Here is a 1,153,433-nt window from a genome sequence, read left to right as displayed (position 1 = left end):
TCACAGCTCACCCAATTTTATTCTGTTTTGGCTGCCGGCCTGCAGGCCCAGTCTAATTTACATGTGAAATCTTGCAAGTTCCTGGTAGGTGACCAGTATATAATGTGTAGCTAATGAGATAAAGTACAATTTCACTTTTGTTACCAAGGAAGGGGAACTCTCGAGGGGATCATAATAATCGGGCCTTTCTCAGCGGAACTCAGAGAGTTTTATGGGCATGGAGAAACAATCCATCCTCACAATGGACTAGTGTGCCTGGGAACTCCCATTGTCCTCACCATTCTGTGGAGGAGGAAAGAACAGTAAGAGATTTGGCCCAGGGTCACTAGCACCCAGGCCGTCAATCATACCGTCTCGGTGACAGAGCAAGGAGTAGAACTGTGACTCCCGTGTAACCATCCATGAGAATATGCTCCGGCCGTCACATTGTGTAATGTATTTTTAAATACCCTAAAGAGCTCTTGTCAAGGAACAGAAATGGACGTTCTGTACGATAGCCTTGAGACTCATCAGCAAGCCCCATGTCCAAGGTCAAAAGGAAATCAAGATAGGCCTTAGAGAAACCCCAGACCTCTTTATATCATCAGCCTATTTTTGTATTTTTTTTTTTTTAATCTCTGAAGGATCACACCTTTGCTTAAGACATCTAATCAAGCCTGCCACTAACTTACTTTTTGTCCTTGGGTGAGTCACTTTACATCTTTTAACTCCTCTGGAAAATGACAGTTGGAGCAGATGACAAATATTCTTTAGAACCATGAAAAAAGAAGATCCTTACCTGGAGAACTTCAGAGCATTTTTCTAGTGTGAATCTCTCAGAGAGCCAGCACTGCGTTCTGTTCTCCATGACCCCCGTGTCTAGCCCAGTTCCTGACACATAAATGTGGGTTGATGAATGTTGAGTGAGTGAATAAAAATGGCACAGCCCCTTTGCTTAGGATGAGCAATGTTATCATAAATTCTGTACACCGCTTGCATGTATTTCAAGTGTGACCCATTTCATGCTGGAAATGCTGGTTGTTAATCATCCTAGAGGCCTGTCGGAATATAATCACTGGCTCCAAGAGGTTCTCATGACACAGAAGGCCAAGACTTTCTGTTACTGCAGAGGTTTGGTAATGAGAACTGGTGGGCAAAGCTAGAGAGTGAGAGAGGGACTCAACTCAAGGCAAACTTTGCTAATTATGACAGGTGCTGAAGGGTTAATTTTTAGAGCTGGAAGTAGAGGATCTTAATGAAAGACCCTATCACCAACAGACCCTAGAAGAAGAACTGGAGCCTCCTTCCACACCCATGATTCTGTGTTTATCAGCCTGCTTTTCATAGGGGAGGTGCGTAGGTGTTTGTCTTAGAGGGTATGGCTTTGAAACCCTTCCTGAAACTTAGTAATCGTGTGACCTTAAGCATATCTAACACTAGTACTATTAATAATAACATGAAGAAAACTTAGGATGAAAATATGGAAACTGGCACTTATTCAGAGGCCGTACTTGTCAGCTGCTTTGTGGACTTTCGTTTTCTTTATATTAACTTGTTTAATCTATTTGAAGAAGGACCAATAATTGCTATCCATCAGATAAGTAAACTGAGGCACAGAGAATTAAGGTAAGTCACCCCAGGTCCTCCACTGAGAAGGTGGCAGATCCAATAACTCACTCTCCTGAATCCAAAGTAGGAGTTCTCTTAGCAGTATAACTCCATCCTTCAGTTTATTAAGACTATAAAATTGACATTGTAATATCTGATGGTTCTTATAGGATAGTTATGAAAGTCAAGTAAGTTTCACATTGTTTTCTCTGCCATCAGTCAGTCAGTCCATGGGGTTCATGGTTCATCTGGGTATCCTTCAAAGTGGCGGATTCATCGACAGTGCTCAGTGACTGTTTGCCAAATAAATATACAGATTGATGGAGAGAATAATAAAACTGCCTTATAAAGAGCAAGGTGGTAGGAAAAGGTTATTTATTTATTTTTTGATATTTCAAATTTGTTTAACACAACTTCTCAGATCTTTTATTATGCTTGTGGGCATCGTATATTTCCACAAAGGCATAATCATGATGTACATTTCTCAACTTGCTTGTCCATGGACACTTTTTTCATGGAACAGATATGAACATTTCACAAGATGGTGATTCCTCGGGGCTAAGCTGATTCAGACATCAGGCGCCCAGGCTACATTCTATCCAGCTTCTGTTCTCTCTCCTTATTTTAGTTCCTTTTTCTTTCTTATGCAGGGACTTCTGGAGCTCCTTCTTCCCTTTTCCCTACCTCTCTCCTTCCTTCTATCTTTTTCTCTCTCTCCTTCCCCATCCACCTAAAGCCAAACCTATGCTATGTGTTACAAGGATGACTGACTGTCCCGGGACACGACTTTGAAGAGCTCAGCCTCAGTGAGGAGGGCAGACGTGTAAGGGTTACATGATGTCATTGTTTGGGGTGCTATAACAGAGGAAAATGTGGGATACAGTGAAGATGTAAAGGAGTTGATCAGAAGGAGTCAAGAGGAGGTCATTTTTAAGCTAAGTCTTGCAAAATGAGTAAAGAGCGGTGGCAGAAAATGAGGGGAAGTTAATTTCCATCAATGGCAACAAAAAGAACAAAGCTATGGGTCACAGAACAGCCTGGAGTATCTGGAGAGCTGCACATTTGACTGGAGTACAGCCTTCAGAGTATAAATAGAATAATGGAGGGGCGATATTGTGAGAAGCAGGACATGGCCTCATGTTTGCATGTTGGAAGCCATGATTAAGTTATTTCTCCATGTATCATAAATCAGAAACTTTTCGAACTGCCTCTAGTCAGTGTGAGCAAATTGGTGTTGTTCACTGACCTTGCCATGACTATGAATCTGCCTCGTCCAGCCTTTTCCAACATGTAGTCTGCTGAATTCTCGTATTGTGAGATGAACCACATATATGTACCCACACACACATGCAAGCACACATGTACATACATGAAAATCTGAGGAAAAATACATTTGGAAAATAGGCCCTTTGGTGCATTAAAAATTGAAGGGGTTTTTTGGTCTTGTTTTTGTTTTAACCTTGGAGATCTTTATTTGTTGCGGAACATATATTAACATCCCATAGAACACACTTTAGGAAAATCTTTCTGACACTTCTAAATACTGAAAATGACGCTGCTCTTTCAACTTCAGAAATTGCCATGAGCCTAGAGATAATGGGCTGAAAGCCATTGCTACCACGTAAGCCTTAGAGAAGTGACAAGAACTGCTTAATGTCATAGGGCATGACTGATGGGGAACCAGAGTTCAGGTCTTCTTGTTCCGGTCCGGGTCTCATTTTATTACACTAACAAACAGTCCAAATAAACTCAACATTTACTGGGGACTCCATGTGCCTGTCACTGTGCCGTCTGCTGAGGATGATGTCAAAGCTTGCTCTCTAATAGGAGAGACGAGTTGCACCCACAGATGGACAAATAGTGTCAGGTGGGGAATGTCATCATGTAGAAGAGCAAGGCAAGACGAGGGAATGAAGGGTCATAGAGGTGCTATTCTGTAAAAGTGGGAAAGGAAGGGCTAGGGTGACATTTAAGGACATGAGAGGCAGCCGTATAGATCTGTGAGGACACAGGCTGAGGACAAAGCTAGTGCACAGATGGGAAAGTCCGAGGAACAGGACGGGCCCATGTGGATGGAACAGAATGAGCAGGGGAAGTAAAGTTAGAACATGGGGCTTGAGGAGTGACGGGGACCATGTAAGTCCTTCGGGGCTATGGTAGGGACATTTGTGCTATTTGGGGGTTTTGAGTGGACAAGTGACCTGAGCTGACTTAGGTTTTAAAAAGCTCAGTAGACCAGTAGGGAGGGTGGCACTGAGATCTGAGTAAGAGATGATGGTCGGCCCAGAGAGGGAGCAGCACAGTGGCAAGAAGCAATCTGTTTCTGGACCGTTGTGAAAAGTACAGGGGGTAGGGGTTGTTGATAATCAGATGAAAGGAGAAAAGCCAGCACAGCTCTGAGGGTTGGCCTGGTGACATTGAGGGGCCTCCTTTTGAGATGAGGAAACTGATGTGCTTCTGACCCTTTGGAACTTCATGTCTAGGAAGAAAGTCAGCATTTTTAGGGCCCTTTTATTTCTGTTGCTGTAAAAGGAACACATATTCTGGTAAAAAAAAAAAATTAAAACAGTACAGAATGCATATAGTAAGATGTCAGTTTCCTAATTTCCTTCCAAAGAGGCAATTTTTCCAGATACAGCCTAAGAGTCCATGTGTGTATATGCGTGTGAATATGTTACCTTCACATTTCTTTTTCATTACAGTGGTTCACTCCATATTCCTTGTACTGCAGTTCACTTTTCCCTCTAAATAATCTATCTTAAAAATTAAGAATTAGTCCATACCATGTATGTGTGTGTGTGTGTGTATATATATATATATATAGAGAGAGAGAGAGAGAGAGAGAGAGGAAGGCTCCATTCTTCTAAAAATACAACAGTGATTCCATTGTATTACTACACTGTGATGTATTTAATTAATTCCCTACTGAAGGACATTAAGATTGTTTTCAGTGTTTTTTATTTACTAATGATACAGATGAATAATATCTTGGAACATGTGTATTATACAGATGTGGACTTTGATCTGTGGAATAAATTCCTAGAAGTACATTTTGTGCCTCAAAAGAGATGTGTATTTTAAATATTCGTCCATCCAAAGGCTGTTCATTGTCCAGCAACAATGCTTGATGATACCTGTCAAGATGAAAAACCTTTATTATAACAGTGAAACCAATGACAACTTATCTGTGTGTTCCTTTATATTTGCCAGAAAGCCTTGCTATCTATTACTTTTTGAGTCACCAAAACAACTCTAGAAAGTAGGTATCTTTCATTTAATTTTATATGTGAGGATAGGGGGACTTAGGAGAGATCAGTCATTTGTGCAGCTAGCAAAGGGTAAAGCCGAGATTTGAACCCAGATTTCTCAGATGTCAAGGCCCGGATAGACCTCTAGTTTAGCCTTGTCAGAAGAAGGCTCTCCCAAGCCCACAGACTTCTGTCTATTACACACTGAATGAACACCCTGCTCCTAAAAATAACCAGAAATAAGCTAGAGAAGACCTTGGCAGAAATGCTGTTAGCATTATAGCCACAGCGTGAGGGTCAAACTAAATGGCCTTTAGGACCATTTCTGCCCTACCAGTTCCACAGTCCAAGCTAACTCACTTCTCAGCCTTAATAAATGCATCGATAAAATGAAAATAATACCATCTGCTTCTAACCACATGAAAATGTCATAAAGGCAAAGGAGATGGTACACCTGAAACACCTAATAAGACCAAGCTCTGTAAATCCACATTAGGCTGGTGGTGGGGAGGGGGTGTGCCTCGGTGTGGAGCTGTCCAGGCTGCCGGGCCTCCCCCGGCCTTCACCAGGAATATGTTCCCCCGAATGGATCTGCATTCGATACAGATACAAGTATGCACACATGTGCACACGGAACTATAACTTCCAGCTCACTTCCCAACGCACGGACTTTTTAGTGAAAACTCCCCTAATCTGACATCTAGCTCAGTCCCTAAACTCACTCTAAGCTTCACAGTTTTATCCACTGACACCCATAAATTTCACAACCATCTCACAAGTGAAACGTTACTTACTACATCTTTTTTCTGAGATCATGGATCTCAAAGCCCAGAAGAGATGATGTTTCTCTGTCAAGGTCACACAGCATATAGGGGGCAGAGTGGGGATTCGAACCCGGATTGTCTGATGTAGAGTTTCTGTGCTTTTGTCTTCCAAAGCTTAGCTCAAGTTTTATTCCCCCTTGGCTCTGGGAAGACATCCCCGACTGCCACTCATCCCACGCTGCATGGTTTGCTAGAACCTATGTTTACCTGTCCCATGAGGCCATATGTGTATATACACAAATGTGCACTTCTGTAAGCTCCAGGGAAGTGTAGACTCTTTGAGGGCAGTGATCGTGGCTTCTTCATTTCAATATCTGCAGTCCTTACCATGGGCCATCAGCCGTAGTGCTGTAGTGGGAAAGGAAGTGCCAATTTCGAGTGCCTATGTGTGTCAGGAAGCATAGCCCACAGTAATGGAACAACTCAGGATTCAAAATGAGGTCTGTCTTACCCCAAAACCCGGGCTTTTTCAAATATACCATGACCCCCTCACTCACTCTGTGTCATTAGAATGAAGTCCTAAATCCATTTATTTATATAAAGAGTTTTACTAGAATATAGCCACACCCATTTGTTCACAGATTATTTATTGAAGGTGCTTTAAAAAAAAAAAAACAGCTTCATTGGGATATAATTCACTAACCTACAGTTCACCCATTTAAAGTGTAAACCCAGTTAAAAAAAATCATATCCCATTCTTACAGGACAGGAGGAAGCTGTCTCCTTACTGGTGTCTTGAAAGTGAAATGATTTGATGTCCATGTGTTGAACAAGGGGAGAGGGTGGAGGAAGGGGAGTTGTTGGGCAGTTGGCGTTGGCCCCCGATTTTGGGTTTAACCTAAAGACTTAAAGCAGATGAGTTCCCGGAAGTACATGGAGAGCTAATTTCAGAGTACCCAAGGCCTCCCCTCTTTAAAAGAGAATCACCTATCAAGGTACATGCTTCTTTAATGTGAAGCTAGAGACAGGGTAATGATGGGGAGGTAACAGCAATGTTGATGGGCATAATAAAGGCGGATGTGATCACAGAAGTTTTCAAACCCCTTTGTGTCTGTTTCTCCTTTAGCCTTTATCCCGACAGCGTAGGCCAGGGTTGTTCTCCCCAGTTCATAGGTGAGGAGCCTGGATGAATCTTGCTCTTTCAAGATTGAATAGGCTCCAAGCCTCTTTCCTAAAGCATTTAGTGAAACCCTAGTGCTCTCTGGGCTCCCATGGGGACAGCTCCATCCAAGACTGTCCTGTACTGCAGAGAAGGGAGGATGGCCTGGCAACTAAGTTCTGGCCGTGGGCCTGGCGACTGACCCATCGTGCTTACCCCGTGAGCAGGAGGGGAACATGAGAGCAAACAAGGGGAGTGGGACAGACACAATTAGAGAAGAGTGTTCAGACAGGCCTCACTGGTGGGGACCGTCCCTCCTAGGGATGACTGGGGAGCAGGTGTACACGTGTGGGCTGTGGTTTCCAACATTGGCTCTCCGGCTTATGAGCCGTATAACCATACACAAGTTCCTTGACCCGTGCCTCAGTTTCCTACCCTCACTATCCCTTTCTTCCTAGGGTTATTCTGAGAACTAAATGAACTTCTTTTTCAAAGGCTGAAGGATACTGCTAGTATGAGGAGGGCACTTAAGGCACGTTGGCTGTTAGGATTACACATTCAAAATTTTGGCGGGAGCTAGACCGTCAAGGACTTGGATGCCAGGCTGTAAAGCTCCTCTATAGGCCGTGGTGTTTTGAACCTGCTGAAATCTGGGCTCTGGAAAGGTTTACCTGTTAGGATGGATTAAAGTAGCAGGAGGACCGAAGCCAAGAGATGGTGAAGGGGCTGTTGCCAAGGGCTTTATGGTAATCCTGTTGCCTGGGAGGGAGGAGGCCTTGTCAGAGCCTGTCAAACTGCCTGCTCTGAGGGGCTGGTTTGGCTATTATGGCCCAGGTTCCACGGTCGGGGAGCACTTTTGCCTATCACGTTATAGGAAATAGGGATCATTTTCTTTCACCTGCCTCGGAGAGCGACTGTCTTGATGGAGCCCTGAGGAAGACGGCCTGGGTTCTCCAGGTAGAGCCCGAGCTGGGGATCTGGCGGCGGGCCGAAGCACCGGCTCCAGCCCGCACCCCTGTTGAGCCAGACTCTCTTTTAAGCATGTTAAAGGGCTCGCCCAAAATTCTCCGCCCAAGGAGACGGCCCAACAGCACGCCATTCTGCCGTTTCTGGGTAATGGGAGGCTCTAGGCTCGGCTACGCAGAGAGTCTCCCCCAAGATTAAGCCCTGCCACACGTGCCATCTTCCCTCTTGCTCCCATGACAGTAACAGTGCGGTCTGCGGGGAGTTGGATTCCGGGGCCTCTGGGTTCATCCGTCCTTGGTCCCCTTTCGGCTCCGCGTCACACGCACCCCCATGCCTTTCAGATACTGCAACACGGGCTTTCTCCGAGTCTGCCTCTCCATCCCGAGCGAGGCTTTGGCTAAATGTGGTGCCCAATAACTTCAAGGGATCAAGTGCTTTCAAGAAATTTTTCTCCTAAGAAGATGAGCTGGGGGGAATTGAAAGCAAGGCTGCCAGCTTTGATGTCTTAAGTATGAAATTTCAATGGCTTACCAGCCGCCGACTCTGGTTTTAGTGCAACGGGGTAAGATTTAAGGAAATGATCACATCACCTGCCCTATGGGAGACAAGTAATGATGGCGAAGCAGCCCAAGGCACCCAGAGGGGAAGAGGGGGATTCTCCATTGGTCCAGGTGATCTGCTGAATCTCTCTTTTTTTTCCTTTTTAGAGATAATTTGGTTTGGTATTTTTCCACTGCAAAATCCAGGCTTATTATCAGAAATTCAGAAAATACTGAAAATCAGAAAAAAAAAAGTCTTCTTTTTTTTTTTTTTTTTTGCAGTTCCCCAAAGAAAAACATGTTGGTGTATTTCCTCACAGTTCTTTGTTTAAGATTATGAATGATTGTGATATTAGTTCTTTATTTACCTTCCTACATGCCTATCTGTTTATCTAATTTAATTATATGGTTGTTCTTGGTGTTTTTAAATGTAATTTATTTGGTTGGTTTTACTTTTGTTTTGCCCAATCAACATGATAAAACACATTTTTAAGTTAGTGCAGAATCTCCACCATCTGCATAAATGCTCGTTGGAGCAGGGCGATTTCCAGGAGTCGGTGTGCATGAGAATCACCTGAAGAGCTTATGAAAATGTGGGAGTGGCATCTGGGAATCTGTATTTTTAAACATAATTTCAGATGATTTGCAGGCATGTGGTTCATAGGTCCCACTTTGAAAAGCACTTATTTTTTAAAAAAGATTATTTTTAAGTAATGTCTGTACCCAATGAGGGGCTCAAACACAACCCCAAGATCCAAAGTTGCATGCTCTTCCAACTGAGCCAGCCAGGTGCCCTGTAAATCATTTACATCAAGCTAAATACCATGGTTCTGTTGACTCACTGAGTGGATTTTTCATACAGTTACCCATTTTTATCATAGTGAATATCTAGGTTGTTTACAGTTTTCATTAAGCCTGAACAACACCGCAGTGAATGTCTTTGGTCATTCATTTATTCCCTCATTTAGCAGACATTTTGTAAGCACTTTACAAGGTAAGCCTTTTTCCGCGTGCTGGAAAGACCAGTGACCAAACAGACCCATTTTCTGCTCTTAATGGAGCTTTTACCTAATGGAGAGAAGGACAAACAGAATCACAAAATTAGATTATTGTAAATTGTGATGAATGCTATAAAAGAAAGATTCAGGCTGCTCTGGGCAGATAGTCATTCAGATTTAGAGGCTAGAAAAACCTCTATGAGGAGGTGACAGGTCAGTGAAGCTTGAAGGAAGAATGGGAGTTAGCTGACATCATTTTTAAGATTCGCAGTAGAATTATGGGATTAAACGGTACTGACTTTTCACACAAACTTCTTAACCTCCCCGCCCTCAGGTTTCAATGTCCAGGTTCACATAGGCAGTCTGTATTTTGGGCAGGGTCCAGTCAGGAGAAGACAAACCATATTTGGTTATTTCATGTAGAGGGGGTTTGAAATAGGGGGTTGGTTATAAAACAGTTCGAAAGGTTGAGAGAACAAGAGAAAAAGAAAAAGAGAAAAGGTCAGAGATTAGTAAGTCTAGGAAGTAGCTACCACACCTAGGCTTATGTGACCCTAAGAAAAGTTGTGATGTTTCTCGTGCCTGGCAGTCCCCTCCTGCTAAGCCATACCAGGAGGTGAAGGGCCAGGGAGACCAGCTGGGGCCAATGCTGGAACCAAAGAGAAGGTATCACATGGCTTGTGCTGGGACGTCCAGGGGCTGAGCTAACACTGCATGGGTGACACAGGCGTTCAGCGGCCATCACTGGTCTGGTGCTGAGACTGTAGAGTCGCTCCTCAGCTCCTGTCCTGGGATTCTTCTATAGGATTAAACCCATTGAGAAGGAAACTGCCAAAGATGCCGGAGATGCTAGCTGCCCACTGCTGCTGCAAGGTTGCTAATAGAAACTAGAAGCAGATGGGGCACCTGGGTGGCTCAGTGGGTTAAAGCCTCTGTCTTCGGCTCAGGTCATGATTCCAGGGTCCTGGGATCAAACCCCGCATTGGGCTCTCTGCTCATCAGGGAACCTGCTTCCTCCTCTCTCTCTGCCTGCCTCTCTGCATACTTGTGATCTCTGTCTGTCAAATAAATAAATAAATAAAATCTTTAAAAAAAATAAAAGAAAGAAAGAAAAGAAACTGGAAGCAGGAAGTGAGATCCTTCTCCCTTCCTCCTGCCTTGCAGTATCCTATCAGGTGTCCCTATTGACATGACCTAAGCAAAAGCCACTAGGCATAAGAAATGCAGATTTGGGGGTCATAGGCAGGAAGAAGAGCAGGAATGGGACCTGAGAGAAAATAGGCAAATGGCCAGCACACAGAGAAAGGAGACATCCTTTTATTAGTACCCTTCCTCCTCTGACCTTGTGCACTGCCCCTGGGGGAAATTAGACCAACTTAGTAATTATCCATTCTATGGCCCCTTTATCTCCCCTTTCCAATCCTTTCTTTTCTAAATGTCTTTGTGCATAGATCTGACTCTGAATTATCCAAGTCAACACTCTGTTGATTGGACACATAGAAGACAAATAAATGAATTGTAGCTGCTCCTAGATGTTGCTATGAATCTGATAGGTGCAACGCGTCTACATTTGCTCTTTCCACACATGTGCCCCTCCCGTTTGGCAATGAGACTGAAGCTCCAAGAAGTGAAGTGATTGGCTTACCACCATCACACATTTCTTAAATAGTGTTGAGCTCCAAACCCATGTCCCCTGGCCTCCGTACCTGCTACTCCTTTAGAAACTTCCATGGCGTAGGCCAACACTTAAAGACCATTCTTTGATGATTCCTGGAGGCAGGTGGAGAGCAGCTTGTTGAACATATCGAGTTTCTGTGAGGATATATTGGTAGTAGCCTAACAGCTAACGGACCCTGGAAGTCCAGTGGAAATGACAGCCTTGCCATTCCAGGCCATGATATGGCTCCGGGCTCCCGTCTGAAACCCTCCACTGACCTTTTCCTAACACTTGGCATTTTAGTGTTCCGTTGATTACAGAACACTTACATGCAGCACAGAGTTGACTGTTTGTTAAAATGGAAAGTGGAAAAAAAAATAGGAAAGAAAGTACACGCTTGCCAGAGCAGTGCTGTGGAACGGCTGTTCCCTAGGTATTCATCTCAGTACGTCTAAACACCTATAATTAAACTAGCTTTGGAGCAGTGCCTCTTGGAGAGGGTGGAAGAATCAATTCTGCAGCATTTGGATCTTGTTCTTTGTATACAGTGCTCAGCAGTGAAGATGTTCGAAAAAGACCAGATGCTATGGCTCAAGAATGCAATTACCCAGCTATCAGGGTGAATGGATGATGGTCTGGTCTTGGGGACATCCAAGCTCAGGGCTGCAGAGGGAAAGAGACAAGTGATGAATATGGTGACCTCCAATTCTCTCTGTCTGTACCCCAGCCTCGTTTCTTTGCTGGGAATTGTATTTTTATACCCTGGATGCAGTGATCCCTGGGTAGCTTTGTGTTAAACAGCTAATTAATGGGAACTCGAGTCTGCTGTCCTATTTATGAGACTCTGGAGCAGGCAGAGACACTTCACTCATCTGGAAAAATAAGTTGGGATCAAGCTGCATCTCCTCTATAAATACGTGAGGCACTGCTGTCAGACGCCAGTACAAGCCAACACTGTCTGCCTTCACATGAATCATTGAAATGACCCGAACCTTCAGCCTGAGTTGATGGTAGCTAATGTGTGCCATATAATCTCATATGCTCAGAATGTCTTGTGAACCAAGCACGCTATCAAGATACGGTTTTAATTAACATTTGCTTTTTCGATAATATACGCAATTTATTTTGGCAAGAGTTCATTGAATGTAAAATCTACATAATTAAGATACTAAACCTGCAATATTTTTTCTTTGCAGTAATTTTTGCTAAATGACACAGATTCAGCAACATTTATTATCCAGCTGATAGCTGCAGTGGGCAATCACATTTTCATACCTTCTTTTTTTTTTTTTTTTCTTTGCTTTTCTAACCAGAGGATCCAAAGTCACATAATCAAAATTTTTTTAGATCTTGCATCTCTCTCTTTTTTTTTTAAATTGTGTTATGTTAGTCACCATATAGTGCATCGCTAGTTTTGATGTAGTGTTCCACCATTCATTGTTTGTGTATAACACCCAGTGCTCCGTGCAACCCATGCCCTCCTTAATACCCATCACTGAGCTAACCTGTCCTCCCAACTCCCTCCCCTCTGAAACCCTCAGTTTGTTTCCTAGAGTCCATAGTCTCTCATGGTTCATCTCCCATTCTGATTTCTTCCCCTTCATTTTTCCCTTCCTTCTCCTAAGTCCTCCATGCTACTCCATATAATCAATTTTTTACACTTTTTAAATTCAAGGGTATCAGATCTTTTTCTTAGTCCAATCTGATGTTAAAAATAAAGCGAAGAAACCATGTTCCTGATTCTCCTGCACAGAACTCTGCTATAAAAAAAGGGCTTATTCTAGATTTTAATATTATTTTGTGAGTGTATTTCAGTAAGTTTTCACGTCATGGCGGGATTCTGGGGCGTGATCCACCAAGAGCACAGTGGAAGAGACCTTACTGATCACGAAGATAACCTCTCATCTTACAATGACAGCCGTGGGCACGGAGTCTGAGTGGAAATGTGACTTGCCCAGAGTCTTCCAACACATCAGAGCCAGGACCAAGACTAGACCCTTGACTAGCCCAGCTCATTTTCTACTGTTCCTGCAGCTTCCCTTTAAGAAATAGCCCTCTACCCACAAAGAGCCTCTTCTGCCGTCATTGACTATGTCTTCTAAATTTGGAAATGCCTCCATATCATGTAAAATAGGCATGTTTGGGGGAGGGGGAGCAAAACAGACCTGGTTCCCAAAGCCCTTGCCTATCATGAAAAACAGTGCAATGGCCGAATCCCAATTGCTTTGTTCTTTGTGATAATCCATATAATTGGGTCAGAGGGCTAATGACTTGGCTTCATGAGTCTTAGCCATATGCCTCCAGGATTTGCAGCCAGCTGCATGCCTGGGAGGAGGGCGTTCATGATGGAAGCCCAGGGCCTCCGCTGAGGGAAGCAGCAGCCAGACCAAAGCTGGAAGCGGGGAGCAGAATGGCCCCGGGTTATGAGGCCATTTTCTAGATGCTCCCTCCACCCTTTCCAATCTGCTTGGTTTCTGAGCTGCCAAGTTCCTCCCAGACAGGCCCTTGACAAGGGCCTTTCCCGAAGACTCTGACTGCACTGAGAATGTGGTAGGCAGGGACTGCGCCAGTGTCAGCCTCTTCTCTCAGATCTGTAGTGAGCTGCTAATTAGTGTCAGTAATTGCTGGAGGAGAGGATAGCTGGCTGCCCATCAGCTTGGGGAAGGAGGGGGTGCCCGTGCCCTCCCTCCCTCCTCACTCCCTCCTCTCTAGCGTTAAGCCATAAATCTATATCGGTTTAAATCGGCGGTTGGGCGGCTCATTGCGAAGGACGTCAGTAGAGTCACGTCAGGTTAATGGGTTTAGCTAATGTATGGACGTAAGGATGAATAACGCGATGGTGCGTCAGAGCCAACGGTGGAGGGATGGAGGTCTTCGAGAGTCATCAGAGCAGAGGGCTCCCAGATACGCTTGGGGGAGGAGTCCCTAGAAATCCCTTTCTTGGGCTACTCTGCTAAAGGAACAAGAAAACAGTACTTTCTATGAGCCACAGGCCAACAGATGGCGTGGAGGAACAGGAGGCTCAGATTTCGTGCAGATCTGCAGACTGAGGTTCTCCTACTGGTGCTGCCACAAATGCCTATAACCTGGGGCAAAGGAAGAGCTTCTCGAAGCCTCTGCTGCCCCAGCACCACAATGGGGCTAGAAAGAGCATCTATCTTACATCTATGTTACAGAGGTTGAAATGAGTAAATGTACACACAATGTTTGGTGCAATGCTGGGTGTGTAATTATTATTCATAGTGAGCACTTAATAAATACTGTGAAATAAAATATGTAATACACTGGAACAGGGGTGTTTGTGTGCTAGTGTATTTCAGTGGGATTTCATACAGATCCTGGTATCTCTTTGCAGTTAGCTTTGCAGTTGGCAGTCAGAAACCGGAAATCTGGTTTCTGACTGCCCTGTGGTCAGTTCCCTCTTCACCAGCCCTCTCCCACCTTCTTGGCATTGGTATATGAGGAAGAGGTAGAGGAACTGTGACCACCTGATTTCTGTGCCGTGTGTAGCCTCTGTACCATATGTGCACCATGTATTAATGCCCAGTGTGGCCATACTGAGAGCCCTACTTATGTCCCAATAAAGCATTCTAAGACATACTGCAAAGCTTCAGTCGTTTAGATACAGAATACCCAATGATACAGAGCAGTTGTATTTTAGCTTTATTTGCATGTGGTGTGAATATAAAATGATGCTATCGATATGTGTGTGTGTAGGTATATGTTTTTACCTTCCATTTCCCAAAGATCTAGGTATATTTTTGCCTGTGATATTCATTTGCTTAGTAAATATGTAATGTATATTATATTCTTATTTTTATATGTATGTTTGCTAAGAAAATGTATATTGTCCATGTGCATACGCATCTCTTCATTTATTCATTCCGCAAATATTTATTGAGCACCAAGTGAATTACAGAATTGTAGAGCTAGAAAGAAAGGACGTACAATCATCCTATTTAGGCTCTTAATTTAGAGAAGAGGAAGGTGAGATCTTAACCAGAAAGTCTCCCCTTCCCACTAGGGAAGCTTCTCCCCCGGTCTTCACTCGAAGTCGGCTCATCAATATAATTACCTTATTAATAGGCCTCAATAGCTCTCCTCTCCCTACATGTCCTGCTGGACCATCCAGTCAACAGTTCTGGAAAGCCTCGCTATCTTCTCCTTTGTCTTCCCCCTTCCCCTCTGTTTTCTTCCCTTTCCCCTTCCCCAGAGCAATTACATTTAGCTGAATAAAAGCCTAGCTTAATTGTACTTCATAACCTCACACCTCCATCTCAGGGAGTATGGCAGAATGGTTAGGAGCCAAGGCACATTGCCTAGGTTCATATACTAGTTCTGCCACGTTCCAGCTGTGGTAACATGGGCTAGGTAGTTAAACAACCTGTGCCCTGTTTTTGTCATGTAGAATAAGGGTGGCAATATTTATTTCATAAGGTTGTTTTGAAGGTTAAAGAATTAAAAATATATGCCGTATTTAGAGCAGTGCCTGACGCGATAGAGGTATACGTTCATTATTATTACTGCACACTCTGCATTGTTGTGCAAACTCATCTATATTCACAATGGCTGCTGGGTCTTCAACCATCCAAACCACATTGTAGGCAGCAGAAAGGGCTAGGGGCTTCTGCCTACTGAGTCAGCTCCTTTAGGAGTCCTTTCCAGAAGGTTCGAACAGCACTTCTGCGTACAGCATCTAGCTTCATGGATGTGCCTGGCTATGAGAGAGACTGGGAAATGTAATCTTTATGGCAAACAGTACTGTGCCTGAGTGGGGATTCTGGTGCTGAGAGAAAAGTGAGCATGGAATCTCTTTAGACAATGACAGACCATACTACATCTACAAGGCCAAATTTAATGGAGTTTTCTGAGATTTCTTCTCCGTTAGCTGCCCAGGAACATCCATTCCACTACTCTACATACACTTGTCTGTCTTAGCTTCTCTGAGTCCACACCCTATTGGTTTTCCTCCTTCTTCTCTGGCCACTGCCTTTCCTTCTATTTTGCTGATTTCTTCTCTTCTTCCCAATCTCTGTATGTAATGGGTCCTTGTTTATGACTGAACTCCCTTCTCCAGTTCCACTCACTCCCACGTGGGCGAATGCCCCACTCACGCTGCCGACTCCCAGATTTCCATGCCTAACCCAGCCTTTACTCTAAACTCCACACTCATACCTACTTACCATCTCCTCTTCACTCATATACTGAATAACCATCTCAAAACTTACATGTTAAAGCATAACTCTTGATTTCCCAATGGGTTTCTTTCCCAGCCTTCCACATCTCAGCACAAGGGCACAGCCCCAATCTGCTTGAAGTTCAACACTCTAGAAGCTACCTTTGATGGCTCCTCATCCTTTAACCCTCTACTCCCATTTGCAACCCCCAAAGAATTCTCAAATCTGTCCACCTCTTCCCACCATGGTGAGCACTGCTGTGGTCCAACCAGCAACATCCCTCACCTTGACTGCTGTGAGTCCATCTTAAAGCATCTCCCTACCTGCGTGCTTTGCTTTGCCCTGCATCGAGCCCAGTGTCTGAGTGTCAGAACTCTGGCGCTAGGTGCCTGGGTTCAAATCTTAGCTCCAGCATGTGCTAGCTATGTGACCTGGGCAAGTTTCTTAAGTTTTTTTTTTTTTTTTTTTTTTTGGGTCTCAATTTGTTCATCTATAAAATGAGAATAATAATGGTGCCTATATCACATGGTTATTATGAACACTAAATGAGTTAATATATGTAAGCACTCAGAGCAAAGCCTGGCATGTAATAAGCACAATCAATAAATGTTAGCTATTACCATCAACTATTATTACCATGCATTTCTCATGGAGTAGCCAGAGTGATCTTTTGAAAACATAAATTAAATCCTATCATTCCTGTGCTTAAAACTCTCCAGTGATTTCCCTTTCCAGTTGCAATAAAATCCTAACACATTACCAGGGCCAAAGGTCCCACATTACCTAACCCTTGGCTCCTCCAATCTCTGCTCATAGCTCTGTCCCCATCAAGCACTATCCTCCAGCTACACCTGCTTCATTTTGAGTCCTTTAACATTCCAAGCTCCCCATTTTCTTGGGCACATTGTCCTCGTTCTTCTGGAATGAGTGTCCCTCTGTCCAACTGCTCATAGGGCTTACTTCTCTTTTTTCAGATCTCAGCAACATGACCTCCCCCTCTGAAAAACCTTCCCTGACCATGTGCCTGAAGGACTGTCCCTGCCCTGGTCATTCTCCATCTTCCTTTTCCATGGTACATAGCACAATTTTCAGTTATCTTATTGGTCTGTTTCCTTATATTGTAGTCTCCTTCTTTTCCCTCTACTACAGTGTGGGGTTTCGGAGACCACAGACCTCTCTTCTCTTGAACAGTCATGGATCCGAGGACCTAAAACAGTGATGGCACATAGTGTTCACAAACAAGCTGGCAAATGAAAGAGATGACCCTTGAGGAAGATTTCAAGGAAGAAACAGGAATTTTTCCAGATACACAAGGAGAGCAAGTAATTGAGGCCAAGAGAACAGCATTTGCAAAGGCACCCCGGTGTGAAACAGAGTATTTGCCTTGTTATCAAAAAATTGTGGTGTGGTCCTCAATACAGCAATACTGGCCTCACCTGAGAGCTTATTGGTAATGCAGACCCTCCAGTCTCCAGCCTAGACCCACTGAATCAGAATTTGCATTTTAAAAAGACTCCCAGGAGCACTTGGGTGGCTCAGATGGTTAAGCGTCTGCCTTCAGCTCAGGTCATGATCCCAGGGTCCTGGGATCGAGTCTGGCATCGGGTTCCCCGCTCAGGGAACCTTGCTTCTCCCTCTGCCTCTCTCTCTCTCTCTCATGAATAAATAAAATATTTTAAAAATAAAAAAAAAATAAAAAATAAAAAGACTCCCAGGTGATTCCTATGAGAAGCTCTGAAATACTATGTTCAAGGAAGCAGAAATCACTGTTGTAACTAGGCATAAATTACAAAGGGGAACATATTATCTAGGATATCAATTCACCTGCATGTTATAGATGCAGAATAACAGTGGTTTAAAATCACCAGATAAGTCTATTTGCATCTCATGTCAATGTCTAGGCTAACTGACTACATTTTGCTAAGTTTAGCAGAGGCCTGGACCATTCTTCGCAGTCTGGCGAGGTGAATTTTCTTTCCCTGTCCCCTGATGAAGATTGTCTGAGATTTTGTGCTCAGTTGAAGCACTCAGTGCTGGGCTGTGTTGCGCAATCACCAGGGAGCGCCTACTACCTGCCAGGCAACGTGCTGGGGACACAGCAATGAGGGGGTGTGATCATCCCTCAAGGAGCTTGCCATGAAAATGGGCTTTCTAACACAGTTCCAGATCCCTCTGTGTGACTCCCCAGGTTTCCCTGTCAGGAATAACGGTCAGCAGTGAAAAGAGGAGGAGTCAGGGAGTGAAGCCTCAGAAGACTTAGGTTGGGGAGAAACAGGATGGGGGTAGTTAGAAGGCTTACAATTTTTTCCTTCAAGAGATCCACTGGAACAACAGAATAAGGACAACAATGGATTCTAATACATCAAGTAATAGAAAAAGGAATCCATGAATCTAGAGTGATACTAACAATTGTAGAGGGAGAGAGAAAGACTGTATGGAAAACACCAACCACTGTATGAGGAACAGTAGAATTAGATGACTGCCATTTTGCAACCATTAGTACAATAGTTGGTTTAGGTAAGTATTACCAACAGATGCTAAAACTATTATATTAAAAGTTATTTGGGAAAGGATGTACATAGGCTCTCACTCAGTATTCCACAGAGCACTGACTACTCACGGAAAAGGGGTAACCTTTTATCTTTACAAAGAAGAAATCTGGGGGCGCCTGGGTGGCTCAGTGGGTTAAGCCTCTGCCTTCAGCTCAGGTCATGATCTCAGAGTCCTGGGATGGAGCCCCGCATCGGGCTCTCTGCTCAGCAGGGAGCCTGCTTCCCCCTCTCTCTGTCTGCCTCTCTGCCTACTTGTGATCTCTCTCTCTCTCTCTGTGTCAAATAAATAAATAAAATCTTAAAAAACAAACAATCCAAAAAAAAAAAAAAAGAAGAAATCTGGTAGACACCGTATTTACCTTACCATATGATAATTTGAAAGTCATCAGTGATAGGGATAATTGGAATCATGTGACTCTGAGGATTATTCTGAAGAGTAACTGTCTTATGCTATTCAAAAGTGTCAGTATCACAGGAGGAAAAAGGCTGAGGACCAGTTTTAGATTATGGGTTAACCAGAAATGACCATTAAGTGCAACACAAGATCCTTGATCAGGTCCTACATGACAAAGAAATAATGTCAAAGGACATTATTGGAACAACTGGGGACATCTGAATAGGGACCATATATTAGATAACAGTTCTCTAATATACTGAGCAAGATCACAGTATTGTGGCCAGGCAGGAAAATATTCTTTTTCTTAGAAGATACATGCTAAAGAATTTAGGGGTGAAGGTTCATGAAGTCGCCAACTTACTCTCCAACAGCTTAAGAGGGGGGAGGCATATAGAGGAAGAGATAAGATGAATGTGGCAAAATATTAAGAGTTGGTGCATCGAGGTAAAGGGTAATCAGGTATTTATTCATTGCATTATAATTGTAACTTTAAGGTAGGTTTGGGGCGCCTGCGTGGCTTAGTCGGCTAAACACTGACTCTTGATTTTGGCTCAGGTCGTCATCTTGGGGTGGTGAGATCAAGTCCCGCATGGACTCAGCACTCAACAGGGAGTCCTGCTTGAGAGTCTCTCCATCTCCCTCTGTGCCACCCCCCCCAACCCGTGTGCTCTCTCTCTCTCTCTAAAATGGGTGGATAAATCATTTTTAAAAAGTAAGTTTAAATTTTGTTTTACATAGGAAGGGTGTTTTACTATCCCTGGGAGCTGATCGCATATGGACCAGTGTATACAGTGGAGTCTGAAAACTCCCATCATTTGGGATTTGGTTTAGCCCAGCTGCTTCCACATCAGCCTGTACCCCAGGAAGTGGATTTGGCTCTGAGCAGAAGGGAGGGGAGCTGGGGTTCTGCGGGCTTACATTTAGCCTCTGTCTGAAGCTTACATCATCTGCTTCCCTTTGGAGCATCTGCACTAACGAGCCGTGAATACACAGTGCCTGACAGACCGGGCAACACGGAGGATGAAAGACTACTTTCCTTTTCGGAAAAGATTGCGACCGAAAGCCACCCACCCTCCACATCTAGGCCCCCTAGATTCCTGCGGATTGGGGAGGGTCTGCGAGAAAGGGGCAGAGGAGGTTCTAGGGCTTTCTTTGCAGGGCTGGGGGTGGGCAGGGGAGCTAAAGAGGAGACGAAATTCTGATCGGGGCGAGTGCATTTCAAGAACATTTTTATTCACAGATGGCTGAAGAGAAATACAGAGAACAGGCCCCAGCACCTCGTCTTCCTAGCTGATTGCAGGGAGGGGGAGCTTGCTAATGAACACATTGATTTCCCAGCTCCTCGGAACAATAGCAAATGCTTTTTGCAGTTATTAATTGGGATCCCACAGCAGGTGTGGGGGATGGAAGGCTCTGGTGATTCTAAGTTTATCTTTGGGGGTTAGGAGAACAGAAAGAATTTAAAGAGCAAGGAAGAAGTTTGTGGCATATCACAGCGAGAGAGCTGGACTGGACGCTCCCAGGATGACTTCAGCTCTCACCTTGCTGTGAGCAGCTGAACCGCTTTAATATTTGTTGTCCTCATTGGAAGAAGTTAGGGTACTCGTTTTCTTTCATAAGGATCACATGAAAACCAGCTGTCCTAGCTACTAGAGGTACAGAGTGCTCTGTAAACTTTACACCATTTGTTCTTCTTGCCAGTCATGTATTTTGAAAGTCTTTATTAAGCACCTACGGTGTGCCAGGCTCTGTGCTGGGTTCAAGGAATGTGGCGTGAACTGGAAAATACAGCTCCTGCCCCCGTGGAACCTGTGGTGTAGCAAGGAAGAGGGCATTGGTCAGGTGATTACAAAAGCACCGAGATACGCCAGCTGCTGTTCCAACAGGAAGCATAGAACAGGCTGGCCCTGGAAGTTAGGAAGGTCTCCTGCAGGAAGGAATCCCATTAAGCTGATCCAGCATAAGCAATAATGCTATCAGCCTTCCCCTTGGACGAGGATCAGGGACTTAAGTGCCCAGGTTAGCCAGATGGACGAAGGTCTGAAACCTTGTGTAGGAAGGATGGACTCATATCTCCCCACCAAGGTGAGATGAGCCCGTGTGTCCTCAGAGTGACTCCTGCAGTCCTGCTAAGGTCGCTTAGCCTTGTCCGCTAGGCAATCCTAGACCAGGGTAGTCCTCATTCTTGTGAGGCTGACACGTTGATAATAAATCTCGAGCTTTCCCACAGTGGTCAGGCGAATCTCCCCGCTCCCAAATGAAGAGGCAGCAGGAAACCGAGGTCTCCTCCGACCTCCCCAGCATCCCACAGTGCACGGTCCAAGTGTACCTCTCCGTGGGATTCTCCTCCATCCCACGAGCTCAGTGCCTGCCATGTCCCCTAATGACTGCCATGAGCCTGTGCCCTGTGGCACTCATGGTGTCCGTCCCCCAGTCCTAGACCAACACTGCCTTTTATAAAATCACCCTTAAAAACAGGATTTCCGGACACAGACAGGATAGTCTAGATGAGAAAGCATATGTCAGGAAGGGAGTTTTCCATTCACTTCCATTGGCGATGTGTTTCCTGAGTAGCCACAAGGAGAGAAATTGGTTGCTGAGCCCAGAGTGCTCAGAGGTACGTCTCCTTCTAGTGGCGTGCAGGGCAGGACTGTGAAACAGATGCTGTGTGCTGTGTGAGGGTTAAGACGAAAGTTAGAGGAAAGTATCGTGGGGGGTTCTGAAGGACCTTTTTTTGCCTGCCTTTGACTGGGGGATGGCTTTGTGTAAATCAGCAAAACATTGTTGCTTTGTGGACTTTGGTTTCCTTCTCCTTTTCAAGTTGCGGGATGGGGTGGGTAGTGGTAATGATGGAGGTGTGGTCTGTGCATGTTGACTGGGAGTCTGGAGCTGATGGGGGTGTGGGGGGCGGGCGGGGCAAGAGGAGGATGGAGATTAAAGTAGGGAGTGACCCCTAAGACACCTTCAACTGTCTTGACCTGTATTCTGTCAAGCCTCTGTCTGTAATCATTTACCAGTTGTTAAAATGGTTATAAACACCGCTTATGTTAAGGACTTCCACATCTAACAATGGGATCAGTTCATACACTTTCCACTTTGCCTCCAGGAGCCACATGAAATTAGGATATAGCTTCTATTTCATGAGGAAACCTTTTTTTTTTTTTAATCATGTACTATACTCTCTATTCAAGACTTCACAAAAGAAAAAAAAGGAGTAAAATTCACACGTTTGCAAGAAATTGCTGATTCCTTTGAATATCTTCTCACAAGCAGGAAAACCTGGTATTAAAAAAAATTTGAATTTCCCACATATGAAAGAACACATTTATTGATGATACGGATGAATAAAACCATTAAGTAAATGTTGTTTAGGTTAAAACAAAAAAGCTGCACCCTTATTCCGTGTCTCTGGAACAAACCAGTCCCCACCCCCACCCTACTCACAAAGGGCAAGGAATGGGTGAAAAAAGATTGCATTTGTTTCTTCAGTTAATGCACACATACACAAAAGGTAGACATATTCCAGGAATATCAAAGATCAGCTGGGTATATGTTCTACGTGCATTAACCCATTTAACCCCAGAACAATCCTGTAAGTGACTTGACTATGATCATCCTTTTTTCACAAGTGTGGGGACAGAGAGGACCCAGGGGATCATAAAGCCGAGGGGGGACGGCACTGGGAGTTGAACCCAGGCAACAGAGCTTTAATGTCCACAGACTTAAAAAAATATATAGGCCACTTGCAAATACAAGACTTAGGAAGTCTAATAAATGTAGGCCACATATTTGCTGCCTGATGAGCTTCTTTTTACTAAGGTCCCTTGGTCCAAAATCTCTCATATTTTATATAAAACCTTCACCCAAAAGTTGACTATCCTGTACACGGGGCCTCATTATAATTTCTTACAACTCCATGTGAATCTACAGTTATCTCGATACAAATTTGAGAAAAGTTGACTAGCATCATACATGCTGTTAAACAGTTTCTAATGTACCAGTGAATTAAAATTTAAGTTATAAAAGGACCTGTTTTAGAGTTAAAGTCACTCTGGAAATGTAGAGAAATACTGTACGGAAGTATCCCAGCCATCGGGAGTGGTAGGCTTGAAAATAAGAAAAGCTCTGTCAAGCTCTGTCTTGGGAAAGCCCCTTACCCTGTGTGAGCCTCAATGTCCTAAATATGTAAAAAGGGGCAGGGGTGCCTACACCACTGCCTCATTGGTAAAAGGCAGGCTTGCAGTCAGGTCTGTCTCATGCCCAAGCTGCTTGCTCTTAGCCCACTGTAAGCACCCCGAGTCAAAGGCGGTAGGTGCCTGCTGCAGGGAAGAGAGCCTCATGGCACCTGTCTCTAGTCCCTGCCTATTACCCCTTCAGCGGGTCATAGCATGGTCATCTCCAAGGTGCTCAGAGCCTCCCCTCCCCCTGTGATTCCCCCTCCCACTCCTGGAGTGAGAAACGTCCCTCTCACTTCTTTGTGTAGTGCCAAACCTTCTCCCACCATTTCCCTCTCCCTTTAAAAACTTTGGATCTGGGGAGAGGGGGGAGGAGGGGGAGGGGAGGGGAGGGGAGGAGAAGGGAGGAGAGGGGAGGGGAGGGGTACCTTTGCCAGGTACTGTATGCCAAGGGGCACTAGCAGGGCGGCCCAGCCCTAAAATGGATCAGGTTTCCAACAGGAAGGCAGGAGGCGGCCTCTGGCCTAGAGAAATCTAGAAGATGCTATAATTGGCGAAAGTCGTGTTGCTAAACGAGAAATTTTGTGAAATCAATTGAGAGAAAAATCAATATGGGATTTTTTTTTTCCCCCACAATGAAAAGACAAGATTCCCACACAATTAAGAACTGGGCCGCGGTTTCCACACTGCCTGTCATGTTCTCTCGTTTCTGTGCCACAACTGTTCATCAGAAATAATTAAACATTTTCCCATGGGCAACAATTACTTGCTTAAAATATTATGAGTAAGGAGAATACATTTATAATTACCTAACCTTTCTGAAGGTGAAAATATATATTATCCTTTGATAGAACAGAAAAAGGAGTTCCTGGATATGCCGGCTCGCTGTGCTCTATCTACCCAGATTACACTAATTGCCTTAAGGGATTGAACAATACTGTTTTACACACCCAAACCTTCCCTTTCATTTTCTGTAACTTTTAGGCATCAAACAATGGCTCCTCTTCCTGGTTTTTGTAAGTCATTCAATAGCCAACCTGAAACTATCCAGATTGTCAAACACGGTCTCTGAATTGTCCCCTTGCTGGAACATAATGAGAGTGGCAATGTCTCTCTTTTCTTTCCTTCTCCCTTTCTTTCTGCCTTCCTTCCTTCCTTCTTTCCTTCCTTTCTTCCTCCCTCCCTTCCTCCCTCCCAATTCCTTTTTCTTTCTCTCTCTTTCTTTCCCTTCCTCCCTTCCTCCTTTCCTTTTCTTTTTTTTTTCCTTTTCTTTTAATTGAATCATAATTGGCATACAATATCTTATTAGTTTCAGATGTACTTCATAGTGACTCAATAGTTTTTTGCATTACGAAATGATCCCAAGAAGTCTAGTTACCATCGGTCACCATACAAAGTTATTATAATATTATGAACTATATTCCCTATGCTGTACATTACATCCCCCATGATTTAAAAATTCTATAACTAGAAGTTGGTACCTCTAAATCTTCACCTATTTCCTGCCCCCAACACCTCCGCACTTTGATAAACCAGCAGTTTGCCTTCTGTGTCTGAAATTGTTTCTGTTTTGTTTGTTATGTTTTTAGATTCTACATGTAAGTGAAATCATATAGTATTTGTCTTTCTCTGTCTGACTTATTTAGCTTAGTTTAATCCCCTGTAGGTATATCCATGTTTTCATGAATGGCAAGATTTTATTACTTTGGGGGGTAATAGTCATACACACACATACACACACACGCACACACACCCCACATCCTCTTTATCCATTCATCTATCAGTGGACTTAGGTTGCTTCCCTACTTTGGCTATTGTAAATAATGGTGCAATGAACACAAGGGTGTTTTCATTTTCTTCAGATAATTACCCGGAAATGGAAAGGGGTTGTATGGTAGCTCTGGTTTTAATTTTTTAAGGCCCTTCCATATTGTTTTCCACAGTGGCTGTCCCAGTTTATTCCCTCCAGCAGTGTGCATGGGTTCCCTGTATGTTTTTCCCCCACAAGCACTTGCCATCTTTTGTCTTCTTGATAATAGTCAATCTGACTAGTGTGAGGTGGTACCTCATTGTGGTTTTGACTTGCATTTTGCTGATGACTTGCATTTTGACTTGCATTTTGATGATGATGAGTTGAGCATCTTTCAATGTGTCCGTTGGCTTTCTGGATCTTTTCTTTGTAAAGTATCTATTCAGGTCCTCTGTCCATTTTTAAATCATGTTCTGTTTTTTGAATATGAGGTTGTATGCGTTTTTATATATTTTGGATATCAATCCCTTATCAGATGAAGGATTTGCAAATATCTCCTTCCATTCAGTAGGTTGCCTTTATATTTAGTTTACTTTATATTTGGTTCATTATTTTCCTTCACTGTGAAGAAACTTTTTAGTTCGATGTCATCCCATGTTAATTTTAGCTTGTGTTGCTTTTGCCTGAAGAGACATATTTAAAAATATATATATATATACACACACACACACATATATATACACACACACACATATATATATATAGCTAAGACTGATGTCAAAGAGCTTACTACCTATGTTCTCTTCTGGGATTTTTTATGGTTTCAGAGCCTATATTTAAATCTTGAATCTATTTTGAATATGCTTTTGTATATGGTGTAAGAAAAGGGTCCCGTTTCATTGTTTTGCTTGTAGCTGTCCCGTTTTCCCAACACCATTTATTGAAGAGACTGTCCTTTTTCTATTTCAGCTTCCTCTGTCATAGAATAATTGATCACCTAGGAGTGACCACATATATAATACGTACGGGGGCTCTCTATTCTATTCTGTTGATCCGTGCATCCATTTTTGTGCAGTACTATAATGTTTTGATTATGAGAGCTTTGTAATATAGTTTTAAACAGTCCCTCTCTTTTTGGAGTTGGTTACTTTGTTAACCACGTGCTGACACAAGCCATGAGCCCAGCGTTTTGCATATTTTTACAACTTTCCTGATTTTGCCTTAAACATACACTGTGAAAACATAATAATCACAGTAGTTGACACTCTTGAGGGTTCACATCCTTTTCCGGCATTTCCAAATGCCTTATGTAGGCTATCTCATTTAGTGCTCACACCAATTCCATGAAGCAGGTTACTATTAACATTCCCATCTTACAGATGAGAGAACCAAGGCTCAGACGTGATCAGTAACTCACCCAAGATCGCGCAGCTAAGAAATGGTGAGGCTGGGGTTTGGTCCTGGGTCTATTCCTTTAACCATGCCATTGAACTAGTGCTCAAATTTCTCTATCAAGTCATTTTTATTCTATGTTTTTTGTTAACTGGAAAATAATGTATTATTATTATTATTTTTTTTTTCAGAAAATACTTCTCAGAAGGCTGGCTGCAATCATGTTTTTATGATAAAGACTTTGTTTTTCTAACTTGTTTGGCCTTAATGCTAGTTTTCAAGTCTAAAAGCAAGTAAAACAATGGTGTAGAATTTACCACTTCCTGAGTCCATATGCTGGGCTAAGCACTGATCAAGGATCTTTACCTCCTTCCTGCCCCTTTTTATAGACACACGATAACGATGCAGGGTAGATAATATCCTTTACTTACACATGGGTAAACTGAAGCCCAGAAGGGTTAAGTAATAGAACCAAGGTCACCAAGGTCAAGGAGCAAGTAATTTGTCCAACAGGGACTTCCGGGCCTATGCCCATTTCACTCAGCCGATTTTATCACAGGTATTGTGTGGCAGGCACTGTCCTGGGCTCTGGCAGTACCACTGCCAGGGTCTCAACCCCAATTAGGTCTCAACCCCACTACAAGCCAGGGCCGGGGTTGGCTCCTACAACCACTGTGTCATAAGGTCAGTGTTTGGTATTGCTATCCACATTCTTTTTTCTGAAATATTCTGTCCCTCGTTTTAGAAAAACTGAGTTTTGATAACTGATCCACAGGATCCAAAGTTATATAAAATTTTATTGAGGTTCTGTAGTCTTTTAAAAACAGCAGTATGGGGCAGCCTGGGGGCTGAGTCGGTTGGGTGCCTGACTTTTGGTTTCAGCTCAGGTCATGATCTTGGGGTTGTGGGACTGAACCTGTGTCAGGTTTTGTGCTCAGTGCAGAGTCTGCTTGGGATTCTCTTCTCTCCTTCTCCTCCTCCCCCACTCATTCTCTTTTTCTCTCTCTCTCAGAAAAATAAAATATTTAAAAATAAGTAAATGCATAAATAAAAATTAAAAACAGCAGTATGTATTTTTTTGTGTTCTCATATATCATTGGCATAAGGCTATGACCGCAGAACGCAGTATCTGTCTCTGATTTTGTGTCTTTTCTTTACTGCTGAACAGCAACACGGAAGCTCAGTATCTAGCATCAGCCCACTGTCAGAGCTAGATGACTGCCCCAGGAATTAGGTGGATAATACAACAAAACTTATAATGTGGGGTCCCCGCTCAGGGACTACAGATTTTTTTTCTTATTTTGCAAATTCTCTAGAGGCAATACTGTGATGGTTAAGGCCACAACTCCTGGAGCAGACTGCCTGACTTCAAGCTTCATCTCCAACACCTACCTGCTGTGTAATCTTGGGCAAATTACTTACCCTTTCTGTGCCTCAGATTTCCTTATCTATCGAAGGAAGATGGTGGGATCATAGTGCCTGCCTCATGGATGGACTGAATGTGTAAATATATGTCAGAGGTTAGGACAACAGGGCTCCATACGTGGGCCAAGTGTTGGCCGTTGTTACTGAGAATCATCTGCAGACTTGAATTTCATTCATCATTTAAAAAGGCCTTATTTTTTAGGACAGAAAAATAGTGCCTCACGATCTGCTTTTTCAGCTCTCAAAGGGCAATGATGTTCTTTGAATCTTTTCTTCTGGGGCATTCTACACGGCCATTCTGGTAAGGATGCTCTCAGTGCAAGCCTTCTGTGGGCTTTTCTAGTGAGCTAGAGGTCCGCATTGCAGCAACTTGCTACAATTAGTCCAGGCTGGTTTATGGATGTTGTTTTTAAACAGTGTGATGCAAGTGGATCATTTGAGCAGGCTGTAAAGTTTTAATTGGTGCAGCTGATAAACTTCTCCCCGCTCCCACCCCCTATAAGCCGTTAGGTGTTTCATGTTGCACACCGCGTAGTGAGATTAACTCCTGACTGTTCCTTTCCCTTATGCCGTTGCTCCCTTACAAACCTCTCTCCACAGGGCAGCCCCAGTGATCTTTTTCAAATGCAAATCAGATATGACACTTTTCTTCTGAAATCCGTCTCGTTCCTTCCTATTGCACTGAGAATACAATCCGGACTTCCCCAGCAGTACAAGGCCCCCCTCACACCTAGGCTTCAAGCACGCTGGCCTCGTTTAGGGTTCTAAAACATGCCAAGCTCCTTCTGAGACCAGGGTGCCTGCCTTTGTGATGCCCTCTGTCTGGAATATTCTTTCTGGCTAGTCACAGGCTGGCATTTTCTCATTCTCATGGGCTCAGTTGAAGATATTGCTCTCTTAAAGGGGCCTGCACAACCTCCCTGCCTTCAGTGAGCCCTGCCACCCCCACCATGGCCTTCTCCTTTAGCTTATTGCTTATTTCCCTATCTGTAATTATTTCCTTTATATGTTTTCATGTTTCTTGCAAGCCTTTTCTGCTAGAATGTACACTTCAGAGGCCTGTCTGGCTTTCACTGTATCCTGAATGCTCAGCACGGAGAACCAAAGTGAAATGTACACAGTACACAGAAGGTGGACAAGGTTGCCTCTGGAGTATCTAGAACCAAATTCCCTACTTGATTTCAGTTTCTGCTTTCTTTCTTTTTTTAAAGATTTTATTTATTTATTTGAGAGAGAGAGATCACAAGTAGGCAGAGAGAGAGCAGGAAGCAGGCTCCCCGCTGAGAGAGCCCGGCACAGGGCTTGATCCCAGGACACTGAGAGCGCCGAATCCTAACCACTAGACCACCAGGGAGGTTGATCCCAGGACACTGAGATCATGACCTGAGCCGAAGGCAGAGGCTTAACCCACTGAGCCCTCCAGGTGCCCATCGGCTTCTGCTTTCAATGTCCTTAGCTAATTCGTTTGATTTTTTTTTTTTTTAAGAAAAGAAAACAAGTTTCTAAGTTGTCAGTAAACTACTCTGACATTTATTTTAGGCTTTCTTTATGCCCCTGAATAGGGGAGGTAAACATTCTCTCTGGTCAGAGTTCTATCTTCACCTGAAATGGGACATCCTATGTACTGCCGTAGGATCCTTTGTGAAAGAAAGCTGATTACCGAGGAGCAGATAAATAAAGCAGTGGTTCTCAAAGTGTGCTTCTCAGACCAGCAGCATTACTGACATCACCATCACCTGGGAACCCTCTAGAGGGCAAGTTTTTAGGAGCCACGCTAAATTTACTGAAGCGAACTCTGGGGGCTGGGCCCTAGCAATCAGTGTTTTAACAAGCCCTCTGTGCGATTCTGAGGAATGCACTTACCTTTCAGATCCCCTGAAATCAAAGTAACCTTTGTCAGAGAGCGATGGAAACAGTGTAAGTTCGATGAATGTTTATGCAACTCAGTCGCTTAGAAATATATCATTAGCAGACTGTAGGAAAGGAATTGCTGGGGTGCCTGGGATTCGGAGTTAAACCAGGAAGGATCCCCATGTGGAAGAATTCACTGTCTGATGTGGAGAGAGTGGCAAGTATACAACCTACTGTCCTATGTTCCCGGGCGTGCTGGGACAGAGGAAAGCAGAAAGAGCTGACTGAGGAAGAACAGGCAGGAATTCTGGCAGTCAGGAATCTTCCAGAGTAGCACAGGGTAATGGTAAAAATGGGTGGGCTCCAGAGACAACTGGCCTGAGTTTAAGCCAACGTTCCCTGTTTACCAGCCTTGTGGCCCTGGCTGAGTTACTACTCAGCCTCGGTGTGCCTCAGTTTCCTATCTTAAAAATGACGGTGATGATACTAGCATAGGGTCCTTGTGTTGAGCGAATGTGTTCTAAAGCAGGAGCGCTTGGAGTAGCGCAGGGTTCGTTGTGAGCACGCAGTATTAACTGCTATCATTGTCATCATCCTATTGCAAACAGGGGCTTTCAGCTGTTCCTAATTCTTGAGGGCAGATGAGTGAGGGCGAGCAGAGGTTATTAAGGCCAAGTTTCCAGCCTAGGTGGCAGCTGATCTTGCTACTCAAAACATAGTCCCTTCCCGGCAGCGTCACCGTCCTATGGGGGCTTGTTAGGAATGAAGCACCTCGGGCCTCAGCCCAGATCCGCTGAATGGGAACCTGCATTTTAAGAAGAGGTCCAGGTAATTTTTTAAAGCCAACTTCAAAAAAAAATGGAGAAACGTAGAATAGTGATTGAGAATCCCAGCTGCACATCCTTGGCAAAGGCACTGAGGTCAGGAGAGAGCCCCTTGCAGGTCTGGGTTGTGGGGCTGTGTGTTTGCAACAGGACAACAGGAAGCGGCAGGAGAGGAGAGGAGCTGTGCAAAAGCAAGCCCCCCCTGACCCCCACCCCCAGTAGGACGCAACCCCAGCCCTAGGTAGGTACGCAGCAGGGGTGGTGTTCTGTGTGTGGGTGCTCAACATGGAGGCCGTGGCCGGGCTCGAGGTTGGGGGAGCCAGTGCAGGTGGAGGCCAGGGAGGGGTTTCTGAAAGAAAAGGAGAGAGTCAGTCAGAGACCGTGAAGGCAGAGAGGAGGGAATGAGTCTAAGAATTATCAGACAATGGATCCGGCTGAGCAGGATGACACCTCGGCAAGGAGGAAAGCAGACGAGGCCAGCATGATTTTAAAGACGGAGTTTACAAATCTCCTCTGCGGAAGTTTTTGTTCAGAACCCTTTTTAAGGGTTTCTGTCTGGTTGTTTCCCAAAGAAGAGAGAATGCTGAACCTTCTATTGTTATCCACATAGGGATTTCCTTTTTTTTTTTTTTTTAAGATTTTATTTATTTATTCGACAGACAGAGATCACAAGTAGGCAGAGAGGAAGGCAGAGAGAGAGGAGGAAGCAGGCTCCCTGCCAAGCAGAGAGCCCGATGTGGGGCTCGATCCCAGGACCCTGGGACCATGACATGAGCCGAAGGCAGAGGCTTTAACCCACTGAGCCACCCAGGCGCCCCCACATAGGGATTTCTTGCAGCACACTCAAAAAGCATTTGGGATTGTTTCCTGTGGACGAGGGTTTAGAGACAAAATGTCCTGGTGGACCTCAGGAATGGTGGTGGTATTTTTCCATCTTAGTCCAATGTTTCTAGCCGTCTGTTTAATTATAGCAAAACTTGATTTCCTCAGATCCCTTATAGCATGAGTCATTCCAAGCAAGGAAAGTTTTCAGGTAGCTGAGGGCTAATGTGTGATGTGCAGAAACTTCTAAAATCTACTGTCTTTGAGGACATACTTTAATGCATTACTTTTCACATTTTTTTTGTTTTCTCTTGTTTTTAGCAGTGAGAGGGGTTTTTTTGTTTGTTTGTTTTTGAAGTAGTAATGTGGAATCCCAACACATAAAACAGAATAGAGTTACTTCAACTAAAAAAGGAAGGAACAGGCCAAGTCCCTGGCACTTGCCTTTCAATTTATCCATAATTTGTTCCCTTAGAGTCCAGTCCACCACAGATATCTTGCACCCTGTAGAACTGTTGGAAAGCCTTTGTTTTAAAGTGAACTTATCCTCTACTGATTTCATAAAGAGAAGAATCAAATGTAATTTTTTATGACTGGAAGCTTTGTCATTGGTATCATTATTAGGATATGACCGAGTTGGTGCAGACAACTTCCACTGCAAGAGACAGAAATCCAGCACGAATATGAAAAAAATTATGACTTTCGCAGCCCTTGTCACTGGGAAGTCTGGAAGTGATGGTCGGGTTCCAGGCATGGTTGCATCTACGTGCTCAGGGACTTCATCAGGGTCCATTCTCTCTCTCCGTGTATGGATTATACCACTTGCTGTTGCTCAATGTGTCAAAATGTAGCAGTATCCACTCCCGCCAAAGGGAGCTCTCTGCTTGTGGCTAACAAGATAATTTTGGCAGTCTCAGGTGAGAGCCTTATAAGTCTTGGAACAGAGGCTCGCTTCCTCAGTCTCCATATATCAGTTCTTGTGGCAAGACTCCTAATTATCCTGCCTGGGTCACCGGCCGACCGCTAAGGCCAGTGGACGGATAAGTCATTGTGATTGACAGTTCTTCCAGAATCCTATAGGATGGGCCAGCTGTAACAAGGATGCTGTGCAGACGATAGCAATAGGTCTACTACAGAGTTGCAGGCTCCTTAAAAAAAAAAAGAAAAAAAAAATCCTGAATTCATACTGTGTGCTGGGCACTGTTGTAGAAACCAAAGATGAGGCACAGAAAACACCTAGAACTGAGCATGTAGGGCCCATGCATAAACCACACACTAATATAATGCAATGAGTTGTGACCAAGGGGAATATGCAAAGTGTTCTGAGAGAAGTGCTCTTTGGCTAGGCGAGCAGTTAATTGTGCCAGAGGAAATCAGGGAAGGCTTCACATAGGAGGTGATTTTTGATGGCCTTGGCATGGTGGAGAAGGAGAAAGGAGCATCTGGGGTGGAAGGAACAGAACACGGAAAGGCATAGAGGTACAAATGAGGTTGGGCCGTCAGAGGTCAAGAGCTAGGGCTATACACCTGGCAACAGAATTGGCTTTCTTTCCTCAGTTTATCCACACACCCCCTCCCTATTTCCCCTTACCCTCTGTTCCCTCCTTCCCCCAGGAGAGGTATTACCCTTGCAAAAGCTGGAGAGATGGTGTATATCCATGGCAGCTCTCCCTGAGATGGCAGACCTGCAGTCTGGAAGGTCCTCAGGGCAGGACCACCCCTGCTTTAATTCGCATTTACCCCTGTGCCCCCCACCTAAAGATCATTCCCTTCTTCTCTCTTCATCTCTTCTTTCTTGGGTTCTGTTTTTCTTGTTGCTTCTACACTTTTCCATCTTCTTATGAAAAGAACGATCACCACTTTTAAAGACCATGAATCAATCAGAGTATTTCTCTGTTTTTGTTTGTTTCCTAACACATGGCACACATGGCAATGACCTGGAGAGCTTACACCAGTTTTCCAGTGTGAAGGGCTCCACCCCCAGAGACTGTGACTCACGGAATTGGGTGGTGCCTGAACTTAAGAAAGTTGTCGGTTGTCTTCCCCACCATGACTCTAATATGCAGTTTGAGAACCCCTTCTACATTCTGGGCACAGAGTGCATCATGTACTCACTGGGGCTTTGGAACCTTCTCAGGGAATGCTGTTCAAGGTTCCCCTGCCGAAGGTCCTGTGGGAGCAGAGGGCTAGTGCCTTAATGGTCACCAAGACTTTGCTGTGGTCAGATTTAATGAGAGAGTCCCAGGCTTGTTACACTGTTGTCTTGTTCATGAAAATTATGTTTTAGCCCTCCGGACATCTAATTTTGCAAATCAGTGTCAAGTATAGAAAAGATTCTGTCACTTGAGAGCAGCACATTCAGTAATTTTAAAGGTCAGAGACCAAATGTGAAAATTAGCTTTCAGCTATAGAAATACATTGACTTACACACAACAGAAAACATGACCTTACGGTATACTGGCTATTGACACATATATAAATTAGTCCATTAGATGTACTGATACTGATACCTCAAGTGCTTATAATCATAGCCCTCATTTATGGAGTGTCTACTTTATGTCAACCACTACCTATACTGCAAGGTAGTTTACCTCAAATGCCACAAGTAGAAACCTCAGGGTCATAAAAGGAAGGGAATGTACCGGGGTAATCCAGCCACAGTGCTAGAGCTAGGATCCCACGCCAGACCATCTGAGCAAATCTCCCATCTCTAGGGGCGCCTGGGTGGCTCAGTCAGTTAAACCTCTGCCCTCAGCTCAGGTCATGATCTCAGGGTCTTGGGATGGAGCCCTGCTTTTGGTTCCCCACTCAGCAGGGAGTCTGCTTCTCCCTCTCCCTCTGCCCTTCTATCCCTTGCCCTTACTGTTGCTTTCTTTCTCCCTCCCTCCCCCTCAAATACATGAATAACATGTTAAAAACAAAAATGCTCCCATCTCCATAGCACAAACTCCTCATCAATGAGACATTGTTTAAGCAGGAAGCATGCTGTCCTGTGATGGGTGCCCAGGCACAGGGGTCTCCCTGTGTAGGAGAATCTGTCCCCGGAAGCCTTGCACACTAAGTATTCTTTTCTTTTTACAGAGTATTGTTGATTTGACAAGTGAAATATGATGATGGCTCATGTTAATTTGTTGTTGTTTTCTCAGGTGTTGGTTCTGATCAATTTCCTCATTTTGGATTATCTGATTTGAGTACATTGTATTGGGAGTAATTCAAAAGACAAGGATGGGTTGGTTTGTCTCTTTGAACTTTTAATCTGGGGAAGGGGGAAAGAATCCTAAGCTCTTGAGTTCCGGTTTTAGAGTTTATGTATTAGTCATTGAGGTAGAGAAGAACAAATTCCCAGTCACCCTCACCAGAAGATTACAAAGCATGTTTTGTTTCTTTTTTTCAGTTGGTCAGAAATTCTGTCTGCTGTTTTGCATCTGGGAGCAAAACTGAGCTCACTGGCAAAATGTCTGTTTTGATAAATCGAGAACAAAAAGACCAAAACTAATGACTTCCACAATGGAAGGTACCGTGGGAAATATAATATAGAGTAGTGGAATCGGGGGCTTGTTTACTCTGATTCTGCGTATCCATCTGATGGGGAGTATAAATAGTTTTCTTTACACAAAGGGACCCAGGGAATAGTGAATCAGAGAATAATTGACTTGTCTTGGTATGTTTGTGAATGTACATTTTTATCTGATGGCAAGTATGCCGTTGGCCTTTGAGTCAGTCACCCACCATAGAATTGCCTCACCTCCTATGCACCAAGATTGAGTGCCCATCCCCCCTCCAACAAAACATTTCGAATTAGCATTAATCAGCCAATGTTGCATTTGAGGCCCTATGTGAAAGCCACCTACTGCAGCTGAATGCCATTCAGCAGGCAAGAAGTGATTTGCAATATAATTTAAATTAAGAGTTGGTTTCCTTTCCCATTTAGAACACACCAGTATGGAAAACTGGTTGTCAGACATGCTGGCGATGTGCATCCACTTGGCTATTCACTCAGAAAATGAAGTTTCCTGAGACACCGCCGCATCTAATTTATTTTTTACTTTTTCCCCTGTGAAGTTAACTTCAGCTTTTTAAATACAATGGCTACCCAAACCACAGAAAAATGAACACCATTAATTTTAATGCTCATAATGTAATGGAAGGAGATTATATTCAGTTGGGTTTTTTTTTTCCCCCTTTAACAGAATGTTTATTTGCCCCTCTCCTTACTTACAAGTTAATTATTATTTTCCTCCCATAATATTCTGTTTATATCTGAGCAGCCTAACAGAGTGTGTGTTAATGTCTTCAGTTCATGAATTGCTGGTGAGTCTATCATTTTGCAGTGTCTGTCACTAAAACATCAATAGCCTGGCAGTGTGCTGAGTGAATATGTGGCTGATAGGAATGCAGTGGGTTCCTTACAGAACCCTCTCATCTATTTTCATAAAACATTTAGTTTTAGTCGAGTTTCTTTTTTATGCATTGATTGGGATATTGAATGACTTTCCAGTGAATTATGTAGTAGTGAGTTAAGAATTGGTAACTTTCCTCTTACCATTCAGGTATTTATTTTTAATTCATCTTTTAAATCATTTAATGGGCACTGAGAACTTACCCTGCTTATGTAAATAGTGTGCTAAGTGGTAGGGATTAAAAATAATTAAGATAAAGTCCCCATCTTCCTAGACCTCCTAGTTCTCAGCAGGAGTCTCCAGGCCTTAAGATGAGGGGTATAAGTGAATTGGGTCTAAGGTAATAGAGGGTGTGAAGGAGGGAGCTTTCCCTGGACAGGGGGCCTTTCAGGAAGACTTTGCAGAACAGGAGATGCTAGGCCTTGAGTTCTTCAAGTTGACAGTGAATAGTGAGTGTGGATGGGAAAAGGCAGTACAAGCAGAGGGAGTAGTGAATGCAAAGTGTGGAAGCAAGCCTTTGGAACCTACTATATGCTATTTAAATGAGAATAATAGAAGCTGGCATTCAGGTGCTCACCATTTGCCATGCACTGTTCCAAATGGTTAGATCTGCAAACTAAAGTAAGCCTTGAAGTTGGTATTATTCCCATCCCCTTTTAGAAATTACAATTTGGAGAGAATTGGTAACTCCATCAGGACCAAGCCTGGAATACAGGTGTTTTCCCTCCAAAGCCAACAAGTTCAAATATTATGCTTGTCATCTCTTTGCCCTTTAGAGACCTCAGTCGCTCTGTGTAGACCAGACGTGCTAATAATGACTGGCATTCAGGACTGTGTCTAAGTGGGGATGGTCATGGTCCCTATCGCATGTGAAGAGGATTAAGTGAGATATGAAATACATGAAATGCTTAGAACAGTGTCTGGTACATACTAAAGCATTTGTTAACTGTTGGTATTATGATGATTAGTGTCTTAGACGTAATTCCCAATAATACTTGGGAATCCCAAGAGTACTTAGAAATTCAACCCCCTTAGGGATAGTGTACTGCAGAAGACATTGGTCAAGAAACACTTCGTGGAGTTGATGGCATTTGATATAGATCTGTCTGGCTTAATGGTAGAATTCCTACAGGTAGGACCTGGGGACAAGGTGAGTATTTTAGCAAGAGAGAATAGAACACAGAAATGCAAGCAGACTAGAAAATTCCATCATATTTGAGAAAAGTAAATAATTTGATGAAACCAGAAGGCCTGCAAAGAGAAGCAGGGAAAGTAAGATTTAACAGATAGGTACAAGTTATCTACAAATAATGATATTTGTTGAGTGTTTGGCATCAGTTTTTTTTGTTTGTTTGTTTGTATTATTTAGTCACCATAAAAATTTTCCTAGGGTCATAGACTCATTTTTTTCCATTTGAAGAAAATTGAGGTTCAGAGAAGTCCTATATCTTGTATAAGGGTATCTAGCTAACCAGTGTCATAACTTGGACTAGAACCCAAGTCTGTGTTACTTAAAGTACCATGCTTTTTGGACCTTTAGATTTTGCAGCTTTGACCTTTTCTAATACATGATGAATATTTATGGAATGATGTTTTTCTAGTGAGAGTGCTAGGAAAGAAAAGTAAGAAAAAGTCAACCTGTTCTTTGTAGAGGTTTGCAGACCAACACTTAAAGCCCAACATTTTCCCAGTTATAGCCCATGTCTAACTCCATTAAGACAAAAAAAACTGGCGTCTCTGAGTCCCCATGTCCATATGTACCCTCAGGTTTCCTATTTGCATGTTCCTGATATAACACATACCCTAGGTTATATCCCACCTCTGGAATAAGAGCTAATGGTCAAGAGTTAGGGCCTTGAAGTCAAGAGTTAGGGCTCTGCTCTGCATGACTGTGTCACCAACAAGCTTCTGGAGTTCTCTGTGTTTTTGTTTCCATCTGTGTTTAGTGGCAATAATAAGTGGGTTGCTGCTAGGAGTAATGGATGAATACATATAAAGACTAAAAACTGTACTTAAAGTGCTATGCTCATTCGTTAGTATTAGCATCATTATTGTCATTATTAGGCCTTATATCTCACGTCTCTTTAAATAAAGAACCAAGATGGGCTCTGTTGGTGAGGGCAAGGGAAAGGGGTTTCTTCATAAACTGCTAAAGAGACTGTAAAATTCTGCAGCCTTCCTGGATGGTAATTTTTACAATATGGATCAAAATTAAAAATGTTTTCTTTACCCAATAATTCCATTCTTGGTATTTGTTCTACAGAGAGATTCATGCCCTGTGTACCTTTTGAATTTCAGCCTGTGTATGGATAACCCTGTCCAGATTTTTAAAGTACAGACTGATGAATGTTATTCTTTGTACCTTCCGCGTAGTCTGGCACAATGTTAGGCACAGAGACCCTGAACATTCTATTTTGTTGATTGGCTCGGTTCCTTGGGGTCTCCGTGTGAATGTGAGGACTCACTTTGTATTGCATCCCCCTTTCTCCTTCCTTGGTTTGCTTTCCAAGTGACAGAGACTTCTTGCCCTGCAGCTATGTCCTCGGCTTTTCTCGATGACGATTCCTGACTCGTGGCCCTGGCAGTCTTGGGGGAACCACTGTCCCGTTTCTTCAGTCCAGACCCCGGAGCCTCCTTTCTCTCAGTGTCACCCCCACCCAGTTGACCAAACCACTTTCTCGGACACAGGTGAGTACAATGCTGGATTCTTGGATGAAAATCCTTCAAATCATCTCCTCCTCCCACGGCATCCTCTTCTCGGGAGCGTGTTTTTGTTTCTCTCAATTCTCCCCCTTTCTGGAACCAGCTGCCTGCCCGCAGTTCACACTCGCAAGTTCGTTACTCGTTTAATCGCGGACTTGTCCAAGGAGGTGGTTGCCAGTAGAATCTGGGAACGGAAAGGCGCATGCCTTTGTTCTCCTCCCGGGTGCTTCCATTCAGGGCTACATGTCTCTGACTCAGAACGGAGACTAAATGGATTAGAATAAAACCAATTTAAGGGAAAAAAGAAATGTTCACAGACACAGAAATAAAGATTCCTGCTATCTTGGCTGCCTAAGATCTGCAGGCCTCACCAAGGAATTTAAAAAGTAATGTTTCTTATCATAAGTGACAGAAATATGCTGCTTTCTGCATCAGTAGATATGAAGATTAAAGGGTCTGACCGTATTAAACAATTTTGCACAGCACCAGGCACTCTGGGCGCTGCTCTCTCTGCCTTATTACCCTCATCTTGTGGCTATTTCAGGCCCAATTTAAGAATACAATGCAGTCTGGCTTTGCAAATTGACATCCTTTAATTTAAACTGTCTTGTGGGAGAATTAAGAAATTATGGAACAATTATTCGCCCTCAGTTGAAAGCTGGATGGCATCCTGAGATCCTTGTACATTAACCATTTGAATTGATTAAGTCACATAATTGAATTACACTTTTGCCCCCATAATATCTTGTGGCAAATATGTTGGCGTCGTGTGTTGGGAAAATGCTCTCATAAAAACAGTAGGGGTTGGGGTTGGACGTTGACTTGGGTATGAAAGAAAACTACCAAGCAGAGTGGGCGGACACTTTGAGATTTTTGTGTGGGAGGTTGATTCGCAGAGCAAGCCATTCCATCTGGAGTTTAAATGGAAGGTCATAGGTCACGACTGTATGTATGATACGGGGGAAGTATGTGTGCCCAGTCTCCCTTGGCACTATCCTTCAGCATTCAGCTTACAGTCTATTACTCATCCTCAAAGCTTTTTTTTTTTTTTTTTTTTTTTTTTTTTTTTAATCGCACCCTCTTCCTCTGCCGCCATGAACAAAAATGCTGGGTTTGGTGTACCTTCCTTTGTGCTGCACAGTTTTCCATTCATGCTTCCATCATGGCACCTCCCACAATGATGACAAGTCTCTTTTACCAGCAATGTGGCTACCATGTCCCGACTCACCTAGCATGGAATGGTGCCCATTAAGGATTTGTGGAATGAGGTGTTATTTGGAAGTCTCCGTGGTTTCACCCCTAAACTCAATTTTCTGTTGTAGAATGAGAACCAGAAGGAGGTGAGGCCTGTTCGTAATTTTTGAAACAGTGTTCTTAAGTAGGGCTTTTTATACCACTCATGACATATTAGGCCATTTCATGGAGGATTTATTAAACACCAACTGGATCCATTTAACAAATGCTTACTAGATACCTATTATATACAAAAGCTAGGGTGAGTGCTAAGGGGAAAAAGTCACCCAAAACCAAAGACCAAAATATTTCCTGTTCTTTAGAGAAGCTCAAAATCCAGGTGGGGATTGGAGAGGTCAGTGCAGGAAATAGCCCTGGTGACCAAAAGAGCTAGCCGGAGGCTACTGAAGAGTCCAGGACTCGTGAAGAGGGGATGGTACATTCCACTTGATTCCCTTCTGAAGTTTGTACTGCCCTTGGAGTGTCTCACCCCACTACCTCCCTGCCCCAGACACAGCAGATGTGTGTGTGTGTTAGAACCCAGCAGAGAAGAGAACTCTGAGACTGATGTCCTGTAGTCAGGCTGGATTGTGCCTTTCATTTGAAAAATGCTCTAACGAGATTTTAAAGCACTCTTCTCCCTGCCTCGTGCCCACCCCCCACAACCCAGCTCCCAGCCTCCCACCACACCATGCAGCCTTCTGGGTCTTCACATTCTTTGTCTGTTCTGCGTGGCTCGAGGATCTCGCTCTCTTTTTCAAAGCTCTTTACCTTTTCTTTACCTTTATCAAAGAACACTCTTGGAGCTTTAAAACCCAACTACAGCTCCCCTCCTGAATATTTCTGTGTGGAAGGGATTAATCAGTTCTGTCAAACATTGAGCTGTAAAACCTTTAATATTTCTAGAAGGTTTAAAGCCAGCATATTTATCACATGCATCATGAAGAATAATCTTTTTATTAAAAAAACTAAATGCTCATGGTAAAATTTCGTGGTGGTGAACACTGTGGACGAAAGGCTCCTGCACGGGGCCCAACTGTGATGCTGGCATAGAGATTCTGCTGGGATCTTCCTGTGACATCAGTCCCCTAGAGGACACCCATCATCTACCACACATCCTATTAGTGTGAATGTTTTATACTGTGGAATTCTAGAATCTTGGTGCTCAAAGGGAAAGGAAAGTAGGAGAAAGGAGCTGGTTTTTGTTGAGCAGCTACTTTGTGTCAAGAATTGGGTCTGCAAGATTTCAGGCGGTTGCCACATTTTAATTTTCACAATTTTTTAAAAGTTTTATTTATTTGAGAAAGAGAGAGTCAGTGGGCATGAGCTGAAGAGGGGCACAGGAAGAGAAGCTCAAGCAGACCCCCAGCTGAGCCTGGACCCCCAATACAGGGCTCCATCCCATGACCCAGGGATCATGACCTGAGCTGAAACCAAGAGCCTGATGCTCAACCGGCTGAACCACCCAGGCACCCCTGCATAAGAAATGTTTATAGTAGGCCCTATTACAAATGATTTATAGACTGGGAAGCCAAGATTCAGAAAGTGAAGCAAATTTCTCAAGATCACATAAATACTCACTTGCACATCAGAGACTTGACCATAAGCCTGTCTAATTCATTCATTTTATTTTCGTGGCAAATCCCAGGCACGTGTTTAACACAGGGTAGGTGGGCAGCACAGGATTCCCGGAGCCGTTGGGACTGTTAGTGCGAAGATTCGTGGGGATTGTTAATGAGAGCTCTTTCTTCCCTACAGTTGGAGAGGCAGTGGAGATTGTTGACATGATTCTGAGAACCTGAGATCTAGGTTTTACGATGTTTAATCCAGCACTGGTAGAGTGTCCCTTAGAGTAGAGAGGGACTCACTTAGCTTTTTATTAATATCACTGGTACAAACACTGTATTTCATTACTTATTTATAAATACTTTCCCATGACTCTCCAGTCTTGTGAAGTAATATCATCCCTACACCATTTTACAGATGGCCCAAAGACAGGCCAAGTCCTCCTGCCCAGGTCACTCAGCTAGAAGCTGCTGAGTCCTCTTCAGACGCCTCTTCTGGTGCCAAAGCCTCAATCTGCCCAATACTAGATTATTTTGAAACCGTTTGATTATTCTTAAGAATTAAAAAAAATAGAGTTTTGAAGCTGGAGAAGACCCATAGAGGCCCATCGGTCTGGCTTTCCAGATTGAACAGCTGAGGCCCTGACACAGAGAGTAATGGCATAGAAGCCCCATGCTGCGGGGTAACACAGAGGAAAGAGGGATTCAGTCAGCCGGGGAAGGGGTCCTAGGGCCCCAGGGAAGGCTGCAGTGGGGGTGGTGATTTGATGACATCCTGAGGGGAGAAGAAAGGCGGCTCATGAAGTAAATTCCACAAGCGATACCAACACGGAAGAAAGGCAAGGTCCTGCGGCAACATGACAACACGGTGGCCCCATGGGCAGAGGCCCTTCAAGGATGCTGCAGTTTGTTGTTTCAATATAATTAGTTGTGTAATTGCATCCTCAGCCTGCCATCCCCCGCACTGCACGCGCGTGTAATTAAACCCCACCGGCCAGGCCGTGTCTTCCTCACGCATCTGCCTCGTGCTCCCGCTTTGCAACCGAGCAAACAACCAAAAGGGAAAGGGCCTGCGGTTGGGGCGATGGACAGTTTCACACTCCCCTCTCCTATGAACACACCTCTCTGCGTTCACCGCATGTATGGGGAGAAAGTCAAAGATAAAACGGTTTAGAAGGAAGAACGGTTTTCTGCTCCCACGTTTCCTCAAAGGTAACAGACCCGTTTCTGGAGCTCTTAGGGGTCAGGGAGATGTTTCCCTGGTTTACAATTAGCAAACTGTCATTAGCGTCAGCGGAAGGGAAGCAACAGTGCTGGAAGCATTGTTTCCTCCACACACCAGCCTCTGTGCTGAAGGGCGGTCCCCAGCCCTGGCTTTTCTTTCGTGGGGAGGCAGGTACAGACACTCTATCTAGGTCACTAAAAAGTGCTTATTTGGGGGGTACAGGGCAGAGGCCAGTGGATGGCCTATGTCAGATGGTAAAGTGGGCCTCGCTTAAGCTTCTTGCCAGTTAAAATCATGGGGCTTTTGTCTGGTTTTGTTTACTCTGTAAATGCACATGAACCTGTACCCAGGTAAGCCCCGCTCTGTGCCGAATGCCAGATTGGGTGCTGCGAGCTACAGAGGACTCCTGCCTCTGTGTCGGCCGTGCTGGTCAAAGGCAGATTCACAGCGGGATACACAAAGAACCAGCTGAGGCTTTTTGGTATAGGAATCTTTGAGTAAATCAGACACTATTAGTTAGAATAAACAATGCTAGCTGCCTTAACCAACAACCCTTCTCAACCTCATACGCAACACAAAGTGTATTGTTGCGCTTAACACAGTCATTCAGGGACACGGATATTTTTCTGTCGTCTGTATGCTGTCATCATCTTCAACACGTGGCCTCTAAGGTCTTTGCAGGAGGAGATAAGAGAGGAAAATCATACTTGGGAGATTTTGAGGGGCGTTTTTTTGGAAATGGCATATGTCACTTCCGCCCACATTCTGCTGGCCAGAATTCAGTCGTACACGGCCCCAATGTAATAGGAAGGGGGCTGAGAAATGTTGCTTAGCCCTGTGCCAAGGATAAAAATGAAATCGCTTAGATCAACACATAGTCTTGTCTTGACATGTTCCCTTAAACTCAGTCCCTATTCAAATAAACGCAAGATCATCTAAAAGACTGCTCTTCACGGGCACTTGAGAACTTTCCAGGCCAGATGATCTTCCAGAGCAGGATGGAAAGTGCTGGTAAGAATCTAATTAACATAAATTATCTGGAAGAACATGAAATAACCTCCTAACTCTTGACCCCAGAATACCTCTTCTAGTATTTTATCCTAAAAACAGAGATTACAAGGATTTGTGAATAAATAAGTTTACTTCCACAGTACTTGGAATTTTGAAAAAGTACAAATCTGAATTTCCGAAGTTAACAAAGTGTTTCCCTGTTTTTCATACTCAAATAATGTAATCATTAAATAGAACATATTTCTAGTCTAAAGTTTAGTGTTTTTATTTTTTTAAGGTATTTATTTATTTATTTATTTATTTGACAGAGAGAGAGATCACAAGCAGGCAGAGAAGCAGGCAGAGAGAGAAGGGGAAGCAGGCTCCCCTCTGAGCAGAGAGCCCGATGTGGGGCTCGATCCCAGGACCCTGAGACCATGACCTGAGCTGAAGGCAGAGGCTTAACTCACTGAGCCACCAGGTGCTCCTTATGCGTATTATGATACGCATAGTCTCTGTAAATATATAACAATTTTTTCAAAAAAATGAACTACAAAGAGGACTAACTTTGGACCAGGACTGACTCAGATTGGAGAGAATTATCCCAAGTATTCCAGGAGGGAACAGGTGAAGAGTATGTGCAAGCCATGTCCTAGAAATGTTAAGTACAGAGGAGGCATTGTGGGCTGGAGACCAGAAGATACCATACAGGAGGTTTGTGAATTCAAATTAAGGGGACCGATAATATTTTCCTCAATGGAGCTAGAGAGCACAAGTATCAACTGCCTTAACCATTCTGAACCTCCCTTCGAAAAGGGACATAAGACCACCTTATTTATAATATTGCTGTGAGATTAAATACCATATTTTCAAATATTTGACGTATTTGAAATAGTTGACCAGGGCTTGAAACGTGAAGGGCTTCAGCAGGTGGACCTAGGAACACAGTCTTTGAATAACTAGAAAACTAGGTAAGGGTGGGATTGTGGTGTGGTGTCCTTGTCAGTACTGAGCAGCTCTTTGTAGCGTCCAAGGAGACAGGAGGGACCGAATCCAGCCTGGCACCTCCCACCAACCACGAAGAAGTGCACTTGATGCTAAAGCCCCTCCCTCACTGCAGTTTTTCATAACCCCCCCCACCCCCAGGCTTTGTTCCCGCCTCTATCCCTACCCCCAGGGAACCATGAAAGGATCACCTGGAGTCTCTCACACTGTGCTACTCACCTAAAATCTGGGGATGCTGTCTTCTTTGCATGTTCACCTTGGCATCCGGGCAGTCATGGTCACTCCCTATGTTGCCTGCATATCAACTAGAAGAAAGATGGTATGCCCTCAGTGAAATCCTCTAAGACGTTATTGAAAAAATATTCAAAGCCAAAGGGATTATGGATTCTTTTCAGATGATCCTGGGTCAGAGGCTCTCAGACAACTGCAGAACACTACAGAATCAAGGGGAGGAAAGTCAGCCTCAGAAGCTATGACTTCCCTCCAGGCTTAGTCAGCTCAGGCTGCTATAACAAAAATATCCTAGCATGTGAGGCTTAAATAATGGACATTTATTCTTCCCAGTTACAGAGGCCAAATCAGAGTACTGGCAAATACAGTGTCTGGCGAGATCCCACTTCCTGGTTTGTAGTGGCCATCCCCGCGTAGCCTCACATGGCCAAGACAGGAAAGAGAAGATGCCAGCTCTCATGACTCTTCTTAGAAGAGCCTTCCTTCTTAGAAGGGCACTAATCCCATTGGCAAGGGCTCCACCCTCATGTCCCAATTATAGCTCAAAAGCCCCACCTCCTAATACCATCATGTAGAGGATTAATATCTCAACACTGGAATTTGGGGGAGGGGTGTACACAAACACGCAGTCCCTACCATCATCCCTGCTGCTTGAACACAAGGGTCTGAATCTTTTCCCCAATTCTGTCTGAACATATGTCTCTGATATGTCTCAGCGTATCATCGCAAATACCACCTCCAGCGACGAATATATCTCCGTGTTAGACACTGTGCCTATGCGCTGTCCTGCCTGGTGTGTCTGGTTCCCTCCCTGTGACCTGTGGCCTCCAGCAGGAACAGTTTTATTTCCCTCTTCTGCTGACTGTTTTCGCTCCCCCTTCCCCACCACCCTGCGCATCTTTATTAAGTGACTGATAAACCAAGCAAAGATGAGATAGGGGTTCTGAGAAGGTGCTATAGGATGTGTTATTTTGGACATCTACACTCTCTTTCCCTGTGCGGTTGAAGTGGACAGATTTGATGATCCTGGAGTGTCCTTGAAATTCAGCCTAAAGGTCTCCAGCTTAATTTAAATAGTGCCCAGTGACTTATAAGAGAAAAGAGCATGAAAGAAAATTGCTATGTGTGCAGCTTAGAGACTCCCCCAAATTCTCAGCTGGTCTCTGATTTATGCTGCCCAGAAGCCTGTTGCTGATTATGCTGGATGCCCCATAAATTAATGAGGGCTGGGCTTGGAGGTGACGACGATCGCTGAGTCTCTGGAGCAGAAAATGCAACAGTAATACATATGTTTCAGAAATGTCCCTGTGTCTGTATGTTTGGAGGAGAAAGTGCTGATGAGGATCAATTTCATATTGACTTTAAATTTTTCAATTGACCCAGAGCTCTTTTTATTAAGTAATGTGCACAAAAACATTTCATCCCAGGCTGGCTTGATGGCTTCGAGAAGTCCCTTCAGAATGTAGCAACCTGGATAGAATGAGAAATGCAGTGCATTCATTTGGTCTTTTATTCACCCTTTAATAAATATTAAGCACCTGCTACCTGCTCGATTCTAGACCCTCTCCTAGACTGGGAGTAAGACACAATCTGCCCTCAAGAAATCCAAAATCCAATGAGCTCAACAGGCACTTCGATGACTGCTTCTGACCTAGTGCAGCAGGTTTTGCGAGGCGAGGTGCAGGGGATGTGGGAGCATGGAGGAAGCATCCCACACTTCTGAGTGAGCGCGGGAATGAATGGATGAATGAATGAGTTGTCCTCAAACTGAGATTTGGAGAGAAGTAGGAATTGTAAAGGGCTAAGGAAACAGCACATGCAAAGATAGGAACATGTGATGTTTTAAATATAGCCCAGGTGTGTGAGGGGAGGCAGAAGGAGGCCTCCAGGTAGGCAAGAAGTAGACACTAACAGGGTGTTAGGGTACCACCTGTACAAACAGACACACTGGAAAGGCCTTTGCACTCCTGGAGAGGGCAGGTCTCAGCACACAGTGAATGGCTTATCTGGGTACATAGTTCTGTGTTTAGAGAGGAGATCATACATATAGGTGGTGGTTAGCCTAGGCTCACCTCTCCGGACAGTTTCCTGAAGAAGCAACCCAGTAGAAGCAGAGCCCCTGCTTTGAGGAAGCCTTGGTTTCAGATCCTGGTTCTGCCGCCCTAAACTCAGCAGATCCCCCTGCTTGCTGCAAAGTCAGGCTTTATCTTCAGCTCTAACTAAATGTTGGGCAACACAATGTGAAATATCCTGTTTTGTTTCCTGTCTCTCCATACTTCTGTCAGCCAGTCTTTCCTGCCTTCTTAGTTACTGTTCATGGCCCTTGGTGTTGCAGTTTTGTTTTAATTTCATTTGCATCCTCAAGCCAGTGTGGGGGACACGTGTGCACCATTCTTCTGAGCATGTAGCTCTGGGATTTGGTCCCTGGGCTGCGACTCACAGGTTAGAAGTCTCACTGTGCTTCCCTGAACTTGACTCAGTGGCCGCAGTGGCCTGCTTGATTTATGGCGATATCTTCCATGTTTGATCTTAGCAAACAGACAGCTGTGATGTAGCGGCTTCATTCTGCTCACCTGCTGGCATCTTCATGTTTGGTCTAATAGCTTGTTAACTGCTCGGAGGACAAGCACTGCCCTTCCCGGGTACCACTGAGAGCGGTCTCTATGGTAACCACATCACATCGGAGACCGTGCTCATTCTTCAAGGCTTTCCTTCTCCATTTTTCTCTGGTGGCTTCTGAATAACCTGTAATGGTTGGAGCCCTGCCTCACCCTGCCAAGAAGCCACTGCTGATTTAAAGCTTCTCAGAGGAACTTAACAAGACACACTGCTTTTCTCTGGCCTTGTTGCTTATTCTGTGTCGCCCGCCGCTGGTCCAGGCCTGCCGGGAGCTGTCATTCCTCCTTTATCATCTCTCTTTTTGCCATTCCCCAGGTATTGCTCTCACTCTCTCTCAGGAAAGCTTTGACATGGTTCCTCCAGATCTCTCTGCTCATTAATATCTTGCAACAATCCCTTCTGAATCCTGGCATACGATATGTTCTTTTTTCCCCATTCCCCATTGTTTAGACATTCACTTATCTCTTCAGAAGTGACTCTCAAGCTCTCTGGTCTTCATCTGTACCAAAGAAATTTGTGTCGGACACTCCTAGAGGCTGTTCGGATACAATACATGAAGAAAGAACCAATTTCAGTGTGATAGGACTCTAGAGTGTCCAGTCTGCTGATTGCACTCGGGGTCCAGCAGTAATACTACTAATAAAAGCAAACATTTATGTGGAGTTTATTGGATAGGCCAGGCATGGTGGTAAGCACCTTACCTTCTCACAATAATCTCATAAATTAAGTGCCCGACTATCCCTGTCTTACAGATGAGAGGCTGAGACACAGAGTTAAGAGACATGCTCTGGTGCCCCCAGCTGTTATGCTCTCAGACTTGAACTCTGGCTCCAGAATGTATCCTCTTCACCATCCTGTACATGGGGCAGTGACACTGTCCTCTCTACCTGTGTTCCCATCACCAGGAATGGCTCGTTTCGCCGAAGCTAACTTGTGCTCATTTGTAATGCCCAGATGAAATGTCTCCTGCTTCGGGAAAGCAGCCACCTTCCTCCACATTCAAGATGTAAGCTCCTTTTTTCACTCGACGGACATCAAAGTAGAGAGGTCGTAGCCGCTTCATCCGTTCAGCAAGAATTTAGGAAGGGCCTTCTGTGTTACTGGGATGGCTGCTGTGGCTGAGGAAGGAGTGAGCAGATCCTCCTCGCACGCTGCTTATTTTTTAAAAAATAAAAATGAGCCAGTAGACAGAAATATAGTCAGAGATAGATTTATACATATACTTACCTGCAAACTGTATCACATGTATCTATAGTCCCGTCTCTCTGCATTGATCTATCAGTGGATCCTTTTATATTAGGTAATTTTTTTCACTTATTCTCTTCTGCCTGGTGAAATGGTAAAGCTTACCTCCTCAGCCTGATACTTAAGACCCTCCAAGATCGGGCCTCATGTATCTTCCCAGGCTTATCTCCTATCAGTTCTTGCCTCCTGTTCTTCAACCCTTCACTCCAGACCCAATCTCCCAGAAACTGTTGTCTCACTGGAAGCCATCCAAGCACAGTCCACCATGTGCATTAGCTCCGCCTTTTTTTCTGTCTCAAATGCCCTTTTCGCATTTCCCTTCTCACATTTCTCCTTACCCCAGCCTTTTCCAAACACCAAGGCCAGGTTCCAACACTCCTTGTCTGTGGAACTTCCCCTGCCTTGTCCCTTTCCACACTCTCCGTAACGAGGAGTCTGCCTGTACTTCCTCTGCGCTCTAATACCGAAAGTGGCCCCTAACAGTGCCTGCGGTTCTAAGTCTTCGCTGTCCGTTCACATTTTATTCTCCTGATGAGGACTGCTGACCTCTTGAAGGGGAGGAACGGGCCTTATCTTATGAATTCAAAGAACCTAGCACACACTCCCTGGTATATAGTTCTAGAATAATAATACTTATGTTTTTATTAATAACATTATTAATATTATTAGTTAGTTTTAAGGTATCTGCCATCTGAACCTGACATGCTGCTAAACATTTCATTTGTTTTATTGCATTTTTCCATCGTAAGAATCTTAAAATGTCAATTATGATATAGATACTATTATTAACTCCAGTCACAGATAAGAAACTGAGGCTTAACATGCCATGCTGACCCCGGGTCACATGCCCCTGAAACAAAAGAACCTGATTCGTTCCCACAGGCCCTTGCTGTAAGGACGGGAGACCAGGGTTTGCTTGCTCTTTGCTCCCCACTGAAGCCACAGTCCTTAGCATAACAACACTTTACGATTTGATAACATCCTGTTGACTAGATGAATGAAGGTGCTACCCCATGCTCTGATGTTGGTGGAAAGAATAGGCGAGCTTCCATCTGGGAATCTGAAAATGCTCGCCATACGTGGTCTTCCACCACACACTCACAGACGCACGAATGGATACGGAAAAGGAAACCAGTGAAGGATTTTGTGAAGTTCAGATAAGATGACCACTGACTATAATCTGCATGTTTTTAATCTTTTGTCAAAGTTGTCTTTGGGTTTAGGTGAAGCTCCTGATAGGTCCAGAATGGGCTTTTAAAGGTTTGGGGCCAGAAGGGTCAGACTTTGGAGTCAATAAAACCTGTTTGCATCCCAGCTTTGGCATTATGTAATGTGGGCAAGACTATTAACCCTTCTGAAGTTCAAAATAGTGATTAACGTGTGGGTTTTAGAATCAGATGGCCTGGATTTAAATAACTCTAAGCTTAGTAGCTGTGTGATTTGGGGGATGCACTTAGCTTCTCTGTCCTTTCATTTTCCCACCTGTAAAATGGGTATTGTAATAATAGCATTTGTCTCATAAAGTTGATGTGAGATTTAAATAAATCAATTCATCTGAAGCATTTAAAATAGCATCTGACACTCAGAAGACTATTATCAGCTCTTAGGTAATTATATCAACTTCCGAGACATGCAGTGAGTAAATGATTGGTACACTCATGAAGCCTCTTGACTTCCAAAGCTCAGGCCCAGAACCAACACAACACCACCTCCACTAAATGTTTTGATAGAGTCCCAGGGACAGGCCAGATTCAGGGGTCATAAAGGGGTGAAGTGAGGACATACATACAGGAGGGGTGGATCATCAGGGCCCTCCAAGACGCAGACTGCCGCCACACCAGCAGAAGCCATGATGTGGGCTGCCATGGGTGGTGAATACCGGACAAGGGTTGATCCCGGTAATTTCACCCACCCGAGTTGATAGATTCTACTCCAGGCCCTCTGCTCAGAAGTTGTTCCGGCTGAGTGTTAGTATATGCTTCCTAAGGCCACAGGAAATCAGAAAAAAACTTGAGAGATGGAAATTTCTGGAGACAGGTCCCTCTGCAATGAAAAAGAAAATGACAAAAGACAAAACACCATAAAGTTACAAGATGGAAAACATTCTAAACAGGGTGCATCGAAAGACCCTCATATCCACAAACTTGTCTATTCCCCACATATGCTGCTACTGTCCTCAGAAGCTGGATCCCAACCACAGGCCCTCAGGTTTCCAGTCCCTCCGTTGGGGATAACAACACAGAGGGCATAGGAGTTGTTTCTGGGTCCACGATGGGATCCCCATGAATGGCACATAATGGGCACTTTTTAAGTCGTTCCTGGTGTTGTCAGCCATTTATTGAGTGGTTTAACATTTGCAGGTGCTGTGCTTGATGCATTCCTATACCATGAGATTCTGCTTTACATTTTGTACATCCTGCATGCTGGTATCCATTCTCATCTTCACGAGGTTCAATTTTTTGCAGATGAGACCATTGGGACTGAGAGGATGGGGATTTGCCTGATGGGAAAAGATAGGGTATAAACTACTATGGTTCTGTCTCCTAATCCAGTGTTCTTTTTCCTTTCCCCAGAAATCCCAGATCATAGGGAACTCCATCCATTTATTCACTTAGCTCATTTACGGAGCACATGGTCAATGTGTAATGAGGTCTTGGACTGGCCTCTGCCTCCTGCTCCATGATCTTGCTCTTAACTATATTCTGTGCATTCCATATGTATGCTATAAATTCATTTTCACAATAGCTGTGTTAGGTAGGGACTCTTGCCCATATGACAGGTGAGAAAACTGAGCTTAGAGAGCTGAAGTGAATTCCCCAAGGTCCTACAGTGAGAGAGTGCCAGAGGTAAGATTCAAACACACGTGTGTGTAATGCCTAAGCGTGTGGTCTCTCCATCCCACCACACAGTACTCCCTGCACCTTCCTCCTCCACGATGGCCCCACAGCTGTGCTGCAACTGTTCTCCCATTTCACTGGACTCAGAACCTTTTTCCGCCCTGGGCGCAGAGCCTGGATTGAGGCTGAAGATGCGTCAGCCCTCACGGGCAGAGCCAGATTTCTGCAGCAAATACCTAGATGCGCACGTTGACTGAGGAGGATCACATTTACTGAGCACCTCTTGGACGCAGCTGGCATTGGGAGTGTCATTTGCATACAGTATTACATTTCATCCTTGTCTCAAACTTATAAGGGAGATACTATTGCCTCATTTTATAGAGGAGATAAAAGGCTCAGAGAGGAGAAGGACCTTTCCCAGAGTCATCCAGTCTGCCTGACTCCAGAGCACTGTGGAGGCCGTCGGAGAAGGTTTGAATGGCACCCAACACCGTCTGCGGAAACTTCATGAAAAAGATGAAGCCCGGCTGCACCTCAGAGAACTTATCATGCAGCCGAGATAAGTACACCGAGAGCTAATGAGCGCGTTATTATAGTTATGATTAGGTTTCCATGTACTTCTCAAATCAGATGTGTAAATATAATCAAAAACATTTCTCTTTGCAGCGCAGACCTCCAGCAGTTTCCACCCGGCATCCTAGTTCTGAGCGAAGATAATAAATTAGCTCTAATTAGCTTTCCCACGCACTGCAGCAAGTTTCTCCTGTCACCACTTTGCCAACGGGAGAGAGGGGGGCTCTGCTGGACTTCTCCCCAGGACAGGGGTCTGTGGGGAGATGGAGGCAGCCCGCCTGACACGTGACGTTCAGTTGCCTGTTACCTCATGCATGTGGACAAGCAAGGTGTTGCCCTCCAATTTTCTCCCTCTGTGAATGAAGTGAGGAACTCGATCTAGGTTTACTCTTCTCATGTCCCGTGAGAGTCCAGGATTCTCTTCTGGGGAATTCCCCAGCCTGAAGCACCAACTTCATTTGTGCGTGCAGCGGAGTTACTGAACATCCCCTGGTTATCAGGCATTGACCTAAATGCCGGGGATGTCAAGAGGAGTGAGAGCTAGTCTCCATCATTAAGGAACGCTCATGCTCACAGGGAGAATAATGGCAGTGACTTAGTCCTATGGGCCAGGCCCTTGGCTGTGCCCATGGAATAAGTTCCCTCATTTAATCTCTGCAAGGGCTCTTTGAGGTAGTATTGTTGTTATCTGCATTTTTTGGTGGAGAACAGTCTCCGAGAGGATAAGTCCCTTTTCCATAGTTTCACTGCCAGTCAATGATGGAACTGTAGTTTCAATTCAGAGCCTGATCTCTTAACCATGAGGTTAAGAGAGTGTCATGAGGTTAAGAGGTTATGCTGAGTGTCATAAAAGAAACAGAGCTATCTGGGCAATGGGAGGCCATGGAATGGTGAGGCATGTTCCGCGTGGGTGAGCAGTGATGGCTTTGGTTAGGATGGTGTTTGAACCGGATCTGGAGTGAAAGACAGACTTTGCATACATCAAGATGGAAAAGGGAAACATTTTAGGTGGAAGAGTCAAGACATAGAGGTAGGAAAGAAAAACACTGGCCGTGGGTGAGGAAGAGTTGAGTGAAGGGAGGCGAGTGTATTATAAGACTGGGTTTGATGCTGTATTCATTCGGTGACAAATCGTTATGGGGGGTGACGGTGTGTCAGGCACAGTAAGAGCCTCTGGGAATAGCCCACTGAGGAATCCAAGCTCCAACGTGCTAGGGCAGGGTGGTTCTCAACCGGAGGTGATTTTGGCAACGTCTGGAGAAACTTCTGGTTGTGACAACTGAGATGGTGTTACTGGCGTCTAGTTAATATCCTACAGTACATAGGACCATCCTCCACAACCAAAACTTATATGGTGAATTTCCAACATCAAGACCTCTAGTGGAGTGACAAGCTGGGGTCAGCTCACGGAGGACCTCCAAGGTCAGGTCCCAGAACTGGCCCATGCCTCTCCAACACCAGGCGGCCTCATACAACCAGAACAGAAGAGCGGTGACCACAACAGCAAACCCTTCCCATTGCAAATGACCTCCCAGCGCAAAAGAAATCAGTCCCGTTGCCTCAGCTATATTATTACGGTCCTGGGATGACCTTACAAGGCCATTCTCCCACCTCCCGTTCAGAACCACTCAGGGCTTATGAGAATATACGGCCCACCCAAAGAGAATGTCAGATGGCTTCTTCCTTCTTAATCCAATTAAGTAAGTAGTGCCTCTGCAGAAACTCTGCCCAGCTGAGGAATTTATTACAAATTACCTAATCTCATGGTTCTCCCATGAAAAGGAAATAGACGAAACCATGTCTAACCCTCTTCACCCTGAGCATTTCAAAGGGCCGGAGTTGGACCAGAGCCTATTTAGGAAGTTAAGCAGTATTTTCTGGAACTGGCTGGTGAGTGCCAACGCAGTGGAACTTAACTGCCTTTTAAAATGAAAGTCTACTTTTCATGATTATCTCGAGCATCCCCGGTGCGATTCTGCTTTTCTAATGCTGGTCAAGAGGAAAAACAGGGAGTCGGTTGCGGCTTTCAGGAACCTTCAGATGCCAGCCCAAGAAAAACGAGATCATGATCAGGGCACAGCCAGGGTGTGCGTCCCAGGAGGAGTGCTGGCTTTGCAGCCTGCCATGCCTGTTTGGACACCAGCTTTGCTTTTCATTCTATCAACTTAGGCAAGTGACTTACTTAACCTCTCTGCACCCCAGCCCCTTTACCAAAGAAAATGGACAGCCAAATGCCTCCTAGAACAGCTATTAGGATAATAGTGGTAAGGAAATGGGCATAAAGTGCCCTGCCTGTCCTGGAGCGAGTCCTCCGTAAATTGTAGCTGATGATGTGGGGTCATTTTCCCACCTAGATCTTCCCGCAGGGATGCGGGGTAGAGCAAAAAAAAAAATCACCAAAAAAATCCCCATTGAGGTTTAGTTACTTTTCCTGTCAAGGACAGAAGAGAGGGTAAATTTCTTGTGAACTAGAGGCTTCTTAGCAATTCATACAGTTCACGCCAAGTCTCTGAGTCCAGGCGGAGGCTGGCAGGTAAGCTCTTCGCCAGGTCAGAGAGAATAAGAGGGAAAATCAATTAAAAGGGCCTTTCAGGACTGAGGGGTGGCAAACGCCCAGGGTTAATCCCAATGGGAGACCTGTATTTCCATAACAGGCGAGGCCTTCCCTTTAACCCATTGGCACTGCGAGTTGGAGTTTTCTGGGGTGAAGTCCATTACTGGCAATGGGTGTGCCGTGTGTGATTAATGACCCTGGTTACGGGCCGGTTAGCACCAGAGCGAGCCATCCGTCTCACTTCATGGAAGCATCACACACCATTTATTGTCTGCAGCTGGGATGTGTTCCTTTGCAATTAGGCAAATGCCTTCTTTTGGAGTAGACGTGGTAATTCCTCCATTAGTGCCCCCATGCCTCTGCCCTACAACCATGAGAAAGGAAGGCAAAGCCTGGGAGAGGCCAGAGGGGGACAGAGATGGCGACTGTTGGCGTGTGCTATTACAGAACTTCAAACCCTTGTGGCCCCTTTGTCCGTTCTCAGCTACCTCCTTTCAAAGGAGAGTCCATAGCAATTGTGGCTTTAAAATCCCGCCCCCCACCAAGGGAAAGAAGGAAGGGCACTGTGTGTTAAATGAATCCTATGCTCATTTTCTGTGGTGAAAAGAAACCCTCACAAGGAATTGTTTTTATTTCATTTAAGATCGATTAATTAACATATATTACTAGTTTCAGGGTTAGAGGTCAGTGATTCATGAGTCGTATATAATACCCAGTCTTCATTACATCAAGTGTCCTCCTAATGCCCGTCACCCAGTTACCCCATCCCCCCCCCAGCCACCTCATTTTTTTTCCTATAGCTTAGTGTCTCTTACGTAGAATTTAAGAAACAAAACAGATGGACATTGAAGAAGGGAAGGAAAAGTAAAATAGGATGAAATCAGAGAGGGAGACAAACCCAATTAATTGTTTTTAAATAACAGCTGTCATGGGTCTAGGTGCTTCCTCCGTGCCAGGCATCGTGGTGGTCCCCTCATAAGAACTCTGGCAGACCCGCCCCATGATCTCCGTTTTACACTTGGGGAAACTGAGGTACAGAGAGAAGTACATTCCCACAAGCCAGGACCCACAGTCTTGCGGAGGGCTGCTGCATGCTGGACCACTCTGCTGGACCGCAGTTCTGTCTCATTTATTATGGAAGAACAGGGACCGGTGCAAAAAGAGGGACAAAGGACACAGAGTGTCTCCTGAAGAGAGAGAGCCCAGCACATACAAGGTAAAGGAGAACGGTAGTTGACTCCACACTCAGTTTACTCAGACGCCCACAGTGGCCAGCTGTTGTGCTAAGATGCCAATACAGATGGTCGTGTGGCTCAGTCCCACCCGTGAGGAGGAGTGGGAACGGTGACAGCTACTGGTGACGGTTCATTATATACTCCGGGCGCTCCCGAGCACTTTACGTGCAGAGTCTCATTTTATCTACACTGTAATGGAGACCAAAGAGGGCGTTATAATTATCCAAATTTTACAAATGATGGAAGAGAAAATTTAAGCAACTGGCCAGTTCCACTGGCCTGTTGGTAGCAGACCTATCCTTGATCCACACCATCTGCCTCGAGCAGGTACTTTCAGAAACCGAACAAGGGATGGCAAATGTGCCGAGACTTCCTGAGAGCATGGCGGGGAGTGACCAGGGGAAGGATGTTGATTCAGGAGGAAGTAGGCTAGCCTGGGCTCCGAGGAGGAGCTGGAAGGGAAAGGGAATGCTGAGGAAGCATGGGAAGATGGGGACTAAGGAGAGGAGGAGAGAGGGAAGAGCCGGTCCCTCTCGGAGAACCTTGAAGAGCACAACATGTTTTAGGCACATAGAGACCAGTGTCACCAGAAGCGCTGGCACCAAGGGGAGTGGTGTGACACGAGGCTGAGAATGGCCCAGTAGGCTGTGCAAAAACTTTTAGAAGTCATAAATGAGTTTACATTTTTTGAATCTGATCCCGTGGACCTTATGCAAAGCAGGGAGTGGGTGTTAGCTCGTTATTCACTAAAAACCTGTGGTCCTCCTTCCTTCCGTAATGTGGGCTTGTCCCTGGGGCAGCCGTCTAAACAGGGCTGCCATTTTTGGCCCACCTCCTTGCTGTCAATATGTGGGCACATGATTACTTCTTGTCAGGGAATGTGAGTGGAAGGAATGTGTATCATTCCTGTGCTGGAGTTTCAAAGAGGCAGGCATGTCTTGTCTGGGCTCTTTTTACATTTCCACTCCCTAGAAGGAGAAGACTCTGAGCCCCTCAGTGATGGCAGAACCACAGAGGAAAAGCAGCCTGGGTCCCCAACTCACCATGTGGCACACAACTCCGCATGGATAGGATTTCTTAAAAAATGAGGACTAAATCTCTATGGAGTTAAGGCACTGAAATGTTGAATTTCGTTGCAGTAGCTAGCAGTAGGATATCTAATTATGAAAACTTGATTTGTATTTCAAAAAGGTTACAGTGGCACAGTGTAAAGAATGGAGAAGATTGGATGCCTGGGTGGCTCAGTGGGTTAAGCGTCTCCCTTCAGCTCGGGTCATGATCTCAGGGATCAGGGATCGATCCCCACATTGGGTTCCTTGGTCCGCAGGGAGCCTGCTTCTCCCTCGGCCTGCCACTCTGCCTGTTTATGCTCTCATGCCTTCACATGTTCTGTCTGTCTCTGGCAAATGAATAGATAAACTCTTAAAAAGAAAATGGAGAAGAGCTGAAGACATTTCAGGAAGACCCCTGGTCCACGTGAGAAGGGATGATAGCTTAGACCATCCCTAAGACTCAAGCAGCCGTGTGCTCCACTGCAAGACTTTCTTAAATCCCTCACTCTGTGGTGCACTCAACAGAGGGAGTGGCCTCAAGTGCTTCACCAGAAACTCTATGTCTGAGACCGGGGATCAGCAGTGGGTGACGGCCCCTGTCTTCAGTGTCCAGCAGTTCCCTATGACATTCATCGCCAGCACTGTGGAATATATAGGCTTCTACACTCTCCAAGTTAGAACACCTTAGAATTATGGCTCAGATAACTGGACTGGACCACAGGGCCATCCTGGTGTATGGTCACATACTTCTACCAAGATTTTTTAAAACAGTTTTATTGAGGCATAATTGATGTATAATAGATATACATATTTACATGAGATTCGACATGTGAATATACATGTGGAATCATCACTATAATTAAGATCATAAACATTTTCATCAAACCCCAAGCTTTTCTTATGCACCTTCATAATCTAACCCTCCTCACTATATCCCCCCCACCCCACACACAACTCCAATCCCCAGGCAACCACAGATTTGCTTTCTGACATCCTAGTAATTTTACATTTCCTATAATTTTATATAAGTGGAGTCTTACAGTATAAAACCTTTGGATTCTTACTCTCACCATAGTTAGTTTAAAATTCATTCTGTCAAAAGTACCAGTAATTTGTTCCTTTTATTACTGATTAGTATTCCATCATATAAATGTACCAAAGTTATTATATCTATTCATCTCTTGGACAATTGGTCCGTCTCCAGTGTTTGGCTGTAACAAAGTTTCTATGAACATCTGCCGATAAGTCTTTGTGTAGACATGTGTCTTCATTTTCTTTGGGTAAAATACCTAGAAGTGGGGTTGCTGGGTTGTATGACAGATGTACGTTTAGCATTGAAGGAAATTGCCCAATGTTTTTTCAAAGTGGTTGTAACATTTCATACTCCTACCAGCCGTGCATAGGAGTCCCAGTTCTTAATTTTTTTTTTTAACCAGCAAATGGTATGGTTATCTGTTTAGTTTTGGTCATTCGAGTGGGTGAGAGTGGTATCTTACCATGCCTTTTAACTTTCAACTCCTTAATAATGATTTTCAGCATTTTTTCATGTATTTGTCATCTTTATCTTTTCTTTGATGAAATATCTATTTTGTATGAGATTCTCTTACTTTTGAGTTGTAACAATGTCTTTATTCCAGATGCAAGTTCTTTTTCAAATGATCTTTTTATAAATATTTTCTTTCAGTTTGTAACTTGCCTTTTCAATTTCCTTTCTGAGTTCCCTGAGAGGTACAATATTGTTGCATTCCCTTCCATATTCCTAAAAACAAGATCAGCACTCTTAGACATTGAAAGTGTTCAGTAAATTTCAGTTCAGTGAATGTGACAAGATCTAAGTATTTCAAGCCAAGCACATGAAAGGTGACTGCATCCTCAATCTGCCATTCTTTAAATACTATTACCTAATTCAGGGGATTACTGTCAGAATTCACTGGGTGAATATGAATTGACTTTTTAGACTGATGCTAGGCGTGGAGTAAGAGTTCAATTAGTATTGGCATTCTTTTATTCTGTGATACTAGGGAGAAGTGGGGCCAAGGGTTGAAACCATAGAGAAGAAGATTGGCTCAATTTAGTGAATTATTTCTGTTTAATAGATTATTGGCTGTTTAATAAATGGAATGAAATAGTCTGCCACATAGGCTGATGAACTCCTCATCACTGGAAGCATTTAAATAGAGAATAACCATTTGATCAAGTTCCAAAAGAGATGTTTGCTACCTCAAGGAAAAATACTGGACTTCTTGCATCTCTTCTTTTCCTAAAATAGTGTTTGATTCCTGGCAGGAGATGATAATAATAATAATGTGCTATTATATATAGTATATAGGGGCACCTGAGTGGCTCAGTCGGTTGAGTGTCCGCTTTCAGCTCAGGTCATGATCCCAGGGTCCTAGGATCGAGCCCTGCATCAGGCTCCCTGCTACGCTGGGAGTCTACTTCTCTGTCTCCTGTTCCCTATATGTGCTTTCTCTTTCTCTCTCAAATGAACAAACAAATCTTTAAAAAAAAATAAAAAAATAAAATCCAGTTTATAGTATATATAGCACATTATAATACATGATATATAATGCATGATATATAATACATTCTATATGCTATATTATGTTTATAATAATAAGTCATTGTAAAGGATGTGGTATTGGGCTAAGCACTGAAACATATATTATTTAACCACCACAACCATCACCTGAGGTAAGAGTAGATATTAGCTCTATTTGATAGGTGAGAAAAATGCTCTCAGAGGGTGTAGATAACTTACCCAGTAACCTGGAACTTGGGGATGCAGGGCCATGAACACAAGTGTGTTTGAGTTAAAGCCATGCTTACAATCCAGGTATTGTGAGGTATAGAGTTTCCCTGTGCTTGGTCATTGTCAAGGGACAAATATTGCTGAATCAGTTCCCCAACGCCTTATGTGTCCCCCATTGCCCCCATTCCCACCACCGTTGTCTGAGCCAGCAGTAATAAGTACTTAGGTCTTGGTCCACAGCTGCAGCATTCCTCTTTTGTTGCTCAGCTGGTCACCCCACAAAGCGGCCAAAGATCAGGGCGTCATGCCTGAAGTCAGTCACCTGACTTGCTCTCACCCAGGACTACCAGTTGCATCTCAGCTTCCCATGGAAAGACATTCACATCTCCAATTGGAACAGGCCTTTCCCATGCTTTTCCTTCTGGCATATGGAGTATTTATTTGTTTTGGAAGTCCTCAGAAGTGCCAGCTTTCTCATCACACAACAGTAGGGAATGTCCCCATTTGGTGCCTGTCCATCCAGCACAGAATATTTATGGTGTTGTTGCAAAGCTGTTGGACCCTTGGATTCTAATCATCTAAAGATGCTTCTGTGGCTTTTAAAAACCAGGCCCAGTCTTCTGACAACAAGTGCCTGCCTCTCTGTCATCCTGATTACCAGTTCCTACTGGCAAGACAACCATGATGATGTTCACCAGATTGTGCCAAACAGACGTTACCTAGCAACAAGTGGGGAGCACTTGAGATGTGTCCTTGTGTTCTAAACACTGTGAGCAGTTCTTTAACTGATAATTTGATATGATGGAGAATGAACGCACATTATGAGGAAGCCTTAAGGGAATGCATGTGGAGCAGACATACTCTCGTGCCACCCTGACTCTGCATAACCCAATGACATTGGTCAAGTTATGTAAACTCTCAAAACCTCAGTTTCTAACCTAAAAAATGGAGAAAAAAACAGTACTACTTCATGCTAATTCTGTCAATGCCCTGTATAAACATAATTAATGAAAAGAAAGTACATGAGATAATATTCTATGTTAAGTAGATATTCAAATGCTAGTTTGCTTCAACACGCATTTTCTATGCCATCTTTCATAAAAACACAAATCCAAGCATCCGATGGACCAATATCTAGTTATCCCTACCCTACATTGGAAGATAGTTATGTCCTTAAGGAAGTCTCTTAACCTGTCTTTGATTGGTTTTCTTCATCTGACAGTAATAATTGGGATGATAATAATAATATGGGGACAGTAATAAGCGTTTCTGAAGTTAGGGATATGAAAAAAATCTGAAGACCCAAATACAAATGCAAGAGGTGACCTAAATATATTACTGGTATTATTTATAGTTGAGGGGAAGTTAGCAGCACTGGCAGGCTAATTAGAGACCTTTGTTTCATAGTAGGTTCTATCTTCATCCATACCAGTATATGATCCCGGTATTCATATTGGTGAAATAAATTTTGGAAATCATGTTGAAATCCATCTACCAAACCCACCCCCCTTATTTTTTTTCACTTTAATGTCTGTGTCGGTTTTGGGGAATGTATTCCATATCTAATACCAAGACATACCTTTGCCAGAGCAGATAAAAGGTTTCCAGATGATGAAGTTATACCATTTAGGTTGGAAAAACCTACTAGTTTCTCCAACTATTGGCTAGTTTCTCCAATACAGTTGGGCAGAATGATGCAAAGGATGGATGTGAATTCTATAGTATTATGCAAAATTCTCAGATTTTTGGAGCAAAGTAGACATGGGTTCACGTCCTCCTGGTCTACCACTTTCTAGCTCTGAAGACTTAGATAAATCACCCAAATAGTTCTGAGTTTTCTCATTTGTACAATGGGTATAATAAAAATTATCTTGCAGGGTTGTTGAAAAGATGAGGACCATGAATTTAAAGGGCCTGTTAAGGTGCCTGGCACATGGTATATCCTCAATACGTGATGTATGTTGAAAACAGCAATAATACTAGCAGTAATAACTAGAATTGGAGAGGAAAGCAAAGCCCAAGCAAAGGAATGGTTCCAAACACTTAGTCTGAGCGGCAAATATGAACCGTTCATAATAAGTAAATGTGAGAGGTCAAGACACAGGAGATGAGAAATAAGTAAGCAGAGAGACCGATGAAGACATAATTTGGAGTCCGTGCTAGGGAATAGGTCTGAGTTTTGGAACTCCCAGCTAAAAAGACAGACATCTTGGCCACTTAGGGAAGCTTTGTCCTCATGCTTTTGCCATTATAGGCCATCATTTTCTCCTTCAGGACTCAAATGACAACCCCCTGCAGAAGTGCCTGATGGAAAATAGGTTGTTAGTGAGAGGGGAGGCTAGATGCTCCGGGCACAGGGTTTTGACCAATGACTAGTGTGTATTCTGCACTTGGAAACATGGCTCTTGAATGTCAGGGCATGGGATTTCCCTTAAGAGTTGTCCACGTGACTAAGTGCCCCTCAGGTTAGTTGAGTGAACAGTTTCCCCGACTTCAGTTTCTTCTTAATCAGGTGTCTTAGCACATCTAAGATGCCTTTTGGCCATTATCTCCCTGACATCTTACTTCAGGGAGCCCAATTTGAAGGAGTTGCTGGAAGCAAAGGGAGCAAGCTTGAAATGCATTCTATCTGTCAGTCAATCCTACATATCCCAGATTCCTGGCTGGGTCAGATACCACTGCCAGCCTGTGAGAAGCATCTATCCTGGCAGAGGTTGTGGCCAACATCTAGGAGGTGGAGATGTGTGTGAGCGAATAACATCAAAGATCATGGCTTTCTTCTATTAAATCTGAATATTCATTATTATCTATCCACATAACACAGCTGAGCAGTGTTCGGAAATCACTGAGCAGCCTGAGAGCAATACAGCATATGGGTGTCTCACTTTGCTGGTCTAAGAAAAGTGGCACCGAGTTCATCAGTGCATACAGTTGTCTTTTCAGCTACTGAGTCAGGTAGGGTGTTGAATCCATGATCATAATAGAAATTCTTTAACCTGGACACTTGGGTGGCTCAGTGGGTTAAGAGTCTGTCTTTGGCTCAGGTCATGATCCCAGAGTCCCAGCTCAGAAGGGAGTTGCTTCTCCCTCTGCCTCTCCCCCGACTTGTACTCTCTCACTCACTGCCTCTAAAAAAATAAATAAATAAATAAATAAATAAAATCTTTTAAAAAAATTATTTAAGTTACCAGGAAACCTAGGGGATGATATTAAACATGTTGAGCCATAATTTCCCAATATTTTGTTTTTATTTTATTTCTTTTCAGTCTTCCAAAATTCATTGTTTATGCATCACACCCAGTGTTCCATGCAATCCATGCACTCCTTAATACCCACCACCAGGCTCACCCAACCCCCTAGCCCCTCTTCTCCAAAACCTTCAGTTTGTTTCTCAGAGTCCACAGTCTCTCATGGTTCATCTCCCCCTCTGATTTCCCCCAACTATAGGGAAATAAATAATTCCTAAGACTCCCTTAGTTTCTAAAAAAAGTAAAAAAAAAAAAAATGTTTCCAGGTGAAATACTTGTCAGCCAGACTGGAACGGATGGGCCAATGATCGATCTGGATACTTGCAATGAAGTGACCCAGGTTGAATTCCCTAGTAATGCGGTAGGTTTCATGTGTTCTGCTTAGAATTGAAAAGGATCATGTTTAAGAGTTAATAGACCTAGATTCTTGATCTTTTTTTTTTTAAGATTTTATTTATTTATTTATTTCCAATTTATTTATTTTCAGAAAAACAGTATTCATTATTTTTTCACCACACCCAGTGCTCCATGCAAGCTGTGCCCTCTATAATACCCACCACCTGGTACCCCAACCTCCCACCCCCCCGCCACTTCAAACCCCTCAGATAGTTTTTCAGAGTCCATAGTCTCTCATGGTTCACCTCCCCTTCCAATTTACCCAAAAGCACATACCCTCCCCAATGTCCATAACCCTACCCCCCCTTCTCCCAACCCCCTCCCCCAGCAACCCACAGTTTGTTTCGTGAGATTAAGAGTCACTTATGGTTTGTCTCCCTCCCTATCCCATCTTGTTTCATGGATTCTTCTCCTACCCACTTAAGCCCCAATGTTGCATCACCACTTCCTCATATCAGGGAGATCATATGATAGTTGTCTTTCTCTGCTTGACTTATTTCGCTAAGCATGATACGCTCTAGTTCCATCCATGTTGTCGCAAATGGCAAGATTTCGTTTCTTTTGATGGCTGCATAGTATTCCGTTGTGTATATTGATCTTATTCTGTCAGCCATTAGCTGTGGTCCCTAGGTAAGTCCCATCCCCATGTCTTGGGTGCAGTTTCCCCATTGGTAAAAGGTCTTTTCCTGTATGAACACCTGTGACTCCATATTGACCAAATTGTAATAATTTTTAAATGCTTCTATCTTGAGTAGGGGTTTTATCAGATCTTATACATTTCTATAAATCCCAAGTCCAAGTAAGCGGTAGGTAGGTGAATGGATAACTCACACCTACATCCATGTCATATTTTCCACTTGCTCCAGCTTTCCAGCTCTATGACCATTGACAATGTGCTTATTTTTTTTTTACCAGATTCATCATCTACAAAGTAGAGATAATAATAATGCCTAACTCATAGAGTTATTATAAGGACTAAATGAGCTGTTACATGTAAAGTGCTTATAACAGTGCCTGGCACACAGGAAGTCCGATTGAATTGTTAGCCGCCATCATCATCATCATCATCACTTACTCTTTATGCCTCATGTATCCCTACTGTCTTCCGAACTCCTCTGATGTCAGTGTGATTTAGTTATCCACAAGTAACTTGCTTGGGACTCCTTGCAACAGGATGGTCAGTGTTTCACTCGTGATGGTTAATTCTCTTTGGCCATATTAAAAATCAAACCTAATATTTTTTTTTTTACCAGCACTTTTGGAATTGAGTTTTTCCTTGTCTAATAATTCCCATCTGTGTTTTTCTTCTTCAATGATTTCAAAATGCAGTGTCATAGAGTTGCTTTACTTCCAAGTTTCTCATGTCTTTTGCACCCTTACCAACTACTTTCTTTGGCTTGGACAAGGCCCTTGATAGCTCTTTTTAACCTCTGGGAGAGAACTCGAGTGATTTCAGTGAACACTTTTTAAGATGCTTGGGTTTCTGCTGGTGGAGCTACCGTCAAATATCAGCAGAGGTCAGAATCTCTGCAGCAGCCTTCATTCAGTTGGCACAAGTGCATTTATCGAGCATCTTCTGTATGACAGACTTTATTCTAGGTGCTGATTATTAGCTTCATACCCTCCCTACCCTGTATCATCTACTGTCCCTCACAGGTCCAGGCATCTGTTGAAACATCCCCATTGAGACCCTTCTGTTAGAGGTACAATAATCACATTTTATAGATGTCGATAATAAACTTTTTATATGCTCAGTAACTACTTTTATTGGCAGGACTAGAAGCTAGAAATAAAAAGCCGTGTACACCATGCTTGTTGCCACTGAGTGGTCCTTCATCTCATGGGGTAGATTTGTGAACATGGCAGGTGTTCTGAGGTATGATGTGCTTCTGGAGAAACAATTTTAGTGGCTGAAAAGCAGCATCCCACTTATGTGAGATCACAATGTCATTCACCTCCTCAGATCCTCAGGAGCAACCCTCCAGACTTTTCTCTAGTTACACATTCTCTCTAGGGGACCTCATCTGGTCCCATAGCTGTGGATCCTGACCTCTGGGGGTGATTCCTAGACCAGCTAGACCAGCCCCAGCTCAGGACTTATTCTCCATAGTCACTCTCTGTGCTTCTCTTTCCTTCATACCACATGTGCATCTGATGTAAATTCTGCTGACTCTCCTTTCAAAATGTATCCTGGTTCTTCCCACTTCACTTACTCCATACCCCCCGCCACACCTCAAGAGACTACTGCCCTAGGCCCCTGGGTTTCAATTCATCCTGCCCATCCACAGCCCATTCTCAACATAGCACTCAGAGTGACCATTTTAAGACAAGTCTGATCACATCACTCCCTTGCTCAATTCCTGGGTGGCCTCCATAGTACACTTAGAAGAGAGCCCAACGGGCTATAAGAGCCCAAGATAGCTCCTGTGATCTGGCCTCCACGTATAGCTTTTCCCGTGTTCACCCTGAGCCTCTGACTTTTCTGCTCTTCCTCAGACATGCATCCTTAGGTGTAAAGATCTTTTCTCTTTCTCCTCACTCTCCCTCTGGGTATTTGCATGGCTCTCCCTCACTGTCTCTGTTCACATGTCACTTTCTCAATGACCTTCCTCACCTGGTACCCCCATGAGGCTCCATATTGAATACTGCATTAGTAGTCTTTATAACATCTGTCTTGGTCAAACATTGTAATAATTCATTCAGTTGCTTATTTGTTTATTACATGACCCTCAATTATAAGGTAAGCTCCATGAGGACAGGGACAATGTCAGCCTTGTTCACTCTTATGTCTCCAGGAGGACAGAGTATAAGGTGGGCACTCAGTAGGTATTAAATGAACAAATGAATGGGTGTGGATTAAATAACAGTATATTTAGAAAATGCCAAGCTTCAAGTTCTGAATTTCAGCATTCAACTTACGGCGTTGGTTGCTCTTTGATACTACCTCACTTCACCCCTCCCCATACCCTCTCAGCCCACCTCCAGCCCTGCCAAGGGTGCTCTGCAGCCACAGATGCTCCTGCAGACTTATTTCTGTTTTGATGAGAAGGTAATCAAGACCCAGCCTCCTGATAATCCTCTTCTGAAGCTCATTCACCCTGAAACCCACTGCCAGGATATTTATTCCTCGGAGTTTAAGAATAAAGAAAAACAAAAAGTATAGGAAAATGTAGGAACCATTACATTTTACAATGATTGTCTAAGTTGTTGGCTTTTCTTTCATCTTTTCCTGTCTTTGGAGATGTTCCAAGGCCAGAGCGTAACTATTGCATATGAAGAATTCACATAAAAGGCCATGTTCAGGATGCTATTGTCTGAATTCTTGGCCTCTGGCACCATGGCCATCCTCATGAAACCTTCTCTAGATATCCCAACGCATCAGTCTTCTCTCATCCGTTAGTGCTGTTCATCGCATTCACATGCCTTTAAGGGTAGTCTCCATGTTAGAGACTGAGAAGCAACCAAGCCACCAGCTTGCAAACATCTGACTGTTCCCAAGTGTGGTGGAAAGAGAAGGGCATTGGCAGCAGAGACTTGGGTTCAAATCCAAGTTATTATGTTTATGATCTTGGACAAATAATTTAACGTCTGGGACCCTCCGTTCTGTCATCTGTAAAATATCCTCCTTGGGATTGTAATAAAGATTAGAATAAACAAATCATTCAGAAAGTGCTTTGCTCAGAGGGACTAGATGAAGGCAAATCTCTCCTCCTTCCCACAGCGGGCTCTTCCTTTGACAGTAGTACATTCGCACACCCTCCTTTGGCAGAGAAACTGCCACAGGTCCAGGCATGGGACCTTGGGGACACTCCAGAGTAATGTACTGTGTAATGACTTTTACTAGCTTGTGGAAGAAGCAGACTCTTAGCCTTCCAGAATCCGTTGAAATTGTTTTAAGTTGAAAACTGTTCTTCAAAAGCAGTGTTGCAGAGAACCTGTCCAGAATTTTGTACATTACTATGTATTTAATATTCACATGCATAATGAATGAGTGAATGAATGAATGGTACAGTTAAAACAGAGCTGTTCTGGTTACAATGGGCATTGGAGGTCTCAGAGGCCTGCATTCTGGCCATCCCAAGAGACAGCCTTTGTCCAGAATCTTCTAGTCCTTATGACATGGATTAGAAACCACTAATCAGGTCTAATGCCATCCCTACTACAGACATTCCTGCTATAGCATTTTTGGTAAACTGATGATCCTATTGCTCCTTGGGGAGAAAAATGGGGGCATGGGGTTAGGGACAGCTCATTCTAGTTCTAGACAATAAAGAATTTTAGGAAGTTTTTCATATTAAGACAAAAATCTACATCCTTAGATTTCTACCTACTGGTTGTGGCTCATTTCATTCACTCATTCATCTTTTCCTTTATTTTATTTTATTTTATTTTATTTTATTTTATTTTATTTTTTATTTCAATTTATTTGGCAGACAGAGATCACAAGTGGGCAGGCAAAGAGGGAGAGGGGAAAGCAGGCTCCCCACAGAGCAAAGAACCCGATGCGGGGCTTGATCCCAGGACCCTGAGATCATGACCCAAGCCGAAGGCAGAAGCTTTAACCCACTGAGCCACCCAGGTGCCCCTTTTCCTTCATTTTAAACACATATTAAGCATCAGTTCTGTGTCTTGCCTGAAGCTTCACTCTTGGGATATACAGATGGCCTTTCTTTTTTTTATTAATTTATTTTTATTTTAATTCCAGTGTAATTAATATACAGTGTTCTATTAGTTTCAGGTATACAATATAGTGATTCAATGCTTCTATACATTACTCAGTGCTCATCAAGATAAGTGTACTTCTAATCCCTTTCACCGGTTTCACCCATTCCCTCCCCCACCCCACTCCCTCTGGTAGCCATCTGTCCTATATAGTTAAGAGTCTGTTTTTTGGTTTGTCTCTCCTTTTTTCCTTTGTTCGTTTGTGTTGTTACTTAAATTCCACATACGAGTGAGATCATATGGTATTTGTTTTTCTGTAACTGGCTTCTTTCACTTAGCATTATATTCTCTAGATCCAGCCATGTTGTCTTTTTTCTTTTTAAGATCTTTCTTCTTATGTGTCACATTCAGTGAAGATCAATGTGGCTTTCCTCCAGGTAGCCCCAAACCCTTTCATATGTGTTGTGACCTGATGACCCATTTGAAAGCTTCTGCTACATCCATTATCCCAACCTGCCAAACAGAAGTTCCTCCCTGGTGTCCTGCCCTTCTTAGAATGTGTGAGAAGGAAGAGAGATTGTAATTAATTACACTCTTATTTGGTTACCCATTTGACAAAGAGAATAAGCCCTGGTCCCAGCCCTCAAGTAGCTAACCATCACACTAGGTATAGTGCAGTAAATATTAGGATCCACTCATAGAATATTTATTGTACACATAGTATGTGCCATTCACTTTTCAGGTGCAAGGGATACTCCGTGAACATAATAGATGTTCCCTACCCTCATAGAGTTTACATTCTGGAGAAGGGAGATAGACTAATAAAAAATAGCAAAAAATGTATAAGTGTGTCAGATGATAATAAATGTTATAAACACAGTCGAGAAAAATAAAGCAGAAACAGATGTTAGAGCAGAAGAGGTTGGGGTTATCTCATTGCCCAAAAGCCATTTGGTGATTAGAATCTGATACTGAGGGATGGCTTAGTCCTAGGCTTCTTTGTATATGTGTGTGATGTTATTCCTGATGGCCCTAAGCAAGATGGCAGTGGTAAGATGATTGAGCAGTAGAGGGAAAGAGAAGGGGGTCCATGGCTGAGCCATCTCTTTTTTCCTGCTAATGGTGAAAGGGTGGTCCTCTTTGGATCCCACAGAGATCCTACAATCCCTCCTAAGTTTAACCAATAAAGTATGGAATTATGAAAATATACAAATGGAAGTGTTTGAAACATGGTGGTAGAAAGAAACAATTAGGAAGGACTCCTCAAAGGAGGAGAGGGTTAGCCATTTGTGGGATGTCGGGGCAAAATACATACTAATGGCCAGGAGGAGCAGTACTTGCAAAGACCTGCCAGTAGGTTCACCTTGGCTGGACTAAAGGGTGCAAAGTGGAGTTCTAGGTGAACAGCAGGAGAGGATGGCTGCTGTGAAGGAGTTTGATTATCATGCTAGGATTATAGTTTTCACAGCTCCACCATAAGGGAATATCCAAGCAGAAGAATGAAATGATCAGAACTTGTGTTTCAGAAAGACTCTTCTGGTATCTATGTTTTGGAGTAAAAAGACCCATTGGGAGGAAGGAAATCCTTCATCCAGGATCAAGGTCAGAGGGTAGTAGGAAAGGAGAAGTGGAGACCAGCCCAACCATAAAACTATTGATTCTTCTACTTAGCTATTCTAGGACTTGCCTGGAGTCTTCTATCCACCAGACAAAATCTCCCAGTTGCTAGGGTCAGCCCATTTCGGAGGTGCGCACTGATATTTGGGGCTTTCACTGCTGGCTGGAGGTCACGGCAGCTGTCCTTTCTCTCCACTGTCCTGTTGTCTTCTCATGCAAAAACCAATGTCAAAGTGAACAGGTGTTGCTAATGGTACTAGCGAATAGGAGAATCAGGAAACAACAACTTCAAGGCTGAAATAATAACATTTTAATTGGAAATCTACTGTGAAGAGACTAACCTATGTAGATATATGCAAATCCTATGCAAATACACATGTGGTCTTTCTAACTATTGTCAGAACCTCGATTTGACCCATGGGAATTTTTAATGGTAGATGCTAGCTTTCCGCTGAAGCTAAGGGCTGTTGATGAACATTCTAGGTTTTACCTGTGTTTAAACCATAATTAAGAAATATATTGATGGCAACCTGAACTTAATTAGCTTAATTGAATGTTGGAATTGATTGGGTCTTGAGAGAGCCTGTCTCTGAAGCTAAGCCTTGGGGAGTTTGCAGGGGGTGGAAGGAAAACTGAACTTGAAAGCACCTAGCAGAAATGAAAAGGAATGGGCTAGGAGCCACTGGGAGCATTATTAAAGGGAAAAAGATTTTTATCAGAGAGTTGAAAGAGGAATGCTTAAATTTCAAGTCACGCATGGCTGTTCTAGGTCAGACCGCTCAGTCAAATGGGAAAAAAATGATGTTGGGAAGCAAGATTGTGTGAGATACAGAAGCAGAGGCCTGCATCCATGTGTGGAAGTAGAAGGAGTGTATCACATTCAATACACAGTTGTGCTAAATTGATGGGGACCAGCCCAGTACTCCTAGGACGGGCCGGGCCCTGGGGCTCCACAGAAAGCCCTCAGAGCACATGCAAGCCCCTCGGGAGAAACGTGGCAGCCTCATTGTTAAAAACAAAGGATCTCAGTGATAGAGCCTGTTCTCTGTCTGTATATGCTAAGAAGTAATCAAGTTATCCGATTATAGGATAATAAATGGTTTAATTTTTATTTACAAACAACCATATTATTTGGGTTTAGGTGATGCTGAGATTAAATCTCGGTTCTGCCCCTTTATACAGTGTGACCTTCACTTGCCTGAGCCTCAGTTTCTTCACCAGATTTGGTAGTACGCCTCCAGTTCGATGTCAAGGTAGAGCTGCTCTACCTTCATGGTACTGAGCAATCCCTATCTCATCACATCCCTGCGAGGGCCTATGGTCTGTAAGTGATGGAACTGAGCTCCCGACTATGGTCCCTGGTTCCAAGCCTGTGTTCTTCCCACTGTATCTTTCTGCCTGAATCCCCTCTACCCTGGTCCTCCTCTACCCTTCAGAGAAGCTTCTTGAGTTACTTGTCCAGAGGTGCTCTCTTCCCCACCCCCATTCTCTCCTAGGCGATGTCTGCCCTACCTGTGAGCTCTTGCCTCGTCAACAGGAACTTTCCTTCTAGTCAAGTCTTTGCTTTCTGTATCCCACCGTCAATGCTCATTCTTCCATTAAATCTCCACCTTCCACATACATAGTGATGAAATAAAAAATAAGCTAGGATGCAAGACATGAATGTCTTCTATTTTTTTTATAATTGTGTACATATGAAAAATAGACACATCTCTGTACTCAAAAAAATAATAAATCATTGGAAGGGAAAAGGCCAAAATATTACCAGATGTTAATTCTGAATGTAGCTGTGATTTTTAAAAAACTATGCACAAAGGATATATTGTTTTTAATTGGGAAAAATAAATATGGCTTTTAAAAACTGAAGACAGTCACTTGGAAAGTCAGTTAATGTGAGTGTTAATCTGCTCTCCTTACAGCCTGTGACTTGTCCCTTGTGAGGACTTTCCTGGGAACATGGTCCCTTATATTTGAGAGAAACAAATCTCCCTCATCATCTCAAGCATCCTGTCCCCATTTTAGCTGCATCAGAATCAAGCCCATTTTTCAAGGGAATAGCAGGTCAAACTTACCATATTGCAGAAACAGAAGCCCTGGTTGTAGAAGATTCACTGATTATCTTAAAATAATATTTGACTTTCCAGAAATATCTTCAGACATGACCTCCAATCTTGACACGGCATCTTCCTTTAGGTGTAAGGATTACATCTTGGAGTGGACCTTCTTGGGATTTCTCAGCTGTGTCAAGTATCTAATCTCATGAGCATTACCTCTACGAAACTAAGTTCATGTAGCTACCTTCCCCACCTACACACAAACACACTTCCCCTGCTGCTACCCTGCCCACAATTACCACGTATGGCTTCAGATCCAGTGCAAAGTGTGGGACTAACCTTGACCTGGGGCAATTTCAGAGCCACTTAGAAAGTTTCTTAAACCTTGTGTTGTTTTTGCAACTAGTCTGGTTGGCAACAAGTCTTGCAACTAGTCTGCAAGTAGAAATGGCCCCCCTGCTCATTTCTGCATTGTGGCCAGTGTTTGAGTGATTGTTTGAGTAACTAATGTGATAGAACAACCCCTTCTGTCTGGTCTGGACTGCCTGATATCTCCAGCCCTACTCCCAGCCTCATAAGGCAACAGCTCAGTAGGAACAAGTGATCTATCATAATGACTGTGTAGTTTTTGCCTATGAATTATTTTAAGAAATTTCATACTCATCATCCTATAGTCTAAGATTAATCATACTTGGTCAGGATAATTCTTTTAATAAGTGAGTAAAATAGGCAATAGCCAAACTATAGAAAGAGCCCAGATGTCCATCAACAGATGAATGGATAAAGGAAATGTGGGTACACACACACACACACACACACACACACACACCATGGAATACTATGCAGCCACCAAAACCCCCAAAATCTTGCCATATACAATGACGTGGATGGAACTAGAGGGCATTATGCTAAGAGAAATAAGTCAATCAGAGAATGACAATTATCATATGATCTCTCTGATATGAGGAATTTGAGAGGCAGGGTGTGAGGTTGTAGGGGGAAGGGAGGGAAAAAATGAAACAAGATGGGACTGGGAAGGGAAACAAAGCATAAGAGACTTGTAATCTCAGGAAATAAACTGAGGGTTGATGGGGTTGGAGGAGGATTAAATAGCTGGGTGATGGACATGGGGGAGGGTATGTGCTACGGTGAGCACTGTGAATTGTGTAAGCCTGATGATTCACAGACCTGTACCCTTGAAACAAATAATACATTATATGTTCATTAAAAAAAACCACACCTAAATAAGTGGGTAAAATAGGCTGGCAAATATTTAATGTAGAATTTTGGTAGCACATTCTTATCTATGAGTGATCTATGTGGTGTTGTGTGTGTGTGTGTGTGTGTGTGTCTGTGTGTGTGTACACACGTGCTTGCATGCACACACACACACACACACGTTCTAGCTTGGTCAGGTTTTGGTGTCATGATGTCTTCATGTACTATATTGTGTTCGGATTAATTTAGACTACTTTGTATCCATTCAGATTTTAGTGAGATTTACTTGGTAGCCTGGCCTATGATTACTTCAGGTGGGCAGTGCCCCACTTTTTTTGAAAAGGACACACATTCTTTCTCTGTGATTATTTAACATCATAGTTGAAAGGGCAGTCCCTGGGGATACCTGCCTCAGGTCAGAACCAGGCTTGACCTCTTATGCCAGGGCAGTTGTATTATATCTTGGGGAGGACGGTGCCTCTTCTACTTCAGTTTTCTCATCTGTAACACAGAGATAATAATTTTCTAACTCATAGGGTTGTTATGGGGATTAATGAGATAATAGTATGTGTAAACATTTAGAACAGTGCCTGCAACATCGTTAAGTACTCAATTAAGTTAGCTTTTAGCAGTGTTTAGAGACGTAAATGTAACTTATTAATGATAGTATTCTGTTTTCGTCTTTCTTGTTGTTAAAGTCAACATCAAGGTTATTTCTATCACCCTTTCCTTGTATTTCTAGCTTTTGCTTCATCTATTTTACCATTAAGTAATAGCACATCTCATATAGCGTTGTTGTAAAATGAGCTTTTTACCAATATAAAATGACCTTCTTTGTCTCATATAATAATCTTGAATTCTACTCTGAAATGTTGCCAATTGCTTTCTTTTTGTTTCCTATGTTCGATAAATATTTGCCCATTTCCTCCTTTTCTTTCTTTTGTTTTGCCCTTCATTTGAGTAGCAAGTAGTTGAATTTTGTTTTAACCCAATCTGAATGACTTTATCTTTTATTAGAGGAACTTAAACCATTTATATTTACTGTCATAACTGATAGGGTTGGTCTTATTCCTGTCTTTTTTTGTTTTATGCTTTCTCGATACTTCCTTGGGGGTTTCCTTTGTTTCCGGTCTTTTTCTATATGGGCTTTCTTATCTTGAAACTTTTTTTTTTTTTTTAACCTCTAGTGATTTAAAAGCCGCATATCTGTTTTTAGCCAGTCCTGGGTGAACCTAAAAAAAAATGATCCGTGAGCTCCAGTAGTGACAGGAGTGTAATGGTGGGTGAGCAGCTAGGCCACTGAGCATGGAAGTCAATAAAAATCCGTCTTATCCCTCAGAGGACTACTGGTGGCTGTTCCCTGAGCTACCTTATCACAGCTAGATAGAGCCCCAGCGTCTCAGCTCCCTGTCACATTCCCATGCTTCACACTTGGGCCCCAGCCTATCCAGTTAGCTCAGTCTACTACCAGCCTTCGTGAAGGGCCGTGTGCTTCATACACATCAAACGACTAACAATTCCCCAAACCAGACAGATTCTTAAACATCTGCACACCTCTGCTCAGGCCTTTTCTCTCCTCTTTGTTCAACAAAACCTTTCAAGGACTGATGTAGTGTGTGTGTGTGTGTGTGTGTGTGTGTGTGTGCGCGCGCGCGCGCGTGTGCATGCACACACACGTTCCCTCTTTGCTCTACTGCCCTATTCTTCCACAGATACAATTATGCAGCAGAATGCACTAGCCAAACCTACCTGATTTTGAGTTATGGCTCTGTTCTTGGGGGCTCCATGTGCCCCAGATACGATTTTTTGACTTGAAGCCTATTTCCTCATTTGTGCATTATGTCTCCCTTGGAATAAGGACTAAATGAGATGAGATGTCTGCAGGAAGAGCTTAGCAGAGTGCGTGGCACAGACTAGGTATTCAGTATATCTTAAATAAGTGAACAAAGAAAGGAAGAAATACAAAAGGGAAGAGATGAGGCATTGATTTTTAAATATGCATGATGCACTTTTAAAAAATCAAGATGTGCGATATCTTGGCTTGCTTCAGAAAGGCTGAAGCTTATACATCTGACCACCACTGCTAGCTCATTTTAAGTGAGCCCCCCCACACCCCCTTACATCTCTGGGGCAGAGTGGCAGTCATGTGGTACACAAAGCATTTCTTGTGCAGACATCATCTTCATTTATATTGCCTGCCTTGCAAAGGCCCACAGGCCTAGGGCAAATTTATTAAAGCGGACTCTATTTATTCAATTTATTAAACAGGAATATTTGAAGGGTTTTCATTTAGAAGAGCGAGCTGATTTATTCTGTTTGGCTCTAGAAGGCAGGCCAAAGTCCAACGGGTAAAAGTTATAAGAGGGCAGATTTTCCTTCAACCTAAGATAAAAGATTTGTTGAAAAAGGATTTGTGTGTTCATTCATTCTGCATGTTTTCATCAGTCTGTTCATTAATCAGCAGCCAGAGCTAAGAAGCTCCCTTTTTTATAGCTTTTGTTCTACCCGGGACACTGTGGTAGGCTCTCTTACCTACTCGTTACTGTGTAAGGAGGTATATTATCCCATTATATAGATACGCAACCCTGAGGCTCAAAGAAGTTGTCCCTTGCCCAAGCTGAACACAGCCAGCATGTGACTGAGCCTGGCTTACACTCAGACCTCTGTTCTCTGCAGAACTTGTTCTCTTTCCACGCAGCTGTCCTGTCTGCCGAAACAGACAGAAGGTCAGATGTGCATGACCACCACCAGAAATTGGATGCAAGACTGAAAAATCCATCAGGCCACTTGTCCCCCCCGTCATTGTTCTTTCTCCTTTCCCTTCCTCCTGTCTCTCTATCCATCTCTGCCAACCCCCGAACCAGCCCTAATAGGCGGCACAAAATTAGCGAGCCATCCGGTTATGAATGTTGTCAGACCGCTTCTCAAAATTATCTCTCATCACAGGGATGCTTTCTCCATCACAAGGCCTCCCATGTAAGTGGTTTCCTCATTCAAATTTAACCTGGAGATGCCCTCACAGTCGTCATAAATAAGACTGGAAATAGAGGAGTAGCTTTTCCCTAATATCTGAGAAAGGGTGTGTCTGCCAGGGCCCTGGTAGGAAGCAAAATTAACCTCAGGTGGTTCAGTAAGTGAAGGGTTCACTTCCAGAGCTGTGGACAGGATTCAAGTCTGCAGGATTGACTGAGTAGAGGTGGTGAAACATTTAAGGAGATGAGCATTGGGAAATGATTTCTCCTTCCAGGGCTGAAGAAGCAAAGGGAAAGAAATGTTGTGTGTGTGTGTGTTTTTTTTTTTTAAGGCTTTATTTATTTGACAGAGGGAGATCACAAGCAGGCAGAGAAGCAAGCAGAGAGAGAGAGAGAGACAGAGACAGAGAGAGGAGGAAGCAGGCTCCCCGCCTCGCAGAGAGCCCACTGCGGGACTCGATTCCAGGACCCTGAGATCATGACCAGAGTTGAAGGCAGAGGCCCAACCCACTGAGCCAGCCAGGCAGCCCCGGAAAGAAATGTTTTATCTGAGCTAGTCAGAGTCTCGGCCGTGGAGGAGCAGCTGTCCAGGACACACATGCCCGGATGGGCACAGCTGCCACAGACTAGAGAGCTTTCCAGGAGGGCCCATCTAGGTCAAGGTCATGCTTTTTCCAATACACCAAGGCAAGAGAACATGTTTCCAGAAGGCCAAGCATTGCCATTCCTGCCTGTTCCCTCCCACAGCCTTTTCAGAGAACATGAAAGGGAAAGCTGTCCTGGGACCCAGGGTGTTAAACCATGGGGGGAAGAGCTTGATGATACATTGGGAAGCTCTTTAGGTAGCCAAAGCACAAAGCAAAGTAAATTCTTTTTAGCCAGTTTTTCTTCAAAGCCTTCTATGTACGAAATTTTTCTGGAAAATACCAATATGGTGTATTATGCTTTACAAAGATTAAATTAGCATAAGCAGGTTATGTCCCTTCTCTTAAGTAGTTTCTAAATTGGTGAATCTTGGAAGGCTCTCTGGGGGGGGACAAATTTTGGATGAATGCCGAAATAGAGAAGGAAGGAAACCAACAATTTTTTAAGGTTCTCCTATGCTACAGATAGAACACTAGGTGCTTTTTATACATTGTCTCATGTAAGACTCCTGGCAATCCCATGTGATGGGCATTACTAACCCCATTTTACAGACAGGAAATTGAGGCCGAGCGAAGTATCCAAGAACACCCCTATTGATAATAATGAAAGCTGAATTCAGACCTGACTGGACATGAGTCCAGAGTCTGCATTCTTGCCATGGTGCTGTGTCTCTGAAGGACAATGCAGCTGTTCGCAGGGGTAGAAGGATGAGGGCAGAAAGAGGCTTTTCCTGTATAAAGAGATGCCATCCACTTAGCAAGGTGGTCAGGAGGACTGAATGAAATAAGATATCCTCTTATTTCACACCTCTGCGCTTTCCCATATGCTGATCCAACAGCCTGGAATATCCTTGTTCCTCCAACCCCCCACCCCCCCAGCTCTTGTTGCCAAAGCTTAGCTTCCATAATCCTCCCACCAGGAAGCCTTGCACTAGTCACATGACAGTGGAGGTTCCTGGACTGTTCGCTTGCCCATCCCACTCAAGGCAGAGTTTCCTTCTCACTGGTCCACGCAGCTCCAGCCCTGTGCATAAAATGTGTCCCACTCCATGAATCAATGGCTGTCTGGGCAAGCCCACAGCATAACAGGTGTTCCATAAAGGACTATTTCCCTTTTCTTTCTCCTTTCTCTGGAGGCAGCAGACGTTTTGAGTGGACTCAGAGGCAGACAGGAAAACAATAAGTTTATCTGAAATTAGCATCTTCCAGGAAGCCTTGTGAAGGAGGACAGCAGCCCTCCACTAAGGAGGTGAGCCCTGTGACGTCGTGCCTGTCCTTGGCAGAAGCCACCCAAGAGCTCCGTGACCCTCTTAACTTGACGTGGGGAGGCTGGGGTGGCACCGCTCCCTGTGGGTGACTCCTACCTGGTGGGAGGTGGAGACTCTTCTGCTTACGGGGGGCCAGGGGCAGGGCTGGCAGATAGAGGGACAAGAGCCCAGTGGCACACGAAGTAACGGTAAAACAGAATGATAATGCATTTCCTAATGGCCTCCTTCACAGCTGTGTACACTGATTTAATCTTTGCAAAGCACTCTATTGTTTATGAGGCCTCTGGGTACAATTTTATGCCTGACTGAAGAGGTTGCTAATAGCTGCCATATTTGTGTTTAAGGACCTGCAAAGGATTAAACGAAGTATTTTAGAGCAATGAGCCATAATAAACTAATAATATATTACAAATAATAAATGTTTTTAGCCCATAATTGACTACAAATCTAGTGAACTTTAAATGACAAAAATACTAATTATAAATCCAGTTGTTCTGTGTATCCTTCAATCGGGATGGAACATCAGAGAAGGATGGAAGATCCAGGGTGCTCCAGGTCGTCGGGGAAGGGGGCATGGACGCCAGACTGTCTTCAGGGCTGAAAACTGTCAAAGTCAGTTAGTGAAATGCTGGGTTTCATTTCCATCCTGGAGGGGCGGAGCAAGAGCCTGAGGCCTAAGCCCCCTCCAGAAGCTGGTGGGGCTTTTGTTTTTGTTTTGTTTTACCTTGTTCACTTTCCAGTCCCAACTTTTCCAACGCTTGGTTTGCATTTAGAATGATGGTTGGAGAAATCTCCCAGAGGATTTTGGAAGCAGGGACTATGTCTTAAGAAAAGGAGTTCATGTTTCTTTAAGCCTCTAGAGTAAGCCAATTTGTGTGTATGTCTCTTCCTTTTTATGGTTGAGAAATCTGAGACAGAGAGATGAAGTGTTTTGCCGAATATGTCATAGTTGGTAAGTGGCATAGCCACAGAGCCTCCTGCAGAACTCCAAAGTTCATGGTTTTTCACCAAATCTTATTGCATCTTTTTTTTTCCCTGAGCCCTTTGTGGGGTATGGGAGTCTTTCCTGTCAGTACTTGGGAAGAATATATTTTTGTACTTCCCACTTCTCTCAATCATACAAATTTTTTTTCTTTTTTCACTCCACAATAAGACGGGCATTTTTAAAATTAATTTTTTAAATTAACATATAATGTATTATTTGCTTCAGGGGTACAGGTCTGTGATTCATCAGTCTTACACAATTCACAGCACTCACCATAGCACATACCCTCCCCAGTGTCCATCACGCAACCACCCCATCCCTCCGTCTACCCCCAGCAACCCTCAGTTTGTTTCCTGAGATTAAGAGTCTCATGGTTTGTCTCCCTCCTGGGTCCCATCTTGTTTCATTTTTCCCTTCCTTCCCCCCACAACCCCCCACCCTACCTCTCAAATTCCTCATATCAGAGTGATCATTTGATAATTATCTTTCTCTGATTGACTTATTTCGCTTAGCATAATACCCTCTAGTTCCATCCACATCATTGCAAATGGAAAGATCTCATCCCTTTTTATGGCTGCTTAATATTCGTGTGTGCGTGTTGTGTGTGTGTAAGAGAATCACATTTTCTGTATCCATTCATCTGTTGATGGACATCTAGGTTCTTTCCATAGCTTGGCTATTGTGGACATTGCTGCTACAAACATTCAGGTGCACATGCCCCTTCGGATCACTACATTTGTATCTTTAGGGTAAATACCCAGTAATGCGATTACTGGATCATAGGGTAGCTCTATTTTCAATTTTTTGAGGAACCTCCACACTGTTTTCCAGAGTGGCTGCACCAGCTTGCATTCCCACCAACAGTGTAGGAGGGTTCCCCTTTCTCCGCATCCTTGCCAACACCTGTCGTTTCCTGACTGGTTAATTTTAGCCATTCTGATGGGTGTGAGATGGTATCTCATTGTGGTTTAGATTTATATTTCCCTGGTGCCCACTGATGTTGAGCACTTTATCACATGTCTGTTGGCCATTTGGATGTCTTCTTTGTAAAAGTGTCTGTTCACATCTTTCTTTGACATGAGCATCTTTTTTGATTAGAAAAAAAGAAAATACTCAAGATGAAATTAAAATCACCCATATTTCTACCACACAAATAAAGCACTGTCAACTTTCTGTTTGCAATTTTTTTCAAGGATTCTTTCCCATGTTTTAGTTTCAAAATCTTGAGGTCATACTGTATGAATCTTGAAAAATATTATTTTACAATTGTTTCATATTTCATGGTATATGTGCTCTATGAAATATTCAGGCTGTTTCCAATTTTTTTTGCCTTATAATTTAAAACTTAATAAATATTGAGTTTAGCATAGTACATGGCATCTAATAGACATTCCATGTATTTTATGAATGAGTTAAATCAATCTTTGCATCATTTCTGATCATTTCTTTAGAATAAATGTTCAGAAGTAAAGTCACCTAAATATTGCCAGCCTCTTTAGATTCCCAAATTGCTTCCTAAAGGGGCAATACCCGTGTCCAGTATATGATAAGCATTCATTAATTCTGGAGCCCATTTTTTTTAAGATTTTATTTATTTATTTGACAGACAGAGATCACAAGCAGGCAGAGAGGCAGGCAGAGAGAGAGGAGGAAGCAGGCTCCCTGCTGAGTAGAGAGCCTGATGCGGGGCTCGATCCCAGGACCCTGAGATCATGACCTGAGCCGAAGGCAGCGGCTTAACCCACTGAGTCATCCAGGTGCCCCCTGGAGCCCATTTTTTAAAGGATAGCTTAGTTAGTAATATGTTTGTTCTTAAGATCCTTACTGTCATAAACTGAATGAAAGTTACCAAAACCCATGCCTGAGAAATTCACTATTTAGTGGGAAAAAATACACATGTATATGTACATGTGTATATGTATGTATATATGTATACATGTATGTCCAACGTTTCTTTGAAGATTTACCATATACCAAGTACTATCCGTAGCACATTACCTATATTCATACTCTTAATCTCTCATCATGAGGCAGGTGCCAAAACTCCAAGATGTTCTTTAACTTGGCTAGGGTCAGACAGCAGTTTTGTGATGGGGCCCACGTTCTTCTTCACACCTACTGGTTACCAGTGTGAAAGAAACAATCAGATAAAGGGTTCATTATGGTATAGGGTAGTGAGCATTTTGATGGAAGAACGTGAACCAATCAGAAGAACACAGATCACTCTATCTGAAGGGTTCAAGGAGAGAGTCACAAAGAATATTAAAGGATAAATGACTATTTGCCAGGACGACAAAGGAAGTACGCGAAAAGGATACCAAGTACCCCACATAGAATGTAGAAAGCAGCTTAGGACATCCAAGCTACAGGTAAGAAAGGAAGGGAATAGGGAACACAAGTTAACTTCTAGGCTGTGGAGTTAGAGGGCCTTCGTTCAAAGCCAGCTCTTGCCATCACCAGCTGTTTGACATTTGATTGATTTTTTTTTTAGGTTTTATTTATTTAAATAATTTCTGACACCTAACCTGGGGCACAACTCACAGCCTTGAAATCAAGAGTCACAAGCTCTTCTGACTGAGCTAGCCGGATTCCCTGATGTTTGGTGCTCAATGTCACAACATATGTAAAAACTTAGCAGAATGCCTGACACAGAGTAAACACTCAGTAAGGATTCACTGGTGATGGTGGTGGTGGTGGTGGTGGGTCATGAATATGATCAAATTTGGAACGAGGAAACTATTTTAGAAGAAGGATCCCTGAGCATCTACCCATTCTGCAAACATATAAGGTCAGATCTGATTTGAAGTAAGCAATAGCCATGTTTCCTATCAAAACACACAACCTGGAAGTTACCTTGGACACATCAAACAGATGCTTGATGATGTGAATGATGTGAGATTGGAGAGATTGCGTGAGGACAGAGGAATGAACATATTGGATATGTTCCATTTACGAAAAGAAGATCTGGGAATGCTTTAATATGAAGAATCCATGAAAACAGTTGGCCAATGTCCACACTAGCACCTAATGAATGTTGCTAAAAATAAGAAAGTGGTACAACCACGTTTATGTTTTTTCAAAGGTCTTCTGATTACTTCTGGGGAAATGGATGGGGTTTGTGGGGAGCAAAAAAAAAAAAAAAAAAAAAGGAGGAGAAGAAATTTAAAAAGTGGTGAGGGAGAGAGACCTGTTGTGGGTCCCTCTGTCCCGGAAAGAAACACTACCAGTTTGAACTAGGATGGTGGCCGTGAATATGGATTTGAAAACATTCAGGAGGGGCATTTTTATTTTGAAATGGATTTAATGGGAACAAGAAAAGAGAGGGAGGAGCCAGGGATCATTCCTAGGTTTCTGGCTTGAGAAGCTAGATGAATGGAAATGCATTTTCTGAGATGAGGACAGTGGAGAGGGGTCATGTTTTGGAGGCTGTGCTGAAGTTCAGGTTCAGAGGAATGACGAGACTGTATGCCATAGATCAGAGCATATACATCTGGCTTTAGTCCCTTAGTAAGAAGATGGGAAGTGTGTAGGAGGAAGGTGTGGAATGCTCTGAAATAGAGGGGAAAAGACAAGATCTCTGTTAGCTATTATGTGCGGCAATAACCCTTGCTGTGTTTATCGCCCATTTAATAGAGTATACATTACAACCCACAGTGATAATCAAGAGATGGGGGATACCAAATAAGATGCAGAGCTACCATAGGTGGGATATTTATTTCACTGCAAAAAGGTTCTCATTTATGAAAATGGATTCTGGATACATCTCAGCCCCTGCCTTTCTCCAGCCCTCCTTTCCTCATCCCCAAAAGAGCGGGCACAAATGCTTTTGAGTCAAAGTAATTGGGGGCACAGAACCATTTTGAAAAGACATATATTATAAGAAAGAGAGGGATAGGATGTGGAACAACTTACTCAAGGAATTGTTGAGTCATTTTTTTCCCCCTGAAAGAGAATGACATGATGAATACTAAAAGTCATCTTTGCTGCCATTTTCCTTAAAAGAGTACAGGCATGGAACCCTTCAGACCAATGATCAAAACCCTTCTTTACCCAAGACTAGGTATATTACATTCTGATGAGTTTCTTCATTTTTCTAGCATGAACTTGTTCATCTATAATACAGGGATCATAGTAATTTCACAGATTTGTTGTAGAGATTAAATGAGAAAACATTGGGGCGCCAGGGTGGCTCAGTGGGTTAAGCCGCTGCCTTCGGCTCAGGTCATGATCTCAGGGTCCTGGGATCGAGTCCCGCATCGGGCTCTCTGCTCAGCAGGGAGCCTGCTTCCTTCTCTCTCTGCCTGCCTCTCCGTCTACTTGTGATTTCTCTCTGTCAAATAAATAAATAAAAATCTTTAAAAAAAATGAGAAAACATTTATTAGGCTTCAGCTACAATGATTGTAATGTAGTAAATGTTAATTCCTTACTTCTTCCCCCCATTCATTTCTTCCCCTACATTATAGAGTCAGACTTCACCATGAGGTGTGACTAGACTTGAGCTGGGTTTTGGGTGAGCCTCCGTGGAAGTGGGGTTTTCTAACATCTGGGATCACTAATCGTCATCTATTTTCTTCGGGACCTTAACCCAAATTGGTAGAGTACCTATTCAACAGAGGATCAGGTGGCTACTAATGAAAGTCAGGGGGCTTTGATGGTCTAGGTAGTGCTCCCTGTGTGTCCTCAGAAGCTTGACTGCTTTCAGGTGTCTTTTGGAAACAGCAGCATCTGGTGGCTGCCTGAGCAGTAACCCGGCTGCAGGCTTCAGGGGGAGCAAATCACAGCATCTGTGTTTCCCCAGCAAAACAGCAGGGCTATTAAAATAGCTCTTAGGCACAATCTATCACTGCACTGTCTCCCTTGTTTGCACAAGCTGTAACTGGAAAAGTGAGAGTCTGGAGAGATGGCCTTGTATTGGTAAGGCACTAGAAGGGGATTTAGGGACACTTGGGTTCATGCTGGCTTTGCTAACCACTTCCCAGGTGACCTTGGACAAGTCACATGGAATCAGAATGCCTCCCTTTCCTGATCTGAAAGCCTCCAGAGACATTCTGTGGCAATTGCTTTTTGGAGAATAGGTAGGATTAATAACAGAAGGTTTCTTTGGAGCCTTCTATAGGACAGTGGGAAAATTGTTCAATCTCTCTATGACTCTTTTTCCTTATCTGAAAGCAGGGATGAAAACAGCTACCATAAAAGGTGGCTATAAAAATTGACTGAAATACAGATTATAAAGTCCTGGATATGGTTCCTGACATATAATAAGCACTCAGCAAATGTCATATGCCTTTCTGCCCCTGGGCCATGATGTTGCCTAATATCAGTGCCAAATCATAGGGCTGCTGCTGTTTGGAATGAGCATAGAATCCAAGATCACACTAAAATGATCATTATTATCAAGTAAGATAAGCCTATTCTTCCCATCCTACACTCTTGTGCCATTGAACCCAGACCCCTCAAGTTTAACAAAGAATAGAGAATATTGACTTGAGAAGTAGTGCCTGGATCACTGTTGTGTGAACACACTTCCGTCAACCACGTGGGAGGATAGGGGTTGGCCTCAGACCTGGGAGATGTACAGGGCCACTTTCTGTGTCTTCTGCTCTGCTATATATATTCCCTTGGTACTTCTGTATAGATAACCCAATGCCTGGTACATAGTTGATATCAATGAATGTTTGGAGAAGAATGAAGTATGTATCTAATTCCACAGTAATCATTCACTGAGCATCTACTGTGCTCAGGAAGGCAGTCCACATGAACTTTCTCTTCATATTACTTATCTATGTATATTTCACTTTCCAAAATGAGTTTGGTTGGCTCCTTTTCATGGGAGAGTGGGAGCATGGGCAGCAAAATTCATATTTCCTTAAAGCTCTATGTTGTACTTCAAACCAGCATTCCTTACCTCACTGGGATACTGTAGACAAAACTATGTGAATTTACTGCAATCTGAAATCACTGCATCACTATTACGGTGCTTATTATTATATTTGCTGTTGTTTAACGCTACTTTATATTTCCACATTCTGTATTCTAATGCATTAGATGCAAAAGATTCCAATTCATCTCCTTCTGTTTGGGATTTTAAATAGGTTAATAGGATGCAAATACAAGGCACATTTTTGCATTCTGTTACAAATATTGTACACAGATATTGCTATGCTGTTTGGGCGAAATGAAATGAAATGTAATTTAATATGATATTTTCAAGCACATTAGATCGTTCCTGAGGGCTTTATGGCCTTGGTCCTAAATTGTGTTAAACCATAGCTAAAACAGGTCTGAACAAAATGAGTTTCTTTCCTCATGTTACTGGCCTCTCCTAGTTTGATGACTTTTTGTCACCCATGCCAAATGACGTTTTAGGTTTCATGTGGTTAGGCTGGGCTAGAAATGAGTTTGAAAATACTCAGCTCTGCTCATGAGAATATATTGCAGTTTCTACATTTAGCCTGCTCTTCAAGTCACCAGCCATTCTATTTATTTATTAATTCACCAAACTCACTCACTCACTCATTCATTTATTCAACTCTATGTCTTGCTCTCTGCCCCTAGCATTAATCTTTTTGTTCCCCCCGCCCGCTCTTTTCTGAGATTGAAGCTGTGTGGTCCTAAGTAATCTCCTTAGCAGGATTCTAAGACGGTGCCTGGTTTTTAGAATGGGCTGCGTATGGGAGAACAGGAAGGGCAGGTGTGAATTTTCTCTTTTATATAGTGAAGTTTCCTTTATTTCAAAGATTAAATGAAATAAAGTCTGCAAAGTACTTGGTGCAGTGGGCATGAATTAGACATACAGCACTCAGGATTAACTGGACAAAAATGCATACATGAACCCATTTCTAAATCTATAAAATAGGAACTAAACACCTACTTATAGGTTTGTTTTCAGAATGAAATAACAGGCCAATAGTACCTAGAAGACTGACTGGCATATAATAAGTGTTTAATTTGATCTCTTTTCTGAAGAAAGAGAGTAGGACCACTACCCATAATATACAATGGCAACAAACAAGCAAACTCATTGGGGGCAGATTTGTCAATTCCTGACCTAAAGGACTGTGAGCACAGATTTTTTTCAGTCCCAGACACTTCAGCCTAACAGGTTCTTCCCAAGCTCATTCCCTTTCCATTTGGCTTTCAACCAACTGCTACAGAGCTTGCCTCTTCCAGCCTGACTCCCACGACTAGAGCATCAGGTGTGTAATGTCAGGATTCATAGTGGGAAAGGGAGGATTCACAGCTCCTCATCCCTCTCCCTAAAGTCAGTTTCGGATGAACCCCCAGCCCATCTGTAGCCCCAATCCCAATCTCTCCCCTTCAAAAATGCCTAGGCATCTGAGCCCAAGTCCTCTGAAACATAGACACCACATCTCCTCCAGTCCTTTAAATAACCAGAGATGCAGGAAGGAGCAAATAGAAAGACTGTAGCTACTTTGACTCCTTCTGTCTTCTCCCTCTTTGCCCCTCCACAAATGGAATCCTCTCCATTGACTGCACATCTGCATTTCAGCAGGAGAGCTGCACTTATTCAATGACAGCATGCCCTGATTTCCATTGTGGAAGATCCAGGGCTGGCTGAGATGACCCAGGCGTGACCGTCCTCTGTCAGCAATACTAGAAAGAAGCATCTGACTTAAAATCACGTAGCATTCGAGAGCACAGTTGTTTACGCTTCTCATCAGTCACTCAAAATGCTGGGCCAAGATCTGCCCCACAGAGGACCTGAAGGACATTCCGGAAGATTCCCCTTTCCTGACACCTCCACAGAGTTCCAATTAGGGCTCTTACAACTGACCTTATGACAAGAATGGCCGTCTGATGATACGATTACCACTTATTTTCCTTTCCTTTATTGGTCCAGGTTTTGAAGCTTGAAAGAAAGATGAGAGGTACGCCCAAAAGTCCTGTTCTTCTGTTCCCCACTCTCCCATTGCCTGGCTAACTTGCCTTGTCTTTCAGACACCAGCTCAAATGTCATTTCCTCAGGGAATTCTTGTATGATACCTCCATCTAAGTCAGACCAACCTGCTAAGTCCAATGTGGCTTCTTGTGCTTTCCCTCTGTACCTTAGATCACAGTTTGTGTGTGTGTGTGTGTGTGTATAAAATATAGTGTATATAGTATATACTATAAATTATAAATTTATATATAATATAATCATAAATTAAATATTATAAATTATATCTATAAATATATAATACATAATATATATTATATATAAAGCATAAATATATTACATATATAATATACATATATTGCATCCATATTATATAATAATATATGAATATTACACATATACACACAATAGGACAAGGACATGATAAATCATATACATATTTATTATATCATATATTACCTATGTATATATATTATACACATATATAATATATTCACCTTCCAGTGGAGATGACACACATTAATCACACACTAGGACAAGCACATGATAATAAATCATATGCATACACATATATGTACATGTATGTACATGTATACATATATGTATATGTGTGTGAATGTATATGTATGTATATGATTTATTATCATGTGCTTGTCCTAGTGTGTGATTAATATGTGTCATCTCCACTGGAATATGATTTATTCCCCAGCACAAAGCACAATCCCTGGCATAGAGTAAATTCTTGATGAGTATTTATTGAATGAATGACTAGATAAATAAAAGAAATATGATCCAAATACTAAAATAAAAGAAGGTGGTCAAAGGCACCAATTCCAAGTAGAAGATAAGTAGGTCCTGATGATGTAATGCACAGCACGGCAACTACTGTTAGCAGGAGTGTATCATACATTTGAAACTTGCTCAGAGAATTGATCTTAAAAGTTCTCATCACACAAGGGAAAAAAAACCTGTAACTCTTTGAAGTGATGGATGTTCAGCAAACTTCTTGTTGGTGATCACTTCCTAATATACACATATATCAAATTATCATGTTATGCACCTAAGACTAATACAATGTTATGTATTAATTATATCTCAAAACTAGGGCAAAATAAATTTTAAAAATTTTATAGTGAAGAAATATTGACTATTTGGTTAATCTGAGCATTTTTTTTCATAGCTGGTAATGTTTCATCCACAAACTCAGTGACTCAGGACTCAATGTATAGTCAGTCATACTCACAACTCAAATTTATTACAGAGTTTCGGCAAGAATACACGGCTGGATCAGGAAGCGAAAAATGTAAGTGGAGTCTAGAGGGATCCATGTTCAAACTTCTTAATCTTTCTCCCTCCAGTGAGGGCTCACACGGAATGCTCTCTACCACTAGCAGTGAAAATCCAACATTTGTGAGGTACTTCTGGCCTCAGAAAGCCCATTTGAGACAAAGTGTCTAAGGTTTTTCTTGGGGGCTGGTCATATACACACACTGTGCATAACAACTACCAAAATTTCAATCTCCAAAAGTGAAAGCTGGTGTTCAGAATAAACTACCTTGTTTGCCTTACAGTCTGGGGTACACTAACTAAACCCATCTTCTCAGGTATAGGGACCATTTTAAGAGCCAAGATTCCTGTTATCAGCGAAAGACCAATTTTGTAAGCATGTTCTTCTAAAGACAGCTGCCTCAGGCCCTTATGGTACTTTTTTTTTTTCTGCGTGGAGGACTAGACCTTATTTTTTGTCATGTGGGCAAAGAAACACACGTGTCCTCATACATATGTACTTGCTAGCCAACAAATGGGTGAGAGATGCTATAGGGTGAAGGGGGTAGGAGGGCCATACTTGGCATCCAACCACTTGGGTTTAAATCCTAGCTATACTTGCTATATTGCCTTGGGCAAGTGTCTTAACCTATCTATTTTCTTTACCCATGTGTGAAAATGGGAAAGTGCTAGACCTAAGTCACAGAATTGTTGTAAAGATTGAATGAGGGGCGCCTGGGTGGCTCAGTGGGTTAGAGCCTCTGTCTTCAGCTTGGGTCATGGCCTGGGATCGAAACCTGCATCTGGCTCTCTGCTCGGTGGGGAGCCTGCTCCTTCCCAAACCCCCTGCCTGCCTCTCTGCCTACTTGTGATCTCTCTCTCTGTCAAATAAATAAATAAAATCTTAACCAAAAAAAAGATTAAATGAGATCAAGCACTCATTCAACAGTGCTCGATAGGAAGGAAGTGCACATTAGCTGATGGATGGTGTCATCACCATGATCATTATTATTTAGGGATTTCCAGATATTTAATGGTCTTTCTGAGTTCAGTGCATGTAAGCTGAATGACTGATGAATCGGTGGGTGACAGAGCGCCTGGGTTCTAGTCCCATCTCCACCAGTTACTCCCAACCTCAACAGGCACGTCGGTTCTCTCTCATCTCTGTTCCTTCATCTTTACAATGAAGACTCTTTCCAGCATTGCAGTTATGCTCACAGGAAACAGGAATGTAAGCATGTCAGTATCCACCCATATAAGAAGTTATATTGTTACCAGACAAAGCAATTTGGGGTCATAGTTGTCATACTTTAAATTAATGGGCACTTACGAACCTTCAGCTGGGATGTGAATCTCTAGGTGGAAGGAGATAGGCTAAGCAAAGAGATGGAAGACAGAGGGAGAGAGAAACAGAGAGCACTGTGCCCCACCAGACTGAGTTCCCCAGGACTAGTTCCTATCTCCTAGGACTGAATCCCCGACATTTGGCATGTAGTATCTCTTACCTGGCAGGAAGCTCTGCTAAATGTTTCAGTATAAATGAATCTCATCAGCTGAAATTTTTTTTATTACTCCTGAGAGAATCAATGATTGAGCACTTACTATGTATCAAGCACTTGAAGGATTATCTTTTTGTAGCATTTGGAAGTCTTGCGAGGTAGACATAATTCTATCTAAATGATTCTCATCATTTGCAGACAAGAAAACTGAGAATCCGTGAGCTAGAAGTCAGAAAGCAAATAAAAGGCAAAACCAGAATCCAAACTCAGCTGTGTGAGAGTCCAGAGTCACAAGACACTTCCACCCACCTAACACTAAAATTGTTTTATTATTTTCATACTTCATTTTTCTTAAGTGGATTTCTCAAATTTTTAATAAAAGGACTAGTCAATAGTCAGAGTCTCATAATTCACTTTTAAAGTTTTCATAATGCACCTTGGCAAGAGAAGAACAGCATCCACGTAGACATTGTAAGGCGACCTCTTATCTATCATTTAAGGCTATCACCCCAACGAGGTGATCATTTGAGGGGAGTGGGCTTGGGGGGAAAAAATGAAACATTTATTAAATTATCCAAAAGATCGCTCTACTAGGCTTCCTTACATGTGCTTTCAAGGTGATAGATTAACTGAAATAAAATTATTGAATTGAGAAGCCATTCATTATAAAGGAATTTCAGGAAACTAGGATGCTTTCCATAATATTACCGCCAGAGCTGCCTATTAAGTGAAAGTATGAGTTCTTCCATGACAGTGAAACCTCTGGCTTGTCATCCTTTCCTCCCGGCCTCCTTGTAATGGTGCAAAAACTTATAATTTACAACTCTGACATAATTGGAAGGTTAATTAGTTTTCTTCATATTTTACCTGCTTTATTTTAACCACTATTTTCGTGGCCTTCTCCCCTCCACCCCATAGTTGCTTATGTCAGAAGTCAGTCTTTGCCTTTGTCTTTCTTTGCTGTCCACTGAGACCTAAGAATCAGTATGGCCAAGTCAGTCCTGCCTGTGTCAACAGCTGCATCCATTTCTTCCTTGCATCATCTTTTTTCTTTGATTTGATTCTAATTTCTCAATCAACAAGGTTTTGTTGAGCATATATAGTACATGGTATCACTGGAATAGGGGAAGGGACAAGATAAAAGGAAGAAAGAAGAGAAGGCAACCTCCAACCTCTGAAATTGTTGGGCTGGGAGGAGATAAGGTAGAAACGCAACAGAATACGAGAATGGTTGTGAGATGCTGCGAAAAAGCCTGTTGTTTGCTTTGATTTGGCTTGTTTGGTCTGGTTTTTTTGAGAGGGAGCGGGCATGCATGGGGTAAGGGGGTGTGGAGGGCAGAGAGAGAATCTCAAGACTGCAATCAACGCAGAGCCCAATGTGGGGCTCAGTCTCATGACCCTGAGATCATGACCTGAGCTGAAATCAAGAGTTGGATGCTTAACCTACTGAGCGACCCAGGTGCTCACCGCCCCCCCCAAAGCCTGAGTTTTGAAACTGAATGCCCACTGATCTTCCACTTGTGGGCAGTGGGAATGTCCGCAAAGTACTAAACCACTCTGAGCCTTAGTTTCCCGCACCGTGTGATGGCGAACAATCACATTCATGTCCTGGGAGTGCTGTAACAAATGAGAAGGTGGTGATAGTGGGGGCCTGGCATAGAGTTGGAACAAAGGAAGCTCTTGGGACCTGTCCATGACTCTCCCTCCTCTATGACTCCCCTTCCCATCAACCTAGTGCTACTACCTTGTGATAGCTGCAGGCAGACCAGAGGGAGTGCAGAGGGAAGCAAGCTTTGTGTGTTCCAGAAAAGTCAGGGAAAGTAGAAGATGTGGCTTTTGAACTGGACCTTGAAATATTAATGAGACGGTATAAGGGTGATGATGATGATGATAATTGGAAGAGGAGGAGGAAAAAACAATAGCTAATGAAAGAATAGTAAATATTGCCTGGTACAATGCTAAATAGTTCACAATAGGAGATGATTTATTTTCCAACAAAATTTTATGAAATGGATGGCATTATTCCCCCCATTTTAATGATTAAGGAATAGATTCAGAAAGTTTCACTGCCTGAGGTTCTAGAATAGCTAAGTAGCAAAGCTGGATTTCAAGCACAGGTGTATTGGACAGCAAAGCTAAGGTTGAGTCACCTTTTGAATTCTCTTGGGCATAGACACCCACACTTCTATTGACTTTTTCTTCCTGACTGCTGGGATCTGGTTGATTTTCTGTAGCAAAGGATCCCTTCACCAGTGACCAGAGCCATCCTTCATTCCAATGTGTGTTTGATGTCCTATAGGAGAAGGGCAGGTTATGAAGGGGAAATGGGCATAAATGTTACGAAAAGAAGGAGAATCAAACACCAGACATGGCCTTTGGCAGCGTTAATTTTCCTCACAGTAACTTATCTAAGATTTAGCTAGTCTTATATTAAATAATAAGGAGTTACCATAGCAACCTCATTGCCATGTAATAACACTCACATCCTTCCCAACTGTAAAATCAAAGCTAGAGAAGCAAAGAGAAACCATCAAATTACCAAATAGCCCTCTTCTTCATCTCCTTTTTTTCTTTTATAGAATGATTATTGATTACTTACTTTACTGTAGGTCAGTGACACTATTAATAATTTCTCCCTTCCCCCGTCCCCTCACCCTCCCTGCAACCAAGGAAGGACTCGAAAGGAGCACTCCAGCACTTGGAGTGACAGGTCTCCCCTTATTCCAGGAGGATAAATCTTGAGTCAGTGCCATCTCCTGCCAGCTGCTGCCAATATTGCTCTGGGGGCATTTATTTCTGTTGCTGGCTGTAGTATGCTTAATTAACCCTGTGCACTCGCCACATCTGCTCCAACGCCTGCTCACTGCATCTCTTCACCTTCTGGCAGGAATTTGCTGTCCATATTGGATCCCTGGGCAGCAGTGTCTGCAGCAGATGTTTTATCCATGGTGTGCCCAGAGTGGGGCAACTCTCTGCCCCTCCCTGTCACCTCTGCATACCTGCTCCTGCTTTTTCTCCTCTTCCTCCTGCCTGGTCTCCCTGCAAGGCTCCATTCCTGAGATTAACCTCTACCAAGAAGACTTCACTGATGTCCTCATCCTGGATGAGAGGTCCCTTCTCCAGTATTCTGTAGGCTCTCCTTACTTCTCTCTGTATTGTACCTCCTAGCAGGCCACACACACAGTAGGAACTCAGTAAACCTCAAACACCCTACTTCCTTAACTGTGGATGGCATGGAACTGTTTATTGGCTCTAATCTATGGGTAGTTAATCAGGCTGACTTGTTCTTCGTTTCCTTCTTCCGAGATTTTCACGTGTGAATAAAAGTAGATGGACTGAGAAGCAAGTTTGGTTTATCTGCTGTATCTCTAGCAAACCACATCTTTTTAATTTCATGCATCAATGGAATGATACGTCATGCCTGTTACAGTGGGACAGCTTGCTACCTTGTATAACTCAATATGCTGATGCAGCTGGGCATGCAGAATTATTCCCAGAGGGAGGCAGACCCAGGAAATCAGAAATGGTACGAACTTTCCTGAGGTGGTGTTTCTATACCCTTTCCCAAAAACTTCATCCACCTGTGGGACCTGACCTTTTACAAATTAGCTCGATGAAGGGCATCTTTGCCTTTCCTACACACCAGGTCCTGGGAGCAAAATGCCTAATGAGGGAAATTTTCTTATTTGGGACCAAAGGGTCACTTACTCAATCGAAGAATATTCACTGAGGACCTCAATAATTATATAATAAGTGAGGGAATGAATGAAAGAGTAAAGTGTCCCAACTTCGGCCTGGCTACCAGACTTGTTATTCTACAACCCATTCAAGCCACCCCCTCCCTGGCATAGACACTTTTGATAATACTGCATCGTTTGCAGAATAAAGTCCAAAGGTCTCGACTCACTGAGGCACTCGCATGCTTCTGCGGTCTGGCTTCAGTTCCTTCTGTTGTCCCATGCCCTTTCTCTGCACAGCCACACTTTCTCTGATGCTATCATTTATCTGTTCTCTATTGGATAAGCAATAACACTTCTGAAGGGTGATACTTGAATTTGAGAGTTTATTAAAAAAAAAAAAAAGTTCCTCTTGAACATCCAAAATCTGCTATCTCGGGCTGGGTGAACATCTTTAAAGATGTCAGAGCTTTCCCTCTCAGCAAGCCAAGGAGCCCAAGGCTCTGACTCAGGACTGAGATTCCCAGAAGCTGGGGTTTTGTTTGCAAGTGAGAATGACCTTCAGCAACTCAGCACAGAACTGGGAGGATATTGAATGAATCTGGCCCAACCCCTTCATGTTACTTCTAAGAAAGCTAAAACTGTGAACAGTTAAGCACTTGGAGGGCACAGGGTTCAGGTGACCATGTAGATGCTAAAATCCAGCCTAGGGCTTCTCCCAGTCCATCCTGGTTGATACCCAGTTGCCTTGTGGAAGACAACTTTTCCTCCCACGCAGTCACTCATCAGCAAGAGCTTGGGGTCATTGATGTTCTTCTCTAGGCAGATCACATGTCACCTTCTCTTTTCAGCTCTGAAGTTGTGAATTTTCCCCCAAAACTTCAGTCTTCTTCTGCCTAGCTGCCAATGGGATCCCTGAAGCTCCATAAAGTATTCTCTCCACTGGCCAGTGCTACAGATGAATGCCATAAATACTAGCTGTGGGTAACAAATGATTCACACAGGGAATAAAAATTTGTTTTCTCTGAGAGGTTACATAGTGGTATTGGTTAAGAGGCATATCTTACTGTTGGTTTCAGGCAAAACTGTTGCTGAGTATCTGACATGTATCGGTCTCTGTGCACCTTATTGATGAGGTCAGACATGAACCTTGTGCTGACAACACCTGCGTGCATGGAACCCCAGTCAGTAATGAAGTTCTCGGGCTCTCCTCCAAACTCATCTATAGGTAGCATGTCTTGGATTCCCTATTTCTCTGAGTTCACACCCTGAAAGAACAGTCGGTCCAATTTGAAAAGCGTGTCATTGTATTAGGTGACATACATGAGAACGTGGAGTCTTCCCATAAGTGGCACTTACCCTCCTTTCATCTTGGAACCCACTTCCTTGTACACATCCACCCCTGGAGATGCATCTGACCAACAGCTAAAAAGTCATTTCTCTGCATGATGCTGGGTGCTGGAAGCACAAAGATTAGTTGCTTACTCAGACCTCAGGGGGCTCATGGTCTCCTCCAGATCCTGTTTGATTCTCTGATTCTTATCTAGACATGCAGAGTTTGTTCTCCTGTCTTCCATAGCTGCACAACCTGCTCCTCCTTCTACAGAGGGCCAGATTTGCTGTCTGTGTGAAGAACATCATGCTTACCTCCTGGGGACCACGTGCTTTCTTTTCACCTCCCCTCTCCCTGGGAGTCCTACCTCTCCATTCCCACCTTTTCTTCCAACTCAAGTTGAGAGCCCTCTCCACTTGATTAAAAGATTGTGGTTCTTCTATGTCAATATAGCTCAGTAATGCCGTGGGGGGGGGAATGTAGTTCTTACTTTGTAAAAAATTTCTGGCATGATTTCCTTCTATCTGGGAGATCTACAGCGTTCTTTCTCTCCTTTTCTCCTGGAAGCTTTCTATCTCAGCACATTCAAAACCTACCTATTCGTCCTGGTCTAGTTTGGAAAAAAAGAAAAGAAAAAAGAATGCAGGGTATCCTATTAATAGTTTTTTGTATTGATTATGTGTTGAAATGATAATGATGTAGGCATATTTGGATAACAAAATACATTATTAAAATTAATTTTACCTGTTTATCCTTTTTAAGTATGGTTACTTTTTTAATGTAATGTAAATATATATATGGCTTGCATTGTTTCTGTTGGACAGGCTGGATCTGGAATAATATCAGCAACCTTCTTAAAGTGGAACTTTATTTGAATGACTAAACGATCTTCGGAGAGTGACTGAACTTTTGGTCTGCCCCCTGGAAAATATTGAATTTATTATCTCTATTTTTATGCAACTACCTTATAAATAGGGTGACCGTATTTTGGATTTGCCCAAGAAAGTTCCGGTTTATGCCTATTGTCCAGGCATAAATGATTATTAGTGCACACCTTTCATCATCAGAAGAGTCCTGGTGCAAATGATAAATTACACTGTGACTCTATTTATAAAAGATGTTCTTGGAGCAGCAATTAGGTCACTCTGCAGAATTTTCTCTCTGAAGAACTCTAACCCAGTGTTGCCTTGACTAGAGTGACTATTCTGTCCAGAAAGACCCCCTTTTCTATGGTTTTCACGATCTCCCTGCCCCAGCAGCACTCCTTCTGGGAAGAAGAGACACTTCCCACTTAAAGTCTCCATGAAAAACAGTCCTCGATTACTGATTATCATGGATAGCAGCACTGTGAGATATTTCCCTGGCCAAATGTTAGAAACAAATGGCCACAAACTAGCTTGAGTCCATAGGCATTATCCTTTCATTAGCTCATGTTGTGTTTTGTGCCAATTATATAAGCCAGCTATAAAAATAATCAGATACACACATTACCTACTATTGAACATCCCTCTTTCCAGTTCAGCCCCTTGAAGAAAGCCTGGACTGGCGAGTGTGTGGGCGGGCTGGTGTTACAGACAATAGTTAGCCCTTGCCCAGCCTCAGCCTCCTCACCCATCAGGTGACTTCAGAGAGAACATCTACCTCACAGAAACTGTGGTAGAAATGATAGAAAGGTTCCTGGCACTTCTGTTTCATCTTTGGCTCTTGATGCAAAATGGCCTCAACCTCATTAGAATTCTCTGGATCTTATGGGGTAGTTCCATAGACCATCAAGTGAAAAAGTTGTGCTTAAGTATTCTCTTGGTCAATGCACTACTTGTAAACTCCAACTAATTTCCAAAGTGGCCACATCCCTCAAGGTTCTGCAACAGCTACGAGTCAGCTTGATAACCCAGAGAGCTGCTGGAAGAACCGGTCCCTTTTGGTCATCGATGCCTCCTAAATGGTTATGAATGTTTTATGTAAACCCATAATAGGAAAGGGAGAAATTCCACTCTAATGTATAACCTTCTACTACCTACCATGACAGCCATGACAAACGGACATCTGACAGTTTCCATACTGTCAATTAGAGAGAGCTGCTCATGGCTTCTGCTTTTGAGAAACATTAGCCATTACTGGAGAAGCTGTGCTTCTCAGTCATTTCCCAGGGTGTCCCCCCACCCCCATTCCCTCTATCTTTTCCTCCTTGAGTGTACCTTCTGGCACCAGACATACATGCTGGCTGCATCATTAAGTGCTGAGACTTTACATCTTAATTCTGTGTGAGAGGTTTTCTCTGGGGGCAGCGGTGCATCTGTGGAGAAAGAGTTTCAGTGTATAATGGAGGTGATATGTTGGAGGATGGTGATGACATATTTAAGGAAACAGCTGTCCAGAAACTGTTTTTTGTGTGTATACATGGAAGGGACAAATGAAGGAGTTGGTTAGGTATGATTGTCCATAGGCTGAGACAGAATGTGTGGCTTGGCTTGGGCATTTCCCAAGGAAAAACCTTGAAGTACTTAACTCAGGCAGGAAAGAACAGGGATGTAGGTTGTAGGATAATATACTCGACTTGTATTTTCATTTTTTAAGTAGGCTCTGTGCCCAATAGTCGATTTGAACTCACAACCCAGAGATCAAGTATCATATCCTTTACCAATTGAGCCATCTAGATGCCCCTCAACTTGTATTCTTTTTATATCTGGAAGCTCATAAGCTATCGAGAAATATTATCACCAATTCCCACTTCCTTTTGGATGCCTCATAATATTATTTAATAGTTTCTTAGACAGAATGGGGACAAAAAACAAGATGAAATCATGGCTTAATTTTTTAATGTAATTCCTTGTGAAACAAAAAGATGTCTGTGTTCAGTAGCTGGATAGATGTATGGCAAATAGGGGAAAGGCAAGCTGTGTAACATCAGGACCAGTTTCTATAGCAACAAAAATGTCAGCCATCCTTTTGGCTGATCCTATTAATCTGGAGTAGAAGCAATGATACTGACACACTCGAAATGTATTTAAACCAGAAGGTGAAAATACAACCCAGCTGTAGATTTAAAGCAGAGGCAGGGCTAGACACCAACATGATGTGACCAAAACAGGCCATAAGGGAAAGTGAGGTGCTCTCAGATACGGCTTCTGCATTTTTGTTTTTAGTGATTAGATGAAGTTCCAAATATTCTTGGACCCAAATTAAAGAAAAGGGGGGGTGTGTGATGGGTGAAGGAGATATCCCATCACCTTTTGTTTTCTGTTTCCGGAGCAAGACTGTCTTTTCATTAGTGTTGGCCAGAATAAACACATGAAATCAATTGTTTTGAAGATAGTGAAATTTGCAACTATGTGAGCTCCTGACATTGGTGCATTCTTGTGCATGACTTGTGCAGTCTTCTGAGAAAGAAAGAGCTGAATTCCTGAGAAAAGAAATCTGGTGTTTGGACCGGAGTGTACGGTTGTGGTTTCTGCTCTTTTTTTTTTTAAAGATTTTATTTATTTATTTGACAGACAGGGATCACAAGTAAGCAGAGAGGCAGGCAGAGAGAGAGGAGGAAGCAGGCTCCCTACTGAGCAGAGAGCCCAATGCAGGGCTCCATCCCAGGACTCTGGGATTATGACCAAAGTCGAAGGCAGAGGCTTTAACCCACTGAGCCACCCAGGCACTCTGGTTTCTGCTCTTTTAACCACACTCAGGGTTAAGGTGAGGTTGTGAACACACACTACTGGTTTATGGTGGTGATCACTTTGGCGCTGCAGAGTCTGCAAGGCCTCCCTGAGGCCCACATGAGATCACGGATGCGGAAAAGACTCTGAAAGAAGCCTAAAGTGCTCTAGGAGTACAAGGAATGGTGATTAGTGGTAAGGAATGGCCAGAGAAATATTCTTTACTAAAGAGTACCGGTTATAGACAAAGCTTAAGGAAGCAAGTTGCAATTTCTGACTATCTGGGTCAGTGGTTTGATTTTTTTTTTTTTTTCCTAGAGAGACTCTAAAGCTATTATTCTGTGCTATTCCCCTTTGGTGCCTCTTTTTACATTCGAATTATTTAAAGAGCTAAATATTTTCCCACTTTGCAAAGCAGAATGACAGTCCCCAGTATATTTTGCTGCTGGAGCACAAAATAAATGGGGATGCAGAACCGTGTCATTATGATAAAACACCATCTTTTCATCTTTATCTTAGAATTTCAGACTCCCCGGGAAAGATGACCTCCCCTCATTATGAAAATGAATTTGCTAGCAAAGAAAGATATCTCTTAACTTGTTCTTGGGTCTTCCTGTTTCCAAAAACATAAAGGGAAATTAGCTCTGCTCATTGTTCTTGGTTTAATAGAGCCATTTCCCTTCCCCACCTACTCCCCAAATCTCTAAAAATGACTGTTGAACAACAGAAAAGAATGGAGACTGAAACCAGCAAGGAAAATTTTAAAAAGTACATAACATTTGATTAACCATCTTCTGTAAAGGAATAGAATCTGTTTTTAGAAATTAGTGGCAAAGGGTCTGGATATTTCTACCCCAGTCTGAACAGACATTTTTACACTTCAGAAATAATTAACACTCTCAAAGCAAAGGAGATGCTTTCCACTGTGCCTTGAAATAAAATGTTGTTTTTGCACAAACTGCAGCTGGGGACATGTCGCTGTCACCTTCAAGCCCTGCATCATGACTGATGACTTGGGACGTTGCCCAAATCTCAGATTCGGTATACATCCATCCATCACCAGTCAAGTATGTGTCTAACACTATGCTAGGCTCATGGGGATAAAAGGCAGGGAGGATGAGGAGAAAGAAACTAGATTTTTACATATATATGTAAATATATATATATTTAGTAAATACACACATATATACATATATGTGTGTATTTACTAAATATATATATATTTACATATATATGTAAAAATCTAGTTTCTTTCTATATATATTATATATAAATATATATAATATATATTTTAAATAATAAAATATATATAAATAAAATAAAAAATATATATTTATATATATATATTTTATATATATATATATATTTTTTTTTTTACCAAATTTGAGTCATTGAATGACCATCTCAGTATTAACTCATTAAATTAGAATAAAATGAACCACACAGCCTGGTAGAACAGGGGAGCCTTGATGATTAGTTAAGATGAACACATTTTTAAATTCCTATTTGTTCATCAGCACTTAGCTCTTTGGTGAACCTTTGACCCATGATACCCAAAGCCCTTTTTCTAAAATAATATAACGTGGAAGGAAAAAGATTGGTTTCATAGTCAGATACGGATTCAGGTTTAGGTCCCATCACTAGCTGGTTGACTTTGGGCAGCTTCTGAGCACTCATGTCCTCTTTTATAACATGCAGAGCAATAGATCCCAACACACAGGGTTTCACAAGGACTAAACAAGAGATAGATACAAGATGCTTAGCCAAGGAGGTAGCATATCTTAAGGATCCAATTAGTGCTGGCGACTGATTATTATCATTACTGTGAATACAATTTAGTATTTTGAAGTAGCCTTTTTTATTTAGACTGTAAAATAAGGAAACATATTTTAGTACCAAACTATACGTAAAAGAAACACATTCAGATGTCTGATGCTGAGCCCATTTGGGGAGGCCTCTGCAGTAGGGGAAGGTTTAGGGACATGGGGAGTCGGAAATGTGGTGGGACTAAAGGCTGCGGTCGACCCTGGCAGTGGAGGAAGGACCGTGCATGTCTACTGGACACACTTATTTGTTTTAAGACTATGGTTTTATATTTGACTCACTCCTTTTGATATTTGTTTCCAACAGCCTTGCCCATCCCTCAGTATTTACCGATGGCTGTTAGAACACTGCTCACATTCTGTGTTATTGTTGATTCTCTTTCTCTAATGATCAGCCTATGATCAATAGAAAGCAGAGATGGCATAGTTGTCTCCTAAATTATCTAAACAGGAAGTACTGTTCCAGGAGTTTCAGAGCTGAGAATTTGTTGAGCGGAAACTGGACCCCATAATGCATAAAAGCATAAATGAATAAAAGTCCTCATTAAAAAAGGTTCTGAGGAAGCATTTAGGTCCCTCTATGACCATGTGCTCACGACTAAATCTCTGGCCAGATGAATACTGACAACTTTTGGACTGTAGGTTCTAGCCTTAGAAGAGGAGAGCAGACTGAGACCGTCTGCGAGGGTGTGAACAGAGGACTCTCAAATGACACTAGTTTTATTAGGCATCAATAGCAGGCCTCGTTGTGGCTCAGCTTTCATTCTAATCCACATACCCAAATCAATAATTTTGAGTGGGCTGCCATAAAAGCAGCCAGCAGATCAAGTATTGCCTGAGGGACCCCTTCACCCTTGGCTGCCAAGAAGGGTGACCCCTCTCCCTTGACTTGGAAGCCTGAGCTAAAAGCCTGAGGCAGCTCTTCTCGAAAGGCCAACACAGAAAATTTGCTTCCAGAGCTGCAGGGTGTTGGGGCTGGAGAGGTGAGGACATTCATGATGTCTGACCTTCATAGGCAGCCGGTCATAGCTTGGAACAGACATCTAAAACAATCAGAAGAACATTTTTGGCCTTATCTATTTTCAGTCCCAAAGCATCTCCTTACATTTCCATACCTGGTCCAGGCATCTGCACGTCTGCAATCTTTCAGATCTATTCTTCTTCCCAGTGAATGACCCACCCCAGTGCCCAGCCCCCTTCCATCCTTGCTTTCTACTCTATTTTATCTGCCCAGATGAAATAGATACACGGGCCAATTATAATAAGTCTAACAGTAATAATGGCTAGTGTTTATTTAATAGGTATCACGTAGCTGACACAGTTTAAGTGCTTTTCTCCTTTTTACTCATCTTCCCCACAAGATAAGGAAACAGAGGCACAAGGTAAAACACATCATCCAAAGAAAGAACTCAAAGGAGACAAGTACAGAGTATGATGAATAATGAGTTAGCCTATGAGGGGTGGGTCAGAAAAGGCTTAATAAAATTTAGGAGTGAATTTAATCTTAAGAGATGAGAGAATGGAAAGGAGACACAGCGGTGGTCCCTAGTAGCAGGGATGTGTAAGGCATGATGTGGTTTACTGCTCATGTTTAGGATGGTACTAGGCACATAATAAGCACTCAATAAACTACATGGAAATGAATCCAACAACAGGAGCACAGAGCAGGAGACCAGAGATAGAACAGTTAAGCCTGGAATCAATTGTTTTCAGGAGGAGTGGGTGAATAATGAAGCTTTCTATGCAAGTGAGAGTAAATTTTATGACTGCAACTCACAGATTTCTCATCATAATGAATTCTCCATTAAGTGTCCTCCTAATCTACATTGGCTGATGGATGAACCCCTGAAACAGAAAGTTCCCAGCAAGATCTATGGGAGTAGCCACATATCAGAGGAGACGAATGCCGTTAGTCATCAGGAATTGCAGGAGTCAAAGGAAGATGGGACCATTTGCGTGGACTCTGTTTGAAAGCCAGATAACAAATGAAGACCCCAGCTGTGCGTTGTCAAATGTTCTATTCGTATTAACCATGGCTACAGTCACTGATTCCTTAGCTAGCTTTGAGGGAAAAGCAGACAACTTAATGAAGGCACTGGATGTGCCTGAGATAGCACTACACTGGAGTGGAGTCCTTGAATGGCAGAGCTAGATGGGATCCTTGAGATCATCTAGTTAAATGAAATCTGGGGGCAGAGCCTAAATAAATAAAACATGTAATAGCAATAAATGGATCCTTCTAGCAGTTTAAATCTTCATCGTTTGGCAGACAAGCACTTTTCATTGCTTATAGATCTCCCAGAGCACGCATATGTATGGAAAACCCTGGTTTGAGTCCAATACTCTCATTTCACCAATGAGGAAAATGTAAACACAGAGCAGGGAAATGGCTCCCTAAGTATCCCTCAGGTGGCCAGTGGCAAAGCCTGAGCCCAGACAAGAATCCAGAAATTTCAACTCTGCTTGTTCATCCACTAGTCCTGTTCTTTGGTTCGAGAAACATTTATTGAGCAGTTACTATGTTAGAGACACTGCTAGCCTGGAGGATTCCTTGAAAGATCAAGTTCCTGTTCTTGAGAATCTGGACAACAACTGCAAGGACAATACTATTTCAGTGCGATCAGTACCAAACTGGAGGTTTGTGTACATCTATTTTACCCAAATATCGCAAATACAGAGGCTTTCAGGGATCAATCAGGAAACATGAATGAAACATGCTGAGATGAGAATAAGCCACAGGGGCAGCAGAAGGACCTGGGATATGGATGCAGAGTGCATTCAAAAAGATGTTTTTTTAATTGGTAAGCTCAGCTTGATAAAGAATATTTACAAAAAATTTACAACTGACATCATAATTAATGGTGAGACTCTTGTAGCTTTCCCACCAAGATCAGGAACAAGCCCAAGGATATCCCCATTCACTACTTTGTTTCAATACCACTGGATGTCCCAGTAAATGCATTCAAACAGGAAGGGGAAATAAAAGGTGTACATATTGGGAATGAGAAATAAAATGATCTTTGTTTGTGGGTGACATGATCATCTATGTAGAAAAGCCGAACAGATCAACAACAACAAAAAGCTCCCAGAACTAATAAGTGATAACATCAGATTGCAGGATACGAGGTCAACATACAGAAGTCAGTCACTCACCTATAGACCAGCAATGAACAAGTAGAATTTGAAATTTAAAACACAATACTATTAATACTATTTACATTAGCACCCCCCAAAATAACATACTTAGCTTATACAGCAAAATATGCACAAGATCTATATAAACTGCACAACTCTGGGATGCCTGGGTAGGCTCATTTGGTTAAGCATCTGCCTTTGGCTCAGGTCATGATCCCAGGGTCCTGGGATGAAGTCCCACATCCAGCTCCTTGCTCAGCAGGGAGCCTTCTTCTCCTCTGCCTGCCGCTCACCCTGCTTGTGCTCTTTTTCTCTCTCTGACAAATAATAAATAAATAAAATCTTTAAAAAAAAAAAGAAAAGAAAAGAAAACCATACAACTCTGATGAAGAAATCAAAGAACTAAATAAGCGGAGTGATGTCCCATGTTCATGGTTAATAAGAAGACTCAGTATTGTTAAGCTGTCGGTTCCTCCCTACCTGATCGATAGATGCAGTGGAATCCCACCAAGTTATATTGTGGCTATTGCAAACTGATTCTAAAGTTTACATGGAGAAGAAAAAGACCCAGAATGGACAACACAATTCTGAAGGAGAATAAAGTTGGAGGACTCACACTACCTGACTTCATGATCTACTACGAAGATACAGCAGTCAAGACAGTGTGCTATTGGCGAAAGAATAAACAAATTGATCCCTAGGACAGAATAGTGAGCCTAGAAGCAGATTCACATAAATGTAGTCAACTGATTTTTGAGGTATATAGGAAATCTCTGTACCTTCTGCTCAATTTTACTATGAACCGAAAACTTCCCCTAAAATAAAGTCTATTTAAAAAAAAATACTACATAGACAAAACAAGATAAATTTTTATGGCTGGGCCACTAGCTTGCTTCCCTGAATACTTCCCTTTATGTTTTACAAAGGTCTTTCACAGTATAGCCTTAATTCATAGAAATACATATTTAACAAACGTATATTTAACAATGTAGTGCATACATGCATATAAACAAAAAAAATCTGCAAAACTGTATTTTTATAAGTGAGCAGTCCTCCAGCACATTCCATTTTATTTTATTCCATTTCAATTGCATTTTGTTTAAATAATAATAGTTGTAATCTACTCAACTAATTTCTAGCAACCCTAATGGCTCTTAAACCACATTTTGCAAATGATGGCAACAGCATTAGAGCTTCCAATGATCCTGTGAGGCAGGTAGTGGTGGTTTCTTCCATTTTGCTACGGAGAAAATGGACTCTCAGGGAAACTGAGACTTGAGTGAGGGGCAGGCTCAGCCCGGAGCCAGAATTTCCTGGCACCTCAGCCATGTGATTAAGGAACCACTTTGCCTTCTCAAACTAAAAGACACTAGTAACACTGTGTTCCAACTCATACTCAAATCTTGACTTTTTTCATTGCTCCTGATAACAGAAAGTTCCTAACTGCCCAGTATTTATTACTTATTCCCATTTATCTGCTAGACTTCCCTCCTCTTGGGCAATCAGCATGGAGTAGCCTTTCCAGATGGGAATGCATTTAAATAAAGACTTGCTAGCTCATACATGCTTTTTGCTGTGCCATGCGTGCCGTTTGAGAAATCCCAGCAAGCCATTTTCCTGATGTTTCAATGCCGTTTCCTGACCTTGAGAGTCTGGCAAACGAATATATATTTTTCTTGAAATTTCAGGCAGTGGCTGTCATAGTGCTGGAAAAGGGAAACTTCTCCGGCCTCATATGTAAACCCTGGTGCTGGTTTTCCTGCAAGTTTAATAAGGCCAGGGCCATAATTGTAAATATTTAAAATCATGATGTGTGGCCAGATGGATTCATTATAGACTATATCTGTATTTAGACTCATACTTTCCAGTTCAGTGCTGGAAATGTCACAGAGGAAGACACACGGGGTTCGGGATCAGATCTGCATCCAAATGCCAAAGGTAAAACACTCATTTGTGTCCTCGCCTCCGGTTTTTCTAACCGTTCTTCTTAGTTAGCCTTGCCCAGACTGAGACGGGAGCCCAATGAAAACATAATAGATATAAATTGTGCTTCAGTTGTTGGCTGTTTATCTTAAGAAGAGAAACTTGTTTCCAGGCTGACTGATAATTGGACGTCCAAAAAGTTCACTAACAAAGGGAGAAGATGGGACAGCACTAAGGGACGAGAAACCAGAAATGTTTATTTACTTTCATAGTGCCCCCCACCTTCATTCAGTTATTTACCCTTTGGTTGATTCCATGAACATTCAGTGAGCTCCGCTCATCTAGCCAGCACCACACAGCATTCTCCCTTCTGCCCCCACGTCAGCTCTGCAGCAAAGTCTTCTGTGAATGAAGCAGCAGAGTTAGATGCCCACCCCACTGCGTTCCTGTGGGTTAGTGCAATGAAAGCACTTATCCCATCCTAGGAGGATGGCTAGTTTACACAGCTGCCCCCCCACCCCCCGCTGGGAGCCCCTTGAAGGCAGGGACTATGTCTTCATTCTCTTTAGTGTTCCAACACGGTGCATTTCTTCCCACAGAAAAAAAGGTGTTGGTGTTGGAGATGCTTAAGAATCTGAGGATGAATGAGTCCTGGTTCTGGAGGGATAGGATGCATATCCTAATTGCCATCTAGCGTTTTAATCCAAAGAATGTCCAAGTGAATTGGGCCCTATGAATTTAACACCATGTTTCCATTCCTTCGGTTAAGAGTAATGAAGGGCTTCCCCACCATTATTTCATTTGAAGGTAACATTTTTCTCTTTGTATTCTTTTGATGCTATCTCAGGGGCTTTCCTGTTGGATCTGTATGTTTCAGAAGCCCATAAAAATGACTATGTGCAGAATATATAGGGCTGTGTGTGTGTGTGTGTGTGTGTAGACACACAGACTCCACCTATGTAGCATGTGCTGCAATCCTTTGAAAGGATGGCTTGAAGACTGACTTTCCTACGTGTGGTGGTACTATAGATAACACAACCGAGTTGGAGTTGGAATAATCTGCCTTAGCTCACTTAGTATGTGACCGTGGGCAGAAGCCCATGTCTTCTTGGCACCTCTAAAACAGAGATCGTGAGAGCTGCCATGCCTCCCTCTAAGGAGGTGGCGTGAGCCTCCAATGAGATAATGGACGGGAAAGCCCTTTGCTGGTTGAGTCAATGTAAAAGATTAGAAAATGCCAAATGATTCGTGTTTATGACAAGATGGGGTTTGACAATGCTATTTACTGTGTGGGAATGTGAATGAGGAAAAAATGTACTTTCAAAGGTTCCTGGCACCAGGCAGCGGTTCTTAGTGCCATGCTGGCACTGTTTTTGGTTTTCCCTTTGAGTGCTGAACATATTCCCACTTACTTGGCAGCTGCAGAGCCCACTTGTAAAATTCCTTGTTGTCTGTTCCCTTTCCTTCCTTGTGCCCCTCCCCCCATGTACACGTGCATGCACACATCTTCACTTGAGGGAAACATGTGCTTACCCCTTTTTCGTGGTCATTTCTAAGTGGCCTGTGGCCCCTTCCGTATATCGGAGAGCCTCCCTTCTTGGATACTGTGCTCCAGGAGCCTTGCAAGGAAACCCACGGTGGGTGGATTTCAGGGACTAAGGTAGCTGTTCTCAGGAAGAAGACCATAGAGTCTTGGCTTTGGAATGCATGGTCTATGCAGGGATTTTGTCTTCCAAAACTGGCAGCTGAACCATAAGGATGCCTCAAGTGTGTGTTCCATTCTACCAACAAGTCCGAATCTGAGCAGCAGATTCTTTGGCCATGGAAAAGGAGGAATACCATTTTCTAAATTTATCCTGGAGAGGTGTAGACCTCGGAGGCAAGGTGGGGACCAATGACATTCTATTTATGTTAACACAAGACTCTGAAATGTTCTTCTGCTTGGAACTCTGTAGCAACTCCCCACTGACCATTCCATAAAGGCTAAGCTCCTTACCATGGCTGCACAACCCTCTGTGATTTGTCCCTGCTTCCTGTCCCGCCTTGTCATGGGTCATACCCATGTGCCTTGGGTTACCTAGGGCATCCATTCTTTCATGCACCCACTAATTTAATTCCTTCTTTTCAACATACATACATTATTGTACCTGTTACGAGCTGTTAGTGTGCAGGGTGCTAGGGACAGAGTGGGGACCAGTAAGGGCTTTGTGGGAGACAGATAATGTCTCTAAAGATATCCAGATCCTAATCTCCAGAACCTGTGAATGTTGCCCCAGATAGCAAAAGGACTTTGCGGATGTTATTACGTTAGGGGTCTTGAGCTAGGAAGATTGTCCTAGAGTATCAGTTGCCCTAAATGTAATCACAAGTATCCTTACAAGTGGGAGAGGGAGATTTGATGGCAGAAGAGGATAAGGAAATGTGACCATGGAAACAGAGAGTAGAATGATGTAGCCATATGCCAAGGAATACTGGCAGTCATTGGAAGCCGGGAGACACAGGAAAATGGATTACTCCCCAGGAGCCTCAGAAGGAGCATGTCCTACTGACACCTTTATTTTAGTTCTGTAAGGCTCACTTCCGATGTCTGGCCTGCAGAACTGGAAGAGAATAAATCTCTGCTGCTTAAAGTCACTAAGATTATGGTGATTTACTAAAGTTTTTCTTAGGTAGTTCCCTAGTAATAGGAAACTAATGCAGACCTAAAAGTCTAGCTATCAGCAGGAAATTATAGTTCAGTATAGGGAAGTGCAGGGTTGTTTTTGTTTTTTGAGATACAAAGTAGGAGAATTTGTCCTGGAATTAGCATATCAGGGAAGGCTTCTTGGAGGAAGGAACATCTCATGTAGCCTGAAAGCTCCATGGGAGTTGCTAACAAGAAAAGGAAAGCAAGCTCAGGTCAGATGGCTACAGGCAGGGCTAACTGCTTACACAAAGTGTACCTTGCTAGTTTCTTTGTTGTTTTCCTCCTGCTCCCTTTCCACCTACCATACATACACAAACACATTTCCCATATGCACGCTTCCTTATTTTCCACTTGGCAAACTTCTCATTATTATTCAAGATTGCTTCAATGCCCCCTTTGTAGGAAAGCTCTCCCTCTGCTCCCACCATGCCTCCTTGGCAGGGTTAGGAACAGGCCTTCTCGTCTCAAGGAGGTCCCATTCTTGTTTACCAAAGCTCTGAAATCATAGAAGTGAGATCCCTGATGAGAATTTAGCAGTGGCTCCTGCATTACCTTTTTCTCCCTCTCTTTCTTTGTAACCTAAATGGCCTAGATGTGGGGAGGGCAGCCTTGAGCAGAGAGAACCTTTCGGCATGGCAACTGGGGAGGAAGCCCATCAAGAAAGATTTTGTGGTCTCCTGGCAAATAGCCTCAGGTTGAAGAATTAAGGTTCTTGGTATAGTACAGATGTACTCCTATAGGAAATTTGGAAAACCTCCATAGACCTTTCTGACTAGCTGGTTCATCCCCATCAGGAGGCATTTTTGTCTTGGGTGTTGCTAGAATGCTTTGAGATCATTAAAGAAGAGAGGAACAGTGGGAAATACAGATGTTCTGGTTGCATCAGACACCTAAGCATCAGAAATTCAACTAATTATCTCTTTCTCCTTCCTTCCTTCCACCCAAAATGGAAGCAAAACTATGTGATCAAAAAAGATTTCCCCTTTTTTTTTTTCCCTTCCATTTTTCAACTGGTTGCTATGGTGCCAGCTATGGAGGACCCCTCTGCAGCTCTGAGTGTTTAGTATCAGGAGGTGACTGTCATCCCCCAATTAATTATTCATGTTTTCATTAAGAGCAATAATGAGAAACAGTTGAAATGAAAGGTCCCTAACATTACTAGGAACCCTAAAATATTCATTTATTCTTTGATTAGCAAACCTTCCTAAGATAGAGGGAGCACTAACTTTGAAGTCAGACTGAATCCTAGCAGCCACTGAATAGCTCTGATGTGAGGCAACATTTACTTTATGTCTTTGAGCATCAGTTATCTCATCTGTGAAATGGGAATAATAACACCCACATCTTAGGAATGCCTAAAGATTACAGTTAATGAAAATAAAGCATTTAACACAGTGTCTGGTACACTACTTGGCTCAGAGTAGCTGTTCAATAACTAGCATTTCTTCATGACAGGGAAGCTGGAATGGGCAAGCTTTATTCTGGTCAGGTTTGACTCAATTCACAGCTATTCATCCTCTTTGTTTTGAATGATATTTTTCTATTCTGGGGTAGAGAACCTTTTGCTTATTTGGAAATATAATCAGCAATCTCTGTGTGTAGAATGTATGCAACACAGTTTTAAAATTTGAAGGCATTAAATTGCGTTTAGTAAATACTTTGCTCGTTAAGTTTATATTTTCGGTGGGGGGAGGGATTGTGATTTTACTGTTTGTTTGGGGTTCTTTAGAAGTCTGTGCCATGGGTCAGTTCTTTAGTCTTGGGAACACTTTGTTTCATTACATTTGTTGGGGAACAGACAAGTTACACCTGCTAAAGCTCACAGAAATATTTGAGTAGCAATCTGATTCACCAGTCACTAAGTTCAACAAAGAGTATGTGACATGAAACCTGCTCATGTTACACGATGTGGTATAAGTGATTCTATGACTTCTTTGTCCCTAAATAATTGGAAGAGTCAAATGAGATAATGCATGCAAAAGCATTGTGAAAACTAAAGTTTTCATTGTAATGGATCATTATTATTCTAATTACTACTAATATGAAGAACCTAATATAGCATGGATCAATTATCAAGATAAGAGGATTTCTGAAGTTGTGAACACTTGGTACCCATTTGGTATTTAGTTTCATACTGTTTTGCTTTGTTCTCTAATTGTTTCATGCATTTTCATCTTACCCCTCTACTCCAAGTAAATTATAAGCATGTATGAGCATTTAGGCATTTAGTAGAATTCATTCTTTCAGAATCATTTACTGAATGCTCACCTTGTGCCAGGCACAAAGCTAAGTCCTGTTGCCAAAGAGGTGACTTTTCCCAGCCTCAGTAAGCTTTCTCTCTGTTGGGGGAGAGATGACTAGAATAGAGTACTGAGTGCTTAGACACGTGTTAGGCTCTATACTGAGGTTAGGGTCTGCCATAGTGTCTCTCTCCCTTCCGCTCTGCCCCTTCCTGCCTCCATGTGCATGTGCACGCTGCACGCTGTCTCTCAAATAAATAAATAAATCCCAAAAGCAAAAGGAGAGCCCAGCTTTATCAGATTAGCATCCACCCTTAATGACCTCACTATAACTGGATTACCTCTAGAAACATCTTTTCTCCAAATAGCATCACATTCTCATGTGGCACTGGGTGTAAGGACTCTAGCATCTCTTGGGGTGGGGGGTGGGGAGACACAATTCAGCCTGTAACAGACCCCAAATCAGAAGTAGGTCATGCAAAAACAACAACAACAACAACAAACAAACAAACCTGGGAGGAGGCCATGTGACTGAAGTAAGAATAAACACTGGAAGATGAGGTTAGAGAGCTAACGGGACCCAGATCTAGTAAGGCCTTTAAGATATAGGAGAATGTTGGATTTCCTCTCTGTGAAATGGGAAGGTATTGGGATAAAGAAACATCACCTGCCTTCCGTCTTTCCAGGATCACAAAAGCTAATGTATCAAGAATCGGCTGAAAGGGGCAAGGGAAGACAAATTGTTCCAGTTAGAAGGTGACCCAGAAGGAGGGAGAATGGTAGTTGGGGCAGAGTAACCATTGCAGAGTTGGTGACAAATGGTCAGATTCTGGATAAAGTGTTCACTGATGAATCCAATGAGGGATTAGGCAATCAGAATGATCATAGTGTTTGGAGCCTGTGCAGTGAGTGGATAGATGGAGTTGTCATAGATTCACATTTATTCACGAATAAATCAAGAGCTCAGTTTTGGACATGTCAGGGTTGGGATGCCTGTTGGATATCTGAGTGGTGATGTCAAGCATGCAGTTGGGTATGCAAATCTGTAGTTCCAGAAATGGTTTAGACTGGAGATATACATTTGGAAGTCATCAGTACATGAATGAGACATAGAGACATGCAACACAGGGGTGTCATTAGCAATAAGTTGACTTCTCTGAGTTTTTTTTATGCAAAATAAGAATCATAACCCTTCCCTCACCGCATTATTGTGAGGATCAACCAGAATCCAAATGTGAGGGATTCACATGAAGGGCTTGCAGTAAGTGCCCATGACATGAGTTGAATTCTAAGTTAGTGGAATCTTGGTGACGACCTCCTGAATTCTCATCTCTTGCTGCCCCCTTCTTACGGCTGGATTTGGTTCCCAAGCACCTTGAGATAGTTATATATTTCTCAAGGAAAGCCCATGCTCCCTACAGGGGGACACAGCAGTCCCATAATCCTTGTCCAGCCAGCTTCAGCAGCGGTTCAGAGAGGGTGTGCAGTGGTGTGCAGAGGGTTAATCCCATGCCAATGGGGATGTGCAAACCAGGAGCCATTCAAAATCTCAATACCACATGCTGCCTTAGGGATCATCATGTACTAAAGCCCAAGATAAAAAGGCCTGACAAAGATTATTGACGGTTTACCTTTTAATGAGCAGCTGGGATTGATTCTGTTCCCCTCTGGGATGGCTTTCTCTGTCCTTCTTCCACTGGAGAGGCCGTGGGGAGCAACAACAACAACAAAATACAAATCTCCAATTTGAATAATTGCAAGGATCCGCTTTCTAGCAAATAAAGTTTCTATGGGTGAGAAAAGGCTCACAGCTTTAAAAATATATATTTAGAGCTGTTATGATTATCATGATTATTATTAAGCACTCCTGGTACACTGGATATTTTCAAAGAGGCTGGTTGCCTCTAATTGGATATTCCTTGCAATTTCCCTCTGGGTAGGTCAGCAGTGTTAACTCTTAATCATCCAAGGCAATTAAATGCATGCAGAGCTAACCTGTGTACCAAAGGCTGCTGAATTGTTAATATAGTTATAATGGTAGAGCCAGACATAAGGGTGCTGTTTAGGAGGAAGGAGGCTGGTGAGCGGTGTGTGATCTCTTGCACCTGTCTTGGGAAAGGGAAATCAGACATCTGCAAGTGGCAATGGGCAACAGTTCTCCAGATACTGTCTTGCAGGCATATCCTGGTGTGCTTCTTTCTGGCTCGAATTCCTCTCCTTGCTGTGAGCCAGAGCTCCACTGGGGCCATGGGGTTCTTTGCTGAGCTTGGAATGAAGGCTTCAGGTCACCCTTGGGGTGGATGATGGTTACTAGACATAGCTTAGGGGAGGGAGAACCAAAAAGGGGGAAAAAAGGGAATTTTTAAATAATTTTTTTAACAATTTGAATATGTTGCCATAAGAAAACCAACCATTAGAGGTTATATGCCAGCTTTATTACGCACCCAACCTTGAATGTTTTGTTGAGACCCACTTAAGAAACATTTTACATTTTGACTCAGGAGATATACACATACCTGAAACAAAGTTTTATGGAATAATAATTACCCTTTTTTTTCTTTTACATTCAGTGAACTCTGATAGAATCTGTCCTATATACTGTTTTTTAAAAAGAGAATTGGCCATGACAACTAGATTTCATAACCTTCTGATGAACTGCAGTGCATAGTTTAAAAAGCACTGAGCTAGAGGCAGAAGCAAGGAGGTCTCTAGAATCAGTGAAGATGGGGATAGAGTAGCCTCCCCCAGGAGAAAATAGAGCTAAACCAAGTGAGAGATTCAGTTTTTTCTGTAGCCTTTTCCAAGATACAGTCCTAGTCCAGGGACCATGTCTATAGTAAAGCTGACGCTAAAGGAGTTGGCAGGATTTTCACTATAGGCTCTTAATGTGGCTTTGACTCTACTTCTGTGACCTTGACTTTCCCAGATCACCGAACAACAGTTTTGGAGAGTTTTTGTTTGTTGTTGTTGTTTTGTTTTGTTTAGTTTGTATTTTTTAATGCATTTTTAATGCATTTGAATCATGTTAAATTATCCTAACAGCAGTTTAAATCCTAGATCTGGTTAGATCTAGTATCAGAGAATGCTGGCTCTTTGCTGTTTGGCCCTCCAGGTCCACAGCCTAGCTTCCCCCGTGGCTTACCCAGGGAGACTGCAGCAACTAGCATGGTTTGCCCTCTGGTTACTGTTTGTGTAGTTAGAGGCAGGAGAAAGGAGGGTAGGAGAAGGAGGTCCGAAATTTTATTTCCTTACCTTGCTCCTTCCTAGGCTACAGGTTGATACCTGCTGTGTTCCTCTGGAGGCCACTGCTGCAGTCCTCTCCAGGTCAGGACAACTCCCACCTTCCTTTGTCCTTGAGGTTTATGGGTATAGTTCACTGCAACTTACAAAGAATAATAGGGCACCCTCGTAAGTGATACCTTTTCTAATCTGTCCTCAATCACCCATCGGTGCCATCAATTTCACGTTGGGACTAGTGCTAGACAACTTAGACATTCCTTCGGGAAGGATGTGCTGACCAGCTCTGTGGAATGAGGTCACCGGGCAACCTCAGCTCCCAGCTCTCCAGGGCTTGCCTCAGCTCCAGGACCACCTTGTCCGGGTCATGTTCCCCCTGGCAGCTCTCATCTGGTGACGGAAGCAAGCAAGGAAACACAGAGAGGCCATTTAGACCCAATACAGCACAGTCTGGACGGACAATATTCATACTCCAACCCCCAGTAGCGTGGAGCCCCTCACAATTACACTTCTTCCCCTGCTCAGTCCTGCCCATTTCTCTTCCCTTTGGTCTCTATTTAAAATTGTGTTCCCTAACTGTATCTCTGCATCTTCCTCCAGAAAGCCCCACCTGTAACAGGAAACTGACACCCAAGGCTATATAGAAGGGCCTGTTTTAGAAGTAGAGATATCTCCCTATGGTTTTTTGGTACCAAAAGGACAATAATACAATAAGTAAATATAATAAGTATAATACAATAATATACATAATTATGTATATTATGTATACTATACATATACATGTATATTATGTATACTATATACATAATATGTAAATATACATAATTATGTATATTATATTAATGTATACATAATACAATAAGTAAAACCTGCCCTGCACATCCTGCCTGACCTCCCTCTCTTAGATCAAGGACAGAGAAAGGTATGCACAGGGTCGGAGAGTCCTCTTTGGCAATCTATACTTCAGTGAGTGTTCTCATGTTAGGTTTTTTCTTCTTTTTGCACCACAGCTTGATTTCTGCTAAAACCCAGTCTCCCCAGTTTGTTCAGGGATGAATTCAAGCAACCAGCTCAAATCATTAGCTGAGCAGGAAAGGTATGACAATGTCAATGTGTGACAACTGGGAAATGCTCTTGGAATATTCCCAGACTCCCATTCTGAGGAGGAAGGGGGGACCCTGTTCTGGGTATGTCAGACACAGGGGCTTGCCCCTGAATGGTATGGCTGCTTTGTCCTACTTAGCACAGAGGCTTAGTATAGTTACAGAGGAGGACATAGCTATGAAAGACTTGATCTGATTTCTTTCTCTAGAAAGTTCTCTCCAACTATAAATATATTTCCTTTTTTTCTGTTTTGTTTTCATAACACAAAAACATATTCTCAGGATTTGTGAATTTTCCCTTTGTCAACAGGAAAGTGTGGGAAAAAGGGGAAGCTCTAGGGTTCCAACCCCTCTTTCTTCCCCTCCCCTGTTTAATCAAGCATCTCTGCCTTCATTTTCTGTACATAGCTATGGCTACACCAATTCAGCATTTTACAGATGAGAAACCGAAGTCCAGAAAAACAAGTAACTTGCCCAAGGTCTCTCAACAATTCGTATCAGAGCCAGGAATAAATGCAGGTCTTCCTGCTCTCTCCATTGCTTATAACCCAGTGTGATATTTTCTTGCAGATTTTCCCATCAAAGTATAGGAGCTTATGCAGGCACAAATGAAGAGAAAGTGTAGAGGAATTCTATGCCTTGGTGATAGGGAATGGGAGTTGCATTTTGATGATATGTGTGGGGTCTCCTGATACTATTTAAAATCATATGCTAGAGGGGCACCTGAGTGGCTCAGTGGGTTAAAGCCGCTGCCTTCAGCTCAGGTCATGATCCCAGGGTCCTGGGATCGAGCCACACATTGGGCTCTCTGCTCAGCAGGGAGCCTGCTTCCCTTCCTCTCTCTCTGCCTGCCTCTCTGCCTGCTTGTGATCGCTGTCTTTCAAATAAATAAATAAAATCTTTAAAATAAATAAAATAAAATCATATGCTAGAATCACTGCTTTATCTGTAGGAGGAATATGATTTATGCCCCTTTGCACTTCTAGCCTCAATTTCAGATCTGGCATAGACTAGGTTCCCAGTACATGCTTATCTTTGGTTGAATAACTGAATGAACAGATGAATTTGTGAAAATCCCTAAAACCAGCTCAAAGCTAGGGTGTTGTCCTACTTTAAGGGTGGTTCTTGTCTCAGATGCCCGATATTTCAGGTGGGGAGCCGGAAACGTGCCAGATTATACCGCTAGTGGGTCACTGGATCTGATGGAAAGGGGTTGGGGTGGGGATGAAAATTAGATGTAGGTTGCCATTAATGCAAGTAATCATGCGATGTGATGTATTTCTTCTTGAGACTGTAGCTTAAATCCCAATTACCTTCTGGTGACAAATGAACTCACAGAGCAATTCATTTTGACTGTTGGAGCTCCCACCTTCTGTGTTACCATCACATGGAGAAGGTGTATGACAAATTTCCGGATTTAATTTTAGTGCTTGGGAGCCCAAGTGGCACAATTACCAGATCAAGAGTGATGGCAGAATATTAACGTGAAGGGTTCATGTGAAGCTGAGTTATACCTAAGAATGCTCAAACCCAGACCCTTGGAAGCAATGTGGAGCTCCAGCGTGTCCCCAAACCTACGTTTTGGGATCTTTTCTTCTCTGACTTTATCCTGATTTCTCCCATTCAAAAGCTTCTGAGCCCTGCTGATTCTATCTCCAACATATCTCCTGACTTCCTCACTTTGTCCCACTCCTCACCACCTTCCATTTGATTATAAAAGGCAGTACGCTTAATGATTAAGCACATAGATCCTGTGGTCCGTTGATAAGAGTTCAAATCATGCCTCTGCTTTGCCCTCCCTATGTAACCTTGGCCAAGTTACTTAGATACAAATACAGGTTTGCCTTGCATATTATGCATGATTATACAAATAAAATACGTGGCAGATAGTAAATGCATAATTGCTTATAGTTTTTATATTAGGATTAGCATCCCAATCTCACTTCTATTTACTGTTCAATCATTCTCTTATCTGGGGACAAGCAAACACTATCTGTAAAGGGCCAGATAAGTAAATATTCCAGGCTTTGCAGGCCACATAGTCTCTGTTGTAATTGCTTAATTCTGCCATTGCAGAAAGAGTAGCCATAGACAGTAAGTAAACAATGAACCTGGCTCTGTTCCAATAAAGTTTTATTTATGAACTCTGAGATTTGAATTTCATATAACTTTCACATGTCATGAAATACTATTCTTTTGATTTTTTTTCCCCCAATCATCTAAAAATGTGAAAACCATTCTTAGCTTGCAGACTAAGCAGATGGCAAGCTAGATTTGGCCGTGGGCTGTAGCTTGCCGACCCTGGTGCTGATACACTGTCTTCTCTATGGTCGGCTTCATCTTGCTGAAAGACTCTTTAGAGCTTATTTCTCTTCCTTTAAAACCTTCAACGTCTCCACATTGCCTGAAATCAAAACTGCTCCATCTGACCTTGAAAGCACTGTGAGAAAAAGAAAAGAAAAAAGAAAGCACTTTGAGGGCATGGGCGGTCACTCAGGTATCTTCATTGTCAGAGCCCAAAACTCCCAAGTTGCCATCCCCAAACACCATCTCCCCAGGTGTTTGTCACATTCCTTATACTCTTTCCAAAAGTTTATGGACTTAATTTATGCAGGATAGAAAGAGCTGGGGAAAACCAAAAGGCTCTAAGATGATGTTACAAAAGCAGCCTGGCTTCTTTAAAAGCCTACTCACAGCCAGGGGGTCTGAGGCTACAGAAGAAACCCCTTCCCCTTGCTCTAGTAACTGCTTCCTCCAGGTCACTCCACTTACCCAAGGACTTTCCATTCATTAAACCTCTTCTCAGCCTCATGAAAACCCTATGATGAAAATCTATCCCCGCTTTGCAGTCAAGGCAACTTATTCACAGAGTGGTTATGTCACTGGCCCAAGGTCACACAGCTAGCATGTAGTAGACCCAGGACTTGAATTCAGGCATTGAGAGGGGAGGAGTTCATCCTCTTAACCATTACATTACGTCGAATATTGTCTTGCATGACAGCTGGTGACCTTCCGAGAGGAGCTTCTCCAACTGACAGAAATAAACATTCCGTGATGTGCATGAATGTGTATAGGCATATGTAATACCTTCCCTTGAAGTTAAATTTCCCCTTTTTGTCAAACGCAATGATAACAGGAGGAACATACGATACCTTATTTACAATTGCAAAACCATGCTGTTCCCTAATCCACACAGACAGTCTTGAAAGTGAGCCCAGACATGGAAGAAATGCTGCTTTAAATGTATACTAATCCACAGCGAAGGACTGATCATATTAAAACAGTTCCCATCCTCCTGCATTAGCATCATCAGAGGGCACGTTTTAGGCAGAAAGGGAAAAGCTGCTAAAATGAATTAGTCGCCTCATTTTTCCAGCAGAGAGAGGTGAGACTCCATGAATGTAATGTGCCACGACATAAAATGGCCAGCTTCCTTTAACAAGACTAATTCGAGCTGAGTCGGCACACGGTGGGGGGCGGACGTGCAGGGCACTCGCTCCTCCCCCGGACGCCTTCAGACCCATAAGAAAGCCTCTTTGGCAGAGCAGGGAGAGGAAACAAAACGCCTGAGGCTGGCTGTCTTTGGCTCCTTGACTGCTGGCAGAGCTGGCAGCCGGCTGCTGCAGAGAGCTCCCCAGGACCGGACGTCCTGCACCTCGTTCTCCAGGCGGGTTTGCCTTTAACTTGCTCTTTGATTTTGAGGTCGTCCCCTCAGCTCTCTACTTGAAGGTCCTCAGCGAGGACGTGGGTGTCCCTGTCACTGTATCCTTGGCCTTCCACTTCCCTGCAGAGCAAGAGGACCTGCGGCACAGTGGCTAAGACCTTGACCTGTGAAGACAAGCTCTTTGGACTTCAGTTTGATCTATCGCTCCCTGTGACATGACTTGGGACAACTGTCTAACCTCCTTGTACCTTGATTTTCTCACCAGCCTAATGGGGATGCTTACCTCACGTGGTGTTACAGGTGTTCAGTGACCTGATCCATATGATGCTTTTACCACACTCCCTGGCATAGGCTCAGCACATAATAAATAATGATCATAATTACTGCAGTCTTCCGTGAGGCTGTTATTGGAGAATAATAAATAACCCGTGTATGACGCCTTATAATTTTTTATATGAAAGAGTCACATTTAGTCCTCATGAAAAGGAAGCACACAATGTTTTAGGTCCACTTATTCCCAGTTCAGGTAAGGGTCTGAGAGTCTGAAAGGTTAAGGGACCCATCCCAGGCTAACAAAATGGTTATTGTATGGTATTGACTTGTACAAAGCGCTCTTTCCTGTGTTCTTTCTACATTTTGGACACTGTAACCTTTTTTATACATGTGAGGAGTGATTATTCTCACTGAAGTAAGAATCAGGGATCTCCGGGTTGCAACATCTTCTGGTATCATATTTGCTTTTTTAAATTGTTTAATTTAAATTCACTTAGCCAACATATAGTACATCATTAGTTTCAGATGTAGAGTTCAGTAATTCATCAGTTGTGTATAACCTCAGTGCCCGTCACATCCATGCCCTCCTTAGTGCCCATCACTAAGTCACCCCATCCCCCCACCTACCTCCCCTCCAGCAACCCCCAGTTTGTTTTCTATAGTTTAGAGTCTCTCATGGTTTTTCTCCCTGATGACTTCCCACTCAGTTTTCCCTCCCTTCCCCTATGATTCTCTGAGCTGTTTCTTATATTCCACATATGAGTGAAACCATATGATAATTGTCTTTCTCTGATTAACTTATTTTGCTCAGCATAATATGAACTATTGGGATTTAATTAAGATAAAAAGCTTCTGCACAGCAAAGGAACTAGTCAACAAAACCAAGAGGCGAACCATGGAATGGGAGAAGGTAGTTGCAGATTACATATCAGATAAAGGGCTAGTATCCAAAATCTGCAAAAAACTTATCAAACTCAACACCCATAAAACAAATCATCCAGTCAAGAAAAGGACAGAAGACATGAACAGACATTTCTCATATTTGCTTTTATATTAAGTTAAAAATGTTTTAAGGTTTCCAACTAAATAAGGGTGAGGGTAGTGTTGTCCTAAGCATCCAAAATACACATCTGTGTGAGCCTTGACTAGATTAAACATATTACAGAGCAATGTGAAGAGAAAAGGGAAAGTATTACAAATCTCCCACTTTGCAAAGCAGTAGTATGCACCAAGACAATAGACTTGTAAACCAGGCTGTTATCTTCAGAGAGAAATTCCCAAATGCCTTCCTTCTCGCCCATTAATTTGTCTAGGGCCGAAGGACTCAGTTTTTAGCATAAGACAGGAAAGACCCAGGAGCAGCTGATCATTGGTAGGAGGCTTTAACTCAGGAGAATTAAAGGAAAAGCTATTCTTTAACCTGGGGATTTTGTTTAGAAGGAAGAAAGAGAGAAACAGACTGGGCAGGTGTGCTCTTATAATCCTCTCTCCAAACCAAAAGTGGAATCTGCATTGGATAAACATGGATAATATTGAGGGAAAGTCTTCTACTCGCATTAATTATTCAGGACTCAGAAACTTCTTGGGCTACTCTGCACTCTGCAGTAGGGCACAGTGTGGTCAGGCAAAGAGATGCAGAAGGCAAGGGAAAATGCTGGTCAGTGCGCTCAACAAATAGGAAACTCCACCTCAAGCTGGGATGGGACAACCAATCAGTAGGCTGGATGCAGAAAATGACAGAGATATGAAGGTCTGCAGCCAGTGGGAACTGAGGGCGGGGCAACCAGGTTTAGACCAAGCTGCATAGAACAGCTATGATGGTTCACATGAGCCAGCAGAATAGGAAGGCAAGGAAAACCAAGCAGTCAAGGGTCACTGCCCCTGAGGCCAAAGCAGGCAAATGTTGCTATGCCAGACAATCACAACTCTGCTTTGCTTTCTCATAGGATTCTTGGCCAGGGCCTCCAAACAGAGGGGAGAGAACATTAGCGAGAAGGAGCATTATTGTGTGTGTGTGTGGTGTGTTTTAAGATTTATTCATTTATTTTAAAGAAAGAGAGAGGAGGGACAGAGAGAGAGAGAGAGAGATCTCAAACAGACTCCTCACTGAGCCCAGAGCCCCACTTGGGGCTCCTCTTGGGACCTCGAGAGATCATGACCTGCGCTGAAACCAACAGTTGAATGTTCAGTCTACTGAGACACCCAGGCACCCCAAGCATTATTAGTGGTGTTTTTTGTTGCTGTTGTTGTTGTTTTAACCAGATTCACTGGGCACCACATAAAAGGGCTTAAATCGTTGAATTGGAATGAATTTAAACTGACTTGGACATTTCGTTTCACTTAGGGTTTATTTTCCCTGCCAGCCATCATGAGAATTTGAGGGGAGCCCACAGGAGGCTTATTAAATGATAAACAAATTATATTTAATCTACACACATGAATTCTAGAGTGAGTCAAATTTGCCACAAGCATAGACATATATTAAGATTCCTTATTTTATACAGCTCTTTACAGTTTTAAAACACTGTATATATTGACATGTGAGTCTCACACTATTTTTGTGAATTTGGCAGGTCATGGATTATTTTCCCCATTAACTGATTAAGAAAATGAGGACTAGAGAAGGCAAACTAACTTCCCAGGATTAGAACTATGTGTGGCAAGGAAGGAAGGGACTTAAATTTATCTTCTATGCGGAAGCCAGCATTTCCCCCATTATATAATCTGCTGAACTACCTGTGTATGTTACACAGGCAACAAGGTAATCATGTTTGCCTAACATGAGCGGTCATATTTTGAAGATTATAAGTAAAAGGAAAAGTCATTTGGGGTATTTGTTTAGGACTCTGAAATACCAGAATCCTAAAAATGAGGAAAATGTGGAGAAATTTATAATAATTATGCTTCTTTGGTATTTAATATCTCCTGTGACCTATCCTCCTCTTGTGTATTTGTTTTTATGCCTCTTTGTCTAGAAACCCTCCTCCTTGAAGATGTTTCCCCTATATCCTGGGAAATCCCATAATCCATAAAACATGTGTATGGGATGCTAGCTTCCTGGGATGTAAATAGGTGTAACAAGGAAAGAGAGTTCTTTTTTTTTTTTTTTTTTTTTATTTGACAGAGAGAGATCACAAGTAGGCAGAGAGGCAGGCAGAGAGAGAGGAAGGGAAGCAGGCTCCCCGCCAAGCAGAGAGCCCGATGCGGGGCTCGATCCCAGGACCCGAGATCATGACCTGAGCCAAAGGCAGTGGCTTAACCCACTGAGCCACCCAGGTGCCCCAAGGAAAGAGAGTTCTAAAGGTCAAATAAGTTTGGAAAACATTGGGTCAAGCAAATTAAATAGACATCTTTACAAACCAATTTTTCAGAACTTTTGTTATGGTAAGTGATTTTATGACTACTTCAGAGGGATAAAATGTGCTGCATTTTCTACCCCATTCAAACATTTAGACATTTTTGTCAGTGCTCTTCTGTATTACTGTGTTCTTTTTTTTTTTTTAGATTTTATTTATTTATTTGACAGACAGAGATCACAAGTAGGCAGAGAGACAGGCAGAGAGAGAGAGAGAGGAGGAAGCAGGCTCCCTGCTGAGCAGAGAGCCCAATGTGGGACCCTGGGCTCATGTCCTGAGCTGAAGGCAGAGGCTTTAACCCAGTTGAGCCACCCTACTGTGTTCTTTAAAGGTGCCCTACTGTGTTCTTTAAAGCACATGTTAACACACCTTCATCAATAACTCTGATGGATGGGAGAGAGTCAAGCTATGAAGTGGGTCATTCCACTAACCATTAGGGTTGACTTATCTGACTGGATGGATGGATGGTTACGTCATGGTGCTGCATGCTCCAGCACACAGTGTGACCTTCCCGTGAGGACCATTATTAGGTCAAGTGACTATGGTCTACTAAGATTCTGATTTCTGTTTGAGCACTACTTGCTATAATCCAGTATCTGTAAGCCATGAGTTATGCTAGGAAGAAACCAGGTCTAGGTGAGAACCATGCTGTGAAAACAAACTCCAGCCTTTAAAGTAACAAGGCAGGCTTTTTGCTATATACCAGGGATGCAGGGACAAATAAAGCATCATCATTCTTTAAGGGCATCCAATCTGGGAGAGCAGGGATGATTGGGAAATGACATGGTGTAGACCCTAAAATAGTAACCCTATGTGGTGTTATACAAGAAGGTTATGTTTCAGTACAATGAGGAGTAGGGCAAAGAGTTTCCTGGTCTGTTCAAAAGGATCAGGGAAAGCTTGGAAGAAGTAGATATGCCAAGGTGGGGGGATTTGTAGAATAAGTAGTGTTTTTGCCTCGTGAAAATGTACAGCATCCCAAGAAGAGAGAAGAGCATATGAGAGGAACTAGGATTCAGCCTGTCCAAGAGGACCCATCTTACATTCAGAATGCAGTAGCAGGCTTCTTCTAGACAGAGGAATGGTTCAAGGAGGATCTATCACCGTGGGGTAAAGTCATGGGTAGTAGGAGCCCAACCTAGAATCAAAATTTAAGCTGTGCTCTGGTCTTGTCAGGGCATCCCAAACTAATCCTAATCCCAAAACAGATGCTGAGTCCCATCAACTAGGCAAAGGCTCCATGGATTCAGAAATGGACTACTGGCCACAAACTGTGGGCAAAACAACTCATTTTAGAAGGTACCACTTTTGGGGGACTGGGCCCTCTTTCTAATTCTTAGTGACTTACAACTCTTATCTCATTTTATCCTCATGACAACCCTTGAAATTTTCCCTATTGCTTTATTAAAAATGGAGCTGAGGCTGAGGCATAGCAGAATTTGTACAAGTTAGTAATCAAGCCAGGGCAGATCCTGGTCTGTTGAACCCTGGCCCAACTCCAAAGTCTGACACAGCTCAGTGACCCTGCGATAAGACCATGCTGCTTCTTGTTCCAATTCCCTGCCTCTCTCTGCAACCTTTGTCAGTGTTGGCCAAAGAACTAGTGGGCCTGACACTCCCATGGCATCCCTTGACATCCTCAGCACAGAACTGGAGCAAATCATGGCCCACTCTATCTATTGGCAATGCCTCTCAAGCCCACTTGCCTCTTTGTCATGGTCGTCTATTCACTTCCATGCTCACCCCTCATGAAATGTCATCAGGTTCCTATGATACATTTCTCTAAAGAACTCAATACATCAAGAAAAACTATCTCAGTCCCAAGCCATTCCTATAAGTTGGAAGTAATTTCTAGTCCTTTATTTCCAGGTATCCAAGATAAAGTATAACAAGGTCACTTCATCACAAACCTGAGGACTCCAAGGTCCCCATCTAGGAAGAATATCCTGTACATTTAATTTCTTTTCCTACTTGAGTCTATGCATCTTGTTCTATACCATAGGGCATCTTATTCTATACCTATCCTGGAGCATTTACATGGATCACTAAAATTGCTTAATGACCCATCAATAAATTCCTACTAAATATCACTCAGTTCAGGTCGTGGCCTTAAAGGCTGACTCAGGTAAGACCTTTCCCTACTCAGAGCCTCATGTTCCTCATTTATTAAGTAAGGATATTAGCTTTGAGATCTTTAAAATTCTGCTCAACAATGTAATTCATATCCATTTTATAGATGATGAAATTAAAAATCATGAGGTTAATGATTCAAATAACAAATTCCAGAACTGGAATACCTAGCCAGCTGGCAATGTTTTATTTTCAAAGATATCAACTGTTTAAAGTATTTATTGAGCATCTATTATGTGCAAGGCACTGTGCTGAGTATTAGGGATATGTAAGTAAAAAAGAACCCTCCTGCTCTCTAGACAAAAATTTATTTACTGAAGGAGATAGATACATCAAAAAAAAAAAAATCCAACATGATGTGAGGGGAATTATAAGAAAAGCATGAATAAAGTTTTGTGAGAGAAGACAGAGTTGTTACCTAAGCCTGGTGTCTAATAAAGCTTCCAGCAAAGGTGGTGCCTCACCTGGGGAAGGAGAGTTGACCTGTGCGTTAATGAATTTGACCAATGGCTAGGTACTCTTTCACAGCTTATAGAAAAAGACAACCTTTATTTTAGCTGTTTTGGAATCTAAAATCTTCAGCAAATAGAGTCATTGGATCTGTTCAATGGAAGAAGAGCCATAAGGAGATAATATAAAAGGACAAACAGAAAACGTCCTCTGAGATAGGGTGCTATATACCTGGAATGCTTGTCTGCCGTCTAGCAATAAATATGGCTGGCATAAAAATAAATAAATGTGTCTGATGAGAACAAGGGAAAATAAAAGAGAAGTAATTGAAAATAACAGGAGCCTACACACTGTCCAAGCAATCCACAAAGCCTACTGAGATTAGAATGATTTTAAGAGACAAAACCAAATTGATAAGGGAATGCCAAGATGAGAATGGAGGGAAAGACAACAGTAGGGACAGAGATAAATAACCTGTTTTTCAAGTACATGTCCAATAAGTTCTTAAAGGAGAGGTTGGCAGGGCCTCAGAGACTCGCCCGGTGTAATTTATTGACTAGAAAAAATAGACATTCCTTTAAAAAATTAATTCTTTGTCTTGGTGACTAGTAACAGGAGGGATTGGGAGATGGATGCTAGAAGTGAACATAAATCCCCTTCTAGAGAAGAGAAAGTAGCAGTTAGAAATAAAGGCGAATCCTGACAAGAAGAAGTTGATTAAGAAGTAAGCGTGCTCGGAGATTGAGAGAGTGGTCAAGCCTGGAGTGACTGATTGGAGAGTCTAACAAAGGCACATCCTAAGTTGGATCTCTGAGCATCCCTGGACATTTGGTGGGGGCATAGGGAAGGGTCGATACAGGTTAGGAGTCCAGGTCTCGTGCACTCAGTGAGCGGCTTCCCTGTGGATGTACAAAGTGCCTGAGAACAAGCATTTGTTGAAAACGAAGTGCAGGCTGGGCGCTGTGATGGGGGCTTTACCTGCGTTGTCTCATTGCTTTCTCATCACCTGCTGCAAGGTAGGTGGAATTATAAGAAAAGTGAGGGTCAGATAGGTTAAATAACCTGTTCAAGTTCACATGCTAAGTCGCAGACCCAGGATTTGAACTCCCGTCTGTCTGATTATAAAATCAATATTCTCTTTTCATTCCATTCCAATGAAATAGCCCTACTCTTTATTACATTTTCATAATGGATGTGTCAAGCCTCATAGCTGATAGGAGCTCAAATAAAGGTAGCTAGTAAAAAACAGAAATGGGACTAGCAAGAGGACAAGGAGGGACAGGATCTTTGTAATTGCATCATAACACCCATCTGACTGAAAGGGCTGTTGTGAGAAACAATATATCGTATGCTTTGTCACCGTTTTTTTTTTTTTAAGACTTTATTCATTTATTTCACACACAGAGAGAGAGAGAGAGAGAGATCACAAGCAGGCAAAGAGAGAAGGGGAAGCAGGCTCCCCACTGAGCAGAGAGCCCGATGCGGGGCTCGATCCCAGGACTCTGAGATCATGACCTGAGCCGAAGGCAGAGGCTTAACCCACTGAGCCACCCAGGTGCCCCTCTGTAGCAGGTTTTCATTGCCCTCTGTAAGGCACAGGTGCAGATGCCAGGTGTATACGGGCTTCTAGAGCAGTCCCAGTCCAGTAGACCCAGCACTGTTTGGCCTCTGTCACTTCATACCTCTAGGCCACCCCAAAGCATCTTGCAATTGGGACCCCTGACTGATGAGAAATCAAGACCACTTGAGCCTAACCAACTTCTGTGAACTTTGACCCCCAGAAACTCACGGGTCCTGGTCAGGGCAAACCTTGGAAGTCAGGGCTGAGGCGGAGCCACTCTGTCTTTCTCCTTGACATGTTCCCCCAATTCTCTTCAGCCAGGGCCACGAGAATCAGCTTGGGCAATCTGCTTCTGAGTAGCTATCCAGACCGGGAACGTCTGGGTTTCTCTCCTGCAGGCACCAGTCTCTGTAAGGGCGCTCACTGGCACTTCATCTCCCTTGCCTTGAAGGCAGCTGGTGGTGGCTGGCGGGTAAAGGAAAAGCCTCTGCAGCAAGCTGTCCGCCCTTCCAAGGTCTCCTGTGACTTCTTCTTCAGCACTCTCCCCAGGACTTCATTTTCTTTGTTTTTCTTTGCTAACGAAGGAAGGGACAAAGGCCGAAGTGGTTTCACTTCGGGGAGTGGGGAGGCAGAGAACAAAGTCTGTTTTCCTGCTCTGTAATAAGTCCCAAGTGAGATGACTGGTCTCAGTGGTTGATGGCAGCTTTTAGCTATGGATTCTTTTGTCACAGCATTGGATTCTAGGTGCCACTTCCTTTTTTTTTTTTTTCAATTTATTTATTTTCAGAAAAACAATATTCATTATTTTTTTCACCACACCAGTGCTCCATGCAATCCGTGCCCTCTATAATACCCACCACCTGGTACCCCAACCTCCCACCCACCCCCCCCCACCACTTCAAACCCCTCAGATTGTTTTTCAGAGTCCATAGTCTCTCATGATTCACCTCCCCTTCCAATTTACCCAAATTCCCTACTCCTCTCTAACGCCCCTTGTCCTCCATGCTATTTGTTATGCTCCACAAATAAGTGAAACCATATGATAATTGACTCTCTCTGCTTGACTTATTTCACTCAGCATAATCTCTTCCAGTCCCGTCCATGTTGCTAGGTGCCACTTCTGAGGCAAAATGAAGAGTCTCCTATACACCTGGTCACACATACCTTTAACATATACCCTGTCAGATAAAATTCATCATCTCCCTTTCAGTTAGGAAAACCAGGCTCAGGAAGGATGAAGTAAGTTGTCCCAAATTACACACAGTAAATGGCAGAGTCGGCTTCAAGCTAGGTCGGCCTAACTCCAAAGTTCACCAGAGGTAGCAACGAGATGCTCTCTTAAACAGGTGGGAAATGGTGGGAAGAGATTTGGGTGCGGAAACGTAGACCCTTTCCTGCCTTACTGGAGAAAAAAGTGAGAGGGAATCACAGAGAGACTAGCTCTCCAGGTGGACTTTTCCCATCTGGGAGGGGGTCCATTAGACAAGAGCAATGAGGCAATGGCCTCTGGGACATAAACATTAGAGGAGGGCCTTAAAAAAGCACCCCATATTCTCTGGTGCTACTGTTTGAAAGACTCTTTCCCCAGACATAGTGGAGCAAGATGTATTCCCAGATTAATGGGCCTGAAGCCTCAGGGAGCCAAGGCAAAGCCCTTACATGACTACATCGGGTGGTAGTCATTGGTTGAATGGAGGATGTCCAAGTGACCAACGTTGAGGATTGATGTATTTTTAAGGGGCAAATGGCACACAACACAATTCTGTTCCAGGTACTGAGCACGGAAGCTCTCTCCCGAATATTAGTTAACAGAGTGGTTCTCAAAGTGGGGTTCCTAACCAGCAACACTCGCATCACCTGGGGTTTTTAGAAATGCAAAAGCCTTGATCCCAGGGTCCTGGGATGGAGTCCCACATCAGGCTCCTTGCTCAGCAGGGAATCTGCTTCTCTCTCTGCCTGACACTCCTGCTGCTTGTGTTCACTCTCTCCTCTCTCTGACGAATAATTAAATAATAAAAATCATTAAAAGGAAGGAAGGAAGGAAGGAAGGAAGGAAGGAAGGAAGGAAGGAAAAAATGCAAAGGATTGCCTCCTCCCACTTCCTAGACCTACGACAGGATCAGAGACACCAGGTGAAGCCCAGCGATCTGGTTTACCAAGCTTTACAGCTGATTCTCTTTCATTAGATTTAAGTCAGGTTTACTAGAATATAATTGTCATACAGAAATAATTATCATTCAGAAGGCAGTTTGCCCTTTTTAGATGTAAAAGGTAGTTATGATCAATAGATATAGTTCTTTTTAAAAATGAGTTTTATTTATTTATCTATTTGACAGAGAGAGCACAAGCAGGGGGAGCAGCAGGCAGAGGAAGAGGGAGAAGCAGGCTCCCCATAGAGCAGGAGCCTAATAGAAGGCTGGATCCTAGGATTCTGGGATCATGACCTGAGCCAAGGGCAGACGCTTAACCAACTGAGCCACCCAGGCACCCCAGTACAGTTCTATAACAAGCACCAAAATAAACATGTGAAATATTGCCATCACCCCCCAGAAGTTCCCTCATGCTCCTTTGTAATCGCTACTCTCCCCCACCTCCAGTTCCTGACAACCACTGATCTGAGTTCTGTCCCCAAAGTTTTGCCTTTTATAGAATGTTATATAAATGGAATTATATACCAGGCGTCCTTTTACGTCTGCCTTCTTAGACTTCTCATAATCCTTTTAAAAGTGCTGTTGCACATCTTAGGAGCTCACTCCTTTTAATTGCTGAATGGTATTCCATTGTGTGCATGTTCCAATATTTTTAAGTTATTATTCATGCCCCAAAGTAGACCCTTGTGTTGTTTCCAGGTTGGGGCTTTTATGAATAAAGCTATTGCATATATTCATGTACAAGTCTTCACGTGGACGTTTATTTTCATCTCCCATGTGTAAATAGCTGGGAGAAGGGTTGTTGGATCACCAAGTTTAGGGTATGTTTAGCTTTATGAGAAACTGCTAAACTGTTTCTGGAGTGACTGTAATATTTGCTTCCCACTGGTCATGCAGGAGAGTTCACTTCTCCACATTTTCTCTGTCTCTCGGTATTATTATCAGTTGTTTTTTTGGTTTTTTGTTTGTTTGTTTGTTATCATAGCCATTCTAATAGTTGTCTAGCAATATCTAATTATGATTTAATTTTTATTTCCCTCATGATAAATGATGCTAAGCATCTTTTCATGTTTATTTGCCATTTCATCTCTTTGATAAAGTGTTTAAACTTTTTCCTATTTTTAAAATTGTATTGTCTTCTTCTTGAGTTGTAAGAAGTCTTTATATGCTCTAGATACAAGTCGTAATAGATATGCCTTTTGTGATATTTTCTCACAATCTGCAGTTTGTCTTTACAGTCTTTTTTCTTTTTTTCTTTCATAGTTTTGAAGAGCTGAAGTTTTTAATTTTGATGAAGTTCAATTTATCAACTTCATCTTTTCTGTTCCGGCTTTTTGTGTCCTACATAAGCATTTTTTTTTTCTGATCTAAGATTGCAAAGTTTTTCTCCTAATTTCTTCTAGAAGTTTTACAGTTCTAGATTTTTAGTTTAGGTCTATGTCTCATGTTGAATTAATGTATGTATATGATTTAAGGGGTTTTTAAATTTGCATATGAGCATCTGATTGTTCTGGCATCATTTGTTAAAAAGACTATCCGTTCCTCATGAAATTACCATTGTATCTAGTCAATAAATCAATTGACTCTCTATGTGTAGGCCTATTTTGGCCTATGTCATTAGTGTATTTTACTACCCCTATAGCAATACCCCTTGCCTTGATTACTATGGTTTTAGAATAAGTCTTGAATCAGATTGTCTAAGTCCTCCAATTTTGTTCTCTTTCAAAATTATTTTAGCTATTATAAGTCTTCATACTTTCACATAAATTTTATAATTAGCATGTCAATTTCTTTTAAAAAATTTTGATTGAAATTGCATTGAATCTTTAGATCATTATAGGGATAATTTATTTGTTAATAATAGTGAGTTTTCCAATTCACTAACATAGTTTATCCTTCAATTTCTTATCTCTTTTCTAATTTCTCTCAATTCTTTTTCTGTTACTAGCATACAAATTTGCATTATTTGTTAGAGGTATCCCTAGGTTGGTTTTTCTTTCTTTCTTTCTTATGCTGTTTTGGAGGATTAGTGATTTAAAAGAGCAGTAATGGTATTTATCCATAATGTTCTTTCCAGAATCCCGCCATGCCTGGCAGTGGTTAAATTAGGGGCTTTGCTATCAGACAGGTGTTGTGCATAACTAATGAATCACTGAACACTATATAAAAACTAATGATGTACTAAACAGTGGCTAACTGAACATGATTGTTAAAAAAGACAAAAACTAACTAGCTGAATACATACGTACATACAGTTAAACTAAAAACCAGGTTAACAGTAAGAAAAAAAAAAGACAAAGCTAAGTCTAAACCCAGTCCCAGCATTTTGGAGAATGATCACTGTGTAGTGTCAAAGAGCCCACATTCTAAAGTCAGGTTGCCTGGTTTTAAAGCGTCACTCGACCACTCTTTAGCTTTATAACCTTGCGTTCTCCAGAGTTCCCTTTCTTCATGTGCAAAATGGGCATAATAATGCAATTTACCTCATAGGGTTGTTAAAAGATTAGATAAATAGTGTCAATCAATGTCAAGCACGGAGATACAACTCAAAACAAGCTAGCTTTTATTATTTCTTCCTAGCTATATGACCTCAGGCAAACCAACTTTGAAAAACCTCCATCTCCACATTTATAAGTTAGGGATAATAGTAGCATTAATAGGACTGTGCTGAGGATTAAATGAAAATAAAACATTGAGGGCACAGAGCACAATGCGTGGCATGTGGTAAGCCCTTCTTAATGCTAGCTGCTAATATTATCTGTCTGACATACATTATATAGTGTATAGGGTCTAACATATATTGACATTAAGTAAATGAATATTTTAAAAACAGCTTCTGAACAATAAATACTAGCTTTGGAGAAGAGCTTGTAGGGAAAATTCAAAAGTTGTAGAAGCGGCTGCTAGAATATTTAGATGACGCACAGACTAACTTACTGGAAATTGGTTGTTTCTGATCATTCATGCTAAATGGCTTTCTTTGGTCATCCAAAGAATTACGCCCCCCGCCCCGCCCCGCTGCTTCTAAACTCATTGCAGATAGTGGTGTTCAAGCTTCAAACTAAAATCAATCTATTTATTGTAATGACTTCTAGTTACATACACCCAATTACCACTGTCATTAAGAAAGCGGTAGCTGCCAATACTGAGTAGCAATGTGACATTAGGCGTTCAATGTTTGTAGCTCCAAAGTGTGGCCGCCTTACGCAGGAAAATTAAAGAACACCCAAGATAATACCTTTTGTCATTAATTCTTCTTCTGTTTTCTAAACAAAACAACTGTACCACCTGACTGATGTTATACCAGACAGAGAGAGGGGTTCTGAAAGATACAAGTACTGGTTCAGTATTTTGGGCTATAGCACACCAAGGGCATAGATGGTAACGTAATCTCTAGAGAAATCAGCCAGTTTGGTACTACAGGCTTGTGCTGAGTGTGTTTCCATGGATCTACCCCTGGATAATATGAGAAATCATAAATTAGCTATATGTAACTGGGAAAGAGTAGATCAAGATTTAAACCTCTTTGAATGTCTAGCTCTGCTGTGAGATTTATAAAGGCGTATGTCTCTGGTCAAGTCATCTGCCCTCTCTTTTCATGCTCTTCATCTTTAAAATAGGCAGCCAGTGTAATGAGGTTGATTAGAACTTAATGATTCAGATTTTATTCTCTGGGCTCAAGATGCACTATTTGCCTTCAAACTTGTTGTGTTCTAGTTGGGGGGAAAAAAATTAAAAGGAGTCTTCCTGAAAAGGCAAATAATCGCCCAAAATCTGACTAAGAATAAAATTAATAACTTCAAAGGTAGTAAAAGTCAACATCATTGGAAATATGAATTAAATGAATGTTGCAGAATGTTTTCTCATCTATAGAACAGGTTTAATTATAACTGCTTTTCAGTGTGTAGAATTAGTGAGTTAATGTTTTTTGGACTTCTAGAATACTAGAAGTACATTAAAAGTTGTTCTCCCCATGAAACCTATCACCTATTTAAACCTCCCAAGGTTTTATATCTTGATACAGTAGCGAAGACTGTGCCCTGAAGACACTGAGATCATAAATCTTCCCCAGATGGTAAAGATCCAAATCAGTGCTACTATCTTCAAGGGACCAAATCATCCAATATTTTTAATATACATATTTTGTCCAGTTTTACCAACACCGAATCATCTGTGCTTCCTCTTTATCAGTTCTTTTAACCAAACATCTAAGGACCCAGCCTGATAATTATTACATATTGGAATCTGGTTTAAAAAAAAAACAACTTTGGAATCATATTGCCCTGTGTTATATTTCATCTCTGCTCCCTACACAACTGTATGATTTATTTAAACTGCTAAGAGGCTCAGTTTCTCCATCTGTAAAATGGAAATATCCTCACTTTATACGTTTTGATTTTTGGTTTTGAGATTTAAAAGAGATCAAGTAAGCAAAGCCCTTAGCAGAATGGCAGGCATATCACCTGGCATGTCACACTCCAGTGAAGTGACAAGGAGTTTCATCATAGCTCATTCTATTGGCTATAGTATTGGATTCCTCAAATAGCTTAAATTGAAGTATCCTAAAGAAAGCACCTTGTTTTAACTCCAACCCTTAAGAGTGTGGTTATTCTATATTTATATGACAGAAAATTCTTCAGTGATAACAATAGTTCAATAGTATGAGATGTGTTATAAGGGAAATTGAAAACATAATTAGGCACAAAAATGTATATATAGTGTGATCCCAAATATATGATATATGCATAGAACAAAAGGTTGGAAAGAAACAATGCAGAAGCTTGAAAGTGGGTGGTTGTGAGAATATGGTAATTTTTTTCCTTTTTCTTCTTTTCAAAATATGGTATCATTTTTATCCCTTTCAAAATATAAGTATTTTTTTCTTTTGTATTTTCTACTTCCCAAAATTTTCTATTTTTTTAAACAATGAACATATGTTGAACAAATTACAAGATAGAAAGCCATGTCTATTTAAATGCCTAGTAAAGAAGAAATCTGTATATATCAATTGTTAAGGAAATTTTGAACATAGTGAAGAATTGCTAAGACAATACCATCCTGACAGGACTGTGCTACTTAGTAACCAGTTATAGTCTGATGAATATTTACCCAATTCTCTCATAACCTGTTTCAATTATTTTTTCTTGCTTTTCCACTTTTGCCTTCTCTTTGTTATAACTTTATATTTAATTTAAATACGTATGCTATGTGTGCACCAGATCAATGTGTTAAAAATGGATGAGGACTATAACCAACCTATGATTGACATAATGTGTATATATTTTTTAATTTTAAAGATGAAAACTCCAGGTGTTCAGAATCCCAATGACTCCAGTTTTGGTTCTTGAAGGAGATATACAGTTTAGAGCCATGGCCTCCCACCATGAATTCCAGGGGATTATCTAGTGACGCCCACTCCTAAAATCCAAATTTGGTTTACTTAGGCATGACTTTTTTCTAACTTAAATCATCAATCTTCTGTCCTAGGACTAGTCATCGGTAAGCAAGACCAATGAATCTCTAGGACTCTCTCTGAGAGATCAGAACTGTAAGGAAAAATGGAAAGTGATTTTGATGGTCTCAGACCCCTTTTCTTGATGAGGAATGGTCTCCATGGTCTCCATAGTTAAACTAGAAAGGGAAAGTCTCTGGGTGGGAAGTTTTCAGACTTAGCATCAGTTTTTTAACCCGCTGAAGACTTTCCATTTCTTTGCTCAGTAGTAGTAAGGAAACAGCCACAGCTACTTATACACCAGAATATGCCTAACTTCTCAGTAAGATTTTGATGTTCAGACAGGAAAAATCTTATCTATTTCTCTTCCCCAAACACATAGTATATAGCATCTACATAATAAATATTGGTGAAATTCAACTGAAATTTTAAGGCTTTTAAATTCAATTGAAATTTTAAGGCTTTTAAAATTTTAACACTGTTAAGAATTTTCATAAAGGAGATGGAATGATTTGGAAAAAAAAGAAATCATATTTTATTATCACTATTTTGCTAATAAAATAGAATAATAAAGTCCCTATGATGGCCTTCCATGGCACTTAAAATAACCCTTAACTTTAGCCTAAAATACTCATGTGAATTGGGACCTCCCTACGTATCTTTCCAAGTTTGCCTTGTATCACTGCTACCCTCTTTTGTTCTGGTCCCATCACACTGGCCTTTGAGTTTCTGTAATAAATGTGCTCATTCTCACCTGAGCGTTTGCAGTTGCTGATCCCTCTACATGGAATGCTCTTGACAAGTTCTTGTTCAAGTCTTGTTAGCTCCTCAAAGAGGACTTTCCTGATGGACATATATAAAGTTATTCTCTTTAGTCACTGTCTGATCTCATCACCGTTTTATTTCTTCATAGAAGGTTTCTCTATCTGAAGTATTTATATATATATATATATATATATATATATATATATATATATTAGTTCCCGTATTCATCTTCATCAAAAGATAAACTCAGTGTAGGAAAGGGCTTTCTTATCTTCTACTATTGATTCTCCACCCCTGGATAATAATTGTGGAAGACAGTCAAGGAAGGAAAGAAGGAGGGGAAAGAAGCAGGGATGGGAGGGAATGGGTAGGGACTGGAGATTAGATCAAGCCATCCTTATAATTATCCTGCATGGTAGGATCCATAATCTCAATTTATAGATAAGTAAACTAAGGAAAGAAAAGTTAGGTATCTATATTGTGATCAGAGCTTGTAAATGAAAAAACTGGATTTCTAAACAGAATCTTTCTGAATTCGAGAATAGCTCTTTACCTTAAAAGATATTCTGGAACTTCTACTCTAACCATGTTAGAGTAATTGTTACAAGATTGACCCTTGCATCATAAACAATTAGAAAACTAGACAAAATACATGAAACAGCTGATTTTAGATGTGGAATAATAGGAAGCTCAGAAATGTGATCCCTAAGATAAAGGAAGCAACTGAAGGGAAAACTGCACTTGTCCTTGCTTTCTGCCTTGATGTGCTTTCTAGATTACAGCAGAGTGAAAGGGAAATCAAGTATAGCATGGCAAAATGAAGTTGAGGATGGGATGATAAGAATTCAGTGAGACTGAGACATCTGGAAGTAATAGGACAGAGATCCAGAGAAGAGCTTGGCATACAGAAAAAGAGCTACAGAAGTATGCACATAGATCTCCTTAAGACAATTTGCTGAATGCTAACCTGTGACCGTAGGGTTTTATATTCCCTACAAACCCTACTCAGCCAGGAAAAGGATAACTAGGGAATTGCAAGCCAAACAATTCCCAGAGCTGACAAGTGAATTTGATTTCTGAGCATCAGGAATAGAGAGATTTTAACAAACACCCAGAAAATTCCTTAGACACCCAAAAAGGGTCATGCCTTAGTGATTCATGCCTTAGTGTAGAGTAAAGGCTACTCTGGACTTGCTATGACAAACTTAAAAACTATCCTTGAAACAATCAGGCTGATTCACTACTAACTGCCAAAATGAACTTCAGTATCCTTTAAAAGAAGACAACAAAAATCAAGAGAGTCAATACCAATACATTTATAATGGCCAACAGCTAAAAACCAAAAACAAACAAAAACTTATAAGGTACATGAAAATGCAGGAAAATGTGACCTACAATTAGAAAAAAAGCTAGTAAATAAAGATCTAAGACATGATGGAATTAGTAAAACAAGGACTTTATAATAGCTATTATATATTACATAACTCATGGCTTAAAGAAAACACTGAATATGAAGAGGAGAAAAATGAACTCTCTCTCTCTATATATATAAACATGTCAAATAGAACTAGAGTTGAAGAAGGTATCTGAAATTTAAAACTCAGTGGAAAGGCCTAACAGTAGATTAAACACTGTGGAAAAAAAGATAAAAGAAATTCAAGACTTAACAATAGAAATGATCCAAAATGAAGCACAAGAGAGAAAAAAAATAGCTAAATAAATTTCATTAACAGTAGTAGGGGGGCAATATTCAGTGATTTGCATACAATTAGAATATCAGAAGGAGAGAGAGAAGAAAAATTACATGAAGAAATAATGGCTGAATTTTTTCAGATTTGACTGTAAACTCAGAGTAAAGAAACTAAATGAAAATCGATTAAGATAAGCAAAAATAAAACTGTATCAGGGCACATCCCAGTCAGTTTTCTGAGAAACAGTGATAAAATGGATATCTTAAATGAAGACTGAGGGGCCCTTGGATGGCTCAGTTTGTTAGGATCTGACTCTTGATTGTGGTTCAGGCCATGATCTCACGGATCATGAGATTGAGCCCTGCGCTGGGGTTTGTGCTCAGCAGAGAATCTGCTTGAGATTCTCTCTCTTCCTCTCTCTCCCTCTTCCATTGCCCCTGCCCCTCTCTTTCTCTCTGTCTCTAAAATAAATGAATGAATCTTAAAGAAGAAAGAAGGAGAAGTGGAAGAAGAAGAAGAAGAAGAAGAAGAAGAGGACAAGGAGGAGGAGGAAGAGGAAGAAAAAGGAGAGGAAGAAGGAAAAAAAGGAGAAGAAAACTACAAAGCATTGCTGAAAGAAATTTTTAAAAAGACTCAAACAAATGAAGAGCTTTACCATGTTGCCAGATTAGGAAACTCAAAAATTATTGAGGTATAATTAACATAAAATATATTATTAGTTTCAAGTGTACCTCATAGTGATTCAATATTTTTATACGTTATGAAATGAACCCCACCATAGGTCTGATAACCATCTGTCACTACACACAGTTATTACAATATTACTGACTATATTCCCTTTGCTGTGTGTCCCCATATCTTATTTATTTTAAAACTGGAAGTCTGTACCTTTTAATCACTTTATTATTTTTTTCCTTTTAATCCCTTTACCTAGTTCACCTGCCCCCCTTCTTCTACCTCTCTGGTAACTACTAGTTTGTTTCTTTTAACTCTGAATCTGTTTCTGTTTTGTTTTGTTTTGAAGATTCCATCTGCAAGTTAAGTCATATGGTATTTGTCTCTGTCTGGCATTTCACTTAACATAATACCTTCTTGGTCCATCCATATGTCATAAATGGCAAGATTTCATCCTTTTATAGCTGAGTAATATTCCATTGTGTGTATATATGTATGTTTGTGTGTGTGTGTGTATATGTATATATATATATCTCCCCACACACGTATATATGTATGTGTATACACACACACATATATCACTTCTTCATTCATGTATCAATGAACACTTAGATTCCTTCCATATCTTTTTTTTATTAGCATATTACTTTTTTTTTCAATTCATTTATTTTCAGAAAAACATTATTCATTATTTTTTTACCACACCCAGTGCTCCATGCAAGCCGTGCCCTCTATAATACCCACCACCTGGTACCCCAACCTCCCACCCCCCCCGCCACTTCAAACCCCTCAGATTGTTTTTCAGAGTCCATAGTCTCTCATGGTTCACCTCCCCTTCCAATTTACCCAAATCCCCTATCTTAGCTATTGTAAATAATGCTGCAATAAACATGGGATGCATGTATCTCTTGAACTAGTGTTTTCATTTCCTTTAGATAAATACCCAGAAGTGGAATTGCTGGATTGTGTGGTATTTCTCTTTTAAATTTTTTGAGGAACCTGAATGCTGTTTTCCATGGTGGCTGCACCAATTTGCATTTCCACCAACAGTGTATGTGAATTCCTTTTCCTCACATCCTCTTCAACACTTCTTATTTCTTCTCTTTTTGATACTAACCCTTCTGACTGGTGTGAGGTAATATCTCCTTGTGGTTTTGATTTACAGTACCCTAATGATTAGTGTTGTTGAGCATCTTTTCATGTGCCTATTGGCCATGTGTGTATCATTTTTGGAAAAATGTCTAATCCGATCCTTTGCCCATTTTTAAATTAGGATTTTTTATATTAAGTTGTTTAAGGTTTTAAACGTATGTTGGCTATTAATCCCTTATCAGTTGTATGATTTGTAAATATCTTCTCTCATTTAGTACCTTGCCTTTTTGTTTTGTTGATGGTTACCTTTACTGTATAAAAGCTTTTTAATTTAGCATAATCCCATTTGTTTATTTTAGTTTTTGTTCTCTTGTCTGACAGGACTGATTAAAAAAAAATATTACTAAAACCGGTATCAAGAACTTACTGCTTATGATTTCTTCTAGGAGTTTTATGGTTTTGGATCTTACACTCAAGTATTTTTTTTTAAGATTTTATTTATTTATTTGACAGAGAGAAACAAGTAGGCAGAGAGGCAGGCAGAGAGAAAGAGGAAGGGAAGCAGGCTCCCCACTGAGCAGAGAGCCCGACGCGGGACTCGATCCCAGAGTCCTGGGATCATAACCTGAGCCGAAGGCAAAGGCTTTAACCCACTGAGACACCCAGGTGCCCCTTACATTCAAGTTTTAATCCATTTGAATTTATTTTTGTATATGGTCTAAGACAGTAGCCCAGTTTAGTTCTTTTTCATGTTGCTTTCTGTTTTTCCAATACCACTTATTGAAGAGACTGTCTTTCCACCATTGTATACTCTTGCCTACTTTGTCATAGATTGTTTGACCATGTATGTGTGGGTTTATTTCTGGGCTTTCTATTCTATTACATTGTTCTATGTTTTTGTTTTTGGGCAAGTACCACTGATTTGATTGCTATAGCTTTAGATTATAGTTTGAAATCAAGAAGCATAACACCTCTAGCTTTGTTCTTTCTCAAGATTGCTTAGGCAATTTGAAGTCTATTGTGATTTAATACAAATTTTAGAAATCTTTTTTCTAGTTCTTTGAAAAATATCATTGGTATTTTGATGGGATTGCATTGAATCTGTAGATTACCTTGAGTAGTATAGACATTTTAATAGTATTAATCCTTCTAATCCATAAACACAGAATATCTTTCCATTTCTTTGTGTTGTCTTCAGTTTCTTTCATCAATATCTTACGGTTTTCAGAGTATAAGTGTTTTATCTCCTTGGGTAAATTTATTCCTAGGTTTTTTATTCTTTTGATGCAATTGTAAATAGAATTATCTTCTTAATTTCTTTTTTCTGATAGCTCATTATTAGTGTATAAAAATGCAAGCAATTTTTGTACGTTAATTTTGTATCCTGTGACTTTACTGAATTCACTTATTAGTTCTAATAGTTTTTTTGTGGAGACTTTAGGGTTTTCTACATATAAAAATCATGTCATCTGTGAATAGTGACAGTTTTACTTATTTATTTATAGTTTAGATGCCTTTCATTTATTGTTTTGCCTAATTTCTTTGGCTAAAATCTTGAAATTTTTTCATGTGTCCATTCTTTCCAAATTGAGTCACTGATCCAATGTGATCCTAATCAAAATCACAGCAGGCTTTTTTTTTATCATTAAAAATTGACAGCCTATTCTAAACTTTATATGAAAATGAAAAACAAACAAACAAACAAACATGCAAGAATAGCCAAAACAACATTGAAAAAGATGAACAAAATTGGAGGACTTATAGTACTTTATTTCAGAGCATTGTAAAACCATAGTAATCAACATAGAATAGAATTTACACAAGCATACAATTCAATGGAACAGAACAGAAATTCCAGAAATAGAACCACTCATATACAGTAGTGCCCCCCTCACCCACAATTTCACCTTCCATGGCTTCAGTTACTCATAGACAACTATTATCTGCAAGTAGATGAACTTCCTCTTGACATATTGTTAGAAGGTCAATAATAGCCTAACGCTACATCATAGTGTCTACATCATTTACCTCACTTTATCTCAACACATGGGTATTTTACTATCTCATATCATCACAACAAGAGTATAGGACAGTAATATATTTTGATAGAGGAAGACCACATTCATATAACTTTTATTACATTATATTGTTATAACTGTTCTTTTGTATTATTAGTTATTATTGTTAATCTTTTACAGTGCCTAATTTATAAACTCTACCATAGATATGTATATGTAGGAAAAAGCATAGTATATATAGGGTTCAATACATTTGTGGTTTCAGGCATGTGCTAGGGGTCTTGGAACATACCCACCATAGATAAGAGGGAACTACTGTATGTTTAACTAATTATCATCAAAGTTGCTAAAACAATTCAGTACAGGAAAAGACTGACTTTTTACCATATAGTGGCAGAATACTTGAATGTACATAGGAAGAGGAAAGTACTTGATCCTATCTCACACCATAAACCAAAAGGACTTGAAATGGATAATAGAACCATACAGAAGGGCTGAAACTATGAACCTTTGAAAGGAAAATAATAAGCAAATACGATAACCTTGAAGTAGTTTTTTTTTAGGCATAAAGCATGAGACATAAAGAAATACATAAATTTTACTTCCCCCAAATTACTATTTTTTCCTCTCTAAAGACACTGAAGAAAATGAAAAACCTGAGAGTGAGAGAAAATTTGTGTAAGTATGTATCAGATAAGTGACTGGTATCCAGAATGTACGTGTGTGAATGTGTACACACAAATCAATTACAAGATTAACAATCTTACATGGCCAAAGATCTGAACAGTTGCTTCACAAAGAAGATATACAATTGGCTGATAAATACATGAAAAGATGCTGTATCAGGTTCCTAGAGCACTTCTAAGTACTGTGAATGGGGTGACTAAATAGAACAGAAATTTATACTCTCACAGGTCTACAGGCTAGAAGTCTGAAATCAAGGTGTCAGTGGGGCGACACTCCTTCTGAAGCTCTAGGGAAGTGTCTGTTCCATGCCTTTCTTTGAGGTTTAAGTGTTGGCAATTCTTGGCATTCCTAGGTTTGTAGTTACATACTCCAGTCTCTGTCTCCATCTTCACACGACATTCTTTTCTATGTGTGCACCAGAATATATCTAAATAATCTTCTTCTAAGGATACCAGCCATTGGCTTTAGGGCCCACTAAAATTCATTTTGACTTTATCTTAACGTGATTAAATCTGCAAAGACCACACTACCAATAGGGTCACATTCACAGATACTGGGGGTTAGGTCATCAACATACCTTCTGTGGGGACACAGTCCAACCTACTACAGATGCTTACCATCATCAGGGAATTAAATATTAAAACCACAATGAGAATGCTTACTGAAATTGCTGGGGTTGTTTCATTTTGTTTTGTTTGAGAATACTAAGTGTTGACAGTAATGTAGAACAAATAGAATTCCCATGCATTGCCAGTGGGGAGTAAAATGGTATAGCCATTTGAGAAAACAGCCAATTTCTTAAAAAGTTAAACATGTTATCACCATAGGCCCAGAAATTCCACTCCTAGATATTTACCTAAAAGAAATGAAAACATACATGTAGACACAGACTCACATGTTAATATTCATATCAGCTTTATGCACAGTAACCAAACTTGGAAACAACCAAAATATCCATTAACCATTAAATGGATGAACAAATTGTTGCAGGTCAATGCCAGGGAACAACAGCAGTAAAAGGTTTTGGTCCATGTAATGACTTGGATGCCCCTCAGAATTATTATGGTGAGTGTAAGAAGTCAGAGACCAAACATACAGTATGACTAAATTTGTATGAATTTCTACAATAAAAAAAGCTAATCTATAATGACAACAATCAGATGATGGTTTTCTTGGGTGGGGTGTGGAGTGGGGAAATTTACTGAAAAACATCATAAAGCAACTTTTGGGAATTGATAAAAATGTTCCGTATCTTGATTGTGTTGGTGACTACATAAGTGTATACATTTGCTGAAACATAATGAGTATACTTAAAATAGTTTCATTTTATTTTATGTAAATTATGCATCAATAAACTGATTTTTTAAATATAGCCATCTGTTATTGGAATGGAGCGCCTCTGGGATAACTGCTCTTCTCTAAGTTACATTTAAGCGGGGCACTTGTGAGAACTAAATAGAACAACATCCACTAACATCCTGTGCCCCGCCTATCGTAAATAGTCAATCAGAGTACTTTCCTGTTAGGAAATTTTAGGACCTATGACATAGTGTTAATGTTTATATTTATATTTATTCAGTGGTTGCTAGTTATTCTATTTCACAGATGTGGACAATTATACCATTTTCTGAATTTTGCTGGTCTTGTAGCTTTTATAAATTACAAACTCCTAATATAAACTTGATTGTAGTATAGTAGAGAGAGCGGGTAGACTTTACTGCTAATCAGCTGGTGGTTTAAATTCTGGCCTTGCCATGTACCAGCTGTACAGCATTCATTCCTTAAAAATATCTATTAAGCAATTGTGATGTACCAGGTCCCCAGGCATAGGGGATGTGCATTAAGGGGATGTATTCCTAGCCTCATGGAACTTATAGTTCAATCCTTCAATTTATTTTCCTTCTCCAGGTTTCTGGGTTTTGCCATCTGTATACTGGGTTGGTACCTGCCAACCTTCCAGGGTGCTTTTGACGATTAAGTGAGATGACCAAGTAATCCTCCTGCCCTACCTGTGTGTCTTTCCAACTCCTTATTGTGTTCTTGTTCTCTCCTATCTTATCTATCCTATCATGTCCTCTCCTCTCTAGGCATGAATTTTTTTTAATTATTGAAATATAATTGACATACAAAGTTATATTAATTTCACATGTTCAACATATTCAACAATTCTATACATTACTCAGTGCTCACCACGATAAGTGAAGTTGCCATCTGTCATCTTACAACATTATTACAATATTATTGATTATATTCCCTATGATGTATTTTTCATCTCCATGACTTATTCATTTATAACTGAAGTTTGTACCTGTTAATCTCTTTCACCTATTTCACCCATCCTTCCCATCTCCTCCCCTCTAGCAACCTCCAGTTTGTTCTCTGTGTTTAAGAATCTGTGTGCATTTGCTTTTTGTTCTTTTGTATTTTTGTGTTCCACATGTGACATCATATGGTATTTATCTTTCCCTGTCTGATTCATTTACTTAGCATGGTATCCTGTAAATCAATTCTTGTTGTCACAAATGGCAAGATCTCACAGCAGTCAGATTGGTTAATACCAAAAAGACAAGAAATAACAAGTATTGGTGGGGATGTGGAGAAAAAGGAACCCTCATGTGCTGTTGGTAGGAATGTATGTTGGTGCAACCACTGTGGAAAGCAGTATGGACGTTCCTCAAAAAATTAAAAATAGAAATGCCATATGATTCAGTAATTCCATATGAATCTTTTTCATGTCTCTTTCTATGCTATATAATATACCACAAATGCCAACGTTTGGTTCTTTTCTTTTTCCCCCCTTATTTTATTTTATTATTATTTTTTAATTAACATATAATGTATTATTTGCCCCAGGCGTACAGGTCTGTGAGTCATCAGGCTTACACATTTCACAGAACTCACCATAGCACAAACTCTCCCCAATGTCCATAACCCAGCCTCCCTATCCCTACTCCTCCATCCCCCAGCAACTCTTGGTTTGTTTCGTGAGATTAAGAGTTTCTAATGGTTTATCTCCCTCCTGATCCCATCTTGTTTCACTTTTTCCCTCCCTACCCCACATGACCCCCAACCCTGCCTCTCAAATTCCTCAGATCAGAAAGATCATATGATAATTGTCTTTCTGTGATTGACTTATTTTGCTTACCTTAATACCCTCTAGTTCCATCCACATCATTGCAAATGGCAAGATTCTGGTTTTTTGATGGCTGCATAGTACTCGATTGTGTCTATATATCACATCTTTTTTATCCATTCATCTGTCGTTGGACGTCTAGGCTCCTTCCATAGTTTGGCTGTTGTGGACTTTGCTGCTATAAACAGTCAGGAGCACTGCCCCTTCGAATTACTACATTTGTATCTTTAGGGTAAATACCCAGTAGTGCGTTTGCTCATTCATAGGGTAGCTCTATTTTCAACTTGTTGAGGAACCTCCATACTGTTTTCCAGAGTGGTTGCTCCAGCTTGCATTCCCACCAAGAGTGTAGGAGGTTTCCCCTTTCCATACATCTTCGTCAACATCTGTCATTTCCTGACTTGTTAATTGTAGTCGTTGTGACTGGTGTGAGGTGGTATCTCACTGTGGTTTTGATTTGTATTTCCCTGATGCTGAGTGATGTGGAGCACTTTTTCATGTGTCTGTTGACCATTTGGATGTCTTTGCAGAAATGGCTGTTCATGTCTTATGCCCATTTCTTGATTAGATTATTTGTTCTTTGGGTATTGAGCTTCATAAGTTCTTTATAGATTTTGGATACTAGCCCTTTATCTGATATGTTATTTGTGAATATCTTCTCCCATTCTGAAAGTTGTCATTTGGTTTTATTGACTGTTTCCTTTGCTGTGCAAAAGCTTTTGATCTTGATGAAGTCCCAATAGTTCATTTTTGCCCTTGCTTCCCTTGCTTTTCACAATATTTCTAGGAAGAAGTGGCTATGGCTGAGGTCGAAGAGGTTGCTGCCTATGTTCTCCTCAAGGATTTTGATGGATTCTTGTCTAACATTGAGGTCTTTCATCCATTTTGAGTCTAGTTTTGTGTGTGGTGTAAGGAAATGGTCCAGTTTCATTCTTCTGCATGTGACTGTCCATTTTTCCCAACACCAATTGTTGAAGAACTGTCTTTTTTCATCAGACATTCTTTCCTGTTTTGTCGAAGATTAGTTAACCATAGCGTTAAGAGTCCATTTCTGAGCTCTCTATTCTGTTCCATTGATCTATGTGTCTGTTTTTGTGCTAATACCATACTGTCTTGATGACAGCTTTGTAATAGAGTTTGAAATCTGGAATTGTGATGTCACCAACTTTGGTTTCCTTTTTCAACATTCCTCTGGCTGTTCAGGGTCTTTTCTGGTTCCATATAAAAATTTTTAGGATTATTTTTTCCATTTCTTTGGAAAAAATGGGTAGTATTTTGATAGGGATTGCATTAAATGTGTAGATTGCTTTAGGTAGCATGGACTTTTTTTTTTTTTTAAGATTTTTTTTTTTTTTTTTTGACAGACAGAGATCACAAGTAGGCAGAGAGGCAGGCAGAGAGAGAGGAGGAAGCAGGCTCCCCACAGAGCAGAGAGCCCGATGCGGGGCTCAATCCCAGGACGCTGGGCGCTGGGATCATGACCTGAGGCGAAGGCAGAGCCTTTAAGCCACTGAGGCACCCAGGCACCCCAGGTAGCATGGACATTTCCACAATATTTGTTCTTCCAATCCATGAGCATGGAACATTTTTCCATTTCTTTGTGTCTTCCTCAATTTCTTTAATGAGTACTTTATAGTTTTCTGAGGTTAGTATTGCCTAACCTCTTTGGTTAGGTTTATTCCTACATATGTTATGGTTTTTAGGTGTAATTGTAAATGGGATTGACTCATTAATTTCTCTTTCTTCTGTGTTGTTGTTAGTATATAGAAATGCAACTGATTTCTGTGCTTTGATTTTATATCCTGACACTTTCTGAATTCCTGTATGAGTTCTAGCACTTTTGAAGTGGAGTCTTCTGGGTTTTCCACATAATGTATCATATCACCTGCAAAGATTGAGAGTTTGACTTCTTTGCAAGTTTGGATGCATTTTACTTCTTTTTGTTGTCTGATTGCTGAGGCTAGGACTTCTAGTACTATATTAAATAGCAGTGATAATGGACAGCCCTGCAGTGTTCCTGACATTGAGGGAAAACCTCTCAGTTTTTCCACATTGAGAATGATATTTGCTGTCATTTTTTGTAGATGGCTTTAATGATATTAAGGTTCGTATCCTCTCTCCCTACACTTTGAAGAGTTTTGATCAAGAAAGATGCTGTACTTTGTCATATGCTTTTTTGGCATCTATTGACAGTATCATATGGTTCTTTTTTTTTTTCTTTTTTTTTTCATATGGTTCTTGTTCTTTCTTTTATTAATGTATTGTATCACATTGATTGATTTGTAGATATTGAACCAACCTTGCAGCCCAGGAATAAATCCCACTTGGTCATGATGAATAATCCTTTTAATGTACTGTTGGATCCTACTGGCTAGTATTCTGGTGAGAATTTTTGCATGCATGTTCATCAGGGATATTGGTCTATAATTCTCCTTTTTGATGGGATCTTTGTCTGGTTTTGGGATCAAGGTCATGCTGTCCTCATAAAATGAGTTTGGAAGTTTTCCTTTCATTTCTATTTTTTGGAAGAGCTTCATGAGAATACATATTAATTATTCTTTAAATGTTTGGTAGAATTCCCTTGGGAAGCCATCTGGCCCTGAGCTCTTGTTTGTTGGGATATTTTTGATGACTGCTTCAATTCCTTACTGGTTATGGGTCTGATCTGGTTTTCTGTTTCTTCCTGGTTCTGTTTTGGTAGTTTATATGTCTCTAGGAATGCATCTATTTCTTCCCAGTTGTCAAATATGCTGGTGTATAGTTGCTCATAATATGTTCTTATAATTGCTTGTGTTTCTTTGGTGTTGGTTGTGATCTCTCCTCTTTCATTCATGATTTTATTAATTTGGGTCCTTTCTCTTTTCTTTCTGATGAGTCTGGCCAGGGGGTTATCAATCTTATTAATTCTTTCAAAGAATCAGCTCCTAGTTTTATTGATCTGTTCTGCTGTTCTTTTGGCTTCTATTTCATTGATATCTGCTCTGATCTTTATGATTTCTCTTCTCCTGCTGGGTTTTGGATTTCTTTGCTGTTCTTTCTCCAGCTCCTTAGGTGTAGGGTTATGTTGTGTACTTGAGACCCTTCTTGTTTCTTGAGAAAGGTTTGTATTGTTATATACTTTCCTCTCAGAACCCCCTTTTCTTCATCCCAAAGATTTTGAATAGTTGTGTTTTCACTTTCATTTGTTTTCATATTTTTTAAAACTCTTCTTTAATTTCCTGGTTGACTCATTCATTCTTCAGTAGAATGCTCTTTAGCCTCCATGTATATGCATTCTTTCCAACTTTCCTCTTGTGATTGAGTTCTAGTTTCAAAGCATTATGGTCCAAAAATATGCAGGGAATGATCCCAGTCTTTTGGTGCTGGTTGAAACCTGATTTGTGACCCAGGATGTGATCTATTATGGAGAATGTTCCATGTGCACTCGAGAAGAATGTGTACTCTGTTGCTTTGGGATGGAATCTTTTGAATATATCTGTGATGTCCATCTGGTCCCATGTGTCATTTAAAGACTTTTTTTCCTTTTTGATCTTTTCTCAGATGATCTGTCCATTTCAGTGAGGGGGTGTTAAAGTCCCCTACTATTATTATATTATTATTGATGTATTTCTTTGATTTTGTTATTAATTGGTTTATATAATTGGCTGCTCCCATGTTACGAGCATAGATATTTAATATTGTTAGATCTTCTTGTTGGACAGACCCTTTAAGTATGAAATAGTGTCCTTCCTCATCTCTTATTATAGTCTTTGGCTTAAAATCCAATTTATCTGATATAAGGATTGCTATCTCAGCTTTCTTTTGATGTCCATTAGCATAGTAAATTGTTTTCTACCCCCTTACTTTAAATCTGCAGGTGGTGTCTTTTGGTCTAAAGTGAGTTTCTTGTAGACAGCATATCGATGTATCTTGTGTGTGTGTGTGTGTGTGTGTGTGTGTGTGTCTTGTTTTTTTATCCATTTTGATACCCTGTGTCCTTTGATTGGGGCATTTAGCACATTTACATTCAGGGTAACCTTTGAAAGATATAAATTTAGTGCCATTGTATTGCCTGTAAGGTGACTGTTACTGTATATTGTCTCTGTTCCTTTCTGCTCTTACTTTTAGGCTCTCTCTTTGCTTAAAGGACCTGTAGGCCTGGTTTGGTGTCTGCAAATTACTTTAAGTTTTTGTTTTTCCTGGAGGATTTGTATCTCTCCTTCTATTTTTAATGACAGTCTAGCTGGATATAGTATTCTTGGCTGCATATTTTTCTCGTTAGTGCTCTGAATATATCATGCCAGTCCTTTCTGGCCTGTCATGTCTCTGTGGATAGGTCTCTGCCAATCTAGTATTTCTACCATTGTAGGTTACAGACCTCTGTTCCCAAGCTGCTTCCAGGATTTTCTCTTTGTCACTGAGACTTGTAAGTTTTACTGTTAGATGACAGGGTGTAGACCTACTTTTATTGATTTTGAAGGGGTTTATCTGTGCCTCCTGGATTTTGATGCTTGTTCCCTTTGCCAAATTAGGGAAATTATCTGCTATAATTTGCCCCTCTCTCTCTTTCTTCTCTTTCTGGGATCCCAATTACTTTAATATTGTTTCATCTTATGGTATCACTTGTCTCTCTAATTCTCCCCTTGTGATCCAGTAGTTATTTATCTCTCTTTTTTTCAGCTTCTTTATTCTCCACCATTAGGTCTTCTATATCACTTATTCTCTCTTCTGCCTCATTTATTCTAGCAGTAAGAGTCTCCATTTTTCACTGCACCTCATTAATAGCTTTTTTAATTTCAACTTGGTTAGAGTTTAGTTCTTTTATCTCTCCAGAAAGGGATTTTATTTCTCCAGAAAGGGATTCTCTAGTATTTTCCATGCTTTTATCAAGCCCAGCTAGCACCTTGATAATCATCATTCTGAACTCTAGTTCTGACTTATTACTAATGTCTGTATTGATTAGATCCCTAGCCATCAGTACTGCCTCTTGTTCTTTTTTTTTGTGGTGCATTTTTCTGCCTTGTCGTTTTATCCACATAAGAATAGATGAATGAGAGAACAAAATACTTAAAGGGTAGCAATTACCCTAGAAAAATATACACTAACCAAATCAGAAGAGACCTGAGACAAGGGGAAGAAGAAAGAGGAGAGAAAAGGAAAAATATATATATTTAAATTTATATTTATATTTATATATATTTGGGGGAGGTAGTTTCTTCTAACAGACCAAAATACACCCAATCAAGTGTGTGGCTCTGCTCTATTCTATTCTATAAGACTGGTGAATAAAGCAGAGCCACACACTTGATTTTTGTGTATTTTGGTCTGTTAGAAGAAACTACCTCCCAAAATTTTAATGAAGATAAACGTATATACAAATAAGGGTAAACATGATGAAGGGATGGAATATGACTATAAAGAAGAAAATTTTAAAAGATTCTAAAAAAGGAATTGATAAGGGGCGCCTGGGTGGCTCAGTGGGTTAAGCTGCTGCCTTCGGCTCAGGTCATGATCTCAGGGTCCTGGGATAGAGTCCCGCATTGGGCTCTCTGCTCAGCGGGGAGCCTGCTTCCTCCTCTCTCTCTCTGCCTGCCTCTCTGCCTACTTGTGATCTCTGTCTGTCAAATAAATAAATAAAATCTTAAAAAAAAAAAAGGAATTGATAAGAAGTTGGTTGAAAAAAAAAGAAAAAGAGGAAAGAATGTGATCAGGCTGGAGAGTAGAACAAAGCCATATGCTAGATTCAGGGTATATTGTGATCTATTAGAGGAAATTGGGTGCCAAAATTTTAAAGAATAAAAACCTATATGTATATAAAAATAAGGTTAAATTCAATGAAGGGATAAATGTGACTATAACAATAAAAATTTTAAAAGATTTTTTTAAAAAGGTATTGATAAGATTAAATAGTTTAAAGAATGTTAAAATAGGAAAGAGGAAAAATTTTTAAAATAGAATAAGAAAAAAATACAATTAAAAAAATTATCTGTGAAAGACTAAAGGGTCATGGGGGGAAAGCCATGAATTCTATGTGTTGCTTTCCCCTAGCTCTGGAGTTCTGCAGTTCTCGTTGATGGTGAACTTGGTTTTGGTCAGATGTTCTTGCTAATCTTCTGGGGGAGGGACCTGTTGCTGTGATTCTCAGATGTCTTTGCCTGAGGCAGAATTGCACCACCCTTGCCAAGGGCCAGGCTAAGTAATCTGCTTGGGTTTGCTCTTGATAGCTTGTGTTCCCTGAACACTTTCCATATAGCTTTGGAGGATAGGAATGAAGATGGTGGCCTCCCAATCTCCATCCAGAGGAGCTGAGAGTCATGGCCCCACTCCTCAGTGTGCCCTCAGAGAAAAGCAGTCAATCCTTCCCATCTCCCTGGTCTCTGGCTACACTCTGAGCTCACCCAGCCTGTGACTGAGAGTTTCTATCTCTGGCACACAGCCCTGTTTGGAGTGTCCAAGCCCAGCAGATTCCTGCAGCAAACTCCCATACTGCTCCTCCTGGAGGAGGAATGTAAGTCTCCCCGGATCTGCCACTTAATGGGGTTCCTGCTTGAAGAACAGTGGCCCAACTGTGCCTCGAATCATAGTTTAAGGTAACCCTGAGCTGAGAGCCCCCCCCCATCTTTGTCTCTGAGGCTGGCTTCCCCACTCTGATACCTGGGAGCTCTCAGACACCCCCGGTCTTTTTGTAACGCCGTGGGTCCTGAGATCGTACTGTCCCCGCAAGGGCTCCCCTCCCCCACCCTTAACCTCTGGAGCAACGTCCCTCAGTGGAGCAGACTTCTGAAACTTCTGATTTTGTACTGGGCTGTTCTATTGCTTGCCTGGAGCCAGCTCCTCCCCCTGCATTCTCTCTTCCCATATATCACCTCAGATTCACTTCTCCGCACATCCTACCTTCTGGAAAGTGGTCGATTTTCTTCTCCTGGAATTGCTGCTCTTCTCTCTCCTGTTGAGTTTGTAGGTGCTCAGAATGGTTTGATAATTATCTAGCTAAACTCCTGGGACCTGATAATATTTAGGTCTCCTATTCCCCCACCATCTCGCTCTCCCCTCCTCCACTTGTTTCTAAGCTAAAACTTAGATTTATGGATTTATGGATTCTTTCAGCTTTTTTCCTATTTAAATTATTTTATTATTAAACTTATATTGGATAATATTTTAAAAAATAAAGAACAGTTCCTGGACTGATTTTTGGATTATCCAAAGTTAAGTGGAATATGATATTCCTTAGCAATAACTCTTCATATTTGTATGACATTTTACCTTTACAAAGCCTTTTTATATCTATTATTTCATTTAATCCTCTCAATACTTCTGTGAGGGGCAATCCTGTGGGGACCCCATCTCATATTTAAGAACTTTTTCTGTATCTTCACTTAATAAACTTCTATTGCTTTTTATTATTTTTTTAAATTTTATTTCATTTTTTCAGTGTTCTAAGAAGATAATGTATTTTTTAAATTAACATATAATGTATTATTAGCCCCAGGGGTACAGGTCTGTGAATTTCCAGGTTTACACACTTCACAGCACTCACCATAGCACGTACCCTCCCCAGTGTCCATAACCCACCACCCTCTCCCGAACCCCCTCCCCCCAGCAACCCTCAGTTTCTTTTGTGAGATTAAGAGTCTCTTATGGTTTGTCTCCCTCCCAATCCCATCTTGTTTCATTTATTCTTTTCTTACCCTCCAAACCCCTCACATTGCATCTCTATTCCTCATATCAGGAAGATCATATAATAGTTGTCTTTGTCCAATTGACTTTTTTTTTTAAAAGATTTTACTTATTTATTTGACAGAGAGAAATCACAAGTAGATGGAAAGGCAGGCAGAGAGAGAGAGGGAAGCAGGCTCCCTGCTGAGCAGAGAGCCCGATGCGGGACTCGATCCCAGGACCCTGAGATCACGACCTGAGCCGAAGGCAGCAGCCTAACCCACTGAGCCACCCAGGCGCCCCTCGATTGACTTATTTTGCTAAGCATAATACCCTCTTAAACTTCTATTGCTTTACTCACAAAAAAATAAATAAATATACATCTGTGAGGTCAGTGAAGGGATTATCATGTCTGTTGTCTAGATTTGTGTACCAAAGAATATCTATATTAGAAGAGTATTGAGATAGGAATGCCTGTGTGGTTCAGTCAGTTAAGCATCCAACTCTTGATCTCAGCTCAGGTCATGGTCTCAAGGTTAAAAAAAAGTGGGGGAGGACTTAGATCAGAGATGTAATTTGAACGTGCTTATGCTTTTCATTTGTTTATGTATTTAACCACATTTATTGGCAACTGATTATATGTTGGATATAATGTGATCCTGGCCTTAAGACGTTCATTGTCTATTAGGGCATGAAGCCTACAAGTGGAGAGCAATAAAAGGATCTGGACGCATGTATCAGATGAGGGTTGTCAACGAGGAGTGGAAGATCAGCCTTGTTGGGACATATGGAAAGGGCATTATGATGTGCCACTTCAGCAGAGTATTGAGTCTCGTCAGGACTCCCCCGATGAAAGAGGAAGGAAAAGTCCTTCCTAAAATATCCCCAAACAAGAACTTAGAAATTGATACTTAATTTCTACTCTCATTTGTACAAAGTTAAGTCTTCACTATAAATCCCCTACTTCCTGCTTCCCCTACCCCACCTAAAAAAAGAAAGAAAAAAAATCACAAAGAAGAAAGTCACAGTCGTTCAGGCCCTTACCAACTGGGCCTAGTTTTCTGAATAAAAAGAGGAAACAGGGCTTGTTTCCTGCAGCTATTTATTGTGCCACCTTCTTTCAGACCCTGGCTTTGCTCAAGCTGGGTGGACCCTATCCAGGGAGGCAGGGCGAACGGTGTTTGTATTCATCAGTATGCATTTCTTTGAAACTGGCCACCAGTGAACAATCAGATTGCCCTGGAATATTCTTAAGCTTCCTACATGTTTGATTAGTTTTTCCCAGTAGGAAATGAAACAAAAGAAGCAGCTATTAAGAGAGCTTGCTCTCTGCATGGTCTCAGACTGGCTCCTGGTGTCACGGTGATCTTCAGAGCAGACAGGAAGGTCGGAATCATTCCAGGTGTTGAATGGAAAGACTGGAGCTGGATGTGCTTAGTCTTTGTGGTGGATGGGAGCAGAGGACGGCACGATAATTTGAGATCTCTTTTTGATGTTCCAGAGGCTGTTTGACACTCTTGCTTCAATGTTCCTCTCTATAAAAGAAGATTATTCATGTATAAGATTCTTCCATGTATCCAATTCTCTTAGTAACCCATAGAGCATGCCCTCTGCTAGATGTCAAGGATACAAGAGTAAAATATGAGGAAGATTCAGCTCCCAAAGGAGTCCTTGCAGAAAATGGGGGTGAGCAGACATCAAGGTTGTGGGTAGGTGAAAGGCAACATAGGCTCAGATGATGGAGCCAGGTCATCCTAAAAGAGGCATCAGGGAACTGTGTGGGGATGTGAAAAGGAAAAGTCTGGTCGATGGTGTAGTGAAAGAGCAAATTCTGGTGGAGAAGAGAAATGTCCAAAGAAGGTCTTTTACATTTTGCTATAATAAGTGATATAAGACCTCTCTTCCAAGATACCTATAAAATATTAGGGAAAATTTATGTGGCTTATTAATATTTGGTGAAATGGATCATCTTCGGGAAGAAAGAAGTGCTGATATCTGTTTTATAAGAAGCTGGACACAGGAAAAAAGTAAGCCAATATTTAAATATATAAATGCATACATCTATTTACATATGTTTATATAGATACATGTATATCTAAGTAACATATATATATATCATGTATACATGTATATGCACACTGTGTGTATACACTACACATATATATATGTATATACATATATATACATACATACATACACTATATGTGTATGTATGTATATATGGTATATATGCAACTCCCCTAAAAAAGCTTCTTGGAGAACAAACAAGAATATTAATTGGATAATTTGTTCTTAGTGAACTAGCATGAGCTAACACTTAAGTATTTACTATGCACCAGGTCCCTTTCTAGGCACCTTAAATGCAATAGGTCTTCTTCAGTTCTTATAGTAACTTTACTGGGTAAGGGCTACCATTATCACTCTTTTGCAGACAGGGAATCTGAGAAACAGAAATTCAGTTACTTGCCCAAGGACAAATAGCAAGTAAGAAATCAAGAGTGAGCTTTGGATCCAGGCAGCCTGGATCTAGGACCACAATTCTTCTCTGCCCTATTACATAAGATATTATTCACTTTTAATATTTTGTAAGGAATCAAATCCTTTAGGGAGCCTGGAGTATGGATGGAGGATCAAGGCAGATGCGTGTAAGGAACAGAAACTTCCTCTCTTCGTGGTGGATTTAAGTGCATTGCTCCCTGAATTTGATTATAGATCCTTGGACAAGATTTGTTAAGTTGGTTCTTTTATTCAATAGCTATTTATTGAGTAGCCACTGTGTGCCAGAAACCATTTGAGGTGGTAGAAAAAGAACAGTAAACCAAATAAACAAAATCCCCATTAAGTATGGAATTTGCATAAGGACGACAGAAGAACACTTGGATGGCTTGTACAATCATGTACAATCATGATAACTGCTGTAGAGACAAGGGCTGTTGTGACAGTACAGAGGAGGGAGGGGAACTGCTATAAAATACAGGTGGTCCAGGAAAGCCTTGTTGACAAGGTGACTTTTGAACAGAGACCTGAAGGAAATGCAGGAGCGAGCCTTCATTATCTAGGAGAAGAGCACTGTTGGCAGAGGGAATGCCAAGTGTGAAAGCCTTGAAATTCAGTTGTACTTGACCTATGTGAGGAAGAGGTGGAGATCTATGCATCTGGAGTAGGCTGAACTAGGAACAGTATAGTAAAAGAGCAGGTGAGAAATTTAATGGAGACTTTGGTTTTCACTGTGGGACAAGTAACCACAGGAAGGCAGAGGCAAGAAACAATGATTTTTTTTTTCCTGCCCCATGTCTTAAAAAGATTACTCTCACTGCTAGATGAAAAATCAATGATAAGGGGGCAAGAGTGGACACGATTATTGTTGCAAAAATCCAGGCAAGAGCTGATGATGATAGTGTTGGAGGGTGATGAAAAGTGGTTGGGCTGTATTTTGAAGGCTGAGTGTAGAGTTAACCACATTTGGAAGTTTTCACCCCATAGATGATATATACAGATGTTAAAACTGGCTGAGATCACTTCCAGAGGCAGTCTTGGTAGAGAAAGAAACGTGTTCATGGGTGGAAGCCTGGGCAGCTCTGATCTTGAGAGATTGAAGAGACAAGAGGGATCAACAAATGAGTCTAAGAAGGAGTAGCAGGGGAGAAAAGGAGCACCAAGGGAGAGGAGTGCCCTGGGAGTCAAGTAAAGAATGTGCTTCATGGAGGAGGGTGACCACCTGTGCTGTGTGATGCTGCAGTCAGTAAGGACTGAGAAGTGAGTGTTGTGTTAGCAACGTTGTGGTCACTGATGACCTTGACAGAAGTTGCTTTCATTCTGGTGGAGGGGGCAAAAGCCTGACTGGAGTGGATTTAGGAGAAAATTGAGTTACCTCTGGATATGCTTGTATGTGAGGCTTTCATCTGAGTTGGGAATGGAATCTGCTTTCACACTCCTCAGAAGCCTGAGTCTTGTCCTTGCAAAACCAAGGCTCAAAGGCCCAGGGCTTTAGAAACAGCAAATAAGAAAGTAAAACCTTTGAACTTGGGAATAGTATTAAGGTTGTCATCAAGGGCTTGAAATGTTAGGAGTCACAGATCTCGCTCCAGGGAATAAAATGGACCTGTTGTTGGATTTATTCTGGTTCTCGCCCAAGACTACAGCTAAAGAATCTCTTGTGCTATATTTACCTTGGGACTTTGTCCCCATGTCTTCCCTTGACAACAAAATGTCGTGTCCTCCAGAGTCTGTACTTTCAGGGAAAAAATGATTGTTACCTCTGTTTAATGAAAATTTCTTCTTCATAGTTCATGTGTCAGTATAGCGTCTTCTAAATTCCTGGTGTTGGGGGGTTTGCATATTGAGCCTGGACATGGAGAAGTAAATTCTAGTTCCTACTCTGTTACTAATTTGTTGTGCAAATATAATTATATCACTTTATGTCACATTATATCACAAAAATAATTACATCCTGTGTACCTCAGCATTTCCATTTAGTTTGGCAGGATAACTTTGAATTCCCTTAAATATTATATTTTCTGATTCATTCTAAAATTCATCATGTTTTCCAAGTTTCCAATTTATTTCAGCTTTCCCTTCTTTATATTAATCACGGTTCCTTTTTGCAAGAGGAATAGGGATATTTTCCAGCCATTCAGTCATCTTTATGAATCTTCTAATTGTTTGGATACCTATAAATTGTGGAGAATAGCATTCAATCTTGATGTCCCAAAAACTCAAGACTGGCAACAGACTAGGAGTAGAGACCTGGATCCTGGACCCTGTGGTTGTTTCTTTGATTCTTAACCCTATGTCAGTGAAGTCCTGGCTATCTTTGGCTTGCTTTGTGTCCTTGACCAAGGTGATTAATCTCTCTGTGCCTTGGCTTTTCAACTGAAAGGAAAATATCACTATCACATGTCTTGAGAGAACCTATGTGATAGGTTGGGGCTTACCTGACAGTAACTGCTATTACTTACCTATCTACTTACCTGCTAGATTCCTGCCAATTGTAGCTATCTGGTAAAATCCACTCAATTCAGTCTGTTATGCAAAGATAGTCAGAGAGGCTCTCTTAACTAAGGACTTTAGAACTTTAGACATTAAATGAAACTCAAACACAGTATCAAGAATGAAAGTGCTCCTTGAACATTATTTATGTATTGCTGAAAATAAACTCCTGTACCTGGTTACCTATGAGAGCAATGGTGCCATCATTTTAAGGCCTCCTATTATCAACGTGAATCATTCCAAATTAGCAGCCAATAGGAGAAATGTATTCCGTGAATGCACAGGAACTAACTTCACTAAGGCAAAAGTAGTTCTCTATGTCATAGTCACCATGTTCAGTGAATAGTATGAGAATCAGTTTATAATTGAAGCAGCTGAGGTGGTTTTTCCTAATGGAAAATCATATACCCTTCCAGAACTGGCTTAATAAAAGGAGATGGTGATATCTGATCTACGCAGCAAAAAGTTGGAATCAGAGGAATGCCAGGAAATTATGCCAAGCTTCTGATCAAGTTGTGTTTAAAGTTAGAAGTCATGAGTGTTGGGAATCAGATTGAGATTAAAATCTCATTGACCATAACTGACATTTTGCATGCATGTGATATCACAAAAAATGTAACTATTGCTTATGGATGTAATAACATTCAGGTGGCTCTCCCAGAAACATACGCTGTGGTTAACCATTTTCCATGTAATAAGTTCAGAGGACTTCTAAGACATGACGTGGTAGCTGACTTCTAAGACATTCCGTGGATGCACGGAAGCACTGTCTTTCCTCTATGCCTCCAAAAGATATTGCTGATAAACTTGGTTTGGACATCTCTGCAGCAAAGGTAGTTCATAGAAGGGATCTTAAAGCCACTGAATTTCAGGTAGTACTCATTACCCTTCTTCTTGGCCCCCTGAAGACCATAGCCACAAATAGTAAGATGCCCCTTCTTCTGAAACAGAAATCTCTGATGGTAGAAGATTCCAGCAGAGACCTAGATGAAAGAAGCTACAGGCATCTCAGTGCTGTTTAACACAGTAAGAATCCTTAGTTGGAGATAATCTGTGGGCTTCTGGATGGAATTATATAGCTGCTTAAGGTGCTTCCTGGTAAAAAGAAGGGGGGAATATGGGATCAAAGCATCTGAAGGCCCTTCTCCTGGGTGATGTGTCGAGATCTTTGTCAGGGGTCAAAGTTTGGGGTTGGTGCTTCATCCTGATACCCTCACCAAATTTGAGCTGACCATGTCCTGCTCCTCCCTGGAAATCAGTATTGGCCCTGTTGGTGAAGATGGGTCTCTGCTGTTGGTTCTCTTCATGAGAGAACCTTCTCTGCCCTTGTGTCCTTTTGCTGTCCCCACAGGGAGTATCCATTTGTGCTTTAATGTTTGATAAAGTAGAAAGCAGTAGGAGAAGCACCAAGGTGGCTCAGTTGGTTGAGAGTCTGACTCTTCATTTTGGCTCAGCCCTAATCTCATGGGTCATGAGCCTTGAATGGGGCTCTCCGCTGAATGGGGAATCTGCTTGGAGATTCTCTCCCTCTTCCCCTCTCCCCATTCATGCTGTGTGTTCTCTCTCTCTCTCTCTCTCTTTCAAATAAATAGAAAACTATTTTAAAAGATAAATAAAAAATAAAGTAGAAAGCAATGGGTGGGGGTAGTGAGAAAGAGTGAAAGTCCTCATAAAATTGTCTGCAAGTCTGCATACTATACAGTGGATTTTGAAATCAGCTGCCAGTTTCCCCACACTTTGGCTGTATGATCAGGAGAACCATTTCTATTTCAGTGGATCTATGTCTCTCCTCTAGATTCTGCCAACTGTCTCCCTCTGCCTCGTCCCATTCCTTGTCACTGTATGCTCTGACACCAGTTGCTTCCCTTGGGCTCTTCCCATGGGCAAGAGTCAGTGGAGCCCAGCATTTGCAGAGGCAAACATTTAAAACCTACTTTAAGAACTGAAATCACCATTGCATGGTAAAGAGGCCCAATTCCCTACAGTGAGGTGTCTGCAAACTTCCTGCCTATATTCAACGTGTTTCTTCCGACACCCTCCATTCTATTCTCTGTCACACACTTCTACAGGGAAGAGGCATTTTGAATTCCTTGGGGGAAAATAATTCAATCATTCAGTGCTATTTGGGGTTCCCCACATTGAAACAAAACGTAGATTATTTGATACAGCCTGGAAAGCATCAGACACTCTTTCCTTTGTTCCTTTGACAATGTGGGAGAGGGTAGTGGAGTGGGCAATGGTCCCCACTTACACTATTTCTGTCGTCCCCTCTGCCACAGTACAAGTCCTTCGAGGAAGGGATGATTAGCACTTCTGCATATCCAGTGCCTAGCTCACAGTGTGGCCCACGCGGGAGGCATAGGCAGTAGCCATCCCATAGTCAATGAGATGAGTCGTTGCATTGAACCCACCATCCTGGCCATGGGGTGTAGTAGCAGGTGTCACATGGAGTGGAGTCAAAGATAAAGGACTTCTCTTCAGGTGGTCCAGGAACAGAGATGGGGTGGGGTGGGGGGGTGGTGTCATGAACTCAGCCGTGGGGAATCCCAAGAAGTCCATAGTTTTCCAAAGATTTGCATGCTGAGTAGGAAATTCCCACTCTGAAATCAGGGCTTCCCAGATCCTGGTCCACAGATTGGTGCTGGCCACCGGTGAAATGAAAATGGACAATGTAGTGATTTTTTTTTTAAACAAAGCTTAATTTATGTTTTTAATCTGAGCTTATGGCCTTCCTGAAATGTCTTTACATGTCCTGCTATACTAAAATAACCCTTTTGAAATTATGGGGATAGTAAACAGCAAATGTTTTTCTTAATGTGAAAATGTTAAAGATTCTTACACTGCAGTTTAATTTTGTTTTGTTTTGGTTTGACATTTTTCTGCCCCACACATTCTCTCTAAGGAGCCCTGTTAGACCTGTGGTTTCTAATGAGACAGGGACCATTTCGAAATTCCAAACGAAAGTTTGAGACTCTTTCTCCACAGAAATCTGTATGTGGTGCACAGACACACACAAAAATGTTCGCCGGTAATTTTGGAAGGTTCACAGGCCTCTTTAAGACCAGCTGTGTGCTTCTGAAGGATCCAGAAAATGCAGGCTAGGAATTCCTGGACCAGAGGGAGTGACAGTCCACTGCTGAGAGAAAATGACCTTTCCCCATTCATCTGCTTTGTAATGAAATATTCAATGTAAATAAAAAGTTTTCCATCACTACCTTTAAAAGTCCAGCATGCTAAGCATTGAGATCAGGGATTTAACAGATATTTTGCAAAAGCAAATGGCACTCTGGCTAAGGCAGCTGATACCCAGCATTTGAACCAACACTCTGTGGTCTCGGTGGGTGCGGGAACCTCTCTTCCCTTTGGCGTTTTTTGTTGAGCATATGTTGCAACCCATCACCACCGACGGGGTCTGTGCATCTCCCGAGCTGTCTGGGGGAGTCTTTTCAAAGGCATTTCAGCCATCTGTTAGGGTTTCCTGCTCTCAAGGGTGCTTTGATGCCATGAGGAGATGTGACATGACATTTGGAATCTGGGCCCATGCATCACAATGCCAAGGGCAGGGACAGCCACGGGGTGACTGACTCTGGCCCATTGTGCAGGAATGAGCATGTCAATCAAATACATCTGGCTGGGTAGTCATATTGGCAGCTGGGCTGCTCAAACATAGAGGGGAGGGGGAAATGAAGGGTCATATAAGCCATCAGAAGAGAAGGCTGCTCATCTTCCTCTGAGAAAGCCTTGGGGTGGAAGTGGAGACCACAGGTAGAGCAATGAAGCTGGCAGTGATCACAGGATCTCGGAACTATAAAGATGATCAAATCCAGAATTTCCCAAACTTCAATCATTCAAGCCCATAGCCATGACTTTTTCCTCTCTGCCTGTCACCAATAATTTACTTTGTATTTTCTTTAAATCAGCTCTTTTTATTTAAATACATGTATTTTTATTTAAACACATGTATTTTTTATTTTTAATAAATACATGTAATTTTTATTTAAATACATCTATTTTTAAAGAAACTTTATAGAACTAAATGAAATCTAGCATCTCTTGCTATAAATATACTGTAGTCAAAAATAAAATGGGGGCGCCTGGGTGGCTCAGTGAGGTAAGCCTCTGCCTTCAACTCCGGTCATGATCTCAGGGTCCTGGGATGGAGCCCCACATTGGGCTCTCTGCTCAACAAGGAGCCTGCTTCCTCCTCTCTCTCTGCCTGCCTCTCTGCCTACTTGTGATCTCTCTTTCTCTCTCTGTCAAATAAATAAATAAAATCTTAAAAAATACATAAAATAAATAAATAAAACAAAAACAAAGCACTCTTTGGGAATTCTCACTCAGTGCTGTGGTCTGCTAACTCATTGTTAAAAGGGGAAGTCAGCAAAGGTTTGGGCTTGTCACAGGCACTCACTTGGCCTTTCTCCTTGATGTAGCTGAGAATATTGAAAGCAAAGTCAAAAGTGAGTCATCATTGCTTTCTGTGCTCAATGTCGGCTAATGCCACGTATTAGATATTAGAGTTGACTAAATTCCATGTGCCCTCTAAATCAATTTTGTATTCTACTGGAGGGCTAGATTTCACTCTGTAGGACACATGGATCTGATCCAAGCTGTTTATAAAGGTGAGGACCCCTGGGAATTCAAAGGACTTGTCCAAGTTAACCGTGGGTCTAGATCTTTCCTGGTGCTTATACCTTTTAGGTAATTTTACAGATTCTGCAGATTTGACGTACCCATGCCTTGGCCTTGGATTCTGCCTTGTGACCTGTGTTGGCCAATGAGATGTAAGCAGGCGTGGTACAGGCAGAGGCTTCAGACTGGATTGTAGAACTGGGCTTGCTTTCGTGTACTTTACCATGAAGAGGGCATGCTGTAGTTAGCTAGCCTGTTGGTCAAGGAGGATGAGACCCACGTCATGCAGGCCCAGACTCTATCTGTGCAAAGATTCAGTATTGGAGTCCCTGTTGCTCATTCTCCTTTTTGGTGCAGTATGGGGGGGGTGTATGTACACGTTTGTGCATGTGTTTGTGGGTGCATGTTTGTGTGCGTGTGTGTGTGTACACACTTGTGCATGTGTTTGTGGGTGCATGTTTGTGCGTGTGTGTGTGTGTACACACTTGTGCATGTGTATTTGGGTACAGGCTTGTGCGTGTGTGATATATATTTAAGTGTGTGTGTGTATAAACACATATATATACACATATATATGTTTCATATATATATGAAATAGACAAGACAGAAGGAGGTAAGGGAGAAGAGAGAGGGAAAGGAAAGGTAGGTAGAGAAGGTCAGTATCCATCTCCCATTCATTTTCTGTCTTTACAAAGTGTAACACAGGCTCTCAAAAACATTGTTGGTTAATAAATGCTTTCTCTTTTACTCAACAACTTTGCAAATTCAATGAGTACTTTCTGAGAACTTTGTGATAACCATGGGACCATGCTAAGTATACCTGGAGATACCAGAGTCTTTTCTGTGCCAGAGGCATTACTGTGTATTTTGATGGCAAGACCACACCTGCATAATGTGAGTAAGCACCGATTCAAAGTTGAATGGCTCCTGTGCAGAAGGGACCAGCACAGCGTTCCTCAAGTACGGCAGCGTCCTCTTCTGCCAGACCTTAACCGTGGTGCCCCGTCAGCCCGCAGTGCTACAGCGCCCTGCGGAGAGCACAAGTCTTCCACAAATCTCTGAGTTTCTGATCATCTTCCTTTCTCTCTTCTTTTCCATACAGACATTCCTATTCCTTTTTGTTGTTGTTCTTTTTGCCATTGCTCTGGAGTATTCATAGAAGCCTGCCTATCTTTCTACATGTTTCTTTCCATGTACTTGTTCTGAAATCCTGGACTGTCCTTCACATTCCCCCCTCTACAACCGAGTCCTTGGGAGCTAGCTGTCTGCAGTTCACAGGCTGAGTCCACTTCACTCCATCCCCCCTGCCCCATGACCATGGTCGATGCCCTTGGAAATGCCTCACCTGCCTGGTTTCTTGGCATACCCTTGACTCCGTCTGCTCTGAGTAGACTTTGGAGTAGACTCCAAAGAGTAGTTGGAATAACTTTGTTAAATGCTAATCTGATCATTCAACTGCCCTGCTAAAAAGCACCCCAGTGGCATCCTATTACAATTAGAAAAACACAAAACAAAACACCTACAGAATCATTACTATGCCCTATAATACTCCACATGATGTGGATGCCGGGTAAGTCCACTTTGTCAGTGAAATCAAGGAGATTCCACACTCCGCAAGTGACAACGTCTTCTGACTTCCACAGTCTCATTCTCCATGCCAAGCAAAGAAAATCACAATCACAGTTACCATTTATTGAAGACATACCACAAGATGCATATAACTAAGCTCTTTACACTTCTTTGATCCTTGTAATTTTGTGAAATAGGTTCTATTTTTATCCCAGTTTTGTAGATAAGGAAATTTAGGCATAGAATGTTCAAGCAATTTTCTTAAGGCCACGTGGCTTGAAAATAACAGAGGATCAGAACCCAGGCACCGTCGCTCCCTTACCGCTGGTGGGCCATGCAGGGACCATAGGATTGACAAACATGGAAGGAATATCATCAAACTGCCGCCTGCTCTTCCATCCCCATCACTCTTCTGGCTGGTTCTCAGGCTCTTCATAGCTCTCTGTACCTTAGGATGTCATTGGCTCTCCACGCTCAAGAGATAGCTCAGTATAACAGCAACATCAACCAAAATTAGGAATCAACTGTTTAAAATTGATAATGGCTCTGAAGGGCTGAGATGGTCTTCTTCCAAAGAGGTAATTAGGGGAACCTGGTAAGAACGGAAGGCATTTTGCAGAAAATAGAGTATGAGCAATCCTCACGGAAATGTCAAAAGGATAATGTGTTTTGCAAATGTTTATTGCAAACAGACAAAAGTAGGTTCAATTACTCATCACAGCCTACATGTTTCTCTCTTTGTTGGCTGGAAAGCACTCAGGTGTTTTGTTTTGCTTTGTTTTGTTTAATATTTTCCAGGATGGCATGGAGGCATTTTTAGCTTTGAAATTTTGATTGTGAATTTCTGTGGTCTATTCAAAAAAAATTGCCAGTGCTGCCTTGCAACTTGAAAAAGGCTGACAAAAAACTAGTGAACATGATTCATCCCCTGGACTTCTTATACCATCTGTCCTTTGCCCCCTCCTTCCTCCAAACCCTGCGCTCTCTGAGCACCTCATCTGTGATTCTGGGTACTTGGAAACCAGCATCTGCATTAGGCACATGTCTCTCCCCGATTAAAAAAAAATAATTGTCATCTTCCTGTGCTGTTGCCTCTGCAGGAAATAGTTTTTAACTCTGCCTCCACTGTCAGTATCCCCAGTCAACCTCGTTGGAGTGAGAATAAACATCACAGGCTTTGGAGAAAACTGAGTTTTAAATCTTAATAATGGTGTGACTTTGTGCCAGCTTCTTGTCCTTGTTGAGTCCCGGTCTCTTCTGATATCCAGTGGAAATGATGATGCCTGCATTACAGGGCCGGTGGTGGTGATAGTTAAAGGAGATGGATTTTAAGTATCCACGAAGTAATACTTCCCTGTGTGCTGGTACTCTGCCTTTATTATTCATTTAATCTGTTATTATTATCAATAATAAGTTATTTACTAATTAATCTATGTTATTTAATATATACTTATATATTCTATATATTTTGTGTTATCAGTTTATTATTATAGTTAATTTTATTAATATTAAATGATAATTTCATAATCAATGATATACTGTAAATATAGATATTTACTTTTATTTATGTATTTATATATAAATGTTATTTATATATAAGTATAAAATAATAAAATAAATAATGATAAATAATAAAAACTTTTTTATTAATAAAGTTAAATTCATTAATTTAACTTTATAAGGTAGGAATTATCAGGGCACCCAGGTGGTTCAGTCAGTTAAACTTCTGAGTTTGGTTCAGGTCACGATCTCAGGTTCCTGGGATCAGACCCTGCATAGGGTTCCCCACAGAATCTGCTTGTCCCTCTCCCCCTGCCTCTCCCCACTGCTCATGCCCTCTCTCTCTCTCACAAATAAATAAATAACTTTTTTTTAAGTAGGAATTATTATCCCTATTTTACAGGTAAAGAAACCAAGACTCAGAGATGTAAAATAACTTGCCTGTTATGAGTTAAATATGCCCCCCTACAAAAAAAGACATACTGAAGTCTTAACACCCAGTATCTTAGAGTACAACTTTATTTGGAAATAGTCTTTATAGAAATAATCAAATTTAAATGATCATTAGGGTAGACCCTAATCCAGCATAACTGGTGTTCTTATGAAGAGGGGACATTTGGACCCAGAGACAGACACTGCCAGAGGGCAGACAATGTGTAGGTACAAAGCGAGAAGACAGGGCTGAGACCAGGGTGATGCATCTGTGAACCAAGGGACCCCAGATCTTGCCAGCAAGTATCAGACACTAACAGAGGCAGGGAAATATTCCTCCCACCCTCACCGCCCGGAGCTGTCAGAAAGAGCACGGCCCTGCTGGTGCCTTGATTTAAGACGCTTAACCTCCAGAACTGTGAGACAGTAGCTTTCTGTCGCGTTTGGCCCCCCAGGTTTTGGCATTCTGCTATAGCAGCCCTATAAACTAATACACTCCACAAGGTCACACCGTTCATAAGTGCCAACTCCAGGATTCGATTCCTGGTCTGCCTGAACGGGACCTCCACCATTTCTTCTAACGGGAGCTCCTAACGGGACCTCCACCATTTCTTCTCAAACTGTGGTCCCTGGACCAGTGGCACGGGCCTCACCTGCAAGCTTATTTAAAAATGCAGAATCTCCAACCCCAGCCCAAACTTACTGAATTGGCATCTGCACCTTAATAAGATCTCCAAGGAATTCTTAGCACTTTTAAAGTTTGGGAAGCGTGGTAGACAACCTTTCACGGTGACCCATAAACATGGATCCCTTTCTCTTCCTTTCTCCAGGTTCCCCTTCATGCACCGGTGCGAGTGGGTCTCTCCCATTCTAGTGTGTTCCCCCTCCAGCCCATTTCACACCCCACTCCTTAATCTCCCAACCCTATTTGTCCTTTATACATGGCGGGGACATCAGGTGCAGTGGGAAAACGACAGGATTCGGGGGCCCTCTTGAACTGGTTTCAAAATCCTGCTTTACCACTCAGTAGGGAGGGGAGAAAGAAAGTTGCTCGTCTTTCCTGAGCTTCCACTTTTCCACCTCTTCTACTGACATTACCCCCTAGAAGCCCTTGTCCTCCTGTTTGGCCTAGTCTACTGAAGTGGACTGGTCACTGGATTTCCCACCTCTGCATGTCCATCTCAGTCTGTTCTCCCCATTGTGACCTTAATGAGCTCTCCAGTCAGCAAATCTGCTCCTGGCGTTTCTTGTGATTGCAAACTGCCCTAGTTAAAGTCCAAATTCCCAAACACAGTTTGCGTGATCCTTTGCGTGATCTGCCCATGTCTCCTTCTCTCCTGTCCTATCTCCTGCCACTTCCCACCGTCACATCATTATTTACCCTCTGCATAGGCTAACCTTCCTTTGTGTTCTCAAGTTAGCCACCCTCTCTTTCACGGTCCTTCCCTTCACCGCACCTCCCACCCCTAAACTCCTATACTTTGTGTGACTTCTCTGTGCTTTTCTTTATCAGATGACTCGAGCTTTTTAGTAAGCGTGTGCTGATTTTCTTTAGGCCTCACTAGATTACATGAGCATAAGGACAAAGACCAGGACTTCCTTCATGTTTGTACTGCGGTCCCCAGCCCGGTGCTGGAATATAGTCAGCCCCTTGTACTTATGTTCAGCATCGATCGACGGATTTGGGCGATGCCCCAGTTTTCAGGCCAGCATTGTGCATTCTCTTTAAGAAACTTTTATTTCCGAAACCCCACTGCTGTTGTACAGATTAGGTGCCAGTCGCAGAGTAAGTCCGGAAACAACCAGTGTGTTCTTCCTGAAGTTTCTTTGTTCTTCCCCATAAGATTAAGCTGCCTAGATCCTACCTCATTGAACAAAGCTGAAGTATTTATTCCTAATTGCTTTAAGTAAGGCCTATGATCTAACCACTAATCAGATGCTTGCGTTTAAGAAAGAAAAATGGCTAATTAACAGAATCCAGCCTCGCCAATATTAAGGATCCGAGCTGTATCTGTGACAGCCGGGTGATGGAAGACACACATGGAAGAGGTCTGGAGAGTTCGGGGCTTCCATGGTGTTTCCATTCCCGGAGAAGTCGCAGCAACACACACACACACAGCTAACAGGAAGGACCCGTTCTGAATGAATCCCAGGAACCTGTCCCCTCCTGTGCATTGTCAGTGGGAAGAAGTGCTGTGAGTTTCAAGTTCAAGTGTTAGAAATACACAGTGAAAACTCACGAGCCACTTGTGAAATTGGCGCAAGAATAACCAAAGTGGTTAAAGTTGAGAAAAATAGAAAATCTTATTCACATGGGATGGGCCCATTTTGGCCTTGAATATACCACATGCTCAATAAATTCTTGTGGAGTGAATTTCTTGTGAGAGACACACGCATGCAGACACCCCTCTATCAAAAAGCATAAAATATAATCTGAACAAATGGAGGCTATAATACTCTATTCATGGATGGGAACATTCAGTGCTCTAAAGATGCCACTTCTCCCTGAGTTCGTCTGGAGATTCAAAGTGATTCCAATCAAAACTCCAGCAGAGGGGCGCCTGGGTGGCTCAGTGGGTTAAGCCGCTGCCTTTGGCTCGGGTCATGATCTCAGGGTTCTGGGATCGAGTCCCACATCGGGCTCTCTGCTCAGCAGGGGGCCTGCTTCCCTTCCCCTCTCTCTGCCTGCCTTTCTGCCTACTGTGATCTCTCTCTGTCAAATAAATAAATAAAATCTTTAAAAAAGAAAAAAAAAAAAAAACCTCCAGCAGAGTTTGCCAGGGAGGCTGACGACCTGAACCTAAACTTCACATGGAAGAGCGAAGGGCCCAGAGTAGCCAAGCATTTTTGAAAAAGGAGGAGATAAGAGAAAGAAAGAAAGAAAGGGAGAGAGAGAGAGAGAGAGAGGGAGGGAGGAGGGTGGAGGAAGAGAGAGAAAGAGAAAGAAAAGAAAAAGAAAGAGAGAGAAGGAAGGAAGGAAAGAGGGAAGGAAGAAGAAAGAGAGGGAGGGAGGGAGAAAGAGAGAGAGAGAGAGAAAGAGAAAGAGGAAGAGGGAGGGAGGAAAGGAGGAAAGGAAAAGAAGGGAAGGAAAGAGGGAGGGAAGGAGGGAGGATAGGAAAGGAGGGAGAGAGGGAGAAAGATAAAGAAAGGGAGAGAGGGAGGAAGGAAGGAAGGAGGGAGGAAGGAAGAAAAAAAGATACACTCTCTATAAAAATTTACTCTAAAGCTCCATGCAATTTTAAATTTTTTTTAAGTCTTTATTTATTTATTTGACAGACAGAGATCACAAGTAGTCAGAGAGGCAGGCAGAGAGAGGAGGAGGCAGCAGGCTCCGTGCTGAGCAGAGTCCGATGGGGGGCTGGATCCCAGGATCATGAGACCATGACCTGAGCTGAAGGCAGAGGCTTTAACCCACTGAGCCACCAGGTGCCCCAGCTCCATGCAATTTTGAGAAATGTAGTTTTTGTGTTTGTTTGCATGCTTTGCAAGCTGGTCATCCAGGGAACTGGTTTTTGGCAAACTTGCCTAGAGTGACTCTACCCTGAGGGATCTGAGTGAAAAGTGAGGGCACGTATCGTGCCTTTGCTCAGGTTTGACCACTGCAAGCTGCAGCTCAGTGCAGGGGAAAGAGCCGACCTCAGTCGCACCAGGGCTGAGCTCCAGCTTTGCATTCCAGACTGAGTTTTGGGGTCAGTTGCTAAACCTCTTGGAGTCTCCATTTATAAATCTCACCGTAGAGGGGCATTAGGGCAGATCGTGCGTGCATGTGAAACAGGGCTGCAGTTGAACCCACCGCACAGTCCCCAGTCTGTAATTTCAGCTCGGGAGCCCAATGACTGGCTTGGGAGCCAGGAAGAGGGGCAGAGATGAACTCACACTGTAGTTTTGCCTCCGACAGTGGCGTGACCCAGGGCAAGTTATTTCTCACTGTGAGCCCCATTTTTCCACCTCTAAAATGGGCACATTGGACTCACTTCTGGTGACAGCAACTCTAACATTGCCTGTCCAGGGCTCTAATTTGAGGATGTACTTGCCAGTCTCCCTTCTCGAATTCAGTGTGAAAAAAATTGGGCTTTTAGAATTGGAAGACCTGGGTTCACATCCCAGCACAGCCTAAATGCCACTCAAGAACATCCCAGAGCTTCACTGCACTTCAATTTCTATCCCTAAAAATATGGAGGAAAAGGAATTAAATCTTCTTTACAGAGTTGGGGTAACAAGTACTTGATGATTAAAATGTTTTATAAGCTGGACAGCAATGGGAAGGGATATGGATAAACATAATGGAAAAGAATGTAGATACATAATCTCCCAAGTCCCAGATCCCTAATATCTACATTATTTGCAGACCCAGCTTTCCTAGGATGTAGGTCCAGCTCTACTCATTTTATAAGTGTGAAAACTAAGATTTCAAATCATAGAGCACGGCAGGGATGGAAATCTTTTCCTCCCGGTCCTGAGGCCCATGATTTATTTCTCTACCTTCTCCTTCATCAGATGGGCCTGCCACGCCCAGTGCTAGGAGCCAGCAGTTGTCACCAGGTCAGGGACCGTGTCCAGGGGGATCAGCTGAAGTTAAAAGGAGGAGGCACATTTCCACCCACCAGTCCGGCCAGGCTTCGATTCCAGGAAATGAGGGAGTTAGCCATGTTTGTACAGAGCAAGATTGAGGGCTTTCCTCTATGCCTGTTTAAAATGTCAGGTTGGGGGACGCCTAGGTGGCTCAGTTGGTTAAAATGTCAGGTTGGGTGTGGGCAACCTGAGACCCATTTCTGGAGAAGGGCAGAAGGCCAGGGACCCAGGTGAACTCGCTCCTGACTCACAGTGCAGGCCGCTAGAAGGTATCACCTCTCGTTCTCTTTATGAAACCAACATGCTGTTCTGGCCCCGAGGAACACAGGTCAGCAACTTCCTGAATTACCCTCTTGCTTGTAATCCAGTTGCGGTGGTGAAATACTATGTTGCCTAGGGCAGGGCTGTCCCTTGCTCTTAGTTGTTTAAATTGCGAAGTTTCCTTTTTAGAAGAAAGGAAGATTTATTGAATGCCTACCAAGTGTCAGGCACAGTGCCGCTCACTTTGCACCGATGACTTTATTTATAAAAACTGTAGGCATTGGATTCTGTGACTTTGGTTTATCAGATGTTAAAAGGGAAGCTCAGAGGGGAAAAGCACTTACTGGAGGCTGCAAGTTTGGTTAATGCTAGAGCCAAGGATTAGAATCTGGCTGTCCGACTGCAAAGCCTGTCTCTTTCCACACCACCAGGCTGCCCACTGGTGTGACACTGATGGCAAATATGCCTGTAACATCCAAATAGAGTTTCATTTATTAATGGTCTGCAATGGAAGACAACCGCTAACCCGGCCAATAGAAAGCTCATTTGTTTTGTAAACAGAGAATAATTCATTCATTTGCTAATGCTCTCCCCCAGCTAAAGTCTGAGCCAATTCTGCCTTTAATCTGTGATATAGCTTGAAAGCAAGGATGTCCCCACAGCCCAAGCCTTTGAATAGTCCACTTAGGACCCGCAGGAATGGTGCTTCCTTTGTCTCAACATCAAAGCACAGGTCTTTATGTCTTGACAGGTGTATATATATTTTGAAAAATATAAGTAAGTACTGAAAATCAAACCCCTCGGATTACCCCTGTTGTCCCATTTTCCAAGAAAATGAAAGAGAGCATAACTTAAAATGAATAAAAACACACTCCCCATTTGGAAGTCTGAAATTGACAGTGTTTACCAGAAATTGTATGAGCAGAGAACTCGGGCTCCTATTTGATTGTGGGTTAGAATCTGCGTCTGGACTCTGAGAGTCTTCCTTTGTGAGTGATTGCTACTGCTGGGGGAATTGGCAGTGTGTCCAGGCCGAGGGAAGGGATAAAATGATTAGGTCCAAGACTTCACTGCGAAGCTTCTTCCTCTGAGATTTAGAAACCGTCTTTCTTTCAGCCTCTTAATGTTTCCTGAACACCGTGAATTTCTCCAGGGGGCTTTATGGCCAGAACTGATCGCATTCAATTCTCCGGGGAGGAAATAGGCAGGTTTGTCTTATTTATTTATTTATTAAGTAAAGAACAAGAAACAGAGAGGAGAGCCCTCTTATCTTGATTGTAGTAGTTGGGGACTGCTAGAAACCTGAGAGAAACCGTCCCTCAGCCTGAATTGCTTCCCTGCTGGATCCACCTGCCCCTACCCGGCCCTTCCCGCTTTTCTTCATCATTTCCCCCCCACCATGCTTTTCTTCCCCCTCTTTTTTTTTCTCTTTTTACTCTGTTGTCTCCCTTCCTCACCCTAATCTTTTCCAACAGACTTTCAGCCTCCGAGGTGGTCAGCCTCTGGGGCTAAAAGTCACCAAGTGTTGCAGCAGCGTCACAAGTAAAAGCAGATGTGCTGGAAGGACACGACCCAGGGAGCCATCAGGGCTGAGCTTGGCTGAGAAGGGGCGTCCCCCTCCACCTGCTGTTCACAGCCCTCTGGTCCCCCTTTGCAAACACGACAGCATCTCAGCTCCTCCTGCTCCTTGAACTTGGACTTGCTGCAACCCGTCAAGGGTGTGCCCCTTCTTCATCGCCCTGGTTCTTCTTCACCTTTCTGTCTGCTTCTTTTCACTTTTAGTTCTTGCTTCTAGTTACATCCTGCCCTTCATAGCTCCTAGTTCAGATCCCCAACAAGGAATGTGACTGCCTGGCTTAGGATTCTCCAGAGAAACAGAGCCAATAGGATGTACAGAGAGATAGATGGAATAGGATATGGTTAGAGACAGGTTATAGATACAGATGGGGGGGTGCTATCTAGATATAGATCAGGTATTTATTCTACCTATAGATAGAGAATATATATACACAAGGTTTTAGATAGGTATGGTTTATTATAAAGAATTGCCTCACATGATTATAGATGCTAAGGTTCAAGACCTATGACCAGTACACGGGAGACACAGGAAGAGCTGGTGTTTCAGTTCAAGTCCAAAAGCAGGAAAACATCTGATGTCCCAGCTCTCAGCAGTCAGATGGAAGGACTTTCCTCTTCCTCAGCCTTTTAGTTCCATGCAGGCCGTCAGCTGATTGGACGAGGCCCACCCACATTAGGAAGAGCAACCTGCTTTACTCTGTTTATCATTTTAAATGCTAAACTCATCCCAAAACATCCAGAAGAATATTGGACCAAATATCTGGGCACCCTAGGGCCCAATCAAGTAAAGAGGTAAAATTAACCATCACCTTGCCCCACATCACCTCTCTGGTATCCTCTCTCTATTCTTTTTCACTCCCTCCCAGCTGGCTGCCTCACAGGCAGTTGGTCGGCTCCGTCTTTGGATTAGCTGTCATAGAAGCAGGTGTTCATCTGTATCCAGTCACCTAAGCTGGGGGACATGTTAGCTGCCACCCAGGGCTAGGTGTTGCTTCAGGGAAGCAGTCTCCTTTAGAGAAGCTTGAGGTAGGATGGTCAGATTGTTAAGAGTAGCCCTACAGTTCAAAGACCCTGACACCAGAAAATGAGGGGAGTTTGTGCCGCTAGCTGCCATGTTGGTGATGAATCAGATATTTTAGTAAGATACATGGTCACAGCAGGCACTGTGGATACAAAGGTAAAAGGACATGACCTCTACATCCAAAGTTGTCACAGAGAGTATGAGAGGCAAGCCAAGGATCCCTGCAGCTCAGTAAACGTAGAATACTTGGCTACAAGACCTCTTAGAGATCTAGTAAACACCCTCTATCCCCGGGTAAAGAAACGGAAGCCCAGGGATGCCTGGGTGGTTCAGCTTGCTAAGCGTTCTGACTCCTGATTTGGGCTCAGGTCATGATCTCAGTGGTGAGGTCAGGCTCTGTGCTCAGTGTAGAGTCTACTTGAGGATTCTCTCTCTCTCTCTCTCTCTCTCTCTCCCCTTTTACCCCTCCCCCAACTCCCACACTTTCAATACATACATACATACATACATACATAAAATCTTAACGAAAAAATGAAATGGAAGCCCAGAGAGGTTAACAGACTTGCCTGGGGTCACACAGCCAATTATAGGTAGAAATTTAATTTCAATTACCATGTATTAAATATGCCATATGTATAGATTAGCCTAGCCCTTTTCACATTTGTTATTTCATGTAACCCTTATTACAACAATATAAGGTAGGCCTTATCCAGAGGAGAGACCTGAATTTCAGAGAGGTACATGGACTCCCTCCAAGTCACAAAGATAGGTATGAGAGAAATGAAAGAAGGTTTTCTGTTACGTCAGTGTTGCAAATAAAGGCAGTGTTAGAAATTGTACATAGGACTTCAAAATGTCTTCCAGAAAAGCATCCAATGCTCACCAACATGAAACTTCTCTGCTCTTTGGGAGAACAAGTATTTAATAGAAAAAGAGCAGCAGGAAGGACATTTTTGAGAGATGGGATAAGAAAGGAATGTTTTAGAAACACAAAATTGGGGGGTGGACATCTTTGAGATGACCAATAATAAAGATGTTTTAATTAAGGACTTGCAAATATCCCAGGAAAAGATCCATTTTACAGGTGAATAGGATGATTTAGCAACAAAGAAGAGAGGGGAAGAATCAGGTAGGGCAGTGAGGCAAGGCCTGCTCAGTGTACTAATGAGACATTCTATCCTTATTTTCCTTAACCTGAAAGACCTCCGCTTGACCAAAGAGCTATTTGAAATATCACGCATATTGATTTTTTCCCCCAGGCTGGGTTTGGAATTTTTTCTGAAATAAGAGCATTGAGACCAGAATGAGTGCTGAGCTGCTAGATTCTGCAAGTAAGAAGGCTTCCCTGGTCCACTGAGCAGAACACAGGCAGGATGACATCTCTGGTTGTAGTTTTGGACTTCATTTCCCTCATCTCCTTCCCCTTCTATCCCCCCTTCCCCCCCCTCCCTGTTCTTACCCCCTTCTACCCTCCTGGATTTCTTGTTCGTCCTTCCTTCCTTCCTTTCTCCCTCCCTCCGTCCCTCCCTTCCTTCTTTGAGAGAGAGCACGTGAGTGTTGGTGGGGAGACAGAGAGAGAGTCTCAGCAGTCCTCACACTCAGCACAGAGCCTGAGCTCAGCCCAGAGCCTCATGTGGATCTCGATCCCATGACCCTGAGATCATGACCTGAGCCAACATCAGGAGTCGGTTGCTTAACTGACTCTGCCACCCAGGCACCCCTCTTGCCCTTTAATTTCTACAGCAGAGTACATAGAGTAGGGAGCATGACTCAAATCGCCCTCTGGGTCAATAGCCTACTGGAATCAGGATGTTATAATACATGAAATGGTGGCTGTGCACATTTGGAAAGTGTATACCTAGGCCATAAGGGACAATGGCTACTCAACTCCACCTAATTTTTGCCATATTTGACTAGGGACCTGGTGTCGCCAAGTCTCACAACTTTTCAAAAGAACCTGGAAATCTGGATTTTGCTTTTATGCAACACCGTGAATTTTAAATCTTAAAAATTAATTCAGTTCTTCAAATTCTTACGGGCAGGTAATGACTCATTAGTCACCAGCTTTTGATCCCAGGTATATAATGTAAGAAGCATAGTTGAAACCATAGCTGTGTGACTCTGAGCATGCCTCTTACTCTCCCTGAGCCTTAGTTTTGTTGACTACCAAACAGTACAGAAGATGGCGTATGAAGCACCATGCTTACTGTCTCATACCAAGCAGATACACCATGGATAGTAATTCACTCCCTTCCGTTCAATCCCCTGACTACAGTGTTTCAATCATGTATAGATCTGATTCCAGAGAGGAATATTCAGTTTATTACAAGACCAGTGACTTCTGGAACATCAGCTTGCCTTTCTCCTGCAAACGATCAAATCACAAGAGCTTACAGTGTATTCTTACCCTGCTTTGTTGAAAGCCATTTCCCCAAAATGCATTTTATGTGGGCAATGAGTCTCTATTCATGCACAATTTCACATGAAAAGATTTGCCCTTTTCATCGTACGCATGGCTTGAATCGGCCAGCCTGCGTGAAAATATTTCCATTCATTAGCATGCCAAATGATGTCACTGGCCTGGAACTGGGGTGGATATTGCATGGACTCGTAGAATCCTAACATTCTAAGGATTCTCAGAGGAGACCATCTCATCCACCCTTCCATGCCATGGCCCTTTCTATGCAGCTTAAAATAGCACCAGAAGGTGGTGAGACTCACTATTCTGGGAGGCCTCCCTGGCAACTCCAGTGATTTGAAATCTCTTTCTTCTATCACACTTAAATCTGAATTCCAGTGACTTCTTCCCATTGGTTCAGATCTACCCTCTAGCAGTACTGAGAATAAGTTTAGTCATGACACAACATACTATGTTGTTAAATAATCAAAACAGCAAGAATTTGCATAACAATGTCAGGGCCCTTCTTGATGTTTTACAGGTATTTACTTAGTTAACATTCACAAAAACTCTAAAAATCAGGTAATGAAGCATTCCCATTTTCGGAATGAGGAAACATGAGGCACAGAGCAGTTAAATGACATGTCCAAGGTCTCATGGCTGGTAAGAGAAAAAGGCAGGAAGGAAGCCAGTGTGGTCTGTCCTCTATGTGCATAGGGACAACCTCCTCCTGCCCCTCCATGGAGGGACAACTGCACCAAGATTACTGCAGGACCAAGGGCTCTGATGTCACCCAGAGCAGATTTATATCCCATTTCTGCCACTTGTTCTCAGAGCAGACGTGGGCAAACCACTCCACATCTCTGACCTTTAAATGAGAGGTATGCCACCTCTCAGTGGTCTTGGGAGTCAGATCTCTGTAAATTATCTAGAGCAGAGTCTGGCAAACAATGGACATGCAGAGGGTTTTTGGTGAGTAAATGGCATTTATCCAGACCCCAAACAGCACATCACCTGGTCTTTCATCTTTCCTTCCTTGACAAAATTTCCGAGAGCCGTATTTACTGCTCACTCCTCTTTGGGCACTGTCCACTTTCCTCTGTCCCTTTCAGTACGAAAGATATTTTGGGGTGGCCTTGCCTAGCTCAGAATACAGTGGCATTCTCTCTAGTTTAACTCCGCACTCGGGGGCTAAGACTGCAAATACACTTCTCTCTCAAGCATCTATTCTGCTCCAGGTTCTACACTGGGAACTAAGGATAAATAAATGAATTAAAACAAGAACTCTGCTGTAAGGACCGAGGGTAGAGTAGAATTGATGGTACAAAGAGTTAGGGAAAGGGTAAAAAAGGAGTGTGAAGAAGGGAAGATAACTCTGCCCAGGGTAGGTAGACATAGAACATTTTTGAACAAGGAAGGGAAGGGAAAGGAAAGAAGGGAAGAAAATGTATGGTTTAGAACCTAGGAAGAGCCTATGTGTCAAAAAACAAACCTTAAAATGATGATATAACTCACGGTAGAATATCTAAAAGCTCTTAAAATGAGTTATAGAGAAATTCATAAATATGACAAAGACCACAATATATAAATGATAAGATTGGTAACTTTTGCCACTTCAGAATTTCAAATGAGTATATTACAAAGATGAAAACGCAAAAAGCCAGTGTGTAGCAAAGGTTGCTGGTTATGAGATCACCCACAGATTTGAAGATACTCTTGTCACATATAACAAAGGACAAGAATCTAGGGAAATTCTAAACCAGTAAGTAAAAGAAAAAGCCATATAGAAAAATAAGGAAAGGAAATATACAGGCACGTCACATAAGAGTAATTGTAAATGCTTGATAAACATATCCCCAACCTTAGTAACCAATCTGGGGAATTCAAGTTGAAATAATAATGAGAAAGATAATTTCTCATCTATCAGACTAGCAAGCATTTAAAGATATGACAAGACCAAGTGTTGATGAAGGAATAAAGGAAAATTATTATGATTATCATGAATTTCTGATGAAATATACATCGAAAGTACACCTATGAAGAGCGATTTGACTCTCTGAGTGTATACATTCCCTAGAACCAAGTAATTCTGATACACAAACATGCATATGTACATACGCTTCCAGACAATGCTCTAGAGAATATTGTGGATATGTGCATGAAGAGACATATACCTGAAAATTCATTGCAATTCTACTTATAGTGGAAAAAAATACAAACCCTCCATATCGCCATTATTTGAGGAATGGATGACTTAAGAAAAACAAGCTAATGATGAGGTCTGAAGCACATAATTTAAGGGAAAAAGTATGCAGGATTATATTTAGTGTACATACAGTACATTATCATTCATGGAAATCTTCTTAAAAACCCACACAAGTATTAAACAATACTATATGTTGTGCATACATTAAAAAAAAGACTAGAAAAAGTACTTAATTCGTGAAAGTAGTTGCCACTAAGAGAGGGAGGAAATAAAACTCATAGACAAGAGTGAGAGGGGACTTTAATTTTATCTGAAATGTTTGGGTTTTTTTTAATTAAAAAAAAAGTTTTAAGGCAATTATGGTGAAATGTTAGTAATTAGCCATTGTCGGTAGTGGGCTCACAAATATTTGTTATAATTCATTGTCATTTTTGTTATTTTTATAAATGTCTTCAAATTTAAATACAACCCCAGGAGAAGAGGAGTTCCTGTAAAACTCTCGAATGACTCATTTTGATGGCAAGAGTGGGGTACAGGTCACAGGTCACAGCGTCCCTGGGTCTTTTCCCTCTGAATGGCCCTAGGAAAATAAAAGCTCCAGTTCATGGAAAAGAAAAGTAGCACAGCAATCCAAGTAATTTCTGATTATAAGGTTACAACTCTCCCAGGAACCAATCACACAATTTACTTTTTGCTAGAAATCAAATATAAATATGAAACAAAAGAAAATTCTGTATTTGTGTATTCAAACTCACATATTTATTGTGTTGAAAGTTTAAATGAGTTTGAGGGGTGTCTGGATGGTTCAGTCAGTTAAGCATCCAACTCTTTTTTTTTTTTTTAATCACATTTTCTCTTAAGCATCCAACTCTTAATTTAGCCTCAGGTCATGGTCTCGGGGTCATGAGATGGAGCCCATGTTAGGATCTGTGCTGAACATGGAACCTGCTTCAGATTCACTCTCTCTCTCTCTGCCCCTTCCCCCTCTGCTTCTGCTCTCTCTCAAAAGAAAGAAAGAAAGAGAGAGAGAGAGAGGGGGAGGTAAGAAGGAAAGAAGAAAGGAAGGGAAAGAAGAAAGGAGGGAAGGAAGGAAGGAAGGAAGGAAACTTTCAACAAACATTGGTAAGCATCTTCCCCAGTGGCAGGCACTGTGCAAGGAAGAAGGTACACATTCATAAACAGCTTTCTTGGGAGTAGAGCACCAAAGTTGCATTTTATGAAGCATGTACCCTTACTTCCAGATTTTGCCCCCACATCACCTTCATAAGTATTCCCATAAAAACACTGAGAAGGAGGTATCACCATTCCCAGTCTAGAAATGAATATATCGACAGGGAGCCAGCCCAAGTTCATCCTCAATTAATGAGTGGCCGCATTTCTTCTCAGACTCAACGTTTTCTGACATGAGGTTCCACGTTGTTCGAGCAGACATTGGATGTTTTCAGAGAAGTGGATCTTTTGAGATGCACAGTATTCTGTAAAAAGCAAAACTTCCCAACCTTTGCGTTTGTCCTTGAAACTGAGAAATAAAATTGGAAGTGGAACTAATAGTCTTTGGATGGCAGGCCTGCCTACCATTTAGCTTGCGTTCCCACTGGGCAGGAACCATGTCATTGGCCGTGGTTTGCTCTGTGCTGAAGGCGTGGATGCTCAGACGGAGAGCGAGTGCCCTCAGAGCGTGCCTTGCACCTGCCGTTGACAAATCGTCGACTGGGAGGTCTGTAAGCACCTAATGCCCCTTCTTCATACAGAGGACACACAGCCCTCATGCAGAGAGCCCAAGGAGCAAGGTGCTGAGATGCATAGGGCATAGGATCCAGGTGCCCAATGTCACCGTCTCCTTTCAACTTCTTCATGACTTCAGCCAGAATGGCCTTTCTGATCTTTAAACCTCATGCATTTCAAATACCAGTTCGTAGATGACCAGTGTGCTGATGGGACCACATGAGCGAAATGTGCTAAGTAACAAAATAACTGTTGAGCATTGTCAGATGGTCTTTCTGGATCCTTAGGGCCACCCTGTGAGGTACAAAGGAACATTCCTAAAACCTCTGTTTCACAGAGGAGACTCGGAGAGGTTACAGAACACTCTAGTAAGCGGTGCTGTGGTCCCTGAGAGATATTTTTAGGCTAAAGAGTACACCTAAGCCTTGACAGACTGTCTACCAGTATGACTCCAAGGTCTGACAACAGCCTTCCAAAGTGGACGAGTGGTTTCCTCTTGTTTTTCTGAGTCAGGTTCAGCTCAGCGTCACTTCTGCGGGTCCTGCTCACTTTCTTCAGAGGGAAATACCGCAGACACACACACACACACACACACACACACACAGCCATGAGAGGACCTCCGGCAGGGTGCCCTTTGTTAATAACACCTGCATGTTAACGCCCCTCTTAACTCAGGACAGCATGGGCACAACTGGAGCCCTTGTAAACAGGGTCCGCAGTGTGGAATGAGCTGTTTCTGTGTTACCAGTAAGTGATATGTGCACTGATAAATGTTCATTCGCACCCTCATGTATACAGTGGCGCCTAATACAAGCGCATAGCAATAGCATACTTGGGGTGTTACCGCTCCAATCCAGTGCACTTGCTCGCACTGATGCTCCCCTCGCTTCCCCACCATCACGTTTGTGGTTCTCTCTGCCCCCATGACCATCCTAGGTTACCTTGTCATCCCATCCCACTCTCCTTGTGTGAATCCTACGGCCCCTTCACGTCATCCCTCTGCAAGGCCTTCCTGGCCCTTCCACCTCTAGATTCTGCCACTCCCCCACATGCTCCCAGAGAGCCTCCTCTTTCTTTTGTGGTATGTAGCGTGATTATGGTCATTGTCTGCGCTGGAGACAGAGCAGTGGGCCTGGGAGAGCCCGAGTTTCTCAAGAACATAGGCCTGGGGCGCCTGGGTGGCTCAGTGGGTTAAGCCGCTGCCTTCGGCTCAGGTCGTGATCTCAGGGTCCTGGGATCGAGTCCCGCATCGGGTTCTCTGCTCGGCGGGGAGCCTGCTTCCTCCTCTCTCTCTCTGCCTGCCTCTCTGCCTACTTGTGATCTCTCTCTGTCAAATAAATAAATAAAATCTAAAAAAAAAAAAAAAAATTTAAGAACATAGGCCTATACACGGAATCAGGTTCCTGCCCTCGAGGCAGTCCTGCTGGCCTCCTGCCCCACGTCAGGCACGGACCACCCTCCTCACGTCAGTGTGGTCAGCAGAATGGTGTGCGGCCCAGTGGGGGCTGCGTGCTCCCCTCCCATCCTATCCCACGGACGCCAGCCAGAGTCAGGGTGACTTTGCTGGTTTTTCACCAGTGCCTGTCTTGTCGATCCTGCATTTTGATAGAAAACAATTTTCCCTAGATTCCTTGTTAATGTTTTTATCTAAGGTGCCATGCTATCTATTTTTACATTTTTATTTTATATCCCACCACCTACTTGTTTCCACACCTATGCAGTAAGAGAGTTGGAGGATAGAAATCTCCAACGTCCTTCCCGGGCTAATGTTCTGAGTCTGTGGAATGACCCTTAGTGGGTTAAGGAGCCAGAAGAAATAGCCCCTGTTTTAAATGGCTATTGTCTGAGAGCCACAGAATCAGCCTAAATGAAGCCTATTCAGTGTATACCAACGATTCCGGTTTACCTATTTTTTTCCCCCTTCCAACCTGCTCCAGGCGGCTGAACCTCTGCCCCCAAAGGCCTCGTAGAGGATTAGTGCTCCCACAATGATCCCAGACCTATTCCTTGATGAACGCTGTGACACGGGACAGTTAGCAGTGATTAGAATCTGTTTGCCTTCACTTCATCTTACTGTAGGTTATACTTGTATATTAACTTCATAATTCCCTGACTACCAAGGAGTTCAGCTGAGGTTCTTGCTCTCCTCCGTCCCCGTTAGCCTTGTCCAGCTGAGCTCGTGCTGGGCTGAACCATCACCACGGCGTCTCCCTCAACAGCCAGAATGAGAGTGATTCGTTCTGGGAACCCTGTCTCTGTTGCTGTAATCTATTTGCATACCAGGCGGATTTGCACAGACCTAGCCGATGCTGGGTCCCAGAAGCAGCCGGCTTTCACCTCCCCCCTTATCTGAGACGTGGCTGTGCATTATTCAGTAAATGGCCCCATCTGAGGAATTGACATGACTTCTTGATGAGACAGAATTTCAGTTGAGACATTTTGAGAGCCAGCGTGGCCCAGTGATTGGGTACACATTCTTGGGACACGTGAGCTATGTTTTTGGCTGGTCGGTGACTTTGTTAGAATTACGTAAGCTTTCAAAGCCTCAGATGACTTATCTATAAAGTCGGAATGGTAATGGGGGTCCACTCATAAGAACATTATGAGGATAAAATGAAATATGTATAAAGTGTATAGCACTCTATGTGAGTTTTCTTTATTGTTAATATTAAGTAGTATCTTTCTGTGGAATAATAGAGTAGCAGAGAGACGAGAGGAAAACGGTTTATTTTATGAATAAGGTAATAAAGCTAGGCGAGGAGAAGGGACTTCATCACCTCCTTATCAAGCACTTACCATGGGCCAGTCCTTCAACATCAAAAATTTAATGTCCAACATCAGTCTCTGCCCCTCGAACAGTAAGAAGGGGCTGCTACCCGCTGTGGAATCACAGAAACCTTCCCAGAGGAAGTGCTTACTGAATTGCCTTGATGAATCATCCCTTAATACCCCCACCTCAGTCCTTAAAACCACACCAAATGTCCCCTCCTCCATGAAGCCCTCCTTCATTCCCTTCTCCCTGCCCAGTGCATAATCAATCACTTTCTCCTCTGTTTATTTCTACACTTTGTCTGTGTTCACACATTGGCATATAGAATACATATAAAATTCTTTGTCGGTTGTTTCTATCATGAGCTCATAGCCTGGCGTCTAGGACATAGTGAAGGCAATCACAATTGCGACCAAATCTCTGAGGTGCTTACTGTGCATGGGAGCTGCTCTAAGTACTATATTTATATCAGCTTGACCTTCCGGCAACTGTGTGAGGATGTGAGACTCAGAGCAGTATATTGCCCTAAATTGCTCAACTGCCGGGATCTGAATCCAACCCTTAACCTAACCATTACACAGTAACTCTCCACCGAGTTTTGCCGAAGTTGACCCAGTAATCATCACCAAACACTACAGGCTTTACCTGTATTCTCGTGTAATTTTCACAATGCTGTTTGGATCCTCATATTACAAATGTGTAAGCTGAGGCCGAGAATGTTTATGTGCCTTGCCCAAGGATTCATGGCCAAGAAGTGGCTGGAGCTGAAATCCAAGCCTGTGGCTAGAGCCTGAAATCTTACCTACTACCCTAACATTCCCTAAAGTGTGAAGTGGGAATCACGAGGAATATGTGAGGATATTTTTATGTGGTTCACGGTTTATTTTAATAATTTTTATTTTATGTGCCTGTTTTAATGTGCACCACAAATAATACGACTAGACTCTTAACCCCATGGCTTTATTGGTATAAAGGCTGAACAGGAGCCTAGAGGGCCAATGTCAGTACAAGTGTGTCATCTGTAAAATTAAGTGAACAGAAAGGCAATTGGACTGTGGGTGTGAGAGGCTAGTGTATGGACGGCTGAAGTTTGGGAAGTTCTGTGTTACGATTCCCTGCCTCCCCAGCACCTGGAAGGGGCAGTGACAGAGACATGAGAACACGCCAGAGTGTGAAAATAGCAACCGTGTGAAGTCAAGAAAACGCTTATTAAGTTTCACACAGGGTATTGTCTGGATTTGTCTGCCTGGAGCTTTGAACTTTATAGAAAATGGAGAGCCTTCAGGGATTTAGGACCAGAGGTGAACACAACACTGTCTATAATATTCATCCCTTAAAGTTATTGTGTATTTATTACCCACCTGAATTTATAATAGCTTAACACTATGTCTATGCGTATACCAGTAGGTAAACATATTCACAAACCTGCGTTCACCGCCGGCCCCCCAAGCACAGGGCTCAGAGACACTGCTATAAAATCTGAACCATGATGATGTAAGCCTTGACCTGCCTGTGGGAGGTAGGGCCCACCTCTACCCTGCACCTGTGCATTTTACAAATTAGGGCATTATCCTCCTTTTAGGAGTTCCTCCTCACTGCCAGGAGTGGCAATCTTGCATCTTCCTCTATGTGAAATCGTAAAACTAATTGAACAATTCATTGAACCTAATGGCTTTAGAAAAATCAATAATTGCCTCCCGTTATTGATATAGTGGAAACGCATGGAAGAAATTATCCAATATAGAAATAAGCCAGTTAAAATAAATAATTCAATAAGCTGCCTGGCAATCTATTCAAATTTTGAACTTGAACGATGACATGGAGTTTCTTAAGTATAAATAATGAAAGAAATGTACTAAGAGCTGCCAGGGTGTAGACTAAAGCTACGGGCAGCCAAGATGCCGGTTCCTGGCATTTTCCCCACTACTCATGGCTTTGTGGTCAGTAAATAGGTTGTTGGCTGTAAGGTGTCCACGTGGGGGATGTGTGTGAACACTGGCTCCCAATTAGTGTGGTTAGCATTTGAGATCAGAGCATGGCCGTACTAATATGTTCTTCAAATATATATATGTGTGTGTATATGTGTGTGTGTATATATATATATATATATATATATATATATATATATATATGGAATTTATAAAGCACTTTCACATCGAGCCATCTGTAGCTATCTGCCACCTCAATATTTTTCAAATGGGAAGACTAAGGGCTAGTAATGTGAATTGACTATATGTAGTCCTATTGCTAGTCCACAGTAATGGAATGGAAATTGTAACACAGGTTTTTAAACTTTCTGTCCATTGCTCCATTTACTATTATTACTCACTTTGACTTTTTATTCCCTCCTACATTAAAAAGAATATGCAGAACTCAAGTGCCTGTTTTCTGTTCAAGGACCCTCCAGTTAAGAAAGGAACTGTTGGTCATTTGGACAAGGTCACTCGGCTCCAACAGGTTAGAGCTAGGATTTGGCTCTTTGGACTCCCAGTCCAGGGCATCTTTCTTATACTCCTCAGCTGTCCGTGTGTCCCTTCCCAAGGCAAGAATGTGAGGCAACCAGGAAGAACAGAATCCCTGTCTGAGAACCAGAAGTGTTTTGAAGCAGAGCCTGGGACCTGGGACCTGGAACGAAGGAGGACTTTCAGTCAGTTCCTTAAGGGTGACCTGCTTCTCTGCCCTGGTTCCAAATCATCAGGGATGGAGGCAGAGGGAGGCAGATGCTGGTAGGTGACAGAAACCTGGGTCCTGGTGTGGTGAAGATAAAAATCATAGCACGACTCTGAGAGGAAAATGAAATGGAATGATGGGATTCCCTTCCCTGCTGGTCTTTCTCCATTACCTCAGATTCTCCAAATGGTCACATCACAGGCCGTGTCTGCAAGGAAGAAAGACGAAAACAGCACAAGGGGTGGCCCAGGGTGAGCTGCCATTTAGGACACTCAGGAAGCCTTTCACTCACTCATTGTTCTCGTCCACCATCGCGTCCCATGTGTACAAGCCGAAGCTAAGTATAGCATGTAGATTGTAGCAGGCATTGTTCTAAGTGATTATGGATATTAACTCAATCCTCACAATAACCTGTGGGTAGACCCTTTTATTATAACTTTTTAACAGACAAGGAAATTATGACATAGAGCTTTTTTTTTTTTTTTAGAATTTATTTATTTATTTAACAGAGAGAAATCACAAGTAGATGGAGAGGCAGGCAGAGAGAGAGAGAGAGGGAAGCAGACTCCCTGCTGAGCAGAGAGCCCGATGCGGGACTCGATCCCAGGACCCTGAGATCATGACCTGAGCCGAAGGCAGCGGCTTAACTCACTGAGCCACCCAGGCGCCCCTATGGCATAGAGCTTTTATTCATTCATTCATTCATTCATTTTTGGGACACCTGGGTGGCTCAGTGAGTTAAGCCGCTGCCTTCGGCTCAGGTCATGATCCCAGCATCCTGGGATCGAGTCCCACATCGGCCTCCTCGCTCGGCAGAGAGCCTGCTTCTCCCTCTGCCTCTGCCTACCATTCTGTCTGCCTGTGCTCGCTCTCTCTCCCTCTCTCTCTCTGATAAATAAATAAAATCTTTTAAAAAAAAAACAAAAAACAAAAAACATTCATTCATTTTTTAGCCAACCCCGTGTCCAACATGGTGCTTGAACTCATGACCTTGTGATCAAGAGTTAGGAGACAGGGACACAGAAAGAGCAAGTGGCTCACGCCAGAAACCACAGTGGGCAAACAAGGATTCAATGGAATGCAGGCGCAGAGGCTCTAGAACCCGTATGTTAAAATGCCATGCTATCTGCCTGTCCCCAGTCGTCCATGGTCGCCCCTTGAGATCTGGTCTCCACCCTTGCACGTGGTGCCTGTGCCACCGAGCTCAGGGAGCTGCATCAAAGGACCTCCTGGCCTTCTGGCTGCTCCTCGGGCTCAGCCAATAGAAAGCACCTGTAGGAAATCAGATGGACGGAGGTGGGTTAGGTCTGTTAGTCTCCTGTCTCCCTCCCTGCCAAGGCCACAGTTTCCTCTACTTGAGGCCACAGCTTCTACTGAAAAGCCCTCTCCAATGTCTGTCATACCTACCACTCCCTCCTGGCTCTGAATCAGGCTTCGTCCACTTGGCCCCTCAGGCTTGAGGGTATATAGTCTCTGCCACTGTCATAAGCCTGGGTGCTTCACCATCCCTTGTAGGTTCCCCTTCACCATATCTACACCCATGTAAATGGTCTCCTCTTTATACTTCCCTCAATGTACTGCATCTGAATGAACCACTTGTTTCACGCTTGGCTCCTGAGCCATGCTGGGCCCCTGACTATATTGGACTAAACCAACCGGTTGTTTCCTTCTCCGTAGAAAACCTAAACTCACACATCTAATGACCTGTTTCATGCAGTGGTGCTTGCATAAAGTTAGCCTCAATAAATATGTGTTGGATAGAAAAAAGAAAGGGAGAAGGAAGGAGGGAGAGGAGGAGGGAAGGACAGAGAGTCAGGGAGGCTAGAATTAATGACCCCACAAAGAAAGTTCAAACACCAGTCCCCCTCACTTCACCCGGATGAGTCATTTCCTTTCCTTACAAATAATCATACTTAGGCCACAAAGCTCTGTGACATGTTATTTCACTTGTAGCATATATGCTGGTATACCCACAATAGAGTTCATAAAACTGATCCTCAAAACAGTAAAATAATTTGTGTTTAGTTCACATGTCAATAAAGTATCAGAGCCTGGGCTGAGCCCAGACATTTTTATTCCAAATCTAATCCAGTTCCCTCTCTCAAACTACAATTTCTGAGCAGTGGGTGTCTCCCTCGTGACAATGATCCAGATCTTCAGGAAGTCGGACCCACCTTGGGGAAACATCTGCCTCTTCCCCATGGTTCCGATCATAATGTGAATTTGACTTAGGGTCCTTCCCATCCCCACTGAGTTCTGCCTCTCCCAGTTTTCTCCTTGCTCTCGGGCTCTCCTGAACACCAATCTTAACTGCACCTTTGGAGGGGACAAAAACAATTTGGGTGCCAAGAAACATTGGTTCTGTCTGGTTCCTTCCATCTCAGTTTTCCAAAGTAGCCTGAGAACCATTTTTATGAGCAGCACTCAGCAATCGATGAAAGGAGGCATTAATGCATTTTTCTGATAGCTCACTTTGAAAATTATAAGTCTTTTTTTAAAAACCTAGATATTGATATTTGTACAGATGGGTGGCATTTGAATGTATCACCATGAAGTCCCCTGAGGACTTGGAAGGTCCCTCTGAGAAATGTTTATTTGAGAATTAAAAAGGCCATCACTTCTCCACATCTCGTTGATTTCATTCTCCTGGAAGTACATCAATCCTTGGCCCGGACAGTGCCTTTAAAGTCAACTGGAAATACCGTTTGTTAAGAAGCCACATTTTTTTCTGATGGGGGGAATTTTATGTCTGTAAATATTTAACATTCTAAACAAGTGGCCTAAAAATGAACTATAGAAGCCACTATTCATGTGAACAAAGGTTTAAGACGTAAGACTGGATTTGTTATTTTGGATAGGTTATTATGGGATAAACCAAAGAGTGGCTTCATTTTCTACAGAGAGTCTTCAACGAGGAATTTCCTAACTAAAAGGGAAATAACAGGAAGGAGAGCATATCTAGCCCAGAAGAGCACATTCCCTCCTTTGTCTCTTCCACTCCACAGCAAGCTTCTTACAAGACAAGCGGATGGTCTTTGCTTGGTTTTCTGTCGTTATGGCTAACATACTATCTAACATGTAGTTAGGGCTTCTTAAATCATTACTGAATGATTAACTCACTGGTCAAATGAATGGTTCATAAAGTCTCTTATTTCTTTCATTGAATTCTCAAAATTCCAGTAAGCTGAGGAGGGACAGGAATTATTCTTACTCTTACTTTGTAGGTGTAGAAATAGAGACCCTGATATGTCCTGGATCTTGCCCAAAGTCACACAGGAAAGTACTAGCAGGGCCAGGAATGAAACCTTGTTCTTCTAATGACAAGGTTGATAGTCTTTCTAATTGCTTGACCTGGTCTCCCTTCTTTTCCTTTGTTTCTCAGCTTTCATGTGGTCTATGGACTTAGACTTTGGAATAGGAATGGCATTTGGAAACTGAAAGACTGAAAACAAAACTCTTCCTCAGTAGAAACCATGAAATCCCCAAATGAAATGGGAGGCATTGAATTCCCTGATACGGAGATCAATGTAGTAGAAGAGAAGTGAATGACAGATATGAAATTAATGGCATTTAAATTTATGCAGTTACAATAGAAAACAATTCTTCTGGAATGCCTTCCTGAGCCTTTGATATGTAGTGGTAATTAAATGAGCTCCTTTAAATCATTTATTATAATTATGTTTTAAATGATCCAGTCCTGAATGTAGCTGGCGTTTTGTTGTTTACTAGTAACTGGTGACATTTGAAATTGACTAGACATTTGCAATAACTTGACTACTTTTCATATACAGAGAACGGAACTGCCTCTTACAATTGAATTGGAAAAGCATACCAGATCCCCTGTGGACCCTTCAATTTCTACTCTGCCTCAGTGACCCTATACATTCCCTGGGCCAAAAGAATGACCAAGAGTTAAGCAGAGCTAGGACTGAAGATCAGGCAAAAGGTTGTATAAAAACAAGTGGAGAACTGATCACATGTTTTGGTTATGAGAGTTGAACCTCTGCAGGTCTATAGGCTGATTGTGAGTGAAATTTGCAGAGATAGTTAAAACTGGGTGCTAATGGGGTAAGGTTGGACATTCAGTCCACATTACAGCCATTTTTCTCCCCATATAAGCTATCTGGTATCTTCGCTTAAGGCTTTCTGGCTTACAGGCAAAGAAATTGAGGCTCAGAGAGGTTGAGAGTTTTGCCTAAGGCCCCATAGCTCATGTTGAGTTGGTGGCAGGGGAGAACTTTTGGCTCCAAGTTAGATGCTTTTTCTAGCTGTGCCCTCCCACCCAGGGTTGTTCTAATGACTGTACAGTGTACTTGTTTTAAAAGTGTATCCCATTTGAATGGCAGGGTTCAGAGCAGTAAGGTGGCATCTTCCCAAGGCCACACTTTCAGTAAAAAGAACAGAATTTTGATCCAGCCTCTTGAGTCCAAGTCTAGGACTCTCTGGATTAAAGCCCAACTCCCTGGCTTAGAGAAGTCAAGTAGGTCTATGGCCTGGATCAACCGGGGCTGAGAGAACTGAGCGAAGATCAGTGAGAAGTCCCTCCTTCCAGAAAAAGGGCTGCATCTCAAGGAGGCCCATATTTCCTGAGTTCTTAGAATGACTTCCAGATCTTTCATATTCACTTCCCTTTCTGAGCTGCTTCTTCCCAAAGCAAGCCTCTCAGTATAGTTTCTCCAACATGCCAAACCCTCTGTTTGCTGTCTCCCACCTCCCAGTTCCCACTTTCTCTTCCTCACCCTCTCTGCTTTTCTTTTCCTTTGGACTCCAAACCACTTCTGGAAGAGCATGGACTTCCTCTAAATTAGCATTTGGCAACAACTCCCCATCTCTGAGCCTCAGGTTCTTCATTATAAAAGAGAATCTCTAAATTGCCAATATCTAAATTAAAAATTGAGAGTGGATCCCCTAACCTGTTTATGGTCATGCCCCTCGAACCCAATTCAGCTCCTATACATAGTAAGTGATTAAATCCTATAAGGATTAGATGAGATAAACCACATAACTGGCCTGCCCAGGTCTTAGCACCTCTTAGGTATGTGATTCCTTCTTTCGTCTTTGGAAAATCCACTGAGGACCCCCAGCAGGCCGGGCGTCATCATGCAATTTTCATATAATATGCATAACACAGCTCAAGATTCCTGTCCTCTTGGAACTTGGGTTCTGGGAGGACAAGACAGACAATAAATAAACACACTAAACAAGTAAAATAGGTAGTAAGTACTGTTGAAAATTTTTCAAGAGAGAACTGAGAAATGGGAATCAGGAGAAAGGTTGAGGAACAGGTTGCAATTTTAAACAGGTGGTCTTGGGCATCCTAGTGGAAAAAATAACATAGGAGTTCAATACTTAATTTCCTCACCTTTATTTTTTCCTGTCTCCCTGTCTTCTTCTTCCTCAACTCAAATTCTTCCTGTACAGTGCTCTACTCACTGACAAGATTAGAACATACTGGACAATGTAGGCACTTAGTCCTCTTCTCCTTTCTGGAGAACTGGCCAGGGAATCTGTAGGGCCCAGTGCAAAGGGAAAATCAGAGCCCCTTGTTCAAGAATTGTTACAGATTTCACCACAGCAACAGCAGAACTTGAAACTGAGTGCAGGGCCCTTCTGCATAGGGCACATAGTGGCTATTTGTGGCCTACAAAGATCTGTTGGGTGGCTTAGGCCCAGCCTCTCCTCCCTCTGTTGTCCATGAGTTAGACTTGCCACCTGCTTTCCCCTGCGCTCACCCTCGACCAGGAAGCTGCCTCATTTCTCGCTGCCTTCTAACCCTAACCCTGGCCTCTTCTACCGCCCCGAATGGGTGGATGGATGCATGGGTACAGAAGGATCATTAAAGCCAGTAGCATTCTTGGGGGGCCTGGGTGGCTCAGTCATTAAGTGTCTGCTTTCAGCTCAGGTCATGATCTCAGGGTGCGGGGATCAAGCCCCACATGGGCTCCCTGCCTGGCAGGAAGCCTGCTTCTCCCTCTCCCGCTCCCCCTGCTTGTGTTCCCTCTCTCTCTGTGTCAAATAAATAAATAAATAAAATCTTAAAAAAAAAAGTCAGCAGCTGTCCTTAGGAATCACTACATCTTCCCGCCCAAGACATTTATTTTCTCCAGATTTAATGACAAGGGAACCTAAGTAAGTAGAGGACTTCAGGATTTATTTCCTTGTGATAATCCGAGCACTCTCTCCAGGAGGGCCATTTACCTGATAAATTGTTCCCCTATGTCTCAGTGCTGAGGAACCTCCAGCCTGCTCAGGCTGCTGCCCTGTCAGGACACTGGGCCATCTATTCCTGCCCTGCCCAGCCCAACCCTAGATTAACAGAGTTGTCTTAAAGGAGCTCAACCCTTCGGTTTCCTCGTTTCCTCTCCCACTCCCACCGTTGGCCCAGCCCGCGTCTCACCGGTGAGGAGACAGAAGCTGGAGAGCTGACCTGACTGGTACAACATCCCTCGGTGATTGCGCTGGGATTGCAACCAGATCTTCTTTTTTTTTTTTTTTTTTTTTTCTGTTTTGGCAATTTATTTTTTTTAATTTTTTTTCCAATTTATTTATTTTCAGAAAAACAGTATTCATTATTTTTTCACCACACCCAGTGCTCCATGCAAGCCGTGCCCTCTATAATACCCACCACCTGGTACCCCAACCTCCCACCCCTCCGCCACTTCAAACCCCTCAGATTGTTTTTCCATGAGAGACTATGGACTCTGAAAAACAATCTGAAAAAGCAACCAGATCTTCTGACTCGAGCTCCAGCGTTCTCCCAAATACTGGTGTAGGCTGTGTGCATTTATCCTGCATATCCCCTTATGCTTCCTCAGGAAGGACGTGACTGAAGGATCCTTATTCCAGAAGGCACTTCCCCACTAATGCCCTTATCCTAAAATCACATGCGATCTCAGGGACTAGAGGTGCCAGAATGCAGTTGGTTCCTTGCCCGGGCCCATATTATTCTGAAGAAGCAAAGATAGTTCTCAAACACATACACATCTCAATCTGAGTAAACAAGATGGACAGAAATAGAAAAAGGAAAAGGAAAAAAAAAAAAAAAAAAAAACTATGGGAAGTACATTTATGATACCCAGCCTCTAGATTTTGTGTGTAGGGTTTGTGGGGGTTTTTTTGTTGTTTTTTTGGTTGGGTTTTTTTTTTTTTTTTTTTTGTACCGTTGCTTTAGTATGGTAAAGTACATATGAAAAAATGTATCATTTTAAACATTTTTACATGTCTGGTTCTGTGGTATTAAGTACATTCACATTGTTGTGCAATCATCAACACCATCTGTCTCCAGAACTTTTCATTCCAATTTTTTTCTTGAATATGGAATGCTACTGGCTGAAACAGAATGCAGCCCACGATGGTGTTTGCTTCAGTGATATGCCAATTTAACAAACCCTCACAGGCTGAAAACCAGCACCCTTCCTCACTGAACCCTGAGAGCAGTGAGAACAGAAAGGCCCCCCTACAAATGTAGCCACGATTAGCTAACTGGGATTCCACATATCTGCATGGAGGAAAACAGGTAAGGACAAGACAAGCCAGAGACAAGGACTTGGGCGAAAAGAACAAAAACCCTGCTTTTATAAGCATAGCTTTTCCACTCCTGTCATTCTTACATGGATGCAAAATGATTCCCTGTATGTATGAGAAAGCTTTGTGCTAACTGAGTCAGCCTGGAACAGGACTCTGCCTCATAAGCACAGAGTCTTCTTCAGGAAGAGGAAAATATTCTTTCTGGGTCTGGGCATCTGAGAACTTAAGAGAGAGACCCAGAGATACAAGCAGACAAGAACAGATCAATAGCCCGAGGGCACTGAAAGTGACATACAGAGTCATACAGCAGGCATGTCAGAAAAAGAAACAGAAACACACACATGCAACCAAAAATACACATCATCACTGACATTTATTGAATGCTTACTCAGTGTAAGGTGCTTTTCTTAGTGAAGTAAAAGCAACACAGAGATTTTAAGGAACTTGCCCACGGTCACACAGCTCACTTGAGGAGCTGAAAGCAGTCCATTTTAATGTGGAATTTAAATGTGTTGAATTAAATTTCTAAAGCCTGTGACTTGAGAATAGAATGAAGAATAGAATGAAGATTGTCAGAGCTTGGTTTTCGTCTAGCAGGTCATGAGGAGCTACTGAAGGCTTTCAGAAATGGGGATGACATAGTCACAAGAGTACTTTAAAAAGAACCCTCTGATGAGGTTGCCTTCAGTGGTTTGGAGGGGGAGGGGTCATCTGTGCTCCTTTCGGCTGGAGAGATTGGTGGGTTGGGAAAGATAACACAGGTGAGCTGAGTCCCATGGATCTGAAGCTATTCCTACTCAATAGTAGCTTGCACATCCCCACTTTTCTTCCATCTATCAATGTCAGGCATGATGGACAGCTTTCAGGCCTATCGCTCTGCCCTTTCATCTTCTAGAGGATTCTTTCTTATCCAAGATCTTCTTCCTACTCAAGCTCCCTCATTTGGAAAGGCATCTGTGAAATGGCAGTGCAAAAGAATGCAAAGTACTATTGATTGTATCACGTTGGTTGTGAGATGCTACAAACTCACTGGGTCCACTTCCCAGGTTATTCAGGCATAGAAAGTGGTCTCCAGCTAGCTGGATTCAGGTTCATCGCTCTACTGTTGCTTTCCTTCAGTGAACACATCCTTTACTGGTGGCATCATGGGACACTGCTGGCTGTATCTGATAAGGAATGTTCCTCGAGGACACTGAGTGGGAAAAGAGGGTGGTCACAGTCCAGGAGCCAAGAGCTGAGGGAAGGCTGGAGGTAAGGAGTTGACTAGAAAATTATAACATCAATATTAGCAGACAGGCTAATGAGGACTGTGATTTGCAGATGCCTATCTCCCACCTTTCCTCCCTTCAAGGGAGCTGGCATATGCTCATTAGGCTCATCTAAGCCTGGGCCAGGATCAGCACGAGTGTTGTATCCAAGAAAGAGCTTCAAGTATGAGAAGGTGACCTCCCTTCTTTGAGCAAGTGATGGCCTTTAAATTTTTGAAATCTCTGTAGGCAAACTATGCACACTAATAGAACAAGCAGACAACTGGAAAGAAATTGGTCAGAGCCTGAAAAATAGGAGGACACAGGAAAGGAGGAGGGAAAAGGAAGGAAAAGAGCTCCTATGTAAGTACTGTGGGGCAGGCATTCTTCCAAGCATTCGACATTAATTTATTTATGCTTCAACGCAACCCTATTAGGGAAATATTGATATCCCCATTCTATAGATGAGGCGATGTGCCTGGAACTCCCATCATGCAAGCCTCATGGCACGGTTAAGATAGATGCCCAGGTCCATCTGATTCCATGTCTTGTGATAGCTCTCTTACCCCATATCGCCTTCACAGGATCAAGTATAATAATGAAAACCCTCAGAGACATTTCCCCATTGATTGGGACCATGGTCAAAAGCTGGGGTGCCAGGGTCAGACCTCAATTTAATCCCACCTTGACTGCTTACCACCTGCCCCAAGTTCAAGTTCCCTGATCACTGATTCCACCACTTGTGGGATAGACCTGCCACCATAGAATTGCTTTGAAGAGAATGAAATACTGGATAGAGAGAGTGGGAGACAATAAAGTGACAAACCAGCATGCGGTGGTACATTGTAAGTGCTCAATAAACAGAATATCCTTCTTATTGGTATTTTTAGGTTGGTTATTTTTATTGTTCATTCACTTCATCAGCTTAGGTATGCTGTCATACCAAGTTGTGTAAGTCTCAGCTCCCTGAGGACTGTGAACCAAAATTAGAGGATCATCCATGTTTAGAGCCTGAGAGAACCTCTCAGAGGGGGAAGATTAATCTCAAAAAAGGGAAGTCATTTGTCCAAGGTCACGTAGAATAATAAGTATCATGGAATGATAAGTGGTATCATTATACTTATCATGCTTCTTGGCATATAGAAAAGGCTTTAACAAATAATTATTTAAGAAATTCTGCTTTAACCTCAACATAGTTTCTATTTTCCATTCAGGACCTGGTGGTATCTCTTGTTAGGAGGCCATATCTGAATCCGGGGAAGGGATGTGGTGCTCTTGGCCTACCTGCCCTTGGCTTATGGCTTCTCTTCCAATCCCACAAACCCTGCTTCCATTTTCTCTAAGGGAAAGCAAGAAATCATCAGCTTTATTGGCCCCTGTGAACAGCAGAGCAGTTTTGATGGAGAACGGGGAAGACATTGCGATGTTGTGGTTATTTGTGCCATTTCATCAGCCAACAATGTAAATTAAATTAATTAAAAAGCATTGTACATTTTAATTCCAACACTGGATTCACTCAGTGGTCGTGGAAATTTTGAATAATGGATAATAGTCGTCTCTAATTTCTCAACATATGTTTTTTCACTTACACAGCTGTGAAAAAAATTATATTTATATTTTTGTTGATGCATAATTTCCAGCCTGAAAACAGAATTCATATTAGCATTAAACTGCCAACAGGTGTCGTTCTTTTTTTTCTCCCCCCCTTCTCTTTCTGGTGAGCTGGAATAATCCCTTCTTTGGCAGGGAGTCAGTATTTTTTCACAGTCATTTTTGCATTCTTAAGAATTCCTTTAAAATTATTTTCTACTTGATGAAACACATCCTCTCAAGGCTTCATTATTTTCACCCTGGTGTTATCTGATTGAATATTTCAATCACAAAAAGCTTAGAAGATTTGAGTCATTTCTACTCAACACTGCATAGACCTACAGCTGGGTATGTCGATAACATTTTGAAGGTTTTTGGGGGTGTTTTTTTTTTGTTTTTTTTTGTTTTTTTTGCTAAGAAATAGCCATGACTTTAAACGACCCAATTGCATTTGAAGCTTGGATACTGTTTATTTTAACTATTGATTACAAAGCATCTTTTAGGCACAAGGTAATCAAGCCAAACGCAAATGATTACTATATTCCATTCTAGATGGCCTGTAGAGAAAGAGTAAGTTCTATGAAAACTTGTCAGTTTCTTAAAAAATTACTTTTTTTTTTCTGGTGTACAATTTTATTTTTCTTGGAATCCAGCAGTTTAAGAATTCAAAGCAAAGTGTAAAGGAAGCAAGATAGTTATCCCGAAATTAATCCTCTTCCTTGGGTCTGCCTTCCCAGTCAGTATTACAGCATCCATCTTTATCTTTACCCCTACCAGCACCACATCCAAGACTATTTCTAAAGATCCTGTTTTCTTGCTCCCTCTACCTTCGCAATCACAGATCTACCTTGTGGTGGGGTATTCTGTGTAAAGGCACATTTAATTAGATGGTCTTCCTTAGCACCCTACAGTGACTCTCCCCTGTCCTGAGGAATTCCAGAGATGGAGACACAAAGTCTTTCATGCATGATCCAGTTCCGTTTCCTTCTAACTTCTTGTGCCATCCTCAGTTACTAACATCTTCAAATCTATGTTGCAGCCATACAGAGCTTCCTGGAGTTCTGGGAACAAATATGTGATTCCATTTCAAGCTTCAGTAACTTTATTCAAGCTATCTCCTCTGCCTGGTTGCTTCACGGTGTACTCAGTCAGACTGTCTTCTTTAAGACCCATCTCGGGGAGCTTCTCCCCAGCAAAGCCTTTCCTGTTTTATCACCAGCACCATTATCACCCTGACACCTTTCCACCCACACCATAGGTAGAGTGGCTTTCCCTTCTGATGTTTCCCCCCCATCCTTTTTTTTTTTTTTTAAGATTTTATTTATTTATTTGACGACAAATCACAAGTAGGCAGAGAAAGAGTGAGAAGCAGGCTCCCCACCAAGCAGAGAGTCTGATATGGGGCTCAATCCCAGGACCCTGAGATCACAACCTGAGCCGAAGGCAGAGGCTTTAACCCACTGAGCCACCCAAGCACCCCTCACCCCCTTTTAAGGTCAAAAGGGAATATATTAAGACCTTGGGTTCTAGAGCCAGATTTCCTGGGTTCACATCCCAGCTGCCATTTACTAGCTCTCTGTGCTTGATTTGTCCATTGTAAAATGGGTACTTGTGAGAATTAACTGAGACAAAATTTGTAAAGTACTTAAAATGGTAGCTGGCAGGTTGTGCACATATAACTAATGTCTGATACAGCTTGATTCTTACCTATTTCATTTCACTGTATTTGTTTAGAGTTTACTTCTGCCATTAGACTAAGAGTTCCTTGAGGGCTGGAATGGAATTCTCTGATTTTTTTGTATCTTGAATGCCTGGTACTGTGCCTGGCATATAGCAGGTGCTCAGGAACAGATGTAGGTGGAATGAATGAATAAATCAATGTAGACAGACAATCTGGAAGTTCAGCAAGCAAAACACACCCCCCCAGTTATATAATGTAGTTATGATGTCCCTGACACTTCTTGTTTTTTTTTTTTTAACTAAAAAACTCTTCTCCTTTCATGATAACTAGCTAAAACATGGGATGAATGTTTGCTGCACATTTGCAAGAGGGTTTGAGTCCAACATCCACACTCTGGTGTCCTGCTTGTTCTATTTTACTTTCCTTTGCCATTGCCAAGATGAATATCCATTGATGGGATTTCTAGTATTCATCATATGCAGCCACCAGATGGATCTGAATAGTTTCTCTAACAACCAATTTGCATTTAGACTCTGCTTCCAAAATGCCTTCCCATTATAGCTTCCATTTGCCCTCCATGCACTCCAACATCTTCCACTCCGTTCTAAAGGCCACACCTCTAATTTTGGAAATCGTGGATTGATTTGGTACAACTGAGTTACACTAAGTCAATACAATTGTCATTTATTGCCAATTATGACTTGCTTATATATTCCAACTTCTACCATGTAATATAACATAATTTTCATTATAATCTTCTTTTGTAGCAAGTCCTAAGATATGGTTGCAAGATGGATTTTATTTTTTTTCCTGTACTGCTCCCAAGGCTTCCTCTTTGGGTTATGTTGCCTACTGGGCATTGTCCTTGAGCCAAGATCTTCTTGTTAAGGGTGTTATGCTTATGTGGGGCTCTGTTAGGTTTCATGAACTAAATGAAGAGTAAGTAATAAATTCATAGAGGAAATTGGGTTAGCATGTGATTAACATCCTGGCTGATGCAGACGGGTGTACCAATGATGGAAACATGTGCTTGTATCATGATGAAATGCAGATTAGAGGCCCTGGAGCCAACCCAAGGATATCTGCCCAAAACTGTTTCATCTCTGTCAGCTTTAATCTGATCGAAAGAGAGCATGCTTCAATGCAGCGAGAAAAATGTGAACTCCTAAAATAACCAAGTGGCACTCTGTTTTCCATTTAGAAGCTATTAAAATACTCACTTTTCATTGTGGTAAAGTAGAAAGCTTACTGAACTATACCTTAGAGGACCTGAATTCAAATCTCATCTCAGTCACTAATTTGTGCTGTAAAATTTTACAGGTCCTTAGTTTCTACATCTGTAAAATGAATGTGCTGGGCTAGACTAGTGGTTTTTAATAGTTTTTTCCTTCATAAAACAAGTGACAAATGATATTTGTACACTCCTGTAGGCAACCCCAGGGTTGTGCACAATTACCCATGTACTAGTTTTAATCCCCCTTTCTGCCTGCTCAGGTAAGCGTATCAGAAAGCACATGAGTAGGACTGATGTTTTAAGATAACCTTGAATGCCATTCTGTCTAATTTATTTTAAAAATTAAAAATCAAATAATTTGAGAAGCTTGGGTACATCATTAAATTTTTAAAAGGTGATTTGCTATACAACTCCCTAAAGGTATTTCACAAAACTCTATTTTAACAGACTCTTATGATGTTATCATTCTACATCTCTGTGAGTTAATCAAGGTGCCAGCAGAGAAAGATCCAAGGCTTTGAGTCTTTAACTATTTGGAATAAAAAAACAAGAAATACATTTTTGTAGGTAGTCCTCACTGTAGTGAGTAGTCTCATTTCCCTTTGGAGAATTGCTTGTCACAAGAGTAATTTCTGATTCTTATGTTGACATGTTAAGCAGATCTCTGTTTCTAAAATGAGGTAATAACATCATCACTTGAAAATAAGATGAAATCTTTTTTAAGAACTGAAAATATATAGTACTTGACTAAAATAGTAGTGAGTTATATCTTGGAATGTCTCATCAGGGAATATTTATCTGTAAGGAAAAGAAAACTTTGTAATATGGTGGCTATTAAAAACCTGAATAATATAAGAAAGGGATTAAGACAAAAGTTTCTAAAGGACCAAAAAATTTAATATAAGATTTAAGTATAAAATGACCTATACAATTTTTCATCTCCAGCAATATGGTGGTCTAGATAACCTGAAGAGCTTTACACTATTAAATACCAGGATAAAGTAAACCTTGTAAGACTGAGCTCACAAGATATGAAGGGAAACTGTAAGAATTCTAAGACAAAGAATAAACCAAAAATAACAATCAGCAGGTTGGAATGGTGACAATAAAGCTGTGGAGTGGAGAGAAAAATTGACAACACCAATAACTTGTGGATGTAGGCTTTAAGTCCACACTGGGAAAAGAGACTATTCCTTTGATTTGGTTATGTGTAAACTGAGAAAATCTTCATATACCCTATCTTTACATAAAAGAATGGATTAAGTAGAACCTACCTATCAGCATAGAAAGATTGTAGTGAACATTGTACATCTTGTTTTGGATTATGAATGGTGGGAAAATTTCCTTTAAGATTAAGAATAATGGAATTAAAGACTTCAATATATGAAACCCTAAAATAAAAACAGAACAAAAAACCAGGTGGTGGGTATTGGAGAGGGCACGGATTGCATGGAGCACTGGGTGTGGTACAAAAACAATGAATACTGTTATGCTGAAAATAAATTTAAAAATTTTTTTAAAATAATAAAAAGTTAAAAAAGAAAAACAAAAAAAAACAAAAAATAAAACATTAAAGAATAAAAAAAAAAGGTATAATACCTAGCAGAGGCAAATAGAAAACTTCTGAAGGATATACCTTTAATTCAAGCATCACAAGATTTCCATAGCAAAATATGATGGTGAAATAAAAAACTCAAATTGCAAAATCATGCAAAGAAGCATGCTACCATGAGTAAAGGTCAGCAAATACCAAACAAAAACATTAAAAACCCAAGAACTCCAGGTGATATAAAAGTTGAATATAAGGATATAACTATATAACTATATACATATATATGTACTATATATATAACTATATATATATTAATTAAATTAATAAAGTCATATAAGGAAATTGGAAAGATTTTTAAAAACCAATAAGGAAACATTGAAGAAAGAAAGAAAAATCTTTGAAATTCTCTAATGGAATTTCTACAAATGATGGACCACCTGCTTGGTTCATCAGTCAGTAGAGCATCCAGATCTTGATCTTGGGGTTATGAGTTTGAACCCCACACTGGGTGTCAAGATTACTTAAAAAAATAAGATCAATAAAAAAATGAAGGACATAGTCATTAAACAAACTCAAGAGGTTAAACAGTAGTGCAGACATAGTTGGAAATATAACTAGTTAATTGGAGTACAAAATACCTCCAATACAAAAAGATTTAAAAAATTAAAAGAGTAAAAAAAATAGATAAAGAGAATCGGACAAAAACTCCAACTTGTAATGGGATTTCCAGGATGATAAAATAGAAAAAAAAGAGGAATTAAAAAATATTTCAAGAGTTAATGTCTCAAAGTTTTTAGAATTGATTAAAATACATGAATCATCAGCATCAGAACACCTATACATCTATAAAACATATAAATCTATACTTAGATACATGGTCACATGCATGTAAAATGATAGAGCATTTCTGGAAAACAGTTGGGCAGTTTCTTTTAAGACTAAATATGCACTTACCATGCAATTTATAAAACACACTCCAGGCATTCATCCCCAGAGAAATGAAAGCTGAGCCACATAAAAATGTGCACACAAACATTCATAACAGCTTTATTTTAATAGCCAAAAACTGGAAGCAACCAAAGTGTCCTTCAGTAGTTGAATAGTTAAACTACGGTACAACCATACCATGGAATGCTGCTCAACAATAAAAAAGGTAATGAACTATATTGATAGATAAAATAATTTGGTTCTTAAGAGCATTACACTGAATGAAAGATATACAATCTCAAAGGGTCACAATGTATGATTTCATTTATATAAAATTCTCAAGATGACAAAATTATGGAGATGAGAACAGATTAATCATTGCCAAGGATTAAAGAAGCTAGTACTGGGTTAAAGGTAGTAGAGGAAGCATGAAGAAGATCCTTATGGTGATAAAATAGTTCTATATCTTGGTTGGAGTGGTTATTACATAAATCCATATCTGTAATAAAATACAATAGAACTGTATATGTATATTGTACCCATATAAATCCTCTGGGTTTATATTGTATTATAGTTATATAAGATGAAACTATTATGGAGACTGGACAAAGAATATATGAGACCCCTTTATACTATTTTTAAACTTTTTGTGAATCTATAACTATTTATAGGGTGCTGGTGGGTGGGCAGGGAACACTACAGACTAAGGAAAGATCTAAAAAGTGATCCAAGAGAAAAGACAAATTATCTATGAAAAAATGGCAATTATAATAATAGCAAACTTATCAAAAGTAATGACAGAAATCAGAAGGCAATAGAATAATCAAATAATCTGAGAAGAAATAATTTAGAATTCTAAACCCAGCTGCATTAGCATTCAAAGTATGGTTAAAACAAAGATATTTGCAGACAAAAAGCTGAGAATGTTTACTAACAAATTTAAGCTGTAAACTTTAGGATTCAGTACTGAAAAAAAAAATCTAAACCATGAAAGAAAATGTTAAGAAGAAATAAGGAAAAATGATATTGATGAACATGTGAGTAAGCCTCATTTATTCAGTCAAGTCCAAAAATACATATTAAGTACTATGTGTTAAAAACAATTGGAAAAGGGTATGCAGCAGTGTCATATTTCTGATACGAGAGAGATATAATAAACAACAGTCAATAATTTGTGGATTTAAATATAAGATATAGGCGTGCCTGGGTGCCTCAGTGGGTTGAAGCCTCTGCCTTCAGCTCAGGTCATGCTCCCAGGATCCTGGGATCAAGCCCCGCATTGGGCTCTCTGCTCAATGGGGAGCTTGCTTCCTTCCCTCTTTCTCTGCCTGCCTGTCTACTTGTGACCTCTGTCTGGCAAGTAAATAAATAAAATATTTTAATAAATAAATAAAAGATATGCCTAGAACTCTAAGCAAAAGTGAAAAGTAATTGGGAAAAAAAAGTGAAAAGTATGTCATAAAGAGAGATGATCATAACTAATCTGTTCGTTTGTTTTGGAATAGAAAGAACTTTTTTGTATTAACACTACATTTTAAATATCCTTATTAAAAGACTAAAAATGAATGAATATCATCTAAACTGGTAGAGAGAAAAAGAAATAATAAAAGTCCAATAGAAAAGAGAAAGGAAGTGGAAATATCTTTTTAATGCAGACTAAATAGAAAGCACAAACTATTGTAACAAAGCATTAAGTTATCACTAGTCACAATATATAATTATACTAAATTCAGTTAAAATATACAAGTCACATTGGATTTAAAAATTCAACCATTTATACTTAAAGCAACTTAACTAAAATGTGAGGAAACAGAAAGATTGGTATTTTAAGAACATGGGAAAATATATAAACTGCTGAATACTATATAAAATGAGCCTTCTGGACCTATAAAACAGACAAAAATACACATTTTTTAATTTGGGTAAAAACCCTCAAAATTAGGGTAGTCATTACTTAATAGCATGGGCAACAACTGGTCAAGAAGGTATAATGGTTATATTACATGTCCTTATTAAAATAAGCTTAAAATCAGTCAAGTGAAAATTGACAATATGGCATAGTTATTAAGCACACACCCTCTGGAAACAAATTGCCTGCAGCTGAAATCCCAACTCCACCACTTACTAGGTGTGTGACATGTAACTTCTTTTTTACATAGTTTTCTCATCTGTGAAGTAGATTAATAGTACTAGTACAACTTCATAGAAATATTATAAGAATATATATATATATTCCTATATGGATTGTAAATCTGTCATTGTTATTAATATCATTGTCACCCAATAGAAGAAACACCAAAATGTGTGGCAGAAGATTCTCATATGCTTCTCATTAGTTGATAAAACAATGAATTTGCTGATCATTTGCCTATTTATTTTCAGATTCATTCCTTGCTCTTTTCTTGGACTACTTTGTATCTACCTTCTCTGTATTGTAGGGAACCATATATCCAAGCTTTATTACCTATTGGCTTCCAGGGAAGCACTAGCCAAAAGAATAAAGAGCGAAAGGAGGAAAGAATACCAGTAAGTCTCCACACGACTCTAGCATGGTACCACCTTCTTGGTTAAAACTCTAGCCAGACCACCACTCCTTTTAAGGCACCCATTCCCACTGGGATTTCCTGTTTCTGTTCTAGCTCCTGTTAGGTGGTCCCAGGTTCTGGGTTCTGCTAACACTACCTTCTCTCTTTGTTCCTTCTGAAATAGTTGTATAAGACTGCCAGCTTTCACTGATCTCTAGTTTTTTTCATTGCTCCTCATTTGGCTTCTTGGCTGTCCTGTAACTTATGTAACCAATTCCTTGGTCAAAATACCTAGAATCGTATATGGTTTTTTTGACTGGAACCTGACTGATATAATTAGTAAGATAAAATGCTAATACATAAAACTTTAGTAACCATGTAGTAAGCTTAATCTAATAGATCTGTTCAAAATTAACAGTAGAACTGAATTCCAAGTGAATTTTCCCAAAATGACAAATTCTCAAGTTGTTTCATACTTTTACTATCTGAAAAGTATTCTTCATAGGAATGTGGATTCTGTGGATCCACATAGGAGTGTGATACTTACAAAAGTGTAGCAGTGAAGTAGAGAGCAAATGATATGATTGCTTTAAAGTTTATTATTATCTAAATTAGGACCATTTCTTCTCCCCCCATGAGATAATATCTCTTTATCATGTGTCTGTCCCTTCATCATCCCAGAATTCAACCTGAAACTCCTTTATAGAATAGTTTGTGTAGCCTTAGAACAAACATTCATACAATAGATCTTTTAGTACTACTATGAGCAAAATACTATGCAAAGGGCTATGGGTAATATAAAGATGATAGACCACTACTTGTGACCATTCCCCTCTTATAATTAAGTACTGTTATTATAGTACTAAACAACACTATACTATAGTATAAGCTATAGTATAAACTATAGTACAAACACCACACTAAACAGTTCAGACTTTCCTTTCCCAAATCACCTATATCTTTGGCTATAAAGAGGAAAGTCACCCTTTTATAATGAGCATACACATATCTTCAGAAGATATATACATGGAGTGGTAAGGAAGGAAGTAAGTGTTCCAACCAATCATATCAGCTAATTCTGCTTTGGAACTCAGTGGGAAGACACATAGCCAGATTGCCTGTTGTAGCCAGATCACCTAGTGTAGCCCTCATTGTTTAAATCAGGGCTTTGAACAAATCAGGGCTAGTTCACTGATTTGAAGTTTCCTGTGTGTGTTACAACCCAATTGGCCCCCCAAAAATTCTAAACAGATACATGGAAGGAAAGAAGGAAGGGAGGGAGGGAGGGAAGGAGGGGAAAAGGAAAAGATTGGAAGAATAAATATTGTGAAAATGTCTATGCTACCTAAAGCAATCTACACATTTAATGCAATTCCTATCAAAGTACCATCCATCTTTTTCAAAGAAATGGAACAAATAATTTAAAAATTTTTTGGGGGGGTTTTTGTTTTTGTTTTTTTGTTTTTTTGTTTTCCAATTTATTTATTTTCAGAAAAACAGTATTCATTATTTTTTCACCACACCCAGTGCTCCATGCAAGCTGTGCCCTCTATAATACCCACCACCTGGTACCCCAACCTCCCACCCCCCGCCACTTCAAACCCCTCAGACTGTTTTTCAGAGTCCATAGTCTCTCATGGTTCATCTCCCCTTCCAATTTACCCAAAAGCATATATGGAACCAGAAAAGACCTCGAATAGCCAAAGGGATATTGAAAAAGAAAGCCAAAGTTGGTGGCATCACAATTCCAGACTTCAAGCTTTATTACAAAGCTGTCGTCATCAAGACAGCATGGTACTGGCACAAAAACAGACACATAGACCAATGGAACAGAATAGAGAGCCCAGAAATAGACCCTCAACTCTATGGAAAAGAGAAAAGATGAGAAAGAGGACTTTTCTAAGAGGGCATTTCAGAGTCATACAAACTGGTAAGTAACAAGCTCTACAGACTAATAGATCTATTAGAAACATTTGCATAATGCAATTAGAGACCATTAGAATTTGGTCTTACTTTTCAAATTCTGCTTTGTCATATATGACCAAATTACATATTGATCAACACAGGAATAGAGTCTGCATTGCTTTTTTGAGTTGGCTCTTCAACCACAATGAGTTCTCATAAACTTGTATTTTAACTAACTTTTCCAAAAGAATAAATATGTCAGTGTCTTGAATTCTGCTGGTTTAAAATGGAACTCAAAACTGGAATTTTTCAGCTTCCTTTGCTGATCTGTTTGTTCAAGAATAGTACTTAGATTCATAGCACCTCAAGGCTGGAATGAATCCTCACTAATACTTTGTTCAACTCCTATCTCCAGTGCTGCAACATTTATCACCATACAAAAGGCCCTCAGCTCCAGGGAGGTAGCTTAAAGGAGTGAAGCTGGCTGGGATTGAACCAAGGGTTGGTGAGGACTGCAGCAAACTGGAGAGTGTTTAGCCTTTAGGGAATCTTTTCTGTAGCTTTGGAATTCAGGTCTGGTCTTGACAAATCTTCTAGTTTTCCAGGAGAAGCTAGAATTTTATAAGGAATTATCTGACTTGTTAAAATTTATTTAAAAAATTATTAAATGTCTTCTGCATGCCAAGTATCACTTTTAATTTTGATGATACAGAAATGACTAAACATGGTCCTTGTCTTCAAAGAGCTCAGATTCCTGTTAAGTAAGATATATAATAAAGAAAGAAAAGCTATTCTATAAGTGCTAACATAGAGATAGATGTAAAGTATTAGAAGAAAACATGAGAATTTGGATGATTTTTCCAGGTTTGGGAAAGGATAGAGTTTCTTCTAGGAAGTGGCTCCCTGGAGGAACTATACTTTTTGAATTATGCCTTAAAATATAAAAGGATACTTACTTTTGTATAAGCAAAGGAACAGAGTTACAAATATCCATGACATGTTTTGCAAAAGATGAGAGGATTGCAATAGCTCGACATAAGCAAAGTGAAGTAGGTAGTAGTTAGGTTGGAGATGGACTTATACTCCAAGGGAAGGAATTTGTTCTCTGTTCTGGTAGAATGGGAAATATACAATGACTGTAGCCAAGTTTATTTTGTGTGTGTGTTAGTAGTAATAGTAGTAGTAACATTTTATTTGAGAAAAGACAATCATGGTAACTAAAAGCACAAATTAAGTATATTGAACTAGAGTCTCTCCTTGAGAGATAAGGAAGACCTGAATTTAGATAATGGATGTGAGGACAGAGTGAAGAAGACAGGTTCAAATGAGCAACTGCACCTAAGAAACAAGGAGACAGACAAGTCAAATTAAGTGGGAAATTGAGTGAGGGTGAGGTCAAAGTTTCTTCCTGCTCTTTTGGATCTTAATTGTTTTCAGCTGAGCATAATCTACATGCCAGGTGACCCATTGGGGGTTGCCTGCCCTTGGCCTCTACACCAGTCACCCCCCCCAACACTACCTAAAATAATTTAGATAGAAGACCTGATCCAGGAAGAGAATTGTCATTATTAGAATATACATTATTCTATATACATATACATTAGAATATGAACTATGTATGATAGACAGGGAGGGACCTAGCAAAGCCTATTTGATCAAAGTTTTTGGTCTGAATGACAAAAATCATTTGTTTACTAAATATTTACTCTTTTTCACTTCTCTGTGAATTTCATTCCTTCTCTTTAAGGTCCCAGACCTCCATTCCTTTTCCTTAGTTCAGGATGACATATATACTTTACTTGCCTGTCTTTGGAACCTCATGCCTGTGTAGATTCCCTACATATACAAAATTAAATTTTACTTTCTCCTATTTATCTGTCTTTTGTCAATTTGATTCTTAGTCCTGGTAGAAGAACTTTGTATGGTAGAGTAAAATTATTTCCTCCCCTACAGGGATGATGTTGCCAACAAGTCAGAAAAGGAAGAGGAGAAATCTAGGAGGGGAGGAAAGCAGGAAAACAGTAAAAAGGGGACAATAATACTAGCAAAATGCCAACTTTGAATTTTACACTAGACTTTTTATATAACCTCTACTCATAAGTCCTCCACTGCAAATTTGTTTTTAAATTAGCATAACTTCTGTGAAACATCTCTCCGTTTTGTTATGTATCCTCATCATCCTAAGACTCTACCCTAAGGCTTCTTGATTATGTATGGGCAGCCTAGTTTTTTGTTCACAAAATGGGTGTTAACCAGCTCAGTGTGATGAGTCTTCCCTCACTGAAGCTTATAAAAGTAATCCTGGAGAGAGAACCATTTTCTAGTTGGATGATTTAGGGCAAGATTGTAAAGTTCTCATCTCCGTTTCTTTTTTTTTTTAAAGATTTTATTTATTTATTTGACAGAGAGAGATTACAAGTAGCCAGAGAGGCAGGCAGAGAGAGAGAGAGGAGGAAGCAGGCTCCCCGCAGAGCAGAGAGCCCGATGCGGGACTCGATCCCAGGACCCTGAGATCATGACCTGAGCCGAAGGCAGCGGCTTAACCCACTGAGCCACCCAGGCGCCCTCATCTCCGTTTCTTAATTACAAAGTACAGATGATAACATTGGACTTATTTCAATTTTGGTCTTCACTTCAAGATGTTCTAAAATTTTAATACATTATCACAAGTAAAGAATTTGCTAGTGAGAACATGGAACACAGTAGATAAATATCAGTTTTTATTGTCAGGTGTTGTGCTTCATGAATCTAATTTAGATAATAAACTAATGTAGACACTAAATTAGAATTTTGAAGATACCATGGTCTCTTCTGAATTTCGGAAAGAGAAAGAGAAGTTCCAAGTGCCAAACAAAAACGGCTCATGGTCAGGCCACCTGGACATCTATGCTAAGGGAGCTATGTACTGATGAGCATGTCCATTCATTCACTCATTACCTTGTTCATATTTCAATCACTTATCTCTTCATCTACCCATTGATTTGTTCATTCAAAAAATATTTACCAGGCACTGAGCTAACATTAAGAATCTCCAGAATAGGGCACCTGGATGGCTCAGTGGGTTAAAGCCTCTGCCTTCAGCTCAGCTCATGATCTCAGGATCCTGGGATCAGCAGGGAGTCTGCTTCCCCACCCCCTCTCTCTGCCTGCCTCTCTGCCTACTTGTGATCTCTCTCTGTCAAATAAATAAATAAGATCTTTAAAAAAAAAAAAAAAAAAAAGAACCCCCAGAATATAAGCTTACTGAAAACATAAATAAGTGATTGTAATGATAATGTGGTAGGTGGTACATGGAAACCACCCCCCAACAACAAAACTTCATGGGGAGTACAAAGGAGTAAGTTGGTTTTCCTGAGGACAGATTCATTTGAATTGAATTTATTTATTTCTTTATTTATTTGAAAATGTTTTCTTTTTTTTAATTTAATTTCTTTTCAGTGTAACAGAATTCATTGCTTATACACCACACCCAGTGCTCCATGCAATACGTGCCCACCATAATACCCATCACCAGGCTCCCCCAACCTCCCACCCCCACCCCATCAAAACCCTCAGATTGTTTTTCAGAGTCCATAGTTTCTCATGGTTCATCTCCCCCTTTAATGTCCCTCAACTCCCTTCTCCTCTCCATCTCCCTATGTCTTCCATGTTATTTGTTATGCTCCACAAATAAGTGAAACCATATGATAATTGACTCTCTCTGCTTGATTTATTTCACTCAACATAATCTCTTCCAGTCCCATCCATGTTGATACAAAAGTTGGGTACTCATCCTTTCTGATGGAGGCGTAATACTCCATAGTCTATGTGTATAGGGACCACATCTTCCTTATCCATTCATCCGTTGAATAGCATTTTAAAAGGAAAAGTTTGTCAGGCAAAAAAAAAAAAAGTAAAGTATTTAAGACAAGGAGATCTATCTATGCAAAGTCACAGAGGCCCCAAAGACCAAAGTGCTTAAGAGGAATAACCTGTAGATATTTAGGTGAGAGAGGAACACAAAGAAGATGGAGCATGTAAGAGATGGAGCTAGAAATTCAAGAGCTTTGAATCTAATGCCAAGGGGATTGAGTTCTTTCTGGTGGGCAGTGGGGGAACCCTCACATGCCACCCTGAATGTATATGAGTGACACACTGAAACTTGCATCTATAGAGGAGTTTACCTGGTAGCAGAGTGGATAATATGGAAAGAGGACAGGCTAGTGGCAGTTTTTAGCTTTCTCAAGCATCACAAGAAAATGAAAGTAATCATTCACAGGGTATGTTTGTTGAGCCCTAGCAAAACTGAAGGAAATTCCTAACTTTATTCTACCTTTCTTCCAAATCTTTAAAATTCTGCAAAGTTTGTAGTATCTTAGGTCTTGAGATGTTAATGACTTTAACTAATTGTCAACACTGGCAATTATAATGATGGATACCTTATCATTTCTTACAACGAGGAATGATAATTAAAATTGATTGTGCTAGAGCTTTAGTAGCCATTATAACCCCTTCCCCCCTTAAAACATGAGCCTACTGGTCTGATTTGGTGAACTATCCAAGGCAGGCTTATTATCCCAGTGTTTACTTCCTAGTTCTATTTGTGAACCACATTAGCAACAATTATGAAATGTCGGGGAAATGGTAAAAATAACTGAATTTGTTCCATAAGAAAGATTCCAGATTTTGATTCATTCATTCATTCATTCAAGTGCTAGAGCTTTTATTGGACATCTTTAAATGCTAGGAACCATGCTAGGCATAGAAGAAGCAAATCAACAAACCATGAGTTGAGGAGTTTGCAGGCCAGTAAGAAAGACTCATCACTAGATAATCATCTAAGATATGTGAATGCTATGGTTGGCAGACATTAGCTATGGCAAGTGAGAATACAGTTACATTTCACAGAGAAGCTGACTTTTGGTTGGGGGCTTCAAAATGTGAGCAGGAATTTCTTTAACTTTTATTATTATTATTTGTATTTGCAAGACTTTATAAAGTGTCTCAAAAGAAGAGGACGTATAGTACCATAGTGATAAATTAGCCGGGGAATTCAGGATTCAAGACCAGAAATTGTGCTCTGGAAAATCCAGGCTGAAAAGAAAGGAAAGGCATCAGTCAGGTATCATAGAGTATGCAAACACCTGAAGAAGGTAAAAAGGAAGCAGTCACACTGTAGGGGAGGAAAATGTTTTCCCTTCTTCCCTTCAAGGTTCTTTGGCTGGTCTAATAATTAAATTAACATCAGACAGATTAACAAGAGGAAAACAAATTTAATTACAGTATGTAAGTACTTCCCAACAGTCAGGTAATTGAGATTTACATGCTATCCTGAGCTAAGAAGAAGTGGGTGGGGGTCTGGGACATCAAAGGAGAGGAAAACAATTCTCAGGAAGGTGGGAAGAGCAAATGTTTGATAAATAAATGTTTGCCATGTCCTTTGGAGAAGTTTTTTTGTTTTGTTTTGTTTTGTTTTAATCCAAAAATAATTATCTTGGGTAATAACTCTCTTTCTGGTACAGGCACCTTCTCTAAACTCTTTTAGGCAGTTAAGGTGGATGTGAGACGTTCTTCTTAAATCTGTTAGGCCTTGACCATGTTCAGCTTGAATTAATCCTCATGGCAAACTGGCACATTCTGGAGTGGCCTAACCTGAAGGCCACTAACATGTTCCAAGAAGAATGAAAAGATCATGCTCACGTGCAGGGCTCCTGGAGGACAGCGGCAGGCAAGAGCTCTGACTATGCAGTTCAGTTAGACCAACACCAGTTGAGCATTGTGCGGGTCCTCTGCCCAGAGCCCACCTCTAGAACTAGAACTGTGGCCTTCATATGCCCCCAGGTGCTGGAAATGTATGGTACTGCCCTTGGCATAAGGGGAGTTGTTTGGCCCAGGATTAATCCTTTGCCTTAAGAGGTGGCTTGTCTTCAATGACTGGTTGATGAGGGTGGGACACAATGATCCATCACCCTTCCTGGATTTGAAACCATTATGAAGAGGCATCCAAACCCCAAAGCTCTTTGTAGCATCAGCTGAGGCTTCTCTTCTAGTGTGTCACACTTCATCTTGTCTTTCTGCCCCTTTCCTACCTACCATTTCTGTTATAGATATGGTTAGAGAGCAGTTCTTGGCACAGCCCCTGCCTGCAGACCTCTGGGTCTTAGATCTGTTCCCTGGAGAACCAGGTTTAAAAGAAGCATCCACAATGTGCTCAGTTGGGGGGAGTCAACAACGCCACAGATAACATCTCTGACCTGAAATGATTTACAGTTTGGGGGGACCTTAGGGCTTCTAAAGACAATGCAGAATCTTGGAAAATGGTTAAGCTGTGAGATACAAGAACAAAGGAAGAGGGAGAAAAGAGAAAAGAAAAAACAACAACAACTTCCGAGTACACTGTCTAAAATTGTGTTCACAGAGCAAATAGTTCTTAGGTATAATGGTTCTATATGAATTCAAATGTCTTTAAAATTGAAGAATGTGGGGTTATTAGAGGCCATGGTAGGGGGAGGAATCTCCCTCCTAAGACAACTGGTCATCCAGGCTTCATTTGCCTTTTTAGAGGACATGAAGACTTTTAGAGACATTTAAGACTTCCAAAGGCAGCACATTCCAGTGGTTTTCCTAATTGTAAACTCCTTCCTTATCTTTTGCTGGAAACTTTTCTCTAGTTCTGTTCTGTGCAATCATACAGATTAAATTTCCCCCTCTTTTTATGCAAGAGTTTTTTTTTAAATTTGAAAACAGAAAATGACTTACATATTGAAATTATTTTTAAAAATGTTAGGAGATAATGGAAATTTGAGCATTTACTGGGTATTTGTCAGAATTAAGGAATTTTTTTTTTTTTTAGAATTAAGGAATTTTTTAAGGTATGATAATAGTGCATACTTAAAAAATTTATATTATAGATATACATACTGAAACATTTAGGGATGAAATAATATGCAATGTTTGCCTTAAAATAATATGGAGGGAGAAATGGGTGAGGTTATAGAAGAAATAGAATTGGCCATGAGTCGCACATTGTTGATGCTGGATAATAAGGGTTCATTATATGTTTCTGATACTTGTAAAAGTGTTTGAAATTTTAAACCTGGAGAACCAGATTTAAAAGAAGCATCCACTATCCACTTTCCACTTTCATAAGATAAAAATATACTACAATGTCCTAAAATGAAAACATTGTAGTATATTTTTATCTTATGAAAGTATTGCATGGATATCACTGAAGAAAATCCTAAGGACAGAGAGGCTTATAATGAAAAGCCACAGTCCCCGCCTCCCTCCTTCCCACAGCCCCACTCTCCAGAGGTAACTACTTCTAATCCTGTGTTTTGGAGTGGGGACAGTGGCTTTCTGCAGGTACCTCTATGCATCTAAATAAGCAGTGCTGATGATATTCTTAATTATTGTATCTATATTATCTGGGCATCCCTGCAGTGACCAGAGAGGATTTTGTCCATTTCATAAACCCACTCCTTCCAGTATACACTCTTGGTTCCTCCTCAGGTCACCTTCTTTCCTTACAGCGTAGTTCACATCCATTTATTGTACCATCATCCATAGCCAGTCTACCTCACCACCCTGTTTTGTAAGATGATGCTTTTGCTAAGCTCACCCTTACACCCATATTTCACTCCCACATCCAAAATTGGTAACATCTGTACTCTGTCCTGCAATGATGACTAAGCCTTCAGTGAGTTATTGGTAGTTTTATACCAAAACTTAAAAATGAATCATGGAACCTGAATTATTATTGCTGTGTAATAGTGTTCACAGTGGAGCTAGTATTTTGTCCAGATTAGGCCTCCTTTGCTTTAAATACTCTGTCTCAATCCTTGTATCACTCAGAGAAGAAAATCTTCAGCATGGAGTTTCAAGGAAATCAACTTTTCCACACTCAACCAATTGCCTTGATTAGTACCAACATTTCCCAAGTCCCAGATGATACTATTTAATCGTTTGGACCCCATCACCTTGTCTATCTCAACCTCCCCTTGTTTTTACTTGGTGATCTCCTTCACCATTGACTCCTGAGCCAATCTGGACTTTGAAATCTTCCAGCTGTTGTCCTCTGACTTTCTGGGATAGTATATTCTGTTGGGTCTCAGGTCATTGTCTTTCTTGACTTACTACTTTATTTTGCAAGAGACCATCCTAAGAAAGGCAGATGAACTTCCTGATCATTTGCCTAGTCAGAGTCTACCCTCACTTTTAATTGACTAGGAAAGAATTTTAAAATAAGACTCATTACAACAAAAAGAAATTAAAGGCATCCAAATCGGCAAAGAAGAAGTCAAACTATCACTCTTTGCAGATGATATGATACTATATGTGGAAAACCCAAAAGACTCACTCCAAATCTGCTAGAACTTGTACAGGAATTCAGTAAAGTGTCAGGATATAAAATAAGACTCATTAAAAAAAAATAAGGCTCATGTTTCCTCAGAATGTTTTGGTTTTAACTGATTTCCTTAACTTTATTCTCTGACTCTATGATAGGTTTTTCTTTTCTTTTATTGTTTTATTGGCAGGCATGTTATTAATTTCTAAGAGTTCTTATTTTTACCTTTTTTTTAAGTGCATCTTTTGTTTTATAGTTATGGTATCTTCTCAAATACTTTAGTTACTTTTTTTAAAAATTGTCTTCTGGTTCCTAAGTATTTCTGTGGCTATATACCATGATCTTCCCCTTCATTGTTGTTGGTGTTGTTGTTGTTGTCCCTCAGTTTCCTCAGATTTGGAAACTCAAGAGTTCTACAGTACATGCAGACTCTTCATTCATCACTAATCAGCTTTTATCCTCTCTGTTTTTCAGAGATTTTTAAAAATCTCTCACCTACTGAAGATTCCCTTTCTATGTTTGACATAGTTTGAGTTTATAACCTTCTTATTTCCTCACCATGTTTTTAATGTAGTTCTAAGAGGGAAAAGAGATCAATCCAAATTTTCTTCCTGCCACCTGGAACCAATGTTTCTCCTTTTTAAAATTTACTTATTGAATAAATTCCCATTCCTTCCATCCACTTTCCCTAATATCCTCATTGGCCACTTAGAAAATCATAAATAATAGTGTTATGGGTTGAAATATGTCCTCCCAATAAAATATTTTGTAAAGGCCTAATCTCCAATACCTCAGAAGATGACCTTATTTAGAAGTAGGTCTACTGCAGAGGTAATTAGTTAAGATGAGGTCATACCTGAGTACAGTGGTCTCCTCATCCAATATGACTAGTGTTCTTATAAGAAAATAGCCATATAAAGAAACCAAGGAGAATGCCATGTGATGTCAAAGGCAGAGACCAGAGTTATGTAGATGCCTGTCAGTGAACACCAAAAATTGCCTGTAAAGGACAAGAAGTCAGAACAACGCAAGGAAAGATTCTCAGAAGTTTCAGAGGGATTCTGAGATCAAGATTTTATTGTATCACCTAAATGAGATGATATATTTAAAGCACTTAGCACAATGTCTGATTCTTGGTTAGTGCACAATAAATAATACCTTAAACGTGAAAAACAAAGGCATGGGATGGTGTTGGGCTTACCCCAGAAACTCTGTGTCTTATTGCTATTCCCAAAGACTTAGGCTGAAAATGATCTTACTCTCCCACTTTATTTTATATATATGGTAATATGGATGATGTCATGGAATACTAACAGGTATGCATGTGTGCTGAACCCAAGGGCTGTTAGATTTTATTGGATGAAGTTTAATCAAAACAAAAACTTTAGGGGCGCATCGGTGGCTCAGTGGGTTAAAGCCTTTGCCTTCGGCTTGAGTCGTGATCTCAGGGTCCTAGGATCAAGCCCTGCATCGGGCTCTCTGCTCAGCGGGGAGCCTGCTTCCCCCTTTCTCTCTGCCTGCCTCTCTGCCTGCTTGTGATCTCTGTCTGTCAAGTGAATAAATAAAATCTTAAACACACACACACACACACACATACACACAAACACACAAACTTTAACATTAATTCAATGGCTAATGCATAGTAACCACTCATTTCCCCCCTCTTCCAATTCCATGGCCCTGGCCTAAATACTGTCAACAGTGTTCTTGGGTTGGCTAAAGATGATGAAATGCTCTCCTCAGCCTCCACCTGCAACCCCTTCCACAGCTCTTGTTCTGAATTCTGCAGCCCATTCAACAGTTAATAGACATCTTTAGCTATCAGCTGCCTACTCATTCACAAAACAATCCTCATCAACCACCTACAGAACCCGTTCTAATTTCAAGACTTGCAGGGAAATCTTTGTGTGTGTGTGTGTGTGTGTGTTTACCTTGTTCTCACCACTTTGTTTCCCACCTCATCCACCCTTAAAAGAATGCCTAAAGTTAAGAGAACTGGCTATAAAGTCTCATTCAGATCAGTCCTAGATTCAAAATCTAACTTGGTCACTTGAAAGCTCTTTGCTTCTGGACAAGTCACTTAACTTGTCTGTTCCCCACTTTTCTTCTATAAAGTGGGGGCCCCTGCCTCACAGGATGAGTACTATAGATGATACATGGAAAACAAAACAAGATACCTGGTGTTGTAAGGCTGAATAATAATAATAAAGTATTATTACTACTTCATCGCTTCTGTTTTCCCTTCAAAGGTTATAGAGGGCACGGATTGCATGGAGCACTGGGTGTGGTGAAAAAATAATGATACTGTTATGCTGAAAATAAACAAATGAAAAAGAAAAAAAAAAGGTACCCTTTACGTCCCTTCAGGCCTCTTTTCCCAGCCTTTCCTATGAGGTCAGGTCTTTAGGGACATTCTTGTGCTATGCTGAGTTATGCCTCTTATGATGTTAAGTGCAGCTGGTCCCCATAGTTTACATTACATTAGTTTCTGATTCAAGCAAAGAATGTACTTCAATAGGGCATCATTTAATAAAAGCCTAACCTGCCCCCTACCTGGCAGAGTTGATGGGAGCTTATTAAGATAATGTCTTTCTAGTACTTACAGCCCCTTGAAAGACATTCACTAAATAAACAGCGGTATTTGATTTTTTGTGTTGTTTGTTTTAGCTCTTAATGCACACTCTCTGAATTGTATTAATAGTTCCTCTGCAGTGCTTCGCACAATATGGGCACTTGTTAAATGCTCCTAAATGCAGAATGGCAGTGATTGTTGCTTATGCAGTGCCTCTGCTTTGTTGTACTTGTCTGCCTCTCTCTCTCTCTCTCTCTCTCTCTCTGTCTTTCTATTAAACCTGGAACCCCCCTGTTCCTTCTAGGTTCCCAGCCCACTGATTTTCAACCCTGGATGTCTATCAGAATCACTTGGAAACTCTTAATAGCCAGACCATAGCCTAGATTAATTAAATAAAAATCTCTGGAAGTGGGCTGCAGCCTTCAGTGTTTTCTTAAGTTTCCTAGATGATTCCAGTGCTTACCCAAGGCTGATTCCTACACACCCAGCCAGATCCCAGTCAGATGACACATGAGAACCGAAAATTAACATTTAATGTCTTCTTTCTGCTCGACTGGGAGTTCCTCAAGGGCCAGTATGATCTCTTATTCTTCTTTGCTCCCAGCAAATAACAGTCCCTGGCAAGGAATGAATACTCAATACATATTTCTCTTTTTGGCTAAAAACATAGCCTTCCCAGCTCAAAGGATTTCCCCGTGCCTCTGGTTTCTGTAACAGTTGATGAGAATACCTCTTATTCATTCTAATTATCTATCAGTTCTGTTGTTCAGATTCTCTTAGGTAAATAAATAAATAAATAAATAAAAATCTAACACTTTCTTATATGGTTTAGCAGAGAAAACAGCTCATTGCCATGTGGTTTGAAGACTGCTATCATCCAGGGGCATGCCAGGTACCATGATGGCCGTCCAGAGGAAGGCCTGGGATGTAGGCACATGGAGTAGGAAGAGTCCAGCCTTTCCAGTCACACAAACCCAGGTTCAGACCTCTACTCTATGCCTACTGGCACATTATTTGACCTCTCAGAGCTTTGCTCTCCTCTTTGTAGAAGGGAGAAATGATGCCTATTCAGGTGGTTAGGGTCACTGAAGGATATAATAGAGATAAAAAGACACAGTGACCGGGACGCCTGGGTGGCTCAGTTGGTTGGACGACTGCCTTCGGCTCAGGGCGTGATCCTGGAGTCCCGGGATCGAGTCCCACATCAGGCTCCCAGCTCCATGGGGAGTCTGCTTCGCTCTCTGACCTTCTCCTCGCTCATGCTCTCTCTCACTGTCTCTCTCTCTCAAATAAATAAATAAATAATCTTTAAAAAAAAAAAAAAAAGATTTAAAAAAAAAAAAAAAAAGACACAGTGACCATCTCTGTCAGATCAGACGGCCATAACAAAATACCATAGACTAGAAAGCTTACTCAACAGATTTTTTTTTCCCCTCACTGTTCTGGAAACTGGAAGTCTGGTATCAGGGTGTCGGCAAGGTTGGCTTCTGGTGACAGCCCTCTTCCTGGTTTGCAGATGACAGCCTTCTCGCTGTGTCTCTCATAGCGCTCTCTGGTGACTCCTTTTAGAAGACCATTAATCTTTCTTAAGACTCTTTATTCTTAGTTATCTTCTCACAGTTTCTGTCTCTAAATACAGCCACACTGGGGGCTGGGGGCTTCAACATACGACTTTTTAGGGGACACAATTCAGGCGGTGGCAGTGACAAGCACCTAATATGAGTTTAGTAATACTAATATTCTTTGTATCTCTCTCTGTGTATCTCCCAGTTTCTCTTGAGAGAATCAGAAAAATATCAAGGGAGAGACATCATAACTAGATCTTGGGGGTTGAGTGAGAATGTCTTAGGCAAACGAAGGAAGAAATAGCGAGACAAATCTGTTAAAAAACATAGCATATTTGGGGATCAAGAAGAACTTCACCAGTTTTAACTAGAGCTTGGAATGGACAAGAGGAAGGTTCATGGTAGAAAATATAAGAGTTGTAGATTGGGGCATATTTTTCATAATAGTCAAGGTAAACAAGCTGAGAACTTTGGAATTTTTCTATGGGATTAAAGATTACTATATCTGTAATTTTTTAATGTTTTTTAATTTTTTTTATGTTTTTCTGTATACCTCTTTGTTTCCCAGGGAGTTGGGTGGATTCTTGGGGTCAAGGGCCTTGCCAAATGTTTCTTTGTAATCCCACCAATGAGCCTAAAAAAAGACTTTAAAAATGTTAACAGGGGGGCGCCTGGGTGGCTCAGTGGGTTGGGCTGCTGCCTTCGGCTCAGGTCATGATCTCGGGGTCCTGGGATCGAGTCCCGCATCGGGCTCTCTCCTCGGCGGGGAGCCTGCTTCCTCCTCTCTCTCTGCCTGCCTCTCTGCCTACTTGTAATCTCTCTGTCAAGTGAATAAATAAAATCTTTAAAAAAAAAAAAATGTTAACAGGGATGAATTGCTCCAAAATCTTGGCATACAAGAGCTATCATCTTTTTCATTTGTTCAATTTGAATCAAAGACTGCCTCCTTCCTCCAGGTTGGTTATAAAGCCCAGCATTACTGTCTTGGAGTTCCACCATCCCTATTAGCTGCCAGACTTCCAAGAACCCTGGGTCTTAAGTTGGTAGACAGAAATTCTTCCCTCTACCACAGGGAAGGGCCCCCCTTGTCTGCCAGCTGAAACAGGTCTTCCCTGATCACCTTGTAGATGGTCTTCAGCATGGCAAGAGTTCTGCTTTTCCTTCATCTGTCCACACTGCTCCTCCATGCTTTAACAGTGTCTCCTGGCTTATTATGTTGTGCTCATTGGCTTGTCTTTATGCATGCTCCACTCTACTCCTTAAATGCCTGTTCCACTCCAGATGCCCTCAGTGGTAACCCTTGCTCCAGTTCTTAGCCCTTGGTCCTCAGAGTTATTACCACCCAAAGCCATCTTCTCCACTTCTGGGTGCTGCTCTACTACTGGCTTGACTGTCCAAATTTTCCAGCTCCAAATTTCTCCCTATCTCCTCTTGAGTCTTAGGATAATTTTGTTAATGATCTTCAAAACACAAAGCTTTTATTTCTCCCCTTACTTGGGCAATCTGAATTAATTGCCTGGATGGGCCTGACCTCCCAAACATAAAATGCCTGTTTAAAATAAAAGACTGATTATTATATAATGAACTACATTCAGTTTACTAAATAGTTAACTTAAACAAAAATATATGTATATATTTATGCTGAATAGATGTATAATTTATGCTAATGATAATTACAAATAATACAAAAGCATAATAAGTCCACTGAAGCTCTGGTATTCATTACCAATGCTTCATTCTGCTTCGGCTCAACAGTCATAGACTGACAATTTGACAGTCCCCAGGAACCGCGCTGGGCCGAGGACAGAGAGATGGCAATGGTATCATCTTTGTCCTCAAAGAGATTCGAGTTTAGTCATGGTGTGTAATATATATCATATTAGCCAATGTATTAGGAAAGCCCTTATTAAGAAATGATGCTTGTTTTATCAAGACTCTGCAGAGATCCCTTATTTGCTGTGCTGTTGCTGGGTGAGCCTTGTGTTCACTTGTCCGTATCTACATTGGCCTTTATTCCCTTGATCACTTCCTTGTGAGATGCATTACTGAGGCTTGACTTATGCTAAATAAGTGTGAAGCTAAATAACTCTCAACTCTCTGGATAGAAGATAGACATGTCAAGTTATCTTTTCCTTACTCATAGGAACCTTATTGTGATTAGAGAACACAGGCTGCTCCATATGGCCTCTTAAGGATCCAGGATCTCTGGGGTACTTACTTCTTGAAGGGAGAGGATGGTGTCGCAATGGAAAGGGACACCCGCTTTGAACCATGCCTACCGAGAACTAACACATAACGTTTTTGCTCACAGGTCATTAGCCAAAATTTGTAACAGGATCCCAAACTAGCTACAATAAAGATTGGAAAATGTGGAAGAAACCTATAGATTATTATTTGGTGATTGTTAACGTTGCTGCCACTAGAGAAGTGATTTTAGAGCATGAGCTTTGAAGAATTTGAATCCTAACCCTGCTAGTTACTTTCTTTGGAGTCTAGGTCACATCTCTCTTCCCTGCTGAGTTCTGAGTGTAAATATACACATGGAGTTGAGTGGAGGTTGGGTTATATAGGAGATGGAGATTGAAGAGTACACTTTTTGTGATGAACACCAGGAGCTGTATGGAAGTCTTGAATACATGGAATTCTACACTTGAAAATAACGTAACACCTGCATGTTAACTAACTGGAATTTAAATTTAAAAAAAATTTTAAAGAATATATATGAGGCCAAAATATCCTCTCTATGAATGATTGAAGACAAGCCCCAGGGTGTGGCTTTATACCATTAGTGAAACAGACCCACTGATGAAATCCCAGAATTAGGCTAACCTCTGGACCAGGTAAGACTGGTGTCATGATGCAACAGAGGAGAACACCTAACTTCTGCAAGACTGATGGCTCCCAAAAGACAAGGAGGCAAGTAGGGACCATCAGAGCATGACTAGTTAAACTTCAACTACTTACGTTTTAGGCAGATCAGTTCACCTCTCTAGGAGTTGGTTCAGTGAAAAGGCTAGAAGAAACTCCAGTAGCGCGCCTAAAGAAAACTCAAAGTGAGGGAAAAGAAGGGTTTCGTGATAACTCTTGCTAGATGTAACATTTGACTCAGTCACCCAGCCTCTCGGACCATCAATTTGCTCATCTATAAAATGGCAATGACACTATCTCACCGTATCGCTTCTTGGGCCCTTTTCAACTGCTAGAGATTAGGAGATGTGCTAGACTTGTAATGGGGAAGCATTCTTCAAATGCCTTCTATAAAATGCTCATAAATACTTGAGACAGAATTACTTATGAGTTTATAGAGACCAGATGGTTTTTAACACATCCCCCACCCCCAGCACACACATAATGTAGAAAATCTTCTCAGCTGGTTCTTTCCAAAAACCTGCCCACTTATTTCTCCACAAGCATTTCCTTAACCATCCTCTAGGGTTGTTCTTGTTCCTAACAGTAAATGTCTGAAACCACCTTTTTCGAGCAAAAGCAAAAACTACCCAGCTAATGTCCCTCCATGGAGGTTTCTCTTTTTTTTTTAACTCTTCCAGGGCTGTTCCCATGAGGGTTTGACTGGCACTGGAGAATGGAAAATACCCAAATCAAAAGAGTCATCTTCAGAAAATGAGCCTTCCATTTTCCTAGTGAAATACTAATTAGTCTCTGGCCCAGAGAGTCTAAGGTTGAGCCTTCTTAGATAAGAAATTATTTTTTTCAAATCTAAAAGATATTTAAAAGTAGAAATGTTTTAAATGAAAGTATTAAATTATACAATTACATGTGTAGACTCTGCCATTGAGGGAGTTATTTTCATGGTGTAGGCTGAATCCAGCATAAAAATATTTACTGCTCTGAAATGTCAATATGAAATAATCAGAATCTAAAATTAAATATTTACTGTATAATCAGCTTGCATTCATCCATCCACAATGTTCCCTGAAAAACACTGATTACACTGAATTTGACCACCTGGATTTTCCTAATATTTTCAGGCCTAGAAAAAAAAAAAAAACTGTCAAAGTCTCACTCACAGCCATTTTCTAACAACTTTTCAAGGGAAATCTTTTGGAACAGGGAAGTAGGCAATGATGACTTAAGTGAGTTCCAGATACACACACACACCAGAAGCCGAGCCACCCTGTTGATCTCCCTTTGCCACATCTCTTGGGTCCAACCTCAATTCAGCAAGTCAGTAAGTCTTCACAGATATTCACCAGTTCTGTGACAGAAACTGTGCCAGGCAATAGGGATTCAAATGTGGTCCATGTTCTTGGAGAGCTCAGCATCAAGTGCAAGAGACAGATTAATAAATAGCCAAAGACAATGCATTTTGATAAATCCTACATGAATAAGCCCATAGGCAGAGGACAAAGTGATCCTGAAGAAAATCATCAGACCTACACTAAGATTTTGGGATGCCTGGGTGGCTCAGTTGGTTAAGCATTTGCCTTCGGCTCAGGACATGATCCCGCCTGGGATCCTGGGATGGACTCCTGCATTGGGCTCCTTGCTCAGCAAGGAAACTGCTTCTCCCTCTGCCTGCCATTCCCCCTGCTTGTATTCTCACTCTCTATAGCACTCCCTCTGGCAAATGAATGAATGAATGAATGAATGAATGAATGAATAACCTATTCTAAGATGTTATTTCAAAATGAAGCCAAAGGCAATATTGTTTATTTTATGAATGTCTATGCAATTGGAAGAGCCAAACTCAATCTTAACTCACTGTAAAGACCTCATTTTACCATTTATTCTGAAGGTTAACATTGAGTCTGCCAATTCATTGGTGTGAGATGAGGTTGACTCTAGGGGACAGACAGCCTTGTGAAAGTGCTGGAAAGGTCAAAACATGATGCAGAAAGTCCTAGACTAAACAGGAGGCTGGAGTTTAAGTTGTGTGATCTTAGGTTAAAAATAAGTGCTTTCTCATAGATAACAGTTTTACTATCAGAAAAACAAGCCAGGCCTGTTGATCTCTTAGGTTCTTTCTACCCCTGAATACTTATAATATTAACTATGAACCATTTGCATTTTTAGAAAATTTAAACATCCTAGAGATGCTTCAGCAGGGAATATTAGCCCAATTCAAGTTACAGATTTCATTTGCTTATTCAATAATTGATGAGACAATGTAACAGTTCAAGAATATGGATGTTGGGGTCCATCAGAATTGGGTTTGAGTCCAAGCTTTGTCACTTTCCTGGTTATGAAACCATGAGAAATTCATTTAATTTTTCTGAGATGAGGAAGTTACTGAGATGGGCACTATGGGAATTAAATGAGATAATGAATGCAAGAGCTTAACACAGTCCTCACACAAAAGAGACTCTCAATAAATATTTTCAGTGAGTGTAGCTGTAGGGTGCACACTGTCCATAGTGCTGAAGGAAAACCTAGTCCCTGCTTATACTCTGGGAAGACGGATGTTTAAATCATCATATTTAGTACACAAGAAAGATATATGATAGAAGCATGAACAAAGTAGCATCAAAGCATAGGAAGATTGATATTAACTTAGAGCATGAGGTGTGGCAGCATCTAGAAAAGGCTATACATAGAAGGGAGTGTGTCAACAGGATCTAATCTAGAAGTGAATTATCTAGGCAAGTAAGGCATGGGAGGGCAAAGGAAGTAGCATAAAGATACACAGGCCTAATGGTGATTAGAAAATAATGAGCATTCTGATGGATCTATACATGAGATCAACATGGCAGCCTGGATAACCTTACAAAAGGTCACATGAAGGAATCTGGGCTTCCAATAAATGAGAACCTATCAAAAGCTGATCAACCACACACTCATTTTTAATTATTTTGCCTTCAGGTTTCTTTACTCAGTTTGCCTTCTTATTACTCTGTTGCTTCATTGGTCTAAATCAGGAGTGGACAAATAGTCTGAAGACCAAATCTGGTAGGAGGCCCAAGCTTAGAATGGTTTTTACATTTTTTAAATTAAGTTTTTATTAAATTTTAATTCTAGTATAGTTAACATATAGATAATATAATGATAACATATAGATAATATAATGATTCTACAATTCTATCCATTGCTCAGTGCTCATCTGGGTAAGTATGATCTTTAATCCCCATGATCTATTTCACACATACCCCCGCCAACCTCCCCTCTGGAAACTATCAGTTTGTTCTCTGTAGTTAACAGTCTGTTTCTTGGTTTGCCTTTCTCTCTCTCCTTTTTCCTTTGTATGTTTGTTTTGTTTCTTAAATTCCACATATGAATGAAGTCATATGGTATTTGTCTTTCTCTGAGTGACTTATTTTGCTTAGCATAATACTCTCGAGCTCCACCCATGTTGTTGTAAATGGCAAGGTTTGATACTTTTTATTGCTGAATAGTATTCCATTGTATATGTACATATATACTACAACTTTTTTTTTTAAGAACTGTATTATAAATAGACTCTTGTACAAAGAAGAAACACCTATACAGAGCACCCAGATTCCCACGAAGATGGATCCTAGCCCTTCTTTTCCATACTGGGAAAAGAGAACAAGAAAAATGATTCCATCTTGTTCTTAACTGTTTTCACTATGCAGCCAGTTTTTCAAGTAGCATTTCTATTCCTTTGCTGGTGTTCTTTGTTTTTCTCCAATGTGGGAATCAGGCCTTTCAGTTCAGCCTTGACTTTGTTTGCAACTTCTTGATCAGAACTCTGGAGAGGGCTAGAAAGAATAATGGCTCCTTGGTTTTACCTTAGCCCAGGACTTCATGTTCTTCAACCAACATACTCTGCAAGTGTTTCTGCAAAACAACATTCTCTTCCACTACCGTTCATCTTTTTCTCTTGTTCTATTAAGCACTTCAGAACTAGATCTCCTGCAGGTGTTCTACAACACGAAGCTCTCTGTCTTTGCCACCTGGATGTCACTCTCCCGCTGTCAAGCTGGCAACAGCATTCATGACAGGCTGAATGTCTCCAGGGGTGGCTCCCAGAATGTCAGACACCAACACACATGCAGACTCATGTAACACCACCTCTTGGGCTAGTCCCTGAAGGCAGCTTAACAAAACCGGAGAGATGGACTTGAAGAGCTCTGGTGGGCAGAATTTTGTATCCTTCTTAGTGTGTGTGTTTCCACCTCCTTTCAGCAGAACCTCAATAACTTCTTATACTGTATGTGCAGGATCCCTGGGGCTAAGTTAATACAATAGAACCATCCTTCTATATTTGTCATTTACTATGTTAAGCCAGAAATTAATAATTTCTGATATGATTATCTGCTTCACAAATTTGGTACCGTCAATACAATCAAATGCCACCAGTAAGACCAAATAAGAGTACTGGCCATTAGCCACCTTTTCAACATAAGCCTTGATTATTTTCACAGCCACTTTCCTGTCCTTCATATGTTAGGTCACGGACAGCAAACGGCCACTCCAGCACCATCTTGTATGTGCCACATATATCACTGCTTCACAGATGGCTTCAATCTCTTTTTATTTTTTAAATTTAAAATCAATCTAATTCACATATAGCATATTATTAGTTTCAGAGGTAAAATTTAGTGATTCATCCATTTCTTATAACACCCACTGCTCATTATATCAGGTGCTCTCCTTAATGCCCATCACCCAGCTACCCCCTCCCCTCACCCTCCTCCCCTCCAGCAACCCTTAGTTTGTTTCCTAGTTAAGAGTCTCCTATACTTTGTCTCCATGAGTTCCTCTTTATTTTTCCTTCCCTTCCCTATGTTCCTCTATTTTGTTTCTTAAATTCCACATACAAGTGAAATCATATGATATTTGTCTTTCTGATCTTAGCTTTGGGGGTGCATAGTTTTAAAAGTCCAAGAATACTCTATGCACCCATAGAACACTTAATCACAGCTTCCTTTGGGGCCATTGGAGTGAGAATCTGCTTCATTTCATCTATGATAAACATAACTTTTCCTGGCTCTACCTCTAATATTTAGTTCAGAGTTGGGCAGTTGGCTAACTTATAAAATGTGCTCACATAGAGCTCCTCCCTCAGTACCTTCCACTGCTCCAAGATGGCTTTGCCATTGTACGTACACTCCACAAAGGCAGACACTTCCGCATGCCAGGGCATCTTCCCCACGTGGCCTTTAAATCTTCTCATTATCTCTTCAATCTGTGGCTTACTCCCCTACACAAGAAATTTCTTAGTATCTCTGGAATATTTACCTCTACTTAATTGGGCCAAATCATCTCACAGTTCTTTAAAAGCCTGTCTTTGCCGTTCTTCATTACCATACTGAATGTCATACTGGATCACACAAGTTGAATCATGCACAAATGCGATGGTTTTAATTTTCCCTTGAATCAACTTCTGCAAATCACTCATCACCTTCACCCTCTTTCCTTTGTCACAGTTTTTTCTTCTTAAGATCTCCCAAATCTGCTTTTCTGGAACAACAATGTTCTAGTAGGTTTTATCACTCAGCTGCCTGTTTTGCTTTGGTTCTTTTTTTTTTTTTTTTTTGAAGTCACCCCATTTATGCTCTTGACTGTTGATTCATCACTTTTATGGTCCACCTGGAATTTTCTCTTCCTGTTGAATTTATTCACCTGCTGGAATTTGTTCCTTACTATTTTATCCTCTTGCTTATTTTTGAACTGTTTTACACCTTTTCTCCCAGGTTTTGTGGCATATTTCTCCAAGTTATTTGATGTGATTTTAGGGCCACCTTCCTGGATAACTTTTCTTGGAAATGTCTTTGATGAACCAGAATCATTCTTTGTACTTTTTCTGTGATCTTTTTTTTTTTTTCCCCTTTGACTTCCATCATAGCAGTTTGCACATGTACACCACATCTTCTTTATCCATTCTTCTATTCATGGACATTTGGATTGCTTCTATAATTTGGCCTTTTTAAATAGTACTGCAGTAAACACTGGAGTGCACATATCCTTTTGAATTAGTGTTTTTGTATTCTTTTGGGTAAATACCCAGTAATGCAAATACTGTATCATTGGATGGTTATATTTTTAACATTCTGAAGACTCTCTATACTGTTTTCTACATGGCTGCACCACGGCTGCATTCCCACCACTAGTGCACAAGAGTTCCTTTGTGTCCACATCTTGCTAACACCTATTGTCTCTCACATTTTTTATTTTAGCCATTCTAACAGATGGGAGGTGATACCTCATTGTAGTTTTGATTTGCATTTCCCTGCTGATGAGTAATGTTGAGCATGTTTTCATGAGTCTCTTGGCCTTCTAGATGTCTTCTTTGGAGTTATGTCTGTTCATGTCTTCTACCCATTTTTAATTTGATTATTTATTTTTTGGGTATTGAGTTGTGAAGTTCTTTATTTTCTTTGGATACTAACTCTTCATCTGATACATTCTTTGCAAATATCTTCTCCCATTCAGTAGGTTGTCTTTTAGTTTAGTTATTTCCTTCGCCATGCAGAAGCTTTTTATTTTGATGTAGTCTGAATAGTTTCTTTGCTTTTATTTCCCTTGCCTAAAGAGATCTATCTAGAAAAATGTTGCTATGGCCAAAGTCAGAAATTCCTGCCTGTGCTCTCTACTAGGATTTTTGTAGTTTCAGGGCTCATATGTAAGTCTCTAATCCATTTTTTTTTTCCATAGGAAAACTTGTATTATTCACTCGTTTCCACTATTCTGGTGTATATATATATATATATATATATATATATATATATATATATATATATTTTACACATAGGTAATTTTTTTTCCAATTTATTTATTTTCAGAAAAACAGTATTCATTATTTTTTCACCACACCCAGTGCTCCATGCAAGCCGTGCCCTCTATAATACCCACCACCTGGTACCCCAACCTCCCACCCCTCCGCCACTTCAAACCCTTCAGATTGTTTTTCAGGTCCATAGTCTCTCATGGTTCACCTCCCCTTCCAATTTACCCAAAAGCACATACCCTCCCCAATGTCCATAACCCTACCCCCCTTCTCCCAACCCCCCTCTCCCCAGCAACCCACAGTTTGTTTCGTGAGATTAAGAGTCACTTATGGTTTGTCTCCCTCCCTATCCCATCTTGTTTCATGGATTCTTCTCCTACCCACTTAAGCTCCCATGTTGCATCACTACTTCCTCATATCAGGGAGATCATATGATAGTTCTCTTTCTCCGCTTGACTTATTTACAAAAATAAACTTAAAATGGATTAGAGACTTATGCTTAGCGAAATAAGTCTCTAATCCATTTTAAGTTTATTTTTGTATATGGTATAAGAAAGTGGTCCAGTTTTCATTCTTTAGCATGTAGCTGCCCAGTTTTCTCAACACCATGTATTGAAGAGACTGTCTTTTCCCCATTGGATAGTCTTGCTTCTTTTGTCAAAGATTAATTGACTATATAATTATAGGTTCATTACTGGGTTTTCTATCCTGTTCCACTGATCTGTGGGTCTATGTGTATGCCAGTACCATACTGTTTTAATTCCTATAGCTTTTTTGTATAAGTTGAAATCTAAAATTGTGATACCTCTTGTTTTGTTTTTCTTTTTCAAGATTGTTTTGGCTACTCAGTGTCCTTTGTGGTTCCATACAATTTTTAGGATTATTTGTTCCATTTCTGTGAAAAATACTTGGTATTTTGTTAGGAATTATTTTAAATCTGTAGATCACTTTTGGTGGTATGGACATTTTAATAGTATTTGCTCTTCCAGTCCATGAGCATGAAATGTCTTTCCATTTGTTTATGTCATAGCTTTTATAGTTTTACACGGTTATATGAGTAACTATATACTATACTTGATTTTGTCCCTTGGCCACAAAGCATAAAATATTATTTGACCCATTAAGAAAAGTTTTGCTGACCACTGGCTTAAATGACTAATATTAAATGTATAATATATTTTGTAACAAAAGACCAAAATTTAATAGACAGGACCTTATAAATATTTTCTTTGTGCCTAACACGTCTGTAATTATCTTTCTCCCTGAAAATATTTTTTCTTGTCTAGCCTACCTTTTACATTATGTACCAGGTCAGGATTCAATGACTAGCCTGTTTTCCTGTATTCTTTGCCTCCTTAGATATATGTTATATTTTCTCTTAGATCTTATGATAATTAAACAGTGGGAGTTTTATGCTCTTCTACCTTTTCTTTATCTTCCTGAAAGTCGCCCAACAGTTCTACTGGTATCTATTTTCTTGGCCTGAAAATAAGAACTTCCCTCTTTTCTAAGTGACCTGGCTTGCACTTTTGTGTGGGAGCTACAATAATTGGACTGTAGATGATTGATTTATATCTATACATATGTAAAGAGACCTCAAACAACAATGACTTAAAGTAGAGTATATTTCTCTACCACACCTAATAGTCCTGAGAGAGTTGGTCAGAGCTGGGGTGATACTCTGCTCCATAAGGAGTTGCAGGGATCCAGGCTCTTTCCTGTGTTGTTTCTCCATTCTTAAACAGGTTTCCCTTTTATGAGTGGTGCAAGATGACTCATGACCACATTGTATTCCAAACACTTGAATAAAAGATGATGAGAGCATCATACCTACCTTGCAATATTGTTGCAAAATTATAGATAAGTAATATACCTGAGCAAGTGCTACAGCTGTCTGTTATTACTAATACATATGTAATTGCAAAGGTTCTGGTGAACTGCCAATTATTTAACATGTGCTGAAGAAAAATAATTTCAGTGGAGTTGAATTGTGAAATAAATATAAAGATGCACTTTTTATCTTCTCCTTCATTCTGGGAATATGATGACTATTATTACAATGAGCATACTAGTATAGCTAAATTTGAGAGGAGTTTTGTTTTTGTTTTGTTATGAGCCAAAGATTGTCTTAAGGATTTCAATTCTAGTAAATTCTGAATTCCATGCATAACTCAGCAGCAAATTCTTAGAATCCCTGTACCTTTTCTCAGACTTTTTGCCTGTAGCCAAATCCTATTAAATGTATTTCCATGTCATGTTGTGCTTAAATAATGTGGCAGGACAGGGCCTTGACTTAGAGAATGACACCCTTCCTCCGAGGAGGCTTCTATCACAGTCATCTCATACAGAAATCATATCTTGTATTCTGCCTCTGTGGAAATGGGAGATGTTGTTAAAAATTTATTTTTGCTGCAAGAAAATCTGGTTCTTGGTTTATTGTGTCAAACAGCTTCTAGTATATAGTGCTGGGCAGCTGTCCAGCTGTGAGGTTCACATAAATTAATTTAACCCTTGGGTATATTGTGAGGCCAATTAGAATGGTCCCTCCAGGTGCAGCAGGGAGTTAAGAACACTTTTCATGAGGGGGGTCCAGATGATTTGATGATGCCCAAAGTCTTGTATAGAATATTTTCCAAATTTTGTAGCCAATACTCATGTAAAATATGTTTATGACAGCTTGAATATATATTCATATGTAAATGCATACATACATATACATATATATATGAATAGTGTGAAGGAAAATCACAATAATACCTAGCCGCATATCAGTTTGCAGAATGTGATGTGTATTTTCTGGAATAATCTGAAGCATTTGAAGAAAATTGAATTGGATTCTGCCAATCAAAAACACCTCCTTTTCTCTCTTTTGATCTCCTTTTCTTAGCACTAATTCTACTGAGAAAGAGATGGATTGGCTAAGTCTTGTGCATTGAATCCTTTGAAAGCACAAACATAAGATAAAATCATGTGGCCCTTTAATGTGCCTCCTGTGGTCCTTGGTCCCTCGCTTGAGAAACACTGAATTAAGGGTTCAGCACCATCATCCCTCTGGATAATTACCAGAATAGTCACAAAAGCCAGCATAGAAATCCCATGGCTTTGCCCATTTGCAAAGTATTCATCCATATGATTTATAATATGCATATGTCAATGTTTAGAATTATAATAAAATATAAAAGGAAAATTGTAAATTATCATATAGAGGTCTCCCACACCAAATAATAAGGCCAAAACACTCTCCAAGGATCTTTACACGTGGAGTTTAAGAAGCACTGAATCAAATCCAATTTTGAAGTTGCTTATTTCAAGGTTAAATGGACCCTTTCTAGGATCTAGAATTTCCCCTCTTGAGTGTTAAATACCATTTTGCTTGATATAGGTTTATTAAGAGGTAATATCATCTGATGGTTCAGAGCACAGGCTTTGGGGTAAGAAAGACTCAAGTCTGAGTGGTGTCTCCATCCTGTCCTTTGTTTTGAGAACGTTTTGGCCACAATGTCTCCTGTCAACTTTCCCTCTTAATATTTACTTAATCTACTTATAATTCTCTTTTAGACCTTAGCTCAAACCCATTTCAAAATGAACCCTTTCCTCAACTTACAGATAAGAAGTTGTCGCTGGTATAAGTACCTGTACTCTCTATTTGATAATAACAACTACAGCAGCAACAATGACACAATAACAATCAGCTTTTCTCTCTCCCTCTGTGATCTCTCGCTTTTGCTCTCTCTCAAGTAAATAAATAAAATCTTTTTAAAAAATAAAATAAAGTAAGAATTTCAAAGTTCAGTTCCTCAGTCCCACTGGGCATTTTTTTTTTTCTTTAAAGATTCCATTTATTTATTTGACAGAGAGAGACCACAGTAGGCAGATAGGCAGGCAGAGAGAGAGAAGGGAGAAAGCAGGCTCCCTGCTGAGCAGAGAGCCCGATGTGGGACTCGATCCCAGGACCCCGAGACCATGACCTGAGCCGAAGGCAGAGGCTCAACCCACTGAGCCACCCAGGCGCCCCCCACTGGGTATATTTCAAGTGTTCAATAATCTCATCTTGCTAGTGGCTACCATGTTAATGGTACAAGCCTAGAGGCTAAGGAACTTACCAGAGGTCATTCAGACATCCAGTCAGTAAATATTTACTAAGTATCTATTATAAGACAGGTGCTGTTCTAATTTCTAGAGACATTGTCATAAACAAAACAGACCAAATCACTGCTCTGGTGAAGCTTTCATGACAGTAGGACCAGAAAGACAATAAACAAATAATTAACTAATAAACGATTTCAGGTGGTATTAAATACCATGAAAGAGAATAAAGCAGGTGGAGAAAAGGCGGTAGATGGTGCTATTGTGTATAGCTTGCCTGGCTGTACACTGCCCAGCTCAAAGGGGCACAATTCACATCATCTGTGATGTGAATGCCACTCCCCGGAGTTGTACAAAGCAGTAGCCCTTGTGGGATGTGGGCAGAAATCTGATGTAGATGAATCAGGAAAGACCATCCAATAATGGAAGATCATTTCCACACAGATATGAAGGCACCGAGGGAGCAAGCCTGGCAATATAAAAGAAGGACTTTTCAATCAGAGAGAAGAGCCAGTGCAAAAGCCCCACAGCAGGAAGAGTGCCTAGCATGTTGGAAGGGAGCCAGCTTAGGCAGTACATATTAAATGGGGGCACGCAGTCAGAGGTGCAGTCGGAGAGGTAGCCAGAAGCTGGACCAAGGTAGGGATGTGTTGGCCATGATTAGGACTTTGACTTTTATATTGAATACAGTGGGAAACAATGACTTGACCTCTCTCTTGCTCTCAATCGTCTGTTTTCCCCTTCGCTTTACTTATTTGTTTTTTCATTAATTCATTTATTCATTTATTTGTTTATATAAGAACTAGCCTAGCTGCTTTGTTGAGACCAGACTGAAGGGAGATGGTAATCTGCAGGAAATCAGGGACCCTACTATTGCAGTTATCAAGCTGGAAGATGGTGATAGTTCAGAGTAGGGTCAGAGCAGGAGGCATGGCAAAAGCTGGTTTTAGAGAGATGAGGTGGAAAAACAGTTTGAAGTAGGAGCTCCAGAAATGGGATCACAACCCAGCAAGCCTTATTGCAAAAGCCCCACTTAACCACTATACCTCTCTGCAATGGGGTCTCTCCCACTAGAACGTTAAGGTACAGAAGAGGTCATGGTCTTTCTTGTTCACCATTCTGTCCCATTGCCCTGCACGGTGTGGGGCACTCTGTACGTATTTAATGAAAAACGAACCCTTACTGTGTAAATAAGGAAACTGGGTCCCAAGGAGGTTGGCAATGAATTAGTAACTAGTGGGGGTAGAATGCGTATGTACTGGTTGCACGAATGTTTTCTAAGTCTCAGTGACCAGCCTGCCCACCTCTGCCAGTTTCTGTTGTCCCGCAAGCAAGCATCCAAGCCAAGGCCTGTTTCTTAGGAAGCTCAGTGACTGGTCGCCACTTTTTTTTTTTTTTTTAAAGATTCTATTTATTTATTTGACAGAGAGAGATCACAAGCAGGCAGAGAGGCAGGCAGAGAGAGAGAGAAGGAAGCAGGCTCCCGGTTGAGCAGAGAGCCCGATGCGGGGCTCGATCCCAGGACCCTGTGATCATGACCCGAGCTGAAGGCAGCGGCTCAACCCACTGAGCCACCCAGGTCGCCACTTTTTTGTTCCTATACACACGGCACCAATTTGTTCCACAAATCGAAGTTAGTTGAAGGAGAACAACAGTGAGCTGTATTATGCCTGCCTGCTTTGATATGCTATTCTAATGCCCGTCTGTTCATTATGGTCACCCTCCTCCTTTCTTTCCCTAAGCACACATTTAAAAGATAAAGAAATATAATTTATCTTCCTATTTCCTTGCATGGTTTTCTGCAACTGAATATGCTCCCCATAAGAATGATTTAAGATACCTACCCAACTTTAAACTGATTGCAAACTACCTTTAACTTTAACTTCTATTGCTTTGTTTTTCTTTTAGCAACTTTCTTAACTTAGTTAAATGGGCAAGCACTCCTCTGGCTATGACTTCATTGAAGGCCAGCTCCTCTAGACTTTCCTAAGGGCACAAGAAGATCAAAAGCTTTTCTATTTTTATCTCATACGGGGAGGGGGGGGAGGTTCACATTATAAAAGAAACCCATACTCACTGAAGGGAGTTTGAAACACACACACACACACACACACACACACACACAGTCACAAAGAAGGAAAAAAGGAAAAGTGTAATTCTGTAACCCAAAGATAGTACCTTTAAAAATTCTTGGCATATTTTCTTGCCATCTCTTTCCGTATGTGAATGAGTGAATGTGTGTATGTGAGTGTGCACACACATATTTATTGTGAATCATGCTTTCTCACTTAACAAACCATTTACATTTTACTACGTAGCATTTTAAATAGTGCTTTAATAGCTATGTGCTATTTAGTAATGAAAATGTTGCTATCTCTCCCACTGATAGGCATTTTTCCCAATTATCCTGTCACAAATAATGCTACACTGAACATTTTTGTTCATAATATAGATTCTGTATTTAGAGTGATTTCTAAATCATTCCCCAAAGTGGAATCTCTCCCAAATTCCCAAAAGTGGGATCATTTAGTCAGTCAAAAATAACATTATATTGTAACATTTTAAGTTTCTACCTATAATGTATGCAAACATCTATCTTCCTACTAGCATTAATTATTAAATGGCTGTCTTTTTGTCTCTTTTTGTATAACCATGCTAATGTTTTTCAAAGCTACCAAATTTTATTAATTTGCATGTGTCTGATTGCTTCTAAACTTGAATATTTCCATCTACCTGTTTGTTCATTGTATTAATTTTATTATTCATGTCCTTTTCTTACTTATTAATTAAAATAGTCTTCTCATCAATTTGTTTAACTTTTGTAGATAAACATATTGCATTTATCAAAAATTTCTATACAGATATGGTTTAACAGATTTTTTGTGTGTGTTTTCATGCTGTTTATGGCATGATTTTAATATACATTTGAGAGGATCAGTACCTTCTAAAATAAAAATAAATGGGGTGCCTGGGGCACTCAGTTAGTTAAGCATCCAGCTCTTGATACAGGCTCAGGTCATGATCTCAGGGTTCTAAGATCAAGCCCTGCATTGGGCTCTGTGCTCAGCTAAGTCTGCCTGAAATTCTCCCTCTCCTTCTGCCCTTCCCCCTGCTCGCACTCAATCTCAATCTCTCTCTCTCTCTCTGTTAAATAAATAAATAAATAAATAAATTTATAGTAGATATTTTAGGAAATACAAATAAGCAAGAAGAAGAAAATAAAATTCCCCCACATGCTTATAATAATCATTCTTTACATTTGGGGCATTTTCTTCTGTCTTCTTATACACTTTAATACTTTTTACAAAAGTAGTCTCATATTGTACATCCTACTGTCCTATTTTTTCCACATTAAACTGTTAAAAATTTATTTTAAGGTCATGAATATTCCTCTTCATTATCATTTTAATGGCTTCATAACATGACTAGATCAAAATTTATTCAGATCACTACTGTTGTCAAATCTCTTTATTTCTAATATTTCACTGTTATAAAGATCCATGGATATCTTTATGACCAAATCTTTACACATACCAATAATTATTTAGGATGAATTTCTAAAGTGGTTCATAGGCTTAACCAAATTTTAAGGCTTTGTTATACATTGCCATATTGCTCTTCTTTTCATGGCATAGGATTTATTTTGTCTTAAAGTTGTAAATGCTTGCATAGTACTTGAAATAATTTAAAAGGAGCAATTTACCTAGCTATGCATGTATTGGGAAAGAAAGAGAAATATATCTACAATGTGCCAAGAGCCCAAATTTCTAGAGCAGATAGCTCACAATTTGTAAGTCTTAAAGTTAGTTGAATACATCATGTATGGTTCCTTTCCTATAGATACTAGAGAAAATTTAGTTTTACAAAAATCAACTTTTTGCTTTGTTTCCGTCAACTTGTCTTTGCTCTCACAAAACCACATTTTTCAGATCAACTAAAGATGTGGAGGCACTGACTCAGGGGCTTAATAGTAGATCTACCAAATGCTTACATGTGCCAAGCCCTTGCTGACATCCATTCTTTCATTTAATCCCAGAACAGCCTCGTTTTTTGGAAGAGGGAACAGAGCTTCAGAATGGTTAAGGGGCTTCTTCTAATTCACACAGAAGTTGCTGACTGATAAGTCTCTCACTTGGGAGGAGTACAATTTTCACTACTCTGTTGCCTCTTCGTGGACTCTAATACTTCATGGATTTTACTCCCCCCACATCCTATCAACTTACACTTGCATTTACATTTATATTAAAAATTGACCTTTGAGAATTACACACAAGTTCTGGTTCCAGCCTTTGCTCTCTCTCTCAGTTCTTGTTTATTTTAATTAGCCATTTAAAATTGTACATAGCGCCCCAACAAAGGAGAATTTCATATTAATGAGGATTAATCACATGTATACAATAAAATAATATAAATTAACCCCAGCAGCGATTGCTTATATATTCTGATATATGTCTTAATATGTCTTTTATTCAACAATGAATAATGGGTTGTGGTTTCTAAAAACCCTATGGTAGAAAATATTGGGAGGGAAAGATATTTGACTCTCATTACCATAGATAATTTAAAATATGTAATTAACAAAGTAGGGTATCATACAGTATAGTGAGATCAGAAAAAAATGAGTCATAAATGTTCAGGTTACTGATGTTTAGTAGAAAAAATTGATGATCTGAGGTCAGACATCCTTTGCATTCCATTTTGACCTCTTAATAGCATGAGCCTTTGGACAAGTCCCTCTTCTTTCTGAAAGTCTATTCAAAAATATAACGATATTTTCTTTGGATACTTAGGAAAACTGAATTCAGTATCAAATATGACAGTCTAAATAGCAGAGTGATGTTACAATATTGACAGAGGAAAACGGAATTTGGAATGTCAATTTAATGATCAAGAATGACTACACAAGGCCCACCACCCATGTTGTCTCTTAAGAGTCCAGTGAGTTGTTAGGCGTTGAGCAACCTGTCCTGGGGTCCCAGTAAGAGACTGGGGAGTCAAATAGGGTTCAATAGAAAAGTTTTTGTCTGGGGAGTAGGAGACCTTATTTGGTCTTTTCTGGGTGGATTTGGCCACGTTTTATTCTCTGAGCTTAAGTTTCTTGGGGTGGATGTATGAATATCCTTAGCATAGTTTTTTGGTTTTGTTTTGTTGTTTTGGTCTATAAGAGGTTCTCAGTGAATGCAAGCTCTCTCCCTTTCTCCCTTTATTTATAAGGAGAATGTTAGGGTAAACGTTATCTAAGTTCCCTCCAAGTTCTCAAATCCATATTACAATGGGTTCTTATTTCATTTTTGTGATGCATTCTTGATTGACTCAGCTCAGAATAACCCAGGTCTTTTCACTTGATTCCCATAATTATAAAATGTCATAGCTGGAATAAACCTCAGAAACCGTCCAACCCCTTATTTTACTCACAAGTAAATGAGCTCATTAGTGGGGGTTGGCAGGAATGGACTTGGTCAAGGTCACACCATAGGTGGGGCCAGAGTAGAGAACACCATCCACGTTTTCTGACCCGCCCTAAGGCTCTCCACCCACCCTTTCCCCTACTTCCAGCTGCCACTGGTCTGTTCCTGCCTGCAAGGCAGCGTGATTTGCCTATCTTGTGTTAACATTATTCTAGCATGTAATGTCTGTGTTTAAGGCAATGACCTGAGAAATACTTTTATTTCCAGTGATGCACTTTTTTGCAGGGTTTATTAATTTTATTTATGTATTTGATCTCTCAGATGAAATAACCCACTAATTAGTGGGACAATTTACTGGTGCTCTCTGCCAAGGGTGCTTTACAACGTCGGAGCAATCTTGTCCCACTGTGGTGTCAGCATATCCACTTTCTGCCCTGCTGCCCTTCACTGTAGCCATCAGACACACATGGCCGTCAGCCCCAGGCCGGGGACTGGTGTCTCCAGGGACATGCGGAGATGTCGGATCATAAGGCAAAGGAATTTTCGCATAGGGGCCTCCCCAGAACTTATTCCAGAGACAGACTGCTTTAGTAGGCCAAAAGGGGTGAGTGTGGGCCCCCCAGAGAGCGGAGCCAGTGGATTACCTGAACTGCCCAGAATGTGAATTTCTAGAGAATGGGAGAAAGCAATGTGTGCAACAGTGTTGCAAGTCACAGTTGAGAAGGCCCCTAGTTCATCAAGACCAAGAGTAAATAAAGCAAGGAGCCAGACAGGAAGACTGATATAGACAATAGCCACTGAACATTGTAAGATGCAGGCAAGGGTGGGAGGGATGCCAGAAGACCCAGAGTCATTGGAACAAATAGGACAGGATAGTACCAAAGGGTTTTTTCTTTTGGGGGGGGGGTGTGGTTTGGTTTGGTTTTTCAACTGGCTTTAATGTGAAGTGCATGGACATCCTTCTCCAACAGCCCGCATCTGTGCTCTTTCAACGGCCAATACTTTCTCATCTGAGAATCAGTCATAGTCTCTTGTCATTATTTCCTTGTCTGTCCCCATCTGACTGCACACACCATTATACCACCAGAGCCTAGAACCCAGGTATGAAATATAACACAGTTAGTAAACATTTGTTGAATGAAAGAATGACTGGATGAGTGGATAAATGAATAGGTGAGTCAATCTGTCAGAGCTGCTGGGGGCCAAAGACCTATGAGCTGTATTCATCTGTTGTCTTTGATGTAATAAGCAGAACCCAACGAGAGATCATCATTTTCAATTATTTATATTTACTGTAGAATTACTTAATATAGCAAAGACGCATCCAACCTAAAAGTATGTAACCTCTCTTGACTAAACCTTCCTTCTTATTAGTGCTTAATTACATCACAGGCACCCGAGAAACAGTTTCATCTGGAGTAGAGGTAAAAGGTCACCTTACCCTAAACATTTAGGTGGTATCTCTGCTGGCCCACTAGTTGCCTTGTGGGTATGGATGCTGCTATACATCGACACCGTGGACTGCATCTAGCATGAGGGTTCTTATCAGAACAACTTCTAAAACTCTAGCCAGAGACTGGCTGGAACTCTAGGAATAAGGAGGGTAAGTAGAACCCTGTAGTGGGAGTTACGAAAGCTCAGGATCCTCTCACTCTGTAGTGGGAACTCCTTTACTGTGATTGGCCGCCTTAGGGGTGTTACCTTTGCTATGATTGGCTATATGCAAATTAGCAGACCCCTGCATGTTCGTTCATCCTAGATATAATTACTGTATCTATCTCTGCTACCTTGATTCAACTGCTATAGAGTTTTGGGGGACTGTGCAGATGAGGTGACCCTAACTTGTTGATGCTGTTTACATGTGACAGATCTCACTGAGACACAAGCAGTTCTCAAGTGCTGGTGATGATGAAGTGCTGAGGCCACAACTGGGACCTGTGGTCCTAATTTACATACTTACCTTCTCTGTGCTCAGAGAGCCGGAGGTTCTAGACCCACACAGATACCAGGACATGGGCACGCCTTAGAGATCTTTGGCAAATACCTAGAATTATTTGTATAACAGTTCTACTGATAAGGCCTGCCATTCATCCCATGCCTACCACATAGCAGCTACTCTACTAAGGTCTTTCCATACAGTACTTAATGATCATAACAAGCCTGCAATTAGGTTTTCTCATCCCATTTAAAGTGAGGAGGGTGAAGTTCAGAAAGATGGAATAACTTGTCCAGAGTCACACAGGGCCAATTGTGTCGATCAGAAAACATACTCAGTTTCACACAGTAGTGGTATTAACTGACAAAGATGGAGAAACTGTCCAAAAAAAAAAGCCAAATGAAATTGAAAAAGCAACTATCCATTGACTTTCAGGAATTGAGGAAGGTAGCAAAGATAGTGCATATTTTGTATAACAGTGGTGTTTTTCTGGGAGCTGTGTTTGGGAGCTCTGGGCTTATTCCCAAGTCTCCAAAAGTAGAAACTTTTCCAAGCTTCCATACTGTCCAGCTGACAAACCGTAGTCTCATTCTGGTCAAGGACCAGGCAGAATGCATGTGGGTCCATACTGTTCCTTCCAGGTGACTAAAATAGACTTTCTTCTGTAGTCAAGCCTGGCAAGGACAAGTTGCAGTTTTATACAGCATTCCTCAGGGGTAGAGGTTCTTCACCAAAAGTTGTAAACTATTGCTAGATCTAACCATGAGTATTTTTTTTTTTTGCAAAGTCTAGATGTCTGATATATTTAAAAGAAGTAGGGTTTTTTCTTGTTATTATTCCTTTAGATTTTTCAGTTTATGTATTAAATCAGGTATTAACACATGCTGGATGGTCTTTCCCTAATTTTGTGTTTCTTCATGGCACTTACCACCTGGCATACTTTATTGCTTTGTTTAGTGTCTTTGTTTCCTGAAATGTAAGCTCATGAGGGCAGGGATATCTGTTTAGTTTGTTATTAAATCTCCAATGATCAAAGCAGTATTTGGTACAATTATGGTCTCAGCAAATATTTATGAATAATAATGAATGGATATACATTTATCTATTATTTATGTATGTGAGTGTGTATATATATCCATTATATGTGTGTGTGTGTGTGTGTGTGTGTGTGTGGATGGCTGGGCAAATGGACAGATGCATCACAGTTGACAGGGCCCATACCAATTTTAGGATTTCGATAAATGTCACCTTCTGAGTAAAGTCTTCCCCTAACTACCTTGTTTGAACTTGAGGTCCCACCTTAGCCCTCTTTAGGACCCCCTCTGCTTCTGCTTTGTCCATGACACGTATGACCATATGACCCACTAGGCATTCAGCTTCTCTTTGCTTAGGGTGCATGGTCTCCCTCCTCTAACGACTCAATAGAAAAACATGGGCATATATAAAAGCAGCAGAAGAAACCTAATAGAAAAATATAAATTAAAAACAATGCAAGAATGTTCAATCTCCACTAGTAATTAGAGAAATCCATGCTAAAATATAAGGCATTTTATACCCATCATTTTGGAAAAATTTAAAAGTCTGGCAATAGCAAATGTTGGTGATGCTATGAACTCATTTGTATGAAGTGCTACTGCCACTTTGTAGAGTCACGTGTTACATCTGAGAACTCTGAAGATGCCTACACCACAGAGAAATCTCACGTATATGCATCCAGTAACTTTAGCAATGTCCGCTGCAACATTACTCCTTTCTACACATCTTGGAAACAGCCCAAGTGTTCATCCCTATGAATAAGTCAGAATATAAACATATAAAATACTATCTAAATGTTAAAATGAAAGAATTTAAGCCACTTCTATCAAAGCGGCTAAATCTTTAAAGCATATTTAAGAAAATAAGCATGGTTCAGATGAATGTCCACAGTGGGAAAGCATTTAAAGTTTTAAAATGTGCAAAACACTACTACATGTTTTTTGTGGATGCAAGCATGTATTAGAAGCAGAAAAACGTACATGGAAATTTAGGCCTGAGTTATTTTTGTGGAATTAGGAAGGAATTCATGGGATAACTTGCTTATATTTATAGTGTTTATTTTTAAAAGAAAATATCTGAAGCAAATATGACAGAATGGCAATATCTCATAAGGCTGGGTGACTGTACGTAAGTTTTGGTTATAATTGTGTCTATACTCAACTTCATGCTTGAAATAGTTAATAAGAAAAGAAATAGGAGGGTACTTAAGTGTGACTGGCAGGGAATAAAGTTCAAGCCATAGCATATCAAATAGTACGGTGTGACATCGCAAAATTGTAAACTGAATTTTGTCGCTAATCATGACTGGATGCAAACCCAGATTCAGTACCTTCTTTTCATAACACTTCATGAGATTAGGCTTGGAACCTGATGTTTGAGGTTTGAATCTTGACTCTCATACTTAATAACTATTTAAAATTGGGCATCAGGGGGCACCTGGGTGGCTCAGTGGGTTAAAGCCTCTGCCTTCTGCTCAGGTGGTGATCTCAGGGTCCTGGGATCAAGCCCCTGCTCGGCAGGGAGCCTGTTTCCTCCTCCTCCTCTCTCTCTCTCTCTCTCTCTCTGCCTGCCTCTCTGCCTACTTGTGATCTCTGTGTCAAATAAATGAACGGAATGTTAAAAAAAAAAAAAAATTGGGCATCAGTTTTCTCATCTTCAAAGTGGAAAAATGAGATAAAATAGAGGAAATCTTTCCAGACATGGAGACAAACCATGAGAGACTTAACGCTAGGAAACAAACTGAGGATTGTTGGAGGGGGGTGGGAGGGAGAATAGGGTAATTGGGTAATGGGCATTAAAGAAGGCACGTGATATGAGGAGTACCGGGTGTTATCTGCAACTGACCAATTACTGAACTCTACATCTGAAACTAATTATGTACTATTGTATGTTGGCTAATTGAATTTAAAGTTTTAAAATATAGAGGAAATCAACAAAACCAAGAGTTGGCCTTCAAAAAGATCAACAAAACTTGCAAACTTCTAGCTAGATTGATTAAGAAAAAAGAGAAGACTCAAATAACCAAAATCAGGAATGAGAGAGGAGACAGTACTACCAACATTAGAGAAATAAAAACAATTATAAAGCAGAAAAATAGTACCTCCTCATAACAACTATTCTGAGGATGAAATGAGGTCATATCTGTGTGGTGTTCAACATACGCCAAGGCACATAATAAGAGAGAAGGCTGGTCTATATTATGAGCTCCAGTTTCTGATGTAAACAAGCATGAGCTTGAAGTCTACTTTGAAAGCCATGCTTTCTCTCAATTTATTTGTTTCGGACAATAATCCTACCAGGTTGGTGTTGTTATTATCCCATTTTATATGTAAGAAAACTAAGCCTGACAGAGGTCAAATAACTTGCCCAAGATTTTCCATCTCTTGAAAGAGAAATGAGATTCAAACCAGATCTACCTCCAGAAAAATATTACTGTAACTTAATATCCTGGGTCTATTTTACTAGTTTTATGAGTAAGCTATGTTGAATTTGTAATCTATCTACAGTAATCTATTCTTTAGCTTTTCTTTTCTTTGAATATTGAGTCAACCAGCCATTGCTGATTAAAACTAATAAGAAGTATCTTCTTGAAGTATGTATATGTAAGCCCAAACATGTAAAATATCTGCCATAATGGGATGTTATTACTAGATAAATATTCCTGCCTTAAGCAGATTTTTGGTCTTGGAATATATTGGAAGATCAGTAGGCTGTGATATTCCATTACGTTGAGTTTCTCTTTCTCCCTCTTTTTTTTTTTTTCAGTTTCACTGTCTTCCCTTGAAAAATGATTATCTCTCTGCTTTCCATCTTCTTCTATCTTCTGTGAATCCAAATGGAACTTAACTTTCATTGTCACCAATTATTTTGAATGAACACTTTTCTTAATGTAATTTTCGTCAAGTCAGTTCCATTTATTAAGTCTTCATTCATTCATTCATCATTCATTCATTCTTTTATGCAGCAAATGTTAAGTGCTGATCATGAACTCATCTCTGGGCTACATTCCTAGGAAATAAGGGTTACTAAGACTAGAGAGAGCCAGAGGTAGAAATGGCAATCCCAGTACAGTGTGACCTGTAGATTGGAATTGGTGCTGGAAAGCATGGAGTCCCCCATTTAATAGGGGGATGCAGGAGAAGTGACACAGAAATGGCGATGTTGCACCTGATACTTCTATCTGTACATTTATTTACTGTATAGAAAATAAAGCATGATCTTTGTAGAAAACTTGGAAAGCATAAATACAAGAGAAAAATAACCTATAGTCACTGTTAAACAGCTGGTATATTTTTTAAGACCAATTTCTACACGGATGCATTCAAATTTAGTAATCTTATATTACACATATTTTCTTATATCCTGAAAATTATAAAAATTATTTTTATACATGTATAATATTCTTCCATGTAGAAATACTAACATTCACTTTATCATTCCCATATCAGTTGTTTCCCTCTTACAAATAACATTGTGTTGATAATCTCTGTGCATAAATATTGGCCTGCATAAATGATTATTTCCTTGAGAAGGAATCCTGAAGGTGAATTACAGATTAAAGGGTATGATTGCTTTTAAGACTCTTGACATTTTCTCCAATACCCTCTTCTTTACTGATCTCAAGGCAAGAGTCTAAGCCTTTAAGGGAGTCAGATGAATTACAAATTGGAGTTCTTTAAAAATTCCTACACACAGGGGGGCACCTGGGTGGCTCAGTGGGTTTAGCCTCTGCCTTCCGCTCAGATCATGATCTCAGGGTCCTGGGATAGAGCCCTGCACCCAGCTCTCTGCTCAGCAGGGAGCCGGCTTCCCCCTTCCCCTCTACCTGCCTCTCTACCTACTTGTGATTTATCTCTCTCTCTCTCTCTCTCTGTCAAATAAATAAATACAGTCTTTAAAAAGCTCCTACACATAGGGCAACAGGGTGGCTTAGTCGGTTGAGCAGCTACCTTCAGCTCAGGTTATTATCGCAGAGTCCCAGGATCGAGCCCAGCATCAGGCTCCCTGCTCAGGAGAGAGTCTGCTTCTCCCTCTGGCCCTCCCCCTTCTCGTGCTCTCTCTCTCTCTCTCAAATAAATAAATAAATAAAGTTTTTAAAAATTCCTACACACTTCTGTGTTTGTGTAGATATGCATGTGAGTGTATACACACATGTTCCTGAGGAAGAGATACCCACAGACACACACATATATCCTGATCCTTCAAGAGGCATTCTGTACCCCCCTCTTGTGGAGCACTTAAAATGGGCTGTCTTTGTTGATTTCCTTTGTTAGTGGTGGTGCCTTTGTTTTACCCACCGTTGTATATCCAGTGCCTGGTGTGTGGTAAGCAGTTAGTAAATGCTTCTTGAATGAAAGGGAGGGAAGGAAAGCAAGCCCATTAAATAATTGTTTACTTTCTTAAACATCTTGTTTTATTTGTTTTCAGCATCCAGCAAGACATGGTGGTGAACCCTGGCTGTAAGTCTTCATGATTGAGCGACTCTTTTGCACAACACAAAGGTAAACATTTGAGGCTGGTGGACTTGCTGGTTATTGGGAAAATCTTCCTCTTTGGGAAGACGACTCACAGATGTCTCTGAGTCCAAGTGATGGCTTTTGTGTTTTGTGTTCCTCCTTAAAACCCCCTGGAGTGTTCATGGCGCCTTTGGGAGTAGCTGCTTAGGATGGCTCTTCTCCTGCCTACTTTGTGTTTGCGGTTAGAGAAAGGGAATATTGATTCCCTTTCTTCTTTTCTTTAAGCACCTAGTAAGCGTCATTAGGAGTTTCAAGTTTTCCTGTCTGGATTTTCTGGCTCTCCCAGTAGGTGGTCTCAAATTGGTTTGATTTTAAACACAACCATATTAGCTCTCCTCAAATGCCCTCTGTTTTAATATATTTACCAACAGAAGGAACCGTTCTCAGTTGTTGAAACTGAAGTCAAACCGTGTAAGATAAATGTTTCTACGCAGAAAACAGACTTGGAGATTTACAAGCTTAAGGAACAAGTATTATTATTTTGAGGTCCTAAACTTTTAAATGATGGCAACACTGAAATCTCTACTTCATACTGGGAGCCAAGAAGGCACAATTGAAAATGCCTATTCCTTTGACAAATGAGAAGTATTCATTGCAGTATCTATTTCTTGTTTACCAGGGATAATGCTGAATGAGTCACAGACTGGGTAGATTGATGTCCCTTCTGACCACTTTTAATTAGCACTGCCTATTAGGATGAACAGAATGTTGCTTTCCTGCCATAGATTACCCCCCCAGCCCCCCTTAAATAGAATAGAAATCTTATTCTCCACAAGGTAATATTCATCTCTTCTCCAACCAGACAAGCATAGAAAATTAAACAATGGTCCGTTAAAAAGCCCAGATAATGTATTTATCATTTCCAGTTTATGTGAGTTTGCAAGGCAAATAGGAGTGGGAGCTATTCGTTATGGGACCTTGGGGAACGACGGGACTCGGGAGGGAGCTGGAAGGCAGGAGGATCTGAGACTTGTAAAAATTCATTAAAAATATGAGGTGCTATTGGAGACAGAGGAAATTAATTACTCTCCGGGACTCAAATGTCACTACTCATTTAAGTGACCTGGCAAGGAGGCTGAGGAACCTGTTCCGCCAGGGTTTCTGTAGTGGAAAAGGCTGGGAGCTGGGATTCCTCAGCTGTCAATTTTTGCATTTCCTTGGTGACTTATTGACATGTTAACCTGGCTTGCGACCCAGCCTCCTCTAATGAGTAGAGTTAAATGAGAAATAGGGGCTGAGATGGGGGGTGGGGTGCGCTCTCCCCTGTAGCTGGCCGGGTTATGCAGACCAGCTCACCAGGCACGTAAGCAGCCGCGGACCTGAGGGAAGCCTGTAATTTACCGCAATGGGGAGAAGAGGCTGATCATTTGCAGTGGGACAGAGTTTGGTCTTTTATTATTGCTTTTCCATCCACAAAGCTATTCTCTGAGGTGGAGTGAATTTGGAAAGACAAATTAAGGTTTTCTACCTAAGGAGGACTGGGGAGCAGTAGCTTCTGAAAACAGTCATCTTTTCTAGATTACCTGTGTAATAAGTCTCTCTAATGCATTCTGTCTATAGACACAGGTTGAAAATATATAGATATGTGATGACGTAAAAGTTTAAAATCAGTAAACACTCGGAATAATGGAGTAAAAGCTTTCTCAGATGTGCGCCTTACCTAGCCTGGAAATTCAAGATTTTATTCTTGAACTCTGCTACTAACCAGCTGTGAGAAGTAGCCCAAGCCGTCATAATGCTCCAAGCCTCTGTTGTATTATTTATACAATGGGAACAATACTGTCCATCTTCTGTGATCGTTAAGGACCGTGTATCCAAAAGAGCTTTGAAGGGTGGAAATACATAGGTGGGCAGTGGCCATATCACCTATTGGTATGTTTTGTTGTTTTAAAAGTCTTGCATTTTAAACACTGGGGCTGCTCAGTGATCTCTGTTCCTGTGTGGGTCAAAGTTGAAGGGCTCTGTAGGATTCTTTCTGGCTTGTTCATGTGGGGAGGGTGAATCAACAGGCCAAAGAAGAAAGCACTGCTTTGGGAAAAAAATGTTCACATGGTGTTAAAAAAAAAAAAAAAAGTGAAGCATGCTTTGGAGGGAGTTGGAGGCATGGATGTTCACCTCCGGGAGCAGTCCTAAGTACCATGTCTCCAATTCAAGAAAGTCCTGTCCCTTTGAAGCAAAGACAAATCATGCATTGAAGGTAGTAGAAGAGATGTTTGAAGATTATTCATCTATTCCTAGGAAGAGATGATGAGAAGATAAACGAGGGCAGGGTCAGTGGAGACAGAGAAGAACAGAGAATTTTGAGAGGCCTTGGAAAGGAAGGACTTCCAGGCTTTCGCATAGTTGGGGCGCGTGCACTTTGAAGAGGGAGCAGCACAGTGACTAAGATGTAGAGGGTTCCCAAGGTGCTTGTAATGTCGTTAATAGAAATGTGGGAAAGTGCAGGATATAGACCTTCTGCTCAAGGAGCTCAGAGAGGTAAACAGGGATGGGGCAGACCAGACAGAAATCCGGAAGAGCAATACTGGGGTCAGTGCTGCGAGGGAGGGTGTCTCAGAAGATGAGCAGCCCTGTGCTGGGAGGGCAGGGGTTGGATGCTGGGCATTGTGCCAAGCAGCTGCTCCCAGCCTCAAGGAACCGGAGTCGCCCAGCTGCACGTTGCAGATGCTGGTTTGACAGCAGCGCCCTCAGCAGCCTGAGTTTTGCACCCCGGCACGCCCGCAGGGATTTTCCAAAGCTTCTGTGCTGTTGTTGTCTCCTGGAAGTGGACTTGAGGGACTGCCTGCCTATTCTCATTAGCCAGCCCTGTAGCGACCGATCCAGAGCATGCACAGAAGACATCCCCAGGGACCCAACTCTGAATAATTGCTACAACTCCTATCCCCATTCCTGTGTGTTCTTTGGAGCTTTTATGTCACTTACTTTTAAAATTGCTTGAAAGCTACCAATTGACGTAACTGAGCTATTGGCTCGCTATTTCTTGTGTTAATGGCATGTGTCCATTTGCATTCATTTCTAGCCATCACGTCATCATAGTGAGATAGTAATAAGACAGGAAAATTTTTTTCACACCAGTCTTCCTCCCTTTTACCTTCCTTTGTGAATTCATCTCTTTGGTGACTCCTATTTGCCCCCTTGTTTGTTTTATTTTCTCAGATTCTATTTACACTTCTATCTTTCCTCTTCTGATAAAATCACACATCCTTCAACTCAGTTGGACGTAGGAGATCCTTGATACGGGGCGAGGGGGCGATTCAGTTGTAAAAACTTGGAACGTTTTCTTAACCACATGGCAGCTTTCTATATCTGGTATTTTTGCTGGTGGTCATGTCGCTGGTGGTCATGTTTGCTGAATGTCTTAGATTGGAATTCTCTGTTCCAACACATAATAGCTGTCGAATATCAAGCAAATCCATTTCTTTAGGCTTGAATTTTCACATTAGTAAAATTACAGTAAATTATAGTAATAATACTTTTCATACAAGATTGTTAAAAGAATTTAATGAGAAAGTGAATGAGAGAGAGTCTGGCACATTATAGATTACCAGTGAATGTTAGCTGCCATTGCTTATAATAACATATAAGGATATATATATATATCCTCGAAATGTAAGAAGCAGATGTGTTGATCTTTGGCAACAAGGAAGGGAGACGCTAAAAAGACACCCTCCCATTCTTTGGTTGGCTTAGAACATGGAAATCCCTAGTGATGTAGGCATTGAAAGCAGCCAAATGTGTGGGTGCACAGGAAGTCTTCCCCAGCCAGACAGTGACCTGGGTACTGAACACTGAGCTTCTGCTGGGCATCTGGAGAGCATCTAAGTCAATCCTGCCTCAGATACAATATTCCTTCCAGATAGTATGGCAGTTTGTAATATGCCAGCATGTCTCCCTTGAATTGCCTCACTCAGAATTCAGTTTCCTGTATGTTTCCAATTAGGGTGGAACATGGGGGAGGTTCTTCGGAGACTGGAGGACAGAAGGGAACCACACCGGTCTGCAGCACACGGGTTGTTGCTGACCCACTGACTCCCCTGGTCGGCATAAAGCTGCATCTGGGTCCACGGCTGCTCTCCCTTTCCGCCGATCCTTCTCCAGCTTCTCCAACTCCTCATCCAGATGTGTGTTCAGCTCCTTGAGAAAAGGCCCCAGCTGCAGCAGCTCACCCACATTGGCAAGCTGGGAAGCCGTGAAAGTCAAGGTTGCAGTTAGTTTTCATGGAGTCTCAGCACATGCTTATGGGTGCCCGGCTGCTCCTGCTTCTCCCCATTATTTGTGTCCATCTTTCCTTCCTAACAGCCTGCCCAGTGGACTTCAAGTTTCAGCATCAGACATGATTCAACAGACACGCAGACCACTTAACCAGATCCCACAATTGCTTAAGGTCAAATTCCTCTTTAAGTAAATAATACATACATATTTATTTTATGTGTGTGTGTGTGTGTGTGTGTGTGTGTGTGTGTGTGTGTAGTATTTATTTATCAGAGGAACAGGAGCAGAAGCAAGCACCAGAAGATTCTATACAGGTTTGGATATGTGTGCATATCTACCAGGGCTTGTTTCTGCCTTCATGGTTGATCTCTACCTGATACAGCAGCTCATAAACTTTTCGTAATACAAACTCTTCACTCCACAAAGCAGTCCATTCCTGTCCTACCTCCCAGCCACCATTCCTCTCTCTGTGATATGACACACAAAAAAATTAAATCTGTAAGCCAAAATGTTGTTTTTCAGCCCAGGATATATCTCACTTTCTCCTTGGGATCTCTGTCCCTCTCAACCCAAAATGTGTGCATAAACTCATGGCTGTGACCTCTCCCACTGAAATTTTTCCTCTCTGGTTTCTCACCTTTTGAAGCTTCAGAATTGGACTCTTCATGAAATTAACCCTATAAATATGAATATACTAGAGAGACTCTCCTAGCCATCCCATTTCCTCAGACCCATCTCCTCTTCAAGCTCCTCATGCCTTGAGAGACAATCCCTTGATTCTGACTGTTTACAAGGCGCAGTGTGGTATAGTGGGAGGAAAGCACAGAATTTAGAGTCAAAACACCTGTGCTTGTCTTCTGCCACCACGGACAGCTTGACTGTGTCTGCTTGTTATATAGCTTCTGAGGGCCTCAGTTTCTTCAGCTGTAAAATAGGTTTACTAATAGCTGACCTACCTGTTCTCGGGCCCTCTGTGACATCAGTGATCCCTGACCAGCTTTGGATGTTTGAGGCCCTCTGTTCTGGATATCTGTTTCCCCAGTCTCAGATTAATTCAGGTTAGGGAAATGCCAATTATGATCAGATGTTGAACCTTAGAATTCATAAGACAGTAGCAATCAGAACACTCTTATTTTTTAATGAAAATAAATACCTTGAAAGAATTGTAACCTAAATTCTTATACTATTCAGAGTCTACCGTGGTAACTTTTCACCCAAATTGTTTCTCAAAGATTTAGGTTGAAGCAATTGAGTGAACAGTGGTTCCTTTAAAGATCGGTATATAGATCAAAATCACTTACAAAAAATATTACAGAGCTGACCAAAAAGAGCAGAACACCTAAATAGGAAAGAATGACTAAAAAGTTCTCCTGTTTGAACCAGAGTTTAAAACTAATAAAAATTGAATGCAAAAAGTATAACAGGATGGAACAATTATTGAGATGACTACAAAAAGGAGCTCACAGTTATAATGAAGTGAGTTTTAAAAAGTGATACATTCAAGTAATGAAATCAAGAACATACAAATGAAACTCTTATGAATGGATAACATAGATGCCCATTCAAAGAAAGAAAGAGCCTCTCTGTCCTCTCTGGCAGAGAAGACGTTCCATGTAAGTAGTACAAAGGACACTGAGACAATCCTATCCTTTTTTTTTTTTTTTTAAGATTTTACTTATATTCGAGAGAGAGAGAACGAGAGGGGAGAAGGTCAGAGGGAGAAGCAGACTTCCCACAGAGCTGGGAGCCTGATGTGGGACTCGAATCCAGGACTCCAGGATCATGACCTGAGATGAAGGCAGGTGATTAACCAACTAAGCCACCCAGGCGCCCCTGGGGCCATCCTGTTCTTAAGTGTGGCATGGGCAACAAATTATGAGCTCACAAACCTGGTTAGAAAAGTCTTTGTAATTGGCAGGTGTATGACTGCCATGGAAAGGTGTGGAGACGAGTGTGACAGCCGAAAGCCACGTTTGTGGCCAGCGCTCACCCTGCTCCCCCGCACACACTTATCATTGAAGAACAGCCAAAGTTGAAGAAATAGCAGTGTTACCCTCCCCCTCGCTGCATGTGTGCACGTGCATACTCATGCACACTCACGCACACACACCCTGCCTTCTCACAAGGATCAAGGTTGTGGGATAGTGCCGTGACTGGCATGTGGTGGGTCCTCAAGAAAGTGTTTGTTGGAAGGGTGTGTGTATTAATGAATTGCCAAGGAACTCAAGGGGAAAGTCTAGAAATATCAGTAGACAGGATAGCATCCTGCACAAAATGAAATGGAGGGAAAAAAATGCCCAGGAGAATTACTTTACCGGAGAGTTAACATGTTGATATTCATAACACGTCACCTGTGAAAGGTGTCCTCTTCAAAATGAATGAAGCCACAGAACAGGATTAAATTGGCACAGCTGGAGGAGTTCGGCGTGCGTGTGAAGAGCTGAATGTTCTCTTCAGGCAACCGAAGAGAATTGGAACATGAGGATTCTGGTTGTTAGTGTTGGGGAGAAAATGAATTTGAACCAGAAGACACCAAGGGTTGATAAGAGAATATCGGGGCTTGAGAGAGAATATGGATATGGAACAAGCTCAGACCAAGAGAACAAAGCAAAGAATGAGAGTAGAGGGAGGTCTGTGGGAGGGGAACTTGCTAGTTCCGAGCAGCACAAGAAAACCTAATGAGGTCCGCCAGGGCATCTGGTCAGTGCGGGCCCCCACTGCTTGGGACAGGCTACCTCAGAGTAGACACGTAAGGTTAGGGAGTCATTTTCCCACAGGTGAAGAAGACCAGCTACAATCCTGTGTGGACATGTCTGCATCCTCTGCGGAGTGGGGAAATTCTTTGTGAAATCACTTAACACGGTGTACATACTCGTCTGTTTGTGTTCTCTTACTCTTTGCATTCTGTGCTGCCAGGTCCATGGATTTTTTGATTTTTTTTTTTCCAAACCTTTTTTTCTAGCCTCTAACTTTAAGAATTAAAAAAGAAATCACCGAACCGAGACCTGTCTGGCTAAAATCTGTGATCTGCCCACTATTCCCATAAGCTTCTGAGCCTGCAGTTGAGTAGACGCTCCCTAAAGATTTCTTGGAGAGAAGGAGGGGTGATAGATAATGATAATAAGGTAGAGAAGAAAATTAGGGTACAGATAGACTTTCACAAGATCTCTTCTGAGCAGATGGTAGACAAATGGGCCTGACACATGTATTCTTCAGAGATATCCAGGGTGGACTGAACCACAGAGAGGGAACTGGGAGAGAGTTACACCACTCAAGTTTGGGATACATCCACAGGGAAGCTGGACCGCAGCCAAAGCGTGAGAATGTCAGAATGTCGGGAGAGGGAATGAGACCGAGTCTTAGGTGAAGCAAAAAAACCCTGCTGGCTGACTCTTCTGCAGTGAACTCACCCTTCCCCATCTACCCTACCTCTCTCCTCAGGCCTCATGTTGCTATTTTTACCCCTGTAGCAACCTTAGAAGAAATTCTTCTCCCATCTAGGGATAAGAAAACTAAAATTCACATTCAGAGTTTTGCAAAACCCACGAATGCTGGGAATCAATCTGAATCCAAGTCACCAGGATTAACCTGACGTCGGCACCAAATATTGTGAGCATGTCTGAATTTGCTGCAAGATGATTCTCTCCAAGGAAATTTCTACAGGAATTTTATTTGACAGCCAATTTTGTTGAGGCCAAGCATGTATCTTCCTGTGAACATTACCAGGGGAAATAAAAAGACCATCGAGAGCTTGTGTGCCCCTAGATTTTTCACCTTTCTGTGTTTAACACGCTGCTTTAATGTTCCTGAAATGCGGGTGTCTTTATTTATCAGCGTCTCTTAGCTGGAGACACTAGTTCTGGGTGTCCCATTGAAGGTAATGTTTCCAGATGGCTTACAAATTAGGTTCAATAAAATGTAGTCATTCTTCTCTTTTAGTGAGTTCTTGGTGCTGAACCTATTTGACTTACCTAACATCCTATTTGAGTTGTTAAATCCTAAACATGGATTGATTAGAACAGGGGAATAGGCTCTCAGGTTAATGTATTGGGCTTTCTGAAGTGAAAAAAAGAACCACTTTCGAACTAAAAGCCTGACTTAATGTTCACTTTGCCACTTGTCTGTGTTGACTTGGTTTCCTCTGTCTCCCGCCTCTCTTGCTCCTGCAGCCACAATCCCCTGCAAAGATGGGAGTCAGGGGCGACTGTGACAGGCAAGTGGTAATATACAGGGAAGATATTTGGCAAAGTATAAAAAGTTATAGAAATGTAAGTTGGTGTCATACAGTTAAATTTAAAAACATGAAGAAGAGAGCATTACATTCCAGGAAACATGTTCCTTCACTTAGAAGTTTTAAGAAAGAAAAATGGCATCAGGACATTCTAGGACCAGAAGGGATCTCAGAGATTATCTGCTTCAGTTTCCTTCTTGACAAATGAGGAACTTGAGTCTCCAAGTGAGGTGGTAACTTGTGTTAAAGCACACAGCAAATGCTCTGCAGAGCTGAGCCTGAAACTCATGTGACTTGCTTCTCCATTCTTCTCCTTCTTCCCACGAGCCTCTACTCCTTTCTTTCTCATAGTCCTTTATGGAATGACTCAAACCAAGAACGTCAGACCTCACTTGCCGGGGGAAAGCCCATGACCGCCATGCCTATATTTTCCAGTGTATTTATGGGGGCTTTCCGTAGCTGCAATTAGGAGAATGAAAGTTGTAGGCCTTGGAATGGTGGCCTATCCAGTGTGATTTCTGCTGGACTTTGCAGAGTTTATCCTTTTGTCGCTGAAGGGGATATTGAAAGTTCCTGTCGATACTGTCTCTGAAACATACTGAAACATTTCCTTCCCTCTCCAACGCATTATACTATAAGCTCCCCAAGGGCAGGGATCTCTCTGTCTCCCCTTTTGCAATACTTCCCCAGCGCCTAGCACAATACCTGGCTCATAGCAGATGCTCAGAAGGTATTCGTTCAATGAAAGCATGACTCCCAGCTGCCATTGCCTTTGCCGAGGGCACATTGTCTGATGAGCGTGGTTAAGTCCTCAGCCTTTAGTCTCACTCCTTCCAGACCCTCTTTTGCATCAGTCTCTGAGTATTCTGCTAACTACCAAGATAAAAAGGGCACTCCTCTGGGGAAAACTAGTGGCTCCCCTTTGCCAAGTGGAATTGCAAAAGTGCCTTAATGGAGACTTCAAATGTCCTCATAATGTGGCCTTATCCTAACCTCCCAAATTCATCTGCAGAATCTTCTCTCTCTGCCATTCCCGCCTTTGAGCATATGCGTGCACGTGCTATTATTTTCTTCTACCTGGAATGCCCTATCATGCCCTTCACCATGTTGTAGCTCCTACCTATTCTTCAGAACCCTTCAAGAGGCCCATCCCCTACCTGTTTCGGTGTCTTCCTCAGTGACTAGGCAGATTACTCCGGAGCAGGAGCTGTATCTTGAATCTCTGTGGATTAGAAAAATGGGAAACGGTCCTACACTGTTGCCCCCTCACTTCAGCACGGCGGATTGGAGATGAGGTCAAAACTGAGCTGAGTTGTAATGAGAACAGTATTTGACCCAAACCAAGAGCACCAAGAAAGGAATGGCCTGTGTGCCCGAGTCTGGAGCAGCTTTGTGGTTCGGTCACCCTCTCAGAGGACATGCTTTCCGAGCAGGTCCCAGCCACATCTCTGATACTCCTCACCCAGGACTGTGGAAAACCTGTACTGCATCAAAAGAAAAGAATACGAACACTGAGTTTTATCTCCTCACTCAACTCTAACAAAGTTATCACACACGATAGATGGTTTTTATTAATGAAAAGTAACAACAAGGTCTTGCTTTTCGTAAGCAACTTTTGGCTTGTTTATATGTTCATTAGTTTTAATTTTAAAACTAATGTAAACATATATTACATGACGTTTAGAAGTAAGAGGAAAAAACAAAAAATAACCAAGATCCATCGTTTGAGTGTGTTCCTCCTAATCTTTAAGTAGACATATTTTAGGTGACTCCTGTCAGATTATGCATATAAAGCCTGGTTTGTTTGTTTCACTAATATCATAAGCATTTCTGATGGTGCAAGATACTGTTCATGTCAGTCACTTTAAGTGACTGAGTAATATTCCACTGAGTGAATGGACTATTATGGGGTGGAGACAGCATCATTCATTTAGTCATTCCTGTATTGTTGAAGGTTGATTTCCGTGCAGTGTTTCACTTTCAATGGTAAGACGTGAAGATTCCTTCATACACAAAAATCTCCCCATCTTTGGGGTTATTTCCTTAAATGACTCTGACACCCATTAGTCATTTGCAAACACTTCCCCTATTAAAACAATTCAGTAGTTCCTCCCATCCTCCTCCCTCCAAGGTGGGATTTAACCCTTTGTTGCATAAGGAGGAATTTGAAGACGTAGGGTTGTGAAGTAGCAGCCTGTGTGGACCACCCCTACATCTCCCGGTATCCCCCACCCCTGATCTGCCTGTTCTAACACACACACCAACCTGCCCTTTCCTCTCCGTGCCGGTGGTCACCCCGGCCTACAACCCTGCACACCCTGCATATACCAACCCTCTGCCTCCAACCCACACCAGATGACACCTCCTCTAGGAAACCTTTGCGAGGCCGTTTTGACCCGTCTTCCCTGAGATTCCAAGATTCCCTGTGCATGTCTCTGTCCTCACCCTTATCACACTGTGTTGAAAATGCATGACTCCCTGAAGCTGGTGAAGCTCTTTCATTGTTTCCCTAGTTACTAGCACAGTACTCAACACATAGTTAAGTGTGGAATAGCTGATAAGTAAACCTAGCAATAGATTTGGCAACTGGGACATCCCTGTAATTTATGGAAAGAGCGAAATACTCCATTTGCAGAGGACTGACAGAGAATAGATATCTCCTCTTATCCCATTTTTTTTAAAGATTTATTTATGTATGTATTTATTGAGATAGAGCATGCAGAGAGGGAGAGGGAGAAGCAGAATCCCCACTGAGCAGGGACCCTAATGTGGGGCTTAATTCCAGGACCCTGATATCATGACCTGAGCCGAAGGCAGATACTTAACCCACTGAGCCACCCAGGGGCCCCCTCTTATCCCGTTTTATAATGGCATGATATGTTACTAATAAATTACAGAGGAGAAAGACTATAAGTGGGATTGCTATAAAGACACTGAATACTGAAAGATACCAAACCCCAACTTACTGAGGCATATCCTTATAAATATTTAACATTTTATTATTTAGAAATTTTATCATGCTATCTCAGGGTTTCAAATGCTATCCATATGCTAATGTTTTCCACATTTCTATCTCCAACCCTCTCAGTCTCCAGAACTTGGGACTCATGATTCCATCCGCACTCCCTAACATTTCCACTGGATGTTGGCTAGGCAACTCCAACTTCAGGAATAATCAAACTTTGTTTATCCATGCGAGCTACTCCTTCCACAGCCTTCCCCATCTTAGTGTGCGACAATTCTGGTCTCCTAGGTACTCGGCCAAAAACCCTAGAGTCCCCATTGACACCACCTCCCCCCACCCCACCCCCACTTTCTTTCCAACTCCATACCCCATCTACCAGCACGCTGCCCTGGCTCCACATTCCAACTCCATTCAGAACCGAGCCCCTTCTCACCATTCTCTCCTGCTACCACCCTGGTCTGAGAAGCTATCCTGAGTTTCCTGGATTCTTTTAATAACCTCCTACGTCATTTCCTCTTAGCTTCCAACCTTGCCCTTCTATTTAACACACCCAAGCATAAAACCAGAAGTGTCCTTTCAAACATCCATCCTTACGTAGAGCCTTCTAATGGCTGCCTTTCTTGAAGTCTTAGCATGGTGTTTCGTTTCCTGGGACTGCCATGACAAAATACCTCAGACTGAGTGGCTTAAACAACAGACAGTTATTTTCTCGCAGTTCTAGAGGTTAGAAGATCCAAGATCAAGTGCCCTCTTTAGTGCCCTCTTCCTGGCTTGCAGCTGGCTGCCTTCTCCCTGTGTCCTCACATGGCACTTTCTCTCTGTACACACAGATAGCTCTTCCTATAAGGACACCAGTCCTATTGGATTAGGGCCCAACCCTCGTGAACTCATTTAACCTTAATTACCTCCAACAAGGCTCTCTCTCCTAATATCATCACATTGGGCATTGCGGTTTTCATGTGCTAATTTGAGGGGACACAACTGATTCTCTACCACCTGGCCTATAAATTCCCATGTCTATCTGGGGCATACTCACCCCACCTCCCTCAGCTGCTCTAGTCAAACTGGGCTCCTTACAGTGTCTTGGACACTCCCGACATGCTCCTTTCTCAAGTGTATTCTCAGGTGTATTCACCACACCTGGACTGTCCTCCAGACACCTGTCTGACTCCCCCTGTGTGTCTTTCACGTCTCTGTCCAAGTGAAGCCCATTATTGGCTATTTCTTCCTTGACCATTTTTACGAAATGGCACAGCTGTTTCGCCTTAGCCCTGTCCTCTTCACCTGGCCTTTCTTCTCCCTACAGCTTTCTGTCACCTGACTTCATGTTTGTTTTCATACTCGTCTATCCTTCCTCATTCTAGCACAGAAATATAAGCTCCATGAGGACAGGAATTTTTTCCCTTGTTTCCAAGTGTATTACTGGCGCACGGAACAGGCTGGGCACATAAAAGATGCACAATTCTTGTTGGGTGAGCAAACAGATGAATAGAAATTTTGTTCACATTCATTATTTTCTTTCAGCCTCAAACAAAACCTGGAAGAGAATGGGAGAGATACTTGTTCTCTTTTCACAGATGAGGAAAACTAGTATTCGTTACAAGTTAGATTTCATATATGTAGTGATCATTTCTTTTTTTTTTTTCTTATTTGTTTATTTATTTGACAGAGAGAGATCACAAGTAGGCAGAGAGGCAGGCAGAGAGAGGGGGGAAGCAGGCTCCCTGCTGAGCAGAGAGCCCAATGCGGGGCTCGATCCCAGGACCCTGAGATCATGATCTGAGCCGGAGGCAGAAGCTTAACCCACTGAGCCACCTAGGTGCCCTGTAGTGATCAATTTCTTTGCCAAGCACTTAATATTGCCAAGGGGTAGGCATACTATCATACGTGCTTTCATTTCATTCTTGGATTAATCCTAAAAGACTTTATATTATTATCCCTATTTTAACACAATTACGCCTTAGAAAGTTTCAATAACTTGCCCAAGGGAACCACTGCTAAGTGACAGCCAAGATACGAACCCTAATCTGACTTCAAAGAGCTTGTTTTTATCTCTTATTATAGTTCATATCCTTGTAGCACAAGACCGGATACCAGGTACTGTGCTAACTGTGATGTATGGACCACTATTATCTTCACTTTGCAGATGAGATAACCAAAGCTCTTGTTAACTTGTCCAGGGTCACACCCTACTGACCTGAAAGTCTGACTGTCAACAGCTAGACCTCTCCCTCAAAGAGCTGGTGTTGGACTGGGCACTCCTTACTTTCCCTTTCTCTGCCTTATACACAAACTGCCTCAATTAGCCCCAGGTCCAAGATGTCCTGTGACACATCTTAAGTTTATTTACAATTCTGATCTCAGTAGACCCTGTGAGACAGAAAGCTTTGCTTGATAAAGCAAATTAATATGTTGACTAAAAATACTGACTATGGGTATATGGCCTAATCATTTTTAAAAGAAAGCATCATCTCAGGACACCTGGGTGGCTCAGTCGGTTAGGCATCTGACTCTTGATTTTGGCTCAGACCATGACTTCAGGGTCGTGGTATCTGTGCTCAGCAAGGAGTCTACGTGGGATTCTCTCTCTGTCTCCCTCTGTCCTTCCCCCAGCTTTTCTGTGTGTTTTCTCTCTCTCTCTCAAATAAATAAATCTTAAAAAAAAAAAAAAAGCATTAACTCGATTAGTTTCTTCCAGATGAGGTCTGCTGCTCTGTACCTATTCTCTTCCTTCTTAGATACCTGGTAAAATGTATATGTGATTCATACAACCTCTCTCGCTGCCTCTAATGATACAGCTTAGGTCAATAGTGGAGAGGGATAATTGAATCTCTTTTTCAGACTTACATCGGTAGGCCCTATTCTGGGCACATACTATTAGAATTGTGAGAATCAGACATTTCTTTCAAGTGGAGTGTTGGGCTGCACTAGAAAGATTATTAGGAGACATTACAATGCCAGCCTTAGAAATATATAGGGCACCTAGATTCCTCGCTCTGTCCCTCCCCTCACAGCACAAAGCCCATTCAAACCCCTTTCCAGGATCAGGCTTCTTCGCTCAGCCCGTCCTGTGAACCTGCCCTTGCTGCGCACACTGCCTCTCTGGTCCTGGGCCAGTAGTTCTCCAAGTACGGTCCTGGGACCCGTGGCATCAGTATCACCCGGGACTGGGATCGTAAATGAGAGTTGCAAATTCTCAGGCTCTGCTCCAGACCCACTAGTCCAGAAACTGGGGGTGGCGCCCAGCACTGCACCTGTTTTTACAGGACCTCCAGGTAATTCGGATGCAGGCTCAGGCTGGACAGCCCCTGTATTAGGAAAGTGTCACTTCTCTACCCCATCCCATCCCTAGGCCGTCCCCTCCCAAGGACACAGCTGCTCTAGATCTTGCTCCTTGGCTGCAGCCACAACAGAAGAGGCCAAGAATCTGGGGAACTCAATTCCTGACATGTGTGGTACACAGTTTTGAGCCTGGTTTAGGGAATAGCATTTTAAACTGTAAAACATACAGATAGGGCACCTTTCCTGAGTCACTGCTGTCTGTTGTAGGAAACACTTAGGACTAACCTTTCCTATTTGATCATATCTCTACTCTTATCTCACAGACCCTAATAATAAGCATTGTTTAATCAAATATATTCTATTTGCATTCGTTTTTAAAGAATGATTCATGGAATACATTTAAAACAAAGAGACCACAGCTCACTTTGAAAAATAGCAATCCCCTACGTTCTGCACACCCACTGCTCTGAGACCCATCATTTTAGCTTCTTCTGCTGTAATTTAACTCCATATTTCTAAATAGCACACGTCTGTTGCTGTGATTTCAGGCATCACCTCTTGGCTTCCTCTTCCTGTAATTAAGAATTCATTTCCCTTTCTGTCACCCCCTCATCCAGGTTTCCTCTCCTCTCTTTCAGCTCTGCCCCCACCTTCCTCTGCCTCTCCCTTCCAGGTACTGACTCCCCTGTGTGCATGGGTGAGTATGGTTGACATTCGAGCCCCCTACCCATCCCACCCTAGACACTTGGGTCTTAACCCCATTCTGCTAAGTACCCACCACCCCTCCTTTTCCATCCAGACATCTAGAATACACTGAAATCTCCCCTCTGCTGTGTCAACCCCTTGTTAAACCAGAAGCCCCTCATGCTGAACTCACACCAACTTATGCATAAGCACCATTAGGAGAAGATTAACTTGGCCAGGCCTTTTTTTTTTTTCTAATAACAGTTTATTTTTAGTAACTTGTCTGCTAATAATTTATACTATAGTAGTATGACATTTTATATTTTTATAAATTAATGTTGTCAACTAATATTTGGTATTATGATTATAAAATTCTGTTTTTAAAATGCCAGTGAAATGCTATAATTTTTAAAACTCATTTTACCAGGGCTCCTGGGTGGCTCAGTGGGTTAAAGCCTCTGCGTTCGGCTCAGGTAATGATCCCAAGGTCCTGGGATTGAGTCCCACATCAGGCTTTCTGCTTCCCTTCCTCTCTCTCTGCCTGCCTCTCTGCCTGCTTGTGATCTCTGTCTGTCAAATAAATAAATAAAATCTTTAGAAAAAATAAACTCATTTTACCACTTTCTCACTTGGGACAGGCTGAGTTCTTGGGTTTAAGATGATAATCCCAACAATCACTTTGCTTGAGATGCATATAGCATCCTGAACTCTTACTGTGTACTAGGACTGATTCTAAACCCTTGGCATGCATTAATCACATAAGTCTCCTTATCATTGTGTGAGTTCAATGTGCCTGCTCTTAACACCATTGTACAGATGAGAAAATTGAGTCACACGAGGTTAAATGATTTGTGTGAGTTCCACAGCTGTGCAGCCCTTCATTTAACCACCTGTTACAACAATTCCTAGAGTGTAATGTAGAGCCTTTGGGGATGGCCTGATATTTCATCCTTACAGCAGATCTGCAATTTAGGTAGAGCAGGTGACTGGCTCCCCTATTTCCCATGTATTTCCAGGCCATCATCTCCTATCCCTGCAAGCAGTCCCCTTAGAGGTCCATAGTGGAATATTTGTTGTACCTGACGTCACACTGTCCCACTTCCCTGATCAAGAAGTCTGACAGCTCTCCTGATACCACTCTCTGCACTCTCTGAGTATGGTCTACCCGAAGGCTCTCTATCCTGTTAACATTACACAGGGAAGGTACCAGTCTCGAGTGAGAGAAAAGTCAGCCCCCTTGGCTTCTGCTGATTTGGGCTGATGACCCCCTCCTTTGAGTCCCAGTACATATCCCAGCCCAACGTCATATTAATTTCAGAATGGCTAACTCCATGTTAGTGATTACAGTGCTTCAGCAAGATCATAATTCTGTTATTTCAGTACTTATTTTACATACTATCAATATTTTATTTTGTAAGTCCCCAGAATTTATAAAATAAAAAGCTCAAAGAAACAAAATTATGTAGTGCACTTTAAATACCAAAACATATAAATATGTTACAAACATTGGGGAAAATGTAAATTTACAAAAGATAAACATTCCAGCTATAATATAAATTATTGGCAAATAAAAACTCATTAAGATAAATATTCAAAGTAGAAACTAAAAAGCATGTAGCTTGGGAAAACCTAATCAGTTATGGAAGTTGAAAAGGAAAATATTATTTGTTCTTTTTAAATATGTGCTAGTTAAAAAATAAAGTGGGTCAATGACCTCATTAGGTTGAAAGCATTTTCATGCAAGCTTCTCTTGCTGAAAAACCTCTTTCTGGTGATCTTCCAACTAGTCAGAAGAGTGGTGAAGGGGATACTTAGGGCCTAACCCTAAATATTTTAATCCAAGTTTCATCTTCAAATAATTATATCTCTCATGTGATATTTATGGAGGAATTCTTGTTTGAACAACTCCCCTGCCCACCCCAACAAAGGCCAGGTTCTGTGTCAATCAGGACCTACATGACCCCTGCCAGCCCTGCCCCTGCCAAAGCCAACAGTTGATTTGTCTTCCTCTTCTGCATATTCATTGTAGATATTTGGTAAATCGGACGCAGGAGGACCTGTGCTCATTTCCATACCATCACATTCATATTCTACTTTTCAGAAATGCTTTTCTTTGAAGTGCAATAATAATTATTCCTTCAATAGGAGCCTTGCAAGACCACAATGTAGTTGCTTATTGCTATTCACCCAGGCCTGGAGCTGTCTAGACTTGTCTTTTTGCAGAATTTGAATAATTGAACCATTGATCTCATGCTCCAGATATTAATAACTCAAATTTCAGATTTTTTAAAATTAAAATAGCACACCAACAAATACCGTGGATATTTCCATACGTAAAAATAGCACAGTGCACGACTGTCATACCACGATCTGGTGTTCACTGCTTCCTCCTTACGTGGACCACCCCTCATGCTTGGAGGCTAGGGCTGCACTGTCCAAATGGGGGAACGGTGCTCCAGGAAGTGAAGTGGTGAGACTGAGGTCCGACAGCTGGCAAGTGCCGGCCCTCACACTTGAACCCAGTTGTTTGGCCTCCAAAGTCAGAGTACCCTCTCCCATCTCTGATTCAGTTAAGTCACCCAGTCCCTTTTGTATAAATAGACTCCCTATTATCTGCCCTTTGGCTGAAACAATTGACCTGCGTTTTCTCCCTGCAGAAACACTTAGCTCTAAGAGGCATTTTTCTGAGGTGAGCATTGCTGAACACCAGAATGGGCCCTTGTGGCAGGTAATACAATTTCCTCTTCTGTCATTCTCAAAAATAACCAAGGAGAGGAGTTGTGAAATTTACACAAGTTCCAGATGACTCTCTCGAGGTCTTGCCACTCTAGGATTTGTGTGGGTCTATGAAAATTAAGACGGTTTGAATCTGGACTCAGTTCTTCTGATACCTGCTCCTTTCGCTGTTACCTTGCAAATGAAACAGCTGGATGACAGAAGTGAGTGACTTTTCCCCTCTTGTTTTTGAGCTTCGTGTAACCCCAGACTTTGCTCTCTGTTATGCCGTTATCAAAGCATCCAGGTGGAAGGGATATCTCGAGAAATTGGAAATAATCTTGGGTGTCTTTCTTCTATTTGCTCCTTTCATCTTTTTTTCTGTTTAATAAGCACAAAGTAAACACAGAGCTGATTTTTTTTATTCTGAAATGTTATGAGCATTAAGCTCGGAGTATTATCATGGGAATGCATTTCATTTGAACTCCAAGGAGGCTTACTGTAAATTTTTAAAGGAAAACCTCAACATTAGTAATGCTATGACAATTTCTCTTTGCCACGGTGGATCTAGAAGGCCTCCCTCTGGCAGGTCAGATGTTTCCAAATCAGTTCAGGTTTTTTGGGGGGTGCTTGAGGTCTATGTAGAGTGCCATCCCTGACTACCTAGACAGCATTTTGGAAGATTTGAGACTGTATCGTGATGGAAGCTTCTATCATCAGTCAGTCACCCACTGGGTGCCGGATCCTGTGGTGGGCTCTCTACCTGGGTTTCTTTATTTAACTCAAACACTTCTACCAACTAGTTCATATTATCCTGCTTTACCATGAAGTCAACTGTAATTCACAGCAGTTGAATGCCTGGCCCCTAAGTGACAAAACTGGAATTTGAATCGAGGCTGCCTGGTTCCTGCACTCAGTCTCTTCCCACCAGAGCGCACTGTCTCAGCACGTCTAACCCCTGGCCAGTCACCTTCAGTCCCGCGTCTCATGTCTGTACACCTGGGTTCTGGACCTGGGCTTCAAGTTGGTCGAACCTTTCCTTTCACTTGATAGCCTCCCAGCCTTCTGCTCACAAGGCTTGAAGATACTCAGCTGGTTTCTTTTGAGGAACCCAACGCATTCCATCCTGACTTCACTGCTCAGTCATCCTATAAGCCTGCTCTGCCCATTCCCAGCTGGGAGATGGAGATACAGAGAAGAGAGCCTCACAGGTGAAAAGCTCCCAGTCAGAGAGTCAAGAGAGGGGATAAGAACAGCCTGGAGAAAAGGTCATTATAACACAGTGCAGCAGATAGTATAAATAGGAATAAGCAGTAGGATAGGAGAATTCCTACAATTCACTTTACCTGGGAAAATCTGGGAAGGCTTTCCAGAGGGCGTGGTATCAGAGCCAGGTTTTAGAGATGTTTGGGATGGGCTGAATTATGTTCCCCCAAAATTCATCTGTCAAAGGCTGACTCCCAATGATATTGCATTTAGAGCTAGGACTTCTAAAAATGTAATCCAGGTTAAATGAGGTTCACGGGTGGGCCCCACCCTAATCTTACTGGTGTCCTTATAAGAAGAGGAAATTCAGACATGCAGAGGAACTCCAGCCATGTTTCATAGAGAGAAGACATTCTGTGAGGGCCACCATGTGCACACTGAGGAGAGAGGCCTCAGGAAAAAGGAAGCCCACAGACACCTTAAACTTGGACTCTCAGCCTCCAGAGTTGTGAGAAGTAAATTTCTGTTGTGTAAACCACCCAGTATGTGGTATTTTGTTATGGTGGCCCCAGCAAACGAATGCCACGTTCCAAAACTCTCCCTCCTTTTCCTTCTTAATTGAGTGGTTTTAGTTCCTACATTATACCACTAATGCCTGTCACACCTCCTGCTCTCTCCCCTCCCTACCTCTGTCGTGCTCGGAGGACCGCGTTTCTTTAGTTAATGAAGGTAGGTGGGCTCTTCCTGTGAACACTCCAGCCTGGGGTCCTGTGAAATCCACAACGGTTTACAAATATTGGTACTGACAGGGCACAAATAGCTCCTGGCCATTTATAAGAAATGTATGTGTTTCTGGTGTATTTTATATAATCTTTTCTAAAATAAGCTCAGAACTTCCGCAACATGGAACAGTAAATGTGTCACTTTTGTGTTGTGCAGTATGGAGCAGAGAGCTATTTGTAAGAATTATACGTATTTCTGAAGATTTCATCACAGAATCACAGAATTTTTTTTTGCATTTTTATACATTTACGTTTCTACTCAAATGTTTAAATATTTGTAAGAGCTATAGGAACCCTGTGAAACCAGAAAAATGCTCTGGATCCGTGTAAGGAGAGATCAAACAGACTGATAATCATGTCGATGTGCCTTCCGTTTTGGAATAGCACTGGGCACAGAGTAGACATGATTCCTGTGTGAGATGTAACTACTGCTTCGAGAAAAAGTTGAAACTCTGGCTCTGAAGAAATGGAATAAATGGAATGGAATCAAAAATGGAAATGGAAATGGAATAAAAACTGGCAATGGAAAGAGTAAAACTCTGTAAAATTAATGTGATAACAGCTCCAGGTAAACTATGATGGGGTAAGACGTGCTGTCGGCGTCCAGAAGCAAACTTGGACACGGAGGTTACAGATGGGAACGCTCCTGCCCAAACTAGTTGATAATGAGTAAGACGGACCGGGGTCAGGGTGACTAGTTCAAAAGTCACACGTGACCAAATAAGACAGGTGTTCCATAACAGTCTTTGATTTACCTGTCTCCCCAGCAGATGATGAGCTTCCTGGAGGAAGAAATGGGATCATATCCTTGTTCAGTTCGGTATTTTCCAGGTCTAGAACCCAGTCCGGAGCGGCCCCTCAGTGGATGTGTGACGAGTGAAGGAATGTGCGTGGGGAGGACTGGCTGGGATGCGGAGGTCAGATGGGGAATGAGTGGGGAGGCGCTCGCTAAGATGGCCACAGGGGCAGCCACGTTTCTGTCCATAACTGGACTGCCTGTTTCCTTCTGCTTTCCCACTGTGACTTCAACCTCTAAAACTAGTAGCTAACACCTGCATGGCGTGTTAACACTGTATCAGTGCTTCATACAGTCAGCTCATTGACTTGGCTCTTAAAACATCCCTGGCGGCAAAGTGAGAGTTCCTATCCCCGCACACAAGTGAGTCCCCTGAAGCTCAGGGAGACTGTGGCTTGCTCCAGGTCACATAGCTGATGCTAGGTGGCGGCAGGACTCAGTTCCAAACCACCTCAGTGCAGTGCGGGGGTTCTTCCCACTTTATCATCAGATGTAGCACGCGGCGGGGGGGGGGGGGGGCGGGAGACACGACGGTGTGGGTAGTTACAGAGCCTTCCTGAGGAGCTGCCCGCTGAACTGGGCCTTGAAGCATTAGTACTGGGATTCTCTTCTCCCAGTGTAGGCAGGCCCCAGCACAAGCAGTCATATATCCAGGGACGTACTGGGGGAGGAAGAGCCAGGCCCTGGTACACAGGGGTGACAAGCATGGGCTGTACAGACTTGGCTTAGAATCTTACCCATGCCTCTTACTTGTTATGAAATCTTCTGGAAATCTTTTTGATTAAAACTATTTCTTGAGAGCACCTGAGTGACTCTGCCTTTGGCTCGGGTCATGATTTCAGGGTCCTGGGATTGAGGCCCGCATCAGGTTCTCTGCTCAGCAGGGAGCCTGCTTCCCCCTGGTTCTCTGTCTGCCTCTCTGCCTCCTTGTGATCTCTCTCTGTCAAATAAATTTAAAAAACAAAACAAAACTATTTCTTGGACACTTACTCTGCACCATTCAATGACTAGGTTGTGGGTATACACAGGGGTTAGAAAAAAAAGCATTCCTTTTCCCATTATCGGTTGTCAAACACTTTTTATGTATAATACTTTTATGTACAATGAGCACACAAAAGCAGTTGCAAGGAATTAAGTGGATAGTAGCTGCCTGGCGTGTAGTAATAGCTCTGCCATCGTAGCCAAATACAGGTACTTCAGGGTCCTAGAAGGTTCTACCTGACCACACACCCCTCCATGGATCCATGTGGTCCTATCACTGCCGATCTGCATCAAATTTTACATTAGACCCCCTCTCAATTTTAAAAATTCCCACAATTAGATCTCTATCAGTCTCCAAGTGCCTTCAAATCTATTCATGGTTTTAATTGCCACCACCCCCCACTGAGGTGAGTGTGGTCCTCCCCCAAGAACAGATAGGGAAATGCAGGCCATGATAACACAGCAGGCCAACCAGGAGCAGCCTCCCTGCTCCATGCCTTCCTGCAGGCCCCCCAGAGGGCCCTCATCACTTCAGCAGCCTTTGTTAGCTCCTTTCTGCTTCCCAACTGCAAGTACAAGGTCCCTGCCAGGGGAGGCAGGCCTGCTTCCCAAGCCCAGATCCGCGCAAGAGCAGTGATCCTGGTGGCCAGTAACATTTTCCCTTTAGGAAAGGACACTGTAGTGACTTCACCTAAATCTAAATTATCTGCTTTTAATGGATATGAAATAGATTATTTATCTTCTGGTTTTGGCACTAAATATCATCTCTTTCATAAAATGATACTTATAGTTGATTTAAAAAAAAATTCCTATTTAGCAAAATGAAGATCTTGGTCTAGTTTTTTGTTTGTTTTTTAAACTGGTGTGTGAGATCTAAAAGATAGGACTTTTGTCATCAGGACTGGTGTCCCCCCCACAAGGCCTTCTTGTCCGATACCCCCCACCACCACTCCATCCTGTGTCTCCACCCCTCCCCTTCTCTCCCGCTCGCTCTCCTTTCTCCCCTCTCCGCTCTGATCAAGCAGCAGTTGACCTACTGTGCTCACCATTCCTCACTGAGTAATTGCATATGCCTTCAGGCCAGTCCGTAAGATGCCCCTACCTGGCCAACTCTTTCTATCCCACAAGGTATACTTTAAAGCTTGTCTTCTCTTGAACTTCACTCTAGGGCTCCTGAGTGGCTCTGTGGGTTAAGTACCTGTCTTCCGCTCAGGTTGTGGTCATGGGGTCCTGGGATCAAGCCCTACCTTGGGCTCCTTCAACCTGGTTCTCCCTCTCATCTCTACTTGTGCTCTCTCCCTATCACTATCTTTGTCTCTGTCTCTCTCTCTCTCTCTCTCTAAGAAATAAATAAAATCTTTAAAAAACAAAACAACGATGAAAAAACAATACTTCTTTCTACTCTCCAAGCCTGGACTAAGCACTGTCCCCCCAGGGTGTTACTGGATCTCATAGAGCATCTTGCTTTGTCCCTGTGCCTCTCCCATGAGAACTTGAGCCCCGTCAGGGAGCCGGTGGAACCATGGTCTTCCTTTATCTACTCCTTGTGCCTAGCCCCATGGCCTAGCCTGTCACTAGACCCCATGGATGAGGTAGAGGGAAGGAGATGGAAGGAGCGAGAGGAGGAATGAGGAGAACAAAGAAGAAACACAGAGAGGCACAGAATGGAGAGACAGGATACACACAGAGAGAAAAGTCAGAGCCAGGGAGAGAAAGATAAGGAGAGAACCAAGAAACTGAGAAGTAGAAATAGAGAAAGAGCGGGCGGGAGAAGAAAAGAGCTGTGCTGTGAAAAACAGGCATCCAGGGAAGGGATGAGTAGGGAGGGGAGGGGGAAGTGAAGAAAGGAGGGGAGAGGGGAGGAGAAAGCAATGGGAGGAGGAAATTTGCTGCTTGTGAGTGAACAATTTCCGTCTAGTGTGTATCCGGCAATCTGCAGCCTCCACTGTTAACTCAGCAAACCTACCTTCTCGGGGTGAAAACACCTGCTTTCCCATCACTCATCTTTAACACATGCGGGGGGGCTCTGATTGTCGTCCATCTTTCATCCTGTAATTATTTGAATATATTTGCATTAAATTATATTTAGATTTTCATCATCTCCTTAATTTTCCAAGACAAATAGAAAAATCTTTTTAAAAAAAATGAAAATGCTATAGACCACATATTTAACCTTAGAAAATTGGCAATCCATTAAAGAAAGAAAGCATTTGCTGCTTTGGCAAAAATATTTTATTCCAGAGGATAGTATCTGCCAGGATATGTACGAAAACTCCCAAGTAAGTTCTATTTTTTTTTAATTTTTTTTTTAATGTTATGTTAGTCACCATAGAGTATGTCATTAGTTTTGGGTGTAATGTTCCACGGTTCATTGTGTGCATATAACACCCAGTGATCCATGCAATCCATGCCCTCCTTAATACCCATCACCAGGCTCACCCTTCACCCTCTTCCCTCTAAAACCTTCAGTTTCTCAGAGTCCACAGTCTCTCATGGTTTATCTCCCTCTCCGGTTTCCCCCCTTCATTTCTCCCTTTCCTCTCCTAATGTCCTCCATGCTATTCCTTACGTTCCACAAGTGAAACCATATGATAATTGACTCTCTCTGCTTGACTTATTTCAAGCCAGGTAAGTTTCAGAATGATGGCTCTTGACCAACTTAGCTCTGATTTAAAAGTTGTTGTTGTGGTTCTTGTCGTTGGACATGGATGTGCTCTTGCCAATGCGACTCCCTAGAAAGCACCTCAGTTTCATAAAAGTATAATCTTTGAAGGGCATGGCATTGTTTTTTTCCTAAGTTTTGGTTTTTAACAAAGTGAGTAAAAACGAACATTACCAACTCCACTCACCAAAGGGATGTCATGAGAAGTACAGAGACAAGGATGCCCCGGAATGAAAGATGAGCTGTCCTTGCAAGTTGGGTGTAACCATCTCAGCACTGCTCTGTTTGGAGACCTTTGAAAGAGTTTTGCACGCCTTACCTCATTGAGTTTCGCACGTGCACACAACCACACCGGTTCCTTCCATCATTTCCATTCCAGTGTGGCATCAGGGCTCCCAGATTTAGCTCACTAGAAAAGTCAAAGAGCTGGTAAGTGGCCAAGCTGAGTCTTGTCCCAGTAACATCTCACACTAAAGCCCATGAACCAGAATGCTCTTCCCCATGTGACAAAGGCATAACCTTCGTGACTGTTGATGGAGGTTGATTGAGACTAACTCTAGACAAGTCTAGACCTGCTGATCTTTAAGCCTTAAACCCTGAAAAGAGGAGAAACAAAGTCACTGCCATTTATTCAATGTGTCCTTTCATTTAACTCCGACAACCAACCCGTGCAATAGGAAAATTTGTGTTTTCATCGTCCTCGACCACTGAGGAAATTGAGCTCCCGAGAGCTTAAGTAGCTTGCCCGGTTCCCCAAATTGCCTCTCCAATAGTTTAGACTCCAGAAGAAGGTATGAAAGCCCAAAGTCTCCACAGCATGCCCCGCGGGGGATGAGAACTGTCATTTCTTTGCGTTTGTTTAAAAGCTGAACTTCCGTTGAGTGCTTGCTGCATGCCAGACAGCGGTTCATAAGTGCGTTGCAGAAATTCTCTCATTGCCTCCTCATCGCAGACCTGCGAAGGAAGCTTACTGTCTCAGCCCTCTCCTGGACTCTTTATTCACCCTGGAGCAGAGATCCGTTGGACTTCAGGGCACAGGCAGGTGTAAAACAGGCTGGAACTGGAGAATGCAGGCCCAGCCTCAGGACATTCCAATTCTGATGATTGTTTTTTTAAAAATCCAAAAATTAAAATTAAAAAATCCAAAGAAACCTGTCTGCCAGCCTTGTTTATTCCCCTGCATTTCCTTATCCCCTGCCCCAAGGGACAGTGAGGGACTCAGGCTACACGGAGCCGGGCACCATCTTTCATACTCTTATTTTAAGATCATACCATTGATCCTCCCAAGTTGGGTAACCCAGAACCATCCATTCCACTTTCCTGCGGCTTCTAAAGTAGCTACACACCGTGCTCATGTTATTACAAGACCCTTAATTGTTATTAATTGCTGTTGGAGGTGACGATAATTAACGCACCGTAATTAAATGCTAGCCCAACAGCCTGGCGTGTGGATTTAACCTGTACTTGTCTAAGGAGATGAACACCTTCGATAGAGACCTCCGTGTCTTGCTGCTGCAGAAGGGACAGGGGCGGAAGAGTTAACCCAGAGACCCAGAAGCCTTGTGCCACGTCTTTCACGGGAAGATCCCGGTGCCTGTGGCCTGTGCCTTCCTGCTTCCCGTCGGCTCCCGAGGCTCCCCGCTGCCAAGCCCGCCTCACTTGATCAGAACAGCAGACTCGTTTGATGACATGCCAGCACGGGCTTCAAACACCAATTACCACGCAGCCGATGACAAATACGAAAGGAAAAAAAAAAAAAGCAGCAATGATCGTTTAATAAATTTATTATGAAGACAAATGGCCCTTGCATAAATCACCCTGCCTTATTAGTGAAAAACCTCGCTTCTTCAGACATGGAGACAACAAGGGTTAATTTCAAAACTGTGGTGGTACGACCCCTAGGTGGCCTTATGAAGACTGAGGATTTCCCATGGCCCAAAACCCGTAGGTCCCCTAGTGAGGCTCCCCAGGGACAACGACAGCCATTAGCTCAGCCCCTGTGTGCTGCTTTTCTGGACCACAAGATAGGAAAGCAAGGGTCATGCTACATCTCCACACCAGGTGGAATAGAGCCCACAGTTGGGGTGCCAGGGTGGCTCAGTGGGTTAAGCCTCTGCCTTTGGCTCAGGTCATGATCTTAGGGTCCTGGGATGGACCCTAAGATGGTCCTGCATCGGGCTCTCTCTCAGCAGGGAGCCTGCTTCCCTCCCATTCCATCCCCCGCCGCTTGCTGCTCTGCCTACTTGTGATCTCTGTCAAATAAATAAAATCTTTTAAAAAAAAAAAAAAAGAGCCCACAGCGGGATGACTGGGGAGTGCATAGCAACCTCTTTCTGTGTGCTGGGTAGGCGCTGTCACATGGTGCAGAGAGAAAATTTCATCCTGTCCTCATAAAATTACGCAGCGGCAGCGGCAGCAGAAAAGCTTAAGAACCTTGGTTTGGGACTTAGGTAGCTGTTGTTCAAGCTTGACGTCTACCAGACCTTCACTCTGTGACTTTGGCCAAGTTACTTAACCTAAGTCTTATGCCCTGACCCATAAAACGGAGAGGGATAGTAGCTACTACACAGATGTGTTGTTGTATTGAATTAAGTGATACGTGATGAATCCTTAGCACGGCAAAGACTCCACATGTTGTCATGAAGTAAATTATTATTTCCCCACCTGACACAGGAGAAAACACAAGCACATCAAAGCTGAGGGTCTCGTCCATGGGACACAGCCCGTAGTGTAGTCTGGACCCAGACCCGTATCTGTGTTTGACTCCCTTGCTCTTTGCCTAGTGCCCAAGTCTTTCAGTGTGGGCAGGTAGCTCCGAGGTCTGGGGAAACTGACTGGACATTACGCCTTGAACAGTTACCTTCATTTCCTTCCAAATCAGAGGTAGGAAGTCTTCCCCATTTTGATGCCAGCTGCCTTCTCAAAGTGGTAGAAAAATTAAACAACCTCAATGTATCATTAAAGGTACAAGACAATTATTTCTGTTCTGAAATTAATTATAAACATGCAGTCATCATTTTGTTGTTAAGTGTGTTTCTAAATACTTGAATACAAATGCCTATACCCCCTCCTGTCCTGTGGCTTATCACATGTGGTTGCCTCACCCATGGGTTACTTGGAAAAATCGCCGGAGCGTTTGCATTGCGATTCTATGGCCTAGGCCCACTGGTGTAGTTGAGCTAGTCTAGCTATAGATAGATATACGGGTATATCTATCTATCTATCTATCTATGCACACACACAGATGTACGTATGTATACGTATATGTACACATACATGTATAGCTACAGTCTTATTCCATGTCTGGTCCCCACATACAAATAGCTCAAGGAGAGTAGGCAGAAGATCAACTCTGGCCATGCAATGGTTAGTCCGACACTGTCTCAGTAAAGAAATGTCAGAGGGCCTGCTATGTGTTAGCAGCGGACTTGGCAACCAAACCATACAAATAAGGAAGCTGCTACTTTGAAAAATGGTCTGTGATTGCTTTCCGAGGCAAGTCTGTCAGTGACAGAGACTCCCATGATACCAAAGGGCTGTAACCGTTCTCTGTTTACTAAGCTCTCACTGAGGGCCAGGTGCAGGGAACGGGGATGGGTCACGTGTGAGCCTTCCTTCCTCTAGACTCCCTCCATGAGGGAGTTCCTCAGCGAAGACCCTCCAGGGGAGAACTCCCCATCTCCCTCCTCCCACCCCAACTGAATAAACCCCATCATTCTTGTTAGGAAATTTTAAAAGTAATGGAGGGAGTAGGAAATTCTCTTCAACGTCGAGACTACCAGTCTGTCATTTCTTCACAAGAGAAATACATTTGTTGAGTCGAAGAAAGACCTTTTCCTTTTCCAGCCAAATCACTTCCTCTCAACACACACACACACACACACGCGCGCGCGCATGCACGCGCGCGTGAGATCATGAGTTCTCTCTCACACACTTTCTCTCTTACACATGTAAATTTACTCTCCTACACAGACACACACACACACGCTCACACATGTTTTCTCTTTCACACATGCACACACACACTAGCTCATTCATTCTCTGTCTCTCGCCCTCTACCACACAGACACACACACACACACACACACACAAACACACAAATGACCAAGCCTTTGAACCTAGGACAGAAAGTGGGTGCGACAAACTAGGACAGTCTACGGGTTGTCTTGTCAGAGAGGAAGCAACAGGAGGTGATGCAAACAAAAGCTCTCCCTTCTGTTGGCGCTAGTGATTAAGAGCAGTAGGCGTGTCTGCCACGCTGCCCCCGTTTCCAGACCTGGATGCTCTGATATTGCAGCCGTTGCTCCCTCCTCCCTCCCCTCCTGTCTGGCTCTCTCCCCTCTGCGTCCCAATACCAGTGCTCTGCTCCTGCTGCAGCATGTCTGAGAAGGGAAGGCACGAGGACCAGAGAGCACACCTGCTGGGTGTGCGGGTCAGCATTCCGTTCCCATAACAAACCTATGAAGATGATGTATGTGTATATATTTTAAAGATTTTATTTATTTATCTGACAGATCACAAGTAGGCAGAGAGGCAGACAGAGGCGGGTGGGGAAACAGGCCCCCCACTGAGCAGAAAGCCTGATGCGGAGCTTGATCCCAGGACCCCAGGATCATGACCCGAGCCAAAAGCAGCTTTTTTAATTTAAAAACCCCTTCACTTATTTCACCCGCCCCTCCAGCCACCCCCCCCCCCCCGTCCTCTGCAACCACCAGTTTGTTTTCTGTATTCATAACTGTTTCTGTTGGGTTTGTTCTTTTGTTTAGTCCTTTAGATTCCACATATAAGTGAAATCATATGGTATTTGTCTTTCTCTCTCCGATTTATTTCACTCAACTTAATACCCTCTAGGTCCATCTGCTGTTACAAATGACAAGATCTCATTTTTTTTTATGGCGGAGTAATATTTCACGTATATACATACACAACTTCTTTATCCATTCATCTATGGATGGACACTTGGGCTGCTTCCAGGTCTTGGTTACCATAAATAAAGCTGTAATAAACATAGGGGTGCATATATCTTTTCAAATTAGTGTTTTCATATTCTTTGAATAAATATCCCCTATTAGAATTACCAGAACATACGACACTTCTATTTTCAATATTTTTTAGGAACCTCCATACTGTTTTCCATGGTGGCTGCACCAGTTTGCATTCCCATCAACAATGCACAAGGAGTCCCCTTTCAACACTTGTAATTTCTTGTCTTTTTGATTTCAGCCCTTCTGACATGGGTGAGGTGAGATCTCATCCTGGTCTGGATTTGCATTTCCCTGATGATGAGTGAAGCTGCGTTGAGCATCTTCTCATGAGTCTGTTGGCCATCTGGATGTCTTCTTGGGAGAAATGTCTGTTCACATCCTCTGCCCATTTTTGGTCAGATTAATTGGGCTTTGGGGTGTGTGTGTGTGTGTGTGTGTGTGGTGTTGTATAAGTTTTTATATTTTGGATATTAACCCCTTATGAGATACGCCATTTGCAAATATCTCCCCCCAGTCATTGGATTGCCTTTTCATTTTGTTGATGATTTCCTTTGCTGTACAAAATTTTTTTATTTTGCTATAGTCCCAGGAGTTCATTTCTGCTTTTGTTTCCCCTGCCTGAGGAGACAGGTCTGTGACTATGTTGCTGAGGTGAAGAGTATATTATTTTCCCCATTTTACGAATGAGGAAACCCAGGATCAGAGTAAGAGACTTCCACAAGAGTACCCCATTACGTGACAGAGCTCAGATCTCATCCCAGGCCTGACTGTCCATAAGGCGTCTTCTAGCCCTCTCCTTTTTTAAAAAAAAATTTTTTTAATAAACATATAATGTATTATTAGTCCCAGGGGCACAGGTCTGTGAATTGCCAGGTTTACACACTTCACAGCACTCACCATAGCACATACCCTCCCCAATGTCCTTAACCCCACCACCCTCTCCTTCCCCCACTCCCCCTGACCCCCCTCAGTTTGTTTTGTGACATTAAGAGTCTCTTATGGTTTGTCTCCCTCCTGATCCCATCTTGTTTTATTTATTCTTTTCCTACCCCCCAAAGCCCCCACGTTGCATCTCCACTTCCTCATATCAGGGAGATCGTAGGATAGTTGTCTTTCTCTGATTGACTTATTTCGCTAAGCATAATACCCTCTAGTTCCATCCACGTCACTGCAAATGGCAAGATTTCATTTCTTTTGATGTCTAGCCCTCTCCTTAAGAAATTGTGGGAGGACAGGTGGGAGATTCCAAACCTTAAGACGAGGGTGATTTAGTGGGGATAGGAGTGAGGAGAAAGGGAGGAGCGGGATAAACCTCAGTCATTTCACAACTTGTTTCCAAGCTCATCTTGGCTCAAGTTCCCTTTAATCCATCCCCTTCCCCTTGCTCTCACCCCAAATGCTAGTAACTGGGGCATGAATTGAGGCCAGAGGACTGACCTTTTGTATGCTGGCAGTCTGTCATTGGCTGTGGCCCGTGGGGGCAGGGATGGTGCACAACCTCCCAGCCCAGTGAGGCTCCTCAGGGGATGGCTATTCTTGGGAGAGGGAGCAGCTGTGAGTCATTAGCAGCCAACACTCACAGCAGCTGGGAAGAGGGTGCACCAGCCCAGTAAGGGGGGATCTGGGCAGAGCACCAAGAACATCTACTACTGACACAAAATGAGAGAACGATGGCCCACGGGCTAATTGGCGTCCTTAATATAGCACAGCCAGCTTATTTTACAGGTGAGAAATCCAATGCCCAGAGAGGAGAGCTCAAGCCAAAACTCCTGTACACGCTCTGAGAGTCTTTCACGGTCTGACCCCATCTAGCCCATCTGCCCTGCTTGGAGCATACTGGCATCCCAGTCCTGCCTGTGCCCCATTCCCCAAGGATCCAGGTCCTTCCTTTGCCACAATGCCTTTACTCATGTTTCTCCTGTCGCAATCTGCAAAATACCTTTCCTTGTTCTCTACCAAGTGATTATAAATACCCTATAGATTCATCTCACAACGTAGGGAAAGGTGGGTCTATCACAGACTGCCTATAGGGCTTAATAGCTCCTTTTAAGACAATCTAAAAAGATTTGTAGTCTTAGAGCAGCTGACCTGCAGGAGCCCATAGACTATCTATTTGTTTATGCCTGCACTGCCATTATGGGTCTCCCATGAGTACTTATAGAACATTATGGATTTCTTGTAGAATCCATTTGTGTTGTAGATTGTGCTTGTAGATTGTCTTGTAGATTACCTATGATAATTGTGCCATGTTCGATGGTCTTTCATTGGACTCTCTATTGAGTGCTTACTATATGACAGACCATGCTCTGGAGAAACGAGGTGAACAAAACTGACAGGGTCCCTGCCCTTTCTCTAAGCATAAGAAAGACTGTCAATATGCAGGAAACTAATAAATAATTTCAGATGACGTTAAGTACCCCTGAGAGTGATTGGGGCAAAGACTCAAAATTCATAGGTCAAAGAAAGTCTTTTCCGAGGAGGGAACATTCAAGCTGAGATCTGAACTATGAGAAAGGATCATCCAGAGGAAGGTCTGAGATAGCAGCCTTCCAGGTAGAAGAAACAACAGATGTGTTGGCCCAGGGGCAGGAATGAGCTTGGCATAGTTGAGGAACAAAAACAGTGTCAAGGTATCCAGGAAACAGTTGGAAACAAGCATGAGAGAGGACACTGAGCAGGACTAGTGATGAGGAGAGAAAAGCCACAGTACCCTCCCTCAAGAAACTCATACTGTTTCCCTAGTTACTTTTAGATGGTCTTAGTAAGTACCATCACAGATCACCTACGGGTATTTATGGACTATTTCCATCCTTCAGGGAGCTCTCAAAGATAGTCTTTCACTACTTCACTATGAATTGCCTATAGGAACATGATATGTCAACTCAACTCACTTGAGTGTTAGAGATGAGCTGCAGGGTCTTACAATCTCAGTATAGGTCCATTTGTGTATACTTTAGGGAAACCATTAATGTCGTCTCCTCTCCACAAGCTGACAGTTGCGTTGCTGGTGACCTGACACTTGACATCACTGAGGTTCCGTCGTAGACCCTTTGGATGTTTTCAGTGGCTAAAGCTTGCAAACTATGGTCGCTCTATCACTAAGGATTGCTTAGAGATTTTTTTTTTTAAGATTTTATTTATTTATTTGATAGAGATCACAAGTTGGCAGAGAGGCAGGCAGAGAGAGAAAAAGGGAAGCAGTCTCCCCGCTGAGCAGAGAGACTTATGTGGGGTTGGATCCCGGACCCTGAGATCATGACCGGAGCTGAAGGCAGAGGCTTAACCCACTGAGCCACCCAGGCTCCCAGCTTGCAGATTATTTTTAAACTTAAGACTGTCCCCAAGAACAGTGTTTCCTTGACTCAGTTTTCACTGTGTTGTATTGATTCCCATAAGAAATTAATCCCAGACAAGTATTTGGAACGAATGATAACACCCAGTTAGAAGCATTTCCCCAGTATGTAAGGATCAGGTACCGCTGCAAGGAGCACAACTCACAGTAACAGTGGTTTCCGTGAGATGGTGGAAGGCTATTTCTCTCATAGGAAAGTCTGAAGTCCACAGTCCACGGGCATAATCTAGCAGTTCTGTGCAAAATCCTCAGGGTGCCAGGCTCCTTCCTGCTTCCTGCTCTGTCATCCAAGATGGCTTCCCAGCCACCATACCCATGTTCTAACCAACAAGATGGACGGAGAAGGGAAGAAAAGGCAAAGGGTACGTGCTAGTTATTTTCTGGGGAAGGCTTCCAGAAACTGTCTCAATACACTATTGCTTACCATTAATCAGAACTTAACCACGTGGCCACATTGCTGCCAGGAGGCTGAAGAATGCCGTCTGTATGCTTGGTGGTCATGGGCCCGGCGAAATAGTCTCTTTCTAAGGAAGAAGAGGAAATGGATAATGAGGAGTGTTCAAAGCCCTTAGTATACCCAGTACGGACACAACGCATGTACCAAAATTCATATTAGTAGAAATGTCCCAAACCAGTGGTCGCTAGCCCTAGGATGTTAAAACAAAAACAAACCCAAAAAACTGAAAACTAAATTTTTAAAGGGAAGGAGTCCGTGATAGTGTTGCCAACTTAGAATGTTCCCTAGGCAGGACATGAAAAACAATTTAAACGTATCATCCACCATAACAATCATCTCCTTAAAAAAGACTTTATTGCACACACAAAAGATAGAACTTTGAAGATGCTTTAAGTAGAATAAGTTTTGCTTTGGTGAGGAGGTGGGAGAGTCATTCTCTTCATTTCACCACAAGGCAGTGAACACTTGATCAAAGACTGGTGTTACTAAATGATGTTTCAACATTTAAGACAGTATGACATTTTCTGTTTCTGAAGGCATTCCCCAAGTTACAACAATAATGGCCCTTTATTTAGGACACATGCTATTAACTGGTAGACCTCCAGCCAGATTCTATTCATAGATGTTGCATTAGAGCTAATAAGTAATTTCTGAAAAATACGTTGTCAACATCTAAAAGGTAAGAGAGTCTGTGTTTAAAAAATGTTTAATTCTTGCTTCTCTTGAAAAGTGCGACGTGCTGGCATGTTGAGCCCTCATTTCCACATGATCGCCCCCAGCTGGAGGAAGTTGGGCAGCAGCTGCCCCTTGGATGGGCCATGTGCTTGCCAATTCATTACCATCCCACCTGGCCAGGGCCTCTCCTTTCTGCTACCTGCCAGGCCCCCGTGGAAATTGGAGTTTGTGACTCCAAATTATAGCCACTAATGTGCAGGCATTTATATATGTATTTCTAAATAACACATCCACCCATGAGTTAAGCATTATATCTCAAGATCGAAGAATGGAGGGGTGGCATGACTTGCTCAGGTATCAAAGAGCTAATAGCTGCCCATCTGGAATTTGGATCCCGGCCCCTCTGGCTCCAGGGCCCATGTGCGCTCCGCCATGCTGCCCTGCCTTCCAGTGGGCCTATGACCCACGTCGCCGTCAGCCCTCACATAGATAGAATTATTCATGCCATCTGGGTTTTAAGACTTCATTAGAATTAGCTGAGAAAAAAAATTTGAATTTCCTGTTTCCCTTGTAGTATTATTTTAGATTCCTTTTTATATTTATTTTTGAGGGGGAAAAAAAAAATCCTGGGGAAGGAATGATGGATCCGAGGAGGCCACAGCCATCTATCATGCAGACACAGCGTGCATTTAAACAGCTCTGAGAACATAAATTGGTTACTTAATCGGCCCCAGCTAATCCGTGGAGTGCAGAAGCCAAGCTGCATTATGGGAAACAGCTTCCGCACATGGGGTGGGCATATCCAGCAGAGCCCCAGGGTTCTTGAGACAGCTGCTAACTGAGGTTTAAGGCCTTCCAGAACCTTTCACCAGCCTTAGGCTCTCAGTGCCTCAGGGGTAGGGCTTTTCGGAGCGTGAAGAGATGCTGGATCTCTCCTTAAAGACGCAATCCTGACACGGAATGAGAATTTAAAAATGTGCGGGTCTTTGAGCTTTGTTTCGTTCACTACTGGACTTTTTGACTCGTAGCGGCAGGCTGAGAGCTTCCAGGAAGATACGGAAAAACAAGAAGTCCCACGACCTGCTGTATCCCTACTACACACAGTCTAGTTCCCACTTAAAAGACAAGACAGTGTATACATGTGAAACATACTGAAGCATGACTTTATCAGCTCTTTCGCGAGCATCCTGTTTGACAAACACAGGGCTGCTTCCTTTGGTTCCTTGAGTTGAGGTGACTGCTGTGCGGCAGGAGGGAATGGGGAGAGCTGTGTGGGGAGCTGTAAGCTGTGATCCTGGTCCTCAAGCTACTCTGAGGCTGGTATGTACAGATGGTTCCTGCATTCACTCGCTGATTCCACACACTGGTTTTGAATGCCTCGTGCCATCTCAGTACCATGCTAGGGACTGATTCCTGCCTTCATAAAGCTTACCTTCTAGCAGAAGGTAGAAGAGCATTGCATTCCTTTCCTAAGGCTGGGGTAAAAATTAGCACAAACCTTGTGACTTAAAATAGCACGAATTGAATCAGAGTGTCTTTCCAGCCTACTGCATATTCAAATGAAAAGGTAACCATCAAGCGCCTAACTTCTGAGTGCCCAGTCCAGGACAGAGGGCCAGCCAACAGGGACGGAGCGCTAGGAGTCAATCAAGGGCTCGGCGACTCCAGAGCCCAGGCACACAAGGAGCCTGTTCCCAGGTGAGCATAGCAGAAAATTCTGCCCAATAGTAGGACTTCACCACTAGGCAGTAGAATATAGTTAAAAGCACATGTTTTAAAGGAGAGTGGACTTGAAATAGCAAATCGCCTTGGCCGCTTGCTGAGCTCTGTGATGGCCTGGAGTCGCTTCTCCTTGCTGAGCCATAGTGCCCCCTTCTGCATAATGGGAATGACAATGTCCACTTGGACAAGCTGTTTGAACACCAGGTGTGATCCCTTGTGTAAATATTTAGCCAAGCATCTGACATACCATGAGTATTTGATAAATAATAGTTAAATGGTGTTATTTATATAAAAGAGAATAGCTCCGGGCTCTTCTAAGGGCATGTTTTCTCCTACGGCTTACCAAGTCCTCCGATTTGAAGATTCAAATGCTTTATTGGAAATTCCTTCAGGATTCTGCAGTGATGAAGCCCAAGCCTAAGAGGGCAATGCAGTCATTGTTCGTTTTTTCTTTCTTTCTTTCTTTTTTTTTTTTTTTAAGTATCTGTTCAGGTTGGTTTAATGATCAGAAAATAAATTTGCACATAGGAGAGAAAATCATAGATTGTCAGAGCTAGAGGTGACCTTACTTTTCACATGAAGAAACAACCATAGTTAAACTATCTATAGGAACAAATTACAAATATAATTATATATAATATAAATTTTATATATTCAATTTTCATATTTTCATAGATACTCTATTCTACATACCATATATATTTTTTTTATTATACATATCGAATGTGTGTACGTGCATACACACACGTTTTTGGTGGTTGTTCATCTCTCCATGAAGAGGGTCTAGAGCATAGAGACTTTTTTCCGGTATTGGACCTGCCTCAGTAATAGAATATTATAGGGTGCGTATGAGAGGGGAGGAAGAAGAAAGGGTGTTGGCAGTCTGGCAATTCCTCTTTTTGTTCTTGTGTCCCGGCTCTGTTTTCTCCCAACAAATCTGAATCCTGAACCTTCCATGGGTCTGCCTGGCTGATGAGATTCCTGGTCAGCTGAATCCTTTGCCCTCAGTTGTCACTGTTTCCTGGGGGGACCAGTCACCCAGGAGCTTTCAGACTTCCTTACATTTGCTTCCATGTCTCATGTACTGGCAGTTTGTCGTTTATCCAGACCCCATTCTGTTACTCTTTGATTTTGATGAGATGACTAGAGGAAGGAAAAAACAGATGTGCGTGGACCAACTAAATTCTCTCTGTAGACAAGCTTCACGCAGCTAGTTAAATGAAGTTTGAACTGGACAGGGCTGAACGCAAAGCAGAAAGACTTAATGCATGGAGAATGATGGTCAGTCAAGAGATGATGAGAATCCTAGCTGAAGGATGGGCTTTGGGAAAGGACACACAGAAAGAGATACATTTTGGTTATATTGTCAAGGTTGAAGTAAAAAGATTTGAGGATGTCTAATTCCCACAACTGAATAGAAGATAACTCTTAAAAATAGGGAAGGCAAAAGGAAGAATAGATTCAAAGAGAAGATAATGAGTTCAGTCTGGCCGTGTTGGGTCATATTAGGCATTATAGAAAATGAATGTTTTCACATGAAAATTGAAGATGTCATAAAGAAAAGAAGGATGATGAGTAAGGAATGTAATTGGAGAAGTGTTCACAATAGTAAGTTTTAACCCTTGGAACTGTGACTTGGTATGAATGTACATAGATACATACACACACACCGCCAAACACAAGACTCAAAAAGACCGTACCTTTAAATCTGATATACTATGATATTTTTTGTTATTCATTTTAAATATAATTCTGGTCATAACCCACTAAATTGATTTAATGACTTACCAATATATCATGAAAAATATTGGCCCACAAGGTATGGCTGAGTGAAGATCCTTGGAGACAAGAATGCAAATCATGAATACGGTACCCACAGCCATCAATCAATATTTTGCTTTGGGGATTAGACTGTGTTCAGGAGAACACATCAGTGTTCAGGGATACTAACTGAAGAAAGAAGCTATCTAAAAAGAGCTGAGATGTAACACTATGAATTAAAAAAAAAAAATTGCAAGTGGAACAAGGAAAGGAATGAATGGAAAAAACAAGTTCTTTTGTGTTTTTTTAAAGATTTTATTTATTTATTTATTTGACAGAAAGAGACACAGCAAGAGAGGAAACACAAGCAGGGAGACTGGGAGAGGGAGAAGGCTTCCTGCCGAGTAGGAAACCCAGTGCAGGGCTTGATCCCAGGACCCTGGCATCATGACCCGAGCCGAAGGCAGACACTTGACTGAGCCACCCAGGCGCCCCTCGTATTTAAGGATCCTAAGGAACCTATTGGATTTGACCAACACTGAAATGAATCCTCATGCAAATACAGGCCATGGCAAGAAATGGAACCGGCACTTGGAGCCAAGGAGGCTTTTTTGTTTGAAATGGGGCTACAACTCAACATCTTCTCACTGAAGTCAAATCTTAAAAACACTGCTATAAAGTATGGATTGTACATTCAGTCCCTCCCTGCATGGTTACTATATGTCTATGAAGGGCCTTGACACAGTTTCTGGGTAAATATGAGAACGAAGGTCTCTGTTTCACTTCCCACTTTATTCACATTTTGTTTGCCACTCATTTACTGAACACCTGCTACATGCAAGACCATAGAAAAATATGACCATAAAGAAGACAACTCCTGGCCTCCAGGCTCTCAAAATCTTGCTAGAAGACAGAAACACAAAGGACTCTGGGAGCAGGCTGACTGAGATAGCTATGACACCAAGCACATGAAGGACAGTAGGAGGTCAGGGGAAAGAAAATTGTTTCAACTCAGGAGGTATTGCCTCCTTTTCTTCTTTTGTTCTTTGCTCCAACATCACTCCCTCAGAGATGAGAGTTTAAGCTGACCACTCTAGCTTAAACATCGTGTACTATGTACCCAGTAACTTTGTCCCATTAGCCTGTTTTATATTCTCCATGGCAAGTCATATATTGAAAATTATCTTTATTATTTATTTTTGTAACCATATATTTAGAAAGATTTGCCTGAGGTGCCAGGAGACAATGGATAAAACATTCCAAGTGAGGTTCCAGCTCTAAGTGCCTAAGCGAAAAACAGCAAAGGAAAAAGTAAAAACCAGGTACATCACTCACATCTCTGACCAGCATTAAGGGCGTGAAACCGGATTGGTTTCAATTGGTTTCAGGTTGGAACCGGATTGGTTTCAATCCGGTTGGAGGGAATTTCTTAGCTGAGAATTGAGTCGTCCTCCCTCCATGGGAGGAGTCGGAGGTTCCAGTCCATACGTGGGTTCTAGTGAGCACTACCTCAAGTGAATATCTGGGCAAGTGGAATATGTCGCTGTTACCTGCCATGGCATCACCAGCCACCCCGAAACTTAGGGACTGGAAATAAGCTATTGTCGTATTTTATGATTCTGTGGACCAGAAACTTAGACAGGGCACATAGCAGACAGAAGGTTCCTATCTGCTAGGCAATGACGTCTGACATCTCAGTTGGGATAACCTGAATGGTTGGGAGCTACCCAGGAAACCGTGTCTGTCTGTCTGTCTATCTCTTTCTCTCCCTCTCCCCACCCCCTACCTCCACCCTGGGATGGACTAGCGTGGGCTTTCTCTCCTTATTTTCTTTTATAAGAGAACAAGAAATCAATACAAGATCTTGTTACTTTTCTGTATAGCTTTGTAGTTGACAAACTGCCTTCTCCTACGTAGCCCGTGTGGTCAGCCTACCAGCTAGGGGGAATTTATCTCATTCACAATGAGGATGTTGTAGCTCCTCATTGGAGCTTCAACATGGAAGAAACAAGTGTCAAGACAGGTGCTAGAGCCCAGACCTGAACCAGTTCTTTTGTGTCCACCCCCAGTGTTCCCCCGATGCCTGCGCACCCCCCATGCATGCATTCCTTACACAGCCCTCTGGTCACACCTGCCGAAGTCACACACAGTCACACCGACCGGGTGAGCAGCAACACATGGCTTGTTCCGGAGAGTGGAACTCCCGGTCCCCAAGGGAGATGAGAGCATGTGCTGACCTTGAGAAAATGATGGCTCCAGCTAGAGGAAGAGGTATCGGCATTCAGAGGGAATCGGAAATGAGGAGTGCGGTAACCATCAGGTTTAATACTGTGCACACATTTCTGATGAATATGCAAATCTGGCTGGTACCAGAAGCGGGAGGCAAATAACATTTACTAAACAGCAGTGTTAAACCACTTTGAAAGGGGTGTGTCGGGAGCATGGTAATGAAATTAATCCTCTTCACCTGTGAATTATGTATCAGGGGCTTTGGGTCTCATCCAAAAAATGTCTGACTCAAGTTTGCTCTGCTGAGATCCTCTTGTGTAAACTTGATCTTAATGGAGAATGAAGCCTCAGAAGCCAACGCAAGACAGGAAGTGGCAAAAGGCACTGTAAACTCTAAATCTGTATTATTAGAGGCACTTCAAATGTGCCTGCCCAGCCAGGATGGCTGCTCTGGGGCATCTTACGGGCTGATGGAGACCGCTCGAAGGGGTTATCAAACGGGAAGACAGTCGTTGTGAAGAGGGAGTGATTAGATAAGAGATTTTGCACCATCTGGCAGGAAGCTCTATGCAGAACGCACTGAGTTCAGTTGTTGGGGAAGAGTTCAGTCTCTGGTGGCCGATGAGAATGAAACCTGCCTCTACAAAGAATTCCAGACCAGATCTCTAGTATGAATCCAAATGATCACTTACAGGCACTGTGCCAAGTACGGGGATCCAGAAACAAAGAAGTCACAAAGTTCAAGGCACTCATCTATTTACTCGGTTTGCCATGGACACTCATTATTTGGGGCCACCCAGAACTCATACTCCGTTCTTTTGGAAATAGCATCCCAAATTGCTTTTTTTGGGGGGGGGTCAACATTTTTCTGCTTAGGAGTAATCATCAGAAGGACTGACCATCAAAGTGCTCTGCCCTCTCTAGCCAACCAGACTGTGCCACAGCATTTAATTCTGGAATGGTGTGCAGCAATGGCGGGATGGGAGTTGGAGTGGAGTCCTGTGGCTGTGATCTGCCCATTCTTCCTTCTCAGATCACTCCATAGTCCCTAGTTTCCATCCACCCATGAACCTGGTCCTCCAGCCTCATTGCCAAAGTTTTAATTACCTGGTATCCTCCCAATCAGTTTCTGTTTCCATTTAGGTTAGCGAAAATCCATTTCTGTTGCTCGCCACCCAGCAATCCTAAGGAACACATGCTCATTCATTCATTAGCTGTCCTTCAGCACCTTGTTGCAGAGATAACTGAAGAGACGACAAGGGCCCTGGCCTCAGAGAGCTTACCTCCCAGGGAGAAAGCACTGAGTCAGTGACTCACTATCTACTCCAGGATCTTGGCTGAAATCCAGACAAGAACAGAGGAGGATTATAGAAATAGTAACAAGGAAATTGAGTTTTCCCGAGGGGTATGAGAAGGCCTCACAGGGATTCTGGCGTCTGTCTACTTCCAAAGGGTGATGATGGGAAGGACAGATATGTAAATGAGGGAAGGGCCTCAGCAGGTGAAGTCACAGACAAAAAAAGTAGGAAGTGTTACGGGAACATAGACATGTGGAAGAGAAGATGGAAAATAATATGTATACTGTAGTCAACATTTGGTAGAAACCGTATTCTTGATTCTGTTTTGTTTTGTTTTTTAAGATTTTATTTATTTATTTGACAGAGAGCTATCACAAGTAGGCAGAGAGGCAGGCAGAGAAAGAGAGGAGGAAGCAGGCTCCCTGCTGAGCAGAGAGCCTGATGTGGGGCTCGATCCCAGGACCCTGAGATCATGACCTGAGCCAAAGGCAGAGGCTTAACCCACTGAGCCACCCAGGCACCCCCGTACTGTTTTTTTTATACAGTAAATTTGGAGTCCCAAAATGTTAAAGGACTTGCCTAAAGTCACACAGCTAAAGAGCTATAGAGACTTACTCCTACTCACATCTCTCATTCAGAGCATTTCTGTGAGCATCAGATAGAATCAGAACTGTTCTCGTGTCTCTTTGTCTCAGCTGGGTCAGTACTCATGGTGAAAGATGGCATATGCTCTGTTCTCAGTCCCTAGAAATTAGCACCGGGTACACAAAAGGAATCCAGTGTGTTTGTTGAGTGAATATGCAAACAAATAGTTATCGATAACAAAAACAACAGCCCCCATTTGGAAAGCATTTAGGAGGCTACTCGATCTCATAGTGAGCCTCAATTGTATAAGCTACTCATAGAAGGAACGATCTTTCCTTCCCTGCATACCTACTTTGGATAGCAAAGTGATCTCCTGTTATTATCATCCCCATTTTTCAGATAAAGAAACTGCAACTCAGAAAATCGAGAGATTGCCCTGGCTAAATGGTGGGGACCTGGGAAGGCAGCGTGTGAATTTTCAATGGGCTTATTCAGGAGGTGGGGAGACCCAAGGTGGGTCAACAAATAGGCTCCCCATTGAAATAAAAGGCGTTAATATGTATGCAGTGTTCTCTCTCTAGTAGCAGCAGAGGTTGGAAGAATTGAGTCTCTCTGCAGAGAAAGAGAAACATAAAAAAATAGCACAGGTAACGGGCATCATTAAAAAAAACAACAACAACAACTCCCTTTTTAATTAAAATTAAATGTCCACTGCAAAGGGCGGGGAGTGGTGAGCAACAAATACCCACAGCTTTGTTTAATCACCTGTGATGAATTATAATTAGGGTTTGAAAATTATTGAACTTTTTTCCCCTTGTTCACCTTGGAGCTCTGAAGGTGAATTTCAAAGAGTGCGGGAGGAATGAATATTAAAAAGTTTGTTTTATACTTGAACACCAGAGCTCCCATCTCATTTTTCCATTAAAGCTCAACTTTTGAAATTTTTCTCCGCTTTGCAATAATTACATCTTCAGCCTGACAACTCATTACATGACAATGCTTATGCTAATGCATTCTATAGGCACAAGGAAAGGAAAGCTCTGGCTTTTCAGTGATGAGGATTTAGAGGTGGCTTTCTCTCTGCGGTTCAAAGAGACCCTGCCTAAACCCATCCCCACCCACCCCTGCTCCCAGCACCTGGCATTGAGGAGCCTGGCTTTTAGTCTTTCCTGGCAGATAAGCAGCATTGGCTGTCATATCTTTGTTCCACCTGATAGCTGGTTTATTTTATTTTATTATTTATTTTAAGTTCTGCTTTGTTCTAAAAGACTAGAAATGAAGTTATTTGTGCAATATATTCAGCCTCAACAATGGGACAAACCCATTTGTCTCGCTCAGCCTACAGTGGTAACATTCTATTTTTTTTTTCAATACTCTCACTGTTACTCGGATCAATTCAACCTACAGCTATTATTGACTTCCCATTCTGTGCCAGGCCCCTGCACAGGGTGAGAGAGAGACACGCACAGAGAGAGAGAGAGAGAGAGTTGTGCACAGGCTTCTTGGGTACAGCTCCTGGCCGTGCTGAGCTTACATCCTTGCGGGGGATGCGGACATCCGGGCCGGGCAGACAGTCCCGTGCCACTTCCCGCACAGAGTGTGCTTGCTGCATGGCCACCCTGATTCCACCGGGGCTTCGTGGCACATGGGAAAAGACTTCCCCAAGCAGGTATTAAATGTGAGACCTGGTTAGAAGTGGGAGGATGAGACTTAATGCATCAGAGAGTGTTACTGTTGGGGGTGGGGAGGGAGAGAATCGAAGAAGAGCCTGGCAAAGGGCTGGTGCAAAGCAAGGGCAGTGAAGTTCAGGGAACTGGAAGTTACTCTTCAGGGCTGGAGAGTGGAAGAGAGGGTCAAGAGGTGCTGTGATGGGCGCTGAGGCTGCGGAGGAACACAGGGTGCCTATTCCAAAGGGCGGCGCTTCTGGGCTAAGGACCTCACCGTGGTGTAGCCTCAGGGCTGTGTGCAGCTAGCCTGCCAAAGGTTTCCCCTACCCACAGCCCCCCCACACACACACACCCTGGGGAACGAGTGACTTTGCTTAAAACCCTTGAAATGTCCCCATACCAGTTGAACACTTGCTAACCAGGTGTTCTACATATATTATCATACTGAATCGTCACAGCAAACCTGCCACAGCTGTGAGTGTCTCCATTCACCTCTGAGAACACTGAGTAAGGCTCAACAGTATTTTGTAATGGGCTCCAGTTCCTACTGCTGCTTGTCTGTGGCCGAACAGACTCACCCCCGGGGGATGGGGGTAGGGAAGCTGTGCAATTTGGAAGTCGGGGTACTGCACTGCACTTGGCTATTTCCAGCACTCCTGGAAAGTATGTCAAAGGTGTCACCAGCTTTCCAAGACGACTTAAGGTATGTATCCCAGTCTTGTGCTTTTTTCAGTCCGGGCTCGAACAGTGTTGCTGGAGTGGGAGCCCTGCTGAGCATCAGGAAGATGCTTTTAGGCTCTGCCCCTGGTTCATGGGTCATTTCACTTCAGCCTCTGACTTCTCAATTATAGAAAGAATTGTTAAACTGTGCCCTTAGAAAGAAGTAGTTCAAATCAAAGGGAAGAATCTCAGTGGAAGCTTCAGCTTTAGTAAGAGAAAAAGGAGTTCAAGGTAAGCAGCCCTCACTCACTTGTAGCTGGTGTGAATGATACTGGTCTTGGAGGCTGGATGGAATTTAGGAAGCCAGAGAGATGAAGGGAAAAGGTGTCTGCAAAGATGTAGGAGAAAGGCTTAGAGTTGTATTAATATATAAGGGAGTTGTAACTCAGTGAGTGGATGGATGGATGGATGAGTTGAGAGTGTTGGCAGAAACCAGATGGCTAGATTTGGGCTCTGAAAGAGAAAACCAGGAGCACTAAATAAATCCTTTGGCAGAAGTTCTGCAGGAATCTGGGAGGCTCACCTAAGATCATGTCAGCTCCTAAGGGTTGTTCAGGCCCTGGATGAGAAATTGCCTTTTTATAGTGGTGTGCAGTAACCATACTCCAGTTGGCCATATGCCCTGATTCCTTCCTCTGCTGCTTATTGAGGGTAGCCAAAAAAACGGACATTATCTCTCTGAAGCCTTCTTTGATTCCATGCCTAGGCTAGGAAGTTGACTTCTGAGTTCCCACCCCCACTCTCACCCCCCACCCTCCCGTTGCCCATTCATATCCACGTTTTTCCTGCCCACTAGACTGTAACTTCTTGAGGCCAGAGGCCATATCATTTCATCTTTGTATCCCCACTATAGTGCCTGGGACAGAGTTGATAAATGTAATATCTGACGCTTCCTGAGTGTCTATGGAACACTGAGCAGGCCAGAGACTATGTTTCATTTAATCCTTGCAACACCTTGAGGTAGGCACTATTATGTCTATTTTATAGATGAAGAAACTGAGGCTCAGAGAAGTTACGTGATTTGCCAAAGGTCACAGAGCAACAGGGTGATGAAGTCAGGCTTATTTGTGGTCTGTGCACTGGCTGCATCAGTTGGGAGCTTGTTACAAAAGTAGATCCCTACCTCAGACCTACTGAATTTATCAAAATCTCCAGGTGACTCTTGTGAACATTAAATTTAAGATGCACTGATCTAGTAGAATGAAAAGAAATCGCTGAATGAATAAACCATCTGAGTTTGAATCCGGGTTTTGCCACTTACTTGCTCTGTGGGTGGGAAAAATGACATTGCAAAGCGTGGTTTTCCTCATCTGCATTAAGGGAAGAAAACAAGAATCTGCAAAATAGGTATGAGGGTACAGTTAGATCGTGCCTGCAAACTCTGCCCATTGTAAGGACCCAAAGATGTTAATATTATCATTAGCTATCCCCCTCTCTGAACCTGACTTCACTCATAAAATGTAGAAGGCAGGTATTAGACTGCAAGATCTCTGATTCTAACTTTGTAACCTTGTAAATCCTGAGAACATTAGGGTGCAAATGCTATTAAGACCATAGAAATATGTTACTTTGTGGTCATTAGTTTTGCCTCCCACACACGCTATTGTATCAAACTGCAGACAAAGCATTTATTTGCCTTGTCCCTTTCTTTGGTGTGTTAAACAGCCAGGGAGGCAGTTTTCCCCTGGTTGACTCTTGCCGCCCTTCTTCACAGCTCTGACTCCTGCTCTCCCATTTTGCTGCAAAAAAGATTTCAGGAAGAAGTGCATGTTGATTTGCTGTATGGCTTCTTGATTAGATGGCAGATTTGTAACTGGGGTGGATGTGACAATCAGGCAGGCTTTGATTAGACCTTTCTGATATGTAAATCCAGGTGGATAAGATAAGTGGCTTTAGGCTGGGGCTGGCAACAAAGGTAGGAAGAAATCCCAGGTGACTGGAATTAAAGAACTGTCTGAGCAGGGTGTTGGTGGGAATGATGTGAATTTCAAAGAGCAGGGGATAAACAGTCAGTTTCAGATGGGCTAATTTATGCAGGAAGTCGTTTGAGAAGCCAATTCTCTCATCCCAGAGAGTTTATAGAAGCCAGCAAAAAATGGTTAAGCACTGGAATGTAAACACTGGTAATTGGTAATTAATGGGCACACCTAGGAGGAAGGCATATGCCAAATTAAATTGATTGCTTAAGTCGTTCATTGATTCATTAAACAGAATATGTGGGGTTTTTTAGCTCCTATTCCATCCAGGCACTATGCTAGGTGCTGGGGACTCAGAGATAGTAGAGTGAGAATCAGGCCACATAAGAAGGGGCTGGAGTGCAGGTTTAACATCAGTAATGAACGTTGCTTTCTCCTTTCTTAATTTCTTCATCCTTTCACTTCCTGCTCTGGGTGGGACAAGGGGCAGGGCTAGAGGATACCTAAAAAGGAGGACAGAGCAAATCTCAGTCTTCTCAGGGCTCATATACCCACACTGCTCTAAATTCAGTGCCTACAGTGAGCACACAGTAGGTGTGCAGTAAGCTCTCAGAAACTTCATCTAGACATAGGTGCATGAACAGAGATAGTCATTAAACCAATAATTGCATGGGTAATTAATTACTAATTGTCCTAAGTGCTAAGGAAGAGAAGCATGGCACAGGGTACCCTGAGCAAACAAAACAAGGTGATTTAACCCTATGGGGAATTCAGAGAAGCTATCCCCAAGGAGGTGATATTTAAAATGACACCTGAAGGTGAGCAGCAGTTAGCTTTGAGAGGGTGGGAAATGCTTCCCCAGGCAGGTGAAGATAACACACTGGAGGCATTAAGGAGAACTAGCTCCATACCTGTTAGGCCCTAATACACCTGCAGGGTCCCAGATCTGGTTAAGTAAAGGGGGATGGGAAAGGAGAAGAAGTCAGAAGGTCAGAGCATGGGAGGCGGGGGCCCAGATCATATCCAAGATTTTAAATCATGTTTAGGATTTTGGAATCAATGCTGAGCTTCCTAACAATAGCTCCATGTGGCAGGGCACCACAGTAGTTCAACACAGTGGACTTTCAGAAGATCCTCTGCCTGGTGTCTGGGAATTATGCCCTGGGGACCTGTGCCTCCCGGAAATATCGGTGACATCAGCCAAACAAAGGCAGGACTGGGAACCTGCAAAAGGACAATGAAAGTGGAAGTCTTGCTCAGAAAATAGAAACAAAAGCTGGCATTTGGAGCCAGCAGAAACTGTATTTGAATCTCAGAACTGCCCCTCATTCATTTTGCATGTGACCCTGGACAAATCACAGATGCTTCTAAGTCTCCCAAAGAAGAGAAGGGCAATTTAAATGATTCTTTGTGGGAAGGGCTTTGCCTAGTGCTTACCACATAGCAGGTGCTCACTTTACTTTCTATAGCTTTGTTCCAAATTGAGATATTTGGGTGCCCTAAAAATGTAGTGTCCTTCCAAAATTATTGTTCTAAAATATTTGGTCAATATTTATTTGATAGAGGTGGGGAGAAACTGATTTTCTTTTATTTTCTTTTTTTAAGATTTATTGATTTATTTGAGAGAGAGCTCAGAGCTCAGGAGTGGGGCTGAGGAGGAGCGAGCAAATTCCCAAGTAGACTCCCCGCTGAGTGCAATAGAGCCTGACAAGAGGCTCGATCTCACCACCCATGAGATTAGCCCCTGAGCCAAAACCAAGAGCCAGATACTCAACTGACTGAGCCACCCAGGTGACCCAAAACTGATTTTTTGTAATCAATTGGTATATTCAAAAGAACATATTTGACATACTTAGAATTGCGATTTTTTTTCTGAACCCCAAACATCCTGCATTTAAAATTCAGATAAGAGAAACAAATCATCTCCCACCCCCACCCCTGGGTAGATACTCAGTTTCAGAATTTCAGCTGGCATTTTGGCTGCTGACTTCAGACTCACTTGGCTGGTCGGGGGCCAGTGGAGAGGGGTGAGGAGGTTTATACCTGCAGGGAGTAGCTTTCAGACACAAACATACCATATGGCACATGTGGTCTCCAGCAAATTGTGTATTTTTATTTCCATATAAAGGCAGTCTCCCCCAGGGAAGTGGGACAACAACACCTGCCTATAATTTTGTGTCTGCCTTTCCTCTTCTGGTAACAGAACCCCTTTTTCTTGATGGGAACCCGACCATGTAGTTTGTAACATGAACCCTCCCTACACATCCCATGGCTGGCCTCACAATGCAGACTTGACCAGTCAGAGCGCCACTTGCCCCTTACCAAAATGATTGGCTCAGGCTTAGGCCAGTCAGAGCATTAGCTCAGACTTCCAGTGGAACCTTTGGGAAAGCAGTCATCTCTGCCCTCTAACATTCTCAGCTGTAGTAAAAAGGATGTTTAACTGAGAATGACCAGAGATTTCACATTTTTGCCACTGCTTAGAAAAAGCCAGCCTAGGAGAAAAGCGGAGTATGCTGACAAGCATTGCTTGAAATGCAATGATGATGAAATGAAATGAAACTGATAATGCAGTTTGGACCTTCTAGTTAGCTGCTGTCCGGACCTTCTAGTCAAGTGCACCAATCAGTATTTCTTTATCAAGTAGGTTTTTATAGCTATGTTGGGGCGCCTGGGTGGCTCAGTAGGTTAAAGTCGCTGCCTTCGGCTCAGGTCATGATCTCAGGGTCCTGGGATCGAGCCCCACATCGGGCTGTCTGCTCAGCAGGGAGCCTGCTTCTCTTCTCTCTCTCTGCCTGCCTCTCTGCCTGCTTGTGATCTCTCTCTGTCAAATAAATAAATAAAATCTTTAAAAAAAAAAAAAAGTTGCCATCCATGATCTCTACACTTACTGAAAGTGTACAATTTGATAAATTTTGACATGTGCGTACACCCATGAACCCATCACCACAAATTGTAAACACACATTTGTGATTCGTACACCCATGTTCATGGGAGCATTACAAATGGACTAACAAAACACAGCATGCCCATCCAACGGAGTACTATTCAGCCTTAAAAAGCAAGGAAATTCTGACACGTTCTATGACATGGACAAAACTAGAAGACATTGCACTAAGTGAAATAGGACAGTCACAAAAAGACAAATATTTGCTGTATGATTCCATTCAGATGAGATACTTCAAGGAGTGAAATTCATAGGCACAGAAGGTGGAATAGTGGTTGCCAGGGGATGAGGAGGAGGCATGGGAAATTATTTTTTAATAATTTAATTTAGTTTATAAGATGAAAAGAATTCTGGAGACGGATTGTGGTGATGGTTGCCCAGCAATGTGAATGTGCTTAATGGAACTGAACTGTGTGCTTAAAAGTTGTTACAGTGGTGGGGCATCTGGGCCACTCAGTTGGTTAAGGGGCTGCCTTCTGCTCAGGTCATGATCCCAGGGTCCCAGGATCGAGCCCTGCAGGGAGTCTGCTTCTCACTCTCCCTCTGCCCCTCCCCCTGCTCGTGCTTGCACATGCTCTTTCCCTCTCTGTCAAATAAATAAATAGAATCTTAAAAAAAAAAAACAAAAAACTAGTTACAGTGGCTTTATAGACTGAAATATGTTCTTCCAGAATTCCTATATTGCAGCCCTATCCCCTGCTGTGATTGTATTCAGAAATATGGAGTTTAAGGAGGTAATTAATATTAAATGAGATCATAAGTGGGACCGTAATCCAGTAGACTGTTGTCCTTATAAGAAAGGGAAGAGACACCAATGATATCTCGCTATGCTTGCAAAGAGGCAAGGCCATAAGAGGACCCAGCAAAAAGGAAGGTCTCACCATAAGCTGTCCGTACTGATACCTTGATCTTGAACTTCTGGCCTCCAGGGCTATGAGACAATACATTTGTTGTTTAAGCCACCCACTCTGTGGTGTTTTGTTATGGCAGACTGAGCCCGCTAATACAGATGATACATTTTAGGTTACATGTTTTTTTTTATCATAATTAAAAAAAAATAGTTTGACTTTGTTTTCTATCGTGTATGACCCAAAGATTCCTCACTAATATGGGAACCGATTTAAATTTTATCAGTCAAGTAAAATTCCTGTGTGGTATGTTGTGTTAATTGGCACAATATTTCCAGATTTTTCCAGTGAGGTTTTGCTCCTTTCCGTAGTTGGGTGCCCCGGGCCATCACTGCTCTGGCTGGCCCCTCCATCTGGATCTAAATTTCTTGAGGAGAAAAGTGATACCAGGCTGCTCCGGAAACAGCCCTAGTCCCTTTACTTGTTAAAATCCTGGGTGTTATGCCTCATGTTCATGATTCCAGTTCCCAGAGAAGTCTTCCCAGGAAGACATAGCCCAAGGCAGCCTTGGAAAATAAGTGCTCCTTCTCCTCAGAGCCTTCTGTTCCATTTCCAGATGTTCATATTTGGAAATCTTCCGTTATCTGTCTCTGTAAGTGCTGGTGCTCAGGAAGGGCCCAGCCCCACTGACAGCCGGGAGGCTTTCTGCTAAAGGGATTTCACCGAGTCAGGACTAACGCTCCAGCCTATTAGATGCAGAAATCTTTTCAAGGCAAGTTTGGGCTTATTTGTAACTTCTCTGGAGTAGTCATCACAGAGTATGTTTGTAGCCGGGGATCCTTGAGCGAGAAGGTAACAGATGAAATAACTCATTACTTCTCTTCCTTTCCATGCTTCTTGGAAGAATGAAAGACTCCGCTCTACTTACTCGTCAGAGCGTTTGCTCCAGACATTTCCCTAGACTGTCTGATTCTGCCAACATTTCCACACCTGTCTGAGGTGGGGGTGCGCTGGTAGTGACAAAAAGTAGACTCCACTTACTGAGCATGTACTATGTGCACCAGACACTGTCTGATGTGGGGTCATCTTAGCATGCCTTCCAGGAGCACTGAGAGTTTTATCAGCCTCATTTTACTGAGGAAGAAACAGAGGCTCGGAAAGTGAAAGTAACTCACTCCAACTCACCTTGTCTGTTGGTCGAGGCAGGATTTGAACCCAGATCTATTCGTCTCCAAAAATACTTACTGTTCCTCTAGGAAATGCTGTCCCAATTCAGAATTTCAGCTTCTATCAATAACTTTGACATGGGTATTCCTACACCTTCATGAATCTGGCGGGCCCATTCACTCCCTGAACGTGGGTGGTCACCAGGATCGTGATGGGATATCCCCATTTCCTGGACATGTAACATGGCCCAACTACCAGTCACTTCTCTTAAATTATCTCTGCTTCTTATACCTCTCTGCAAGTAAGTATTATTTTCCTTGTTTGGCAGATAATGCCTCCGAGGCTCAGAGAAGGTGAAGGATTTACCCCAGGTCACACAGCCTATAAGGAACAGAATGAATTCCAGTCAGATCCGCCATATTCCACAGCACTGGCCGCCTGTACTAGGGCACACTGCTCCTTTCCAAGAATCCATTCCACTCAAAGGACAGTGGAGTCTTCCCAGTGGGTACAGATGAAAGCATCTAACATTTTTGATAGTCATTTACAAAGCAACTTCACCATCACCTAGCTATCCTCCACTGGCATGTAGGAATTTAACTTAATAAATAAATCATGTCTTCCAGGGAAAAAACAGGTGGATAGGGGGACCACAGAGTGTTTTGGGGGGCAGTGAAACTACTTTGTGTAATACTATAATGATGGACACACATCATTCAGCACTTGCACAGACTCATGGGATGCACAGCACCAAGAGAGAACCCTGGTGTGAGCCATGGGTTTGGTGCTGTGTCTGTAGAGGGGAGATGATACTTCTTCAGGTATAGAAGATTAACACTCTGATGCAGAATGTGGATAATGAGCACGTACACATGTTGCGGGAGGGCAGAATGTATATGTGGAAATGTGGGAAATCTCTGGATCTTTCTCTCGATTTTTCTCAATTTAAATCTGAAACTATCCTAAACAAAACAAAACAAAAAAGTCATAAGAAAGCGAGACAAACTGACAGTCAGGCGTGGACCCTGTCTTGAAAGAATCTGATCACTAGTCTCCCACCATATTTACATAAATGGAAAAGTGAGATTAGAAAGCAGGATATAGGATGAGAGTATGTATACTTTAGGACCAAGAAGTTCTTCTGTCTGTTTGTACTGTTGGATTTTAGGGTACTATCCATAATAATCTAGACCTAGAATTCTAAGTCAAAGGATAAGAATATTTCTATGGGGGGTGTGTGTTATGCACTAAACTATGTCCCCCTAAAATTTGTATGTCGAAGCCCTGACCTTCAGTGTGGCTGTATTTGGAGATGGGGGGCTTTAAAGAAGTAAGGTTAAATGAGGCAATAGGGTGGACCCCTAATCTAGTAAGATTGGTAAGACTTGTAAGAAGGGGAAGAGACATCAGCCAAGTATGTACACGGAGGAAAGATAAGGTGAAAGATCAGAGAGAAGGCAGCCACCTCTGGGGACAACGACCCTGGTAGTACCTTGATCTTGCACTAACAGACTCCGTAATTATGAGAAAATGTATTTATGTTGTTTAAGCCTCTAGTCTGTTGAATTTTGTTATGACAGTCCTAAAAAACTAATGCAGTGTATAGAGGTTTGTCGGTCGGTCAGTTGGTTTTTCTCTAAATTGTTTTCCATAAATTTGGGCCAATTCATACTCTTTCAGAAGAACTTAAGGAATTCCACTGATTTCCCTGGACCCTCACAACTTGTTGACTATAAGACTTTTAAAATCATTGTCAATCTGAAAAATGTGTTATTTTAATTTGCATTATTTCCCTCCCACTGAGGGGGAAATGTTTTCATTATTGTAGTTGAATTGGCTGCTTTTATTTCTTCTTTCAAGTCTTCTGTTCATTTTTATGTTGGAGACCGGCTTTTTCTCATTTGTGGAATACCTTTATATCTCAAAGATAGCCTTTAGCTCTTAAACATATAATCATAGACGTCTTTATCTTTCAGATACATTGTAAATCTTTTCACCAGGTTAGTACAGCTGACCCTTGAACAATGGGTTTAAACTGTACCCACCCACCTATTTACCTGCGGATTTTTTATAGCAATACAAATGTATATTCTCTTCCATATGGTTTTCTTAGTAACATTTTCTTTTCTCTTGCTTACTTTATTGTAGGAGTACAGTGTATAATACATATCACATGTAAAATATGTTAATTGACTATTTATGTTCGGAGTAAGGCTTCTGGTCTGTAGTAGGCTCTGAGTAGGGAAGTTTTTGGAGAGTCAGAGTTATTCACAGATTTTCAACTAGACAGGGAGTTGAAGTTCCTAACCACTAATTGCTCAAGGGTCAACTGCATCTACCTTTTGACTTAGTTTAAATTATGACTTAGCAAATCTAGTAACTTTTTCTTGTCTGGTTTCTCTTTCTGGGATGAACAGTGCCTTCCAATGTCTTGCCTGCCTCAACTCTGTGAAAATACAGAAATATCACATGTATTTTTATCTAGTCCTTTTTGTTCTGGAATCTATTTGGGGATCACATTAGTGATCTCCCTTCCCTCAATGATGACCAGTTGTCTCAGTATTTTTATTTAAGAACGCAGCCTTTTCCCCAGTTTTAAAATGCCCTCTCAAATATGTGCTAAAATGTTACAATATGCTTGGATCTATTTTTGGTCTTTCGATTCAGTTCCATTGGTCTATTTTGCTTAAATTACATGTGAGCTATTGTTTTTGCTCCTATACAATATGTATTGGTTCCAAATGCAACATAAATAATAAAATGAGACCCCAGATTTCTGTTATTTGCCAAGATTCAAATGATTTTATTTGCTCTGTGTCTCTTTCCCTAATGTAAGCAGATAAGGAGAGCGCTTGCATTTGCCTTGATGTACTCTAATGATGATAAGACTTTAACCTTCTTTGTATTCAGGATTATAATTCTCTGGTATTTACTGGAATGTCATTAATCATTTTAATCACAATAAACTCATTTGATAGTAATGCAAATGTCCTAAGAATTTAGATAGCACTTCCATTTTAATTCACCAATAATTAACTTTACCATTATTTTATAGTGTTATCAGTGCTGGGAATAGAACCTTGCAGATGAACTTTAAGGAAACATCATTCCTTTGTGGGGAAGGGTAGGGGGAGAAGCAGCGTTACAGAATACAGATGTTTCTTAGTGGTCTTAATGCAGCTGTGGGAAGCACTTTCCATTTGGAAGTGATGCTGTCCACAGATGGAGAAAGAAGAATGACCTGAATGCGTCCCATGTGTGTGGCCAATCTTCCCCCTTTACCTGGTAAATCATTCAGCAACAAAAGCCCTTAACACAACTTGGTAAACGTTTAATGCAAAGATGTGCAAAGGGAGCTGGGGGAAGATGTTTAGGATGTGGGAGAGCAGAACAACAGAGTGGCCCCACAACGGTGTGGGGGTGGCAGCGAAGAAGGGAATGGTTGGTGATCTTGCCAGGCTCTAGGGCCAAAAACTCCCAGCTGGGCAATGGAAGGGTACTTAACAGTGACTTTGTACAACCATGAGCCAACTCCTGTTATGTCTGACGTCTGAATTCACAATCCAGGTGTCAGCCCTTAGTACTTATTACATGGCAATTTCACACAAGTCTCTTGTGTGCTCTAAGCCACAGTTTACCTCAACCATGATATGGAAATGATCATATATCTCTTGGATGACCAAAGAATTAGAGTAAATATTTTATTTTATTTTATTTTTTCTATTCTACTTTATTTTATTTTAATTTGTAGAGTGACTATTTTAAACTAACCAGCAGAGTAGCTGAAACAAAATAAACTCTTTAAAAATCATATCTTCATCACTGAGATTATCATCATGGTGCGGTAAGGGACTCATGCCAGAATGGAGGAGGTGGGGGAATTAAGAAGTAAAGATAGGCATTGAGTCTCAACTCTGCCTTTTATTAGTTGTGTGACCTGGAAAAAAAAAATTATACAATCTTTCTGGGATGGTCTCCTGATATGGAAAATGGAGACTAGTAATCCCACAGCAATCTGTGTCTCAGAGTTTTTGTGAGAATAAATTACCTAATGCTTGGGAAAGAGCTTTGAAAACCCTCTAGATATTATTTGCCTTTCAAATGTGAGATCTTATTATCCTTTGGAGACCTCTTAGCAATCCCTGAAACCCTGTAGATGCTGCTGGCCCTGACTCTGAAATTACCTGATCGAAGAATTCTCATGTGTATATATACCACATCTTCTTGATCCATTCATCTGTTGATGGACATCTAGGTTCTTTCCATAGTTTGGCTATTGTGGACATTGCTGCTATACTATGCAACCATCAAAAGAAACGAAATCTTGCCATTTGCGACAACATGGATGGAACTAGAGCGTATCATGCTTAGCGAAATAAGTCAAGCGGAGAAAGACAACTATCATATGATCTCCCTGATATGAGGAAGTGGTGATGTAACATGGGGGCTTAAGTGGGTAGGAGAAGAATCCATGAAACACGATGGGATAGGGAGGGAGACAAACCATAAGTGACTCTTAATCTCACGAAACAAACTGTGGGTTGCTGGGGGGGGGTTGGGAGAAGGGGGGTAGGGTTATGGACATTGGGGAGGGTATGTGCTTTTGGGTAAATTGGAAGGGGAGATGAACCATGAGAGACTATGGACTCTGAAAAACAATCTGAGGGGTTTGAAGTGGCGGGGGGGTGGGAGGTTGGGGTACCAGGTGGTGGGTATTATAGAGGGCACAGCTTGCATGGAGCACTGGGTGTGGTGAAAAAATAATGAATACTGTTTTTCTGAAAATAAATAAATTGTAAGAAAAAAAAAAAAAAAAAGAATTCTCATGGTCCCAGCAAAGGACAAGGAATGGCTAGGGGAAGTTAATGTGAGTAAGATTTGAACTCATTTGGGAAGAATTTTCCAACAATTTGGGATGCGTGATAGAATTCATCTGGGAACATTTTTCAACTAGCCTGAGCTACCTCTTGAGATCCTCCGTTCACTCCATCATTGTCATGGTCTCGTAGAAAGAGGAGCAGTGGCTGTAGAGTGGATGCTGGCATTGGTGAAGAATGAATTCACTTAACAAGCATTTAATATTTTCATCAAAGATGGAAAAGACTTGATCTCAGAATCTGTTAAGGTCCTGGGTGGTAAGCAACAGAAAGAGTTCTTAAAACATACACACGCACACGCGCGCGCACACACACACACACACGAAGTGTACCATGGCGATTGCAGAGTTGAGGAAGACTTGAACATCCAGAGTGGGAGAGAAAGAGAAACAGGTGGGTGGATCACAGAAATAGGAACAAATAGATTCTGCTGAGAGAATGATTTGATTCAAACTGTTTTAATATTCTGTCACAACATGTCTCTTCCCTTAAGATTCAAATTTCCTGGAGAAACAATCTGGCTTAATTGTACTTGCCTACCAGAGGGGGGATGTGTGTGATGGAAATCTCTTTAGGACCCCACGGAGTAGGGTACTGGCATATTTCTATCCAGGAGAAGTCAGTTCTGTGACCAATATAATGGGTCGAGGATCCTGGAAGACAGATGTATATGACATTCCTGGCCTTAAGAGTCATAGCACATTGGGGGACAAAGACACAGCTTCTGTGCACAGCTGTAAGACCTCAGTAGAGAGCACCAACTCACCCAGACCTGGGGCTTCTGGAGGGAGAGGGGAGAAGCTGAATGGCACTTTCAGAGAAGAGGAGGAGGTAGTTAGATGAAGGTGCTGGTGGGAAGAGGAGAGGTTCTAAGTCTCCTTCTGATTCTAGGATCCTTGATTCTGAGCACTGAAACCCTGGAACTCAGTGGCCCCTCTGTGTTTTATGATACGTACCATATCCTTGCTTTTGCTTTGTTTCCCCAACTAGATCATAAACTCCCTAAAGGTGGAGGCCTGTCTTACACGCCTTGGGTCAGCCTTCCTGATGTTAGGATGTATGGTTGTTGGGCTGAATTCATACGATTTCAGAGGCCTGGCGTTAATCCCACCCTCCTCATGGCACAGTGAAGGATGCAGGAGTCCAGATGGCCCAAGTAACCTGCCCGCGGCCCCACAGCTGGTTCACAAATGGAACTGGAAGGACATGCTGAAAAGCTCTTAGAAGGTTTTATGGCCCTTTTCTGTTCATTTTAAAATAAGTGTTAGCTGTACATACTTGACTGGATTATAGAATTACCCGTACCGTATTATATATTCATGTAATCATCATACTTTTATCAGGTTGTAAAAGGTAATATTCCCTGACTGGGCTTAGCACGGTGCTGGACGTGGAGGGCGGGGAAAGATATTGATTATCGAGTCCCAGGACTGTAGAAGTAGAATGGATCTTAGAAGATTAAATGCCTAAAGGGGCTAGAAAGAGAACGCAGGTGTGTGAATCAGATGCCTTCAAGGTCCACAGCCAAGGGGAGTGATGCAGCCCGTGAGGAACCCAACAGTACGTGCGCTATTTGAGGGAAGAACACTCTAGTCCACTCAAACTGACCATTGTGCCCTGAAAGTGTTCCATGTTGTCAGCGCCTCTAAGTTTTCAAGAGAAGTTACAAATCTAGATTTAGGGATGCCTGGGTGGCTCAGTCGGTTAAGTGTCTGCCTTCAGTTCAGGTCATGATCCCAGGGTCCTGGGATCAAGCCCCACATCAGGCTCGTGCTCAGCAGGGAGTCTGCTTCTCTTTCTGCTTCTGCCCCTCCCACCCGCTCAAGCTCTGTCTCTCTCTCAAATAAATAAAATCTTTTTTAAAAAATCTAGATTTAGATATAGAATCTTATAATTTTTTTAATATTGGCAAAAAACTAAAACTAATTTTAAACAGAGTCCAATGACACTATTTTTAAAATTCTCCTGATTTATGTTGTCTCTGGTTTAGAGGGTCTTCTTACTTGCCTGCCACTAAGCTACGAGTCCTATGGAGGAAGTTTTGATGCGGAAGAAGTGCCTTCCAGTCAGAAAAAAGAAAAGAGAAACTTAGGCCTTTCGTCCTGGGGGAGTGTAGAAAGGAGGAAGTGGAGGAAATCAGATAGGAGGATTCTTATTATTTTTTAAGACTTTTATTTATTTGAGAAAAAGTGAGAGCAGCAGAGGGAGAGGGAGAAGCAGGCTCCCTACTGAGCAGGGAACCTGATGCAGGGCTTGGTCCCACAACCCAGAGATCATGAGTCGAAGGCAGATGCCCAACCAGCTGAGCCACCCAGGCACCCCAAGGAGGATTCCTATTAATCCATCATCTCTACTTCCTGCTGTGTAGCCATATCTTGACAAGGGGTGGGGCAACTAGTAATGGAGATATCCAAACAGGTATTAAGGGGCTAGGAGCACAGGAGGCCAGAGCCCACTCTTCTGGGCATTAGTTGGGAGAGACTAAAAGGCTCTAAAGAAGGTTTTGCATTTAGCTTGGCACTGTGTCCCCATAGGAGAGCATACTACAAATGTATATTGAGGCATCTACAATAAGAGGTCTGAGTAATATTCCTGTTTCCCCAATGCCTGTCCATACTAAGGGCCATATCTAAGGACCATGTCTAAGACCAAAGATTTCATCTATATAAGCCAAATAATATTCCAAAGAACCAGAGAGATCTGCCAGATCTTAGCAGACACTCTACAGGATCTAGAGGCACTGCCAACCCTGCAGTTCTGCAACAGATCTAGAGGAAAACAGGAGCATTTTTTCACCCTTGACCATGAACATTTACAGAGAAGAGCCAAGATGTCCAAGAGACTCTTCATTCCAGAAGAGATGGAAGTAAGCTTAACGGACAAGATTCAGTTTTTCACCACTATCCCATGGGGCTAGAGGCTCATGAGGGCAGTTGGAAGAATTTTAGGAAGTATAAGGCTTGCATCTTTCCAGTATGTTGGATTTGGATGAAGCACAGGGAAACTCAAACACAAATGCCAGGTTGTATCTGGCCCACAAGTTACTTGTTTGCCGCCATGAATCTAATCCAACCCCATAATTTAATACAAGAAGAAACTGAGGCCCAGAAAGGGAAAGTGTGTCAGGTCACGGAATGAGTTTGTATTTGTATCCTTTAGAATGTTAGCTGTTGGTAACTCATGACTTGGGTAAAAGTAGTTGAAAACATGGAGGTTTATTACATCGCTGAACTAGAATTACAGGGTAGGCACTTCCAAGTTCTGTTCACTCAACAGTTTAATAATCTGGGGATTCTGATTTTACTTTTCCAGTCCTCTTGGTTTTCCCCCTCATGGTCCCAAGGAGGCTGCCCAGCTTCAGACGTCACATCCTCACACACGAGCATTCAGAAGCAGTAAAGGGGTTTTCATTAGAAAGGAACATCTTCTCTTGAAGCCCCCATTTTATTTCATGGTCAGGGTTAGGTCACAGGCACACTGCTAAACCAGTCACCTGCAAAAGGCAATGAGACTACTGTGGTTGGCTTTGACCAGTCATGAGTCACCCTCTGAGGCTGAGCCCACCTCCCCTGAGCAAATTGCCACCAGTTATCAAATCATAGTCAGAGTCTTGTCAGTAAATAAGGCAGGGGGCTAGCATAGCCGTTGATGGGGCATATGACCCTGTGATGAAGCCAGATGCAGGGTCCAGGTCTCCTGCCCTTGCCACGCTCCTCCACCCCATGCCCACAAGGAGAGGGCCCCTGACTACGAAACTGAAATTTTGGGGTTCTCAGAAACTTAGCAAAAGGCACCAGAACATATTTTAAAAGTCTTCTGAATTGAGTCATTTGCCCAGTTTTCAAAGAAAAGCTCTGTCAATGAATTGAAGGAAAGCATTTCTATTTCCCTCGGGAATGTGTCTATTACATATCATGCTTTCCTCTTTAATTTAATTGAATGTAATGGATTCAATATAAATATGTAATCTATAATATATAACATGATGTATTAAATATAACAAATATTTAATGCAAATTTAATACAGATCGGTTGCACTCAAATCTTACCATAGTCCTCTGAAGTTAGTATCCTTCAGTTAGTTACTATCCTTACTTTCCAGATGATGACACTGAGAACTAGAAAGGTTTAGTATTTTGCCCACATTTATTTAACTCGAAAGTAGTCACCCCAGTATTCGGGGGGATGCAGTTACCAGACTGAAGCACAGCGCTGCCCCAGAGAGTTCCCATTGTATTCAAATCCGTAACAGATTTGGGGCACTCAGATATCCAGCACAACCCACTCCTTTGAAGCTCATAGTGTAAAAAGAAAAAAAAAAATATTTAGGTCGTTCATTTTATTTTTTGTTCCCCCAGAGTTTTCTCTGAAGTGTTACACTAAAAATATGTCATTCTATTAACGTCTTTTTTATTCCCTTTCCCAAACCTCCAAAGCCTTAAAAGGTTTTACCTTTGCCAAGTAGAGAAATTGCCTTGATTTCTTAAAGTGACAAAAATATGCCTGGGCGTTGGACAAGGCATCCCAGCGGCCTCACAGGTAAAACCATCAGGTAGCTGACTCCCCGATGCATGTCTGCACAGGAGGCCCGGTGAGGGCCCACGGACTGGTAGACATCTGTCTTGCTTTGGCTCAGAATCTTTTCTTCAGTCATAACCCAGTGTGGCGGGGTCAGGAAATGGAAAACACCCCGCTCCGACCTCAGTCAGGCAGCCCTGCATTCTGATGCCAGCTCCTGGGGTGATGGTTGTGACTGTGGGCAAGGATCTTCAGGTCTCTGAACCTCAATTAACCTCTGTGTACAGTGGGCAGGAGAACTGCATCATGGGATTGTTATGCAGATGAGCTGAGCTGGTTATAGAGCACCAGAGCTCTGCTTGGCATGTGGCTTAGGGGAGGGTCTGATAGCCACGTTTATTATCACGGGTCAGGGTTCCATGGCTGACTCCCTGCATGGTCCGAGCATCTTCTCAAGCCACTACCCTTCCCTGCTAGACAAGACAGATCGGACAGAGGAGAAAGGAGACGAGAGGACTTGACACCCTGTCAAGTAAAGACCAACCAGAAAGCCCAGAGGGGAAGGGATCCCAGCTTCAAATGTTAGAAGGGTTGGCATCGTGAGTAAGAAGGGTAAGGCTTCATTTTCCCAAAGGACAATTAAGGCCGAGGAGCAGAAGCTGCAGGAAGACAAGTGTTCGATGGAGTATCAGGAAGAAGGTTCTTGCAGGCGGCTGGCTGGGTGAGGAGGGACAGGGCTGCCGCATGAGGCAGTGAGCTCTGACTCCCTGGAGATATGCAAACGTAGATGGGGTGACCACTTGTAGTTTATTTTGTGTGTGCATTGTACTGTCTTCACCCAGATTTTTGAAATTGTGGTAAAATACACATAAATAACATTTACCATCTTAACCATTTTTAAGTGTACAGTTCTGGGATGTTATGTATATTCGCACTGTTAAGCAGCCAATTTTCAGAACTCTCCTCATTTTGCAAAACTGAAACTCTGTACCCATTAATATCATCCCAATCCTTCCTCCCCCTGGAGTCTGGCAATCACGATTCTCCTTTCTGTCTCTATAAATTTGACTACTCGAGGGCCTCACCTAAGTGAAATGATGTAGTATTTGCCCTTTAGTGACTGGATTATCTCATTTAATGTCCTCAGGCTTTATTTATGATGTAGCATATATCAGCATTTCCTTCCCATTTAAAGCTGACTAATATTCTATTGCATTGATGCATATACCACATTTTGCTTATCTGTTTAACTGCCAATGGACACTTGGCTTGTTTCCCCTTTTCGACTATTGTGAATAGTGTTGCTATGATCATGGCTGTGGAAATACCTCACAGAGACTGCTTTTACTTCTTTTGGGCATATATGCAGAGGAGGAATTACTGGAAAGTAATTCCATTTTTAATTTTTCCAAAGCAATGGCACCGTGTTACAGACCCACCAACAGTATGTAAGTGTTTTAATTTCTCTACGTCCTTTTCCATACTTGTTATTTTCTGGGTTTTGTTTTTGTGGTTGTTTTTGCTTCTGTTTGTAGCCATCCTAAAGGGCATAAGGTGGTTGAATTGACCCAGTTTTAAGATCTTGGCCAGAGACTGGTCAGTTCTCCTTCTTAAACAGCCAGTTAAGTCACCACCCTTAACCACTTCCCTTACTGGGGTTCTCACACTGCAAGCTACTATCAGTTCACCTGCCTTAATCACCCCAGGGCCAGGTACCATGCCAACTAGGAACAGTCCTTATGCCCCAGAGCCTGCTGAAATTATTCAGACTAGTCAACCCTAAACCCGCTTGCCCTGTCTTGCTCTTTCTGTCCCACAGAAACCACAGTAAAGCCCCTTCCCTCCGCCCATGGCCTATGTGGTGCTTTTCCTGAGTGGCCCTGTGTGGTGTGCTCTGTGATTCCCAGAGAACTCTGAGATAATAAAGCCTTTACACATTCTTGGTCTCTCTTGGTTAACTTGCATCTGGTGATATGACCAGACATTGTAGAGGCCATGCATGATATGGGGGTCTCAATCCATGTCTCTCAGACTGGCTGCATTGTAGACCACAGGGTCCCCTCCCCCAGATCTGATTCAGTGGCCCAGACGAAGTCTGTATTTTAACCAGTTCTCTCACTTATTCCGATGTAGAGGCCCAGGGATCGGCTCTCCTACAACACAAGATTATGTAATTATTAAGAAAGGAAAATAGAAATAAGGGAACAAAAATAGTCCCATTAATTAGATCTGTACAGAGCCTGTTTACAAAGCCTTTCATGGTCTCCCCCACCTTGAACTGTGTCAGCAGGTCCGGGAGGGGAGAGCGTTCTGAAATTTACAGGGGAATCTGAGAGTGCCCTCCCAGGGTCAGAAGGCTTCTAAGGGAAAGGTAAGGATTGGAATTCTGCAAATGTGTTTTCAAAGGCTCAGAATAAAGAAGCTAGCATTTAAAGGCGCTGTCTTCATTGTCAATGAGAACGAGAGAACAAACCTGCTAAAAACAAAAGAGATATTCCGAGTTTTAGCTCTCTTAGTCACCGGCTTTCTTGAGTTTATGAAACACCCAGGTACTCCTTGTTGACATGGGGGACGAGCAGCTCCAGCAGCTCCTGGACTCCAGGGCCATCCAAGCTTATGGTCATTTCTAAAATACCATGAGGAGGTCTTTGAACGTACCTAGCTAACTGCCCTAGCTAACTGCCCCTTGGGAGGACCGAGTTTCTCTTCGTCCTGGCAAATCCAATCCCGTCAAGAGGAACTAGAACTCCAAATGCAGACCAGCTGCCTTTGCAGCAGACAATTCATTCATTCAGGCTGTGACTCAGCAGCATGGAGCAAATACTGGCTGTGTGCAAGGGCTCCCCTGTCTCCCTCCGGGAACTGGGACCAGAGTCAGAAAGTTGGGCCCAGGCTCCAGCGATAGAACAGATGCAAACCAGGAGCCCATACGTGTATAGCAAATGAATATGCAACAAAATTAGTAAGTTAAGGATTAGAAGTTCACCTTTGACCCTCCACCTAATAATGCACCCACCCCTTGGCAAATGGGAGGGATTGACTTATCCAAGCACAAGCAGGACCCACGGAGCCCCTACACAGCGTCATTCAGGCATCATGAGAAGGGCTCAGATCGCTCAGGGACTTGTCCCATGTCCCCTCGTTTATAAGCAACAGAGCCCAGGCATGAGGCCCTTGGAAGATGAATTCTGTGAAGGTAAGTGTCCAGCCTGGAGCAGTGCCCTGCAGCAGGTGCATTAGACCGAACCTGGGTGGGCTCAGACCCCAGAGCCCCTGCCATTCTTCTCCTTGAGCCCAGAGGGTGAGCACGTCAGTGTTCCCTGCCTGCGCCCTGCAGAGCCACAACAGGAGACCCGGCTGGGAATCAACGCTGCAGGCCCCAAAGATCAGGGCCGTGGTCATGCCTCTTGCCAAGGAAACCAGGCACTAGGAGTTCCTCGATTTGATGGGAAATTCAAAAATAGAAGCAGATGAAGAGCCCACGGCACAGCCCCTGCCTGTGGCTGCGGAAGCCCCCTCGGGCACAGCTTTTATTTGCAAGTCCCAGCCGTGACCTAATTTAAATCCTTTCATTTGTGTGATAAATGAAAATGCCAGAATGGGGGCCCATAGGGCTCTTTGCTCTCCTCAAAAGAGACCTCTGTCCCTTGGGTGGCAGTGGGAGGTGACACTTCTGTGGAAGCCAAATGGTGACACCCTCACGGACACAGCTCATATGTACGTCCTCTGCTGTTTGGGGGACAGTTACAGACCCCTGGAGGACCCTACAGAAGGGGAAGCAGGGAGCCCTAATCCGGACTAAAAAAGAGGATCCTAGAGAATGGCAGCATCAGAACCACGGGCGACCTAACGTAATTCCGAGTTTGCCTTCAGAAATTCTGATTCAAGTCTTAGTGCAGCCAGGGTTCTGGATGTTTAACGGGCACCCCCACCCCCAGAGTCATTAAGATACGGGTGGATGAGAGCTGGATTTTGGCCTGATTTGAATCCTGATCCATACACCTGCTATGTGGCTTTGGAAAAGTCACAAAACCTCTGTGAGCCTCTGTTTCTTTACAGAGAGCAGCATGTACTTCATAGGTTAGAGGGAGCTCTAAGGGATATAATGTTAAAGGTTGGATATTATTAAAAGGCTTATAAACAACTGACTTTTTAAAATTCTTTTTATTTTTTTTAAAGATTTTGTTTATTTATTAGAGAGCAAGCGGGTGCAAGAGAGAGAGAAGAAGCAGGGGTGAGGGGCAGAGGGAGAGGGAGAAGCAGGCTCCCTGCCGGGCAGGGAGCCTGATGTAGGATTTTATCCCAAAACCCGGGGATCACGACCTGAGCCGAAGGCAGATGCTCAAACCACTGAGCCACCCAGGCCTCCAACTGACTTTTAGAAAGACATGCTGGGGCACCTGGGTGGCTCAGAGGGTTAAGCCTCTGCTTTCAGCTCAGGTCATGATCCCAGGGTCCTGGGATGGAGCCCTGCATTCGGGCTCTCTGCTCAGCAGGGAGCCTGCTTTCCCCTCTCTCTGCCTGCCTCTCTGCCTACTTGTGATCTCTGTCAAATAAATAAATAAAATCTTAAAAAAAAAAAAAAAAAGGACATTCTGTTTTGTTTTTTAGGAAGCTTCCAGGCACGTACTAGATCTGGGGCCCAAAGCTCTGGGTTCAGGGCCCCCCTCTGGCATTCTCTGAGTCTATGATCAGTTTCCCAACCTCTCAAAGCATCCTTTTATCTGTAAAATGGGGAACCTTCCTAGCACCCACTACCCTGGATTGTTGTGAAGAGAAAAGGAAAAGCCTGGTGTGAAAAACAGTAGAAGTTACAAAGCACTTTGTAGACTGACCATTATTTGTATAATAGCAGAAAAGGAAAGGAATGGGTTCCAAAGTGTCCCCCGTCAGCGGCCCTGATGGCCTGCTTTCCCGAGCATTACAGACTTATTTTCAGCTGCAGCATCCATTTCTATGCAAACAATTACTGTGCAGTAGGCCTTCACCGCCGCTCCTGCACGCGAGGTGCTAGCTGCAATCTCGTTTACATTATTAATTTGCTTCGTAAACCTTTTCAAGTCAAGTTCGCGTAGAGGTGAGCTGGGAAGCAGCCGCAGCACGGGAGCTTGGAGGAAGAGAGCCTGCAAAGCACACGCGTGTGCATACGGCTCATTTTGAAATGCAAAGTCAGAAAAAAGTCTGTATGTTTTTGTGTTGTTTAATTTTTAAAGGTTTGTTATTGTATGGTTCACTGCTCTAGCTAACTTAGATCACCACCTGTATTGGTTTCTTAGGGCTTCCATAACAATGGGTCACAAACCGAGTGGCTTACAACAACAGAAATGCGTTGTCTGACAGTTCTGGGAGCCAGAAATCTAAATCAAGGTGTGCACAGGGCCACGCTCCTTCTGAAATCTACGGAAGAGAATCCTCCCTTGCATCTTCCCAGTTTCTGGCTTTTGCCAACAAGCCTTGGTGTTCCTTAGTCTGGAAATGCGTCACTCTAATCTCTTGTCTGTGCACAGGTAGCCCCCTTCCCACTGTGAGCTTCTGTGCTCTGCTTTTAAAGAAAGCATTTGTTGGGTGAAGGACCCTTCCCACTCCAGGAAGACCTTACCTGAACTTAATTAATTATATTTACAAGGACCTCGTGTCCAAGTAATGTCAGATTCTGAGGTACTGGGGGGTTATGACTTCAACGTATCTTTTTGGATATCTTTTTGGATAACGTATCTTATTCAACTGATAACACTACCTAGCATACAGTTCTTTATTTATTGGCAGAAGATGAGCTTCCAGAGAGCAGGGATTCTGTCCATTGTTTCCCTGTGTCTAGAGCAAAGGTGGGCCTGTAAAAGAACTAAACCCTGCCCTGCTGTTAAAGAACGACTCACAGCTATGCAGCCTGAGACGAGAAATAGACATAAGGCTTTGGGGTTTGCAGAGTCTTGGCTATGAACCTGATCCCAGCTCCGGTGCTCTCTGTTCTAGTGCTGGTTTCTTAAACTCTGCTTACCCCTTTACACAACAGACCTGGCAATATTCCACGACATTATCGTTTTCATTCTTGGGCTGTAGCTATCTCTGTCTCCTTAGGCATTGTCTCTAGCATCCAGTTTCTCCACTTCTTTTTTTTTTTTTTTTTTTTTTTTTTTTTACCTTGAACAAAATGCATCCTCCATGAGTTTCTGTTTTCTGGTCTGTAGAATGGGGTGGAATAGCAGCGCCCAACCTAATCACAGGATCTTTAGGAGACTGAGCTGGGGCCATGCATGAAAGCGTTTTGGAAATTAACCATTTGTCGGATTCTTATTATCAATTTGAAGGTGCTATTAATGCCATTCATTTAGGTTGGCTCCTCCTCAGGTTCAAAGTGCTTCCTTTTCATTTATGTTAGTGATTCCTTTTTACAGATCGACTAAAGCCCAGAGAGGTTAAGTAATTTACATAAGATCACAGAGCCATTTGCAAGGCTAATGCTAAAAGCCTCCCAACTCCTCATGCCCCTGTCACCCTTTCCCCAGTTCTCTGCCAGCCTTGTGGTCACACAGGAGAGACCCAGTAATGAGGCCGGCAGTTTCCTCCATTTATGTAAATGTAGGAAGGGACTCTGGCAACCTCTAATTAGTGCATTTTACCTCCTCTTCTTCCCTGGTAGGTGTCTTTTTAATGGATGAGGATGTAAAGATCGAATCAGTAGCCAGAACACAAGAGTGGCAGGCCCTGCCTACCAGTCCTGAAGACTAGGGCTGTGTGATTGGGTTTCCAGGGGCATATGTGAGTCCCTGTTCCCTGTCATCTATGGGATGAAAAACTCCTGAAAATCTCATGGCCTTTGAAATCAAATGACCCTGAATTTGAATCCTGGTGAGTTTGAAGCTGTGTGATCTAAGAACAATGCTCTATCTTTCCAGTTATTTCCCTCATGGATAACATGGAGATTAAACAAGGATAAGGGTTAAATGAGATAATTTGTAACTAGTACTTAGCTCTTGGCAGCAGACAGGAATTCAACAAATGTTCGCTACTTAGCTTCCCTAACTCCACCAGAACCAGTGCCTGCCCTAACTCACATCCTGTGGAACAGCAGCCTAGACAGGGGTCCGTCTTGTTTCCCTCCTCTCTGCCTCCTCCAGATCCTCCATCCCCTCCCTACCTCCAGGCACTAGCTAGGGTCCTGGGAAATGAAAGGGTCACTCTTACCTTACTGAGGGCATGGCTCTCTCCTCGGGGACCTCTGCTTCTGGGTCCACCTCACTCCGGGGTGGACCCAAGCTTGGAAACATCCCTAGGACGTGGCAATATGAGCATCTGACATCTCCAGCTACCATTTTTCCAGAATCACTCTTCCCTTTCTTTCTGGCCCTTGTGGAACACCCTAGGTGCCTCAGGGACCAAGCTGAGGACTGTAAGACCACCTCCTCTCCACCCAGCAGTCAAGGGAACACGTTTTCCTCATTTGATCATTCCACGAATGCTTCGGGTCATGCATTCAGCAAACCTCTGTAGCATATACTCTGCCAGGACCCGTGCTGGGCGCCATGAACAGAATGAACAAGGCTGTGGCTGAACACCTGGTGGCAGAGAGCAATGGCTGTGAGTGGCAGGGGGGGTGGGGGAAGGGGCAGGACGGGACCACCGCCAGGCCCATCGAGGGCAGGCCCTGGCTGCTCCCTGCAGTATCTGCAGCCCCTTGGCTGCCCTGACACCAGAGGCTCAGCAACCCAAGGAAACGTTGGGCTCCTTCTTTGTGTCAAGGGTTCAAACCACAATGAATATGCATAACATGCGGTTAAGAGATTATCCTAATGTGTGTTTCACTGATGTCCAAACTCAGAGATTCTGTTTGTTTGAGAGCAACTGTGTGCCCCCGAAGTGTAAGCGCACTGCTGTGTGGGTCCTGGGGCTCCCCTGCCCCTTGAGGTTTTATTCAGATCTAAAAATACTTGAAGGTTCTGACTCAGGCTCAATGTACACTCACTAATAATAATGAATTACAACAAATACAGTGATATAAAAACTCCCGTTTGTTGAGTGCTTACCAGATCCTAGGCACCAAGCACTTATACATGACTCCTTTGGTCCCCGCAATTGCCCATTGAGGCAGGTGACACTCCTGTCCCCTTGGTAGAGATGGCGAAAGTAAGGCACAGAAAACCTCTATAACCCGTTCTATATGGTATGGTTAGGAAGTAGGAGAGCAAGGATTTGAACACAGACAGTCACGCCTTAAATTGACTATGTGCTTGCACTAGGGACCTCACAAAGATTGTTTTATTCAATCCTCACTGCAACTTTATGAGGGAAGCACAATTATTCCCATTTTACAGATGAGGAAACAAAAGCATAATGATAAAGGAATTACTTGCTCGAGACCTCAAAGCTGGTAAGCAGTGGAGTATTGGCTTGACCACCACATGCTAGAGCTTCAGAAATGTGGCTTTGCCCCAACCTCATGCACAGCTGAAGGCTTTTGATTTCCACTTTGATTTTCTAGAGCCTAATGGGACCTCTGAGCCCTAAAATGAAGCCAGTTTATTTCTTCACTGGCTCACTCCAGGATGGCTACTCCTTTCCACCCCTAGGATTTGCCATGGGCTCTACATTCCCGGAATATAACAATGTGCCTTCAGCACTTAAAATTCTATTTTCCAAAGCATGTTCCATGTGATAATTCACTTAATTATTCACTCCAAGTCATCCAATGAAGATAAGAAAGGTTGGGGTTGGTGGCTCTTTTACTGAAGAGGAAGCAGAGGGTTCGGGGGACAGAGATCTTCCCCTCGGTCACACTGCTCATCAGACAGAGCCAGGACCAGAACCCAAATCACGGGTTTTCTTTGGCAATGCTGATTTTCCTGCTTGCTACCTTTCCTATTGGAAAAAACTGATCTCCCCTAGGTTCCTCCATGAATTTTGTTCAATACCTATAATCTGAGGTCTCCCATGTCTCGATGCTTTTGCCCCTGGAAAAGTCGGGAAGAGTTGTTTGTCATCTTCTTGCCCAAACTTACATATCCAGCTGGCAGGAGGGCCCCGAGCTCAACTGCTGTAATTTCTTAGAAAGACTTCAACGTACTTCCCTCAAATTCCTAGCACGCTTTTGAAATAGTGCGTGCCGTTTTTCTGTATCCTTACCCCATTGCACAGCTGCTGGGCTGTAAGACCACACTCTGTGTCACCTCCTGTCTACTGTGAGTAGAACGCTGTGCCTTCAGAGGTTGGTTGTCCCATCTCTACGGCAGTTGATGAGAATGACACCAGAGGCCAGAAGATCAGCCAGGGATTGGATGACCTGATAAAACATCCTTCTCATTCTGTTGTTGAATTCCTGTAAAACACCATGCTTTTTACTTAGAGTATGTCTTCTTCTACACGTCATCCCCTCTCAAATTGTGTTGCAATCCTCACCCCTACCCCCAAGTACAAGTATGAAACCTGTTACCAAGATGCTGGGACTCAACATTACATAGTCAAGTAGCCGGTAGACAAGCCAAGTAGTTTCACTGGGAATGGGAATGAGGGCAAGGGTCATTTCTAAGTAGAATATAAAGTAAACAAAGAGATATTCTGAGCTGAGAAAATGGATTTCATACCCTGCTTGCCAATATTTGTAAATCCCATTGCAAAGACTGTGTTCTTCTTTGAGAATCAACAGTGGTGTACTGGGAATGGCCCTGAACTTGGACTCAGAAATTCTGCCTTCAAGTCCCAAATCCTACCCTCAATGGCACTGTGACACTGGACAAACCACGCTCTCTACCCCAATGCTCTTATCTATGAGGATCTTTTACAGGAAAGAACCACTTTTTTCTTTCTCTCTGAGCCAAGTGAGCCCAGGGCCTGACCCACAGTCTGAAGACCTATTCTGAGGTGATTATTGATGTGCTTACTGTTTAATTTCCATAAGGACAGTGCTGTGTTCTTTTTTTTTTTTTCTTTGCTCTTGAAAGAAAGAACGAAGAAAGGAAGAAGCAAGAGGAAAGAGAAAAAAAATGCCAAAGGTTGAAAGGCATGAACATTTTATGTACATAAAACCCAGCTCTAGCCCCGACCCACCCATAATAGTGTGACTTGACAGATAGAGGGGAAACCAGCCACACAAATTTTCTGCCCTGACAAATCCCCACCTCATTGGTGAGTTTCCACATTTTAATATTTTCCATTATGAGAAACCTTTCTAGAAGTTTTTTTTACTTTTTTCTTTCTTTTTTTTTTTTTAAAAAGATTTTATTTATTTATTTGTCAGAGAGAGTGAGCACAGGCAGACAGAGTGGCAGGCAGAGGCAGAGGGAGAAGCAGGCTCCCTGCTGAGCAAGGAGCCTGATGTGGGACTCAATCCCAGGACGCTGGGATCATGACCTGAGCCGAAGGCAGCCGCTTAACCAACTGAGCCACCCAGGCATACCTAGAAGCTTTTTAAAATCAGTTTTAAAATAAATGCAAAAAGAGCATAGTTAAAATCCTTGTAGGGCAGTGTTTCATTAATAACCCAAATTTATAAGACTGAAAGAGTTGGAAAATTGACAGGAAAAAAAAAATGACAAGAAAATACCTGAGCACTATTTTTATATATGTTGTTGAGTCTTGAAAAATGTAGAGGTTCGGAGTGCTGACCCCTTTTGCAGTCAAAATCTTCATATAACTTTTGATTCCCCAGCATCTTAACCATTAACAACTGACTGTTGACCAGAAGGCTGACTGATAACAATTGATTAGCACAGTTTTTACGTTATGTCTTAAATGGTGTACTCTTACAATAAAGTAAGCTAGAGAAAAGAAAATATTTTTATGAAAATCATAAGAAAGAGAAAATACATTTACAGTACTGTCCTGTAATTATCAAAAAATATCCCTGCATTAAGTAAACGCACACAGTTCAAACTTCTGTTATCCAAGAAAACAAATTTGTTCCAAAAGAGTTTGTAAGAAAGTTGTTTGGCATTCAAAACACATTTTCTGTTTTAACAAAGGCAGCGATGGCTAGGTTATTGTTTAGAAAACCACAATAGCTGGGGCGCCTTGTGGAAGGAGAGAGAGATCACAATTAATATTTTATTTATTTATTTGATAGACAGAGATCACAAGTAGGCAGAGAGGCAGGCAGAGAGAGAGGGAAGGGAAGCAGGCTCCCCACTGAGCAGAGAGCCCTGAGCGGGGCTCGATCCCAGGACCCTGGAATCATGACCTGAGCTGAAGGCAGAGGCTTTAACCCACTGAGCCACCCAGGCGCCCTGGCACCCCCACTTCTTGGTGGCTACTTCTCTACTTTTACTACATTGTCTCCTACTCTCACTGCCTTGTCATTGTAGGCATCCCCCCAGAATAACCTCATTCATATATTGTTTCAACATCCATTATTCTGCCCCAAATCCAAGGTCTGTGTCCCTGGTCCTAAGTGACACTAATTGTCTGCTGGATAGCCCCAGGTGAATAGCGCAGTCACCTCAGAGAACCAGACCCCAACTCCCTCCTCCCCCTCCATTCTCCTGCCACCTTCAACTCTGTTTCAGTGGAAACCAGCCTCAGCCACCTGGTATCCAAACTGGAATCTGAAATTGTTTCACCTTCCACCCTCCTCCTTCCCCCACTGGCCTCACACGACAGCCCCACTAATCTATCCCAAATTTGTTACCTTGTCTCCATCCCTAAGAGAACACCTTTGTCATCTGGTTCCTAGGTCATTGTCAGAAAACAATCTTCTTACTTCCTGTTTCACCACTTCCAGTCCTTCTGCCATCATGCCTCTGGGAATGAAGCAGAAATTGGAATGCTTAACTTTCTTGTGGAACCCCGTTAGAGCACCGCCTTATGTGCTCATTAGCAAGGAGGGCCACCTGGGACTTGTCTCCGCCCTACCTCTCCAGTCTCGCCACTCACTGGGATGCTTCTGCAGAGGGACTCCTGAAAAGGACCCGATTCGTGTCCTACACACAAAAGTCTGTTCACAAGACCATGCTTTTTCTCACACTGTTTCTCTACATGGAATGTCATCCCCTCCCATTTGAAACTCACTCATTCTCCAGTACATTCCTCAGCAATCATGCCTCCAGGAATTATAACCACACTTTCTCATGGTGGAGAGAAGCCCTTCCCTTACACAGTGATAGCATCAGCCTCCCCCCTACCACCACACCCGCATGCTGTCCTGTAACTACATCTCTTCTTGCCTGTCCTCCTGGACAGTGAGTTCACTGAAAGCAGAAATCCTGCTTTGTTCATTTCTGTATTTCTGGTGTTTAGCAAGGGACATACATACCACTGAGTGGGTGCTGACCTCGATTCGGTTTGTGAAGTTAACCTTAAGCCGGGATTTGGGGAATGAAAACTGATTCATGGCAGTTGCTTCAGTAGGGTGAGAAGAAGCTAAGCTAGTTTTGGAATGTCTCATTCGGGAGAAAAACCTCACCCAACACTGCCCCGCCCCCGCCCCCCCCTTCCCCCCCCCCCCCCGCGCCCCAGCTGTGGCAGGGTCCAGAGGGAGGCCAGATTATAGCCACACTGCTAGGACTACTCAGATCTGTTAAGGGAACCCAGAGGAGGGTGCCTGCAAAAAGCTGTCTTCATTGGGAAGGGAAGTGAGTCTTCTCAACTGCTCTGCGTCTTTCCTGTGTACTCTTTGTTTGAAGGTACAATGCATTTTGTCCGCTAGGAGACGTAACACATTGCTAGTCCAGACTCTGTCTTGGAACGTGACCCCAGCATTTGGCCCCCTGGTCAGTAATTAGTGGTGCCTGTTTCACGTCTTGAGGAAAGCAGCTCCTTGCAATCACTTCTGTGCCACTTTGTGCCTATAAATTAATCCATCAAGAAGATGGTGTTTCCTTCCAGCTCTTAAGGGATTCACACCACTTATGCAAACTCCTGGAGGCTTGAGTCTGAGTTTAGATGCCCTAATGAGTTCAGGAGTAGAGCTTTTTAACTGGCAGGCCTACATTTGCATATAGAAGGATGTTGGCGCAGGCAGCGGTGGGCTCTCAGGTCTGCCATTCCCTCAAGTGTCCCCATGTCCTCACATGAAGAGAAGGAGACTCAAGTGGTCTGTGAAGTTGCCTGAACCCTGAAAATTCTCCATTTTCATTCTGTGGAAGGCTCTCCTGAATCTGTATACATTGGACCCAACTCAGCCTCTCTAGGATGCATTTCCTCATCCCTTCATTTATTCATCCATCATCATTACTATCACACACCTGCTCTGTACCACAAAGCCAGCAGTCACAGAAGGACAGGACTCTCCCAAGGGAGAGGCTGACATCCGGGCTCTACCCTTTATCGAGACAATGCTTATAGACATCTAGGCCCTCATGGGATGAGGAGGAGATGGGAGGGAAAACAACCCACATTTACCGAACAGTGGAGGTCAGGTGTAGCAAACAGACGGCACAGCTTCGGGACTCATTCTCATAATGGTCATGGAAGGTAATGTTAGTGGCACGCAAGTTGAGATACATCTGCTCTTCCTCAGGTAGATGGGGAAGTGGAGTGGAGTGAAAATACATGGTCTTAGTGTGATCACATCTAACTCTCCCCCTTTATGTGACTTTGGGCAAGATATTTCACCCCTGAGAGCTTCAGATTCCTGAACTGTAATGAGAGAATAATGGTATCTCACAGGCTTGTTCCTAAAGATTCTGAGAGCTAAGGTAGGTCAATTTCCTAGCACCGTGTTCAGTATCCAGTAAGTGTTTACAAGTGTTACTCTCTCATCTACACGAGTTTCAGGCCTTTTGAAGCATACAGAGATGACTAAGACAAGATCTTAAGCCCTGTGCTGACACACAGCTTACTAGATACATCAGTTAACAAGGGTAGTCTGTGTTAAACACCAGGAGAGTCACATCCTCAGAAAGTTCAGCAGAAGAGAGGAGAACAGGGGAAGTAAAGGTAAAGCTACAGATAGAAGAGAGATGAGACGGATCGTTGGATGGATGGATGGAAGGAAGGACAGATAGATAAACTGATGGATGATAGACAGATTGATGCAGGCAGATAGACACACAGACTTGTGTTAGAAAGACTCCCATTATTAATGCGGTGAATGAAAGAGATGGCTGGTTAAATGGTTTATTAGAAGGCATGAAGTCGGGACGCCTGGGTCACCTGGGTGGCTCATTCCATTAAGCGTCTGTTTTTGGCTCAGGTCATGATCTCAGGGTCCTAGGATTGAGTCCTATATCAGGCTCAGTGGGGTGTCTGCTTCTCCCTCTCCCTCTGTTCCTCTCCCTGCTCATGCTCTCTCTCTTTCTTTCTCTCTCTCAAACTAATAAATAAAATATATTTTTAAAAAGGCATAACATCACAATACTCAATGGAAGGTATCATCCACATAGAAGGTGGATAAATACAGTAAAAGGGAGATAGGAGATACAGTAATTCAGCAGCAGATGGCATAGAATCAAAGGATCCCATGGCTGAGCTATCAACTGACCACACTCCCGTGTGGGAGTCCTTTTACAGCATCCTACCTCAAGTGCCCTAGCCTCTGTGAGAGCAGAGAGCTTGCCACTGCCCCTGCTCTGGAGAGGGCATGTAATATGTATTGATAGTCTGCTCAGTGTCATGCTTCTCCTATACATTATCCCAGATCCCCTCAAGTGCTCTCGAGGAAGACATTCTCATCCTCATTTTATAGAAGAACATACTGGGGTACACAAATCTAACAGCCGATGAAGGGACCCAGAATCCACACCAGGTCTTTGGGGCTCCAAAGCCTGCTGAGTCTGCCGAGCATATTTCTGTTCTAGAAGAGACATCTCCTGAGGTGTCATTCTTGACCAGCCTGAGAACTCTCCCCTCAAAAGCCCTTCTTAACAATAAAGAAAGGTCTTGCCCACTTCCCAATGACTACAGGACTCCCACTGCTTGCTTTTTTTTTTTTTTTTCCCCAATCTGGTACTTAGGACAGTCCATTGTAAATCTCATTCTGTTGAAATTATGTTTTATAAATTCTTTCTTTGTTCTTTCTTTAAATTAGAAAGAATTATCAAAAGCTAATGGAAATTTTAAAGACTTGCTCTTGCTCTCATCCATGCTGACCTGAAAAAAGTCTATTATCTGTCCCATTGCACAACGCAATGTCTTCCCTACAAAAAATGTATTAGTGTCTTTAGCTATTCAAGGGATTCAACTGACTGAGCGTGGTTGGGTCATTGTAACTTGATTTATCTAACTCTTAAAGATTGTCCTTGATAGACTCAGGGCCTGTGTAGGGACCAACTAGGGAACCTCTCTAGGAGTCATGTCATCTGACCTTCAGAACTGAGAAGGCATTAGATGCTGTTGTCACATTTTGTCAAGCAAGGCTCCAGAAAGCAAAATGCCTTTGACTTAAAGAGATTCAAGACGATGGTACATTCTTCATATTCTCCTTTGCAGACCTCTGTTGTCAAGGCCTGAGGTAGCCAACAAACCTAGCAAGTTTTTATTGCAAAGCTACTGCATTTAAGATATTGTAGAAGACACTGAGGGTGTAAAGCTAAGAGCCATTTCTTCCAACAAAGAAACTCCGAAGTGCAGGCAAAAACAAAAACAAAAACAAACAATAATATGGCCTATTTAACAACTATCTCTTTTTTCAAAATTAGCACATGATGTATTATTGTTTCAGGGGTACAGGTCTATGATTCATCAGTCTTACACAATTCACAGCACTCACCATAGCATATACTCTCCCCAATGTCCATCTCCAGCCATCCCATTCTTCTCACCCACCTCCCTTCTAGAAACCCTCAGTTTGTTTCCTGAGATTAAGAGTCTCTTATGGTTTATCTTCCTCAGTGGTTTCATCCTGTTTCATGTTCCCCCTCCCTTGCCTTGTGGTCCTCTGTCTTGTTTCTCAGATTCCTCATATCAGGGAGATCATATGATAATTGTCTTTCCCTGATTGACTTATTTTGCTTAGTATAAGTCTCTCTAGTTCCATCCGTGTCATTGCATATGGCAAGATTTGGGGGTTTTGATGGCTGCATAATATTCCATTGTATATGTATACCACATCTTCTTTATCCATTCATCTGTTGAGGGACATGTAGATTCTTTCCATAGTTTGCTATTGTGGACATTGCAGCTGTAAACATTTAGGTGCACATGCCCTTTCAGATCACTACATTTGTATCTTTAGGGTAAATACCCAGTAATGTAACTGCTGGGTCACAGGGTAGCTCTAGTTTCAACTTTTAGAGGAACCTCCATGCTGTTTTCCAGAGTGGCTGCATCAACTTGCATTCCCACCATTAACAACTATCTCTTGTAAGTGCTGAGCACAGGTATTATAATAATCTGAACAAAGTGATGTACGAACACAATCAGTATCAGGATATTCTCTGCAACATGTGCAGTATTAAAAGTTTCAGTGTCTATTTGAATACCTCCAAGTCACAGTGTCCTCAATACTCCACAAAACAGTTTACATCTTTGAAGGCCAATTAAGATACTGGGATAGAATAAAGGCTCTGGAGCCATACCATTTGGGTGCATTGTTTAAGCTCTCTGTGTCTCAGTTTCCTAAATAATACAGTGGGGCAATAATAGTACTTATCTCCTTGGGCTATTAGGATGACGAAATAAATTAATGCATGTAACTACGCATGTGAGTATTAGTCACTATTGCTGTGATAAAGAAATGCTAGAAAACCTTCATATACTAGGTAGAAAGCTGCCTAGTTCTAATTTATCCAGTAGACCCAGTGCCATCCCTTCCAACAGACCCACCTGAACCAGGCTCAAGTACTGCACAAAAATACTCAAAGCTGGTTGGCTCCATTGCAAAGGAAGGAAAGTACTGTGATATACTTTTCTTTTTAAGATTTTATTTTTTTTTATTTGAGAGAAAACGAGAGAGAGAGTGTGTGTGCACAAGCAAGGGCGAGGTGCAGAGGGAGAGGGAGAAGCAGACTCCCCACTGAGCAGGGAAACTTGATGTAGAGATTTGTTCCCAGGACCCTGGGATCATGACCTGAGCCGAAGACAGACTCTTAATCGACTGAGATGCCCAGGGGCCCAGGTTCTGTACTATTCTCACCAGAAGAAAATGCTACTCATCACATGCCAATAGTGATCGTGTTCATTTCTGGTGAAGGACCTGAAGACCCAAAGATGGGGTTTGCTTATTACTTTGCTTGGATTTCATAACTAAAGGACTAGGTCTCTACTGAGCAATTTCCGTTATGCAAAACCTCTGTTGTTGATACAACAGGAATTGGAAAGGATCAGTAAAAAACAGTTTCATAGGGGTGCCTGGGTGGCTCAGTGGGTTAAAGCCTCTGCCTTCGGCTCAGGTCATGGTCCCAGGGTCCTGGGATAGAGCCTTGCATGGGGCTCTCTGCTCAGTGGGGAGCCTGCTTCCCCTTCTCTTTCTCTGCCTGCCTCTCTGCCTACTTGTGATCTCTCTCTGTCAAATAAATAAATAAAAATCTTTAAAAACAAAAAACCAAAACAGTTTCATAGTGTGGCGTTTAGAACTTCAACTCTGATATGTGATTTAAATTTAAATCTCAGCTCTGCCACCTTCTAGATGTGTGACCTTGAGAAAATGACTTAAATTCACTGAGCTTAAAATTCCTCATCTATAAAATGAGATGGTAATAATAATGGCTGTCACACAGGGTGGTTGTGGGAAATAAATGAGATGATATTTTTAAGTTACTTGCAATAGAACCTAGAATGTAATAAATACCAAGTTAACATTGAATCCTTATTAACATCCTGTAAGTTCACAGTCTGATGCAGAGGGAGAGACAGAGACAAATGGGTACACAAGAAGCTATGATTATATCTCTGTTGTACACAGCTAGTGTTCAACGGATAAACACCGAAGACAATGGGAGAAGATAAAAATTTATTCTTGAGGAGCTCTTGTTGCATTACATGGTTGCAGGTTCAAACAGTTGCAAACAGAGGGATAAGAAAGTTTTTTTTTTCTATCATTCATTAATTCATTCATTCAGCTGTGCCTTTGGTGTGCCTCCAGGGAGCACGAGGGTTTGATTTGCTTATTGGGGAGGGCAGAATTCCCAATAGAGACAACAGCAAAAGGCGAGAGAGTAAACAGAATGTCCAAGAAAGAGTAAGAACACCATCATGGAAGGGAAGTAAGGTGAATGAGAAAAGCAAAAGGATAGAGTAGCAGAAAGACTTTGAATGCCACACTAAGGAATTTAGACTTTATTCTCTATGCCAGTGTTTTTCACCCAGGGTGGTTTTGCAACACACACCCCTACCCCCGTCTCCACCCATGGGACTTCTGGCTTTGGGGAATATCTGGAGACATTTTTGGTTGTCATAACTGGAAGGATGCTGCTGGCGTCTAGCATGTAGAGGCCAGGGATGCTGTTCAACATCCTACAATGCCCGGGAAATCCTCTCCCCACCCCACCCCACTGAGGAAAGGTCCAAACAGTTAATGGTGCTGAGGTTAAGAAACCCTACTCTCTGCACTGGGAGGATGGAGCAGGTTTTAGATCTGGGAGTGAGGCGATAAGACTTTAATCCGATTCCTCAGAAGGATGTATGACTGGGGAGAGGCTGGAGTCAGGGAGACCAGAGGAGAGGGATCGGGGATGGGTTGGGCAGAGGTGCTAATGAGGTCTTGCAAGGAGACAGCTGATTTGAGAGACCCTGCAGGGGAACAGCTACTTAATGACATCCCCAGGTCAGCAATACTTGAAGGAAACGAGAGCACGTAATGGGAATGCAACACACATTACCAAAGTTGTATTCCCTTCCAAATGTTTTTAAATAAATTATCAAGTTGGGACAATTTGAAATTTACAGAAATGTTGTAAAGATCGTACAGAGAATTGACACATGCCCCTCACCCAGTTTCCCCTGATGTTAACACCTTACATAACCATGGCGCTTTTGTCGAATCTAAATAATAGACTTATTTTGGATTTCATCAGTGTTCGCACTCAGGTCCTTTCTCTCTTTCAGGATCCAGTCCAGGATACCATGTTGCATTTTGCTTCATATATATTTTATGTGTATAGGAGGGTTTTTTTTTTTTTTTAAGGAAATAAATGCATTCCTAATGGTTCAAGTGAATTCCTTGCTACAGTTTCTGAGCAGACCCAAATGAAGTTGGGACTGCTGTGATTTGGTAACATAGCTGTGGGCTCTGCTTGAAGTTCTCAGTAGCTACAATCTGAAGGAATCCATTCTGCAACTGACACTTTATTCTGTCAATGAAATCACCAAATTAAGACAACATGTAGCTTTAAAAGGATTCATTTTTTTTAACATTTTAATTTATGTATTTATGTTATTTATTTATTTATGAGAGAGAGAGCAGGAGTTGGGGGGGAGGGGCAGAGGGAAAGGGAAAGAATCTCAAGCGGACCACCTGTTCAGCAGAGAGCCCAGTGTGGGGTTCGATCTCACGACCCTGAGATCCAGACCTGAGCCACAACGAAGAGTGGGGGCTTAACTGACTGAGCCACCTAAGTGCTCCAAAAAGGTTTCCTTTTAGAAGAATAGCATATCTTTTAAAAATATATATATTTTATTTATTTATTTGACAGAAAGAGAGAGATATCATAAGTAGGCAGAGAAGCAGGCGGGGGGTGAGGAAGCAGGCTCCCTGCTGAGCAAAGAGACCCATGCAGGGCTCAATCCCAGGACCCTGAGATCATGACCTGAGCCAAAGGCAGAGGCTTAACCCCCTGAGCCACCCAGGCACCCCAAGAATTGAATATCTTAATGTCATAGTATGAGAGTAAATTAAAAGAAGGTTCAATTTTTAAAAAAAGAAATTAAAAAAAAATTTAACCCAGGTTATAAAAACAGGTTAAGCCCTTTCAAACAACCCTCAGTAGCCAATATATGTGCTTCATATTTCTGAAGAGCCCCCCAGTGAGATAGCTTTTGTCTCTTCTGCCCTTGCTTGTTAGCTGGGGGCAGCCCCAAGAGAGTTGGCTCAGGGAAGCCAGGTGGGGGTCCCCGACCACCTCGGGTCCTGCTCACGCTGCCTTCCCTCCTTCCTGCCTTTTCTTGCTACATATCCCTCAGCCTTGGTTCTGGTTCTTCAGGGTCCTGATACCCACCTCAGTTCCTTTACTTCTTTTCTTTTGACACAAAATTATATTATGAATACACATGTGTTGAAGAAAATTAGACCCTACAAATAAGCCTAAACGAGAAAATTGAAACTACCCACAGCCCTCCCTCCATCCTATCCTGCTACTGTCCTGACATTCCGTTTTCTAAAATGCACAGATCCCCACACATGTAATTCTCTCTAAAACGTCTCACATGGTAATAATAACGTTAACAAGACTCAGCATTTGTCCATGTACCCAGGCAGCTGAGCCGCAGGATGTCCCATGAAGAAGTACCGTTATTATCTGCATCTCATAGGTGAGGAAACTGAGTCACGGAGGCTGGGTGCCTGGCCTCAAATCACACAGCTGGGCAGTAAGGGAGCTGGGATAGGGATAGGCTGTCCCAGAGCCTGGCAGGGTGCCAGGACACCACACCGCATATTGTTTTGTTGCCTGCTTCTTTCTCTTTGAAATGCATGGTGAACATCTTTCTATGTCAACACATATGTTCTCCTTTTACATTTCTTCATATGCCTGATCTCACGCACAATGCTTCTGGAAATACCCTTAGCCATAAGTCTCAGTTATGTACCATCCAGAGCTGCTTACCTAGTCTTTCATTGTTTCAGTGACTCCTTAGGACGTCTTTGTTTTCAATTCTGCTTCCCAGGCTCCTCACCTCCTTCCCTTCTCCCCGTGCCCACCCCCGACTTCTATACACACGCATGCGCGTGCACACACTCTCCCCTGTACTCACCTCTAGCCTGCTCCCCACATAGCACGCTTCGCCGCACCCCTCCTCTGCCAGCGCACTCCCCTCCGTCCTCCCTGAGTGGAGGGTGCTGCCTTCAGGATGAAAGCTTCCCTGGGGAGTACTCACCAGGGTTCATCCAGATACTCACTTCGACAAAGATCTATCGGACGTGCATAATTTACAGTATTCTGGGGACACCGGGATATGTAGCTCCTCTCCTCCAGAAGCATGCAGTCCCAGTGAATAACTGAAAGGCCTAGAACCAACTAGAATGTTAACTATTAATGTACTGTAGATTCATGTTGTATCATATCGTGTTGTTCTGTATGAAGGTGTTTTAAGAACACAAGGTGGGAGCCGGGAGGAGGTAGCTGTGGATGTTGATTGGAAGGCTTGAAGGTTTCCGGAGGAGGTGACCCAATGATCAAACGATTGTTATGTACTTGTTCTGTCTTCAGTGAGTGTCACAGATGGTGACTGAGATCTGAGGGACTAGATCACCCAGGGGTCAGAGCCTTGAGCCCCAAATGTCAAGGGGAATAGCCTTAGGATGACTAGCCATACTGGCCTTCCCAGGACTGAGGGGCATTCCCCAGGACATAAGACTTTCAGTGCTCAAACCAGAAAAGCTCCAAAAACAAGGATAGGACAAGTTGGTCACCCTATGTAGCAGTGAACAGTAGAGAATAACCTTACTGCCTTCAGGCATATCCTAGAGGAGAAAGCCAGACCACCCAGTAGTAAAGAAATGAAAGAGTAAGAGCAATGGAGAAATTGAGTCAGGGTAAGAGGATAGGGAGGGACTTGAGTGCTAGGTCTTAGGTGAGTGGTCTACATTAGATGGAATAGCTGGGGAAGATCTTCAGATCCATTGTCCTTCAAGCAGAGATGGGGCAGCAAGGAGAGAGGGAGTCTTCTAGATCCCTGGGACCAAACACTCCAGACCAGGGCAATTCAAAGATAGGGGTGGGGGTGAGGGGCAGGGCGGGGAGAGCCCGGTGTGGAATGAGGGAAGTGGCAAGAAGCCAACCCCCCAGGGCCCTACGGGTCATGGGAAGTCCCTGGGATTTTACTCCAAGAGAGAGAATGTTGGAAGGTTCCATGTATGTCGCATCTGGACCACGCTGGCTGCTGTGTGGGAATCGTGTCCGAGGCAGCCGGGGAAGCAGGAAGAACGATTAGGAGGCTGTTGCCGTAATCCAGGAGGGGGAAAAATATGTATCAGACAGCAGAGGCCTCAGACAAGCCTCAGCTTAACATCAACCCATTCATCACTCCTGCAAATTACTTAACTTCTGTTAACCTTTAATCTTCTTATCTATGAAGTGGGGATTAACAAATTGTGAAAGGTAAATGAAATGATGTGTATGTATGAAAGAGACTTAGCAAAGTGCCAGCAGTTCTATTATGAAAATACTAGAATGCCATAGGAATTAAAATGTTAAATCGCTAATCTGATTCTTAAGGCCATTGACTGGCCACACAGAAATCTGAGTGATTATTCAGACAGAAATGCATATTCCGTGCCCTGATCACATTCCCGTAGCTCTGTAAGTGTATGTGCCCTCCCTTCCGATTGCAAGCAAACACATGAACAATTGCCCACGGGTACACAGCAGTTGTGCGCTGCTGTGTCTTTGCTCCTGTGATTTCTTCTGCTCGGGAATTCCTTCCACCACCCCCTGCCCCGTTCTCTTCCACTGGGTCCAGCTCCAAATTTACTTTTCCTGTGGGACCTTCACTAGGTCCTTTCCTCCAATAGAGTCATTTGCTACTTTCTCCTTATTTCCTTGCAACTTTGTTCCTAGTTCTGTTGTGCCCCCCCTTTTTTTAAAGATTTTTATTATTAATTTCATAGATAGAAATCACAAGTAGGCAGAGAGGCAGGCAGAGAGAGAGGGGGAAGCAGGCTCCCCGCTGAGCAGAGAGCCTGATGTGGGGCTCGATCCCAGGATCCTGAGATCATGACCTGAACCAAAGGCAGAGGCTTAACCCACTGAGCCACCCAGGTGCCCCACATTGTGGCCTTTTATGATAGTGGCTTATATATCTATTTTTTTCCTAATAAGGAAAAGGGGAGTGCTTGGTTCTTCTTGAATCTTACTAGGGGCCGCCACTCACTGTGCTGCTCATTTCTGGCCCAGAGCCAGAACTGAAGAAATTCCTCATAAGTTGACCTGGAAATAATTGTGTTCAGAACGTGGTCCATGACGTATGGCTAAGGAAAACCGAAACAGCAAGCTGTCAGGGGAGGTGGGGGGTGGGGGGGCGGGAGGGAGGGAAGGGCAGGTCTGCAGTCAGACCCCTGAGAATGAAACTAGGTCCCATACTTGCAGAGCGGTGTGGCCTTGCCTAGCCCGGTTCACCAGCGCTGTCCAGCAAATTTCCCCCAAACGGGGCATTAAACAGCAATCCTGTGTTGTTTTGTGCAGTGCTCGAGGGATGGCAGTCTGGGAGCAGCATGGCTGGGTGGTTCCGATGTACAATCTCTCAGGTTGCTGGAGAGATGTCCCCCAGACCTGTTGTCCCTTGAAAGCCGGATGAGGCTGGAGGTCCGGCTTCCAGGTTCGCTGTCCGGGTTGTAAGCAGGTTCTCTTGCCTCCCATGGGGCTGCTCTGGGCATGGGGGTTGGCTTCCCTCCAGAGCAAGGGATCTGAGGGAGACTCAGACAGACAAGAGGCTGCGGGGGTTTATACCCCCATCTGAGGAGTGGCAGACCTTATCTTCTGCCACATCCTGTGGTCACACAGCCCAGCCTGATCTGCCATGGACGAGGATTGCTGGGCTATGTAAATGCCAGGAGGCAGACGTCATCGGGCTCATCTTGGGGGTGGCTGCTGCGAACAGGAATGCGAATTATCCCAGTGAAAAAGAAAATGAAAATCCAGGTTCTTAGTTCGTCCAGCTTAAGGGATTCTGATGAAGTTTTAGAATAAAAGTGAGGTTCGGTGGGGTGAGGTCCGGAGCCGATGACCAAGAAAGAATTCTCGAGATGTCTTTGGCGCAAAATGGTGGTTTATTAAAGCACGGGGACAGGACCTGTGGGCAGAAAGAGCTGCTGCGCCTGGGCGTGAGGAGTGGTCCATTACATACTTGCAAGTTGGGACGGGGTCAGGGATAGCATTAAGTCTCTAAGAAATTTTGGAAGCAAGGTTTCCAGGACCTTGAAGGGCTAGCTATTGTTGGGAAAAAGGTTATTCATTACCGGTAATAAAACCTTTGTCATGAGACCCTTTAGCTCTTTATCAATGGGCCAATGCTTGGGACTGATTGTCAACACTATCTTGGAGGGTTTAAAGATAAAGTTTCCAAAGAAATTGTTAAAGGAGACTTATAGCATCCTGGTTGGGGGTAGGGGTCGGTCAGGCTAGGATTGCCCTTTGCCCTTAGCAAAGCCTTAAGGTGGAGGTAGTGGAGTCCCTAGGGGAATGTCACTCTGCCTGTTTCAAGGGCTTGTCAGTGGAAAAGGAAATTTCATAATTTGTCTTCTGCCTCTGTTTCCCACATCAGTTCTAATGGTCTCCCATTATCACTGGGTAAACCCAGGGTCTCTGGCCAGGGACACGGAGTTCTCCAGAACCTGACTCCTGTCTAGTTTCCCAGCCACATCCCCCTTTTGTATCTCGGGCTCCAACTCTGTAGAAGTGTCTGGCCTCCTGGCTTTTCTCAATGCTGTTCCTTGCACTTGGGATGCCTTAATTCACTGTGCGGCCTTAGTAAGCTCTTCATGCTTCCACCATACTTCTACCTCACCACCAACCCCCTGGCACTTCCCCCCAACCCCCAGCGTTCCTTTCCTGCCTCCAGGCAGTGTCCTGGAGGCATGGTTCCCTGCTAGGCCCAGTTATAGGCTTTCTAGACCCTGCGCAGTGTGAAACAACCCCTTCCACACCACTCAGTACAAGAAGGAACTCCACTGGGGTTTCCTGTGGATTTAGATCTGGCTCTGGTCTGTACTGAATGATTTCAAAAGAAGTAACATTTATGGAACTCCCAGAGAACCAGCTGCTGCCTCGTACCTTTGAAGATGTTGTCTTACTTAGTCATAGGTGTTTTCCCATGGGGCAAGGGATTGCCCCTCCTTGGATCTTAGTGAACTCATTAGGAGTATGAGAGTATCTCCTGATTACACCCTGGACACTTCCACTCACCTGTGTCTCGCCCACCATCTGCCCTGCCCCGGGACTCCATCTCCATATGTTCCCTCTTCCATAGCTCCCCGAAGATCCGATCCCATCCCTACCCCTTAGGAGCTTGGGTGACTTTAGGAAAGTTACTTAACTTCCCTGAGGCCACAAAATAGCAACATCTAACAATCATTGCTGGTGCTCTTGGCAATGTTAATGAATCTGTCATTGTCAGGGGTGCCTAGAATGGAATCCAACACCTCAGCGGGCACTAGTAAATGTCCATTCTTTCTTTCCTTCTTGGAGGCCCAAAGCAAACATAGACCCAAATACCACCCCACCTCTTCTACCCAAAACCCATCCCATTTCATCTCCCTTCCCCCACCAAGGTGCCCATTTTCAAAACTATAATGAGATATCGCCTCACACCTATCAGAATGGCTAAAACGAACAAGCCAGGAAAGAACACATGTTAATGATGTGGAGTAAAGGGAACCCTCATACATGGTGGTGGGCTGGCAAACTGGTGCAGATGCTCTGGAGAACAGTGTGGAGATTCATCAAAAAGTGAGAAGAGAACTATCCTATGATCCAGCAATGGCACTATAGGTATTTACCCAGAGGATCCCAAAATACTGATTCGGAGGAACACAGGTACCTTTATGTTTCTGGCAGCATTATCAACAATAGCCGAATTGGAGAAATGGCCCAAATGCCCATTGACTGATGAATGAATAAAGAAAAAGCGGCACATATACATACAAGGGAATATCATTCAGGGTAGAATAAGAAAGAAGGAAATCTGGCCATTTGCAATAACATGGATGGACCTGGAGGGTGTTATGCTACGCACAATAAGTCAGTCAGAGAAAGACAAATACCATATGATTTCACTTGTATGTGGAATTAAAGAAATGCTGAACTTCGTGGGGGAGAGAGGAGAGGTAAACCGTAAGCCAGACTCTTAACTCTAGAAAACAAGCTGAGGGGTGCTGGAGGGGAAGTGGGCCGGAAATGAGTATTAAGGAGGCCACTTGTTGTGATGAGCCCTGGGTGTTGTATGTAAGTGATGAACCACTAAATTTTACTCCTGAAACGAATATCACACCACATATTAACTGGAATATAAATAGAAATTTAAAATGAAATAAAACAAATCATAAAATTTGAAAAAAAATGTAGCCGTATGTCTCACAAATCAAAAATGTTGCTCTCTTGATCTAAGGGGCACTGGGTATGATGTAAGACTGTTAAATCAGTGACCTCTACCTCTGAAACTGATAATACATTATATGTTAATTAATTGAATTTAAGTTAAGGAAAAAAAATTTTTAGGGGCACGTGGATGGCTCAGTGGGTTAAGCCTCTGCCTTCGGCTCAGATCATGATCTCAGGGTCCTGGGATCGAGTCCCGCATCGGGCTTTCTGCTCAGTAGGGAGCCTGCTTCCCCCTCTCTCTCTGCCTGCCTCTCTGCCTACTTGTGATCTCTGTCAAATGAATAAATAAAATCTTAAAAAAAAATTTCTTTTTAAAGTGTTGCCCTGCCTGCTGGAGGTGGGACTCCCAAAAGCCACCCTCATCACAATGGTCCCGGGAAACAGGATTTAACTAAGCTTCTCCAAGGCTCAGTTTCTCTATCTACAAAATGGGAAAAACAAAATCTGTCTGAAAGGATTAGATGAGGTACTATCCTGATTTTTTTTTTTTTTTAAAGTCCCTAGGCTGGGACTTGGCACATAGTAGATGTTCAGTAAATGTGTTAAGCCCGTGCTGGGAGACACACGTTTCACTTCTTCTTGCTAACACTTTGGGCCTCTGAGTTTTCCACAGCCACCACCATAAGCACCTAAATGTGTCATCTGTTTATTAGGGCCTGCCCTCCCTAATTAGGCTCCATGCTGGAAAACTAATTAGGCCTGGGTCTCATCTGTTTGGGTTGATGTCAGCTGTCTTCTTCCCCATCCCTGGAAGCGCTGGGCTCCCTGTCAACGTGCCCAACTTCACTCTGAAGGGAGACTTTCTTCTCATTACTCACCTCACGTAGCTTCATTATTTATGTACAAGTCAGAGATGATCTTTGGCCTTTTTTAATTACATTTATTTTTATTGTCTTCCATAATCCTTTCATATTTTCAATTACCCATTCATTCATTTGGAAGTAGATTTCCCCCCTTTGGCAGAAAAAAAAACAAGTAATTTTACAAAGTAGCTCAAAGGTTTCCCTTCCAAGCAGAATCATTTCGGTTCAGCATTCTGTCCCCTGGTTTCTCAGAGAATTTATAGAAGAAAGGTAATTTCGTAGTTAACAAAAGATACCCACTTTTCTCTCTTCCTTGTCAGCTACACATGCAGGGACTCAAAATAATTTGAAATCATATATTATTATTTTTGCCACAGCTTTGAATGGTAGCAGAAAATAGTCTTTATAAAATAAGTGCTTAAATCAGCTACTTTATTCTTTCAGTTTTATAATTGAATTCCCTACTTCAAATCTCGAAACCCAGCTCCCTCCTGTTTTAGATGTTATTTTATTTTAAAGCTTTTCAGTGATTTTATTCATTTGTTTGTTTTTACAATTCATCTCATCATCCAAGGCAACAATGGGGTGGTGAAACGTTCATTCTCGTATATTTCTTGAAGAAAATCAGCATTCTCGCCATTAATTAGACATTCTCAGTCCCCCTAGACTGAACTAGCGTTTACTTCCCGCTGGCATCTCCCCAGCAAGTGGACGCAGCCCTTGTACATTTGAGAACAGCGTAGCTGAGGTCTGAGAGAAAAGCACGAGAAGGGAACGATTTGGGAAGTTCTGAAGGAAGGAGGGTATCACAGGTGGGATGCTAAGGCTGCAATTCTGAAGCGAGACTTTGGAAAAGGCCCTTCCCCTGTGTTCCCAGTTGTATTCTGAGCACGCAGCTGATAACGTGCACAGGGCCGATGCGATTGAGGTCTTCCTGATGGAGAGTGGGAGGCAGGTTGGGTCAAACGGGACGCCCCAGTCCTAGTGAATGCAGAATCCATATTGTTTGCGGGTCTGCCCTACTCATACTCATACTGAGATGAGAGAGGGGAAGTCACATTCCCGAGGCAGTCGCTGTAGGGCTAGACCTAGAACCCGGATGTGCCCCTGGCCCAGGGCTCTGGCCACTCTACCGGCTGCTCTCCGCCCTCTTGTGCTGAGTAACGGTGCTTGGCCCAAGTCAGATTGCTAAGGGCAAATGCAGCCCCAGGCATCCATCTCCAGCACCTCATTTCTGCAGATCGCATTTCTTCAACTTCTAGAGCCAAAGTCGGGTGGGGAGGATGGGGGAGACGTGGGGGACTGAGAGAGCCCACTCCTCATAGCTCACGAAAACTCCAGGAAGGCAGGAAGCTGGGAATGTCAGCTGCTCAGAAATACATGGGGCTATGGGGCGCCCAGCTGGCTCAGTCATTAAGCATCTGCCTTCAGCTCAGGTCATGATCCCAAGGTCCTGGGATCAAGGCCCTCATCAGGCTCTCCCTGATCAGCAGGAAGCCTGCATCTCCCTCTCCCACTCCCCCTGCCTGTGTTCCCTCTCTCACTGTGCCTGTCTGTCAAACAAATAAGATTTAAAAAAAAAAAAAAAAAAGGAAGGAAGAAAGAAAGAAATACATGGGGCCAAAGAGAAACAGCATAAAAGCCAGAGGTAGAAGCAGGAGCCAGGTCAGGACAAAAAAGCCATTGCCAGACTGTCCAGTCACCCAGGATGAACTGAGATCCCTTCATTCAGCCGCATTTCCTGAGGCTAGTACCAGAAGCCTCAGGATGCAAGATCTGTGGTGACCAGGAAGGTGGATTCAGAGAGCTCACAGTCCAACGAAGCAGACAGAGAAGTAAATTGTACACCACAAGGTAGGTGTCACGTACAAGGGTAGAGCAACGGTTTCCACCCTCACTGCGCTTGAGAAGTGCCAAGGAGATGTTTTTAGAAAACAGCAATGCCTGGGCTCTACCCAGACTAATTGAAATCAGTTCTGGAAGATGGAAAGTTAATTTTGTTGTTGTTGTTGTTTTAATCTCCCCAGGCGATCCTGGGATACAGTGAGGGTTGGGCATCACTGTAATAGAGGAAAGCCCAGGGTAATATGGGGACCACTGTCTCCAACTGGGATGATCATAGCCCTTGAATAAGCCAGAGAACATCTTAAAGATAGATTCTCGGACCCCATAAGGACCTGCTAAATCAAAATTGCAAGAGAACGGAGACTTGGAGTCTCCCTTTTGGAAGAGTTCCTAAGATGGTTCAACAGACTAGATATCACTCTGGCAATCACTGCTTAAATCGAATCTGTCCAGAAATATCATGTGAGCCCTATGTGAAATTCTGCATTCTCTGGTAACCACATTTTTAACAGCTGAAAGAAATAAGTAAATTATATATACACTATGTACAAAATATTATTTCACCGTAGGATCGAAGAATAAAATATTACTTAGTTACTTTACATTTTTTCTTTTTTCTTTTTTTTTTTTAAATTCTCATACTAGTTCTTTGAAATCTGGTGTGTATTTGACACACAGAGCTCCAGACCACACTGCCTGCTTGCCAAAGGCGGCGGCTCTGTATGTAGTTCACTTCTGCCCTCTCAGTACCCAGCACCAGGCCTGACATGGCAGAGGCGCTACTCTGGGACTAGGTCTGGGTGTCTGTCTCCCAGACAGTGGAAACCATGGGAACAGAGGCATGGAGGGATAGAACAATGTGATGAGGGCTGGAGGGGAAAGATAGAGAGATGCAAGCAGTGCAGGAAGTGAGGCTAGGGAGGGAGGCAGGGCCCCATTCTGGAAGGGGAGCCCCGAGAAGGCCACCTTAAGACTCTTGGGTCCCTTCAGTTGTGGCCACTGGTTGTTCTCATGGCCTCTGGTGCCATAGTTTTTCTGTCTTTTGAACATACCACCAGGAATTAAGAATAAATGTAAAGGGCTTCAAATCCACTCCATTATTGTTACTATTACTATTACTATTACTATTACTATTACTATTACAATATTCTAGGAGATCAGAGCCCTAGGGACCCCAGCACTTGGTGTTAGGTTTATTGGTTTATTGAGACATGCCTCAGAGCGGGATGACTACGTGAGCTTCTTTTTGTTGGGAACCAGAGCTGTAATTAGGGAAGACTTCGCTGACACTGAGAATCTGGTAAACATATGCCTTTTCAGTTTAATTTCAACTTCAGATTTTGTTGGGGTCCGTCGAAGCCTCGCTATGGGTACATTAGATACGTTTCAAGACAATAATAAAATGGATTCGAATTATCCCATCTGTTAGAATCCTTTTACAGAAATCTGTCCCGTTTTCTTGGCACTAGCAGATTAACAAAGGTTATTATGCATTAGTTGAGGGATTTGTCACTGACTCATAGCAAGTTCAGAGACCAACTGTTCCAGTCCTGGGTCTCGGTGATGTATTTTGTGACATCGCAGGACGTGCGGCGATGAAAATTGCAGTGCTTGGGCATAGCGGGAGAGATTAAAGCAAGACCACGGTCTTGAATGGGGCTGGTGCTTGACGATCGAAGGTGGACAGACCCCAGTGGTTTACAAAAGGAAGTCAGTCTAGAAGGAGGACCACAGAGCTGATGAAGCAGCTTCCCAACCACAGGTCACCATGCTGTGGAGGGCTCCAGATTTTTCAGAAGTAGCTAAGGGGAGCCACGCTAAGCTTGAGTCTTCTCACTCCAAAGTTAAAGCAGAACAGACCCATTTTCATCAGCTTTCTTTTTTAGATTTCATCACAAGAGTTCGTCTAAGATTCATAAAAGGGCTCTGCTACAACTCACAAAGCTTGAAAAAATGCTGTGTAGACCATGAGTAGCATTGTGGCGAAGCATCATCATGACGGATGTCAACCTATTTCTAGCAGTAGAATCCCATTAAGAGAAGAGGATTTGTGGTGGTAACTTGAGGCAACCATGTGGGTAGCACAAAGGATCTAGATCATCCATTGGTTCATGATTCATTCATTCATCTTACAAATATTTTTCAAGCGACCTAAATACAATACTAAACTCTTGGCATACAGCTGTAAATAAAATAGATAAGCTCCTTCCCTGTCCTCATGTTATTTACATTAGAGGATTTAGACAGTAAACATGAACACAAATAAATACATGTTGTTTCTATAGCTTGAAGCTGGAAAATTGATGCAATGCCAGTGAAGGAACACTACTTTGGAAAGAATGGTTTGGAAAGGTTTTGCTTATCAGGTGCCCTTCAGCTGAAGGACTTAAAGAAGCCAGCTGGGCAGATAGCTTGGGGACAATTTGGAGCACAGAGAGGACCTGGCTCACAGAATGCCTTACAAGCTAGTGTATTTTCTAAATACAAAGAGGAGCTCCTGGGAGGTTTTGGAAAGGAAACCATGATATCTCGTTCACATTTTTCAAAATCTTTAACAGATGGCATTAGGAGGATGGCAAGGGCAAACAGAGCCTTTTCCCAGAGACTGACTGGTAGGCAGGTTGCCAAGCCAGAGACTCTGGAAATGAGGAATGCAATAGGATTCCCATTCTTAGAACAAAGACCCCAGGTGAAGTTGAGGCCCAAGGAAAAATCCCACTACCTGGACTGGAACCCAGGGTGAGCTCTCCATTATAAGCCACGACGGCTGATGCCCATGGTCAAGTATGGCCCAAGCTATGTCAGGCTTCTACCTCGAGGCAGAATTGGTGCCATAGCCTGGAGTGGGGTTGAGCTGACAAGTCAAGTTTTTTGAGGCCCTGGGGAGATGGGGTCTGCAGGGCAAGGAGCAGACCAGCCCAGCATTTGGAATAAGAGTACTGTAACATGCTTTCCTCCACCTTGAGAATGACTCCATGCTGGCAGCCAACACAGACTCCCATCAAATCCACTTTCCCCACAAATTGCATCCACATTTTTGCAATTTGGTGTGTATTGATTTTCTCCGAGGGACCTCTTGTTGAGTTATTTAACTGCCACCTTTGCAAAGGGCAGCAAGTAATTTTCAGTACAGACCCACTTCTTCTGAGAAACTCCAATCCAGGCCAGTCCTATAATTTCATTTCAGAGCACTCCTGGATGATTATATTATCCAAATCTGGGCATTATTGCAGAATGAATGGTTCAACCATGAGGACAAAGAGAGCATTAGATCTTCTTCTCCATCTCAAAATAATTTATCAACAGGAGTGAAGGAACAAGGGAGAGGTACCCAGGAGAAAAGGAAATAAAGAGAAAGACATTTTCTTATGTTTCTTCTTTGAAGCAAAGGTGAACTGGCCAGTGTCCTCAGTATTCACAACAGAATTGGCTTCTCTGATTTTGTGTGGGTAATCCTTGGATGCTTTGGCATTTCTCAAAAGGGTCATGTGAAAAATTAGAATCAGCGCAGCACTATTGTGGAAGACAGCGACCATTTCTTCTGTCCTTGCTCTGTACCTTATATAAAATCCCACTCACCAAGGATCTATAGGGATTCCTCTTCTCTCGCCTTTTGAACTGGCAGTGGTTTTTGTTGTTCTTGTTGTTGTTGAGTCCATGCATTCTTTTTCACTTTGGATTCCAGGAAGCTGAAAGATAGTTAGGTAGATAGGTAGGCAGGTAGGTATGTGTGTATATATGTATATATATATATATATATATATATATATATATATATAGCTCAATCATAATACTTGTATCATAACCCTTATGGTTTGTATCTTTAAGTATACATATTTTTTTTACCCATTCTGAATTTTCTATTTGTTTTCAATTCCTGATCTAAATTTTTTACCATCCTTCTCTTTTATCATTGTTTTAATATAACGTTTTAAGTCAAACAAAAAAAGATTTTTTTGGAAAGCAAAAGGATATAAATAAGTAAAAACTAAACCTGCCTTCATTCAGAAAACATGCCAGGTGTCATATACGAATCAGTTGTATATAAGAATTCACAGATCCTAAGTGAGAAGCATAGTGAATGTTGAGGTTTCAATGCAAGGAGAGAAATCTGACTTTTGAAATATGATTGGGGGCAAGGGGACTCTGGTGTAGATCAGATAGAGGATAGAGACACCACCCTGATAAGATGTAAACATGTCAGGGGTAGGGGAAGTAGGGTGTTATGTGTCATTTTATTATGGACCTTGGGGATATTCACTCTTGCCTAAGATGAAAACATTTTGATATCATAAAAGAAAATTTGATCTCTGGAGCCAGTCAGCCTGGGTTAGAGCCTCAGCTCCATCCCTTATAAACTGTGAATAAATTTTTGGCAAGTTATTGGACATCTTAGGGTTTCAATTTCCTTATCTGTCAAATGAGGATAATGGCAGATATTGTTTGAAGGTGTTATTATGAGGATTAAATCAATTCACACAGAGACAGGGGTAACAGAAATCAGTGGTACACAGTAAACATTCAATAAATGTGAACTATTATTGCTGTTGTTAATATTTTCTTATGAGGCAGCATGTACATTACCTCAGTTTTCCCTCTCAGTTTTACAAAAAGGACACTTTTATTCCCCTGTGAAAATGAGGCTCAGGGAAGTTATGTGAGTTGCCTGAGTGCCCGATTCAGGAAGCCTGGAGTCCAGCACAGAGCTGTTGGACTCCAAAAGCCATACTGCTTCCCCTATAAACTCCCCAACACAGCCAACAGGATGGCATAAGTAGGAAACCTCTTCCCAAAGCAGGCCATGAACTACATAGAAGAAAAATGTAGTGATTCATTCACTCAAAAATTATCTGTGAGTACTCTACTTTGGGCTGGTCATATGGCAAACAAAGATAAGTCTTCTGGAGGGCCCTCAAGTGACTTCTAGACCAATGGGCAAGATAAATATACCACAATAGAGAACAGTGTGGAAAATGCCAGACCGAGGTACATACAATGACACAAAAGAACAAAGAGAAAGGACATCTAATCCAACCTTCTAGAGTTGGAATATGAAAGGATGACTATTAGTGTCCAGAATAATTTCCACTCTCCTACTAGCCCTTTATTAGAGAAGTCATGTTTTGTAGGAAGACTACAAGGATTCTGCCCCTTTAAGAATCTCCACCCCGATACCACTGTCACTCCTCCCCAGCCCTTATCCCATTCCCTAAGAAGTACATGGTACTGTTTAAGGGAAAATGTTACCTGGACCCCCACTGATACTCAGTTTAAACCTAGATGGTTTCTAAGAGCCCAGCCCTTCAATTATTAGGAATTTTGCAATCGTTTTGTTAAACAGCCATTAGTAAAAAATAAATTCTAGGAAACTACATTTCAGTAAATTACATTAAGAACAAAGGTAATTGACTTTCTAATGCATCACTTCCTTGTAACTTCAGTACATTTTGCCTGTCTTCAGGCACTTGGGCTTATTCACCTCTGTTGTATGCATCCATTGGGAATACTGTATAAAAGTGCCACTATATCCCTTCCCAACTCCACATTCAGTGATAACATGTTACCAGAATGGAATCAGCCATGATGGAATTATTTACACCACAGGAATAAGCAAGTGCTATAAATGAAGGCTTCATTTCTTTCTCATAGAGCCAGTTGCTAAGCATTTACCCATGCATCACTGGCCATCATCCCACCTTTTCCTCCCTGACATTGCCTGCCCTTCCCCTCCTCTTCTCTTAACATCCACTTCATTTCTTTCTCCTTCAATGTGTTCACACCAGGTCACTTCAGCTTCCTGGTTAGTCTACACTTTTAGGTTTCAATCTTCTTGTTTCCCTGCTCATAGCCTCCATTCTTCCCTCCTTCCTCACATCGAACTTCTTTTGGCTTAGAACATATTCTACCTGGCCCTGATACTTGGTTTGCTAATTTATGAACTTCCTTTGAGTAAAAAAATATTTCCCATCACCTACCTTACTAGGTTTTGAGGGATTGATTTGACCGTACTGGCTGACTGCTTTAATGGTATTGGGTATACAGTGATATAGATCAAGAAGAGGTCCCCTGGTCACCAAAGAACAATAGGATTCTAGATTTGAACCTGGCCCCAGGTCCCTTCCTATGCTGTTTCTGTCGCCAAGACCCTCTCCATGGCACTTGTTAGTGCTTTTTAATGCCTTCTTTGAATTATTTAATTGGATTACAGCACACTAAACATTTGAAGAGAATTCAAGCACAAGTTGCCAGGCTCTCTCTTAATGAACATTCTGTATGTCATTGTTTGCCAAGAAAGTCATTCATTTGATAGAAATAGGAAGTTGAATGAAGAAATAAAAATACAATTTTTTTCTCATGCTCTTCACAGTACACCTACTGTTTCCTCAAGTAATATTTCTGTCTCTTCCTCTAGTCATGTGTAGACTATTTTCCCAAGCATTTGAAGAGGTTAACTCCCCAAATACCATGTGTAATTTCTTTGTATTACATTCTGTCATGTATGAAAGATTACAAGATCCTACTGGGTTCCATCATATGCTAAATTTCCACAAATCCTTTCCCCTAAATGTGCAGATGGCATATGTTCTGCCCATAAAATCCATATTGGTTCACATGCCCAACATGATGACATGCAGCATGGAGATTAGAGGAAAATGGTCTTCTGTATGTTACAATTTACATATCATAATATAGGGAGGGTAGGAAAAAAGGATCACAGATTCCCAGTTGCTTCCTTTTAGTGTATAAGAAAGCTGAGACCGAGTGAGGCTGACATACTGAATGTTGCACAGTGATTTTCTTTGAAAGTAAATTTTAAGAGTAGTACTGTTAGCTTTGTAGGACTCAATATAGTGTTGCTTTCCTAGAGATTTGCACCAAAATATTTGGACATATCCCACTGCTGTGTACCTTGCAGAAGGGTATAATATCTTAGATTTATTCTAGATTCTCAGCTAATCTATGAATGCTCTAATGATAAGGGGCTGTGTTAACTATTTACTACTTTTCTAGCATTTGACATAGGGCATGGTGTAAAATAGAAGCTCTATACGTTCATATGTCCTGTAGGCGCTTAACAAGTAGATCTTGAATGAGTAGATTGTTGTGTATCTGTTTCTCAGAAAGACACATGGAGAAATGGAGCTAGAGAAGACCAAACATTGATCTATGGAAATATTTTTATCTCTCAGTGAATGAACAACAAGGAAGAGTGACACTACAATCACAAATGCAGCTTATGATTCTTTATTTGGTAGTTGGATCTTACAAGAGAGCAGGATACACTCCAGAGAGCAGGATACACTCCAGAGATAGTGTGTCTAGGTTTGCATTAAGCACATGCCTATATAAGATTTTTATATCTTCCTGATGCATCGAAAATTTTCTATTATTATTATGAGATATCTCTCCATCTCTGGTAATACTGTTTGTCTTAAAGTCTACTGTATCAGATATTAATATAGTCATGTTGAGTTTTTCATGTTTAGTGATTACATCTTTTTTCCATTCTTTCCCTTTCTACTTATCTGTGTCATTATATGTAAAGTACATGTTTTTGGTAAATGGAATATAGTTAGATCTTGCTTCATTATCCAGTCAAACAATTGTTTTTTTTTTTCATGGAGTTTATTATAATTACATTCGACATAATTAAGGAAGAGTTGGATTTGAATTCATCATCTTGATATTTGCTTTCAGTTGTTCTACCTGTTTCTCTCTTTCTCTTAGACTTACTGCTTTGGGGTTAGCCAAATACTTGTTTAGTATTTCATTTTATGTCTTCTATTGGATTTGGGTATACATTTTTTGTGTTAATTTTTATAACTCTTTTATAGAAATTACCTATACACTGTGATTTATCATGTTCTACTTTAAAATAATATTACTATATATATGTATATACATATATATATATATATATATATATATATATAATGCTACTCTGTGAACAATATAAGAACTTACAGCTGTGTACATTTGACCCCTGAACAACATGGTTTTGAACTGCAGTCATCCACTTATATGCAGACTTTTTTTTTTATAAATACAGTATAATACTATAAATACATTTTCTCTCCCTTGCAATTATCTCTTTATTTTTTTGAAGATTTTATTTATTTGTTTATTTGACAGAGAGAGAGAGCAAGCAGGGGGCAAGGAGAGTGGCAGGCAGAGAGAGAGAGAGAAGCAGACTACCCATGTGGGGCTCAATCCCAGGACCAAGGGATCACAATCTGAGCCAAAGGCAGCTGCTTAACTGACTGAGCCACCCAGGCGCCCAAATCTTCCTTGCAATTTTCTAATAACATTCTTTCCTCTAGCTTACTTCATTGTAAGAATACAGAATATAATACACATAATGTAAAAAATATGTATTAATTATTTACATTATCAGTAAGGTTTCTGATCAACAGTAGGCTTTTAGTAAAGTTTTTGAGGACTCAAAAGTTGTATGCAAAAATAAAATAATAAAAAAATTAAAAATTAAAAAAAAAAGTTGTATGCAGACTTCCAACAATGTTAGGTATTGTGCCCCTAACCCCTGTGTTTTTCAAGGGCCAGTTGTGATTCTGTTCCCTCCTCCTCCCATTATGCTCTGTGTTCTATCACAATATTTTACTTTTATATAAGCTATAGATCCTACAATATGCTATCATTAATTTTTATTTAAGATGTCATCAGTCTTTTATAAAAGTAGATGTGTACCTAATTTTAAATGTTATCTCTTTAGTAGCAGTTCCCTTCAGCCTTCAGTACACATTTTAGCATTTCTTATAATGTGATTCTGCTGGGGGGAAAAATGTCTCCGCTTATAGTTATCATAAAATATATATATTTTGCTTTGGTGCTTAAAAAATATTTTTACTGAATGTAGAATTATAGGTTGACAGTATTTTTTGTCATTAAGTGTTTAAACAGTTCCATTGCCTTCTGATCTCCCATAATTCCCTGTGAGATTTGCTGTTAATCTTATATATCTCCCTCGTATGTAATACATTTTATTCTTTTTTTCCCCATCTGCTATTTTTAAGATTTTCTCATTATCTGGCTTCCAAGAATTTAGCTAAGATATGACTAGGTATATTTTTCTTTGTATTTATTCTACTCGAGATTCACTGAGCTTTTTGGACCAATGATTTGTCTTTGGAAAAATCAAACTTGAAAATGGTTCAGCTAATGATTTTTTTCTATCTCATTCTCTCTCACATAGAAATTAGAAGTCAACCTTTGTGAGGGCAGGAAGTTTATCTTTCCTATTTGTCACTATTTCTACAATAGTAATAAGGTCAGCAGACACTTTCTGAGCAATAAATTAATCAGTGACAGCATCTGCCTGTTTGGGTTTCCCTCAGAATTATGGTGCTTTAAAAGTTTCCACAGGTTCTCCTGGTACAAGCTTGATGCTTAATTTGGTGCTGAGTTAAATCAAAATAATTTTGAAGAACCATGGGCTTTTAGATTCTGGAGAGCACAAAATCTGATTTTCTGCTGAAAAGTCCAATAGTACAGCATCTTTTAACACAGCCCTCTCAAATATTCCAGCTTCAATTTTGTATATTTTCCAAAATCTTACAAAATAAACAAATTTTCTAGGTGAGCTCTCCAAGTTTTTTAGATATAAACAGTCCCTACCTACATTAGGTACAGCTAGAGCGATCATCTTTTTTCAAAAAATATCACTTGAACATTTTAGATCAATATATTTCCATGATCACGGTTTTGAAATATCAGACATACAAAACAACTTTTGATGGAATATTATAGTCCCATCCCCTTCTGCCCTCCCCCTCCCCAACCAAGATTTATTCCTCCAATGCAACAAATTTTTACTTTAAGCTTTTTTATTTCTGGTATGTATTTTCATGTGCCAAAATTTCCTGCTTATACTATTTTTTCTCAGTTTGACATTTTTGAAATAGTTCATTTACATCTTGTTTTGGTATTAAAAATTCAGGGTTTTTTTCCATTACCATGCTCATTTTTCTCTCCTCTCCTCTCAATAATCTTATTTCCCAATTTTGAGTTCTTTTTTCTTTTTAAGATTTTTTTTATTTGACACACAGAGAGAGAAAAAGAGAGAGAGAGATCACAAGCAGGCAGAGAGGCAGGCAGAGAGAGAAGAGGAAGCAGGCTCCCTGCTGAGCAGAGAGCCCGATGTGGGGCTTGATCCCAGGACCCTGAGATCATGACCTGAGCTGAAGGCAGAGGCTTAACCCACTGAGCCACCCAGGCGTCCCCCAATTTTGAGTTCTATAAGTAGTTTCACATTATTATGATTGTATTACAACTGTTGCTTATCTTGGAGTCAATTTATGTATCATGGTTATATTTCCTTTCTCGTATAAATTTCTGTTTTTCCTACAGTTAACATCCACCTCTTTTTCCCATTTGCTATTATTTCTTTATTTATGTCTCTCTTTTTTTTTTCCCAAATACCTTGACCGATCTCTCAAATATTACCGATAATTTTTCCAACTAATTACATACAATTCCAAACTCCCCTTCAGTTCCTTTGATCTCACTCCTACAAACCTCCATTCTCCTGCTCCAGTATGGACCAATTAATTGCCATGCATGATGCTTGGATGTGGTTCTGAAATTCCCCATTACTGCTCTTCTGTGCTGCATTTTCCGTTTTCTTGATTCTCTATAGTCCTATGTTTTTGGTTTACTGTTCTTATTTTGGAGAAGTACATACTCCTGTATCTTCCTAAGACTGTGTATACAGAAGGTCAAATTTCTGAATCATTAGATGTTTGGACATTTTTTTATTCTATCTTTATATTTCATTGATGGTTTGGCTCTTTGTAGACTTTGGGTTGAAAAAACATTTTCTCTGAACTGCTTTGCTAAGTAGAACTTTGGGTCCTAGAAGTGTGTGAGAGTAGTAGTCGCCTGACTATGCAGGGTAGGAAAGGGGCTCTGGTTGTCTAACTGTTCTGCATACAGTCTTAGCCAAATCGTTTTTCAGCCTGGAATTTTATCCTATCTTTCTAGGGACCCAGCGCCTCCAAATCCCAGCCTGTCTAGGAAGGTGTGGGGCTAATGGCCTGTCTTCATTTTGATACCCCTGCTATAAGCGCTCAGTGTTCACTCTCTGTCCTGTTAGCTCATTTCTAATCCATCTCCCCTGAAATTCATAATATGCCCTGTATCTGCTACTTCCTCCTCTTTTGTTCTTTGTGGATGTGTTTGTTTCGTTATGTATACTATGGTTGTCATTTGGGGTTCATGTTTGGGAGAGAATGGAGATAAATGCACCCATATTCAGTTCATTAGGTTTCCCTGAAATCCTCGACCAGAGTGATTTTCTAAAATGAAGATTGGACCCTCATGTCATTCCCATGCTCCACTTCCTTCGAAGTCTGCTCATAACTTTCAGCATGAGATGAATATGGTTTAGCTTAGCAGGAAAAAAAAAAAAGAAAGAAAGAAAAACTTCATGATTAGATGCCTGCCTGCTTGCCTGCCTCTCCAGATTTATCACCAATTGCCTGCATAGATGAGGCCAGTGGGATTGTCTGCCTGCCACCCTCTTTTATGGAATTGCTCCTCTGTCAATACTTCCAACAGCCTGGTTGCAGGCAGATCTGTGTTTTTCCTAAAACTGACCTTGTCCCCTGGTCTGACCTTGTTACCCTGGTGACTGAGTCAAGCTGGGTCCATTAATCCATTCCCTAGACGTTTTGAGAACCTGCAAAACTCGGGGCTGTGGTAGCTATGTTGGGTATTTTTTGGATCTGGGAAGCAGAGAAAGCTTGTCTCTCTGAATCTAGTTTATTTGTAAGTCTTATCTCTACTTTGCCCTTTGTTTCTTGGGTCTTTGAGTGTCGCTACAATAAATTTCTTGTTTTGGACAGTGTATAGCTCATAGTTAGTACTCAGTATGTGTCAGCTACCAGGATTCACACCCATCTCACCGAAGATGGTGATTTCTTCTAGTTTCTGGAAAGCAACATTACATTTCATGATTGTGTATCTTCCTTATGCCTTTTCTGCCTGAATGTCCTTCTCCCCTTTTTTCTACTATATAATTCTTTTTTTTTTTTTTTGAGATTTGCTTATTTATTGGAGAGAGAGATAGTGAGAGAGAGTGCGCGCACAGAGGGAGAGTGAGAGGAGAAGCAGACTCCCTGCTGAACGGAGAGCCTGATGTGGGGCTGGATCCCATGTACAGGCACCTTTCTACTACATAATTCTTTTTTTTTTTTAAGGTTTTGTTTATTTACTTATTTGACAGAGATCATAAGTAGACAGAGAGGCAGGCAGAGAGAGGGAGAAGCAGTCCTCCCGCTGAGCAGAAAGTGCAATCCAGGGCTTGATCCCAGGACCCTGAGATCATGACTTGAGCCGAAGGCAGAGGCTTTAACCCACTGAGCTACCCAGGCGCCCCTCTACTACATAATTCTTAATGCATACAGTTCAAGGGCCTGTTTAGGATGCTTTTCTTGAATATTCAGTTTGTGTGGGCATCTTTTTCTGAGTATATCTCTATTCTAGCATTCATTACCAAGATTTACCATTATTACTAATTTGCTCTTCTCTCCTGATCGTGGGCTACTAATAAGAGGAACCAATAGTTACTTTGAACTTATTTCCTCAGTATGTGCAAACAACAAAAAAGAAAAACTATGTTCTTCAAGAGAATATATACCCTTCTTTCAACTGATGCAGTATAACAATATCTAATATACTTTCCAAATAATATCCTTATTCTTATTATCCTTTCCTATATGAGAGTAACTCTAAAAACTGATTTTGGGGGTGCCTAAGTAGCTCAGTTGGCTAGGCATCTGACTCTTAATTTCAGCTCAGGTTGTGATCTCAGGATCGTGGGAGATGGGGCTTCCCACTGGACATGGAGCCTGCTTAAGATTCTCTCTTTCTCCCTCTCCTTGTGTCCCTCCCCCTCTCTAAAAAATAATTTAAAAACTGATTTTGTTGTAATTTTAACTAATTTTTTCTAACATTGTAATAAAACTTAAAAATAACAGATTTTAAAAATATCCTCAGAACTTTCTAGAATAAAGTCCTGATATGAACTTACAGAATAAACATCTTAACCCTCTAGGCAAGGAAATTAATTTATTCTCTACCAGTTCAGGAAGTGTATCAGAATAGGAACAAATAGATTAATAGTGACATGTATAGAATAAGAGAAAGAAAATAACCATTGTCTTCACTCACTGAAAGCAGTGTGGGGCTCAGAGTTATGAAGGAATGGGGAAAACAAAGAAAATTAACACTCACTGGGGCCCTACTATGCTCCAGTTGCCGTCCTGTTTCCATATATGCTTGCCTTTTGAACTTTCAGGAATCATCTTGGGGCTCCCGGGTGGCTCATTTGGTTAAACATCTGCCTTCAGCTCAGGTCATGATCTTAAGGTCCTGGGATCAAGCCCTTTACTGGGCTCCCTGCTCAGCAGGGAGTCTGCTTCTGCCTCTCAGTCTAACCCTCCTATCACTCGTACTCTCTCTCTCAAATAAATAAATTAAATCTTTAAAAAAAAAAAAAAAACCCAAACAAACAAAAAAAGAAATCATCTTGACAGGTGGATTAACATAGGTGTTTCCTGCAAAGAAATCAAGATTTAAGAGATAAAATAACTTCCTAATGTCACACGGCTAGTTAGAAGCAAAGTCAGAATTTAACCAAAAGCCATGTAATGTCTTTAAAAACTGATCTTTCCAACTTTACACCTTTAAAAAGAAAACACTCATCTGTAATAAGTAGTTATAACTGGATGACAGGAATATGAATCATTCATAATCTCATATTTTTCTCTATTTTCTCAGTTTTCTACAGCAAGCATATATTACTTTTACCATAAAAAGTTACATGATTAAGTAAAAAAAAAGCCAATTCCCTTGGACCAAAAGAAGTGCTGGGAAATGATACTCCTTTGAACAGCTAAGTGTTCATTATAAGGATCCTTCTCTTTGCTTTAATGTGCAGTAGGAGATAGGACTTGAGCAATTTCCCCAAATCCTTGCTATTAGTCTCAAACAAGCCTCTAGCTAACCTCTTTCTCAGCACTGGTGTCTGTTCTGTCAAGCTCCCAATTTCATGCCCTCAAAGCCCTCTGGGCTCTTCACTGGAGAGTAACCAGGAATCTCGGGCCACCCACCATGTTCAGGAGAGTCTTCCAACCCTCTGAGTTCCAGTTTCCTCATCTGCAAATAGAGGTTAGGGTACTCACCTGTGGGAGGATTTTTAGAGGCGAGGATGTGCCCTGGGACATGGCAGGGACTCCACATGGTGACAGCAGAGCTGTCGTGGCAGACAGTCTAGTAAAATGCCTTGAAGTGTGTCTGGGGCCCCCTTCTCCGCATGCTAATCCTGACTCTGTCATTTGTCATAGGATCTTCAGTAAATGCCATAATTACCCTGTGTCTCAGTTTCATCTGTAAATGGAGATAAGTATTTGTAGGGTCGATGTGAGGAGCAGAGGAGTTAATACAAATAAAGCCCTAAAAACAGTGCCTGGCCCCGAGTTTGTGGCTACTACAAGCCATGGCAATGGGAGTGGTTATTTGGGGGCTGTTATAACAAAAACTATTCTGAAAACTTCAGAATCATGTTTCTTTATCTGACGGAGCCCTAACTTCAGATGCCTCTCTGCATCTCACAGAGATCGTAGAAAAGCAGAGCTTTTGATGCAGTGTAAGAGAAAGATACCAAAGAGATGAACAGCCAACCAGTAAATAAACCAGACATGGTAGCAACGCTTGAGGCATGGAATGGACTCCCTCCCCAGAGCTGCTTCAGATCCTGAAGCTGACGATGTACATACACCAATAAGATAAGAAAAGCTTTATTACTCACGTAGTCGACTCTCCAGGAAGGCTAGGACAGGCTTCCCAAACTGGTCTGAAATGGCTTGAGAAAGTCAGTAAATGAAACTGGTTTGGAGATTTTCTTGTGGCGAGGGGGTAGGGATGGCATGAGGAATCCCACACACGAGTGGAGGCTTCCATGGTTCGAACTTCTTGCCAATGCTAAGGCTTTCTTCTCAGCTTGCCCAGATGAGCCGCAGAAGAGGGAGAGGTGAGCTTGACCAGCCGTCAGTGACCAGACATGAAAAACCGGAACTGGGCTCTTGATCGCACTAGCCAATTTCGGGTAGCTGTGAGTCCTGGTTGTGAAATATAGGTTAATGTGGTGAAGAATGTTGGGCGTATGTAAGGGGAGGTAGCGTGAGACTGGTTCTCTTTCAGCTGGGATTGTTAAGATGAGGCATATCTGAAGAGGGGGCATTTGAGTTGAGATCTGCATGACAAGGTCAAAAGCTAGTTGTTCAGAAGGGAGTGGCATGCAAAAGCCAAGGAGGGAAAAGCCAGCTCAGCAGATTCAAGCGGAAGCGATGGCGGGGTGAGAGGTTGGTAGGAGATGGTCAAGAATCAATGCATGGTAAAGATGACGAGGAAGACTCTGATTGCTGTGTTCAGATGTCTGAAGTGCTGGTTTATAGAAGAAAGCAATCTCCTGTTCGCCCCCAGCAGCAATGAAGTTATAAGGAGTCAAATTTCTCGTGCTCAGTAGAAGAAAGGCTCTGTGAGAGCTCCTTTATCAGGTAATGAGCTCCCTGTCACCGGTGGTGTGCCAAAAGCTGAATACCACTAGCAGAGGGGATGTCAGCTGAGGGGCTGGGGGAGCTGGGCCACGTGGCTTTTAAGGACTTGAGGATGCCATCAGCCCTCAGAGTCTAATCTCAGGGAAAGAGGCTGTGAAACAGGTGCATGGGGAACTTCATAGAAGAACGTAGAGATGTGTGCCCTTCACAGCAGTGGCTGTCATTGTTGCCTGCGCTGGGTAATGCAAGCTTCCTTCTAAGAATAGCTATGGGGATTTCTGTTTAAACACAGCTGATTGAAGCCCAGCTCTAGTTAGTGGCTTATTTGCATGTCAAATTAGGGTTCAAAGAAATGTAAATATGGAAGTTTATTTGCCCAGATAAATTTGCTTTAGTAACCTGGAGGAAATGGTAGGGCCTAAGACACTCAAACTGAAATTAATGGACAACTTTGGCCTCTAAGCTCTTCTTTCCTCCACCTTTTGCCTTTTCTTTTCCTTGTTTCAATTCACTTACATTCAGCAAACATTTAGGATATGTTCTGTGTGGGACTATGAATTGAAGCACCCAGAAACAGTGGAACCAAGACCTTTGCTCTCTGGTAGAGGAAATGGTATGTAGCAGAACAACAACAACAATGGTTTATTAACACAAACCTGTTAATAATAAAATAACAACACAAATAAACAACAAAATAAGTGAACAAGCAAGTATCTGGCACATACTGCCCTCCATCCTGCCCCTGCCCCACCCAGCTGGCACTTGGCAAACAAAGGAGATTTGTTTTGATTACCTGGAGAAATCAGAGAACTGGGTCATCAAACTGCTCCCTCCTCCACCTTTAACTGAGGCTGCAAATTCCTCCAAAGAGAAAACATTTCTCATTCATCTTGCTTTTAGCCAGGACTGACACTCAGTGGGCGTCTCAATCAGTCATTCTTGAGCCCATGGATGAATCAATGAGTAGCCTTTGAGACGGACTTTGACAGGGGGTAGCATCTCGCCAGGGAAAGATGATGAGAAAAGCCTTCTGATAAAAACTCCGTGAGCAAGTATCCGATGGACAGAAGCAGAAGTTAGCGTTTCCAGCCGCCCCAGACAGTCCAATGTATTGCTTTACAAGCTAACATGAAAGGGGGAGAAAGTGAAGAGAAGGCTGGAGACTTCTTGAGAGACTTGGAGAATTATAGCGAAGAGTTTGAACTTCATTCTGTAGAAGACTGGCAGCCGTTAGAAGTTTCTGAGCAAGCAGATGACAAGATCAGAGTCATATGGCTTTATTGTTCTCTACTTGTCAATGTATAAGCAGTAGCTGTCATTACTGATTAAAGAACCAGCTAGTGAGAGAGCAAGTTATTTTAGAACGTTGAAACGGCATTTAACTTGCTGGGTGTGAATACGCATTTCTGTATTTGTGAGTTTGGAGCCTTAAGAAAGTCTCGTGTGTTATGTCTCGTAATATGACCAGCATAATCTATTTTCCCCCTCTGCTTTACTGAATACCATGGCATATATGTATTAGCACCTAAAAGTCCAAATTAGCACCCAAATATTTTGGACTCTTAGGTGCTAATATGTTCATCCTTAATTGTCTTCTGAGGATATCTCATCTCATACCATATACCATGGGAGTTTTTCTCATTGACCCCAATATTCTGTCTCCAGTGTTTTCCTGAAGGCTCCCCTTCATTTAAAACCATTGTCTTCTGTGTGTCCCACTCCAAAGCCCCACACCAGTGTAGAGTGTAGTAGCCCTTGAGTGCACTTATTAATTTACATGGATTCTCCCCATCTCACATTCTTTTTTTTTTTAAGATTTTATTTATTTATTTTAGAGAGAGAGAGAGCCAACAAGGACAGGGAGAAGGGCCTCTGCGTTGAGTGTAGAGCTCAACATGGGGCTTGATCTCAGAACCCCGAGATCATGACCTGAGCTGAAATCGAGAGTCAGACACTTGACTGCTGAACCAACTGAGCCACCCAGGTTCTCCATCCCCTGTCTCACATTCTGGTGGAGCAAGACAGTCTCCCTCCTGGTGAAATTACTTGTGTATTCAACTCTCATCCCTAGCACCTGGCATGTCTTACTCAGCAAATCTTCAATGGTAGACAGATGACTAGATAAAAGGTAGAGATGAAAGGGAAGAGTGGAAGAGAACGACATTCCTGGTAGAAAACCAAGCACCAAAAAAACCTCAGCCCATCATTTTCGTCAGCATGAAATCCGTTGGAACATAAGTATATATGAGAATAGGGACCTCGTCTTCCTCATCCGCTCGGCATCCCCAGACCTCAGCTCGGGGTCTGGCACAACGAAGGAAATCTGTGAATATTTATTGCAGAGCAAAGGAATGAGTGAGAGGTAAAAGGTGACTCTATTCCAGTATATGCATCAGGCACCGTAGCCCATAAACAGCAAATTCCCAGTAGCAATTTCGTTGATTATCCGGTTCTTGCCTTCAAGAGGGATGGGATTATTAACCTTCAGGACTAGCTGATACCAGGACTTTGCTTCAAATATATGTTGCACTGAAGTTTGGACCCCAACTCTAGCCTTGGTTCTGAGGAAGGAAGGAGGTAGCCATGATGGGAATAAGCTACTAAGCTTGTCTCCCTCCCTAAATAAGTCAATTTATTCCAGCATCATTGCCCTATAATTTCTTACTTTAATATCTTAGGGAAAGTTTAAGTTGCCTCTTATAATCAGCGCCCAAATGTCTAAACGTATTACCACAGGGGATTGATTTTGAACACAGGACACATAAGAAAACCAAGTTTTTGCCTTGATTTTTGTTGGGTTTTGCATTATTTTGTTTTGTGCTTTTCTTTTTCTTCTCAGAATAATCTCATTGTAGTTGAGTGGGATTCTGGATGCCTGAAGAGAGGTCTACCTTGGTGTATACATCCTTTCATGGAAAAATTTTACTGTAGTATGTTTCAAGGGAAGTGATATTTAACTAGATAATGACAATAAAAAATGATGGACCAGGCTTGTTTCAAATGCCTTATACATAATAACTCATTAATCCTTAAAATGGCCCTTTGCGAAAGATTCTGTTCTCATAGTTGTTTTACAAATGAATAAACTGAAGCACAGGGAGATATGTTTCTTCCTTCAGGGTGGCAGAACCAGTGGGGACCAGGCTGGCATGTGAGCCTAGACAGTCTGGCTTTCCTGTACCCCTTCTCTACACTACACATTGCTGCCAGCTCTTTGATTGGACTTTTTGTTGTTGTTGTTCCAATAACTTCCCCTCCCCAGACACATTACCTTCATAGTGAACACGCCTGGTCTGCTATGTTTAAAGCATTTGCAAGTAAAAAAAAATCATTCCTTTCTTCAGTACCTCTTTCTTGAACACCAGTGATGTGTCAGACACTATTTTCATTCTAGAATCACAGCAGAGAACAAAAGATAATTTCACTGATTCTATGGAGTTTACATTCCGCTTTGGGGAAAAAGTAGGTGATAGCTGCTACAACAAAAGCAAATTCAGATCTCTATTAGGTCCGATGGAATCAGTTGGATGGAGAAAAAACCAATTTATTTAAACTGGGTTTTGGATAATAAAGGGAGTGAAGTAGGGGTTGGGAAGGCCTTCACTGAGAAGGTGACATTGATGCCTGAATGGGAAGGTCACAATGGGCATGGAGAATCCTAGTCAAGAATGAGTAAAAGCGAGTGTGAGTGTTCAGGGCAGGAGCTGTGGGACGGCTGTAGAATACAAGGGCCCCCATGCAGCAGGAGAAAAGTGAGAGTTTAATTAGTTTCATGATGGAAAGGTGAGCATGGGGCTTGTAGTCCATCACGCTAGTGGTTATATTTGAGCTCAGCCACTGGTAGGATCCTCTTAACAAATTATATACACCTTTGGGTTTTCATTTCCTCTTCTGCAAAATGGAAATACCAGTTTGCTGTCAGGAGCACATGAGAAAGTATCACAAGCCTGGTATGGAAATGGGAGATATATCTCCAGTCTGCCCTGTCTTTGCAGGGGTTTCCAGGCAGGCCCCACAGGCAGCCTCCATCCCACCATGCATGGAAATGGGTCTTGCCCCAGTAGGCGGGACCCCACAGGCTCCACTGACTCGTGACTCGGCCCCACACCATAGGCCCCACACATCAACCTGGCACCTCATTCACCTTGTCATTGGCTTATGACAGTCCCCAGCAAGAAGTGGAGTCTGGGCCGCACTTCCAGCATGATGGTGCCACTGGCTGCCAAATGAAGAGTGACTTGAGCTATTACAAACAAACAAAGCAAAACATTTTCCAAGATGTAGGCCTTTTGTTTGTGTGAACAGGGACATGAGCAAACACCGGCATGTTTCAATTTGAAATAGCTTCTGGAGTAATTGCTGGCACTGCATTCTCTAATTACATAATGTCTGTCTTCTTTGGCAGTGACCTTGGTATTGTCTTTGGTGTGAAAAGCACCAAGTCTGGGATGCCGCACACTTAGCCCAGGGAGTACCTACTTCTTGGAGCCATTCGACTCTATTTGTTTCTCTTGCTCTTTCTCTTTCTGGCTGTTAGTACTTATTAGTAGATTCAAAAAGCGTTCAGATAAACTCGTGAATGTCAGACTTGTTTTTTCCGCAAATATTTCTTAAGCACCAGTTCTGTGCCTAGTGGAGTGCTAGGTCCTGGGAATATTCAGAGCTATACAAAATTCCGTGCCCTCAAGGAGGTTGGGAGAGACAGGTATATAAGACATTATGGTGCAGTAAGATGCCAGACAGGGCTCAGTCCTAAAGAGCGTGACCTTTAGAATTACATAGACTTGGGGTTCAATCTCTGGTTCCTCCTTGTTTTGTGATCTTGAGCAAACTGCATAAATTCCCTGAGACTTAGTTTCAACATCTTTGTAATAGAGGACGTAATTCCTATCCTCTAGGGTAGTTGGATAGGTTGAATTAGACAATATTTTTAAAACACTTGGCCCAGTCACCTGGGTGGCTCAGTTGGTTGAGTGACTGCCTTCGGCTCAGGTCATGATCCCGGAGTCCCGGGATCAAGTCCTGCATCAGGCTCCTAGCTCCATGGGGAGTCTGCTTCTCCCTCTGAACTTCTTCCTTCTCCTGCTCCCTCTCATTCTCTCTCTCACAAATAAATATGTAAAATCTTTAAAAAAATAATAAAACACTTGGCCCTACACCTGGCATAGAGTAGATGCTCAATGAACAGCGCAACTGTAATTATTACTAGTGCTGCAGTAGAGGCAGGAGCAAGGGCATGAAGGCACAGAGGAAGGAGGGACCAATCCCAGGGGAATGGCAACATAGGCGCTATTTAAACTGTGTTTTGGATGATAAAGATAGCATGGCCAAGTGGAGGAAGAGAGGGCGGGCAGTCCTAACATTTGGGTGGAGATGGCAAGGGGAAAAGTATTGTTCATGTAACTACGTTCATTTAACAAATATTTATTGAGCTGCTAACACGTGTTGAGCATTGGATTAAGTTTCAGGAATATGCGGTGAACATGACAAAGTCTTACCTTTGTGGAACGTATAGTCTTCAGTGGAAGACCATAAGCTAGAAAAAGAAAGGTAATTAATGAACAAAGAACAGCTTGTTGTGATAATGTTTATGACAGATATAAACAGAGTGATACTAAATAGAACAATTGAGCACTGATAATATTGTTTTAGCGGAGGTGGTCATAGTTTGCCGGGTTTAATCAATGGCAAGAAAGAGCCTTTTTTTTTTTTTAAACTGTGTTATATTAATCACCGTACAGTACATCATTAGTTTTTGCGTGGAGCCCTGGATGTTATATGCAAACAATGAGTCATGGCAAGAAAGATCCTTATGGAAGCGACATCATGAGTCAGAAGGGTGGTATTTCTTGGGGGACCAGGGAGGTGGGCAGAAGATTGTTTTCATTTTGTTTTGGCTTTTGTTTCCATTTGCCAATGGTGAGCAATGGGAAGGATTTTCAGTTGTCCCTTGGAAGGACACAATTAGATTTATATTTATTCAGTGGGCATTGTAGCCGCCATGTGGAACCCAGGTTATAGGAGGGTAAAGTATACACAGAAAGCCAGTTAGGAACTGTTGCAACTATCCAGGCAAGACATGGTTTTTGTTTTGCCTTTTTTTTTTTTTAAGATTTTATTTATTTATTTGACAGACAGAGATCACAAGTAGGCAGAGAGGCAAGCTGAGAGAGGAGGAAGCAGGTTCCCCGCTGAGCAGAAAGCCTGATGCGGGGCTTGATCTCAGGACCCTGGGATCATGACCTGAGCAGAAGGCAGAGGTTTTAACCAACCGAGCCACCCAGGTGCCCCTGTTTTGCTTTTAAGAGGAGAAATAAGAGCATGTTTATTGGGCAATGGTTATGGCCTAGAAGTAGTGGGAGACAAATGATATAAGAGAAAGATTATGTCTGTAGTTTGTTACCATGAATGGGGCCAGGATGGCTACTGGAGTTAGAGTGGAAATAGATTTGGGAATTTCAGATAATAGAATTTGATAAAAGATTAGATTGAGGCACAGAGAATGTGGAAAAAGGGAGAAATCAAGGATGACTCCAAGGGGTTTTGCATAAGCAAGAAGGCCATTTACTGAGTTGAGGTGGAGTGAGAGGGGAACCGGTTTGAGCAGCTGTGAAGAGCTTCACCTGAGACATACTAAATTTGAGATCCCTACTAGAATACTAGAATGATGTTTAGAGCTCAGGATATTGATCTGTGCTAGATATAAACTGGGGAATCATTAGCATTTAGATGGTATTTAGAGCCACAGTGAGCTCCCGAGGAGAGAAGGTGAAGAGACAGAAGATTCAAGAACCCAAGATTCAGGAGAGGAAGATGAAGAAGAGCCAGTCAAGGAGACTGAGAAGGAAAGACCAGTGAGCAAGAAGGAAAACGGGAGGAATGAAACTGTGTAAGTCAAGGGAGAAAAGCAATTCAAGAAGGAGGCAGTGGTCAGGTCTAGAATTCCCCTGTCAAGTAAAATGAGGACAGAGAGTTCTCCACTGGATCTGGCAAAACAGAGGGCATCAGGGGTCATGGCAATGGTGAGGATGGAAGCCAACTTTGGAATGAGCTAAAAACATGAACGGAAAGGGAACATCCCTTGTGACTGTAGGGCTTTTGTTCCAAGTTTAAACCTGAAGTTAAAAACAATATATCGCTTGTGAATTATGAAGCTATGTATATGAATTTCTTTGTCTTTTTACATTTCTGTTCTTTTTTATTGTATTTTCTGAAAAACAGAAAGAACAATGGAATGAGACTATGGAAACAATACTAGACAATTAGTTGGAGAAATCTGGCTGTAAATGTTGAAGAGACCCCAAGCAGTAAATGGGAGGTAGGCAAGGGAGTCAGGAGAGGTTTTGGTTCATTTTGCTTTTTTTTTTTTTTAAACATTTTATTTATCTATTTGACAGATAGAGATCACAAGTAGGCAGGGGGGAAGGGGAATCAGGCTTCCTGCTGAGCAGAGAGCCCCATGTGGGGCTTGATCCCAAGACCCGGAGATCATGACTTGAGCTGCAGGCAGAGGCTTTAACCCACTGAGCAACCCAGGCGCCCCTCATTTTGCTTTTAAATGGGAAATATGAGAGCACGTTTGCTGGGTGACCTATGACACAGAAGAATTCATGTGTCAAAGACTGAAGTTTTTGATGAGTGGTGGGGTCTGCCTCTGAATTTGCGTGTCATCCTTGCGCAGGGGCCATGCTAATCTTCTCTGTATCGTTCCAATTTTAGTATATGTGCTGCCGAAGCGAGCACTGGGGTCTGCCTCTGATAGGTGTGGGGACGCCATCTGGGGAAGCAGAAGGAAAGGAGCACAGGTGCCCAGGATAGAGGACAGCTTTGTAGCACGGATGGGGGAAGGTGACAGAATGCTGAGGTGGTTTCCACCTGCCGTGAAGTATGAGCTGACGTCATCAGCCAAGAGGGCGAGAGGGCAAGCAGGGAATCTGGGAGGCGTGGGGAGACTGAAGAGGGTATGAAATGTCTGTCTCCAAGAAGGAGGACCTTAACATGCAGAGGGAGAGAAGCGAGTGGGGGTGACACAGCTTCACATATTGCTGGCTCCTTATCCAGAGTGCTTTCTTGTTCGCCTCCAAGCTGCGCTGAATCCCTGGCATGGTCCTTCAACTCTGGAGGCCATTGTAGATGTGTGCTGAGTGTTTTGTATAAGGGAGAAGTGCTGTTTTCAGGACGAAGAGGAAGGAAAGGAAGATTGGCCGAGCCTGTGTTACAAGGCAGGCATGATGTCAGATACTTTATTCACAGTATCTTAGCAGGAGGTTTTAGTGATGACAAAACTGAGGATCAGAGAAGCTGAATAACACATCCACAACCACCCAGTGTGTGCGCGCATTCATGTGTGTTGTATATGTGTCTCCATATGTAAATACACATATATGTACTTGAACATTCATGCACACAGACATGCACACGCACAAGCATGCATTTATTTCCTTTTTTTTTTTTTAAAGATTTTATTAATTTATTTGACACAGAGAGACACAGCAAGAGAGGGAACACAAGCAGGGGGAGTAGAGAGGGAGAAGCAGGCACCCTGCAGAGCAGGGAGCCCAATGCAGGACTGGATCCCAGGACCCCGGGATCTTGACCTAAGCCAAAGCCAGACTCCTGAAGACTGAGCCACGTAGGTGCCCCGCATGTATTTTCTAATAACATTCTGTCCCTGTCTCAGAGAATTTTTAATTTAGGAATTTAGCCAAAGGGAGAAATTTGGTACGCAAATGAATAGAGCAGGGGTCAGCAAGGTAGAGCCTGTGGGCCAAATGCAGCCCAGCGCCTGCCTATATTTTGAAATAATGTTTTAATGAAATACAACCATTCCCATTTATTTACAAATTGGGCTGCTCTTGCACTAAAACAGCAGAGCTGAGTAGTTGCTGTATGTCCTACAATAATATCGATATGTCTGCAGTGTCTGTAAAGATTGAAATATTTATCCGGCCCTTTATAGAAAAAAATTTGCTGATCCATGGGCCAAAGTACAAGGGGAAAGGGGCTAAGGTTGAGAAGCTGCCAGTTACTTCATTTTGTCATAATCAGAGACTGCTTTGAGGAAGCAGTGACATTTGAGTTCCCTCCTCAAAGATTCATGCCTTCATTCCACAAGGATTTTTTCGCATATCTGATGTGGCAGGCACTGCTTGAGGTGCTGAAGATACAAGAGTGAGCAACAGAAATAAAAGCCTCTGCCCCATGGGGCACACGTTCTTAGGGACTGGTAGGATCTGGGGATATGGGGTTTGAAGGAAAATCGTTTCTGCTATAGCAGCACTGGAGCAAAGGCACATGGTTGGCATCATCAGGGAAAGTTTCAGAAACAGGAAGTAGTCCTAATTGATGCAAAAGATATAAGGGGGGCGGGAATGAAGGACTATACTGTGAATTAGTGATTTTCAAAGTGTGGTCCTCAGATGTATCATTGGGACCAACCCAGAGAGTTTGCTAAACATATGTGTTCTTGGGACATGGTTCAGACCCAGAGAATCCGAACCTCTGGCGTTAGGATGCAGGTATCTACATACTCCAAAGTTCTTCACTTATTCTTAGGCTCACTATATATTTTTGAATCATGGTGGCAGAAGTCCACTGGAGTCATATTCAGGAGTGTGTGTGTGTGTGTGTGTGTGCGCGCGCACGCTGTAGTGGGATGTCAGCAGAGGGAAGGAGGTAGGAAAGAGAGTGAAACCCTCCACAATTTAAGACAACTTAGAATCCACTACTGGAATTCAGGCTTCTCTGGGCACATCTGGAAAACTTGGATGGGTGACATCACTAGTGAATGGGAGGTCCATTTATAAAAGAGAGTACGGAGCTTCCTGGAAGAGAGCTCAGCCTTCAGGTGTGATGATAGAGTACTTGGTCAATGCAGACCCCCACTCATCAGGGGGAAAGGATGATGGCTGAATGCATTGAGAGGACATCTGCCAGATTTGCCTCATAGCTCAGGCCTTCATGCCTTTCTTTTCAAGTAAAGGCTAATATAGGGCCAACTCATTAAAAGTGTATGCCCCAATCACCATTAATGTCCTTGAGAAGTCCATAGTTGAGGTGGACACATAAAATACCTGTCCAAATAGTAAAAATAAAAGGCTAAATTAACAGTACAGGCCATTAGTTAGGGCTGGGTGGCCAAGAATAACCTGGCGGGTTAGGTGAGACAAAGACGGTAATGACAAGCAGAGAGGAATGAGTAAGTCTATCCAAACAGCAGAAATTGCTTGAGCTTGAGAGAGGCCCATAATCAGAGACAGCACATGCATGCAGTAATGAGTGGTTCAATTTGGCTGCAATAAGAAATTCACGTAGAGCAGTAATTGGAGATAAGTCTGGAAAGGTTGTCTAGGGCCAGATGGGGAAGGGCCTTGAATGCCAAGCTAAGGATTTTGGCATTTATCCTGGAGGCCATGGGGAGCCATTTAACTTTTTTAGCAGTGGGGTTACAGGATTAGAGGTGCACTTTAGGGAAATTAAACCAGTGGAAGAATGGAGGACAAAATGTGGATGTGAGAGATTGGAAGTGAGGAAACCAATTAAGAGATCATTGGAAAGGCCCAGGTGAGAAGTAATAAGCACCTGGATATGGTAGAAGCTGTGGGGATGGAGAGGATAGAAAAGAGGACTTTGAGAAAAAGCACAGATAGAATCAGCAGGACTTGGCAATAGAATAGAGAAATGGAATAGGCCAAGAAGAAGGGTCCAAGACCATCCTAAAGATTCCCACCTGGATAACCACGGAGACACTGTGCAATTACAGGATGGATGAGTGGGGAGGGTGTGAAACCTGTTGATTTGAAATGCAAGAGGCCAGGTGGGTAGGTAGTTAGAATGGCAGAGACTTCAGGGCCACGTCAGCAGTGGGGAGACGGCATCCACGGGAGTGCCCGTTCCTTGTGGCCAAACATTGGACTACTGATTGAACTCAACATGGTAAATTGGATGTTGCTATTTTTTCTTTCTACACACTCCCACCCACCCCCAGACACACACACACACACACACACACACACACACACAGAGTCATATACTGATTCAATAAATATGCACTGGGAGGAAAACCTTGTGTTGTCTATATGTATAGATACTAGTTTTGTTCATTTCACCCCATGTGGTAAAACTCGTGCCAGAAGCCCAGAAAATGTAAAAGGGGGAAAATAACTGATGATAAAACAATATGAATCCACCAGAGAAGAATAATCAAAACTGATTAGAAACTGGTTTCTTTTCCAAAGTTTCATTTTTAAATACTTAAAAAAACTTATGGACATTGGGGAAGGTAGATGTTATGGTGAGTCTTGTGAAGGGTGTAAACCTGGCGATTCACAAACCTGTACCCCTGGGGCTAATAACATATTATATGTTAATAAAAAAATAAAAATTTAAAAATAAATACTTAAGAAAAACAAACAAACCTTAATTGATGCTTCAATGGAAAGAGTATAAATGAAGTTGGATATTGATGTAAATCTCCCCCCCTTTTCTGTTTTTCCTTCTTTTACTTCTTAACAATGCAATGCAAAAATCAAACAATTTTAACAGCCCTGCTGGGCTCAGGAGGGCTCTGGCTCATCAAGAAGTGCTTCCCCTAAGCAAAAGTTACCAAGCCAAAAGCACACTGAAACCCTTCTCTTAAGTAAAAGCAGTGGGAAATGCAATATCATTCCAAAACTTGTTTCTTAGAGTAGATGAGGAAGTTGTTCAAGAAATTAAATAGTCACTTCTAAAGCAATAGCTTTGAAATCATAACATCAGTTAATCAAGAAACCTGGAAGTAGAAGGATTATGGAAGGAAATACAAAATATTTGCATACAGGTGATAAGCTAACACTTACACCACCCATCCACATCTTATGTCATGACATCCATTGCCCTCTAGCCACTTAAACTACTCAGGGAGAGAGCTTCTTGCCCGAGAATCACAAGAAAGTGTCATCAAAGGATCACAAGGTTTGAAGGCCAGTACTCCCGGTTTGGAATCCTGGTTCTGAGATTTATTAACTATGTGACTTCAGGCAAATCTCTTAGTTTCTTTGAGACTCAATATTGTCATCTGTTGCTATGAGAATTAAATTAGCTAACGGGGGAGAAGCAAACTGCATGGGGTGCCTAGATGGCTCACTTGGTTAAGCATCTGCTTTCTTCTCAGATCATGATCCAGGAATCCTTGGAGCCACCTTCCCGCTCCCCGCTCAGCAGGGAGTCTGCTTCTCCCTCTGCCCCTCCCCGTCGCCTGCTCTTGTGAGCTCTCTCCCTCTCAAATAAATAAATAAAATGTTTTTAAAAGATAGGAATACCCTGCAGAGAGCCTTGCATTTAATAGACAGTTTTTTAAAAAATAAACTTTTGGGGCACCTGGATGGCTCAGAGTGGGTTAAGCCTCTGCCTTCGGCCCAGGTCATGATCTCAGGGTCCTGGGATTGAGCCCCGCATCAGGCTCTCTGCTCAGCAGGGAGCCTGTGCTTCCCCCCCTCTCTCTGCCTGCCTCTCTACTTGTGATCTCTCTCTGTCAAATAAATAAGTAAAATCTTCTTAAAAATAAATACATAAATAAAAATAAACTTTTTATTTCATTTATTTTTAGATAAACTTCTTATTTTAGAATAGTTTTATATTTACAGAAAAACTACAAAGATTTTAAAGAGTGTTGCCATGTAGCCCACACCTGGTTTCTCCTATTATTAACAACTTATGTTGGTATGGTATATTTGTCACAACCAGGGACCAATACTAATACGTTATTAGTAACCAAAGTTCATACTTTACTCAGATTTCCTTAGTTTCTACCTCATGTCCCTTTTCCTTTCCAGAATCCTGTCCAGGATACTATACAATGTTTAGTCCTCAGGTCTCCGTAGTCTCCTCTTGGCTGTGAGAGTGTCTTAGACTTCCCATGGCTTTGATTATAGAATGTCCCTCAATACTTCAACTATGCATTGTCTGAGGTTTTTCTTATGATTAGACTCAGGCTATAGGTTTTGGGGAAAAAGACCACAAAGAGAAAGCACCATTTCATCACATTATATCGAAGGTACTTATTACCAAGACGTATCACTGTTGGTCTTGACCTTGGTCATCTGGCCAAGATGGTCAGGATTCTTCACTCCAAAGCCATTCTTGATCACTTCATTTCCACAGTGTACTCTCTGGAAGGAAATCACTAGTCCCAGCCCTTACTTAAGGAGTGTGGAGTTTTGCCCCACCTCTTTGCGGGCAAAATGTTTACAGAAATTATTTGAAATTCTTCTGCACCAGAGATTTCTCTGTTCTCTCTCATTTATTTATGTATTCAATCACACATTTATATCCATATGGACTATGAGTCTATTCTTTAATAATTGATGTTAAAATCTAATTTTTTTTTTGCTCATATTATTGTGGTTTTGACTGATGAAAGCTCTTCCCATTGACTTTTATGTCCCATTGACATACCCCACTGTTTTGTGTGTTTCTGGCTTTGTTTTGTTTTAGCACTTCCTTACTTTCTGGTGCTATAAGGTACCTTGGGTTCATCTTGTACATTACCCCCCCCTCCATGACCTAGGATTAGCTCTTCCTCCAAGGCATCCTGGTACCTTTTATTGGAGGGGATAACTTTTTAAGGTCACTTTTTTTCTTAGTGTAAGGACACACAATGAAGATGCTAAGAATTTTTTTTTCCATAAGATTTTGTTTATTTATTTATTTGTCAGAGAGAAAGAGAGAGAGCATGAGCACAGGCAGGCAGAATGGCAGGCAGAGGCAGAGAGAGAAGCAGGGTCCCTGCTGAGCAAGGAGCCCAGTGTGGGACTCGATCCCAGGACTCTGAGATCATGACAAAGCCGAAGGCTGCGACTTAACCAACTGAGCCACCCAGGTGTCCCTGTTACTAAGGATTCTTTATGAAATTGTTGAACAACATTGACAGTATAGACAATCTGGTGACTCAAAGTAAACAAAGATTTACTTTAGTGCCTCCTATGTGCCAGATATGGTACAGGTTTCTAAGCATGCCAAGATGATATGAAATGGTTCCTGAGTACTTCCCATGAGTACTGCCACTGTATACACTACTGTAAACACTTTCTGTGTGTTGTCACTTAACACGTCTAACAGTCCTAGGAAGTGTAACTCCTATCATCATTCTCATTCTTCAGACAGCAATGATGGGACTCCTTTGACATCCCAGGTCTCAATATCTGGTAGACAAAATAGACACAGGGTGATAATAAGAACAGGAAAGAGAGATACCCACTTCAGCTGTGGGATTTGGGAGAAAATTCTGGGCTAGTGACACCTGAACTGAGTCCTGGTGGATGAAAAGGAATTTGGGGTAAAATTCATGGGGTAGCATTCCAGGAAGAAGAAAGATCTAGAGTAAACATGCCAGGAGGTAAAACAGCGCCCAAGCAGGGATGGTGAGCAGGTAGTTACTGCCAGGCAGGGAATGAGTAGTGCCAGGTTGACCAGGAAGATAAGGGACTTGGTCTGCCTTTGCTCTTCCAGGTAGCTTGGACTACCTTGTAAATGACAGGAAAAAGGGGAGTGACATGATAAAATGTGAGTTATCGACAGATTGTTTTGACACCATGCAGATGACAGGTGAGCAGTACAAAACAAGAAGCAAACAGACTAGTTAGGAGGAGACAGCAGGAGTCCATGGGGGAGATAGTAGGGGCCTAAACCAGGGCAGTGGTAGTTCAAATCAGAGAAATTAGTATATATTAACTTGGCAGGACCTGGAGACTGAGAAACCACGTGGTTCCTACATTTCTTTCTTTCTAGAATGTAGAGTCCAAGTCTCAGGACAATAAAATGAAAACGGTTTAAGAACGTTCTGAGGAGAAGTTCATGAATATGATTACAGCATCCTATGTTATCAATTTGGGAACCTAATTTTGCCAAATTGGAGACAAAAATAGAAGAATCTTTTTTTAAAATTTAAATTCAGTTAATTAACATATAGCATATTATTCATTTCAGAGGTAGAGTTCAGTGGTTCATCAGTTGTACATAACACCCAGTGCTCATCACATCCCGTGCCCTCCTCAATGTTCATCACCAGTTACCCCACGTGCCTCCCTGCCTCCCCTCCAGCAACCCTCAGTTTGTTTCTTCTGATTAAAAGTCTCTTATAGTTTGTTTACCTCTCTTGATTTCCTCTTGTTTTATTTTTTCCCCTCCCTTCCTCTATGTTCCTCTGTTTTGTTTCTTAAATTCTGGCTATGAATGAAATCATATGGTAATTGCCTTTCTCTGATTGACTTATTTTGCTTAGTGTAATAGCCTCTAGTTCTACCCACATTGTTGCCAATGGCAAGATTTCTTTTTTTTTGATGACTAAGTAGTATTCCATTGCATATACATACCACATCTTCTTTATCCAGTCATCTGTCCATGGCCATCTGGGCTCTTTCTATAGTTTGGCTACTGTGGACATTGCTGCTATAAACATTAGGGTACAGGTGCCCCTTCAGATCACTACATTTGTGTCTTTAGTGTAAATATCTATAGTGAAATTACTGGGTCATAGGGTAGCTCTACTTTCAACTTTTTGAGGAACCTCCATACTGTTTTCCAGAGTGGCTGCACCAGCTTGCATTCCCACCAACAGTGTAGAAGGGTTCCCCTTTCTGCATGTCCTCCCCAATATCTGTCATTTCCTGACTTGCTAATTTTAGTGTGTGAGGTGGCATCTCATTGTGGTTTTGATTTGTAAAACAGAAGAATCCTAACATTCATTTATCCCTGTGGCAGCAATCTTAGGGAATAGTTAACAAATACAATTATTGGTAGATCAGAATGAAGATGTGGTTTGGAGCCAACCAAGAAATTCTACCAAAGTTGAATTCTACCTCCTTGACTAAACTGGCCTATCTTGCCTCAGGCTCCATAAGCCTTAGTTTCCTCTTTGGTAAAGTGGGAAACATGGTCGAATCTACATCTTGAGGTTGTAGTGAAGGCAAGAGTTAATGCAGACCTTGCTCTTGACACGTAGATAAGGGCTATCTATCGTCAGAGTAAAATTGTTTAAGATTTATTTTCTGCTTTCCCATAAAGTTCACTTAATCTTCAGCTATCTTTTGAAGGTAAAGTTTGCCATTCCTTCTTCAGAGCAAGAAATTAAGGCACAGAGAAGTAAAAGGTTTCTGGTTAAAAAAAAAAACAAAACAAAACTAATAGCTGGGCTTACCGTTAAAGAGCTTTTAGAACAGATTTCTGGACTGCAAGACCTGGATTCCCCACCTGACAGACTTGTGAAACAGAAAGCTAGTCTTTGCTCAATCACCTTGTTTATTCTTCTAACAAATATTTGCTTAAAGTGCTCTTCTCTGGCAAGCCCTGTTATATGATCAGGATATACCAAGAACCAGGTAAATAAACTCCTGCCTCATGGACTTGAAGAGATATACAAACAAACAAACAAACAAAGGATAAAATGTGAGCTATAAAGCACCTAAAACGAATAAGTATTATGAAAAAACATTAAACTGGAATATGCCTAACCTGAAACATATTTTTTTTTTATTGACCCTGCTTCAACTATACTGCCCAGATTAAATTTTCTGCAAGGGACAGACTTACCCCAGTGAGCTTCTTTCATTTTAAGACCTGTATGGTCCCCTTGTTGTGCAGAGAGAGAAGACTTGGAGAGTAAAAAGTCAGGCAGATCGGTACAGGCAACCATCATTCCTAAAAACACGAGCAGAAGTTCTGCCTCAATTGGGGCCCAGTATTATAAAAAGCACGTATGGTTGTTGACTTAGATAAAGGGAGGAGGCCAAAATACAATTATAAAGAGCAGTGTAGGCTAAAAAAACACAAGTTAAAAGATGAGACTGATTTTACCATGAATAACCTTTGAAATGTTTTGGTGTGTTTTCTCCAGTTGTTTTCTCTGTCACTTCATGAGAGCTTGTTATATATAAAATTTTTCATCCTGCTTTTCAGTAAGTATTATAACACAAGCACATTTCTTTGCTACCAAACACTCCCTGCAAAACATAACTTGTAATATCTGCATTATATTCATAGTGTGAACATAACATAATTTATTTTACCATTCCGCTCATTTCAAGTTCAGATTGTTTCCATTTTTTTTTCTTTTTCTTTTTTTTGGTGAATCAGGTATTTATTGCTGCTTAGCTATCTAATCCTTTGGAGTATATCATCCTAAAACTTAAATGGCCTCAAACCTTTATTTATTAATTTTCATGCATCTAACTTGGTTGCTGGGCAGGTTCCACTGGTTCATTCTGGGCTCATGTAAGCAGAGATTTTCAGTGTAAGTGGTAGGATAGGCAAGTATGAAGATCCAAAATGGCCATATTCACACATCTGGCCATTGGTGTCAGCTAAACACTGAGGTGCTCCTATTCTCCTCAGCACCTTTCATCCTCCAGAAGCTAGACTGGCTTTCTCACATGGAGGTGTCAGGTGACATGCCAAAAGGGTCAAGAAAAACCCAAGACCTCTTGAGGTCTAGGCTCTGAAATAAGTAAAACTTAACTTCTGCCATATTCTTTTGGTTGAGACAAGTCACAAGACAGGTCCAAAATGAAGGTGTGGAAAAAATCGACTCTACCTCTGAATGACAGGAACATCAAAGTCTCCTTATGAGGAGGACATGCATGCTAGGATATAAGGGGTTTGTGACTGTTAGTCTACCACAGGGATTACTGAACAATATGCTATAATGAACACTTTTTTGTTCCTTAAGCTTTATGTTTCAGGGTCTAAAAGATTATTTCCTTGGAATCAACCTCTAGAATTCGATTTACCAGGAGTAAGGAGAAAATACATTTTTAAGACTTTTGATACAAACACTCTTGTTTTCCAGAATGTACTTAGTCAATGCTCACCATCTCTGCTTTCTAAGACAGAGGAAATTTAATTGGTCGACCCCAAATTAAAAAAAAGTTAATTGTAATATTCCATCAGAATTAAAGGCAGGATTCTTTTCTAAAGGCATAAAGCAGCTCAGTGGCAACGAGCTGAATTTTTCTATGTCTGATCAAGAATAACGTTCTTCTTGGCATAAATGAAATCTTGGGTGAGGAGTTGGAGGCAGACCAGATTTCAGATCCATCTACCAAACAAATCCCTTGTGATTTGAATGCATGAATTTGTTGAGATTTCCTGATGGCTAACAATATGCCTTCATGTTAGCAATGACAAAAAAACTAATAGCTGGGCATGGTATTAAAAAAAGGCCTCTTTTTCATGTAATTGAATTCTTCAATCTTGCACTGCATTCATTGAGAAGAACTCTTGGGATGAATTTCTTTGAAATCTATGCTACTGATTTTATTTTCTGATATGTTGACCTTCTTCATCTTGAGACATGTTGCAAGATTGGCAGGCTTCGTTTTCTGTGCATCAGATACAGTGAAAGCTGTGTTAAGGCCCCTTGCCGTTGAAATGTATTCAGTGTGGATACTAATGAAGAATTTTAAAGCGATCCAGCCTGGTTCATTCCTCTTTTTCTCATTTCTCGGGAAGGGGGAGAAATAACATCTCCTTAGCAAAGAGAACTAAAAAAATAATGACCACATCTCTCATTCAGAACTTAGTCTGGTTTTCAGCTCACTGTGTTCTGTTTTGAGAAGAAAACTATAAATCCGTATCAAGAATGGTGGCGATTATTGTTTTTATCCTTGGAGAATGGATAAATATCTTGCTGGTGACTGTCCTGTCTAAATGTCCTCCACATGCTTCAATTTACATGATGTATTTATTTACCATTCACCGGGCATCAGCAATGTGAAAAATGCCAAGGTAGGCATTGGCAATGTAGATATGAATTAATTATGGCCCCTTCCTTCAAAGCAGCTCACAGTCAAGTCTAAAGGGTGGATATGAACCAAAATGACCTGGATAAGCCTAAAATCTCACCCAAAAAAGTACTCAAGATAAGAATGAATGAAAGAGAAATATCTTCCATTCAACAAATAAACATAATGAAAAATGTATTCTTTATTCACATATCCTAACACATTTGCTACAGTCTTTAAACACCTTGCTTCTCCAGTTTTCCATCACATGGATCTGGAAAAACCCTCATGTGGGAGAAACCCAAACAACCTTTTTACTTATATATATGCCTGTATCATGACTGCTGACCTCAAAAGGACCCATATCCCACACAGTCTGTTTAACTCACTGTATTACTATCTGTTAGGTTCTATTAGGGTGTCTGAGGAATGAACTCCATTCTGACACGATCTCCCTTGAAAGAATGTCAGATATCACAGGTTAAGGGCTCAGTCTTATAAGCCTCCCTTCATCCCCCATTTTAGATGCTACTTGCAAGCCCAGGTTCATAACTTTCTTAACTGTGCTTCTGACCCACTGGCTATGAATTGGAGGTTCCCACAACCTGTTCCTTGGATTTCAAATGTCAGCTCCAAGCCCAGGTTTGTAGCTGTGCTTCTGACCCACTGCTGTAAATCAGAGGTTCCCATGCCTTCCTCCTCAGGATCGATTAATTTGCTAGATCAGCTCACAGAACTCAGAGAAACATTTTATGGACTAGCTTATTGGTTTATCATAAAAGAAAATAATGCAGGAGCAGCCAAATGGAAGAGATACAAGGGGCAAGTTATATGGGAAAGAGGCAGAGCTGCCCTGTCCTCTCTAGGCTCATCATTCTCCCCATATCTGCACATGCTCACCAACCCAGGAGCTCTCTGAACACAGTCCTTCTGGGGTTTAATGGAGGCATTAGTATGTTGGCATCATAGATTAAATCATTGACCATTGTTTCAACTTCCCAGAGGTGGGAGGTGGTGGGACTAGAAGTTCCAACCATCTAATCACTTGGCTCCATTGGAATCAGCGCCTATCCTTGGGTTCTTTTCAAAAATCACCTCAATGATCAACAAAAGACACTTGGGAAATTCCGAGGGTTTGGAGGCACTGTGGACAATGACCCAATATATATGAGAAATACATTTTGGTCATCTGAATGGCCAAATATATATTTCATATAAATCATAATATAACACATACAACAAATATTTCCAACTTTCTCCACCCTTCTCAAACCCTCAGCTCTTTCCTAACCTCCCTCCATCACTTATGACTCTCCGCAAATGACCACCTCCAAATGCAAAGTAAATCCAGGAAATGAGAAGCCCCTTACCTTTTTTCCTCTAAATGTACAAATCCACCTACATCCACACCCTCCTGCCCTCTTTCCTTCCTGTTACAACAGAGGAGAGTGGTCCTAGTTCCTTTGCCAAGGCCAGTTTCTTTGCATTTCCTATGAAACATGTCCTTTGAAATGACATTTCTTCCCATCATCATTTAAACACACCTGAGTCCCTTCAGTTTTTAATCCATCAATAAACTTCCAGAGACACCCACCAACTATACAGCTCTTCTCCTCAAAAGCTCTGTCTTTTGTTACTGTCTCTACCACAAATCTCATTATCCTCCCTTTGACCTCTTCTAATCTGGTTACTTTTTGCATCATTCCACTTGAACAGCCTTCACTAACATCAACAAGGGACCTCACTGTCATCAACTGCAAATGTCCCCCTCAACACCCATCTTCCTTCACCTCTCTGCCATATTTGGCATTGCTGATCACTTCTTTCTTCATGGAACGCCCTCCTCCTACAGCCACAGTGGGACACAATTCTGGTTTTCTCACTTTGGGGCCACTCCTTCTTCCTCTTTCAGGTCCACACTTTCCTACCTGGCCATTAAAGGATGGAGTTTCTTAAAGCACCACTGATGGCCTCTCTGCTCTAGAGCCTTGGGGACCATCTAAAACTGCCCAGATATATCTCCAGTGCAGGGCATCCCTGAGCTCCAGATTTGTGTTTCTTGTTATTTTACATCTGCACTTAGAAGCCTCAAAAACACCTCAAATTTGGAACATCCAAAATAGCATTCATGACCTTGCCCTTCTCCAAGATTCTCCATCTCTCTGTCACTACCTTTCATCCATTTCACAAGTGAAAAAGAAACTACTGAGAGTTTTCCTTGATACATCCTCTTCCCCGATCCTGATCCCTGGCCAATTCTGTAAAGTCCATTCTAAGGTCTTATTCCATCCATTCTTTCCACTTCCACAGTCTCCGCCCTGGTATGAGCCACTTCCCATCTTGGTCTACTGCAGTGGCCTCCTGTCCAGTCATTCCAATTCCTCCCTAACCCTCTTCCACTTCATTCTCCAAACCACCACCAAACGGATCATTTAAAAATACAGAACTCAGGGGCACCTGGGTGGCTCAGTGGGTTAAAGCCTCTGCCTTCGGCTCAGGTCATGATCCCAGGGTCCTGGAATCAAGGCCCGCATTTGGCTCTCTGCTCAGTGGGGAGCCTGCTTCCCCCTGTCTCTGTCTGCCTCTCTGCCTACTTGTGATCTCTCTCTCTCTGTCAAATAAATAAATAAAATCTTTAAAAACTAATACAGAACTCAGTGTATCACCTCTGTGATTAAAATCCACCAATGGCTTTCCCATGGCCCAAAGAATAGAAGCCAAAATCATTAACATGTCCTAAAGAGTCCCATCCAGGCTGACTTCCACCCACTTCCCTTCCCCATCCCTCTGATACCTGCCCTCCACCATTACCCCTTCTTGCCACAAGAATGTATGCTTGTTGTCCTCTATTGGAACACTCATCCTCCACCCTCTTCTATCTAATGTGTACACAGTAAATTACCTCCTCTGGGAGATCTTCCAAGAATCTCCAGATTAGTTCACCTCTGCAGATTATACGTTCTCACCACAAACTTCTGCAATTACTTATTCAATGTCTGTTTCTATCACTAGACAAAAAACTGTATGTTGTCAGAGGGGAATGTCTTATTGACTCACAGTTGTCTTCCCAGTGCCTATCTTTAGTGCTTGGAATATAGTAGACATTCAACAGATGTTTTCATTGAGCATATATTATGTGCCAGGCACCATTCCACTGGCTAAACAATGATGAACACAACCAATCCAGTCACTATCCCCAATGAGCCCTGCATCATAGTGGAAGAAACATAATGTCAAATAAATAAATATGTAATACAAGTGTTATAAAGAAATCTAAGTGCTCTAAAGAAAAAAAAAGTAAGGAAATTGAGAATGTTAGATGGTGGTGAGTTAGGCTCTTTTACCTAGAGTCTAAAAAGGCTAATTTTGATAGAGAAGTCCTCTTTGAGGAGAGCATTTGAGCAGAAGTTTGAATTGGGAAAACAGGAAGGATTCAGGAGAAGAGCTTCCTAGACAGAGGGAAAGCAAGTCCATCAGGGAATGAGTGTGTTTGAGGGATGACTAAAAAAGCCCATGTGGAAGGAAAGAGGAGAGTCCTATGAGCAGGAAGTGAGGCTGGAGAGGAGGGCGGGGACATATCACATGACACCAGAAAGTGCTCCCATTTGAAGATTCCCTCCTCAGAGCTGGACACATGTTGGGTGAGAAATCCTGAAATGTGTGTGTTTTCAGAGGCCAGATCTCTTGACTCCAACCCTAATTCTGTCACCAGCAGCCAGCAGTGCTGAAAGCAAATCACGTTCTCTCTCTGTTCCTCAGGTTCCTTATGTGACAAATGTGGGCTTGGGACCAGCCTATCTCTAATATTCTCTCCAGATCAAAAACTCTTTTCTTTTTTAATGAACGTCATTTAATAAGGAGAACTGGGTTAAAGGTCAAGTCTGCCACTGTAATTTTGTGCAAGCTACTTTTCCTATCTAAGTGTGTTTTGGTGTTTGAAAAACAGGAATAGAAGAGCCTTCTCTCGGGACTGGCATGCCTGTCAAAAGACGTGAGGCATGTGAAAGTTCTTTTGAGTTGTCACATGCTATATAAACCTGTAGGGAATAATTCTTGAGAATTTATGGTATAGCAGGCACTGTTGTAGGTACTGTGTATGTGTTACTTTATCCTCACAGCAATCTCAGGAGGTAGATCTATTTAAGGGCCACCCAGGAGAGAGTAAAAATCTCAAATACCCTCAGGCAGTGAAATGGTGGAGTTCGTTTTATACCCAGATCCACTTGGCATCAAGGCTTTAGGGAGCCTCATTAGAATACAGGGTGTAATATATGTGAGTGCAGGGGTAGGGTGGGGAGAGGAAGGGCTGTTGGAAATCAATCCAGCATTATTGATATAAAATAAATGTAAATGATGCCATATTTGTATTTCAGTAAATAAGACTGCTTGAATAGCATCTACATTCATAATAGTTTCCAAATTCTTTTTTTTTAAGGTTTCATTTATTTAGTTATTTGACAGAGAGAGAGCACAGCAAGGGGAATGACAGGCAGAGGAAGAGGGAGAGTCAGGCTCTCTGCAGAGTGGGGAGCTCGATGTGAGGCTCGATCCCGGGACCCTGGGATCATGACCTGAGCCGAAGGCAGGCGCTTAACTGACTGAGCCACCCAAGTGCCCCCAAATTCTTATTAAATAGATAAAAGCACTATGTGACCCAGAGTCCTTCCTGGAACAATAGTCGTTCCTTCTCACATTTTTTTTCACTTGGGTGTAGAGCACCTGCTATGTGTCAGGTCCCACTGTCGTCATTACTGGGATAGAAATGAAGAAGGAAGACTCCTTTGTGTCAAGGACCGTACAGTTTCTAATCTGGGGGGGGGCTTGGGGAATGCCATTGCCCTGCAACAGTTGGTGTAAGTGGTGCCATAGGCACCGTTCAATGAGAACTAGGGGACACTGAGCATAGATCAGGAAGCGCCCTGCACAAGAAATGCTGCTGAGAGCTCAGATTCTTACAGAAGATACGGAACTCACCAGCGCTAAGGAGAACAGGATTATCATCTCTCTTGCTCGGGACCCTATTCCATACTGCATAAGCCCTAACATACATATTTATTTCATATTTTAGTATCTGGGCAAAGAGACGGCATCCCAGATTAACTGCATCTTATAATCACTGCGGGCCAGCAGGCAGCCTTCATTACCTCTGCTCGGGCACTCGGTCAGGGCTCATACCGGCATGGCTTCCGCTGAGTTACGCATATTGCTGTGGCTACATGTGCTCGCTTGGATTGACAGTTAAAGGATCTTTAAAAAGATTAGAGTATGATTCAGCTTTGAAATGAAAAGTTATTTGTACTCAGGAAAGCAGGGACCCAGAGCAGCATGATAGACAATATGAGTTCATCCAGGAGATTTCTCACTAAGTATAAAATACAAATTCTAAATGACAGGAAAGTGTTGTCATAACTTTTAATTGGCAGCACTTTTTTTTTCCCTGGTGGTCCATAAAATACTACTGTACCTAATAATTGAGACTTCCTAGGTTAGGTGAGTTGCTGAATTTCAATTAATCCAGGCAAATCTTGTATTTTTAGAAGTCATATTGACTCCCCTCCAGCTTTGGATTCACTTTAGATAATCCAATCTGTTTCATGAACTCCTGCCATCCTATCCCTATGGAATTCATTCTCGGAGCCTACATTCAGGACTCTTCCGATTTTTTGCTAGTGAAGTGGCCCCAGGGTTCCAGGCCGTTGAGAATGATTCCTGTTGTGGTTTAGCCATATCATATATTAGCCACAGTTTGTGTCATCATGTTGACGTTCCTGGTCACCCAAGGATGATCTTATTATCTAAGCGTGTTATTTATAAGGAATTTCACAGCTGAAGCAAGGTACAGAATGACCTCCTGGAAAACAAGAGCGATTAACAAGTTTGGAGCAGAGCCAAACTTGAGAACAAGGTTGTTATTGGCATGATTTTAATCATGATAGACAATTAGCCAAGCTTAATTATATTGAGACGGAAAACTAGAATGAGTGGCAGTAATGAATTTCTCTGGGAACTCTCCTGTGTCTCTAACTCAAACTGGCTGACCTATAAAGTGTATAAAATGATAAAAGATGTTTGCCCACATGTACAAGCTGTGTTTACCTCGAGGAGCAGTCTGTGTGGAAAAGGGGTCTGGAGGACATTTTTCTATGGGCGACTCGTCATGGGACACACATGGAATCCTTGAGTTCCACTGGCATTTTTTTGCTTCAGGAAGGAGATGCAGAAGACAGAAAACATATTTTAGCTGAACTTGAGAACATTAAATGTTAATGTGATTATGTAGCTGGGGATTCTTTAAATGTCGCCCGTGGCTGAAGTATTACTGTAGTTGTGTGTTAGCACTTTTTGGTGTTTTAAAGGCTTAATATTTTCACTGACTGTGTCAAGCCTAAATAGAATGCCTGAAAGTTCAATAGAATCAGAAAGTGATTAGAATGTAAAAATTTTAACAATTTGACACTCTTTGCCTCTAGGTTTAGAAATGGAATTTAGAAGGAAACTCTCCTTAAGTCTCTAGTCTCTTTTTCCATTATGGGTTTTAATTGACTTATTATAATTAGAATACAGATGAAAGAGAAGTTGTAGGGAAAAACTGAAATCTCCATAGTTCATATAGTTCTTCAGGGTGCACAGAGTATTCTGATATTTAATCCTCATCCCCTCCACACACACACACCTGGGAAGAGTAAACTTCACTTGTTTTAAAGATGAAGACTCAGTCAAATAGCACAAATACACACAAAGCTTCTGATTGCAAGAAGACCAGAAGAAGGAAGGAATGAAGGAAGGAAGGAAGGAAGGAAAAAAGGAAAAGAAAAAGAAAGAAAGGAAGGAAGAAAGAAAAGAGGGAGGAAAGGAAGAGAGGGAGGGAGGAAGGGGGAGGAAGGATAGAAAGAAGGAAGGAAGGTAGGAAAGGGAAGAGAAGAAAGAGGGGGAGGGAAGGGGGGAGGGAGAAAGGAGGAAAGGAAGGAGGGGAGAAAAGACAGAAGGAAGAAAGGAAATTCTTTAAGGTAAAGTTTGGGGTGGGTTGATCCAGTGTGATGGACTTCCCTCAGTGGGAAAGCAAAGTCAAACGCTATGTATACCTGAGCTGTGAACAAATCCACCTGCCTTGTTCCTTCCCTCTCTCCTTTCTTTCCTTCATCTGCCCTCTCTCACTTTGTTCTACTCTGTGCTTTTACTGGAAGCTCCTGTCTTTCCAGGAACAGTCATTGGTACTGCAATTCCATTTACACCATGTGAGGAATAAAATATCTTTTATCATTTCACACCCTTTATAGGTCCACCAATTTGAGGTGGAGACACAGAAAAATACAACACAAAATGTGATCTCCTACACCCACGCCCATAGCAGACTTATTCACAATAGTTATTCCACCAAAAGGTGAGAGCAATCAAGTGTCCATCCGTAGATGAATACATAAACACATGTGGTATATACATACGATGGAATATTAGTCAGCCTTAAACAGGAAGGAAGTTCTGATACGTGCTCCAATGTGGATGAACCTTGAGGATGGTATGCTAGGTGAGGTGGGCCAGTGACAAAAGAACAAATACCTAGCCAAGTCAAATGCAGAGATGGAAAAGAGAATGGTGGGTACCAGGAGCTAGGGGGAGTGGGAAATGGGGAATCATTGTTTAATAAGTACAGAGTGTGAGTTTGGGGAATGTGAAATGTTCTGCAGATGGATGGCAGTGATGGTTGCCCAACAACGTGAATATCCTTAATAGCACTGAACCATATGCTTAAAGATGGTTAAAAGAGTAATTTTTATGCTGTGCATCTTTTACCTTTAAAAAATTCAATCCCAGGGTACCTGAGTGGCTCAGTCGGTTAAGCCTCCAACTCTTGATTTAGGCTCAGGTTGTGCTCTCCGGGTGGTGAGATCAAGCCTCCTGTCTGGCTCTGCGCTCAGCAGGGAGTTTGCTTGAGATTCTCACCCTCAGCCCCTCCTCTCGCTCTCTCTTGCAAAAAATAAAATCTAAAAAAAAAAAAAAAAAAAAAAATTGATCCCTGTCCTGCAGTAAGTGCCCACTCCGCATTAACAGCTTCCTGTAGGGGACAGGCTGCAGTGTGACATATGCTGTGATGGTAGGAATCACAGCACAGCCTGAGAGCATAGAGAAGAATTCAAGACATGGTCGGAGAATTAACATGGAAGCTAGGAAGGACTCTGTGAAGGGTGTGTGGCAGATGCCCAAATTAAGTCTGAGAAATTCTGCTTTCTCCACCAAAGTTGAGGGACAAAGTGGGATGCTCATTCCATGCATAGAGAGCTGTAAGTACAGGAACACAGAGGCTCAAGGAAGCATGGTGTGGTCAAGGATCCATAGAAGTTCTTGGTGGCTGGAGTCTGCAGTTCAAGGATATTTACCTACTGTGACAATATACTGTTAATATAACTCTCCCAGAGAGTTAAAGTGACTTGCCCATTGGGTCAAAGACATGTTTGGGTCTTTCTATTTGAAAAGTCCATTCTCCTTCCACTACCCTAGACTTTAGAGCTGTGCTGTCAAATATGGCAACTATTTAAATTTAAATCCAACTTATGAAAAGTAATAATTTAGCCACATTTCAAGGATGGCTAGTGACATTTCAAGTGTTTTTAGTGACTACTAATACAGATGGTGCAACAGAAGCCATTTCCATCATCACAAAAAATTCTATGGAACAGCCCTGCTGAAGAGTTTACAGAGTAATTCCCTACCTACTAATTTATCTGTGTATTTGAACATTACATAAAATTCTGGTATTATTATTCTCATTTTGTAGAAAAGGATACTGCTGCTTAGAGAAGCTGGTGTACATCACCTGTGGTTCTACAGCTATTGGGCAGTAATGCTGGGCCACAAATCCTATGCCCCGTGAGCCCACCTTCAGTATGCTCGGCATTAATTCATAGCTCCCACTGCCATCAACCTCCTCTTTGCTCCTACTCAATCTTGAGATTATTCTTCCTAAAGGACCACTTTCCAGAATGCATATGTCTTTTCTTTATCACTTGGAGAAAACACAGATCTCTTAGTTTGACAACCACGTGCTTCCACAAATTGGAATAAATACACTTTGCAGTTTCTCTCTGTTCCCTCTCCTCTTTTCCAGTACTGCTTTTCAGCTCCAGGTGCAGAATCCATGAGTTAAGTTCCAGCCTCTGAACTTTTGGTGTCCCTGATGCCTTTCTTTCTGCCTACTGGGATTTCATTTCACCTTCAAGCTCCAGTTCATGATTCGCCTATTCTGGAAAATCTTCCTTGACCCATATCAGTCCAGGCTGCAAAGATATCCTGTTTCTCTCTTGCCGGGAAGCATCTCATGTGTTACTTCATGGGACACTATTTCTCTGCTCTTTCTTCTCTTTCTACTGGTGAGCAAGTGTGACATTACCCATGAAGGACCTTACAGAGACTGCATTTCTCTTCTTGGTGAACCAGTGGTTCCAGCCTGGATCCCCTTTGGTAGCTGTTCTCAGCTCTATGGTTGTTAGTTGTTCTAATTCATTTTATCCACATTTGCTTGACTGTGGCTTCACTTGCTATGTGCCAACCATTGTACCAGGTGCATTTACATTTGTTTCCCATGTGATCTTCCAACAATCCTATGGGAACGGTATTGTTATTTCTATTTTATCCAAGGGGTAAGTGAGACTCAGTGAAGATAGATGAGTTCCTAACTCACAGACAGGTGGAGTAACAGAGTCAGAATCTGAACCCAGGTCCATCTGGCTCCAAAGCCAGCGCTTCTGTGGCAGGTTATGTCTTCCGTGGATGTGGTTAGACACTTCAAGTTATGACAATGAGTATGTGGACACTGTGACCTTCTCAGTTCTGAATAGCTGCTGCCTGTATGTTATATTCAACACACACTAAATAAGAATTGATTACAACCATTTCTCCCAATTCCCCAAGTCCCAATGAGATCAACTCTCCACCTTGGCTATGGCGTCCCTCTTTAGCTAATATGGGAGGTCGGAGGAGTGCACAGTTTAAAGTACTTGTCTTGGTCTGAAACCCCACACATAACTCATCATTTAGACACCATTCAAATACCAGTAGCTGTGGATTTTTACTTTTTGTTAAATGAATATATTTTCTATTAGAAACCTCGTGGCTTTTCTCCAGGCATTGTAAGTGGAGTTTCTAGTTTTTAAGATGAGATCAGAACAAATGTTTCTGCTAACTAACATGACTGTTTAGAAGAAAAGAGGGAATCTTACGGGATATGATTTTTTTTGGTTTAATTTCATAAAAATCCAAGAGAACTGAAAAGCTCAAGAAGCTCCAGCCTTTCTACCTATTGCAGATGTTGTCATGGAAGATGGCGGGACTTGGAATTATGGTCCCTCAAGTGATGATTAGTGCTACAACATGGCGGCAGAGTGAGCACTAAATCAGGAGCCAGAAAGCCCAAGTCCTGGCCTCAGCTCTATCACTAGTGACTGGGCACTCTTGAAATTGTCACTTACTTGGACCTCAGTTTCTGCTTCTGGAACATGTAACATTGGTTGAGTAAAAGGATAAATTCATAAATGAAGGTTTTAGGAGAGATACTCTCTAAAATTTTTCCCACATTAATGGTTTATGAGTCATAGTTTTCATTTTGCTGCATTTACAAAAAAAAAAAACTAGTCTGATTAAGGAAAGGGGCTCATATCTTAAAATACAGTATTTCGTTTAACTGTATAAAGAAAACAATCACATGATTCTGTTCCACTGTTCACATGATTCTTGGTTCCACAAGAAACCAAGGTTTCTTGGTCCTCTGCAAGGCAAAAGAAAGGCCTGGGTCACCACTCCATGACTATAGCAGTCAGGCATAAGGCTGATTGCATGGTTCACAAACACATGGAATGGGACCACAGACCATACTATGGAGTCACGGGCGATGGAGACCTTGGGAGCCTGCTGGAGGACTGGGGAAAGATGGAACCCACCTGGAGGATGGGGAATTAAGGCAGCTCTTTTAAAAGGTGCTTTAGAAACCAACCAATTTCCTAACCCAGTTACTCCAGAGATGGTTTAATGTCCCTCTTTGCAATAAGAAAAGTGTAGCTACTGTGCAACATCTGAGATCTGCTCACACCTGAGGTCTGAGAGAAGGATGTGCTTTTTTCAGGAACCACCTATATTCCTTTACCATATAGATATAGATCTCTATAGATACAGATAGATAATATATATACCTTCTACATATTATATATGTATATATATATGTGTGTGTGTATGTGTGTTTGAATGAGGATAGATGAAGTGGAAGGGGACTTGATAGCAGACTGTCACCATTGTTCGCAGGGGATGGATGGGGAGACAATAGCCAAGCCTGAGTGCTTCAGTAGATAACCAGGGGTGGAGAGCCAGAGACACCAAGTATAAAAGTCAAGTGCCAGAACTAGAGCAGATCTTCTTCCCAAGGCAGAGGCAAGGTCTGGAATGAGATGGGAGTCTTGCCGAGCCAGAGCAGGACCAGAAGCCATGAAGGGGCACTTGCCATGGCCGTGGTAATGAGGGTTCCCACTGAACCTCTCAGGATACCCCAAGCTAGGGAGGAATGATGAGGAACGAGCATCTGCACTCTACCTTGGGTCTTTCTGCCTCTGGTCTGGGTCCTCCTCAGCACCCCTGAAGTGTCTGGACTTGAGGCTGTTGGGGTGCTGGGCTGCTGTCCCATTTGTTCCTCTGGGTGCCTCCTGAGGGAATCTGGGTTTGAATTCTCGAAGCCTTCTGTCTGTTCGGCCCTCTACACCACTGCTCAGGACCTGTCCTTGGCCTGTATGGAGCCCCAGAGTACAGAGGCCTTCTCCTTTCTCCTTCCTTCTCAGAAGTGCCTGACACTCAGCCTAGCCTACATCTTTTCTTCCACACTGTGACAGGAAAGGGTGCTGTCTCTGTCGCCTGAGCGCTTCCTCCCCCAAGCCTTCTGAGCAGTGGGACTTGTCTCCACCCTCCTTCATTGTTATATCTGAAGCGAGCCCACTGGCTCACCATTAGCAGTTTTATCATAATTGATCAGGAGAGTAACAAAGAAATAAATTAAGAAAAAAAATCTGAAACTATTATCTTGGTCTTTAGTTCCCCAATCCCTTGCTTCTGTGAGTAAAATTCCCCTCAGGCCCTCACTTTTGGTCTGCAGTTTATTACCATTCCAGAAAGTTCGCACTTTCCATCACAATGAGGCACTTAAGACAGTTACAAGAGGTATGAAGGATTTTACTGGTCAAAAATCAGGATGGCGGGTCTACTTGCCCCTGAGTGCCACCTATGACAGCCCTTTGAGGGTATTTCCTCCCTGAAAGTAATGGAAATTAAAGTCAGCATCCCTCATTTGGGAATTGAACATTTAATCTTAGAATAGGCAGAGCCAACTATGAAGACTAGCAAAGCGACGTTTAACATACATGAATAGCCCAGACCAAATCTGGACCTCAATTTAGGCAATAACAATATCCCAGCCCCCCTAAGTGTTAATCAAATGTTTGTAAATTGCTTGTGGTTTGCCTGTGCTTTGGGATCACATCATTTAAAGCTATCCTGAGGAATCCTCTGGCGCTACAAGTAATTAACCCTAATTCATCTGTTTTGTATATCTGAATTTACTCCTAAAGATTAAGCGTTGGGAGAATTAAAGAGTAGACAAAGTGCAGTTAATTAAGGAAGGCTTCCTGGAGGGGGTGATCTAGGGCCAAATCTTAGAGGGACAATGATCACAGCTCCTGTTAAGGAATGAAAGGAGAAACGCAGCCAGGTTCAGTGAAGGCAGCCTTATATCCCAGCAGCAGCAAACCTTCACGTGAATAAAAATGGAAACATCTCTCCTGGATGTATACTCCTTTACAGCTTACAAAGCGCTTCCTGTGTAAGGGACATCACGGTGGTGATGACTGCAGTGAGGATTTGCCAAGTGTAGACACCGTAGAGCCGTGTGAGCGCTGAAACACATTTTCACAGCTCTCCCACCAACAGCCCATTGGGTCTGGTGTTACGATCCCCTTTGTATAGAGGAAGAAACAAAGTCTTAGGCTGTTGTTGAAAGTCATAAATGTTGTGTGGAAGTCAGGTGATAGACAGAGATGCGAAGGTCTGAATTCAGGTTTACCTGGCACTGTGGTTCTCATCATAGCGTCTACCACCGCTCAGAGCAGGGCGGGGAAAGGGACCCTGCCTTCGGGACGATTGCGCAACGCTAATGGCAAGAAAGTATTTGCTAGTAGCCACAGCAAAGCACTCTGCGGAGCACTTTCCAGAGAGGATCTCCTTCATTCATCCCAGGAACATTCTGACACTGGTGTCAGTTCTCACTTAACCATCAGGAAACTTGAGGATCAGAAAGGGCACCGTCCCTAGGTGTGACTACAAAGAACAAGACTTTCACTCCTCTGTCCCATATACCTCGCCTTGCCCTCTACTTCTGGGTGCCAGCATCTAAGAGAGAGTGTTCTTGCCTTTGGAGAGCTTGCCACCTTGAAGTTGAGTCAGACCTGGAAGTAGCCTGTTTCGGTGCAGGGCTTTGGTGGGTGAGTGGAGAGAAAAGTGTACCAGGGGTGAGCCAAGCACAGGGCTGGGGCATTCTGCTGAGCCCGCAGGTTCGAGGTTGGCTGCTGTTATCACCATTTTGTAGACGATAAGGGCATGTTACCTGCAGTCTTTGATGTGTCCAGTTTGACAGAAGTTGTAAGAGGCCGTGTCAGGACTATAACCAAGCTCAGTCTCTCGGCCTCAGCCCTCAATGCCCCCTTTCTTTTTTTTTAAAGATTTATTTATTTATTTATTTGGCAGAGAGAGAGATCACAAGTAGGCAGAGAGGCAGGCAGAGAGAGAGAGAGGAGGAAGCAGGCTCCCTGCTGAGCAGAGAGCCCGATGTGGGACTCGATCCCAGGACCCTGAGATCATGACCTGAGCCGAAGGCAGCGGCTTAACTCACTGAGCCACCCAGGTGCCCCAATGCCCCCTTTCTTATACCCTTCTCATGACTGTCCAGAAGATGTCAGAAAAGTGTTTGAAGCCATTTGTTCCCTGGCATCACACAGACATTTGCATAAGGGACACTAACCCCGTGAGCCAATTTTCTCTCTCTCATCCTCAAAGAAAACTTAGAATAAACTCCCAGTTTCCTGCGACCTCCTGTGTCATGCCTGTCTGTGTCCTGTCCCCTCTGCTGCCTGCTGGCTTCTCCTTTTCCAGCTCTTTAAATGCTAGGGAAGCTGGGGGCTCAATTCCGAGCCCCTTCTCCAGCTGCTCTCTCCTTGGCTACTCTGAATTGACCACTGGACTTGAAATGCCATGACTATGACCATGACTCCCAAATAGGTGTCTCCCACTTTGACCTCCCACCTTGGGCTCCAGAATCCCTCCTCCATGTCCCCACAAGGTCGTATACAGTGTCCTAAATAGAACTCCTCAACATTCTCCCAAGCATCCTCCTTACCCTAGTCTTCCCATCTTAGCAAATGGCAGTAGCATTGGCTTGAATTCAAGCCAAACAAAACAATCTTGACTCAAATTATTTCTCACCATCTCTAGGCGGACGACACTAAGCCAGCCATTGTCTTATCTTGTTTAGACTGGACAGTTTGGACAATTGCCATCAGCTGCTTCTGGCCTCCTTGATTCCTCTCCTGCTCGCTGTAAGCTGTTCCCTCCACAGCAGCCAGAGGGATATTTACAACATGCAAATCAGATCGTTCTGATTCCCTGTCCCTGGACACATATTCAGAAAACTCCAGTGGTTCTCATCACATTTAAATAAAGTCCGGACCACTGACAGAGCTCCCGTGGCCCAGCAGATCTGGCCCTGAATTGTTGATGTCCCCCCTTGAGACTTTTCTCCTGCTCTGCTCCGTGTCACTGACTTTTAGGCTGTTCTTCCAACACTTGAAGCTTGTTTCTACTTCAGGCTTCTATGCCAGCCTTCCCTGCCCAGAGACCCTTCTTCCTGAGGTCTTGCAGTAGTGTGCTTCTCCACACGTTTATGGTTTATGCTTAGATTGACACCGGCCCCCCAATCCCACCTTGTGCCTTTGTACCATCTTATTCTTAAGTTCACCAAAGCACCTATCACCATGTGAAATATTTTTATTTTATTTTATTTATTAGACAGAGAGAGAGATCACATGCAGGCAGAGAGAGAGGTGGAAGCAGGCTCCCCGCTGAGCACGGACCCCGATGCGGGGCTTGATCCCAGGAGCCTGAGATCATGACCTGAATGGAAGGTAGAGGCTTAACCCACTGAGCCACCCAGGCGCCCCAGAAATATTTTTGATGGATTTTCTCATTTTTCTTCTAGAATATATGCTTCATAAAGGCTGGGATTTCCTCCATCTTCTCTGCCGCCAAAACAGTGTGTCAAGCAATGCCTGGTATATAGCAGACACTCAGTAGAAAAGTTGAATGAATGATCGATTATTCTTTCCAGTTCTAAAAGTAATACATGTTTATGACAGAAAATTAGGAAATAAAGATATGTATTAAAAAAAAAAGAAGTAAACATTTTGGTAAATTTTAGTCACACCTTTTCCTATGTGTACTCTTTAAAAATATTTTATTTATTTATTTGAGAGAGAGCGCGCAAGAGCACGAAAGGGGAGAAGGTCAGAAGGAGAAGCAGACTCCCCACAGGGCTGGGAGCTGGATGTGGGACTCTGATCCTGGGAATCTGGGATCATGACCTGAGCTGAAGGCAGTTGCTTAATCAACTGAGCCACCCAGGCGCCCCCAACCCCATGTATACTTTTAAGTGGAGATTATTAGGTGCACCCAATTTATATCAACTTTTTATGCAATTCTCCACATTTTGTCCAATATTTTGTATAATATGTGCTTAACAGACATAATTTTTTTCTTCCTATCTTGATTTCCTTCCTTAAAAACTCTTAGACGAGTACCCATCATGCCCTGTGGTTTGCATTTAACTAAGACAGTGCAGTGTCTTTAAAGACTATGTAAACGTGAGCAAGTTATTAACTTCTTTGGACCTCAGTATCTCTATCTGCAAAATGGGAACAATAAAACCTACCTTGCCTGATTTACAGCATTGTGCAAGGATCTAACAAGGGAATGGGGCAAACCCCTCCTTAGATACTGGTGTGACTCTCTCTTTTTCAACTAGCACTGTACAAGTGGAATAAAAGTTAGAGAAGAAAATATGACACCAAGAATTTGTGAAGCAATTTTAAATTTGTGTATAAAAAGCTATTGGCAATTGTTCTGTGCTGAGTGAGACATGTCCTAATGTTTGTATTTAATATGCTAAACAGTTGCCAGTGCCTAATTCTATGTTCGTACCCTGCAATAGCTTGTTTTTTTTGTTTTTTTTTTTTTTGATATTTTTTTTTTTTGGATTTTTTTTTTTTTACAACTTTCAGCTGTAAAACTGGGGTCAATTATTTTTAGCCATTTCTTCAGCCTGTCTCATTAGCAAAGTACTTTGAGGTAATGACTTGGGCATATTTGATGATTGTTCATTTTGAAAGATGTCATTTTAAGACTTTTCTGGAAGTTTCAAATCTGCCTGTGGGAGATCTGTTTTATGCCAAAATGTCATTTCAAATTCAAGCCTACATACCGGCTAACACTCGGCCCTTATAAATGTTTCACACCACCTGCATTTTTTATCATAGCTCTTTCATGCGAACTTGGATTTCTTGTGGCTCACCTCCAGTGTCTGTCTGAGGGGGAGAGAGTAATATTTTTAAATGGCCTTTTTTTCCCCTTTGTCAGAGGAGATAAAATTCCCCAATTATTTTCCCCTTGCGCATAGATATTTATATTAATATTTTAAGGAATGGGTTCTTTATAGTGTTATTCCTGAACCCATGTGTTAAATTTAAAACAAATGTGTCCTAAAAATGAATATTTAATCTGAGTTTAATACCTGAAACCAGATTCATGTTGACTTAATTTCTTTGGTCATAGAAGAAACCTATGAAAGGATTCAGATTCTTTCATTCATTCAACAAATATTTTAACAAGTGTATTGAGTACCTCCTACATTATCTCTTTTAATCCTTCCGATAACTTGTCAGTATAAGATTATCATCATTGTCACCTTCAGCAGCAGCATCCCTATATCGTGGAAGAGAAAACCAAGACTCTGAGCAAATCCTTGGGATAAGCAGTTTGGAAAAGATTTAGAGGTATCAAGTACAATATCAGGAATGAGAGACAGAGACCAAGAGGCAAGACCTAGTAGAAACCTGAATGGGAGGATTCAATGGGGAAGAATCGTGGTCATAGCTTGGCTTTGCCTTGCTTCACACTGGGATCATTCGGGACACTAAAAATCACTGCTGCTTGACTTCCACCTCAAGACACTGTGATTTAATTGGTATGGGATCCAACCTGGTATCAGGATTTTTTTTAAGAAAGCTAATGTACAACAAACTTTGGGAACCACTAGCGTTGGTAGCGGCATGTAATGAAACTAAAGTAACTCCCACTCCCACTTCGTGTGGTCCATCACTGGGTCCTGATGTTCCAGTGAGCTGTATTGGTTTTTAGGTCACAGGATGGACATGAAGAGAAAACATGGGTCCCAGATCCCTATCAGAAGAAGAAAGGCAGCAAGTTTTAATGGAATAAGGGCAGGCTTTATTCACTCAGCTTTCCTGACCCTCAGCTTCCAGGTGTCAGAATGGCTATTATGATGCCTATCCAGTAGGCATGTTGTTGTAAGAATTACATTAATTACAATGAAATCCTTTTTATGCAATGACTTCAGAATCATCAGTCCGTTATTTGAAAAGAAATAATAGTAAATGAAAGCAGGTTTAGAAGATAGTATTTTCCAAAGATGGCCAAAATATCTCCACCCCATATGATCTTCTGATAGAAACATTGTCGCTCTCCCATCTGAGTTAGGGCCCATGTTCCTTCTTGAATCTGGGTGCACATTTGTAAATGCCCTGATCAGTAGCTTATAGTGGAAAGGACACTATGTGACTCAGGAGGTTAGATCATAACAAGCAATACAGTTTCCACCGGGGTCACTCTCTCTTGAAACAAGCATCTTGGGAGTTCAGAACTAAAATGTCTGGCTCCCTTAAAGCCACCATGTTGGAGAGACCAGGTAGAACAGCCACAGAGATAGAAAGAGATGCCCCGAGAGCCTCTGTGTTGCCCGCCTTTGGCGATCTGAGTCTTCCGAACATCACTTGCCAGATAGGGGAATTCACTGGCCCTTGATCCAGCCCTTGATCTCTGAGCTGCCCCAGCGCCGGTCAGGGAGTGCAGCTGCCCCACCCAGCTCCCCCCAAAATGCAGATTCGTGAGCAAAATAAATATTACTGCTACTTTAAGCAACTAACTTTTGAGTGTTTTGCTGTGCTGCATTAGGTAGCTGGAATAGTGGGGAGGAACAAGAAGTAATCTATACAAATGTTAAACAGTTTATCTCTAATTAAATGTAACAATTCTTTTATTTAGCAACCTTCTGATGTTGAGCCAAGGTCTTTCTGGGAGAATAAGGCCCACTGGCCGGAACCTTGGCATTAAACATACACATAAAGCTTTTTTTTTTTTTTTTTTTTAAAGATTTTCAGTTTCAGTTTCTTTAAAGTAAAATGAATGTGTCAAAGCACTTAAATTTTTTTTTCACCACTTTCTTCTGTCCTTTATAGTTATCCTATTCTGACTTAATTCAATGTTTTATTAGGCAGCTCATTTATTTTATCAAGTCTTTCCAAAGCATTCAACTTAGATTTCATAAAAAGAAATCTTTCTTTTTTGTGAATACATTGCATCCAAGTGCATGTTACTTAGTAGACTGCAGGATAAAATTAACAAGTACAATTTGAATAAACAAATCTATGGTGAACATGTAGTTCTGCTCATGTGAACAGAAGTACACAAGTTTTCTAAAGAAAAGTCCAGTAGCCACTCGTGTTCTTTAAAGTTATAGATATTAGTCGAAAGAGTCATCAAAAGAATGAGAACCCCATTAATCTAAGAATTTGTTTAAATGAAGGTTGCTTATGAGAGTTTCTATCATAACATGTATAAAAGCACTCACATACTGTGAGCACTCATTAAATGTTAGTTTCTCTAACCACTTAAGTCTTAATTTGCCAAAAACTCTGCTTGCAAATCATCTCTGATATCAAATACTAACGGAAGAATTTTTAAAATGTAATCTGTGATAGCCACCCAAATTTCATACTATTTCAGAAAATGCATTCCATTTCTATTTATGAAAAATCATTTCCCATGTATGAGTTCAGGCCGGGTACCTAATATTTTTAAATCACTTGCAGAAAAGAACATGCATCATGACTAACTTCTCCAATAGTGTACCTACTGAATGAGTTTACCCTTAGAAAACAAATCGGCTAAAGCAACCCTTGGACCCTGCACTTTCTCCAGCCTCAGCCGCATCTTTGTATGATTATCAATAGGCTAGAGAGTCCAATGTCCTGGGGCAAGCATTGAATTTTAGGACAAGGTGTGGAATGTCCTGTAAGTGTATCGTCTTAGAATCTAGTGGTTACTCAGAGCTCTAATCAAAGCATAACCGAGGGATACCACTCCAATCCTGCCTCTGCAACCCTGCACACTACTCCTAGAGGGACCACACAGACCCTTCATACCACAGGGCACAATTCCCCAGTGGTTCCTCAGCACCTGCAGATGAAGTTGGGCCTCTGTAACATGGTTAATGCAGGTCTCCAAGTTAAGGACCCTGACTTTCTTTTCAGCCTCCTTTCTTTAAACCCCTTTAGCCTCCTTTCTAAACACTCTCATTTAGATTAAGGCCCAGGCACAATGTGTAGCATAACTGGATTTTGTTCCCAGCACTTCTGCTTCGTGAAACTGCAATACTTGGAGCACCTGGGTGACTCAGTTGGCTAAACATCTGCCTTCAGCTCAGGTCATGAACTCCAGGTCCTGGGATCGAGCCCCGTGTCAGTCTCCCAGCTCAGTGGGGAGTCTACTTCTCCCTCTCCCTCTGTCTCTCCCCCTGCTTGTGCTCTCTCTTTCCATCTCTCTCTCTGTATCTCTCTCAAATGAATAAATAAAATCTTAAAAAAAAAAAAAACAACTGCAATACTTACCCTAAAGTGTTTTCCAGACTGGGGGTCTTAACCAACTAAGAGCTCACAAAACCAATTTAGTGGACTTCAATCACCATTAAAAAAAATTAGAATGGAATGGAATGAATCAAGGTACATTACACATAGTAGATATGCGTTTTAGTAAGCTTTGGTTTTAGTGGTGTGTGTGTATGTGTGTGTGTGTGTACCAGTTTGTAATGTAGTGTATTTTTTACAGCAGATCGTAAAATCAAAATACAGAAAAGCTCATACCTCTTTACCATATGGCATGCAGTTGGTTCTACCTGGAAGGCCTTCTTCATGCAGCACTTCTCTGTCTCTCCAGCAAATTCCAACTTATTGTCCAAGATGCTGCATCTTCTGTGAAGCCTTCGTCAGGTGTTTACAATGTGTTGGGCATAGAGCTCAATACTTAAGATGTTATATGCCATTTTCATGCTCAGAACAAACTTATGAAGTTAGACCTAATAATATTCCCATTTTATAGACAAGTACCTGGGAAGCGATAGATGCAGTAAGTAAGTTGCCCAAGGTCACAGAGGCAATTCATGGTCAAGCTAGGGTTTGAACCCAAGCCTTTGGATCCAGAGTCTTTGCTCTTAGCCAGTACACTGCAGAGCTTCTTCTGAACACCCCTGGCTAAGCCCAGACATTTCCTTCTCTGCCAGGTTAGAGTCTCTAGGGTGGCATTTTCTATACTATGCTGTATTTACTTGTTTACATGCCTTCCCACCCCCCCCACCCAACACTAAGTTAGAGAATCTACGAAGACATGAACTGTGTCCTGTATCTTTCTTTTGCTTTGGGACCATACGTATACATGTGTGTCATATAGAGATGACTTGACAAATATGAAATAATAAGTGGAAATATGAGAAATTATCAGCATCTCACAGATGAAGAAACTGATACTTATCTAAGAGGAAGCTAAGCCTACTGTTCTTTCTGGCCTCTTCCTGTTATAATAAACCTTTTAACAAAGTTTAGAAGGAGTGATCACTTTGGATGAAGGCTAGGGAGATCTTCACAGAGCTATGAGAAATTTCATAGATGGATAAAGGCACTACAGGGTATGTGACACATAATTAAAAATACAATTGTTTTTTATTTTCCATTCATGACCATGCTGTTCATAGGCATGCCTAAGAATCGGGTCTCTCCTAGGTGCCATTTTCCTTGGTCCATTCACTCATTTATTCATCCAACAAATATTTTTGAGTCAAGCCATGTGGTTTGTCTTGGAATATATGGATAATGACATTCAGTTCTTCCCCGAAAGATGCTAGTAATTTATGATGGAGCTGAGCAAATAAATAGGTGATTACTCTATGGCATTGGCAAGTATCACCTTGCAGTAAAGGGCCAGAGCTTCGGAGCTGGTTGGTCCTGGGCTCAAGGCTGGGCTCCACCATGAAGGACTCCTAACACCTTGAGGGCTTCAAGTGGATTCTGGGAGCTTCGGTTTTCTCATCTCCTAGGGCTGCTGTCAGGTAATGCGCGTAAAGCACAGGGAGCTCTAGAAGTAGAAATTGCAGGCTGATGACCAAAATAATATTTTTGTATGTGGGCCCTCTGACAGGCTTGCTTGACATTCCTCTCTATGTGTTGATTTAGGCCCATGATTCTGGGGCACCTGGGTAGCTCAGTCAGTCAGTCATCCGACTTTTGATTTAGGCTCAGATCATGATCTCAGAGCCTTAGGATCCAGCCCCTTGATGTCTCTGGTAATGTCTTTGGTAGGGAGTCTGCTTGGGATTCTCCCTCTCTCTCTCTCTCCCCCTGCTACACCCCACCCCCCAACCAGCTCACACAAGCGTGTGCTCTCTCCCTAAAATAAGTAAATCTTATATATATATATATATATATATATATATATATATATGAATCTGAATTCTAATTAGTATTTATTAGGCATCCTCTATGGGAAGAGAGGAAGGCTCTACCATCTTGTGATGCCAGTTTTCTTCCTGGCTTGGGTACCCAGGTCAATGTCTTCCTTACTTCTCTTGCATTTACCTGCTGAGTACGAGCCACAGCCTCTCTTCTCCTAGACCCAATATCTCCCCTCTTAGTATCCCACCAGTTCCACATTCCTACTTAGTGTTTGTTTTTTCCCAAGCACCCAGCCTCATTATGATACATATATATGGCTATTTCTATGTCATAATACCTCTTAGCTGACAGTCCCAAGAATACCTTAGAGCTCCTGTGTTTTTATCTACCTCAAACACTAAAGTTTCTGAAGGAGAATTTTTATAGGATTTTGTAGGAATGTGTCTTTTTTTATGAAGAGTACCCTTCTTTTGCCCCACTGTTGAGCTTTTCCATAAAAATGAGCACATAAGTCTCTCATAACAGGATATTTCTGGCTAAATACTATAGAACGGTGAAGGAGAACCACTTCTCCCTAATACCCCTGGTCTGAGTTTGTAGTGCTCTCTGGAACAAATAATGGGAAATGCAAGCTTATGCTTTCTAATAGGAGCAAAAAGTGAACCCATATGCATCAGATTAGCTCATTGTGTTTTTCTATTGTATTGGATTCAGTAAGGTTTTATGTATTTTGCAGACATAGATGGGAGTAGAATGAGGGGAAATGGACTTTTCATGGCTATGAAAATGGAATCAACCCAGAAACACCGATGACTTTTTTAGGAGTAGTATCCCACGAGTCATGACATCTGAATCATCCAATGTCAGGATCTTGTTTAATTTCATTACATATTTGCAATAGCCTGCCGTCTGCTTCACTGGGGAATTATAAATTTAAAAAAGTACAAGTTCAGCTATTTGAATTCCTCAGATCATATACTCAGTATTACCATTACTCCAGTATTTTCAAGAGGAGAAAAAGCAAGTAGCTACTTAAATATATCAATATCCCATTAATGTGGTTACTTATAAAACTATAAAACCTATAAACAGTTTAATGGTTTTCCCCTAAATACTTCCTGCAATCTAATGATCTGCATTGTTCTTCTATTTTATGTTGATAGTAAATCTAGGAATACACTTACACTTCTTGAGAACAGAAATGGTGTTTTTCCTCTCCACTATGGGCAGCTCATTTTTAGGAATGCAATAGACACCTTTATGGCTATTGTGCTTAAAGGAAGATATATAGAAATAGGTACGGGTGGGAGTGTTTATGGAGATGGTCGAGAACAGAACAGTACAGACACTCCCATGGTTATTATATTCAAGATACTCGGATCCGATGCATGGAAGGCAAGACAGGATTTTGTGTAGCCTCACTTTGTGTAACTTACTGAGCACCTCAACATGCCAGGAATTGTGCTAAAGTTTCCAGATATGTGCCTAATAAGGTGACAATAGCTACTTTGGGGGAATGCTTCACCCATGCTGGGCAATATGCACCTGATTTATCATATAGTCTTTATAATTTTGTCTGAAGTTCCCTAGAGTCCGAGTCATTAAAAAGAGGACTCTTATGCAAGTGATTGAGTGGAAAAGGAGAGTGAAGGAGTAGGACAGGGCAAGGGGAAAGAACTAAGCAAGGATATAGACTCTGGAGCTGATATACAGAGTTTGCCTCATTTTGAGTCAGTGGCTACAGGGGGAAACCTCCAGAGCGGGGGGCTTCCTGGAAGAAGAGGGTGTTTCTCCAGAGAAGGGTCCAGTTGACACTCGGGGCAGCTGGGGAATGGTGCCCAACCCTGGGCACCAACAGCATCTACTACATACTCTTTGGAATAGCTACTGTCCCCATTTTTAAAATGAGAAAACTAAATCACAAGGCATTTAATTTGCCCAGAGTCACTTTTAGGAGATCGGGATTTCAACCCATATCCGTCTGACTATAAGATCTTGACCCTTCTTGCACTGTAAATGCAGTCAGGGTGATGACTTCTAATCGAAGTCGGATACAGAGTCCAGAGGTAACACGGAGAAGGTGATGAACTTTCCAGAGAGGCAAAGAGTTTGGGGTTGTGTAGAGATAGAAAGCAAACCCTTCCTGCTCCATGCATTATATAGAAAAACCAGAAGTCACAAAGACAAGGAAGAAGGATTCTGGTGTATTTTTGGCTGCAGAATCCAATTGCTTTGTGCGCCATAAATATAAAGGCATGCGAGTGCTAAGCAAATGGTAAGAGGAGAGTATTGTTTCTAAGTAAAAATATATCCTAACTAAATCAAACTGGGAAGAGCTTTGCATTTCTTCCCCTGGACTGACCATCCATGGGTGTTAGAAGTTTAAGTGGCAAATGTCATTGACCCAGTAGCTGATCTGTCCTAAAACTGCGCAGACCAAGAGCCTGCCTAGGGGGCCAACAAAATATGCAGAGAGGGGGACCAGCCTAGGACTCCCTTCTTATTTGTCATGCTGGCTCTGCTACTTACTCACTAGGGGACTTAGACAACGTGTATGGCTGGGCTTCATTGTCTCACTTATACAAAGGAAACAAGAGTCGCCCTATTCTCCCACTTTCTGTGGTTTCAACAGCCATCATTCTTTCTTCCTCTCTGCAATCCCAGATTTCCTCTTCTGTAGGACTCTGTTCCCCGAGCCCACACTCGAGGCCCTTCCCCACCAGTTGTTACACTTGTTATGCCATTGTTACGCTTCCCACACACCAACCTTGACAAATATCTCCATCTACATTAAACTCATCTGAAATGGCTTTGACCCTGTCCAGAGCAGTGTGTAATATAGGGATGTGACAGTATGGGGGGCAACCGAACATATACATCACAAGTCTACTTCCCAAACATGATCCAACAGTTCTGAAATGCAGCGGACATCTTGATTTCTGCATTACAGAAACTTTGATTTTATCTTTGGTTAGCACACTTATTTATAAATTACACAGTCATTTTACAGAGTGCCTCCCTTGTCCCTCCTTGTCCCCGTTTTGAAAGGGTGGGTTTATTTTACAAGTAATTCTAGTCATCACGGTCTCAGATCGCTTTGATGTTGGGTGATAGATGGTATACCGGGTGATACGAAGAGTATCTGGGTGATCATTCTTTTTTTTTTTTTTTAAGATTTTATTTATTTATTTGACAGACAGAGATTACAAGTAGGCAGAGAGGCAGGCAGAGAGAGAGGGGGGAGGAAGCAGATTCCCTCCCCCACTCAGCAGAGAGCCCAATGCGGGGCTCGATTCCAGGACCCTGGGATCATGACCTGAGCCGAAGGCAGAGGCTTTAACCCACTGAGCCACCCAGGCGCCCTGGGTGATCATTCTTTAGGATCTGATCCCTTACCTTCTCCTTAAATACCTGGAGACAAAAGTAAAGTCTGAGAAAGTGGGAATCAGATGCCAACTCTCTGCTCCCTTGATTCAACTCCAGGATGGTGATTAAATGAGTGTTTGCCTTGTTGCAGATCAATTATTTTGAGGACTCAGAATTTCTTGCTGTGTCTTGAATTGTGCTGATGGTTTTTAAGTAGGCTATAAAAATTCCTGCGAATGATTTGTTTAATTATTGTCTTGCTCCTCATTTACATTTTTATCTAAAACTCTGAGAACCGAAATCTGTATTCAATTCCATTTCCTGCGAGCTACAATTTGCCTTGTTGGGAGACATATCTGGACTGTGCTTTATGTATGGAATAATACCAGTCAGGCAGAATTAAATGTCTGTGATGTGGCTATGGTGTCTATAGACATAGCTCTTTTTTGCTGATTTCTCTCTGGTTTAGGACAATATTCAATGCTATATAATAGCCATGGCTTTTTTTTTTTTTTTTTTTTTACACACCTCACTCAAGGAATCATCACAGTCTAAACATGTTCAGACTTGACTTTCTGGATTAGACCTTCTGAGAATAGAGGATTCTATACCCACCACAGTACAAGACTGGTTTTTACTGACCCTCCCCTCCGTGATGCACAAATAACCAGATAAAAAGTAACACACACAGCCCATCACAAAACCTTAGATCTGGAGATACCGCCACTGTCACTTTACACCGCAGAAGCAAACTGTAGCATGGCATCATGGGAAGAACACCGAAGTCGGTGGGATTTTGCTTTACAAACATTTCTGTGCAGTTCGACACAAGTGCTTTTGAAATTCCGGAGTCTCGGCTGAAATAAAAACTGTGAAGAAGTAAAATTCTGGGGGTGAAAAGCTGCAGTTGCAAAAGAAACAAAGCAAAACATTCCTGAATACTTCTACCCAAACTGCCAAGATTGCTCATGTTGATGAAAATACTATGAGTGTGCATTGGAGTCAGATTTGTAAGAGGGAAAACAGATCATTTCTCCAGCTCCTGTGTGGAGACCGAGTTCCACAGGAGTGAGGTGTCTGCCCAAGGTGTCCAGTGAGTTAGTGGCAGATTTAGGACGAGAAGTAGCAAATCTTGATTCCAAGTCCAATGTTCTTTCACCCTCAAACTGCTATAAATGTGACAAATTATCTTATTAGTTTAGCCTAGTTCAGCATTTCCTCAAGTGTGGGATGTTAATAGGTGTTACATGAAATAATAGTTTCATGGTCAAATGAGTATAGAAAACGCTGTTAAATAAAATTAAACACATTTCTTCATTTCAGGCTTCTCTGAACCTTTAATATGTTAATATATATTGTGACTCTCAAAGAGGGAAATCAAATATACAGCTTTCCTAAACTTATTTGACCATAGAAATCTCTTTTCTGCAGAATAACTCACAGAAGACACTTTGAGAGGTTTTGGCCTCAGCAGTGAGATTTAATGTCTTTGTACCAATGAAGGTATGGATAAGAGTTTTAATTCAGCCAAGATGGTTCAAATGGTGAAGCTAACAAAGGGGCTACATCCAGAGATCCAATCTGGGCAGAGTTAAGAAAATCAAAAAAGGATAGTGAAGCCCCCAGGCAGGGGGAAGCATTCCCACTGCACTGAAGAAGCAGGGACAGGAGACCAGGCAGGGTACACTCTAGAACGGAGCTGGGGCTGTTAGTGGGACCTAGCCTCTCAGAGGGATATGCTTCTCCCTGCACCAGAGTGATAGAGAAGGAAGGGGGTGGGTGGGTAGGAGGAAATGGGAAGAACTATCCCAACTGCTTTGTCTCTTTGCTCTCTGATCTGTTGCGCCTCCTATTGGTCAAATGTAACTGGAAACCAGCCAGCAGTGTTGCCTGGGCGAGGCTAAATCGGTTGTTAGTATCTAGGTTCAGCCTCTCAAACCCAGAGGTGTGCCATGCACTTAACGGCACTTTGCTTATATTGATCATTTCCTTAAATTTCATGAGAATCCCATAATCCCGGAATCACAGCCATTTGCAAATGAGGAAACAGACATAAACTCACATAGGTAATAAGAAATAGGATTCAGCCCCAGGTTCATCTGTCTGCCTTCCATTTTACCACATTGCTGAGCCAGAAAATACCAGACTTTCGATGAAAGCTTAAAGAACTTGCAGAAGGAGTTTTTCATCTTCAATTTCAAGCAATTTCATCTTATCACTAACATGATTAATCCTCCAACAGAGTGAGTAAGTTTAATTTGTAGGGGTTTCCCCCTGCCTTTGCAGGGACAGGAGACCTTATTTTATTCATCTCTGTAATCCCAGACCTTAACACAGTGCCCAGCCCTGAGTTTGTATTTGTTGAGTGAATGCAAGAATGAATGCATGAGTGAGTGAAGTGTAAATCAGCATTCCAAGGACGTTTTCTCACAGCTCTGTTGGGACAGAGTTGGCCTATCAATCTATTTTTAAATGTTCTGGCTTGTTCGAAATGGGAATTTTTCCATGTTGAGCATCTGTTCATGACTTTTTCTTGGATAGCTATGATACCTCTCTCCTTACAACCCCCCAATATACACACTAAACACACACGTATGGGTGCTCACACCCCTCTATTGCCTCTCTGTCTCCATCTCTGTCATGCTAATCCTTTCTGTTCAGAGCCACCAGATGTGTAAAATTAACCTTTAAAATGTACTACAGATAACCACACCCTATGCCAAACCTCTTCTGTTTCCTTTAAAATCCTATACTAGCTCCATGTTGCCCATTAGTTGAATACATATCTGCTAAATTTAACTGGAAAGCCTATTATCCATCCTAAAATTCCACTAAAATTCCAATTTTTCTGTACTCTCACTCCATCGAAGCTTAATCCATCAACTTTTCCAGAATGAACCCTTCCATCAGGCTGGGCTAGAACTTTCTCTCAAAGGTGCTATGGTCATTCTTTCCTCTACACCTTTATCCATGCACGCTCTGCATGCAATGCCTTTTCTCTTCCTTCCATTGTCTTTTCATTTATTCACCCATTCACTGAGCTCTCGTATGCCAGAAACTGTTGTACTGAAGCGGATACCAAGAAAAATTTAACTTGGTCTCTGAGAAGTGCAAAATCTTTCACGGGAACCTGACATACTGAGCAAGAACGCACAGCACAGTGTGCTGACTGCTGCAATAAAGGCCAGGGGAGAGAGCCAGGGAATCGCAGTCCTAGGAGTTCAGGAACAGTGTCTATTCCAAGTGCCCGATGCATTGTGGGAGCTCAACAAGTATTTGTTGAATGAATGAATGAATGAGTGAAATAACATTTGAACTAGGTTTTAAAGACTGTCTGCCTATAACTTTCAAGATAGAGCTCGAGGTCTTCTCCCTGCCTACTCTGAAACAAAATGCTCTTGTAGTTCTCAGAACATTCTATCAACTTGCTATCTCGAATTGCTCTGTAGTTCATGCACCCAATAACAATGTAAGCATTAGTGAGTTCAGATTATGACTTATAATTTTTTTCATATACCATCTATCACTGATCTTGATATACAATAAATATGGAAAAATGGTCAAGGATTCAGCTGAACTGATTCTAGCAGAACTGAAACATTTCTATATATACATCCATTTGGAAAGGATATGTTTAAATAGTATTTTAGGGTTGATGATGTGAGTTCATCCTAAGAGATCTTCCTAAGGCAGCGTTAAAAATGACCTGGAGCTCTTGATAAAACATGGATTCTTAGTCTATGGGATGGTCCCTGAGAGTGTCTATTTCTATTTCTCTATTTTACGCTCCTAGGAAGTAAAAATGCAGCTGGCCCATGGACCACAGTTTGAGTAGCAAGATGTTAGAGGAAAGAGGGACAGAAAATAACACTATTGAGTTCATGTTATCTCAGGCACTAAGGATGCCTTTGGATGCATTAACTCTATGGTTTTCACGTTATATTCATCGACTGGTTACAGGAAGCTTTAAAATATACAAATTGTCAAGACCCACTCCTAGAGTTTCTGACTCAGAGGACCTCTGGTGGAAACAAAGAAATCAGTATTTTTATAAAGCTCCAAGGTGCTTCTGATGCAGTCATGTTCAGAATTCTAAGAATGACTTCCAGTGGCCCTTGTCCTGATGCAATTTCCTCCTGAGTGTGGGTGGAACCCATGAATATGGCGAGCTTGGACTCTCATGGTTATATCACATGATATGGCAAAAGATAGATTATCTGGCGAGTCTAATCTAGCTACAGAGCTCTTTAAAAGCAGGGCTTTCTGTGGCTTGTGGCAAAAGAAGCTAAAGAGATTTCAAATGTGAGAAGTCAAGGCACCATTTTGCTAAGCAGCGGGTGGAGAGGGTCATAGGAGAATGAAAACAGAGAGCCTTAGGGGCTAAAAGCAGTGCCCTGCTGACAGCCAGCAAGGAAACAGGGACCTTGATCCTACAACCACATGGAACTAAACTCTGCCAACGACCTGAATGAGCCTGGAGGGTGGTTCTTCCAGAACCTCCAGATAAGAACCCATCTGGTCTTTGACACCCCGACTTTGGCCTTGTGGGCCCCTAAGTAGAGGACCCAGCCAAGCCTGCTGACTTCAGACCTGTAGAAATACGAGAGGATAAATGGGTGTTGTTTTAAGATGGTAAATAGATGGTAATTTGTTATGCAGCAGTGGAAAAGTAATGCATAAACATTTAGGTTTGGCAGTAGACTACATTAAGGAATGGGATCCTCCCATAGGTTCCAAAGCACAAGTTCATTATTTCCACTTTATGGATGACCAGGTGGGGTCAGAGGACTGAGGTTCTTTTCCCACAGTCTCATACCTAATGCCAGAACTATAGTTTGGGAAAAAATATATGTACATGAAAAATATATATATATATATATCTGTGTGTATATATATATATATATATATATTTGAAGTTCCCTAATGCTCAAAAAATGAAAGGGAAAAGATCAAACATATAGGAAATAGGGAGACTGGATAAAGCTGAAGAGGAAAGACTTCAGTTCAGTAGACATTGAAAAAAATGAGTCCTATTTCTTTAATGTGCCCACAAAAATTGCAAACTCCAGTCTGTTCGCTATATAAGATAGTTGAATGGTTCAAACACATAAGGGAGTCTTGGGATATTCTTTCAGGCTTAATGTAGTCGCAACTCAAGGATAGGAGATGACTGTAGAGTCAGATCCTCCTGACCATGGCTCCAAATATTGGCAATGTCATCAATATGTCAGGAGGCCCAGAACAATTGTCCAGGCTTTGTCCTTAACCAAGGGTCTTACATCCCCCTGGCTCACTGGAGATAAAGAGAACATTTAGGTAAGTCCCCCACAGTGTTTCATCAACTTCCCAGAGCATAACTTTTTGCATAGTGATGTCAGCTGGAATATAAAACACGGAGACTCAATGAAGCTCTGTCCTCTGGCTCTTTAAATCAGGAATAGTCACTCCTGCCAAAGGTATGAAGTATAATGTGTGTGCATACTTCGACCTGGTCTTTCCACCTAGGTTCCTTCTCTGCTGTCTCAGACACTGACTAAGGGAAGCCAAGACAAGGGGAAGAGCCACCCATTCATCCATTCATTCATCCATTCTGCCCACACACATATATTAAGTTCCTGCTGGGGTGCTCAGTGCGATTCTGAAGCAACTGGGCTTCATCAGACCAGTTTTAGTACAAAACAAAAAGCATCTTCTCCGTGGAGAGAGTAAAAATAAAAATCTATCCCTAATTCTGATCCTATCTTTTGAAAAGAGTCTTTAACTATATTAATCTGCTTGCATAGGCAAGTTCCAAAAGTGTGTAATAGAAATTCTACAGAAATCCATCCAAGAATAATTTATGTCGCTCTTCCAAATAGGGCTGCCCTGGCTTCACTCCCCAAATGTTTATTCATGTCAGCCATTCATTGGCTCAAGGAATATACACTGGGTGGCTTCTATGTGCTCCCCAGAGAGGCAGAGGTACAAAGGTGAATAAAACAAAGGTTTGCCCTCAAAATCTAGCCCATGCAATCCCCCCCAAAATATTAATAATAACAACACATTTTGCATTCAAAATACTCTGATGGAGGGAAACCTACGTGCCCAGCCATAAACTCTTGTTCGTGCAAGAATAACTTGAAAACCAGAGGACTGTACAAGTAGGTTTTTCTGCCGCGCTGAGGTTTTTTGGTTTTTTTTTTTTTTTCTTATTTAATCTGCTTGTAAAACCCTCACTTTCCATTTCTGCAGCCACTCCATCAGGAATTTTGATGAACTGGAGGACAGAAAGCCTATCTGTATGTAAAAAAGCTGAGGTATTGCATAGTGCCTTTTGGATTTTTCCTCTGACAAGTGGTTGGCATCTGCTAACAACACTTCTTTTCTTGAGCTTTGTAACGTTGCCAGCCTGAGAGCCGAGCTTTGAAAAAGGAGATGGGACTGTTAACAAACGCCTTTGTTATCTCCGGAATTGATTATTGTACAGTGGTTCGCAGAAAAAACTTGATGTGTATCTTGTCTCAATATTTACCTGCTCCTCCCAGGAAATATTGTGCTAAGAGCAGTTCCCTGCCGTACAACAAATGTCAACTTGCCTAAGATAGCTGGTGTGCAGCTCACCCATCGACTGTCCTTTTCCCCATCTGGGGAACCAGTATGATAAGACCCCAGGAAGAATTTCTCATTAAGCTGCTTGGAGAGCTTTTGGGGGCGATGGCTGCGTGGAGTGTCTCATATATCTCTTTTCTCCCCTTCCTTTCATTTGAGAAATATGTATTGAAAGCTTCTACATGCCAAGCCCTTTTCTGGCCTCTCGGAAAATACTAATGAATGAAAACAAACCTAAGGCGAATGGCCTTCCTGGAGATTACGTTGGGCGGAGGAGAGGAGCATTCTGCAGGCAATCCCAGTACATGGCGATAAGGCAAGATTGGCAGTACGTGTGCTCCAAGAAGTTAATATAGTCGAAGATCAAAGACAGCTATTTTGAGAAAGTGATTTTTAAACTGAAACTGGAAGGAGAGGTGGGAGTTAGAAGGATTCCAGGCATTGGGATGGGGGAGAGTGAGAGAGAAGCAGTAAAAAAAACAGGGAGGTGGCATTTTCTAGACAGAGAGGACAACAGTAAAAAGGGGGTTCAGAGGTGAAGGAGGGCATGGCAAGTGACACTGCGCAAGCTGCTAAACTTCTCGAGGGCTCAAGTTTCCTCATCTTTGAAATGAGGAAATGAAAAGTAAATAAAATAAAATGGGCAAAATGGCAAAACCCATGTAACAGTGTTGTAAGGATTAACTGGATGATGCCTGGAAATCATTGACAGGTACTTCTTGATAAGTCCACATGGACAATAAGCTAGTATTTATTCATTGATTGAAGAACTGAGAAAAATTCGAGATCAGTGTGGCTGGGCTGCCTGTAGTTTTCTCCCAATCTTGTATGCCAGACTTCCTTTACAGCTAGAGTATAGCCTGTGTTGTACATCTGAAGCTCTCCAATGTATAGATGTAGCAAACATTTGTTGTTTATATGTCTGTATCTGACTCAAAATTATCATTCTTTGCAGACAAGTGCTATGTCTTATTTATTTCTGTATCCACACACATAATGTAGTGCCTGGCACAAAGTAGTTTCTCAATAAATGTTTCATGGATGAATGAATAAATAGAAGAAGATAGAAGTAATAGAGTAGAGTAGAATAGAATCCTATTAGATCTTGGTGCTAAGCAAAATGCTATAGGAAATTCAAAGAGTAGCTCTTGAATTTAGTCTCTAAGATACTTTTTAAGGGCTGTTAGAACACTGCTGCCTCAGGAAGACATGAATAGACATTTTTCCAAAGGAGACATCCAGACAGCCAATGGACATTTGAAAAGATATTCAGCATCACATCATCAGGGAAATGCAAATCAAAACCACAATGAAATATCATTTCACACCAGTCAGAATGGTTAAAATCAACAACACAAGAAACAACACATATTGGTGAAGATGTGGAGAAAGGGGGGACCTCTTGCACTGCTGGTGGGAATGCAAACTGGTGCAACCACTGTGGAAAACAGTATGGAGATTCCTCAAAAAGTAAAAAATAAAACTACTCTATAATCTAGCAATTGCACAAATGGTTATTTACCCAAAGAATATAAAAATACTAATTCAGATAAGATAGGGCATGTTCAGGATGGTATGGCCATAGACCAAAAATACTAATTCAAAGGGATATGTGCACCCTGATGTCTATAGCAGCATTATCTACAATAGCCAAATTATGGAAACAACCATATACATACATATATATGTATATATAGTATATAACATATATGAATATGTTCATATGTAATATATAATATAATATATGTGTGTGTGTGTGTATATATATATATATATATAATATTACCCAACCCTAAAAAAGAATGAAATCTTGCCATTTGCAATAACATGGGTAGAACTAGAGAGCATTATGCTAAGTGAGATATGTCGGTCTCACTCACATGTAGAATGTAAGAAACCAAACAAATGAGCATAGGGAGAAAAAGAGAGAGGCAAACCAAGAAACACACTTTTAACTATAGAGAACAAGCTGATGGTGACCAGAAGGGAGGTGAGTGGGGGATGGGTGAAACAGGTGATGGGGATTAAGGAGGGCATTTGTGATGAGCTTGGGGTGATGTTGGAAGGGTTGAATCACTATGTGGTACACCGGAAACTAATATTAGATTGTATGTAAACTACACTGGAATTTAAATTAAAACTTAAAAAAAAAAAAAAACCTGCTCCCCCAGGCTGCCAGATGTTTGGAACAGCAGAAGAATAAAAAGCTCACTCACCCTAGCAACCTTCCCTCCTGCCTCAGAGCATGAATTTTAGGCATTGCATTTCTTCCCCATGCCTCCCTTGAGAGAAAACTGTGCAGCTAAACTCTATTGTTTGACAGTAAATATCCAAGACCCCTCCCAAATACAAATCCTTATTATTATTTCAAGAATTATATGTACTTATTTTTTACAATATGGATATTTTTGAAGATACTTAAAATATGCCCAAACATAGCTGTAACCTTGGCACCTTTGCGCATTATTATAAACTATATGTTGTCCCACATACAATCCACTGTCATTAACTCTGTGCTAAAGATGGGAAGACTGAGGCTCATCGCAGCCAGGGGAGCTATCCGGTGTAGCACAGTCAGTAAATGGTGCAACTGGTACTCAGGCCCAACTATGTCCTGGGTATGCAAGGCCAAGATGGGATGTTACCTCTTCATGATAGATTATGAAGCCCACGCTACCTTTGGACTTGTTAGAGATATCCATTTTAGTTTTATATTCCCTCTAACCTAGCTTTAATGGTTCTCCCTCACTTTTCCATTTATCTGGACCGCACTCTCATTTGGAGGTTCTCTTTAAGTTCTTCATCCTCCAGCAGCCTTCTTGAATCTGTCAAGTCAACTGATTATAGTTCCCCTCAGTCTCTGTTGTTAGGGCCTCCAGCTTTGCATCTCTGGCTTAGGACTTTCAAATACTACATTACATACATAGCTATTTTTTTAGTTACATGCTAGGCCATTAGCTTAATAATAAAACCACCAAATATTAGACCCGGGAGTCCCCTTTGTCTGAATTCAGATCTTATCTCCATCACTCCTGGGCTGTGTGTCTATCTACATGTTCTCTGACTTCTCTGTGCTTCAGCTCCTCATTTAAAAATGGGAACCAATACTACCCTCTCATAGGGGGCAGTAAGTTAATACACATAAAGCATCTGGGAGTTTAGAGTCGCTGCTAACTATTTTCTTAGGCCAACATTTAAAGACCTAGAATCCTATCTTCATATAAAGCTGAACTGAGGAAGGAAGGTACTGACATTTTGTTATGTCCATCTCATTTGTGGGCACCCCTCACTCCACCAGAATCCCTGGAACTCCACAGATCACCCAGCCTAAAGAGATGAAGTAACTTGTCTAATCACACATGGCCAGTAGTTGGCAAGGAGATATGGCCTTGGGCCCATGTTCTTCTCACTTGCACTAGACATGACCATGTCTGACTGTCCGCTATCTTTATGTATTCCTTCCTCCGCCCCCCAGCCCAAAGCTTTACATGGCTTTATTCATCCACTGAGGATATAAATAAGTTTAGACCAGTCCCAGCATTTATGGAACTCATACTTTGGCAGGAGGGGAGGGGGAGAGAAACATAACATAATTATAGAAGAGAATTAATTTAATGATAAAGGTATGCAGACAGAACACAGATGAGGAATAATTAATCCAATGTTGAGCAGAATGTGAAGGATGAGTAAGAGGCAGATTGAGCTGTTGTGGGGTTGGGGGCATTCCTGGCAGAGGGCACTGCTGGGACAAACCCACAAGGGCAGGGAAGAGCATGACATCTGTGAAAAACTGCCATTTCCTTTTCCTGCTAGAGTGTGGAACCCAAATCAGGAAGAGGGGGAGAAGCCAGGGAGAGAAAGTCAGGGGTGGCATACTGGGGGATCGTTGGTGAAAGGAGTCCCGGGCGCCATGTTGGAACACCTGGGGATTGATGTTGGTTTCCAGAACTACATACTTTAAAGTTGAAAGGGTTGTGTTGGCAGAAAAAAAGAAAAAAGACCTGTGGTTTTGAAAAAGTGTTAAAATCGAGCAATATGAAACATATGTTGGTATCTTCTGAAGTGATGGAAAAGGGAAAATTCTCTCCAACATTAGGCCAGCACAGAAGTGCTGAGAGTCAACAAAATAAAGACAATGACCAATAGCTCTGTGTGTTGTTGTAGTACAGATCCTCTTTGATAAATGGAGTTTCAGCCATGAGGAGAGTTACCAAATACTGTTCCAAGCGATCTTAGTTAGCAACGCTTGTGTTCCACTTCTAACTAAGAACAAGTTTTTCAGATCAGATAAGATGAAAATCGTGTAGAGCTTGATAAAAGACATTTAGTGAATGTGCCAGATTCTGACCAGAGATGGGCACTGACAGCTGGAGATACACCCTCCCTGTGGCCTGCAGGACCTTCCCAGCGAGGCAGGGGGCTGGCTGGGCATGGAAGGGGGAGAGGCAGAAAGGACCAACTCGGCTGAGACAAGGAGTCCTGGCAGCTAAAGTCTATTTATTAGTGTCTCTGCTCCTCCCCTGCTGTTATATTAATATAACGAATTGTTCACAGGTGCGTCAAATGAGGTTTAGACGATCGCTGGGAGCTTTGTTACCCAAACAGGACAAATTAGGGAGAGCAGATGCGTCAGGCAAACTACAGCCCCTTAGCAGAAGTACAAAGTTTGAATTAATGAAGGTCGGTGTTCACATTTGGCCTTCGTAGCTTTCACGGCACTGGGATTCAGCCCCCTGCTCAGCTCATGCTTGCCAAGAAGAACTCTCTATCTTCACTTCTGTGGGGATAAGACAGATGGGGTGAGTGTCCCAAGGAAATTGTCTTCTCCTTCCAAATAATAATGAGAATAAGAAAAACTGTTGGCCACATGTACTGGGCCTTACTGTAAGGGTGAGCAGGTTTTTTCGCTCAACACGAAGGTTCTAGAACAAAGGAGTGAACGTGCGCTGGCATCATACTATGTAGTGCTCCCCACATCAGGTGCCCTATGTGGGCTGCACACCCTGGAGGAAGGAGCACCTTTTTCTAACTGCCCCAAAGATACAGTCCGCTGAAGGACTGGTGCACTTGAGCCTTTGTGCAGTTTTTCAGAGGGAGTGATTTTTTCCCCCTAACCCTCAGCGTGGCACATGAGCTAGTGGTAGCCCCCCCAAATATTATCTATAAGCCCAACAACCACCCTGTATGGTGCACATAGTCTTAGGATCCCCATTTTACAGATTAGAAAACTGAGTGCCAGAAAGATGAAGCAACACGGTGAGAGTTCTAGGTGGCAGAGCAAGCATTTGATCCAAAGCAAGTTCCCATTCCTCTGCTGCCTTAAGCCAAAATAAACACACTTTCTTTTTCTTCATCTCTCGCTCCAGAGAGAGGGATGAGAAAGGAAAAGGAATGCTTCAGCACAGCAGCATGAGAGGGACTCGGTAATCAAGAGAGCTAAGTTTGATGTTCAATATGAAGCTCACTTTGAGTCCTCTGAATTTCTGTTTCTTCCTGTAAAATGAGAATTGCCCTAGACGGCTGATCTCCAGGGTTTCTTCTAGTTTAATGTCCAAGAAGTCCAATGGCCTTTTCTTTCGTTCATTTTTTTTCCCTGTAGGAGAGTATTAAGACTACATAAACTCCATGCATCCTGGAGGGTGATCTGAGAATACATACCAAAGCCATAAAAAGAATCATGTGCATAATTTTGTACAACGATTACAATTCTGGAGAATATCCCAAGGAAATTATAAAAAAGAAGAGCTCTGAGTACAAAGCCGTGGCATTGGCTCATTGTGACAAACAGCCAAGACCTAAATGACCCACAACAGGAGAACGGTTTTATAAATTTTAGGGTGTACATGTGATGGGGTGATTGACCATAATAACATACCAACTGTGATACCTCTCCAGGTAGAAACATGCATATGTCTTTAAGAAATAAAGCTGAGCAAAAAATAGAGAATTTAAAATTGTACATAAACTATATTTCAGGCATGAAAAATGTTTACAGATTGATTGAAAGAGAATACAATATAAAATCATTTATTTTGGTAATGGGTTTAGGAGTACTTTACAAAAGTTAATTTTATAATATTTAAGTCTCACTATCACATTGGGCAGTTAAAGGTACTTCAAAACTTTTTGACTTCTGTATTTCTCTTGGGATTTTAAAATCGATACTCATTACATACAATTTGGAAATTCAAAAGAGTAAAAAGAAATGGAAAAACATTCAAACTGCACTCATGAGAGGAAACCTTTTTTTTTTTTTTAAGATTTATTTATGCATCTTAGAAAGAGAGAGAACACAAGCTGGGGAGGAGCAGAGGGAGAGGAAGAGAAGCCTAAGGAGATGCCCCACTGAGTGCGCAGCCTGATGTGGGTCTCGATCTCACGGCCCAGAGTTCATGGCCTGACCCAAAACCAAGTCAGACACTTCACCAGCTGAGCTACCCAGACATCCCGCAGGAAACCTATTATAAGAGTTTGGTCTTTTTCTAGTTTTTTTTTTTAAACATTGACTTTGGTTTTCCTTTGCATAGGTAGATCATTCCATCTCTATAAATCTGACTCATGTTTTGCTTTTAATATTATTTAACTTTATTTTGTATTTTCTCATGTTACTAAAAAAGGTTTATAAACACATAATACATCATTTGGTCCCCCCGTTATTTCTAACTCTTGTTAGATATCTAGATTATTTCCAATATTTTGCTTAATAATCCTGAAATGGTCTTTATAGTTTATAAATCATTGTCCAAATTTTAGATTATTTGCTTATGATAGAATCCCAGAATGGGAAAATAAGGAACTCTTGTTTTATTCTTTTATTTAAAAAAAAAAAAAGATTTTATTTATTTGTTTGACAGACAGAGATCACAAGTAGGCAGAGAGGCAGGCAGAGAGAGGAGGAAGCAGGTTCCCTTCTGAGCAGAGAGCCCAATGCGGAGCTCGATCCCAGGACCCTGGGATCATGACCTGAGCCGAAGGCAGAGGCTTTAACCCACTGAGCCACCCAGGTGCCACAGAGCTCTTCTTTTAAACCAAAACTTCTCATTCCTGGACCTTATATTCCATGTATTTTGAAGTCAATAAGGATTGGTAATTCATCTTCAAGGATTTTTTTAAAAGATTTTATTATTTATTTGAGAGAGAGAGAGGTCAGAAGGAGAAGCAGACTCCCTGCCGAGCAGGGAGCCCAACGTGGGACTTGATTCTAGGACTCCAGGATCACGACCTGAGCCGAAGGCAGTTGCTTAACCAACTGAGACACCCAGGCACCCAAGGATTTTTTTTTTTTTAATCGAGGTACACAGTGGCATATTATTTGAGCTCTTATACATCTTCCTTTTGCCTATGCATGTGAAGATAGCACAGCATAAAAATCTTGGGTTGCAACTTTTTATTCTGAGAACTCTGTGGGCTTTCCTTCATTGTCCTCTGACTTGAAGTATGAAAGAGAAGGCTGAGGCTAATCTGCAGGTGGTCATCTTGAAGGAAATTGGAGTTTTCTGCTTGGTCAAGGAATGCTTTTGAGTTTTAAATTTAAAATTTAAAATTATATTCTGTATCATTTGATCTAGCAATTTAAGTTTGTCAATCTGCCTCATAGGGATAAACAGAAATGTGGTTGTTTATAGTAAAGTTTCTAATAGAGAACTTTTTTTATGTTTCTAATACAAATTCTAATATTTATGTCTGTTATTATGAACATTTAAACTGATTTAAGTGACCAACAAGAAAGCATTAGTTAAATAACTTAAGATATGATGGGCTACTCTAAAAATAGTTTATAACACTTAAGGATGCTAGGAAATATTTGTGATACATTGTTAATTTAAAAAGAAAGCTACAAAAATATGTATCGTCTGAATACATATGTGCTACATATAAATGTATGTAAATAGACTTCTATATGAAATACCTCCCTGGAAGAAGAATGCACACACATACACACACAAACACCAAAATATTTACCACAATTTATTAGTGAAACAGCGCAAACCACCATTCTTTCCAGGTTCTACATAGGTGTGATTCTGCCTATAATACAGCAAGCTTTTCTAATTTATGGGCTCAAATTGGTTGTCCTTTTGCTTTTTGTTTTACTCTCAGGAAAGTTTTCCTCAGTTATATCTTTGATTTTTTCTGTTTCAATTGTTCTACTTTGCTCCTCAGACCATCCTGTAAGATTGGAATTTTCTTTACTGTCTTCCATCTCTACTATCTTTTAATTATTTTGATCTGGTTTTGTCGCTCTTCTCCTCTGAGAGTTTTCCAGATCTGTCTTCTTCAACATAAATCCCATTTTCTCCCAATGTCTTTCTATTCTTCACTACTTCTGCAAAAGCTTTAATTTTGTTAATGTTTTTAGTCTACTCCCATTCTTCTTTCTTGTGGCATTTGGTTCTGGTTTCCTGGAGATCACACCAATTTGCATGCATTGAGTGATGCCAAATAGATTCCTGAAATTATTTCTCCTGGAGTTTCTGCAGTAGATAATTTTCAGAAGTCTCATGAATACACAATTCCCTTTTCCTTATTCTATAGCATTTTTTTTTTTTTTACAGTCCCCATGGTGGTTTTGTTGTTTACCATCTACTCACCCTTTAACAGAAGAGATATATTGCAGACCTACTGTTTGCCAACAAATGTGGTGTGTGGATTGCCCTTGACCCCAATTTCTGTCCACCGACATGCTGGTCAGATTTCTTTAACAGATCTACGGCAGATGGCAGCTTGATTCTTAGAGTTCTTACCACAATTCTTGTGTCTACCACACATTTGTTTCATGCTGAACTGAAACAGGCTCTTTCCTCTTTGCCCTCCTCTCAAAGATCCCTGATGCTCTGATCAAAGTATACATGACAACCGTGTTCAGGATTCACTGCTACAGGATTCCTTGTGTCCTTCACTATCTTCTTTAGCAATTCATAGCTTTACTTGTGGAAGTCACGCCTCCTCAGATTCACTGCACTACCATTAACATGATCGTCCTGATTTCTTTTTGTTTGTTTGTTTGTTTGCCTTTTAAATTCTGGCAATTCCAGTTTAGAGTGGTTATAAAAAACAACAACAACAACAAAAAGAATGCTAATATGGGAAAGTTAGGAAGAGCACTCTGGGTTCTACTTTTCTCTTTCAAAAGTGGAACCCACTTAGGAAAATGATGTCTGCCCTGTTTTCAAGTTGAAACAGATCTTACTTTTAGAATAGAGATAGCTGAAAAGAGCTAAATCACATCCTTTTTAGGATCAGATGATACAATTGGAACACTGCATTTTCAAACCATTCAATGCTTGTCGTGAATGAGCAATGCTCGAATAACGTGTCACTATCTTGTCAGTGGTTATTGATGGGCTTTTATGAGTTTTTGGATTTTCTGTCTTAATTTGGAAGGTTGAGAGAAGATTTCTCCAACTACTTTTTTAATAGTATTTTTAAACCAGAGGCTTCTGATTTTTAAATTTATATAATAACTTTGTTTTAATATTAAGCACATGAGAAAATGTATTGTGGAGTTTTTATTTTAATTTTATGATTTGAGTCTAATACAGCATCCGTTTCTGGTGGTCAGATATCTCAAAGCCACTAACGTCTGTAATCTTTCAAATTATAACTGATTTGATTTCTGTGTCAATCTTGAACTCTGCTAATAGTGAGAGAGGCTGTATTTTTTTTTCAGTAAAGCTTAGTAATTTATTCATGCAAACTGAGTAGTTATTAGCAGACTTGACTGCCTTATATGAGAAACTGTTAAAGAAACTATATGTTTTTCTTAGGAAAGAAAAAAACTAAGAAACCTTTGAGAGCTTTCACATCTTTTAGTATTTGAAATGCTACAGTGCATAAGAGAACAGCTTACTTTTATAATACTAGGGAACAGAACTAATGAAAGTAGGTAGATATTATAGGGAAACAAGTTTTACTATTAGGTTTTAAGTTCCTCAAGGCCCTGTTTGCTTTTGTTTATTATATCCACAGCATCAAAAATAATGCCTTGACCACAGTAGGTGCTCAATAAATATTTATTGAGTAAATGCTGTTAATCATTCCAAAGACATTTTTTTGCTAACAACTTCAGGCAAAGAATAGAACATCACTTGACAGTGATGCTTTATAAGGAATTTCTAACTGGAGAGGACAGAGGTACCAAATCAACCTAAGCTTTCTTCCAGCTCTGTTAGAAGCTGCATGTTAGAATAGAGGGTATTTTCTCTTAATGCCATAATTTACAGGACTGTGAATGGAGCAAGATAGTGGAGCAAAGTCCAAAGCCCACTCTCTCTCTCTCTCTCTTTTTTTTTTTTTTTTTAAGATTCCATTCATTTATTTGACAGAGAGAGAGAGATCACAAGTAGGCGGAGAGGCAGGCAGAGAGAGAGAGAGAGAGAGGGAAGCAGACTCCCCGCTGAGCAGAGAGCCTGATGCGGGGCTTGGTCCCAGGACCCTGGGATCATGACCTGAGCCGAAAGCAGAGGCTTTAACCCACTGAGCCACCCACGCACCCCCAAAGCCCACTCTTTAATCCTAGCTTACTTAGCTGCTGTGTCACCTTGGGCCAATTACATTTCTGCGCTGGAGAAATCATGTCCCCTGCAGTAGTTTCGGTCTTTGTTATATTGCCTTGAAGACGAACACTGGTCCGCTAGGTGGTTTGCACCTACAGATGTCCTTCTTTAATCCGTTCCACACTGGGGTTTGAAGGACCTTTGTAAAGCCTACTCTTGCCATACCATTCGTCTCTTTGAAACTCTTCCCCATTGCCTAAAGTTAAAGTCCAGACTGTCATGTAATGACGAAGAGACAGGGGTCTAGAATCAGATTCTGTACATTTTGTTGCTGTTAATTCCCAGCTATGTGGCTTTGGATAGCCACGTGTGCCTCAGTTTCCTTATCTATAAATTTGGAATTATAAATATTACAACCTCAGGCTTATGGAAATTAAATTATATATACACACTAGATAAGAAGATAGGTAAGTAGGTAGACAGACAGGCAACCAGACAGACAGAAGCATCTGATATATATACATAGTAGAATTTGGCTGTTCCATGAACTCATCCATTTCTTCCTATCCAATCTTATCACTGGTACCCCCTAAAACTGCTTGTAGTTTCTTGCACATAACAAACAATTGTCCTTTTCCTGGAACATGCTTTTCCCTTGACCTGAAATCTCCTTGAGTCTTCCTCTGGATTATGATCCCCTTTCATCTTTCAATACCCAGCTCTGCATCTCTCCTTCTTCCCTAATTGTCCTCCCCCCTCCTAGACAATGCTGTCCTCTCTCTCCCTTGTATCAATTAATGTTCTTTTCACATATCTTTATTAAAGCACTTGCAATAGAATATTAACATAATTTGATTATATTCTGCCTCTTCTACCAAACTGACCTCTTTGAAGAAAGAGAATTTTTTATTTATTCGTTTAAGAATTCCCAGTGTTCAACTTCATTCTTAGTGCATGATAGGCATACAGTAAAGGTTTGTTAAATGAGTGAAAGAATCAATAGACAGATGCCTGGGGGGCTCAGTCAGTTAAGTACCTGACTTTTGATCTCAGGATCATGAGTTCAAACCCTACCTTGGGGAAAAAAAAAAAAAAAGAAAAGAATTAAAAATTAAAAATTAAGAAAAATGAACAGAATATCATATACTGGAATCTCTAGCTATAGAAGTGAATTTTCCTCCCACTTACATACCTATCTATCATCCTCAGCACGTTATCCTGTAGGTTCATGAGAGTTATCTCATTCCCCTTATAATTGTACCTACCAAGACAGTTGGAAATTAGTCCTGTGGCTATAAAATGGGGAAGTACAGGAGCCACATTTACTATCAGTCTAAGGGTCTAGAAAATAACAGTCAAGACTGGGCATGGTGAGCCTGGCCCACAAGCATCTTACAAGAAGTTTCCAAAAAGCTTTGTAACTGGTTCGTAGGTGTTCTCTCTTGTGGGCTGCAAGAGACTCCTTCTGTTCAAATCTGGGAGGAGCTGCTTTAGCACCGATTCAAGAACTAGTAGAGTTAAAAAAGATGTTCTCTTCCAAAAGACACCACTTCCTAAACTAACCAGTAAGATTGTGTTTTTCTTCTTTGGTGTGTTTGGAGAAATAAGTCATGTCTGCCATAGGCAGCCATAACTGTTTTTTATGAGATAAGCTAAAAATACATACAATAGCACATAATGCACTTACATCTTAGGTTGTAATTAATGCAAATTATGCAAGATTCATATACAATGTGATTAGACTTCTCTAGCACATAATTTATGGTTGAATTAACAAAGAAGCTGATTAAATGAGAAAATTGATTTCTGTCGCTTGACTTTTTTTTTTTTTTTGGTTATGTTTTTTGTAAGAAAAGGTCCGAAGACTTGAAGAAATTAGATTATAAAGTTGGAGTTCACGGTATTCATTCCACTCTCTGACCTTCTTCCAGAGCAGCAAGGCTACCAAGCTCCACGATACTTTCTGATAATATACCACAGGGCAAGTTTCAGTAAAACAACATGAGGCTCTTGTAACTCCAAAATACAAACATGTGGATGATTCACTGATGAAACAGAATAGATTTCTTTTCATGGCTTACTGGCCAGGAGCATTTCCTTTAGTTCTATTTGAAAGTATTGTAGCAATTTTTCTCAGATACAAATACAAAAATTTTGTATATGGTTGACCTTTCTCCTTGCTTCTAATTCCAGGGATGGAACTGAATATGAACTCTGGAATGAGCAATAATTGGAAACCTTTCCCATTTCTTAGAAGAAGACCCCCTGTAAACTAATGATCAATATTCATAGATAGAACTTTCATCTCCTAGACAACAAGACTCTTGATGGCCCAGGCCTCTGTCTTCTTAGCTTCTCTCCCTTCTCTCTAAGTCCTTCTCAGGCAACAGGTCCCAAATTCTACCAGTTTACTTGTACTTCTACAATGTTTGTTTCCTTCCACTCTTCCTCCATCTCTTCCTTTCTTCCTTGGTTCCTTCCATCCTTCCTTCTATCCTTCTTCCCTCCCGCACCCCCCCCCATGTTTATTGAATGCCTACTCTGGGCCAGGCCTTGAAAACACACTGATGCATGCAACAGACAAGATATTGGTGTCTGGTATTTAACCCACTGAGCCTAGGTGGCTCAGTGGGTTAAAGCCTCTGCCTTCAGCTCAGGTCATGATCTCAGGGTCCTGGGATCAAGCCCCACATTGGGCTCTCTGCTCAGCAGGGAGCCTGCTTCCTCCTCTCTCTCTCTGCCTGCTTGTGATCTTTTTTTAAAATCTTTTAAAAAAAAAAGATATTGTTGTCTATTTATAAGTACATTTTGTACTTTCTTCAGAAGAGCACTGAAATGGTAACAATGTACCCAATAAAGCCTGGAACATAGGATATTAAGAGCCTAAGAGCAGAAGGAAGACTGGCTAGATATGGTGGGTACACAGATTTAGCCTTTCTTGCCTTTGTAAGAGCTGTACGGGTCTGATGTGCTCACGAACATGAGCAAGCAAAGGCCAGGAAGGGCATGCCTGCTAGGCTCACAGAGGAAGATGGCATTATTATTATTATTATTATCCAGTTGGAGCTGAATACCTAGCTCCAACACTTACAAGCTGTGTGACTCGATGCTGGTTGCTTAACTTGTTTAGTTTCCTCATCCCTACAAAACGGCAGTAGTGCCTACCTTGCAGGGCTGTTGAGAAGATGCTGGGAAATTAGGAACGTGCTTGGCCCAGCATAAAGGCCTGGGAAATGTTCAGCCCTGACCCACTTTCTCTCTCTTCTTTCTGCAAGTTGACGGCATCTTTCCAGACCAGAAACACTTCTTCGGATTTCTTCTATTGGAAGTAATGCTTGCACTGGTTCCTCAGCTGTCAGCTTGATATTATGGCCAGGAGTAACTGAATTAAGGGCTTCCTGGGAATAGCATTTCAAAACCAAACACTCAGAACACTCTTTCTTGAAATAGTCCCTGCATTCTGTTTGTTAAACATGGATTATTCTAGCACTTGATAGTCTGGTTCAATTACAGATTTAAAGCCTTCACATCTAAGATAGTGATGTCTTTAGGATGCAAGGGTTTGGGGTGAGGGAGGAGAACTGTGACCTCAATGAAGTGTCCATGTCCTTGGAGCAATCATGCTGCATTAGAGGGAGTAGAGGTTTTTGAGCCAGATAGACCAGAATTTGAAATCTTATTTCTCCACAAGAACTGGGGCATTGTGTTGCAAACATTATTTCATTCCCTGAGTTAACTGTAGGAATCGAGGGATGCCTGGGTGGCTCAGCCAGTTAAGCATCTGTCTTTGGCTTGGATCATGATCCCAGGGCCTGGGATCAAGTCCCACATCGGGCTCCCTGCTCAGCAGGGAGTCTGCTTCTCCCTCTGACCGTCTGCCAGTTGCTCTCCCTACTTGTGCTCTCTCTGTCTCTCTGATTAATAAATGCATAAAATCTTAAAAAAAAAACAATAAGGATTGGACTGATGGATGGGAGAATCCTGGAGAGTAGATAGTAGCTTTTCCTCTTTCTTGTTTGGGATGCTTAAATTGGGCGGTTGAGCCTCTTCTCCCTTCCTCTGCAAGGTCCTGGCATGATACAGTCTCCATTCACAAAACCTTCATATTCTCAGATGTTCCACAACACTGTCAGGTGAGTAATTAAAAAGTGTGACTCTTTGCATTTTTATAAGCTAGAACAAACTCTATAAATCAAAGGCTCTAGTGCTAGAATTTTAGCACTATCAATAGATGAGGGAAGAATGTTGGCTAAGCCAAGATCCTCCTGGTATTCCCTGAAGCCCCCACCAAGGCAGTCTTCTTTCTTCTCATAAGGATATGGTTCAGAGCCCAGACTCTGGGGTTTAAATGCTGGGGATGTTACTTACTCACTGCATAGAATGAGTTAGTTGATTTCTCTGAGCCATAAATGCATCATCTATGAAATGGAAAGTATAGTGAGAAGTGCTTTATAGGGCTGTTGTCATGATCGAATGAGTTATTATATTTAAAATATGTAGGGGCACCTGGGTGGCTCAGTCAGTTAAGCATCTGACCCTTGATTTCAGACCAGGTCATGATCTCAAGGTCATGAAAGGGAGCCCCACATTGGACTCTGCACTGAGCATGGAGCCTGCTTAAGATTCTCTCTCCCCCTCTCCCTCTGCCCCTCCTCCCAATCTATCTTCCTCTGTCTGAAATAAATAAAATAAAATCATATTTAGAACAGTGCTTGATGAATAGTATTATTGTTACCCATAAGCAATGTGATATGACAGAAGTAGCATAGGACCTAAACCCAAAGTGTGGATTCAAATCGGAAACCTTTACTTACAAGCTGTCCGACCATTACTGAAATACTGAAATTCTCTGAGTCTCTGGTTCCTTAGATGAGAAATGTGAATAATAATTGATGCCTAATCAGGGTGCCTAGGTGGCTCAGTTGTTTAAAGAGCTGCCTTCAGCTCAGGTCGTGATCCTGGAGTCCCAGGATCAAGTCCCGCATCGGGCTCCTTGCTCAGCAGGGAGTCTGTTTCTCCCTCTGATGATTCTCCCCATGTTCTTCTCTCTCTCCCATTCTCTTTCTCTCAAATAAATAAATAAAATATTTTAAAGACTAATTGCTGCCTCAGCTACTGGAAAGAGTTATATCCTGGTATACAGAGCTGCTTGTTGGTGCCACCTTGGCCAATAGACGTTACTGTCAGAGGGTCCAAGTCTATACCAATGCCTATAAGATCAAAGTAGTAATATACAAAGTTGCTTTAAAACAAAAGAATCACAGGGTGCCTAATGGCCCTATCCATTAAGCGTCTGACTCTTCGTTTCGGGGTTGTGGAATGGAGCCCCACTCTTGGCTTCACACTCAGCAGGAGTCTGCTTGAGATTTTCTCGCTCTGCCCCCCCCCCTTTCTCAAATAAAATCTTTAAAGCAAAAGAATCACCCTCCTACACCAGAACAAAGCTGAAATGACACCTTACTAAGCTAAGGGTGGGGATCAGTCACAGAAAGACATGAAGAGAGACTAGAGGATAAGATCCATGGTGCCCATCGAAGGATTTTCCAGGAAGGGAAATCCCAGGGCCTGGCTCAAGGGCCACCAGCCAACCCCGTTACCCCAGTGCTGCCTCTGTCCCTAGGGCGGAGATGGAGGGTTCAAATTGTTTTCATCACTTACCACCTGGTTGGCTGATGGCAAGTTAGTTCATGTCTCTGAGCTTCAGCTTTCTCATCTTGAAAATCAAACAACCTTCTGATAATGTCACTGTCCCAGAACGAAGTGCCCTGCTCATGTCCCTGTAACAGTTATCACCCACGGGTAGTTCTGTTTCCCACCGTAAAATCTTCAGCGTGAATTCAAAGTGCTTCCTCAGCCTCTTGTGAGGTTTGTTACTGTGAGTCAGTACTCCCAAGCTGACTCACTTCTCGGGTATGACAAATTTATTTTACGACTCAAAGTCTCAGGGTCAAATGTTAGTTTAGGATGTAAAATGTAACCAACATAAATGCTACTTCATGAGGCCTATAGGCAGCCCTCCACTTTCTCTTTGGATGATGACACAGAAGAAGGTACTATCTACAGGTGCCTCTGAGAGTCGCATGCTATAATGAATGGGAAAAGGGCTTTGTAAACTATCAAGCACTTCATACATATAAAGTGGGACACGGTTTTGAAAGAAAGGATATTGCTAGGGCTTCCACTTCAGGATGGAAAATAGCGTGAATATTCTATATACGATAAATGCCAAAGTCAAGGGACAGCTTAGGGAGAATTCCCATTGACAATTCCACCATTCTCCCCACCCTAAGAACTTGGCCAGAATGGGCGGGGGGGACATAGAAAGAGAAAGAGAGAAACCGTCATTTTTAATATCAAATCCTCCCTGCTGATTCTGTGAAGGCCTGGAAACAGCAGGTAACAATGTATAAGTGACTTTGAATTAAGACTGAACTCACTGTGTCCTTCGCTTCTCCCTCAAATGTGGAATGATTTTCTAAGAATTTAATTATCTAAGAACACAGCATCAAAGCTGTTAGACCCTTGTTAGTGTTAATTCAAACTTAATGTGCATGAGATTTAGAGATCTTGGATACTAGGAAAATGATTTCAATTTAAATAGCCCTCTTTGTCCTACACATCACAAAACATCTTTTAACATAGTTTTTTTTTTTTTTTTTTTTTTTAAATAGAATACTATAACCCAGGTCTCTCCCACTAAAAAAGAGTCTCACTGGGGAGAAATCAGATGTTCTGCAAATCAGCAGGATGCAATAGAAAGAATACATATGGGCTTTGGTGCCTTAGAAATGTAAGTTCAAATCTTAGAGGTTCACCTTTTTCTTTGTGTCTGTGGGCAGAAGCTTAACTTCTTTGAACCTCAGTAAATTAACCTCTCAGCAAGGACTGAGAGCAGACAAGAGGGCACGTGGGAGAGCCACCAAAATGGGGGGAAGGCAGAGGCATGTCTTGAAGCTGGTGGTCCTGGTGGAGTCTGGGGTCTAGAATTATCCGATCCATCCAAGGCAAGGAGGGGACTTGTAATGAATGTTGGCCCGAGGACACGGTGGGTCCATTGGATTTCATGACCCACAATTAAATCATGGCTAGTAGAAAATGAAACAATACCTCCTTACAAAAACATAACTGCTTAAAAAGCACTGTAGTACTTTAAGTGAATTATGGGTCTTGTATGTTAACTGTGGAACAATTGGGCAACAGAAATCAGCCAATCTTACTGGAATACGTTTATTTCAAAAGTGTGAGATAAGCCCCATGACACAATAATTCCTTTGAAAGACATAAAGGAATCATCCGTTATTATAAAACCGAAACTATGACTTCAGGTAAATTCAAGTTGATTGTTTTGAAGTTTGAGAGTAGAACTTTATTACTGGACCAACAAAGATGAATGTATGTATAATTACTTTTAAATTAGTGTCCCAGCTTACACTTGCTTCCTTCATCTTTTAGAGGTACTTTGAGGTTTCCAGAGCAGTGTAACAATTTTCCTGCCTTATTCACACCTTAAATGTGTATAGCCTATGATCAATATTACTTTCCCCCCAAATTTGTGAAGTGTTAGGACAGACTTTGTTATCCCCTTTTAATAAACAATAATTTAAATCTCAGAGAGATTAGGGCCCTTTTTTAGAGCCCGAAGCGAAGTGATTGAGCCCGAAGAAGAATCTGAACTTAGTATTCTTTTCATCAAATATATACTCAAAGGACTCACCATAAGCTAGATTATTTGGTAGGTAATTTCTCCCCCCTCATAACACCATGATTCCCCTAATTCAAAACCTATTGTACCTTCCTCTTTACCTCTTCTCCATCAAGAGCTTTATTCAAGAACTAATATCCAATGTCAGTCATTTCCACTTCGGTATGAATTCAAGCTAATGTGGCCTCCTCCTTTATTTGGTTGCCTTTCAGTCATTATCTTTAAGCTGAATAATCACAAACATGTTTCTCTTTTTTTTTTTAGGATTTTTAAAAATGTATGTATTTGACAGAGAGACAGAACACAAGCAGGGGGAGTGGCAGAGGGAGAAGGAGGCTCCCTGCCAAGCAGGAAGCCCAAAGTGGGGCTCGATCCCAGGACCCTGGGATCATGACCTGAACTGAAGGCAGACACTTAATGACTGAGCCACCCAGGTGCCCACAAACATGTCTCTCTTACTGAAAGAATTTCAGGAGCATAAGGAGCTTTAACAGTTTGTGTTTAGAGACCTCTACTAGAAGCCCCAAGTGAAACACTGCCTGAGATATATCCGTGAAACTGAATTATAAAATGTCCCTCACCACAGGATGGTAAACTTCCTCAAGGAAGGGACCACAGCTGTCCAGTTGACTTTTGTATTCCCAGTGCTTGGCTACAAAGCCGACATGTATTTAACACTAAATAATTCTAGAATCAATAAAATCAACCTAACAGATACAGCAAGTCATGTCAAATATATCACATTTTCATAAGCCGAGTTAAAAGAAAAAAAAGAGAGAGAGAGAGAGACACTAAATGACATATTTGAAAAGAATTTCACAGCCATCAGTCAGATTGAGAATCTCTTAAGGCACCTAAACAATCCACCCTCTGCCTGGGAACCGCTTATGCAATCAGGTCCCAAAGAAACTAAGATGGTAAAGAGGGGCCTGGGGACTCCAGCTGACATGGCGGCCGTAGGGATCCAGTAGAGTTTGTGCTTACTCATGACTTTGAATGTGATACCTGCGTGTTCTTATATTGCCACAGAAAAGTAGAATCCTGCCTTTGGATTCATGGTTGATCCCATTTCTTACATGAACACATTGCTCCTTTGAAATGCAGGGTTATGTTGATGTCAAATGAGGACTCGTTATAACCTGGTGGAGGGGGAGAGTTGCCCCTTCCCTCCTGAGCCCACCAAAGCCTCCAGACCCCACACCGGAAGGCAAAATGTTTATCTGAGACAAGAGGAGCTGCTATTGCTCGGGAGGAATCAAACTCCTAGTCAGAGGTTGAGAAAAATAAAAGTTCCTGTGTAAATGAGCCTTAAGGACAGAAGTGGGAAAATAAGGACATAAGCAAAATTTGGAACATAAAGTACGTGAAGCTTCAGATTTAGAATGGGGGACAATAACATTGTTTAGCTAATTCCTAATGAGTGTTTTCAATATTGTGTGTGTGTGTGTGTGTGTGGAGTTGGCTTGATAGCATGAAGGAATAAGACAGATCAACCTGTGTCCTGTATTAGTTTTTACTTTATGCGACTAAGACCTCAGAATAAATGGAAATACTCTGCTCCTTGAAGGTAAGGATGATATCTAATTTCTTAGACAGCAGTTCATTTTTGTTGTGTCTAATAGATGCTCAATAAATATCTATTGAATTAATTCATTCATCCAAGGAGACAAATCCAGTGATTATTTTTTTAATATAATCATACAACACTCAAACGTTATTAGCTACAGGTTGGGTTATTTTGAATCTAACTCTTCAAATTGCTGGAGGGTGTTTTTCATATAACTAGTTTATGGCCTCATGGAGAAGAGTAGATGTGTCACTTCTTAAACTGGTTTGCGTTTTCTGTGTTTTGTATTTTATTTTTTCAGAAGGAGAAAAGAAATGATAGCAAACCCTGATTTCAAGGCACACTTCTTAAGTAGATGCAGACAAGTATGAAATAACTAAACACTTACAGTGATTCACATTTTCACCCAGGTGCACCTGTGCACAATGACTGTGACACAGAGAGGGCTGTATTTACAAACTATTGGCCAATTCAGCACTTGTCGAGAGAATACATAATGGATTGGCACTGGGGTAACTCAGGAGACTGATAGCGAACCTTCAGACTGACATTTTTACAGAAGTAATAGGAAATACCCTGGAACCCTCTTTGGTGTATTTTTAGTGAAGTACAATATGAATTTTTTGTTGTTTTTGTTACTTATTCTCTTTCCCTGTTTTTTGCTTCCTAATTGGTGGTCTATCTCATTCCAGGAAAGTATTAAGGAAGCACATTGAGGTATACATGGATTTTGTTGCAATAGTTGCTCCATTCAGGGAATGTAGAACAAACTTCCAAAAATGTAGATTAGCTCTTATCACTTCTCCACTGACCCCTTCAATGACTCCACTGGCCACAGCCTAAAGGGGTTCTGTCGGTGGCCTCTGATGCATGGGGTCCTCTTGATAAGGGATGCTGCAGAGAACACAGGTGCTCACCATGAAGGTCTCGTACTCCAGATTAAAGACCCTGGATTTTCTCCTCCAGGCACTGGGGAGCTATCAGATGATTTCAAATAAGGGCATGGTATAATCAGACCTGGGCTTTACATTATGGAACCGTCGTATAGTATTTTTCTCTGGGAAGATGGTTCTTTATTGAACTCTCTGAAAAGAAAGCCCACAGAAGGAGTAAATCTCCCCCTCAAACCCAGTGAAATATACTGAGGCGGTGACAAACCGAGTCCAAGTGTGGTCACAAATAAAGTTATATCTCATCTGGGCAGTAACCGCAGGGTCACCCAGAGAGAGAGAAATCTTCACAAGGCTTTCTCCCTTTGGAACTTCTCTGAGAATCTTAACAGGGTGATCAGTATCACTGGAAAGGAATTAGTTGGAGAAAACCTCTGAGTAGTGAAGAATCTGGAGGGCTGAGTGGCTAAGGGATGAGATGACCTTTGTCATCCATCTAATGGACTCACAAAGTCTTTCTTTTGAAGCTGCTGATCACTTCCCCACTCTAAATACCTCTTTCTTGGAGGTGGGGAGGCATTTAAAGCACTCAGTCCTTACCTGTATTATAGAACTTAGGGCACTATTTTATTTCATTTATTAATTTTTTAAGTTTATTTATTCAAGTCGTTTCTACACCCAGTGTAGGGCTTGAACTCAAGACGCCAAGGTTAAGAGTCACATGCTTCACCAACTTTGCCCTAAGTGGGGCAAGACTTTTTTTTTTTTAAATTTTATTTATTTATTTGACAGACAGAGATCACAAGTAGGCAGAGAGGCAGGCAGAGAGAGAGGGGGAGGCAGGCTTCCCACCGAGCAGAGAGCAGAGAGCTCCATTCCAGGACGCTGAGATCATGACCCAAGCCGAAGGCAGAGGTTAGGGCAAGATTTTAAGAAACCACCTGTTTACTTATCTTTCTCTCCCATTGTTCTGTGAGTTACTTGGGAATGGAAGTAGCCTTTCATTTCCTTACCATCAGCGCCTAGCACAGCGCATCATTCACAGGGAAAAAAAATACTTGGGTTTTGTTTTTAGACAAATGAACATACTAATGATTAAAAATATGAACTTCATAAATCAGAACAGACATGGTCATTCAGAAAAATAGATTCCAGGGAAGATGTTGCAAGCTCCAGTCCCAAGGATACTTAAAGATGTAATGGTTAAAACTTACATAGGTGTGTGTAATTAAAAATTGATCTGCAGCTGGAACTTTGCTAAATGACCTTGGGGAGTCCTCCAACTATGACAGGAGTCTCCAAATTTAGTCACATAGAGTAAATCCGAAGGAAAGAACGCACCAGGTTCTCACAATCATTGTGCAGTTTTCCTGGCAGGTATAGACGGGTATTCATGGCATGTCTACAGGGAAGATAGAACAACTGGGGACAGAGTGACAAAAAAGAGCATGTGTTTGGGAATTAAATGATGTGGCATTAACAGTAATGGAATTAAAGCCTGAGTAGCTAGATTGTGAATGGGTGAGTGATATACAAAAAGGTCATGTCAGTTGCCCAAGATCATACAATTAAGTCAGTGAAATAAATCCAGCAATGCTGATTTCCAGAGCTCTATTGTGTGTTCCCACATAGAGGAAGAGGAAGGAAAGAAGGAGTCATTCAAGATACTCCTTTTGTATTGACAGAAACATATGTAGTCTTTTCTGTCATGCATACATAAAATATGAGAAAGCATTAAACTGTAATCATTAGAGACTCCTTGAGTGGAGTTATCCCTAAGTCAGAAATTAAGTGGGAAAAACCTTAGTACTCAAGTGCATTGGTTTACTCCATGCATTTTAATATATTTTGGGGTAAATTCTAAATGAAGAGATAATGCCTGATAAGCCACTTAAATATTTGAATGCCAATAATGAAATCATAATTAAATCAAGTAAAATGTAATAGTAAATGTCTACCTAATGTTGATATTCCCTCTTGGATTCCTTGGAATCTGAATGGATAAAAATTTTATCTTACAATTCTTGGGATTTAGTTCAACATTTATTTCATTATCAGTGCAACATTTATTTCATTAACTAGTTTAATGACAATGAATGCTGGAGTCTTTGACTAAAGACAGCAGCCACATAGCAAATGATTTTAATTAGAATAATGTAATTGTACTTAAGGAAGATACTCTAGTAGATGTTGGTATAGGAATTATATAAATAAATGCAATTTCCTTCAGCCTGAACCTGCTGTGTGACCTTGCATACGTCAGATAATCTTCCTCAATTCTATAGTTTTCATTTATAAAAGAGAGAACATTGCCTAGTTAAATCTTTGTTTCTCTTGCATATTTAAGCTTTAAAAATTTCATACGCCTGCACTTTTTATAAAATGAATTCAAATTACATGAAATTTAATAAATAATTTGAGCACCTAGTGTGCTCTGTTCACCGTGGAAAGATCTGGTATATAATGCTAGACACGTATAACTTTTGCTCTATGAAAACTCACTTGTTCATTCCGCATGTACTCACTGATCAGCCCTCGGCAATATATCCAATACAGAATTATCTGTGTCCTAGAAATACAGAAATATTAGTGCCATAGAGCTGCTGTAACAAGTTGCCACAAATTTGGTAACTTAGAACAACAGGTGTTCATGCTCTCGTAGTTCTGGAGCCCAAAGTCTAACATGGAGGTCTCCACACAGCTGGGCTCCCTGCGAGGTCTTTAGGGAGGAATCCGTTCCTTGCCTCTTCCAGTTTCTTCAGCCGTCAGCTGTTTCTCAGCTTATTGCCACATCACTCCCGTCTTTGCCCCTCTGGTCACATTGCCTCCTTTTCTCCATGTCTCCATTGTGTGTGTCTTAGAAGGAAGATTTTAATTTGATTTAGGACCCACCTGTATAATCCTCGATTATCTTTTTTTTTTTTTTAAGATTTATTAATTTACATATTAGGGAGAGAGAAAGAATGATCACAAGCAAGGGATGGGTGGAGAAAAGGAAAGAAGCAGACTTCCTGCGGAGCACCGGAAGCCCCAAGTGGGGCTCCATCTCACAATCCTGAGATCATGACCTGCACTGAAATTAAGAGCCACACACTTAACTGACTGAGCCACCCAGGCACCCTGTCCTGGATTCTCTTCTATCTCAACATCCTAACTTGAGATACAAAGACAACAAAGATTTTTTCCAAATAAGGTAACACTTATAGATCTGGGGACTACGTCATGGACATATATCTTGGGGAGCCACCATCCAACCCACTACAGTGACCAAACACAAGAACAACAAACAAAATCATCACTCTACCCTTATGGAGCTTATAGTCTGTGAGGGGAAATAGGCATTAAGCCGAAATATTATTATAAAATGTAATTATACTTTATATATTGTTATACATTAATAGTTTTATATTGTAATTAGGTCTGTGAAGGGAAATTACAGGTGCCTTGAAAGATTTTAGCCAAGGAAACTCATTACGGCTGGGAGTAAGGTCAGACCATTAAACAAGGGACAGTTAAGCTAGCACTGGTGAATATGTAGGAGCTGGGGCCTGGGCAGAAGCTGTTGGTGACAAGGGGAGATACCATTCTAAGCAGATAGAACATTACTCGGCCAGGCCTTTATATGGGGGGTGTGTAGAAGTGAATGAAGGCCACTGTTGCTGGGGTCTAATGAGCAGGGGCAGAGTGGAGTGAGTTGAGGCTAGGTCAGATTATGGAAGGATTTGAAAGTCGTTATGAAGACTTTTGGAAACTCAAGTACAATGAGGCATCATCGATATGTTTTAAGTAAGAATATCTGAATTATATTTTTAGAATGTTACTACAGCTAATACTTGTGTTTCAGGGAAGCAAGAGTAAAAACAGGGCAAAGGATGGTTCTAGGCCAGAGATGGATGCGGCTGGGTCCAGGATGATAGCAGGAGAGAGGATGGAAGTGAGTTACATGTTGGATGTGCATTGACAAGGTTGGGGAAAGGGCTGGCTACAGGACAATGAGGCGGAGGGAAGGTACGGTGATGGCTTTCAGTCTGCTGGGGGGACGGGCATTAAACAAATGCCCATAGGAGAGTGATTCTTTTTTTTTTTTTTTAAATATTTTATTTTATTTATTTGACAGAGAGAGATCACAAGTAGGCAGAGAGGCAGGCAGAGAGAGAGAGAGAGAGAGGAGGAAGCAGGCTCCCTGCTGAGCAGAGAGCCCGATGCGGGACTTGATCCCAGGACCCTGAGATCATGACCTGAGCCGAAGGCAGCGGCTTAACCCACTGAGCCACCCAGGCGCCCCAGGAGAGTGATTCTTAATGGGATTCAATAATGGAGATGAGACAAGTGACAGCACCTAGAACCAGCCTGGGATGCATGCCTGCCTGTCTTCCTTCCTTCCTTCTTTCCTTCTTTCCTTCCTTCTTCCCTTCCTTCCTCTGTCATCCCCTCTCCTATCTTTTTTCATAACTTCCAGTTAGATCGAAGTATAAGCATTCCTAATTATAAAGACTTTCCATCTCTTCATAAGGTGCTCTTTATATGCTTTTGATTGATGATTTTTCAATGGTGGAATTACAACCACATCAGCTGAATCACCCTTGAAATTAGTGCAGTGACAGGTGTCACATACATCTCTCTCTCTCTCTCTCTCTCCCTCTGCTGTTTATAAGGAGCTCAGCATCTACTCTAAGAGATTATAGTCCTTATGGGGAATCCCATAACACATGGTAGGGATCAGGATTTAAGTAGGCACCATATATAAAGGAAGCAGAAGAGAGAATGATGGGGGGAGGCTTCGTTTAAACTCGGTCCTACACATTGGGAAGGATTTCAGTACATGGGAATGGGGAAGAGTCCTCCTGGAGGGAGAAGCAGCCTGAGTGAGGGAATGGAGGCGAGCATGTAGGTGTGGTCAGGAAGAGACCCATCATCTTTGTGGTTTGATCAGGGATATATAGGAGTGCGCTGCTAGAAGAAGATTATAAAATGAATCTAGGTGAAACATAGAAAAATGAACTAATTTTATCTTTAACCCCTGAAGGAAATTTCTGAACTATGGGAAATTCCAGAGCCATGTTTGTTGAAGGGCGTTCCTCTCTTTCTCCCAGTCATCATGTCATTGTTGTCATAATCATCATTGCTAAATTTTACGAGTGTGTAGCCTTTGCCATTTCTCATTCATGACCTCGTTACATTGATGATGTGGTTTGGGCAGAAGTAACAGAAACTATAAAGAATGTTGGCTTAGATAATCAAAAGGATATGGCGGCTCCTGCTATTGTTAATGCAGTGCTGACTTTAGACAGTGACTCCATGATATGACAAGATGAGTTATTTTTGGTCTCTCTGCTTTGAGCTCTTTGGATCCAGCTTAATCATAAGACCCATTCCCTTTAGGAGCCTACACTGCTGTGTCCTGGTCTACAGGATGTTGTTTTGTCTCAGGTCACATGCTTTCATCCAGACCTGAGGCTGAAGACAGCTTCTGAGAAATCACACACTTCTCCAAACCGAAACTGGGCTTTCAGGAAGGGAGAAATGGTCGGGGTATGGGTGGTATGAGAGCCAAAGAAGGAACAAAAGAGTATTCTTTAGAGAAACATAAGTACTTTTACTGCCATTTTAGAGCTGAGGAATAGAGGTTCACAGTACTGTTGGTTGCACAAAGATGTACTAGTTCCCTTTCTGTAAGAGGATCATACATGTTGAGACAAAAAAAAAGTTACCTGTATATGGCAATTTGGAAGTGAAAGTATATTACTATCCCTTCTGAATAGAAAGGATAGACACGTATCATGGGTTGTATGACCCTGAACAAGTTACTTAACTTCTCTTTCTTTTACTTTTGTGTGTGTGTGTGTGTGTGTATATGAATGTATATATGTGTGAGTGTGTGCGTGTATATGTGTGTGTGTGTATGTATGCTGAAAAATAGAGATGACAGGAGTACCTACTTCACACGGTTGCTGGAAGGATTAAATAAGACATTTACAAATACAGGTGACCAAATGACTTTCTCGTTCATTATTTGCCTTATCTTAACAATATCCAAGAAATTAGCTGAGGGCATCCAGTCTAAGAAATGAAATTCCTGAGGCCTGGTGTGGCTATTAGCCAAAGGAAATGCCAAACCAAAGCCTCATGATTCCAAGTTCTATCTGCCTCTCTTTCCACTATACTGTGCCGCTGCTTAATGAGATCCCCAGCTCTCTATCTTTTCGCCTTGCAGATAACAGGAACCACACTGAAGGAACTGCACATGCAAATTATTATGAGCACGAAAACAGGTAATTATTATTTTTTACATTCGCATCATCACAGATGATCTTTGCATTAGACATCCTTTAGCAATGAATGACTGCACCAGAGGGCTTGTGGTTCATTCAGACAGTCATTAATTTTAAATAAGAAATTCATTTACTGTCACTCATGTTGCTTAAACAATGCGAAGCAAAGAACGACTACAGAGCCATCTTAGATTATAAGGGCTGGGATGGAAGCTGGAAATCACCTAGCCCAGCCTTCTGATTTACATATGAGCAAAATGAGGGTCAGCATGAGGAAGGTGACACAATTAATTAGTGGCAGAGCTGAGACTAAACCCATTTTCTTTATTCTCTACTCAAGTCTTGCCATTAAGGCATGATTGCTGGTCATCTGACTCCTATTTAGTTAGGAATTCCCTGATTGTTTTAAAACACATTGAGGACATAGGACGGAGAGACACTTAACGTGCTAAAGGTTCCAAAGTGAAAATATATTAAGAATCTTTCATAAATTCCCTTGTGCTATATTAATTTTATCTCATTTATTTCTACAATGTACTTGTGGGGAGAAAAACGGGTATCTGTCTGTACTGAATGGACTCATTTGAGTCCTGCCAGTGTAAAGGTATGAAGGAAAAACATTTTACATTAAAACAGAACAAATTGCTTATGGTAACTATTGCATAATGAAGGAACACAATGAAGAATTACAGTTCAAATTACTTATCAGGTCTCTTCCATTTTCTAAGTTTTTAAAGTAGAAAATTGCACAGTATAATTACAGTAAGTTAATTTGCATTCATATTACAATTCAGTGAGCAATTACATTCTTTTTATTTTAAAAAAATATTTTATAAAGTGTGATTTCCATCAGTACATTTCCAGGAAAGAGTGGTGACTTTTTCCTTGTGAGGTTTTCATACACATTCAACCACACAGCCTAGACCTTCCAGTTGAGAGTTTTATATAGACTTTATCATCTTTCTGGGACAGGAGAGAAGAGAACCACTTGAAGTGTAACTGTGGTTTTGGAGTTTTTTGAGAACTCTTCAAGGAATCATCAACTCTCGGGTTTTCAAAGGACAACTTAAAAGTCTTATTGCTCAAGATTCCATTCCTCCATTCACTTCCACAATCTGAAGCTTAAATTTGTCTATCCCATTTCTGCTAAACCATCATCCAACCTACATTTGATTAACTCCTGTGCCAGGAAATCCTTTACCTTCTGGTGATACCCACAGCATTGCTGGACAGTACTTTCATTTTGTGTGTGGGGGGTGGTGGGGGGACTCTATTTTGGCCGAACCATTCTTGCATTAATGCACTTTAAAGGATACTTAGATGAAACAAGAGAGGGAGACAAACCATAAGAGACACTTAATCTCAGGAAACAAACTGAAGGTTCCTGGAGGGGATGGGGGTGGGAGGGATGGGGTGGTTGTCGGATGGACATTGGGGAGGGTAGGTGCTGTGCTGAGTGCTGAGAATTGGGTAAGACTGATGAATCACAGACCTGTACCCCTGAAACAAATAATACATGATATGTTAATTTTTTAAAAGGGATACTTAAAACACACACACACACTCATTCATTGCTTTGGTCGTGCCTTACATAACATAGAGCACTCTTTTTGTTGAGATATAACATTTCATTTAGAACTTGCAACATTATCACAAACATCTGTGTTGGGCCATCATGGAGTGGTTCCCATGAGGACTGTGGGGTCTGATGGGCTGCTCCACTTTCTCTGCACTTGATCTCTTAAAATTTTTTAAAGGATGAAATTAACTTATATTGCAATGCATAGATCTTAAGAGTAATTTCGCCAGTTTTGGCAAATGTATTTGCATATGTAACCAACACTACATTTAAAAAAGAGTATATTCCATTATTCCAGGAAGTGCTTTGTGCCCCTTTCCAGACAGTCCCCCTCCAGAGGCAGCCAGTGTTCTGATTTTTCTTATCATACATTTAATTTGCCTGTTTTTGATCTTCCTATAGAAGGAATCATAATAATGTCTGGTTTCTTTCATTCAATATTTTTAATTTTTTATTTATTTTTTAAAAAGATTTTATTTATTTATTTGACAGACAGAGGTCACAAGTAGGCAGAGAGGCAGGCAGAGAGAGGAGGAAGCAGGCTCCCTGCTGAGCAGAGAGCCCAATGTGGGGCTCGATCCCAGGACTCTGGGATCATGACCTGAGCTGAAGGCAGAGGCTTTAACCCACTGAGCCACCCAGGTGCCCCTCGTTCAATATATTTTAAAGATTGGTCCATGTTGCTGTACTCATCAGTAGTCTATTTTCTTTCTTGCATAGTAGTGTTCCACTGTATGACTTATCCTCCTGTGGAAAGACATTTGTGTGGTTTCCACTTGGACCTATTATAAGTATGTAACTTTCTAGCATATGTGTTTGTTGTGTGTATGTGTGTGTATTATATATGCATGTATGTACTTATTTTATTTCTCAGAGGTAACATCTATAAATGCCCAAAGAGTAGATGTATCCTTAGCTCGATAAGTTTTCCAACATGGCAACACCAGTGTACACTTCCACTGGAAACATACGAGAGTTCTATGTCCTCACCAAAATTGAAAGTTGTCAGGCTTCCAAAATTTTAGCCATTTTAGTGGGTGTGAAGTGACATCTCATTATGGTTTATTTGCATATTCTTTATGATCAGAGATGACACACACCTTCTCGTGTGCCTATTGGCTATAGTCAATATATCTTTTTTTTTTTTTAAGCAAAGTGTCTGTTCAACCATTTTGTCCATTTTGATTAGGTTGCTTATCTTTTTATTATTAATTAATAGGATTTGTTTATATTTTCTGGATTTAAGCCCTTTGTCAGATATGTATTTTGAATATTTTCTCTGGGCTTGTAGTTTACCATTAGTTTCCTTAATACTGTCTTATGATCATCACATGTCATAAATTTTTATAAAGTCTAATTTATTATATTTTCTTTTATGGTTAATGAATTTTTTTCTAAGAAATCTGTGCATACCTAAAACCTGTGACGATCCTTTTATAGTTCTTTTCTAGAATCTTTACTATTTTAGTGATTGTATATTGTTCTATACATGTGGAGGGAAGGGATTGAGGTTAATTTTTTACCATATTTTTGTCCATTTGTTGCAATACCATACTTTAAAGACTTTTCTTTCCTCAATGCATTGCAATGACACCTTTGTAAAAAAAAATATATATATATATATAAAATATATATATATATTTCTGTTTCTCTATTCTGTTCCATTGATCACTTTATCTATCCCTAATGCTAAGACTGTACTGTCTTGATTATTGTAGCTTTATAGTAATTCTTGATATAAGGTAGGATAAGCTCTCTAATTTTGTTTTTCTTTCTCAGGATTGTTTTGGCTATTCTAAGTCTACATTCTCACATACATTTTAGAATTATCTTGTCAATCTCTTGAAAAAAATGTGGTGGGATTTTTTTGGGATTTTTGCTAAATGTGTAGTTAAATTTGGGGGAGAATTGACCTCAATGTTGAGTTTTGTAAACTGTGAACATGGTATGGTTTCCATTTATTTGAGTTTTCTTGAACTGTTTTCATCAAAAATTTGTAAGTTTTGGGCAGAAATCTGCATGATTTTTGTTCAATTTACTCCTACTTTGAGACACGTGTTTATAAATAGCATTTAAAATTTTCATTTTCCAATGGTCTAACTATGTAACTTTGGGAACGACTTAACCTGAGTTTATTTTAACCTATAAAATGTAAATTCATGTATTTCTCAGAACAAGGCTAAGTATAAAAATATACAAATAGTTTTTTGGTGTTCTTTAAGTATTAAATTAGATTAACACATAGAAAGTTCATAATACAATACATGGTATATTAGAATTCTTCTGGTCAAAAGTGAAAAAAAAAAAAAAAACAAAACTAACCCAAACTGATTTAAGTAATAGAGGGGATATTTTGGCTCGTATTGAAAAATCTGGGTGGGGGGATGGTAATCAGCTTTAGGCATGACTAAACCAACATTCTTCAACAGTTTCCTCATACATCTCTATTTTATCACATCTTAGTCTGTTTTCTTCTCTGTTAAGGATTTTCCTTTCCTTTCCTTTCCTTTTTTTAATTCTTCATTTAAGTAGTAGTTTAGTACTTCGTTTAAATAGTTCACATACACTGCGTCACCAGTTCCCTGCTTAGAATTTAGTGATTCTTCAGTTGCATATAACACCCAGGGCTCATTCCATCAAGTGCCCTCCTTAATGCCCATCGCCCAGTTATCCCCCACCCCAACCTTCCCTTTAGCAACCCTCAGTTTGTTTCCTAGAGTTCAGAGTCTCTTATGGTTTGCCTTCCTCTCTATTTTCACCTTACTTTTCCTTCCCTTTGTCTGTATTATCTGTTTTGTTCCCTCAGTTCCACATATGAGTAACTGACTTATCTCACTTTGCATAATATCCTCTAGCTCTATCCACATTGTTGCAAATGGCAAGTTTTCAGTCTTTTGATGGCTGAGTAATATTCCTTTGTATTTATATCCCACATCTTCTTTATCCCTTCATCCTTTGATGGACATCTGGGTTCTTTGCATATTTTGGCCCTTATGGACATTGCTGCTAAAAGTATTGGAGTGCATGTGCCCCTTTGAATCACTATGTTTGTATCCTTTGGGTAAATACCTACTAGTGCATTTGCTGGGTCATAGAGTAGCTCTATTTTTAAATTTTTGAGGAACCTCCGTACTGTTTTCCAGAGTGGCTGCACCGGTCTACATTCCCACCAACAGGTAAGAGGGTTCCTCTTTCTCCACATCCTCACCAATGCCTGTTTTTTTCCTGACTTATTCATTTTAGCCATTCTGACTCGTGTGAGGTAGTATCTTATTGTGGTTTTGATCTGTGTTTTCCTGATCTCTGAAGGCTTTTCTTATGGAATGGGTTCTTAGAGCTACAGGCTTACCATCTTTCCAGTTTCTGGAACAGCAGTAAGGAGAAAGCATTTTCCCTAGTTGCTCTAGCAAAAGTACACGGGTCTATTGGACCATCCCTGAATTGTGGCCAATTGATGTGTTGCACCTGTCTATCTCTGGAGTTCAGGGTTGGGTCAACTCTCCCAAAACTAAATGGAAACCAAATCACTGAGTGGAGGAAATGATTCCCCAACAAAATCTGAGTGGTGTTTACCAATGAAGGGGGAAATGGCTGCAGAGAAGCCAAAAAACCAAGTATCTGTCATAACTTGAACATTATAGCAACAAACTACATGGCACTGTATCCCTTGGCATTATGATTCTTCCCTGCTCTCATACTCTGTAGGCTCCGGGAACTTGGTCTTCCTGATAGCTTCCAGGCTCCTCCTATTTTCAAGCACTAATATCCACTTACGCTCCATTTTATGAGTGAAAAAAAAAATTGGGATTTGTGTTGGAACATAAGAGCCTTTTGATGATCGTTTCAGCTCTGCGCTTTGTTTCTACTATGCATTTAGCCAAAAAGAGCAGATTGGTGGCATAAATACAATTGTAGTGCTGCTAGTCCCCTCCACACCCTCCTTGGAGAAATAAAAGGAAGGCTATTTATAGCAACTGTAAACCAGAGTCAAGTTTAGTCATAATACTGCCACACAACCTTTCCCTGGAATCAAGAAAGGCCAGCATCATAAAAGAAAGGAGACTTCTGTTTTGATGAAGACTTACAGATATTTCTTTTCTTTTTTAATCTTCAGAAGAAAAATGGCAATTGGACATCTTGCTTGAGTCCAGGGTGTGTAAGAAACATATCTGAAATGTGGCTATTGTAAGGATTGCAAAATATTTTTTCTTGCTTTATAAAAAATCTGAGCCCTTTCACAGTAAATTCCAAAGTCCTTAATATGGCAAACAAGAGCCTTTAAAATTTGTTTACGTTGCTTCCCTCTATATAGTTAACTATATCCATTCCCCTCCACCCTCATGAGAGAATTTGCCCATTCTCTTTTCTTGGCCTGAAATACCTTTCCCTGCTTCATTTGGTTATTCCTCATCTTTCGAGACGATATCACTTCATTCATGAAGTCTTCCTAACATCCTACTCTGTGTTAAATGCCCCTATCTGATATTCTCCTAGCATGCTGTACTTAACACTACCATAGCATGGATCAGAATTCAGCATAATGATGTATGGCCTTTGTGTGCCTCTGAGTTGTTTGAGAACGAATTTTGTTTTTGTTTTGTTTGTTTTTTGTTTTCTTTCTTTGCCAATGCCAAGCATTGTGCCTGGTATGGAGTAAACAATCAGCAAACACTTCTTCTTCTTCTTCTTCTTCTTCTTCTTCTTCTTTTTTAAAAAGATTTTATTTATTTATTTGAGAGACGGAGATCACAAGTAGGCAGAGAAGCAGGCAGAGAGAGAGGAGGAAGCAGGGTCCCCACTGAGCAGAGAGCCCAATGCAGGGCTTGATCCCAGGACCCTGAGATCATGACCTGAGCCAAAGGCAGAGGCTTTAACCCGCTGAGCCACCCAGGAGCCCCTCAGCAAACACTTCTTGAGTAAAGGAATAGAATCTTAGTGTTAACATGAACTTGAATGAAAGGCCTGTGCAAGACTCATTTTCTTTAGGTATTAACTTTTGAAATTTTGTGCATTCTATATACTAGTATACTTTGAGCACATGATGTCTCTAGCTGGGTGGAAATGTTCCTACTGAGCATTAGTCAAAATTTTATTAATTTGAGAGCTTTATATATATAGAATATTAGTGTATTCCTGGCATATGCAAGCACTAGAAACTATTTAACAAACAGCAGCTATGTAATAATTTGTGTTTGAAACCCCCAGAGCTTATGGCCCGAAATTATTTATTTATTGGAAAAAATTATAGGAATAAACTAAATTTTAATAATATATACTACACAAAATGAGCTACCTTCCATTCCTTTCATAGGAGGAGTAATTTCTGTTAATTGAATTTATGATTTCTGACATTTGGTTTTACTTTTAATCCTGGGTCAGTTTCAAACAGTAACTCATACAGGCTGCTCCTCTGTGTAGCTCGAGAATCAGGTGCATTGGGATGAATTATGTGAAGTTCAATAAAACTCCTCTGTGCCCATCCACCTACCCATGCCCTTGCTTTTTTATTCAGTTGACTCACAGCTCCTAAAAGGCAGAGTCCGTTTCTGATTTATCATCATTCCCATTGCATAGCACAGAGCCCGATATATAAAAGGAACGCCATAGATGCTTGTTGATTTAAAATGAACTATTTTGGCATTATTCTAGGAGGAGAGCCAATGTTTACTAGGTGATTCCTTTGGTGCTAGCTGTGTCTACTGCATTATCTCTCTTAAGACCTGCTGTGATCTCATGAAGCAGGTAACACCATAGTAGAGTAGAGAATGTTGGAGTGCAGAAAGGTGAGTAGCTTGTCAAAGGTGATTCAGGCCCATCAGATTTCAAAGTGGGCAGTCTATCCAGTACATGTTAAAAGAGGTATTTCTCTCACTGGGCTGCCATGAAGATTAAATGAGTAAATATATGGAAAGCACTCCGCACAGTGCATGGAACACAATATACAATGCATACATCTTTGCTGTTCTTATTACTTTGCAGTTTCTCAGAGTAGATGGTAAAGAAATGTTTATTGATTTTTTTCTTTATGCCACATTTAGTAAAAAGGACATTGTTATGTAAAGAGAAGAAAAGAAAAACAACACCTTTTTAAGTATGTTCTTTCTTGATATGTTTACTACAATAACTCAAAATAGTGCTTTAAGACTTGGTTTGGGGTTTAACCCAGAAGAGTATTAGTGTCTTCACCAAGTCCTTGGTGAGCAGCTCGTGTGCACTTACTGTCTATATGTTACACTTTCTTCCAGCCTGGACTTGGGAACTGCTGTGGCTTATTGCCCCTGTTGGATGTAATGGGAATTTGCCCAGTTTCTGTAGCTGACCTTATTCAACATTGAATAGAGAGAGAGTTTTACTTGAACCTCTTCCATTTCTATTACTTGGCCAGCTCAGCGTCCTGATTCCCTTCAAAGTCTGTAATTGTAACACCCCTGGAAAACAGAAGGAGGTGGAGGGGGGAGGCAGTGAATGTTATATGCAGAGTCTTAAAATGCAGGTGAGTGGTTTTGATGTCCTGTGACTGTCCTCAAAGCATTGAGGAACTTCAGTGATTTTTGGTAGTCAATGAAAAGTTAGACCTGTGTTCGATTACCTTAGGTTTGACACTTGTCCCAGATGCCTATAGTGCCTAACAGTTCTTTTTTTTTTTAAAGATTTTATTTATTTACTTGACAGACAGAGATCGCAAGTAGGCAGAGAGGCAGGCAGAGAGAGAGGAGGAAGCAGGCTCCTGGCGGAGCAGAGAGCCCGATGCGGGACTCGATCCCTGGACCCTGGGATCATGACCTGAGCCAAAGGCAGAGGCTTTAACCCACTGGGCCACCCAGGCGCCCGTGCCTAACAGTTTTATGCACTCTCTCTTACTACTTCAACAATGTCTTCTCTGGTTTGTCCTGTTTTCTCTCTATGGAGTTCAGAACCTTGCAGTCTGTCTTTATAGAGGATGATACCGAAGTGTTTTATTAAATCTTAATAGAGTTGCCTGGTGAGCCTGAATTTCCTACTAAATGAATCATAAGCATTTGGTGGCAACTCTTCCCACTTTCTAGAACTTTAGAAAAGTTGGAGAGACTTGAGCCTTTCCCGAGTCCTCGCCTTTAGATGTGCTGGTCACATCCAGAAGTGCTAGAAACAGTAGTACCAAGGGTGACACCTCCCTCCCACCTTGCTGGGAGTTTCCTCTGATCAACTGTTCTCCCAAGATTGCATCCTGCCAATGACCTCACCAATTTTTTTGTCTCCATGTAAATTGCTATCTTTTCAGGAGGAGCATGACAGCCTCCCTTTGCTCGGGCTTCCATTTGTACAGAAGCTGTTATTACAGAATAAGTTTAATGGGTCGTGAATTTTGTGCAGAAAGGGAGGGTCTCTCGATGACTTTGTATGTACCAGCTATGGACGTATTGGCTCCACAAGGAGTACATTAGGCTAAATATTTTTAGCCCATTGACTCTGAGGGTAATAACCCTAAATGCTTCATTAAATTTTCATGGGTGAGTGACAGAAGCTATGAGGGGGGAAAAAAAACACAACCAAAACCCAAACCTGCCACATTAGCTTTATTATTACACAGCTGGACGACAGAAGTGTGGCCCCTCAAAAGAATAAAAAATCAACTTTTTGAGGAACTGTTGCCTGTCTTTTCTTCCCTTTCTCGGCCCTGTTCCCAATAGGCAGTCCTTAATCAGATTTTTTCTCTCTCCCACACCTGGCATTCCGGCGTCTGGAGACAGGTTATACCACACCAGACATTTACTGGAGTTGAACCCCATCTCCGGGTACAAGACTTTCAGACCAACACAGTCTTTTCTGCAACTTGGTAGCTCTTTGTAAACTAGGACCAGAAGGAGGGGAGCAACTGTTTACTGGCTGGGGCCTTCTCCCGTGCAGGCCGCGACCTGAATCTGCAGATTGTCTTCTCCCGAGCATTCTAAGAAAGCGAGTGGGGCGAGCAGTCCAGCCCGCATACCCTCAGGGGCTTGAGTCCCATCCTAGGACTGAGGGCAACGTGAGCGATGCAAGCCTTCTCCAGGCGAGCCTTCGTGGAGACGCGGGGCTGCCTAACCAGGGTTGGCCGCTGGGAACTAGCGCCCCCTCCCGCGAAGGGGCGAGGGGGCAGCCGGCCCTCGCCGAACCCGCCTCTGGTTTTCACTCGCCGGCACTCTACCCTTGGGAGCGCGCGAGAAGTTTGGAGGCTTGGATATAAAAGAGTAGACCCTAGGGGAAAATGAGGCAGGTCGGGAGGGCGCTGCTGCTGGTGGGGACGGTGGCGAAAAACACTGGCTACTTTGTGAAAGCCGAGGCTGGGAGCTTTGACCCTTTCCCTCCCTCACCCGCTCGGCGCGATGCGGTTGGGGAGGAGACCCCACGCCCTCGGCTCCGCTCGCCTCCGTCTGCATCGGGATGCGGAGTGAGCGCAGGGGCTCCAGAGGCGCGACCGCGAACCGCGGCGCCCCCGCTCGCTCGTTCGCTCCCTCTGCCTCCTCCACCCCGCCGCCGCCGCGACTCGGCTAAGCTCTCGGAGCGCGCTCAGGCGGCGCGGAAAGCGTCCGGGCGGGAGCGGGGGCGGGTGTCGGAGCCGGAGCGCCGAGGCCCCGGGCGAGGGCGCGCCGCGGGCGGGCGGCCGGGCGACCAGTCGGCGGGGAGGCAGCGAGGGGAGCCGGCAGGTGAGCTACGTCGCCGGGCGCCGGGCGGGAGCGGGGGCGGACGGGGAGGGGGCCGCGGGAAGAGGCGGGGCTGCGCGCGCGGCGGTCTCCTCCCCCGGCGCTGACGCGGGCCCGTGGCTCCCGGGGAGGATGGACCCTGCGCGGCGCTCGCCGGGGCTTCCCCGGGCTGGAGAGCGCGCCTGAGTGCCGTTGCCCGCCGGGCATGGGGAGCCGCTTCCTGCGCGGCTGCGACAGCGGAGGAGGATGCTGTCCGCGAGCGGAGGTGAGGCGCGGCCGGGGCGAGCGCAGCTCCGAGTTCAGCGCCAGCAGGTGCCGGGGACAGGGGGGAAGCCCTCGCTGGGGCCCCGGGCGCCGAGGAGGGCTCCTGGGGCGCCCGTCGTGGGAGTTTGGTTGGGGGTGTTGCGGGGATGGCGACTACAGTTTTCCGCCCGCTCCCTCCTCTTGCTGGGGGAAAAGGAGCGACCTCTGCTCCTTCCTCCTGGCTCTCCCTCACCACCCCGAGTCTCCTTACTTCTGACCGCGCGCGTCTTCTTTCCAGACGTCCTCACCCCAAACACTCGTCTCTCTCCGAGAACCCCTGCTCCCTCCCCCCTGCCGCGAACCCGGTTCTATCCACCTCGGAGCCCTCCCTTCCCCTCCAAAACCTCCCCATTACTCCGGAGCCCATCTCCCGGACTCTCGAGCGGCTTCCCGTGGCCGGACCCTCTTCCCCACTCCTCTGTAGAGCTACGGCTCTGCCCGCAACTGTCGAACAAGCGGGTTTCTCCTATAACCCCTGCCTTTTCGCAAACACCCTCAGAGCTGGACCCCGCTTTTCTCCGGACCCAAGCCGTTCCCGAGTCCTCCGTCGACTCCGTTCTGTGCTGCTCCCCGCTCTGTCCTGAATTCTCCAGGCTCCCCGCAGCCCTGGTGGCTCTCCTCCCTGGCCCGCCCCCTTGGTTTCGGCTCCGGACTGGATGCTGTGCCTGGGAACCAGAGCTCAGGGCTTTTGTTTCTGTTTTTGCTTGCTTTCTTTTTCTTTTTTCTTTTTTTCTCCTATTGGGGAAACTTTAAAATCCCCGTGGTTCGTCTCCTAAAAAAAAGCCCTAACCGGAGGGCTCAACCGCCGAGAGAATCTGGACGCAGGGAGACAGAGATGGGGGAGATCGTGTCGCTCGTCCGAAGGGAGCCATGGGATGAGTGCACAAAGTAAATTTCAAAACGGAGGTGGTTGCTGCTGCCGGGACTCTCCTTCCTCGGCTGATTCCGTCCCGCGGAGTATTACTGTGACCCCAGGTGGGAGGGCGCGTCTTTTCTCTGCACTTTTTAAGGCGCCTGTCTCCCCCCCCCCCCGCAGCCCCCCCACCCCCTTGGTGGTGCTGGTGACCGGACGGGGGTGGGGGAAGAGCGAGTCGGCACAGGGGAAATCTGCTTGGAGAGGCTGATGCCACTTGGCTCCTGCGTTGCTTGCTCCCGGACCCGCCAGATTGTGTATGTTTCACTCTAAACTACCCGCCACCCCCAACTGCATCACACAAGTCTTCATTGTTGGGGGTCTGCCTGGGCACTTCCGCCTGGGCTGGGAGAGTCTGAAGGAATGGGATGGGGGTGGGGAGGCCGGGGGCGCTCGGCAAACGAACGCTGGCTGAAGCCGGAGGCTCGGCCGCGGCGGGCGGAGCGGAGAGCGCCCCGGCGCGGGCATCCGTGCGCTCCCGCGACTGTCGGCGAGCGTGGTTGCGTGCCCGCGTGGGTCGGTGCTTGGCGGGTACGTTTGGAGACCCGGGCACGCCTGGAGTTAGATCCTTTAGGAAGAGCCGCGAGTGGAAAGCTTGAGGAAGCGAGTGCGTCTTTTGCTGTCCCGGCGCTGGGCGGTCGGGCGAGCGAGTCCTCCGAGGCGGATGCTACTAAGACGCTCCAGCGAGTTACCGGGACCGGAGCGAGAATCCGCTCTCGCGTCTCCCGCCCTCCTGCTCCCCTCCTGCTGACCGGTTCCACGCACTTTCACAGGGTTGATGGTTTTTGAATAAAGACCTTGTGGGGGTTCCGCTGATACTTCATAACACTTAACATGTTTTCAAGTAATTATATAAATTAAAGGTGGCTTACGTTCAGAACCCCCTAATTATCCGGTTCACGTTTGTACATTTATGTGCCAATTATAGGTCTTCAGGAAATCCATAAAATTATAAACCATTCCCACCCCCTGAATTAGCGCGCATTGTTTTTATTATCTCAACGATGAGTGATTCTGGTTGGAATCCTGAGTTGAACAGGCGAGAAGATAGATGTGCGGGAGGGTGGGGGGGGGAGGGGGAGAAGAGCTGGGCTGGAGTAGGGACACTTAACGGCAACCCCCTCCCCCACCTCTCTCACTTCCTATCCTGGCAGGGCTTGGTGACAATTCTGGAATCTGAAAGGGATCAAAGATTTTCTTGATTTCCTATTGAGAAGGGCAACCTAATCAGAGCTGTGTAAAAGTCAACTTCTAAGCAATCAGAAATTGTCTGCTGATGTCCTTGATTGAAACCCCAGCATTCAAATGGAGTATTGAAGAACTCACAGACATAGCTTTTGAAGTGCTATTGTTCTTTTCTATACACAGAGGCCCTCATAAAGGTTTAGGAAGTTCAAAATGCAGTGATTTGAAAGACTGACATTGTAACTATTTGGCGACGCTGAGGGGATCGGCAGGGATGAGAGCAGAGGCCGAGGTGGGAAGTGCAAACGTATTGCTACAGTCTTCTTGGGAGCAGTGCCGCTATCAAGTGGGAATTCAGTTCTAAGCATCAAGTTGGCAATTAAATCTCTTCCTAAAGCAGATTTAGAGGATGATTTTTACTAGGTTTTTTCTTTTTTTTTTTTTCCCCTTGGTGGTTTGCTTAAGGTCTGAATAGGCATATCTGAAACATTTAATCATGTTCATTGTATTCAACAATAAAATCTGAATAAAAATTACTTATTGTTGATGAAGCTCATCTCACAAGCTGTTTCACAGTATGTTTCATTTACAAGACACACCATTGTAGGAGGCTGCAGGGAAGAGATGCCATCACTTATTGTTCTTGTTCTCTTCCCCAGGCCAGAGAGGAATCTGCTGCTTCACTCCCCTCTGCCCTCCAAAGTCATTTCCCTTAAAGGGATGGGGGGTTGGCTTGGTACCTGATAGGACCCTTCCTAAAAATGGCATTTGGTGGATATAAGGATGCCTGGAGCCACCCTCCAGGCAGATGAAGAATCTAACTGAAGCAGCATTTCATTTTGATAATTCACTCAAGTCAAACATTTTGGTTTTTGCAGGCATTTAATCCCTCTCTCAAACTAATAAAGCTAACAAAGCAAGAAAATCACAGTTTATATCTTTTAGATGGCACTTTAAAAAATTGCCTACATTGAAGTCTGTTGTCAGGAACTTTCAGTGTTATTTAGGGCTTACTGTGAGGAAGAGTGTGCACTGGGTGAGTTAAGTAATTGAGGATAAGTGTCCTGACCTCTCCAAACCTCTGTTTCATTATTTGCAAAACAAGGACGGTATTATTTACATTGTATGTTCTTCGAGCAATTTGATAGGGAAAGCTATCTCATTGGGCCCTTTGACAGATAACAGGATTTCAGGGGAATGGTAACTTTTGGTCATAGGTTGGAGTCCTGCTAAGGAGAGAGGATATTTGGCATTGGAAGGCCAGGATGGAATCCTGACTTTGTGATGTTTGGTAAATCACCTCTTCTATTAAAAAAAAAAAAAAAAAAAAAAAAAAAAAGGATAGTTTACCTTTTTGGAGCACTTACTAAGAGGTACCCTTTTAAACACTTTGCATTCATTAGTTTATTTAATCTTTAAATAACCATGAATAATCTTTGAATAACCATAGGTTGATAGTTGTATTTTCATTCCCCTTTGATTGATAAAGAAACCAGTTACCACAGAGATAGTAACTGGTCCAAGGTCACAAAACCAGTAAGGTATAGAACTAGGGTTTGTTTATTTACTAATTTATTTAGAGAGAGTGCGCATGAGCAGGGAGGGGCAGCGGGCAAGGGAGGAGGAGACAATCTTAAGAAGGCCCCATTATCAGCATGGAGCCCCATGTGGGCCTCATCTTTACAATCCGGAGATCAGGACCTGAGCCAAAATCAAGAGTTGCCAGTAACTAACTGAGCCACCCAGGTGCCCCTAGAACTGGGATTTAAATCCAGGCTTTCTGGTTCCTGGGCCTGTGTGGCAGCACACCGCTGCTCTGTGTGGAGGGGTGATCCCAGCTATCTCTTGTGGTGGCTGTAAAACTTAAGGGAATCATGGAATAGACTTCTGGCAGGAGCAAGTGACAGGTTTTTCCCAAGGCTCAGATGCTAAAACAAAATGAGTATTGTGTTATCAACAGGGCATTGGGCTGATGGTAGACATTTTGAACACTTGGGACTTCATGATAGGTATTGGTCAGTATGGTCACATCTGTCTGTGCTGTCAAAGTATTCTTTAAGTTGGTATTCAGAAATTGCATTACTGCTGTTGTCTGTTACCAACTGTGATAAGCTGAGATTCTTAAAATTAAAAGGTGGCATAACAGGTAGTTAGAAGTCTGGACTTGGGTGCTAGAGTGCCTGAGTTCAGACCCTAGTTCCTCCAGCCCTGCCAGCGGTACCCACCACCTATGTCTGTGAAGACAATTATAGGAATTAACACCAAGTGCTTGGAACAGCAGTGAGTATATAATGTTACTTAGCTATATGTGTTACCTTTCAAATGAAAGCCAGATTCTTCCCTTTCATAATACAAAGGTCTCTGTCATTGATATCCCAAGGCTTAAGTATCCTAACAGTATGTTTTTGTTTTTATTCTTTTCCTAAACAGGAGATAGGGAGAAAGAGATATAGTTCAGGATTTCAGAGAAAGGTTTTGTTGTTGTTGGCTTTTGTTTTTGTTTTTGTTTTTTTAGTTTATTGGAAATATTTCCTTGAATATTTATCTTCTTTGTGAAAGGAATTGGGAAGTACACATAATGCTAAACTCTCTATGGACTTGTTCTTTTCAGAAACTGTTTTGAGGAAAATAAAATGACTGATTGATTGGATTCTAGTACTAGGATAGTCAATTCTTCCCATTTACAGATTGGAAAACAAGTCAGATTGAAGGAAACATATAAACATAATGGCTGAGAGACACCATTGGAACCCAGAATTCTTGGGCTTCTTGTCCACTGCTTTTTCCTCTGGACCAGATTGCCTCCCATACCAGGATAGAGAAGTAGCCTGAAGTATAAACAAACCTTGAAGGAAAGGGAGTGTTGCCAGACTAGGAGCAGGAGCCAGTCAGATGTTCTGTACTGAAAATATGTCCAATAGGAAAAGAAAACCCCTCTTCTTGTAAGTACACTTATACCCATGAAAACTGGCACTAAAAATCTATGAAATGCATGTCAGGATATGAACCCATGTTACACACACACACACACACACACACACACACCAGTTGATGACTTGAACACCTCCCTTAGGTTGGAGAGCAAATGAACAAATGATTGGTTTTCTTTTTCTGTGAGATGCTCTTTGTGTTTTTCTTCCACTTAGTTCTCAGATATGGGAAGGTTTTGGTTCAGGAATCATAAAACTCCTCCAGCTTCTATTTCATGAAATATGCAGCATATACTATTGGAGAGAAATTGCCAGCTTGCTTTTATTATTATTATTATTATTATTATTATTTGAGCCCAACATATAACCAATCTACAATGCCAGTGGGGGATTCTCGTAAAGAGAAAGGAAAACAGAAATAAAATTTTTGCTGAATAAAACAACTCACAGCCAAAATGATACAAGTTTTGTGATGGCCAAGATGGGTTGTTTAGGGGATAAAAATGAGAGGAGGGCAGTCCCAGACAGATGAGACCGTTCAGGGTGAACCCCAGTCCCTGTCGACCACCTACAGTGAGCCTTGCAAAATAGTCAACTTGGTATATTGGCTCCAAGATTCAATTTCTGACTCTCACTGTTGGTCAGTGTCTCTGGTTCTTGCCTGGACAACTGTGATCTGTTGGTCCATCAGTTAGTTTTCCTTTCCCCCTCTTTTCCTCCTCTTGTTTTTGTCTCAGAGTTTGTTTCGCTTTCAGTCTTTGGATCGGTTTGTATCTCTTCTTGTTAGTGTCACTTTTGCTAGTAAAGACTGAAAATTTACAAATATGTCTTTGAGACTATCTGGGAAATGGAGGAAGCTAACTCACGGAATGCACATAGACATCACTTCCATGCCTATTTAACGCATACTTGCCTGAGCACCTAGTTTGTGTCTGGCTCTGGCTTTGTGCCTGGCATTATGAACAGTACCATGAGCGAGGGTGCAGTCTCTGCCGTCTAGGCATTCTGCCTCATGCATAAATTACTGCCACAGTGTGAGATACGGTACAGAAAATATCTGCATGGCACTAGAAGCTTCCAGAAGAGTAATTGATTACATCTAAAGAAAGGAAAAGGAGGGGAAAGCTTCAAAGAGGAGATTGCATTTCAGCTGGAAGCTGAAGGTTGACCAAGAATTTCTCAGGTCTTGAAGGCATCCATACTGGGAGAACTGTGTGGGTAAAGATCGGTGGGCATGAAGGTTCGTCATTGGTTTGGAGACAGGCAAAGTTGGGTGTGGCTGTAGTGTACAATATGTGACTGAAATGGATTATTTTGTAGAGCATTTTCCAGATTGTGTTCCAAGAAACACTAGGGTTCCCCAAGATAGTTATGAGTATTTTAAAAGAATGAACATACAGAAGGAAAAAAATTCTGTGCCCCCAAAAGTTTGAAGAGCATTGAAAAACATAACTCACTCTTGCTAAGACATGGTATTTACTGACATATTAAAACTTCAGTAAGAAGTAAAAGCAAGCAAGCAAGCAGGAAAGCTCATTGAAATCATTAAGATCTAAACTTACTTGCCAGAGGCCCCCTGATTTCAAGGGGCCCTTTTTAAAAAGTGTCTTATGAGATAGAGTGGGGAATGTGTTTGTAGGTTATCACTTATGATTTTTACAAAAAGGAGTTGATTTTTTTTTAAAGATTTTATTTATTTGACAGAGATCACAAGTAGGCAAAGAGGCAGGTTGGGGGGGGGCAGTTGGAAGCAGGCTCCCTGCCGAGTAGGGAGCCAGATGTGGGGCTCCATCCCAGGACCCTGAGATCATGACCTGAGCTGAAGGCAGAAGCTTTAGCCCACTGAGCCACCCAGGCACCCCAAAAGGAGTTAATTTTATCATAAAAGTAATATGTGTGATTTGAAATATAGTATAGTATATGTGAGACATACAAAAAAGTATAAAAATAGAGTAAAAGTATGTTTAAAGAAAAAAAAGCAGCGCAAAAAAGTTGAGAACACTCAGCTTAAGAAATAAAGCCATGTAAATACAGTTGAAGCCTTCTTTCCCTGATCATATCTCCTTCCCTTCTGCCAGAGGTAACCACCATCCTAAATTTGGTGTTTATGATTCCATATAATTCTTTTGAATATTCTTTTTAGAAGACAAAAAATTCCTTTGAATTCTCATTCAGTTTCTAGCTTGTCACTACAGAGATAATAAAGAAGTTGTTGTTCTGTCCAGGAATTGTTGTTCTGTACCTGGAATAAAGGACATTTATAAGCTCTTCAGAAGAAGAACTATGGCTTCTCTTTTTAACAGTATTCGGAATGTAGTAGATGCTCAATAAATTTCTGCTGAATTGAATTTAACTAAATGTGTGTATTCTCATGGGGTATATTAAGTTCACGTGGTAATGAAGATTGGGGAAAAGTAATTATTTTTCATTAACAGTATTGAAATTCTTTGTGATCAGAGATCTTGAAAACTTTTTTTGTTTCATTTTTGTTTTGTTTTGTTTTGTAATCTGGATCTGTAAGCGAATAGTAACAGCTACTGACTATAAGTCCTTTTCATGTTTTCTTGACATCTTTTGGAATCATTAATGATAACTACTTGCCCAAATCTGCAATATTAAAATAGGTGATTCAGTAAAACAGCTATCTACTTCCATTACAGGAAAAATAACTCCAAGTGCTTTCAATCAGAAAGGATATTTATAAATTACAATGTAATTACTCAGTACCCAGACATCAAGTACTTTGAAGGTTTATACTTAGGGCCCCAAGAAATAACTTACTGTCAGTAGCAGGGTGTGACCTTAGGTACAGTCATGCCAACACAAGCATCTCTCTTGATATATGTAAGGGACATCTTGAAAAAGCTCCATCTGAAACTTATGTCATATTTGGGAGACATTTCCTTTTATGTTATTCTAGCCTGTATTCCTGAATTACTCCTGTTTACATGTCAGCATGCAGTGAGTATTGGAATATTGCTGAGGGATACATGGTAGAAAGAATAAAAGGATGAATAAAGTGGGAGACCCGTAGTCTCAGTGGGGGGAGACTTTTTCTTGGTACGAAATCGTGGTTGTATGGGAGATGGTAGCTTAGTTTTTCCCATGGGGCTGGACGTTGATCATGGCTGACAATCCACTCCCATGATTTTCTTCCTCTGATTTCACCAGTACTGATTTCTCTGAGTAATTTTGAGAGCAGGAGTAAAATTCCAAGAGATAGAATGAGGATCAGCTTTGGGTTCGAATGACCATCAACAATGCTTCAACAATGCAGACAGCGCACGGAGGGTCAGGAAGAAATGCCGTAGACTGCCATGCCCACATGATTGCCTACAGATGCCCATAGGCTAGGATGACGGCACATGGTGGTGCTTGTCTTGAATTGGAGGACACATTCTGAGCGGAATTATATGCATGCTCACAAAAGTTCTAAATATAGAACACAACCATTCAGACATTAAAATTAAACCAGAAGTGCTGGTAATCCACTTGTGGATGGAGTCAAAGATGGGCCAACCATATGCTGAATCTGAGCTCTGGTATGTATTGTTAGAACATAGTGAATGCAAAAAGGTTACTGTAATTTATTCCTTTGGGAAACTGAATAGATTTATAGGCTACATAGAAGTTGGAGTCTTGCCAACCTTCTGCTATCTAACTTAGTAATTTTAATGTGGTTGAATTTATCAATCTTTTCTTTTATGGTTAGTACTTTTTATGTCTTATTTAAGAAAATCTTTTTTTTTTTTAAATCCTGATGTCCTAAAGATATTCTCCTTTATTATCTTCTAAAAGTTTTATTGTTTTGCCTTTCACATTAAGTTCTGTAATCCACACGGAGAGAGAGAGTGTGTGTATGGTGTGAGGTAGCAATTTATTTTATTCCTAATTTTCTTCTGTATAGAAAAGCGTCATCGAGGCACTTAGGGTCAGTTTCTAAGTGTATATTTTGTCTACTCTTTGTCCAGACCACATTTCTTTATTATTATAACTTTATAATAAATCTTGGTATTTGGCAGGAGAGATCCCCATAATGTCCTTCTTCAGAAGTGTCTTGGTGTTTTTTCTTTTTTGGCTTTTTATCTTCATATTCATTTTATACTTTCAAAGTTACACAAAAATACTCTGGAGATTTGATTGGAGTTACATTGAATTTATAGTCTAATTCGGGGAGATGATATCATTATGATACTGAGTCCTTCCAGCCATAAACATGCTACCTCTCTCCATTTTTTTTGTTCCTAATGTCTTTCAATACAGACTGTAATTTTCTTTGTAAAGTTATGCACTCTTACTAGATTTATTTCTGGGTGCTTTATGTTTCTGTAGTTGCTATTATAAATGCTATCTCTAAAAACTATATTTTCTAATTATGTATTAGTTTTCATCATATCCCACCTGTATTTCTTGCTCTGGGTGGTAGGGGATTAGGAAGGAAGGGAAAAAATTTGGTGCTCACTGACTGCTTACAAAGTGTTAGGTGCCTAGCTCAGTTGGTTAAGCGTAGTACTCTTGATTTCAGTTCAGGTCATAATCTCAGGGTTGTGAGATCGAGTCCTGCATCAGGCTCAGTGCTGGGTATGGAACCTGCTTAAGAGTCACCGCCCCCCCCAACACAAAAATTACTAGGTGTCTTGCATGCTCTCATTTGATGTCCAGAACAACCTCCATCCTCCTTCACAGATGGACAGAGCAGGGGATGCCCTTTGTCCCAGTGGCCCAGTGGGAATGCAGAAGTGAGGAATGGAGTGCCGAGGACTTAATCAAACCCCGTAATAGTCATTCATCTTGTTCCAGTGGCAGGGTCTTTGAAGGATGTCTCTAGTTGTGGAGTGTGTGGTAAAGCAACAAACTTCACTGGTTAGACACTCTGTTTTGTCTGAGTAACATGACCTGGGGCCAGTCTGGCTCCTGATACACTGGTCTGGCATTTCAGGCCAGCCATAGTCATCCGGCCCCTGAGGGCCAAAGTTTGGCCAGTAGCTATGGTGTGGTTTGACTTTCCAGGCACATCTCAGGTCAGTGAATGTTGCTGCTACCTCCAGCAGCCACTGATCTAGGAAAATGAAAAGGTGTTTCGGGTCATCAAGCTGAGTGGGAATAGAGATCCAGGTCTCCTGTACCCACGTTGGTATTCTTCCCACCTCCCCACCTCCCCACCTTGACTTACCATCCTCAAGTATATTGTGTTGATCATGTGAAAGACTGAAGCATTTTTTTATTTGAGGAATCACCATTATGCATAGACATTATAACATATCTGCAAAAATGGGGACAGCAGGACAGACGTCTACCTATGGCCCGAGGGACGATGATTATTTGCCAATTGCTATCCTTCTCTCTCTGTTGCTGTCTCTCTGTGTCTTTCTCTGGAATTCTTTTTTTTTTTTTTTAAAGATTTTATTCATTTATTTGACAGAAAGAGAGATCACAAGTAGGTAGAGAGGCAGGCAGAGGCGGGGCGGAAGCAGACTTCCCACTGAGCAGAGAGCCCAATATGGGATTCAATCCCAGGACCCCAAGACCATGACCCGAGCTGAAGGCAGAGGCTTAACCACTGAGCCACCCAGGCGCCCCTCTGGAATTCTTTATGTTATTAACTATTTCATAAACCCACTCCCAGTCACATTTTTCCCATTCAAATATTATTTATATTTTAGGACCTAGAGGAGATACTCATTTCTCTCCAGAAGTTATGCCTAGGATATTGGTGTGGATAAAATTTTAAAATTTTCCTCTCTCCTTGCTTATTGGGGTACCTTTCTCCTTTTTCTCACATTGTGTCATCATGTTTCATTGTATTTTCTGGGGTGAAGATAATACATGTCTTACTAATTTAGGTTGATGTAAAAAAAGGGTGTCATTTTAAGGCAAAATTATGGGACTGAGAAGCTGATCACTTGGTTACCCTGATAACACTCCATATTTTCTCTTTGCTCTCCATGGGTTCATAGGAGTGGGTCATATATCATTCTGTATACATTTGACTGCTCCAAATGTTTCAGTGGAGAGAGAAGTCTTGATTCCAGTAGCCATAAGTTAATGTGGCTGGGAGGAAGGTTGGGAGAATGGACTGACATTGTCCTTTTTTAAAAATAAAAAAGCATGAGTCATTCAGCATAGGCTCAGGCAAGTTTGATGCCTCCCTGTGCCTGCCTTTCCCAGGCATGTGTATCATTCTCAGGCTTCTGGAGCCTCAGACTCTATTAAACACCATACTTCATTATGTCCTATGTTGTTCGGCTCCATGTCTGTTTCGATTCCGCTAAAGATTGAGAGTTTCTGAAGGGCCGTGTTGACTTGTCTTCCACGCCTCAGAGGCTTAGCTTTTCAAGGAAGTTCACCCTGGATTCTTGCTCCTTCTGGTTTATGGTACCTACCACAGTTACTTTGCAGTAGAGAGAAGATTGTCCTGTCTCTTTAGTGAACTATTTTGAATCTTGGAAACAAAATAAGGGCTTTCTGTTGTAATTTTAAATGTTTCCTTTTGGGACCAGTCCTTGGCTCCTTTTATGCCCAAACTGTGCATTTCCTGCCCTGTCCTCTCTCCTTCCCTCCTTAACCTTGCTTCCTTTTTTTTTCTTGTTTTGTTTTGTCCTTCCCCTTTCATCAAATCAAAGAAATTGCATGAAATCAACAACCACAAAAGGTCTTAAAGGTCTGTAGTGTGATTTTTGTTCCTCCTCATAGTTGCCCTCCCACGCTATCCCATCCAACCTCCCTTGCTGAACTGAGAGAGGGACCCCTGGCATTGAATCTCTATCTTGCCGTGGGGGAGCTACGTCCGTGCCAGGTGCCCTGGTGAGTAGAACAGTGACAGTCCCTTTTCTGCAGTTCCCAAATCTAGAAGACTCTGAAAAGTCCCAGTATTTTTTATAATTCATTGAATGGCAAGACCCGATCTGATCTCAATGGACACGACACTACTTATCATGTCTGTTGATCTGCCTGAGTGTGAACAGTCATACCTATGGCTTGAGAGGTATTGATGAACTTGATTATGGAGGGAGGAGCCTAAGCTAGGGGTGGTCCAGATACCTAAAAGCTAAGTGTGTGACAAGCAACATGCGACATGCTGCCTTTCTAAACTGCAGAATAAAATCTGCATTCCGAACACATCAGACCTGGGAAGTTTGGATTGTGAACCTGTGTTTCAACACGACAGAGGGGGAAGGAGTGGAAACGTGGCCTGATCATAGGCAGCTCTGGGCCAGTGCTCCTGGTAAGCAGTACAGCCATTCCGGGATCACCGAATGCCAGAGCGGGGTTCCTCGGTAGCCTGGCCTAACAGCCCACTCAGTCTATAGATGGGGAGACTTCGTTGAGGTTGGGGAGCTGGCCCATGTGTCGTGGGGTCACCAAGGGCTTCTCAGTGGAGCTGCTACTGCTTGGGTTCCCTTTGCAGTCCATGCTGCTTTAGGTCTGAAGCTTTGGTGACTTCCAACGTTGAAGTGTCAGAATGAAGGAAGCCAGCTGGTGAGTGAACATACAGGTAAATCTGCCCTCCAACTGTGATCCTTATTCTTTTGTAGCATTTCACATAGACACACACATTTGCACACCCACACACACGTACTCACACTCATGCACAAACTATTCAGCTTCTGATCTTACCAGACAGACAGGATGGGTGTCACCATTCCCATTTTCCAGACCATTAGACCAAGGTTTGAGCAATAACTAGGTCCATGGCCATGGGCAAGTCCCTGAACGCTTGGAGCCTCCACTGGAAAATGAATTCTTACTCATGCTTTTGTTCTAATTGTTCAGCCACAATCAGACCCACAGGGAGAGCAGCAACGCAATTAGAACAGTGCCTGGTGCCCATCGACCATTCCTTTCTTCCTCACCCCTCCACCTTCAGACAAGTAAAGTAGATTACGTGAAGCCACACAGCTATTCCCTTTGAAAAGGCAGGCTTCAATATCATGAAGAGCATTTAGTAGTTGACTGATGACAGACCTCTTCTCTCTGTGCCTCTGCTTGCTTGCTTGCTTGCTTTCCTGGCTTTAAGAAGAGGGGCTTGAAGAAATGCCACCATGTGCTAATTTTCTCTTTCTCTCCTTGGAAACTGGGTCACAGTTGCCTGTGACCTTTGTGGCCCCTATTGTCTTCACAGACCCTATTGTCTTCACACATCTGGATACGCACAGGTTGTTATTTTGTTTACTCCATATCCGACTGGAGTGGAAACAACCAGATCACAAATACAATTTGCTGCAGAGAGCAACTTTATTTCTTGTCAGCACACATGGGACTTGACTTATCATAATTCACGGTACATGGGCATAATAAAATATTTTCTTTTTCTGAGTATTTTGCAAGATTAATAAGGCTGCATTCTTAGGGAAAGTTTATTAATCCATAACTTATAGAAAACTCCAGAGGAAGAAGATATGAGATATGTCCTGTAGGTAAAGACGTCAGCATTGAATTATGCGTCCGTTATTCAACTAGCTCTCTGCCAGGTGTAGTGCAGGTTGCTGGTAGGGATAGCAACTCTCCCTTGGATGTGATCTAAACCAGCAGTTGTCTTCATTTTGTTTTCAAATTGGGACGGTGTGAAAAAGGAGGCGGCAGCCCATTGAGTAATCGCAGTCCTTGGGATGCCGGTCCCTTCAGCCCCTTTGGTGGCCCTGCAGTGACATTAGACACAGAGGCATGCATTTGGACCCTGGCTGCCTTGCCTCAGGCTGTGTGCCCTGGGTCTCTGCTCTCTTAGCAAATGGAGATGGTGTGCTGCTGGCAAGGGTGGTAGCAATGATGAGGGTGATGGTGAGGAGGATAGTTACCTCTGTGTCCATTACAAGGGGTAATGGCTTACGGGGAAGTAGTCTGTGCTCTGTCCTGTCACTCATTTACCCAGTATTCACTGTGCCCTTGCAGGGTATTGGCACAATGGTGGGCTCCGTGGAAATGGCCACAAAAGATAGGCTTTCTTCTCAAGGTCGAGGATTGGTGTGTGAAGCCCAGATACACAGATGACAACACAGTGGCTAAATACAACAACAACAAAAAGTAGAATTAGGGGCACCTAGGTGGCTCAGTGTGTTTAGCCTCTGCCTTCCTCTCAGGTCGTGACCTCAGGGTTCTGTGATCGAGTCCCACATTGGGCTCTCTGCTCAGCAGGGAGCCTGCTTTCCCCCTTCTCTCTGCCTGCCTCTCTGCCTACTTGTGATCTCTCTCTGTCAAATAAATAAAATCTTAAAAAAAAAAAAGTAGAATTAGCTGAGAGATGAATTTTGCCAGCACCCAGCTAAGTAATTTGAAGGTGAACTGGGATTTGCTGATGGATCGTTCTTATGTAAATGTGTTTCAGAGATTGTGCTGGGTGAATGTGACAGCAGCTGTTGTCTACCAGGGAAGACACAAATCCACAAATGCATGGAGGAGGCACATTCTAGGTCAGGGGACCATGGTAAAGGTAGAGATGGGCACCTCCATGTATGGTGAGCCCTGAATGAGCTGGTATGAGCTGGCCAGAGCCGGGGAAGGGGAGGCCATGAAGGTAGTACCTGGTCGCCATGTTAGCCTTGCTTGTGGCCGGTGGTGAAACAGCCTTTTCCTTATGTGCCCTTCTGGGCAGGTCTCACCCTTCTCCTCTTCCCCCGGGTGAATGGGCAGTCTTAAGGAGAAATGGGGTTATATTTATTTAGGTGAAATGAGGATGGGTATGTGGCAGGTATGGTGTGTTTTAATGGTCTCTCAGTGGCCTCCTGTGACCATACCTGCAAGCCCTGGTGCCTACAAAGACCGTGAAGTTGACATTGCTGAATGAAACAATCCAGGGGAGGCATTGGGGGGCCCTGGGTTAGCTACTATTCAGCTTCAGCCAAGGGTTGCCATAAGAGAGTTCTAGACCAAAGTAGCCGTGTCTTCAGCTCTATTGAGAAAAGTTAGAAATTTTTGAAAAGACTTAATTATTTATTTATTTGCCAGATTGAGAGAGAGAGAGAGAGAGAGAGAGAGAGAAAGCACACGCGCGAACACAGGAGCAGGGAGAGTGGCAGGCAGAGGGAGAAGAACTGAGCAGGGAGCCTCATACAGGACTCGACTCCAGGACCCTGGGGTCATGACTTGAGCCAAAGACAGAGACTTAACTAACTGAGCCACCCAGGCATCCCCAAAAATCTGTTTTTTAAATGTGAAGTCCATCAGTTTAAAAATGTGGCACGAAATTAGTTATACAACAACAACAACAGAAAAATAACATTTGTAGGCTAAAGATATCCGGCTGATTTTGACTCATGAACCCCCTCATTGGTTGATTCTGGCCTGTTCTTGATAATTATTATGTTATGACTACATAGATCTCTCTCAAATGGAAGTTCAAAAAATATACCAAGGGGTAAATTGGGCCATTTTTAGTAAGGAAAAGTTTCTGCAAGACAGCTGGATGGTAGGAATTGGTCCTCGTTTATTTCTGTGTGTTTCCGCAGTTACCTCTTCTGTTGTTCTTGATTAAATGCTTCTGATACAGGGTAAACTTCGGTAAAACCGGCGTCCGTGGCAATCCCAGTGTGTTGCTCACTGTTTGCTGGGCAGCACTGAGGTTTATGTGTGTCTGACTCTACAGCTGCCTTGGTGAAGCCTGTTATGTCCTGCTGCCCGGGCAAGTCCCCGTAGTAAGTCGGTTGAGTGGGTGTAGTGTCTGTAAATGACAGCATTCCGTGGCGTTCTCGTTTAGGGTTGAGCCTTGACTCCCAGCCTCTGAAATATGCACATTTCAAACCAGAGTGAGAACACAAGCAACTTAGTAGTTACTGTAGAATTGAGTGAATGTCATAAATATTTATTTATCTTTTTCATAGCTGGCATAAAAATGTTAGGATATAAAAAAAAGTTGTTCACTCTAAAAACAACAGAAAATTCATTGGCTATCCATCTCCTGAATGCGTGTGTCTCTTTGGGTTTTCATTAGCGTCTAGCAATATACTTTGAGAAATTAGATTTGAACAGAAGCTTCAGCAGAATATGAAAGCTCCTGGTGTTCATAATTAACCCGTTTTCAGCACTGATCCATTGCGTACAACAGCCTCCTTTTAACCATGTAGTGGCTGTAAGCAGGTTTAATGTATTTTTCTTCCAGAATTTTTTTTTCTTCAGAAATAATCCCTTGTTTATTGAATTTGGAAAGCACACAAGAAATATGAAAGAAGAAAAAAAAAAGGAGTCACTTATAATATTTCTACCCAGAAGCAGTCTCTGTTAATGTTTTGAATTACAGAGATAAACAGGCTAGAGATTGAGGTCAGATGAATATGGGTTTCTATCCAGGCTTCTTTTATGTATTCTTGATAAGTCTTATTTTTCTCACCTATGAAATAGAAATATGGATATTATCTCTTTTATCTGATATTTTCTTGATTAAACCAGATAATGTACATGAAGCACGTAGCTCATTGGTTGGTGCACAGAATGCATTAAAAAACGAGCAGTATGCTTATATCTCCTATTCTTTTGGCTACAAATGTTTTGCTTTGTGGAATCCATGTGGTCAATGACCTATTTTCTGTTTAAAAAAAAAAAAAGGATGACTCCCCTTGTTCCCATATCTCTTTAAGAATCACTCTCTAAGTATCCTTTTTAATAGATTTCTTTACAGACCTGAATCATCCTTAAACTTTTCCCTTGCATGTTTAAGGTGTTTTTCATCCTTCTTTATTATAAATAATTATTTGATGGCTATCTCTCTCCATCAATCTTTGGTGGCAGCTTGATTTTCTGGTTAATATAGTGACTGCATCTCACATGGGAAATGGGCAGGATTCCTGCCAGCATCCTCCATTGGAACTCTTGCTGATGATGGATGGGAATGTTCTGTATCTGCACTGTCCGATATAGTAGCCACTAGCCATGCATGGCTCTTGAGCATTTGAAATGCAGCTAGTGTGACTGAGAAACTGATTTTTTTCTTGAATTTTTAACATTATTTAATTTTAGTTTGAAGAGCCCTGTGAGCTCATGGCTGCCATATTGTACAGCATGGACTTCTGCTGTTGTGGTTCAAGGAGTAGAGTAGACCTAGGCTGGGGTTTGTTTTTTAGAGAGACCTGTCAGGGAAACATCTAGCTTTTTTTTTTGGCCTTTTCCTTTAATTCTCTGGTACAGGTACTTAAGTACTGGATTTCCCCTTTCTTTGTGTGCATTCTTTTTATTTTGGCGGAGGGTGGGTAGAGGACACGTCACATGCCAGCTACCATCTTAACTCAGAAGCTGACTTAAGTTTTGCTGATGTGAGGACAGTTCACATTGTCAGTGACAAGAACGTAGCTTAGTATGACTTTGGTCTAAAGGGGAATTCCTTGGCTTGCGTTCTCCATGTCGTTGGCTTTGTTAGTGGGTTCTCCCAAAACAGTGGCAAAGATGGCCGCCAATAGCCTAGGCTTACATCCTACTAGCCTGGGCCCTAGCAGAAGTAGAGAGGACTTCTTCCTCACAGATCCACAGAATGACCTAGACCTGGATCTTTTTGAACTTGTTTTCATTCCTGAGTCCGTCCCTGTGGTTGCAGTTGGGGAGGTAGGATTCCTGTCAGTTGGTCAGCTCTGGGCCCAGGTATGTATAGAGCTGAGGTGAGTTCCCTGGTAAACGACATGGTCTGCCACTGAGTTGGGAAGCGTGTTTGTGAGGCAGGCACATGCTGCACAATGGATAGTCGCTGCGCCATATCTTTGAAGTATTCTTGGTTACCCCAGTTCTATTCTTAGGAAAACCGTTTTGTCAGGGGGGAGGGTAGATTTTTTCGTCTTCTGAATTGCTATCCATTGGCATAGCAGGCTTTTATCGCTTAATGGGACCATTCCCTTACCCCAAGGAGGGCCAAGTCTTCTGATGATGAAAGCATTGGGGTGTTTGGGTTGTGTCTGGTCTCACTCTGTGTTCTGACAGTACGCTCACAAGCTAATTTCTTCTCCCTGGGAAGTAGGTAACTATACCCCAGAGGGTGAATGAGGTTAAATAAATCGATGCATCTATTATGATTATTTTTCATTATGAATAAAGCAAAAGATATATTGCCTAAGCCCCTTCCTACAAGTATCTGAATCAAAGCTGATGGGATTTACATGTCAGACTTCAGATAATCTAGGAATCTGGTGGAGAGTGGGTACTTCAGTCCCCAGCTGGTGTGTTGCAGCAATATCTTGGGACTTATGGGTGTAATTAAACCATCCCTATTAGTAATTACAAAAAGGGACTCACTGCCCTTAAACGTGACTGTAACATATCAGATCTTCATAAAAGCATGAAGCTAGTTATTTCATCAGCAAAATCCATGTAGAAAATATTTTATTAATGTTTCAATTTTCTGATTCAGCCCTTTGTGTAATAAAATATGGTGGCTCAAACAGTTTCCTTTTTACTGTTCTAGTTCGGCCTCATAAGAGAGGCTGAAATTTTGTAGTACATTTATGCCAATTTTCCTTTAAACTCTCCAGCATAAAGCATATCAGCAAATTAATATTCCCCAACCATAAGATGAGATTGACCTCCTAGGTAGAAGTTCATTTCTTGTCCCAACATCTACTGTACCGTGAAATTAGGGGTCTTTTCTTTATCTGTCTATATATTTTTACCTCATTTTCACTGTGGCAGGAGTTGTGGTGGGGAGCTCAATCCAGATACCGTGTCACCTTAACGTATTATCAACTTTTACCTAGTCAGTCATTACTGTATAATGACGCAGGCAATGTCATGAACACAGCTCTCTTTTCGGTGCTATTTTATTCCAGATGGAATGAGAGACAAACTGTCTGTACTTAGAAAGAACCTAAAAACCATGGTGCACAGGCTTGGTGAAACTCTGTGCTCATCTTGGCTGCATCGCTTGTGCTGAATCGAGTTACCGGCAGGCACGTAAAAGAAAGGGAGCTCTGATAGGCTGTGCATCAGGGAGTCTTAAGATCTTATAGGAACATGTGGGATCTCCTATTGAAAGGTCCCCCAATAATGGGTCCGTGATTAAAGGAGCGAGACTGATACAAAGTGAAGGTCAAGCAAAGCTTTATTTCACGCCAAGCATCGAAAATCAAACTGACCGGCCAGGGCCATCTCTTGCAAAAAGGCGACCTGTCTCTGCCTTACAGACTAGCTTTTAAGGGCAAAGGTCATGTGGTTGGGCCTGGCCACGCAGAGGTGTAACATATAGACTGTAACACAGAAAGCTGCACAGTCATGCTATGTCACACATAAATGACCAATTGAATTACAATTTACCCTATAGTAGATATTTGAACTAGCCTATCACCTTGGTCAGAATTGGCGCCCAAAAGGCGCCCAAAGGGCAGGGCCCATACTCCTTGGTAGCTAGGGAGACAGTATGCGCCCCCGCTGATTGGATACCTCCACCTGGCCTGACCCACCCTTATATTTGGGTTTTGTTACCTGGGACTGGTTTCTGGGACTTGATTTTAAGTAAGTCCTTGGGGGAAAGGGGGGAGGGACAGTAAGTTTTACTGTATAAACAACAAAGTCATTGTTTAACCGGATGGAATCGCTCTGGCTAAATAGGCCCTTACACTATCAGGTTAGTCAGAAGACCTGTGTCCTTGAACTACTTCCTTGACTTCTCAGGGCCTACCTTTTCTTGACAGAGAAAGAAGGGTTTGGATGAATGATCCCTAAAATCCCTGCCCACAATAACTCTCTGATTTTTATGCAGACCAACACTTTTTGTTCATCTATAGTAATATGTAATGACTAGTGTCTAGTACACAGTTATACACATGCTTTCCCCCCTCTCAAAAGTCTTCCTGGGTTCCCTCATCCCAGGCTCTGTCCTTCTCTGTTCTTACTATACTTTTCACCAATGATACTTTATATTAGAGTGGATATTTTTTGTGTCTTTCTTTCACCCTCGAGGCTGTGAGGTCCTTGAGGGCAAGAGCCTTCTCACCCACGTCTTTTCCATATAGGAAGAGCATTTTGCAACACGACACCCAATCAATATTTGGCAACTGTAAAGATAAACTTTGCATTACATTTTAGAGATTGTGCAGGGAAACACAGAAACAAACACAGATAAAAATTTATCTGAAAGGGGTACCCTATATAGCTGTGGCGAAAGTGGGTCCTTAAACTACGTACAGTAAATTCAGTAGTTTCTCAGGGAGATTTCACTTTAATGTATATGAAATGCCAAATTTTTGCAGTTGAGCGGAGAGGTAAATTATTTGGGGCCGATAATGGAATCCTTTTATACATTTCTGATTATTCAGCGCCTTATGGTAGGGCCATGCTATGTGATTTCCTATCATGTCAGAATGTGGCCTTTGTGGCGGTGAGGTCATTCCAGTGCTTTTAAGAAAGAAGAGAGAGCTTGTACTGTCCTCACTGGTGTTTTAATGTTTTGAGGTTGTTTTTGCCTGGGCTCTGGAGGAGCTAGTCTGCAAAGCAAGACAATGTGAATACATCTCCCCAAATCAATGAGAATTGTGCTGTCCTCTAGAAAATTAGGTTTGAGCCACATCAACGTCAGTGCCGCAGACTGAATAAATCCCATTTCGTGATTGCACCGTGTATGAATTGTGTAATGTGCCTAGATGGGCACGAGCTATGATTGCTTCTCTTTCCTCAGCATTACTAAATGGTAATGCGGTGGATTCTTGGGAGGAGTGTCTCAAATAAACAGCCCAGGCTACATGAGATAATTTAGGGCTCGCACTTGGGAAGTCTCCCAAGTGGACCAATGTAAGATGTTACTATTAACTAGAGACAATGGGGAAAACACTCTTGGTGACTTGTTTTGAAAAGGAAAGGAAAGGGAAAAGGAAAAGGAAAAAGAAAAAGATACTGGTGTGAAGTCCCTGCATCATCTTGCTTTATGCGGTGTTTTGTCTAAGTTTGTTGCCAAGTGGGAAAAAACCTCTAGTCTGGTACCTCCAGGGGGAGTTCGTGGGCAGGCCAGATGACCTTCCATAACCTTTGTTCCTTTAGCCACTTGAAGTAAGTGCCTCCTTTGTGCTCCGCCACCACTGTAGGTGGAGGGGTGGAGGTCTGGCAGGGGTGGGTTGGAGTGTCTAGATAGAACAGCTTCACAGGTCGAATGCCCACTAGTTTTTCATTCTCTCCACCTCGGGTGTTAAAAATGTACCTGAAAAATAAAGGCTCTTAGAGCAGTGCACTGTTCATTTCGTGCACAGACCTGCAGACGCTCAGTAACGGGGTTTCAGATCACCAGCAGTTGGTACTGTGAGGTGAGCCCTCATAGGGATGAGCCCTTGGAGCTGTGAAACGCTAGCTCCACCGGAAGTTCGGAAGACATGTAATGATAATCCCAAAGGCCCTCTTATCTCCTAATCTACTGGAAACTACCTGTAAGCTGAATTCAGTGATTGCTGGGGACGTAGGCAGCCCTGTAGTCGGTGAGGACCCAGAGCACTGGGAAAGTAGGACTGGCATTATAAGCTAGCGCTGTTGGTCTTAGAGCAGTGATCTCTCTCAGTTCAGCTCGGGCTCCCCGTGTCATAGACTCGCTGGGTCTTCACTGCAAGCCAGAAACCCTAGCGTTCATTGAATCCATTGGATCTGTTCTGGCTCAGGCTGATGGCCTCTCAGTTTTCTGCCTTAAATGTGAATGATCAGCTTTCATGAGTAAGCAGCAGTAAATTCAGTCCAACGTCCTAGCTGTGTGACCTTGGACAAGTCATGGCACTTCCCTCAGCCTCACTGGCCATATCCATAAAATGCGGGCCTGTGAGCTTTAATGTTCTAGGTTATATAGATGGGATTCTGGCACTCAGCACTGTGCTTGCAACATCACTGAGCTAATGAGAAGCATCTGGGCCCTCTGTACTCCACGGGTTACTGGGATTCTCAGATCTGGCCTTCCTTTTCAAGCATATGCATGGTATTCAAGTAAAGATACCTGTCAGTGCCCTCATTTATTTTAGAAAATGGTAGAAGCCTAGAATCTCAGGTCTGAGTTACTATTAAAATTTTATTTAATTAGAGCAATCTCCTTTTGAGATCAGGAAACTGTGCCATCCGTCCATTTATCATGTTATTCTCTTATTTAATATTTATTAATATTAGGCACCTGGTATATGCTTGGGGCTATGCACGGTGCTGAGGAAACCAACAGAGTGAGATGAAGTCCCCTTCCACAGCCCTCTCCCCGTTCCCCACAGAGGAAGGGCACCCGTGAGCTACAAACCCGTTGCTCTTCATTGCTCTGCCTTTTGATTCTGTGTGGCTGGGACATTGGTGCTGGGAGCTAGGGGACCTCCAGTAGAAGAGAAGGTGGGGGGGAGAGTTCCTCAGCTCTGGCTCCCACAATCATTCATTATTTCAAGCTGAAACGATAGACTGAATTTGAGGGCAAAACTGGGACAAGCCTGTTTATCAACAAAAGCCCCACCGGGAGTCAGAGAACATTTCTTCTGCTGAAGGACTTCCGTATTGGACAAGCACACCCTCAGAACCCAAACCCAGCCTCAGAGCCCGTGTTCAGAGGAAATAAAGGGCCACATAGAAAATGAAAGCAAAGTGGGCACCCCGCAAGGAGTGGGACAAAACCCAGAAAGTTCTGAAAGGCCTCTGTGTGGCCAGTCCCCAAGCCCAGGCCCGCATCTCCAGAGAGTCTGACTGTTCTAAGTCTGTCTAAGTGTGAAATGGCTTATGTGAGTCTAGCAGTTCGCCCCCGGCTTGTAAACGAGGCATGGTCTTGCTTTGTGTTTTCCCATAGAAAAAGAAGTACCTTTTATTATCAAGTCCCAGATGAAAAGACAGCAGTGAAACGAGCCCCTCGCGGTGGAGGAGAGGATTGTGCAGAGGACAGTTAGGACGTGGACTGCGACTCAGCAGAGTTTCCAGAAGGGAGAAGAATATCCCCAAACAAACAAAAAATTGTTCTGTCACTTGCATCATTTAAAAACCTGTTGCCTGCAGGTTTGTCTTGTCTCCCTGGTCCCCAGCCCTGCCCGCTGAGCTCCTTCTCATTGGTCAAGGCTCCGGTCCATTGCCCTCCCCTTTCTCAGGCCTTCCTCGATGGTCTCCATCACATGGATGGCTGTTGTCGTCATGCTCCACAGCCTCAGCCCCCACATTTGAGTTCTTCGTGTCCATGTGGGTCGCCTGTGGAAGACCCCAACAAGTGTCCCTGAATACTCGGTCTGTTGTCTCTTTCTCTCTGCATTTCCTTCCCTGCCTGTGGGCCTGGCTCAAACACTCAACAATGTTGACTGAACTTAAATATCTAGTATCTCTGGTGAGCTTGAATGATCACGTGGAGGTCGCTCACCCTGTAAGTAGTGTCCTGCTGGGGGGAAGGGGCATGTGGTGGGAGAAAGTGGGTGAATTAATGCCTGCCTGATGGGCAGGTGACACAGCAACCAGAAAGCCAAAATTAAAAACTGATCTTCACACACAAGAAGGGTTGATTGAGTCAAACATGGTAAAATTTAGGACAGAATGCACACTGTTGCCCTTAGACGCAAAGCATTAATATCGAAGCAAAATAGCATGTGGTGAGTATCCGCCTATTCTTATGAAGGAGATGGGGGAGGGGGACGATTAAGTTCACAAGTCTCCAGGAAGCTGCCCAAGATGTCTGTTCTGTCCTAGGGTGGATTTACTGAAGAATTTAGTAGCTAAAGAAGAATTTGGTCTTGGGTTTTTGTCTCTGCTCTCTGGAGGACCCGCCGGAAGTTCAAGTACATGAGGACACACACCTGCCTCTCATGCCAGGCAGTGACGGGCATGGATGTGGCGTAGACTCTATGAATTATCAGTGACCTGGGGACCGATCAGGCTGGAGTGTGTCTGGAGGAAGAATGCTGAGTGGTCAAAAAAGAAAAAGAAAGAAAGAAAGAAAGAGATTGTCCCTCAAAGAATTAAAAAAAGTACTAGAAGCAATCTGAGATATTTATACTTCAAGATACATGTTTGTTGGCAGGGATGGGTGTGGGGGAAGTATGGAGCATAATCACTGTCTACGAACATTTTAAAAACTGCTCTGTGGAGTGGGAATTAGAATTCTTCTGTTTGTCATCAAGTGAGTGGAGGTTAGAAAAAGCAAGTTTTGGCTCAAGAAATGTCTGTCTAAGTGTGAAATGGCTTATGTGAGGCTCAAAAACTTGAGGGAAAAGGGTACTACAGAGGATTGCCACATTGGATTGGGGGATTGGGCGAAATGATTTTTAAGGATCCTTCTGATTCTGATGTCTTATTTCTATTGAATATGTAGTTCCTTTTTGACCCCAGAAAAAGATTTAGAGTATGAAAATAAGGTGAAGAGTTCTCATTTTATTGCATAAAGCATGTTTATTTACATTATTCAAGTGAACCCTCTAAGATACACACGTGGAGGTGATATTATTATTGTCATTCTGTAGATTAAAAAACCTACAGACTTTTTACAGACTAATGACTTTTTCAGGATCATTGGAGGAGCTGGGTCCTTGACTTCATAATGAGTGTTTACAATCTGGTTCTCTGTGAGTAGTTAGACCATCCCTAAGAGGTAGATTCTAATCTTAATTCCATTTTATAGATGAGGAAACCAAGGTATAGAGCACAAGTCAAGGTCATGTACCTGTGAAGTGGCAGAACCAGTGTTTGAACCAGACGGTGTGATTTCATAGCTCATATTTTTAACCTCTGTGCTAGCATGCATATCTATAAGTAGCATAATATCTCAGCTGATGAAATGTTAAAATTGTGAAGTCAAAGAGCAGTCAATAATTTGTTTTGCCATCAACCATTCAAATGATCCGAATACAAAGTTAACAACTCAAAGTGTGTTCCCCCCCCCGCTCCCCGGGACAAACTGTGGTATCCTGGAATCTGTATTGAAGGTTAACATGAAAAGGTCCTTCCCAAAGGACCCCAGAAAATCTGGCCCCTCACTCTCGAAAGTGGTTCATGACGCAGTAAGACATCACTTACCTGGCTTGGTCAGCATGGAGATGCTAGGTTAAATGGATTGTGCGAAAACCTGCATCTAATGTTTTGAGCATCCAACCTTCTGTGGGCTTCAGCGGACAGCAAGTAGAGGAAGGGCAGCCTAACATGGTGGCTGACAGCCCGTGCATTGTATGTTCTGAATGACATACATTCTGGCTGCTTCTGTTTTTGCTGTGCCTTTGCCTACTTACCTGATAGCTGTGTTCCTCTCGCTTGTGCTCTGTTTTATCACCGTTCTTGCTTTCTCTTCCTATGTCCACTGTCCACTCCCCCACGGCCAGCTTTCCTCTAACCCGTGGTTAGAGGTAACAGAAGGTAAAACTGGAAATTTTTAGGGAGAGGAGTTTGGTGTTTTTGTAAAACTGAGTCTTATAGCCTTTGTACTTAAGAAAGGAATGTCAGGGGCGCCTGGCATTTAGCCTCAGTGGGCTAAAGCCTCTGCCTTCAGCTCAGGTCATGATCCCAGGGTTCTGGGATTGAGCCCGCATCAGGCTCTCTGCTCAGCTTCTCTGCTCTGCTTCCTCCTCTCTGCCTGCCTCTCTGCCTACTAGTGATCTCTATCTGTCAAATAAATAAATAAAATCTTTAAAAAAAAAAAAAAGAAAGAAAAGAATGCCATAGATGGGTAGAGAAAAGAGTCTCCAATATGGTAGCCATGGGAGCCCTGTGGCAATTCACATTTCAGCTAATTAAAAGAAAACATCGGGTTTCTCAGCCCTACTAGCCACATTTCAGGGGCTCAGTCGTGTCCTGTGGCTAGTGGCTGGGGTAGGAGAGTGGGCAGATAGCACAGATAGAGATCATTTCCGTCATCACCAAAAGTCCTCTTGGCACTCATTGTTCAAGCGCCTGTGGCATTGAGGCTTGAGGATAAATGGAAGCCGACAGACACGGGTTCCCTGCTGGCTATTTTGTAGTTGAGAAGGTATTTACTGGCTCCCAATCTCCTCATCTGCAAAATGGAAATAATAAATCACTACATCACAGGCCGGTCTGAAGATTAACTACAGTATCTTGTAAAACAGCTCTTGGCTTGCAGTACTGGGGTCCAGAGAAATTCATTTCTGGAAGTTACCCGTTGTATGTGGCGTCCAGTCTTGATAGGGCCGGTTTGTGAGGCCGAGATTTGCAGAGCCTGCTTCCACAGAAACCATCCCCCTCGGACTGAGTCATAATGTAGGAGTTAACATGCATATTAGTTACTATTTGCTCCTTGGATGCGGTGAATGGCAAACATAATCTTTTTTTTTAAGATTTTATTTATTTATTTGAGGAGAGAGAGAGAGAGCATGAGAGGGGAGAGGTCAGAGGGAGAAGCAGACTCCCCACTGAGCAGGGAGCCTGATGCGGGACTCGATCCCTGGACTCTGGGATCATGATCTGAGACCAACGCAGTTGCTCAACCAGCTGAGCCACCCAGGTGCCCCAAACATAATGAATTTTTAAGGAGTAAATGCTTTTTAAGAGAGTAGGTAAAATACTTCATATCTATCAGGAAACTTTTTTGTAATCTATTGTTTTTTAAATATTTTATTTGAGAGAGAGAGAGAGCAGGAGCCAGGGGGATGGAGGGGCAAACTGGGGCATGGGGGTAGAAGCAGATTCCCACTGAGCAGGGAGCCCTACTATGTGGGGCTCCATCCCAGGATCCTGAGATCATGACCTGAGCCTAAAGCAGCTGCTTAGACAACTGAGCCACCCACGTGTCCCATTTTTTGTAATCTAAAGACCACATTTCCTAAGCCACCATCCAAGGAAAATTAGAACGGTGATGGCTTTCTTTTATCAAGTTAGGTTTGGGAAACCCTGCATTTCCTCTTTCCTTTGAATTTCCTCTTGGAGATTCATAATGTGCAGGTTAAAGGTTCTGAGAAGTCCTGCTGGAAAGCAATTATGTTTAACATTTTTTAACGCAGTGTTTTGAGCTTTCATGGATGTGGCACTCCTCCCTATTCTTATAGGACACTTATTAAATAGTGTTTTACAGAAACCATTTTAAAACATATCCTGCTCTAAGGGCATTGTCAACCACTGTTTTCCAGAGGCATCTGTAGAAAGGCTTGAAAAGCATTTCCTTCTGTGCTAACCCCTAATTCTAACACAACAAAAGGGATGTGGTGCCCACAGCTCCCTCTTTGTAGTTCCATAAGGAAAGGATAAATCTGAAGCTAGTTCAGGACCTGAAAGTAAGCTACTTTGTCAAGGTTTAAGGTTCAGTAAACAGCAATTGAGATCTCTTGTATTTCAGACAAAACTGCAAAGGCTGGTTTTGTTCTTGGAAATGAGAGACTAATGGAACCGTGCTTCCGTTGGACGGCCAGCAGGTTTCCAAGACCTCTGTCCTCAGCAGTCTGTCCTTGCAATGTCCTGCCCGTCGGGTCTGACGGTGGTCTTAGAGGAAAAGGGAGATGTGATTCAACCAGTGTCAGTGAAGGGATTGCTTTGAATAAAGCTGAGCCTGCATTGGCTCTGGTGATGTGATAAGATCTAAGAGAATGGTCTCCTCGTTGTTCTCTCCCTGCACCACGTGATAAAGCCTGACAGATAGCCTGTTCATACACGCTGCTCGCAAGGTGGTGGGACGCTGGGAACTTTAGTCTAGCAGGGAAGGATAATGAGCACATTCTCGAATCAAGTTTCTGGATTATAGATACCTGTGCCGATCTGTCTGGGTGGATGTCATCTCTCTTGCTCTTTTCAGTCATCTATCTCAGGGGCCAGCAAAGAAAGGAACCAGCTAATAACTATCTGTGGCCTGGCAGGCCATTTGGTCTCTTGTGCAACAACTCAGATCTGGTGTCATAGCTCAAAAGCAGCCAGAGACAAGACAGAAATGACTGTGTTCCAGTAAAAGTTGCTAAAACAGGTGGTGGGCCTCATGGGGCCCATGGGCCCGAGTCTGCTCACCTCTCATATGTCTCTTTGGTTATCAGTGTAAGCACCAGTTTTGGCTGTTTTTGTAATGCTTGCCTGAATCAGATTGTCTGTGTGTGTAGTGTGTGTGTATTCATCTACCTTTAAAAATAATTTGAGGGGTGGGTGCCTGGGTGGCTCAGTGGGTTAAGCCTCTGCCTTCAGCTCAGGTCATGATCTCAGGGTCCTGGGATCGAGTCCCGCATTGGGCTCTGCTCAGCAGGGAGCCTGCTTCCTCCTCTCTCTCTCTGCCTGCCTCTCTACCTACTTGTGATCTCTGTCTGTCAAATAAATAAATAAAATCTTTAAAAAAAAATAATAATTTGAGGGGTGCATGGGAGTCTCAGTGGGTTAAGCCTCTGCCTTTGCTTAGGTCATGATCTCGGGGTCCTGGGATCGAGCCCCACATCAGGCTCTCTGCTCGGCGGGGAGCCTGCTTTCCTCTCTCTCTCTCTCTCTGCCTGTCTCTTTGCCTACTTGTGATCTCTCTTTCTGTCAATTAAATAAATAAAATCTTTATAAAAAAATGCTTTGAATGCATGGCTAGGCGCAGGCTTCAGATATCTTCTGTGAAGTTATTTCTATCTGCGAGTGTCAAGACGCGGGTGTCAGCGTGCGTCTTACATCTCTCTTTGTTTCCCACAGCATCTCTTTGCACATAGTATATGTTTAGTAAATGTTGGTTGCTAGGTAAACAAATGAACTACGAAATACATAGGACTCGTGCTCTTAGAGATTCAAGTGTAACTGTGCTTACAGAAGCATTAGTTAATTGATATTTTTAGTTTGCTTTCCAGGTGCCAAGCAGGGAGCTAGATCTGGAAGATTCGGCCGCTAGCAACAGGACTTGGCAGCTCTTCTTGGTGCTCTCACACAGGATAGAGTCTGTAATAAACACTTGTGAGTTAGCATACTCACATACTCGTTAGTGTCACAGCCTTCCAGAAAGCTCTGTCATGAAGATGCGGCAGATGCTTTGGTGACAGCCTCTTCTTTGTCCATACCTCTGAGTGTATTCTGTGTCCCTCTTGCCTCTTAGAGTGTCCCCAGGGCCATGCATAGTGCTGGGGTACTAAATCCTTGCGAATGAATGAATATTCCTGGAACCAAAAACATAGAGCTAGTGTGTTATTCTGGAATGAGCTTTAGTTGTGGGCAGGGCAGCTGGGTTCAAACGGCAGCTCTGGGCACGGGCAGGCTATGGTATGGATCAGTTGGGCTTCTCCTGGGCAGCAGAAGAAAAGGCATGGTCGGGGCACTTGAGTGGCTCAGTCAGTTAAGCGTCTGCCTTCGGCTCAGGTCATGATCCCAGGGTCCTGGGATTGAGTCCACAACGGGCTCCTAGCTTAGCGGGGAGTCTGCTTTTCCCTCTCCCAGTCCCCTGCTTGTATTCCCTCTCTAGCTGTCTCTCTCTGTGTCAAATAGATAGATAGATAGATAGATAGATAGATAAAAAGAAAAATCATGGTCACTGGGAACAAGGTTGAAAGACTTCAACTATTTATGACAAATGATCATATGCGTCCTTTGGGGCTGAGAGCATGGCAGTCAAATGGTCGTGGTAGCCATAGGGCATGCAGACCTAGAAAGAAACACAGCCACTGCAGGAGGAGGAAGGTTGGGAATTTGGAGATCCCCAAAGCAGATTTCCTCCATGCTGTCAGCTGGGACCATAAGTAAGGTTAAAGTTTGTAGCAAACAAATGTTGGAAGAAGAGAGAAATAGCAAAAGAAAAAGAAGAAAAAAACAACAACCCTAAAACACAAGATAAAAATGCTGAAATCATGACAGGCTGACAAAATGAACTTAAAAAGGACCAAAGCTGGCTTTCTTTTTCGTTTCTCCTTGATTTCTCCTTGTCTCATTCCGGGAGAAAGCTGAAATCGTCTCGGCCAGGTCCCTTCCACAGGAAGATTTGAGAGCAGGAGTAGCTTTGTACAGGTGGAGAAAAAGGTTACCTACCAGGGCTCTCATTATTCACAGCCCGGGGAGGAGGTCAGGGTTCCGGCCTGTAGTAGTTTGCACTCACGAATTCAGGAGCTCCTGGTGATCTTCATATTGGGAGACCAATCGCAGTTATTTTGGTGTCTGACTAGAGCTGATAGAATTGAAATGAGTACTTTTTGCAAAGTATTTTTAGCGGCGTTGTCTCACCTAGTAGGCTCTGGAGTATCCCTGTGAGGGTAGGTGTTAATATCTCCATTACAGGCAGAAACGGAGGCCCCAGTTAAATGATTTGCCTAAGGCCATACAGCTAATAAGCAGCAGAGATAGAGGCTGAATCCCATCAGGTCTTCTGATTCCAACTGCGTATCCTTTTCACCACGATGGGCTTCAGAAGGAATGTGAGGGTCTATTTAGGAGGGCCACTTAGGGCCAAAGCCCTCATTGTCCCTAATAAGCCCACGAGCAGGTGCAGTACTGACTTTCTAAAGAAAATTTGGTATGTGTGAAGGGCACCACAGCAGTCCTGGGGGTCGAAGTTAGCAGTCTTGGTGTTGGGGGTCGCACTCCAGCCCTCTTTTGAAAGCTCTGTGGCTTGGAGCAAATTAGTGAACACGTTTGCTTCCTCATCACTTGCTGAGGCATGCGTGAATTAATATATGTAAGGAACTGGTAGGTCTTCTGGAATTGGCTTTATTTTTATTGTTGCTGCATATGATGCTGGTTTATGTTAGGGCATCTAGGTAGCCAGATGACGGTGTCAAGGGAAGTATAGGGCTTCTTACCCACCACACATTTCATTTGGGAGGAGACAATTTCAGTGTAGTTGATGTAGGGAGAACTCTTGGTCTGGATGTTATCTAAGTATATGGTCTGTAGTTGCTTGCTCCTTCCCTCTTTCCTTGTTCCTTTTCTCCCATCTTCCTTTCCTCCCTCCCCCGTCCTTCATTTGTTATTGTTGTTGTTGAGTTGAGGCTACAAAGGTAAGAGGATCAAAGGAACAGGATGATAAGAGCTTATCATCTATGTAATGAGGTCAGAATGGCATTCTCCCCAGAAGAATATTGCAGTAGAGACCGGGCAGCATGAATTATGGTGTGTTTCCTACCAAAGTTGCACCCACGTAGGTCCATAGTGTCCCCATGTTACTGCTCTCCAGTGAGCTGGGATGGTGGGGGGAGGGATCTGAGCTGGTAGTGGTAGGCGGGGGGGCCAGATGAGGGAATGCCTTGTGTTCCATCCTGGAGAGTGTTGACTTTATGTTGAAAGTCATGAGGAACCATTGGAGCCTTATGAACTGGGGAATTAATCGATCGATTGGCTTCTTGGAATCTGTCTAGAGTAGAGGGTGTGATGGGCAGATGGAAATTGACAAGAAAGGAGGCAGGGAAGTGGGCTAGGGGATTAGGAGAGAAATCATTAGGACCAGAGCCAAGGCAGCGACAACAGGAATGTGAAGGGAAGATGTGGCTTTGGGGGTACATAAAACAAGGCTCCAGCCATGTCTCAGTGGTAGAACGGGACAGAGGGTCGACGCACGAATCGATAGTGGTGTGAAAGAGAATGTCTCTGAATGTTTTCCTAAAAGAATGACATAAAAAGGAGACAGGCACTGCCGGAACGACTTCAAGGGCTCCGAATAAAAGAAAAAGCAATACAGATCCCGGGGCATGTTTTCAGATCATGGTGTTGAGGCTTCCGAGTGGGTAAGAGGAGGAGACGTTTGTGAGAGCGAGCCATGTTCGGTGAAGATGGGAGATCTGGGGTCATGGAGAAGGGAAGTGCTAAAGTCGCGAGGGATAAAGAAGAAGAGAAAGAAAACCGGGCAAAGAAATCCAGAATGGGGAATGAGCTGCGAGAGCAGGAAGCCAAGCTCGCCTCCGAAAGGGCTGCCTTTGTCTGAAGGGCACAGACAGGGAAAGAAAGAGGAAGGAAGAGGGGCTTTCAGAGAAGGGGGTGGCAGCAGAAAGGAAAGTCAATGGAGATAACAGGCCAACCGTAGGTGGGACACGAGTTTCAGAAGGTGGAGAGACACAGGCAAGGGAAGGGAGCATTGAGCTGGGCATAAAGCTGGCGCCCGGTCAAAGGCAGCCAGAGAAAGAAGAAGGGGGTACAAAGGAGCCTTGAAGAGTTCAATGAGATCACTTCAATATGGGACAGAACGGCCCACACAAGGACAGGGAAGCACAAATAGCTTGAAATGCCAGAGGCCTGTGGGGCTCTGGCAGAGGGGAAGCTAGTTATAATTTTAGCCCAAGGAACAAGGCTGTCTAGCATGATGGAAATGTTCTGGGTGCATGGGGACTGTGAGGTCTGGTCAGGAGCAGCAGAATCCTATATAAGGACTGGCTGCTTGTTTAACAGACATCGGGTGGATGTATGAAAGGAAATCTTTGTTGAAAGATATATGATCTCAAGTTGTATTTATTCAGGAGGGGAAATAACCACATTTGTGAATGCCCATGTCCCACAAGGAGAAATGTGTCAGGGAGAATGTCTGCCAGGATACAAGGCCTTAACTGCGTGAGGGAGAAGGGGGAGCGTTGGGAGGGAGTTCCAGCAGCTCATTAATATGCTGGCAGAGGAGAAGAAGGAAAACTCTGCAGCACTGGTTGAGAATCTCTGTATGACTTGAGAAGGACAGGGGCAAATAGAGTAGAGAGATCGTGGGCTTAGTTGAGGACGCCTAATTTCAAATCGGTTTTTTGTCTAGTGAAGTGACCTGGTGTCAGGAATTTGACATCTGACCCTTAGTTTCCTCAAAGCTTTGCAGTGTTTCTAAGGTGATTAGAAGAGGGATGACGGGTGCGTGTGCGTGTGCGTGTGTGTGTGTGTGTGTGTGTGTGTATGTGTGTGTCGGCAGTGGACGGTATGATTTCGCAGAAGTACATTTTATCACTAAATGTAGAAGTTGTGAAGTTCAAAGTCAAAGATGGAACAGTGGGACTTTCCTTGTACATTTTGTTTATTATTTTATTTTTTAAAAGATTTTATTTATTTATTTGAGAGACAGAGATCACGAGCAGAGGGCAGAGATAGAGGGGAAAAGCAGGGAGCCCAGTATGGGTTTTGATTCCAGGACCCTGGGATCATGACCTGAGCCAAGTTGTATTTATTCGGGAGGAAATAACCACATTTGTGACTGTCCATGTCCCACAAGGAGAAATGTGCCAGGGAGAATGTCTGCTGGGATACAAGGCCTTAACTGCGTGAGGGAGAAGGGAGAGCGTTGGGAGGGGAAGGGAGCCAAAGGCAGTTGCTTAATGACCGAGCCACCCAGGAGCCCCTATTTATTTATTTTTAAGATTTTGCTTATTTATTTGACAGAGAGGGAGGCAGGCAGAAGGAGAGGGAGAAGCAGTCTTCTTGCTGAGCACGAAGCCCAATGGGGACTCCATCCCAGGACTCTGGGATCACAACCTGAGCTCAAGGAGTTAACCAACTGAGTTACCGAGGTGCCCTCCTCATACATTTTAGATAGGATAGAATTCTGACACTGCTGCCAACACTGCCACCCCCCACTCCTCCTCCTCACTGCCATCCCCCTAGCCCCAAGCTGCTGCTTTCCACCTGGCATCTTGTCCTCATAATGATTTACAGAGGTGGGTGGTATTGCTTGGAGAGGTTAAGTGGCTTGCCCTAGTCTCTTTCCTGCGAAGTGGAGGAGCCAGAGTCAAACTTTTGGCAAATCCAAACCTTATTCTGGGCCTTACCATGGAGTGAGGGGAGTGGAGAGCTGGATAATACCTTAGGAAGTAGACTGATCCTGCTGATTCCACTGCTGAGATCCCTGCGGGCTTGTCTGCATGAGCCTCCCTGCCCCTCCCTGACCCCAGGCCAGGCCCATGGGAAATTGCATTTGGCCTCTTGGAGCAATACAGCCAGAAGGCAGCCTACAGAGGTGCTCATGGACTAAGAGAACGCAGGATCCTTCCACAGCTGGGTTCTGCCCGAGCTTCAGCTTCTTGGAGGTAAAAAGTGGTGCCACCAGTGGCCAGTTTTTGGTTTCCCCTCTTCATTTGAGAACTCAGGTGTGAAGATCATGCTCAGCTATGAAACAGCAAAAGAAAAATACAGATTTAAAAAGAGAAGGTGAAGAAGGATGGGACGGCCATGATGGAGGAAGGAGCACGGGGAAGCATGGGAAGGAGCACAGCAGGAGCAAGGACCCAACGGGGCGCACTGACCTCTGGCCACTCATGGGGTCTTTGAAGGCTCCTGGTGTTCACCTGCAGAGTGAAGCTGTCTATCCACTCACTGGTTGCTAGGGTCCTTTCCGGGTCTCACAGGCTCTGTGGCCCGTTAGTGAGTATAGCACCCATGTCCCTTCCTTTTGGTCTCTGCCTCTTTGTAACCAATATTCCAGAGCTATCCTTAGGTTCCTGTAGACTCTAGTAAAGCCGATAGGAATTCTGTCCCATCCTTCTTATGGAAATAAACTGCACAGGCCCCTTCTTTCAGGGGGCTGAAGTGGTGGAGAGTAAACTAACTGACATTGTTATCCTCTGGTATCATTCCGTCTGTCTGACCCCCTTAGCTTGGGAGCTTTTGGAGGGGTGAGGACCACGCCTTATTTATCTTCAATCTCCAGTGTCGAATAGTGCCCTTTACTTGTCTGGTCAAAGAGTGCATAAATGAATGAATGCCATTCTTGCCGTTTATGGAGTGCTTTGGGCTAAGTAAGGATGCCACATCCATGACCTTGTGGAAGCCCCGTAAGGACCCAGTGAGATGGGAGCTCCCCGCTCCCATGTTACAGTGTGTTTGCAGACACTGGCCCACTCAGTCACTCCCCCAAGGCCCCCTAGCTAGGGAAGGGGGCACAGACACACTTGGGATCAAAACCTTGGCTATTGTGAACTTTGTCACCCGTGTTCTGAACTCAGTGGAATGTGGATCTCTTAAGAGGTGACCATTCACACCTTCCCAAGGGAAGTGATCCGTGAACTGTCCGTTCCTTTTGAAGCAAAGTAAAATCATCAGTGAAATGAAGCACAATTTGGGTGCATTAGGTAGTCTCCATGGCACCTGGCCATGTTGGGGACAACATGAATGGGAAACCCTGCCAGATGGCTACAGTTAACTTGCACTTTGCTCTAGCCCAGTACCTTTTTAGCCCCTTCTCTTTCTAGTCCCCTGCCTGCAAGCCTGAATCCCACCCGCATCAAGATGTTTACTCTTTTCTCTGAGCGCCTAATGCTGTCTCTTGCCTCTGGATTCCATACCTGCAGAAATGTATTACAGTCTTGGTCTCTGACTCCTCAATGTGGCGGAGTCTCCTTGAAGGTAGGGGCTCCATCTAATTTAGCTCTGTGCTGCGGAGACCTGGCCGGGGGCTAGCCTGTGCTAGTTGCTAAGTAAATGTTTGCTGAGTGGATGCATTACAGATGATCCAAAGAGGTGATTTCCTAAATGCCCCAAACCTGCACACATAAATGGCATATGAAGCTATTTCTGCCACACGTCTGGTTTTATACAGGCTAAGCCGTGCCTCTGACAGTGCACCTTTCTGAAATATCAAAGAACTGAAGGGACCTAGCCCAAATCCAAGGAAGAGTTTTATGTGGACTCAAGACTGTCTCTTTTTTCCCTTTTCAGAACATAGTAACTTATTTTATTTGTGTTGATCCCCGATGTTTGCATAACAGCTAATCCATCAGTTCTTCCCAGGTCAGTGGGAGTCCACCGGGGGCTGCAGTCGTCTTGAGACAGGGTGTCCTGGCGCTGCTGCTGATCCCAGGCAGATCCCATTTTCTGTGCTCTTCCTTATGGAAGATCTCAGTGGGGGGCGTATCACGTATTTTTCTAATCCCTCCCTTCTCAAAGGGCAGGTCATAGGGTGAGCGCAGGGCTACGTTGCTAATGTGATTTATAAACATCCCACACATACATCTTTCCTGATCTTACATTATTATTTTTTTTAACTAAAAATTTAACTGTGGTTAAAATATGCATACCATGAAAGTTACCACCTTAACTATTTTTGTTGGATATATTCATGTTGTTGTGCATCCTATCTCTAGAACTTTCTCTCTTGCAAAACTGAAACTCTGTGCCCATGAAATACCTCCACATTTCTCACTCCCCCAAGTCATTGGCAACCACCATTTGAGGTTTTTTTCTTTTTTTTTTTTTAAAGATTTTATTTATTTATTTGGTAGTCAGAGATCACAAGTAGGCAGAGATCCAGGCAGAGAGAGAGAGAGAGAGAGAGAGGAGGAAGCAGGCTCCCTGCTGAGCAGAGAGCCCAATGTGGGGCTCGATCCCAGGACCCTGAGATCATGACCTGAGCTGAAGGCAGAGGCTTTAACCCACTGAGCCACCCAGGCACCCCGAGTTTTTTGTTTTGATGACTGCTTTAGATGGCCTTGTGTAAATGTAGTTTTACAGTATTTACTTTTTGGGGACTGGCTTATTTCACTTTAGCCTGTGTCCTCAAGTTTCATCCGTGGTGTAGCAGATGTCATAATTCACTTCCTTTTTAAGGCTGAATTTTACACCATTATATGCATACACCTAATTTGCTTCTCCATTCATCTTTTGGGCATTGGGTTGCTCCTACCTCATATGTTTGCTGTCTATTTGGAGAAATGCCTTTTCAAGTCCTTTGCCCACTTTTATTTATTTTTTACTTTTTAAAGATTTTATTTATTTGACAGAGATCACAAGTAGGCAGAGAGGCAGGCAGAGAGAGAAGGGGAAGCAGGCTCTCTGCTAAGCAGAGAGCCTGATGCGGGGCTCGATCTCAGGACCCCAAGATCATAACCTGAGCCGAAGGTAGAGGCTTTAATCCACTGAGCCACCCAGGTGCCCCATCTCTGCCCACTTCTCATTGGATTATTTGTTTTCTGTAGTTGAGTTGTAAAATTTCTTTATCTATTCTGGATATTATATCCCTTTATCAGATACATGATTTACAAATATTTTCTCCCATGCCTTTTTACCTTGTGATGGTAGCCTTTGATTCAAAGAAGTTTTAACTTTTGATGTAGACTAATTTATCTATTTTCACTTTTGTTGCCTGTGCTTTGGGCATTGTGTCCAAGAACCCATTGGCAAATCCAATGTCATGAAGCTTTTCCTCTGTGTTTTCTTCTGAGTGCTTGTTTTTTTTTTTTAAAGATTTTATTTATTTATTTGTCAGAGAGAGAGAGAGAGAGAGAGAGCGAGCGCACACACAAGCAGGTAGAGGCAGAGAGAGAAGCAGGCTCCCTGACGAGCAAGGAGTCCCATGTGGGCTCCATCCCAGGATCCTGGGATCATGACCTGAGCTGAAGGCAGCAGCTTAACCGACTGAGCCACACAGACATCCCCGTATTGGGGGTTTTATAATTTTTAGGTTTTGACTCCTTAATTTCTCTTTCTTCTGTCTTGTTGTTGGTGTAGAGAAATGCAACTGATTTCTGTGCATTGATCTTATATCCTGATACTTTACTGAATTCCTGTACAAGTTCTAGCAGTTTTGCATTGAGGTCTATGATCCATTTTAAGATGATTTTTTATATAATAGAAGGTAATGGTCCAACCTCATTCTTCTGTGTGTGGATATCCAGTTTTCCTAACACTGTCTGTCAGAGAGACCCTCTTTTCCCCATTGAATGCTCTTGTCACTCTTGTCTCAAATCATTTGACTTTCTCCGCAAGAGTTTACATTTGGGCTTTCTGTTGTACATTTCTGGTCTGTAGGTTTATCTTTGCGCCATTCCCATACTGTTTGGGTTATACTTATTGATCTTTATTCTCCGAATAACATGAGGTTCCAGATGCGAGTGCCAGTGAAGCCATGAACATGTTGAGGTTCAAAGATGGGACAGTGACATCTCCGGGTCTCCTGGCCAGTAATTTGCAGAGCTGGGCCTTTAAATTCTTTACTGTGCTACAAAACCTGTTGCATCCTGGGCCAAGATACTTCACCATCAGGATTAGAGGACCAGACTTGAATAGGCTTTTCTTCATTGAAGGATCATTGCTGTTGGAAGGGAAAAAAGAACTAGTATGTGTTAGGACCTCTAAATACATTTTTGACGATTAATGACTTTATAACTGTTCAGTAACTGCAGCTCTTTCATAACCTTGATTCCATGAATTCCACATTCCTCCCTCTGACCAGCAGCTCACTCTCTGTAATATACATTAGTCAATACTACAGTCTCTAATGCTCTGGTACATCTTTAATACTACCGTCTGCCCCCCAGCTGTGGCATTCTTTACCCTCTCCACCTTCCTCTACTTAAATTTTTCCCATAGCACTCATAGCCTGTAACAGACTGAGCACTGGCTTCTTTTTTTAATGTTTCTTGTTTTTGTCTGCCCCTGCCCACTAGAATGTTTATTCCCTGAAGCAGAGCTTTTCCTTTTGTTCATTGATATATACAATGTGTGTGTGTGGTAGGTAGCCTCATGACCTCCAGAGGTTCTAGTGCCTTAATTCTCAGACCTCTGGATCCATTACCTCCTGTGGCCAAATAGACTCTGCAGATAGGATTGAGGTTAAGGACACTGAGATGTGGAATTACCCTAGATTACCAAGGTGGGCTCTGTCTAATCGCCCAAGTCCTTAAAAGCTGAGACCACTTCTAGGCTGCAGAGAGCCAGAGAGATGGCACCATGAGAAGGACCCAACCTCCATGTTGCTGGCTTTATATCCGAAGGGGCCACAGTCAAGGAATCTATCCATGGCTTCTAGAAACTGGAAAAGGCAAGAAAAGGGGTTCTTCTCTAGAGGCTTCAGAAAGGAATACAATCCTCTTAACAGTTGATTTTAACCCAGTGAGAACTTTGTGGGGCCTCGGAAGCACTGAAAATACAATCATGTTGTTTTAAGCCATGAAATTTGTGCTAATTTGTTGGGGAAGCAATAGAAAACTAATATAGCACTCAATAAATATTTGTTCAAAGAATGAATGAAGGGGCCCCATATCAATGTTGGGAGTAAGGACTCATCCTCCTTGAGAGGGAACAGATTCAGCAAGATGAACCAAGTTGACCATTGGCTCTGTGACCCCAAGTTGGCTTCCTGTATTTCTTGCCTTGCTGTTGTGTGAGAGGATGTTGGTTTGGTATTGACCTTTTCAAACACACACACCAAGCTGCCATATTGGTTCATTCTCAGATCAGGTGTGCTACAGTGTGGGTGTCTTTTGACTGGAAAAGGGAGAAGAATGAAAGTGTTGTTAGAGACATAATTAAAAATTTCAGCCTCTGCTCTCATATACAGCAAGTAGAAGAGCCACCCAGCAGCTTCTTTGTTGTGACCTGCAAGAACCAGCCACCTTTGCCTTTAGCGTCTGATTTGGGGAACCGGATTTGGGAAACTCGCTAGGTCAGGTCTTCCCAGGACCAGGGGCTGTTATTAGATCGGGGAAAGCAGTGAGCTGAAAGTTGAATTTCATACCATCAATCCCCAGACAGATCTCGAACCCAGTGTCCAATTGTTAATATTAAGGGATTGGTACGGGCAGAGGAGCTAAAAAGTCATATTCTTTGAGAATTGCTTGTGCAGACACCACAGATTTATTTCAGTGGATTTTGGAGTCTCTCTGCATGGTAGGCTAGCCAAGGCAGATGGTGTGTGGAGCAGAAAATAGTGGGGAGACTGGTTTCCTCACAAAAAATTTTCAGTGAAAACTTCGCTAGGATGGGCTGGGGATGCTTCCTGGCCTTGAACAAAATAGAGACCATCCATATGAAAGGAGAGCGGAGAGCGAACGCAGCAGGCAATTTGCATGAGTGATGTATACAACTTCGTGATACAAGGCAGTTTTTAATCTACAGACATTACACATCATCAGTATTTTAAGAGTAACATCCTCTATATAAAAATACTCAAGAGCCTTATGCTTTATGCTCTGGACTCCAAGATGATTACACTATCTCCATGACTGGTTGTAAGAAGCCTGGATTGATTACCCAAGGCTTGTTTCCTGCATTTCTGTTTCCCTCTCATTTGACAGGTACCAGTATCCATTTATTCCATTATCTTCTGAGTTTGAATTGGAAAAAATAAGCTAAATCAGAGCAGTCTTTCTTGAGTTAGAAAACCAACCATGTGAAGATGCTTTGAATGCTGTTGTGCTTGTACGTAACTAAGAACCAGCTCCTCGTGGTAATTTTGCAGGTGATTAGCCTGTCGTGTTGAAGCATCCCTTCGGGAATGACAAAGGAACACGAGGTTGTATTTCTTTACAATCAGCAAATTACTCAAGAGAATTTCTTTCTCTTCTCCCCTCCTCTCTCCCAACCCCTGAAATCTCTAGAACAAAGATAGTTTAGGAGAGGGGTGAAACATAAGTTTGGAGGAGATACGGGAACTCCTAATCATCACCCTTTACATATCAAATGTAATCCGTGTACTGTTGTGCACCTGGGAGAGCTGGGGTTTTGAGGAGCACTTCGACTCCACCTCTCTGTTGGGAATGCCCTTTGTGTGTTTGGCAAATTTCTTTTTATTCTGCACGTCCTAAAGCAAAGGCTGTCTCCTCTGCGACGCCTTTCTTAATTTTTATCTAGACACATGCAGGTCTTAGCTCCTGCTGTATCATGTTCATTAGCGTGCTTGGTCTCTGTGTGTCTCCCCACTAGACTTAGCCCCGAGTGAGCAGAGAGGCTTGGCTGCTTCAGCCTTGAATCCCTGGCGTTGGCGCGTGATGCCACTAATGGTAAACACGCTGTCGTTACAATCGTCACTGTGTTCCAGGCCTTGTTCTAAGCAGTTTATCTGAATTATCTAAAATGCTGACCACTTTAGGATGCAGAGAAAGGGGAATCCTCCTACACTGCTGCTGGGAATGCAAGCTGGTGCAGCCACTCTGGAAAACAGCATGGATGTTCCTCAAAAAGTTGAAAATAGAGCTACGCCACGACCTAGCAATTGCACTACTGGGTATTTACACTAAAGATACAAATGTAGTGATCTGAAGGGGCATGTACACCCCAATGTTTATAGCGGCAATGTCCATATTATGGTATATTGTCCATACCATATATGGTATAATGTCCATATTATGGACATTGCCGCTATAAACATTGGGGTGCACATGCCCCTTTGGATCACTATGGAAACTATGGAAAGAAACTATGGAAAGAACTATGGAAAGAAACTATGGAAAGAACCTAGATGTCCATCAACAGATGAATGGATAAAGATGATGTGGTATATATATATATACAATGGAATACTATGCAGCCATTAAAAGAAATGAAATCTTGCCATTTGCAATGATGTGGATGGAACTAGAGGGTATTATGCTGAGTGAAACAAGTCTGAGAAAGACAATTATGTGATCTCTCTGATTTGAGGAGTTTGAGAGGCAGGGCAGGGTGTCACGGATGGCGGGGGAGGGGTAGGGAGGGAAAAAATGAAACAAGATGGGATCGGGAGGGAGACAAACCATAAAAGACCCTTAATCTCACAAAACACACTGAGGGTTGCCGTGGGGAGGAGGTGTGGGGAGGGTGGTTGGGTTATAGACATTGGGGAGGGTATGTGCTGTGGTGAGTGCTGTGAATTGTGTAAGCCTGACGATTCACAGACCTGTACCCCTGGGGCTAATAATACATTATATGTTAATAAATCAATCAATAAAAATAAAAAAAATTATTTAGTAAGACCCAAGTGTTAGATATGGTATTAAAAAAAAATATATCGAGGTGGCATGTGATGGGTATGTGGCAGACAGTGTGCCGAGCGGCACTGTAAAATGAACGATGAGGTCCATGGTAGTAGATGCTATTTACTGGGATCCACTCTGGGCTAGAGCTGTGTTTGTATAATCCCAGATCAGCTTTCTAGCAGCCTCAAGCAAAGATCAAGCCTAGTTGCTTTGGGCCAGCCAAAGCTTTGTTATCCATTTTCCTACGTCTCAGTTTTCCCATCGAGACAATGGGTCTAATAGTACCACTTCAGAGGGTTGTTGTGGGGGATTCACTAAAATGGTGAACAGTGTCTGGCACCTGGCAGGTGCTCAGTGAATATTTGTTGAACAGTACAGTGCAGCTTTGCAAAATGCTTGGCCCATACTAACTTGTTGACACAATAACAACAACAATGGCTAGTATTAATCCTTCACTATGTGCCAAGCAGCTTTCTCAGAGCTTCATGTGGATTTATGTAGGAAGAAATGTCATCACTTACATTTGACAAGTGAAAAAACTGGGATCAGAATGACGACCTGTCTTACCCAAAGTAGCAGAGTTTGAAAGCGAATTCCGTAATGCAAAGCCTTGATGGCTTTCTACTGCGTCTCAGTTTGCCCGTCTGCAAAATGCTGAGTGTAAATCATGTTCTATATGTGACTTGGAGGTCAGCCCTTATGTAACAAGTGATGCTGAATCTGTCCTCGTTTGCATAATTTGGGAGGAAGTTGTTCCAGCTGGTGAACAAGCAAACAGCATTGTCTGTGTTACCCCGGAGCGCCAGCTCGGTTGAATGACGGAAGCCAGCTTGCCTGTTTCCAATTGTAGGCAGTAGCTCACACGGAATGATCCAACTATTGCTAGAGCAGCTAAACCATGCCTTGGAAGAGGGGACCTGTTTTACCTTTATTCTAAAAAATACTCTTGACAAACCTGCCTGTAAGCCAGAGTGTTAATTTCACTCGGAGTGCATGATACTTTGTAGCTTCAGTAGTTCATGCTTTAGAAGAGGGGAGGAGGCGCTGGGAAATCCTCCTTCCTGGCTTCACAGCTCCCAATGCAATGGAATGTGTTTGAATTCACAGCGCTTTCTCACGTGCGATTTTAAGGAATCTTCCAGATCACCTACTTCTGAGTGTTTTTTTTTTTTTTTAAGCAGTGGGAACCTGCTGGAAAACAAGATCTCACACCTAACTCCCTGTGTATGAAGTCAGTAAAGACTTGGGAGGGTGTCCTTGCCTGACAGCCCCTCCCTTACTGGGTCCTTCATCCTTAGCATCAGGGGTCCTCCTGCTGGGCCCTGAGACAAGTGTCTGAGATTACTCTGGGGCCACCCACCCACATCCCAGTTCTCAAGCTCCAGGCTGGCCTCAGCCCACAAGGTGTGCAGTCCAGCTGGGCACAGGGGCGGCCTCTCGGAAGCTGTTTCTCGTACATTGTTTCATTCCATTACAATTAATTTACAAAGGAAGCTAATCAAAGGTAGGGAGTGCTTAAAGTAGCAACCATTTTAGTAAGCAATGATATCTTCTCTATTCTCCTTTTGGGTTTATGAAAAAGGCTGTTAAACATATGTTCTTAACCCACCTCCAAGTTGCTGAGACATTCTGTGCTGCATTGCCAAATTCCGTACATTTCAGTGACTCCTTCTTCTCCCTAATGCATTGCTAAAAATAAGAAAACTCATGCAGAAGCATATGTTGTAGTTTGGCTTTGATTTGGGCACAGATCATCCAAGTGTGAAAACAAAATTGTTCGCTCCCTTCTCCTGATGCACGGGTCGGCACATCTGCACTGTACTTAGTGGGGGCAGTTATAACTCCCATTTTATAAGGCTTGGCAATTTCACGAAGACACTTAATACCCAATATCTCATGTGATGATTATGGGAGACATACAGGGGCTGCCACAGTGGGTAGCTTCATTTATACCCATTTCACAGTTGAGAAAGAAACCCAAATGTGAGTCTCCTGTTCCACAGATTTCAAATGAGGTTTTCAACTCCAGAACTCCTCCTGCTCTTTGGCTGACCAACTCCCTCTTGTTTTTAGACAGAAATAGAATAGAATATGAGCAGTTTTGTTGTAATCGCCAAGCCCCCCACTTGGGACTGCGAGTGGTAATACAGCCACTATCCCCCTTGTTCATCTTTTGGAGGCAATTACCCTCTGGCTGCAGAATTGCAAATGTGGAGTGTCAGTCCTGAATTCTCTGGAGATATTGGGGGTTTGCACTGGGCATCTTCCCTTTGCACTCCCGGTCCTACCTCCGCTTTGCTTTGTTCCCCAGGGAGGCTGACATCCATAATCCCCATAACATCTTGTTCCCTAGAAGCTTCTGATTCCTTTGTTCCGTGGGAACATTGGGAGGAGGATGAGTAAAGTTGGAGAGTTTATTCTCCATCTCCCTCACTGGGGGATCACCACAGGCTGGCTGTTTCTCTTCACTGGAGGTCACAGTCCTGTAGGATGGCCTTCTCCACCCAGCTTTTTTTTTTTTTTTTCCCCTTAAGATTTAATATATTTATTTGAGAGAGAGAGAGGGAGACAGGGAGGCAGAGGGAGAGGGAGAAGCAGACTCCCCGCCAAGCAGGGAGCCCAGTGGTGGCTCAATCCCAGCACTCCGGGATTGTGACATGAGCTGAAGACAGATGCTTAACCGACTGAACCACCCAGGCATCCCTAAGCCTCTCTAACTTTTCATTCTAGCAACCTCTCTTTCTGCCTTCCTTCAGGCCTATGGGGTGCTAACAGCTCTCCAGGAAGAGGTCCCTGTGGTTTCTAGTCCTGCAATACTGCAGCATCCCCTGCTGCTAACCCTAAAACTTTCTAAAACTCCCCCCGCATCTTTGCCAATAGTCCCTTTTCTAAAGCTGTGCGGTTGAGGACATTACCTCTGGCTTTCCCGGGCCCTAACTGATGGAAGTGTCTTCTGTCACATGTTGTCCAATTCTAATGTCTTTCCTTTTGAGTCTTCCAGGTAGTGAGGACTTAGTGGAAAAGGTCCACTACATTGCCTTGTAGACAGTTCCCTTTCTCTAACTTTCAGATATACCCTTAGCAGGAGCTGGGACTGAAGATTATGTACCTGCACCTGGGATTCTCAAATTTTATGTAGGTCAGAATCCCCTGGGGAGCTTGTCAGAATTGCCCATTCCTGGGCACCTGGCCCCAAAGAGGCTGATTCTGGAGACCAGGCATGGGGCTCAGTTATCGTCAGGGTTAACAAATGAATGTGATATAGGTAGAGCCTGGACCATGTTTGAGAAACAACCTCGTCAGGCCAACAGACTGCGTCTATGTCAGACTCTGTAATGGGATTCATATCTTCCAGTTCGATGAGATTCTGCATGCATGTATGCTCCTGTGTGTTTAACAAGGGAAATTTTGTTGAAAAGAACCATTAAGCAAGGCAGTGCTCTCTGTCTTTTCCCTTAATAAAACTGGTCGATGATGGTAATTTCTCAGTAGGCTTTTGTGTTTTGATGAATCTCTTTATCTTAGAACAGTTTTCTGCCTCTCCCTCCTCCCATCCATTCATCCACTCATTCATGAAACATTTATTAAGCATCTACCCTGTCACACGCACTTTGCTAGGTACTGGAAATACCAAGCCTTCCCCGTCCCTAAGCCGCCCACAAGTAGCTGGAAGCAGACATGTGATTGCACCACCTGTGACAAATAGGATTTTATTTATTCACTCAACAGAGCTGCATCAAGCACCCAGTATCAGCCAGGGTTCTAGGTGCTGGGGCTCTAGTAGTGGATGAAACCATCCAATGGCCCTGCACTGGTGGAGCTCCAGTTCTTGCATGAATTCTCTAGTGCTACACAGTATGGGGAGAAGCAAAGGACGGGACTTTTACCGGCACCTGTGAGAGGCTGGTGGGCATTCCGAAGCTGGAACATTATCGGACTGACCCCCATCCGGCAACACCCACATCACTGTGCCGTGCTCAGCAGTGTGCAAGGCTAGGTTTTCACTGAATGCCCCCGATTCCCTGCCCGGGAAGACGATCGTTGTAAATTTGAGAGGACGGATTAGCGAATCCCAGGGCTGGGAGCACAAAGGGCTCACATATGAGTTGTATATCTCAAGATGGCAGTGTTTGGGAGTCCGTTCTGGTATAGCGGTCAGTTTGGAGAAAATATTTAAGAAAAGCATTGGATGGGTTGGGTATATGGGGAACACAGGACGGTGAAGACATAATGTACGGGGAACACTTTTGGGAGGTGCTGAGGTCATAAGAGTGGTGACCTCAGGACATGACAGCCCTTATAAAAGAGACCCCAGACATATCCCTCCCTCCTTCTGCCATTGGAAGACAAACAGCAAAGAGAAGGCTGTCGGTGAACTGGAAAGTGGGTCCCACTGGACTCTAGCATCTGCCACTGTTTTGATCTTGGACTTTCCTAGTGTCTGGAGCAGTGAGAAATAAACTTCTGTTGTTTATCGGCCCCTCGGTCTGTGACATTTGTGATAGCAGCCCACATAGACTAAGACTGGCCTTTGTCACCAGACTTGGGTTCACATCCCACCTTTGCTACTTCCTGGCTCTGTGACCCAAGGCAAGGATATTGCCGCAGTGTCCACCACTCCTTGTGATGATGATAATGTCACCTGATGGAGAGCAGCTATGAGGGTTCAGGGAGATCCTGTGGATCAAGCACTTAGCACAGCACTGAGGACTCCTTGTCACCAAGCCTGTGTAGCTGTGGTGGAGGGAGTCAGTGGGAGGAGAGAGAGCCACCTGCTTATGTGGAAGATTCCTTTTAGGGCAACCTCAAGATGAAGGCCACAAGAGTCCCTTTGTCCTCATCAGCTGCCACATGTTCCATTCTGTGACAGCCAGGGAGAGAGAGAATCATCGATACCTATAAGTCAGGGTGACTGAACAGGCCCTAAAGGAAAGCACTATCATTAAGATTAGGGTTTTTGAAACCAGGCCTATGAGCTGGACCGGGGTGGGGTGCTGAGCCGGGGAGGATTTAGGTAGAGGCTTTCAGCTTTCCAGCTCTGAAGGGTGGGCTCCACCTACAGTCCTGGGATGAGGCAGAGCCCCCCAGGCACCGTTACACATGAAATCGTCGTTGATAAATACCTATGCACCAGCTGAATTCAGAGCAATTACATCATTGTCTTGGGGAGTGCCACCCAAGTATTTTCTAAAAGACTTGTAAGTGATTGTAACATGAAACCAGGCATTGGGAGCTACCGAGGCAGAACCTTTGGGTGGAGCGAAGCTGTACTGTTTGGAAGGAGAGGCAGAGTGTTGGGATGGGCCAGACAATGACAGGAATCCATGGGGGGTTTCTGGAGACTGGGTCTCTAAGTTCCTTGAAACTGAGACATGTTTTTGATTTCCAAAAAATGCATCTCCAAATTTATTCAGCGCCATTGGAAAGGTGATGTACTCTGGGATAAATTTCTTTTATGTCAAATATTAGTAGCGTGGTAATTTGTAAGATAATTCGATTCTATCAAAACTTACTTTCCAGGCAAGAGATAATACCTTTCTTAATATAGAAGTTTAAAAGAAATTAATAAAGGTTTACATATTCTTGATTTATTAGTGCATAAGGCATTGAAATTATGAAACTCTGTCTTCTTAGGTGATCTATATTATAATAGCTTCTGACAAAAATGCTTATCTATTCTTAGGACTTTTTTGCTTCTTCTTTTCTTGTTTATTTTCCTGTTAAAACATTTAGCCTTATCATCAATCATAAAATAATCCACTTGTTCATTTATCCAACGAATGTTTACTAGTATAGTTTTTTATTGATTGATTGGTTTGTGTGTAATATATTTAGCATGCACATGGAATTTTACTGGCTTTTGAAAAAATCACGTCCTTCTTTTGTTCCTTTGGGATATGCTTCCTGGAGGGGTCTGAAATAAGGTTGGAAAAAATCTTCCTTAATAATCCTTTAAGTATCTCCTGCTGTGCTTTTCAGGATGGTGCTGTGGATAAGTAATTTGCAATGGGGAAAAATGAACTTGAGTTGTATAAGAACCTAGCAGTTATGTTGTTGAAATATGTTCGTGCCAATGCCAGTGGCCAGGGGGCCACTGATATATTCCACTTGGACCAGAATTTCTGATTCCTGGTTTCTTTCCATCCACTCCTGCTAATTGTTTCAGTAAGTAATTTTCCACTGTGGAAGCAATAGATCACTGATCATCTAAGTAGAGCATAGACAATTAGGAGGTAGATACACTTAAACATGGTGGCAGTCTTCACCCTGCTTCACCCCATTTTGCACTGTTCACTTTCATTTCCTGCCAAATATAGAGGCTTTCCCTGAGGGGTTGGGAGTTGGACCAGGACTGCTCCCTTTGAGTGTGCATGGGGGCACAAGTACACACACGCAGATGTGTGCACACACGCACTTTTCTCTCTTCTGGGGTCTTGTATGTGCCCTTAAGTGCTCACTTGGCTTATCAGCCCAGTTAGGTGTTGTTAAAGTTTTATCACTGTTGGGCATCATTAAGGGATCATGGAAGTTGGTCAGAGGACACAGTGGGTTGAGCAAACAGACCAGCCAGTTAAGGATGTCCGTCGGTGGGTGTTTTGATCTGTTTTTTCAAGGTAGCCATGGAAGGGAAGAGAGAGCTTTTTTCTTTATTCTCTCTCTCTCTCTCTCTCTTTTTTTTTTTTTTCTTGTAGAGAAGATGAACCAAAAAGTGTAGTGTATATTCATCTTAAAGGTCACATGTATAAGTAGAAAGATTCTTGAGGACATTATCATATTATTACAAGATAATCTCCTACACATACCATGCTTGTTGGCACTCTGAAAGCAAAATGATATTTTTGTCTGGGCTCTTCAGTCTTGATAGAAAGAAAAAAAAAAAAAAACCCAGGAACTTAGATGTATTTTCTTCAAGGCAAGGTCTGTGAAAAATCCTTTTATGGAGCTTGTGTGCCAAAGCGTGCTGTGTGAAGTCAGCCGGAGGTCATTACTGTTTTTATTAGGTGATTATATTATAACTATGAGTTGGGCCTCAATCATAAGCATATCCTTTATGTGTGTTTCTGAACATTCTGTCTCCAAAGTGCTAAGTTCCACATTGGAATATTGATTGTCTGATGCCTGAGTTACAGCCTTCCTCAAATCTTGAATTAGGCCTCAGGGTCCATGTGTCTTTCTGGAGATAAGTTCTTCTTGTAAGTGGGAGATGTGAGGTCTTAAACAGTGGGCCCCACAAGGTGGGAAACCAAAGGCGCAGTCAAGTACCATTCTCCCCCAGGTGAATCGGGAGGTATTAAACACACCATTTTATGGCATATATAAAGACATTGTCATAATTTGTAAGTGTCCCTGAATTTCCTCTCGGGTAAAGCAAACATTAATGTATTCCTGCAAATGTTTATTATTTTCATGCAAATCTAACTGAATAGTTTTTCTTCCATTCTTTAGATTTTTTTTCCCCCACTTAACCACAGGCTTCTAAATTTTCCAATTCTATAAATAGCCCTGATTTTTCAAGTGTCGCCATATTATTTTTAGATTGTTCAAACACACCTTAATCAGGACTTCTCAGATTCAGTACCTTTGAGATTGTGTGCCTTGCAGGAGGGCTAGCTGCATCCCTGGCTTCTACCTGGTAGGCTCCTGAAGCCTCCAATTGTAGCTTCCTCTAATGTCTTCAGTTGCTATCCCCGTGGGGAGTCAAAGAGACCCTGATTGAGAATCACTGCCTTCACATGTGTTCAGTAAAGGTCCTTCAGCATTCTAAATATGGAGTGAAGCGAGTCTTGGAGTGTTTAAACCAAGAGACAGTGGCAAATGTCAGTGTGACAAATGCTTGTTCACGTAATGACTTCCCCTCTAGGATGTCAGGGGAAGGCAGGGCTGTTAGGTGTTTGCATCCCTGTGACGTGGGACTGCTACCCCGCTTAGGGGCCCCCAGTAAGTGTTTGTTGGATGCCTAAGAGAAACCAATTACCTGTTTAGTAAATGTGTATTCAGCTTCCATAACTGTATGCTTTTATGTATTTATGTATATTTGTTCGTAAGTATTATGTACGTATGTATGTTTTCCCATAAAAATACTTACCTGAGAATCTTTGTTACTTTTTCTCCTTCCGCATCTCAACAGTGGGCATACAGCCAAGCTTTCAGTAGGTGGAAGTCGGCTGGCTTCTTGGACATAAAGCGTGTATCGAAATGGTGAACTGACGGGTCATCATGCGCCTACACCATCACAGATGCATTTTTGGGGAGATGACAGCATCTGCTGTTGGTCGTGGGATCCTCCCCCATCGGGCACCCCGAAAGGCCTGCTTAGGGTTGCCTCCTTTGAAGTTCACATTGGATACACGGTTTGGGGGGGATGTCCAGGTCTAAGGAGGCATGTTGGGTCTTTTTGAAGCTGCACTGGCAAGAGGATTCATTGGGGGGATGAACGATTCTACTTTATATTTCCCCAGGTTTCACAGTTGCTACCCAGTGGTGTGGCCACTTCTCGTTCCCAGAGCTCACCTGACCGCCCTGCCAGGGCTGTGACCGGTCTTGCTGTGATGGCTCTTTTCTCTAGGCTTGCACTGAAAGTCATAAAAAAAAGTCCGAGGAGAGCAGCCCTTCCCAAGATTTATGCTGAAACAGCACAAAAGTTAAGTGTTCTTGGAAGGTCTTCGAAGTCACTTTTAAAAACTTTTAGATTTAAATTCATTCTCCAGGCTTTGACCACCACAATAGTGTGAATTTTAAAAGGACTGTAAAAAACATTTACAAGGTACAGTGGATTTCTAGGTCAGGATTCAAAGCTCTTGGAGGAAAAGTGGAATTAAAAGGCAGTTCTGTTAAAGTCACGAAGGATGGCAGAAATGACCTGGTTCAACCTTCTTGGTTTACAGATGAGGAAACTGGAAATCACTGGGAGACTTGTCCAAGGTTAGAGGTTCCCCCCCCTTATCTTTTGAATCTCTCTTTCTGTCTCTCATTCTCCACCCCCATCCCAATAAAATTAGACCCAGAATTACAAGCACAGATCAACAACAGTTTTCCCAGACCACAAAAACATTGGACCTAGCTATGGTAACTTAAGAATAGTCAAGTGCCACTAGTTTCTTTTACTTTATGAGTAAACAAAAATCCAGAGAAGGGTTATTGTGCTATAGAAGTCTTTTTTTTTTTTTTCTTTCCTTTTTTAAAGATTTTATTTATTTATTTGACAGAGATCACAAATAGGCAGGCAGAGAGAGGAAGGGAAGCAAGTTCTCTGCTGAGCAGAGAGCCCGAATCGGGGCTCGATCCCAGGACCCTGAGATCATGACCTGAGCCGAAGGCAGAGGCTTTAACCCACTGAGCCACCCAGGTGACCCAGTTTTTTTGTTTTTAAAGCCAGTGTCTAGCACATCGGCAGCTTGGATCCTGGAGTCCTTTCTGTTCTGTTCTCCTTTTACTAAAGCCTGCAGCTTCCTTGTGATTCGACTGTGCATCTCCCTGTGGTCATCGTTCCTGCATTTGTGAGCTAATACTTCCTGGGCAGCAGCTGCATGTTGGGTGATAGGACATGGTGTCTGTCCTCTGCAGCGCCCATTTTGGGGAGCAAACAGGAACAAGCAGATGGTGCAAGCTGATTGTAGCCTTGGAGGTAAGAAGTTGGTGCTTCGGGGCGGGGGGTGGGGGTGCTGGCTGTGCGTCATTGAGGTGACACCAGGGAACGTGAGAGTCATTGGTCATTGAAGGCAGAATGTTGTTCATCACAAGGGCTGAGAGGAAACGCTGAGCCAGGGAGAACACCTGGGAAGCGGGGTTAGCGTCGTGCCACGGACGAACAGAAGCCTTGATTCAAGAGCTGGCTCTCTCAACTGGTTGGCCTTCTTAGAAGGCTCAGAGCAGAGCCTTGATTTCATCCAAAGCCCAAACCCAGAGCCCAGGCGTGGCCCCTGTGCCACCTCTGGGGGCACAGGACCGTCCTGAGGGTCCAGTGGGCTGAGAACAGTTGATACAGGGAAGTGTACACTGTACAGTGGTGGTTCTGTAAAGGAGTTTTCCTGTGTTCACTTCGCAGCCCACTCATGGGGACGTACGTGTGTATGTGCTAGTCGTCTTCTCATGGTGGATGGGTAAGCTATGAAAAAGGAAAATGTTTACTAAGAATATTAAGCACGTTGTGGGGAGGGATGCCTGGGTAGCTCAGTCCTTAAGCGTCTGCCTTCGGCTCAGGTCATGATCCCAGGGTCTTGGGATTGAGTCCCCCATTGTACTTTCTGCTCAATGGGAAGCCTGCTTCTTCCACTCCCTCTGGCTCTCTCCCTGCTCATGCTCTGTCTCTCTCTGACAAATAAGTAAATAAAATCTTAAAAAAAAAATGAACATTAAACACTTGGGCATGTAGAGGGAAAAAAAGTATTTTTCTGGCTTTTTGTTTCCCTTTAAATAATCCTTTGAATTTATTTTGTTTCGATATTATGTGGGCACCAACTCCAGAGGGAGGGTTGGATCTCCTCCTTGTCCCTCCCTCATCCCATGCTTTGTTGGGTTTTTACTCCAGCTGATGAAGCTCTCTCCCTGTGCCAACCCCTGTGATAAATCCTTACAGCGATCCTGGCAGGGATGAGGTAAGTCAGGGCTTTCAAGAGATTGTTTGACTTGCTGCTAGCAAGGGGAGGAGGCGGGAGGGGACCCCAGGTCTTCGGAGCTCCCACAGCCAAACTTTAACCATTGAGCAAGACCACTTCAATTTGAGTTAATTCTTTTGAGCATTTTCTGACACCCCAATGGTGCAGAGGTAATATTTACTTTCCCAGAGTCATAAGCGACATCCTCATGTCCCCCACCCATGTGGAACCTTTCTCTTGGTGTGTGTCCAGTGTAAACCTTTTGCTAGATCTGTGAGAAGCAAAAGCACCTCTGGGGTAAGTTGGCCCAGGTTCGGTAAGGCAGGCAAATGCATGGCATGATCCTTCGACTGGAACTTCCATGGTCTCTGTAGGTAGGTGCGTCTTGAGACACATGTGCTGTTTCACTGATGTGATTCTCACTGTAGTCTACTGACGTGAATGTTACTGGCTTCAGCGTCTAGAGGAAGAGATGGAAACATGCGAACACGAGACTGATGCGAGTCATAGAGTCTTCGGGTCACAGGCTCCCAACCCCGGCAGCTCTCTGGAAATTCGTGTTGCTGATGTCCCCTAGTGAGGAAGGCATCTAGCTCTGATTGGAAGCTGTCTTTCAGACTCTCAGGCTCTTGCTTTTTTCCACAGTCCCACTTTGTGTTGTCATTTTACATTCCTGGGTTCCATTCTTCCCATCTCTTTCTCCCTTCTCTCTTTCTTGGTCACAGTAACAGGGGAGTTAAGAACGCAGATGCTGGAGCCCACAGCCTGGTCCCAGGTCTGTTGCTCCCCAGCTGTGTGAGATTGGACAGGTGCCATAATCCCGCTCAGCCTCGGCTTTCTGTCTTTGAGGCAGGATAATAACAATACCAACGCTGGGGATTCTTGTAAAGATTAAATGAGTTAGTTTAGGTAGGTCTCATGCTTAGAGCAGTATCTGATTTATGATGAGCATTTTCTGTATGTATTAGTTACCATAATTATGAGCTGTTATTATTTACTTCTCAAACATTTGGTAAGCCACTGCTGTGTGCCCAACACTGTGCTAGTTAATGGGGTGGATTCCTGGTGTCCCTTTTGGCTCTGACGCTCAGTGATGGATATAAACAACCAAACCGTCCATCACTGGGGGAAAGCACTGGATGGTTAGCTGCAGGGGACTTTCTGACTGTCTGCTTACAAATCGTTCTGTGCGAAATGAAAAATGCATTTAGCTATGACTTTCTTTTACCCATCTTGTTCACGTAGGTGGATTGTATTTTACTACCTAATTAAGAGTAATGGGAAAAAATGGAAGGAAACACATTTGGAGCTTATGTGTGGGTTGAAATTTCTTGAGATGGGAAACAAATTCATAAATAGCAGAGGCAATAGGGCTACTTAAATGAGAACCTCCGTGGATATCAGGCAATGGAATAATGCCATTTTGCTGTTTGGGGCAGGGAGGGGGGAAGCTTGAACATATTTGCACGTATTTGCACATAGCATCCTTGGAGAAAATTGGTCTTGCAAAGAGCAGGATGCATTTGGATATGAAAATTATATGCAGACCACTGTATTAGCATAGTCCTATCTTTCTGTACACCTTTCCACTGCTGCACATATCAGAGATAAATTCCCCGACCTCACGCAAACCAGATCAAAAGGGAATAAACTGGAGAGGCTTAGTATATTTCTTTTGGAGCTAGCATGTTTAATACCAGTTTCTCCTTGACTGCATTTTGTAGTATTTGGTCTTGCATGCTGGAAGGAGCCTGACCTTCAGGGCCAGCGTCTAAACTCCTGCCCCTTTAGTTATAAAGTCCTGGACAATGAGGGGAAAGTAATTGTACCCCTTGTGTACCCAAAGCCCGGTGCCGTGGGAAGTGCATGGACCTTGCAGTCCCTCTGAGGCATCGCCCCTCTCTCTACTCAGCTGCTCAGAACCAGTTTCCCTGTCTGTGAAGTGAGGACCTGCATGCCCTGTGTTGTCGGGCTGTTGTGGGGTTAATAGTGTATCCTGTATTTGGCGGGAATGCAGCACTCCCTTTTCATTACAACACTGGAAACTTTTAAGACCTGTTTTCCTATTGTGATGCATAGACTATGTTCAAAGGGTTCATGACCCCTATGGGGACAATTAATGAGCAATAATAAACACAAAAGAAAAACCCAGGTATCTACTCTTCAGGCCCCAAAATAGAATGTTGTGGGTCTCTGGAATCTTCCAAAGGGCTCCTCGTTGACCGTGTCCGCCCTCTCCCCTCCCCAGGTAGCTACCAGCCTGAATTTCATGTTGATCATGTTCTGGATGCCTTTCATTTTGTCTGCTTTTGAACTTGATATAAATTGAGTCAGATTGGAGCACCTGGGTGGCTCATTCGTTAAGCATCTGCCTTTGGCTCAGGTCATGATCTCAGAGTCCTGGGATCGAGGCTCGTGTTGGGCTCTGTGCTCGGCTCTGTGCTCAGTGGGGAGCTTGCTTCTCCCTCTTCCACTCTCTTTGCCTTTCTCCTTGCTCCTGCTCTCTCTCTCAAATAAATAAATAAAACCTTTTAAAAAATGGAAACAGATTGTACAATATCCTCGTGCTTTTGGTACTCATTGTATTTTTAATGTTTAAATTTGCTTGATATTGATGCACATTCGTATGGTTAACTTTCTCTGCTGTGTAGTGTTTTGTTCTAAGAGCATCCCATTATCTCCTCAAGTAATGGTAGGCATTTGGCTGGTGTCTACTTTTTTGCTCTTACGGAATATGTTGCTATAAATATTCTTCTATCCCTTTGATTCTTAAGCTGAAAAGGTCTTTATAGATAATTTAGTCTGATACCTTGTCGCTGCCTAGTTGTTTTGCGTAAAAGGCAGCTGAGGCCCGAGAGGGCCAACAGATTCCCAAGGTTTCCCAGTTAGGAAATGGCAGCATAGGACCAGTAACCATGGTCTCTTGTCCCGGTTTGGCTCATTGCTGTGACTCGACCACACATCTGATGGCTCATCTTTTTATTTTAAACAACTTCCCTTGCTACTGATAACTAGAATCTTGGAGTTTTTATTTGGGCTAGCTCTTCACCACTCTTCTAGAAACATGCTTGGCATTTAGTGTTGAGATGATTTATCCCCATCTCGAAAGCTGGGGCAGTGCTGGCTTCTCTGGGGCCCCGTCCCATTAATGCTGGCCCTGGGCACACCCCATGGCTATGGACCTGCTGGGAAGCTTCTCCTTCTTCAGCAGTGGGAACCTCTGAGACGTGTTTCAATCAGGAAAGGAATCAAAATAGACCCAAAATGGCCGGGGGGGGGGGAACTGCTGAGGAAAGAAGATCTGAATCCTTACGAGGCACTTTCTTAGGAAATGTCCTTTTACTATAAATAGGAATGGATATTCAATTTTAGGCCCCCCTTAAAAAAAAAAAAAAAAAAAAGCCAGCCTCTCAAGGACTGAAATTAGATTTGAGGCTGATGGGATGAATATAGGATGGGGTGATTCTGTGCTGTGCTAAGACACGTCTGAAAGTTTAGAGCAGCTGGCACCGTGGAACAGCTGAGACACAGACAAGTAGCAGCTGATTTTAGCACTTCTCTCTAGATGCCCTGGTTTGTTAACTCTGGCGTTTGGCTCACTTGTAAGCTCTCTTCTGGAAGCCCCTCAGCATCTCAGCATCTCCTCCAAGCCCTGCCACTGAGGAGATGGGCACCTGTGGGCAGCGTGTTCCTCTTTCAGGTCCCAGTGTCTTGCGTCCTAACATGGTGGCAGTAGGTCATGTTTATGAAGAGCTTATACTGAGCCGGGCACTGTGCCATGGTCACGGGTCATCTCATTTTGTTTCCGCAACACCGCCATGAGGGGAGAACTGTTAGGACCCCCATTTTGTGCAGAAATTGTATGCAGAAAATCGAGGTACGGTTGGCCCACTGAATCTTATTCTGGGAGAGGACTGTCTGGGCCTCCCTCCTTCATCTTTTGATTTGGGAACTGTTGTATGTTACAGGCTCCCCCCTTTCTAGACACCCCCTCTACCAGTGACCCTGGCCGTCCCATCATCTGTCAGCCTTGAAGCCACAGGGGAGATTGTGGCCGGGATTCCGAATTCTTGATGGGCATTTGTCTGGAGGGAGTGTCCAAGGTTTTTGTCACCTTGAAGGGGGTGTGCTACCTCTGAAAGTTTAAGAACCGTTGACTTTGATCTTAAAGTTGCTAAGACGACAAACCGATGCAACCGGCCATTTGAAGGCAAGGAAATAGATCTAACCGGCTTGTGAATGAATAAGCATTCAAAGGCTCTTATTGATTGGTTTTTAATGATCTGGCCAAATATTTTGAAGTCCTGAAATTGCACTGGAAATTCACTGTGTGGAATTTATGGAAGAAACAAAAAGCAGTAACCTTGTGAATTACACAGTATTCAATCCAAATATTTCACCACTGTGTCTTTGCATGGAAAGGTCTCAAAGGAATTGAAAATAGTTTCTCATATCACTTATTCAGAGATGGTGACAGACACTAGCAGGAAAAGATGAAGGAAAAGGAATTTGGTGTGCTGTAGTTGATGTCATTGAGGAGGTACAGGCGTAGCCCCCTCTTAGTAAATTGCAACAGGTGTTAGTTGTTGAATGTTCTTAGGAATAAATGTGGACAGTAGTTTACATTTATTGAGCACATATAACATCAGGGTCTCTTTTAGGGACTCCACCTAGATTAAGTAATATAATGATCAGAATTGCTGTTTAAAGTAGATGGAGAGCTGCCCTTTGTATCTCTGTTGTCTCATCTGTAAAATGGACAGAGTCAAAGGAAAGTATGAGAGCCAGTCTAGAAAATGTCCAATTAATTCTGATGGCAGGTCTCTAATATGGAGCAAATTAATGTATTCATGCTTTGGCATGACCTTCATTATAATTGCTTAACTCTGAGACTGTTGCCTCTCTCTGCAAGGTCCAAGGTGAAGGAATCAGACATTGATTAACTGCCTAATATGGAACAAGTGCTTTACAAATGTTATTGGTTCTTCAGTACTATCTCACACATGTATTTATCACGACGCATCTCTGATTATTGTAAAACTACCTGTATGATTTCCTCTTAGACTGTAAGTTGTTCATTCACCTGTGTATGCTGACCTTTTGCTTTAGTAACAAGCCACCCCCAAATTTCAGTAGTTATCCAAGCTCTCTGCAGCTCTGCTCAGCTTTATTCCGGGAGTCTTTCTTGCTTTGGGAACCCAGGCTCGGGGAGCAGCCTCATCAGAGCCACGTGGTCCTCCCGCCGGGGGGCTGAAATGCAGGTGTAAACTGAATGAACAACATAAGTGCATTTTAATTTTCTGCACATTAACGGTGGCCAAAGCTAGTCATGTACCCCAAACTGACAACAGGGCAGGGAATGTTCCTCGTTTCCCTTGAGGTGCTGGCAGTCACAGTGCAAAGGGCACAGATGAATGCCCATCTCATTGGGAGGGACGCAGAGAGCTGGGAACCATAGTCCTGGGTACTACCATCTGAGCGTTCCTAGAACTCCATTTTCGTTTGAGAGAAAACCGAAACCTGGAGATGCTGCGTACATACTGGATAACATGATGATGTGATCTGAACTCGTTTTTCTGATTCCACGTACGTGCAGTTTCCCCATCTGGTTTCCAGCGTCATTCCTTTCTGCTCTGACACGTATACTCTGTTCCTGTAACATGTGGAGTTTTATGTAATTTGCCCAAGAGGCGTGTGCAGTCCCATATCGGTGTCTGAGGACACGACGTTAACATGTGCAGTTGCATTTTCCTCTTCCTTTGCTGGTAAGGGCTTATTTCTTTCTGGAAACTCAGGGCATCTGAAGGCAGTGTTTCTCTGGGGCTGCTTGGGGAGCTCCCACTGACCATTCCGTGCTACCCTCTGTCTCCATGTTGTCCTTGCCCCTCTGCATTTAAGGTGCGTGGGGACTTTTTTCTTCTCCTGACAACACTGGGAGTTTCTGGAAGACAGAGGGAGAGTGGCTGCTTTTTGGTGATGGGTACCAATGGTGGGTACAGGGGAGGTGCTGTAAATGTACACAGAGATAATGAACACATGAATCCACAGGAATGGCACTTGTCATTATAGGGGCAGTGATCTTCCATTCCTTTTACATGTCAAGTCAGGTGGGTTTACATCATTGCAGAACAAAGGGCCTGGGAAATCCATCCACTATCATGACTTACATGTGTTCCATCTATGCATTGTTCTTTCTTTGAAAACTCAGCCGTTTTTCTACAATGTGTTTCCAAAGTGATTTTTATCCCTCTGTTTTCAGGGACAAAATCGGCTCCAATTATTCTCTTTAATTAAGTGGTTTTATTTTATTAATTGTTTCTAACTTACAGAATTCCCTGGAGACCCTTTACATGTTTCCAGATGAAGCCGGGAAGAAAAGCGCATTAATTATACACACAAACTCCTTTTGGCGAATTAAGCATGATGCACAGTGAACATGAAATGACTCGCCCTCCTGAGCTATCAATCTTGTCATTAGTGATGGCTTGTATCAGTGGTATTGACACGGTCTTATCCAAATTGGATTCTGCAAAGAGTCATTTTAATTTTGCACAAATGTAAGAAGACAGAGTAGTTTGACATTCCCCCCTTTTTTTTTTAACCCTCTCTTTTGCTGAGTGCCTGGAACTTTTCTGTTTGTAATACCAATTTAATATTTTATAGTGCTCTCGTGTTTGTAAAACACGAAATGTTACCTGAATAAGCCACAGGGCAATCCCTAGAGAGAGCTGAGTTTCGCAGGAGAGGAGATGCAACCTTTGCAGTTAAAGTTTATGCCTCAAATCAATACAGCCAGAAAGGGGCAGAGCCTTTCAAGTTACTAGTATCTTTTTAACATCTCTGAGCAGGGATATGGGTGCATTGTGCTGAAGCCCCTTTCCTGTCATTTTCTGTGGGCATCAATTAAGGAAATTCAGTTGTGTGTATGTTATATTGTCAATTCAGTAAGCATTGTTTGAGCACCTGTTATGTTCTAAGATGTGCCAATGCAAAAGTACCACATTTTAAAGAAGATCTTATTTATTTATTCATCGGAGAGAGAGAGAGAGGGAGGGAGAGAGAACTAGCACAAGCAGGAGAGCAGAAGGCAGAGGGAGAAGCAGGCTCCCCACTAAGCAGGGTCCCTGATGCAGGACTTGATCCCAGGACCCTGGGATCATGACCTGAACCAGAGGCAGATGCTTAATCAACTGAGCTACCCAGGTGCCCCGAGAATACCACATTTTTAAAGACATGTACTGTGTGCCGGGCACTGTTCACTGAAGGTTGACTCGGTTCATCTTCATAGTGACCCTGTGAGGTAGGGTCCTTATTGTTCCTGAGGTGTCCTTGAGGTGTCTTCCTTGACAGGAAGTAGTAATTGCTCTTTGCAGGTTATGCAGCTAGAATGTGGTGGAGTTGGGGTTCACTCCTGGAAGTTGGGCGCTGAAAACCAGGCACTTCCCTCTCCAGCTTACTTCTTCCCCAGCCATGGCGTCCTTCTGTTAAGATGGGGATGGCCTCCTGTGGCAGGCCGTCAGAACATCAGAGCCCTCTCAGAAGGTGCTGTGGTAGCTCTATGATGGCGTCCTGGAAAGGGGGGTGCCAGTCCCCCCGCTGCCCCGGAAGCCTGGATACATGGCTTGAGGAGCCTCACTGGCCACCGCTGAGCTTTAGTTCCATAAACCACCATGTTTGAAGAACACATTACTTTCCTGAGTGTTCTGTCTCTCCGAAAGGAGCTTCTTGAGACGTGTAGAACATTCTAGAGAAATTGCTCACCTTCTGACCTAAAGAGAGAATCCCTTGAGTTGATGGTCCAGATTTCTCATGACTCAGAAGCCATTCTTGGATTCCCTAGTGTGCACTGGGTGAATAAGACCCGGTTCCTTGTTGAGGTATTTCACGCGTGTTCTGCAGGGAATTGGCACGGGGCATGTTACGTGAAGTGTCCTCTTTGAAGGCCAAGTCTTTCCTCCAAATAAAGCATTGAGATGATTGAGTTTCACTGCCTTTCAAAAGACCGTGTTGTTCAGCAGTATTCACGGGATGCCTCCTACGTGCTGAATGGTATTCTGGGTCCAAAGGATAGAGCAGTGGATGAAACCAAACCCCCAACTCTCAGAATGGAGCTTGCATTTCAGCGGAGGCAGACGGACGATGAATAAAATTAAATGAGTCCAACACCAGACGGGGATGAGAGCAGTGGAGAGAAATAAAGTAGGAAGGGGGTCAGCTGCGTGTGAAGTTGCAGTTTTAAACCGTGTGCTGGGACAGGGACCTGCGTGTGTGTTTATGGAGGTTTCATTAAAATCGAGTCACCCCTACCACTTCTGCTTAAGACTTAGGATTTATCTTCATTGCCTTCATAAAGTTCTTAGGCACAGAGCTTCTCATAACGGGGGCCTGTTGACCTCTCCAGACTCATTTCATACCCCTTCCCCCAGAAACCATGCTTCAGGGGCACTGATCTGCCTACACTTCCGGAAGACACTGCAGCCCTTTTTGTCTTGGTGGCTTTGTGTGTGTGCTATGTTTTCTGCCGGCAACAGCACCCTGCCACTTCACCTCAGGAAGCTTGCATGAACTCCCTCGTCAGTATGCCTCTGTCCATCACAGCACCCTTATTCTGTCTCACACTATATTGGGGTTGTGTGTGTGTGGGGGGGGGTGCCCCTTTTCAGTAGACTTTGATTTCTTCCTTGAGGGAGTGACTTTCCTTTGTCAGTGCTTAATCGACATAGAAGGAAGGAAAGGACATAGATAAGTAGGTGGGTAAGAAAGGAGGAGCAAAGACAGGAGGATAATCCAGGAGGCAGCTAGGAAAAGAGAGAAGTTGTAGAGGGAGGAAAGCAGGGAGGAAGGAAAAAGGAGGAGGGAGAAGGAAGAACTATCAAGAGTTCTTTGATCCGGCTTGTCAAGGCCAGCATTGTGTTTGGGTGACCTCCCTCTGGCCATTGTAGGGAGAGAGTTGTTGAATCCCAGCCCTCATCCACCCCACCTCCCCTTCAGCAGATCCTTTAAAGTTCTACTCTTGGGTAAGACCGAGTTTTCCATGGCCCCTAGGACTTAACTCTGCCAACAGAAGAACAGACAGGGCCGAGGTAGGAGTAAGTGTCCACAAACTTCACTCACCTGCCGCCCCAGGCCATGATGAATCATGGAAGTCTGGTTGAGAATTCTGATCACTGCTTTGCTGTCCTTCAGACCCCAGCTACTGACCGTTGAGTCCCTCCTTCTCATTCCTGCCGCCCCTCTGTAGTTACGGTCACTCTTATTATGCATGAGTCTATCATTAGCAGAGAAAGCATGATGGATTGGCTAGGGTTCCCTTCATTCTTAGAACCTGGGAAATGCTGCTTCTTTCAGACTCTTAGGGCCCGTGTGGGACATCGTCGTGAATGAAGGAAGAAAGAAATACAATATTGGATGTGCCCTTTTGCTGCCACTGTGTAGAAAGAGAACGATGCATTATGGGCACTGTAAGTATATGGCGTGCATCCCAGCCCTACCCCCCAACCCAATGGCAGCTGATGCAGAAAATCACTGCTCACAGCCAGTGTCCCAACTGAACCTGATGGTTGATGGTTTCTTTGAAGATGCCCTACCCTTTTCCAAACCAGAATAGTCAACAATTTCTAAAATGGAATCTCAAGAAGAAAAATCAACCCCTGTGAACTCTTCGGACTTACGAAACGATCTAAGATTTTTATCTTGAAAAGTGGGTTCACAGCAGTTCTCCAGACTGTGGCCTCTCTGGATATGAAGCTGTGAGTGTCAGCCAGATACTAGCTTATTTCATTTTTTAATTTGATTCTAGGGCCCTGAGTCTGTATTTAATGTTTCAGTGAGCAAAACAGTTATGTTTGGCTCCAACAAAAGATTGATAGAAGTGATTTTCAGATGTGGAATCAAAACAGAGTGGAGAAAAAAGTGTCACGTCTAAATAAAATGCAGTACTTGGAGGCATCATGTGATCTCATAATAAATGAATTCACGGCGCAAAGTTGACATACTTTGAAGGAGAATTTCTTTTAAAAATTTGAGGTGATTCATTTTTATGATTAACTGTGGTAAAAACAATTACTAGAGAATTTTTAAGTGAAAGGAAAAGAAGCTTTGAGGTGTTTATAGATAACCTCCAATTGCCTTCATTTTTATACTTGGCCTCGTGCAAGCTATGAAGTCGTATGTGTGTGAAGCTTGGCTGAAGGCCCTGGCGCTCCAGGGGTGGTCATTCATCCCCGGCTTCATCTGTTATTCATAGTTGGGAAGGGGGAGGAGCAGGGAACTGGAGCAGCAATGGTGAGAAGTCCAAGTGTTCAGACTCCGACAGACCTGAGTTTGAATCGTTCTGTGTGATCTCGAGCTGGTCACCTGACCTTCTGGTGTCTCCCTTTCCATTTCCTAAAATCGGGACAAAATGATGTGGAGCCCCCAGCATAGAGCCTTGCACGTAGTCAGTCATGGGTTAAAACAGCAATGGGAGGCATACAGTGTATTCATTTTACCAACATTGATGTGTATTTACTCCATGGTCTATTTAAAGCTCTGTACTTCATGCTCTACAAAGACTTGTCACAAATCTTATGGATCTTGTAATCCAGAGAGGAGATGTGTGGACCTACAGGAACGGAAAACAAGGGGCAGAATAAGAGTGAACAGACAGCATCTTCCCAACCTTGTAAACTAGTACAGTGCCCCGTTCATGGAGCTTTTAGAAATACCTGCTGAAGAAGTTGAGTGGAAAAGATAAGGAATGGGATGGAAGGTAAAAACAACAACAACAAAAATCCTGTGTGTCCCTTCTTCCTGTGTAGCATTCTTCAGAGAAGCAGAACCAATAGGATGGGTGTATATATAGAAAGAGATTTATTATAAGGAATTGGCTCATGTAATTATAGAGTCTAGCAAGTCCAAAATTTGCAGTGTTGGCCAGCATGCTGGAGATCCAGGAGAGCCAATGGTGCAGATGAAGTCTGAAGGCCATCTGCTGGAGAATCCTCTTCCTTGGAGAATCTAGTTTTTCTGCTTTAACTAGGCCTTCGACTGATTGGGTGAGGCCCACCCACATTATGGAGGACAATCTGCTTACTCAAAGTTCACAATTTAAATGTTAATCTTATCCAGAAACATCCTCCAAGTTGACATATAAAGTTAACCATCACATTCTGGAAGTAATTAATTTTAAACAGATGCATTAAAAAAGACTTTAAGTTACTAGAATGTCTGAGTGTAAATCTTACTCCTTCAGCTCCTGTTTGTATTAACCTTTGGGCAAATTATTTAATTCTGTGCCTTGGTTTCTCTGCCTCTGAAATGGGGGTAATCAATAGTGGCTTCTCCACAGAGTGGTTATGAAATTTAAGTGAAACAATGCAAGGCATTATTATGAGTGCTCTGTAAACCAGAGCTGTGGTTACTGGTAATATTAGAGATATACAAGCATTTAAGTATAGGGTCACTTGAATCAAGCCTAAACTCTTCATATGGTTTAAAGACCTGTTTTAGGCAGAAGTGTTTTTAGATTAACACTAACACATTTTTGTGTTGCCATTTAAGTTTTGTTTGTCATCCACTGCACTTAAGTCCTTCACGTGCATTTTCTGATTTAATCTTTGTCAGAAGCAGGATACTGGGTATATTATTGTGCCTATTTCTAGGTAACATGTGAAAGCTTAGAGGGGTTACATGATTTGCTCCAGGCCATACAGAGAGGGGCTGAATGGGTCTCCATCAAAATTCTCCTGGTTCATTTTCCACCTTACTGTGTCTGTGCTGTTGGTTGGGACTGAGCCAACCAGGTCAAGGGTTGCTTCCTCCTTGCATTTGGAAATACGATCATTTCAGGGAGTTCAAATTTGATAGTCTCTGTTTTGTGCAAAGGGATTGCAGATACATTCTATGCATAATGTTGATTTTTTTCTCTACTTTGCTTCATTTCCTTTTTGACTATAGCTAGGCCCCCTTGGAAAATGACAGGTGCAAAACAGACCGCATCTTAACGCACTCGGTAGCCGAGTTGTTACTTCTGCGTAGGGAGGAATGACAAATAAACACGTGTAGGTTTTTATATAAGCTTGGTGTCAGCAGCCTGGGCTCTTTGCAGCTGAATGGCCCCATGAAAGTCAATGATGGCCTTGGCTGAGTTCTGCTTGTTTTTACTCACACCAGGGGTCTAGTAAAACTCAAGTTGGTCCTTGCTCTGGGAAAAGCCCATAAAAAGATTGTGTGTGTTCGTGAGTAAGTGATGTTTGTGCACACGTGCACATGCATGATGCTTTAGCCTGTTTTCTCTTTCCTGTCTACATCTGCAGCTAACTTGTTATCTTTATCCCTAGTATCACTTTAAAAATTGCCGTACAGGATTCCTGGCAATGCTGTGGTGTTTTATGCCTCTGGGCTTCTGAGTTCTTCCTGTCTTGAGTGTTTAACTCCCTCCTTTATCTGCCCAGCAAACTCCTACTTAGGCTTCAAAACCTGATTTAGATGTTCGCCCTGTGAAAGATAACCCTGCCTTTCCTCTGTGTCCAAAAATGAATTCCTTCCTCCTTGCAGCTCCCTTACTAATACCTTTGTTGGCTGTCCTGATGATGCTGCAGTATGATTCTGAGTGTGGAGCCAGTACAGATGTTGTGGTTAAAATAAAAGTCTTTGGAGTCTGAAAAATCTAAGTTTGGGTCTCAGATCTGCTGTTTACTAATTTTTGAAACTTGAACAAGTGACACATATTTCTGAAATTGTATTGTTTGTAGACAGCAGATCATGGGGCATCTCTTCAGAATGTTAAGGAAGTAACTGTGAAGCAACTAGCTGAGTACCTGGCCTGTGGTGGGGATGCAGAAGTGGGGTGCTGGCCCGGGTCCCTCCATACGCTGTCTCTTCTGCTTCCTTTCAGCCCTCTGAGGTCGGGGACCGTGTCCTGTGGATTTCTGTATCTCTGGCTCCTGCCATATGTGCTCATGGATCTCTAGTAGATGCTAACTGACCTGCATCCGTGGAATCATTTTACAGACCCACAGGCTGTGGTTTGCAAAGTTTATCAGAATCGCCCACTGAGGGGACTTGGATTTTATCTTAATGTTTGTACATGGGACTGCAGCAGTTCTCTGTCTTTGGAGGCCCCTGATGCCAGATGTTTTGACTTTGTGTGGAGTCCCCGGGAATTTGGGATTTACTTCTCTTTTGTTTCCAAGGTCATTGTCCCTTCTTAGTGCCAGTCAGAAGTGCAGGAGTGCCTTTGATTGGCTCAGCTGGGCAGGAACTTCGAGTGGCTGCCTTGCTCCCTGAAACGCAGCTTACAAAGGTGAACTGAGTACAGAGAAAAGTTCTTCCCTTCAAGTCCCAGGGCCATGTGGGACCTGTGTTGTGTTTTTCTTGGGCATGTTTCACTACTCAGTTCGCGCGGTCAACCGAACATTAACCCGTGCTTGGTTATTACGCAGCTTGGAACCTAGAGGAGGAGTCACCTCTATCAGTGGCTGATGATGGCAAGCGAGGAGGAAGTACAGTGGGATGACATCAAACAGATCTGTGTTCAGATCCTGGCTGTGCCCCTTGGAAGCTGGTGGCACCTAAGGGCAGTCCTAAGGCTCTCTGTGCCTTAGCATCCTCACTGAAATACAAAGAACAAGGGGAAATCTAGCATCTGCTTCCTAAATATGCTGGTTAAATGGCTTCACAGATGTTTAACGTATCATGAGGCTCAGTGAGTGGTAAGTTCTCAACACAGGAGAGCCGATCGGGGCTGCGATCCAAGATGATGTGTCCCCCTGGGCTAAGGGAAGGAGAACTGGGCTCTTGGCCATGTGGCCGTTTAAGGAATTAGGTCCATTTACAAATATTTGGGCCAATTGCAGACGCCTTCTGCTGTAGAGGCAAAGGATTCTAGGCCTGTCATTTCTTCCCCATGAATAACTGGGTCTGGCTCAGGACGGCTTCAAAAGAGTGAGATGCCACCTCCGTGATTGTTAAGGAAAAGAGGCTTCCGCCGGTATTTTAGTCGTAAAAATGTATGTCTTTGTGGCGACCCTTGCACAAAGTACGGACGCACGTAGTTCCTTTTTGTTACTACCTTTATTTTTGTTCCCCCCGAGGAGGGAGAATCCTCTCCATCCTGTGCGAGTCACGCAGTGCTGCTCCCGCACAGACACTGAAATAATGCATGTTGCTTTTTTCCTGGAAGGGGCCTAAGTGGTACGACTATATGTTAATCATCAGCCCTGAAAGGTGTCATTTAGCAGCGGGGGAAATATGTTACTCGGTGCATTAATGGAAAAGAGATTATTTTCAAACATTTCAAAACCCTGAGGACCCTCTTCAAGGAACTTGCTTTTTTTTTTTTTTTTTCCTTCCCTCTCTTACCCATTTAGAGCAAAGGTACCGCATCTTTCCATGATTTAGAGATAGGGCTGTAAGTCTAGCAGAAGAAGCTTAATGTCAGAAAATTAAAGGCAGAAGATACGATGCTCGGTCCTCATGGGTGCTGTTGTAGGCTGGGCCACAAAAACCCATCACACACACATTAACACACACACACACACACACACACACACGACAAAAATAATGTTTGACCCAAAACGTGGTTGTTTTACAAAGAGGCAGGCTCAGAGAGAGATCATTACCGACACCTGATGATTTGGGATGGAAGACATCTCAGAGCAGAAAAGAGAGGTGAAAACAAAGACAAATGGAACAAGGACAGGTGGTTTCCAAGGACCCAAGGTCAAAGACGAAGAAGGCTTGAAGGGTGCAGGGTCTTTCAAATGGTGGGGAGGGTCAGGGTCGCTTGCCTAGAACTTGAGGGCTTGTAGGTTTTCTGTTCCCAGGAGGGAAGGAAATGGGTCTGAATTTCATGTCGGCACTCATGGCCTTTCTTATAGATGGCTGGACTTAGAGATGGCTGCCCCAAGAGGCAGAGGGACACTGTCGTTGAAGAACAAAGGGGCTAGGCCAGGGGCAGCAGGTCTGGCTGCTTCTCTGGGGGCCGTTGGAAAGTTACTGGAGAGAGAAGAGAATCCCAAAGCACGGGTCACTAAAAGAGGCCTTTCTAGATGGGAAAGGCCAAGTGACATGGCTCAGGCTTTGTATCATTGCTTTGAGTCAGGCAGGAGGGTGAGAGTTGGCTACAAATCAGACTGGAGAAGTCGCCGTGGAGAAGACACACTTGGATAGCATGAGAAAGGCATTCGAGTTGGTTTTCTTGGGGACCGGCTGTAGCACGGGGAGTTAGGTAGAGAAAGGTATGTCACTGCCCTGAGCCTCAGCTTCACCTGTGCAACGGGGAGAGAAAATCCAGCTGCCCTGTACTTGAGCACTTACATGAGGCGGTAACTATGGGACCTGCACTTCTGGGCCTGACGCTTAAATACTGACTTCAGTTATTTTACACCCGTTCTTTCTCTCAGAAGCCATAGATCAGCAGTTGCCTCCTACATGTAGGGTCTCCTTCCATCTTCAAACTTGAACCCAGCCGGTTCCCATCTTCAGCTGTCCCTCTGTCTCCTCTACAGCTCTTTTAGCCCTGGGCCAGTTTGGCGGACTTCTTACTGGGGGTGTGTTTCCTACAGTAGACAGTGAGCTTCAGCGGGCAGAGAAACATCTGTACCCCTCTCTCACCGACTCAGCAGCACAGGGGCGGTGCTCCATATATGGGGCATGTCTCCTTATCTCTATTAGGCTCTTGTTGAGGTGTCACGAGGTGTGTTCATATTCCTGTGCTCCCCTGAAGGCCCTTCATTGCTACAGGCAGTAGATTAAAGGGCCAGAGGCTCCATCTAGGAGGGAATCTGAGAAGTTTTCAAGTTTTGTTCATTTCCTTGAGGTTACAATAGTAACAAACAAGGGTTGCTACCATATTGTTGGAGCGTTGGAGCCCCGAAGCCCATCCACAGACAGCAGCGTGGGAACCCCTCTTTGTACCCTGCGTCCCCTGCTTACCTGGAGCTTGATCTTTTTTGTACTAACTCAGTCACAATAGGATTGAGAAAGCAGATCTGATACATTAAAAAAAAAAAACAAAAAACAAAAAAACAGCCTAAAACCAAATTAGAATGGGCCTTTTTGGTTTGCTATGCTATTTTTGTCTCTCGTTAGTGCTGATAATTAGCAGAATTAGGAACGGGCACTTAAATTATGGTTTAGACAACAAAACATCTCTAGGAATGAAATTACCATTCAGCTTACATTTTCAGGGAGATCTTGAAATCACTGAAATAAAATGAGTCTGAAGGACTCAGCCGTGGTGCTGGGGGCTCTGAACTCTGGAGCCGAAGTAGATCATTGAAATAATGATGAAAATCAACGGTGACCACCATTATCTCATTCATTTGTGCAGCAAATTAGAGTTCATAAGGCTATTTCATATCGCTAGAATCTTCAGAAATTAGAATAGGAAGAGATCATAGACATCAAATGATGCAACCCCTTCATCTTATGAGTGAGGGCGCTGGGATTTCTTCTTGTTGTTGCTTTAAAACCACTTCAGGGGCGCCTGGGTGGCTCAGTGAGCTGAAGCGTCTGACTCTTGATCTCCGCTCAGGTCTCAATTCTGGGGCATGAGTTCCATGCTGGGCTCCGTGCCGGATGTGGAGCCTCCTTGAACAAACAAACAAACAAAAAAACAGTCCAAATGTCTAGAAAACCACAACTCCTATTACCTTGGGATGGCTCTCCTAGGATGGTGTTGTGTTTCATTACACACATTTCCTATGCATCAGTTTGAACCTGGACCATTTATCTTTAAATCTAATAAAAACACAGAAGTATAAAAAGCACCAGAAATCTTGTTTTAATTGAGCCATGGCTGTCCTACCACACTGTATTAGCTTTAGGTGCACAGCGTCATGATTTGATCCACGAATACGGTATGCAATGATCACCAGAATCGGTTCTGCTAATGTTTACAACACACTCATGTATTTTTTTTTTTTTAATTGTGAGGAGCACTTTTAAGATCAGCTTTCTTGCAATTTACAAATAGACCATACAGTGTTCTTGTCTAGCTTCCGTGCAATACCTTATATTCTTAGGACTCATTTGTCTTATAGCAGGAAGTTTGTACCCTTTGCACACCCAGCAGGCCTGTGTCACAAGGCAGGCAGGGCAGGGGTTCCTATTCCCACAGTACCAGGTGAGGAAGTTGAGGGTTAAAGATGAGAAACATTTGGGTGTGGATGTGGTGGAGTGGCCTTGGTCCCAAGCTGCTGACTCTAGGTCCCCTCCTGGTTTGCGGGGCTCATCTTTGTTAACAGCCTGATCTGCTCAAGGGGACTTCTCTCCCATTAACTAAGACTAACCTCCCCCCAACATCCCGTCTGCCCCATCACTCTCTCTCCTCAACATGTTTGATGCGGTCACTCTTACTTCTACCCAGTGTTCCAGAAGGTCTGCTCTACTTGTGGGTTTTCTCCGCCAGAATGTAAGGTGCACAGACCTCTGTTTTGTTCACCAGTCGAATCCGAGCACCAGAAACAGCGCCTGGCACAGCATAGGCACTCAATAAATATTTTTTAGAGGGTTGAATGAGCTATCGAAGGAGGTAAATGGATATATAGAGTCATGTAGAGACTTAAAAAAAATAAAACAAAACTCACTGTGTTTTGAGAACTTGACATTAGGTCAGGAAATGGTGTCTCCACTTCCTCTGCTGTTAAGTGCAGCTTTTAAGTCCTTCCTCCGTGGGATACATATCAGAGGGCTTCCCGTGTCCTGCACACCATTCCAGGTGCCGGGGAACTCCCGTGACCAAACAGATTAGAGATTCTTGTCAGGGGAGAGCTTCCATTTCCGGGACATTGAGAGGACAATAAAAACATTAAATAAATTAAAATTTTAAATAAATTTATAAATAAATTTATAAATGTGCATCTGTACGTGTATTATAATAATTAAAGTGTGAGCAGAAAAGCGGGGGAGAGCTAAGAAGCCTGGTGGTTTCGTTTTGAGTGAGGTGGCCAGGAAGGTCTTTCTGAGAATTGACGTTTCAATATTTGATGAATGGATGAATATTTAACCATTAATTGTTTGTCGAAAGGATGAATGTTTTCAAATACTAATTGTTTCTGCCTCAAAGTATCTGTCAGTAAAGTTACTTTACTTCAAGTACAATGTACAGAAGGCTTTTGAGCTCTCCCCCCTGTGAAAGCAGGTTGGAGCTAAAATGTTCCCTGGATTCCACCTCCATCGTCTCCCTCCTCTTCCTTCGCTTCTTTGAGATTGAGATGAGTGCCCACCTAGGAGCTGACGGTGGTGAAGCCATGGTTTCAGCGTTACTCAGTCCAGTGAAGCCTTTTTGTGAGGCCCAGGGGGGTGCAGCCTGGGTGAGCAGCAGCCTTGAGCTCCATCTTGCTGCACCCCTTGTGTTTTTGAGCTGAGCTGTTACCTTGGACCAGTGACCTCTCCCAGCCTCGAGGTTTTTGTTTTTTAAAACAGTGGTGATAATGTCTGCACCAGCCCGTTTCTAACATGCCTGCCAGTTCCTGACCTACAACAGTAGGGCAGCAAATGTTACTCTTTCCCCTTTTGCATCAGCTGCGCGTTAAAACAGCCCTTGCTCTGCAGGGAGTAGAGTACAATGCAAGGTGGAAAAGTAGGCAGTGCACAATCTTTTCCCATGTAGCCCCTTCCCCGCCCCCTCCCTGATTGTGGGGGCTGGATGCACGATCACCATCTCATCCCTTTTAATCAGATTTTCATCATTATGAAGGCTCCGGTAATTACGGTTATTTTTGCCTTACAACTGAACTGCTGTTATTAAAATTCTTTTATTAAATCTTTTTTTTTTCCTCTTTCCCATTTGGTAGATGAAAGATGATAGAATTTCCGAGTCAGATGACCAGATACTGGATGTCGCTTAGCTATAAGGCTTTATTGTTGAGATGCAGGAATGGCTCGGGAAAGATAGTATTGCTGATTCAGGAGTTGCGGGTAATGCCAGAGCCTGGACAGGAGGCAGCGGCGTTTCCGTGGTCTCTGCTGGCTCTCGCTGACTCCTCTTCATTTACTAGTGGGGTGCTGTTTGCTACACGCTGTGCTGTATGCTGGGTGTTGTGCCTGGAGGTCAGACTGTCTGTGTAGAGGCACCTGGCCAGTTGGAAAGATAGATCCAGCAGGGGCACACAAGTCCCCAAGTCCAGCTCAGTGCTGTGTTCATGATATTCTGCCAAAGTGTGGGCAAGACCTGTGACCCATTCAGAGCTCAGACTAGAGCATCACTAACGTTTATGATAATGAAGCTAATCATCCTGAAGACCACGGGGCTCTAAAGTTATACAGCTGGGCCAGGATCATCAAGGAAGACAGGACTGGGTACCTGTGCGGCTCCGTGCAAGGGGTGTTTTTTTTTTTAAAGATTTTATTTATTTATTTGAGAGAGAGACAGTGAGAGAGAGCATGAGCAAGGAGAAGGTCAGAGAGCGAAGCAGACTCCCCATGGAGCTGGTTCAGTGTTTTACTTAATCCTAATCCACCCCAGGCCATGTAGCCTATAGGTGGCTCAGCGGGGACTTAAACTCAGGGGTGTGTGTGTGTGTCCCAGAGTCTGATCTGGGTGAAGCTCAGGTGTTCCTGGGATGGAATGCCATCTAAACGGGATTGCAAACTAGGACAGACACATCCGTGCCCAGTCCCATCACGAGCCAATTACACTTCTCTTCTTTTAACCGGCATCTTCTCTCACTCTCCCTTGGCTCATCGGGTGACCATGGGAGCCTTCTCGTTTGAGAGGCTGCTGGGTATGCCTAAACCCATGTCATTTGAGCTAATTGTGTACAATTTAGCATTCCCAAAGCGCTGACGGTCCTCATTCAAACCAAGTGTGAAAGTTTTCAAATTAGCTTTCACAGTTTGATTCACAAGCAGCAAATGCAAAACGGCATAGGATTAATTTTTCCAACCATCACCAGGATGGCATAGCTGAGGGCTATCTTAGCTCATTTCCTTTAACAGAGAAGAGGCTGGGCAGAGGCACTGTTCTTTGGAGAGCGGCATTCTAGAAGAGATCTCACTGCTCTGGTTACAAAAAGAATCAGATATGCAAATTACACCGTGTCTGCATGGGACAGCAGAGGCGAAGAGCAGGAACTTTGGAATTGAATGGTCTTGGGTTTGCACAATGGTTCTGCGGATCTTGAGGTGTGGTGTTCTCACACACTGGTTGTACAAATTGCCCTTCTTAACTTTGATTTGCCTCGTAAAATGGGGATAATGTTTCCAAATGTCTGAGAAGCTTCTGGTGAGGGTAAAAGGATATGCGTTATGTCATGGCTTGACATTGTGGCTGACATGTCAGAGGGATCTCAGTCAAAGTTGCTGGTACTAGGATCATCCCTGAGCTTTGTTTTCCTGCAAAAAGATACTGTCATAGGGAGCCTTCTCTTTAGGTAACATTTATTGAGCATCTGCTCTTTGCCAAGTGCCTTGCCTGGTATGGGGGGCAGGAGGTAACAAAACACAGCCCTGCCATGAGGAAGTTTCAGTGCACAGTCACAGAAGACAACACGGTAATTGTGGTGAGGGCACAGGAAAGGAGCTTCTGATCCACCTTGGATCATATCGGCCTTGGGTCATGACCACGTTGGTCATAAAAACCTTGGGAAGAAGCAGAATCTCAAAATATACATAGGGAACAGCCAGAGAGGAGGGCTGAAAGTGAGTCCCAGGCAGAGGAAATAGCCCACTGCAAAGGCAAAGAAGTGAGAAAAGCAGCATTTATTCTGAGAACTTTTAGATGGTTCCACACGGTTGGAACAAACTAGATCTGAGCAAGTTAACTTAACCCTGACTCAATTCCCACATCTGTGAATGGGCATAATAGTGGTGCCCACTTCCTGGGGCTGTTATCAGGATAAAATGGGCACGTCGAGGAAAACACTAAAATGATGCCCAGTACGAAGTCCCCAGAGAACATTCTCAGCACTGAGTAGCAGTGAACAGTGTCCCCACAGATTTCATTACACTAAGGGTTACTCAGGACCTACACAACAGAGTGGGTCTTCTATGTTATGGAAAGGAGTTTCTTATACAATGTTCCCCTAAAGCTGTTTGACCCATTGGATGGGTGAACATTTCTGTTCTTGGTAATAATCTTTCTCAGGAGTTTTATACTCTAAGGTTTGGGAAATGCTCTCATTAGATACACAGACGAGATCTGTTTTCTTTTTCTAAAAGAAATTAACCTAGTTGAGGGTCTAACAGCCCCCCCCCCCGAAAAAGGAGACAATGAAGAAAAATTTCTCCCTGTCTCTCTCTCTTTTTAGGGACCCATTGTCTTACATTATTTGCCCTTGCTTGGCATTTGAATAAAAACTCCCATTCAGAGGGGTCTGAATCTGAAAGGTTACCAAGAGTTTCACTTTGTTTATTTTAGTGGGTTTTTGATACTCTGCTAAGCTAATAGTTTTTTTGGTGCAGGTACTTGTGGGTGTGGAGTGGACAGGTGAAATAGGCACAGTGCAGAGCAGTAAGCCCTCTGGCTTGTCTGCCTAGCACTGAAGCCAGGGTCCGTCGGCAGAGGATCTCCCAGCGGCCTCCGAGCTGTGCGGCAGTGCATGAGTGTGCAGACCGGGCTGGCTCTGTTGGTCTGAACACAGGGGGGACCAAGGTGAGAGGACAGGCAGGGGAGGCATCAGACATCCAGCACCAGGGTTCAGCCAATGCATTCCCATCACACCGCCCCCATCAGAATCTCTGCGCTCACCAGTTGCGAACTCTTAGGCAAGTTACTGATTTCCAGGAACCCCAGTGCCTCATGGCTCAGATGTGGGTCAGGAGCAGCAGCTACCTCATGGAGCTGCTGAGCCTTACCTTAGAAGCTCTTAGAACAGCACCTGGGGAGAGGAAGTGTGAGGTGCCCGCAGCTTCTCCCGGCCCCGGTTTCCTGAGATCTTCCTGCCCAACACACAGAACCACTGAGGAGATGGAAAGAAGTCAAGTGAGTGGGTGCCCAGGGCAGGACTTGGCCTGGAGGGACCACCGAGTGCCAAGTTCGGGTGCTGGTGGCTTGTTGGGAAGCCCTCCCCATCTCCTGCCTCTGCTGCTGCTGCTTCTGCGCACGCGCTTAGCGTGGTTGTGAGCAAGGCACAGTGCAGCGCGTGCCCTCCGTGCGAGGACGCTCTGCAGAGGTTGGCTTTCGTGGCGTCCGGAGCCTGGCTGGCCAGATGGGGCTTGCCTCCTGCAGCGCCCACGGGGGATGGAAGTAAATGTAGCTTGTGTCTCCATGTAGCCTGGCAAACGGTTACAGTGGCTGCCTTTCCATGGTGGTCGCAGGAATCAATACAGACTGCTGCCCAGTCAGTTCAAGTGCAGCGCATCTGATAGACAGACTTTACCGGCTGTGACCCGCAGGCGTGGAGGTTTTCCCTGAGCCGTGGCGGCAGGATGGATTTTCACCGTTCACTCCTCATTAGACCCAGTGTGCTTATTTTCCAACACAGAACACATGCAAATTGACAACAGGCACATGCTTTTAAATGTAATCAAGAAGAATGAGCTTGTGTCCCAGCATTAATTTGCCTCAGTTCAGTGTCAGGATACCCAGAGTTTTAAGATCTGTTTTTGTCTGGGGTTTCTTCCTTCTTGGAGAAGGGCTTAGGCATACGAAGTGGTGTCTTACCTTTCCTTCCATTTTCAAATGAATCAAATTGCGGTCCGTTTGCACGAATGCCTACCATGCACATTCCTTTCCGCTTGGGGTAACTTGCAGGATGGGAGGATTTTGTTCCTGCTCTCTGGCACCTTCCAGACATGCTTGAGTACCCGGCATTGAAATTTCCATCACAGGACAAATCCAGGGAATGAATCCCAAACACCCTAGACCCCCTAGTAGCTCAGTCTCTACTATCCCCGCAAAGCTCAGAGCGCTGCCTCCCTGGTGTTCATTTGAAAATTAATTAAGTGCTACTTCAGAATGCATATCCATTGCTTAAACATTAACACCTTGTGTTGCCACTTGACTTTTTGGCACTCAGTGTCATTTCATCATAACCAGATTGTAAGGGCTGTGATAAGGGGTCACGTCTTAGTGTTTAAATTCAACACGTATTTCTAATCATGCTTTTTGAAAGCTCATATACGATCTAATACGGCGGTGTGCATCTAGTGTATGCTCAGCAAATACTGGCTAGAGTTTGATTAAAAGGTGACTTTTTTAAAAAGGAGACTATTTCTACCTTAACTATAGCAGCTCAATTAATGTGTCAGCCTGAAGTCATTGGTCTGTAATCACTTCTTATTCCCGCTTTCCTTTCTTAAGTGTATCCTTAGAAATAGCAATTTGGTAATAAGAATGTAACAAAGTACTTTGTTAAAGGCTTTGAAATGGTTTATTCAAAAAAGAAGTCATGTGTTTTCCTAAGTCAGCAGGAAGATGGGCAGAAACATTATGGAGATGGACATGTCATAGGAAGGACAGTGTGTTAGCATTCGTTATCCTATTTGGGAAATGGGGAAACTGAGGCTTAAAAAGGTAATAAGTGGGGTGGCTGGCTGGCTCAGTCCATTAAGCATCCAACTCTTGATTTCGGCTCCGGTCATGATCAGAGGCTGTGGGATCGAGCCCCGCATTGGACTCCACACTGAGCATGGAGCCTGGTTAAGAGTCTCTGTTCCTCGTCTTCTGCCTCTCTCCCTCTCACTGATTGCATGCTCACTCTTTCTCGTTCTCTCAACAAAATGGTAGTAATTTCGCCAAGGTAATATAGCTTCTAAATATTAGAGTTTATTAACTACTTGTAACCATGTATCTCACTTGTATCTTTTAGTAAACTCATATGGGCATTCTTAGTGACTTTATAATTGAGATTATAAAGGCAAGATGATTTGTCAGCAGCAGGGCCATGACTAGTACACTGGCCTGTGGACCTCAAAGACTGTACTTGAACAATATCCCATTATCACTCCTTGAATGACAGTCGTGAAGATTTGCAGGCTTAAGTGGAATTCCAGCTATATAAGGCTTAAGCCAGATAGATACCATATATGCGTTCAACCAGGTCCATTTGCCTCATAAGGTTATATTAGATGCCAACTTCTAATTTTTGAAAAGAAATATTATTTTTTTAAAGATTGTATCTATGTGAGAAGAGAGAGAGCTTGAGCATGTGCATGTGAGTTTGTTGGGGCAGACAGAGAGGAAGAGAGACAGAGAATCACAAGCAGACTCAGCGCTGAGCATGAAGGCTGACCCAGAGCTCGATCTCATGACCCTAAGATCATGACCTGAGCTGAAATCAGGAGTTAAACACTTAACTGACTGAACCACCCTGCTGCCCCCAAATTTTTAGAAGACATTTTACAAAAATAACTGGGTCTTGTATCTAGTTGCTTGGGTTCAGGCTACCAGATACATACTGAGATTTTAGCGCAAGGTATTGAAATAGTAAAGGACGCATACCTCTTGGTTTGTGTATACGCACAGCCACCTTCTACAATAAGAAAGGGGTCTTTGTGTTCCTGACTATATTACAGGATTTAGGTTTTTCAGGTAAAACTCAGTTTTTCTGAATTGCGGCATAAGGAATGCAAGTAAGGAAGGGGGATAGAGAGGAGGAAAAAAAAACATGAACAGGGGGCACCTGGGTGACTCAGTTGGTTAATTGTCTGCCTTCGGGCTCAGGTCATGCATGATCTCAGGGTCCTGGGATCGAGCACCGCATCGGGCTCCCTGCTCAGCAGGGAGTCTGCTTCTCCCTCTCCTCCTGCTCTCTCTCGCTCTCTCTTCTTCAAATAAATGTATGAAATATTAAACAAACAAACAAACCAAAAACTTGAACAGAAAGACCTTGAAGTATTAGAAGTTCCTGGTGGAATATGGGTGTTCCTGCTCTGCTCTACTGGGGATCCTTATGGAAGCCTGCACAGTATGAGGAGGCACTTCTGTCTCCACTTGCTCATTCCCTCTGATACCCACTAGCACCGGCTCATACCACAGGCATTGTTCTAGGTCCTGAAGACCCATCAGTAGATCCAGCAGTCCCTGCCATGGCGAGGTTTGCAGTGTAGTTGGGAGATTTGCACTATAAACAAAATTAATGTGCAAGTTATGTAGTATATTAGAAAGTTTTGTGGAGAAGAAAATATAGGGGAGACAGATTGGGAGCATGAGGGTAGGGTTTGTTATTTTAAATTGGGGAAATGGAAAGTGGCATTTGAGCAAATATGCCGGAGAGGTTTTGGGTGCCTGCTCTTACAGTATCTGAGACAGAGGGAGCAGCAGGTGCAAAGGGCAGGAGCGTGCCACGTGTATTTGAAGAATGGCAAGGCAGCCAGTGTGCCTGGAATTGGGCTAGGGAGCGAGAGAATGGTAGCCAAGGAGGTCAGAGAAATTAAGGGAGTTGGGCAGGATGTTCATAGAGAGCTTTATAATATCGTAATGGAATCTGATGTGGTTTTGCGAAAAAATTGGAGGGGAATCTGAACAGAAACGGAGGATGCAGTTGGGAGCTGTTGCAATAATGAACAAGAAAGATGATGGCGGTTGGTTGCAGTGTTAGCCATGCAGCTGGTGAGAGGTCTGGATTCTAGACAGAGTCGCTCAAGTGCTTTTTGAATTTGTGCTTATGTACCAGGCACTGAGACACGGGACACTGAATAGTTGCAGAATCTGTGTCATTTAGGAGTGAGAAAAACGCACTTTCTGCGGGGGGTGGTGAGAGGTAGTGCTGTGTTCCAGAAGGAGACAAGCCTTCGGGGCTCTGGTCCCATCCTGCTATGTGCTGGGAGGGGGACCTTCAGGGAGGGGCTTCATTTAACTTCTGAGTCTGTTTTCTTAGCTGTAAAATGGGAGGGTGATAGCTGTTTCCTCCCGTACTTACTGCATGTATAAATAACAAATACATGTTGCTTAGGGAAATTCTCTTAATAAACTGAGGCTACATGGCGAGGTAACATCTAGAGACTTGCTGTTCTGATTAAGATCCCAGACTGAGAAACCAGACCCCCTCCAACCCTTGTTAACTGTGTAATTGCAGGCAAATTACTTAACCCCTCCATGCCTCATTTGTAAAATGGAAAAGGTGAACCTACTTATTAAGACTGGTATATGGATTAAGTGGGTTAATATGTAAGCCTGTAGAACAATGCCTGACATGCAGTAATTAACACTAGTCCCCAGCATGGTTGTGAGCTCCAAGGAAGTTCTTCAGAATATCCTTAGATCATTAGCATGTTTGAGCGGCCTTCTACCTATTTCCAGGCCAATTTTTATTTCAATGTTATGGGAGCCCACATTTTGTCTAAATGGCCAAACAGTTTCGGTGAAACCAAATCTGTGTGTTTGGTTCTCTGTTCACTCGTCCCATCCCATTGAGAGTACTACTTTAATTTCTTCTCGGATTAGTGATGTTTACCAACAGCTTGAAAAGTACATCTCAGCCTTCGGAAAGCAAATGATAATAGCTATAACAAGGTATTAGAGGTTGTATCAACTTGTCTTACTTGAAGTTAATGTGAAAAATGTGGAGGAAAAAATAACAAGGGGAAATTTTGAAAATTGGGCAATGATGGTTAAGCAAAATGACATGTGCATCTCTGAATGTAAATCACAACTGTGTTAATGCCTTGCCGGCTGCCTGCCATCCCGAGGTTTTATCACATCATAATGCAGTGATGAGGTATTTCTTTGCTTTTTTAGTTTTTCCACTCGCAGATGCCAACAATGATTATTTGTAATTTCAGAAATAAAGATGCTCCAAAGCAACATCTGTGATTCCATATTTTTCCGTGGAATTCAAAATGCATGTCTTATTCCTATCTGTAACTGGGGAGTATTTGCAGTCAAACCTAATTCCTGTATCCTTGATTTAGCTCTGGGCCAGATTGACTAAAAGGTTTTAAAATGGGGCCCGGTGCTCTCAGTATCTGTACTGTGTGGATTCTCGACCTTTTAATCCCCATTTTCTTTAATACAAATAAAAGAGAGTTTATCGGTTGATTCAGATGAGTGGGAGTTTGCCATGTAAATTTCAAGGAATTATGCACTAAATTACAGTACCCATTTGGGGGCTTAAATATCATTCTCCACTACACAGAACTGGCATGGATTTTATTTTAAATGAAATGGCACACAGTGGCAGGCAATTATTTTTGTTATTGTGTTTCCTACCCTGGCCTCCAGAACCTAAGGACAAAGGAAGGGGATGTTCATTTATAAGTTGACCTCCTGAATTGTTCTTGAAATGCAATTTAATCCTCATATCAAGCAAAGTCTAATGCTGTATTTGCCAGTAAAATAGTCATTTGCATTTTTTATTGACAATACAAATTGTGTTTAATCAGGCAGTCGGCATGTTAGCATTTCCAAATGATTGAAGACCCAGTTTTGTTCAAACTACATCCCATTTTGGGTCAAATGTATTTTTTTCTTTCTAATTATCAGAGTACATAAAGTTGATTTTGAGCAGTATGCTTTTTTTTCTTTCTTTCTTTTTTTTAATTGTCCATGTCCCATATTGCTATATCTGCTCGTCTCCAAAGAAAGCCAGGAAGCCTTAAGTTTTTAAGTTTACACATTTACAGATGTCAGCCCAGCTTAGAAGAATTGTCAGAAAAGATTTCTGCTGAGTAATGTAATTGAGTATTGAAAAGACTATGCAGAAATGGACGCGGTCTTGGACCACAGATCACGAGGCTGTTCGTTACCAGAAAGACACTGTCCGTTTCCTTATTTATGAACAGGAGGGACAACAACCTCCCTTCCCTTTCTTGAGGATTTTCACGAGGCTTTATCCTTTGAGGGGTGCCGTAGCTAAGGTGGGGGAGAAGCCCAGCTCCCCTTGGCCTAGCCAGGTGGCCTCAGGCAGGTTCACTCGTCCCTGCCTCACCTTCCTCATCAGGAGAGTGGGAACTGCCCTAGCATTTACTTCCCACGGCCGTGGTAAGAAAGAGTTAATATATAGAAAGCTTAAAACAATGCCTGGCCTGTGGGAAGTGCTGTTTATGTTTCTCATTATATTATCATCATCCTTCTTAGTATTAATAGCATTTCTGCCCAGGTTTATTGTGTGCATGAAATCAATTCATACTTGTAAAGTACTTACAAGAAACCCTCACACGCCGTAAGTTTTACAAGTGTTGGCCATTATTTGTGTTATTCGGGATCTGCCATTTATGAGTGCTCACGGTATGAAAGGCACGAAGTTTAGGGGTCTTTCTAGCAACCTGGAGAGACCAGGAGTTCTGGCTTGACTTTGTGGATGAGGACAAAGACCGAGTGGCTGAACCCCTTCCGCAGGGGGGAGCCGCAAGCAGGACTTGAAAGCGGGGCAGGCTGACTTCCCCTCTGTGTTTCCTTCCTCCCGAGATCAGAGGCCACTCCACACAGGTGTCCTCTGAGCAGCATTCCAGGCTCTTCCTCGTACAGGACCACGCAGCTGAGTGTTGCGTGGTCTCCATACGTATCATAGGGACCTTGGCCAGGCGTCACTCCCCCGCTCACACCCACCAGGACATTGTCCACTTGGTCTTGTTTTCCTTATTTCTAGGCAACAGGAGTCCAAGGCCTGGGGACCCGTTCCTATTTCATTTTCTCTGCAAAGACTTGCTCTGGCTCCGTCCCTCTTCCTACCCTTTTCCAGCCCCTTCTCTGTCCCGTTGTTCCCAGTACGATGCGCAGCGCCAGGAGGGTCTCAGGGCAGCGATGCTGACACTGATGGAGTCTTGTTTGTTCTGGAGGAGACACTCAGTGATAATTGAAAATACCAAATTTGTTTACATTGGTCCACATAGACAGATCGTAATCATAACAAACATTTTTTGAGAGTTTGCTGTGTGCCAGAACGGTTCTAAGCAGTTAATGCATATTAATTTATCTAATCCCCACAGCCACACTAGGCAGTAGGTACTAATACTGTCTGCAGTCTCCAGATAAGTTCCAGGCTCATAGTCTGTGGGGAGCTGGGGCAGCTTGGCGAGGGCAGAACGGGCTGATCTCTCTCTGTGTCATTCTCCTTTCTTCTTGTCTGTCCCCGCCGGGGGAGGGGGGGCATAGCACTAGCCACGTCCTATGCGTCCACAGGTGATACGGGAGAGAGAGGAGGAATACGAAGGGGGAGAAACAGGGGCTTGTGGGGCATGTGTGTGTCAGGTCCAGGGTTACAACCTTTACCCCTGTGATCACAGGTGACACTGACAACCCCCTGTCAGGTAAGTATCACCCTTCTCTTGGTAGGGGTGAGGGTGAGGAGAATCTGAGCCGTTCAGTGATGTGCTTTGTCTTCCGCTGTCACACAGCAAAGCTGGGATTTGAACCCAGGTCTGTCCAGCTGTGGATCCCAGACTTTTGTTTGCATTTAAGTTCTTCCCTCTGTCCCTCCCTCTATGTTTAGGATGATGGGGGCAAACCAAATGGACAAGGTTCCTGACCTAAAGAGGCTTACCTTCTAGACAGGGAATCGGTCAGTAAACAAACAGAGAAACATATAAGCAGAACATTACAGAAGCGGTGAGAGCCCCTGATCTAGGGTCCTCAGAGAGGATATCTCTGAGGTCCAGCGGAGGGGAAGGAGACAGCCACGCAAAGATGTGCAAAGAGCAAGGCAGAGTCCTGGGCAGTTGCAGCAGCAAGGACAGGGCTCCAAAGCAGAGGAAAGCAGGGGATATTTGAGGAACCGAAAAAGGACAGCGTGCCTGGTAGGGGGCAGATAGAGGTCTGATCAAGCAGAGCCTCACAGAAGAGAGTAAGGAGTCTAGATATTTTTCCGACTTCCACAAAATTTAGAATAAAATCAGCACCGTGACCCTGGGCCATCCATTTAGAGCCCCGAGTCTGCAGCTTTTAGTCAGTTCAGTGTGTGTAATAATCCTTGCTCTGGGTCCACCTCGGGGGTTGTTCAAACATTAGACACAGGGAAATCTAGAGGCACTCTTCAGAAGCCGCAGAGAGGAATGGCTAATTTACCTGACACATTTATCTGTGTAAAAGAGAGGAATTCTCAGAAGACTGACTGTATAAAAGAGGGAGCTGAGCATTGGAATTCCCGGGTGACGAGTAGTGGTCATAACTGTAGTTGGATGAGAATAATAATAGGTGTCCAGGAAGCTCTCACTGTGTGCCTGACTCTAAGCTAAGCTCTTTAAATGCCTTATCACTCAATCCTCACGACACTATCGAAGACATAAATACTATGATTTCCTCCATTTGTCAGCCGAGGGACTGAGGCACAGTGAGGTGAAGTCTCTGTATCCATGGGCTTCGTCATGAAATGCTGAAAACTCAGTGGCATCTGGCTCGAACAAGCAAGATGTTTCTTTTAATTATATAAAATGAACCCACCCTGAGAATAAGTTGGTGCCAGTAAATCTGCTCAAGAAAGTCATTAAGAACCCAAGGTCCTCTGCCTTTCTGCTTCGTCATCTTCACCATGTAGTTTTTATTCCTCATGAGCACAAATTAGGGGCTGCAGCTCCCGTTTTCATATCTGTATTCCAAGTCAGGAGAGAAGAGGGAGAGCCAGAGGAGATGAGCCATTGTGGAAGGGATAAAAGCTTTCAGCTTGTGAGGTTTTGACTTTGGGGGGGGAAGGGAGATGTTCATCTACATCTTCTTTGCCTCCAACTAAGGTATACAGTCAAACCTAACTGATAGGAAAGGAGGATTCTGGAATTTCACTTTAAATTTTTTTAAAAGATTTATTTATTGATTTGAGAGAAAGAGAGAGGGAGAGAGCCTGAGTAGGGGGAGGGGCAGAGGCAGATGCAGAGGGAGACTCTCCAGCAGATGCCCCATTGGTGCAGAGCCCAAAGCAGGGCTTGATCTCAAAACCCTGAGATCATGACCAGAGCCAAAATCCAGAGTCAGATGCTCACTGAATCACCCAGGTGCCCCAGGAATTTCACTTCATATACTTGAGATGCTGCAGGTTATAGAAGAGGGTATTAGAAAGTGTGTTAGTGAGCTAGGCCCCAATCACACAGTTAGTAAATGATAAAATGTATTTCACCCGTGTCGTACCCTTGACCATAATGCCATAGTATCTCCCTATAGGGGAGAGACTCGGGAATCTTGGGCCTGTTATTTAACCTCTGTGCCTATAATTTTCATTTGTTAAATAGAAACAATAAAGAGTTTTTAAATAATAGGGTTTGGGGGAAGATAAAGCAAAGTCCTCATAAAGCAATTGTCTGGCATATAGTTAAGTACACACCAAATATATGTTAGCTGTTCTTAACTGTTACATTATTACCATTCTTATTGTTAGCAGTTTCTGTGCCAGCATGAATAGGGAGGGTCAAACAAAATACAACACAGCTTCAGCTTTGTAGGAGCTCACCTGTTGAGACTGTACATAAATAATAATTTATAGTGTTAAGTTCAGTGCTGGAGTGAGAGGCAGTGGGAGCATAGATGAGGGAGCAATTGTGATTCCTAGGGCATAAGCAGGAAAAGATGAGTGGGAGTGAGAGTCCGGGATGAAAAGATGGGTTTTGAACAGAATGATAGGCTCTTTAGATGGCCAGAGAGGTGAGGCCGGGTTCCCTAGGAAGAGAAGAGGGAAGGATATTCTTCTTCTTCTTCTTTTTTTTTTTTTTTTAAAGATTTTATTTATTTATTTGAGAGACAGAGCACAAGCAGGGGGAGTGACAGGCAGAGGAAGAGGGAGAAGCTGGCTCCTCGCTGAACAGGGACACAGATGTGGGGTTCGATACCAGGAATCTGGGATCATGACCTGACCGAAAGGCAGACACTTAACCGACTGAGCCACCCCGGTGCCCCAGGGGAGGGATATTCTTGATAGAGGGAATAGCATATGCTTAGCAGTTGCCACGCTACACAGGGTAACTCTGCACAGCCTGTTAGGGAACTGCATGTATTTCCAACACACTGAAAAGGGGTCTGAGGGTCAAGGCCAGCCCAGCAGATGTGAACAAGGCTTTCCAAATGCCTCCTTTATGCTGAGCACTGCCCTAAGCCCTAGGGACACAGTGAATCGTGAGAGGCAGCTCCTGCCCGGGGGAAGCACATCACATCAACACTCAGTTTTTCTCCTTTGCTAAATGGGGGAAAAAATGAAAGAAGCCTGAATTGTGTTAACTGTCTGCTCTGTGACAGAATCAAGGGTAGATGTTTTGTGGACATTGTCTCATTAAATTTCAAGGTCATTATTACCCTGTCCCATTGATGGGTGAGGAAATTGGGCACGGTCAGAGTCAGCAAGTTGTCCAGGATCACCCAGCTGGTAAGTGGTGCAGCAAGGATTCCAGTTTTACTGATTCCAGAACCTGTGCGCCCTGCTTGCTGGATTGCTTCCGGAACCCTGGGTGGTATGAGTGTGCACGCTTGCATGTGCGCGCACGCACACACACACACACACACACACACACACTCCTCAAGATGAAATGCAGCAACATCCAAGAGCACTTTAGAGCCAAATTCAATATAAACATTATGAACTGGGACTTTTATTTTATTTTATTTTATTTTAAAGAATAAAGGAAAGGACCTTGTTTACTACTATAGGAAATTTCCATAAACTTGTCAGTTGTCTCTCAGCCAAGCTGATCACCTAGAGTGGAGCTGTCCAGGTTGCTTAAGTGAAGGAGGATGGCTTGACTGTAGTTCAATGACTTGGCTGTCACTGAGCCGCCTTCCTAAATATGATCCTTATTGCCCTGCTCACCTCTCTTATAAACACCACAGCAATGAAAGCATAAAACATTAAAAACATCCCCTGGGTGACTGCTATTGCCTTTTGAATTAATACCAGAAATGCTCATTTGAGAGATGTGGTTTAACTCGAGCGATATTTTTTGACGGGTTAATGAATATCATAGGTTATACTTTAACCTAATATAACACCATCAATTATTTACTTATTTTTATTGATTCACCTCTTCCAGATTATTTCATAGTAGATTTTTCACTATTTGGAAGATTTAATGCTGAGCACTTAGGCACCTTCTTTCTCAGGGGAGTGCCCTCTGAATATAGAGGCATGTGTGTATGTATGGGTACGTACTATTATTATTATTATCATTGTTATTACTTGTTTTTGCAAGAGACAAAATGTAGACCATCCTGGAATTAATGAACATGATGCATACACCTTGTAAATCTAAAGATAACAAAGAATTGAACTACTGATGACACCGGAGAAAGGTTTCAAAGGGTCAGGTAGACAAGCCTGCACAATTAGAGGTACTGTTTAAAAATGCAAAAAGCAGAAAGACAACTCTGGAAAGAGAGACTGTGTTTGAGAACTGCTGCCAATATAAAATATAAGGAGTAGCCCATGGAAGCCTATGTATCAATGACTTTGTAGCCAAGAACTAGAAAGCTTGTGTTGTGGGACACAGTGTGTCTGTTTTCAGGGACCCCTAATGGGCCGAGAGGAAGAAGGGAAGACACATCTGGAAGGTAGGCTGCCTGGGATCCACTTCTCTCATGATATTCATTAGTTTTGTGACCTTGGGATTAATTGGCCTGCAAAGACAAATCTCTTGGCTCATCTAATTCTCTTTACCCTGGACGCTGGCTGCTTTGTGGGGTATCATCCTGGCTTGGCCATGGGTTGTGGAAATGGATACAGTGTATGAATTATAGAATTGCAGACAGGTAGGATACTGGGATGCCAGAAATTGCCTCCTGCAGGGAGATGGAATTTGGGATTTGTTTCTGAAAGTGTTGTCAACAAAATTTTTCCCAAGGTCCTTGTTTTGTTGTCAGCCAGTGAGCACTCACCTTAAACTAATATTACTACTAGTAATTTTGTGAAGACTAGCCAAAATGTATCTAGTGATTTATAACTTACAAAGTAATATTTAGATAATTTCATACCTTACTGGGCTGTTGTTATTTCAAGCAGGAGCCCAGTCTCCGAGTTTTGTCCTTAGTAGTTTTAAGTCAGGGAGGGAAACAAGAATCCTATCTCAGTCTTCAGGCAGAGAAGCTGGTGGAATGCAGAGAGACCCGGTCATCAGAAGACCCAAGGGTTGAACCCTGGCACCTCCAGCTGTTAGTTTTGTGACCCTAGGCAAGTCGTTTAAACTTCACAAAAGCCTTATTGTAGTACATATTTTTAAAACATTTGAAATAAACGTAGTGAAGAAAATGTTATAGGAGAGAGCTTGGGTGGCTCAGTCCATTAAGCGTCCAACTCTTGGTTTTGACTCAGGTCATGATCTCGGGGTTGTGGGATCGAGCCCTTCTTTGAGCTTCATGCTCAGCATGGGGTCTGCTGGAGAGTCTCTCTCTTTCCCTCTCTCTCTGCCCCTCCCTGCCTATGCTCTCTCTCTAAATCGATAAAAATCTTTTTAAAATGTCAAAAAATTAAAAAAAAAAAAAGAAAATGATATGGGCATAGATTTCATGAACATCTATGAAAGTCCTTGTTACTAGGGAATATAGTGCCAATGTGTAAGATTCTTCAAGCCTTGGGATGCCAAGTGGCTGGCCTCTAGGAGACCGTGGCCCGCCTTGGCAGTGGACATCTCTGCTTTCTTGCAGTTTGCTTTTTCACCAGCCATTGTGCAGTCTCAGAACTTTTTTCCGGATGAAAACTCTCATGCCATCCTAGCCCTGGCCTAGGTTTCCGATCCAGACCTACCCGTAGCCTCCTTCCTTTTCTTTAGAGGTAGGCATTTCTCTTTGCTTCCAGTGCAAGCAGTCTGGCCCAGAAACACGCACAAACCCAGCAGCCACCTCTCAGAAGCTAGGCAGCTGTGTCCAGTGCTGCTGGTGAGGGGGCAGCTTTGAGAAAGTTTGCCATGCAGGCTGCAGCCACCGTCATAGGTAGCAGACAACCTGGTAAGGCCGAGATACATGTATTTTTAGACCCCAAAGATTCCATAATGTGTGGTTGGCAGTGATTCGATTCCTTCCCCCAACTGTGAGCTGCTGAGGTCCTTAGAGGCTCCAATTAAAAAAATACATCATGGGGGGCCTGGGTGGCTCAGTGGGTTAAAGCCTCTGCCTTTGGCTCAGGTCATGATCTCAGGGTCCTGGGATCGAGCCGTGCACCGGACTCTCTGCTCGGCAGGGAGTTTACTTCCTCCTCTCTGTCTACCTCTCTCCCTACTTATGATCTCTGTCAAATAAATAAATAAAATCCTTTAAAAAAACCCAAAACATCACTGAAGATTGTTTTTAAACATTCTAACGGCGATGAGACCTGCATTTCAGATCAGTCAGTCTCCAGCATTCTTCTGCTTTCCATGGTGGAGCTAATCATTTTGGGGTGCTTTATTGCCAGGTTTGGCAGCAGGTCTGAAGAGGCCCCATCTGGAGCCTCTGTAAGATAGTTTTCTTGTGGGTCAGGTAGAGATGCATTCACATCTTCAGAGAAGTTACCCCCTTGCAAGGCCCCTGGTGCTGCAGGAGGCAAGTGTGTGGGGTAAACGCTGGGGAGACCGACATGTGTTTTTGTCTGCTCTGAGGACCCATACTCCCGATTACTCCACAGGTCTCCCAAGTGGGATCCTGTGCTCATAACCCCACCTAGTCTTCCCTGAAAAGAGGGCTCTGTGTGGGAAAGACAGGGCAGCACTGCCTGTTATGGACCGAATGTTTGTGCCCCATTCCCATTCTGATCTTCATATGGGAAAGCCCTAAGCCCTAATGGGATGGTATTCAGAGATGTGGTGTTAGGAGACGGTGAAGTTCAGCTGGGGCCAAATGGGTGGGTATCTGGACTCAACACTTCTGCTCAGAGCGGGACTGGTGCCCTTGTAAGGGGAGGCACCAGAGAGCTTGTTTCCTCTCCACCACGTGAGGACACGACCAGAAAATGCTATCTGCGAGCCAGGAGGAGCATCCTCACCAGAGGCTGAATTTGCTGGCACCTTGGTCTTGGGCTTTCTAGACTACGAAACAGTAGGAACTAAGTGTGTGTTGTGTAAGCCATCCAGTCTGTGGTCTGTTGTTGGCGCAGCAGATGAAGTTGCTCTCTAAGAAGCATTGTCTTCTTAGAGAATGTTGAGCAGGACACCATGCACCAGCACAGGGGGTGGGGGGAGAGGTGAGGAGGGCTCCATCTCAGAGAAAATAGCAAAGGTCATCACAGTGCCAGACCAGGGAGAAGTCCAAACGCTTCTGCCCACAGTGCCTTGGTATTGTAGTCACCAAGGACAACAACAGTCACGCAGTGGATGGAACAATAGTATACACACATAGAGAAGAGACAGCGTGATCAGCTCCAACAATGCGCATCCGTCCTTCAGGACTAGTGGGTCCCCTGGTGGCCAAAGCAGAGGAATTGGCTTAGATACACCCCTTTCTGTCTCAGTAGAAGGACCCTGACCCCTCCCCCATGGATTCTGAAATATTGAAAGCCAGGGGCACCTACCCTTAAACACAACAAAGGAGGACACGTTGACTCTGAAGCAGGAAACTCTTCCCGCGGGTGGCGGTAAGCACAGCACAGACTGTGTGGACCCTGTCTCTTGGTCACGGGTCGGGGGGAGAGGGCTGCGCTGGGGTTGAAGAACCACATACAGGCACAAGACTGCCTCTTGCAACAATCACAGTGTGTGTGGTCTCATCAAATCCTCTGACAGGGCTCAGATTGGAGAGAGAACTTAATCCTGGAGACCTTGAATCTAGAGGTCCTGAAGTTGCTGTCCATAATGATTTGGCCAGTTCATGGGTTGACAAGAGCAAGGTGGACTGAGCAGAGCCTGACATTTTGGATAGAAAGGGAAATTATGGAAAGGAATAGAATGGTCACCCTATGGTGAAGTGTTAATTATCCCCACACATTCTGTCAGTGGACTGAGCTCCCTGAGGGAAGGAAGTGTGTCCTATTCCTTGTGTCCATGGTTAGCAGAAGTGTTGAGTCCAGAGAAAGCTCTGGTAAGTGCCTGCAGAGTAAATGAAATCATTTGCTGGTGATGATAGATTCATAACCTTTAATGCTGGAAAGAAACCAAGCACTTATTTAGTCTAAATTCATTGTAGAAACAAAGCAACTAAGAGTCAGGGAAAGTGTCTGGTTGAAGATCCGTGGTAAGCTGGTGATGGGGCCTTTGTGTTGTAGATTTGAGAAAGAAGAGTAAGGTCCAATAAATTCTTGATTCCTTCTCTATTCTAGGGAAGGAGTGTGTTCTCTGGGTGGGGGGTCTTGTGGGGATGGGAAGAGGAGGGCGGCCAAAGACATATCCAGCTTAACGAGTTTGCCCGTTGTCTCAGTTTACTTTTGGTAATTCACTTCAACGACTGCTATTACCTATTTGCAGCGACTGGCTGGCTCTTTGTTCAGGCTGCTGTATCAAGTATGATAGTAAACAACGAGCCGCAGACACTTATAGACGACAGAAATCTATTTCTCACAGTTCTGGAGTCTAGAAGTCCCATGGGCAGGGTGCTAGCATGGCTCTCAAGGAATCCACCGAAACCCCAGCAGAACTGCACACAGAGCCACCAGAGAGCATCAGGGAGAGGAACACGTGCCCATGCCTTGCAGGTGTTGAGGGCGGTGGGCCAGGGGAGGGGACTGTGCAAGTGTTTCACAGGATGCAGAGTGGGGAGCTGTGCCCTCAGGCATAACTGGGATGTTGCTGGGCATGGGGAGAAGAGACGGTCAAACCAGGGCAAGTCTTGAGCAAAGGCTTAGAGGCCCAGTGGGAGGGTGGGTGTGGGCATGGGGTCAGCAGGAAGGGACAGGAGGGAAGAAAGGACCTTCACCGCCTCCACATGGAGGCATTCTGGTGGTGAGCAGTGCCTATTTCTGAGCCCTCTCCCCTCCAATGCACACTGCTAATGGAATGTTTTTTTATAGACTCCAAGACCCACATTAACACGGTCTACTTTTAATTCATACAATGGGCGAAAATCTCTTGGTTTTATTGACTGCTTCTTTATCTGACTTCACCTAATTGGAAAATAAACAGATCAAATGATACCTTTACTACCAATGAATAATTCATGTTCTCTTTGTCTTTTGTCAGAAAAGAAAGCCGAGCAGATTTGTCTTTAAATTAGGATATCTGGTAGATGAGAGAAAAATGTGAGCGATTAACTCCAAATTGAGTTCAGTGTGAATCTCTGAGAGCCGGAGCCCTCCTCTGTAATGAAGTTTAGATTGGTTCACGGAACGGTTCACCTGGCTCCGGTGGAGCCCAAATTCAGAACATATGAGGGCTATTGACCTGTTAATTTGTAATGTTTTAATCTGCATAAAAATGGATTGTATTAATTGTTTCACATTAACCGGGGCTGACTGTTATGTCTGATTGAATTAGGCTGACTTTTCTCTCTTGTAGCCCTTTGCAGTCTCATTTGCCCCAAACACGGGTAACTCTTCCCCCCTCCACACCAACCATCTGAACCGGGGTGGGCTCTGTTGCCCCCAGAGAAACCACCCCGCCATCCTCACAGACCACACCACCGGGCTGTGTGAAGCGTTCCTCTTTTCTAATTACCCTGGGTCATTTCTCTACCCCATCTCCCTGGCTTACATCATTTTCTTGATAGGTCAGATCTCAGTAAGTAACTTTAACTGCTTATGTCAATCTGGGTTTCAAAGAAAGTATTCGAACTGAGAATCTATTTAAAAAAAAAACAAAATGGAATCTTCATTGTTATAGACATCCTCTTGAGATCTAACGTGGGTGGCGCACCCTGCTGGACACGGAGGGTATGTGATGTAGTTGTACCTGCTTCTGCCCTTGGGGAGGTCTTGGTCTGGTTCTGGTGATAGGGTTTCAGTGGAGGAAAATTTAAGTGATAGTTTGAATCAACACTGCAGGGAAGGACCCTGGCCAGGTACGCTGGTAAATGAGGGAAGGCATCTGCAGGAACCAAGAAGCACTTAAGTTCCCTGAATGTGCCTTGAGTGTCATTTTTCCTTCCCATGATTCTGAGGCTATGCCCAGTTCTTTGCTGGGTCTCATATCTTCCCTCTGTCTAAGTGAATGAAATCATACACAGCCTGTTCACGGAAACCTTCCTCGGCCACCACCACCACCACCACCCCCTTGTCGGATTAAGTGCCCTCTTTTGGGCCCTCATAGCTCCTGTCAAACCATCATTTTATTTACCTTACCATTTACTTGTCTCTTTCAATCAGCGGGAATGAAAGGTTCAACTTGCAGCTTCGAAGGAGGCAAGGCTGGAGAGGGAATTGAGGGAGAATTAGACGGTGTATCCCAGGCTAGTGCTACTCAACGGTGTGATGTGAGCCAGCAGCATCAGCCTCTCCTGGCAGTGAATTAAAAATGCAAAATCTCATGCTTCACCTCAGACCTATGAACTCAGCCTCTGAATTATAGCAGAGCCCAGCTGATTCCTATGCATATTAAAACTTAAAAAGAACTTGGCTGGTCCAGGCTACTGCTTCTCGAACTTGGCTGTGCCTTTGGAATCACCAAGGAGTGGGGTGTTCATGAGTGTGGAGGCCGGGGTTCCCACCCACGGCCGTTCTGATTCAGTTGGTTGGGTGTGTGGCCAGTTAAAGTCTCCCCCAGATGATGCTTATTTGCAGCCACACGTGTGAACCACCTCGGGCTAATGTTTCGCCATTGCTATCATTGCTGACACCACACGGTATCGTCTTTTCATTCATGCGCCTGTCTTCCCTGCCTCTTCCACGCAGGGATTCTTTTGCGTACTCAGAGACTCTAATACAGTATCTCTCACTGAATAGTTGTTTCTTAAAATGAATGTCAGCAAACCTGAGTGGGGGCCTTTAGTGCTGAATCTGAGGACAGCCTTGGAGCAAACTTACAGAAAAAGACTAGCAATACCTTAGACAAGGAATTGAGGCAGACTGGGAAAAAAAAAAAAATCTGAATGTTCTCATTCTGGCCAAAGTCAGTGTGTACAGGATATGTTCAGTTGTTGGTGCCCAGATCCCATGGGAATAGGACAGGATGGGGGACCCAATGTGATTTTTTAAAAAAAATTTTATTTATTTGTTTGACAGAGATGAAAAGTAGGCAGAGAGGCTGGCAGAGAGAGAGAGGGGAAAGCAGGCTCCCCGCTGAGCAGAGAGCCCAATGCGGGGCTTGATCCCAGGACCCCAAGATCATGACCCGAGCCAAAGGCAGAGGCCCATCCCACTGAGCCACCCAGGCACCCCCCCAACGTGATCATTTTTTAACAGGAAGAGAGGAAATGTTCAAGATTAATGGACCTCAAGCCCTGGGTGATGCAAGAGTGATACCTAATGGTCCACTTAGAAAATCAGTTTGACCTTTCAAATGCGTTAATGGAAGCTGCTGTATTCACTTGTTTTAGGTACAAGGCTGCTGTACCTCTTGGGTACCATGCTTTGAGGAAGTAGCATGGTGGGTAATCTAGAAATTGCATCATGGGATCGGGTGCCTGGGAATGAGTGCCTGGAGAGGAGAGGAAGTAGTGAGGACCTGATTGCTTTTTTCAGAAGTGCCTCTTGTGTCGGCACAGAGCAGCACCGTGTTGTGCTGCTCCACAGGACGTAACAAGGGCCAGCGGAAGTCATGGAGGCAGGATTTGGCTCAACCTAGGATAGACTTGTGCCAGTGAGAAATGTCCAATAATAGATCTGGCTGCCTAGGGAGATGGTGTGAGTGAGCGAGCTCTCTATCTTTGGAAATGTTCTAGCAGAGCCTGGCTGGCCATCTGTCATGGGTATTGTGGAAATACTCCTGCATTCAGTGGATGAACAAAATTTTGTTGATGATAATAGTAGTAAATGTGACTACTATCTCCTGAGTGCCTACGAAGGGCCAGGGACTGTGAGAGACAAGTTAGTAGCCATTATCTTTCATCTTTCTACTCCCTAATGAAAGTGACAGTCACCCCTTCCATTTTATAGAAGAAATGGTTTCAGAGCTAGGATTTGAATCCTGTGCTTTCTGCCTGGTAAACACAATCTTTTCAATACGCCACCTGCCTTTGATGGCTCCCCATCCATGGCTAAGATCCTGTGATGTCCAGTGTATTTAAACACTGGATTTGAAGTGATTTTTAGGTAGGTGTCTATGTGGAAAAGGTCCTGTGGAGAGCTGGACACGAGGACTTGGGAGTTGAGAGGGTGGTCAGGGTGATGGATGGAGCCTTGAGCACACTCTACCAAGAGATGAGGCCCAGGGTGCCTGTGTGACTCAATTGGTTGAGTGGTTGCCTTCAGCTCAGGTCATCATCTCAGGGGCCCTGGGATCGAGCCCTGCATTGGGCTCCCTGCTCAGCAGAAAGCCTTCTTTACTCTCTTCCTCTGCTGCTCCCCCTACTTGTGCTCATTGTCTCTCTTTCTCAAATAAATAAATAAAATCATTAAAAAAAAAAAAAAAAGAGGTGAGGCTCAATACCCTTTGGTCAAGATTCCCAAGATAGAGAGTATAGAGAGAAGAGGTCATTGTGGGCCGAGCCCTTCTTGTGTGCCATTGACAATTCAAGCCCAAGGGAATGGGACCTGCTGTCTAAGTAGGAGGGAATGGATTATTAGTGCATGTCGGAGGGACGCCTGGGTGGCTCAGTTGGTTGGACGACTGCCTTCGGCTCAGGGCGTGATCCTGGAGTCCCGGGATCGAGTCCCGCATCGGGCTCCCAGCTCCGTGGGGAGTCTGCTTCGCTCTCTGACCTTCTCCTCCCTCGTGCTCTCTCTCACTGTCTCTCTCTCTCAAATAAATTAAAAAAAAAAAAAAAAAATCTTCTCAGAGTTATTAGTGCATGTCGGAAGCCTGATTTTTAATCTCCATGAAATGTGAAGGCTTCTGTAGATTTTCAGATTCCAGATCGAGACGATGCAAGTCCAATGCTGAAATTGGAGTCTGCGAAATTCAGTGACTCAGGGTGTGCCTTAGCCTCTGAGTTGATACCTGGACACTGCTTCTCTCTAGCTTTCTGTCCTTCCACAAATTACCTTTCTATGCCTCAGTTTCATCATCTGTCAAATGGGGATAAGACTTAACTACCCCATTGGTTAATCATGAAACTTAAGTAAAATGATGGACATAAAGTGCTTAAGCAGTGGCTGACATGAGGTAAGCACTTGGTGTTTATATTCCAATCAGTTATTAAATCTAAGTAAACCCCAAAGGACCACAAATGGGATAGTTTACTGAGGACACTCACTTGTCTAAGAATTCAGCTTACTTTTTTTTTTTTTGAAATTAAAATGCATAACTGATGATACCTTTAGTTAACCAAACATTTTAGCTTAATATTTCAGTCCATTCTGTTGCAGCGTCTAGCCTGCATCTATCTACTTTCTTTCCCATTGTAATGCTCGGTCTACTGCAGAATTGAGGCAGCATGAAAAGAAGGGCTGAGCTAGTCACGCTGCCTGGGTTTCAATTCTGTCTTCGTCCTTTGCTAGCACTGTGACCTGGGGCAATTTGCTAGTGATTCCAAGGCTCTGTGTCATTCTTACCAAGTGGAGATAGTAGTGATACCTATCTCATTAAGGTTCATCGATCAGATGAGATTACAGGGTTAGAGAGCTTGGAACAGTGCCCCAGGACCTCCCACCTGGTAAGCATTCAATAAATGGTGATGATAGCCGTATCTTGTAAAGCGCAGGAACTTAAAATGCCTCGGGGTTCTTACTGTATGGATCGGTGTTAATTATATAACCCTGTACTTTGTATGCATAATCTGTGGACAAGTCTCTCTGTTGAGCAAGAGACTTGTGTTTTGGGAGATGACCATGGGAGATGGCAGTCTGTGATGCTCCTGAAACTGGAGGCAGGACTTAGAGCTATGCCTGTCTTTTTGGAGAAAGTCTAGGCTTTCGTGAGTCACTGCGTGACCTTAGGAAGTTTAAGAAGTGCTAGCAAAGGGGCGCCTGGGCACTCAGTTGGTGAAGCATCTGCCTTCAGCTCAGGTCATGACCTCAGGGCCCTGGGATCCAGTCCTGAGCAGGGAGCCTGCTTCTGCCCCTTCTCCATCGCTTCTCTGCCTTTTGGCTAAGATCAAGTGCTCACTCTTTCAAATAAATATAATTTTTAAAAAACGAGTGTTAGCATAAGAACCTGGAATGGAGCCTGAGACTCTTAGTGAGAAAAACTGAAAGCATAGCCAACAGTGGTTTCAGGAATAAAGTTTTTTTTTTTTTTTTTTTTAAATCTCCTATAGCCAAGAGTCAGAGGTGGGTGGTCCCAAGACCGGTGCAAGTAGTTCAAAGATGTTATCCAGCCTCACGTTCTTTCTTTCTGCTCCATGTCATCCTAGATTAATTGCTCCGTGGTCCTCTGAGAGCTGCCATAGGAACACGTACCATATCCTCCTATAACTTCACTGAAAACAGAAGGAAACCAGGGCAGCCAGGACGGACCATAGTGCTTTCATTATTAGTCTTTTTTCTTTTGTCAGTGGTGGTGAAAACAAAAACAACCAACAATTGCCCAGAAGGAACTCCCACAAAGCGAGATACTCCCATCCCGGTTTCTCTTCATTTGCCAGAACTGAATTTTACTGCCTCTTCTGGCTGGAAACCGAGGCCAAGAAACCAAGGATCTGGCTTTTCAGTATCTCTTAAGGGAGAAGCGGGCAAGGGGAAGAGGCTTGTAGGTTAACAAGTGTTCTAATGTCAACGCACTAATGAAAATGTGAGGGTGTGGGGGCTGCAGAAATGTCACATAAAGCATTCGAACTTGTGGGGGAGAGACAGTTACTTGGTTAGAAATGGGCAACGTCCAGAGAAAGGAGCAGGAGCATTGGGAGGGCTTTCAGTGCCTTCAGGTTGCCTTATCCCGTAAGCGGGCATCATTCATCAGTGAGCAATATGGAGGACGTGCCTGGATTCCAAATTTGTGGGTAGAAAAATTGCCACGGAAGAGTCATCCAATTACTCTTGTTTGCAGCTGCTGATTCTGACCCAGATCTGCCCTCCCTCCCCCCCCAAACCTCCCATCCTCAGCTGCTGATACTAGCTCTGGGGAGCGGGACCGTGTGCTCTGCCAGGACAAAGATGCCCATTTCCCCTCTCTCCCCGCCAGTCTCCAAACAAGCTGTTCCTGGAGAAGGGCGGGGAGCATGCTCAGTAGTAACAGGTCCAGTAATTATAAGCCGCCCGAGGGCCTTGCAACACTTCTAAAGATTCAGTAAGATCTGTCACTCCCCCTGAGAGTTTCCCAGGTGGAGGAGCAGGTAGGGATCTCCAGTGCTAATGATGTGGAGGCCTTTAACCTGCCCATGTTCCAGGGCGTGGGTGGGGGGATGTGGGACAGAAGTGAAACAGGTAGGCATGGAGTCCGCATGACTGGTGGTGATGGAAGAGCTATTTTTTTTTTTAAAGATTTTATTTATTTATTTCAGAGAGAGAGATCACAAGCAGGCAGAGAGGAAAGCAGAGAGAGAGGGGAGGAAGCAGGCTCCCTGCCGAGCAGAGAGCCCGATGCGGGGCTCCATCCCAGGACCCCGGGACCATGACCTGAGCCGAAGGCAGAGGCTTAACCCACTGAGCCACCCAGGCGCCCTGAAGAGCTATTTTTAATGCATGCGTTGGCAAATCGGGTGATGTGGAGGGGCAAGCAGAGAACCCATAGAATTGTGATGGTGCGGTCATATCAGAGGGGAAGACACTGTACAAAATCCAAGTCTGGCCCCATCTCCTCAGTCTTTTAGAGACTCAAGAAGTGGATAAACATTTATTTTTTAAACATATTAATCGGCACATAAAAGGTTGAAAGTTTAAGAAGATATTTATCATTTTAAGTCGAAATGCCCTAAATTACTAAATAATGATTATCTCCAGTAGAGAGCAGAAGAATAGAATAAAATCAGTGAAGAAAGCCTTTCTACATCTCCCCGGGTAGCTGGGGAGCACCTTCCAGAGGTAACTGGGACTGATTCCAGAAGGCTGAGTAGGAACTTGCCAGGCTTGTAGAGGGACATAAGCAGAGGTCGTCAAGATGAGTTTTTATTGTTGTTGTTGTTGTTTTGTTTTGTTTTAAAGGTAGGGCATTGCAGGTAGAGGAAAAGCATCGGAAGGGGATAAAGTTGTAAAATGCAATGAGCATCTGATACTTTGTTTACCTAAGACTTCTCTCCCCTTTCTCAGAAAAAAATAAAAATTAAAAAAAAAAAAAAATCCCATCTTCTTCTGGAGATGTCTGTTTGCCATCTCAGTTGCATGGCTGGATTTGAGCTCGCATTCAGCTCCAGCCTTGCCGACCCAACTGGCTGGTCTGGGAGCATCCTCCCTGGGATTTTTGAAAGCTGTATCGAGAGCTTTCAGTCCACTCACCACTGGTGATAAATTGAGAGACTTGTTGATGGCTCTGAGCCTGCCATTTCAAAATCCTACCTGCTGTGAGAGACCAAAACCCAGTTCAAGCACGCATAGGTGAGAGTGGTATTGATTATAAAATCTGCGTAAGCATAGGCCCCCTGGGTCTCATTTCTGTGTTTACAAAAGCAGACTGGCTGCTTCCAAATGGTGGAAATCAGGATCAACAATGAGTTCCTTATCCCACTTTTCCCTGGGGTTGGGGAGAGGATAGGAGACCAAAAAAAAGAATAAATAAGGAAGTCTGATAGAATGTTAGAACTGGGTGTTTCTCAGAAATGTTTGTGTACCTGTAAATGGGCTGGAAACCTTCCTCTCACGCAGATTTGCATTCCACCAAGCTCCTGTGTGACACTGAGGCTGCTGGTTCAAAGGCCGCCCTTTGAGTGACGGAGTGCACAAAGGGCACGTCTGAGTTTGGAGGAAGTGGGGAAAGCTGGAGCCAGGTCTGGTGGTGTGGGAAGTGAGTTGTTACTTTCATTCCGGTGATTAGCATAGGCCTCCGGGGTTGACCTTTGAGCCCACTTGAAAAAAGCCTTTGCAAGGACATGATTTGAAAGAAGTACACTCTTTCCTGTTTTAAGCGCATCTGCTCACTATGGCTGGGTAACGAATTACCCCCCAGACTTTGCATCTTCAAGCAGTGGACATCCTTTCTTCCCGTTTCAGGGGGTGGCCTTGATGAGGGAACAGGAGGCTGGCTGAAGACAAAGCAAAAGCTGGCGCCTTGCACCCCCCTCTCCACCCGCTCCCCTCCGTAATACATGTAGCATTCCTCAGGCACCCCTGACTGCCATAGACAATAAACAGATAGTCTTGCAGAGATCACAATCCTGCAAGACAGGAAGCTCCCTTGCTCTACAAATGTCCTGGAGATCTACAAACAGTGAGGTTACCTTATCAATAGCACGAATTTCCAGAGGCAAATGACTCTCAGTTCCTCAAGCCCTAATGTCTCCCTCCCCATCATAAACGAAACTGGAGGAGGCTGAGGTAGAAGGGAATGTAAATGATAGCAGGATCATAACACCCCACCAAGAATCTCCCAACTACCTTGATGTTAATGTCTGGCCTAAAGAAGACATTGATCAAGCCACAAGGGCAAGGCCTTCTCCCTGCACCATGTAGGCCCTCTTTAACATATGAAAACTCCGTTGAAACCTCCCTTCCCCTCACCTTCCCCCAACCGCAAGGTATATAATATATAACCTGCCATCCCTTACAACCTGGGGCAGCAGCTCTGCCTGCCCACGGGTCCTGTCCCCGTGCTTTAATAAACCACCATTTTGCACCAAAGATATCTCAAGAATTCTTTCTTGGTCATCGGCTCTGGACCTCAGCCCACTGAACCTCACCTACGTTCTAGAACTTCATCAGCCTGAGCTGGGTGCCCTTGCTTGGAATTTCTCACGGGGCTGCCATCAGGGCTTGGCCAGCGCTGCTGCCACCATCTCCCGGCTTGCCTGCCGCATCCCTGTTTCCAGGCTCACTCCAGTGGCTGCTGGCTGAAGCCAATTCTTCACGGCCTCCCTCAGTTGGTCCCCACAGGGGCCTTTCTGGAGGGCAGCTCACAAACATGGCAGCTGGCTTCCATCAGAGCAGGCCGACGAGAGGGCAAGAGATGGCCAGCAAGAAGCCGGCCAGAGCCCTTCCGTAACCTAATTCACGAAGTGACTTCACTTTCGCCATGTTCTGATGATTAGAAGTGAGCCGCTAGATCCAGCACACACTCAGGGAGATTCTCAAAGGCATGGATGCCGTGAGGCTGAGTGGTGGGGGCCCCTTTTCGGGACTGCCTACCACAGCATCCATTTGCCTTTGACCCCAGAATCGGGTGGCTCGTGCTTTTTCTTATACAGGTGGGGGTTGTTGCCAGTTTGTCTGGCAAAGAGGATCATGGGAGTTTCTTGGCTTCCAACAGAAACCAGCCTTGGCCCAAATGGTTCCGACTAAGCTAGCGTTGGCTTTGGCTGACCTTCAGCTTTTGAGTTGGGTCCAAACTGGTGTCTTCTTTTCAAGACATCCAAGCAGAGGCTGTTAGGCCACCTGAGAGCCTGTGGGCAGCTGAGCTTTGACTGACCCCTGGCCATTTTACTGCTGCCGGTAGAATTGCCTTAGGAGCCTGCCAAGGAGACAGATGCTGCTGCTGGAGAAGCACCTACTGTAGGTTGGCAGATGTCTGGTAATCGCTCTCCAAGAGAAAATAAACTCTTGACGAGAGGGAGAAAAGGGATGGTACCTGGTAGAACCAAGTGCTGCAAAGAAAGTGGAAAAGATACTATTAAACAGTAGAAGACAGTTGTATAGATCTAAAGTTGGGTTCTTTGAAACCATGGACCAACTCAGGAAATGCTTCTTGTTTTCCAGACATAGACCAAAACATCATGGATTGAATTATGTGCAGAGGACGTCACCTGTTCCCTCCTGTTCCTTTTGCAGTCCTGTTTTTGTTTTTGCTTGTTTGTTTTGCAGTAGTGAGAATCATTGTTTCCTTCTGGCTTAGAGGCTTATAATGCAGTAGAAACCACACTGGCTTAGACTGGCCGTAGGTTCCACCATTTTCCAGTAGGGGATTTCAGCTTTTGACTACAAGCCTCTGTACTGTCCTCTTTACATCGGGGTAGTAACAGTTCTCCCACAAAGTGGTTTTAAAGATTAAGTTAAAACAACATCAGGAAGATTTCCTTGCCATTTGGTAAATACTTAATAAAGGACGTCTTTAGAGCTGCTCTACTTCAAAGAACAGCACTGGCTGGAGCTTTTAAATATTCAGTACTTCAACGTGGATGGGGAAACCAAACATGATAGCAAAGTGTCCCGTTCATGCCTCCAGTCATCCTCCTGGCCACCCATCCAGCCAGGAGCCACGGAGGAGGACCCTGTGACTACACTGTTCTCATCACAGTCTCCATAAGATGAACTGTCAGGAAACTACCTGCCCTTAAGGGCTTAGCTAGTCAGTGATCACACGTGGTATTGATGTGTTTTAGATGAAATAACTACTGTAAAATGAAGAGAGGTTGAAATGAGAGACACTGGTAGGAGGGGTGTGGAGAGGCTGCCGTAGGGTGTACGATCTGGGAAGGGCACTTGAAAGAAGTGGAATTTGAGGTGGAGACTTATGAGACAAGAAGGGACCAAGAAAAGGAACAGTGTGCAAAGATGCAGAAGTGCAAAGAACCGAAAGATGGCGAGGGTGGGCATTTCCCAGACTGGATGGGGTATTTATAGTTATGCCAGGGGGGCAAAAATTGGCTTAAACAAATTTGGGATTTCTGGTCATCGAGGGAAAAGGGGTTTCTTCATCACAGGATCTTGCCGAGATTTTAATACACTAATATTCACTGTATTTTTTTTTTTCAAGTAACTGAGGACCACTGTGTTAGGAGTACTTTCAAAACTGTTTAGCCATGGGTTGGTTTCATCCTGCCTTCCATCTGTCTTTCCCTTCATCTGTCCATCCCTTATTTGTAAAGAGCATTCTTTTTAAAAAATATTTTATTTATTTATTTGACAGACAGAGATCTCAAGTAGGCAGAGAGGCGCAGGCAGAGAGAGAGGGGGAAGCAGGCTCCCCGCTGAGCAGAGAGCCCGATGCAGGGCTCGATCCCAGGACCCTGAGACCATGACCTGAGCCGAAGGCAGAGGTTTAACCCACTGAGCCACCCAGGCGCCCCATGTAAAGAGCATTCTTTTTTTTTTTTTTTTTTAAGATTATTTATTTATTTATTTGACAGAGAGAAATCACAAGTAGGCAGAGAGGCAGGGAGAGAGAGAGGAGGAAGCAGGCTCCCTGCTGAGCAGAGAGCCCGATATGGGGCTCGATCCCAGGACCCTGGGATCATGACCTGAGCTGAAGGCAGCGGCTTAACCCACTGAGCCACCCAGGCACCCCTGTAAAGAGCATTCTTAAGGAATAGAAGGTTCTGTGGGAACCCTTGGGAAATGGCTCAGTGAATCTGTGAGCCTCATATCGTTCCCTGATGGAGAAAACCATCAGACCCTGTGAGCCTCACAGGGTGAAGGAGCGGTCCCATCGCCTTTGAGACTGTGTCACACCTGCACAGCTGCGGGCGACACTCCAGGTTAGGTGGACTTCCCAGAGCCTCATGGCCCCAGCTGCAGGTTCCACCCATAGATCCTGGGACCTGGTTTTGTTTTTTGTTTTTTTGTTTTAAGAACTCTTGATATTTTTATATTTTCAAAAAAAAAATTAAAGCAAATAAAGACAGTTTTGGTCAAGTTTCTCTTGGATGGGAAAATATTTCCTTTTAAGCTCATTGTCATTATTCAGGATGTGCATCTGTTAAACGATGGCTCTGTGCTCACAGCTCTAGGGAGATTTTCAGGGGTTGATAAATGAGTAGATCACAGAGGGAGCAAAGTCATGCTTCTTCTTCTTCCGAAAGGCTCATAATCCTGTTTTTGCTGAAGAACAGCGAAGTTACCTTTTTTGAGTAGTAGCAATAGTATAATATCCAGCGCCCCTGCGTGCCCGCTGGACACCAGGCGTGGTGCCCAGTGCATTCCAGATTAAATCACGAACGCTCAGAACATGGTGAGAGGAAGGTGCCATCAGCTCCATCGTTTGGTTAAGGAACCATGGCCAACCCGGCCGATAGCACAGCACAGTGCCTTGGGGCTCACAGTACTTCTAGGAGCACCCCCCTCCCCCAGATGTTTTAATTTCTTTTCAAATCAGAAAAAAGATGAGCTGTAGCCATTGAATAGAATTAACATTTTTTTTTTTCTTTTCCGTGGAGGAAGGGGCTGCAGAGGGAGAAGTACTTGGGGCATCCGGAGGTCACAGTGTGAGGAGTGTGAAAGGGCTTGGGGAAGTTGGAGTTTTGCTCAGAGCCCCCAGGGCAGACAGGCACAGACCAGGCCTGAACCCCTGTGCTTTCTCGCCCACGCCCTGAAGGCTTGTCCTTAGCTGGCTTTACCCTACCCTCTCTAACATTTCATATAAGCATTTTTTTCCCCGAGAAACAGGAGGTGCCCAAGAAATGGGGCCCTGCCTCCTTAATTTTCATGGCCAGTGTGCTCCTGGGAAATGAGGCAGAAAGGCACAGAACCTACTTTTCAGGGGACCTTCCCCCCAGATTGTTGAACAGACGCCCAGTCCCATGCTGGGTTGTGAGGAGGGAGAGTGTCCTTGCGAGTCAGACTGTGCCGGTCCTGCCTTGAGAAAATGGACAGTTCAGTCCTGCAGAAGGACCCCTGTTCAGTTAGACCAAGTGTGGACCAGGCCTCTTGGATGCCTCAGATAACGTGCGAGTGGAGAAGCAGGTGGAAAGCAGCGGTGTGGGAGTTCAGACACAGGACTCTGCCCACCAGCCACTTCTGCCAGTTAGCATGTGCGGTGAGTTTGGCCTTCGTTTCCCAGAGCAAGAGTCCAGTGCAAACAGGGGCCCTTTTGCATGCAAGGCACAGGGCACCTTCCTCCACCTGCCCGTGTGAAATGGAGTTTTAATAAAGCCTTTGGATATGATTCTGGGTATCACAACAACTCAGTTGGATCCCGAGCGCATTCGTCCGTGCCCTGCTGTCTTTGGCAGAGTTCCTCATCAGGAAGAGGCTTCTGAATTATTATAGAAGGTAATTGCTTAGGCAATATTATAATATGCCCTCTCTTGGAGTCTCACTTTCCCTCCTGGTAAAATGAAACTCGTAGATCATTTCTAAACTCTCTCTTAGCTTTAGATTCTAGCTTCTGACCAACTGCCAAGTGGAAGGACTCCCAGGTTAGGGGCTGGGGGTTTGTTGTGGGGATCAAGTGAACTCATGGATGGATAGATACTACATAATCTCATTTACCTTGATTTTATTTATTTTTATTTATTTATTTTTTTAAATAAATATTTTATTTATTTATTTCAGAGAGAGCATGAGAGAAAGAGAACACAGATGGGAGGAGGGGTAGAAGGAGAAGGAGACGCAGGCTCCTCCTGAGCGGGGAGCCCCGTGGGGGACTCGATCCCAGGACCCTGGGATCGTGACCCAAGCCCAAGGCAGACGCTTAACTGACTGAGCCAGGCAGGTGCCCTCTATTTACCTTTATTTTAATGGAGAATCATAGCTCTCAGTTGCTGAGGAAGTAGTGTGAACCAGGGACTTCACATACTTTTTTTTTTCTGTAATAATAACACAAGAAGATAATGTTATCATTCACATTTCAGAGATGAGGCATTTAGGCGGTGAGGTGAGAGGTGAAGTGGCAGTGAAGCCCGGAATTCAGCTTGGGAGTTAACCTCACCTCAGTGGTCTCTGTGGTTTTTGTCCTCCTCCTCCTCCTCATCACACTATTGCTGGCACTGTTTCACAGTCAACTGGGAAGAACGTTGGAAAGATGCATAAGCACAGACAACATACCAGCACGGTCACGATCCAGTAATCGGCTTGAGCTGAGGTGTCCGCTGGTGATCCTCACCTGGGTATAGATGCTATCGGAGAGAAGCCGTGTGAGTGGTCCAGGGAGAAAAGCAACCAGAAAATGTTGGCTTCTGATGAGTTAAACTGAGTCTTGATTTATTGGGGGCAAGGTCCAGTGCCATAAACATGTGCTGATCAGCATAACTGATCTCCTTTCCTCTCCTTCAGGGGGCCCGGAAGCAGGAAGCCTTCCCTTTGAGAAGGGGTCCCCTGTCATTCTGAGATACTTACAGAGAGTTTGAGGTCTTTCTGTCTCTCTCTCTTTCTTTTTTTTTTTTTTCCCCCTCTTAAAGTTTGATTCTCTAAGTCTGGGAGATTTGATGACCTAGATGGCTGCCTCAGTTTCCTTACAGGATCATACCTCTGGAACCCAGACTCACTAAGAGAAGCCAGACAGCTGTCATCTCAGCACCCTTGTGTTGGGGAGCGTGCCCATGTGGACCGCCCAACTGTTACGTGGGAGAGAGCACTTTGTTCCACTGTCCCGTGAAACACACTGTGTCATTAGGACAACCACAGCCATCACAAGGCCATGTGGCCCTTCCCATGCCACTTTTCACTGCTAGCCATCGATTTCCTGGGGCCATACCACAAGCAGCTCAGCATTGTAAGGCCTTTGGAATCCCAACGACCTGCGTTCAAATCCTGCTTATAGCCCTGCCTGTGTGTTCCTGAGCAAGACTTACCTCTTGCATTGGTTTTTGTCTGTAACATGGAGCTAGAAATATTAAACCCCTGTGGTTGTTGCGTGGAGGAAGACAGACAATGCATGAGAATCCAGCATTTTGAAATCATCTCAAGGGATGATTAGGGAGTAGGATTAGTGGGGTAGTGAGATGAGATTATTATTGTTCTAATTTGCAAATGGGGAAGTGGAACCTCACAGAAGTTTCAGTTCTCCCAGGGTTGCAGGGCTAGTGACCCACGAAGCCAGTTCTGAAAAACCAAGCCTTCTGGGGGTGCCTGGGTGGCTCAGTGGGTTAAAGCCTCTGCCTTCGGCTCAGGTCATGGCCCCGGGGTCCTGGGATCAAGCCCCACATCAGGCTCTCTGCTTGGCAGGGAGCCTGCTTCCTCCTCTCTCTCTGCCTGCCTCTCTACCTACTTGTGATCTCTCTCTCTGTCAAATAAATAAAATCTTAAAAAAAAACAAAAACAAAAAATAAAACAAAACAAAACAAAAACAAAAAAACCCAAGCCTTCTGGGCAGAGTAACTGCTAGATTGTTGTCTGCTTAAGAGCCAAGACCCTGTGGTTCTGTTTCCAGGGTCTGGCTCTGGTCTCCGGCTCTTTCCCCTCCCCTCTGTTCCGTGCTAGCCACCTTACTGCTCTTGGAAAATACTCATTTCTGCCTCAGGGATTTGGGGCTTGCTGTTCCTGCCCGAAATGTTCTTTCCCCAGATCACTATCTGCATGACATGCACCTTTACCTTCTAAGTTATGCCGTATAATCTCCATCAAGATATTCCTTCGACTACTCATTTAAAAAACATCTCCCTTTCCAGCACTCCTCATTCCTCTCTCCGTACTTACTTTTCTTCATTGCATTTCCCAACATCTGATTTACTCTATACTTATTCCTTTTATGGTCTGCCTTCTTCCTGCTAGGACAAAAGCTAGAACCCCAGGACAGAACAATGCATGGCAGACAGCCAGCAGTCAGTAAATGAAAGGACGTGTTGATGGAATGAGTAAAGAAATGCATTTGGAGGAGAGGGGGCCAGTGTTTGAATGCCCTTTGCCCCCATGACATTGGTGGCAGAATACTTAACTGCTTCTCCGCATGTGATCGCACTTGCCAAGCCCCTTCTCTGGCAGTCACTGTGACTCCGTAATTGTGATCCCAGCTGTGTACTTTGTCCTTCCTTCTTTGTGGGTGGCTCTGAGCTTCCACAAGGGCCGGGACAGCTGTCTCCAGGAGCTGTGCTTTGTAACATGACCACAGGGGTAATGTAACATTTAATTTAACTTTTTTTTCCCCCGTCTCTGAGTAGAGCTCTTTATTAGAAATTAATTTGCTCAAGTTGTTAGATTTTGTTTGCTTTTATCATGCTGAGGTTATTTCCCCTGGGTCAGGGATGGTTCTCTGAGCTCTTTCCTGCCTGTGCCTCGAGTTCTAGGAAAATGCTTTTTAGATGGTCACTCTGAGTAGCTGAGTTTTGGTAAATCATATTGTGAACGGAGGGCTCCTTCTACAGTGTGTGCAGAAGTCTGACCATCTTTTAATCCTTTAAAGGTTCTCTATATGCTTTTTGAAATGTTTCAAAAACAATTTGTTCTTAGAGTAGGAATCCTGTAAAAGTAATGGTGTTAGAAATGATTTAGGAATGGGAGCTATGGCAGTGCTTTCTATGTGCTTTCTGTGATATTATGAATGGTGTACACGTTGGATCACTGTGTCAGAAATGGACGAGGGGTCTGGTGACCTGGTTAATTGCTCCATGTGATTCGCTACCTGGATGACATTGGGCAAACCATGCAGTCTCTTTAAGACCTGTTTCTTCACTGCAAAATGAAGACTCCAGGCTATTGGTTGAGGGGATACCCAAGATCCTGTCCAACTTTAAAATTCTAGGCTGGACACTTAAAGACGTTGGACTTAATTTGGATGCGGCTACTTATGGCCACCGGAGTTCTGGTCGCACACCTGTCTTCTCTGGGGCCCTAGTTTCTCGTCTTTAAAGTAACAATCAAGGTTCATATTTACTTTGTGTCTTCCCAAGGTTATTAAGAGAATTTTATTGGGACACATCTTTTTTAGCTGTAAAATCCTATTAGAAGCGACAAACTTTATTATGATTTTATGGCAATGTGCCAACAAAATGGTGGGATGAAAGTGGAAAGATGAAAAGTACTGTACATCATGTTGACAGTTTTTAAATTGTGCTTTTAAAATATTGGTTTTACATTTCACCTTTGAATATTTTTTTCCCCCACCTTATGTCTTAAGTTCTTCAACTTGGGGAAGGGATGTAGCTTTCATGAAGTTTTTCAAAGGAGTATTAGATAGCCCCATTTTTTATAACTCTGTTTTTTGGTGGGTGTTTCCGCCTGGAATTCCCGGGGGAAGAGATCCTTTCCTGCTTCCTGTGATCATATATGCCTTCCTCCTCAGATGGTATTAGCAGGTAATATCTAGAGAGTCACAGGTGTTTGGGGAATGACTGTTTGCAGGACTAGGTGGTGGCCTTCTGGGAATCACCGGTTAATAGGGACCTAATTAAGACCAGCTCACTTTTTATATCTGATCAAAAATCAGGAGTAATTCATGTATCAATTTGGCTTTTGGAAGCCAATGAGTATTAATTCTGTTATCTTTGTCTTGATCTTTGTATCCTTCAAGAATACACCTAATTTAGGCTGTAAATTTGAATAACCAAAGGCTGAAGGTCATCATTCCTGGGGAAAGACATCATGATTAGGATCAATGGCCCCACAGTCATTGCTCCTGGTGCTGACACACAGATACAGAGATTCAGCCAATGGGGAACAGAGGAGAGGCCTAGAGTCAGCACATAGAGTAAGAAGTGTGGTCTTGCCAGCTGGGAACCCCCAGGGGTGGGTTGGGACCTGCTAACATACTACCAACAGAGCTTGCCCTCTCACTATCTCCCTATCCTGGCCCCTACTCCCCTCCCCAAGATACAATTTTAACCCTAGAGCTGGTAATCTATAAGGAAACATAATACAGAATCAGGAGTCAGGTATTTGCAAGATGCAAAAAAAGACTTAGCATCCAGAAGACGTGGATTCCATCCTCTTTTCTAGCTTGAGAAACCTGTGGCCCATCTCCTCTCCTTGTCCAGCCATGGTAAAGGAGGGATCATAGGCCTACTTACTGGGTTGTTAGGAAGATGAAATGAGTGTGCAGAAAGGAAGGGATGTATGGAACTGTGAGGGTCGTTGGGAAGGAAATGTCAAACGAATGCATGGATGGAAGGGAGACCTGAGGGCAGCCCTCCTAAGCAAAGCTTAAATCCTTTCCTTTGACTGCTGCTGGATTCTGCTAAGGAGTCTTGTCCTCCCATCAAATGAGCCTGGGAGGTGAGTGTGGAACGGAGGCAGCCCCTTGTTTGGGCCTTAGGCGTCCACCTCCACACGGAGCTCACACCAGCTCACCATTGCTACCCCAAAGAGAAGGCAAACGGAATTAATGAAGAAATGTCAGGAAGGCACTTGAGGGCTTTTAGAATAACTCACATGTTCCATTCACATGTGGATGTACAGAACTGCCACAGTTGTATTAGTAAGCATTTTGTTGTGTTCATTATTAGTCGTAAAGACTTTAACCAGAGTCCATTTAAAAAAATCCTGTTGGATGTGCTTAAGGAAATGAGCATAACAGTTCTTATAAACTTTGTCTAGGAGAAGGCTACCCAGCATCCTCGTACTTGGCAGGCAGAAATTAATCTAAACTGTTTTCCAAATTTACCAAGTGCTTGACTGAATAGACAAGGAGCCTGGGGGTATTTCTTGTGGGAGTGATGAGTTGTGAATCCCCATATGAGATGTGTGTTTAAAAAAAAAAAAAATGGGTCTGTTTAAAAGAGGGAAGAGAAGCTTCTGAATATATGGCAAAACAGGTTATTTTTAAACTGAGGCAAAATAGGATTGTGGGGATTTCAAAGATTCTGTGATTTTATTTATTTCACGGTTTATTTTTGTGGGACTTTTTTGCATCTCATCCGTATAGCCAGGGCAAGAGGATGTGCGAGATAAATAGAAGACCGTCTATGGCCTCCGAGCCTTCGTGCTCATGAAGGGACAAGAAACAGGTGGATGACAGAAAGATGACTTACGCGAGACAGGATGGTTTGGTGGAAACGTGTTGTTCAGGGTCAGGTGGACTTGGGTTCTAAATGGGACCTGGGCCTGGTGTTTCATCAGTTCTGTACCTCCGTTTCCACCGCTATAAAATGGGGATAATGCTCCTTGCCTTCCCAGATTGTAAAGATGAATGAGATGAGGCGTGTACAGCACCTAGCGCAGACCACAGCACGCCGTCGGTTCTGTTTCCCTTCCTCCCCTTCCCCCTCCCATGTTCTGCTGCCACAGGGAGGCAGGAGTTAGGAGGTTCCTGAGGAGTTTTGAAGAATATGGGCTGTGGCAACATTTTTCATGGAGGAGGGGCTCTTCCCTTGGACCTTGCGCTGGCTCTTTTCTGCTGGCCCTTCTAGGTGTTACCCCTGCTCTTCTCTCCCTGTCTTCCTTCCTCCAGAAGGCTCACTGTGTGGACAGTATCCACAGGCCGCCTGGCCCCCCCGCCTCTTCTCCCAGTAGCCAGCACTGAGTCACAGCAGTAGGCCAAGGGGCAGGAAGGAGGGGAGTGAAGTCTTTATGGTCTGTTCTTTTTGGCATTCTTCTGGCACAGTTGACTGGGGCCTGCTATATCCTAGGCTGAAGGTCAGTGCTCCTTTCAAGGCAACTTTCTCTACCTTCTGTCTGGTTCTGGTCACCTCTCCTTTCTTTCCCCCCGTCAGGCCCAGGAGAAGGGAACAAACAACTCTGTTCTCCTGTCCATAGGCTACTGCAGTGCCCTGTAGGGTTTCCTTCAAACACAGCTTACCCTTGTGTTAATGATCTCTTTACGGACTTCTCTGGAATGGTCCACGGTTTTGACTTTGGCATCGACTGACCGGTGCGGTGTAGGATGCGGGCTGAGCTGGAGGAGGCGAGGAGGTGCGGCATTGCATGACCAAGGCGTGTTCCAGGGTCTGACCCACCTAGTGTGGCTGTAGCCCTTAGTCCAAGTGAGGAGGAGCCCCCGAGCTGGGAGTTTGGGGAGGCATGCCAGACGGGAGCCCAAAGGTCAGGTTACATCAGCATACTCGATTTCATATCCTAGCAGAAGGAGTTTTATTAGGTTATTGTTTCCTGATTCATTTTGACAGGCAGGTATTGCAAAACTAATAGGCATGTAGTATAGGAAATATCAGAAAATTTCCCCTTTTCCTCCCAAAGAATTAAATGCACATGAAATCGTGGGATGGGAAGGCAAACAATGTGTAATGACTATGTCCTGTAGTACCAGGCAATTTGTGTATATTATCTTAATTATTCTGCTCAGCAGCCATTAGGGGTAAGGTTTCCCAGCTTTACAGAGACAGAATTTGAGGCTCAAAGACATCAAGGGATTTGCCCAAGGTCACACATCTGGGACTTCATGGAGCTGTAATTTGAAAACCAAGGCCAAGTCTGTGAGACTGTGATGTTCATGTGATTTTTTGTTTGTTTGTTTGTTTTTTGTCTTTGTCACAGTATGAATCATGATGTCTTTAAGGGTTCAGGTGAGAGATAACGGTGAGTATTTCTCAGGCTCTTCATTATAGGGCCTCCTAGGAAGGAGACGGGCAGCCTTGTCAGGCCACACACAGCAGGGAGGAAGGGAGGAGTTTCTCTGCCGTGGCCTCCAAGAGAAGGGGGTAAGAGCTCATAACAGTCCCCATCCTGGCTCTCTCTCAGGACTGGGTTCTCTTCTTGCCTTTGCACAGGACCTCCTTCTCCCCTGCCATGGGGTGCCCTCAGTGACTGCTTCTACTGAAGATGATCTGTTTCTCTCTCTTAATTATATAGATATTTTTCTACTTGGTGGCGTCTGTTCGTCTGTACTTGGGCTCGCTCATCCCGGCTGCTCAGTTGTTCCCTTTTTGCTGCCTCCTGGCTTCTCCCTGTGTGTCTTTTCACTCCTGGTCCCATCGCCGCTGGGCAGAATCTGTATTAATGCGATCAGATTCTTGAGAGAGAGAGAGAATGTGTGTATTATCACCTCTGTCTGCTTTGGCTCTACCTCTTCCTGCCATGCCAAGTCGTGGCTGCTCGGTCAGCCGGTGGATCGTCCTTGGCTGAGGAATCGACTCCTGGTGCAGTCAGCTGGGATTTGGAATAGGGAGTGGATATCTGCGGGGCCCATTTCGTCATCCCCAGTCCGTCCTCTGCCCCCCCAGAGTTCGCATCCAGCCCAGATGCAGGCTACGGGCAGGGTGTCTGCAGTCTTATTAGTTCACAGGCTCAGATCTCATCGAGACCTCATCTGTTCAAAAGCACAAATTCTTAGGATCTAAATCACCTAAGTTATATTCTGATGATTAGGTCATGGGCATCTTGGGGCAGGGGACATTTTCCCACCTACTCACTGCCCTTACCCATACATGAAGAGCATTTTATGTGGCTTCTGTTGCATGGTACCCACCCTGCATCAGGTGTGTGTATTCTCAGGGTCCTCCCATTTTACGGTGAATGCATTCAGACTTGGGGGTTCAGTATGGGGCCCAAAACTAGGGACTAGGGAGTGGGATCATGCTTGGCCCTGAAGATGCTCGTACTTACCAGATGTTGGCGAGCAGTCAGACCACCTGGGGGGATTTTAAGCATCCCAGTGGACAGGTGTCCCCTCACACCAGTTGAGAAAGAGTCCCAGGGTGACAGGCGAGCATCAGTAGTCCCCTAGCCCCTCAGGTGATGCCAGTGTGGGACAAAGTTGGGGAGCCTCTGCTCTGTCCTGCCTCTGTCCTTTATAGAGGCTGCTGTACCACAGGGAAGGGTGCACACTGTCTGGGAAGCCTTCCCCGTGGGGGGAGTTCGGACTGCCATTCTGAGGAGGATGGAGGGTTTAAGTGAGGAGAAAATTGCACGGAGAGGAAACAGCTTTCCGTGTTGGTGATTTGCTCAGTATTTGCCAAGTGTGATTGAATTTTTATGTGTCTGTGAGGAGGTTCAAATAAATACATTCACAAATCAGGAAACAAACCCAAAAGAGCTCCTTTGTCAGCGCATCCTTCCCTATTTACGGCTTCAGGAAAACATAGCCCCACGGTTAGCACTGTTGTGTGTGCTTTTTGTGAGGGAGATAATTGTGGAAATTGGGTTGCTTCCAGTCAAGTGCAGATCCTTTTGTGGAGAAAATTTGAGCCATCCGTGTATCCCATTTTACGGTAATTGAGATTGAACTAGCAAATCATTAGGAAGCAAAGGAAGATGATGGGCCCTTTTTTTCTCCCCATCAAAAGGAAGGTGGTAAAAATGAGATGTTTGAGAGAGAGAGAAGAATTTTAGACATGAGGGAGAGGAGAAAGCATGCAACCGCTCTCTTGGCTCTCTGGGCGGGGAGAAGTTGGCACCTGTTGGCAGCCATGGGAAGGGAAGGGCTGCCCCTGGAGGAGCCCACTGACAGCCCCTGTGAGCCAGACAGCCGGACAGCCGCTGGGACGTGCCAGCTTCCGGAGGAGCCCAGCCCCGGGACCACCCAGCAGACCGGGCCACTCGGGGACATAGTGCACACCCGCTGGGTGTGCCGTTTACAGGTGGCAGGCCCCTGTGCCTGTCTTTCCCCATTGTCAACTCTGAAGTTAATGAAGTGTAGCCTGTGGAAAGGAGAGTAAATAATGGCAGTATATATATAGTTCAGGTAAATCAGCACGTGAAGCTGCCAGATGTGGCGTTTGTTTATTTAAAATCCCCTTCACCGGGAGGGCCTCATTAAATACTTGTCTTTTCTTCCCGCAAGACCCCAGGGAATTGGGGAAGTTCCCCGTTCCTCAAACACGCGGTAGAGGGACCAGGGATGACAGAGGAGGGCTTTCCGTTTGTGATGAGCAAATAAACCGTGTGGCCTGCCTTTCCATTTGGCTAAGGGGTTTAAAGGAAGAAATCGGGTCCTGGCCAAAATGCCCCCGAAGAAGGTGCCCCGTTGGGAGGAGTGCTGGGGAAGAGGAGTGCGTGCCGCCTGAGGCCAGTGTCTGGCGTTGGGAAGGTGTGGCAGCCGCCAGGCCTTGACGTGTCTCTCAGTAGTGCCAGCCTGGAGCACAGGGGCTGCTGTGCACACAGTAGGTGCGAAGGAAATGTGTGTTGAATTGATTAGATTTCTAGAAACTGTGAACTAATGGCTGTGTGCTGAAGGAATTGGGGTACTTGCTGCTGCTTCCTTTTTCATGAAGATTCATTTATCTAGAACACACTTGGAAAGGAAATTTGAAGAGCATAAGCTTTTAAACTTAGTGGGTCCACTGACGCAGGCTCCCCAGGCTTGCTTCCTTGTTTTCCTGCCGCCAGTCCTGGCGTGATTCCTGGGCTAGCATCATCTTGGAAGGATCTGAACAGTGTCAGTCGCTCCCACCAAACCACTGTTAGTGGCCACCTGCCACCTGCCTGGTCGTCGCCCCCCATCAATGAATAATTTTTGAATCCTGCACCCTGTACCAGGGTATGGATTCTTATGCATAAGTTTACATACATGTGCTGTTGATCTAAAAATTTAAGTAATAAGCTGCCCCCCCCCCTTTTTAAAGATAAAAATAGTTTTCCATTGTTATGGCAGAGTGTGAATTTTTCACTCTAGTGGACTTTCTTCAGCATTCCCTGGTCTGCGTGTTCCCTGTTTGAAGACTGTGGGCCCCACTGGATCCATATTTTCCAGATGAAGAAATTGGGGATCAGAATCGCTAAGTAGCTCATGTGCCTAATGATATATAGATGATTGGCAGGAGAGTCGGTGTGATTCCATCCCATCCTCTGGGACAGTTTCCTGCTTTAGGTTCTCACCCCTCATATTTTTGTAAAATCAAAGGTGAGAATTTTAGGAGTTGGCTGAACGTGGGGCCCCAAGTAATGAAAACACTACTGGGATTATTTTAGGTTTATACAATTGTTTTTTCTGATACTCTTAAAAGTTGATGTAATGACTTTCCATGGTGCAATAAAAACTTAATGAAACTATGTGATCCATTAGTTAAATGAAATGTTCCTAAGTATACATTGTTGCTGTCACATAAATTCCATTAATATTGCTGAAACCTGGTTCTGACTTTTGTTAGCTTTGAATTTGATTAATCAAAGAAACACATTTTGTGTGCCTCCTATCATCCCCTTGCTGAAGGTTAACTGATAACTGAAAAATAACAGTGCTTGCCCTCTGGAACATAGAATTTTATATTCCCCAAAGTGCTTTCACATTAACTTTCACGTGTTCCCATTCACTTCATTCCATGAGTCATACCCACCACTATCCCATTTTATAGATAAGTAAACTGATAAACCATTTATATTATTAATTTTTTAATTCTAGAAAATTCTAAGAAAAGCCAAACCACCAGATAGCTGTAGAGTAAGATCCTACTTATTTATTTTTCACTTCAGTTAAAAAACAGAAATCATACTCTATTCATAGAAAATTTAAAATGACTTGGGTCACATTGTTTTGACCCTATTTAAAAGCAATACTACTAAATTATGCTTTAGTATTATACTTACAGCATAAATTAAGGACCACTGAAAATTCCCTGTTCAATTTTTTGTAGAGAGAGTGCTAATGTCCATGTGTTAAAAAACACAGTGTTGTTTTTATGAAAATTCCCCTTTCAAAAATTCCCCATTTCTGTTTCAAAGGGGAAAGAAAAGGCTTTATTTGAGCATGGACCTTGTGAAACTCTGAACTGGTCACTGATCACATTTCCTTCTTTGCTCTGGCCTCTAAGAATCTCATAGACAGTTTTATACCCTCTCTTCTGCAACTTTACACATTTTTCTGGGGCTCTATCCTAGTTTCTCCCCTCACCGTCTTTTCCAATTATTTGTTTCCCTTTACTCACTTTTCCTCATTAATTTATTTTGTTCTGTCACAGAGAATGGCTTTCTAGAACGCTTTCTGTAAGCTAAAATTCTTTTTGTTTTTTATTTTCTTACAATGGGAAGTAAACATAACCCAACAAGACACAGAAGGAAGATGAGGTCGCAGGCCAAGAGAGGTCTCTGACCTCTGATATTTTGGCCCTTCACACACACTGTCTGGCAAAACTGCCTTGAGTGGGTCTACGGTGGGGTGGTTAATTATGAACTTGGGGGCCTTTAGAGTTTTAAAGCCAGTGCATTATTTTTTCTGAAGGGTTTGGTCAAGACAGGGGTGGCTCTGTGTTTGCTGTGGCGATGGTGGTCTTTCATCAGTAATGAGGGTGCATTCTCCCTGACCAGCCTTCTGCTAACGCTCCTGTAATGTTTGTTCTTCTCATACCTCTAGCGGCTTTTAATAGATGTTGTCTTTGGGTTCCAGCAAAACATTACCCTTTCCTAATTTTATTGTCCCTGAAGAGAACCCATGTGCAGAATGAGCAAATTTTTGCCATCTTCCAGATGGGCTAGATCAGACCAGGTAGGCCTTGACATATGTTTTAAGAAAGGGAAAGTTCTGATGGGCTAAATCTGTAGCCCCACAGATGGAGAGGAAGAGGATGCCGGGAAGGCTGGCGTTGGCCAAGTAATGAAAGGAGCTTGCAGTGATCTATCGGGCAGGTAGAGGAAAAGTCTTGGTGGCCAAATTCCTGGCATGGAGGGCAAGTATGAAGAGGATGTCCAGAGCTCGGGAAGAAAAAGGCCTGCTCCATACAACCTTGGTCCAGAGGCTTCTGCCAAGTCAGGCAGTCTGGGCAGATCTGAGGTGAAGTTGGAATCTCTAATAAGAACTGACAGCCATAAACTAATTTTAACCTCAGCTAGCCTTGGGAATTAGAAAGTATGCCATCTAGGGAGCTGGAATGGGTCTGAACTTAAAAGTGAGGCCAGAACTGGCTTTGTGACATACCTTTGTGTGCCAGGGTCTGAGCTGGGATTTCTAAAAACTTTTTTTTTAGAATTTAGAAATAACCTCAAAATTACAGGAAAATGTTTAAAAATGATACTTTTAAGAACTATAAAAACTGCCATACCCTTTTCTTAGATTCAATTATTGCTAAAATTTTATCCCATGGGCTGTATTATTTGTGTATTCTCTGTGGATGTGGATACATACAGACATATGCATGCATGTACATATATAAGTGTATGATACATACAAGTGTATGTAAGGTGCACATATCTTCATCCTTTATGCTTAATCCATAACCTTAAGAACATTATCAAATTGAATAAATAACACTGATACACTATTTTTACCTCATATGTCATCTATATTCAAATTTGTCCATTGGTCCAGTAATTCCTTTTACAGTATTTCTTTTGCCTCTAGCACAGGATCTTCTAAGGTGTTGCATTTAGTTGTTATATCTATGTATTTTCTTTACGGATATTTCCCCAACTTCCTTTTATCTTTTATTACTGTATTTTTGAAGGATACACTCCCCTCCTCCCCCCTAATTTTTAAATGCGTGATGTTACTGGATTCCGGGGCAGAATGCTACATGGTAGTGATGTACTCTGCTGAGGGTGTTCCATCATCTCCATCTGTCCCTGCTTGTTAATGTTCGCTTGGAGAACCTAATTGAGGTGTTGTGCAATTTCCCATTGTGTAATCACACATTTTCCCTTTGCAACTGTAAGCAATAGGTGGGAAGACACTTGAAGACCAACAGATGTCTTCTCATCTAAAATTTCCCTGGAGTTACCACTTATGGATGGTTCCTGCCTAACTAAGCTTCATTCTGATGACTTCACAATGTTGGCTTTATGCCCCACACCTCCTCCGTATATCCCGGATAGTACCTGTTCTACCCTAAGCAAGACAGCCTTCCCTCCTTCCTCCTCTGATCTGTTAGTATCGATTCATGGATTGTTGGGTCCCCTCCCCCCGTGGTTTATTATTTATTACCATCCTTAAATGACATTGGTGTGTAAATTATTCCAGATTGGGCCAATGACTGTACCTCCGAGATGGCTTCTGTATTCTTGTGACATGCCCCCGTCATTTGTGTTTGTCTTGAGCACTTCCTTACTTGCTGGAATAACGAGATATTTCAGGATCATCTTTCACCGGTTCCACCCCAGCTCTGAAATCAGCCAGTTCTCCAAGAACCCCTGGTTCCATTTACTGGGGAATGGTAGTAAAAAACCAAAATCCAGGTGTTAGGGATCATGTTGTTCCTTGGGTGTCTTGGCTCCTGGACCTGTTCAGTGGACAGAGCTAGGAGATGTGTGCATATAAATGCATGTGTGTGTACATACATAGATGGATGTGTATTTCATAAATCATGAGTTTGCCGGAAATCTCCCATTTCCAGTCTATCCCCCTTGTATTTTTCCTGGCTTCATCCTTTCCATAATTTAATGTCTCCTCTTTCATCGTGAGAACTGGTCTCCCAAGAACATCAAAGAATTTACCCCTTCATTTAATCCTGTAGGATGTCTAAAATAGTTTTGTAATTTGCCCAAAACAATACCCCTTCCCAAAAAAAGCCCAATATAAGAAATTTGGGGGTTGTTTACAGCTCCCCCTGCTACAGCCCTGCCAAAGACTGAGTGTAAACGGTGAAATTCTGTGTTCATAAATTATTTGGATTAGTTCTTTCTCTCTCACCCCTTTAGAGACTGTTTGTGATGTTAATTTGATACAATTGGATTAATTTGTCTCAGTCCACTTCCAGTCTGAACCTTTCCCTCACTTCCCACCCCTGTGCATTTAATTTAATTTTTTTCAAATGTGTAGAACAGTGGGCTTCCAAATGGGGGAAATAACGCAAAAAGCTCGACTCAGAAGTATCACCCTTTGCCACATCCTTCCACCGGGTCACCTGGTCATTCCCCTACCCAGATGCCCCTGTGTAGTAAAATGACATCCGGGTGCCCTGCCTTGTTTATCCTGTGTTTCTTTATGTAAAGACAAGCAGCTATATGACTCTTTTTTTTTTTTTTTAAAGATTTTATTTATTTATTTGACAGAGAGATCACAAGTAGGCAGAGAAGCAGGCAGAGAGAGAGGAGGAAGCAGACTCCCCACTGAGTGGAGAGCCCGATGCGGGGCTCGATCCCAAGACTCTGCTATCATGACCTGTGCTGAAGGCAGAGGCGTTAACCCACTGAGCCACCCAGGCGCCCGTAGATATATGACTCTTTAATCTTCCAAATATTACATCCTTCGGAGTAGTCTTTCCATTTTACCGCTGAGGAAACAGGCTCTTCATCTGGATGGTTACAAACTCTTGTGCCTTGTTAATAGCCTGTTTGGGATGCTCTATAGTTTGGACAAAGAGATTAAAATGCCTAAGTCCCCAAACACGCAGGTTGTGGCATGCAGCTTTTAATCCCAAAGTTTGCCTTTTGGGAAGACTGCGTTTTCATCTGTGTTTTAAGTCCAGGTTATCTTTTTGGACTGGAATTTTCAGTGTTCCTAGCATATCACGAAGTGACATGCTGGATGTGGGGCATGGCTTGGAGGTTTTCTTGTTTTGTTTCTGTTTAATTTAGGTGAAATATACACAAAATAAAATTAACATTTTCAGCATGTACAATCCAGGGGTATTTATTATGTGTATGATGTTGTGCGACCACTGCCTCTATCTAGTTCCCAAACCTTTTTAGCACCCCCAAAGGAGATCCTGTACCCATGAAGCAGTCCCCTCCCCTCTTCCTTGCTTCCCTTAGTACCTCAAAACCACTGATCTGCTTTCCATCTCTCTATGGAGGTATCTGTTTTGGATCATTCATACAAATGGAGTTATACATTGTGTGACCTTTTTGGTTTAACTTCTTTCATTTGGCCCTCCTGTTGTCTTAGGCCATCCACACTGTAGCATGTAGCAATACCCCATTCCTTTTTTTGGCTGAATAGTATTCCCTTGCATGGACAGACCACATTTTGTTTCTCCACTGGCCAGCTGATGGACATCTGGAAGGCTTGGTGGGGAGGGAAGGTGGGGAGAAGAGTAGTCTGTACCCTGACCTGTGCTGTGCTACTTAAGAGCCGTGTGACCGTGGACCAGCTACCGACCGGCTTCTGCTTTCCTTTATTTGTTAAATGAAAACTGATAGTAAGACCTAACTTTTCAAGTGGTTGAAAGATTGAATAAAAGAAGTTCATAGTAGCATACCTGCCAAATAGCGGGCCAGCCTAAATGCTGGCTGTTGTACAGTAGGATCTTATGAGGGGGATGAGTGGGGGGAGAGAAAGCAGTTACAGTAGGTTTTTTTAGTATTTGTTTCTTCTGTTATGTATGCTTAGACCTTTATGCTGCTGCTGTTGCTTCTTCTTCTTCATCTTCTTCTTCACTTTTAAGGCCTACATGTTTTCTCTGCTTTGTTGTTTGGTGTTTTTTTTTTTTGCCTCCCTCTCCAGCGAAGTACCCCCACAACCCCTCCCCCCCAAACTCACTGAACACAGGATTTTACATTTAGAAGCAGGGCCCTAGACAGAATGCCTGTAGTGGAATGTTACATAATTCACATTTAGATTTGAAGAGCTCATTATAAAAAACCTGACACACTTCAGGAATATTAAATTACTGCAGATTGTGTGGAGCAAAGAAACATTATTGAAGCATTTCACAATTCTAGGCGAGTCTGAATTTAACCGATAGGGTTTCACAGCTTTTACTGGGGGAAAATGATTTCAGTTGTCACATGGTTCCTGGCCCTTGGGGGACTTTAATCTCTTTAATTACAAAGAAATGAATTTCCTAAATAATTTGGAGTTCCCTCACAGCATTTTCCCAACCTCTGGCTTTTGGAAAATTAAAGGGGATGCTAAGACCTGGGCTGTGGTAGCTTCTCTCCTTACTGCGGCTTCCTTATTGAAGTTTTTATATGAAATAATGTTGGTTTCCTTTCATTATTGATATCAGGGTGTTCTTCAGAAATGCACAAGCAATGCTTTATAACACTTGAACACAGTCTCCCAGTTTGTTGAACAAGCAGTGTTGGAGATTCCCCGGGATAGGGAGAGGTGCTGTATGGTGCTTTATGAAGTTGAAGGGGAAAACACAGCCCAGTTCCCATCCAGTTTTATGTAGGAACTTTTTTGTTTCTAAGGATTTTGTTTATTTATTTGACAGAGATCACAAGTAGGCAGAGAGGCAGAGAGAGAAGAGGACACAGGCTCCCTGCTGAGCAGCCAAGCAGAGAGCCTGATGTGGGGCTCAATCCCAGGACCCTGGGATCATGGCCTGAGCTGAAAGCAGAGGCTTTAATTCACTGGGCCACCCAGGCACCCCTATATGGGAACTTTTAAGAAGGCTTGAAATTGGGTAAAATCTATATATTTCAGCTCATTCTGTTATTTGTGTTAGGTACCTACTGTGTGCAAAACCAGCACGATGGAAATATCTTAGATTCTATCTCTTCCTGCAATGTCTTTACAAGGAAGACTTAACCTGCCTTAGTTTCCTCTTCTGTAAAGGGAGAATAACAGTATGGACCGGAGGTCATGCACTGACACGTGACTTTGAACTATTAACACAGGAAATGATTGGTGCCTTATCTCTTTTAAGCACTTTCCAGAAGGGGTGCCGGGTACTCTTCCAGGCACGTGACATGTGTGGTCACACTTCATTTCCACAGCGGCTCCCTGTTACCCCCATTACAGAGAGAGAGACACTGAGGCAAGGAGGGGGGTTGGGTCACTTCCTCAATATGCTGCGTATCAGCCGCTGAAGCTAGGCAGCTGGCCGAAAAGCGGATTGTAGCATAAGTAAGGAGAAATCCCGTTGAATAGAGAGATCAGAAAACCTTTCTGCCTACACTACTTTGACCTTGAAGGGTCAGTCGAATGTCAAGGCAGACTCGAGAAGAAAGATTGAAGAGAAAGGTTACAACTGCAAGTTACAGCTGGAGACGTGAGGAGGTACATCGCCTCCTTAGCAGACTTACATTTCCTTTTATTAGTTGGGCGGTTCTTTGCCAGTCTCTGTGCCTTTGCACAGCTGATCCTTCTGCCAGAAACAACTGTTCATTCATTTATTATACATGGACTTACTGAGTGCCTGTTGGTCCTCTCTCTTACCCAGTGGGCGTAAGGATCATTCTTTGAGACCCTCAGTATAGGGCTCCTCCTCTGAGAAGTTTTTGTTTTTTTAAGATTTGATTTATTTATTTGACAGACAGAGATCACAAGCAGGCAGAGAGGCAGGCAGAGAGAAGGGGAAGCAGGCTTCTTGTTGAGCAGAGAGCCCGATGCGGGGCTCGATCCCAGGACCCTGAGATCATGACCTGAGCCGAAGGCAGAGGCTTAACCCACTGAGCCACCCAGGTGCCCCACCTCTGAGTTTTAGTGACTCTTTCAAGCAAAGGAGTGTCCTTGCTCCTTTGTGTCCCAGTGTACCTGGTATCTGCATGTGTGTGTGTTCCGGTTGTGTGTGTCCTGCAGTCCCTTACCTGCCTGACATCTTCGTTAGACTGAGCACCTGTGAGCACAGGAATAAAGAGTCCGCACTCCTAGCCAGGGTGGCTGCACGCTAGCTGTCTCTTGACGTGAATGAGCCTGCATTTTGGGCCTGGCCCGCCGTAGGTTCTTCGTCACTGGCTGTGGCCATGAGATGATCAGTATTATTAAAAAATTTAAGTATGTCCATGTAGGACTTTGTGGCTCTGTCATCTCTGTCATCTCCTGTGGGATGTCGTCTTCTGTCAGGGGAGAGGCCGGGAAGTGGGGGGGAGGGCTAGGGGCGTGGTGCCGCTAGATGGCACAGGGTGGCAGGGAAGGTTCCCGTTTTCTGTCTTTGATTTCACGGACCCCATTCTAGGAAGACAGTTTGGCATTTTCCTTAGTTGTAGCTTTGGTTCCTATCGTTGAGACATCATTCAGGGCCAGCATCATTTAAAAAAAAAAAAATCGCTTTTTAACAAATGAGTAAACCCAAGTATCTTTGGCTGAGGTGAGAATTTCCCTATTATTGGGCCTTCCTATAATTTTACTAATTTTATTGTCTTTTTATTTAAGTATAAACACACAGTGTTCTGTTAGTTTCAGGTGTGCAGTGGAGTGACCCAGCTGTTCTCAGGGCTCATCACAGTTAAGTGTACTCTTAATCGCTTCACCTGTTTCACCCAGCACCGCCCCCCCCAGCTCCCCTCTGGTAATCCCCGGTTTGTTCTCTGCATATAGAAATGTGTTTGTTTGCCTCTCTTCTTCTTTGTTTTGTTTCTTAAATTCCACTTCTCAGTGAAGTCACACAGTGTTTGTCTTTCTCTGACATAGTTCACCCAGCATTATACCCTCTCTCCATTTGTAACAACACGGATGAATCTAGAATGCACAAAGCCTTCCTGTCGTTTTATGTGGCTTTTACATTAGACCTAGTTAAGCCCTCCTTAGTTGTCATGATTAAGAGGTTTGGTTTACTGTTCTTTTTGAGCAGAAACTGGCATTCAGGGTCCGCCTTTCTGGATTCAACCATTCTGGGTCTGTGGGATGAGCTCAGAATGGGCTTGCTCAGTTTAAAGACCCATTTCCAGCAGCTTTATCTTCATTTTCTTTAAAAATTGGATAACTAGGGAAATGTTTATTTTCAACTGAACTCTCCGATGTAACTCTCAGATAGATGGTCACTGGGAAGGATGGTTGACTCGACACCGGAGATACATTCATTCAGTTTAACTGAAATCAAATGAGATAATGTATGTGAACCCGTAGCTGAGGGCAAAGTATAGAGTAAGTGCATAGTAAATACGAGCTGTAATTGAAGTGGTTGTATTATCATTATTATCATTATCCTCTCTTCCCAGCACAGAGTCTGGACTTAATAGTACCTAGTAATGTGTGATGCATATTTATTAAAGAAAGAAAGAACGGAATGAGTGGCTGCCTGCTTCTTCTCTTTTGCTCCCCATATTAAATGCTTGTCTGCTCTTACAGCTGAGGAAAAAGCTGACATAAAAATTGGCTGGCTGGAAAGTTTCTCAGCCCCATTTGTCACCTTACCCTTGGAGCCCAATTGTATGTCAACTCCATGTCCCCGCTGATGCCTGGCAGTGAGGGAGAGACCACAGGTCACTTCCCTATGATCTGCCTTAGCCGCCATGGCTCTGATCAAGCTTGGCTGATGGATGGGTGCCCTGTTGTTGGAAATGTCTCCACGGGGTTGCTCAGGAAATACTTCTTTGCTGTATTTTCTGGGTGGCATCTACTGCTTCAAAGCAAGACACATGGAAAACAAGGAGTTGGGCTTTGTCCTTGGAAATCCAGAGTTTTAAAGAGATCTGTGTCGAGTTATGTACCTAGGTTGACAGTCCATGTTTCAGGTAGACCTGTCATTCCCTTTGCTACAAACTCTGTCGTTGGCTTGATGACATCAAGGAAGCATTTCGTACACAGAGACCAAGGTTTTCCTGGTTTTGTATGTTTGACAGTCTGTTTTGCCACCCCCCGACTAATTTCTGTGGAACCTCACAAAGGTGATGATTCTGAACGTTCTCTTGGCTTGATTCGCAGCGCTCGGAAGGAGTGAATGAGATGTGCAGCTCGGAGCGTTGTTTCTGAAGGGAGGAGTCGTTGTCTTGAAGAGGAGTCCTCCATGAGCCTGGCCGAGGCCCGGGATCTGTGTGAAGTGGACTAAGGATTTAGTAGGATGTCAACTGAGACAGAACTTCAAGTAGCTGTGAAAACCAGCGCCAAGAAAGACTCCAGAAAGAAAGGTAGGGCTGCTTTGTTCCTTCCTTACTGGCTATTTGTCTGTGCAGTGTTTTATCTCTGGAATGATTTATAGCACTGTCTTTGTGATGGCATATGTTTTTTAATGGGCGCTAGCATTATTTGCTGTTTTCTGTACTCGCAGTGTATATTTTAATGGCTCACCATTATGCCTTGGGTAAAATCCAAAATTATTTTCCTAACATATAAAACCCTTCCTGGTATGCCTTCTACCCATCCCTCCAGCAAGCAATGTCTCTGCCTAATCCTCTCCCCCGCGGCACCCCACCCCCCCCGCGCGCCTTATCCAACCTTGTTTATCCTCCAGGCATTCTGTCTCTTGGGGTTCACTTTCACAGGTTTCCAAAGTTCTCAAATTCCAGCAGCACCAGAATCACCTGGAAGGCTTGTTAAAACACAGATGCGGGGTCTCATCCCCAGAATTTTGGGGTTTGGGAGGTCTGGGGTAGAGCCCACCCCTGCATTTAGAACAAATACCCCAATCGTACCGATGCCATTGTTTCAGAGTCCAGACTTTGGGAACCACTGGACAATTAATCTAGCGCAAAATCCTTTGTCACTCCCCGCTTGTTCCTAGGCTGGCTCCCACTTAATCTTCAGGTCAGTGCTTTCCTTCCTCCCCGCACTGGGTTAGTTGTTCTTGTTTGTTTTGCTGCAGGAGCACTTTGTTAGAATCTCACTTTATTCAAAATTTCCCGTGTTTTTGTTTATGGGCTGGACCAAGCATTCCTGCAGAGCCGGACCTCTCCTTCTCCCATCAGCTCCAGCACTTGGAACGTGCTTGACCCCGAGTGGGCACATAGAGACCTGCTAATGAGGACTGGCATGCGTAGTATGATAATGAAGTAACTCTCACCCTCAGTAACTCTCACCCTCTCCATGTTTTCTGGAGAATTGGGTCCCATGGTTTTATGACCATGCCTTCCAGGATGTCTGTCTCCTGGTTGCAATTAGGCGTAAGCGACTTCGTGCTGTGTGTTGTCTTTCTCTCCCTCATCTTCTGCTGCACGGAGGACGATTAATAGACTTCTCTTTCAGGTCTTGAAATCTGTCAATATGGGCTTGCAAACCAGGATGCACTCAGTTGCTTTGTAGAGGCAGTGATTTGTTTGAGACACTGCTGTGCCTGCCCCGTCATGTTTCCTGATGGTATTTGTCTGACACTCTATAGGAAACAAGGGACATAAATGTAATACACAGGCAGTTCCCAGACAGCCACAACCTCAGGAAGGATGGTAAATGTTGCTTTGGATGTTTATTTGAAACACAAATATTTTGGAAGCAGCCTATTTTATTTGCTAAAACTTAATGTAAACCTTGTATTTCATGCATCATGGTCTAAGAATAATAGAAGGAAAGCAAGTCAGTGAGAGAGCAGGTCTTGGGAGAACGGCTACATGGAGAAAAAAGATTGCAGAGCATGATAATGCACTAGAATTCAAATGCTTTTTCAGTGAAAACTGACAAGTTATATTTTTGCTTCAGATTTAACCTTTCCACTAAACTTGTGCTCTTGAATGCTTAATGCATTAAAAATTGTATCTTACTGAATATCTTTTCATTCTTAATTTTAAAATGCAAACCAGGAGCTTTCTAAAATGAGGATTCAGGTTTTCAGAACATTGGCTTGGTTGAAGATTTGGGATGAGAGTATGAAGGTGACTTTTTAGAACCTCCTCATCTTCATGTCTTACGGGACTCTAAAATCAGCACGATACATAACGCAAGGAATATCTCTTAGTGAGTGGCCAGTACCATGGAGCCTGGACATGCAGACCTAGATTCAAATTATAGCTATGCCAGCTCCTAACTGTGTGACCTTAGGATGTTACTTAACCTCTCTGAGCATCTGTTTTCTCTCCTGTAAGTAAGGATATTATATTAAAGTTCAGAGGCTTACTATGAAGAATAATTGAGATAAGACAGATTAAATACTTGGTATATTACTTGGCATTTATTAAAGGATCAATAAAGAGCCTTTTTAAGAAAAGATTTTATTCATTAATTTCACAGAGAGAGTGGGGGCGGTGGCGGAGCAAGCACCAGCAGGGGGAGAGGTAGAGGGAGAGGGAAAAGCAGGCTTCCCCCTGAGAAGGGAGCCTGACTCGGGGCTTGATATCAGGACCCTGGAATCGTGACCTGAGTTGAAGATTGATGTTTGACTGAGCCACACAAGTGCCCCAACAAAGAGCCTTTATGTGTGTTTTTCCTCTTCCTTTTCCCTTTTTTTTCCCCTTTTCTCCTGACCCTTCTCTCCTTACTACTTCTTATCTCCTTTCTTCCTGTCCTCTCTCTCCATTTCCCTCCTCTCTTCCTTTTTCTTTCTTTTCTCCCATTTCTGTACTCTCCTCCTCCTCCTCCTTCTTCTTCTCTCTTTTTTAAAGATTCTATTTATTTATTTGAGCTAGACAGAGAGAGACCACGAGTTGGGGAGACGTAGCGGGAGAGGGAGAGTTAGACTCCCCGATGAGCAGGCAACCCAATGTGGGACTTGATCTCAGGACCCTGCCGAAGGCAGCCGCTTAACCGACTAAGCCAACCCACTCAGGTGCCCCTCTGTGCTCCTCTTCTTCTTCATTTTCATCATCAGCATTATACTGTTTACTCTTACCCATTCTAGAACCAAGGGGATCTTAAAAAGTATATAGCTGATTTGTCTCAAAGTAAGATTTTACAATTGTTCTTAGCTATGTAACAGTGATAAACCATATGCGTTCCTTATCGACTTCTCTGGCTCAGGGCATTATGAAAGCACATACCTACATGTGAAAAGAGAGAATGTGGGTGCCTGGGTGGCTCAGTGGGTTAAGCCGCTGCCTTCGGCTCAGGTCATGATCTCAGGGTCTTGGGATCGAGTCCCGCATCAGGCTCTCTGCTCAGCGGGGAGCCTGCTTCCTCCTCTCTCTCTCTGCCTGCCTCTCTGGCTACTTGTGATCTCTCTCTGTCAAATAAATAAATAAAAAAAAAAAAGAAAAGAGAGAATGTGCTCATAAAAGGATTAATTTATTTCTTACTATTCAGTTTTCTCTGTGGAACAAGAAGTATTCCATTAAGCAAATGTTGCTGACTGAGCCAAAATATGTAGAATTTTAAATGGAAATGTTAACAGTTTATTTATTGATCCAGGTTTATGTCTTTCTTTCTGATCCTTAAGTAATTCTTTTTCTTGTCTTATTGCATTAGCTGAGTCTGTCAGTACAATATTTAGTAATAGGAGGTATTCTTAACTTGATCTTTGATTAATGGAAGTGCTTCTAAGTTTCCTTTAACTGTGATATTTGAATTTTTACTAGATTTTTTTTTCTACTTTTATTGTTTTGGAAGTGTTGTTGTTTTTTAATAAATCCTGAATTTGGACATTGAATTTTGTCATATGCTCTTTCTATATTTATTTCAATGCTTATACATATTTTTCCTCTTAGTTTATATCGCAGTGGATTTTACTGATAGATTTTTCTAGACTTCATTTCTAAGGTAAATGTTACTCTTTCATGACACATTTCTATATATGGATTTGATTTTTTGATATTTTACTTAGGATTTTGATATCCATATTCATCAGCATGATTAGCATATAACTTTCTTTTCTTAAAGAATCTTTGTGCCTGGTATTAGTTAAAGTTTTTAATTTCATATGGTGATTTTTTTGGTGCTCAGGAAATACTGAATGATATTTTAGCCCTTTTCTGAAAAAAATGGTTTTCTTTCTGAAGTAATTTTATTTGACTTTTTAGAAGGTATATATTCTTTTAACTGAAAATTAAAACAGAAAATTAAGCATGCCTAATCCCATTATTCAAAAATAACGGCTCTGGACTGTTTTCAGGATGTGTGTTTGAGATCAAACTAATTCATACAGTTTCATATCCTGCTTTGTTATTTGACATTATATCATAAGTACTTTTCTCATATTATTACATGATATTATAGACTAGAGAGGGTGTTTTTGCCCCTGTGGCAAGATTTAGATGGTTCCTGGGGCAGATATTTTATTTCCTAAAAGAGAATACCTGACAATACAGGTCATCTATCAAGAGTGAGAGTGGCATAAAGAAAAGTTAAGAGGCCCTTTAGAATTTCTCACAAACGTATCACCCGCTTCTTTAACCCAGGCTTTTGAAAGGAAGTCAGAGAGTTTCCAACACAAGTCACCCGGGGGCATATTTCACCATAAAATGCATTTCTCGACAGGCCTTATAGGAGACGTAACTGGAGTATTCACAATTCAAATAAGGAAGACTTGAACGTAGTAAGAAATAAAGTTGCTTTCTTCATTTCATTTTTATTGGATTGTGTTGCTACACATGCTGCTTATCCAACGGTGCCTATTCCAGGAGTGGAGTTGATGGAGGACGGGAATATAGATTTTCAGGTTCGTTACCTGACATCAAAGGGGCAGAACAGCTGATGCGATTCTGGTTATTTATAAACCCCGCACCAGGCCACCCAGTGGAAGACTGTGAGAGAGGAAGGGTCTCAGGTGAGCAGGTGCAGAAGTCTTTGGGGACAGTGCCCGGGGACTTCAGTCAGCAACACCTGGCAGCCGAGGGTGGTAGAAAGAGCACTCACTTTGGAGCCAGACCTGGTTTTGAATTCCAATTCTTTTCCCTCTTGCTGTGTAACCAGAGCTGGGTTATTTAGCCTCTTAGAACCCTATCTCAATGAGTGTGTGTGTGCGCGCGTGTGCAAATAATACCAGAAGGGTGGGAGGGGCATCGTGGGTGAAGGTCCAGCGTGGGAGCCACAGCGTGGCAGCTGCCTGCTTAGCGTTAGTTTTTCTGCCCTTTTCCTTCTGAGATCATAGTTCAGCACTGTCTCCTGATCTTCTAGAAACACTTGCAAATAAGCTTACTCACTTTCCATGTATTAGAGTTATGTCCAAGGATCATTAGTTAGAAAAACAATAATAACAACAAAATGCTACCTTATTTGCTCCCTAAAAGATTCGGCCCCGAGCATCCGAGCCCTGATGGGTCTAGAAGTTTGTTGTCATATGGCACATGCATTAACTTTGGAGCCCCAGCAAGCTGAGTTTTAACCCTGGCTTTGTGCCTTAGTAGCTGTGTGAACTATTGGGAAGTTTCTTTTTTTTTTCTTCTTCTTCTTTTTTTTTTTTTTTTTAATCTTTTTATTTTTAAAATTTTATTTATTTATTTGTCAGAGAGAAAGAGAGAGTACAAGCAGGGGGGAGTGGCAGGCAGAGGGAGAAGCAGGCTCTCCACTGAGCAGGAACCCCAATGCAGGACTCGATTCTAGGACCCTAGGATCATGACCTGAGCCAAAGGCTTATCCGACTGAACCATCCAGGCGTCCCTATTGGGAGATGTCTTAAAATTCTGGTTAGTTTTGGTTAACGAATGGTTTCAGTAATGCCATAGGGGTTCTTATCCTTCACTTGGACTGTTAGCCCTGGAAACTATCCTGTTAACTAGGGCTTACCCCTGAGGAGCTTGTAAAGTGCCATCACATTCATCATCTGATTGGATCCTTGGGACTGGGGTAATTAATTAAAAAAAATTCTTATTATGACGCCTGTAGTTGCGGAGCTGCTGTTTCCCTGCCTCTGCCTGCTGCTCTTGCCCTGCAGGGGTGCTGTCTGCCAGCTGTCAAGATCTTAACCCCGGGCTTCTGCCTCAGGCCACTTCCGCTTTTCCAGCTTCCGTTTCCTCAGGCACCAAACGGAGGCGGAAATTAGATCCGGGCAACCCAATCTGAAACCTGGAGGAAGCATTAATGAACGAATGAGGTCTTTTGTCCACAAGGATTTATCCAGCCCCGGCGTGAGCCCTGACGGCAGTCAGTGTTCTGTGGGGAGAGAGAAGTTTCTGGAAAGGAGACCCTGACTGCAGGCAGTTCATGTCGTTGAAGACCTTCCACCTCAGGAGGCCCTTCTGATTTTTTATAGTCTCATCCTCTCCTTGAAAAGACCTGTTCTCTGCTTTGCAGCTTTGATTCATTCTCATCCTATCACTACTCAAAAGTTAATGTTTTATTTTTACCCCACACTCATATCTGTTCCTTAAAATATGGCACGTTCCTCCTAATAAAAAAATTCTTAAACTCTTTTCACGGCTTTTCTGACTTAAAAGCAAGTGAGTTTTCATCTTCATAAACACACGTAAGACAACATTCTAAAGAAACCTGAGTCAGTTCTCTAGAAATGGAGAAACAGAAAGGGTTCTAAGGAATTTACATTCAGAGGCTAGCTAGAGCCTCTTGCTCACAGATGAGCTTCTCGAAAGAAGGACTTGCCGCTGGTCACTCCTTTGGGTAGTGGCAGAGGCAGGGCTGGAGGCCAGGAACGGCTTCCATGGCTGGTGTTCCTCCAGCTTCTTAGACTGCAGACAACTTAACCTTCTTGGGATTGCCCTCTTGGCTGTTTGTTCCCTCTTCTTTACACTGAAGACTCCTGGAAGAGGTCCTTAGAAGCGGATGAACTTAAGTTTGATTTAAGACTTGACACGACGTCTGCTTGCATGTCTCAGGCTAGCTATCTAACTTTCTAAGGCTCAGCTTCTTGATCCATAAAACAGGGACAAGAGCACCTATCGCAAAGTGCTGTCGTGAGGATTACATGAGTGAATAAACCTACGACACCCAGCACAATTCTCTGTACATAGACTCAGGATGAGCAACTTTCCTTTTTCCCTCCAGCACCCCAGCTCCTCACTCAGCCTCGAGAGGCAGCACGTCTCCTAGTGCTGTATGACATCAGGGAAGAGTAGAAGGCGCCCTTTCCTCCAGAGGCACCTGGGGGCATCCCTGAGAAGAAGGAACTGGTTCATCTTCCAGTGGATGCTTGTTTCAATAATAATGGGCAAGGTGGTCAGGAAATACAAAGGAGAACGGACCGTGTTGTTAAGCTATAGATGTTTATTAATAGCCATCATTTGTATTGTGCTTGCTGCGTGCAAACCATTTTAGATAAACTGTCCCCAAGGAGCCCAACTCGTACATCGCCCCATGGAACACATGAGAAAATAACGTTCAGAAAGATCAAGAGACTTGCTCTGGGTCACGTGGTGTGTCTGCATAAGCTGGAAAGCCCCGGGTCTGCCAGCCAGTAACGTCTGTGTGGTCTTCCCTGAAAACATGCTCTGGGTTTGCCCTGTGCCTTGATGCTGGAGGCTGGTGGTTCCGACAGAATTACAGGGGGGCTGCACTCTTTTTTTGGCAGGGGAGGCACGGAAACCGATGAGGCACATCACACAGATTTATGGCACCATTCTGCCTTGGCAGGATTTTGGATCTTGGTGTGCTAATTGTTCTCTCCTGACTCTGTGATTTGCAGGCTTTGGAAATTCAAAATCCAGGATTTAATTACATGATGACATCAATTTCTCTGAGGTTGATCCATAAAGCTCTGGGGCTGAAGGGCTTGGGAGGGAGGGAATACCATTTTGGGTCAAGAAGTCCAGTCCTTTATGGTAGGACTGGCTGTCAGATTGTATGATGTGTTGTGGGGAGAGAATTCTGTACTCTCTGTGAGCACATGGTCTTGAATTTATTACAGGACACATCACTCACTGTGGCCATTCCCTGAAGACATACTCATTTCAGGTTTCATTGGTGACTTAGTTCTGGGCTTCAGTTTAACTGGTTCCTTTCTAAGAAGTCAGGCTTTCTTCAAGCCTTCCTTCACATCCCTTTCTTCCCTGAATGTGTTGTATAACCCCAGCAGCATACCAAAGAGGATAGCCCCCCAAGCAAGCCATCTGAGTTTTGGTCCCTGTGTCTTTGTCACTTGGCCTTCTCTTACCCTGAGCCATACCATGCTTCAGTTCCCAGAACTCACCTCCGGGACACCTGTGTGTCAGCTCCTTCTACCTGGGTCATCTTTCCTGTCTCTTTACTTGGCCAACTCCTGGTCAGGACCCAACAGCCATTTGTCTGAGCCACCATCCTTAACATTTTGAGCTTCATAAGATTCTCGATTAATCGCTGACTGTGAGCCCTGGTGACCTCCTAAATGCCTTCCAAAGCTGTCCATGCTCTCTCCTCACGGCTCCTCTCCCAAGGACAGTCCAGGCTGCCTTCCTCTGCCATCTGGATTGTTCTCACGCCCCTACTAAGGGGTTTGCGGGTTTTCAGTGTTTTCCATCTCCAAGCTGTTTGGGACACTTGGAGATCTGATCACGTCTCCCCTCTGCTGCAGACCCTTCAGGGAGCAGCTCCGAGTGCCCCCAGGGTGACATCCACACTGCTTCTCATGGCATCCCAGGGGCCGCACCTGGGCCGTCGACGCCTCCTTATCTCTCTGGTCACATCTCTGCACGCTGTTCTGCAGCGATAGTCCATTCTGTGGCACAGGGAATCAATTTCATTTCCCTGATTATACCATATGATTGTTCCTATTAAGGGTTTGGCAAGTCCTGTTTCTTCTCCAAAGAATATGTTTTCCTTTATTTCTTTTCAGAGCTAACTCCGCTTATCCTTTAGTTTCAAGTTCAGTATGACTGTCCTCGGCATTGTTTTGGTGCCCCCTTACAGCCCACGCCCCGATCCCCAGCTGCAGGTCATGACTCTTTTGCTCTCAGATGTCTCATGTTGCTCACTGTTACATATTTTCAGTCGTCTTTTTGTTCCTCTGTGTCACTCATGAGGCTGGGAGTCCTGCGACGGCAGGGACCGTGCCTGTCTTGTTAATAACCACATCATTTCTACCACTGAGCTCGGTGCTGAGAGATGTCGGTATGCAGCAGTGTGGGCGGATGAATAAGCAGGTGAACAAATGAATTTATGACAGAGATAAGCCTCCTTCAGCTGGATTTGTGGGGGGTTCCCTAGCACCCTGCACGTTCTCAAGTCATCACACTTGCCATGGTTCTCCTATCGGTTTTGGCTTATTTTTCTGTCTCTACCGTTAGCCCTGAGTTCCTAGCACGGCACTCAGAACATGGTAAGTACTCAGTCAGTGTTTGTTGAGTTGGTGCTCACGTGGTGGGGCCGGGGTGGGGAAATGATCTGCACAAGGAGAAAGAAAATGACAAAACACAAGCATCTCCCCGAAGTGCTGGCTCTTGGGATTCTTATTATGTCGCCTTGAAAATTCCTACCATTCTGTGAACTACTTCTCCTTTTGTGATGTGTGTCCAATCACGTCTGGTGCCGTAATTTAGCATGATGTGGGCCATATTGGTAGTAAAGCTATACGATTTGCCATATTAGTTCATCCCACTGCTTCATTAAGCTCAGTGTGCTGCCCGTGGCCGTGGCTGGGCTTGAATTTTGATGTTGGGAAGAACAAAGCCCTTTACATTATCCCTCCAAGTCCCGTGAGTCAGGTAAGGGCACATGCCTTTGTGGGGCTGGAGAATGTTCATCTTTGCAGATAATCAGCATATGCCCCAGAGCGTGGGGTTTTCTTATCCACGCGGTTTGCTGAGTGAGCAGACGATGTTCCAAGGTGTGCTGGGATTTCAGCAACCCCCTCCTTTTGCCGCAAAGCCTCTGGGTTGGTCAGAGTGCATATGTTGCAAGACTGAGCAATTCCACACAACCCATCAGGAGAGTACATGGAGATAAAAGATAGAGGAGAGGTTTGCTGGGGGTGAAATGTTGTTTCATTTAAGCTTGAAAACAACCTTTGGACAAGTGTCCCCGTGTTAGAGGAGAGGCGACTGAGGCTCAGACAGATGAACAGCTTGCCTGAAGTCCGCAATGTGGAGGTAAAGGAACCCATTTGCGGCTAGATCTCTCTGATCCCAGGTCCTGTCTACATGCTTCACACTAGACTAAGCTACTCCCTACTGAACGGTGTGCCTTCTTACCAAATACCGAGTAAGACTTACACTGAAAGACATCATCCGACACTCTTAGGTTGCCACGGCCTTACCAAGAGGAAGGAAGGAGGGCAGAATATGTGAGACAGTAGGGAGGGGAGTTGGAAAGGCAGAGGAAGCTCTAGGTCTTCACTCCCCTTCTCTGGCAGGTGGGAGGTTGCTGTACACAAGGGTTCCCGGTGATGGACTGGGAACATTTCCCTTTCTAAGGAGAATGCCAGTTATTCTGTGTTTTCCAGATACAAAACGGTAAAGACTAGGTGAACTTGAGGGACTTTGTGCGCATTCACCAGAATGCAATTCTAGCTCATAATTTGGAACAAGCACTCCAATTTTGCAAATGCCTCCAAATCGATGAGTCGTCCCATTAACCCATTTCACCTCCGAGTGGGCTTCTCTGCATCAGAAATAATCACGACAATGCTGGTGAGGAAGGTAGCTACTATCTGTCCGCGGTGAAAAAGTGTCAGACATTGCATTTGAATGCTTACATGTATTTTCTCCTGAACGAGACCTTGAGGGAGCTCCTCTTTTTAAAACCCCAAGTTTACAGACAAGGACATGGAAATTAAGGAGGCAGGACAGAGTTCCTGCCATGACTCCTGACCTTATGCTCTGAACAGACCTGTAGTTTTGCCTCACTCACGCATTCAGCAGGCATCACATGTGCCTTATGTGCACCTGGACCTTCTGAACATATTGACTTGCTTGGCCCTTTTTGCACACACGTGAGTTTTCTCCAGCTTATTCTCTTCTCTCTGTCTGGGGGGAAAAAAAATCACCTGAATCTCAGCTCACTGCCAAGGCCTGCCTCATCCCCTTAGACCCAACTCGGAGAGCACGTCCATGAAGCTCTTTCTCAGCATTCTCTTCCCCCATGAAGCCTTCATTCCCCCATGATTTTCAGCATGTTGGGTTTTGACAAAGTTTTTCATCCAGAGAAAGCTTTTCTGTCTTTCTTCCATCAACCTGAAATGCACTTAAATACCTCTCTTCCTTACTAGATTGTGTTGTAAGTCGAGATGTGATGGCAGGGACTGTTGTCTTGGGCATTGTTATATCCTCTTGGAGCTGGGATGAGAATTTACTGAAGAGTTGTCAGTGTGTAAGATGGGAAATGACATTAATTACACGACTACTGTGCAAGCAGAGAGTACGGTGAGAACACAGGATTTGATGAGGTTGGTAAAACTCCCATTTTACAGATGAGGAAACATCAACTAAGTTCAGAATATGTCCAAGGTCGCCCATCATGTAAATGGAAGAACATGAATTTTTAAACTTTGCTCTCAATGATCCAAAGCCCAGGCTCTTTCTGCCATATTCGCTCTTTCCCAGCAGTGGCCATCAAATAAAACCCCAGCGAAAAGCTCAGTTCCTGGGGGTCTGTGTCCTATTGGTACGTGGCAGCAAGATTTGCAATTTACTTTTACAAAGAATTTATATATCATCATTGTAGATTCACTTCCCTCAGATGGGGGACTGTCATCACTTGAGTTTTTCGGTTCCCCTGACTGGTGATACCGCTCTAGGGAGAGCTTGCATTCCGATTGTTAAACCAGAGGCAGGAAAAGCCACACAGGAACTCTCTACCCTGGAAGGAGCCCAGCAGATGATGAATAGCAGACCTGAATCTTATCATGTATTTCAGGATGATGTACGGGACTGTTGGAAACTGCCTTTGACAAATGTGCACGGGAAGGGGAATTATCTCCAACAATGAAAAATGTTCTTATTATGTGATCCTAAAAAGGATCAGGACCCCTATCATTGGGAAAATGATCATCCCCGTATCCCTTATTAACAGCGATATGGAAGCATGTGCTAAAGACATTGGACGTTGGGCTGAAGCTGTGATGGATAGCCGTGAGTGCTGGATCACGTTGGACTTATGAAAGGTAGCGTGATGCTTGATAGCAGGTGGGAAATGTGCAACTCGCTAAGGTCGCTTTTAGCCCTTGCTTCGCGAGGCTCTGCAAGACTTGTTCCTGCTATCTTAGCCAAGTACCCAGAGGCTTTTGGTCAGGCCCAAAGCTATGATTCAAGAGTAGGAGGTATGCGATACACGTTTGTAGGAAATAAAACCATTTCCATAAGGAGGAGAAGACAGGCATTTTAAATATTTAATCTTACTTCATTTTCACATTTCACACGCTTATGTGGAAACCTGGAGTCATAGAGATTCACCAGCCTACCCGAGGCTAGAAACTGGCAGAGTGCAGATTTGAACCTGAACAGTTTGATTTCAAAGTCTATACGCTTTGCAGACCATGGTAGTTTTCAGTAAATAAGCTCCTGGTTGGAGTTCAGAATAATAGACGTAGAAACAACCGAATGTGTATGTGAAGTGCGTACTGCAGGCCCTAGCACAGGGTAGCTGTTGAAGAGATGCGAGTCTTCCTGCCTTTCCTCCTTCCCTCTTTCCCTCCTTCTTTCCTTCATTCCATGTTTGAGTGTTTGAGTGTTTTCCAAAACCAGGCAGAGTGTTGGCCACAGAAGATTATAAACAAGTCCTGGGCTTAGGGAACTTGAGATCTCTCCCAAAGACAGACAACTAAGAAGCAATTAGAGTTCATTACAGTAAGTTGAAATCCCAGAGCAGAGATAAGCAACCACCCAAGGGCTTCCCAGAGGTTGTGCCATTTAAATAAAGATTCTTGGAGTGCAGATTTATTACTTTTTTCAGTTCAATGGGTGCTTTGTGAAATGTCTTCTATTATTATAGACACTGTCTACCCATTAGATTTAAATCCCTAGTTGTGGAAAATAAATCCTACATTGTCCTCTCGTGAAAGGAAGATCAGCAGATCAGAAATCTTGCTGGGCCAGCCACGGCCTCCCCCCAACTTGACTTCTAGAGTAAACGGCCTCTCAAGTTGTACACATATTTTATTCATGTCCTATTACATGTAGGACCAGGCACATGGTATGTGTTCATTAAGCATTTGTAGAACAATAGAGTAGCCTATATTAGATAGGTAATTCTTTGGCCTTTGGCCTGCATTTTCCTAGAATCAGTAATTTATATTCCATTAGTTTTCCTTTGATGTTTTAAAGTAATGATTACTGTGGCTTCTCCTCCTGCTCTCAAAGTTATAGATTGCAAATAGATTTTTGTGTCATTTGCCAATGCTGGTCGATTTTAATGGCTGCTTCGAGCACTGTGTGGGGGATTCTGAAGTCATACCCCGGCTCTGAGCAAGAACCGTTAACATTCAGTTTAACATTCAATCTTTTATTTACTTTATTTTTTTTTTGCACATGAGTGTGTGTACACAGACATGCAAACGCATGCATTCTACTTTGATCCTACTGGGTATTTAATTCTGCCTTACTTTTCCACTAATCTTACCATCTAAGCTGTTCCCATGTCATTATAAATTGTGCAATTATCACTTTACAATAAGTGAGGCGATCTCATTTCCCTGAGCTTTTACTCACAAGCTCTCCTTCCAGACCCTTATGTCATTGTTGAGTTTTTTCAGTGGTTCATTCCTAAATTTGTCAGATCTCACTTGAGCTGTGGCACACAGAATTGCTTTCAATGGTTGATGATTCATTTCTCTTTTCACCCTTGGACTGATGCAAATGTTTGTCTTCAGTATTTTGTGGTTGAGGGATGATGCTAACTTGTTTCCCTGCAGCAAGAAGAAAAGGAGACCTTGGGAGTGGGCTCCCCTCTGTGGGCGTGTCCCCAGCAGGGGCTGCCACTCCAGGAGAGCCTTGAAATTCAGATTTGCCAATGGATGCCTCTGGACTGCGAGTGATTCTTGCAGTTCACATCTTTTAACCTCAGCTTTATCAACTTTAATATGTTGTCCTGGTGCCTTGATTTTTTGGTTCATCTGTTTTAATGTGATGAAATGTAAAGACGGAGCTCAATCTTGTCCCCTCACAGGGACTGTAGGGGTTTTCAGCTGATCGCCTATCCTCCGTCTGTTAAGGATTCGAATTTTAAGCAGCCAAAAATACATTTTCTTGGTATCTGTCATCCAAGTGATTAGTGCAACTATTTAGTTCTGGTCGTCTTTCCTATTCTTGGTAGATTTATTTTCTCTTCTTAGAATTCTACTGCCGCCCTCTCTGTCTGGGAGACTGGAGATGTCATTTAAACATTGCTTATTAGGATTCCAGTATTTGTCTCTCATATACAGTCAGCTAAATCAAAAAGTCGGACAGTGTTTTTAAATTGCAAATTTAAATGACAATTTATAGACCAGGTCTACTGGAAATTTTCTGTCCTTGGCATCCATCACTGCTTGCATGTACATAGTTTTATGCTCCTCTCTTTCTCTCTCTTTTTATCTTCTTGAGAGCACAGCACACATATCCATCAGAAGGATCAGAACTGCTTGCAGTCCAACAAAAATGCAATAAAAATCTTGAAAGGAAATGAAGACAGACACCGTATCCCAGACCTTCTTTACTCATTCTCTCCCCCCTCACCCCTGCCTCTTAAAGAGGAAACTTGCATTAGTCACTTTTTAAAAAAAGTATTGAAGCACCTGGTTTAGTTTCAAATAAAATAAACATTCACCAAAGGCCCGGAAAATGCCAAATATTGTTACCTCAATTAATTTGCACAATGTACCAGGCACCGTTCTGTGGGTTTCCGATGCCGTTACTCACTTAAGGTAATAAGATGTTGATTTCTAAAAGAGAAGACTGAAATGCATGGGAGCCGGCTTGCCCGGGACCCAAAACTTGAGTGACTGGTGGAGCTCCAGCTTCTGACGCAGAACTCTGTCCACCACGCTAGCTTCTGTTTTTGTCTTCAGTGAGAAAACTTGGGGCCTACTTAGTATCTCTATTTTGTAAGAATGACAGATTGAAAAGTCATCACACCATGCTTTACTGAGTTTTAATTTTTAGCAGATTGGGTTAGAAGGGGTGGGGGTGGGGCTGTCAACCTTGAAATCATCTTCTACCGGTCCATTTTCCCTGGGATCAGAGTAGATTGGCAAAGCATTATGATCTTCCATTTCAGAGCTGAAGTATTATCCATCTCGATGGGGGAAATCATCTCTAAAATCCTTCTGAAGCCAGCTGCTGCAGAGATTGGTGCATTTCAGAAAATGCCTGTGGTGCCCAGTAACTTCGGTGATGAAAATGAACAGAGTCAAGTCTGCATCTGGAGGCCCATACTGAGTATATGCTCCTCCCCCCACCCCCGCATCCATGTTGTGTCCTGTGTGTCCTCTTATCACAGAGCTGGGAGGTCTGCCTTTCAGCCTGTGCTCACAGGGCTCCAAAGTCAGCAGCAGCTGGGCGGTGTCAGGGCTGCTGGGGTTCCAGTCAGACAGAGGAGGTGATGATAGGGAGAGATGGAAGGACTTTGTCTTGCCTATGAGAAGACATGGGGAAGGAGCCAGAGGAGGCTAGGGGATCCATCAGACCACAATGAGGTTTGGTCCTGAGTGAAAGAGGGAAAGAGGGAGGGAGGGAGGGATGGAAGGAAGGGAGGAAGGGAGGGAAGGTAGAAGGAACATCTCAGACTTCAGTAAGGTCATTATGGAGTCCTTGAGCCAGAGTCAGTCATCAGAAGAGGCCCCGCCTCCTGGGAATAGGCCTACTTGAGTATCCCTGCTTGCTCCGTCATTGGCTGGGAGTAGCCTGTGGGACACACGGTCTTGATGTAGACATGGAATGGATTTCTGAGTGCAACAGTTGGAGCTCTTTCCCTTCTTTGCAGCTAGAAGTCTACCAGATGCATTTTCATCTCCCCCACCCCCACCCCGCACTAAACTGATAGTCAAGGTACCTAAATCATTCAGCCCTTCTAACTTCTTCAGTTGGGTGGTGCGAGGAGCAGTTCAGATTCCTCCCCCCATGTTACCCCGTATGGACGCATGTTGGTTAAAAGGAGGTGCCGATTGAGATTGGGGCCCTGGATTCTCTGGCCAGTTTGTCCAGCAGTCCTCAGAACATTTTGCCCTTTCGAAGCCTGCGAGGCCTGAAAAGAGGGGATTGAAAGCAGCTATTGGGTTGGTAGCCCGAGAAGGAAGCCCTCTTTGTACCTGGTGATCTCCCCACACCTCTTTTGTGTCACAGGCAAAGGGGAATGTCCATCCCCTCATGCCCCTGCACCCCCACGAATGCCAGGAAGGCCAGAGTGCCATTTCTGGAACATCTTTCTGATGGCCAGCATCCTAGGGTCTTATTTAAGTAGATTCCATGAAAACGACCAGTAAGGCCCATATTCTTTGGAGCATAGCCTAATGATTATGTCACTGCCTTCAGAATTCCAAACTGACCCAACATAGCTCTACCATTAATCAGTGGCAGTTACCTTGGGAACTTCAAGTCCTGTAAGCCTTCATTTCCTTACCTGTAGAATGGGAGCGATGGGACCGTCTCTAAGAGTGAGAATGCAGACCAGATGTAGTCATCTGTATAAGGGCTCCAGATGGCGTTAGACACACGTGTGCTAGCTTGCTGTGCTTCTGACTATGGGAGAACCAAAGTCCGTGTATTATGGCTGGTTCCTGAGACCTTAAGGCTGGTGGGAGGTGGGCTGGATGAGCCCGTGTGCATGCATCCATCCCTGCCTAGCTCTGCGCCATAGGTGGTGGGGGATGAGTGGGGGCACTGCACCTGCCCCTTTCATGCCTTCTAGAAGGTTACAGCTTAGCACTCAGTGTTACACATTGGTCCTCAAGCCCTCCGTGCTATTTTATGCTTCCCTGCTTAGCCTTCACATTGGCCTTCCTCCAGAAGAATTTGTTGCTTGGAGCAGACCCCACTAATAAAGAAGCAATCTGGAAGGCTGGGCACCCTGAGAGCCTTGAGCCGAGCACTGAAAAGCCAGGCACTCACATATCTTCCTCTCATCTCACCAGAGCTACTTTGCTTTTTCCAGACTAGCTTCTTGTTTCTCCCTCTCTGCAGTCAGGCTTGCCTTGGTCACTGTGCTCATGGCCAGCTTTACTGGCTTCTGCATTCAAAATCTCAATGAAGACTGAGTCACAGGGTCCCCATTCCAGATCTCAGGCAGGGCAAATCTGTAGGCTCATCCCACCTGACAGTGGGCTGTTCAAGAGTTAGAGACCTATGACGGACCGTAGGTCTGAGAGCCCACGCTATGGGCAGTGGGAGGGAATTGCTATGCAAAGTGGGGAAGTGTGGTCTGAACAGACACAACCACCAAAATATTGAACTTAGATGTTACGTCCTCCAGGAAGTCTTCCTGGACCCAGCTGAACAAGGATAGGTCTGCCCTCTCCTGGGCTGTTCTGATTCTGGGCACTGGCCTCTGTTGTGCTCTACTTCCCTTTACGCCACATCTGTCTTCTCACCCGATGGTGTATCCTGAAGGTAGGGACGGGATCTACTTGGTCTTTGCAGACACTACCAGTGTCCAAAATGCCTGCCACCCAGCAGGTACTCTGTAAATAGTTTGGAGACCTAAGTATCATCTGGGAAACTGACAAATAATTGTACTGCAGAAGTACTTCCCAGTGACAGCATGAAGCATCTGCTTTGCCAGAAAAACAGTTGTCCTCTCTGCCCCACTTTATCCTTCCCCTCACTCCCGCCCCCAAGGTGCAGTAAACATCCATGGGGACAGAAGCAGGGCTCCGGTGACTGCCTTTCATGTGCAGTCATGCTCCGTGTCTTTGATCCTGATCTCCTTTAGGTATTGAATCCTGAAGGGCCTGCTGCATCTCCCCACATAACAGCCATCCGGCACCCCACGTATTAATGCCAATTAGCCTGGGAAAGATGAAAACTTTGGGGACTTAATGAGCTGAGTTGGCACCTGTTCACTCAGCCCTCCAGCCTGCGTCTCTTCAGCTGCTCCCACCAACTGGATGGTGTCAGGTTTGGCCTTTCTGGGGAAAGGCTGACAAAGGCATTTTTGCTCTAGTTTTCCAACTTTTCCTTTACTTTTGGGTGGCTGACCTCAAGATTTTTAGAGCCACGCTCTTCAGGAGCCTCCTTTGAGGCCATACCCATATCCCCACCCACCCCAGACTCCGCCCCATAATGCAGAGGGGCTGAGACCAAGGCCGTGTGTGAATCGGGAAGATAGCACCCATGTGACATCCCAAAGCAGCCTTTCCACTTAGGGGCTGTGCGATAGGGCCGAGCGTGGTGCGTGGCGCTGAGCAGCTCTGTGAGTGTTGGTGGAAGGACCGTCGCCCTGCACACGGCTGTGTCACAGCGTGTCTACTCCACGAGCACACCATGGTGCCCATGGTGGCATGAGCAGTACCCTTACCAGTGCCCGTCCACGGAGTGCCCAAGTAGTACCTGTTACATGAGTGCATGAACAAATGATGAGTCGTGATTAGGAGCTCCAGCGGGAGAGAGACCTGGGTTGGAATCCCACTGCTAGCACTTCTGTACACTGTGAACACGGGCAGTTTGCTTCCATCTCTCTCCAACCCTGGTCCTTCATCATTATGGGAAGAACCAGAGCTTCTCATGGTTTTGGGCTTACATGTAAAGTGCTTCCTTAGCCCGGTGTCTGGCACATAGTAAGTAGTTATTCTTTTATTATGGATGGAGTAACTTTAAATAAAGTGCTGGATACCCACATCTCAGTGCCTTCATTTATACAATGAAAATGCTTCTCTGTGCTGTACGGGTTCGTATGAGGAATAATTTGATCCTGTGAACAGAGCACGGCCAGGTCTGGGCTCAGAGCTCCATCGATGAGAGGTGATGCCAGCCCCATCAGGAGAAGGCTTGACAGGCTCGGGCAGTGACCACCCAGCTCCCAGGACCATACACAGGAGGAAGGGAACAGGTTTGAAGAGGGGCTTTTCTGTAGCTCCCCGACATGACAGTCATTTGCGTTGTCAGACACACAGGGCTCTGGTCTTCTTTTGCCTTTCACCTTGAAAAAACTCGGGCTTTTCAAAGGGATCCTAGGCTACATTATCAGACTTTCCCCTAGCAAGCTGTTCTTTTCAGCAGACTGACTTTTATAATTCTCATGACCAAACGCCAACCCTTCTTTACCCAAACCCCCTTAATCCTTTGATCTTGTCTCAGTCACAAGAAATGATTGTCTGCTACGTCTTGCCATCCATGATTTAGGGAGGATTACTGAGCAGCCGCAGTCCATCCCTCACCTTCCCCTCCCCCACCAGCAGTACTTCCTCCTGCGAAATCCTGGTAGGGGCCTTAGACCCCCAGGAAATATCCTTGGAAAGAAAAGAGCTAGGCAGGGCAGCTGGGGGCAGAGGCACAAAATGTCTCAGGGTAAGAGGTTGGAGGGAATATTCCAGAGGAATGGAGGACAGGTGTGAGTGTGGACGTACTGTTCTGTGAAGTGAAAGAAAGCCTGTTCCTGCCGCTCAAGGTAAGCAGATGCGCACCTGGGCCTCGTCGCAGATGTGCACCTGGGCCTCACGGACTCTCCAGTGAGGTCTCTGAGGCAGCGGGACTGCCGCAACAAGAACCACAGGACCTGTGTGGCTCGCCTATAGTCACAAGGTGAGCGACGGCCTCTTCCAAGACCGGACCCTAGCCTCCTCCAGCAGATCCACTCAGCAAGATGCAGGGCTAAAACGTTCAGTCAGGTCTGGTCCTGTGCCTGTTGCCGTCAGATTCATTCTCCAGCTGGACGTGGCAGAGTGTCCTCTGTCATCCAGGGAGCAGTGACTTGCAATCCCATTCTCCCCTAGGCTCTCCTGACATTGGGCTTCAGGCAGGGCTCAGCCGGTGGGGCCACTGAGGGGAGATGGGAAAAGCGGGGCAAAAGGGCATGTGGGCGGCCCTTCTCTTCCTTCCTCTCCTTCTGGTTGTGGTTCTGGCAGTCGCTACATCCTGGGGATCTGGGTCCTGCAGGATGGCTCTTGTCTTGACGGCTGCAGCCCTCCAGGGCAACCTTGCATCGTTCCAGCCACCTCTCCACAGCCCCGTCTCTCTGCTCTGGGCACTGCACCTCTTCCTTTTGTGGGTCTGTTCCCAGGGCTGGTGGCAGCTTCCTGCACTCACTAATCCTTGGATCACTTCCTTTCCCTCTGGCTTTTCAGCTCTTCCAACACCATTGTGAGGGTTCCCTGCACTAAATTCCCTCTTTGAATAGCTGGCAAGGGTTCACTTTGTCCGATGGGTCCTTGACTGATCCTTTGTTTGTAAACTGGCTCTCCTGATATGTGAGAACTAGAACTTCGGACCAGCTTCTTAACCTCTGCAGAGCCTCTTCAGTCACCTATGAAAGGGAGATTTTAGATTTAGAGTTTACATGTATTTAGAAGCTAACCGAGGACTTGGCACATAGTAGGTGTTTAATGAGTGGTAACCAAGGACTTGGCGCATAGTAGGTGTTTAATGAGTGGTATCCAAGTCACTGAGGAAGACAGTAAGGCCCTGTCCGGGAAGGAAGCTGGCCTTTTAATTTTCAACTCCTAGCAGGATGCCACACATTTAATAAAGTAAGTAAACATAATAAAGATATATACATATATATATATATATGTGTGGAGAGAGAGAGAGAGAGAGAATTCAACAGAAGGGGTTGGATGAATTAAGAGACCACCACCATCATCCCAATAATCCTAGGACTTTGAAGAAAAGATTCGAAGAGGGTTTTTTGGATTTTCTAGTGCAATTCTGTTAATAGTTTCATTTTGGAGGCCCGTTTGACGCATTAATAGCCATAAAGTCAACAAACGGAGAACGCTCCGGTAACCTTCGGAAGGTACTTAACTGAAACAGCGCAGGCTGTGTCCTGGGTCCTGTCTCTCCCCTCTGCCCACCCGCAGTGTCTCTTTCTCTCTCTCCTTCTTGGTCCCCGTTTCTTCTCTTTCCCCCAGACAAGCTGAAAGCTGAATCCCTTAACAGTTCTCAGCGCTCTTGGCTGCACCCCTGGTGCACACAGACCCTTGCCTGCCTCAGAACTCCTGAAGGAGTGGCCAGATGCTGCTCGCTTTGGGGAGGGGAGTTGGAAGGTTTCATTAGTCACACTTGCTAAAAGTGTAAAACCTCTGGTGGGCTTGTTGAACATGGGGAAATCTCTGCATGTAAATATTTATGGATTAAGAATCAAATATTAAATATTTACTTCAGCTTCTTGGAATTATAAATGATTTAATAAAACCTATGGGGAGTTGGAATGGCTTTGGTTCAGAACCAACCCCTATATTTAATTGTTTCCCCCACCCCCACCCACTCCCCTATGTCACAGCAGCATGGCAGAGTGTGGGGTGCCCGTGGAAAAGAAAGAGAGCTTGGCTTTCGAGTTGGGGTTTGGTTCATTCTCATTTTTCCCTTCTGTGTTACAGGATATGTGTTTCAAGTAGGCATTCCTATAGGCCTGTGAGGGTGAAAACCCCACCCTTCGGGGCTGTGTTTCTCGGTTTGTACCATGAAGCACAACCCCTTGGGGGGGCGGTTGTCAAGAAATGAAGGTGCCATTGCCCTCCCAGTGATCCAGTTTGTGGGCATCTCCGCAGGGAGGGCCTGGCTCCTGTATGCCTTAGGAGCTTGAGCTAAGAACCATGGGAGGGGGTCCCTGAGGCTACTCACGAGAGAATCTTGACAAACACTTTGTAGTAAGATAGATTCTGATCTGAATCTCATCTCTACTGATGAAGAGCTACGTGCCTTGGAGAAACACCCCTCTGCTCACAACCTCAGTGTCCTCATCTTTTTTTTTTTTTTTAATAAAGATTTTTTATTTATTTATTTGACAGAGATCACAAGTAGGCAGAGAGGCAGGCAGAGAGAGAAGGGGAAAGCAGGCTTCCTGCTGAGCAGAGAGCCCGATGCGGGGCTCGATCCCAGGACCCTGGGATCATGACGTGAGTCCAAGGCAGAGGCTTAACCCACTGAGCCACCCGGGCGCCCCAGTGTCCTCATTTTTATAGTGGACACTAGAGTGCCTCTGTGGACTAGTTTCCTGAGGGTGTTATAACACATTACCACAAACTTGGTGACCAAAAACAAAACTGGAAAGTTGCCTGGGTGGCTTAGGTGGTAATGTCTGCCTTTAGCTCAGTGCATGATCCTAGGATCCTGGGATCGAATCCTGTGTCGGGCTTCTTGCTCAGTGGGGACTCCGCTTCTGTCTGTCTCTCTCTCTCTCAGCCCGCTGTTCCCTCTAGTTGTGCTCTCTGTTTCTGTCTCCGACAAATAAAATCTTTAAAAAAAAAATGAGAATAGAAATCCATTCTCTCACAGTTCTCACATTCTCTCTGAAAGTCCAAAATTTAGGGGGGTCAGCAGGGCTGCTCCCCCTGTGAAAGCTCCAGAGGAGAATCTGTGTCTTGCCTCTTCCAGCTTCTCATGGTTGCTTTTGGTCTGTGGTCACGCCTGTCTCCACCAGTCTCCTCTCCCTGCGTGTGGGTCTTTCTTCAAGTAGCCTTCTCTTCTGTGTGTCTCTTGTAAGGACGCTTGTTACTAGATTTCAGACCCATCCAGATGATCCAGGATGGTCTCCTTAGCTCAAGATCCTTAACTTATTTATGTCTACAAAGATCTCCCCTCCCCCCGCCCAAATATGGCCATACTCACAGGATCCACAGATAAGGATACAGCGGTATCTGTCCAGGGCTACCGTTTCGCCCACTCGAGTATCTCAAGGGCTGATGGTGATGTCACCGACAACAGCTCTCATGGGCTGGTTCCTATGCCCAAAGTTTACTTGAGAACAAGTCTACTTTGTGTGGTTTGGGGGATGATTGAAATTATATGCCCTCAGAAGCTTATTTTATTAACATTTACAAGGTATTGACACGTATTCCTCATTGTTTATTTGAACATTTATCCCTTCGTTCACTATTCATTCCTGTGAACAACAGTGTATTAGAGTATCTGTCTATTATGGACCAGTCACATCCTCAGGCCCTGAGGATATAATTAGATAGATAGATAGATGGATGGATAGATTTCTTGAGACATGAACTGGATATGAAGATAAACGGGGAATCTACTATAGTCCAGTGTGACCCGGGCCTCAGTGGATATATTTGCCCGGGATTAGAAGAGCCAGAAATGTGGGACGCCTGGGTGGCTCAGTGGGTTAAGCCGCTGCCTTCAGCTCGGGTTATGATCCCGGGGTCCTGGGATCGAGTCCCGCATCGGGCTCCTTGCTTGGCGGGGAGCCTGCTTCTCTCACTGCCTCTGCCTGCCTCTCTGCCTGCTAGTGTGTACTCGCTTGCGCGTGCGCTCTCTCTCTCTCTCTCTGGCAAATTAAAAAAAAAAAAAAAAGAGCTAGAAATGTGCCCAGGAGACTAAAGGAAGCTTCATAGAAAAGGTACCATGCAAGCTAGATCATACGAGTCAAAAGGAGTTTATTAAACAAGAGGAAGACGTGCAGGCACCACCTGAGACGCTCCGTGTATTCAAGCATAAGAGATCATAGTGTTTTGGAAGAATGGTGATAAAGTTAGTGTCCTGGAGCTGCAGGGTTCTTGTAAGGAAGCAGTGGAAGTGAGACAGCAGTAGGAACCAGAAGCCAGCTTTTATTTAATGCCCACAAGGGGGAAAATAGTATTAATCCCATTTTCCTGGGAAAGAAAGAGAGATGAGCTTGCCCAGCATCACACACCTAGTTAAAAGGAGGACTTGTGCCCTGTTTTCTGCCTCCCCTTGTGTCAGAGGGCAACAGGCAGATATCCCCCAGTGCTGTTCTCCCGTGGTCTGCAGGTGCTTCTTTGCTTGTGTCTCATTCCTCCAATATTGGGAGCAGCCCTTTGAATTCTAGGAGACCTGCCTTGTGCCTAGAGTATGCCCCTGGCCTGCCTCATGCCTGCTGCCCCACAGGCATGTAGGAAATCTTTGCTAACTGAGTTTTATCACAGGAGAAATCCTGGATCAAGCAGGAGAGCTGGATGAAATTCTTCCTGAATTCCTCTCTGACCTCAAGCTTCCAGACTGAGTTTGCTTACATGGGAGGCTGAGATTTTCTTCTGGAGTCAAAATACACGGATACGGCCTGAAACCTATTGTTACTTATTTCTCTGGGGGCAGGGACGTATTTCCACACACAGCCCGCTCTCCGTCTGCCACATGCTTTTTTATTGGTTTACATGGTTACATCTCTTTACGTTTGCCGTCCACATGAGTGCTGCTTTTTCATAATTCATAGAAACGTCGCACAAAATTAATCTGCAGTGAGAACTCAAACTTGACTAAAGCCAAGCGCCCTGCCTGCGAATGTCTTTTGTTCCTGACAGTGTATCCTTTGGAGCCCTTTTCCATGTCATGGAGGTTCCAAATTCTCCTTTAAGGAGAGCCAGATTGAGGAAGTCACTAATCTCTGACAGTTGTGTAGGTATAATTAAAGATATACGAATTTAAAAATACCTGCTATCTCAAATTACTTCCTAAAAGAACAGGGAGGGGAGAGAGAGAGAGTTCTATTTAAAATGTCAGATACAGACGCATGAGGCCGGGTAGTCAAAGCACTGTATGTCTGTCACTCATGAAAACTGACAATTAGGTCCATAAATAGATTTTACAGGCTTCCACACAAGAACACACATCCTGCACATCTCAGCCGCATAAAGATGAGGAGTGCGGATGGCAGCCGCTGACTCACGGGAGGGGAGCAGCCCTTGGGAAGTGATAGTGAATGAGATGTTTGGAGCAAATCCACTGTGCCTGGAGGCTGGGTGTGGGGCTCAGGGGAGGGGGGAGTGCTCAGCAAGGTGGGAGAAGGATGTAGCATCCCATCACAACTCTGCCACACAGCACCTACTTGAATTCTGGCCAGTCTTCCTCATCTCGTTTCCCCATCCGCAGAATGAAATAAGTCACCATTGTCTCAGCTGTTCCTACTTGCATGGGTGGTCGGGGGAGCAGATGAGGTTGGAGCCCACATCCGTAAGCTGTTGTTCTGTTCCTTGACACAGTCAGATGTACACCAGGAAGAGACAACGCAGGTGATCAGAAAGCGCGTTAAGACTGCATCAGGGAAGCACAGAGAAAAATGCCTGAGAGTCCAGCTGGACTTGGCCTCAGCTTTGATAGCGGGAAATCCAGCCAGGTGAGCAAGAGCCTGAGAGGTGGTGGGGACAGGGCCGGCAGGTAGCTCCGTTGTAAGACCTGCTCTCAAGATCTGAGCTCCACACTTTGGGGTCCTCACTCTCTAGATGGGACCCTATTCAAGGCACTTGGCATCTCTGACCCTCAGTCTCCCTCTCCACAAAATAGGTGAGATGATTCTATAATTACTTTCTCCGTAGGATTGATGTAAAATCAGCTAAAATCACATTTAAGTGTATGGAAATTGTGGTGCCAGTGTGAAGTTTATGATTGAAAATATCATGATTTCATTGGAAAGGATCAGAGAGGCAGGTCTGGCAGGTCATCCTCTCTCCTGTTATTCATTCATTCATCCACTTACCTTATTCGATAATCCTTTTTAATTTACTTTACTTATTTCTTACGCTTCTTGTTTATTATTTGTCTTCCATCGATGGCATGTTCCAGGTAGGCAGAAATTTTGGGGTCTGTTCTGATCATTGAAATGTCCCAAGTGTCCAGAAGAGCTCCCATCACCTAGTAGGTGAACAATAGATATTTGGTGAATTAGGTATGTTGTAGTTTAGGCATTATGATGGGAACCAGGTACTGTGGTACCGAGGAAAGACTCTTTTCTTCAAAAAGGTTCTTAGTTTGTTTGGGGGTTTAGAGGGGAGACATAGGAACCGATGGGTCTAATGTAAAATGTTAAGCACAGCGTGATATATACAGAAGATATGCTCCCCAGCTCTTTTATAATGTATGAAAGAGGGTTTTCTCCCAGGCGGGGATTAGCCAGGATTGGTGCCCTCAGGGAGCTGGTATTCCTGGTAGCTACAGTTGGCCCCTAGTGGAATAGGGCAGCAACCATGGTATTAGAATGAAGCACACTTGAGTTTGAACACGGACCCCACCACCATCACACAGCTGTGACCTTGAGTAAGTAATCACTCTGAGTCCCCTTCCTTCTCCTGAAAAGCTTTGTGAAGATTCAGTAAGGAAAAAAAAAAATGTAACAAAAACCATTGACACAAAAGTCGGCTCTTCTCGAATGGCTTCCAGTCCACCTACCATTCCTTTGCCTTTCTCTCCAAACCTGAAAGAAATACAGCTTTTCCAGGTATTTCGTCTGTGAGATACAGTTTTTCTGTTGCTCATATTACCAGGGAGGCCTAGCATCTTTTTTCCTTCTCCTGCTGTGGCTGCTTCCACTGTCCCTACTTCTAGAACACCCCCACCACGGCTGCCATCGCTCCCGTGCCTTCCCTATCCTCAGCATCCCCTGGGAGCAGCCCCCACGCCCTCTGCTATGATTACCACCTCCTGTCCCTGCCACGATCAGCCCTTGTTAATGAGCACTTACTAGTCTAGGCATTGCACAAAGCATTTCGTATTAATCATTTCATTTAATCATCACAGCACTTGAGGAAAAAAGGTGTTATGTCTCACTCGACAGACGATGAACCTTAGATTCAGTGAGTTTACTCGTTTCCCGGGTCACAATGCTTTTGAGAGATGGATGCCAGCGAGAGCCACTCTCTGGCCCGTGATCTTCTTGAAGGAAGAGAAGCCCTCACACTGGTACATGTGTGGAGCTCACGAAATTCTTACTGCCTGGACAAGGGCACCGTGCTCAAGTCTGTGGTGTTGGGACACCTGGGAGGTGGTACTTGTATTTCTAGGATCGGAGAGCATGCTGCCTCAGGGACCTCCCCTCTTACACTCCGGCTGGGAGCAGAGGTGTGAGGGTGGTGGGCTCCTGCCCATTGCCTCCAGAGGAAGAGGCTCTGGGTCCTCTTGATCCCATTTTACATTATGGGTTCAGTATCTTACCATGGGGAAAGCCTCGCCCCTGTGGTCAGACTAGATGCAAATGAGCCTCTTAGAGATGCAAATGAATTTCCTAGGAAGAGCCCTGGATAAGAGCTGAAAGGATGTGTGTGACTAAAAGCAGGGACTACTGGGGGGGGGGGGGGGGGAGGAAAAATTCCTTTGGGGACTTGCCAGCTAATTAGCTAACGCAGCCCTCCTTGGTGGCCAGCCTGCTGATGTGGGCAAACCTGTGGGTTTGGTGCTTAGTCTTCATCCTCGAGGCCAGCTCTGGGGAGAAGCATCTGGGGCAGGAGCACAGGCCCTGGGCCCAGAGGTTCTTAATCACCTGTAAGATGGTTGGTAAGAGTTCTAGACGAGAAACAAAACTTCTCTGGGACTGCCTCATCTAATTATTGTATCTGATGTGATTCCAGCCCAATATGCTTGCTTCAGATGTGGTTCTGCCACATAAAGCTGTGTGACCTTGGGTAGGTCATTTTAATCTGTCTGGGCCTCAGGTTCCTGGTTGGTGTAATGGGAATAATAATGTTCATGACAAGAGTGGTCGTGAATATTGACAAATAGAAGCTGTGTGTTGACATCCTTTTCTCCCCTCTCTGACAGTCATTCCAGGATTCCATCTGTTTTAACGGTTCCTTCCTCTGTTTACCTCCTGAAAACCAACCCTCACCCCCAAATCCTTCTCTCTTTCTCCCCCAACCAGTAAACCCGCTTGAGGGTAGTGGCAGTGCTTCTTTGATTACCATTTGCTCAGAGCACGAACTAGATAGGCAAGAGATGGCTAATGAATGAGTTGACTGTTGGTGTCCCTGCCATTCCATACTTAAAGGCCACGATAACATTTCTGTACCGTGCTTCTGTTCGGGAAAGTATTTTTAACGCTCACTTGTTATGTAATTGGTATAAGCATCTGTGATAATGTTACTATTTTGCAGGTGAGGAAGTTCCAGTTTCCTGAGGTGGGCATGGCTTGTCCAAGGTGGCAAGTACCTGGCATGGCTCACAGTTCATTCACTAGTCAACAAGTGTTCACCGGGCTCTTCCTGGTGGCCAGTGATCTGGATCTTTCCTTTTTTTTTTTTTAAAAGATTTTATGTATTTGATAGAAAGAGAAAGATCACAAGTAGGCAGAGAGGCAGGCAGAGAGAGAGGGGGAAGCAGGCTCCCCGCCGAGCAGAGAGCACAATGCTGGGCTCGATCCCAGGACCCTGAGATCATGACTTGAGCCAAAGCAGAGGCTTAACCCACTGAGCCACCCAGGTGCCCCAAGGTGGTCCTTTCTTACTCTCTTCCTTCTTTACAGCTTCCCCAGGGCAGCCACATTCTTCTGGGACCAAAACTTCAGTGAGAAGTTCCCGGCTGCTTGGGACCCCCTCGCCCCCCGTAGTAGATGGGGGCCGCTACCTTCATGGAGCTGATGTTCTGTAGTGGAAGCAGAGAGCAGACAGAAATAGCACATTTGTTAAATGAGTAAATTATTGAGAATTTTAGAAGGTAATTCCTGATATGGGGGCAGGGGAGGGAAGGGGCTCTGAGACCTTTGGAAGGACTCTCCATCTCCAGCGTCTCTTACTAGAAAATCAATGTTACTTTGTCATTGATTGTGTCCCTCTCCACACTTTCAGAAAATGTATGCCTGGTCCCTAAGGATTTCAAGACGAAGAATTAAGTCCGTAGGCTGACTGTGTTTCTTGCAGAGTTAGAGGGGGCTGGCGGAGGCTGCAGCAAATTACAAGAGGGCCAGCGTTTACCAGTGTGTGTGAACAGTTTAGGAGGGTAGGAACAGTAATCTTAAATACAGCTAACAGTTATTAAGCACTTACTACATACCAGCCACTGATCCAAATTGCTTATACATAGCAACTCATTGAATCCTCACAGTAAGCCCTTTTGAGGGTGTTTATCATGGCCCTATTTCATGGAGGGGGAAACTATGGCACAGAGAAGCTAATAACTTGCCCAAGTTCACACAGCAGAAGATGGCAGAACAAGCCCAGGGTGGTTGTTTCTTGGCTCTTTTAACCATGCTACTATGCTGTAGGGTGAAAACTAGCTCCCTTTTGACCAAAGGGGCTGGCATGATGTGTCCTGAGAACTGCCAGGGTCCTCCACATGGTAGTGGAGGGGTAGATGTACAATGAAGTCAGTTCAGATATGAGAAAAACCAAGAGCACTGGATACCTTACTTTTGGCCTATACTTCCCTGTGCCTTAGTTTCCTTATCTGCACCGTGGAAGGGGATTGGCTTAGAGGATCATCTAGAGGCCCTTTGCCATGGAGCCCAGGAGGACTGTGCCATTTCGTCTGCTCTGGACCGTCAGGTCCTAAGCCGTGAGTACAGACCAACTTAGTTTGAATTGTGGCTCTCCCTTTTGCTAGGGGAGGGCACATGGCTTGAATAAATAGCTTATATTGAACAATTCAAGCTTCAGTTTCATCGTCTGTTAGATGGGTGCACTGAAAGAGCTCTGGCCACAGAGTTGTTACGAAGATAAAATGAGGTCATATGAGGGTCCTCTGTACTGTACTGCCTTGCTTTCAGGCCCTGGTGGCTTGATCTCATCATAACATTGTGTGGACTCTGAGGACCAGCCACTGGCAGAACCACAATTAGCAGAGAAAAGAGTTTCTCTTAAAACTGGCTAATAGTTTTCTTTACTACTTCCTGCACACGAGTTTCACTGTGACCCAAGTACATTATAAATTACAGCACCTTCCCACATGTGCCATTTACTCTTGCTCTGCTCTGCCTCTGCTCACCAGGAACCGGCAGGGCCTCAAACCTCCTAGAGCTTACCCCTGGCTTCTCACCCTTTAGGTCTGTGTACATGTCATCTGCTCAGCCTGTAATGTTTTGTGTTTCTCAAGGCCAACTTAGTCCAGCTACTCATTCTGGAATCAGATGCTCTGATGCTTTACCCCAGTTGAATTAGTCACTTTGTTCTCTTCTCTCCTAGGGTACTTTGCTTCCCTCCCCATAGTCCTCATTTCACTGTGCTTTAATCACCTCTTTACTGCTTTGCTTCTTGTCTAAACTGTGAATCTCCTGAGAACAAGGACTGGATATGTGTTCATTATCTCTGCAGCCGGTGCTTAATATGTTTTGTTGGCTGTTTTTCACAAACCGAAAGAGGTCACACCAGGGCTGGGATGCAAAGAGCACCCTACACGGGGAAGGCAGAGACCAAAGGACAGAAAGGTGGCACAGGGAGTTTTGACTCTAGCCTCTGTTACACAACAGCTGAACGTGTACCATCCTCCAGATGTCAATTATCTGTGCTGTGTCGCTCTCCGAGGTGCTGAATCAGAACCATCTCATTAATCCTCACAAACATCTTCTAAGGAAGTGAAAAAGTAGAATTCATTTTTTGTAGCATGAGAAAATGAGACATCAAAGGTGCTGAACCTGCACATTCGAGGGTTGATCTGGTTCGCTCCCCAGCTCCTAGGGAGTCAGTACAGAATACACTCTCCTCACCAAGCCTGCACTTCCCCTTCTTTTTCTGACATCCTTCTGACATGTCTCTGCCACCCCCGCGCCACCTCCCACCTTCCCACTCCCATCTATTTATGACTTGCTGTGTCACATTCAGGTTCGCAGATGATTTTAGAAGCGGAGAGTGAGCAAATCCAGTTGAACAATTTAACCAGATTCAAACAGATTTGGATCATTTGCGTAATTGGGCTAGCAGATGGCAAATGTAGTTCAAAGTACAAAAATGTAGAATAATTACAAGGGGAGAAAGCAATGCAGTTTATGGATGAGGGAAGTGATTTAGGAGACAAGCTCATTGAAATCATTACCTCAGTGTGTTAGAAGGACAAACAGTACAACTCTGGGTAACAGAGGCAGAGCACATAGAGTTCTCCGGTGACTTCTTGCTGGATGGAATGCAGGAGAGAGGACTTGTCTGCTAGAAGTAAGAAAGGAAACAATTGGTGAGGAGAAGGATCTGGGGAAGATGATGCTTGTCTGGGCAGAAAAGCCATCATGGTCACTTTATGGGTTCACATTTCTCCTGTTCCTGTCTTACCTATGGCCCCTTGGTGAGAATCTGTTTCCCCTTGAGCCTCACTTTCCCTTGTTGTAACACGAGCAGACTGGGTGTATACTTCCCTGTTGCACTGAAGAATTTATGAGATCATGGATGTGAAAAATGCATGCAACTTGTTTGGAAACCCATGCAATTCACTCTTATGAATATAAATCTATGTTCACAATGCCCCTCCCCCAAATCCAGTGTTTTCAATGACTGGAAATTGGAAAGGGGTTGTTTGCTAGTGTGATAGACCAAATGATGATCCCTCCCCCAAAATCCTTGTTCTAATCCCCAGAGCCTGTGAATGTTATCTGAGATGAGACATGGCAGATGTGATTAAATTAGGCATCTTGAGGTGCAGAGATTATCCTGAATTATCAAGGTGGGGCTGAAATGTTGTTACAGATATCCTTTTAAGAGGAACACTGAGGCCTTTTTGACATAGAAGAAGGAGATTGGAGTGATGTGGCCACCAGCCAAGGAGTTCCAGTAGTCATTAGAAGCTGGGAGAGGCAAGAATAGAATTCCCTGCCTCCAGAGCCTCTGGAGGCAGCAGAGCTTAGCTGATAACTTTGATTTGGGCCAAGTGAAAGTGAATTTAGACTTCTGGCTTCCAGGACTCTAAGAGAATAAATTTTGGTTGTATTAAGACATCAAGTTTGAAGTAATATGTTATCACAACCATAGGAAAAGGGAATTTGACCAATACAGAAGAGATCTGGATGAAGTCCAGGCTCTGGCTTTCCTTTCTGTGGAACCCTGGGCCATCTCTCTTGACCTTTGTTTTTTCATCTTTAAAGGGAATAATAATAGTACATTCCTTTGTATGGATTATTGGGAAGTTGCAAAATAGATAATGCATGTACCCTGTTCACCACAGATATATTTAAGAGGAAGAAAAAAAAAAAAAAGCTAGGCGTAGTTTTAAGTTTTGAAGCAAGCAGTATTTAGTCAGCACTCAGAATTACAGAGAAGCTGACAGGGTACAATTTTGGAGTATGAAGGTAATACTCAGTATTAAGGAGGCAGCTGGAGTGTTGGTGACATCTTGACAGCGTGTCTATAGGAGACAGGATGATGGCTACCAAAAAGGGCGTCAAGTCTGGCTCCTACCCTAGAGAAGGTTGGGGTTCAAGGAAAGGCAATTCAGCAGAACCTAAGAGCTAGCACCATGACTGAGAGAGAGGGATATCTCAGGTTAGGAAAACAGGATTTTGGTCAAGGATGTCATCCTGGGGATGCCTGATCTCAGGTGTGGTTGCCAGTGAAGAAAACTCAGGTAAGACTGCTGGGCCCAGATCCTAAGTTTTGAAGGACATCATAACACCAGGTCCTAAGATTCTGAATTCACTGGTATAAATTCTGCCTCCATCAGAGTGGGTCTAGTCCAGAAACAGTGGCTGCTAGGATGTCAGAGATTACTCGAGGCTGCTTTAGAAATTAGGTCACCAAGTCAAAGAAATCTGAGCTGAACCTAGGTGCTTCCAAGGTGCTTTTCAGAATCTGAAAAGACCAATGACATCTAGAAAGTTGCGCAAGATAGGTACAAGTAAGAAGTTCTAGCTAAGACTGTGGAGAGAGTCAGGGCCTGATGAACTTGGTGTTTACAAGTGTGATGCTGACTATGGCACAGGGAGGCTCTGATGGATAAGTATGGAAAAAGAAGACCAGAAAGATTGAGACTTGGCATGTTAAGGACAGAACTGGACCTAGAAACTTTATCCTTTGCCAGATTCTTAAACTATCAAATATGACTCTGTTGTAAGGTCTTACAAAGTCTTTGCTCTTGAATTTAGAAAGATTTGTTCAAGATCCCATCTCTGTTGTAATCAGTGTCCAACATTTAACAACTCCTGTGCTCTATGATTATATTGCAAGTTTTTGACCATCATTTAAGGGAAGAATGTGCAGGGAGAAATGGAGGATTCTAGGAATAAAAAGTAATTAAACATAATAAGTCTCTTGAGATTAGCCATTAATTTGGATGAGAAATGTAAAATTGCCTTTAAAGTAATAAGGGATAATATCGAGTGATTGTAATATCCAGCCTGGGAGGTAACATGCTGATAACATTGCACAAGGCAGGATAATACATGTGGCAGTTCCCTGATTTTTGTAGAATTAATGATGTTGGTTTCATTTCACTGCTGATTTAAGATACACATTTCATAAATGGCACATTAAGGCAAATGTATCAGAATTGCACCTAAAGAGCTGAATAGCCAGGAAATGGCAGCCCCTTGAACACTGCGGTTTTATGGTATCTTAGATTTAATGCTTAATCAGTCTATATTTACTACTGTTTATTTTAATGCCTTGAAATGCCAGTTCATCAGAATTATTAGAAATATTTTGGGAGGGGCCTGGGAGTCTGCTGGGGTAATATTCTGATACAGACAGTAAACTGATAGAGAGACCAGGATACTCTTAGAAGACTTGGTACTTTTTTAATAGGAGATCCGGTGTTACTTCTCCTGTTAGAAGTGCTGTGTTGTTTGGGTTTCATAGAAAATATATCTATAAAGTATATAATAAGGTGAGTTAAGGCAGTTTCATAAGCAGGTTTGCCTCAGACTTTATTAACTCAATGGATTATGATGATGGAACCTGCTTCCAAAATAGTGGGTTCTTGAAAAAGCTTAAGCTTAGTGTTTCCAGGGAAAAAGCATCCAGTCATTCATGAGCTCATTGCTTCATTCATTCATTCATTCATTCATGCTGTTTCATTTATTTGTTCATCACTTGCTTACTGAGTACCTACCCTGTGCCAGGCACTGTTTTGAGTGTTGGGACTCCGTAGTTTTAAAAAAGTGGTCTCTTACATTCTGTGTTATGGAAATAAGATACAGTATTGTGTGCTAAGTTTTTTTTAAGTCATTAAGGACTTGACAGGATGCTTAGGATCTAAGTGAAAAAGCAGAGTGAAAGTTTCTGGTTTTAGTTTTATCTGTGTGTGTGTGTGTGTGTGTATTTGATAAGAGTAGAGGAATTGATGCTTGCACTGAAGTGACCCACATAGTTAATGTGTATGTCTTTGATTTTGCAGATAAAGCATACATTTTGTTTTTGTTTCCATATTTACATTACATTTCCCACAATAAACATTCAGGGCTTCGCCAGAAAAGAAGAGCAAATAAGTAACCAGTGTGGGCACTGATCCCACAATGGAGCAGCATGGGTGAGTTCTGGGTTTTTAGGAGTTCAGCTATGTTATATAGAAAACAGTGTGTGAAACAGTGCTCCATTGGGATTCTTTTTTTATTATCCCGAATTTGTCCTTTTAAAACCAAGAAGTCTTCTGTCTTGTTTGGCATATTCTTCCTCCTAGCAGGAGCAATGATTTCTGACATGATGAAGGGATTTCATGCTAGTGAGGGATTATTAAAAAAATAGCTGCTTTTGGTAATTGATTATTTTGTGTGTGTTACCCCTAATGATACTGTCTGAAGGATGAAATATCTTTTCTCCATTTTCCAAAGCAGCCTCGGTAACCCCCAGTGACACCGGGTTTTCCTTGCTGACTTTAATTACTCCACGCTGAGGCTCCTGTTCTGAGTGTGGGTGTGCTTCGCCCACAGTGGAAAAACCCGGCTGATGAACTCCCCCACGAGAGCGTCCTGAGCTAGTCACGGAATTTGGAAACCATTAGAAAGCTGGGCGATTTCATTATTCATTCACTTGAAATAATCCCGGGACTGCTTTCAGTGACATGGTTCCTTCAGCAAATAAAGATAAGCCAAATCCCTGGGCACTCAAAGAAGGAGAAGATTCTCTAAATTAATTCCAGGCTCAAATAATTCAGTAGTATTTGTAATATTCTGTGCATAAATTGGCAATTTGCTAGAGAGATCAGGAAATGATAAAGGCTTTCTTTCCCCTCCCCCTTTTCATCTTAACAACTGCTGAGGCAGCGATTGGGATAAAAGAAATGTTTTATCTTTAATAAATGTCCTATCAGGTAATGCACTGATTAAGGGTGTCTAAACATGGTGCCCCCCCGCCAAACAGTTATTTTTCATCAGCAAACCTGAAGTATATGCAGACTGGAAGACGGTCTTAATATGTTTTTCAACATATGAACAATTTATATGAAAGATAAATACATTAACAATATCAAGAAATACAGAAATAACAGTGCTGACTTCCAGGTTTTTTTCTTTTCCGTTTAAAAGTGTTTCATGTGTTTTGTCTCATGGTGGTTTTGAAAGATCGTTTGCCTTTACGTGCTGATGGTACCACATCTTCAACCCAAACTTAAGCGTGTCTGGAGTCTCTCTCCTCCTTCTCATCCCCAAGGCCTTTTGTTGGGTTTGGGCTCATACTGGGGAATCTCTGGGAGGGTTGGCTAATCGCGCCCCCTCTCCCCGTGCATTTGGAACCAAATACAAACCAGACACAGGGGCCAGATAAAGATAAAATGCCCTCACGTTGCTGGCCACGCTGGACGGGAGCATGTGGTTTGGCTAGAAGGCTGGAATCAGGCTGCCTCCTAACAGCCGCACCTTGACCTGGAGACCTACTTGAGTCAAAATGAGGTCTGTAGAGCTGGAAGTCACCCAGCTCCCCACACATCATAGAGATAAGGACAGCGGCTCCTTCCCATCCTCTTTGTGTTTCCTCTACTGTGCACGCACAAGGAAAGGGCTTGCCTTGGTTGGCTGCACACTAGTGTGCTCACACCCCTCTTGCAGATCCAGAAGTGGAAAAACCCCACATGGACTGAGCTCCAGTCCTCACAGCTGTTCCCAGTCTCTAGGATCCCATAACTCACTCCTCTTCTTAAGGGAAGTAGCAGGAGAGAGGGAAGAAAGAGCCAATACCACCTTCCCATTGTTTGAAAGAGATGAGGGTCTCCATTTTGTATGGACTGCCTCCTCCATTTAGACTCCATCCGTCCATCTGCCTGGCCCTCGGCTGTCTGATTTCATGTGCCTAAAACACAATACTTGTCCCTCTACTCTCCTGTTCCCCAGTCTTTCAGGTTAGTGTGGTTTTAAGCTCCTTAGTGATATGCTTACCATCTGCTCCCCTGTTTCATGGCTACACCCCAGTCCTTGTCAACTATTTGTTGATGGTGCCTTAAATAGAGCCTGCTCTCTCTAAGCCCTGATCCTTTGCCTCTAATGAAAGCCCCCATTCTCCCAGTTAAGGTGCCCTTCAGCTCAGAGACCAAACATCTGTATTACTCATCACAGCATTTCCCCACTCGGTGTGTGTATTTCTCTGTCTCTTCAATTAGATATGTGAGACCTCACGTTTGGCATATAGTAGGTACTCGTGAATTTTTGGTTGGCTATGTCAGTGAATGAACATTTGGAAAAAATAGAGCAATATGCCTTCCATTGAGTCCATCTAAAGAAGGTTCTCAACATGATTTTTAGGTTTGTTTTGCCTTTTTGTTTTCATGGAAATAAGTTTCTTAATGTCACTTTTCACCATTTTAAAGATTTCTTTAAAATAGTCAAGAGTGTTTCCTTTGCTGTGCAAAAGCTTTTGATCTTGATGAAGTCCCAGAAGTTCATTTTCGCTTTTGTCCGCCTCGCCTTTGGAGACGGGTCTGTCAAGAAGTTGCTGTGGCCAATGTCGAAGAGGTTACTGCCTATGTTATCCTCTAGGATTTTGGTAGATTCCTGCCTCACGTTGAGGTCTTTTATCCATTTCGAGTTTATCTTTGTGTATGGTGTAAGAGAATGGTCGAGTTTCCTTCTTCTATACATAGCTGTCCAATTTCCCCAGCACCATTTATTAAAGACTGTCTTTTTTCTCACTGGATATTTTTTTCCTGCTTTGTCAAAGATTAGTTGGCCATAGAGTCGCAGGTCCATATGTTGCCTCTCTGTTCTACTGGTCTATGAGTCTGTTTTTGTGCCAGTACCATGCTGTCTTAGTGATCATAGCTTTGTAGTAAAGCATGAAATCAGGCAACGTGATGCCCCCAGTTTTGTTTTCTTTTACAACATTTCCTTAGCAATTTGGGGTCTCTTCTGGTTCCATACCAATTTTAGGATTGTTTGTTCTAGCACTTTGAAAAATGCTGGTAGAATTTTGATTGGGATGGCATTGAAAGTATAGATTGCTTTGGCAGTATAGACATTTTAACAATGTTTATTTTTCTGATCCATGGGCATGGAATGCTCTTCCATCTTTTTGTGTCTTCTTCAACTTCTTTCACAAGCGTTCTGTAGTTCCTCCAGTACAGATCCTTTACCTCTTTGGTGAGGTTTATTTTAAGGTATCTTATGGTTCTTGGTGCTATAGTAAATGGAATTGATTCTCTAATTCCCTTTATGCTGAGTGAAATGAGTCAAGCAGAGAGTCAATTATCATATGGTTTCGCTTACTTGTGGAGCTAAGGACTAACATGGAAGACCCCGGGAGATGGAGAGGAGAAGGGAGTTGGGGTAAATCGGACAGGGAGACAAACCATGAGAGAATGTGGACTCTGAGAAACAAACTGAGGGTTTTGGAGGGGAGTGGGGTGGGGGGATGGGTGAGCCCGCTGGTGGGTATCAAGGAGGGCACGTACTGCATGGAGCACTGGGTGTGGTGCATAAACAATGAATCTTGGAACTCTGAAAAAATAAAGTTTAAATATCCAAAAAATAAAGGAAAAAGGAAAATAGTTGTGAGGTTTTTTATGATTATCAGTGGAATCAAATAGAATAAGAGCCCTCACTTCATCTAAGGTCCTTCATAGTAAGCTACATGAGTTCTTAATCCAGTACTTAGAGTACGCAGACTGGTTTTACTCAGCTGTGATTGTATCCTCTGTGCCACAGAATCACATAGGGGACTGTGGGCCATGGGCCAGGTTTGCACAGATAATTAGTCAGCAGTGGATGGAAGTTTTTTTTAAGTATAAGGGGAAGGATGAATGAATGTATCTTTACAGCAGGGATAAATGGAATTTCCCCTTTTACTAAATCTGCTCTTTTAAGTGATAGAGAACCCTTCTTTGAAGTCTGCCTCTCTGATACTGGGGAACAATGACTGTGATTATCTTTAAGGACTTAAAGGGAAAGCAAGACTGCTTGAGGTGTGCCTCACTTTCATCTCTTCTGACTGTTTGTCCCTTCCTGGACCTGTGGTCTAGGAGGTTTCCATGGAGCCTGCAGGCTGCAGGGCTCCTAGGACCAAGGTCATTCCTTATTAGGGCCTCTGCCTCAGCCTGCCCCTCCCAAATCCTCTGATCACATAGAATTCCAGCATTTTCTGTTTCTGAAATCATTGTCTCCGAACAAAGAAAGAAAACTTCTCTCAGCAGGTTTTGTTTGGAAGAAAAGGGTTTCAGGATCCAGAAGAAAAACATTTTCTTTTTATTTCAATAACCCAGTTAAGAGGGAAGGGTTTTTTTTGGTTGTTGTTTTTTGTTTTTTTTTTAATTCTTTTGGTTTGGTTTCTGTTGAAATTGATCTGTTCAAAGTCTTGAAACGAGGAAATCCAGGGGCCAGTGGTTATAAGCAGTTGTCTAATGATATCTCTTTCTGTCTCCTCAAGTGTGTGTTTATACTTCTTGCTGGCAGCTGCAGAGTTCTTGATGTCAGTCATTGGCTATGTAAAATTAAAATGCTAAACCTTTAGATTCTTCATTTATAAAATTATTCAGCTCTAGCAGGCTGGATAGTTTTAAAATGTTGGTCTAAAGGAGCCAGCTGGTATAAGATGAAGCTGTGTACCTCCTCACAAAATAATTCCACAATTTTGTTATTTCAATAGCTTCTAAGGACAAGAGTGAGATCAAGGCAATATGGTACCTGGTTTCTCAGGAATGGCCATGTAAACTGGCACTCCCAAAACCATTCTTTTTCTTCTTGCAATAAGACCTTTCACTTCCAAAGATGTTTCAAGTTTACGCAGACATTGGACTGTTTAAGCTAGCATATTCTAGCAACTGTCATTCACAGTAAGATTTGGCAGCTTTCTTTGGTGGCCGGCCCATAGTGACTTACAGCTAACTGTACATCTCAAGGTCTTCATTCAAAATAATTTATGATTTTTTTTTTCTGTAAATACAGTGATGGCACATTTTGTTTTTCCAACCAACTAATGCCATCCCTTTCCTCGGCTCCCCACACATACACAGCGTCACCACACACACAACTTCTGAGATCTGCTATGGTAAAAAGAGTGTGAACTTTGAAACCAGGAAGACCCACATTTAAATCCTGGGCCTGAAAAATGCTGCCTGGATGACTTTAGTCAATGTACCTCACCTTTTTGGGTTTCAGATTTCTCATCTGTAAAATGAGGAATAGAAGTATTCTCCTTAAAGGGATAACATAAAATTATACATATACAGCACTTCGTAATTTATTGGGATAAAAAAATTAAATAAATGTATTTTCTAAAATAATGAATCAGTGAAGAACTGTTGACTGGTGCATGAATCTTAGCTTTGGGCCCAATATTCTATAATGATGAACAAGTACAAGCTATAAAAAGCTATAGATTCTTACTAGAATGTAAGGAAATAGAAAATCTTGGAAAGATTTGCTGGAATGAGTGTTTTTTAAGTGAGCTTTATTGGAACCCAGCTTTTTGTGCTGTGCAATAGGAAAGTCTCAGAAAGAACTCTCTGGGTTTTCCCTTAAAAGATTTTAGAATATGGTAAAAGGAAGAAGCTAAATATTACAGTTTTTAATATATTTACTGGTCTGCCCTAGGTCCTGACCTCCATACATAAGTACTTCCTTTGTTTAAGAAATTTCATTTCTTAATAGTTGTAGCCTGAATACAAAAGATATTAAAGGTTTATTGGCATAAATAATTACCCTACCAAACGTAGACAGATTGGTGTACTATGTTCTGCCAGTTGAGGTGAGGAACTGACATTTGTCTCCATGCAAAATTCCTGCAAACCACATGGTCCATGGCAATGAATTTGATTTATCTGAGCGAGGGCATGGATCTAGTTCAGCTGTGCTACCAGCTAGTTCTGTGGTCTTGAGCGAGCGCTTTTGACTTCCTTTCCAGTTGAGTTCAGGACAGCAGAAGTTTCCTGTGTTATTGTGTGCCAGTCCCGATTCTGGGCACGAGACCTAAAGGCAAATAAAGTAAAGGCAAATATCTGTACATTCCTAATTATAACATGGCAAATGCAAAAGAGAAAACTAATGCAAGATACGCAGAGTAGGATACGTTTTAGATTAAAACATCGATTATCAGTGCAGTGCAAATAGAAGAGGAAATGCCTGGGCACAATTTTGAATGGAACCACAAGTTGTCAGATGCAGAAAGTTGAGTTGGTGGAGGGGAAAGTGGAAAGAACACTAGGACATTCTGGGTAGAAGGTTAATGTGTGCAAAGTAAGAAAAAGGCACGGTACATTCAAATCAAATTATAAATATAACTATTTGGTTAAGAGCTTCATGGGAGTGGGGAACATTGTTTTGTGCAGGGATTTATTCCCATCTCCTAGCATAAGGCCTGGGACATGTTACTCAATAAACAAAGAAATAATGGGGTAAATAAATTGGCATGTAGTTTTCTCTATATATCCAAGGTCCTTATCAGAATTCAGTTACTGTTCCTTTGGTGATTTGTCTAATTTTCCCTACAAGACCGTAAGTTCCTCACCAGCACAAGCTCTTGCAAGGCCTTCTCTAGACACCTGACAATTGAATAATTGATCCAAGCCTGAAGTGCTACTTGAAACTTTTGTGGAAGGTCTGACTTGGCAGTGTCCACATCTAGGGATCACGAACTTGACATACCTCTCTTGTTTGAGGGGCAGCAGAAATCAGGTGGGTTAATTCTGAGAATTACCCTGGGAAGTACAGTACCGAAACCAACCCGGCATCTGTAAGAAAAGCAAGTGGGTTTCCTAAGGAGGAAGAAAAGTGTTAGGGGCTCATCGGAGATTAAATAACATCCATACGCCATAATGAGGGCCTGAGCAAGCGCAGAAACCTGTGGTTAAAGAAAATCACAGCTTCTCCACACCCAGCACAACTGTGGGCGTAGGGGACCTTCCTGCTTCATTATTCTGAGGAATAGCATTATCGGGGAATTGCCAAGATTTGAGCGTCTAAATCAATATGTGCTGAGAGTTACCCGGCAGGAAAGCCAGGAACTATAATACTTTGAACACTGTTTTTAGAGTCAATTTTGAGAAAGTCCACGAATTCAAATTCAAGGACACGTTTTCAGTGCTGGCACTCGTTAGCCGATACCATCACGCGTTTCTTTTCTCTTTATCTTTCTTTCCTTTTACAAGTGTTTAATGAGTCTACACTATTTGCCAAGCACTGTCCTTGCTCTGTGGCGTGCTCAGTATGTGGACCCTGCCCTAAAGGAGGGTACAGTCGTGTGAGGGGAATCCCAGCCACTCTCAAATGTGTAATCATTCAAGAAAAATGGGAGTTAACTTCCTGCTCGTGTAATGGTCCCGGGCAAAGGAACCGCTTGGTGAGCATTTTGTTTCTGTGTGATCATTCAGGAATGCAGACCTAAGGAGGTTCTGCTGTTTTCTACAGGTAGGTCCAAGGGATCTTCCTGGGGCTCGTCTCCATTCCAGATGGTTAGAAGAGACAAAGGAAAGAAAAAAACATCCACAAGGGTCTTTATGGGCCAGGTTCGAAGGCGGCACTCATCATTTTTACTGGGGTAACAAGTGACAGAGGATGAGAAATGTGGTCTGGTGGCACCCTGGGAATTCAGGGGGGCCCTGCAAGTCTCTGCCATCACCGTCTACTACAGAGAACAATAGGTCAGGTTCAGAACTCATGGCAATACAAGAGAAAGGAGAATCAGGTAGATTTATTGACTACGAGGTCAGCCATTTGTTTTATACTTCCCCATGAATTAGAGCATTTTGGTCCTCAAGGCAAAATTTCATGGGTTACATATATTATCTTCATTTTACAGAGGAAGAAAGGGAGACTCAGAGTGTCTCAAAAGCAACTTTTGATAGTGCTTATTTGAAGCCATAGATGAAAAGTAAACAGAACATTTGCAGTCCCCATGTCCCTAATTTGCAGGGAAATTAATAGTGTTCTCACTGCTCAAAAATAACAATGCAACAAATACTTCTCCAGACAGAGTTTTCAGCTAGAGATCATCATTCTTGCTCTAGCCTGCCCTCTACCACGTTTTTGGTGATGTATGACTTCCCATAGATGTTTACCTGGTGATACGCAGCTATAAAGCATGGACCAAAGACTCATCACTCTGTCATTTATTTGCCCATCTATCCATCTTTCCTTCATTGGTTGGTCCATTCCTCCCCCAACCCCCACTCACATCTAATATTTACTGGGCCCATTGAATGGGCCCAGTGCTATGGTAGGTGTTTGAAACACAGAGACAGAAACTATGGTGTCTTGTCTTGGCAAGCTCACTGTGTAGTCGAGGAATCAGACATGAAAATGGGTGATTAAAGTCTAAGGGTTTTAGATGTGTGGGACAGAAAATGCAGTTGGTCTAAGAGATGGGAGAACTGATTTGGCCAGAGACCACAGTCCAAGAAAGGGCCCACAAAAAGGGAATAAACATATTTGGGCAACTGGAAAGTTTTCCCAGGTTAAAGAATCAACAGTCAGAACATCCCAGGTTAAGGAGACAGCACAGATAAAGGAAAAGAGGAATTTGAAGTTAGGGTATGTTTAAGATTGGTTAAAAAAAAAAAAAAAAGCCAAGTTGAAGGTGACTGCGGGAAATAGGAGGAAACATGGATGGGTGGGGTCTCAGTGTTTTAAGAAAGGCATTCCCCCAAAGCGTTTTTTTTTTTTTTACCCCCCTTGTGCCTCTATGATAAGTCATGCTTTGGTGGAGTTGTCAGGGTGGCTCTGTGGTGTGGGGGAAGCCATCACTGACACCATTAATGCCATATAGTAGGCAGAGTCTGGATCCATCTGCCACCAGCAGACCTCTCTGGAGGCCCAAGTGAGGACAGGAACCGAGGGAGGAGTAAACTTGCAGTGCCTCCAAACTCAGCTTGGTCTGGCAGGAAAATCAGACATGCAGAAGGGAAGTCCTGGGGGTCAGAGACTGGCTAGATGCAAGACCAGAAGGGTCTGTGAGCCATAGCGCAGGGATAAGGGGGATGGGGAGCCAGGGCTTTGGGTTTGGACATGGTTGACTGTCTCTTCCCCATCCCCCCACCTTCTTAACTCCTTCCCCATAAAACATACACAAACAGACATAAAATGAGAGAAAGATTCTGGTTATTGGGGTTTTGCTGGATGTTTAGAATTTGGTTAGCTTAGCCATAAGGAAAAAGCCATGGGGTTCGGTGTAAAACGCGTTGGGTAGAGCTATTGTGCATGAGAGCTTGCGGGAGGGATGCACCGCTACCCGCTAATTCTCTATGGATTTTTTTCCAAGTACATCTCCGCTCTTCTATTCATTCACAGTGATGTCAGGGACCACTCCTAACCACACCGAGTAAGGCAGCCTTTAAGGATGATTCAAATAAAAATAATAATAATAAACGTGTAAGTATTGATCCGTCATGGCTGATCAATCGTATCTTTTCCATTTAGCTAGTGGATAATTCGTGCCGTTAGCAGGCTTGATGGCTCACACATCAGCTGGAGCCCCTCCATCAAGGAGAGCCTCACAGCACCCACGCTGGGACGCGAGCAGCTGGCAGCAACCCATTTCAAGTGAATTCAGCAAGTATTTATTGAGTGTCTACTAAGTATGTGAATCGTGCTGCTGGAATAACAGGGATCAAAGGATACCAGTCTGAAATTGTCCTTCCTGGAATTTTTCCATTTGGTTTATTATGCTTGGAACTGTGGCTCTGGGGAGTAACAGATGAGATTGTCTAAAAAAAAGAGCTCTGCTTCAATGTGCTTTGAAATGCTTAGAGGGTGTTTTGTCTCTTTCATAAATGAAAAGCAGGTTAAAAGTTGCTTTAGAAAGTGGTCCATCGATATCGACCTTTATTATTTGGTAAATATTAGGATTTTTAATAGCAAGTTACCTCACAATTATGTAGAGAAATACCTAAAAATTATAAAGCAACCAACAGGAGTTTACACCAAGACCCAAGGAGTTATATGTACGTTGCTGTTATCCTTGTGTAGGTGTTTAGTTTTTGTCTTCCTCTTGTTTCTGTTTTTTTTTTTCCCCTTTCTCTTGAGAAGTGAGAATAAGGAAATTAGAAGGGCCAGTAGATTCTGAGATAGTGCCTGTTTCGAACATCTCCTTTAGAAACACAGGCATCTGCTGTAGCCCCCTGAGATACGCCCCTACCCCCAACCCATCCCTCCGAGAGGGCCTTGACTCTTTCCCGCTCCAGGGGAGTCTCTTTGTCTCTTTATGTCTGTGCCCAAGGAAAATCCTTTATGATCCCTTGGCCTAGAGTGAGAAGATTAAAGGCAGAAGAGAAACACCTGAAAGTACTTTTGTCACCAAGATGCTATGAATTCCTAAAGGGGGAAACAAACTGTAAAGATGCTTTTACCTCTTAGAAAACATTCTGCGTAAGTCAGAGGTTGCCTTCTCTAGGACCTTGAAGTCAGGTTTGTGAAATACACCAAGCTGTTGTCCGTCACAGTCTGATCCATAAATCTTTGACCATTTACTTGTGTTGTCTCTTCATAGTTAGTACCTAGAAAAGATAAGGTAGCTCCCTCAAACCCAACACTACATCATTGTCATTGCTCAAGCAGGCTCTTCTACAAGATGTTCTAGGGCTTTAAGATTGAGAAATCTAAGAATTAGGGGAAATTATTTGTGGCTGAAGGCATTAATAGGAAGTATGTGTACAGCTCTTGGAAACCTGGGCTTTCCTGCAGCAGGCGTCAGAAAGCAAAGGGATTATTTCAATGGTAGATGGGGCAGAAGGGATAAACAGGGGGTGTTTGATGCCCCACAGGTTAGAGGAATAAGCCCCATTGCACCTTTTTATGATAAAACTCAGCCAAGAGCTCAGAGTGAAGGAAGTGTAAGGTTTTAATTCCCCAGACTAGGTTCTGGCAAGGACTAGACTCAAGTCTCTAAGTGGGTGGCATTCCCAGTTCAGGCGAGGAACGGTGTACAGCTGCTAACCAACTTGTGCATGACCAAGTCTGCAGACTCAATTGCTGTCCAGACCCCACTCTAAGCCCCACAGATAATAGGTATAGGGCAACATGATCAATTCCAGGCCCTTACTGCCGCTGAGGTTCAAGATCAGTTTTCTGCTCTGGCCGACAGGCTCCAGACTCAAGATACTGAAACCTAGTTGTTGCCTACAGAGGTCCTAGGTCTCTATTAGAGAGGGACTGGAGAAGGAAGGGGCAGGCTGGCAAAGCCATGATGTTATAGAACAGTGTCTTTCTGTATTCCTTATTCCCGCTCTTCCCCGTCCCTCCGTTACACTGCCTCTCAGTGTGTCCCTTTTTGATGTGGTCCCTGTGGTGTGGCAGAGATTGTGTTGACTGATAGTTAACAAGAAAAAGAAAAGCATCTAAGCTCACTAACACAGTACACACCTCCTGAGTACATACTCCGTGCCGGGCACCTTGCTGCATGTTTTGGATACCATGAGGAATAAGGTATCTCTACCCCATTTCTGCACCCCACCCTCAGTTTTCTTTCTTAGCATACCCACCCAGCTTGTAGATGCATAGATAGCCCGGAGACACGCACGTGTAACCGTTGTTCATTCTTTCATGGACCCGGATGTGCAGAGCTGAGAAAATCTGCCCCAGGAATGTGAGAAAGGGAGAGGTCTGCCTCTATCTGAAATAGGGCCCTTCCCTGAACAAGAGAAAAATCTCAGAGGGAAGGTTGATGGAATTAACCTCGCATTCATAGTAAGAGTGGTCCTTGTGGTTTAATCTGCAATAGTAAGCTCAATTTAATGACTAAAATTTTAATTTCCTTTGTAGCATCCTGTCCATCCTTCATTTTCCAAGCCCATCCCCCTCCCCAGATTCTAGCCCATGTTCATCATTCTTGCTTTTTCATTAGTCAAACCATAAAAATGGAGGCAGCGTTGTCCGGTGGGAGTGACAGAAGGGCATACAGCTGGAGGACTGGAGTTGTGGTGCTTTTAATTATTTGGCGACCTTTGTCAACTTCCCATTCTGAGCCTTGGTTTTCTTCATGTGTCATGGGGGGTTAATACTGCTGGCATTTTAGGATTGGTGTGTCCAGTTAGATGGTGTGTGGAAACCACTTAAGAATTTAGCTGTTTTTTCCTTAATCCCTGACACCGTGTAAGGCACACTGTAGGTGATTACTAAATGCGTGCAGTGAAACTGTGATTCAGTGTTTATGTTGTATGAGGTTCTAATTGTGTTTTTGAGTGTATTCTTTTTTTATTATATTTCTTTTCTTTCTTTCTTTCTTTTTTTTTTTTTTAATGTCTTGTCTCTCTAATCAGATTCTCAACCCCTTATGGTGCCTTTTTACTGTATTTGTTGTGTCCTCTTTGTTTTCCTTGTCCCAGGTCTGATCATAGGATAGGGCTTTAAGAAATGCTCAGCAAATAGTAATATATTGTTTCTCTTTTCTTTTCCAGCACCAATTAATAAATGCTTGTCATCAGTGTGTATAAAGGCATTACTTCTGGGCTCAGTGCACTTGGAGGGTGGGTACAGTGTGCCACAGACAAATGAAATCTAAAAATGAGTAACGGTTCAATTCCAAATAATCAGGGTCAAGAGACAAGTAAGCTTCTCAAGGATAAAGGCTGTTTCCTTTCTCATCTATGAATTTCTGGTGGAGGGACTGGCTCACAACAGGGGCTCCTTAAAATTTGTTGGTTGGATGGGTGGATAAATTAATTAGTTAAGTGACAGATGACCTGACAGCCAATAAAAGTCTTTGAAAATCAGAAGGCAGAGAATTTGCTAGTGAAGTGGAATGTTTGCATTTTTATCTGACGAAGAACCTCATTAATTGATCTGGGTTCTTTCAGAATGAAATAATCTTTTGGGTAAATAAACAGAAAGAAACAAAGAGGAAGGAACAGAGTTATGGGACTCCAGGCAGGGAAAACAGAGCAGGTGGAGCTTGTACTTTTCCTGAAATGCCTTTCTCTTTATAACTTTTTTTTATGTCTAAATCGAATCTGTTCTTCAAGATCTATATATAATTCATCTTCACATTGACCCAAAGTGTTTTCCTTACACATGGTAAGTGATGACTTTAGAATAAATCTGGTTTTCAAATCTCATTCCATCTCTTAGAACCTATGTGTGTTCGAACACTTTGGATAATCTGTGAACCTCTACTTCCTCCTCTGTAAGAAGGGCATGAAGATTTGAAACTTACAAGGCTCTTGTTGGGATCAAGCCCATTGTGCTTGAGCAAATATTTCATAAACCATGAAGTACTATTAAACACTAGTTATCTGAGTTATTATTATTTTTTCTTACAGTATTTCTTATAGTTAGGAATATTAGAAATAGAAAAGTTATTATTTATTTGATATCAGAACATTTGTAATTAATGCCCTTGCTTAGTTAGTGGTAGAAAATTAGAGCAGCATTCCTAGAGAGGAAGAAAATCTGCCTACTTTGCACAGAGCCCTGATACTGAGAAGTAAAGAAATACTTCCAGGTCATTCAGAAAGCCTCAGAAATGGTTTATGTTTAATTGTAAAGCTTCTCCCAAGAGAAGATGAATTGTGTCCCTGTGTGGAAAGGTTATCTTTCATCTGGACAGTGTCTGCTTCAGCTCAAAAGACCTTCCTTGACTCCGGTCCCAAGCTAGGCATGTCAGGTATACAGAGAAAAGACACAGTCCCTGTCCTCAGAGAACTCGAATCCAGTGGGTGACCTCTTCGTAAATAGAGTGTCCAGAAATGTCTTCCCCCGCCCCCGGGACTCTCTCCTCTCAAAGGATTGGGAGGCTAGAGCACTGGAGAGGAGGATAGGAGAGGGATTATTTGAGCAAATTTTAACTCTGTCTTCTCCGAGAACTGTTGTCATTTGCCACATGTGGCAGGCTTACATGTAAATTTAAATTGAAAATCCAGTTCCTCATTTGAAGCAGCCACATTTCCAGTGCTCTAGGGCTACCTGTGGCCAGTGGCTACCCTGTGAGCACAGAATCTTTCACCATCGTAGAGCGCACCATGGGGCAGCTCTGGGAGTCTGGCTCCTGTGCGATCCCTAGGAGGACCTGCAGGCCTGGCAGAGAGGTTGAAGTCAGTCTCTAGCCAGCCTTCTGCCCCTGTAGCTTGACTCCTCCTACTCTGGGATCACAGAGGTCTCTTCTACTCAAATATCAGGATTTCCCATTCTAAATAAAAACCAGTCCTTGGGGCACCTGGGTGGCTCAGTGTGTTAAGCATCTGCCTTCAGCTCAAGTCATGATCCCAGGGCCTTGGCATCAAGTCCCACATTGGGCTCCCTGATCAGTGGGGAGCCTGCTTCTCTGCCCCTCCCCATGCTCATACTTTCTCTCTCTCAAATAAATCAAAGATTTTAAAAAAAAATTTTAAAAAAGAAAAAGAAAATCAGCCCTTGACTTCCTGTGCCCACCAGGAGCAAAAATAAATAAACCCTAGCATGACATGAAAAGAGCATGGTTATTTGCTCTTCCCGTGCTACTGTCCCACGTCCCAGGTGTGTCCGTGCTCTGCAGAAGGTCCCAGTCTACAGCAGTTCAATTTATGATACTTATGCTATGGTCCAAGAGTGATGCACATTCAGTAGAAACTTTACTTTGAATTTTTTTTAAATTTATTTTTATTTATTTAATTGACAGAGAGAGAGAGAGAGAGACAGAGATCACAAGTAGGCAGAGAGGCAGGCAGAGAGAGTGGGGGAAGCAGGCTCCCCGCCGAGCAGAGAGCTCCATGTGGGGCTTGATCCCAGGACCCTGGGATCATGACCTGAGCCGAAGGCAGGTCATAACCCACTAAGCCACCCGGGCACCCCTGTACTTTGAATTTTGTGTCTCCATCTTTTCCCAGGCTAGAGAGAGGGGAACCCACACACTTAAAACCATTCTGTACCCGAGCAACTAGTCTGTTTTTTTACTCTCTGTATGTCATTCTGCAAATTGCATGAGATAGTCAACATTTGATTATGAAAAAGTCTTCACGGTGGATGATTGTACCCAAGTGTAGCCTGACGTAGGTGCTCTGAGCATGTTGAAGGTCATTGAGGTGAAGCTGTGATATATGTAGGTTTGGTGTATTCAGTGCATTTTCACATTACAATATTTTCATCTTACCATTGGGTATCGGAATGTGATCCCATCATAAGTCAAGGCAAGGCCATATCAAATTCGCCATTTTTCAGCCACACCTTGTAGTTTTATTCCTGTAGCCCACTGCCTGATTCGCAGCCATTCCCTCCTGGCCACATTCTATGTGCTTATCCTTCGGGGTGCAGGTTCAATGGCTGCTGGCTGGGCCTTCCTTCCTCATGCTCCTGTAGCTCTCCCGTGGCACTTCTCCTGTCCTGCCTACTGACCTGTTGGCATGTCTCTTCTGCTCGACGGCAAGCTCCTTGAGAGCAAGAACTTCACTGAGTTGCCTTTGAATCCCCTGCTTCTCATTTAAAAAAAGGAGATTGAAAGTGACAGACTGTAAGAATGGATTCCCACATGAATACAGAAATTGCTGTGCAAACAGGTGAATGAATGCACGCATGAATGAATGATAGAAAAAATTACAAACTTGGGACGCCTGGGAGGCTCACTCGGTTAAGCCGCTGGCTTCGTAGCAGGTCCTGGGATCAAGTCCTGCATGGGGCTCCTTGCTCGGCAGGGAGTCTGCTTCTCTCTCCGCCTCTGCCTGCCACTCTGCCTGCTTCCGTGCACGTTCTCTCTCTCTCTCTCTTACTCTCTCGCTGACAAATAAATAAATAAAAATAAATAAAAAAAAAGAAAAGAAAAAAGAAAAAAAATTACAAACTAGACTCCCCAGGCCAAGTGACAGTTAAATAGCTTAGCAAAAAGCTTTTTGTACCTCCAGTCCAATTCTATCCTCTCCTGGGCTGTAAAATTCCGGGTGATCTCTCAACGTCCAGAGTCAAGTACCTTTGAACTCAGGACGTTAACCTAGATACTACGGCATAGCACCCAAGCGTGAGTTAATCATCTTAAGAAGAATGCAGGTCAGGAGATAAGGAGGCCTGCTGGCTTCTGCTTAGACAGATGTTGCTAACAGGCTCTGTGTGTACTCCTAATGAAGTGGGCTATAAATTCTGGGCTGCACACACTGCAGCAAGGTGGGACGCTGGCGTTGTGATGACTCTACATTATTCTGTGAGTTTAGTGTGAGGGGGATTAAAATGCAAGCCATTAAATGGTGCTTATGATGGTAGATGCAACAGACATGACTCAGCCACACACAGGGCAATTGTTTCTTTAAAGTCTAGGATGGAAACCACCCAACTAGGGGCTAAGACAGAGTAGGTTGACCTTCGGCTCTGCTCTCATTTAATGAGAGACACTGTGTTAAGTCGCTGAAACTTTTTTATCTGTAAAACACACATAATAATAACTCACCTACCCGATCCAGATGCTGTGACGTTTAAACAAGATGGCTCACCGCCATTTAACCCATAAACTCCGGGAAGAAAGGGGCTAATGTACATCAGGCACTTTCCATGGGCCAAAATCTCTTCAAGGCCCGTTAGGTTCTTGGTCGTACTTACTCCCCAACACCATCCTCAATATGTAGATGTGACCGTTACCAAAAAAGAGCGTCTTTTGTTTCCAGGCCCTACTATCCATTTCTGAGCACAGACTACGTATCACACATTATTCTGGTCAGTTTTATAGATGTGACTTCTGTAAATCTTTCTACCTAGTAAACTAGATAAACTTACCATGCTAGTGAGGCCCAGAGAGGTTAAGTAACTTGCCTAGAGGCAAACAGGAAATAAATAGCAGAGTGGGAAGTCTCACCCTTTATCACAACTAAGACTCTGAAAAATCTTTGTACTCATTTTGTTGGCCAGAACTATGCTAGGCAGAATGTCTAAAGTGGGCCCCAAAAGATGTTATATCCTAATCCCGGAAATCTGTGACTAGGATGAGGGGCCACACCAGTGGTTACATTATGTTACACTCACAGTTTACATTAAGAAGGGAAATGATGCAGTTGGGCTCAGCTGAATCACAGAAGCCCTAAAAAGCAGAGAGAGTTCTCTGTCTGATGGCAGAAGTCAGAGGGGTTTGAAGCACAAGGGAGATTCCTGGTGTTGTTGAGGCTTGAAGATGGAGGGTCCCCATAGAGGGGATTTGAGCAGCTCTAGGGGTGGTGAGCAGCCCCCACTGATCACTGCAACCACAAAACTGAATTTTGCCGACAACCTGAGTACACTGGGAAGTGGGCTGTCTCCAGAGTCCCTGGATGAGAGCGGTGCTGGCCGGCACCTTGACCTTGGCCTGGTGAGACCCTGAGCAGAGAAACCCATTGAGCCTGCCGGGATTCGTAAGCACTGAGCTGTGATATGATCAACAGGCATGTGAGTTCAGCTGCCAAATTTGCGATGACGTGTTATACAGCGAGAGAAAAAGGAATACAAATGCTTTACATTAGTTTACATGTGTTAATAGCACCTACCTGGCAAGGTTATTTTATGAACTAAGTAAAAAACAACAACAAAAAAAAACAAAACAAAAAAAACCCCACAGCATTTAGCACAGTTGTTGACATTTAGGAAGCATGTAAAAAAATGTTCCGTCTTATTTGTGCCCATTGTACAGGTAGGGAGACTGAGGCTCCGATGGCTAAATAGCATGCCCAGGGCCCTGAAAGAGGTGGGAGTCAGGATCAGAGTAGGCACTAAGGGCTGCTGCTCTTCCCCCATAGACCAGGCGCTTAGACAGGAATGCACATTGGAATTACCTGCAGAACTTGCTAAAATGGGGATTCTCATGTCCTGATCCCAGTGATTATGATTCAAGGTCTTGGGTGATCTTGAGTAACTGTATATTTAAAAGTATTATGGATGCTTCTGATGTACACGCCCATAGAGTGACTGAACTAGACTGTGAGTTTCTTGAGCCAGGGGTGTTCTTGTGTCTTGTTTGTGCCCACAACAGGGCCTGGGACCTACAGTAGAATATATCCATCCTTCCAATGGATTGTCCGGCCTTTACTGTTTCTGCTATAGCGCCATTGACCTTGGAGTCGTCGTTGGTGAACCTGCATCCCTACCGTCCTCCCAACTCAATCTGCCATTTTGGCGGCTGGCAGTGAGCCCTGCATTTGTTCTGAGAGTTCCCAGAGCTATGAATCAGCTCCCCAGTGCCCGCCCGCCCCGCTCACATCCAAGTATGGAGTTTCTCTGTCTTTTCTTAGTCTGCGGAGGAGGCATTGCCACTCACCTGACAGCAGTAGGTTTAAAATAAGTTGGTGAAGGATCGGAGCAGAGGCTCAAAGCCACATTGCTGAGCGGGGTGAGCCCTTCCTGAGTGGGCAGAGCTGCTGGAGAAAGGCAGATAAAAGGCCGGTGTGGAGAAGGATCACGCTAACACAAGTGGGATCCCAGCTTGGAGCACCCGCAGGTGGTTTTTCTTTCTCGTCCCGGGGGCGGGTGCCAGTGTCTTTCTGTTTTTCCTACTCAGCTTTATTTTTAAAACCCGTTTGCCTTTCTCCAGACAGCCCACACGGTTCTACTAGTAAGGTTTCGTGCACTGAAAACCTTCAGGGAGGCAAGTGAAATTCCTCAGGAGCGTCGGCTGCCTGCTGAACATTTTACTGGACATGGTCATACTAATGACAGTCCCATTCTAAAAAATTTATATGGCTCCTGCTGTCTTTCCAAAGAAATTGCACTACACTGTCAAATTAGTTTCCACTGCTTCTGGTGGAGCTGCTGACAATGGATTTGAGGACTTAAAAAAACCAAAAACCCCTCCATTCTTTGAATGCCAAGCCATTTGAAATGTCCCTGCTTTCATGGCGCCTAATAAATGTCAACTCACATGTTGCTCATCAGATGGGCGCCATCTGGTGTGCTGGAAAGAGATTTCGATTGGGAATGGCAGAGAAAGTGCCGTTTACTGGCTGTTTGACTTCTGGGTCCCGCTTTCCTCCCTAAAACTGGGAGACTGTGTTTAGGTAACCTCGAAGGTCCATGTTGTCTGTTAGAGCTCAGACAGTATATTAAGCACATAAGCTTCACGGGGCAGGAAAACCATCCGTCTTGGTCACTGTTGTGTCCCATCGCATCGCACAAGTCTCTGCAGGTAGCTGGGGCATAATGAGTATTTGCTGAATAAATGACGGACTGGCTGGGTACACTGACGTCGGTGAAGCGAATGAAGAGATCCTCACCATGTCTGTTACTGTCTTTGACGCCCATTTTGATGGGGTTTATGCAAAAAAAAAAAAAAAAGACGGCTGATACACTGCATTTGGAAAGTGTATCAGCTGTGGCAGTGTGGGAGTGGGAGTGATCATGGATTTGTTGCTCTTGTGCACGTCACACCCCTAGACAATTAGTCTTCTTATCACTCTTCCGAGGTATGTAAAAACCCGGAGTAGAGGCCGGAGGGGGAATTACATAGTCTGATGGGGGATGGTTGACCATGGCCTCCAAGGGTGCCGAGAGCTCAGAATCCAGAGATTTCCTCCGTACCTTCGGTTCTAGCTGTTAAGGGTTGACATCTGGGGAGGTCGTTTCAAGTGAAGCAGAGCAGCTCTGCAGGCTTGAGCAGGTGGTGCACAGGCCAGTGGGTGAGAGACTGGGGAAAAGCAACAAAGACGTAGAGGTTTGGTATCTGAGGTCAGGGAGGAGGCTGGGTAGGCTAGAAACAATAAGAAACAGATGCTTCATTTCTGGGGTCCTAAAAATGCGGATTTCCCCCAACTAGAATTCATTCTGTACGATGGGTGATAAAGATGAGTACAGAGAACAAGGGTTTTAAAATTAGAAAAGTGGCGGCTCCTGGGTGGCTCAGTCAGTGAAGCGTCTGACTCTTGATTTCGGTTCAAATCATGGTATCAGGGTCATGAAATGGAGTCCTGTGTCGAGCTCCGTGCTCCATGCTCAGTGCTCAGTGGGGAGTCTGCTGGAGCTTCTCTCTCTCTCTGCTCCCTCTGTTCTTACCTGCCCCTGCTCCAATACCTAAAGAAATCTTTTATAAAAAATGAATTAGAACAAAGTGAATTTGAAAGCTAGGCCATCATTCATTTACTATATGAATTTACTACATAATATATTTACTGTTTATACTGAATGGTTTCTTTCTCTGAGTCTTTCTCTCTCTCTCTCTCTCTTTTAAGATTTTATTTATTTATTTGACAGACAGAGATCAAAAGTAGGAAGAGAGGCAGGCGGGGGTGGGGTGCAGTGGGGAAGCAAGCTTCCTGCTGGGCAGAGAGCCCAATGTGGGCCTCGATTCCAGGACCCTGGGATCATGACCTGAGCCGAAAGCAGAGGTTTACTCCACTGAGCCACCCAGGTGCCCCCCTTTCTCCGTCTTTAATGCACAGTGAATAATAGTACCTATTTCATACTGTTATTATGAGGACTGAATTAAGTGTTAGGTAAGGTGCCTAGCTCTGCGTCTGGGACACAGCAGGTAATTAGGAAGTACTTGTTTTGTTTCTTTCTCATTCCTAGTCAATCATTAAATATTCAATGAGCACCCAGTCTGGTAGGCACTGGGCTTGATGTAGGGATAAAGACAGGAAAGACAGCCTCCTCTCCTGTGGCATTCCTAGCTGAAGCAGAAGAGCAGTAAAGGAAAGAGTACATGACAGTATGGGAAATCTGTATCAGAAATACAGAAGCATGAACCGTTGGTGTCTGGAAGAGGAAATGCCCCATTCTGTCTTAGAGAATCAGGGAAGGCATCCATTGTACTCCAGCGCAAACATTTTGAAGATGTCTCTGCTAACCCAACTTGGGGAAGGAAAATGTTCCTTAGTATTTTGTATCTTGATGTTTGGGCTTTCCTTTTGGAAGTGTCAATTCCACATTTTGAGTTATAGGAATCAGGGACTGTTGATTGATGATCCATTGAAAATAGCTACAGGGTCTCACGTGTCATTTGTGTGTGTCAAGTGATGACACTAATAGCTAATATTTATGACAGCTAAGAATAATACTAATAATTATTAATTCACGTTTATTATGTGACAAGCATTTTTCTAAGCACTTCCACTCATCTTCTTAGTTAATTCTCCACAGATTCCCATAACATGCATTTTATTATCCCATAACACTTTTATTATCCCCATTTAACAAAAGAGGAAACTAGACTTTAGAGAAGTTAAGTAACTTTTACAAGGTCACCAGTTAATAATTAGCAGAGCTGGACTTGAACCTGGTTCTTTCTGTCTGGCTTCAAACCTCATGCTCTATAGGAGACTATTATGTTGCCTCCAGAAATCTCGTTATTTCCAAAGGAGAACGAGGGTGGTTGAGTGTGTTAGTTGCAAATCCAAATCAGAATATTAGAAATGATGTTCCTTCATTTCTGTACAATTATTTAATTTTAAGGACTGTATTTCCTTATCAGGGTGACATTCTTTTTGAAGATCGGATAAGTACACTTGAGCTCTCTGATGCTATTTAATTCATTTAACATCTGCAGCTGCTGTTTTATTTTTTTATGAAGAGTTAGTAGCTGTAAACTTGAGGGAAATTTTTTTACTCCCTCCCCACCCAAATCTCCAGTACTGAAAGAAAAATATGGTTAAAGCAGTCTTTGAGTCATAGCTTACACATTTACAGAGTAATGGTTAGCTTGAAGAAAAGATAATAGAGACACTGTCAGAAGGAGAGTTGAAGAGCCCAACTTGAGGTTGCTAGGGGAATCATTCATAATCATGAGAAGGATTATTTGGGTGTTCATTGAGTTCAGAACTGAAGTTCAGACTGCTCCGCAATGGTCCAATGTATTTCCTGTGTTAAGGAGGGGAAATGTACGCTTCAATCAATAAGTCTCAAATTACAAAGACCAAATAAGGATGATGGTGGGAAGGTGCCTAATTCAAACTGTAGTCAGTCTCTGACAAATTTCCCTCCTAATGATTAGGGAGACAGGTTTGGGACATCCAATCAGGGGCTCTCATTTCCAATGGAGGCCAAAAGAAAGATTCCTGTTTAAGTTAAATTGGCCCCATGTGGAAAAATGGCAAATTGACCTTTTCTGACAATGAGAGTAATACATGGTGTTGACTCATACATGGGAGCAGAACCTTAACTTTGGGGAGACTTCTACAGTTCTACAGATGGCCACCAAAATGGGGAAAAAGTCTCATAGCCCAGCAAAACCATCCTGATGTTTTATCATTGCTTTTTAAATTATGAATATTTTAAGCATATAGGTAAATATAAAGACTAATATAATAGTCCTCACTATACCCACTACCCAGTTTCAGCAAAGCTTAATGCTTTTGCGTTATTAATGTCATATTTTTTTCTTTCAGAATTTTAACAGGACAGACACCAGTAAAGCCCTCTGTGGGATTCCTGGTTTGAACCCATTCCCTCCTTCTCTAAGTGGAAATTGGTATTTTGAGTTTGGTGTTAAACATTCTTAGAGAGAGTCTTTAAACTCACCGCATATTATACATCTGAAGCAAAATGTCCTGGAGGTGATGACGTGTTTTTTAAAACTTTATAAAAATGCATTCATGTTGAATAGGAACATATCTCTTTACTTTTGGCTCAATATCTTTTGGAGATATATCCATGTTGATAGAAGTAGCTCTAATTTTTACATTTTAATGGCTACTTAGTATTTAGTTGAATGAATATAACAATATTTATTTACCCAGTCTTCTGATGATGAGCATTTAGGTAGTTTACAATATGGGACTGTAACCGAAAAAGCTTATGTAACTATTCCTTTATCTATCCCTTTGGCCTCATGCGAGAGACTGTTGCAAGATAGAATATCCAGGACCAGATTGTTGGATCTTACTGCATATGCATCTTCAGTCTTGGTAGATAATTGCCAAATTATACTTTATAGTGGAGTTTTCCAATTTATATACCCACCAGCAGGGTATGAGTTCTCTATGCTCCATATAAAATGCAATAATTAAATCCTTTAGTCCTGTTAGGCTTTTAGTTTTTGCCACTCTGGTGGGTATAGAATGATTCCTCATCTTTGTTTTAATTTGCATTTGCCTGAGTACATTCTACGTTAGGTTATTTCCCCATGTTTATTGGCTGTTCGGGTTTTCTCTCATAGGTTTCAAGTCTTTGCCCTATTTTTGCCCTATTTTGAGTGGTTTTCCTTTTTCTTACTGATACGTAGTTCTTTCTGTATCCTACATGTAAATTTTTTCTTGATTACTTTATAAATATTATTGTTACTGTTTTTGTAGATGATATAGTAGATTCAGGGCAATCCAGATCAAAATCCTAACATGGTGGGGGAGCGCCTGGGTGGCTCAGTGGGTTAAGCCTCTGCCTTCGGCTTGGGTCATGATCCCAGGGTCCTGGGATCGAGCCCCGCGTCGGGCTCTCTGCTCTGCAGGGAGCCTGCTTCCTCCTCTCTCTCTGCCTGCCTCTCTGCCTACTTGTGATCTCTCTCAGATAAATAAAGAAAAAATCTTAAAAAAAAAAAAATCCTAACATGGGGGTGTGTTTGTGTGCAGTTTGACAGATCCCAAAATCTCTATCAGAATGCAGATGGCCCGGAGTGGTGAAGACTGTGGTGAAGAACAGAGAACAGATATTACACTCCCAGATACTGAGATAGGCGTGTGCCCTGGGAGCCAGGCATTTTTACAGACTCTTTGTTAATAGGATGAAAAGTTAGAAGCATTCCCTTCAGTGCATCAGGAATAAGAAGCATTTCTGTGGCTTCTGTTCCAGGTTACGTGCCAGGCGATAAGTAATGCTTCTGACCCAGCCATTCACTGTGAGACGGGACGCTCACTCCCACCACTCACCGCTCATTTACTCTGCTTTAACAGAGCTGGACTCTTGCTTCTGCTTCAGTGCATTAAGAACACCCCTATCTCTGTTGCTTTGCAGTAGTTGCTTTCTCTGGCTCCCCATCTTTTTACCCAGCTTTATTACTGTTTATAGCTTATGACCACTGGCCATTGCCGACTTGGTTGTGTGTCTCCCTCATTAGACCCTAGGCTCTGTGATGACCCTCGTTTATATTTATTTCTGAATCACGGGGTCTAGATTAGTGCCAGGCATGTCCTATGTTCTTTTTTTTTTTTTTAAGATTTTATTTATTTATTTGACAGATATCACAAGTAGGCAGAGAGCCAGGTGGTTGGGGGGTGGGGGAAGAAGGCTCCCTTCTGAGCAGAGAACCCGATGCAGGGCTCGATCCCAGAACCCTGGGATCATGACCTGAGCTGAAGGCAGAGGCTTTAACCTACTGAGCCACCCAGGTGCCCCGCATGTCCTATGTTCTACCTATATTTGTGGAGTGAATAAATGATTGACTCTATACTACACTTTGAAATCTTGTCTAGATGAAGTGATACATTTCATCTCCACTAAGGCTTAGTATGTCAATGTATTTTGCATCTAAAGCACGAAATGGTTTCTTGGCAGTATGGACTCTGATTAAGAGTATTGGCTTTGGATTTAACAGCAGGTGGGTTTAAATCATTCTTGTCCTACCACCTACACTTACTGGGGGTGTAACTGTTGGCTTAACCTTTTGAAGCCTGTTCACTCCCTTGTAAACACTGACATAATCTTACCACTCTTGAGTAACAAGATTGGCTTGGCTCTGTTGAGGATCATTTGAGTTGAGGGAGTGCGCATGGGAACACGGAAACAGTGCCAGAGAGGAGTACAGCCTAGATCAGAGCTGGGGCAGTGGACGGGCTGTGAAACAATTCGATTCCACATGGGTTTTAAAGACAGAGCCTGATGGGAGTTTGATGATGGTGCATGAGAGAAAGAGCAATCCAGAATGTCTCCAAGGACTTGGGGATGAGAAGCTGATATGACACTGAAAGAAGCAAAGGTTGGGGAAATGCTAGTTGGGACATGAAGTTTGAGATGAAGGGTAGATGCCAAGTATCATTGTGAAGTCAGCAGGTGGATAAAGGAATGTGGAGTTCAGGAGAGTGGTATCTGCAGCAAATGGCAATTTGAGAGACTTTGTCAAGGAGATGCCACTAGAGGCCATTAGCATAGAGGAGATAACCTATATAATGACTTTGGGTGGAGAAGAAGAGAGTTTCAAGGTCTGAGCTATGGGGTATCTCAACATTTAGTAGTTGAAGAGAGGTGAAGAAGACTGGATAGGAGTGGCCACCGAGGGCTGAAAAATCCAGAAGAGTGAGAGGCCAAGAGGAGAAGGGTTTCCAGGGAGTGGGAGTGACCACATGTGTCCATTGCTGCTGGCCTGAGGGTAAGATGAGGACTAGGAGTTGATCAGTATTAGACACATGTCCGTAGTCTTGTACGTTGTATTAGCAAGGTATGGTAGAACTTGACCCAGGAATCTTCTGAAAATTCCTCTTGTAAAAAAGAAAAACTAAGACAAAAACCTCATCATTTCCTCCCCACTGATCTTCTTAAAATGTTAATGAATTGTGATTTTATTTTTTTTAATATATATATTTTTTAAAGATTTTATTTATTCATTTGACAGACAGAGATCACAAATAGGCAGAGAGGCAGGCAGAGAGAGGGGGGGAAGTAGGCTCCCTGACGAGCAGAGAGCCCGATGTGGGACTCGATCCCAGGACCCTGGCATCATGACCTGAGCCAAAGGCAGCGGCTTAACCCACTGAGCCACCCAGGTACCCCTGAATTGCGATTTTAAAGAGGATTGATTTGCATCCGGACATTGGAGAATTTGCTCTCACTTAGCTGTGCTTTTTGTTTTAACGACTGTTTCTTTGGAGCAGGTTTAGGCTTATGAGCAAATTGAGAGAAAGGTACAGACTTAGAGCCACACATGCATGACCTCTTGCATTATCAGTGTCACTCACTGAAAGGTGCATTTTTACCAAAGATGAACCTGTTCTGACACCTCACCCACAGTCCATAGTTTACCTGAGGGTCCACTCTTGGTCTTGCCCATTCTGTGGGTCTGGACAAACGTCTGACATTCATCCCTCTTTATAATATCCTAGAGGGTGCTTTTACTGCCCTAAAAATCCCTTCCTCTGCCTGTTTCTATCTCCCCTGCCTCCCAACACATACCCTGGGTCCCCACTGAGCTTTCTGTTGTCTCCATAGCTTTGCTGTATGAATGGAGTCAGACACCTTGTGGCCTTTCAGACCAGCTTCTTTCACTTAGTCTTATGCATTTCAGGTTCATTCCCTTTTAACTGAAAAACACTCTGTGACTTTGATGTACCACAGTTTATTCATCCACTCACCTACCGAGGGACATCTTGGTTGGTTCCACGTGCTGGCTGTTTTGAGTAAAGTGATATAAACATCCATGTGTAGGTTTTTTGTGTGGACATAAATTTCCAACGCCTCCGAGAGGTTGCTGGATCAGATGGTAAGTGTCTGTTTCGTTTTGTGAGAAATCTTCAAACTGTCCTCCAAAGTGGCTGTGCCATTTTGCGTTCCCACCAGCAGTGAATGAGGGTGCCTGTTGCCCCACGTCTTTGCCAGCATTTGGTGATGTCAGTGTTCCAGATCTGGGACATTCCAGTGGTCGTATAGGAGTATCTCACTGTTGTTGAATTTGCATTTCCCTGACGGCATATGTGGAGCACCTTCTCATGTGTGGCGTTTGCCATCTGTGTCTGCCTTCTTTAGTGACACATCTGCCAGGGTCTTTAGCCCATTTTGGTAGCTGTGCTCTTTAGGAACACATCCCGTTAGTCCCATCTTTATCCTCAGTTACACACTCTTCTACTGCAACTCTGTGACTTTATTTATAGTGAGATGACCTGTCGTCATCTCTAGCCTGTGTCATAAGTTCCTTGGGAGCAGGAACTGTGGCTGACATATCTGTCTCCTGCATACCTCCACCTGCTGATGTGGCTGGCTGTTGAAGAAGGTTTGGTTGGACGGACCTGTGCAGGCCAGTTGTGAGGGGTGTGCTGTATCCTTAGTGGTAAAGATGGGTGGGACAGAGTGGACTCTGGGATTCCCTTTCAACACCAGTTTTCCGATACCAACTGGGTCATTTCATTTAGCACAGATGCCACAAGTGAAGAGCTCAGTCCTACAGACGGCCCCCACCTCAGACCCCAGGTATCCCCAAGCAATCCACACTTCCGCCTCACTGACTATAGATGCAGGGGTTCCCATGACCCCTTGGGTTCAGAATTTGCTAGAACACATCACAGAACTCAGGAGAGCAGTATACCTGTGATTACCTTTTTATTACAAATGATCCCAATGAACAGCCAGTTGAAGAGATTCCTAGAGCTGCAAGATGGCGGATGGGAGGGTGCAGGAGCTTCCATCCCTGTGGAGTCAGCACGTCAATATGTTCATCACCCTGGAGTCTCACTGTTCCCAGTTTTCATTGAGTCTTCATTACATAAGCATGATTGATGACATCGATGGCCTCATGATTGAACCCCCATCTCCCCAGAGGCCAGGGGGCCCAGCTGAAATCTCCAGCCTTCTAATCATATGCTCTGCCTTTGTGGTGACCAGTCCCATCCTGAAACTATCCCAGGGCCCTGCAGGAGTCACCTTGTCAGCATATTGGAAGACTCTTATTTCTCAGGGAGTTCCAAGGGATTTTGAATTCCAGGCCAGGAACTGGGGATAAAAGCCAAATATATATTTTTTATTATGCCCCAGTGATGATGACAAATAGGACCGGGGGAAGTGCCTGAGCTCCAGATGTGCCCTGAAGGGAGGTTCTTTCCAGAGGAATACAGAGGACCCTGATGTGATTCAGGCGGGCGCTGATGGCCAGAGCAGCCCGACTGCGGGGTGGTGTTGGATGGGACATGGTTGGACTGACTAGTTAGCTGGCAGTGTCTTGACTCAGACTGGTTTACCCTTTTGAAGCAAGCCTTCTACCGCTGCCAGAAGGAAATACGTTGGGAACTAGGCTGGCCCTGTTCTCCAGAGGGGTTGGTTAAGTTGCTTGTGATAGAATATAATCAAGGATGACAGCAGAACTCAGGAGGTCACCAGGGAAGAGGAGGGGCCAGAGTAAGAGCAGCAGCTTTTTTTTTTTTTTTTAAAGGTTTTATTTATTTATTTGACAGAGAGAGATCACAAGCAGGCAGAGAGGCAGGCAGAGAGAGAGGAGGAAGCAGGCTCCCTGCTGAGCAGAGAGCCCGATGCGGGCCTCGATCCCAGGACCCTGAGATCATGACTTGAGCCGAAGGCAGCAGCTTAACCCACTGAGCCACCCAGGCGCCCAACAGCAGCAGCTTTTTTTGAAGGGCTCACACCATGGCCAGGTTCTTTACACACTCCACAGCCATCCCTGGAGGTAATGATTCAGTACCAGTCTCCATAAACTTACTGAATTGCTACTAGTGCCAGGCACTGTTATCAGGTAGGCCTTGGGGATAAGACTGAGTAAGCCTGAGGTGGCGCCCGCCTCTTCGGAACTTTCAGTCTGATTGGGGATAATTCCAGCCTGGCGAGAACAGTCAAATGTTCTAAGCATGATGCAGGGAACCTTGCTATGCATGGAAGGAAGGCAGTATTACAAGAATCAGGGAAAAGTAGGTTAGCTAAGCCACATACTCATAAGGGGTGGAACCAAGAATTGAACCTGGGTTTTTCCTTTTTTCCTTTTTTTTTCTTCCCCCTTTTAAGATTTTATTTATTTGTTTATTTGACAGAAAGAAAGAAAGAGAGAGCCCAAGCAGGGGGAGCAGCAGAGGGAGAGGGAGACGCAGGGCTCCCCACTGAGCAAGACCTGAGCCACCCAGGCGTCCCGAACCCAGGTTTTTCTTACTCCAAAGCCAGTTCTTTGCACAGTATTGACACTGCCTAATCCAAAGGAGCATGGTGGGGCAAGGAGGAGGGACGTCTGTTGTTCATGACTCACCCATGCCAGGGGCTGTGGAGCTGGGATAACTCCAGCCCCACCCAGTGGTGGGATGTGATGGACAGGGCCACCCAGCGGAGCCCAGGGAGCCTCCTGAAGAACCTCTGTATTGGCTGCTAAGTAGGGTCAGCCCCGCAGAACCCACTGAAGACCTCTCCGTGGGATTCCTACAACTCCTCCTGTAGCACAGGTGCTGCTGCATCATTGGCCTGCCCCTGCCGGGTGCCTCCGGAGGCAGCACATCCCAGGACAGGCTTGGGTTCCATCTACACTGCTAGCAAGGCGGTGCATGCCCTGATGGACTGTTGCCTCTGTCTGCTTAGTGAGTGCCTAGCTCTGCCAAGCAGACAGACGGGAGACAGGGCTCTAGTCTGGTCACTCATAGCTGAAAGAGGAAGTAGCAGACATGGGACTACAGTGACCCGCTGTCAGTGTCTAAGCCAGCAAAGCAAGTTTCCAACTTCCAGGGAAGGACGTGGGCCACGTGGTCCTGGCACGTCCTGTAACTGTGGCCAGAAGTCTTGCAGTTACCACGTAAAACACCCTCTTCTGTAACATCTGCTATTTTGAAACCTCTGTTTTCAGCTCTTCTTTCTTTTATAAAAATAAAATCAATTCTCAGTTGGTTAAGTACCTGTCTTGGCTCAGGTCATGATCCTAGGGTCCTGGGATCGAGCCCCAAGTCGGGCTTCCTGCTGAGCAGAGAGTCTATGTCTCCCTCTCTCGGCCCCCCTGCTGCTCGTGCTCACGTGCGCTCTCTCTCTCTCTCTCTCTCAAATGAAATAAAATCTTTAAAAAATAAAATCCATCCTGGAGGTGGTCACGGAATGTGCTTTTGTAACCTCTGCTGTCCTAGTCGGTGTTTATTCCGCATGGCCCCTTGGTGGCTTCTCCCTTTGCTTCTCTAACAAATGACTGCACGGACCATCCTCTGCACAGCCCCTGCCTTTGCTTTCTTGCCAGCTGAGGCCCGAGAGAGATTTCTGGGGCAGAGAGGAGTTATGTGAGGAGTTCTGCATATGGCAGCTGTCGGGGATCGCCTCCTGCAGGAGCCTTCAAAGGGAGGACCGGGAGATTTTAGCCGGCTAGGAGTAGCTCTGCAGGGCTCCACAGGGAAGCCAGGCACCTGCCGGCATGTCCCAGGAAGTGTCTGGTTTGGGGCAGCCCCGCCCAGACTCAGGTGTGTTACATGGCTTAGGTACAAGTCACTGCCGTTAATAATAAAAGATGATCAGTTGTAAATTCTTCTGAAAAGAAAAAGTCAGACTGGAGATAGGATCATTCTTCTCATTAACTGCCATGATACTCGATTCTCTACTTCTTAAGGGGGGAAACGGAATAGAGTTCCAACAAGTGTGCAGGGCAGTGAGCTGAATTATATATACACCTGTGAGAACAGGTTGCCCAGGGGAACGCCTTCCCCCTGCCAGTCTCTCGAGAAGCAGACCGTGTGAGCCTGGGCTGTGGTGGATGGAATCTGGATCACTTAGCGTGGCATACCAGCCCCCCTCCTGAGCCCTCCTCTCTAGATGGACCTCTGCCAGTCTTTCATTCGCTTTCTGCACCCCAGGCATGCCGACCACGAGCTGGCAGTGCGCCCAGCCTCCTCGGCTCACCTGCTCCTGGACCGCATCACCAGAAGCTCACCGGGCCCTGTGCCCCACTCTCTTGGAGGACTGAGCTCAGCCTGGCTCGCGCTGACAGCTCGGTATCTGTGACCTTCTCCACACTAACACTGTCCCTGTTTCTCTCTGTCACAACACCTGGGACTGTGATATTGTTCACCACATCGATGTTCCTAAGCATAGGACTAGAATTTTCTATCCCTAGCGGCAGAGACTTTTCATGTATTTGGAAGGAGGACAGAAAGGAGAGGGGAAAGCACAGACAGGCCAAGGTGTCCTGTGTGTCTGGGTCTGTCACAGCTTTGCTGAGTCATTGCAGGCAACGTTCTTCAGTCCTTCACCCTTTCTTTACTCCGTTAGAAAGGAAAAGGGGGGAAAAAAAGAACAACAACAGAAACAGTAATAATATTTTTCTTATTGATTTGCTATAAGGATTAATTAGAAAACGTTTGTAAAGGGCCTAACGGGGTTTGGCCCTTGGAAGACATTAAGTAAATGCTAGTTCCTGGCCGGTTTCTCCCCAGGGGTCATGTTGGGCAAAGCAAAATGGAGAGAAATTGATGTGAAAGGAAATAGGAAAAGTAATCCGTAAGACAAAAAATTGAAGCTTAACCACTGCCTGTGTTAGGGTAGACCATTTCTGTCCTTGAACTATGAAGTGGGGGGCGGGGGTCATGCTGCGGGTGGGAGACAGTAATTGGGGCATTTTGTGACAGGAGAGGAAAAGATTCGCACTTTTTCATATCCTCCTCTGGGAAAACTGACCACAGATGTTGTCTCTGTTTTTCAAGGCTGAGCAAAGGAGGGTGTGATTTTCCAGAAAGCACAGATCTGTATCCTTGCCATCCTCGAAGGTCTTACCTCACTTATTAGCACAGGGGGGCAGGGCATGGAGATTTAGGATTTCCTGTAAATTGTGGATTCAAGCCCTGTGTGAGCTAGATAGTCTGATGCTAGAGCATCACTATTTTCTGAAAATATCACTCAGTTTGGGTAAAAGAAATGTCTCTGTTGTTACAGAGCAGGTAACCTCGGACCTGTCTTGCAGCTTCTCGAGACTTCAGTTTCCCCGGCTCTACAGTGGATCCGCTATTACTACCCTTGTGTGGTATCAGGAGATTGCTAGAAAGGGTCACACTCCAGGACAGGTGGGAAGGCTTTTGGGAAATCTGTGTGTTGTGCAGTCGTCCGTCCTGGTTATCATGGTGACCATCCATCTATCCCCACGTCAGGCCTCACCCCGCCCAGCCCTGTGGGGGATTTTTTGCCTTGGATTTCGGAATGAAACAGTGCCGCTGAATATCCGATTTATAGCTCAGGACACACAATATGTGCATGCTATTATACTCGTGTCCTTGAAAGATCTTCCTGGCTTTTGAGAAGGAGTAACACTGTGACACAGCCCAGAGGAGCCCCTCACAAGAACTTTTGGATCCATGAAGAGCAACATGTCATCGCCCCAGCTGCACGCGTTCCCAGGTGTGGCAGCCTGAAAACCGGACAGCTGTTCCCCACAGCCTTAAATCAGGGTTGGTCCAGTTGGGCCTGGAGTGTTTCTTCCCTCCCATGCATGGGCAGACAACCATTCTAGGCCCTCTGAGATCTTCCCTCAGGGAACTGGTGGCACGGTGCATTCCTGAGCTACCGCTGCACCGTAACTACCACACTCAGTGGTTTGACACGGTACACTGATGATCTGGCACTTCCCACGGGTCAGAAGTCTGGCCTCCGTTTAGCACAGTCCTCTTCTTGGGGGTCTCACAAAGCCCCAAGGCATTGGCTGGGCTGTGGTCCTTTCTGGAGCCCCAGTTCCCCTGCGGGTGTCGGGGGTCACGGGCAGAATGGTGTTCCTGTCGTCGGAGGACCGAGGTTTCCGACGTCTTGTGGACTGTCATCCCGGGGGCTGTGCTCAGCTCCTCTAGCCCTTGCTGCTTCCTGCCATGGGGTCCGCTCACCCCATGACAGCATCCTTCCTCACATTTAGCAGGAGACTCTTACCTTCCAGCTGCGAAGAGGGAGGCAGAGAATTTGTGTGGTCGCGGGAGCGGGTGGCCAGCCCGTCATCTTTGCCATATTCTGCTGACTAGAAGCAAATCCCCGGACTGGCTGGCTCTCGGAGGGGAGGAAATGATACAAGGGTGTCACCTCAGGGCGGATCGGCCACAGAGGGTACTGGAGACACACAGGGCGTTACTCCAAGTAAAGAAATTTTAAAGGACTGGTTTGCCTAACCTGAACTGGTCTGCTTGGAAATGAGAAAAATAAGAAAAGACACTGTGGGCTTATAAAGCCATACTGGTTGAATGTAAAGGCTCTATCTTTTATTTTTGAGGTGAACCTTCTGCGTTTTCATGTTGAAATGGTTTCCTTTTATAAAATGACAATGATAATGGATATATTTTTATAAAAAATATTCTTGATTGGTCAGGTATAAAGACAACAGCCCTGTCATGGTCCCTGTGTGTTTTGTTATTTATTTATTTATGTCAGAATTTCACTGATCCATTAAAGTTCCCAATCCAAACCGATCTGACATACTCACTTCCCAATCACCGTCCCCTCTAGGGGAGCCGACCCTTTTACATCAGCGTGATCGAAGACAGAAAGCTCCGCATGGTTCCCTCAACTTATTCCCTGGCCAGGAATTTTTTCTCAGGGCCTGTCCCCAGCGTGCAGAGTTTTACTGTACACCTCCAGGCCAGAACAGGCAACTCTGATCCGGCTCGATAGGGCCCTCCCCCGCACCTCTGCCAGCCTCAGAGAGAGAGCAACAGTGACGAAGGCTCTGGCACCTCTTCTCTCTGCCAGAGCTTTGGGAAGGCAGCACCTCCCCTCCTGCCCCCCGCCTTAGCACACACCTCTCCTCACGACTCATTGTCTTTGTTTTGTAGTCACTGTGAACACAGAGCAGACTGTGCAAGGTGCTAAAATGTGGGTTCGGGAAGCAAAAAGGAAGGAAAAGATGACTTCACCCGGGATGACAAGCACAGATTACTTACAAGCAATGTTACCTGAGCAGCGTTTTACAAACGGGGTGGGATTTTAAGCAGCCGATGTAGCGAAGTGGGTGTCGGAGGTCATTGCGGGTGTTGAAGCCAGATGGTGCAAAGCTCGGGAACAGTCTTTCTCCTGCGTGCCTTTGCCCACTCTGTGTCTTTTGCCCTCAGTGCCTTTCCCCGGTCTAGTCCCGCTGGTGAACAATGTAATCGACTCTCCCGGGGCAGTTCAGACTACTCATCAGGACACCCTCCTTTGCATCCGGAGCACGGGGTCATGCTGTCCCACATCTGTAATTACAGTCTCCTTTGCTAGACTGAGCTCCGAGGGGCCAAGGTCCATTATTCACGCCTAGTGCTGGCCTGGCCTGACACCCGTATCCAGGTCTGGATAAGTGAATAATGGACGTAGGAGGATTAGGCCCTTGCAACCTGGGTGTAAACTGTCGAAGGAGATGTAGCCAGGTATGGGGACCTGGGGGTGGCAGATGTGATCAGACCTCAAGGGTTTCCGTGCAGTCATTCATTTTCTTCCTCAGCCAGAGGTGTCATTGTCCCCGAACAGGATGGTGACACCGTCACATCTCTGACTTAGGGTGAATCATTTTATCAGGAGAGTAAAACAGAAACCTCGAGCCTGCACCTTCTATGGCCCCGTGAGTCCACGAAGGGAACCTGGAGGTTTGCCAAAGAGCGTCTGCGCTCTCTCCCTGTCACCTGCTCCCCTTCTCTGGCTGCTTTGGGTTTCAGTGCTGGGTTTCTGTGTTTTCAGGGTGTTTCTTCATGTTCTCCTTTTGGGCGATGGTACAGATGGGAGGCAGCTCAGGGTCACGTTGAACCACTAGGGACATGCCGCTCCCGGCCTGCGCTTCACCCATCCACTGCCTGGCTTTGCCTGGTCCCTTCTGGCACGCTGAGTTTCCCACAAGCTTCCTGGGGTTGAACAAAAGTCCTCGAGTGAAGATCAGACTCCTTAATGCCCTTCCGCATAGAACTGAAAAAAAAAAACCCAAAAAAACAAAAAACAGAGCTTTTGACTTAAATATTGCTATCTTCCAGGAGCTTTAAAAGCCTTTAGGATACTGGGTCATTTTAAGCATTGTGAAGGAAATAACGCGTATTTCAGGAGGAAAGTGTGAAGTCTCCTTACTGAAGGCTGGCTTTCTTGCTTAGATATTCTGCCAGTAGGGGTTATCTGGGTCAGACCGAGAAGGCCAGTTTTGTAAGCCATGAAATAGAGGCAAACCCGAGATTCAAATGCTCAGCCCGTGGTGGAGTGGGGAGTGCCAGCATCATGCCAGACACCAAGGCCCTGGGTAGGCCAGTACGTATCTGTTGAATGAATGAAAGAATTTCTGCTGGAGCCTCTCTAAGGTGGAAAGCAGAAGAGACCCTGGTTTTATTTTTTTATTTTATTTTTTCTTTAAAGATTTTATTTATTTATTTGACAGACAGAGATCACAAGTAGGCAGAGAGGCAGGCAGAGAGAGAGGGGGAAGCAGGCTCCCTGCTGAGCAGAGAACCCGATGTGGGGCTCTATCCCAGGACCCTGGGATCATGACCTGAGCCGAAGGCAGAGGCTTTAACCCACTGAGCCACCCAGGCGCCCTGAGACCCTGGTTTTAGAATGAAGAACATACAAGTAAAAACCCCAGGCCTGACATCTGATGTCCTTGACATCTGTTTCTGGAATTAATTCTGCCTAGCTCCTTTCCATCTCCCAGCTCTGATCTGACTTACCTGGTTTTCTGATCAGATGGGTCCCACACTTAGATCTCAGAGGAGTCTTGGAGTCTTTTGTGGACACATGCTGATCGCAAACAGGGGAGAGCATTTCACCCACCTGCCCTTTTCGAAGCCAGCAGCCAATCTGGTCTTGGCCTTGTCCAAAAAGGGATTTCCTGAAATACACAGACACTCGCCAGTACGAGTCTGAATTTGGGCAGAAAAAAGAAAGTAGGGAAGAAACCACGTGTCTGCCTGGGTCTAGTTGGGGATGGATACTAGAGAAGGAAGGAGGCAATTTTTTACTTTCAGTGATCATTGTGTTTCCATCAGGAGTGGGATGACCTTCTCAGAAAGGTGATAGAACCCTGATTAGAGACCGTCAGAGCTGACTAGACACTGGATTAATGGGGATTTGATAGATTTCTATAAAGAGCGCTTGAAGGCAGAATTCATGGGCCAACACAAAGACATTTTTCCAAACTTCAAAGACTATGCACTGAGAGAGTTTCTGGCCCTAGGAAGCTGATATTGGACATAATTCAGGGTGCAGAGCACGCAGGTAAATCTACCTCGGGTAAGGCAGGAAGTCTTGGAAGGTGCTTTTGTTTCCTTTTCTCCCGCATTCCAAGGACAGCATCAAATATGGAAACAGTTGGTTTGTTCTAGCAGGTCCCCATGGGGAACAAATGGTTCTTTGTTTTTATTAAGCCTCTACTTGCAGATTCTTCCCTGATTGCCTTTACTTTCCATCTGATTTGGAAAACATTGCTTTTTCCCTGCATTTTTCACATCAAGTTAATATCATGCATCTGTCACAGTGTGGGAAGCCGTGATCCCGCTGCTCAGGATCAAACCCCAAATGTAGCAGTCTCGGTGGGCTAAATGGACCCTCACGGGACAAACCTTTGTGGTGGTAGAGCCTGTGACAGGGTCCTGAGAAATCAGAGATACTCAAGTGATTATTTACTTCATTGTCTCCCAGTCTGAAATCCTGCATTTCCTGTGATGCGCAAATATAATGAATCCCCAAAACGATGTTCACATTTTCACCATGTTTTGTTGTTTGGAGCCCAAACAGAAATCATGCTCTATCCTTCTTCTTCTTTTTTTTTTTTTTTTTAAGATTTTATTTATTTATTTGACAGAGATCACAAGTAGGCAGAGAGGCAGGCGGGGGTGTGGGGAGGGTGGGCGGGAAGCAGACTCCCTGCTGAGCAGAGAGCCTGATATGGGGCTCCATCCTAGGACCCTGAGATTACGACCCAAGCCTAAGGCAGAGGATCAACCCACTGAGCCACCCAGGTGCCCCACGCTCTCCTTCTTAGGCTGCTTTGCTTTGAAGTGAAATTTCTCAGCTCCCCGTGGCCACCCCGGATTGCTCTTGCTTGTCCCGGTGAAGAAAGCAGGGAAAAGAAATTATGCCTTAGTAAGTGCAGTGCAACAGACAGGATCTCTCCCCTGTCGGGCTCTTTCTGATCTCCCTCAACCAAAGGGTGGTCAGAGGTTCTGGAACACTCTCTCCTAAGTGACCCCATTATACATTGTGTCCGTCTATGTTACAGTTAGCTTTTTGCACATCTTGTTTCCCCCACTACACTGTAGCTACTGAGGACAGAAGCTGGTCACTATGAGACCCCAGGTCCTAGCACAGGGCTTGTCAATAGTCCTGGCTCAGTGAATGGTAGAAGTTTATAGAGAGGGAGGATCAGAGATAATATGTAAGTCAAGTGTGTATGTGTGTGTGTGAGAGGGAGAGAGAGGGAGGGAAGGAGAGGGGGATTTATAAGGAATTAGCTCATGAGCTTACAGAGTCTGAGAAGTCCCATGATCTGTAAGCTGGAGTCTCAGGAAAGCTGATGGTGTCACATCAGAGTTTGAGGAAATCAGAACCAGTATTGCTTATGCTGTAAATCCCAGTCCAAGGGCAGTAGAAGACCAATATCCCAGCTCAAACAGGCACAGAAGGAGAGAGAATGCCTTGCCTTCCTCCACATTTTTGCTCTGTTCAGGCTGTCCTTGGACTGGAGGAGACCCACCTGTCTTCCAGAGGGCGGTCTGCTTTCTTCAGGCTACTGATTGAAAGGCTGATCTCTTCCCGAAACACGAGAACAGACATACCTAGAAATAATGTTTATCCCGATATCTGGGTCCTCTGTATCCCAGTCAAGTTGACATATAAAATGAAGCATCACTATAAGCAAAAGAAAGGAAAAGGTTGGTGAAATCCTGCAAGGGCTTCTAGGTTAGTGGGGCCAGCCACCTCATTTGTAGGTGAAGCTACAGGGTCTTACAAAGCTTACCTGCCTGGAAGGTAATGCTACCTAAGCTTTGTTCTGTAGGTGTTAAGGGCTTCCTGCTTCCTCTTGTATTTGCTACCTAAGGTGAGAAGGATGGAAGGAGGAGGAAAATGTACTAATGCAACAGTGTTTTCTTGTTCCTCCTCCTGTATGTACGCCGACCAGGGTAGTCTCCACTAGCCATATGCAGCTGTTGAGCACCTCATGTGTGGCTAGTCAAAATGGAGAGGTGCTGTCAATGTAAACTACACACCAGATTTCTACATCGTACAACAGCAGCAATAAAATGTGAAATAGGTTACTGATAATTTTCTATATTGATCACATGTCGAAATGTTACTACTTTGGATACATCACGTTCCATTAAATGCATTTGTAAAAGTCCACCTGTTTCTTTTCTCCTTTTTAAATGTGGCTACAAGAAAATTTCAAATTCTCTGTCAAGCTCGCTTCCTATTTCTTCTGGACAGCGCTGCCCTAGGTCATCCATCCCAGGCCCTTGGCGTCTCAAGCTTCGACTCGTCTCCCACCTGCTGCCCCTCCTGTCCTCTCGTTCTCCAACTTGTGGTAACTTCTTCCTGCCACATGTGAGTGGCCAGATCCTTAGGCCCCCAGGGTTCCTGTCTCTGTGCCTTATAGCTCAGAGCAGGCTGGCGGAAGGTGATGAGACTTTGAGGTCGGATCTAGCCTTGAGTCCAAACTCTGCCACCAATTAGCCACTGAACCTTGGGAAGGTCACCGTTCCTCCTTGAACGATGTATTCCTCTTGTTTAAAACGAAAATCATGGGGTGCCTGGGTGACTCAGTGGGTTAAGCCTCTGCCTTCAGCTCAGGTCATGATCTCAGGGTCCTGGGATCAAGCCCCACATCAGGCTCTCTGCTCAGCAGGGAGCCTGCTTCCACCCCCCACCCCCCTCTGCCTGCTTCTCTGCCTGATTGTGTCTGTCAAATAAATAAACAAAATCTTAAAAAACAAACAAACAAACAAACAAAACGAAAGTCACAGGACTCCTGGGTGAATCAGTTAAGCATCCAACTCTTGATTTCAGCTCCGGTTCTGATTTCATAGTTTTTGAGAGCAAGCCCAGCATCGGGCTCCCTGCTCAGGACAGAGTCTGCAGGAGATTCTCTCTCGCTCTCTATCTGCCCCTCCTGCTCACTCTCTCTCAAATAAATAAATCTTTAATAAAATAAAATGAAATGAAGTGAAATGAAATAAAATGGAAGTAACAATAATACCCTCCTTCTCTCATAGAGGATAAAAATCGGAATCCATATGACTGTGCTTTATAAGTAACAAAATAGTGTGTACCTGTTAATATTACCAGTAATTATGTTTTAATTTTTTTATCATAATCACTTATGGTCATTATTCAACCCCTGCCTACAGCCCCCTGAACTTAGACCACTTAGTTCACTTCACTGAGCATCTGGTCATCAGTAAAGTAAGAGGATGGACTGGGCATCCCTTCACACAGAGGACATTAGTTTGGGAAGCAAACCACCAAATCTTAACTTGCCCTTCAGATCATTTCATGTGTCTTCTCTGGGGCAGCCTGCATAGAGGACTCCTTGTACTAATGGTCATGATCACAATGGAAAAAAACAAAACAAAACAAAACAAAAAACCTGTGTAAGTATATACATGATAAAACCAAAACCTTGTATCTCTCTGAGAATTTAATTTTTGCATGCAACTTTTTTTTTGGCGATAGGAAGCTTTATTTTTACTCTCAAACTGCTCGCTGCTCAGAGATGGCAGAAGTCCTTATAAGTACTCCACATCCACACACAGCAGAGTGAAATTTAATGCCCTCACCCCCACTTCAGAGAAAGGGAGATCGCACTTCATACTTTGGGAGATACCCAAAGGTTGTCTGGCACTTTGGTGGTCCTGAAACAATTTGATCTGATTTCTTGCTGGCTTCGGATACTGAAAGCCTTGTAAAGTTGATGGCTCAAAACTTTGTGGCTGAGGGTAGGACAGAAGGTGAGCTGGGACATGATTTGGAATGGATGGACAAAGCACGTGCTCCGGCTCTTGTCAACAGAGGGAGTTGGTCCTGGGTGGAGACAGCAGCCGCCCAAGTGGGTAGATGCTGCTTTGGTGGCCCTCATCTACCCATGATACCAAGTCACCAGCTGGGTCTCTTTCTGGGCTCCTCCATGGAATCACTGGTGTGGATGACATTCTTGCTGATGGGGACCTTGTAGTCTCCCTGGATGGTGCTGGGAGTGGCTGTGTCCAACCTGGTGTATTATATCTTGGCCTTTGAGGTCAAGGCCCCATGCTGGGGCCTTCCCACATCATGGATGCTGTCTGGTGCCTGCAGACCCTCATCTCTACCAGCTTGAAGAGCCACTGGTGCACCCTCTCTAGTTTCGCCACCACTGGGGTCCACTCCTGAGTCTAGATGGGCCCACCTGATCTGGAAATGGACTTGGCTTTGGGCCCCAGGCCAGGGGGTGAGTGCAGAGAGGAGAGCACCCTGACCAGCAGAGCCCGAGGGAGGATGGGAGGGAGTGTTGGGGGGCCACTTAAGACATTGTTGATTTGACATTTCCACCACAGTTTGAAGCAAGTCTTTGTGTAAGTAACCCTAGTTTGAAGATGACTAAAGGGAGACACCTGATGGTGAGTGATGCCTTGGTAAGGTGGGAGCAGGGATGTGAACACAGGCTCTCACCCTCTCCTGTACATCATGTTGTATCTGATGCAACAAGAAGATAAACAAATGTCCTTTTAGCTAGTTGCCTTGTCACTTCCACCTCTCTTAATACCCTGGCCTCTGTGCAGGGTCTCCCTCCAGAAGGTCCGCGGGTTTCCCCCAGTTTTCAGCACAGCACCACACTTGGAAGGCTGCAGCTTTTTTCTCTAAAAGATCCCTCACTGAAGAGCCTAAAAGAACTCTGAGTGTTTTCATTGACTTTTCTGATCTTCCAACTCAAGTTAAAAGCATCATTTTGCTTCACTGTCAGTCAATTTCACTTTTGTGAGAATTTTAAAGATGTATAAGCCCCGAAGGTGACAGTCCCAGCCCGATGCTGTCAAGCTGAGCTGTGTCATATTGAATTCTGTCACTGAAGAGAAACAAAATGAAATGCACCCAGGTGTAAAATTCCAGGCCTTGTTCATTCTTATCAATACCAGATTAGAATGGCAGAGTCTAATATTATGAAATTGATATGATGAAGATTGATGTTTTAACTTTAATGGGCTGGTAGCAAAATGTATCATTTGTATATTCATGTATTCATATACATGCACAGACTGTGAAAAGGATTTCCTTTGGCCCCATTTTTAAAAACATTTTAACTATTTTTTAATTGGTCATTAGACTTGTTGAAATATACATACTCCCTTGTTAGCCTAAAAATAAAAGAAACAGTTATTTCATCAGCAGAATGGGTTTATGTGGAAGAGCAGAGACTTGCAACTTGAGACACAGGAGCTAGGGCAAAACCACAGGCAAGTCTGGAGAACAGAAGAGAGGATCTTTTATGACAAAAAGGGGAAGTTGAGAGAGCCTGTTATAAACAAAAAGTCCGTTGGACTAAACCAGAATTCCAAAGTATACTGGCTTTTCATTGGTTGAGTTGTGATGATCTCATTGGCTGGGCTGTTGCTGGGCAAGAAGGAAAATCTTCCTCTCCTGTGGTTCTCCTTGGGAACTCAAATTACCTTGATTGGGGCTGAGGTCTCTTAGCGGTAGTATACGAGGGCGCCCTCTTCTGGCCTCCCGACTATGTTTAGAATAAAGATTGTATTTATTTGACAGAGAGAGACAGCAAGAGAGGGAATACAAGCAGGGGAATGAGAGAGTAAGAAGCAGAATTTCGGCTAGCAGGGAGCCCCATGTTGGGCTCAGTCCCAGGACCCTGGGATCATGACCTGAGCCGAAGGCAGATGTGTGAGGACGGAGCCACCCAGACCCCCCTAGAATGAAGTTTCCTTTATTCAGTGTCACATTATCCTTTGCCATCCTTTTGAAAGCCAGTGAATTTGTTTGCAACCACATGGTGTTTTCATCAAATAGTGATGCGTCTTTTGTTTGAGATGAACTTTCATATGCATGTGTGTATGTGTGTGTGCCTGAGTTTGCGTATATATTCTTACAGTGTTCTTCTTCAAAATGCAGACTATTTTTTGAGACAGCAAATTAACAAATGAAACCTTTAGTGTATCACACATGAGATACAGTAGTCTAGGAGCCATGAGGCTTTTATAACACTTACTAAGTAATTGCTATCCCTCAATCTCTGCCCCCCTGCCTGCCCCAATAAGTGGGATAAGCAAGCTCCTGCTCACTTCACCTACAGTCTGTAATGTTTTATTTATTACTTAGAGTTTTATCATTATCTAGTCCAGTAGTTCATTCTCAAGTGTTTTATGGCAGAAAAATATCAGATGACCGTCCTTTCCTATTGTCCTTTTCAAGTATGGTTTGGTTATGTTTTAACATCATAGCCACAGACACTGTTCTCTCAGATAGTAATGGAAATACTATGTCTTTAAATTACACAATAATGACTCTAGCAACACAACGCTTATTAATATTAATACTAGTGCTAATGAGAGCAGCTACCATAGGTCAAGTTTTTAAGCGCCGGTTCAGATAGTTTTTTTTGTTTTTTGTTTTTTGTTTTTTTACCTTTCCATTAAATCTTCACAGTAATCCTAAAAGTTAGACATTATTATCTCAGTTCTCTTAATGAGGAATCCAAGGCTAAAGGAGGTTAAGTCATTTGGCTAAGGTCACACTGTTTGTAAGAAGCTAAACGGAGATTTCAGTTTGGGTCTCTTTAGTCCAAGTGATGAGGCTTTTCTGTAATCCTAGAAATACCTTTTCTTATGAAACTGTGTTATGCTTCCATTCCAATAGAGCAGGCGTGTTGAGAGAATGCCTGGTATGTGCGAGGGGAAGGTAGAGGATGCAGGCTTAAGGACCGGAGGAGAAGAACAACAGAGAGCCATTGAATTAAACAACGATAAGAGAGCAGTAGTGTTGTGATCTAGGTATTATCCTCATTGGTTTCTCCCTAGTGTTATGCACGTGGGTTTCTCGCACTTTGCAGTTGCTGGTTATCCAGTAACAGTAGTCAAAGTTCAAGAGCAGATTAAGGTCAAATAAAGCAGCAAAATGTTAGCTGTCAGATCTGTTCAGCTCAGTGATGGGAGATGTGAGTTATATTACAGGGTGGTCCTCTTTGCTCGCAAAACAAAGGTGTGAAGTAGAATTGAAGCTGACCGCCAGGCATCCATCTTCCCTTGTGATTAGGTAAAGGGCATTATTGACAGCAACAAGCACACCCTGCCGTGGAGGGACAGTTGTCAGTAGAAGGTTTTATGACTGCTAATACCCACCCACCCAGCCTCAATGTAAAGTACATACTTCCCCCAGTTCATTTGACTGTCTTTACAGCAGAGGGAGAACCTGTATTTAAACAGAAACAAAACAAAACAGTGTGTTTATAGCATAAGATTTGGGTTGGGCTTTCTGAGTGTTGCTTAAAAATATGTACGTTCAGTAAATGCTGGTCTAGTGAATAAAAACCCAGTCCAGAGACACTGAGTGCAATAATGCCAGTTCGGGGTGGAATCCCTCAGAACTCTCAGCCTGGGCTTCCCCTTGGTTCATTCTGCCATTTATCTCCTAGTCTCTTATTCAGCTTGCTCTGTTCAGTGAGCCGCTGTGGGACCCTCACTCTGTGCCAGGCCCTGGGTGTTGTGCTGGACATCAGGGGAGAAGTTTCACAGGGTTCTGCCATCTGGAGCTCACCTTCTCCAGGGAGGGCCTAGCAGTTGAATTGTTTTTCCTGTATGGCCCCAGCAACACCCTGTGACCCTGTGCATTCCTCTCCAAAGCCCAAGGTGAACTCGGAATTCCTGGTAGCCTTAATGAACCTACCCTCTGTAACCCTCCAGCTCACTGAATTGTAGTCCTGCCTAGGTGAGGACATGGCTTTAGAATCAAGCAGTCCTAGATTTAAATCTCTCTCTTGCCACATTTGAGCGCTCCATCTTTAGCTCTTGACTTGTCTGGGCCTCAGTTTCCTCATTTGTAAAATGGGGCTGAAAATTAATAAAGAGGGATATCATGAAAACTAGAAAAAGGAAATGCAGTGACATCACTTGTCACAGGACCTGCCTTTAAACAGCACTCAGGTAAGAGTGCAGTCGTTATTTTAAGGAAATGTGCCACGTGTTTATCACGTGCCAGATTCTGTTCTGGAGGCTTCCACTACAGAGACGATTGGGATGCCTGTGGTTGTAGTGTATAATGCTATCAGTAAGTGGTGTTAGAGGACGGACATCTAAGGAGATGGCTCCTGCAGGGTAAGAAGGAGTAGGCAGGGGAGAACACCACCAAGATTGTTGTTGCTGGCTAAGGGAGCGATGTTGTCCCTGGGCTCTAGACAAAAGGCCTCGTGAGGACCTGACCATATCTGTCATTCTCCGCCGTAGCAGGGCCAGTGGCCCAGACCTACATTTCTGTGCAGACTTCTGTGGAACTGAGGAAGGCCGTTCTGCTGCTCAGGGTTGTTGACATCTCTTGAGAGCAGCCTCTGACCAGCGACTCTGGGAGTTAGTGCATAAATACCCCAGCTCCTTCACCCTTTGGGTGGGATCATTCTAAGGTTCTATGTTTATCTTGCTTTATATTTTTGGCATTTTGGTGTCATTTCTTTTCATCAGCTACCTTCCCTTTCTTCAATCACTTCCTCACTCCCCTGACAGGGCTTCCTGCACAGGGCTTCCTGCCTCTCCCATGTCAATTACTTGCCCTTGAATTCTCATTCCAGGAGTTGGAGGGCAACTCAAACTAAGACAGAAGTATTTTCCTGGCTTGGTTTCTGGGAAAGTTTTGTGTCTGTCTCAATGTCTTTGACCTTTGTAGACACTTTCTCACACGACTTGACCAAGTCCACCATCAGTGTGCTTCAAACTGTGGTTTTACTGAACTTTGAAGAATCAAGCCCTTTAAGACATAAATACGTGCATGTTTCCCAAGACTCAAAGCCTTGCCTGAGGAAATAAATGTCTAACAAATGCATGTTAGGCTCATTTGGAAAGAGAAAGGCTATAAAATAATTCATTAAATTGTGTTTATAAACGGACATACAGTTTTTTCTGCTTTTCTTTTGGAGACAACTCATGAACTGAAGAAACCAAACTTTTATCCGTCTGTATTTTCATGATCTCTAGTGCAAATAGCATTTCTTAATAAAAATAAAATGGCTGGATGCCTGGGTGGCTCAGTTGGTTGGGCATTTGACTTCCGGTTTCAGCTGAGGTCATGATCTCAGGGTTGTGTGATGGAGTTGAGTCAGGCTGTGCACTGGGCGTGGGGTCTGTTTCAGATTCTCTCTCTCCTTCTCCCTCTGCCCCAACCCCCGCTCACGTGCATGCGTTCACGCTCTCTTATAAATAATTCTATAAAAAAATAATAAGTACGGCTGTCATTAGAGAGCTCAGTGTGTGTCAGACATCCTATACACAGAATGCCACTGAGTCATTACAGTGCCAGTATCTGATCCAGGAGACTCACCAGAGTCAAAGGAGAGGCTTTCTGACTTTTGCAAACATCTGCACGTTTCCCTGTTTCTACTCCCTGCCTCTCGATAGATTCCCTTGCTTGGGACTCCGTTCGGCCCAGTGAAAGAACCACAATGACCGAGGTTTCAGAAGCAAGACAAACAGTGTGAAAGTCAGACCTGAGCTTTAACACCCTGTTTTGAGGTAAAGAAAGAACCCGGAGCCCCACAGGCTGACACACAAGATCAGCCATTTGTTTTGTGAGAGGAACCCCAAATGGGAAGAGACGGGTCTGGGGGCTGAAATTTTAACTTGAGTACAAAGGAGTGGGAACAATAGACACGATGACATTGAAGTCTCTTGCCTTTTTTCATAGGCTCTTAGACTGTACCTATGTCACAGGTCTTACTGACAAGGCAGCCCGAGTTAGGAACCCAGGGAGCTGGAACTAGAACCCACATATTTTGACAGCGAAGCCTGGCTGGTCTTTGCTTCGACGGAGGTACCGTTTCCTCCAGGCTGGAGAAAGGGTGCTGGCGGAAGAGGGTATTTCCTACTGCTTTGCCTCTGGTTCCCTTAGCTAAGCATCTCTTCCTTTCCCTCTCCCTCCTCCCCTCTCCCAGCCTCCCCCTGCTTTCCCCCAAAGCATTTCTAACAAGCTCTTAGTTACCTAAATTAGAGAACAAAACCCGCTTCCTGCTAACCCCTTTGGACTTCAATTAAAGACATATTCAAATGCGTTCCATGCTCCAGCACCATCAGCACTAAATAGCACATAAGCACTTTTGCAGGGCTTAATGTAAACTTGTTGAAAAATGTACATTATTTTTCATTGACTTTAAATTGGATAAATGCTCATTGAAAAGAATAAAGCGAATTGGTATTGGAGAGAGCATTAAGAGAGAGAAAGAGAAGTGCCAGTAAAGACATGTGGTTTCTAAATGGAGAGCCACTAATTTCTCTTTGCACAGCCATTTGGTGTGTGCTGTTTGGATGTACTTGGAGACATCGTACATATTAATGAAATTAGGTTGTAAGTCAGCGTGCGGGAGACACAAGCCTGGTGCAAACACCTTGGCTTTGAGATCAGGCGGTGTTGGGTCAGCCACTTTGTCACTGCGTGACCTTGAGCAAGGGGCTCTGGCTCTTCCCAGGCTCAGGGGTCACATCTGTAAGGCCAGAAGGGTAATACCTAGCTTCTGGGGGGCTATGAACTTCAGACAAGTTCCTGTGGTTTCTGACAAACTGGAGATGCACAGTTGCTCTGTTTCCAGATAAGCAAGCAGCTGATGTCTTAGGCAAAAGACTCTGACTTTGGGCCGATAAGGGGAGAACCTTCCTATCCCTGATTGCCCCTTGACTCAGCCCGGTGAGGATAGGGACTGTGCCGCTTTTGTTCTCTACTCTCCTCAATGCCTACAGTGATTTTGCTTTCTAGGGACTCTGCCTCTCCTTAGACGGTGACACAAATTCTCCTTTGTGTTGGGTGTAGGGGACATCTCCCCCAACCCTACCACCCTGTGCTTTATGGTAACAGAGGGATGCCACAGCAGTAAGAGAATACACGAAGGGTCCTGATGCCTTCAGAGAGGGGTTTCTTTTCTCTGACATTCCATTAACACCCTCAAATGGGCGGGCTTTAATTTCCCACCAAGCAGCCTTATTTTCAAAAGGTGAGAAGCTCCTATGAGAAATTATTTCAACCATCTTTTTCTCTCTGCATGGAAAGCTCTTTAAAATTAGTGGTGCCATTTGTATTTTCGTAGGGGTGGGGATTGAAGAATTACAGCCATTTTTCAGAGGCTTCTAGGCATGGATTTGATCACAATGAATGAAAATCTACTTTGGTAAAAAGCGCATGGCAAGAATAAGTAGCATGTTGACCTTAATCACAAATGCTAATTCAGCTTTTATTTGCTGCCTGCATATTCCACGAAATTCTTTACCTACGCCTTTCCTGATCTACAGAGACAATTCCTGCAAAGCCTTTATCGATCTGCACCATACATAGAAGGAAACTGAGGCTTCATTTTTTAAAAATTTATTATTATTGTTTTTTAGATAGAAACTGAGGCTTTAGGAAGCTGGGATGGCTTCCCTGTGACCATGTGGTCAAAGAAGTGCCCAGGTCAAGAATCAGATTCTGGTGATTCCAATCTATATCTTTCCCCTTAATATTGTCAGTCAGGCTGATCTTACAGACCAGCTAATACCAACACTAGGCATGTCTCTAGGCTGCTGTTTTCATTTCTTGTTCTATGGAACCTTCAGTCTGTGGAGGTACCTCAAGAATCAGGAGGTCAAGAGAAAGCCGAAGTCAGTGGCACCCAGTGCCCCCTACTTCTCTTTAACTGTGTTTTACTATTTTTTAGACTTGTTTTTCCAAGAGCTATTTCTTTTTGGGGGGGGGGGGATATGTATATATATTCCCCCCCCCCCAAAGCAGTGCTCTGAGAAGTCAAGCCAAATCTAGCAAGGCATGTCTCCTTGTCTATACCAATTGTCCAGAACCAGAACAGGTTGCATAATGTCCTTCAACAAACAGGCATTGAAACACAGAGATGAGAAACACCAACGTGGGCTTGGATTGGAATGGAGACCATGCATCTACTTGCAAAAGCCACTGAACACAGTGAGCTCTGCCACTGATGAATCCCTTGAGGGCCTTTATTCGCTGTTAGTTGGAAGTTGTGCGAAGATCCCACTGGTCAGTTGGTTCTTGGACACCTTTGCTTTCACTTGGACACTTGGGCCTGGGTGTCCTTCTGCTGCCATTGACACAGTCGTGTGTGCCACTGACAATAGGAACATGGGCAGCAAGGTGACAACCAGTCTCTGGAGTGACTGGTTCCCATCTCACCAGGGCCTCCTGGCTCCTGGTCTCAGGCAACGGGTCCCCACTCAGATCAACCGTGCACCTGTACATCAAGCCCCAAGTTTAGCTTTCCTTGCCTGCAGGGAACTTGCAGTCCGGTAGGAAGAGACAGATGCATGTGCAAAGCTTAGCAGAGAAGCAGAGAAGAGGGGAATGGGAAGTGAGAGCGGACTGCCAGGATTAATAAACGTTTACCTCATGGAGAAAGAAGGATGAGATCTAGAACTGTTTGATTTTTCCAAATCTTGGAATTGTCAGCAGTTGTAGGGCAAGTGATTTTGTGTGGCTCTGGCTGGGGGAGATGAGGCTCTTTCCTTGGGCTCCTTTGTAACCACTGTTTCTTGTGTCTGAGTCCACCCCTGCTTTACCATCCCCCCCCAGCCTGCTTCTCTCCATTTCACAGATGGCAACTTTAACCCCCTTTCCTTCCAGAGCCCTTCCTACGGGCCATCCTAATACACATGTGCTTGAATTGATTGTCTGCCTGACCTCCCTCTTTGTAGTGCAAGATCATAGTAAGCGAGGACTGTGCCTAGGGAATGAGTGAATGACAGAAGCCAGAGCTCTGAAAGTGGGTTAAAGTTAGCTATGGGAAGCCTGGATTTTGGATGTCAGCCTGAAAGCAATAGGGTGTTCTGAACTTACTAACAGAGGGGAATTACATGATCTGATTTATTTTAAAAAAAATATAGTACCAGTGTGATATCTTAATCACAGGGCTTCAATGAAGATGAAATGAAATAATGGATAAATATTTAAAAAAAAAAAGATTTTCCAAACTGTAAAGTGCTTATCCAAATGGAGGGTGTAGCTAAGTTATTTTTTCTTTTTGAAGCCTGCTGTTCAGAATTAGTGTTTCAGTGAATGAAAGCACCTCCCTTCAATTTCTAATCTTGATTCAACTGGTAATTCAGTGGTTAATTCCACTTCATCCCCAGTGAATTCAGGTAGAGGGATCCTACTTACAGACCTGGCCTCTCTTTGCATTTCAATGGATTCCCAAGCAGAACTGCCAAATTCCGATGCGCTATTAAAATGGGCAGCACACCAACAAAAATCTATCCTCATCAAAAATTCAGAAAAATAAAATAAAAAGATGTAAGGCCACATTTTCAAAGGATTCAGCCTGACCCCCTTGTATTTTTTTGTGTATGCAAAGTATATTTTTTCGCACCTGCAGGCATAGTCTCTATAAGCCAACTATAGCCTCCAAATTGCCAATGCTTTAAAAAAAAAAAAAAAAAAACTGCCTCTCAAATTCAGCCCAGAAACTCAGCAATGAAACCAGGATGGGTGGAGGGCTGCCTAAAACTATTTATAGGAATATTGGGGGAGATAATTACTACCTTGTAGCTTGTTCTGAAATACCTCTGTTTGGCAGAAATATGTGTACCGCACATCATATTGAAGGACCTCCTTAAAGATGGCAGATTACTTTAAGTTGGGACAGTGGCAGCCTGAATGCCTTCCTTTTCCTTAACCTCCTTTTTCCATCCGTCTGTCGAAGATGCTTTGGAAATTGCAACTGCATTCATTCATGTATTCCTTCATTCATGCATTCCTCTTTCATCTTAAGTTTCACTGAATTACCTTATCGAGTATCTCCCAGGTCTCGGGCTCCGTGCTAGGCTCTGGTTTCAGCGGTGAATGCAGAGGCCATCCCTATTCTCGTGCATCTTCCAACTGAGTGTGGAAGACAGCCCGCCGATGGTCATTCAGATCTTTCATGGCAAGCAGGATGAGAGTTTTCAGAGAAAATGCAAGTCTCTCTACCAAGGAAGTTGCCGTGAGGGCAGGGAGTTTTCTGTCTATGATGAAGTTCCATTTCTCTTAACAGTGCTGGCATGGCTTTTTCATGAATTTTGAAGCCTAGGGTATATTCTCAGAGGGTATATGAGAGGCTCCTAATGCAGGTGGAAGAGTCCAGGCAAGTGGACTTGCCCAGGGAAATGACACACAGGGGGAGACCCAGAGTGACTCAAGTCGGCTGGTTAAGGAAGGGCTCACAGAGGGGATGGAGAGTGGTCTGGGAGAGGACAGTTTGTGAGAAGACCCTACAGGGAGGTGGCCACATGCCCTTGAGGCACTGAGTGATGGCTGGAGTTTTCAAGAAGGGTGAAGAGTGAGTCTGCAGGTGTAGGCAAGAGCTGGGTCACATGGCATGTTGAAGGTAACAGCCAACATGAGAAAGAATGAAAGGCTTCAGGTCTGGGATGGTCCTGCCGCCAGACTCCAGGAAAACTCTGCTTCATGGTGCACTGGGAGTGGCTCCTGGGAGGATTTGCACGTTGATAGAAACCATCCTTTGGCAAAAACTACAGACACACTCTCACCCCGAGGCTCCAAGAAAGTGTGGTAGGCGCATAGTGAGTATGTTTGGACTAACAGTGGATGAATGAGTGCTTACTCATGCCCACGTGAAGGCTACTGTGTGCCAAGTAGGAAGGGGTTCTCACTTACAAAGGTACAGAAATGTGACAACAAGGGTCGGGGGGACTCTGCAGAGTTTGCAGTGGCTTTGGTTTAGGACCCCAGCCCTTATTCTCGTGTGGTTATGTGGCCTTGAGAGAGTCCCTAAGCTGTCTGAATTCAGTGTGGGAGAGGCAGCTAGCTAGCCCTGTGATGGTCTCAGAGTCTCTCTCCGTGTTTATTCACTCAACAAACATTCACCGCATGCCTGTCTGTACCTGGCCCTTGGCGAAGTACTAAGGATGCTGAGATCAGTTAAGACATTAAGACGAATTTCTTGCTTTGCCCACCTATTCAGCTAGTTTGTATTGATGATATGAGAATATGTAGGAAGATGTTTTAAAAACTGAAAAGTGATATATTATAAACATGAGTTATTTTTATTCTACAACCTTGCCTATTTATTGACCCTCACCTGTAAGCATTAGCTTATAAAATTACCCATGAAAGGGCCCCTGGGTGGTTCAGTCAGTGAAGCGTCTAGCTCAGGTTTGGGTCATGATCCAGGGGTTCTGGGATCAACCCCCGAGTTGGGCTCCCTGCTCAGCAGAAAGTCTTCTTCTCACTCTCTCTCTGCAACCTCCCTCTTCTTGTGCTCTGTCTTTTTTTTTTTTTATAAATATATAATGCATTTTTATCCCCGGGGTACAGGTCTGTGAATCGCCAAGTGTACACACTTCACAGCACTCACCATAGTGCTCTGTCTTAAAAAAGAAAAAATTACCAGTGAAATCACTTGTGGATCTGGTCAAATGCAATTATAAAAATTTTAGCTAGCTTTTATTTTTGTTCTTATAAAGTTCCAGGCACTGTCCTAAGCTTTGCACATATGAACTCCTTCTGTCCTGACCACACCCATGTGAAAAAACGGAAGCCCAAAAAGCACTTGGGGGAAGCAGCAGACTCAGATCCAAACCCAGGCACCCGGCCTCCAGAGCATGTGTTGGAAACCACCGCAGCACACATGGCATCAAGAGTAGATTGTAATTTCCGTGTGAGACCAATCCTGGATTGCTTCCTCTCTTCCCTGTCACTGACTAGATTGTCTGTTACCTGAAAGCTGAGACGTTGTTGACTTTTACCCTCTGTGCCTAGAACAGTGCTTGGTCTATAGTATGTGTTCACTAAATACACACTGGGTGAATGCTTTCTAACAGCTTCAGCACTATTTGATGCAGACAGAGTGAGCTCAGGATGGGGTGCAGTAGAACTACAATTCTGAAATGCCTAAAGGTAGTGAAGCAGGGTGGGGGGAAGGGGACATCGTCCCTAGTAATTTCCAATCTGCTAGAGGATGGTCTTCAGAAAGAGGTTGAGTTCTTTGCCTAAAGTCCTTCTGGCAATCTAATATGAAAAAATGACTCGATTAAATAAAATATTGGTTGATTTGCAGAGCCCTGTTACAACTATAGCATTGACAGTGATGAATACTGGGATACCGAGATCTCTTGGCCCCCTGCCCAAAAGTTGCAGGTGCGCTCACAGGTTTGGGTGACGTGCCTGTGGTCACACAGCTTGCTGATTGCAGAGGCAGGATGAGAAACCCAAGGTTTTGGCTCAGAAAATAAAACGATGGTTTATTCCCACCAGTTTTAAAATTGTAGTTTTAGGTTGTGCCTCCCGTGTTTGCCCAGTTTTTAAACTTCGATTTGATGTGGAGGCCAGTTCAGTAATTAATGTGGGGACTGAGAGAAGGACAAGACACAGCACCAGGCTTCTCTCTCTGGTTCCCATTTGTTACTCTCGTCCTTGGAGAATTGAGGCCATCATATTACTCCCCTGCTTTAACCCTCCCGCTGGCTGCTCACGTCTGCAGAAAGATGTCCATGGTCATTTATGGGAAGACCTTCACATGCTTACTCCTGCCTCCCTGCCCACCAGGTCCTACTCGAAGCACTCCAGTGTGTGCACTACCCTTGCTCCGCCCTCTCCAGCCCTGCTCAGCTCCTGCTCAGACGTGACCTCTTCCAGGAAGCCATCCTAAAGTTCCCCTCCTTAGCTTTTTGGGCTAATAACCTTCCAGTTTCCTCTCATACCACAAGGTGCTTACTTGAAGGTAGTGCCTGATGTGAACTTTTTGAGAGAAGGTTCCATCTGGATTCTTCTGTGACTTCAGAGTGGATATGGCCCACTGTAGGTGCATAGAACACATAAGTAACAAATTGATGAATCTGCAAGAAGGCCAGTCATGATTGAGTTCGCCTTCTGTCTCTTTTCCTTCTCTGGGAGACTTTGGATTAGGGGGCTTACCTTGAATCTCTTGTGTGTTTTCCACTCATTGAGCCCTGATGCTCAACCCAACCAGACCTTCCTTCTGAAGACCCTGCACTTCCCCTTGAGAAGCCTTGGGGGACCCTAGAGGGCAGTCTGGGTATGCTTGGTCCTGGGCTAAACACCTTTCAAGTGCATTTATGTTACTTATTCTTTCAAACCATCCTGCGAGAGACTGGCTGTTGTCCCCACTTGAGAGGCAAGGAAACATGGGCTTGGAGACATGAGATGCTAGACTCAAGGTCACGGAGCTGATCATGAAACTGGTCATGGAGCTGCGATCAGGCCTTGGACTTTTGACTCCAAATCCCTTTGTCCCTTTTTGTCACTTCCGAATCTCTAGTTGTAGCAGTTTTATTCCTCAAACACCCATGGTTGCTCCATCAATAACCCATGATTTCACGATGGTCAGAGTTGTTCTTGTACCAAGAAGAGGTGAAGAAATGACCCATGCATAGCGCATCACCTTTCTCTTCCTGCTTACCACTGGCCGGCCTGCAGTGATGCATCCCCGCATCACTGTAATGGTGATTACCATCACCCTGTAATGGTGGCTGCTGGGCCATCTCAGGGAGGCTGCTTCTCTCCAAACCTTGAAGAGAAGGTGACAAAGCACCCCATCCCTCGAGGTTGTGGTACAGTTCCCCGGAGCAGCCCCTGGGTGGCTGACCTCAAGCTCCAGGCAGTTCCTGCTGTCCCATTCCTTGCTCAGGGGACCTATATATGGATTTTTTTTAAAAGGATACCTGTTTGTTTTTCCGGCTTTAAAAAAACAAAAAACAAACAAAAAACTCTGAAAGTTAAAATTTTTACTTTGCCAAGAGAAGAAATTTTTTTCTTTTAAAGATTTATTTATTTATTTATTTATTTGACAGAGATCACAAGTAGGCAGAGAGGCAGGCAGAGAGAGAGGGGAAAGCACGCTCCCCACTGAGCAGAGAGCCCGATGTGGGGCTCGATCGTGACCTGAGCTGAAGGCAGAGGTTTTAACCCACTGAGCCACCCAGGCACCCCAAGAGAAGAAATTTTTTAAAAGAAATTTTAAAAGGAGCCCCACCTTTACGATACCATTTCAGAATAGACTCATTAACGAGGTAGCGCGGGCGCTAAGCGGAGGCTCCCATGGGCAGATGAGGACTCGGGTATGGAGGTGGTTTCCTAGACAGCGGCCAGTGTCACTAATGGTCATCCTAGAAGGTCTTTCCCGTTCCCCAGTCCCAGTCCTCATCTGGGCACGGGTAGTCTCTCATCTGCACAGTCACCAGAGACTTTCTCTTTGAAAACAAATGTTCATTAGACCATTGCCCTACTTAGTGCCCTTCTGGGGACTCCCACAGCACACGCAGCCCATGACAGGGTACTGACCTTGACAGGCAGACCCTTGGCAACTGGACCCAACAGATGCTCGTGTTTTTTCCCATACCTCACACACTCTAGCACCCTGTGCTTCCCTCTTTCCCCCCAATACAGCCTGCTTTTCCACGGGTCAGCACTCTCACCACTGAATCTTCTGTCTTGCCTTTGCCTTTCCTCTCTCTCTCTGAAGAATTTATTTATTTATTTATTTGAGAGAGATCACAAGTAGGCAGAGAGGCAGGCAGAGAGAGGGGGGAAGCAGGCTCCCTGCTGAGTAGAGAGGGCAATGCAGGGCTTGATCCGAGGACCCTGAGACCATGACCTGAGCTGAAGGCAGATGTTTAACACACTGAGCCACCCAGGCGCCCCTCCTCTCTCTTGACTTTGAAATACCTCATCTCCTCCTTCAGATTCCAGCTGACATGTTGCTTCCTCTGGGAACATTACCTTCATTCCTGTAGGAAAATGGATGCTCAAGTGTGTGTGTGTGTGTGTGTGTGTGTGTGTTGGGCCAGAATATGGATGGGTAGGATATTCCAGGTAGAGGGAACAGAGAGTGCAAAAGGGAAAGAGCTTGGGATACTTGGAAGGACTAAGAGAAGGCTAACGTCCCTAGTGTGTTCCTAGCAGGAGATCCAGCTCTCAACTTACAACTTTAGGGGCCATGCGCAGCATTTGTGGATTCTATTCTAAATATAGAAGGAAGGTCTTAAGAGGTTTCAGTATAATCTATTGAATTATCTTGCTTTAGGACTGTATCTGTCTTCCCTGCTGGACAGTGCATTCCTTGAGACCAGCGTCTCTCCTCTACATCCAGCGTCTCAGCTCTACATCCCTTACTCTGGAACATGGTGCATGTTAGTGACTGTTTAGCATTTAGTAGAAAGGATACAAGGGAGGAGAGATGTATTAATGAACCCAAGTCTGCTACAAGTTGCTTACATCCCTTCTCATTTCTTCCAAATCATATTTTAATATCCTTCCACCTACTGGTGTAGGTTTGGCAGGCAGAGTTTATGGGAAAAGCAAGTTTTCATTTATTGTAGTTTATGTTTATTGTACGTACTATATCCTCATTATTTTATGTGCAAAGAATGTTTCTTACGCGATACTCTTTGGGGAGATAATATGCAAAGAGATCTTCTATTTCATTTTTACTAACACCCACTGCAGTTTGCTAAATCATCACCTTCAAACCATAGTTTAATTTAATCTGCTTTATTGCTTTCCAAAGCATTTCCCATGAGTAAGAGTACATTCCTTCCCTGCGTTTTAGAAATAACTGACTCGAAAATATACAAGTAGAGTTAAACAGGTGTTTTGTTCCCTTCAGCCTTTTGGAGTCTGTGTGTCTGTCTCCTGTGTCTGAAGAATGGAACTTTCTGACTCAAGAAGAGGAAGATATCCAAAGGGGATGTAAAACCGCATGCCGTAGTCTGTGGAATTGCAGTTAGATAAATCCGGCTTTACTAGTAATTAACAGTATGAGATCCTGGATGAATAAATATTTTAAAGGGTTAGCTCCCCTATTTGTAAGATGAGGATAGCGGAACGTAGTTCCTGTTAGGGTTTACATCAGTTTTTTTTTTTTTTTTAAGATTTTATTTGTTTATTTGACAGACAGAGATCACAAGTAGGCAGAGAGGCAGGTAGAGAGAGGGGGAAGCAGGCTCCCCGCCGAGCAGAGAGCCGATGCAGGGCTCCACACCATTACCCTGAGACCATGACCTGAGCTGAAGACAGAGACTTAACCCCCTGAGCCACCCAGGCGCCCCTACATCAGTTTTTAAAAATAAATTACATAAAGTGCTTGGCAAAGGTCTAACACATGGTAAGTGTTAATAGTGAAAATGATAATTTTTACTGTTTGGCTTCAGTTAAGCTTCTGAGCTTTCTGTGCCTCGATGTCCTCATCTCTAAAATGGGGATGATGATAGCTGTCTACATAATAGCTTTGTGGTATGGGTCAGATGAGCCAATGCTTATGGAGTGCTGAGGAGTTGGCTTGGCCTGTGGTAGGTAACTCTTCAGTAAATGTTAGCTTCTCTTATTATTTATATCAATTATTATCGTGTATGGGTTCTCCCTGCTTTCAAACACAAGACAAAAGTGAAATTTTAGACTACATAAAAGTTCTGTTTTGCCCAAGCAAAAAGGACTCTCTTCAGAGATTAATGATTCCTTACTTACTATGAGGTACCTGCAAATCAGAAATATTTACAGTTCCTGATATATCTGAACACTTGCCTTTGTTGTGATAACTGTAATATTCTGGAACCTCCATGGCCATTTAGCCGGGTTGACCAATGACTCGCAGTTCAAAAACTACCTTAATTAAACAAAATTGTCTAGATCAGTGTTGGGCTAAGACTGAGAATTATTAAACCCTTTTAACTAACAAAAGCTTGTCCTCATTATCTTGTTCAAGACTTCATCAAATGATCAAAAAATGTTGGCTAAGCTCCCTGACTTGCCACGTGCCCACCTGCTCCCTTTGTCACTGCGTGGCCATCTCCTCCTGCCATGTGACAAACAGAGAGAGGAAAGAGAGGTTCACGGAGATGGGAGCTCCTCAGCCTCAGCTCCAGCGCGGGACGTGGTATTGTGAAGAGGACCGGAGCACTGAGCCAGTGCCGATAAAAATGGGCCCTCTTTCAATGGAGAATTCACACTCATGTGCCAGAATGGTTTTGAGATGGCTTTATTGTGTGGTGACTAAGATAACACAATAAAAATACATACATACATACATACATAAAAATAGCTTTATGGAGGTATAACTCTTCCCTCGGTCAAGGTAACTCAACACCCGTTACTTCCCTAAGTTTCCTTGTCCCTTCGTCATCCCTCCCTCCTAGGCCTTCCTTCCTGTCCTCAGGTAACAACCTGTCTGCTTTCTGGCTCTGTAGATTAGAAATCATTTTCTAGAATTTCCTAGAACTTCATTTTTTAGAATCTATGAATTTGTATCACATGTACTGTTTTTGTTGTTGTTGTTGTTGTTTTTGTCTGGCTTACTTGACTTAGCATAATCACCTTCTAATAGAGATATGAAGCTACACTGCCCACCTACAAAGTTGAGTACTTAGATTGTTTCTAGTAACAAACACCAATTACCTAGTGTTTGTTTTTTTGTTGTTGTAGGGATTCCATGGGTGAGTCTCTTTAAACTCTTACAATAACCCTTTATTGCGGCTTGGTGCCCATTTAGAAGATACCCTGACTTAAAGACTACTTCTCTCCACCTTGCTAGTGGCTGAAGGCAGCTGAGGCTCTGATGACAGCCTGACTCTGATTCTAGAGAGCACGGGCTTCAGTCCCGCATCGCGGTGCCTCCTTCATAAGACTTTGCACAAGTTACTTAACTGCTTTTTACCTTAGTTTCTTTGCTGCAAAGTGGAAATGGGATGGTAGGAGGCCAGCTCACTCTGGAGAGAAATAAATAAGCGGGTGCATTTTAGTGCTCAGCCCTATGCAGGTGAAGTACTCAATGAACATGAGATCTCTTTATTACTGTTAATGTATTGCGGTTCTTTAATAATAGACATTGAACAAAAGCAGAAAAAGTCCCCTTCTGTAGTAAACAGACTGTTAGTATCCATGGACGCCCTATGTTGAGGAGTGTTCTAAGTGGTGAGAGCATGAAAAAGAGAATAGAAGGTCATGGTGAATCTCATGCTGCTGTTTTGACCCAGCAGATGATTGGCTGGCTTCTACAGACTCGGTAAACATTTGATGAATCGATGTGGGGTGGATGTCGGAATGAACATGTTTGTTGACAGTAGCACCCCCATGATTCAGAGAGAGAAAGAAGCCCAAATCAGGCAAGAGTATAGTATCCCTCCACATTCCATTGAAGGTACCACCTGGAAGGACTTTTACTAGCCATTAGTTATTTTCTATTCATTATGCAAAGACCTAAAACCTTAGCAGTTATTACACTTTCCACTGTTACTAATTATTAGATGTACCAGTAGGCACCTGGATGATAATAAGCCTCTCGTCCTGCCATCTGTCTGTTGACAAAGCCCTAGGGTGTTGTAGTGGTTGAATCTTGAGTGGTAGTCACTAGGCCAACAATGGATGTAGCCAAGTTCCATGGTTTTCTGATGACTGGCTGGTAGATGGCTTTCGACCACCTTGTCCATGGAAGCACGTTCTCTGTGGGCTCACAACTGCCACCAGCACCCAGGCCAGTGGGTTTCAGATGGGATGAGAATTTGAACCTGGCACTGAGCATGGATATATGCTTGTGGGGCTGGCTCCATTGGAGGAAGGGATTGGGCACACCTAAAATTATTATTATTATTTTTTTTTTTTCTTAACAAACAGCCAAAGAGAGAAAGGGGTTTTTCCAGTGTGACACAGCATGTGAGAAAGAGCCACGTCTGGCCATCTCAGAGCAGCCTTGCTCTTGCCTCTTGCACTGCTCATCAAAGCCTCTCCTTTTATCACTGTCTTTGAAGCATCAGAAATATAGTCGCTGGTATTGTGATGGCATTGCATGGTGACAGATGGTAGCTATTCTTTTGATGAGCATAGCCTAAAGTATACAGTTGTAGAATCACTATATATTACACCTGGAGCTCGTGTAACATTGTGGGTAAACTATACTGCAGTTAAAACATAAAATACAGTACTTAACTGCCCCCAAAATGAAGGAGACCATACTTAGGGTGGGAAGCACTTTGCACATATTGGTTAAAGTCGATGCTGGCTTCTTCTGTAATTGCCTTTTCTGCTCTTCTGTAAGGTCATGGTCCTCAGAATGCAGTCCCTGGACCAGAAGATCCGCCCCATCTGGAAACTGGTTAGGAACTGAAATTCTCAGGCCTCTACCCTACACCTGCTGAACTGGGGATTCTGGGGAGGGGGTCAACAGTCTATTTCTTAACAGTACTCTGGCTGGTTCTGATACCCTCTCCATCAGGTTCAAAAACCACTGCTCTAAAAGTGGCCTCCCTTTGGGGTCTTCTCCCGCCTCCAGATATTGAGCAGGGATGGACACTGATTTGAGCATTAAACTCCAGGCTCCTATCCCTCCCCTGACACTAAATTCTATCCAGTTCTAGCATCAGCTGCTATGCGATCCTGAGGATCCTGTGGCATCCCTCAGGCTATCACTGGCCATTTTGGTGATTTGTTATTGTTGAGATGCTCTGTTTTGTTTTGTTTTCCCTTTGCTACTTTCTGCCAACAAATGTTGAAACACTTCTGACAGCCAGCCAGGTACTTCTGTTTTGGACAAGTGTCCTTGTCTTTTTCATCGCCCTTCTGCTTACCTCCTTGCAGTGCCTGTGCCCATCCCTCCAGTCTTCCCTCCAGATGGCTGGTGGGTGAGCCTAATTCTCATCAGTGACAATGTGGTGGTGACTTTGTATCTTCAGGCTTGACATCATGACCTGCCTGCCCTTTTACTGTCAGAGATGACAGGGGGCTCAGGAAAGCAGGTGGCAAGAGCTTGGGAGAATCTATTAGGGTTAGTGATTCCTGCAAAACCATTTGCTCCAGACAAGATTGCTTACAAATAACTCTGTCTCAACCAGGTAGGGTCTGTTATCCACTAATTATTTTTGGATTAGGAAGGGCTAACAGGACTTGGCCTTGGAAGGTCAGAATGATTTGAGTAGATAACTAGGTTGCTACATTCCCTAAGGAAAAGAAGGATCATGCACTTTGATTGAAGGGAAACCATGTTCCTATTTTTCTCTGATAAATGTTGATAAAGGACTATAGATATATGATTTTCCAAATGTCAACTGTTAGGTCTTGTGGTCAAACCACTTGGAGGATGAAGCACCTATGGCATCAGCCCCAGCGTTCTCATGGGAGAAGAGTAGGTTGCTCGGGTAGGAGAGGAGCTGGGAAGTCCTAATGGAGGCTGTAATCCATATTCCAGATAAGCAGTAGTGAGAGCTGGGGGTGGGGGACACGGGTGTCAAGGGAAGTCCCACAGGCTCAGTCAGAATTTCTGTCCCCCCAACTCTCACCCCTCCTTGGAGCGGAGACCTTAGACCAGTTATTTCACTTTTTTTAGGCTCCCATTTGCTGATCCCTAAACCGAAGGAAAATAAATAACAATATCTGTGCCACCATTGCAAAGATATAACTGAGAAAATTTTTTAAAATTTATTTTAGCTAAAGTAGTGGTACATAGGAAATACTCAACAAATGTTAGCTCTGACTATTTTTCCTGAAGTAGTGGTAATGAGTTAATGTGGGGGAAGCAGTGAGTAAAGTCTAGGACTGTTCCCCAGGATTCTAACTCAAGCTAGTAGAATAGATTTTGGTAATGAGAGAAACAAAATTGAAGAAAGTCCAAAGACCAGAAAGGAGCAAGGAAAAACAATGTTGATGCCATATAAAAGCACTGGGGCTTTGACTGTCTCTCTGGAGATCCCCCCTCCCCCCCACACTCTTCTTTGAAGATGACATCAGATCAATGAGGTGTGAGACTCTCCAAATGACAGCTCTCTGTGCCTCTTCTCAGGGTCATTATGAAACACTCTCCAATTAGCTGTGAACCAAATTCTGGTCTTACTTATTTTCATTTTTCCGGAACACTTTTTTTCTCCCCAAAGCCCCATTTATCATTTCTTCCCCCACCCCTACCTTCCCCTGTAAATTGTACATACTGAGCTGTTACCATATAGTGATGACTCAGGATGAAAATTTCCAAATCAGAGCATCATTGGTTAAGGCATTTAGTTGGTAAGGAGCCAGACAGATTTTGAGTAGATCCCAGCTCTACCATTTATTGGGCAAATCATTTTTTGTATGTCAATCTATCTTTTAGCCTTCATTTTGTAAAACTTACGGAAAAAAAATGTTTTTATGCATCTAAGTGCCACATAGCTATAGAGTCTTTCTTGACGTCCCAAGCTGGGGTTAGAAATGCTGCCTCTATGTTCCCATGACACCTTAGACTTGCCTTTCATGGGGTTTTGCATATTTGCTTAGAATTGTTGACATTTCTGTCACCATTGGATGTCTCTGTGGTGTATCACTGTATCCCCAGCTTCTTTCTGGGTGTCCAGGGTGTAATAGAGGCTTAGTAAAATTCAGATGAGTTGAAATTGCTTTACCCTGCCCCTCACATTTACCTGTTAGTCATCTACAATCTCAAGAAGTGCCCATGGAAAGATGACTTCTCTACACAGTTTTACTAACGACAACCCCTTCAATTTGTGGTCCACTTAATTGTTCGCAGAGCCCTTTCATGTCTGTGATCTCACTGACGGTGTATAGGTCAGGGCTCATGTAGCCAAACAGGGCTGAGAGCGGGTCTCAGAGAAGAGGCATCTGGTCTCCATACTCACAATTTGTAGGTCAAGGAACTGGATATGAACACAAGCTGGCATAACTCCACAGCCCATGTTCTTTGGATCCACGTTACTTCGTCTTCTGATTTCTGTCTCCGGGTTTGCTCCTAAATTTACTTCCATTGATTCTCCTGCCAATATTCTTTACCCCTTCTCTATCAGCTGCATGGACCACATTGCTGTACGCATGCACGGTGTAGGAAGTCTTGCTCACCCTAAGCAGGCAAGGTGCTCTCTGACTTAGAGGTCAGAAGACCCACCTATTTCTGCAGAGATAAATCGTAGAAGTATGGTGTCAATCGTAGAAGTATGGTGTTTTTTTGGTTTGTTTTTTGGAAGTGGCCACGGAGGCACCCGAGTTAACGAAGGACTTTTTTCCTTTCCAAATATGGTTTTGTACTTAGTAAACTCCAGATGAGACTCTCCAAATGACAGCTCTCCATGCCTCGCCGGCTGCTCAAACTTTTTTCAGAAATGAAAGGTTTTATTCTCTACCAAACGTTCCTTGGAAGTGTTTCTGTGGTACTCCCCAGCCTTGGCTTGGAGATGTCAAGGACATGACAGTGAAGCACTGAGGGTAATTAACCCCCAGGAAGTATCCAGTCTAAATAGGGGCCACGTGGCCCAGATTTCCCAAAAAGTTCCCGGTTTTCAGAATCCTGTGCTAGGAACTCACAAACACATTTATGTCTTTGGTGCATATACTTTTCCAGAATCCTATGCAACTTGCCACATAAAATGTGATGCTTTATAAGTAAGATGCTGTGTTTTTTAACCCTTACTTTCTTACAAAGATGACGGGGGTGGTGTTCTAGCCATAGAACATTATAAGGAAGGTTGTTTAGATAACTACGATGAAAACAAGGTAATAAATGATAGATAAAATCATGCAACAAGGTCCTTTTCATTTGGTGTGATAAACAATTGATTCTGAGCTTCCTCATAGTCAAAGGAAAAAAGGAAAAAAAACCCAACAAAACAAGCCAGTTTCAAGATTCATAGTGTCTCTAGGAAACAAACAATTTGGTGTGGAGAGGCCCAGAGAGTATGTGCTGCATTTAAAGTATGTTTTAAAATTGTATGTATAATATGAAGTTTTTATACTACTCTAACTTAAAAAGTGGAAGATTGACATCCTGGGATCTTTTGGATCACGCCTTTTGCAGGGGAAGGTGACAGCAGCCATCAAAATGTGGCATTCCTGTATAAAATGAAAATCAGGCAGCTTTGAGCTAAGCTTCTAGAAATTTTTAAGGACTCTTCAATCGACAGCCTGTTATTCAGTTAAAGAGCAGATATTTTTCCTTATGTAATTGAAACAGAATAATTTCGCACCACCACATCCTAAGACTTCTGGCCAGCCTTCCCTTGGAATACAGTATGTCTACTCCACTAATGAAACTTTGCTAATTATAAAATTCCTGAAGTTGGGTCCTGGAAGAAAAATGTTTTGCACACTTCACAAATAAGATGCCTCTGTGGGGTGAATGCTGACTCTTGCAATTCAGGTTTTGGCTTATTTGGATATTCATAAGGGTCCCTCTTTGCTGATTATGTCAGCACAACCTCTTTATTGAATTATGGATTGGGTGTTTAATCAAGGCCTGGGCCTTATTATTAGCTATGTAGCATTCCATTGTTGCAGCGGAAAATGGAAAGTGTAAAACCTGCCTCACATGGAAATCTGTTGGCTCACTAATAAATAATGTTTTACGATACACTCTTTCATATCCCTATAATCCTTATCTGCTAAGAAGTGAGAGTAAATGAGCTCCCCTCACCCCTGGTGGATGGGACGGCCATCTGTTAGATGGCTGGTGGGCTGGACACCATGAGGGTTCTCACGAGTTTGCTTCTCCTGTATGAATCCTGTACTCGAGAGCTGCGGCTCTTTTTAGAGAAATGCTTATATATAGGAGAAAAAATTTGTATTCTGATGTAATTGCTCACGTGAGGGAGTTTGATTTAGTCTAGTGATTCCTACTGCTTATTTCACCTTAAACTTTCCTAGAACACCGAACCCCCAGCCCCTCCCCTGGGGACTTGGATTCACCTCGTCTGGGTGGTCCCGGGTGATAGCTGCGAGCGGCCGAGACGGAAGATCACTGAGTTGTGCTCTTAGAGGAACAGTTCCTTTCTTTGATGGCCGGGAGCTGAGAGTCCCAGCTCCACACTATATCTTTGAGGATGAAAGTCTTCCGTGATTCCTTCTTCTGGAATCTGCTATTTGGGGATGCCCAAATGCTTGGGCATTTGTGGTGGCACAGGGGAAAGGGCTCAACTTGGAGTTCCTGAAATAAAGGCTTGTGTCCTGGTACTTTTCTAGCTGAGAGACCCTGGGGAATCTACCTCAGTCTCTGGAGAAAAATCAGGAAACGTGCTTTTTCGTGAATTTGGAATCACTTACATGGGATACAGCATCATAATTTCGATGCCTGAAAACCACCTTCGAGCTGTGTTAATACTAGTGAGTATAGGGTGACTCATTGCTAGGAAGAGGACAATTTTTTTCTTCCCTAGGGTGTTGTGATAAGATGATGTTACAAAGGGTCCTTCATGTGAGAGGTTGTTCGTAAAGGTTTGTTCCATTCTCATTCTCCACCCCTCCTAGGAGTCCTTCTTTTATCTTTCTCTGCATTCCTCTGGTAGAAGTCTTGAAGATTTTCATGTGAAGCGGTGTATTAGATCCTCCTTTCTCTGAGCCCAGATATCCAAGCCAGAGGCACGTTGATCTTAACGAGTCTCCAGATTCTGACCGCCTCTGCCCACTGACAGTTCATATACGGTCTTTGGGCTTCTAGATTTTCTGTTCTCTGCATTCTCCTTTTATACCCAGTGTTGTAGCCCTAAGATAAAGTTACAGAGTAGCATGATATTTGTCAGGAGAGGGAATGTCCGGTGTTATGGGATCGCAAGGGAGGTCCCTAACTTGGTAGGGGGTGGAGATATTGAGCCTCCAAAGACTTAGAGATACACCATCTCACTCAGGTTCTAGAGGTTTAGTTGGAGTTGGCTGGGCATAGAGTCAACAAAGTTCATATACGGGGAAGGGTGTTTGGGACAGAGGAACAGTATGGGCAAGGACCCAGGGATGGGCAGGGGCTTGGTGGGCTGAGATGATCTGGATTACAGGAGCCCCAGGAGTGGGACTGAATGCTGGGATAGTTCCTCTCCTTTTTAAAGTTGTATCTGTTTATTTTAGAGAAAGCATGAACGAGAGCGGGGAGGGGCAGAGGGAGACTGAGAGAGAGAATCTCAAGCAGACTCCCGACTGAGCACAGAGCCCAACTCATCTCTGGGCTCTATCCCAGGACCACGAGATCATGACCCCAGCTGATATCAGGAGTCAGACACTCAACAGATTGAGACACCAGGGTGCCCCACTGGGACAGTTTCTGAACGAGAGCCAGTAAGCGGGCAAATAATTTGATGCCTGCTTATCTGTCTCTGTGCCTTGGGCATCTGGTACATCACATGTGCTGAGTTATGTTGTTAGATTAGTGCTTTGTCAGGGCTTAGTGGTTGGGAATGTAGGGAGTAGCTGTCCTTGAGTGGGTAGCTTTGAGATGGGCCATGAAGAAGGGTGGCTGGGAGTTTAATGAGCACAGGTGCATGTGTGCGTGTGCACGCGTGTGGTGAGGTATGGTGCCAGGCCCAGTGGCGCCCATACTCAAGTTTGGTCATACAGGGGAGGAGGATTTCAAAAAGAGTAAACTTCCTATGGTGGTGAGGGTAAATGGAAATGCCCTCACTGTGTGGAATCAGCTAGTCAAGTCTGACTTATTTTTGGTAACTTTTCATTTTTTTATTACGTAACCTGTAATTCTTGGGGTTTACCAGACTGAGCTTTATCAGCTTTATCCTATAGGAAGCCTTAGATGAATTTAAAGCAGAGAGCAGGGGTGGGGTAAGGGTGGCATGATCAGATCAGCATGATGTTCTAGCAGCAGAGGGAGAATGAATTGGAGGAAGTCAAGAATGGATACATTGTAACCTCTGAACTATTTTCTCATCTAATTCAAGGACTCTCTTTTCTCTAAAAGGTGTTATAAGCTTCTACTAGAATCAGATAATCCTAACATTCCCTGTGGTTCTCCAAAGGATTCTCACCCATATTCTCCTGCGTTAGGTCAGAGGGAACAATCTCCCCTAGTAGCAAGCACCCACCCCTCTTAACCAAAGGGGATGCCTAGATGTGGGGAGGCAGGGTACCTGGTGCTTTCTCTATTTCTGTTTATGTGGTAGGCTCTTGGCTCCTTTTGGAAAAGTTGTCTTGATTTTTTTTTTTTAAGGAATGCTGAGAAAAAGTGGAGATCAGAGAAAGGTGATCTGTCCTTAGATAGATCCCTCCCCCTATCCTCTTAGACCTGAGTCCTCTATGCCTCCTCCTCCATGAAACCTACCCCCTTTCTTCTTTCCTTGCCTTCACCACATTCCCTTAGCCCTTTGTTGACTTTAATGCTCCTAATTTGGCATTGCTATGAGAGCACTGCCTCTTGCCCCATGGCAATTTCCAATCTCTGAGGGAAGGGATTAGTTACTCACTTTTCTTTTTTTTTTTTTTTTCCTACACAGTGGAGTGATTGATGCACAGAAGGTTTTATGTCTCCAGGTGAGCTGGTCCGTAGCTCCCCTGTTTTTAAGAACAACTGTAGTTATGGGATACATGCACCCAGCTGCCCAGTGGGCATCTCTATCAGAAGGTGCCCTGGGTGAGAGGTAAACATGCCCAGACCTCCTCCTTTCCCTGTTTCACGTTCCAGGAGATGGTCACTTTGCACACATGCATTTTCTCTGCCCATCACCCTTGGGGCTGATTCTGCCTCTCGTTGTGCGTCATATCAGTTCTCTCGCTCCAGCTCCTTCCTGCGTGTTCTCCACCTTTTTGCACCTGTCCATCTAGACAGACTTGTGCCCCAGTTTCACTGTGTGCGTGTCTCCCAGTATCTAAACCTTGCCCTGCTTAGCCGGGTCACCCGCATCCCACAGCCTTCCTGAAACCCAGACCGTTCACATCTGCCCAGAACTCTGGACAGCTCCCTGTCCTGTTGGGACTCCTCATGATCACGGCCCTGCGTCCCTCTCCAGCAAGGAAGTGCTCATGACCCTGACAGCTAAGTACTCTAGCAGTTTGCACTGTATCATCCAAGATGAAATACCACCAGGGCTTGCTCATAGAACTTTCCATGAAGATGGAGATGTTCCGTCTCTGTGCTCTCCGATAGGGTAGCTATTAGCCACATATGCTTGTCGAGGCCTGGAAGTGTGGTTGGTGTGACTGAAGAACCACATTTTCATTGTACTTATTTTTACTTCATTTACATTTAAAGGCTGTAGGTACTAGCATCTACCATACTGGACAGTCCAGTGCTAGACCCAATTATGCTCTGCCTTCCTGTATTTCTCTGTTCCTTGGCTCAGGTGTTTCTCTGTTTCCTGAGTGCTCATTCCTGCTTTCTTTTAAAACAAAACAAAACCAGAAAAACACGAAACACCTTCTATTGATCCTGTAGAATCAGCTCCCCAGCCTTTCACGATCTTAAGACTGAATCTGGTGCTGCTTCAGCCTGGTCTCCACCCCCACCATGGGACTCCTAATTCTCATTATTGTTGCATCTCACCATCCTCTTGCCTCGGCCTTTTTATTTCCCTTCCCTTCTCCCTGTGAGACAGCAGGATCCCTCCTGGTACTCCCATCCCTCCTGGTACTCCCATCAGCATAGCGCAGTGCCCGCTGGTCCCTGCAAGGCGAGGGACTTCAATACAGTATTGGGAACACTGGATAGTGTTCCAGTCCCGTTTCTGCTGCTTACCCGCTCTGCAGCTCTGGCCAAGTCCGCCCAGCTGAGCCTTAGTTTTCTTTGCCTGTAGATGTGGCATTTTAATTCCTTCATTGCTCAAGTGGTTATGAGAATTACTGATAATCTACATCAAGTACCTGGGGCATGGCGGCCCTCCGTAATTGGTCGCTGCTGTTATTAGATGTTCTATAAATGTTTGAGCCTTTACTACTACAATCCCTCAGGTACTTGAGGGCTAGCTGGTGTGTTGATTAGCAACATAACATTCACTCTTTACAATAACTCTAATAAGGCCATTATTACTACTCAGTGGATAGTTGAAGTTATACTCCACAGCCAGGAAGTGACTTGGCTGGGACCCCCCCCAAGTTTGCCCGAGCGCAGAGCCCCTGCTAGGCTTCCTTGCCGCTGCACTCACACAGACTTGTATTTAAGGAAGCGTGCCGGAAGGAACGTGGCACATATTCAATTACAGCTGATCGCAAGGAGAGATCACTTGTAACACAGCTAACGGAGATATCCCGAGCTAGTTGATTGGGAGACTGCGCATTGCAGTCCTTGTATGATGCTTTCGTTCCCCGTTTGCAGTTTTTAGGTAAAGAGATAAGGAAACATTTAATCCATCCCCTCAATTAGGTTGTGTAATAGATTGTCATGAGCATTATCAAGAGAAGGGTTCAGTGCTAGTGTTGTGAAGTGCATTGATCAGCTGGTCTCCGAAGTCTCATTGATTATCAGGGCTGTGCAAAGCAGAAAGGCTTGCCCGTATCTGATGCTTGGAAAACCTAAAGTTCAGTTTTTGAAGGCAGCTCACAGGACCCTCCAGTTGGGGCCTTACTCTCCTCATCTGTATGGTGAGGCTTGATTTTGAGATGACTCAGCTGGAGGCTGGATCCTGGGCATTATTACTGACATCCTGTCCCTCCAGCTTCTCTGGGTTTAGTGATCCCCTCTCTCTCCTGCCTCATTTACTTAGTGTCCACTCCATGTAGGGCACTGGGTTACCAGCTCTGAAAAAACAGCTCTCCCTGAGATAGGGTTGGATGTTTGACCTCTGCCCAGAGGACAAAGATAAAATGCCTACACCCACGATCTCAGCTGACACGGGAGGTGTCAGTTGCCACAGGTAAGAAGAGCCTTAGTGATTCACTCACTCCTCACCTCAACCTAGGGCGGTAGAGTTGAGGAAACAGGCACATGAGAGATCACACGCCCTGCCCAAATCACACAGCCAGAAAGTGTGAGAACTAGGATTTGAACCCAGGCTGTCCAGCTTCAGTCTTTGCTTGTGGACCCACAGTGCTCTCCTGCCTCTCCCTTTCTGGACGGGCGGTTAGGGTATGAGGTCCCATGGCATAAGTGGTATGGGGGCTTTCCACATTGGTCTACACCACGGATTACCCATTTAGCCTTGCTGGGCCTGAATCCCTAAAAGAGAGTCCCAGAAAATGATATTCCCCCCCCAAAAAAAGTCTCCTCTAAATGATGAGACCGGATAAGGGAGCATCCTAAATGACGAAGGAGTGCCAGGTTTGGGCATCCCTACAAGGAGAAAACAAGGCACCAGTGCTAGGACAGTGCTAGGACCAGTGCTAGGACAAAGGAAGGAGGGAAATAAAGGACAGTACACAGGAAAGAGGGAAATAAAGGCTCATTGTTCTGCAGGAGTGGGGTGGGGAGAAGGTGTGAGGAATGGCCTGTGTTTGAAGTGTGCATGAAAAGATGGGAGGGCCATTAGCTGGATGTTCTCCCTTGGGAATGAATAGGATCATTCATTGGTTCCATGGGATCTTGGAAGCTTACAGACTCTCCGGAGAGAGACAGAGACAGAGAGAGAGACATCCCTTACTCCCATTTCACTGGAAGTGTATGTAGGGAGTCTAGTGACATAATTTGTCGACCACAATTGGTATAAAATACCTTATCCTAGATGATGTCATTTTGTGACCTTCCCCAGATTGCTACAGAAATTCTTTGGCCACTTTCCACAAATCTTGAAATCTCTAAGTTCTGCCTTTTGGTTTTAAGCCCTTGCTTATTACGGCTGAAACACAAAACGGCCTGGATTGCTGACACACCACAACAGGGGATAGTAACATTGGCAGTGAAGCTGTTTTAATCCATAGGGGGTACACACGCAGGGAAATAGCCAAATCAGTGGGGAGCGAGGGGGGAAGGGTGGTAGTGAAAATTGTTACTTGTCCAAATAAGGTCTGGGTTAAAACTAGGCATGAAAAGGGAGTGTGAAGAGCTTAACCAGGAGAGAGGGCAGGTGGAGACTAGGAGCAGGAGGACAAAGCACCTGTCCCCTGGTGTCCTGTGCTGTGCTCTGTCCCCTAAGGCTGTCCAGACCAGATTAAGTTTGCAAACAGTGTTCTGGGAGTCTGTGGACGAGCAGGAGTGGAGCTGTAGAGCCTGGGAGGAGGGTTAGCATTTCAGCTAGAATGTGGCTGGCATGTGCTAAAGAGGGGGTTCTGGCAGGGTCCCTGTTTTCTTGTTTTCCTCCCTTTCTTCCCCCCCTCCCGCCCCCGCCTCCAACTAGCATAAAATGAACACAGAAAAGGAAGACCTGTTCTAAAACACCAGAACTGGTTTGTGAAGATTGGCATGCTGCTGTAATTCTCTGGTTGACAGATTAATATCCTAAGGGTCAGTGTTCACCATCTGTCCCAACGCTTTTCTTGTTTAAATAGTATTTTTCCCTCCTACATGTAAAAACAAGTCATTTTAAATTACTATAAACTTACAAGAAACCAAAACCTAATACTGCCCACCCAGCCCCCTCCTCTCTCTCTCTCTCACATACACTTCAGTTTAATAGCCAAACATTGTCTCAGGTACACAAAAATATTTCAAGCATTTTTTTTTTTTTAAAGATTTCATTGTCCCCCCCCACCCCCCCACCTCCCGGCCTTTAAAGCAGATACGGTTGAGGATTCAAGGTGATTTATTTTGATGATTTTGGTAATAAAACTCAAGGGGAAAATTGGTTCATAGTGAATACAGCCACTTTTCATTAAATGCAGCTAAAGGCCCAAGAATGAATCTGCCGTGGAGCCTGGATCTGCCGTTTGAATCAGGGACAAATATACAATTTGCATCTGACATAAATTCTCCTAGGGTCGTGTTAAGAATGCAGCAGGCAAGGAATGAAAATGAAATTGACTTCTCACCTATTGTTGTCCCTCTCCGAGCTCTGCTCCTCTAGAAGTCATTAATGACTGCAGGTACAAAGGCGGAGATGTAGCCCTTTGGGCTTTCCCCAGTCACAGAGATCTTTAGCACGTTCCTGCTTTAGGCCTTGATCCACCAGCCACCTTGGCTGCGCTAGGATCTCCTTTAAATAAAAGCAGCGGGGGCCTCTTTGAGCGCCACAGCCAGGAAGACAGGCCCCACATCATTAAACAGGGTGCCTGGGCCTTGCTTCTAATCCCCCCCCCCCCAAGCCCCAGGTGCCTGTTTGCCATGTGGTGTCTGAATATGGAATTTCAGGATTTCTAAATGAGGTTGAAATCATCCCTGTTCTATCCCAAATTAAAAAAAAAAAAAATCATTTCTCCTCCATTAAAAGCAACCTAAGTGAGTTAATTGCTTTAGGTTAAAGAAAATCTTTACGGTGTTCTATTTCATGCCTCGTTCTCAGCTATGCCTTGTCTGCAGGATGCGGGACAAGGGCTGGGAGCGCCTGCCCTTCTTTTGCACCTAACGGTTCCTCACACACTAGGTCAGGTGCGTCATACATAGGATTGCATACCTTGTTCTTTTCCACTTTTTTTTTTTTAATTGTGTAACATAATAAAGATACTGTGAATAGCAGAAAATGAATAAAATGTCAGTGGACAGCCCAATGAACGATTGTAAAATGAACATTTATAAAACACATACCCAAATCAGGATCTTAGAACACAACTCATGCCCCCGATATTTCCCCACGTCCCTTCTCAGTCATCAGCCTGTCCTCCCTTCTAATGGAAACCATCCTGTCTTTAATGATACTTAATACTTCCTGGCTCTTAGGAATAAAGAAATGCGCAAATAGTTTGGATTTGCCAGATCTGGAATTTCATGTAAATGCAAGCACACAGTGTATATTCTATTGTGTTTCTCTCCTTCTGCACAATGCGGATCATTATGATTCACGTCGTGGTATATAATAAAATAATTTTTAGTTCACTTATTTTTACTGAAATACAGTTTTCCATCATATGAGTATGCCACAATTTGTACCGATTTTTTGACATCTGGATTTGGAACTCTTCGAACAGTGCTACTATGACCAGCTTTTTAAAAAAAATTTTTTAAAATATGTATTCAGATACACATATGCATGAATTTAGGTGGGCTGGGACCGTGGGGTCAGAGAATGTGTATATTACCACAGTTTTCAGTCCCCGCGATGGTGAGTTCATGTTGTTCCATGCTCTGTTCAACGCTTGGTATTTCAGACTTCCTTTTTTTTTCCCTCCATGGTCATTTTTATTGCTCTAATATTCTCTTAAGGCAAGTAGTCAGAGCCCTATTTTATGAACAAGGAAGCTATATTCTCAATTTATTAAAAAGGTGCCATAAAACATTAAGGAAACGTAAGAAGGATCAAGTCCATGATGGAATGTCAAGGAAGGCCAAACACCCACATTGTTTAATAGCCACATGGTAAGTTTACATAAAATCTGTGACACCCAAACACCTGATCTGTCTTGTATTTTATTGCTTTGGAGGTGAATGACTTTGGGGGGAAAAATCATTGGATGGCTTCTGCTTTGGTCAAGATAAGAAAATAAATTAATAAAACAAAACTAAAACAAAATAAAAATAATAACAGTAATACCTCTGCCTTCCCTTTTATGGGATGCTTCTTCTGGAACAGGTGCGGAGCAGATTCCATAAATTGTTACCACTGCACTTTTCCATGACCGTGTACTTGAATTCTTGAGTGGTGTGAGGAAAAGCAAAGGCTTCTTCGGTGTGCGGGGGTCTTGGGAGATTTTATTATTGCTTTGAGGCCTGGATGTCTACTGCCCAGTCCTAAATGGATATTGTAGACAAAGTTCTCCTGTGAAAGATCAACCAGCTTTCTTCATCCCATCCTTACCTGCTCGGTACTTGTGCATGTTTCCCTCGGAGGTCTCTTATCTTCAAGGTAGGAGGTCTCACCATGCATGGTGAGCTCTCTTGCAAATCTTTGAATGGAAGGATTCAGATTTGACTAGATCTCTTTGAAATCTGTCCCTCCCCGGGTTAGTGTGGTAGAACGAACGGTCACAGTGGTACATACCTGACGTATTACCTGTCAGAGAAAGGGTGTGTTCTACCACCAGATGCAGATTATTGTCAAGGGATTTTTGTTTAATACAGAAGGGGATTCTTCTGCAACACTGGTTAATGTTGAAACTAAAACATCTGCCCTCCAAGGGGACCCAAGAATACTCTTACCCTAACATTCATCCTCTTGTCTGACTCTCACAACAATCTCAAAAAGTAGATAGTATCCAAACCACATTACAGATGGGGGAGGTTTGCTTTAGAAAGGTTAAGGAACTTGCCCCAAATCACACAGCCAGAATGTGTCAGAGTCTGCATTTGAAGCCAGGTCTGCCTCTATTGCCCTAAACTGCTATGCTATAATGCTTCCAATCAGAGAGAAAAAAAATCAAGCAGGAAGATCCAACCTACTCATAATAGCCTAGAATCTGACTTTCCTGCAAATGAGGCTTTTCTGGGGTTGTCATTCTTCTGGTTTCATGTCCGGTATTTGATATTTTCCATTGTCCACAAGCATTTAAAAGAATTCCAATGGCAGACAGCAAGCACCTGCATCATTTGGAATTTGTATAGGACGGCTGCGCTCTAGGAATCTCTGGGTTGGGCCATCATTACGCTATTTGGGGCCGTATGATTTCAGTGCAGATATGCTATGTAAATGGTTAATATTTTTCCAGTGTTCACCAAAGAGCTAAATGCAAAGGCTATAGTTGTAAATTGGATGTAATTTTTCGTGGTGATATAAATATGACTCCATTTGAAGTGGGTTGAATTAGAAAACTCATGAATAAATACTCTGACATAATCAGAATTATATAGCAAGGAGCTGACCTACTTTGCAGAAAGACTCCCCCAGAGTTCCTTGGCTAATAGTATGTTAACCCAACAGAGAAATCTTCTGCTAATAGCACTTAGCAGAGAAGATTGGAGCCCATAGTTGGTCAGGTAATAAAAAAAAAAAAAAAAAAAAGTTATTCCAAGTCTGGAATCATAAAAAATCTATTTATGCCTTCTTTTAAATTTTATTTCAACTAAAAATATATAATAAATATACATCAATTTATTGATCTTTTGATGTTAGTATAAGGACTTTTTCTTGGCCTTGGAGTATGCTTTAGCTAATTGAAATGTTGTGTACTCTTCTAAGGAAATCCATACCCGTAAAATGTATCTTCTGTCATTTCTAGTTTGGGTTTCTCTAAAGTGGCATGAGGATATAAAAACACTTGTAGAGCAGCTTGAATGCAGAATCCTTCTGGGTCCATGTCTTTTCTGCTTCCTTTATTTGGTACTACTTTCTATTAACAACTTGATCTTTTTGACTGCTTCCAGACATTGAACTCCGTTTTCCTAGAAGTAGCAGCTCCCTTTCTTCTTGTAGTCATGTTTCACTGATACATATAACGTTCAGTAATTCCTTCCTTCTGATAACAAGTACAACTCTCATAAGTAGGTGTGGGAACGAATGTATGGGATTCTTTTAAAATATCTGACTAACAGCATAAAACAGAAAGAAATCAAGGAGCCTCCTTGGCACCCAGGTTCAGAATGCAGCCAGAAGATGGTGAGAAGGGTCAGGGCAGCCCGTTGACTTGCACATTCTCTCTTGTACCTGCCCTATGGAGGGATGCTGGGAGTGTGAAATAAACTAAGCGTGTACATAAAGTGGCAAGCAAGAAAGTAACGAAGATATAGTAAGATCTCAGAAGTTTGTAGCTTAAATTTATTCCTTGTTTGTTCCATTAATTCAGTCAATACATTTTTATTGGATTGTTATTCCATGGTTTACATCTTTAGTTGTTGTTTATTTTTTTTCTTTTAACCAGACGATGAGCCCGCTGAAGATAAAGGGCTTGTCATAGTCAGACTACTCTGTCTCCATTATATTGCGTAGCATCTGGTAGGGCCTTAGGGAATGTGTTTTAATCCATTGCCGTCTGGCAGGGTTTGGGATTGTTCTTAGGGGAGGGTAGGAGACCTGTGTCTGGGGTCAGGATGCCAAGAGCAAGTCCTAGGGACTGATGCATGGAAAAGCACCAAGTCTAAGAGTCCAGTGCTGGATCCTGATGGGGATTGTGGGGCCAAAGGTCTAAGGCAGACCAACGTTCTCAGGCACTTCTCTGGAATTTCCTTCCATTTTGGGGTCAGACCATCCTGCCAGCTGAAATCAATGTATCAAACTTCTTTTGCAGAGATTGGCTACCCAACAAGAAAATGCTTGCAAAAGGAACCAAACATGATTTCATTCCTAGGAACTTCTTTCCTTACCCTTTCCTTTCCTTTTCTTTTCTAATTCCAGTAGATTTAACATAGTCTATTATCTTAGTCTCAGGTGTATGATACAGTGACTCAACACTGAACACTTCAACACGCACGCAGCACTCATCACAAATGCACGCCTTCATCCCCATCACCTAGTTCACCCATCCCCCCCAAGCCTGGAAACTTCTGAAGGGCATTGACCATATCCTACTCATTTTTAGATCTAAATCTATGAGAGGACAGATTAGAGATTTAATCTGGTAATTCCATGAAATTCCAGACTCTAAACTCAAACCACTAAGAACCTCACAGCCTCCTGCATGGACTGAAATTATTGCAGCCCTTCCTTGCTGGTGAATAAAAAAATATGCTGTTTCCGTCATTGGCAACTCTGTTAATAGGAATCAAATTCCCTTTTTTCTAAACCTTCTCTAAAAAGTAAAATGTTGTTTGGGCCCTATGCCAAGCAACAAAGAAATGAAATGGCCTTTATGAAATGTCGAGAGGAAGACCATTTTTGCTTCAGCGTGCTTTAATTTGAGAAAGCTGCCTAGCGTGAGCCACGGAACGTACTCTCCTCTCTCATCTGCTTCTCTGTCTGGCAATTAGACTCTCTCTCTCTCCACCTCAGGGCTGGTTCTGTCTTTAATAACCCCATGATTTGCAAGTCACACGGTTTCAGGGGGAAGTGACTGGTACCACGGGCTGCGGGCCTCTGATCACTGTGCCTGTGACATGCAGTCCTGCTTTCTGATATGGGGGACTCATTATGAAGCCATGATACTTGGGGCCAGCCATCAGTGGCAGCGGGCAGACCTGGTCACCAGGTGGTTTACTGCCGCCTCCGAAGGTGGCGTAATGCGGAGAGCACAGACCGCATCCCTTTGAGCAGGTTTCCGCCTTAGCTCTATCCATCCTACCTGGGCCAGTTGGTCAGGTCATTGTACCTTGCTGCGCCTCCACTTCCCTGTCAGTAGAAAGCGAAGCAGAATGCACGGGGCTTTCTTGTGGAATTGTTTTGAGGATTAAATAAAGCAGCACTGATAAACACCTGTGTTACATTTGGAGCTATGTTCCCACCACCCTCGCTCCATCCAGAAAATGAATGGGTGGATTGGAGTCCTAACTCCTGGTCCCTCAGATTGGGACCTTACTTCGAAATAGGGTCCTTGCAGATGTAATTGATTAGGATGAGATCAGTAGGGTGGGCCTGAACCCACCATGCCTGGGGTCCTCACTAAATGGGGAAATGAGTCTGGAGACAGATGGCCAGGGGATAGTACTTGAGGGTGACAGCAGAGGTCGGCGTGCTACATCTGTAAGCCTAGGAACGTCACAGATTGCCAGCAAAAGCCGGCCAGGTGGCCTGGAACAGATTCCCTTTCACAGAACCTCAGAAAGAGCCAACCCTGCTGACACCTTGATCTTGAACTTTTAGAGCTGTTAAGACTTGCTGTTTCTGTTGTTTAAAGCCACTCCCTGTGTGGTGCTCTGTTCCAAGAGCCCTGGGAGACAAATGCACACCTGTGGGTCTGTTGCAATTCTTTACCTCTCTTCCGATTTGTCCTTCCTCCTCCGTGGCCCCCTTCAAATATATTCAGATGAGCGTGCTGCCAAACCCTCTGGGGGGACAGAGGGCTAGGTGTGTGGCATGTCCATTTCTGATCTTCCAGAGAGCACGTGCAGGACGTGTCCGGATCTCTGGATTCGCAATATGTGTTTTTTTTCCTCCTCAGGGTAGTGCCTACAGTAATCTTCTGCACACACATCCTCGTGGGGAAGATTTGACAGTCAGAATTGCCTCAGAGGCGGACCTGAAAAGGAACAGCAGATATAAACATGTTGCCATTCTTGTCATTTGGAAACAACAATTTTTTTTTTTTTTAAGGCATCTCGGAGACGGGAAGAGAGGGATTCTTTCCTTCTAGACTTCCTCGTTTCTCCTGTAGCAGGAAAAGGCACCCACAGGTGTGGTGGAAACAGCAGGAGGGAGGGTGAGTGGCCTTCCCTGCAAACACCCCTCAGTGATTTTGCATCGGTTTAAGTGAGCACAAACCACCTCGCTTCGTCATTCATATAAATTAGGCAGCTTTAAAGTGGAGAATGGAGTCCCTTTTGGGTTCATGCTCAAGGTTGTGTCTCAGTGCTTTGCTGGTGTATCCTTGAAATCGGCTCTATTGGGTCCAGTTTTGTTTTCTGTTTGATGTTCTGTGGAGAACCCCCCGCCTGGCCAGACAATAGAATCAGCATCACTGGGCTCAGTGGCTTTATTGTAAAGAAATTCAGGCTCTGGGAACTAGCAACATTGTATCCCGTGCCTCACAGGAGAGTTTTCCAACCACGGTGTGAAACACAGCCCTATCTTTCCTACCCATCCATACTGAACCCTTTGCCTTGATCTGAGAACCTAGAATCTCAGGCAGCAGTGAGGGAGCCAGGACCCCGCGGAGCGAGCCGAGCGAGCCGCCTGCAGGCTGCAAAATTCCAGCAGAGAGGGTATTTTTGAAGTATCAAAAGCCTCACACCTGTGGGTGATTTCCATGCAGAGCCCGAGAGCAAAAGTAGCCAACCCATGACCTCTCCAAAACTCACGTAGATAACAGCCCTTTAAGGAACAGAACCATGCCTTTTGTTTTCCTAGGCATTGCAGGAATACAAAGAAGCTGAGGTATGTGTAGGTTTGGGAGAGGAAAGAGACAATGGGGTCATACCAGAGGGCACTGAAGCTGGACTCTTCGAAGCTGGAGATGTAGTCCTGCACCTGCCGACTTACTTGGTGGGAAAATGTATCAAAGCCCTTGCACCTGCCAGAATCCCGGTTTCTTGTGTACGATAGGTGAATAATGAGTACCTGTGATCGGGCTGTTGTCAGGATTTTGTGCAGTAGTGTACGTGACTATGCCTTGCCCTTCTGTATTTATTTGTCAGTCTGTTTTCTTCCCCATCCGGCCCATTTATTGAATGATACCTATGTGCCGGCTCTTAGCTGAGGATATTCTGTCTGCCAATCACGCACTGATGTGTCTGTGCTCCCCATGAGGGGCAAGGTGTTGCTAGTGGTTCAAAATCCCATTACTTGAGTTCACATTGAGTCCAGCTGTCTGTGTGACCTTGGTCAAGCCCCTTTACCTCTGGAAGCCTTGGCTTCCTCTTCCAGGAATGGGGGGGTGACAGGATCTACGGGACAGGATTTTGGTGAGGAATAAACGAGATGATGCTTGCAAAATGTTTACCCAGAGCCTAGCACATGGTAAGTGCTCCACAAATATCAGCAAGCTTACTAAAAAGAATCCGTTGAAGAGTAAGTTTCTCTGTAACTTCTGAAGGGACCCACAGACATGTGAGGTTGTCCCATGACTCCGTCTGTGACTGGATTTCAGCCATGTTAGAAAAATGCATTTTTTTAAAGATTTTATTTATTTATTTGACAGACAGAGATCACAAGGAGGCAGAGAGACAGGCAGAGAGACGGGAGGAAGCAGGCTCCCTGCTGAGCAGAGAGCCCAATGCAGGGGCTCTATCCCAGGACCCTGGGATCATGACCTGAGCCGAAGGCAGAGGTTTTACCCACTGGATGACCCAGGCACCCCAGAAAAATGCATTTTGTAAATTAGTTGATTTCCGTAGTTTAAGGTATGTATCCCTGTTTCAATTTTTTAATCCCTATTCAGAACCTGGTCAGTGTGAGCTGAAAAGAAAGGGGCAGTGGGTAGTTTCTGAGCATGGAATTAATAGACTGAGGGAGAGAGATCGTGGGGGAAATAGCATTATGGAAGGAGCTAAGTGAATCACTTAAGAGAGAACGGGGAGGCAAGACCCAACATTTTGGACAGGTGGGCAGAAGGTGGAAACAGGAAGGTGACGGGTACAGCACTGACCTGGCTGACGGGTCGGAGAAGCTCTTGTTCCCGACAGAGAAAAGAGTGTGGGGAGAATACACAGATGTGCAGACATGTAGGCTATCCATATCATGAGACCTGAGTTTCATCGGGCTTCCTTTGGCTGATGCACGGAGCACGTGTTGGGGAAAATGGGAGTGAGGAAGAAGAAATTCATTTTCTCTCCAGTCAAAAAGACTGAGATTGGGACGCCTGGGTGGCTCAGTTGGTTAAGCAGCTGCCTTAAGTTCAGGTTGTGATACCAGCGTCCTGGGATCGAGTCCCACATTGGGCTCCTTGCTCAGCAGGGAGCCTGCTTCTCCCTCTGCCTCTGCCTGCCACTCTGTCTGCCTGTGCTCACTCTCTCTGACAAATAAATAAATAAAATCTTTAAAAAAAAAAAAAAAAGACTGATATCTTCACGAGGGCAGGAGATTTGTCTGTCAAGTTCATTCCTAGCTCTCCCCAGTGCTTAGCAAGTCCGTGCACAAACATGTTTGATGAAATATCAAATAAATGGATGAGAAGTTTCTGTTCCCATTTGGTTTGAAGGAAAAGTGGAACCCGTGAAGACTCTGACTGAAGGAACTACACTATAAGCATGGAATGTCAAAGGGGGAATCTTGTGGTTCTTTAGCAAATGAATTGGAGTGGGGAGAAATTATAAACAGGTATATGGATACCGGGGAATTTTCTAGGTGAGGTAGGAGGATCAGGAGTGTGTGCCAGGGAGGACATTTTAGAGACACTGTTTGCAATTCTTAGAATGTATGTGAAAGGCACTGTAAGGCAAAGGGGAGATTATCAAAAGTCTCTCCAAAGCTTCTACCCGGGGTGAAAGGTAGTCTACCCATGGCGTGCATTTATTTAACAAATGTTACCTGCACTGTACTGGGCACTCTTCTAGACACAGAAGACTTAATGAGGAATAAGAATCCCACTGGACGGGTGCCTGGGTGGCCCAGTCAGTTAAGCATCCAACTCTTGGTTTCGGCTCAGGTCCTGATGACAGGGTCATGAGATTGAGCCCCAGGTCTGGCTCCATTCAGTGCAGAATTTGGGATTCTCTTTCCCTCTTCCTCTGAGCCTCCCAGGCCATGCACGTGCCGTTGCTCTCTCGCTCTCTCTCTTTCTCTCTCTCTCTCTTTCTCCATCTCAAATAAATAAATAAATCTTAAAAAAAAAAAAAAAAAGACTCACACTTGGTGCATCAGGCTTGCAAATGAGTGCTCACTGCACTGGGTGCTTTGCTCATGTGGCTGTAAGGTACTGTTAGGTTATTGTCACTGCACTGTCTCATGGTCTGGTGAGGCAGCCCGGGATGGGGAGGGGGTGAGGGGCGGCAGTGGGCTGGGCCTCGAGAGAGAAGGCTGGTTGGAGTAAAGGAGAAATTGCTCACCTCCGTTCTGTCCCTCTTTCCCTACTAAATGTTGGTCCCTGTAAGCAATTCAGGTGCTGGCATCTAGAAGACAGGTGGGAATGTGGGTTTGGAGCTTGCGAGGGGTGTGGGAAGTAAATAGGATGACTCCAGTGTCCTCTCAAAGAAGGTGAAGGAAACAGAAGACGACCATGGACAGAACATCAGAGAATACCTCCAGGTAGGATTCAGAAAGCAAAGGCTGACCGAGTCGGGAAAGCAGGAGAACCAGGAAAGTGACAGAGGCACGAGAAGGGCAGCTTCTTCAAGAAGGAGGAGGCAGGGAGATAGGCAGCCTCCATGTGGAGGCAGGACTGTTGGAGTTGGTGAGTCCTTAAGGACTTTACCTTCGTGAAAGTATGTCATGTCTTTAACTCTCCTGGTGGCCTTTGTTGTGGCTGTCTCAGTCTTAGCGAATTTGGAACCAGATTTTCCAGTCTGTGGACGGTCAGTGTCCTGGTTGCCTCTGAGATTCTGCACGTCTCATTGATTTCTTTCCTGAGACAGGGAGTGGAAGAATGGGCTTTCCCCACCCGGAATCCCCTTAACTTCAACCAGACTCATACACTCCCTCCATAACATGGCTCTGACCGTGTTATAATCACATCCCTGACCAAAGACATCCTTAACGACCCCAGAGAAACACTAGGCTGGCTTTCAGAACCCTCCAGAGTCTGAGCCCAGACTGCATGGGTGCTGGAGTGTGGTAGAAAGAGCACGAAGTTTGGGGTCAGACAGGCACGTCTGTCTTCAGACCTCACCGCTCCCCGGGCCTTGCTGTTCATCTGACTTGGACAGCTCGTGCCCTTCCCCCTCCACTGCCGAATCTCAGCTTCTTTTCTGCACATGGACATCACTGGAGAGTGCCCTGTACCATTCTTGGCTCATGAGGGATGCCCAGTAATGGGAGACATTCGGCACTGAACAGAATTCAATAAAGGCCCATTTCTAGCAGGTTTAATGACCTTGATCTTGCCTTGAAACCTTGTTGAGGCTGGTCTTCCATGCCTCCCACTTCATGTAAATTGTACGTGTCATTGGAGACCTGGCTTCAGCCCCACCTCTTCCTGAAAGTATAATATATAAGCTAGTTATGCCTGAGCTGACCTGGGCCATGACTTCTATTGTTCCTGACTTGCTTTTCCACCTTGATATCTTGTTTCCCTTTTCAGAGGTTTATGTATTACTTCCCCGACTTGATTGTAAATTCCTTGAGGGTAGAGAATGGCCTTATAATTTATTGCACCTATAATTTGTAGCTCTTTTTTTTTCCCCTTTCTTTCTTTTTTCTTTTTATCTTTCAGTTCTTTGGAGGACATGATTTAGTAGCGAAAACACGATTTAGTAGCGAAAACACATTATTGGGAGTCGTGGGTTTGAAATAATCGACGGAGTCGTGGGTTTGAAATAATCGACGGTCAAATGAAGATTGTGTGACACGGAAGAAGTTACTTTTCTACTGTGAACATTACTTTCCTCATCTCTAAAACTGAAAAAAAAAAAAATACTACCAACCTCTTAGGATCACTGATGGCATATACATTGTATAATTTGTCCTTAATTCCAGTGTCTTTTACCTCTTCCCCTGACCTTAGAGAACAGGTGTACAGTAATGAATATTTCCATTTTGTCAAGATTCTTATAAAAGATTTGCTCTAGATTCCTTTGCATCACTTAGCACCTGGTAGGAATGCCCCCTTGTCCATGCAGCCATCCCTGTCCCATCCATCAGAATGCAGTGATTGATTTTTGGAGCTGTCTTTGCACGTGGGTGACATCTTCCTTAATGAAGCATTCCCTTTTATGAAAATGTCTTTCTTCCACTGGACTGAGGACCTCTTAAAGGGAGCAATTCTGTCTTATTTGTCTCCTCAAGAGAGCAACTTAGGTAGAGTGGGAGACATATGGAGAGGTCGAAACAAAGCTGAGTGGAGCCTGGGATGAATCACATCTCCTTATCCGCTCCTTGGAACCTTGGGCAGGTTCCTTAACCTCATCTGCACAAAGTGAGGTCATAAGAGATAGGGCTGGTGAATAGGTAAAGGAAAAGTAATGTATATGAAAATGTCTATCGCAATACCGAGAGCTTAGTAGGTATGTAATAAATGGTAGCACTAGACACTGGTACCATGTCAGTCACATAAAAGATGCTGATAAAATGTTGAGTGAATTAAAAGATATTTAATTATCTATTTATTTGATAGTGAGAGAGAGAGAGAAGGAGAGAGAGCACAAATAGAGTAGCAGGCAGAGAGGGAAGGAGAATCAGGTTCCCTGCTGAGCAGGGGCCCTAATGTGGGACTCCATCTCAGGACCCTGGGATCATGACCTAAACCAAAGACAGATGCTTAACTGTCTGAGCCACCCAAGCGCCCCTAAAGTTAAAGAGATTTAATGCTTATTCCTGTTTTCCATTGACCTGTTACATCCTAGGATTGCTGACTATCCAAATTTGTTACATAGTCTTCCTGGAATTCTACTACGGTGCTCTCAGAAGCATGAAGAGCAGGCTTGCGGCTACACTGAGATCTTTGGAGGGGGGTGCTTTGTTGAGATCAGCAAGGCTATGCAGCTAGTCATGCTTGTGTTATCTGATCAGAAAGACCGGTCTGTATTTTTGTGTTGGTATAAAAGGGACGAAAAGAAGTTGTTGAGGAAATAATTCACTCTTGCATATTAAATTCACCGAAAGCTAAGCCGTTCAAGGAGATGAGCTACAAAAATTAGACTGTTTGAGGTCTGAGATCTTAGTGATGAAAAGTGGAGGGAAATCCTCTAAACTCCATTCTTTCTCTTTTTGTGGGTTTTCTTAGCAGATAGGAAGGTGGGAAGTGGGGAAAACTGGGATAAAGCATCCAGCCAGTTGGGTGTAGCCATGAACATCCCTTCTCTTCAGCAAACATTCGGTGACTGTCTCTCCTTTATCCGGCAGTGAGCAAGAAGCCAGATAGACAGAAATTCACATCCATTATTAATGAAAGTCTTCTAGTTACAAGGAACAGAAGCCAACTTGAATGGATTTAAATATGACACAGGGACATATCAATAAGGACTCAGAGGTGTCTCGTGGAATTTTAGGAAGAACATGTGTGAGCTGAGCCTCTGCAAGGATGACCCAGAAGGGTTGGACTCACTGAGGACTCCAGCAATACTTGTCTCCGTGGTCACTTCTTCCAGAATGTCTTTCCCCTTTGCCTTTTTCCCATAAGATTGACTTTCTCTTACTCAAGCAGGAAAAGAGGGCACCCCAGAAATTCTACGATCTTGTGTTGAGATTCTGGTCACACAGACAAAGTGACTCCCCTCTCTGCTTCAATTCTCAATTCCCAAGGGTGGGTCTCTAATCATCACAGCTTGGACCTGGTATCCCCATCCAGTTTAGTTAAGAGAGGCCTGAGGGGGGGTCATATTGTATAAAAGTGGCCACAGTGAGGACGCTGCTGTGTGGGAGAGGGCAGTGGGCTGGGGCTCAGTCCCTGAGACTAGGCACACAATTCAGGAGGTGTCCGCTCTGGATGATTGAGACAAGGTCCCACCTCTCACTCCATTGGAGAGATAGAAGCAATATCAAATCAATAAATAAGTAAAACCAGAAACCAAAAACGTGCCCCTTTCCTATGAGGAAAACCATGCTGGGAAGAAGCCAGGGCTTTTCAGCAGGGACCTGGTTCAGTCTGAGCTCTGGTGCTCAGTGTAAACCAGAGGGATTACACTACAAAACTCCCATTTGTGTAGCAGCTGTGTGCTGGCCACTTCCTTATTTCATTCCCAGACTTCAAGGTAGGTCTTGTCTATTTTGTATTGTGAATAAGGATATGACGGGGACTCAGCAAGGACAGGCACCCTGATGGCAGAGGGGGCATTCCGAGGTTGCCTCTCTCCATTCCTGAATCCCACACGCCCTGCACACAGCAGGGATGTGAAAGTCACCAGGTCCCACCGACTCTGTGGCCATCACTGATTAGGATGATGGTGTATCAGGAAGGAACTCTGCCTTCCACTCAGGTCCTGAAGCCGAAATCCATTGTTGTACTTGCTTCCTCCCTTTTCCTGCCTCATGCACGGACGGACAGACTATGGGGAAACTCTATCTGCCTTTCCTCCTCCCAGGTCTGTTTTGATGCTGCGCCCCCCCCCCCTTCCTGTCTGTAGCCCTTATTCTGATCCCATCCTGCAGCTGAACTACACAATGACTCTGGCTTCAACTGTGTCACACCCTTTGGCCACAGAACCATCAGAGAAGTTTTCACAGTAAGTGAGTCGTCTGCCTGCCTGATGGCCCCCAAAGGTTCTCACTGGCCCTTGAAGCCAAATCCCATACACCTTGCCCTGCCTCCTCAAGCGGCGTGGGAAGGATCCCTGTCTCCCTCTTCACAGCCACATCCCATCTCCTCCTCCCCCTCGAGTTCCCCAGTCCCATCACACTGGCTTCTCTCTGTTTTGTAAACAGACCAAACACATTCCCTCCTGGCGCGCGACTGCCCTTTTCTCGTAGTTCATGTCTCCTTTCAAATGTCATTTCTATAGAAGTGCCTTTGTGGGCCAGCCTGTCTAAATGAATCCTTCCCCCCACCCCCTCTCCGTCACTCTTCATTTCATCAGACTGTTTTATCATCTCCATAACACTTTTCCCTATCTGGAATGATCTTGTTCATTATTTATTTACTGGCTGACGATCTTCCTTCCCCTTTTAGATCAGAAGCTCTAGGCGAGCAGGGACTTGCTTTTCTCCCTGTGGTTCATGACGGTACCTGGGTCCCCTGCGGCCAGTGCTACATAGGAGGCATCCAACACATGTTTGTGGCATGGATGAATATTTGGCATACTCTGTTAGAGACCCAGGGGTGTCAGGGCTGGGACCGTGCCCTTGCATTCATTACTAGCGATGTCGGGGGGCACTTAGTCACTGTCTCTTCGGGCACATTCCACTTAAAACCTCCATCACTGAGATTTATCTCTGAGTTTAATCAAATGTAATTTATATTGCAGCCTTCTCAGTAAATAATTGATTTGCCCTCTCTGTTGTCTTCATCACAAATACTTCTTTGTACTCTAAAGAAATAATTTAATCAGTCGATAGTATACACAGCCCTCTTGTTTAGAAGGCAGATGGAAGATAAAGCCTGAGCCTTGCTCGCAACCAGAATATACCAGGACCAAAATAATCTCCCTTAAAAAATAGTCTGCAAACAAGTTGGCAACAGAGACACCCAATTAAATCCTCTTGTTTTTTTTCCCTAATGGAGATGACCCCATGGAAGTTGTAGCTGGCGCAGAAGGAAGTTCTTGGCCAATTGCAGGCTGCGTGTGAAAATAGAAACCCTTGTCCATCTGTGGTTTAATTAACCTCTGTCTGGGTCCGAGAGCAGGCTTTCACATTCCAAGTGTTCATGCACATTGGGTGAGAGCTCCAAACGAGGGGTTCGGCTGCCGTGGGCTGCACTATGACCCCAGCTCGCCCAATAAATCCCATTCTCCTGCTTCTCTCTCCTCTGCTCCCAGTCGACCGGCTTCCCGTGGGCAACAGGGCCCGAGCTTACAAGGGTTCTTTTGTAATCCAAATCATACAACCAACTTTCCTTCACCCTCCCGTGCTTCTTCCAAAGAAAGACATCGGGAGACGTGCATTTGTTTTCAGACATTTGTCTGTTTTGAGCCCGCACTTTTCTGGAGTGGAAGAGGAGGAGGGGAAGATCATGAAGCATCAATCCTGATACTCTACAGAGGCATCCTCACAGGGAAGAATCCATTCCTCTACTACTTTAGGAGGGGTTTTCCCTATCGTATTTGTTTGCTCTGTTTTTAACTGGAAACATTGTAACTGTCTGATGATGAGGGGGATTGGTTAGATGAATTATGATATGTCTATGGTGTGATGGGATATTATGCAGCCACTAAGAATCATGTTACAAAAAATACCAATATGGAGAGAAGGTATAATGCACTGCCAAATGGAAGAAGCAAGCTGCAGGCTTAGAGCATGAGAACGTTTTTTAGAAGTGGGTGTTCGGAGGCACCTGGGTGGCTCTGTGGGTTAAAACCTCTTCCTTCGGCTCGGGTCATGATCCCAGGGTCCTGGGATCGAGCCCCTGCATTGGGCTCTCTGCTCAGCAGGGAGCCTGCTTTCTCCTCTCTCTCTGCCTGCTTGTGATCTCTGTCTGTCAAATAAATAAATAAAATCTTAAAAAAAAATAGGTATTTAAAAAAAAAAAAAGAATTTGGTGTCCGTGTGTGTATACACTTAGGAAAAAGTTTGGAAGAGCAACTACTCCCGTGAAGCCATTGATACCCACCCCCTCCCCCGGGAGGTATTCTGGGTGACTATCTCCCCCCCCTTTTCCCTCTCCTGCATTTTCCAAATTGTAAGGTTTGAGCATGCTTCACTTTGTAACTAGAAAGGGGAAAAACAAAACAAAACAAAACAAAAACCCAGTTGTTGTAAAGAATGGAAATAGAAAAGGTTTAAAAATGTATGTGTTATTTTTTATCGGAAAACAAGATTGTCTTCACTTGTCATCTGCTTTCAGGGTTTATAAATGCCTAGTGTCTGCTGGATGTGCATTTGTTGCCGCAGCAGTGGTGGGGGTGGCGGGGGGCCGTCTCGGGATTTTCAGAAAAGCAAACCCCACAGTACCTCCCAGATCCGGTGGTAGTGAGGATGCCCTTGGGTTGCTGGTTGCTCCACTCATTCCTGCAGACTCACCTGCCCGGGATGCCCGGGGAATATTCGATACGTTTGCCAGGGGCCTTCGCCATGCATTTGGTGAGAGGGAGTTCACCCTGGATGTACCTTCTCGAACAGGCTTCATCTCACGGGATGTCAGCATCACTGTACATTATGTGAGCTTTGGATGCTGCCTCTGAGCCTTCCTTCTGTCACCCTTGGGCTATCGCAGGCAGGCACATGGTGGCTTGCCTCTCCACATCATGACCCCCTTGTCTTGCAGAGTACTCTTACTCAAATGCATTTATTTTGTGCAGGGCTTTGATCAGGTTTCCAGGAAACCAATGGCAGACCCAGAGATCTCATCAGGGAAGGCCCCAGAATCAGCACCAATGGGGAGTGCAGGTGGCAGGACTGGACAGAGCCAGGAGGTGGGCTTTGATGTAGCCGCAGCCAGGACCTCAGCTGACCCCACGTTACCCAGGGAGCTCTGCCCTGCCCTTCAGCATTGCCCCAAATCTGCAAATTGAGGCCGGGGGCTTGGACTTTTATACCCATATGTATAATCACCCCTGCTGACTGGAAGTGAGCTACCGGGGCCCCAGGGAGTGAGGTGAGAGTCACTCCATTGTCTCTCCCACATATACAGGAGGAGTACGTGTTACTAAATTTGTGTTTGTTTTTCTCCTGTTATTCTGTCCTTTATTATAGGAAGGTATCAGCCAAGAACCTATAAGGATAGAGAAAATGATGATTTTTTTTTTTCCTCTTCCCCAACACCCTCATTGAAGTAAAACATCATCTCTGATATCATCACATAACAAAAACCAAAATTTTGGATCATTCAAGTGCTCAAAGAAATACTAAAATCTGTACTTAAATGCTTCTGAAGAACATTTAGGCTTATAAAAGTTATAGGGCACTTTAGTTACACAGCCCTGCGGAAGATTGTTTGTTAGTGTTACGGATCAAAACACACCAGGGAGTGAAGTGAGGGCAATAGGACTCTTTTTGGTGGAAGGTGATTTCTTTCTTTCTTTCTTTTTTTTTTTTTTAATATTTTATTTATTTATTTGACACAGAGAGAGAGATCACAAGTAGGCAGAGAGAGAGAGGGGGAAGCAGTCTCCCTGCTGAGCAGAGAGCCTTATGTGGGCCTTGATCCCAGGACCCTGAGATCATGACCTGAGCTGAAGGCAGAGGCTTAACCCACTGAGCCACCCAGGTGCCCCTGGAAGGCGATTTCTGAGAGCCACTCACCCCAGAACCTTCCTAGGCCAGCGTGTCACCTTGGGGAGATGAGCCTTCAGACCTGAAACTGGGTCTGGGAGACACACCTCATAGTCTGCAGTCCACGGGAAAGGGATGAAAATATTGTCAATATGAGATACTGGCCAGGAGCTTCACAGCTGTGCTGCGTGCTTCAAATAACACGACTGCATTGATAGTAATCATACAAGGGGTGTTGCTGTCCTCCTTTGCAGGGAGAAGTGACTTTCTCTAGGCTGAAAGGCTTCCGAATGTCAAAACCAGCTGAGAAGACCCATCCCAAAGCTGTTCTTCTCCCTTCCTTGCCCCGCCCTGCCCCCACACCTTTGGTATTTTATCTGCACCCTCTGCCTTCCTCCATGCAGCGTGGCTCCCCTAATAGAACACTTTTGGTTGCAAATGACAGGAAAAAAAAAAAAAAATGCTGGGGCTGTGGCTTCAGACCAGCCTTCCTCCCTCCCTCCATGCTCCTGCTTCTTACCCAAATCTTCAGAATCTCCTCCTTGAAACTTCTTCGGATTAAGTGCACGTGCTGTTTGGCACTCCTGGCTCTGCCCTGTCCCGGCTCTCTCGAGCCAGTCTCTACCCTCTCAGAGCCTCCGTGCTCTCATCTGTAAGAGGCTAACAGTGTGTGCCGCGCTCAGCCGTTACGAGGAGTGAAAGCATGAAGTGGGTTAAGCCGCTGCCTTCGGCTCAGGTCATGATCTCAGGGTCCTGGGATCGAGGCCCGCATCGGGCTCTCTGCTCAGCAGGGAGCCTGCTTCCTCCTCTCTCTCTGCCTGCCTCTCTGCCTACTTGTGATCTCACTCTGTCAAATAAATAAATAAAATCTTAAAGGAAAAAAAAAAAAGAAGAAGAAGGATGTACGTATCCTTTAAAGCCTGGTCCGTGCTTTGGTCTGACACTCGTGACAACACACGCTAGTTTAGCTTGTCCCCTGACCCGCCGGAAGAAGACACAAGCCCCACCATAAACCACTCATGAAGCCAGTCGTGTGTGCGGTCCGCAGGCTCTCAGGGAGCAGGCGTGGACCAATACAGCTGTGGATGGAAAGCTAGACTGGATGGTCCCAGACAGGCCCACGGTAGCAGGACATGCCAGGCTCCTCGGTCTCCACAGAGGATTACAGATATCTTTACATTCTTAAAACCGGGAGGTTTCTGTGTTTGCTCCCAGGGAGGAAAACAGAAAGAAACAGGAAGAAGTCCTAGTAGACCTTAAATAAAAAGGAAATGAAAGAAAGACCAAGTATCTGAGTGTAAGGATTGGGTCCCTCGTATGAGGGTCACCAAAGGTCCCTGCTTTACACTTCACTTGTTCCTAGTCTGACTCAGCCTCCGAATCGTAGGCCAGTCTTTGAAAATGCAGATTCCCAGTCTCTCGAATTAGAATCTGTGGAATCTTGACTTTGCCAGGGAAGATGCCCTTGGATTCCAGATGCTCTTTACAGAGAGTCCTTTTCAGAAGTACCAGTGGAGAACATCTCTTAAAGGGAATGTGTGCATGAATAATAGGTTGAATATTATTTGGCTCTTTAATTAGTTTACCTTTTAGCAGTAATGACAGCAGCCATGTTCATAAAAGCACATTTTAACAGCCCCCTAAGTGTGTTGTTCCCCTTATTCTGCTCGCTACCCGGCTAGTTAATTACACAAAATCGGCATTCTCTCCTACGCAGCCAGTATACGTAATTATTTGTCCATTGCAAATCAACACCTGGATAATTGCACGATAGAATTCTAAATAAAATAAGTTATCTCTGCTGCTGGGCTCTGAAATTCCCCCCACAATCTGTTCTTTAAATTGGACAACCTAACAGACAATAGAGCTCTTTCGGCAAATGGGCAGAATCTTGTCGGACAGGCAGCGGGAGAAAAAAAACCTCTTTGAAATGTTCTTATCATCAAGATGGATGGCCTGGTGATTCAGATAGATATGCAGAAGGAGGGAGGGTTGTCTCAGTTTGGGTATTGTGTTAATAATTCATCAGGTGATCTCCCGATTGCCTTCAGGAAGGAACATCCTGTTCCTAATTGCACCCTTATTCCCAGGCAACCACAAGTATTTCCCAAACAGCTGGGGCCATCACTCCTACTGCAATAGGCTTTGCTATGGTTAGCTTTGGGCCACTGGTGCTTAATGTGAAATATATTATTTGGGGAGGAGGAAAGTAATAAATATGTACCGAATGACTGTGTTGTGCCAGGGAGTGTGCTAAGAGTAAAATGTGTGTTGTTTCACATAATCCTTCTCACTGTCCTGGAGAGCAGTGCAGTTAACGACGGTGTTCTGCAGATGGAGAATGAACACTCAGAGAAGCGAAATAACCTTCCCTATATTAGACACACATGAAGTCACAGAGCTCCCGAAAGGTCATTGGACTCCAAAGAGTTAGACACCGTGCTCCTCACTTGTGTGACCTTGTGCCACTGACCTCACTTCCCTGTGTCCCCCCCCACAAGATATTGTGAGTCCTCAGTAAGACAGTTTATGAAACTGGAACAGGCTTGTCTTCAGGGATCATCCCAGCTTTCTTCCCTTCCTTCCAAATCCTGGCCGCCGTTATATGGACTAAATATTGGTGTCTTTCTGTCTTGTCCCCAGACACCCTAGAAAATTCATACCTTGAAGCCCTAGCTCCCCAGTGTGATGGTACTGGAAGTGGGGCCTTTGGGAGGTTATTGGGTTTCGATTAAGTCATGAGAGTCTACTGTGATGGGATTAGTGCCATTGTATGAAGAGGGTTAGAGACCGCACGGGTGCATGCTCTGTCTACCGTGGGAAGACACGGCAATCTGCAAACCAAGAAGAAAGCTCTCACCCAGAACAGAATCAGCCAGCACCTTGGTCTTGGACTTTCGAACCCCAGATGGTTGTTCAAGCGCCACCCCCATGGGATCTTTGTTCCAGCAGCCGCAGCTGACTGAGACACTTCCTGAGAGGTTTCAATATCCATCCAAACCTACACGTGAGCGCTCAGCTCACTGGGAGGAATTTGTTGATGTTGACCTCTGCTGGACAGGGAAATACTCTTCCCTATCAGAAGTTAAAAAAGAACTCCCAGTCAGGCTGAGCACAGCAACACACTCAGCTTGGCTCTTGCATGTGTTCCTGTGGCCGGGCTTATTACAATCCGTGACGAGTCGGGGGAATAAAGGGAAAATAACCTTGGGTGTGACATAGCTTTTATTTGGCCATTAGCCGTCTTCAACGAACAGCCTGAAGTGGGAGGCCTCGTGTTATTCTCGTGGATTCTGCGTCTCTACTCAGTGTCATAAAAAAATGCTAATTGCCTGCTTCCTCTGGACCCTGACTTCTGATAGGGGTGCTTGTTATTGGAGCTTCTGCAAGGTCACTCCCTGCGTGGGACAGTCACATCAACGGCAGGACCTTCTACTCCAAGACAGGGTCTCGGTGTTCTTCCTGACAGCAGCTTTGAGGACTGTTCAGAACAGGGGAGTTTGCTCAGTGCCCCCTGGGGACTGCTGCAATTTAAATTGCAAGGAGAGGCATTTCCTGGGTTGTAAGGGGAGCAGGTTTGTGATGAGGTTGAGAAAGGCTCTTCCTTAATGGCTCAACGCAAAGGCAACGTTAAAATAAAATAACCGTGGGTGTGACATTGACTTTATCCCATTAGGGATTTTATTCCCTGGAGACTAAGTGAATTACACTGGCAGAATGGATTTGAAATAGGGTCTGTATGGAAGGGGTGTTCCGTGACCCCTTACACTTCCCCGTAGTGATTCTGACTCTGGGAGTCCACTTGCCTCTTTTGAGTAAAGAAATTAATTCATTCATTTATTCAGTTATTCAGTAGACCTGGGCACTGCCAGTCCTCTCTGTGCCAGGCACCATGCTAGTTCAGAAACCAGAGATGAATCTGTTCAGCCCCCACCCCCGTGGAGCTCAAGTGCAGAGAAGGAGGCATGAGGACAAAGTCAGTGAGGTGTCACAGATGCCATGTCAGGTGCTGTGAGGGGATAGTGTGCTAGAAAAATGCTGTGCCCTGGTACCTTGGTGAACCATTCCATCATAGCTCTCTACATTCTGGAACTTACAGACTAAGCAGAAGGCTGGATTTAAACAGATTATTACAAATGAGATTGAGTCCTCGGGAGAATGCAGGGGGGGAGTATCAGGAGAATATTATGGAGGCATTTCCGAGGGGACCTCCCAGATAGACCCTTGGGATCAGAGGAGCCCTGGGCATATGGTACTGTGCTGAGACCTAAGGTGTGCAGTGGGGAGTGGGGCGTGGAGATGGACAGAGACAGGGCAAGACAGTGCCCTCCAGCCCCAGACAACAGCAGGGCAAAGCTGTAGAACATAGCCTGCCTTGCACACGTGAGCTCCGATTGGCCAGTCACTGGCCTATGTTGATGTCTATGTGTCATTTCTTTGACCTACACGGTGACCCAGTATGGGAACAGTGGTTATTAGCTACTCTTCAGAGGAGAAAGACACTGTAGCAGACATGGAAAGATCTTCCCCAGCACAACACAATGAGGAGAATGTGTCGGAGAGCTGGGACCAGAATGCAGATCCTTGGAATCCAGAACTCTTGTTCTGGGCCTTTGAACCCTCTTGCCCTCCAGTGGAAGATCTCAGGTCTTGGCCCGGTACAAGAGAGATTCTCTTCCTAGCTCAGCTTGCACTCATTTCACTTACCTCTCTGGCTTTGGGTTCTTCCTTCATAGAACGATGACAGTGCCTATTTCCGGTAGCCCTGGAGGAGTAAGGGGGAGAAGGTCTGAGAAGGTCAGGCACCATGTATGTGTTTATAGGATACTTGTCTTTAAGAGTAAGATAGCTGCCAGTTTGCTGCAGGCTCCATAAGGGGTCTACCCAAATAGCTGTGACACAAAGTAAGACGTGGCAAGTGCCCTAACCGAATACGGAGTAAGGTGGACCAATGCCAAAGGGCTTAATGGCTAAAAGCATGACCTTTGTCATAACACCTGGGCTCAAACTCAGGCTGTCAGATTTGACTATGTCAGATGTTCTTCCTTTTTATTATTATTCTAAGATTTTATTATTTTGTTTTTAAGCAATCTCTACTCCCAGGGTGGGGCTCAAACTCACAGTCCCGAGATCAAGAGTTGTACGCTCTTCTGACTGAGCCAGCCAGGTCTCCTGACGATGTCGGATTTGAATAGTTTCTTCCACGAAGATAGATGCAGAGGAAAAGTGAGCACAAGAAAAGATGCTCAACATCATCAGTCCTGAGGAAAACGCAAAACAAAACTCCAATATTGCTAAACACTCCTAAGGCCGGCTAAAGCAAAAAAGACAAACAGAAGTATTTGTCTAAAGATGAACAGAAATATTGGCAAGAAAATATGGTAGAGAAGCTGAAATCCTCATACTTTGCAGGCAGGATTATAAACCGGTTACAGTCACTTTGGAAAAACACTAATAGTTTCTCAGAAATTTAAACATAGAGTTACCATATGACCCAGGATTATACCTAGGAGAGAAGGGGTACTCGGGGAGAAATGGTGTGATACTAAGAATCGGCAAATCCATAGACGGCAAATGGACTAGTACTTGCCTAGGCTGGTTTCGGGGAGATGGGGAGCGACTGCTGATGGGTGCAGAGCTTATTTTGGGAGTGAAGGTAATGTTATGCAGTTAGCTGGTGATAATGGCTGTACAGCTCTATGAATGTACTAAAATTATATTCCTCAGAAGAGGGAATTGAATGGTATGGGAATTATATCTCCGTAAAGCTGTTAAAAATTTCAGTTCTGCTGTTGATGTTGGTCACTGACATCATCTCCCATAAAACAGGGCAGGTGACAGTCTAACTTAAAGAGCCGCGGGGAGGACTCCCTTGCACAGGAGATCTTGGCACAGTGATTGGTAGAGTGAATGGTCGCGAACTGAGAGTGACAGTGTTGGCGATTTTCCTAAAGCACGCGTCCCTTCTTCTGTCCATCCTGAAGCGTAGTGTCAGTGGGGCTTTCAGCAAAAAAGGCCGGGGATTCACGATGACTTGGGACACATGAAGACTGACCCTTATCCTACTCCCCTCACATCATATGTGTCTCTGATGAAACAGCCTTATGGCTCCTATGTCTGTTATTTATTTCTTTACTAATATAACGGAGACCTTGCTCAAGATGTGCTCATGAAAAATTACCCTTTTAATGGTGGAGCATTTAATGAGAAACCAGATTATCTACTGCGTAAGTGCCCTTCATACAAATTAGCTTGGCCCTGGGTCCTAATCTAAATGGGGCTCCCTACTTTCCTCTAAATGGCCTAATATTTTCTTATTAATCTCTGCCCTCGTTCACCTGGGCTGGCTCTGCCTCCTTATGAAGTGTCCTCCTTGACAGAGCTCTGTGCCTTGACAAATGTTTCTTAAGGCTGTCTTTGTGTCTGACCCATGGACATTTTCTGGGACATGATGTGGAGGCTGGAAGCTGTTTGTTGCATTTTCAAGTTGTCTCCAGTGGAGTTTTAATGCTGCCAGTGTATTAGGTATCGACAGATCTGGGCCAGGTGAGTGTTGGTACCATATAAAGATGAGGAAGTCAGGGAGAGCGAGAAGCAATTCATCCTGGTGGTTAAGAGCAAAAGCTTGAAAACATAGGACACCTGCAAACCAGAAGTCTGGGCTTTGGCTCAGAGAGCTCTGGGTTCAGGTCACACTCAGCAGTTTTGGACAAGTTACTTGGCCTCTCAGATGTTCAGTTTAGATCCTCATTTATAAAACCGTGAATGACCACACATATGTCTAGGGTTATTTCTGGGGCTATACAAGTTGGTATGGACAATGTGCTTTAAACAGACCCTAATAAATGCTTCCTGTATAGAGCTTGGAGAAGCCCCACACAGTGAAAGGGATATGATTATGACTGAAATACTGTCCTGTGTTGAAGAGGCAGAGACGGTATCTGGAACCCATATCCTTCCCAAGAGCCAGAGCCAGCCCTAGGCCGCCCCCACCCAACTTTGCATGATCATGCAGAGATCGGTGACCTGTAGGACCACAGCTGTGGTGATGAGCTAGATGTCTCTACAGGGTGTATCATGGCAAGTGTCTTCTTTGTTCTGTGCTTTAGTCTCTGACATCCGCCCTCACAGAATCCTGAGGCTGAATTTTTACATTGATTATAGGTTCTGACTTATCATCCCTGTGTTATATCTGCTTTGTGGGATATGATTCAAAGGCTTGAATATACCAGGAGTTAGTAAGGGTACAGTGGGATAAAGCACCAGCTGGAAATTAAGAGTCCGACTCTGCAGACGTTTCTCCTTTGTGCCCTCCCTCCCTCAGCATCGTATCTTCTATGTGCTTCTTTACTGGGCTGGTAATAGTGGTGACAGCTGCCATTTTCTAGAACTTAACCATGTGAATCTCTGCTTCGCACATACTCTCTCCTTTAAGTTACTATTCACCATAAATCTGAACATAGATATTGTATCCATATTTGACAGACGAGGAAACTGAGGCTCAGTAGACAGTTTAGTTGGTTTTCAAGTGAGAAAGCCATGACTCGAAATGAGGATGTCCACCAAAGCTGCCGCCTTCTTACACAACTAGCGTAGCGCGTTGTGCTTTTTAATTTCTGGTCGCCAAAATCTCGAGCTTGTAGGGGCACAGACTTTGTCTCCTACGTCTGTTGCAGTGAATTATAGCATCTGGCACAGAGCAGACCTTCAGTGAGGGACGACTGAATAAATAAGTGAACTGCAGGTTAATGTTTTTTCAGTTGAAAAGCATTATGGAGTGTTAACTATTGCTGCTGTTTTTCCTCTGTTTTCAGCTCCAATAAATCTCAGCCACATTATAGAAAGACCTTAGTTTGCACATCATGTAGGTAAAGGGAAGTAGACTGAGTTCTCTCTCATGCACTGAGCTCATTCTGCCCCATGATGGCAGGCTTGATGGAGGAGGTGTTGGAAGTTCAAGTTTGTGATGTTCTGGGATGTGAGCATCAGAAGACAAGAGTGCCCCAGGTTTTAGGGACCATGGTTGCAAAGTTTATGAAAGTTTGATGATATTAGAAATTTTAATTCCTGTGCATTCTTCTTTTTTTCTGACTGGGTGAACTTGGGGCAAGCTCCTTGAGTTCTGTGACGTTCGTACTCTTTGTCAGAAAATGGATATGGTTGAGGTTTTACGAAGAGTGGGGATCAAGTTTACAAAACATCTCCCAAGAAACACTCAGCTCACAGAAACTTTACTGTCCTTATTTTATGTGGATGTATTTGAATGTCTGGTTGACACATCCTAGCAAATTATTATGTTAATAATTACCGAGAAAGGCTATTGCAGGGTATGGGCTCACCATACCAAGTAGCCTCTTTCTACACACACACACGAGTTAGCGGAAGAGATATCGTAAAACCATTTTTTGATAATTGTCCCTGGGTCATTATTTGATACAAAGCAATTACTCTAGAGTCTCACTATAAAACAGCCCGTGGAACTGGGTGTAAGAAGGTCTTGGACCCTGGCCAAAGTCATATGAAACGCTGGAAATGCCAAAGAGGCTTGGTGCTAATTCTACTCTAACAAGAATGTCAGACCTGAACTCTTAGTAGGTGGTGATTATTTGTTGAATACCTGGTGTGTATCAAGCTCTCTTTTGGGAGCTTAACATATGTTGTCTGATTTAATTATCTTAATGCCCCGTTGGGATTGGTTATTTTTAACTCGTTTTTTTGTTTGCTTTATTTTTTGCTTTTTTTTGCCTGAGAAAACAGAGGATCTGAGAAAACTAATTTTCCTTTGGATTTTAAAGGGTAGAATCAGAATTTTTAAATTTAATTTTTTAAAAATTTTTAAATTTAAATTTAAGTTTAAATTTAAAAGGATAGAATCAGCCTTCTTTCCTACTCCACCCAGTGGTTTGACTTTCTTAGAAACCAGAGAAGGAAACTCAGTACTGGAGATATTTAAATACAATGGGACCTGCATACCTACATACCTGAATCCTGCTTTTCTCTGTTTTTAGGTCAGGATCGCAGTGAAGCCACTTTGATTAAGAGATTTAAAGGTGAAGGGGTCCGGTACAAGGCCAAGCTGATCGGGATTGATGAGGTTTCTGCGGCTCGGGGAGACAAGTTATGTCAAGATTCCATGATGAAACTCAAGGTGCCGTGCAAGCATTTTACTTTTATTATGGGGGAAGGGAGTGATTATGATCATTATGGTAAAACTTTTTACTTATTCATTTATTAGTAAATTACATGGTTCACTGATGAATCACTGCATGTATTCATTGAGAAGAGATTTCAAGCGTTATGGAAATGTTTATTGAGCACCTACTATGTGGAGATATTTTGCGGGGCCCAGTTTTGTAACTTCTGAGCATATCACCTTTTACTCAATGTTCTCTTCATTGCGCAATACCTACAAAAAGAAAAGTAAAACTGTTAAATGTTATAGTCCCTCAGATTTTATGAATCTTCAGCCCTCTGTTATTTTTGAGTACATTTTAAATATTTTACAATATGAGAAATATGGTAAAAGATGCTGTGTTAAGATAAAAGCTAATTTTATTCATTCTTATCATTCTTATTAATGTTTCCAAACACGATGTAAAAGAAAAATATTTTTTAAAGTAATATGTATGAGATTTTGGGATTTGGACATATCACAGAGAGGTTTCTGAAAATAAATGCTATAAAGAAGGCCTTTTTATTGAGAAATTGAAGAAAGGAATTGGAAAAAAAATTAATATACACAATAAAATTATGTTATTAAATGGCCTTTTAAAACATATAAAAAAGAGCTATCGTTTGTTCCCACATTTTTTTTAAAAGATTTTATTTATTTATTTGACAGAGAGAGGTCACAAGTAGGCAGAGAGGCAGGCAGAGAGAGAGGGGGAAACAGGCTCCCCGCTGAGCAGAGAGCCCAATGTGGGGCTTGATCCCAGGACCCTGAGACCATGGCCTGAGCTGAAGGCAGAGGCTTAACCTACTGAGCCACCCAGGTGTCCCATTGTTCCCACAATCTGGTCTTCATTTAGGCTTCATTTCTTTATTTTAAAAAAGCGATTTAAAATATTGAAAAACAAATGAGTGAGCAGGAAGTCTATACAAAATACCTTATGCATTTAATACATATAATATAAGTATCTTCCCAATTATAGAATTCACAAAGTGTTCTTTGTAAAATATTTTGAAAATACAGAAAAATATAAGGAGAAAAATGAAAATCACCCATGATACACAAAGATCGGTGTCAACAATTTTATGCATAACTTACAATCTGTCTTTGTATTTTTAGGTATAGGATATGAATTATAAACACATGTAATATAATTGGAATTACTATTTATATAGTCTTATATCCTTTTTTTTTCTCACCTAATATTATGTTATGAGAATTTTTTTTCATATCTTCAGATAGTCCCTCAGGATACAACTTGATCAGTGTATTTTTTTTTTTTAAGTGTAAGAAAGGAGGAACAAAAGGAAAAAAATATATATGTATATATATGCAAGGCTGGCCAAGTGCTTCCAGCTACAAATCGGGACAGTATCTGTAAAACACTCTCTATGTTACCTTTTCTTTCCTATTTGCTTAATAAATCAGAGCTCTTATTTTTATTTATGTTATCCAAATTGTCTCAGCAGTTTAACATGGATATCAGATGCTAAGTGTCCTTGTAGTATGACTGTAGGAATCATCATTTTTAAAAAATCTTAATTTTCTTTCTTTTTTTAATTTTTAAAAGATTTTATTTATTTATTTGAGAGAGAGAGAGAGAGAGAGAGTGAGTGAGTATGGTTGGGGGGAGAGGGAGAGAGTATCTGAAGTAGAGTCTATGCTGAGCACAAAGCCCAAAGCAGGGCTTGATCCCATGACCGCAAGATCGTGACCTGAGTGGAAACCAGAAATCAGCCACTTCACTGACTAAGACACCAAGGCACCCAAAAATATTAATCTTCAAAACAGTGACCCATTATTTTTTTAGCTCTTATATAACCAAGCTTTGTTTTAATAGTTATGTATCTATTATAAGGTATTCTAGAAAAAGGTTTTAAAGATACCCATATCATGATTTCACAGATTATCGCCTTGTAAAAGGTTAATGTTTTTCCTTCCTTCCTTCCTTCCTTCCTTCCTCTCTTTCTTTCTTTCTTTTTCTCTCTTTCTTTCTAATTAAGCAATGTTATGAGATTTTAGAGCACCCTAATAATGAGCTCTCTTCTGCTAAGCTCCAGTCTGATTGATAAGTAGATAACAAAGTCTGAGAGGAGGAATTCTAAAGTCCAGCCTTATGACTGATAAATGCTGGGAAGAAGGACATTACTAGGATACATGCCACAATGGGCATCCTGGAAAGAGACGGCCTGCCGCCCTTGGTTCATGGAACAGTTGGATAACTGCATCCCTTCCTGTTCCCGCCAGCCCCCGTCCAGCCCCTGAGCAGGACCTGTGATCCATGCATGAGGTCAGACCAGAGGGCAGCCTCTCTAGCAGTGGGCACGTTGCAGAGAGAACCCAAAACACACTGAGCCCGGAGTCCTCAGCCTCCCTCCAGACTCCCATCAGATAGAGCCACACCTTCTCGCCCAAGGAGACACCACTCAGGGATAGGGATGAAGGCCAGGATCTTCATTTTTGCTGAAGGTCCCTTACTGAGCATGAGGCCAGGCAAATAGAGATTTGCTGCCGACAAATACTTATTAAAGGACATCAAGAAAAATCTACCAACAGCCTGGCTCTCACCCAGAGCCACAAGTAGGTCTACTGAGGAGCTGATGCTTCTTCTCCCGGCCTCCTGGTAGAGAGCCACTCACCAGGCACATGTCCCAGAGCACCCGTCGGCCAGCTCCATTCATAGAAGCACTGCGGTCTGAGGGGCTTGGAGCAGGAGTCTCCCTGTGCTCACTGAAGCTTCTCCGTCTGCCTTCACGGTGACTCAAGCTAGTGGGTCCAGGCCTGGTGATGACTGCTGACTTGGAGAATGTGCGTGTGTTACCTGCCGTGAGGTGCCCCATCTGTCACCCCTCAGATCTGTGAGGTCCCCAAAGCCCTGAGAATTTGTCCCGCCATGACACACTCCTGTCAGATGCACGGAGCTCATGGAGGGGTTCTTGGTTCCCAGACAGTTGTGTTTCATTATTTGCAAATCGCAGAGAAGAATGTTGACATTTCAGCTCCCAGTGGTTTCTCTCTTTAGGAAACAGAAACATAAATGATCGATTCTCCATTTGGCCACCTGCCCAGAAAAGAAAGAGACAGAGAAGTACAAAATGCCTGTTAAACCTTGCAAAAGGGTGCACTTGTTCACATTAGGCCATAGGAGAAATAAAAAGAAAATCTGCTTTCCTTTGCTAGACTCTTTGAGGCTGGTACCTTTTCCTGTTTTAGAGAATTTTCTTCTGGATTGTAAAGATTTAAGAGGGGAAATCATATTCCAAGTATGAGTGGGCTGTTGCCTGTCCTCCAGCAAAACACCATTATCGTTGTATTTTAATTTAGAGTCAACATAAGCATCTTCCCATCTATCATCTCTTTTGATCTTCTGAATTAGATATTAGCCTCTCTGTTTTATAAATAAGACATCTGAGGTTCATAGAAGTTAAGGGATTTGCCCTGGAACCTTCATTTAACCTGTGTTAAGCCCAAAATTTCAAACCTCAGTCTCCGGATGTCCAGTGTCTGATAAGACATAGTTTAATGCTTAATTATCTTCTTTTTTGTATCTCTGTTTAATTTATCTTGGTTGCCCAATGAGATTTTAAGCCCTTACTGGTAAGTTACTGCCCAGTACCCACACATCATTGACTTACAAAGTAGTCAGCTTTCAGAGTCCTTGGGCAAAAGGGTGGTGGTTGAAACTCCAGGAGGGGATGGGCTCTCCCAGAGATGATGCCTGGAGGGCTAATTTCAGAGCTCTAAATATGTCAGCTGGGGTCCTCTAAGAAGCAGAGCCTACCCTGGCTAAGTGAGATGAGGACACTTTAATGAAAGAGCCCCTTAGAAAGGGTAGGTAAAGGGTGCCTGGGTGGCTCAGTGGGTTAAAGCCTCTGCCTTTGGCTCAGGTCACGATCCTAGAGTCCTGGGATCGAGCTCCACATTGGGCTCTCTGTTCGGGAGGGAGCCTGCTTCCCTTCCTCTCTCTCTCTCTGCCTGCCTCTCTGCCTACTTGTGATCTCTGTCAAATTAAAAAAAAAAAAAAAAAAGAAAGAAAGAAAGAAAGAAAGAAAGAAAGAAAAAAAAAAAAGAAAAGAAAGGGTAGGTAAGGTTAAGTAAGGGAACTAGGGATGGTGATGCTCTCAGGAACCTGCAACAGTAGAAAGCAGCCACCACCCTGGGAGGAAATATATTTAATGAAACCCAAAGAGAGCAGGATTGAGGAGGAAGCCTACTCCCTCATCAAGTGAAAATATAGGCACTGCCAGAGCTGTAGGACAAGGAAGGAAAGGATGTGTTCAGAATACCCTGAGCTCTCTCCTCAACCACCCTCTGGTCTCCCGCCCGGGCGTCTTGCCCTGGTGGAACCCAACTGGAATCCAGAGGGCAGGAAGCCCGGAGGACCAGGGATTGAAGTCCACAGGGGCCAGGCTCTGGGCACAAAGCAGAGGAGAAGAGAATACTTAAATTCTTTTTTTTTAACTGGGAAAAGTGAAATTTGGGATTAGTTTTTTTTCCAAGTCTTCTATAGCTAATAATAGGGATGGCTGGAATTAGAGACCAGTTTTTTGTTGTTGGTTTTATTTATTTTTTTTTAATCATAGAATGTTCTGGAATAGCACTGCAGGTTTTCAGCCATCCATGCCCGAAACCTGTTGTGTTTTCCTACCAGCTTTTCAGGATCCACTGAGATCACAGCCATCCCACTATGTGCGTGCACTGTGCCGGGTAGGGTTTCTCAGAGCCCTCTCCTGTGCTTCCCCTTATCTCATCCTCAGGGGACCCGTAGCTGGACAGGGCAGCCTGTTAATCCTGCCTGATGCATCTGACCCTTTGTATGTCAATTCCTTCCTGGGGATATTTGTGTCCATCATTTCACAAGCGTCTGGCACATGGCATTGCTTCATAGTATGAATGTTAGTACCTATAATAACGATAACTGTTATTCACCCAGCTCTCCCGACATGCGACACACTGTGCTAAGTGCTGTATGCGTGTAACTGTTTTCAATATCTGAACACCCATATGAGGTAGGAAATGTGATTATTTTCATTTAAACTTCCCCTTCACTGTGGAGTCTAGGAGCCGATGGTTCCACCTGGCTGTTTTTAGAACATTTTTGACGTATCTATAGTATATTGCGTAGTCATTTCTTTCTTTCTTTCTTTCTTTTTAATCTATATTTCTCCCAAAAAAAGCTCTTAAGCAAGGTTATAATAGAAGGAAGCCCAACATAGGAATCTGAAAGATTCCCGTTTGACTTTTCTCTCCACCTTATTAGTTCCTCGAGGTTTCAGGAGGTCACTTCAGCCCCTGGCCTTATGTTTCCTTATATGTAAACTATGGGAGATGATTTCTTACTTTCTAGGATTAGGGCATGGGCTACGTTATATGACAGGGAAGAGAACCTATAGCACATAAGAGTAGGTCCCCAAGAAAATGCTTGACTGTATTTTCCAGATTTCCAGCAGTGACTTAGGTGACTAATGTGAGGCACAGAGACCGGAAAGGCACCTACTGCCACATCTTCTGACCACCCCCTCCCCCCCACCACCCCCCTGCCCAGTCCGAGCTGTCTCCTGGACCTCTGCTGGTTCTGCATCCCGGCAGTGAATAATCTTGTGGGGAGATGAGACCGTGAGGCATGCCGTCTGCTGGCAAACTTGCATGGCCTTAGCGTAATTTTTCAGAGCTTGACTCGAGGTCCTGTCTCGCAGGAGAAACATGCTTGATAAAATTAGAGTTTTATTTCCCCAAAGACAGCCCTGCACGGATAGTCCTTCCCGCTTTCATTTGTCATGGAAAGCCACCCGCAGCAGCCCCAAGCAGGAATGCTCCTGGAACACATGTGTGGGCTCTTTCCATTCCGCCCATCCCCTCTTGTGTACAGCTGCATTTTGCTGTTAGAGGCGGCAGTGATTCAGGGAGCAGAGGACTGTGAGGACCGTTTCCAGGATAGAGACGTTGGTGCAGTTCTCCTTGAGTGGAGGTGCCGCCCTCTGCCCACCAAGGACTGTGATGTTCTCTCCTAAGAGGAGTTAAACAAGAAGGAAGGACTCCCCGTTCCTTTGACCCAGTCCCTCCAGCCCTTCCCTTTATGACGGAGATAATTCTCGTTCCCTTTCTGTGCTACGTCTGGAGATCGGAAGTTGGAGGTCCAGCTACAGATAGGTAGCCGCATCAGGTGTTTGATTCCAAATCCAGCTAAGAACCCAGAATTCAAGGTGAAGATTCCCAGGGTTCAAAGTCCGGCCGGCCCACTCCCTGAGGCAGGGAGAGTCACTTGCAGCTTGAGGCTGCGCTCCATTCTCAATACTGGGCACGTAGGATGGATAAAACAGAGTTCCTGGCACAAATGAGCTTTCGTTCTACTGGGCAAAGGCAGACGGTCACCAGATGAACCAATAAGTATGTCAGATGGCAGTAAGGACCGGGAGGAAAAGGGAACCAAGGAGGTGCAAAGTGGGTGGGGTTCGGAGACCATGTCCCCAAAAAGATGGCTCTAGAAATAAGAATTACAGAATTTTGCAGCCCTGGGGCTGTAAAAACCTACTTTGGCCATTCTCCTCATGTTCCTTAGAATCTCCCCTCAGTGAATTCACAGAAAAGTAAGCTGCACATTGAGGACTCTAGAAACCTCTGGTTAAGCAGGACCGTTACAGAGACAGAGGACTTAGCTTTGGGGGATGAGTCACTCTCTTCAACTTTTGAGAGGACAGGCAGTGCCAGAGGGTTTTCTGGTCACTGAGCCGCGGTCCTGAGGGACCGAAAGAGCAACACTGGGGAGGGTTACCTGGAGAGGTTTTTGGCTTGCTGGAAAGAAGCCACCATGGGAAGGATTAGGTGCCCCCTGCAGCAAAAGTCTGGAGAGCTGAGTTGCAGGCTTAGCTCTCCGCCAGCCCCCTATGCCGCCTCAGCACAGCTGACCCCCGCCTCATAGACATCATTTTCCTCACTTGTCAGCAGGAAATGTGGAAGACTTTTTTAGCTCTGACATTCTGTATGTCTGCAAGGATGTAACTGGCACTCATGAATGAATGGGTGACTCGGGAGGGAGTGGATTTCCTGCTAGTAGGTCCCCAGACAGGAACCTGAGCACAGAGTTTTAGGGACAGTCATTCATTTACTAGAAGAGGTTAACTTTTGTGACATCCCTGTAGTGTTGCAGGCACCGTACTGGGTACTTGATATAAATTTTCATTTAATTCTCTCCCCATGCAAAGATAGTGTTTCCACTTGAGGAAGTGGCAGTGAGAATTAAGTCATTTGCCCAAGATCACGGAGAGCCAGGAGCATAAACCAGCTGTCTGGATTGCACAGAGCATTGCTGGTACCCACAGTGAGGATAACCAAACAGCCTCAGAGGGGGTGCCCCGTCCCTGTGCCTGCTGGTCATCCCTGTTCTGAATACCACTGCTTCTCTGACACTGGGGTCGTGAACAACCTCTTCTGACATGAGCACAGATGACTTTTATCTCCCAGAAACATGACGTCATGCTGATTTTCAACTTTTCTACTCCTAGAAGCCCAGAATTATAACTGCTGATAATTGGACTTGATCTTGCACTCAGGGCAGTCTGATAGCGATGATGGGGTTAGAAGCTCCAAAAACACTTAATGCAGATCTCTTTGTCCTCACCCTCTGAGTAACACCCTCATAGGAAGCCCGTGCTTCCCTGTCACTGGCCACCACAAAAGCTAGTTTAAAAAGCAAGTGTCTTTGCCCTTAACTTACATCCTATCAACTGTGGGAGGTCTCTGGATAGCACATTCATCCTGCAAGAATGACAAAGTGCCTCTTCCCTCCGGGACTGTCCTGAGCACCCGGGATTGAGCAGTGAGCAGAGCGACACCCCTGCCGATTGTGATGTTTGCCTTCTAACTGACTCGGATACGTAGCTTTGGTTTATAAAAAGTTTGGAAAAGCGGGGAGACCGGGGCATTGATCAATGGGGTGTGTTTGCTAGGTACCTTCCTACTGAAAAGGATAAAAGAAAACAGAAAACTTGTGTGGGTAAAAAACTGCAAACCATAAGCATGTAACTCTGGTGATCATATTTTTTCCAGACAAAAGGAGACATGCAATCTGGCCGTGGTTTTTATTTTCTTTCTACTCTCTAAAATTGATTATGGTGAAAACTGTCTCCAGAAGTAAAGATAAAATCACATTTAGGAATATATTCTGTGACTCCTCTTTATTTAGTAGGTTGAAACCATATACAGTATGAAGGCCAGCAACATATTATTAATAAGAGGATCCTATTGTATTTATCTTAGGGTCTTGGATTCTGAGCCAATATCTAGGCATAAAGGAGGCGTTCTGCAAATCTGAGGTAGTCATGTGAATCAGTATCCAGGTGTCTGTTGATACAGTGTTAGCTATAATGTTAGGGTACCCGTTACCCTAAAATATCAAGAAGGGGCCAGCACGCCGCGGAGGGAGGCATAGAAAGGGCGAGTGAGAGAGCGAGTGGTGGGTGGTATTGGTGGGAGGTATCTGACCACCACCGGGACTGGAGGGAATCTTCACATGTACACTCTCAAGTAAACACCGTGTCCTTCTTCCAACAGGGCGTTGTTGCTGGCGCGCGTTCCAAAGGAGAACACAAACAGAAAATCTTTTTAACCATCTCCTTTGGAGGTATCAAAATCTTTGACGAGAAGACAGGGGTAAGTAAAAGAAGCACACGGCATGATGAAATTGAATCCATTGACAGATGTGCCCTTAAAAGCCTGTCCTCTCTGGGCAGGAATATCAAACACGCATAAAAACACATAAAGCGACTGACAAACTTGATCAACTGTGATCGTCCATCAAAGGGAGGCTCTTCCCTGACTTGGCCACAGTGTTTCTGACGGTGTGATTGTGACGAAAGTGTCACACAGGCCGGGAATCTAGCAAGAGACTGATGAGCTTTGAAGCGTGGTGGGTGATGTGACAGCTGAAGTTAAATTTCTTGGTGTGTTGGCAACTTTAGCGACATGCCTCCTAGAGGGAGACGCATGAATGTCTTTCGACTTGGTCAGAGCCTCTAGAGTCTCCTGAGTTTAGCCTGTGCCACCTTGCAATTGCTCTCATCGCAGAGAATGGAGTTTTCCATCTTGGGAAAATCTGTCACCGCATGACCAGGAAATGTCAGGGCTGATGTGTTTGTTGAACCTGCCAAGGAAGTGGTTTGTGTTTTTATCAACACCCCCCCAGCAGCAATTAGCTCGCCCGCTCATCCCCAGGGCTGCCTGACATTGGTGGTGTCCTGTTCACTGACGATAAGGGAAAAACAGAAAAATGTTCTGCGCTCTGTTTGGTCCAGAGAGCAGGAGTCAGATGGACGTGGTTTGTTCCTTTTATTCCTTCCGTGTTTTACAGCTTATAAAATACTTTACATATATCACCTCCGTTGTACTTCCCAAGTTAATTTTCAAATGCTGTAGGCACCTCCAGACTCAACCAGCAAAGTTACTCAACCTTAGTCGTTTTGCATTATATTTTCTCCCCTTTATTCTGACTCCTATTGGGATCCCATATGGGTAGGAGGATGACAATTTCATGGTAAAAATGGGTTTTGAAGAGACGATATTTTTGAATAATTAGTAATAGGATAGATATTTGTCTGCCCAGATTCATAGCAGCATTATTCACAGCGACCAAAAGGTAGAAACCATCATTGGATGAGTGGATACAGAAAATGCGGTGCCTGCCTCCCATGGAATATGAGTCCACAGAAAAAGGAAGAAAGTTCTGACCCATGCTATTACACGAAGGAAACTTGAAGACAGGCAAAGTGAAACAAGCCAGTTATAAAAAGGCAAATTCTGTAGGATTCCACTTCTGTGACGTATCTAGAGACATGAAATTCAGAGAGACAAAAGTGGAACAGCTGGGGTGAAGGCCTGCGGCAGGGGATGGAGGGGCATGTGATGAAGAGTGAGTGTTTAGTGAGTATAGAGTTACCATTTGGGAAGAAGAAAATGGCGCTTGTGATGGATTGGAGGAGGCTCGCTGTATAACGCTGTCCATGCACTTTATATCCCTGAACTCTTTGCCGAGAAATACTTAGAATGGTAAATTTTTAGTTATGTGAAGTTTACCACTATAAAAAAGCTCGTGGTGATAACTCCCCTGCATGGGGTACCTACTGTGTACTAACATACATATCAGTCATGTTACGTACATGATTCAGTTTCGCCCTCACAGCAGTCTTATGGGAAAAACAATAACAACAATTAATTCATCAAGCACATAATATGTGCCAGGCATTATTGGGAACCCTTTGTAAATACCAATTCTGTTAACCCTCACGACAGCCCTGTGAGGTAGATTGCAGTACCCTCTCAAGTTTATAGCTGGAGATACTGAGGAGAGAAACAAAGTCATAATTTATTGAAGGTTAGTGGTGGTTGGAGACAGGATTAGAATCCAGGTTAGTCTGACGCGTGAATCTTCTCACTCAGCCTTGATGCCTGTTATCGCTCAGGATAAGTGACCTTGCCAAGGTTATTGAGCAAATAGGAAGCAAAACTGGGATTTGGCCTCCCATTAGCCCAAAATATTGTCAGGGCAGTTGAGCTCTCTCTGGTCAAGAGAGATGGGCCTACCTGGGGATGCTTTGGGAGAAGGGAGTTTAGAATGAGGGCACTAGCACTGGGAATAAAGGAGCTTGAACAGCACAAGAAATGAGAACCTAATGAAAGCCTCCCCTGCCTTAATAAAAGGACCGTTTCTGAAACCGGGAAAGTTTTTCCTTCTCTTGGGGAGACTACAATGTGGAGACCTGTGTTCGGTCTTGAACCTCACACTTGAGAAAGGACACAGGCAAATCAGAGTGTCCTGATGCGGGGGTCCAAGACCACTGGAGGACTAGAAACTATGTTGAACCCAGACTTCTTAGCACAGGTGTAACCTCCTGAGCTGCACACAGGAGGCAGAGAGGTGTGGGCTTGTAGAAACGAGTAGGATGTCATTGGTTCTCTTAACATCTTAACTGGAGGGAGACCAGTAATGTGGATCGAGCCTAAGTGAGAGATTTATATGCCTAAATCTATGTCATCGTCTCTCTGGTCTACCTGCTACCATGACAGCTGACATAACCGAAGGAGTAGGAGTGAGGTGGGGTATCAGATACTTTATCTTGTCCAGGAGCCATGTTTTGGGGCACTGCTGTTGCATTATGTAACCCACTGTCAGATAAGCTATGCCTAGGGGATCGTTAAAATCCCCATCACCGAATTATAACTCATGAGGGGAGGTGGTTTATATTAACTGAGATCTAAATCCTCAGTCAAGGGTAGCTAACCTGGCCCCAAAGAACGATACACCAAACTCTCTCATGCTGTTTTTGATTCTTCAGCTGGACACAAAAGGGAACAACAGTAAAATCATTATTTTTGCTGAAAGCATTTGACTTTGGGGCGGGGAAAGAGTCTGATCCCTGGTGGAGAATCAGGGAGAAGGCAGAGTTAGAGGTTTTCTGTTTGGCTTACTTCACTCTAGTTCTGTTTGATTCACATTGGGCCCTGGTAGCCTCCGGCTTCTGCAACCTGAGCTTGTTAATATGTCTTGACACAAGTCTAGGGAAAGCTAGTAGAAGGGGTTGAATGTGTAAAAGCATGAAGCAGAGACAGCAGAAGGCACGACACCCCCTATTAATAGCGTTCATCTCTCCCAAGAGTTGTGTGGTAGCAGAAGGAGCTGACTTGTTCTCTGTGACCCAACAGACAGAACCAAGATCAGGTCATACAAGTTTCTTTGAAGCAGTATGGGTTTATGAGGAGGAGGAATTTTCTACCAGTTGGTTGGACCACCTTCTGTGCTAGTGAGTTCCCCATCACTTAGGAGTGTCCAAGCCACAATCACATGATGGAAAAATTCTGGAAGGGAGTCAAGTAGAGGAGGAAGTATTGAGCAAAGTCACATCGAAGTTGAATCCTGAGACTAGATTTAAAAATCTGTTTCTTCCTTAAAGTCATCCCTGTTGATGTGATTTATCTTCAGATAGATGGGGGTTTTTTAACCTCCGTTGGAGTTTATGAGCAGCAACAGTTTACTAAACCTTTGTTGTCGCCCAGCAGGGGACCAGCTGAATTGTGCAGGATAAGAGTTTAAGTGAAGTATTTTGTCCTACATATCAAGGAAATGGAAAGCTGGGGTTTTGTCATTCGGAATGACAAATTTTAGTTGTTTATCATATCTCAAGTACTCTGAAGCTTGACTGTGTTTTTTTTTCAAACCAAAAAAAGAAACATTTGCAGAACGTGACAATAGCTAGAATTTTAAAATCCAAAAGCTGTCAAAAATGTTTTGATCCCAATTAAAGAGACCCTTTGCAGCAATTTACACCTTGTCTGGAATTTCAAAGGGTTCTTGATCCCAATCCTTACATGAGCAAATTCTGTTTTATTATTAGCATATTGCAGGGAATAAATCAATATTGAAAAGCTGTTCATATTTTCAGATAGCTAGATATTGATAATGTGTCAGAGGGATCAGTGTGAATGCAGAAAATGTCATATATAAACTTATTGTTACTGGTAATAGTAGGAGCTGTAGCAAATCAGGAGTGGATGTGATTTCATATCAATGTCACTTGGGCCTCAAATCAGATAGGAGTGAAGTCATCTTCCTTGTGCGGATAAAGAAACTGAGATTTTGGGAGCATCTTTCTCTAACTTGGCTGTGGACTCAGAACAAACCTTCAATTTCAAATCTTCTGTCTTTCCGGGGAAACTCATTGACTTCTCTCTTGATGTGCAGTTTTATTCCATAGAATTGCTATAGATTTTTGCCTTTAAAAATATCATAAATATTGCAGGACCCTAACAATAAGTCTGTTTCTCAAGACAGAGGGCAGTAGTCTGCATCTTTTCAAGATGATGTAATATCTTGTTGCCATAATCACATGTAAATACTGCTTGTTCATTTGGTTTCGCCAGCCCTGATGTGGTATTGCTCTATGTACCCTCTGAAGTACGTTACAGTTCTGGGAAGTAGGTGCTATTGTTACCATCATTTCACAGCTGAAAAAACTGAAATGCAAATTAAGTCCCATAGTAAATTAAGAAGCCAGAGCTGAGCGTCAACCCTAGGCAGTCTGGTCCAGAAGCCCTGATGCGTCAGATAACACTCCTAAAACATACCTGCTTTAGTCTGTTTGGATGCTCTAATAAAAATACCATAGAGGATTCAGCTTATAAATAACAAACACTTCTTTCCAACAGTTCTGGAGCTGGGGAGTCAAATACCGTGGCCCCAGCAAATTTGTTGTCTGGAGAGGAGAGCCTACTTCCTTAGAGTCGGTGCCTTCTTGCTGCATGTCCTCACATGGTGGAAGGGGTCAGGATGCTTTCTAGAACCTCTATTATCCCGACACTAATCCCATTCAAAAAGGGCTCCATTCTTGGGACCTCATTACCTCCCCAAGGCCCCACCTCCTAATACCATCCCCTTGAGGGCTAGAATTTCAACATGTGAATTTGGAGGGGCGGGGAGACAAACATTCAGACCTTAGGAATGCCAAATTTTATAAATGATGTGCTTTTATATATACTAGAGCAGACTCAGTATTCTCTCTGTTTTATTGTCACCATTACTCATTTTCCTGACCTTTCCTGAGGGAAGGTTCAAGGAGTAGAGTCAGCACTGGAACTATCTTGCAGATGGAATCTGGCCATGTAATCAGTATGTGGTTGGGCAAGAACAGATCGGATGCCCCTTCTGTGCCACGTGATGCCCCGTTTCCCTGGGGATTCAAAGAGGAATGAGACGTGGTCCTTGCCCCTGAGCTGTTCACAGTCTGGTTTCACCAGGCTCACAAAACAGACTGACAGTGGCTAAGATCCAGGTGTGAATGGAGTTGTCAGGACTCAGGGGATCAAGACCAAGCTTTGCCTAGTATATTCAGGAATTTTCCACAGAAAAGGGCACACTGACATGGCAGTGGAGGAGTGAGCTAAAGAGGAAAAGATAAGCGAGTCAGGGAAGAAAAAACACTATTTCCAAATGCACGGAGGTTTTAAAGAGAAAGATTTGTATGTTCATTCTTCTCTGGAGAAAGTATTTCTTGAGCACTTCTGTAAACATGCCGATGAGCAAGGCTGTATCTTTTTGTTTGTCACTGTTATCTATCTAGTTAGCACAATGACTTCCACATAGTAGGTGCTCAGTCACACTGCACAAAAAAATAAATTGACCTAGTGATTAAGAATCAGCAAATGTACGCAGAATTACTAGGGCATAGCAGGGGAGAGGTGCAGAGCGACCCCAGGATTGAACGTTCTCTCTCATCATAGAGGGCTAATGATGTTTTAAATGCAATGGTTGCTCGTAAATTTCAGGGCTAATTTAATAATGTTCTTTTCAGTGAAAACCAGATGTCCCTTTTCTTGTATCCCATCAAAAACAGGACTGTGCTTCCTTCAGTTTGAACTGGATATTTTGAGTGAGGCTTGAGGAGAGCAGTTCAGGAAGAGGAAGGAAAGTGGGCCTGGGGAGGGGAGATAGGGAAGAAGAGGAAGGGGCTGTAGAGCAGAGTGGTAGGACCTGGGAGTCTCTGGGGCATCCCCGTCAGGCTGGGAACCACTGAAACACGACACACAGTTCTCCCAAGACTACTTACGAACTAAGCAGGACAGTGTGGTTTCCAGCATGTTCTTGTGTGTCCTGTCTCACAGGCCACCCAGCAGTTCTGGAGGGTTTTACTGTTGTCTTTTACAGATGAGTCTATTAAAGCTACAGGGGGCATGAGTGGCTTGCCCAAGGCTATTATGTGTAGGAATGGAATTCAAGCTCACATTTTGTAGCGCCCAAGCTTGATTCTCTACTTCATTGGTTCTTTCCTTGTGCTGGATGTTTTGGAACTTTATATCGACAATATATGGTTACAGCTTTTGGGAAAGGGTCCTAATGCACCTATTCATTTATTAGGGACCAAGGATGCTAGACATGCTAAGGAGTATAGAGTGTTTCCTGTGCTATACAACTTTCACATGTCTCACTAGACATTCGTGTAGATTAACAAACCTCTTTATAATGAACTGAATCTAAAACCTAACTCTGCATACAAGCAAAGTATATCCATAATACTGAATTTTCAAGAAATTCAACTGAACTACAAGAGGGGAGTACTTGGTTTTGTCAGACCCCCAATAAAAGCTGTTCACCATTTTGGAAATCCATACCACGTGATACTCTTCAGGTTTGAGTTACCAACATGGTGCTGGTTTGCCAGTTTCATGGTACCTGTCATGTTCGGTGTAACTTGACTCATTTGACCCTTCTTAAAAATGTAAGATGATGCGGGAAAGAGCATCCGCAGTATTGAACTGAACACTTCTTAAACCCAAATTTATTCATTATAAGAAAATGTAAACATGTAACAGTGTCCTTATGTTCTTCTGTTGTAGTCATAACTAAGCGTCTATATGTAGACATTCACATTTTTTTTTTGTCCAAAATCATCTGTTATTTCTTTTTGTTACAATTAGGACATTTTGATGTGCTAGAACTTTATGTTTGTGGGTAGATTATATGATCATTTGCAGGCAATAAGGGAGGACTTACAAAATATTTGCTATAAAAAGAAGGTGTTTGACTAGAAAAGATTAAGAATACCTGTTTAGATCAGGCCACAATTTTCATTAGTTCATTCATTCATTCATTCATTCACTCATTCATTCATTCTACAAGTGCTTTTTAAGTGAAAGGGGCATTCTAGTTGGTGGATAGGGATGAATCATCCTGAAACCATTCCTTTGTTGAACTTCTGGTGTTGGAGGTAAGACATATATAAATAACTAAAAACTCAAGGCAAGAATAATTAATAAAGTAAGAGAAAGGTGAAAATTATGACAGTTTAAAAAATTATTTCTTCTATCTGAAAAAATATGGAATGATTTAGGAAGAAAGATCTAAACCTTGAAAAATGGACAAGATGTGAAGTTGGGGGTATTGGAAGACCAGTGTCCAGGCAAAGGGAATTATTGGGAGTGTTTACTAAGCCTGTATAGTGGGAAAGTCATGAAGGAAGGCAGGCATGGGAAAAAGTGAGATGTCTATTATTCTGGATCTGAGGATGGGTAATAGCTATCAGTGTGAGAGAAAACAGAGAAGATAGGCAGGGGCCAGATCATAAAGCCCAGAATGTCAGACCGAAGGGTTTTGGTTGAGCCATGCCCATTATAGCTCAGATACTATTCAATGTGCAGAGAAGTAGTTACAGTGACTATAAGGCTTCCCTTAGTTCTTAAGATGCCTTTGTGCAAATCAGGAGCAGGTCTTTTTCTTTAAGAGTCATTGCCTTTTGTTGGGGAATTGTTGTGATACATTTTTGATGACTATTGTGTGTCTCATTCCCATGGAAGCTGTGCAGTGTATACCCTGCCCAACTGTATGTGGCAGACATGCGGGTATCATCAATGGATGAGCAGAAGGCTGGAGCTACCATATCATGTCATTTGCCGTGCAAACCACACACTGCCCAGCTTAATGATTTTTCTCAAGGCAGCCCCTCCACCCTGAATGTCCTTTGCCCTGTTTTACACAGTAAATACCTCATTTTTTAAGGTCTTGTAATGTCCACAGTAATACCAATAGTTAAATTAATTAAGACCTTTCTAGGGCAAAGTGCTTCCTTCGACCAAGTGCTTTACGCATTTCTTCCTGCCTACAGGATTCATGTCGAGTCTTTCAAAATCCACAGCCCACACTCCTCGCCAGTCTGGTACAGGCACCAGAGAGTGGATGGAGTGGAAGGAACATGGACTCAAGATCCAGACTATCATGGATTTACTCTTGATTAGTTGCATAATTGTAAAATAATTTTTCTTAAAGACCTTGTGCCTCCTTTACTTATCTTTAAGATGGAATAATGAAAGTACCTATGTCTTAGGGATGGGGCAAGATTAAATGAGGATTTAATCCCTTAAGACTTAGAATAGTGGTTGGTATGTACAAAGCTTTAGATGTCAAATGATTTTATATCATTACCTATATTGTCCCTCTTTGGTACAGACCTTCTTAAGTCCTCTTAGCAGAATGAAGAAATCTTTTTGTAATGTTCCTGCAGCATCCTCTGCTCTCTCTGTGGACCGACACACTCCATGAGGTGCCCTGACTCCCCCATTGCTGTATCTTCAGGGTCTCTCATAGGCCCTGGCATGCGGCAGAAATGCTAGTTGGACACTGAAGGAAGGAGGGAAGGCAATCAGGGAGCAGTAGAACAAAAGAGAAGGAAGAAAGTTACAAGAAAATACTGAATAAGTCAATTTATAATGAAATGCTGATCATCTGGGCCAGACCTTAAAGCCAAAAATGCTCATTTTGCCGTGCAGGCATTGTTCCGGGAAAGAACAATGGACATGGTTCAGAGTTAACCTAGCTCTGGGATGTCCTGGGTGGACGGTGCCTTGTGCAGTGACTAACCTACTCATTTGCAAATGAGGAAACCTAGAACCTAAAAAGAAGTGATGGCTGACTCCTCTCCCCCTCCTCCACTCCCTGCAAATCACAAGTGAGGGGCCCAGGATCGAACACCCCTCGGGGCTGCCCAAGTCACTCTCTGATGCTCACAAAACAGGAAATAGGCAGCTTCTTCTTCCATCCCTGGGCTTCCTTATCTTGCCTTTCTCTTCTTCTACAGTCTGTTCCCTCTCTGCTGTCTCCACTCTCTCCTTGCCTCCCAGGCTCCCTGGCGCCTGACAGCAGCCCCAGATCCATTTTAATATCAAAGAGGCTGAACATCTAAGGGGGAAAAATTGGGTCTCTGTATGTTTAGTGTCTTGTTGGATGATACTGGATTTTAATTTATCACAATAAAGAATCAATTTATATAGCTCAAAACCAACATATTTTTAGAAATTGGTACTATGAGGAAGCTGCCTTGGGAAGATCATTTTGACAGGGTGTAATTCACGATGGGGGGGTGGGGAGGGTTGCGGGAAGGATGTCCCTATTACCCTGGAAAGTGAAACCGTGAATGTTTTCAACCAGATCTGGTAAATCAGAAATGTAATATCTTTCCCTTAATGAATCATTTTTATCAATTTTGGTCTTTCAGGAGGTAAAGAGGTCATGTTTTCTTTGCTAGCTGCTTTGACATGCTGGGTCTCATTTCTTTCCATCCCCTAAGGACTCAACCAAGGAAGTATTATTATTCCCATTAAACAGATGAGAAAGCTGAGACCCCGAGAGGTGAAGGGACTTGCCCAAGGCCAAATATCCAACCAGTTACCCAGCTGGGAACTGCCCCCCAGCATGCACAGTGGCCAGGCCCATGTTCTTTCTGGTTCCTGGTGGTAGCATCTCTCTCTTTCAAGGGTCACGTGGCCAGTCTTTGCTCTCCAGCAGGGAAGTCAGACTGTGTTTAGGGATGTCATCACGCAGACCTGCCCTGTGATGGAATGTTTATCAGCTACACTTTGGACTTCTGAAGGGGTTCATGAGCCAATGGTCTCAAAGCCGCAGAGCCTAAATAAGCTGGGTGACCTTGGGCGTGGCTCATCTGCTCGCTCCCTGGGACTCCATCTCCTCAGCTGATGGTCATTCCCCAGATTTTTTTATTATAGGTCCAGAGAGCAAACATGGTGTGCCAGCGTGGGCTCTGGCAACGATTTCATTTTGCCATTGAACCGTGAGGACCACCTCACACAACATGCAAGCGAAGGCATTTGGCTGAGTTCCCATAAAACTTTGTCAAAATATGTATCTAGTTCATGAGCTGGACTTCACTGGCTCCGTCGTGAAAGAATATTAAGGAGTCTTTTCACTTTCTCATTCTGTGCTCTGATGAGCCCGTGGGAGAGCAGGCTGAGCCCAAGCTGAAGATCTCAGGTTCTTCCTCTCTCTGCCCTCTGTTCCCTGTCCATTGGGATGGATGCAGAAGTGGGTTTTTGCTTTGTTTTTGATAAACTTCGAAGCTAAATATTCAGCTCTAAAGAATTGTATTACTTATTTCTGCCATTTGTTGAGGACGAATTGCCAGACACTGCACAAAGTGCTTCCCATAGATTTTTCTTATTGGATTCTCGCATCTGTTAGTTACAGATTATTATCCTCACTTCCCAGAGGAGGTGACTAGGATTCAGGGATCTTGGGTCACTTCACCAGGACTACTCTTAAATTTCCATCCATTTCTTCATTCAACCAATATTCATTGAGTACCTACTGTGTGCCCAGGAGTAGTCCCAGGGGTGTGCATACTAGGGTGAATGGAAGGAAGGTCCCTGCCTTGTAGAGTTTACCTTCTAATGTGGGAAGACGGAGAGAAAAACAACAGACACACATAAATCTCTGTTAGAGAGTAGTCAGTGCTATGGAAAAGGAAAAAGAAAAACAAGGTCAGGGCATTTCTCCACTGTACTTTCTTTGTCCTTGCAAAAGGGCCTGTGACATATGTGCATTCTAAATCACAAATATTAACATGCTCTGGGAGCTTCCCGTAGTTTTAAGGGTCAGCTGAGTAATGGAGAAAGACACTTCTAGAAATTCTCATGCAAATCCAGAGGCCTTTAGACTTGATAAATCAGAGCTGTCCGTTTGGGTGTTTCCGCTTTTATTTAGAAGGCGGCTGGCTTTCCGTGGGGTCTGCTGTTGGTAGTTTTTCTTTCTCATGCATTGCTTTTAAATTTTAATTTAAAACACATTTCCGTGACTCTGCCGTGGTTATTTAATGGTCACTTCTGTCTTTATGAAGACGCTTCTTACCAAAGCCGTTTGTATCGAAATGATGATAGTGAAAGCAGGCACAGCGCTGATAGGATGGTTCTTCGTGCTTCTCTGGAGCCCTTCTCAGTGGCGGCCTGAGAGTCGGGCATAGTCAAGGAATGTGTGTCCTAGAAAGTCAGAGAGACTGGGTCAAGGTGAGAGTGCAGTCTGACCTCCCTGTCTCGGGTGGGAGGAGACAGATGTGTTGGGGAGAACGTGTGGGCGAGATGACCAGTGGCGCGGAAGGAGCTCAGGCTCTGCTGGGAGGGCCTGGATGCGAACCCTCACTCAGAGAAGAGCAGGTTGAATTGTAGCCCTGGAAACCAGAGCCACCACAATGGAGACCCATAGAAGGCTAACGCTGTTGTTCCTGATGTTGTACGTGCTTCAGAGACGTCTCATTCCATACTTTCGTGAAGCAGTGACTCTCTTCGTAGCTCGGTGTTCTCTTTGGAGTTGGAGAGCCATTGTCAGCTGGCCAGTCTTGATAGCCAGCCCATAAGAGAGAGGTGTTACCTCTTGTTTGTGGGACGCCTGGGTCGCTCAGTGGGTTAAGCCTCTGCCTTCGGCTCAGGTCATGATCTCAGGGTCCTGGGATCGAGCCTCGCATTGGGCTCTCTGCTCAGCAGGGAGCCTGCTTCCACCTCTTGTTTGTGAAATGTGAAAAGGTTTAGAAAGGTAGTAGATAGATAGTAAAAGGCACCCCGCACGACACGTTATGTCATTCCATCCCGGGCTGTTGGCCAAACTAAGCAAAGTGGTGTGGGAGTGTGGACGGTCTCCCATGGATGGCTAGCTGGCACCTTGAACAAAATGCTTCAATGTTCAGTGATACCCTGGTTTATTTCTCATCGTTCGTGCTGTAGTTACTGAGTGGGTGAGTATGTGTGTGTGGCATTAATGAGGTGCCTTATTATACATTATTATATCTTCCAGTCCCTGTTTTCTCGCACCTTTCCCCACTTTTCCATGGAGCAGGAGCGGTCATGCCAAGCTGGGGAGGCATTTGCAATCCCTGATTACTTGCAGATGTGGAAAGTGGGAAGAATGAGAATTTTAAATGAAACAAAAACGCGACTGAGTCATTTGAAGGCAGGGCCCATGATTTGGCCACTCTTGTATCTCTGGCCTCATGGCACAGGTAAGCTCCCAGCAGATATTTACAGAATTGCACTAGATTCCTCGTCGTTAAGTCAGACAGCCTGTGATTCACCTGCTTGTCTAGCTGTGTTTCTCTAAAACCACTGGCCATGGTGGGTGGCCTCTGAATTCAGCAGTTTTCAAGCTGAGACAGAAAACAGGAGCTCTGTCCACTCTGGTGTTAGGCTTCATTGATAGAACACATTTCACTCAGGCCACGTCTGTCCTTCCCAGGGCTCCTCGAATTTCTAGATGAATAGGAGGTTACATAAAATGTGCTAAAAGTTGCACATAGGGTATTAAACCCCACGACCTTAATGCCAAGGTGCCTTGTTTCCCCCATTTTTCCTTCTTTCCCCTGACCTAATATACCTTTATCTTGCTCATCCCTGTTCTCCAGTGCTCATATGCATGTAAATAAGTCGCTTTATGTCTATTGCCATGTTCATTTCCAAGGACATAATCAAGCACCAACATTGTAGAAGATAGAAAGTGTAACCTGCTATAAAAGAAGTAAAACACACCTGAGGGGAGGGGAGGATCTAACTGCAGGAACGGAAAGGAACAAACATTTATTGAGCACCCACTGTGTGTCTGTCCTCTACTAATATTATAATCCAGGTTCCTGGAGGACAGCAACTCTTGCCTTCTTCTACCCATCCTATGCCCTGCCAGATCAGGGAGTCCTCCCCAAGGGAGAGTCCTTCAAGGACCTGCACCTCTAAATTTTGATGCCAGGCATCCTGGGTCCTGGAGCATGTGCAAGCATGTTTTGTTCCAAAGGATAAGAGAGAAAAGGTTAACCTGGTCGAGGTGGGAGGTGACAAGGGAGCGCTACAAGGGAGTCTATGTACTAGGCGAATTACACACACTGTCTCATCCAGTCCTCACATTCACACTGCGTTACTAGCCCCACTCTGCTGGCTGGAGCCATGAACACTGGGGCCGGGGAAGGACAGAGGTGCCCTAGGCACCAAGGACAGAGACCAGTGATTTCACAGGTCTGACTTGGGCCTGGGGCTGCATGGTCTGATGACCCCACATCAGACCCGACACGCGGCCATTTCCGCATTGTGGTTCCAGCTCCGCATTCTCTTGGGAATTCCACTGGCGCTCATCGTCCTCCAGCTGCCTCAGTCCTACGGCTCAGGGATTCGCCTGCCAGAACGGATCTGACTTCTTCAACTTAGAATTTAGAATTAAACTTAAATTTAGAAAAGGAGGAGATTGCAGATGTGCAAGAAATTACCAGGGAAGCATGGCTTCCATATTTAAAGACAAAATACCTGTACCTCCAGATACAGTGGTCTGAAATTTTCATGATGTCTAAGGGATACAGACGCTATCTTGAAATTACATATTGAAGAACTTGGAATATAAAGGTGGCACTGGCAATCGCCTAAACTCTGGACAGTCACCGCCGCACCCGGGGAGGGGAGATAGTGCCTCCTCTCTGCGAACAGGTCCGAGGAGAGTCTAAGACCCAGGTGCACAGTCTGATAGGTTTCAGCCACATGCATGGAGGTGCAAAGTTACACCATGATAGTGGACAGAGCCCGATCCTCATTTGTACTTAATGCCTCTTCTACTTATAAAAACAGCGTATGTTTATTGTAGAACATCTACGATATATAGAAAAACTGCAGAGAAAAGAATGGAAATTATCTGAAGTACCCGCACTTAGAAACAAACCCAGGCAATATTTTAGTGCCTATCCTGCAAGGGCTCTTTATGCAAATACGACTTTTTGTCAAAACCAAAATTTTCCTGCTTTGTAACTTCCTTTTCTGCTTCTGTGCATCTTCTCTTTCATTAAATATTTCTCTAACATTCTCAGTCACTCTAAAGCATTCTAGCATCTGTGTGCAACATAGTTTAATAAGCACTGTCTTGTTAGTGTCTGCATCTTTGGGATTGTCTTTTTATATACATCTGTGAAGATTTCCTCTGGTCACATATCAGAACCACTGGCTCAACATGTGTGTACATTATTAAAGCTTTGAGTTTTTTTTTTTTTTTTTTGGTCAAATTTTCTAGAAATTTGTACTACCACATACACAAATACTGACTGTCTCAGCACATGTTTTGAGCACGTTATTTTTTAAAAAGTTTTTAAAATTTATTTGTGAGAGAGAAAGAGAGCATGAGCAGAGGGCAGAAAGAGAGAGGGAGAAGCAGACTACCCGCTGAGCAGGGAGCCTGATGCGGGACTCCATCCCAGGATCCCGGGATCATGACCTGAGCAGAAGACAGACATTTAACTGACTGAGCCACCCAGGTGCTCCTCATTTATTTTAAAATAGAAATTTTTAAGCTTTTTGATATTGAACTTAAGATGTAATACCTCTATCTTGATTTCAATACCCATTGAGGATGATCATCGTAGGGGCAGCAATGTAATTGCAGAGGCTGTATTTTACACTGATGAGACTAATAGTCCTTTGGCTTTACCTGCAGATCAGAATGATGCCAAAAGGCCTTGAGAGTTGGCTCAAATTGGACTTCTTATAGGGGTTGGCTTATCAATTCTCAAGCTGTTGACTGTCTGGATCACAATTATGCTCTTGGTCCTACACTTTCTCTGGCCTATGTACAGGGCGATATTATCGATTCCCCACATATGCATAAATGTTACCAAAAGGAGAAAACTTCAGTGTCTTCACAATTATAATTTGAGATTTCTGATCTTTGATTTTCAAGCACAGTAAAATATATGTGTCTGTTCATGCCTCCCCATAAAGCTCTCCAGCCTTGGGCAAGCTGTTTCACCACTCTGAGCCTAAGTGTCCTCCATCCCAAATGGAGATGGGGATGAATTTGGCCTTCTTCAGAAGTCTATTGCAGTAAGTCAGGGAAAGCAAATACATGTTAATGGGCTTTACAAATGAGCGCTCCTTGAGGACGTGCATGATTTTTGTTCCAAGAGAAGAATAAAGTTGGCATTCAGCAAGTGTTTATGAGTGAATAAACTTCTCCTTGGGTGTTTTCCATTCTAATAATTTGTGTAATTTATGGAGAACAGGTTTATGGAGCTAAGGAAGGAAGCCTAGGTCTGTCCAAAGTCAGAATTATTGAGACTTGAAATAATGAGATTTTTTTCCTTCCGCTTCCTCTGGATGGCCACAGTGCCCCTGTGGCGCTCATCACTTTGTTTCCTGCCCACAGCGCTAATACTCCTGCCTCTCAGATAAGGTCTTTCTAGAGAACCAAATGTGCCTATACCTCTTGGGGGCATTTCTGTAGCCTCAGAGAACTTTCTCCACAAATCTGCCTTTGCTTTTATCTCTTTTTATGGAACTACATGAGTATCATTGGGAGAGTTAAAGGTAACTATTCCAGGGTGTATAAAATTCCAGCCTAAAAAACCAGAGCTTCCCTCGAGACCTTAAAGGAGTCCTCTGTTTTTCTTTTCCTGATATCCTCATCTGTAAGAATTAAATTCTTCTAACAAACATTTACCACACGCGCATGCCAAGATGGGTCCAAGAAGCCCCCTTCCTCCACAGGACTCAGGATGTAGGGGCCAAGGGAGCAAGCAGTTAGATGACAGTGGGATATCACCTCGCATTCATCCATGTGTGCTTCTGTATTAATGCCCCGAAAAGGAAAGCAAACAGGATCATGCTCCTTAAGCGAGCAGATGGTATTTAACCGATCCATACTGGGAACGTCAGTGAAACAGAGATGCGGCATCGAGATCCTGAGCAGGTACCAGCATCCCAGAAGCTGTGTTTGGTAGGGAGTAAACCCCAGTCAGCTTGGTGTCCCGCTGACTCCCACAAACAAAGGGGAAACCACTGTCAGGTCAAACTGCGTCTGTCTCTCTTGTCCTTTGTGTTTTGGTTTTGTTGAGTTTTTCTGCCTAGAACTTTCCCTGGTCTCCCCCCAACCCACTCGTTGTTTGCCCCATCCTTTATTCGGCTGACTCTAGCTTATCATTCTGGCCACTCCGCTCAGGTGCCTTCTTCTCGGAAATTTCTCCAACCTAGGCTAGACAGCATTTGTCTGTACTTTGGGACATCTGCCACTGGTGATAATTATTAAAACGTGATTTACAAAAGGTAGAAAAAGCTCAAGTGTCCATCGAAGAAGGAACGGTAAACAAAATATGTCGTGTCCATACAGCAGAATGTTATTCGGTCTTATTAAAAAAGGAAAGAGATTTCGACTCATGTTACAAAGTGAAATAGGCCTGTCACAAATGGGCAAATATTGCATGATTCCTCTTTTATGAGATTCCTAAAGTAATCACATTGATAGAGAGAGAAGGCAGTATGGTGGTTGCCAAGAGCTAGGGTTGGGGGATGGAGAGCACATGTTAATAAATACAGAGTTTCAGGACATCCGGGTGGCTCAGTCAGTTAAGCGTCTGCCTTTGGCTCAGGTCATGATCTTGAGGTCCTGGGATTGAGCCCCACATGAGGCTCTCTGATCATCAGGGCGCCTGTTTCTCCTCCCTCTGTCCCTTCCCTCTGTTCATGCTCTCTCTCACTCTCTCAAATAAATAAATGAAATCTTAAAAAAACACTAATGATAAGTTGCAGAGTTTCAGTTGGGGACAATGTAAAAGTTGTACAATAGTATAAATGTTCCTAATGCGACTGACCTGTACACTTAAAAATGGTTAAAATGGTAGGTTTTATGTTACATATATTTTACATATACATATATGTTACATATATTTTATCACAATAAAAAATACATGATAATTGGCTGTGTTATGACAGTGTACCTTCCAATACATTATGCTCCCTTGAGAGCAGAGGCCATGAGTTTTCTTCATTCTGTTCTTAGTACTATGCACAAACACCACAGACAGGAGTTACTCACTTTAAAAAAGTTGAAGGAGGGGCACCTGAGTGTTTCAGTTGGATGAACGTCTGACTCTTGGTTTCCACCCAGATCATAATCTCAGGGTCACGGGGTGGAGTCCTGCATGGGGCTCCACGCTCAGTGGGGACTCTGCTTCTCTCCCTCTGCCCCTCCCCCCACTCAGGCTGTCTCTGTCTCTTTCAAGTAAATAAACCTTAAAAAAAAAAAAAGTGAATGAGTAAATGTAGAAACTGTCTGTTGTTTATGTCAGGCTGATATGCCCTAGTTTTCTAGACAGGAAAACTCAGAGGGGACTGCTTATCTTACTAGGACCACCCAGGTCATATCTGTCCCTGTCAGGACTTAGACACAGATGCCATCCACCCCAGTCCGTAAACATCCTTCTCTTCTTGCCAGCCTTTATTTACCATCAGTGTCTACACACAGTCCATAGGACCAGAGAAGGTCGATGGAGGTGTGTGAAGTCGAAATGCCATGTCTTCGATCAAAAATGATTATAGAAGCAGAAAAGAAGGTAGAAGAGGAAGAGGAGAAATAGAGCCTATAGAAAACTTCCCTGGGGTACAGTCACTTTTCATTTGCTTTTTACTTCTTCCAGTGTCTTGCCATGTAACCAAAAGAATTGGAATGGGGAGATTGATTGAGCAATCAGTGGTTTCCCAAGGGCTGTACCAGAATCCCAGTCTCTTTGGTAATTTAACCAGGAAGGGGTTTTTGCTAGAGGGAAAAGCCCACACAGTTAGGGATGGACACAGTGATTTAATGGGCCTCTTTCTGCCCTAATTGCTAATCTTCCTTGTGGGAACCCCCTTCTTGTGCTACATTAAAGACTCCATTAATTTGTTTATATATAAATTCAAGCCACTTGAGTTCTGTCACACTTCTGAGAGGCTCCCCTTCAAGAGTCCCTGGCTTGTACCACCCATTAGGATTTACTGATAAGAGAGGTGCATTATACATTTTATTACCTTGTCTGTGGAGCACATGTAACAACTATAAAGCATATTCCTGTGTAGTATGAATAACTGTCAGGGTAATTGATAAAGTAGTCTGTAATAAAGGTAGCCAGGACGGCATTCCTAGATGCTGAGGTCTCTAAGTGCTCAAGGGGTGGGGGGGGGGGAGGCACTAAATAAATCCAGTCTTTCAGAATCTGCTGGCATTCAAAAAAAAAAAAAAAAACATAGCCAACCAGAATCCTTAGGCATGCATTTCACTTTCAAGTGTAATTATTTTATGTTGCAATTCATATCTGCTGGCACATTGAAATCAAGTCCAATAAAGCAATGTCATAAATCTTGCATTGTTTGGATTAAGCACGTGTTGGTCCACGTGTTGGCTCTGGAAGAGGTCTAGGAGGAGGCTGCCCCTGTGTGTAAATTTAAGAATATCAAAAGGCTGGGAGGGATGTTGATCCCGTTAAGATGAATGATCCACCAGCAGCTGCTCGGCCTGTATGTGCTATTTACAGAAATGTCAGTTCGTCATCCTTGGTGGATACATTGTAGCCAGCCATCACCGTAATAATATCAGTGACAACAGCCGCTGACCTGTCATTTACCGGGCTTCCCTTTGTGCCAGCTCCCCATGTGTACTAGCTAGTATCTTAGAAACCAGGCTAAGTGGGAGGCATTTCCAGCTGTGTCCTCTAGGCCGTGCCATTTAACTTCTCTAGAAGTTGTTCTACATTGTTCATTTGGAAATGGAAATAATTCTAACCACGTTCACAAACCTCACGGGGCCACTAAGAGGGTTAAATGAGGTAATGCATGTAAAGTGCCGAGAACAGTGCCTGGTGCACAGTACATGCTCCAAAGCGTCAGCTGATCTTAGCATTTTCACTTGACAGATGAGGAAACCAGTCACAGCGAGATGAAGAAGCTAGCCCGAGGTGACAGTTGGGAGAGTTGAACCTGGGTCTTTTTCATTCCAGGGTCTAAATTCATTCTACACTTGCTGCCTGTCTGCTACATGGTTTCCATGTTAGCATCACACATTGGTCCTTATGCTAACTTTTGAGCATACAAGGAGGGAGCTCTGTCTCCTCTACAGCCCTGCTAGTTTTGCAGCTTTTCCAAAACTGAGGGAGGCAATGGTGCAGCCTTCCTCAGAAATCCACCTTAACCTGAAATCTGTTAGTACCTGTGTATGTTGTGTCTTGTCCAAATGTAAATTAATGTGGCCCCTTTGGACTTCCATTCTTTCTTTGCAATATGACCTCGGAACCCCCCCCCCCACATACTTATATATCTGTTGGTATTTTTATAGTAGCTCCACACTCTTACTAGAGAGTCTGTTTGATGACTGACCATTGCTGAACTCAGCCATGGCCATAGATTTTTCTTCTACAGCTGTTTTGCAATTAGACTGCTCTCGTTAGCTGGGAAAAAAGCACTAAAGAAGGAGTCAGATCCAGGATAGAAGCCTTGACCTCTATCCTATATGCCTTTACTTCTGTGGCTTGGATCACGAGATAAATGCCAACCTTTCTCTATCTGCCTGAGTATTTCCTCCATTGTGCTGGGGGATTTTTGGATCTGCCAAGCCCGCAGAGCTGCAGGTCCCAGCGTGAGGCACTGAGAGCATGGTAGGAGCGACCTCTCATCCCCTAGCCCTAAGCCATCTTGAGAATCCTGCCATCTTCGTGAGGCTTTTACCACTAGTGCTGGAAGGGCAGCAGACTGCAGTATTTGGGACAGAGCTTCAGTGTGAAGACACCAGTAAAACAGCTTAAAAGCAGAACTAGGGCTTGGAACCAGTGAAGAGTCAGTGGGGAAAATTCAGGTTTGGCGCTGGTTCCACCTGTGAGCTGTATGGCCTTGGCTGATGATACAAAGGCTCTGGAGCTTGATGCTCTTAATTTGTAAGTCCTAATCTATCCTGTGACACACGGAGGATTTGCATTAGACTCTGCATGTCAGAAGTGCCTTGGAAACTGCAGCATGTCTAGCAAAATGTTAATAGCTACACAGGTGGAAAAAGAATGGCCTTGGGAAGCAGAGGTAGAAATTCCTGGTGCAGCTCTACAACTGACCAGGTGCGTGATCTTGGGCCCAGACCCTCCCTGAGCCTCGTTTTTTTCATCTGTGAAATTCTAAACTATCTTAAGTCTGCACACCTGTTTCACAGAGAGGTCCTCAGGCTCCAATGTGATGTGCATTACAAGTTGTCTGGTTTAAAATTGAACTCTACGCACTCTGCATATGTTAGCCCCCGTCTCTAGGACGGGGATGACCAAGCAGCAGAGTAGCTCATCTTTCTCCCTGTGAATCCAAAGGGCACCTTTTTAAATGCAGCACATCTTCCCAGGGAGAAACCCTTACTTTTTTTTTTTTAATTTATTTTTAAAAACCTAACAATTCTTTAAAGCTTATTTATTTACTTACGTCATCTCTACACCCATTGTGGGACTCAAACTCGTGGCCCAGAGATCAAGAGTCATAAGCTTTTCTGACTGAGCCAGTTGGGCGCCCCACATCATGGTTTGTTTTTTCTTTTTTTTTTAAAGATTTTATTTATTTGACAGAGAGAGATCACAAGTAGAGAGAGAGGAAGGAGCAGGCTCCCTGCCTAGCAGAAAGCCCCATGCGGGACTTGATCCCAGGACCCTGAGATCATGACCTGAGCTGAAGGCAGAGGCTTAACCCACTGAGCCACCCAGGCAGCCCCATCATGTTTTGTTTGTTTGTTTGTTTTTCCAATTTATTTATTTTCAGAAAAACAGTATTCATTATTTTTTCACCACACCCAGTGCTCCATGCAAGCCGTGCCCTCTATAATACCCACCACCTGGTACCCCAACCTCCCACCCCTCCGCCACTTCAAACCCCTCATATTGTTTTTCAGAGTCCATAGTCTCTCATGGTTCACCTCCCCTTCCAATTTACCCAAAAGCACATACCCTCCCCAATGTCCATAACCCTACCCCCCTTCTCCCAACCCCCCTCTCCCCAGCAACCCACAGTTTGAGAAACCCTTACTTTTCACTGCACAATTTTCAGCCGTCTCAGCCGCACGGATCTTCTCACTTACTCAGTTCTTTAACTGAAGAGAGAGAATAGAGAGGAAACAGAAGTCAAAGCCTGGAATCATCAGGCTTTTTCCACACAGGTACGAATTACAAAAACCATGGCTGTCTTCGCTTCTCATTTTCCTGTCTGCTGGACAATGTTTGCACAGTGCTGGGATGTAGTCACTAAGATCTCTATTCAGGATAAATGCTAGTTCTGCTTTGTACCGAGAGATATATGCCAGGACATAAAAAGAATTCTCTCCATGGTGTTCCTTTTAATTCATAGCGGTTGTAGAGAGCTGTAAAAAGCCACCTAATTACTTCTTCTTGCTGTATATTTCTGAGATTATTTGAGGCAAGTCGGGTATTAAAGGCACTGGGCTATAATCTTTTTTTTTTCTTCACCCCGCCTTTGTAACCATCACTTGGGTCTGAGGGAGAGAATATGCGCCCCAGAAACCATTTTCATCCTTGGACTCCCTTTATCCTTGTATGTATGAGTGGGTGAGACATGGAGGTGTCCCCTCTGCTCCTATTGGCATCCCTTTGGCCACTTGTAAAATGAGGGTGATTCCCAGACTAGCTTCTAGAGAAGCATGCCATTCCTGTAGGCGGTGTGACTGAAGGACCCTGTGAGGATCCCTGCCTGTTTTCTGAGCTAGTTTTGTGCAAGTACCCAGCACACCCAGGTGAGATTGTGTCCCTGAACATCTCTTGACCCTAGTCTGCTAAGCCGTGGAATATGCACGTATCCTTGCCATGTTCCTGATACCTTAGATCATGGACAGAGGGGGAAAGAACTAGAATCTCCATGGACCAGCTGAGCTCTGGAGGCAGGACCTGCTGTTTCTGTGTCAACTTTTTGCTCCTGAACAAACTCCCCATGGCCTCTATAGGTCCTCTCCTTCGCTCGATAATCAAGCTCTTTAAAAAGAGGCCCCAGCTCAGCTCAGATTCAGATCTCTTCCTTACAAACACTGTAGCCCTTTGGGAAGTGTGCAGCCATGCCTTCATCACCCAAAGCAAGGCCAGGCTTTCCACAAGTCAGGTTCCATTCATTTTTAAGAGGCCAGCTCAGAAAAAACCCCTAGCTGATGTGGCTTCTCCTGCCTACCCTGACTGAAAACCCTGCCTTTCCTTCCTGAAGACCCAAGAAGTTTCAGGTCCTCCTTCTAGGACTGTGCTGTCCAGGAGAATAGCCTTTAGCACATGTGACTATTGAGATTTAAATTTAAATTACTTAAAATTTAAGAGCACAGTTCCTCAGTCACACCAGGCACATGTCAAGTGCTCAGAAACCACATGTGGCTAGTGACTACCTATAAAATAAGACACACACACATAGATGGATAGGTAGATACAGATCTGTCTCTGCCCCCACTTCCTGGCACAGAGCTCTCGAAACCTTTGTAATTTCCCTTTGTTAAAAACACTAGGAGCATCTTTTGTTCTAATATTTGATCTTTGGTTCCTGACACAGAGTTCCAAATTCCTTGGAATTTTCTGGATGATGGGGTGTCTTTTGTGCTAATGAGGCGATTTTTGATGGGCTCCTGGACAGCTTCAGGATGGGGGATGGTCACCAGAAAGACCATGCCATGACTAGGAGCCTGGACCTTTCTGCCCCACCCTCCTTTCCTACCAATGGGAGAGGCGCTAGAGATTGAGTGAATATCAGTCATGCCTGTGTGATGAAGACTCCCTAAAAAGTACAGGGTTTGGAGAATTCCCAGGTTGGTGGGCATGTGGAGGTTCAGGAAGAGTGGCTTGCTCAGGGAGGGCATGGGAATTTGCACCCCTTCCCCCATACCTTGCCCTATGCATCTCTTCCATCTGGATGTTTCCGGGTTATATACTTTCATAATAAGGGAGTAATATAATAAATAAACTACTTTCCTGAGTCCCATAAGCTGCTCTAGTAAATGAAACCTGAGGAGGGGTCATGGGGACCCTGATTTGTAGCCAGTTGTCAGAAGCACAGGTAACATCCCAGACTTGCTGTCAGCATCTGAAGTCAGGGGGACAGTCTTCTGGGACGGAGCCCCTCACCTGGGGGATCTGACGCTATCTCCAGGTACATATTCAGAAATTGAATTAAATTATACCACACTCAGCCAGTGTTGTGGAAAATTGCTTGGTGGGGGGGGAATAGTCACACCTCTGGTGCTAGAAGCGTTGTGAGGCTTGTGGTGTGCAAGTAAAAGAGACACACAGGAGGAGGGGTTCTTTATCTGACCATTCTGGATAGTGCCGATCTAGAACATTTCCTTCCTCATAGAAAGTTCTACCAGATCCTGCTGAGATGAAAATCCGCCCCCCCTTCCACTAAATACCTACTCTGTATCAACCCCATGCTAGATAACTTTCTAATCCCCAAAGCCCCATGATTTAACACATGAGAAACCTGCGGCTTAGGGGTGGTAACTTGACCAAGGACACATAGCTCATAAATCGCCGAGCTAGGACTGGACTCTGTGTCTGCTCTGAAATCCACTGTCTGAACCACTGTTCCACGCTGACCGTCGATGATCTGCGCTGTGCCGGAGATGCAGGTCTTGCCTGTGTTATTGTGGAGCACCTGCTGGGAGCCGGCAAGGAGAGGGTGAGCAGCAGGATGGGGCCGGGCCGGTGTTGGCACTAGGGCTGTGCACCTTGTCTGTGTTCCTCCATTGGGTACTCTCCGGGCATCGATCATGTGCAGTTCTGCCAATAAGCCCATCCTGTACTTTTTTTATATCCACCTTATAGTTGGAAAACAAAAAGAAGAAATTTAGCAACATGGCAGTCAGTAAGTAGGAGAACCCAAACAAGAACCCAGGTGATCTGGACTCTGTAGCCCCTGTCCTGTCCACTGGGTCTTGCTGCTTTGACTTTTCCTTCGCCTGATTTCAGTCTCACTCCCAGCATAAAAGTTCTCAGCCTCTGCTCCAGCGTGGAAGACCTCAGTGAATTTTCTGCTTGCTTTGGGAGAGTAAACAGAGCAAAATATCTGAGTGGAGTGGTTGTTTCTGAGCGTAGGCGCTTCTCTGGTCCCTGGAGAGCCGGCCCTGGGTAAAGGCTCGCCCTCGCCCTCCACTCCTCAAGTGCTAATCGATGCAGCAAATACACCTGATTGACTTCTTGTCGGAGCCCCATTTCACAACAAAGGACAACATCTTCTGTAATTTGAAAACTGATTACAGACCTGCAGTCTTGGTTTGCTTTTTTTTCTTTTTTTTTTTTTAAACACAAATGGAGCTTCTCTTTAGGAGCGAGCAAAAGCTTGTCCAGTTGATTCGATAGGTTTCCAAGGAGGTTTCTTTGCCAACACACTCTTAAGAATCTTCTCAGTTACAGTAACTGATCTTGAAGATACAGCAAAGGAGAAAAGAGCACCATCTGCATTCCATTTCCATGCATTAGGAATCCAAGCCGAATAAAGGAGATGGACCATCATAAACAGTATTCATCCCATTTTCTTGTGAATCTGTAGTGGTCTGTTAACAAATCCTAACTTTAGAGTTGGTGCAGCTGAAGTCCCAAACAGCAAAGGGCTGGGAGGGTAGATGAGACCACTGTGAGTGGCCCTGAGCTCTGCATTCCTATTTTGGTCAGGGAAGGGAATTTAAACAAGGATCACCAAGGCAGGGAGACCGGGTCAGTTTCCATAGAAACGACTCCTTACAGTGACTCTGAGGCATCACCAATAGCAGCGGGGAATGTTGCAGCCTCTGTCTAGTTGACATCCACTCTCCGAGTGTGCGCCTCCGGAATTCCTCGCCTTCGTCCTCAGATGCTCGTCGTGAGCGGTCGTGCTTGTGAGAAAGAGCACATGGCTCCGGAACACAAGGGGTTAGGATCTGTGTCTATGTTATACCCCTCTTGGTGAAGAGAACGGGCTCTGAAATCGAACCAAAGAGGCTCCCGTCCTGGGTCCGGAGCCGGAGTCTGCAGAGGACAGTGGCCGGCAGGCAGAGTCCTGCTCGCTGCCTCTTCACGGATAGTCACAAGCTAATAAGAGCTTTTGCAGTTTCTAATGGTTGAAAAAAAATTGAAAGAATAAATCACATTATACTATGTATTAAAAAGAAAAAGTCTATGGGACGCCTGGGTGGCGCAGTTGGTTAAACGACTGCCTCCGGCTCAGGGCGTGATCCTGGAGTCCCGGGATCGAGTCCTACATCGGGCTCCCAGCTCCATGGGGAGTCTGCTTCGCTCTCTGACCTTCTCCTCGCTCATTCTCTCTCTCACTGTCTCTCTCTCTCAAATAAATAAAATAAAATCTTTAAAAATAAAAAAAAAATAATTAAAAAGAAAAAGTCTATGAAATTTAAATTCCATTACCTGGAAATAAAAGTTCACTGCAATAGGACCCTGCTGATTGGTTTCCATGTTGTCTTTGGCTGCCTTTAGAGCAGAGACCATGTGGCCCCCAAAGCTGAAAATATTAGCTGTCTGGTCCTCTGTAGAAAAAGTTTTCTGACCCCCTCTCTAGATTCTAAACCCCTGATCTAAAAGGTAACATTAGGGGTGCCTGGGTGGCTCAGTCGTTGAACTGTCCACCTCTTGATTTTGGCTCAGGTCATGATCTCCGGGTCATGAGATTGAGCCCCACATCAGGCTCCACACTCAGCATGGAGTCTGCTTCTCTCTCTCTTTTCCTCCCCCTCTGCTCATCCCCCTGCCCCCGGTTAAACTTGCTCGCGTGCACATGTGCACTCCCTCTCTCTCTAAATCTTGAAAAGAAAAAGGTAAAGTTACTGCTTTGTACCTCCGTTTCCTCATTTTGAGAAGAAGGGTGATTAATAGTCCCATCACAAGGAGATTATGCAGATTGAGTATGGTCATAAATGTCGGTCATGAAGCCCAATTCCAGCATACAGTAGACACACAATAATTGCCAGTTGATGAGCTCATGACTACAGTCAGGTCACTTAAACTCTGATTCTCAATGACTTCATCTGTGAGATGGAGCTCGTATTACCTACCCCACAGGATTTTTCAAAGGATTCATGGAGTAGCCTTTCCATAACAGTACTGGACAATTGTTATTTAGCACTTACTTGACACATGTGGAAACTGAGACAAAAAATGGTTAAGTGACTTGCCAACCCATCCAGGCAGTAAGTGACAGAACAGGACTGTGAAACAGGTCATATCCAGAGCCCACCGCTCTCAGTAACTCTGTCCCCTAGCCTGGGCACTGGACAGGCTGTGAGTCTCTATCCATTTGCTTCCTCCTCCTCCTCCTCCTCTTCCTCCTCCTCCTCCTCCTCCCTGCTCCCACATTGGCCTATTCTTCATGCCTGTGTTTGATGCAACTGTCATTTTATCCTGTATTGTCGCTAGAGGCTGACATTGTTGTCTCAAGCATTCATTTATAAATGTATTATAATTGACCAAATGTGCATTTACCATCCTTCCTAAGATGTGGTTTTCTGAAGCTTGGAAACCATATTTTTTCATCCTTGTAACCCTGTTGTCTAGCTTGGCACCTGGCCCGCTACTGGTGCTGAGTTCATGTTTGCTAACTGAATGAATGAATGAGTGAGCAAAAAATGGATTTTTTGATACTTTGTGTATATTTTATTATGCTGAGTGTGTGTGGCTTCTTCAGGTAGTGTGTATTGTAAAGCATTCGGCATACAGCTGACCTGAGCGCTAACATGTGCAAAGGAACTCAGGAGCAGCCTATGTCTGACTGGCCCCTTGAGCTTACAAGAAATTTAAGAACGCATATTGGTTACTTGTTGAAAAAGGTCTTTTCAAGTTTGCCTCCACATCTGCTTGGCAGTTTCATTCATAGATGCTCTTTGAAAGCCCAGCAGTATTTTTCAGGCAGAAGATGGTATTAGGAACTGCTAGGCAAGCCCTCGGATCACCTTCTCATGGTGATGGCTCACCCACTGGGCTTCAGCAGAAGAGCTGGGTAAGCAGTCTTGTGGGTACAGACTGGCTCAGGATGGTCTGGCCCAGAGCTTCACAGTGGGGGAGACCACAGCCCCTCCTCAGCTGCGCATCTTTGACGGTCTGTCTAACACAGATCCCTGAGGCTGTTCTATGCTTTTCCCCTCCCGGACTGGAAGCAAACTCAGACGGGTGGAAAGGAATGCTGAAATTAAGCAGATAATCTCACTTCCTACCTGAGCCCCTAGAGTAAAAGAAAGCGTGACAGCAAGAATGTCATAATGACATCACAGACTCTTAGGCAGTGGAAACTTTTAATTTACCCTGAAGTGTTTAATGGGAGTATCACTACCCATTCTGGGCAGATGTTGAAACTGAGGTTTCAGATGTAGTGATTGTTTGTGGGCAGTGTTCCAGAGCCTGGAGCAGAATTTAAGTGTTTTGACTCCTGATCCCCTAACCCAGCCTCACCACAAATGCCTTCTACATTTGAGGTGGAGATGATTCAGTCATTTCTCTATTGGACAACTACGTATTGATCACCTAGAACAAGCACTGAAAATTCAGCCTCCGAGTGAACAAGACAGATGAGGCCATGTCCCTTATTACCTTCTGTTTTATTGGGAGAGTCAGGCAATAACCATGGAAGTAAATAAATTCAGTAATTTCAGATCATGATAAGTACTGTGATTTTTTTTTTTTTTTAACTGAGAGTAATGGGGTAGGGAGTGACTGGTGCAGGTACCAGACTAAGATAGGAGGCGTCAGGGCAGGTCTGTGATGATGGGACCCTTCAGCCAAGACTTGAGCTATAGAAGGAGGTGTGAGGAGAAGACGGGAGGGAAGAGCATTGGGGGTGGATGGGGACTTGTACTCACAGTTGGAAGTGATGCAGGTGGCACAATGGCAGCTGAGTCCCAGCCCTGACGGGGAACAAGGACCGTGCTGTCAGTTCCAGGGGGGCTCAGCATTCTGATTGGCCAGTTCCCCTTCCTCTTGCTCACAGTTCCATTTCTCCCCGTTGCCCCATCCAAAGCCCGCCTGTCTCAGCTCTTCCTCCAGACACCCGCCAGGGCTGCAGCACACACCACCACCACCACCACCACCCCCCCCGCCCCGGGCTTCTGTCTCCCACACCCTTTGTTTGTACTTCCCGTTTTCATCTCCTGTGCATCTCCTTCTCTGTGTTGCCTAGATTTCTGCCCATTCATCAAGACTGGGGCATAGCATCGTGCTCGAGATCAGGGCACTGGAGTCAGGGCAGACACTGAGTCCCAGCTTTTTAAGGTGTGATTTGAGGCAACTGCTTGATCTCCCTAGAACTCCTCACCCCTAAGTGAGCCCAACTACAGTTCCTGTAGCAGAGGTTTGCTCGGAGCTGAAAAGGAAATGATAACCATAAAGCACTTAGTTCATTGTAAGCACTCAATAGACACAAATTAATCGTTGTCATTTTAATGTCAAATTAATGGTTATCGCATGCCTCCTGGCAAGCTGTTCACATGCTTTTATTAGTCTCTGGTGGGGGGCTGTGTCTGGGCAGCCTTTGTACCTGCCTGGCCTACCCTACTCCATGGAACAGAAGTAGTGCTCAGGACGTGTTTGGAGTGAATGGGTGAAATCTTCCTTTTGTCTGCAAATGGAAACACTACAGTGGTATAGGACTTCAGTACCGGAAGGGACCTTAGCTGTTAACTGAACGAATTCAGCTCCTTAATTTAAACAAAAGGAAACAGAGACCAACAGGGGGTTAAAGAGTTGAGCCCAGAGTTACAACTCCCATGGGTGATGGATCTGAGAATGGCACCTGGTTTCCTCCAGGACAGCCATGTACTCCATTAGGAGGAGGTGACTGATAGCTCCTGTTCTCCAGGATGAGCCCAAATTAAGAAGACATTGTCCCATTAGAGAACTCCTTTCTCTTGCACATGTTAGCCTAGTTTTTATTTGGAAATGGTGGCAGGGACGGGTCCTGTTCATTTTTTTTCACCCCTAGCAGAGCACAGACCTTTGGATGGAGCAGATGCTCTACACACAGGTCATAAGTGACTGGACAGGTGTGGCTGCCTCACCGAGAGCTCATGTGTGTCCAAGTGTCTGTGGGCAAACTAACCTTGACTTCAGCCTCAACATGGAATTGGGAATTGTGCTTCCTGTGTCCCAGAGTGACTTCTACAGTCTCAGCTTGCCCCAGCCCCATGGCTCAGCTGATGAGGGAAGCAGTACATTTCCGCCTCCCTGGGAGGTAATACGCATTGATCCCTCCATGATTTGAAAGCTCGTGAGCATTTAAATGACACCTGGGGTTATTGATCTCAGAAGCACAGCAGACTGCATTTAGAAATCATTTAATGGGCTAGGATTCATGTTCATACTTACTCCTATTCAACCAATACCAAGGAACACCTACTATGTGCCAGGTCCTCTCTTCCATTCCCAGTGGGAGTATATGAAAAATAGCGGCGTCTTCCTCATAGGGTTTGTTGCAAGGAGGGCTGAGTGAGACAATGAATGTGGAGCACGGAACACAATGCCGGGCACATTTTGGGGGGAGGGGAGGAGAGGGAATGCCCAGCACACTCTAATTCCTCAAAATACCAACTAGTAGTTACCAGATCTGTGCGTTCACAAAAATAGGATGGTGACTACGATGGTGAGGGAGAAGTAGGGGCTATGGTATACTTTAAATTGTCACATTGCAAAGCTGCGTCTCTTCCTTATTTTTTCAACTTAACCTTACCATAAAATCACTTTATCTATAAATCAGGGACGGTGGAGACAATGATGCCTAAAATCCTTCCTAGCTCCGTGACAGCCGGACCACCTCTGCGTCGAGCGAACCCTGCCCTCATGAGACTCCAATAGAATTGGTCATTCTTCCTCTGTTCTTTGTCCTCCTGTTTTTTGGTTTTTTTTTTTTTTAATTTATTTTCAGCATAACAGTATTCATTGTTTTTGTACCACACCCAGTGCTCCATGCAATCCGTGCCCTCTATAATACCCACCACCTGGTACCCCGGCCTCCCACCCCCTGCCCCTTCAAAACGCTCAGATTGTTTTTCAGAGTCCATAGTCTCTCTTGGTTCACCTCCACTTCCAATTTCCCCCAACTCCCTTCTCCTCTCTATCTCCCCATGTCCTCCATGCTATTTGTTATGCTCCACAAATAAGTGAAACCATATGATAATTGACTCTCTCTGCTTGACTTATTTCACGCAGCATAATCTCTTCTAGTCCCGTTCATGTTGCTACAAAAGTTGGGTATTCGTCCTTTCTGATGGAGGCATAATACTCCATAGTGTATATGGACCACATCTTCCTTATCCATTTGTCCGTTGAAGGGCATCTTGGTTCTTTCCACAGTTTGGCGACCGTGGCCATTGCTGCTATAAACATTGGGGTACAGATGGCCCTTCTTTTCACTACATTTGTATCTTTGGGGTAAATACCCAATAGTGCAATGGCCAGGTCATAGGGAAGTTCTATTTTTAATTTCTTGAGGAATCTTCACACTGTTCTCCAAAGAGGCTGCACCAACTTGCATTCCCACCAACAGTGGAAGAGGGTTCCCCTTTCTCCACATCTCCTCCAACACATGTTGTTTCCTGTCTTGCTAATTTTGGCCATTCTAACTGGTGTAAGGTGATATCTCAATGTGGTTTTAATTTGAATTTCCCTGATGGCTAGTGATGATGAACATTTTTTCATGTGTCTGATAGCCATTTGTATATCTTCATTGGAGATTAAAAAATGGAGATTAAAAAATGGGCAGAAGATATGTCCTCCTGTTTTTACTCATTTTTTTTTAATTTTATAATGTCCCATTTACCTGGGTCTCACCCTCTGTCATTTTGAATCTTGAGAGGGAGAACAGGCTCTGACCTATCTCAGTTTCCTCTGAATTTAACAAATGGCAGGTGCCGAGCAAAGGAAGGAGGAGTGAATACGTCTCTTTTTTTTTTTTTTTTAAGATTTTATTTATTTAATTGACAGACAGAGATCGCAAGTAGGCAGAGAGGGGCGGGGGGGGGGAAGCAGGCTCCCTGCCAAGCAGAGAGCCCAATGCAGGGCTCGATCCCAGGACCCTGAGATCATGACCTGAGCTGAAGGCAGAGGCTTAACCCACTGAGCCACCCAGGCGCCCATGAATACGTCTCTTTATTCCATTACTAACTTTATGCCTTTAAATATATCCCGCTGTTTCAACCATTCAGTCAAAAGGAAGCTACTCTGGGGACAAGTGGATGGCTCAGTCGGTTGAGCATCAGCTTTAGGCTCAGGTCATGACCCCAGGGTCCTAGGATAGAGCCCCTTGTCCAGCTCCCTGCTCAGCAGGAAGCCTGCTTCTCCCTCTCCTACCTGCTCATGCTCTCTGTTTCTATCTCTGTCGCTATCTCTGTCTCTCTCAAGTAAATAAATAAAATATTTAAGGGGAAAAAAAAAAAAAAAGGAAGCTACCCTGTATGTCTCAGGCACTTTAATATCTTGGAAGGCCTCATAAGATATAAGTAAAAATTCAAATTTTTATGATCTCTAATCCTTTGTGGGCCTCCCTAGACCAGGAACGGAGCAGAAGCCCCACCCCACCAACTGGATCGCTTTGGGATTGATCCAGACCCACATACATCAAAGGTCAGTTATGCTTGTTGCTTATGAAAGAGCCGCACACCCTGTGGAACATGGGAAATGACCTAAAATTTGTGATGAAGCATTTAAATTGGGCAAACAGAACACTCGTTCCTCCCAACCCCTGTGTAGAGATGGACTTAATGAGCCTGTGTCTAGTTGAGATTAAAGGAGCTCAAAATCCCTCCCCTCAAACGTTCAGTACAAAGAGAGAATACGGGGGGGGGGGATAAATGAACAGGAAGAGAGATTTCCAAACATCAAATAAAATAGCAGACGCTCCATGTGTCATCTAAGATCTTGTTTCTGTTTTAGAAAAGGTTAACCCAATGTGATGACGGTTGGCTAAGAGAAGGGGAAGCCCAGTGTAGTAGGACATGAGCGCCTACTAGGGGCTGCAGAAGACATGACAGACCAGCTGGGGAAAGGGAAGGACTGGTTTCAGTCTCTGCACTTGACAGATCAGGACACAGAAGCTAAAGTGGTTTTGCCTGAGGTCACCCAAACCAGGAAGCATCTCAGCCTCAGTTCACTCAGGTGTCCCAGCTCCACACGCAGGCTGTCCTCTCCCAAGCCAGTCCAACAGGAGCATGAGGGATAGGACCTGAACCTGCTGGGCTCCCAAGTCCCATGTATGCCCTGGAAGGAAATAGGACTGTTCGTAAAATTAGAATATGAAAATAGAAAAGGAAAAGGGAAGAAAACTTTAAGGAAAATCAAAGTAGCCCAGTGAGATCACGCTGGGTTTGGGAGGCTGTCCTTGCCCAGACTGTTTAATTGGCGTTGTATTTTGAGGGTTAGATTAAAGGAAGAAGAAAAAAGACAGTGTTCAACCTGATTTACATGAAAATGAGAAAAAGGGAAGAAAGTGGGGTATTAAAATGTGTGAGTTGAATCCTTAGATCTCTGCATTGCGAGTGATGCTGGGTAGAACTTTTAAATTGGCTACATTGCTTTAATTGAAATATAGAATTGTAATAACACAGTGTGACAGGCACCTACTGAGGGGGGACTGCGGCCGCTCCCACCTCTCCCTGGAGCAGCAAACAACAAGGGGATGGGAAAAAAATACCCACCGAGAAGCACTTGAAAGGGCTTTGTTCTTTTCCAGGCTCTTTGAGGTTTGCTTTTTGAAAAATGCAATTTTTCCCCCACATTCGCTCCAGGGTCCAATTAATCCGTACCACCCCACCCCCATTCCCAGCACGTTCTTGCCATAAAGGTATTTTGCATCAATTAGGGTGTTTGTTGTATACCGGATGAAGGAAAAGAATTTGCAGAATATTCAGATTTGCCCACAAAGACCCCAAATCTGTTGGTAGCCTGAACCAAACTGATGAGTGGGATGGGCATCTCGCTCCCCGCTGAGGGTTCCCTTCCATCTAGGCATGGCTGTGATGACTTTCAAGTGTACACAGGTGGGGAAGTTTATTGCAAGGGTACTTGACTTAGAGGCAGCCCCAGGAGATGGGCTCAGGCATCAAGGAAAGATGTTCGGGAGGGCAGACGGCGATGTGATCTAGGACTGGTGGGTGACTGCCAGTTCTGTCTCTGACCTGACCTACCAAATCCTGGCTCACCCCTTTTAGCAGGACTCACTACAGTCAGGACCATCGCGGACTTGCTCCCCCACCCCCCACCCAGCATTCCCCCAGCTTTTGCTACATTGTATCACATGCTCAAGACCTCAGAATCTCAACCTTCTCCTCTTCCCATTTCCTAACCTATATCTCAACTAAATGCCATGATGCCCAAGTCTGGGTGAAGTCATCACCAGCCCCAACCTAGAGGTGCAGGCAATGCATTAGCTCCATTCTCTGTCTTTCCCCATCAGTCTGATGCCTGAAACACAGGTCCCCTGAAGTATGAAGCTTTCCTCAACCTTAGTACGTGGATTCCGTGAACAGCCCTCCCTGCCCTAGCTCCCAGCACACCTTGTCGTGGTGTCAATCCCCTTTAGAGCTAAAATTAGCAAAAATTCTTTGGGAAGTTTTAAATTGGCAGTTAAATTGATAGTGGTGTTCCTCTTTAACTATTTGTAGGAAAGGACTAATTCTCTTCCAGTCCATGGAGGACCAAGGTATGGTTCTCTAGTGCAGGGCACACTTTTCGCCCCATGGAACAGACCACGTGGGCTCCGCGGTGATGTGTCTCATCCTTGCCCTGCTCAGCAGGACGGGTCCCCTGAACACACCTTGCATGTTATACCCACCTTGCCACAGGAGTTTCTAAACCACCATTTTCATACTTACCACAGATCAGTAATCATTTACAGACCCATTTCCAGCCTGCAGAGCTCAGTGTGCGTCTTGGGGAGATTATTATCTTCTCCCTGTCCAGGGCAGTGGTGCTTGTGAGGTGAGAGAACCCGCACCCTCTGAGGCCCCCTGCCTCTGGCACCACTGTTCATCCATTCGCACAAGCCAGACCTTTAGCCCCACATCTACCTGGGAGAAGTGTGCTCCAGTCGGCCTCCGGCCTGGCTCTCACCTTCCCTCCCCCCACCCGCCATCACATTATCTTAGCCCCTCCTCTCACCTGGACCACTGGAGGGGCCTCCTACCGGGTCATTTCTACAACCTCTCTGGACCCATTTCAGTCCTTTCTGCACCTTCAAACCCCAGTGACTTCTTCCATAGAGAGCTGGTTTCTCTTCTGCTTAAAGCCTTTGATGACTTCTCTTGCTCTTCTGCTCACCAGCTTGGCCTATGGGGGGGACCCAGTGCCTGCCACTTCCCTAGGTCCCCCTGCCCCACTCGCTGCTCCCCAGAATGCCTGACTCTCCTTTAGTTCCCTATAAGCCCTCTACCTCCCCACCCTGGGCCCCCTCAGGGCCACTGCCCCTGCTGTCTTTCTGGATTTGTCGGTCTCCCCACAACCCCAGCACAGAGCTACTCGACTACAGGCTCTCTTCTGGGAAATTTGCAAAGGGTGAGCTCATTGAATCCTCACATCCCCGAGATATGATTTACCCTATTTTTGAAATGAGAAAGCGGAATCTCAGAGAGGGTAAACAATTTACTGGGGGTGGGACCTGCCGCTGATTAGGGAGATCCACACCCAGCCTGTCGATCCAGGGGGTGGGGGGGCTGGAAAACCTTTTTGCATTGAGGTTAAGGGAACTGTGCCGGAGGCCTAGTGAGGCCTTCCCTCCTCGGTTTCCTTGCATTTCACTTTCTTAAGGCCACCCCCCTCCAGCTGACCCTTCTTCTTCCCTTTTAGCGGCTCATCTCATTTAGGAGATAATGTTAGCATCCAGCTGTTAGCACCTGGGGATTCAGTATTAGGCAGAGCCTTTAGAACAACTAAAAATAGCCCTATTTTATCCATTTTCTCTGGAAAGGCCTCGGTTCCTGGGCTTCTGAGACCCGGTCATAATTGCGGTGGCCCTCCTCTCCCCTGCTTGGGTCCTGCCATTTCAAGGAGAGAGCTCCCATCTGGGGTGTGGTCATCTGCAGCACCAGACAGAAAGCTACCCAGCGGACAATTTCCACAAGAGCCCTAGGCATATTCTGGCCTCTTAACACACGTGAATATGCAGTTAAAAATCCATTTACATGAATAAATGAACTATTCAGGAGATAAAAACCATTTTTTCCCATTTAAAATAAGAGAAAGAGGCCCCTGAACTTTGCAACTTCTTGATATCCTATACTTTGTGTCACGGGCCTCCGCTGGAAGCAAGAACAGCTCTGGAAAAAAAAAAAAAAAAAAAGGAGAATAAAAGCCTCCTTGATGAAAATAGTTGAACGGGCAATGGCAATTGGAAAAATTCATATGCTGTAATTATAGATTTTTGTTTGTTTTAAATCCTGGCGCTCAATCTGTGAGCTCAGTTTAATAATAAAATACTAGCATTATGTATGCAAGTGCAAATTTGGTATCGTGTCAGTCAATTCCAAACACTATTTACAGAATGGAATCATTACAGTGCATTAATATAATGAAGACAGCAGTGTAGCCTATTTCAAAATAATGTTCTTAAAACCTCACCACAGGATGGTATCTGTAGCCCTTCTCAAGAGTTTAAGCTAAACTCAAGCCATCTTAACAGGCTTTGAGCTTTGTTACTGAACTAATGTGGGTTTGGGTTCTGCTGTTAGCCATGTATATGGCAATCTTTTATGATGGCAGAGAGTAGGAGAGCGAGAAGAGGTTGGGGGAGGCAGAGAGAGAGAGAGAGAGAGAGGGAGAGAGAAGCATCCCTGAAGGGAAGATCCTCTGGCCATGGTTTTCTGTAGGCATGCTTCTTTCACTGCAGAAATCATAGTGCTTTGGCATTTGATGGGTTACCTGCCTATTACCTCACTAGATGCGGAACTCACTGAGAAGGGGGCCCTTGTTTGTTTATCTTGGAAATAGTGAGTGATGTGGCATAGTGATTAAACACACCGGCTCTGGAGCCAGATTGCCTGGATTCAAATTGCATACCAGCTTGGTGGCTTTGCACAGGTCTCTGTGCCTTAGTTGTCTAGCTCAGAGATTTGTTACGGGTGTTAAGTAAGTGGCACCCTAGAAAGATTCCTGGCATATAGAAAATGCTCACTGAATGTCAGCTATTATCGTCATATCTGTGCCCCTCATGCCCTGTTCGGTGACGGGTGTGTAGAGTAGATGACCAATCGATGCGGGAGGGGTGGAAGGAAGAATGGATGGGTGAGTGAATAAACAGCATGCCTGTAACCTACAGCGTGCATTGCTTATCTGAATCTATAGCGGTCTGTGTATTTCAATGGCTCTGCCAGAATCCAGGCCTCTCCTTTGTTGGAACTTGAGGCTGCCCGAAGATGATTGGACTTGGTTCAGATAGCTATCGGGAGAGACAAAGAGGTTTGCACATCAGGGACTAAAGTTGAGCCTTCGCGAATGTGCAAAACTGAGAATTGATGCAGAAGTCATTATTAACTCACACATTTAACAGGATGTTTGCCTTTCAACAAAGGGTGACTAATTAATGTAGCAGTTGATTATGTAGCTCCCTTAATTTGTTACTGGTTCTCAAATACCAAAGTAATTACATCATCAAAGGAGGGGGACATTTGCTAGAAAGACAGTGTATAGAAGAGATTCAAGAAAGAATTGACTGGGGTTCAAAATCCTGCTTGGACATAGGCTATGTTGAGTCTGATTTGGCAGCAGCATACAAGTCCCTGAGTGGAAGGCAGACCCTGAGCCATGGCAAGGGCGAGAATGATGCGAGTAGATAGGGAGGGGCAGGGCTTTTGAGATCCTGACTCTGCTGCTGACCACCTCTGGAAACAGGGCTCCTCATAGTGTCTCCCTCCTGGCAAGGTAGGAAGGTTAAAGTTTGAGCCAGGTCTGGTCTATGGTAGGGGCTGAACGTCACTTGGTAGTTCATGATCTACCTTCTGCTTTTCTCTCCAGCCTCACACCCTAACATTCCCCACCCCGACCCATATAGATCTTATTTCTCAACCCATGCCTACTACTCCTGGCCCCTGGGGCCCAGAGATTCAGTCCCTGGGCACCCAACCGCCCTCACCCTCACCCCAGCTTTGGCAAACTATTACTCATCCTGCAGATCCTAATGGAACCCAGTCTTTGCTCAAAGCATCTGCCTCCACCGGAGAGAATTGGGCCCTCCTTCCCCTGTGCCACTTTGTTCCTTGAATACAATATGTTTCCATGATTTTCAGATTTTTTTTCTCACATTTTAACATCTCTGCAAAAAAGGATTGGCTTACGGTTTACAGCATTTTAGATTCAGTGTAGAACCGCCCCTCCATTCTAGTACCATTGACTGCGTGTGTCGGCACCCTGAGGGTAGAGACCATGGTGTATTTCCTTTGTGCTCCCCAGCGCCTAGACAAAGCATTCAGTCAGTGCCACCGAACAGTTAGAAGAATAAATAAACAGTTTAGCTAGGTGTCTGGTTCTGTTGAGTAGCAGGATGTCTTCCGCTATGTACTAACATTTGAAAAGTAACAACAGCAGCAACAATGTAGCACTTTCTACGGGCCAGGCACCATCATAGCCACTGAGTCGTCATGAGAGTCTGATGAGCTTGCTTCTATTTTTATCTTTATTTCATTTCACCTTTTATCTTCAGTTCACGTCATCTTCGTTTTCATCTTCGTCTCACTCCTGAAGAAACTTAGGTTAGAGAGGTTAAGTAGCATACCCAAGACCCTGTAGTGGATGATGATGGAGCTGTGATTTGAACCCAGGTAGTCCGGCTCCAGAGCCTGCAAATCTGCCTCTTCACCCTTGACCTTGTATTGCTTGTGAATGACTGGTTTAAAACACTGCAGCCAGCCAGTCTTTCCTACTGCATCATTCACTGGCTGCCTAGACAACCTGTATAATGCAGTCAAGACAGGTGCCAGATACATTTTTTGCTCATATCATTCCTCTGCCTGGAACTGTATCTGCCTTTGATTTATCATCAGTTGAAATACAGAACTGGATTCAAAGTCCATCCCATCCTATAGGGAACTCCCTTTCCTTCTAACACAGTATCTATAGCAGCCTTTGAAAACTATTTATGGACCGATTTATGTATGTACAATGTACCTGTGTCAGAGTTGATGGTGTATGGGCTTGTGTTAACCCCTTTTCACCATAGGGTACCATCTACTTGGGAGAGGGGCAAGTCTTAAATATCTTTAGGGTCCTCCAAAATGCTTTCTATTCCAGAGCCCCAGAAGGAATAAGGATGAAATAAATAGATGCTGATAGATAGAGGATAAATGATAGATGGATTTCTCATGGGAAACTACATCTGTAGTGTACAACCCACTATACTGACATTGTATTCATGTATCATTCAAAATATGTGAGTACTCGGAGTGTTCTCAAAACTGAGCTAATTACTATTACCCCTACAGCTACTAATACTAATAATAACAGCTGATAGTTATTGAGCACTTAGTTTTTCTCAGACATTGTGCTAAGCAATATATACATCATTTCTTTTAATCCCCACAACAACCCTATTATCTTCAGTTTATAAGTGATAAAACTGAAGCCTGGAGATAGTGAATATTATGTCCTACAAACACCGTGAGCACAGGACTTTGTGTTTATTCTTTTTTGTATCCACCCCACAGTTCTGGCCCTTATGAGGTCCTCAGTGAATATTTGTCAACTGAATAAACACGTGAACCAATGAGTCCGTCCATTTTCTAAATGGCGATCTGGCCCCAGAGGCATAACTGTTATACTACCCTGAATACCAACCCAATTTTATAGAGGAAGATACTTAGACTATGAGAAATAAAATCACTGTCCCAAGCCCATGCAATTGAGAAATAGCTGAAGTGAAAAGATACCCACGTCTACCCACTGTCCTTGTTAAAGTTTAACGTTTAGCCCAAATATAATTGTACCATGTGAGTTATCTCTAAGGTGGAGTTAGAATATGTCCTTTTTCATTTCTCAAATAATATGATCCCCAGGGCAGGCAACATTAGATATATACAGTATATAAACCTAAGAATTGCCCCAAATGTTGCTGATTATTATTTCGGTTTTTTGAATGGGTCCCATGATTGCTTAATGTCTGATAGAACACCCATCCTTAACTTGCAATCCTCCATTTGTCTTCTCACATCTTAAACAAGGAACAAGCCATAATTTATGCATGATAAATCAGAGTCTTTTATATGATGCAGTTTGAATTTTTTTTCCACTGTGGCTTATAAAACGTTTTTATAGGATGTTAGAGGTCAAAGAGACAGTAAAGGAATGTGTCCCAGCAAATCACTTCCTTGTCCTCCAGATACAGTGGACCCCAGGAAGATGGTCATGGGTTCTGGGAACTATTTTCAGAGAGACCTGAGTTCAAATTCCAGTTGAATCCTTATGATTTTTGTGACCTTGGTCAAGAATTTTAAGCCTGTTGAGTCTCGGTTTCCTCATTTTAAAAATTGGAATTTTAATAGTAGCCTGCATAGTTGTAAGGATTAGATATTATAGAAAAAACCCACCACACTGGTACCAAGTGGCCAGTAATTAGAGGCGAGCTATCATTTCAAAAAGCCCGAGAAAAACTCTATTTACCTTTAATAAAGCTAAAAAGAATAATCAAATGGAGGGGCGCCTGGGTAGTGTCTGCCTTCAGCTCAGGTCATGATCCCAGGATCTCAAGATCGAGCCCCACATCAGGCTCTCTGCTCAGTGGAAAGTCTGCTCCCGCCCCAGCCCCGGCCGCTTGTGTCTCTTGCTCTTTCAAATAAATAAATAATTATTTCTTTTAAAAGAACAATTTTTCCTACATTAGGTTAGAGTTATATCAACTCCTTGAAGTCATATTTTATAGCTTATTCAAGGAGAAGGGCTCCAATGGATAGTTAACCATGTCTTTGATAAATAAATGAAAACGTAACAGCAGTGACTAAAAGTCATTTGATGACATTTCTCAAAACCTGGAATACGTGGGAGCGTCCATGGCTGGCATGGCCTGTAGGTGTTCTGCGACCCCCAGCTATGGAAGAGACATGTTTCACCCCCTGCAGGGTCAGGGCTCCTCTGAATCTCCAGCGCCTGCCTCTAGCAGCCGTGGGACTGCATCTGGCTATGAACTGAGGTGGCAGCACTTCTAAGCCAAGTTCAGAGCACCAGGTGCAGCCCTCCAGTTCTTTCTCTCCTGCCTGTAAGGCTACGGGTTGGGATCTGGAAGCAAAGCCAGTAGGACTGTGCCTTAGAGCCCCGCCAATCCAGGCTGGGCGTGTAACTTGAATCAAAGATGAACGTGGGTGGTAATAAGTAAACCATCGAGCTTTCATGGATCCTTGTCCATTTTTAATTCTTATATTAATTTACCCATCCATGCAGTCATCAGCCTATATTCTCAACAAACATTTTTAACACCTATTAATTGCTAGATCCTAGTCTGTGTGTTAAGGATATAGTCATTTAAAAGGCCCCATCACCCCTACCCTCACGGGCCCAGGATCCTGCTGGAGAAACAGACAAGAAATATCTGTGATTATAACACAACATGGTGAGGGCTGTAGTAGGTAAGGGAAGTGTTACAGGAGCCCCACAGATGGACACGGATCTCCGTTTGGGCTGGAAGGGATGCTTGGTGTTTGAGCCGAGACCTGGGGGAGGAATCAGAGTTCTTATTTGTTCAACAAACGGTTGTTAGTCGGTTACCACAGCCAGCTTATAGACACTGGGGGTCTGGTGGTAAGTAAGGCAGGTAGGACAATATAAGAACACATGGAAGTGAGGAAATTAATTTCAGAGTCGTATTATGAAGCCCAGGGTACAGGGGGATGCAATAGGGATTAACTGAAAAGGGGGTACTTTAGCTGGGGTGGTGAGGGAAGGGTCCCATGAGGAGATGACCACAGATGGAGTTTACCAGGACCCAGTGGGTTGAAGGTCCTGAGGAGACACAGTAGGACACGGAGCCCTCAGGGTCGATGGGATGTGGAACAGAAATACATAGCCTTGATTTTGTGTCAATATTGCTGGGACACTCAATTTTTCTATTGCTAAATTTAATTTTTCTTTCAGTTCCTTTGCCTAAAACAGGGAGTTTAAATAGATCTCCTGTGGTGGAGGTGTATATTATTGGACATGCGTATTTTTTATTTTAGGCATTTCAGAAAGCAGTACTCTGAGAAGAGTAAGCTTTTTAAGCAGAGGCTGGAACAGGAAATTGTACTCAGTGCATTTGGAAAACCCGCAGGTCCTGAGGTTAGAAAGTTCTGGGTGTGAATCCCAGCTGCACCACACCCGAGCTGGCTGGTGTTCGGCAGACGACAACCTCCCTCTACTTGAGTTTCCTCATGAATTAGCCGGAGAAACAGGCTAATTATTATCCGGTAATAATAAGTACCCATCCCACAGGCCAGTGAGGGGACTGACATGAGATCGGGCGTGGGAGTTCTAGCATGGCGAGCGGCGCAAAGAAAACCCCGAGTCCGCACGCGGTCACCAGTGTCTGGTGTCACTGGTCCTCCTCCTCATCTGTGTCTTTATTATCATCGTCACTGTATTTATTTTGGGGGCAGGCAGGATTCCTCCTTGTCTTTGCGATAATTTTTATGAAAGATTTGCTTGCATTTAACAAATTACATTAGACTCTTGGCGTTGGTGCACCGAGCCCCAGATTCTTATCCTGGCAGTTGAGGCCCTTTTCCATTGGTTTTCAACCAGAGTGGGTTCACCTCACTTCTTATTATTATTAGTAGTAGTATTATTACACATTATTATTAACCGGCTCTCACCTCTCACCCCCAGAGTCTTTTCCTTATTAGTTACCTCCGTGCCTTTACTCAAGCGGGTCTCCACCCAACACAAAGTGTCCTCTTTCTTGACCATCATAAAATACATACTCCTTCACTTCTACTCTGTGCCAGCCACTAGGGTGGTTCCTTTTCATACACCATCCTATCAAGCCTCACCTCTGGAAAAGCAGCAGAGACGAGAGGAGGGACAGGTCCTGCCAAATCCAGGCAGGTAGGAAGTAGCGGAGGAGGAGGAGGGCGGCTGGTACTCATGCCCACCCACTCAGTCCTGCAGGACGGGACCGAAGACCTACTTCCTGCATCTTCCTGACCCAAGGTAAGGTGTGCACAGCCTCATGGGCCTCCGTCCACATTGCCATAAGTAGGAAGATTGAGCCCAGGATGGATGAACCAGGGGCAGAGGGACAAACCAGCAAAGCACTCTGAAGAGAGACTGTAGTCTCGGTGAGTCCCACCCAGTGTGAGGAACCACTGGAGGCTCGTGCCGAATCTTCTCAGCTCGGGATGGGATCCTGCCCTGGGTCCTGGTCTTGCTGAGCCATGAAGTGTAGACTCAATTCATGGGTCCAAGAGTTTTCTCCGAGCTGACTGAGTCACCCCAACCTGAAGGAGAATGTGAATTTTAGTAGATGCAGAAAGTATAGTTCAGTCGTGGAAATGTGTAGCCAAAGAAGGGCTTGTAATAGGAAGCTCTCAGGAGGTCAGATGTGAGGCAGATCAGGATACAGAGCACAAACAATTCCAGGCAAGTGACTGAGTTAGGAGGCTGGCCACAGTGCCTGCCAGGGTGGCTGGAAGGTACTGTTCCATGACACAGAAATCAGGCACACCTACCTGCTCCCCCAGAAACCAAATCCGTAAAGCCCCATCATGGCCTGACTCCCAAACAGCCTGGCCTCGTGGGAATTAGCAGCGGGGGACCCTCATGTAGTCTGGGGGCGAAGGCAAGCCTTGAGCCCAAGCAGTGATGAGGCCCTCCAGGGGATGTCCGAGGTCCACCCACAGGACTTGCTCTTTGTTACCAGCTTTGGAAACATTTTAGGAGACATAAAGGTGACAAACTAAAATCCTGCTGATCGTAAGAAGGTGAATTTGCCACGGGCCCCTAGGGATGTGGCTGGCTGATATGCAAGGTCCCCTGCTTCTAACCATCACCACTCCAGCTTCCGGCCTTCTGACAGCTGTGGTGGGCGACTGAGCAGCATATCTAAGAAGCAGATCTCCACGTCTGCATGTGAAAGGACAAAGGTGTTTGCTTCCTGCCAAGAGAACTGCACAGACTCCTGGAGAAGGGAGAATGCTGTAAAGCTTCAAGAGCCAAGGTTGGGCTCTGTCCCTTCCTTTGGAAGTAGCTGACCTGCCGGGTCCCTGCCTGACAGCAGGGACTCAGCAAGTACCATTGAAGGGATGGAGAGTTCATGAACATGGGGGAAAAAAGAAACTGTACTCCGTTAAAAAGAAAAAAAAAGGAAAAGAAAAGAAAGGAAAAATGTAACTTTTAAAGATGTCAGCTCCAAGGTGTTTGGTGCATGAGCCCACCTGCCGTTCTGGGCCCTCTTCTAGGCACTTAAAGAAATCATCTCCTTTGACTCCAGCTTTACGGCGTGCAATTTATTACCCCGACTTTGCAGACCAGGAAACTGAAGAAGTGAGAAGTGTGGTCATGGCCTGGGGTCCTACTGATTATTTGAGGACGGGGATGAACTCGCTACCACCGTTTATTGGAAGCTTCCATGAGCCTGATACTGTGTTTTGTATGCAGTATCCATTTCATACGCCACATCCCCCCAGTCACCCTGCAAGGGAGGTGTTACAGTGACCCCTTTTGTAGATGAGGAGACTAAGGCTCGGTCTCACGGTGCATGTTCGGCGAGCGCAGGCACAAAATGATTTCGAGGCCTGGATCCCCGGCGTTAGTCTGGGCTGGGTTCTCTGAGCATGAGAATTTTGGCCTTGGGGGCTGGTGCTAAGACGCCTGAGCCAGCAAGGGACCCACACCTTTGGACCAGGGGAACCTCTCTCTCCACTACACAACCTCTCTCTCCACTACACAAGGTGTCCAGGCTCTGAATCTGGTGTACAAGCTCTGATACAGAGAGGGAGTCAGTGCGGAGCCACCTACCTCGGCCCGAACCTTTCCATCGCTTCTTGGCCTCTGTGCTGCTTACCAGAACTTCAGGAGCAAACCGGAGAAAGAACAACCAGGACATGGGGCCCAGACCTCTTTTTCCTTTCCTTCTGCAAATGACATGAGTAAAGCCCTGTCCACCGGCTCTCGGTCACTCCCTTCCTGAACAAGAAGTGAACTACTTCATTTTATGTCTGGGAAAGAAAGACCCAGGGAGGACTGACTGATTGATTTTTAAGGCTAGGGAACTCAGCTGTATCATTTCTAATTGTTTCTCTTCATTCTCAGAATGCAAGCACTAGGATTTACCCCCACCCCTATACCAGTCAAAGGCATCCCCCATGAGTTCCCCTGTCACCCTGTACTTGCCTCTTGGGGCACCTAAGACACCACGTTGCTGGTTCTCATGCAGGGTTCCCCACGAGACCTTGAACTCAGAAGGGGTGGGGGCCATGTCTGTTTCAGCATTGTGCAGTACCGTGCTTAAAACATGGGAATTATTCAATGGATAATTTTGTTGAATGAAGACATGCGTTTATACACTGGCCATAGCAATATTCCCCGAGGGTATGTCCTTACAATGGCATGGTTCCCCCAGATGCAAGTCTTTGTTCTGGGCTGGGATAGAGGGAATCAATCCGTCTGGGTCCTTTTCTGCACCTGTCCCATGTTCCAGGGGGAGAGGAATCTAAGTTAGAGCCGTCTTGATTCAGCTGAAAGAGTCAGGCCTGGGTTCAAATGGTAACTCTTTCCTCTCCTAACTAGGTAGTGTTGGGCCAGTTACAGAGTCCTCTCAAATACAGAATGACATTCTACAATAAGAGAACGTGACTATTCTTTTTTTTTTTTTTAAAGATTTTATTTTATTTATTTGAGAGAGAGAGACAGTGAGAGAGAGCACGAGCGAGGAGAAGGTCAGAGAGCGAAGCAGACTCCCCATGGAGCTGGGAGCCTGATGTGGGACTCGATCCCAGGACTCCAGGATCACGCCCTGAGCTGAAGGCAGTCGTCCAACCAACTGCGCCACCCAGGCGTCCCGAGAACGTGACTATTCTTAAAGAAACAAAACCCAAGCAAATAAACAAAAACCCAGTACTTACATAATGTTGAGTAGGTGCCAGCCACTATTTTAAGTATAGGGAATATCATAATAAACTGAATACTCATACCTCCAGGAGGTCTAGGTACTCTGGTGGCACTGATTTTACAGACGAGTAAACAGGAGCATAGGAAGGCTATACACTTGCCAACATCACATTCCTGGTAAGTGGCAAAGTCAGGATTTGCATCCAGGCAGTCTTGGTCCATTGTCCTTATTCTTAACCTCCACAGTTAAGATGATACCAATGATACTGGAAGAGCCCACATTTAGGGTTTAGAAGGTCCTTGAGGGTGCTGATTTCAGATCTGCTGCTTCCTGGATGTGACTTTGGGCAGATGGCTTAGCCTCTCTGGGCTATGTAACATCCTCGTTTTATCCTAGGGATAATAAAACAAGATAATGAATGAGATAATAAATTAGATAGAGCTTCAAAAGCTATAAAGCTCTTTGCACGTGTAAGTATGAAGTGGTTATTAACTGTTGGATGCCAGAGAGCCTTGAATGATAAAATGATGTGCTCGCTTTATAGGCTGCAGGCTGTGAAAGCATATTGGGAACTTTGCATCAAAAATTTTTTATTGGGATGGAGGGATGGATGGGTGGAAGGAAGGGAAGAAGGAAGGAAAGAGTTAATCAGTGTTTTGGAAGACAGAGTTCAAGTAGAAGACCCTTATAGAAGTAAATATTTAAGAAGCAATATATTATCATGCTCTTGGATTTAGGAATTAGACCATCGGGTGGGAGTAGGGGTCCAATCTCAGAACTTGCACCTTCTGGCTCTTTGAACTGTAACTTTCCCTGTCTGTGCCTCAGTGTCCTCCTCTGTCAAATGAATGAGAATAAAGACTTCCTTGTTGGCTTGTAATGATAATTAAATTTGATTCTATAAGAAAAGCATTGTGCTTGCAAAAGACGCTCCAAAGCATCTGACCCCCATCCACTCTGGCCTGGTCCCTTGATGTTTCCCCCAGTATCCACATGATACAAAATTGCTAGCTGCCTACATTGGGGAATTAATTTCCTAAAGTAGGGAGAGGGCATCCAGAGTAAACACTCTGCATTTTCATCCTGTTGCTTACCTGCTTGCAGGTGCAAGCGGGGAGGGAGGGGAACGTTCCCTTCAGCAGGGGTCTTTGTTCTGCTGCAATTAAAGGCGCCTCACTAATCCTTCTGCTTCCCAGATGCTCTGGGAGCGGCTATATTTTTAGCTCATCTCTTTTATATGCTTCACTCCAAAGACATCTTATTATTCATTTCAAAACTTGACAACTCCTATCACTTTGTCCCGCCGTTCCATTCTCATACACAAAGGGAGCACGAAATATAGCAGTCTCCAGCCAAGTTTTGCTTCTGCTTGCTTGAGTGCTGAGCGGCAAGGCTCTCTGCTGGCCCCATTACGCATGGACCAGGCCGGGACATCTGCTGCGTGTCCTGAGCTCTCCCACTGGTGCTCATCTGCCCCAGAGTGTAGACCGTGCAGGGATGTGTGTGTGTGCTTGCCCTCCAGGGTGCCGCAGACCCTGCCGTCCAGACGCAACCCAGCGGCCCCAGTGCAGTCCCGGGACCAGACTGAAGAGTAGGCAGCGGCGAATAACAGCAAGGATGAGCAAACCCAGCATTAAGCTGTTGACTCAACAAACGTTAATGAAGCCTTGACTGTGCACCAGGATGTGTGCTAGGAGATGGCACACACTCTGCTTGAACAGAGGAGAGATCCCCTGGTGGGAGGCGCTCTGAATGGCTTGGAAGTAACAGATCACATTTAGGAAGCACTTGCTGTGTTCTGGGCACCAAGCTGAGCATTCATGGAGTTCTCACGACTGCTGTGGGAAGGGGAGACGGTTGTTCCCAATACACAGGAGAGAAAGCAGAGGCACAGAAAGGGCTGCAGCCTGTGAATCAAGAGGCCAGGCTTTGAGCGCTGGCCCCCGAGCCTGTGTTCCTAATAAACACTCTCCTGTATGGGCTCTCCCCGATCTCTACCCAGTCTGCCTCCAGTTCCAGCATCAGAGTACAGGAGTGGGCGTGCATCACCCACTTAGCCCAGGGCCTCGGCCCCACACTGTAGGGAGAGATTGTGATCACCTGTACAGTGTCCAGATGCGAACACCCAAGGACCACAAAGTACCAAACACAGACTGTACTCAGTAACTCTGGAGAGCAGAGCTGAGAGCTCCCTTCCAATTTACCCAGGGGTGACTGGGCATTTTCTTCAAAGATTTTATTTAGAGAGCACGTGTAAGTGGGCTTAGGGCATAAGGAGAGGGAGAGAGAGAATCCCAAGCAGACTCCGCACCGAAGCCCGATGCAGGGCTCGATCCCACAACCTTGAGATCATGACCTGAGGCAGAATCGAGAGCAGGACCCTTAACTGATTGAACCACATGGGTGCCCTATGACTGGGCATTTTAAAGGGAGAATCAGGGAGGGGAAATAGGAGAGGTTTCCTGGAGTCAGATCAGAGTAAACTTGGAAAAATTGCAAAAAGAGGGGAGAGGAGCTGTCGGAGCACAGGAAACCTATCTGGATTGGTAGGCTGGTGCTTTACCCAAGCTTAGGCTCCTACCCTCCCGCAGCTGCTGGGAGCCGGCGGCCCTATCTTCAGGTGCTGGCTGGAACAAAGAGTAAATTCTTTTGGTAGCCTCAAGTTTTCTCAGGCAGGTACTTCAAGCGGGGCCATCCTTGGGATCCAGCCCTGAGCTGTCTGAAACGACAGGCAACCACATTTTATTGTGATTCACATTACTGCGCTGTACAGCTCCTGTGTTTTTTACAAAGTGGAGCTCTGCAGCGACCCTGCATCAAGCAAGGCTATCGGCATCATTTTTCCCAACAGCATTTGCTCCTTATGTGTCTCTTTGTCATGTTTTGGTCATTCTCGTCATATTTCAGGCCTTTCTATTATATTTGTTATGGTGATCTGGGATCTCGGATACGTGATGGTACTATTGTCCCTGTTTTGGGGTGCCACTCACCGTGCCCACGTCAGGTGGAAAACTTCATCAGTACGGTGTGTGTTCTGCCTGCTCCACCAACCCCCCCACCCTGTCGGTCTCCCTCTCCTTGGGCCTCCTTTTTCCCTGAGACTCAACAGTACTGAACCTGGGCCAATTATTAATCCTCCCAATGGCTTAAGTGTATGTGTGAAAGGAAGAGCTGTGTGTCTCTCACTGTAAAGAGAAGCTAGGAGCGACTAAGCTTCGTGAGGAAGGCGTGAAATCTGAGACAGGCCGAAAGCGAGGCCTCTGGTATTGGTTAGCCAAGCCGTAAAAGCGAAGGAAAAGTTCCTGCAGGAAACTGAGAGCGCTGCTCCAGGGGACACACGGATGTTAAGAAAGTGGAACAGCCTTACTGCCGACGTGGAGAGTGTGTGAGCGGCCGGGATAGAAGAGCAAACCAGCCACCACATTCCCTTAAGGCAAGCCTGTCCCGGAGCAAGGTCCGAGCCCTCCTCCATTCTGTGAAGGCTGAGGGGGGTGAAGAAGCTGCAGAAGGAAGGTTGGAAGCAGCAGAGGTGGGTTCGTGAGGTTTAGGGAAAGAAGCCGCCTCCATAACGTAGAAGGACAAGGTGAAGCAGCCAGCGCCCGTGTAGACGCCACAGCAGGTGATCCGGAAGCTCCAGCTCGGATCATTTGTGAAGGTGGATGCACTGAACAACAGATGTTCAGTGTAGACGGAGCAGCCTTCTGTCGGGGAAGATGCCGTGTGAGACGTGCACAGCTGTAGTCAGCGCCTGGCCTCAAAGCCTCAAAGGCCAGGCTGACTCGCGTGGGTGGGCCTCATGCACCTCATGACTTTATGTTAAAGCTGGTGCCCATTTGCCATTCATAAAGCCCCAGGACCCTCAAGAAATTTGCTAAATCTATACTTTTGTGATCTGTAAATGGAGCAACAAAGCCTGGATGATAGCATATCAGTTCATAACCTAATTTAAAAAATATTTTAAGCCTCCTGTTGAGACCTCCTCAGAAAAAAAGATTCCTTTCAAAATATTCCTGCTCACTGATAGTACATCTGGTCACCCAAGAGCCCTGATGGAGACGGACAAGGTAAGTGTTCAAATGCCTCTGACACATCATCTGTTCTGCAGCCCATGGATCATGGAGTCATTCTGACCTTCTGATTAAGAAATTCAGTTCATGGGGCACCTGGGTGGCTCAGTGGGTTAAGTCTCTGCCTTTAGCTCAAGTCATGATCCTAGGGTCCTGGGATCGAGCCCCATATCGGGCTCTCTGCTCAGCGGGGGGCCTGCTCCCCTCCTCATTCTCTGCCTGCCTCTCTGCCTACTTGTGATTTCTGTCTATCAAATAAATAAAATCTTTAAAAAAAAAAAAAAGAAAGAAAGAAAGAAAGAAATTCAGTTCATCAGGCTGTCACTGCCATAGTGATTCCTCTGGTGGCTCTGGGCAAAGTGAAATAAAAACCTTCCAGAAAGGATTCACCATCCTAGAACATCCGTGATTCATGGGAGGAGGTCAGGATAGCAATATGAGCAGGAGTTTGGAAGAAGTTGGTTCCAGCCCTCCTGGGTGACTCAGAGGGGTCAGGACGTCAGGGAGGAAGTGACTGCAGATGGGGCGGAAGGAACAAGAGAACGGGAAGCGGAGGCTGAAGGTGGGACTGCTCAGCCGCCCTCTCAGGGTAAAACTTGAGGGGGAGCAGTTGCTTCTCACAGATGAACAAAGAAGGTGGTTTCCTGGGAGGGAATCTACTCCCGGTGAAGAGGCCGTGAAGGTGGTTGAAATGACACCAGAGGATTCGCAACATCACAGAAGCTTGGTTCATGTAGCAGCAGCAGGGTCTCAGAGAACTGACTCCTATTTTGAAGGAAGTTCTACTGTGGGTAAAATGCTATCAAACGGCATCGCGTGCTACAGAGAAATCGCTCGTGGAAGGAAGAGTCCGTCGATGCAGCCGGCTTGCCGGTGGTCTAATTCTAAGGAACAGCCGCAGCCACTCCCGCCTTCAGCCATCACCACCCTGATCAGTCGGCAGCCATCGGCATCGAGGCAGGACCTTCCCCCAGTGAAAAGATTGTGACTCGCTGAAAGCTCAGGTGATGGTTAATATGCTTTAGCAATAAAGTCCTTTTTAATGAAGGTATGTGCATTGTCCTTTTAGACATTCTGTTATCGCACACTTAATAGTTCGCTATATAACTTTTATATGCCCTGGGAAGCCAAAATTCATTTGACTTGCTTTATTGTGTAAATCGCCTTATTGTGGTGGTCTGGAACGGAACCTGCACTATCTCCTAGATATGTATGTTAGTGTTCAAGTCTCTTAGGCGAAGGTTGAAGCTTTGCCAAGAAGAGGCCACGTCAGGGGAACCTGGCTGGTGTTTGGTGAGGAAGACTGTCGTTGGTGCGTGTCACTTTCTGTCACTGGTCTGTGTGATCCCTGTGCCCGCTCTGCTGGGCGGGCAAGCCACTGGCATTTAGTCAGGTTCATGAATGGGCACCCAGAGAAGTTAAAGCTAGGTGTGTCAATATTAGGTTGTTGCAAACGGGCATCACAGCTGTTCTGCACACAGGGACAGCAGACGAGAGGCTCGGGAGGCGGTCGGGAGGGGGAGCTAACCCAGCTGGGAAAGGTAAGCTGTGGGGCATCCCAGGAGCAAGGGCTTTAGTACCACATCCCTGAGTCTTAGTTGAATCCTCAAAAGGACACGATGAACCTCTACAATTGTGCCCTGGTCTGTCTGCCCTTTGCATTTCACTGGGAAGTTGCTCTAGAAAACATGCACAAAAGGGAGATACAGAAGACCTCACACCCAAACCTCTGAACACCCGGCCTTAGAACCCCTCACCATCTTTTGAGGTTCCCTGATTTTGCTCTGGCATTTGTGCCTTGGAATGTGCTCCCCTTGCTACCTTGTAACTCCACATCTTTTGTGAATTTGCCCTCATGCCTCCTCCTCCTGGCAGCCTGCCCTCATTGCATGCTTCCTTAGTATCTCCCTCCCTCTGAGAGTGTGCCACACCCCACACGATCGTCTTCAGCACCTGGCTGTACCCTCCAGACCACGTGTTCCGGCAGGACAGGGACTGCCTGGCCGTGTATGTGCATTTCCTAGGCCCCGTGCCTCCATGGGCCCAGCGCACCATAGGCCTTCAGTGACTGCTCTCAGAAAGGACAATGGGGGCAGGAATCCAGATGGCTCAGCTCTGTGCCCAGCCTGCTTTTTGGCCCTCCCAGATCCCCTGTCCTTGACACCTGCCAAGCACCCGACAGGTCCCCCTGCAGTGTTCCCAGTGGCCCTCTGAGACAGCAGCTCACAAATGAAGCCCCCAAGGTCTAGTGCAGGAGTAGGACTTCCCTAGGGTCATGCAGGAGAGGAAAGAGGCAGAGCCAGAGAATGATCTAGAATCTGCCACTGACATACACACACCATGCTGTAGATGACAGAAAAATGCCGCGGTTTCCCAAAGCTACCAACATGGCTAAGGGAACAAAGGCACATCACCATGACCACTGCCCCCACTAGCACTGTCATTCAGTGTTTCATACAGCCAAATCCCCATCCTCTGGTGCCAGGGAGATTTGAGTGAACTTCTGTGAGCCATGCGTTATGGGCCAGGGAGCAGGGATTGTGGGGGGAGGCTGGTGCAAGGGGCCCATCTGTGGCCCTTAGACATTCTGCCAGACCATGTCCAGTCCAGAAAGCCCAGGGCAGCAAGTGGTTGACCAGGTAGAGTCACAGTCTTGCCAGGGCCCTGTTCATGGTCCCTGCCCGATGGCTGCCAGCTGGGGGAGTCTGCTTGGCTTGCTGTCCTCCCTGAGCCTGAAGGAGGACTCAGTCTGCAACTGGCCGATGGCTGAAATTCACAGCAGAGTTGAGTAGAAAGGAGCTGACAGTTCTGGACACCCCAGCTTTTTTAAAGTGGCCTTCGGGGTCCTGCATCCCTTCACCCCTGCCTACTTTTCTTGTGCTTTTGCTCTCTGTCTCATACTTTCCAGCCTATTGATCCCAAACTGATCACAGTTCCCTCCCCATCACATGCCGTTTTATGGCTTCATATCTCTTTGTTATCCATCAGGACGGAACATCATAATACCAATCACCGCCCCCACCCCGGTCACTAATTTTTACCTAGTCAGGCTCCTACTAATCATTGTCAACTCAGGCCAATTCCGACCCTGTTCTTATTCCATGACGGCATGGACACACTACTCCCTCATTCATTCCGCAGATCATCCCTGAGCCCCCCAGTAAGTATCAGACACTTTGCTCAGTGCTGGGGATGCATGGGTGAGCCGGGAACTGACACGGGGACTGCTCTCCTAGTCTTCACTGTCTAAGGGAGATGTCTTAGGTATATCCCATTAACCAGGTAATCCTGAAAGTGAAGGGGTTATTCTAGACCGTGGTATTATGGGTTAAGAAGAAAGGGAGTGTGTTTTTGTTTTTGTTTTTTTAAACATTAAATAAAGACACCTGACTCCCTGTCTTGCCAGAGACGAGGAGCTCCTCAAGGGCAAGGATCTTACCAGCTCTATCATTATGTCCCCAGCACCCAACACAGCACCTGACACAGTTTCTGGCTCCAGGGAGATGCCCATTGCTGGAATTGAGTCATGGAGATGAGTCAGAGCTGGGCCAGCAGCTCGTGGTATGTGATGCAGGAAGCACTGAGTCACGGAGCCAGGGCTCCCTACATCCACTCTCACTTGTGTGCAGCTGTCTCCAAGTCTAGCACACAGACACGTGCCAGAAGGCAGGGGAAGAAAGGAGAAGTGAGCTGAGAGCCGGGCAGAACCCGATGCTCACAGCTCTTAAGGAGACACCTGAGGGACTAAAAGGAGCATGAGCTTGGCCATCCCACCGACTTCTTGGCCAGCTCTGAACCTCACCGTCAATTGCACCCTGATTGGGCAAGTTGCTTCATCCCTCTGAGCCCCAGTTTTCTCATCTCAGCAGGAAAATGACAGAGCCAAGGGTTAGAAATGTATTAATTCATGTCAATTTCCCCCCTAAAATTTTAAGGTGTGTTGAAGGAGCCGGCTGCCGGGGTGGTGCCCGGTGCATTTCCAGTGAAGGGGGCAATTTCGTACTAATTTCTTTTCCTGACAGCTCATTCTCCAAGGCAACAGCCTAACAAGTCAGGGGACCAATTAGTGTTAGAGAACCAACTGATCCTGGTACTCAGGGAGCTCAGCCCACCACCTCAGTAGTTTGGCGGTGTATTTCGGGAGATGCTGCACAGTACCTTCTCATAATGGGGAAATAATTAGACAGGTGCTGCTGTAAGTTGCACAGCGGTGCCCTACCCTCAGCTCCTGTTTTAAGTAGCAAGGCCTCTCAGCAACAGGAGACCTGAAGGGCTCGCTCTCCTGCCTAGAAAAGCATGAGCAAAGCTAACAGGAACCAGGCCTGCCCCCTCATTCTACAGATGGGAAAAGGAAGGCTTACGGAGGGAGCAGATGGGGCTGGACACCGAAGATTTTGTTGTTTCACCCCTGTATTCTCTTGGCAAGCCCCTCAGACACAACGGTGTGGAGAAGGCTGGCTGTATTCCTTTCCTAGGGCAGCTGCAACAAATAACCATAGCTGAGAGGCTTATGCAACAGAAATGAATTGTCTCATTGCTCAAGAGTCTGCAAGTCCAAGATCAAGATTTTGACAAGGTGGATTCCTTATGAGGACTCTGGCAGAGGATCCAACCCAGGCGCATCTTCTTATCTAGCTTCTGGTGGTTTGCTAACAATCTTTGGTGTCCCCTGGCTTTTAGTCACATCACCCCAATCTCTGACGTCATCCTTTCAGGGTCTTCCTCCCATGCACGTGTTCAGATTTCCCCTTTTCCCACTGCTCAGCCGGATTGAATCAGAGGCACACCATTCTAATATTACCTAATTTTAGGTAATTACACCTGTAGGGGGTGCCTGGGTGGCACAGTCAGTTAAGTGTCATGCCTGAGGTCATGATCTTGGGGTCCTGGGATTGAGCCCCATGTTGGGCTCTGTGCTCAGCGGGGAGTCTATTTCTCCCTTTCCCTCTGTCTCCTCCCCCCTGCTCATGCTTTCTCTTTCTCAAATAAAGAAATAAAAATCTTTTTAAAAAATGAATGTAATTATGCCTGTAATAACACCATTTCCCTGTAAAGCCACATTCTGCAGTCCCAAAGTTTAGGACTTAACCATAAATTCTGGGAGGACACCGTTCAGCATGTAAGAATGACAAGCAAGTTGGATCACAGAATCTTGGAGCTGGAGAGGAAGCACCGTTTCTGAAGTATCACTCGGCACTGGTTTGGGATACTAGGAATTTCAGCAGAATGATCTATTTTCGTTCTCTCACCCAGTCTAATGGCGTTCTGGATGAGCGTGCCGCGGTTCAGAGAAGCGAGGTGATCTGGCCCAGTTGGCACAAACAGTCCATGACAGATCTAGATTTCAGAGGCCGACCTGGGGCTGTCCAAACTCATGTGTTGCTTCAGCACCCGAGTGTCTTTGTAAAATGGATCTTAGAAACCATAGGCTTCACCACCACCACCAGTTACCACCTCCACTTGCAAACCAAGGTGCCAGGACCTGAGATCCAGCTGTCTCACTCCAAATCCAGTGTTCTTTCCATTGGCTGCACTGTATTTAGTCAATGCCCTTTTTGTAAGTTTCTGTCTGGCACGCAGGACTTCATTGTGACCAAAGCAGAGGTTAATTTCAGATTGGTTATAACACAAAAAGTAATTTTCCATTAAATATAATGACCTCGTTTCTGCAGTGACTTGTAGCAAAACATGCTGTTTCATTTCCATTCATCCGCCCTCATTTACCTACTTGCTACGATAATTTTACACCATAAGCTAAAATGTTGAAATCATTGGTTATATTACTAAACACCTACAATGGTTATTAGGCTTCTTCATGCAGAAAGAAACAGAAATAAAAATAAGAATTTTAAAAGAATGAGAATATGAGCAGTTAAAGTACTTTCAAAGCTGTATTCAGTGCACAGAGGCTGTGGGGCCTGGAGCCATACCTAGCAGTAATCTAGGGTTGGTCTGCCTTATCTGCAGTGAGACCTGGGGTTAGTTATGTTGGGTCTGTTATCAAAGGAACGAGACTGAGACAAAGTGAAACTTATGCAAAGCCTTATTCTATGCCAAGCATTGGAAGTTAGACTGACCGGCCAGGGGAGCGAGATTGAGACAAAGTGAAAGTTATGTAAAGCTTTATTCTATGCCAAGCATTAGAAGTCAGACGGACTGGCCAGGGCCATCTCAAAGAGAGCGGCCCCCCTTGGTCTTACAGGCTAGTTTTTATAGGGCACAACCACAGACCTCTACGTATGTGGCTTTGGCTGACTGGATGTCTTTTACCTGTCTGGCCTTATTTTAGGTGTGTGTTGTAGCAACAGTTACCTGGAACCGATATCACTAACTGCTGAGGCATTTATTTAACCACAAAATGGCTACCTAGGCAACATGGAGTCACTCTGGCTAAGCAGGGCCAGGCAGTCCCTAGGGGTTTAACAGGTTTTAACGTGGAATTGGCCCCAACAAGTTACACAATCTCTCTGTGTCTCAGTGACTTCAGCAGCAAATGGGAAGAAATGATATGGAAGGTAGTTGTACGGAGTGGAGTAAAGGAAACTTGCTTACATAGGGTGCCCCGGCACGGTGCCTAGCACAGAGAAAGCACTCAGAATGGAACCTTTTCTCTTTAATATAATGAAAATAAAATCTGAATTCTTATGCATACTCTTCTAAGTTTTTTTTTTCCCCCAGAGTTTCAGAAGTATAAATTGTGCCCATATTTCTCCAACCGGAACTTTTAAGAGTGTTGTTGTTAAAAATGGAGGTAGTGGCTGGTGTTTGTTGATGCTGGCCATGGCAATTCAGGGAGCAGAGGGAGCTGACTTGTTGACGTGGGTAACTGGTGGTGGGGGTGGTGGTACATACGGCTTCTGAGATCCATTTTACAAAGACACTTTGGTGTTGAAGCAACACAGGATTTTGGACAGCCATAGGTCAGCCTCAGAAATCTCGAACTGTAAGTACTTCAGAGCACGCTAAAAGACCTCTTCTGTTTTGGACCCGTGGTTGTTTGGGCGGACTTGATAGAAGCGTTTTGTCTGCAGCCTACTTTAAGTGAAGCTCTTGAAATGATCAGTGCCTTAGTTTCTCCTGTTCTCAGAGAAAGGGAGAGAGAGTGGGAGGGAGAGAAAGAGGCACGCTAGGATCTTGTCACGCTAGGATCTAGGTCTCCGACATCCCATCATGAAAACGTTCAAGCAAAAAGAATATTTCACCTTTTGCCATATTTGCTCTTTTGGACCCTCTCCCTAGAGAGGTTAGAGAGCAACAGATGACTAGATAGCTAGATAATGAGTCACCACAGTATAGGTGTGCTCCTGGACCCTTTAGGCAAACGGTGGTAGGAGTCTGGTTTTAAAGTCTTGTATTCATATTGACATTTCCAAATTCACATTTAAAATTATCAGGTTATTTCCTAACTTTTCTATTTGTATCTCCTTTTTCTTTCACTGAAAGGCTTGCTTTCTAGTAATAGTGTTTTTCTGTATTTGTTTTATCCTAATACGTGCCCAAAGCAAATTCAAAATTGCACTTCTAGTATTAAGGACTACTATTAACCAGGCAGAGACTTGAGTGTCGGTGAGACTTGCTTAAAACCCAAGTATGAAGAGTCTGCCATCTACCCGATAAACCGTTAGATACTTCAAGTGCTCTTCCTCATTTCCTCCCTATGAAGGAGTGAGCATTCCCATTTTACAGGTGAAGAAACTGAAGCTCAGGGAGGTAGGGTGACCTGCCCATGGCCACGAAGCCAAGATTCAGATTCCCACCCTCACCCTACATGCCTTTTGGAAATGGGAACAGGGGCAGCACAATGTGCAAACCACGTCTTTAGCGGACGAGGAGACCCTTCCCTTCCACACGTACCCCTCGGCTGGCTTTTGAGAGCCCAGACCGTTCCTTCGTCATTCCAGAGTGCCTGGTCCCAAAGGGCTTTGGGGGACGAATGTGGATTGACTAACAGAGGACAGCAAGTCTAAGGCGCCACCAATGGTAACTATGGGGAAGCCCCATCTTTAGTCATGGGATGCTGGAATCTGGTGGAACTTCAGGGTCAGGAAACTCGTGTTTCACACGGAAGCCAGTTTTCCTGTTTCAGGTGGTTTTCATGTCTCTGGAGCGGAAATCTATGTTGTCGCTTTGGTGATTGCTAATTAATGAGGCACACCTGGCTCCACTTTGCCTGATAGACAAATTTAGGCCCAAATCATGGGTCTAGGATGCTCTCAGCTGGTTAACTAGCTCATCTCCCTATATTTAGGCAAGGACTTTACTCACATCTTTCTGGAGCCACATGTTTATTTTTTGAAGGTGTGTGTGTGTGCGCTAGTTTTTATTTAAATTCCAGTTAGTTAACATACTGTATGATCTTAGTTACAGGCGTACCTTATGGCGATTCAACACTTCCACGCGGCACCTGGGGCTCATCACAGCAAATGCCCCCCTTAATCCCCATCACCTATTTAAACCACCCCCCAGCCACCGACCTCCCATCTGGAAACCACCCGTTCGTTCTCTACAGTTAAGAGTCTGTGTCTTGGTTTGCCTCTGTCTCTTTTATTCCCCTTTGCTCATTTGTTTTGTTTCTTAAATTCACACCTGAGTGAAATCATAGGGTCTTTGTCTTCCTCCGACTAACTGACTTCACCCTAGCATTTATCCACATTGTTGCGAACGGCAAGATTTCATTCTTTTTACGGCTGAGTAATAGTCCATTGTTTATAGACCGTACCTTCTCTTCCCATTCATCAAGGAATGACCCTTGAGCGGCTTCCATAATCTGGCTGTCGTGGCTAATGCCGAGCTGCGTGTTTATCACATACGTTATGAGAGCTCCTAAGAAGCTGTGTGTCACAGCTGTTGTGCTGTTTTAAAATTTTTTTTAAAAACTAATTAAAGAAGTGTCCAGAGCAAAATAGGACATAAGTACTTACGGAAAACCACCTACTCATTTTTTTTTTTTTTTAGATTTTATTTATTTATTTGACAGAGAGAAATCACAAGTAGATGGAGAGGCAGGCAGAGAGAGAGAAGGGAAGCAGGCTCCCTGCTGAGCAGAGAGCCCGATGTGGGACTCGATCCCAGGACCCTGAGATATGACCTGAGCCGAAGGCAGCGACTTAACCCACTGAGCCACCCAGGCGCCCCCCACCTCCTCATTTTAACAGCTAAGGAAGGAAAGCCTTGGTGAGGAAGACAGTCCTAGAGCCATTTCGTTGGAGTGGGGGGCTCAGGGAGAGAACTTGGACTCGGGATCCATCCTGCTGACGGACTCATTCATTCAAATGATTCATTTAACACTATGTGCCGACAGGCTCATAGAGACAGGAAGTAGAAGGTGGTTGCCAGGGGCTGGGGGAGGAGAGAAGTCGGGTAGTGTTTAATGGTACAAACGGTCCGCTTGGGAAGTCTAGAGATGGATAGGACGGTGCCGTGCATTGGGACTATACTGAATGCGAAGAACCGGACACTTAAAAATGATTGCAACGGTCAATTGATGTTATGTCTGCTTCACCACCATAAAGAGTATACATGTACTGCTTGCTTGCTGTGTGTGAGGCACTGTGTTCGATGCTCAGAATAAGGAGAGGGAAAGAAGATACTGTTTCCGCTACCACGGAGCCGTTAGGTGTGTGTTTCCGTATCCAGATGACACATGCCACGACTGCCCCCCATGGAAAAGTCCAGGAAGCCAAGAGGACTTAGAGCCTAGGAAGCGGGTCCACACTGCGAAGTCAGGGAAGCTTTAGAGGAGAACAGATTTATCTATGCTGAGGTGTGAAGGAGGGGAAGGAGTCGAGCCCTGTAGGCGGACGGAGGGGCCGGTGCACAACTTTGAGGCGGGAGGGTGGTGCTTGCGAGAGTCTGCGTGATGGGCAGGGTGATGGGAAGCAAGGGGGGCTGCGGTGAGAGAGACCCTGGGGAGGTAGACCAAAGCCCTGGCAAAGATTTTGTCCTTTATCTCAAGAGCCATGGGCAACCTTTGATGTGGTTTCAGTTCGAGGCAGCCTTGATCAAATTTGCCAATTTTCTCTCAGCCCCTTCATCTGTGGTGGGACGATTAGAGCAGAAAGCAGCAGAAGAGGACAGCTGGGGACAGAGGCTACTGCCCTGATCGAGGCTGGAAGTAGCAGCCGCGACCTGGTTCTGATAGTGGAGAGGGAGAGGAATGGACAGAGTGGACGGTATTGGGGATGTGCTTGACAAGTCGTGGCTGTGGGGCAGAGCCCGGTGGGCTCAGGATGACTATAGAAACGTACAGATGGCATTGCACGCATTGCTCCCTGAGTCCAAGTCAGAAAGAAGCATCTTACGTTCTGTCTTCATTTTAATACTTATTAATATTTCATTACATACCGAATGCTTTGTATTTATGTAATTGGTATAATTTTTTTAAATTAATATAAATAAGCAAAAAGTCAGATTCTAAAATTCACTGTAGTAATTCCACCACTCGAGACAACACTCGTGAAGATGGTGCTGGACGTACTTCTAGACTTTTTTTTTTTTTTTAAAGATTTTATTTATTTATTTGACAGAGAGAGATCACAGTAGGCAGAGAGGCAGGCAGAGAGAGAGAGGAGGAAGCAGGCTCCCTGCCGAGCAGAGAGCATGATGCGGGACTCAATCCCAGGACCCTGAGATCATGACCTGAGCCCAAGGCAGCGGCTTAACCCACTGAGCCACCCAGGCGCCCCTACTTCTAGACTTTTTATACACATACGTAGATATGCATATTTTTTCCAAAAATAGTATCATGTCAAACATACTTTTTTGTAATTTTTTTTAATTCAGTGGGATGTTGTGAGTATATTTCCATGCCGAAAATGCATACATTCCCCAGATGATTTCCACTGACCGCGTATTACTTCATCGTTCAGCACAAAGCAGCTCCCATGACCAGTCAGCGCTCAGCGTTTCAAGTATTTCTAATTTTTCACAATTTGAACAGCCCTTCAGGGAATATCTTGTGTCCAAGCCTTTGCCCTACACATGTCTTACGTTATTTACAGATAATTGAATCCCTAGGAGAAGAATCACGGGTCAAAGTTTATGCATGTCTTTAAGGCTTTGAAATATACAGCCATTCTGCCCTCCAGAAAAGTTGCACCAAATCACACTCCCACAAATAATAAAAATAACCATAATGGCCAACATCTACACAGCCCTTACTACATGCCTCGCACTGTTGCAAGCCCTTTCCATCTCCTAAGTCATCAATCCTCCTAACAGGACTGAGAGAGTTATTATTATGACTCCCATTGAACACTTACAAAACCAGTGTTTCCTACACTCCTGTCTACACTGGGAATTACCTTTTTTTTTTTTCCCCCATTCTAGTGAGGAGGATATGACATCTCATTTATATCTGGTATGTTTTATATGAATTAATTTAATATTTCCAACAACCTTTAAGTTTCTCTGTCGTTCTTCATATCCTATGAAAAAAAGAAAATAAGGCCCGGAAAGTCAGAATGAGCTGCCCAGAGCTTCCCAACTGGGAAATGATAATGCTTAGATTCTGGCTCCAGAGTTCGCATCCTTCCCTCTGCTATCACGCTGCCTCTTCGGCTAGAGATTAGGGTATTTGGAAACGTGCTTTTCGTCCTTGAATAAAACCTTCCAGAAGATTTCAGGATGGCAACTCAAGGAAGAATTTACTCTGACCGGCTCCATGGAGCATTTGATGATGGGGTGTTCGGAGGGTGGTACAGAGGTTGCTTCCCAGCCTCGTTGGCACTGCGATGCAGCAAACGCATCCAAAAATATGTTAGAAAAGAGAAAGGCCTTTATAATGAGCCTGGGCCTGCCTTTGTCTTGTGAGGTTTTAACTACTGTAATTGCCTGTAGTGTGAAGTAGTGTATTTTTCATGCATCTATTTTTATTCTGTGTCTCTCTGCGTATCTGCTTTTTTGTTTTGTTTTGTTTTTCTGTTAACTCACTTGAATCCTGGTGGGTAGTCCTCCTGTGAATAGTATTGCCTCGGGGAAGTGTGTACTCCCATGCACGCACACGCACACACACGCAAGTACCATGAAGGCGAAATGGGATGGAATTTATTCTTTAAAAGAAAAGCAAGTGGCAAAGTCTGAGCAGATGACTTTGCAATCCATACTGTATTTAATTGGTTGTATTGAACCATACTGCAAATTAAGTCTCCTCTGTAATTTACCCTGTCAAATGGTAACCCTCCAAACAATTTGATACCTCATTTAAACATTGGTAAATGGCTCATGGAGATGATAAGGGGGAAAAAAGAAAGATTTAATGATGAGCCGATAAGAAAGCCTCCATTCCCAGAGTGAATCCTCTGCAAGGATGTCATGAATTGACCCGTGCCATCATTCCCTGAGCATTTATTGAGCAACTACCTTGTGCAGAACATTCCTTCAGTTGGCTTGGTTCTTCCTTCCTTCCTTCTTACACTCTTCAAACGTCATTCAGCACTTACTGTTCAAAAGTGACAGTGTTATGAGCCCGGATGAGACCAAGAAGATAACATCCCCAAAGGAGAGAGGAAACAGGTGTGCGGATACGTTCTCTAGGTGTCCTGTTCTCAGGCCCTAGGGACTTTTGCAAGTTTAGTTCTTTCTGCCTAGAATGGCCTTTGCCCGATTTTCTGTCTGCTTAGAATGGCCTTCCCCCTCTTTCCTGGGAACTTCCCCTTCCCCTTCCTCTTCGAGATTCAGTTCAAGCCCAGCTCCTTTGTCAAGTCTCCCCTGATGCCCTTCCCCGTCCCTGCACCAAGCCAGTGTCACACCCCATGCACGCCTTTAATATAAGCTCGTCTTACTGTCTCATGGTTGTTGGTTTCTTTGCCTACCTGTTCTGTGTGATTGCAAGGTCCTCCAGGCAGGGCGTGTGTTGTCATCCCTGGGTGGGTACAGTGTCAAGCAGGAGACGGGGCACCTATCTGCTACTCAGTAAGGACACACGGTTTGGATAACTAGATGAAGGGGTGAACAGGAAGCAAAATGAATACATGTGAGGCATCCTGGATAGAGGAGCAAATACGGTGCCATGAACGGTAGGGACAGGAATCATCATGGAGGGAAAGGGGGGGTCAGGGAAGGTTCCTCGGACGAGGGCGCTATTAGAGCTCAGCTCGAGCCTGTGTATGAGTTAGTCACAAGGAGTCACAAAAGCACGGGTGAGGGGATATAGAGGGCCGTCGGCAGAGAAAACATTGTGAACGGTGGCACGGAGGTGGGGAGAAGTACAGAACCCAGAGGGGCAGTCCTCAGACTGTCCACGGCCTGGGTCACCGGAAGTTCAGTGGTGGGAGGAAGGTCAGATGGGACTGAGGGGGCTCATCTGCAGTCTGTCTTCAGAATTCTTCAGTAACAACTCTCATGCCCAGAATAATGAGGAGGGTTCACAATGGGAGAAACGGACAAAGCTGTGGCAGACAAATACTGGATTATTAAACACTGTTTCTAAAACCAAATACCTGCTTTGATTTTTCGTAGTACTTCAGTATCTAGACCATTTTACTAAGACCATAAAAACAACAACAACAAAACCCCACAAACCTGCTTTCCAAAGGAAGCATGGAAGGATGACCAGACTCTGCCTTTCCTCTCCCCTCCCCTCCCCTTCTGGTCCCGTATTCTTTCCCCATTGCAGAACAACTCATGCTGCCCCGGGAGGTCCCCGCAGAAACCCTCCTGGGATGAGGCGGTCTTCATTTTCCACGCCTTTCCAGGCTTTTCCCACGCCCCTTGCCACGCCTTTCCAGCCTGACGGCTCAGCAGAAACCACAGACAGCCACAAGCTCCCAAGTGCTCGCTCCCAGAACATGCTGTCTTGACCTTTTTCTTTGAGATCCTTAAAGCTAAGTGTCCTTTAACCCAAACCTTCTGATTTATGACCCTCTCTGACGTCCAAAATGTGCCAGAAGCCAGAACGACTTCGGCTTCTGCCTCCTGGCCAGCTGTCCTCCTTCCTTGTCCCAGCCTCTCAGGGATCACGGCTTCGTTGCTGGACTGGGAAGTCCAGAAGCTGAGGAATGGAGCCCCTTGATCCTACATCATCTTGCTTTCTCTGTTCAGTGGCTTGTCATCCTTTGTAGAGGGAGCGGGGGTTGCCTTTAAGACTGGTTCCACAAGAACTCTCTGATCCTCAGTCTTTCCATAAACTCATTCGAACAATATGAGATTCAGGGTTCCTCTGGCTTTCATGGTGCCGATAAAGTCTGCTTGAAAACATGGAGCAATTTTGAGCCTCAGTGAACAAGTATTTGCAAGATTCTCCGGGTTGCCAAGATGAATGCCAGTAATGCAACCATACAGGTTAGCGGAATTCGGACGTATCTGTACTATGTCTGCATAGTTGAGGTTGGAGAAAGCGGAGACATATCCCCTCAATGATTCTTCGTTTCCAAATAAATGAGCCACTTTCACAGTCATCCTTTTTAACATGTCATAAAATTAACTATGGGAAAAGATAATGTTACAGATATCTTTAGGCCCTTCAAGCATGCACAGAGCTACACTTGGCGAGGCAATATGAGGTATCATCAGGCGTTAAAAATGTTTTGATTTTAAAACACTTAATGAGGATTCCCGGATAAATTAATGCCCCTCCATCTGCTGTCTTGCATCGTAGGTGATATTTTATCTTTGCACGATCATCTCCAAATCTCATTCCACCAGGAAGACTTCTAATCACAGTTTAATTTTAGAGCAATATTCTACTTGGCAATCAATAAGCTTCTGTCGTCAAACTTTGATTTAATAGGAGATGCGGATAACATTGTCCACATTACGCAGAGAGAGGAACACTTTCTGGAGAGGGGAGAGAGGGAGGATGTCTATGTCTCCCACTTTCCCCTGCCGCATACCATTCTAGTTCATAGAAGCCTATAAATCAGTACCCCGTGTTGCATGAATATTAGTCTCATCAGTTTTACATCATTAACACCATGAAGAAGCCCCTGCCCTTTACTCAGCTTTCCTCCACCAGCTAAGTATGTCCTCTTAATAAAGGAAGAATAAATAGATTCTGAGTCTGTTACTAACAAACATTTCCTTCCTCACCAACTTTATCTGGGTTGGGATTCATGAGAGTTATACGGTTGTCTTATGGCCGATTAGGGACAAGGGTGGCCAGAGAGGGATACCGCCCTCCAAACATGATGTCCACTGGGCAATGGGCAACATGACAAGGCAAGAACCCAAAGAGAGGGTCCCAAGAGTAGTCAGAGAGGTTAGTGAGTGATCAGAATCTAGAAGCTTAGGGTACAGCAGCAAATTCCATGGCTGAAATGACTCATGAGTTTAGAATCCTAGAAAGATGGGAGCACCTGGGATTCTAGCAGAATCCTAGAAAGATGACACCAGTCTAGAGACCTAGGAAGATGGTAGCAGTCAGCATTTCGGAAGGTCAGGGCCAGTGTCCAGAGCTAAGGTGCTGGCCAGCATGTACCCAGTGACCTGAGAGGCTAGCCATGTGGTTCAGGGTCCTAATGGCTAAAGGATCTGGGGTTAACCTTCTGGAACATCTATTCCAGTGATTCCCACTACTTTTATAACTAAGTCCCTTTTGTGGTACATGTTTCCCTCCCTCCATGGAGTGGCAGTGAAGAAAATGGATTTATAGTCATTCAGTTTCCCATTTGAATTATTCAAACCCATAACTAAAACACTAAAGAGAATCCTTTCAAAGATGAACTAAGGAGTCCAACAGTAACCTGATGCAATTCTAAAATGAACTTGGCATTTTCATTTGCATGCACAACGGAATGTGTTGTCTTAGTTAAGGATAATTACACATTTCTGTTTCGCTTTTTGAAATGCTGAAAAGTGCTTAGGGCTTCTTTTTATTACCTCTAATGACCCAAGGAGATGCTGGGCTTTGGGTTAGGAGCCACTGATCTGGTACACACTTCTCATTGGATAGAAGAATTGACAAAGGTCCAGAGAGGTACAGTGAGTGCCTTCTATTCACGAAGTGGCTAGAATTCAAGCCTCGTAATACCTAATATAATAATAATAATAATAATAATAATAAAAAGACCCCTGATATAAGGACTTGAAGCACATCATAAAATTCCCAGCTGCTGATGTAAGCCTATACACAGGGTATTATTTACTGAGGATCGCTTTAAGTAGGTTTAATGCAGGAAGATGGTCACAAAGATGATCATCGCCAAGGATGGCCAGCATTATTTGTGGAGGCTTCGGTCAGGCGGGAAGGTCGGTTTCAGAAGGTTTCCAAATTACTGGTCAACTACCCCAATTTACTCTTGAGTCAGCAGCTATGGGTCAAACACAGCACAAGGTTCGAGGATGGACAGAGTTGAGGAAGATGGTGTCTGGTGGGGAAGACAGATAAGGAATCAGGCAAATCTATCAGAGAAGGAAGGTTTTTCAAAGCAAGATTATGGGGAGCTATGTGTGAGGAATCGGTTAGGAATTTGGGCATCAGTAGAGACTGAAGTTCTTTTTTTTTTTTTTTTTTCTTCAAGATTTTATTTATTTGTTTGACAGAAACACAGCGAGAGAGGGAACGCAGGGAAGTGGGAAGAGCAGTTCTCTTGCTGAGCAGGGAGCCCCTCCCCATCAAGTCCCAACATGGGGCTCAATCCCAGAACCCTGAGATCATGACCTGAGCCTAAGGCAGTCGCTTAACGACTGAGCCACCCCGGCGCCTCAAGACTGAAGTTCTATGGAATTATATATTATTTCTGCAGGGAGAGGGAGAGCAGGCCTTGTTCAGGGGAGGTTTTGCAGAGGTGATGCTATTCAGATGTCTTTTTTTAAAGATTTTTATTTATTTATTTGCGAGACACAGAGAGAGAGAAAGAGGTGAGCAGAGGGAGAAGGAGAAGCAGATGCCCCAGCTGAGCTGGGAGCCCCAGGCAAGGCTCAATCCGAGGACCCTGGGATCACCACCTGAGCCAAAGACACCCGCTTAAACCACTGAGCCACCCGGGTGCCCCTCAAAACCCTTTCAGAAAGGACCAGGATTCAAGCGAATGGATAGAAGAACGGGCATTGCCCACAGAGCAGCCAGCCCCTGAGAAGTCTCAGAACGAAGGGAGTCCACCTGTAGCCCAGATGGTGACTCTGTATAAGACAGAAAAAGGTGTTCGTTCCTCAAGATACTCTGTCACCATCTCTCAACTAAGGACTGCACCCTTAGGCATTGGCGGTCCCGTGACTTTGAACGCCCTCCCCCCCCCACCACTGCACTCCCGCACAGGGCACTCCTCCTGCACCGCATGCGGAGGTCCTGGTGCGGGAGTGTATTAAATATCCCACCCGAGCTCCGACTGGGCTGTGTCCTGAAGCCAGCTGCAGCGGGGGGCCTGCCCCACCGAATTGCGACGACGGGCCACAGCAAGCCGGGAAGGAGCCACCGCCACAGACGCGCCTTCAGCGTATGAGCAGTCCTGTTTATCTCTCTGGTCACGGCGCTGAGACCATGGAGGGAAGCCTCCATCTCTCAAGGGCAGGCGCTGCTCTTTTTCCTTCCATCTGGACCCAACAGCTTTCCCAAAGCCCCTCGGGCCTGTTCACACGTAGCAGAAACACATATCTTATTGATCAACAGCTCGGAGGGAAAGTCCCATGAAATATGCTCTTCCTTTTGTCTCCGACAGGCCCTTCAGCATCATCATGCTGTTCATGAAATTTCCTACATCGCAAAGGACATCACAGATCACCGGGCCTTTGGATACGTCTGCGGGAAGGAAGGGAATCACAGATTTGTTGCCATAAAAACAGCCCAGGCGGTGAGTATCCCCATCTGAGGAGGGCACCTCTCCTCGTGGCTGTAGGGGACGGTGTGTCCGGTCATGCTGTGGGTCTTTGAAGGCCGCCTCTGATGTAGGACGAGGCCATGCTGATGCTCAGGCTCCCATCTCCAGAGCATAAATAGCCTCAGAGCAAGGAAACGGCGGGCTCAGGCCCCAACCAGTCTTCCTTGTTGTTTTCCTAATGTGTATTTCGTAATGACTAATTATTTCCCTTTCTGACGAAGCTGGATGGAGGCACCACTATACAAATAAGTTTCCTTGTGTTCATAGCCTCGTTTAAAAAGAAAATAAGAGAAAACAAATAGCTGTTTTGCATAAGGCCTACCCTAATTTTATTGTATTCGAAATTACTAATAAATAAAAGCAATGCCTTTTATGCTTATGATTATTATGAATTTGCAAATATAATTAGTTGAAGAAATGAACTTTAGCCTAGATGCAATTTGCTAAACCAATATAAACAAGGTAGAATTAATTAAAGATGGAATGCTTTCAGTTTAATAGGAATAGGAAGGGCTGCGGGTTGTAGCAGGCCAAAAAAAAAAAAAAAAAAAAAACCAACAAAACAGGCCACTCAGGCTCAGGACTGTTCCCTTACTCATGTGCTTCATCCCCCCCCCCACTTTTACTCCAGGCTGAACCTGTTATTCTGGACTTGAGAGATCTCTTTCAACTTATTTATGAATTGAAGCAAAGAGAAGAGTTGGAAAAAAAGGCACAAAAGGATAAGCAGTGCGAACAAGCTGTGTATCAGGTATACCTGTGAATTTATCGGAGTGCCAGAGAAGACTGGGCCTTAAAATCAACAGATGTGAAAACTGACAGTCAGGGCTTGTCCTCCTGCTGCCAAGGAGAAATAAACAAAGATGAAAGGTTCCCGTGTAAATTACAGGCACCGAAAGCAGGCTGTTAGAGATGATCTTTTATTCTCTGAAATTCTGGACATGCGCACGAGAGTGAAATTTTGAATTCCGAGGAAGATTTCGGGGTGGGTGGGGGGTGGTGGAGTGAAGAGAAGAGACACAATTGCTTTTTCTTTTTTTTTTTTTTTTTTTTGCTGTTGTTAAGGGTGGGGGGTAGGGTGGCTGCAAGGGTTTTCATTTTTCCTCTGGGTTGTTTTCTACCTGAAATGACCCAGCAGCCTCTCCTCCCCAGAGCTGGTTTCTCGACTGTCCTGTAATTTCTGAATGCAATCTCATACCTCTCCCTTTATTTATATCCTCTGCTTTTCAACCTCCCTTGTCTCGCTCTGCTGTAGACAATTTTGGAAGAGGATGTTGAAGATCCTGTGTACCAGGTAATTTCTGAAAACCATCGGTGTTTTTAGGATCAGGAGTGGCAAGGCCCGTGTTACAGACAGTTGGTCAGAGCCCTAAAGAGCACCCTGACCGCAGAGCCTGGAGAGGGACCAAGACTAGTTTCAAGGCTGAGGGCTGCTAACCCTTCGGGGGGTGGATTTCTATAGAAAATGAACAGAAGTTTCCTTGGCCTCAGTTACATGGGATCTGGAGTTGTGCTTCTCCCTTCTTAACCCTGCATTGGCCCCCTCCACAATCTATAAATATTTGATCCCAGAGCTGGATGTTTTCAGGAGTCTCCTGAATATTCCAAGGTCATGAGGAGGCTTCTCTTGAGTTAGGAACCGGGGCTAGGGACTGAGTTTTGGCGACTTTGGGGTTCAAGTGCAAAGGGCAGTTTGTATGTTTTGGGAAGGCTGTGGGGGTAAGTCTCTGGCCCCTCATGATGATGTTGGGAGGAGGGTAAGGGCGATCGTAGAGACAGCCCAGCCCGCAGTTTTCCCTGAACTCTGCAAGGTTGCCACCCAGTGGGGCTGGAGAGATGACTTGTCTAGGATCCAAGTCTGTGCTCTGTACAAACAGATGCAGAAAGAAGGGAAGAGGGGGCCTCCCACCACCAACCCCAGCCGCTCCCCCCACCCCCGCCTCATGCTTGTTCCCAAGGAGAGAAAGGAGCCAATAAATGGACTTGTTGGACGTAAAACCCTGAACTTGTATTTCTAACTGGACATACCTGGGTTATATGTGTATTTGAAGTAGGAGTATCTAGCCTAAGTGGCTTTTAAGAAAAGCCAAAGATGTACTTAGAAGCATGGCCTTAAGCTAGAATGCTGAGGGCAAGGATTTGTCTAGAATATGAGCCTGGCCCCTGCTAACGGACAGCACAGACAATGAAGAATATCGCCCTGTTTGAAATGGCTCAGTCCTTTAGAGTCTAAAACATGCACAGGGGAAAAAAAATACAACACTGATTTTCAATACTTAAAACTAAGGATGTAAAATCAGGTGATATATATGGAATGGGGAGATTTGGGGTTTCTAAGTACTTAAGGGCTGAGTTAGGATGTTGGTCTTAAGGGAAGAAAAGGGAGGCAATCACTGTAACCCAGATTATGAAGCTGGGCCCCTAGATGTTCCTAGGAGACGTCATTTGCACTCAGCAGTGCGGCGCACGCAGACATTACTGAGATCCAGTGTCACTGAATAAAGAGGCCACATCTCCAGAAAGATACGCAGGGGTCCCACGCCTTCGCTGCTGCTTGACTGGCCCTCAGACCCTTGCTGTCTTCCTTAGCAAAGGCAGGAGCGTGCAAAGCACGTGCCTCGTTTTCAGTGATCTGCTTGCCCCTGGAAGGTGTGTTCTGTTGCGACTGTTTCTTTAATGCTCACTGTGATTTGTATCCTGAATTCCAAATGCTTTTTTTTTTTCCCTCTCTCTTCTTCCTCTCTGACCTTTCCTCTCTGGCCGATCCGTAATAGTACATTGTGTTTGAGGCTGGACACGAGCCAATCCGTGATCCTGAAACGGAAGAAAACATTTATCAGGTATAAAATCACTTCTCTCTCCTTCATTCCTTCATCTCCACTGCCTCCGACTGTTGCACGGAGGGGTCCGCAGAACCCGGGGCGCTGCCGTCATAGGGTCACTCCGTGTCCTCAGTCATCCAGGCTTGGCCAAATACCTTCCTCTGAGTTGGCTTTTACAGATTGACCAGTACTTTCTACACCTTGCTGTGGAAATGTTCAACAGCCCATTGAGTGCAGGGTTCTGATTGCGAATGGGTCTTCACTATTTTCAGTAGACTCCAGAATCAAACATTTCCACTGGAATAAAGTAATCCAGTGGAGGGTCGCTGATAAAGGAGGGTCCTTCATTTCTCCAAAAAAGGTGCACATCAAATTTCTTTAAAAATCCAACTGCACTCCTGAAAATCAAGGACAAATTCAAACACACCGTTGCAAAACAGCACTGGGAATATTAACCGAATAAAAGAAAAGTACAGCTCAAGGTTTTACCTCTCCTAAAGGGTAAATTAATATTCTTAAATGTCTGCTTGTGGGAAGAGCACTGCACACACTTTGTGATTCGTTTGGTTCTGACAAGCATGCTATATAAAGTAGGTATTTAATCCCACTTTTACAAGGGGAAACTGAGACTCAGAGATGTTGAATAGCTTCCCGGGGGCTGCCTAGCTACGTAGAGCTGAGATTAGACCCAGTGTGAGTGAAAGCAAAACTCACACGTCCTCCCCCATGCCTTTCCATCAAAGAGTTTGAGAAATTGCACCGTAGCAACACATCAAACAAATATGACAGCCTCCAATGTTTCACTAATTGGGATTTTAGCCTTAATTTGAAATATAAACATTATGGAGGAAGGAAAAAATTTAATGTATTTAATAAGTGATTTTAATTTTCTTAATTTACTCAGTTGTGCGGTCTGTTTTTCTGCCTTGGGCATGCATTACTTGTGTAATAAAAGTAAGACAGATTTTCAGTTTCTGTCTAATGCACAGAATTCTAAACGACCAAAGTATCATATCCGCTCTGCCAACAGCTCGGTTTAAGCCAGTGCTGTGGAATAATAATCGAAGTACTTCTCTCCACTGGGTCTGTCTGGATTGGATGCAAGTGGGAGGTTGTGGCTCTGTTTAAAATCATCGCTCACGAAGTTTCCGATCTTTACACAGAGGACTTGCATATTTGTTCTTGGTGTCAGATTTTAAATTACTACAATCTCGTGGTGTCTGAATGTGGGGCCAAAGGAGCCATTAACCAGTCATCCTCTGAAGAAAAAATACCTTTTAAGACAAAATTAGGCTCTTCAGTGCAGGGCTTCTGAATTCCGACTGAGCAGTAGTTGGCAGGGCTCCCGCTGTGCCCTGTCGGGGGGACTGCTGGGGGTGTGGGACATCCTGTGTGCGGGAAGGACCAGTTTAGGCTGGCAGAGAGCTGGGCTCTGGGTCTGACCGCTCACCAGCTACCTTTGGCTGCGTGATGGTGGGCAAGACACTTGCCCTCTCTGAGACTCCCTTTCCCCAGTGATAAGGTAGGGAAGTAATTTCTCCATAACCCATTCTTGACATGAGAAGGAAGCAAGACTGTTAGAAGGATGTACAGAAGAGAGTCTGTTCTGGGTCACATGGTGTGTGGATTCAGGATCTTAGTCCAGGTACCAGCCCCGCCATTCATCCAACTTGTCGAGTTCCTTTCCTTCTCTGAGCCTCAGTGTGCTCATCTGTAAAAGGAGCAGATAAGACCAAAGGGTCTCCTAGGCCCTTTGCTGCTTTTTGCAACTTGTGCCTCATCACAGGATGGTGATTCTTTTTTTTTTTTTTTAAAGATTTTATTTATTTATTTGACAGAGAGAGATTACAAGTAGGCAGAGAGGCAGGCAGAGAGAGAGGAGGAAGCAGGCTCCCCGCTGAGCAGAGAGCCCGATGCGGGACTCGATCCCAGGACCCTGAGATCATGACCTGAGCCGAAGGCAGCGGCTTAACCCACTGAGCCACCCAGGCGCCCAGGATGGTGATTCTTGAGAGATACATGCTGGCTTGCTTTACAGGGCAGCAAGATTCTTGGAGGTGGTGTGTGTGTGGGCGGGTGTATGTATGTGTGCGCGTGCACGCATGTGTGATGTATAGCTATTTAACGTTTTTTGAGTGTTGACGTCGGCCGGCTCTGTGAATGGGGTTTACATGCAATACCTAATCTCACAAGTGGCTTGAAATTCCCACCTTACAGCCAGAAGAGTGGGACTCACACAGACAAGGGATCTTGCCCAAGGTCACAGAGTTAAGAGAGGTGGCACCCTCAAGGCACAGCCAGGTCCCTCTGACCTTGGTAAATAGATAAATCCTGAGGTTCTTTTCGGCTCAGAATATCCATGATTGGATTCTGTGTAGGTTTCAAGTCACTATCTAAAAATCACACTTGTGTTTTAACAGTCCTGACCTCCGGATCTCCCCGTCTGTCCATCATGAGCAGGAAGGTACCATTTAAGGAAATGAATATTTTATCACCCTTTGTTCTCCTCGCTTGCTTTGCCAGTCAGCTGATCCCCAATTTGCTTAAGGAGAGATAAGCTCCTGGACCTGAAGATAAGGCTGGGCTTTTAAGGAGCTGTGATTAGGAGCCTGGCTCCTCTTTGTGTTCTAAGAACCTAGGAGTATCCCATAGCGCTTCCTCCTGAGTAGATGGCCGTTTTCTTCTTCTTCAGCTTGGCCCAGGGGGTGTCTCAGATTTTCATCCGTTCCATTTTCCCGGGAGGCAGACCTCATCACTGGGGTGGATGAAGTACCTGGAGCCTACTCCTTGAGCTGTTTTGTGGCCTTGGATAAAGTCCATCACTTCTGTATCTTGGTCTCCTGGGCTGTAAAATGAAGGATGCTATGTCATCTGCTTCTAGAAGTGACCTGAAGGTATAAAGCGCTGGGTGCATAGTAGGTTCTGTGTAAATGTTTGTTCCCTTTGCTTCCTAAGAATGTCATCAGTATCCGACGTTCTTCAAGCTGTCTCACGATGATGCAGTAAGTGCAGAACCTGACTCGCCTGCCGCCTCCTGTCGGAGAGCCTAGTGGAAAGTGGCCACCTCGCCTGGTTGCTACTTAAAACTCCCGCGTGAGGGAGGGAGAGACTCTTGAGGACATGTAACCTCTCTTTGAGGATCAGTAGTCTCATTTCCCAAACCGGATTAAGAATAATAATGGTCTTCCTTTTTTGCATGCATCAGAAAAAGTTATCCATCATCTTTTTAAAAACAACACAGAACCTTGAGGCACAAGGGTTTTTATGCCTCACTTAACGTTGACCCTTGCAATCACTCAGGAGGATAAGAATAGCTACATTGACTATCGTTTTAAACCATAAGAAAATCAAGTCCTCCGATTCAAGGGCCGGGCCCAAGGCCAGAGCCTCCACTTCTAAACCCGGCATTCCGTGGCGAGGAAACAGCTTCCTGTGCCAGCAAGACGGCGGCCTTCCACGCGGGCACTTTTCATGTTCTTTGGTTTGAAAAATCATTTTTAATCACCCATGATGTATCAAGTATTGTTGTTTTGAGATGATGAGCCTCTGCTCTTACCTCACTAACCCTTAAACTGCCTCTCTAACACTATTAGGATGTTACTGAGCCGAAAGCATCTTCTGTGCTTATGGTGGTTCGTATAACTTCCACAGTAATTCCACATCTGTTAACTCCTTCATTCAAATCGCAGTTCTGTACGGAGCACCTAGTGTGTGCCAGGCACGTAGAGATGGAAGGGACCGCGGCATGGTCCCGACCCTCCGGGACTTTCTAGGCACCCCCTTGCATGCCTCCGACAGCTAGATGAGACTAAGGTTCAGAGAACAAAGGGACCCTCTCAGATCGCACAGCCTGTGGCAGAGCCGGAATCAGGAACCAGCTCTCCCGCTTCCGTTTGGTTCAGAGCTGTCCTCACTCGCTCCTCAGTGTCATGTTAGGAAATGGTCTACAGGCCGATGCGACCAGGCAGGCAGCGAGGAGAACAGGGACCAGGCTCTCTCTGGCCTTCACCCCTCAGGCACTGCTGCCGCTGTTCTGCCCTTAGCACACGCCTGGTAAATGTTTGGTGCTTAAACATTGCGTAACCGGTATTTGCTGATGGGGAAACAGCTAGTGAACTATCCGCCCAGCCCCAGCTTAGAACTGCAGTGTGGTTTTTTTTTGTTTGTTTGTTTTTTTATTTTTTAAAGATTTTATTTATTTGTCAGAGAGAGAGAGGGAGCACAGGCAGACAGAATGGCAGGCAGAGGCAGAGGGAGAAGCAGGTTCCCTGCTGAGCAAGGAGACCGATGTGGGACTCGATCCCAGGACGCTGGGATCATGATCTGAGCTGAAGGCAGCTGCTTAACCAACTGAGCCACCCAGGCATCCCTACAGTGTGGTTTGACAGCTGCCGTATGAGATACAGCACATTTTATGCTCACGGGTGTAGCCCAATTTCTTTCCCACCTCCCCCAAATAAGACAAGCTCCATTCCATCGGGGGCCATACCCAGCTTGTTCTCCATCACTGTCCCGGGCAATGCACAGAGCATGACACATAATGGGCTCTTGGCCGCTTTGATTTTTTTTAATGGGAGATCGTACCAGAGGTTACAAAGGGTACAGAGGAAGGCTCCCACCAGGTATAGAGCCAGGCGAGGCTCCCAAGAAGACATCCCAGCAGACATAAATCTTAAAGGACAAACAGGCAGATTGATATCTCACCCATGGGAGAGCCGAGCAGCCAAGCTTTTTCAATTATGCACAGTTTGGGTTTATCCGTCCTGCCGCTTCTCCTCCGTTTGCAGGGATAATTGAGAGTCAGCCGTGGTTCAGCTTGCTAAGTGCCCATAGTGAGCCGTGAATTACGGGGCACAGAAATGCTGTTCATTTGGCTCAGGAAAGGGTGAGCTAGTAAAAATACAAGTGTGGGCTGGTAATTTATTGGCCCTTGTTAGCAAGGACTCGGTAGGCATTCTTAGAGGATCCTGTTCAGATGGAGGCCCTTTATCAGGAGCAAAGAAACTATATTCTTCACTGGCGACCGGTGCGCTCAGGTTTGCAAGAGCAGCTCAGAAAGTGCATCTCCGTGCTCCCTCATTTTCCTCTTTTCTACAAGAATGTGCACAGCCTTCTGAGAGTATGGAAGTGATGTCCAAGGAAAAGATGCCATCAGAACAGCTACAGGGATGGGGGACGGGTGTGGACAGGGGGTGAGATGCAGCTGTCTGTGTGATGGAGTAGTAAAAAGGCAGAGCGACTCTGGCAGCCCCGCTCACCTTCAGGAGCCCCTTTGGGCTTCCTTCTCCTCCTCTGCACCATGGGGGCAGTTGTCATCCTTGCCCAACTGACTGGTCCCAAGGATTACATGAGAATACGTATAAACACAAACATTCAGAACAGTGCCTGGCATGCAGAAGGTGCCCTGTCCATGTGAGTTCATGCCTTTAATCATCAGTGTCTCATCTGGCGGCCAGAAAGAGCTGGGTTTGAATCTCATCATTTAACTAGCTTGCAAGCTTTGGAAGGGTTTCCCGAACCTCTCTGAGCCTCTCTTTCTACTGTGTAAAGTGAAGATTCTGATACCAACTTCTTAGGATTATTATAAGGGTTTTAAGTTGAGCTGATGAGAGTTCAGATAGAAGGGGGGACTCGAGGAAGGAGCCGAAATTCCTCCTTCTTCTCCTCAGTGGTAGAGTTGGCTGGTCCAAGCCTAAGAGATACTTTTTCTGTTTCCTCACTGTTGCCCACATTTCTGATGATACGTTTACCCTGAAGACATTTACCCAATGCCTACTGAGCTGTAGTAGACCATGCCAGCTCTTAAGGAGCTCCCGATCTGATGAAAAGGGACACAGACTAGCAGACAGTTGTAAAGTCACTACAGGCTGAGGCTATAGGCCGTTGGAGGTGTGAGCTGCGCTGTGTTGGGAAGCACGAGTGATTACTTGCAAGCCAGAAGGTTTTGGTATAAAGCCCTTGATTGACTCATTAGAAAAGTATTCAACATATCTGTGGTTGTTGGTATTACAGAATACATTCTTATACTTGCTTGAGGTGTCAGGAGTGAAAGAAGCTACCATCCTAACATTTCACAGGATTATAGCTCCCAACAGTTTATATTTACCTTCTCCTTTCTCCTTTGATCCCCACAATAACCCATCCAAGAAGCAAAGCCACGAGCACCCATCTTATAACCGTGAATCCCAGAGAACTAAGTCGCCTGCTCAGAGCGGTGCAGTTACCAAGTGGCCCAGTAGAGAGACCAGAAAGATGAGTCAGGGGAGAGAGGGAGGGAAGAAGATGTAGATACATTTTTAAAAGCAACTGAAATTTTCCGGATTCTCGTCTTACACGTTTCATGCCACTGATGGCCCCTTTTCTTGGAAAAAACGTTTGTGACTATCACATGGCTTATTCACGATCCCAACAGACACCATGCTTGATACTGAGACCTTGATATTTGCCATATTTTAAATAACCTGGCTCTCAGTCTTTGCACCAAGCAACTTCAGCTCAGCCGCACACTCATTTTAATCGCTTTGCACGAGTCAGGACGCCTCCCTGGGTCCCATTTCTGTCCTTGGTAAAACGAGGATTATTTCTGCTACCACGTGAGCCCTGGGTCTTCCGCAGCCCCCTGTTCTGTAATTCTGGGAGGAGCCCAGTGGCAGAGAGCCTCTGCAAACATTTATGAAGTGGTTCACACGCTCCTCCCTCACCCAGCTGTCCCCAGGGAAGGATCCTGGCCTGCTGTCCCTACCATCCCGGCAGCCCCTTTGATTTGGGACCCTCGAGCCTCAGAGGCCGTTCTCTTCCACACCCAGCCAGCTCTGAGTTGAAGTGGGGTTGCTTTGTTCTTCGAAAGCGGAATAAATCGTAAAGTGTTTTGACAGTGTCGAATTTGATTTTTCCACAGGTTCCCACCAGCCAAAAGAAGGAAGGTGTTTATGATGTGCCAAAAAGTCAACCTGTAAGTGTAAGTACACCTTCTCTCTTCTGCCAGGTTCGCATAACCTGCCTTCTTAAGGAACTGTGTCTACCAGCTAAGGAAAGGAACCCCTCTTCTGGACATAAGTGTCACAACGGGTAGAGCTCTGCCGGGGTCTCCATGCCAAGGACTGCTCAGTGAGTCGCAGAGAAGGAGGCATAAGGCAGAAACGGTGGGGCTGAGGAAGGGGGGGGGGCCAGTCTGGACCAGGGTCTGGCCCTATGAGTGGCAGTGAGTTGAATTGTGCAAACCACTATGTCTGAAGGCCTCAAGGTCTCGGGTGTGTGATGCCAAAAGTCTCCCACCAAAGACTTCATTATACCTGGTAAGATGGGGGCAGTGTCTTGATCCTGCGACGAGGGTCAGCCGTCTACTTTGAAAGGGGTTGACCAGTCTCAGAGGGACAGTCGGAGAGGTCGCCAGGGCCTTTGTGGTGGATGTGGGTCCAACCAGTGGACAGACCACTATAAAAAAGGCCATGTATAGTGCAAAGAACACTACGCTACCTCTAGACCCCAGCAGCTGGAGGGACCTCTGTAAATGGGACGTCGCAAGCTCTGTGACACTGTGTCATGCCACCGCTAGGCCAGGCCTGTGTGTATGACCTCTGGCTGGCCCTCAGAAGGTAGCTTCTGTCCACAACTTGGGAGCACCGGGAAACTTTTGCTCAGGGGGACGTGTGACTTGGCCATAGCCCTTGTGAAAAGAACTAGGGTATTTAGTCACTGATGATCTCAGCTTAATAATGGATAGAAAAAACACAGGCTGTGAAGACAGACCCTTAGAAATTCCAGCTCTGACCCTAATAGAACGGTTGTGAGGCTCAATGATGCTATCTGGGACATTGGTTTTGGTCCTGGGCCCCACCCTGTGAGAGACATGAAAGGCACCCCTGCATGTTTCAAGGTCAGATCGAGAGGGCAGTTTGAATCCCCATTCCCAGGGAGGCCGCAGAAGGACCTAGAAATGCTTGGCCTAGAGAAAAGAAACCGTAAATTTGGAGATGGCAGCACCAAGGGCCCCTGGATGGAAGGGGGAGGAGCCGTTCTGTGTTGGCTGGTTCATGGAACTGAGACCAGTGAGCGGTCCTACCAGAAGACTGCCTTCAGCCTAGAGGGAGAATGACCTTCCTGAATGGTGGGTCAGAGCTGTTAAGGGTAGAAATGCTGGCATATAAGGGAGTGAGCTCCCCATCACTGGAGCTGTGTGAGCAGAGGCTAGAAGATGACTGGTCAGAAAGACTGCGGGGGGGTTCCGATGTGGAGTGGGTAGAGGGTGAAGCCGAGCTCTGTTGTCCCTTCCAAACCTGAGCTGCTGTCCTCTCGAGTTGAAAGTCTTTCTAGGTTCCTGCCCTCCCCTGTCCTCACTCCCCTTTTACCTGGTGAAAGTTCTTCCTGTCGACATCCATTCCTTACCCACTATCTTGCAACTGCCATACCCCACCTAACTACTGCTTGCAGTGGTTAGATTTTGCGAAAAGGCATATCTGAATGCATGGCCTTCTCAAAAACTTGAGTCGACAATGTAGTAGAGAATGTGCACCACAATGCTGTTTGGAGAAAAAGCCGTGTTTCTCCTTGAGGCCTCTGCATTTTTCAGACCTCCTTGTCACCTAGACACTGGTCTGTTTTCCATATTTCCATTTGGTTCAGCTCCCTTCACACAGCTCCCCACAATTCAATTTGTGCCGGCCTAAATTGCCTCACTTGCCCCTAACAGGTTTAGATATACGAGGAAACATGCTCCATTTGCCGCCTTGGTTTTTGTTAATCTATTAACAGTCTGACCACACCATCTCCATGCTTAGCAGGTTTAGAAAAAAAAAAAAAAAATCCAAGCTCCTTAGCCTGCCATACACAGTACTCTGATGCCGACCTTAGCCCGTACCTCTGGTCCACCTCCGTCCTGACCCTCCCTCTCCCCCCCCCCCACCCAGTCCTGCTCTCCTGTACTCTGCAGCCTCCTGAAGGAGCCACATTCCCCCCTAACATCTCAGCTTAGCTTCAGGCCCTGGGGGCTCAGGGAGACTTTCTGGTCTTCTGCTCTACCCAGTGTCAGCAGATCACCCCTCCCTCTGTGCTGCACTCCATATCATTCCTCTGTTTTAACAGCACTTAGCACACAGCGTTGAAACTCTTCTCCTTGCCCATCACTTCCAGCAGCTTCCCCAGGTCCCTGAACTATCAGAAGCAAGCCCAGGGCCCAGCACATAGAAGCTGGGCATGACACAGCCATGCTAGGAATGTTTCATAAACATATAAACGACTCTGCCCTATAGAAGAAATTGATGAAAATCCTGCTTTCTTTTAAAGGGAATTAATTTCCTGTTTTTCTGACGCTGAAATAGGCATTAGGTAAAGATGCTAAGGTTTTTCTTGGGAACTATCTGGGCTGCCTGAGTGGCCTGCAGAAGCTCCCAGCCCTCTGTTCCCAACAGAGTCCTAGAAGCATCTGGGTGATTCTGGCTTTTCCATAAACAGTTTCCACATTTTTTAAAGCTGAAGAGAGGTCGCAAGTCAAAAGCACCAGGGCAGGTGTTTGCATTTGGAATCCCAACTCCTGCTCTTACAACCTGTGGGACTTCTCATAAGTTCCCTTGTTTCTGTGCCTCATTGTTCTCATCTACCAAAAAGAGTAACTGAACCCAACGTAATAAATGGTTTTGAGAAGATAGCGTATGTGTCAGAAACTTGATCCCACTTGCCTAAACTTCTTAGCGGTCCTTTAAATATCCCACATCCCTCCCTGTTCTGGGACCTTCCTGTCCTCCAGGCTTGCCTCTATGGACCCGCCTCTCTGGTGAGTGTGTACTCCCTAGGATGCCTCTGTGCTCTGAATATCCCTGCTGTCAGCTTGCTGTTTGCTCCTTCGCTATCTGCTCCTTAGCCAGAAGCACAAGTAAACCACAGACAACCAAATTGTGCTTATTAAGCAGCTTCCGGGCCGTTTGGGGCCTTCCACAGGTTTCCCACAAGAAGGGAAACTGCCCTGTGGTCTGTTGCTCTAGATACCCCTGGGTTTCGTCTTCCTTGGGTCCAGGTCTGCCCAGAGCCGAGTAGGAGACTCACTATGAGGCAGTCACTGGGGCAAACCATGAATCAGCCCCAGATGAAATGACCTGATCTTCAGCATCAGACCTGGGTATGCTCTCATCCGGGCCACCTACCAAGGGTCTTTGAGTATCGTTTTACATCTCTAAACCTCAGTGTCATCATCTGTAAAGAGAAAATAGTGCCTGCCTTGTAGCTTTGTTTGGAGGCTTTATGTAAAACCCTTAACAGGGGATATGGATTAGATTAAATGAGAACATTTCTGAGTGTTGCCCTTACAAGTAATGTGCCAGCAAAGCAGGGGATTGCGAGTGTGCTAGTTAATAGCACACCTCCTCCGGGAAGCCTTCTTTGCCCCAGAGTAATAAACCACCGCCCACCCCACAGCGGGAGACCTCTCTGTTCCTCTTTGCCATGACCATGATTACAACGCATGGTTACTTTTTCTTAATGAATCCACATGAGCCATTGACTTTGATTTTCTTAAGGGCCTTGGGTTTGGGGTTAGTAACAGTACCTGCCTTAGAATGTTTGTTTAAGGACTAAATAAGCTGAAGGATGTGAATCAGTACAGGGCTTGGTGCAGAGTAGGGATTAAACAGTGTGAGCTATTATTTTCTATTTGCTTCTCTTACTTTTCTATGAGCTCCTGGAGGACAGGAATCCCTTTTATTCAACACTCTCTCTAAAGTTACTCCTCTGGGGAGTTGGGATCTCTTTGAGCTTTTGATGGTAGACCCTTTCCCCATGAAAAAACAAAATAGAACCAAAAAACCCACACGTGTGGGCATGGAAACTTTTGTGGGCCATGGAGCCAGTGGGATGTTTGACTGCAGCTCCAAAACGTCTGTCATAGAGCTTAGTCCCTGGCTCATTGTCACCTTCCATGGTAAGAGATCCCCTCGCCAAGGTGTGACGTTAGGTGTATTGCATGCTAGAGTCTGGCTCTGAAGTTAGAGTTCGTTGCTTTTCTTGTGGATTGTACCTACCTCAGTGCTTCAAGTTATAAGACCGCAGTTTTGTCTTGATGAGCTGGGCTGCAGGTACAGAGAGAAAGCCGATTCCCTCTCTTCACTCTCCTCCCCCAGCTTCCTGTATCCATGCTCTAGTTTACCCCACCAGACCCCATTACTGTGGAATGCTGAACTGTACCTGCACTTTCCTTATTCCCTTTTCACAGGTCATATGCTTGGATGCTTTTGTTGGTTTGTTTTGATCCAAACCTATTGTGTTCCCTCTTTCTAGCAGATTTGCTCTTAGGGTGATGCTATGCTCCCCTCCACTCTTTCCTAGGACTCAGAACCAGGAGAAGGGTTATTCCCACTCACTCCCGCAAATACACATTTCCTCTCCGCCTAGTCAAGGCAGCTGGCAGATTTACACACAGGCTTGTTTATGTTTGTTTGTTTGTTTGTTTGTTTATGCCTGGGTCTCTGAACTCCCCGATAGCACAGATGCTGACTGATAGGGAGCGTTAGCAGGCTAGAGAGACAGGAAGGAGATTTCACTTGGGCAGAGCCTTGAAGGATGAACAGGACGTTGTAGGCCAAGTGCCTTCTGGGCATATCACTGAGGTCCTTGGGCTCCTGAGTTCCCACTGCCTCTACTTAGCAGCTCTTAGAACGGATGAATTTATCATCAGTCTCCTCAAAGAAACAAGGGACATGAAGGCAGTCTTCCTTTCTGCCAGCTGATAATGCTGTTCATGTTCTTTAGACAAACATCCTGGCCTCTCTGGGGCTGTCAGGAATGTGCAGTTCTGAGTGCGGAGGAAGGTGTCTGCTAAGCTGTCCATTACCACATCCATTATTCAGTGCTTTTTGCACTCTGTTAGCCTTTGAACATGATTCTGGTTCTGCAGAGGGACCTCCAGTGGAACAGTGCATTCCCAGATTGCAGAAGTGCCTCTTTCAGACCCTGTTATGCCCCACAACCCTGAACTTGGTTGAGACTTAACCTTCATGGTCAACTGTTTCAGTGACTCAGACCTAAACCGTAGCGTGCCTCATGTCATTGTCACGTGAGAAACACCCAGCCCCTGTCTTCTCTCTTCCCCTCTTTCCCACCTCCTGTAATATGCTTAAGGCTGAAAAAGAACCCTTCACCCCCTAATTGTCCAGTTTAAAACCCCATGTAGTTGTACTGAACATAAAAGCCTTTCTAATTATCAGCAATAGCCAGTCAGTGGATTATAGCTGAACTTTCTTTGGCCTTCAAAAGAGAGACCTCCAAAGTTTGACATAGTGATAAACAGGAGGGACACACGTGTTGTCAAACTGATAAGCTACCATCAACATTCTTTTTTTTGGGGGGGAGGTGGGGTGGAAACATGGATTCAGAAATTTGAAGGAATGATCAGACTCCCCCTGAGCTGCCTTCCTCACTTTGGGCGTGATCTGTGCCAATCACTTCAAGTTTCCGAGACTCATTTTTCTGTTCTGCAAAGTAGAAATGACCACCATCCTCTACCAACATCTCAGGGCTTTTGTGAGACTCCGGAAGCAACATGAGAACATTTTCTGTGAGGATGAGGGGTTGCTTTCGTTGACCCCAGGGGTGGAAAGATTGAGGGATAGTGTGTGTTAGTTGCCTCCAGTTGTTTTATAGGCTCTCCTAGGATTACAAGAAAGGCTCAAGTTTTATAACAAGAGAGGGCACATCTGGACTCAACATAAGGAAAAAAAAAAAAATGAGACCATCTGAGCTGATTTTGGGGAGGACAGGATAGTTCTCAGAGTAGTGAGGTCCCTAGGAGCATTCCGGCAGCAGGTGAATGTTTCTGTAGGGTCCTCAGCTATGAAGTGAGTGCAGGAATGGATCTTAGAATTACGCATCTGTCTTCATATTCAGTTGCCGCCATGTTTATTACGTCTGGTATTTCCCTCATCATCTTGCTCCCACTTTCTCAGCTGCCTAGCCAGATACCCCAGAGGCCCCATTCCCGTCTCCATCCTCCTCTTCCTGGTTTTCATTGCACAGCAATAAGTGGTGGCATTGCCTTATGAAGTCACTGCTCTGGCTGGAAACAAGTTTACCAAGCATCGAAATCAAGGCACCACACTGAACAAGCATTAGGCACAGAGTTGGTACTTAGAAGATCAGTTCCTCCTTTGTTTCCTTCTGGAGAGCTTGACATCTGCACTCTCCATCTGTCTGGTGTGTCTTGAAAAGGAGCCATGCTGGGAGAAACTGCTTAGAAACCCCAGTATCTGGATCTCCAGTCCAGGCCTCCCTTCATTCCCTTTCTCTGTGTCATAGCACGAGGCCACTGGGCGCGCATACTGAGAGTCTATGGGAACTTGGCTGGGGAAAAAGCAGGTTGACTTTATGGAGCATGTGCTGTGAGGCACAGGTAGCCTGAACTGTGGTTCCAGCCTGTCTTGTTCAGATCACAGCTGGGAGATCAGTTACACATACTGAGGCTTCCAAATGTCACATCGCTTGCCCACAGTTACAAAGCTGGTAAGGGGCAGAGCCAGGAGATGAACCTTTCATTGTTCCGACTCAGGCACCCACACAATTTCCACTAAAACGTATTGCCTTTAGGACTGAAGAAAACGCCAAGCCCACATCTCCTCTTCCTCACTGTAGACAGAAATAGTACTCAGGCTGGTTTCTGACTTCCGTTATTCACTGCTGCTGAGGCCAGTCCCCAGAGAGGCTGTGAACACCCCTTTCCCCCTTTAAACTGAGTTCCATGAGGCATGCCTGTGTCTGACTCGTTCCAGACCCCTCACACTGCCTGTGCACTGTTTTCTTCATCCTGATGTTGAAAAAAATAATTGGGAACCCCAAAGAACAAATCCCAATGAAAGCTGCCTCCCTCTGAAAATCAGGGAGCTGCTCATTTGTCCTTCCCTGCCTCCCACCCGCAAAATGCCTGTGTTTCTATACAAGACCCCTGTCCTCTAACGATCAGTATTCAGTTGATTTTGCTTGCCCTAGATTTTTTAAAAAGCTATTTTATTTATTCATTTAATAGTGTGAGCAAGTGAGAGAGCAGAACCAGGGGGAGCAGCAGAGGGAGAGAGAGAGAAGCAGGCTTTCAGCTGAGCAGGGAGCCCCATGTGGGGCTCTATCCCAGGACCCTGGGATCATGACCTGAGCCAAAGCCTTAACCTGCTGAGCCACCCAGTCACCCCTTCCTTGCACTAAATTTAATTCCATTTCCCTGCTGCAAATGTAAGAAGAGTCAATCCATTGATGTGAAGCATTGCCGAACTTCTCTGGACAACTGTTCCTAACCACTCCCCACCCCCGCCCATCCCCATCTTTCATGGCAAATAAATTTTCATTCACAATTCAGCAGTTGGTTTTTCCTTTAGTTTGAAATCTGGATCAAGATGTTTCATAATTGAATTAAATCTAGTCTGAACATTTGTCAGTTTCACTTCCTCATTAAGCACCACATTGTAGAGAAATGATAATCGTCGGAATGCAGTTAACATAGATGTCACACAAGAGGAGGTCTTCCTGAGCTAGGGGAGAGGAATCTGTATCTGCATATTCCCACGAAGGAAAAAGAAGTTGGTCCCATCTCACATTTCTCAGGCAGGCTTTCTTATTGCAACACTTAGCAAAACCATCCTGAGATAGAATCCAAAATTCCTAGAATCTCAGAGTTAAGGAGAATATGGAAAGCTGCTGGTTTAGCCTCCCCACCGGTGCAGGAATCCCTCCAGAACACTTGCGAGCACCAATGAACATGCCTGCCTCTGGCCTTGGCCCCGTGCCTGCAGTCCCAGACCTTCAGGATTTGTAATCCCACTGCCCAGGTGCTGAGGAGTCCTTCTTTTCTGAGTTCCCTTACAACTTCTGTTCATTTATTGATTCCTTCATTCATCCCTTTGGCAGATACATACTAAGGACCTCCTACCTGCCAGAAAGTGTCCTACTCAGTAGAGACAGAGAGGTGAATAAGGCTGGCTGCCTGAGAATCTTAATGGTGTCAGGAAGGGATACTTATGCAAATAATTGCAACCGATGTAATCCAGGCGGTAAGAGGCCTTCCAGAAGATGCTATGGGAGCACAGTGGGGAGGCAGCACACTTTGCCCGAGGGAGTTCACAAGGTCTTCACCCAGGAGGTAGATAAAAGATGAGGAGGGGAACTTGGCACTAGAGGAGGGTGGAACAGTATTCAGGAAGAAGGAGCTAAATGTTTAAAGGCACTGAAATGTGGGAAAACACGCCATATCCCAGGGGCTGAGGAAGAGTGGGGTGATGGGACCGCAGGATGCCTTCAAGGGAGCAGGAGACTACGTGCCAGGGGAACCCAGCGCCCATGAGAGAAGGGCCTGGAATGTGGTGCTCAGACACGGGGATTGGCTGGGAAGCCACTGATGTTCTCAGGCGTGGAGTGGTGCTATTGGAGTTGTGATTCTCACAGTCACTTTGGTGGCCTGTGGCAGGTGGCTTAAGCCGTTGGAGAGACTGTTAAGAAGCTAATGGGATTAACTCTGTGTATCTATCAGGATGAAGTCGGGAAAACAGCCCACAGGTGGTAATTTAATAGAGGGAATTTAATGTGGAGAACTTGTTACGAAGGTGTTAGAAGAGCTGCAGAGCCAAACAGAAGACAGTGGGGCAACCCAAATTAGTAAGAGTCAGAAGTTGCTACCATCCCCAGGGCTGGAAGGACAAAGAGAGGGGCCCAGGCTGCCAGCAGGCCCTGCGGCTGTTGAGGGAGCTGTCTAGCAGGAGCGGGGCCTTGGCCAGCCCAGAGGGACGAGACGTCTGGTGGAAACTGAAACCATGCACTTGACTCCACCACTGCCAGAATCCCACCTGAAGAGAGCCAGCAAGAAATTCAGGATTTCTCCCTTCCTCCCACCATCCAGCATCCAACTACCATCTCCTGTTGGCCACGTCTAAGATGCAATAGGTTGGCAAGGGAGCTCAGGGAATGGAGCAGACAAGGATTAGCCCCCTGTCATACCACAGGGAGGGCAGGAATGGGTCTGAGGGCAAAGAGATCAAGGGATAGACAGTAAGGACTACTGTGGATCTAGACCGAGTGTGAGACCCTGCAGACCAGGAGAGGCACGGAGGAAGGGAGGTGTATAAATTTGAGCGAATGATGGGGTAGATCTGGAAAGATCTTGCTGATGTGGGGGGTGAGAGACACGTGATGTCTAAGCTACCTCCAACGTGGCCAGCTTGGGGAGGTCATGAACCAGGCAATAGGGCCCAAACACTGGGTCTCCTCTTCTCCGGCGCTGTCATTTATACCCGTGCTGTTTTATGTTTGTAGGTTCTAGGAGTGTTTGTAAGGTCAGCCTTTCCATCCTCTGTCTTCACTTTCTTGCCAAAGGCAGTAGTCATCCCTTTCATCCCCCGCTCTGTTCTCGGTCCCTGACTCGCATTTTGGTGGTGTCACATTATCACTTAGAACGATATTTGGCTCTTTCTTCACAGTTTGGAAAACCGGGCTGTCATGAATGGAATCAAGCAGAGTTGCAGACAGCTCCCTGTTAAATCATTCCTGAAACTTGTTTTCTACAAATGCAAATGTGGAAGGGGATAAGTGCTTGCATAAGCAGTCGCCTGGCGTCCCGTTTGCTCAGTTGTGTGTTGGCAGTAATCATGCCTGGACAAAACAGGGATCGCTCCGTTGCTGTGTGCACATACCTGCCACTGGGCCCCTAGAGGAATGGTCTTCAAGCTTTTAATAAAACCCCGGGACTTTTATTCAACTGAAATATCCCAGTAGCTTTATATGTAAACAGATCTAAGGGGAGTTGTGGCTGAAGCAGGGCTGGAGCCTCAAGGTCTACCCACCTGGAATCCTTTACTGAAGGACAGAAGCTTCTAGAAAGGAAGAGATCCAGAGAGAGGGTGAGACGAAAACCACTGTCAAAAAAAATCCACTGGTTAATTCCATGGGTGGGAGAAATGGGGTGTTCAGAAGAAAAGATCCTTCATGTTCTTTTCCATTGGCATCTTTGTTTTTCTATAATTGAATTCGTGAACACAGACCACGAGCCTCTCTTTGAGAGAGAGGAAAGCAGCAGAAAGAACACAAAATTTGAAGTTAATCAGAGCTTTATGCTTCTTAGCTGTACAATTAGGCAAGGTGCTTTATCTTTTGGATTGTTCTGAGTGACCATTAGCAACATGGGCAGAGCACATGGCAGTCAACTTGGAATTACAGTTTGAGGTGTGAGCCTTTCAGACCTGCTACTTAGGCCTTACATTTTCCTTCCTCAGTTACAAGTTGTATGAACCTGGATGGTATGTTCACTCATAAAATGTGAGTACTGACTATGGTGCCTACCTCATCGAATTCTTCTGAGGATTGAATAAGGGGGTATATGTATAACATATAGATCAGCACCTGGCACATAGTAAGTGCTCAATAAATGTTAGCCATAATTATTATTATGAGCTATTATGGCCATGGGACTATACCAAGTGCTTCAAGGGACAGGAGGAGGAGTCAGACCCAGCCCAATCACTAGGGTGCTTGTGGTCTATGGGTGGGAATAACTTTGATATATAAGGGAGGGGCGAGAATCCCTTTTTTTTTTTTTAATCTTATGTTAGTCAGCATAAAGTATATCATTAGTTTTTGATGTAGTGTTCCAAGATTCATTGTTTACGTATAACACCCAGTGTTCCATACAATACATGCCCTTCTTAATAACCATGATTGGGCTATCCCATTCCCCCACCCCCTCCCCTCTAAAACCCCCAGTTTCTCATAGTCCGTAGTCTCTCGTGGTTCATCTCCCCCTCAGATTCCCCTCTCCTTCATTTTTCCTTTCCTTCTCCTAATGTCCTCCATGCTATTCCTTATGTTCCACAAATAAGTGAAACCATATGATAATTGACTTTCTCTGCTTGACTTATTTCACTCAGCTCAATCTCCTCCAGTTTCATCCATGTTGATGCTAAAGTTGGATATTCACCCTTTCTGATCGCTGAGTAATATTCCTTTGTATATATGGACCACATCTTCTTTATCCATTCTTCTGTTGAGGGGCATCTTTGTTTTTCCCACAGTTTGGCTAGTGTGGCCATTGCTGCTATGAACATTGGGGTACATGTGGCTGTTCTTTTCACTACATCTGTATCTTTGGGGTAAATACCCAATAGTGCAATTGCTGGGTCATAGGTAGCTCTATTTTTAACTTTATAAAGAATCTCCACAGTTTTTCAAAGTAGCTGTAACAACTTGCATTCCCACCAACAGTGTAAGAAGGTTACCCTTTCTCCACATCCTTGCCTACATTTGTTGTTTCTTGCCTTGTCAGCTTTTGCCATTTTAACTGGTGTCAGGTGGTATCTCACAATGTTTTGATTTGAATTTCCCTGATGGCTAAAGACAATGAACAATTTTTTTAATGTGTCTTTTAGCTATTTGTATGTCTTCTTTTCAGAGGTATCTGCTCATGTCTTCTGCCCATTTTTTGACTTATTTGGAGGTTTTTTGGGTGTTGAGTTTGAGAAGTTCTTTATAGATCTTGGATATCAGCCCTTTGTCTGTAGTGTCATTTGAAAATATCTTCTTCCATTCCATGGGTTGCCACTTTGTTTTGTTGACTGTTTCCTTTGCTGTGCAGAAGCTTTTTATCTTGTTGAAGTCCCAAAAGTTCATTTTGCTTTTGTTTCCCTTGCCTTTGGAAACCTGTCTTGAAAGAAGTTGCTGTGGCTGATGTCAAAGAGGTCACTACCTATGTTCTTCTGTAGAATTTTGATGGATTCCTATCTCACATTGAGGTCTTTCATCCATTTAGAGTTTATCTTTGTGTATGGAGTAAGCGAATGGTCAAGTTTCATTCTTCTGTATATTGCTATCCAATTTTCCCAGCACCATTTATTGAAGAGACTGTCTTTTTTCCATTGGATATTTTTTTCCTGCCTTGTCGAAGAGTGTTTAACCATAGAGTGCCTTTAATTCTCCATGGCTAAGCAAAGTCAACAGGATCAGTTGTAACCTGAGAGCCTGGAGTAGAGCTGAACCTGCAAGAGAGCTTCTTGGCTCTGGGGTGGGGATAAGGAACATTTGTCACTACCAAAGCAAGGGACAGCAGCACTTAATGCATGACCGCAGTAGTCTTCCAAACAACCGTGAGAAGTATGTCTCTCCTCTACTATGAAGGTTATTAGAGATCAAAGAAGTTAAATCACTTAGCATGCCTAGAAGAGGCATCACTAAGAATCTAAGCCAGTTCTCTTTGAACTTAAATCGAAGGTGACCTAGTTTATCATTCAAACTGGGTTGCTTTGGAAAGCAAAAGTGGTCTGCTGTTAACAATGCCATCCACACAGCCGGCATGAACAGGAGCTGTTCTTAAGCTAACCAGGATATTGGGCCACCCCTACCCAAAGCCAGTGGGTTGGTCCCAATGGGGCCAACCTGTCTCAAAGACCAGATCACATGGGATTTCAAACAGAAGGCAGGAAGAGTCTGCCCCTCTTGTTCTTGGCACTCTGCACCAATTGTTACCTGGGCTGAAGCAACCACAGCACTAGCCACAAGGTAGAGATGCCCTGATACCCTTCAGTGGGCGTAAATCAGATTGTTTGGAGATGTGTTACATGGTGAAAAAATGTGGTCCGGCGGTATCTGTTAACTGCTGCTGCTGTGAGTCCATCATTATTCCTCTAATACAGACCATTAACATTCACAGAACCTTAACTACAGCATCTTTAATGAGCACAGCTATAATATACCGTTTCCCCATAAATATCCATTGACACTGACACTCATTCTCTCTTGGTACAGTAATTTAGCTTTTCTGGATAAATCATCACGCGGAGGCCCTTTCTCTCTCCCTAACTGCCGTTATTAGTGGTTACAGAAGGATAATGAACAAACTCGAGTTGTAAAAAAGGAGAAAGAGATGAATGATCATGGAGAATTCAGAAATACATGTTGGTGACCGCCCCACCCCCAAACACGCAAAACCTGTTTTAGCCATGACTTAGAAAGGAGGCAAGAAAAGAACATTTGCTGGGCACTTGGTGGGGGCCAGGGAGCATGGGTGTTGCTTGGCAAAGCTGTAGCTGGTTCAGTGATTCACAAAGACACGTTGTCTGAACGGCCATTTGTGATACTTATAAAAACACAGCTTTCTTGGCCCCACCCCCAGATCTGCTTTGGTAAGGCTCGCGGGCGTGTGTGTGTGTGCACGTGCGTGTGTGTGTGTAAAGGGAGACTGAGAAAGCTCCCCCACTGGATTCTCATACTCCACTAAGTTTATCTAGTTTAATTAACATGGAAGCTGGGATTGTCTCCATTTTATGGAGAAGACGACTGAGGTTGAGATGCTAGGGGGAGAGGGCAATAAGGCCTGGTTCTGAAGGAGGCATCCCTTGCTCCTGACTTATACGTAAAGAATGGCTCCTGTGAAGGTGACATTGACTCCCATATGACATACTCTCCCCGCCCCACCTCCCCTTGCCCGCCTTTCGGAGAGCTCTGTCAGTGCCTCATCGTGTTTCTCTCCAGCAGGTTAGCAGCTGCCCTGATCTCCATTACTCCTCCTTCCCACCGTTGTGTGCTGTCAGCCCAATACTCCGGCTTCATTCCCGATTTCATATATTTTTCCACCTCCTTGTCTCTCTATTTCTCTGTTGTTCTTTCCATAGTCATCTAGAAATTTCCAGCCCCTTGACCCCCCAGTTGTCCTTACTTGTAATGTGATCTGGCCAGGGTCCTCGAGAGAAGATCGGGGTGGGCTGTAGCAGGGTGGGCTCCTAAACTGCCCACTGTGGATAATCCTTCCAGAACCCTTAACTTTCTCCGTGGTCTTAAATCACAGATTGTCTGACACCTTTTGTTCCCCTCAGCATAGCTTAATAGTTAAGAGCACGTATTCCAAAGTTAGCTCACTTTGGTGAAAATTATAGCTCTACTATTTACTAGCCATATGACCTTGAGCAAGTTAAGTAATCCTTCTGTGCCTCAGTTTACTCCTCTGAAAATGAGGACAGCAATAGTACCTACATTTGTTGGAATAATTAAAGGAATTAACGTGTAAATATTAATTAAATTATTAATATATTTAATTATGCATAGACGAAGTTCCATCTGAACAGTAACCGTTATTATTAATTTGTCTTGCATGACTCCTGCCTGGCCAAGAAGGGATAAGGTCTTAATATTAATATTAAAACCATCCCTTCTACTTCAGACCAGAATGGACTGCCTGGGATACATTATAGAGATAGAATGACCATTTCTTTTTTTTTAAGATTTTATTTATTTATTTGACGGGGGGGGGCAGTAAGGGGGGGAGTGGAAAAAGGAGAAGCAGGCTTCCCGCTGAGTAGGGAGCCCGATGCGGGGCTTGATCCCAGGACCTTGCAGTCATGACCTGAGCCGAAGGCAGGCACTTGATGACTAAGCCACCCAGGTGCCCCAGAATTACCATCTCTTAATGAATGAGTCTTAATGATGTCATGGTGGAGGAGAAAGATGAATCAAAAGTGACTTATCCATTTGGGGTTTTTAGAGATCTACCAAAACCAGAAAATAAGATCTCAGCCATTGATGACATAATCAAGGATATATGAACCAGTTTAGATGAAAAAGGTCTTTCGTAGAGCAGACATAGCCAGCATACAGGTAAAGAGGGTCTCTGCCTGGGAGGTCTGTGCCGGATCTCACGAAATACGCCATCTTCTTGCCCTAGCTTCCTGGTCTTCAGAGAGCAGGTGTCCAGCACCAGAAAACAGGTAGAGAAAGCAACAGAGACCAGAGCAGTGACATCAGAGTAGCAAGCCTGGAGTTCCCTTGTCCCTGTAGTAGCATGCACAAAGTGTCCCTGTTGTAATTGCATAGTTTTTGCAATCCTGGAAGGTACCTCCTAGAACCAGTCTCTGCTCACTTATGCATTGCTATGTTCAGGCATTCATTCCTTCATCCATTCCACAAATACTGTCTGGTGTCCACTGTGCATCAAGTGCTGTGCTAGGCCCAGGTGCTTACAAGCCAGCCCAGGTCCCAGCCCTTGCCCAGCTCACATTCCCCCGGGGAAGGCTGCCAGCAAACAAGTTAAAAGGCAGAGCATGAGCACAAGCCACAAAACCACACAAGATGATGTGCTGAGAAGTGAGGTGCTGCTCTTCCAACTAGGGAAATGGTCACAGGAGGCCTCCCTAGTGAGGTGTCACTGAGATGAGAACTGAATTATGAGAAGAAACTGATGGGACAGAGACAGGGAAAAGCAAGGATAAGGGCATGCCCCAGTGATCCACAAGGAACAGAGGGAAGCCCCGTGTTGACCAGAGCACAGCAGGAAAGGGGGAGAGCAGAAGATGAGTTCAAACACTGGGATGGGGAGCAGCCGGGCATGGACAGTCCTACAGGCAATGGTGGAGAGTTTGGATTTTATTCCAAGTGTAATGGGAGACATGGAGCATTTTAGGTACGGAAGTGAACCTGATCTGATTTAGTGCCACTGTGGCTGCTATATTCGAGATGAACTTAAGGGGCAAGAGTGAAAACAGAAGTCTAGGCCAAAGAGAATGCAGTGGAAGGGATACGGAGAGGCAGGCAGAGCTGAGGTAACTTCTGGAGAGAGCAATTTTTAATGAATGGTTGGATTTCAGGGTATGGGAGAGGAGGGATCAAAAGTAGTTTCTGGAGAGAGTCAGCAATTTTTAATGAGTGGTTGGATGTCAGGGCATGGGAGAAGAGGGATCAAGAGTACATGTGAACATCTAAGTGCTTGAACATCTAAGTGCTAGTTGGTGGCCTTTCCAGAAATCAGAAGACAAGGAAAGAACAGGTTGGGGGGAATCCGGAGTTCTTTGGACATGGTAAGCTTGAGAGGCTGAACAATATAGGATAGGATCTCTTCACCAATTTCTAGTAACTGAGGGGGAGGGTGGTAAGATCAGATATTGGCTCAACTTAAAGTAATAAGGAATGTCACAGATCGACTACCACCCTTCAGCCACTGATGGATCTCACTAATGGGAAGGACTTGAAGAATTCAGATGAAAATGCCATATAGATATTAGAAGGGCCAGAAGGATAGCATATCTCTGTTTTTGTAACTTTCTTTTGGGACATCTCCCTAACATTTCTTTGAAATCAGAACAAGGGCCATTTACCCTGATTGCAAAGCCTCTGTGTGTCAAGTGACAGAGTGGATATGTCATCCTTCTAGCGTTTATAATAGTAAATGCCAAGTCTTTGTGAGTGAGCAAGTGTGTGTGTATGTGTGTGCATACATGTGCACACACATTCATGCCGAGCATTTGGAAACACCATATGGACTACCATACCCTCTGCTTAGTAAGTCATGCTATAACCAAGTTTCTTTCTGCTCAGTTTCCTATTCTTTTATATAAACATGTTCATCCACTCAGTCATTCTGTTTTTTTTTTTAATTTGCCAATTCCATATAGTTTCCTTTTGTGTGCCAGTCACTGGGCTATCTAGATATTAGGAATGCAAAAATGAGTAAGATACAGTGTCCCATAAAAGGAACTTAGTCTCTACAAGGTCATATGTCTGTAGTGGAGAAGAGAGAATCAACCATTGTGAATGGACGTATGTGATGCCCAGGGGAGGATCATCTAATCCCTCGTGAGGACCTTGGAGAAAGGCTTGGAAGATGTAACTAGTCCCAAGTCTCTAGGGATATGTTGTGGTTCTCCTGATGAGCAAGGATGGGAAAGGCAGCCAGTCATAGGGAGTAGCTTGCACCAAAACCTGAAGATGAGAAATATACTGAGAGACCTGTTAAGAGGACATGTGAAATTATGACATAAAGTTACAAACTATTTGTAGGTTGAACAATCAATCAGAGACAGTTGAGGATAGCGCTCCTCTGCATTTCCTGACTTCTGATCTTTAGGCTGCTGTCCAAGTCTGTTCTGTTGGTCAGCATTGCCTCATGTGATCTTCAGAGGTCTGTGAAGGCCATTTCGCTCACCATGTTACATATGAGCAAGCTGGGCTTTCCTTGGGGCCTTAGTTTCCTTGCGGTAAAGTATGCACTAGGTTTCTCTGCTCTGACTTACTGTCTCTTAGTCTGTACAATTGGGAGGGGAATCACGATATGGATTTGGAGGTCCTCACTGGACACCAGGGGCCACGCCAGCAAAGCTACTCCCTGAAGCCTTATCTGAGCTAATCTTCGCCATTCCTCACGCTCCGACCTGAATTGCACCCCTCCAGTTGGCCTAGCTTGACTGTCACAGCTCAGAGAAGGGACAGCATCTTTGCCTGTACAGTGTTGGCCCAATACCCTGATCATCGTGGGCACTCAGGAAGTTTATTAATTCGTAAACGAATGCCTTGAGGACCGAATCCAGGAATGAAGGAATGACTAAGGAAATGAATATGCCCAAGCATATAAAATCTGCATTCTTCTAGAGAAGGAAAGGAAAAGCATTTTGCCCAGAATGGCTGTCAGAACAGCAGGCGAAGCCCTCCTAACTATTTTTTTCCTCTGCTGTGACATCCTTCCATTTGTGACTTCCTCTGATGTGCTCTGTACTCAGCCTGAGCCTCTGCTACTCTGGCTTGATTTCCACTCCACTCAGGATTTCTTGTTACCATCCGGCTGCCATCTGGATCCCAGGAGTGGCCTCTCCAAGAGACACAGCAGCAAAGAAAAGAGAGGGCTGACTCTCAGAGAAGGTCCCCTGCCCTCCTCCCCACGAGCGTGTGGGGATCCTGTCATCCCGCTGACAGGAGCCGATTTCACATTACTGTGATTCTAATTCACTCCCTTTTCAAAGGACTGAACTGAGGCCAAGTCTTGTTAGGACTTTTGAAAAACCCTCGAGTTTTTGCTAATGTAAAACCAGAATAATAGATTTTTTTTTTTTCTTAAAGGAGAGGCAATAAAGGAAGAGATCGTTAAAAATAAGTAATTACAAGCTTTGGGGAAGTTGTTCCCCAGCAGCCTCCCGTCTTCTCTGTGCCTCTCCACCTGTGCACGTGTGTTCACTTGCTGACGACCACTCCAGGAGCAGAGCCATTTTGCTTCCTGACAAAGGAGCTGAAGGAAGAAAGGGGGACTCCACAGTCTAAAATTCTCCTTGTCAAATAGCAGCGTGCTGGGGTGAGGTCATGGGTTGGGACCAGGATCTGGAGGCTCGGAGGCTTCTAGGAGTGTGAAAGCATGAACTTCCTGCCGGTGCTCTTGCAGAAACTCAGTGGCCAGGCTGGTGTTCTCAACCCCTCTGGCCCATTTTGGCTGCCACCATAGAAATCGCTCTCCCGTGACGTCTCTTTCCGATCACTGCCTTGTGACGACCCTGATACTCTCAGCCCCCTCAGGCTGGAGTTGGACCCCACGTGTTTCACAGTGGAGACTACAGTAGTGGGAACCACAGGCATGAGCCGCGTCGTCGCTCTGAACCAAGCCCTCTGTACTGAAGGCTCGGTCTGATAATCATCCTAGGAAAATTGTCTGTTTTCTCTTCCGTCTCCCTCAAGTGAGGTTAGGTCAAGGACTGTGTCTTCCCATAGTTGCTCAGTAAATGGATGTGGGGTGAATTAGCAATTGGCTATCACAGTCGTGACAGATGTCGCTGTCACACCCCTGTCACCCGCATACGGGCACTGCCGTGGTGCAGGCCTCATGACCCACATCTCCTACCCCCATCACTGTTCCTGAGATCAAACATACTTGGCTCTGAGTACCTTCTTGCGTAACCCACTCTCTGCCTGCAAATGGTGCCCCCAGTTCCATCTTTATATTTTGAGGTGGGTTTTTTGTTTTGTTTTGTTTTGTTTATGTTTGTTTGTTTTTTCAAGAACATAATGGCTATGTTGTCGAAAATTGGGGTGTGAAAATGTGGAGCTACCAACTGAATGCTAGACTTGGGATGGAGAAGAAGAGTAGAGAAGAAGAGGGCATGGGGTAGGAGGGACGGATGAGGGGGCCGACCCCCAGAGTGGTCCAGCCTCACGAGCAGTGTTCACACACGGGGAGAGGTGTGGGCACAGGAGTCTGCCGTGTCCGTGTGTCTGCTGTGGGAGGGCCACGCCACTCCTTCAGCTTCTCCAGGTGACTTTGCCCCTTCCCCAGGGATCCTTGTTTCCCAGCCCTTTACAGTGGCCTGGATTCTGTCTACTCTCACCTACCAAGTCAATATTCCATAGTTCCCGTCCTTCGCCCCTCCCTCCTTCTCTCTTCCTTCCTTCCTTCCTCTGCCCTTCTCTTACTCCTTCCTTCCTGCTTCTTTCTTCCCTTCTCCCTCTCTCCCTCCATTTTTCCCTCCCTCTCTCCCTCTGCCCCCCTCCTTTTTTCCTTTCCTTTCTCCCCCTCCCTCCCTCCCTCCCTCTCGCACCCTCCCTCCACCTGATCCCGCCCCCTTTCTCCCCTCCCCCCTTTCTTCCCTTTCTGTAATTTTGGAAGGGGAAATGACATCCATTGAGATTTTATTCTGCCAGTTACTGTGCTAATTGAATTCCTACACAACAGCCTTCTTGTTGCTTCCTCTCAGCAAGCCTACACTGCCCTATTTTTTGAGGAGAGGCAATAAAGGAGTGAGGTTCAGAGTGAGGAAGGAATTTCTCCAAGGAAGGGCCAATGATGAAGCAGCAGTTCGAACTGATTCTGTGTCAGATGTCCCTCTTTCCATTCCCCCACTTTGCCCAGCCTAAAAACATCAAACGTCTCACCTAGAAACTTCTATTATTTTTAAATGCAAGCAAATTGGTTTTCTTGACATTTGATTGAAGTTGGGAGGTGCAAAGGTTTCGAGTCAGATTCCTGAGCCACAGCAGCCCCCTGGTCATCCACAATTAGCCCAGTCACCTTAGCACCCGGACCTTCCAATGGGTGTCTGCCTTTCTCCTGCCACCTGAATGAATAAAGCACTAACAAATTCTTTTTACCTCCAGTCCCCATCCTGATTTTCCCCTTGCATACTCAGAAAGACCATTTCAAACTGAATGTCCACTGGGGATGAATGGATTAAGAAAATGTGGTAGAGGGGCACCTGTGTGGCTCAGTCTGTGAAGCGTCTGCCTTCAGCTCAGGTTGTGATCTCAGGGTCCTGGAACTGAGTCCTGCATCGGGCTCCCTGCTCAGCGGGGAGCCTACTTCTCCCTCTGTCTCTGCCCTTTCCCCCATGCCCCCAGCTCATGCGTTCTCTCTTTCTCCCTCTCAGCCCTCTCTCTCTCAAATAAATAAATAAAATATATTTTTTTATATGGTAGATCCACACAATAGAATATTAGTCAGCCTTTAAAGGGAAGTCCTGTAAAGCCTTCCCTATGTGACAGCTTAGCTGAACATTGAGGACGTTACTACATCTAAGTCAAAGAAGCCAATTGCAAAGGAAAAATACCGCATGATACCACTCATCTGAGTCTATGAGATAGCCGAACACAGAGGCAGGGGGGGAAGAGTGGTTGCAAGGGGCTGGGGGGAGGGGAAAGTGGGGTGCGGCTTTCGGCAGCAGAAGTTTTAGTTCTGCGAGATGACAAAGTCTAGAGACGTGCATTACACCTGTAGTTAATAGTACCATATTGTACTCTCTAGAATTTGTTAAGATGGGAGATCTTATGTTAAGTGTTCTTGCCACAGTAAAAAGAGGTGGCAGGTTGGGGGGAGCAGGCATACAGAGGTCGTTCCACGGACCAACTTCATTTTTAGGAAGCCAGTTGTAAATATGTCACTGTCCAGGGATTTTCAGATGTATGGCCCTTGAAGATGTTAACTTTCATTATAGGGTCTAAGTATTTCCCTCCCCCTCTAACTTTCTGGACAACCTCTGGGACCCTCCTGAAATGGCAGCTGGGGAAAGGAGGGTCACCACCTGCTAGAATGAGGCCCAACTTTGAGTAACTACAGACAGCTTTTCAGTCACTACAGAGACATGTCCTCCAAGCAGCACTGATTGCTCTGTGAGATTGAGACATTGGGTCCAGGAAGACCATTGAGCCCCAGATCTCAGTGGGCCTGGAAAATTCAGGCATTAAGCACGACTCCGTTCTATTGTAATGATGAGGAGGTCTCCTGGACTTCCTTTGAAACATGAATCTTAATTTCCTTTAAAAAGCCCACAAATATCTAGCACTGGCTTAGCTCAACCAAGGAAAAAAAAATCTTTCACACCAGAAGAAGGTGGCTATTTCTGCAAACTGAGTTTGTTTTTGTGGTGCTGTCTATACAGTACAAAGAATTCTGAGAATTCTCCCATAGAAACTTTTTAATCAATACCAAAGGATATTCTTTAAAAGAACAGGAGGAGACTGTATAAGGAAACAAAATGTCCTCTATTCAGAAAATTCTCAGTCAACTGGGATTTTTTTTTCTTTAATTTATATTCCTTAGAGCTGAACTATCAAAGTTAGCCACTAGCTTAATATTGGCTATTTAAATTAAATTAATTAAAGCTAAATAATTTTTTAAAGACTTTATTTATTTATTTGACAGACAAAGATCACAAGTAGGCAGAGAGGCAGGTAGAGAGAGAGATCGGAAGGGAAGCAGGCTCCCTGCAGAGCAGAGAGCCTGATGTGGGGCTCAATCCCAGGACCCTGAGATCATGACCTGGGCCGAAGGCAGAGGCTTTAAACCACTGAGCCACAAAGGCACCCCTAAATCATTTTTTTAAAAGATTTTATTTATTTTAGGGCAAGAGAGAATGAGTGCCATCAGGGAGAGGGGCAGAGAGGGAGAGGGAGAGAGAATCTGAAGCAGACTCCGCACTGGTGCAGAGACTGACATGGGACTTGATCCCACAACTGTGGGACTGTGACCTGAGCCAAAACTATGAATCAGATGCTTGACCAGCTGAGCCACCCAGGCACCCCAAAACTGAATAAAACTTGGAGCTCAGCCACCCCAGTCATATTTGAAGTGCTCCATAGCCACATGGAACCACACAGGCTACCATATTGGATATTGCAGACATAGAACTTCCCATCACACCAAAAGTTCTACGGAGCAGTGGTGCTCTTGGGAGACATAATTTATTACATTTTCCAGTCCCCATCTCAATTCCGTCACCGTCGCCACTTCGTTCTTCGCTCGCCAGAGTTTTTCCTGTCTCTCTCTGCCAGAAGGTAGGAAAGCAGCTGTTTACTCTTGGCTAACAGTGATAGAAAGCTCAACTCCTAGTTACCACAGAGGGAATTAGTCTCCATTAGCATGTGTCTTCTGGGTTAGATCACTCACCAGGGAAAGGTACATACATTCGAATGCCTGGAATCACGAGGTACCTTAATCGTACCCACTTTGGTGTAGTTACAAATCATTTAATCCCTTTCTCCTGAGCTTTCTAAATGGATAATTGAGTTCATTCTTCTGCAGTATTAGCTTGAGTTCTGAGTTGAGGTCTAGGTGCCTTGCACCCTCCCTGCCCTGCTCCTGTTCCACGCCCAAATTGGAATGACTGTATACCCTGGCTCTGCTCTGAGCTTCGGAAGAGTGAGGTCCGTGGGTTACTCATCTTTGTGTCTCCTGCACCTCTCCAGAGTTTGGCGTGTGAAAAGCACTTAGTGAATGTTTGTGGAAGAAATTAATTAATCCATTACGTAATCAATCAAGATGTCTTCAGTTTTCCCAGTAGGACTTTCACTAATTATTCCTACAGTGCATTCATTCCGCAACACAGTGATTCTGAAGTTTGGCTGCACATTGGAATCACCTGGGGATCTCTTAGAACCTCCCAATGCCTGGACCCCACCCCAAATCCACACAGTCCAAATCTCTGATAGTGGGGCTTAGGCATCAGTTTGGCAAAGCTCCCACCCAAACATTACACCGTGCAGCCTGGGGTGAGATCACCGCGGGATTCTGATCCGGCGGCCATGATACATTTTCATGCTCTGTGACGCGTTCACCCACCGCCCACCTCATCCACTGTCACGTTCGCTGTAAGATGAACAGGAGTCTGGCCTTCGTAGTTATTTTGTTCAATTATGGGACTACAGTGTACCCCCCCACTCCCACTCCAAACAGAGACTCTGGGAAGATGGACTCCCTGCGGAAGGTTTCTTTCAATGTCTTCATGAGATTCAGGCTTGAACTGTCTTGAAACAACACCAGAAAATCTCTTCTGTTAAACCCTTGCTGGAAATGTACGTGATGAGTAAATTCGAGGTCATACTGAGTCTTGAGAAGCAGAATCCAAAGGTGCATGCATCCCGTCCTAATACATGTGAGAAACATATCTACAAGGGGAAAAAGAAGACTTGAAAATGAATGAACAAAAACTCTTAGTAGTAATGGTGGGTAAAGCAAGCTGGGGATGGGTGGGGTGTTGGGTGGGGCATGGTGGTGGCTAGGGAATAGTTTCCACGTCCTGACCACAGGACTCAACAGGGAAGAAGTGCCCTGATGGCAGGGTCTCTCCACCGGCTGGATCAAATGCACAGGCTGTCCCTGAAGCTTGCTCCCGGATTGGGGTCCAAAGAATGACTGAGCCACGATTAAAAGAAGAAGGTCACCACCAGCACCGGGAACAAGAGGTGTGGCCTGGAGGGTGATTGGGCAAGACTGTGGCCAGAAGGGAGAGATGAGGAATAAGACAGGGTCAAGGACAGACTGAGGGGTTTCAGGGCCAAAGGCCAGGAAGTACAGGGCAACCTTTTACCTGGGGTCTGGTCCATTCTCTCAAGCAGGGGTAGTTTCTAAAGAGGGGCCTCCCAGAGGATTGTATTTTTCTTTCTCTTGCTTTTTCCAAATATCATATAATAGTAATTTTCTAACACTAAAAAATGTGTGCCTGTGCATTCCAAAAGTGTACCAAATGAGACAGGATGAGAAGATCCTGGGAACCACTGCTATTGATTGAGCACCTACTATGTGCCAGGCATGAAACAAGACCTCACACACACACAGCTCAGTTAATCCTCTCCATAAACCTGAGTCAGCGTTAGCTTTATCACCTGCATTTTAAAGGTGAGGAATCAGGCTGACTAGCCTGTTGTCCAGGATCCCTCAGACCGTATGTGGCACAGTCGGGGTTCAGTCCCCATCTGTGTGACTCCAGAGAGGTGCCTTTGTTCACACGCCCAAACCACACTTCATCCAAGTGGACGGAAATGGCCTCCTCCCACTGCAACTCTGCTCCTCACCAAAGGCCACCCCCCTCTGTCACCAGGGAAGTGACAGACTCACACCAGTGCTGGTTATCCTCACACATTTTCATTATGTGGTGGGGGTTTTATGAGACTCTACCACAGGCTGTTTTTCAAATTTATTTAATTCATCCATCATGCTCTGAAGCCGTTTGCTTTTTTTATATTAGACAGATGTAATGAGATCTTGGACACTAAAAAATGTTTTTATTAAAAGTTATGACCCAGAGCTAGTTGGTAGGGGCTGTGCCATAAATCCCCAGAAGTGTGGGAATTTATAAAGGATAGTAGCGACATAACCTTAACCTTTCAGGCCACACCATAGATTACAGGATCACTTAGGCTAATATGGCCTCCCCCACCCCCACCCCGTCCCCACCACTGGCCAAATAGAATCATCATAATATAATAATTTATGTGGTTAGCTGATGTGGTTACTCTTCCTTTCCTCTGTGCCACGGTTGACTCCCGGTGAGCAGGACCTGGTGGAGGCAGGCAGTTGAGAACAGACTTGGTTGGGGGAGGCCCGAAGGCCCTGCTGTGGTGGGGATGAGCACGTTGGTTCTGCTGCTCTGCTCTGCAGCTCTGTGACTAGGGCTGACTGTCTTCACACAGTCACCTTTCCTCCAGAGGGGGGTGGAAGTGATGTCGGGGGATGGTTTCTCCAGTCCTTCATTGCCAACAGGAAGCTCTCCTCAAAAGCAGGGAATGATGGCCACTATTCCTGTTCACACGTCGTAATTCCATTTTAATGTCAATATCGTCAGGTTCATATTAATGTTGCACTGCTTGGAAATCATCCAAAAAATAATCAGCTGGGGCCTGTTGACTGAAACATGGTGACTAAAAAGCATATATAATAGGTATTATGTGCATTATTGATAATATATATTATCAGTGTGGCTTTGGTAGTTAACATTTGTTAAGCAGGGTGTCAGACGGTGAGCACAATACACCAGAAGACTGAAAGGGAATCACAGTAGAGAAGTTTCTTACACATCCTAGAGGAGGAGTACAGAGCACACCTCAAGAGGTCATCTAGGAAAGTCAAGGAACATTGGGAAAGTGCAAGTGGAGAAAGTATGGTAGGACCTGAACCGTGTGCCTTTATTAGAGCCCACAAGTGAAGTGCTTCGGGGTCCCCAGACTAAGGCCAGATTGGTTAAATCACACGAAAAAGAGCAGGGTTTTGGTAAGCTCCACAGGGGTCTTATCTAAGGAGCACGTAGGAGAAGGAGGGGGAGACTGCTGATCACAAGGCCTTTGGGGAAGTCCTATTAGGTGTTCATAATTACTTGCGACTCTGCAGGTGGTTTATCTAGGGCCTACTAGTGGGCGGGGCTGGTGTCCATTCAGGGCCCCTGAAGTTAGCCCAGACACATCAACGGATGCCAAGCCAGCAATACAGAGTCGTTTAGCGAAACCCTCAACAATTACGAACAATAAAGTACAAAACTAACAAAATTAGATTTGGTCAACTGCCAGCTACTTTTGAAATACGCATATAGGGGCGCCTGGGTGGCTCAGGGGGTTAAAGCTTCTGCCTTCAGCTCAGGTCATGATCTCGGGGTCCTGGGTTGGAGTCCCGCATCAGACTCTCTGCTCAGCAGGGAGCCTGCTCCCCCCCACCCGTCTCTGCCTGCCTCTCTGCCTACTTGTGATCTCTGTCAAATAAATAAATAAAATCTTCTTTAAAAAAATACAACATACACACACACACACACATATGTAAATATATACATATATATGTATATATTTGACAGAGAGGCATAGCAAGAGAGGGAACACAAGCAGGAGGAGTGGGAGAGGGAGAAATAGGCTTCCTGCTGAGCAGAGAGCTCAGTGCAGGGCTAGATCCTAGGACCCTGGGGCCATGACCCGAGCCAAAGGCAGCCGCTTAATGAGTGAGCCCCCCAGGCATCCGTCTTTCGTATATTTTTGAGCACTGCTAGGTGCCAGATCCTCTGCAAGTGGCCAGGATTTGGGAACAAATACAGCATAGTCCTGTTTCCAGAAGCACAACATAGCTGGCACAGGTGATGTGCTATTACTCCGATGATTTCCAGCTCAGAGGATCAAGGGGAACTTCATGGAAGAGGTGGCCGTCCACCCGGGTTTGAGAGATTTGGTGCTTCACGCTTGCAGAGATGAGAAGAGCGTTTCCAGCAGAGGGGACTGCATGCATAAGTGCCCTCACAAAGCCACTGTTCACAGACTGCTCCAAAGAGTTAAGAGTTTGGCCAGAACCCATGATGCTATTTTTCTGCTTGAGTGTCAATAAACACCATGCTCTTATCTGTTGCCACCATCGAGGCGGGCTGGGTAATGTTCTGGAATTGCGGGAAGATAGACTTGAAACCTACAATCTTACCATTATGGATTTCCTCTCATCAGGCCCTTGTTTTATCATCTGCTTCTGCTGGGAACACGTGGGCCACAGCCCCTGCCCAGGGAGACCATGGGAGTGGAAAGCATAGATCCCATCATCATTAAACCCATAAATCCATGCCATTTGTATGTCCGACTCTTCATCCTCATTCATCATCCCTTACACTTTCAGAATGGTCACCCGTTTGAGGATTTTGAAGAACGGTTTGCCGCCGCCAGCCCGGTAAGAACAAGAGGGCCCTTTCTGGGTAACTGTTCCCGGTCATCATCCCATTGTTCATTTCACGCTCATGAGTCATGCCTTGTGGTTACAGAACAGAAACCTGCCGATGGACTCTGATGAGATTTTGGAGGCAACAAAGGTAAGGCCTCCAGGCTCTTGGTGAATGAGGGTCGCTAGGGTCATTCTCATGCCTTCCATGTTCTCCGTATCCAGCCTGCACGAATGGCAGGTGCCAGCTGTGGTCTCGTGGGCGTCTAGTCTAATCTTCATGAGCAGATTATTGGTGAGCCCCATGATGAGGTCAGAGAGGATGTGTGTGTGAGTACATGTGTGTTTGTGTTGAGATTGTATGTTGGAGAGGAACTGACCTCGTGACATTCAAGGAATATTTTTTCAAGCTCCCAACATGTCCCAGGCATTCTGATAGCTGCTAGACGTTCGGTAGAGCAGGAGGACACAGACACTGTCCTCAGGGGGCTAACAGTGTCCCCGTGCACCAGTGCACAGCATGGGAAAGATGAGGTAGGTTAGTCTAGCATAGTGTAATATGACAGTACCCCAGGGGGTTCAGGTGCATAAGCAGAATGTGCTGAGTGCTCGTAAGTGAAGAAAAGCCAAGCAAGGTGGCCATGTGGTCAGTACACCCCGGAGCAGATGTACCGGTTGGCAGCCAGTGTTTATTCAGATCAGTCGATACACAGGCCAGTGAGTAGTATCACCTCCGATGGGAGGTGTTGGGTCTAGGACAGGGATCCTCGGCCTTGGCTGCAAATTAGCGTCACCAGGAGAGCTTTTAAAGTCGCAGGTACTAGGCTATACTTTCAAACCGACTCACTCAGAGTCTCTAGAAGTGGAAAGCAGACATTAGTCTTTTCCCGTAGGTACATCCAAGGTTGAGAACTGCTGATGTGAGTGTCATATAAGCTGTTCTGGACAGTGCCATGGGGTGCAAACTGAGTTAGGAAACACTTAGAAAAAAAAAAAGGTCATCTAATTTCTGTCCTGAAGGATGGGTGGGAAAGGCAATTGGGGAAGGAATAAATGTTCTCGGTACGAGGAGGAACATGTGCAAAGGCCCTGAGATGGCCCCTCCTGTTGTAGCCCTGTGTCTGTCTTCTCCATTACGCTGTCTTGATCCCGTCGACGAGTCTGACTTTGCATCAAGCAGCCAGCCCATGAGAGTAGGAACAGGAACAGGCTCTTGTCCCCTGTTCTTGGTACAACAGCTGATGCACACTTGGGTTCCCATACTTTTCCTACACGAAGGAGCTCCTGATGCCAAAACATAAGGAGTGGGCCTGTGACAGTGTTTTGGGGGGTCAGCCAAGGACATCTCTGTCTTCATCTGTGGCACTTTCAGGATTTCTCTGCAGGAGGGGGCCTCAGAGTCCACCTGCGGCCATTTAGCTGAAAGAAGGACCAGGGTACTAATCTCAAAACAGCAGTGGCACAGTACTCTACATATTATTTGAAAACTATCACTTGCTCGTGTCAAACAATGGCTGTGAAGGGGCTGACCTGAGGGAGAGATTGAGGGCTTTCTTCCTCAACAGCCAAGCTATCCTCCCCTTCACTGGACAGGGCAGCTTCCAGTATCCCCCTGCTTACCCTGGGAGATGCCCAGGGCCTAAGGCAGGCAGAATCTGCCATCAGCAGCCTCATCACTGCCTACCTGCAGATGTCTGAAGAGCTGGTCATGGAAAGGCCAATAGGTACCTTGAACCTCCCTTCCAGTTGAGTTCTTCAGATGGATGTCCATCACGGCAGACCCTTTAGGAACCCTGGCTTCTGGTTAGAGAATATGGTGGCTACGCACCCACCATCTAGGAAGGCTAACTAGGGCGCTTGTGAAGGGATAGATAAACGAGGTGTTGTTTGGCCTTTGGGTCAAGCCCAGCTTCTTCTGGCCGACCAGCCGTCGGAAAGTCGCGGCACCTCTTGGTCTCCGCTCACCGTGCGAAAGAAAGCTCGAGAGACGGCTATGCCACCCGTGAGCTCAGTGAGCATCAGACATGAAGATAATGTATTGGAAAATGTATTAAAACTATAAAAATGTTTTACAAATGGGAATGGTTACTTTTAATTCTCTTGAGGGCATTAAAGTGATTAATTACAACAGTATTATCAGATGGAACATAGTTCGTTGGGTTATAAATGAAAGCACTTGGATTAAGGTGGTGGGGGGGAGTGGTGTGAAAATAGATATTATTCCAGATTCTCAAACATACATGCTTATTAGAATTATTTTTAATTTTATGACCTAAGAATCCCCCTTTTCTATAAAATTTAATTAACTCTAGTTTCTATTTAAACAGCAAATCCAATGAAATGAAATAACAATCTATGTTTTCTGCCTCTGCATGTTTTTCTCGTTTAATCCTTGACTGAAAATCATCTGGCAAGAGGAAAGTCTCTATCTCAAGAATGAAGGTTATTTTAAAAGTTGTGCTTAAGGAGAAAATTAGCCAATAAATTATATTTATGATGTTAGTAAAAGTGTGACACAAGTTCAACACATTTGAAATGTAAATTGTGTGACTTAATTATTAACTTCATTTTATTATTTTCCTACCACTGAAAATAGTTGTAGGCCATTTTAAAAGCATTGAGTCCCAATTGCAAGGAAGCCTAGAAGCTTCCCGTTCATGGATTAAATAGAAGTGTTCTTAATAGTAATCAGGAAGAGAGAGCATAAGGATTGCCATAGTTTCACCAAATAACATAAAATGTTGTAAACATGGTCAAGACTCTTTCCCTGAGACAAGAGACTATCTAGAGTCTAGCCAAGTCTGGACCCACTGGGACCTCACTTACCCTGTCCACTCACTTACCCTGTCCACTCTGCTGGCCTCCTTCTGCTCCCCGCCCCCACCTTCATACTTGTTACAAATTGCTCTTCTGCGCAACTGCTCAACTCTCCCAGGCCTCTCTCCTTTCTGCTGTGTCCTGGCTTGCACCAGGCTGGATTGTCCTTCCTCGTCTTGTTGGCCCAGCTAACTCCTCTTCATCTTCAGAATTCAGATCCGGTCTGTTCTCCTTTAGCAAACCCTCCTTAAGGGGCACCTGGGTGGCTTAGTCAGTTAAGCATCTGCCTTTCACTTGGGTCATGATCCCAGGGTCCTGGGATCGAGCCCCACATCAGGCTCTGCTCAGCGGGGACCTTGCTTCTCCCTCTCCCTCTGCTCCTGCTCTCTCTCTGTCTCCTACTCTCTCTTTCTAATAAATGAGTAACACCTTTAAAAAAAATAAATAAATAGGGGTGCCTGGATGGCTCAGTGGGTTAAAGCCTCTGTCTTCGGCTCGGGTCTTGATCCCAGGGTCCTGGGATTGAGTCCCGCATTGGGCTCTCTGCTCAGCGGGGAGCCTGCTTCCTCCTCTCTCTCTGCTTGCCTCTCTGCCAACTTGTGATCTCTGTCAAATAAATAAAAATCTTTAAAAATAAATAAATAAATAAATAAATAAAACCCTCCTTAAGTTTCTTTGACAAAAGCTGGCAGACTCCCTTTCTCTGTCCTCCCACAGAGATCTCTGTCGCCATCCCCGCCACATTGCCTTGAAACTGCCAACTTCTGTGGATCATCCCACCAGCCTACAAGCTCCCAGCAGGCTGGGGCTTGGCCTGTCTCAGTATCCTGTTCACCCAGAACACCGCCCAGGTGTTCTGTGTGTATGGAAAAAGCACTGTGTAGTTGGGAAGGAAATTAATATGTGTGTAGGGCCCTCCTGTATGCCCAGCGCCGCATTACTCAGTCTGAAAGCTGAGGGGGAAGAATTTCAAGTTCATTAACCCAGCTAAACTTCTTTCAGCAAAAAGAGCCTTTTGTGCCTTTTTAACCAGGCTTAGACAAACTTCAAAAGAAGTGCTGTTATGAATATTGTCAATAAATCTGAAGGAGGTGTTATCTTTACTGTCCAGATGAGGGAACTGTAGCCCCAGGGAGTTGCAGAGGTTGGGGGTGAATCTATCAACAGGTGTGGGACCTTCTCCAGCGCCCGTACCTCGCTCACTCATCAGGAGAGCATAATCCTTTTTTTTTTCTTTTTTTAAGATTTTATTTATTTATTTGACAGAGAGAGATCACAAGTAGGCATAGAGGCAGGCAGAGAGAGAGAGAGGGAAGCAGGCTCCCTGCTGAGCAGAGAGCCCGATGCGGGACTCGATCCCAGGACCCTGAGATCATGACCTGAGCCGAAGGCAGCGGCTTAACCCACTGAGCCACCCAGGTGCCCGAGCATAATCCTTTTTTGGCACTAAGTGTAGCGATCCAGCCATGCCTGGTTACTGCAGAATTCAAGGACAGGGGTCCCTGGAGGGCAGGCAGGCAGACTTTTCCAGTCCTTTCTATTGATTAATATTTTTAGGGTCCCCCCAATCACAAGCTGTCACTTAAAATCCAGAGGTGAGTCAAAAGAGTTTTCTCCCCAGTGGGCAGATTTCATACAAAGCATATGATCATATATTTAAGGCAGGACATTTTGTTCCTAGCCATAGACTCCCTGCGGTCTCTGAAGCTCGAAGTCTATGCAGATTAATTTCTAAGTGTATCTTAAAGGCTTGCTTCTGCTGCTCTGGCTGGGCTTCCTCAGACAGTCCTGTATGATGGATGGGGATAGAGAGGATACAGTGTCTGCAGTCGTGAAGTTCCTAGCAGTGATTAATAGTGTATATACTGGGCTGTTTTTGATGCCCTTCTTGGTATTAAATGATATGTTTTCTTTTCCTGCAATGACATTTTTTATCCTGAAAACTGACTCTTTCAGAGACTGTCATTTGACTACATGCTCCGTAGGCGGAACATTCCAGTCCTGACCTGGGTGACTTTGAGGTCACTTCTGTGAGACTCAGTTGGCTCATCTGTAAAAATGGGGATGATGATCCTTTTCTCACAGGTTCATGGTCTTGGGAGCATTTTCTGTGAGAAGTGGCTACAAAGTGTCACGTCTCACTGTATCTGGCACGTGGAAGGCACTTTGTACGTGTGTGTGCACGCAGAGAAGGAAAGCGGTGAGGGAATCCCTCTCTTGCCTTTATCTCCTGGAGAAGAGAGAGAACACTGCCCTTTATGGCGAGTCAGCGCGAAGCAGGGTGATGGGTTATGGGAAGTGGATAAGCCCGAATTTCCTTAACTAAGCCCAGATACGCTGCCAGACACACCGAAGCGAGAATTGATTCTGGCTGCCTCCCAAGTGTTGTCTTTAGCATTAGGAGGTAATGGCAATGACCAGTTGGGCTTATTGTGTATATAGTCATGAGACAAAGAAACAAGGGTCTTCCTGTCATACCGTTTTAAAGCAGTGCCCAGCAGCCTCGACTTCTCTCGTGGTGACATCACTCTCTTTTTGTCTTTTCAGGCTGTGACCCAATTAGAACTTTTTGGGGACATGTCCACCCCTCCTGATATAACCTCTCCCCCCGTAAGTATGCACTGCAGCTCAGCCCTCCACCCCACCCCTTTCCTTCTCCAGCAACATGGTGGCAAGAACGTGGGCTTTGGGCCAAAGAGGGCTGCTGGCGGGTTTCACCTTGGCCTCTTGCAAGCTGCGTGATTTGGGCAAATTAACCCGCTATCCTAAACCTCGGTTTCCTCTGCTGCTTTTTAAAGGAATTAGGATACCTGCTTCTGTTTCGAGAAGTAAGTGAAACCATGCATCAGCAGTTAGAGGACCCTGCTGGGTACTTGCTTTTCTGCTGGGCAGGGCAGAAAGACCTAAACGGGATGAGGTCCTTGCAACCACATGGTCCAGCTGGGAATATGGGCAAGAAATTCAACAAGACCACAGGCATGATGGGCCATTTGCCGGTCCCCACCCAGAGCTCACCCAGCCAGGTGTTCGTCCCAGGAAAGGAAGCACCTTCTCCCCCAGTATATTCTGCCTTGTCCTGCCTCCTGCCTTCTTTCCATTCTCTCTCCCTCTTCGTTTTATCTCCTCCTTCCTCCCCTGCCCCCCGGCCACCCAGCTGAACTGAGCTTCTCCTGAAGCTTTGGATTCCCAGGTGGAGTTGCAGCGGGGTATCTGTCCCATTGCTTGTCATCGTAAGTCACTGCTTGCAGAGGGACGGAGATGGCAGGGAACCCTAGTTGAAAAATGAAAAGAAGAAAAAAGAAAGAAACCCGAAGCAAAATTGAATCCTAGTGCTTTGAGAACTGGTTGCATTCAGAGGCCACAGAAAAGAATAGAATGGAGATGGTCCCTCCAGGTCCTCCCCTGCCCACTCCCCGGAGGTGGGGGACACATAGAGAGCAGGGAGCTGCACCTGCACCTGCAGAAGGTGCTGGGGTGGGGGGGGCAGCGCCTCTGGGCTTTGCGCAGTCCTGCAGAGACCTAGGGATGGTGCTCGGGTTCATTGGCAAGATGCGCCTCCCAGAGGAAAGACTGTAACCTCACCCCTAGGAAGAGATGGCATGAGACTTTACTGCCCCCAGCTGCTGCCAGGGGCTCTAGACACAGCTGCCCTGCTCCCGACACCTGATGTCCTGAGCAGATCTGACTGTGCAGGAAGCAGCTCCTGTCTACGGAGAAGCTGGGGTGGCTCTAACCAGTCTCTTTCTCTCCTCTGTCCTGGGGGTAACAGCTACATCTTGGGCACTGAGAAACTCCAGCTGTGGAGCTAGAAAGTCCTGAAGAGACCTTCTGACCCATGCCCTTCATTTTACAGATGAGCAAACTGAGGCCCAGAGGGGGCATGGGGCTCCCCCAGGGTCACTTGGGGAAAACAGATCGGCGTCGATTGTGTTTAAAAGTGCTTAATGCAGCAGCACATGGCTGTGTTTCTGGCCCTGAACCCGAGTGCAGTTCAGATGGGTATTTAATAAACCCCAGAACAATGCCATTCCTCCCGCAGGCTGCTGGTCTAAAAATGGCCTTGTCGAATTGCCATGGTTTCAGGATTAATTGCTTGCCCCAGTCTATTCCAATGGGAAAAGAAAAATAAGGATATTGTGGCATCAAGTAGACATACTTTTGGGCAAAAGCCTGTTGTGAATGGGTGTGGGCCTTTACAAACCCAAGTACTGATGCTCAGGGTTGAGCATCAAGGATACCCCTCAGTATCCCTCCCGTCTGTCGGGTTTATTTCGGTTCCCCTCACCCGACCCACCAGTTCCTGCAACAGACCTCTCTCAGATCCCAGCACGGGCTGGGCATGTCTCGTTCCCTGATCCTCAGGGTTCGGGTTTTGTTATCATCTACTTGAAAATATTTCTTTGTCTTTGCACATAAAGATTCAAATAGAATTCTGGGAGGCACCAGGAGACGAGGATCTCTGCTCTAGTTGCTAAACTTTGTTGGTGCACTTAGTCAGGCTCTTTATTTACCATGTCTTACGTGATAAGCCCTGAGCTAGGCTCGCAGTAGGTCCTGCGTGGGTGTGTGTCCATTTCAGCTGACCACCTCTAAAGGCTGAAAACCACATATCGTGGCATAATTTGGTGGCTGGAATAACACCCCCAAAGGGCAGGGGCTCAAACCAAAGAGTTGTGATACTGGTCCCTGTTTGCTGAGTACCTGCTAACGTGCCTCAGCCCGGTACTAAGTGATATAAATGCATGATCTCCCTTCATGATCACAGCCGCTCTAAAGGTAGGTATCCAGTCTCCTGTTCTATGGTCAGTGTGTACAGCCAGCTCATGGGCTGCCCACCACATCTGTGGCTTGGACTGCGGCTGGCTTTGGCAGCAACCCCCCCCCCTCCTGCACCTGCTGCCTCCCATCCTGGATGAGTGCTGAGCCAGGTCTCCCAGCAGCCTCACACGCCCTCTGCCTCTCTCTGTTTGACAGACTCCTGCAACTCCAGGTGATGCCTTTATCCCGTCTTCATCGCAGACACTCCCGGCGAGTGCAGACATGTTTAGTTCTGTACCTTTCGGCACTGCTGCTGTACCCTCAGGTAAGCTGCCCTCCACCTGCTTCCCTTCCTCTGGTCTCCCCCCAGCCAGGGGAGAGAAAGGGTTGACTTGAACCAACTGTCCAATTACACCAGACACCTGTGGAGCCACCAGCCTCTCCTCGTGACTCTTCAGATGACGTGGAGAAGCCACCACTGGGAGGTGGGGGAGTGTTTACAAATCTGTGAGACGCTGTAGGCTGGGATTTGGGCGTGTCCAAATCCCTTTCACCTGGAAAGGTCAAGATTCTAGGGCACTCAGTACACAGCTTCAGGGAGCCCAGGCCATACCTGACCATGCCACGTTCAGCGCAAGTTCATTTCCTCCTGTCCATCTCAGCCAGAGGAAGGGAGGAAGGCAAGTCGGGGACAGGAGCCCTCCACAGACTTCTGGAAATCGGATTGATAGGACATGTCGCCTCCTTTGGTAGAGACTCAAGAATGGGGAGGTTCTCGGTGCAAAGTGGGATGCTAAGGGGAGAGAGCAGATTGCTAAGAGTGAATTAGGAAGGTGATGGGGCTCTTAGTGATTTTGAAGGTTTTTGTTCTGTTTTCCAAGCGTCTGTTAAAATATATATACTACTTTTACAGCAGGGTAAATACATAGAACTTGTTTCCAGGGCATCAGGCACTCCACATAGCCGGGCCACTCTGCTCGGGGTGTGGCCACAGGTGGTATTCTGCTCTTTACATACATGAGAGCCTTAAAGACTCTTCTCTTTCTTTAGCTACATATTTGAAAATCTGTGGCTTCATCTTTCTATCTTATTCTTATATACAGCCAGGGGATCCTGAGTATTTTCTTTTTTCAATTTTATGTATGTAGTTATTTGAGGGAGAAAGAGCGTGCACATGCAAGCAGGGGGAGGGGGGCAGAGGGAGAGCGAGAGAATCATCAGGCAGACTGTCTGCTGAGCGTGGTGTCTGATGACGTGGGGCTCAGTCTCACAACACCCAAGATCCAGGACCTGAGCTGAAATCAAGAGTCCTCAACGCTTATTCGATTGAGTCACCCAGGTGCCCCGAGCCTGAATATTTTCAATTACACATCTTCTGGCATTTTTTTCTATAAAAAATTAATTTTCATTACATAGTGTTAGAAGCAAATTCTTGCCATCAAATAGGAACCTTGCTGTTATTTGAAGTGAAGTAAAAATTCGTACTCTGTTCTCAAGTAGTTAAAATTATTCCCCACGAGCCCAGAGATCATTAAGAATTTTTAGAAGCAACAGAGATTGGTAGCCATTGGCTCTAACACTTTAGCATCTGCAAGAAACCCAGACATTTCATTGCTAAGCTTCCCAGTCAGATTGGTTTTACCCATCCCTAAAATGGGACAGTGGTGATGGCTAGTCTTCCTTACCTAAGATGGATATTAAAATTTCCTTGAGAATAGTGTGATAGAATATGGTCTTTTAAAGAAAAATACCAGGGGGTCCTGGGTGGCTCGGTCATTAAGCGTCTGCCTTCAGCTCAGGTCATGATCCCAGGGTCCTGGGATCGAGCCTGCGTCAGGCTCCCTGCTTGGTAGGGAGCCTGCTTCTCACTCTCCCCCTCTCCCCCTGCTTGTGTTCCCTCTCTTGCTGTATCTCTCTCTGCCAAATAAATAAAATTTAAAAAATAAAGAATGAAAGAAGAATAACAGTTTTCTTTCAGAAATATATCACCTTCCTGCGTTGAGACTACCCATGCTTCGCCCTCATTATCTGACCCGTGAAGATGTCCTGGAGCAGGTCATGGGAACTTGAGACCCCAAACTTAGCAACTTGCTGATGTGTTCCTTCCAGAAGTATTCACTGAGTGCCCACAGGAGTCAGGCCCTGTTCTAGGTACCTGGGGTGTGTCCATGAATACAACAGACACAGGTCCTGCCCTCAGAGAGCTTCCCTTCTACTGGGGAGACAAGCAACAGCGTAAAAATAACTAATTTCTGTAATATGTCTGCAAACGGTAAGTGGTATGGCCAGAAGAAAATGCAGAGTGGAGTGCAGGGGCCTCAGCACAGGTGGAGGACAAGTGTAAATGGAGACTGTGGTCAGGAGGGACATGTGCCAAGGTGAGCTGTGAGCAGATGAGAAGGGGTGAGGCAGGAAGCCAGGAAGGTGTCCAGGTGAAGCACTCTCTGGGCGAGGAGTCTCCATCGCCTTCTCTGTCAATGCGGGTGACACAGTCACGTGGCTCCCGGCCCTAACGTGAGTAAAAGCCCCCAAGGACCCGCCCACGCCACTCCCACCACCGCTCTGGGCCTTCTCCTGAGCCTGGGTCACATCAGGACTTGAAGACCTGGGTTTCAATCTTGCTACTTGACCAGCTGTGTTGCAAACTCCGGACAAAAGCCACTTCATGTCCAGATTCAGTTTCTTCAGCTGCTAAAGAAAAAAATCGGTACATTACCAGGAGATGACCTCCACAACCTCCGTGTTGAGAGTGGAAGTGTAAAATTAATTTCAGTGAGCACATTTTTGCTTCGCCAAGTGCCTGCTTCTGCATCAGTTAGGCTGAGGAACAAAAGTAGACTTCAGGGAGTGGTCAGCCAGCAGCCTTTTCCTCCTTGAACAGGCCCTAAAAATTTCTGCAGACACTAAGGCGCCATCTACCTGTTCCCAGTTCTCCAGCCAGGGGTGGAGAGCCAGGGACACGAACAGCGGTACTGATGGACCCCTGGGAGATTTTGCATCCAGTGCACTGGGTTTGAATTTGGGCTTGTCTATGGACATTTTAAACTCCTGAGCAAATTACTTAACCCGCCAGAGCCAGAGTTTCTGAATCTTTTTTTTTTTTTTAAGATTTTATTTATTTACTTGACAGAGAGATATCACAAGCAGGCAGAGAGGCAGGCAGAGAGGGTGGGAGGGCGGCGGTGAGGAGCAGGCTCCCTGCTGAGCAGAGAGCCCAATGCAGAGCTCGATCCCAGGACCCTGAGATCATGACATGAGCCAAAGGCAGAGGCTTAACCCACTGAGCCACCCAGGCGCCCCCAGAGTTTCTGAATCTTTATAAATGGATCGAAAATAATACTTCCCTTGCAATAATATGGTGAGAATTGAATGAGAAAACAAACTGAAGCACCTTGAAATTTGTTGGCACCCCGTAGAGGCTTCCATCAGCAAAGTCAGCTCTTGTTGCTACTGTTATTATTATCATGACTCTTATTTTTAAAGTAGAAGAAAATGTCTTGTCTGACCTATATTTTTTTCCTTTAACCTTCCTAGAATATTTAGAAAAGCACCCGTGTCATGAAGTTTAGATCTTTGGCCTCTTAACTGCGCATGGCAGAGCTGGCCTGGGGGCATCGAGAATGTACTGTGATTCAATACGGATGCTGCCACTAGCCAACTGTGTCACGCTCCGCTGACTCTCTTCTGAGTCTCAGGGAGCTTATCTGTAAAATGGGGATGGTCGTTCCACCGCATAGAGCTGGTCTGACCACTGCATGAGTTAATACGCATAAAACAGTGCCTGGCGGTGTTTCTGTAAGTAAGCAGTCAACACATGTTTGCTAGCTTGTCCATGAGGAGCGCTGGCTCTCCCCCCTCCCCCACTGTGCCCTGTGGTCGCTGCCTCAAGCCGTCCTCTCCGCCCGCTGCACTGTCTCAGACACAGAGTAAAGAAATACCGATACCAACTACACAGAGGCTCGTTGTGAGGTCTGTTCAGCACGGCCGGCATACTGCTGACCTCTTCTGCAGGAAGCCCTGGTGCCCTGTCTCCGCTTCTCTGGATCCTGCTGTCACCTCACAAGGAAGTGGCTGGTCATGGGATGTTGTCCCCACTCCTTAGCCATCAGTCGAGGGCCAGGGGATCTGAGACTGGAGCCTGAGTGAGCCTGACTGAGCCCTCATGAGTGAGGTTTCTCTGGGCTCTCCAGAGTCCCTGACATCAAGACACCATGACATGAGAAGCAGGCATTACATCAAAAATGTAAGCTCCACGAGGGCAAGGAATTTTTTTTTTTCTTTAATGTTTTGTCTTCACTGCATCTCCAGAGACTGAAACACTGCTTCACACCAGGAGGGCTCTTTTCAAATGAACGAGTGGATGGATAATGGATGGATGGATGAATGGATGGTTGGATGGATGGGATCATGTAAATAAGCATCACCATACAAATTCTGCATATGTGTTGGGGGAGTCCCTTAAATGTCACTGTTTTTCTCACATTTAGTCTACTTTTTAAAATTCAGATAATAAGGTATCCCCAGGTGCAAGCATCTGGTTATAAACTGCAATTTCCAAGCCTCCTTTGAGATCTAACTGCGAGGCAGTAATGCAGGTGTTCCCTTTCACTTCGCAGCGAGGAGATTTATGATTGATCTGAACTCCGTGGCATAAACAGATGCTCCGTGGCACCTCCTCCCTCCACTGTCGAACGTTAATGAGTCAGTGTTACCAAGCTGCTAAGTGGCTTCTGTGGCAGCCACCAAGTGGCTTGTCTGTCCAGTGCCGCCGCAGGCGACTACTGAGGGATCCCATCAGGCATGTCCAATGCCACATGGCCGGAGAACCTGAGCTCACAGGTCTGGGAAGAGCCCAGGCTACAGAGACCGCCCCCCCCATCCCCAAGAAAAAGCGAGTGAGACCTGCAAGGTCCCAAACATGATACCCAATTACCCTGTGCTGCTTTTTTTTTTTTTTTTTTCCTTTTGGATATTGTACTTGGGTCTGAAGCAGATGGCATGAAGCCAGGGAGACATGTTAATAGCTCTCTCCAGAAAAATGTGCACAGCCCATCTGTTGGTTCCTTGTGGGGGGGGCGGGGAAAGGCAGTAGGAACGAAAAACCTGCCACCAACAGTAGAATCATCAGAGATCACAGCACTTACCGATCTTGGGAGTTTAATTGTTCACTTGGCCAAGTGCAGGGAAGGCATTGATTCTGCTATGACTCACTCACCTTCACAGAGAGACTTCCTCCAGGCTCAGGCGTTTATGGAGCAGCTGAGGAACGTCCCAGGTGGCGTTAGACACAGAGGACAGGGAAAGAGAAAATAAAGGGTTCCTACTAGCAGGTGGTTGCTTGTCTAATAGGGAAGACAGAATAACGGGACAGTTACAACTCAGTGTGACACCTGTCATCAGAGGGATGAACACTGGGGTCTGCAGAAGCCCAGAGAAGGAGAACCAATGGAGTCCAGAGGGCAGGGAAGGCTCCCGGCAGAGGTGACGCTGAGCTGATTCTCAGGGAGTCCGTAAGGCATAGCCACAGAAGTAGGGGTGGCTTTCCAGAGCAGAGATGGAGAGAGTGAGGGGAGGTGTGAGGGGTGTTTGTGTGTGCGGCTGCTGCCCTAGGGAGAGGTGCCAGTGAAAACGGCATGGAGAGCTGGGAAGGGGCCTGATCCCTGAAGTCTCCGAAGCCACGCTTGGGCATCTAAACACTATGCCCCCGGCAGTGAAGCACTCTGTTTGCATTTTGGAGCAGTCCTGCGATGGCATCGAGGGGGGTGGAGGGGAAGCAGAGTGCAAGATAGCCTGGCGGGAGGCTGAGACCTTCCATCCCGTCACCAAAATGGGCATCAGGATTGAGGTCATTGAAACATCCGCGTCCATCCCGTCAGACCCAGTGCCCCCCTTTTAGGACAGATATTTGTAAAGTTTTCTTTAAATTCTTGAACTGAAATTCATAGATAAAATCACTTAACCCACAGTTTTTTAAAAAGTTGATATGCTGCCATCATTGTGTTTCAAGGAGGAAATCTATAAAAACTCATTTATAATAAAAAAAGACATCGATTTCAATAAGGAAAATACCCAGGTGCAACCGCACTAGAGGTCCTACAAAGTGGTCAGATGTGTAGACCTGTCTGCAGTCACCGCAGGTGCAGAAGGACCCAGGAACGCTGTGCCCGCTCGAACACCATGGGAAGTATTTCTGTCGGGAACCAAAACATTCCCAAATGTTGAACAACTCTTGGCCCTGTTCCAAACAAAAATACAGTCTGCCCTCAAGGCACACAGTTCTTATAGTCCTGACAAACTAAGTGCACTCAAACTGCAAAGAAACTTTGAATTTCTAGGTAATTCAACGTCCTGCCCATACTCAAATAATCGTAGACAGAACATGGGGGAATTCTTTGTTGTGCACGTTGGTCTCACACATTATAGGATAGCCTGCCTCTTAAGTGCGGGTAGTGTCTCCCTCTAGCAAGTTATCCTGACAGCCAAAATACACCCCACTAATGTGCTGATCACCACCCCCTCCCTCCACTGAGAACCACTGGGCCCCATCAAAGCGAATCAGAAAATGAGAAAAGCAGTTACAGAGTGCTGAGTCTGTTGGTGGACTCAAGTCACTGCCTTATGATGTGGCGTGTGAGGTGAGAGGCAATGCACGCCCCTCTCCTGGCTGAAACGCCAGCCCCCATGCCTCTTCACTACGTGCACTAGGGCTGCGTGGTCGTGGAAGGATACGGTCTGTTCGGCACGGCCGGCATACTGCTGACCTCTTCCGCAGGAAGCCCTGGTGCCCTGTCTCCGCTTCTCTGGAACCTGCTGTCACCTCGCAAGGAAGTGGCCGGTCATGGAATGTTGTCCCCACTCCTTAGCCATCAGTCGAGGGCCAGGGGATCTGAGACTGGAGCCTGAGTGAGCCTGACTGAGCCCTCATGAGTGAGGTTTCTCTGGGCTCTCCAGAGTCCCCTGACATCATGACACCACAACACGATCAGCGCCACAGTGCCTGTCTGCCTCCCCCCTGGAAGTTGCTAGGATACTCTGCACCCACTTTCCTTCCCTGGCCTCACTGCTGTACATCTGCAAACTCCTTCTGACAGCCATGAAAAGGCTGGTTTTGGGAAGTCAGGTCAAGCCAGCTTCTCTCTGCTCTTCTCTGCCCGGCCTGGGCATCTGTGTCCCGGGCTCAACTGCACAGGCGTGTGGCCGCAGTGCCCTCTGAAAAGGGCAGGAGTCACTGGAAGCACCTAGGAGTTTCTCTGGGCCCGCCCACAGTGAGCTGCAACCTGAGGTGGGCAACCAGACCAGATGTGCTTATGGTGCAAAGTAGGCCATCGAGTTGGGGCAGTGTCATGCGGAGGGAAGAATGCTATCTTTGGGGACAGGTGACCTCAGTTCAGGTCCTGATCCCCCTTCATGCTGGCTGCGTGACCCCAAGCACAGACCGTCCGTCTCTGGGCACCAGTTTCCTTATCTCTGGAGTGAGGATGTGAAACACCTAATACTGAACCTAGAAGTTAGAGGCATGTAGCAAATGGAAAAAAATGTGTTACTGTTGCTACTGTGAAAAGTGTTACTTGTGCTCTTTTAAAAAATGATTTTATTCTCACTGAAAGGAATTAGTACCGCCAACAATTAACATGGTAACAGATGTGAGTAGACCCCTTGGAGTTGCACAGTACCCAACCTAGGCCACTGTACGAGGGGCTCCTGCATAAGTGGAGAGTCACCTAAAATTGGCATAGTAACAATACAGAAATAACATATGATAATACCTGGAGCTACCATTTATGGCTTGGCTGCTATGTACCAAGCAAGGTATTAAGTACCTTCTGGACTCTCTCTGATTCACATCCCACTAACTGCTAACATTTACTGAATTCTCATTCTGTGTCAGGTGCAAAACTCCACATCAAATATGTCATCTCCGTTTACCTTTAAACCAAGCCCCTGAGGTAGACGGTATTTTGTGCCCATTCTACAGATAAGGAGGCAAAGCTTGGGAGAGCTTGTGGAGCTCTCCCTGAATTCCAGAGATATGAATCATCAGTCTGAGTGTTAACCTAGGCCTCAAAAACCCCAGCACTCCTAATTCTTCTTCCTTTGGCACACAGCTTCAGTGTTTAAAATGACGATCTTACAACCTGGCTTTCCAACAAAGAGCCTGACTTTTAGAGAGCTTACGCTATCAGTCTGGCAAGAAGGGGAGGCAGGATTCAAACCCATGTGTGCCCGATTCCTAGTCCTCTGCCTTTTCCACTGAGACACACCAGCTCCTGCGTCTGTGTGGGGTCAGAAACCTTTAATGATTGTAGCAATATCATCATTATCTCTCAGATATATGTCTGGCTTGCTCACTCACCACATTCCAGTTTCCGCCTACAAATCAACTCCTTCGAAAGGTTTCCCCTGACCATTGCTCTAGAAGGAATGCTCCATGAAAGCAGGGACTTTTGTCTTACTCATCCTTGTCCACAGTCTGTAGCCCAGAGCCTGACACCTAATAGTGACTCAGTATCTTTCTGCCGATCCCTTGAACCCATGAATTCTTTCCCAGGTGCCTGACTCTGATTTTTCACCCTTCCAGGTTATGTTGCAATGGGCGCCGTCCTCCCATCCTTCTGGGGCCAGCAGCCCCTCGTCCAACAGCAGATCGCCATGGGTGCTCAGCCACCAGTCGCTCAGGTGATGCCGGGGGCTCAGCCCATCGCATGGGGCCAGCCGGGTCTCTTCCCTGCCACTCAGCAGCCCTGGCCAACTGTGGCCGGGCAGTTTCCGCCAGCCGCCTTCATGCCCACACAAACTGTTATGCCTTTGCCAGCCGCCATGTTCCAAGGTCCCCTCACCCCCCTTGCAACCGTCCCAACCACGGGTGACTCCACCAGGTCAAGTCCACAGACCGAGAAGCCCAGACAGAAAATGGGGAAGGAAATGTTTAAGGATTTCCAGATGGCCCAGCCTCCACCCGTGCCCTCCCGCAAACCCGACCAACCCTCCCTCACCTGTACCTCAGAGGCCTTCTCCAGTTACTTCAACAAAGTCGGGGTGGCACAGGATACAGATGACTGTGATGACTTTGACATCTCCCAGTTGAATTTGACCCCTGTGACTTCTACCACGCCATCAACCAATTCACGTGAGTGCCCTTCTTTGGAGACGTAAATCCACTGAGAGTGATGCCTTGTTTCTGGAGTCAGAGAACTCAACTCCGTTCACATTCAGCAGGCCTCCTTGTTTATAATACTACGAATAATAGTAATAGCTACAAAGTATACATATCTTCTTCATATGCATTGTTTTTATTACTTTTATACTCGTAATAATGCTTATTACAGGTTTTGTTAGACCTGTTTGGCCAATAATGAAAGGGAGGTTCAAGGACGAGGAGAGCAGTAGATTTAAATACAAACCTGTTATTTTTCTACCAGTCACTCTGCTGCTTATGTTTTTGTTAATTTGCTCATCCATCTGCCCATTCTTTCATTACCCGCATTTATGAAACACAGATTTTGATATGGGTTATTGAAATGGAAATGAATGGTGAAAATGAATTTCAAAAGTCGGGGGAAAAGGGACAAAAAAATTAGAGTAGAAAACGTAGGGGAGAGACAGAGCAGCCATAAGGTCTCACCCAACTCGTGGAGCTGAAGCCAGATTTTGGCTCAAGGCTTTGGTAGTCAAAGAGGAAAAATGGCAGTGAAGCAGAAAGCTCTAGACCACGAACCCTGAGAATAGATTTCTCACTTCCAAGTCTTGTGCCTGTGGGCAAGTCACTTCTGTGAGCCTCAATTTCCTCATCTATCTTAGGCTAAGGGATAGTAAAAGGATTCAGTGGTACATGAAACACTGTGTACCTCACTGACTTTAAAACATTGTTGTCACCATTATAATTGCATATTGAGTGATGCTGTGCAGAATTCCTGGACCAGGATTCCAGCCTTGGCTCTTCTACTATAAAGCAGCGTCTTTGGGCAAATGTGTGACTTTTCTTTTACCCACTGAGCCACCCAGGCGCCCCAAATGTGTGACTTTTCTTAACCTCAGCTGTGTCATGGGTAAAAGGCCTGCTTTGGCTTAGACAGGCAGTGTGCCTCCTAATTCAGGCACTCAGTGATTCTGTCCTAGCTCGCTTTTCCATTGCAAGCGTCCAGAAACCGTAACCACACAGCAAGTCAGAACCCAGATATACTTGAGCACGCATATGCTTGGAAAGATGTCCGGTCATTTAGCTCAGGCCTTGACGCTTGATAGGAAAGAGAAAATCTCATGGAACAGTGAGTGTGGCATTTTCATTACTGTCACAGATGATAGGGTTCACTTCTTGGCCAATCGCAAGAATCGTCAAAAAAATCTAATGTTAACACAATTAGGTAGTGTCATTTCAGCCAGTTTCGGAAGGCAGTTCTGAACAGGAATGCCTTCTATGTGTATAAACGAGCTACTCCCACTCAGGCCATGTGATCTCCACAGTGGGGGCATCTCTCTTCGCTCTAAGTCACAGGGTTTCAGTGAAGAGTAATGAGTAAAAAATGAAATGCTGAGAGAATGAGAGCCACGCATAAAGAAGCAGGCATCTTTTGAAAACAAGTGTCTCTCTTGCAATGGGCTTGCGTGCCGGCTACAAATAAAGGGGAAGTTTCAGTTCCTTGAGGACAGGAAATGGGTCCAAACCATTCACACACTTCTCATGATGCTAGCATAGCATCTAGTGCATCGAGACATTTGGGAGAAGTCACAGAGATGGAAATGAACAGAACAAAGACCCCTCGGCCACTGTCGTGTCTCAGAGCATGGTTTCGCAACCTGGGCTTTATTGATATTTGGGGCCAAATAATTCTTTGTTGTGGGGTGTGCACTGTACTTGTAGAATGTTGACCAAAGTACCCGCCCCCTGCCCATGAGATGCCAGAAGCACACATCCTCTCTCCCTTGTCCTGAGAGTCAAAAATGACCCCAGATTTTGCCAGATGCCCCCTAGGATTTCAGCTGCCCCAGATTTAGAACCACTCTTTCAGATTATACAGATATCCTAGAAAAAACTTCTAAAGGCTAACACACTTGCATAAATGAACCCCTAATTATACTTCTGATTGATTTCTTCTGATAGGTAGGACCAGTACAGCCTCTCTCAGACTGGCAGCTCAGCCCGCTTCTCCGCCTTCAGGAAGCAATAAGCCACTTCAAACCCAATCTGAAATCCGGTTACATTAACACTTATTCAACAGCTATCAAGCACTGAGGGGTTCTCTTACTGCATATCTCACTTAAACCCACTAGTATGAGTTTGTTCCTTAATCATCTCAGAAAACAAAACAGACTTCCTTTTATCCATGAGCATCACCTTCAGAATGTTTTGAGTGGAGGATCAGTCGGAGCAAAGGCCAATGTCAAGTAGAGATAGAGCTCACAGCTGGCTGGACAGAGTAGACAGAGCTCTGTTAAATCTCAGCACACCTGTTCCATGGCTCTGTTGGCCCTGAAAAAGCCCCTTCACCTCTCAGAGATGCAGTTTCTTCATCAGGAAAGAATAGGCCCAACACCATTTTGCCATATTTGCATTAGAGAATGCAGTGAATACAAAATGCCAAGCAAATAGCATCGTTCTTCTAAATATAGATCCATCAAGGCAAAGGGCACTCACCAAGTTTGATAATCACTCGCTGTCTGATAAGCAGCCAGATTTTGGAAATTCTGGGCAATGATGGCGGAGGAGGGGGCCTTATCAGTGCCATTCGAAATTTAGCTACTAAATCAAGCCTCACCACCTCCTCACTTGGGGCTGAGCCAGTGACTGGCATTTTCAGAGCCAAATTAGAAATTATTGAACGAAGAATAGCTTCAAATGGCATATTTGTTATAACCTCTGGACCAAATGAGAGGAGGAACATGTGGGAAGGCTAGGATAGAAGACTCATGTCCTTATGGAGTGAGGCATAAAGCTGCCAGCAGCTCCCTCCCATTTTCCCACATCACAGAGGCACTCTTCATTCAACACGTGTTCAGCGCATGCCTACCATGTGTAAGGATACAGAGCCTGCCTCAACCAGTCACCAGCTACAGGGCCTCGAGCAATTTCACGACCTCACTTCCCTGAGCTGTGAAACTGAAATCACTCTTACCTCAAAGAGGCTTTATGCGGGTCAGAGATACCATCCGTAAAATTTCTGATGGCACCTGAAGGTGCTCAAAACGTGCATCCCTATCCTCTGATCTGTTTATTCAAATATTTATACGAATAGGGTTTCTGAGCCCATCAGTCTGGGGCGGGGGTCCAAGACGGCGTCTGTAACAAGTTCCCGGAGGAGCTCGTGCTGCCGATCCAAGGGCCATTCCTAGAGAATCACCACCTGCCCCAACCGTATGCACCCACTCCTTCCTGTCGAGTGTCTGACAGGACGAGATCCATATGTACAGAGGAGATGTTCGGGATAGACAGCAGAGTGCCGGACTTGACTTGATCATAACCAGATCCCCGAGGTCTCGGTGGGAGGTACTCAGGCGCAGCCAGACACCTAACGATGTTCCCTCTTTGTGCCTGGTCTCTGTGTAGCTCCAAGCCCAGCCCCTCGACAGAGTTCTCCGTCCAAATCATCTGCGTCCCATGCCAGCGATCCCACCACGGATGACATCTTCGAAGAGGGCTTTGAAAGTCCCAGCAAGAGCGAAGGGCAAGAAGCTGTAAGTGGCCAGTCTGTTCTTTCTGGGTCTGCTTTTCCTTAAAATTAAAACCGCTGTGTATGAAACGGACAGTGGCCCAGGAAACCCACATAGGAAAGAATGCTGGCTCAGAGTCTCAGGTTCTGAATGGGGCCCTAGGGAGCGTTTTCTTTGATGATCAAATGAGCAGCTGAAAAACGTTGTCCTTTCGTGAGTCGCTCAGCACGGCCCTGCATGGGTGGGTGTGGCGTCCTCCAACGGCTGTTGCTGCCTCCTTTTAAAATAACTGATTATATGTATGCATGAATTTATGCTCAGCTGTCTTCTGCTTTCCGTTGTTGAAAAGACCAAAAAAAAAAAAAGTGTTATCTTCTTGTGTTCTAGCCTGATGGATCACAGGCCTCATCCAACAGTGATCCATTTGGGGAGCCCAGTGGGGAGCCCAGTGGTGATAATATAAGTCCGCAGGCCGGTAGCTAGATAGCACAGGTCTGGGTAGGTATCTGTTCTTTTTATCTACTTCACCCTTAAGCTCTCTGCTTTCCCTTGGCTTGTCCCTCCATTTCCAAAGTCCCCTCCCCGATGTTCGCTCCGTGTCTCCTTGCCTGAGCCCATCCCTGATGTTCGCACCTTCTCTCCTTGCCTGCTGTTTGCCATCTTGTGTTTCCTCATGGATGCATGACCTTTGACATGTACTGCTAGGTAGGGGTAGGGGTGAGGAGTGGGGAATGGTCATAATCTTTTCTTAATGATACGTGCTGAGTGGATGGTGGTGACAGAATGAGGCACCGTGCCCATTCCTCAACATGGATTCAGTTTCAGAAAGCATCAGCCTTCCAAGATGGACACGGTCCCCCCACCCCGATTCCTTTCTCACTGGGGGGTGATCCAGATGCTTTCGTCTTTTACGCAAAGCATCACCGCATTTGCCTACACTCCACAGATCGAAAGAGGTCACCAACCAAACATCCCAAGAAACAAAACCAAGCAGTGCTTGAAATTAGATGGCTAGAGATGTACGATCACGGTAGCCCGGGCACCCCCTCACCCTTCCTAACGTAAAAGTGAAATTCAGAGCTCAAAGACGCGTAGCATTTGCTTGAGGCTCTGCTGTTTGCACCTGTGCTGCAGCGTACGGCTCACCACCGAACCACTTCAGATCCCATCAGCAGCTACTTTGAAAGAAGTGTACTCACATACACTAGAAGTGGCTTTTGGCACTCGAATTTCAATACCTCTGATTTGATCAAAAGGAAGAGGAGCTGATGAAGCAAACCTTCTCGGGAGACAGAAGTACACCTCGTTCCCCAGGCATGATTCTGGAGGTCACTCCTTGACAAATGTGTTCAATTTTCAGATACTATTTCCTAGTTTTCCATAAATGTGTAGGACTGCAAGGCTCTACCCACAGAGCTCCCCTTCTTTAGTCCTGAACAGCATGGTCAGAGCCATTAAAATGGTAAATAGTTTTCACCATTCATAAATGGATTCTGATTCTGCCTCGAAATCATTCTCAGTTCACGTGGAAGTTATTTTGACAGTTCCTGAAAGCTAATACAGTGTTTGGAAAGTGTATTTTGCTAGTAGATTTTATGATTAAAGAACTTAACATACTGTATATTTTGCCACGTTTTCTATCAGTACAACAGCATATAATAACACATCACACCATGCAAAGCCACGTACAACCCCTCTAAAAATTGTCTTACAAAGCTATTTGGGAAGCTGGTGAATTAAAGACAAAGTCAATGTTCCAGAAAAGAGAAGAGCTGGGGATTATGGGTGGATGCCTTAAAAAGATTCCCCAAGAGGTTTTCTACCCCTTGTGTATGTTTTATTTCACGTGCTCAACCTTGTCTTGAAAAATTTGATGAATGAACTAGAGGTGACAAGAGCCATTCATCAGTATAACGGCTAACATCATCCTAAAATTGAAGTTCTTCTAGAAAGCAAAGATGACTTACACCATTTGCAGATCAATGTATCAAACCCTTGTCTTCATGAGCCTGTTCAGCTGGAGACAAACAAGCCCAACTCTTTCTTGGGGCCTCGGGCTGTCCTGTGGCAGAGTTGTAAATGGATGGACCATGGGGCAGTAGGAAGAGCTCGGAATTTGGAACTTGGATCCAAACTCCAATTTGTCCAGGAAATCTTGGATTTCCTGGAACTTGGATCCAAACTGCAATTTAGCCAGGAAATCTTGGGCAAGAACCATAATTTCTTTTGAGTCTTGATTTCTTCACCTTCTAGAAGAGGCTTGTATCATCTGCTAGGTTAGCCGAGATAGTGATTCAGTCTCTAGGAGGGAGACAGACACTCAGCCCTCAGCTCAAAACTCAGCTTAAAAATCTGGGCGCTGGAGGGAAACTGAGTTTAGAATTGTATACCCTAATGAGATTTCATAGTAATTGTCTATCTTATTTTTGAAAATAAGGATAAAAACAATGTCCTCCTCAGAGGGTTATTGTTTGGACAAAATGAGGTGAGCCCAACATCTGGCACATAGAAAGCGCGCAACAGATCTTAGCTGTCATCAGCCCTAGCATCACCTTCATCATCCTACATGCTCAATACATGTTCCCCAGTACCTTAGATTTTATATATTTTGCCTTGATATGGAATGCATTATACCATCAGGACCCAGGCCATTGGCTGGGAGGTTTTGCTCTGTATTTCCTATCTTCAGATAATTAATTTGCAATATGCCTCTGGATAGAGATGGCATCTCCATGTAGAAATGCCAGAAGGCTGCTGGATTTTATCTGGAGGTCGTTTTCAATATGCCTTAAAATAGTTTCAGAGAAAAAAAAAAAAAAGAAGTAGAAAAAGAAAATTTTGATAACTAAGCTCTCTAATCAGAATGATCCCCATGAGAGTCTCACAGACCCCCCCCCCCTCCGTTCCAAAAAATGACCAGTCTTCAGTTGACTTATAAGTCACAGTCAATAGCTCCCACCCCAAAAAGGCTGGACTGTAATCTACAATGAAACAGTTTTCTCCCTTTGAACACTTAGCTTAGCAGTATCACAATTACCTCTCAAGAATCCCAGGCCAACAGGCTGATGCCAGCCTTGCAGACATATCCCCAAAGACCCTCGCACCCATCCACCCCAAGGGAAGTCCAAATGAGCCTTCCTGGGCCCTTCTATCCCTAGCAACCCAAGTCACGTTTGACGCTCCCGCCTCTGTCACATTCACTCATCCACCTAACGGGGAATCTCCTGACTGCAATCCCTTAGTGCCTTTCCAGACATTTGAAGAAGGGATACCATGCAGGGAAAGCCACATCCGTGGCTCTCTTTTCCCCTTTGTCTTCATACAGCTGGAAAGCAGGAGTCTTGTTCTTATCACCCTTGCATTTTATCCCAGCTGCTTTTTATTAGAAATACCCACACAATGCTTAGTAGGTGGGGGGGGACATCTATTGCTAAGTGAAAGTCATCTCGCACCACAGCAAGAGGAAACAAACAGACTCCGTCTTCACCAGTGGAAGCTTCAGGACCAATCTCCTACAGCATTTCTGTTTTCTCAATAAAGGGAAATATCTTCAATTATTTTGTTTTCTTCCCCCTACCCTCCCGTCTGGGAGAATCACGTGTCTTTGAAAGACTGGGTCAACAGGGGCAGGAAAAAAGAACCAAAATAATATTGTAATGACTGGTGTGGGAATGGCAGGTAATTTATACTCCACTGACGTGTTGCTGGAGCAATTTTAAGGGCGAAATGTTAGCTTTTGAGGAGATGAAAGAAAAATGAAAACATTTATTTGGTTAAATGGCTAAGTAAATAAACTGCCTATCAGACTTGCCCAGCTGTCAAGTCAAAGTAGCATCTATAACAATGGGGAATTGTTTGGTCTGTCTCCCTTAGTAACAATGGATATTGCCATAAATAATATGTCGCTGTCATGTTTTTAATACCGATCTTCGTAGCGGGAACCCAAGACATGGGAAATATTACCTGATGGATTTCTGGTGTTCGAGGGAAAAGAAGGCTGAACTTCAAATGCCTTAGGAGGAAGAATCTACAAAAAACAAAAACAAAATCTTTTTTAAAAGAGAGAAAAAAATGCACAGAGTCGGGGACTTAGGTCTGGATTATGGTTTTAAAGCAGGTAACCTTAGGCAAGCATGTAACCCCTTTATACCCTGGACCCTCATATGGATGCATGTGGATAATTAATTATAACAGCTCCTTCCCCAGGCTGTTCCAGAATCAGAAATCATGAATATGAAAGTGCTTTATAAGCTTTGAAAGCAGAATACATGTATTTGGAATTATTGTTGCTATTTCAGTTTTAAATAGAATGAAGGAACAGAGCCTTAAATCAGAGAACCACAAATAAAACAAACAAACAAACCAAAAAAAAAAAAAAAAAGAAAGAAAGAAAATAATCTGTCCGTCTCTTGGACATAATGCTCAGAGCCAAGTCCAAACCAAAGTGTTGGGATTCATGCAGTCAGGGGATAGGAAGGGCCCAGCTGAGGGCCTGGTCAGCCAGGACGGAGAGATGGGGGCTTGGTGCCCAGAAATATTTAAAAGATGAAATCAAGAGAAGGTTAAGTCTGAAGGGAAATGGGAAGTGAGGATGAGGACATAACCTAGGATGAATCCCACATTCCTGATCTGGGAATCTAGGGGTTGCCGAGTCACTGTGCTAAACAGCACAGGACGGCATGCTTGACCAGAGAGAGGGCAGTTTACTTCCAACCTCCAGCTGCACTTGAGATGCCCATGAGACACCCAAGTAGCAATGCAGAGGGCTACTGGATTTTATCTGGAGGTCAAAGGAGAAAACCAGACTGGGCACAGCAAGCTTTCAATATGGTTTTAAGCCACTAGTGGAGTGGGCACAAGCAGGATATGCTGATCATTTCTCCCAGAGGTCAGCAGACTCTTTGTAACTATCTATGCCTTGTGGGCCAGGTCTCCGTTGCAATGAATCTACTCCACCATGAGAGAAAGAAAGCAGGAAAAGATAGCGCGTGAAGGAATGGATGTGGCTCAGTTCCAGTAATACTTAAAATACTTTATTAAATTAATTATTAAAAACAGAAAGCCACCAAAATTAGCTGACCTCTGATTTAGATCCCACTTGCTGTTTCTAGAATCACTCTGCAGAAGGCAATCACCATGCCCTTCATTTACTACCACTAACAAAGTAGATCTTAAAATTCCTAGCATGTTTATAACACTTTTGATAAACATCACCTAATTCAATCCTCCAGGGAACCCACTTAAGTATTTTTATCATTCCCATTTCACAGATAGGACAGGTGAGGTGGAGAGGTCAATGGCTTGCTGAAATCCTAAGATTCACTCATAATGGGGCTAGGATTTGAATCTGCACCCAGATTAAATAACTCAAGAGCTCTCATCCAGACCAGAATACGGGGGTTTTAGCAGCTTCACTTCGACTTAACAGCTCTGTGACTTGAGGCAGATGGCTTCATTTCCAACCTTTGGTCTTCTCTTCTGTAAAGCAATTCCCATATGCCCTCCTGGCTGACATTCTCCGGCCTGCTAACCTGCCTGGGTCACCGGCTCAGAGCATGAAAGATCCAAACCGCAAACAAGACCTTCTGCAGCACCCCTCCCCCCAGCTTTCCTTATTCCAACAAAGGACAGGACAGAGGACCGTTCAATATGCTGACTTGATTTGGGTTCCTAGGCATTATTAGCCTGAGACCGAGGGCCCACTCCTGATGACCAGGCCTTTACTTTGGACAATACCCTTGCTTACAGCAGAGAACTGGCGTCGGCAACCTCAGTGTCTCATCTGCTGTGTGACAGGGTCAAGAAAGATGATGCGTGTGTTCCAAGCAGGTAATCAGTATCCGTCATTGTTGGAGAAATGCAGAATTGATCAGAACATATGCAGGACACCCCCCCCCCCCGCCCTGGGACTCAGATTCTGCTTCTCTGGATTCACCAAGTGGGTTTCAGCACCCCGAGACCTCGGAAGCAGGTGCACTTGGCAGCAGTGTCAGCACTGGCTTTAAATCCATCCTGTAAACACAGGGTGGATTTGAAGACTTTCCTATCCTGAAAGGCCGACCTTCAGGCTGAAAGTGATCAGAGAGTGTTGTGGGTTTTTGCTTTTCCTTTTCATCCAAAGACTCCCAGCACTTGTTAAAATCTTTTATGTCATTTGAGCTCATTTATTACTTGTCACAATCCCTCGAGGTAGATATTACAAGCCCCATTTTACGGATTAAGAAACTGAGGCGCAGATAAGATTTTTGCCTAAGTTCATGCAGTTAGAAGTTAGGATTGCTGGGCTCTTCCCGCCTCTGAGACCTCAGTGTTTTTTGATGACTGTCTTCATGTCTTCAGGTAAAACTTTAAGTTCTTTATTTCAGCCTCATGTCCGCTCTCTGGCTGTACCACTGGCTTTTATGTTTGTGAGGACAGGACATGTAAAAACCCACGGAACAGGGCCCCGGTGTGGGGGCTCGTGGTTGCCTGGGCAGGGTGTTGCTGAGGGACTCGAGCTTTGGCTCCCGTGTGGCTCCAGTTGGAACCCTGGCTTGGCTAGATGTTGCTCTGCCCCCCAAGCTTAGACGGGCTGGCTCGGCACGCAGGTTGCATGGCGCCCTTTGCTCTCACATCGGAGACCACCTTTCTCAGCTTTCTCAGCATGCCACGGCTTCTCTCCGCTGAACATTTTTTCACGGGACGTATCTTTGATAGCTGTGGCCCAGGTTTCCCAAAACACACATAATAAAATTGAAAGGGGTGCAGAGGACTAAGCTTAATTTAGGTGCCTTTAAAAGGGGAGCTCATTATAAGACAGGGTAGGAAACTATTTGCTTCCGCCCATCAACCCAAAAAGGTGGGGCCACCTGGATGGGGGAGGTGAGGAAGCACAGAAGTGGGAGACCCTACCCTGGGCTGCTGCCTCCCCACCACCCCGTTTCTGATGCAACTTTAAGAAAAACAGCTCTCAAGTCTGGGGCCTCACTTTCTTCCTGCAGGGAAGAAGGGTCAGGCTGAGGGCCCTTCTCGCTCTGATGTTCTACAAGAGGGAGCATGTGGTAGTGGAGAGGACAGTGGGCTTAAGGACACCTGGATATGTTTCCCTGAAACTCTAGGCAAGGACAAATCTAATCTGTAGTGGTCAAAAGCAGATCAGCGGTTGCTGGTGCCAGAGGGAGACATTGTCTAAGAAGGACACAGGGAAGGTTCTGGACGTTCTATAGCTTGAGTGTGGTGAGGAGGACCACACAGTGTATATGCTTGTCAAAACTCATCAAACTGTACACTTAAAATGAGAACGTTGTGTTGTATGCAAATCATACCTCAATGAAACTGATTTTAAAATGAGAATAGGAGACATCATAGAAATGGAAGAAATAGAAATCAGAGTTTCCCCGGGGGTTTGGGCTGTGGGGGAATGGGGAGATACTGCTTAATGAGTACAGTCTCGGCGATGAAAGTGTTGTCCAACATTGCAAACATAATTAACGGCACTGGATTGGACACTTAAAATGATTAAAATGGCAAATGCTATGCCGTTTATATTATACTGCAATAAAAAAGAAAGCTAAAAAAACAAACAAAAAAAAAAAAACCTGGTTACATCCAGCTCTGCACTGTGCAGGCTGAGTGATCTTGGGCAAGTCACCAAGCTTGGAAGAGGCCTGCTTCTTTGCTCTAAGTAGAGATAGGAATATCCAGTGTACAGTTTCTGTGTGACACCCAAGTGAGAGCGTGCATGTGAGATAAGAATGACCTGACAGACTGCCAGTTCTTCTGTAAATAGAAGCTTTTATTACCCTAATTCTGTGATTCTACGTGGCTCCTGCTCATGAGACCATAATTCATACTGGAAATACCCTACAAACATGTGGAAGTCTCTTATCCACAGAGCGGTGTGATCAGTTTCTCTAGATTAACTCCACATTCTTTCTGCACCATGTCCCTGGGTACCCCAGAGCCATTATTACACTTCCTAACAGAGCCCAGGGGCAGGAGCTCTCAGGTACTGTGAAGAAGAAGCCCCCTTTAGGGGATCATCAGGCCTGAAACCATCTTCTGCAAAGGAAGGATAAAACCACATACCCATTATGGACACTGGGGAGGGTATGTGCTATGGCGTGTGCTGTGAAGTGTGTAAGCCTGATGGTTCACAGACCTGTACCCCTGGGGTTCATAATATATTATATGTTAATAAAAATAATTTTTTAAAAAACTATTAAAATTTAAACAAACAAGAAAAACATATACCCAGGCGAAAAGGAACTTACCTTTCCGTAGCAGGCTCTGGGCTTGATAATAGATATATTTTTTCTTCTTCAATCCTTACCACAGCTCTGAAAGAGAGGATAGCCTGATTTTTCTAGGGAAGAATCTGGAACGTAGAGGAGTTAAGTAACAGAGTCCCTCGGTCCTAGACTCCTTCAGTGCTCTGTATAGACCTCTGTCTGCACTGCATCATCTGATCTTCTAGTACGTTCCACACAGAGAGCTCCATCATGCCCCAGTTCTGAGTGAGAACAGAGTGGCCCATATCACCTGCAGAGTCCAGAAAGCCTTTATATAGGAGCTGGGTCTGAAAGTTGAACTCCTGTTGCAGTACAAAGGGAGTCCCCTAAGGCACAAGCAACTGCCTGAACAGAGTCTCAGAGCCAGGAAATTCCCGTCATGTGAGGTGACCGGAAGGTGGGGCATAGGAGAGAGAAAGGAAGTGGATGATGCTGGCCATGTTGGAAAGTACACCTGCTGTGTACCATCCCAAGGGGGTTGCATTTTCCTTGGGGTAACAAGAAGTCAGGATGGTTGTTTTTGAGAAGAATGGCATGACCAAATCCATTTCAAAAAGAGCATTCTGCCAGAGGCATAAAGCCATTGAAGAGAAAAAGAAGAAAAAAAAAAACATGATTTAGGTGACTGAAGGTTGAGCTTTGATTCACGCTCTAGGAGGGACATTTATTAGCTCTAATGGATGATGAGATGAATGTGCCCAGCTAAGGAGATTTGACTTTACCCTGTGGGTGATGGTGAGCCTCTGAAGGATTTGAAAGAGGCCACAGATGTGATCAAAGCTGCCAGAAGAAAACAAAAAATATCAACAGGGTGCTGTGTTAATGTATGATTCCATTTAGGCTTTTGGAATATTGAAAATAGCCTGAAGATCCCATCACGACCTTGCCAGAAGCCAGGTCGGAAATTTCTGGATCCAATGATTTCTTACTCCCCTCCAGCTCTGACAGTCTAAGATTCTGTAACAGGGAAGGTAAAGCTATTGCCAAAACGTATAATGCATCACGGTGTCAGACTTTGGGATTATCTGCTGCTTGGGGTTTTCCACACCACTGCTCCCCTTCATTAGTGGGGATAATTGAGAGTTGACTACAGTCCTTACTGCTGTTGTGATGGGTATTTGAAGCTGAATTCCGGCAAGCAGGAGATGTGTGAATATTTATCTCAGCTGCAGAAAGTTAATGCAGTGTGGCATTAATTACCCTGTCTGAGCCTGCTGTCTTCTTCTGTTTTTAGGTGTCATTCTCAGTTGAATAAATTAGTTTCCAGAATTAGAAGAGAGCAAACTGTAGGGTGAGATCAAGGCAGCCTGACTTCTTAGGGTATCCAAAAAGAAGAGTGGGCTGAGCAGTTCTACCCAAGGAAGATAAAGATACATCCTCTAGCCTGGCGCAGGCAGACCACATTTCTGTTCCCTTGAACTTGTCCTTGACATCACTACTCTACCTTGGCTCCACCCAGCCCCACCTGCAGAACACAAACACACAGTATCACGGTGGGCATTGGCCTTGAAACAGGGGTTTGAAACATTTCAAGGCATTGGCAGGGTCAAGTGTATAATAACTTGCTATAGATTTTGCTAGATTAGATTTTGAGAGAAAAAAGGCAAACTGCAGTGTATTTAGGACAAAGTGATCAGAACAGTGAAGAAAGTAGAAACTATCATAGTCATTCGTGAATCCAACCAACCTTCATTGAGCACCTACTATGCTAGGCAACATACGTGGACAAGCAGAAGGGCCTGCCAAGCAATAAGGCAGAGGTGGGATATGGAATAATGGGCTTCCATATTTTCTGTGATCAGGCATTTGGGCGAAGGATTACACATACTTTTTACATTCTCAAGAGTAGTATGAAGTGTCACGGGTGGAAAACTTGGAGGAAGAGGCCGGTGTTCTGGGTAGTCCGTTCTGTTACAGAAGAGCGGGCCTCAAAGGGTAGGAAGATGCTTTTCCCTGGAAGAATCTTCATGATGTGGTCCAGGAGAGGTCATCTTGGATTGGATGGCAGGAGTCTTGGAGTCTATCCATGACATGGTTTCTAAGTAACCTTTGGCTCTAGAGAAACAGAAACCCCTTTCTCTAGGTTTCAGATTCTTCATCTGTCAAAGGATGGATCTGGACAAAATTCTCTCCTAGTCCATTCCTACTTTAGGGTAAAAACAAGCAGTATGATCTATGAAATGCATGAAGTGCAGCCGATGACCTTGCGATCACACCCCTTCTCTGACCTTCAATTGTTATCTGCAAAATGAGACGGATAGAATGAAAGCCACTCCCAGGACCATTAGGCAGATGAAATAAGACAGGAGGGTGCTTTGTGAACTCCGAAGCACTCCAACACTCCAGTCCGAATGATCGGTCTTTCCTTTTACGTGGCAGTTGTTATAATAGACTGCAAAAAGCACTGGGCCCCACTTCCGGATCTCGTGTCCCAAACTCATGAGCCGTAGGACCATGAAAAAAATGACTTAACTTCTCTCTATGTGATTTCCCATTTGCAAAGGAGATAAAGCATCTGTTTGCTATGGCTGCTGCGAGGAGTTAAAAAGATAATGTACTTGAAGATAGCTAACATGGTGCCAGATACATGGTCAGGGCTCCCAGAATCTCAGTTCAATCTGATGGTTCAAGAAAATAAGCAAATAGAAAGGATCTATACCCACATGGCAAGACGCAGGCCAATAGAGAAGCATAACAGAATGAAGACATCATCGTGTCCATTTAATCTGGCACAAATTTCCAAGAGTGACAGCAACAGGTCGGTTTGAAAGAAGGGTTTATGTATGCTTAAGACCAGAGCCCTGATCTGATCTGCTTGGACAGCACATCTTGGACCATTTCAACATGAAGAAGTCTGAAGTAGTTCTAGCAGGGCTGAACACCATTTCCCATCTCCCTTTGGACTGAAGATTTGCCTTATTCTGTACTGGTGAAAATCCTGGTGTCTGTCTCAGGACAGCCAGTGCCACAGGTACAAGCAAATGATGGGCCAACCCTGAAGTGGGAGATTGGTTGGAAACCAGTCCTGGAAGCTCTTAACTAAGAGCTAACATCCTAATTGCTGTTTCTCTCACTCCAGAGTGTGCCCCGTCCTCACTGCTTGTGGAAACCAAAGAGCCGTTTGAAATAGAATTTCTGTGGTTTCAAGTAGACATTCATAAAGCTATGTTGGAGAAATGTGCACTTGACTCAGGATGATTGTTACCATTTTCTGAAGACCTCTTACCGCCAAGCACTGTGTTAGATGCTTTACATGTATTATTTCTAATTCTCCCAAGAACCCCATAGGAAGAACAGTATTTTCCCATTTAATGGTTGGGAAAACTGAGGCCTAGAAAGGCCAAGTATCCTGCCCACACTGCTTGCCCAGTTCTCTCGGGTATACCATGCTTTTTTCCCTCACTGGGAAACCAGTCTCCGTTTGAAAACCAAAGCCAAACTGGGTGAGTAGTTATTCTTGATGATTAAAACAAGTGGCCAGAACGACATGCATCATGATCAAATAATCCGAAAATTCCCTAAGGTCATCCATCATAAACTGTCATCTTTCTGTTCTTATCCCAAACCCTCCTTCCCTCACTGTCTCAGAAAATCCTATCTGGAAAAGAGTGGGTCTCACTTTGTCCCTCTGTCCCCAGGAGCTGGAGCCTCTCTATGCGCAGATCAACAGACCTAAGAAGTAGCATCGAGGTGAGCTCACGGCCGGTGCTTCAAGACTGGCATGGACATCAGCATCACGACAGGCTCTCTTGTACTCTTCCACCTCACCTCATCTCACGACGAAATTCATGATTGCCCAATGGGACTCATTTGGAAGAGGGAACTAAGAGTTTTTGGCAACCAATGGCAGATAACTATGGCAGCACACACACACACACACACACACAAAATCAGAAAAGTATAAAAAAATTATACCCAACATTCGATCGCAAATCAAGCAAATCACGCTTAGCCGACAAATATTCTGAGCTCTTTTAGTGTGGGTTTAAGTTGACCCAGTACGCGAAATCATAATTCTCTTTTTATTTCTTGACCTGTTGACCACTGTAAAGACATCAAGTGTGGAGTGACAGGCCTCAGAGAGTGACAACAGGGTTGGCACTGACTTCTTTTAGACAAAAGCAAGAGGTCCTCCGTGACTACAGTCTCCTCATCCATATGCCTTTCGACATATGACGATGTCTTTTCATCACTCCACAGGGCCTGGTCTGCCATTTTTCCCCCTCTCCTTTGTCATGTTTGAAAATTAATGGGTGTAAAAATTTTTGTATTGCTTTTGACTTTTTTTAGTTATGGTGAGGAAATCTAACTGGAAAAGAAAAGCCTCATATGAAATGAATTTACTTGAAAATCACAAGACAGATAAGTGGTTATTTATGATCAAGAATGTTGCCAAAACAACCCTTTAGCTATTCTGCATCCTGGCGAAGAGAGACAGCTTTCGGTTGGAACCTTCATTCTGTGAGTAGGAAAGGACATTGGATCCCATTGATGAGAAGGATGGAAAATGCATCTGATTTTCTCAGAAGCTCAAACTCTAAGTACCATAAAATGATATTTTTTATTTTTCCGATATCTTGCTGCTGTGATGCTATGCAGACAAGTGTCTTCTTCACGTGCCATTTTCAAAGAAAAGTCATTTGCCAAATAATTCTGGTACAATCCTGGTAATGTGGTTTTGGATCTTAAAACCGACCTTCTAATGGAACGATGGTGACATGAATATTCAGAATAACAAACTGATTCCGGGATCACAATGGTTCATCTCTATCTCTTTTTGTACATCAGAAAATTCAAATGGGATTTTTATTTTATAACTTGAAAGAAAAAAAAAAAACCTTACCATTAAACTCTTTAAATATTTAAGGGAAATGGCTTTAAGGAGTTCTAATGAAAAAAAAATTGCCAGTTTTTTTTTTGTAAATATAAATGTTAATGAAAATGCTTTTTAATAATGCCATTACACTGTAGAGAAGGTAGCAGATTGAGTGCAGGACGTGACAAACTTGATGGATGGGGCTCCCTCTCCAGATGTTGTTGTGGAGCATATGGGAGGAAGCTGGAGTTCAGGGACAGCTGGCAGAGCATGTGGCCGATCAGCAGCTAGTGAACAGGAAGGGAGCACGTGACCCCACCGTCGACTCCAGCCTTTCCACGGGAGTACCCGCCATTGGCGGAAAACAAGAAAACGTTCACATTCTGAAGGCCTGGCCTTCAGATTCTGAAACTCCCTCCCACATCTTCACTCCCATCCACCTCCCCACCCCCATAGAGATCGCTGGACTGTTTGTATGTGAAACAGAAGAGTTTAAGCTTCCTTTTTTTTACACTTATGAGACAAAAAGTGCAGTGTTCAGTTTGTATGTTTAGCACATAATTTTCATAAAGAATCTATATATTTTTGCCCTACAGAGAATTGTTCTACAGGTCATGTGTGTTTTCCTGATGTTCCTATGCAGTTCCAGTATGTCGAATTTAGTGGTTTAACACTAAGGAGAAAGCGTTAGAGGACCGTCTGACTAACTGGATTTGGGGTTACCTGTTATTACTTGGTTTTCAAATTGGGAAAGTAGCATTCTTTTGACGCTGATCTGATTGACTTAAATAGGCCTGTATACTGTGGCTCTTCCTACCAATAGAAAGTAAAGTGATTGGAAAGAAGGTATACTTGTTGACAAAGAGAAAATCGAAATCAAGGTAATCATTACTGCTCGAGGCCCAAATTGTACACCGTCAGGTCACTGGAACATGATATTTTTTTTTTCCAGTTAGTTCAACTGACCAAATGTCCTTAAGAATCTATGTCAATGTCATCTTAACGTGGAAGGTCCAAGGAACCAGAAAAGTGAGAAGGGCCATTTATCCCCCACTGTAACTATCATTTGTTGGTCCACGTGATTTCTCCAGGAATGTGCATCCATTTTATAATTAAGTCATCCTCTCACAGGAAGGGACAACGGGAGAAGTGTGATGACCATGAGAGTCGTCCTGAAACTGGTTCAATTCTGTTTGCTGGGGATTGGGTAGGATAGGCTGTTCCCCTGAGGGAAATGGCTCCCGCTGCTCTGCTGTCCGTGGTTCTGATTCTGACCAAGTGGTGCTATATCTTCTCCCTCACGGTGGCTGTCTGGAGTTGGTCGTGCAGCATCACACCATTATACCGATTCTTTGGGTGACTCGTGATATGTTCTGAGTGAACGCTGACTGATGTTGCTGTTTCGGGTACACCATCTGGAGTTAATCTCCCAGCAGAAACTGACAGCCCAGTGGACTTGTCATCATTCATTGAATGCGACTGGACGTGTAAACTGACTCTGGACTTAACAAAGATGCCCGTGTGATGCATGAAAGTGAGGGAAATAAACTCGAGATTTTTTAACTGCCATCCTTGTGATCATTGGCAGAATTCTGAGTTTTAATGAGTGCTGTTGGGTGAGCTCAGAATCACCGTATCCCATCCCAAGAGTACAGTGGAATTCTCAAGTAAGAGCCGAGAAGCCAGTACCAAAAGGCCATGGGGAGTCTGCCCAGTTCCAGTTAGATCGATAGAAAAATCTGTGTGTGCAACTGTTAATTCCTCATCCTTCACTAGCACTAAATTTGTCACTTTAAATTTTGAAACCAGGGAAACGCCACCTGTCATTCTGTCCCCATGACCCATAGCTCTTTGATCTCCCCGTACCACAAGACTTCCTTTATGATCTGTACTCATCCCAGTGTCTACTGAAATCCCATCATGTCATGTACCGGGCACCTTCTTTAAAAAAAAAAAATGTTTACTCTGTGGGTTTGGTTCATTTCAATTTCTGCGTTCTGACACATATTTTTTTAATAAAGATGAGAAAGAGAAAATGACTGTTTGCAGTACATTTCTAGACCTACTTTAACTTTACCTCAGATGACAGTTTGTTAACATATATGGACACATTATTTTTAACTTTATGTACAATACATTCAACAACAGTGAAATTTTTAGAAATTTTCCATTAATTTCTGTAACACACCATGTATAACTGTTAACAAATAAACATGTTTGAGAACAACAGCTTAGCTTGGTTTTATTCCACGAGTTTCCACTGGATACTTTGGCAAAGGATTGGAAGATGAAATTGCTTCTCTGTAAGCTTCCATCTGACCGGGCAAAGACCTCAGTCTTCCTGGAACTGGGCCAGAAAGAGAAAGCTTCATGAAGTAGTTAGATCAGCTCATCTTCCATTGACTTCAGACACTTTGTATGCTTGGAGAAGAATTACAGTGAAGAATGAGGAGAATGTGGTCAGAAAGTCATACCCTGTATAGTTGTGTTGTTTGGACTTCCAGGTAGTACCAGTCTTCCAAAATTGGGAAAGACCCCAGGACTAGATTTGTGAGTTGTGTCTTCCTCTAAAAAACACCTGCTGAACTTTTGGTTTGAACAACAAGGTTAATCTTCACCCTCAAAGAGTGTGCCGTCATTCAATGCAAGGTCGTCTGCTTTAAGGGACCCAAAGAAGGAAGCCTATATCTTCTTTCATATTCCCTCACATACTGCACATCAAAAAAAAAAAAAATGAGACAACATAAGACCCCCCCCAAAAAATAGTTTGTACCTGCACCTTGACTTATATGTATTGAAGAACAAAGGGTAAATGTGTATATGTGTATATATGTATATTTACACATGTATGTGTGAGATTTTTATTTAATTTTACAACTAAATTAGTTTGTCTTTCCAATAATTATGCAGATTACAGATTGCAATTAGATCACCGAGTTGCCAAAAAAAAAACACCCCTGTCTAGGAATGGTTATGTTCATGATTGCATAGACACATGTTCTCAGTGTGACCTCATTATATAAATAGCATTAGCAGAAGTTTTGGCCACACTGAGAAAATGAGGGGATGGGCCAAAATTCCAATAAAATAAATTTGAGGCAAATAGAAGAAGCAACTTTCATACAGTAGAAAATGCTCACTCCTGGATCAAATTGCTACAAAATGTTACACAAGCCCTACTGAATAAGAGTGGCTTACACTTTTTTTTTAAAAGATTTTATTTATTTATTTGTCAGAGAGATAGAGAGAGTACAGGCAGGCAGAGGCAGAGGGAGAAGCAGGCTCCCCACGGAGCAAGGGGCCCGATGTGGGACTCAATCCCAGGATGTTGGGATCATGACCCGAGCCGAAGGCAACCACTCAACCGACTGAGCCACCCAGGCATCTCGAGTGGCTTACACTTTTTGAGCAACTAATAATGTGCCTGGGAAGGACTATATGCTTTTTGTCCATTGCCTTAGTTACTTTTCTTTTTTTTTTTTTTTTAAGATTTTATTTATTTATTTGACAGATAGATCACAAGTAGGCAGAGAGAGGAGGAAGCAGGCTCCCTGCTGAGCAGAGAACCCAATGCGGGGCTCGATCCCAGAACCCGGGGACCATGACCCGAGCCGAAAGCAGAGGCTTTAACCCACTGAGCCACCCAGGTGCCCCTGCCTTAGTTACTTTTCTAAACAACATGGGTAGGTATGTATCTTCCCAAATTAGAGATTTAAAAAGACACAAAGAGATTGAGTAACTTCTCCAGCCAGCAAACAGTAGTTGAGGTTTGACTTTTGAGTCTTACTCAACATAGTTGATTTTAATTGTAAAGAATAGTTGTATATTCACTCATTTAAATAGTTCTGCACAAACAGTATTGACTTTCTCTCCCAGAACTTCAGTTGATCTTTGGTAATAAATTAGATTTCTAAGTTCCTCTGGTTTAAAAATCCATTTGATGTTACCATCTTAAGTATGTGGCTAAATACATAATTTCTTTTTTAATTGCACTTTTGAAAGGGTATATGTCTGAAGGATAAAGAATATACCTTTTGGTCCTACTAGTTTCAGTTTAGCTGAAACCAAGCCCCGGTGATTTACTTTTCCAGTGTAAATGAATCCTAAAGAAGCGACAAATTAAAAGGTGTCCTATTTAACTGCTAGGCGGATGCCAAAATAAATCAGGCAGACATATCTGCTTTCATTCTGTGCTGGAGAGCAAACCCTTGTTGTTTTGACAGTAACTGTTTTTTTGTTTTACTGAGAATGACAGTAGGAAAAACGCCTAGAATAAAAACAGGTTTCATTGAAATCAACCTTCAAAGCTTTGAAAGCTTTTAAAAGGTATTTAAATTCAAAGGAAATGTGAGCAATGGTGCCTGAAAGATTAGGGGGAGGGGATAAAAAAAAAAAAAAAACCAACCTAAGCAGATCTAAATGGCTTCTAAGCCATTTAGTGACCAGTCCTCAGTATTTCTGTGAAAATATGAATTATCACTGCCACTCTTGTGTTCCTACTCAGTGTCACTCCTGTTCTAACTCTGATCTCTAAATATTTATGCAATTGAAGAAACTATGTGGTCCTCATGTTACAGCCTAGGAAACAAACTCAGTGATGTTCTGGAGAAAGTATCAATGAACAGAGCCAAAGAGCTCATCCAGAGGCCGTCATAGTGCCCAGGATCCGATCAGTACAGATCCCTCCTGTAGTTCGTTGGTGCTTCTGTCTGCAGGATGTCTGTGACGTTGAAATGCCCGTGCACCCCCTGTAAATACTTGGGGTCTTTCTGCATCCAATTCTTAGTAAGAACTATTCGATTAGAAAAATCACACTGAGCATTACCCTGACTGATTCTGGACAAAAACTGATCCTTAAGCAAAGTGACTGTAGTTGTTTTAAAACAAAGGGGAAAATTCGGTTTTATCCCCAAGAACAGTAATGGTTCTAACCCAATCCAATGAATATTTAATTTCAAAACAAAACCCTAGCCTTCACTTTATCTTCCAAGGTATGGAGATCTGAAGAGGGAAGCTTTTTGAACAGGGTTTCTGTGCATCTTTTGCTGGAAAATATTAATGACTGCCAAGTGGAAAATGTCTAAATATTCTTGCGAGACCACAGCCTCCGGTGACTTGGGCCTTTAATCTTCGGAACACCTCTCACCACCTCTGTCACTCACACAGGGGTCGCAGCCTGGAGAGGGAAACAAGCAGGTGGGGTTGGAGATGGAATCCTTGGCAGTCCTGGCTGGGACACTGTCCACAAGAAAAGTGCTGAACTCCTCTTCTTCACACTCTACTCTTAACACTTCTGCTGTGTCTCCCCTTTGGGGGTGTGGGGAACCCTAAAATCTGTCCCATTTCAGATCATATGTCACTGACACTCACTTACAGCTCAGGGCCAAGAGTTCAAGAATGCAAGAACTTAATAGTTAAAGGAAAGTTGTCTTCTTTTACATGTCTTGTTCGCTTCATAGAAGGCGAAAGAGAGGATCCACGCTCACACAGTCCCATGTGTATCCTTTTGGGATAAAGCAGCATCATAATGTAAACTAAAAAGAAAGGAAGCTTTACTCAATGGTGCTCACGTTCATCTGAAGAGAGGCAGTTGGTACCAAAGGCAAACAGGTAGATAGTATCCTGAGTTGTTTTGTTTTTCTCTCTCTATTGGCCACTAAACAAGACAACACCAGGGAAGTAGAGATTTGATGGAATCTCCGCCCTTTGCTTATCATTCGTCTCTTTTGTCACATAAATGGAGCACACCCTCTTTACTGATGGACTGATACAAAGCAGCTTCCTGAGAGTGGACTCTGAATTCCAAAAGTCTTGGTTTTGGTTCTGGCTGCACAAGTTGCCCGTTGTCTGACCTCAGACGAGTCACTTGAGCTCTCTAAAATTCAGCTCACTCACATGTAAAATTGAGACAAGAATGTCTACCTCATTGGGCTATTATGAGAAATAAATTTGATAATTCCATACCTGGAACTTAGTAAATGCTCAGTGCACATCACCTATTATTAATATCAAAGACAGTCTGATAGCTATTGTGTATTTTTGTGCTTAATTCGTTGACTTTATCCTTTCACATCCATTCTCCCAGCACAGCATCTCTGCTAAGTGTACAGAATGGCAGTGAATGATTATTATCTCTATTTTATTGTCAAAGAAAGGCAAAGAAGCATACACATACCTTCTTTGAAATTTTTTCACTGGCAAAGCTTAAAGCAAAATGTACCATGGATTTGTTCATGTAACAAGGAGTTATTAAACACCTGCTGTGTGCCAGGTCCTGTGATAAGCACTGGAGATTCAGAAATTTCTCTTTTAAATGCATACATGCCTGTCCCTACTTCCAGAAGCTCAAAATCTGATGGGGAAAATAGGTTAATAGATGAGTGAATTATAGTAGGGTTAACGCTGGCATAAAGGTACATGCTAACATTATGGGAGTGGTTGGACAAGGCTATCCGAAAGTATTGATCATGGAGTTGGGTCTTAGGAGATGAATAGGGGTTCACCCAGAGGACTTGGCAGCAGAGGGGAGGTCTTGGCGGAACTGGCTGGGGCAATGAGCATGATGTGCCTGCAGTGGCTATAAATGAAGAGAGAAAATGACTCACTTTTGAAGCTGTTGAAAAACAGAAAAACACAAGGAAAAAAAATACAGTTTCTCAATTCATATTTCAATGCTAGAATAATAAAACATCAAAAAGTAGTGCAAATTATATCCTGATCTTTCTAATGAATAATCAAATTCCCAAATTAAATATTAACAAATTAAACACAGCTGTAAACCATGACTAAATAAAGTCAATTCTTGGAATGCAATTAATAGGTCAAGAGAAATTGTCTCATCTTAGTGGATGCCAAAAAGGCATCTGATAAAATTCATTATCATCTTCAGTTGGAAACTGAATTAAAGAATTCCCTTCACATGGGAAAGAACACCTATGTCAAACCAGCAGCGAGTATGAAATGTAACAGTGAAACTTGAAGGCATTCCATTAAAATCGAATGGAAGTCAAAACTGTCAGCTGTCATCTCTGTTATTAACATGCTGAAATTTGAGGCAGTGCAAGCACCAATATAAGAAAAAGAAATCAAGTATTTAAAATGAGAAAATTAGCAGTGTTTACAGATTATATATACTTTTTTAAAAAAGATTTTATTTATTTAAGAGACAGCAAAAGTTAGAGAGATTACAGAGGGAGAGGGAGAAGTAGACTGGCCAGTAAGCGGAGAGCCCAATGCAGAACTCAATCCCAGCACCCTGAGATCATGACCTGAGCCAAAAGCAGATGCTTAACCCACTGAGCCACCCAGATGCCCCCAGATTATATTTTATAATGAGAAATATCTATCAGAAGCTGTATGAACTAATAAGAGAATTAGGATGGTTAGTTTAAGTATATAAAAATATTTTCAATGTTGTTATAAATAACCTTTTAGGACCTTTAATGGCATAAATAGATTCCATTAATTATAGCCATAAAAATATATACCCAAGAATAATTTTAATACTATAGATGTAAGATCTAGATTAAAAACTTTACAAAGTTCTAAAACTTTGTCAAAGGGCATGAAGTAACTAAACGAATTGAGGAAAGAAGGGTCAACATTATAAAAATGTCACTTCTCCCTGATTACAGGTGGTCCCTGATTTATGACGGTTCAACTTCTGATTTTTCAACTTTTACTATGTGTGAAAGCAGCACACATTCAGTAGAAACTATACTTTGAGATTTAATTTTTTTTAAAGACTTATTATTTATTTATTTATTTTAGAGAGAGAGAGAGATGCTGGGCAGGTCCCAGGCAGACACACAATCACAAGGGTAAATAATTGATGCACTTAAAACGATCCTGTTTTTCACATTCAGTATGGTATTTAATAAATTTCTGAAGATAGTGAACATTTTATTATAAAATAAGCTTTGTGGTAGATGATTTTGCCCAACTGTAGGCTAATATAAGTGTTTGAGTGCAGGTAAGGTAGGCAAAGCTAAGCTGTGCTACTCAGTAGGTTAAGTGTATTGAAGGCATTTTTTGACTTACTATATTTTCAACCTAAAATGAGTTTATCAGAACATAACCTCATTGTATGTTAGGAAGATCTTAATTTATAGAACTACAATTACAATCTATCTCCAGTCACATATTCATGTTCAATCATATTCTGACGCAGATCTGAAGGAGAAAAGCTAATAAGAATATTCAAAAATATAAATTTAATGAGAAGAAATTTATACTATCAAGAAGATCTCAAAACATAAAGATAAAATAATTTAAAATTATTGTTGAAGGGCAAAAAATAGAATGATCAATGAAACAAAATATAAGATAAAAAAGTCTAAGAAATTATAATTAATTAATGTGTAATTGAAAGTATTCAGATCAGTTGGGCTGAAGACTATTCAAATAAATGGAACTGGGATAATAAAGACTATTTAAAAAGTTAGATTCCTACCTCATACCATATTGTTAATGAAATTCCATATAAATGAAATATCAAATGTATATAGACATGAAAGTGTTTGGGAAAACATTAATATTTATATAAGGGTAAGAGAGCTACCATAAGTATGCAGAAAATTAAAAAAATGAAAATCCAGATAGATTTAACTTCATAAAAATTTATACTTATGTAAAATAATGCCATAAAGAACATTAAAAGACCTTAGAAAATAAGGAAAATATTTATAGTATACGTTATAAACAGAGCCTTATTGTCCTGACTATACAGAAAGTTCCTAAAACATATAGAAAGAGTTTATAGAAACACTGGTAAACAATATGAACAAATAATTCCTAAGGGAGAACCACAAAGGGCCCATAAACAATAGCTAGATACAGAGAGCAACTTAATGTTTCAGTAGGGAGCCCATTAACTGGCTGATGGTATTATGCAGCATTTTTTTAAAAAAATGAAGCAAGTCTAGATATATGAAAAAATGTCAAATATACATAAGAAGATTGGGTTTGGTAAGTTCCTGTTTCTATTAAAATATAAGAAGTATGCATGTAAGTGCTTATGTTATCCATAGAAAATATTTATTATGGTATTCAGGAAACTGCTCATTTATTTTTTTTCCAATTTATTTATTTTCAGAAAAACAGTATTCATTATTTTTTCACCACACCCAGTGCTCCATGCAAGCTGTGCCCTCTATAATACCCACCACTTGGTACCCCAACCTCCCACCCCCCCCGCCACTGCAAACCCCTCAGATTGTTTTTCAGAGTCCATAGTCTCTCATGGTTCATCTCCCCTTCCAATTTACCCAAAAGCACATACCCTCCCCAATGTCCATAACCCTACCCCCTTCTCCCAACCCCCCTCCCCCCAGCAACCCACAGTTTGTTTCGTGAGATTAAGAGTCACTTATGGTTTGTCTCCCTCCCTATCCCATCTTGTTTCATGGATTCTTCTCCTACCCACTTAAGCCCCCATGTTGCATCACCACTCCCTCATATCAGGGAGATCATATGATAGTTGTCTTTCTCCGCTTGACTTATTTCGCTAAGCATGATACGCTCTAGTTCCATCCATGTTGTCGCAAATGGCAAGATTTCGTTTCTTTTGATGGCTGCATAGTATTCCATTGTGTATATATACCACATCTTCTTTATCCATTCATCTGTTGATGGACATCTAGGTTCTTTCCATAGTTTGGCTATTGTGGACATTGCTGCTATAAATATTCGGGTGCACGTGCCCCTTTGGATCACTACGTTTGTATCTTTAGGGTAAATACCCAGTAGTGCAATTGCTGGGTCATAGGGCAGTTCTATTTTCAACATTTTGAGGAACCTCCATGCTGTTTTCCAGAGTGGTTGCACCAGCTTGCATTCCCACCAACAGTGTAGGAGGGTTCCCCTTTCTCCGCATCCTCACCAGCATCTGTCATTTCCTGACTTGTTGATTTTAGCCATTCTGACTGGTGTGAGGTGATATCTCATTGTGGTTTTGATTTGTATTTCCCTGATGCCGAGTGATATGGAGCACTTTTTCATGTGTCTGTTGGCCATCTGGATGTCTTCTTTGCAGAAACGTCTGTTCATGTCCTCTGCCCATTTCTTGATTGGATTATTTGTTCTTTGGGTGTTGAGTTTGTTAAGTTCTTTATAGATTTTGGGCACTAGTCCTTTATCTGATATGTCGTTTGCAAATATCTTCTCCCATTCTGTCAGTTGTCTTTTGGTTTTGTTAGCTGTTTCCTTTGCTGTGCAAAAGCTTTTGATTTTGATGAAATCCCAAAAGTTCATTTTTGCCTTTGCTTCCCTTGCCTTTGGCGATGTTCCTAGGAAGATGTTGCTGCGGCTGAGGTCGAAGAGGTTGCTGCCTGTGTTCTCCTCAAGGATTTTGATGGATTCCTTTCTCACATTGAGGTCCTTAATCCATTTTGAATCTATTTTTGTGTATGGTGTAAGGAAATGGTCCAATTTCATTTTTCTGCACGTGGCTGTCCAATTTTCCCAACACCATTTATTGAAGAGGCTGTCTTTTTTCCATTGGACATTCTTTCCTGCTTTGTCGAAGATTAGTTGACCATAGAGTTGAGGGTCTATTTCTGGGCTCTCTATTCTGTTCCATTGGTCTATGTGTCTGTTTTTGTGCCAGTACCATACTGTCTTGATGATGACAGCTTTGTAATAGAGCTTGAAGTCCGGAATTGTGATGCCACCAACTTTGGCTTTGTTTTTCAATATCCCTTTGGCTATTCGAGGTCTTTTCTGGTTCCATATAAATTTTAAAATTATTTGTTCCATTTCTTTGAAAAAGATGGATGGTACTTTGATAGGAATTGCATTAAATGTGTAGATTGCTTTAGGTAGCATAGACATTTTCACAATATTTATTCTTCCAATCCAGGAGCATGTCATTTATTTAATATATATTGAGTGCCTGCTATGTGCTAGGCATTGTTCTATACGCTGGGGAAGCCAAGCCCTCACCCTCATCTAGCAATGTTAGGCAGATGCTAACCTGTGGGGAGGGTGACAGGGGACTGGGGGGAACTTAAGGGGAAGAAGACAAACTTCTCATCTAAACCTAATTGCACTTTTTGAAATGTTATATTACTAAACACTTTACGTTTCCAATATTGCTAATGGTCAAAAAGTGTGTTTTAAATACATACATTTTTGTAATAAAAGAAATTCAAATTAAGTCAGGTTCATTGTTGGCTATCAAATTAGCAGTGACTAAAAAGGTGATTGGTAAGGGTATGAGGAAACAGACTCAAATACTTGGAGTGCTTAATTCAAAGATATTTTTAAGTCAAAATCAACATGGTAATGTTCCACATGGTAATTCCGTGTGTGAAACTGGAATTTTAAAGATGGGAATTCCCATGGTAGTGAACGAATGTGTATGAAGATGTTCTTCACTTTTGTAATATATAAGGGAGAAATACTGGAACTCTAAATCACCAGTGCTATGAGACTGTAAATGTTATGTATGCCAATGGGATGCTGTTCCCAAATGATCAGTGATAAGCTCCTTGAAGACAGGAGGCAGATTTCTTATCTTCAACATCAGTAATTAAAAGTTTATGAATATGGACTGTGCAGTCATTAAAATAATGTTGTAGAACCTGTATTTTGTCCTAGGGTTTCCATGCCACTTTTTTTATTAACAATTCAGTATAACAGAGTGTAAAATCATCTATACATTATGATTCTAATTTGGTTGTATAAGTATATGCATTCACATACATTCATTAAAAAAAAAAAACCTACAAAAACCCTGGTAGTAGGACTACATATAACTTCCATTTTATCCTTTGTGCTGAATGTTTTTGTTTTATTTTACATTTTCCCGATGATGAATATCTCTTACCTTTTTAAGGATAAACAAATAAATTTTAAGAAACAAGGAGACAATATGTGTTAAAAGCAGGCATCACCATAATGGGTACTATTAGGTACCCATTTTTGTTTTGTTTCAGAGACAGAGAGGAGGGCAGAGGGAGAGAGAGAATCTTAAGCAGACTCCATGCCCCGTGAGGAGCTCAATCTCTCGACTCTGAGATCATGACCTGAGCCGGAATCGAGAGTCAGACCTTAACCAACGGAGCTACCCAGGCACCCCATTTGTTGAATTTTTACCTTGTGCCAGATACTGTGTGAAATGCTTTACTTAAATGAGTCCATCATCCTCACTAAAGCTCTGAGGTTTAAATTCCTATTGTTTGCGTTTTTCAAATAATGACAGTAGGTTTAAAAAGAAAGCACCCAGGTCACAGAAGCAGCTGTTGAAAGAGCTGAGATTCACACCCAGAGTCTGACTCCAGACCTCGAGCTCTTAGTGATACCAGCTTGACCCTTCACTTAGCATCAGTATGGAAAGTACCCACTGGACTTTTCAGAGGTGGCTTGGTGATGTTGGACAATATGGAGGAAGAAGAGGGTTTGGAATCAACACAACTAAGTCAAGCACGTAAGCAATTTTTCACTCTATGCTTCAAATCACCCTAATGAAGTAGTTGCTTACCATCTGCTCATCCTGTTCTTGAAGAAAGCTGATCTTTGGACAAGATTTGAATGACTCATGATCATCCTCTGAACAGGTTCAAAGACGCCATAAGAAAGACCCAGCCCTCTGCCCTGCATGCATTCATCAAAAAGGTAAGAACAGTTTGGGGAGGACTGGGCCAATGCGTATGTTGCCAGCCATGAGTGCTAACACAGCACACACAAAATTCCACTGTGAAATTCCTAAGAGATGGCAACAGTGGGTGAGTTGGAAGAGGGTCCAGAGGTTTCTATTCCCAAGCAGCCGCCATCTGCCTTTCTTCTCATGGCTGTCCTAGTCCTGCCACCACCTGCCTCCCCCCACCTCAAAAAGCCATGCCACGATCAAGGGAAAACATCTAAGTCAATCTATGAAACCCATAATTTATGATTTACAGTTTCTAACAACATTCTCTTTCTTTAGCATATACTCTTTATTTTAGTAAATATAAAAATGAAAAACACAGTAAAGATAAAATATGTAACTATAAAGCTTGCTTCTCATCTGCGCTCACTGCCACCCTGTTTTGCTGTTTGTTTTTTGAATATGACAATAATTTTAACATTATGGAGAAAACTAACTCTTGACCATGCCCTTCCATCCTTGATCCTTTCCCAGAGAAAACCAATTATTCATTCAGCCTACTCTTCTAGACTCTTCTAGGTATTTATACTCACAAATGTTGACTATAGAAACACATAGTTTTATCTCATAGGTGTTTGCTTTTTACATGTGTAAATAGTATGCTATGCCTGTAATTTGCTTTTCTTCACTGAGCCATGGATTTGGAATATCACCTTTCATGAACACCTAGATGAATTATGATAAGTGCATACGTATATGTGTGTGTGGGAAACTGAGGCACAGTGTTCCTACAGTAAAGCACACAAGTCTTCAGTATATGACTCAAGTCCCAGCTGCTCAGATCTGTCACCTAGTAGCTCTATGACATTGGGTGAGTTAACATCTCTGAGCTACCATATTGTCATCTGTACAATAGAGATGGGGATAGCGTTCTAATGAGGAACAAATGAACTGGTATCTGTGAAGGGCCTAGCATATGCCAACTCGACGTTCATGCCTGTTAAGTATTAATGAAGCACCTGAGCTCACGGTGAGGAGCAAAGGTCGATTTGTTCTTGCAGCCCTCCCTGGCTGCTGGTACTCCTTATGCTCCATTAAAAATCCTCTCTCAGAAGCAGGAGTGGTGAAAGCTGATCTTTGGACAAGATCTTTGGACCAAGCTCACCCTTCCTATGGGAAGCAGGAAGTGGCTTGAAAATCAACTATGGAGTGAGCCAGTGTGATCTCTCCTACCCTCCTTCCGAGGCTCTGCCTGGGCCACCCCACACGGCCTGCTTCTCAGCCTTACTTCTTCTTACAACCCCAGTGGGCTTCTCCATTGCAAGGAAGAGTAGGGTGGGGATAGCAGGCCAGCCTTTACAGGAGAATTCTAGCAATTCTCCTTGATCACTTGAGCACATGTGTTTTTCTGTCCCTTCTCTATCCCGCTATCACGGCAGGATATGCCTTCTGAGTGGTCACCTTGTCTTTCCTTCTAAACAACGTCTGATACATGTTAAGCGCGGCTTTGCCCATTGACTCCAGTCTTCTAAGAGCTTCTGTGGCTCCATGTTGTCTGTAGGAGTAAGTCCAGAGGAGTCAAATATTTCCACCGAGTCTTTCAAAGATGGAAGAATGAAAATCACCATAAGCAGTAAGGTTTCTGGAATTTCAACATGAAGTTATACCCTGAGCTGTTGCTGAGTCTCCTCCTCAGATGTCCCAGAAGCCTCCTCAGCACCACCCTGCTGGGCACTCAGACCATTCTAACCACAGAGGCCTGTCTATTAGGGGTTTGGAGCTGGCTTTGCTGTCCAGTCAGAATGGATCCCCTCAACCCCTTCTTGGTTAGGTCCTGGATGTGAGAACCCAGTGCCAGTAGTGGGGTTTTAGTTCCAATATTTGATGCCTACACCAGTGCTGCAGAGAGACTGGAGTCCCCCCAGGGTGGCAGCTGGCCTGCTTAGTGTCCTGACATGCTTACCCGACCCAAGCCTCTGATCCCCACCCCCGGGAGACAGGATCCCATCCTGTCAGGATGGAGGGCTGCTTCAGGTCTCTCTTCAGTCCCCTAGAAATCTCCCTCTAACTCATTCTGAGGTAGGGCAGACCCAGTTGTCCACTTCCTCTAGATGTGGTAATTTGACCTTGGCCATCAGCCCCTTCTAGCTCCTCGCCCATGAATGTCTAGCCCAGAGTCTATTCCTTGGCCAGTTCGTTAGTCATCTCTGCCATCCATGTTTCCCCCTTTACCCCAGCCCTTCTTCCCCACTCCTCCTTATGATCAAGTCTTTTTCGTAGACGCCGGTATTTGGGGCGAGGGTTTGCCTACCCACATTTTTGTTCTGTTTCCACACAGCTCTCTCAGATGAGTGTTCTTCACTAGCACTTTATAAAGGCAGAAACTGAAATTCAGGGTCAGAAAGCACCCCTCCTTATACATAGAGCAACCAGGATTCGAACACTGCCCCCACAAACTCTTCCTATCTATGTTTCCCGGGGAAAGTGAGAGTGAGGTGACTGTCTTTCCCCTTCACCCACCTGGCTTTCAGGAGGCTCCTTGGCCATGGTTGGCTCTGACACCTTTCTCCAGTTCTTTCCCATTTACCTGAACAGAGAATGGGAAGAGCTTAGCTAGTAACTGTTACACTCGTATGTGAGATTCACCACTAACAATGCCAGGTTCTCTCAGTGGAAACATCTGGCTTATGGATCATGAGGAAAAGGTTTTTATCAAACTCTGCAAAAGCTTACTCAAAAAATAATATTCTACAAAGCCATCCATGCTCTACCCTGATAGCGTTTTAGGTAGAGCCAGGATTGCATTTTGCAAATGGTGCTCTAATTTGCAAACCAAGTGCTGCACTGGAAACCATCATCTCAAGAAAAATGTGCCGTAGCAGGTCTGCTTAGCAGAATCCTCACAGATTCATTCTCCACTAAAAGAAAGCTGACATTGCCAGAGACACAAAGAAAGTGCCCAATGAAAGTATCTCTGCAAATGTGCCAATTTCAAGTTAATTTCATTTTGTGGATGCTAGTGCTATCCCAAGAAATAGGGAGGAGTGTGGCAGGGGGAGTTTGTGAGGCTGAAAACTACAGGAGGGGGCCTTTATCAAGAAAGCAAAAGACAGATTGAGAAGATCCTCATGATCACACAGGAAAGCTTGGGTATAAAATGTCAGGAGGAAGAGTCAGACACTCCAGAACAGGGGTGAGCAGAGGGCAGAATGTGGACAGAAACAGCTGTCAAAGTCAGAATACAAAGTGTTGGGTTCAGAATCAGGGGCATAAGGCAGCTCAGCACACATGAGGACAGAGCAGTGTTCCTGAAGGAACATCAGCCGGCCTCTGTGACACTTTGGAGATAGTACATTGGGTGATCAGTGGGGAATATGTTTTCATGGACAGTTTAGATGATGTGGGGATGTGGCTTTGCTCTTCTACTAGACTAAAGCTGGTGGAGTAGGGCTTGGGAGCAGGAGCCATGGCATGTTAATTCCATTGTCCTATACATAGCAAAGCCCAGCACATAGTAGGTGAGCAGCAAAGGATACCAAAGAAGCAGGACCGAGAGAAAGGCCCAGGACCCAAGTGGGAGTCCCGATGTTGATGTGCAACTCTCTTGTCTGCGTCGCCGGCTCGCCTTGGGTCAATCACTGTAGCTCTCTGAGCCCCAGGTTCTAAATTAAGCACAGAGGTTGGATGGTGAATGTAATGTGATTCCATGTTATACCCTAGTCCTAGTCTCTGAAGAAATCCGTCCGTGGATGACAAAGATTGTTTTGATAGGGTTGTTACCATTCTTACCAACAAGGCAGTATCAAAGCCAGACTGCTCTGTAAGTGCTCCAGGTATCAAGTGAATAAAGACATGTGCCTCGCCCTAAAAGAGTGAACAGGTGGAGGAAGGTGTAGGAACAAGTAGCTAAGGAATTCCAATCCAGTGTCCTAAAACCTGTCCTAGAGATAGGGCTGTGGGGCCAGAAGAGGAAATGGTTTCTTTTCTTGGGCTAGTCAGGGAAGGCTTTGCAAAGGAGAGGACCTTGGAGGTGGATCTTGAAAAAAATGGACTTGAGTTCCCAGACAGAGAATGAAGTTCTGAATAAAAAGTCAATCTGAAAAACAATCTGAGGGTTTTGAAGGGGCGGGGGGGTGGGAGGTCGGGGTACCAGGTGGTGGGTATTATAGAGGACACGGATTGCATGGAGCACTGGGTGTGGTGCAAAAATAATGAATACTGTTATGCTGAAAATAAAAAATAAATTAAAAAAAAAAAGCCAATCAGACAGAAGGCACCAGGATTCAAGCCAGAATAGAAAGCATTTTCTCATAGAAGGAAGGGAAGGGAGGGGTAAGAAAATGTCCTTTGATGGGTACATTTGTTTTTGTCTTACCTACATTGTTGAGTAAACTGCAAGAGCTGATAAAGTCATCACAGAGCATGGCAGTGAATTTCAGTTCTGGTGCACTAAAGCTATAGAATGTGAGTTCTGGAAGAAACTTAAAAATCACCCAAACTAACATTTCCTAACATGAGCATTTCTTCTTTCTTTCGTGCATCCTTCTCCTGCTGCCTTCTTCTTCCTCACCCTCATTTTTGAGATTAGAAAATGGAGGGCTGGCATTTAAGTAGTTTTTTTTGTTTTCATTTTTGTTTTGTTTTGTTTTGTTTTTTGTTTTGTTTTTTAGTTTCCAACTAAATTTGGGCTGTGAAACACAAATTACAGGTGAACGCTCTCAATTCAACCTTCACTCTCATAAATCAAGATGTAATAAACACCCTTGTGTTTTTCCCATTATTTTTTTCAAGGGTTATTGGCTATTGTAGGTACCCTTAATTCCCATTTGCATTTTCCCATTATTTTTTTATAGTTAAATTTCTTGAATTGAATTTATCCTGGGTCAAATGATGTTTACTTAAGATTTTGATGCATATTGCCAAACTGCTCTCTGGAAAGTTTGTACCAATTTTCAATGTCTCCAACAGTATAAGAGATAACCCCTGTAACCATTTCTGATGCTAAATAAAATAAAACAAACTCCCACATTAAAAAATAATAATAATAAAATAAACAGGAGAAAGCTGGTGCCCGATTAAAGGAACACTTTCTCAAGGCCTCAGAAGTAGTGAGTGGCAGGGCTGGGAAGAAAGCCTCAGACCCTCCACTTTCTTGGCTCAAGGCAATGATCCTCATAACTTCTCCAAGCTACAGTGAGAACATCTGCACTCCCCATTAGCCTTTCACAATGGAGGGCACTAGTATGGGGAGGATGCGTCCAGGGTCTGGAACTGTACCACTGTAGGCCAATTCCCAGACCAATGGCTGGAATCCTGCTCTAGAAAGATTCCAGGATATTGTTACCTATCCCATGGCTCTTTTTTTTTTTTAATGTTTTATTTATTTATTTGACAGAGAGAGACAGCAAGAGAGGGAACACAAGCAGGGTAAGTGGGAGAGGGAGAAGCAGGCTCCCCACTGAGCAGGGATCCTGATGCGGGGCTCCATCCCAGGACCCCAGGACCATGATTTGAGCCAAAGGCAGACACTTAATGAATGAACCACCCATCCATCCATGTGACCCCTGTGGCTGTTGTTCTTTACCCTTTGTTTTTTACCCAGCGCCCACAGAAACTACCCAGGTGTTCCCCGGAAGAGCCTTTGGTTTATCGCCATCCCTGGGGGTTTAAAAGTTAGGGAAAGAAATGAGAGAGAGGGAAAGAAAAACCAGACCCTAGTTTTTGTCCAGCAGAGGAGAACTAAGGTTTGGCATAAAGCCCTTGGCTAAAATCCTACCTTTATTTTATAATTAATATTACCATCATTTTGGGGCACCTGGGTGGCTCAGTCGGTTAGGTGGCTGCCTTCTGCTCGGGTCATGATCCTAGGGTCCTGGGATCGAGCCCCATGTCGGGCTCTCGGCTCAGTGGAGAGCCTGTTTCTCCCTCTCTCTGCCTCTCTGCCTACTTGTGTTCTGTCAAATAAATGAATAAAATCTTTAAAAAAATATTACCATCATTTTAATAGTAATAGCTAACATGTATTGATCTTCTGCTATGTGTCAGGTGCTATGCAAGTGGTTTACCCACGGCATCTTTAATCCTTACAAAGTCCCAGGAAGGTTTCATCATCTCTGTTTTGTTCGTGAAGAAAGGAATGGGCCATGGCTTGCTTAAAACCCTCAGCCAATGGTGAGTGCTGTGAAGTGTGTAAACTTGGCGATTCACAGACCTGTGCCCCTGGGGCTAACAATACATTATATGTTAATAAAAAAATTTTTAATTAAAAAAAAAAACAACAACAACAAAACCCTGAGCCAAAGTTACCCAGTGAGCAACTCGGCCTTGTCAGGATTTGAGTACAGAGGCCCCCGACTCCAAACCTTATTTTTAAGAGCGGTGTGACCTTGAGCGATGCAGGTTCCTCATCTGTGACACAGTGGGTAATAATAAAAATTCATGTGGTGGAAAGACTCACAGAACAAATAAATCAAAATAAATACAATAACTCCTACCTATCAGGACTGCTGTCGGAATTAAATGAGTTGATATGGGAAAGTGCTTTGTAAACTGCGATACACCATACACATTTTACCAGTATTATTATTTCAAAAAAATATGGCTGCTCCCATACAATAAAGCAGTCCACGGCATATATTTATGACAACATGCCGAAGAAACAATTTCCATTCTGATGGGTTGCCTCCCTATCATGTTATTAAAAGGTTAAGGAAAATGAACAACGGAGGATTAAGATTAGATCTTTCACACATGAAACCACAAAATCAATAGAGCCCCGGTAATCCATCCGGTGATAGGAGGAAATATACCCGAGGCACCAGGAACGATTACTCAGAGAAATGTCAACAGGTATTGACAAGAAATCTGGCAAGACAGCCTTGGCCTGGGCGTAGCCCCTGCCTCCCTCACTCTAGCCCCCTCCTGGCCATCAGAGCCTCTGACTCACCTTCCGGAAGCGGAGCCCTGAGGGGATTGGGGGAGAGGGGGTGCTTTTCCTGGTTCTGCAGAGTTGGTTTTTCTGCAACTGGGTCAGAGCCGCTTGGGAAAAATGACAGCCTGAGGAGCCCCATGGGGACCATGTGATTACACCTTCTCCTGGTCGCTGGGAAGCCCAGTTTTTGAAACCTGCTGTGATTCTCCTGACACGCTGGTGTCATTATCACTATCGTTCTTATTCATTATTTAAAGGACAGCGGCGTTCTTCCTGGACACCTGTGGGATTCGGGTCCATGGTCGGAAACTCAAAGCAGCAAGTTCTCTCCAGAGGGTTTCTTCTTCCTGCCCAGCTGCAAAGCGATGCCTGGAGATCGAAGGAGAAGATGGGGTTCTGGTGAGTGCTGTGGTCAGGTTTTCTGTCTAGTCCGAGATTTGGCTGAGTCGCCGATCGAAGTCTGGCCCCGGGGTACCCTAGGGCAGGGTGACCTGTTGATTGACCTGCGTGGCTGTAGGATTCCCCATGTGTGAGCCCCCCTCGCACCGTCCTGGTGGAGGATAGGTCGTTGTAGATGGTAATTTAGTAATGGTTCCAGTAGGAACAGCAGCAGCGCGTACTGAATGCTTCCTGCACATCAAACACCGCAAAGGAAATTTACTCAGATTGCCTCAAACCTTTCAACCCCCGTACAAGTACTGTCCTCTCTGCTTTATGATGGAGAGGGCCAGAGAGGTAAGGAAAGCTGCCCACAGTCACATAACCAGTGAGTGACAGATCTGAGATTCCAGCTGAGACCGTTGTGCCTCCGACAGCCACCCTTTGCCCACTCTTTGACACTGCCTCTCAAGAGTACAGATCCTCAGAACAGAAGCAAGTGCTGTGACTGGGCTTCATACCCAGGCAGAACTGACCTCTCAGCAAAGGGACAGCAAAGCTCAGTGGAAGTACCGGAAACAGATGCCAAAAAGAGCAGAGGTTCAGAGCAGATTGGAGAGGCCTGGGATGATTCTCGAGGGCTTCAGAAGGAGCTCCGCTACCGAGGGCTGCATGGGAAGGACAGGGCAGACTTGGGGGCCCGCTTACTAACCCTTAGAGCCCACTTGTCGGCTGTCCTCCCAGCCTCTGGGAACACAGGCTGGTGGATGTAGGGATACAACCGAGGCACTTGCTCTGCAAGCCTGTGAACACAAGACAGCTGGTGGCCAGCCTCTTTATGGCTTTGTGTCCCCTGGGCCCCATATCTAGTGGCTGGGCTCCAGACCTCACCTACTTTCAAGTTTCTAAGGGAATCCAGGGGAGTCTGGCTCAAACGCCTGGATAGGTTTGCCCCATCTCAGTGAGTCTGCCTGGATCTGCAAAACCCAGGTGTCCTGTCCATAGGACGTTTCATACATACCGTGCAGCTGAGAACCTGAGGCTAAAAAGGGACATGCAAAGGGGCACGCAAGTGGCAGGAATGAGTCCTGAGTCCCGTTCTCTAGTGCAAATCCCAGGACTTTCCCTCCCCCTCTGCTCTCCTCATAGAAGAATCTCAAAGCTGGGGCTGGCCTCTAGGCATTGAATGGAACTCCACATCTGGAAAGGGTCCCCTGCTGTCCCTTTCACATGTCTCCAGGGAGGTCCTTGGAGTTCAACGTCAGGGTCCATACAGGGGAGGCCTGGGGACTGGGGTAAACCCCTACACTTGATGTGGTAGCTGAATAATAATAATGACTAATACATATAAAAGGTACTCATCACATGCCATGAATTGTTCTAAATGTTCTACATGATGTTAACCCATTCATCTTCAGAAGGGCCCTATGAGGAAAATACAATTAGCCCCATTTTCCAGACAGGAAAACTGAAGGGAAGAAGCATAGCTAGTAGGCGCCAAAGTCCACTGCCATAGACTGAACGTCTGTGCCCCCGTCCCCTCCAAAAAAGTAATACACTGAAAGCTAATCCTCAGTGTGTTGGTACTTGGAGCTGAAACCTTTGGGGCATGATGAGGTCATGAAGGTGGAGCCTTCTGGAATGTGATTAGTGCCCTTACAAAGGAGACCCCAGAGTGTTCCCTCATCCTTCCATCATGTGAGGACCCATGAAGCTGGAAAAGGGCGGCGTGTGATCCAAGAAGGAGGCCCCCATCAGACGCTGAGCCTGCTAACAGTTGATCTCAGACTTCTAGCCTCCAGAACCGGGAGAAGGAAATTTCTGGTTTTTCTTTGCCGCCCAGCCTGTGGTATCTTGGTTTGAGCAGCCCAAGTAGACCAAGACCCCCGATGCCCCGCTTTTGCCCCAGGCAGGTCTCTTGCAGAGTCTGTGCTTCCCACTGCCCCATGGGGCCCTTTTCAGGAGACAGGGAATGCCCCCACCCCTGGCTCACATGTCGGGACTGTGATGTCAACAGGCGGGGTCTGGGAGCGTCTGAGAAGGGACAGTCCCACACCTCAGGGGATGTAGCTATTCCAGTGTGGGTCCGGAGCTAACAGTCTCACGTACTCAGGATGCATAGAAACTTGCAAAGCAGTATCTGGAATCATAATCAAAGCCATCTATCTACATTCATATGGGATTCCTAAAATATCTTATTTGTACATCAAACTAACATTAAAAAAAATAATGTGTTGGGTAAGTGAGCCGGTATGACTTAGATACCCAGACGATTCAGCCTTGACATCGACCCTGGTGTTTATCAGCCCCGTGCAGGCAGCCGAGCTCGCGAGACCGGGCTTTTCCTGGTCCGTAAATGCCACAAGGTTGCATGCCGGCTGTACGTTGACAGGTATTCCTGGTCCCTTCTGAAAAGAGGGCTGCTATTCTGCGTTTGCCCCTCCAGGTGCTAAAATCTTCACATCAATGGGCAGATATGGTGGCCCATCCAAGTCAAATAGCTAGCTGGGAAGATATATAAATTGGAAATTATGACATTAACAATATGAATGTTAGCAGTAATGATAGTAAGAGATAACATTTATCAAAATCCTGTTCTATGTGGCGCTGTGCTCATAAGCACCTTGGCAGGAAAGGGAGGTAGCTTGACACAAGGCCATGTACCCGGTGAGGAGAAGAGGCAGACTTCCTGCATACTCTGCCCTGAACATGGATAGAACGGGAGCCTAGGATTCCATTTCTTGTCAACTATGCAGTTCAGTGAAAATATGTAGAAATGACTATGGGGATGCTAGGCTGGGGTTCTGATGACATCTTCCTCAGCGAGGGGTCCAGTCTCTGTCCAGGGAGGACCAGGTCTCCTGCTTTGATTTACTTTTAATCTGTTGATTCACTTCTGAGTGTCCCTGCTCTTCTCCCCCATGCTCTGTCTCACGATTGGCATCATGTCCATGGATTGGGGTCCTTAAACCCTTTGAAGGAATATCTTGGCCTTTACACCTGCCGATTCTCAAAAGCCAGCGTAAGTCCTGATCCCAAATGAGACTGGAGACAGTGTTTCCCTGTGGGTGCTGTTACACTGGTGTATTTAGAACTTGGTTCAAAAGCTCTGCCTATTTCTAGGAGCTGTATTTATTTTCCTAACAGCAGTAGTTAAAGAAAGGTACTTCCAGACTCTTTTGGGGGAGAAAAAGGCTCTACCTCATTAAGACTTCTGTTTTAAAAACAAACAAACAAACACCTCATTTTTTAAAAAAGATTTTATTTATTTGAGAGAGAGAGAGAGAAGCATAGGGAGAGGGAGAAGCAGACTCTGTGCTGGGCAGGAGCCTGATGCAGGACTTGATCTTAGGACCCTGGGATCCTGACTTGAGCTGAAGGCAGATGCTTAACTGACTGACCAATCCAGATGCCCCCCAAACCAACCTCATTAAACAATGTCACTTCCTGAATATGGTACCTGGTCTCCAAAATGGTTCCCAATGAACCACACCTCCCTGTGTTCATACCCCTGTACAGCTCCCCACACTGAATCTGGGCTAGCCCTGTGGCTCACTTTAACCAGTAGAATGTGATGGAAGCAGCGTTACACAGCGTCACACCCAGCTCCAGATGAAAGCCTCAAGAAGGTCTGGCAGCTTCTGCTTTTATGCCCTTGGGAACCCTGAGCTGCCACGGAAGAGGTCCAGCCAGGTGGTGGAGAGGCCTTGCCGAGTAGCCACCTGGGTAGGCAGAGGCCCTGAGGAGGACCAAGGGTACATCACCCTGACCCAGCCAGCCCTGAGCCGTCCAGCTTCCCAGCTGAGTCATCAAACATGAGTGGTCATCTCTATCACCCCTGTTGTGCCGGCTTCCACTTCTTGCCCTAGAGTCACAGTAAAGTAATTAATATCTTCAGCCACGAGTGTTGGGGTTGTTTTGTGTGGCGATACTGGAGAGCAGAAATGCCCTGTGACCCTGTGTCACTTCAGCAACTCAGAAGTCTGACCGTGCCCTCACTTCCCCTTTTGGTTTAGGGCTTCCAAGTGCAAGGGAATTTCCCAGAGTTCCTTCCCTCCACCCCCAGCCCCCACCCCCACAATGTCATCAGCAAAGTCTCCTTTACGACTTCAGGTTACTCAAGTCATTGTTACAGGTGGAGGCGGGACTCCTTGTGTGTATTTCTTCGATGAAACCGGAAGCTGCACGAGAGCTGGGAGCCAAGAGCTGTATGTACCTCTGCGTCTCTCACTTGGGCACGGTCGGCAACGAAAATCTAGACATCTGAGTGAATACCAGTATTGGTGTGAAGTCCAGAGTAGCTGAGGCATAGAGATTGAGAAGTCATTCATTCGCCGGGCTGAGGAGTTTGCGCGTGACCCACTAGGGAGGGAATGAACAGATGAGCGGCGTGGCTGAAGTGTCCTATTTGCCACAGTTAATCCATAATATCAATGCAACTACATAATCCATCAGGTTGTCCAAAGTCCCTCAGGTAATTAGTTGCCTGGCACATTGCCAGGTGGAATCCCATTTCCCTGCCTCACGTGTTTCTAGCATTCCTGGAAACATCTGATGCAGAAAATGAGCACTCAACATTCTATTTTTAAAGAATCGCCTGCACTTGAATATCACAACATTTACAGCAAGGGGCTGCTCCACGTTAAACTCGAGATGTTTCCTTGCCAGTGTCAATGAGACCAACAGGTGACATGAGGTCAGTAAAAGATCCTAAGGCGGCGAGAACCAAAAAAGGTGTTTACGAGAAAACATGATGTGCTGTGCTCCATTAATAAACAGGTAATGATGGATAGACCCTGGGAACCACAGGTGACCTGTCACTCACCCACCTTGCCCACTGTGGCTTCATGGTCCATGCCTGAAAGCTTTCCCCAGTTTGGGAACTCTACTAAGAGCATGATTTTCACCACTGTCATGGCTCTCCTGTCTTCTGCTGTGTCTTCATTACCCCTCTCCTCACACATACTGTGGGGTCCTCTCTGATCAGCACCCTGGTCAGTGACTGGGAGCCAAGGGACATGCCCACTCTAGGCCCTCAGTCACCAGCACCAAATCAAATGGCACCTAAAGGGCTCTCTCCCTCGTCTTCCCAGTTGTATTTGGCAACAGCCTCCCAAATGACAGAGACAAAGCCTGAAAATCACTTCTCACAGCATGCTGGCCTTCCCTCCGTCACCTAGGAGCACACTGCCGGTCTCTTCTGCCTACCTCTCTTCACAGTGCTGGCCATCATCCTCGTTGCTGCTCAGCTGTTCCTGGTACTCTTTCTTCCTTGTTGTGAACTGTGTGCTGCATACTTAGTGTCCTGGTTCAAAACCCAGTTTTGAACTGCAGCGGTGCCCATACCCTGTCCTGGGGAAGGAGCTCCAGTGCATATAGCCTCCTCCAGGGAGGAGGCTTCCAGAGTGGTTGCATCACTTCCAACTTACAGCCAGAGAGAAGACTGTATCTGAACTTCAGACTGTGCGCTATATGCATATGCCTGTACGACAGGAGAAACATGAAACCTGCATGTCTCTGTGCAGAAATACATATCCATACTTGCATAGAAAGATACACATGATAGAGGGCATAGAATTCCCTCATCTGTCAACACAAAGGACAGACAAGACCCTGGAAGAGACCATGAGCCTCCCCTGCTAAAAGGATGGCATCTCTCTGCTCCTACTAGCTGCGTCATACTGTGGGCTGCTTGGAGCCTCAACTCCTCCAGCGAATGTGGCCCATTCCTTGGAGTAGGGAATGAAGATGGTGAGGAGGGTGTATCCGTGTAGATAGTGCTAGCCACCATCACAGGGAGACCCTGGAATGTCCGCAGCTGGAACACAGGAGAAGTCTAATTCTCATGGAGGCATGTTGCTCCGAGCAGGGAGTGCAATGGACTCGGCTCCACATGGTGACGCAGGAGCCCAGGCTGCCAGATGTTCTGCCTTCTAGACACCAGCTTCCAAGGTCACCCTAGAGTCCCCATTCAGCAGGCAGACTCGGGGAAGAGAGGGTCAGATGGCACAGGAGAAGGAGTAATGGCACACCTTGCTTCACTTCTCCCTGTATTCCACATGACTTTTGTCACAGGGCCAACTTGAATCACCGGGGGTGCCTTGCAGGAAAGGGCAGGGACCCCAGGACAGTTATTTCGTTTGCCACGAAACAAAGAGACTTTTCATTCATTTTGCTGGCTCTTTTTTCCCCTGTGTTATTCCTCCCCTTTGGAAATAGAGGTCTTCTTTTCTCCTTTGGATTGTTTTCCCCCACTTAGTCCTCCAGAGACCTTGCTGCCTGTGCAACCTGCCCACCTTCTTTCTGGCCCAGTTTTTTTTTTTTTATTTTTTATAAACATACAATATATTTTTATCCCCAGGGGTACAGGTCTGTGAATCGCCAGGTTTATACACTTCACAGCACTCACCATAGCACATACCCTTTCCAATGTCCATAACCCCACACCACCCTCTCCCAAACCCCTCCCCCCAAGCAACTCTCAGGTTTTTTTTTTTTGTGAGATTAAGAGTCACTTATTGTTTGTCTCCCTCCCAATCCTATCTTGTTTCATTTATTCTTCTCTGACCCCCTTAACCCCCCCATGTTGCATCTCCACTTCCTCATATCAGGGAGATCATATGATAGTTGGCTTTCTCTGATTGAATTATTTTGCTAAGCATGATACCCTCTAGTTCCGTCCACGTCATTGCAAATGGCAAGATTTCATTTCTTTTGATGGCTGCATAGTATTCCATTGTGTATATATACCACATCTTCTTGATCCATTCATCTGTGGATGGACATCTAGGTTCTTTCCATAGCTTGGCTATTGTAGACATTGCTGCTATAAACATTTAGGTGCACGTGCCCCTTCGGATCACTACGTTTGTATCTTTGGGGTAAATACCCAGTAGTGCAATTGCTGGGTCATAGGGTAGTTCTATTTTCAACATTTTGAGGAACCTCCATGCTGTTTTCCAGAGTGGTTGCACCAGCTTACATTGCCACAAACAGTGTAGGAGGATTCCCCTTTCTCCGCATCCTCACCAGCATCTGTCATTTCCTGACTTGTTAATTTTAGCCATTCTGCTGGTGTGAGGTGATATCTCATTGTGGTTTTGATTCGTATTTCCCTGATGCCGAATGATGTGGAGCACTTTTTCATGTGTCTGTTGGCCATCTGGATGTCTGCTTTGCAGAAATGTCTGTTCATGTCTTCTTCCCATTTCTTGATTGGATTATTTGTTCTTTGGGTGTTGAGTTTCCTAAGTGCTTTATAGGTTTATCTGATATGTCGTTTGCAAATATCTTCTGCCATTCTGTCAGTTGTCTTTTGGTTTTGTTAACTGTTTCCTTTGCTGTGCAAAAGCTTTTGATCTTGATGAAATCCCAATAGTTCATTTTTGTCTGGCCCAGTTTTGAACTGCAGCAGTGCCCATACCCTGTCCTGGGGAAGGAGCTCCAGTGCATATAGCCTCCTCCAGCAAGGCTGTCATCACAGCAATTCTGCCATGGGCTTTTTGAAATTAGGCTCCCAGGGCCTAAGGAAAAGCCTGCAAGTGAAAATCCCAGAGATCAGGGGATCCCAGACACTGACTAGGACTCTGGAACAGTAGGACAGCCCCAGGGGTCCAGGGAAGGTGAATCTGGAATGCACTTTAATCTACAGGACCCTGAGTGACAAAGAAGGAAATGGGTGGCATGGAAGCTATGTGCCTGTTGAGCAGCTGCCAGGGTCAGCCCTGGGGACTTTATAGACCTTCCTTAACACAGAACCATTATATCAGTCATAACGACCCCACCCGTGCCAAGCAGCACTGTCCACAAAGCCCTTTACAAATAGCGTGTAATTTACTTCTCTGGACAGCAGAATGCAGACATTAGATGCATGCCTTCCTCCCTGATGGCTGCTGTTGCCCGGGGTCAGCCCCCAGCTCCCTCAGCAGATGGTCAGAACCACCTTCCAGTCAGGCTCTCTGCTTCAGTTCCCTCCCTGAGATCCATCCTCTGCACCGCAGCAAGAAGCAAGGGTAATCTTCCTCCCAAAGAGAACTGTCCCCTTCCCTCCCCTCCCAGAACTCTTCAGTAGCTTCCCTGGGCACTTAGGATACAAATCCGTATCATTAGCACTGCCCATGTGGCCCTCTGTGCCCTGACTCCTGCCGGCCTCCAGTCCCATCGCCTCCTGCCACTCAGGCTGAGCTCTGTGCTCCCATGACACCATATGGCAGACGGTTCCCTGAACGCTTGTGTCTTGAATTTGCTGGCCCTTCTACCTGGGAGAACAAGTGCCCTCCTTTGGTTTGCTGACTCGTCCTCACCCCTGAGGGGCCAGCTCAAACATCACTTCTGAGAAGTCTTTCCCTCTGACCACACACATGCGCACCCCCACACTCAGATGCACACACGTGCACACACTCATCCACACACACGGTCCCATGTCCATGCATGCACACATTTGTGCCCACGTTATACACGAGGGGCTCGAGCACCACTTTCATTGCACTGTGCTGCCCTGATGTATTACTGTGTCTGTTTCTCTCGCCACGCTGTCAGCTCTTATGGGGAAGGTTTATTACGTATTCATCTTTCTACCCGGGCACCTAGCATTGTGCCTGACATGTAGTAGGCTTGCAATAAATGATTATTGAAGCATTATTTCAACAAGCCTGCATTTTAAACTAGGGAAACTACTGCTTGGAGGGCTTAAGGGATTTGTCCAGGATATAACCTCATAAATGGGAGAAATGAAATGCTAATCTAGGTCTGACTGGTGCCTCCGACACTTGCAACTGCTCCACACTCCCTCCAAAGGGAACACATGATTCTGGGAGCTGAAAAAGTTACCTCTCTTGAGGGAATTTTGCCTTTTTGTCTTGTTTTTACTTCTTTAGAATCTCGGATTTGTTTGTTTGTTTGTTTTTTAATCTGAGGAGATCTGTGGACTTTTTTCCTTAGAAAATGTACATGCACACCAAATTTGGTGAAACAGAGGAGTGCTGTCAGTCAGAATAGGGTAGCTATTGCTGCAGTAACATACAAACCACATAACGTCATTGACGTAACACAAGAAAAGTTTAATCCTCAGTCCTAAAGTTCTCTGTAAGACAGCAGGGGCTCCTCTCCATCCAGCTCCCTCCACCATAAGACACTTACCTCCACACATGCTTCCAAATCACAAGGACAAGAGAAGAGAGAAATGAAGAAGTCGCAGCTTTTGTGTGAAAGTCACCTCTCTGTGGCAGACTGCAAAATAGCCACAAATTCCCTCCAAGCTTGTCTGGACACCCCTTTGCAAAGTGACTCTGCTCTTCCGCCTAGCAACAGGTATGATCATTGTCTCTGTCTCTTGAGTGTGGATTTGGCCATCCCTTTGGTAAATGGGACATTAAGAAATATAATTCAAGCAGAAGCTTACAAGTCACTGTGCCTTGGCGTCTGTCCTTTCTTGCTGCTCTTTGGAACCATGAGATCACCATGAAGAAGGCTGAATTAATCTATCTGGAGACCTGTGGCTCCTTGACCCAATCATGTCAGTCAACAGCCAGCACCGGTAAATAGAACGGAGGAGTCCTCAAGCAGGTAAGGCCATCCTGTGTCAGGCCAGCCCCCTGCCAACACACCAGCTGGCTGAGGTTGCATGAGTGAACCCAGCAAGCCCAGCAGAACCAGCCAGCTTAGCCCAGGCCTACTTGATGACCCAAAGAATTTTGAGCTAGTAAATGACCATCAATTTATGGTACTAAGTTTAGGATTACTTGTCATGCAGCAAAAGCTAACTAATACAAAAATGGGTACAGGATTGGGGGGTAGAATACTGCCATGATAAAACCTAAAACATGTGGAATTGATGATGGAAATAGAGGATAGGAAATTAGTTATCAAAAACTGAAAAAAGTGATGTCTTTTTAGTGGATCCATAGACCTAAAACTGTGGATTTTTTTTCATAATCATTTTTGAAAGCTCTCTCTTGCTCAGAGAAGAAAGCTATGGCCAGAGAGTGGTGAGCTATGGCCATCGTGCTGAGCCTGAATCCATCCTGGAGCCTCCTAAGAGGAGGACAAAGCCTTGCAATTACAAACAGAAGAATTTGGGAATCAGGAGGAAAAAAAATTGTTTATGCCCATAGATTTGCTACTTAGCAACCTTGGAATCAGTTATGGAACCCCATCTCAGAGACATGAAGGATGATCCTTAGTTTTTAGCTTATTGTCAAGCTCAAACAAGATGATATATGGGAAAAACTGTTAGAGTCTAAGAACTGCCCATGAAGAACTCATTTTATCATTGAGACCTGAGGCCACTGTTCTCCTGGCCTGTCGGCAGGTGAGCCACACCTGAAACCACCAGGGGGCGCCATGAGGTTGGAATGCCCAGAGACCCGTTGGAGCCAGCCAATAACCAAAGAACCCCAGCAGAGTCCCTTGGGAAGGCATTCTTGAGAAAGTGACATTAGTATGAAATATGAGTAACGAGTCCTGTTTAGCCAGGTGGCGCCCGTTCCGGGTGGAAGAACAGTATGCAAAAAAAGTCTGGCAAGAGAGCACCCAGCCATTCAAGTAACTGCTCTCTCCACGTGCAGGTTCTTCTATGAGCCCAGTAGGTTGAGGAGTGGAAGGGAAGCCTTATCTTATAAGAATGTGGTTTCTCTTAAATGAAGGCAGGCACAGGAGAGGACATGGATCTTTCTTTAAATGCAATTTTCTGCTTGTTTACCAATGATTAACTACCACAATCAATTGTGTCAAAGTTCAGGTCCCTGCATCCTTTGGGGACAACAGCGAGATCGTGCCTGGTGCTTGGGGTAATGATAACTGGGATGCGCCCGGGAGGGTCTGACAGCAGGGTTTGTGTTCTGTGTTCTGGACTCAATTAACCGGAAGGCATGGCCGCCCTCTGTGGCTTTGCATCCATCCCCTAGCTGCTCTTCCTCGTCTGTTTCCAGCCCCAGCCAGGCTCCTAGGGCAGATGTGGCAGGAGAGGCAGCAGGCTGGCCCTCTTGAGTACACCAGCCTGTGTCAGGAGGGAGGTGAAAGGCTTAAGGCTTTATACATTCAAACCTGAAAACCTTGTGAAGTAGATATTCATGAATGAGTATCCCCATTTTTCAGATTAGAGGACAGTCTTAGAGAAATTGCGTAGCTTGTGTAAGGAGACAAGTGCAGTCTTTCTGCCAGCCCACCCTCAAGCTGCCTGCGGCCTGTCCCGCCCCGAGTGCCCTCGTCTACACCTGCAGCATTAGAGGCAACAGGCAGGTCACCCACCATGTTTATCCAGTCTTTCATGGGCCGCAGATTGGTTTTGTAAATGCCAGCTCGGTCAGTGCTGTTTGGACTTTAATCTGTTGATTCTGAGGAGTCAGGGATGGTTTTCAGCGAGCTGTGGTCAAGAGCTTGGTCATTGGCACATTGCCTCCAAGTGTGTGCTGGGCTGCTCCCCACCCTGCCCGCCCACGCCTGTGCTCCTCACCACCCGCAGGGCAGGTGCCTAGCCAAGAGGTGCCCCTCAGCCTGACCTTGGGTTCATGCTGGAGCTGAAAACCTGAAGACACCCATCCGACATGGGGTCACGGGGCCTCTGGGAGTCATTTCTGGAGGTATTGCGGTGCCCTTTTGCTTGGATTAGACCATTTGCAAGAGAGCCTTGGGAGACGTTTTCCTTTAATCCCACTTAGGGGGGAGGCCGCATAGAAAGGACAGGGCAATTGGCACACTCTTCAGAATAATAAAGAGTTTGAGGTGAAACATCCATCGAGGCTCGAGGCAAATGTTGGTTCACCATACAGGAGGGGCACCTGCCTTTGCAGTGTTCAACCTTAGCGGGAAGACAGTGAGGCCCCCTGCCCTGTGATGTGGGAGAGGCGATCGGTGAATGGGTATGGTGTGGATGGAACTCTCTCCAGGTTGCTACTGACTGTGTTTGTGTAGGGCTCCTAGCAAATATGGGAGACGTAGGTCAAGTCAACCAGTCCCAGTCATCTACCGCACTTCCCAACGAGCTCAGGGAAGCTCTGTTTCCCCCTAATTATAGTCAAGCTCCACGTAGGTTATGTAATAACAAAACCATGTATTTGGATGATTATGCTCTTCCAGTTATCATTTTTAGAATGCCTACTTGGAATCAGAGACAGTCAATAAAAATACCAGTTGGCTCATAGAGAAGGCACCAAGAATGTGCCAGGCACTGTTCAAAGTGTTATAAAGATTAAGATTTATTTAGTTTCTGCAACAACCTTGTGAGTTGGATACTATTATTATTCTCGTTTTATAGATGAGGTTAAGTCGGACTCAGAAAGGTTTATGATTGGCCATGCACGGCTCACACAGCTAGCGAAACACACAGAGACAGTTGCAACTGAGGCAGACAGGTTCTAGAGCTCTTACAGCCTCTTGTGGGCCTGGCTGGCCTTCCGACCCTGCCTTCCACTTTGCAGTTAGAGCTCACATCTCTGAGGGTTTAACAAGGGCCCGTTCTGCTCACTTCGGTTACTTTACTTAAACCTACCCACTTTGCAAGTGAGGAAACTGAGGTGTGGGGGTAAAGTGACTTGCCCAAGGGGACAAAGCGAGCAAGTGGCAGAGAAAGGTTTGAATGAACCCAGCATTCTGGACCTCAAGCCCATAGCCTTCACTAAACAGCCTGTCCTCTTGGTTGATCCACACTTAGGATTTTCCACTGTTCCCCCTGGTGTCCAGAGTTAGAGGTAAGTACCCATCCGTGCAAAGTCTAAGGCATTTCCCGGTCACTGCTGGCTCTCTGTTGACTTTGCTGAACTGTTTGCTCTCTGGGGACAGAAGCTGAGGGCAGTGCTCCCTGTGCAGACCTTTCGTGGACCCAGGAATCCCAGAGGAGCTTGGTCCCAGACTAAAAATGAAGACATCTGGACCTCAGGCTTGGAGGGCCCTGGCAGAGCTGGTTCTTCTCTGTGCTGCTCTGAGTGCTGTCGGTTTGCCTGGCTCCAGGTAAGTGATGGCTACAAATGATTCCCCAATCAGTAATGTGACAGGGAGGATCATGCTGACCGCCTTTTTGTTGCGGGCCTATGGAATAAGGAACAGCTCTCAAAGCAATTTGTGTGCATTTGATAAACAAAGATCAACAACTGTCTTCAGATTATTGTGGAACCAAGCATCTGACTTCAACACACGTTCCCACAAGATACTGACATGTTTAAATGTGTTTTGTCACGCTGAGAAGAATGGGACACTTGTTCTGTGTTCTGAACAAAGGCCCGGTATGACTCTTTATGCAAAAGAAGGTTTGTTATGTATGGGAAAAAGAGCCAATTCATGTCAATGATTTTAATTTATGAGAGGGATCCACTGTACCTGCTCATCAACCCATATTCTTTAGGCTCTTGGGTGTTGTCAGGCTCTCCCTCTCTCCCTCTCTCTCTCTCTCACACGCACACATACACACACAGCCACACACACACACACACAAACACACACACACACACACACTTGGTATGTTCCCAGCAGATAAATGCTAACTGATTTATTTCATCATTTTTTGTATTGTTAGTAGGATATAAAACAGGCTGAAGGAAATATCTGAGTGAAAGCTCAGAATTGGGCTCCAGGGAAGAAAGTGCCAGTGACCTGATCATGGGGGAGGGGGGGGGTCCTCCCCATACAGAATGCTCCCCTACCTCAAACGCTGAAACACTTAGGTATCCCAGGTCACTTTGCAATAAAACATCTGGGAAGAAGGACTGTTAGGGCCATTCCTTTTGATCATTCCATAAATGTTGTCTGAGTACAACCTCCCAATACCCAATGGGTACTGGGGCTCTATTGAGCCCCCAGCTGTCACTGGGCAACCGCCCCTGAGACCAGGATGGCGCGTGTTCACTACACACTGGGTACTCAACAAATTGATAATATTATGATTATCAAGATTATCAAGAACCTCAACTCAGCCCCAAGAAGAACCAAGCTGCCAAGGCCTGCCTTATGTGCACACACTATGTATATGCAGAGAAGGAAAAAAGACCCATGGAACTGGGTCTGGAATGCAGGGTGTAAGGGGCTCGTAGAACCCTTTGCATAGCAGTGACGCCTTCACAAGGCTCCTTGTCAGGCTCTGAGGCTAGAGATGAGTCAGACACAGAGTTCGTGTTCCCATGGAGAAAGCCAAGCTGTGAGCCCACGCTGTGTGTACTGTTGCGAGAGATGAAACAGGGACAGGTGGGAAGCAAGAGAGGGAGTGACCAGCTCTACTAGGCAGGCAGGGGGCCTGGAAAGGCTTCTAGAAGAGACGGTGTTTGAGCTGAATCTTTCTATAGGAATAGGTGTTTGCCAAATGGTCAAGGGGGTGAAGGAATCACCGGACGGAGGAATCACCATAGACAGAGGCACAGAAGGAAGAGAAACCTGGTGTGTTCCTGAAACTTCGAGTCTGTTTCAGGAGGCCTTGAGCACAGGCCAAAGTGGGGTGCTGCCAAAGACAGGATCAAGTGGGAGTAAAGCAGGATCAGAGCAGGGAGGCACTGAAGAGCCCTGGGGTGCCATCCCAGGAGCTTGAACCTGACCCTCTAGGCAATGGGGAGCCATTGAAGGGTTCTAAGCCAAGGAGAAACACCATCATATTTCTGTATTAAAAGTTCACTCTGATGAAGGAAGTGGAGGTAGGAGTGGGTAAGTAGAGTGCCTTGTTCAATCCTCCAGCCCTGTCCGGAGATGGGTGTTAATCTCTATCCATGCTATGTAGAATAGCAAAATAGCCTCAAAGAGAAGAAGAGACAACCTCAGGTCTCATCAGTCTCAAACCCATGCCTGGATCCAGGTTTGGTGTTCCAGCGTCTCCCCATGACTTCCCCTGGGTGTCCCGAGCACAGCATGGATTCGAATTCCACACTTGCAGTGGAAGAAGAGCCTTCAGCTCTGGAGCAGGAGAAGCTGAGAGCTCCCTCCTGTTAGCCGAGGAAGTTTTTTGTCTTTAGTTCTTATAATCAAGTCAGATGGAATCATCACGTTGTCAGAAGACCGGTTGTTGATTTATTGCCCCTCTGGGCCAGGCGCTTAGCAACATTAGTTCTAATCCCCCGCAACTATTTGAGGTAAGTGCTATTGTTTACGGTTCTACAGAGACGGAAGCCAAGATGGGGATACAGTGTAATTCACAAGGCTGCTCACTTCATCTGGAACAGAATATGGATTCACATCCAATTTTTTTTTTCTGGTTCTGGGGCTCCTGGGTATCCCTGCTCCGTCCTGCCTGTCACACGCGTGATCCCCTCCCGGGCTGCAATGTGTCCCTGACTTGCTGGATCCCTGTGCCGTTTCTCTCTCGCTGGACCACACGTTTGTTGCCTTCAGATGTTGCTTTAAATTTCATGACTACAACCACCACTGACAGAGATGGGAGAAATTGAAAACCTGCCACCCAGAAGCTGTCCCTTGTAGCAAGGAGGAAGGATGCCAGTTGAGGAGGGAATGAGGCTGCCTAACAAATTGTGTGTGACAAGAAAGTTGTTGTGTCAGGGGATTTCTACGGAAAGCCAAAATATATTGACACACCCCATCTATATAAGCTGATGGCTTGCAATTTACTGCTGACCTAATCCTGCCTTACTCGATGGATCCATCTTTATTTTGATCAGAGACTCTGTTTAGAAAGAGACGAGGAAGACAGGGACCTGTGAAATACATCCTGATGTCGGCCATAGCCTTCTATATACCTTGAGGAAAGGTGCGTCCCTGCCATGCCTTTTGTAGATGGATCCGTTCCAAGGGCTTGGAGAAGGGTGTTTATTGCAGCATTGTTTACAACTGCAAAACGCTGATCAAATGCAAATGTCCTCCAAAAAGAAAAAGAATAAATTGGATGCAATTTATGCCCTTTGATAGAAGATCTAGGTAAAAGAAATGAACTAGCTCTCTTTATGAATCTGCAGGCATTGGGCTCAGGACCTAGAGTGTTGGCTGGCAAAAGCAACTTGCACAGTAAGATACACGGTATGAGGAAAGCAGTGCTATGTGTTGCGCATACGTATGCATGTGTAAAAATATCTAAAGGACTCGAGGGATACATGGAAATTCCTGACAGCAGTTTCTTCTGCAAAGGAGGAGAAGGAAATAACTGGGGCTGGCATCTCATGCAGATGCGAAATGTATAGGGTTATTTTTTATTTTAAAACAAGAAAAGACTAGGGGCACCTGGTTGGACTGGTCGGTTGAGCATCCGACTCTTGATTTCAGCTCAGGTTGTGATCTCAGGGTCATGAGATGGAGCCCCGTGTTGGGCTCTGGGCTCCGTGCGGAGTCTGCTTGTGATTCTCCCTCTCCTCTTCCTCTGCCCCTCCTCCACTCTTGTTCTCGCTTTCTCTCAAGTAAATAAATAAATAAGACTTGAAGATAATACTCCAAAACGTTAGTAATTGGCAGCCTTGGGCCGTGAGTATGTGAATGTTTTTTATTTTACTTTCTGTACTTCTCTGGGCATGTTTAAGTGTCCAACACTAAAAAAACCCACATTTTGAATGACAGAGTCAACTCAATGGGTCAAAAGGTCCATCTGGTTTGTTTCTGTAAAAATCCACAGGCGTGAAAGGAACGTGCTGTATCCCTACACAGAGGCTGGGATGTACAGATGTGACTTAATGCCAGCCTTTCTTTCAGATTTGCATTCTGCAGTACTAATAACCCACGCGCATCTTAACCGATGTAACTGACAAGCATACAATTTATTCAGCTGATTACTTCATTAGGCTGCCACCTCCATAATGAAAATGGGGTGCAAAACGGAGAGATCTGGGGGCTATCACCACTTTTTAACCAAGTCCTCTCTATCAACGATAATCTTGCCTATTAACGGGCTTTGAAATCTTAGAGAGGAAAATAATTGTGATGCTTAATAGTGTGCGTTTATGCATTACTTATCTACTCAGTCTCAACTGTGGCCCAGAATTGGGTTGATAGTTGCTGAAAACACAATGTTAACGGCGTCTGAATTGGAACAGGAAAGGGGTACCCTGCTGAGCTGTCAAATATATACTTAGGAGAAGCTGAATCACAGACAATATTGTTTGTCAAACCCGGGCAGAATAGTAGGTAAGAGCGCATTCTGAGCCCTCCCACTGGTAAGTGGCATCCTGCCTCAAGTAACCGTTTTAAAGCATCCACCTGTGGTTTCCAGGAGAGTCTTTGACCTTTCGTTAAAGATCCAACTTTACTAGGCAATTGATTTTTGCTGGTCTCTGGGGCAGTTGTGGAGATGGATTTCACTGTAGTTAATATGATCCTCTTTTTAGGACTTTTGCCAAGTGAGAAGGTATTGTTAATGACCTTGTCTGGAGTGATGTACTATGTATTTGAGTCGGTGGAAACTATGTGATGCTCTCCCTAATGACTCAATCTTGGACATGGGCATGGAAGAAGCCCTGCATAGAGAAGGAGGGTACCAGTGGAGTGGGTGTGGCCCGGTTCCTTTGTGGGCAGCATGGGGAAATGCATACAGAGGCTCTAGAGTCAAGCCTAAGCTCAGACCCCACGATCACCCACTGGCTATGTGACTCTCCGGCATTTCGCTCATCTGTACAAGTGGGATGTCTTCTCACATTGCTGTGAGAACTCAGTGGGTCAAATACCTCTCACAGGGCTTAACATGTCCTGGGTGCTCAGCAAATCTGTTTTCTTTCTCATCTCTCATGCCTTGAAAAGGAACACAGATTACTAGGGAATCTTATTTTGTTATGCACTCTTTTTGGTGGAAGAAAATTAAAATCATAATACACCCATTATGTTATGCATGGGGGAAATGGGATGCCTAGACAGATTCACTGATGTGTTCTTTTAATCACCCTTTTACTGAATGCCCCACTAAATCCCAGGAACTCAAGAAAAAGTGTTGCCTTACCTTTTAGACATATTTCAGTTCTTCTGTCACTTGACTGTTCTGCAGATGTGACACTGTCTGTCTCCCTCCCCACCCCCCCACCATGGTCTCACCGACATCCCCACTCACGGCTCTGCACTACCCATGCTCGGGACTGGAAGGGCACCCATCTTTCTTGGTCTGCTGGTGGTGTTGATGTTCCCCAAGGACTTATCTCTGGCCTGCCTCTCTTCTCAAGAACAGTCTTAACCTCTGCCATAGCTTGACACGATCAGATCTGTATCTCTGGTGAAAATCTCTCTTTTGTATATGAAACGCACATGAGAACTAATTGCTGAATTCTCGACATAGGTGTTCCACGACCTCATCCACATCTTCTCCAACAAGCTCTTCTGCTCCTATGTTCCCCTCTCATGCACACACTCACATTGGAAACAAGCATCAGCCCAAACCCCTTCCTCTCTAACCACTTCCTCTCACTTTCTATTTATTTCACCCGAGCAGGGTCTCATATACCTGACCTCTCCAGGTGTTCTCCCTTAGACACTGCCAGAGGTCAGGCTCACATCACTCCTCAGTGCCACTGCACAGGCCTCCTACATGCTTGTCCTACATCCAGGCTCTCCCCACCCCTGCCCAGTCTCTATACTGTAGCCCCCAAAATAAAGCTCTGACCATGGAGCCTGTGTACTTAAAAATGCAGTCTACTGGATAAAGTCCCAAACAGCTAAGACATGAGATGTGTCTCTCTTTTCCTATCCTAAGACAAACTGTGAGTTCCAGAAGGCAGAACCTGTGTTCTATATTTCCCTGGATCCCCTCTAGCACAGTACCCTGAATGTTGTTGGTTTTTAGCAAATGCTTCATGGACTCTTAAAAACCATCAAGTCCAGGGCACCCAGGTGGCTCAGTTGGTTAAGCATCTAACTCTTGACTTCGGCTCAGGTTATGATCTCAGGGTTGTGAGATTAAGGTGGGCATTCTGATCTGTGTTCAGCATGGAGTTTGCTTAAGATTCTCTCTCTCGGGGCGCCTGGGTGGCTCAGTGGTTTAAGCCTCTGCCTTCAGCTCAGGTCATGATCTCAGGGTTCTGGGATTGAGCCCCACATAGGGCTCTCTGCTCAGCGGGGAGCCTGCTTCCCCCTCTCTCTCTGCCTGCCTTCTGCCTACTTGTGATCTCTCTCTCTATCAAATAAATAAATAAATAAATAAAAATATTTTTTTAAAAAAGATTCTCTCTCTCTCCCCCCCCGTTCCTTCCCCTTCCTCTCTCTTTTAAAAAGAAAAAAAAAAAAAGAAGAAGAAAAGAAATGGAGAGAAAGCAAGAAAGGGAGGGAGGGAGGAAAGGAAAAGGAAGAAAAAGGAAGGAAGGAAAAGAAAGAAGGAGGGAGGGAAGGAAGGAAGGAAAAGAGAAAGAAAAAAAGAAAGAAAGAGAGAAAAGGAAGAAAGAGAAGGAAAAAAGAGGAAAGAAGAAAGCAAGAAAGAAAGGGAAAAGAAAGGAGGAAGGAAGGAAAAGAAAGGAGAGAGAAGGAAGGAAGAAAGGAAAAGAAAGAAACAGAAGGAGAGAGTGGAAGGAAGGAAGGAAAAGAGAAAGAAAGAAAGAGAAGGAAGGAAGAAAGGGAAGGAAGAAAGAAAGGATAGGTAAGGAAAGGAAGAAGGAAGGAAAAGAAAGAGAGAGAAAGAAGGAAAGAAGAAGAAAGAAAAAGAGGGAAGGAAGGAAGAAAGGGAAGAAGGAAAGAAGAAGAAAGAAAGAAAGAGAAAGAAAGAAAAAAAAGGGAAAGGAAAGGAGGAAGGGAGGAAGGAAGGAGAAAAGATCATCCAGTCCAACCTCTCCTTTCCCAGGGCATAATGCAAAAGTGCACAGTGAGGGGGGAGTTGCTTAAAGTCCTGTATCCAGCTGTGGTTTTATTTCTTGTATATCTATAGCAGGTTAGAGTTTATAAAGTGCTTTTATGTGTACTCTCTTAGATAACCCTAGAAATAGCCTTGCGAGATAGGCATGACTCTCCCATTATAGAGATGAGAAAAGTGAAAGTCACACAGGTGGACAAAGCAGACCAAGATGTCCCCGCTGTTGACGGACTGCCTTCGGCTCGGAGTTCAGTTCTCTTTCAGCTATAGCTAGCCAAAGTGCAAGGCACTCAAGTGTTCAGTAATTGTTTGCTGGATGAATTAGCCGATACTTGAATGGTAAACTAATAGCCTCGCACAATTGAGCACATACGTGTTTATGGAGTCGGGGGGAGGTGGCGGTATGTGTTCTTAATTCTCTTCTGATCCTGTCCTCTCGTGATGACCCCTTAGAGGTGAAAGGCCACACTGTCTAGAGTCGAACGCAGTCAACAAGAGCCTTGCCAAGAGCCGACAGACGCGGAGTGTGGGTGTTGTGCCAATGCCTCTTGATTGTGAACTCTCTAGCTGGTCCTCCTGGACCACGTGTGATCCCTGTCAGAAGAAAAGGGTAAGTACCCTGGCCTTGGGGGAGCTCTAAGCTTCCAGAACCCCTAACTCTCGGCAAGACTGGCTGAGGCAGTGCTGATAGTGCCTGGCACATAGTAGGACCTCAATAAATGCTGGCTTATTTAGTTAATGCGTTAGTTTCCTCTGTGCTGCCTTTCTTTGATCCTTTCTTCATCCTTCCAGTTATTCTCCTGGCATACCTCTCCTTGCTCGTGTTAACAGCCTCCTAGGCAGACTTCCTGCCTCTGACTTTGCTCTTTCACTCCATCTTCGTGGCGCAACCAGGGGAGCTATTAAAACAACAGAACACTTGTCTCTCTCTCTCTGACCATTTCTCATTCTTTCTCTGCCTTTATTCATGCTCTTATGACCCTTCCCACTTCCATCACTGACCAACACCTACTCATGATTTGAAACTCTACTTATAAGCCACCTCTTCTGAGACCTTCCTTGACTTCTCAGCCCGTTGCACGGTTAGATGGGCAACCTTCTGTGGGCTGTAATAGCTCCCTGTTCTTCCTGTCATTTACTTTTCCTTAATTATTTACCTTTCTGTGAAATGAAGGTTTATCCAATTCTGTATTTTCAGGGTAGTCCCAATTTCTGGAACTTTTTAGGTGCCCCATAAATCTGTGATGTTTGATCTCCTGATATTTTCTGACAACTCTAAGGAAGGGGAAGGCAACTGTGACACTTTCCAGGAGGCAGGTGGGCAAACAGAGACTCAGACCCTTCTGGTGGTTCATCAGATTCACCTGGTAATAAGTAACAGGCCTTGAACTCAGACTTCTGTCTTCTTGTCTAGTGTTCTCCCACCAAAATAAATACAACAACAACAACAATAATAATAATAATAATAATAATAATAAACCACGAGGTCGCTGTAGTATTTGTCCTTCAGGTTCCCTTGTCCTAAGAGGGCTGATCCAGGATTGCAGCTCTGAGCACAGCAGATATGTCAGAGAAAAGAGAATGTCATTTCCCCAACTCCTCAGGACATCAAAGCAGTCAAGGACTAAGACCCTAATGAAGCTGTAAAAGTGGGTCCAGGATATTTACACAGTTAACGGGATCTTTATGGAGAGCCGTGCAGGAACCTTCAGTTCCCAAAGTGAGCTTTATTGCTGAAGTTACCAACATCGATCCAATTATCTGTAGAATTGCTTCATCTGCACCAGAAACCAGGACGACTCAGCATGAGTCAGCCAGCGAGCCAGCCAGAGCTCTTTGCTTGGAGTTCGCGACACACTTGCCCGCAGTGGGTGACATCACTCTCTGCGTGGTCACTGGCTGGCGGCTGATCAAAACCTTTCAACCGGAATTTCGAGATGTCTCCCTTCCATCATTTCTGCACTCCTCAAACCCATTTTGTCTTTGGAGCCCGGGGCGGGTCTTCTAGCTCTCTTCTTTGCAGACCTCACTCTGTCCTGCCAGCCTCTGTCTTCCAGGAAGAAGGACCCTCTGGAAATGCAAAGGGACATGGGTGAATGGTTGTCTGCATTTTGCTGGGTGGCGGAGATTGGATTTCCAGATGCCATGCAAGTAATAACGGTGGTTGGTTAACACGGCATTCTTCCAAGGGGCTGCTCTCCTGGTTTGTACCCTTTCGTTGCACCAAACTCTTACCTACAACTAAGATTGGAAAGCCACTAACTCTGCTCATTTTCCCCCCATAACTGTTTCTCATTGCCTCATAATAAAACACTAAATCTAACCTCATTGAAGCTTGGGAGGCCCTGCATGACCTGACCCCCTGCCTGTATCTCCCCCTAGCTCTGGCCATCTGCCCTCGTATACTCATCTCTCAGCCATGAGGAACTTCTTTTTGTTTTCTGGAATGAGGCACCCTCCAGTCTGTCAGGTTTGGTATAGCAATTTTCTCTACCCAGGTGACTCTTCTCCACCCTCCTCACACCACCTCTTCCTGTTTACCTGACATCTCTACTCATCTTTTGGGTCTCAGCTTAGTTGTGACTTCACTCTCTCCTGAGTTTGCATCGGCGGTGCCCCCTGTCAACTTTCAGAGCGCTCTGTCCCTCAGTCATGGCGGCCATCGCACCGTGTTGTTACTACCTGGTGCTTACCATCATTACCACCACCATCTGCGGTGACCTCCTTGAGGGCAGGCTAGAGGGCAGGACTATGATTAAAAACAAATAAGTGGTTATGGAATGAATGAGTTATGGCGATGAAAGGTAGAGCATAGGGAGTATAGTCAGTTGTATTGTTATAGTGTTGTATGGTGACTGATGGGGACTGGTGGTATGGTGACTGACTCACACTTATGGTGAGCATAACATAATGTACAGCACTGGGTGTGGTGAAAAAAATAATGAATAATGTTTTTCTGAAAATAAATAAATTGAAAAAAAAAGTATAACATAATGTACAGAGTTGTAGAGTCACTATGTTACACACCCATACACCAATGAGTAATGCTGTCAACTATATACTTCGATTGAAAGTAAAAGGAAGGCAAGGGTGAACACCTACCCTTTTCAACATTGGGTGGCTCAATTAATGTTCTGGAAATTCAGTTTTTTTGGAATAAGCAAACAGGAGGTTAGAGAAATATGGACTGCTAAAAATTATCAATAATAATAAAGAAAAACAAGTACAAGAAACCGTGTGCCAACTATGTACCGGAAAACATCATGAGATTTCATATAGAAATCATATATGTAATTGAAACTCCGTAATTGTACATTTAGGTAATTTGTTACTCCTATTTTGTAGATTGACAAACTGAGATTACAGAGATAAGGTAACTTGCCAACATCATGTCACTCCAAGGTATCAGAGTCAGGTGCACCTGCTTTTTCATTTATAAGATATAGAATAAACAAGAATACATGAATCGACCTATTGGCTTGAAACAGTCAAGCAAAGCCAATTGCAACATAGACCCTTGAGTGTATCCCTCCGTTCCTGAGGCCCCTGAGGCTCTGCCCTTGGTTCACCTTGCTCCTCTCTGCCATAGTACAGACATGTCTACTTGCTCCAGCCATCTCAGTTCTATGGGGAACCGTGTAACTTCTCTGACAAGGAAGTTGAAGACTGTGTTACCAGCAGACCATGCAGAAGTCAAGTGCGTTGTGAAGGCTTTGTGTGTGCAGAGACAGGTATAACGGGCTGCAAGAGTGGGAGGGGAAATGTAGCAAATGAGGTGATGACACCTGATGATGGGGGGGCCAGCCGTTACCTAGTGCTCAAGTCAGGGTCATGTGTCAGGCCGAGAGGCCTCCTTGATCTCCCTTTATGGGTCTTATTTCACAAAAACAGCCCTATAAATTAGGTGTTGATATTATTTCCATTTAGTGAATTAGGAGCTTGAGACTTGGGGAAGTTACTTGCTCAAGATCAGACAGCAGGTAAGTAGAAGAGCTGTGATTAGAAATTGGGGAGTGCACATTACATCCATTGACATGAAGGCCACCCAAAGTGTATGTGCTGAAATCAGTAATCCAGCGTCAAGTCTTCTTCTGACTTTGTGGCCTATGAGAAGTCATTTAATATTTCTGCATGTTGGTCCTCTCAATAGAAAGTTGGAAGTGATGTTAACACCTTATAAGCATGCTCTAAGCAATAGTCAGTAAAAATTTTTGATTAAGGGAAAGAAGGAGAAAAAGGACAGATGGATGGACAGAGGGAAGGACGGAGCATACAAACGAATAATCATCTGCTGTGAAACTAAGTAAACACTCATCTTTCCAACTCATTTATCTTGCGAATTCAAGCAAACCTATGCCTCTCTATTTTTCCAAGCCTCCAGCAAAAATATGAGTATTTTGACCCAAATTATCTTGATGGGAGATGCAGCTCTCCACATTCACTATACCCATGTGGACTGTGCTTTGGGGGTATTTAAGAAAGAGTTAGAGATTTTTAGAGCTATTTCCAGGGCTTATTGCAAATGCAGAATTGTATGTAATAAATCTGAAAGATTTTACAGCGTGTCCATGGACTCATTATGGCCAGTGTTCCATGATTCTGACCAAAGCCATAATGGTTATTCAGGTAGGCTTTAGTTTAAGTGCCTTGTAAGAAACATTTGAAGAGCAGATTGACATTCTGCTTTTAATATTGGTTAAAAGTGATCAGACACATCTAAGGAAAGAGGGTCACTTGTCTTACAGGCTTTATCTCATAAGAATACACAAATAAAAGAAAGAGTCAAATCGGGGGTGGGGGGGAAGGGAAGCATTTGAAGGAAGAAAAGTGTTACAAATGTTGAACATAGAGTCCAGATATTTTTGGAGCTTAAAAATAAATGGCTGTGGTGTTGAAGGCAGTGCTGTTTAGTGGGAAGCATTTGTGATTAGAAAGTTATAATTTCTAATCCTGCTGCAAATGTTTACCAGTCTTGTGCATTTGACCCACCAAAACAATAAGAAGAGTATTCACACTTACCTAGAACTTACCATGAGCCTTTACTCTTCCACTTTTTCATTTAACCCCCCAACAACCCTTGGAGGGTAGGTATGATGACTTCCCCATTTTACAGGTAAGCAAACTGAGGCAAGGAGGTCAGGTAAACTGTGGAAGGTCACACAGCTAGCACTACTTGTAGGACCTACCAAACCCACCTCACCTCACCAGCCTCAGGGAGAGAAGTCTAGACTTCCCTCCTGTCTGGTCATTTCAATCCCAGCCATGAAGACACTTTCCCTTCCTCCTCCCTTAATAACCTCCCCTTCAAGAGCATTTAGAAGTGCAACACTGGCTTCTTTGCGGGGGGGGGGGTGGTATACTGTTAATGCCATTACTGACCCACCCTGATACACAAGGACTAATCAAAATGGCCTTAAAGGTCCAGGAAAATGTCTGGCACATAGTAGGTGCTCACACCATCTTTGTTCCCCTCTTGGCAGCCACAGGACTATGGGTAACGCCCTTTCTCCTTCCAGGGAGGTGTGTAAACCGTAGACTTCTCTGCAATGGGGACAATGACTGCGGAGACCAGTCTGATGAAGCGAACTGTAAGAAGATTTTAAAAAAATGTCAGCATGAAATGGAGCAGTACTGGGCAATTGGCCGTCTGGCCAGTGGGTAAGTTACTATCCTCCTGTTGTGTAGATGGGAAGGCACGGAATTAAATGTAAGTCTGGAGGGGAAGAAGGGAGCGGATATTAACACGATTCTTTCCTTTCTGAAAAAAGATTGTAGTGGAAGTGGACATTTGTAGCTGCTCTCTGAAGAAGGTTCCAGGGAGCTCCAGGAGCACGTCCCAGGGACATACAGAGGCCACACGGAGGGCTGGGTTAGGAACATAGGTGTGTAGCTGTGCATGAAGACCATATGGGCTTTATGCCAGGGCTGGGGATGAACGTTTATTTAACACTTACTGTGTGACTGTATTACGTGCTTTCTAAGCATTACCTCTGAATCCTACTGACAACGTGCAGTGGAGACATTTTGTGTGTTTTTTTTCCTAAGATTTATTTATTTACTTTAGAGAGAGAGAGAGCGTGCACACTCATGCTGGGAAGAGGGGAAGAGAGAAGGGGAGAGAGATTTTTTTTAAAGATTCTATTTATTTGTCAAAGAGAGATAGAGAGACAGAGAGCACAAGCAGGCAGAGTGGCAGGCAGAGGCAGAGAGAGAAGCAGGCTCCTTGCCAAGCAAGGAGCCCGATGCAGGACTTGATCCTGGGACCCTGGGATCATGACCTGAGCTGAAGGCAGTGGCCTAACTGACTGAGCCACCCAAGCATCCTGAGAGAGAGATTCTTAAGCAGACTCCGTGTGGAACCCATTGTTAGGCTCAATCTCATGACCCTGAGACTGTGACCTGAGGCAAAACAGGAGTTAGACACTCGACCCACTGCACCACCACCACCCCCCCGCCAGGCACCCTGACAACTTGCAGGGGAGGTTTTATCTTTCTGTATCTCTAGGCCCAGCATAGGTTCTGGTCCAGAGGTTGGGTTCCTAGGTAGTTAGTGAAGAAATGGATCTCTGAGGTGGGTTTTCAGTCAGTCAGGGTTTCAAGCTTCTGGGGACCTCTGAGTTGCTCAGTCCTCTGGAGATCAGAGAAGCAAGGTCAGAAAGGACCAACGTAGCCTGGTGTTTGCCCTCCCTTTCTGCCACATTCTACAGCTCTTAGCCTCCAGGAGGAAAAGTGAAAGCCTCCCCTCACATGCACTAGCAATCATTGTAGATGAGGCAGCCTGGGGAAAACAGTAACCCTGAGTGGAATTCACCCTCTTCTTGAGCAAAAATCAAATCTCACTGCTTTAAGGTTGCCATTAGAGAGAAAGAGAGAGAGAGACTCTCCTATGGATAAGACCTGCTCTCAGCACCATCTTATAAGCTAGTATTATAATCCACACCTCCTCAGTAAAGAAACTGAGGCCTGGAAAAGGTAAGAGATTTCCTGGGGGTCACATGACTGAGAGGGTGATGGAGCAGACATTCCAAGCCCAGGAGTAGAGCCACAGCGGACCATGTAGGAGGGGACAGAATGACCGCTCACTGGCCCTGGGACCTCAGGTGAGGCATACCTCTATGTGGGACTTCGGTTTTTGCCATCAAAGGAAGGAAATCAACAATACCCTTCTCTCAAGTTCTGTGAGGATCAAATAAGCTCATGGGACTGTAGCAGACAAGTGAGAGGCAGCTTGTGCAGGGGGAAGGATGCCGGCTGGCAGTGAGACCTCGGCAGGTAGTTACCTCGCTTTCCTCCTCTGTGAAATGGGAATCATCATCTCCATCACTGTCTCGTAAGGATTAATCCTTATAAGGAACCAATATGTGTAAGCTGACTACAATGGCTGCCTCCACGAAGTAAGCACCACACTGTACTGATTAAATAAAATATAGACATTAATACAGTACACGAAACTCTGTTACAGGAAAGAGAGCCCAAGACAATTCTGTTAGGACCAGAATCGAGGCCAGTGCACAGAGCTGAGAGAAGACAGAGCTCTCAGTAGTAATCTGAGCTGGTCAGGAATGGAAGCCTGCCTTCAGAGGCACTGAGAAATAAGGCTACAGACTGGATTTTCATCTCTTCTAAATTGACATAATGACATCTGCCCCGGGCTTGGCGGGATGCTCTGTAAGGTGATCCGTACGTAGCATCACCCACTGCTGTGTCTGTTTCTAGTTAGCTCCTCAGTAAACGATGATTGTTTGGTGTCTTGTGATGGAGATTGTATAAAGTTTAAGATGGAAACCACCACCCTCAAGGGCACTCAAGGTACCATGCTGTCTTGGCAATCACAGCTTTGTATTATAGCTTGAAATCAGGCAACGTGCCCCCAGCTTTGTTTTTCTTTTTCAACATTTCCTTAGTGATTCAGGGTTTTTTCTGGTTCCATACAAATTTTAGGGTTGTTTGTTTCAGCATTTTGAAAAATGCCATTGATATTTTGATAGGGTTGGCACTGAAAGTATAGATTACTCTGGGCAGCACAGACATTTTAACAAGTTTATTCTTCCGATCCACGAGCATGGAATGTTTTCCCATCTTTTTCTGTCTTCTTCAATTTCTTTCATGAGTGTTCTATAGTTCCTTGAGTACAGATCCTTTACCTCGTTGGTTAGGTTTATTCCAAGGTATCTTATGGTTTTTGGTGCTATGATAAATGGAATCGATTCTCTGATTTCTCTTTCTACAGTTTCATTCTTAGTGTATAAGAAAGCAACTGCTTTCTGTGCATTGATTTTGTATCCTGCCACATTACTGAATTGCTGTATGAGTTCTAGTAATTTTGGGATGGAGATTTTTGGGGTTTCCATAGAGAGTATCAACCACATCATTTGCGAAGAGAGAGAGTTTGTCTTCTTCTTTGCCAATTTGAATATATTCTATTTCTTTTTGTTGTCTGACTGCTGTTGCTAGGACTTCTAGTACTATGTTGAACATCAGTGGTGAGAGTGGGCATCCCTGTCCTGTTCCAGATCTCAGTGGGAAGGCTCTTAGCTTTTTCCCATTGAGAAAGATATTCTCTGGGTTTTTCATAGATGGATTTTATGAAGTGAGGAATGTTCTCTCTGTCCCTATAATCTGAAGAGTTTTAATCAGGAAAGGGTCCTGTATTTTGTCAAGTGCTTCTTCTATATCAATTGAGAGGACCAGGTTGTTCTTGTCTCTTCTCCTCTTCTCTTATTTATGTGTTCTATCACGTTGATTGATTTGCAAATGTTGAGCCACCCTTGCATCCCAGGGATAAATCCCACCTGGTCGAGATGGATAATCCTTTTAAGGTACTGTTGGATCATATTAGCTAGGATCTTGTCAAGAATTTTGGCACCCATATTCAACAGGGATATTGGTCTGAAATTCTCCTTTTTGATAAAAAGCTTCTGCACAGCAAAGGAAACAATAAACAAAACAAAGAGGCAACCCACAGAATGGGAGAAGATATTTGCAAATGACACTACAGACAAAGGCTGATATCCAGATATATAAAGAACTTTTCAAACTCAACACCCAAAAAACAGATGATCAAGTCAAAAAATGGTCAGAAGACATGAACAGACACTTCTTCAAAGAAGACATACGAATGGCTAACAGACACACAGGAAAATGTTCATCATCATTAGCCTTCAGGAAAATTCAAATCAAAACCACATTGAGATACCACCTTACACCAGTTAGAATGACAAAAATCAGCAAGGCAATAAACAACAGATGTTGGAGAGGTTATGGAGAAAGGGGAACCCTCTTACACTGTTGGTGGGAATGCAAATTGGTGCAGCCACTTTGGAAAAACAGTGTGGAGGTTCCTCAAAAAATTAAAAATAGAGCTACCCTATGACCCAGCAATTGCTCTACTGGGTATTTACCCCAAAGATACAGATGTAGTGAGAAAAAGGGACAGATATACCCCAGTGTTCATAGCAGCAATGTCCACAATAGAAAGAATGGAGATCCCCTTCAACAGAAGAATGGATAAAGAAGATGGGGTCCATATATACAATGTAATATTAATCAGTCATCAGAATGGATGAATACATCAACATGGGTGGGACTGGAGGAGATTGCGCTAAGTGAAATAAGTCAAGCAGAGAATGTCAATTGTCATATGGTTTCACTTCTTTGTGTACCATAAGGAATAGCATGGAGGACATTAGGAAAAGGAAGGGAGGAATGAAGGCGGAGAAATGAGGGTGGGAGACAATCCATGAGAGACTGTGGACTCCAGGAAACAAACTGAGAGTTTTAGAAGGGAGAAGCATGAGGGTATGGGTGAGCCTGGTGATGGATTTTAAGGAGGGCATGGAATGCATGGAATAGTGGATGTTATATGCAAAATATGAATCATGGAACACTACATCAAAAACTAATGATGTACTGTATGATGACTAACATAATAAAAAAAGCACTCAATATAGTGGGACAACAGATACACAAATAATATCAAATATTTATCATAGGCTGGGCAGTGTTGAACAGCTAACAAACATGGGCATATGTAATCCTCACAAAAGCATGAAGCAGGAATTGTCCTTGTGCGCATTTTTAAAAAGTAACACACAAAGTATTTGCCCCAGGAGTACAAGTCTATGATTCATCAGTCTTTTTTTTTTTCCCAATCACAAAGTGTATTTAATTCATGAACACAGCATTCTTATATTATGCATCTGATCCAAAATGATCATGCCAGGCAGGGCCCTGGTTTTTTTTTTTAATTTTTTCAATTTATTTATTTTCAGAAAAACAGTATTCATTATTTTTTCACCACACCCAGTGCTCCATGCAATCCGTGCCCTCTATAATTCCCACCACCTGGTACCCCAACCTCCCACACCCCCACCACTTCAAACCCCTCAGATTGTTTTTCAGAGTCCATAGTCTCTCATGATTCACCTCCCCTTCCAATTTACCCCAACTCCCTTCTCCTCTCTAACACCCCTTGTCCTCCATGATATTTGTTATGCTCCACAAATAAGTGAAACCATATGATAATTGACTCTCTCTGCTTGACTTATTTCACTCAGCATAATCTCTTCCAGTCCCGTCCATGTTGCTACAAAAACAGCACTCACCACAGCACATACCCTCCCCAATGTCCATCACCCAGCCACTCCATCCCTTCTACCCCTCTCTCCTCCAGCAACCCTCAGTTTGTTTCCTGAGATTAAGAGTCTCTTATGGGGGCGCCTGGGTGACTCAGTGGGTTAAAGCCTCTGCCTTCAGCTCAGGTCATGATCCCAGGGTCCTGGGATTGAGCCCCGCATCGGGCTCTCTGCTCAGCAGGGAGCCTTCTTCCCCACCCCCCCATCTCTACCTGCCTCTCTGCCTACTTGTGATCTCTCTCTCTCTGTCAAATAAATAAATAAAATCTTAAAAAAAAAAAGAGTCTCTTATGGTTTGTCTCCCTCTATGGTTTGGTCTTGTTTCATTTTTCCCTCCCTTCCTCTATGATCCTCTGTCTTATTTCTCAAATTCCTCATATCAGAAAGATCATATGATAATTTTCTTTCTCTGATTGACTTCTTTTGCTTAGCATAATACCCTCTAGTTCCATACACATCATTGCAAATGACAATATTTCAACTTTTGATGGCTGCATAGTATTCCATTGTGTGTGTGTGTGTGTGTGTGTGTGTGTGTGTGTGTCTGTGTGTCTGTGTATACATTCCATATCTTCTTTATCCATTCATCTGTCATCTAGGCTCTTTCCATAGTTTGGCTATTGTGGACACTGCTGCTTATAAACATTCAGGTGGACGTGCCCCTTTGGATCCCTGCATTTGTATCTTTAGGTTAAATACCAGTAGTGCAATTGCAGGGTCATAGGGTAGCTCTATTTTCAACTTTTTGAGGAACCTCCATACTGTTTTCCAGAGTGGATGTACCAGCTTGCATTCTCACCAACATTCTTTTCTCCACATCCTTGTCAACATCTGTCATTTATCTCACTGTGGTTTTGATTTGTGTTTCCCTGATGCTGAGGGATGTTGAGCACTTTTTCATGTGTCTGTTGGTCATTTGGATGTCTTCTTTTCAGGAAACCAAAGTACAGAGAGGTTAGCTGGTTTGCCTGAGGTCACATTGCTAGGAAATGACAGAACAGGGATTTGACCCCAGGTATTTGATCCCAGAGTCCCTGTTCTTACCTATTTTGCTTAACCATTCTCATATGGAAAGTATACACATACAGGGTGACCCCTGCTTGAGGGGACAGGCACAGGGTCTTAGGAAGGCCTCTAGCTTTAGCACAGCCAGTGTTGGTCGAGGCTTCCTATGAGGCAACGACAGAGCTCAATCTTGAAAGACAAGTTAGAGACAAAACACTGAGCAGCTGGAAGGGCATTCTGGGCACAGGGAACAGCAGCTCCACAACAGAGAAGGAGCAGAGCAGATCGAAGGAACAGCAAGCTTCTCCCAATGACTGGGAATAGGGTATATGATCATGGTCTGGAAGGGCCACGGATGAAGCCAGAAAGCTGGTTTGGACCAACTACCAAGGACCTTGAATGCTATACCAAGGAGTTTGGGTTTCCTGCATTAGAGTCCGCCAGTGAAGATGACATAGTCTGATGACCCTAACCTCTCCCCCCTTTCCATGCCTTCCCTGCAGGATAAATCTGTTCACCAACAGATTTGAAGGCCCGGTCCTAGACCACAGGTATTACGCCGGTGGATGCTCCCCCCATTACATACTGAACACGAGATTCAGGAAGCCCTACAATGTGGAAAGCTACACCCCACAGGTATGTGAGAGCCAGGAAGCCCCTGCAGGGCAGTGGAGGGAGCACATACAAGGGAGCCAGCCAGCAGGGAACCGAGGCCCAGCCCTGTGGCTTGCTAGCTGGGGGCGTGTGGATGCATCCCTCTTCCTCTTTGAGGGTCAATTCTTTCTGCGTACAATGGACAGTTCCCTTCCTCAGGACAGAGTGGCCAGGCTTGCGTACCACAGGCGGTCATGGCAAGAGTTGCAGGAGCTGAACTGGGCGAGCAACAGTAGCAAAGCTGGCAGGGAAGACAGAAGTAGGGCTGCGGATTTGGAGTCTCATAGACCTGGTGGCTCCGCAGGAGGGCAGCTGAGTCAGCCTACGTGCTCTGAGCCCCCGTTCCCCCTTCTTTCAGTGGGGGGCTGGGAAGGTTCTGCCCCACAGGGAGAGGATTAGTGAGACTCCATGTGTCATTGTGGAACACACACGGTCAGCACGTGGCTTCCTGGGGAGAGGGAGCATGCTCAGCACGGGTAAACTGCTTTCCTGCGGTTCCTGCGAGCCCTCACCTATCAGAACCAGCATTCTGCTAAGGTTTTGAAGTCATAACGTGCTCTGTCCGTCAAAGCCTGCGTTCCGACAGACATGCCCGCTTCAAAGTAGAGCTCACAGACAGTGGGAGACTGGGACAGGCTCTGACCACAGCGTGCGTGCGTGCGCGCGCGCGCACACACACACACACACACACACACACACAGGAGATCAAGGGAAGGATGTGGGTTCCAGGCCTGGCTCTGCCCCATCCCAGTCTTACTTGAGGCGGAGCTCCTTCTCCACACTGGCCCCGGCTTCCTTGTCTGTGAGATAAGCAGGCTGGACTACATATGAGAGAGTAGTTGAGGAGAGTTTCTACTTTTATTTATTTTTTTTAAAGATTTTATTTATTTATTTGACACAGAGAGAGAGAAATCACAAGTAGACGGAGAGGCAGGCAGAGGGGGGCGGGGAAGCAGGCTCCCTGCTGAGCAGAGAGCCTGATTTGGGGCTCGATCCCAGGACTCAGACCATGACCTGAGCCAAAGGCAGGTTAACCCACTGAGCCACCAGGCACCCGAGTTTCTACTTTTAAAATCATGCAGTCCTGAGGGTTAGGTTACTACTTCCTCCTCCTCCCACTCTTCCTCCTCCTCCTCTTCTCCCCACACATACTTACTGGCCGAAAAAGAGACATGGACAAGCACAGCCTGCCCCACCATGCCCACTGCCACCCACATGGTCTCTCCTTTCGAGGGAGGATCTCAGAGCAGCCATTTATCATCCTGGTTAAAGTAGCCCCCGGCCTGCCAGGACACATGTCATAAGTTTCCTCCCTGCAGAGCCCGTGTCTTCTGAGGACCGTGTCGGGTGAAGTATGTGTTTTCCCCACGTAGACTCCATCCCCAGAACGCGCCAATGGGAGGAAAAGCCATCATCTCTGTGTTACACATGAAGAAACTGAGGCATATGGAAGTCAAGTTGGTCACCCAAGGTTGTTCAGCTGGAAAACACGTTCTACCCCAGGCCATGCTGGGAATCCCTTCCTCAGCAGCTGAGTGTTTACGCCACCAGGAGCTGACGTGTGGGGGGTGGAGTCCACTGGGGACGGGTCCCTCCAAGGCCATCCAGGCAGTGTCTTTGGCAGCTCCCCTATGCACAGAACAACGAGCACTGATTTTTGAGCAGTCAGCCCTTCTACGTTCTCTGGAAGGCACTTTCCCACCATGTCACTTCATTCCCACCTTTGACCAGACTTTGTCGGCAGTCGGCTGTTCTCTCCTTACAGCCTCCTTGCTGACCTGTTTCTCTGACCCCAGATTCATCTGACCTCCAGTCCAACCCCTGTGCTTTCCCAAAGGGAACTTCTAGAGGCTCAGCTATGCCCCTGTTAGCTCATCTTTGGATCAAGTCCAAATTTCAGAGCAAGTAATGCAGACACCTCAACATTTTGATGCCAGTACAACGCCTGTCCCTTCACATTCACTATTGCATCTTCTGGGTCGACCACACCAGAATCCCAGCACTTTGTAGAATACATCCTGTTCATTTCCATCTACGTGCCTTGGCCTAAGCCATGTCCCCAAGCTCCCAGGAGAACCCAAGTCGAGTCCCCACCTGAGTTTTGCCCATAGTCTGTCTCTCCTCCTGGATTGGGAGCCATGGGGCTAGAGAACACAGTCAGCCTTGAGGTTTCTATATCCAGAGTCTCCAGTCGAGATCCTTACCATAAGAATATATTCTTACACCATAAGAATACAAAGGATATCTGTTGACTTGTATGGAACTGATGGGAGTCAAATGAAATAGGAAACATTTTCTTTTTTCCTCCTTTAGACCCAAGGCAAATACGAATTTGCGCTGACAGAGTATGAATCGTACTCAGATTTTGAAAAAAATGTCACAGAGACCAAAGAAAGCAAGTTTAGTTTCAGCTTTGGTTTTAAAATACCTGGAATAGTTGAACTTGGTATGAACCTCAAAGATGAAAATAACAAACAATTTATTAGAAGAATCAAACGATTCTCTCACACTGTAAGTACCCTTTGTTGCCCTTTAATTTCTGTATATCCATTTGAGTTTTCATGCCCGGATGTGTCTTTATTCCCCATTACTACCAGACCTAGCAACAAGTTGTATTTTTGATATCTTGAAAATCTTCCCACAAAACAACAACAACAACAAAAAAACCTAAAACAACAAGGTCTTATGTGAACTTACTTTTTAGAAAAGCCAGGCAGTGGTCTATAATTATTTTCTTCTATATTTGTGTTCTTTCACTTTCTAACAGAGCTTTATCCCATGGTTTTCCTTTTCTTAAAGATTTATTCATTTAAGAGAGAGAGAGAGCACACAGCGGGGAAGAGGGAGAGGAGCAGGCAGACTCCCCACTGAACGTGGAGTCCGACGCAGGGCTCAATCCCAGGACCTGGAGAGCATGACCTGAACTCAACAGACTGACCCACCCAGGCTCCCCTCCCCGGGTTTTCATTAAGCTTTAGATTGTAGCTTTTCCATATCAGATCATCTCTGGAGGTGTTTCAGCCCCCAGCACTTTAACTTTAACTCCTAAACGTTCTGCGGAAGCTCCCTCCAGAATGTCACCCCAGACCTCTTCTTCTCTGACTTCTCAGAGCATTTGGTGGGGTCAACTGGGCCGTTGCACACCTGCCCCTCCTGCGTATTTGCTGCTCCTTATTGCTTCCCTTTCCTGGTTCTAATCTCCCCACCTGCTCTTTATTTAATTCATGGCCATCTTCTCTTCTTATCCCTCGACCACGCTGGGTGATGACGACTTCCATTCACCTCCCCTACCCCCATCCCCACCCCCCGCCACCAGGGCAAGCTGCGTGCCTTCCTCACTGTTTCTGACCTTCCTGTTATGCTTTGACCTGCACCGCACACTCTTACAGGCCTCATTACCTGAATTCCTCATGGACACTCCAGAGCAAGCTCTTCCTCCCCTATTTTCTCCATTAAATAGCATTTGTTTCCTTCCACTTTCCTAGGCGAAGCATTGCAGAATCATGGTTTCTCTCTCTCTTTTCTTCATTTCCACATTATTGGCCACTAAATCCTTCAGTGTCACTCTCCCATATTTCTTGTTGTTTTTTTTTTAAGAATTATTTACTTATTTATTGGACAGAGAGAGATACAGCGAGAGAGGGAACACAAGCCTCCAGGGGAGTGGGAGAGGGAGAAACAGGCTTCCCGCTGTGCAGGAAGCCCCATGCAGGGCTCGATCCCAGGACCCTGGGATCATGACCTAAACCAAAGGCAGAGGCTTAACGACTGAGCCACCCAGGCACTCCAACTCTCCAGTATTTCTCAATCTAACTCTGGTTATATCTTAACTAGCCCGGACATTGGCACCTCTTGCTTGGCCCCCCTGAAGGGTCTCCTTCTCCCGACTTCTCCTTCAGATGTATGCGCTGCCAGAAAGACGTATCTAGGATACTAATCTAACCCTGTCACCTGCTCCCTCTTGCCTGTAAGATGAGGGTCAGAGCCCATGAGTTGGTGGAAGAGGAGTAATTGGACCAGGAAGTAATGGGATATGATGTCAGAGAAGCAGGTGACAGGCAGCCTTGGGGAACCTCGAATTCCTCAGCCAGAAAGGTGCATTTTATTTTCTTGTCCCCGAGCGTTTTCAACATGAGTGCGTTATGTTAGAAAATGGATCTGAGCGGACCATGGAGGAGATCAAGTCACCTGTGATGCTTCATAGGAGGAAAAAGTGGTGAGGGGAGCTCAGAAAGGTCTCTGCTGCTGAAATACCAACCAACAGAAAATGAGTAGTAAACGTTAATGCGATTGTTACAGTCTTTGCATGTTTTTCCTTACCTTCTAGGCTCTCATCCACTTGGGGGCACAGGCTGTTTCTTTTATCTTTGGGCTTAGGATGGCACTTAGTAGGTGCCTAAGATGGAACTAGAGAGATGAAGGGTGGAACCGCTGAGAAGGAACGTACTTCGTTGGGGAGCAAAAGAAGGGTGCCACCTGTTTACTCCTTTTCTCCTGCTCCCCACCGCCCCTCCCGCGCCCACCTCCCTGATTGAAACAGCCAGTTACAGTGTGTTACAGTATTCTGGGTGTTAGAGTAGACTTGAGGCCTGCAGACAGATCCACTCTCATTCTTGCCTTCAAGCTCACAGTCTAAGAGAAGAGGCAAACAGGTAGGCAGGTAACTAATGATTAATATATGCATCGGCTGTAATACAGGAGGGTGCGTGCTCTGAAGGAAACAGCCACAAAATGCAATGCTGTCCTGGAGAATGGAGTGCATGTCTGGGAAATTCAGGGATGGTGTCACACAGGCAGCAGCTGCTGAGCAGTTGCTTAAAAATATAAGTAGATGTGCATCCGGCAGAAAAGGCAGGGAAGAGCATTTAAGGCAGAAGGAATAGCATGTGCAAAATTGTGTTATGAAGAGAATGGCAGATTTGAGGAACAGTGAGAAGTTGTACTGATGCTGATGTAGGGTGTGGTGGTGGGAAATAGGAAGGTATGTATGGGGAGGCGTACTCACTACCAGGGGACAGAGTGGGAGTTCTTGTGTTCACAGTAAGGGAGCAGATTTTATTCTGGAGACAATAATAGAGAGCCAATGCAGGGTTTTGTTTTAAGTCCAGAGGTACCTCATAACCCAGGCCTACCTCGAAGATACTGCAGGCTTGGTTCCAAATCACTGCGATGAAGTGCATGTCACAGTAAAGTGAGTTAAGCAAAGTTTTTGGTTTCCCAGTGCACACATGAGTTATGTTCACGCAATACTGCCATCTCTTAAGTGTGCAATAGCATTATGTCTAAAATTACAATGGACATACTCGAATTAAAAATAGTGCTAAAAATGCTAACCGTCATCTGAGCTTTCATCAAATCATCACTACTGATGACCGTACCAAAAATCATAATAAAGAAGATGTTGAAGTATGGCAAGAATTACCCGCCTGGGGCACAGAGACACAAAGTGAGCAAACGCTGTTGGAAAACGGTGCCAACAGCTTTGCTTGATACAGGTTGCCACACACCTTCAGTTTATAAAAAACATAGCATCTATGAAGGGCAATGAGACAAGGCAAGTGTGGAATACTCCCAGAGTTTTAAGACATCAGCTCTGATTGGAGCAGGGAAGGCAGGCTAGAGAAAGAAGGGAGATCTGCGGGAAGGCTTTTATCAACATCCGAGCAAGAGAGGAAACCTACAGTATTTAGAGAAATCGCAGAGCACTGCTTCACTTGGAAGGGTAAGGAAGAAGGGAAAGTTGTGAGTCTCTGGGATAGGACTAGAATGAGGTGAGCGTCAGGTAGGGAGCAATGAGGAGCCCGGGCGGTTGGCGCCACGGGAGCTGGCATGGCCTTCTAGCACTGATAGGTCAAACTGGCAGTACGTTTGAAGACTGGGGCAGAAGGTGCCTCGTGGACGCGACCCCTCTCTCACATCGTCCTCCACCTACACATCAGTGTAGGAACCTCTCACCTCGGATCCCTTGTACCTTCTGCTGCCTACGCTTCACCGAGCATCACCCTCTTTCAGTCTGGCCCCCACAGCGGGGGGCCCCAAATATTTCCTGTAAAGGGCCAGATAGTAAATATTGTAGGCTTTGTAGGACCCTAGGGTCTCTGTCACAACTACTTACCGCTCTGCCATTGGGGGGTGGCAGCAGCCATGGAGAGTACATGAATGAAAGGGCATGGCTGTGTTCCAGTGAGACTCCATTCATAACCCCAGTCACGTGACTCGGGGTGCAGGCTGTAGTTTGTTGTCTCGTCGTACATTACAGTGTCTCGCCTTCCTAAAACACCTCTTTGACTTGCTCTTGAGAGGCCTTTCTTCTGCCTACGCTTCACCGAGCATCACCCTCTTTCAGTCTGGCCCCCACAGCGGGGGGCCCCAAATATTTCCTGTAAAGGGCCAGATAGTAAATATTGTAGGCTTTGTAGGACCCTAGGGTCTCTGTCACAACTACTTACCGCTCTGCCATTGGGGGGTGGCAGCAGCCATGGAGAGTACATGAATGAAAGGGCATGGCTGTGTTCCAGTGAGACTCCATTCATAACCCCAGTCACGTGACTCGGGGTGCAGGCTGTAGTTTGTTGTCTCGTCGTACATTACAGTGTCTCGCCTTCCTAAAACACCTCTTTGACTTGCTCTTGAGAGGCCTTTCTTCAGAATCTGAAAAGCATAAACAAAGAGGCTGCCTTGGCAGGCAGGTAGACCCCCACCTCCCCTCAGAGTGGTCCTGGGTGCACTTGCTGCTCCTCTCCATGTCTGCCTCTGGCCGCTGACCCTTCTCGTTGCCGCTTTGCTGCTCTGAGGGGGTGAGTTAAGGGCAAGCTCTCCCAAGCCGAAAGGACATCGAAATATTTACGAGAAACGAACCCTTGTCAAATAGGCCCATCTTCCCCCAAGTATCCTCAAGGAATCGTAAGAGTGATGACCCCAGGCCAAGAACGTCAGATGGCATTTGCAAAGTTCATCTTCTCGTTCCAGATTCCTAACTTTAAAGGTCTGGTTTTCCCATGTCGGTCTTTCATTTAGAAAAGCTCATTTCTGCATGCGCGCTCTGACCTTGAAGTAGCACATTACAGGCTGAAAGCCAGAAGCCTGATGCTCCATTACGAGTTTCTTCAGAGAGTCAAGCTGCTGCCCCTGGAGTATAGTTACGGGGAGTACAGAGATCTCTTCCGTGATTTTGGGACCCACTACATCACAGAGGCTGTGCTGGGGGGCATTTACGAATACACACTCATCATGAAAAAGGAGGCCATGGAGAAAGCAGGTACACAGCCCTGGGGACTAAGATTTTTCTGCTGGGGCCCATGTGAGCTCTGCAAGGTGGTAGGGAGAAGCTTCTCTTAGTTGGTGGGAGAAGAGGTACAGACTCTGCTTCTAGTTCACTTCTCCCTCTCTGCCTATAGTTTCACTAGCAGATCTCCCCTTTTTCATAACCTATTCCTGTGGGTCCTCTTCTACCCAACCCTCTGTCTGGGTGGTCCTCTTTTCTGTAACTACTATCTCTAGAGAGCATCCCCCAAGCTCATGACTTTAGATGCCTCCAACATGTGGACTCCCCCCCATGTCTATTTCCACCCTGGCCCTCTTTCCTGAACCCAAGAGCTTACATCCAAACGACTCCTTGATGTCACCATTGAGATGTCCAACATCTAGCCCCACCTTACCATGCCCCAAAAGTCAACTTTTGCTTTTCTTTCCCAAATTTGTGTCTCCCATAGTCACTCACATCTCAGAATGGTTTTACCATCCAACCAGTGGCTCAAGCCAAAGACCTAGGAGTCAACCTTGACTGTATTTCCTTCCTTCTAGTCGATTAGCAAGTCCCATCAGTAAGTTTGAGGTGAAACCCAGGATTCTGCATTTCGAACAAGTGTGACATGATGTCAGTGCTGTGGATCCATAAGCCACATTTTAAGTAGCAAGTTCATAGATTATTACACTAGGCTCCAAACTAATATTCACCTCCCACTGCCCCCCTGAAGTCTCTTCTCCCTACACATATAATTATAGGACTTTCTAACAATGGCAGGCCTAAGGTGTGACTCATGCTTCCCAATCCCATGTTCTTTCCTCCAACATGGTACTTGACAGCTGAGCTGCCCTGGGTCACACAGTTCACAAGGGCAGGCAGATCCAGGGTTTGGTTATAAGTCCATTGTACTTGCAGGAGGACACATGGTATATGATGTATGTAAATTTAAGCCAGCATGACCCCAGTCCCACAAAGGTCAAAGAGAGTGTCCTCTATCCCACTGGTTTCCAATGCACTTTTCTTATTTCTGCAAATATGATCCTGATACAACATTGGTCATACTTACTTGACCACAGAAGCATTTTTTCTTGTAATACTAGTACAAAAATTACAAGAGATATTATCAAGAGATTTGTATTTCAAGGAATGTGTCTGGGGGAATACTGATGTACCCTAATACCACTAGAACAGCTCAGGCATAGATTTGCTCTCCTCTCCTTGCCTGGCCTCCAAGTGCCGACAAGTCACACCCAAGTTCTCAGCAAGCCCAGGAGGGGAGGATGCCTTGTGGAGAATTAGGGAGGAGCAAGTGGGAAATGAGCCAAAATATGAATAAATAGGAGAAATTGGCCCCTTCTCTTTGCCAGGTCCTAGACTGACACTTTAAATGAATCACCTCAATTAATAAATGAGCAGGCTCTCTTTTCTATAGCCAAGCGTAAAAAAGAGAGGGTGAGCAGAAGTGGGACAGATGGTGGAACCTAGATTCATGGAATCAATCGCTAGAGGGTTGCTATCAGGAGCCACAATTTTAGAAAGCAACCAAGCGCTTCTGCTCTTTGGAGAGTGGCAAAGAGCCTCAGAGCCTCCAAGGACCCTGAGGGGAAGTTGCTGTCCATCTCTCACGAGGTCTCCATGCTGATGTTAGCCTCTCCCTGCATTGAGGTCACCAAGCTAGCCACCCTTTTATCTGAACCTGAGTCCATGCCCCCTCCCCTCCCCGACATCCAGGAAGGGCAAGGCCTTTGGAATGGACAACAGGAGAAGGGACAGGGTGAATTACCTCTAGGTCACGGGCCTTTCTCATGCTTCCTTCAGATTACTCTCTTAAGGATGTCCATGCCTGTGCCCAGATGGGTTTTAGAGTCGGCGCTGCTCTTGAGGTGGCCTATGTCAAGCTCGGTGTGTCGATGGAGCTATGCCAGGGTATTCTGAGAGAAATAGGAGGTAAGTGGCAGGCGTATGTGACTTCCGTGGTCATCATCTTTCCCTTCCTCGCATCCCCAAAACTGAGTCACTCTCTAAGCCAAACACTGGATATTCTAAGACATTTCAATTAAAATAATGACTCGTTCAGTAAAAACTTATTCAGCTCCTATGATATGCTGGACATACAAAAATGAATAAAATTGTATTCCTATCCCCAGGGCGCTCACACAAAGCGGGCGAACACTTAAAGCAACAATGACAAGGCTGCAGTAAGCACCAAACCCAGTCTGAAGCATCAGGACAGGCTTCCTAAGGGAGGGAGCTTTGGGACTGCCACTCGAGGAATAAAGCAGGAACGTTGCTTTTAAGGCAGGAGGAAAATTACAATGAAAACTGACTCCGGGGGGGGGGCTGAGAGTTGGCCTATCTGGAGGTTGGAGGCAGGGGTGTTGGGGCCAGGTAGAGGAGGTGAGGGAGCAGGTGAGGAGACTGGCCCTTACCTGAGACAAGGGTGGGACAGAGACTAAAAGAGCATGTGAAGACATAAGTCATGTAGCAGAGCCCACATGGCAGGGGAGACCAGATTGGGGGCTGGCATAGGGTCCAGGATGTAATGCCAAGTGTCCGGAAGCAGGAAACCTGGAGGTCATTCAAGGGAACTGGGAATCAGTGCAGCAGGTGGAGTAGGATAGAGAGGCCGATCGGCAAGGACTTAGTCCGTGACCTCTGCTGCATCCCGAGGAGCAAGCCTCCACCGGCTCTACGTCCTGAGCTTCTACCTGGGATGGAACGTGGAGAAAGAGTTCCCCAGCTAAAACAAAACAAAACAACAAAAATGTAACTGCTGGTCTAGGACAATCGCTTGTACTGGTGACTGACGTCTGGTTGTACTGTTTATTTGCTCATTCTGGTGGGCCTGGGTTGGAAGAGACGCACGCAAAGAACACAGGTGCTCTTGAAAAAAGACTTACACGTGCACAGCTGGCTCGTTCAGTGGGCCTTGCCCCTCTTAATCTCGGGCTTGTAAGTTCCAACCCCACATTGGGTAGAGAGATGACTTGAAACTAAAATCTTGAAAAAAAATTAAAGAATTAAGAAGACTTGTAAATTAACCCTCTTTCCCCCTACCACCCTCAATGGGTCCCTTGATGGAACATTGCCCAGGACCCCGGAACCCTTGCTAACTACAGCTGCTCCGTCCCTTTTGGTGAAAACACCATTCTCACTTCTGTGTTAAACACATCCTTCCTGTCTTAATAGTTTTACTACCATATGTATCCCCAACAAATACAGCTTAGTGTTGCTTGTTTTGGTTTTATTTTGTTTTAAAGATTGTATTTATTTATTTGACACACACACACAGAGAGACAGAGAGAACACAAGCAAGAGAAGCAGCAGAGGGAAAGGGAGAAGCAGGCTCCCTGTGGAGTAGGGAACCTGGTGCGGGACTTGATCCCAGGATCCTGGGATCATGACCTGAGCCCAAGGCAGACGCTTAACCAACTGAGCCACCCAGACACCCCTGTTGCCTGTTTTTGAACTTTATATGGATGGGATGTGATCTTTTCAGTTCTGGGTGTTGGTTGTCTTTTTTTCCCATTCATCGTCATGTTTTTGTGTACAATGATAGTCTCTGTTGCTGCAGAGTATTTTATTGTATGAATACAGCACTTTGTCCATGCCACTGTCGGATTTGGGTCACTTCCTGTTTTGAACAAGTACAGTCACTGGGGCTTTGAACTTTTTTCCGCAGCCGTCTGGTACACACATGCAAGGGTTTCCCAGGGCATGCACCGCGAGTGGGATTATTGGGTTGTAGACTGCGTATTTTTTCTGGACTGGTTCCAGCAAAACTGTTTTCTGCAACGCTTGTACCGCTGTGTACCCCTGTCAGCGGTGTGCAACACTCCCTGTCCATGGTCCTCAGGTGTGGTAGGCTCAGGGCTGAATGGTTCCTCGACACCACCTCTTTTGGCATTGGGTCCATGGACAGATGGGAATGCGAAGATTGAATGATATGCTTGAGGGCTTTCTGGGAAACTCCGTGAGAAGTCAAAATAATAACCATGTCCTAGTAGACACTCTCTAGTGGGTATCTATCACATATGAAGCCCAGCCTTTACCAATGTTCCCGCCTCTGTTATCGCATACACAGAAGCACTATAGCTAGAGCTCTGCAGCATTACCTGGATAAACCTTTTCACCCTTAATGCCTAAAATTTCTTATCTGCAAGTAAGTGAGTTAATACATGTACAACAATTAGATTACAGGCTGACACATGAATGATCACTAACTCATCTCCCTGTCGACCTACATACCTATCTATGACCCGTCTATCCATATATCTGTATATATATTTATACAAGTGTGTATATATTTATCTGTCCATCAGCTCTCTATCTTCCATAGACTCAGTGACATTTATAGATGTCCCTTCCTTGTCCTGCCCCCAACTTAGGTCCAAAAGATTGAGAGAGCTGTCTTTTGTCCCTTGCGCCATGACTTCCTCTGCTGGTAGGAAGCCACCTTGTCCACTGGCACCTGCGGGATGAGTTTAATAAATATTGAGGCAATTAGGTAATTGATTCGGTGGCAGTAAATTCCAAGGTGCTGAAGTGGGTCCCTTGACATGCCAGGTCTCTGTGTCCATTCCAGAGAGAAACAAGAGAAACACCATGGTGGAAGACTTGGTGGTCCTTGTGCGAGGAGGGGCCAGTGAGCACATCACCACTCTGGCCTACAAGGAGATCCCGACAGCAGAGCTGATGCAGGAGTGGGGAGACGCGGTGCAGTACAACCCAGAGGTCATCAAAATTAAGGTACAGCTGGGGATGCCTGGGTGGCTCAGTCGGTTAAGCATCTGTCTTCAGCTCAGGTCATAATCCCAGGGTCCTGGATCGAGCCCCACATTGGGCTCCCTGCTCAGTGGGGATCCTGCTTCTCCCTCTCCCTGCTGCTCCCCCAACTTGTTCGTTCTCTCTCTTTTTCTTTCTCTGACAAATAAATAAATAAAGTCTTTAAAAAAAATGCCCAGGGCTTGGGATACAGAGCTCAATAAGACCCATGCCCTAATCTCGAGGCACACACATTTGAGTGGATAATTCATCTGGATTGGACCAATAACAATACACTGTTCAGCACCAGCTAGAGACCCTAGAGTCCCTTCCACTCAGGCCACCCAAGTTGCTAAAGGAAACTCACCATTGGCTTCTAATTCCAGCCCTCTGAAATTGATAGGGTTTCCATTTCAGCAGAGAGCCACCCTTTCCATTATTTATTTTAGCTTTCATTCATTCAGCCAATAAATAGTTGTTAAGTTCCTGCGATGTGACAGGAGTTAAGACACTGGAGGAGAACACAGGAAGCTGGGAGGATGAAGCCTGTGGCACATGCTGAGCTGTAGGACACATCCAGGCACGGCCGTCTGACAGGATGGGGTGGTACCTCATGGTGATTGCTGACATTTCGAGTACCTTCTACATCCATGACGCTCTGCCAGGGGCTTTAGGAGCATTATCTCATCGAATCCTCATGCCTCTGTGGATTGCATACACTGATTCCCATTTTGTGGTGAATGAAATTCAAGGTCACAGAGGTTGCGTCTGTCTGTGGCTGCTAGAAAGCCTCTGTGAGGTCTGGACCCGAGACTTTGACTTCTTCCCTCCCCTCCAGATTTTGCTGTGGGTTTGGTGAATAACAACGAATGATCCCAACCACCTGTTGCCCATATAGGAGCAGTTTTGCAGCCTTAAACTAAGAAGACGTTTGCTCGAACAAGACTGTCATACACCTCAACGGTTGTGGGTCCTTGCCTATGGGGACTTCTGCACAGGGTCCACGTTGCGTCCTCGGCCAAGCTCTTCTTGCTGTTGTCTGTGCAGTCACTGGTTGTCTGGCATCCACCACACCCCTGCCCCACGTCACTCCCAGAGGTTTAGTCTTGCTGCCAAGGAGGGGTGATGAGGGACTGAAGCTCCTAACAGGAAGCTCTGTAGTTCCCAACCCTGGCAGCTTTCCACAGTGTTTTTACTTGTATGTCAAATGTACAGTTTCTGCAGAACAAGAAGTCTGCCATTCAGATCCTCTGCTCGGCTATGTGCTCAGTAGTGACACTTAGGGTATAGCCGCTAACAGGCACCAAGGAGGATAAAGTCAGCCAAAGGTTGTAGGCAGCTCGAGAGAAATCTGGGATTGGCAAGGTTGTGGTGACATTGCGTGGTATCACAGATGGGCGTGGGAGTGAACAGAGTTCAAGAGAAAAGTAGATCCCTGGCCTTTACATGTCACTTATAGCTGACTTGCATCTTTTCCCTAAAACTGAGAATTAATGGAGTTTTCTTTGGTTATCCACCTAAATAGGTTGGGTGTGCCAGCCTGGGCATTGGGAACATCAGGTGCCAAGCATGTGATGTGATTATGGGGCTGTGGGGGGAGGGGAGAGAGAGAGGGAGGGAGGAAGAGAGGTAGGGCGGGTCAGCATGCTAAACACCTGAGGCAGACTGGTACGTTACCCTCAGAGGTGCCGCGCTCTGCCGAAGGCTAGTGGCTTCCCAGCCTGCGTGTGATACAGGGGAAAGTATCACAGCCACTATCAGTGTAGTGCTGGGAAGGGCTGTGTGGGCGGCCGAAGAGAAAGATGAAAGACTCAGAGATGTGTTCAGGAGCTGGAGAGGAGAGATGACTGGAGGCTCTTAAAACCCTCCTTTGTAAGTCCCGGACCTGAATTAGAAACATACGATCTGGGCATCCCACTCTTGCACACACTTTCTGGCAGGAGAAAACTGCAGACGCCTTCACATTATCCCCCCATAATTCTCTGCGGAGTCAGCTCACCAGGTAGAGCAGCGATTACTTTCCAGGACAGCAGAGGCCACTGGGTCAGCAATTCCTAGACACAAGCGTGTTGGCTGGGGCTTACAGCCATAAACCATGATCGAAAGATCAAGACCCGAAACACGATTCCTGTAGGAGGCGGGTGGACGGGGAAGAAGAACACGGAAGAGCCCATTCCCACTGTTTACTGGTAAAAATCCATCCTCAGAGAAATGGCTCTTTGCTCAAAGGGCTAAAAAAAATAGCAGTGATACATAAAGAGAGTCCCAAACACCAAAGGTTGAAATTACGTTCACGACGTAGAAGAAGAGCCTCCATCGAAAAGTGGGAAAATAGAAGTCAATTGCCTTTGCTTTGTGTTTATAAGAAGATTTAAGAAAATGAACAAGGAAGTCAAAAGAAGGAAGCTGAACTACTGAGCCCTCATCAGCTGAGAAAGGTAGTGACTGACTGTAGGAAGCACCGGGCACGGTGGCAGATGAAAGCCTACATTAGAAACTGTAAAGAACAAATGGAGTCAGTGATGTGGAGCGCACTGTAAAAATGTTCTCATGTAGAAGCAGAAGACCAAGAGATGAAAGCAATGACGTAAGAGAAATATGATGGAAGGAGAGTACAGAGGGAGACATCAAAACCCCAAGGACTTCTTCCTGAGAAAGCAGCATGATAAGAAAGTGAAGAGTTGACAGATTGGGCGAGTGAAGAGACAGGACGTCCAGTTAAATTTGAATTTCAGACAAATAATGGGTAACTTTTTACTAAAAGCATCCCCCAAATATTTCACAGGACATCCTTGTACTATACAAATATTTGTTGTTTATCTAATATTCAAATTTAGCTAGACATTTTTTATTTGACTGGCAACCCTAGTCACCTACTCTACCATCCATGTACATTTCTATCAGTAGCCAGGGTGGCTGAGTTGCGGTCTAAGGTCCAGGCTGGTGGAGAAGCCATTGTACAGAACTCGGGCATTGCCCAGGGTAGAAGGAAATGATATAGTGAGTGATGCTCATGTAGAGGTCAGGAAGGACTTGGTTATGCTGCAGTAAAAATGAGAAGTCCCAAATCTTAGTGGCTTAGTCATCAAAACTTTATTTCTCAATCACACAACATGTCCAACGCATATTAAAGAGGGGGTTATTGGCAGTGCTCCTCAGGGCCCCAGATGATGGAGGCTTTATGTGGTCATGTGTCCCCAAGATCACCGCAGCAGTGCTAAGGAAGGGGAAATGTCATCTCACTCTGTCCTAAAAGCTTCACCCTGGAAAAGACCCTCCCTCTGCTTACCCGCCACTACTCAAAACAGGTCATGTTGCAAACCTGCCCTTCAGGAGGTCAGGGATCGTAGCCCTGCTAGGTACCTAGAAAGAAAACCAGCTGATCAGCTGGTAACCAGTGATAATCACACCTTCCTAATGGGGTGATTATCTAAAGCAACGTACTTAGAGATTCTCGAAAGACAAATGATTCTGACCGAGAGAAGGTTTAAAATACAGATGTTGTGGTCACCTTGCCTGGTAAGAAAATGTCACACTTGGGCTGCTGGATCTCACCCAGCAAAATAAATTGTGAATTTCAAATAGGGAAACCATGAGTATAAGTAAATGACAGCTAACACACCAAAAAAAAAAAAAATTCTGCCACAAGTGAAATTCTTAATGTACAAGGAGTGATACAATTTGTAAGAAAGACACATCTCAAAGGAAAGAGACAAATTTCATAACTATGATGGTGAATATATAGGCAAAATGTTTCACTTTTCTAGGAATAAAAAATGAAAATCAAACTAACAACATGTTTTACCCATCAAATTGACAATGATTAAAAATCTATAATACTCGATGTCACTGAGAGTGATGAGATGGACACTTTTATAAAATGAGATGAGAATAGAAGTTGATATAAGAGTTTAGGTGAAGAATGTAACCATCTATATCCAAAACATTAGAAATGTTTATAGCTTTTGATCCAATAACCTCAAATGCAACGATCAACTAAAGGCATCATTTTAAAAGTTGGCAAAGATGTATATATAAAAAGATACCTTCTTTTATGTTATTTGTAGTAGCAAAAGAAAAGAAGAAAAAGGAAACAAAAACCTAGTAACAAGAGAAGAGATGAATACCTTGTAGTTCATCTGTACAACAGGGTTCTAAGCGGCCCTAAAAAAAAAAAAATCATTTTATCAAAGAATATTGAATGGCATGGAAAAATGCTTATAACAGGATATTAAGTGAGGTAAGTGGAAAACACAAGAGCCCTTCTCTTATGCCACCAACCTGTTATAAATACCTGCCCATTTATCCAAAAATATACACTGACAGGACACAACCCACAATGCTAACAGTTCGAATCCTTTTCTACCACTTACTGACGTGTGACTCTGGTCTATCTGTTTAACTTTGTTGTGCCTCAGCCTTTTCCTCTGTAAAATGGGGAAGGCGACCTTCCTCATGGGATTGTGGTAAAGACTAAGTTAGATCATGTATGTATTTAGTTAAGCACCTAATAACTGCTGCCAGTACAATAATTAAGTGTTATCATTAAGAATGGTGATCACCTGGGGCTCCTGGGTGGCTCAGTCAGTTAAGTATCTGACTCTTGATTTTGGCTCAGGTCATGATCTCAGAGCCATGAGATCCAGCCCTCATCGGGCTCCGTGCTGGGCATGGAGTCTGCTTGAGGATTCTCTCTCTCCCTCTCCCCCTTGCCCTCTCCACTCTCCCTCTCTTTCTCTCTATTAATCAATTAATAAAATAAAGAAGGAGAAGAATGGTGATTACCAGGGTCATTACAGGGAACCATGTGAAATTTAATAAATTTTGAGCACCATGCCTTTGCTACAATATGATAAATAAAATTTTCACAAGGGCAAGTGTGCTTAGGACCTGATGATCAATATGAGGAGGGAACACTGTGTATTTGGGGGAGAAATAAGGGAGAAAGAAGGAAAGAGAGAGGAAGAAGAGGAGAAAAGAGAGAGAAAGAAAGATGGGCGGGGGTAGGGCCATCAAATAAGAGAAGGGACAATACTCCCTACTACGGTAGAACAAAAAGGGAGGTGTGGAATCCAGGGGTCGCTGCTGTGTCCCAAGGCAAACTGTAGTCTGCAAACTTTGGAGAACACCAGCACAGAAATGGGAAATAGGAATAATCAAGCCATTTTTATCAGTAATGATCATGAACTAGTAAGAAAAACAAAAGCTTTGGTTCAGATTCCTGGCTATGACGTTGTTCAAGTCACTTAGCCTCATCTGAAAGCAGCACTAACCATTGCTACCTCGTGAGGACGGAGTCAGATCACGTCAACCCCCAGCCCCAGCTGCTGGTGCGCAGTACACGTCGGAGGTTTATTCCCGCTCTGCCTCTGACTTGCTCTCTCTCCTGGAGCCAATCTCAGTGCTCATAGGAGAATGCCTGGGGGGGTTAAAGGCAGCCTTTCACGGTGCTCAGGCAGTGAATGCAGATTGTCGCAGGAGCTCACACTGGTGAACAGCAAACTCCCCACTCCCCCCCAGCCCTCCCCTACGTGTGGCCAGCAGGCTGGACTATTTCGAAAACCGCCTCTGGATCAATTCATTGACCACAAAACGGTGAGACAATGGGACCACCAAGGGGCCTTGCTTTGCCCACTGGAGCGAAGGTCAGCATCAGATGCATTAAGAAATGGAAGCAATTTTCTTCCCACTGGAGGCTTCTATTAGGCATGATTGCCTGCATTTAGACAGACCCTAAACTCTCCAGTGCAGGATTAGGGCAGGATCACAAACGAAATCTGGAGAGGAACCTGGCCCTGGAGCTGAAACTAGGGGCAAGAGGTTCCATAACATTTTTAACTACTCCTTTGCACTTTGCCTCAGACTTTTCCTAGCCCATCAGCACCACCACACTGGTCTGTGGCTTCCACTTGTGAAAACACTGCCATGTCCCCAGGATACCAGCAGTGCTCTCTCTTCGTCTAGGTCCCTGCTGTCCACCCCCTCTCCTCCTGGCCAGCTGCTGTTGCCCTGGTGAGGCCTCCCATCCCCCATTCATTGGCCCATCTACTTTTTTTTTTTTTTTTAAGATTTTATTTATTTACTTGAGAGAGAGAGCACACGGGAGCCCAATGTGAGACTCAATCCCAGGACCCTGGGTTCATGACCTGAGCCAAAGGCAGACACTTAACCAATTGAGCCACCCAGGTGCCTCTCTCACCCACTTTTATTAGCTGTTCTCACAACCCTTGGGGCTGGACCCCAGAAATACAGAGCTGAGAGTATAGAGCCCTGATGTCCAGCAGCTTATCTTCTAACTCAAGAAGGAAAAAGGGAGATTTCAACTCATTAAAAAAGATGAATGACTGCAAAGGAGCAAAGAAAGAGAATTTGTATCAGTTGAACACGGGATTGTATGCTGAGCACTTCATGGTGGGAAGGTGTTCTGTGAACTTTGGAGCTCAGGGAAAGGCTTCATGATGGTGACTCTTGCACAATGTGAATGATTTTGCCAGTTTTGGTGGAGGAGGCGATGTTGGGACAAAGCTATAATAGTTTCAAAGAGTGTCTTGAAAATCACCTCCTCTTCCCCACCAAAGACAGATTAACTGTCTGCTCCTCCCCCCACATTCCAAGTTTGCACTCATCCCTGTAATTGCTGTGCTGTAAGCACCGGTTACTATCTCTCTCTCTCTCTCTCTCTCTCTCTCTCTCGGGATTCCTGTGGATTTCATCTTACTCATTACTTAAGTTTAATGCCTGGCACTTGGGAGGTATTCGGTAAGAGTTGACCTGAACTTGAAGGAGTTTATTGGTGGATATGTGGTGGGAAGGGACATCCATCTACACACTGGGGCATCCGTCCAGTGCCAGATGAATCCACTCATCTCCAGGCACCAACTCCTTGCTCATTCCTGTGGAACCTTGCTTCTGCCTTCTATCTGATGAACGTTTTCTGTTAAAATGCCTGCCTTTCTGCTCCCCAGACAGAGCCTCTGTATGAATTGGTGACGGCCACAGACTTTGCCTTCTCCAGCACAATAAAGCAGAACATGAAGCAGGCTCTGGAAGAGTTCCAGAAGGAAGTCAGCCCTTGCCACTGTGCTCCCTGCCAAGGGAATGGATTCCCTGTTCTGAAAGGTACGTTTTCCCCGCAGCTGGCGTCCCTGCGGAGGACATCATCTGGAGGGGTCTGTGCCGGGGCCAGAACACATCATCAAATCAGCATACCCTCCAGGGTATCTCAAGAAGAGTTCTAGATCAATCCCTAGTCCTCTTCAGAGGTCCCAAGGACTGCCATAAAGCCCTCTTCATTTTCTCAGAGGGAAAAAATAGCCCCCCAGACATTTGGAGCCTCTTAAACTGAGCTTCTCCACCCTGATCAGGCATTAGAACTCCCTGAGACCTGCAGAGCTACTGACGTTCAGGCCCCCACGTGGATCATATGAGTCTCAAGAAGGTCCCTCGTCAGGATGGGTAATACTTCTCCAGGTAGTTCTAATCTGCAGCCCAGCTAGGACTCACACCTGCCCAAGTCCCCCCCCCCCCCCCCCGGAGCACAGTGAGGTGGGATGGGACCCAGGAGCCCCCTGGGCTCAGGTGCAGTTTCTGGGTGGAGAGCACAATGTCCCTCTAAGGCAGTCTCAGCCCGGGCTGCAGAGGAGAATCCTGGGCCTCAACCTGGAACACTTAAAGTGAATCACTGGGATTGGCCTTTGAAAAAGCCCGCCAGGTGATTGCCCTGTGGAGTCGGGGCCGAGAAGCCGATCTACAGCTGAATTCACTAGCCCACAGGATCCATGACTTCACAAGCTTACAGACAAGTGGGAGGGCTAGAGCTGAGCAAAGTGTTACCCTGAAGTGTACCGAGCATTAGAACAAGGGTCAGTCTATCTCCCAAGAAGTCAAAATAGGCAGCTAAGTCATGCTTCTCTGGCCACCTGAATACCTAAGTTCTAGCAGCATAAAACTGAAGGACCAGGCTGAGAAGGTGCCATCTGCAACGAAGGGGTGGGGATGGACTTGGGGCAATTCTCTGGGCCAAAGAAGAGGCCCTGGGCTCTGCACGTCCTGACCTACACATGGTGAGGAGATTGGGGGATGGAGGGATGGAAGGAGTGACAGCAAGGATGGGTCACTTGAACTTGATTCCTAACTTTTGAAAGGGTCCATAGACAAAAGGACGAGACCAATACAAAGCGAAAGTTAAGCAGGGCTTTATTTCGCGCCAAGCATCGAGAATCAAACTGATCGACCAGGGCCGTCTCTTGCAAAGAGGGGACCCCTCCCAGTCTCACAGACTAACTTTTATAGAGTAAAGGCCATGTGTTTGAGCCTGGCCACACACAGGTGGCCAACTGAATTACAATTCACCCCATGATAGTCATTTAATTCAGCCTATGACCTTGGCTGGAATCAGCGCCTTTGTCTGGCACCTGATAAGCGGGGTTCACGCTCCTCGGCGGGTAATACGTGCGCTTTCCCTTGATTGGACGTTTCCACCTGGCCTGGCTCATCCTTGGCAGGTAGGGAGGTAATACGTGCGCTTTTACTGATTGGACGTTTCCACCTGGCCGGACACGTCCTTGTACGTGGGCTCCGTTATCAGGGGCTGGTCAGTCCTATTTCACCAGTTCTGTTTCTAAGTGCTTTCCTCTTGGGGTAAGGGGCAGGTTCAATCTACGTTTACTGCATTAACAACAAAATGGCTCGCTCTGGCTAAGTAGGCCCTTACACTTTAAGGGTCATATCTGGGGCCACTGCAATGGGCAGAGCAAATTTGCAGTTGGCTGAGGCGGGGGATCTTAACGCGCCTGTGGTGAGGGCTGAGGAAAGGCCCAGTCCAGCAGGAAGCCAAAATAAGGTATACAGAGCAACTGGGTACAGCAGATCCCCACCCAGCGGGGGAGCCGCTTGGAGTTAGGACAGAGCCAACTCAACAAAGGGGACACAGGAGAAGACTCACTCCCAACAGATTGAGGAGTATGTGTCTAGCTTCTTGGACAGGGTGGATGGAAGCAAGGCAGAGATAGTGAGAGCCTAAGGTTGGGAAGTTCTGCCATCAGAATGGGGACACCCCCAAGTGGGGGAGTGGTCAGCAAGAAGTGGGGTCAGCCCATCAGCTCAAGGTCTTGATCTAGAATTGCTGAAATCCCCATGCCTTTGTGTGAAATTTGAACCCAGAAATTGGAACCCACCTGAAGATGTGCACTGGTGTGAGGGAGACTATGAAGCCAGAGACTGGGGTGCTTCTGGGCCTGACTTAAGGTGTTCCTATGAAGGGATTCTGTGTGACCCAGAGGAGAGTAACTCCCAGGTGACAAGTTACAGGTGAGCACACGGAATAACTTCCAAAGGGTCAGAATTGGCCAAAGGTAGGATGAGATTTCTAAGGACAGTGAGTTCCCCATCACTAGGAGTGTTCAAGCAGAGGCTGGACAATTAAATGCATGGGGGCGAAATTGAGCACCAATGACCAGTGGCCCCAGTGAGCTGTAATGTAGCTTCTAGCACTGGAAACTTACAAGGCTGGGTCAAATGTCGGCTCAGAGTAATTTTCCTTAGGAACGCTGTGTGAATCCTCATGATGGTAATAAACACCCTTCGTGAGCAAAAGGCCCTTAAGGAAGGAGTAGGTATTCTTGGCCCTGAATCTTTTTCTCTGAAACCATTCAACTAAATGTTTCTCCTATTTTAATCTAATGGCAGTGTCACCACTGTAATGAGGAGGGCTGAACTCGGGAGTTCTGTTTCACATGGTGTGAGTCATGTTCTCTCTGCATTGTCTTTCCAGAATCACGCTGTGAGTGCATCTGTCCTATCGGAGTCCATGGCACAGCCTGCGAGGTCACCCATGAGAAAGGTAAGTAATCTTTGAGAATTGGTCAAAAAAGGGAAATCTGGGGAATTCCAGGGGATAATTCAAAAGGGCATAAAGAGCACTGGGGATGTCAGGTTGGGAGCTGGGTACTATGAAATTTCCATCCTGGCTCCTGATTTTATAATTCATTATTTTCACACCTAAAAGTGCTTTGTGTCATAGGACTATCAATGCATGGAATTTGCAGGTTATTTCTTTGAATCATTCTGGAATGCTTACCTTCTTTTTTTTTTTTTTTTAAACTGAACTCCTATTCAGCCCTCAAAATCCAGCACAGATGCCCCTTTTTTGTAGAAGTTCTAACTCTCCACCCCTGAGTAAAATTAGTTAATTCCTCCCATGCACTCCTTAGCACTTTAAACATATGCCTATTATAGCTCTTAGCATATTATATTTTGCATTCTGTCTGTCTGCCTCCCCTCTGTGTGTAAGCAGAGATCATGTTCCATTTATCTCTGTGTCCCTGTGGCCCAGCATAGTTGCTGCTCAGCAGTAGGGGCTGAATTAACAAACAAAAGACTAAGCTATCATTAAGATCCTTTCCAGCTCTCAAATTCTTTGGCCAGTTTATTATCTGAGTTCTCTACATGCTCTTAGCCCTGACTCCTCCTTCCCTTCCCTTCCTTTTCTTTTTGGTGATACCATTAAAAAAGGAAATGATGCATCCAGTAAAAACAATGTACTACTATGTATTGGGCACCTTGCTGAGTGCTCAGACTCAGTGTGGGTTCAAGTTTCACATCTGTCATTCAGTAACTGTGACCTTGAGCAACTTATGTGACTGCTTGGTGCCTCAGTTTCCTCATCTGTAAGATGGGGATGATGGAATTAACTACCTACTAGAGCTGTCTTGAGTTTCACCTGAAACCTCTATAAAGCCCTTGGGAGGAGGCCTAACACATTGTAAGGGCAAAATAATTGTTGGTTAGTTTGTTTCAGAGCAAAATGAATCATGTCACTTCGTATTTGACATACATTAGATCCTCTGGTCCTCACCATAACATCACAAATTAGGTACTATCAGTATCCCCATTTTACAGATGAAGAAACTGAGGTGCTTTGTAGGTCACTAATGAACTTGCCCAGTGGTCACACGGTAAGAGCAAGACCACAGGTTTAGGTCCAGTGTGCCTGCCACAGCCTTTGCTCTTTACTCCTGCCTGCACTATTCCCCCCAGTGAAATGCGAGTGTTGTTCTTACCCACCCCACCCCCTGCCACCACATTGCAACCAGGCCCCACACAGTGCTATGCCCCCAGCAGGTAGTGCACAACCACAGGATTTCTCCTGGTTGGAGGAGACCCTGGACACCTCCTACTGGAACCTTCTCATTTTATGAGTGGGCAGGCCCAGAAGTACTAAGCAATGCATGGGGAAGGATAACTGCCCATCAGAGACTCCGACAGACGCCTGATATATTGTGGTGGAGACAATCAGTCACTTGTCAGTGTCATCAACAACCAAAAAAATCCTCAAGGGGAAGGCAAATATCAGGAAGGGGAGAGTGCCGTGTCTGTTATTACTTCATATAACACACGATGCTCGCCGATCACAGAGCTCCTAGTTTATACATTGACAAGAAGCAAACCACCCAGCATCCTGTCGCTAAGAAGTGACTAAGCTCAGAGCCAGTCATGCAACAGACATTTACCAAGGCATCCTATGTGCCAGCTTAGGTAGGTTCAGTGGTGAGCAAATCAGGTAGAGAGCCCACCATCATCGAGACTGCTGTTCAGCAAGAAAAGACCTACATCATTTGAATTGTCCCAGAAACACATTTAAAGTTTTAGTTGTAACTGCTATAAAATGGCCGGTGAGAGCTTAAAATACGAAGAATTGGTGGGGAGTTAGAGGTCAGGGCAGTTTCCCTGAAGAAACAACCTTCTACCTGAGATCTGAAGGCTGAATGCGATTGACCAGATGAGTAAAGGAGGAAAGAGTATTCTGGACCAGGGAAACAACATCTGCAAAGGCCCTGTGGCAGAAGGGAGTGTGGCAAGTACCATGGTGTGCAAGAAAGACAGCTCACTGAAGGGAGGATTTGAGAGCTGACTCTCAAAGCCTTTTGGCTTCTACCCCCTACCCCTCCATAGGGCACCAGGTCTAACAAGGGCTAATCAGTGTTCACTGACCTTCTTTCTTCTAGATGTCCCCATTGATGGGAGGTGGAATTGCTGGTCAGACTGGTCTCCATGTTCTGGAGGACATAAAACAAGACAAAGGCAGTGCAACAATCCACCTCCTCAAAATGGAGGCAACCCCTGTGTGGGCCATGCTTCAGAAACACTTAAATGTTAACGAAGAAGTGCTTCTTCCTACCGTGGGCTGCCCCCTGTGAGAGCTCTGAGCCCTTAGGAACTCAGGCCCAGTTACCTCCTACCCACTCCCACCAGGGGCCAGCCCAAGGGTAAAGGGCGGTGCCATTCAGGGGGCTTAAAATAAAAATGTTATTTGCAAGACATACATGGATTGAACTAAGAGTGAGTTAACCATGAACTACAGGTTCCTTAAGGGCGTAAGAATCTTGGTCATGCTCCCTTTGCTCATCTGTCTACCTTTGTTCCACTCACGTGCACTTACCAGGTAGGAACCGTGTTAGGAGCTGTTCCCATGGAAGTCCTTCCGTCTAGCACAACTGGCATAGAGTAGGTGCCCAGTAATGAATCAGTGACTAGATATGAAGTTGTTCCTCCCTTAAGGACTCCATGGACTCATGCAGTGACAATGGCGGTGAATATGTATTGAATGAGGACAACGTCCACAGTGGTGCTCAGTGTGTTCATTCAATCCAGCCTCATGATGGCCGTACAAGGCCAATGCGTATCAGGCCCATCCAACAGCCTCGGAAGCTGGGGTGTAGAGCAGTTATGTGGCTAGTCTGGGGCTGCGTGGTTGGGAAGTGACGAGCTGGGCTGCAGACTGGGCGCTTGGGCTCCAGAGAGTTAGACTTTTACTGTCGTGTTGTCTTCCCCTTGGTAGCTGGGCATTTACTGACGAAGAATTTTTTAGGAACTAAAATGTAGAAGAACGTTGGGTGTGTGTGTGTGGTATTGACAGCCTCTCCCCACTGCATCCTGAGGACAGTGGATCCTGGTTCCTCCGCTTTCTTTGATGCTGAGCAAAGGAAAGGTGAGGTTATGCATGTCAGAAGCAGGAGTTCTGGAGCAGAGCTGAATGATTGTGACATGAGTAGGTGCCCAGAGAAGGTCCTGAGCTAGAGAAAAGAGCAAGGGAAATTAATCACTGAATGAGAGACAGGAGGGAAGTAGGAAGGATGGAGGGAAGGAGGAAGGAGGAAAGGAAGGTGTAGTAGCTGGAAGAGGAAACATACCAAGGTGAAGTTCAACTTGATGGCTCCAGGCCAATGTGCAATGCATACCTTCCCCTACCTCTGTACGTTGTTCCACTTTGTTCCCTCCTGCTTTTGTCCAAATCCCATCTGGGTGAGGGTGCTGCTTGAGGAGGGAGAAAAAGAGGGCAATTAGTTGATCTTTGGTTACCAAAATCCAAAATGTTTTGATTTTTTAGATTGAGTTGAGTGATCCTTCAGACTTTAGGGCTCTCATTCATTCCATCACTTCGAAACAGCCCATCAGATTTTGTTTGCTCTTGAATGCTCCCCATCTGGTTGCAGAACTTCATGTGAGTTTGTTGAAATCAAACTGATGGTGGGGGAGCGGGGAAGTGGTTGAAGGTGAACCGGTTTCGTTCATTTTCAACCAATTTGTTCTCCGCCGCATCAATGGCTTCTGTTTGCCTCTGGGCTAGGTGCTGGGGCCTGAGACCTTCACACGTCCACCACGCCATGGCATGGGTCACCACCACCTGCCAGTGTGGCCCGCCCAGCCATCTGGGATGGAGTCAACAGAACCACCCTGGGAAGGAGCCGGTTCAGACGGCTGGGGGTTGGGGCAGCAAGTGCGCTGGTTCTCGGGCTGCCCTCGCTGGTCCCCGTGGCCCTCTCGCTGAGCCGCTGGGCCGGGGGGGCCCTTGTTTGCCCTGATCTTATTGCTTTGCCGTCTGCTGTTATTTCAACAGGCTAATCCAATAATGTTTTATCTCTTTCATTATACCGAAGCCGTATAATTTTCTTGAGTTATCATCTATCTTCTTTTAAGGTTCCCCAGAGATGGGGAAGAGTGGTTCTGTCTTGGGTTGATGGGAGGCTCCCAGGAAGCCTGCACGGGCACGTCGAAGCCAGCTCCGCCAAATTAAATTCCGAATCTCAATCACAGCCACCGCTTCTAATGGGAAATTTAAGTTGATTATGGAGATGACAGCCCAGGTTCACGTTTATTGCATTTAGCAGAAATTGTTTATCCTATTAAATACGGTCTTGAAGGAGAAACAATTGAGTTTCGGAGCCCCGGTGAATACCCAGGTGAGGCCCAGGTACTGCTAAACTGTGTAATAATTATATTCTTATTTGTGGGCTGAACTTCCCCTCGTGGCTCTTTTTGCAAACAAACCCATTTAGGAGGAGGCTGAAACACGGCGTTAAGAATTAAGCAAGATAAATGCAGGCTGGGGTTTTGGCACATCTCGGCCACCGTAGCTCGCAGTGGCATGCCTGGGAGGGGACTGCAGGGTCCGTGGGGTGCAGTCCAGGCAGGGTAGTTTGGCAATGGTCCTGGAGGCTTGAACACACCACGAGATACCTGCATGAGGGAGGGTTTTGCATCTAAGAGTGTGAATCTCTGAAATGCCATGGGCTCCACCATGTGTTTGATGGGGGGGGGGGTCTCTCCCTCTCTGTTCCTCCCTGCATGACCTTGGGCTAATCACATAACCTCTCCAGGAATAATAATTATTATAAGGATTTTAACAGTAGTAATAATAATAACAGCTGCCGATTAGCGAGCTCGGTCTATGGAGTCTTTAAACCGAAATGAGCTCAGTTCTTTATCTGAATAGGACGGGGGAGAGAGATTCATACAGTCATGGGGTGACTCGTGGAGAAAGCTCCACGGGGAAACACGGTCCTTACTGCGAATGGGCTCACTGTGCAAATCAAGGTGGGATGCCAAGGCTGGGGGAAACGGCCCCTGCTGGCCCATAATACAGAGGAAAATGCCATCTTTGTTTTAAAGAAGAGAACTTTGGCCTGTTCCCAGGCGCTGATTTGAAAAGCTCTCAGGAAAAGAGTGGGCCTGCAGCAGAAAGCCCTTAGGACACCAGCCAGGTCTCCCTGGGGACCTTCTGATTAGTGTCTTGATAGAGAAATATTTTGTTTTACAGACTGAAGATGTCCTTAATGACATTATGTCTACATGCCGGCGTCTCTGGGCTCTGAGGACATTGTGTTATAATTTACTCATTTACCATCTCCTCTTCCGTCTTACGTATCATGTCCTGGAGGAAGGCTAGTGTCTACTGCACTTTTATGTCTCAAGAACCCAGCATCCTGTTTGGCACAGCGAGCGACAGCAAATAATTATTGCATGAATTCATGACCTAACAAAAAGGAACGTGAGAGGGCTAAGGGCACAACCTTTGCAGGCCGGCGAGAAACTCGAGTGAATTAGTAGCACATGATGGTAGTGCCATGAAATCTGGGGTACAGCAACCCTGAGTAAGAGGGGCAACGCCCATAGCAGGGGAGCTGGGGGAGGCACCTTCAGCCAGCTTTGAGGGTAGCATAATGAGCGTGAGTGAAAGGAAAGAGAGAGAAAAACAACCAGTGTCGGGGGGGGGGCGCTGATGGTACTTGGGGAGGGGTGTTGGGGACACCCCCTAGGGGCCACCACAATTCCTCAGAGAAACATTACAGAGGAAGAGAGCAGGAAACTCCACAACCATTGGTGGGGGAAAACTGAGAAACACGTTTACAAATGGACACCCACAGCAAGGTCCCAGAGGATTAAGGGCCAGCCCAGTCTGTGGCAGAGGTAGGAAAGGAACAAAGAAGAACCCCTTCCCCCCCTCAAATGTTGTCTCCTGGCATCCTGCTTCTGCCTTCTTTTTTCATCTGCTGGTTCACTCGAAACCTGGAATGCCCACCTCAGACGCAGCCCCTGGAATAGTACACCGTAAGCCTTGGAGATTCCCTCTTTATTGAATGCCGCCGCCAGGAAATCAGATTTTTTTTTTTTTTTTGTACAGCGTTTTCCTCTTGGAGTTCTCTTTCTTGAACGGCAGGCCAGATTCCATGCTGAGGTAATCAGAAATGTAGGGTTTACTGAGCCATCCAGGGAACATCACAGTCTCCTGGGCTGACCTGGAAACCTGGATGAAGAGAAGCCAAGGGGCAGGTTCTTAGGAGCAGGTGCACTGGGGCCACGAGGCCTGTGTGTGTGACGTTGTCTGGCTTTGTGGCTTGTTAGCTTTGTGGCTTTATGCAGGCGTCGTACCCATCTGTGCCTTTATTTCTCCATCTGTAAGAGGGGGATGGTTACAGTAGCGACCTCCTGGGTTTGGGGAGCACTCCAAAGCCGATTCACCGATGTTGTTTCTGGGGATTCTCAAAACATCAACAAGAACAGTGGTTTGTCGGTTTGTTTGCCGGTTTTTTTTGAAAAGTCATTTAAGACTACTTTAAAAACATTTCAGTGCTCAACCCGCTATAACCATGAGAACAAAAAAGACATAAAATAGCTGAGCTCCTAGGAGATGTCTTCATAAAGGACATGGAAGGCTTTTCTAGCCCAAGCTCTGGGTTATTAAGGGAAAATGTAACAGCATAATAACTAATATTTGCAGAGGGCATTACCAGCTACAAAGAACTTTCACACACCTAATCCAGTTTAATCCTCTCAATGGCTACGAGAGGAAGGGTTTATTATCTGCCTTTGACAGGTGATGAGAAGACGCCTGGGACGGACTGAACCATTTGCCCAAGACCACACAACAGGAGAGGGGCAGCCCTGCCTCAGTCCCTCAGACCCTCGTCTCCAGCTATAGCAGAAACAGATCCAGCAGGATCATATAGCCGATGCCTGCCCACCTGCCCCCTTGCATAGAAGAAGCAGAGGGAGGGCCCCAGTCTTAATCTCTGCAGCAGGGAGGCCGAGCTCTTTCAAAGGACTTGCAGGCAGACGGATAGAGGTGTAGGACCCAAGGCCACCATTTCCTAGCAGAGTGGTCTTGATCAAGCCATGGATCCCCTTTGTGCCTCGGTATCCCCATCAGAATATGGGGCCAGTCGTCCTCGCGGCACAGTGTGATGATTGAATGACACGACAGACGCAGACGGACGGCTGTCACCCCACGGGCCTGGCACGCGGCGGCTGCTCGACTGCCTTTCCCCTCTTGGGTGCTAAGCGATCCAACCCTCTCTACCATCTGCCTCTTCTCACCCGGCCTAGCATCTGTCTCTTTCGGGGCATGTCGATTGCCTTGTACAGAAAGGAAAAGGAGAAGAACCGGGGATTGTATTTACAGTGGGAAATCCTTGGAGGATTGTCAAAGGGAGGCCAGTGGCTGGCGTGACATTCACCTCTGTGCGGGAGACCGCCCCGGAGCCCGGGCGCTGCTGACCACTTACCTCGCGTCTCCACCTTGCAACCCCAGGTGTCCCTTCATCCATCACCTGCCCTCGGCCCCGGGCCACTCCCCCTTCCCCCTGCTACCTCCTGCCTGACGGGCCTCCTTGTGAATAAGCCGGTTTGTTCATATCCTGAAAACTATCTGATTCTGGCCCCTTTTACCCCAAACACCATCCATCCATCAACTGCTCACTCTTGCTTGGTTAGGAAAATGGGAACGGGGGAGGGAAGCAAATAATAAAACTTCTTAGCTGCTATCTCTAAGGAAATAGAATGGATAGATAGATCCATCAGACATGTATCCTGGCACTGGACAGCCAAGTCCATTTGTTACAAACTGGTTAGGCAGGAGGATTTATCTTACATTTTAAGCTGCTAATATAGAAGGGAAACAGTTTCCTTTATCTCTCCCAGGAGAGTTGGGGGGGGGAACCCCTGAGGCCACTGATGCAGAATTTTTAACTCGATTTGATGGGTTTTCCTTCACAAAGGTAGAAAAGGTGGTCTCTTTCTCTCTCTCCTAAGTCTTGGAAGGGGGTGGGCTGTCCTCTGATGCACCAGGAAGACTGCAGGATTGGGAAGTCCTGTGAAAATATCTTCCGTGGGGTTCTCTCTCACAAATCTCTGACCCTGCATGCTAAGGCCGCTTCAGACACTTTGTTTCTAGCACGGAGGGAGGGACCCAGAGAGAGAACAGCAGCCGACAAACTTTTACCAGGAAGCTCCTATGTGCTGGGTGTTCTGCTAGGTACTGGGGCTCCAAACATGAGGACAAGTTTCTGTCTGCTCTGCAAAAGTCCCTAGATGTGGGAGACAAACAAGTAAGTTACGGTGATAGACTAGAAAGTGCTGGAATACAGAGCCATATGAAGGAGTGGCACCTGACGAAGTATGGGCTAACTGGAGGGGTCAAGGTTGACACCTAACCTCTCGCCTAAAGATTACTGGCAAAGAGGTAAGAGAAGAGGAAACTGGCAGGCAGGGCCCTCCTGGGCAGTATGTGCAAAGGCCTGGCGGGGACAAAAAGCCTGACCTATTTGAGGATCTAAACTTGAAATCATTCATTCAACAAATATTTTTTGACCCTCTATAAGGCACTGGGGATCCAGCCATGAAAAAGTTTGCATATTAACAGGGGGAAGCACACCTAGAAAAATAGAAGAATAAACGAATCTATAATCACAGTGCTAAGTGCCATACAAGAAAACTAAGTGGGAGTAAGGCCCTTAGAGGGGTAATATTTGAGCAGAGACTTGACTGAAACCAGAGTGTGAGTCTTGGATGAGCTCATCTAGAAGATGAGCATTTCAGGCAGAGGGTTCTGTAGATGCAAAGGTCCTGAGGCTTGATATGTGTGAGGAACCACAAATGGCCTTTCATGCCTAGAGCAACACGATTGAGGTAAGGAATGAACAGAAGAAATGGAAGTCAGAGAGCCAAAGGTAGACACACAGGGCTTTGTACATCCTGCAAGGGCAATAGATTTTTAGTTCAAGTGCCTCATAGAAGCTAAAAAAGAAGCTGAAGTTGGAGTGGCACATTGGCATCCAATTCTAGAGAACCTTGTGAATCCAATTAAAAACCTTGGGTTTTCTAATAATGGCTGTGGGGTGTTGAACCACCAGGAGAACCTGAGGTGAGCAGGAAAGTGGCATCTACAGAAGTTTCCCCAGTTCCAAGCACCAGCTGTTCTTAGGAACGTCTTGGGGACCAGACCAAAGGTCTGAACTCAGCAGTTCCCAGCCTGAGAAGGACCAACACTCAAACCCAGGAGCCGAGCAGTGCATCACCACACACACCACCTGACCCCATGCTGCTTCCTCTGCGGTGCCCTGCCCCTTCTCCGCCTTTCCTTCTTTATCTAACTCCCACTCATTTCCTAGACGCCAGTCCATCCTCTCCTCTGGGCTGTTCTCCCTGCTCCCCAAGCTGGGGTAGCCACCCTCCGGGGCTCCTGCTGGCATGGGATCCCTTGCCATCCCCGGCCCCCACACTCTCATAGGGTCAGAACCACGTCTGACTCATCTCTGTGTCTCTGGCACCTGGCACAGGAGCTCCCCAAGGGGCTTTGCCCATTTTCCAAGTGAAGGGGAAGCAGTCCCCACTGCCTTTGTGGAAGAGAGGTGTCCTTCCACTAATCCGCATCACAGCCCCTTCCTGTCACGACCCCCAAGAGCTTCATTCTGCCATCTCTCATTTCTGCAGCATGGTTTTTGAAGCCTGCCCTTTCTCTGTGTCCATTCTCTTCAGCCTAAAGGGAAATAGAGTTCAGAAGAGATTCATTGAGTGAACTCTTTAGATCTTCCTCTATCTCAAAGAAAAAAAAAAAAGCAAAAAAGCCTCTCCTTATTGCTTTCCCTTTTGTCGTTAATTTACTTTCCAAAAGACACCTTGTCAAGCTGCAGATTATATCTTTAAGCCGTGTTTTTACACCCACTACCTACAAAGCCTTAGATTAGAGGGCTCCTGAAAGGACCTGAGGGAGAATATGTTTGACGAGCTTTATGCCTTTGCTTGGCAAGAGAGCCAGGCGTACTCGAAGAAGGAAGGGCACTGATCTGGAGAAGGTTGCTGCTTCTGAAACTGTCCCTGCCACTGTATTGTGATTTCTGAAACTGCTGGGGAGGCAGCATCCTTGGAGGAGCGGGGCAGATGCTGGCGCTGGTTCCCTGGCTCCGGCGACAGGAAGACAACGGCACGGCTCGGGGGGTGGTTGGGGCTTACGGGTGATCCAAGCAGTAGCTTAACCCTAAAATTCTCATCTCCTACCTAGATGACTAGCTTTTTTTTTTTTTTTAATTTTTATTTCTTTTCAGTGTAACAGTATTCATTGTTTTTTTTTTAATATTTTATTTATTTATTTTACAGAGAGAGAGAGAGATCACAAGTAGGCAGAGAGGCAGGCAGAGAGAGAGAGGGGGGAAGCAGACTCCCTGCTGAGCAGAGAGCCCCATGTGGGGCTCGATCCCAGGACCCTGAGACCACGACCCAAGCCAAAGGCAGAGGCTTAACCCACTGAGCCACCCAGGCACCCCAGTATTCATTGTTTTTGCACCAATGCTCCATGCAGTCCCTGCCCTCACTAATACCCACCACTGGTTCCTCCAACCTCCCACCCCCTGCCCCTTCAAAACCCTCAGATTGTTTTTCAGAGTCCATAGTCTCTCATGGTTCACCTCCCCTTCCAATTTCCCTCAACTCCCTTTTCCTCTCCATCTCCCCTTGTCCTCCATGCGACAGGAAGACAACGGCACGGCTCGGGGGGTGGTTGGGGCATATTTGTTATGCTCCACAAATAAGTGAAACCATATGATAATTGACTCTCTCTGCTTGACTTATTTCACTCAGCGTAATCTCTTCCAGTCCCGTCCATGTTGCTACAAAGATTGGGTATTCATCCTTTCTGATGGAGGCATAATACTCCACTGTGTATATGGACCACATCCTCCTTATCCATGACTAGCTTTATTCCTGAAAGACCTTCCTTGCCCCTGCCCTTTTGTTTTGTCACACAAACATGTTCCCATGAACATGTGATAACTCCCTGAGCTCAAGGGTTCTCTGCCTTGGCTGTTTTCTTCTTATTTTATTTATTTTTTTAAGATTTTATTTATTTGTTTGTTTGTTTATTTATTTATCAGCCATAGAGAGAAAGAGCACAAGCAGGCAGAGTGCCAGGCAGAGGGAGAAGCAGACTTCCCGCTGAGAAAGGAGCCCGATGTGGGACTCGCTCCCAGGACCCTGGGTTCACGACCCGAGCCAAAGGCAGCAGCTTAACCAACTGAGCCACTCAGGCATCCCTTCTTCTTGTTTTATTGAAATATAGTTGATAATAGCTTTAAAGCTCCCAATATCTGGCTTGTACTTCCAGACATTTGGACTTCATGGGTCTGGGGTACAGCCTCTGGACATTAAGGTTTTTTAAAACTCCCAGCCCAGGGGCACCTGGGTGGCTCAGTGGGTTAAGCCACTGCCTTTGGCTCAGGTCATGATCTCAGGGTCCTGGGATTAGGCCCTGCATCGGGCTCTCTGCTCAGCAGGAAGTCTGCTCCCCCCACCACCTGTCTGCCTCTCTGCCTACTTATGATCTGTCTGCCAAATAAAGAAAATCTTAAAAAATAAATAAATAAATAAATAAAACAATCAAACTCCCCGCCCAATTCTACTGTGCAGGTGAGTTTGAGAACTACTGCTTTCATGAAGACTGAGCTTGAATGTCCTCTGTAAATTGCGCACTCGACCTCCTCCAGTTACTAGCATGTAACTACCACTCCCTAGTGAATAATGAATGGAAATTAATTACATATGTAAATTAACTTTTAAAGTAAAAGCAAATTAATGACAGAATGAGAAGGAGTAAAGGAGTCTTCTTTCAGATGGAAGATCTAATGAGTTCAGAAATGAAACTTACAAACTATGTTTTAATTAATAATAGTTACAGTAGTAATAATAAGAGTGATGCTAATAATTCCACGTGCCACAGGCACTGTGCTCTTTTATATGACATATTTACTTTCACCTTCTTCCCCACTCTCCATTCTTAACACGTGCACCTGCACGTCCCCCCTCCAAGGTTCTTTCTCACCTTCAAATTTTGTTACGTGCTGCATTTCTGTCTTAAAGGCCTCCTCCTTCTTTGCCTAGTTTAAAAACCTTCAAGGTCCGGATCAAGCCCCATCCCGTATATAAAATGCACACACACAAGGAAAGTAAATCTCTCTCCCACCTGGCCTCCTTTGACACTTATTTTGGCATTAACTCAGCAATTAATTCCCTGTGTCCCTAAAACCCCTTCTTGTTGTTTCATATCTTTATGTCTTATGATTACTATAAAAAGACTGAGGATCCTGGGAAGACAGGGAACACCAATATATATCAATCAACAGATTTTTTTTTTTTTTTGTCTCTATTGGAAATGCAGAGTCCACCACCAAGGCGCTCCCAACCTATAGGAGAAACTTAGAGGTAAACAGAAACGTCAGCGAAACACAACTCGTTCTCTATTTGAGGCATGACTGGAGTGCTGTGGGAATACCAAGGCAGGCTGGTGCTACTGGCTTTCCCATAGGTGACAGGGAAAGTACACCGATCAGCCTTGGTTGGCCCTTCTGGATCCATGCTCCAGTCTCGGGAGTTGACCAATTTGGACCACATGTCTGAACTGACTCTTGAGTTCAGCCCCTCACTTCATCCTAAGGTCGCTTGTTAGGTCCCTCCCAATTCAAGGCACAGGGCTGGCCTCTCCAGATACAGCGCTACAGCAAACAAAGCTGATCACTCACGATTATTGTCCCAGGGGAGAAAAGTCATAAATAGAAAAAGGGCATAATGGCAGCCGGTACAGAATTATTAAGTGTGAAAAAAATGCAGTGAAGGAAGAGGGTAGTGTGCCATGAGATGATAACTGAGGGAAATCTGTTATTTGTGGTAAGAACTTAACCAAGAGAGATTAAGTGAGGGAATAAAGGAAAATACTGTTGAATCCGGGTGAAGGAAAATTGAAGAAACTCAAGTCAGTCTTCATTTTTTTTTCTCATTATTTTAGTGTGCCTGCTTATTCTATCAACTAGGAATGGTTCTATGAATGAACAAATGTACTTAAGAACTGAAACAATTCTCATCATACTTTGTTTTATTGGCCATTGATGGTTTCAACCGCACCTGCTGGCCTCATACCTCTAACGTCCCATAAATCCCTCTGAGGCATGGATTGAGATTTCTCCCTTGGTGTTTTGGTTTTCTGGATGATCTGAAGTGCTGTGAGCAGGACCCAGCCCCTAGTTAACCCCCAGCACCCGGTTGTCTAATGACTAGAGTAATAGGACGGTTAGTGGCTTGTAGATGGTGCGGTCTGGTCCTGGGCTCAGGAGTTGGCAGAACAGAGAAAAAGTTCATGTCGATTTGCATTTTCCCTCAGCTGAAGGAAGTCTTTATCCAGCAGTCGGTGCAGGGGGTGACATCAACGGCGTCGGTGCGCAGAAGCCCTCAGCAAGCCCGGGTCTGCACTTTTCCCCCTGGACACGAAGCGCCTCCGTTCTGGGGTGCGGGGTTGTTGCACTCTCTCCTCCTCTCCTGGGTGCCTGCTCTACAGGCAGACCAGGAGCTCCAGCAGCTCCAGCGACCATCCGCCTTGGCTCCTGCACAGATAATTTCCCAGGGGAGGAGGAAGTTAGCCTCCAAGAAGCAGCTAGGCAGCCCAACCCATTGCCCTGGAGTGGTCAGCAATCTCTCCTTGGGGAGATGCCTGGTACAGCCAGCCCAGACCTCTGTTTTCGCCACCTTACACTTAATTTGAAACTCTGGATAGAGTAAGAAGAGGTTCGATGGAAGACAGATAGGCGAGTGAGCCGGGAAGGCACACTCCTCCAGAAGAATGGCACAGAACCACTGGAGGGTGTGAAGCACAAGGACCACCCCCCGGCCGGGGGTTCACAGATAAGGGCTAGCCTGACAGCCCAGTGAAGAGGCTTGCTGGGCTTTTGTGAGTATTGGCAAAGCAGTCCCCCTCCAACTCTGATGGTGGGGGCACAGTGGGTAACAGGGGCTCTGCATAGAGCATGAGAACATAGGCACTGATCATGGGTTGCCCCTGGAAATCCAGCTCGTGCACCCCCCTGGCCTGGAGCTGCTGCCTCCTACTGGCTCTGTGCCTTAGGGAAGACCCTCTCTCAACCTGAGTTTTCACCTCTGTAAATGGAATAGCTGAACTAATCTGGTGGGGGTTTTCCATCATTTTTTTCATTACTGTTTCTCCCCCACACCACCTCCCCCACCTGCCCCATAAATGAAATCTCATACGAGCCCCAATAGGGCAGCCAGATGAAAGTCGGGCAGTTTTATTTGAAGCTGGGGTATCTGTCAGGTTTGCTCTGCTCCCCTGGGGCAGCCCCTAAGACTGCAGGTTTCCTCAGATCCCAGTGTGAATATCACTGGATTAGATTATCTTCAGGTCCCTTCCAGCTCTGTAATTATACTCCCTGTTGGGACAGACACAGCGGACGTCTATGTCTCTATTTTTCTCACTTCTGTGACTTGGTCCCCATAAGCAAAGGTTTGCAGGGAAAATCCTTAGGGACCAATGTCAGTGGGTGTCCATGGTAGCTGGCTTCCCAGTCTTAGATTTCCTTACCAAATTAACCTTTGTCAGGCTGAACTTTAGTCTGGTGTCCCCAAGGCTACCTGATGTCCACACGGTGCTTGTAACAAGGTTGATGGGATACCTGTGTGCTGCCTGCAATTGACTGAAAGTAGTCTTCAGGAGAAATGGGCTGTGAGGAGAAGGACCCACCCTCTGTGCCCTGCCATCAGCCCCCAGATCTTTGGCATCATGTCCCCCTTCCCCAGGGCCCGTGGTGTGTACATATGACTCAGCATAGCCACAACTGAGCCCAGCACTGGACCACTGAAGAGGCATAACTAGGTAACCCACATTCCCTATTCCTTTCTATCTCTGTGGTCTCAGACAGGGATCCAAGGAATCCAAGCAAGTCACTGGGACTGCAGGCCCATGCCGTAACTGTAATTAGTAAGGCAGGACTCTTTGAGTCAGGATAGACTGATAACCATGTTCTAGGACATAGCTTCCCTTCCCTCTCCTCAAAATAATAGTCAATGCAATCATCTCAGGCCCTCTGCCCCCATCTCTGAAACTTCCCGACTCTTACGATGTACATCAGTAGAATGTAGGATAAGAGCTTGGGTCCTGGCATGGGTCCAACCCCCTGGGTCCAAATCCTGCCTCTGACAGTCGCCAGCTGGATGGCTTTGAGCAAAGTATGTCTCCTTCCTCCTACCCCAACTTCTCATCTGTGAATTGGGGCTAATAATGGTACTTATAACATTTTTGAGGGAACGTATGAGTTTATGCCCAGGGAGTATTGAGATAGTGTTGGCTCAGAATAAGGATGTTATTCTTTCTGTCCACTGACCTGTGGTCCCTCTGGAAAAGCTGCCTGGCCAATGGGGAGAATGAAGGCTGAAACCCAACCCACACTTTGCCTGGAAAGTCAAGAAATCCCAGGACCCAGGAACTAGTATCTGTCAGCCCTGAGAAGTTTCTTTGTTTCTTCCCTTTCACCCATCCATTATGCAGTGCCTTTATTCAGTTTCCATGAAGAAACTGTGCCAGTCTTTGCCCTGGTAGTGAGCCTACTTGTTTTTTATTCTCTGCACCCTCCTTCATAAGGACCCTGGGATTCACTCACCATCTTGGCTCACCATTCTCAGAATTCCTCCTACAAGAGACAAGGCAGCTCTTCGGGATTTAATTAATTAATCCCTTCAACCAGCAAAGGAGGGTTTTAGGCAAGGCACCAAACCAAGACAGACCCTCTCTTGGTGGAGTGATCTCTTCCTCTTATGTATTATAATAGATAATTATTATCTGCCACGTGTGTTAGTGTCACATCAACACAGCCTGTGAGGAAGGTGCTGATACTCTCCCCACTTTTCAGGGAATTCTGGGATGAAAGTTGGCAACGTTGGTATTCAAAGGCCTATCTGCCAACAGAGTTCTGCCATCTTGCTTCCCATGGAGAACTATGTCCCCAGTGAGGAAATTATAACCCATCATCGCCTCATTTTAAAACAAGGCTCCCACCCTATCTACTATGGGCATCAACAGTTTCTTTCATGGACCTAAGAGTAGTACCTTAAATATACCTATCCAGACTTTCTTTTTTTCCCTTTACATTATCTTCATTGCACTTGCCAGTGGAGATGGATCTATGTATTAGTTGGGCAAACCATGTGTTTTTGTCATCATTCCATGCACGACATAGGTAGCTTTGTATGGGCAGAAAATTGAAAGCTTGGGGATTTGAGCTAAATTCTTGGAGTAGAAATTCTTGAAGCTCCAAGGAAATTTAAATGAGTGAGATGAGCCCCAGAAAAAAAGAAATGGTTTACCGGTGTCTCACAGGAAGTTAGTGAAGTGGTTGGGACACACATCTAAGTCCTCAGACTTGTTCATCTGTGAAGGATATGGATTCCTAATCCTTGTTTGAGGGCTTTCCTCCCTGGGACCAGTCAGTTCATGCTATACCACAGTACTTTGAAACCCGTCTTGTTCCAGCCCTTTTGAGTTTTGGCCATAGTTCTGAGTACTTTAATGCCAACTATTTAACTCTTGTCATGAGTTGGATTGTGTGCCCCCAAATGTAGGTTCAAGTCCAAACACCCATCCCCTGTAAATGTGACCTTATTTGGAAATAGGGCCTTTGCAGTTTATATCATCTTAAAATGAGGTTAGATGGAGTAGGGTGGGTCCTGATCCAATGACTTGCTTTTTTTAAGAAAAGAAAACACAGATGGATAGTGGAGAACACTGTGTGACGATGGGGCAGAGATTGGGATGGCACATCTCCAAGCCAAGGCCTGCCAGGGATGGTCAACCACCACCAGAAGCACAGAGAGAAGCCCAGAATAGAAGTACCTTCAGAGCCCCTGGAGGAAAGCAGCCAATATACCTGAAGTTTCGACTTCTAACTTCCAGAAGTTTCAGACAGTAAATTTCTGTTGTTTCAAGCCACACAATCTGTGGTACTTTGTTACAGCAACCCTAGGAAACTAATACATCCCTCCAGAAATGAATCCTACTGTCCATACACACCTTGGCAAACAACAGATCTCATCTGAGAGAGGGTCTTGGTAGCAGGAAGAAAGCAGAAGAACCATTAAAGAGGGGAGGAGGAGTCAGCCATAAAGCAAGAGGTCACAGAAAAAAGAGGCTGGGAACCCCAAGGTCTTTTCTGTGCTGGCCCCCCTGAGCTGGGCCAGGTTTGCAACTGAGCAAGGATACATGGGCCTTACCCTCTTGCTCCATTTTCTCACAGGCAGAGCCCTTGCGGCCCACGGGGCACTGGCACTTGCAGCTGGTGCCCTGGAGGATGGGCTCCCCATTATTGAAGCAGGGCCCACAGCGGCAGGCGTTGAATTCCATCATGTACTGGTCCAAAGCTAGCTGCAAGTTCCGGCGTTTGGTCTCCAGGGGCCCCAGGGTAGTGTGCCTCAGCACCTCATGGATGGGCTGCATCTGTGGGTGCGAAAAGAACAGAGAGCCTCTCCCTGGGCCTCCAGCTTCCCAGAGCCCAGCCGCTGGCCATCAAGCCCCTGGAAGGCCTGCTACATGCCAGGCACCGAACTAGACACTCAGCTCTACCCCACTGCATTGGATCCTCACTACCACCTAACTCCAGAGACTCCGAGTGTTTGAGTGACTCACTCAGGATCACATAATTAAGTGTAAGAGCTTCTCTGGACATGAGCCTGCTTAGCTCTGAAAGCTGTGGTCCCCCAATCCCAGAGGAAGAGACCTCTGCAACAATCTATGCCAACTCTTCAGCCCCCCTCCCGCATTTTTAGGAGGCAGAGAGAGGGTAAAGTATTATGTGTATTTATGTGTTTTTTTTTCTTGATTGCTAACCTTCAATGCAAGAATTATTAAAGTCCGTGATAGGTAGCTGTGGGGGCAGTGCTGAACACTTCTCCTATTGGTATCAGCTTGGAGAGGTGTGGGGGCAAGGGGGTCATTTGCATTTGAGGCCACCACCTCCCCGTTCCAGGAATGACTATAACCCAACCTCAGCAGGACTGCATTTCCGGCTGGCTGGATAATTCTTTGATGGTGGGGGAGGGCAGTCCCAAGCATTGTAGGATGTTTAGAAATATCCCAGGCCTCTACCCACTGGATTCTGGTAATAACTTCCGGTTGTGAAAACAGAAACTATCTCCTGACATCGCCATCTGTCCCCTGTGGGGCGAAATCGATCCCAGGTTGGAAAACAGTAAATGTGGTAGAGAGCCATGAATCTGGAACCAGAAAATCCGGCTTCGAGTCTCAGCCCTACGAGTCCCAGCTATGCGATCTGTCTGGTTACACGGGAGCCTGCCTTCTTTGTCTCTAAAATGAGAACAATCCTCTTGCCTTACTTTTACTATCATGGAGTAAAAGTTTAAAAAATGCTGCTCCCATCCTAGTTATGTGGTCTTTCCTGTCTATCTCTAAACCTCAGCCTCATTTTCTATAAGATGGGAACAATAACCTACTTCCTTGAATTCTTATGAGGATCTAAAGAAGTAATGAATGAGAAAACATTGCAGAAGGGAAGAACAATATAAAGTAAAGCACCATTTTTATTCATTAGATGTGATGATGGAGGGGGGGAGACAAAATCCTTCATAGAGTTGTCTTTGGCATGATTTTAAGGCTATATTTTAACTCACAGTTCTACACTGAAAGCTCCTTTACTGATTTCTCATTTTATAGGACTGTAACCCAAAACCCTGAGATGGGAGTGATTTGCCAAGGTCACAGGGCAATTCAGAGATAAGACTGAGCCACACTTGGGCAATCTCTCTTCTCCGGAATCAAGAGTCAATAGAGGGCACATGGCACTAGCCTCGAGTGGGTTCCTGGAAATGCGTACAGAAAGACCCGTGGCCTTGGCTTGTGGTCACAGGTTGCAGCAGAGGTCGCAAGCCATGTCATTTCAGAACTGGCTGGGCCGCTAGCCAAGGGCAGATGACCACTTACTGGAAGCTCAGAAAATTTGGCCCTGTTATTAGGAAGTTAGTGCAGGATGTGCTGTCCTCTGACCCTCATTACAGATAATTCTTAACTCCAGGGAAGGTAGGACCATTGGGCAACTTCCCTGTGACCTTCTAGTAGGGCTCAGCACTCAGTCCCCTGCCTCTTACTCTTCATTCCCAGAATCCACGGAAAGTGGGAAGGAAGCATTCCTTAGGAATTCCTTAGGAAGGGCAGGTAGGAACTTAAAGGAGGGGGGAAGGATGGAGAAAAAGAATCTTAGAGCTTGAAAAGATATTGGCCATGGTTTTGTTCCCATTTTATAGATAAGAACACAGATTCAGAGAAGGCATGTGGTATGATATGAGCAACTCAATATAACCTAACACATAATAATATATAACATAGCACAACATCAAAACATAACATGATCCCCATATTCACTCAATCTAAGGACCTGCCAAAACCCAGTACTACTAAGCTAAAGGGACATGCAAGTGAGTAAGCTATTGTCTCCACTCTGAGAGTCAGGTTCCAAATAACCCTGGCTGGACTCCTTGCCCACTGTCTGTCTGTCTGTCTCTTTCTCTCTCCCCAGCCCTTCAATGCATCCTTCATATATCTGTAAGCATCCTTTTTTAAAACACAGCTCGAGCTGTGTCACCTTCCTGCTCTGTAATCTGTTACCACCTTAATGCATCAAATCCAAACTGTTCAGGGGACAGCCTGTGATGTGAAGAGACCATGGGTATTAGAATCTATTGGACACAGCTCAAGTTGGGCTCTGCCATTTACCGGCTATGATATCTGTCCAGCTTCCTTAGCTTCCATCAACATATCTCTTCAACTGACACTCACTAAGTATGCACTACTCTTTCCCTAACCTTGTGATGTAACATTTTATTATCCCCATATTGTAGAATATGGAACTAGGGCTCAGAAAATAAAGTAACTTTATGTCCAAGGTTATACACTGAAAAGGTGGCGAGCCATGATCCAAATTATGTCTTTCTCATCCCAAATGTAGGCCCTTTTCCCCAAAGACAATATTTGGGCTTCTCCAAATCATTAATATCAGACTTCCCCTTGGAGGCTTTGCTCAAGGTAAACACAGAATTCAGCTTTTGCCCATGAAAGTTTAAATATTGCCCCTGATATCAATTTTACACTTTTTACCCAAATGACTAATAGCTTGATGATAGCAATTTTCAGACCCTATGTGAATTATAGGTGCGTGAAAATAGTCTTTTACTTATTGGAGAAGAAATGAAATCAGGGTTAATCCATCTGACCTCTTTCTTCATGGAGAGTAGGGTATTATAACAGACTTTAAGGTTCAACTCTTGGTATATATTTTAAGAGGAATGTATCTATACCTTGGATTTTAAATATACTCAGAAAATGGACAAGAGTCAAGAGAAAATAGGCAAGAAAACAATAATATTTTGTTTAAAAGCCCCAAAATAGGGGCGCCTGGGTGGCTCAGTGGGTTAAAGCCTCTGCCTTCAGCTCAGGTCATGATCCCAGGGACCTGGGATCGAGCCCCACATCAGGCTCTCTGCTCAGCAGGGAGCCTGCTTCCCTTCCTCTCTCTCTGCCTGCCTCTTTGTCTACTTGTGATCTCTGTCTGTCAAATAAATAAATTTTAAAAAAATAAAGCCCCAAAATACAATTCTTTCCTTAATGGACTACCCTTGCCTAGGAGCAGAAATAGTTTGACAACTGGTGGCAGAGTCTGTTTCCTTTGCACTTTGAGTACAATCTCATTGCCTTTGTGAAGTTAGGGATTTATTTAAGGCAGGGTTTCTCAACTTCAGCACTATTGATGTTTGGGGCCAGACATTTCTTTGTTGTGAGGGCTGTCCTGTGCGTTGAGAGATGTTTAGCATCACCCCTGGTCTCTACTTAGTAGATGCCAATAGCACCCTTCCTAGCTGTGACAACCAAGAACCTCTCCAGATGATGCCATATTTCCCCTGCGGAGTGAAGTACCCCCCCCCATACTTGAGAACCATGGCTTTAAGGAGGGTGCTAGGGTAGAGGGGTGTGAGAACCGATTGTGAGGTCTGAAGGTCTGAAATCCAGGCAGCTACACATGAGCCTTGTGACTATAAATGGCTCACTGGTGTCTTAAAACCTCAGGTCCCTAATCCTTTCCATGGGAAGACTCACATCTGGACCAGAGGTTCATTGTGATGAGGAGATGGGATCCCTTAGAGCAAAGGCAGCAAATACAGCTGGGGAGCACAGCTCATTCTTGTATGGCCTTTGAGCTAAGGATGATTATTTCATTTGTAAAAGTTTGTATAAAAGGAGGAGGGGAATTTGTATGACAGAGATTGTATGTGGCCCACACAGCCAAAAATATTTACTATCAGCTCCTTTACAGAAAAATTTGTGAACCCCTACTTGAACAAATGTGATTTTAAAGTCTTTTCTGTATAAATACAAGTTCCTATTTTTTCATGTGGCCTAATCCTGAAGAAATTCTGGGACTACTGGTGTAAAACTAGACTCTGCCCAGATATTAAGCTTCTGCTCCCAGTGGTCCTGTGGCCCCGGGGTTTGAAGTCACGCACTCCCTACAGTCAGGCGTGGGGAAGGCCACCAGATCACTGTGCCGTTACATTTAATCTTGTTCTTTGATGGGCTCATAATAAGAAATATGAAATGATCTGGTCTGCTTCACTTTCATTCCTCATGGACGTAGAGTTTCTTCAAGTGCGAAAAGACTTACCTCAAAATCAATAACAACAGGATTATACTTTAATGACCTCCCCCAGGAACGATATGTAATGGTGCTACTGTTTTCAGACAAGCCACCGCCCCAGCCAGAACTGCCACCTCGCACCCGAGAAATGATGTCTTCCACACCCATGGCCTTCAAGATGTTTTCTGCCATCAAAGAAGATAACTGCATTAGTTCATTTTCCAAAAAGCCAAAGGACTGGTTGGCAAGCTCCACTAATGAGATCTGGGACAGAGTTCCTGTACTCCCCTTAGAGCTGTCCCCCACACTTCTACCTTGCTCAGTTAACTCAGGACAAAGCAGAAGAGAGGGACCAGAGCCTAGAAATAGACCCATCCTCTGAGTTAGAGCAGATACTGGGATGAAAGCCCAGCCCTGACCAGCATGGCAGAGGGAGAAGATGGGAATGTGGAGGATTCATTCATGCATGCATTTATTCATTCAGATGCCCAGGGCTTACACCTGTCTACTAGACTCAATTAAATATCATTGGTGCTAACAAAAAACAATGATTATCATAGGTGTGGCAACAGGTATCTCTGTGGGGCTCAGAAGGGGCATGGAGAAAGATCTACAGTAGAGGAAGGAAGGTGGTCAGGGTGAAAGGTGAGTTGTCTAGAAAAGTGAATGAATTTTTGGAGGTAAATGGAGAGAGGAGGAAAGGACGTCACAGAGAAGAAATCATTTAACTTAAGGCCCTGGGGCATGAGTAGACTAACACAATGGGAGTAACTTGAACCTGTTTTATGTCTACTTCATCCGCTAAATTGTAAACTTTCATCATCCCAGTACCCTCAGTATCTCCCACCTGAAAAGAAAAATACCCAGTACATTTGATGAATGAATGCCTGCATAAATACTCACACTTACTTGTTCAGGAAATGCCACAAAATATCTGTGTGCAGTCTTTCTCTAATAATTGTTCCTTGATCTTGGTAACTATGTTCTTCTCTCTCAGAAGACTTGTCTCCTCCCTCTGGACTATAAACTGAGAGGCCTTCATCTCAATAGTCAACTACCCAGCTTCTGTCTCCACATTTTTTTTTTTACACATTCCTTTTATCCCAGTTCTTTCTTTGATCTTTATCTAGTGCTCAAAATCTAGAAGGGGGCACTTTCTAAAATCACATCTTTCTAAGATGACCTTAGCCCACGGTGCATTCAAAGTAGAGCCACAGTCAGTCATTGGTTTGGGTATTTAGTACCTAGACAGCATGACCATTGACTGAAATGGAATCAGCTGAGGGGGAAAATCATGTCTGTGCCCTGAGTGTATGTCCAAGGAAAGTCTATTTTCTCTTTGGGAGACCCAGTACTCAATACTTACGCTCATCGCCTTCTCCGAATTTTCTACAGTGGCCCCCTGATAACTGCCCTCCAATGTTTAAACGGTCTGAATAGTCATATTCAATGCCCACAAAACCTCCAAAGCATGTCTTGATATCTGTGATGGTAAGATCTGCAACAGGGAGACAGAGACACAAAATGCTGAGATGTTTTAAGACCGTGAATGTGGTTCATCTCCCACTCCTAATTCTCCCCCTTCATTTTTCCCTTCTTCTAATGGGAGATGAAGCACGAGAAACTATGGACTCCAGGAATCCAACTGAAGGGTTTTTTTGTTTTTGTTTTTGTTTTGTTTTGTTTTTGGTGGGGGTGGTGATGGGTGAGCCTGCTGATGGGTATTAAGGAGGGGATGGATTGCATGGGGCACTGGGTGTTACACGCAAACAATGAATTATGGAACATTATGTCAAACACTAGTGATGTACTGTGCAGTGACTAATGTAACACAATTAAAAAGAAATAAAATCTATTTTGATAACTCTGCCAAAAAACAAACAAACAAACAAACAAAAAAGACAGTGACTATGGAACAACTCCCTCACAGCAGTTATAGCTCGTTTTAATTTTGGAGTCCAACAGATCTAGGTTGAGATCCCAGTCCTTTAACCCAATTTCAATTTCAGTATTCTCTTGTATGAGGTTCAAACCCAAATAATTCTCGAAATGAGAAGGAACGTATACTGCACATACTGGTTCCTCAAAAGCGTTGGTTTCCTTTCCTTTGCACATTCTCCTTGAGGCTCCTTGAGGCAGGGATTCTGCCTCATCCATCTCCATATACTCCTCACACAGAACCTGGCCTGTGACTGGCACCATCTTCACTCTGCCATTTTGCATACAGTACCCCTTCCTTTCTCCCTTTTTTCCATTGTTCCAAGGTCTACTCAAGCTCTAGTTCAAATATGTTCTCCATGAAGCAGATTTGGATCAGAATACTTCCTTCTTTCCTCAGAGCTACCAATGTGTTTTGTCCAGACATGAACAATCATATTCGCACAATTCTTTTTTGCCCAGGTTCTCTTTGTACCCCGGAAAGGCCAGAGTGTTGTTATATGACAGGGTCTCCATGGGCAGTCTGCCTGCCTTCTGTTCCCATAATAACTGAGTCCCACATTAGCAGTCCCCATATTTGTCTATATCTGGGGGCCCTTGGAGGAACCTGAATCTTGTAGATGAGGAGCATAATTCTCAAAGCAGTAAAGTCATTTTGTCACAATCCCTCACTCTGTAAGTGAACAGAGCTGGGTTTCCAGCCCTTCACTGGGCTGGCAAGGTAAGGCTAGAAAAGTTAACTAGGGCAGGGTACTGACCATTGCTATAGAGTCCAGCTTTATCTGCAGCTCGGGTTTTCTGAAGGCTATGACTGGGGTTTGTATTTTTTGAAATATCATTAGTTTTTTTAATTTAAATTCAATTAGCGAACACATAGTACATCATTAGTTTCAGATGCAGTGTTCAACAATTCATCAGTTGCATACAACACCCAGTGCTCATCACATCACATGCTCTCCTTAATGCCCATCACCCAGTTACTGCATCTCCCACCCACCTCCCCTTCGGCAACTTCGTTTGTTTCCCATGTTTCAGAGTCTCCCATGGTTTGTCTCCCTCTGATTTCTTCCCATCTAGTTTTCCCTCCCTTCCCTTATGGTCTTTTGCACCATTTCTTATATTCTACACATGGGTGAAACCATATGATAATTGTCTTTCTCTGATTTACTTATTTTGCTCAGCATAATGCCCTCCAGTTTCATCCATGCCAATGTAAATGGTTAAGTATTCACCATTTCTGATGGATGAAAGATACTCCATGTATCTATATACCACATCTTCTTTACCCATTCATCTGTTGAAGAACATCTCGGCTTCTTCCACAGTATGTCTCTTGTGGACATTGTTCCTATGAATAGGTACCCCTTCGGAATCACTACATCTGTATCTTTGGGGTAAGAACCTAGTAGTGCAATTGTGGGTCATAGGGTACTCTATTTTTAATGTTTTGAGGAACCTCCATACTGTTTTCTGGAGTGGCTGCACCAGCTTACATTCCCACCAACAGTGTAAGAGGGTTCCCCTTTCTCCACATCTTCTCCAACACTTGTTGTTCCCTGTCTTGTTAATTTTTGCCATTCTGACTGGTGTGAGATACTTTAACTGCAGTTATACAATAATTATTACCAGCCCTGTATTATTATGGCAACCACAAGGGAAAAATAATTTTCGTTGATTATTCAATTGAGCTATGGATTAGATCTAATATTTTCAAAGAAGTATCAAGTAACCAAGTTTTACTAGTCTGTGTCCCTGTCAAACTACAAACACTGTGAGGTCAAAGATTTGTGCCTTATTCACTACTCTCTCGTCAGCATGGCAGCACAGTGTCTCCTGTGGAGGAGGTGCTCAGTAACCATTTTCAGAATAAGTGATTGATGAATGAAACAAGTGAGCGAATAAATATATACCAGGAGTCCTGTGGCACAGGCTCCTGACAGAAAAAAATTTCAGAAGTCAGGAATCCTGAATTCAAATTCCAGTCACTTGGATAAATAGATGAAGAGGTTATGGTGTGTGTGTGTGTGTGTGTACACAGATATATGTGTGTATGTGTGTGACTATTATGTGTATATGGTTATTACATATGATATATATATATATATATATGATTATTCAGTCTTTAAAAAAAAGAGATCCTGCCATTTACGAAAGCATGGATGAACCTGGAGGACATCATGCTGGCATGAAGTAAACCAGACACAAGAAGGAGAAAATGGCATGATCTCACTTATATGTAGCCTCTAAAAATGCCAAGTAAATATATGGGAGCAAAGAGTAGAAAGGCGGTTGCCAGGGGTGCAGAGGTGAGGGGGCGTGGGGGGTGATGCTGGTCAAACAGGACAAAGTTTCAGTTTTGTGAGATGAATAAGAAGAGACATTTGATGTGCAGCCTGATGAAGACAGTTTATCATATCATGGGGAATACTGAACGCTTGTAAAGAACGTAGATTCCCACAGACATCGGAAAAGGGAACTGTGTGAGAAGATACGTTAACTAGCTTCACTGTAGTCATCATTTCCCTTTGTATACGTATATCAATCATCCTGTTGTACACCTTCACTGTGGACCCATGTTCTGGTTTTAAAAAGCAGAACTAAACAAATCCCAGGCCCAGGCACGCTGTATGAGTTGAGAAAACTCCTGTGGTCACACTGGGCGGCAGTGTTCCTGTTTATGGAGAGAGGAGCTGCATTTGTCCATCTCCAGGCCCCTCTGAGCCGCCCCCCGCCGCCCCCACCCCTGCGCCTGCATCTCTGAATCACTCCTGAGCTGGGAGTGCCTGGGAGGCGGGATGCTGGGAGACCGCGAGCACCAACACTCAGCACTGAGCCCAGGGCTTCTCCTGCCACTTCTGTTTGAGTACTTTTAATCGTTAATGCATTACTAATTGAGGAAGATTTAGCATATTTAATTGTTTTGATTAAAAAATGCTTTGCCGGTGATAAACAAAAGTGGGGAAGAGCATTCACAGGCAGAAGCCAGTGGGATTACAAGGGGAACGGTGGTGGAGGGCTGCCGGCTTACGGTGACAGGGCAGGCTGATTACAGGGGTGAGGGGTAGCTGGAGGGCACCTCCAGGGCCCTTAGGCTCACACGGGTCTGCCACAGCCTGTCGATGTGAGCAGGACCACTTGAGTGCGAAGATTTTCCTTCCAAGAACACCAAAGTTGGGTACCAGCCAGCAAGGGAAGGTCTGCGACTTCAGAATCCTCAGATGTGAGAGAGCTGAGTGCATCCTTGGACACCCAGCCCACCCTTCTCATTTTCAGATGAGATGCCTTGGGTTCATATAGGTGAATTATCTTACCTAAGGTCACATGGCTAAGAAACGGTGGAGCTGAGATTCAAACTCAAGTCCATCTTGCTTAGAAGCCTGTGATATTTTCATTAATGCCAGCTATCACATCCAACTAAAGAATTCTGCTCTCAGAAAAATTTAGTGAACGCTGACTGGGTACCATCCCCATCACATTGTGTTAGGCAGTGCAGACACTCTGAACTAAATAGGAATATGATGAAAATCTGAATAAGCAAAGAAAGTCTTGTCCTTGAGAAGCTACCAGGGTTGGGGTACATACTAAACAAAAACTAAGGTGCAACCCAAGAGTGGCATTTTTCTATATAGGAGGGTTAGGGGAGGGTCTCGCATCAGAAGCTATGCGGGGTGGGGTGGGATGCAGATCAGAGCTGTCTGCAAGGACCTATGGGAAACCAAGGCCAGTGAGCTTGGTGGGGGGTGGGCATAGGAGGTCAAATGCCGTGCCAAGATCCAGGACTTGAAACTAGTACTGAAAGCCAAGACACAGAACCATACACGTCTTGCTTCATCCATCTAGTAAAAAGCAGAGGAGGGAGAGGGGAGAGGGAACAGAGAAAGGTCCGGAGCAATTGTGTGGCACTTGCCCAGATGGGTGTGTGGCCTGAGTGGTGGAGTGACTATACCAGCTGACCTTTGAACAACACCGGGGTTCAAGACACTGACCCGCCACACCGCTGAAAATCTAAGTATAACTTTTCACTCCCCCAAAACTTAACGACTCATAGCCTACTATTGACAGGAGGCCTTACATTTAACATAAACAGTGGATTAACACACATTTTGTATATTATGTGCATTCTATACTATGTTCTGAGAGTAAAGTAAGCTAGAAAAACTGGCATTATGAAAATCATAAGAGAAAATACATTTACAGTACTGTACTGTATTTATTGGAAAAAATCCACATATAAGTGGGCCTACATGGTTCAAATCCATGTTCATAAGTCACGTGCATTTGTAGAACCAAACAATGATCAGCCATGGCTCCACCCCACCCCATCAAGGCTGGGTTCCTTCGATGTCAGCTTGGACCATGTCATACCGGCATTTGTGTCAGGGTCTTGAACTCAGTGAGCTCTAGAGTTGAGGTTCCCAAACCCAGCTACACAGTGAGATCATCTGTAGCGCTTATAAAAAATACAGGTTCCTGTGCCCCACCTCTATGAGTCCTAATGCTCTATTTCTGAGTCATCAGCAGTCTTTATTTAAACAGATGACCCAGATGATTCCTCGCCAGCGTATCTGGGACAGATATTGAGTAGCATGGTGCTACAGAGAGCTCTGGTGGCCTGTCCTAGAGCACCGGCCTCAGCCCTGTCTCAGTCAATGCCTTTGTCAATGCCTTGGATATGGACTCGGCAGGCAGGCTCATCTTCTCCACCCATAAGAGATAACTAGGAAAAGCCAAGGATCATTCAAGTAAAGAATCAGGGTCGAAAAAGCCCTCAAAAGGTTTGGAAGGATAGACACACCAAGAATAGCAAAATGAGGCTCAGTTGGGAAAGCTATAACTTCCTTCCCTAGGGAGAAAATACCATGCGTGAACACAATAGGGAATGGGCACAGCTTAGAAAGCAAGAGAAAAGGCTGTAGAGTTTTGGATAGCTTCCAGCTCAGGAAGACAATGAAACCAGGTAAAAAACCAGGGGAAAATTATAATCAATAAAGGAGGGGATAATCTGCGTGCGCGCGCGCATGTGTGTGTGTAGCTTAGAGAAACCCAGAATCTGATACAAAGTTCTAGAGTCCACATTTTTAGAAGGAAATAAGGAAAGACGACTTTCACTCAACATTGTTTAGACTTAAAAAAGAAGGAAATCCGGCCATATGCAACAACATACGTGAATGTTGAGGACATTGTGTTAAAAGAAATAAATAAGGAAGGACAAACATGCATGATTCCACTTATAGGAGGTATATAAAATAGTCCAACAGAGTATAGAATGGTGATTGGCGGGAGGTGGGAGAAGGGAAATGAATTGCTAATCAATGGGCATAAGGTCTCAATTATGTAAGTTCTAGAGATATGCTGTCCAACATTGTCTCTATAGTTAAGAAGACTATATTGTACACTTATAAATTTGTGAAAAGAGTAGATGTCATGTTAAGTGTTCTTTTCAAAAAAATTATTTATTTGTTTGAGGGAGAGAAAATGCATGTGCAAATGGGGAGGGGACGGAGGGAGACAGAGAGAATCTCAAGCAGATGCCCACCAAGCACAAAGCCTTAAGGGGCCTCGATCTCAGGACCCTGAGATCACAACCTGAGTTGAAACGAAGACTTGGATGCTTAACCAGCTGTGCCACCCAGGCGGCCCTCATGTTAAGTGTTCTTATCATAGAAAGACTACAGAATGAAAAAAGCAAGTAGGGAATGATTGGGGAAGAGTAGCATGAGGGTGAAGAATTCAAAGCCATATCCTTTGGGAATGTTTGAGGGGATGGGGATGTTCACCTGAACAAGAGAGGAAAGTTCTCTCTCTAAGAGAGATCTGTGGAACTAGATTCAGCTCTCCAGAGGATTGTCTTGAGGAAGAGGAGTTAGGCTTACTTGTGTGGTTGCAAGGAAAGAACTAGGACCCAGAGGGCAGCAACTACAGGAAGACAGATTTAAGCTCAGCATAAAATAAATCTTCATTATGGTCACAGGCCAAGGAAATCTGAATTGTATCATAGAGGCTGTGAGCTCCCCATCCTAGGAGGGTACCAAGGAGAGACTATTTGCTTGAATGGGGCATAGTGAAAGAGTTTGAAGAGTTGACCTGTGGTCTCTTAAGGTTTCTTCTAAATCCATGGTTCTGAAACTTTAAGAACACACCAGAACACCTGGAGAACATTTGAAACAAGCATGATAAGGACTTAATGATGTGTGCCAGGCATCTGGGAAATAAGGATGAAAGAGCATTTGCTCTTCGTGAACTCACAGGCAAGTGTGAAGAAGTGGAAGAGAACAAATACTGCCCTGTGTGAGGAGAGGTGTGAAAGAGGCCAGCATAGTCAGAGGAGCCTTCCTTGGAGGTCAGATGAAGGCTATCAGAGGCAAGTCTGAAAGGATGAGTAGGGATTAGCCAGATAAAGAGGACAGAAAGGAAGCAGAGGGAGACCATGTGGAGGTCTTGTGTCTCTAGCAACAAGATTCTGCTCAGAAAGGCCAACCTGACCTAAACTCAGGAGTACAAAAGAGGGAGAGGGCAATCAGTGGGGCAAGTACTGGGAGCCTGTGGGTTCCTTTCCACTCTAGTCTGAACCTGAGAAGAACTGTTGGGATGTCCGACTGTCGGGCCAGGAACCCAGAGGACAGGTCTCTGGCCACCGTGTCTACTGCTCCTTTCCACCGGGTCTTGGCAGTGCTATGGGTCTGAGAGCTATTCTCGCCCTTCTTTGGAGAGGCTCCATCAGTGTGGCTCAGAGGCAGAACGAGGAAGCTTGACTTCTGAGGTGCCAGAAGGCCATACATCTGTCACTCCTCAGATGAAAAGTATCAGGTGGAAAACAGCAGGTGTAATACATTATTTATCTCTTTGCAACAAACAAATGTCATTCAGGTTGCTGTGATCTATTTGCTTTGTTGCTTTGTTACATTGGTTACCTCCAAAGACAGCTTCAGAAGGAAAGGGAAAGACTCATATAGCCTATTTTATTCCATAACCTTGGAAAAGATGACTGTTGAGCTTGGAAATGTAGGCTAACTTCACCTGCTCCCTCTAGGCTGCTGTTTGTCCATTAAAACTCACACTTCTTCCCAACTGCCCAAGAACAACAGTGTAAGTACCTCTGTGCCTTTCATATGCTGTTTCCTCTCCCACTTAGTTCTAGAAAGACTTCCTTCTCTCCCAAGGGCCCAAGTCTGTGTCCCCAGAGAATCCTTGTGTGTCCCCCACAGTATCCCTCTGCTCCCCTCCAGCATAGTATTTAGCAGACCTTAGCAATTGTCAGTTTCTTGTCTGTTCTTCCAATTAGCCTACAAACTTATAAAATTGCCTCTTGGGTTTACAGGTCTTGGCACAGAGCCTGGCATGTGACAAGCCCCTAGGAGTGCTCAGGGATGGGCTGATTCCCAATCTAGACAATGCCTCTGAAATGTTTCAGTAGTCATAGATCTATCTCCTTTTTGGCTAAAGATATAAATCACATCTTTGTAATATCTCACACTTGATTAGGAGATGATATTTTGTAAAGCATTTTCATCTGTATTATCTCATTGGAGGCTCACAACAGTCTTAGGGAGCCAGGAGGATTTCTCTATTTAAGAAAAAGCCGTAATTATGGTGGTTAAGAATCTGAACTCTGGACTCAGGGTTTTACATTCACTAGTAGTACTGGATGAGTTACCTGAACCTGCTTGGGCCTTATTTTCCCCATTTGTAAAATGGGAGCGATAGTTTCCCGACATGGGTCCCAGAAAACAGTATTGGACACAATTAAGTGTTCAATGAATCTTCACTATTATTGTGAAGCTGCTTGCCCCAAATGCCATAACAAACAGGCCCAAGAGTCAGGGTCGATGTACCGTGTGTTACACCCAAAGATAGTACCTGCTTTAAGGCATCACAGCAGTGTTAACTGTGCACAGAAATGCTGCTCATGTGGCACAGGAACAGTGCCCCCCGCCCAGCCCTGGGTTCCATGATCACCTCATTGTACAAGGCTGCTCAGAGAAAGGAATCCATGCTCCCAATGGGCAATGTTGGGACTGTAGTCTCGTGTTTCCCTCCTGATTACTAACAGGTATCTTCAGAGACTCTGGCCCTTCTGGACGATTTTGGCCATACATATCTATTGAAATGGCTGGCTAATGGAGCCATGACAAGAGTCAGTAGAGCAGAGATTCTCAGTCTCTCTGGGACAGAGACTGCCTAAGCCAAATTCACTTCTGCACACTTACTATCTGGGCAAATTGTCTAACCTCTGCATTCTACAGGATTCTCATCCATAAGGTGGAAGCTTTTGTTGTACCTACCTCATAGGGTTGTTTGTGGTGGTTAAGTGAGTTAAGCTGTAGTGTGTACAATGCTTGGTGTGGTGCCTGGCTCAGAACCAGCAGTAATGGTCAAGCATTACTGTTATGACTACTGCCCTGTATGCAACAGTATCCATAGACTGGGCTACTGGTCCCTGATGCTGAGCCTGGAAAATCACGGAACAGTGGAGCCTTAGGAGTTTGTCAAAACAGATATTTTTTTAAAAGTTTACTTATTTATCTGACAGCAAGAGAGAAAGCACACATATGGGGGGAGGAGCAGAGGGAGAGGGAGAGGAAGGATCCCCACCGGGCAGGGAGCCAGATACAGGGCTCAATCCCAGGACCCTGAGATCATGATCTGAGCTGAAGGCAGACACTTAACTGACTGAGACATCCAGGCATCCCAAAAATCAGATTTTCTTAATCCACATTTCTGGAGTATGCCATGAATAAGTGAAGATTGAGAAAACACCCACATTTGGTAAGTACCTATTATGTGCTCGGTAAATCTTTCCCATGTGCTATCCCGTTTCGAATTCACACTTTTCTCCATAACAGGTACAATTTTTCCCATTTTTGAGATGACTAAACAGAGCCTTAAACAGTTGAAGTCACTTGCCCCAAATGATAAACTAAGTAAATAGAACAGGGATTGAACCAAAGTCTATGTCCAAAGCCCATCTCCTCCATGCCACATTATGTCACCTATGGGAGAGAGACCAAGTGTGGCTCTGGGGGTAATTTTGACATGATCACACCTTTTTCTCCTTTAAGGCTGGGGCTGTTTCAGTGACAGAGGTGGAAATTCAAAATCAGGGCAAGATCAGGAGAATGGTGTCGAGAGTGTCTCAGTTCCATGTGTATGTAAATGACTTAGGGGGGATGGGGACAAAGCCAAGACATCAGGAGTCTGTCAGTCAATCAATACCATCCATCACTATGAAGTCTGGTTGTCATGGTAACTGCGGATAAAGCCTGGAGCCTGTTAGAATCTAGTGCCTGTCTGTTCAGGGTGACTGGTTGGTTAGCAGGCACAGCAAAAGACCCTCTGGGCCAGGCCAGATGGCTTACCCATAAATATAAGATCGTTCACAATCAGATTCTGGCCCAGCTTACCCTTTGCCCTGTCCAGTCCAGCCCGAGTCTTTAGAAATCTACCCCGACTGTGCAGAGTGCCGGAAAGCTCCAGAGAGGACCCAGCATAAATGGCTTGGATTCTCAGCCTCTCTTGCTAGAAGGACACTGAGCCTTTGCTGTGGACCAGCCTCCGCCTATGTGCAAGACTCTGGGAACACCTCGTTAACAAGATGCATGATGGAAACAGGCAGCTGCAAAGTGTGGTTTATCTAACTGAATCCCAAGTGCACTGAAGTACCTAAGAAGCCTCCCAACCCAAAACTATAGAGACAGAAAATCTGCCTGGAAGGGTCCTATCTAAGCAGAGACCAAGGATGGATAAGCCCTGGTCAGGTGGAGAAAAAAGGGTATGGGGAGGGGAGCAGAAATCCAGGTAGAATAAACAGCACATTCATTCTTAGAAAGCCCCAGGGAGGAGGAGGTGCGATTAAGTGGAGGGTCCACAAAAGCATAGTACAGCACAGCCCAGTGCTGAGTAATGGGGCTAGAGGGCTGGGCAGGGTCAGAGCATGCTCCCTTGAATACTGACCATCATATCCAGGGCCAGGAACCCTCCTGTTCTCAACAGTCACCTCCGCTTGCCTCCAGCAACTTGCCATGCCGGAAACTGCGTTCTCTTTGTGGCTCTCTGGAGCCCAACACTGACTCCATTTCCAGGTTACTGATATTGTCACTCTTCCTGCTCTAACTCAGCCACAGGATTGCTCTCATTGACACACTGGCCTCAGGGGCAAGTCCTCCACAACAGAGTGCGACCTTTGGGTGAATCTGGACACTTGTCTCCTACCGTTCACCCTCACCCATTTGCTGCTTCATTCACGCTCCTGAGACACTCCGCCCAGAAAGCCCTAGCTCCCTTCTCTGTTAGGCAAGCTCCTACTCCTAAATTTTGGAAGTTCAGGTTTGAATGTCTTTGGAGTCTAGAAAAAGGGAGGACAGGAAAGGGAGGGTTGCTTTCTCCCTTGTGCTTCTACTGTATTTATTTTCATTTGAGCATTTTCACATTGTATTTTTTTGAGTCCCCAACTAACTGTACATTTCTCCAGGGCATGGAACTGTGTCCTTTATCTCTTGATCATGTGTTCTCGTTGACTGGATGCGTGGTTGGAGGGATGGATGGATGGATGGGTGGGTGGAGATTAGATTAGGAGAAGGGTTCTCCTCAGAGATTAAGTATTTCCTACCTTTTATTTTGGATAAGAAGGAAAAATGTTGTTTTCTACTCAGTACCTTTCTGAAAGGGAATTATAAGCAAGAAACAGCAATAATATATAAATGTGGAAAACATGAGAATCTGAGGGACTTGAATTACACATTCATCCTACCCCAGTGACTATGCGTACACAACTTAATCACCTGGGCTGTGTTGTCTCATTCTCTTACAGGAATAAAACATGCACAGCCCACATTCCCTTGTTCCCCATCTGCTGCCACTGACAGACATCACTAATTGATCACAGCCCTGTTGGGATGAGTGCCTGTCCTGGGTCATATTCCTGTTAGCATCTGCTATTGAAGCCAGCTGCCATTACTGGCTTAGACCATTTTTCTGTCCATCAAGGCTCTGAGGTTCACCTCTTTGAGTGCCGTACATGCCAGCACACTGTGCTTGTTCCTGGCCCCATGAATGTACCTAAGCTTCAGAACACACAACCACAAGCTGGGCAGGGGAACCCTTCACAATTCTGCCAGTAACAGTTCCTGATCAGCAGGTCAAAGTGATCCCAAACTGCATTTAGGAAAGAGTATTGAGTATAATCCTCTTCTAGTAATTTTTAAAACCTGATTTAAATAATCTCAAAGCATCACAACCTGTTTATTGTTTCAAAAAAAAAGAAGTGGAAAAAATAAAAAAGCAAATGAAATAAAATATCCAGATGGACCCCAAGAAGCATGGAGCTGGAGTTAGAAGTCCTTGTGTTGGACCTCACCCTGCTCCTAGACAATGGTTTCACCTTGGACATGACATCATACCTTTCACTGCCTGGTTTTCTTTGTTTGTAAAATGGGGACAGCCATAAGACAGCTCAAAGCATTGCCAAGAGGCACGAGTGAGAGGATATTCATGGCAGCACTCGGTGCTGCCTGCCACAGAGCTCAGTTAGAACTCCCATCTCTCATTGCCATTTGGATAAACTGTCTCAATAGATGAGACTTTCCAGGCCTGTCTTGGCAATGATTACTTACATCTCCCTCTAACTTTCTACCTTGTCTGCCTTCCTGTGATGGTTACTTTTATGGGTTGATTTCACCAGGCCATGGTTGTGTCCAGATATTGAGTTAAACATTATTCTGGGTGTTTCTGGGAAGGTGTTTTTGAATGAGATCAACGTTTACCTAGTAGACTGAGTAAAGCAGATTGTTCTCCCTAATATGGGCGGGCCTCACCCAATCAGTAGACATGCCAAATAGAACAAAAAGGCTGACCGTCTCCTGAGTAAGAAAGAACTCTTGCTATCTGACTGCCTTCAAGGTGGGACTTCAGCTTTTTTCTTGCCTTTGACTCATACTGAAACATCAGCTCCTCCTGGGTCTCAAGCCTACTAACCTTTGGAGGAAATAAACTGTCAACTCTCCTGGGTCTCCAGCTTGCCACTTGCAGATCTGGAGACTTGTCAGACTCCATAATTGTGTGAGCCAATTCCTTAGAATAAATTTCTATCTCATATTGTTCTCTGAAACCAGTTAGTTAGAACTTCAACTAATAAACCTCCTAATGACTTCCTTATGGTTACTTGTGATTTTTCCTTTATTTAAAGTAATGAAGTATGTATCTATAGTCAGTGGAACATACTAGCTGGTATTTTTAATGCTTTCTTTACTACCCTGAAAACTAAGCAATACTCGTTACTCCATGATTCAGCCCACATACATCCAGATAAAACAAGTTTCAATACTTCATCGTACTTTGAAGCACTCGGATATTTCCCAACCTGTTTTACTCTGTTTTGTTTTGTTAAATGCTCATCGTGACCCACTAACTTTCTTTTACAATCTACTACTGGGCTATGACCTGAAGTTTGAAAAATCCTAGGAGAAACATCTCTGAGACATTAGAGCATATTGGTTAATATCACAGGTCCCTGGGTTTGACCCCTGGCTCCACCAGTGAATAGCACCATGACCTTGAACAAGTTATTTAACATCACAGAGCTTCAGTACTTAATTTGTAAATTGGGGATTATAGGATCTTCTTCCAGGTCTTTCCTGAGGATTAAATGAGACAGTATGCTTAAAGTGTTTAACTCAGGGTCTGCCACACAGTAAAATGCTCAGTAAATGCTGACTGTCTTGTCACCTCTGCTAGAGCCTGAGCCTCACGTATATGGTATCAGAATGAATGATAGAATGTGTGAGAAAACATGGGGGCGGGGGGAATAAGCATTTAGACAATATACAACTCTATGCCAGAAAATGTTGATTCAATACTGACTGAATCCTGTTGATTGATTTACTTAGGCTTTTTGGATCTCAGCTTTCTCTCCATAAAATTGGGGAAAATACTAATACACTTCCTCATAAGGTATTATGAAGATTATCTGGAATATTAGATGGGAATATTTTACCAATATCAGGAGTTATTATATATAAATATATTTTATTAAAACCAAATATTTCAGGGGCACCTGGGTGGCTCAGTGGGTTAAGCCTCTGCCTTCAGCTCAGGTCATGATCTCAGGGTCCTGGGATCGAACCCCACATCGGGCTCCCTCCTTAGCAGGGAGACTGCTTCCCCCTCTCTCTCTGCCTGCTGCTCTGCCTGCTTGTAACCTCTCTCTCTGCATCAAATAAATAAAATCTTTAAAAAAAAAAACAAATATTTCAGTTAGCTCTAAGTACAATAAAGTTTAAAAATTAACTCATTTTAGGTGGCAACCAATTTGGTTGTCTACACAGTAAATCATTTCTGACTATAATTGGACGATTATGACAAAGAGAAGCACTGTTACCTTCTATACACCCTTGATGAGAGCAACCATGTGGTATCTAGACAGCGCTTACCATGTTTGTGTGCTTAATAAATGTTAATGAAAAACTGAAGGAATGAGTAAGTAAAGGAAGGGAGGAGGCAGGGAGGGGAGCATGTGGAATTATAACTGACATCAACTTCAATGCTCACTTTGGCATCACATGTACTAGAATTGACATGAACTTCAGTGAGCTTTAATTGTGTTTCTGTGGCTTTTTCTACCCTGTGAGTTAGGTGGTAGACCAGCTAGCTGGTCCAGGGCCCCTGGCTGGAAGGGGATGATCAGTGGCAGGAAGAATGTACTGTGCTCTTGCTAGAAGGGTCTTTCCCAGGGTCACTGTTATCTGGCTTCCATCAAAGGGAGGAATGATGGAACACAGGCACTCATTTGGGCCGAGTTGTTAACACTTTGAAAGATAGTGATGAGAATTCAAAGTGACCTTGATGAATGGAAGAAGCAGTCCCTCCAAAACAGGATGAAGTACCAGGGACATAAATGAATGACCTTGATCCAAAAAATGGGCAGGTGGGGGAGAAGGCATGATTGCTGAGGCTCCAAATCTACAGCAAAAACATTGGCCACTGCAGGCTGGACACAATGATAATGATTTCCTTTCTATTTGAACAGTGTTTCAGAGCTGACCAGTTGCAGGGCCTATGAGACAGGCGATCTTATCCTCACTTTACAAATGAGAGGGCAGTTAACATTATAGGGTTAATAACTGAAAAGCTGGGAACAACATAAAGCATGCGGTAATAAAACCACCACAGTACAACAACTACTGGTAATGTCTTTTAACTCTTCCTATATGCCAAGTGCTGGGCCACATGCTCACATAAATAGTTTCATTTCATATTCACAAGAATCCTATAAAGTAGGTACTATCACTGTCTCATCTAAAAGAACAGAAAACTAAGGCACAAGGAGGATAATGAATTTGTCTGAAGGTCACTTGGCTAATAAATGGTGGAGATGAGATTTGAATCCAGGTAAAGGTTCTGAAACAGAAACTTTTCCAACAATTGATATTTATTGGGTGCTTTTTACAGGCTGAGCACCGTATTAAATATTTTCTGTGCATATGTCCATGCATTTTTCATAACTATTCTGTGAGATAAATGCCATGAATTCTTCCAGCTTAACAGGGTAAGAAACTGAGACTTAAAATGATTAGATAACCTGCCCATGATCACATAGCTAGTAAGTGACACAGCCCATGTGTTCAACCACAGTGCTATGCTACTATTATCCTGCATTTGAGGGGAGATGAATATCTAAATACTTACATGGAAGATGCAGTTAGAATTTCGCTTCGAAATTCCTTCCTTCGAAATAACCTTGATTATCATTCTTATTGGGTCCTGAAAAACTGAGGTTTAGAGAAGTTGTGTATCCTGATCAAGGTCATGTAGCTACTAACCAGTGGAACCAAGATGTGTACCCAGATGTGTCTGACTCCCAAGTTTAGGTTCCTTGTTACCATGACACTAGCATGTGCTTTCCTTCTGTAGTCCTTGATCACATGACTTTACAACTTGCTGACCCCACCTGGAATCTGTAATAGTAACTACTTGGTCACATAGTAACTCCTTGATCACATGACTTTACAACTAACTGACCTCAACTGGAATCTATAATAGTAACTACTGTTTGGACGGTGTTTTACTTATCACAGTGCTTTTAAAAAATATTACCTAGGGTAATTCTTCTAACAGCCTTTAGAGTAGTTTATTGTCCCATATTAGTGATGGGAAAACTGAGACTCTGAGACATAAAGTAATAGCTTTCAGATGGCAGTGCCTACATGAAAAGCAAAGTTATCTCAGTTGGAAAAAATATTTTTACTTCCATACTGTCTGCTTTCATAGGTCCAGACAGTGCTGCTGGTTTCCTTCATAGGCAAAACATCAGCAGAAGTCATTTTCCTTAAGGTCTTTGCAGAGTCTTGCAATATGGTCAAAATCCATATAATCATGAACCTTAGAGTCTTGAGGACCATTCATTTACTGTCTATTGCATGCATGGTTTCCATTACAGCATCCCTGATAAAAGTTTCCAATCAGATTTACTTAAGATTCTTTGATGTTGATAAAACACTGTATTTCCTGTTACATTTTGAGAGACAAAGGGCACAGAAGCTGAAACAGATGTGTTAGGACCTATCTACATTAACCACAAAAAAGGAGTCCAGAGCGGACCACTACCTTGTTTGTTCCAAAGGCGTTTATGGAATATCCGCTAATCTCTAATACTTTTCTCATTTTATGTGTCAACATGGATAGAGGGAACTGACAGAGAAAATATGGCATAACCCAGTGAGCAATGACATGGGGCTGGAAAGGAAGACCCAGAGCGTAGATACCGAGGAGGTGACTAAGGAGATGTGTGAAGAGAGAGGAAGTCAGAATTATTCCCAGATTGTGAGTCTGGAAAAAGGCAGCTTGGATAAGAGGCGAGAAGCCTGGACTATAACTCAAAATAGCTCCTTTATTTTTCACTTACTAATGATAGAACTTTTCAGCCTCATTTCCTTCATCTGTGGAAGTAAGGAAGCCTCTTCTTGCACAGATCTTTGGAAGATTAAGAAGATACACAAACAGCCAAAGGCATGAAAAGATGCTCAACATCAGCCATCATCAGGGAAATGCAAATCAAAACCACCGTGAGAAATCACTTCGCACCTGTTAGGCCATCTATTATCAAAAAGATAAGTGATCACAAATGTGGGTGAGGATGTGGAATAAAGGGAACCCTGTGTACTGTTGGTGGGAATGTCAACTCATACAGCCACCATGGAAAATAGAACGGAGGCGCCTCAAGAAATTAAAATAGACAATCCATTGATTCGACTTTTGCGAACACATGCGAAGGAAATGAAATCATTATCTAGAAAAGATATCTGTACTCCCATGTCCATAGAAGCATTATTCAGACTAGCCAAAATATGGAAACAATGTAAGTCAACAGATGAATGGATAGAGAAAATGTGGTGCAGATATACAATGGAATATTACCCAGCTTTTAAAAAGGAGATGCTGTTCTTTGTGATGACATAGATGGACCTGGAAGACGTTATGGTAAGTTAAATAAGGCAGACATAGACATACAAATACTGAATAGAGGAGCAAAAAAAAAAATCAGCTTCATAGAAACCAAGAGCAGAAAAGTGATTACCAGAGCTGAGGGTAGGAGAAATAAGAAGAAGTTGTTGAAAGGGTACAGACTTTTAATTATAAGATGACCAAGTTCTGATGTATAACATGGTGACTGTGGTTGATAACACTGTATCATATCATTGAAACTTGCTAAGAGAATAAAACTTAAGAGTTCTCATCAAAAAAAGGTAAATATGCAAAAATGATATGGGGTTTCCTCAAAAAACAGAGTTACCACATGATCCAGCAATTCCACAACTCAGTATCTATACAAAGAGAATGGAAATACTAATTAAAAAAGATAGAGGCACCCTTATGTCTTTCTGATAACAGCCATTCTGACAGCTATAAGGTGATATGTCATTGTGGTTTTGACTTGCATTTCCCTAATAATTAGTGATGGCAAACATCTTTTCATGTGCTTGTTGGTCATCTGTATGTCTTCTCTAGAAAAACGTCTTCAGATTTTCTGCCCACTTTTTAATTGACTTGTTTATCTCCTTGTTCTTAAGTGGTATCAGTACTTTATATAACTTGGGTATGAACCCCTTATCAGATATATTTTGCAAATATTTTCTCCCATTTAGTAGGTTACCTTTTCATTTTGTCAATGTTTCTTCACCGTGCTGAAGCTTTTTAGTTTGGCCTAGTCCCAGTTGTTCATTTTTGCATTTGTTTACCTTGCCTTTGGAATTAGAGCCCCCCCAAATTGCCAAGGCCAATTGTTTCCTGCCTATATTTTCTTCTAGGTGTCTTACGGTTCAGGTCTTACATTCAAGTCTTTAAACCATTTGTGCTAATTTTTGTATATAGTGTAAAACAGTGGTCCAGTTTTTCCCACACTATTTATTTTTTTTAAAGATTTTATTTATTTGACAGACAAAGATCACATGTAGGCAGAGAGGCAGGCAGAGAAGAGGGGGAAGCAGGCTCTCTGCTCAGTAGAGAGCCCGATATGGGGCTCAATCGCAGGACCTGAGATCATGACCTGAGCTGAAGGCAGAGGCTTTAACCCACTGAGCCACCCAAGTTCCCCCCACACTGTTTATTAAAGAGAATTTTCTTTCTCCATTGGATATTCTTGCCTCCTCTGTCATAAATTAATTGTCCATATATGCGTGGGTTCATTTCTAGGCTCTATTCTGTTCTGTTGATCAGTGTATCTGTTTTTATGTCAATACTATGCTGTTCTGATTACTTTATCTTTGTAGTATAGCTTGAAACTAGGGAGTGCTATGCCCCCAGCTTTGTTCTTCTTTCCCAAGAATGTTTTGATTATTTGGGGTCTTCTGTGGTTCTACACAATATTTAGAATCATTTGTTCTAGTTCTCTGAAAAAAATGTCATTAGAATTTTGATAGGGATTGCATTGTACCTAGATTGCTTCAGGTAGTATGGACATTTTAACAATATTCTTTGAAATCCGTGAGCACAGAATATCTTTCTATTTATTTGTATCTTCTTCAATTTCTTTCATCAGTGTCCTGCCATTTCAGAGACTTTTACAAGACCTATACACTAAAAACTATAAGGCATCCTTTTATTTTTGATGCATGGTTTCACTCTGCCTTTGAGGGAGAAGCATTTTATCTAAAGGATACATTAGAAGGAAACAGCCTTGTAAATCCTCTGGGATGAACCCAGAGAGGATCTGAGGCAAATCCAAGGACAAAAGATTCCTCCAGAGCTAACCAGCCAGTGTGTTCACTTAAATCGCTCCATACCAAGCTCATCTCTTTGAGGACATGCATGTACACCACACGGTGTGTTTCTTAGAGACAAACACTTTAGAGAATATAAATATTATTATTTGATATGGATCAAAGATACACAGAAAAAGACAGTAACAAAGAGGACAGACAGAGAGAGAAATAAAATCACCTGAAGGGAAAAGAGAGACAGAGGATGACGGAAACAAAGAAGAAACTAGACAAATATGAAACATGGAGAGAAGGGTGTTCATGATTCTATTTGTCAGAGGGAAAGAAGGTAGATATTTTTATTCTTTGTAGGTTAATATGTAAATGGAATTCTGATTTATTAGCGGTCTCCAGCAGATGAGGTGATGATTAGCACATTTCCATATTTATAGAAAAGCAACACTAACTTTCCGGATTTATAGAAAATCAGCTCTTCACAAATAGCAAATTGTGCTATTATCGACATATGGTTTTCTATAAACAGAGCTGAGGTAATTATCCTTGGGACAATTTGTTGGTGGGCTCCTTTTGAATATTAACCACATTGGAAGCCCATCTCTGCCTCACAGATTTTAAAGAGGAGGGGCCATGAGAAACCCCAGACAATTAATTAGTAATCCAACACCAAAGACAGAGCCCAAATGAAAGGCTCTATCCAGGACCACATGGTGGAAAGACCATAGGTCCAGGGTTCTGACGCCAGCTTCCTGCAGCCCTGGGCAAAGTAATTAACCTCCCTGAGGAGCCCCAGCATTTATGGGCTAAAACTGGGATAATACCGACCTCCAAGTGTTGTCAAGAAAACGAAATGAGAATGTACACAACAGCACTGGAACCTAGTAGGTCCTCAACAAATGTGTACTGTGCTTCCTTCCTTACATTCTTGAATGATTCTTTAAAAAGTTGATAAAACTCCTTTTTTATATTGACCTATCATCCATGGTTTTGTGTCATGACTCCATATGGGTATAGCTGGAAAAGATTCCTTGAAGCAATAACTTATATTCACTACCTGTAAGCCTTTAGGATATTCTCTAGTTCTTCTTTGTTGTTGTTGGGTAAAATGTTGTTAGTGATCCATACGTTGATTTTAAGACCTTCTGTTAGGAAGGAGGTAGTCTGCTGCCAGAGGGTGGGGACCATGTTTGAATTTGCTCACCCTCGTATCTCTAACGCAAATACATAATAGAGACTCAAGAGATACTTGAATTATAAAGAAATGGATACATGGATAGATGGATGAATTAACAAATGATCCCACCAGGAATCTAAATGAATGCCCCTTCTCAAACTCCATGTCTTTTTTTATACACTCACTACACACTTAATGTTGTGCTGAGAGTTAAAGAGATAAATAAGTGTCAGACTTAATCCTTACTTTCAAAGATCTTGCTATCTAGATGAGAAAAATATTATAATTTGGAAAATTTTCTTTTGAAGATTAAAGAGTGTGGAATTTATGTGAATGTGCTAAAGGAAAGAAGTGGACAGCCTGGGCCTGTGCAGTCAGGGACTCTTCTTGAAACTGGGAATTTGCTTTGAAATAGGTATCGCTGCAATTGCACTCCTGGTTATTTACCCCAAAGACACAGATGTCGTGAAAAGAAGGGCCATCTGTACCCCAATGTTTATAGCAGCAATGGCCACGGTCGCCAAACTATGGAAAGAACCAAGATGCCCTTCAACGGATGAATGGATAAGGAAGATGTGGTCCATATACACTATGGAGTATTATGCCTCCATCAGAAAGGATGAAATAGGTATCGATTTCTCAGCCTTCTACTCACTCATTGACGAGGTCAGTCATTCTCAAACCGTAGTGAGCGCCAAAATCACCGGGAGGGCTTGTTAAAATATAGAGCCCTGCCTGGGTCCTCCACCCGTTTCTGATTTAGTAGATTTTGGATGGGGTCCTGAGAATTTACATTCCTAACAGGTTCCCTGATCCTGATGCTGCAGTTAAAATCCACACTTTAAGAATCACCTTTCTAGCCATTTGGCATAAGACCATGAAAGCTCCTGATGCCATGCTAGGGAGTTTAACCATTCAGCATTTTAGGCAAATAAGGGATATCATTGTATCCATAAAGTAGAAAGATCCTTCTGGGAGCAGTTTTGAGAGTGGATTGCAGAGGTGGGCCCTCCCCTAGATTTAAGAGCCAAAGCAGCGGGAAGTGATAGGTAGGAACCCAGCTGAGCCCTGTAAGAGTGAACAGGAAGGAAAGGGGCGGGGTGAGGGCTGCTCTGGAGCCAGAATGGAAGGCTCTTTGAGATCTGCAGGGTACAGGAAGGGGAGGGATCTGGGATGGCTCCAGGTTTCTAGCATCACAGACCGATTATATAGCTGTTCCGTTAACTAAGAATCTATATTTGTAAGTTTTAACATTTTAAATAACAAAACCCCAAATGCCATTTGTTATCAAGAAGGTTAACAGTAGTGTCATTGAAAACACATAGTTTTGGGGAACCAGACAAATCTGAGTTCAAATCTTGTTTGTGATACTTCTTAGCTAGTCTTTGCGCCCTTCTGGACCTCAGTTCCCCATAGGCAGTAATACTCTCAGCTGGGATGGCTACTACAACATACTTCTTGGTTCTTCTCCCCCTGTTCTGCCCCCAGTCCATTGCCACCTCCACATATCTCCCTTCTGTAATTGCAGCACTGCACTGTGCCACCTTCTACACAAGTATTATGCCTGTTAACTTACCCTGCTATCCCCCAGGAGATCACGCATGGCTCCTACTCAGTGCTCAGAAAACTGCAAACCCCATCCTGACGTATGCATTGGCTGCTGTTTGCATAAAGTTTTGTTCTACTTACCATGTGATTTCATTTTCTCTCTGTTAATTACCAGGATATATTCATAAACGCCGCCCATCGATCCAGACGTTATGTAATGAGTGCCGTAGTCATTGATGAACTTGGCATACATGCCGTAATTGTACTGCTCTGGGAGCTCCATTAATGACTGAAGCATGCCTTCATCCAGCATAATATTGTCCCTCCTCATCTTAAAATGAGCAGTCTGCACCTTTGTGGAAATTCTCATGAAGCTGTATGTCTGCCAGCAACCACCACCATCGAATAAGGGAAAAGAAGAAAGAGAGGCCACATTTTACTACATAACATAACGTGAAAGGTAGCATTTAGTAGCTGTGGGAAATATGTATATTTACATATAAACACATGAGCATAAATACATTATTAGTAGTCTATTTTATAAGCATCTGTGAAACACTGAGGTGTGCCTGGCTGCCTTTCCCATGCCCGTGTCTCTGTTCTCACCACCCCTGTCCAGGTGCCCTTCTCCTCAGCTCTCATCTGGATTGGTCCTTGCAGTGTGGTTCATGGTGCTGGTCACTCTGTTCTGGCCCCAGTCCATTGTCACCTCCGCATGCCTCCCTGCTCTAATTACAGCACTGTATGAAGAAACCTCCCATGCAAGGATTCGGTATCCAGTTACAATTATGCTTAGGAGTATTTTTGATGACATGGCAGGAAGCGCCAGCCTTATCCATTGATGTAACTTACTGAACAAATACGTGTAGGAGCCTGTAATCACTTGCATTGTGCTAGGAGCAGAGAATGTGATCTTGAATGAGAGAGAGGTCCCTGCCATGATGGATCTTACGTTTTAGTGGGAATCTTGCACTGTTAAGGAATAAAGTAATGCAGGCTCCCGAGATAGTAAAAAAGAGGCAGGACTTGGGTCATATTGAGTTGGTTTAAGAGGCAGGGGATTGGGGCACCTGGGTGGCTCAGTCACTTAAGTGTCTGACTCTTGGTTTTGGCTCAGGTCGTGGTTTTAGGGTTGTGAGATTGAGCCCCACGTCAGGCTCCACACTGGAAGTGGAGTCTGCCTAAGATTCTCTTTCTTTTCCTCTGTCCTTCCCCTGCTCAGGCTCTCTTGTGCATACACTCTCTCTCTCTCTCAAAACAAAAACAAAAACAAAAACGATTAAGAGGAAGAGGGTTGTGTATGGGCATTATTTCCAAGTAAACCTTAATCCCAAGGGATAGTGAAATTTTGAAAAGACCATCTGCCTTGAAAAAAGTCCCCATGACCATGGGATAGCCAGATCTCAGAACAATACTTTCCCTTCAGAGTGACAGATGACTTGTGGCAAAGCTCCAGAATGTAATTTATATTGTTAAATAAGTTAACTTTCATAAGTCCTTCATTTTCATCGTCCGGAATAATTTTTGAGCCCCAACTAAATCCACAGTGCTGGTATCAATATTGTTGCGGCTTTGCGGTATACTCTGAATCAGTTCAGTAAATATTACTCTGGCTCCTGACGATTCCTCCATCCTCATTACTCCCTACGTTTCCTTCCCACCCTGCGCATCCGCTGGTTGAAGGCCTTGCTATCCCGTTAGTGTGAGGCAATCTGTCATCTCCAGGCCTTTGCACACACTGCTGTTTCCCAGGCCCAGAGCACCCCTCACTGACTCCCGCCTCTCTTCATCAGGACAACCTGTATTAGTTTTTAGACCCCAGTTTAGGTGGATGGATGTCCCTTCCTCAAGGAAGCACTGCCTGGTCACTCAGATTAATGGGGAGTTCGTGGTGAACATTTGATGAACCAATGAATGATGGACGGAGCATACCAGTCCTCCAATCTATTCCGAAAAGCAAGGCTTGCTTCCGAGTTCTTCCCAACTGAGTTTACGTGGCCTGGCTGTTTCTCTTTAAGACATTACTATTCTAAGTATTTCCCTGTTTGCTCCAGGTAACCATGAAAAAGAATGGGGTGAGGTGATAAGTGTTCTCCTCTTATCATTCAGTTTTATTCCCTTTGTGATGATTCTGTGTGTGAAAGCATAATAAGAAAAACAAACATGATTACCACTGATCAGACATTTCCAATTACCCGAGCAAATGCAGGTTCAATTACTACTGTACTTTTTAATACAATTAAGGTAATACATGTTCCGTGTAGATTATGGAATACTGTTTGACACAGACATTATGCTGTAATACCTTCTCATTATACTTGTTTATCTCCTTCAAGAACAAAGAGCCTCGTGACCCAGATGCACCCACATCCACGGTCACAGGACTGCCTACGGGGCCCACACCTACAGTCACTCCGGCCGACACTGATAAGTCATTTTTTATTTTAGAAAGGAGATCATGTGCATCTTCGTGCAGCTCTGAGGAGAGTCTGGTGTCTGCCAGGGCCTGAAAAGGAGCAAACAGATGTTAGCTTTGTACACACGGTTATATTCTGATTTGTGCTTGGTATTTAAATCTTTGCTCTGTAAAATATCAAAAAGCAGATTATCATCGATAATTATGTTAAAAGGCTACTCCAGGCATCCGACTGATGCTCACTCACTAAAATGCTGAAAATACAGCAGTTAGTTTAGGTATCGCTTAGCGGCAGTGCTGAAATATTTATTTAAAAACGCACACACACACTCATGATTCTGATAAAATGCTGTATTGTTCTGGGTATGGATTTTTTCCAACGGATTCGTCCTTCCCGTAGAGAAAGAGGCCCATCTCTGCAATGGAGGCATCCAGAAAGCCACATCTGGGTGCGGATCTGGGAGATAAGGAGCAAGGAAGCCGAGCCGGTGGGGGGCGCTTTAGGCAGACTTATGCTCTCATGTTGCCCCATATGTGGGATTCCTTCATTCCAGGCAGGCAGTAGGCTTATATGTCTCTGCCAGCTTGGACTGAGGCATCGTCCTGTGCCTGGCCTGAGCTGAGAAAGCAACGGTTAAGCACATGAGTGGTTTGCTTGGCCATCACAAGAGCATGTGTTTAGATGGAGCCTAATTAGTTTGGGTCCCAAGTGTCTGAGCTCCCCTTCCACCTTGGGACGGAAGCATTGCATACGACACTGTTGCTTTAAAGCGCTGAGATTTTGGAATCCTTTGTTGTGCAACATAGCCTCGTCTGTCTTGCTGGACATGTAATCCCCGGACCATCCTCGGGCTTAGGGGAATGGCGATGTCTGTGTCTTCCTCCTAGGCTTACCATAGGCTTGATGATAGTAGTAGAAGCCCAGTGATGGGGGGGGAACCCTATAAACCTGGCCTTGGCCTTCTCTTGAGAAAACTGGGGGAGGGGGAGTATGACTAGTAATTGTCCATAATCCTTGAATCCTACCATCTCTCTGTAAAGATAGAATGCATATGACTACATGCGTGTAATGTGTATAATCTCTCTTCCCTTCTAAACGACATAGAGCCGGGCTCTGCCGAGCTAGATCTGGGTTTGAGTCTTGTCTCTGCCACTTAGTACAGTCCACCTTTCAGCCTGACACTTTATCCCTCTAAGTCTCTGGGTGTTTTTCCTTTCTGAAATGGGGCGGTGATCATCTCTACCTCCTTATATTGTTGTGAGATTAAATGAGAGGCTTTGTATGGAGGTATACGATCTGGGGCATAGTAAGCACCCAGGGATGTCTGTGTGTCCCTCTCACCCAGAGGGGAAGGGACATGGAAAGGAATGGTCGGGAGTGGGCTCTGGAACTGGTCATGAGCCATGGGGTGCTCCGAGTGCCCAGGAAACCACAGAATTTTAGAGATGGAGAAGATTTAAGGATCATCCACATCTTGCAAACACTTCTCAACAGCAGAACTGTTCCATAAACAAAATCCCATATGGAAAACCAAGATAGGAAAGTTATCAGAGAAAGACAAATACCATGTGCGGCATACAGGAGAAAAGAGACAAACAAAACAAGATTCTTAAATATGGAGAGCAAACAGGTGGTTACAGAGGGAAGGTGGGGGAGGATGTGAAGAGAGTTACGAGTGCACTTAACATGATGGGCACAAGGTGTTGTATGGAGTGGTCGAATCACTATATTGTACACCTGAAACTAACTAACACTGTATGTTAACTGTACTGGAATTTTTTAAAGAAAGAAAGAAAGGAAGGAAGGAAGGAAGGAAGGAAGAAAGATGACCAGTGGGCAGCTGCCCTTGATGAGATGGGGACCTTGGGCTCAGAACCCTGCCCAGCTACCTTCTGTCCTGATCCCCAATTTATACAGAGGGAAACTGGGCCCAGGGAGGCACAGGGAGCTGCTCAAGGTCTCAAATCCTTCTATTCTAACAAGCACAACTGGAAATAGGTCTTCTGACTAGCAGAGAACTGGACCTCGAATCTGTTTCATTGATTATGGAATGGAGCCAAGATGTGGCAGGTGGGCAGCCACACTTCGGTTCTGCCTCTCGTCGGCCCCGTCCTTGCCTGTCAGTGACCTTCAGCATGGAGCATGTGTGGGAGCAGACAGAAAGGGAGCTTCAGCCACCAGCAAGCTGTGCGGGAAGTAGAATCTCCAGAAGCTAGCAGTCCACGTCCAGCAACTGGCCTCTCTCCCTCCCTGCCCCCATCCTGCAGTGGCCTGCGGGCGCCCTGTGCAGACTTACCACAAAGTGGTACATGAGGATGTTGTACGGTTTCCGGAAGTACTTCTCATCCTCTCCGTAGTAAAGATGCTCACAGGCAGGGTCATATTGAAGCTCCCTCCATTCCCCATTGTAGACTGTCTCACACTGGCCCCCAAAATACCTGGCATCATACACGCTCTGGGCTTCTTCCTGGATCAGGATATTGTACCTAAATCGAAAAGGCAGGCAGCTTCTGGGAAAGAACACTGGAAAGGCAAAGATGGCATCCTCTGGAAGATGTTACTGCTGGTCTGAGCTGTGGCTTCTCAAGCTGTGTTCTGCAGACTCCTAGGGTTCCTCAAAGTACCTTAAACTTCATTTTGGGTAACACTGGAAACCTGAGTGGGCTCAGCCAGGCCCCCCATTTCCCTTTGACCAAAGCAGCAAGCAGCTCCATCAGCGCCTAGAACAGTGCTCCCATGAGAAGCTACTCTTAAAAGTGTGTTGTATGGGGTGCCTGGGTGGCTCAGTGGATTAAGCCGCTGCCTTCGGCTCGGGTCATGATCTCAGTGTCCTGGGATCAAGCCCTGTATCAGGCTCTCTGCTCAGCAAGGAGCCTGCTTTCCCCTCTGTCTCTGCCTGCCTCTCTGCCTACTTGTGATCTCTCTCTCTGTCAAATAAAATAAATAAAATCTTTTAAAAAAAGTGTGTTGTATGAGTTACAGAGGAATGAATATGCATCATTATCAAAACTCCAAGCACAGAGCCCAACAGCCGGAGTCCATTTCCAAGCTCTGCTACACGTAGCTGTGTGACCTTGGGCAAATCACTTAACCTTTCTGTGCCTCAGTTTAGTCATTTGTAAGAAGCAGTTAATGCTATTGCCTCAAAGAGTTAAATGCAAGTTCAAGATGGAAAGGAACCAGAAAGCTCTCAGTATATATTAAGTACTGAATAAATGTTGCCGTTGCTGTTTTTGTTTGTGCTGTTTCAGAAAAAGGCTCTGTGGGTTAAAAAAAAAAAAAAAAAAAGCTTTAACATATCGACTCTCAGTGCTAAGGTAAAAAGCGAATCCACAGAAAGGCCATTGTCTCCAGGACAGCATGGAATGTCAGAGGGTGCAATTTGAAAATCGTGGAGACTCCTGTTGAATTTCTAACTCAGTCACGTACCAGCTGTGTGAATCTGGACAGATTCTGGATGCATTCTGAAGCTTGTTTTCTGCATTTGAAGAAGAGAAATAATAAAACTACTTCTTGTGGGTTTTGTGACATCTAAATGAGAGTATTAAAGTAAAATGGAAGTGAAGTTGTAGTACAGATTAGGCGCTCCAGAAATGATACTTCCTCTCCCCTCGCCCAGTACTCTTCCAGAAACACTTTCCCTTGCTTCCCCCTCTGGGGTATTTCATATCCATCTGCCCAAGAATTGCATTTTAGGCCATAGATAGTTGAACGGTATTTAGGTACAGTGTCACACAGGTGAAATACAGCTTTAATAGTCTAAAAAAGAGAAGGTTAACTAAACAAAAGCATTTCGATTTGGTTAAGAGATCCAAGGCCTAATAATCAAAGCCTCTTATGGTATAGATAATAAAATGATTGCTTGTCTCTGCCTCTCAAACTCCTATTCAGCCTTTAAAACCCAACTTAAACATTGCCCTCTCTGTCTGACTTTCTTTGATTATCCTGGACAGATAGTTGTTCCTTCCTCTGTATTTACATGGCATTCAGTGATTACCTTTGGCATCTGTTATATTGGTTCCTTCCTTCCATGAAAAGGCACAAAGGCAGAAGATAAGCAGGAGGTTAACTATGAATAAAACCTGCCTTTGGAGGAATAAATGGATAATTATAGAGCACCTGACATATAGTACAAATTCAAGGTATGTTACCTTTCTTCTTCACCTCTTCTCTCCGTCTCTTTCTTCATATTAATGGAAGTGATGTAGTAATAGCTATGGTGAATTGAATACACACTCTACCAGACATTTAGCATACATTAACTTTCAACTTCATGACAATCTTACAAATGCAGAAATTGAAGCTCAGAAAAAATTAGGTAATTTGCCTATAGTCACAGCTAAATTTTCTTTGACGCTAAAATCTGGGTTCCTTCCTTTTACTTTTCCCCTTACTTTTCTGTCTTTCTGCCCATTGAACATGTTTCTGCCTTTGGGTTATAAATACGGGCTCTCTGGTGGGCCAAACAAAAAGTCAAAGGAATAATTAGTCCTAAGATTATACTCTAACCTCTAAGCATAAATGTTATTAAGCCTAGGTACTCTTAGTAAAGCTGATTGTGGAACCCACCAGACTGAAAATGAAAAGATATAGAGAAATTCCACTTTTTGTAAATCTATGCAGAAATACTCACATGTACAAAGATAACATACAAGGATGTTCATTGCAGCATTGTTTATAAGAGGAAAAAATGGAGAAAATCTAATTATCCTTCAATAGGAAGCAGCCAAATAAATTTTCATGTAGTTATACCTTGGGAGAAGAGTCAGCAATTTTTTAAAAAATAAAGGACCAGATATTAAATATGTTAAGCTTTACAGGCCATAGGTCTTTGTTGCAAATACTCAACTCCCGTCATTGCAGGGTGAAAGCTGTATCCCAATAAAACTTTAATTACAAAAACAGACAACAGGCTAAATTTGGCCTTGAGGCCATAGTTTACTGACCCCTGTTATAGAACACTCTGTTGCTTAGAAAAAGAATAGAAAATGTGGGAGGAAATCTTCAAAAATATATTATTAAGTTTAAAAAAAAGCAAATTACACACCATATGTGTAGTATGATCCCATGTACATAAAATAGACTTAATGTCTATCATGCACAATACCTATGGGCATATCTTCCATACAATATATATTGTCAGTGCATCGTTTACATGATCCGAAAGTCCTACACCAAACTGTTGACAGGGGTCAGTTCCAGGGAGAGAAGTGGGGGGCGTGACGGAGTGGAGTACAGGTTGGGGATGGCGAAGGACGAGTTTTGGTTTTTACCTCAAACATGCATTCTTTAAAAAAAAAAAAAGATTTTATTCATTTATTTGACAGTGCACAAGCAAAGGGAGTGGTAGGCAGAGGAAGAGGGAGAAGCAGTCTCCCCACTAACCTGGGAGCCCAATGTGAGACTTGATCCCAGGACCCTGGCATCATGATCTGAGCTGAAGGCAGGAGCTTAACCAACTGAGCCACCCAGATGCCCAACATGTATTAATTCTATAGCAATAAATAAAAATCTAAAAACTAGAACATGCTTAAATTAAAAAAAGAAAAAAAAAGGACCGGAAAGGCTTCTGAGATCTTGAGCAGAATGAAAAACTGCCAAGTGTCAGCTATTGGGAGTAGAGATGGGACCATCCTGCTGGTCAAAGCACACTCAGGAAGTACATTTCAATGCTCCTTTGACTCACATGAGAGCAAGGTCATGGTCTGCGATCTTTTTGCCAATAAAGAGGGAATTCTTTTTATCAAGTTAACACCTCACTATTTCATACTTCTATTCTGTTTAGCCCACATTCACTTTAAAAATCAACAAAATCCCCTTTTATTAGTATTAGGGGCTGCATTGTGTCCCCTTAACATTTAGATGTGGAAGTCTGGGACCCCAAAACCTCAGAATTTGACTATATTTTGGTGACATGATTTCTATGTAGGAATTGAGTTAAAATGGGACTACTGGGTCCTAATCTAATATGCTCATGTCCTTATAAGAAGAGATTAGGGAGCACCTGGGGGGGCTCAGTCAGTTAAGCAGCTGACTCTGGATTTTGGCTCAGGTCACGATCTCGGAGTCCCGAGTCCCAGGATTGAGTCTCCACGCTGGGCTTCACACTCAGCGGGGAGTCTGCTTAAGGATTCTCTCTCTTCTTCTGCCCTACCTCTGCTTGCACGCACTCTCTCTCTCTCTAAAATAAGTAAACCTTTTTTAAAAAAGAAGATGATGATGATGATGAAGAAGAGGGACGCTTGGGCGGCTCATCTGGTTAAGCATCCATCTCTTGATTTCAGTTCAGGTCATGATCTCAGGGTCATGAGAAGGAGCCCTGCATAGGGCTCTGTGCTCAGAGAGGAATCTGCTTGAGATTCTCTCTATCCCTCTCCCTCTGCCCCTCCCCCTGCTCTCTCCCTCTTAAATAAATAAAATCGTTAAAAAACAAAGAGAGATTAGGACCCAGACATCCACCAGTTAGAATGGCCAAAATTAACAAAACAGGAAACAACATGTGTTGGAGAGGACGTGGAGAAAGGGGAACCCTCTTACACTGTTGGTGGGAATGCAAGTTGGTGCAGCCTCTTTGGAGAACAGTGTGGAGATTCCTCAAGAAATTAAAAATAGAGCTTCCCTATGATCCTGCAATTGCACTCCTGGGTATTTACCCCAAAGATACAGATGTCGTGAAAAGAAGGGCCATCTGTACCCCAATGTTTATAGCAGCAATGGCCACAGTCGCCAAACTATGGAAAGAACCAAGATGCCCTTCAATGGATGAATGGATAAGGAAGATGTGGTCCATATACACTATGGAGTATTATGCCTCCATCAGAAAGGATGAATACCCAACTTTTGTAGCAACATGGACGGGACTGGAAGAGATTATGCTGAGTGAAATAAGTCAAGCAGAGAGAGTCAATTATCATATGGTTTCACTTATTTGTGGAGCATAACAAATAGCATGGAGGACAAGGGGCGTTAGAGAGGAGTAGGGAATTTGGGTAAATTGGAAGGGGAGGTGAACCATGAGAGACTATGGACTCTGAAAAACAATCTGAGGGGTTTGAAGTGGCGGGGGGGGGTGGGAGGTTGGGGTACCAGGTGGTGGGTATTATAGAGGGCACAGCTTGCATGGAGCACTGGGTGTGGTGAAAAAATAATGAATAATGTTTTTCTGAAAATAAATAAATTGGAAAAAAATGAAAAAAAAAAACAAACAAAAAAAATAAAAATAAAATAAAATAAAAATAAAAAACAAAGAGAGATTAGAACCCAGACATCCACAGAAGGAAGGACAGCCAAGGAGAATGGCCTCAGAAGAAGCCAACCTACAACCACCTTGACCTCAGACTTTCAGCCTCAAGAACTATGAGGAATCAATTTCTGTTGCTTATAAGCCACCAGTGTGTGGCATTTTGTAATAGTCACCCAAGAGATAGTCACCCGAGTGGACCAGTATCCCACCTCAGGGAGATAGTGGGAGCTGCCTCACCAGACACACGGCACTAAGATCTTCTTCTGTCCTTAAAATAATACTCGTGATTGAAGGGCAACCATTCCCTGCTCCCAAACAACCTGAGGGCAGGACTCACCCCAAGGCCACTTTCTCTGATCCTGGAATGGGGTCATACAGGGAGCAGTCAAATTCAGGGACCCTGGCATCTTCACAGTCATCCTCGTCAGAGCCGTCAAGGCAGTCATTGTCTCCGTTACACACCAGGTGGCGTTTCAGGCAGCGACCTGCGAGAAGAGAGGCTGTAGATGCTTCCAGAGCCTCCAAGACTCTCCCTCTCCCGGTGACCTGCATCCTTAGTCACCAAATCCATCCCACTTCTGAAACAGCCCCTCACCCCTTTCCATGATCATCTCTCCATCCTCACTCCCTCTTCCTGCCAGCCTCTCTGTCTCCCACCTGTAGCCTCGCCCCCAGCTCAGGCTCTGCAGCAGGCTCCTCTCTAAAACTCATGCTCCACGTGGCAGCTCCTGTGATCTCCCTAAAATGTCAGCGTGGCCATGTCATCCCCCTACCCCATAGCCTTCTGTAGCTCCCATTCCCATTCTTCCAAATGCCGCAGTCTGATCCCCAGTACCCTACTGGACCCATCCGGCCTCTCTTCCCAGGGCCCTGACCTGCAATCATTCTGCACCTATTGCCAGTCCCTAAATCCCTGGATGTGTTTGCACATTCTTGTTCTTAGCAAATTCATTGCTGCTTTCTAAGTCTCAGTTCAAGTGCTATTTTAAAGCCTGTTCTGACTTCCCCAACACAGATCAGGGCATGCCCTGCCTGTGAGGGTCATTGGACCGTGGGCCTGTGCCCATTACACTGCCTATCACCCAGTATGGCCACCAACTCCCTGTAGGTCTCTCTCCCAAAGAGATGAGGAGTACCTTGAGGTCAGGCACATTATCTTTTCATATCCGGGTCACCAGCAGTGAGCACCCTGCCTGGCACATACATGCGCAGTCAACATTTATTCAATGAATGGGTGACTGAGTGAATTATACCTTTTCTAAACAAGTCAACAGATATTCTGACAAACTCACATCAAAATTACTTGGGCTACTGGGTTGGCTTAAAATGCAGATCCCTGAACCCCGTTCCAAACCTACATAATGACAACTTCCGGGGAAGGGCTGAGCAGTCAGCCCTTTAACAAGCTCCTGGGTGATTGTTTTTCACATTTGGTCTGGTGGGGCACAGCTGTTATCCCACTGGATGCCACTCACCTGTCTCCTTACACAGGAAATCCTCTCCACACTGTGCTTGACTTACGCAAGCTGTGGGACTGTGACAGCTGATTTGATCCCAGATGTCGCCGCTGCACATGTTTCCCCCAAACTTGTCGGGCTGCAGGAGGCTCCGGTGTCGGTACTAAATTGGATATTGAAGCAGACACTTGCATTGTCTATCAATCAAACAAGATTTGTGCTGGAGGATCTCAGCTCAACATAAGGACTAACTGTCTAATGATTGAGAGCTGCCTAAAAAGCTGTCTTCTGGGGGCGCCTGGGTGGCTCAGTGGGTTGGGCCGCTGCCTTCGGCTCAGGTCATGATCTCGGGGTGCTGGGATCGAGTCCCGCATCGGGCTCTCTGCTCAGCAGGGGGCCTGCTTCCCTTCCTCTCTATCTTCCTGCTTCTCTGCCTATTTGTGATCTCTGTCTGTCGAATAAATAAATAAAATCTTTAAAAAAAAAAAAAAAGCTGTCTTCTGAAGGGATGGATGTTCCTAAATGGTGGTGTTCAGCCAGAGGGGGCAGGAATATAGAATAGGGCCTCCAAAGATCAAATGCAAACCTTGTTAGGAAGGATCTTCTCCCCCCACCTTCAACCAGTTGGTACCTACCCATCTTTCATGACTCATTAGTGCACCCCCTCTACATACTCTAGAGTTCAGTGTGCCTCCTTCTCCTCTCACTTGTCAAATAAGGTTGTCATTACCCCTGGTCTACTTACTTATTTACCTTTCTCACTAGTTTAAGAACAGTTTGCATGTAAGATGAGGAGTGGCAAAGGAGGACCTTGTCTTACTTGGTTTCATACCCTTGACACTTGATCTATGGTCTATGCAGGAGGCACTTTTATAAGCTGTTTATTGCTTTCCCTCTATACCATTTCTTCTGGTCATGGCATCCTCCCTTTCCTTGGGACACATCTCATACGGTTCAGGTAGGGATGAGCTCACCCCTCAAGTTATGGGAATGCGTAGGTTTGAACCAGGTCCAGCCAACCAGAGCACCATATCTGCCAAATTGCAATGACTGGTTTAGGGTTTGGTTCATAATTCAACCTTAGAGCAATAATTATTCTCCCTGAAGATTTTCTTTAAGAACTATTGGAAAAGATCATTTCTTTTTGCTGAAGTTGCTGGGAACTGTGGGCATCAAGTGGTCATCTAACCTACTATGTAGAAAGAGCCCATCCAAGAGATAGAGACAACATCTGAATCCCTGGGTCCAGCTTTGATTGCACACAAACAAACACCTGTTCAAAGAAGAACGGGACGAATAAAAATGCATACTAATCTTGGAGCTCTCTGGTTTCATGATACTGCTTTCTATATGGTGTACACCTTCAGGCACTAGTGTAGAAGGAGGAAGTTGAACACTAAAATATTTGGAGATATTTCCCACCTTCAAGTAGCTTAAAGTCTACTTGAGGAGATAAAATAGATAATAATAGGAAACATGCTGTGTGGAGAGTTCCGTGTAGAGTGTCCACAAAGGGAATTTGCAGCACTATATTTTCTGCTGCTTCTTGCCTTGGCTCAGCCCACAAGCTTCTCCTTCAAGACTGTTCATAACTGAGCAGGAAAGCAATAGTTTGAGCAATAAGGAAAGTGGGTTCTTAGCCCAATACGCCCACCCGTCATTCCTTCTCCCTCCCTCCCTCCCTTCCTTCCTTTCTTCTCTTTTCCTTTCTTCCTTTCTTTCTTTCTCTTCTTTCTTTTTCTTTCTTGTTTTGTATAGTTGGTGCACAATATTAAATTAATTTCAGTTGTACAACAGAGTGATTCAACTTCTCTATGTTTTAATATGTTCATGAGCATAGCTACAATCTGTCACCATACAATGCTATTACAGTACCATTGACTATATTCCCAATACTGTACTTTTCACTCCTATGACCTATTTATTCCATAACTGGAAACCTGTATCTCCCACTCCCCTTACCATTTTGCCGATTTCCTCCACGCCCAACCCTCTGGCAACCATCATTTTTTTCTCTGTACTTATAGGTTTGGCCTGCTTTTTGTTTGTTTGTCTATTCCTGAATTTATTTCTTGCTTGCTATACAAAGTATCAGTGCCTGGCACTTTGTGTCTCAGTTTCCAGAAAGAGCTGGCATGACATTTTCAGAGCACTAAACGAGAAAAACATGCAGCCAAGAATACTATATCCAGCTAGGCTATCATTGAAAATAGAAGGAGAGATTAAAAGCTTCCAGGACAAACAAAAACTGAAAGAATTTGCAAACACCAAACCAGCTCTACAGGAAATACTGAAAGGGGTCCTCTAAGCAAAGAGAGAGCCTACAAGTGGTAGATCAGAAAGGAACAGAGACAATATACAGTAACAGTCACCTTAGAGGCAATACAATGGCACTAAAATCATATCTCTCAATAGTTACCCTGAATGTTAATGGGCTAAATGCCCCAATCAAAAGACACAGGGTATCAGAATGGATAAAAAAACAAAACCCATCTATATGTTGCCTCCAAGAAACTCATTTTAAACCCGAAGACACCTCCAGACTTAAAGTGAGGGGGTGGAAAAGAATTTACCATGCTAACAGTTTCCAAATCTGTAGAATGAAGTGGTCAGCCGAGGCGACCTCACTAATTACAGTTACTAATGATTCTTTCACTTGTGTCCTGTAGACACAAGAGCCTGAGCATGAGAATTTAGACTGACTGGGTTCAGACCCCAGAGTCACTTACCAAGTTACCAAGAGCAAACCATTTACATTTTCTGAGTTCCTGTTGTCTAATGTCAAGTGAATGTGAGGACCCCACACTTTGAAAGGGTGTTGTGAGAACTGAGTGAGAGAATGTGTGACGAAAGCACCCAGCCCCATGTCTGGCCTTTCATTGGTGCTCACTGAACAGAAATGGTGTCTGCATTGTTATCAATGGAGTCTTTTCCAGTGGATTCCACTGGGTGTGTGTAGAACAGCACAACATTGCCCTCTCCTTCCTCTTGCCTACTTCTGTCTCCACAATTTCTCATTAGTGAAGAGACAGAAGGGTCTGCAAAAAAAAAAAGGTGAAGAGCAAACCTGTCTGTTTGCCTTTCCTGCCTCCCCGTTAATAAGGTTGTAAACTCAATGGGCAGAGATTATAATTAACGATCAGTTTGGGAATATTAGGATATTTTCATTCTCTTCCTACATCTTGCCAAGATGCAGTACATAAAGGAGGCCTCAGCATACCACGGTAGAGCCACGTCTTCTCACTCTTCATAAAGTTCACCAGAGTTTTAAGACCTGCAATTACCAGTATGACAGTGATGGTAGCTACCATTTTTTGAGGGCCTACTACTGGCTGGACACTTCACATTCTTTATCTCATTTAATCCTCACAAGTGGAGGAGGTTACGTGTTATTCTGAATTCCATTTTAAGCTGGGTTGGAACGCCAGTTCTGCGACTTACTGTCTGTGTGTCACTGAGTAAATGACTTAACATCTCTGACCTTCCGTTTTCTCATCTGTGGAAGGAGAGATCTGAGAGTCTTGAGGAGACAAGTGATAAGGCATGTAAAGAAGTCAGCACATTGGCCTGGTTCCTGGAATGCACTCACTAATAATAGCTATAACATCAGCATCATTTTTGTAGCCAGCTATTGGGATACTCCAGAAGGATTTATGGCTGAATGGGGGGGATTGGATTACATAGCTACTAATATCACTTACAACTCTCTACAGGGTTCATGGGGAGGCAGTGGAGTGAAATGGTCAGGCACATGGGCATTTGGGGATCAGACCGGCCAAGTATTGAGTCTAGGCTGTGCCTCCTTCTTTATGGGTAACCTAACCAAAGGGACAATGGTTTCTATCTATCACAGTTGGCTATGAAAGTCAACTAAGATGATTTATTAAAGCAGGAGCACAGTGCCTGGTATATAGAAATCATTTAATAAATGGTAACTATAAATGCCATCATCATCCTTCTTGTGGTTTCTGTGTTGGAATGCTGGTGCAGACACAAGGTTCATTCCCACCAACTCTCCATTTCCTGGGTTATTATCAAATAATGAGGACATTGCTCTGCAGAGAGGCTGGTGCAACTACTCCCTTAGGGACTTCTCCGTGTTGGTGCCTCTGTTGGTATCATTAAGACATAATTTTCTTTTCTAGCTAGTCGATAATGTTTCTCTCTAGAAATGCACATCTTTGTTTGGGTGATTTTGAGAGAAGGGGAAAAAACATATTAATAAGAAGAAATTAGGGGTGGCCTTTTGCTTAAGTAATTAACAGAATTTAAAGATCTTAAGGATTATTTTAGAGACACAGGCTTTTTCGAGTCACGAAAGGAGTAATTCAATTCTGATTTAAATAGTAAACCATTCACCTGTGCTATCTATGTAAACTGCAACACATGAGGAAAAAATATATATCGTTTAGATGTATAATAATTTAAATAATGACCATGCAAAGAAATCAAGTCCTAGTCCTTGAAAATTGTAAATGTTACCTTATTTGGAAGAAAGGGTCTTTTGCAGATATTATCAAGGTTTTTGAAATAAAGAGATTATACTGAATTATCCAGGGAGGCCCTAAATGTCATCGCAGTGTCCCTATAAGGGAAAGGCAGAGGGAGATTTAACACAGACACACAAAGGAGACCCACAGAAGAGGAGGAGGTAATATGGCCGGAGAGGCAGTGATTGGAACATGGAGATTGATCGCAAGGCAAAGATCGCCAATGGCCACCGGAAGCCAGAAGAGGCAAAGAACAGATTCTCCCCCAGAGCCTTCAGAGAGAGTGTGGCTCTGCCAGACTTCTGGCCTCCAGAACTGTGAGAGAACACATTTGTTGTTTTAAGCAACCCAGTTTGTGATAATTTGTTACAGCAGATTCAGAAAACTAACATAGGTTATCAAAGCAAGATGAGATTTGGGGAGGTAGATAACTTTGCACAGTGCAGTCTAGGATTCCCCGGTGTATCTCACAGTGCAGTCTAGGATTCCCCGGTGTATCTCACATTCACTTGAGAGGCAGAATAAATAGTATCACGCTTAGGAGCTAAATAGACTAGGTCCAAATTGTGTTTCCAAATTGTAGGTCCAAATTGTAATGATTTTGAATTCCATGTGATTTTGAACAGCTCATCAGACCTTCACAGAGTAGCCCGGACTCTAGCTGGGGAGTGGGCCTGGAGGCAGGAGAACCACCAGCACGCTCTGCACTGCAGAAGCTCAAGGTGAGGGAAGAGTAGGTCTTGAATTGGGCAGCGGGAGTTGGTTGGATATTGAACATTTATTGCATGCCAGGTGCATGAAAAAAAGAGCCCATTGCATACCTTACTCATTTAATACTCAAAATAACTCTATGCTAGGAGTACCACTACTGTTTCCATTTATAGATAAGGAATCACAATACATGGATCCAAATACATGTCCAAAGTAACACAGCAAAGAAGGTGCAAAGCCAGTATCTAAACTGAAGAATCAGAGCATGAACCCTTGGCCTTGACAGTAATGTGCCAATACACGTGGTTTAGGCAGGGGTCTACCAACTGGGAGAGGTGGGGGCCTGGAGGTGTCTCACCCTGGATGCATCCAGTAAAAACATGTGTTGTCTGTAGAGATTTTAAAATAGTGATAAAATAGAATAGAAGTTGTTCTGCCTTTTATCATCACCCCAAGCCAGTGATCCTAAACAAGGGCAACTTGAATACCCCCTTTTCTAGTACAGCAGAGTCCTTCCCAAGTCCCTCTTCCCTTGAGATGCCACTGGCTTTAGTGACCAATTTGGACTATTCAAAACCTTGTCAGCCGGCAAGATAGACTCATGTCAGTTCACTGGGTGTGCCAGTCTTTTCAATCTGTGAAAACAGAATCCTCAGGGACATTCTTGGGTTCATCTCAGATCCCCATGGGTCATTAGTCCCTCTCGATGACCATCCCTGGAGGGCAGCAAGCAGACTGACCATGACCCAGAGAGGCCAGAGCGAACAGTGTGCTCTTGTCTGAGCGGCCACCTCTCTGCCCACAAGCCATAGCATACATATCTTTGTCAGTCTCGCCCAATAATAGCTTGTAAACAAAATCAGAAAAAGTTTCACCATCCATGTGCCCATGGCTTCCAAATACCTATTTCTAGACCTGATTTCTCCTCAGGCCTCTAACTTTATAGACCTGTTTATCTCCATTTAAATGTCCAGTATGCTATTCAAATATTACATGGCCCCAAACTGGTCACGAATGTCTTACCTTTTTGTCCTGGCATGGTAGGCAGTCCGTCCACTCTGACCAGTGACTGAGCTGGCAGTTAACAGCTCTGGGACTGGAGTTCTGAACAGCCCGGCTTACTCTCCTAGAGACAGGGGAGACCTCTGCTTCAGTTTTTAAGGTTCTTATTATGGTGCTTTTTAGTTTTGTTATAAATTGAAAAAGATCTTTTAATGTGATGGTATCTTATTAATATGAAAACAGATTAATTTTTCCCCAGCTTTGTTGAGGTATACATGATAAGAATGGTATATATTTTAGATGTATGATGTTATAGTTTGGTATACATTGTGAAATGATTACCACAAGCAAGCTAATTAACACAGCTATTCCCTCACATAGTTGTGTGTGTGTGTGTGTGTGTGTGTGTGTCTCAAGAGATCTCCTCTCTTAGCTAATGTCAAGTACACAGTACAGTACTATTAATCATAGTCACCATATTATACATTAGGTCCCCTGAACTTATTCATTTACAACTGAATATTTTGATAATTTGATCAACCCCTCCCCCTTTGTGGCCATGATTCTATTCTCTAGTTCTATGAGTCACACTTTTCTAGGTTCCACATATAAGAGAGATCACGCGATACTGGCTTTCCCTGTCAGTCTTATCTCACTAATATAATGTCCTCCAGGTTCATCCATGTTGTTGCAAATGGCAAGAGTTCCTTCTTCTTTAGAACCAATCAGATGTTAAATTTTTTAATCTTTTAAAAAAATTTTAAAATTCAAATATAATTAGCATACAGTATTATATTAGTTGTAGGTATACAATATAATGATTCATTAATTCTATACATTACTCAGTGCTCATCAAGATAAATGTACTTTTAATCCCCTTTATCTGTTTCTCCCCTCTTCCCCACCAGCTCCCCTCTGGCAACCACCAGTTCGTTGTCTGTATTTAAGAGTTTATTATTTTCCCTTTTCCTCTTTTTTTTCTGTTCATTTGTTTCATTTCTTAAGTTTAACACATCAGTGAAATCAAATGTATTTGTCTTTCTCAGCCTGGCTTATTTCACTTAGCATTGTATTCTCTAGATCCATCCCTGTTGTTGCAAATGCAAGATTTTATTCTTTTTTATGGCCAAGTAATATTCCAATATATACACACAACATCATTATCCATTTATCTATTGATGGACACTTGAGTTGCTTCCATATCTTGGCTGTTGTCAATAATGCTGCAATAAAAACAAGGGTGCCTATATCTTTTCAAATTACTGTTTTCATATTCTTTAGGTAAATACTCAGTAGTGGAATTACAGAATCATATGGTAATTCTGTTTTTAACTTTTTGAGAAAAATCAAGACTGTTTTCCACAGTGGCCACACCAGCTTGCATTCCCACCAACAGTGCACAAGGGTTCCTTTTTCTCCACATCCTCACCGACACCTGTTGTTTCTTGTGGTTTTTTTTTTTTTTAAGATTTTATTTATTTATTTGATAGAGATCACAAGTAGGCAGAGAGGCAGGCAGAGAGAGAGAGAGGAGGAAGCAGGCTCCCTGCCGAGCAGAGAGCCCGATGCAGGACTCGATCCCAGGACCCTGAGATCATGACCCGAGCCGAAGGCAGCGGCTTAACCCACTGAGCCACCCAGGCGCCCCTGTTTCTTGTGTTTTTTATTTTAGTCATTCTGACAGCTGAGAGGTGATATTTCATCATGGTTTTGATTTGCATTTCCCTGTTGATTAGTGATGTTGAGCACCTTTTCATGTGCCTGTATGTCTTCTTTGGGGAAAAAAAGAGTCTATTCATATCCTCTGTCCCTTTTTAATTGGATTATTTAGTTTTTTGATGTTGATTTGGTGTTGGATATTAACCTTTATCTAATATATCATTTACAAATATCTTCTCCCATTCAGTAGATTGGCTTTTTGTTTTCTTGATGGTTTCCTTCACTGTGCACTTTTTATTTTGGTGTGGTCCCTGTAGTTTCATTTTGCTTTTGTTTCTCTTGCCAAAAGAGACATATCTAGAAAAATGTTTTTACAGATGATGTCAAAGAGACTGCTGCCTATTTTTTCTTCTAGGAATTTTATGGTTTCAGGTCTGGCATTTAGGTCTTTCATCCATTTGAGTTTATTTTTGTGTATGGTCTAAGAAAGTGGTCCAGTTTTATTCTTTTGCCTGCAGCTATCCAGCTTTCTTAGCACTATTCATTGAAGAGACTATCTTTTTTCCATTGCATATTCTTGTCTCCTTTGTTGTGGATAATTGACCATAAATGCGTGGGTTTATTTTTGGGTTTTCTCTTCTGTTCTGTTGATGTAAGTGTCCATTTTTGTGCCAGTACCATACTGTTTTGATTACTGTAGCTTTTAGTATATCTTAACATCTGCAATCATGATATCTCCAGTTTTGTTATTCTTGTTCAGGATTGGTTGGGCTATTTGGGGTCTTTTGTGGTTCCATAGAAATTTTAGGATTATTTGTTCTGGTTCTGTGAAAAATTATCTTTTGTATTTTGGTAGGGATTTAATTAAATCTGTAGGTTTCTCTGGATAGTATGGACATTTTAACAATACATTTAACAATTTAACAATACTGTATGCAGATGTGATGCTGGTGGGTTTATATAAATTATCTCTTTTAATTATCTCTCTGAATTTTAATAGATTTCCGGTAGAGTCTTCAAGGTGTTCTATGTATACTATCATGTCATCTGAAAATAGTGACAGTTTTACTTCTTTCTTGCCAATTTGGATATGTTTTATTTCTTTCTCATCAGATTGCTCTGACCAGAACTTCCAGGACTACATTGAATAAGACGGGTGATAGTGGACATCCTTGTCTTGTTCCTGGTCTTAGAGAAAGAGCTCTCCGTTTTCACCAGTGAGTATGTTAGCTGTGGGCTTGCAATATATGACCTTTAGTATGTTGAGGTATGTTCCCTCTAAACCTACTTTTTGAGAGTTTTATCATTAATGGATGTCAAATTTTGTCAAATTCTTTTTCTGCATCTATTGAGATGATCATTTTTATCTATCATTTTATTAATGTGGCATATCATGTTGATTGATTTGTGAATATTGAACCATTCTTACGTCCTTGGAATAAATCCCACTAGATCATGGTGAATGATCCTTTTAATGTGTTGGTAGATGTGGTTTGCTAATATTTTGTTGAGGATTTTTGCATGTTTTCATCAGAGATAGCTTGTACTTTTCTTCTTATGTGTTGCCTTAGTTTTTTAGTATCAGAGTAAGGCTGGCCTTACAGAATGTATTTGGAAGCTCTCCTTCCTCTTCTATTTTCTGAACTAGTTTGAGGAGAATAAGTATTAACTCTTCTTTAATAGTTTGGTGGGATTCATCTGTGAATCTGTCTGGTCCTGGACTTCTGTATATTGGAATTTTCTGATTACTGGTTCCATTTTGTTAGTAATAGTCTGTTCAGATTTTGTTAGTTCCTAATTTAGTTTTGGAAGACTGTCAATTTCTAGGAATTTACCTATTTCTGCTAGGTTGCTCAGTTTGTCATCATATAATTTTTATAGTAGTCTTTTATAATCCTTTGTATTTCTGTGGTATCAGTTCTCTTCTTTCGCTTTGGATTTTATCTATTTTGGTTCTTTTTCTTGATGAGTCCAGCCAAAAATTTACTAATTTTGTTTATCTTTTCAAAGAATCCGGAGAACTAACAATTGTTTTTGAAGACTCAGAGTAGCGGAAATCCCAGTGGTTAAGAACATGGGGTTTGGGGTGAGAGGACTAACTTTGAATCTTGCCACCTGCTGACTTGGAAATCTGGTAACTTAACATCTCTTAGCTACAGCTTTCCCATCTACGGGAAATTTTTAACTATGCTAAAAACAACATTACCTGATGGAGCTATTGACAATATGTTAAAATACTTATGAGGTATTTGTTAAAGGTTGGCTTTTGTTATTACATGTTAGGATGTTCCATGAATTCCCTCATCATTTAATTCTCTATAATGATCCGAGGAGGCATATATCATTAGCCCCATTTATATATAAGAAAGCTGAGATTCCTAAGAGCTAAGTAGTCCCAGAAGTCATAGCCCAAGGGTGACAAGGCAGAATTTGACCTAGCTGGTTTGATGGCAGAGCCCATGTTCATTTCCTCATCATGCTGCTGCTTCTTCATTTCACAGACCAGCCAACAGAACTGAGAGAGTGAGAGCCTTGCCCAGGGTAGTGCAGGTAGAAGGTAGAAACTGGTCTTTCTCCAAGGCCATGTTCTTCCTGTTACCCCATGCTGCATCCTCAGAGGTTAAAGAGCTTGCCCAGGTCACACAGAGTGAGGTGAACAAGCCACAAGCTTGCCCGGCTCCAAGCCTGAGCTCCTTTCCACAACATCATTGCTGTGACTGCAGGGTTAGCACATGGTCAGCCCACTGAGCAGAGACTGTAGGAAGACTGTCTGTTACCTCCAGTATTACCATAATTTCGGAGAGCCGGGCAGCCTCTGTTTTGATGAATGGCATAATTATCACCCTAGCGTAGGAAAAAGGGTGCTTCACATCTCATACTAGTTATTCCATGAGTCACTAGTCATGATGAATGATGACACCCAGGTTGAAACCCAAAACAAGGAGCCCTGGGGAAAGCAATGTTCATCTTTAACACTGGTTTTCAAACTTGGGTCCCAGAACTCTTGTACACTCTAGTATACCACGGAGGACTCCAAAGAGCCTTTGTTTAAGTGGGCTGCATCTACTGATACTGATACTGATTCAAAATCAGAACAGGAATTTTAGAAATATGTATTTATTGATCTATAGATAGGTACATATTTAGCAATATATACCTATTTTTTAATGTGCTGTTGGATCCTGTTGGCTAGGATCTTGTTGAGAATCTTAGCATCCATATTCATCAGTGATATTGGTGTCAAATTCTCCTTTTTGGTAAGGTCCTTGCCTGGTTTGGGGATCAGGGTAATGCTGGCTTCATAGAAAGAGTCTGGAAGTTTTCCTTCTGCTTCAATTTTTTTGAAACAGCTTCAGGAGAATAGGTGTTATTTCTTCTTTGAAGGTTTGGTAGAATTCCCCAGGGAATCCGTCAGGTCCTGGGCTCTTGTTTTTTGGGAGGTTTTTGATCACTGCTTCAATCTCGTTATTAGATATCGGTCTATTCAGGTTGTCGATTTCTTCCTGGTTCAATTTTGGTAGTTTATATTTTTCCAGGAATGCATCCATTTCATCTAGGTTGCTAAGCTTATTGGCATATAACTGTTCGTAATTCATTCTGATGATTGTTTCTACTTCCTTGGTGTTAGTTGTGATCTCTCCCTTTTCATTCATAATTTTATGAATTTGGGCTTTCTCTCTTTTCTTTTAGATTAGTGTAGCCAGTGGCTTATCGATCTTATTGATTCTTTCAAAAAACCAGCTTCTACTTTCATTGATACGTTCTACTGAATCTCTGGTTTCTCCCTCATTGATCTCAGCTCTAATCTTGATGATTTCCCTTCTTATGTGTGGAGTTGGTTTGATTTGTTGTTGATCCTCCAGTTCTTTAAGGTGTAGAGACAGCTGGTGTGTTCTGGATTTTTCAATTTTTTTGAGCGAGGCTTGGATGGCTATGTATTTTCCCCTTAGGACCGCCTTTGCTGTATCCCATAGGTTTTGGACCGAAGTGTCTTCATGCTCCTTGGTTTCCATGAATTGTTTCAGTTCTTCTTTGATCTCCTGGTTGATCCAAGCATTCTTAAGCAAGGTGGTCTTTAGCTTCCAGGTGTTTGAGTTCCTTCGGAACTTTTCTTTGTGATTGAGCTCCAGTTTCAAAGCATTGTGATCTGAGAATATGCAGGGAATAATCTCGGTCTTTTGGTATCGGTTGAGTCCTGATTTGTGACCCAGTATGTGGTCTATTCTGGAGAAGGTTCCGTGTGCACTTGAGAAGAATGAGTATTCTGTTGTTTTAGGGTGGAATGTTCTGTATATATCTATGAGGTCCATCTGGTCCAATGTGTCATTCAATGCTCTTGTTTCTTTATTGGTTTTCTGCTTCGATGATCTGTCTAATTCTGAAAGAGGCATGTTAAGATCTCCTACGATTAGTGTATTCATATCAATATGACTCTTTATCTACCTATTTTTTTAAAAGATTTTATTTATTTATTTATTTGACAGACAGAGATCACAAGCAGGCAGAGAGGCAGGCAGAGAGAGAGGGGTAAGCAGGCTCCCCGCGGAGCAGAGAGCTCGATGCGGGGCTCGATCCCAGGACTCTGGAATCATGACCTGAGCCGAAGGCAGAGGCCCCAACCCACTGAGCCACCCAGGCGCCCCAATATATATCTATTTTGATTTTAATATCAAACCCATTACATGTTACAATATATGCCATAATTTTATTTGAAAACAGATTTCCTTGAAAAATAATTAATGAAAAGTATGTCATTAATCTGCATGTTTGCAACTGTGTTTTATGTTTGAGTTAGTAGAATGCATTTCTGCTTCTTCATTCAATCTGTTGCTTTATGTTGCTTTGGTTGAGAGGTCTTTGAAGAAAATCAGCCTCTTAGAGGTATATAGTTGAAAATATTACACAGTTGAGGGGAATTTTAACAGTCTTTTCAGATCACTGTGGGTATTCTTTTTTGATACTACACCACAACTTTGACAAGTGGTAATTTTTTAAATGCTAGTTGTAATATGGAATCTGAAATCATGTCAATGAACTTTTTTGCACCCTCTTACATTAAAGTCCACTGGTCTCTGTGTATTTTGAATAGATCTGGCACTCCTACATGATCTTTGTAACACCGGGCATTGGAAATTTGAAAAATAATGGTTTACTATGCATATCTTAACAATGTTAACACATTTTACTCTCCAACATAAATTAGTCAAATTTGTTAATATCAAATATCAGTGATCTATCTCATCAAGCTCAGTGGGAATGTTTTCCAAAATTTAAATTTTTGTTTGAAACCTCAAAAATTTTTATCCTTGATAACAAATGCTATTATTTGGTTTCCTTGAAGCGATGGGCTCCCTGTTCATTTTTGAGACAATGCCTGCCAAATAAGTAAGCCTGAATAACAATAACTTGGCAGCTATTCTGTTGAGAAAAAACAATGTTCAAGGGAAAAAATTCGTTTATTGTTTTTCCTTAAGACAAGCATCAGACTTCAGTATAACAGAAGTTCATAGTGCATTCTCCCCATTTTGTCACATAGAATATTTAAATAACTTGTATTCTAAGATTGAGGCATTTTTCTCAGAGATTCAACTTTACTAACATTCATGATTTTTATTGTTGCAAGAGGGACTCTGTTATGTCAGACTTAACTTCTTTCCTATGAGTTTGATATCACTGCCTTGATTTATACCAAGACCACAGTATTTTTATCTGCCATAACTTTTGCACCATCAGTGAAAGCATTAATACAGTGGAAATGGCAAATGTCTTAGTGTTATTATGATATTGTTGTGAACCCACAGAGCCCCTCTGAAAAGATCTTGGGGACTCCCTGGGATCTGCAGACCACTGATTAAGAAACGCTGATCTTATAGAGGGCACAGCTTGCATGGAGCACTGGGTGTGGTGAAAAAATAATGAATACTGTTTTTCTGAAAATAAATAAATTGGGAAAAAAAAAAAAAGAAACGCTGATCTATAAGATGATGTTGGTATGTAATACCAGTGCTCCTGTCCCTCCAAAAGCTTCAGCGCTCGGCTCACAAACTTCCTCTCTATCCCAATTCCTTCCATCACCCTGGGAAACCCTGTCAGCCCCATAAATGAGTTATTCAACACTTGCCCCTCAGTCACTCCTTTTCCTCATCTCCATGGACCTTTTTCCTCACTCCACTATCTTCTATGGTCAATCCTGGTCCTTCTCACTCTCTGAAACAGCTTCTTCTCCAAATCACTAGTCCTTGAGTCATCTGTGAATGGTTATTTGGGGGTTCTTCTCCTTCTGTATTAGATGCTCAAGGATTCTCATTTCACTTTCATTTGAACTTCTTTGGGACTTCTACTCTTGTGACACCTAAGCTTTCTGTCAATGATATCCCCTCCTATTTTAATTTCCCTTTGTAACTAGTTTTGAGTCCATGATCTATCATTTTAAAATCATAATTATGTCCTAAATGTCTGGACTCTACTGCTCCTTTAAAGATTTTATTTATTTATTTTATAGAGAGAGATCACAAGTAGATGGAGAGGCAGGCAGAGAGAGAGAGAGAGAGGGAAGCAGGCTCCCTGCTGAGCAGAGAGCCCGATGCGGGACTCGATCCCAGGACCCTGGGATCATGACCTGAGCCGAAGGCAGCGACTCAACCCACTGAGCCACCCAGGTGCCCCTGCTCCTTTAATTATGCCTACCTCTAAAACCCAATCCTGAACTAATCCAAGACTCCCTCTTTATCTGGTTAACGCCTAGGTATCTTTCAATGTCATCCTAAAGTTCATTTCTCTAGAGAAATATCTTTCCTCCCCTCATCTGGTTTAATCAGTCTCTGCACATTTTCTCAACACTTAATTATCACCTTTGTAATATTTGTCTAATTTTTGCCTTCACCAGATTGTAAGCTCTATGAAGGCAGATACTGTCTGTATGTTTGTTTACTGTTCCTATCAGGGTGCCAGACCCAATGAAAGTGTTCAGTGAATATTTAGGAAAGGGAAAATAAAAAAGAATGAAAGGAGGAGAGCAGGGAGGGTGAGGGACAAAAAGGGAAGAGAGGAGGGAAGGGGGAGAGAGGGAGAGGAAGGAAGGAAAGAAAGAAAAGAAGAGAAAGAATGAGACCAATTGACAGGAAATAGAGTGACATTGTTTAGAGACTTACTTGAACCTAATCTAGGGTTAGAAGCTAATTAATTAATCCTGATAACTAGACATTCAAATGGCTCAAGATTCTGTCTATGTGTCATTTTTCTGATAGACCATCCTGAGAATAAAAGTTTGAAGTATAGGGACATGGAGAAAGACAGGGTTCTAATCATCAAAAGAAGGGTAGAAGATACATGGTGAAGGTTTGGGAACAGAAAATGACTCCAGGATTAGTTTTGCATCTCACTATGGAATTGTCAAGATAATGTCAGTGTAAACCCACAGAGACTGCATTATGATGTCAAAGTGGAAGGAAACAGTATTAATGGAAGGAAGCAGAAGCCTAGACAGAGCAGGGCTGTGTTGCTATAGTTTTTAAAAGCTTTATGACATGATGTCTAGACAGAAGCACACATAGTAATGCTATCACTGAAGCAAGAGTACAGAAAGTATGCAAGGACCATTCATTAAGTCATTATAGGGCTCCAACCTTTTAGCCAATATCAATATGTGCAGCATTTTCTCGTATCATTCCAATGAATCTTTAAATGGAGTTTTTTTTTTGCTTATTATAAAAGTAATACATTCTCTTTAAAGAGAACATAAAAGAAAAAAATGCCTCCAACCCTCCCACGATTAATATTTTGTTATATTTCCTTCTGTTCCATTTTCATAATATAATTGAGGTCATACTGAGTATTACATTTTACATCCTGATTTTCCACTTAATACCATAGCAGAAATGTAAAGTATTTATGATGGCTACACATGGTTCCACTCGTCTAACAGCAAAAAATTAGATTATTGACCACCCAGTGTTTCCATATTCTAAGTTCCTTCCTGAAGATACTTCCTGTAGAATGGGATGGTTGGGTTGAAGGATACAGGTGATTTTAAGGCTTATGACACTGTGGCCAAATGGCTTTCCAGAAGAATTATATCATTTTTTTAGGAAACCATGGATAAATCTGTGATCTAGTAAAACTCAGCAAATAGTTTTAAAGCATCACCAAAAAAAAAAAAACAAAAAAAAAAAAAACAAAAAAAAACACAAGAAAAGCATCTCCTAACTGCTGAGAATCTACTCATGCAATAACACTGAGAGTCAGGAGTTTTTTATTATAACTTTTAGTTTACATCTACTTTGTTATGCTACAATGAGCAAGTTTCTTTACCTAACTGGCTTTTAGGGGTTTTTTTTTGTTTTATTTTGTTTTTTAATCTATAGAATCACCACAAGTCAATATAGTACTATGGCAGGATTTCTCAAAGTGGTCTCTGGGGAGTGCTCAACCTGGGGTTGGGAAGGAAGAGAAGAAAATTTACATGGTCAAATTTGGATAAATTGCATAGAACATGCTACTCTTAGAAATATAAAATGCAACCTATTAAATGCCCTGGGAAGTTCTGCATTCTAATTTGCAAAACCCAGCATTTCCCCAATTTTTGAATACATCATTTCTTGTTCCATGTAACATCTGTAAGATTGTGTAATGCAATTGAGGGCATACTGATCTAACTCAAAGTGGTTTGGATTCCACCAAGCATGTATTACAATCCAGTTTCTGCTACTTACTGAACTTTGATTTCCTTATAAGTGAAATATAAGATTTCTGGATAGGGCTGTGAACTAGTGACATGCTACCCATTTGGCTTTTTAAAGAGGGTGGCACAGAAGGCAAAGGGCCTAAAACCTGGAGTTGAACATGCAATCTCTGGGTCAAATGCTTGACCCTGCAAAGTGGCTACCTCAGCAATCGAGATCACATAATAATTAATTGTCTAAAAGGTTAGAAGGCCTAACCCTGATTATTGCCAGAGGATCATCCTATTAAGTTGGCTTAGCTTATATTTAAGACTGATTGTCACTAATTATATAATCTTGAAGCAGATCCATTCAGTTATTACATGGAAATTACATCATGAAACTGAGGTATTTTAAGTTGACTTTGAAAGTTGGCTGAGTCTCTAGTGATCTCCATGTTGCTAAATCTGGTGGAAAGTTTTCTGACTTGGTCTTACTTTCCTCTGTTAGCCATTGTTCCCTTTTTGATATTGGCCTGTCTTAGACAGCTTCAGCACCACACTTCTACGAGCTAGAATGTCTCAAGGTGCAGTACTGCCTTTCTTTTCTCTTCTGCTTCTCTCACTCTTAGGAAGGTGAGACCATTTCCTGGGCTTCCCATGACTTTATGCTAATGCCTCCTCACTTTAGATCTTCAACCTAGAACACTCCTTGAAATTCTGTTTTCTTTATCCAAGTCATTGCCTCTGAGGCATGGCAAACTTTCAGTGGCTCCAAATATCAACTTTTTATTTTCTTCTTCTTCTTTTTTTAAAGATTTTATTTATTTACTTGACAGAGAGAGAGAGATCACAAGTAGGCAGAGAGGCAGGCAGAGGGGGTGGGGGGAAACAGGCTCCCAGCTGAGCAGAGAGCCTGATGAGGGGCTCAATCCCAAGACCCTGAGATCATGACCTGAGCCGAAGGCAGAGGGTTAACCCACTGAGCCACCCAGGTGCCCCTTAACTCTTAATTTTCTTCTAACCAGATTCTCTCTCTGTTTTATCCACATCCAGAAGTGGAATCACCGTAACACACAGTTGCTTAAGCCAGATACCTGGCCATGGTCTTTAACTACCTCCTTCCCCTAACCTCTATATCAAATCCTTTGGAAATTTCTGTCATTTTACTTTCAAGATATATGTCAAATATCTTCCCTCTTTCTCCCTTTACTGCTACAACTCTAATTTAAGGTACCATTATCTCTCACCCAGATCACTGCTATGGCCTCCTTTGGGACCTCCCACTGCAGCTTCCTCCCATTCTTCTCTGCACAGCCACCAGGATGATTTTTATTTTTTTAAATTAGAAAACAGGTAATCCCTGCCCCCCATTATAAGTCCCTCTGGTGTTTTTTGACTGGCTGGTTGGTTGGTTTTTAGTACACAGATTCTTCTTCATGGTCCCAAGGTCCCCTGTGATCTGGTCTCTGTGCACATTTTGGACATCCTTTCAGGGCACAATCCCCTACTCTCATGCTGTTCCCATCCTTCAGGGCCAGGAGCATGATGGGCCATTTACCACTGGAAGGACTTCACCGAGGCTGATCTCTCCATTCTCCCTTATTCTTCACATGGCCTCTCCTTACTGTCCTATATCCCTCAGCTTAAATCCCACCTCTAGGACAGCCACCCTGTCCTTATAATACCCTCTATCAAAAGGTCCTATTAGTTTCCCTCATAGTACTTAACATAATTTTTTACAGTAATGTTTTGTTTACATGTTTATCGACTCCATCACTACACTGTAAATTCCATGAGAGTAGGAAGACACTTTCCTGGAGTCCTGGAATGCTAGGTATGCTAGCATTCCAGGAGCATGTACTGAATGAATAAGTGGACAAACAAATGAATAGATGGATGAAATGAACAAAAGAAAGTATCTTCTATGTGCTGGGTGCATGCAGAATTCCACACAGAACTTCTGGTTCTAGGCACGTGCCAGGTTTTCCTGCAATGTGTTCATAATGCTGTTTCCCCTGCATGGAATAATCACACCTCATTCATCTGGCTGAAACTTCGCAGTTCAGTTAAGCCTCTCTTCCTCTAAGTAGCTTTCTTTGACCTGCCTGCCCTATGTTAACATCATACCATATACATAGAGCTATTTCCGTCCCTACACTGCACGATCTATAAGGCAGAGGTCACAAATATATTGTTTGCAGGCCAGTGCTAAGTGTGTACTTTGCATATGGTAGGAACTCAGAACAAAGGTTGAGTATAAATATATTACCTCATTCACTTTTATATTATTTCATTTAAATAATATAAGAACCCTATGGGGTGGGAACTATTATACCCATTTGATAGGTAAGTAAAACAGAGTCATAGGGAGAGGAAATAAACTTGCTTAAAGGTATATAGGTAGTAAAATGACAAAGCAAGGATTTATATGAGGGGTTCCTGGATGACTCAGTGGGTTAAAGCAAGGATTTATATGAAGGTTGTTGGACACTAAACATATGCACTGTATTAGCATTCCAAGATACGCTATGAAGGATTTCTGACAAAATGGAAAGAGAGTAATAAAAATAATATTTAAAAGCTTACCATGTGCCATTTTTGTGCTAAGTACTTAGTATGAATTCTCCTAACTCCTGAGAAGCACTCAGTGAAATATGTATTTCTGTTTTATAGATGAGAAAGTTGAGTCTTAGTTTAACTGGCCCAAATTCTGGAGCCACTAAGTGGTGAAGCCAAGACGTAAACCCAGGTTGATCTCCCTCCAAATCCCATACCCGATGCCACTTGAAGTATAGTTAACAATTAGTTAACCTGAACAAAAGTGTCCACATTCACACGGCTCACTTCTGAGTCACACCCACTACTCTGACTGTTCAAAGTATTTAAAAATGCACATAGCTTGAATACATACTGATTTCCAGTTATCTGGACAACCTTTGAAAATAGTCACATGGCCCTAGCCCAGGATATTTTGGTAAACACACTCTGATGCCTGGTGAAATAAATAAAACAGAGAAGGATCATGATTTAAACTTCTCAGAGTCCACGACCTCTGTGTCCTATTTAATAAAACAGAGGTCATCCTCCATGTTTGATGTTCTTACTCATGTTTGCATCAGTCCTTCTAAAGGAATTTTTTTCATTCTCCATCAATGGAAATTTTTTGTTGAAAATGTTATATTTGCATTACTTGCCAAAATGAAGACTTTTTTGGTCTTTTTTTCTGGTGGGTGAGGGTAGCAGGAGTGGTGGAGATAATAGCCATCTGGCAATTAGAAGACCTGATTGTTCCACTAGCAGGCCAAGGGATTTAGAACCTGTAAGACTGCTTTCTTTCCTCTCTGGCTCTGGTCCTCAATCAGGGAATAATACTTAAAACAAACCTTAGGGGGACATGATGAGGCTTAATTGGCCGGTATTCTTAAAATGCCTGGTAGAGAGGTCTGGTTGTTATGTAATATGCTCCTTCTCTCTCCCTCTGGGGCTCAAGTTTTCTCCTTGCCACACAAGTGGATGGATTAAACCTGGTGTTGTCTGTGTCAATCCTAATTCCAAAGGTCTGTGATATAGAAATGATGGAAGCAGCAGACAAGAACATTAGAAGAGTTACTGCACATATATCCACGTACGGAAGGAGACTAATGAACATGATGATAAGTGGAAGACACAAAAGAATACCAAGGAAACTTTTAAAGCTGAAAATCATTACACAGAAACGAAAAAACTCATTGAATGTCCTAACAACAGATTAAATGCTGTGGAAGAAAAGATTAGCAAACTTGAAGAAACAGTGACAGAAACTACCCAAAATAGAAGAAAAAGATAAACAGACTTCAAACAACAACAACAAGAGTAGAGCCTCATTGGTTTGTGAGATATCGAGCAGACTAACCTATCTATGACTGTAATATCAGAAAGAAAAGAGATTATGGGGCAGAGAACATATTTAAATTAATAATGGCAAAACTTTTTTACAAATTTGCTGAGAACTATAAACCTATAGAACCATACCAAGGTGCATCATAATCAAATTGCTGGAAATCAGTAATAGAAAATTGTAAAAGCAGTCAATTTTTTAAAAATGACATATTACACAAAGAGGAAAGCAGATTTTTCCTCAGAGACTATGCAAACCGAAGATAATGGAATGACATATTTAAAGTGATGTGATAAAGGCAAAATAAAGACATCTTCAGGTCACTGAAAATGGAGAATTCATCAGCAAAAGTCATTCTGCATTGCAAGAAATGTCAGAGGAAGTTACTCAGTGAGAATAAAAATACCAGAAGCTGTATCATATTATTTGAAAGTAGGCTATGATAAATTAGGGATATATATTGTAAATCTAAGAACAATAACAACAGCAACAAGAAAGCAGAATAGTTAATAAATCATTTGGAACTAGAAAAAATATTAAATCTAAAAGATAAAAACCAGAATTAAAGAACAAATGGGACACATAGAAAGCAAATAAAAATGTGATAAGCAAATGCAGAGTTGTCAGTAATTACAATTTATATAAATGGTATAAATACTGTGATTAAAAGACAGTGATTGTTACATTAGATACTGAAGCAAAATTCATTTATGGGCTATCTACATGAAGCATACCTTAAAGTATGAAGAGTCAGATAAGTCAAAATAAAATAGTAGAAAAAACTCACCATGCAAACAATAATCATAAGAAAGCAAGAATAGTTATACTAATAATAGACTGTAGAACAAAACCAAATGCTATGGATAATGAGAGCCTTTCATAATGATAAGAAGGGAAGTCATCAAGAAGACATAATTATTCTAAATATAGATAGATGATAGGTAGATAGATAGATAGAGAAACAGAGTTTGAAAACACGTAAAGCATAAACTGCTTCTTTTTGCTTTCAGGAATTGAAAGGAGCAATAGACAAATCCACAAAGATAGCTGGAGACTGCAACATCCCTCCCTCAGTAATAAATAAAGCAAGGAGATGAAAACTTGAGCAACATTAACCAGTTTGATTTAATGATTGATTTAATTAGCACTACACCCAACAACACAGAAATAGATGCTTTTGAGTGCACACAATATATTCACTAAGAGATCATATATTCTTTATTATAGAACAATCTCAAGAAAGTAGGACTGAAAATTGTTTAAACTTTTTTTTAAGATTTTATTTATTTATTTGTCATAGAGAGAGAAGCGAGAGCGAGCACAGGCAGACAGAGAGGAAGGCAGAGGCAGAGGGACATGCAGACTCCCTGCCAAGCAGGGAGCCCAATGTGGGACTTGATCCCAGGACGCTAGGATCATGACCTGAGCCAAAGGCAGCCGCTTAACAACTGAGCCACCCAGGCGTCCCTGTTTAAACTTTTTTATCTGATGCATTACTATTTTATTTAAGAATGTGGTTTTCTTTCTTTCTTTTTTTTTTAAGATTTTTTTAATTTGACAGAGAGAGAGAGATCACAAGCAGGCAGAGAGGCAGGTCGCGGGGAGGTGGGGGGATGGGGGACCAGACTCCCTGCTGAGCAGAAAGTCCGATGTGGGGCTCGATCCCAGGACCCTGAGATTATGACATGAGCTGAAGGCATAGGCTTAACCCACTGAACCACCCAGGTACCCCAATTTTCTTTAATTTTCATACAACCATTTTATACATAAGTTTAAATTTATTTTACAAATAACATGATCAGGCATATAATACATTTTTTTTAGAATTAGATTATTTCTTGCCCAGAATTATCACTTAATATTTGGAATTTTTAAAATTATTATTTTTTATTATGTTGTGTTAGTCACTGTACAGTACATCACTACTTTTTGATGGAGTGTTCCAAGATTCATTGTTTACATATAACATCCAGTGCTCCATGCAATACATGTCCTCCTTAAGTTGTTTAAACTTTTTAAGGCAACACACATGCTAAAATGTATTATTTATATAAAAGATGTAATGGAGATCTATTGATACTTGAGACTGGATATTACAACTGGTTTTCATCATCACGATTTTATTTTATTTTCTTAAAGACTTATTTACTTATTTATTTGCCAGAGAGAGAGAGAGAGCCCAAGTCGGGGAGCAGCAGGCAGCGGGGGAAGAAGAAGCAGGCTCCCACTGAGCAAGGAGCCCAGGGCAGGACTCGATCCCAGGACCCTGGGATCATGACGTGAGCTGAAGGCAGACACTTAACTGACTGAGCCACCTAGGTATCCTTCATCACCATTATTTTTAAATGTTTTCTCAATCCCATATTTCTATTAAGGGTAGATAATAAGCAAATGGTAAAGAAGAGCTCATAAAAATAAAAATGTACCAAAAATTTTAAATTAAAAAAATTTTAATATAAGTGTACCATACACTTAATATAAGTGTACATAAATGTACATCATCTGATTTTCTCACTGTTAGGTTTCATATAAGATTTTATTTGGGGCAAAAAGAGTGACACTTAAGTTTTGTAAATGTTTGAAAGCACTGACCAAACTTGCTGATCCATGCCAACTGGCACATAATACATTTGTTCTATCTAATTTTTGTCAACCATCTGAGAGAATGGAAAGACCAAAATATGACAATAACAATCACACAACACTGCTGGCAGTAGTTTCCACTGAATGTTTGCAAAGTACCAGGCATTGTCTTAAGTACTTTCATCCATTTGTTTCTCTGAACTTCCTGCTATTTTACAACTCAGAACACTTACGTAACTTGCCTGAGATCACACCAACAGTCAATGCCGGGGCCATAATTCTAACCCAGTAAAATCATTTTACCATGTAATCTTCCATTTTCAAATCCTGGGTCAGATAAACTGGCATTAGACACATAAGACCTCATGATTTCCTACTTCAGCACTTCGTGAAGTATTTAATTGGTTCTCTTTTGCCTAGACTTCAAATTTGCCTCTTCACTGGTCTGTCTTCTTTGATAAGTTCATCAAACATCAAGAAGCTTTGTTCATTTTCAAAAAGGATTACAATGATAAGTTTTATAATTAAGAGTATCTCAGTAGAGATTTCCTTTACCACTGTTCTCTTGCCTTTATCTTGTAATTATTAGAGGTGAATTTTCTGATTTTTCAAATGCCTATTTGCTTTAAATACAAGTCGCAAATGAACTGCTTATAAAAAATGCCTTTCCCCCTCCTGATCTGTTACATAAAGGAAATCTCTCTTGCTCTAGCATTTAAAAGCAATAATGATTCAAAATTAAATCACTCAACAAGAACTTGAATAAAATAGCTCAACTTAAAATCTTCAGTGTTTGGGAGACAAGGACTGCTTTCAAACTACCCCAAAGCTAAAATAAGGGACTGTTTAAGCACCATTAACATATTTGATGTTAAGATATAAAAACCTGAAGCCAGGCTGGACAATTTAAGGAAATGAAATGAGCAAAATTGCAAAGTACCTATGAAAATATCACTTCCATTCATTACCCTACAGCAAAAGGTAAACTCATTTTAAGAATGAAATGACCCAGCATCTCTACAGTCTCTCACCTTTCGCAAGATGATGTTATTAACATTACCTAATTGTATCTCCCCTCAAACACTATGAGATGGGAATTTTCAAGATTCACAAACGGATGAGTAGAGGTTAGCTGTCTGACATTACTCAAGAGAATTATTATTTATTAAACCGAGTATACTTTATATTTGGGACCTTATTTCATATTCATCAGCTCTTATAGATGAGCTATTTTTCTGATTGAGATATTTTTCTCATTTCCAGCTAGGGAACCTGAAGCTCAGAGAGATTAATTGGTGCCCTCCAGATTGCCCAACTATCGAGTATTAGATCTCAGATTAGATTAGACTGAGTGATTTGTATCTAGGTCCATCGGACTCCAAGGACATGCTCTTTTCACTGCCCTGCACTTCTTCACTGGATTGGTAATAATATGAAAGATATCACATTCCATCCTAAAATCACCTGTTGCAAACATGAAAGTGTCTTAGCGCCCCACTCAGTGATCCCTAGGTACAAATCTTGCAGAATTACGACCAACTCACCGGTTCACCTTCTCCTGAATGGTTACCCCAGGATGACAAGTCATCAAAGACAAGATGAAGAAAGCAGCAGCAAACATTTTGTCCACCCTATGTTACTTAGAATGAATAAAATTATTCAGAGAGCCGGAGTCAAAGATGTCTTCAGACTGGGACCGGTAAGATCTATGTAATGTTTGGAACCAACAGAACTCGCTCAATTCTCATTGAGATGTGGTTAATTAGTGACTAGGGTATTGATTAGCCAAACACCCTAAAATCTCAGACACCAAAGGCCACTGTCCTTCAGATCTTTTGAAAAATAATATCCATATGGTTGAGGAAAGGAAGATTTGCAACCAATACCAGTCTAGCAAAGAGATCTTATTTTCAGAATGAGGCAAAGCCAAATTAAGAGAGAGTCACGGGGGACGCCTGGGTGGCGCAGTTGGTTGGACGACTGCCTTCGGCTCAGGGCGTGATCCTGGAGTCCCGGGATCGAGTCCCACATCAGGCTCCCAGCTCCATGGGGAGTCTGCTTCGCTCTTTGACCTTCTCCTCGCTCATTCTCTCTCACTGTCTCTCTCTCTCAAATAAATAAAATAAAAAAAAACTTTAAAAAAAAAAAAAAAAAAAAAAAAAAGAGAGAGTCACGGAATTCACTCGGTCTTTCTGAGTGGCTCTTGGAACTACTAAAGTCAGATCAATTTGCTTTTTAAGACTGAAACAAGGCTAACAGTGGTCTATCAGCCTGGTCATAAACAGCTGCCCAAATGTAGAAAATGTTAATAGTTACATAAAGGTTCTACAATGTGTTGCCAAACATCGGGAGCCTGAGAGCTGTTGTAAATGAATGGACTTTCTGCTTTTCATCCAGATATTAGATATGAAGACCCAGCATATTTGTGTCTTGAGGGGACCAGATGTCTTCCATAGACATCTCCAGAAACATTCTTTAGAATTACAGTGACAGCTACACAGCTGCACCAATGATCTCATACCTACATATAATCTCTTACTCTTCCAGACATATTCATAAATTAATTAAATAAGTAGAGATGGAGAGACAGGAATAACTGAACATGTGGCAGGCCTGTCATATATCTTATTTTACTGAGCCCTCACAAGTCGATGATAGAGGAATGATTAATTTCATTTTGCAGTTGAAGAAATGATAGTTCAGAGAAGTTAAGTAGCTTGTCCAAAGCTATCAGCCATCTTGATCTCTTTGGGAATATTTAAATTCTCTCATTAGCAGGATGACCTGGTAGTATCATTACTCATCTCAAATAAAGTTATGAAAAATTTTAATGAACAACTTGTATGCTTAAGAAATATTTAGTTGTGGAGATTTTACTAAGGCACTCCGTTGGTTTTGCCTCTATCTTTTCAGACATTTAGGCAAGCATTTGACAGAAGTGGAGACTGTTATGGGTCCTAAAAAAACCCCTGATGTCCCTGATTTCTGCATCTTTCTCGCATGTGCGAAGGAATTTTTGAGTGATGTGAGGAGAAAATCAGAGGCCCACTAGGAGTCTGTAACAGTGGTGTCAATGAGGAGTGATTTTGCCCTTGAGAGGACCTTTGGTAACATCCAGAAACATTTATGGTTGTCACAACTTTGGAGATTGTGCTCCTGGAACATAGTGGGTGCTAAACATCTTATAAAGCATGGGAGAGCTCCCCACCCCCAAGCCCAATAAGGGATTATCTGGCCCCAAATGTCAATGGCGTCAAAGTTGGGGAACACCACCCCACAAAAAAGCTGCTCTGCTTTCCCCTCATGCCTGGGATTCTGGGGAATTCGTTTTCTTCTTTTTACATGTAGATAACATCATCTTTTTTCCCAGACCAGCTCCTTCTTGAGATTTCCCTAATGGCTTTTCTCTTCACCCAAGACTTTAGTGGCCTTCAGGGCTCTTCCTTAACCACTGCTCACCTCTCTCACTCTGCACCCCTCAACATGGTCCCTTAAATTCTGTCCTATTTCCTCTGCAATGTTTTTCCTCCAAATTTTCCTTCCTTCATTCTTACCCTTGGATCCATTTCATGGCCTGGGGTCTTCCCGAAACTATCACGACAGACTCCTAGTGGGCCTTTGTTTTTCTCCTCAGACTAGACCTGCCTGTGCATTACCACTGGACTCATCATCAAGAAGACAGCTCCTGACAACCCAAATCTCCTGCTCGGAAACCTTCAGTGGCTCCCCCATCGTCTAACAAATTAGAAGTCCAAATTCCTCCACACATGGATCCAAAGCCATCCTTGCAACCTTCATCAACCATGACCCTCAAATTATTCCTGACATCCTCGGCTAGATTCTCCCGACCTTCCTCACACTTTCTCACTGCTGTGACTTTGTCCATTCTTGATCCTTACCTGGACTACCTTTATCTATCTTCTTGTACCCTCCTGCCAAGTGTCTTCTCAAATAGCATGCCCACCACAGATCCTTGGCTGATGGTCCCATCTGGAAGGTAACTCCATGTTATCTTTGAACCTTGCAAATATATTCCAGCATTTTCCAGTTTTGACTCATACTATGTTTTTCTAGGAGCATGGGGTACATCTCAGTAATGAAAGTTTCTCTAGGGTAAATTCTGTGTCTGATCCTTCTCTGTAATCACCCATATCACTTAACAGTGAATCTTTAATAAGAAATAGTATTTGATTGAGTGAATCTGTGAATCAACTAAAGAGAGTTTACTATTCACAATACTTTCAGGTATATTTTCTCATTTAATCTTCAAGATAATCTTGTGAGATAAATATTATCCTCAAGAGAATCCTGACAGAGAGATAGTGATTAAGAGGGAAAATGGAAACAAGGTAGATAGAGTATCAAGCCCTGTACCTGCCACTTTACATGGTTTTTCAATAATCTTTTTCAATCTATTTAATCTTCACAGTGATCTTCCAAGGCCCGTAGTCATGGTGCTATTTTGAAAATGAGGATATTGAGTTCAGCCTGCTGTCACACAGCTGGTGAATCTCAGAGTCACGGATTGATAATCTTTCCAACTTCAAAACCTGAGACCATTTTGGGGTCTGGTCACACAACTACCATGTGGCATATCAGGACAGGGCTTGGGTCTTTCAGCTGTAGGTCCTATTCTCTGTCCATTATGCCTCAGCTCTGAGAATGAGTATCATTTCCTGGGGATGAAGAATGCAACCCAGGGGCACCTGGGTGGCTCAGTGGGTTAAGCCTCTGCCTTCGGCTCGGGTCATGATCTCAGGGTCCTGGGATCGAGCCTCGCATCGGGCTCTCTGCTCAGCAGGGAGCCTGCCTCCCTTCCTCTCTCTCTGCCTGCCTCTCTGCCTACTTGTGGTCTCTGTCTGTCAAATAAATAAATAAAATCTTTAAAAAAAAAAAAAAAGAATGCAACCCAGAGTGAATGGAGGGATAACCACAGAATAGAGAGAAGCTAAATCAAATGGGATCGTGTCATGCCTCTATGACTCTGTGTGTGTGTGTGTGTGTGTGCACACGCAATGATGATGATCTTCTGCCCTTTCGCTGGAGAAACCTACAAAATATTCAACACGACATCAAGCACAATGTCTGCAGATGGTGGGTGAGCAGCCCCAGTCCACTGGCTTTCCTTCCCCGACCTCCTCTCTCCATCCTTGGTGAGACCCAATGTCTGTGATGTTTGTTTTCCCTCCTGATCCTTTCATCAGGCCAGGCCGGGGCTGCAGCCAGCAGACAGTGGTGGGTTTTCAGCTGGAAATGAAGTGGGGCTGGTTTAAGTAATTGATCTCAAGCAGAGGCTTTATAAGGGGTGGGCTAATGCGTGCCTCCTGCTTCCCACTTCATGTCCAAGCTCTGCATTTGCATTTAAGGGGTGGGATGAGAGGAGCCAGCTTCGGGCTCATTAGCATAGAAATGCAAGACCTTTTCTCAGGTTGGAAGCAGCTCACGCCAAAGCTGGGTGGTCCTTTGGGAAATTCACAAGTGTCCATTTTACACCTGAGCCAGTTCTCCAGGCTCCATGGTTGGATCTGCTTCCTTCTCTGTGATTCCTTTCCCCCGAGCACAGTGTGAGCCGTACCTCACCTCCATTCCCCCTGCACCCTGGCCACAGCTCCCACCTGGAATTTCTTCCCCCGCCCCAAAGATTTCATTTATTTATTTGACAGAGAGAAATCACAAGTAGGCAGAGAGGCAGGCAGAGAGAAGGGGGAAAGCAGGCTCCATGCTGAGCAGAGAGGCCAATTCGGGGCTCAATCCCAGGACCCTGAGATCTTGACCTGAGCCCAAGGCAGAGGCTTATTCCACTGAGCCACCCAGGCACCCCCCAACCTGGGATTTCTGTGAACGCCTGGAGACAGGGCTGTGCTGGCCCAGAGTCCGTGTGCACAGATGTATGAGTCTGGGAATGGAGCTAGCTTTCCACAGCAGGCCGACCCCACATGCTCCAGGAGCAGGCAGTGAGGGACTGCCATGTGTGCACAGATATTAGAGACAATTCAACGCTCCATTCCTGCCAGCATCCCACTGAGGGATCAAGATAATTTCTGTTCCCCCAGTGCACTGGGAGCTTCAGGAGGACAGGGGCTGGTTTTAAATAACTTGTACCCCAGGGCTGGCACTACTAGATATTCCATACTTGGGTTTTACGAAGCCCAGTAGGAAAACTACAGCTTTCACGTACAGCATACCTGGATTGAAATCTAAGTGCCACCATCGATCAACTGTGCCACTTCGGACATTCTGCCTTAATTACCCCTCCTGTATAATGGGCTTGATGGTTTCATATATACAAACATAACAAATATTTATATATTGCACACATCATACCTAACAAATATTCACTATGGATGCCGTTTCTCTTTGTAATACCCTTACTTCCTGCCCTTTCTGTCACGGCCTGTGCTCCATAAACACCCTCCCGGGGACATTCAGGAGCCTGTTCTCAGCTGGTATTCATGGTGCTATCTGAGAAATTGGTAATGGAGGGAGGGTCGCTGAGAGAGAGACGCAGTAGACATTCATGTGTGCCATTTCCCTATATATTTTAGGCATCTTTATGCTATCTAGCCAGGTATTTACTGCTTAACTGACGCTTCGTAAAGATATTGTGACCTCTCAGCCTTAGACCACCAGTGACCAAGTGGACTGGTCCGTCAGAACATAAGCGCTGGGGGGCTGACCAAACCCTTCTCATTCACCATCATGTAACGAAGTAGCTGCACATTCTAAGCAATCAGGCATTACATTGGCTCCACTGGGGGTTGGGGTTAGGTACAGGGAAGGGCACTAAACGCCCGGAGATGAAAAGAACGCAGCCTGGCACCCCCGTCACAGTGCACGCCCCAGACCGAGTACCATGGAGATCAGCAGGGACCACGTGGGGAACATCCAGAAACAGCTGCTTCCTGCAGTTTGGGCTTTGAAGGAGGCAGGTGGGCAGGTAGAAGTGTCTGCAGACAGAGGAAGGAAGGAAACAACATGAGCAAAACCACGAAGATGCAAAAGGGACACCGTCAGTCATCTGGTGAGCAAAAGGACAAAGACCAGTTTGGTTGGTTGGTTGGTTGGTTGCTTGCTTTTTTTTTTTCTTTTGGCCAAGATGATTTCAGTTCATTCCATTGCTGAGGATGTGGAGGAGCTGCTGAACAGACTGAGCAGCAGAGCCCCATGATCCGCCTGTACTTGGCACTCTAGGGGGCACACTCTGGGGCAGGGTGGAGAGGAAACAGAGAACCCAGCTTGGAGACGACTCCCAGACACTGGACCTCCGTGCACCAGACACGGAGGGGAAACACTGGAGGACAAAAGGGAACAGTGGGAATCAGAAGCTCCCCCGTCAGGCCTCGGATCCGTGTGCTGGCCTCACCAGGATCACACCGCATGACCTTGGTATGGTCACTTGACTTTTCCCGGCCTCAGTGTCCACACCTGCTGGCCGGCTCTTCTCCACTACCCCCTGCAGGCTGAAATCGTGTGCACGGAGAGCCCCATCTAAGCCGCTCCCTCTAGAGCTGCAGCACTAGGAAACAAACAGATAGCTATTTCCAAATCAGGCAAGTCTCTCTTAATACTTTTATTCAGGACTTGTCTTCCCAGGAGACACTCCGGGCTGTCAGTCTGTAATTAGACTTTCTCCCGCTCGGAAAGCCGGGCTGTGCGGAGCGAGAGACGGAGCCGGATTAGCCCACTGTAAACAAATGTGGTCAGTCCCCTTCTCGCGGGTCTCGGTTCCAGCTGAGTGGATTTCTGCAGCTCCTGGGTGAATGTTAATGCCTCCAACGTACACGGTTGCAAGAAAAGAATCGCGTGTGCCTCCCTTTCTCGAGAACGCTTCGCGAGCATCTCTGTGTCGCAGCGTGGGGCACGGGGGCAGCCAGCAGCGCAAAGAACTTAAAGGGCCTGAGGCAGGAGATGGGCACCTGTGTTTCAAGGGAAGCTCGGCCACTAATTTCCTTTGTAACCTTGCAAGAGTCACTTCAGCTCTCTGAGCCTCAGGTATCTCAACTGTAAAATGAGGCTGAGAACACCTGCCTCGCAGGCGTGCTGGAAAGTGTAATTGAGATAATGTACATGAGAGCTTTTGGTAAAGCTCTGCAGGCAAGGGGTCAGTGTCAAGGATGGTGGGCTCAGCTTTCCAGCGCCAGGGGCCAGGGAGTCGGGGTAGGTACAGAGCAAGCAGGAGGACCAGGTTCCAAATTCTCATCAGCATTGGAGTCCTAGAGGACGGGGACAGGGGAACAGAACCAATGCCCCCCTGAACTGCCCTCGATGAAGATTGCCCTGAAATCAGATGCAGCCCCCCCCCGCCGTGGGAACAGAAGAAAGAGTACTACCGTTTATGAGCATTTGCTCTTCCCGTAATCTTGACGGTGGCTTTAGAAGATAATTCTTATACCCACTCCACAGATGAGGAGGCTGAGACCAGAAAAAGAAGATGGGAGGGAGAGAAGGTTTGAGGCCAAGTTGCTCTGACATTTAGTCTGCTGAGGCTCCCTGTTTCTCAAATTATAAGCAGATTAGAATCGGCTTTAAATGGGGGACAGACATGTTGTAGGTCATTACCACACATGAAACAATTGGGGGATCATCACGAATATTTTCACAGAGCATCAAGGAGGATGAGTCCATGTCATGAACCATAAGCATCACGAAGGCAGGTGCTGTACTTGCTGCCAGAGCCCAGGACCAGCAACACTGCTGGGAACAGAGCAAGCACTCCATACATACTTGTTAAATGAAGACACCACCTCTCTGAGACTTACTGTCATCCCCTGGGCTTTTCTGGGTGATCACAACAGTAAGAAAGGAAAAGCAAGTCCTTCATGTAAATTGCCTGCAGATTCTGTATGCATTTGTTCCACTGGCGTTTCCATTTCTACTGCTGTGTAACAAACCACCACAAAACTCAGTGGCTAGAAACACCATGGGTTTATTATTTCTCAGGATTCTGCAGGAGGTCACTTATGGATGGGGCTGCATTCAGCTGATTCTCAGCTGGGGCTGGAACACATGCGATGCTGTCTCATCACACAGTAGTCTGGCCCAGGCTTCTTCCCAGCCTATCCGTTGACTTCCCAGAGAGAATGCTTCCATAACACTTGCTAACATCCCATTGGCAAAGCAAGTCACATGACCAAGCCCAGATCAGTGTGGGAGAGGACCGCACAAGGGTGTGCGGATCTGGAAGTAAGGTTCATAGAGATCAGTTTGACACATGGATCTTCATGAGCTACACTTAGTAATTAACTTAAATACGTACAGCAGTCAGAAAGGTGCCTGGCACTTAGTTTGTACTCCTGAGGTATTAGGGATAGCTAAACCTGATTAATACCTAATTATAGTATATTACCATAATTATTATTAAGTTCCTTACTGGGACTGCCTTTATTTTTTGGAAAATGAAACGAGAGCCCCGTGCTAGGGATGCTTTGATGTACCCTTCAAACTCTGAGCATATTAACCCTCTGTATTTCTGAAGCTCCACAACTGTGTTTGAGCAGATGGGTCAGCAACGAAAATGAAGATGAATCCCTCTTTCTCCTCTTCCCCTGAGCCTTTCATTTTTACATGGTTTCCCTAAACCTGGGTATACTTTTAGCTTATTCCTAAAAGTGATGTTGGAACGTAAAGGAGGATTACTCATCTCTGTAAGAATCCATTCACTCAATCAGCATTTTCCTAAGCCCATCATGGTAATCTCCTTCCCTTTTCCAGGGATACATTTGGAGGCAGATGTGGGATCCAGTTCTGGCAGACAAGATGTGGATGAGCTGCAAATCTGTTGGGTAACTTCTGAGGAAGGATGCCTCCCTTGATCCAAAGAAAAAGGTATGCCTTGTGTCCCTTCCTACTTTTGGACATGGTTGCATGAGGGTATAACACTTGGAGATACCTTTTATACCTGCTGTCATATCATGACAAGAATATGCTCTGGATAACCCTCTATTCCCAGAGGGAAAGAGACCCATGGACTGAAAAACTCAGCCAGCTTAGAGACCTTCAACTTGAAACAGAATTGTTCCATCAGACCCAGACTCACTCTCACTGTCACAGCTTGAAGCAGAGCTCCGTAGCTGACCTCAGAAAACTGCCGAGTTTGGGGATGGCTGTTATGCAGCATTATGTAACAACAGCTAACCAATACAGCGTCGTATCCCCCAGTCTGCTGTCAACTGAGCTGCAGCATCGAAGGTGTCCGCCCAGACCACCCTAGTATGGAAGACAACATAAGAGAAATTTTGAGAAAGATTGCCCTTGGCCTTCGGGAACCAGAGCAGACCATGCAAGCAAGGTTGAGTAAGAGCCATGGAGTGGTGTGGTTGGGACCAGGAAGTTAAAATACTAGATTGAGTCTACCCTAATTGCTGAAACTGACCGAAAAGCTACGAATCCACCAATAAGATGCAAGAAACTCTAAACAGCTTAGCTGAAGGCAGTGACATAAAAATAGGTAAAATTCTACACCTGGTTTATACCCTTCCTCTCAATTGTTCAGTAGTTCTGCTCCACTTAGAAATTCTCTCCCTTTAAAAATCAGTGTTGCCTTTAACAGGGCAATGCCAGTCTATGCTCTTTCCTCTAGACCATATCTAAAATTATAGACCTTCGTCTCGATATGGCTCCCTTTTTGTTTCCATTGTATTTCCTTGTTTTGTATCAGTCTGCTGCTCATATACCTCACTTTTGCAAGAGAAATCTTTCAAAGGATGTTTGACTCTATACATAATCTAAACCTTGTCTTATAGAAACTTTCAAGGAATATTAGGAATTTATTCAAGTGTGATCAACACTGTTACTTCTAAAATTAAAATGATTCATGGCAGCAGTAGCAGCTACCATGTCCTGAGTACTTTCTACAAGCCTAGCTCTATAGAGGTGCTCTGTGTGCCATTTATCTGGTCTCATACCTGTTGAGTAGGTGGGTATGATTATCCCATGTTCTTCCAGTAATAATACAGCAACATATGTTTGGCTCTGCCTTTGCATGCGTTGACTCAATGCCTTCCTACAACCCCTTTCCCTGGAATGGTAATTTTCCCATTTGTTAGAAGAGAAGGTTGAGGAGGAGTCAAGATGGCGGAGAAGTAGCAGGCTGAGACTACCTCAGCTAGCAGGAGATCAGCTAGAGAGCTTATCTAAAGATTGCAAACACCTGCAAATCCATTGGCAGATCGAAGAGAAGAAGAACAGCAATTCTAGAAACAGAAAAACAACCACTTTCTGAAAGGTAGGACTGGCGGAGAAGTGAATCCAAAGCCACGGGAAGATAGACCCCGGGGGGGAGGGGCCGGCTCCCGGCAAGCGGCAGAGCAGCGGAGCACAAAATCAGGACTTGTAAAAGTCTGTTCCGCTGAGGGACATCGCTCCGGAGGCTAAACCGGGGCGAAGCCCACGCGGGGTCGGCGTGACCTCAGGTCCCGCGGGGTCACAGAAGGATCGAGGGTGTCTGAGTGTCGCAGAGCTTGCGGATATTGGAACGGGAAAGCCGGCTGCAGAGACAGAGCCGACAGTAAGCTCGCAGCTCGGAGTTGCCTTGAACCGGTCGCAGGCTCGGTGAGCTCGGAGCGCGGCCGGAGGTTAGGCAGATGCGAGTTACTAGGAGCTGTTCGCTGAGGGCGCACTGGGGAGCGGGGCCCCGGGCTCTCGGCTCCTCCGGGCCGGAGACCAGGAGGCCGCCATTTGTATTCCCGTCCTCCGGCCGCCATTTGTATTCCCGTCCTCCGGAACTCTACGGAAAGCGCTCAGGGAACAAAAGCTCCTGAAAGCAAAGCCGAGCAGATCACTCAGCCCGGCCCCTGGGAAGGGCGGTGTAATTCCGCCTGGGGCAAAGACACTTGAGAATCACTACACCAGGCCCCTCCCCCAGAAGATCAACAAGAAATCCAGGCAAGACCAAGTTCACCTACCAAGGAGTGCAGTTTCAATACCAAGGAGAGAGCAGCAGAATTCCAGAGGAGGAGAAAACAAACCACGGAACTCATGGCTTTCTGCCTGTGATTTTTTAGTCTTGCAGTTAATTTAATTTTTTTCTTTTTCATTTTTTTTTCTCTTCTTCTGTTAAAATTTTTTATAACTTTTACCCTTTTCTTTTTTAACGTTTTTTAACTAGATTATCTAATATATATATATTTTTCTTTTTTATACTTTTCTTTATTCATTTTCTTTTTTTTTAATTCTTTTTATTCTTTTTTTTCTTTCTTTATTTTTGAACCTCTTTTTATCCCCAAATCAGAAGAGATCCTAATCTCTTCAATCTTTTTTTTTCTTAATTCTTTTTTAAATTCTTGATTGAATTTTTAATTCAATCTCTTTTTTTAATTCTTTTTTTCTTTTTTTTCTTTCTTTCTTTTTGAACCTCTTTTTATCCCCAAATCAGAAGAGATCCCAATCAGAAGAGATTGGGAGATCCCAATCAAAGGAGATCCCAATCAGAGGAGATCCCTCACCCAATCGTGAGGGGGGAGAAATCCCCCCTCACGATTTGGGATCTCTTCTGATTTGGTTAAAGCATATTTTCCTGGGATTGTTGCCACCCTTTTAGTATTTTACTTGCTCCTTCATATACTCTTAGCTGGACAAAATGACAAGGCGGAAAAATCCACAACAAAAAAAAGAACAAGAGGCAGTACCGAAGGCTAGGGACCTAATCAATACAGACATTGGTAATATGTCAGATCTAGAGTTCAAAATGACAATTCTCAAGGTTATAGCAGGGCTTGAAAAAGGCATGGAAGATATTAGAGAAACCCTCTCCAGAGATATAAAAGCCCTTTCTGGAGAAATAAAAGAACTAAAATCTAACCAAGTTGATATCAAAAAAGCTATTAATGAAGTTCAATCAAAAATGGAGGCTCTCACTGCTAGGATAAATGAGGCAGAAGAAAGAATTAGCGATATAGAAGACCAAATGACAGAGAATAAAGAAGCTGAGCAAAAGAGGGACAAACAGCTACTGGATCATGAGGGGAGAATTCGAGAGATAAGTGACACCATAAGACGAAACAACATTAGAATAATTGGGATTCCAGAAGAAGAAGAAAGAGAGAGGGGAGCAGAAGGTATACTGGAGAGAATTATTGGGGAGAATTTCCCCAATATGGCAAAGGGAACGAGCATCAAAATTCAGGAGGTTCAGAGAACGCCCCTCAAAATCAATAAGAATAGGCCCACACCCCGTCACCTAATAGTAAAATTTACAAGCCTTAGTGACAAAGAGAAAATCCTGAAAGCAGCCCGGGAAAAGAAGTCTGTAACATACAATGGTAAAAGTATTAGATTGGCAGCTGACTTATCCACAGAGACCTGGCAGGCCAGAAAGAGCTGGCATGATATTTTCAGAGCACTAAACGAGAAAAACATGCAGCCAAGAATACTATATCCAGCTAGGCTATCATTGAAAATAGAAGGAGAGATTAAAAGCTTCCAGGACAAACAAAAACTGAAAGAATTTGCAAACACCAAACCAGCTCTACAGGAAATACTGAAAGGGGTCCTCTAAGCAAAGAGAGAGCCTACAAGTGGTAGATCAGAAAGGAACAGAGACAATATACAGTAACAGTCACCTTACAGGCAATACAATGGCACTAAAATCATATCTCTCAATAGTTACCCTGAATGTTAATGGGCTAAATGCCCCAATCAAAAGACACAGGGTATCAGAATGGATAAAAAAACAAAACCCATCTATATGTTGCCTCCAAGAAACTCATTTTAAACCCGAAGACACCTCCAGACTTAAAGTGAGAGGGTGGAAAAGAATTTACCATGCTAATGGACATCAGAAAAAAGCAGGAGTGGCAATCCTTATATCAGATCAATTAGATTTTAAGCCAAAGACTATAATAAGAGATGAGGAAGGACACTATATCATACTCAAAGGGTCTGTCCAACAAGAAGATCTAACAATTTTAAATATCTATGCCCCCAACGTGGGCGCAGCAAACTATATAAACCAATTAATAACAAAATCAAAGAAACACATCAACAATAATACAATAATAGTAGGGGACTTTAACATTCCCCTCACTGAAATGGACAGATCATCCAAGCAAAAGATCAACAGGGAAATAAAGGCCTTAAATGATACACTGGATGAGATGGACATCACAGATATATTCAGAACATTTCATCCCAAAGCAACAGAATACACATTCTTCTCTAGTGCACATGGAACATTCTCCAGAATAGATCACATCCTCGGTCCTAAATCAGGACGCAACCAGTATCAAAAGATTGGGATCATTCCCTGCATATTTTCAGACCACAATGCTCTGAAGCTAGAACTCAACCACAAGAGGAAGTTTGGAAAGAACACAAATACATGGAGACTAAACAGCATCCTTCTAAAGAATGAATGGGTCAACCGGGAAATGAAAGTAGAATTGAAAAAAATCATGGAAACAAATGATAATGAAAATACAACGGTTCAAAATCTGTGGGACACAACAAAGGCAGTCCTGAGAGGAAAATATATAGCGGTACAAGCTTTTCTCAAGAAACAAGAAAGGTCTCAGGTACACAACCTAACCCTACACCTAAAGGAGCTGGAGAAAGAACAAGAAAGAAACCCTAAGCCCAGCAGGAGAAGAGAAATCATAAAGATCAGAGCAGAAAACAATGAAATAGAAACCAAAAAAACAATAGAACAAATCAACCAAACTAGGAGCTGGTTCTTTGAAAGAATTAATAAAATTGATAAACCCTTGGCCAGACTTGTCAAAAAGAAAAGAGAAAGGACCCAAATAAATAAAATCATGAATGAAAGAGGAGAGATCACAACTAACACCAACGAAATACAAACTATTATAAGAACGTACTATGAGCAACTCTACGCCAACAAATTTGACAATCTGGAAGAAATGGATGCATTCCTAGAAACATATAAACTACCAAAATTGAACCAGGAAGAAATAGAAAGCCTGAACAGACCCATAACCAGTAAGGAGATTGAAACAGTCATTAAAAATCTCCAAACAAACAAAAGCCCAGGGCCAGATGGCTTCCCGGGGGAATTCTACCAAACATTTAAAGAAGAACTAATTCCTATTCTCCTGAAACTGTTCCAAAAAATAGAAATGGAAGGAAAACTCCCAAACTCATTTTATGAGGCCAGCATCACCTTGAACCCCAAACCAGACAAGGATCCCATCAAAAAAGAGAGCTATAGACCAATATCCTTGATGAACACAGATGCAAAAATTCTCACCAAAATACTAGCCAATAGGATTCAACAGTACATTAAAAGGATTATTCACCACGACCAAGTGGGATTTATCCCAGGGCTGCAAGGTTGGTTCAACATCCGCAAATCAGTCAATGTGATACAACACATCAATAAAAGAAAGAACAAGAACCATATGATACTCTCAATAGATGCTGAAAAAGCATTTGACAAAGTACAGCATCCCTTCCTGATCAAAACTCTTCAAAGTGTAGGGATAGAGGGCACATACCTCAATATCATCAAAGCCATCTATGAAAAACCCACTGCAAATATCATTCTCAATGGAGAAAAACTGAAAGCTTTTCCACTAAGGTCAGGAACACGGCAGGGATGTCCATTATCACCACTGCTATTCAACATAGTACTAGAAGTCCTAGCCTCAGCAATCAGACAACAAAAGGAAATTAAAGGCATCCAAATCGGCAAAGAAGAAGTCAAATTATCACTCTTCGCAGATGATATGATACTCTATGTGGAAAACCCAAAAGACTCCACTCCAAAACTGCTAGAACTTATACAGGAATTCAGTAAAGTGTCAGGATATAAGATCAATGCACAGAAATCAGTTGCATTTCTCTACACCAACAACAAGACAGAAGAAAGAGAAATTAAGGAGTCAATCCCATTTACAATTGCACCCCAAACCATAAGACACCTAGGAATAAACCTAACCAAAGAGGCTAAGAATCTATACTCAGAAAACTATAAAGTACTCTTGAAAGAAATTGAGGAAGACACAAAGAAATGGAAAAATGTTCCATGCTCCTGGATTGGAAGAATAAATATTGTGAAAATGTCTATGCTACCTAAAGCAATCTACACATTTAATGCAATTCCTATCAAAGTACCATCCATCTTTTTCAAAGAAATGGAACAAATAATTTTAAAATTTATATGGAACCAGAAAAGACCTCGAATAGCCAAAGGGATATTGAAAAACAAAGCCAAAGTTGTGGCATCACAATTCCGGACTTCAAGCTTTATTACAAAGCTGTCATCATCAAGACAGCATGGTACTGGCACAAAAACAGACACATAGACCAATGGAACAGAATAGAGAGCCCAGAAATAGACCCTCAACTCTATGGTCAACTAATCTTCGACAAAGCAGGAAAGAATGTCCAATGGAAAAAAGACAGCCTCTTCAATAAATGGTGTTGGGAAAATTGGACAGCCACGTGCAGAAAAATGAAATTGGACCATTTCCTTACACCATACACAAAAATAGATTCAAAATGGATTAAGGACCTCAATGTGAGAAAGGAATCCATCAAAATCCTTGAGGAGAACACAGGCAGCAACCTCTTCGACCTCAGCCGCAGCAACATCTTCCTAGGAACATCGCCAAAGGCAAGGGAAGCAAAGGCAAAAATGAACTTTTGGGATTTCATCAAAATCAAAAGCTTTTGCACAGCAAAGGAAACAGCTAACAAAACCAAAAGACAACTGACAGAATGGGAGAAGATATTTGCAAACGACATATCAGATAAAGGACTAGTGTCCAAAATCTATAAAGAACTTAACAAACTCAACACCCAAAGAACAAATAATCCAATCAAGAAATGGGCAGAGGACATGAACAGACGTTTCTGCAAAGAAGACATCCAGATGGCCAACAGACACATGAAAAAGTGCTCCATATCACTCGGCATCAGGGAAATACAAATCAAAACCACAATGAGATATCACCTCACACCAGTCAGAATGGCTAAAATCAACAAGTCAGGAAATGACAGATGCTGGCGAGGATGCGGAGAAAGGGGAACCCTCCTACACTGTTGGTGGGAATGCAAGCTGGTGCAACCACTCTGGAAAACAGCATGGAGGTTCCTCAAAATGTTGAAAATAGAACTACCCTATGACCCAGCAATTGCACTACTGGGAATTTACCCTAAAGATACAAACGTAGTGATCCAAAGGGGCACGTGCACCCGAATGTTTATAGCAGCAATGTCCACAATAGCCAAACTATGGAAAGAACCTAGATGTCCATCAACAGATGAATGGATCAAGAAGATGTGGTATATATACACAATGGAATACTATGCAGCCATCAAAAGAAACGAAATCTTGCCATTTGCGACAACATGGATGGAACTAGAGCGTATCATGCTTAGCGAAATAAGTCAAGCGGAGAAAGACAAATATCATATGATCTCCCTGATATGAGGAAGTGGTGATGCAACTTGGGGGCTTAACTGGGTAGGAGAAGAATCCATGAAACAAGATGGGATAGGGAGGGAGACAAATCATAAGTGACTCTTAATCTCACAAAACAAACTGTGGGTTGCTGGGGGGAGGGGGGTTGGGAGAAGGAGGGTAGGGTTATGGACATTGGGGAGGGTATGTGCTTTTGGGTAAATTGGAAGGGGAGATGAACCATGAGAGACTATGGACTCTGAAAAACAATCTGAGGGGTTTGAAGTGACGGGGGGGTGGGAGGTTGGGGTACCAGGTGGTGGGTATTATAGAGGGCACAGCTTGCATGGAGCACTGGGTGTGTTGAAAAAATAATGAATACTGTTTTTCTGAAAATAAATAAATTGGAAAAAAAAAGAATGGAGGACAAGGGGCATTAGAGAGGAGTAGGGAATTTGGGTAAATTGGAAGGGGAGGTGAACCATGAGAGACTATGTACTCTGAAAAACCATCTGAGGGGTTTGAAGTGGCGGGGGGGTGGGAGGTTGGGGTACCATGTGGTGGGTATTATACAGGGCACGGCTTGCATGGAGAACTGGGTGTGGTGAAAAAATAATGAATAATGTTTTTCTGAAAATAAATAAATTGAAGAAAAAAAAAAAGGGAAAAAAAAAAAAAAAAAGAAGAGAAGGTTGATCCAGTGTGTGAAAGGGCTTTCTCACACCACCCAGTCAAGAAGTCATAGTGTCAGGATCTGAACTGGTCTGCCATTTCCTAAATCCCTGTTCCTTCTGCTTCATGATGGTCTCCCAGAAGCAGAAACCATGTTACTATTCCTGCTACACTGACCTTTTGTCCCAAGTTGAGACTGGCTTGTGCATCTACTCCATAGATCTCTTCTAGCACCAAAATTTGGAAGGCAAGATTTGAGTGGCATCCCATGTAGATGAAATCTGGTGACCCCAGGGCAAAGGCAAACACAAAAAGAAAGGAAACGTCCAATGACTTTTAGTTTATGTCTAACTAGCAGCCCCCTCACTTGGCCACACCGCCCCTCACCGCCCCACCCTCCAGGCAGAGGGGTCCCTACCCTGCTAATGGTGGGCCTTTGGGGAGCAGCCAATGGGTGTTAGCCAAAGAAACACAGACATTATTCTTTCATTCACAAAATTTAGAGTTTACAAGTACCTCGTATATATTTTGCATCCACTGTTTATGTCCTTGTATATAGTCTTGCAGCCACTCTGTGAAATAAACATCATTATGCCCAAAAGATTGGCATAACTCAGATATCGAATTCAGCTCTCCTTTATTAGAGACCAAGAATATGCCAGGGAACTTTCTGGACATTTTCTAGTGTAAGACCTCATTTAAATCTCACCAAGCACCTATGAAGTCAAGATTATTATTCTCATCTTGAAGAAAAGCAAATTAAGGATTTGGGTGACCGTGTGACCCATTCACCACTGCCCTTACAATCAGTGTGTTTGAGCCCAGGCCATCATTCATCAGACCTGTGCTCAGTCCACAGCACGAGGACATGGCCGGCAGGCTCTGACTGGCAGCCTGGCTTCCACTGAGTTCTGCTGTATTGATGGCTTGAGTCTGTCTGTCTCACTGTCACATGTGGAAGTAGATGACTTATCTGTAGTTGACAGGACTTCTGAGCAAGAGGAAGCTGTATGTGAGGAACTGTATCCAAGGAGACTGACGACACCTCAGCCAGATTAGATGGCGAGGCCCTGAACATTGAGCCCGAACCTAACACCATCATGGGGTGAGACCTTGTGGGATATTGGGAGGTGCTGGGTGAAATTAATAAAGAATTACTTTAAAAATGTAAATAATTTGCTGCCAGTGGGCAGAACTGTGCCATGGCTGTTTTTAAACCTAGTCCAACTTGTTGATAGACTTCCATTAGGAGTAGAAGGAGTCTCTGTCCCCTCCCACAAAATCTGGACTCTGGAACTGCTTGACCAATGAACTACGATGAAGGGGGGTGTGTTAGTTTCAGGGCGAAGATTTTTTTTTTTAAGATTTTATTTATTTATTTGACAGACAGAGATCACAAACAGAGAGGCAGGCAGAGGGAGAGAGGGGGAGGCAGGCTCCCTGCTGAGCAGAGAGCCTGATGCAGGGCTCGATCCCAGGACCCTGAGACCATGACCTGAGCCACCCAGGTGCCCAATGAGCTACCCAGGCGCCCCACAGGGCTAGGATTTAATGAATGGACAGTTTTCATTTCCTGTCTTTTGGGTCACCTACCCTTGAACTTAGCTGCCACACAATGAGGAAACCCAAGCCACACTGTCGGGAGACCCACATGGAGGAGAGTGGACAGGCAGCTTTGCGAGAGCTGGGAGTGAGCTGTCTGGAAAGAGGTCCCCAGATCAGCCAACCCGGCCGGCACAGCATGGAACAGGGGTCTTGGCTGATCACTGACCAAACTGCAGATTCATAAACAAAATAAATGATTGTTATAGTTCTATACCACTGTGTTTTGGGTGCTTAGATACACAGCAATGGACAATTGGAATAGAGATGAGCCTGATTATCTGTGGAGTCTCTACTATATGTCAAGGTCATACCAGTGACAATCACTTTGCATTCTTAGAGCAATGCACTTAGACGAAGAAACCAAGGATCAGGAGGGATACAAGACTCGCTTGAGACGCTGTGTCTAGTGAGTGGCTCAACATGGATCTGAATTTAATCTGGATAAATTCTTCAGTCCCCTGAACCGTGGGGCAGCGAGGTAGAGACAACCCCTCTCTAGCCCCTGAACACCTTCAAGGACCTAAGTATAAAACAAGTGTACAACCCATTCTGTTTTTAGGCTGCATGATGCTTATTTGGGAATAGTAAATGCATCCAGGTTTGAATTCCTGGCACAATTCCAAGGAGCGTCCCCCCCCCCCCCAGGGTAGGGGATCAGCTAAGCAACTGTCTGACTGGGCTCATCACTTAACTTCCCTGATCCTCAGTTTCCCCGTCTATAAGATAAGGACACAAATGCCATCAGCCTCATAGGGTTGTTGCAAGGATTGAATGAGGATATATTGGTAAATGACTCAACACAGTACCTTGCCCCAAATAGATACTCAAGACATCCCATATTCCTAATATTGAGGATTCAGAAAGAAGGCTTTTCTTCACACATTCCTCCTGACCCTAAAGAGAGAGCTCCGTAGGGTCGTGATAAGACAGATGCATCCCACCCCTGAGCCTCATTTATTTTAACCTCCTCAAAGACTTAGCCCTTGTGCCTCCACTCCTGCAGCCCCTCCGGCCAAGAATAAAGCTCAAACCACAGCCTGTAAGCTTTGCTCACAAATTCCTCCTTCACGACTGACTGAGCCCCGATACTGGAAAGAAACATTCTGTTGAATCATGTAAATCCCCACTCATCTCCAAATTGGGTGCTGGAGTGCCTCGGGGAAGTGATTTTACAACCTCACTGACTTCAGCCAAGGTAGACTCCAATTGCTCTTGCAAGATAATTCAGCCTGCGTCTGGCAGCAAGACCATGCAGGGGCTTCGTCCCTTCTCCCCTGGACTGAAGGGGAACAGTTTCTTCCTTAGGGAGGCAGAAGAGGGAGATCTTAAACCTCCCCGTGCCAGTCCCCCTCTGAAGTCCTCTCCAGATGGCACAGGTGAAATTCAGAGACTCATCACTCGCTCACCCTCTCACTTGAACAAAGGATCTTGGATACGGGCAGCGGTGGGGAGGGCCATCTTGAGAGATGGCATCTGAAGTATGAGGTCAAGGTTGCCTGCACTTTCCCTGACAACCTCCTGGATTTCAGAGGCAGGGTACTGCTGTGATTCAGCTCTCCTGACATCCCCACGTGGGAAAATGCTTTCCAGTTGCTGTGCCTCTGGGGAGACCTGTACTCTTTCTTGTACCCCTGCCTTTTTTTTTAATTTTTATTTTCAAATCTAGACCTTGCAATAGATCATTCCACCCACAGTCAATGGAGCTGCACATAGTACACACCCAGCCCTGTTTATCCCAAGATGCCGTGACTGTGTGGCCACAGATGGCACAATTCCTCAGGCTGGTTTGCAAGATAACTGTCCTTCCAGTGGCCCAAATCCCACTGCAAATATTAGAAAACAGGTCAGCAGCTCCACCAGTAATCACAATCATCGTCATAAAAATTACTATCTGTTTTTGAAAGCTCCATCTCCAAGGGCTTAATAACCACTATGTTATGTGTTTGTTGCTTCAGCTTCAAAAGGTAGATCTTATTGTCTGTATTTCATGTATGCAGAAAGAGGCTCAATAACCAAGTTATTTGTCAAAGGCCATACAGCTAATATGTGGCAGAATTAGAATGTTTTTACTGAAGGATAATTGATATACAACATTGTATTAGTTTTAAGTGTGCAACATAGTGAGTCGATATTCATATACATTATGTGATGATCACCACAATGCACAGTTGTTAAAATATTATTGACTGTATCTTTGATGCTGTACAGTATATCCCCATGACTTATTTATCTCATAACTGTAAGTCTGTGCCTCTTAATCTCATTCACCTATTTCACCCATCCTTCCCATCCTTCTCCTCTCCGGTAACCACGAACCTGTTCTCTGTATCTATGAGTCTGTTTCTGGTTTTGTTTGTTTATTTGTTTTTTTTTAGATATCACATAGACGTGAAATCATATGATTTTTGTCTTTCTCTGTCTGCCTTATTTCACTTAGCAGAATACCCTCTAGGTCCATCTACATTGAAACAAATGGCAAGATTTCGTACTTTTTTATGGCTGAGTTATGTTCCATTATGTATATATTCTCCATCTTCTTTATCCATTCATCTGTCAGTGAATACTTGCTTTGCTTCCATATCTTGGCTCTTGTAAATAATGCTACAATGACCAGAAGGGTGCATATGACTTTTTGAGTTCATGTTTTCGTGTTCTTTGGAAAAATACTTAGAAGTATAATTGCTCGCTCATATGGTAATTCTATTGTTTTTATTTTTTTAGGAACTGCCATACTGTTTTCCACAGTGGCTACAACAGTGTACAAGGGTCCCTTTTTTGCCACATCCTCTCCAACATTGTTAGTTCTTGTGGTTTTGAACAGGGATGAGTTTATTTCTCATTGTGGTTTTGATTTGCATTTCCCTGCATCTGTTGGCCATCTGGATGTCTTCTCTGGCAAAGACAGAGTCAGAATTTCAGGTCTTCCATCGTTGACCATTGCTAACTATCTGGGGAAAGTTTTCTGATGACTGTCCACACTCCAGAAGAACATGCTATCCAGACTGGTTGAGCCTTCCTCAGCCACACTCAGCAGAAAGATCTCCAGCCATGGTTCACTTTCTCCATGTCCAGAGATGGTTCAGAGCAGGCTCTGTCCTCACCAGCAGATGGTATCCATCATTTGTCTTGTAACCCCCAGCTCACTTTCTGGTGTGCTTGGGGACCAATGACCTCACCAAACCCAAATGACTACTATTTTGGCCCAGGCTGCCTTCCACCTGCTTTCTAGGTCCTGCTCACAAGCCTATAGGTGGATCAGAAGAATTTGTGAGAGGATTGACCCATGATAGAGACTCCCAGGAGCTTCAAGGGACCAGAATCCACAGACACTCAGAAATCATTCACAATGTCTTATGAAGAGCATACATGATTTCCAGTGTCTTCCTTGCCCACTGTCCTCTTCTAAATGCAGTGGCCCTGCATGCACACAGCATGACCCCTGAGCTTCCATGTTCAGCATTTGACTCCTTGGTAGCTCCCAGCTGTGCTAAGTGTGGACACGTGACCCAGGGCCAGCTATAATGTGTCCAATATGAAAAGCTCTGTCCAGAGAGGGGTGAGCTGGCCAATCAGATTTCTATTCAGGGAAACGGAATGGAAAGATGTAAGGAAAATATAGTTTTTTGTAACAGAAACCAAGGCTGGCTGGATGCCCAGAGAAAAGCTATCAGGTAGAATAGAGACCCTAAATAAATTAATACGATGTATAGATTAAAATTACGACAATATGAAAACACAAGTAAGCAGAGGCTCTGAGGAAGACCAAGGACATGTGAGGAGACCAGTTGTTGGTGGGAAGGGAAGCAGAGAGAAGGGAGCACTTGCATAGAGCTAAGCACTGGGATGGAGATTCGCTCAGCCTTTCCGCCCTGGATCCAGGTGCCTTGACTGGGAGTCCTGGCCACACTCTGATTCCTGCTCTTGGACTCCCTGTATAGCTCCTTCTCACTTATTGCCAAGGGCATCCTTACGGTGACACCTGTCCCTCCTCCTTCCTTCCAATGCTGTCTATATAAGTCTCTTTTCATTACTGCTAATAGAGTGTTACTAAGACTTCCATCTCTGCACACTTGTCGTTGTGTGGGGGAATGGGCTTATTTGTATTTTATGGACTCTGACCTTCATGGATACTACACCGTATCCACAGGCATTTGGGGTAACATAAGAGGCTACAGGTGTGGCCTGCCAATAGTCAAGTGGGGAGGGGATGATGCTGGGTAGTTTTCTTGGTTTTGTCTTGACTTCCAATGTATGCGTTTGTTCCTGGTTTTTTAATTCTACTTTTACTTTTGGTGCTTTCACATTTGATATCATCTGATAAGCTCCTTTCTAAAACATGAAAAGTCAGAGCCCTGGTGGAAAACAGAATTCCCCTCAGGTGACTCAAAAGGAGAAACTTGAACACGGGTCCTCTCATGGAGGTCTGGATGAGGTGGATGGAACGACCAAGGGATGTTGAGGTGCCCAGAGATTAGCAAGAGCAGGACATCATTATTGTCCAGACGATTGGAGGAATGGGAGAGGAAAGAGAAAGACTGGAGCCCAGGGGGCTTTCCTTCTAGGACCGTCGGCTTTGCTCCCATGGCAGAGTGCTGACTTGACCCCCCGCGGTCTGGCACTCCCCGAGATGCCCGTCGTTCATCCTGGGCCCAAGCCCTCGCGCTTCAACATCTCCAGATACTAGCTGAGCCTCTGGACTTGATCAGCTGCTGTTGTTCTGCTTTCCACACCATCAGGTAAAGGGTGTCTCAGAGGTTACTGCAGTTGGCGGAGAGCTTGGGGTTTGTGTGTTCTTGTTCCCGCTCTCCGCTGCTTTGTTGCCCGTCCTTGAGAAAACACTTCTCAGCTTGGTGAAGTGCCCAGTTCTCTGGAGAACATGCACCTCCTCAGACGGCCTGCCTGTATCCACGCTAAGGGGTTCAGCGACACAACGTCCCCACACAGGGGGACCTCTCTGTCCCCCACTCCTCATTCCTGCCATGGCTGCCACAGAGTAAATCTTCAGGAATCCAGACCCACGGATGCAGAATTTCTGAAGATGTAGACTCAGACTCAGTTTGAATTTATCTGTTGCAGTCTTTAGGCAAAGGAGAACAGATGAGAGGATAAAGCTAATATTTATTGACCGGCCCTGGTAGGCTAGGTGCTCGTGTATACCATTTCATTTCATCTTGATGTTCATTCCGTGAGATGAGTACTATAGAAATGGAATAGCAGAGAGGTTAATTTGCCCAAACTCTCATATTTAATGCTCCACAGAGGCAAGATTCAGGCTCGGCTCTCTGGAGCCAAGCCCCTCCAAGCCCCTCACTCGTCCCATTATATCATACTGCTGTTTGGCAAAAAAAAAGAAAAGAAAAGAAAAGAAAAATATATATATAAAACTAAAAGGTGCTGATCGTTGGACTGGTTGGGGAGGACCCAAAGGCTATTTCTCATACAGCAACCTGGCTTATTAAAGCTCCATCGTATCGTATGTCTGCAGAGCTGAAAATCATAAAACTGTACTTCCTAGGGGCGCCTGGGTGGCTCAGTGGATTAAAGCCTCTGCCTTCGGCTCAGGTCATGGTCCCAGGGTCCTGGGATCGAGCCCCATATCAGACTCTCTGCTCAGCAAGGAGCCTGCTTCCTCCTCTCTCTCTCTCTCTCTCTCTCTCTGCCTCCCTCTCTGCCTACTTGTGGTCTCTGTCAAATAAACAAATAAATTAAAAAAAAAAAAAAACTATACTTCCTAAAATAATTTTATAATGTTCATCATTCAGTTATTTGGACAAGATTATTCTGACTCCCCTCCCTTGTGCTGGGGAAAGGATAAGGATTCACATTTACTGTGATAGCACGCACACTCAGGCGCACACACACACACACACACACCCCCTTCTCCAGCCACCTCCCCCACACCCATCAAATTCCACTGCCTCCAGGCAAATATCTCCTGCCCACCAGGGCCAGAATTCACATCCTCTGATTTGAGTTTTAAAGACAGAGATTTACACAGGATTACAATCTTTTTTTTTTTTTTTTTTTTTTTGGGTTGTGGTTGCTTCCAATTTCCATTGTCTGAATCATAGCCATGGAATAAATTGAATCTTTTTCTAACATAGAATATATTACTCTTGAAATAGTAGGAAATGTTGATAATTGCCTTTTATTGGACTCACAAATAATTTATAAGTTGGTCCAGTTTGAAAAAAATATATATATCTTGGTCTTTTATTTCTTTGGCTTCTTCCTTGAGGCTAGAAGCAACCTCTAAAAATAGCTGTTTGTGCGGGGGTGGGCCTAGCGCTCCGCCTGGTGGCCATTGTGTGGCATTGCGGGCTCGGTAACCGGGCCTGAAGCTGCAGACCCAGCGTTTGAATAATTCTCTCTCCCCTAAGTACACAGAGAAATTTGATTTATTCTTCACAGTCATGTCTGCATTACAGAGCACTTCTCCTTAGAAAGTCCATCTGCTTTGAGGATAAGTAAATGATCAATCCCTCATATACATTATCATGCAGTGAACATTTCTGTGAGTTAGTAACAGCTTCTGTGGTTCTACCAAATGTCAGGGAGGCTGGGGGTTTCTTCTTCCCTTAAGAAGATACTGAGAAAAAAATACAAATTGATCTTTACATAAGCAGGGTATCTACTTACTAAGGGTATTAAAGAAACATGAATGTGTGTAGAATGGGGGTACGGCAGGGGAAGGGGCAGCAGAAGAAAGAGAAGCCCATGGAAATGCCATGCTTAGCTTAGAATCCTGGCTCCACTTACAAGCTGCGGCAGGCAGCATGCTAAGATGCCCCTCCATGAGGGACACCCTCCCTGTTCCCCTGGGCACACTGGAAGGCTATCTCCCAGCCCCTCTTGCAGCTAGGAGCTGTGTGACTGAGTTCTGTGGGAAGGGTTGGACCTTGCTCCTAAAGCAGCTTTAGTCATTTTTCATACACTTCCCATCTCTGTGTCCACACCACTGGAAACAAAGTAATCCAAGATGTCACAGTCACACCAGAGAAGAGAGCCAAATCCATGACTCATCACATAAAGGACACTTGTCCAGGAGAGTCGCCTGCTTCTCTTCAAACTATGAGGTGAGCGAGAATACACTTGTATCTGCTAAGCCACTGAGATGTGAGGGCCATTCGTTACAGCAACCAGTGTTAATTATCCTATTAAAGCAAGTCTTAGCCACAGTTTCCTCACCTGAAAACAGGGACGTGCAGAAGATTCAGTGAAACAACGTATGTGAAAACATTTGGCTAACTTGGGATCGATAAATGCTGGTCAAAGCAATTGTGTCTCACAGAAACAACATTTTCATTCTGAAAAAAATATTTCTGTTGGTATCCTGCAGGTTCCTGATGCAAGAGAAAAAAGGCCCGACTCCAACTGGCAAACCAAATGGAGATTTCACAGGCTCCCAGAGCTGGAAACTTCAAGGATAGGTTAAACCACAGGGCTGGTTGAATCCAGCCAGCAGCTTGAGGACCCAGGTCCTTTCCATGACTCAACTCCTTCTTCTTCTGCCTGGTAAGTTTCATTCTAAACCCGACTCCTGTAATGGTCAAAGATGGTTGTCAGTAGCTCCTGCTACTACTACTGTATGTTCCTAGCTTACTCTGGGAGCAAGAAGACATCTCATCCCACTACTCTAATGAAGAATCTTCTGATTTCTCTGATTCTGCTGGTTTGGATCACATGTTCACCCTGGAATCAATTACTTTGTTGGGTGGAAAACATGCTGATAACCTGCCTATCAGGACCCATGCCTAGAGCCGGAGCTGGGATCGGCTTTCCTTGAATCACATAATCTGTTGGGGAAAGAATGAGAGCATGCTTTTTTTTTTAAAGGATGTTTTTAAGCAGAAGAAAGAAGGAGCAGGGGGACATGAATGTTAGATAAGCTTCCAAACCTGTGGTTGCAATGATTATATTTATTTCCTTAAGGCAAAAAACAAATTGTACCGGTGCATGGTGTTACTTGATCACTTTCAGCAATCCAACCTTTCAGAAATCTGTAAGTTAACTGGACATTATGGTTTTCGACTTCCTAACATCTGACGATGAGTTCCCTAAAATATCTTCAGATATTGACTTCTTGAAATATACTCAGATATTGACTTCCTGTCTTTCTTGACAGTGCAGTGTTAAAAAAGAAAAAAAAAGTCTCTTAAGAATAATTTGCTTTCTCCCTCTTCTTTCTTTCCCCCCTCTTTGTTTCTTTGTGAATCCCTTCGATTTCGTGCAAGCATTTTAGAAAGCATAAGATGCTATACATTTGGGAGGGATTATTTTTTCCGTCGGCTCTTCATACCTAAAGTGAATCATACGATACATAATCATAAAATAATGAGACAGATTTCAAAACCGACTACGTAGCTGTTTGAATGTGTGCTGCTCTTCTGAGCAGTCACCTAAAGATACACTTTTCGTATTTCAGCAATGCAGCTGTAGTTCAAATAGTATTGATTACACCTCAATTTTAACCAAAAAAGTGCAGCAACTTGATCGACCCATGCTATGTATCCAATTCCGTTCTCAGTCCCTTCTAAGACCTTCAACAAAATGAATCTATCTTCCAAGCAAAGATTTGTCTTTTCAAATGACATAGCTTGGGATCAGAAGATAATTGTTACTGGAGGATTGCACACCTATTCTGAATAATCAGTAAAGAGTGAATACTGAGGAGAGCACGTGAGATTTACGTGGTGGTTCTGCTCAGGCCATCACCTCCCCTGACCTCCTCCCTCCTCCCCTGACACAAATTTGTGTCTCGTTCAAGACCCAGCTCATCTCTCCTCTCTAAAATTGTTCTTAATCCTTCGCTGCCACAATAAAAGGACTTTGTTGCTCTTTCTTTTCTGATCTTGTTGCTTTAAAAAAAAAAAAAAGTCCATATCACTCTTACATTTTCTCTTATACTATTTTCATTGATCACGTCTGCTTGGCCTAGGACAGATTCTCCACAGATCCATTGTTCACCACAGCCCAGCAATTTTCTATGTGGCAGGACAACCTGACCCCTGCAGGCTGCATGGCTCAGGCTCCTGGGTCAGCTGGCTGTGCCTGGATTTGGCCAGTGGGAGACACTGAAAGGAGACTGAAGGACGGGAGGAAGGGAGAAGCCTGAATATTTCGTCCCTTCTCAAGAAGCCCCAGGAGCTAGATGTGCTCATGGCTTGTTCTCTCCTCCAATGGTTCTAATCTCCTCTAGGTGGTCCCAGCTTCTGGGCTCTGGTGATACCACCTCTGCTTTGTCCCTCCAACCTTGCGGCTTCCAGTTGTTGCTAGTCTTCCAATTGTTGTGGCAACTGTTTCCTCACAGTCGCCATCTTGGTTCCCTACTCCTCCATCCCTGATGTAACCAAGTCTCTGCACTAAATCCCTTCTGTTTCAGATGTTTAGAGTGATTTTCTGTGGTCCTGACTGGACCCTGACTAACAAATCAGCTCTTCTCCCCCACGTAACAGTAGAGGATGGTTGATTTCAGGTATGACCCGTGGGGGATAGAGAGCCATGTTTACATGTCATACGCAGTGTTTATATGTCTGCTTTCTGAGATATTTTCATGGCTCTTCCTGTCTATTTCTTTTTTCCTCCCATGGCCAAAACTATCTTTTTTCAAGCTCTATCCACTTTTCCTAGCTGGATTTCCCATCCTCAGAGCCCCGGTCCAAGTTTCCCCATACTCGGGTCCTACATGGCATCTGCATTACTGACAGATGGTGAAGACATTGGGTCCAGAGTGAAATCATCAAGATTAGAACAGTTGCAGAATCCAAAAGCCAAGGTTGTTGGCTGCTACCCACAGGACAATGGTGAAGGATTCATTATCTTTCCACTCTTCAGGTCTGATATATGACTTAAGCCAGAGCCAGGCCAATTTACAATTATTCCCAGAGCCCAGTGCAATTTGCAGATAAAAGGAGGATTCACATTTGTGGCCAAAGTGGAAGATGTGGGTATTGGACCGGGTGCTAAAATGCTCCCCAGTGCATAAGGCCAGCCCACAGCCTGATGGTCTCCACATTGCTGCCCAGAGCATTACTTTATTTCCACAATCTGGATGCCAGGTGAATACAAAATAGCATTTGGAAGGGATCTAGGAATGGCTGGGGGTTAAAGTTTCTGCTCCAGTGAAGAAGATGGTCTTTTCACTGAAGAGGATGGTCCGCCCACCTTTCTGCCTCCTCCCCCACCACGCATCTCTCAGCTCACCTTGACTCCTCCTGGGCTTGGCCATAAATGAGGTTGAGCAACTATTGAGAAGACTCTTAGCACTAATACAGGAAAAGGAAAATAACACAATTTCTTGAAATCTCACCTGAGAGGTAACACATTTATTGTGCTTTGCACTGAGTTCGATACAGAGGATTAGAATAAGTAAGAACCAACTCTTGCTCTCTGTCTACTGCTGAGAGACAAACACAGACAGAGGGAAAAAGGCAGGTTGATGGGCTGACCCAAAACCCAGATGATCTTCATGACTTTAACATCTCTGAGTCTCAGCTTTCTCATCTCTAAAGGAGGATTTATTGCCTGCCTCACAGACTGTTGTGAGTGCAACATGAGCTTAAGCACAGAACGTTCTTCATACCTTGTCTGATGCAATGTGAACCCAAGGACACTGATGTCGTCATGAGAGGCCCCCTCGATGATGGCGGTAGTGAGACTCCACCAATTGCTTCATGGGCTCTGGACATTGCAAGGAGGAACCAGAGCTGGAAAGAAAGACCACGGGGATATCCAGTGGTGACTGCGGCTGACAGCCTGCTTGGTGGGCACGTAGGGAACCCCTTTTGAACATCCTCAGAACTCCTGGGAGCGTGAGGAATTTATAAAGCATTCAGAGATATTATCACATGGACCTAAACTGGACTAGTCGTGTGGTCACGGTCGGGTTACGAGATCAATGATGCAGGAATTATGAGAACAGAGGCTTGAGTAAATCACCTGGCCTGCAATTGTCAGGAAAGGCTCAAAGCCAACAATCACCTGCACTAGTTCTGAAAGGTTCAGGGGAACGCATGGGTGGATGGCAGGCATGCCAGGGCACAGCATTCCAGGCTGAGGAAATGGGAGAGGCAAGTGTCCCGAGGCAAGTAATGGCAGTGTGCCAAGAATGGAGAAATTCAGTATGGCAGGTATGTAGGGAGTCAAGTGACAGGGGCTAAGGCTGGAGAAGCTCCACGGGGCTAACCAAGTCTGAAGAGCCTTGTGAGTCCTGGGACAGAGTCTGGGCTTTTCGATGTGGCATGAGAGAGTCAGAGGAGGTTTTTAGTGGTAGAGAACACAGTCAGATTTATGTTGGGAAAGATCTCTCGGGTAACACTAAGAAGGCTGATTTGGTGTCAGGTGGGAGATGGGAGGCAGGGGCACCCCAAGCCTCAGTGGGGGCTCCTAGAGGCAACAGGGAAGCAAAGTGATCGAACAGAGGTTTCGGAGTAGTCTGGTCACTTCCTGAGGTGAAGCTAGACTAGAATTGCCTTGATGGAAAGAACTATACCTCTTCTGTGCCAGAGAAGGTCAGGTGCCTCACAGAACGGGCGGGGAGTAAAGATTTGCTGAACATCCCGGGATGAAACACAGCCGGCTACATTTGGGAGGTGAAGTTGAAAGACTGTTGGGGGTCAGGAAAGTCCAAGGTTCGTTTGGGGAAATGGATGAGCTTGGTTTAGGAGATCAAGTCGTTGGTTCAGTTTTGGTTGTGCTCGAGTCCAAAGCATCTCTGGAAACCGCATGTGAGCGGTCCAGCGGTAGTTCTGCGGACACACACTGTGAGTCCTCACCACAGAGAACACATCCTAGCTCAACGCACTGAATACGTACTCGATAAATACTCATTGGCTCAGCGAATGAGTGAACAGGTCTGGAGTTCAGGAAGGACCTAGACTCCTGGAACACCTTCTACAGAGCAGGGACCCTTGTCCTACTATTCCCTGCCATTTTCCTTTGTAGTACTCACAGGTGTGAGCGGTCCTACAAGGGCTCACCGGTGTAATGCCTGACCCCCTGTTTCCCTAACTGTACTCGTTAGCTACGTCTTGGCCTAACCGAGCCCATGATAGAGATTAGGTGACCAGTTGTCGAATCAGTGAAGGGCTAGGCGCGTGGATGTGTGCATGGGCAGGATGGAGACAGAAGCCGAGGGAATCTATGGGGCACGACAAGCTGGTGACGGGATCAGGCGTGGGGCTTCCACGTTCCAAGTGACATGTTCGTTCCAGTCGTCTTCAAATGTCACGTCCCCCGTGCACCTCCTCCACGCACCGCATCCCCAGAGTCCAACCTGGAGGCAATTCTCTCGAGTCCCTCTCTGAGCGGCTGTTCTGTCATCAGTGAAAGGGGGATTTATTGCGTACCCTTCCCCGCTTTACTAGACGGCCGGGAGCATTAATGAGCTCATTCCGTTCAACAAATGTTTACGTAGATGGTTAAATGCCACAGTGATAAATACCTTAGAATAAAGTCCTTGACCTCCACACTCCATCCCACTTGGCTTGGAACAGCATCCTCTGCTCTGGGAGGCAGTGGGAAAGAAGATCTCTTTGACACTCACCACCTTCCTTCCCTGGAAGCCCTTCATTTCAATACGAAAGACCCTCACTCATTCTGCAGCTGGAACAAGGGCCAAATGGCCTGTCCCATCCAGCAGTCCAGCACTGCATTCAGAGCTGACCGAGATCTGTCCCACTGGGGCCGTGCTAGTGGGGCCTGGCTATATCCTGTCTCCCTGCAAGCTGTTGCCCCGGCTTCCGGCAGCCTGCAGCCTGAGCTGCTGGACACTCTGGTAATGGGGCTCGCAAGCACAGAAAGTAGACCCTAAAAGCCCAAAAGGATGCACAGCCCCAATGCCTGCTGTTGGGACAATGAAGGGTCAGGGACAGCGGCTCCTGCAAACAGAGACCATGCTTCTTAAAATTTTTATCTCCCTGAAGGGCCCACTTAGCCTTTATTGTTGATGGCAGCTCTTTGCACAAGCTGTTCTCTCCCTCTGGACTACCCTACCCCGAGGACTTCAGGACGAAGATCCAGCCTTGTTCCCATGATGAAGCCTCTCTTTACCATCTGGGCAGACACAGACACCTCCTCTTCTATGGACAGGAAAGCGGGGACCCATCCAAGCTTTACCAAGTGTCAGCTAGGTGTTGATGACTCTATGTGATTCTTCATGTACCTTCTACCTGTTTCATACACAGAACCATTGGCAAGGTGGAGTTTGCTGGCCCCATTTTACAGATTGGAAAGCTGAGGGTCGAAGACACAAGTTGCTTGGTCAAAGATACACCTAGTGAATGGTGGAGCCAGGATTGGTCAAAAACCGTAGATACACAGTGTTGACACAGCTCTTTCTCCGTATTTCTAATTGGGCGCTAATTGTGTGGTTTAGTGAGGGTCTCGGGGCAAAGATCCTCTTCTGAGGGTGCTGCCAAAGGGGAAGAGGAGAAGTAGACAATTGAGCAGATCTTGGAGGAACATTCTTTCCTTCTTCCACAGCCCATGGACAAGAACATGATCATAGAGCCAAGTCTAATCACAATGGAGGTTGGAAAACAGAGTCTTACCATATACCCAAGAACTGGGACTTGGTGAGCACAAAGCATTTTTCGTCCATCTAACCTCCACTAATAAAACAGCCTCCAGACGCCTGGTGAGGAGAGGTAGCGGTGCCTCGGTGAGCCTGAGGCTCCCATCAGCTCTCCTCCATCTTGTCAGCCCTGTGGAGCCTCTCAGGGACCCGTGCTGTGGCCAGGCTGACCTCAGAGGCTGCTGCTCTCCCTCTGTCTTTATCTAAAAGTCCATCTTAAAGGTGGGCCAAGCTACTTCCTTTTTCACTCTGCCAGAGCTGAGGTTAAATGTCTTATAATATTAGATTTTACCAAAGATCAGCGAATGATATGTGAGGAACAGACAGAGTAAGCTATAGTTGCTAATTTGCTTCTTATTTTAGGATTTTTTAAAAAAGATTTTATTCATTTATTTGAGAGAGAGAGCCTGCATGAGCAGGGATTGGGGTAGGGGGTGAGGGAGAGGCAAACTCCCCACTGAGCAGGGAGCTGGACCTAGGGCTCGATCCCAGGACCCCGGGATCATAACCTGAGCCAAAGGTAGATACTTAACTGACTGAGCCACCCAGGCGCCCGCACTAGTTTGCTTATCTTTTTTAATAGAGTTTATGCATCCTCAGCTTGAATCTTCCGTAAGACCTCCTACCTGCCACATTCCTGTCCTTTAGCCCCAGCTGAGAGACCCCTGACCCCGACTACACAGGAATGCCCACACATGTGTCTTCAGCCCACAAAGCATGGACATGATGTTTACAAGGGAGCAGTTAGACAAGGGGATATACCCCTGGGTGAAGGAAAGAAGCTGTGCCTCCCTTACTCCTTGCAAGGAAAGTGGTTCTAACTCTTCTCCTTAAATAGACCTTTCAGACACATAGGAAATCAGCTCCCCAAATCAGGATTCACAAGTCACATGCCAGTTGGCCTGGAGATTTCCTGGGGAGACCTACCTATCCTCTGTCCTAGTACTCTGAGCCTCCAAGCACTGCAGTCATATAGTATTTCTGTGCCTTCAAATCTAGACCCAAGAAAACAAGATCCAAAGACAGAGAGAGAGAGATCCCTGCTTGAATTTCCCATCTGAGGACCCACTTTTCTGAATGATGGGACATGAAAGTGGTTGATCTTGGGGATGATCCCATACTTCCAGGCAAGCCCCATCTCCTTCCTACAGGGGAGTGGCCTTCCTTCAATCTCAACAAAATAAGCACATCAGAAAGCATCTTAATAATTCATCTGAGTGACACATACATAATGTAATGGCTTTAGTGGAAAAGCCGGTTCCCTTACAAGAAACTAAAGTGTTGCTACAACCCCAGCTCCAGACACAGGACCTGGCACAGAGTAGGTGCTCAGATCCTTGGTTCAAAGGCTGTTAAAAGGAAAGCAGCTTGCTTTGGTCATGTTTGCTTAGCATCCTTTAAGAGAGCTCTTACTAAATCACAATATTCGATTAATACGATTACTTAGACAAGCACAGAATTGAGATGGGAGCTTCCTTCAAGGTGAAAGAAAAACCAGCTGGACTATAGTTTTCATAAGCTGGTAAAAAGGAAAGAGACCCTTTCTTGAGCTCACATACCTCCCGAGATAATTTTAGGCATTTTATCCTTAAATAATTTGCCTTCCAGTAACTGTATGCCTTGCAGTAATCATTCCTTGTCTCTGTACTGTTTTTCCACCCCTTCCTAAGCTTCCTCTCTGCTCTGTCCTGTGTGAGGCTATCCCTTTCACTTTCAACAATCCTACTGTACTTGACCTTGTGTTTCCCACTCCCTCAAGTCCTTCCGGGGGCAGCACGGAGTGGAGGAAGGAGCAGTAGATGAGGGCAGGGCAGAGCAGAGCCGAGAATCAGACCCGTACTCTTCATGGCCAGGGCGTCTGCCTTGGCCATCCGCCTTGACCGTCCTGAGCTCCCTCGTCTCCACTCATCAGCTAGGGCTACATCGGTGATCTCACCCCGTGGGCATGAGGAGTACAGGAAAACACATGCAGACCAGGTACCTTGTCACACGACAGACTCTCCATGAATTTAAGTTCCTCTCCTCCTTCCTTCTCCTTTTGAAAAGAGTCAGGAGATAAATTGTACATAAATAAATTACATGTTACACTGGAAATGCTCAGAAATGATCAATGTAACCAATAATAATTTTAATATTAATAATAGGTTACTTCGGCAGCGCTGCCCTAATTCTGACCATCAATCTACGTGCTCCAGCTCTGCCATCACAATAGCACGTAGTGGTCGCAGTTTACCCTAGAAAGAGCTGAGTGCCCCTAATTTCCCATTTCCAGATATCTTTTTTTTTTTTAAGATTTTATTTATTTATTTGACCGATCACAAGTAGGCAGAGAGGCAGGCAGAGAGAGGAAGGGAAGCAGGCTCCCTGCTGAGCAGAGCCGGGGGGGGGGGGGGCGGCATGCGGGGCTCCATCCTAGGACTCTGGGATCATGACCTGAGCCAAAGGTAGAGGCTTTAACCCACTGAGCCACCCAGGCGCCCCCAGGTATCTTTTAAATCCTCCTTTTCTACATCAGAGTATTCTGCTACAAACCATTACTTGTGGGGCAAAGTGTAGGCACTGTTTTTGCCAAGAAATGAGTGACACACGTGAATGGGAATACTGCAAAGCCACAAGCAGTACCTGAGACCCAATGTAAGGTTGGGAAGCATCAAGAATGTGCTGGAAACACAGATTTCTGTGGCTCAGCGGACTACGCAAGCGGACCTCCTTGGAGAGGATGGTACACCATCGCCATTCCCAGAAGCAAACTGAAACCAGGCCCTTGAAAGACAGAAATGCCTAGAAGTGTCGACTGAGTTTCAGCCCAAGGATCTGCTAAGCTTTCTGCCGACTTCTTTCAAACTTGAGTTTGGGGAAAACGGCTAGAAGAAACCTTCAGGCTTCTAGATTTGTGTGTTTATTATTCTGTATTTCTCAAACATGTAAATGGGGGTGGGGATGGGCTCCGGAGTCAGAACGCCTGGGCTGGAATGTTTGTCCTTACGCTTGCTAACTGCATTTCCCAAAATCGGTGATGAACTCTGATGTGCCTCTGTTGTCTCAGCCGGACAAGGGGTGTCATGAGGACAGCGCGAGGAGGCTGGGGCACGGTCCTCGGGGCCGTAGACAAGACAGTCAGTTATTTCCTGTCCGTGGTGAAGTGGGGGGCACGGGGAGAGTCCTCCTGGTCTGAAGCCGGAGGCAGGCCACCAAAGCCCCTTGTGTCTATAGTAGGATCTTTCTCTTCTTTATTCAATTTAATTCTTTTTTCCTATGGTATAATGAGATCTGTCTAAACTTAGACCAAACCCCTGATTTCACAGCCAGAACCCCCACACCATGTCTGTACCTTGTAACTGCCTTTCCTGCCCCCATCCTCCCACAACATGTGTATGAGCTCCTGCATCGAGCTGGAGGCAAGGACCTGCTACCAAGGGATGGGGACCATGAGCAGAATGGGATCCTTAGAGGGCAATAAAACAAGGCGACATCTGTACCCTCGTGCATAGCATGTGCATGGGGACAGTGACACAGCCACCATGAACTGAGGACAGAGGGAGAGGAACGGGCATTGTTGGTGCCTATTTCATGCTCGGCGTGGTAGAGATACTCACATGGCCCATGAACCCTTGGGCCAACAATGCCAATCCTCTTACCTGGTTTTGCAGATAAAGAATATACATCATCTCAGAGCTGGCTGTTAACATCCCCAAGGCCAACAGTGAGGGGGAAACAGAGTCTAGCACGTAGAGGATCATGAGGTACTAACAGGAGATCCTATGAGGTTCCGTGAGTCACGGTTCTTAGGCCTGCTTATAAAACTCTCCAAACAACTATCAATATCTGGTGTCTCCTACATCCTACCCCCTACCATTGGAGCTTGTCCTGAACCAAACCCAAATAGCACAGAGCTCATAGTCCTTCCAAGTGCAAGGAGGTGAGAACCCTCCCAACCCACTCTCCACCCCCACCCCATCCTCCCCTTCAACCTCCACTTTTGTAGGCCTGTCTGAAGCATTGGGGGAGCCCCTGAGTAGAAGCAAAGGGAATCTGACAGCCCCCATGGCCAGCTGCTGTGGGGAGGAAGTGCCTCATTCTCTGGAGAGCTTCCACCATCATTGATAGCAGTTGCAGGACCTCCTTGCCTTGAACTGCAGTGAGAAGGGAGTGAGAGGCAGAGCTAGAGTCTTTGGCCTGTGCTGCGTGGAGGTCTAGGGCCTCCGATCTGATTGTGAGGAGAGCAGCAGCGTGGATCAAAGAGAGTCACGAAGTCAGTACAGTGAGGTGTGCTGACCGTTGCTGTTTTTAACTGAGTGTCACATCATGGCTCAGAAAAGAATGGAAAGGAGCAGCGTGATCACACCCGTAGTAAGAGTGATTCTCGTTTTGAGAAATTTGTATTTTACAAATTTTAGGATCTGGGTATGCATGTGTCTGTGCATCCAGTCATGATGCAGAAAATTTCTCTTCTTGCAAGTCATTAATTATTAAAACAAACCTGCAAAGCTTACTTAAAATCCATATTCCCAGGTCCTAGAATAGAACTGATTCTTATCTGCCCTGGGAGCTTGGAACCTGTTTTTCCTAGATTCCCAGGTCCCGGTGGTGATCAGCCAGCTAGCTATGAGAAATGCCTGTGAGAGGTCATGGGTCCACAGATGGGCTTTCCTCACCTGCCTTCTCCCTCCTCTTCCCAGACAGCTTCCCACTCGAGCTGAGCCCTAACAAGGTGGGAGAAGTCACAGAGACCTGGCCTGGAGCAGCTCAGGCTGGTGCCCTGCTGGCTTCCAAGCCCAGGACAGCCCTGAGCTCTTAAGAACTGGGAAATGAGGCTTGGGTTTCCAGCACCAACTGTCCAAAACACAAAAGCAAAAAAACCAAAACAAAAAAACCCTTCCCCGACAACCCCCACCCCCAACACCTGCACCAGAAAAACAAAACTACTTTACAGTCAGCCAGACCTAGGTTCAGGCCCTGATTCTGGGGACCACAGGCAGGTTATAGGATTTCTCTGAGCCCCAGTGTCCTCACCATTTAAACGAGAATAATAGCTTCTCCCAAGTGTGTGGCAGGATTTAATATAAGAACATGTCCACAGGTGCAGACAGGTGCTGTGTTATAGCAGCTCCCTTTCTGGCCCCCACTGTACTGTCCTGCAAGCTTAGGGACGCTCTGTCCCCTGTGGGAGCCTTGGGTGAAGTTAAGTAGCCATCTGAGGGGCAGGGCGGGGCCAAGGCTGTTATTCACGGAGATTACATTGTCCAGCCTGAGCATTTTGTTCTAACAGGAGTCCTGCCACCCACTTCTTCAGCAGCTCCCCCGTGCCTCAGGCACAAAGTAAACTCCTCCGGAGAGTGACTGTTGGACCAGCCTGGGGTAGAGCCGCTTGCTGCAAAGGGCGGGTTTGGTGGGTCCTAGGTGAGAGAGGACCCCTTCCCTGCTGCAGCTGTCCGGCAAAGTTTGGCAGATGGAGTGTGGACGGTGCCCAGCCAGTGCTGGGAAAGCTCCAGTCCCCGGAGAGGGAGGAGCCGCTCCCCAGGTGGGGCAGGTGGGGCACCTGAGCTCAGGTGTGCCCCGGGCTCTGGGAGGTGACTGCTCCCTGGCTGGTGCCAACAAACCAAAGCGGACTCTTGGCCCCAGGATACAGCTCTGGGAAACTGCTTTTGTCTCACAGACTCTGCCTCGGAGGAAGGCCATGGAAGGGGTAAGGCGGGTCAGTTCCATCTCCGCTTTCTCTGTGTCCTTTCTAGAGCCTGCCCACAGCTGTGGGAAAGGGCTGCCTCTGCCTCCTGGAGAGGAGCAAACACATGTGCTGCTTGTGCAGTGCAAGGCAGTTCGCCCTGGCCTTGCTCCAGGGTGAGGGGACTTGGGGGGTGGAGCGTGAACGGTGTGCCCCCTGCCACCTCCGGGGGTGAGGGAGTTAGGGGCTCTGGGGAGTAGTGGCATGAGGGGTCCTAACTCTCACTGCCCTTCCCCCGCTGGGTTTCAAACCTATCCCCCCAGCCTGGGGCTATGTGCCTGTTGGCTTTTCTCTGTTTGTTTGCCCTTGTGGGCCCTGCTGGTCCCCCTGGTGATCAGCGGGTTTCCTGGTCAGAGGGCCGGGCTGCCCGGTGCTCTTTGGTGGCTGTGGCTTTACCGCGAGCTCTGTTCCTCATTAGCTGTGTGGTCTGGGGCAAGCGAGTTCCTCCTCCTGCGTCCCCTGCGTTCCTCACTCATAAAATAGGATGACTATCAGAGTAACTAGTTGGTGAGATTATTGGAAGTGCTTGTAAAATTAGAGATGACCGTGGGCTGGTGCCCAGCGCCAAGTCAGGTGGACCCGCGTTCCTGCACGGCGGTGCGCTGTTGGCGTGGTTGCAGAATTCCTTAGCGGAATGCCCTCCTCTCTTTCCTTCTCCACGTCTCTACTCCCCTCTTTTCCCTTCTTCAAAGTCCATTTCTTTCCAAGGTGGGGGGCAGGGAAGTGTTTTTTCATATGTTCTTTATTAGACATTTGGAGTCAAGTCGTTTTCTCCCATGAATCATCTGGCTTCCCTCCCCGAGGTTTAGTTTGAAGTTGGTGGGGGGAGGACACATCTCCTCTGTCAGCCATCAGGAAACAGTTCCCTTTTGTCCCGCCCGGGGCAGGAGACCCGTCTCTCTGGCTGATCAGTCCAATCAGCTGAGTTTGGAGAAGAGGGAGCAAGGGCACGCTGGTATTCCATCTCCCTTCTGAATTCTCTCTCCCCCTAACTTGTGGCTCAGCAACGGCTGAGAAACTCCTCCTTGATGTAGAAATGTCAGGCTGAATGGAGTTAGTCTGGTCGTAAGAAAGAGAAAGTGACATATTTTACCCTTTCTGATCTACCGAGGTGTGCACTGGCATCCATTGGAGTCTATCTACATATTAGCACAGTGAGATCAATACCATTGGCCCCATTTTGGTGGTGGTTGCTGTTTGGTTTTTGCCGAGAGAGGAAACTGATGGTCAGAATGTCACTTACCCTGCACCCCACAACTGGTTGGTAGCAGTGCTGGAACAGGGGGGGGTTGGTCAGTAACAAATACGGAGAGCCGGCTGTAAGCCAGGGATCGCAGGCCAGGGTTCCAACAGGCCAGCCAGTGAAATGTTAGGCAATTGAGAAAAAAAGTACAAAAGGGCATGTTAGCTAATGTAGTGATGCAACTTTTTCTGCTCATGCAAAGGAAAAAAATGTCAGAGCAATATGGGTCATTTCTCATCTTGGAGGATTTTGTTTTGTTTTTAAGAAGTTGACAAAATATTCATCTGTGCCACCTGTGTGTACGGAGCCCCTGCACTGTCAGGGCTTGATTCAGGTGTTGCGGATGAAGCCGTGAGCCAACCAAAAATGCTGCCTTTATAAAACCTATTCTAGCAGAGGAAACTACAACAAATATATATATTTATTTTTTAAATCATACACATATGGGCACCTGGGTGGCTCAGTGGGTTAAGCCGCTGCCTTCGGCTCAGGTCATGATCTCAGGGTCCTGGGATTGAGTCCCGCATCAGGCTCTCTGCTCAGTGGGGGAGCCTGCTTCCTCCTCTCTCTGCCTCTCTGCCTACTTGTGATCTCTCTCTGTCAAATAAATAAATAAAATCTTAAAAAAAAAATCATACACATATATATTAAATATATATTTAAATATACATAAATATATGTTATATATAACACATTATATATAGCATACATTATGTAATATATAATATACACTATACAACACACATTATACATAAAATACATATTATGCACGTATAATAGGTGAAATGGCAGTGATTACAATGTAGAAATGGAAAGCAGGGAAGGGTTTAAGGATGTTGAGAGAGCAGGCAAGGCTATTTTATTTGTTTTAAAGATTTATTCGTTTTAGAGAGAGAGTGTACACGAGTAGGGGGAGGGGGAGAGGGAGAGAGAATCTCCAGCGGAACCCCCAACCCCCAACTGAGTACAGATCCCAATGTGGGGATCCTGAAATCATGACCTGAGGTGAAATCAAGAGTCAGATGCTTAACCAACTAAGCCCCCCAGGTTCTCCCAGGGTAAGGCCATTCATTGTAAATGGGATCGTTTTGAGAAAGGCATCCACAGGTGACATTTGAGCAGAAACTGAAGGTAGTAAGGGAGTTGGTCATGTGGGTATCTTAGGGGAAAACATTCTACAGAGAGAGAACAGTAAATGCAAAGGCCCTGAGGCAGAAGCTTGTCAGTGTGTCCAGGGGTAGCAAAATGTCCTGAATGGCTGGCCTGGAGGAAGCAGAGAGTGGTCAGATCATGCAGGGCCCCGGCACTTCTGATTTTCCTCTGGGAGCGGGAGCTCTGTCTGAATGTTGTGAGTACTGTAATGGAATGGTCCAGCTTGGATTTTAAAAGGATCACCTGGTTGTTGTTTTGAAAATAGATGAGAGGGAGAACAAGAGCAGACTCTGGCTGACCTGTGAGAAGGTGATAGCCCTCCTCCAAGCAAGAGGGCGTGGTGATGCAAGCCAGGGTTTTCGCAGTAAAGGTGGCCAGAAATGCTCATGTCGGGGGTACAGCACCAAAATAGGGTCAGAAGGGCGCCTGGGTGGCTCAGTGGGTTAAGCCGCTGCCTTCGGCTCAGGTTATGATCTCAGGGTCCTGGGATCGAGTCCCACATCGGGCTCTCTGCTCGGCAGGGGGCCTGCTTCCCTTCCTCTCTATCTGCCTGCCTCTCTGCCTACCTGTGACCTGTGATCTCTGTCTGTCAAATAAATAAAATCTTTAAAAAAAAAAATAGGGTCAGAAGAATTTACTGATGGAGTGGATAAAAAAAATGTGGGGGTTGGGCAGAAAAAGAGGACTCGTCCATGACTCCAAGATGCAAAGCCTAAGCTCCTGGAGGAATTTGAGTGAGATGACTTAGGATGGAACCTGTTTGCAAGACGTCCAAGAGTTTGTTTTACTTTTCCACGCAATTGTGGGACATGGAGAAATGACCGTTGCTTTGGGCCGCTCAGTTTTGGAGTGGTTTCTTCTGTGTCAATAGATATCTGAACGATTAGATATCCTTCGCTGTTTTTAGTCCTAAAAAAAAGTATCCTTCTCCCCCATAGGTAGAAGGCTCGAGAGAATTCTGTAAGAATGTGCTTTATTATACAGTTTAGGCATCCAGACAGAAAGGTTGAGGAGTCTTCTCCAGAGCTGTCGTGAAAGGATGTCTCGGTGATCTCCCCCAGCCACAGAGACACGGGGTCCTGGCAAGAGAAACACTTGCACAGCATTTTTTTGTTTTTGTTTTTAAAATATTTTACTTATTTATTTGACAGACAGAGATCACAAGTAGGCAGAGAAGCAGGCAGAGAGAGAGGAGGAAGCAGGCTCCCTGCTGAGCAGAGAGCCCGATGCGGGGCTGGATCCCAGGACCCTGGGATCATGACCTGAGCCAAAGGCAGAGGCTTTAACCCACTGAGCCACCCAGACACACCTACGACAGTATTTTGAACTGGGAATGCTTTTCAGTCAGGATGCTTACCAAATGGCACTTGAGTTTTGATGAATGAGCCTTGAAGTTGTTGAAAGACCTGTATTGATGTTTACCTCTGCCTCTTACTAGTCAAGTGATTTCAAGCAAGTCCTTGAATAATAAAAGGTAGGAACTGGGAGATTTCTCAAAGCCCAAGCAGACTAACAACTCCCATTTCAGAGATAGGGAAGCTTGGGGCCCACGGGGAAACGTGGCCACACCCGTGGTGACCACTTCCTCATGTGCCACACATACAGTGAATGCTCCATGACTGTTCTCCTTGGTTTTGAGGCATGAGTCACAGCAGCCATCTAGTCACTCCAGTCTTACCAGGGAGAATGTCAAGAAAACAGACAATTTGGGTATTAAATGAAAAGCGGAGTGATGAAGAAATCTAAGTTTTGACAGAAAGCACCCAAAATGGATGCCTAACCCAAAGTGGGGTTCATCCCAGGCTCATTAGAAAAATTGGTGAGAGATGGAGGGAGGAGAGATGGGGAGATAAGAGGGTGGGTAGATAGGGAAAGGAAGGAAGGGGACAGAGACAGGGAGACACAAAGACAGGGAGAGACAGAGACAAAGAGAACAGAGCCAGAACCAAATTCCCAGAGGGCCAGATATTCAAAGACTGAATAGCATATTCTCTCTATTTTCTAAGCCAAGAGTGCCCGGAAGGGACTTCACCTCCAAGATGGGAAGAGTGAACTAAATGTCACCCTTGAAGTTTCCTTGCCCTCTGACATTCTGGCACCACGGGGCTTTTTCAGAGTCAAGGGTGGCTTATTTTTGACAGAGCTGAGTCTAGAACCCTGTTCTGAATGCCTGTAGAACTCCTTAGCAAGCCCTCAAGTGCAACTTCAGCGGGGTTTTATTTTGTTTTTTTTGTTTTTTGTTTTTTTTTTCCTGGATCATCTGATTTTTAATGAGTAAGTCACAAGACAGGATATGTGTTAAGAGAAGAAAAGAAAAAAGAAAAGTGGCCCCGCCCATGGAGAGGGATAGTACTGGAAAGAGCTGTCTCCTATTAAGAGCTTGTTCTGGGGAAAGCAGTGTGCACTGGGGATTAAGATCAGATTGCCAGGGTGAGGTTTCTTGTGAGTTCCAGAAGAATCTCTGCAAAGGGGAATAGGGAGCTCACTCCGCCATTCACAGTTCTGAAAGACTGGCCCCATCATGCCTGTCTATGCACTCCATCCTCCTGCCCCTCCCCCGGCCCCTTGTGCCCCAGTCTGGCATCTCTGTACACATTTCTTTCCAGAATGCTGATTTCTACTCTAAGACTCTACACCGCTATCACCTCCCTGAGAAACCTGCCCCAGCCCCTTGGTCACAGATGGTCTCTCCTCACCTTGCAAGAGCTCAGCCCTTGAAGCAGACCCCATCCAGGTCTGGAATAGGAGCTCCCAGAGAGCAAGGATAGGTTTTGCTCACAGAGGCAGCAAGGCACGGACCCCGAGCAGCCTGACTGGTCTCCGTTTCTGGCTCTGCCATTTACTAGCTGTTTGGCCTCAAGCAAGTTACTGAATTGCTCTGTGGCCCCATTACCTCACTTGTAAAGGGACATAATGGTATTGACTTCTTGGCGGTCAACTGGGTTTAAATAAGTTAATACATATCAAGAGCTTGAGCAGCTCCAAAAGGCAGGCAATTCTACACACTAAAATAACAGTCAGTTATCGTCGTAATGAACTGCTATGTCTTGAATTGCGTCCCACCCTCCAAAATCCATACCTCGAAGTCCTAACCCCTAGTATTTCAGAAGTGTGCTTATTTGGAGATTGGGTCTTTACGGAGGTAAGTGAAATTGAGGTTATTAGGGCAGGCCTCCTCCAATATGGCTGCTGTCCTTATGAATAGGAAGAGTATGGACATAGAGAAAGACCCAGAGGGAAGTCAGGGAGGAATCCATACAAGCCATGGAGAGAGGCCTGGCAGGCCTTCCCTCGAAGCCCTCAGAAGGAACCAACTCTGCCCACAGCAGGGTCTGGACCTTCTTCTAGTCTCCAAAACTGTGAGGCAGTCAATTTCTGTCTCTCCAGCCGCGTAGTCTGGTGCACCTTGTTAGGGCAGGCCCACCACACTCCTACCTGAAGCTTCTCAGCTAATTAACTAAGAGGTAATGAGGATACTCTGTAGCCTCCCCTTACCAATCTGGAAGGTGTTTTGTACCATGTTGTTATTTTGACCGCTCTGAAAACAGCAGCTGTGCTTAGCTCTGCGGAGAAGAAATCTGAGAAGTATTTATTACCACTCGGCATGAGAAATGGATGGAAGGGCTCTGGGGACCATGGTCACGATTCCTCCCTGATCACTGACTCGTGGATTTTGTTTTTCTCGTCTGTAAAACTCTCAAGTGGCAGACTCTGGGGATGGTTTTTAAAGATTAACCCTAACCTTCTCTGAGGAAGCACCAAATACAAAAAAGTTAGAAATACTGTGCTTCAGAAACAATAAGCAATTTTTGGATCCTAATACTGGAAAAACTCAGTTTTACTTATTGCTCTTCCCTATTGCTATGAATACTACTGTTTCCATCTCCATTTCATAATTGAGACAGAATCAGGAATTGAACTCCTACTTGACTCCAGAGACCCAATTTTTTACCTAGTATTGGTGAAGGACCCACCTACATGCATTATTTCATTGAAACCTCACAGGACACATGAGCTAGAGGTGGTCCTCATTTTAGAGGAAGAAACAAGGTCTTTAGGGTTGCATGATTTCATCATCATTATTAATGGTAGTAGCTGACCCTGATTGCTTCTGTATGTTAGGCATAATTCTAAGGGCTTTATATGTATTAACTCACAGCAGTACTAAAGTAAGCACTGCTGTTGGAGGGTGTGTAACTTGCTGAAGGACACACAGCCAGTTGGTGACGACCCTGGGATTCCAGACCAGAGCTGGAGGCTTCAAGGACGCTTTCTGCAAGGGTTCCTCTTTCCCCAGAACCTCCTGGATATTGGTATCATGCTGCCGAAAGTACAGAGTTAGCTAAAAACGGGGAAGCACCTAAGGCACCAAAGCCACTAAACCCAAGAACGCAATTTGCCTCTGAGTGTCCACTTGGGAAGAGAAAACAACCCACAGGTAGAATGACCTTGTCAAACCGTTCTTGCTGTCCCTCAGGACTCTTTTTCAGAAAAAGCTCCCTCCTTTCATGCCGTGCATTCACAATGAAAACCTGTGAGAACTCTCCCAGCAGAAAATCAGAGCCTGGCATCACCTTTCTCATGAAAGGTCACTTGAAGTCTCGCTATATAGCTGTTGGGCACCTTCCCAGTCAACACTGTAAGCTACCAACAGGTGAAGCTACCATCAGGGGCTATAAACCTCCCATAGCTTTACTGTTGATGTGGAAGTACTTAACTGACTTTTAGCTTCACAAGACTGATGTGGAAAAATATATTCAAATTCTAGACTCCCTGTTGGGAACGTTTGCCATAAAACTCTGTGTTCTGCCCCAACCCGGGAACACAGTGTGGGCCGGGGTGGGTGGCGCTGTGAGGAACCCCACGTCTTGCCCTTCCATACCCCCAGCACTGGGTGAGAGAGGAACCTATCCTCGCAGAGGAAACTGTAGTACAGGTGAGGTCATGGACAGGGCTTCCACAATTTCAAGTTTAGGCTCCACGTCTTGGGACACAAATCATCAGATCAGATTTCCTGTGTGAAACATTAGATTGCCAATACATGGGTGTATCTTATTAAGATCATTGGAAGGTTTACAGGAAAGGCCTTTATCTCGTTCAGTTCTCCCACCAGACAGGTCGGAAAAGTCCTGTTTCAGGAACCAGTCTTGGCAGCTTGTCCCTGTGACTTGGGGCAAGTCTCCAGAATCTTCATCTGTAAGACGATGGGTTGAATCAGAGGGTCATCAAGCACCACTCTGAGCGCTGATGTTAAAAGATTTTATACCTGCTGTCACGGGAGATGTGTGGCTCCTGGGGAAGTCAAGAGGATGCGTGATGCTTGTTCTATTTGCTGGTAAACCCAAGGTTTTACTCCAGGTAGAATTTGAGACAACTTTTGGCTTAATTGTCTCCGTGTTTGTTTATGCTTCTCTGGCTAGTGAGTTCAAAATGGAGTCTGATGGTCCTGAGTGTCTAAGAGCCTCAAGTCAAGCATTTGGTTCAAATTCTAGCTCCGTGACTTTCAAGCCATGTGTTGAGTCACGAATGGAGAGCCCTGAGTAAGCATAAGGAAGCAGAACGCCCTCCAGCTCCTATTAGGCTGTTAAAGTGTGTGTGTGTGTGTGTGTGTGTGTGTGTACACAAATGTGTGCGTGCACGAGAGCAACCTTTAGGTTAAATCACGGAGATTAGGTGTTGCTAGGTTACAACAAAACCTAACCTAACCACTGTATGCCGCGAAGTGTTGTTTACAGAGCAAGTATGTTAGTTTCCTATTGCTGCTGTGAAAAATGACCACAAAGTCGGTAGCTTAAAGCACCACAAATTCATTCTCTTACAGTTTGGGAGGTTAGGAGTCTCCAGAAGGTCCGTAGCGCTGCCCTCTTGGAGGCTGTTGGGAGGAATCGTTTTCCTTGACTTTTCAGTTCAGAAGTCACTCACATTCCTGGGTCTGTGACCCCTTCCCCAGCAGCAGAACACCGTCTCTTCTCTCTGACTTCTGCTTCCATCCTTACATCTTCTAAGATTCTGATCTGCACCCCCCTTCCTTATAATTACACTGTCCCCACTAGGTGCTCCAGGAGAGTCTCCCCATGTTGAGAGCTTTCATGCTATCACATTTCCAGATCTCCTTTACCATATAAGGTAATCTACCCCGAGTTCTGGGGATTAGGGCAAGGACATCTTCGGGAGAAGGCATTATTTAGCCTCCTACGTTTGTAGACTATCATGACCATCATTCACCCAAAGCTATCTTATTTTTCAGAGAATGTGCCACATTTGCTTAAAAAAAAAAAAAGAAAGAAAGGTATGTAAATAGCTAATTTCTCCCATTCCAGATCATAAATTCCATAGGAAGAGACCATGCTTATTAGTCACTGTTCTCTCTGGTGATGTCTTGAATTGTTAACAACAATGATGACAATGGATAGCACTGTAGGGCCTAGGCCCTGTGCTTAGCTCTTCCTATGAATAATATAATTTAATCTGCACAGGGGTGCCTGGGTGGCTCAGTGGGTTAAGCATCTGACTTTGGCTCAGGCCATGATCTCAGGGTCCTGGGATCAAGCCCCACATTGGGCTCCCTGCTCAGTGGGGAGTCTGCTTCTCCCTCTGCCTCTGTGCTCTCTCCCTCTCTCTCAAATATATAAATCTTTAAAAAAAAATTTAGTCTGCACAGGGGTCTGGCAAGGGGATGGAACATTACTGCTCCTGTTTTCAGGTGGAGAGATTAAGCCTATGTAGGTTTAAGGCCACACAAATATGAAGTGATCAGTCCAGTGGGCTCTCTGACCCCAGAGAGCTTTCATTTAACAGGCAACACACTTGAGGCCTAGGAAGTAAAACATGATTTAGCCCTCCCTCAGATGGCTGAGTTTAAAAGGAAAGATGTACAAAAATAATATGGTGTGATAACTTTAATGTAATATGTGGACAATAATGTCCCTATGTTCAAGTAACTGACAGAGCTGAGAGGAAGAATGTTATTAGAATGTTTTCACTCAGCTTGGGTGAGTCAGAGAAGACTTTCACAAGGGAGATCATTTTCTCTCCCAGTTTTAAAAGATGAAAAGTGGGGCTCTGGGTGATTTAGCCATTAGGTTATGATCCCAGGACCCTGGAATCGAGCCCTGCATTGGGCTCCTTACTCTGTGGGAAGCCTGCTTCTCCCCCTCCCCTCTCCCTGCTTGTGTTCCCTCTCTTGCTGCATCTCTGTCTGACAAATAAATAAATAAAATCTTAAAAAAATAATAAAAGATGAAAAGTGTTCACCAAGCAATAGACAATGGGGAGGGCAAAGCATTCCAGGCATAGAGAATAGTACATGTGAAGAAACCTAAGGAGGGAAGCAGCAGGGCATGTGTGGGGCCACAGGGACGGGGCAGAAGAGAGACGTGGAGAGTCCCATGCCTCTGCTGAGGACTGCATGCTCCACACCGTGCTGGACAAGTACAGGGGTGCAGAGTGGCTGGCAGGAAAGATATACTTGGGGTCAACTTCACTAAGCCCTTCTCTTCCTCATGTGGCTCATGAGCCTGTGGGTATGTGGTTAGAGAATTGCTTAATTCCAAAGTTTGAGATAATTTCACAGAATCATTATAATGAGCCCTGCTTTAAACCACTCCCCTCTTTCTCCCTCCCCCCCCCAGCAACCAAATCCCAGCTCCGGTGAGATTTACTCAACCATTCATTAATTATGTATGGTTTGCGTACTCTCCATGTGGTAGGTGCTGTGTGAGACACTGCAATCTAAACTCCTTCTCTTTGGTAAACCAGTTCCAAGGGTTAACCAAGCTTCCTATCTGGAAAATTCTTGTGCTGTCTGGCATTTATACATATTTAAAAAAATGTCTTCAATCTGTGTTGGATTCTGTTTTTGTTTTTCTTGTTTTTTTTTTTTTTTCTGATCAAAGTTTTGTCATATTTGATATCCGTGAGAACCTTGTGAGGTAGACAGGACAAATACAATTATTTATATTTGAAATGTTATCAAAGAAAGAATTGGATTTTATATCTTCAACTCACCAACAAAGATTTTCACTAATGTTCTCAGGTCATGATAAGTTCTGCAAGAAATAATTTCTGTACAGTTGTATAAGATTGAGGTTAATGAATTTCACATATGCATGTTTGTGTAAAATTGCTGTTTCCTCTGACAGGTCACAAGCTAAACTCAGCGATTTCTAATCCTTACCACAAGTTTTCAAAACCAGACAGTATCCCATTCTATAAATGAGCAAATTGAGGCTCTGAGAAGCTGGGTGGGCTCTCCAAGATCACAGAGTGACATAGCAGATATTCAGATCCCGAGTTGATTCCAGTATTATTTCTATTTTCATTTTAGCCTCAGTGAGCCAAAGGCTTATACACTCTTCTTGAGGACCCAAGGTTACACGTCTTACAAATAAGAAAGCTGGAGTACCTCTTCATTTTTCTTTCTTCTCTCAAAGCTAACTAATTGCCCATGTTTTTTTTTTTTATTCTTTTTTGCCAGCATCCTGATGTTAAAGCCTTATTATTTCTTCTTGTCAATTCACACAGAGAAACCTCGTTTAATGTTCCATGAAGCCATGCATTCTCATCAGCAGAGCCTGACTCAGTCTGCCCTTCAAGTATTTTGGCTGTTTGCAGCAAGCTAGTAACAAGCTAAGTAACAAAGTCTGACCTGAGACCCATAAGATCAATTCAAGACCATATACATCTCGTTGCCTTTGTCATTTTTTTTTCCTTGCTGGGGTCCCCTTTGGTATTTTACAGATTTAGCTGACAATAAGCTGAGAGAAGCCTCCAGTAGTGAGTGCAAAATTGGGTACATGAGTTAAAGGACAGTAGAACTAAATGCACGAAAGGGTGGACCCTGTGTTGCTGTGCATTGTTTTGAACTAGTATTGTTGACTTTGCTGAGTACAAGGTGGGAAAATGGGGTAGGTAATAAGGGAGAGAGGGCAATTTCATAGGATCATTTCACAAAATGAGTAGGACCAAGCAGTAGATTGGAATATAAGCTCCAAGAAGATCTATAGATACTGTGTGTCAGAAGAAGAGGAAGGCCAAAATGGAAGTATCTCTATTATTGGAAACCAAAATGGCCACCTATCAGAACAGATGCAATCTGTTGTATCTGTTCTTTCCCATCTGAACCCACCAGACCAATTAATTCTGTGCATATTTCCTAAGTGTGTCCCCCTATCACAGATAAGCATTTCATCATTGTCAGAATCACCATGATAATCATGATCATCATCTTTATCCTTGTCCCTCTCCTCCTTTTTCTCCTCCTCCTTTGTCTCCTTACCCATATCCCAATGGTCCTCATCAAAATTCCATTACTGTGGGCCTCCTTTGTGCCAGGCACCCAGCCGGCACTGATGTCATGGCAGCCCTAGGATGTGAAGAGTTGTGTGCACACTTTATTCATCAGGAAATAGCGGACAGTGAACTGAAATAGTTTTGTGAAGGAGACAGAGCCTGAGTTCATAGAGCTGGGATTCCAATCTAAGAGTTTTTAACCCCGGAACTGAAGTTCTTAATCCCATTGCCACACTTGAAGTAGCTCTTAGTCTAAGGAGGAAGGGAAATTATAAAATACAGGAGAAATTCAGGGCATCTTGGAGCACAGGGGAATCACTACCTCTTGCTGCCTATCTGATGGATGCATATCAACTTCCTCAAGGAGTTGCAACTGAGCCCAGTCAAGCAAGACAAACATTTTTCATACAATGAAAAGGGAGATGAACACTCAAGGCAGTGGGTGAAATGTGTGCAAAGGCACGGAGGCATACAGTCCTCCAGCAAATACTTCCTGTTTCCTCTGCTCCAGGCACCATGTTAGGAAACCCGAGGATGAACAGAAGACAAAAGAGTGCATCCAGTGTGGGACATGAACTAGGGGGGATAAAATGGAAGCTTCAAGAGCCATCAGTATCTAGAAGAATGATGGGAGGAAAAACAGCTATTAATAATGTTTCTGTATGATGCTTTACGATGCACCTTCACTCGCGGAGATCGTGACCTATTACATAGTAGGCACTCAATTAGTTACTGAATGAATAATCTCTGTTGACCTTTAAAACAACAGATTTGCTTATAATTCCTTGAGGACGGAGAATACTCGCTCATCCCATCACCACTTGAATCTACAGTGGGGCTCCTGAGTCCCACAACTCCAGGGGAAGCAGGTCACATGGCCGTCCATGTGACCGCATGTGACTAGTATCCCTTCATACAGCATGGGAGAGCGGAGTCAGATCTGGTTTAGGAGATTAACGTTTGTGGACTGAATAAACTACTGAACGAAGATGGCAGGAAGGATGGTGAAACAGAGATCACTGTTAGCCGTTAACTCTGCTGTGAATCAGCATCTTTTCCCCGCTGGGTGGAAGAAGAGACCCACAGCGCCTGCCTCAACACCCCGGGTAGTGAGGGCAGGAGCCAAAGGGGAACCGGGGCTCTCCTGGTCAGTGCTTTTCTACCACAGCACAAAGTTTCTCTGGGACTTCCATCAGTTCATGGTTCCCTCCAAGAGACCGAGGGGGCTGCTTTCCTGGGAAACAGCTGGACTGCAGAGGGTGGCCTTGGCCCCACACAGCGGGCAGCCTCCCAAGACTATGGTGACAGCAGCGGTGATCTGGTTCCGGACGCTCAGAGACAGTATGGAACGGATTGGTGCTGTAAAGCTCTCTCGCAAGTGGCTCTGGCTTCTCTCGTTCTTTGAGTAAAGAAGATTCTGAAGTTTAGTGAGTGGATTAGCCTAATACTTATTCAGAAAGCACAAAGACTTTTGAGCCTCAATTTTGGCTGAATAAATTTTGTCATAAAGATAAAAAGGTCTTGCCTCCCAAACGCTCTTCGGCTACATTTTTTTGACTGTTGGCAGGCAACAACTGAGGCTCTGTTGGTGTATTCGTAGGAGCTAGGGGAGTGAGGTCAGAAGGTCTAGTTGGCCAGCTAATAAGCTCCCTCGCTGTAGGCAAGCAACTGGGCCCCCTAGCTTTAATGTCTTCATCTGTGAAAGGAAGCCACTCACTTCTCCATTGCCCGTGGAAAAAGAGTAGACAAAATGGTGCATGAAGAAGGACTAACCCATGTGGTAATTAATACAGAGCTTCAATTTTGGAATCAGACCTCATGGAATGAGTCCAAATTTACCTATAGTAATGATGCAACTTCAACTAGAAACAATAACAACAATAATAATGAGAGTCATGGTAGTTAGCTAGCATTTGTAGAAAATATACTATGTACCAAGCACTGTGCTAAATAAAGCTTTACATGGTTAGCCCAAATACACAGGCAACCATAGTATAAATACTGTTACTGTTGCCTTGTTATTGACAAGAGCTGAAGTAAGGCAAGTAAGGCTTAGTCTCCTGGTTAAACGTGAGAAGGCCAGGATCTGAACACTGACTCTGAGGTCTACAGCATGGTTTATTAAGCTCTAAGCTAAACTGCTTACTCTCCAGGCCTCCGTTTTCTTACCTATAAAATGGGGCTAGTAACACCTGCCTGGCCAGGCTGTTAGGACAATCTGAGCTTCTGTCCGGAAAGCACAGATTACAGCAGTACAAGCTCAGTGAATGGGGTGATGGGTGTGGCAGGGGGAGGCTGATGATCCGTAACAATGATGACAAGGGTCCCCCACATCTCAGAGATGATGTCCATTACTGGTATTGGACAAGGAAGGTGCTGAACAGATAAGAGACCAGACAGAAGCTGCTTTATCTTATTTGAAAAACAAAAATGAGGGCCATTTGGGGGGCTCAGTCATTTAAGCATCCAGTTCTTGATCTCAGCTTAGGTCTTGACCCCAGGGTCCTGAGTCTAAGCCCTGCACTGGGCTCCAGGCTGGATGTGGAACCTACGTAAAAGAAAGAAAAACATCTAATACCTGTAAAACTGTCCCACTTGCCTTTAGGATGGTGTCTTTGAATTCTTTGATTGTTGCTTCATGCAACTGGGACTTCAACATGAAAAACAAACCTAAGAAATTAAAATGGCCCTACTGGCTAAGGGGTTTCCATCATAAGCTGGAGGGGGGTGAAGGCAGTAAAGGAGCTCAACAAAGTTCTCCAACCCTTCACTTTCCAGCTTTCAGTAAATTGCACTTTAAATAAAACTGTCATGAACCCCAAGGACACCGAGTGGCCATTCCGTCTGGATCCCGAGAGGGAAGCCCCCTTCAAAGGACACTCTGTATTCAACCTGTTCCAACTTGCTGGCAGCAGGTTTCGAGGGAAGCCTCCTGGTTCTTGCCCCAAGTGACAGTGCCCAACGAGCAGAAGGGAACGTGATGGGAGGCCAGTCATGGGGTAGCTCGAAGATGGGCCTATGTGCAGAGATCATCCATTCTGACCTGAGGACCTGATCCTCTATCTGCTAACCAGTCCAACAGGAGCCCTTTTGCTGGGAGCCGTGTTTTGAACTTAGCATCTGAGAATGTATAACCCAGCTTTCCTCAGAGACCCTTACCCCCACCATAAAATGCCATTGGTCAGCAACATTTTCAAATCTTAAAGAAATATGGAACCCACTGTGGTTTTTTGTTTGTTTTTGAGATATTGAGGATTTTCTAAATACCCCCTTCCCTTTTGTTTCCACTGTGCTTGAGGGTTTAGTGTCTTAATTGAGGGAATTTGGAAGATGCAGAATACCGATTCCTAATTCACCCTCTCCCTCTACATCCTGTGACAGTGTTTTGAACCAGAAAATGTGAATGTGTGTTGAAAAGTCTTTTTTTTTTAAGATTTTATTTATTTATTTGACAGAGAGAGGTCACAAGTAGGCAGAGAGGGAGAAGGAAGCAGGCTTCCCGCCGAGCAGAGAGCCCGATGCGGGGCTTGATCCCAGGACCCTGAGACCATGACCTGAGCCTAAGACAGAGGCTCAACCCTCTGAGCCACCCAGGTGCCCCGAAAAGTCTTTTTTTAATGGCTTGCAGGGCCTTTCAGGTGGAGCCCGATTCTCTCCCTCCCCGTCTCACCGTCTAGCCACAGGCCCACTCCGGAAGCCCATACTTGCCACCCTCTCTCACAAATTTTCTCACAAATGTCTCCTATCTGTTGTGCACCCCCACCTGTTTTCCACATCTGGCTTTCTCCGGGAAGGTCTCGGTGCCCCCCAAGCCCAGTTCGGTTTCCCCCACTGCCTGTACCCAGTGCTGTCCCGTTACAGCCGTTATTGTCTGTTTTCCTGTCTGGCTTTTCCGTGGGACTGTGGACCCCATCATGGCAAGCCCTATATGTCTCACTCATTTACATGACCCTTGGTAGGCACAGCAAATGATTGCTGGATCCATTTGGGAGTGAGTGAATGAAGATTTGTCCCTGGAGAAGAGGCATGCCATAGCAGAGTTCATTTTAATGTCCCTGACCCCTGTCCTCGGTGCCACACGAAGCCGCTTGGGTGTCATACTATCCACCCGGATGAGGTCACGGGGAATACCTTTCTGCGGCTTCTCTTTAAACCTAAAGTTACTCCAAAGAAAGAGGTTTATTCCAAACAACAACGACAATAAAAAAATAACAAAACAGAACCACCCAGGCCTTGGGCATCAGGGCTGAGTTCTGTAACATTAGCTCAGACACTCAGCCATATAGAATGTTGATGCAAAAGGAACCAACCTTTTTAAAAATTTTAAAGCAAAAGGAAAAAAGGTGTATTTGAGCCCAAGTTAGGATAGACCAGGATACTCAGTCTTCACAAAAAGAAGAAGAAGCTCCAAGGAAGGAACATTTGGTGCAAGGTTATTGATGTGTCTTGTTTTTGTTTGTTTTTACATAAAGAGTTACAAATCATCCTGACCAAAGATATTCCAGAAAGTTACAGACTTGATGCTTTCAGCATGTGCAAGGCTATATGACTTTAATCCTCTGGGAATCAGGGAGCTTTTCTCTTTATGTTTGGAATGTTTCTTTTTGGTTATTTTTTTAACGAAGCAGATGTACAATGTGAGTCAGGGCAGAAATAGAGCCCGTGCTTTGAGGTTTGGCAGAGTCATTTTAACCTTGGTAAATATTCGAGTATAGTCTCCCTAGGGGCTGAGGGGCGAGGCCCATAAACAAGAAAAGTTGAAAATATCCTTTCCTTTATCAGACCTAAGCAAACTGGATCTTGGGTTTTGTCCTGCTCTGCGGTGGCGCAGTTCCAAAGCCCATGGTAAGGACGGGCAGTAACCGAGATGGAGTCTGCAAATTGCTGTGCATGGGGCTTGGAAAGATGCTAACATAATAAGATGTAGCACACTCCGGGTTCAGCGCACTTTTCATATTCTTTTATCAAGCACTTCTTCTAATTTCTCCACCATTCCCTCTGCCCATAAATGCATCCAGGGCTTTCTCATCAACTCAGTTCAATTAAAAAATATTGTCCTCTATATGCAACGGACCTAGGTGTAGTGACAGAAATGTGAGTCAGAAAGAATGCAGTCTGGTCCACACCCCGGGGATAGCCATGTAAGTGGGGTTCGGGGAAGGCAGACCATGGATGATTAAATGAAGAGCTCTATAGAGAAGGGAGCAGGTATTGTTAGCCCAGCCTGAGCGTTGGAAAAAGCTCCAGGGTGGGGGGTGGTTGATAGCTCAGAGGAATCTCTGAAGATGAATAAGTTTAGCCAGGCAACTAGGCATGGAAAAGGCATTTCAGATAGAGGGAACAGCAGGAGCAAATGCACGGAGGCCAGTCCAGTTTTACTGAAGGGGTGAGCTACAGGTAGGAAGTGGTGGGACCTGAAGCTGGAGATGGAAGCAGGAAAAGATCAAGGGGCCTTATGTGTATGGCAACAGACTAATTTGCCATCAAAATGATGGGGGCCCATCGAAAGGTTCTAACAGAGGAGGATGAGCTCCAACCAGCATTTTAGATACATCCTTGGCATAGATTTCATCTGTAGGTTTCTCCAGATAGCCCTTTGTTTGTTTGTTTGTTTTCATTGTTGTTGTTTGTTTTTCTTTTTTTAAATTTAATTTTGTTTTTTCAGTGTTTCAAGACACATTGTTTTTGCACCACACCCAGTGCTCCATGCAATAGTGCCCTCCTTAATACCCACCACCAGGCTCACCCATTCCCCTCCCACCCCTCCAACCTTTGAAAGAACATTCTCTCTAGGTCATTACTCCCAGAAATCCATTCATTTGTTTTATTCAGTGTTAGTTTGGCAAACACTTACTGAGTACTTACTAAGAGTAAATGTTCATTCTGGGGCCCGTGAGCTCTGCAAAGGTAAGTGTGTTTTTCTACCTGCCCTCAAAGAGTTCACAGACTGTTGGGGAAGATGGGGCATCTCCTTGAGTAATTGCAGTGGGACCCAGGAAGGGGTGAGAGGCATGAGGCTATTAAGAGATACACCGTTGAGGTGCTGTAAGACATGTTTCCCAATCGATTCCTTGGACCAGGTGCTCAGCTGACCATACAGTAGGTCCTCCAAGGGATTCATGAAATGGGGACTCCCCAGAGATTCTCCTTCAAGGGGGCAGGTTCAGAAATCCACAGGACATTCCAAGGCACAGCCAGACCTAAGAATATTACCAAATGAGGTCTGAGAAGGGTGACATTTTAGGCTACAGGGGAGACTAGCCAGAGAAGAAGTATTGAGGGCCAGGGATTCATTTGGTGGAATCAGTGATCTTCTAGAGACGGGGTACCAGAAGAGGCAAGTGGGTGAGAGACAGGATGGTGATCCAAGAGTTGGGTCCTTGAATTTGATGTGTTGGAGATGATCCACTTATCGGTAATGACAAAGACTAAGAGGGATGCATGTTGACTGGTGGCTAAGATGGGGAGAGACAAGATCATTAGGAATGAAGCCATCCAGTTGGGAAGGTTATCTAAATGGATTCTAAATCTGCTTACTGTCCTGGGAGTGGTACTAGATGGAAAGGAGTATAATAATGGGCACTAAAAACTTCAGTAAATGAAGGATAGTGGCCAGGAATATTAAAGACCTCTCCAACAGGGAGAAGTGGGTTGGTGGGTATACCATTAGTAGGAGTTGGTGTCTGTGAAGAGGAAATGATGCAGAAGCCACAGCGAGGAGCTAAGAGAACACTTCATCACCCCTCCCCGCCAACACCCTGGCTCAGGGATAGAGGAGCGTAGAAGACAACAGCCATGCTTGCGAGAGCATCAGGGGAAGCTGGGTCTTGAGGGGAGGTGTGAGTTTGAGTTAGAGGAAAGAGGTGGAGAACATTAGCAATTTTGCTAACCACTGACTAAGTTCCAGACAGCTACATGGAAGTGTTGGGAGGTGAGGGAAGGGTGAGAAATGGGCTTCACTGGGGGCATTAAAGAGGCCTGTGGGAGATGGGGCCCTTTGTTAATGGACTAACTTGGCTTTCTGGTGATGACCAGGGTAACAGAGATGGGAGGCATGGTGGCTGTTGCTTTAGGGAAGCAGGAGTCCTTGGTTCACCAGTGCCCACTAGTAAGAAGTGGGGGCTTCAGGCAGCTCTAACAGTGATGCAGGGGGTGTTGTGGGAAGGGGCGCTTGGTGGTTTCATTAGGACCACGCAGGACACAGGGGGCTGCTCGGAAAGCCAGCAGTGGGCATCGTCACAGTTGGACAAGGAGGGATTTTACAGGTAGCCCAGGGAGCTCTGGATCTTTCCTTCCTGACATGCAGAGTGGAGGTCACCACTAGAGGAGAAGCAGGCTTACCAAGAACACCTGTCGGGGGCCAGATGCTCATGAGGCCTTGAGAGGCCTGAGAACTGAAACCTGACAGTCCCAGGTGGTGGGCATCATTAGTCCCATTTTACAGATGTGGAGAGATTCAGTAGTTTGCTCAAAGTCACACATCTGGCAGAGCTGGGACTCCTGCCCATATGTAAACTGAAGGATGAAAAGTACTAATTTGGCCTGATAGGAAATGGGGTGGGAAGTATCTGGTTCTTACACCTTTACGATGGAAGCTTTTAACGTTTCTGTCCTGAGTTTGTTCAGAGGGCGAGTGGGAGATTCAGACAGTCCCTTCTCTGCTCTCTTGTTCCTACCCCTTCCTTGGGGGCTTTGGAATTAATCACTGGTACCAGGAACATAGGCCGTTTTGCCATCATTATAGCTCTTGTAGTGGTGAAGGTTGGATCGAAGCTCTTTTATTCATGAAGGATGACTCAGATGCTATTCTTAATCGACTTTTCTTTCTTTCCATCTTAGGAAAGGTTTGACAGCTATTACTGCCTCTTTTTCTGCACTCATAATTTCTTAGCTTCTGCTGCCTTTCTCTGAGCTTTGGATTTTGAGTCTGCATTTTTCCTTAAGGCTCTTTCATTTGCTTATCAGGAGAAGAATGTGCAGTGTATGGCAAACACTCACCATTGAAGCTGCCATTGTCCCTCCTTCCCGGAAGGCAATATTCAGCAATTTGCAGACATTCAGGAATGAGTCACTTTTTTTTTTTTCTTAAATCAAGAAAAATGCATCAAAACAGTGTCTTCTCTCTTTGGAACTTATTTTGTGTATATTTTATGATGGAGACTGCCAAGACAGGAAACTCCATGGAGCGTGTAGCAGCTTTCTGTACTCTTTTCTAACCTCGGAGTCAGAACGTGGGATTCTCATTTGCAGATCTATTTTGAAAGGGTGTAGCACAGAACTGTATTTTGTTGTCTGGTTCTACATCTTCATATCACCTTTAAATTATGTTAAGTCAGAACTACCTTGAAAATGCAAGACACACAGTCACAACGTCCTAGAACGTTAAGAAATTTTTAAGATCCCATTAAAGCCATGCATTATTAGATCCAATGTTTTGCTCATCTCTGTATAAATTACAAAATGTCTTGAGAGAGTGTATCACTTTTTGGATTTGCTTATTTATTTATTTATGGAGAGAGTGTTTTAAAGGCAAATGCAGATTGGTTCCTAGAATTATTATTTGTTTGTTAAGAAATATGATTAGAGGTACATTTGTTATATCATTTCTAAAGTAAGTGTGACATAGGCAAAATTGATTATGAAATGTCTCTGAGATAACAGAAGAATTGTAAATTAGAGGTTAATTTATAAATAAGGCATATTAGCAGAAGAGGGAAGAACAGTTCTATATCCAAACAGACTCGGATTCAGATTCCTAACTTCTAAGTCTGTAAACTAGGGAAAGTTTCTCAATTTCTGTGTATCTATCTGCCCATCTGTGAAATGGGGCAATGACAATAGCTCTGTAGGGTTATTGTAGAGATTATACATAAGAGTCGTTTAATAAGGATGAGAGGGATAGGAGAAAAAGTGTAGTTATCAATTCTCTGAAACTGGCAAAGTAGAAAAAGACTTCCCAGGAAGCTAATAGTACAGTATGTATATTCTTTTGATCAAATATTAGTTTGTTTCTAAAAAAAAAAAAATTAGCAAAAAAATTCTAAAGACACCAACAAATTCTTGGCTTTAAGGAGTCCAGAATAGAGCATGGTTGTGGACCCAGATTGTGTGAGTTTGAATCCCAGCCTTGACCATTCCGTACTGTGAACTTGGACAGGTTTTGTGGGCTTTCAGTGCCTCAATATTCTGGTCTGTATCTTAGGAAAACATTGGGCTAGACATAAGGCTTAAATGAGTTAAGTGCTTAGAATAGAGCCTGGCACATGGTAACGTCATATTAAGTGTGTGTGTGTGTGTGTGTACTAGACATAAATGCCTACTTTTGTTATAGTTTCTTAGATTTGTTTAAAATAAATATTGAATGAGAGACATGTGTCTGATGGAGTCTTATCCCCTAGTTGGGCTAAATATATTCATGTAAATATAATAATACTGCATTTAAAGAACCGACATTCAGGCTTGTAACTGTCTCACACTGGCCTCCTGATGTGTCTAAAATAGATTATCTTTGTACTCTTGGCTGGTTGCTACCTCCTTGGTCAATTTCCATATCAAAGAGATAAACCCTTTGTGTTTAGAGGACACTCCTATCTTTTATCTCCGGTTGTTCCCACAACATCTCTGAGATTGTTTTGGCCTTTGCCTCCCTGATGAGGTATTTATTTGAAGTGCTCCCAGTCTAGATCTCAAGTGCCCATGCTGTCTTCACGGCTATTTTCAGGGTCATCTTCTGACATTACAGCAACTGGAGAATTTGTTTCTGTGAGCCTTCTACGCTGCCCTTAGCTAAAAAAACACACACAAACAAAACAAAACAAAACCAAAAAATTCTGTGTAGTTACAGCTCATGAATTACATAAACCTGCTAATTTTTTAAGTGTTCATTCACCAATTAATTCACCAAACACTTTGTGAGACCCAGCGCTAGTAATGGGGGTACGAAGATAAATAAGGCACTGTCCCCATCTTGAAGGGCTACTGAAGGATTTGTCTGTCAAGGATTCATTCTTTCACCAAATTTTTACTGAGCACCTACTATGGGCCAAATATGCTTCCAGGCACTGGTGCTAAGGCACTGAACAGTCCTGACAAGTCTCCTGTCCTCTGGGAGCTTACAACCTATGGAGGGAGATGAGCTGTAGGTCGGGGGCTAATAGGTGCTATGAGGAAAAACCAGAATGTATTGTTCAGTGTTTTTTGTTGGAGACAACCAAATCTGGTGTTGCCAGTTTGAGCAGAAAGGGGTTTATGATAGGTTATTTTAAGAATTTCCAGAGGGGCTGGGGAGGAGCTCATATGCTGTGGGTAAGGGAGAAGTCTCGCATCTATGTGGGATTATTCCAGTAGGAACACATTTGGGCTGCTGCCCTCTGCCCAACACAGGAGCATCTCTAGCTGCTTTCCCGAGATCTCCTCTCCTGTGAGCCGCAATCCCCTCCGCCGCTCACACCCTCTCCTCCCTGGATGCCTCTGCTTGGCAGAGTTCTAGCCAAAAGAGCTCCTGGGAAGTGTCGTTCTTAGCGTTCCAGGATCTGGCTTAGGGGAAGATTCACTAGAAAGAAAAATTAATTAAAACCTTCCATTGACCCCGAATCCCATTGTAATTATCCCCTCTCTTTCTTTGGTCATGCCAGCTTCCTAAAAGCAAAAAAGTCAGTCATTTATTTTCCCCTCTTCTCACATCACTTCTGGGGGCCCCCTGCACTTTGGCTGCTTCAGTGACATTCTTTGGCGATGTCCCTGTAATGGTTTCCATCTTGACCAAGTCCACCAGATATCTTTCCATCTTTATATTCCTTTTTTTTTTTTAAGATTTTATTTATTTATTTGACAGAGAGAGTCAGAGAGCACAAGCAGGGCGAACAGTGGGGAGAGAGTGGGAGAAGCAGACTCCCTCCTGAGCTGGGAGCCCGATGCGGGGCTCGATCCTAGGACCCTGGGATCAGGACCTGAGCCAAAGGCAGACGCCTAACCATCCGAGCCACCCAGGTGCCCCTCCATCTTTATCTTTTTAGAACCTCTCTGCTATACCACTGCTGGGCACTCATTTCTCATTAATACTGTCCACCCCATCTCTTATTCTCTTGATTAACTCCGACCTCTTTGTGTCTGCTCAGACTTTTTTCTTGCCCTCTGCTATTGTCCCTTGGCTCTGATGCCAGGACCAATTCTCCTTAAGTGATCCCATCTAGCCCTGTGGTTTCGACAACCACCTAGAATAGCCAGAGTTAAAATTTAGTGGGCACCTATTATTGCCTTCTGATTGCTTTATGTGTACTTAATAATCGAATCCTCCTAACAGTTGTATTCATTGCCAGCATTGTTCTGCTGTACCAAGTGACCACAAATTGAGTAGTTTAAAACAGAACAAGGTTATCATCCTACAGTTGCAGAAGCCAGATGTCTAAAATCAAGACATTAGCAGGACAGCATTCCTTCTGGGGGCTCTAGGGAAGAATCTGTTTCCTTGCCTTTTCCAGTTCCTGGAGGTTACCTGCATTATGGCTTCTGGACTCTTCCTCCATCTTCCAAAGCAGCACATAGCATGTTCAACCCCCATTCCCTCATCTTTGTTTCATTGACCCACCTCTTTGCCTCTTGCATCCCACTTATAAGGGTCCTTCTGATTATATTGGGCCTACCCAGGTAGTCCAGGATCATCTCCCCATCTGAAGATTCTTCGCTTAATTATGCCTACAGAGTCCCTTCTGGCTTACAAGGTGACATTAAATTTCAAGGATTAGGATGTGGCCTTCTTAAAGGGGCCATCATTCTACCTACCACAACAACTCTATGAGGTAGGGTATAATTACTATCCCAGAGAAGGCCACAAATGCAGAGATGTTAGGTCACTTGCTCAGTGTCCTAAAGACAATTAACGGCAGGATTGGAATTTAAACTTAGGCAGCTGGACTCCAGGGTTCATATTTTTAAGCTTTGTGCTCACCAAGAAATGAATAACTACTAATTTAAATTCCTAACCCCCCAAAGATTCCGTACATAACTAACTACCTGTTAGATGGCTTCCCAAGAAGGTAAACCACATCCAGAACTGGGCTGATCATCTTTCCCCAGTACTTTTATCTTCTTTCTGTCCTTAGGCTTAGTTTCAGATACCAACATCCATCTTCTCTCCCAATTTAGAAACCCGGGGATCATCCTGGAGTCCTCCCTGCCCTCTCTGGGTCTGGCTCATACCACCCCCTGCACATTTCTCTTCTCCATTCCTGCCAACACTGCCCAAGTCCCATCTCTCATCATTTGTACTTGGCCCTTCAAGTTGTCTCCTAATGTGTTCCTGGTCTCTAAAATGCATGAAGTGTAAGCCAAAGTCTGTCCTAGCCCTGTGTCAAACTCATTAGTAGCTCTGCATCACCTCTGAAGATTAAGCCCAATTACTTTATGAAGACTTGCCCTTGACTTTCTTCTCCAGCCTTCTACTCTGAACACTGGGGCTTCAAAAACATGGGCTTGCTTATTCCGTTCTACGCGATGCTGCTTCAAACTGCCAAGCCTTCTCTGTTTCTGCTCTTCTTGATGTTGGGGTCACCTTTCCTGCCACCTTCACTTGCCTGCCTCTTCCAGCTGAGTCATCTTTAAGGAGCCTTCTTTGCACCCCCACTGGCATCATGACCCGTTCTCCATGTTCTCACAGATGTCACACTGTGTGTCTGATAACTGTCTCTCCTATAGGAAAGTGATCAGGTTGTGTCTTCTCCTTCGTTCCACTAGCTCTGGAAGTTCAGGAATACCTAATCATCGTGGTAGCCCTCATACCTAGACATAGCGGGAAACCAATGAACACTTTGAGGTGACATGAGTTAAACTGTGAATAAGCAGGGAAGTGCTAATTCCAGAATTTGGGAGAGAGATGGGCTTTCCAGGCAGAAGAAATAGTACACTCAAAGGCCCAGGCATGAAAAAGCAGAATGGGTGGGCGAACATGGCGAATTCAAGGAGGTCAGAAGGAAGAAAGCATGTTGGGGAAGGACCGGCTATCATGGCCAAAATGAACAGAGCTGGGATTTGGAAGGGCATTATGTGTAAGCAAAAGAGTTTACATTGATGTGAAAGCTTTGGGGAAGCCACACTGAAGAACTTCGAACAAGGGACATACCTGATCAGACGTATGTTTTTTTATCCACTTTGTCTAATAGCTGGGGAAGTGGTGGATTGGAGGGACGCAGAGTAGAAGTAGACAGACAACGAGGAGACCACAGGTCATTGCAGTGCATGAGGAGGACTCAGAGGCAGGGACCATGGCATGAAGAGGAGACAGGCTAGTGGGCTCCTTAAGAGCTGACATCTGTGGGGCACCTGAATGGTTCATTTGGCTAAATGACCTTACCATCATTATATTCCTTTCAATCATCCTTACATCCCCTTAAAAATATTAACTGCTGACCACATCACACCTTTGTGATGGCTGCTGTAAAAATACTATGTTACGAGAAGGTAGAGCGTTGGAATACTATGTACTATGTAAGAATACATAGGAATACTATGTAGGAGTAATGTGAGATGGTACAGCTGTTATGGGAAAGAGTATGGTGGTTGCTCAAAAAAAATGAACATGGAATTACCATATGAATCAGTAATTCCACTTCTGGGCAAACACCCAAAAGCATTGGAAGCAGGGTTTCAAAGAAAGATTTGCATATCCATCTTCATAAGAGTGTTATTTAAAGTACCTAAAAGGTGGAATCAAGACAAGCCTCCACCAACAGATGAATGGATAAGCAAATTGTGGTAGATTAGATAGATAGATCTAATAGGTGGATACATACAAATATGGGTAAATATATACAAATACTATTATTCAGTCTTAAAAAGGAGAAAATTTTGCCACATGCTACCATATGAATGAAACTTGAGGACAGTATCCTAAGAAAAATAAGCCAGACACAAAAAGATAGTTATTGTATGATTCCGTTTATATGAGGTACTTGGAGTAGTCAAAATCATAGAGGCAGAGGGGCGCCTGGGTGGCTCAGTTGTTAAGCCACTGCCTTCAGTTCAGGTCATGATCCCAGGGTCCTGGGATTGAGCCCCACATTGGGCTCCCTACTCAGTGGGGAGTCTGCTTCTCCCTCTCCCACTCCCCCTGCTTGTATTCCCTTTCTTGCTGTCTCTCTCTCTCTCTCTGTCAAATAAATAAATAGAATCTTAAAAAAAAATCATAGAGACAGAAAGTAGAACAGTGGTTGCTGGTGGTAGACAGTAGGAAGAGTGGAGAATTATTGTGTAATGGCTGTGGAGGTTTTTTTTGCAAGACAAATGTTTTCTGGATATTTGCAACAATGTGAGTGCCCTTAACACCACTGAATTGTATGCATAAAATGGTCAAGATGGTGAATTTTAGATTATGTGCGACTTAACCACAGTTTTCTTTTCTTTTTTTTTCCAATTTATTTATTTTCAGAAAAACATTATTCATTATTTTTTCACCACACCCAGTGCTCCATGCAAGCCGTGCCCTCTATAATACCCACCACCTGGTACCCCAACCTCCCACCCCCCCCCCCGCCACTTCAAACCCCTCAGACTGTTTTTCAGAGTCCATAGTCTCTCATGGTTCACCTCCCCTTCCAATTTACCCAAATTCCCTACTCCTCTCTAACGCCCCTTGTCCTCCATGCTATTTGTTATGCTCCACAAATAAGTGAAACCATATGATAATTAACCACAGTTTTCAAAGTACGGACACTGAGGTATGCATAGCTCTTTGCTTGATCCTTTTAATAACCTTGAATGGTTAGAATGGTCCCATTTTATCGTGAGGAAAATAAGGCTCAGGGAAGTAAAGTGAATTGCCCAAGGCACATAACTAGAAAATGGGGAAGCGGAGCCTCATGCTTGGATCTCCTGCTTCCGTGCCCAATGCTGGCTTCCCTCACATCAGGGGAGAGAAAGGATAGTTGAATTAATTTGACCTCTGGTTGAAATACATGCAAGAAATCAAGACTTAGCTATTCATGGAGGGAAAAATACTGTAATGCGTGTGTGTGTGTGTGTGTGTGTGTGTGTGTGTGTTTGAGGGAGGGAGGGCAGGCAGGCAGACTGGGAGAGAGAGCATATAAGAAAGCTCCCAGACACCTGCCTCATGCTTCTTCAATTTCCCTCCCTCCCTGGATCTTCAGAAGGCAGGTGTGAGTCAACTGTAAACATGGTGAGAAAAGGTCACCCGGCATTCCCTCAGATGACAAAATGAGAAGTGACTGGTGTGGATTGTCTGTCTACATGAAACTCAGCCCTGTAGGATGACCAGGAGAAGACAGTGGCTCTCTTCAAAATGGCTCCATTAGCTGTCCTCTCACACTCTACCTCCACCCCTTCCTAGCTCCTGGGGAGACAAAAGATGACAAAATGTGCTTACAAAACTAAATCAGACCTAGTAAAAGAAAAAGGGAGCAGCAGGAACAGCTCTGAGCAGGAGTCAGGCACAATCCTACTTGCCCAGACCACCAACTCCCCGTGTAAGTCCGAGCACATCCTTCCTCAGCCCCAAGGGTTGGGCTGCTATTCCTACTACCATTTTCCACTACTGAATTCATACTAAATTTAGAAGGTAGAGCACACTCTCCCAAGGGGAGTCAAAAATACAAAAAAGATCAGCTGGCCTTTTCTTTTTTTTTTTTTTTTTTAAAGATTTTATTTATTTATTTGACAGAGAGAGATCACAAGTAGATGGAGAGAGAGGCAGTCACAGAGAGAGAGAGGGAAGCAGGCTCCCTGCTGAGCAGAGAGCCCGATGCGGGACTCGATCCCAGGACCCTGAGATCATGACCTGAGCCGAAGGCAGCGGCTTAACCCACTGAGCCACCCAGGCTCCCCAGCTGGCCTTTTCAAAATAGCTCTAGTTCATCACGGGCTTACTGGCATTGTGATGGACACTTTACATACATTAGCCCTAACCCTTCTACTACTTGAAAACTTTTTATCATGAGACTATGCTGAGAGGTATTATCATATTTCCCAGAGTATTTGCCTACAGGATAAAGAACAGAGTTGGGGGGCACCTGGGTGGCTCAGTGGGTTAAGCCTCTGCCTTCGGCTCAGGTCATGATCTCAGGGTCCTGGGATCGAGTCCCGCTTTGGGCTCTCTGCTCAGCAGGGAGCCTGCTTCCTCCTCTCTCTCTCTCTCTGCCTGCCTCTATGCCTACCTTTGATCTCTCTCTGTCAAATAAATAAATAAAATCTTAAAAAAAAAAAAAAGAACAGAGTTGGTATTTGTCTAGTTCCAAAGTTAAATTCAACAGCCAAGTTATATAGAGCTATGGAAGCATGAGGAGACAGGGAAGAAGTTAGCTCTACCTATCAACCCCCCGGGAAAATCTGCATGGAGAAAGGTGGGCACCAAAGTTGCAAGAAACCAATCAACAAGGAGACAGAGGGTGCATTTTGTGAAGTAAGAACACTTAAGCAAAGTCAGGTTGGTGGAGAATACAGATTTCTAGAAAATGGTAAATAATCCTGTTTGGTTTAAGAGTAGTTGTGTTGGGCTGTGGTTGGAGACCAGAACTCCACAAGATGATGAAGAACATTGAATGCTGTACTAAGAGGGTTAGAACTTACTTTTTTTAAAGATACTAATATATTTTTTTTTAATTTTGTTGTTATGTTAAACAAAATTTTTAAAATAAATATATTAGCATATTATTGTATATTATTGTAATATATATGTGTGTATAGTGTAATATTGTATAGTAATGTATGTTAGTCACCATACAATACATCATTCGTTTTTGATGTAGTGTTCTGTGATTCATTGTTTGCATATAACACCCAGTGCTCCATGCAATCCGTGCCCTCCTTAATGCCCATCACTGGGCTTACCCATCCCCCCGCCCCCCTTCCCTCCAAAACCCTCAGTGTGTTTTTCAGAGTCCACAGTCTCTCATGGTTTGTCTCCCCCTCTGATTTCCCTCACTTCACTTTTCCTTTCCTTCTCTTAATGTCCTCCATGCTGTTCCTTGTGTAGAACTTACTTGTGTAGGCAACAAGTCACCATCAAAAATTTGTATCAAGGGATTTATCTGCAATGATCAATATTTATAAGTATATAAGTATTTTTTATAAGTATTTGTTACATGTTGTGAAGAAGTTAAACATATCAGAAGTGTTTATTTTTGTTGTATCTTACATAGGCCACTGCATCACCAGCCGACAGCACCTACCGGGTGAGTGATGGATGGTGTTGTACCCGCGCTGAGAACCCCTTACATGCACAGTGACGTCAACTAACCACACCGGTTTTTTCCTAGAATAATGAGACATTTTTTTGTTTGTTTTCTCTGATGCTTTAGGAAGGGTTAAGAAACTTCAAGGAACTTCGAGCCAAATTTCAAAAGTTTGACATGCCATTGCCTCCAGGACCTATTAAATTCTCAGCGGGTGTTTCTCAAAAGGGTGACATTGGAAACACACAGTCAACAAGAATTTTGGCCAATGGGAAATCCCTCTCATCCAACCACAGTTTGCTCCCACTACATTCTAGTGCTGAATCCCAGCTTCTTAAAGACCAGGAAACGAAGCTGGCCCAGAGAAGTGAGATTCAGAAATGTTCGAATTCCCCAGGACATCTGGAAAGGTCCTCTGGTCCTGTAGTAAATTCCCAGAAAAGTTCTCCACTGTTAGACAGGAACTCGTCAAATGCTGAGATAACCAACAAGAGGAGAGTCACAGTGAATGATAGCTTCAAAGATAAGCTCTGGAACTGGGAGAAGTTTTCATCTCAAAAAAGTGAGTCGTCTTCAGCCTCTCTCCTTGCCAGGTGTGCTTGCAGGATCTGCCACGCAGAGGAGCAGAAAAGCAGAGGGCTTCTTCCAAAGGAGCCCAGGATAATGCTGGAAATAAAAGGAACACAGACCTTGCCTTCCCAGAGGCATTTAGTGGCTCAAAGAGAATCACTTACCTTTCCTGAAGATCCCACTTTTCTACTTTTTCAACATGGCAAGAACCTAGAAAACCCTCTTCCTGAGAAGAGCCCAGTGAGGGGCTCCTGCCAGCTTGTCTATGAGAGTGAACTTTCCAGTCAGGCCCCAGGTGAGATGTAATCCCTGTGGTCCCAGGGGAGGGGCCACTACATTCTTCTAATTTAGGCCCTACTAATGGTCTGTATGATCTGGGTGAATTTTGCTCCAAATGCCAGGGCAGGTTTGGGTAAAGTGCTTACTCTCCTGGAATTCTATTGAAAGGCAATTTGGGCAAGCTTGGGTTTGAATCCTAGCTCTAATTCTCACAACATGAATGAACTTGGGCAGTTTACTTTATTTCGTACAGCCTGTTCTGCTGTCCTGTAAATCGGATGTATCACCAATCTGCCCCAGCTTGGTAAACAGCACAACCATCCTCCTAGCTGATCAGGCCAAACACCTAGGAGCCATGCTCTATTCCTCTCTCCCCCTCATTTTTTGCATCCACTCCATCAGCAAGCTCCTGGTTCTACCACCAAAATATGTTCTGTATCCCTCCGCTTTGGTCCACCTGGTTCTACCACCAAAATATGTTCTGTATCCCTCCGCTTTGGTCCATTTCTGCCCTCTGTCCTATCTATACCGCTGTCATCTCTTACCTGGACCACAGTGGTGCAGCTGGTTTCTTTGCTTCCAGCCTCTTGCCCCTTCCTACCTTATTCTCCTCCTGGCAGTCACAGTGATCCTCTAAAGCACAAATTAGATCACACCACGCCCCCTGCTCAAATTCAACCCAAGCCATCTTACACCAGCTGATGCCATTTGGCCCTTCCTACCTCTCTTACCCTCTCTATCACATTGGCCTTCTTGCTTTTCCTTAGATAAACCAAGCTAGTTCCACCCCAGGACCTTTGTACTTGCTGATCACTCTGCTTGGCACATGTTTTCCCCAGGTCTTTGATATCTCTCTCCCTCACTTCATCGTGGCCTCTGCTGAGGGTCACCTGTCATGAGTGGAATTTGTAAGTTGCCAGCTAAAATAACCACCCCACCCCCATGAGTCTCTGTCTCTTTATGTTGCTTTAGTTTTTTTCTTTATAGCCCATCCTTACCCAGTATATTGTTACATATCTGTTTGTTTACCTCAGTAAAATGTAAGTTACATAAGGATAAAAACTGCCTTCTTTATCACCATAAAAGCACCTAAAAGACCAAAGCCAGGTTCAATAGGTCCTCAAAAACTATTTATTAAGAATACCTGATTGAATGGGTGGACAGATGAGTGGGAGGAGGGATCTCCTGCTTACAACCATATATGGTTTCTCTCTGTATTTGGAACAGAATCTAAACCACTGACTACTGATTTCACGGCTCTGCACATTCTGGGCCCTGCTTAGGCATCTTACTTACTGCTTCCTGTCTCCTTCCTGCTCCCGAGTGGACACACTTGGTTTCTTGATATTCCGTGAAGAGACCTTGTCACACTCAGAACATTTCCATTTGCTGTTCCTCTTCCTAGAAACTTCTTCTCTGAGCTTTCTGTAGGGATGTTTAGGTCTAAGTTCATATGACTTTCTCAGATAATCCTTCCCTAACCTCATTCTAAACACCACTGCTTCACCATCTGCAGGTGACAGTGTTTCCTATCAGCCTGTTTCCTTTCTTTCATGGAACTGACAGGTCTCTGTAATTACCTGGTTTGTGTGTGTGTTTCTCATCAGTCGCCTGCTATTAGCATGAACATTCCTGAGGGCAGGGCTCTATCCGTTCTTTTGTTTGTTTGTTCTTGTTCTTAACTCTATACCCAGCTTCTAGAACAACACCTGGACTTGCGTAGATAAATTGTTACTGATGAAGGGATAGGAGAGAAAGATGAATGGGAGGAAGGAAAGAAGGAGGGATTGCCTGCCTGACAGAGCTGTTGAGTGGATTCAATGAGATGACCCATGTCCATCTCTTGGCACAGCACCTGGTAAAAAAATTGGGAACCAAATTAGTAAGGGACCATTCATTTTCACTATATTTTCTCCTTAATTTGACAAAGACTGGAATTTCTGACATCAGGACTTCTAATTAAAGCCTAAGAAGAGAGGAGCTTGGTCCTGACTACTGTAACCCCTGCTGGAGGGGCAAGAAGGAAGCTTTCCTCCCTGCCTCTCTCCCCCATTCTGGCTCCCACAGGGCAGCAGGGCTCTGAGGAATTTGAACTGAGGAACTTGTAAAACACTGGCCAGTATCTTTATTTTTGACCTGGATGGTCCATGCAGTATTACATGAACCCCAAATCAAGGCGTTTGGATCATATAAGGTTTTGTGCTATTTTCCGTGTAAGAGGCAGATATGATTTTCATATATAATATTAGAACTTCTGTTGGAGTTTAGCTTCTGAGTACAGAAGGATGAAATGTATGAAATTGAGACTGTCCTGGAAAATTCCAGGACACAAAACCGCAAAACCCACATGTGCCATGTACCTCAAAGTTAGCCTTGAAGCTTGTCCCAGGCTATGAGTCCCGGAAACCAGAGATCAACTCATCCTTCTCTTCATATCCCCCATGTAATTTGTATGTTCTCAGTGCTTGAAGCATCCTTTCGGGGAATAGTCACCATCCCTTTCCTCGGAAGTAGGCACTGTGCTTGATGCTGGCCACCATCACTCAATGGGAGGATGGATTCACCCCTCCAATAGGCCACAACCCTGATAGAGAGATGTTCATGATACATCGTCATGGGGGTACCAAACAGAGAGTGATTAATTCTCCTCTTGAGTTTGAAATGAATGAAAGCTTCCCAGAGGAGGTGTCTTTGGAGCAGGGCCTTAAAGAATGAGTCTAAGACAGAAGTGAGGGAACATTCCAGAACCAAGAAGGGCATGAACAAAGTCTTAGATATACGATGGCTTTTTAAATCCAATTTGGAGAACTGAGAAGCCATTGGTGTGAGTGAAAGATATTTGGGCTTAAGTTTGGGAAAGCAGGATGGTAAAGTGTGGTAAGAGAAGGATCTGGAAATGTGGATTGGGGTCATGTAATATTTACATGCCAGAGGCTGGAGTACACACATGGATGTCATGCCGAGGAAGCCAGGCTTCAGTCTCTGGGCAGCAGACTGGTGACATGATCAGCTTTGTGTTTTGATCAAAGCACTTTGGCCAATAGGAGGAGAATAGATTAGAGGGGAGAGAGATTGAGGCAGGCACTGGTCAGTTTCATCTGAGAAATCACGAAATGGAAATAGTAATAACATGTTTTTTTGTTTTTTTCTTATCCAGACTCAGAGAAACAGTCTGTTGATAAGCATCAACAACTTCTCAAAACGAAACCACTGCCTTCCATCGAGTCCCTGGGGCCTCCTCCCCCAAAGCCTCCAAAACCCCCAGTTGTGAATCTCCAGGCCTTCCAGAGGCAGGCAGCTACAATTTCTAAGACCCACACAGAAGGTAAGGAAATGCACCAGCCAGCCAGCATGAGTCACAGCCCCAATGCCCATGTCCCCACTATTACCTCCCTCTCTGTGTCAACTCCCAGGTGATAATACCCAACTGCTTTTCCACGGGACCGGACATCCATCACTGGTGATTTCACATAGAGGCTGTGGCAGCTTGCCCGTGAAATGACAAATCTGCGGGAATTGGCCCCTTATCACTCCCGGGCCAGCCTGCTTCCCCTGAGAGCACTGCATTTGATCACTGGGAATCTGTCCAAGAGGAAGAAAAAGAAAAGTAGTCGAGCAGGGAGCAGGCAGCTTTTGTGTTTCCTACAAAGCCTGTGTTGTCAACACAATTGGTGCAGTAGAAGAGGGGAGGGAGTGGAAAGGGAGGAAAGGCAGTGTGAACTTGACCTGTGATCTTAATGGGGGTCCCTCAGGTCTCTGTGACTGGCCTTTAGTAATTAGTTGAAGGGCCCCCACCCCACCCCCACTGGTCCTTTCCAGAAACTAAAGCTTCCTTGCAAGCTTCCTTTTTCTGTGTTCTTTTTGTGTCTTCCTCTGCAACTTCTTTTCCAGAAACTAAAGCTTCCTTGCAAGTCCTTTTTCTGTGTTCTTTTTGTGATTTCCTTTGCAACACCTTCTCCTTCCCTCTCCACCTGCACTGTGCTCTGATCTTCTGGACACTTCAGATGCTTTTGCTTATGTTTGCTCTAATGAGACATGAGGGGAGCACACACTTTGGGGTCCTATGTAAGTGCTAACATTGATCTTACTGGGGCCACGAGTGCCAGCAGATGGTATGCTCAGAGCTAAGGCCATCTTGCATTGTTTTGTTGTTGTTGTTGTTTTTTAAGATTTGATTTATTTATTTTACAGACAGAGATCACAAGCAGGCAGAGAGGCAGGCAGAGAGGGGAGGGGAAGCAGGCTCCCCACTGATCAGAGAGCCTGATGTGGGGCTCAATCCCAGGACCCTGAGATCATGACCTGAGTCCAAGGCATAGGCTTAACCCACTGAGCCACCCAGGCGCCCCTGCATTGTTCCTTTGACCGCTTTGAACAACCTCATGGTTGTTACATTTCTTGAACTCACTTGGTGGTTCTCACACTTCAGCCTGCACCAGAATCACCTAGAAGACTTGTCAAAACACAGATCCCAGGACCGCATTCCCAGAGTTTCTGATTTATTTGGTCTGGATTGGCTGCCTAAGAATTTGCCTTTTTAACAATTTCCCTAGGGGGATGCTGATGCTCTCTGGTCCAGGGATCACACTTGAAGAACCACTGCTGCAGAACATCTAAAGTATTATCCTAAAAGAACTTCTATATAAAGAAATAGAGTTCTGGCTGCTACCTTGTGTCCCCTTGTGCATGCACCTAATCTCAGTTGGTTTGACCGAGACCCCTGAGTGCCAACTCTAGGCCCATTTCCGCTCCACCAAGATAAGAGAATCTATCATGAACCAGGAGAAACTCACCAGACTGCAAACCCAGGTATGCATTGGTAGAAGAGGAACAGCTGGCTGGAAGAAGATGGCTCATAGAATGGCTACAGCAGATGATAAAACCTTAGTTCTCTCTTTCATTTAAAGATTTTATTTATATATTTGTGAGAGAGAGAGAGCATGAGAGAGCATGAGTGGGGCGGGGCAGGGGCAGAAGGAGAAGCAGACTCCCCACTGGACAGGGAGCCTAATGAGAGACTCAATCCAGGACCCTGGAATCATGATCTGAGCTGAAGACAGATGCTTAACCAACTGAGCCACCCAGGGACCCAAACCTTAGTTCTCCTTATGGAAGTTAGGGGTAAACAATATCTCTGGTATTGAAGAAGTGAGTAAGTTCACAAACCAGGGAACCATGATCCCTTCCCACAACCCGAAAGTCTAGGCATTGGGGGCAGTGAACACTTTCACCATCACAGGCCATGCTGAGAGGAAGCAGCTGACAGGAATGCTGCCAGTGTCTTAAACCAGCTTAGTGCAGAGAGTCCGACTAGTCAGAGAAGACAGGCTGAAGCTCTGGCCACACAATGCATGGATGGGACCACACCACTTGCTACCACAGAGGAAGAGGAAGACGTTCCAGATCTTGTGGAGAATTTTGACAAAGCTTCCAAGAGTAAAGCAAACAGAATTAAGGCAATTTCTGAAGAAGATGGAACTTGAAGAGGTGACGAGAGCTGCTGTTTTATATGATGCCTGCTTTTTAAAATTTTTTTCATGGATCTGGTGGACTCTAGAGCTCTAGTATTTTTAAGCTCACCCCCTTGGACACAGCAGCACTTTCCAGTTTTTGCTTAGACACTATTCATTCTTTGCAGCTCATTAAACTGAAGAAGCCTGGGAAGTTTGAAACAAGGTTCATGAAGTTCTTTACCTGGTTTTAAAAAAAAAGAAGAGAAGAAAAAGAAAAGAAAATGAAAGAGCTCTCTTATAAGTATACTTGAATAATAGTTTGGACATCTCCCTAATGGAGAAGACTAAGTATGATTTTTATAAACATTAAATAATTCAGACCTCAAACCCTCTTTCTGAAAGCGAAGAAGATTGTCAGAGAACATAGAACAAAGCACCAAGTCTTCTGTCATAAAATGGCCTTTGTAAATCCCAGCCTTTCCCCCCCCACTAGCTATTTAAGTTTGCACATGTTACTTACTGAGCCTCATTGTTCTTATCTGTAAAATGGGGATGAGAGTAACACTCCTCTCTCAGGATTTTTGTGAGGATAAATGACATGAGTCACGGAAAGGGTTTAAACAGTGCTGGGCACACCAAGGAAGCGCTCAGTAAATGCACGGTTATCAGTTATCATTATGGAAAGCTTGTGTTGAGCAGCTATGCTCTCCTTGCCCTGGACCCTGTACACAAGAGTTAAAGAGAGAACCCCCACACCAGTTCTGGTGCTCCAGAAGGTCAAAGTCTAATCCAAAAGCTCAAGATCGTCTTCATAAAGAAGCACCATATGGTGTGGGTGAGCGCTGCACTGCGGGAAGGATGGAGGGTCCCCTAGGTGCTGGGGTGGGGGGCACGAGTGAGTTACCACTCCTCATTTTGTCTCTGGGGTCAGGGCATTGCACAAACAAAGGCTGCTTTCATCAGGCTGCCACCTACACCCCTTTTCACTCTACCTTTTGCTCTTGCAGCAGCTGTGGAAGAGGGCTGCCTGCCTCCAGAGAGGTGAGTACCTGTTTATTTGTCATGGGGGAGCACAGCACGTGGAGCATTGACAGGCTGCTTAGCCAGCCTGAGAGCAGGCAAAAAGCCCAAGCCAGGTGTCTGGGTATCTCAGAAGGGTTGCAGAAAGAACAGATTTATAAGCAACAAACTGCAACTTTTGTTTTAGAGGCAAGATTAAATAAACTCCATTTAACTGCTGTGCTGACATTAAGTTGCAAAGATGGTCCTCTGAGGTACTTCTATTTATTATACAGCTGGGTTTGGTAAATTGAAACATCAGCTTCCATAGTAATAAATCGAATTAGAGGCTACAGAATGCCGTGGGCAGCTGGTGTGACATTAGAACTTGATAATGGGACAAAGGACCTTCTGTTTTTGCTGTACTTGTTCTGAGAATTTTGCCATGGAACCATCAGTCCGTTAATTCACTCAACCAAATACTATCTCTTGAGCCCTTTGATGTGTCATGCATTGAACTGGCTACTTTTTACACATTTTCTTACTTCCTTTTCTCAAGGCTGGAAAGTTGCTGCTGCTGTCCTTATTTTGTAACTACAGACTTGGGCTCAGAAAGTCTGGCCACTTGCAGAACCATGAATCCAACCCAAGTATCCCTAAACTATTTTTTTCTTTTGACTATAAGGGAAACATAAGATTGTGTAAGTTTGAGGTATAAAGGTGTTAGTTTGTTGCATTTACAAATCACAGTATGATTACTACAGTAGTGTTAGCTAACTCCTTCATCACCTCACATAATTCTCATTTCTTTTTTGTGTTGAGAACAGTTAAGATCTAATCTCTTAGCAAACTTAAAATTTATAATACATTATATTTTTTACCATAATCACTCTTTGTACATTGGATCTCCAGAACTTACTTATCTACTACTACTTAAACAATCTCTCTCCAGTTCACCCACCCCTCAGCCCCTGGTAACTATGATTTACTCTGTTTTTATAAGGTTTGGTTTTTTAGATGTTGTGTATAAGTGATATCTTACAGTAATTGTTGACTTATCTCACTTAGCGTAATGCCCCCAAGGTCCACCCATGTCATCACAGATGGCAGGATTTTCTTCTTTTTTGTGGCTAAATAACTTTCTATTATATATATACTTCACATCTTCCTTATTCATTCGTCTGTTGATGGTCGCTTAGGTTGTTTCCATATCTTGGCTCTTGTGAATAATGCTGCCATATTAACATGAGTGTAGTGGTCTCTCTTTGAGATGCTAATTTCATTTTCTTCAGATACATACCCAGGAGTACTGGGTCATGTGACAGTTCAATTCTTAATGGAACCTCTCTACTCTTTTCTGTAATGACTGTACTAACAGGTATGCCCAAACTATTTTGATTGTAACATGTCCCTTCCCTCACAAGGATATTCCTCTTCTTAAGAAGGTCAGCCTTCAAAGAAGTAAGCATAAAAACAAATAATCCTATTATTTACTAAATTTTTATAATAGTAGAGTGTGTTTAGTTTTCTAATAGAGGAAAGTGTAAGATTTAGGAAAGTGTAAGATTTGCGCAAATAGGGGAGTGATCGCCTGTCCTTGGATAGGCCAGTGAAGTGTTGATAGAAAATGTATCTGTTATCTTTTGCTACAATCATACCACATAATAAGCAACAAAATATCAATAGCACACAGCAGGAGTGTGGGATCTGCTGGGCTGAGATCTGCTGGTATTGCTAGAATGTTGCAGACTACCCAGGCAGCTTTGCTGATATGGACTTGGGTTTCTTATGTGTAGGAGGATCAGCCTGTAACCAGCTGATCTAGGGTTGCCTTGGCTGGCACAAGGGGGGCAGCATGACTTAGCAACAGCTGTCTCCCCCTCCAGCAAGTTACCTGAGGAACGATCTTCAGCCACAGCTGACAAGCAAGACAATCCCCATTGCACAAACACTTTTTCAACTCTGCCATGTCACATTTGCTAACATCCTATTGGTTAAAGCAAGTCACATGGCCCAGCTTTGGAGTGGGACTATGCCAAACCTTTACCTATAGGGAGGCAGGGATCCAGGAAGGAAACATTTGCAGGGAGTACCAAGGATAGACACGTGCTGGGTGACATAGGGAGGGGCGCTGTAGGCAGAGGCGGGAGGTGTAAGGAAGCAGGTCCCAACAGGGAAAATCAGAAATAGCTAAGTAGACTTGGAGTGGAAAGGGTGGTATGAATGGAGATAAAAGCTATCACGGAGGAAGACAGGAACCAAATCTTGGAGGTTCTTGTCTACCAAGGACTAGATACGATTATCTAGTTCCCCAAGGGACTGACCGTGTGGTGTTGGGCATGGTTCATGTGTCCCAGGATCTCCTAGTTTAGTCGCCCATTCAGAAGAATAACATGACAGCACACCGTGGGTCACTGAAGCCACATGCTATGTGCATTTATGTGAAAGAGAAAATTTAGACAGCTAAGACAATGATTTGCACTGTTCACTCAATGAGCATGGGCCCCCCAGGGCGACAGTTTGAGTAGACACTATAATTCCGCTGTACTCTGAGCCAGTCTCGGTTCCGTCAGGACACACATTCTGTGAGCCTCTCAGCATGACTACTTGTGTGCTGCGATTGTAGTGTATGACTAGATGGGTCTTCTTCCTACCATTTGGCTCTGAACTAAGCTGACTTCTTCTCTGGCCCTTTACTCGAAGACAGCCGTCTGTCTCCACATGGAGGACAAAATTGCTTGACAGGCAAGTATTGGGAAACAGTGACGAGTCTCCAATGTGACAGCTTCTTCCTAAGGGTTGTGGAAGGGCAGTTGGAATTTGTGTCATTTCACACTGGCTCTAGAACCTAATCATCATTGGAAATGAGGTTTGTTGTACCTCAGATTTGATACAGACTGTAGTGTTGTCAGAGTACAAAGCAAAACAGACCAAGGGGGACCCGGGATACTTAGGAGTGGCTTCATGGAGGATGAAAGATCTTCAGATGTCTTCTGTGTGATGGGTCTGAACTAGTAGTTTTACTTATTCTCTTTTGTGAGACTGTACGGTAGGTGAGAGCAGGACATGGTTCCTGGAAAGAACCACATTCCTGACTTATCATTGGTTAATGGATGATGGATGGACCAATGGATATTCGGCACAGAGATAGACCATGACTGAAAGCAAGGTGAGAGTAAGAAAGTGAAAGACAAACAGACACAAAGTATTCTGATGTGGAAGAATAAGAGAGAAGGTTGGATCCTAATGTTAATTAGGTGCCATGCTGAGTAGTTAGGACCATGAGCTTGCATGAGGTAGTTTAAATGAGTAAATGCCATGATGCTGAGCAGCCTTAGAAACAACTTCCATGGAAACCAGTGCTTGTTTGGAAAGAACATCTCCCGTGTTCATGGTATTAATCTTCAGTACAGATACCAGATTAGAAACAGAATACATCGGGTCTTGTTACTGGAGGGGGACCTGACAATTATTAACAAGTCTGGGGTTTTTCATCTGAGCCCTACCACTTCTATGTAACCTTGGGCAAATGCCTTAACCACTGCAAACCTTAGTTTCTACTTAACATAAAATGGGAGGCTGATAGGACCTAACTCATACAGTCGTGGTGATGTTAAATGCAACAATGATTGTAAAGGGTCGAGTGCACAACTGAGCATCTGGAAAGTGTTCCATAAAGCTTGCTTAGCTTCCTATAACCCCTCTAAAGGCAGGGATCCATGATCAGAACCTTAATCTCTCTAAAATCCTTGGAGGAGGAGCTCATTCCCTGAACAATAAGAGATATGAGGTTGGATCCTAAAGTTAATTAGATACCATGCTGAGGAGTTGGGCCTGTAGCTTGTAATGCTAAGTTAGCTTAAACAAGTAATGTATTTGTCCTGTTGGGGAAGATTTTATTCATTCAACATTTTTTTTTATTTAAATTCAATTAGCCAACACACAGTATATCATTAGTTTCAGAGGCAGTGTTCAACAATTCATCAGATATGCATTCAACGTGCATTTACTGACAGTGTACTATATGTCAAGGCCTCTTATGTACACTGAGAATATAGCAGAGCACACATGCACACTTACGGGCACATGCATTTGTTTTATCTATTCAAATGTCCCAATTGAACTGGGACCAATACTACTCATTGGTTGAGTAGACAGGGTCTTTACCCTTCCTTACTTGGCGGTTCTTAAAACATCTAGGGACTGCATTGTGTTAAATAAAACTGTCATCGGGCGCCTGGGTGGCTCAGTGGGTTAAGCCGCTGCCTTCGGCTCGGGTCATGATCTCAGGGTCCTGGGATCGAGGCCCGCATCGGGCTCTCTGCTCAGCGGGGAGTCTGCTTCCTCCTCTCTCTCTGCCTGCCTCTCTGCCTGCTTGTGATCTCGCTCTGTCAAGTAAACAAATAAAATCTTAAAAAAAAAAAAAAAAAAAACTGTCATCATTTTCAACCACTATTCCCCAAATATGTTATATGTTTTTGCCATATTTTTATGGATATATGTTTTTAATCATCTTGTCAGAAACTCAGTGCATTTACAGTAGCCGCTTTCACTTTTGAACCTCTTCACATCCTGTATTAAATATGAGAAGCAACATTGTGTCCTGCAACCAGTACAGGTCTGGAATCAGACTCCCATAGAGCCAGACCCCTCCTCTATGCCTATGACCACTCAGAGCATTGATATACACATCTGTAAAGTGGACACAATAGTACTTCCTTGATTGTCATGAAAACAAAATGAGATAAATTGCATAAAGCATATAATATACAGAAGATGCTCGGTGAGTCTTGGTGTCCTCAACCCTTGACCTCTCCATCCCTTGTTATCTCTGGAATAAATATCTTGTTAGTTCCCAATAGTGCAATGACCCTTTGGAGATTCTTCTTTGTCATCACTCTTTCATGCAAACCACGCTGGCTGGCGTCCCTCTTGAATAAGCAGCCCCAACTTGTGTGAGCAAAGCAGGTTAGTCCCAGGGCAGCAATTAGCGCTGGGTCTCTGTCAGTACTTAGCAGAGTCGGCTAATATTTTATTCATTAGCTATAAATATGGCTTTTCTCCCATTAAGCAATGTCAGAGGCTAGTCCTGACTCAGGAAATCTCTGACTCAGACACTAAGGAGGGAAGAACCTTCTTATTTCAGAAGAGAAGACTCCTACAGATTCTCAGACAAGGATCCTTGGGTGGGTTCCAGGAGTCCACCATTTTCTCTCCTGAACTTTTTAATTTTGGGTCTTATCTTAATGACAGTCTTTAAAAGATAATATAAGTTTATTTTGAGTCTTTCAGATGATCTCATTCAACTCAATATTTTGGAACACGCTTTTGTATTTGTGTTTTGATATTTCTACCCCCTGCAGAGGGAAAAACACAGATGCCTCCCCAGGTTGGGTGGATTTTGTGACTCTGTGTAGAACCCACATTAGACAACAGGAAAAAGAGATCCTATGGAAATGGGAAGAAATGCCTTATGTAAGGCATTCAATTAAAATATTGGTAATAGGGGTGCCTGGGTGAATCAGTGGGTTAAAGCCTCTGCCTTCAGCTCAGGTCATGATCCCAGAGTCCTGGGATCGAGCCCCACATCGGGCTCTCTGCTCAGCAGGGAGCCTGCTTCCCCCTCTCTCTCTCTGCCTGCCTCTCTGCCTACTTGTGATCTCTCTCTGTCAAATAAATTTTTAAAAAATCTAAAAAATATATTGATAATAGCAGAACACCAACACTGTGGTAAAACAAAATGCATCTCTTATCTTCACTTGAATAGTGGTAAGTGCTATAAAGAGAGTGTTTTAAAGAGCCTTCAGACAGTAACTGGGGACGGGGAGTGGCATAAAGGAAGTGTCAGATGATCAGACCTGAGGTCGTGACCTGTGATTTGAGACCTGCTTGATGAGGCCCCAGTCATGAAAGGTCTAGGAGATGGACATTCCAGGAGAGGGACCAGCTGGAGCAGCATCTCAGGGGAGAACAGTGTTGGTACACTGAGGTAACTAGAAAGGAGGTGGACAATAGCTAAGCACAGTGCACTGACAGAATGGGGTTGTACTGAGAGCTGTGGAATCTGAAGACTGCTCTCTAGATATGTTGGGAAACCACAGGCGTTTTAAACCGGGGAGTGACGTGAGCTGACATTTATTTTGTAAAGATCACTTTGGAGGCTGCATAAAAAAAAAAATTAGTATGGAAACAGGTAGAGACAGCTTTAGAAGCCATTGCAACAACAGAACAGTAACAATAAATATAGTGATCTACACTTGTATTGATGGTGTTCTAAGCACTTTAAATATAGAGATCCATTTATGGAAATCCTAAGAGGTAGAGGGTATTCTAATTTTATAGATGAGGAAACTGAGTCACAAAGAGGCTTAATCTCTTGATATGGACAAGGTGGTAGAAATAGAGGGGGTTTTCTTGTTGTTGTTTAGAAAAAGAAGGGACTCAGGTTGTATTTTGGAGGACATGCAGTGATTGTGGGATCAACTGTGGAGAATGAGACAGGTGGGCAAGAGAGGACTATAACACCCTTTCCAGGTGCTTTGCTGTTTCCATCATTGTTGGCTTCCACATGTGTGGAATGTTTGATACATGGTCAGTGCTCAGTATAAGACTGAAGCTCCCCAAAAACTATTTGGGATTGTTTTTTACTTAAAACAAACATGTCTTACATGTGCATGTAAGGCCAGAAGTTCTTAGGACTAGTTTTTAATTTGTTTGGACCAACAGCATTCTTTCATAAATAGCTGCATTTCAGGTAGTCATGACTGGTATAGACCAGCTCTGATTGACCAACAGCAAAACAGGTTCCTCATGATGGTATCTGGGAGGTGAAGGTGGGCCATCACATCCCAGTATGCTAAATTCAATCACTACGGGGCAAAGAAGGAAGACTGGGGATTTTTTTAAGCGTGTGCCTTATGAAGGTTTAGACCCAGAATATTCAGGTGGCTTCAGCTCAAGCCACTTCAGTAAATTCTTATTACCCCTTTTGAATCGGCTTCCAGAAACACAACAAGGCTACTGTTTGGCCTGTCTTTCCAAGGGTGGTGGCAGCCAGAATGGTACATTTATTTGGGGGGTTTCTTTCATATTTTCAAGGATTCTTCCTTCAAAAAGTTACCTTCCTTTAAAAAGTTCACCTAACATTCTGTGTGTTGAACACTTACCATAGACAAAGGCTTGTTCCCTATACTTAATGTCCCTCTCTCATTTTCAAACTCCCAACCACAACCATGAAGTTGGTGGCTAGTGGATGCTCTGACCACAGAGTCAGAGCCAACCTGATGCCTCTGGGCCATCACTCTTGTAGAGTCTGACCTGGTCAGTGTGGCTCCAGAGCTTCACTTCTCACCCCCCACTGAAGAGTGCCTTCCTGAGGATTCATGTTGGGGCTTTGCCTACAACAAAGGTGGCCAAGGTTTACCAGACTCCTGGTCTGCTCTGCAAGTTGAGCCGAGACATTCTCCAGGCAGGTATTCTTGAATACCTCTCCTGCCTTAGGATTTCCTTTTCTGTCTGCAGAGAGATCTGTGTGAGGGAGCCTGGCAGGTTGGAGCTAAGGCATCAAAGCATTTGGATCCAATTCTCAGCTTTTCTCTTTCGTTGCATTCACATGACAAGCTGGAAAGACTCATGAGTTTGGAAGAAACCAGGCGGTAATGTTGCAGACTTGGAGCCCCTTTTGGTACATAGGTTTGTTCAGAAAGGTTGACTGGAAACTAATCTTTGACTATGGGCACCGGCTAGGCATTGCTTGGCGCTTTCCATCTGTTAGACTCATTTTAGCCCCATGATCATCTTTGGAGGGCAAAATTAATATTCCCATTTTGTAGAGGAAAGAGCAAGGGCTCAGAGACTTTTCATGACTTGCCTTAAAGTATATGATAGTACAGAGCTAATCGAGGATGTGAACTCAGGACTGGATGTTTGTAAGAATTTTCAACTGCACCGTCCTATCTCAGAATTTTCCCAACATGAGCGATTTGGGGAGGTTATCTGTTAGATTTTAAATTCCATGATTGTCTGTCTCTCTCTCACCTTTCTCAGTTACCAGAAAGTAGATGTGCAAATAGTAATTATTTAATGACGAAGTAAGGAATGGACCCATGGAGTGACAGATTGAGGGAGAAGGATAGACAAATAAAATGATACCAACTTCCATGAACTTTTATATAAATAAAGCATTTCTAGGCTCTGTCATCTGTATATGTTGCATTGACCTACATGTCCAGGATCATGTCCTTCTAATATGAAACAAAGGCAAATAATCAGGACAATCTGAGCTCTTCATTTGCCCTTGTGTGTCACGGAAGGGCTCTTGCCTTGTAAAGATGCGGACTCCCATGAGCGCTTCTCTGTCCTCTGTTCCTCCTCAGTCTGGCATTCAACTCCGAGTGACCCTGCCACAAAGCTCATCCTTATTCTTCTAGCCGTCCCAGAAGGCACTCCCCTCTCGTGCTCCATCTGTAGTTATTTACTCAAACTAATCATCGAGCACTTCGCCTCCATTTTACATTTAGAATAAAATTCAGGGACCCCAAACTCCTTACCAGGGCCAAGAGGGCCCTACAGGTTCTGGCTACTCTGTGCTCTCTCCCCGGTTCACTGCCTTCAGCCCCCTGGCTGGTCTTTTGGCCTCTCCTCAAACACAGCAAGCACGTTCCTACCAAGCACACATGTTGGCTGCTTCCTGGGAAGGAAGGAGAGTCATCTCCTCCCAGACCCTTAGCTGATGGTTCCTTCTCATCGTGCAGGATTCGTTCAGTCTGTGAGCTAGTCAGTGAACGTTTATTGAGCCCAGCTACTTGCCAGACGTGGTTCTAGATGCTGATAAAGCAACAGAAAGCGAAGTCTCTGCCCTCGTGAATATACCAGAGAAGCAAATAATGATAAAATGCAAGGCAATGGTAAATGCTTACATGTCTACTTCCTCAACCACACCCGTGTCTCCTGTCCCAAGGCACCATCTGTTCCATGCAGAGGCCGGCTTAGCTCTTCTGTTAGTACTTACTAATGCTTCGAGTAATAATTATTCTGGCTTCTTTTCTTGGTTATTCTACACCATGAGAGTCTTGTGTTCAAGGACCTTGTCTATTATTTGCTTTTATATAAGGGCACAGTACTTGGCACTGAGGAGCAGCTCAGTGAAAATGTTCATGATGTGATATCATCTGTCTGTGCAGGAGTTTTTAGTGTCAGCGTGAGTGTCAGAGGGGGTTCTAGACAACTGGGAGCCTATAGCATGCCAGGCATTGTATTTGTCACCAGGGGCCCCGCATTGAATGATCTGTAAGATTGCAGAGCAAAAGAAAAAAATTGGGGGCACCTGGGTGACTCAGTTGGTTAAGTGGCTGCCTTCAGCCAAGGTCATGATCCCGGGGTCCTGGGATCAAGCCCTGCATTGGGTTCCTTGCTCAGCAGGAGCCTGCTTCTCCCTCTCCCTCTGCCTGCCATTCCCCCTGCTTGTTCTCTCTCTCTCTCAGATAAATAACATCCTTTTAAAAAAGAAAATTAAAGTAATAAAAATATTTAAAGATGAGGACAACTCCTAAGTATAATATAAAGCAAAAGGTTATATAGATACATATGGTAGGAAAGAGGGCTATTTGGAAAAGGAAGTAGAAAGACTTTCTTGAAGGCAGCCTATAAGGGGAGACCTCATGGTTGAAAAAGAGCTTGGCATACAGAGTCATTCCAGGTGGCAGGAAGAGCCTTTGCAAAGTCCTCGAGGTAGGAGAGAGTGTGGCATCCTTGCAAGACAGATGGGAGGCCAGTGTGATCAGAGTGTCATGGGGGAGGAGAAGAATGGTTGGACAGGAGTTTGGAGAGGTTGCTTGAAGTAAGATAATGCAGGGGAGACTCTTGATGGTTTTGCTGCTATTTTTCATTAAGAGTCATAGGAAGGGCGTGCCTGGGTGGCTCAGTCAGTTAAGCATCCGACTCTTGATCTCAGCTCAGATCTTGATCTCAGGGTCATGAGATGGAGTCCTGTGCTGGGCTCCATGCTGGGCATGAAGCCTGCTTTAAAAAAAAAAAAAAAGAATCCTCAGAAGCCTCAGAAGACTTAAGCAGCATTGTGACAAGGTTCAGATCCTCTTTTTAAAAGATCATGCTGACCACTTTGTAGAGATGTAGACAATAGATTATGGAAGGAACAAAGAGAATGACACTTACTTTGTATTTTAAAGAAGAAGTCAAAGTTGGTGAAGAGGCTATTGGTGGTAAGGATTTGACAAGCAGAAGAGTCACATATATGGAAACTAAGGGTCAGGAGGCACTCTGGTGTGTTCAGGAACCATCACCTGACATGTTTAGAATGGATGGTGGCAGGGTGAGTGTGAGGCAGTGCAGCACGGAATAGTTCATTAAATGTGGGCTGAATTAGATGGCACTTTGTGTACCTGTGTATGATTATGTACAATCTGTTTTTGTTACTTCCCAGCTTCTCGGGTGTCCCCCACCCCAACCTTCCTGTCTAAATTAGAAATTCTTTGAAAGCAGGGAGAGGATCTTCCACCTCTTACCAGCTGCATAACTGAAGTTTGCTTAAATGGAATGCTTTTGCAACCCTTGAGAATCAGAAGATCCAGGGAGTATGCTGCAAAGGGTTAAGAACATAGACTTTGGATCAGATGACCTCAGATTCCTATTTTGAGCTCTGCACATGAGCTGTGTGATCTTAGGAAGGTAATTTAATATCTCTGAGCCTCCCATTTCCTCACATGGGGGATGGTGCCATCAATAAATCCTACCTCCTAGGATTGCTGTGAGGGTTGAGATGAATATCTTTAACTCCACAGCAAGCCCGGCAGTGTTGTCAACACTTGATAAATGGCCACTCTTCGTTGTTTGTTGGGAGGAGTGGGGTTTGTCTGTAACAAGGTCTAGTGGACAGAAGGGCTGGAGTCTGCAGACAGGGCTCCGACTTGAAGTCTGCTGCTAGCTCCGAGGATGACCTGCTCTCCCTCTCGGTGAAACAGGTGGGCTTGGATATTGCGGCCACCTCAAAGAGACACCCTGAAATTTGACATGCTGATATGTTACAAGCTGACCTTACTACTGAAAATGAGGGTTTAAGATTATTTTTTTTCAGGCTACAGAAGTGGCCAGTATTTAAGACTCTGCTTTAGCGGTGGCATTACAGAAGTCAGAGTGCTTTAAGAAAGTCATGCATGCCTAAGGGGCTCCTGGGTGGCTCAGCTGGGTGGGCGGCAAACTCTTGATTCAGCTCAGGGTCATGAGATTGAGCCTGGCATTGGGCTCTGTGCTCAGCAGGGAGGCAGCTTGAGGATTCTCTCTCTCTTCCTCTCCATCTGCCCCTCCCCTGCTCGTGCGTGCTCACTCATTCTCTCAAATAAATGAAAAAAAAAAAAAAAACGGAAAGAAATAACATTTAATTTGCACACCTTGTGGCCAGTCAGGTTAACACGTAGAATTATAACAGGCATCATAGTTTTGTGGCCCTTTATAGGAAGAATGGGGTTCTATATTCATAGATTAAAAACAAGTACCTAGTCTCTAGAGTGATTTTGGGGGCATTGAATTTGTTGTTTGTTGCAGCTGTTGTTGAAACCAAAGGAGAATTAGGAAAGTTATCATTAGTAAGGTTGAGCTTACACACACACACACGCATGTGCATATATATATAACTCTACAGACACACATATGTATATATAGACATTTAAACCACATGTATCAGGGTGCCTGGGTGGCTCAGTGGGTTAAGCCTCTGCCTTGGGCTCAGGTCATGATCCCAGGGTCCTGGGATCAAGCCCTACATGGGGCTCTCTACTCAATGTGGAGTCTGCTTCCACCTCTCTCTGCCTGCCTCTCTGCCTACTTGTGCTCTTTCTCTCTGTTGAATAAATAAATAAATCTTAAAAAAAAACACATGCATCATATACAGAGCTATGTATGCACAAACGTGCTTGTGTGTGTTCTGTTGAAATGGAGGAAGTGGTCGAGGTAGGGACAGTTGAGCACCAGTGAGTGGTAGGAGTGTGGAGAAGTAGAAGTAGTAGAAGAGGAAACGTAGAGGACAGGGTTTCAACAGCTTGTGAAAGAAGAGTGTCCTTAAAAATGTATTGTGTATTTTTGTGAACCTGGTATAAACACATTCCGAGATCCGTTGTAGCATCTAGTCATAGCCTTTTTTAAAAAGTCTCATCAGCAGTCACTTAACTCAAGAGGAGGAGTTCTTAAGGTGAAGCCCTGTGGACAGAGTAGTCTTACCGAAAGTTATTTATTGGAGATGGAACTTGCCCAGTTGAAATAATTGACAAATCAGATGGTCTTCTACTTCCCTGTTACCAGGCACCAGCGGAATGTCACATAGAGCCACGCCTGGCTAAGCTACTCCTGTTCTTATCTGCAAAATGGATAGCCCACTGAAAGGAGAAGTGAAAGAGCTGGGCTTTCTACTTTGCTTTACCTCCCTAATAAAACAAATACAAAAGTGCACCTCACAGGCTTTGCTGTTCAAGTCTCAGTTTTTCCACCTAATAGAAGCTCTTCTTTAGATTTTCCAGAGCCTTCTTGGCCTAGAAATTTTCATCTTACCCTCTTGTCATGTGGCCACAGGAGAAGATGAGACAGAATATGTCTCATTGAGATTGTTGTCAGGCATTGACCATATGTTAATGGAGTTATTCCTACACTAAACCACAGTGAGCCAATGAAGAAATTAAGGTTCTGGGATCGTAAATGACTTCCTGAGACCCACACAGCCAGTAAGAGAGGATGTGACGAGTCTAAGAACGGCCCTTAACACATGCAAACCTTCCACAATTGTAGCTAATAGTGTGGTGGATCCTTTCACCATTTCACTGAGTGAACAGATGTTGGAATGAGCTGTGTGAGCAGCTTCTCGAGAACTTACGGCCTCATGGAGTTTGACTAGATTATTTTCCAAAAGAAGGCTGTGGTCTAGGGGTTGAAATGGCAAGTGGAAACAACTATCAGAGGAGGTCACAGCTCATGATTTAACCAGAGCCCCCACTGTTCAAAAACTGATTTTGAAAATGGGATTCCGGGGCACCTGGGTGGCTCAGTGGGTTAAGCCTCTGCCTTCGGCTCAGGTCATGATCTCAGGGTCCTGGGATTGAACCCCGCATCTGGCTCTCTGCTCAGCGGTGAGCCTGCTTCCCCCTCTCTCTGCCTGCCCCTCTGCCTACTTGTGATCTCTCTCTCTCTCTGTTAAATAAATAAATAAAATCTTTAAAAAAAAAAAAGAAAATAGGATTCCAAGAATTCAAACATAATTGGAAAATTTCTTTTGTAAATCATCTGTGACACTAAGTCCGCATTTATAGAGCTGCTGGTTCTTCTCGAACATACGTAACATTGAAGATATCATTAAGAGACAATGTAATACTTAAGTTATTAGAGGTTTTCTATGAGAAAGAAAAGAGAGAAAGTTGATGCTCTATAATATATATAATAAATATAATAAAAATATATATAATAAATATAATAAAAAGAACTTTCAAAAGAAAACTTTTTCATTTTGGTATAATTGACATGTAATGTTACATAATTTTCAGGTATGCATCATAATGATTATTTGTATATATACTATAAAATGGTCATCATAAGTATTAACATCTGTTACTGTACATAGTTACAATTTTCTTCTTGTGATGAGATCTTCTAAGCTCTACTATCTTAGCAACTTTCAGAGATGTAATATAATATTAACTGTAATCAATATGGTGTACATTATGTCCCTATGATTTTATTTATAACTGGAAGTATGTACTTTTGACCATCACCCTTCACCCATTTCTCCAAACTCCACCCCACACCTTTGTCAACCATCATTCTGTTGTTCTCCATATCTATGAGCTGGGAACTTGCTTTCCTTTCTTTTCTTTTCTTTTCTTTTTTTAGATGACACATATAAGTGAGATCAGATGGTGTTCGCCTTTCTATATCTGCTTGTTTCACCTAGCATAATGCTCTTAAGGTCCATCTGTGTTGTTACAAATGGCAAGGTTTCTTTTTTTATGGCTGAATGGGTGTGTATGTTTGTATTCATTGTATATATGTACCACATTTTCTTAACCATCTATCAGGATATTCAGGTTGCTTCTCTATCTTTGCCTTTGTAAATAATGGTACAATGAGCATGAGGGTGCTCGTATATCTTTTTGAGTTAATGCTTTCTGGTCCTTCAGATAAGAACTCAGAAGTGGGGGCACCTGGGTGGCTCAGTGGGTTAAGCCTCTGCCTTCAGCTCAGGTCATGATCTCAGGGTCCTGGGATTGAGCCCCACATCAGGCTCTCTGCTCAGTAGAGAGCCTGCTTCCTTCTCTCCCTCTCTGCCTGCCTCTCTGCCTACTTGTGATCTCTGTCTGTCAAATAAATAAATAAAATCTTAAAAAAAAAAAAAGAACTCAGAAGTGAAATTGCTGGATCATATGGTTGTTCTATTTTTAATTTATTGTGGAACCTCTATTTTGTTTTCTGTAACAACTACATCAATTTACATTCTCATGTAACAGCTCACAAGTGTTCCCTTTTCTCCACATTACATTAACATTTTTTAGTTTTTGTCTTTTGGTAGTAGTTATTCTAACTTATATGAGGTGATATCTCTTTGTAGTTTTGATTTGCATTTCCCTGATTAGTGATGTTAAGCATCTTTTAAAGTACCTATTGGCCATCTCTATGTCTTCTCTGGGAAAAAAGTCTATTCAGATAGTATACTCATTTCTTAATTGGATAGTTTAGCGGTTTTAGTTACTGAGTTGTAGAAGTTCTTTATATATTTTGGATCATGACCTCTTATCACAGATCTGATTTGTAAATATTCTCTCCCATTAGTAGGTTGCTTTTTTTATTTTGTTGATGGTTTTCTTCACTGTGCAAGATTTATCTTTCCAGAGAATCAGATCTTACATTTGTTGGTTTCTTCTGTTGTCTTTTCATTTCATTTATTTCTTCTTTGATCTTTGTAATTTCCTTCCTTCTACTTACTTTGAGCTTCATTTGTTCTTTTTTTTTCTAGTGCCTTGAGGGTTAGTGTTGGGTTGTTCATTTGAGATTTTTCTTGTTTCTTGAGGCAGGCATTTATCTCTATGAACTTTCCTCTTAAAACTGCTTTTGCTGCATCCCATAAGTTTAAGTATGTTGTAGTTCCATTCTCATGTCCCTCAAGGTATTTTTTGATTTCTCTTTTCATCTTTGACAAGTAACATGTTGTTTAGTGTCTATAAAAATATATTCATGAGTTTTCTGGTTTTCTTTTTGCAATTTCTGCTTTTATACCATTGTAGTCCAAAAAGATCCTTGATATGATTTCAATATTCTTTAATTTGTTAAGACTTGTTTTGTGGCTTAACATGTGATCTATCCTGGAGACTGTTCTATTCACAATTGAGAAAAATGTATATTCTGCTGCTTTTGAGTGGAATGTTCTTATATATCAGTTAAGTCCATCTGGTCTAATGTGTCATTTAAGGCCAATGTTTCCTTATTGATTTTCTGTTTGAATGATCTATCCATTGGTGGAATTGGGTTATCAAATTCCCTTACTAGTATTATATTACTGTCTGTTTCTTCCTTTAGGTCTGTTAGTGTATGCTATCTATATTAAGGTGCTCTTGTGTTGGGTGCATAAATATTTATAAATGTTGTTATCTTCTTATTAGATTGGCCCCTTTATCATTATGTAATGCTTTGTCTCTTATTACAGTCTTTGTTTTAAAGTCTATTTTTTCTAATGTAAGTATAGCTACCCCAACTTTCTTTTGGTTTTCATTTGCATGGAATATCTTTTTCCAACACTTCACTTTCAGTCTGTGTGTCCTTAAATCAGAAGATTAGTCTCTTGTAGGTAGCATATAGGTGGGTCTTCTTTTCTCATTCATTCAGCCACTCTTTGTCTTTTGATTGGAGAATTTCACCCATTTACATCTAAATAATTATTGATAAGTTTTTCTTGCCATTTTGTTAATTGTTTTTTCAGTGTTCTATAGTTTCCCCTTTTCCTTTACTCCCCTTCTTTCTCTTTCCTTTTGTGGTTTGATGACTTTCTTTAGAGGTATGCTTAGATTTCCTCATTTTTTTTTGTATATACAATAGGTTTTTGCTTTGTGGTTATCATAAGGCTTACATATAGCAATTTAGATTTATAAATTGTTTTAGATTGTTTTTAACATTCATGTTGGCTTTATGTGATTAATCCACTACCTTATTATATATTTATCTTTACCATATACTTTTATATATTTTCTTGTTACTAATTAGTGCCCTTCCTTTTCACATGAAGAAGTTCCTTTAACATTTTTGGTAAAGTTGGTTAGATGGTGATGAACTCTTTTACCTTTTGCTGGTTTGGAAAATTCTATCTCCCCTTCAGTTCTTAACATTAACTTTGCCAGGTGGAATATTCTTGGTTGAAGTTTTTTCTTCTAGCACTTTGAATAAATCATGCCATTCTGTTCTGGCCTACAAAGTTTCTACTGAAGAAATCTCATAGTTTTATGTGTATTTCCTTGTATGTAACAAATTGTTTTTTTCTTCCTGTTTGCAGCATTCTCTTTTTCCTTAATTTTCAACACATTAATTATAATGTGTCTTTGTGTGAGTCTCCTTGAGCTTATTTCATTTGGAACTCTCTAGTCTTCCTAGGTGTGTGTGTGTGTGTGTGTGTGTGTATGTGTTCTCCAGGTTAGAGAATTTTTCAGTAATTATTTCTTTCTGACCCTTTCTCTTTTCTCCTGGGAACCCTATAATGTGAACATGAGTCAGCTTGATATTGTGCTATTAGTCCTTTAAGCTTTCTTCACTTTTTTTCATTCTTTTTATTTTTTACTTCTCTGAGTGAGTTCCAGTGTCTTGTTTTTGAGGTCACCGATCCTTTGTCTTGCTTGATCTGCTCTGCTCTTGAACCCCTTTACTATACTTTTCAGCTCAGTTATTGTGTTCTTCAACTTTGTGACTTCCATTGGTACTATTTATATTTTCTCCTTGTTGGAGTTCTTCCTGAGTTCATCCATTCTTCTCCTAAGTTCAGTAAACATCTTTATGACCATTACTTTGAACTTTTTATTAGTTAGATTGTTTATCTCTAATCCATGAAGGTTTTTTTCCCCATGGTATTATCTTATGAGGTTGTTTTGTTTGGTTTGGTTTGGTTTTTGGGGGTTTTTTTGTTGTTGTTTTTTTAGAACATATTCCTCTGTTCCTTCATTTTGCTTGACTCTCTGTTTTGGTTTCTGTATAGTAGATGAAACAGCCACCTCAACCAGTCTTGAAGGAGTGGCCTTGTGTAGGAAATAAACCTTATCATTCACGGCCCTAGCTCTTGGTATTCTCAAACTTTTCTGATCATCCAAACAGCCCATTATATTTTTATATTTTTAATAGCTCCCAGTAGTGAGGCTATGCCAAGAACTGTCAGTGTCCCAAAGGAGAGAGCCTCAGTTAGCACCCAGATTTAGGCTGATTAGGAGCCAGACCCTCTGGCAGAAGTTTTCGGTGTATGCAAATATCTACAGTCTTGTGTGACTACATACATAATGCTCCACTGGCTACCAGAGCTAGGCAATCTGGATGTGTTCCCTGGGTGACAGTCAGAACAGTCTGGGCTCCAGATGAGTGTATAAGCTCCTTTCTGGAAGACACATGTGAGTAGTAGCAAGGCAGAGGGAGAGTACAAAGATGGTGGCCACTGACCTATGTTACCTGAGAGACCTTCAATTGGCCTCTAGATATATGGCACACCTGAGGACTGTCCCTCAGGGTGAAACTCCAGGATAAGCAAATGGGCCTCTTTTAGAGAATGACTGAGGTTGTGTTTCAGTCTGATGTTTATATAATACTCTAGGGGTGACAGCCTGCCAAGAACTGTCTCTCCAATTGTTCAGTTCTGTGGGACACAGGTACTAAGCCCCTCTGGCTACCAGAATCAGGTGATCAATGAGCATTTTCTGGATAGCATCCACAAAAACCATGGCACTAGACTAAAAACCAGGGCATCAGGTGTGTGTAATAGCTCCCCTCTGAGAGATACTCACATGCCTGGAGCACAGCAGAGCAAGACTAAGAAGATAGTACCTTCCCTCCAAGGTTTTTGGAAGGGATCTCAGTCACCCATTAGATGTATGTCAAAACATTTTTTTTAATATTATAATTTCTGTCTTCCAATATAATAATATTACTAGCACACTTTATTGGAATGCTTGTGTGCAGAGAGCAAATATTTCATTCAATATCCACATTACACTTTAAATTAGATTTTATTATTACTGTTTTATAGAGTAGGAAACTGAGATTAAGGTATTTATTCAGTACTTTATAATTAGAAAGTAGAAGAGCTAAGATTCAAGTTTATATCTGTCTGACCCCAAGTTCCAAGTTTGTCTATAATCCTGTGCTACCTCCCAATAATGTCTATAGTCCTGGAGACAGACTATAGACAGAAATTTTAATAAATGTGGAAACAAAAAAATTGACAGAAAGATTTATTTAAATCATAGTTATTTCTTCTCTACAATCCAAGTTCTTTATATTGACCCAGGCTGTATTAAATCACAGCAGATTTCAGATCTGGTTTTAATGGACCAGGAAAAGGATAAAAGATATTCTCAGGTATAAAAAAGGAGGTTTAAATACATCCACAATATCTTTTTTCATTTTTAACATTAATCCTGGGACTACCCCTCTGTAAAGACAATTGATTTGAAAGATGCTTTCTTTTATATTCAGTTGAAATTCTTTTTGATCATCTAAAGTCAGATACTTATTCATTTCTGACAAAAGTAGTCCAAGAAATTGATTAGACATATTCTTTCAATTTTTCCACAAATTGTTTCTTATTAATAAAGTTAATTTACCATAGACCTGATGAGATTGTTAGGTCATTGGAGCATGAGATACATGGCATAGTCTATAATTTAAGAAAGTTTCTCTCGATTACTTTATGATAGGGGAGGGAAACAAAATAGAGGAGAAATTACTGATGCATTAGAGTTCATAATTTTTCCTTTTCAGCAAAATGAACTATTCATACATCTTTAGAGAATATGATTTAAAAAAAAAATCTGAAAATACCCAAGCTGGTCAAATGAGGGAAAACAATTGGATAGAATGTGGTTGCAATAATAAATGGGGAAGGGGGGGACAAGGAAAGAGAGAACTCCAGCCTCTTCATTATATGTAACTGCAAGTAGACAAATATACCAATAAATGGATAAAATCAGGAAGAATACCAAAATACTAAGACCTCACTTGTGTTAAGGTAGGAAGATCACAGGTGATTCTTTTCTTTTCTCTCCTATGCGCCACATTTAGTGAAATAGTGATTTTCCATTTGCTACAAATACAAATGAAGTCCTCTTCATTGCACTCCCTAAATTCATTCTCCTCCCTCCCAGAAGCAAATTGTAATATGGATATAAGAATGTGTCCATTTAGTGTATATCTTATACTTTAACTAAAAATTCATATTTGTTAATGATACAGTATGTTACATTCTTTAATAAATGGCATCTTATTAACCTATTATATGATTTTTCCCAGAGCTGTGTTTTCATATTCTATCTGCATTGATGCATGAGTCTAGTTTATTCAGTATAATTGCATATTGTAGACATTCCATCATATGAACATAACACATTTCATGGGTTCCTTTACCAAGGGACATTCCAGTTGTTTTGAATGGTCACCCTTTCAAATGATGCTATAATAATCATCTCATATATGTGTAACCAGGTGTCCCTAGGTTATTTTCTTAGAAATAACTCCTAAACAATAGTAAACAACTTCAGTTTTACTCTATATTGAAAAACTATATTCCAAAATGGTCATGCCAGTTTATGTTCTCCAGCTAGTGTGAAGTTCCAGTTTCTCAGTGTTCTTGCCAAATGAGATATTATTTTCAAACTTTGGGATACTTAAATTGGTGGGTGTGAACTAATTCTCATTGTCTTCATTCCACTTCCCTGCTTACTACATGGTTGTGAATTTATTTTTAATTTTTTTGGTGTGAATTTATTTTTATGAGCTATTCAAAATTTCTCTCCTGTGGTGTCTGTAATATCCATTTGTCCAATTTTCTATGAGTTTCTTTTTTTCCTATTGCAGAAGTTTCGAGTGGAGCTGAGATATTAACGCTTTGTTAGAGAATTAACTCTTTGTTAGAGTTCACAATTAAGATATTTGTTGGAGATTAATCTACTTAAGAAAGTTTGTGTGGAGTTTTTTTGTATGTATTAAAATAATCTGGTTTTCTCTTATTGCTTCAGTGTAAGTAGTTGCAATGGTAGATTTTCTCATGCCATCATTGATATCTTGGAATAAATTTTAGTTTTTTGGGGTTAATTTTATTACTGATTAACTCATTTTTTTTAGCATTTTGTGGGTTTGGGCTAAATGTTTTAAGTGAATTGGGCTATATTTTTTTCTTTTCTGTCTTGTAATTTTCATATCAAAATCATACTGCCCTCTTAAAATAGTAGGGTAGCTTTTCTCTTTTTCTGTTCTCTGAAACTACTTATTCAAACTTGCCCATTAAACTATATGGTGGAGGAGAAAGAGAGGGATAGATTGAGTGTGAAGGTAAGTGGGAGGGAGAGGAGATGTGTATACTACTGATTCAGGCTCATTAATGTTTTATTGACCTATCAGCCTTTGTATGTAGTTCTTTAATTGCTGGGGTAATTTTATATTTATAAGTTTGCCAGTTTTATATGAACATAACACATTTCATGTATTCCTTTACTGAGGGACATTCCAAATTTTCAAATTTATTAGCAGAAAGCTCATCGTAACATTTTCTTAGGTTTTTCTGAAAATGTAAACCTATGTCCAGTTTTGTTGTCTTCCTTATCTATAATTTGTGTGCATGTCTGTATATGCACACTTGTGTGTACCTCCTCTCATTTTCTTGATCAGCCATGCTGAAATATGGTCTAATATTAATAAACTGACCTAAGATTTCTTTTGTTTAGTATTTTGTTTGCATCTCTTTTTCCATTCATTTATAAAGGAGCTTTGGTTTGCTTGGTGCTTTTTGGCAGCATTAGCTAGATTTTAGCAACATGCAGATACTATTTTATTAAAGTAATCCATCTGAATTTATTGTGATTCTTGATCTATTTGAATTTTATCATACTTTATGTTTTAAATATATTACACATTTTTTACATGTATATTTTTTCCTTTTCTGCCTTCTTTAAGTTTTCTCATTCCATAGTTTCCTTCTACCAGCTGAGAAGTTAAACACTATTTCTATTCTTTTTAGTGGTTACAGTTAAATTTTGACATCCAATTAATTAAGTCTAATGTTAGTCAAAATCTTTCTCTTGCTCTTAAATGATACAAAGCTGTGAGAATAACACTTACAGCCCTCTCCCACTATCTTTCATATTATTATTTAATATTTTTAATTCTATCTTATTTTTAAACTTCTACAAGTTAGTCATTTTTACAGTTGATATGTATTTATATTTACCAAGAGCTTTATTAATTTATTTGATCACCATTTCTTTTTTTAATTAAAATATCATGAACACACAGTGTCTTATTAGTTTCAGGTACACAATATACTGATTCAACAATTCTATGTTATTCAGTGCTCACCACGATAAGTGTAGTCACCATCTCTCACCGTACTGTTATTACAATATTATTAACTATATTTCCTGTGCTGTACTTTTCATCTCCATGACCTATTTATTTATAACTGGAAGTTTGTACCTCTAATCCCTTTCACCTGTTTTACCCATTCTTCTGCCAACCATCCCTCTGGTAACCACCAGTTCTCTGTATTTATGAATCCATTTCCTCTTTGCTTGTACATTTGTTTGTTTTTTAGATGCCACACTTAAGTGAAATCATATGGTATTTGTCTTTGTCTTTGACTTATTTCATTTAGCATTATACCCTCTGGGTCCATCCATATTGCCACAAATGGCAAGATTGCATTCCTTTTTTATAGGTAAGTAATGTTCCATTGTGTATGTATACCACTTGTTCTTTATCCATTCATCTACTGATCACACTTGAGCTGCTTTCATGACTTGGTTATTTTAAATAATACTGCAATAAACATAAGGGTGTGTATACATTTTCAAATTAGTGTTTTCATTTTCCTTGAGTAAATACCTATTGGTGGAATTACTGGATTATCTGGGAATTCTATTTTTAATTTTTTGAAGGAACTCCATACCTTTTTCCACATTGATCATACCAATTTACATTTCTACCAACAGTACATGAGGTTTCCTTTTTCTCCACATCCTTTCAAACACTTGTTATTTCTTGACTTTTTGGTTCTAGCCATTCTGACAGGTATAAAGTAATATATTATCATGGTTTTAATTTGCATTTCCCTGATGATGAGTGATGTGGAACATCTTTTCATATGTCTGTTGACCATCTGTATGTCTTCTCTGAAAAAATGTCTGTTCAGGTCCTTGGCCTATTTCTTTTTTTAAAAACTTCATTTATTTGTTTGAGAGAGAGAGTACAAATGAGAGAGCAGAAGCAGGGGGACCAGCAGCAGGACTCTATTCCAGGACCCCAGGATCATGACCTATTCTAAGGAGAAGTGCTTAACCAACTGAGCCACCCAGGCACCCCTCTCTGCCCAATTTTAAATTGGATTATTTTTTTCAGTGTTGATGTGTATAAGCTTTTTATATATTTTGGATATTAACCCTTATCAGATGTGTCATTTGCAAATATCTTCTCTCAGCCTTTTTTTAAAAAGTTATTTATTTTCAGCATAACGGTATCATTATTTTTTCACCACACCCAGTGCTCCATGTAATCCACCATAATACCCACCACCTGGTACCCCGACCTCCCACCCCCCACACACTTCAAACCCCTCAGATTATTTTTCAGAGTCCATAGTCTCCATGATTCACCTCCCCTTCCAATTTACCCCAACCCCCTTCTCTCTAACTCCCCATGTCCTCCATGCTTTTTGTTATGCTCCACAAATAAGTGAAACCATATGATAATTGACTCTCTCTGCTTGACTTATTTCACTCAGCATAATCTCTTCCAGTCCCATCCATGTTGCTACAAAACTTGGGTATTCGTCCTTTCTGATGGAGGCTTAATACACCATAGTGTATATGGACCACATCTTCCTTATCCATTCATCCGTTGAAGGGCATCTTGGTTCTTTCCACAGTTTGGCAACCATGGCCATTGCTGTTATAAACATTGGGGTACAGATAGCCCTTCTTTTCACGACATCTGTATCTTTGGGGTGAATACCCAGGAGTGCAATGGCAGGGTCATAGGGAAGTTCTATTTTTAATTTCTTGAGGAATCTCCACACTGTTCTCCAAAGAGGCTGCACCAACTTGCATTCCCACCAACAGTGGATGAGGGTTCCCCTTTCTCCACATCCTCTCCAACACATGTTGTTTCCTGTTGCTAATTTTGGCCATTCTAACTGGTGTAAGGTGATATCTCAATGTAGTTTTAATTTGAATCTCCCTGAGGGCTAGTGATGATGAACATTTTTTCATGTGTCTGATAGCCATTTGTATGTCTTTATTGGAGAAGTGTCTGTCCATATCTTCTGCCCATTTTTTGATATGATTGTCTGTTTTGTGTGTGTTGAGTTTGAGGAGTTCATTATAGATCCTGGATATCAACCTTTTGTCTGTACTGTCATTTGCAAATATCTTCTATTCCGTGGGTTGCCTCTTTGTTTTCTTGATTGTTTCCTTTGCTGTGCAGAAGCTTTTGATTTTGATGAAGTCCCAAAAGTTCATCTTCACCTTTGTTTCCTTTGCCTTTGGAGACATATCTTGAAAGAAGTTGCTGTGGCTGATATGGAAGAGATTACAGCTTATGTTCTCCTCTAGGGTTCTGATGGATTCCTGTCTCACATTGAGGTCTTTTATCCATTTTGAGTTTATCTTTGTGTACGGTGTAAGAGAATGGTCGAGTTTCATTTTTCTACATATAGCTGCCCAGTTTTCCCAGCACCATTTATTGAAAAGACTGTCTTTTTCCACTGTATATTTTTTCCTTTTTTGTCGAAGATTATTTGACCATAGAATTGAGGGTCCATATTTGGGCTCTCTACTCTGTTCCACTGGTCTATGTGTCTGTTTTTATGCCAGTACCATGCTGTCTTGGTGATCACAGCTTTGTAGTAAAGCTTGGAAGACCATTCCATGCTCTTGGATCGGAAGAATAAACATTGTTAAAATGTCTATACTGCCTAGAGCAATCTATACTTTTAATGCTATTCCGATCAAAATTCCACCGGTATTCTTCAAAGAGCTGGAGCAAATAATCCTAAAATTTGTATGGAATCAGAAGAGACCCCAAATCACTAAGGAAATGTTGAAAAACAAAAATAAAACTAAGGGCATCATGTTACCTGATTTCTCTCAGCCTTTTTGTTTTGTTGATGGTTTCCTTTGTTGTGCAAAAACATTTTATTTTGATGCAGCAACATAGTTTATTTTTGCTTTTCTCTTACCTGAGGAGACCTATCCATAAATATATCACTAAGGCCAATATCAAAGGGATACTGTCCGTGTTTTCTTCTAGGAGTTTTATGGTTTCGGTTCTCACATTTAGGTCTTTAATCCATTTGAGTTTATTTTTGTGTATGTTGTGAGCAAGTTGTCCAGTTTCAGTCTTTTGTATGCAGCTGTCCAGTTTTCCCAGCACCATTTGTTAAATAGATTATCTTTTCCCATTGTATATTCTTGCCTCCTTTGTCCTAGATTAACTGACTATGTAAGCATTGGTTTATTTCTGGCCTTTCTATCTTGTTCTCTTGATCTAGGTGTCTAATTTTGTGCCAGCACCACATTTTCTTGATTATTACAGCTTTATTGTATATCTTGAAATTGGGGATTGTGATACCTTTAGCTTTATTCTTGTTAAGATTGCTTTGGCTATTTGAGGTCTGTTATGATTCCATATAAATTTTATCATTTACATATTTTACGTGCTATAAATATTTTACATGCATTATGTTAATTTATAAACAATTATTCTAATTCTATGAAAAACACTATTGGTCTTTTGATAGAGATTGCATTGAATCTAGATTGCTTTGCATAGTATGAACATTTTAATAATATGAATTCTGCCAACCTGTGAGCATAGTATATCTTTCCATTTGTCTCATCTTCTATCTTTTTCATCAGTGTTTTATAGTTTCCAGGTACAGGTCTTCATCTCCTTGGTTGAATTTATTCCTAGGCTTATTCTTTTTGGTACAATTGTGAATGGAATTATTGATTTCTCTTTCTGCTATGTCATTATTAGTGTCTAGAAATGCAAAAGATATCTGTATACTCATTTTGTATCCTGCAACTTCACTGACCCATTTATCAGTTTGAATAGTTTTTTGGTGGAGTCTTCGGGGTTTTCTATATATGGTATCATATCCTCTGCAAATAATTACAGTTTTAGTCCTTTGTTACCAATTTAGATTGCCTTTTATTTCTTTTTCTTACCTGATTGCTATGGTTAGGATTTCCAGTATTGTGTTGAATAAATGTAGTTAAAGAAGACATCCTTGTCTTCTTCCTGATCTTAGAGGAAAAGTTTCAGTTTTTCACTTTTGAAAATACTGTTAGCTGTTTTTCATATGTGGCCTTTATATGTTTGGGTCTGTTACCCCTAAACCCACCTTGTTGAGATTTTTTTGTCGTAAATAGATGTATTTTGTTTTCTTATTTTTTGGATGTATTTTTTCAAATGCCCTTTTATTTTCTTCTGTTGAAATGATCATAAGGTTTTTATCCTTTCTCTTATTAAGGTGATGTATCACACTGATTGATTTCCAAATATTGAACCACACTTGCATCCTGGAATAAATCCTACTTGATCTTCATTTTTTTTTAAAGTGTATTGTTGAATTTGGTTTGTAAGTATTTTGTTGAGTATTTTTGGTATATCAGAAATATGGGCCTATAGTTTTCTTTTTTTGTAATGTCTTTGTTTGGTTTTGGTATCAGAGTCATGCTGACTTCATAGAATGAAATTGGAAGTTTACTTTCTCTTCTGTGTTTTTGTTATAGCTTGAGAAAAATAGATATTAACTCTTCTTTAAATATTTGGTAGAATTTACCCTGAAACTATCTGATCTTAGACTTTTGTTTGTTGGAAGGAAGTTATATATTTATTTATTTATTTATTTATTTGACAGACAGAGATCTACAAGTAGGCAGAGGGGCAGAAAGAGAGAGAGAGAGGAGGAAGCAGGCTCCTCGCTGAGCAGAGAGCCCGATGTGGGGCTCGATTCCAGGACCCCGGGATAATGACCCAAGCTGAAGGCAGAGGCTTTAACCCACTGAGCCACCCAGGTGCCCCTGTTGGGACTTTTTTGATTACTGATTCAATATTGATTACTGATTACTAGTATTCAGCCTGTTCAACTTTTGTAATTCATCCTAATTTATATCTCTAGGACCTTATCCATTCCTTCTAGTTGTCCAATTTTATGTCATAAAATTGTTCAAAATGGCCTCTTATCATCCTTTGTATTTCTGTACTGTCATATCTTACTCCTCCATTTCTGATTATATTTACTTAACTCCTCCAGTTTTCTTGTGAAACTTGGCTAAAGGCTTATCAATTTTGTTTATCATTTTGAAGAACTGGCTTCTTGTTTCATCAGTCTTTTTTATTGTGTTTGTTTGTTTGTCTTAAGTTCATTTATTTCTGCTCTAATCTTTATTATTTCCTTCCTTCTACTAGCTTTGTGCTTTGTTTGTTGTTTTCCTACCGTTTCCACGTGTAAAGTTAGATCATTTATTTCAGATTTTTCTTGTGTCTTGAGGTAGGCCTCTATTGCTGCATCCTAAAGATTTTGGACCATTGTGTTTCATTTCCATTTATCTCCGTGTATTTTTAAAATTTTTTCCTTTATTTCTTGTTTGACTCATTCAGTGTTTAGTAGCATATTACATAGCCTCCTATAGTTGTGTTCCTTCCGGATTTTTTCTTAAAATTGATTTGTAGTTTTATATTGTTGTGGTTCAAAAAGATCCTTGGTATGATTTCAGTTTTCTTAAATTTATTGAGACTTCTTTTGTGACCTACTGTGATCTGTCCTAGAGAATGTTCCATGTGTGCACTTGAAAAGAGTGTGTATTCTCCTGTTGTTGGGTGAATATTCCGTATATATCTTTTAGGTCCATTAGGTCTAATATGTGCTTCAAAACTACTATTTCCTTGTTGATTTTCTGCCTGTAGGATTTATCCATTGATGCAAGTGGGTGCTGAAGTCCCCTAATATTGTATTACTCTCAATTTCTACATTTAAGTCTGTTAATATTTGCTTTATTTATTTAAGTGCTCCAATGTTGGGTGCATAGATTTTTTTTCATTAAGTCTTAAATTTTAATTCCAGTATAGTTAACATACAATGTTATATTGCATAGATATTTATAATTGTTATATCTTCTTGTTGGGTTGATCCTCTATCATTATGTAGTGCCTTTCTTTGTCTTTTGCTAGTCTTTGTTTTAAAGTTTATTTTGTCTCATATAAGTATTGCTTCTTTTTTTTTTCTCCACTTTCATTTAAATGGTATATGTTTTCTAGACCTTCACTTTCAGCCTGTATGTGGCTTTAGAACTGAAATGAATCTCTTATAGGCATATATACATAGGTTTATTTCTATATCCATTCAGTCAACCTGCGTCTTTTGATCAAAGCATTTGGCCTATTTACATTTAAAGTAATTATTGATAGGTATGTACTTACTGTCATTGTGTTAATTGGTTTCTGTGTGTATGTGTAATTCTTTGTTCCATATTTCTTCTCTTACTCTTCTTCTGTGGTTTGATGTCTTTATTTAGTTTGATGTCTTTATTAAAATTTGTTTAGTTTATTTATTAAATTAAACTTAATCTAATTCAATTTACTTGAATTCCTTTCTTTTTTTTTTATGTGTTAAAGGTTTTTTTATTAGTGGTTACCACTGGGTTCATATATAACATCTTATGTATATACAAGTCTTTATTAAGTTGATGGTCACTGAAGTTTAAACACATTCTAAAGCACTAAATTTTTACTCCCATTCCATGTTTTTTGTATATGATATCATATTTTACATCTTTTTTGTGTATTCTTGATTATTATTTGTAGATATAATTGATTATACTACTTTTGTGTTTTAATCTCCATATTGGCTTTATCAGTGATTAATCTACTACCTTCACTCTATGTTGCTTTTACCTGTGAATTTTTTTCCATTAATGATTTTGTTCTATTCATGGCCTTTTCTTTGCTCTGAAAGTATTCCCTTTAATATTTCTTATAAATCTGGTTTAGTGGTGACGAACTTTAACTTTTGTTTGAGAAATTTTTTGCCTCTCCTATTCTGAATGAGAACCTTGATGGGTATGTTATTTTTGGTTGCAGGATTTTTTTTCTTCAGTAGTTTGATATATCATCTCATTTTTTTTGTCCTTTAAAATACCTGCTGGAAAATCAGCTAATAACCTTATGGGGTTTCCCTTGTATGTAAATCTTTTCTCTTGTTGCCTTTAAAATTCTCTCTTTATCATCACTTTTTGCCACTTTAATTATTTTGTGTCTTGGTGTAGACTTCCTTGGGTTAATTTTGCTAGAGTCTCTCTTTGCCTTCTGGATCTGGATTTCTGTATACTTCCCCAGATTTAGGAAGTTTGCAGCTATTATTTTTTCAAATCAGTTTTTGCCTCTCCTTTTCTCTTTCCTACTCCTTCTGGGACCCTTGTAATGTGAATGTTTTTGCAATAGATTATGGCAGTGAGTTACCTTAATCTATTCCCATTTTTTTTCTTTTTGCCATGCAGCTTGGGTGCTTTCTATCACCCTCTCTTACAGATTGTTGATCTTTTCTTCTATGTCCTCTAATCTGTTGTGGATTTCCTCTCATGTATTTTTTAAGGAGGTGAAGGACAGAGGGAGCGGGAGAGAGGGAATCCTAAGTAGGCTCTGTGCCCAGTGTGAAGCTCACTGTGGGGCTCAATCTCACAATCCTGAGACCATGACCTGAGCTGAAATCAAGAGTCAGACATTTAAGCAACTGGAACACCCAGATGTCCCTCCTCTCATATATTTCTCATGCAGTTCAATTATTGAATTCTTCATCTTTGACTGGTTCTTTTTTATATATATTTTACCTCTTTATTGAAGTTCTCACTGAGACCATCCACTCTTTTCTCAAGTCCAGTGAATGTCTTTATGACCATTACTTTGAATTCTTTATCAGATATACTGTTTATCTCAGTTTCATTTAGCTCTTTTGCTGTGATTTTTGTCTTGTTCTTATATCTGAGACATATTTCTCTGTCTCATTTTATCTAACTTCCTCTATTTGCTTCTGTATATTAAGGAGGTCAGCTACATATCCTGGTCTTAAAAGTAGTGGCCTTGTGTACAACAGATCCATTCATGTCTTGTAGCACAATCCTTCTGGGTCACAAGAACCAGGCATTCCAGGGGTGTCCCCCTTATGGGCTGTGTGGGCCTCACTGTTGTATCTGAGCTGTGATTGCCTTCAGACCAGCTTGTTGAAATGATCCACTTTCCGTATTGTGAGCACACCCCCAAGGTTTGGTCACTGAGCTGTTGAGAGCCCTGTCTATCTTCCCCACTGTTAACTTCTCTTTTAATATTTTGCATCTCTTCATTTCTCCATGCTATATTCTGGGTGTCTTCCTTAGATCTAAGTAATTCCCAAATTCTCTCTTCTGCTGTGTCTAATCTCTTTTTCAACCTCTACATTAAATTTCTTTATTATAAGAACTAATGATTTCTGTACTCCTTTCTCTTGTCCCTAAATCTATGTTCTTTTTTCACATTCTTGAAAGTGTTTTTTGTTTGTTTGTTTTGTTTTTTTACCTAGTGGATTTCATTCTTTGAACATTTAAAAAATAGTTATTTTAAAGTCACTTTCATGTCATTCTGTTACTGAATCCTTTCATTCTGTTATATCATCTGACTATGTGTGGTAGCTCATCTCTATGTGGTTTGCTTTTCTTTTTTTACTATAAGCTTGTTTTAAGTGGAAATTGTTTCTTTTGCCTACTGTACATGTCTTGGGTTGTAGAAGCAGCTTTACAGAATGATTTCAGATTTACTTTACAGTGGTTAGATTACAAGCACCATTTTGTCTCTGTGTCTCTGAAATACACAGTGTATATTTAGAGCCTCACCTATACTTGGCTTTCAAGTTCCTGATTTCTCATGGGTGATTCTTTTAACTCCAGCAATCATAGCTGTATACTAAGATTCCCTGTTATTCCCTGGGAAAGTGTACACATATCTTTTACAGTTTGTTTTACAGATCAAATGGCATTTTATGACTCTGAACTTTATGCTGATAGCTTGGTTCTAGCTTCCCATTCAGATGAGGCCTGTGGCTCAGAATTAACTCCTGACTCAAAGTAAATCCTCAGCCATCCAGTCATTAAGATTTTTCTTTATCTGTCTCACTTTTCCTTTGCATGTAATTCTTACTTACATGTTTAGTCTTGTTTTCCTCCCTATATCTGGCACCTGAAGACTTTATTGATTTCTAGATGAGTTATGTATTTTTCATATAATTCTTTGTGTTGTTGTATTTTTCAGAATTTCTGTATGTTTAGAGTAGGGGCAATGTCTTCCATATCTGTTTAAATCACCATATTTGTCAGACATATTACTTCTCTAATGAAGAAAAAATGCAAAAAGTTTTAAAATATGTTTAAAGCAATGTTTTATTTTAAGTAACCTTTTTCTCCATGCTTCTCAGTGCTGAATTTGAAGAGCCACATAATTATGAGGCAACAATTTCATATCTGAAACACTCTGGCAACTCCATTAACCTGTGCACCGCAAAAGAAATTGCTGATTGTAAGTCTGCTAAGCCAATTAATATTGTAACACTGTGTGGAATGAAAATGTGGCAAAAATGGTATTTTCCCTCTAGCTAACTATAAGTTTAAAAATTCAAAGCCATGCTGCTCTACCATCTCATTTCTTTTTTTTTTCCCTCTGCCTGGTCTCTTAAAAATATAAATAAATCCAGCTGGGCATCAATGCTATCTCACAACTCCTAGTGCTGCCTTCTCTCTACCACTTCTATTCTCTCCTTCACCAATCTACTTAGATGCTTTGCCTTCTGTAGATATGTGGGAGGGAAAATCAAGATATGATAATCCATTTTTCTTCCTTCTCCTATAGAAGCTTCATCTCTCTTCTTGTGGTGTCTTTCTTGAACTCCCCTGGTAACTCCGTGTGTGGAGAGGGAGATAACAGACTATGAGAATTAGGTCCCTCTGTTTAGTCTGAATAGGAGCAGAGAATTCATTTAATGGATCTGACCACTGGTTCAGAGCTAAATCTTCCCACCTCTGGTATTGCCGACAAAACTCAGACCTTTCTATGAAAAAAAGAAACCCTGTCAGGTAAGAAAATGAAGAAGCAGGGACTCATAACATTTCTACAGTTTCTGTGTCTTTGTTCTGCCTGTAGGATCAGCTGGTTCTCTACAAAAGGCATGAACATTTGTGCTGGAATAAACATTAGTATTTTGTGAACATATGCTATGGGTCACAGTTCAGTAGTAAGTTCTATGTGTGCATCCCTGCTGATACAACAGTTTTATTAGCCCACTTTTTGAGACAAGAAACTGAGGACCAGAGATGTTGAGTTGTACAAGGTCAGACGAGGAATATATGGTAAAGACATAATATGAAATAGGCTCAGACTGCCGCTAAGATGTATGCTGTTTTCACTGTTTTATGCTGCTTCCCATTCAAGGATGCTTTGCTTCCCTGGAGGGAGGGTTAGAGAGAGATCCTCTGATTTAGTTTCTTTATTGTATGGAGAAAAAGCAGAAGAGTGTGGGAGAAGTCATTTGTCTGAGAATACATACATAAAAGGTTTGTTAGGTAGGAGTTAGGATCCATTGAAATTTCCCTCCCCTTCCCAAGGCAATAAAGGGTTGAAGAACTACTGGAAAATCTCCCTCTCTCTTTCTCTTAGACTAGGCAAAGTCTAGATTCTCCCATATGGCTTATAAAATACTAGTCATAAGACAAGCAAATCCTGTCTCTTCTTACCCCCATAAGGCAACATTGTTCCAATCTTGGAGCATCTAGGCACCTGCATCAGAATATGATTTCTCAAATTCTAACACTTAAAATACAAATCATCTTGCTTAACATATTCTGGTTCAGTAGCTGTGTGGTTGGGCCTGAGAGTCTCAATTTCTAACAACTTCCCTGGTGGTGCTGATGCTGCTGGTTTATAAACCAGCCTTTGAATAGAAAGGCCATGGGCCCTATTTGGACTAAATTCCAACTGCATGTCTTTCTGCAAAGGCCTCATAGGGTTATTTAGATGCCCTTGTTGGAGCCTATACCTTCCCTTTCTGGATGCAGGAGATCCCCAGAATGCTCCTCCCAAGTCATGCTTGGGTCTCTTCCCTAAGTCCCAGGACAGAATGGGCTGCAGAGAGAGCAGTTCATGGGGGGTGGTGTGCTTGGGATTTGGACCTATTCAAGGCCCCTTTCCATCTAGGATGAAGCTGTAGATTAAAAGTGGGAAGCTGGACCAGAGGCCTGTATTTGTTCTTCCCAGGCCATAAATGCTCAAAGTGGCCTGCCAGGGGAAATCACCTAAGGTACCCAAAGAAGGAGCCACTAACTCAAGCCTCTCTTCAGTCTTTCACTGAGGGATTCTTTGTGTACTTCATAAAGAGGCAAGTGTCTTTGGCTGAAAGAGAAAGGGCTCAGAAAATAAGCCACTGACGCAATTGAGAATAACAGAGCATGGAGTAGTGGAAAGGAGGAAGGTGGGAGACAGGTGAGGGTGGTGAGGGTGTCCTTTGCCAGAGAGAATATCTTGGTGGGATATAGGAATAGACCTGATGAAGTTCTAGAACCTAGGTGAGGTTCGGTGGGCTGAGGTCCGGAGCCGATGACCAAGAAAGAATTCTTGAGACATCTTTGGTGCAAAATGGTGGTTTATTAAAACACGGGGACAGGACCAGTGGGCAGGAAGAGCTGCTGCCCCGAGTTGTGGGGGCAGGCATGTTATATACCTTACGGTTGGGGGCAGGTGGTGAAGGGATGGGAGGTTTCAACAGAGTTTTCACATATTAAGGAGGGTCTACAAGGTGCAACAACAAGATAGTTGGGAGATTCTTAGTGGGGTATTATGATCCTGCTATCATTTACATTCCCTTCTACCTCAGTCTCCTCCAGTTTATGGTGGGGAGGAGGACATTAGGGCTTCAGGAAATGAGAGTTATTTGCCTCTGGAAATTTGTGCTATTGATAAGGTAACCTCCCTGGTTAGATCTCCAGGACATCTGTAGAGCAAGGGAGATTCCTGTTCTGCAGGATTGCGATCCCTGCAAGTTAACTATTTATCGTTTTATGGCAGTCAGGGGTGCCTGAGGAATGGTACACATATGGAGGGGAGCGGGTGGAGAGGGGGTGCAAGGCGCCAGCTTCTGCTCTGTCCTCAGCCAGCCTCCTGCTCCCTCATCAGACCTACCAGGGCTAAAGAAACTGAAGTACTATAGCCTGGGATCAAAAGGATCCTGCCACATGTCCCCACCCCTTTCCTTCTTCCTCTTTAAAGGACCAAGATGCAGTTAGAAAAAACAAAAACAACAAACAAACAAGAAGGGGTTGAGCTATTTTCCCCCCACTTGTATTTATTCACTTGACTTTTTCTTCATTTATCTTCCAATTATCTTTATACCACTTACTAGATGAATAACATCTGAACCTCAGTGTCTTCATCTGAAAAGTGGGTATAATATCACCTTCATGGCTTTTTTCTGAGAGTTTGATAAAACAATACATTTAAATTCAAGTGGAATTCTGCTTCTGGAAGGATGGAACATATATATTCTTCCTTATTCCTTCTGCTAAGTACAACTAAAACTGTCGGATATCATATGTGAAACAAACACAAGAAAACTGGGAGGTTCTGAAAAGTTAGAAATAAGAAGGTATAGCAGCTAGAGACCTATAAACTCAAGTAAGAATAGGTGAGTTCCTTGGGTTTTCTTCTTGTCTCATATATCCCAGACTTGGAGCCAAAGAAGCTGGCAATGCAGAAACACCAGTGGGTACAAACAGAAACATCTCCAGCAAAAGACTGTTCTCTCTAGCCTAAGAACCAGAAAAGGGGCAGTCTAGAAAAACAAAAAGCCTTAGACAATAACTGTTCTGTTCTAGCCAAACATCACAGTAAAAACTATGGCTCTACCTCACCAGCCAGTGATCAGTGAGGATCCTAGACACCCACCCTTATCAGGCTGCAGTTATGTACCCCAACCCCTTGGCTGAGGTGGTGCAGAGAAAGCTATGTCAGAAGCTTGGACTTTCAGCCCTTCCAGGAGTAACAAAACTCCACCTATAATGAAGACCGCATGAGGAGCTTGTATTCCTGTCTCCCACCCAACAAAAGTACCCTTCTCCTCTCTGTTGGTCTGTTATTAGAGAAGACTCATTGGAGAATCAGGACTTTCACAACTACCCAGCAGTAAGTAGGACAAATGGGGAGCAAAAACAAGCCCTCCTACCACCAGGATGTTATCAGCAAAAGCTGAGTGGGGAACTGGAGTTCCCACCCTTGACCAGGAGCAGTGAGGAGCCTTGCCCTCAGTTGGATATTGGAAGGCCAAGAAGTGGAGAACCTAGATGTGTATCCTTAGCTGACAGAAAAAAGTCATCCCATTTCTGTCACCAGAAAAGCCAACTAAAACAGAAGTTTAAATAATATCCAGTCTTAGAAGATAATAGTTAAAATGCCCAGATTTCAACAGAAAATTACTCATCATATCACAAATCAAAAAAGTCTAAACTTGAATGAAAAGAGATAATCAATAGATGACAACATTGAGACAATTGAAATATTAGCATGTTCTGAGAGACAATTTAAAGCAGCTGTTAAGACTTCAGTGAACAATTATGAACATGATTGAAGCACACAAAGAATAGTTTCACTCTATTTTTAGAAGAAATGGGATGCCTCTGCAAAGAAATGGAAGATGTAAAGAAAAAGAAATAGAAACTTAGAAGTGAAGAACACAATAAGAAAAATAAAAAGCTCACTGGATGGACTCAACAGCAAAATGGGGAGAATAGAAGAATTCATAAACTTGAAAGAAATGATAGAAATTACCCAATACAACAATAAGGAGAAAACAGATCAGGGGAAAACAATGAATAGAGCTTCAAGGATCCGTGGGACTATAACGAAAGTCTTAAATTGTAGTACTGGAAAGAAGGGGGAAAGAGGATGCTACTGAAAGTACTTGAAGAAATCGAAAACTTTCCTAATTTGGTAAAAGACATTAAACAAAAGATTGAAGAAGCCAAGAAAATCCCAAGCAGGATAACCCAATCCACACAAAAACATAATCAAACTTCTAAAAATAAAAATAAAAAATAAAAATCTTGAAAGCAGTAAAAGAAATGATACATTACCTATGGGTGAAAAACAATTTAAATGACTGAATTTCTCATCAGAAACCATGAAAACCAGAAGAAACTGGCACAACATTTTTCAAGTACAAGAAGAAAAGAACTATCAATCCAGAATCCTATTACCAGTGAAAATATCCTTCAAGATTGAAGGGGAAATCAAGATATTCTAAGATGAAGGAAAACTAAGATAATTTGTTCTAGCAGACCAATCCTAAAAGAATGGCTAAAGGAAGATTTCTAGACAGAAAATAAATGATGAAAGGAAGTACTTTGGACTTTCACTTCAGGCGAAAGAAAAAATGGAAAGAATACAAATGTGAGTATGACATATTTTCTTTCTTTTGATTTTTTTAAATTAGTTTGATGGTTGAAGCAAAAACTCTTAACATTATCTGATACAGTTCTAAATGTGTATAAGAGAAATACATAAGACCATTATAAGGAAAGTGTTAAGGGACATAGAGGGAAATAAGGTTTCTATACTTCACATGAACTGATAAAATGTCCATACCAGTAGACTGTGATTTATATGTATATATAGTGTAATCCCTAGAGGAACCACTGAAACAGATATACAGTGAGATATTTAAAAAACATAAAACAAAAAACTATAGGTAAATAAAAAATAATTCTAAAAAATGTTCAAGTAACCCACAAGAAAGCAGGAAATATGTAACAGAGAGGCAAAAAACAAACAAACAAACAAAAAACCCAAAGAGAAAATAAAAAATAAAGGCCAGATTTAAGCTCTAATATATCAGTAATTGCATTAATTACATTACATGTAAATTGCCTAAATATGCCAATTGAAAGAGAGAGATTGGAAGATGTAAATTTAATCTAAAGAATATTAGTGTGACTATATTAATAACTGATAAAGTAAATTTCAGAGCAAAGAAAATTACAAGAGATGCAGAGGGATATTATGTAATGATAATAGGCTCAATCCATCAAGAAAACAAAACAATCTTAAGTGTGTGTGCACCAAGCTCCAGAGCTATAATATATGTGAAGCACAAACTGAAAGAAAAAATAGACAAATGGACTCATAGTTTGAGAATTTAACACCCCTCTGTCCACATTGACAGAACGTCTACTCAGAAAATCAACAAGGATACAGAAGAATTCAGCAACACCATCAGCAACAGGATCTAATTGTTATCTATAGAAGGTGCACCAGGAGCAGAATATATATACTCTCAAGCATCCATAAACATATACAAGATAGACCTTATTCTAGGCATTACAAAAGTGCATTTTGAAAAACTGAAATCATAGTGTATTTTTTACCACAATGTAATCAGGCTAGAAATCAGTAACCAAAGGATAACAGAAAACTCTCTAAACACTTTGAAACAAAAGCACACGTTTCTAAAAGGAAATCAAAATACATATTGAACTGAAAAAAAATGAAAAAATATAAAAATCCTTGGGACAGAGCCTAAGGAATGCAGAAGAGAAATTAATAGCACTAAATCCTTACATTAAAGAGGAAAATCTTTAAATCTAAGATCCTACCTCAAGAACATAGTAAAAGAATAGAAAAATAAATCTAAAGCAAGTGGAAGGGAGGAAAGAATAAAGATTGGGAACAGATATAAATAAAATTAAAAACAGAAAAGCATAGAGAAAATCAATGAAAGCAAAAGCTTGTTCTTTGAAAAGATCAATAAAATTGACAAACCTCTAGCAAGACTAACAAAGAAACAGAAAGAAGACACAAACGAACAATATCAAGAATGAAACAAAGATATCATTACAAACTTTGCAGACTTCAAAAGGACTATAAGAGGATATTATGAATAAATCTACACATCTAAATTTGACAACTTAAGGATGGAACAATTCCTCAAAAACTCAGATTACCTCAAATCACTCAATATAAATCATTTTGATAGGCTGTAACTGTTAAGGACATTGAATCTATAATTTTAAAACTAAAACAAAAAAACAAAAAACTTAAAACACTGTATGTTAACTATACTGGAATTAAAATTTATAAATAAATTAATTAAGAGAAAATAGAACTCCGAAAAAGACCATCTCAAAGTCCTGGGAGATTTCACTGGAGAATTCTGCCAAATATTTAAAAATGAATTAACACTAATTCTGTACAATCTTTCCAAGAAAAATGGAACAGGTTGAAAGCCTTACTGATTCAAGAAGCTGGTATTACCCTGACAGCAAGCCAGACAGAGACAGTGCACAAGAACACTACAGATTAACACCCTTCAGGAGCAGAGTCATAAAAGTCCTTTGCAAAATATTAGTAAATAGAATTCAGCAAGATGTAATATGGAATTATACCACAACAGAATGCTGTTTATTCTAGGGATGGAAAGCTAGTTCAATATTCAAAGATCACTCAAAAAAATCAGTCAATGAACTCTTTATTGACAGGCTAAAGAAGAAAAATCACATAATCATAACAATCTATGCAGGAAAAGCATTTGACAAATTTAATACCCATTTATGATTAAAAAAAAAACTCAGAAAAATAGGAATAGAGGGCCACTTTCTCAACTTGAAAAAAAAGAGCATTTGCAAACAAACAAACAAAAACCTATAGCTAGTATACTTAATGGAGAAATATTGAATACTTTCCCCTAGAGACTGGGAACTAGGCAGGATGGTCACTTTTTTTTTTTTTCTTTAAACATTTGATTTATTTATTTGACAGAGAGAAACAGTGAAAAAGGGAATACAAGTAGGAGGAGTGGGAGAGGGTGAAGCAGGCTTCCTGCTGAGCAGGGAGCCTGACAGGGGTCTCAAACCCAGGACCCTGGGATTGTGACCTGAGCAGAAAACAGACACTTAATGATCAAGCCACCCAGGTGCCCCAGAGATGTATACTCTTACCACTCCTATTCAACATAGTGCTAGAACTTCTAGCCAATGCAGTAAGTCAAGAAAAGGAAATCAAATGAATACAAATCAAAGAATTAAACTGCCCTTATTTGCAGATGACAGGATTGTCTAGATAGAAAAGCCCAGGAAATTTACCCAAAAAAAAAAAAAAAAAATCTTAGAACTAACAAATGAGTTCAACAAGGTCACAGGATACAAAATAGAATTTTAAAATCCTATTTCTGTATGCTAGCAATGAACACAGTAAAATCAGAAAATACTACAACATTCACAAAAGTTAAAGAAAGAGAAATTGACTTGTGTTTAACAAAATGTTACAAGACTTAAATATGATAACTACAAATTGCTGATGAAATAATTCAAAGGAAACCTACATAAATAGGGGAGATACACTATGTTTATGGATTGAAAAACTGCATATAGAAAAAAATATTCTCCCTTACAAAATTGTAAAAGGAAATTTAATGGAGGAAACATTGCCTTTCATGATGTTGGAGCAGTTGGATAGCCATAAATAAAAATCATTCAATCCATCAATCAATCTTAATATAAGTCTCACATCTTCTATAAAGATTAACTCAAAGGGGATCCTTCTTTCATTCTCTGCCCACCAAGGGTGAAGAACCTAAGTATTACCTTTCTGGAGGAGATGGGGAGAGAGAAGGAGGAAAATAAGGGGAAAGATGAGGTGGTTAGCTTTCACTGTCACCGTTGTACGAGATTGTCCCTTAAACAATGCCAGGAAAACAAAGACCATCCCTTTAGGGGTGCATAGTTCAGCCTGGGTGCCTTTCTGAGGCTTTGCCCTTTTATATAGAATGTGGGTAAGCAGGATTTAGGCTGTTCTGGAAGTTCTGCAGATTTGTCCTCAGAGGTCATCTAGACCACCCATTCAGACTGTGCTTCCTAGGTCCTAGGGCGATCCTGAGGGGTACTGGAGACTTTGAGCATGACATCAACCAGAGAAGTTTTATGTGTGCCCGCGGGCAATATTCCACTCAAATGAATGATTCCGTAGCTGGGAGGAAGTTTGAAAGCCATTTGCTAATGGAGTGACCTTGGGCAAGTTACTTCACTCTTTGGGCATCTGCCTCCTCATGGGTGAAATGCCAGTGTCAGTAGTGATCACTGAGTGAATTAAGTGAGGTCATACATTTAAACACGTAGCACAGTTCCTAGTATTTGTAAGTATAAAAAATGTTTGTTGCTTTTTATTACTGTTTTTATATTATTAGTAACAGTGCTCTCGCCTCCTAGTTTTCCAAGGTCACACAGCGAGTTAGTACTTGGAGAAAAAGCCTGCAAGCTGCGGTCATGTTATGGGGCCAGCAGTTGGAGGGTGCTGAGGACCATCTTGCCATGAGTATCCTTTTCCCCCAGCTGGAACAAAGCTCGTCAGTGGAGAGAATGGGCTCCAGTGCTGTGGGTCATATCCTCCAGATAGGATTCCCTGTCCTTTCCTGACCCCATGGGGTAGAATCCTTTGTCTTTTATATTCCTTCCATGGGAGCAAGTTGTGATGGCAAAACTTTGGAGAACGTCTGGTTTGTTAAAAAATCATAATCAAGTTACGAATGCATTATTAATTCAGTGTGTATTTTTGTGTACTAGCCTTGACAAGTAAGCTTCCTCTGAGCCTTGGTTTCCCCATTTCTAAGAATAATATCTCCCCTCTTCCCAGGTGACAATGAGAAGCAAAAAGATCATGATGTGTTATTTCTTTGTAAAACAAAGAATGATACCTCAATTGAGGGAGGGAGATTATCATTTTTAAAATTGGAAAGGAGACCCATATTTGGAATGGATATGGAGCAAACTGCATCAAAAGCAAATATTCATTGTGTATTAATAGCTAAACAGAGGCTTTAAAGTAAACTGGCAAAATAATACATTTTGATTCAAAAATTAGTAAAAAGAGAAGTGTACAATGGCTCCCATTGAAGTGCGTGCTATGAATCATCCACAGAGAATTTTAGGTCTTTGTGTCAAGCAATCACGTGCAGGCAGTGCCTATAGAAAACCTAGGATTTCGTTTGTTTTATCAATGGATTTTGTGTGTAGAATAACAATGACCTTGAACCACAACCTGGCTGGTTCACTTAGTTAAGCATCTGACTCTTGGTCTCAGCTCAGGTGTTGATCTCAGGGTCATGAGATTGGGCTCTGCTTTGGGCCCCACAGTGGGCATGGAGCCTACTTAAAAAAATAAAATAAAACATGTTTCTTGGTCACTTTTCTAAACTACAGCTTCAGGAACCTAGCAGCAAGAAAGAGAAGAAAAACAGGGGGAAGTCCTACTTATTATGCATGCATATTCATTAACAGTAGGGGGAAACTTTTAGAGATGATATTTCAGCAAAGAAAAATCAAATAAGTAATTTTATCAAAACCCCATCACTTTCTATACAATATCTGGTGCTCTGCTAGGCATGTCCCATTTTTTTACATCATCTCCTTTAATCTCCCCATTAACTGTGTGAGGCAGGTACTAATTGACTGCATTTCTCAAGTGAGCAAACGGAGACTCTAGGAAATGAAGTAATTTGTCTGCAATCCCTCAGGTAGGAAGCGGCAGGACTGGGCTCTGAAGCCGCATTCTTGCCACTACTTGTGTTTGTTATTAATGAAGGTCAGTGTCACATCATTCAATAAAATCCACAGAACAATCAGAAAAAAATCCAAAAGGAACTCAAACCTCAGTTGGTGGCCAGTCTCCTCTTCTCAAGCTGTGCTAGGGAAACAAAACAGTTAAGGAACAAAAGCACTTGTGAGTGTGCTGTGGAGTTCATTTTGTTGAAGTGGGATCTAGGCTTTTTTTTTTTTTTCCTTTTTTGCTTTTTTTTCTTTTTTGGAGGGGGGCTTTTTTCCTCTCCTTTCCCTTTCATGTCCCCCTTCTGACTGCAAACCACTAAATTTCAGCGCTGTCTCTTCAGCATGGAGTATGTATATCTATTTACTGAAACAGGAAACTGAAAATTGTTTCACATGTTTTCACTGACCATACATTCCATCCTGGAAATCCCCACAGAGATAAAAAGCCATGGTCAGTGACCCGACAACTCCCCACACAGACAAAGCCTCACACCGTTCCGTGTTCCGGAGGCTGAGAAAACTGAACTCTGCCATCCTGCGTAATTGCTTGAATCCTGGGTGCTGTAAGAAATGGGTGAATAAACGGCCTCTGACATCATTTTTTTTTCATGTTTATTTTAGCAACTTATGAAGTCGAAATTGAAGAACCCCAAAAGGTACTGTTCCCTCTTTTTACCAACTTCATAACTACAACAGGTATGCAGAATTGACGGTAGAGTGGTTTCTTTTAGGAGCCAGGAGGGAGGTCTTTGTTTTCGGTTTTCTCCTAATTCCTGAGGTTTTTCCAAGACTCCAGCTGCTAAGATTCTGTCGCCTGTAATAACAGAGATAGAAAAAGTGGTGTGTGGGGGGGCAGGGAGGGAAAAGCTGGCCTTAATCCACTCCTAGCCTGTTATCTGTGGCGGACAGCATCAGTTGGCCTTTAATAACGGTCCCTTCAGAGAGAGGAGTGCTGTGGCCCAAGCCAAATTTGTACCTCCTGTGCTTTTGGGAGGATGGCCCACCCTCTGAAGGCACATTTTCTGGCTCCTGGTGAGCCCAGTGCAAAGTGCCCCTTGGAGCCACTTGATTAGAGCCCAAGCAGAGTCCCTGCTGGCCCCAGTCCCAGCACCTGACCCTGTGATCTCGAACCTCCATTTCCTCACCTGTAGGATAGAGATAGTAGAAGTATCCACATCTGGGTCATTGTGGAAACAAGAGTGAGGTAAATTCAGGGAACCCATGTGATGGTAAATGCCCGTACCTTTCCCAGACATTTTGCCTCTCTGGGCTCCTGCTGGGTCTTCTGGAAAATGGCGTCTTCTCTGCGAGGGCAGGAAGCAGATGCCCTGTGGCGACCACATTTGCTGTAGTAGATGCTCAATAAATAAGGGGGTTTGTACTTGTTTCACTGAGTTGCTGAGAGAACTCAAAGTAGCTAAGCTCCCAGTACAGAGCCTGGCACACAGCAGGGCCTCCCCTCATGTTTCAGCTCGGTCAATGAAGGTCACTTGTTTCACACAGAGTTCATTTAGTCCAGATCTTTCATCTTTCTGCTTGTTTTCTTACACCTACTGGAAAGGCCTGTTCATTTGTGGTACACTTTCTAGCTAGAAAACTATAAATGATTATTCTTATTAATGAAAGTAGAAACATTCTATTAAAATGCTTCAATTATCTGGCAATATCTCCAAAATAATAAACTTTTCTGTACAAGTAAACTCTGTAAATAACTAGAGTTTATCCCATTCAAAAGAAAAAAAAAACATAAAAGTATTTTTAACATGTTTTAAAAACATTTATTTATTGAGAGAGAGAGAGATGGTGGGGGGGAAGGACAGAGGGAGAAAAAGAGAGAGAATCTCCAGTAGACTCCTTTAAAATTTAAAAATATATTTTTAAATTTTAAATCTTAACTTTCAGACATGTATTGCATTCATCTCCGTGTTCTTGTCTCGGCAGGTGGAATCTGATCTTACCCTGTCTTCATGACATGGAATCCTCTGTAACATAAGGGATTGAATGGCTACAGTTCATGCTCTTCTTTATAAGATGCTCTAGTCCCTTAGGGTGCCTGGGGGATTCATTCGGTTAAGTGTCTGCCTTCCGCTCAGGTCATGATCTCAGGGTCCTGGGATCGAGCCCCACATCGAGCTCTCTGCTCAGTGGGAGCCTGCTTCTCCCTCTCCCTCTTCCTGCCTCTCTGCCTACTTGTGCTAAATCTTAAAAAAAAGAAAAACAAAGATGATGTTAGGCCTTTCTCAGGTGTTCAGAGTTAGCTGTCTTTCCACCAAACCAAGTCTGTCTGCTGTCATTGTTTCCTGTTCTCTGACAGTTTCGATTTCTCTATCAATATCTTTGTGTTGAGCAGGGAGTCTTTCACATGGATAATTCTGTACCAAGACCTTGTTGCATGTCAGGCACTCATGCAAAGGTGGGGCACTTCATCCTCCATGTTCCCCAGTGAGCTAGTATCACAACTTGCCTCTTACAGGTGCGGACTGGAGGCTCAGAGAGGTTCAGCAACCTGTCAGTAATGTAGCAGGGGTCCATCTGACCTGTCACTCTACCATCCATGTTTTTAGAATTATACGGGAGATAAGAACCAGTCGTCCCTGAGTGAAGGCCTGCGGGGCCCTCCTCAAAGGAGGGCAAATGAGCTTTTAGGCTGGTCTTGGTCACAGCATGTTCAAGGCTTAGCTATTTTCTGTTTTCTTCAATGTTGTTGTCTAGATTCAAAATAATGAATCAGATCTATGTGATGACTGAATCAAAGAGTTACGTTGTGGTCACTGGGACATAATCTTAACAGAGCCAAATCTAGATCATCTGGGAGTAAATTTGGGATCAGGGGGTGTGTGACCAGCCAGAGAGAATTCCCAGCATGACTTACACATTTGTGTTACTGATTCTGTCCACTGAAACATTGCTCTGATAGCCCAAGTATGTATTTCCCCAAATGATGGAAAGCTTTATTCTGCAAACACGTTCCTGGAAAAGCATGCAGAAAACAATTTATACTTCTAAGTTAGATTATACATTCCCTCCGGCATGCTGCTTTTCCTTTTCCACTGACCTTCAGTTCCACCGGCCAGGGTTTCTGGAAGTTTCTGTTGTCCATGCCTACCTTTGCTCCATCCTGAGACTTCACCTGCCTGGTCTTCTGGTCAAGTCTCTAATGACCTGTAATCACACATTAAAGGCATGGTTTGAATTGATTTATGAAAATGACCATTTCCCTCTTTACTTTCAGCCTTGGAAGAATGGTCTCCATCAAGAACTTAGGTGAGTTTTATCTTCAAATGGAAAAGCGTTAGCCCAACCTCTGTTGACTGAACCAGTTTTCTTAGATGGGTCAGCTATGCTTGCAGACACTGAGCTGGTTCAGCTTCCCCAGTGCCTAGTAAGGTGCCTGGTACAGAGAAGGTACTCAAGGGTCCTGCCTGGCCTTTCCCTCCTGCCTTGTTCTAGGCCACACCACCCTCATTGGTAAACACTTACTGAGTCTCCAGCATGGGCCAGTCACTTGCTAACCACTGGGGGAGCAGCAGTGATGGCAACCTGGCTGCTACCCTCAGGGGCTCTTGGCCTGTGGGAATCACACAGTCAAATAGGTATATAACCATCATGTGACTGCCAAAGAACTTAGTTTCCAAAATGCACCATGCTGTTTTAAATCTCTGTGCCTTTGCTGCCTTAATTCATTAATTCATTCCAACTCAATGAACCAGTAAATATTTAATGAGCATCAAACTTTCCCACCTGTGAGAAGCCTTCCTAATTCCCCTCCTTCAAAGAAAAGTAGCCAGACCCTCTCACCTACCTCCACCAAGGTACACAAGTTTGCACTAACCTCACTGCATGTCATTTGTTTGCTAACATGCCAGTTTATCCTGACTCTCCTTCCCTTCCCTGCTTCTTGTATGTGTGCTCCTTATGAGCAGGGCCCGTGTTTCTCGTTCTTAGTGTTCCTGACACTTCTCATACTTCTGGGTCCAAAACAGGGCCTTGGCAAGGCTGTGCTCTGACCCCCCTCTTCAGAGTCTGTGTCTATCATTCTTCCCCTGGAGTTACTTTTAATGCATTAGAGGAAGCATGGTTGGTGAAGTCTAGAGAAGCAAGTATCAGAATTCCCTGGCTGAGGTTAAACACTTAAGCAGTGGATCATGAGGGAAACCATGTTTCATGTTTGTCCTTGAGTTCTGGTCTGCCTCGATTCATGCCCCCCACCCCGCCCTGTATCTGCCCTCTAGCATCTAGCGTGGTGCTGGGCGCTTGAGAGGTACATGTCACATGGTTAATTCAGTGTTTATTGAGATTTTACTCTCTCAGATGCTGCTAGGTTCTGAGATACAAAAATGAATGGAGTATATTCTCTGCCCTTGGTTCCAGATGGGCACGGAGGCTAGAATGGATGGGGGAAAGGGGCTATTTGGAGCGGAGGGAAATGATCATCTTAGTAGGAAGTTACAATATAATCATTGCTAAGTAGTTGTAGGAACACAGAGATGAGGCTCCGGGCATACTTTCTTGAAGAGTTGACAACTGAATTCAATCTTTTAAAGACCTATAGGAGTTGTCGTAATGATTGTTCCAGGCATAAGGAAAAGTTTGAGCAAAGACATGAAGTCGGTCAAGGACTCCCCAAACAGGGATCATGCATGAGCATGAAGTGCAGTGTGGAAGCAGAAGGAACAAAGCCACGGGGAGTATGCAGAGCTGGGTCCAGGAGGGCCTGCACCCCCTAATTTACAATTAGACCAGCCCCATCCAATGGAACTGTAAGGCAAAGCACAGATGTCATTTAAAATTTTTCTAGTAGCCAAATGTTAAAAAGTAAAAAGGAAACCCAGTTTTTGCATCAACTTGGACAGGACTGGAGGAGATTATGCTAAATGAAATAAGTCAAGCAAAGAAAGTCAGTTATCATATGGTTTCACTTATTTGTGGAACACAAGGAAAAGCATGCAGGGCATTAGGAGAAGGAAGAGAAAAATGAGGGGGAATCAAAGAGGGAGAAGAACCATGAGAGGCTGTGGACTCCAAGAAACAAATTGAGGGTTTTGGAGGGGAAGAAGGTGGAGGATGGGTGAACCTGGTGGTGGGTATTAAGGAGGGCATGGATTGCATGGAGCACTGGGGGTTATATGCAAACAGTGAATCGTGGAACACTACATCAAAAACTAATGACACACTGTATGGTGACTAACATAACATTAAATTAAATTTTAAAATGTGAAAAGAAATAGGTGAAATTAATTATGTGTTTTATTAATCCCAGTGCATCCAAAATATTGTCATTTTGACATGTAATCAATAAAATAACTATTACTGAGGTGTTTTATAGTCTTTTTTCTCTAATTCTTCAAGATCCAAATATATGTTATACTTATAGCTCAGTCTAGACTGGATACATTTCAAATGCACGATATCCATACATGGACAGTGGCCGCAGGTGGAGAGCACAGATTTAGACTTTATATTCTAGGTCAGGGGGGAGCCACAAAGAGTTTCAAAGCAGAGATAATGTACTCCATCGCCTCATAGTATTCCTAGAAGTCACCATATTGAATTTAATTTGATAATTACTTATAGAGATCCAGTTATAAGTTACTGGGCAAGACCTGACAAGATAAGATGGATTACCGAGGGCATGTACATCAACAAGGATTTATGTTTTAGGAGAAATACCAACAATGTGCAATGGAGAATAAGAACTGGGTAATTCTAACACAGCAAATGCTTCCATGAAGACAAGGATCCCAACAATTGTTGCAGGTCCATTATGTGCTCTGAACAATGCTGAGCTTTCAACATTTTTCTCACATTTCATTCTCCTGGCAACCATGGACATTGGCATTGTGACCTTTCATTTATGAATGAGAAAATATGATTTTTTTTTTTTTTAGGAAGGTTAATCATGGACTTGCAGAAAGAGGGATATATAGTGGGGATTAGAAGCCAGCCCTCCTGGGGTGTCTGGGTGGTGCAGTGGGTTAAGTCTCTGCCTTTGGCCAGGGTCATGATCTCAGAGTCCTGTGATGGAGTCCCGCATCGGGCTCTCTGCTCTGCCTGCTTTTGATCTCTCTCCCTCTGTTAAATAAATAAAATCTTTAAAAAAAAAAAAAAAAAGAAGCCAGCCCTCCCTCACCGCCCCTGATCATCATGGAACTGGCAGATAGCCTTACTGGTGGGCACGGTGCTCAGTAATTACGTGAATGAATGAAACTCCTGACAATTCTTTCCATTGTCTTTCATAACAGTACTGTCTCTGGTGCTTTTCCTCTCTTGTTGACCTCCTCTTCTGAGTTTCTTTGAGGGCTCCTCTTTTTCTGCCTTCCGTATGAATGTGGTTGTAAGTCTAGTTCACTGTGCCAGAACAGAAGTCCTTATCTGGGAGTTGATGACTCCTCCGCATTCATTCTCTCCTCGGACCTCAGGTTTCTCCTGACACTGTCCACCTTGCCTCTCTCTCATACTCTGTCCAATGCAGCTGTCATCTATATAGTGGTGCGTGGTGGTCCTTCATTTCCTTAGAGAAGACTGTCTGAGTACCACCCTGTGCCAGGCCCCATGCTGTTGCTACTCTAGATCACACAGCATTGGTGCTAGGAATACATACAGAAATAGCGGAGCTCTGCCGCTTTGTAACTTGATTGTTCGTTTACAAGGCAATTGGAAGAACTGGAGGCTGATCCATAAACAGTGTTTTATAATACAAATAGAAGGACAAAGTGTTGGGGCAGCAGATAAGAAGGTATGACTGGGAGAATCAGGAAAGGATTGTCAGAAGTAAGATGATTCAGACAAATTGAGAAGGGTTTGATGTTCTCCAGCAAGATGCAGAAGGCATGTCTGTCAAGGGAAATGGCAACTAAAAAGGGAGAGTTGCTCGAACCAGGATGGTTGGTTTGGGGAATGTGAGTCTAGAGCAAAAGTTGAGGGAAGGAGTAAAGGGGGTTGGAAAGAAAGATTGCAACCACATCACGATGGGTTTATATTTTAGCCTACAGGCAATGGGGAGTTGCTAGGAGATTTTAAGCAGGGATTCCTTCTGGCATTGATTGGAGCGGGTAGAAACTCAGTGAAATGATCTAATGGGTGACCTGATCCTCATCTTAGAAGAAGGTAGGGAGAGAAGAGGAACTACTCAGCTGTTTACATTTCACTTTTTCCATTCCTTTCTTTTAGGATTGGATAGTACACTATGATCTAAACACTCTAAACCTCACTTTTCCCTTGTTATCTCTTCACATCTAAGCCCTAAATATGAAGATGAAGATGAAGATAAAAAGGAGAAGGAAAAAGAGCCATGTGAATTGGAACCTCAAAAACCAGAAAAAGATTTACCTTCAAGTCATCTTTTCAAGGTATCAGTGTTCTAGGGTTCAGGGCCAAACAGTAAAAGTCCAGGGGTGTCATGGGAGTAGTTCATGGAGTGACTTTTTACAGCCTGAGACAGCAGCTCTCTACAGACAGCATCAGAAGACCCTGGGGTGTTGGGTGCTTTCTCAAAGAAATGAACTTGACAGTAACACTGAGCTCTAGCTTCAGGTGTCCACTTATTAGCCATGAAGCAGGCCTTAGGGGTGGGGCTGGGTCTAGTATGAGTTCAGCAAGGCATCCAGAGGACAAAACATAGACACTCGGGGCACCTAGGTGGCTCAGTGGGTTAAGCCGCTGCCTTCGGCTCATGATCTCAGGGTCCTGGGATCGAGTCCCGCATCGGGCTCTCTCCTCAGCGGGGAGTCTGCTTCCCTCTCTCTCTCTCTCTGCCTGCCTCTCTGTCTGCTGTGATCTCTCTCTGTCAAATAAATAAATAAAATCTTGAAAAAAAAAAAAAAAACATAGACACTCATTTGGGTGTTATACCCTGCAATTGAACAGCCCCAGAAAGAGGGCCTCCTTAAGGTGTGTGCTTGAGGGCCCTACTTAGAAGAACAACTTACCTCTGAGCTCAATCATTTCATCTGTAATAGAAGAACAAATCATCCCTACTCAATTACCATCCCCAGTCCCACCCTGATTCTGTCTGGTTTATGTGGATAAGATAATGTATGTGAAAGTGTTTTGTAGACCATGAGATTCCATAAAAATGTAAGGTATTCTTAATTATTACTTATTAGTAAATACTAGATGCATGTGTATACTCTTATCCAATTGACATTGTCCCCCTCAAAACAACTAGAGTGGTCAGAGGCTTAAATTATCGATATCACCAGTGCTGCTAGTAATGTTCACAACATTCTGAAAACCTGTCTGAGTTGTGCCTATTGTAGAATATCAGATTGCTCCAGTCCCAGCTTCAGGGCTTGGGAAAATCAAGCAGCTTGGTGGTGTTTGTGGGCCTGAACTGGTGGGTAGGCCCACAGGATTCAGGGCCAAGACTGTGTGTTTATAGAGTATCACAAAGCAGCATAGTTCAAGGAAGAAGTAAGTCACTAATTGTGAAAGAAGGAGACCAGAGTTAGGGAAGCGCCATTGCATCCTGAGGCCAGAGAGCAGACAAGGCCATAAGTGGGTGATGGGGCCAGAGATCAGAAAGGGGTTATCAGGACCATGAGAAAGACAAAGGGGAAGTCACGGTTATGGACATTAACCATGAAAGAGTAAAAAGCAGGGATATGTTCTTTATCAGTGCTGGCCATTTGACAAGAGCCAGGTATGGGTTCAGGCTGCCACCAAAGGGACATATTCCTGCTTTTTGATGTGGATTTGAGTTTTGGAAATTGTTGTAGGTGATTTGAATTATGTTAGGTAAAAGTAGTGTGTGGCATAGCTGGGCAGTGCTGTTTGGGGTCAGGTGTAAATGGAACATCAGTAGATACAAATTCAAACTGACCCTAAGAAGCATTCCCAAGGACAGGACAAGGGGAACCCACACACAGCCTTATTAGGGGCCACAGTGAAGGAAGGCAGTCACTGCATTTATGTGAAACTCTGACTTATTACTTTGTCATTTTTCCCCATTTAAAAATTCATTCTTGGCTGTGTGACTTGAAAAAATACCCCTCCTTTTAGTTTGTCCAGACCACACCAAGAGCTCAGGAAATCCCATACTTTATAACTGTTAAGTACTTTGGCTTCTTCCGACTGCTTTCAGATGTATTGTCATAGTCAATACTCCTGTCTACTTGCCATCGGAAGGACAATAATCTCCTCTCCTATCGCCATCTGATAAATAACCAGAAAGGCTGTAATTCTCCTTGGTTTCCGGTGTCTATTCTTGGAAATCCATCCAGAGCTTTCTGAAATGCACATCTGCTCAGATTGCTGCCTGGGGCTCAGTGAGGCCCCCATTGAACCTTGCACACAAGACCCTGCATTACTCAGCCTCATTCTGTCATATCTTTCTCATCTCGTCTTTTCAACCTGTCCCTTCCAGTCTTCCCTCAGCATCTGCTTCTGTACACCCGTCTGAGGATCCTAACTTCTCCAGATACCCATGCGTTTGCTCCTGCTGATTTGTCCCTTTATCCCCTTGGTCCATCTCTTCCTTTCATTTTAAAGTACTCTTTAATAAGATCTGCTTTGGAAGTCTTCCTCCACCCTGTCTCCCAGCTGAGAGAACTGACCTCCCCTCCTCTGTTTCTGTCTCAGAGAACAACACAGCTGCAAATGGCCCTTGCCACGTGGTACCTTAATGTTTGTGTGTCTTGTCTCCGTGATCAGTGTGTAGGCCACCGTGCCCATGGTGTCTCTCTATCTCCGGAACTCAGCATTCATGTCTGACCAACACTGCAGGGAGGGAGTGGGAAATGAAGTACAGAAGAACAGAATGGCAGGGGGCCAGAAGAAATATCAGGTGAATGGAACACAGCACCCCTTGGTGGTCAAGAGCACAGGGCTCAAGTTCTGTCTTAGTAGACCACTGGCTAGGAAACCAGAGGATTTGGAGACCTGTTATTTAACCTTTCAAAACTCTTTATCATGTGGTCTAGTGATATTTTCCCAGTGTGTGTGTGGGGGGGTTCCTGGAGATGAGGTGAGATAAGATATTTGAAGAACCTTCTCTGTTACATGCTGCGGCCTCCTGTGGGGCTGCCTCCCCTGGGCATTTGGTGGCCATTCAGAGGTGACTTGGTGTGCATCCTTGTGAAACTTTGTCTAGGGGGACTGCATTCAGTACCACAATAAGTCCTTGCTATCCGTGAAGCATGAATGACGGAAGAAAAGCACAAGTAAGTGGGAAACGGAGCAGGTAAGTCAGAGCCCTATAGCACTCTCCCTATTGCATGTATTTAGGGGGCCACGCGTGGAGGGATGCTGGGAAGAAAGCAGGTGATGAAAGTCCTCGGAGGCCGCAGGAGCATGCTGCCCAGGAAGCAGGGCCCTGTGAGCGATGCCACCCAGACAAAGGCCTGCCTCCAAGACCCGAAGCTGGCCAGGCACTCCGTAGGCCACTGTGAGTTGCCTTTCTTTCTGGTTCTGTTCACCGTCATCACATGATTTACAAGTTGTGGGTGTCTAAGATGTTACTTTCTTTTATAAATATTTATTGAACATTTATTATGTGCCAGGAAACTTACCCTCATGAGGCAGCTGTGCAGTCATGGAAAGAGCACTGGATTTAGAAGTAGAAGACCAGAGAGAAATAGGTATTGGTTACACAAAGAAAACAGATACCAACTCCAGCCCAATAAACCATGGCAGACCACTGACATTTCATATGTTACTAATCAGTTATAAGAAGAATAAATATGCAGTGATCATAAGATGAACTCCAGGTCCCTTAAAATATGCCTCTGGTGGGGCGCCTGGGTGGCTCAGTGGGTTAAGCCGCTGCCTTCGACTCAGGTCATGATCTCAGGGTCCTGGGATCGAGTCCCGTATCAGGCTGTCTGCTCAGCAGGGAGCCTGCTTCCTCCTCTCTCTCTCTGCCTGCCTCTCTGACTACTTCTGATCTGTCAAATAAAGAAAAATCTTAAAAAAAAAAAATGTGCCTCTGGGCTAATTGGCCACATCCTTGCCTCACAGGTCCTTCCCTGTATACTCTGCTGTATTCTGCATATCCTGTTTTAAGTGTTTAAATGTCCCTGTAATTTCACCTGATCTCTGTCTGGAATTCTCTACCTGCTGATGTCCTAGGCATCCTTTAAGTTCTATCTCAGAAGTCACTTCTTCTGAGGTGCCCCTTACCTCCATCCATCCTCCTCTTCCCTGATCCCTAGGGACCACAATTCCTCACTCTTTCTGTTTCTGTGGCACTGAAACAGCAACCAAGTGACCGCATCTCCATATTAGGCTTTACAGTTAAGCATTTCTGGGACCCAGGCCCCCTATATACTAAGCCCATCATCTTAGGAAACTTACAGGGTTTCATGTACAAATGGGGTTGATATTATTTTCCAGGGCTATTTGTCAATGTTTGTAAACTGTATATTTCATGTGATCACTGTTAGTTCTCTTCATTTATTTCCTTCTCTAAAAAAAGTATAGCATACCTTATATTATAATACATGGGGTACGTGTTTGTCTCCCATGGTACATGGTGGGCACCATGTGATCAGAGACCATTTGGTATTTTTTTTTTCCAATTTATTTATTTTCAGAAAAACAGTATTCACCATTTGGTATTTTTTTTCTGTATTTCTGCAACCTGGCACAGTGTCTGGCACACTGGAGATCCCCCAACAAAACTTTGTTAAAGAAAGGAGTAAAAGAATAAATCCAGCTTCAGTGAAACTATGGTAGATTTGACAACATGAATTATTCTCTTGACTAAGAAAAGTAAAGAATAGATTTTTGGAAAATGTTTTAAAGTATCATAGAACAGATGTAAAAAGAAAGCATCCATCTACTCGCAGGAACCAGGAACCCTGGAAGGTGAGTGCTAGAGGTACTCTTGCCCTCGGGGTTTTTACTGAGATCTGAATCTCTTGAGCTCCTGTTTTGACTGTGTGATGTGCAGAGGACAGGAGCTATATCCCAGGGCCTGCCCCAAGTGAGTTTATAATTGGGAACTCCTGTATGAAGTCAGGACCTCACAGGATTATGTCTACACAGAATGAATAAGACTGTGCCTATAGTAAAAAATACCATATTATGTACTTATAAATTTGTTATAAAAAGATTCAAGCGTTCTGAACACAACATAAATTTTTTCAAAAATAAATGGAAAAGGGAGGAAAACACATTTTGATACTAATGACACATGAGAAAGCATAAAGGTGGCATAAAATAAAAAACCATGCCTTAAATTGAGAAGTAGGTAGACTTAATCTGGAATACGGGGCGGGGTGGGGGGGACAGAAGTAAGACCAGCTGAAGTGAACTAAAGAGTTACAGGAGAGCCTTGAATATGGGGCTGAAGGCTATTTTCATGCAATTGTGTACTGTCTGTGAGGAGTCACTATAGATTTGAAGATTATACCATGAAGAAAATAGTCCAAAGAGGATTATTCTGAGTAATCTGTACATGCTGCTAAAGCACAAAGGGAGTTGCTGAGTCCATCAATAGTTCTTTGCAGTACTTGTTTGAGTAGCACAAAATGTCTAGTCAAGGACAGTGGGCATAAAATCAGAAAGTTTTGAGAAGAAAAAATACAATAGAGTGTCTTTCTATACTCCTTCTATGCAAATAGACCTCTTGGAAAAATGAATGAAATAAAAGTATCACTTCTTTTCGTTGAAAACAATTAACACAACATAAACCCTTGTAATCAAAGGAAACTTGGTGCTGGGCGAAGAAAAAGGAATGATTACCATAAGCTGATCCTCATATCCATCAACAGTTCAAATCCCCACCACTATGTGTGTGGTCCAAAAGAAGACCAATGTAATCTAACGTGATATCAGCTTGGTAGCTCTCCCAGACAACTGGTAGAAACAAACTAAATCCTCTTTGATGGAACAAACTTCTATCCCAGGTTTAAATAATTCCACAATATATACTTCTAAAAATTAACAGATCATAGACAGAAATTACTAAACACACAAGCAAACAAGTCACAGTGACTGAAAACCAGTGGAACAACAGACTGTAGGATCCAACCGGCAAGATAGTACAGATATTAGAATTATTAAACACAAAGTATGATATTTAATACATTTTAAAAACTAAAAAATATGAACAGGGAATAAACAGATTTGAAAAAGATAAATAATTTGATAAATTGATATAGAAATGAATTAATTATATATCAGATTAGATACAGGAGAAGAAATTAAGGAATGAGAAGATAAATCTAGAGAAATTATTCAAAATATATTCCACAGAGGAAACTATAGGAAAGAATGAAAGAGAGGATAAGGGTCCTCCAGGATAAAAAGGAGAAGACTTAAAATAACATCAAATCAGAGTTCTATGAAAGGATCCTAGAAAGAGTGGAAAGGAGGAAAAAAGATAATGCCTGATAATTTTTTAGAATTGTTGAAAAATATCAATTTGTATATCCAGAAGCCCTTAAGTTCTCAAGCAGCATAAATAAAAGAACTCCACACCTAGTTATATCTTAAGGAAACGGAAGGATTTTGAAGAATAAGAAAATATCTTAAAATATCTCAAAAGCAGACAAAGGAAAAGGCCAGTCACCCAGAAAGAAACAAGCAGGCTGATTGCTGAGTTCTCAAAAACAAGAGTGTGTAACTTGAATACAACAGTGCTGTTGAAAGATATTGAATGTCTACCCAGATTTGTATAACTAGTAAAAATGCATGTCAGGAATGGAAGAAAAAATATGGTATTTTCAAACAAATAAAAAGATATTTTAATCACAAAATAAAACCTTCTGATGGAGATTCTAAAGTGTTCAGTTCAGGAGAAAGAAGATGATCCCAGATGGAGAATTTTGGATACAAGAAAGAATAGCAGAAGTGTCAACTGAATAAGACAACATCAAACTATGGAGAGGGGAAAAAATATTGAGCATTAATAGCACATACTTTGGGAAGGTGACTCAAAGCATTCTAAGGTCTTTAATTGTGAGTAACAATAGTAATTTATGCAAGCTTTAGAAGAGTAGCTAGAATATATTCATCAAAAGATACCAGGGTGAAAAGCAAGGCACAGAGTGGGAGAAGTTACTTGATTTATACATATATTTGACAAAGGACTCCAATATGGAATATATAAATCTTCTATAAACATCACTGTATCCAGAAAATATAAAGTAGAAATCAGAAAAAGAAATTGAGAGACATCGGGAAAAGAAGAGGTACTTCACTCAAGAAGATACTCAAAAGGCAAATACATAATGGAGGAGCTGTTCACCTTCATTAAGTCTCCGGGAAATGCAAATGAAACCTACAATGTGATATCACTCCCCGCCCACCCAAACGGCTAAAATAAAATCCACTAAAAATATCAAGTCTTAGAGAAGTTATGGAAGAACTAGAACTCTCCTACATGGCTGGGACTGTAACTGGGGTAATCACTTTGGAAAACTGTCTGGCAGTATCTATTAAAGCCCAGCATATGCATATCCTATGACTAGCAACCCCATGCCTATTCTTATACCCAATAGAAATGCATACTTCAATTTACCAAGACATATACAAGATGTTCACCGCAGAACTTTTTATAATAACCTCAAACTGGAAACCATCCACGTGTCCATCTAAAGTAGAAAGGATAAATGCAGCATGTTCACACAATGGAATCATGACGGGAACGAACAAATTACAGCCATACGCAACAACACGGAGGAATGTCACATAGTATTGAAGAGAAGTAGGCAACACCAAGAGAACGTTCTGAATGATTCTATTAACATGAAGTTCAGAAACAAGCAGAACTGACCTCTGGTAATAGGCGGTACGATGGTGGCTCCCGCTGTGGGAGGGAACAATGACTAGAACAGCATGGGAAGGGCTCGGGAGAACTAGCAGTGTTAGGTTTTTAGATGAATATGTTAGATTTGGGAAAATCCACTGAGCTGGACCCTTAAGATTTGTGCTTTTTCCTGTATGTTACCACTAAAATTTAAAACACACTAGGATATCGGGCTCTTTGCTTGGCAGGAAGCCTGCTTCCCTTCCTCTCTCTCTGCCTCCCTCTCTGCCTACTTGTGATCTCTGTCAAATAAATAAATAAATAAATAAATAAATAAATAAAATAAAAAATACTAGGATAACTATTAAAAGATAGCACCTATTCCTTCCAAACAAACAGAAAACAAGAAAGAGGAAGATGAGGGGGGGAAATAGAACATACAAAAAGTATGTAATGAGATAGCAGGTGTAAAAATTAACATTATTAACTCAATACACAAAACACTCTAGTTAGAAGATGTACGCATTCAAATCATCCAGTATTAAAAAAAATATGGGAGTGCCTTTTATGTGCCTGGCCCTGTTCTAGGTGCTGGGGTTATAACGGTAAACAAAACTGACCAACATACCTATGCTTATGAAGGTTGCATCTGATCAGAGGAGACAGATGGTAAATATGTAAATAATGAAATACCCACTCTGTAGAATGGCATGATAGTAAATGTTATGGGAAAATATAACATGAGGAAAAAGAATCAAGCAAGTGGAGGCAGTAGCAGTTGCAATTTTAAAGTTGTTCACAGGTGACTCCAAAGATGTCAAGTAGATGAGAGCCAAGTGTGTCTAGGGTAAGAATGTTCTGGGGAGAGGGGAGAAGACATGCAGATACCTGAGGCAGGAACCTCCCTGATGTGGGGGCAGGAGAGCAGGAAGGCTGTGCAGCTGGCGCAGGGTATAGTAGGAGATGAGGTCAGAGACATGACAAGGGGCGGGCCAAATAGCGTAGGGGCTCCTGTAGACCATACCAAGAACTCTGGCATTTCCTCTGACAGATTTTTAAGAATGAATGAGAGGTTTTGAGCACAAGAACAGAATGATCCGATTGTATTTAAAGAATCATCCTGGCTGAAGTCATGAAAGAAGAAATGCGGAGGGATAAATCAGGGACCCGTTAGGAGCTCGTTGCGGTAACATGCAAGAGATGATAGGAGCCTGGAGGAACATACGTGGTAGACTTGAGATGCGTTTGGATTCAGGATAGCATTTGGAATTAGAGAAGGGACTCAAAGATGTCTCTGTGTTTGGGACCCGAACAACTGAAAGGATGGGTTGCCACTTTTTATTGAGATGGAATTGACTTCAGGAAAAGCAGATTTGCAGAGAGAAACTGTCAGTTTGGTTTGGAGCATAATGTGTTTAGACAACCAAATGGGAGTGGTGTGAAGGCGGATGGAGTATCTAGAATTCGTGAAAGATGTCTAAGTTAGAGATGTAAATTTGGGAGTTGTCTGTGTTTTTAAAAAGATGCCATAAACTTTTACATATGCTACAGCCAAAAGGAAGGATTAAGAAAGAAAAAAAAATGTCTTGAACTAGGAATTAAGCACCTGGGTGTTTAGCATCTCTGCTTTGTGCTGGAGAAATTTACTGGTGAAATTTACTGGTAACTCCTTAAGGAAAAGGAGCACTTTATGGGATAATAAGGAGGTGACATGCTTGAGATGGTTCAGGGTCTGCCTGTTAACTGACTTCTGATGAGGGGGTAGAACCTTGTTGCTTGGTTCATTTAATTGACACAAGGCAATTTGCCTATTGCTTCTTTCTCAGATGTATCCCTTCTTCTTCCTGATTAATAGTTCAAAAACGGTTCTGAGTCAATATTCAAAATATTAACCCATGCCAGTTGATAAAAGTGTGGCAGTTTTATGGTTATGACAAGTTTACAGCTCTGTAAAATAAACCAGCACCTGCAACTAGCTACTTGGGCCAACAATCCCTGTACATTTTTCAACCTGGCACACCATCTTCTGGCTGATTCCCTCACTAAGAAATAAGAAATGTTAACATGTTCAATCAACTCCTCTAAGAAATTTGAAGAAAAAAATGCCACAAAACTGGATGAGTTCATCTAGATTTAAAGAGAGAGAAGAGGCGCCTGGGTGGTTCTGTCAGTTGAACATCTGACTCTCGGTTTTGACTCAAGTTATGATCTCAGTGTCGTGGGAAAGAGCCCTACGTCATTGGACTCTGCCTTCAGTGGGGAATCTGCTTGAGATCCTTTCTCCCTCTTCTTCCTCTGCTCCTCCCCCCATGCATGCGTGTGTGCTATGTCTCTCTCAAATAAATAAATAAATCTGTAGAAAAAGGTAGAAATTCCAGGGCTGTACCCTGGAGGATCTCACTATCTGAGGTCATAGATTAGAGAAGAGCCATCCAAAAAATTTACTGGTCAGCAGGGTAGGGGTAGGGTGGCTGGGTTATGGACATTGGGAAGGATATGTCTATGGTGAGTGCTATGAAATGTGTAAGCCTGATGATTCACAGACCTGTACTTCTGGGGCAAGTAATACATTATATGTTAATACAAATAATTTTTAAAAATTTACTGGTCACTAGGATAGCACTCTTCATAAATACATATTCATCCTTGCCACAGTCCTATAAGAGTTGGTGGTATTATTGTCCCAACTTCAGAGAACCATACCTGAGTCTCTGCAAGGTGAAGCGGTGTGCCAAAGAAGCGTACATACCGAGATTATAACCCAGTTTCAACGTATGAAATCTGCTTTTCCTATTCTCTCCTCCACCGCCATGGCATATGGAAATGCATTTATGGTAGCCGTGGATGAGCTACTCTTTCGGGACTGTCTCTGTTTTTTTTAACAGGTGGGTATGTGGAGGCCTTGGGAGTCACTACAGAAATGCCAGGTGGGGGGGCCTGTAAGCCTCACTCCAACTCAGAGGAGACATATGATGACGTTGAGTACCCCGGGAGAGCGGGGTAAGTGTGGTGAGACTGGAGAGGACTGTGGAGAGACTGAAGGTACGACACAACAGGTTAATGGTCTTTGCATTCTTTCTCCTTGCAGACCACAATCAGACCTTTCTAACTCATTTGCTTCTGATAATGGTAAGTATAAGAAGACATTTGGAACTGTCAATAGGAATTGCTGAGTACTTCTGCGGCTGATTAGTGTAAGGTGTCTCTTATCTCTATGTACTTTCAATAATGCCAGTTGGGCAGGGTGATGATAAGCTGGGTAGGAGAAGTGGTCCAAGGTGTGTGTTAACAAATGCACTTAGAATCATGAAGGTGAAGATGCTAATAATGGGGCTCTTGTGGCAATAAATCAACTTCACTGTGAAATGTCCTCCTTCCTGACTGCTTCACAGTGCAGGTCTGATGATAGGAATGCTTATTTTTTTTTTATTTAAATTTTGTTAGCTAATATACCATGCAATATTGATTTCAGGGGTATGATTCAGTGGTTCGTCACTTACATCCAACACCCAGTGCTCATCATAATAAATACCCTCCTTAGTCCCCATCACCCTTCTAGCCCATCCCATACCCACTTCCCTTCATCAACCCTCAATTTGTTCTCTATCATGAAGAGTCACTTATGGGTTGTTTCCCTCTCTCCTTTGGGTTTATTTTCCCCTTCCCATATGTTCATCTGTTTTCTCTCTTAAATTCCAGGAACATTGCTTACTTAACACAGAATCATGATTTCCCAATACTTTTAAGATCAACTTTTGCATGGTCTAGAGCCTTGAGTGGTTTGCCTCTACTTGCCATTGAGGACTCTTCACACCATACTCAATCTTCACCCTCGAGATCCATTCTTGCCTTCTTCCTTTTAGCTTCTCTGACTTGCCAAGCTCCACCACAGGGTGTTCTTGTGCATTCCTCCTTCTTCCCTCCCCTGGGCCCCTTTGCCCATGTGACTCTTAATATTTCCTCTAATCCCAGCTCCTTCGTTATTGCCCCAGAGAACACTGCCCTTGGTATACAGTCTCATCAGTCTCCTAGTACCTAGGCCCTCCCTTTAAGCACTTTACAGTTATAATTTTGTGTGTATGCAATTCTTCCATTAATAACTATCTTCCCTCCTGGATTGTTACTTTCTTCATGCTTGCTACTTTTCCTAGCCCTTAGCATAATGCCAGGCACATCTGAGACACATCAAAACTACCTACTGAATGTGAATGGATAAAGAAATAGTAAAGGAGGGATAATCAAATGCCGCTCTGGTTGCTTTTGTCTTCCTCAGAATGTCAGAATTTTAGAGGGTAAAACCACCTCAGAGATCATGAAATCCAGTACGCCAGTTTAGAAAGGAACTAAGGCATGGAGAAGCTAAGGGACTCTCCTCAGCTCACTATGTGTGAGTCACATTGTAAACTTGAAAATCCTCCATTGCCGGGTAGCCTCAAAGTGTATCTATATGCTTTAAGCTCATGCGTTAGGCTAGGGGACAGGTTATTCAAGATGCCTTCTTTTTCTTCATTATTGCCCCAACCTTCAACACAGCGTGTGATGTTTAATAGACTCTGAATGTTCTATATGAAATATGCAAAGGACGAGGGTAGAAGGATAAAATCTGTTAGTAAACCCACTTTCTTTTACTACAACAGATCAGACTTGGAATCAGGTGGAAGCCAATATGAATTTTTATCTTGTACATACTTTTATAGAGGTTTAATTATTTCTTACCATATGCTTATTAAAAAAAAACATGTGCTTGACATCATACCTAGCACCTGGTAGGTATGCAGTAATTTCTTATGAAATATGAATCTGAGCTATTGTCATTATAATAAATGAAAATCATTTTTTTAATTTCAGAAGAAAATAATGAAGAAATGTATGAAGAGGTCTATAAAACAAAGAGCAACTACCCAAAAATAGAGTGAGTTTCTGTCTTTCTCAGCTTTGTAGCTAATGGTAGTTCCCTGTTAGTGTAAGAAAACCAGAGTTCAAGAAACAACCCCCTTCCTTTGACCCTATCATCCTTAGGGAGGATTTGCATCAAGAGGAAAGATAAGATATTCTAATACTATATTGTGATGAATAAGAGACTTGTGATTGTATACAATCATATGCCATAATTTTTAATTATATTGTTTCCTCTTTTGAGAAAATGTCCACCTCTCAAAGTATAGGGCTTTCATATTGTGTTAGGACATAAGTGAGAAAGGAGAAGTAAATATCAATAAAACTTTCTTCAGTTCTATCATAGCAGTTCCAGGAAGAAATCAATGGTTATGACTTAACTTGTGTCTTTGCAAGTTAATAAGACTGTCTCTAGGATTTGGGCTTAATTTAATATCTAGGAATTCCATGTTATCAGTAATACTTGTTCAAATGGGCATTATTCATCAGTTTTAGTTAGTGGGGCACTTTGTGGAAATGAGATAGCAATGGTTGAAAGCAAGAAGGATGAGGGTTAAAGGAAAGAGTAGGAATCCATACTGCGTGGGATGCTGTGGGTGTATCATTCCCTCTCCCTATCCCCTAAAAAACCTGAGAGCATATCTGGAAGAATTTTAATCCTTAACTGGGCAGTAAATATACCACCATTGTTGTGACATCATTCAATAAATTAAAGGTCAATGACATAGATTTCAGGAGCTAGGAATTTCAAAACATATTTCCAGTATAGTTTATAAACTATGCTTCCCTAACTCATCTTCCCTAAAAGGAAGACCTTGCTTTGTATCCTCAAAATAGAGACCATTTGGGGTAGATGAAAGTTTGTACTGAAGTATAATTCCCTTCAAAGCTGGCTGGTATGTGTTATTTCATATTGGTATCTAAACAAAGAAGAAGAGCATGGATGTTCCTGTCTCTTCCTGGAGTGGAGGTGTGTTCTGGGATGAGCCTCTTCCATCTCCAGGACTCTCTGAAATGCCATGTTATTTATATCCTCTGATTCCTCTTAGTTTAGATGGAAAAGAAGCACTGAAAAGACTGCGGAAATTCTTCAAGAAGGAAAAGGATAGATTTAAAATGAAGAAAAACAAGTTGAAAGAAAACGTAAGGTAAAAAGTCTTTCTTACTTTTTTCCCCCCCAGGGGAGGCCTAGCTGTGCTAACCTGGTAGTTTTATATTCTATTCTCAGAAACAGAGCAGAGGATATCTGAAACTAAAACCAAAGGCCCTAGTTAACACCTGCCTCCTGTTTTCCAATTTGTGACTGAACCATACTAATGAGAGAGTGACCACATCCCTTTTGGAAAAAAAAAAAAAAATTGATAATAAGTGGTTGTAAGCAAGAATAGAAGGAAAGTCTTAAGCAACGTCTAGACAGTAAATTTTTTCTATCACCTTTTGGCTTATATTCCTGGAGCACTAACTATTATTAATTGTATCCTTTTATGCCTTCTTAGCCCACAAGTTCCAGTGGTTTTTGTTGTCTGCACTTTGTATTCTAATTTGCCTCTCTGGAGTGAGGCAGTGTGTATAGAGGGGAGATGAACTTTCCAGATAAGTGGTTCATGTATCTCAAGGTCTTAGGACCCTCCCAGATCTCCCTAGCTAATTACCAACATTGGAGAAGGTTACAGATTTACTAGCAGTAGAGATGGGAAGCCTGAATTCTGGATTCTAGTTTCAGCTCTGCCATTTTTCATCGTGCAGTCGGGGGCAAATCATGATCCAGCCCACATTTCCTCTTGCATACAAGGGAGACTCAGAGGTACTTCTCTAATATGTAGAAATGGATCTGTTTTATGAGGAAGGGGATGATAAAATAATTTCCCCAGTGTCATCAGGTATACTGGCATGGGACTGTTACTCTACCCTGAAGTTCTTGTCAATTATAAAACCTCAAAGTTACATGATTTTAAGTCCAACTGTCTGCTGGATCTAGATCCACCAAGAGAACCAAAAGAATATGAGGTTCATAAATCATAGTCCTGACCATGGAAATAGAGCTGCAGTGGTCAATAAGAACTATGCACAAAGGCATTCTCTGGGCCTAACAAGTTAGATGCTTCTGACAAAAAATTATGATGTCTGTGGTCCCTTAGAAATTTGATCCAAGTGAGGGGCACCTAGATGGTGTAGTCAGTTAAGTGTCCAGCTCTTGGTATCAGCTCAGGTCATGATCTTGGGGTCATGGGATCAAGGCCCACATTGGGTTCTACACTTGCCATGGAGTTTGCATGGAGTCCCCCAAAGGGATTCTCTCTCCCTCTGCCCACACCCACTCACACTCTCTCTGAAATAAATAAATAAATCTTTAAAAAATTGATCTAGGTGAGAATGCTAATATTTTTAAATGCAAATCTGATTTCCTTTTTCTTAGAACTATTCAGTGAATCCTTACAACCTTAGGACAAATATCCAGTACCTTCCCATGGCAAGTAAATACTTTACGGCAGCTCCCTTCTTACCTGTGCAGTTTTATCTCTCACTCAGATTTCCATGCTCTACCATGCCCTATAAATGCCCCACAGATCTAACTCTGCCATCATATTGCATGCCTCTTGCCTTCCACCAGGACATTCCTTTGGTCTTAAATGCACCTGCCCTCCCCCAACCTCCTTTGATTAGACTTGAAAGTTGTAGTCTTCCCTGAAAATATGGCCAAATAGTATCCCTTCCAGGACACCTTCCCTGAACCTCCCTACCCAAACCTGGATCTCCTGTTTCTCCTGTGTATCTCCCTAACATCTAGAGCATGTCTTATAACATCTATTAATACTCTGAAAAACCCTTTTTCTTAGAGTCAGAGAGCCTCAGGATAACAAGAGAAATCCACATTATGTAGTCCAACCCAGTACACAAGCTTCTCTGGAAACTTCCTAAAAAACCAAGTATCTGTGCCTGCACACCTCTATAAAAGCAAGTTACCACCTGCAAAAAAAAGATGTTTCATCTTTAGGAAGGTCTCTTCATATTTTTTCCCATAAATTTTAGCAAAATCTGCCTCTCGGCCTTAATTATTTCATTTAATAACATATAGCTATAACAAGGGAGGAAAGAAATTTCATTATCTTCTGTTGAGCCTTTTGATTGAGGGCTCCTCTTTTGAACACCAACTCCTGTTGATTACTTTGCCTTCAGAGGGAAGTTGTAACCATGGGAATGTGACATTTAAAAAGAGTAAGGTTCTTCCAAAACCAAAAACCAAAACCAAAAACAAAACAAAAAAAGAGTAAGGCTCTCCACCCTCTCTTTGTCTCAGACATACACACTGCCTATTAGGATAGTCATTAAATGGCTTGATTTAGGTATAAATAAGTCAAGAATTAAATGCCACCAGACGTAGCTATACTACAAATTTTATATGGGAGTTAGTTGTTAAAGCTGATCTCACTCCCTCTCCTCCAGATGTGCTGACTTCCTTGCTTTTCTTTTAAAGACCAAGCACACCTCTGCCTTAAGGTCTCTGCATTTGCTCTTCCCTTTCCCAGAACACTCTTACTCAGATAACCATGTGGCTCACTCCCCTACTCCCTTCAGGATTCTGCTCAAGTCACCTTACCAGTAAAGCCTTCCCTGACCATCTTCTGAAAAATGGCAAACCAACTTTCAACTGCAGCTCCCCTGCCCCTTATCTTGCTCTACTTTTTTCAACTGTATTTATCTCCTCACATGACCCAACGTAAATTTCCTTGTTTTGTCTGCTTCACCCTACCGGAATCCATGAGGGCAGGGATATGGACTGTTTGGTCCATTGCTAGATCTCCAACATGAAGAACCATGCCTGGGACATGATAGGTACTCAATAAATGACTATTGAATGAACAAATGACCTAAAGGAAGGAAATATTCTAGATTTTTTGTAGCCTGAATTTCTAGGTTTAAATAGGCGCTACAACCACCCTGGCCCAACTGAATCAGTGTTAAGACAGTCTCCGTTGATCGAGGAGCCCTTGAGTGGAGAAGCCAAGGATATGTGCTAACTAGGCCTTGAGGACAAGGATGGTGAAGTGCTTCACATGGGTTTTCTGTCCAATCTTCACAATGACCTCATGAGATAGAAACTCTTCTCTGCATTTCACAGATGAAAAATTAAGGCTTTGAAAAGTTATGTGACGGGGCGCCTGGGTGGCTCAGTGGGTTAAAGCCTCTGCCTTCGGCTCAGGTCATGATCCCAGGGTCCTGGGATCGAGCCCCGCATAGGGCTCTCTGCTCAGCAGGGAGCCTGCTTCCTCCTCTCTCTCCGCTTGCCTCTCTGCCTACTTGTGATCTCTGTCTGTCCAATAAATAATAAATAAAATCTTTTAAAAAAAATAAAAAGAAAAAGAAAAGTTATGTGACTTGCACAAGGTAAGTGGGTAAGTGGCAGAGCTGAGAGTTGGATTCAGTTGTCTAACTCCAGGGACCAGGTGCTGCTTCTCCTCTATTCTGACAGCACCCAGTCTGGTCATACAGTTACTGACATCAGGACCAGTGAACACCCTCAGCTCCTTGGCCAGGCACATCCACTTAGGTACACCCCACCCAGCTCTAATATTAATATTCACCCCATGAGATAGAGCTGATATGCACTTTAGAAATGAAGAAGCCAAGGCTTGCACAAATGTTAGCTGGTTTTTCCTAAAAGTGCTGTTTCTTTGGACAGTCCTGTATTGTGTTCCTATCACAGTGTTGTACTAATTTACTTTAGTTTAGGTCTCCCACATTAAACACTAAGCTACTTCAGGGTAGAAGCTTGGTCTGATCATTTTGTGTACACAACACATGGGCATGGACCATGGTCATTGTCCCCTTAATACCTGTAAGGCTGAACTTAAATTAATTGCTTAAAATACATGAATTTTTTTCTACCATACCATACTTCCTTTCAGCTCCTGTGAGACTAGTTACTGTGTAACTAGTCTACTTGGGCCAAATGTCCTCTCCCACTTAGCAATCTGCTATCTTCCATATCTCCCTGGCTTGGAACTCTGTTCTCAAGATATTCTTTTGACTTAACCATATACAAAGGCAGGGTCCTGTGTCTGCAGAGGGTAGTTCTCTTTCACCATATTTATCCTACAGGGGATATCCAGATGCACCTCAAGATATCGTGGGTTGGGTTCTAGACCACTATAGCAAAGCAGATGTTACAATCAACTGAATCAGAATTTTTGATTTCCCAATTCATAGAAAAGTTGTATTTACACTATAGTGTGGTCTATTAAGTGAGAACAATGTCTAAAAAATGTATATAACTTAATTAAAAAGTAATCTAGTGAGTCATAATCACTGATCACAGATCACCATAACAAATATAATAAAAGTGAAAATGTTTGAAATATTGTAAGTATTAACAAAACATAACAGAGACACAAAGTAAGAAAATGCAGTTGGAAAAATAGTGCTGATAGATTTGCTTGATGTAGAGTTGTCATAACCCTTCCATTTATACAAACCACAGTTGATGTATGAAGTGCGGTACAACCAAGTACAATAAAATGAGGCATGACTGTATTTGGTGGGCATGTGGAGAGGTTAGAAGGCAGAAACAGGATCTTGTGGATGGACAAAGGCGGAGCCTGAGGTTGTCTAATTAGGAAAGGGGAGCTGATAATGGGTGGTCCTTTATGGGATACATAAGCTCATTTTTAAATGGTGGTTTGGAATCGAGGGGAAGGTTAATCAGAACAAAGCTGTAGGGAAGTTTTGCTTCACAGCTTTGCCTAGACACACCTGCATCAAGAAACCTAGTCATCAATAGGTTATTTGAGATGGATCAACTAATCTCTCTGAACCTGGTTTTTTTCTGTAACCCTTTTGTGTCTTTTGTCAATCTACAGTGCATTTTCAATTTCGCTGCCTGATTTAGGTAAGTGACGTTCACTAATTGCTGGTACAAAACTACGCAGCATTAGCATATTCAGGGGCAAGGAGAGAGAAGGAGTCATTCTTCCTTCATTCTACATTTAATGAAAAATTGATACATAAAAATCAGAGATGTTTTACACAACTTTATTCCTTACTTTGAGGAAGATGAGTAACGAGTAACGTTTCTTAAATAACTACTGTATACCAGGCCTCTTAAAATCCCAGAAAAATAGGTATAATCTTTTCAGGGAGGCTTAGACCCACATCCATACTTTAGTGATCTGAGATTTGTACTCAAATCTCTCTGATTACAAAGTTTGTGCATTTTACAGTATACCACATATCCTCTTGAAGGAATTGACAGCCAAATCACCCTAATTAAGACATAATAAGCTGGGCAGGATCACATTGCAGTACACATACTAATTGCATCAAGAATGGGTCATTGGAATATTCTTTGCTTCAATATGAAAACAGTAGTGCACAAATTAGCATATTGCCTGATATACAGTATGATCTCAATACATGTTCAGTAAGTTGAATCTGTCAATAAAAGAGGGCTGAGTTGTTTCTCGGTTTTTGTTTTTGAGCTCTAGCCATGATGGTACTTTGAGTTCTCTCTGATTAGGCAATTCAAATGTATATTATATTTGAGAAATATGAGTTGGCTGTACTAAACCAATGAAGGTTATATAAATAAACCTGGTAAAATCACAGGTCTCCCAAAATTCCCTTGGTCCAAATAAAAATCTAAAAAGCCAACTTAGAACGATATTCATTAATGTCCACAATAGCCTAACTATGGAATGAACTTAGATGTCCATCAATAGATGAATGGATAAAGAAGATATGGTATATATATACAATGGAATACTATGCAGCCATCAAAAGAAATGAAATCTTGCCGTTTGCCACAACATGGATGGAACTAGAGGGTATTATGCTTAGCAAAATAAGTGAATCAGAGAAAGACAATTATCATATGATCTCCCTGATATGAGGAAGTTGAAAGGCATTGTGGGGGGTTGGGGAGTAGGAAAAGAATAAATGAAACAAGATGGGATCAGGAGGGAGACAAACCATAAGGGACTCTTAATCTCACAAAACAAACAAGTGTTGCCGGGGTGGGGGGTAGGGAGAGGATGGTGGGCTTATGGACATTGGGGAAGGTATGTGCTATGGTGAGTGCTGTGAAGAGTATAAACCTGGCAATTTACAGACCTGTACCCCTGGGGCTAATGATACATTATGTTTTAATTTAAAAAAAAGAACAGGTATGCATTGTACTGCCACCCAAATTTATGAATAATCAAATATGTATTATGAATAATTATACAAGAAGTTCTCAGACTCAAGTGGTGAATCACTTAAATAAACATTATGGATTCTGGGGCACTGGATAGCTTAGTTAAATGTCTGACTCTTGATTTCAGCTCAGATCATGATCTCAGGGTTGTGAGATGGAGCCTTGTGTTGGGCTCCACAATTGGCCATGGAACCTGCTTAAGATTCTCTCTCTCAAAAAAAAAAAAAAAAAGATTCTCTCTCTCCCTCACCCTCTGCCCCACCCCCACCTGTTTAAAAAAATTATGTAATTCTCTGTCGAGCCCCAGGAATGTGAATATCCTAAACTGAAAATGTCTAATTGTGATTATGCACTAAAATTCAATTTTATGCAAGATTATTATAGAAGCGCAGTTGCCTATGGTTTGAAAGAAAAATAATGGAAGAAAAATCTACATGAATATTCTACTTAAACTGTCTTTTTCCCAGGAATTAGGAAAAGCCCTCTTACTATTCTAGAAGTAGAATATCTTTGTCCAGCTCCAGGATGATGGGAACCTACTCTGAAAATGATCCTTTCAGCAACGCATATTTTCTGAAAATCTGCAGGAAATTAAATTGATATAAATATATGTCTGTGTTTGAGACATTAGGGTATGCTACTGTTTTTTAACCTCTCATTTAAATTCTTCTCAAATGGAGATTGTTTTTGTTCTTTGATCCTTCCAGCCTATCTGCATTCTGATTTTGATAAAACAGTTGTGGAGATACACCTGAATAACTGGGTTTTGTGGATAATTTGTAAAGTGAGGGATTGTATAAACCACACCTAATCACTATTTTGGTCCTGTCTTGAACCCAGAACTTAGGTCTCAGGAAGCTATTATCTATGATAATGTGGACATAAGTGAAAAAGAGTCAAGGTAAGTCATTTTACCTCATTGGTCATCCCTACTGATATGCAACACATTTTCCAATGCTTTGTTAAATATGGACAGAGGGCCACCTTTTCAGAGATGTAGAGACTGGATGAAAAGTCAGCCCGTGATATAAAGTAGACAGTTAGTAGTAGTCTGAATCACCTAACATTAGTAGGTGATTCAGAAGTTACTGGAGCTTTTCAATCTGTTTCATATCTTCAAATCTAGAGGCTTGGAACTCATTTCAGTGTAACACACCATTATTTAACAGCCTTTTATGTACCAGGCAGCCTGGAGGATAGCAAGCACTGTCTGACAGAACCTCTGGTCTCAAATATGAAATAACTATAACATATCAAGAAACTGTCCTGAAACTCAATAACCTCTCTCTAGCTATTTGTTATCTGTGCTTTCTATCTGAACTAGATGACTAAAAATAAAGATCCCCTGTGCACATTTTTTATTCATATAGGGTTCTGAATTTTTTGCACTTATAAACACTATTGCTATAAATATTCTTACTAATGTCTTCTATGACTATGTCCAAGAATTTGTCTAGGAGATACTTAAGGGAAGGGAAATGCAAATTATGTAGAGCAGGCAAATTTATAAGAAAAAGACCAACCTGATTTTCCAGGTTGTTATACCAATTTACAACCTTCCTAACCATTTCTAAGGGGAATATTGATCCACCTTCTCACCAATACTTACCACAGAGGAAATTCTTAATTTTCATCAATTTAGTAGGCATAAATTACTTAGTGTTGAGCCCCTTTTAATATGTTTATTCACCATTCATATCTTTCCTTCTGTAGGCCTGTTGACACTTTTTTCCTATTTTCCTATTGGGCTGATGGTCTTATTTATTTGTAGATTTTTTTTTATTTTTGAAAAATTATTTTTATTAACATATAATGTATTCTTTATCCCAGGGGTGCAGGTCTGTGAATCATCAGTCTTACACACTTCACAACACTCACCATAGCACATACCCGCCCCAGTGTCCATCCCCCAGCCTCCCTCTCCACACCCCTCCCCCCAGCAACCCTCAATTTGTTTTGTGAGATTAAGAGTCTCTTATGGTTTGTCTCCCTCCCTATCTCATCTTGTTTGATTTTTTCCTTCCCTACCCCCCACGATCCCCCACTCTGCCTCTCAAATTCCTCATATCAGGGACATCATATGATAATTGTCTTTCTCCAATTGACTTATTTCGCTCAGCATAATACCCTCTAGTTCCATCCACATTGTTGCAAATGGCAAGATTTCATTTCTTTTGATGGCTGCATAGTATTCTATTGAATATACATACCACATCTTCTTTATCCATTCATCTGTTGATGGACATCTAGGTTCTTTCCATATTTTGGCTATTGTGGACATTGCTGCTATAAACACTCATGTGCATTTGCCCCTTCTGATCACTACATTTGTATCTTTAGGGTAAATACCCAGTAGTGCAATTTCTGGGTCTTTTGGTAGCTTTTTTAAAAATGTATTCTAGATACCATTCTTTGTCAGTTACATATGTTGCAGACACCTTCTTGTACATTGTAACTTGACTTTGCAGTGTTCTTCCTAGTCTTCTAATGAATAGGAATTCTTAAGTTTAATGTATTTGAATTTATCAATTGAGTGTTGCTTTTAAAATCTTTTAATGAAATCTTCATCCTAAGATCATATGATATTCTCCTGTATTTTCTTCTAAAACTGGTAAAGGTTTTGCCTTTTATATTTAAACCTTAGACTTATCTGGAATTGATTTTTGTGTTTTTGACTATACTGAAGTAGCTAGAAATCCAATTAAATTTTCTACCATATGGATAAATGTCCTACATGATTAATTGACTAGTCCTACCTTTCCCCATGGAGGTACAATGCCATCTATGTCATACTAAGTTTCCATATCTCTGAAGGTCTGTCCACGCTCCCTGTTCTATTGTCCTTTCCATCTTAATTGCATGGTGCTCTGAAACATATTAAGATATTACTAAGTACTAAATAATAAATACTAAAGTAATAAGATACAGAAGAATGAATAAGATATTAGTACACTGAGAGAGTAGTTGATATTAGTGCTTTGACATGTTCTAACATGTGATTTATGCCTAGTGTATGGTCAATTTTTATAAATGTTCTTTGAACATTTTAGAAAAACATGACTTCTCTAATTGTTTGGTACAATGATCAACTGATGTTCTTTAAATCATTCTCTTGTTAAAAATCTATTTATTTGTGCATTTTAAGATGCTTTACCCATCAGTATTTGAAAGAAATGGGTTTAAATCTTAAATAAACATGGTAGATGGGTCAGTTTCTCCACAAATGTGGCTACTTTGCATGTCACACCTTGGTGGGTAGGTATTAGATTGAGAAACCTAAACAGCTCTAGATGATGGTCACTAGATATTCCAGACCTCTGCTTTCATTTCCTTTTGTTCATTAGAATGTCTCCTAGAGACTTAGCAAGGGTAGGAAGAAGATGGGGATCTTGAAAAGGGCACTGGTACATTTTCTACAACATGGCATCCATGGGACTTGTATATTCTCTTAATTCTCTGAACCTTAGTTTCTTAACCTATGATTTGGTAATAAAAATCCTCATGTAGTGAAAATAAGGGGCATTCGTAGCCCAATGTTCATAGCAGCAATGGCCACAGTTGCCGAACTGTGCAAAGAGCCAAGATGCCCTTCAACAGATGAATAGATTAAGAAGATAAGGTCCATATATACAATGGAATATTATGTCTCCATCAGAAAGAACAAATACCCAACTTTTGTATCAACATGTACGGGACTGGAGGAGATTATGCTGACTGAAATAAGTCAAGCAGAGAGAGTCAATTATCATACAGTTTCACTTACTTATGGAGCATAAGGAATACCATGGAGGACATTGGGAGAAGGAGGGGAGAAGTGAGTTGGGGGAAATCAGAAGGGGAGACAAACCATGAGAGACTGTGGACTCTGAGAAACAAACTGAGGGTTTTGGAGGGGAGGGGGATGGGGGGTTAGGTGAGCCTGGTGGTGGGTATTAAGGAGGGGACGTATTGCATGGAGCACTGGGTGTGGTGCATAAACAATGACTCTTAGAACACTGAAAAAAAATTACAGTATTAAAAAAAAGTGCCAGCATAAAACTTGCCATGTAGGTGCTCAAAAAGTATTACTTCCTTCTATAATACCCTCTCCCCTCTCTGCATCATTTTTTAATGATCTTGTTAAAATTTTTTTGTTACTAAGAATTCCAAATGGAAAATTCCATAGAATCTTATAATGAACTCATATATACCCAATACTCAGCTTTAAAAATTACTAGTTTGTGACGAACCTTGTTTACACTGTCACCTACCTCCCCATCTCCAGTATTTTTAAATTAACATAAAGTATTATATTAGTTTCAGTATAGGGATTAGTACAATATAGGGATTCAACAATTTTGTATATTACATCATTTTCATGTACTCTTTTTTTTTTTTAAAGATTTTATTTATTTATTTGAAAGACAGAGATCACAAGCAGGCAGACAGGCAGGCAGAGAGAGGGAGAGGAGGAAGCAACCTCCCCGCAGAGCAGAGAGCCCGATGCAGGACTCGATCCCAGGACCCCGAGATCATGACCTGAGCCGAAGGCAGCGGCTTAACCCACTGAGCCTACTCTTAATCCCCTTCACAAATTCAACCATTCCCCCCACCAACCTTCCTTCTGGATTCTGATGGGTGTGAGGTGGCATTTCAGTGTGGTTTTGGTTTGAATTCCCCTAATGATGAAAGATGTTGAGAATCTTTTCATGTGTCAGTATGTCTTCTTAGGAGAACGGTCTGTTCATGTCTTCTGCCCATTTTTTAATTGGATTATTTAGATTTTTTTTGGTGTTGACCTTTGTGAGTTCTTTACATATTTTGGATACTAACCCTTTATCAGTTATGTCATTTACAAATATTTTATCCCATTCAATAGGCTGCATTTTGGTTTTGTTGTTTCCTTTGCTATGCAGAAGCTTTTAATTTTGATGTAGTCCCAATAGTTTATTTTTGCTTTTATTTCCCTTGCCTTAGGAGACATAACTAGAAAAATGTTGCTAGGGCCAATGTCAGAGAAATTACTACCTGTTCTTTCTTCTAGAGTTTTTATGGTTTCAAGTCTCAAATTTATGTCCTTAACTTTATTCTTTCAGTGTTCCAAGATTCATTGTTTATGCACCAGACCCAGTGCTCCATGCAATACGTGCCCTCCTTAATACCCACCACCAGGCTCACCCAACCTCCCACACTCCTCCCCTCCAAAGCCCTCAGTTTGTTTCTCAGAGTACACAGTCTCTCATGGTTTGTCTTCCCTTCTGATTTCCCCCAACTCACTTCTCCCCTCCTTCTCCCAATGTCCTCCATGATATTCCTTATGCTCCACGAGTAAGTGAAACCGTGTGATAATTGACTCTCTCTGCTTGACTTATTTCACTCAGCAAAATCTTCTCCATTCCTGTCCATGTTGTTACAAAAGTTGGGTATTCATTCTTTCTGATGGCGGCATAATATTCCATTGTATATGTGGACCATATCTTCTTAATCTATTCATCTGTTGAAGGGCATCTTGGCTCTTTCCACAGTTCAGCGACTGTGGCCGCTGCTGCTATGAATATTGGGGTACAGATGGCCCTTTTTTTTCCTCTACATCTGTATCTTTGGGGTAAATACCCAGTAGTGCAATTGCAGGGTCATAGGGTAGCTCTATTTTTAATTTCTTAAGGAATCTCACTTTTCCAAGTGGCTGCACCAACTTGCATTCTCACCAACAATGTAAGAGGGTCCCCCCTTCTCCACATCCTCTTCAACACTTTTTTGTTTACTGTCTTGTTAATTTTGACCATTCTAACTCATGTAAGCTGGTATCTCCATGTGGTTTTGATTTGAATCTGCCTGATGGCTAATGATGATAACATTTTTTCATGTGTCTGTTAGTCATTTGTATGCCTTCTTTGGAAAAGTGTCTGTTCGTGTCTTCTGCCCACTTTTTGACATGATTATCTGTTTTGTGTGTGTTGAGTTTGAGGAGCTCTTTATAGGTCTTGGATATCAGCCCTTTGTCTGTAGTGTCATTTGCGAATATCTTCTTCCATTCCATGGGTTGCCTCTTTGTATTGTTGACTGTTTCCTTTGCTGTGCGGAAACTTTTGATCTTGATGAAGTCCCAAAAGTTCATTTTTGCTTTTGTTTCTTTTGCCTTTGGAGACATGTCTTGAAAGATGTTTCTGTGGCTGATGTCCTTATACTATTTTGAGTTTATTTCTGTGTGTAGTATAAGAAAGTGGTCCAGTTTCATTCTTTTGCATGTAGTTATCTGGTTTTCCCAATACCATTTGTTAAATACATTTTTCCCCATTGCATATTTTTCTTCCTTGTCAAAGATTAATTGACCATATAATTGTGAGTTTATTTCTGGATTTTCTATTCTGTTCCATTGATCTGGGTCTATTTTGTGCCACTACCATACTATTTTAATTTCTATAGCTTTGTAGTATATCTTGAAATCTGAGATTGTGATGACTCCAGTTTGTTCATCTCTTTAAAGATTGCTTTGCCTATTCAGGGTCCTTTATGGTTCCATACAAAGTTAAGGGTTGTCTGTTCCAGTTCAGTGAGAAACGATAGTGGTATTTTGATAGGAATTGCATTAAATTTCTAAATTTCTTTCGGTAGTATGGATACTTCAACTATATTGATTATGCCAATCCATGAGCATGGGATATCCTTCCATTCATTTGTGTCATTTTCAATTTTTTTCATCAGTGTTTTGTAGATCTCAAATTATAGGTCTTTCATCCCCTTGGTTAACTTTATTCCTAGATTATTTTTTGTGCAATTATACGTGGGATTCCTTTCTTAATTTCTCATTCTGCTGGTTCATTATTAGTGTATAGAGGTGTAACAGATTTCTTTATATTGATTTTATGTTCTGCAACCTTACTGAATTCATTTATCTGTTCTAGTAGTTTTTTTGGTGGAGTCTTTTGGGTTTTCTGTATAGAGAATCAGATCACCTGCAAATAGTGTAAGTTTGCTATTTACCAATTTGTATGCTTTTTATTTCTTTTTTCTTCTCTGATTGCTGTGGCTAGGATTGCCAGTACTATGTTGAATAAAAGTGGTGAGAACGGACATATTTGCCTTATTTCTAATCCTAGGAGGAAAGCTCTCAGTTTTTCACCAGTGAGGATGATGTTAGTTGTGGGGTTTTTTTTGGTTATGGCTTCTACTATGTTGAGGTATGTTCCCTCTAAACCAACTTTGTTGAGAGTTTTTATCATGCACAGATGTTGTAGTTTGTCAAATTTTTTTTTCTGCATCTATTAAAATTATCATATGGTTCTCATCCTTTCTCTTGTTGATGTGACATATCATGTTGATTGATTTGTGAATATTGAACCACATTTGCATCCCAGGAACAAATCCCACTTGATCGTGGTGAGTGATTTTTTAAATATATTGTTGGATTTGGTTTGATACTGTTTTGTTGAGGATTTTTATATCTATGTTCATCAGAGATACTGGCCTGTAGTTTTCTTTTATCGATGTGTCTTTATCTGGTTTTGGAATAAGGATAATGCTGACCTCATAGAATGAATTTAGAAGCTTTCCTTCCTCTTCTGTTTTTTGGAATAACTTGAGAAGAAGGGTTATTAAATCTTCTTTGCAAGTTTGGTAGAATTTACCTGTGAAGTTTTCTGTTCCTGGGCTTTGTTTCTTGGGAATTTTTTGATTATTGATTCAATTTCATTGCTGGTAATTAGTCTGTTCAAATTTTCTATTTCTTCCTGATTCAGTTTTGGTAGGTTATATGTTTTCATAATATTCTCTTGTAATCCTTTCCATTTCTGTGGTATCTGTTGTTATTTCGTCTCTCTTTTTTTCTGATTTTGTTTGAGTCTTCTCTTTTTGTGAGTCTAGCTGAAGTTCTTATAAATTTCATGGATCTTTCCAAAGAAGCAGCTCCTGGTTTCATTGATCTGTTCTATTATTTTTAATTTCTATATTGTTTATTTCTGCTCTGATCTTATTATTTCTTTCTACTGGTTTGTATTTTCTTTGTTCTTTTTCTAGCTTCTTCATGTATAAGGTTGGGTCATTTGAGATTTTTTCTTCTTGAGGTAGACCTGTGTGGCTATAGACTTCCCTCTTAGAATAGCTTTTGCTGCATCCCAAAGATTTTAAACCCTTGTGTTTCATTTTCGTTTCTCTCCATATTTCTCTTGATTTCCTCTTTGATTTCTTGATTGACCCATTTATTGTTTAGTAGTATGTTATTTAACCTTCATGTATGTGTGTTCTTTTTAGATTTTTTTCTTGTAGTTGACTTCTAGTTTCATAGTGTCATGATCAGAAGACACATGGTCTGACTGTGTTTTTTTTGTAATTTATTGAGGCTTGTTTTGTGACCTAATATGTGACTTATTCCAGAGAATGTTCCTTGTGCACTTGAAAATAATTATATTCTGCTGTTTTAGGATGGAATGTTCTTAGATCCATCTGATTCAATGTATCATTCAAAGCCACAGTGTCCTTGTTGATTCGGTTTAGATGATCTGTCCATTGATGTAAGTGGGATGTTAAAGTCCCCTACCATTATATTACTGTCAGTTACTTTCTTTACATTTGTTATTACCTTTTTCATGTATTTGGGTGCTCCCATGTTGGATGTATAAATATTTACAATTGTTATATCTTCTTGTTGAATCATTCTCTTGAGTATATAGTATCTTTTTTTGTCTCTTGTTACAGTTTTTGTTTTAAAGTCTATTTTTTGTGACAAAAGCATTGCTACCATGACTTTCTTTTCACTTCTATTTGCTTGAAAAATGCCTTCCCGTCCCTTTATGATCAATCTGTAGGTGTCTTTAAGTTTAAAGTGTCTCTTGTTGGCAGCATATAGATGGATCTTGCTTTTTTATCTATTCTGTCACCCTGTATCTTTTGATTGGAGTGTTTAGTCCATTTACATTCAAAGTAATTTCTGATAGGTATATATTTATTAGCATTTTGTTACTTGCTCTGTGGTTGTTTTGGTAGTTTTTCTCTGTTCTTCTCTTGCTCTCTTGTCTCACAGTTTGCTGGTTTATTTAATGATAGATTTAGATTCCTTTCTCTTTATTCTTTGCATATCTATTATTTTTTTATATATGGTTACCATTATATTTATATATATAACATCTTCTGCATATAGAAGTCTGTTATAAGTTAATGTTTGCTTAAGTTTGAACCCATTCTTTACTCCTTTTCTCCCCACATTTTAGGTATATGATGTCATACCTTCCATCCTCTTATTTTGTGAATCCCTTGACTAATTTTTATAGATATTTTTACTGCTTTTATGCTTCCTATTTTTCTTACTCCTACATAAAGTCTTTCCTTTACACTCAAAGAATCTTCTTTAATCTTTCTTGTAAAATTGATTTTGTGGTCATGAATTTCTTTAACTTTTATTTGTCGGGGAAACTCTTCATCTCTCCTTCTATTCTGAATGATAGCCTTGCTGGATAGAGTATTCTTGATGGCAGGGTTTCGGGGGGGGGTTGTTTTGTTGTTGTTGTTGTTGTTGTTTTCTTCCAGCACTTTGAAGATATCTTCTCACTCCCCTCTGGCCTGCAAAATTTTTGCTGAAAAATCAGCTGATAAACTTATGGAGTTTCACTTGTATGTAACTGTTTTCTTTTCTCTTGCTGCTTTTAAAATTCTCTCATCACTACTTTTTGCCATTTCAATCAATATGTGTCTTGGTGTGGACCTCCTAGGGTGATTTTGTTGGGAACTTGCTGTACCTCCTGGCTCTGAATGTGTTTCCTTTTCCAGATTCTGGAATTTTTCAGCTATCATTTCTTCAAATAAATTTTCAGCCCCCCCTTTCTTTCTCTTCTCCTTCTGGGATCCCTATAAAGTGAATGTTAATGTATCTGATGGTGTCACTGAATTCCTTAAGTCTCTTTCCATTTTTGTTGTTGTCAGTGGTGGCGGGGTGGTCTCTCTCCTATTCAGCTTAATTCCTTTGCATTACTTTGTCCTCCAGGTCTCTAATCAGTTATTCCACTTACTCTAGTTAACCCTTTATTCCATCTAGTGTATTTTTTAAAAGATTTTATTTATTTATTTGAGAGAGAGAGCATGAGCCAGGGGAGGAATAGAGATAGAATCTCAAGTAGACTCTACACTGAGCAGAGAGCTTGAAGTGGGGCTGGCTCTCACCACCCATGAGATCATGACTTGAGCCAAATCCAAGAGTATGATGCTTAACCAACTGAGCCACCCAGGTGCCCCTCCATCTAGTGTATTTTTAACTTCAGCTATTGAGTTCTTCATCTCTAATTTTTTTTTTTTGGTCTTGTTTTCTCTTTGTAAAGGGTCTCACTGAGGTCTTCGACTCTTTTCTCTAGTCTAGTATCTTTATGACCATTGCTTTAAGTTCCCTACCATGCATATTACTTATCCCCATTTTGCTTAGGTCTGTTGCTTTGATTTTGTCCTGTTCTTTCATTTTGGACAATTCCTCTGTCTCCTACATTGTCCAACTCTTTGTGTGTTTATGTGTTACAAAAGTCACCTACATCTCCTATTTTTGAAAGTAGGAGCCTTATGAAGAAGTCCTATAGTATCCTGCAATGTAGTGTCCCCTGTTCACCAGAACCTGGTGCTTCTGGAATCTCTCCTATGTGTGTTGTGTGGCACTTGCTGTTGTGGCTGAGCCACATTGGCCTTTAGTCATCCCAATGGCTCTCTAACCTGTTGCAGGCAGGGTTTGGTCCCTGTGTTACTAGTGGGCCAGTCTGGAACTGCCTTGGGTTTGAGATGACTCAGACCAGGTATTTGCCAGAGGTGCAGTAGCACTCAATTGCAGGGCAGTTTCCCTGTATTGTTCCCTAAAAAGCTTTCTTTGGTGGATGGGACCTGCAGCCAGACCAGATGTCTGCCCTCAGGACACTGCTGGAGCCACAGTCTGACCCATGTGTATGAGTATCTTTCCCTCTCCTGGAACAGGAATCACCCTGCAGTGGTGATGGCCCCTGCTGGGGCTGCTTGCACACTGCCAGGCTTCAGCCAAGTACATATGGAGGGGGGGATGTTCACAGGAGAAGGGTAGGTGCAGTGCCAGCAAGGTCTTCCCCCTTGCACCATGGGAGGGGACCTGCAACCTCTAGGGTGAGGTAGGAGAGGTTGGAGGGGGTGGATCCCCAAAAGTGCATGGGGGCAGGTGAATGGTGTTAGCAAGCTAGGTGGAGAGTGTTCACAGCACTGGTTCCCAGTGGTGTCAAAGCTAGGGGGCAGGGGAGGAAATAATGCCTGTCTGCTCCTTTGTTTCTGGAGAAGATTCTTATCCCTCCAGTGCCTGTTCAGATATTGATAAACAACTCTCTCTCCTGCTTGCCCCAGGCATTTTTCAAACTGCTGCTTCTAGCCTGTATCTCCTTGGAGCTGTTTGTTTTGCTTTCTTTTTAAGGGCAAGGACTTCACTTACGCTAGTCCTTTTGGTTCTCCCAGATTGAGCCTGCTGATTTTTGAAGTTCCAGGTATTAAGCCCCACTGATTTTAAGAACTCATGAAATTTAGCCCCTCTGGTTTTTAAAGCCAAATATTGGGGTGTGGGTTCACCTTCCGTATTGCCTGGAGTGTCTATTTCTTTCTTTTCTCCATGCCTACGCATCCCTCCCTCCTGTGTACAGTCCTAAGGGTCTGTTTAGTTCCCTACAGTGACTCTGACCTGCCAACACTCTTCAGTATGTGTTTTTCTTTATGTTTAGCTGTGAAGTCTGTTCTACCAGTCTTCAAATCATGTTCTGGGCTATTTACACTGATGTAGATGTTATTTAAGTTGATCCATGGGACAAGGTGAGCTTAGGGTCTTCCTACTCTGCCATCTTCCCCAGCTCCTCCCTCTATCCTTTTCTGCTAGTGCTAAACACTAGATTTATCTGATCTCAAGGTAGTGGTTAATATTATTCATGTTTTAGAGGCAAAGACACTGAGGCTCAGGAGGGGAAATGTGATTATAAGCAGGTTGATCTTGCTTCTGGTTTCAAATTTGGATCACCACACATCAGGGGTCAGCAAACTATGGTCTATGGGCCAAAACAGCTGGCCACTTGTTTTTGTAAATACAGTCACAATAGCAGAGTTTAGTAGTTACCACAAAGATGATATATTACAAAGCTTAAGATATATACAACCTGATCTTTACATGGATTATCCAAATATACTTCTAGGTGATGTTTTAACTTTTTTTAAATAAAGCCTTATTGTCCAAAAATTACTGATGTTTCCATAAAAGTTTCAGTTAAATATTTATTGCTCAAAATGTCTTTCTCCTTAGAGATGAAAATAAACTAAAAACTTGGAAACCCAAGTTTTTGATGGCAAAGGAAAAGAAAGAGAGAAAAGGTGCTGAAGAATCAGAAAGGTAGGAGCACAGGTATACTTAGATTACTGCTAATCTGCTGAAATTTATACCTCTTAGAGCTGTGTGACTTTAGGCAAGTCATTAAATTTGATTGTCAAGTTCCTCATCTATAAAATGAGAATAATAGCACCTACATCACTATAGTTGAAAGGATTAAAAGAGAAAAGAAAATGTAAAGTGCCACACACATTTCTCTTGTCATCATCCAGACTTTGGTTGATAGGGAGTAGGAAAGATTTTAAGCCAGCCATTATCAAATGATGAAAAAACTTTGTCTTCTTTTAGGCTGTATGAACTTTTCCCCTATAGATGGAACTTAAATAATACACCAGTTGGAACTTAAACTTTGAGAAATGCGATCATATAACAAGACTAATTTCCCTAAAACACAATTTTAGTTATGACTATATTAATGTCAGAATTTAAAAAAGAATGTTTTATCAACTCATGATCAAACCTTCATTCACAAGTTTCCAGTTGGCTGTGGCGGAAGGTGCTATTTTTACTGTCTCAGGTGGTTACTATGTGATCTGTGCTCTGGAGGACAGGGCACAGGATCTGAGATACTTTTAACAGTTGTCTTGGGGAAATCCTTGTTTAAATAGCCATTGAACTGGGAACACTGTGTGTTCCGTCTGCTTTGGGAAACCTGTTTAGAAAAGTTTTAAAGGGGAAGCCCAAAAGAAAGCAGACATCTGTCTATAACATATTTAAACACAGAGGATGGCACAGGATGGCCTTTCCCATAACCTTATTTTCTTTGGGCTTAGACTTGATGTAATTTACTTTCCCCAAGTTCAAAAGATGTAGACTACAAAAGCATCTCCCCACCTTAAACTTCATAATTTTATATAGCATACCAAAACAGAATTTCAAGAGGGAAAATATCCATGAAATTTTTGACACTTCTCCACAAAAAAAAAAGCTTAGTATTTCAATGTACACATACATCTTTCAGGAAACAATTTTCTAGTGCTTTTTTTCTTTTCTTTTCTTTTCTTTTTTAAAGATTTTATTTATTTATTTGACAGAGCTCACAAGTAGACAGAGAGGCAGGCAGAGAGAGTGAGAAGAGGAAGCAGCCTCCCCGCAGAGCAGAGAGCCCGATGCGGAACTTGATCCCAGAACCCTGGGATCATGACCTGAGCCAAAGGCAGATCCTTAATCCACTGAGCCAGCCAGGTGCCCCTAGTGCTTTTTTTCTTATAACAAACTGATATTATAGTTTACTTTTACTTTCAACTGGATAAAATTTTAAAATATGGTAAATTTTGAAATGTGATATTGGAGCTATCATATTCCTGTAGATTGTTATATCAATTTTGAGTGCTTTTTGTTCCTTTTAAAATGGTTTTATTAAGATTTTATTTATTTATTTGACGGAGATCACAAGTAGGCAGAGAGGCAGGCAGAGAAGGTGGGGAAGCAGGCTCCCTGCAGAGCAGAGAGCCCAATGTGGGGCTCAATCCGAGGACCTGGGATCATGACCCGAGCCGAAGGCAGAGGCTTTAACTCACTGAGCCACCCAGGTACCCCTTAAAATGGTTTCTGCCATAACTTGTTCCACCATTAAGAAATGCATTCTATGGACTCTGAAAAACAGTCTGAGGGGTTTGAAGTGGCGGGGGGGTGGGAGGTTGGGGTACCAGGTGGTGGGTATTATAGAGGGCACGGCTTGCATGGAGCACTGGGTGTGGTGAAAAAATAATGAATACTGTTTTTCTGAAAATAAATAAATTGGGGAAAAAAAAAGAAATGCATTCTAGGTTAGTTCAACCCTTTTATAATCTTTTTATGAAACAAAAATGACAAATTTTCAGAGAAGTTGGAGAAGGATATCCCAGATACAAAGGCATAGAAAAGATAGCCCACTTTCTAAGATGTTCTAACATAGATGTGTGTGTATGTGTCTGTGTGAAAGAGAGAGAGAGGGAGAGAGAGAAGCTTGAAAGGTAGATTGGGGCCAGCTTATAAAATGCCATGTGTATCAAGCTAAGGAATTTGACTTTATCTTGTGGGCACTAGAGACAAAGTTTTAAGCAAAAGCGTGACATCAATTACATTTTAGAAAGATGACTCTGGAGGCAAGTATGCAGATAGATTTGAGGAAGGAGAGGCAAGAGGAAGAGGTATCTCAGGTAAGAAGTGAAAATGTGGCAGTGGCTGTAATCTTGGGACAGAATGAAAAAGATGTAGGAGACACTTCTGAATAAAACTAACAGGACTTGCTTTTTTCCTTCTGTCAATATATTGAACTGCTACAAAAGCACCAACCCCCATGTGAAGAATAGGAAGGAAGAAAAGGGAGGATTAAGAGTATAATCGGCCTCTGCTGTCGGTTTATCTATCAACTTTTACGTGCTGACAATTTTGCAGTTAATTTGTGGTATCTTACTTTACTTTCTTAATCTTCTCCAGAACCATTCAGCAAACAGAACAGTTCTCTGATTGAAGTACAAAGATTTATGATTTTTTGAACAAGCTAATTATACTTTGAATCCTGATTCAGAGGAGTTTTTTTGTTTAACTTAAATTGCTTACCCAATTTTATTTTATCCCTAATTATTATCTTGGTATTAAAAAAAAAACACAACATTTTTACTTTAAGATTTCATTTATTTATTTGAGAGAGAAAGAAAGCACGAGCAGGGTGGGTGGAGAGGTAGAGGAGAAGCAGACTCCATGCTTCACAGGGGGCCAGATGTGGGGCTTGATCCCGGGACACTGGAATCATGACCTGAGCTGAAGGCAGATGATTAACTGAGCCTCCCAGGTGCCCACACAGGAAAGGGTGCCCTTTTTAACTACAGGAAAAAGCAATTGGTATTACTTATGCTGTTCAACTCTTCTGACACTCTACTGGAAATATGTGTTATGTACATAATCATCTACAAATACCCATATATATATATATGATTTTATATAAAAGTATATACATACAAAATTATACCTGAATTTATCCTGAAGTAGCCTGAGTTTATATATTTGGGAACTTAAGAGTTTTATTATGGTACATTTAACCTGACCTGCATATTTCTTGCCATTCTATGTTCTAGAAATTTCTTCCGAACCAAGAAGCAAAACTTAGAAAAGATGAGGATGGAAAAAGAAGAAAAACGTTTTAGAGAACAATTTGAGGTATGTTCTCCTCTGAAGGTAAAAGTTATAAACAGAAATTCCTAGCTTTTAATATTACTAAAGATCCTACAAGTGTTGCACCTCTGCCTCTGGGAACATAGGACCAAAACTAAACAGCTGATAACGTTTTTTCCTGATGCATTCTTATATTATCATGCCTTTATACCTGCTATCCCCTCTGTCTGAAAAAACTAAGTTATTCTTAAGGCTCTGTTCAACTGTCACCCACTCTTCTTGGGAAAGTAATTAAGCACATTTTATCTGTTAAACACATATCTGTTCTAACACTGGTCTGTTTATAACACAGCCTGTGTATGTATGTGTATTCTGAGCTAAACTCAAGTACTGTGTGAGTAAAGATTTTGTCTCATTCAAGTTTGCTCCTACCTCCTGACATATCTGGACACATAGAATTTAGTGAGTGACTGAATGATGAGATAAACAAATGAAACAAGTGAATGAAGGAAGCAGTATCTGAAGTTTCTTAACTTCTGTCATTATGAATCCATGGAGTATTTCCTCAATTCCAAGGTTCAAACAGTCCTTCCTTATAATTTCATATACTGTCACCATGAAAATTAAGAAACATATTGAATAGCTCCCAGGTCCCAGATACTGGATTGAGAGAGAGAATGTGGACATCCTGCTCACAGAATTTCTCCACGTCACTACTGCTCCCCATTATGAAATGGGTCAAGATTAGGCTTCTTAACATGATATAAAAAACTCTTCATTTCATAACTTCTTGTCTTTCAGGTTTTATTCCCTGCTGTTCTTCACCTTGCACTTCAGGCTTTGGCAACAAACTCTTCAATTCTGTCCCTTCTATGAACATCCACTACAGTCCCTATCCTGCTACTCCCTTCCTCCAGGCATTTACTTGGTCTGCTCCAACTACCTGGTGATACTCTTACTACTTTTCCAATCTGACTAGCTTTCATTCACTTATCAACACCCATCAAGGCATCTCCTCTCCTCTCCTCCAGGAAGACTGACCCACACTTGCTCATTAAGGAAATTCCTCTTCCTCTATATTCCTTTATATCTGAGCTTATCATAAGCATTAACATTATGGCAATTATGTGTTCACCAATTAAACTATGAGCTCTTGGAGGACAGGGTTATCTTTATATCCATGTGCAGAGCAGAATAAAATTACCTTTGTAAATGTCCAAAAATGTTTTTGGACTGAAATAAAAAAGAATATACACAAATCCCTCATAATCATTAATAACTCTTGCTTTGGACCAAAGCTGATTAGAGCTGTTATATCTAAAAGCCATGATATGAAATTATTTACTGCAACTGTGATATTATTTTTTATAAAGATTTTATTTATTTATTTGACAGAGAGAGATCACAAGTAGGCAGAGAGGCAGGCAGAGAGAGAGAAAGGAGGAAGCAAGCTCCCCACTGAGCAGAGAGCCCGATGCGGGACTCGATCCCAGAACCCTGAGATCATGACCTGAGCCGAAGGCAGAGGCTTTAACCCACTGATCCACCCAGGCACCCACAACTGTGATATTATTAACTGAGAAGCATTAGTGTAACAATTACTTGCTGAATTGACCTTACATTCCATTTAGTGCTTTTCTCATTTTGTGACTGTCTCATATCTCATGTGTATGATTCCATTCTTCCTTATTACCTGTGGTGACTTTTCCTTATATATCATGAGAAAAACTATGCCACATTAGTAATTTTATTCAGCTCAAATCACAAAAGTTTAGTGCCTCATTTGTGGTAGGCATTAAGAGTACAAGGTTGAATAAAACTATCTTCCATTTTCATTTTAAGATAATATGTTTATTAAATACTGTAATAGGAGTATATACAAAGTATAGTTAAACAGAAAATTATACATTGCTGTTGTTTAAGTCTTCATGAGAAGTGGTTTAAGAGGAAAAAAGTGTTTTGGGCAGAGAAAACCACATGAGCATTGGCCGGTAAGTATAAAAGGTAGCTGGTATATTCAGGACCATCACATAGCTTGATGTGACTTCATAATGGGACAGAAATGGGAGCATGGGAAATGACCATATGCCAAAGAACCTAAATGTCAAGCTGAGAATGTGGATCTCATCATGAAAGCAATGAAGAATCTTTAGAATTTGACAAAAAGCAAAATGACCTGATTAATTTTCATTTTAAGAAATCACTGTATTTGGGACGCCTGGGTGGCTCAGTTGGTTAAGCGGCTGCCTTCGGCTCAGGTCATGATCCCGGCGTCCTGGGATCGAGTCCCACATCGGGGTCCTTGCTCGGCAGGGAGCCTGCTTCTCCCTCTGCCTCTGCCTGCCATTCTGTCTGCCTGTGCTCGCTCTCGCTCCTCTCTCTCTGACAAATGAATAAATAAAATCTTTAAAAAAAAAAAAAAGAAATCACTGTATTCATAATGAACAATGGCCTGGAAAAGGGTAAGAAATCAATCAGTGAGGAAGCTATAACTTTGTTAGACAAAAGAAAAATCTATCTTGTGGATCAGATCCCATTTGGTATAGAATGACGTATTTTATCATTCAAACTCCACACATTTCTGAGAGTGGAAAAAGGCATACCTAATCCTAATTCTAAGTATGTGTAGAGACACTAAATATAAGCAGACTGTCCTGAGAAGAGAGAGATGTCTGGCCGCCCTAATTTGGTTAAGTACACACTGTAAATATAAGCTTTGTATTGTGGAACTTTTTCTGAGTCAACAGATATCAGTCCATTAGAAGGTTAATATGCCTAGAGTTGTATAGGCTGGCTAGTTTATCATACAGAAGAAAACCTCCTTTAAGGTCATAAATTGAATTTCTCATCAGTTTTTTCACAAATGCCTCTCTCTGACACCAGGAGAGTGGGAATTGCCCCCTATACCTTCTACTTCCTCTCTTCCACCCAGAGAGGAAGAGTAGAAAGAGGGCCACTTAAAAATGCTAGGTATGTAAGGACATTATAAACTCTAAAGTGCTATACACAAGGAGGTTTTTTTCTTTCCCTCTTTTTTAAACTTCCCCATTCCTGAGTGGGGTGGTATCCTTATTACTGGAACACTTAACATCCATGGAAATTAATATATACCCATGTTATAAATATCTCATCCACTGGAATTCATTCTGGTACAACTAGATAAGAAGTGTGAAAACACTTCTTAAAATATGACTGTGCCAAATTAAATATAAGATTGTAGCATTTTACTACTATTTTCCTATTCCTTTAGAGGTTATTTAATATTTAGTATTTTGAGTTTGAGGTTACTATCTTACATCCTCCATTAATTTTGTTAGAATAAAAACTGCACACACGGTCTGATTAGTAATTTCTTCCTTCAGTATGACAAAGAGATTACTGTCATCAACACAGCAGTGGCATGTTCCAGTAATTCAAGGAATGGAATATTCGATTTGCCAATAACCCCTGGAGAAGAACTGGAAGTCATTGATACCACTGAAGAAAATCTAGTGATTTGTCGCAATTCCAAAGGCAAATGTAAGTTGCTGGCTTATCACCCATAAAATCTGTCACTGTTTAAAAGAAAAATATCAAAGTGTTCTTGCAGCATTCTGGCTATTAACTTTCAGATTAGTAATGGTGATTTTTGTTTCTACAGACGGATATGTACTGATTGAACATCTAGATTTCAAGTAAGTGGTTTGCTATTATACTACAAATCATGAATTCTAAAAAACTTAATACACTGTTGTGTACATTAGTCTCAAAGAAAGACTACTGAATTTATTTTAATTTAGGAAGTTTTAAGGATGACTTTGGAAGAAACTTTATTCTTGTCTCCTGAGTACATTATGACTTCTCTACAGAGTATAATGATCAAACTGGGTAAGAAATCTGCCACTCACTACTCCACTGGCCTCTACTTTTCTGTCTTCTCAGGCATCAAGGCTGGTCACCTTAGGAAGATCAAGCTCCAGTGGCAGGGGCTGCACTAGTAAGGACTAGTCTGAGAGCTCAGACCTGCCTCACCTCAGGTTCAGTTGGCATGTCAAATGGGATGGGGGATCTGTGGAAACGGAGAAGAGAAAAACAAACCCTCCACATTCAGATGTTGGTTTTACTCCTAAATGGTTATCTTTCAATGTCTACATCAGTCTCTGTTTCACTGCTGACTCAAGAGAGTATGAAACACTGTGTGTTAGCATTTGAGCATCTATTTAGTGAGCCATAGCCCAAGTTGGAAATCACGCCTTATGGCACCTAGGCAGCTGTGCAGATGGTTAGTTTGCTGCTAATATTAGCACATGAATGTTTATAATTTCCAGAAGATATTGTGCATTTAAATTGGGTGCAATTTACTTCTGAGAAGTAAATAGTGTAACCAAAATCTTTAAAATACTCAGATTTAAGGTATAATCTTAAAATGTAATTATGGCTCAGTCTATAAGTATCCTTCTCCTTAATCAAAAATATCAATGCTGTTCAATATTGGCTCCTTTTGGGAACAGCATGCTAAATAGTAATTTATTCCAAAACGAAGAGCCTGAATATATTTAACACAATTTAAATAATATACATATGCTCTCAATTTAAAACATCCTGTTGTCCAAAGTAAGAAAAATAATTCTATGCCTGAACACCTAAGAAAAATGAGATGGAGCTGTAAATAACTGCCTAGCCAGGAGATACATTCTATGGGGGCATACAGCTGTTTTTAAAAATGTTGGCATTTTCAACACTGAAAAACTGAACAATTTTGTTCCATTGTTTTTTGTTTTTTTTTAAGATTTGTATATTTTAGAGAGAGAGCACAAGTGGGAGAGGGAGAAAAATCTCCAACAGACTCCACACTCAGCATGAAGCCTGACACAGGGCTCTATGTCACAACTCTGAGATCACCATCTGAGCTGAAACCGAGTCAGATGCTTAACCAATGAGCCATCCAGGCACCCCTTTGCTCTGGTCTTTGCCTTCAAGGGATGGAATTAGTCCCATGACCTCATTCTTTATACTGTGAGTCTTTTAAAATTTTTTTCTTAGATTCAGTTAACATACAGTGTATTAGTTTCAGAGGCAGAGGTCAGTGACTCATTGGTTGCATAGAACACTCGGTGCTCATTACAGCACATGCCCTCCTTCATGCTATCATCCCACCCACCTCCCCTCCAGCAAGCCTCAGTTTGTTTTCTGTAGTTAACAGTCTCTTAGGGTTTGCTGTGAGACTATTTTTTAAGTTTCTAGGTACTTTTATCTTCTTTTTCATGTTCCAAATGGTACTCACCAATAAAAGCCAAGCAGCAGAAGTATTCATAGAGGACAGGGGAATATGGCAGAATATAAGAACTCTAGGCTCATTTCATCCCACGAATACATCAACCTAAATACCCCAGAAATCCTTCTGAAGACCAGTGGACAAATTCCACAATTAAAGGTCGAGAAGAGGCCACACCAAAGAAGGTAGAAAGTATGGAAACACAGCTTGGGAGAGAAATGGATCATGGCCTCTGTGGTGGGGAGAGAGTCACAGTTGTCTGTTGTCAAAAAGTGCAAGATGAATTTCCAGAGCAAGTGGCTTGGAATGGGAGTGGGGCCAAATTCCAGCAGGGCTTAAAGCCTGGAGTTTTAAAGGTCAGTGTGCTTGGCTCTGAGAGAGCATGGAGGACACTGGGGCTGCTTTTGGAGAAAGGGCGAGACAGATAGCTCAGGAGCAGTGTGGAAACAGCCATCTGAAGAGCACCTGGGGCACAAAGTAGGGAGGTTAGTTGCTTAGCTCTAAGCATGACTCAGGAGAGCATTCAGGGCAAGACCCCTCCAGGAACAAAGGAACGGATACAGCCATTTCTCCCCCCCACCCTTCAGCATAAGCACAGAGCCACCTGCAGGAACCAGCACAGCTCCATATTCACTACCTAACTTGCTTACACCAAGTCCCCCCCACCTATCCAAGCTTGGAAGAACTACTTTTCCTAGTCTGCTTGCCTCAGTAGGGCGGCAAGCCTCATCCCCCAGAAGACCAGCCCAAATCCCTGGCAACACCCCATCTCCAACCTGGGAGTTTTGTGAGACCTCAGTTCCAGTGGCAACAGTGACAGGTCTCATTTCTAGTTAAAAACACCACATTCAGCCCAGGGCCACAGCCCACAACAGGCAAAGAGAACCTCTGCAGACAACTGGCCTGAAGATAAACCAGCCAGAGTTCTGGAGACACTCCCAGAAGCACCAGGCCTGGGGAACAGGGGATACTACACTGCAGGACACTACAGATCTTCTTCCTAAAGCTATTACCCTCAAGAACAGGAGATGTAACTGACTTTCTTAATACAGAAACAGGTATAGAGACTTAGACAAAATGATTAGAAGAATTTGTCCCAAATAAAAGGACAAGCCATGGTTGGAAATCTAAGCAGAAGAGATACAAGTAACATGCCTGATAGAGAATTTAAAGCAAAAATCATCAGGATACAGGACTTGAGAAAAGTGTGGAGGACATCAGTGAGATCCTTAACACAGAGATAAGGAAGAACACAGAAGGGATAAAGGACTCAATAAATGAAATGAGAAATAGGATTGGTGGAATAAACAGTAGGCTGGAGGAAGCAGAGGAATGTATTAATGACCTAGAAGACAGAGTCAGGGATAGTAATCAAGCTGACTACAAGAAAAAAATATACAAAACAAGAACAGACTTAGGGAACTTAATGATTCCATCAAACATAGTAACAGTCATATTATAGGAGTCACAGAAGAAAGAGAGAAAAGGAGGTATAGAATTTGACAAAATAGCTGAAAACTTCCTTAATCTGGGGAAGGAAATGGGCACAGAGAACCACCAACAAAAACAGATCTATATCAAGACATAATGTAATTAAAACTCTTAAAAGCAGCAAGACAAAAGACTTACATACAATGGAAACCCATGAGGCTATCAGTGGATTTTTTTTCATAGAAACTTTGAATATATCATGCCATTCTCTTCTGGCTTGCAAAGTGCTGAATGGGAAAAATCTGTAGCCAACAATACTCTAACCAGCAAGGCTATCATTCAGAATAGAGGAGAGAGTTTCCCAAACACTAAAGGAGTTCATGACCACTAAATCAGCCCTGCAAGAAATATTAAAGGGGACTCTTTGAGCAGAAAGACTAAAATGACAATATGAAGGTAGGAAACACAAAAGTGGTAAAAATGAATATTTCTGTGAAAAACTGGTCAAGAAATTCACAAAATAGAGGGATGTACAATAGGACAACAAAACATGGGGAGAAAAGGGGTCAAGAATGGGTTCAAACTTTAAATGACCATCAACTTAATGTAGACCCCCTACGCAGATATTACACACAAAACTAATGGTTACCACAAATCAAAAGCAACTAATAAATATGCAAAAAAGAAAAGAAATCCAAATATATCACTAAAGAAAACCAGCAAATTCTGAAAGACAAGGATCAGAGAAATCTTCAGAACCAACGGCAAAACAAGTAATAAAATGGCAATACATATCTATCAATAGTTATTTTGAATGTAAGTGGACTAAACAAAAAGCACAGGATGACAGAATGAATAAAAAATTTAAAAACACCCAAGACCTGGGGTGCCTGGGCAACTCAGTCCATTAACCTGCTCACTCTTGATTTCAACTTGGGTCATGATCTCAGGGTCCTGGAACTGAGCCCCATGTGTGGCTCCTCACTCAGCAGGGTGTCCGCTTCAGGATTCTCTCTCCCTCTCTCCCCCCATCCAAATAAATAAATCTTTAAAAAAAAAAAAAAGACCCATCTATGTCTTGCCTATAACAGATTCATTTTAGACTTAAAGACACCTGCAGATACAAAGCGAAAGATGGAGAAACATCATGCAAGTAGATGTCAAAAGAAGGCCAGGGTAGTCATGCTTCTATCAGACAAAATAGACTCTAAAAACAAAGACTGTAATAGGAGACAAAGAAGGACACTACAAAATCATAAAGGGGACAAACCAACGAGAAGTTACAATAATTGTAAATATTTATGCACCCAACACAGAATCACCCAAATACATAAAACAGCGAGTAACAAACATAAACTAACCAATTCAATAACAGCAAGGGACTTTTAACACCCCACTGACATCAAAGGACAAATAAACAGAAAATCAAGGAGACAATGGCTTTAAAGGACACCACAATAAGACAAAAGAAAGAAATAAAGGGCATTCAAATCAGTAAGGAAGAAGTAAAACTTTCACTATTTGCAGACGACACAGTGCTATATATAGAAAACCCAAAAGAGTCCACCACAAAAACTGCTAGAACTGATAAATTCAATAAAGTCACAGGATACAAATTCAATGTACAGAAATCTGTAGTATTTCTATACACCAGTAATGAAGCAGCAGAACGAGAAATTAACAATCCCATTTACAATTGCACCAATAATAATAAAATACCTAGGAAGAAATCTAACCAAAGAGGTGAAAGATCTGTACTCTGAAAACTATGAAACACTCATCAAAGAAATTGAAGATAACATAAAGAAATAGAAAGACATCCCATGCTCATGGATGGGAGGAACAAATAATGTTGAAATGTCTATACTACCCAAATGTCTATACTACCCAAAATACTACACATTTAATGCAAACCCTATCAAAATACCAACAGCATTTTTCACAGAACTAAAACAATCCTAAAATTTGTATGGAACCACAAAAGATCCCAATTAGCCAAAGTAATCTTGAAAAAGCAAAGCAAAGCTGGAGACGTCACAATTCCATACTTCAAATTATATTACAAAGCTGTAGTTAACAAAACTAACAAAACAGATACATAAATAGACAACGCAAAAGACTCCAGCAAAAGTTTGCTAGTACTGCTACAGGAATTCAGAAAGTCACAGGACATAAAATCTATACACAGAGGCCAGTTGTATTTCTATACACTACCAATGATGCAAAAAAAGAGAAATCCAAGGAATCCATCCTATTTAACAACTGCACCAAAAAACCAAAGAGGTAAAGGAACTCTGAAAACTATAGAACACTTATGAATGACATTGAGGAAGACACAAAGAAATGGAAAAACATTCCATGTTCATGGACTGGAAGAACAAATATTGTTAAAATGTCTATGCTACCAAAGCAATCTACACATTCAATGCAATCCCTATCAAAATACCATCACCTTTTTTCACAAAGCTGGAACAAACGATCCTAAAATTTGTATGGAACCAGAAAAGACCCTGAGTAGCCAAAGGAATGTTGAA

At 43.5% G+C, this 1,153,433-nt stretch overlaps 4 protein-coding genes, 1 non-coding gene and 3 pseudogenes across 10 annotated transcripts; 5 read left to right on the top strand and 3 right to left on the bottom strand.

Moving 5' to 3' along the window:
* The first annotated feature begins 155,878 nt into the window (after positions 1-155,878).
* On the top strand, positions 155,879-157,137 carry LOC122899121 (annotated as a pseudogene).
* Positions 157,138-222,285: 65,148 nt separating this feature from the next.
* On the bottom strand, positions 222,286-224,605 carry LOC122898715 (annotated as a pseudogene).
* A 17,686-nt stretch (positions 224,606-242,291) lies between these two features.
* On the top strand, positions 242,292-833,652 carry DAB1 (DAB adaptor protein 1). 6 transcript variants are annotated; one of them, XM_044238331.1, is made up of 17 exons: positions 242,292-242,358; positions 557,672-557,874; positions 688,254-688,393; positions 696,965-697,063; positions 763,686-763,817; positions 764,476-764,595; positions 765,100-765,138; positions 766,619-766,684; positions 773,565-773,624; positions 800,259-800,309; positions 800,401-800,448; positions 805,662-805,724; positions 808,089-808,197; positions 816,451-816,999; positions 820,414-820,541; positions 820,905-821,015; positions 832,426-833,652. In XM_044238331.1, exons 2-16 carry the CDS (start codon positions 557,808-557,810, stop codon positions 820,998-821,000), a joined length of 1,767 nt encoding a protein of 588 aa, XP_044094266.1. In that variant the 5' UTR covers positions 242,292-242,358; positions 557,672-557,807; the 3' UTR covers positions 821,001-821,015; positions 832,426-833,652. The 6 variants fall into 6 exon arrangements, with proteins under 6 accessions (XP_044094266.1, XP_044094267.1, XP_044094268.1 ...); XM_044238332.1 differs by lacking the exon at positions 242,292-242,358 and adding an exon at positions 434,834-434,965; XM_044238329.1 differs by lacking the exon at positions 242,292-242,358 and adding an exon at positions 540,436-540,498.
* On the bottom strand, positions 354,591-354,696 carry LOC122901497. Its single transcript, XR_006383514.1, has one exon. It is a non-coding gene; the product is annotated as a U6 spliceosomal RNA (small nuclear RNA).
* Positions 833,653-866,351: 32,699 nt separating the features above from the next.
* Positions 866,352-909,706, top strand: C8B (complement C8 beta chain). The gene is made up of 12 exons (XM_044236424.1): positions 866,352-866,443; positions 873,624-873,780; positions 876,760-876,901; positions 878,687-878,828; positions 885,313-885,445; positions 887,777-887,974; positions 892,481-892,721; positions 894,528-894,656; positions 897,295-897,458; positions 904,439-904,592; positions 907,246-907,314; positions 909,479-909,706. Exons 1-12 carry the CDS (start codon positions 866,352-866,354, stop codon positions 909,628-909,630), a joined length of 1,773 nt encoding a protein of 590 aa, XP_044092359.1. The 3' UTR covers positions 909,631-909,706.
* An 11,095-nt stretch (positions 909,707-920,801) lies between these two features.
* C8A (complement C8 alpha chain) lies at positions 920,802-987,641 on the bottom strand. The gene is made up of 11 exons (XM_044236421.1): positions 987,565-987,641; positions 969,261-969,363; positions 963,055-963,199; positions 961,917-962,064; positions 956,633-956,822; positions 954,225-954,425; positions 952,061-952,301; positions 930,420-930,551; positions 929,081-929,238; positions 924,627-924,849; positions 920,802-920,953 (listed from the first exon to the last, which is right to left on the bottom strand). The coding sequence occupies exons 1-11, from the start codon at positions 987,639-987,641 to the stop codon at positions 920,802-920,804; spliced, it is 1,770 nt and encodes a 589-aa protein (XP_044092356.1).
* A 37,037-nt stretch (positions 987,642-1,024,678) lies between these two features.
* On the top strand, positions 1,024,679-1,148,947 carry FYB2 (FYN binding protein 2). Its single transcript, XM_044238328.1, has 20 exons — positions 1,024,679-1,024,915; positions 1,053,944-1,054,682; positions 1,057,824-1,057,991; positions 1,061,127-1,061,160; positions 1,091,846-1,091,946; positions 1,102,626-1,102,660; positions 1,105,237-1,105,268; positions 1,109,245-1,109,353; positions 1,112,229-1,112,388; positions 1,119,582-1,119,696; positions 1,119,785-1,119,825; positions 1,121,545-1,121,608; positions 1,122,642-1,122,740; positions 1,127,451-1,127,479; positions 1,129,625-1,129,685; positions 1,141,035-1,141,121; positions 1,144,178-1,144,259; positions 1,147,577-1,147,733; positions 1,147,855-1,147,888; positions 1,148,136-1,148,947. Exons 1-20 carry the CDS (start codon positions 1,024,679-1,024,681, stop codon positions 1,148,155-1,148,157), a joined length of 2,406 nt encoding a protein of 801 aa, XP_044094263.1. The 3' UTR covers positions 1,148,158-1,148,947.
* On the top strand, positions 1,058,702-1,060,149 carry LOC122898511 (annotated as a pseudogene).
* Positions 1,148,948-1,153,433: the final 4,486 nt, after the last annotated feature.

This window comes from Neovison vison, chromosome 2 (assembly GCF_020171115.1).
Source record: "Neovison vison isolate M4711 chromosome 2, ASM_NN_V1, whole genome shotgun sequence".
NCBI classification, from domain to species: Eukaryota; Metazoa; Chordata; class Mammalia; order Carnivora; family Mustelidae; genus Neogale; species Neogale vison.
The sequence above is the reverse complement of the archived record's forward strand: the minus strand, read 5'-3'. Positions and strand labels throughout refer to the sequence as shown.

Coding starts and splice junctions, on each gene's coding strand:
- DAB1 (XM_044238331.1), top strand. CDS start 557,808: ATGTCAACTGAGACAGAACTTCAAGTAGCTGTGAAAACCAGCGCCAAG. Junction 688,394..696,964: donor ATTCCATGATGAAACTCAAG/GTGCCGTGCAAG, acceptor TTCTTCCAACAG/GGCGTTGTTGCTGGCGCGCG. Junction 765,139..766,618: donor TTGAAGATCCTGTGTACCAG/GTAATTTCTGAA, acceptor GATCCGTAATAG/TACATTGTGTTTGAGGCTGG.
- C8B (XM_044236424.1), top strand. CDS start 866,352: ATGAAGACATCTGGACCTCAGGCTTGGAGGGCCCTGGCAGAGCTGGTT. Junction 894,657..897,294: donor TATTCTGAGAGAAATAGGAG/GTAAGTGGCAGG, acceptor TGTCCATTCCAG/AGAGAAACAAGAGAAACACC. Junction 897,459..904,438: donor CAGAGGTCATCAAAATTAAG/GTACAGCTGGGG, acceptor TCTGCTCCCCAG/ACAGAGCCTCTGTATGAATT.
- C8A (XM_044236421.1), bottom strand. CDS start 987,641: ATGTTTGCTGCTGCTTTCTTCATCTTGTCTTTGATGACTTGTCATCCT. Junction 930,552..952,060: donor AGAGAAAATGAAATCACATG/GTAAGTAGAACA, acceptor TCCCTGTTGCAG/ATCTTACCATCACAGATATC. Junction 929,239..930,419: donor ATTCGGAGAAGGCGATGAGC/GTAAGTATTGAG, acceptor CTTTGATGGCAG/AAAACATCTTGAAGGCCATG.
- FYB2 (XM_044238328.1), top strand. CDS start 1,024,679: ATGGAGTGTGGACGGTGCCCAGCCAGTGCTGGGAAAGCTCCAGTCCCC. Junction 1,057,992..1,061,126: donor TTCTAAGACCCACACAGAAG/GTAAGGAAATGC, acceptor TTGCTCTTGCAG/CAGCTGTGGAAGAGGGCTGC. Junction 1,121,609..1,122,641: donor AGCAACTACCCAAAAATAGA/GTGAGTTTCTGT, acceptor GATTCCTCTTAG/TTTAGATGGAAAAGAAGCAC.